Source organism: Mesoplodon mirus (assembly GCF_964341445.2).
Source record: "Mesoplodon mirus genome assembly, chromosome: 17".
NCBI classification, from domain to species: domain Eukaryota; kingdom Metazoa; phylum Chordata; class Mammalia; order Artiodactyla; family Ziphiidae; genus Mesoplodon; species Mesoplodon mirus.
Window position 1 is genome coordinate 31,838,054 of NC_138993.1, and position 1,088,295 is coordinate 32,926,348.

The following is a 1,088,295-nucleotide window of genomic DNA, read 5'->3' on the forward strand; positions in this document are numbered from 1 at the left end:
TGTCTTCAAGTATATGTTTAATGCAAAACTCCTGCCCCTCCAGACGAGATTGCGAGCATGGGCGATAAGTAAACGAACAAGATAGGGGCTCCTGAGACCTCGGCACTGGGGTGATCCTCCCCCGACTGGTCGGCAAGACGTGGATCCAAATCCTGTTCATACCAAAACATTTGCAGCCGCGCTGCGCTGCTTACGGTCTCTAAGCTAAATATTATTCTTTTTTTTTTTTTGCGGTATGCGGGCCTCTCACTGTTGTGGCCTCTCCCGTTGTGGAGCACAGGCTCTGGACGCGCAGGCTCATCGGCCATGGCTCACGGGCCCAGCTGCTCCGCGGCATGTGGGATCTTCCCGGACCGGGGCACGAACCCATGTCCCCTGCATCGGCAGGTGGACTCTCAACCACTGGGCCACCAGGGAAGCCCTAAATATTATTCTTGAGTTTGGTTGCTTTTCTCAGTCTGTAGTTATTGATTTATCTTCTTTCCCACCCCCCTTTATTTTTTGTTTCCTATCCTTTGTCCTCTGTCCACTGATTTTGGTTTTATTCTTCTTACCACTTTATAGTAAAGCTCCTAAAGCCTTTTTGGAAATAGATGCAGGATAAAACAACAAAGTAAAAATAGCAGACATTAAGATTGGGTTCCAGCCACCATCAGAGAGATCACAATCTCATGGGAGAGAAAAGAGACCAAGTAATGTGACACAGTCTATTGCTAGTGTTCAACCACACAGAGATTGCTGTTGGAATTCCAAGGAAAGGGATACCAGAAAAGTTGTGTTTTAGGTCAAGTTCCCCAGAAGCAGACCTTGAGATAGGATTTGCATTACAAAAGTGCCCTCAAAATAAACTGTGAAGGAAATGAGGAAAACAGGAAAGGGAAAGGGAAAAAACAAAGCCAGGAAAATTTTGAAAGTCTCATGGAAGATGGTTTCAACCTGACCCTATATGATAAGTCAGGAATATGAGAATGGCTTAGAGAGAGAGTCCTGAGCTTCTGTACTTCTGTACCCATTGGCCAAGGGCCTCTGAAAGACAGGGAATCTCCCAGGCACACCAGCTCCTGGTGGGGCCCCTTGAACTGCAAAGAAGTGGCTGCAGTAGCCTGAGGGAAGTCCTCAAAAGACAGCTGCAGTTGTCAGCGGTCAGAAGAGGGAACACGCTGAAACCAAGTGAGAACACAGAAATGGTGAAGAGATCTGAGGGCATCTGCATAGAACACCAAGGTCTGCTCTATTAAGGAAAGTTCCATTCAAGGAGAAGGCTCATCACCTGTAAGGAACCTTATGGGATAGCTAGAATTGGGATAGACATGAAGGAGAAAGTATTTTACAGAATCTGAGATGACTAACCAATTATAAAACAGGTAGAACCTCTTGGGAACTCTAGAATGATTCAATATTATAACTTAGACTCTTAATTCTATTTCTAATCCCAAGGCGGGATCTTAAGCCCACCTCTTTTGGGGGTTATTAAAACACAATCATTTGTCTTTAGAAAAGAGCTGGTGAAAAGTTAGAAAAATCTCATGCTTCTTCTAAACCTTAGACATGCTATTTTTCACCCATTCTGTTTCTAAAGTACAAACACAGCATAAAACTCTGAGCTAAATCTTAAATAAGAAGAAAGCCTGGTGGAAGAGGATGAGAATCCCTAAAGTGTTTTAAGACTCTCTATTATTATCATTGTTCTTGGGCTGCTAAAATTTGGAGACCACTTCAAATACAAGCTATTTAATAATATGTCTCTTTCTCTTTCTCTCTCTCTCTCTTTTTCTTTTTTTTCCAGAATTTATCACTAATAAGTAAAGTGTTGTAATAGCTTTTCCTCCTATATACACTTTATGATATAGTCTAAATTTATCTGGAGTTGAGCATGAAGGCATAAATCATTAAGCCCCTGCTTGCCTGATCAAGAGCCTATCTTCTAGAAAAATCAGGCCTCCAGGGGCTGCTGTTCACAGAAACTCTATTTTCTGGCTCTCCGTCAGGGTTGCAGACACCTCTCCCCAAGGATTCATCAACTGCCAAACACAGAGGAAGGCAGGTCAATGATACCAAAATCTGCAGCTTCAGAAGCTTCTGAAGTTCCTGACCAGAAAAATATAATAATAAAGAGAGAGAGAGAGAGAGAAAGGAAAAACATTTTCAAAGGAACAAAAACACATGGTCTTAGAATTCATAGGTTATGTTCTGGAAAGGAGACTCTTGGAACCCCATAACAAGCAAGTTTCTGGGACTCTAATGATGGGCTACCAACCAGCCTAGGTAGGTACTGATCATTATTGTTTTATTAAATAGAGTCCAGTTTTGTGTGTTATTCTATCATTTTGACAAAAGGATTTCTTCATGACATGTTTTGTCATGTTATCCTGACTTAAATGTGGGTGAACCATACTGAATGATTCACATTTATAGAATGTAGGCTCTGCCTTCTAACTGAATATTTCTCTTTCAATTTGACCCCAGATACCCTTGTACTTTGGCAACACTAATTTATAGCACAAAATGTTATAATTCCAACCCAAAACAGGAACCATTGCATTGAGGGTTGTCACTTATATTACAGGTGAGAAAGCTGAGATTCAGAGAGGTCATATAAACCTGCTTAAGGCCAAGCAAAGTCTGTAGTAGAAGATCAGTTACTTGTCTCTCTAGCCAAAGATCTTCCAGATATACCACAGTTCAACTAAGAAGGTTAGAGACCAATTTAAACTCCAAAGTGGTGCTGTATAAGGACTTAAAGAATCTTTTGAGGGCGAGACATAGTGCAATGAAAGCTGGATAGATGAGACAAAAAGCAAACTCTATCACTTCAGCATCGAATGAGAGAAGGCTATCAGGCAAGGTCACTTAGGGGCTGGATAGAGGAAGAATGACAACAAGCTGGGGACAGAGGCAGGGTAAGTATGGCAAGTGGGGTGGGCTGAGCTAGGTTTTTCAAGCTTCCTGTGGATCAGCTAATTTGAATAATTCCGTGGGTTCCCGGATATAGGGGCTGCCCTTGTTGTCTGACATCTGGCTCTGGGGCAATTAGGGTGGGTGCATATTAGCCCTGGAGTGTGGAAGCTCCATAAGGGAAATGGTTGGGATATGGACTTGACCAGTACTGAGAAGGGGGACTGACCAGCCTTTAGCCATGGCCTTAGAATCGGGTGAACACAGCATCTCCAAAACAATTACAAGTGTTTATGAAAAAATAGAATTAGCCCGGGGCCAAACCACAGATACTCACAGAAGCAGCTGTGAAAAAATAAAGAAAAATAAACAGCACCATTAAGAATCAAAAGACCTGGGGTTGAGTCCCTCTGTCACTCATTTGCTATGTGGCTTTAGGCAAGTTGTTTAACTTCCTCTGTACCTCAGGCTCTTCATCTGTGCATCGAGAATTCGTATAATTCACCTTACAGGATTGTGGTGGAGATTAAATATAATAATGTACATCTAACAAATACACATATTTCATATGTTTATATAAAATATAAGGTTGTAAACAAAGGAATTTTCACCCTAATCATAGATACCATTCAAATGTGATGATATCAAAATATTTTTTTAACATCTTTATTGGAGTATAATTGCTTTACAATGTTATGTTAGTTTCTGCTGTATAACAAAGTGAATCAGCTATATGTATACATATATCCCCATTTCTCCTCCCTCTTGCGTCTCCCCCCCGCCCTCCCTATCCCACCCCTCTAGGTGGTCACAAAGCACCGAGCTGATCTCCCTGTGCTATGTGGCTGCTTCCCACTAGCTATCTATTTTATGTTTGGTAGTGTATATAAGTCCATGCCACTCTCTCACTTTGTCTCAGCTTACCCTTTCCCCTCCCCATGTCCTCAAGTCCATTCTCTACGTCTGCGTCTTTATTCCTGTCCTGCCCCTAGGTTTGTCAGAACCATTTTTTTTCTTTTTTTTTTAGATTCCATATATATGTTAGCATACACTATTTGTTTATCTCTTTCTGATTTACTTCACTCTGTATGACAGACTCTAGGTCCATCCACCTCACTACAAATAACTCAATTTCATTTCTTTTTATGGCTGAGTAATATTCCATTGTATATATGTGCCACATCTTCTTTATCCATTCATCTGTCAATGGACACTTAGGTTGCTTCCATGTCCTGGCTATTGTAAATAGTGCTGCAGTGAACATTGTGGTACAAGACTCTTTTTGATTTATGGTTTTCTCTGGGTATATGCCCAGTAGTGGGATTGCTGGGTCATATGGTAGTTCTATTTTTTGTTTTTTAAGGAACCTCCACACTGTTCTCCATAGTGGCTGTAAAAATCAATTTTACATACATAATAAAAATCAATTTACATTCCCACCAACAGTGCAAGAGGGTTCCCTTTTCTCCACACCCTCTCCAACATTTATTGTTTGTAGATTTTTTGATGATGGCCATTCTGAATGGTGTGAGGTGATACCTCACTGTAGTTTTGATTTGCATTTCTCTAATGATTAGTGATATTGAGCATCCTCATAATGATATCAAAATATTTTAAAGGACCATATTCTTATCACTACATATACCTACAATCCTTCTAATTCTCAGTGAGTGTCTTTTTACTACCAAATAGACAGAACTATAAATTGTAGATTCTTGATATAATAGATCAAGATAGCTCCTTCCAATGTGTTTTGTTCTATTGCCTCAAAATAATAAACTGACAAGACAATATCATGCATCATATTAGTGGCAGCTTATTCAGTGAAACTCATAAGGAGAGGAGCCTGCAGCTCACAGACAGACACTAGGTTTCATCCTTTGTTAGCTCATCCTTCTTTGTAAACTCCTGAATTTCACAGAGTAAGAAAAATCTTAACTTATAATGATCAGAAAAAGGCATGATTCATGAAAACACTCCAAGTTCTTGGAAACACAAAAACTTTAAAATTATCAGGGGTAAAATCAAGATAAAAATAAATCATTTTGAACTTAGAAGGACTAGTTTGGGGTAAAGATTTATAAGAGGTATCTAGGAATGGGAGTCTGACTATAAAACATTCAGAGTTCTTTTCCAGACTTCAGAAGTTCTCAATGATTCTCAGTTCATTTTTCTCAGAAAGCACAGTTCTTTTGATATCAATAAAAGAGACTCAAATTGACCTCACCACTGAGTCTTTCTCATTAAAATTTCTTCCCTCATCAGAAATGGGTGGTAGAGCAGACTCCCGAGGAAGGAAACGGTCTGTCAGTTAAAACCCTTGTTCACATTCTCTCAAGAGCTAAAAAGTGTTTTCCAGGAAGACCTCAAACATTTCCAAGAGATAGAGCTTTTCTTTTGTGTCCTTTCTCCACAGAAACGAGACACGGTGAATTACTCAACTACATATATTTTCAAAGCATCATAGTGTGAGTACTTTTTAAATGCCTATAAAGCAATAGTCTGCATAGTGTAGTTCAAAGAGTATCACTTCTAATGAAGTCCAGCCCAAACAGGAATTTCCAATCACTACTCACAAATCCCAAATATTAAGTGTATCCATTTACAAGTGCATAAAACCTCTCATAATGTGTATACTTGTCTATTCTCTAACCTTGAAACTCCTGGGAGCCTCCTACTACCCTAGTCCAAGTTCATGTAGTCTCTTAGCACTCACCTGTTTACCAAGAATTCTCCTCCTATATCAGTGGCCAGAATGAGGTCATGTAATAGGAAGGAACATATCTGACTCCATATTAGATCTATTTCTTTTGCTTTAATGTTAGTATTCTATTGCTTTTGCTTTGAGTTAAGAATGTTGCCTATACCCTGAAATGTACAGGATAGATTATTCTCAAGGCTCTGACCTTTAAGGGTGTAACACTTTTCCATTCATATAGAGATAACAAGTTGCAGAATAGCAAATAACATTTGTCTTGTTGGAGGTTTACAGGAACATCTGACCTGACCTACCTGGACAGTTGTAAGAGCAAAGGATTCCAACACCAAGAAGTTTGCAACAACCAACCACACCCCCTCCCCTTTCAGCATAAAAGAAGCCTGAATTCTGACTTGGGTACGATGGCTCTCTAGGATGTTAGTGTGCCATCTTCTCAGACTTTCCCAATAGAGTCATTATTCCTTGCTCCAACACCTCATCTCCTGTTTTATTGGCCTGTCATGTGGCAAGCAGAACAAGCTTGGACTCACACATCCACTTCTGGTAACATATCCAGCCACTGGTGAGGGGAATTAGACTACCACACTTGGCTAGGACAAGTCAGGATTTATTGCTGAATCATGTGGGAAGGGGTGGGCACTGAACACATTAAGTTCTAAAATGTCCATTGGTTAGGAGCCCAGCAGGGTCTGTTAGCATTGTCATTTCCTGAGTACTGCATTTAGCATTTTAATACAATATTTTATTTTATCTTCAAACACTCATGAGCTATTTATTACTATTCTCATTTTACATATGAGAAAACAGTTGTGGAAAGAATCAATAATATGCCTAATAGATCAGTGATATGCCCAGTGTCACATCATTTTTCATAGTGGAGCCAGAAAGTACAGCTAAGTTTGATTCTAAAACCTTTACAATTACCTAGTATGCCGAACTTTGCAGTAAAAACTTCAGCAGCTATGGTTTCTGTTGAATCATCATAATAAGTTGCTGTTGAATCATCAATTTGTTTTCCTTGGAAGTTCTTGGCAAATAACAGATGAAAGATACTGGGCTTGGACCCTTCTTAGTTATCCCCAAACCAACTCAGTCAGATTCACCTATGCTGAGATTGTTCAACAAAACAGCCATATGAAAAAACAGAGAGAACCAGAGGCTTGCCATGAAGCTCTGAGAACAATAGATTTATTAGGAAGAAATAACAAAATATCATTGATTCACTGGAGAAAATGTTCCTGCTCTGATCCTCACATGCTGATAGTACAGATGGACCCAGCTTAGCTGAGGCACGCTTTGTGCTTCAGCTGTTTACTTAAGCAGCACCAGGGTTCTCAGAAATAGTTGCCATGCCAACCAGCTCCAGGACTATATATACATTCATGACCAGGGCTTATTCTTAGGGCTTTGTTACTTCTCTTTCAAAAGTTTGAATCTCTTATTGCTAAACTGCTTGCATTCATGCGTTACAGTCTCTGATAGTCAGGTGGCTTCCCTTTCTCCAGCAGGTGAAAAACCCAAGTGGAGGTTTGCAGCTTGTGCAGAGCAATCTTTGGACGCCACAATTTTATAGTCAGGGACCAGACTGCTCTTTTTGCCGAAGCCTCTGAAGATTTGGTGTTTAGATGATAAAGGGCAGTGCCTTTTGTCATCTATTATTAACTGTCACATGTGTGCATTACCACGGAAGTTCTCAAAGGGGAAGTAAAGTGTGATTTTGAGGTACTATGATCATCATGCTTTTTAAATTTCTTTGCCACATTTTTAATAGGGCACATTTCAGAATAGCATCAGCCAACAAATTTGGCCAATCAATCCAGCTCATGTCTCCTGCTACTGCTGCATTTAAATAAACCTGCAATGTTGAAAGCTGAAGAGAGAAAGCTCTTTAATTACCTTTTCTCCTGTTTATGTTACTTTGATGGTTTTGTTCAAATGCAGCTGAATTTTCAGTCTGTTTATTTTCTAATTATTGGATGACTACATGCAGCACTGCCATTTCAATTAGATTTTGATGGCTGATAAAACCACTGTTGACAGGGAGTGCACAAATGAATTTGGGTAAACCAGATTAGTGATGTTTGTGTTGTTGCATTTAAATAAAACCAAATATCCTGGTAGCAATGTGATCAAATGTGAAAAAAAAATTATAAAGAAAGAAAAAGCAGTACTGTGAGAAATCAGGTTTTCAACAGAGAAGCTGTTTCCTGTTGAGACATCATTTTAGATCCTCAAGTGTGCTGCCACTTCTTCAAACAGATTAAAACCCAAAAAAATAATCATATAATCTCTTCTAACAAGAGGTTTGTAGCTAGACAGATTGCTTTAAAGGAGAAAGAAGTAGAAAGAAAGTCAAAATCTAAATACTGATAATACATGCTAAATCGATCTGAATTGATAAGGTAGAGAAAGCATGGTGATAAAGCTTAAGGGGTTAAGACTTTATGTTCACCAGAAAGATCAATACCTAGGGAGGAAGAACACTTGGAAACATTTCCATCTCCAACTAACAACTGAAATATACATAGCAGAGGAGACAAAGAAGAAACAGACAGGCTATTTCCCCGGGAACAGACCCTGCCCCAGTGGGGCTCAGGTTTGCTTTGTTATCGATGTAATAACTGTGCAAATGATGATCTTGAAGTGCTAAAATATTTGCAAAAAGGAGTGGATATCTCCTGTTTCTCTCAAGTCATTAAAGCAAAGCCAGAGAGTTTAAACATAACAGAACCATGTGTAGTTGGCCAAACTGAACAGAAATTAACATCCGTGCAGGGTGCATCACCCGCCATGCCCTCTGCTCCGTGCTGTGCCATGAAGCAGCCTCCCGGCTTGGAACGTGTAGCCCACCTGGCTGCTCAAGGGAAGAGCTGGGATAAGAACCCTGGAGTGACTCCAATGCCTTTGCTCTTGACCATTTGGCAATGGCAGGTTATCTAGTTTGATTTCATCTTATAAAATATTCACTTATTATCTACTACTTGCTCCTCCTTTCCCTCCTCACTGAGTGGGATCTGAGGTCTTCACCAGGAAAGCTCAGCCAGGATTGGTAGTGAGCGAGAAGTACTGCCTACCATCTACGTGTTCACAAACAAAGCCTGATGTTAAATGTCTGGGAGAACAAAGCCCAGAACGGTTGGCTACACTTCTCACCTTTCAATCAGATGTTTTGATATAATAGGCTAATAATAGCTAACAACTATATAGAGCTTTCTATATGCCAGGCACTTTCTTAAGCCCTTTATAGATAGGTCATTTAATCATCATCACAAAAGTTAGGTATTCTTATTTCCATCACCCCTCTTACAGATAGGGAACAAGGGGACAGAGAGAACTCTCAGCTACTGAGTAGAAGAGCCAGACTCTGACCTAGGCAGTCTTGCTCCAGAGTCCATGCTCCTGCCTGACAATATTTCCTGAGCCTGAGAGGATGATTGAGTGGGCATGTGATCTTACATCATGCATATGTAAGTGGTGCTTGCATCTAATTGTATATCTCTGGTCCACTGAACAGTGAAACAAAGTTGCCTTTCTATTACCTGTTGTTTTTCATGATTACTGCTACTGATAGTTGGCCTGATAAAAATGTGTTTCTAATTGTTATAATGTATAGAATTTCTAACATTTCCATATGCCAAACTTATGAATAATATATTTATACCCTGCTTCACAAATCAATTGCCTATATTCTCTACTTTCACACTAAAGGAAACAGCTCTATGAAACTAACTTCTACTTGTAATGCATTCTATACCTACTGTACAAATGTGTACAGCATTTCATTTGGTCCTCACAGCAAGTCCATGAAGTAATATAGGTGTTATTCTCTCAGAGTGAAAAGACAAAGAACTAGGCATGGGTAAATGAAAGACAATAATCGATGGGATCCATTCTGAAAAATAAAAGAATAAGATGGAAAAATGATAGATGCTGTGACTGAAGAAGTTGGCTTGCCCATAATGACTGTTGAATAAGTCAGACAAACTGCTTAAGATCCTAGAGAGGCTAGGCAGAGTCCTATTAGCCCAGAAATTACAATTATTGTTTTCTGAATACCATAGCATGGACTCTGGGGAGTTAGATAAGGAGAACCGAAGTCTCTAACTTTAAAGGACTTATAATTTGAAGAAGAGGTATGCACGTAAGTCCATATAAATAAGAAAAAGATATAACACAACTTCATCATTTTGTTTTTTGGTTTTTTTGCTGTGCAGCTTGTGGGATCTTAGTTCCCTGACCAGGGATCAAACCCAAGCCCCCTGCACTGGACCACCAGGGAATTCCCAGCACTGCTCCACCTTAGCTCCCAATAAAATATTGATACTTGGGCTTCTCTGGTGGCGCAGTGGTCGAGAGTCCGCCTGCCGATGCAGGGGACATGGGTTCGTGCCCTGGTCTGGGAAGATCCCACATGCCGGGCTGGCCTGTGAGCCATGGCCACTGAGCCTGCGTGTCCAGAGCCTGTGCTGCACAAAGGGAGAGGCCACAGCGGTGAGAGGCCTGCGTACAGAAAAAAAAAAAAATTGATACTTGAAAAAAGTAACTGTCTTCTAATCTAATATCCACTAGATTACTTACAGGATTATTGCTAAAGAAAGAATTAAAGTTATTATTGAGAAAAGAATAAAGAGCACAATGAAATCATTGAGTAAGATTCTTGAACAGATGGAGAGTATTTAATGTTGATGGGTAGGATAATGCTGTAGGTGGAGGAGCTGTTGTAACCCAGTTGCTGCTGGAAGTTAGAAGTCACTTTAATAAAAATTTCCATTGTATGAACTCAGGACCAAGATCTGAAATGAGAGTAATGATGGAGTTTGAGTGTAGCACATTCTTACCCAGCCAGTCTAAGAAGTTAGGAAGAGTAAGCACTGTACTCTCTTGGTTTCTTGTTCAGTAGTAAGGCGGTGTTGGAGAAAAGGAAAGTTTTATAATGATAAAAATTCTAAGGACTTCCCTGGTGGTGCTGTGGTTAGGAATCCGCCTGCCAGGGCAGGGGACATGAGTTCGAGCCCTGGTCCGGGAAGATCCCACATGTCGTGGAGCAACTAAGCCCTTGCGCCACAACTGCTGAAGCCCGCGCACCTAGAGGCTGTGCTCCACAACAAGAGAAGCCACCGTAATAAGCCAGCACACTGCAGCGAAGAGTAGCCCCCACTCTCTGCAACTAGAGAAAGCCGGAGGGCAGCAAAGAAGACCCAACACAGCCAAAAATAAATAAGTAAATAAAATAAATTTTAAAAAATATTCTATACTGTATTTCTAACATGAAGATTACTGCATTTACCTGTTATGATCTTAGTTGCATGTTTTTATACTGGTGATAGACACGGCTTATTCATCTACTCTCTAATTTGACCCCTCCCTCTTACCTTCCCTCTCAATAAACATCACACATCTACAATAAAAAAAAAAAAAAAAAAAAAAAAAAAAACGAATCCCAATGGACTGGGTTAGGTTGTACATGCGAGAGCTGTCTAGGGAAAAGAAAGAAAGTTGGCTCTTATCAACGTGTTATGACAGAACCAGGAAGACATCCCACCATAAGTACCCAGGAACTAGACCCAGGGGTTATTTCAGGGGTCACACTAAAATAGCTGCTTTTCTGCTTTTAATTGCAATTACATATGACAGTTTACCTCAACATAACCTACAGATAAATTGTGATTCAGAACCTAAGAAGGTATAAAATGTTACACATCTTATCAGAATTTTGTTTACTACAGACTTTATAGTCTTACTGTTAAGTAGTGTATGGCCTTAAGACACTATGTCAATTTCTCTGAATATCTTTTTCTTCATCTGTAAAAACTGGGATTGAATTGGGAAGAGATATAAACTCCAAAATCAGCTAAAACTGGAGTTCTAGGCACTGTGACATAATGATCTTGCAGCACATTGTATTACACTGTTGTGCTTCACCCCAGCTCTTCTGTCATCGTGTGACAAAAGGATTCTGTCCAGTAAACAATACTACTGTGTAATACTTGAACTCACACTTATTTTTGCTGTATTATTACCAGCATTTTTTTATATTTCTAAAAAATGCTTTTTTCATTGTCATCAAATATAGTAGTTTCTTCACATTGAATTTTCAGAAGAAAGAAAGATGGGGAGTTTTCAGAAAGGAGAAAGATATATTCTGTTTCAAGTCAGTTTCATCTTTGCAGTCTTGCATTGCATTGCATTTTAAGTCTCACATGACACATTGATAATCAAACTTCAAAGTATCTAGGAAAAATTCAAATCATCCCCTTTCTCTCCTCTTCTACTCTTCTATTAGAGGAAATGTAACAAAGGGAGGTGAGAAGAAAAGAGAAAAGGAAAGGAGAGGAAACTTTTCAAGATTTCGGACTGTCACTATCAAAATAAAAGTTCTTACAAACACCTTCCCTGTAAACAGAAGGAGTTGAGAGTCTAGCCCTTCTTGAGAACATGTTTCTTGCCCCTCCTCCTCTGTGCTGCTTACTCTGTCCACATTTTTACCCCTGTTCTCCTCTCTGTAATCTCTCCACTCGGCTCTGTTTTCTTCATGCTCTCCCTGCCCCCATCATCTCTTCTGCTCTGGCCCCTTTGGCTGTCTCCAAGCTGCCTCTGCTCCTCTGATATCCTATTCTATTTCAGTAGCCCTTTCCATGTCCTCCTCTGCTGCCCCTGCCCTCCACAAACCCTTGTGATCTTTCTGGCCTCCGAAGCTTTTCCTATGATCAGTCTCCTTGGGTTTTCTCTGATTTCTCTGCCCTCTCTGGCTTTCTCAACTTTCTTTAGAACTCAGAAAACCTTAAAAGGTTCAGAGATTAATTTCAGTTTGGATAAGCACCCAAACTTGTGAGTGCTTACACTGATTCTTTACTAAAACTCTATATCTAAAATCTCACTGTGAAGGTCGGCCTTATAAAAGTTCAAGTTCTTAGAATTTTATCAGGAGAATAATTTCCCCTCAAACACTAGCCTTTCTGCTTCTAATTCTGGGTATGAGGAAAAGAGGGCCATTGTTTACTATGCACAATTTATCTTCTTTCATGGGAGGTGAGCTCTATACATGATTAGAAATCTCAGTAGGGCACTGAGGAGAGACCCAAGCAAGCATTTTTTTATTCATTCAGTAAAGGTTTATTAAATGCCTGCTACATGATAGAAGTGCAGGAAGCTGTGCTTTACTTCAATCTCAATGAAATAATCATAGACTTACTTTTCATAAATACATTTTATAGACAGTATACTTTGTGACCTTAAATTAGATTATAAATGTCAAAAATGTTACTGTGTAAGTCTCCCTACTACTCTTGCTTCACTGTCTAGAATTTAAAGATTAGATATTGTTATTCACTTTCTTTACCTTAAAATGCATATTTCCATTATCCCTATCACAGAGCAGCTTAGGTACTTTTAATCAAAAGTTTTCACCGATTCTGTTACCAAACAAAGTTTGTGTGCCCAATGTACAGTGAGGCCAAACAAAGCGAAACTTCAGAGTTTGGAGCAGAGAAATGTTTATTGCAGGGCCAAGCAAGGAGAGGGGGTGGCTCATGCTCAAAAACTGAAAGCTCTCTGATGGTTTAGGGGGCAGAAGTTTTTATAGGCAAAATGTGGGGTGAGGGCTGCAGGGTGTGTGACTTTCTTCTGATTGGTTGGTGGTGAGGTAATAGGGTGGTGCTATAGGAATCTTGTGCTCAGCCTCAAGTTGCCATCCTCCACCTGAGTGGGGACCTTAGTTCTGCAAAAGAACTCAAAGGTATTATTATATATATCCCTTGAGGGGGAACCAGAACGCTGCCCCAAACATGCACTACTGTTTCTTGACTTCTCCTCCCTTGTCTCTGCCTCTCCTTACTTCCCTGATTAGCAATTGTTTGAACCTGCCCTTTGGAACTCAGGGAAGATCAAAGGGGCTGAATGAAGCCTATTTCCTACAAACAAGAAGCAAGGGACACAGAAAGGTTTTGACCTGGGAGCCTCACAGGGCCCTGCTCTGTTTCAATTCTCCCTTTCCTGGTCAATTCCTTACCATAAAGAATGAAAAATTAATAGGATGAAATCATAATTCTTTTTGCTTGATGTCTCCATCCACTATTTAATATATTTCTTTGTTTAGCTTTTATTTTTACATTTTTTATGAAAACTGGAAAACTGAATTTTTATAGTCAACATCAAGCTAGATTGCATAATCTGAAAATATCTGAAATGTTGAGCCAAAAGGTAAATTCTATCTTCTGTCCTACTTATATATGGACATTTGCTCCTGTATCCCTTTGTTATAGGAGTCCCAAACTGGAGGTTCATGGGCCATGTCTGCCAAAAGATGTGTAGTATTTGCCTGTAAAATATTTTTTAAATCTGAACATGAATTCTGTAGCAGACGGATAATCTCCACTTTGCCATAATCTCCAGTAATATCCAGTCATCTACTTGTAAAATCATGGACCTCAGATTGAGACTTGAACCCATGGGCCAAGACTTGAACCTAGGCAAAACCCAGATTGGGACTTGAACCCACTGTCTTTTAACTGAGATCACACACTTGGTCTCAGGTCTTAATGAAGTTCAGGTTCTTGATGTCTCATCGCAGAAAGAATTCAGTGAAAGACAAAGTGATACATAAGAAGTGGATTTATTTAGAGAGAAACACACTCCCCAGATACAGTGTAGGCCATCTCAGAAAGTGAGAGCAGCACCAGGGTATGGGGTTGTCAGTTTTTATAGGAGTGGGTAACTTCATAGGCTAAAGAGTGGGAGGAGTATTCCAGCTATTTTGGGGAAGGGGTGGGGATTCCCAGAAATTGGCTCACTGCCCACTTTTTGACCTTTATGGTCAGCTTTGGAACTGTCATGGCACCTGTGGGTGTGTCATTTAGCTCACTGATGTGTTATAATGGGTGTATACTGAGGCTCAAGGGCTAGTGGAAGTCAATTCATTTACCATCTTGGACCTATTTGGTCCTAGTCAGTTTATGTCAGGTTATGTCATTATTTTAAAGGTTGTGCCCTGCCCCCTTCCCTCCTGTTTTGCTTGTTCTAGTTCACACATTTATATTACTCACCTAGTTCCATATGCATTTGTATTTATGATTCGTAACTGAGTGTAAAAAGGGAGGTGAGATATGGAGGGACATGAACTTTTGATAATAGCTCAATACATCCTAACAGTAGGTTAGCTTGAAATATAGTGAGAAAATGCAAACTTCAGGTCTCGTTCTCCCACACCTTCTCTGTATGGATGAAAAAATAAGGTGAACTAAGGAAAGGAAGCATTCTATTTTCTTGATAACTCCCAAGAGGCCCTTCTACAGTGTTTGTGATGAGTGAGCCTGCATTCTTAGAAGAATTCTCTTTTAATAGAAGCTAGCAGGAATATTCACTTTCTCCCAAACAGGGGGATGTTGCTTTCCAGTGTTAAATTTTATTCAAGGATCAGGAAGATAATATTTATAAGTAAGCCCTTAAATAAAATTGAATAGATTATCAGGGTATCTTTTATGGTATGGTAAGGTGATGCCTGAGTACAAAAGGGCAGCGAGATTACAAGAATTTGTCCATTTCCTTAATTCTGGCAGAATTGTACCTACATAGAAAGTGTCACTGACAATTGCAAGTTCCTTCAGAAAATCAAGGGGCCAGAAATAAGTTGAACCTACACTGGATATGCTGCTTCTCAACTTGCTCTATATAGCCACCTCACTCGAATTCTGTATCAGGATCAAAATTATGTTTCTATATGGGAGGAGGACAGAGTAGTATACAGTATAGGATTAATTTAGCCCAGATTGAGGTTTGACCTTTGCCCTCAGCTCCTGGGAAGTAATCTCTACAAATGTCCACTGATAAGAGTGTCTTTGTTGGGGGTGGGGTGGGCGTGGTTGAGCCACACTAGATAGTCTATACTAATGAAGTGACTTATGGTGGGGAGCTTTGTCCACATGACATCAGCTCAATCTCTGGATGGGCTGGAGACTAAGGTCAGCCACATGGACAGTCAACTATGTGTATATGACTGAGCCCCAGTAAAACTCTGGACATTAAAGATCAGGTAAGCTTCCCTGCTGGCAGTACTCCAGGTATTGAGAGAAATAGGCACTGTCCACACAACTCCACTGGGAGAGGACAACTGGGTGTTCCATTCCTTATCTTCTGGATCCTCCCTTTGCAACTCTTCCCTCTGCTGATTTCATCTGCATCTTTTCACTATAACAAAACCAAACCATGAGTATAACAGCTTTTCTGAGTTCTCCAAGTCTTTCTAGTGAATTATTGAACATGTGGATGGTCTTGGGGACCCCTGAAAATGCAGATGGAGAAGGTCGGAGGGATGGGGGAGAATCTGTAATGCTTTAGAAATTCAGCAGTAACTTTCTAAGGGTTCTAGCCCTATAAAGCCAACTATTGTCAGAAGACAGAGCTCCTCAGACTTTCAGCCCTTATCCAGCTCACAGAAAGGGGTCTAGGCATCCAAGAAGGGTAGCCTGAGCTTCTCAGCAACAACATATGGATTCTTCTTCCTCTTTCCAACGTAAGCCCCACGAAGAGAGAGAAAGAAAATCCAGCCAACTCATCTTTCCTTCATTCTCAGCATCTTATTCAATAAGTTTTCCTAAACCTGCTTCTCAATATCATCTGATTAAGGAAAAAGATAATTATGATATTAATGTCTTGCTTCCCAACACTGAGTGAAGTCACAAGCACTTAACTTCACACTTCAAAGAAATGGGTACCAGTGTACCAGACACCTATTATTCAAATGCAAATCTCAGAGTGAGACTGAAAACTCAGTTTCTTTTCATTTCTGACTACAAAGAACAGATGGCATTTTCACTGAACTGATCTCAAATTGCCTGTGGGACTGGAGGAAAAACACAGGTATGTGTATAGATCCACCTTAGAAAGTAACAAATTATCTTTGGGAAAATATACATCTAGACTAATTCACTCCTGATACTAATAACATGCTGCCAAACACTGGAAAAGTTTTCCCCTACCTATCCCTTTCCTTCTTAGTATAAACTTCTAAGCCCAAGAGCAGAAATATAGGAAGCTTAATGGTGCACATCCAGGGTTTCCTCTCTCCTAGTATATCTTCCATACTATAATCACAGGGCAGGGCACAACCAATGTGGAACATGGTACAGACACCAGGGCTGCTATGACGCTGACTCCTACTACTTATGGAACGGTTTTCAAGTACCTGTCACTGTGCTGAGCACAGGCATTATCTTCTTCCATCCTCCCAACAGCCCTGGAGGGAGGAGGTGTTATTCTTCCCATTTTATAGAGACGAGGAATCCAAAGTTTAGAGAGGTTCAAGGACGTGCCCAAGATCACAAAGCTAGCAACTGCAAAATCAGCCTTCCACCCCAGTCTGTCCACCTAAAAACAGGTTTTTAATCGATGCACATTCAGCTCTCTAGTTAATTAGAGACTGATTCTAGCCATTTATCTTATGGATCATTAATGGATTGCTAATATTCAAATAAGTAAAGTACAGTAAAATACCCTTAAGATTAAAAGTACTCAAATTATACAGAATATAATGAAATGTTTCTTGGATGTTTCAGATGATACTTTAATCCCTGCTAACGTCTCAGGTACATCATCCTGCAGAAGAGTGATTGTGCTAAAGAAGTGTAGGTCAGAAGAATAACAGATAAATCAACTTCCACTTACATATAATCACTACCTTAATTCTCATAAATACTTTTGCAGAGTTCATAATGTAGTGATCTACTAACTTTTTTTCAATTCAACTTAACAGATCTTTATCTAGCGCCTTCTTTGTGCCAAGCCCCATGGTAAGCTCTGGGCAGCTGTAATAAGTGTGATATAATGCCTGTCCTTAAAGAGGACACATTCTGACTTTGGAACAGTATATTATCCCCCTTGCAATAGAATTACCTTATCAATATTTAACTTGCTGTAATGGAATATTAGCAGCAACAGATCTACATTTTAAAAAATAACAATTGGTATGTCCACTGATGTTGTAAAGTGACTACTATTTTTCTCTTCTCCTCTCCTTTATGTTATCTATTTCAATGAGCTAAAACGTTACCTCCTATGTCACCCAAGCTTATTTTGAAACTCTCTCCCATACACACACACACACACACACACACACACACACACACCCCTTACTAAATAAATCATTTGATGGTGGTATTTATGGCATTACCTAGCATCTATCACTGCTGCATATTCACAGGGATTTTGCAAAAATCTCTCTTATGACTCTTGGGAGGGAAAAGGAGCAGGGAACAAAGGTAGAAGAATGAGAGGAAAGAAGCATAACCTTCCCTTTGGCAGATGTCTGAGAAAAGGAGACCCTTTATGAGATCACTGCATCAAAGGGAAGTAAGAAGTTTCCAGGCTGCCAGTCACAAAGCCACCAAAACTCACTTTTAATGAAAAAAGAAACTGTTAACTTCTGCACTGTTGTAAAATACTTACCAAAGACACCTTCCCTGCTAAGTGCCATTCATTTCAGGAGTGAAATGCCGTAACAGAGAAAAATGCCCAGGGCAACTGGGAACGGGGAACTGTGTGGTTCAACTGTCCCTGTAGGGGAGGGAAAACGTCTCTTTCCTTGACAGCTACCCCACTTAACTACTGTGCAGTCAGCTCTACTTGGCACCAGTGAAAATTCAGCCTTCCAGCAGATTCCCTGCCATCTGCCTTGTGACTATCAGCCTACAGTCAACACACCTTGAATGCTTAAAATCCTCAATGACTCCAAGGGCTGCCTTTTGGGGGCAATTAGAAGATCCATGGGAAGAAAATCTTTACTTTGCCACTTGGCTTCAGTTTATGAATTTAGTTGAAATTCTGGAAGACAACATTCAACTAAACATTATTTCCTGATTTTTTTTTCTTCACCCTGGTGCTTTTTTGGTATCCACAGCCAGCAGCCATGGAAGCTGAGGGAGTGACAAATGGCCATCAGGAAGGCTTGAGTCTCCAGAAAATCAGCAGAGATTTTATTCAACTAACAAGGAGGAAAAAGGAGAAATGAAAACAGAAACAAAATAAGTTCAGTTTTTGGCCCCAGGGCTCTACCAGGTATGTGCCAATTTATTCACCCTGAAATCTGAAGAGATTCCAGATGGAAACATTTTCATTTGTTTTTATTATTTCTTTACTTTACTGGGATTTTAGTGGTTACTACTTGAAAGTTTCCTTTACAGGGCTAAGAAAGAAGCAAAAACAATTACCCAAAATCTATGGAGGGAAGAGAAGTGTTTACTCACTTAGATCACTGTGGTATGGAGTATATGTCTCAGTAAAGCCAAGATCTGCTCTTCCAAAATGTATTTTTCCACAAGAAAGAAAAAGTTTAATTTTTTTTGTACAAAATACATGACTGGGCTTGAGTAAAATCAAAACATGTCTTCCTGATCCATTTGAGTCCTAGCTAAATGACAAAAGCTAAATGACTATTCATCAGTTCAGTCCAGGACCTGAAAACTTAGATAGTTTCTTGTATCTTCATAGTCTATAAAGTCTTGTGAACAGTGGTATAGATGGTAGAAACAGTTTTTTAATCCAGCTAGTATTGTTCTCCCCATGGTTACATTTTTATCCCTGGTAATTTCTGTCTACTTCCTCTTGTTGAATGATTCCTCTAGATTTGGATTAATAGACACCTTAAATTTCTTCAATTCAGATCCACATTAATTAGATTCATAGCTCTACTCATTTTCCTAGGCACACACTTAAAGAGGTCATAAGCTCAAATATAAATAATGCCTCTGAACAAATGCATTTTTCAATACTGTATTTAAAAATACACTAAAGCTGAAACAAAAGCTTCCCAGTTAAAATACAAAGTGACGTAGTTTCAACCAAAAACATATTAAGCATTTAACCATACTGCACCTGTGCTCCAAGGACAGTTTTTTAGCTTCTTAAAGACATTTAAAAATGCAATTTAGGGCTTCCCTGGTGGCGCAGTGGTTGAGAGTCCGCCTGCTGATGCAGGGGACACGGGTTCGTGCCCCGGTCTGGGAGGATCCCACATGCCGTGGAGCAGCTGGGTCCGTGGGCCATGGCCGCTGAGCCTGCGCGTCCGGAGCTGGTGCTCCACAACGGGTGAGGCCACAGCAGTGGGAGGCCCACACACAGCAAAAAAAAAAAAAAAAAAAAAAAAATGCAATTTAAGTTATTTCATAGCATCTTAACGTGGTTTTCAATCACTTCCATTTGGAATTAAACTTAGATTGACTTTACAACCAATACTCATCTTCCTTTATTCCTAGATTTTTTGGAGACAAGAAGTAATTCTCTATGTTGCAAAGAAGAGTTTTAGTTGCATTAAGAATTTCTACTCTGAAGAGAAAGACAAATATCCTATGATATATCTTATACGTGGAATCTAAAATATGACAGAAATGAACTTATCTATGAAACAGAAACAGACTCACATACACAGAGAACATACTCGTGGTTGCCAAGGGGGATGGGGTTGGGGGAAGGATGGAGTGGGAGGTTGACGTTGGGGTTGGTAGATGTAAGCTATTACATATGGAATGGATAAACAACAAGGTTTTACTGTATAACACAGGGAATTATAGTCAATATCCTGTGATAAACCATAATGGATATATATAACTGAATCACTTTGCTGTACAGCAGAAATTAACACAGCACTGTAAAACAACTATACTTCAATTTAAAAAAATTAAAATAAAATAAAAAGAATTTCTACTCTGTCAGAATCTGAATCAAAAAGAACAAGCATGGTAACTTTTTTTTAAACTGAAAAGTGAGTGAAAGATCCCAAGTGTATGGCTCACACATATCAACCCTCAGGTCAGGGTCCTGGAATAGCAAATGGTGTTTTTCCAGCCTCTAGATCCCTGTTGCATTTGCTGGGATTCTCTCATTAGCAGTTTCTGGAAGCTGGAAGTGAGTTCCATAGCCATGACTGATGTTTTGAACTCAATAGGTTTCTTTGGGGTAAAATTTTACACCAGGGTTTCAATTAGAATCTAAGGCTGATTACTTACATTTATAGACCTCCGGTCTAAATCCAAGCTTTCCTCATCACTGAATCGATGCTTCTTCACTAGACGATTGATTGTGGGAGCATTTAGTGGTTCCTCCCCAGAAGTCTTTCTATTACTTTTGGGGAAGCTCCAATGACTTTGCTTTAGCAAACAGAGAAACTGGCTACGAGGTAGCTCTGGAGCCTCCCTGCCTCCATTTATAACCCAACAGCACCACTTACCAGCATTGCCACCTTGAGAAATTTGCTAATCCTCTCAAGGTCTTAGTTTCCTTATACATTAGATGTAAATACTTAACAATACTAGTCTTAAAGAGTTCCTTTGAAGATTAACTGTATAAAATATTACAGCACTATAGTAAGTACTCAAAATATGGGATATTGTAAGCTATTATTATATATGTTATATATGTATGTTATATATTATTAGGTTTTTTTCTGGTTCACTGGAGTCTCACTGGGGTGTAACACAAATTATAGCATAACCTAACATGCCCTTGAAAATCTCCCTAAGGTAGTATGTACTCTTTTGGGTACAGAGCCTTGAAAAGACACAGCATCTATAGCAAACACAGTCGGTGCCCTGTTGATATCCTTACTGCATGCAAACACCTGCAACTCTCTGCTCAAGGACTTTTCATATGTCTGTGGACCCACCCTCAGCCCATGTTTAGGGTCAGCCAGAAGTCTGGAGAGTTAACGCCTCTCAGAATCTTCAACAAATGACAAACAAGCAATTGATAGGTAAATGTCACTTATTCCTTGGCCATCAGTTGGGACAAATGAAATATGTTCACACTGTCCTTCAGAGTTCCCTTGAAGGGCTGAGCTCCATATATCCTCAGAGATAACTGTTTAGAGGATGCCTTTAATTGTCTTCATCTCCTTCATTCACTTCTGTATTCTCCCAGTATTTCCTGGCATGTCCTCCCATACACATCACTTACACTTGAATCTTTGTCTCTAAGTCATCTCCTGGAAACCCAAGAAGAGTTCTCAATAAAACTGTTATATTTTCTTTCAATAAAATGTGGAAATAAATTGGGTTTTTTTTTGGTTGAGGACCTAGTAAAGTAACTGACTTGGCTTGAAGACTATACATTACTTATATGTATTTATATTACTTATATGTATGTGTGTATTCTTAAGTTGAAATCGTAGTGGAACTCAGCAGCGTGGTTCTGCCTTTCCACTCCAACTTCCAGAAGGTTCTCCATTCTTCTGAGAGGTTCCTTTAGAATATGAGCCTTAGCTCCCTTTTTTCTCTTCTCTTCTTAAAAAATTGACCTCAAATCAGTAGCTGGGGCCAAACCCGATACATAGCTTTGCATTTCTGGGGAAGGAGGAAAGGCAAAGCAGCATCAACAGAGGGGATATTAGAACTAAGTAGGAAGAGAAGAGTTGAGGGGTTGGGGAGGGGGCTTGGAGTGGCATGTTGGAACCTGAGTAGAGCATACATAGCATAAAGATCAGGATTTCTAAACACTATTTGTAGCTAAAAGGAATGAGGGCTTATTCCAGGGTTGACTCCTGGCTTCTAGATGATTTTGTGCCAAGGACAAAAAGAAGTGCTCCAGGAATAATGGGGCTGTGTCAACAAGATACAGAGGTCATCTTGAAGGGGCTCCTACTTGTCAAATCTGGGACAATTTAAGCATCAATAGAAAACTATGTAGCAACAAATTATAACCATTCAACAAAATAGAAATCTCTGAGTTCATATTGATCCTAACTAATGAATTAAATTTGATGAAAACAGAATATTTACAAAATCTTGAAGCACCTCTCACACAAAACACATCTTAATTACAAAGGGAAAAGGAGTGACATTACTGTGGAGAGTCCTGGCAGACACCAACTAACTCAAATGTTCAAACTTAATATAACTAATAATGGAACAAATCAAAATTGTTCACCACCACGTGATAGAATGAAGTAAGAAGTTTACTGCTGTGATATTCCTGCTGAAGACACATAACATGAAAATAATCAGGAGGAACTATTAGTAAAAGGCAAAATAGAAGGACATTCCCCAAAATATCTGACATTCAAAAATGTTAAGGTCATAAATGTTGAGGTAGAACTGAGGAACTTTTCTAGACTGAAGGAGACTAAGAGATATGACAGCAAAAGGCAACATATGAGATTGGCCTGGACCCTTCCCATAATGGACATTATGGGAAAATTTAAATGAGATCTGAACGTTAAACAGCAACAATCTTAATTTCCTGATTTTGGTGTACAATTTGATTATATAGGGAACAGTCCTTGTATACAGGAAATACACACAAAAGTACCACATAGGCCACTTACTCCCAAATGATACAGAAAAAGAAAAAGGTGGGGGGAGGGTATATTCACTAGTCTTAAATTTTTTCTCTAAATTTAAAATTTTTTCTAATTTGGTAGCCAGAGAAAATACCTATAGATACCAATATTTAAAGATCCTTCCCCTGCCCCCCAAAAGTCAGTTAACCAGCAGAAGACCCCAGTCAACAAGCTCAATCAACAAAATGCAGGTTTCATCGCATTTTCAGTACCTCACACCAAAGTGTGAATAATCAACCAAATATCATTAAACTCTTTAGGAAAGCTTACACCATGGCCAAACAAACCACCAAGGGACAAAATGATCCAGACAAAAACACACATAATAAAAAGAGAGCATTGGTTCATTTTTTTTAAAACAGTGGAGCATTCACAAAGTCACAGTCACCACATAAAATAGTGGAGGTTTTTTGAATAAGCTCTCCCATTTTCAACACAAAATTCAACTTTGCCCACATTTTTTGACATACTTTCCCAGAATAGTTGAAATTTACTAAAGCAATCACTGATGGCTGTTTTTAAGAGAGTTGATGGAGCTGAAAATCACTGAAATTCAAGTAGTAGTTTACTACCTAGGCTTCAGAATCAGACAGACTCTGGTTTGAATCATAAATCCACCAATCATATTGGATGTTCTTCCTGATTCTTCTTTTTTCATCTGCAAAATGAGGACAATAATACCTACCCTCACTGTATGGTTGTGAAGAGTAAATGAGATTATATTCACAACATTGCACATTAAAAAGTACTCATCAAGTGATGCTATTGATAGTATTTTTATTACTCACCATTAGCTGTTCATAGTCTCAAGGTAAATAGGTCTTCCTTCTGGAAGAGGACCTGAGTTCATCATTTGTCTCAATCATGTTCTGTCAAAGAAATGTCCATGGCCAGTTTCTACTGATCACTCCACTCTCCTCATGACACCCATTCCACCAATCAGTATCTATGTCCCAGTTTCCTAATTATTAAATGTTGTCTCTCAGCATCAGACCCTATTTTCTATACTCTGTTTGGCAACACAAGAGCTGAGACTCTAAAAACCTTCCTCTTCCTTTGCCAGCATCTCCATTAGGCTCTGCCACAAGGGGATGCTAGAGGGAAGTTGTTCCTTCCTGTTTGCATCCTGCTTCCATTTTGGTTTTCTGTTGTTGCTTTACTTTCCTCTTCTGTGTCACTCTGACAGCCCTTCTTCACCCTGACGGTTGGTTCCAATGTAGTCATTGATCTCAGTCTACAACACTCAGAGAACCAGCCTCAACACACGACTCAGGGACAGCGGCTCTGCAGAACCTCTCCCACAGCCACTCAGTGTTAATAATCCCAATCTCTTCCCTCTTCCTGCAGTCCTGGGATTGTGCTTAGTGTTCCCTTTTGACCTTTTCATTTCTGCAATACCTGTTAACAATAGGTATGGAATAGTTCTTTATCTTAAATTCTTTCTATTAAAATAATGAGTGTGTATTTTACCTCCTGAGTGGACTCTGAGTGATACACATGGGTTGTACATCCTTCTTAAAGTCCTCTTTAGACTCTATCGCAGGATCCCTTCTGGGAATAATCTTGAGCCATAAGCTTAGTCAGTTCTGCACCAATGTACTCAATGTAGGCATTTCTCAAATAACTTTGATCTCCATGACTGTTCAGGCTAACCACAGCTCTCTGTCACAGTAACACTTTTCTCTACATCTGATCTTTCCATTCACGTCCACTGGCCCCTTAGAGACAGACCTGAGTCTGTCTCTGTTTTACCTGAGTGCCACTAACCATTTCCCTTCACTTCCTACCTCCCACCAAGATCACCTGTAAAAGGTTTTTGACTCAGGCTAGTAACGTAGCTGAGAGAATTGTTGAAACCTAAGGTAGTAGAGAAGGATAGACAGACCCATATGTATCATGTTTTTATCACATATTCTGCCTCTCTTCCATTTATCCTACCTCCAGGTCACTCTAAAAAAGCCATCAGTACTTTCCTCAAACATCATTTTCATCTTAGCACTCCCTTCCTCAAGCAGGTACAATGACTCCCTATTGCCTACCAGATCAAGAAAAAACTCCTAAATTAGACCCTGGGTATCATTAAGATGGCTTCAACCAATTAGACTGCAACAGTTTGTAGGTATTCCCACTGGGGAAATGGGATGCATGGGAAGTGGGCCTAGGGTTCAGCCACTCTCAAACCAAACACTCTGGAATGTGGTGTACTGGGGAAAGGGCAGACAAGAAGCCATAATCTCCATAGAATGTGGTAAAGCCCAAGAGGGAATCCCTCCAGAAATGGAACAAGTCTTTTGGAGGAGCTTGAAATGCTCCTCACCTCAGTTACGTGCTGTCAGGGGCCACAGACATCTTCAACACTATTTGAGGGCCAGGAAATCTTCATTCTTTGACACCAGAGGTTGCTATGCCCCTTTGTAGAAGGCCATTCATGTACAGTAAATTGAGTCCTTCACCTGCATTGAAAGACTTTGAATACTTTACCTGTCTCAATGGGTGTTTCCATCAACCACACATATCCACCAGATAAATTTCTACAAAAAGACTGTTTAAAAAATGCTTATTAGGACTTCTCTGGTGGCGCAGTGGTTGAGTGTCCGCCTGCCAATGCAGGGGACACAGGTTCATGCCCCAGTCCAGGAGGATCCCACGTGCCGCGGAGTGACTGGGCCCGTGGGTCATGGCCGCTGAGCCTGCACGTCCGGGGCCTGTGCTCCGCAGTGGGAGAGGCCACAGCGGTGAGAGGCCCGTGTACCGCAAAAAAAAAAAAAAAAAAAAAAAAAAAAAAGCTTATTAAATAAATCTATGATGGCTATCTTAAATAAACAAACAACTACAATCTTTAGTTTTTTGGATGGTAACTCTTTTGGTTTTATTACATTATATAAGTTTGGCCAAAAAGTTCGTTCTGGTTTTTCCATAAGATAATATGTTACCTACAAGGAAAATTATCTATGCCTAATTTATAAGTTTTAAAGAGATTGTTCAGGTTATTTCTATATGATTCTAAATAGCCAGCTAAAAATAGAAAATTCAGTCAAAAGTCTGCATTTCTTATCTACATGATATCAAACACCTAGATATTTAAAGATACCTGGATCATTGGCATATCTTATAGATCAGCCTAAGGAAGAAAGAAAATTAGGACATGTAAAACACATTTCCATATATTTTTAGTGCTCCTACTGAATTTTTACTTAGCTAATTATGATTTGGCTTTAATGTTAAATATTATGTTTGGGGTTTTTCTCTTATAAGTTGACTTGGTACTAAATTATCCTCATTTTTGATGTGTCTGTCACTACTTTAAATATATTTACTGTCATTCATTTCACTTCAATGTGCCTTCTCAGTTATGCTCTTGCCATTTACTCTGTTTTAGCTGCTTTGTGATTAGGATATGGCATATTTAAAGTTTTTTCACTCTATTTCTCAAGGATTTATGTTTTTAACTTAGCTTGATTTCTTACTTAATGTTACAAATCTCTCTGATTCCAGGAATCTATAAAATACTGAGGGTAAAATGAGGGATATAATCAAAAGAAAGTTTCTGTTACCTGATTTCATCAAAAAATGAAGATTTGATGAACAGAGTGGGGGTGGGTGGTACTGCCTATTTAAATCCATCCATGGCCCACATTCTGAGCTTCACATGTGGCACATTACAAGATATTTTAAAATTTTTGCTTATTTCCATGAAATAAAATATGTTTACTATACATATACTACTGAAACAAGTAGTTTATTTACACTTGAATATAAAGAACATGCTTCTCTTGATGAGTCATATGGAGGTGGTAAGTGTAAGTAGCAATGTATTTATTTTTGTAAATGTCCTTTAACCCACACTGCTGGCCAAACTTCAGGTTCAGCCTCATTTTATAGGCTGCTTTAAGAAAAATAACTCTCACTTAAAAATAAATAAACATATGACCATCAATAACAATTTCTTCTATTTATATTTCCTTGGAATGCATCATATCTCATATAACTGAATTTAAATACATTCTCAGATTACTAAAATGTCACTCATTCTAAAAATCCTTTGGAACATGCCTATCCCAAGAATACCAAGATGCACTTAGAATAAAATCCAAACTCTTTTACCCTGACCGACAAGGCCCTGCCTGATCTGTCAATTACTCATCAATCATTACTTCCTTATTTAATATATCCCAGCCATACCAGTCTTCATGTTACATGACTTGCAAGGCTCATTTTCCCCTCAGAACCCTTGCATTTGCTGTTCCCTTTACCACGAAAGTTGTTCCTCCAAGTCTTTGGATGACCAGTTCCTTCTTATTCAAGTCTTGCCTCAAATGTCACATCCTCGAGAGGTCTGCTCTAAAATTCTAACTGCTCTCTACTCCATTTCCTTGGATCATAGCGTTTATCTGTAACTGACATCAGGTATTTTCTTGTTGTCTGCAATAGGCTGAGTCACTGAATAACCTCATTCTTCCCTGGGACTTCTCCTCCATTCTGACCATCTAAGTGTGGTCCTTACATTCTCTCCAGGTTTCTGATTTGTTTTCCCACTCTCTGCTGGGCCTGGGGCCTGCTTCAAATCTTGACATGTTTATGTTTGGCCCTGATGCCTGTCTTCCTCCTACCAGCACCTTCTGTCTCAGAACTAGATGTGGCTCCCTGTACCCTCATGCCTTGTTTTCACAAAGGGATCTTCCTAAAAGTTCTTATCTTTAAGCTACACTCACTAGATCAGACTCTTTGGCTTGGACCTAGGAACTTTGATTGAGTATTTACTTCCTTAAGAAACAGGCTGAACGTGAAGACTGTTTTCTTACTCCTCCAACATTCCTTGAGATGGTAAATTTTCTTGACTCTCTAGTATTTCTTGATATTTTCAGGAACTTCATTTCCGGAAATAAATGATTTCTCATTAATTTTATCAGTATGGTAAAATATGATTCATGCAGCTTAATGCAAGCAACACATGGTACAGTGAGGTGGTTAGTTGCATGAGTCTGGGTTCAAATCCCAGCTATACCACTTACTAGTGATGTGAACCTGGAGATATTTGTCAAGATCTCTGAGCCTTATCCTCCTAGGTATAAAATGGGGGTAATAAAACAGTCTTCCTGAAAAGGTTGTTGTGAGGATTCAGTGAGATAAGGTGAAGTGTTTATATCTGTGCCACACATGCTCAAACATAGTGGAGGTGCAGAATGATACAACCCTATGGAGAGGAATTTGCAATATGTAACAAAACCACATGTGTATTTTAGCTTTTGGTCCAGCATTGCACCTACAAGTACACCTCCACAAGTAGAGTACAGCATAGGCACAAGGTTACTTGTCAAGGCTTTGTTTGTGATAGCAAAGTATTGAAAAAAATCTAAATGTGCCACTGCAGAAGGCTGATTGATACAATAGAGCACTATGCAGTTGTGAAAAGAGTGAACTGATATCAAGGGATTTCTATGATGTACTAAGTGAAAAAAGCAAATGCAAAAGAATATTATGATATATATGTAAAACCTTCATCATAAGACAGAGAGTCAGAAATATGTATGTATCTATACATGCATATATAGAAACACATACATATACATATGCATGTATACCTATGCAAATACTGATACACATATTCATATGTAACTTATTTGCTCATTTTTGCAAAATGAAATATAGGAAGAATAAACCAGAAACTAATGAAAACAGCTACCCATAAGTTGTAGATGGAAATTGGGAGAAAGATAGAAATAAGGTTTCTCTGAGTAGATTATTTTATGCAATTTTGAACCATATGTTTTACATATTCAAAAATTAAATGTAAATAAAAAAGGATTTATGAAAAGCAAGCTCTAAAATCGAATACAAACAGAAAAAAAATGAACTTAACCTTATATCAACTTGATGATATAACCACACAGAGAAGCAGAATGTTTTGAACACTGTAGTCTTGACAATACACTTGGTAGGACCTTATCAGACACATCCAGATTGTGGGACTTTCTATAGGGTGTCCGTCTTGGAATCTTCAAAAATATTAATGTTAAAACTGAAAAAATGGGCAAGGGGGACTGTACTAGATGAATGGGGACCAAAGAGACAAGTTAATGAAATATAATGTGTGAGCCTTTCTTGTATCTTGAATTCAACCACAAAAAATAGCTATAAAGGACATTATTGGGACAACTGGGGGGAATTTGCATATGGACTGTAGGCTACAATATATCATCATATCAATGTTAATTTCCTTGGATATGATCATAATAAGATGTTTTTTGTTCTTAGAAAATATATGTCGAAGTATTTATAGATGAACTCTCATGATTCTACATGAACCTTACTTTCAAACTTTAGGCAAAAAGAAAGACAGAGAGAGGGAAAGCAAATGTGCAAAATGTTTGTATTACTCTTTCAACTACTCTGTAGGTTTGAAATTTTTCAAAATAAAAATTTGGGAGGTAACCTCCAAAACAAACAAACTAAAAATGATCTGTGCCTGCTAGCTATTACTATCTCTGATTCTCCCAATCTGGGAGGCTGTGAAAAGGAAACCTGGAATAAATACATATGGTTGATAATAAAAAAGAAATCGTGTACTGGGATCTATTTTCAGCTTACTGAAGCATGTCAGTTGATACTTATTCATTTCCCATAACATTTGCCCAAACAAATAAAATGGCCTCCAACTTTTAAAAAAGGAAATGAGACTGTCTCCAAGCCTCCCTGGAAAGAAGCAGTTAAATCTTATCCTTATTTTACCTCCCTCTTACTTAGTGATATGCTTTGGCAGAAACTCAAGGGGAGTATAGTTCCAGCCAGCCTCTGGAATAAACACAGACAACACTGTCTCTCGCCCCAGTGAATTACGCTGGGGGACATGCTGCTGCTTCCAGCCTGCCCATCTCAATTATGGTGACAAAGCATCAGGCCAAGAGGCAGACCCCTGGGTAGTTGGGTCTGTATTATTTCAGATTTTAAATACTGAAAGCAAGACAGAAAACCTTTCTCCTAGATAGGGAGTGAGAAGTATAATTTACAATAGATTAAGCTCCCCTTATCTGGGGGGCATTTAAAGATCTATAGGACCTTCCTTTTACATTTCTGGTACACAATTGACCTAACAAAACACCTTTACACACTCCTAAATTACATACTTTTAAAAAGGCTTTTTCCCAGATATATAATATTTGCCCCACAAGAGGATGAAATGACAATTTGCCACTGGCCTTCTATTTTCCTTTCTTTCAAGACTTAAAAGCCTGTTTCATTTCTATTGCATGATTGTGTCCAGGTATAGAGAGGCACCCTTTGTAACTGGTTAAAAGCTACAGAAAGGCTCTATTGAAACAAAATGCTGCTCATATCCCAATCCATGCCAGTAGGAATAAATGGCACAAAAGCACCTAAAGAAAACCGTTTTATAGTTACTACTGTGGTACATTAGCTGACAAGGGAGAGATGCTTACATTTATAGATTTTTTTTTCCTTTTGTAGAGGCAGAATCTATAAGCAGCTGAAGAATTGTGTATTATCACCGCTGGAATTTGTATTCAGCTAAAGAGAACTAAGAGCAAAAGGAAGATGCCTTGCGAGGCTTCTTGGTCTTGGCCCTGTACATGGGCCATAAAATTAGGCTGCCTTGTTTCCCTTTGGGACTACAGCACTGCTCTGCAAATGTATTTCAAGATTCCATTTTCACATCCATAAAAATATTAAAATATGCACCTCCTTAAAGCGTGCATCCTAGGCTAATTATGAAGTTGAAGCTATCAATACCAAGGTAATCTTATGATATCTTATATTTACGTAGTATTATGTACCTCTGTGCTTGAGAGCATAGTCACAGACATAATCTCACTTAATCCTGGGAACTCTGTGAGGTAGATTGAGTGGTTCATCTTTCCATTATGCAGTTAAAGCAATGGAACAAGACATCACTCTCAATGCTGAAACTTTATGTCTACCATTAATCAGAACTGAAAAACTCTGACTTGAGAGAGAGAGGAAGAGAGAAGTATTCAGCTCTTTCACTTACTAGTTGTGTGGCCCTAGACAAATGACCCAACTTCTCTGAGCTTCGGTTTCCTCAGTTGCAAAATAAGGGAAATAATACCTACCTCTTAAGAATGGTTTGATGGTTAAATAATTTTTTAAAACTTACACTCAAAAATGAGAGCTATTTACTAATTGACTCATTCAATAACTATTTTAGTGTTTTTAGCATTTGACAGACAAGAAAGATACAGATCTAGAGGAAGCAAGTAATATAACCATACTCTTAAGATACAGTGCTAGCCTTCATGAAACTCACAGACTTGAAGGTTGGTAGACATTTAAATAAACCATTAGAATGTAGTGGGATATTATGGAAAGCCTTCAAAGGCCACCATGGACAGTGTGAAGGTTTTACACCGCACAATCCAGGGGGCAACATTCATGTCACAGTGTCTGTGAGTGATGAAACTCCTAGCATTGTGTAATGTACCACCTGAGAAGCCATCCACAGCAATCCTGCTGGTAACAGACAAAGGCTAATAATAGCTTCATAGAGGTGACATTTAATCTAGGTCATTCCAGAAAAGAGAAAAAATGCATGAGAATATATGAAATGAATATGGAATTGCAAGACCACCATTGCCATAGTAGGTGGAGTACACATATGACCAAAAAATGAAGTTGAAAAGGTAAAAAGAGACCATGTGGTGAAAGACCTTGTAAACCATGCCAGATGCAGTTAACTCTCCCATAATGTGGGGATTAGGGGTGCCAACCTCCCACACAATCAAAAATATGCATATAACTATAGTCAGCTCTCCATATTGTGTTCCACATCCTCAAATTCCACGAACCGCATAGTACGGTAATACTTACAACTGAAAAAAAAAAAAAAGCTGCATATAAGTGGACCCACACAGTTCAAACCATGCTGTTCAAGGGTCAACTGTAATTTGTACTTTACTCTCAACAACAAAGAGATTTAGTGCAGATATATGACTGCTGCCTTACCATACCTTCTCCATTTCCCATCAGCCTCCAATGTCCATTTGGAGATACTTCCAGGGATTGTTCAAACAGAATGAAACCCAAAAATGTTACTGATAATGCTGAGACACTGTACAGGATGCACTGTGGCTAAGAGGGAAGACAGCCTTAGAATAAAGCGGACACTCTGGCAGGTATACTGGAGTGAGAAGAAGAAACCAGGCTCCTGATGACTATATTGAATCCCTGGGCCCAGTCTTGTCTGAAGTCCATCTACTTTGGGATCTTTGGTGATGTGAACCAATAAAATTCTATTTATGACTTAAACCAGTTTGAGTTTTGCTTTCTGTTTCTTTCCACCAAAAGATTTTAACTAATACAAGTGCCAACGAAAGACTCTAAGCAAAGAAGTAGCATAATTGTATATACATTTTATTAAAATATTACTGGTAGGAACTGAGAAAGGAAGGTACTAGAAGAGGTCAGAAGTCAATAGAATAGTCTTTCACAAAAGTCCAAGCAAGAAGGGAAGACAAAAGAATGAGTTGTATATTCTGTCATAAAAAAAAAAATCTTCAAGGAATATTTTTAACAGTAAAACCAAGTTGCAAAAAACTTTGTATAATATAATCTTGTTTAATTTTTAAAACCTTCTTTATTTATGTGCTTATGTGTCATTTCACATTTTACTATTATATTCTGCCTGAATTTTTTTAAATGAGAACTCTTAGTTGTATAATTTAAAGAAAGAAAATTTAAGAAATAATGACCAAGTGACTCAACTTTGTGGCCTTGAATGGAAAGGATGAATTTGAAAGACATTTAGAAGTCAATCTATCTAAAGCCATCCTTTTAGGAAAAGTTCTAGCCCCACCTCATACATGACTCTTTTCTGGACTACCCCTTCCCAGGATGATCTTTCTCCTTTTAACTCCTAATATTCTCACTTTCTAGATGATCATTCAGTCTTTCCCACATTCTGCCTTGTACTAAAGATTAACTTTTTATGAATGTATTGATATATCTTCCAAATGGTTATAATCACCAAGAATCTTGGTTTATTCTTTTTTTTATAGCTCCACTATGCCTAGCCCTGTGCTTTGTATGTTGTAACTATTCAAATATCTCCTGGTTTGCTGGGTGTTCTTTCACACCCAGTGTAGAGAGGGCACTTCACTGCCCTTTCTATTCCACATTCCCCTACCAAACTCCAAGCAACCCTTGACCAAACAGGCCTGGAAATCTCCTGAGAATGTTTCTGTCCTGAAGTGTTAGAACTCTTCCAGGTTCTAGTTTTAGCACTGCCTCTGTATTACCAAAAGGCCTTGGGAAAGTATCAACCTCTGTGGGTCTCCTTCTGTCTGTAAAAACCTTCACAGAAATATCTGGAGAGACCAAGATTAAAAGTCAAGATACAGGGCTTCCCTGGTGGCACAGTGGTTGAGAATCTGCCTGCTAATACAGGGGACACGGGTTTGAGCCCTGGTCTGGGAGGGTCCCACATGCCATGGAGCAACTAGGCCTGTGAGCCACAACTACTGAGCCTGTGCTTCTGGAGCCTGTGCTCCGCAACATGAGAGGCCACGATAGTGAGAGGCTTGCACACCACGATGAAGAGTGGCCCCTGCTTGCCACAACTAGAGAAAGCCCTCGCACAGAAACTAAGACCCAATACAGCAAAAAAAATAATAAATTAATTAATAAACTCCTACCCAACATCAAAAAAATATTTCCATCAGGCAGGACAATCACATACTTTGCTAAATAGCTTTGGCTGGGTCTGTAACTAACCAACATCCCTTTAAAAAAAAAAAGAAAGTCAAGATACATGGGACATCCTTGGTGGCACAGTGGATAAGAATCTGCCTGCCAATGCAGGGGACAGGGGTTCGATGCCTGGTCAGGGAAAATCCCACATGCCGTGGAGCAACTAAGCCTCTGCGCCACCACTACTGAGCCTGTGTTCTAGAGCTGGTGTTCTGCAACTACTGAAGCCCACGTGCCTAGAGCCCATGCTCCACAACAAGCGAAGCCACAGTAATGAGAAGCCTGTGCACCGCAACCAAGAGTAGCCCCCACTCGCTGCAACTAGAGAAAGCCCGCAGCAACAAAAACCCAATGCAGCCAAAAGTAAAAATTAAATTAAATCTTAAAAATAAATAAATAAATAAATAAAATTTAAAGAACAGTGTACATACACCTTAATTTAAAAATACTTTATAAAAAAAAGTCAAGATACTCTGTGAAGCACAGAAGGAAAAAGCTGGCTGGTGCAGGAAGACAACACTGGAGAAGAAACAACATGTCTGAAGGAAGATGATTAAAGTACATTCTAGAGAAAGTACAACTGATAAAGACATCCATTTGAGAAAAGCAATAGGACAAGAGGACATAGCTAAAGGCTTTGCACCAGAACCCATGATCCAAGTAAATAAGCTGTCCTCAAATGACTACAGCAAAATCACAAACAGATTTGATCTGGTTGTGTTTTGTTGTCAAGGTCATTTACTCAATGAGTTCATTTAGTTTCTATATTTATGAAGCACTGTGGTCAGTACTGAGAAGACAGTAATAAACAAGATAAGCATGATCCTGCCCTCATGAAGCTTTAGTTCTAGTGAAGGATAAAGACAAGTAAACAATCAATTGCAATACTGTATGATGAGTGCGGTATTGGGAGGGCACCACTCACATTGTAGTCTGTGTACCTGGACATTTACATCTTTCCCTGAAGGACATTTTCACAAACTGCAATGTGGGTAGTGCTCTGGATAAGAAATATAATGGGTGTTATGGACTGAATGTTTGTGTCTCCCTGAAATTCATATATAAAACCCCAACCCCTAAGGTGATTATATTTAGAAACAGAGACTTTATGAAGGTAAAATGAGGTCACATGTTTGGAGCTTTCATCTGATGGGATTAGTGTCCTTGTAGGAAGAGACATGAGTGGAGAGAGCTCACAATCTTGTTCTCTCCTCACCATGTGAGAACACAGCACGTAGGTGGTTGTCTACAAGCCAGGGAGAGATCTCCCACCAGAAACCAATCCTGCTGGACCTTGGTCTGGGACTTCCAGCCTCCAGAAAATTTCTGTTCTTTAACCACCTAGTTTGTAGTATTTTGTGATGTCAGTTCTAGCAGACTGATTCAATGGGAAAATCACAGAGCATTATAGGAGCACCTAACCCAATCTTAAGGGTTTATAGAAGTCCTCCCAAGAGAAAATGAAAGTTAATATCACATGCAAGGAATGAGTAATAGTTAGCAAGTCAAAGGGAGAGTTGGTAGAGGAGCTGGGGGAAGGTGTCATGTGGAAATGTTTCACAGGCAAAGAGAGGAGCAGATACAGAGAGCAAGACACAGTCACGGTCCACACTGAGCGAGAGGGGTGCAGTTGTATAAGGATTAGCAGGACACAGTCACACAGGTCTTTTATAAACCTTCATAAGAAGTTTGGATTTTACCCACAGATCCATAAAAATGCTATAATATTCCTAATATCATGAAAATTAACAGTAACTGGAATCATTTGTTCTATGTAAAATAATTTGCAATCTGGAAGGAAATTTTCACTTTTGTAGTTTTTCAAACATTTGCTCAGCACCACATGGTTAGCCATCAGTACCATTTGTTTAATAAATGATGGGTTTAGGCCTTTTCTGAGGATATTATGATCCTCATCTTACCATCGCAATGTACCCATGGTGACATGGTAAAAAAGCCTTTCTCTAAAGAAACCCAGGTAATAACTGCTTAAAATTCAGGCTTGCAGTCAGGTTGCCTCCTAAAATTCAGCCCTGGCATCACCAGATCAGCCAACACAGTGCTGGATTTCGGAAGGTCAGGTTTAAACCATCTACTCCGGCCTCCGGAACAATTCTGTATTCTTGCTCCTCCTGCAAGCTGCCGATGTTTGGATGAGTATTACCACTACCATTTTACATTTCTTATCCTTCCGGAAAACAATAGCTAAACATCGGAGCATGAAATAATATTTTGTTCTGGGGTCTGCTGAGCATGTCAGGTCAAATTCTCCTTTTTTGGGGGCTTCAAATTGTTTTGTGAACTCCCCGAATAGCATTGCACCACATTTCGTCTTCAGGAAAACAGACTTTTTGAAAACAAGAGTCGATGGACCCTGATGGCCAGCTCCTTAGCATGGGAGATAGTTACACTCTGACCTTGGGGTCCTTGCCCTTCTCCAACATCCTCCCACAGCACTGTGAACTCACGACTGCTGGGAGTCCACTGCCTGCTGGACATACCTTAGTCTCAGCATTTGGAGAAGATGTCTAGCTCTCAGAAATCTTGAAAATACTTTTTCATACTGCCTATTTTTTAGTGTGTATCTGATGCACATGAAAAATCTCAATGTGATAAAACTAAGAATTGGAGCCATGGGATGAGGAAGCCATATAAACTATAAGCCATATAAACTCAGGTTGATAACGTGAGCAAACCCCCACTCCAATACGGTACCACTGCTGATTGAGCTGGCAGCAAGAAGTCATTTGGAGGAAAGGTGTTTCTGTGATCAATAATCTTTGAGCGTCCTATTCAGAAATATCAGGCTTTAGAACTCAACAAAAGAGTCTCCCTGAGAAAGCAATGAGACATCCAAATTGCTTCAGAAACAGAGATGTCACTCAACCTCCTGAAACTCTAGAGGAAGATCAGCGAGTGCAGCTCACCTGAATTCTTCACCACTCTGTGTAAAGATGACTTTGGCCAAGTCATTGGATCTATTTCACATAGAAATAATATTAACCGCCTACTCTGCCTGAATAACTGTTCTCACCTCAGTGCGGTGTTCACTCTGCTAGAATCCTTACAGGTGCTTCTCTTTCCTCTGGGGCAGCTACCAGCCCCTTTACCACCAGTAATGGACAGCGTATCTACTGGTCACTTCTCTATCTTCACTTGTCTTTGTCTGCTTGTCTGTCTTAGGTCAGGTTTGCTGGAAACATACCCTGAGACAGAGACTTACACACAGTTTTATTGGGGGATGCAGTTAGGACCGACGTGCACACTGAAGTGAAGAACAGAAGTAAAGGAAAGGGGTTCGCAGTAAGAGGAAGGAGATGAATTGGGATGTAGTCACACTGGGGGCCAGCCCTACAGAGAGCGCTGAAGCTAGCATGGTCCTTCAGAGTCGTCCCAGTTACGGCAAGGGGGCTGGGGCTTTATATTCCTCAGTTGACAGGTTCTTAGGTGAGGGCTGCTCTAGGAAGTGATCCTGGCCTTGGGTAAGGCAGCTCCATCAGAGAGAGAGCGATTCCTGGGGAGGTGCTCGGCTGTGAGTCTGCAGCAGCAACACCCCCAGAATCTGGGGGACTGGTGTCTTTCACTGGAAGGGTGCATGGATGGTGCCCCACAGCATTGACCACACCCCATCACCCGACAATTTGAGGAGCAGCGAGGGATGGAGAGAGTCTGACTTAGGGTGATTAAGTCACATTTTCCCCCCTCTTATTTAGGTCAGCATCCCCTTTTCATTTCTCCTCCCTTCTAAACTCTGGTGGTACGTTAAGGAAATGCTCCAAGGGGGCTCTTGTTTCCATTCCTCCAAAAGGATCAGACTAAGGCAGGCAGCTTAGGCCAAGGTCTTGTAGTTTTAAATTCTGCAGTGCTTAGATAGGTTTAAATACGTTATGTGATATTTTTTACAAAAGGGAATTTCTAATACGCACTGCTAATTTCTCTTGCTAGCTTTGAAATGCAAAACGCGCAGTATTTCCGCTACATTCTGGTCCAGTGAATTTTTGTCCACCATCCAAGAAGGCTTACAGCCATTGTTTCTATGGTAAAATGTGTATTGAGTTCAAACTACTCAGATCAAAAGAAGTCTTGGAACATTGCCAGGTGGGGACTGTCACACAGGTAGTGGATGAAATGAGCATGTCACAATCGTCAAACCCTTCAAACACACAGAGGAAGAGCAACCAGCCGATTAAAAGCTGAAGTTGCTCAAACTCATGCTGGAGGGCCAAAATATTGTTCTCATCAATTTATTCCCAACAAATAGATCCAGTAACACACACTCCAAAACAAGGTAGGCCGTCTCTAGAGGTCACACGTTTTAATGGAATCGCACTTCATTTCTGGAACAAGCACATCTTGCCCAAGCAGCTCAGCTGTCATTACCAACAGGGTCTGCCCACTGCTCCCTCCATCCCCAGCATTATCCCCATCATACGAAGGAGAAGCTGGCGTGAGGAAGGCTCAGGTCTGTAGCCTGCAGCTGGGAAAGAGGGCCTGCCCCTGCCGCAGCCTCCCCCTGGGACTCCCTCCGGGCTGCGGGGCCTGAAATGTCCCTTTAACTCTCCTTGGCTCTTTTACCTGTGAAACAGGCCACAAACAGCCTTTTCCAGGAAGACTCAATGTTCATTCAACGTAATCAAAGAAAAACCCGCCCTCAAGGGAGACACAGAGCTCAGAACAGTTTCTGAGGAATGACTTACTTTCCTCCTCAAAGGGGGTTAGAACTTCTGAGGTTCGAGGCCCTCTGATTCGTTTGACAGCGATGCTCATAATCGCCGGCTCTCCGCTGGCAGGGCGGCACCACCGAGGAAAGCCCGGTGTGAGATGTGCCCAGTGCAACGATGCCGGTTAAATAAGTGCCCTTCATCACCTCCCAACAGTCAAGGAGTTTCAAATCCTGTTCATTCATCCCACGTGAGGGAGATTATGTGATTTCCATGTTCAAGTGCCCCTGTGGTTTGATTTGCATAAGCAAAGACTTTGGGGGCATGGAAACAAAGGATCAGTGTGAAGGACCTGAGGGCTGTTAGCATAGAGCATTCTGATTTCCAGACAGCAGGGGCCCAGCAAACCACCAGCACCTTACCTCCCACCCCAACCCCCCCACCCCCGCCCAATCAAATCTAGGATTTGACTATTTCTCATCTACTATAAGGAGAGAGGTTAGGGTGCTGGAGTGTGAGGTTTATCAGGAAGGCTGTCTTCTTAAGCACAATAATTTTTCTTTCCTTAAAGGGCTCCCTTCCTCCCACCACCTCCTTCTCTTCTGATGTTCATTCTAAGGAACAAATATTCCACCTGATAATACTGGGAGAGGCAGCCACAACCATTTCCAACACTGGGGAACACAGAGGGGGGCTCTGCCTTCATCAACACACACACACACAAATGTATTTATTTTTATCCTGTTTTTTCATCTACTCATAGAATATTGATCCAGCAACACCTAATAAAAAGGACACTGGTTAGGAAATTTGAAGACTTGGGTTTGTCCTGACTTTGCCACATTAGTTATCTGGGCAAGTCACCTATGTCCTCTGCAACCCAGTTTTTTCCTCTCTAAAATAGAAGAGATGGACCTGAAAACCTTTGGATTCCTTCCATCCCTAACATAAGAAAAATTCATAAGACAACCCAGTGCATGGTCATAGCAGACAGACTGAACAACTGGAACGTAGGGGCTGAAGGCCAAGGGGAGTGTCCCAGAAACCCCACCTTAAGTATGTTGTCACCTGTCACTTCAAGAGTTTGTCACCTACCATCCTTGAGCTAGTCTCTACTTCTTTGAAAGAAGAATATCAACAAATGTGTCTTAGGAGTGTTGGGAAGGTTAAATATAGTACTTCTATGTGAAAAGCGCTTTGCAAATTATAAATGCAATATACTGCTACTAATGTGTTAACTCAGGTGAAATTGAAATTCCAAGTACTAACGGCAGGATGTTGTCAAACAGTCCTTTAACCCATTGGTTTTCAGGGGAGTGGAGTTGGGAGTGATTTTACCCCCCAGGAGATATTTGGCAATGCCTGGAGACCTTTTTTGTTGTCACAACCGGGAGCGGAGGGGAGGGGCTATTGGCATCAGCAGGACAGTGGCCGGGGATGTTGCTAAACACTCTGCAAGGCACAGGACAGTCCTTAGCAACAAAAAATTATCCTGCTTAATAGTAAGCCTAATACTCTAAAATCATCCTAAACAGTGGCTGTCTGTTTTCCCAGGAAGGAAGACAGGTCCAGTCAGAATGAACCACCAATACTTAGACCCTATGAATATACCTAGACTCCCACAGAGTCATGTAGTCCCATGACAGAGCTCCATCTAAAAGCAATTTCCCTCAAAGATTTCATCACCAAGCTCTTAGCTACAAGAATTTGGATGGAGGTTGTCCTGTGACCAAAACGTACCATACATGGAAGGGCAGGAAAATCATGAGCATGTGAATAAGTATGGAAAACAAAAGCTCTCTTTTTCATTGGGGTCAGGGGAAGAAAGTCAAATCTCTGTAACACATTTATTATGTGTAATTAGGCAATGGGAGTTGGGGGAAGAATGTATGCAGATTGCACAAGGCATCTGGTATACTGTGGGCTGAACTGACTGAGTCTGTGTGTATTCCATCCCATGCAAAGGAGTAGCTCATTCTCTCTGGAAATCTACCAATCTAAAGGTCTGCTGTAAGCAGACAATGTAAGGGTTTAAAATATCTGCTATAATTGATATTTCTTTCAGTTACTTTTTTAAAAAGAGGTTTGATCACTAGCCAGGTGTTACAGAATTTGAAGCGTGAGTAGTTCTACTGAATGTTTGTTGAGCATTTGCACTAGAAACACTGCTTGCAACCCAGGCTGAACAGTGAACATGATTCTGTTGGATCTTTAGTGGGTTGGTGGTTTTAGTCTCCAACTGGTTCAACACCTCAGATGGAGAAAAATAAATAATGAAACCAGAAACTTTTATTTCACATTTAAATAGCAATATTTTTGTCCCAAAGAAAAAAAAATAATTTTAAATGCATTTGAATGATTTCTCACCATAATGCCTTAAGGAGGATGTTACCATAAATGGGGAAATAAAATTGTAAGGAATAAGAAAGCTTTGAAGGTAGGATTAGAACTCAAAACTTTTAAATCATTGAAACTCATGGCAACGGTTCTGAAAATGCAACAGTTACCTTCTCTATACCTTCTCCTTAAACTTGACGTTTTTCCATTCCATGTTACACCAATATGTTCTCTAAAGGGCGTCGTTTTTGTTTTTTTTTTTTTAATCACAGTGACTTGGTAGGTGAGGGTATTGCAGTGCTGTCCATTCCCTCTTGACTTGTCACGTTCAGACCAGATTTCCGTCCTTGAGCCCAGTGTTAAGGTCTCTGACACCTCTGACCACGCTGAGAGTTCTTCCTTTACCCTCTTGAAATGTTGGTGCAGGGACTGGCACTGACTCTCTCCACAGAGATGAAGAGCCTGGAAGTGAAATAGCATAGTGGAGGTGAAGACCTTGTAAAACACAGAGCAAAGGCATGATGGTTTTAAGGTGAACCAAGGTCACTGCTCCTGGGAGTTTGGTGAGGTGACATTGACAACTCCTTCAAAAGCCCTGGTTTTGTAGTACACTGGTCATTGAGGTCTCTTTGAGAGGAAGTAGCTGATTAAGTTATATGCAGATAACATTCCAGATTTTTCCTGGGTCTGAATATAAACTTGGCTGGCCCTTTTGAAATGGCATAAAATCTGTCAAGTCACCAGGCTGTCATTTTTGAAACTCCTGCTACAATGAACTAAGTGGCACCTCCCAGGATTTACCCTGTGTTCAAAAATTGTTCTTATAATTAAAGGATAAAACCACCTGATAAAACTCTAAGAATATAATTTAGGTCCCAGGAAACTCCAACTATTGGGAGCCTACTTTTGTCTCTATACTTCCCTTAGGACCTAAGTGAACTCTTAAACTTTTTAATTAACAGTTTATTATAAGAAATTCGTTAAAGGTATTATTCTCCTATCATCATGTAACACGCACACAAACATACACATTTTCTTTGTAGAGTTCACTTTTGAGGTTTCTGGTTAAAGACAATCCCACCTTCAAAAAGGCCTTCTTTGCTTTGAGGCAGAGAGAGACGAACAGCTCAGGAGGTGCCTCTCAGAACCTGCAGATCATTTTTATTAAGGATGGGGAGACATGGGAATGGATGAAGGCAAAGGGAAGGAGATTATTTTCCATAGATATGTATACGTTCAAACTGGAGGAGAAGTTCTCAGTGGTGCATAGGTTAAGGAATCTTAAATAAGTGTCCAAGGAGCTTTGCCTGAGAAAGCAGTACTACCTCTGGTAGGGTCACCTACATGGGCTGGTTTTGTCAGCACAATTGGAACAGAAGAACCTCAAAGCCAAGCCTGTGGGAGAACAATAGCCTAGAATGACAAAGAGATACAGGGAGAAAACTCATCTTAGTGAAGATGATGTTTATTCAAAAATACTTCCAGAAGCTATCACACTTCAAGGAATATAGACATTTTTTTCTTTCTATAAGGAGGAAATTGAACCAGTCACACTGTTAGAGCAGTGGTGACAAAGGAAGCTCAGCCAGACCCAAGATGTGGGCAGGTATTTATAAGGCCCTCAGGTGGAGGACCTTCAGGATGGTGGACGAGTAAGACATGGAGATCATCTTCCTCCCCACAAATACATCAAAAATACATCTATAAGTGGAACAACTCCTACAGAACACCTACCGAAAGCTGTCAGAAGACCTCAGATACCCCAAAAGGCAAGAAACTCCCCACATACCTAGCTGGGTGGCTGACAGGGTCTTGGTGCTCCAGTCGGGAGTCAGGCCTCTGAGGTGGGAGAGCCAAGTTCAGGATATTGGATCACCAGAGACCTCCCGGCCCCATGTAATACCAATCAGCAAGAGCTCTCCCAGAAATCTCCCTCTCAATGATGAGACCCAGCTACACTCAACGATGAACAAGCTCCAGTGATGGACACCCCATGACAAACAACTAGTAAGACAAGAACACAACCTCAGCCATCAGCAGAGAAGCTGCCTAAAATCATAATAAGGTCACAGACACCCCAAATCATACCACAAGATGCTGTCCTGCCCACCAGTAAGACAAGATTCAGCCTCATCCAACAGAACACAGGCACCAGTTCCCTCCACCAGGAAGCATACACAAACCACTGAACCAAATTTACCTACTGGGGGCAGACACCAAAAACAATAGGAATTATGAACCTGCAGCCTGCAAAAAGGAGACCACAAACACAGTAAGTTAAGCAAAATGAGAAGACAGAGAAATACACATCAGATGAAGGAGCAGAGTAAAAACCCACCAGACCAAACAAATGAAGAGGAAATAGGCAGTCTACCTGAAAAAGAATTCAGTGTAATGATACTAAAGATGCTTCAAAATCTTGGAAATAGAATGGAGAAAATACAAGAAACGTTAAACACAGACCTGAAAGAACTAAAGAGCAAACAAACAATGATGAACAACACAATAAATGAAATTTTAAATTGTCCAGAAGGAATCAATAACAGAATACCTGAGGCAGAAGAACAGATAAGTGACCTGGAAGATAAAATAGTGGAAATAACTAACACAGAGCAGAATGAAGAAAAAAAAATGAAAAGAATTGAGGACAGTCTCAGAGACCTCTGGGACAACATTAAATGCACCAACATTTGAATTATAGGGGTCCCAGAAAAAGAAGAGAAAAAGAAAGGGACTGAGAAAATATTTGAAAATATTATAGTTGAAAACTTCCCTAATATGGGAAGGAAATAGTTAATCAAGTCCAGGGAGTGCAGAGAGTCCCATAAAGGATTAATTAAAGGAGAAACATGCCAAGACACATATTAATCAAGCTATCAAAAATTAAATACAAAGAAAAAACATTAAAAGCAACAAGGGAAAAGCAACAAATAACATACAAGGGAATCGCCATAAGGTTAACAGCTGATCTTTCAACAGAAACTCTGCAAGCCAGAAGGGTGTGGCAGGACATATTTAAAGTGATGAAAGGGAAGAAACTACAACCAAGATTACTCTACCCAGCAAGGATCTCATTCAGATATAACGGAGAAATTAAAACATTTACAGGCAAGCAAAAGCTAAGAGAATTCAGCACCACCAACCCAGCTTTACAACAAGTGGTAAAGGAACTTCTCTAGGAAGGAAACACAAGAAGAGTAAAAGACCTGAAATAACAAACACAAAAGAATTAAGAAAATGGTAATAGGAACATACCTGTCGATAATTACCTTAAATGTAAATGGATTAAATGTTCCAACCAAAAGACATAGACTGACTGAATGGATATGAAAAAAAGACCCATATACATGCTGTCTACAAGAGACCCCTAGGGACACATACAGACTGAAAGTGAGGCGATAGAAAAAGATATTCCATGCAAATGGAAATCAAAAGAAAGCTGGAGTAACAATTCCCATATCAGACTTTAGATCATATAGACTTTAAAATAAGACTATTACAAGAGACAAAGAAGGACACTACATGATGATCAAGGGATCAATCCAAGAAGAAGATATAACAATTGTAAATATTTATGCACCCAACAAAGGAGCACTTCAATACATAAAACTAAAGCTAACAGCCATAAAAGGGGAAATGGACAGTAACACAATCATAGTAGGGGATTTTAGCACCACAATTTCACCAATGGACAGATCATCCAAAATGAAAATAAATAAGGAAGCACAAGCTTTAAATGACACATTAAACAAGATGAACTCAACTGATAATTATAGGACATTCCATCCAAAAACAGAATACACTTTCTTCTCAAGTGCTCATGAAACATGCTCCAGGACAGATCATATCTTGGGTCACAAATCAAGCCTTGGTAAATTTAAGAAAATTGAAATCATATCAAGTACCTTTTCCAACGACAATGCTATGAGACTACATATCAAATACAGGAAAGAAAAACTAAAAACACATGGAGGCTAAACAATATGTTACTAAATAACCAAGAGATTACTGAATAAGTCAAAGAGCAAATCAAAAAATACTTAGAGACAAATTACAATGAACACACGACAATCCAAAATCTATAGGATGCAGCAAAAGCAGTTCTAAGAGGGAAGTTTATAGCAATACATTCCTACCTCAAGAAACATGAAAAATCTCAAATAAACAACCTTACCTTACACTTAAAGCAATTAGAGAAAGAAGACCAAAAAAACCCAAAGTTAGCAGAAGGAAAGAAGTCATAAAGATCAGATCAGAAATAAATGAGAAAGAAATGAAGGAAATGATAGCAAAGATCAATAAAACTAAAAGCTGGTTCTTTCAAAAGATAAACAAAGTTGATAACCATTAACTAGACTTATCAAGAAAAAAAGGGAAAAGACTCAAATCAACAGAATTTGAGATGAAAAAGGAGAAGTAACAACTGATACTGTAGAAATACAAAGGTTCATGACAGATAACTGCAAGCCACTATACGCCATTAAAATGGGCAACCTGGATGAAATGCACACATTCTTAGAAAAGCACAACCTTCCATGACTGAACCAGGAAGAAATAGAAAATGTAAACAGACCAATCAAAAGCACTGAAAGTGAAACTGTGATTAAAAATATTCCAACAAACAAAAGTCCAGGACCAGATGGCAGCACAGGAGAATTCTATCAAACTTTTAGAGATGAGCTAACACCTATCCTTCTCAAACTTTTCCAAAATACAGCAGAGGGAAGAACACTCCCAAACTCATTCTATGAGGCCACCATCACCCTGATACCAAAACCAGACAAGGATGTCATAAAGAAAGAAAACTACAGGCCAATATCACTGATGAACATAGATGAAAAATCCTCAACAAAATACTAGCAAACAGAATCCAACAGCATATTAAAAGGATCATACACCATGATCAAGTGGGGTTTATCCCAGGAATACAAAGATTCTTCAATATACACAAGTCAATCATTGTGACACACCATACTAACAAATTAAAGGATAAAAACCATATGATCAACTCAATAGATGCAGAAAAAGATTTTGAACAGAATTCAACATGCATTTATGACAAAAACCCTCCAGATAGTAGGCATAGAGGGAAATTACCTCAAAATAATAAAGGCCATATATGAGAAACTCACAGCCAACATCATTCTCAATGGTGAAAAAGTGAAACCATCTCCACTAAGATCAGGAAAAAGACAAGGTTGCCCACTCTCACCACTATTATTCAACAAAGTTTTGAAAGTTTTAGCCACAGCAATCAGAGATGAAAAAGAAATAAATGGAATCCAGATTGGAAAAGAAGTAAAACTGTCACTGTTTGCAGATGACATGATACTATACATAGAGAATCCTAAAGATTCTCTCAGAAAACTATTAGAACTAATCAATGAATTTGGTAAAGTAGCAGGATATAAAATTAATGCACAGAAATCTCTTGCATTCCTATACACTAATGATGAAAAATCTGTAAGAGAAATTAAGGAAACACTCCCAGTTAAACTGCAACAAAAAGAATAAAATATCTAGGAATAAACTTACCTAAGGAGACAAAAGACCTGTATGCAGAAAATTATAAGACACTGATGAATGAGATCAAGCACAATACAAACAGATGAAGAGATATACCATGTTCTTGAATTGGAAGAATTAACATTGTGAAAATGACTATACTACCCAAAGCAATCTACAGATTCAATGCAATCCCTATCAAACTACTAATGACATTTTTCACAGAACTAGAACAAAAAATTACACAGTTTGTATGGAAACACAAAAAAAACCCTAATAGCCAAAGCAATCTTGAGAAAGAAAAACGGAGCTGGAGTAATCAGGCTCCCAGACTTCAGACTATACTACAAAGCTACAGTAATCAAGACAGTATGGTACTGACACAAAAACAGAAATATAGATCAGTGGAACAGGATAGAAAGCCCAGAGATAAACCCACACACCTATGGTCACCTTATCTTTGATAAAGGAGGCAAGAATATACAATGGAGAAAAGACAGCCTCTTCAATAAGTGGTGCTGGGAAAACTGGACAGCTACATGTAAAAGAAGGAAATTAGAACACTTCCTAACACCATACACAAAAATAAACTCAAAATTCATTAAAGACCTAAATATAAAACCAGGACTTCCCTGGTGGCACAGTGGTTGAGAGTCCACCTTCCAATGCAGGGGACACGGGTTTGTGCCCCCATCCAGGAAGATCCCACATGCCGTGGAGTGGCTAGGCCAGTGAGCCATGGCCGCTGAGCCTGCGTGTCCGGAGCCTGTGCTCCACAACGGGAGAGGCCACAACAGTGCGAGGTCCACATACCGCAAAAAAAAAAAAAAAAAAAAAAAACTGGACACTATAAAACTCTTAGAGGATAGCTTAGGAAGAATACTCTATGATGTAAATCACAGCAATACCTTTTTTTGAGCTACCTACTAGAGAAATGGAAATATAAACAGAAATAACTAAATGGGACCTAATGAAGCTTAAAAGCTTTTGCACAGCAAAGGAAACCATAAGCAAGACGAAAAGACAACCCTCAGAATGGGAGTAAGTATTTGCCAATGAAGCAACTGACAAAGGATTAATCTCCAAAATTTACAAGCAGCTCATGCAGCTCAATATCAAAAAACAAACAACACAATACAAAAAATGGGCAGAAGACCTAAATAGACATTTCTCCAAAGAAGATATACAGATTACCAACAAACACATGAAAGGATGCTCAACATCACTAATCATTAGAGAAATGCAAATCAAAACCACAATGAAGTATCACCTCACACTAGTCAGAATGGCCATCATCAAAAAATCTACAAACAATAAATGCTGGAGAGGATGTGGAGAAAAGGGAACCCTCTTGCTGTGTTGGTGGGAATGTAAATTGATACAGCCACTATGGAGGACAGTATGGAGGTTCCCTAAAAAACTAAAAATAGAACTACCATATGACCCAGCAATCCCACTACTGGGCATATACCCTGTGAAAACCATAATTCAAAGAATCTGGTACCACAATGTTCATTGCAGCACTATTTACAATACCCCAGACATGGAAGCAACCTAAGTGTCCATCAACAGATGAATGGATAACGAAGATGTGGCACTATATACAGTGGAATATTACTCAGCCATAAAAAGAAATGAAATTGAATTATTTGTAGTGAGGTGGATAGACCTAGAGTCTGTCATACAGAGTGAAGTAAGTCAGAAAGAGAAAAACAAATACTGTACACTAACACATATATATGGAATCTAAAAAAAAAACATGGTTCTGAAGAACCTAGGGGCAAGACAGAAATAAAGACACAGATGTAGAGAATGGACTTGAGGATGGAGGTGGGGAAGGGTAAGCTGAGACAAAGTGAGAAAGTGGCATGGACATATATACACTACCAAATGTAAAATGGATAGCTAGTGGGAAGCAGCTGCATAGCACAGGGAGATCAGCTCGGTGCTTTGTGACCACCTAGAGGGGTGGGATAGGGAGGGTGGGAGGGAGAAGCAAGAGAGAGGGTATATGGGAATATATGTATATGTATAGCTGATTCACTTTGTTATACAGCAAAAACTAACACAACAATGTAAAGCAATTATACTCTAATAAATATGTTAAAAAAAAAAAAAAAAGCCGAAGACCCTCAGGTGTAGTTTGCGGCCTCTGCTGGAAAGTGAGGGATTCCAGGAAGACAGATGAAGCAAACGTTCCTATAGTGTCTGTCTCAGAACAGCAAGAAATATCCTAAGATCAGAGCATCCCAGAGCATGCCACCTCACCCTTGCTCAGATTTTACATCCAAACTAATTACCAATATTCCATTTGACACAAAAGTGCTTTAAAATAGAATGAAGCAAGCTTGATAAATATGAAAAGGCAAGAAGGTATATGTAATTACTTCTGTTCCCTTTGCTAATAATTTATCCTATGTGGTTCCCTTTGTTCCTCAAATCTAAAATTGTCATATGGATCAAAACAAAGTCTTCTTTTAAAAATGACTTTAAATAAATAAATGAAGAATCTGTTTAAAGAAATATATTCTGAGATACATTTGTTTAGTTTCCTCAGTCACTACCCTGATATTAAGTCAAAGTTACACATACTCTCCTAGTGAAATGCTTAAGATAAAACAAGGTTTAATAAATGTTTCAAGCTTATCTGTGAACAGTCACACTTCTCCCTCTGTCTTTTCATTTACTACATTTTTCCACATAAGGAACGCCATATCTGAGCAACAATTTTGAAAATAAACAAAGCTCTGTGGGTGGCTGATCTCAGATTGTGTCTGAGATTCATCTTTGTATCGGTGCTAATCTGTGTTGTCATCCAGTCTTGATGCTTCCCCAGCCTCCAGTGGAAGGCACTCACCTAGGAAACAGAAGATCCATTTTTCAATTGTCCCAGAAGGTTCTTTCTCAACATGAATGCTTCCATGAGTAGTTTATATCCCATTGACTATAACTCTATTACCTCTACTGGGAACAGATGTTGGTATGTTGTGAAAAACTAATATTCATCACAAAAATTTCATTTAGATCATTGTATATGAACACATAGAGATAAATGCAGGGCTAAAGTAATAGAATTCAAGAACAAGGAAAAATTCAGAAATAGCTTATTCTTGCTATGCACTTTATCTTCTGGAAGTAAAAGCAACAAACTGTGCCAAGAATTGATTGGGAATTAATTATAAAATTCTCTGACCTAAATCAAATTATAAATTATGTGAAAATAGAATTATTTCCAAACATTACAAAATTGTACTTTCCTGAGTATATCTGTTTTATTATGTAGTATTGTACACTTTTTTAATGGCACTCTGTGCTAATCATCGTCATTTATTTTATACACATTTTTAGCTCAACTCTACTTATAAGGACACTTAGGATTCCAAACATGCACAGTTTTATGGAAAAATACCATCTTTGATATATTGCCCATTAGACACTGATAATGTCAAATCTTTTGAGAAGCTTACCAAATAGTGGTAGATTTTTTAGTTATGATTAAAGTGAAACAGAATGCCTAATACATATTGACCAACAAAGAGAGATTGTTGGAAGATTCCAGAACAGTGAGGTGCTATCAGAGGGTGTTCTTAGATGCCCACCAAAGGCCGTTCATTACTTAAGGCCAGGAAAGATTTATGAGGCCACAAAAGGAACAGAGTGTAACAATTATTCAAAAAGGATATTTGAATTTAGGTATCAAAAATTTGAACAGCCTTAGTTATAGGACATTTGACAAGGAAAATGTCACTGTCTTTATTTTGGAGCCCTTAGAAATGAGTTTGAAACTTGGAATAAGTATAAAATCATCAAAGAGGATCTCAGCATCTCTTAGTAGGACTGTCCCAGTTTAGCCATGCTGTTATCTGTATGATGTTGTAAAAATTCAAATAAAGATTGAAAGTGTTTTTCCTCACCTGCTCCTGTCTGGTAAAAGTACTCATGAAGAACTTAAGTATCAGAGCCATGCTCAAGTAGTAGAGAATTATGTCTCAGAAGTTAATTTTTTTAGAATTAAAATGGGAACTAAGATATCTGATGCAACTCTCTTGTTTTACAGATATAAATATTCACATTTAGAGAAGCTGAATGTTTTATCTAAGTACACGTGGTAAATCAGTGGGAGGCTGTTAAGCTTGAGGGTGAGTGCTCTGGAATTGTACTGCCTGATGGGCATCCCCCCTCCATCACTTGGTGACTCTGTGACCATAGCGTGTTTCTTTATTAATCTTTCTAGGTTTCTATTTTGATTTCTTCATCTGTAAAACAGACATAATAATAGTAGAGTGGAAGCTCTCTTATTCAATGTCATAAAGACAACTGTATCAAAATTTCAATGTAAGCAGTGATACTTAAAAAATACACAATAAATTATTTATTTTAACCTAAAATGTATTTATTTTATTTATCCATCTTTCAGGTAGGGCCAAGGCCTTTTCTTTGAGTACAAGCCGTCCAACTTTGTTTCCAGTCATCCATAAAGGTTCCATTCCTTTAAAGTACAGCAAGCATTTTAAAGACATTGTAAGTCCATCTAAGCACAGAACTCTTTTAGATTTTTACAGTTTCCAAATTTATAGCAGTTGTCTTACCTGTACCTAATTCAACACCTTTTTGAAAAATATATCATATTGATTGAATCCTCCCAATACATTCAAGTTAGTTTTTATACACATAACCTTCTTTTCTACTGGGATTCTTACTTCATTGAATTGTGTTATATTTAATAAAAATATGTTTTGTTGTAACAAGTGCAACTGGTATAATCAGATTTGGGTCCGAATATCTTTGACTCAATAACATGTACCTTGATTTAGAGGAGCAATGGTGGTCAGCTTCCTGAAGATGTGCCTTAAGTATGTCAGTGTGTTTTACAGACGATATGGAGAAAGGTAAGTAGTATTCTCAATCTAGGTGGTCAAGGAAACTTGTACTGAAAGTTCACAGAACAGTGCCAGTACGTTAGCTATTCAAGTTTAGAACTCATTTCTCCTAACTTCTTGTCAAGTGTCAGGAAGGGGAAATTTCTCCCCTACTCCTCTTGAGTTCTTTTGGCTGGTCTAATAATTAAATTGATCAAGACAGATTAACAAAAGAAAAAGACTAATTTGATTCATATGCACAGAGCTCTCATAGAAATAGGACCCCCGAAGTGACCAAAGTAGGCTGTTTTTATATCATTTTTAGACAAAGAAAAAAGTATTTATGAAAGGGGCTGTGCTTCAGGTAGCAGACTAATGAAGAAATAACAAAGTCGTTTATACAGCTTTCTTAGCCTTGAATTCCCTAACTTTGTTGATAAGAATGCTTTCTATCCTCCTGGTATAGGAAGGAGGCCTTCACATGGGAGATTTATTTCCTACTTTTAGGGGAAAGTTGGGGAGTAAGAGTGTTTTTTACATATCATTTTTTTTTACCAGCTGTTTTTCATTTAACTTTAATTCAAAATAATAAGTATGCCATTGAGGCATGTGTTGGGGCAGCCTGCCCTTAGCCCTAGCACAGGAGATAGATTGATACATGTAGGTAGATATTCTTCTTTCCTCTCCACATTTTTTTTCACATTGACATTCAAAATTAACTTTGACTCTCTATTTAGTTATATTAATAAAAATTACTACTTGATTACATTATATATCCAATGTTTGTTACAATAGTAAAGACTGGTGATTAATTCTAGAGTCATGTTAAATACAGTCCCCATAAGAAAAATGTTTTTATTTTTTTAAGAGTTAGTTTCTATTTTTCTCACAATTAAGATACATACAGTTTAAGAGTCAGATACTGTATGACACTGATTCAATACAGTTTAAGAGTCAGATACTGTATGACACTGATTCAAGTCTGCACATTTACCCACATTTTAATATCTTGGAGATCTAGATGCCTTCTTACTGTCCATGACATCTCATAATTACTGTGGACCAGGTGGCAGTCATAGCATATGACACTGCCTGAACATTTACACTCCTTAAACGTATCAACATCAAAATGCAGAAGTGACAGCAACTTGGAAGAGAATCACAGAATCAATAGATCAGTCATTTGAGGAATCCCGTGTCACTAGTGATCTCAATGGCCCAGAGAGCCATACAGTGGTATGGAAAAATACAAACACTGACATCTTTGAGCTGAAGTAATTCAAATGAATTTGAAGTTTTAGGAATAATATCCAATTCATTTCACTTACATTTTTGTTTTACATGTATTCACAGGAGGGATGTATGATCAAAAAATACTATGTCAAATAAATATAAACGAGCTCTTTCATTAATATTATATAAAGATTAAAATGATCCTGACAATAGTGCAGTAACTAGTACCAAAGTAGCACTCCCATCATAAATGAGTGTAATAATGGGGCAAATATGAGGCAACTTGGTTCCGGCACTGGACTACAAACAGTGTAAGGTTGTGCTTCCTGAAAAAGGAACTCACGATGTGAGTCTCATTCGTAATAGCCCAGCTGTCTGACTAGGGACAAATTCTTGATTACAATACAGTAAGCTGGAGTCCAAGCAGATCAAGGCAATCTATCTGAGCTGAGGAGCCAGAGATCAGATTTGGGGCAACTGAAGCAGCTAGAATCTATAGGACCAGGACCCCAGAGGCAGAAGCTGCATGGGACTTTAAAAGTTTGAGTGGGGTTTCCTCATGAACCACATGACAAGAGGCTATGCTGTGCATGGTCAAAATGATACCACATGAGCCTTGCCAGAGAGCAGCCGCTACAGGGGTCAACCTGGAAAAGAGATATTAGTGGTCAAGCAGTGCTTGTTAAAATGTCCCTAGCACTATGGATACCCTCCAGGGCAAAAAAAAAAAAAAAAAAAAAAAAAAACCTGCCCTTTAGAAGTAAAGCCTCTGCCTTACTCCATACCCACCCAAACAAAACCTAAAACCAAGCTCTGACAAGATCAGTTGGAAGACAGAGTGCAGAAATTGAGTCCCATTAAGAGGAGGTTGGAAAACACCTCCAAACACCTTTCCGAACATCTATCCTGACAAAGCATATAACTAAGGCTAAGGTTACAAAATGCAAGGTGATCAGCCAATAATTGAACTGCCTGCTAAAATAAAATCAACGTTTTCCAGAGTCTCAGCAATGTACTATCAAAGATGATGGCTATAAAACCAAATCCAGGGACTTCCCTGGTGGACCAGTGGTTAAGACTTCACCTTCCAATGCAGGGGGTGCGGGTTCGATCCCTGGTAGGGGAGTTAAGTTCCCGCATGCCTCAGGGCCAGAAAAACAAAACATAAAACATAAGCGATATTTTAACAAATTCAATAAAGACTTTAAAAAAACAAACAAACAAATCCATAAAGAAACAAGAAAACGTGAGTCATAGTCAGTAAAAAAGCTGTCAAAAAAAACCCATTCCCAAGATGACTCATATGTCTGATTTACCAAACAAAGACTTTAAAGCATCAACTATAAATATGTTCAAAGAGCTAAAGAAAAATTGTTTTAAAAGTAAAGGAAAATATGGTTTGTCATAATAAGTAAATAGGTAGAAAAATCTCAGAAGACAATTTAAAAATTTTTCAATATAAATTGTACAACTTAAAGTAGAACAACTAAAATGAGAAAATGGGGTTAACTGCATATTAGAGTTGCAGAAGAGTTAGTGATCTTCACGATATATGAAGAGAGATAATCCAATCTGAAAAGCAGAAAGAAGAAAACACTGAAGAAAAATGAACAGAGCCCCAAGAGGTCTCAAGTATTACAATTGGAAAATGATAGATGATAGATGTAGACAGAATAAAGAAAGGAAGGGTGAGAGGGAAGGAGGTAGAGAGGGAGGGAGGGAGGTAGGAAGCACATAAAGATTTGAAAAGAGAAATGGAGAAGCAGAATTATCTCTGTTTACAGACTATATGATTTTCTCTACATAAAATTCTTAAGGTATCTACAAAATTTTTTGAAATTAATAAGTGAATTTAGCTAGCAAAATTTAATACACAAAAATCAATTGTATTTTTATACACTAGCAACAAACTGGAAAGTTGAAATTAATTGAATAAATTTAATTTAAAAAGTACATGATCTCTATACTAAAAACTATACTGCATTATTGACAGACATTACAGTGGACTAACTGGAGAGAAATATACAATATTACAAGTTCAAGTTCATAAACTGGAAGGCTTGATATTATGATGTTCATTCTCCCCAAATTTGAACTACAGATTCAAGCAGTCTCACTTAAGAGTCTCAGCAGTAGAAATTAATAAGTTCATTTGAAAGTTGATATACAAATAAAAGGACCTAGAATAGTCAAAACAATTTTAAAATCAAAGAACAAGCTAGAATAATTACAGCATCTCATTGTAAGACTTACTAAAATTTACACTAGTCAAGACAATGCAATAATGGTGTAATGATAGACAAAAGTATCATGAAAATAAAATAGAGTGCAAAAACTGATATACATATATGTGGACAATTGATTTTTTACAAAAGCCAAAATGTCATCAAATAAACATATTCACTTCATCAAGTGGTGATGAAACTACTAGATAACTGTATGAAAAAAAATGAATCTTGACCGTATCTGACACCATATACAAAATTAATTTGATAAAATTCATACCTAAATTTAATAGTGAAGAGAATAAAATTCCTAGAGGAAAGCATAGGAGAAAATCTTTGTAAACTTGATATAGGTAAAGATTTCATAAACAGAACACAAAAAATAATTGATAAGTTGGACTTCATCAAAATTAAAAATCTCTGACAGAGCCGGGATCAGGGTGAGGCAAGAGCAGCCAAATCATGCACGTTCAGAGTCAGTTTCTGTCTTTATTTAAAAGTTTGATATTTTGTTCATCATGAATTTTTTATACAAATTTTAATTTTTTAAATATTAGATTAAAATATTATTTATCTTGATTACTTAGTTTTTTTGCATCCCTTTAAACTTGTGCTTGAGACAAGTGGCTTACTCTCCTCACACTAGTCCTGACCCTGATCCTGTCCTTCCTAAATTTTGAATTCTGTATCCTCAAGTCAGTGGGACCCACAGGCTTGCTTTTGGTTCTCCCTCCCTGCTGTGTAGCTGGAACACCCTTTCCAGTCAGTAAACTGGGTCAGTTACAGAAAATACCTCATTTGTTTTCCTTCTCCAGGAATCACTGCCCAAGTACCTATCTTCCAATGGGTGAACATCATTTTTTCATATGTTTTGTCCAGTTTTCTAGTAGTTTAAGAAGGGAGGGTAGTTCTGGTCCCTGTGTTCCATTATACCTGGAAGAAGAAGTACTTGCAAGAGTTTTGAAATGTATTTTTATCTCTAGTGTTTGTATGTTTAAAGTTCAGTGAATACGGCAAGCTCCTCAATATACCTCAATTTATACCGATTTAGAAGAGAGGGTTATCAAAAAAAAATTTTTAAGTATTATAATTTTTAATCTATATTAACATTTTGCAGGTGGCCTGGTGACCATTGATTTTTATAATGCTGACTTTATTTTTAAGTCTAAAAATATTTGGTAATTACTTGTAAGAATGCTGTGGGAAGTACACTGAACCAAAGTTATGGACAATGTGCAGGTGTGTGACACATGACTCTCTGTAACAGGATCCACAATGAAAGAACCGGAAGTTGCTGGGTTTCATGAATGACATTGAAATTATTTCTATCTCATATGTGGAGATGTTTTCCATCTGCATGAGACAGGCTAGAGATACAGAGAACTTTTATACTTGTCTCTATTGCTATGAAACTTTGAAAGATGTTTTATCTTTCCTTCCCAAAACAGGGATAAGGTATTAGTTCCAAGAATGTGGACTAGGTTCAGAGGAGGGAGGTCAGTTGCTCTCAAACTGCAGGTCTCTGGGCTAGAACCAGGAGAGGCAGGTGGGAAGGACCAAGAGGAAGAACGAAGTATTCAGGTTCCTAAGCTATGAAATGAAGACCAGAGAAACCAGCCACAATAAGAAGGTCTGAATTCGAAAGCAGGAGGTTAGAGGCAGCAGCTTTTATATCCTCAGACCTGAGAGTGGATGGAACAGCTTGTAACCTAGCAATTTCTGCCCCTCCGTTAGTGGGCATTAAATACTTCATCCAGAGAGACAGATCATTTCATTCTGTTGTGATCAGCAGCACACATTTACTAGGAGAGAGCAGTAATCATAAAACAACAACAGAAAAGAAATATGTGTGCATAAATTATCTCCCTAAGGCACAAGACATTATTTAGATTAGTTTAGATTAAGAAAATTATCTTTTTACTTCCTCTTACTGACCAAACATAGAACAAGCTTCAGCATTTTCTAGCACTGCTGCAACATGTGTTTACTGCAACAGAAATGTGAAAGAAACTGCCACTCTGCAAGGTGTAAGAGGCCCACTCATTCTTTTTCTTTTTTTGATTTTTGAATTTTTATTTTGAGATTCAGAAAAGAAATTTACAATTGTCAGATTAATTTAGAGATTGTTGAAGTACTTAAAATCATGGTTAACATTACTTCTGTGATATTCCTTGTGCCATGCCAATTACTCAAGATGGTTTCTTAAAAGATTGAAATAATACAGCATATCAATGAACTTTGTTTTCTAATTCTTGAAACTTCAATGTAGACCTGTGGAGGAATGTACAGTCAGGCCCATGGATGCAGAGGGCCAATGACACTAGTTATTTTATATAAGGTACTTGAGCATCTCCAGATTTTGGTATCCACGGGGATGGGTGTTTGGGGGTGTCCTGGAACTGATCACGCGAGGATACTAAGGGACAATATAAAATTCACTCTCCTAGCATTTAGTTAACTGGCTTTTGGAATGCATCTAGCATAGTCTCTCCTGGTTGTGAAGTGTGGAAAAGGAGCTAGACAGACTCGTGGGTGTTTGAAGGACGACCACGAACAAGCTCTTGGATCTCCGTGAGCCTCTGTTACTTCTGTAAAATGGAGATTACCTTCCTTACTTCCTAGGGCTGCTCAAGAAACACGTCATTGTCCGAGACTTTCTGGGGTGGCCAGCCTTCGGTTACAACAAAGTCTGCTGACCTAGTGGAGACCTGTAAAGACAGGGGGTCTGAGTATTTCTTCACAGACTATAGTAATTTGAATTTACCACCAAAGCTAAGTTGGTATTTATCTTGGACTAATGGAAAAATTAGGCTTCAGTTTTTTAGACCAATAAGTCAGAAAATGTGCCTGGTTGCCTTTTTGTTCCTGTCTCTGCTCTTCGCTGAACTTTTGTGAAATTTCCTTTCCTCACCATGACCAGACCATTGTTGACTTTTCTCTCTTATGTATGGGAGGTCCCACAGACTGCTTCTCGCAGTCTGCTGCTTATCCTCATTACTCTGTATTTAGAGAGATCTTTCTTGTTGTTAGAATAATTGAGTGCAGAGAACTAGGAAGCCATTTTCAATACACAGTCCTTTGAATGTGGTCCAAATAAATTGAGGCTCCTTGGTTGGCAGCTCCTTTTAATGTAAAAGAGCTTGAGACTGCAGTACTACATGATCCATCTCTTGTGTATGATAATGACTCCTTTCATCTGTATCTCCAGCCCAGATTCCTCTTTTGAGCCTCGTATGTCCAACCTTGCAGGACACCTCCAGTAGGATAGCTTAAAGAACGACTGCATCCAATCCTTCCTGAAGGTCAAAGCAACTCATCATTTCTGACCCAGTACCCAGGGGAAAGCAGTAGCAGGTCAGCTATGAGGCACTGGAATCTGCAGGAGCAAAGCCTTCCTTCCGAGGCCCATTCATTCTTAAAATGATTCCGTGTTCTCTTCTCCCTGCTGAGGCTGCCAGCCACCTGCCAATTGTGATGTATTTTATGATGTAGATGGAGGGAGTTAGACAAGGATCACCAATTAATTTCCTTCCCAACAAACGACAAAACGTATCATGAAACTGGTGACCACTGGGTCTTGGCTTCTATACCAAAGGCAACAGTTTCTCCTCTTTGACAACCACTTTAAACTCGGAATGAACCCAGCCCTTCTTGCCCCTATGGCCACAACTATCTAAGCCAAGTCTATAAATAGAATGTTTGGAAAAAATGATAGAGATCCTCTGATCCAAACCTCCCAGCTTAGACAAGCTAACTGAGGCCCAGGAAGTTATATGACTTATGCAAAATCAACATAAGTCAAAGATATGCAACTCACACATTTATCCAGTTATTATAGTCAGGGATACCTTTCTTACTTGCCTTACCCTGTCTACACAGTATAAAGATAAGTCTATTTTTATTCAAATTATGAAACTAGTTTGCAAATATGTGGTCAGGCTTCTTTATAACCAGAGTAAACTAAAACTTTTAACTTAATAAACAATTAAATAAAATTCAATAAGTTGAATATTTTAAAAGATCAAGGAAAAAAGCAGGCACTAATTACATTAACAAACACTTGAGTGTTTATAATATACAAGGTGCTGGGCTAAGTTCTAAGGAGGCTAATGGGGCAAATGCAAAGAAATTTAAGGTAACCTCTAGCATCAGCTATGTATTGCTGCCAAAAAAAAAAACACAAAACAAAACAAAAAATGAAGCTGAGCAGGTTAAGACAACAATTTATTATATTTCAGGATTTTTTTTGAATTTTTGAATTTTATTTTATTTATTTTTTATACAGCAGGTTCTTATTAGTTATCCACTTTATACATATTAGTGTATATATATATATCAGTCCCAATCTCCCAATTCATCCCACCATCACCACCACCCTGGCCACTTTCCCCCCTTGGTGGGCTGACCAGGCAGCTCTGCTGATCTCAAGTGGACTCTGGGGCTGCAGTAGGCTGGTGGCTTGGCTGGCACTGGGTGCTCTGATGGCTTGGGGTCTAAGTGGAAATGTCTAAAGTAACGGAGATGGCTGAGCCTCTCTCCACTTGATTTTTCATCCTGGGCTTCTTCAAGTGATGGCAGAGCATTTCAAAGAAGCAAGAGCAAAACCAAAATCTGAGTCTCCTTGAGACTTCCACAGCATCAAGTCTATTATGCTCTTCGGGACAAAAGGAGAAAAAGACCCACTCAGATGGAAGTGATGAGGAAAAAGAGGCTTCATCTCTTTGTGGGAAGAGCTGTGAAGGGTTGGTGATCATTTTTAATCCATCACTTCTCCCTATCTCAGGAACTTAGAATCTAGTTGCAGAAATCGTAAGTATAAATTGCCACCAGACATAGTATTATTTTACTGGTATGTGTGAGTCAAGTTTCTAATGCCTTTATATGTATCATCTATCTTAGTGTTCATTATAATCCTATGAATTATTTTGAGTGATAATAGGTTTTATTAGTAGACATGATGAAACCTTAGTACCTAAAAGGTTAAGTAACTTGACCAAGATCATGCAGTTTGAAGGCATTGAAGCAGAATGCAGGCCCAAGCAGCCAAATCTTAATCCCATTCTCTTGAACACCACAGTTTGTGAAATGTTGTTAGGGTACTGCAGTAATTTTCTATTGCTTACATAACACATTGCCACAAAGATATTGGCTTAAAACAATACAAATGTATTATTTCACAGTAGTGTAGGTCAGAAGCTTGGGTTGCCTTGGCTGGTTTCTCTGCTCCAGGTTTCACAAAACCAAAATCAAAGCTGGACTCTATTTTTTTTTTTTTTTTTTTTGCAGTATGTGGGCCTCTCACTGTTGTGGCCTCTACCGTTGCAGAGCACAGGCTCTGGATGCGCAGTCTCAGCGGCCATGGCTCACGGGCCCAGCCACTCTGCAGCACGTGGGACCTTCCCAGACAGGGGCCTGAACCCATGTCCCCTGCATTGGCAGGCGGACTCTCAACCACTGTGCCACCAGGGAAGCCCTCTATTTTTTTTAAGTTCGTTTTTTTTTTTTTTTAATTGAAGTATAGTTGATTTACAATGATGTGTTAGTTTCTGGTGTGTACAACAAAGTGATTCAATTATATATTCTTTTCCAGATTCTTTTCATTTTAGGTTATTACAAAATATTAAGTATAGTTTCCTGTGCTATATAATAGGTCCTTGTTTGGTTATCTATTTTATATACAGTAGTGTGTATATGTTAATCCCAAACTCCTAATTTATCCCTCATCCCTTCCCCTTTGGTAACCATAAGTTTGTTTTCTATGTCTGTGGATTTATTTCTGCTTTGTATATATGTTCATTTGTATTTTTTTTTAGATTCCACATATGAGTGATATCATATGATATTTGCCTTTGTCTGGCTTACTTCACTTAGTATGATTGTCTCTAGGTCCATCCATGTTGCTGCAAATGACATTATTTCATTCTGCTTTATGGGTGAGTAATATTCCACTGTATATATATATATATATATATATATATATATATATATATACATATATATCACATCTTCTTTATCTATTCATCTGTTGATGGACATTTAGGTTGCTTCCATGTTTTGGCTATTGTAAACAGTGATTCAATAAACATTGGGGTGCACGTATATTCCCGAATTATGGTTTTCTTTGGATATATGCCCAGGAGTGGGATTGCAGGATCATATGATAGCTCTATTTTTAGTTTTTTAAGGAACTTCCATACTTTTCTCCATAGGGGCTGTACCAATTCACATTCCTACCAACAGTGTAAGAGGGTTCCTATTTCTCCACACCCTCTCCATCATTTGTTATTTGTAGACTTTTTGTTGATGGCCATTCTGACTGGTGTGAGGTGATACCTCACTGTAGTTTTGATTTGCATTTCTCTAATAATTAGCAATGTTGAACATCTTGTCATGTGCCTGTTGGCCATCTGTTTGTCTTCTTTGGAGAAATATCTATTTAGGTCTTCTGCCCAGTTTTTGATTGGGTTATTCATTTTTTAAATATTGAACTATATGAGCTATTTGTATAATCTGGAGATTAATCCCTTGTCCGTCACATCATTTGCAAATATTTTTTCTCATTCTATATGTTGTCTATGGCCATACCACCCTGAATGTGCCAAATCTCATTTGATCTCAAAAGCTAATCAGGGTCAGGCCTGGTTAGTACTTGGAAGACTGGGCTCTTACTGAGAAGTTCTGGAAAGAATCTGTTTCCTAGTTCATCTGGGTTGTTGGAGGAATTCAGTTTCTTGCAGTTGAAGGACTGAAGTTTCATTCTCTTGCTGGCTGTCAGCCTGGAGTCACTTAGCTCCTAGAAGCCTCTCTCCAGTCCTTCCATATGGGCCCCTATATCTCAAAGCCAGCAACAGTGCATGAAATCCTCCTCACACTTATATCTAACTTTTCCTTCTGCTGCATCTCACCTGGCTCCTCTTCTGCCCCATCTCTCTTACTGCAGCCAGAGAAAGTTCCCTTCTTATAAGGGCTCATGTGATAAGATTGAGCCCTTATCAATCTTATTACAGGTGGTAAGATTGGGTGATCCAGGATACCCTCCCTATTTTAAGGTCTGTAACTTTAGTTACACCTGCCAAATTCCTATTGCCCCATAAGGTCACACATCATGGATTTCAGGGATTAGTGTATGGACATCTTTGTAGGTTATTCTGCTTACCACAAGTATTAAGTACTACTGGAGTTCAGGGGAAAATGAGATCATGAGGACTGGGAGGTTGGAAAGTGTTCAGGGATATAAAACAGGAGTTGGCTTTTAAGAGGATGCATGAGACCTGCTCTTTGTGTTGGGGAGGAAGAAATAAATGCCCATGGGGAAGGCTATTCCATTTAGTAACAAGAATTGCACAAGTAAGGACACTCGGGAAAGTATAAGGCATTTGTAGTAAATGATAATGATTAGAACAATGGATCTGTGGAAGCAATTAGTGGGAAGATATGTTAGAATACAGATTAAGGTCAGCTGGTGGGGAACCATTAATGCCACATAGAGGAATTTGAGTTTTATTCTACAGGCAAAAGGAAGTCATTACATTTTTTAGAAACGAGTGAATAATAAAATGATCTTCTGAATGAATCCAACCAGTGTATAGGAAAGATAGGACTGGGGAGGGCAAGAAGATGGCAGAGTAAATTAACTATTATAGTCATCCAGTTGTGCAATAATAAGTGTGGATAGAAAGGAAGGGAAATTGGCAAGAAGTCTCAGGAAGAAAGAAACAGCTGCACTCTGGGATTGATTGAAAGTTGCATGTAAAAGGGGAAACTGTGATCCTAGAGAAATGGTAGAGAAGTGGGATGGGATGAAATCTACCACAAAGAGGAAGGCTGAGTCAGGTTAAGCATTAAGTGTGATTCCAGTCTGGGGAGAACAGCTCTGCCCTAACAGGGAGGGGTTGGGGTCAGCATCCTGTTCAGCCTTCATGTCCCTGCTTAGGGTAAGAAATGGACTCCCCACAAAGTGGGTGCCCAGCTGAGTCCCCCTGACTTCAAGAGCCACAGCTCCAGGCACAGAAATGCAGAGACAATTTTCCCCCTGAAAAGTTCCTTTAAATATTTGGAGTTATTTTCCAAACAGTGGTTTAATTAGTGTTTATAATTTCTGCACTTAATGAAAAATTTACAGCTCCACGTTTGCTTCTGAGGATTCTATGTATTTGTGAAAGACCTTTTTTCTTTCTTCCTATTTTTTTAATGCAAGGTTTTTATAGACTCAAAATCTTCTGAACTTTAATCTTTGGGAGCATCTCTGCATCTCAGAATTGATGTATATAATAATAAAAAATATCTCCACTGTACTAGAGGATGGATTAAGAGATCACTCCTGAAGGCACTTCTTAATAAACATTCTTTAGCAGGCCTGAGATTTACAGGGGCCATTATCAAAGCAGCCATGTAAACGGGTACATATTGACAACTTTCCCCCTTAAAGGCAGAGCAAAAAGGATTTATACGCTTCAGCCACAGCTCTCTTGGGAACTCAACAAGGGACTTATTTTGTTTCTCTTTTAATAGCTCCTCTTGGGTACTTTATGGACCAGTTCTCTCATCTCAAGCGTCCGATCCCAAGACATAAATTAATTTTAGATGCACCTTTTTTTTATCCACCTTGTCTGCAAAGGCAATATTCACTGTTTGTTTTGGTTGCCATGGAAATAATTGACTTCCTGCTGTGGCAAGAGTCTTATTTGGGGGTATTAAAGGGGTTTGGGTCCAAGGATTCTTTAATTTACACACAGTGAGAAAAGCCATTTCATCAGTGGAGCATTTGTATACATCACCCACTTATAATTGGAATGATTTTTTTTATCACCTTGTGAAATTTCCCTTTTTATTTTCCATCACTTCCTTTTTTTAAGGTTTAACCTCTACTCTCCAAGGTGCTGACTAAAACCACAGCAAAGGGCAAACAGTCCATTTATTATTGTTGTGTAAGATGGTTGGACACAGCCTCCCAGCAGAATACTATTTGAAAAAACAGCTGAAGAATCTGAGAAAATGGTGGATTATAGAACCCTATTCAGGTGGATGAAGAGGCTACATTTTATTAAGGCAAGAAACACTTTGAATACCAATTCATAAAATCAATCTCCTAGTGATCAATTTGGGCTGCTAAAGATTGGGTCCCTCTGGAGTTTATGTACCAGTTCTGAAATTTACAAAGGTGATTGTTGGATTCTGCCGTAAACTGTTAGAACAGGCAGCGTGAAAGCCCTTTTCAAGTACAATGAGCAAAATTAAGAAATGGCAGTTTTGAAACACTCAAAGAGAGGTATATAAATAATAAAATGATAAAATATAACATTTTACACACATTCCCTCTTACCGTCCACATTTTGACTACAACTACAGATCATGAACATTTGCATAACAGATTATAAAAAGACCTTTAAAGGCATTTAAAAATATAACTACCAGAAACATACCATATTTATTGCACTCCACAAATTTGATGTTTGAAAATCATATGATTTACAGTATTTCTACACATATATTTACAACACCCAAAAAAGTCCCTTAACAATTATCCACAGGGCTAATATTTTTGCTAAAATAATTTTTTGTTGTAGTTCAAAAAGCTATTACTGAAAAAAATTAAATCAATGATCAGCATGAGAATCCTTAGGAGCAATAATAGTGAACAAAACTCTAAGAACCCACTTCAGTTTTTAAGTGCACAGCACAAAATCAATTTGCTATGACCCTGAGGATCAGCCTTCTTCACCACATGACAACAAAAGAAATGGGGATGAAAACAAATTAAAGTATGTTCTTAAAAGTCTTTTTTGCCTTCCAAAGAGTTCAGGGTCTCTTTGAGCTGTGAAACTTTTAAAGGCAGCTCTTTGAATGTTTATCAATATCGTTATATATTCTTACAGTAATGGCTTTTAGACTGACCCTAGAAACTCATGATTCACTTTCTGATTCCTCTTTCATTCTCATTATTGGCTTATTCCGCAAATATTTTTTGAGGGTGTATAACGAACATAGCACTGTACTAGTCAAAGGAGGGAAAGAAAAATAATTGATGCAATCTAGACATACACTAAGGTAAGGATAACACAAGGCAGATATTGGGTGTATGCATCCAGAAGAAAAAAATGCCAAAGGAATCCAAAGTGGAGGGGACTACTCCACTACAGTGTTCCCATACATAAGCTCCTTTAACACTGCTGATTCCCAAAGGTATTTAACATGTGTAGGAGAGGAAAAGGCATTCCAAAGGGAAAAATGTACACATGGAGGCTATATGCATGGAGACAAATAATCACTGAGTCTTACATGCACTCACTCGCTGCCTCAACACAGTCCTAAGTGCATTCTATATATTAACTGGTTTCATCTTCACAGTGACATCCTCATTCTTCAAGGAGAAAAGGTACTATTATCATTCCCTCTGTCTAAGGAGAGCTGGAAAAGCAGCTTGTGGCCAGGCTGAGAAAGGCCCTCCTTCGATTGCCCTCTCTAGGCTTTGGGGAGCCATATTTTTCTTTGTTTTTCTTTCCTTTTTTTTTTTTTTTTTTTTCTTGAGCAGGGATAAGCTCAACTCAGTTTTGTGCTTTAGAAAGGTAACCCTGAAGCAAAGAGGAGCATGGATTGAAAGGGATAAAATTTGGAGGGACTTTCCTTTCAACAAAAACATATTTATAGATAACCCTGTGCACACATACATACCATGCACAAAACTCACATAATACACTGCACATCCACACACAGCACATAAATGCACATATACCACATACTCCAAACACACACATGTACACATGCATACACATACACACCAAACACACACATGTACACACAAATACATATCACAGGCACATATATATGTACCACACATAGACATTCACACATATCCCACATATACATATATGTACATATACACTCAAACATGGCACAGAACACACCCACTAGCACCACATGCACACATACAACATGTAAACCACACATATATACACCACACACACTCACAACACCAACACACTGACACATACTCACATACATATGCACATTCATTCCCTGGCTTCTATCATGAGGTAAATGAGCTCAAAAGGCACTGCTCAGGGCTTCCCTGGTGGTGCAGTGGTTGAGAGTACACCTCCCCATGCAGGGGACATGGGTTCGTGCCCCGGTCCGGGAAGATCCCACATGCCACAGAGCGGCTTGGCCCGTGAGCCATGGCCGCTGAGCCTGCGCATCCGGAGCCTGTGCTCTGCAATGGGAGAGGCCACAACAGTGAGAAGCCCGCGTACCGAAAAAAGAAAAAAGGGCAATGCTCACTAAAATTACTTTACATCACTTATTTTCTGTTCTCTGACAGACTGGACATTGTGAGCAATCCTGAGCCTGCAGCAAAGAAATGCTGCAAATCTCCTTCATCTTCTATTTCTAATGACCTGACATTAGAAAGGCTGTGTGTTTCTGAGCTCAGTGTCCATGCCAGGAGGGCTATCTGGAAAGGCCCCAAAAGGGATTTGGGCAGCATTGTCCTCAGCGACTGCAGGTGATGTCCTGGCCGCTTATGTCATAAATTAAGAAAAAAAAATACATTTTTGTTTCCCGAGTTTCATCTGGTTTCTTTTTAGAAATTGTCTGTGTTAAGCCTGGAGAAAGTCAGTATATAGACCAAGACAGTGACTCCAGCCTGCCAGGGGATCCCCCTGAGTATATGTAGACCAACTTAAGCAGTTTTCTTTATGTCTCATTTTCTACATTTCTTTTTACAATTAACATAATATATAATTTCATCATTTATAAGAATAATATATCTGTATCTATACAAAATAAAAACTTTTTTTACTCAAAATAACTGCCACCTAGGTGGTAAATTATATTCGTATTGTGATTTATACTTGTAAATTTCTTTAAGCCTTCAGGAAATTCTGGAAAGCAAAACATTTTTGAGTGCACGCCATTTAAGTTTCACTTAGGGACCATAAAAAACACATCTTTTAGAACACACGTAGAACATTTACAGGAAATGTGGTCCATGAGATATGAAGCCTCTGTTTGGTCTGAATGGGAGATCACATTTTCATAGTTTTAGGTCAAATTACATCAGTTTCTTTCCAGTTAAAAAAAAAGTGTCATACTAGAATGTTAATATCTTTAAAACCTCTGAGATACAATATCCTGATCTCTCAGGATAATTTACTGAAGTGAGACCAATAAGCTGCAGCAGCTGTAAATACCCAGAGTTGTGCTTAGGAGAAAAGGATTTCCAGAATAAACCATTTTAAGGGAAAATAAAATCTAGTAACCTTTATTTTGAGAACGTACATTTAGAGCAGAAGAAAAAAACCTCCAATATATATCTGTAGAGTTTTCACACTTTATCATAAGTATGAATAATTCGAGTTGCTGCAGTAATTTAGGACTTATGACCAATGTATGACTCTAGGAATAATTTCACTGAAAGAAACAACCAAAGTGATTTCTTTTAGTTTCTTCCCTTTCCTCCCTTTTTCCTATCTGTCAACTGTCCAGTATTATTATTTCTACAGAAGTGCATGCAAAATATATTCAAGAAGCATTTACTGAGCCCCCCACTCTGCTAGGTTCAGAATGAGACATAAAACTGCAGGAAGCTTCATATTTGCCCTCAGTGAGCCTGAAGTCCAGCAGGAGGGATAAGACACTTATGGGAACACCTAAAATCAAAAGCTCAGTTACGAGGATGAGCAGGGTGGGGCAAACTGCTTTAGGAGCACAGAGCTGAAGTTGAGAATCACCAGACTGCAGGCTGAAGAAGACATATGCATAATCCCAACAATGGGACATGAAATTCCCATTTCAAGGACATAAAGTTTAAGTCTGTTGAGGGACATTTTGACGGCAGCAGCAGATGTTTGAGACCCTGTGCTAGAAACAGGGAGAGTTAATGACTACAGGTGGTTATCATACCAATATGACAAACAACACTAACAAAAAATCCATAACAACCAAAGTGGCTTCTGCTAGATGTGCTGGCATATTTTCAAACACTGAAAAAGGTTGTTCATCAATTATCTTTCAAGTTGATTTCCTTTTTCTCTGCGTGCTGGTGAAGTGCTTTAATGAACATTCACACCATTTCAGTGGAATTGGGAGTTAGTGCTTTTTGGAAAAACAGGTAATGTTGCTGCTCAAGGATGTCTAGGTGTTTCTGCCCAAGGGGTACAGCAGTGGACTCACAAAGCCCCTGCTGGGCCCAGGACAATCAAAGCAAGAGGTTTTTGGTCCCTGGGGAGTTTTCGAAGCGGGATTTTATGGAAGACTCTGTCAGAGAGCCCTCGAGGCTCTTTGTGAGAGTCCACACACATCCCTCCTCCTCTTCCTCCCTTTGGTACCTGCAACCTGAATTTCCTGCACAGAATCACATCCAGATCTACAACGCAGAAGAGCCAATTCGATCAGAGGCATCCCTCCCTGCCCCAGCAGTGGGGAAGAGCTCCACTGTTAATACTTCTGCTGGAGTCTGAGCAGCCCAGAGCCCATAGGTTAAGTAAATACATTATCAGAATTGCCAGCCTCCAGGGGAAATAGCAATCTGCCATTTGCAGAATGCCTATTGTGTTCCAGAGCCTTACATATTCTTTTTTCTCTAAACAATAATCCTGTAAGGTTAGTTACTATTATTCCTTTTTCATAGGCTTCAAAAGGCAAAATAATTTGCCCAAGACCCCATGACAGAGAGGGGTAAGACTTTCTGATCCCAGACCATTGCTCCTCTCTGTTCTGGGACTGGAAATATAACCCACAAGTGAATTATATATTGCAGTCTAAGCAGTGTAAAACCATGGTGATCAACTAGGTATAACTATATCAGGCTAACCCTGAGAGAAATTGAACAAAACCCCTGGAAAGCCCAGACCACATTATTCTAGGTTAGAAGAAGTTGAGGAAGGAGCTCAGACTGGGACATTGTAACCTTTAACCAGATAAATGAATTCCCTGCCCACAGGAGCCAGTGTGATGGAGCCTTGCTCTCTCTTTTATAAGACAGTATTTTCACAGACACGAAACCCTCTCAGAACCTTAAACTAGGGCTTGATGATTTGCTTGTTCACACATAGTGCCTACTGAAGTGTACTGGATGGAAATCTGAACCCAAGCAGGTTATAACTTCATGACTTTTCCCTATGAGCAGTTAATCTAAAAAACAGAGATTTCAACATGGACGTTCCAAGTTGCTGTGTCATCCCTTAGGAAATAAATGGTACTTATTCAAAAATTACTGAAATCTCATAAACTTGAAATGGGCTGACCCCAAGGCATAGGGATGAACAGATGTGAAAGATGAAAGGATCTGTCCTAAAGAACAATCATCTTACTCTCCTACTACCTGTGACTTGGAATGAAATAGATCCTAGATTAGGCAAGTTTTCCAGCATCTCATAGACAGCATCCTTTCATTCCTCCTCTTCCTTTTCTTAACTGGCAGTGGTCTCTGTGGAGCGGTTGTGTTCAGAGTAGGATGGGTGTTGAGGTTTATGTGGAATGGAGAGAGATGAGAAAGAGGAGGAAGCAATTAATTCTTTTAATCATTCATTACACAGTATCCGAGTACCACCTTTGTACAAGCTGGGTACAAAATAGGAAAATAGTCAACACTCCCTGCCCTTGTGAAAACCACATTCTAGTGAGGGGAAAGATGAAAAAAGAACAAATAAATAAAATGTATTGCATGTTAAACAATAAGTATTAAGGAGAAAACTAAAATAGAAGGGCATAAGAAGTGTCTGGGAATGCAATTTTACGAGGGGATAATTTAACATGGGAGCACATGTTACTACTCAAAGACTTCTAATTGGTGGAATTGTCCTAACCCTGATACAGTAGACTTGGTGCATTAGTTTCCTAAGGCTGCTTAAACAAAGAACCACAAACTGGGTGAATTAAGCAACAGAAATGTATTGCTTCACAGGTCTAGAGGCTAAAAGGCTGGGATTGAGGCATCAGCAGGGCTGGATCCTTCTGAGGGCTGTGAGAGAGAATTGGTTCCAGGCCTCTCTCCTGGCTTCTGGTAGCCACAGGTATTCCTTGGCTTGTAGATGGCGTTCTCCCTGTGGCTTCACATTTTCCTCCTTCTGTAAGCATCTGCATGTGCATGTCTGTCTCTGTGTCCAAATTTCTCCTTTTTATGAGGACACCAGTTACATTGGATTAAGGCCCACCCTGATGACCTCATCTTAACTTGATGATCCTAAAGACCCTGTTTCCAAATAGGGTTGAATTCACAGGTCCTGGGGTTTAAGAGTTCAATATCTTTTGGGGGAGACACAATTCCAACCATAAACATTGGTAAGAAATGCTTAAAAAAAAAAGTAAAGTCCTGACAATAGTACTTGGAGAGAGGAATCATTAAAGGGGTTGATTGCTCTCATCAGAGAATGGTGATGATGCCTGCTTCTATATTTAATAAAGGCCAATTTCAGCCCCACAAACATTTGTAATGAATTATTTAATGTAAGCTGGCAAAAATATACCCATTGAACAAAGATGTTGTCTTCTGTTGTTATTGGATTTGTCTATAGAATAAGAAAGGAATTAGTGATCTCTAAGGGGCTAGAGCAGCAGAATAGGACAGGCAAAGGTCTCCTTAGCCAAATCGTAGCAACTCAGCACACATTGGGTTAGTACCTGTGCTAGCAGCAGCTCAGCATTGCCTCCTGGGTTCCCTAATAAGCATATTCTCTGTTCACAAAGGGTAGAAAATATTATCAAGCTAAATTTTTCCCTCTGCCGACAGTTAGGGATAATGTGCACCATGTGAATCAAACTGATCACATAAATTAAGCCTTTAAAGCACAATATCTGAGCATTTCCCAACGGAACATTACTCTTCTGTATAAATTAAAAATGTCTAAAAGGGGGTTTATTAGAAGGAGACTATCAAAGCTTTTTATGAACATGCTTTCTCTTTTGATCTATATAATTTTCAAAAAGTGTTAGACATATCATGATTTCTAGCACAACTGGAATTTTCAATCTAAGAATCAGAAGGAAAAAATGCAAATAGAAAAGACATGATTTTGAAGCCATGTCTATTCTGCTGCAATTAGTCATTAAGCAGAGGAAATGAATTTCAGTAAAAAGCTTGCATTATCTAACACTTTATCAACCAGAAAGCTCCAGAAAAATAGCGTTTCTAATATCCCCCAACACAAATCTTCAATCTATTAACCACAGGATTACAAGAAGGTCATTATTTGCTTTCTTACTGGTTTAGGGAGGAGAGAGAAAATTACATCTTTGCATCAGTGAGCTTTTTCAAACAATGGAGATGTACATGTCAATCTCCTGATTATTAAATATTATCTATGTGATTTTCAACCACATCCAATAGAAAAATAATTTTAGTCGCAGATGATATTTTAGAAATACTAACTATGTACTTTGAATTTACATACAGCCTTGAAGAAGATCAAAGTCCTTTCAAGGAATGCTTGTGGATCACTGAGCCAGAACAGATCTGAAGTGGTCATTTATTTCCTAGCCCTCTCTTCAAGTATGTCAATATTAAAATATCAAATATTAGCAGACTTTTCAGGTTCCATTCTTAAAGAATTCAATCCATGTAAGGCATGTTAATAGTGCCTCCTTGTACTTGGGAGATTACTAAAGAGTAAATATAGTGTTCATAATGAGTCCAGGTTGGTGGCCATGGGAGGTGATGGAAAAATAATCCTTGTCTGAGTGGCAACTAAGGAAAAGTAAAGTCCCTCTCTTTTGAAAGGTTAGTCCGTCAAGTTACTGGACCACAGAATACTCAAAGGATACAAAGTCAAGTATACTACTTTGCTAGGACTTCCATAAAAAAACAGAGACTGGGTAGCTGAAACAACAGAAATTCATTTTCTAATAGTTCTGGAGGCTGGAAGTCCAAGATCAAGGTTCTGGCAGAGTTGGTTTCCTCTGAGGGCCATAAAAGAAAGGTCTGTTCCAAGCCTTTCCCCTTGGCTTGCAGATAGCCACCTTCTTGCTGTGTCCTCACATGGTCTCTCCTCCTTGCATGAACACCCCTGGTGTCTCTCTCTGTGTCCTAGTCTCTTCTTATAAGGACATGAGTTAGATTGAATAAGGCTCACCTTAACACCCTCATTTTAACTGAACTACCTCTTTAAAGGTCCTATCTCCAAATAAAGCCATCTTCTGAGATATAGGGGGGTAGCATCTCAATAAATGAATTATGGGGGGAAACAATTCTGCCCATAACAGCAAAAGATGGGGATCATCTATTGGGCTCAGTGATCATGACTCTGCTGTTCATAAAGTTTTGCACATTCTTCTTGCTTGAAGGATGAATGCAGGTATCATCTTTTTTTTTTCTTTCTTTCTTATTAATCATCAATTTTATACACATTAGTGTATACATGTCAATCCCAATTGCCCAATTCAGCACACCACCACCCCCACTCCCCCACGGCTTTCCCCCCTTGGTGTCCATATGTTTGTTCTCTACATCTGTGTCTCAACTTCTGCCCTGCAAACCAGTTCATCTGTACCATTTTTCTAGGTTCCACATACGTGCATTAATATATGATATTTGTTTTTCTCTTTCTGACTTACTTCACTCTATATGACAGTCTCTAGATCCATCCATGTCTCAACAAATGACTGAATTTCATTCCTTTTTATGGCTGAGTAATATTCCATTCTATATATGTACCACATCTTCTTTATCCATTCATCTGTCGATGGGCATTTAGGTTGCTTCCATGACCTGGCTATTATAAATAGTGCTGCAAAGAACACTGGGGTGCATGTGTCTTTTTTTTTTTTTTTTTTTTTTTTTTTTTGCGGTACGCGGGCCTCTCAGTGTTGTGGCCTCTCCGTTGCAGAGCACAGGCTCCGGACGCACAGGCTCAGCGGCCATGGCTCACGGGCCCAGCTGCTCCGCGGCACATGGGATCTTCCCAGACCAGGGCATGAACCCGCGTCCCCTGCATCAGGGGGCGGACTCTCAACCACTGCGCCACCAGGGAAGCCCCGCATGTGTCTTTCTGAAATATGTTTTTCTCTGGATATATGCCCAGTAGTGAGATTGCTGGATCATATGGTACTTCTATTTTTAGTTTTTTAAGGAACCTCCATACTGTTCTCCATAGTGGCTGTATCAATTTACATTCCCACCAACAGTGCAAGAGGGTTCCCTTTTCTCCACACCCTCTCCAGCATTTGTTCTTTAGATTTTCTAATGATGCCCATTCTGACTGGTGTGAGGTGATACCTCATTGTAGTTTTGATTTGCATTTCTCTAATAATTACTGATGTTGAGCAGCTTTTCCTGTGCTTCTTGGCCATCTGTTTGACTTCTTTGGAGAAATGTCTATTTAGGTCTTCTGCCCATTTTTGGCTTGGGATGTTAGTTTCTTTAATATTGAGCTGCATGAGCTATTTATATCTTTTGGAGATTAATCCTTTGTCCATTGATTCGTTTGCAAATATTTTCTCCCATTCTGAGGGTTGTCTTTTCGTCTTGCTTATGGTTTCCTTTGCTGTGCAAAAGTTTTGAAGTTTCATTCGGTCCCATTTGTTTATTTTTGTTTTCATTCCCATTACTCTACTAGGTGGATCAAAAAAGATCTTGATGTGATTGATGTCCAAGAGTGTGCTTCCTATGTTTTCCTCTAAGAGTTTTATAGTGTCCGGTCTTACATTTAGGTCTCGAATCCATTTTGAGTATATTTTTGTGTATGGTGTTAGGAAGTGTTCTAATTTCATTATTTCACAGGTAGCTGTCCAGTATTCCCAGCACCACTTATTGAAGAGACTGTCTTTTCTCCATTGTATATCCTTGCATCCTTTGTCATAGATTAGTTGATCATAGGTACATGGGTTTATCTCCAGGCTTTCTACCTTGTTCCATGATCTCTGTTTCTGTTTTTGTGCCATATTGTCTTGATTACTGTAGCTTTGTAGTATAGTCTGAAGTCAGGGAGTCTGATTCCTCCAGCTCCATTTTTTTCCCTCAAGACTGCTTTGGCTATTCAGGGTCTTTTTTGTCTACATACAAATTTTAAGATTTTTTGTTCTAGTTCTGTAAAACAAGTGCCATTGGTAATTTGATAGGGATTGCATTGAATCTGTAGATTGCTTTGGGTAGTATAGTCATTTTCACAGTATTGATTCTTCCAATACAAGAACATGGTATATCTCTCTATCTGTTGGTATCATCTTCAATTTCTTTCATCAGTGTCTTATAGTTTTCTGCATACAGGTCTTTTGTCTCCCTAGGTAGGTTTATTCCTAGATATTTTATTATTTTTGTTGCAATGGTAAATGGGAGTGTTTCCTTAATTTCACTTTCAGATTTTTCATCATTAGTGTACAGAAATACAAGAGACTTCTGTGCAGGAATTTTGTATCCTGCAACTTTACCAAATTCATTGATTAGCTCTAGTAGTTTTCTGGCGGCATTTTTAGGATTCTCTATGCATAGTATCATGTCATCTGCAAACAGTGACAGTTTTACTTCTTCTTTTCCAATTTGTGTTCCTTTTATTTCTGTTTCTTCTCTGATTGCCGTGGCTAGAACTTCCAAAACTATGTTGAATAATAGTGGTGAGAGTGGACATCCTTGTCTTGTTCCTGATCTTAGAAGAAATAGTTTCAGTTTTTCACCATTGAGAATGATGTTTGCTGTGGGTTTGTCGTATATGGCCTTTACTATGTTGAGGTAGGTTCCCTCTATGCCCACTTTCTGGAGAGTTTTTATAATAAATGGGTGTTGAATTTTGTCAAAAACTTTTTCTGCATCTATTGAGATAATCATATGGTCTTTATTCTTCAATTTGTTAATATGGTGTATCACACTGATTGATTTGCATATATTGAAGAATGCTTGCATCCCTGGTTTAAATCCCACTTGATCATGGTGTATGAGCTTTCTAATGTGTTGTTGGATTCTGCTGGCTATTGTTTTGTTGAGGATTTTTGCATCTATATTCATCAGTGATATTGGTCTGTAATTTTCTTTTTTTGTAGTAGCTTTGTCTGGTTTTGGTATCAGGATGATGGTGACTTCATAGAATGAGTTTCAGAGGGTTTCTTCCTTTGCAATTTTTTGGAAGAGTTTGAGAAGTATGGGTGTTAGCTCTTCTCTAAATGTTTGATAGAATTCACCTGTGCAGCCATCTGGTCCTGGACTTTTGTTTGTTGGAAGGTTTTTTGTTTTTTGATTTTTTTTTTTTTTTTTTTTTTTTTTTTTTTTTTTTTTTTTTTTTTTGCGGTACACGGGCCTCTCACTGCTGTGGCTCCTCTTGCTGCAGATCACAGGCTCCGGATGCACAGGCCCAGCAGCCATGGCCCACAGGCCCAGCTGCTCCATGGCACGTGGGATCCTCCTGGACTGGGGCATGAACCCATGTCCCCTGAATTGGCAGGCAGACTCTCAACCACTGTACCACCAGGGAAGCCCTGTTGGAAGATTTTTAATCACAGCTTCAAATTCATTACTTGTGATTGGTCTGGTCATATTTTCTATTTCTTCTTGGTTCAGTCTTGGAAGTTTATACCTTTCTAAGAATTTGTCCATTTCTTCCAGGTTGTCCATTTTATTGGCATAGAGTTGCTTGTAGTAGTCTCTTAGGATGCTTTGTATTTCTGCAATGTCTGTTGTAACTTCTCCTTTTTCATTTCTAATTTTATTAACTTGAGTCCTCTCCCTCTTTTTCTTGATGAGTCTGGCTAATGGTTTATCAAGTTTGTTTATCTTCTCAAAGAACCAGCTTTTTAGTTTTATTGATCTTTGCTATTGTTTTCTTTGTTTCTATTTCATTTATTTCTGCTCTGATCTTTATGATTTCTTTCCCTCCCCTAACTTTGGGTTTTGTTTGTTCTTCTTTCTCTTAGGTGTAAGATTAGATTGTTTATTTGAGATTTTTCTTTTTTCTTGAGGTAAGCTTGTATAGCTATAAACTTCCCTCTTAGAACTGCTTTTGCTGCATGCCATAGGTTTTGGTTTGTCATGTTTTCATTTTTATTTGTCTCTAGGTATTTTTTGATTTCCACTTTGATTTCTTCAGTGTTCTCTTGGTTATTTAGTAACATATTGTTTAGCCTCCATATGTTTGTGTTTTTTACGGTTTTTTTTCCCCAGTAATTCATTTCTAATCTCATAGTGTTGTGGTCAGAAAAGATGCTTGATATGATTTCAATTTTCTTAAATTTACTGAGGCTTGATTTGTGACCTAAGTTGTGATCTATCCTGGAGAATGTCCTGTGCACACTTGAGAAGAAAGTGTAATATGCTGTTTTGGGATGGAATGTCCTATAACGATCATTTAAATCTCTCTGGTCTATTGTGTCATTTAAAGCCTCTGTTTCCTTATTAATTTTCTGTCTGGATGATCTGTCCATTGATGTAAGTGAGGTGTTAAAGTCCCCCACTATTATTGCGTTACTGTCGATTTCTTCTTTTATAGCTGTTAGCAGTTGCCTTATGTATTGAGGTGCTCCTATGTTGGATGCATTTATATTTATAATTGTTCTATCTTCTTGGATTGATCTCTTGATCATTATGTAGTGTCCTTCCTTGTCTCTTGTAACATTCTTTATTTTAAAGTCTATTTTATCTGATATGAGTATTGCTACTCCAGCTTTCTTTTGATTTCCATTTGCATGGAATATCTTTTTCCAACCCCTCACTTTCAGTCTGTATGTGTCCCTAGGTCTGAAGTGGGTCTCTTGTAGACAGCATATAGATGGGTCTTGTTTTTGTATCCATTCAGCAAGCCTGTGTCTTTTGGTTGGAGCATTTAATCCTTTCACTTTTAAGGTAATTATCAATATGTGTGTTCCTATGACCATTTCCTTAATTGTCTTGCATTTGTTTCTGTAGGTCTTTTTCTGCTCTTGTGTTTCCCACTTAGAGAAGTTCCTTTAGCATTTCTTGTAGAGCTGGTTTTGTGGTGCTGAATTCTCTTAGCTTTTGCTTGTCTGTAAAGCTTTTGATTTCTCCAGTGAATCTGAATGTGATCCTTGCCGGGTAGAGTAATCTTGGTTGTAGGTTCTTCCCTTTCATCACTTTAAGTATATCATGCCACTCCCTTCTGGATTGTAGAGTTTCTGCTGAGAAATCAGCTGTTAACCTTATGGGAGTTCCCTGTATGTTATTTGTCCTTTTTCCCTTGCTGCTTTCAATAATTTTTCTTTGTCTTTAATTTTTGCCAATTTGATTACTATGTGCCTCAGCATGTTTCTCCTTGGGTTTATCTTGTATGGGATTCCCAGCACTTCCTGGACTTGGGTGGTTATTTCCTTTCCCATGTTAGGGAAGTTTTCGACTATAATCTCTTCAAATATTTTCTCGGGTTGTTTCTCTCTCTCTTCTCCTTCTAGGACCCTTATAATGTAAACGTTGTTGTGTTTAATGTTGTCCCAGAGGTCTCTTAGGATGTCTTCATTTCTTTTCATTCTTTTTTCTTTATTCTGTTCCATAGCATTGAATTCCACAATTCTGTCTTCCAAGTCACTTATCCATTCTTCTGCCTCAGTTATTCTGCTATTGATTCCTTTTAGTGTAATTTTCATTTCAGTTATTGTACTGTTCATCTCTTTGTTTGTTCTTTAATTCTTCTAGGTCTTTGTTAAACATTTCTTGCATCTTCTCGATCTTTCCCTCCATTCTTTTTCCGAGGTCCTGGATCATCTTCACTATCATTATTCTGAATTCTTTTTCTGGATGGTTGCTTATCTCCACTTCATTTAGTTGTTTTTCTGGGGTTTTATCTTGTTCCTTAATCTGGTACATAACCCTCTGCCTTTTCATCTTGTCTATCTTTCTGTGAATGTGGTTTTTGTTCCACAGGCTGCAGGATTGTAGTTCTTCTTACTCCTGCTGTCTTCCCTCTGGTGGCTGAGGCTATCTAAGACACTTGTGTAAGTTTCCTGATGGGAGGGACTGGTGGTGGGTAGAGCTCCAGGCATCATCTTATGCAACTGCACAAGCTACAACTTTGATCTGCCTGAACAAAGAAGACTTAACACAATATGGACAGTTAATGCAGCACTCCCCACTGCAGCACATGAAGCTGTCATCCTCTCCCTTCTGCTCTTGAAATAAAGAGGAAATGCAGTGTGGATTATGAGAGTCAAGGCTTTAGAAATCTGAAAGTAGAATACTGGTCCACTGGGAGATTTTAAAGCCTTGTCTACCACAGTGTCTGATACAATCAGGAGCTACCTGAATAATGTATCTCTAAGTAAGCTGGCCTCCATCATACTCCTTCTTGTTTGTATCTTTCAGCAGACAGAAACCCCTATCAGAGCAGAGATGTACCACATTCACTAGATTCCCCCAGTTCTAGCCATGGTAGTAGATACATAGTACTGTTGACCCTCGAACGGCATGAGGGTTAGGGACATTCAACCCTCCACACTGTGGAAAACATACAACTTACTGTTGGCCCTCTATATACACCTTTCCCCATATCCACAGTTTCACATCTGTGGACTCAACCAACCATGGATCATGTAATTCTTCAGTATTTATTACTGAAAAAATCCACAAATAAGTTGACTTGCAAAGTCCAAACCCATGTTGTTCAAATGTCAACTTTAATTGAAGCCTGTTGATGAGTGAATATACCTTTTCCTTTAGAGGCAGCTCTAAGGCTACCACAGTCATAGGTGAGGAAAGTTTTAAGCTTCCTGAATCACTGTCTTTGGCTTTCCCAAGTAATCTGATTCAGATTGTCTGCCCATTCTTGCTGAGAGAAAGGTAGTCTGAGCTTATCAGTCGTGAATTTTCACTTTTTTCCCCATTGTTCTATGTAGTCTCATTATCTAGCTGAAGGAGACAACTCTAAACAGGATTGACTTTCCATTGATTGGCTTTGCTTCTGGTTTGACTCATCTGAATCTCTTATCAAGGAAGGGGCTTCACAGGAGTACAGCTGGCAGTAAGCGTTTATGTGCTTTTATACTTTACATAGTACAGGGTAAATTTTGTTTCTTCTAACTAAACATCTGACATTATCCATTTCACTAAATTTCTCACAAAGTGTCCTCCTAATGAACATGCACTCACTTACAATAAGTCACACAACTGTGAGTGAAAGGCAACCATGTCCATGTGCATTTTTATTGTGGTCTATGCAAATTTAAAGTCTGCATGCTTGCCGGGTCCTGTTTCCTAGTGTGAGGACTCCTAGACTCCCCTTGTTTGCCAACATTCCTGGGGAAGAAACGTGGACCGAGCATTAGAGACCTCTCCCAACTACAAGAGGAATCTCAGTACCAGCACTGCTTCCCCTGGTCCTCCCCTCTCCAGCTTCCTGGAAATGGAGGTCATTCCTCTTTGCTAGAAGACCAAGGGTCCTTGCCCTGCTCTGAGTGTCACAAGATAGAGAAGACAGAATCAGCAGCAAAATAAAAGACTGGATGCTGTTTCCAGGAATTCACTCCCATTCTCAGATTACAGATTATCTAAAGGGAAAATTTCATTCAACCAAAAAATCCATTCGGCTCTGTGAAGCTGCAGATGTTATAAATGGACTCTTTCCTAAAGATCACCAAACCTTGAATTTTTCCTGCCAGAGAGGAGCTGATCTTCATGGATACCTATGTTATTACCAGACATTAAGAAGGAAGGTGAACTCTGTTTTCTCCTCACAAAAGACATTTTTGCCTTTCCCTCTCCTCTTCCACTGAACCCACTATGTTTACAAGTACAAGCTACGACTCTGGAGATGGAAAATCTGATACAGTCAGCACCAGTGGAACAAAATGAAAAGGGAAAAAAACCTACATCCATCTGGATTTCCATATGTTCTGTAGCCAGGAGGCTAATATAATTCCTTGAATGTTGGTTATAAAGCAATGTGATATGGATAACTGCTATGAACTGAGCTTATTTAGACAAGTGTTCTTTCTACTCAATAAATCTTTGAAAGGATTAAAGTACAATCACTCCCAATTATCTACCCATAATTTCTTCCCTTCTATCAGAGCTTGGGCCATACCCTACAACTGGTCCCTGTTTTTATCCCAGTCTGAGTCCCTGTCCACTAGACCAGGGGATAGAGTGTAACAAGATGCATGAATTCAGGGAAGGTTGAGAAGTTGAACATGACGAGGGTGCTGGGTGCACAGCCAGGCAGAGGGCTGCTGACAGGTCTGCCTAATGAGTTAAGAGCCAGGCTGTACATAGCCTTATATGTTATGGAATGGATTTCATATCTGAGTAACAGGAACCATTTGCAGTAATGTGATGTTTTTTGTTTGAAAGAAATAATCCTGGTGACAGTGTGGACAATATTCACAAGAAGAGAAAAAAGATGAGGGGACAATTTGATGGGATTGCCATTGTCCAACAAAGAAATATGAAGGCTAAACTAAAGCAACTCCTGTAGGTATGGAGAGGAAAACCCAAGTTGAATGTTGTACTCAGAATTATACACTGTGAAAAGTTACTCTCCTCTTGTCAAAAAACAAAGCAAAAGTAGAACCCCCAAGGAATCCTTCTGGGGATTTTCACAGCCCCTATTATATAAAGAAGAATATTAGGGAGTCTTCACGCTTGTTGAAAAGTACTGGGGAAAAAAGTGGGGAGGACCTTAAAATTATACACCTTATTTCTTTACCTTATGGGAGCAACAGTCATTAATATTTTAATTTCTCATCTTAATGTGTAAGTTGCCTCATGATTTCTAAAACTCATAGTTTTCTGTATCCTAATTTTATTGTTACACTGAATATAAAAACACCCTTGGTGTTTCTTTCTTTTCATTTTTTTCTGATGACACCTCAGATTTCCACCTCCAAAAGCTCAGTAACAGCCTTGACCATGGGCCCTTTAGTACACTTCATAATATAATTCAAACTAAATAGATTTCAACTTAATGTTTCTACATCCTCTTTTATATATATCCTTTAAAGTTGGAGACCACACAATGGTCTTTGTGTCAACTATTTTTTTAAAAAAGAAGGGGGTTTTGCAAGATACTTTTCCCCCTAAAAGTTTAAGTCTTCTGCTAAAATCTGGTCAAAATTATTGCTACATGAAAGAACTGAAAAGAGCCACGATTCAGTGTGGGTAGATGAATACTATTATAATATAATTTACAAAGATTGCACCGTGCTAACCAAACTCTCTGTTGTTCTACACTTGGAATAATTGTGTATTCCAAAGATTTTCACCTGTTAGAAAGGATGGGCCAGCTTAGCTGAACACTGTTTTGTAGGTCAGCAGGTTCAAGGTCACCCCTTAGAAGCAGCTTCTGAAGAGCTCCAGAGCATGATGAGAATTAGATAACCATACCAACCTCAGCAGAGCTTGGCACTCAGATGCTCAGGGACCCACAGCTTGGATACAGAGGAGTCTGAGTCTTAAACATTAGAAGTGGGTGGGATGACAGGATTGTGAGACATGTTTTAAAAGAATTAAAGATTCTGAAAGAGTGGGAGGAAATCGCCTCATGTCCTCACTGAAGCTTCTTGGGAAGCCTGGACACTAACCCACTGCATCAGAGAAGCAGATGTTTCTGATTCCTAGCTTTCTCTTTGTTATGAAAATAAGCACAGGTTAAAAGAGAACTGCGTTTGTTGGGCCACGATTTGAAGCACAAATCCCACAGGTATGGGAGAGATGAGAGAAATGGCAGCAGAAGCCCTCACTTGTTTTCTGATGGGTTGTGCAGAAAGACAAGCTCTTGAGAAGTAAACAAGCTTGTCAGTTCACTAAGAAAGCAGCGAACCAGCTGTCACTCTATTGCACAACACTTAGTCTTTAATTTTATCCCGAAGACACGAAAACAGACATCCAATACCACCTCTCCGTTCTCCTAAGTAATACAATGGAACTGAGATTCTCCAAGTCCACAGAGAAAAAATGTAATTGGAGTAACTAGAATAGGGAGAAAATAAACATATATATATATATATATATATATATATATATATATATATATATATATATATATATATATAAGGGAGAAGTAGTCATCAGCTGCTAACTCAGGATTGGTTTTTCAGTGGGTCTTCCTAATCCTGTCTGGAGTCTTTATAATAAAGGCAGCTTCCATTTTCACCAGTATAAGTCCACATTTCAAAAACAAATTGGATACCTGCATGAACAAGCAGGCAGTTAGGCAGCTAATTACTGTTTGCAATTCAATTACCTAATTACTGTGGGCAAGTGTAGGGTGTTCATGCAAGCAAACAGTCCCACCCACAAATATTACAGATTTGATTAAGAAGGCTTAGGTGCAAAGATCCGTGTTCACTGCTAGTGCCTAATAGGCTCAATTATTTTCCCCCTGGGCCCAGGAAAGTCCAGGTTAAACACTCTTCTAGGAATGAAGTGGGGAAAAGCCCACCTAAGCAGACCTCACAAGCTTCTCCCCATGTCAGGCTGATGTTAAGATGGAGCTCTGCCTCGCTACTCAAAGTATGGTCCACAGAGCAGCAGTATCGGCATCTTTGGGGAGCCTGTTTGAGAAGCAGAATCTCGGGCCCCATCCCAGAACTACTGAATTAGTATTTGCATTATTGTAAGATGCCCAGGTGATTCATATGCACCTGTGTGTTTGAAAAGCACCACCATAGATAGCTGCTCCAGAAACAAGGCTGGCCTTGGCTCTAAGTCTGCAGAGTTAGGTTGGGGGGCGGGGGGGAAGTAGGGGGGAGTGTTATCCTTGGAGGCCTTCCTTTAAAATGAGAGCCAGGATGGTAGAAGGAGATGACCAGTGTTTATTCAGCCACAATGAGCAAGCTTGAAGCTTCAAGAGAAATCCTAAAGAGGAAACCTTTCAGGAATAAATCCTGAAAACGCTAATACTGAGAGTACTCAGCATGTGCCCTGGGAGACAGCAAAGATGATGGAGCTTGTTACCTCCCTAAAGGCTTTCATGTGTCATTCCATGAGCATTCTCCTCTCATCTAGGATCCGTTTGCCTGGTAATATTTATCTACATCTGGGACTACATGTTCAGCCACAAAATCATTCTGTGAATGTCCTCAACCAGGACTTTGGGTCCAATTAATCAGTACAATCTGCCTCCACAGAAGAGCAATATAAGAGGACTCTATTTTGTGGTCTCTGCCAATCTCCACAGAGACCAACCACATTGATGCCTTTACCCGAACGTTGCTGAGACGATGGCCATGCAGCGTCAGGGAGAGGATTTTTCTACTCCCAGAGAGACTGCTTCAACCACCTCATCAATCTTGCTCACTTTGCATGGTGCTGGAACCTGAGAGCATGACATTTTAGGCAAAATGGTGTAGTTTGTCTTCATGATCTAGAGGAAAAGCACTGCACCGGAATCAGGGACCTGACCCCACCACTTAACAGCTGGGCAACCTCGGGCTCAGTCTCCTCATCCAGAAAATGAGGGGATTGAATTGGATGGTTTCATTAACTCCCTTTCCAGTTCCCACAATAATGTGTCTTCATCTCTCCACACTTGGGCTCACAGCTTCTAAGCCTACCTCCAGATGCCTCATAGAGCACATGAGACCTTCCATTTCCCAGCATGGGCCTTTTCAGCTATCTCCCACCTATACTTTCCTACCATGAATCTCATCCAGTTCAGAGCTTCCTTCAGCTATCTGTTTCATTGGACACCTTCCACAAAGCTGTACTGTAAAGTATTAGCAGCTAATTTAAGTGTGTGAACTTTCCCATGGTATATTTAGGCTTGAATGGAAAACTCTTGCCTTAGCACAGAGGACTCAATTTCTAATGATGAAATTTTAAACTTGCTTCCTTGGTGAAGAAACTATGGTGTTTCTACACACAGCCAAAGCACTGATCATGAGGCCACAAAACACAATCCGGCTCTTTTTGTTCTAGCAACTGAGGCCCGGAGACATGAACTCACTTATCCAGGGAGTTGTCAGGATTAGAATGAACATTTCCTGAATCTCAACACTGTAAGGAGGTTCATCTTTTTTATTGTTATTATTATTAAAGCAATTGCAATTTGAGGTAAGTGCTGATCAATCATCATGATCATTAACTTTGTCTCTCAAAAGGTCAATGGGAGACCAGATCTCAGACAGGAAATGGTTTTCATCTCAGGACTTCTTCTGTAAAGGAAACGAGAAAGTATCTTTCACAATAATGCTTTACAGTAGTTATCCAAATGAAAGTTAGTGGACTCTTAAAATCAGTCATCCAATAACCCAAAGGGAAAAGGCAACATTGCTGAAAGCACAGAGATTATTACAAGAGACCAAGACAGGGAAAAGGATGCAAGGAAACCTCTGACTGTCAGTCACTGGGGTCAATGACTTTGCATCTTTTTCTGGGGTTGGATTGGATGATCTCTACATTTTTCTCATACTCTGAAAGTATTTTGAAAAAAGTGTAAGAGGTAGGAATAATGAATCAAAAGCCCAAAATGAAGGTTAGTAGGAATAAATAAAAGGTCTGATATGTGGATCTGTATAAATAACTGTACAAGGACAAGGTGAAGTGAAGCCATTGTTTAGCAGCTCTATGATTTTTTAAAAGTCACTGATTCCAGTCAATCTCATATGACTTTGAAAGGGTTAATTTAAGTTCAAGCAACATTAATATATATTCATTTGAATATAAATTAAAGAAAATTATAGTCCTCCTCTCCTTGGCTAGACCACATCTAGTGTTGCATTTCATTTTGATACCGCATTTAAGAAGTACGTGGATAGCCAGAAGAAAGTGGCCAGAATGGTGAAGAGACTCTGAACTTTGTCCTGTGAGGAATGATAGAAAGATGCAGAATGTTTAGTCTGAGGGGAATAAAGGCTTCATATGACCTGATGAATACTTGAAGGGCTGTCATTTTCAGGAGGGGCTGGTGTTATTCTGTGTGGTCCCAGTAAGTAGAGTCAGGGTCAGTGCAAAGGAGATGCAGAGAGGGAGGACTCTGAGAAGCCAGGGGCATCCAAATTCAGAACGGGTCACTTCAGGAGGTCACTCATCAGAGCAGTCCAAGCCCTTCTGTTTGTTCTTCTTTGGAAAATATCCAAGCATCACATGAGTGGATGAGCAAGGGGACCCTTCCCAACCAAGAGTCTATGAAATGGAGAGAGAAGTTGGACAGAAAGACAAAGCAGAGATGAGCACGTGCCAGGTGTTTATTACTGCTTTAAATGAAACCATTCCTGTCTAGGGAATAGCACTAAATCACTCATTTTCACAGGGGGATATTTTTAGTCTATTTTGCTAATAGACATAGAAGGCACTTCTACAGCATTACGACAATTAAGGCACTCTTGATGTCACTGATATAACAAGGCTATCACCTATTAGTAAGTTTTATTTTTTGCTAATGAGACACAAATATCTTGTGTTTATTACTAGAAAACTCATTTTTTTCTGGACCTAATATGTGAATTCACTACGTGTGCCTTATTTAAGGTTGTCATATCTCATTAGCAAACTTTTTTTTTACCTGACCAGTTGAAAAGTCATCATGTTAATGGCAACTCATTACTTCATGAAGAAGTGTGTTGCCTTTGCTTTGTATTCATTCTAGGTTTCTTTGTTGCTGCCAGTGTAACTATAATTTATAAAGATGTGACTGTCTTCAGTAGTGTCACCATCTGTGTTATTAATACAAAAGCAAAACAAAATCTGCTCCTTTTTTCTTATATCTACAACTGCCCCCACCCCCAAATGCCATGATTGTCTTATTTTGACTTGGCCTAGAGGCATGAATTGTTTCCTGATTTTAAGAGTCTCCACTTGGAAAGTGTTTGAAGTTCACCTCTTCTCTATAGACACAAGAGAAATCACCAGAACTCTGACAATACACATCACAATCAAATGTGCAGATGTCTACAACTATTAATTAACACAGATATTGAAATCTTCAGAGAAAAACGTTCCTCTGTGGTTTGTATCACTATAGTCTGTTTTGAAATTGTATTGTATTACTCCCAATAAAAGCCTGGAGACAGAGAAGAAAGATATATCAATTCATAAAAAAGTGAGCATTTTTTATAATTAAAACAATAAGCTACTAATTCTTTTTGGGAAAAGGAAAAAAAGGGAGCAGTGATTTTTGGACAGCTAAGGGGTAAAATAAGGCCCCTGAATCCTAGAAAGTAAAGGAAAAGAGCCTGTAAGAATACTGGAGAAAGTACATAAGGGGATGTGAAGACACCAGAGGCCACTTTTTCCTGCTTTTTAGGTTTTCCTGGGTTATAGTGAAGCCAACTGCCAAAGAAAATAGTTATGTTGGGGACTTCGCTGGTGGCGCAGTGGTTGAGAGTCCGCCTGCCGATGCAGGGGACACAGGTTTTTGCCCCGGTCCGGGAAGATTCTACATGCTGTGGAGCGACTGGGCCCGTGAGCCACGGCCGCTGAGCCTGTGCATCCGGAACCTGTGCTCCGGAGCGGCAGAGGCCACAACAGTGAGAGGCCCCGCGTACAGCAAAAAAAAAAAAAAAGAAAAGAAAGAAAGAAAGAAAGAAAGAAAGAAAGAAAGAAAGAAAGAAAGAAAAGAAAATAGTTATGTCAGCTTTTATCTGGGCAGGAGGTAGAAACAGCCTCAAAAAAGAAAATAGTTATGTCAGCTTTTATCTGGGCAGGAGGTAGAAACAGCCTCAAATAAGAGGAGCCCTGGGCCAGTAAGAGTCTCTCCTTTGTAAAGGCCTCTGAAGAGCTATACTGTCCCTCGGTAACCCTCCAGAGCCTCCCAAGAAATGTTCTTTGAATGATCATTCTTGGGGAGTTCAGTCCATTAAATGACCTGGGATTTCAAGCTCTTCTCTTGATCACCACTATTTTTACCAAGGTTCTGGCATATGTTAGAAGCCTGGGGAAGGAGCAGGAAAGCCCACAACAAACAGGCCACACAACAAAGTTCATGCTCCTAAGTCTTGGAAGCCACTACTCTTCACTGGACCTCAGCCCCACCAATCATGGTTGTCAGAGAAACCAACCCTCTGTCCAGGTCAGCCTGTTCTAACAGCCCACTATCAGGGCGTTAGTGACCTTTGAAGAAAGGAGGAAAGAATTATTTGAAATAACCAGCATTTCTCAATGCTCTCTGAAGATAGAGGTGGGGGGGTATTTTTATATTTTTTATTTCATTTGATTTTTAATACACAGCTATGAGTTAGCAAAAGTAAATATCACATTCTCCAATGGACAAATGAAGAAATCAAGGCAAGAAGAAATTGAGACTTTCCATGGTTGTCAGTGTCACTCAACTATGGCCAGTCATACAAAGGTCTTATGGAGATAAACAGAATTAAGATTAGAACCCAGGTGCCCAAATCCCTAATTTAAAGCTCTTTGGTGAAGTCAATTGCCCTCTTCCCAACACTATCTAAATCTCTTCAAAAAGAAAAGCTTTTAATTTGCATTAGTTCCAGAAACGGTTCTAGATTCTGATGAATCAGTTAAGTCCACAGAAACTCAAAACTTTTAAGTTAGACAGGTAAGTCAATAATTACATGATTAGTTCTGTGGATAGTAATACAAGTTCAAAGAGGATGCTACAGGAACACAGTAGAAAAAAACTCAATTTCATCTGAGGACGTCAAAGGTAGTAATGTTTGAGCTAGTTCTTAAAATGTAAGAGTTTCCGAAGTAGAAAAGAGGCAAGAAATGTCCTGGAAGAAAGCATAGGGTAAATAAAGGCAGAAAAATATACAGACCACAGGTATTCTAAAGGAATCATCAATGGTTTAGAGCCACTACATTGGGACTGGGTTGGGAAGGGGCCTATATGCTAGGTTAGTGAACTGGCACTCAGCCCTGTGGGCCAAGGGAGCTACGGAAGGATCCTCTAAAAACAGTGAGTAACAACTGTTAGCAACACCCTATTAGGAGAGGAGTTCTAGGTTGCAGACACCACTCTACTGGCGTGCTGGCATGAATTGAGAACAGCAAGGTTCCTTTTGCTTATACTGACCTTCCTCCCCCAAGCTGATATCACCATTTCACCTCCCCCTCTACACCATCCAGGAGGCATCTCATGTAATTGAACCTCCATAGAAAGTTCTATGTTTGCAGTGAATGGAGTCATTCATCCAACTACAGGATCTTCATTATAATTGGACAACGGGCTGGTAGAGCCAGCTGCTAATGTCATGTCCAGCTTTTATGCACAAAGTGAATGGGAGTTTAAAAAAGAGTCAACGTCCATTATCACTGTGATTCATCTTCTTCCCATCAGCACCAGGATGTCTCAGATTAGGTTATCTGGCATTTGGGGAAAAGATCTAGGGCCAGGCTAAAGGGAAGGGGTGTCACTGAAGAGGCAGGGGTTCCTCTGAGGCCCCAGCTGCAGACACCACGCACCAAGCTGAGAGTCGAGCCAAAGTCAGCCTGAACAAGGGCTGAAAAGGCCTTTATAAAACAGAACATGAACCCTGGAACCTCCTGCTCCCAGTAAGAGGAGAATCAGGGAATGGTAGGCACTGACTGTAATTTTCTTTTTCTGTGGTAGCAGAGCAAGGAGAAGTGTCACTAACAGAAGGGAGAGGAAATGGGAGATCTTTATGCTGAGCCGCTAAATTCACTGGAATCTGAAAACCTCAATAGGTTAAGTTCACTTCCAACACCATTTGGCATTTCACCTTGTGTGTTCAAGAGTCTCGGGTGCGAGGATTTTAAAAATACAACCGTCTCATCTGCAGACAGGGACAGATTGCCTGAAACCTTGGGACTAAACTATGAGGCTCTGAGTGCCTGTATCTGTGAGGGTCCAATCAGAAAAGCAATTCATTGTGCGGATTTGACTTACAAAATTGAGGGAGCTGGTAAATAGTCTCTGCAAAGCTGTCATCTTTGCATCTGATGCTGGAGCCTGATGGATGTGCAGAGGGCAGGCAGCCCAGAAGGGAAGGTGGATGGAAAGTGGGCAGTGACGGGGGATGAGCTGGAATCTGGGGAGAGTCCCTCACAGGGACAAACTCACACTTGGCCAGGAGTCGGAGAAGCTGCAGAAGGATTCAGGAGAAGACAGAGCAGTTGTAGACCCAGCTGCTGTCCCTCACCCAGGCAGTGGATGAGCAGATGCGCACCTCTGTGTAGGAGTGACAAAAGGACCTGGTGACCCTGCCCGGGCTTCCAAGCGTAAAAACAATAAGGTAGTTGCTGTTACAGTTGTGCCCCCTAAAGCTTGCACAAAAATATCTCTTGTATCTGCCTTGATTAGAAACATACAAGGAGGGGAATTCTGGGAAATGCAGCCCAGCCTGATCAAGTCGACATGCTGCAGAGCAAGACCATGCTTTTAGAACTGACTTTGTGATTCTAACTGAATGTGGATGGTGTATAGGTGTTGTGTCCATTTCTTAGGGCTCCTGTAACAAAGTGTCACAATCCGAGCAGCTTAAAACAACAGAGATTTATTCTCTCACAGTACTAGAGGCTAGAATTCCAAAATCAAAGTGTCAGCAGGACCACGTTTCCTCAAAGGCTTTTCTGGAGCCCAGGGAAGAATCCTTTCTTGCTTCTAGTTTCTGGTAGTTGCCAGCAATCCTCAGTGTTTCTTGGCTTGTGGCAGCATAACTCCAGTCTCTGCCTCTGCCTTAAATGACCTCTTCCCAGGTTCTCTGTGTGTCTTCTTCTCTTCTTCTAGGGACACAAGTCATGCTGGCTTTAGGCCCCACCTTAATTCAGTATGACCTGATCGGAATGTAACTAATTACATCTGCAGAGACATGGTTTCTAAATAAGGTCACATTCTAAGGTTCTGCATGGACATGAATTCTGTGGGGGACACTATTTAACACAGTACAAATGTCATAATGGAAAATCTAGACCAGGAAATAAATGGAAATCTTAGAATAGAGAATTCAACCCAAGAGGAGCAACCTCATTCCAACGAATCATGTGTTCAGGAATGCAGTTAGGATCCCAGTTAGACACTGAATCTGTTGACTTTGGAATTCAAGCACATCTAGAAGACTGAAAGGCAAGCATTTACTGTTTTCTCATTTATCTCATTTATTTCCTCATAGGACATACCATATTCTTATTCAAATTAGAAAATCTAGGCTCAGAGAGATTAAATAATATGACCAATATACAACCAAGAAGCAGTAGGGTGGGATTTGAACTCAAGGCTATCAGCTTCCATAGGACATCTTCTTTCATTATCCACATTGTGTACCAGTAAATAATATTTACTGAGTAAATATTAAGAAACTTTTCTGGATCATCTCTAGCTGATCCTTCAATGCTTATATTAAATATTGCATCCTCTCTGCAGACTCCCCTAACTGCCCTGGACAGAGTGATTTCCTGCACTGATCTCCCACATTTTGATCACAGTTCCAAGACTGCACTCATTCCATTGTGCTGTAATTCTCTATTTGCATATCTGTTTCCTGTCTCCTATGCCAGTTCTTATCATTGCAGTATTCCTGTGCCCAGCCCAGTGCCTGGCACATAATAGGAACTCAAATCTTAATTGATTAAAGTTCTTCAGAGAAGAAACATTACTTTCTAAAAATTTCTGGGAATGTTGTGTCTATATCCTCCCCCAATACACTATTTTCAGACTTTAGAGACTCTGAACTTTTCTCTTATGCCAAATGAAATACTTCTACTGCAATGCAAATTTTTATTTCTCTTCCCTTTTCTGAAAAGGTATAAAACAGCTAGTCTTCTGAAAAACTTCAGAAAAAGTAGCAAGTGATTTTATGTGTCCATTTTTTCTTTTTCTGGTTAATAATCTTACTCCACAACCTAATTTTATGATATTTTTTGAAAACCTGTTACCTGTACTTATGAACACACATAAGTGTTTTTCATTTCATTTTTTGTTTTTAGGTCATTTCAGAAACTTAAAAAATACACATTAATCCCAGCCATGCTTTGTGTTCTATTTCTTCCCATGCATCTTCTCTGTCTCTTGCTACTTTGCTCATTTCTCTAGGAAAAAGCATCTGCCTTCATCAGACTCACTCACTTCCCAGGGAAACAGACCACCATGAAAACTATACCAAAGGGGGAAAAAAAGAGGCAAGGCAAGTTTTACTCAGGGCCACCACCTAAATTTAGGCTCACTGATTCCCCTGGGCCTTGCAGCAACTAAATATTATTTTTACTTATCTAGTAGCCTTCGGTTTACTCAGGCCTGTATTATCCACAATAGAGGCTACAAGTCAGAAAGGGTCAATTTATTTTAGCCCATGGCCAGCTCTCATTTCCTTAAGTATTTCAGTCCATGCCTAGTGATGTCCTAGATCCTGGCTATCAACATGTTCTCCACAGACAGGCAGCAGCAGTATTTCCCAGGAGCCTATTAGAAATGCAGCATCTCTGGCCCCTCCTCAGACCTACTGTGTCAGAATCTACATTTTGACAAGTTTACCAGTTGATTCTTATGTACATTAATTTTTGAGATGCATATCCCTAGATAATTGGAGGCAACTGTGAGTTAGAAGTAATACATATAAATGGCATAAAAAAAAAAAAAAAAAAAAAAACCCTAGGCTGGAATCCTGGCTGCTCTATATTTCTTACCTATGTGACCTTTGGAAAATCACATGGCATTTCTGACCCCCAGTTTCCTCAACTGTATATAAACACTGTAAAGTAATCTAAGAGTCACTTGCATCAGAGTCTCAAGTCCTACTCTATAACCACTAAATCAGAATTTCTCAGAGATTTACATTTTAAAAAGCTTCCCAGGTTCTTATGCACATTTTAATTTAACGGTCACTCTTGTCAATACATGTAGGGAATAATCTTTTCTATCTTGACATCAATGCTAGTGACATGAGGGAAGAGGAGAGTGATTTGAATAATTCTCTCACTAAGTTGGTGTCTGTACTGTGTTTCATCTTCCCTCTTTAGTCTCCATCATAGATGTAGAAGGGGTAGTCTTCCCTCAAACTGAATCATAGCAGGAAGATTGCTTTATGGAAGAACTCGAAGACTGACAATCATTCGAAAACATTCCACCAAGACGATGCCTAGTGAGTTATTGTTACTATCAGTGGCTATTCATTGCTCTTCTGATTTGTCTAATACTAAAAAGGTTTCCAGGGAGATGTGGCTTCCCACATTCTCCTTCACAAGATGTTTCTACACCTAGCAGTTAAATAAAATGCAGAAAACCGAGCCCTCCCTTCTCACTGCTATGCAAGCTTTCTAGATCAAAGAAATCCCTTCAGCAGTTCTATACAATTAAGTTAGAGAGCAGTGATGGAAATCAATATTCAGTAAACCTCTCCTATATGCCAGGCCCTGTGCTAGTTATCCTATAGCCTCAGATTCAGAGAAAAAAAAAAAAAGCCTGCAATCTTAAGAGCCAGGGGTTTATTTATTGCATTCCACAGATAATGATGAGAATGAGCATTTGGACACATTACATTCTGTTTTCATGCATAGGTTTGATTCTGAGCTTTAGTTAGCTCATTAGAGTCTCAAAAAAAACCAAAAACACAAAAACCTAAGAACTAATACTCCAGTGGTGCTTAACTTACAATTCATTCACCAGCTAATCCTATTCAAAGTTTTCACTGTCACAGTATCTCACAACTTAATTCATGAAATATTGTTTAGTGCTGGCTCTGCTCTCCGGGCCCCCGATAGGCAAGGTGAGGGCCGGTTAAGTGTGAAATGATGACACCTATGAAGACTGCCTTGCATCCTACTCTAGAATGGGATTGGTACAAACAAATGAGCTGATACCACATGAGTAAGAAACATTTCATCAGGGACAGACTCTGGGAACTTCCACTGGTATCTGGCTGAGGGGGACAGACCAGGCACAGAAAGGATCTTAACATGCTGAGATGGAGGGTTGAGCATCTCAGGAGAAAGATCAGATAAGCAAAGGTTGGGCATCAGGGCAGTGCAAGGTCTATTCAAGCAAACGGGAGTGGCCCCATTTGGTGGAAGCACAGCAGATATGCAGGAGAGACCTGGGAAGGCAGGGTGATATCATGGAAAGCCTTGAATGTCAAGCCAAAGAGCATGTCATATATTCAGAAGGCTTTGGAGCAGAAGAGCATTTGATTAGAGCTGCATTAAAAATCACTCTGCCAGGGCTTCCCTGGTGGCGCAGTGGTTGAGAGTCCGCCTGCCGATGCAGGGGACACGGGTTCGTGCCCCGGTCTGGGAAGATCCCACATGCCGCGGAGTGGCTGGGCCCGTGAGCCATGGCCATGGCTGCTGAGTCTGCGCATCCGGAGCCTGTGCTCCGCAACGGGAGAGGCCACAACAGTGAGAGGCCCGCATATAGCAAAAAAAAAAAAAAAAATCACTCTGCCAGCTCTGTGTAGAGTGCTTGGAGGAGAAAAAGAGATAGAGGTAGGGAAGGAGGCTGTAGCCAAACCAAAGCCCCTGGATGAGTGAGAGTGGAAAGGGACAGCTGATATGAGAAACCTCCATGGAGCAGAATGTATGCACCTGGGGACTGAGCCTCAGTAGCATCAGAAGGCAGGCAGGGCTGAGCATCAGAAGCATCAGAAGGCAGGCAGGGCTGAGAGGAGGCCACCTGTGGTCCTTGATGTCAGCTAGATCAACATCTGTATCCCAATTCTGTTCAGCTACCAAAACTCTCTGAGTCTGAAACCTTATTTGTAACAGGGAAAAATTAACCTTACAGTGCTGCGGTGAGGGGTGACTGAGTGTACTTGTAAAATGTCTGGTCCAGAGTGCTCCTGATACCTTGGCTTCCTCCTTTCCCTGTGTTCTTGTTATTTAAAGCACAGGGTGTGTTGGGGGAGGGGTGGAGTGGGAGGTTGGGGTTAGCAGATGTAAGCTATTATGTATAGGATGGATAAACAACAAGGTCTTACTGCATAGCACAAGGATCTATATTCAATATCCTATGATAAACCATAGTGGAAAAGATATAAAAAAGAATGTATATATATGTATAATTGAGTCACTTTGCTGTACAGCAGAAATTAACACAACATTGTAAATAAGCTGTACTTAAATTAAAAAAAAAAAAAAAAACAGGGCATGGACCAGCAGCAGCATCACCTAGAAACATGTTAGAAATGTAGACCCTCACTCCCCACCCTAGAGCTACTGAATCAGAATCTCCCCTTTGACGTGGTCCCCAAAGATTTTCACGCACATTAAAGTTTGAGAAGCATTACCCTATGCTTTCCATCCAGGTCCCCCAGCTTCTGTCTGACTCCTTAGCTTTGACTCCCCCATTCTTTCCTCCACCTCCCATCCTCCAAGAAAAACTGGGGAAATGAAGGGAAAAAATACCATAAAGCCTAGAAGAATGTCCTCTGACTCTAACGTAACAACATTAATTTTTCTCTTTTGTTAAAACTGTCACTAGAAGGCATTTTTTAAAAATTTCTAAGAAGTGAGTTTAAACAATATTTGAATAAAAATGACTTCCAAAGACAGATTTAGTTGGCAGTTTTTCTGCTGTGTTTGTGGGGAGTGGGGGCTGTCTCAATATTTCCCTGGTGGTACAGTGGTTGGGAATCCGCCTGCCAATGAGGGGGACACGGGTTCCAGCTCTGGTCCGGGAGGATCCCACATGCCACGGAGCAGTTGGGCCTGTGCACCACAGCTACTGAGCCTGCGCCCTAGAGCCCGTGAGCCATAGCTACTGAGCCCACGTGCCGCAACTACTGAAGCCCATGCACCTAGAGCCTGTGCTCTGCAACGAGAGAAGCCACCGCAATGAGAAGCCCGCACACCACAATGAGGGGTGGTCCCCGCTCGCCGCAACTGGAGAAAAGCCCACATGCAGCAACGAAGAGCCAATGCAGCCATACATACATACATACATACATACATACATACATACATAAAAGAAAAAAGCACACCTGCAGTAAAGTTTTTAGATGGGCTGATAAAGGAAAAGACAGTGCTCCAGTGACAGTACTAATCCAATTTTATAAGGTAACAAGCAGGACCTGTGGCTGAGAGACCTTTGATTTTGTGGATTAAGGATCAAGCTCAGTCATGAATGCCTGTACATTTGGCTACCATTCAAACCAAAGATTTTAGGCTCTCGACACTGTGAAGCAACAGCATAGTAAAGGATCAAAAGATGGAGATTTCGTCACAAGGGAGGGTTAGTTCAGGTTCTGCCAATGTAGGTATTCTCTGCATAACATCCACAAGCACGGGGAAGTGGCTAAGCTGGCAAGCCAGTGACTCAAGGCAGCAAATACAGACATTCACACTCCAAACAGAGAGGACAGCACCGTGAGCTCTAAGCCCCAGGCTTGCAAAGCTGTGTTCATGATGAGAACACAAAAGCCACAAAGCAAGCAACCCTGGATCAACACCTCAGAAATTCACCAGCGTGGATCCAGGACTCCTTACCAGAACAGTCCTCCAAATACTTTTCTGTAGTAATGGGGAAAACTTCTAGAATCTCCTAACCCTGATGAGAATCTGCAACTGACAAAACATTCCCTGATTTTATTTCAGTCTAAATAAGTGAGGATGGCATGGATTAAAAAGTATATGCAGGAGCTTCCCTGGTGGCACAGTGGTTGAGAGTCCGCCTGCCGATGCAGGGGACACGGGTTCGTTCCCCGGTCCGGGAAGATCCCACATGCCGCGGAGCAGCTAGGCCCGTGAGCCATGGCCGCTGAGCCCGTGCGTCCGAAGCCTGTGCTCCGCAATGGGAGAGGCCACAACAGTGAGAGGCCTGCGTACCCCCAAAAATAAAAAAATAAAATAAAAGTATATGCAGTTGACTGGATAGTCTACCACATTTAAAATAATTTCTTATTATTAGTGACGGCACCATTATGATAGAGAACAAAGATCTAGGAAGGTGAGATTCTCCGCCACTTAGCTGAGCTCTTAAGCAAGTCGAAAGCCACCTTTCAAGTATCCATGTTGTTGTCAATAATGATTATAGTTAATTTCCATTTATAAAGCAACAGACTGTTCTTACAAAATGTTACTGTAAGGGTAGTAGGTAATTCCCAAATGTTAAAACTGAAACAGAGAGAGGTTAATATATTGTCCAAGGATATACAACTGATAAAACATGAACCTGCCCATTACATTTATATCTTTCTGACTCTCAAATCCTATCCGCTAACTCACATTGCCTGCACTGTCAGTACACCTTTCTGTGCCTCACTTTCCTTACCTGTAAAATGAAGACTGTATGGTCTCAATGTCATTTTCTACCCTGATATCTTTTTTTTTTAACAATTTTATTGAAGTATAATTCCTTTACAATGGTGTGTTAGTTTCTGCTGTATAACAAAGTGAATCAGCTATATATACATATATCCCCATATCCCTTCCTTCTTGTGCATCCCTCCCACCCTCCCAATCCCACCCCTCTAGGTGGTCACAAGCACCGAGCTGCTCTCCCTGTGCTATGCGGCTGCTTCCCACTAGCTATCTATTTTACGTTTGGTAGTGTATATATGTCCATGCCACTCTCTCACTTTGTTTCAGCTTACCCTTCCCCCTCCCCATGTCCTCAAGTCCATTCTCTATGTCTGTGTCTTTATTCCTGTCCTGTCCCTAGGTTCTTCAGAACCACTTTTTTTTTTTAGATTCCATATATATGTGTTAACAAATGGTATTTGTTTTGCTCTTTTTGACTTGCTTCCGTCTGTATGACAGACTTTAGGACCATCCACTTCACTACAAATAACTCAATTTCATTTCCTTTTATGGCTGAGTAATATTCCATTGTATATATATGCCACATCTTCTTTATCCATTCATCTGTCGATGGACATTTAAATTGTTTCCATGTCATGGCTATTGTAAATAGAGCTTCAATGAACATTGTGGTACAAGACTCTTTTTGAATTATGGTTTTCTCAGGGTTTATAAGAAATTATATTAAATAATTTTATTAAATAATAAGAATATATTAAATAATATAAATTTAATTAATAAATAATATAAATATAATTATATTATTAATTAAATATAAATTATATAAATAATTTATAAATGAACATAAGAATTTATATTTAAATATATATTTAAATTTATTCAATATTTTAATATTAATAAATATTTAAATATAAATAACTAAATAATATAAATTTAATTACATTATTAATTAAATATAAATTTAATTAATAATATAATTAAATATATTAAATAATAAGAAATTATATTAAATGTGGTAGACTATCCAGTCAACTGCATATACTTTATAATCCATGCCATCCTCACTTATTTAGACTAAAATAAAATCAGGAATGTTTTGTCAGTTGCCCAGTAGTGGGATTGCTGGGTCATATGGTAATTCTATTTTTAGTTTTTTAAGGAACCTCCATACTGTTCTCCATAGTGGCTGTATCAATTTACATTCCCACCAACACTGCAAGAGGGTTCCCTTTTCTCCACACACTCTCCAGCATTTATTGTTTGTAGATTTTTTGTTGATGCCCATTCTGACTGGTGTGAGGTGATACCTCATTGTAGTTTTGATTTGCATTTCTCTAATGATTACTGATGTTGAGCATTCTTTCACATGTTTGTGAGCAATCTGTCTGTCTTCTTTAGAGAAATGTCTATTTAGATCTTCTGCCCATTTTTGTACTGGGTTGTTTGTTTTCTTGATATTGAGCTGCATGAGCTGCTTGTAAATTTTGGAGATTAATCCTTTGTCAGTTGCTTCATTTACAAATATTTTCTCCCATTCTGAGGGTTCTCTTTTCATCTTGTTTATGGTTTCCTTTGCTGTGCAAAAGTTTTTAAGTTTCATTAGGTCCCATTCGTTTATTTTTGTTTTTATTTCCATTTCTCTAGGAGGTGGGTCAAAAAGGATGTTTCTGTGATTTATGTCATAGAGTGTTCTGCCTATGTTTTCCTCTAAGAGTTTTACAGTGTTTGGCCTTACATTGAGGTCTATAATCCATTCTGAGTTTATTTTTGTGTATGATGTTAGGGAGTGTTCTAATTTCCTTCTTTTACATGTAGCTGTCCAGTTTTCCCAGCACCATTTATTGAAGAGGCTGTCTTTTCTCCATTGTATATTCTTGCCTCTTTTATCAAAGATAAGGTGAGCATATGTGCATGGGTTTAACTCTGGGCTTTCTATGCTGTTCCGTTGATCTATATTTCTGTTTTTGTGCCAGTACCATACTGTCTCGATTACTGTAGCTTTGTAGTATAGTCTAAAGTCTGGGAGCCTGATTCCTCCACCTCCATTTTTCTTTCTTAAGATTGCTTTGGCTATTGGGATCTTTTATGTTTCCATACAAATTGTGAAATATTTTGTTCTAGTTCTGTGAAAAATGTCATTGGTAGTTTGATAGGGATTGCACTGAATCTGTAGATTGCTTTGGGTAGTATAGTCATTTTCACAATGTTGATTCTTCCAATCCAAGAACATGGTATATCTCTCCATCTGTTTGTATTGTGTTTGATTTCATTTATCAGTGTCTTATAGTTTTCTGCATAAAGGTCTTTGGTCTCCTTATGTAGGGTTATTCCTAGGTATATTATTCTTTTTGTTGCAGTGTAACTGGGAGTGTTTACTTAATTTCTCTTTCAGATTTTTCATCATTAGTGTATAGGAATGCAAGAGACTTCTGTGCATTAATTTTGTATCCTGCAACTTTACCAAATTCATTGATTAGCTCTAGTAGTTTTCTGGTAGCATCTTTAGGATTCTCTATGTATAGTATCATGTGATCTGTAAACAGTGACAGTTTTACTTCTTCTTTTCTGATTTGGATTCCTTTATTTCTTTTTCTTCTCTGATTGCTGTGGCTGAAACTTCCAAAACTATGTTGAATAATAGTGGTGAGAGTGGACAACTTTCTCTTGGTCCTGATCTTAGAGGAAATGTTTTCAGTTTTTCACCATTGAGAACTAGGTTGGCTGTGGGTTTGTCATATACGGCCTTTATTATGTTGAGGTAAGTTCCTTCTATGCCTACTTTCTGGAGGGTTGTTACCATAAGTGGGTGTTGAATTCTGTAAAAAGCTTTTCTGCATCTATTGAGGTGATCATATGGTTTTTATCCTTCAATTTGTTAATATGGTTTATCACATTGATTGATTTTTGTATACTGAAGAATCCTTGCATTCCTGGATAAACCCCACTTGATCATGGTGTATGATCCTTTTAATGTGTTGTTGCATTCTGTTTGCTAGTATTTTGTTGAGGATTTTTGCATCTATGTTCATCAGTGATATTTGCCTGTAGTTTTCTTTCTTAGTGACATCTTTGTCTGGTTTTGGTATCACAATGATGGTGGCCTCATAGAATGAGTTTGGAAGTGTTCCTCCCTCTGCTATATTTTGGAAGACTTTGAGAAGGATAGGTGTAAACTCTTCTCTAAATGTTTGAAAGAATTCACCTGTGAAGCCATCTGGTCCTGGGCTTTTGTTTGTTAGAAGATTTTGTGTGTGTGTGTGTGTGTGTGTGTGTGTGTGGTACACAGGCCTCTCACTGTTGTGGCCTCTCCTCTGGTGTAGCACAGGATCCAGACACATAGGCTCAGCGGCCATGGCTCACGGGCCTATCCACTCCACGGCATGTGGGATCTTCCCGGACCAGGGCATGAACCCATGTCCCCTGCATCGGCAGGCAGACTCTCAACCACTGCGCCACCAGGGAAGACCTGTTAGAAGATCTTTAATCACAGTCTCAATTTCAGTGCTTGTGATTGGTCTGTTTATATTTTCTATTTCTTCTTGGTTCAGTCTCTGAAGGCTGTGCTTTTCTAAGAATTTGTCCATCTCTTCTAGGTTGTCCATTTTATTGGCATATAGTTGTTTGAGGTAATCTCTCATGATCCTTTGTATTTCTGCAGTGTCACTTGTAACTTCTCCTTTTTCATTTCTAACTCTGTTGTTTTGAGTCTTCTCCCTTTTTTTCTTGATGAGTCTAGCTAACGGTTTATCCATTTTATTTATCTTCTCAAAGAACCAGCTTTTAGTTTTATTGATCTTTGCTATCATTTCCTTCATTTCTTTTTCATTTATTTCTGATCTGATCTTTATGATTTCTTTCCTTGTGCTAACTTTGGGGTTTTTGTTCTTCTTTCTCTAATTGCTTTAGGTGTAAGGTTAGGTTGTTTATTTGACATGTTTCTTGTTTCTTGAGGTAGGATTATATTGCTATAAACTTCCCACTTAGAACTGCTTTTGCTGCATCCCATAGGTTTTAGGTCGTCGTGTTTTCACTGTCATTTGTTTCTAGGTATTTTTTGATTTGCTCTTTGACTTCTTCAGTAATCTCCTGGTTATTTAGTAACATATTATTTAGCCTCCATGTGTTTGTATTTTTTACAGTTTTTTTTCCCCTATGTTTGATATGTAGTCTCATAGCATTGTGGTCGGAAAAGATACTTGATACAATTTCAATTTTCTTAAACTTAGCAAGGCTTGATTTGTGAGCCAAGATATGATCTATCTTTGAGAATGTTCCATGAGCACCTGAGAAGAAAGTGTATTCTGTTGTTTTTGGATGGAATGTCCTATAAATACCAATTAAGTCCATCTTGTGTAATGTATCATTTAAAGCTTGTGTTTCCTTATTTATTTTCATTTTGGATGATCTGTCCATTGGTGAAAGTGGGGTGTTAAAGTCCCCTATTATGATTGTTTTACTGTCTACTTCCCCTTTTATGGCTGTTAGCATTTGCCTTATCTATTGAGGTGCTCCTATGTTGGGTGCATAAATATTTATGACTGTTATATCTACTTCTTGGGTTAATCCCTTGATCATTATGTAGTGTCCTTCTTTGTCTCTTGTAATAGTCTTTAATTTAAAGTCTATTTTGTCTGATATGAGAATTGCTACTCCAGCTTCCTTTTGATTTCCATTTACACGGAATATCTTTTTCCATCCTCTCACTTTCAGTCTGTATGTGTCCCTAGGTCTGAAGTGGATCTCTTGTAGACAGCATATACACAGGATTTGTTTTTGTATCCATTCAGCCAGTCTCTGTCTTTTGTTGGTAGCATTTAATCTATTTACATTTAAGGTAATTATCGATATGTATGTTTCTATTAACATTTTCTAAATCCTTTTGGGTTTGTTGTTGTAGGTTTTTTTCCTTTTCTTGTGTTTCCTGCCTAGAGAAGTTCCTTTAGCATTTGTTTTAGAGCTGATTTGGTGGTCTTGAATTCTCTTAGCTTTGCTTGTCTGTAAAGATTTTAATTTCTCCATCAATCTGAATGAGACCTTTGCTGTGTAGTGTAATCTTGATGGTAAATTTTTCCCTTTCATCACTTTAAATGTGTCCTGCCTCTCCCTTCTGGCTTGCAGAGTTTCTGCTGAAATATCAGCTGTTAATCTTATGGGGATTCCTTTGTATATTATTTGTTGCTTTTCCCTTGCTTTTTTTAATATTTTTTCTTTGTATTTTATTTTTGATAGTTTTTTTATATGTGTCTCAGTGTGTTTCTCTTTGGGTTTATCCTGTATGAGACTCTCTGTGCTTCCTGGACTTGATTGATTATTTCCTTTACCATATTAGGGAATTTTTCAACTATAATCTCTTCAAATATTTTCTCAGTCCCTTTCTTTTTCTCTTTTTCTTCTGGGACCCCTATAATTCGAATGTTGGTACATTTAATCTTGTCCCAGATGTCTCAGACTGTCCTCAATTCTTTTCATTCTTTTTTCTTTATTCTGCTCTGCAGTCGTTATTTCCACTATTTTATCTTCCAGGTCACTTATCCATTCTTCTGCCTCAGTTATTCTGCTCTTGGTTCCTTCTAGTGAACTTTTAATTTAATGTATTGTGTTGTTCATCATTGTTTTTTTGCTCTTTAGCTCTTCTAGGTCCTTGTTAAACATTTCTTGCATTTTCTCCATTCTCTTTTGAAGATTTTGGATAATCTTTACTATCATTACTCTGAATTCTTTTTCAGGTAGACTGCCTATTTCCTCTTCATTTGTTTGGTCTGGTGGATTTTTACCTTGCTACTTCTTCTGCTGTGTTTTCTTCTGTCTTCTCATTTTACTTAACTTACTGTGTTTGAGGTCTCCTTTTTGCAGGCTGCAGGTTTGTAGTTCCCATTGTTTTTGATCTGCTCCCAGTGGCTCTCCCCAGTGGTTAAGGTTGGTTCAGTGGGTTGTGTAGGCTTCTTGGTGGAGGGGACCAGTGCCTGTGTTCTCTTGGATTATCCTGGATCTTGTCTTTCTGGTGGGCAGGACCATGTCTGGTGGTGTGTTTTGGGGTGCCTGTGACCTTATTTTCATTTTAGGCAACGTTTCTGCTAATGAGTGGAGTTGTGTTCCTGTCTTGCTAGTTGTTTGGTATGTGATGTCCAGCACTATAGCTTGCTGGTCGTTGTGTGGAGCTGGGTTTTAGCATTGAGATGGAGATCTCTGGGAGAGGTTTCGCCATTTGATATTATGTGGAGCCAGGAGGTTTCTGGTGGACCAATGTCCTGAACTCGGCTCTCCCACCTCAGAGGCATAGTCCTGACACCTGGCTGGAACACCAAGACCCTGTGCCTTCTTTGTCTCTGCCACCTTCTTGTGGCACCATTGCCAGGGAGAGCCCTGTCACTAAGCTAGGTCTCAGTGTCCTTACCCTGACATCTCTGATTCTCTGTGAGGTTAAGTTAGTCAATTCATATACTGTAAGGCATTGTGATGGTTAATTTTATGTGTCAACATGGCTGGGCTATAGTGTCCACCTGTTTGGTCAAAACTAATCCAGATGATGTAGTGAAGATATTTTTTATAGATGTGATTAACACTTACAACCAGTTGGCTTTAAGTAAAGGAGGTTATCCTCAATAAGATAAGTGGGCCTTATTCAGTCATTTGAAGGCCTTAAGGGAAAAACTATGTTTTCTCAGAGAAAAAGTAATTTTGCCTCAAGACTATAACAGAGAAACCCTGCCTGAGTGTTCAGTCTTCTAGACTACCCTACCAGCTTTGCACTCAAGATTCCAATTCTTACCTGAGTTTTCAGTATACCAACCTGCCCTATAGATTTAAAACTTGCTCCTACAATCTTATAAGACAGTTCCTTAAAAAAAAAAAAGAAAAAAATATATATATTTCCTGAAGGTTCTAGTTCTCTGAAGAACCCTGACTAATATAAGTGATAGGAAATCATTTGTAAATTTTAAATACAGTGCTTCTCAATAATTTGGCCTAGATGAAAGCACTAAACACAATCAAAATCAGGTATGTAGAAGAATAACGTCAGCAACGTGAAAAAATTGACCTGCCGCCAGATTGATCTTGGACTTCTGAGCCTTCAGAATTATGAGAAATAAATTCCTGTTGTTTATAAGCCACCCAGTCTGTGGCATTTTTTATATAGCAGCCTGAAAAGTCTAAGGTAAAAGACAAAGAACTACAAGACAGACAGAAAACAATTAACAAAATAACAATAGTAAATCCTTTCCTATCAATAATTACTTTAAATGTAAATGGATTAAACTCCCCAATCAAAATACATAGAATGGCTGAATTAATTAAAAAGCAACAAACAAAATCTTATGTGCTGTCTACAATGATTCATTCTACATTTAAGGATACACACTGGCTGAAAATGAAAGGATGGAAATCATATTACATGTAAATGGTAACCAAAAGAAATCAAGAGTGAGCATAATTATATCAGACAAGATAGACTTTAAGTCAAAAACTGTCAAAAGAGGGCTTCCCTGGTGGCACAGTGGTTGAGAGTCCGCCTGCTGATGCAGCGGACATGGGTTCATGCCCTGATCTGGGAGGATCCCACGTGCCATGGAGTGGCTAGGCACGTGGGCCATGGCTGCTGGGCCTGCATGTCTGGAGTCTGTGCTCCACAACGGGAGAGGCCCGTGTACCAAAAAAAAAAAAAAAAAAAAAGGCAAAAGAGAGACAAAGATAATACATTATATAATGATAAAAGGGTCAATTCACAAGAAGATATGACAATTATAACTCAACATCAGAGGTATATATACCTAAATACATAAAGCAAACACTGACAGCACTGGAGAGAGAAATAGACAGCAACACAATAATTGTAGGAGTTGTCCATACCCTACTTTCAATAATAGATAAAATATCCAAACAGTAGATGAATTAGGAAACAGAAGACTTGACTAACACTAAAGGTCAAATGGTCCTGGGACTTCCCTGGTGGTGCAGTGGTTAAGAATCTGCCTGCCAATACAGGGGACGCAGGTTCAATCCCTGCTCTGGGAAGATCTCGCCTGCTATGGAGCAACTAAGCCTGTGTGCCACAACTACTGAGCCTGCACTCTAGAGCCCACAAGCCACAACTACAGAGCCCATGTGCCACAACTACTGAAGCCCACATGCCTAGAGCCTGTGCTCTGCAACAAGAGAAGCCACCGCAGTGAGAAGCCCGTGCACCACAACAAAGAGTAGCCCACACCTGCTGCAACTAGAGAAAGCCCGCATGCAGCAACAAAACCCAATGCAGCCAAAAATAAATAAATAAAATCAATAAATTTATTTTAAAAAGAAAAAATATATCAAATGCCCCTAACAGGTATATATAGAATGCTCCACCCAGCAGCAGCAAAATACATGTTCTTCTCAAGCACAAGTGGAGCACTTCTAGGACAGATCCCATGTTAGGTCACAAAATAAGTCTTAACAAATTTAAGAAAATTGAAATCGTACCAAGTATCTTTCCAGACACAATGGAATTCAATAACAGAAAGAAAACTGGAAAATTTGCCATATGTGGAAATTAAACTATATACGCTTGCACAGTGGAACAAAGAAGAAATCTAAAGGGAAATTAGAAAATATCTCAAGACAAACAAAACACACAATATACCAAAACTTATGAGATGTAGCAAAAGCAGTGCTAAGAGGGAAGTTTATAGGGATAAAAGTCTATATTAAAAAAGAAAAAAAAATCTCAAATAAACAACACAATTTTACAACTCAGAGAATTAGAAAAAGAAGAACAAACTAAGCCCAAACTTGGCAGAAGAAAAGTAATACTAAAGATTAGAGCAGAAATGGAAAATGGAAAAACAACAGAAAAAGTCAACAAAAATGATTCCATTTTTTGAAATGATCGACAAAATTGACAAACCTTTAGCTAAACTGACCAAGAAAAAGAGAAAAGACTCAAATAAATAAAATCAGAAATGAAAGAAGTTAATAATTGATGCCACAGAAATAAAAAGGATGATGAGACAACTATAAACAATTATACTCCAACAAATTGGATGACCTTGAAGAAATGGTTAAATTCCTAGAAACAGACAATCTACCAAGACTGACTCATGAAGAAATAGAACATCTAAATAGGCCCATAATTAGTAAGAAGATTGAATCAGTAATCAAGACCCTCCCATCAAAGAAAAGCCCAAGACCAGATGACTTCACTGGTAAATTCTACCAATCGTTTAAAGAAGAATTAACACCAATTTTTCTCAAATTCTTCAAAAAAATTGAAGAGAAGGAAACACTTCTAAACTCATTTTATCAGGCCAGCTAATGCTGATACTAAAGCCAGAAAAAAACACTATAAAGGCAATATTCCTGATGAATATAGGTTTAAAAAAATCCTCCACAAAATACTAGCATACCAAATTCAAAACACCTTACAAGAATCATACATTATGACCAAGTAGGATTTATCCCTGGTTGTTCATGTTCAACATATGAAAATAAATCAATATGGGTGATACATCACATTAACACAATAAAGAATAAAAATTACATGATCATCTTTACAGACACAGAAAAAGTATTTGATAAAATTCAACACTCTTTCTTCATGAAAAGACTCAACAAACTAGGAATAGAAAGATTGTACCTCAACATTATAAAGGCCATACATGAAAAACACACAGCTAACATCATACTCAACAATGAAAAGCTCAAAGCTTTTCTTCTGAGATCAAGGACAAAACAGGGATTCCCACTCTCTCTGTTTCTATTCAACATAGTACTGGAAGTCCTAGCTAAAACAATTAGTCAAGAAAAACAAATAAAAGGTAGCCAAGTCAGAAAGGAAGAAGTAAATTTATCTCTGTTCACAGATGACATGATGTTATATGTAGAAAACCCTAAAGATTCCACACATACACACAAAAAGTTAGGACTAATAAATGAATACAAAAAACTTGTAAGCTACAAAATCAACAATAAAAACCAGTTGTGTTTCTATACACTAGCAATGCATAATCCAAAAGGAAATTAAGAAAACAATTCTATTAACAATAGCATCAAAATGAATAAAATACTTGGGAATAAACTTAACCAAGGAGGTGGAGAACCTGTACACTGAAACCTACAAAACATTGCTGAAATAAATTAAAGAAAACACAAATAAATTGAAAGGCCTCCCACATTCATTGATTGGCAGACTTAACATTATTAAAATGTCCATACTACCCAAAGTGATCTACAGATTCAATTCAATCTCTATCAAAACCCAATGGTATTTTTTACCAGAAATAGGAAGAAAAATCCTAAAATGCATATGAAACCACAAAAGACTCTAAATAGCCAAAATAATCTTAAGAAAGAGTAAAGCTGAAGGCCTCACACTTTTTGATTTCAAAACATATCACAAAGCTACAGTGATTAATACAGTATGGTACTAGCAGATAGACAGATATATAGATGAATGGAACAGAATAGAGAGTCCAGAAATAAACCCATGCATATATGATCAACTGATTTTCAACAAGGATGCCAAGAATACTCAATGAGATTGCATTATTTCTTCAAATGGTGTTGAAAAAACTGGATAACCACACACAAAAGAATGAAATAGGACCTTTATCTTATACCATACACAAAAATCAATTCAAAATGGATTAAAGGCTTAAATGTAAGATCTAAACGCATAAAACTCCTAGAAGAAAACATAGGGGCAAACTTCTTGATGTTGGTCTTGGCAATGGATATGACACCAAAAAACACAGAAAACAAAAGCAAAAATAAATAAGTGAGACTATATCAAACAAAAAGCTCTGCAAAGTAAACAAAACAATCAAAAGGGTAAAAAGGCAATCTATGGAATGGGAGAAAATATTTTCAAACTGTTTATCTCCAAAGGGATTAACACCCAAAATATTTGAAGAACTTTTATAAGTCAATAGGAAAAAATAATAATAACCTGATTTAAAAATGAGCAAAAGATTTAAATTTAAAAAGACATACATATAGCTAACAGATATATGAAAGATGTTCAACATCACTAATCATCAGAGAAATACAAATCAAAACCACAATGAGATATCACTTCATACCTATTAGGATGGCCATTATAAAAATAAATAAATAAATAAAACAGAAAATAACAAGTATGAGTCAGGATGTGGAGAAATTGGAACCCCTACACATTGTAGTAGGAATGTAAAATGGTGTAGTCACTATGGAGAATAGTATGGATGTTCTTTAAAAAATTAAAAATAGAACTACTATATGATCCAGCAACAACTTCTGGGCATTTATCCCCCACAAAGAAGCTGAAATCAGAATCTCCAAGAGATGTATGCACTCCCATGTTTACTACAGCATTGTTTATAAGCCTTCTAGCCAAGAGGTAGAAACAACCTAAATGTCCTTTAACTGATGAATGAATGAAGATAATGTGTATATACACACAATGGAATATTATTCAGCCTTAAAAAGAAAGGAAATCCTGTCCTATGCTACAACATGGATGAAATTTGAGGACCTTATGCTAATTGAAATAAGCTCCAGAAGGATATATACTGCATGATTCCACTTATATGAAGTATCTGAAGCAGTCAAACAAAGCAAAAAGTAGAATGGTGGTTTCAGGGCTGGGGGAAGAGGGAAACTGGAAATTGTTGTTCAATAAGTGTTTCAGTCATGCAAAGTGAAAAAATTCTAGTGATCTGCTGTATGACATTATGCTTATAGTTACCAATACTGTAATGTACACTTAAAAATTTAAGATTACGTCTTGTGTATTTTTTACAATTTTTTTAAAGGTAGGTATATGTTAAAATTGAAAGTAAAAGCGACCTAGTGAAAGGAATTATAAGAGTAATTTTTGCCTCTAGATCTATGACCAGCCCCAGTCAAAACCATGTATAGTTTTGTTTTTTGAAATATATTCCATAATTTTCCAAGGCAACTCCCTCCTTTGTCCTTAGGAAATCTTTCTTTAAAATTCTTAACTCTGTCATGAGATATGGCATTTGTTTCTTGCCCTAAGCCTAAATGTTTTATTCCATACTTGTCCATGCCCTTAAGATTCTCTGTGTGCCTTTTCTTCCCTGTACTATAAAATTTTTTAAATGGCTCTGAGACTTTACCATGCTATAAACCACTAAAATTCCTTGGTATTGACCAACAGATTGACGATCCTTAAACGTCATTATGAAATAACCAATTCAGTCAGCAAGGTAGTTATCTCATCAGATTTTATTCTCTTGGCTATGCTTTTCACTTTTTTACCTAGCCCTTGCCTTTCAAAATGCTTAAAATTAAGTTTAGTTTACCTGTGCTAGCCACATGTGGCTAGTTATATTTAAATTTAAGTTATTTAAAATTACATAAAATTGAAAATTCCATTTTCTAGTCACACTAGCCACATTTCAAGTGCTCAGTAGCCACATGTGGCTAGTTGCTACTGTGTTGAGCAGTGCAGATATAGAACATTATCATTACAGAAAGTTTTATTGGACAGTGCTGTTCTAGATCCTTTCTTCACCCTCCAAAAACCCCACCCTTAGTTGGCATATTAGCAGAACACTTAGCCTCTAAATAAAGTTCACTTGTCTCATCTGAAAAGTGAGAATAGCACTTTCCTGATTCAAGAAAGAGGACTGACCCAGATTATTCTGATGTTTCTTACTAGTACGATAGTCTCATTTCTGCAAATCCACTAAGACTTGACCCTTGGTCAAGAAAATAACTACATTATAATAATGTTTCTCCAGAAAAAAATCAAATTTGAATTACATCATCTCAGCTCACAGCCTCTTTGCCAAGAATATAACCTACTTAAGTGTAGGAACTTCATTCCAACTTCACGAATTCCTTATTCGGTCCAATATGGCAGGTGGTACTTAAATCGTATTTTTTCACACCCCAAGGGGCCTTTAAAACACTGTGATAAGAGAACCAGCCTCTCTATGAAGGGTCACAGCATCCCTATAAGAAGACATCTGGGAAGCAGAAAATTCATTTAAAAATTCAAACTACATAGTCCTGTAAGTAATTAATTGGGGAACATAAGTTGTATTTGAACTAAAATTGAACCTTTGATTACATTTAATGTCTGGTGGATGATTAATGTTTAAAGTGTTTGTTGTTTACTAAACAAGGGATTTGTCTTTTCTTACCATCTGAAAAATCTTGTTTAAAACACTTAGTTTCAGAGATGTGATCATTTCTTTGGCACTTACTGGACTGTTAAATTGAATTCATGCTGTCCTTCCACGTTTCCCAGCCTACGCAAGAAGTATGAAAATGGGAACGGATGAGCAAGGCCTGGACATGTTTCCACATCCACTGTGTTAACGTTTATTGATGCAAGTCAGCCCTGCACACAGATCTACCACCTGGACCAAGATAAATGGTGAACAGTGTACTTGTTGCTTGGGCAAATTCCCTTCCACATCCAAAACAGAAGTTTCCTAACTTGGAATGTTATTCACTATCACCGCAAATTTTATTGAGATCATCATTTTATCTCAGAAACAATTTTATATCAAAAACCTAGATATGGTTATAAAACAATAGTTCCCAGTGCAGGATATAATAGGAAAGTTTATCAAACCACCCTTCCTTCTTTGCCTCAAATAGCCATCTTTGCTCTAGGGTTTCCTGAGCAGGGAAAATGAACTGGGGGAGGATTGGGTAATTCTCTCCATCCTTCCATTAACCTTCCTAGTCTTCTACGGTGCCAACTCAACTTGTTGTGTTATTCTTGGCTTCCTGCCTCCTGAAGAACCTGAAAAAAAAAAAAAAAAAAAAAAAGCCCCTCTCTCATCCCCAAGTTTTAATAGTTGAGATGTGATCAATAAACGTGGATGATGGACTTCAAGTACTGAAAGATTGACCGGTGATGTCCGAAAGCTGATTGTAATAACACCCACCACTATTTGTTATGGGGCCAAGCAGTTTATACACATTCTTCTATTTAATATCAATAATCCTTCAGGTGGGTATGATTTACTATATTATGAGATGAGGAAAATGAGGCTCAAATTGGCTAAATATTGTGTTTAAGGTTACAAAGCTAACACATTGCAGTGCCAAAATTAGAGCCCAGGTCACTATGATTCAAAAAGCTTGTTCATTAATATTGCCCAGCTAGGAATGTCTTCCCAGACTCTAGGCGTGGACCACCAATTCTCCCATCATGCTGCCTGAAACAGAAAAAGTGGCATATCTCATCATTCTTTGGGCAGGGCAAGATAAGGCTAATTTTAGAAGTCTAATGAGAAAGAATTAAGGTACTTCCTGTTAGACAGTCAACACAAGTGGCTCTCATTAGCACAAGGAAAAACCAGTTTGTATGGTCAGCAAAGGAAGCAGCCTCAGCTTTCTTTTGTGATTCTCAGCTGGTTGCCCCTTTAAGTAGCTTATCCCACATAGTCACATTCATAGATCCTCTAAATCAAAACTTTTTTAAAAAACACCCATTATTTGGTAGTAATGATTCCTAACTACCAAAGAGTAAGACATACCCTCTCAGGGGAGAACACTGAAGAGGTTTCTGTGAATGCTGGTGAGTTTCAGCTTTTCAAGAGAAAGCCATCTAGAGGAGTGATTTTACACAATTGGTGAATTTTATTCAATTCCAGCAAACATTTATTGGCACCTGCTCTACGTAGGAATTGTGCAAAATGCTGTAGAAGAGGCAGAGAGGTGTAGAATGAGATTGTTGTCCACCGGGGTTTCACAGTTCATTGAGAAAGACAGATACACACCCAATATGTATAATCTGGCAGACAGTAGTTAAGTTGCAAAATCGATCTCCAACTAAAATGCAAGAGGAGAGTAGGAGAGGAAAAGAGTGATTCTAACGATAGGCAGGGTAGAGACAAGTCTGAGAAGGGATTGTAGAGATGTGGGCTCTTTGGGTAAATAAAGGCAAGTAAGACATGGATAGGAACTAACATTCCAGAAGCATAGAAGAAAGCTTGTATGCATCTGAGAAATAGTAATAGCCTGGGAAGGCCAAACAGTAGAGTGACTGTGGGGAATCAAGAATATTAAAGGCAATCAGCCTGGGAAGATGTTGGAAGCCAAGTGTATTGCCATAATTGTCGGGCTCCTCCTCTAGACCCTTGCTACTCAGAGTTTGGTCGAGGGAATTCCCTGGAAGTACCGTGGTTAGGATTTGGCGCTTTCACTGCTGTGGCCCAGGTTCAACCCCTGGTCGAGGAACTAAGATCGAGTAAGCCACCCAGAATGGCTGAAGGAAAAAAAAAAGAGTGCACTAGAAAGAACAGGAGCCTCAGGAACATCTGGGAACTTGCTAGATGTGCAGGAGCCCAGGTCCCACCCAAGACCAATCACACCAGAATCTACAATTTTACAAGATCCCCAGGTGAATTTTTGCACATTATGGTTTCAAAAACACTGCTGAGGACAATCGGGAGCCATTGACGGCTCCTAGGGAAGAGGAGTAGTCTGGTCTTAGCTGTGCTTGGGAAATGCAACTTTGTGAAGTGGTATGGAGGGCACACAAAATGGCCATTGGATGAGCAGTTATTCAATGATCACATTCTTTATAAAAATAAGACCAGTTGTCTTCTGGAATAATAATTATTAAATGATACCCCAGTAGTCATAGCTCCATCACATTTAACTTTGAGGTAACTCGGATATTAATTTTTTTAATGAAATTTATTCATTGAATGGGAAGATGAAGGGAAATCTTCCTACTGCCAAAAGTAGACATATTTTTCACTTTAATTCATAGGTCTGGAATCTATGTAACCATGCTGTTTGATTTTAGATGGTTCAAATCTTTTAAAGCTATCTGAAATCTAATAGCCAAGGACCCTGTAATTGAGATAAAATTAATCAGGCAGGCTCAGCACCCTAAATCCAGAATAGTCTGTAGCAACTCTTGGACCCTCCCACTTTCTCCAAACATCCATTTTGAAATAGCCAGTATAATTTTCATTACCTGCCCAGACAGCTGTGGAGTGTTGTAATTCATTGTTAGATAACTGCAACATTCCTCCCTAGAAAAGGATACCTCTTGTCAAGGATGCAGTTATTCTCAAAGGTTTAGTATATTTCTTAAACAGCAATGTACCACCAGATGCAGAAACAGCCTAGCCCTAGAAACCTCAAAGCCAGGCCACAGCTAACATGTGCATCCCTGCTTGGAGGTCAGTACTACAAATAGCCTCCCTAGGTTGCTTGTAATCTCCGTTGCTTTAGCAAACAGTCTAAACCACTCCTGTTGGAAAATCCTCTGGACTCCTGAAAATAACTCCTTACTAGCTGAGCAAACCTTAACCCTCCCCTACAAGCAGATAAGAAAATGCCACGCATCTAGAAGGCAAGAGGTAGCCAATTTTAATCTTCAACTATCTCCTCCCTCTACATCCCTGCTATCTTATGATCTTTACTATGAAACTGCGGAGAGAAGTAAAAGAGCTAAAAGAAGATAAAATCTCTCCTCTACGTGTGTGTGCACGTGCTCATGTATGCACACAGTCATGTGGGAGGGACGCAGAGACGACCACATAAAGTTGAAAATCACCTCAGATGACAGCGAGGAGACAGGACTTGAAAGACTCTGGGGGCAGAGATGATTAGAGTGAGTAGGTGTGTTGGACGATGTCTAAGAGGTTAGACTATGTACTTAGATTACTTGGGAAATGTTGGACTTTAGGTCAAGGGATTTTCATTACTACGCCACTTCCTGTAATCTAGATATCGCAAGTGACAAACAGGACAAATATGAGGGAAGCTTTTATACTCTAAAATAACTTTTTCTATGTTCATAATAACCTCTTATTTGGCACTGTTTTCATTTTTTAAGGCACCTTAGCATTAGCAAAATGTGTCCAGAGGCATTTAAATCCCTCTAGTTTCTTCTGTGAAATTGATGTTTAATAACTATTTGGGGAGTTTCTCCAAATAAAAATTCCATTTTTCCCCATTTCTTTTTTAAGATCTCTGACAATCAGTAAATTTAGTTTGACAAGTAATGCCACAAGTAAAGCTACTTCCTAACTTCATAAAATTGGTCACAAACTATATCCCCTGTGGTAGAGAAGAGACAGTCTTTGTTCACTGGCACAGCCTGGAAGTACCTGGAAACCAGGCAGCAAAGCTCTGCTGGTCTGATGCAGTCAGAAACCTCCCTGAATCCCTATGAGTACCTACTGCAGATCAGGTGCTTTGTTAGGGAGAGGTTGAGAGCAGACAAATAAGGCATAAACCCTGTCTCACAAACCTTATATAATATGAGGGAGGCAATCAAGGAAAGGGTCATTGTAATCCAGGTTTATCACTATAAATCAATATGGGACAGCTACCCACAAAGGGTCGGGAAAAGCTTCTTGACCAATTAAGGGGAAAATCTGTCCAAAATTTAGTTCTTAGAAGTTCATTCTGATGGAGGATTTCAGTCGACCTGGAGATGTTCAGGCAGGGTTAACCAGTTCTGAGAGCAAAAAGCAAATATCATATGATATCAGTTGTATGTGGAATCTAAAAAAATGATACAAATGAAATTATATACAAAACAGAAACAGGCTCACAGACATAGAAGACAAACTTATGGTTACCAAAGGGGATAGCAGGGGTGGAGAAGGGTTGGGAGAGATAAATTAGGAATTTGGCCTTAACATATACACACTACTATATATAAAATAGGTAAACAACAAGGACCTACTGTATTTTTTGTTTTGTTTTTTTTCTTTGATATCTCCAATTCCTACCTTTACTACTACTTTCAAATTTGTCTAACACTTATTAGGAATAGTAATACAGTGAAGATTTATTTGACTTAAGGAATAGGCAGGTAGCCAATTGGGGGAGGAAAAAACAATGAAGGGAGACTCAGCTATGCCCCTCAAAAACATATAAATAGCCTGGATAAGTGAGAATTATTTAGTCCATTGTTCCCTTCTCACTTTGTATTGTCTAAGTTATTTTGGTTTTGAGTGTCTCTGATTGTTATCTCCCAGAGAAGAAATCGCTAGTTAGTGAGTTAGTTAGTTACTTAGCTAGTTTTTTGTTCATGCTGGAGGGCTAAGTTTTATTTCCTCAACCTTGAATATGACCATGGATGGATTGCTGACAGTAAAATCCAGTTTTTTGAATTTTATTTTTTTAATACAGCAGGTTCTTATAAGTTATCTGTTTTATACATATTAGTATATATATGTCAATCCCAATCTCCCAATTCATCCCACCACCACCACCCCACTGCACTTTCCCCCCTTGGTGTCCGTACACTTGTCCTAAACATATGTGTCTCTATTTCCACCTTGCAAACTGGTTCATCTGTACCATTTTTCTAGATTCCACATATATACATTAATATACAATATTTGTTTTTCTCTTTCTGCTTACTTCACTCTGTATGAGTCTCTAGGTCCATCCACGTCTCTACAAATGATCCAATTTCATTCCTTTTAATGGCTGAGTAATATTCCATTGTATATATGTACCACATCTTCTTTATCCATTCATCTGTCGAGGGAAATTTAGCTTGCATCCATGACCTGGCTACTGTAAATAGTGCTGCAATGAACATTGGGATGCATGTGTCTTTTTGAATTATGGTTTTCTCTCAGTATATGCCCAGTAGTTGGATTGCTGGGTTGTATGGTAATTATATTTTCAGTTTTTAAAGGAACCTCCATACTGTTCTCCACAGTGGCTGTATCAATTTACATTCCCACCAACAGTGCAAGAGGGTTCCCTTTTCTCCGCACCCTCTCCAGCATTTGTTGTTTGTAGATTTTATGATGACAGCCATTCTGACCAGTATGAGGTGATATCTCATTGTAGTTTTGCTTTGCATTTCTCTAATAATTAGTGATGTTGAGCAGCTTTTCATGTGCCTCTTGGCCATCTGTATGTCTGCTTTAGAGAAATGTCTATTTAGGTCTTCTGCCCATTTTTGGATTGGGTTGTTTGTTTCTTTAATATTGTGCTGCATGAGCTGTTTATATATTTTGGAGATTAATCCTTTGTCCATTTATTCATTTGCAAATATTTTCTCCCATTCTGAGGGTTGTCTTTTTATCTTGTTTATGGTTTTCTTTGCTGTGGAAAAGCTTTTAAGTTTCATTTAGTCCCATTTGTTTATTTTTGTTTTTATTTCCATTTCTCTAAGAGGTGGGTCAAAAAAGGTATTGCTGTGATTTATGTCACAGAGTGTTCTTCCTATGCTATCCTTTAAGAGTTTTATAGTGTCCAGTTTTACATTTAGGTCTTTAATCCATTTTGAGTTTATTTTTGTGTACAGTGTTAGGGAGTGTTCTAATTTAATTCTTTTAAATGTAGCTGTCCAGTTTTCCCAGCACCACTGATTGAAGAGACTGTCTTTCCTCCATTGTATATTCTTGCCTCCTTTATCAAAGATAAGGTGACCATATGTGCATGGGTTTGTCTCTGGGCTTTCTATCCTGTTCCATTGATCTATATTTCTGTTTTTGTGCCAGTACCATGCTGTCTTTATTACTGTACCTTTGTAGTATAGTCTGAAGTCTAGGAGCCTGATTCCTCCAGCTCCATTTTTCTTTCTCAAGACTACTTTGGCTATTCAGGGTCTTTTATGTTTTCATACAAATTGTGAAATTTTTTATTCTAGTTCTGTGAAAAATGCCATGGGTAATGTGATAGAGATTGCATTGAATCTGTAGATTGCTTTGGGTAGTATAGTCATTTTCACAATGTTGGTTCTTCCAATCCAAGAACATGATATATCTCTCCATCTCTTTGTATAGTCTTTGATTTCTTTGATCAGTGTCTTATAGTTTTCTGAGTACAGGCCTTTTGCCTCCTAAGGTAGATTTATTCCTAGGTATTATATTCTTTTTGTTGCAGTGGTAAATGTGATTGTTTCCTTAATTTCCCTTTCTGATCTTTCATTGCTATTGTATAGGAATGCAAGGGATTTCTGTGCATTAATTTTGTATACTGCAACTTTACCAAACCCATTGGTTAGCTCTAGAAGTTTTCTGGTAGCATCTTTAGGACTCTCTATGTATAGTATCATGTCACCTGCAAACAGTGACAGTTTTGTTTCTTCTTTTCCAATTTGGATTCCTTTTATTTCTTTTTCTTCTTTGAATGCCATGGCCACGACATCCAAAACTATGTTGAATAATAGTGGTGAGAGTGGACATCCTTCTCTTGTTCCTGATCTTAGAGGAAATGTTTTCAGTTTTTCACCATTGAGAATGATGTTTGCTATGGGTTTGTCATATATGGCCTTTATTATGTTGAGGTGGGTTCCCTGTATGCCTACTTTCTGGAGGGTTTTTATCATAAATGGGGGTTGAATTTTTTCAAAAGCTTTTTCTGCATCTATTGAGATGATCATATGGTTTTTATTCTTCAATTTGTTAATATGGTGTATCACATAGATTGATTTGCTTATATAGAAGAATGCTTGCATCCCTGGGATAAATCCCACTTGATCATACTGTATGAGCCTTCTAATGTGCTGTTGGATTCTGTTTGCTAGTATTTTGTTGAGGGTATTTGCATCTATATTCATCAGTGATATTGGTCTGTAATTTTCTTTTCTTTTTGTAGTCTCTTTGTCTGTTTTTGATATCAGGGGGATGGTGGCCTCATAGAATGAATTTGAGAGTGTTCCTTCCTCTGCAATTTTATGGAAGAGTTTGAGAAGGATGCATCTTAGCTCTTCTCTAAATGTTTGATAGAATTCACCTTTGAAGCCATCTGGTCCTGGACTTCTGTTTGTTGGAAGATTTTTAATCATGGTTTCAATTTCATTACTTGTGATTAATCTGTTCATATTTTCTATTTCTTCCTGGTTCAGTCTTGGAAGGTTATATCTTTCTCAGAATGTGTCCATTTCTTCCAGGTTGTCCATTTTATTGGCATAGAGTTGCTTGTAGTAGTCTCTTATGAGGCTTTGTATTTCTGTGGTGTCTGTTGTAACTTCTCAGTTTTCATTTCTAATTTTATTGATTTGAGTCCTCTCCCTCTTTTTCTTGATGAGTCTGGCTAAAGGTTTATCAATTTTTTTATCTTCTCAAAGAACCAGCTTTTAGTTTTATTGACTTTTGTTATTGTTTTCTTTGTTTCTATTTCATTTATTTCTTCTCTGTTCTTTATGATTTCTTTGTTCCTACTAACTTTGGGTCTTGTGTGTTCTTCTTTCTCTAGCTCCTTTAGGTGTAAAGTTAGATTGTTTATTTGAGTTTTTTCTTCTTTCTTGAGGGAGGCTTGTATTGCTATAAACTTCCCTCTTAGAATTGCTTTTGCTGCATCCCATAGGTTTTGGATGGTCATGTTTTCATTGTCACTTGTCTCTAGGTATTTTTTGATTTCCTCTTTGATTTCTTCAGTGATCTCTTGGTTATTTAGTAACATATTGTTTAGACTCCATGTGTTTGTATTTTATATTTTTTTTCCCTGTAATTTATTTCTAATCTCATAGTGTTGTGTTTGGAAAAGATGCTTGATATGATTTCAGTTTTCTTAAATTTACCGAGACTTGATTTGTGCCCCAAGATGTGATCTATCCTGGAGAATGTTCCATGTGCACTTGAGAAGAAAGTGTAATCTGCTGTCTTTGGATGGAATGTCCTATAAATATCAATTAAATCTATCTGGTCTATTGTGTCATTTAAATCTTTTGTTTCCTTATTAATTTTCTGTCTGGATGATCTGTCCATTGGTGTGGTGAGGTGTTAAAGTCTCCCACTCTTTTTGTGTTACTGTTGATTTCCTCTTCTATAGCTGTTAGCATTTGCCCTACGTATTGAGGTGGTCCTATGTTGGGTGCATATATATTTATAATTGTTATGTCTTCTTGGATTGACCCATTGATCATTATGTACTATCCTTCCTTGTCTCTTGTAACATTCTTTATTTTAAAGTCTATTTTATCTGATATGAGTATTGCCACTCCAGCTGTCCTTTGATTTCCATTTGCATGGAATATCTTTTTCCATCCCCTCACTTTCAGTCTGTATGTGCCCTAGGTCTGAAGTGGGTCTCTTGTGGACAGCACATATATGTGTTTTGTTTTTGTATCCATTCAACGAGCCTGTGTCTTTTGGTTGGAGCAATTAATCCATTCACATTTAAGGTAATTATCAATATATATGTTCCTATTACCATTTTCTTAATTGTTTTGGGTTTGTTTTTGTAGGTCCTTTTCTTCTCTTTTGTTTCCCACGTAGAGAAATTCCTTCAGTATTTGTTGTAGAGCTGGTTTGGTGGTGCTGAATTCTCTTAGATTTTGCTTGTCTGTAAAGCTTGATTTCTCCAGTGAATCTGAATGAGATCCTTGCCCTGTAGAGTAATCTTGGTTGTAGGTTCTTCCCTTTCATCACTTTAAGTATATCATGCCACTCCCTTCTGGCTTGTAGACTTTCTGCTGTGAACTCAGCTGTTAACCTTCTTGGAGTTCCCATGTATGTTATTTGTCATTTTTCCTTGTTGCTTTTAATAATTTTTCTTCAGCTTTAATTTTTGTCAATTTAATTCCTATGTCAGTGTGTTTGTCCTTGGGTTTATCCTGCCTGGAACTCTCTGTGCTTCCTGGACTTGGGTGGCCATTTCCTTTCCCATGTTAGGGAAGTTTTCCACTATAATCTCCGCAAATATTTTCTTGGGTCCTTTCTCTCTCTCTCCTCCTTCTGGGACCCCTATTATGCGAATTCTTGTGTGTTTAATGTTGTCTCTGAGGTCTCTTATGCTGTCTTCATTTCTTTTCATTCTTTTTTCTTTATTCTGTTCTACAGCCGTGAATTCCACCATTCTGTCTTCTGGCTCACTTATCTGTTCTTCTGCCTCAGTTATTCTGCTACTGATTTCTTCTAGTGTATTTTTCATTTCAGTTATTGTATTGTTCATCTCTGTTTCTTTGTTCTTTAATTCTTCTAGGTGTTCTTTAATTCTTCTAGGTCTTTTTTAAACATTTCTTGCATCTTCTCGATCTGTGCCTCCATTCTTTTTCCAAGGTTCTGGATCATCTTCACTATCATTATTCTGAATTCTTTTTCTGGAAGGTTGCCTATCTCCACTTCATTTAGTTATTTCTCTGGGGTTTTATCTTGTTACTTCATCTGATACATAGTCCTCTGCCTTTTCATTTTGTCTATCTCTCTGTGAATGTGGTTTTTGTTCCACAGGCTGCAGAATTATAGTTCTTCTTGCATCTGCTGTCTTCCCTCTGGTGGATGAGGCTATCTAAGGGGCTTGTGGAAGTTTCCTGATGGGAGGGACTGGTGGTGGGTAGAGCTGGGTGTTGCTCTGGTGGACAAACTCAGTAAAAATTTAATCTGCTTGTCTGCTGATAGGTTGGGCTGAGTTCCTTCCTTCTTGGTTTTTTGGCCTGAGGTGACCCAGCACTCGAGGCTACAGGCTCTTTGGTGGGGCTAATGGCAGACCCCAGAAGGGCTCATGCCCAGGAGTCCTTCCCAGAACTTCTGCTCCCAGTTTCCTTGTCCCCGTGGTGAGCCACATCCACCCTCCACCTCTGCCAGAGGCCCTCCAACACTAGCAGGTAGGTCTGGTTCATTCTCCTATGGGATCACTGCTCCTTCCCCTTGGGTCCTAATGTGCACACTACTTTGTGTGTGTCCTCCAAGAGTGGAGTCTCTGTTTCCCCCAGTCCTGTCAAAGTCCTGCAATCAAATCCTGCTAGCCTTCAAAGTTTGATTCTCTCAGAATTCCTGCTGCCATTGCTGGACCCCCAGGTTGGGAAGCCTGATGTGAGGATCAGAAGCTTCACTCCAGTGGATGGACTTCTGTGGTATAATTGTTCTCCAGTTTGTGAGTCACCCTCCCAACGGTTATAGGATTTGATTTTATTGTGACTGTACCCCACCTACTGTCTCACTGAGGCATCTCCTTTGTCTTTGGATATGGGATATCTTTTTTGGTGAGTTCCAGTGTCTTCCTGTGGATGATTGCTCAGCAGTTAGTTGTGACTCTGGTTCTCTCACCAGAGAGAGTGAGTGCACATTCTTCTACTCCACCATCTTGAACCAATCTAGGGCCTACTGTATAGCAAAGGGAACCATACTCAATATCTTGTAATAATGTATAATGGTAAAGAATCTGAAAAAGAATATGTGTATATATACATAAACTTGAATATATATATGAAATTGAATCACTTTGCTGTACACATAAAACTAACACAACATTGTAAATTAACTATACTTCAATTTTATTTTATTTTTTAATTTTTGACTGCGTTGGGTCTTCATTGATGTGTGCAGGCTTTTCTCTGCTTGCAGCAAACAGGGTTAGTCTTTGTTGCAGTGTGCGTGCTTCTCATTGTGGTGGCTTCTCTTGTTGTGGACCAGGGTCTCTAGGTGTGCAGGCTTCCATAGTTGTGGCTCACTGGCTCTAGAGCACAGGCCCAGTAGTTGTGTTGCACAGGCTTAGTGCTCCACTGCATGTGGGATCTTCCCAAACCAGGGCTCAAACCCATGTCGCCTGCATCAGCAGGCAGATTCTTAACCACTGCACCACGAGGGAAACCCTATACTTCAATTTTAAAAAAGCATTTAAAGTTAAACTGTTGTGTTCTTGCACAAGATGAGCTACCCCAGCACCACATGCAGAATTCAAAATGGGTTGAATCCCATTGTCAGGATGACCCCTGAACATCTGTAGAAAGTTCTTGTGTGCTAAATCTGTGGTTGGTTCAGTGGGAAAGACTAGTTAGTCGGGGTTCACCACTATCAAACACTTCAGAATGAGCAAGGACCACAGAGCTGAATAGACTGCCTGGGTTTGAACCTGGCTCCGCATTTACCACATATTGGACCTTAGGCTCAACCTCTCTGTGCCACAGTTTCCTCATCTGGGAAATGGGGATAATAATAGCACCTACTTCATAGGGTTGTTATGAGGAGTAAATGAGTTAATATTTGTATAGTTTTCAGAATAGTGTTTGGCCCTTAGTAAGTGCTTTGAAAGGTTATGTTAAGTAAAAGTCAGTATCATGAGCCCCTTCCCCATTCAATACCTATCAAGACAGGGTGGTGAACCATAATTCATTCCAGATAATACCTGCTTTTCTATAGATGAAATGACCTTTCTCTGGGGAAAAGAGAGCATCTGTCTGAAGCAGCATTTCTCTCTACCAAAAAAGATTCACTAGGATTATATTCAAATCATGTCTCCTCCCCTCCAGTGAATGAATGGCATACATTTTCCCAAGAGACTGGCCATGGTGGGGCCCATCATCTCCTTCTTGTATGAAATAGATATTCAACCAAAAGAAAGAGGCGGTCTCATGGGAATAGAGATCTCAAGATCTGATAACAAGTTAGCATTGAACTATAGTCATATACTTTTTTATCTCTCTTCTCTTAAATTCAACATTGAAATTAATTCCATTAATTGGCTTTTTTGTCTTAGATTATAAAATTAATTATCATAAATCTTCTGTTTTTCCTATTGTTCTCCACAAAAGCTAGCAAATAACCTTCCTTCTCTAGACTCCTCAAAAAAATTCTTTTTTAACAATTACACTTAGGCATACACATTATCCACAGACTGACAGACTTCTACAAAACTAATTTCCCCATCGTCTTATCAGAGGTCTGCACTGAAGCAGCAGCCACATGGAAACTGTTTATAAGCTGCACAGGGCAAGTAAATGCCAGGAAGCAAAATTGGCTGCCTTTAAGATTTTACACAGACATTCCAAGTCCCAGAGCTATTTCTTTTCCAAAATTTTAATAATTAGTCTTTTTCCTAAGCTTCGACCCAAAAAGAGAAGAAGAAAGAACAAAAGCTTCCTTCAGAGGATATTAGGATTGTATTAGCCTACTTTGTCAGGCAGCTTAATAAGCTTCCCACTGAGAGGGTCAGGAGCCACAGACACAGCCCCTCCCAGGCTCACTGCAGATAAAAACTCCACTAATACACACTTGAGTCCCTGACCCTCAAGTTAACACTCCCTGTTTGTCCAGACGGCCATTCTCCCGAGTGCAGGCTGACAATCATGTCAAAGGAGGCTAGGACCTGACCACCAGCCTCATTTTCGATTGTGAGTAAAATCAGGGTTTGAAGCCAGGTCTCTGAAGATCTGGTGCAATGACATGAACTTGGTCCCCTAATAAATCACAGCTGAAATCAGTGTGCAGGAGACCAAATGCTATATGATGCTGCTGGCAAGATGAATTCTATTATAGTCTCACTTGTCCCCTTTTGCCTTGGCTTAAAACTTTCAAAGAAGTTTAATCAGAGTTTCCAAAACTCCATGTTTATCCTTTGTTTAAAAGCAATTTTTTTGTTCTTTTGGGGAATCATCTTACAGATGGCCTCAGGGGGAAAATTACATGTTTGATATTTATTCTGAGGGCTGTGGGTTCTCAAAGGAGCAGAGTTTAGAGCAAAAACCATATGTGGATTTAGAAATTCTGAGTGAAGAAAGAACAAAAATTACACATCAAGCCATTTTTGAAAGAGCAAAAATTACATATCAAGTCATTTTGAATTATTTTTAACATTATACATTTTCTATCTAGAAATGCTGAAAATAAATAATAATACCTGAAAATTACTATTTACCTTCTGAATTCAGCTTCATTGGAGCAGGTGATACTTAAGAAAACATTGCCAGTAAATATCGAAACATCAGAGAAATATTGATGTCTTACCTCTGTTTTCTTCTCAGCAATTTTTAAATGGTCCAAATGGTATAAATTCAGCTTTACACATGTAAAGTACAAATATTTTTCTTGATTCTTAACGCAGAGATGTGTACACACAAAGAAAAATCAATTTGTCAACCTTATGTGTACACGAGTTTTCATTTCCCCACTTGCTGAGAAGAAACACAGACAATGTGCACTGCTGAATGAAGAGACATTTAGAGAATTGTGATTTTTTTCATTACCACATTAGTCACACTTAAAATTTTTATTTCAATTACATGAATAAACCTTTCCTACATATTTGAAATCCAACCAGTAAAATTCTTTGCAAGGAAGCAAAATTTTCACCTACTCAAATCAGCCTGTTATGCTTATTGTCAAAATGATACATGTAATGGCATCAAAAGGCTGAACAAGTAGAAAACTCAGGGTCTTTGGGCAATATTTTACAAATTTATCCATGTCTTCGCTTGCTCTAAACTGACTTCTTTTAACCTTAGACTCATGCCTTCTGGATCTAGCCCATCCTTAGTTTCATGACCACATGATTCTAACTGCTGAACTAGAAGCAGCTAATTTACAGTCTCACATCATAAAAGAATCAGTTTACCTCTTTAAAGAGATAGTTGATCATTGATGGTTATGCCTTCTATATTTAGAATATTCTCTTAGTCATATCCTACAATTTGAAAAGTGAGTTTTGGGGGAAGTAGACTGTCTGCCCTACTATTTTTCCAGCTGAGCACTTTTTCCTAAAGTACCTTTATTTTACTGAGTAAACCCATTTCTCAGCTTCCTTGATGTGGAGCAACAACAAATACCCCAGCCATCTGGCTTCAAATGTTTCAAACTCTGGGAAACAAAGGTCTTTTTCAACATCAGGCCCATTTAACATCTAGGCCAGACCCCTATCATTATTTCATTTGTTTCTTCAAAATAGCATTGCAGGATTGGTCATCTTATCATATTTTCTAGTTGAAAAAAACAGAGTCAGTGAGGTTCAGAGGGGTTAGGCTCACTTAGCTATCAAGAATTTGAGTCTAAGTTGTATAGCCACGTGTAAATCAATGAAGTTAGACACACCCTCTCACCATACACAAAAATAAACTCAAAATTGCTTAAAGACTTAAACATAAGACATGATACCATAAAACTCCTAGAAGAGAACATAGACAAAACATTCTCTGACCTAAATCATACCAATGTTTTCTTAGGTCAGTTGCCCAAGGCAATAGAAATAAAAACAAAAATAAATAAGAGGGACCTAATCAAACTTACAAGTTTTTGCACAGCAAAGGAAACCATAAAATGAAAAAACAACCTACAGAATAAGAGAAAACATTTGCAAACAATGCGACCAACAAGGGCTTAATTTCCAAAATATACAAATAGTTCATACAACTCGACAACAAAAAAACAAACAACCCAATCCAAAAATGGACAGAAGACCTGAATAGACATTTCTCCAAAGAAGAAATTCAGATAGCCAATAGGTATATGAAAAGATGCTCAACATCCCTAATTATTAGAGAAATGCAAATCAAAACTACAAGAGGTACCACCTCACACCAGGCAGAATGGCCATCATTAAAATGTCTACAAATAACAAATGCTGGAGAGGGTGTGGAGAAAAGGGAACCTTCCTACACTGTTGGTGGGAATGTAAGTTGGTGAAGTCACTGTGGAAAACAGTATGGAAGTTCCTCAGAAAATTAAAAATAAAATTAACATATGATCCAGCAATCCCATGCATGAGCATATATCTGGACAAAACTATAATTCAAAATGATAACTTGCACCCCATGTTCATAGCAGCACTATTAACAATAGCCAAGACATAGAAACAACCTAAATGTCCATCAACAGATGAATGGATAAAGAAAATGTGGTACATATATACAATGGAATAATACTCAGCCATAAAAAAAGAATGAAATAATGCCATTTGCAGCAACATGGATGCAACTAGAGATTATCATACTAAGTGAAGTAAGTCAGAAAGAGAAAGACAAATACCATATGATATCACTTATATGTGGAATCTAAAATATGAGCCAAATGAACCTATCTATGAAACAGAAACAGAATCACAGACATAGAGAACAGACTGGTGGTTGCCGAGGGGGAGGGGGATGGGGAGGGTTGGAGTGGGAGGATGGGGTTAGCAGATGTAAGCTTTTATATATAGAATGGATAAATGAAAAGGTCGTACTGTATAGCACAGAGAACTATATTCAATATCCTATGATAAACTATAATGGAAAAGAATATTTTTAAAATTATGTATATATAAGTATAACTGAATCACTTTACTATACAGCAGTAATTAACACAACATTGTAAATCAACTATACTTCAATTTAAAACAAAAAAGAATTTGAGTCAGATGGTCTGCACCCAGAACTTGGATTCCAGTAAGGAATCATCTTGCTTCTGTTTCTGGCCACAAGCAAAATACAACGGTGAGGATTTGAAGCTTGTATTCAAATCCACCTCTGCCCCTTCCCAGCTTGGAAAAGTGAAATAAGGCTAGAGATGGACAAGGCCCATAAGACGTTAGTTTGTGAAGTTTAGAGAGTATGTAAAAAGCACTTAGCACAGTGCTTCCCATGTAGCAAAGGGTTCAGTAAGAAAGGGGCTATCAAAGCATGGCAAGTCCCAAACTGATTTAAGATACTCCAAGTCATATTGAGTGTCTTCAAGGCATCTGTAGAGTTAAGATACAATAGGCTTGGCCAATTTTTTAGTCATCCAGGGCTTTAATAATAATAATTAATAAAAATATCTTTTATTAAAAGCTTACTACAGCCAGGCACTGTGATTAGCACTTTCTATACGACATCTTCACTGATTCTCACAACCATGCAATGAGCTAGAAATTAAACCTGTTTTATAGATGACAAGCCAAGGACTTGGAGTGGTTCTATACACACCCAGCTAGTTATGTGAAGGAGTGGAGCTATAAACCCAAGCTTTTACTATAGTTCTGTGAACTACTCTTTGATTATCTCTGTGGCAGGATATGTAGTCATTTGTCTAAATACTACTGTTTTATTGGCTTTTTTTTTTCTCTGCTACATTAAAAAGATGGAATGAAAACATTTCTACTCACCTCCTAGAAAATGTGAAGACTGAGCTCTCCCTGCCCTCCAAGAAAAGGAAGCTATCTTACCGGTTGCTAACAATTTGGGTTCCAAAAATGCTGAACCCAATAATGGGACATCCACTCTGCAAGCACATAGGAAAACAGGGTTTCAAGAGAGCTGAAGTCCCTCTAAGAAAGAAGGAGAGATTCCTCCAAAATGAAAGTAAGTCAGAAGGCAGTAACTTGGAAGGGGGAGGTAATAAAAACAGTCATAGGAACAGGAGCCTCATCCCCAAAAGTAAGCCTTACCAAGGACAGCCCTGAGGGCCTGGGTAAAAGGCAAGAGCAGAAGTGGTGAAGAACATCATTTGGAAGCCAGCCTGCCTCTGAGCAAACCCCACTTCCACTTACTTACTTGTGACTTTTGACAGGGGACTTATCCTCTATGCTACTCAATAGCTACCTCAGTTTTCCCTTCTGTAAAATGGAGATAATATTACTATCTACGTTATCGGGTTCTGAGGATGAAACGTTAAGCCATTAGAACAGTGCCTGTCCCAGAGTGTGTGCTTAGTAAGTGTAAGTCATTATTTATACAATATTTGCAAGCTCTGGAGTTGGGTGGAGCTATGTCACCATATGACCAAAATAGAGCCTTTGCATGGACGGCACCCACACCCTATGCTCTCGCCAGCAGATTCTTCTGTTGGGGCTAGCTCATTCCTAAAGAAGGGGGGCATTTTCCCCTCTACTCTTCTCAGTTCTTGGTTGAGAACCCCCGTTATAAAAGATAGATGAACAGGAGAAAAAAACCCCACAAGTTTAACAGCATGTATACCTCCTGTATACATGGGAGAGACCCAGGAAAACTGAGCAATTCTCCAAAATGGCCCAAGACACCACCTTAAATACCATCTCTAGCTAAAGACAAAAGATGTTGGGGAGGGCTTCACTGGTGGCACAGTGGTTGAGAGTCCGCCTGCCGATACAGGGGACACGGGTTCGTGCCCCGGTCCGGGAGGATCCCACATGCCGTGGAGCGGCTGGGTCCGTGAACCATGCCCGCCGAGCCTGCGAGTCCGGAGCCTGTGCTCCACAATGGGAGAGGCCACAGCAGTGAGAGGCCCGCCTACCGCAAAAAAAAAAAGATGTTGGGGAGTACGGGGAAGGCCAGTTACAGGCCGTTACCAGGAAAAGTGCAGTAAAGAAGGGCATGGTAGTTATGCCTTCTCCATTGATAAGAGTTTCTAGAGATTTGGTTATCCCCTTCTTCCTCGTACAGAAAGGAAAACACACTTAGAAATGGAGAGTTCCCTTATGCATGTAAATGTCTCTTAGAAAAGGGTAAGTGCTACTCAGTCTTCAGAGCTTCTCTGTTGTCTGCTATTTCTTAAAAATAATCAGCCTAAAATAACCTTTATGCCAAAGAGGAGTATTTGGGGGTAACAAATCCTGCTCCCCCTCAGATCCAAAGGTACCCCTGTGGTCTCCCAGCAGGAACAACTCTGCTCTGTCCCTTTCAAATGCCACATGGGGCCACTGTAATTCTGAGGTCAGAAAGCGTAGTAAAGTCAGAGCCCAAAAGACTAAGAACTGGAACCCCAGTTCCTGGTCCTTCTGCACCGCCCCCACCACTTAGTTCTATTTTACTCAGTTCCCTCATCTGTAAAACAAAAACACCACCCACCTCACAAGACTGTTATGAGTATTCACTGAGATAACAAATAAGAAGCAGCTAGGGCTTCCCTGGTGGCGCAGTGGTTGAGAGTCCACCTGCCGATGCAGGGGACACGGGTTCGTGCCCCGGTCCGGGAAGATCCTGCATGCCGTGGAGCGGCTGGGCCCGTGAGCCATGGCCACTGAGCCTGCGCATCCGGAGCCTGTGCTCCGCAACGGGAGAGGCCACAACAGTGAGACGCCCACGTACTGCAAAAAAAAAAAAAAAAAAAAAAAAAAAGCAGCTAGCATAACACCTGACACATAGTAGGTTGTTTAAAAGATTTATTTCCTTTCTTCTTCCCTTAAGCTAAAGACAGCATTTACTAAACACTGTTAAGGGACTAATAAGTTAAGGTTAAAAGGCTAATGGGAAGCAGGGAATCAGTTCTAGCATTAAGACACTGCTGCCTATACAGTATCTACTGATTTATTCCTTCCCCAAATATTTGTTTCTCATGATGTTTATAGGTCAGAAAGAATGACTTCTATGTAGGAATAAAATGAGGATGACACTAGTAATGATTATTAAAAATATCTAACTTCAGATCATAGGCAAAGTGCCTTCTGTTTCTTTAATAGAAACATCTATGTTTTTCTCTTTAGGTCCCTAGAAAACGTAATCATAATTTACTCCTGTGTGTTAGGAGGAAATCAGCCCTGCTGCAGTCATTAAATTCATTTAAGTCCACACAACAGAAGGAGACATTCTGGAGGTCCTCTTTCATCGTTAAATGAGCACCTATGTGGTGTGGACGGAAGTGAAGGAGATAAAGCCACTTTGAGTAATAAAACAGAAAAAGCACTAGCATAAAAATTAATCAGATTTTACATATTAGTGGATACAGACCCGCCATCTGTTTACTATACCCCTTGTGTGACAATGTGAGGAAGGTAATGAGGAAAACTACTGGAAAGCCCCCACGGTTTAAAAGACCAATACACTAGAAACAGAGGCTCACTTGAAGGACCGATTATGATGCTACACCTAACTCCTCAGCAGGACAGCTAATTTCTCACACCAATCAGTCCGTTGCTAGAAGTGCTGAAGAGGAAAAAAAGAAGTCCCTGCTGCACACTGTCCTGTCTTTCCCCAGATTCTACATCTTCACACACAAATAATTTGCAAGCACAGACATCTCTGAGATTTGGTGAATTGTCCCTCCCACCTCCCTTTGTTCCCTCAATCCTAGAGGAATGCTCCCAGCAGACAGGAAATGTGACCCAGAAGTGTGGCAGCATGTTTGAGTCTTGTTTCAGGAAGATGAGTGGTTCTCAGTCTCCTCCCGTTGAATTCACACGTTCCATCTTTGATGAAAAATTTAAAGAGTCCTGGCTCGTTTGGAGCTCTTTGTTCTCAGGACCAGTTTAGGAAACAGCCCTCAGGACACAGCCAGTAAACGGCTTGGTGGTGCCCACTGTGCTCTGAGTATGTAACCTCAGGAATCAAGACAAGCTATGGATATTTTCAGATTGTGGCTTTTTAGGCAGGATTCCTTGTTACCAACCAGTAATATCAATCCTGATCTAGGTTAGATTTCAAGAATCTATTTCAGTGGTCACATGCTGGTTAATAGAGTGCATATAATATATGCACATAGCCTTCTAATTAGTTCCAATGTTTCTCTCTGAGTATAAAATGTCATTGGAAGTATTCTTAAAGAAATAACTGGGAGATATGTGGATAACCCACACAAATATCTATATGTAGCTGGGCTTTACCCAAGTGAACCCAGACAGAAAATGTATCAACATTAACTAATAACAACAATCGTTCATTTACTCTCTTATTGACATAGGATTGAAGGCCAGGGAAGTCAGGGTTGATTAAAGCAGAGGGTCTTGGGTTAAAACTGATACCAAGAGCACAAACATGCTCAGAGCTGCCACTAGCCAATACAGGAAATGTAGACGGATCCCTGCCCCAAACCTGAGCAGAGGCAGCCCTGTTGTTGAGCAGAAAGGGGGTCTGAATTTTAGATCCCACTTGTAACTTCAGTGGGTGTTGTATGTTTCACAAGCAGCACAGTCACAGAGAGCTACAGCCTCTGTGTGCACAGGGCACATCCCACAGCAGAGTGAAAGAAGGCATCTGGATGGGTTGGTGCTGGTAATAGGGACCGTCCCACAGGTGAGTCTTCAAAAAGGTAGCCTCTGCCTCATCCTGTGGTTATTCAAGTGAAAGTGAAAAGTTCTCCCATCCATGGCATAAAGTCAAACAAAAAATAACCACCATATCTCTTGCCTGCCTTGTCTCCCTGACCAGGGGGATTTTGAAGACAGAGGGAATGATCACTTGGCTCTTTGCATCTGTAGCAAACCAGCCTCTCCTTCACTGTTGGATTAATGGTTTGGGACACCTAGTGCTGCCACAAAAGGTGCTAGCACACCAAACACCTTGACACAAGCAGCTCGTGTAGGAATGGCTTTAGTTTACAATCAGATGTAAGACATGTACGATTATATTCTTTAAATACATGGGATAGGGCTTCCCTGGTGGCGCAGTGGTTGAGAGTCCGCCTGCCGATGCAGGGGACACGGGTTCGTGCCCCGGTCTGGGAAGATCCCACATGCCGCGGAGCGGGGCCCGTGAGCCATGGCCGCTGAGCCTGCGCAGCCGGAGCCTGTGCTCCGCAATGGGAGAGGCCACAACAGTGAGAGGCCCACGTACAGCAAAAAAAAAAAAAAAAAATACATGGGATATATTTTACCTTTTCAAATGAAAATTCCAACACATTACCCTTCATAAATGAAGTGAATAAAAAAAGTCATAATCAGGAAAGAAGTTAAAAGCCGCCCAAATAATTTCTTCCGAATAGTCTCTCTATCTGCTCCATTTCTCTTTTCCCCACCCTCCCAGAATCTGTTGTTGCCAGCGAGGAAACGTGAATGCTGAAGCGAGAATAAAAGGAAAACGGAAGCATATATTTAGGTAAACTTGTATTGATTCAACTAGGAAGAAACCCCACAGCTTTCAAGGTCTGAGTCACAAATCATTATGACCAGAAATGCTGATGTACTAGGAATATGCAAGGACTTTTTCTTGTTATCATGAGTCAGGCCTGTTGCAGTGCTATAGTTAAGCTGAAAAACATTAAATATAGTTTTAAGCCTCCATCTATCAGGCAATATTTTGGGAAAGGGAGGACACAGTGGCTGTGAGTCCAGGCTTGTATATTCAGCTCCACATGTAGTCACAGACAGATCCACATTCAGGAAAATCAGAGGGAGGTCGCATCACCTTTCCAAACATGAGAAAACTCTGTTCTTCCCAAGATGACCTGAAATGTTCTAATTATTGGTTATTCCCTCTGGTTGGTGATGCAGCCAACAAGCACGTAGAGTTCAGTGAACCCACAAGCACACAGCTGTTATCTTTGACTTGTGGCCAAAGCAAAAATTGGAACAGAATTTACCCAGACAAGTATAAAGGCTTCTGTTTAAAGCAGCTATTTTCTAAGTCAGATAAACAGCTTTGAAATGGAGAAGAAATGAATTCTTTTCTAGAATGTCTGAATCAAAGTGAGGTCAACGTCTTGAAGACAAGATGTTAACACAGATTACCCACACAGGCTGCACAAGTCTCCCAAAGAATGAGGCAGCCTCCATGCCTCCAGGCTGCCTGTAGTTCTCCCTGTTTCATCAACTTGTTTTTGTGTTTGGAAACAACCTTCTGCATTCAGGAAAGGTAGCTATGTTGATTTAGTTAGTTCATGATATAAAACAGCAAAGGACAGCAAACCACCGTGTTGAAAGCTTCCACGAGCTGGCAGTGGCATAGGCCAGTGACCTCCTTTTCCAGTAGCCTGAGAGGCTCTTATCTGGCAGTAGGAGGGCAGAAAGAAACAGAGTAGTTTCACTTTGGGCTTGAGTCAGTGATTCTGCCCTTTGAACTTCCACTAAGAAATGACATTAACAAATACCTCACTTTTTATAGGAAGCAAAGAGACTGGTAAGAAATAGCTGGTGGGAGAAGCAGGGGAAAATCACCCTCCCTGTTCCTTACACAAACACCACATGCTTATGCTAATCTGGCAATCCATCTTGCAATCACCAAGCAGTACGCAGCAAGGAAGCAATTTGCACAGCAACAGTGGTCCTCAGAGCTTTTCATAGCTTGATGCCTATTGCGGCTGCTTATACTGGAGCAGCAGGTGGGTATAAAATAGCAGATTCTGAGCCTACAGAAGCAGCATCCCAGGGTAGAAGAAGAGATGATTTTTTTTTCCAGTAGAGCGAATATGCGTATCAATGTACCTGAATGGAGAGCTGGGTCCTGGTGAGCTGTCATCAGCAGCAAATCCATCTGTACTTCCATCTCAAGTGGTCTATTTTGGTGATAACAAGGCTTATGCAGCAAGGGTTTGAAAAGCCTGCTTCTCTTGATTCCAAAGGGGTTATGGACCATGTCTGCAGAGCAGACAGCCCTCAGCCTACTCTCAGCTTTCATTCATTCCCAAAATCTCTCTGGGGCTTCCCTGGTGGCGCAGTGGTTGAGAGTCCGCCTGCCGATGCAAGGACACGGGTTCATGCCCCAGTCCGGGAAGATCCCACATGCCGTGGAGCGGCTGGGCCCGTGAACCATGGCCACTGAGCCTGCGTGTCTGGAGCCTGTGCTCCGCAATGGGAGAGGCCACAACAGTGAGAGGCCCATGCACCGAAAAAAGAAAAAAATCTCCCTGCACTCTTCACTTGCAGCAATAGTAAAATGGCACCATTTTCCAAACCCTTTCAGCACAATGCATCCACACATGATAAGGAATGACCAAGCATCGTGGCCTGTTCTAAAACACTCTATTGTGAAGGTGGTCACATGCAAAATTGGTGTCGACTTCATACTAATTTGGTCAGGGATAGTTATCAGAAGTCCATTGAACAAATGGATGGGATGTTTCAAACACATGAGTGTCAAGCTTCTCCAAAAAATAAGAAGTGACAGCTGAAACCATGCTTAACAGAATTGGTTTTAAAATGTGAAGTGGGTTTTAAAAGCAGCCCTGCCTTCATATTGGGTGTGAATGAGGCTTAGCATGAAATATCAAAAGAGGAGAAATCCCTGTCAAGGCGGAGACTCTTACTTTGTTCTCTGTGGATGACAGCTAGATATCTCTAGATAATACTTGAAAGGACTAAGATGTGTGGGCAGCAGATGGGTGGGCGGCCAAGGCTGTGTGAAACAGCATTCCAAGAAAGCGGTTCAGCCAACTTCACAAGAAGCACATTAGGAACAATCCCTGTAACAATTCCTGACCTGTTGTTTCTCTGGTAATTTGTTCACCAGAAGTCAGCAAGGGAAATTCTGCCTCCACCTTCCTTGGACTGCATGTGTCCTGCTGCTGGTTGTCTGGTTCTTTTACCCTACCTCTACTCGATTCATGGCTTTTTTGTAATTCTCTAACACTGGAGTTGGCAAACTTGTTCTGTAAAAGGGCAGATAGTGGAGATTGGTTCAAGATGGCAGAGTAGAAGGACATGCTCTCACTCCCTCCTTCGAGAACAACGGAATCACAACTAACTGCTGAACAATCATCAACAGGAAGACACTGGAACTCACCAAAAAAGATACTGCACTTGCGGGCCTCCCTGGTGGCGCAGTGGTTGAGAGTCCGCCTGCCGATGCAGGGGATACGGGTTCGTGCCCCGGTCTGGGAGGATCCCATATGCCGCGGAGTGGCTGGGCCCGTGAGCCATGGCCGCTGGGCCTGCGCATCCGGAGCCTGTGCTCCGCAACGGGAAAGGCCACAACAGTGAGAGGCCCGCATACCGCAAAAAGAAAAAAAAAAAAAAAAAAAAAAAAAAGATACTGCACTTGCAAAGACAAAGGAGAAGCCACAATGAGACGGTAGGAGGGGTGCTATCACAATAAAATCAAATCCCATAACTGCTGGGTGGGTGACTCACAAACTGGAGAACACTTATACCACAGAAGTCCACCCAGTGGAATGAAGGTTCTGAGCCACACATCAGGCTTCCCAACCTGGGGGTCTGGCAACAGGAGGAGGAATTCCTAGAGAATCAGACTTTGAAGGCTAGCAGTATTTGATTGCAGGACTTTGGCAGGACTGGGAGAAACACAGACTCCACTACTGGAGGGCACACACAAAGTAGTGTGCACATCGGGACCCAGGGGAAGGAGCAGTTACCCCATAGAAGACTGAACCAGACCTACCTGCTAGTGTTACAGGGTCTCCTGCAGAGGTGGGGGATGGCTGTGGCTCACCAAGGGATAAGGACACTGGAAGCAGAAGTTCTGGGAAGTACTCCTTGGCATGAGCCCTCCCAGAGTATGCCATTAGCCCCACCAAACAGGCCGGGTAGGCTCCAGTGTTGGGTCGTCTCAGTCAAAACAACCAACAGGGAGGGAACCCAGCCCTACAGATCACAGACAAGGGGATTAGAGTTTTACTGAGCTCTGCCCACTAGAGCAACAGCCAGCTCTACCTACCACAAGTCCCTCCCAACAGGAAGCTGCCACAAGCCTCTTAGATAGCCTCATCCACCAGAGTAGAGGCAGCAGAAGCAAGAAGAACTACAATCCTGCAACCTATGGGGAAAAATACACATTCACAGAAAGATAGACAAGAAGAAAAGGCAGAGGGCTATGTACCAGTTGGAGGAACAAGATAAAACCCCAGAAAAACAACTAAATGAAGTGTAGATATGCAATCTTCCAGAAAAAGAATTCAGAATAATGATAGTGAAGATGATCCAGAACCTCGGCAAAAGAATGGAGGCAAAGATTGAGAAGATACAAGAAATGTTTAACAAAGACCTAGAAGAATTAAAGAACAAACAGAGATAAACAATACAATAACTGAAACAAAATATATGCTAGAAGGAATCAGTAGCAGACTAACTGAGGCAGAACAGATAAGTGACCTGGAAGACAGAATGGTGGAATTCACTGCTGTGGAACAGAATAAAGAAAAAAAGAAGGAAAAGAAATGAAGACAGCCTAAGAGAGCTCTGGGACAACATTCACTTTATAGGGTTGCTAGAAGGAGAAGAGAGACAAAGGACCCGAGAAAATGTTTGAAGAGATTATAGTCAAAATCATCCCTAACATAGGAAAGGAAACAGCCATGCAAGTCCAGGAAACGCAGAGAGTCTCATACAGGATAAACCCAAGGGGAAACACACTGAGGCACATAGTAATCAAATTGGCAAAAATTAAAGACAAAGAAAAATTATTAAAAGCAGCAAGGGAAAAATGACAAATAACATACAAGGGAACTCCCATAAGGTTAACAGCTGATTTCTCAGCAGAAACTCAAGCCAGAAGGGAGTGGCATGATATACTTAAAGTGATGAAAGGGAAGAAACTACAACCAAGATTACTCTACCCAGCAAGGATCTCATTCAGATTTGATGGAGAAATCAAAAGCTTTACAGACAAGCAAAAGCTAAGAGAATTCAGCACCACCAAACCAGCTCTACAACAAATGCTAAAGGAACTTATCTAAGTGGGAAACACAAGAGAAGAAAAGGACCTACAAAAACAAACCCAAAACAATTAAGAAAATGGTCATAGGAACATACATACCGATAATTACCTTAAACGAATGGATTAAATGCTTCAACCAAAAGACACAGGTTTGCTGAATGGATACAAAAACAAGACCCATCTATATGCTGTCTACAAGAGACCCACTTCAGACCTAGGGACACATACAGACTGAAAGTGAGGTGTTTGAAAAAGATATTTCATGCAAACGGAAACCAAAAGAAAGCTGGAGTAGCAATTCTCATATCAGACAAAACAGACTTTAAAATAAAGACTACTGCAAGAGACAAAGAAGGACACTACATAATTATCAAGGGATCAATCCAAAAAGAAGATATAACAATTGTAAATATTTATGCACCCAACATAGGAGCACCTCAATACATAAGGCAATGGCTAAGAACTCTAAAATTGGAAACTGACAATAACACAATAATACTGGGAGACATTAACACCTTACTTACACCAATGGACAGAGCATCCAAACAGAAAATTAATAAGGAAACACAAGCTATAAATGACACAATAGACTAGACAGATTTAATTGATATTTATGGGACATTCCATCCAAAAACAGCAGATTACACTTTCTTCTCAAGTGCACATGGAACATTCTGCAGGATAGATCACATTTTGGAGCACAAATCAAGCCTCAGTAATTTTAAAAAATTTAAATCATATCAAGCATCTTTTCTGACTATGAGATTAGAAATCAATAACAGGGAAAATAACGTAAAAAAACACAAACACACGGAGAATAAACATACGTTGCTAAATAACCAAGAGATCACTGAAGAAATCAAAGAGGAAATCAGAACATACTTAGAGACAAATGACAAGGAAAACACGACAATCCAAAACCTATGGGATGCAGCAAAAGCAGTTCTAAGAGGGAACTTTATAGCTATACAAGCCTACCTCAAGAAACAAGAAAAATCTCAAATAAACAATCTAACATTACACGTAAAGGAACTAGAGAAAGAGGAACAAACAAAACACAAAGTTAAAAGAAGGAAAGAAATCATAAAGGTCAAAGCAGAAATAAATGAAATAAAAACAAAGAAAACAATAGCAAAGAGCAATAAAACTAAAAGCTGGTTCTTTGAGAAGATAAACAAAATTGATAAACCATTAGCCAGACTCATCAAGAAAAAGAGGGAGAGGACTCAAATCAATAAAACCAGAAATGAAAAAGGAGAAGTTACAACACACACGGCAGAAATACAAAGCATCCTAAGAGACTACTATAAGCAACTCTATGCCAATAAAATGGACAACCTGGAAGAAATGGACAAATTCTTAGAAAGTTATAACCTTCCAAGACTGAACCAGGAAGGAATATAAAATATGAACAGACCAATCAAAAGTAAAGAAATTGAAACTGTGATTAAAAATTGTCCAACAAGTGAAAGTCCAGGACCACATGGCTTCAAAGGTGAATTCTATCAAACATTTAGAGAAGAGCTAACACCAATCCTTCTCAAACTCTTCCAAAAAATTGCAGAGGAAAGCAAACTCCCAAACTCATTCTATGAGGTCACCATCACCCTGATATCAAAACCAGACAAAGATACTACAAAAAAAGAAAATTACAGACCAATACCACTGATGAATATGGATGCAAAAATCCTCAACAAAACACTAGCAAACAGAATCCAACAACACATTAAAAGGATCATACACCATGATCAAGTGGGAATTATCCCAAGGATGCAAGGATTCTTCAATACATGCAAATCAATCAATGTGATACACCATATTAACAAACTGAAGAATAAAAACCATACGATCTGACTTCCGGGGAAGATGGCGGAAGAGTAAGACGCGGAGATCACCTTCCTCCCCACAGATACACCAGAAATATAGCTACACGTGGAACAACTCCTACAGAACACCTACTGAACACTGGCAGAAGACCTCAGACCTCCCAAAAGGCAAGAAACTCCCCCACGTACCTGGGAAGGGCAAAGCGGAGAGATTCCCGCACAGAGGATCGGTGCTGACCGGCACTCAACAGCCCGAGAGGCTTGTCTGCTCACCCGCTGGGGCAGGCAGCACTGGAAGCTGAGGCTCGGGCTTCGGTCAGAGCGCAGGGATAGGACTGGGGCTGGCGGCGAGAACTCAGCCTGAAGGGGGCTAATGCGCCACAGCTAGCCAGGAGGGAGTCTGGGAAAATTCTGGAGCTGCCGAAGAGGCAAGAGACTATTTCTTCCCTCTTGGTTTCCTGGTGTGTGAGGGGAGGGGATTGAGAGCGCTGTTTAGGGGAGCACCACAGACGGGCACGAGCCGTGGCTGAGGGTGCGGAGCCCGGAGATGGGCATGGGACGCTGGGGCTGCTGCTGCCGCCCCCGGGGGGCCTGTGTGCGAGCGCAGGTCACTGTCCATGCTGCCCTTCCGGGAGCCTGTGCAGCCAGTCACTGCCGGGGTCCTGGGATCCAGAGACGGCTTCCCTGGGAGAACGCACGGCACGCCTCGGGCTAGTGCAACGTCACGCCGGCCTCTGCTGCTTCAGGCTCGCCCCGCACTCCGTGCCCCTCCCACCCGCCCGGCCTGAGTGAGCCAGAGTCCCTGAAGAGGCTGCTCCTTTAACCCTGTCCTGTCTGAGCGAAGAACAGATGCCCTCCGGCGACCTACACGCAGAGGCGGGGCCAAATCCAAAGCTGAGACCCGGGAGCTGTGGGAACAAAGAAGAGAAAGGGAAATCTCTCCCAGCAGCCTCAGAAGCAGCGGATTAAAGCTCCACAATCAACTTGATGTACCCTGCATCTGTGGAATACATGAATAGACAACAAATCATCCCAAATTGAGGAGCCAGGAGTCAGTGCTGTGCCTCTGAGGTGGGAGAGTCAACTTCAGGACACTGGTCCACAAGAGACCTCCCAGCTCCACATAATATCAAACGGCGAAAATCTTCCAGAGATCTCCATCTCAACACCAGCACCCAGCTTCACTCAACGACCAGCAAGCTACAGTGCTGGCCACCCTATGCCAAACAACTAGCAAGACAGGAACACAACACCACCCATTAGCAGAGAGGCTGCGTAAAATCATAAAAAGTCCGCAGACACCCCAAAACACACCACCAGACGTGGACTGGCCCACCAGAAAGACAAGATGCAGCCTCATCCACCACAACACAGGCACTAGTCCCCTCCACCAGGAAGCCTACACAACCCACTGAACCAACCTTAGCCACTGGGGACAGACACCAAAAACAAGGGGAACGACAAACCAGCAGCTCGCAAAAAGGAGACCCCAAATACAGTAAGATAAGCAAAATGAGAAGACAGAAAAACACACAGCAGGAGGAGCAAGATAAAATCCCAACAGACCTAACAAATGAAGAGGAAATAAGCAGTCTACCTGAAAAAGAATTCAGAATAATGATAGTAAAGATGATACAAGATTCTATTTCCAAGATCCAAAATCTTGGAAATAGAATAGACAAAATGCAAGAAACAGTTAACAAGGACCTAGAAGAACTAAAGATGAATCAAGCATCGATTAAAAACACAATAAATGAAATGAAAAATACTCTAGATGGAATCAATAGCAGAATAACTGAGGCAGAAGAACGGATAAGTGAGGTGGAAGATAAAATAGTGGAAATAACTGCTGCAGAGCAAAATAAAGAAAAAAGAATGAAAAGAACAGAGGACAGTCTCAGAGACCTCTGGGACAACATTAAACACACCAACATTCGAATTATAGGGGTTCCAGAAGAAGAAGAGAAAAAGAAAGGGACTGAGAAAATATTTGAAGAGATTATAGTTGAAAACTTCCCTAATATGGGAAAGGAAATAGTTAATCAAGTCCAGGAGGCACAGAGAGTCCCACACAGAATAAATCCAAGGAGAAATACACCAAGACACATATTAACCAAACTGTCAAAAATTAAACACAAAGAAATCATATTAAAAGCAGCAAGGGAAAAACAACAAATAACACACAAGGGAATCCCCATCAGGATAAAAGCTAATCTCTCAGCAGAAACTCTACAAGCCAGAAGGGAGTGGCAGGACATAATTAAAGTGATGAAGGAGAAAAACCTGCAACCAAGATTACTCTACCCAGCAAGGATCTCATTCAGATTTGATGGAGAAATTAAAACGTTTACAGACAAGCAAAAGCTGAGAGAGTTCAGCACCACCAAACCAGCTTTACAACAAATGCTAAAGGAACTTCTCTAGGCAAAAAACACAACAGAAGGAAAAGACCTACAATAATGAACCCAAAGCAATTAAGGAAATGGGAATAGGAACATACATATCGATAATTACCTTAAATATATATGGACTAAATGCTCCCACCAAAAGACACAGATTGGCTGAATGGATACAAAAACAAGACTCATATATATGCTGTCTACAAGAGACCCACTTCAGACCTAGAGACACATACAGACTGAAAGTAAGGGGATTGAAAAAGATATTCCATGCAAATGGAAACCAAAAGAAAGCTGGAGTAGCAATTCTCATATCAGACAAAATAGACTAAAATAAAGACTATTAGAAGAGACAAAGAAGGACACTACATAATGATCAAGGGATCGATCCAAGAAGAAGATATAAAAATTGTAAATATTTATGCACCCAACATAGGAGCACCTCAATACATAAGGCAAATACTAACAGCCATAAAAGGGGAAATCGACAATAACACACTCACAGTAGGGGACTTTAACTCCCCACTTTCACCAATGGACAGATCATCCAAAATGAAAATAAATAAGGAAATACAAGCTTTAAATGATACATTAAACAAGATGGACTTAATTGATATTTATAGGACATTCCATCCAAAAACAACAGAATACACATTTTTCTCAAGTGCTCATGGAACATTCTCCAGGATAGATCATATCTTGGGTCACAAATCAAGCCTTGGTAAATTTAAGAAAATTGAAATTGTATCAACTGTCTTTTCCAACCACAATGCTATGAGACTACATATCAAACACAGGAAAAGAGCTGTAAAAAATGCAAACACATGGAGGCTAAACAATACACTACTTAACAATGAAGTGATCCCTGAAGAAATCAAAAAGGAAATTAAAAAATACCTAGAAACAAATGACAATGGAGACACGACGACCCAAAACCTATGGGATGCAGCAAAAGCAGTTCTAAGAGGGAAGTTTATAGCAATACAATCCTACCTTAAGAAACAGGAAACATCTCGAATAAACAACCTAACCTTGCACCTAAAGCAATTAGAGAAAGAAGAACAAAAACATCCCAAAGTTAGCAGAAGGAAAGAAATCATAAAGATCAGATCAGAAATAAATGAAAAAGAAATGAAGGAAACGATAGCAAAGATCAATAAAACTAAAAGCTGGTTCTTTGAGAAGTTAAACAAAATTGATAAACCATTAGCCAGACTCATCAAGAAAAAAGGGAGAAGACTCAAATCAATAGAAGTAGAAATGAAAACGGAGAAGTAACAACTGACACTGCAGAAATACAAAAGATCATGAGAGATTATTACAAGCAACTCTATGCCAATAAAATGGACAACCTGGAAGAAATGAACAAATTCTTAGAAATGCACAACCTGCCAAGACTGAATCAGGAAGAAACAGAAAATATGAACAGACCAATCACAAGCACTGAAATTGAAGCTTTGATAAAAAATCTTCCAACAAACAAAAGCCCAGAACCAGATGGCTTCACAGGCGAATTCTATCAAGTATTTAGAAAAGAGCTAACACCTATCCTTCGCAAACTCTTCAAAAATATAGCAGAGGGAGGAACACTCCCAAACTCATTCTACGAGGCCACCATCACCTTGATACCAAAACCAGACAAGGATGTCACAAAGAAAGAAAACTACAGGCCAATATCACTGATGAACATAGATGCAAAAATCCTCAACAAAATACTAGCAAACAGAATCCATCAGCACATTAAAAGGATCATACACCATGACCAAGTGGGGTTTATCCCAGGAATGCAAGGATTCTTCAATATACGCAAATCAATCAACGTGATACACCATATTAAAAAATTGAAGGAGAAAAACCATATGATCATCTCAATAGATGCAGAGAAAGCTTTTGACAAAATTCAACACCCATTTATGATAAAAACCCTGCAGAAAGTAGGCATAGAGGGAACTTTCCTCAACATAATAAAGGTCATATATGACAAACCCACAGCCAGCATCGTCCTCAATGGTGAAAAACTGAAACCATTTCCACTAAGATCAGGAACAAGACAAGGTTGCCCACTCTCACCACTCTTATTCAACCTAGTTTTGGAAGTTTTAGCCACAGCAATCAGAGACGAAAAGGAAATAAAAGGAATCCAAATTGGAAAAGAAGAAGTAAAGCTGTCACTGTTTGCAGATGACATGATACTATACATAGAGAATCCTAAAGATGCTACCAGAAAACTACTAGAGCTAATCAATGAATTTGGTAAAGTTGCAGGATACAAAATTAATGCACAGAAATCTCTGGCATTCCTATATACTAATGATGAAAAATCTGAAAGTGAAATCAAGGAAACACTCCCATTTACCATTGCAACAAAAAGAATAAAATATCTAGGAATAAACCTACCTAAGGAGACAAAAGACCTGTACGCAGAAAATTATAAGACACTGATGAAAGAAATTCAAGATGATACAAATAGATGGAGAGATGTACCATGTTCTTGGATTGGAAGAATCAACATTGTGAAAATGTCTCTACTACCCAAAGCAATCTACAGATTCAATGCAATCCCTATCAAACTACCACTGGCATTTTTCACAGGACTAGAACAAAAAATTTCACAATTTGTACAGAAACACAAAAGACCCCGAATAGCCAAAGCAATCTTGAGAACGAAAAATGGAGCTGGAGGAATCAGGCTCCCTGACTTCAGACTATACTACAAAGCTACAGTAATCAAGACAGTGTGGTACTGGCACAAAAACAGAAAGATAGATCAATGGAACAGGACAGAAAGCCCAGAGATAAACCCACACACATATGGTCACCTTATCTTTGATAAAGGAGGCAGGAATGTACAGTGGAGAAAGGACAGTCTCTTCAATAAGTGGTGCTGGGAAAACTGGATGGGGACATGTAAAAGTATGAGATTAGATCACTCCCTAACACCATACACAAAAATAAACTCAAAGTGGATTAAAGACCTAAATGTAAGGCCAAACACTATCAAACTCTTAGAGGAAAACATAGGCAGAACACTCTATGACATAAATCACAGCAAGATCCTTTTGGACCCACCTCCTAGAGTAATGGACATAAAGACAAAAATAAACACATGGGACCTAATGAAACTTCAAAGCTTTTGCACAGAAAGGAAACCATAAACAAGACCAAAAGACAACCCTCAGAATGGGAGAAAATATTTGCAAATGAAGCAACTGACAAAGGATTAATCTCCAAAATTTATAAGCAGCTCATGCAGCTCAATAACAAAAAAACAAACAACCCAATCCAAAAATGGGCAGAAGACCTAAATAGACATTTCTCCACAGAAGATATACAGACTGCCAACAAACACATGAAAGGATGCTCAACATCTTTACTCATTAGAGAAATGCAAATCAAAACTACAATGAGATATCATCTCACACCAGTCAGAATGGCCATCATCAAGAAATCTAGAAACAATAAATGCTGGAGAGGGTGTGGAGAAAAGGGAACACTCTTGCACTGCTGGTGGGAATGTGAATTGGTACAGCCACTATGGAGAACAGTATGGAGTTTCCTTAAAAAACTACAAATAGAACTACCATATGACCCAGCAATCCCACTACTAGGCATATACCCTGAGAAAACCATAATTCAAAAAGAGACATGTACCAAAATGTTCATTGCAGCTCTATTCACAATAGCCCGGAGCTGGAAACAACCTAAGTGTCCATCATCGGATGAATGGATAAAGAAGATGTGGCACATATATACAATGGAATATTACTCAGCCATAAAGAAACGAAACTGAGCTATTTGTAATAAGGTGGATAGACCTAGAGTCTGTCATACAGAGTGAAGTAAGTCAGAAAGAGAAAGACAAATACCGTATGCTAACACATATATACGGAATTTAAAAAAAAAAAAAAAAGGTCATGAAGAACCTAGGGGTAAAACGGGAATAAAGACACAGACCTACTTGAGAATGGACTTGAGGATATGGGGAGGGGGAAGGGTAAGCTGTGACAAAGCAAAAGAGAGGCATGGACATATATACACTACTAAACGTAAGGTAGATAGCTAGTGGGAAGCAGCCACAGAGCACAGGGAGATCAGCTCGGTGCTTTGTGACCGCCTGGAGGGGTGGGATGGGGAGGGTGGGAGGGAGGGAGATGCATGAGGGAAGGGATGTGGGAACAGATGTATATGTATGACTGATTCACTTTGTTATAAAGCAGAAACTAATAAAAAAAATAAAAAATAAAATTAAAAAAAAAGATGTGGCACATATATACAATGGAATATTACTCAGCCATAAAAAGAAATGAAACTGAGCTATTTATAATGAGGTGGATAGACCTAGAGTCTGTCATACAGAGTGAAGTAAGTCAGAAAGAGAAAGACAAATACCGTATTCTGACACATATATATGGAATTTTAAAAAAAATGTCATGAAGAATCTAGGGGTAAAACGGGAATAAAGACACAGACCTACTTGAGAATGGACTTGAGGATATGGGGAGGGGGAAGGGTAAGCTGTGACAAAGCGAAAGAGAGGCATGGACATATATACACTACCAAACGTAAGGTAGATAGATAGTGGGAAGCAGCCGCAGAGCACAGGGAAGATCAGCTCGGTGCTTTGTGACTGCCTGGAGGGGTGGGATGGGGAGGGTGGGAGGGAGGGAGATGCATGAGGGAAAGGATGTGGGAACAGATGTATATGTATGACTGATTCACTTTGTTATAAAGCAGAACCTATTAAAAAAAATGAGAAAAAAAAAAAAAGAGTCATGTACCAAAATGTTCATAGCAGCCCTATTTACAATAGCCCAGAGATGGAAACAACCTAAGTGTCCATCATCGGATGAAAGGATAAAGAAGATGTGGCACATATATACAATGGAATATTACTCAGCCATAAAAAGAAATGAAATTGAGCTATTTGTAATGAGGTGGATGGACCTAGAGTCTGTCATAAAGAGTGAAGTAAGTCAGAAAGAGAAAGACAAATACTGTATGCTGACACATATATATGGAATTTAAGAAAAAAAATGTCATGAAGAACATAGGGGTAAGACAGGAATAAAGACACAGATCTACTTGAGAATGGACTTGAGGATATGGGGAGGAGGAAGGGTAAGCTGTGACAAAGCAAAAGAGAGGCATGGACATATATACACTACTAAACGTAAGGTAGATAGCTAGTGGGAAGCAGCCGCAGAGCACAGGGAGATCAGCTCGGTGCTTTGTGACCGCCTGGAGGGGTGGGATGGGGAGGGTGGGAGGGAGGGAGATGCATGAGGGAAGGGATGTGGGAACAGATGTATATGTATGACTGATTCACTTTGTTATAAAGCAGAAACTAATAAAAAAAATAAAAAATAAAATTAAAAAAAAAAGATGTGGCACATATATAAAATGGAATATTACTCAGCCATAAAAAGAAATGAAACTGAGCTATTTATAATGAGGTGGATAGACCTAGAGTCTGTCATACAGAGTGAAGTAAGTCAGAAAGAGAAAGACAAATACCGTATTCTGACACATATATATGGAATTTTAAAAAAAATGTCATGAAGAATCTAGGGGTAAAACGGGAATAAAGACACAGACCTACTTGAGAATGGACTTGAGGATATGGGGAGGGGGAAGGGTAAGTTGTGACAAAGCAAAAGAGAGGCATGGACATATATACACTACCAAACGTAAGGTAGATAGATAGTGGGAAGCAGCCGCAGAGCACAGGGAAGATCAGCTCGGTGCTTTGTGACTGCCTGGAGGGGTGGGATGGGGAGGGTTGGAGGGAGGGAGATGCATGAGGGAAAGGATGTGGGAACAGATGTATATGTATGACTGATTCACTTTGTTATAAAGCAGAACCTATTAAAAAAAAATGAGAAAAAAAAAAAAAAGAGTCATGTACCAAAATGTTCATAGCAGCCCTATTTACAATAGCCCAGAGATGGAAACAACCTAAGTGTCCATCATCGGATGAATGGATAAAGAAGATGTGGCACATATATACAATGGAATATTACTCAGCCATAAAAAGAAATGAAATTGAGCTATTTGTAATGAGGTGGATGGACCTAGAGTCTGTCATAAAGAGTGAAGTAAGTCAGAAAGAGAAAGACAAATACTGTATGCTGACACATATATATGGAATTTAAGAAAAAAAATGTCATGAAGAACATAGGGGTAAGACAGGAATAAAGACACAGATCTACTTGAGAATGGACTTGAGGATATGGGGAGGAGGAAGGGTAAGCTGTGACAAAGTGAAAGAGAGGCATGGACATATATACACTACTAAACGTAAGGTAGATAGATAGTGGGAAGCAGCCGCATAGCACAGGGAGATCAGCTTGGTGCTTTGTGACCGCCTGGAGGGGTGGGATAGGGAGGGTGGGAGGGAGACGCAAAAGGGAGGGGATATGGGAACATATGTATATGTATAACTGATTAAATTTGTTAAATAAAAAAAATTTTAAAAAAAACAAAAACCATATGATCAACTCAATAGATGCAGAAAAAGCTTTTGAAAAAATTCAACACCCATTTATGATAAAAGCTCTCCAGAGACTGGGCATAGAGGGAACCTATTTCAACATAATAAAGGCCTTATATGGCAAACCCACAGCAAACATCATTCTCAATGGTGAAAAAATGAAAACATTTCCTCTAAGATCAGGAACAAGAGAAGGATATCCACTCTCACCACTATTATTCAACATAGTTTTTCAAGTCATAGCCACAGCAATCAGAGAAGAAAGAGAAATAAAAGGAATACAAATTGGAAAAGAAGAAGTAAAACTGTCACTGTTTGCAGATGACATGATACTATGCATAGAGAATCCTAAAGATGCCATCAGAAAACTACTAGAGCTAATCAATGAATTTGGTAAAGTTTCAGGATACAAAATTAATGCACAGAAATCTCTTGCATTCCTATACACTAATGATGAAAAATCTGAAAGGGAAATTAAGGAAACACTCTCATTTACTATTGCAACAAAAAGAATAAAATACCTAGGAATAAACCTACCTAGGGAGACAAAAGACATGTATGCAGAAAACTATAAGACACTGTTGAAAGAAATTACGTATGGTAACAACAGATGGAGAGATATACAATGTTCTTAGATTGGAACAATCAGTATTGTGAAAATGACTATACTACCCAAAGCAATCTACATATTCAATGCAATCCCTATCAGATTACCAATGGCATTTTTTACAGAACTAGAACAAAAAATCTTAAAATTTTTATGGAGACACAAATGACCCTGAATAGCCAAAGCAGTCTTGAGGGAAAAAAACGTAGCTGGAGGAATGAGACTCCCAGTCTGCAGACTATACTACAAAGCTACAGTAATCAAGACAGTATGGTACTGGCAGAAAAACAGAAATATATATCAATGGAACAGGATAGAAAGTCCAGAGTTAAACCCACACACGTATGGTCAACTAATCTATGACAAAGGAGACAAGGATATACAGTGGAGAAAAGACAGTCTCTTCAATCAGTGGTGCTGGGAAAACTGGACAGCTACATGTAAAAGAATGAAATTTAGAATAATCCTTAACACCATACACAAAAATAACTCAAAATGGATTAGAGACCTAAATGTAAGACCAGACATATAAAACTCTTAGAGGAAAACATAGGAAGAACACTCTTTGACATAAATCACAGCAAGATCTTTTTTGACCCACCTCCTAGAGTAATGGAAATAATAACAAAAATAAACAAATGGGACCTAATGAAACTTAAAAGCTTTGCACAACAAAGGAAATCATAAGCTAGACGAAAAGACAACCCTCAGAATGAAAGAAAATATTTGCAAATGAATCAACGGACAAAGGATTAATCTCCAAAATATATAAACAGTTCATGCAGCTCAATATTAAAAAAGCAAACAACCCAATCCAAAAATGGGCAGAAGACCTAAATAGACATTTCTCCAAAGAAGACATACAGATGGCCAAGAAACACATGAAAAGCTGCTCAACATCACTAATTATTAGAGAAATGCAAATCAAAACTACAATGAGGTATCACCTCACACCAGTTAGAATGGGCATCATCAGAAAATCTACAAAGAACAAATGCTGGAGAGGGTGTGGAGAAAAGGGAACCCTCTTGCACTGTTGGTGGGAATGTAAATTGATACAGCCACTATGGAGAACAGCATGGAAGTTCCTTAAAGAACTAAAAATAGAATTACCATATGATCCAGCAATCTCACTACTGGGCATATACCCAGAGAAACCCATAATTCAAAAGGACACCTGCACCCCAATGTTCATTGCAGCACTATTTACAGTAGCCAGGTCATGGATGCAAGCTAAAATTCCCTCGGCAGATGAATGGATAAAGAAGAAGTGGTCCATATATACAATGGAATATTACTTGGCCATAAAAAGGAATGAAATTGGGTCATTTGTAGTGATGTGGATGCATCTAGAGACTGTCATACAGAGTAAAGTAAGTCAGAAATAGAAAAACAAATATTACATATTTGTTATCATATGTATGGAACCTAGAAAATGGTACAGATGAACCAGTTTGCAGAGGACAAATTGAGACACAGAGTAGAGAAAAAAACGTATGGACACCAAGGGGGGAAAGATGCAGGGGTTGGGGTTTGTGGTGTGATGAATCGGGCGGTTGGGATTGACATGTATACACTGATGTGTAAAAAACGGATGACTAATAAGAAAAATAAATAAATGAAAAATAAACATTAAAAAAGAAAAAGAGCAGATGGTGAAAAGGTTAAAAGTCAGTAGGCCATTCAGTCTCTGTCACAGCTACTTAACTCTGCCATTGTAGCAGGAAGCCAGCCAGCCACAGACCAGACACAAATGAATGAGTGTGGCTGGGTTCCAATAAAACTTTATTTACAAAAATAATTTGGGGGCCAGATTTAGCCCATGGCCATAGTTTGCAGACCCTCTTCTCTAAAATACTGTATCTTAAACAAAGTCAACCCTGGGAAGTACTGTGAATTTTCAGTTCCTAGCCCACATTTCGATAACCTTCTATGGTAGATTGTTAGAGTAATGATTCCCTCCCCACCCCCAATCTCTTTGTGCCTTCCACTAGCCGTGCCTCTAGTCAGTCTCCCCGCATAGTGACTGTTATGAGCTGAATTGTGTTTCTCCAAAACTCATATGTTAAAGTCCTAACGCCCGGTACCTAGAATGTAACCATATTTGGAGATCAGGCTTCTAGAGAGGTGATTATGTTAAAACGATTACGTTAGGGTGGAGCCCTTATCCAAATCGGCTGGGAAGAAGGGACACCAAGGAAGCACATGCAGAGAAAAGGTCACGTGAAGAGGCAGCAGGAGGGAGGCCATCTGCAAGCCAAGGAGAGAGGCCTCAGAAGAAACCAAGCCTGCCAGCTCCTCGATCTTGAGGGTGCCGGCTCCCAAACTGTGAGAAAATACATGTCTGTGTTGAAAGCACCCAGTCTGTGGTGTTTTGTGAAGGCAGCCTGAGCAAACTAATATGCTGACTCTGGGCCACACATGTGACTCACTTGGGCCAATGGGGCAAGACAAATACGACACAAGCAGAGACTGGAAAAGTGTCTCTTGCTGCACTCAAGATTCCTGCCAGCAACCCTGTGAACAAGTCTGGGTTACTCTGCTAGATGGTAAGAAACACACGGCCAGTCCTCTTGTCACCCCAGCCTGCAAGTCAACCCAGAGGCAGCCGCCCACGAATGCAGTAGGGCCCAGCTGAGCCCAGAGGGCAGACCAAAGAACTGACCTGTGCTAACTGCTGACCCATGGCCAACTGTTGGTGTTTTCAGCCACTAAGTTTGGGGATAGTTGTTACACAGAATATATACCCACTGTGTCTCCATCACTTTCCATGTCTTTTCCACCCCACCACTCAGACCAACCCCCTTGCCTCTGGCTTACTTGGGCCGCTTCAATGCTGCACTTCCCTCCCCCTCCACACTGCCCAGTAGTTCGGTCCACGCTCATCCGTGCAGGACACAGCTCTCTAGTAGGTGAGGGTATTAATTTTCTGTTGCTGTGATAACAAATTACCACAAACTTAGCAGCTCACAACCACACACCTTTATGATCTCACACTTCTGTAGGTCAGAAGTTTGACACAGGTCTCCAGTTTAACATCGAGGTGTCAGCAGGGCTGTGCTCATTTATTGGAGCCTCCAGGGGAGACTATGTGTTCCTGCTCATTCAGATTGTTGGCAGAATTCAGTTCCTCACTTCTAGAGGACTGACAACCTTGTTCCCTTGCTGACTGTCAGCTAAGGGCCATTCCCAGCTTCTAGAGGCCACCTGCATGTCTTAGCTCCTTCCCCCATCTTCAAAGCCAGCAAGGTGATGTCTCTCTCATACTTAGAATCCCTCCTGCATCTTGGTCCATCACATTTCTCTAACTCCAGGTGGAAAAATTTTCTGTTTTTTAGTGCTCATGGGATTAGATTGGACCTACCCTGATAATCCAGGATAATCTCCCCATCTCCATAACTTTTATCACTTCTGCAATCACATCTGCAGAAATTTCTTTTGCCACATAGCATAGCATATTCACAGGTTCTGGGGATTAGGATGTAGACATCTTGGAGGAAGGTGGGGTCTGTTATTCTGCCTACCACAGTTAGCAACTTGTGGCAATGAAATCAGAGGCTGTAGTTCTTTACCAGCTGTCAGTTACAATGGGAATTTTTGAAAGGCTAACTCCAAATTCTCAATGTGGCCACCTCCCCACCATAACCACCATCACAGCCACTCCAGTGCTTCTACATCATTTATTTATTCTAGAGTAGTCTTCACCCACACCTATGTACTCCTCCGTCTATGTAGCTCTTATACACACTTAGTTGGAAATTAAGGTATATGGACCATGACTTCCTGAACACAAGGTTTTTAAGAATGGTGTCTGGATTCCCTTATGTCATTGTCTTGGGCAAATGAGCTCTAACAGGTAGTCGTTTTTCTAGCCAATTGCTTCAAACTCTATTAAGCTTACCTCTAAGGTTGTGTGCAGGAAAAATGCCAGTGTTATGAGCAATGTCACAATTCCTACCCCTCTCTACTTAGAATTTTGCAAACTGGTTTATTGCAGTCAATTAGAGCTACCAGAACCTGTTCAATATCAGTTAGGATGACTTCAGCTGCAAGAAAAAGAAACCCTGATTTAAACAGGCATACACAATATGAAAAAATACTATTTCACATTACAAGAAGCACAGACACAGATCAGCCTTCGGGGTTAGTTAATTCTGTGGCTCAAAAAAATAATCGAGGTCAAATTTTGTTCTCACTCTCTCCATCCTGCCAGTCTTGGTGTCATCAAGCTGGTAGCAAGGTGTCTGTTGCTCTTCCTGGCATCACATACAATTGTAATATCCAGAGGAAGAAGAGAGATCGCCTCTTCCTGCATCTCTATCTTTGTTGTGAGGAAACATTTTCCTACAGGTTCCCCAGTAGACTGCCCCCTGGTTTCATTAGCTGAACTGACCTCATTTTAAAGCAGGACATGGGAAGGAGAACATGTCACTTCATCAAGCCCTTCCCTGATCATCCTTTTAAAATAGCAACTGCTCCCCAGCACCATCTTCCTACATCTCCTTCTGGCCCTGCCAAGGCCCTATTTTCCTCCTTAGTCTTTATCACCATGTGTTTTGCACTGTTATTTGTACATTTGCTTTTCACACATACTATAGCATCAACTTCATTGTGTCAGGGATCTGGAACTTCCTTACTTACCTAAAACAAGGCATGGCACATAATAAGTTTCCCTCAATATTTGTTAAACAAATGTGATACCCCTTGAACCAGTCAGGTCCTTGGAGCTGGATGTAAGATCCACTTCCCCATTTGGCTGCAGTGGGGTGGGCAGGGTACTGAACAAAAGTGAGTTTGTGTTAAGAGTAGATAGGTAGTGAATGTTAGATAGGCAACTGACAGCTTCACTCTTAACCCCATTTCCTCACTAGCACCATCACCTATTGGCCTGGGGAACTTTGAAAAGACAGAGATTTTGGTCATAGTGAATCTTAAAGCCGTTTACTGGTTTCAGGTAATCTTCCAAGGAGTCTTGGTATAAGGACCAGACTCACAGAAGCTTCTCTTCACAGATCCATTTGTCCTAGCATCCTAGCATCGTTTGGGGTACAAGGGAAAATTACTGATGTTATCAAGTCCATTGACCTTTATTTAATCTTTTGCTACTTTAATATTTGGGACACTTTATATATTTTACCCATATAATTCTGAGGAAGCAATCTACCTAAAGTTTACATAGTAATAAGAAGGGGTTTTATCCTGGAAATAATCAGGATAATCTAAAGCAGTTAGCTGAGACAATAAAAGGAACTAAGGAAAGCCATTAGGCTGGTGTCTGGCTATTCAGACTATTCCACTGAGGGAAGCCTGAGCAGAGTTTGGAGAAAGGCAGCAGGTGAGTCTATTCCTCACATGTGGCATAATTCATAATATTCCTCATCACATTCTGCTCTCGGAGGTCTTGAGAGCCACAAGGGAGGGGAACACCAGGTCTCTCAGGCCTGCTTCCAGAGGCCCCTCCCTCAGAGAGGAGCCAATATACTCACTGCAGAGAGATACATGACAAGCACCTTGTGTATGCCAGTCCTGGAAACCCCTTCCCACTCTCGTTCCCAAAATTGTTCTTTGTCCTTGCAAAGAAAACAAAGGGACTACATGGTCTGTTTATCCAGAATCATTAGAGGGGGACAACCCTGCAACACTGTGACCCAACCTAACCCAGGCTCAGAGTCTCCTTCCCACTTGGACCTATTCTGCCTAAATCATGCCTCTTACCCCCCTTAGCTGTTGCTATCACTGCCTCTCCCAAGTCTCTGCTCCTTCAGGGGGCTACTTCCCTCCCAAACCAAAGACAACTCTGCCCAATCTCCTCCCCTGGATCCTCAAGCTGCTTCTTGAAATTCCTTATGGTCGCTAGAACCAGGTCTTCTCAAAGACACCCTCTGAGGAAACTCTAATTATAATCAGGGTTTCCATTATTTATTTTCTTGCTCAAATTGGTCCAGCTTTGGGCATTAAGAGTCCCTTCAGGTTAACTCCTCCTATGTCCTTACAGCAAACGTGTTGCTTTTTTCCAGCACTTCCCTGTGCCGCAAGATGATCCTGGTTCATCTTGTGTTTTCCCTGCCCCACCCCTGGAATCAATCACTTCTTTATGAAGCTCTGGTTCCTTTATTGAAGAACGGTGTTCAGAAATCAAGATCTGGACACCAGGCATACTCTGCTTTTGCAGTGCCATTGCTTCTTAGGCCCTCTCAGCAGACAGAGCTAGGAAATACCTGTGTGTATACTAACCCATGCATACACACATATCTGTATTTGTATATCTATCTGTGTGTGTGTGTGTGTGTATGTGTGTGTATATATATATATATATATATATATATATATATATATATATATATATATATATATATATATATCTCCAAGTCCATGAGTTTATACTGATACCTCTGATTCCAGGCCAACCTTATAGGTTTTAACCTTCCCCCTTCCTCCAATAATGAGAAACCTGGTTTAATGTCTACTTTATTATCTATAAGTGAATATATGACCTCCTTTGTTCATCTCTAGTGTGTACATGAAGTGTTTCAGGATTTCTAGCCCATGCCCCTGTTAGAAGCACATTTACTAACTAGATTACAGCACTTGTATACAGTTACTTTTGTCTTTAGCCTTCCAGCATTCAGTCAGAATACTCTTTTACAAAGTTACTTAGGTTCACTCTTTTCTAGCAGTAAGGTTCTTGACTGAAGGCTTCTTCAAGCAACCTGTGTCCCTTCTCATAGGCATGGGACCCTTTATTCACGTACACATGACCTTAGAGCATTGGGTTTTAACATAACGATCCCTTTTCTTCTAGAGAACAGGCACATTTAAACACACATCTTAGGTCCTACTTTTAGATCCTTAAGTGTCAAATATATATTACGCTAGATCTTTAAATGTCTTCTTTACAAGATTAAACCTCTTAATTAAAGATGGAAAAGGGGCTTGGGTCTTGTGTATATTGCATTTATGCTTTATTATTTTTCTATACAATACTTTGGATGCCTGAGATGATCATTATAAATTTCTTTTTATTATTCTAAATTTGTATTATCCCCTTAAGTGGTATATCGGATTGCTATAGTTCACAACCTCCAGCCATAAAATACAAAGCAATAAAATCTTCTAATTAATGCACACATATGCAAAGTTTATAATTAAATGCAAAGCTATAATTGGACCCAGTTCCCCATCTTACACAAAATAGCAATAGCTATGAACTAGAGGGGAAAAAGAGCTGGAATATTCAGCATTGAAGTTGAATGATTATTTACAATAACTTAAAGAAAAAACATTATTCCAGATTTTAGAGAGAAGAAATAGCCATAAAATCAAGAAGGAAAAATTTGTCTCAATTTATCATTATACAGGAGGTCTACTATACTCATGACACACTAAGGTGGGGGAAGACTGTAGCAAATTTATAGATGTTGTAGCTAAGGAAATAGCTCATCTACTGACTATAATCTGCTGACATATACTCCTACATACAGCCAACACACACACACACACACACACACACACACTCCTCTATGGGGAGCCTTAAATTCCCACTTCCTTTTGAGTTTTTGTCCTACATATTTCTATACATATATTATGTCTCTTGCTGTAAATGCAGTTCTATCTTTGACTACATGTTATCTCCAATCATGATTTCAAATGACCCACAAATACACTTTTCACAAATAATTTGTTTCCAAATTCTAAAAAACTGAAAATAATAATTTAGGAGTTCTGAACTTTACATGAAATGGAAAAAATCCCACATCATTATATTAATTTTAGGACCTAACTGGCCAAAGTTGCTTCACCCTTAGTCTTCTGATTGAACACAAACTGTTACAACCATCCCTACAGTTGCCAAAGCCAGATCCTGGAAATCATCTCTCATTCCTCACTCTCTCTGCCCTGAGGCACATTAATCCATCAATAAGTCCTATTAGTTCTATCTCTAAAATGCAGCATGAATTCCTCTACACCATTCAGTCCCTACTGTCGCAATCCTAATCCAGCCTACTAACAGTGATTAGTTGAGCCACTGAGGTTGTCCCTTAACTGTTATTCCAATATCCATTTTTCCCACCTTGACTCCATCCTCTGTACTGCAGTAAGTTAGTGACCTTTCACAAATATTAACTAATAATATTACTCCTTTGTTTAAAGTTAAAAGTTTCCCATTTCCTTCTGGGGACTCATCTTGCCCCACACTTCACTCAGTCTCCGAACTCATGCCCATAACCATTCTTCAGTTCCATTCTGCCTTTACCCATCCCTCCCACTCTACACCTAGTTAGTTCCTACCCATCATTCATATTTCAACTCAAATGTCACTTCCTCTAAAAAATCCTCCCTAACCTCACAGAGTAAGGCAGGGTACCTCTCATCTATTCTCAAAACAAAATATGCTTTTTCTTCATAACACTGATTATAACTGAAATTCTACATTTGTTTCAAAAATTATTTAATTACTCTCTTTCTACCCCCACTGGACTATAAAGAATTATGTCTACTTGGGTTCTCTCTAGCATCCTGAGCAACAAGGAGAGTGTCTGGCACTTAGTAGGTGGTAAATAAATATTTATTCAATGAATTCTGGAAAGAAAAGGAGTAGCCTGAATATATAGAATTTTCACTTTTGTCTTCTTTATCAACTGTCAACAGCAGGTGAAATAAAAATCCTGTCAGTGCATGTGAATCTCCTACTGTGATCCCTGAAGTTCTGCTGAGCTCAGACAGATGGAAACCCTGCAGCAGTCTCATAGAAGGGCTCTCAGGTATGACCTGCATACAAAGCAGAGAGCAGGAGAACACTCCAGGGCAGAAAGCCAGCAGCCTGTTGACATCCATAAAATACAAGGCCAGCTCTGGCTTTGACCCTCTCAGGTCCAGTAAAACATGGTACAGATGGAGAAAGGGAATGGGCTGATTTCTTGGAGTTATTCCAGAAAAGCTGAAAATATCACCAATATTTGAATATATAACCATTTATCAGCCACTCTTATATGACCTAATAATGTGCGATCATCTTTTTAGTCTCAAAAAGCAGGAGACTAAATGTTTCAATGGTGATTTTTCTACTTTCTGCCATTTCCAGGTGACATTTTAGTAAGATATTTAGTAAAAATAAGGGTAATGCTTTCTGATCCTCCTTTCCTTGCTTCCACAAAAATATCACATCCTGGCCTTGGAACATGGAGGCAGGAGAGTAACCCACCTGGAGAGGGGACACACCACCTCCAGGAAGGAACTAAGAGCTCAGGAACACTGGCCCAGGGTGTGCAATGAAGGCTTGCCTACTCTGGAATGGAGCAACATGCAGGGGTCTGGTCCCAGGGGCCTGGCTGACACCACGAGGGATCTCCAGGTGGCAGAATTTCTGGGCATCAGGTGGCGCCTGAGGCATGGACAGTGAAAGATGCTAGAGGCAGGATTCAATACAAAGAAAAGGGATAGTGGGAATCAGGCAGGTAGAATCAAGGTCCATGGCCAAGCAAATGGTTCATGAATAGGGGGAGGGAGAGAATTGAGAAACAAAGAGGATAAAGCTGACCAGGCTGACCCCCTACCTTACCACGCTCACTTGCCGTTGAATCTTACTGAGATTCTATCTGCAGGCCCTTAATCAGTCATCTTCTGATCTTTGTCCCTTGGATGAACCTGCCAGGAAAACCTCCTAAATCAATACACCCATCTACCTCTCCTTTCACATACTTGGTCTGACGACTGTATAACTCAGGAGAAAATCCTCCTAACTATGTAGAATGGTACAATTCCTAATTAAGGAGCACCCCCCACCAGCGCCCCCAATCTGAGCTCCCGGTGTGCCTAGTCACCTTTCTCCAGATGCCGTCCAAAAATGTTAACATCTGAGCAGGGTCTTTTGAACTGTCTCCACTCCCATCAAATCCCATTCCCACCTTGACTCTCAGCCAACTACACCTTCTATTCTATGGAGAAAATAAAAGCCATAGGAAAAGAAACACCTCAACCTCCTCTCCCTACTTTTTAACCTGAAAAGGTGTCTGGATCATTGCTCTCTTCTTTTCCACCTCAGAAGGAGAGGTGGTTCTTCTGCTGTGGATGGCGAAGCCCCTCCACCATGCACTCAGGATCACATTTCATCCAAGTCCTCACAGAGCCTGCTCCATCAGTTGTGGCCTCCCTTCCCTTCCTCTGTCTTCAGCTTCTCCTGTGCTACTCACTCTTGGCAGGTAAGTTTCTCCCTGCTTAAAAGAATTGTTATCCCTTTAACTCATTCCTTTCCCACTTTCACAGGTGACTTAAAAGGCCTCTTTTATACTTAACGATTTGTACTTTTTCCCCTCTGATTCACCTGGCATAACCGAAACAGCTCTCACCAAATCAACAACAACCCAATGGACACTTTTCTGTCTCTGTTTCACCCACTGCATCTGACACCATTGGCCACCTTCTCTTCTTGCAGCTCCTGTGACCCCAACCCTCAATCTCTCCATCCCTTTGTAGTCTCTCCTGCTGACTTCTGCTCCCTTTCTCTTCTCAGCATCACTTATATTACTTACAAGACCTCACCCACACCAGCCATTGCTGAACACTTATACACAGAGGACTTTCAAATAGCAATCCTGTTCTCCTTAGTTCCAGACCCCTCTGTCCACGAGTTTACTAAAAGCTTCTCTTTAGACAGCCCAGAACTATGTCTAACTCATCACATCCCAAATTGAATAAAGCTTCCTCACAAAAAAAACATCTTGTCCCTGGTGGCTTCTCAGTTCACCCCTAGTCATCCAAACCCAGAGCCTGAGAGGCCATCGAGTTTCTTCCTATCCTTTGCCTTCACACCCAATCCTATCGATTGTCCCTCTTAAATACTTCTGCACAGCTCTACTCACATCCATCTCCACTTTCAATGCTATGGTTAGGCTCTGGTCATTACTTTCCTGAAATGTAGCACTGGACTCCTGATGTATTTCTTTGTGTCTCCTCTGCTTCCCCTTAAATATATCCTAAAGAGTTCTCCTCTGCTTTTATCCCTTAAAATACATACTACAGGGAAAATAACAAAACTTCCTAGTATGTCATACAGATGATTCTCAATCGGAAGAACACAATTACCACCCCTATTAATAAATACGTTATTTGGGAATTAATAATACCTACTGCATAAGATTTTTGTGAGGCATAAATGAGTTAGTACATATAAAATGGTCAGAAAACTATCTCATACAAAGAGAGTACTCAGACAAATTAGAGAATATTCCAGTAAGAATTCAATAAATGTTCAATAGATAAATAAATAACTGAGACACTCAGCAGAGGATTTGGTGGTTTGCATCCCAGTGTTCTGTAGGCACAGAAAACTAAATATGAGCACAGCAGACCTCAGATTCCAGGCTAAGGGGGAGGCAACTGCTAACATGATACCAGTTAGGAGCCTCGGTGGTCCAAAGACCGCATTCCTGGGTTTTGCAGATCAATTTGAGATTAAAAAATCACATTAATTGTGAGATCTCTTTTTTGGTTTCTTATTTTTATTTCCATTGAGGATGATTCATTTGCACGTTCTTCTTTGCTTGTTCACTTCTTTGAAACCTTTGAGTATAGATACATACAGGGCAAGAACTATATTGCACACAGTGGAACCTCAACTTCTAACTGATGTTCCTTAGGTAACTGATGATGAGAAGATGATCAGATGATGACAGTGAAGATACTAATAAACATTTTCTTCTCCTCCCAGCCTATATTACCTAAGCTCGCCAAAAGAAGCCTCTAACCCCTGTAACCTTAAGTAAGATTTTACATAAAAACACAATTGTTTTGCAGGGTCCCAGGTGGCAGATCCTGTCTCTGTCAGAGTCACTGAAATTTATGCTGCAAAAGGATGTCTCTGCGCTCTTCCACGTCAACCTCCAAGACACACCTGAACTTCCATTAATGCTCTGTCATTGTTATTTATCGAAACTAGGCCTGCAAGCTGTTTATGTGATTAGTATCCTCCACCATTTTGGGGCAGTGAACTTCTCAAGTTCCAAATTTACCTCTTTCCAGTTGAAAGAAGGTCATTCTGTGTACCTGGATTTGGGGGAAAAAAACAAAGGGCTGGATGGAGGAAACTTCCTTTGTACAACTATGAGATATAATTAAAAAAATATTTAATGTTCCCAAAACCTTTCACTGGGACAGGATGCAGCCACAACTTTCTACATGAAGACCACAAAACACTGCCAATAATGGAGAAACATATTTCACTTCAGTAATTACAGCCAGGAAAGTATGTTATTTTTAAGAGAAACTAGCTATTACATTTTAGATATTTTTATTCTTTTTACACTTTACGGTTCTAGGATTCAGAAAGGATCGTGTTATACAATTAAATTCTCTCTATAAATACACAAAGCAAATATAAGATGTTTAGTATGGTGCCTGGCACAGAATATATAATACATGGTCATCATCGCTGTTTTTATTCTCATCATTTTGATCATTATCTCCCATAGTCTACTAGGGATATGACCAGAAAAGAGAGCCAATCATAACTTTATCTTCTACTTAGGTGATATAAATATAGACAGATGCAGATGAAGGTCTTTTGCAGTCATCACATCACGTTCACACAGTAGCCCTGTGAGGTAGGAAAGGTAACATAATTATCCTAATTTTACATATAAGGAAGGTGATCCCAAAAGCAGATCAACACTCCCCGGCAGTCAGTGGAAGGTTTGAGCATGCAATTCTGTTTTTCAGACTCCTAGCTCCTTACTTTTTCTCTTTGAGATTGAGAGGAGGGTGCAAAGGAGACCAGGGGGACAGGGATGTGAAAGAGGTCAGGGGATGAGAGATAGTTATAAGGATGTTCTTTTCCAGGTTGCCTCTGTCCCTCAACCAATACAAGCTATAGAGTTGTCAATTGATTTCATTAGTGAGCGTAGCTTATGAAATTCCTCTCTTTACTTTGTTATCATCCCCATAAACTGATTGTAAATAGACATTAACCTACTTTCATGGTTTGTTGCTTCTTGCACCAGCATGAAAAGTCAGAACACGGCACTATATCCTACAAAGGCTCAAACTTCCCTTTGAATTTATAATACTTGTTCTAAAGGAGAAGTGAGATTCTGACAATCATGGGTTGATTCCCCATCATGCTCCCTGGCTTCTTGGCTTGCTAAGCTAGACCTTCAACAGTGCCAAGCATATGCTGACTGCCCTGGCTCACCCAAGGTATGCTGGAGGCCTTAGGAGACCATATGTTAGGCATCTGACATATGTTTAAAAAGGAGCTGGTCATATTTCTGAAGAGATTTTCCATAATGTAGCTTCAGTATTGCTAGAACTAGCCCTGTAGCTCGCCATGTTTAATTCATGCTTAATTACATTTGGATCCGTGAACTTTCCCACGAAGTCTTCACAGTTGCACTCCCGCCATAGTCATCTTAGTTGCTGAATTTTTCTGTGGTTTAAGCACAAATGTCAGTGCCTTGTGAAGTTTCACAACTATGCTATTCACTGTCATTTCTCAACCAGCCATGAATCAACATAATTTGATGATGGCTGCACGATTATGAAAATACTGTCAAGTAGACATCACCCATGTGAACCTAGTGCTAAGCATTATTGTAATGAACTCAGGGAAAAGTCATGAAATTCCTAGCCATGAAATTCCTAGCCAGCCTGAACTTAACAGAACATGAAGTCATTTAACTTAATTGAAAGTGTTAGAAATGAGTGTTTCTACTTCAGCAACAGAAATTCCACACAAATTAGAGCTGCTTAGAGAAGGACTGCCTTCTGAGTTGCCTTTCACACAGGGATGACAAAACGACCAGATTTACCCTGGCATTTCATACTCATTCAACCTCCCTCTCCAGGTACCATTTAATAATCTCCTACTACCACGTTTAAATCAAGTCTTACAAAGTTCCGTATCAGAAAATCATGGAATCACAGCTGAAAGAAACTTCCAAGGTGACCTAATCCTTCACATTCATTTCACAGATGAGAAACTCAAACCCAGACTCTCCTAATATTACAGCTGTATAGCAGTAGCCTGGACCGGGAACTCAGGTTTTCTGACACCCTACCCAAGAAATAGTTTTAGGCTTGTACTAGAGCACATCTCAGTAATGGTAGCTGAGCGTTACGAGTGAAGCCTGAAGCTTTGTTCCAACCTGAGCAATGGAACACCAAGGGCTCAAGCTTTGTCTTCTTCTCCCCTCAGATCGACCAACCCTACTACTCTGGCTTTATGCCTGAAAACCTCACCATCAGAAGTTCTTCTTTGGATTTAAACCATTGGGTTCCAAGGAAAATCTTGTTTAAATGGAAATAATGCATTAGACAGCAGAGGCTGTCCCCTGAAATGGCCCAAGAAAGTGTGGATTTCCAGTCAGCAATCAGGGCCTGAACAGGTGGGAGAGAAGACAGATAATATTTGACAGAGGTAACTGATGCAATGGGATGAGGGAGGAAACCCTGGGTGTGGTACAGAGCCATGCTGTGTACCTGGAATCTAAAGGTCTGGATAGTAAACATGCCTCCGAGGGGCAGAGTGGGTATTTATAATAGGTGGGGAAATGGAGGGAAAGAGACTGATAAAGAGCATTGGAGTAGGTGGGTGACTGATACCCACACACTAAGGACCCATGAATAATGACCAATGACCAGTACTTCCTTCTCTGGAGAAGAACTATATCTCCTAGCAGCATTTTACTTTTTCATCCCTTTCTTTCTCAGAAAAGGGAAGAAAATTTCTGCATCTCTCTTAGGCACTTTTGCCTAAGGTTTTCTCTAAGTATGTATTACATATAGGTGTTCAATCCCTTAGCTAGAAAGGCCATGGTTTGAGAAAATCTTCTGAGTTCAGGCAGCTGGGAGAAACCTCCCAAACAAACCATCCTCCTCCCATCCTTTTGCTACAAAGCTTCCTCGAGGCGGCCTTGGTCAGTTTTGAAGTCCACAGAATACAGGAAAAGAGCTGCAGCTATTGCCTAGCAGCACCTCTGCCTCCCTCCCCTTTTCTCCACCTGCATACCTTATACATGTAGGCTGGACACAGTAGTTATGGTAACACTTAGGGGCTCTGGGACCATTCCTGCCCTGCTTTAAACTGGGTGACGATATAATAAGGTAGGTAATTCCCATAGTAGGTAATCTCCACTAGGGTTGAGATGCAGGTCATTTTCTGGTGTGTATAAGTGAATCCACCAGCGAGACCCTATGCTAGTCAATGAAAGTAGAGAGCAAAACCCAGAAACACAGGTCCTATTCTCACGAGCTTCCAATCCAGTGCAGGAGAGAGAGCATCTATGTAGAGAGATACCCAACCAAAATAACAAGATCAGGCGAAGGGAGGAAAGGGGAGAGGAAGGGAATGCAGAAGAGGCATGAGAGGGAAGGAAAGAAGTAAATGGATGAAAGAGAAGGGCTGGGACATGCATCTTTGGGTAGATGATGATAACCGTTAAGTGAGCACTGTGTTCCCAGCATAGTGCTATGATATATACATTACCTTACTTGATGGTATTTGTGATTTTACATCTCCAGGAAGAAACTGGAATCATTAGTAGATTAGTACCTGTCTCCTCAGACTTACCTCTAGGAAAAGGAACGGAGCAAAAGTGTATCAATTACGGATGACAAAGCAAAGCTGGGGCCTGTGGTTTGATAGCAGTGAGTCAATGGCCGGAACTCTGCCTTAAAGCTCCTTCCTCTGGGAACATTACCTGCCATTTTATCAACTTGGCTTTGAGTGTCTCCTCATATCTGGCACAGCACGCTGCACAGCACAGGTGCCCAATGTTCATGTGTGGGGTTGCCTTGGATTGTAACTTCTTGCATCCCGAGTGACCCCGCATTGTTGTCATTAGTGAGGGACTAAATCCTTACCCTTCAGTTTGTCAGCAATTCAAGTTTCCAAAGTGCTTGACAGATCCAGACCCACTGTAGACCTTTGGCCGATCTATCCCAATATGCACAGCCATTAAAACTCTCCCTCCCGGGGCTTCCCTGGTGGTGCAGTGGTTGAGAGTCCACCTGCCGATGCAGGGGACACGGGTTCATGCCCTGGTCTGAGAAGATCCCACATGCCGCAGAGCGGCTAGGCCCATGAGCCATGGCTGCTGAGCCTGCGCGTCCGGAGCCTGTGCTCCGCAATGGGAGAGGCCACAACAGTGAGAGGCCTGCGTACCGCAAAGAAAAAAGAAAAAAAAAAAAACCTCTCCCTCTTCCTGCACATGCCGGCCAGTTCCTCCAAGTGCCAAGTCACTCTCAAGTGCCAAGAGTGCAAGTGGAATTGAGAGATTAGTGATGCAGAGGTGGTCAAAAATTGGCGGGGGACAAAGGAACAGCAGCACTTCATGCTAAAGACTTTTTCACCCAGAGCAGGCCAAGCCTTTGTCTGCCAGCTTGGAAAAGGCTGTCCACAGCCCATCCTGGGCTTGCCAGGGTCAGAGATTCTATTGTGAAACGCTCTCTAGGCCCAGGGAAATAATTATTAACTGTGGCTTCCACAGGCTGGGATTATGCCAGGTGGAAAAAAACCTGGACTTTAATCTGCTCGATCTGAAATGTCAAATTGGGCCTAAATACTTCCTAGGGCTGTAAATTCTGCTTAAGGCATCAAGCCAAGCTCTTGATGCCTTAAGCCCTTCTGTTCTCAACTCAGTCTTTTCTTTTGCATTTCCATGTTAATTAGAATTCTCTGCAAGGGAGAGAACAATTGTTCTGGCTATTATGTACTATCAACAGGCCATTTCCAAGCTTTTACCCAAAATTCAGTGATTAGACCTCAGTCATCATGCCTTCTGGTTACTCTCACTTAGCCCTTCACACTTGCTGAGTAGACAACAGTCAGTCATGTGGTTCTGAGACTCAGAACATATTAGGCCTCCTTCCACTTTTTTTTTTTTTTTTACATCTTTATTGAAGTATAACTGCTTTACAATGGTGTGCTAGTTTCTGCTTTATAACAAAGTGAATCAGTTATACATATACATATGTTCCCAAATCTCTTCCCTCTTCCGTCTCCCGCCCTCCCACCCTCCCTATTCCATCCCTCTAGGTGGTCACAAAGCACCGAGCTGAGCTCCCTGTGCTATGCGGCTGCTTCCCACTAGCTATCTACCTTACGTTTGGTAGTGTATATATGTCCATGCCACTCTCTCGCTTTGTCACAGCTTACCCTTCCCCCTCCCCATATCCTCAAGTCCATTCTCTAGTAGGTCTGTGTCTTTATTCCTGTCTTACCCCTATGTTCTTCAAGACATTTTTTTTCTTAAATTCCATATATATGTGTCAGCATACAGTATTTGTCTTTCTCTTTCTGACTTACTTCACTCTGTATGACAGACTCTAGGTCTATCCACCTCATTACAAATAGCTCAATTTCGTTTCTTTTTATGGCTGAGTAATATTCCATTGTATATATGTGCCACATCTTCTCATTGCCTACAGAGCTCTGAGGGGGGAGGGCCAAAGATGAGTCCTCCTCCTGGGACCAAAGCAGAGGGTAACTCACTTCCATAAAAGAGACAGAGAAAGCCCTTCAGAGGCTAGCGGAAAACAGGCCTGAAGCAACATCAGACTGCACGAGGAAGCTGGTCACAACCAGGCCGGCAACGCGGACTATCAAGAACAAGGTGGGTGGGTTCGCGCACAGCAGTAAAACAAGACCAGAGCAGAGGAGTGCGCTTCGGCCTCTCCAGATGGAGACCCGCGGGAGCGCCGCGTGCGCTGGCGGGCCAGCCTGACTCGTCACCCGCCATTCTTCGGCCATCAGGAGCGTGGTCGGCAGCCTGGGAGCTTACTAAAGCAACAACAAACACAAAGTCATTGCCTTAGTCTGTCTCTCAGTTCCATCTACTCTTTGGAAGCCAGAGAATTATTTTCCCAGAGTAAAGAGGACCTGTGCAAACTAAGCTCTCGAGGAACAGCCAGTATTTTGAAAGGACGAGTCAGACTCCACATTTGATGTCTGGCTGCTGACAGCTCTCTAGGCGCCCCCAGCCCCTTCCCCTGCCCCACATCCCAGCTAGCTGATGAGGAAGCCGTTGGCGCTCGCAGCCAAATTCAAACCACACAAGCCACAGTCTGGAGGTGGGGAACGTCACCCCACCCCTCCCTGGCCACAGCTCCCTAAGCACCCTAGAATCTCCCTTTTCTTCTCAAGCCTTTTTCAGACCAGCTCGGGAGCCTGCTTTGTTCTCCCCAAAGAGCTTCATTATGTGAGTAATAAACATTTTTACACCTTCTTGATGCCTGTGTAATGTCGTCACGACCACAGTTGAGGTGGAGGTCCACCTGCCTCCCTGGATGGACAACAACGCCTTGTTCCAAATGCAGAAGAGCAAATATTATTTAAAAACTTGACTTGGGGAAATTGCCAAGATGTATTCTTAAGCATAGAAAGCAATTTGTAAAACAAGGGTTTTATTATTCCATTTATATAACAATAACTATTTGTATATCTATTTTATCTATAAACTAAAACCTGTTAAGCCTGGTCACTCCTAGGTAGGGGAGTGGAGACTAGAAAGGGATTGAAAGGTTACCTTCTTTGTTTAATCTTTTCTTATGTAAGGCTTGAATCATTTACCATAGATGTATTACACTGTTTGTCTACGGCACTACCAAAAACTAAAATAAATCAAAATATTGAGACTAAAATAATTTTTAAACAAATTTTAAAAGTTTTACTCATCAGACCAGCAAAAACTTTTTAATGGGGATATCTCACGTTGATGAGGATGTGAGGAAACAGGCAATCTATGAATTGCCAGTAAGCCAGGGAGAAAACTGATAGATAGATAGATGATAGATAGATACATAGATACATAGATAGATGATAGATAGGTAGATAGTAGATTGAGAGTTATAGATCTATAGATATATATGTGGCCTTAAAATGATCAAGTCCTTTGATCCAGTAATTGTATTTCTAGTGATCAATCCTAAGGAAAAAATTAGAGCTATGCATAGTAATTTATATAAAAGAACCCCTATCACATTATTTTGAAAGTTAATTTTTATTTCTATCGATGGAATGTATGCACATAGTTTAAACAGGAAGTGAGTTATAAGATTTATGGTGAACAGAGCCACCCCTGCCCCCCTATTTCCCATCTCAGAGCCCATTCCATAGATTCCATCTCTTTCAACTCTTCGATAGGTTTCTTCTGATGTGTAACTCGTATTTTAAAATAACATGCCTAGGGCTTCCCTGGTGGCGCAGTGGCTGAGAGTCCGCCTTCCGATGCAGGGGGCGCGGGCTCATGCCCCGGTCCGGAAGGATCCCACGGGCCGCGGAGCGGCTGGGGCCGTGGGCCGTGGCCGCTGAGCCTGCGCGTCCAGAGCCTGTGCTCCGCGGCGGGAGAGGCCACGGCAGTGAGAGGCCCGCGTACTGCAAAAAAAAAATAATAAAATAAAATAAAATAACATGCCTATCCTGCTACCTCTTGATTCGTTAATTGTAAACATATTATACTGATCTTATTACGGTGGCTGAGACTTCAGCTCTCCTGCATCATCCCCATCCCCACTCATCCGTACTTCCTGTCCCTTCCTCCTCCCAATATTATCTCACAATCTTTATTTTATATTATCATAGCTACATAAATACTGTACTGAGTCAAGAAGTGTGCTACAATTACATTTCCTTTCTGGTACAACATTTTTCCTAAAGTTAATAGTTTTCTCCTTTTCTCTACAACGACCCCTAATATTTTTCCAGTGTTTAACTAGATGTTGATCTAGATCAAGTAGTCAGCTCCTCCCCCCAAGCATGTCTAGGGCTTCCCTTTCTTCCTTCTCATTTTAGATGGATACCAATTTTTCTTGGTCTTCCTCTTTGTTTACTCCCTATTTTTCTTGAGCTCATCTTCCAGCTGCCTCCCAAGAAGGGAAGCAGGGAACATCTTTTTTTTTTTTAAGTATTTTCATGTCTGGAAAATCTTTTATTATTTCTCTTATAATTTCCTCATCTTTGTCTTTATGTCTCTCTTACTAGTTTGATGTTAGACTTTCTGGATTGATTTTCTAATTTCCTTTTCTTTCTTCCATTTTCTGTCCCCTTTGGTTCTATTTTCTGAGAGTTCCTCAACTTCATCCTCTAGTCCTTTTATTGAATTGTGTATCCTACTACCATATTTCTAATTTTAAGGGCTCTTTCTAATCTGTTGATTTTTTTATAGCCTCTTGTGTTTGTTTTATAGATGTAGTATCTTTTATTGCTCTGAAGATATTAAATATAGATTTTTGTTTGTTTTCTTCTGCATTGTCTCTGTGTTTTATGGGACCTTTTTTACTTGTTTGCTTGTTTTTCTCTTTAATGTTGGATGCATTCCTCAAATATATAGTGATCCTTGGTTGAACATTCACATTTAAAGCTGGCAATTTCAAAGTTGCTGATTAGAAGTTCAGTGTTCCCGAGTATGACTTGTCCACCAGTGGAGTGTGGTGCACATGGGTATGACTTGTCCACTCATGAGCTAAACTGGTGATGTTTAGCTCTGAAGAAAACAAGGCTTTTGGTAAAAGAGAAATATCAGTATGTGGAGATCCCTTCTCTGGAAGAGTTGTGTTTCTTTAAAAATTCTCTAATCCCTCACTGGGGGCAGGGGAATTTTGTGAAGAGGTATCATAAAACTGACTATTAGTGTTACCCAACCAAGTGTGGTTTCACTCGCAAGCACACCGTAAAGTCAATCTATTGACAGCAGGTTGTGGTGAAAGAAAATGCAGTGTTTATTATAAGGCGTCACACAAGGAGCCCAGGACAACTAGTGCTCAAAAAGCCCAAACTTCCCTATGGCTTTCAGCAAAGCATTTTTAAAGGCAAGATGAGGGAGGGGCATCCCAGGGTATGTGATCAGCTCATGCACAGTTCTCTGATTGGTTGATGATGGTGTCATAGGGGTTACTATTATCAATCCTTAGTCACCAGGAGGTCTGGGGGCTATGTGCTCGTGGTCATCAAGTAGTTAATTTCTTCTATTTGGTGGGGATTTTAGCATTTGTAAAACAACTCAGGAATTATGCATCAGATTCTAATATCTAGGTACTTCAGAGAAGAGCTAAAGCAGAGGATGTGGGAGAGGGGTCTGCCCTGGGAAGTCCCCATAGGGTCCTGTGTAGTTACATTTGCATTCTAGAAAAGCAGGGATTAGGGAGGACAGTGAACTGTGGAGGATTCCAGAGATTAATGCATTTTACTGGCCCTGCTTCCAGCTCTGTGCCCCACCCACTGCAAGTACTATGATGCCTCGTGTTACTAGGAGAGGGGAGACAGACAAATTGACAAAAGAGGCAGGTAAAGTATAGCATCTGAAGGAACTGATATGTTACCTGGATGGTATGCCACACTCCTCAGAATTCATGGGGCTGGAGACTTCTGCAAGACCAATGCAGTTTATTGACACTTAAGGTTTCCTAAAGATGAATCCTACTCTTAGGACTAACTCTGGCCAACATAAGGAGATAAAGTGTTGTAAGCTGGATAAAAAGTACCAAGCAGCAGCCTCCATAGAGCTATATTGCTAAAATAAATCTTCCTGCTAACTTGTCTGAAGCTCGCTGTTTCTGTGTATTGAATTTCAGCCTATTTTTATAGTCATGCATTCCTATAAAGACGCTTATTACAGAATGCAAAGACCTGATTAGGAAGAGTAGCTACAGAAAATGAATTATGCAAAGAAGAGAGCTTGCATTCTTAATCAATATACTTGCTAACAACTATGCAGCAAAGAAACAACAGGCTAAGAGCCACTACCTTAGAAATAAATGCTTGTTATTCTAAGAAGAGTATCATTTAGAAATAAACCACATCATTTGGCAAACTTATGTGAATGACATCCTACAACTCAAGCAGATGAAAAGCAATTGCTCTTGTGCCATCACTGGGAGGGAATGAAAAGTCTCTCTGTTCTCTTCCTAAACTCTTGGTTCAAGTTGCGCTCATGTCAGGATCAAGAAAAAACTCACTTCTACAGCTTCCTTGGTACCTCGCTCAAAGGGATAAGAAGAAGCTTCCAAAAGAAATGCTCAGAGATGACTTTGAAATGATCAGGAGAATTTGGGGTCCCTAATACTAGGGGACTCACTGAATCAATGCAGGAATCCTTAAAGGATTGTCAGAGTTCTCCAGACATAGTCCTCGGTTACTATCATTTGTCTCATTTTTTGGCTTAGACCACCAAGGTACCTGCTAAATCACTTGTCTCCTTGCAAAGGGGAGGACAAGGAAGAGTAGCCACTTCATCTCTGACCCTCACCTTCTAACACCGATCACTCTCTGTTAGACTAGTTATGTTGTCACCTTGGGTGCTTCAAAGAGTGAGAGAAACACACTCCTTTATCAAGGTCTTGGGTAAGGGCAGTATGGGAGTCTATCACAAAGGAATACGTTGGGGCTACATCAGAGGTAAGACCCCCAAAGATGGATGGTCAGAGAAGGACCCTGTTTTGAGGGAGGGCCAGGAGAGGGTAAATGCCACAGTAGAATCTCAGTGTTCTCTCAGATCTGTGAGCAGCCCTGTGGTGGAAAGTTCCAAAGTAAACTGTAGACCTTCTATCCCCATCCCCAGGGCCATGAGCATAAGTTCTCTAAATAATAAATTTTTATATTTAATTTTATTAGTTACTACCTATATTTGTGTGTATGCAAATATTTAATATCTTCTTACAGATGTAGCATCCAAGAAACAGAGAGGTTAAGTACCTTGTTCAGGTGCATTCAGCATATTCGGTGGTATAGCAATAAGGACTTTTGTGCCTAGGAACGTTATTTATTATAAGTTGTTTATATTATTATACTGTCTCCCCAGTGATATTGCCAGGTCTTTAATGCCAGGGTCTAGATCGTATGCATCTGTCCCATACTGCCTCTTGGCTTTCATGTCACATCCACAACTCCTATCCTTAAATACAGCTTTGGGGCTTAACAACTAAAGTTGACTACTTAAGTGGGTCATAAGTTCCATCTTTAAATCACCCAGCTGTTCTCTTTTCTCAAGAATAAAACCAACCCACCTGGTAGGCGGGAGTTTCCCACTGTGACCCAGGAAGTCGAGGTCTGGAGACAGGTGTGGAGGGGAAAAGTGGAAGGGAAGAGGGAGCAGCGAGGGGGAGGCAGGGGCCTAAACCTTCTCCTGGTCTACCAGAGCACTGTGGTGGAGCTGCTCACGGACAGGGGTGGAGGTGTCCCAAGTCATTATTTGGAAGGAAGCTTATTTCTTGCTGTGCTCTGCAGTCGGGTAGGAATGGAGGGACAGGGCATAATAGGATCATTGAATGTTAGAGCTGGAAGAGGTCCCATGAACTGAGTCTAATCATTATGCAGATGATGAAGCTGAGGTCCACAGGGGGACATGCTTGGCCCATGGACATGACTGAAGCCTAATTATTCCAACTCCACTGAGATCTCTTTATCTAATAACTCATTGTGGTTTTGATTCACATTTCTCTAATGATTATTGATGTTGAGCATCTTTTCATGTGTTTGTTGGCAGTCTGTATGTCTTCTTTGGAGAAATGTCTATTTACATCTTCTGTCCTTTTTTGGACTGGATTGTTTGTTTTTCTGATATTGAGCTGCATGAGCTGCTTGTATACTTTGGAGATTAATCCTTTGTCAGTTGCTTCATTTGCAAATATATTCTCCCTTCTGAGGGTTGTCTTTTCATCTTGTTTATAGTCTCCTTTGCTGTGCAAAAGCTTTTAAGTTTCATTAGGTCTCATTTGTTTATTTTTGTTTTAATTTCCATTTCTCTAGGAAGTGGGTCAAAAAGGATCTTGCTGTGATTTATGTCATAGTGTGTTCTGCCTATGTTTTCTGCTAAGAGTTTTATAGTGTCCAGTCTTACATTTAGTTTTTTAATCCATTTTGACTTTATTTTTGTGTATGGTGTTAGGAAGTATTCTAATTTCATTCTTTTACATGTAGCTGTCCAGTTTTCCTAACACCACTTATTGAAGAGATGGTCTTTTCTCCATTGTATAGTCTTGCCTCCTTTGTCAAAGGTAAGGTGACCATATGTGTATGGGTTTATCTCTGGGCTTTCTATCCTGTCCCATTGATCTACATTCCTGTTTTTGTATCAGTACCATACTGTCTTGATTACTGTTGGCTTGTATTACTGTACAATAGCCTGAAGTCAGGAAGCCTGATTCCTCCAGCTCCATTTTTCTTTCTCAAGATTGTTTTGACTATACGGGGTCTTTTGTGTTTCCATACAAATTGTAAAATTTTTTGTTCTAGTTCTGTGAAAAATGCCATTGGTAATTTGATAGAGATTGCACTGAATCTGTAGATTGCTTTGAGTTGTATAGTCATTTTCACAGTGTTGATTCTTCCAACTCAAGAACATGGTATATCTCTCCATCTGTTTGTATAGTCTTTGACTTCTTTCATCAGTGTTTTATAGTTTTCTGCATACAGGCCTTTTGCCTCCTTAGGTAGGTTTATTCCTAGGTATTTTATTCTTTTTGTTGCAATGGTAACTGGGAGTGTTTCCTTAATTTCTCTTTCTGTTCTTTCGTTTTTAGTGTATAGGAATGCAAGAGATTTCTGTGCATTAATTTTGTATCCTGCAACTTTACCAAATTCATTGATTAGCTCTAGTAGTTTTACAGGGGACTTCTTTAGGATTTTCTATGTATAGTATCATGTCATCTGCAAAGAGTGACAGCTTTACTTCTTCTTTTCCAGTTTGGATTCCTTTTCTTTCTTTTCCTTCTCTGATTACTGTGGCTAAACCATCCAAAACTATGTTGAATAATAGTGGTGAGAGTGGGCACCCTTGTCTTGTTTCTGATAGAGGAAATGTTTTCAGTTTTTCACCATAGAGAATGATGTTGGCTATGGGTTTGTCATATATGGCTTTAGAAGGAATTCTGCCTCAAGATTGCAACATAGAGACATCGCCTGAGTTTCCATTTCCAGCCTGGCAGCCTGGTCTACAAATTTCAGACTTGCCAGTCCCCACTATCATGAGTCAATTCCTTAAAATAAATAAATGTATATCTACCTCCCATTGGATTTGCCTCTCTGGAGAAACTTGACTAACACAATGCATAAACACCAGTGATAAAAACATATAAAATAATATCCAGTGGTACTGTGTTACCGTATTTATAAAGCTCAGAAAGAGAGAAAACCAACCAATATAATGTTTTGGGATATATACATATGTGGAAAAAATATTTTTACAAAGGAAAAGATAAGCCCCACATGCATGATTCCACATAACCTCTGTGCAGGGAAGCAGGGGAGGGAGCTCAGGCTTCCTTTTTACAGGAAGTTGGCAATGTGCTAGTTCCTACATAGGGTGGTAGTGTTGTGAGTATTCATTTGATTATTATGTCTTACATTTTATATGTATATTAAATGTAGAGTTTTTATGAAGCAAATATTTTATGATTAAAACTTTTTAAATAACAAATCTTATAGACACCTATATAAAAGAACATGGTGCTGAGTTCCTTTTGTTGGCTTAGCCACTGTTTTTAACATAAAATATTTCTTCCTGGAAGCCTCTCTCTGTTCTTTTTTCTTTAGTAACACTCTTTCCTCTTTTATCTTTGTTCCACTTATACTTTTCACAGCTTCTAATCCATTAACCACTCTGACATATGGATTTAAATGCCCTTCTTATTACACTCTGTTGGATTCAAGTTCTCCAAGTCTGATTTTCCCAACTCTGTTTCATAATAGGTAGCTTTCCATTAATCTTGATTTTCACCCCCCCTCCCATCTGGTTGTACTGCCAGCTCCCTCATGCTCACTGTGCCCAGGCTCTGAGCCCTGTCCAGGGAGAGTACCATATTCCCTGTTGACTCCTTGGGCTTTGATTATCTCTCCTCTTAACCTTGTTCTTTTGGTTAAATAATTTCTCTTTGCTAAAAGTTCACACGTGTTCCTGTAAATTTCTTTCCTTCAATTCTTTGACCTTCTCTAATCCAGCTTTTACCCACTTCACTCCATTGAGACACAAAGCTACCAATTACCTCCTCCAGGGGGCTCAGCCTCCTGACCTCTGCACCAGCCAGGCCCCCTTGACCTCACAGCTCCCTTTGATCTTGTGAAACACTCTCCTTGGGTCCATTGATAACTCCTACAAGGAACAGGCGGAATGTGTTCTTTTGCCCAGAATGCAGAACAGCATGCAGCTGACCTGCCATATTTTGCTTGCTACAAAGTAGCTCCCAGCTCAGAGAGAGAAACCTTGACAGGAGAATCCTTTCCCTTTGAAAGGGTTGATTGTGCAGGCTGAAGTAACTTGAGGAAACAAAAGAGCTGCCTATGATTAGAAATTGCAAATCTTCTTTCAAATAATTTTTCATCAACTTAACAAATAGTTGAATAAAATGAAAATTCTGAGGGAATTTGAATTGGGTCCAAAATTCACTGTAATAACTTGTCTCCACTTTTTTTTTTTTTTTTTAATTTTCTGAGCAGCATATTTGGGGGTTAGTTTTATAACTAAACATGTGAGCAGCATATTCCAATTTTTTTGTTTGATTAGTGTTTATTTTGATTTAGAAAGAGCTAGAAATAATCTTTTCTTCTCTGAAATGATACTTTTAAAATATTTGCCTTTATGGCCTTTATTGTAACATCATATATGAAGATAGGATGTATTACTTACAATATAGTTGTTTGGATTTGAGTTGATAATCTGTACTTGAACATTCAAGATAGATTCTTACAATATGTCTCCAAATTACCATTATTGATTTATCTCTATAATCGTATATACCTAGCTCAACAGGACTCTTTTCTCCCTATGCCTTTATTTTTCTCCTCCATATCTCTGCTCCTGTAAAGTTTTTTGGCTTTTGTTTTTGTTTATTTGTTTCCTGGCTTAAAGACCTCCTTGCCCTCTCATTTCCTCTGGTGAAAATTCCTCCCATTATTTGACCAGAAGCAGTACTCAGATTATACCCTCTCTGACCTTATTTTGTTTTATGTATTTGCTATATTATATCTTTAACTTTTTATTTGGAAATAATTTCAAGCTCACAGAAAAGTTGCCAGAATAATACAAAGCATAATACCTTTTACACAGATAAACAAATTTTAACCTTGCAATATTTGTTATACCTTTTCCTTTCTCTGTAGGCAAGTGTTACGTCCAATATTTCCCTCATGAACTTCTTTCAGATGGGTGGTATTTATCATGCCCCTTTATCCCTTAGCATTTCAGTATGTATTTCCTAAGAATGAAGCTATTATTTTGTGTGTCCTTGGTACAGTTATCAACTTCAGGAAATTTAACATGGATATGATACTTTTTATTTAAGCAGTCCATATTCCAATATTGTCAATTATTCTAATAAAGTCCTTTTTAATTTTTTTATAACCTCTAGCACAGGATCCAGTTTAAGATCACATAGTTCATTTAGATTGCATTTAATTAAAGTCATGTCATTTCTTTGAATTTATCGTCACAACTAATAAGCAATCTGGAGGTAGTCATATTAAGAATGTATAAAAATGCTGCTCTTCATCACACTCTTCCCCCAAGATTTAGCATCCATTAATGATTATTGCCCAAATCAATCTTTATTATGATAACTGGAAAATGGTGAATTTCCAAGTCCACTATTCCATCCACATTTATCTGTCTGAATTATTCTTAAAGGAAGAACCCTCCCTTTTCCAATTTTTTTTACTATATTAATATTATCAATATAGACTCATAGATTCCTATTTTATTCAGTGGGTTACTATCCTTATTTATTGTGATGCTTAAAATGGTCCCAGATTTGGCCAGCAATACTTCTTCAAGCTGGCTTACCTATGCTTTTGTTATGTCCATGCATTTTTTTGATCACTTCCTTACTTTTGGCATAACAAGATGGTCCAGGCTCATCTTGTACCTTCCTGTCCCAGCCCTACAGTCAGCCATTTATTCATTCATATCACAAACATTATTTTAGTACCTACATGTGCCAGGCATACTTCTAGTCTTCACAGATGAAGTTAACAAGAAGAGACCAACATTAGTCTTTTTCCCCATATCTCACACCCATTCATCCTATTCTTTGTGGTGAAGTACATGAATTTCTCACAAGTTGGATTGCATATTTACTGAATGAATAAAGTTACTTTCTTAAGTTATTTTCTGCTTATCTCAAACTTCCTCTCTTGTCTGAATCGTGGGTAGGGTGGTCCTCTGAGTCAGTAAGAAGTAACTACAAGTCGAGGGCTATCTTCAGCCAGCAGGGAAGGTTGTTCTAGGGCTCCATCCTGGGGTCAGAGAGCACCCCAGTGTCCCTGCTGGCCTGCTGTAGTGCCAGCCTGCTGGGGACAAAGCTGGGCAGGAGGGCCATGATGTCAGCTGTTGAGAACACAGGGCACTGGATCAACACTTTAGGGAGGAGGCACTATAGGCAACTCAGAGATCTGGGTTAATCAAGAACAATATGGTATAGTCCCCCTTTATCCAAAATTTTGCTTTCTGTGGTTTCAGCCAGCCATGGTCTACAGTTTTCTGAAAATATTAAATGGAAAATTCCAGAAAGAAACACTTCATAAGTTTTAAGTTGCCTGCTTTCTGAGTAGCTTGATGAGATCTCTGGCCTCAATCCCACAGGACCTGAATCATCCCTTTGCCTGGTGTGTCCACGCTGAACACACCACCTGCCCATTAGTATAAGAAAAAACAGTATATATAGGGCTCCGTATTATCCTCGGCTTCAGGCATCCACCAGGGGTTTTGGGACACATCCCTGCACATAAAGGAGGGCGGCTACTGTATTGTTGAAGAGTCATATGATTCTCCATCTTGCTCCCTGTGCTTCAGCCACAGCGGCTTTCTCGCCATTCCTTGAAAAAGCCAAACTGTCTCATCACAAGCTCTGGGTTCTCCACACTATCCCATCTCTTACCCTCCAAGACCCTCACTAACCCTGTTCATTTCTTTAATGTTATCTTTACAGACTGCACAGTAGATCCTTAAAGAACATGACGAGGAGCTTGGATTTTTATTCAAGGGCAAGAGACTTAAAAAAAAAAAAAACTATCATGACATTTTAGGTAATTGACTATAGATGTGCATACCCTCTCACCTGAGCTAAGAAATGTAACAACCTAGATGAAAATGTTAGTACTCTCACCTCTATAATCTAGAAGACTTGCTTGCAATCTGAAAATTTAGAAACTAACAAATCATGGCACACAGATTCAGAAGAAATGAAATGTCCCATAGTGAGGCTTTAAGCAGAACCTCCTGCTTTATTTAGGGATGCAACTTCCTGCTTTGGTCATGCTGTTTGAAATTATTAGTGGACTGTTAGTTAGGTACACCTAAGGGACTTTTGAGAATGTAATTTAGAACATTTAATATAGATGAAATGGGAAGGCTTTTCATACCCAGTTGTGCAAAGCTGAATGCAAAAGGGCAGTTGACTGAAAAAAGTGTATTTGTGTTAGTAATGCTGAATTTTGAAGACCTTTCTCTCTATAACCCCACTACCTTTCATCTGGAAAGTGGTTCGAAGCAGGAAAATGTCCCAGAAGAAATGCTATTTTTAAGCATGTACACTTTGGGAATTTGAGGCTTTGAAAAATTATGTAATCAATCAATCTGGTAATTGGATGGCAAAATAATCAGATTATGATTGTTTTATTCATCAACAGATAAAATTATCCATAGTCAAGATTGGAGAGATTTGCTAAACAATTAGATATGAAGAAAATATTGGTATAGTTTTTTAAAATTATTTTTCTGATTATAAAAGTAACATTAAAAAAGTTGAATGTCTTGAAATAAATGAAATAAATTTGTTGCAATCCCCTCATCCAAATATACTAAGAACTATTATTTTGATATGTGAGTGAAAAAGTTGAGGTAGGTCACACTGTAAAGAGAATTCTATATTCTGACTTCTGCAGTCATTTTCTATTCTATTTCTTCTTGTCCTTAAATAATCTTCAGTATATGATTTTGAGTGCCTACATGTTATTTTGGCATGCACATATAACTAATTTATCCAACTTCCTTCTTTGGAGGAATATAGGTTGTTTCTGATTTTTCGTTATAATAAACAATATTTTGGATTTCTGGTTTGAAAAATGGCAGATTAACTACAAACACTTTGGCCCTCTCTTTTCCCAAACCCAGCTAAAATATACATATATGTATATATATAGTATATATGTTGGAAATCTTTAAACACATACAATTTTTTGAGTCATGGGAGAAACTATACGTCTATTTATGTGACTTTTAAAGTACCCCGGCTTGCATCAGGAAGCTTAACAAAAGCTTCTGATGATAAAGTAAGTGGTTCTTATTATGTTCAAATCTGAGTGCTTGGTTTTTGACATTTTCCCTTGGTGTAGGTAACACCACACTTGAAGGCTTTCTACCTCCATGTGATCATAGCTCTTCTATTACTGCATTTATCACTTCACATTGTAACTATTTGTTCACAGACCTGTCTCACACACTAGCCTAAGAGGTCACAGAGGCCAGGAACCACATTTTCATTCCTTCAACACATATTTTTTGAGCACCTGTTACATATCACAGTGTGACAGGCACAGGAAAAACAATGATGAACAAGTAAACATGGTTTATTTCAGCAAATGCAATGTGGTCTGATCCCCAGACTGGTACGTTAGTTAGTATTTCCACTGTGATGCTGCATAACAAACCACCCCAAAACTTGGAGGCTTACAACAGTCAGCATGTGTTCTCCTGCCCACAGGTCTGCAGGTTCTCTGTAGTTTGCTTGATCCAGGCCGGGTTCCTGCAGACATTCTGCTTCAAGCCGAAGTTTGGCTGGGCCTCACTCCTCGCTGTGAGTTGGGTTCTGGTCTAAGACACTTGTGTTCATTCTGGGGCACAGACTTCTCAAAGCATGCTCTCCTCATGGTGGATTGCTGAAGCACAAAATGTCAAATGCATTAAAATCGTCTGCTCCATGACGTCCATTAACTTTCTATTGGCCAAGGCAATGGCCAATGTCAATGCAACCTCAGCATCAACGCAACAGGACGTGACCACTGTGGGAGGGCACTGCCAAGTTCCATAGTCTGCTTATAACAGGGTGAATGTCAAGAATGGCAAACTATGATTCAATTTACTCTACTAGGTTACTTTTTTGTTACAGCTAACCATCGTACCCTGTACTGCTCCTTTTTAGTTATTCATTGCACTTATAAATAATTTATTCAGTATTTGTCTCCCTACTCATCTGTAAGCTCCATAAAGGTAGAGATCTTGCCTGTTTCACTCACTAACTAGTCACCAAATTATCCTAAACACATAGAAAAGACTCAATAAATTAGTATTGAATTAAATTGAATTGGTGGTGAGTGTCATGATAGGGAAGGTCAGAGAACTAAGAGATCATATGGAACAGTTTCCTAGCATTGCCTGCTTATTAGTATCACCTGGAGAACTTTTAAAAACTCTCTCTGCCTGTGCCTCACCCAGACCAATCAAAGCAGAATGTTCTTGTTTTAATCTGAGAAAATGGAGATGGGGCCTTGGCATGTTTCAAACCCATACCAGGTGTTTCTAACATGTAGCCAGGGATAAACCCCACTGATCTGGGGACATCTATCTTGGATTTGGGCAGCAAGGACTAGTCTGTGAAGGAAGTGTATTTAAGCAGAGACTACCCCAGGACTGATGAGTAGGTTTTGGCCCAGCAGGGAGAGGAGGTGGCCATGGAGGCGTTTAGCAGAGGAGTTGTATGTGCCAAGGCACTGAGGTAAGACAGAGCTCCTTCACCTGGTGTCTGGATCAGGGGCCAGTGAGGGACGTGGAGCCCAACAAATGTCCCTCTGGGAAAAATTCTCAAAAAATGACTGGAAAACTTAGGATTTGGAGGAAATGTTTCCAACCAGGAAGCAGAGGTTTCTCAGGAAGGGTTCTGCCTGGTCTGAGTAACTTCCCTCAGTGGCTTGCCAGGGTGAGGCTTTTGTTTAGTGCAGCTTTTGCCTGAGTGTATTTTTGTTGCTGCTGTTATAATGCTAAACTCTTTCCAGCTCTCCTTTGTTTATGTAACTCTAAGCAGCCATCTAATTTCGAGGATTTGACAATCTTTCCATGCAGCATTTTTGTCCATGGTGACTGCTGAGTTACGTCTTCATAATAGGCAAGCAAGTTTATTTTTGTTCACGTATCAGTATAAGAAATAATCATACCAAGAACATTTCTGCTTAAAAAAAAAAAATCCTCTTTAAGATAGACTTCATGTAGCTCAGTAGTCTCCTCCTGCAGATCCATATGATGAATCTATTTCAGATTTTTTTACCAGTGAAAGCTTGTTGCTCTTGTCAAAATGATTTACTTTCTTGTACTCAATAATGAAAAATATTTATCCATTATGTTTTATTTCTTATCATAGGAAGCTTAGAGATAAAATTGCAGAATTCAATATTAGCCCAGGTTTGGGATATAATTCTCTTCCTGCCTATCATATTTTAATTCTTTCCTTTTATCTTTAGCAATTCTACTCTACATGTGTCTTCAGTGGTAATCTACATTCAATACTTTTTTGAAGCAAGAAGATTACAAATTACAGAACTCTTAGTAGATGCTGTGGCAAAAAAAAAAAAAAAGGCATGTAAGACTCATTCACTGTCCAGGAATCTTCAACCTACTAAATATTCAGAGAGGAATTTCTCTTCCAATAAGTATATTAATGAAAGGCTTGTAATTTTCTAGGCCTCAAATTATCTCGACAATAGGCTAAAACTAAAAATGTATTTCCTTGCATTCTATCTGAAAATTGAAGTTATAACCATTTTTAATTAAAACTCTTCCAACGGTATACAGGATATTCTTTGCTGCAAAGACATATATGTACAGATATACACACATATGAAAAGGCAGTAGTAGTTGATAAGACCAATGTATCATTGTGAAGCTTGGCAAATATGAAAATCTTATTTGTAGCAAGTATATGGGCACTAACAATGAAATAGTAAACGCATAAATAATTGCTGCCTGCTGCCTTTTTTTCAGCTTTCCAGAGAAAAAATTATCCATTGAAATCAAGTAGTTTTAGTCATCTTGCAACAGAGAAGATAATCTAAGAAAACTGAGTACCCTGTTCCAAGAAGTTAATGAAAACAGGATTCAATAATCCAACAAGTTGAGACCTTCCAAAGAAAATTAGGCCATTCCAGATCCCAACTCCAGGGCTGTCTTCTAATCTACCTCCTTTGAATAAAAAGAATAATTTTTTTAAACCCTCTAAAAATTATTCCTTGCCACAGTTCTGCCTTCCAAATCCAATTAGCAGTTTTTATTATCTCATTTTAGTAACATCTGTTAATCTTGAAAAATATATTACTGACTTTCTATTGATCTCTTTCTGGTCTGTATTTATAAAGAAGAAAACTTCTTATTTCTATTTACCAACATGAAAGAAAAAGAGATTTAAGGCAAGACATTTAGCATAGAAACCTCATAAACTTCCACCTAAATAAGCAGTTACAGAAGAGCAGATGCGTCTTGATTGCTTTGGTAAACGGTGCTGTCATAGACCAATCAATACAGTTAATGCTAACTGTAATGTACTGTTGTCAAAATTGTACTTATTCCTAAACTTAATTTCTGATTTATGTCATTTTACTTAAAGTAATTCTGAAAAGCTAAAGCTTATTGCATTCATTCCTGCTGATGGGAGACTGACATGACAAATATCTTCTATCATGAGTATTTGAATATCAAGTTCAATATACCTTGTGGGTTCAGGATTGACTGGTGTTTGCTCAGTCATCCTCCACCTGCCCCGGACTTCTGGTAACACAGCTTGAAATACCAATGAATCAAAATTGACAGGTCTTGGGGCTTCCCTGGTGGTGCAGTGGTTAAGAATCTGCCTGCCAGTGCAGGGGACACAGGTTTGATCCCTGGTCCAGGAAGATCCCACATGCCACAGAGCAACTAAGCCCGCAAGCCAAAACTACTGAAGCCCAGGCGCCCTAGAGCCCACGCCCTGCAACTACTGAGCTCATGCACTGCAACTACTGAAACCCGTGCACCTAGAGCCCATGCTCCGCAACAAGAGAAGCCCACGCACTGCAACAAAGAGTAGCCCCTGCTCGCCACATCTAGAGAAATCCTGCACGCGGCAACAAAGACCCAACACAACCAAAAATTAAAAAAAAAAAAAAGATTAACAAGTCTTGACCTGAGCTGTATTTATAGAAAACACCATGTTTGTCTCCAGAGGCAATATCCTTCACGAAGGCCTATAGAAATACTTACAATGCACTGTGGAGTGCCTTGGTCATTTTGTTCAATAAGTGGTGCATTTCTAAAATGGGAGAAGAATGAAAATTCAAGTTTTTAATTTGATTACAAACGAGTCTCCAGTGAACTGTGGTTGTTCCTAACACACCAGTTCCTATTCCTTGGGGCAAACACAGGAACTGTAGGAGCTAGAGCCATCACATGTTGTTCTAAAGAAGCTGGAAAGTGTCAGAGCTCCTTGCTTCTATGGATGTAGAAGAATCCTGCCCGATCCTTCTCCTAGGCAGTATCATGTCACCACCTAACACCACACAAACTGTGTTGTAACACAAACTGTGTTAAGCACTGCTTTCTCTTTCTCCAATCATCCCAATCTTTCTCTCTCTCTCTCTCTCTCTCTCCCCCCCCCCTCCCTGGCTCCCTTTCTTATTCTGTTTATACTACCTGGTTCACATTTACCTTTATAAAAATTTCTGACTAGATAATTCACACCCTTTGTTGGGGGGCGGGGGGACAGGAACAGAGCAGAATGTCAGGTTCTATACTAACACAGTTACAGAAGAGACTCTAATAATTTCCTACAGTTATTCTGCTCAGCATAGTATGGAAATGCACTCATTAGTTTAATTTTCTTTTCCTTCTGATTGCCAGAATTATTTATTGCTGAAAATTGAAAATTTGTATTATAGTTATTATTCATTTTGATTGGTTTAAAAATTCAGTTTGATAGGAATCTTAAAGAAAAAAAAATCCCACAAAGTTTAAATGTGGTTTCGAATGTCAGCAGAGGAATTTGAAGAGAACAGATCTGCTGAAAAAGAAAAATGTTTTAGCATTTTCAACTGACCAGAGTGGAATCAGTGAAAAGCAGGAAGTCTCAGAAGGAAACTGCAGCAAAGTAAAAAAGGGTTTATAAAAGAATAAATAGGCATTTTGAGAGTTGTGTTGGAAGGGATAAGGTGATTTTTTTTTTTTAACCTGAGGCTATAATGAAAAGACCAGAATTACAGATTTGATGTCTCTATGGGAATCAAACTTTTCTATGACAAGAAACAGACTTTCATCCCTGGCTAAAAATCTTGAAAAGACCTAGAAATATGGACCTGATTATTTAGAGTTGATTCCATCACAATCTGTGGAGAAACAATACATAATAAAGGGTCAGGGTGATCATGTCAATTGAGGACAGTCCCATGAACTAATCTGAATGATTATTTGAGCTGGAGGTTTCTTAGGCTACAACTACCTATAGACAAGAAATGAGTGGATTAGGGTACAATCTTCATTGTTACTATCTGTGGAGATTGTTCTGCAATCACTTCTGCAGCTGTGATTATTGTCAACAGCCAAAGTGAACATGAGCGGGCTTCCCTGGTGGCGCAGTGGTTGAGAGTCTGCCTGCCGATGCAGGGGATGCGCGTTCGTGCCCCACGTTCTTGCCTCTGAATTTGAACTTCTTTCCAAAGTCTTCCTAGTACTAAAAAATGAGTCTCTACAATAGGACTTTTCCACTTACAGCAAAACAAAAGACAAGTCCCTTTGCAAAAACCATCTCATCTACTATTTTTTAAGTAGGAATGTGTTAAGACTAAGTTTAAAAAACAATAAAATTAATATGCATGTCATAAATTGTAATGAAATTTGAGCTTTGAGCAGATGCAAGAATGATCTCTGGTACCATAGATCAACAAATCTATCAATGGTTTCAATCTTTTCAAAAATTCTTTTCCTTCTTTCATATAATTTGATACTCATAACAACCCAGTGGGGGTAGTAGATAAGTGAATATTATTATATTATTCACATCTGAAAGTTGAAGAAACTAAGAGATAGGAGCGTATAGGGCTTCCCCATATGGGACATTAAGTGGTTGGTTAGTGGAAGAGAAAAAAAGAGGCTCAAGCCTCACCTTGATTCCTTGGGTGTGTCCCCCCATTGCACCACGCTGTTTGTTCATGTTCACTTTGTTAATTTTTTTTTTTTTTTTTTTTGCGGTACACGGGCCTCTCACTGTTGTGGCCTCTCCCGTTGCGGAGCACAGGCTCCAGACCACAGGCTGAGCGGCCATGGCTCACGGGCCCAGCCACTCCGCGGCATGTGGGATCTTCCTGGACCGGGGCATGAACCCGTGTCCCCTGTATCAGCAGGCAGACTCTCAACCACTGCGCCACCAGGGAAGCCCCAGAGGCAAGTTTTAAATCCCCTTCCCAAGTATTTCTATGGTAATGGAAACAACAATATTACCACTAACTGCAGTGACAAAGGCCTTGATTTCCCCTTATGGTTATGTCAAATGCATACTGTAGTTTGAAAAAGATAAAGCAATACTTCCTAGGAAAAGCCAACTAGCCTCCGACAAGTTCGCACAGAGAAAGAGAGCCTTCGTGTGGTTACCAGGGGTCTGCATCATGGATATTCAGATTGGAAATTCAGTGGTCAGCACATCCAGAGGTAACTGGGCCCAGAGACATACTCACACCAACCCAGCTCCCAAGTCTGATGTTAAGAATCCACAGCGCCAATTTATTCACTTACAGCAAAACTGTCCCTCTGCGTGAGTAGATCCAGACAGGGCAATGCTCACCAGAAGATTTCTTGATGGATATAGAGTCACAAGCTTACTGCCTGACCTGAACATCTGCTGTGAGATACCTGCACTGCAGAGGCCAGGACCTTGGGCTCATGGTTCAGGCCACCCAGTCTTCCATACAGGGCTGGAGATGGAGAGCCCATCTTCGTCCCCTTTGACTGGCCCTATTATTGACCAATCAGCTTTCAGATGAAGACATTTTTTCCCTTTGCCACATGAATACCTTCCCTTCACTTTTAGCCTGGGAGGCGTTCTGCCTCTGTAAGGTAATCATATATCTTTGCTCTAATATATTAAGTGTTTGTTTCATAGAAACACTTGGAGGGTAATCTTTCCAGGTTCCTGGGCTGCACCTCACAGTGGCCCCAGGTCAGGCATCACCAACAATTCTTCCTCACATTTCCCCAGCCTGCTCTGGGCCTTTGAGCGCGGTTCAGTCTGGAACGTTCACCATATCCTGTGAAACTTCAGTACAACTTTAAAAGTCCATTCCTCTGTGCCCACTGGGTAGGCTAGTGTTCACTAAGAGAGCTGCATCACCAAACTCAGAATGTGAGGCATAAGCCATTTTGCTGGCATAGCCCTTCCCTCCAATGGAGAAAAATAGAGAAAGAGCATCCTCCGCATTTTGCAAGAATGACAATGTTGAAATCAGTCTTCAAAGAATCGTTCTAGTTCCATGGGCCCATAGTAGCTATGGGATCTCCTCTTGACGAGGAAGATTTTATTTCATCAAATTAAAAAGTTGTATTTTGTCAAAAAAAAAAAAGTTGTCACTAATCACTTTAATACTTCCAGATTCAAGCAATTACTCCATAACTGAATCACTTTACTGTACACCTGAAACTAACACAACATTGTAAATCAACTATACTGCAATTAAAAAAAAAGATTCAAGCAACTACTCCAGACCTAGCTCCAACGGGCTACATGTGTAATCACAACTAACATTTATTGAATGCTTACTCTGTGCTAGGCAGAGTATTAGCATTTTGCATGGATTGCTTCATTTAATCCTCACAATGACCTTATGATGTAGGTAGTTTAATTATCCCCATTTTATGTATGGGGAGACTGACAGTAAGAACAGACAGATGGTAGAATGTGGAGCCAGGACATAAACCTCCCAGTGAAATCTGAAACAGTGTGGTGACAAGAGTGTTCCATTACTGAAAGCCTTTGTTTTTCCTATGGTACTTGTCCCTATGGTATGCCTGATCCCTACAGCAAAGATGGATCTAGATATTTTGCAGTTGCTAACCATCTTGGCAAGAGCTCGGCAAATAAAAAGTCAAAAAGTGTAGAAACTTGTATTTTGTTGCTACAGAAATTGTGCCAGGCACTCTTCGGATCAGTTATGATTCCCAGTAGACAACTTTCTCAGCTGCCACAGAGCCATAAACACAGCTCTGGGATCTCTGATCAATGTTCTGAGCTGTCCAGGAGAATGTCACACACTGAGACGTATTCAGATTTGAACTGTGAAAAGGGGTTTGTGCCCTACAAACCATAACTGAAAAAAAAATTGTCGAACATTTTTGAAGGACTCACAGTTTTTACATAATTTCCACAACATTAGACATTTGCTGGTTGTGTATATGCATATTTTTTACTTTCAGGCCTACGTTTTCACCTGAGAGCCCCAAGGAGAGAAACTTCTGCCTCACCCAATACTCATAGGGTTAGAGACAGCATTTTTTTTTCCTTCTAGAAAACCAATAAGGACTTCCTTCATAAATGGACCACAATCCCTGGATGTATCGCTATCTCTTCAACCACACTATTTGCTCCTCCAGAGGAAGCTATTGTATAGGCCACTGCAGCCCCCAGTGGGACTCTGCCAGAGGTGATATCTAAACACAACTGTGGCTCACAGTGGCCTTCCAGCCACTCAGATCCATGAATTTGGCACCTACCATGTGCAGACCACTTTGCTATCAACCTTCAGTGTTTTAAGTTTTATAAATGTACCCAAACGCTGAAAGTTATTTGGCCAGTATGAAAATTTTAGATCCATGCTTAATATGTATGTGAAATGTCACTTAGCCCATGGGTTCACAACCCCCAGGAACCGGCCACACAGCAGAAAGTGAGCTGCGGGCAAGTGAGTGAAGCTTCATCTGCTGTTCCCCGTGGCTCCCATTACTGCCTGAACCATCACCCCCCCACCCATCCCCCACCCCCGTTCTTGGAAAAATTGTCTTCCACAAAACTGGTCCCTGGTGCCCAAAAGGTCGGGGACCGCTGACTTAGTCAAATAAATTGCCCTGTTGTGTCATTTGGACCGGGACGCACGCCTTTTAGAATCAGAGGACACTCAACCTTCAAAGCTGGTCGACCCCACTTCCCTTCCTCACCCATCTTTCCCCCACACCCATCTCCAAGTCACCTCCTCTCATCCCCTACATACAAACACACACTTCTTCAAAACAAACCCGTGGAGCAGCTATTCGCATGGCTACTCCATCATTAAGATCTATCACTTCCCAGCACCTTATGGCTGTAATAGAATTTCCCCCCTTTGATGAATGCTTGCTCAACAACTCTCACACTTGCCTACCCAAGAAACTCTTTCCTGGAGGAAACAAAATTACACCCTCCTTTACAATGATCCAGCAGAGAAAATTAGATCACCCAACACGTTACAGCTTCTATTCAGCGGAGCCACATGCTCCCTCTTGAGAATGGAAGGAAAATGAGCTGCCAGCTAAAAATCCTAAAGAGTGTCACAATTACAACTTTTCATTGGTGCTCCTAGTGATGGTACCTCTGACCTAGAACAACTTAGACACACAGATGTACTCCTGAGTCTGCTCATTAGCCTAATGAGGATCAAGTCAGGCAAAGAGTTAATTTGACTAATTTAATCAGCAAGCCCTTCGACGCGTCTACTGGGAGAACGCCAAAGTGACGGAGACAAACAGAAACACACAGAGGAGAGGAATTTATTGGGCTGTGCTTGTGATTAGGCAGAGCCATAGCTTGAAAACATAATATGATCAAACCTGGAAAAAGCCTTAATGATTGCTTACCCCGACCACTTCATTTGTTAAGACCTAATGAGGTTAAGAAATCATCATAAAAATAAAACTTATTATAAAATGAGTAATACATGGGAAAGCATTTTCAAAACTGTAAACTGCTGTGTGTGTGCATGTACAAAATATTATTAAATTGTTTTCCCAAACAACATAGAAGAAAAACTTAAGCAGTGTATTCATTGTTACATATTTTCATAAAACAAATACTATAAATAAATGTCTTCCCCTTCCCAAACCCCACCCCAAAACCCTGATTCTTTAGCTGTGTGGACACACTTCATACTCAGTCATCTGATAAGGATATAGTTTGAAATTATTATAAAAAATTTTCTCCAAACTTTTCTTACTCTTGAAGACTCTAGAAAAATAAAGCTTTGATGAGTGTTATTTGATGACGAATGTAAATTTTAGTTTTACCAGACTTAGGGATTTTCAGTTAATACTTGGTGTAGGTGATTTATGGTTTTGATTAATGGTTTTCAATTTCTTTAAAGTTCTACCTTAAAATGAGCACTATAAAATGTCTATTTAATGTTGGCAGTACTCCTGACAATGTGCCTTGATCTTACAATTAGAGATTAAGCCGCAATTGCTCATCAGATTCTGTAATTCTAAGAGAGTTGATTGAGGGTTTTTTTCTGGACAACGGAATGTCATTTGCATTGATTATTTCATTATATTAATTTTCTCATCACTTTTTTCTTTTCTTTTTTCTTTTTTTTAATGTTTTCATTTGAACACTATTAAGGAAGTTTTTTTCCAACAGGCTCAAGCCTAAGGGGATGAAAAAAAGGAAACGAATGAGTTTCTTCAGTTAAAAAACAAAGGAAAGGAAGAAAGAAAGGGTTTATGGGGATACTAAGCCATATAGCCTATAAATTTGTCCTTTTTCCTTTTATCCTTGATGATAGTTTGCAGAATTAAAAGAGGATGGGGAAATTTATATTTTGAGGGTGAGTCTTTTAAGAAATTAATCTTTTATAATGTCCTTTCTATTTAATGATACTGCAACAGACAGGCCAGGCAATACATAATGTTCCTTTTCTGTAATTTTTCTTAAAAATAATTTTTCCCTATTCAATTATTGATGGAGATTCTATTATGTATACTAGGTATAAAGTGTATATTCTTATAAAAGAGATAGACATTAAATAACTTAACAAATAAATATGACCATAAAACGTAAGTGCAATAAAGGAAAAGAATTGTGTTCCATGAGAGAAAAAAGGGGATAACATTATTTATATGTGAGTGTGTCAGGGATGGACTCTCTGAGAAATGTAAAGAACAGGTGCAAGTTTAGACGCATCAAGTAGGGGGAAGAGGGACCAGGCAAAGTAACAGAAAATGCAAAAGATCTGGAAACAGGAGAGACCTTGGTGGGTTCAAGGAATATCATCAAGGTCAGTGTAAATGGAGTAAAGGAGAAAGTGGTACAAGATAAGGCTGGAGATGAGGCCACTGTCCATACTGAAGTGATTGAAGGATGAATAGGGGAGTTGACATAGACTAGTAGTGAATTGAATGCCAGATTAAATTCCTTTGCTTCCTCCCCAAATTCATTACAAAATGACAAACAGAAAATAAATCTTTTATAAAAGGCATAAACCCCCAAGAACAAAGAAAGATGCAGAAGAGACGAACGGCATCAAAATTTTATAGAGTCTGAAAAGCATGTGAGCAAGTGGTAATTGACTTATCAACTCTGAGAAAGTCAGCAGTGGGGAAAGTGAAGAAGTTGCCCAGTTTACCAAGTTACCTCTAGACATGGGGTAAAGGTGAATCTAAAAACAGAAGGATTGGTTGAAAGTCCATTCAAGAATCAGAGAAACTCTGTACCAGTCAAGAAATGATTCAATACAGAGAATTAGCTGCTTACAAAACTGTTGAGAAAACTAGAGAAGTGCAGGTCAGAGAAAGCCATGGTTACTTCTCAGTTTCGCTGTCAGTTTTCAGAAAATCAAGAAGTTGCAAAAACTTCAAAAAACTGCCAAAGATGATCACAGCTGTCTGAAGCATCATAGCAGGTGATTTGCAAGAAAATACTCTGAGGCTGCTGTAAAATCTCATATATGCTGAAGTCCACAAAATTCCCTACAACTGCCAGAGGGCGATAAATAACATGGTTTCCACGTTTGGAAATGGAACGCCTTCCATTCTTGTAAGTGTGTCTCTCATTGGCAGACTTGAATCCAGAACTTGGCCAGCAAATAATTCTGGGAGTGTAGTTCCTGGGCTTCTAGCTCCTCCAATACAAGCAAGAGTCCAAAAGACTCATGATAGAAGGGGGAACAGAAAGAGTACTGAAGCTGAGTTGCTACATCTGTTCAACACGGAGTCCCTCCCAGACCCCATTGCCCATTCGTACAACTGAGCAATCACCCTTTCCTCTTGTGGGCAGAAGATGAGGGGTAGGACAGATGGTCTCTTGACTGGAGAACTAGAGTCAGCTGATGGCTGGGAGACCGTTCTTAAAACTGGGGGGTTAGAGAAACTGAACATGAACATATTAAATGTTGAGATCACCCCCAGACCTCTTCTCCCATTTAACTCTAGGTTTAAGCCCCCAGGCCAGATATTGTAAGAGCCTTCCCTAGAAAACCTGACCAGCCCCAAAGAAAAGGTTGCAGAGATACTTCTATCAAGGATTTCTCCCAGAAAACGTCCTTGTCAGATCACTTTATAGAGAAGCCCACAGTGGCAAAAGCCAAGGATCACCAGCATTTGAGGAAGAAAACAAATATGAAGATCAGAGCCCAAAATAAACAAATAAACAAAACAAACAAAAAACATGGAAGACAGAGGCTATAAAGGAAAGAGAAAAATGTCAAAAAACAAAAACGATCATCAACTATCCTCAGAGACTAAGGAGGGCATATTGAAACGAGAACCGAAAACTATTTTTTAATTAAAGTATGATAGCAGAACCAAAAAAGTTCTGCTTTTTAAAGTTTCTTAGTAGAAACTTTAGCAAATAGTTACAAACATATCCCAGAAATTAGAGTAAAAAGACAAAGAGGTTTAAAAAAGATAAAAGGAAAGAAAATATAGAGGATGATCCACATAATAGAAGCTCCAAAAATGAGAAATGAGGAAATTATAAAAGAAGGAGAAGCAATTATAGTGGGGATAATTCAAGTTAATATACCAGAAATGAAGGACACTGTACTTAACACAATGAATGAACATGGACCAAGAGACATTAGAACACTGGGAACAAAATCTTACAAGCCTTTAAAGAAGAAACCAACATAGGACTTATATCAAGGATTGGCAAGCTTTTTCTGTAAAGAGCCAGATCATAAATGTTTTAGACTTTGCAAGCCATAATATCTCTGTCAAAACTATGCAGTTCTGCAGTTATAGTGTGAAAGCAGATATAGACAATATGCAAATGAATGTGCATGGCTGTGCTCCAATAAAACTTTATTAAAAACAGGCAGTGTGTCATACTTTGCTAACCCCTAACTTACATAAAGAATCAAGAATCAAAATGGCATCAGACTTTGCAATCAACAGACTGAAGACTGCATGACAATTTTTCAGTGTTGGTAAAATTCTGAAGGAAAAGTATTTGTCATGTAGAATTCTATTCCCAGCCAAATTATGAAAGAAAAGTGAAGAGTGAATAATGTATCAAAAAGTTTATTTCCCACTGACCTCTTCTCAGGAAACTAACCAACGTGAGCTTCACCAAAATGAGAAAGAAAGTCAAGAAAAAAAAGACATAGGATCCCGAAACCAGGAATTACTTTCCATTTCTTAGAACTCAGATTATGGTAAAGCAAAATACCAAGCCTGCAAGTCATGCAGCACACAGGGCACCCACTCCAGACTGGAGCAGAGCACAGGGTTTTGGTAGAAACGGCTTCAGGAAGATGAGATTGAGAGAATATCAGCTACGTTTACATGGATTCAGAAAACACACAACCACACAGAAAACTATCCAAATAAACAAAATGACTGTTATTAACTCCAAAAGGAACAAAAAGTTGTGCAGGAAAAAGAAAATAGTAATCATTGATTACTGTATGACTCAACTCTGATAATGGTCTCAAAGTCATAATAAACATTATACATTGATCTAATCAAATATGATAGAGTAAATAAAAGTGAAAATAAAAATGGGACCTAATTAAAAGTTTTTCACAGCAAAGGAAACCATCAACAATACAAAAAGACTACATACTGAATGGGAGAAAATAGTTGCAAGTGATATGACTGATAAGGGATTAATATCAACGTATATAAACAGTTGATGTAACTCAACATCAAAAAAACAAACAACCCAATTTTAAAATGTGCAGAAGAATTGAATAGACATTTTTCCAAAGAGGAAATGCAGATCACCAGCAGGCACATGAAAAGATGTTCAGTGTCACTAATCCTCAGGGAAATGCAAATCAAAAACACAATGAGATATCACCTCACACCTGTGAGAATGGTCATCATCCAAGAACACAAATAACAAATGTTGGTGAGGATCTGGAGAAAAAGGAGCACTTGTACACTGTTGCTGGGAAGGAAATTGGTGTAGCCACTATGGAAAATGGCATGGAGGTTTCTCAAGAAACTAAAAATAGAACTACCATATGATCCAGCAATTCCACTCCTGTATGTATATCTGAAAAAAAAAAAAGACACTAATTCAAAAAGACACATGCACCCCAATGTTCATAGCAGCATTATTCCCAAGTGTCAAGATGTGGAAGCAACCTAAGTGTCCATCAACAGATGAATGGATAAAGAAGATGTGGTATATATGTACAATTGAATACTACTCAGCCATAAAATAGAATGAAATTTTGCTATTTGCAGCAACATGGATGACCTTGGAGTGCATTATGCTAAATGAAATAAGTCAGATAGAGAAAGACAAATATTGTATGATATCACTTATATGGAGAATCTAAAAAATACAACATAGTAGTGTACATATGTCAATCCCAATTTCCCAATTCATCCCACCCTCCCTTTCACCCCTTTGTATCCATATGTTTGTTCTCTATGTCTGGTGCCTCTATTTCTACTTTACAAATAAGTTCATCTACAGTACTATGTATAAAATAGATAACTAATGAAAACCTACTCTATAGCCCAGGGAACTCTACTCAGTGCTCTGTGGTGACCTAAATGGGAAGGAAATCAAAAAAAGAGGGGATGTACATATATGTATAGCTGATTCCCTTTACTGTAAAGCAGAAGCTAACAACATTGTAAAGCAACTGTACTCCAATAAAAATTAATTTAAAAAAATAAAATAAACATTAGAGGATTTAGAAGCTAAAAAAAAATACAATAAACTAGTGAATACAACAATAAAGAAGCAGACTCACAGATACAGGAATAAAACTAGTGGTGGGGGGAGAGGCAATAGAGGAGTGGGGGGAGTGAGAGGTACAAGTATTGGGTATAAGATAGTCTCAAGGATGTATTGTACAGCACAGGAAATATAGCCAATATTTTGTAATTACTATAAATGGAAAGTAACCTTTAAATATTGCATAATTTTTTTAAATTTTAATAAACATTTAAAAATTTTAAAAATTATGAGAGAACTACATATACTGAAAAGATGGAGGGTAAGAACCGCAGTGTGTGGGAGAGGTGGGTATTCATGGAAAAGAGAGCTAAAACTGTCTCCAATAGTGGAAAATCAAACAATAATATGTAAAGCTTAAAGTCTAAAAATAAGTAGTGCTATAAACATTTAGAGTTTTAGAGGCAAATACCAAATGAATCAGCTGCAAAAGTTGAACATGATAGTGTCAGGCTGTTCCACATTAAGAGTGGTAAGAATCATTTAAGAAGGCTTATGGAACAATGAGACCCTTTTAAACTCCGAGTGTGTATAAAACTTTGATTTTTTTAAGTTAAATTTTAAGAATAATGAATATTTTTCCATCAGTAAGAAAATAACCAAATGGTAAATTTAATCAGTAGATTTTGTATAGCTCTTAAAGTAATCAGATGGGACTCATGTTTTAAGGTGGATAAAGCTCAATAATAATGTGGAACAAAGAAAACAAAACAAAGCAAACTTCAGAAAGAGACGTGGAGTGTGGTAGACATAAAAAGTTTAAAAGCATGGAAGACAATACTGTGGTTTATTTATACATGCATACATATGTACTAAAGAACAAAGACTTGTGTGGCAAAAATAAAAAACAAATTCAGAATGTAGTGGTCTCTTGGAGGGAGGACAATGACGTCAGAGAGCATTGCCAGGAATGCCTTCACTCTAGAAAGTTTTATTTCTCTAAAAATGTCTCCTAAGCAAACGAGGTGAAGTAATCCAGTTAGACAAATCAGTGAGACGTTAGAGATGCAAGAAAAAGGATAAACATGAAGAGCAATCATAACTTTAAAATCAGAGCTGTGTGCCTTTTTCTGACAACACTTCACCCCTCCATGTAGGGTCTTCTTTCACTTCTCTATTTTAGTTTTTTTTTTTTTTTTGCGGTACGCGGGCCTCTCACCGCCGCCGCCTCTCCCGTTACGGAGCACAGGCTCCGGACACACAGGCTCAGCAGCCGTGGCTCACGGGCCCAGCACTTCAGCGGCATGTGAGATCTTCCCAGACCAGGGCACGAACCCGTGCCCCCTGCATCGGCAGGCGGACTCCCAACCACTGTGCCACCAGGGAAGCCCTCACTTCTCTTTTTTCCGTTTTGTTTTGCTGTTCTTGTTTTGAGTGTTGTTTGTGTGGTGTTTCCATCAGCATTCCAATGTGCCCTCGCAATGACTACACCTCCCTCCACTTAGAGTCCTGCTCCATCAAGCTTCCTGAGAGGGTTTGTTACACACTGTCTCCATTTCCTTACCTCCCATCCATTCTTAAGGGTTTTCTTGTTTTTGAAGTAACTATGCCTCAGTAGGATTATATTCTGACTAAAATATAGTGTAATCAATTAAAATTGTTTCTTATCTCCGCCCATCCTGCCATCATATCTTTGGAGAGGGGAAGCTATAACTTAAAGCACTGTGAGATTTACAGCACAATTTCATCATTAAACATAATGAGAAATCAGGAAGTAGCAATTTCCAGGATTGGTTCAGTCATGCAACACTGTCATCAGGAGTCAGGCTCCTTCTACACTGGCATCCTCAGAGCACTGGCTGGGTCAGTCTGAGGAGATTTGCCCCTCGCAGTGCCATGCGGATGCCACAGTCCCAGTATCAGCTTGAAGAAAAGAGTTGTTTCCTTGAATCCACCTCTTTTATTACAGAGGAAACCTATCTTAACAACTAAAGCAGACGTTCTTTGGGTTGCATTCACCAGGGTGGGGTTACATGCTCATGGCATAAGAACAAAGGGGGATGGAAATGAGAATCTAGAATCTTCAGTCTCTAGAGTGGGAGGCAGGTTCTGCCAGCAAGCAAGTGGGGGGTTGGATAGGCAATCAACGGTGCCTACTACTTACCTTGGGTGGCTCAGAATATCCACCACCATACCCCACAGAGGGCACAGCAGTGCCAGTGGACAGAGCCATACTAGCGGAAGTAGCAGCAATGCCTACCAAAGGTAGCAGTACCCAGATGGAAAGGCGGTACCAAATGGAAACCTCAGTGGTGCCAGCAGACACAATGATGTCTGACAGAGGGAGCTGAGTCCAGCACAGGGCCAGACTAGAGTTGCATTGTTTGATATGGTCACCAATATCCACAGGTGGCTCTTAAACAAAAATTAAATAAAATTTAAAATTTGGTTCCTCGGTCACACTAGTCACATTTTAAGAGTGCAGTAGCCACGAGTTGCTACAGCTATTGCTACTGTATTGGACATCACAGATCAAGAACATTTTCATCTTTACAGAAACTTTATTGTTTTAGCACTGGGCTAGAGCAAAGGAAGAACTTCTTAAGCAACAAATCCACATTACATAGGAATAAGATTAAATTACAGCTCATCTGCAGGCATCTCCAGAGATGCCTGGAGTTATGGTACAGACCCTTGGCCAAGACAGCAATGAAATGTTCTAGCTAATGATTTATGATGTGCTGTTTAAAGCCCCAAATTCCCCTGGAGATGCCCAGTGCCAGCTTGTCTGCATTGTTTAGTGACAATGTATAGATTGATGTTCCCCACCTGATTTACCTGCTCACTCAGCCTGATTTGGCTGTGTGATCAGTGAGGTATGAAAGATCTCCAAGCAAACTGGTGTCTTGTCTTCCCTGAAACAGATATCTCCTGCTCATATTGGTAGACCATGATCCTGAGACAGAGCATATTCTGCACAACAGAGAAAGGACCCTGGAAGCTGTGCCCAGGTGTTCCAGCCTCTGTAATGTTGCTTTGTGCTTTCTGGCTTCTGGTGCCGTGTATCCTTTGCTTGTAATCAATCTTTCATGAGCATACCTTGTTAGAGTCCTTCGAGTCCTTTCAATTATCTGACCCCGAGTAATCGGTGCATCCCATAGTGGCCCATCAGATTTGGTCATTAACGCATACAAAACACCCTCTGGACACTGCCAGAAGTAACTAGGCTGAACTTTACAAGGCTCTGGAGGTCCCACTCTGGCAGGTGTAAGCAAGAAACACCATGATATATACAAGGTTTTGTTGTTTTCTTCACTCTTACATGTCAAAAGGGAGTCATCAATGAAGTGATATAGTTTGAAGTGAATAATCAAAGAGATTATTTATATTCAAATCCTTGGAAAGATCATTTTATTCCATAAACCTCAATTTTCTCTTCTGTAAAATGGAAACTATTACAGAATTCACATCATAGGACTGTTTGAGGTTGATTTGTATACCACATATAGTAAGTAAAATGCTGATCATGAAGTAAGAACTCCAGAAATGTGAGCTCTTGCTATTATTCTCCCCAAATAAAGATATCTGTTAATAATGAACATTCATAATAACTGAGTAATGCATTACCTTAAAGATCTCATTGTCTGTTTTGGGTTTCTGTTTTTTATTTTATCTAGTAGCATTGTCTCAATTACCTTCCAATTTTACATCTGTTTTGTTTTCCTTTAAATATTTTACACAAACACACACTGTATCTGAATAGAGTACTACATCTTCCAACCCCAAATAGCATAATATTTTCATATGTTCTGCTGATGAGCTTAGTTTTTATTAAAAAATGCTATATTTTTATCCCATGCATGGCACTTGCTCAGTGGGAAAATTATGAATGTAATTGTTAGACCACTAACTCAGATTTCTTTCCCTGGTGGTTAATGATGGTTTCTAATCCCAGTGGTATAAATGCTTTCTAGCCATCTGCTGGTATATTCTTTTCACTTCATAGTGAGATCTCACAGCTAGTAAATGGTAGAATTGGGACTCAAATCCAATCAGACCCATACAAATGTTGAAGTTGTAAGAATATTTGGATGATATGATACATTGGAGAGGATATCATTTATGATAGAAATAAGAGATTGTGAAGAGACAAAAAATTTTTTAAAGAAATTGCTTGAACCAATTTATAGGACAAAGCTGCAGGAGAGATAACAAAGTATAGGGTATTGTTCTTACTGTTAAAGAACCTAGACCCCTGATTGGACCTGTCCTACTCAAGTTTCTTTAAATCATATGAAACAGAAACCCATCCAAGAGAACTCAAATAAAATTGTGATTTATTGTAAGGCTATCTTAAACAAGAAAAGGAAATATGGCTGAGCCTCATGTAAACTAGATTGGAAATCAGAACGGTTCTAGGAATTGAGGCAGGCACTTACTCTCCCTCTTTTGATGATAAGATCTCTAAACTCTACATTTCATGAATCCTTTACTCTGAATTACTTTCTGTCTTGCCTGGTTTCCTCTGCTCACATATCTGAACATGGCCCAACACACCCTGACTCTGAACTCTAGGGTCCATTGCCTCATGTGACGAGCATTGTGTATGTCATTTCTGTCGGGCAGCATCATCCTTACCATTATAGTCATTCTGCATGGCTTGCCCTTGACTCAGAAGCTCATCTGTTTATCAGTTTGGCGGGAGGTTTGTGAGCACCTAGAGCTTTATAGGACTGTGGAAAGTAAGCACCTCCAAATATATCCTTTTTACATATATATACATGCCATTCAAAGGCATTTAGGGCTACCCCAGTGGTGCCATGTAAGGTATACACCAAATATATAGTAAAAAGGGAAGTGCTCCGACATTTCCATGGTAGTAGATATCCATGTGGGTGGAAGCTCTGAGAAGCCTGAATAGAGGAGGTGAATAGTAAGTGGTATCTTGAAGAATGGGTATACGATGACATGGAGAGAAAATTAAAGGGTGTTCCATTCAAGTAAAAGGGCATGAAGGTAGGAAATATTAAGGTGCATTCAAGGAGTAGAGCTTTTGAACTGAAGCAGAGTATTCATAGATGAGTGTAATTTAAAAATAAGTTTGTAGAAGGTAAATTGGTAATCGAGGAGGGTCCTGAAGTCTGTATTACAGAGAATAGATTTCATTCTAGAGGAAAATTTGGACAAGACATTGTTTAAAATATTTTCTTTTGGGGGTACATAAGGAGAAGTTTTGGTATTGGGGCTATTGGAAGATGGGTCTTGGGTCGTCCAGGACTGGTTAAGAACCCTTGGCCTTGAGGGATTTTTTTATACATATACGTATTTATAAAGTGGAAATTACATCCTTTCAAAAGGAAGTATATCCTTTTCATTTTATAAGACAGAAAGAAGAATATAGAAAGGAAGCAAATTAACTTTGTCATGGCAAGCAGAAGGAAAAATAAGCAGTAGATTCTCAGTTTGGTATTCTACCCTCCAGATGACTCTGTTGCATTATGTGTTTTGTCATCCAAACAGAAATGTGATATAGCATACTCTACTTCTAAGACTCCATCCTTAGGAAATTATAAAAGATAAAGACCAAGATTTTTGTACCAAAATATTCATGGCAGCATTACAAATAACAGAAAAACCTGGAAATGATTTAACTACCTAACAACATGAGGTTCATTAATAAATTACGTATATCCAGATGCTATGTCATTAAAAAGAATGCTTCTGGAGAATATTTGGTGATGTGGGGGGAGGGGAGGTGGAGCTGCTCATTATATATTAAATATAAAATTCAAAGACAAAGCTAGTGATTATGCATACGGTACTGCCTAAAACTTAAACATCAAGTCTTCAGAATTGTTATAATTCACTCTCTACTTCTTAAACAGAAGATGCTAACATTATTGTTTACATGTTTGACAAAAGATATAGCAAGAGAATATTGGTATCTTCTGTATGTGTTAAGGTAAATGCTAAGTTCCTGTAACAAAAAGCCAGCAAAACTACAAAGCCTTCAATAAGACAGAGGTTTATTTCTCTCTCATGTACTCATCTGGGTGGTGTAGGCTTGTTGAGTAGCTTCTCTTTGAAAAGTCATTCAGAAAACCAGGTTTCTTCTACCTTGGTTCTTCACCTTCCACCAGCTTATCTTTTTTCTTGCATGATCAAAGCTGAGTTGGTGCCACGTGCCTGTTCTAGCCTAATGGAAGGGGGAAAGAGAACAAGTTCTACTTTATTTTTAAGGATGTGTGGCAAAGTGGCTTCTGCTCATATCCCAGCAGCCAAAATTTGGTCACATGGTTGCCCCTAGCTGTAAGGGAGGCTGGGAAATACAGTGGGAGGGGATGTGCTCTGTGACTTGAAGGAAGGAGAGAAGGGATACTTGGGGACAATAAACTCTTCCACATCTGCTGGGTCCCCAGGGATCCTTTATTAACTGTTCCCTCCAAATCTAAGGGTTTTATTTTCCTTATGTCAGTAGTGGAAACACTCTGTGACTGTCAGTAAACCAGTTACCCACTTTAGTTTACTGTTCATTGAGCAAGTAGATAGTCAAATGGAGCAAAGGAGAAATCTAAGACCACAAACTAGGGTGGGAAAAAGTAACTGTATTCCTTTATTTTCTTTAAATTTAACTCCAAGCCCCATGCCATCTGGCTGGCAAGAAACTCACTCTTTGGCATCACTGGTCTCTTCTCCCAGGGTTGTGTCAAAGTTTCCCCTGAGTCCCTGTGGTTAGCACCTGTCATTGCACATCAGGTGCAGGTTTTCTCCAGGTGCTAGACTCCGTGCTTTCTGGGCGGCGCAAAAAGCCCAGGAGTATTTCTGAGGCCACGTGTGCACAGCACAGGCCCTACATCTGGGATATTTCCACCATCAATTCCCAGCCCCACCCCAGCCCTGCCGGGGATCGGGTCCAAAGACTGCTACAGGCAAGGCCTCCAGCTCTGCTTTGACCATCCCAGTTTTGTATAAACCTTTCTTCTCTCCCACAATAATGTTCAGGGAAATATTGTGAAAGCCTGAAGTCCAGACTAACATTACAAATGACAGAAAAGGCTCCAGCCTTCAGCAGGCTTTTCTTTCCAGCCTGCAAAATTTCTACCTGATTAGAATGGAGGAGGAGGGGAAAACACAGCAAATATACACACAAAGAATCACTTATTTTGCCACCAACTTACTGGGATTGTGTGTAAAATCAGAATGAATGTACTTTGGTACATGGACTATCTGTTTTAAATTGGCAGGTTCTTTTCTGCTTGGTCCCTAGTTACTGGTCAGATTTTGGAGAGTTGGAAAGGTCAGCTAACCTGCATCTAAGTGATGTGTCCATGTCTGAGTTTCTGGAGGAGAAGAAAAGGAGAGTGGCAAGAGGACACAATGAAGAAGGAGAGGTTCCTCATTTAACTGTCGAACCCACAAAGTTTGCCCCAGTTTAAGATAAAGAACCTGGGGCTTCCCTGGTGGCACAGTGGTTGAGAGTCCGCCTGCCGATGCAGGGGACACGGGTTCGTGCCCCGGTCCGGGAAGATCCCACATGCCACGGAGTGGCTGGACCCGTGGGCCGTGGCCACTGAGCCTGTGCGTCCGAAGCCTGTGCTCCGCAACGAGAGAGGCCACGACAGTGAGAGGCCCACGTACCACACACACAAAAAAATAATAAATAAATAAATAAATAAATAAAATAATAAAATAAGATAAAGAACCTGGAGGCTGTTGTAAAGCTTGGAAGGTTTATATTTATTACACAAACCCAGGCCAGCAGATGGACGTGGAATAGTGTTGGGAGCCCTGAGCAGAACAGAGAAGAGGTAAAGAGGGAAAAACATAAACTTCACTCAAATCACACCCAGGGCAGGTAAACGGGCTCCTTTCTTTCTTTAGGCTGCTTTCTATCCACATCCACCTCCTGAGAGAATAGAACTCTCTAGCTCAAAATCAGGTTTTTGAGAATCAAATCTCTTATTTCTCAGTTCTTTGCCTATCTGACTTCCCAAACGTTTCAAATTTTTAGAAATATTTGACATTTTTCCTGTTGATTTAATACAAACCAGTGATTTTTTTTTTAAGAAAACTCATTTTAACACAATGAAAACATGACAAGAAACAGCATGCAGCCAGGTCCCTGCTAATGGTGTGGCCGCCTCTCAGCAGACACTTGGGAGGGCCTCAGAAGTCAATCAAACAAGGAAACGAGCTCAATATTTTATGTCAGGGAAAACTTCCTCTACAACTTCCCTTTTTCCTAAAGATGAAGAAGTGTTGTAAGCGACTTTCTAAGATGCTATGGTTGACATCTTTATTAATGATCTTGCAGAGACAGCAAATGGTACTTAAATGAAATTTGCAGATGACACTAAATTAAGAGCTGTTGCTAATACCAGTGAAGAAAACACAGTAATAAATAAAACTGTGATGGTTAAAAGTACAGAGAAGCAAAAAGAAGGAAGAAATACAGAATATGCAATACAAATATGACAGCAATACAGAATATGCATGTCTTGTAATGTCATGTGAGAGCTACCATGCCCCCTGAAAAGGAGACCTATTTTAGGGTAAATATGAAGGCACTGGCTCATGGAGAGAGGAAATTCCATGTCCCTTCCTTACAACTCTAATGGACCTGAACTTGGAACAGCATGTCTAATTTGGAGCCCTGTATTCAATCTGAAAAAGCCTGAGAATAGAGAACAAAGCTGAATGGAGAATCACCAAGTGTGATGCAAATAAAAGGGTTAATGGGGATAAATATTTGTAATTTCAAGACTAAAGAAAAGTCTGCAATTATTTGGAAGGTGCAAACACCACGAATAGCAATTATTTCACCTGGGGAAAGACTTGTAACTAGAAATAATGAAGTTAAGTATGGCATTATTTCAGAAATATCAGGAAACTTTTTTCCCATCCACAAAAGCTATTAGATCTAAGCAATAAGTGCAAAGAACATTCTTCCAGAACTTCCCATTCTGAGGGGAAGAGGAGAAGTAGTGGGAAGGATTGTAAGGTAGTTTAAGAGAAAACATTAGCCCACTAGTGAGCAAAGAGCAGGGAAATCAGGACCCTAGGGCTCAGTAGCACCAACAAAGGCCTCTGAGGGCTTTGAGATAGGGAGCTCTGGGCCTGGGTTATGCAGCTAAGAGAATGCATTACAAACAAATAAGGAAGACTTGTGATTTCCAGAACTCCTCCTTCCAGTCCTGGAAAGGATGAGCAGAAAAGATTCCATTCACATATCAAAGGAAATGCTTAGAAGAGATCTCTGACCTATAGTCCTGGTGTCCTCTAAGAATTAACTCTTCTGTAGTGGCAGGTAGTTTATTCATCACAGCAGCAAGTGTACTAAGAATAGACAAAATTTTCAAGTGAATATTGATACATTCTGACAACAGTGAACTCACAATTCAGTTATGACAAACTCTCAGGTCCGACAATTTCTCCTCTCATCTCTTCCGGATAGCTGTTGATAAAAGAATTACAGGATAGAGCAACACATCATTGGCAGGCCTCAGCTCTGCCACATAGTAGTATGATATCTTGATTAAGTTACTTGACTCTTATAAGCCTCAGTTTTCCCATCTATAAAAATGGATATCATAATAATGTCTAGAAACTGTCATTTGCCTACAATTTCCTAGTCACTTAAATGAATGTTTCATAAATTATTAATTTTGTAAATACTAGGCTTGTAAGGTAGAAAGTGAGCAACGGATGATATCAGGCAGAGCTCTTGATTACATACAACAAAGCCAGCTCTGGTGATGAAATAAGAAGTTTTTAAAAGGGATATTTAACAGGGACAAAAATGTTGTGGAAAAATTGGCTATTCACAGGCAAAAGAATAAGACTAGACCCTTCTATTACACCACTCACAAAAATTCACTCAAAATGATTACAGACTTAAATGTAAGGCCTGACACCATAAAACTCTTAGAAGAAACCACAGGGAAAAACTCTTTAACATGGGTCTTGGCAATGATTTTTCAAATAAATGTAATCAGAGAAATGAAAAAATGAAGAAGCAAAGAAAAGCAGTCAAACAGGACAAAATAATAATAGTTTAGTTATTAAACAAAGTCAAGAACCTTTAGTTCCTCCTCAAGGGCTACAGATAATATTCTGAGCTGTATCCTTTGAGCTGTTTTGCAGATACTGAAACACCCACCAGGTAGAAGAAGTTAACTGCATGATGACCAGAGTGCAGCCATGACATAAGTTGCTCCATCTTACATAATTCCAAGAACTGGCCTCAAAGAAATGGGATCAAACTGATCCTGGATCTGAAGATTAACTGTACTAACAACAATCAAGATGGTACTGATCAGACCACCACATGACTAATTTCAAGATGATTGCCAGAGCTGACTGTGCAATTCTGCATGTAGCCTCCTCCCTCTGCTTATACACCCCTAAAATCCCCCTTTAAAAGGCCTTGCTCCCTGATTGGCAGCAGGGAGTTGGCTTATGTACATTAGTCCACCTTCTCCCCTGGTTGCTGACCTCCTGAATAAAGCAACTTTTGCATTCCTACCAACACTTGTCTCTCAGGTATTGGCTTTTGAGCTGTGAGCAGCCAAAACTGAGTTCAGTAACCCAAGGAGAGGAAGTAAACGCTGTTAGAGTTATTTGGTGATAATAGTGAAATATGCCACTATTACGCACTTCCTTGGTTTCAGGACCCCTGTGTTCTGGCTATGGAGGAAACGGTGCCAGATATTGGTCACTGGCTCAGGTTAAAACCACATCTTATAAAATAACACACAGCCTGCACACAGAGCTGTTACCCAACCAGAGTGGTAACTGAGTCTTCATGGACCATCCCACTGAGCTACCAGGCCAGCTGTTTCCGAATGTCAGGGTACACAGTAGGACCAGTGAATCCTATGGCATGGGCACATTGGCTCATGTCTTTTGCTCTGAAATAAATGATCTGTTCTGTAAATTCTGGCCCCAGCTAAGACCTTGGGAAAAGGCCATCATCATACACTTCTCAAATGGGTAACCACTTGGATCTTGCCTCCACAAAGTTCTCCCCTGACCCTTTTCCAGGCAGTTTAGGGGGTCAGGGAACATGATTCTCAAGATTCCTCAGGATCACATAGCAATCACAAGTAAGGTATTCCAGCCCAGCAGATTCTGAGAGGCCAAGTTTATAGCAGTCTTGTATCTCCAGTCTCTCTACCTTCCCCTCCTTCCTCCTCTCCTCCTCTCGCTTATCCTTCTCCTCCTCTCCCCTCCCTCCACCTCCCCCCTTCCTTTCCTTTAGCCTTTTTGCCATTATTCTTTTTTCACTCTCCCTCTCTCTTTTTTCTTCCTCCCTTTTTTCTCTAATTCTTTCTTCTCCTCCTTCACCTTGGACATCTTTTATCATTTCTGTAGTTTCAGCCACCTAGTGTCTTTTCCAAATGGGGAGAAGCCGAATTCCTACCTAAATTTCCCAAAGCAATCTTTATCCCACTTGACCCCCAGGCATACTGTAACTTAGAACATTCAGAAAAAACAAACAAACAAACCTTAAGATTACTACACTAAATTATTCTTCCTAGCATAGAAACATTTCTCATTTGTCTTTACTTTAAAAGTTCAAGCTTTGATTCTTTCACTTAAAAAAAGTATTCATTTAGAAATCAGAGGAAGTGTTTGCAAATTCCTTAATACAATCTTTACAAATTTTCTCAGTTTCAATTTCTATCTAAGATAATTTTTCTTTCAAAATAAAAACCCTCTTTCACATTCATGGTCTCATTAGATAATTGTGTTTTAAATTGATCATTTGATAGGCTTTTAATCTGTCTACATATTTCTATGTTTGTTTTGCTGTGTTAGATTTAAGTACTTATTTCCAAGAACAGTACTTTTAACCCCTTTGGATATTTTCTTATCTGTGTTGCTATTGTTATTTTACTCTTTTCTAACTTGTTTTGACAAATTTTATTTTGTGACTTTGATCTTTAGTAATAGATCCATGACAAAATAATCATTATTTCTGTTATCTGACATCTTTCAAAAACTTTGAAACCCAAGTTTAAACATTCTCTATTGACTGTCAGACATCTGTTTTAACTAATAATACAGTTTTATGGAAAAGATAAAGAATTGCCTAAAACTTCAGTAAGGATTTTTCAATTGAGGTATAAATGGGAATGTATAAAAGAAAAAGCAATTTATTGCAAAAAGCATATGAGTAGAAATGGTCTAAAATAGAAGGAAATTTTCTAAGAATAAGAAAATGTAGTTGGAACATGCACACACAAACACACACACACACTCCTCTTAATCCTTTTGAGTCTTGGATTCCTTTGAGAATCTAAATAAAGCTATGGATTTCTCCCCAGACAGAAATACATTGACACACAAGGTCCATGGAGACCAACTTAAGAACCCATCAACCTATCTCTAAGGAATAATATTAGATAATTAAGTCAAAATACCTTCTTGCTCCCCTTTTGCTCCAAAGCCCCATTGGTTGAAATTTAGTACAATTGTCCCTTGGTATCTATGGAGTTTGATTCCAAGACTCTCATGGATACCAAAGTCTGTGGATGCTAAAATCCCTTGTATAAAATGCCATAGTATTTGTGTATAACCTGGGCACACCCTCCCATATACTTTATTTATTTATTTTATTTGTTTGTGTTTGGATTTTTTTCCTTCCAGTTTTATTAAGGTATAATTGACATACAGCACTGTATAAGTTTAAGGTGTACACTATAATGATTTGAGTTACATACATCATGAAATTATTACCACAGTAAATTTAGTGACCATCTATCACCTCATATAGATACAAAATAAAAGAAATAGAAAAAAATTTTTCTTCCTTGTGATGAGAACTCTTAGGATTTACTCTCTTAACTTTCATACGTAACATACAGCAATGTTAATTATATTTATCATGTTGTATTTTACATCTCTAATATTTATTTATCTTATAACTGGAAGTTTGTACCTTTGGACCACCTTCATCCAATCCCCCTTCCCCTAACCCCCACCTCCAGTAACCACAAATATGACCTGTTTTTCTATGAGTTTGTTTGTTTGATTTTGAAGTATAATTGACCTACAACACTATTTTAGTTCCTAGTGCACAATATGGTGATTCAAAATTTCTATACATTTCAAAATGATCACCATGATAAGTCTAGTTACCATCTGTCACTATACAAAGATATGACATAATTATTGACTATATTCCCCACACTGTACATTTCATATCCATGACTCATTTATTCTGTAACTGGAAAATTGTACTTCTTAATCACCCTCACTTAATTTCTCTCATGCCCCACCCTCACCCCCGACAACCACCTGTTTGTTCTCTGTATCTATAACTCTGTTTTTGTTTAGTTACATTTGTTTATTATTTTGTTTTTTAGATTCCACATAGAAATGAAATCATACAGTATTTGTTTTTCTCTGACTTATTTCACTTAGTATAATACCCTCTAGGTCCATCTTGTTGCAAATGACAAGATTTCATTTTTTTATGGCTGAGTAATATTCCATTGTATATATATATATATACTGCATATTCTTTATCCATTCATCTATTGATACCTGGGTTGCTTCCACATCTCAGCTATTGTAAATAATGCTGCAATGAGCATAAGTGTGCATATATCTTTCCTCTGTATACTTTAAATCATTTCTAGATTACTTATAATGCCTAATACAATGTAAAATATATATAAATGTTAATACAATGTAAATGCTATGTAAATAGTTGCTGGTATGCAGAAAATTCAATTTTTGCTTTTTAGAAATTTCTTGAATATTTTCAATCCACTGTTGGTTGAATCTATGGATGCAGAACCTGTAGATACAGAGGGCCTACTGTATTCATCCTGACATAGAAGTAAGGTCAGTACTACCTGTGATTTAACCTTATGTCCATTACAACAGAGCAGAAAAAGAAAGAAAGAAAGAATGAGTGAATGAAGCAAGCACAACTCATTACGGGCATGACTATGTGAAAATACTGTGGGTCTAGGTTTGGAGAAAGTCATTCTAGGCAGAAGAGACTTTTCTGGGCAGAGCAAAGGGAGATGGTGTGAAGCACCATGCTTTGTGTGGCAAATCACCAGTGTGAAGGGACAGTGCAAGAGATGGGATCACTCCATGGGGGTAAGGAGGGGGCTGGTGTATGTAATGACTGGCACCTAGACTGTACCCTGTGGAGAAAAGGTTTTGCACGGTAGATTAACTGGTCAGTTTTGAATGTCAGAAGGGTCACCCCGGCCAGAGTGTAGAGAGGGCATTTGAGGAGGACGAGACCAGAGTGCTGGAGGCAGAACCTCCACTGGGAGGTGGTGGTAGAAGTCCAGGACAAAGAGGACGAGAGACTGAACTAAGGCAGTGATGATAGATATAACAAGAAGAGAAAAAAAAAAATTGAAAAACATGTAGGAAATAAAAAACACAGGACTTGGTAATGGAGTGGAGATTGGAAGTGATGGAAAAGTCAGTGTGCCATCCTTCTTAGGGGTACTGGTGTTTTACGGAGGATTTAAATTGTAGAATAAACAGCTTTAGCATCCCAAAACCACTCCACTGAAGGCTTTGGGTGGTCCTCATGCTGAGAACACAGCCTCATCACATGACATTTTCCTTCTACTAAGTCACAGCCAAGACTGAAGTTAGGAAGCAGAAAAATTGAGGGGGATGAAGTAAAGAAAGGAGACTCACAAAGAAGTTTATACACCTATAAATGTCCTTGTAGTCTCCCACATCACACACACACACACACACACACTGAGCCCCCAAAATGGAGAGTGCTCCCCTATCAGTGCCACACACTTACAGTCTGTTTGACCAGGATTCTTGTGCTACATAGACTGCAGTGCCATTGAGTGCCTAAAGTATGTTTTCTTTGATTTTCAGAATACATTCTTTCATATTGAAAAATTGCTCCCATAAGTGCTTACCTAGTAAAATCATGGCTTATGATTCATATGTCTGATTCTGCTTCACTGAATTTTGACTCTATTTATAGCTGATATATTTGGGGGATATTTTCTAATTTCTGGTAAATTCCCTCTTTCTCTCTTTTTCAGGTCACTGACCAATTGAAAACTAGAAGAACCACAAAGACAAAGGAAAGGAAAAGAGTGTGTGTATGAGAGTAATCTGAACTACTGTTAACTCTTGATGGTTATATCAGGGCCCTTCACCCAACTGCCTTCTCTCCATCAAGCCCAGCATAGCAAGTGTCTACTGAGAGGGTTTTGGCCCCCTAGCACCTACTGATAATCTCCATGGGTGCTTCCCTTAAGCAATCCATATAAAAATACAATAAAAACATATATATAAGTAAAACAATGTGGTTGCTTTTTTTCTTTAGCAAGCCCAATTACAAGCCTCCCAAGTTCCCACCTCCAACCAACTTGCTGTTCCTAAGCCATTTCTATTAGTTTGAACCATATTAAATAACCCTTTTTCATATCAAGAATGGTTGCATGTCCACAGTTTCACATGGTTGAACTTAATATTGTAGAAATTCTAGAGCCACTGATATCTACAATGTGTTCTTTCCTGAGATCATAGGGAAGAAAAACAATCTGAGCAATTCTTTCTGTGAATGTACCTGTTGCAACACCTCTGTGAATCCCCCATTCCTCCTACCCCACTTGAAGATTCTCCCTTCCACAGAATTTGTGTTGGGTTGAAGGAGTAATGACAGGTCGTCTGAAAAACTTAGGGGTTTGCTTGGAAAAGACCAAAGGAAAGACATCTGCAGCCTAGCTTGTGTCAGAAACAGTGCAGTAGTGCAGAATTCTCCTCCAGCTTCCCAGGACCACCCCACCAAGGACCATGATGGTCTTGTGCTGAGGACACAGAGCCAGCACATGGCAATATGAGAACCCATTTCCCTCTCACTAGACCCTAAGCACTGTCCTGGCCTCCTAAGATCCCTCCCTCCTGCATACAAAAGGAAAAAATATATATAGATTTTATAAAATATGGCCAACAAGAAAAAACTAAAGAGTCCAAATTCTGAAGACCCTGCTGGAAAAATTCATACCTGACTTTAATAATCAATAGCATATGCTGACATGTGGTTTTCATAACACACGCTTGCTATACGCCTGCAGACTGTGATACAATCAAGCTTTCATGTATATTTATGTGACCAGGAGGACTTTGTATTTGACAATTTTAAAAGATGCATGGATTAGGCTCTGTTTAATTCTGATATATTGTTCTATTATCCATAGGAGGCCATTGGCTAAATTGTACTATTCACATGAGGGTCCATGATGGAAATTTATCAGAATGATAGGGAAATATTCCGATTTCAGTTTTCTTTAACAGTGAAATTTGAGAATATAAGCATATTGCGCTTCCAAATGGCCATCAGAACTAGATTTAAGAGGACCTCACTGCACAACAAATGCATTATTAAAATAGTTTGTTATGCTGCATTAAAAGAGAAGCAGCTTGACAACTGATGGAGCAGGAAAGACCAGATCCACAAAATTGTAGCAAATGAAACTACAATCTCAGGGAGTCAAATTCAGCAAGGCTGGAGGAGACCCCTAACAATGAAGGAAACTGGCATTTCAAAAAATAAGCAGTTATTTAAGTTTTTATTTTGCTTCAATAATGCAATATTTACTTAACTTCCTCAATGCTAATTCCATCTAGACAAGTCATTTCAGTTCTCTAGGCCCTTTCATTCATTCAGCATCTGCGGGTTGGATGTCTCAATGAGATAGTTATTGTAATAGACAGAAGTTTTCAAAGGGACTACTCATGGTCACTGCCCTTAGGAATCTGACAGTCTAGAGAGAAAATAGACAGAGATACTGGTTGACAGAACACTCTAGTTTGGTGTTCCTCTTGAAGGAGGTAAGAAGTAACAGTAGAGGCTTCCCTGGTGGCGCAGTGGTTGACAGTCCGCCTGCCGATGCAGGGGACACGGGTTCGTGCCCCGGTCTGGGAAGATCACCTATGCCGTGAAGCGGCTGGGCCCGTGAGCCATGGCCACTGAGCCTGAGTGTCCGGAGCCTGTGCTCCGCAAGGGGAGAGGCCACAACAGTGAGAGGCCCGCGTACAGCAAAAAAAAAAAAAAAAAAAAAAAAAAAAGTAGCAGTAAATTCCTGGTTGCCAATGGAATTTCAAGAGCATCAAAGAAAGGTGTTATAGGGGCAGTGAGCCCCAGAGAGCATGTTCCCCGCTCAACATTATCCTTGTTTAATGGGGCCTTTAAGGTGCAGGGTATGTGTCTGCCACTGTTTCAAGCAATGGTGATGGGTTTGCAGTAAATCATTCTTGTGTGTGATCAATGACATGCATATTCAGGATGCTAGTCTTGGTGAGCCAAGATAATCAACTTATTGCAAACAACATGTGGGATTAAAAATGTATTAACCTTGGGGTCAGAAGGCCTGGCACTGAGTCCCAGCTCTGCCACTACCTGTCTATGTGACCCTGAAAAAATCACTTCAGTTGCAAGGAAATCTCAGCTGTGAAATGTTGATGGAATATTGAAAATCACTAGAGGCCTAAGTTTCTATGGCTTAGTGGAACTGAGCCTTTGCTCACCAAGCCTAGCTAGACATCTTTAAATGAAGGCCACAATGGAGCATTTTGACTTTGTCTCAGAGCCACAGGTAGAATCCTGCTTTCACAAGCCCATATGATCATGCTGATGAAGTAGATTTTGTTGTCTTTAGACATTATATATTAAGAACTAAAGACTAAAGATCGATGCATTCAGTGAATATATATTGAGCCTATACCATGACCTCTGGGAAACAATGGGGATAAAACAGAGTCCCTTCCTCTCCCTGCATCAATAAGCAAGAAAAGCATTCTGGAATTTATCAAGGTCAAATATCTTCTAGTAGCATGCATAGCTGCTGTCAGAACCCTACATCTGACATGATCTTAGAGACCATACAGGAAAACATCCTCATTTTTCATTAGGGGAAATGAAGACCTGGACACATATCTTTCCCAAGTCACTCAGAGAGCTAATGACATTCTTCATTTATCAACAAATATTTGAGCTCTGGACATTTTGTTGGATGCTGTGAAAACAACAGTAAGCAAAGCACTCACAAATCTTTTTTTTTTTTTAAGGGGCAATCTTTCTTGAGTTTATTTAATTGAGGTTAAATAAACTCAAGAGTTAAGTACAATTGCTAACATATTCTCCTGTTTCTAATGACTGTGTGACATTCTGATACCTGCTAGCTGTGTTTGCTGATCAGATTAGCCTCACAAATCTTATAGTCTAATGGGAGAGAGATAAGTAAACATGATTTGATAAGCATTATGATCTGGAAACCCATTTTAGCGGAGCGCCAGAGAGGGTTTTCTTGAGGAAATCAAGTCTAGGCAAAGCTCTAAAGGATGGGTAGTAGGCAAAGAGCTAGGCCTGTGAATCCAAATTTAGAGTTCAACCCTCTTCTACCAGCCAGGACTACAGGAACCACCTGAGATTCACTGCTCAGTGGGGAGTGGGCCATGGTCCTGGAGGAGATTTACCTGCCTTCAGTCCTCTCTGACACACAATGTCAGCTGGCTCCTGAGAACTTTAGTCTGGGTTCGCTCTTCCCCTGCTTCAGTGGATGGTGGATAGGATAAATGTAGTAGAAAATGTATGTCCAGCTGAATTGAGCAGACCTAGGTCAATCCCAACTCTGACAGTGACAACAGCTGTGACCTGTGGGTCAACCCTCTCTGATTCCCACTTCCCAGCTGCACAATGAGGAAAATACTTCTTTAATAAAGTTGTTTAGTCTTCAAATAATAAATATAAAATAGCCAGAGCCTCCAGAAGCCAGGCCAGATCAAAAGCCCACAAAGAGTAGCTTTGAAGGGTTAGGCAACTGCAAACACCTGAACTTGCAGGCTTCTTGTCAGGGGTTACTAATAGAATTTGCAAAGGAAACAATAAATTCAAGGTCTCTATATGCTAAGAAACTATCTTCTGTTCTGCTCTTCCGCTTCCTCATTGTCAATTAAAATTATTTTAAACTTTCTTGGTGCTTTACATCAAGGCCATTAAAAGATATCTCCATAAACCCTCCATCCCAAGCTCATAACTACTATGGGCTTACTGAGAAAAGCACCAAAATTAAGTTCAAATGTACAGATTTACTGATTAGAATCAATTCAGTCAGACATAACATGTAAAAAGAAGCACAATTTCTGTTGTCTTGTTCTTCTGGCATAAATTAATTATAGCTTATCCAAAGGGATTTTTCATGAAGGACCTAACAAAATTGTAAATGGAGAACTGGGAATACTTTATATAAAAGAAGCAAGTACTCCATTCCACTCCTGATTCAGAGGGGTTCTTCCAAGGTGGATAGAAATTTAGCTCCCCAAGTGATCCTCTTTGACTGGATACAGAACCAGGTGGGTGAATGGGTGACGTCCAGACAAGTAGACTGTGCATTCCGATGCATAATTTCTCTTCAGGAAACTGGGAGTTCTAACTTCAGGGAGGACCACCCTAGCTGTTGGCCTCCCGGACTTTACTACATATAATTTCCATCTTACATCACCTTCAAATCTAGCTTCTCATCAGACTTTGCAAATGATGGAAATGACAAGTTGCAAACTAACCACACTGAGCCTGAATGAAAGGGGATGTGGAGGACCTGGAGGCTGATAATATGCCTGTAGGTCCTGACATAAAATTTCTACTCTGTCTTTTTAGATGCAAGGATAATATCAATTCACTCTTTTCTACTCAAGGATGTTAAGCAACATTAGCTCCCAGTCTCTGACTTACAATTTTAATGATCCCTAACCAATAGATCTTCTTCATTCTAGATACAAAAATCCTAAGGATTGCTCTAACTGCTGTACAAGCAACTTGCAAGTCTTTTGTCTCCTTTATACACAAATGCCAATGTTATCAACAAAAGTCAAATTTGTCACATGAGAAAGGGTGCATAGTGCGGTATTACTAGCCCTGAGTGAGCATCATTGTTTGAATTAATTAATCTAATTAGTGACCCTTGTACACTTCCAGCTAATTTTAAACCTCTATCAATGGGTGATTACCCCATATAATTTTAATGAAAAGGGTCAAAATTTCATAAATAAGCAGGAGTGCACATAAAGGGAATGTATGGTTATTCTAACCAATGAAAAAAAAAACCAATTCTAAGTTCTCAAACTCAGCGTGTGTCCTGATATCTCTCACAACTTCTGTGTCACTGTTATCACCAAACACACTGATAATCTAACAGTTATTGAAAGAGGCACTCTTCCTAGGGCTTTGATATCATGTCAGTTCTCTTGTTCCCTCTCATGTCCCAAGGTCCACACGCTAAGCCAGTGATCTGAGCAGGGATGGTCAAATGGGATACTGGTAGCCCTGGGAGTATAAAGGGGTATGGGAATTCCTACAGTTGTCTGGTCATTCTCTTTTTTTAAAATAAGGTATGATTGACATAACATTACATTAGTTTCAGGTGTACAATGTAATGATTCCATATTTGTATCAAGATTCAAGATGATCATCACAATAAGTTCACTGGACATCCATCACCACATATAGTTACAAAAAAATCTTTTGTGATAAGAACTTTCATGATCCATTTTCCTAGCTACTTTCAAATATGCAGTACAGTATTATTAACTGTAGTTGCCATACCATGGTGGGGTTTATGACTAGATTGTGTCCCCGCCTCTCCTATGTGCTTTGAGCTATGTGGGCCTCCTCTCATTCGCCTGATGTGTAGGAGCCTGATGTGTAGCCAGTTTTTAGGTTTTATCCAGAGGAAGTTATTCTATATGTATCTGTAGATTTTGTGTGTTTGTGGGAGGAGATAAGTTCAGGATCCTCTTATGTCACCACCTTGAACCAGAATCCCCCTATAGATTTAAGAAAATCAATTTCCAGGTTCTCAGACTCCACTCATACCCTTTCCTAAGAAGGATTTGCCTGAGAATGCACCTGGGTTCACCAAGAACCCCTTTCTTGCTTTACCAAAAGTGAGCCACAGCCTCACTCCCCACCCCCACTGTAAGAATCATCAGGGGAGAGGACCTTCTTTCATGACTACACAAGACACTCTAAGTTCTTACAGCTTCCAGTCGTTTCCTCTTTTTTATGTACTTCTGATAAGAATGAAGGTGGGCATTAAAAATGAAAAATGTTGGTCCCTGTTTGTATGTTCTAAAAGCACATATACAATAAAGTGAGGCTAATGATGATAAAAATAAAATAAAATAATGTGGGAGTAACGATCATTTTTGCTTAATGACTTTACTTCTTTTATACTCAGATTATTATCAAAAGATTCATTATTCATGAGAGAGAATCTGTTGAGAGTAAGGCAAAAGGAGTATCTGTGGGAAATATTGAAGTCTAAAAATGGTCCTTCTTTTTATGTATTTAAATATAAGCACTTCTTTTCAGCTATTCTCAGTGCTCATCCTTAAGACATGTTATTAGCTGGGAAAAAAGCAGCTTGTATCAGAAAAAAGAAAAGCACCTTCTATCAGCCAAAACAGTATGGGTTAGTGACATAGATCTTTTAAATGTAAGTGGAATGTTTCCTAGGATTCCAAATTTTGCAAGATAGATTAGGTAAAACCCACATATAACTCTCTATAAGATTTCTTTCAGAAATTGGTGTGTATTATTAAATAAGGTAGTTAAAACTATTTTATCTAGCCATATCTTGAAATATTTATTCTAATCATCTTATGAAAAGTTTAGTATTTCTACCTGCTATTAATAAAATAGAAAATTATGCTAGCTGCCAGACTGATTCACTTTCAGCAGTTTATATACCTTTCTCTTTTGTTTCATATGTAGGAACTTTGATCATAGTGTCATACTAAAATAATGGAGTTATTAGTTATGTGTATAGCTGTATATTATTTAATTATATTTAAAAACCAGACACTAAAATATGATGTATACACATACACACACCACGTATGCACATGCACATATATATACCTAAGAAATGTCATGACTTTTACTATAATCTCTAATTTTTTGGTGACATAATTTTACCTATACATTACACTACATTGTTACAAATTAAGTAATGAGAAACTATATTGAATTATTTTGTTTTTATGTCTTAGTATAAAATGGATAAATTAGATGTATTAAATCAAAACATTTAAATATTGATTTAACAGCTTTAGTAATCACTTTTATAAGATGTATTCTATAATTTCTTCAGAGTTTCCATTATATACTTCAAAACCCACTTATTGATACATTTATTTAATTTAAAAATGAAGTCAGAGAGATCTCCAATTCTAGGAAAAGATGGAGTAGACACACTTCTCTATATTCTACCAACTAAGTACAACTTAAAATTCAGTTCATTATATAAAAAAACAAACAACAAGGCTCTGAAAGGAAGAAGGTGGACCATTGAGGGACCTTGGGACCTATGGAACAGCACAGAGATAAGTTCCCTAGTTTTTCTGTTTGCCTTCTATATATTCTAGACTGGGCACCAGAGAAGCCAGAAACACCAACAGGTACAGGGGGAAAAAAATCCCCCCCAAAGCCTGCTTTGTTTAGCCAAAGGACCAAGAAAGGGTTACCCAGCAAGAAAGAAAACTTATAGATAATACTGCCCTACTCCAGCCACATACCATGAAAAAAGTCAAGGCCATACTCCCACTCCCAAGGTGTGCCTTCCTACTGCCAGGGTGGTGTCAGACAAGGCTAAGCAGGGAGCCAGGACATTCACCACCATCCAGTGGTAAGAAGAGATCCCAGTGGAGGCTACATGAGGAGCTTAAACATCCACCCCTGTCCAACAGTAACAAAGGCACCCTCTCCCAGAGTGTTCATGGAATCTGGACATCTACCTGCACCTGACAGCAACTGAGTGGTGTCCACCTTTGCCCACCAGCATGCTGTCAGAGGAAGTCTGCTAAAACAAAATATTTAAATAAAATCCAGAGTCTAATATACAATACTCAAAATATACAGGATATAATAAAAAATCACTCATCATACCAAGAACCAGAAGAATCTTAACTCAAATGAGTGAAGATAATCAAACATACTCCAACATGGAGATGACACAGATGGTAGAATTATCTGATAGAGATTCTAAAGCAGCCATGATAAAAATGTTTCAGCAGCAATTACTAACATGATTTAAACAAATTTTAAGAAATAGGAAGGTTCAGAAAAGAAATAGAAAATCTCAGCAAAGAAATAGAAGATATAAAAAAAGAGAACCAAATGGAAATTTTAGAACCAAAAAAAGCAATAGCTGAAATTTTAAAAGCTCAATGTATGGGGTCAACACCAGAATAAGAGGACAGAGGAAAGAAAAGAATCAGTTAACTAAAAGACAGAGCAATAGAAATTATGCAGTCTGAGCAACAGAAAGAAAAATGAACTGAAAACAATTAACAGAAGCGTAAAGATTTGTGACTATAACAAAAGATCTAACATTCCTGGTTTTGATATGTAAGATGTAACCAGTGGGGGAAACTGGGTGAAGGGTACATGAGATCTCTCTCTACTGGTTTTGGAATTTTCTGTGAATCTATAATGATCTAAAAATGTTTAAAATTTTTTTCCAAAAAAATGAACTTAGACATCTTCTGAGATGAAGTTAAGTCTAAGTTAATCATTTTGACAATGTGCCTTTGCTTTTTAAGTAATCTCTATGTTGATCATTAATGAGCTAAATTTTCTACTCTAAGTTTTAGATGAAAAACTATTTAAGTAAAAGTATTTTATAAAAATATAATACTGGCAAAAGTGGAATAAAATTAACAGTATATTTAGTTTCCCTATCCTTTCTGAGTGTATACTGGGTTTGAGTAAACAGGGTGCCTATAAATTTTAAAATAATAGGTACAATTAAGTGTCATTTGCTGTCTGATAGAATCTTTTTGGCATACTTTGCTTTCCTGAAATCAGAAACTCAAGTTCAAGGAGACAGGGAAAATTATAAAAGTTTCTAAACTTAAGAGCATAATTATATATATTTAAACTGGATGATAATGGATATTAAATCATTATGGTATTTAGATTCCACTGGATACATCTAAAAGGGTGATGTAACAGTTTCACACTTAAATGTCAATATTTAGAAAATACCAGAAACTGCATCCTTTTGCAATTATCTAAACTTACGGTAAAAAATCTTTGAGGTTATTTTAAAAATACATAGGAGGGCAAAAAATGTTTGAAGACCATATCCATAAGCCCAGCATCTCTCAGACCTGACCTTCTTCCCAATGGTCCCAGACCACTCTGGGTGCTGACCATCTATCACCACCACATGGCTACATAGCCACTCACACTGGATTTGTAGGATCCAACTCCTCTTCTACTTGCACTTCTATCATAGTCACTACTGGATTCTTCCTAGGGCTAGTCTTAGAGTCATGTGTTCTGGGTGTGGAGATAATAGACTTTCAATGCCAATCTAAACAAAAAGTGAATGAGACGATTAGTCAAGGAGGTTTGTGCCTCGAGCACATTTGACCTAGGACTGCTTCTGACCCATTTGATCTTTTTAATGCTGGCTTTGTCAGTTCTTGGTCTCCTTTACAAGTTGTGTTTAGTTTATTTTAAGAAATATTTATAATAATCTCCTATATACATGACACTGTGCTTTGTGCATAGATAGATAGCTTATATATCATTGCATATATATTTTGAACATACATATTTATATTGTATGTACATTAAAAGGAAAATGTAAATGAAATAAATTGATTAATATGCTCTTGAAATTTCTTCCAATTCAGAGTTTATCTTTTCAATATTACTTTTTGAGTCAGAGTTTTTCATGTTTATGTCTTTCAACACAGTGTAGGATTTTCTTTCAAGTTGCTGATACTCTTTCTGCAAGTATCTGTACGTTTTCTTTCTTGACTTTATGGAGAAGTTGTCAACAAAAGATTTCAAACAAGATTCATGATACTTCTTTGAAAGCCTTCCTTAAATAGCGTGTTTACAATGAGGGTTTGCAGTTGTTCAGTCATGTTTCCATAAATAATAACCAACTTTAAGTATGTGCATAAAACAACAACCATGTTATAACTGCTGTCTGGCTGGCCACCAGTGATCAGAAGATACCAGCAAATATAAAGGCTCCCTGATTTCAGAAATGATAAGATGTAGGGGAAAAACTGTGTTTTAGATTTGATTTAATATGGTAGTATGAAGAAAAGAATCATTAACTTTCTCTAGGATGGTCTGGGTTGATTCTCAGAGGTCATACCTGAATATGCTTTTGTTCATTTGTTGTCTTATTGCTGGATAGGCCTCCATCAGGCAGATATGGGAGGGGGAGGAGAAAACATGGAGACATGAAGCAACAGGGCACAGTGGGGGTACAAATGAGTTGGTGAGAGCTTAAGGTGAGTCTGGAAGCCACAAGGAGCCTAGATCTCAAAATAAAAAGCTTAGACTCTGTTGGGAAGATAACTATGAGCCACTGAAATTCTAAAGCAGTGTTAAGATATTAAAACCCACTCCAGTTGCACAGTAAAGGAGAAGATTAAGGGATATATTTCCAGAGAGCAAGGGAAACAGGAAAGTCTATTAGGCAAGAGAAAAATGCTACTGAATCGAACCCCCCCACAATTCAACTCAAACATGCATTAAACCTTTAAAACCAAGAAAAGAGCTTTATAGGTACTCTCCATTAGGAGGCCAGCAATAGGAACCAGATAAAGTTCTTGTTCTCCAGAAAATGTATTAAGAACTCAATAAACATTTGCTGACAGGAGGAGAGAGAGAGAGAAAAAAAGAAGGAGGAGGAGGAGAGGTAATAGTATTAGAGGAAAGAGAAGGAAAAGGAGGAGGAGGAATGCAGGGAAGGAAGGAAAAAAGAAAGGAAGGGAGAAAAAGAAAGAGAGAGAACTTTTAAAGGAATCAACATTTCAAGTAAGAGATGCTATCTGCATTTTGAAAGTTCAGAAAGACTGTAATAGATGATAGAGGAAGACATCTAAAAGAATTTTTTCCCACTGGGCGAAGTTCTGGTAAATTTCTTCATGCCTGCTTCTACATCTTTACCCTATCTCTATTCACTCACATCAGGGTGAGAATTAGGATTTATTTCATTCTCGTCTCGGTTTCTGAGACTTCAGTTTTACATATGTTAGAATTTTTATATCATTCCATAGTACCTTGAGGCTCCATTCAATTTTTTCAATCTTTTTTCCTATGAATTCAGATTTGATAATTTTTATTAATCTATCTCGTTAACTGATTTTCCTCTGTCATCTACAGTCTGCTGCTAAGCTACAGTCTACTTCAGTAACTTTTTTAAATTTTAAGATATGGTATTTTTATTTCTATAGAGTCCAGATGGTTTTTCATTATCTTTGTGGAGATTTTCTATATCTAATTCATTGCAAACATATTTTTCTTTACATCCTTAAGCATAGTTAAGTAGTTGCTTTAAAATCTTTGCCTGCTAATTCTAACATCTTGTCCACCTCAGAATTTGTCTTTTCTCTTGAGAATGGATCATATTTTCCTGGCTCTTTAAATGTCTAGTTATTCAGGATTGTATCCTCAACATTGTAAGTATTGTGTTTTAGAAATTGAATTCTTTTATATTCCTCTGAAGAGTGTAAATTTTCTGTTTTAGTAAACAATTATTTGGTTGGAGTCAAACTGAAAACACTGTCTCTTGGAAAATACCTTAAAACTTAGTTCAGTTCTTTAATATTTGGCTGGAATCTGTCCCATGCATGGTTGACATTTAGCCAGAGACTTGGGCAGATTTTATAACAGAACTTGGAGCTCTCCCTCTCAAAGTCTCTGGAATTTCCTCTTCATTTGTCAATACCTGTGATTGCCCAAACTTGTGCTCTGGTTCTTTAGGCCAGAAAAATTGAAAATTTTCTTTTAGAGTTTTAGTGTCATCTTGATGTCAACTTTGGCCTGCCCTCAGACTAAATACTATTGGAAAATGGGTAATTCATCCATGCAGTTCGCTTTTTTAAAGTGTCAGCTTCTCTCCAGAATCTGCCTGCTTTTGTTCATTCTCTCATGCCTTTAGGTCACTAGTTTTTCAGTTTTGTCCAGAACTTATAGTTGTTACCAGCAAGAGAGTAAGGCTCAGTAGAGGTTACCCAAGCCACACTGGAAGGGGAGGACAGATTATGACTAATCCTAATTATGATTTATAATTACTTACTGAGCCTTTGCTCAGTAAAGTAATTTGCTCGGTGATTAATAAATAGATAGATAGATGGTAGATGATGGTGATAGGTAGGTAGGTAGGTAGATAAATAGATAATCTCATTTAATCCTACAAGAATCCCAGGGGGAGGAAACTGTTATTGTTTACATTTTACAGACAAGGAAATGGAAGTTGAGAAAGGCTAGATGTCACACTCCAGTAACAGATGCAAACCCAACTGTTTTAGAGTCCGACGTCCAAATTCTTATTGCTTTAAGGAAGAAAATTAGCTCTCTCTACCAAAAGGTGCCCTGAGGCACCAAAGATGACCCCAGGCTGGTTTCTTAATCAGAAACCAACTTTAAAACTAGATGATTGCAGGTGCTTAGAAATTCATTTCTTTACTCACTTAAAGCAGTGTTCCCCAACTTGGCTTAACAGAAGGATCACCTGAGGGGAATCTCTGACTACAGATCAGAGACTTTTAATCAGTCTCCAGGGGCAGGGGATGAAAATCCAAATATTTAACAGGCTCTCCATATGATTCAGTGTTCTTCCCAGTTTGAAAACACTTACTTAGAGAAATGAGCACCTGGTACCCAAACACTTTATTCACAACTGTGTTTCCTGGTATAAATAATGACGATAATAAGAAATGCTAATTATCACCTAGAGCTTACCTCAGGCGCAGCAGGCTCTTTTCTAAATATTTTACATGTATTATCTCCTTTAATCCTCCCAGCAAACCTGTAAGTCACTACTGCTTTTATGAGGAAACTTGCCCACAATCATACCAGTAAGAAGAGGAGCAGAGTTTAACTAGGCTGTTTGATTCTATGACCACTCTTTTTATTACCATACTATTTCATTTCCACTTGTCCAGTCTGCCACAACTGAAACAGGAGGTAAGAGGGCAGGGCACAACATTTGAAAGAATGACATAGTCCAAGGACATGACATAAACTGATTAGAACCAAATGAGTCCAAGATGGCAGACAAGTCAACTTCCACTAGACCTTGATCCTCAGTATACACTCACTGTAACACATCAGCAAGCTAAATGACACACCCACCAACACCATGACAGTTCCAAGGCCACCATAAGGATCAAAAAGTGGGCAGTGGCCCAATTCCTTTAAATCCCCACCCCTTCCCAAAATAGCTGGAATACTCCTCCCACTCATTAGCCTATGAAATTACCCACCCTTATAAAAACTGACAACTCCATACCCTGGTGCCTTTCTCGCCTTCTGAGGTGGCCCACACTCTGTCTGTGGAGCTTGTTTCTCTCTAAATAAATCCACTTCAGGACTTCCCTGGTGGCGCAGTGGTTAAGAATATGCCTGCCAATGCAGGGAACATGGGTTTGATCCCTAGTCTGAGAATATCCCACATGCTGTGGAGCAACTAAGCCTGTGCACCACAACTATTGAACCTGCACTCTAAAGCCCATGTGCCACAACTACTGAAGCCCGCGTACCCTAGAGCCCACACGCCGCAACTACTGGGACCAGGCACAGCAACTACTGAAGCCTGCATGTTCTGGGGCCCATGTGCCACAATTACTGAACCCACATGCCACAACTACTGAAGCTCACGTGCCTAGAGCCCATGCTCCACAACAAGAGAAGCCACCACAATAAGAAGCCTGTGCACGTGACTGAAGCCCGTGACTATAGTCGTTGTGCAGGCAATGAAGAGTAGTCCCTGCTTGCCACAACTAGAGAAAGCCTGCACACAGCAACGGAGACCCAACGCAGCCCAAAAAGAAATTAAGTAATTAATTAAATCCACTTCTTACCCATCACTTTGTCTCTCACTGAATTCTTTCTGCAATGAGACATTAAGAACCTGAGCTTCATTAAGTCCTGAAACCTGGTGTGTGATCTCAGTTGGAAGACTGTGGGTTTTGGCCGGGTTTGAGTCCCAATCTGAGTTTTGTCTGGGTTTGAGTCCTGGCACACAGGTTCAAGTCCCAATCTGAGGTGCATGGTTTCACAACCACTTCTAAAAAGAAGTTTGTGTAAACATGTGGCCACAATACATATTGCCCAAGGGCCAAGAATAAAATTCATAACTCAGCCTGGAAAGAGTCCCTTTTCCTTGTCTGAACTCATTGAAGCTTTGGGTCGTGCTCTAGGCAGTGTCAAAAGGTCCTGCTTCTTTGATTACTTTCAGCAGGAAGATTGGAGAAGAGTAGGAAGGAGCACCAGAGAGCACAGCCAACTGATTCACAACCTAGTTATTTCTACACACTTACGGTAGCAGCCCCTGCACTAGGTGTCAGTGTATAAACCAGATGAGGAGTTTACAGACTAAGGAAAGAGGAAGACAACAAACACGATGCCAACTACTGCAAACTGACCTATTGACCACATGCACAATTCTTAGGGTCTTTTATAGAAAATGGTGGCCACCAAAGAAGTTTCAAGTAGAGAGAGTCAGCCATTTCCTGACAATAAGTTATGTTTAAAACAAGTCAGACCAATAGATGTTTATTAAATAAAATTTCATTAGCAAAGCAAGTATTAAAAAAAATTTCTTATGACTTCTGTAGACTGGAGAAGGCCTCCATTCTCTTCCCTTTCAGATGTTTTAACCACTAACTTGCATGAAATGCTCATTTTAGGACAATGCTAAGTTTCCAGAGGCAGGATTCTGTCACCCTGATAGCCTGACAGAGTCTAGAGTTCATGGCTACAAACCAGACCTTTCAAGTGCAGTCCCTGAGGGTACAGTCACAAACCTTGCTGGATTCTTATACCTTATTTATGCTATTTATTAAACATTCATTGCACAACTGACAGCTCATTTTCTAATATTCCCCACATTAAACAACAGGCTGCATTTTATGAGAATAGAAACCTATTTCTGACATCAAATATGCTAATTAGAAACAATCTGTTGTTAATGGAGATGTGGATAACTGGAGGGCCTACAATAGCTACCTCTGGAGTGTGGTCCTTTCTGATAGAGTACTTTCTGACCCTTCAGCTATTCTTAATTAGCATCCTAGCTGACCAGTCTTGACCGTGCTTTCTAAATTAATCCCTGGATATGGGCTTAACCTAAATTTTACATCTTATAATATCAGATTGTAATGTTAAAGAACTTTAAAGATAATTCCACTAACAACGACAAGAAACTAGAAACTATGGTAAGCGCTATAAGGAAGACAATTACAGGTCATTTGACTGAGAATAAGAAGGGAAACCCATTTCTTCTCACCAGGGACCCAAGACTGGAAGAGGCAGGGAGACTCAGGAGTCAGGGGTCTCCTTTCCTGCTTTTTTCTCCCAGTCTTACTGCCTCAGTTGTCCAGAAGTACAAGCAGGGCAGAGCAGAGAATGTTGGAGGGAGTGTAGATAATAGGAATCATTAACAGTCAGAAGGGACAGGTAACTTGCATGCCAGGGATCAACAGGGAAGCTTCCTGAAAATACCCCAACTCTTACCTTCCCCTGCCACCAACAGAGCTGGTGTAGTCATCTCAGTGGACCTTAGGCACATGGTTTCCTTCTTCTCAGAATGCAAGCAATTCTAGGCTCTCAGAGCCCTTTTCTGCACAGACCACCTCTAACTGTTGTGTCTGATGCCTCCTCCACCATTTCTCCTTAACTCCTTCCCCTCTGTTCAGCCTCATCCAACACTTCTCTAGGAAAGCTGTCTCTGGTCATTCATACTTTCCAGCACAGCTTTTTCCTCTGCTTCCTAGTTCCTAAATGATGACAGAGAGTGGATTCTGTTCAGTTTTATACTTCCACTGGTGGGGTTTTTTTTTTTAATAACAAAAAATGTTATGTTCTGTATACTCATTATACAAAGAAATCAAGCAGTATACAAAAGAATAAGGACTAAAGCAATAATCACGTTAAATTCTACAACCCAAAGAGAACTACAGTCAGTAAACAAACTTTCAAATATCTTACTACAAATAAATACACATACATTTGTATAATTTTACATAAACAGGGCCTTATTATGCATGTTAATTTTATCATAGCCATGTTTTTTTAAACACATATTTTATTTTGGCTTGCTTCCACATTCATACATTCTAATATAATCAAACATGTACACATATATGGATGAGTTGTTTTTAATGAAAACATATTATGAATTCTTCCTTTCATCTTGCTTTTATCACTTAACAATGCATTATGGAAAATCCTCTAAGACAGTGGTTTAAATTTCATTCTTTTTAATGTCAACATAATATTCCATGAAATTACTAGGGTTTATTTAACCATTCTCTTAAGGAAGGACATTCACTTGTTTCTAGATTTTGTTTGTTCGGGCTGTTTGAGGTTTTTGTGGGGTTTCTTGGCACTACAAACAATATATGAATACTTCTTTTACATATATATCCTTTATATATTGTCACTTTTACTTCTTTGACTATACGTGATAAATCTGCAGGCCATTAGGGATTGCTTTAAAATTTCTTACAACCACAAATAAGACTGCAACAAACATTCTAGTCTACACTTCTGATTGTTTCCTTAGGTTAAGTTCCGAAAAATTAAATTAGTAAATTAACGAGGTAGAACATCCTCTTAATGCATACTGCCAAATTTTTCTCCAGAAAGATTATGGTTGTAGCTTTTTCAATCTTTCTAGCAGTGTAAGAGTGCTTATTTTATAACACCCTCCCTAGTACAAACTATTCTTCATTTCTTCATTAACGCTGTCTCATAAGAGCATCCCTAATCATAATCGTCACTCTGTATGTCCACATCTCTCGCCAGATCCTGAAATTTTGACATTCAAATGCCAGTGGTTTACTTTTTCTTTTCTTTTTTTTTCCTAAGGTGGCACTCTCTGTGAAGTAACTTTAGTAACTTCTGGAGCAAAAGGAATTCTCTTTTACTCTGGGGCAGTTTTCACTATTGTTGATTACAATCTAGTTTATATCCCAAAACAACCAATAATTTTATCTTCCAAGAGACAATCTTTATTCCTTGAGGTTTCTAGCATTGATGAATATAAACTACCAGAATGAGGGTGTCTTCTTGATAAAATACAGATAATATTGAGCTGGAAGAGGCTTAAAGTCTTCATTTCTTCAAGACTTTGGCTTCTCAAGGATATCTGGAAACTAAGCATCCATGAGAATTTATTTATCCCAATGATTCTCAATCCTAAAGTCCATCAGAATCACCTGAAAGGCTTGTTAAATGACCTGTTGCTGAGTCCCAACCCCAGAGTTTCTGATTCAGTAGGTCTGGGACCCGGTTCCAGAATTTTCATTTCTAGCACATTTTCAGATGATGCTGTTAATGCTGGTTCATTAGCAACACTTGAGAACCACTGATGTCTCCTACCTCCCCACTCCCTGTTTCAGTAATAGAGCCAAGTATTTAACAGGCCTCACCATGAAGTTCTGCTACTTCTCTATAAAGTATCCCTCTTTTTCTTAGTTCCGTCCTCTGTGACAGTAAAGAGCAGCTGATCAGCACATTCCTCATTATAACCTTTCATATCCTTGAAGGAAAATATTAAGTTTTCCTCATTCTCTTTTCACGCATCTAAAGTCCTGATTCCCTCAGCCTTTTCTCATAGTCATATTTCCACCTGCTCATCATTTTTATGGCTCTTCCCTGAAGACCATTTTCAATTTCCACCCCACTCCTGTCCCCATCTCTGTTGCTAAGAGGACATGAGGGGAAGGGGTTGGGCCAACAGAAACCTTGAATGCATAACTTTGGGGGCTACTCCTCCAGGTCTTTACAGTAACTTCACAGAAATCGGTAATTTTTTTCTCAGTTCTTTATGTTAAAAATTATAGTGTTACATGAAAGGGTAGAAAATATTTGTCACTTTCTTCATACTTATCCAAACATAATCAGCTGCATCTTTTGGTATCAAAAATATCCATTCGTTTATTTAGTCCACAAATATTTATTGAACACCTAGAATGTGCCAGGCACTGTGAACACCGTATCTGGTGGATGTGATATTAACTTTTGGTCAGGTCAACTTGTTTAGGCAGGTCCTAACCACCTGAGAATGTGGAAAATGTTTCCACAACTCCACCCACAGTATGACCAAAAAGATAAAGTTTAGCCACCCACAAGTTATTTTAGCCTCTTCCAAATCTACTATGTTCATATAGAAATGAACATAGATTATAATCAACCTTCCATTATCTACAAGGAGGTAATAATATTTTCTATTATTCAAGTTGGTATGTTATTAAAAATAATCATTTCTGTTTGTCTTTGTGGTGTGTTCTGAAACATGCATATTTGATTTAATGCTTTATATTTATTTAATGCTTCTTAGTCCTCAAATGGTGGAAGGAGAGTGACAGCTCTGTGGGTCTCTTTTATAAAAGCACTAATCCCATTCATGAGGGCTCCACCTCATGACTTAAGCACCTCGAAAAGGCCCCACCTCCTAATACCATCCACTGGGCATTAGGATTTCAACATATGAATTGGGGGAGAGGGGGACACAAGTGTTCTGTCCATAGCAGAAACATTTTGTAAAGGTTATTAGATGATTTTCCCCTGCCCTGAACACTATTCTGTACTTTGAGGCAGCAAAAACTTGCATGGTAAACTGCATTGTGCATTCTCTGTGTTATGCATTCTTGCACCATGCTTGTGGTGTTAGGACACAGGATGGTTATCAGTGAGCCAGGGAGCACTCTTCTCAGGTTACCCTGTGTGGTGTGCTCCACATATGAATTGTTTAATCCTCTTTCTACCAGTTATTCTGGCTTCTGATGAAAGGGTTTTGACTCCTAATGCCCAACAAAGTGCATGCAAATAACGGTGCTGAACTTATCATGCAAATAACGGTGCTGAACTTATCTCAACAACAACAATAAAACCATCCCATGAAATGGGGAAATGCAACTTTTATGATAGCTTTTATGATAGCTTGAGTCTCCTTCAAGGAAATGACCATGGAAAAGGAAAGAAAAATCTGTAGACAATGAGGGATTGGTGCAAACAATTTAACCTAACAATAGGCGCCAGACATTACCTTAGCTGACGCCAGTCTGTGGCTTCCGAGAATTTGAAGAAAACGAGGAGGATTGATTTCCAATGTGCAATACAAAGTCCCCATTTCCTTAGGGGCTGTGCTAATCCTATCCTTTCTGATATTAATTCCATTCCTTCCAGGAACATATGGACCACACCCTGAGGGGAAGTGAGGCAGGAAGTGAGCTCAGAGTCAAGCCTTTGAACTTCACACCCTCCAAACTAATTTTGAAAGCTTACATGAAAATTCCAAATATAGTACTAATGAATTAAATTCAACAGTACATTAAAATAATAATTCACTATCACCAAGCATAATTTGTTACAGTAAATTTGTTAATACAACATTTTAAACATCAAAATAAGTAGAAAATATAATAGTACATTCAGAAGAGGTGTTTGATAAAAATTTATTCCTATTCTTAACTTTAAGGTCTCTAAAAATTAGGAATAGAAAACTATTTTCCTATAATGAATACCTATTTCAAACCAATTGGTAATATCATAGTCAATGGTAAAATACTGTACACATTTCTTTTAAAATCGGAATGAAGCAATAATGCCTACTACAATAATTATTACACAAAAATCCCTCTTCTTTATTCAAAAATATATATTAAGCACATACATTTTTCTAGGCCCTGGGGGTATAAAAATGAACAAAATAAAGTCGGTTGTCTTGAAAGTTCTCACCAAACAAAAAGATATAAAGATATAGCTATTGGAAAGGAGAAAGAAAATTATTGTTACTTACAAATCATGTAAGTTTATGTAGGCAGTAGTTTGTGTAGAAAATATCAGATAATAAACTGAAAATGAACTAGAATTAATAAGTGAAATTCAAAACATAAATGCCTCCAAATTAATATTGGGAGGAAATGTTATGCATAAAGTAATAAAAAGATAAAATAACTAAGTACCTTACCAAGGAATATGCAGACATCAGAATGAATGTGAAGAGTACTAGAATACACCGCTCCAAAATATGCCTCTTTGGCATATGGATTATTTGGGGCCAGACTACTGAGATCCAGCAAAGGCAGGGCAATCTATTTACCTCTCCCTAACTGCCTAAAAATAGACCACAGTTGACTCTTGAACAACTCAGGGGTCAGGGGTGCCAACCCTTTGTGCTGTGGAAAATCTGCGTATAAATTATAGTCTGCCTTCTGTATCCACAGTTCTGCGTCCATGGATTCAACCAACAGTGGATCATGTAGGACTGTAGTATTTACTATTGAAAATAATCCACATATAAATCGATGCATACAGTTCAAACCATGTTGTTCAAGGGTCAACTGTAGAAACATCTCCTTTTATAAAGGAAATTTTCATTTGTAAAGGTGTCTCCACACCCAGAAGAGAGCTACCCCTGAGATAATCCTTATCACCTGAGACTCTTACCTGCATAAGACAACACTTATTTACCATCTATTTTCTCCCCTCACCTTCCTATATAACTTGCCTCTTTGCCCTGAAGCCCCAAACCTCTTTTCCTTCGTTAAGTGTCAGATGGTATAGAGCCTCAATCATCTGGCCACCACTTTGAGTCTCATTTCTTTATAAAACTCTGAACATCAGTCATCATAAGTAATGAAAATTGTTTTTTCTCTCTTTAATGTCTTTACCAGTGTGAATCTCAGGCCCTAGCCATTGAACCTATGAAGGCAGAGGAAGAGGGTTTTTTCCTCCCCTACAAGTGAAACTATAAAGTCTACAGAAAGATCCCAAAGAAAATATGACTAAGTGGAAAGGCACACTAATTAATCTCAATTTCTTCCAAAATAATATATATAGCTTGAATACAATATCAATTAAAAGAGCAATGACTTTTTAAAAAATTTGACAGACATGATTCTAAATTTAATCTGAAAAATTAAAAAGCAAGACTACCTGAGAAAATCTTGAAAAAGATAAATGATAAAGGAGGGGTTTCTTTACCAGATATTTTAAATCTTCAGAGCTACAGTAATAATTTTTCAAGTGTCTAATTCTGGGAAAATATTCAGATGAAACAATAGAACTGCAAATTTATAGGATAAGGAATAAATTATTCAATAAATAATTTTGGTTACATCAACAATTTAGAAACAATCCATTTAGAACCTCACATTACAGATGAATTTAAAAAATTAAACATAAAAGCGACCTACTCAAAAAGTTAAAATATAATTATGCCAAGACCCAGAAACTATACTCTTAGGTATACACCAAAATAATTAAAAGCAGATATTCAAACAAATACTTGTACACAAATGTTCACAACAGCACTATTCACAATAGACAGAAGTGGAAATAACTCAAATGTATATCAATGGATGAATGGTTAAAAATATATGGTATATCATATAATGAAATTCTATTCATAGAAAGGATTGAAGTGGTTATGTTACCAGAGTTGCCAACATACCCTTGCACAACCCCTCCCTTGAAAAGGAGCTAACACATATTTTTAAGTCACAGGTATGCACACAAAGAAAGGAAGCTATAGGAGGAACCAGAGAGAACCAGCTAAAACCAAGATGGGATTAATCTGACCTCCAGCTGACCCTGAGTCTCATTCTACACTGATTTTACTACATTAGCAAACTAAATAACACACCTACAAGCACCACAATGGGAAGTCAGTGACCAAAAAATGGGTGGCACCCCATTTCCAGGAAAGTCCTGCCTCTCTCCCAGAAAACTAATGCCTATGCCTCCCCATCATTAGTCTCACTCCTCCCCATAATGTCCTTAGTCCTTAAAATAAATTCCTCTCACCATTAAGGAGAGAAGTTGATTTGTGAAATAAATTCCCACTTCTCCAGTCTCTGGTCATTGAATAAAACTTGCACTGCTTCACTCAGTTTTGGTTTCATTTTTGGCTGCATGAACCCAACAGAAAAAGAAGGCAGAAGCCTAGGGCTCAAGCAGGGATCCATATGACTTAATTTGGTAACAGTTATACATGCTCCAAGATGGATGAACCTAAAAAATATTTGTTGGGGAGGAAGAATTTTTCCTCTACCCTTCTAGGGTCTTCTGGCTGGTCTAAGAATTAACTGACATGAGACGGATTTTCTCCTGTTGGAGAAAATCAAACAAAAGTTTAATAACATGAATACATGGGAGAGGCCAAACTGAATAACTCCCCAAAACTAACTAACTCCCCAAAATGGCTGACACCCTCACCTTAAATACCATCTTTAGTTAAAGACAAAAGAGGTTGTTGGGCCTAGGAATTTGCGGCTTCCAAGGGAAGGAAAGCAAGTCATGTGGAGATGGAAAAGCAAATGTTTGGTAAACAAATGTCTGCTGGGCTATTCAGAGACAATGGGACAAAGAGAGTAATTTTAACAAATAGACTTTGCTGGGTTCCTCTCTGTCGACCACATCTATCTAGTTCATATTATCTATGGTGATGGCTCCCTTGGTGGAACAAGTCCTACATTCTTCTGGGCAGTTATGGAGAAGGTCAAAGGTTCTTCCTGAGTCTTTGGGGTCTTAAAAATAATCTGCCTAGATTAATCCTCATGCCAAAGAAACACATTTTGGGGTGGCAAGTTTTGGTCCATACACATTATACTAAGTCATATACTTTATAAATTAAATGGCTATTCATATATGTAAAATATATACATAATACATTAAAATATATAATAAATATGTATAATAAAATGATTAGTTATGTGAATTTCACCTCAATAAAAATGTAAGTATATAAAATTACAGAAAAAAACATGGGTGCATATGCTCTAAAATCTGGATTTGGAGGAGATTTCTATATATAAAATCATGAAATAAATCAAAGGAAAGGATGAATACATTTGATGGGTGAGAATATTTATAATTTGGTGAGTCAAACTAAATAAGAAAATGTACTATATAGATAGGATTCTGAAAAAATATGAGTCATTATGTTTCCAAACTTGCCTGCCCTTCCCCATTTATAACTCTTCTCTGGTTTTCTCTAACCTCTTGTTAACCTGATCTAAAGAACCAGTTGAAAGACTATCAGACATATACATAAAATTTGTTTCACATCTTGCCAACAGCATGAAATAAGCCTTAGTGTAGGGTTTATGAAGACACTATTTATGCCCACAAAGTGTTGAATTTAAAAAGGAGCAGATCATAGCAAGATTTGTCACACGTCTTACTTTGGTTCACCTATAAACAGATTTTATTAGATTTTTATTTAGATGCTCTGGGCAGATTGTTTAATTTTGAAATTAAGTTTCCAGGTTGGCAGTGGAGTTTTAAATACTTGAATTCTAGAAAGGCAGCAGCTTTTAACCTTTGTATTTCTCTTTTAAAAGCTAATTAGGAAATCAAATCCAAAAGGACTGAATCCATAAAATGTTGGCTTTGTAATACTGATGGAACAATTTAAGTCACCTGCTATTTTGGTGTCATCTGATTAGTCACTGGCATGAGATATTCAAAGAAATCTTAAAAGATTTTAAAAAATAATTTAGGAGCTCCACCACCTTGGAAACTATTGCTTGGAAAATTAAATCTGAATAGAGAAGTATTTTAGACTTTCTTATCACTCCTGACTAAATGTTTCCTTAATTTATTATGCACTTGATCAGTCGGTAAACTTTGGTGATAACTCCTAGCTGTGGTGTCAGCTGGAACTCCAGAGCCTGCCCATTATCTCTGCGGGTGCCCTGGTGCCCCGTGGACACTCACCACAAACAGCTGGAGTCCACTGAGGGGAAAAAAGAGCACTAAAGCTCTTTCTACCTCCAAAGGCATTTCCAGCCTGGGAGCACTTGAAATGCTCAGCGACATTCAAAACTCCCCTTTCCTTCAGCAGAAGGTTCCATTTACAGCTATGATCTTCGACCTCTTCAAATGAGTCTAAAATACCTCCTGACACTGAGATAATTTTTTCCCCTTTTATCTTAAATATGGCCAGGATCCTATGAAATCCCAACGTACAGGGAGATCCAGGGATGTGTGCCTCAGGGATGAGCTTCCTAGGACTCCCCTGTCAGCATCTCCATTTGAATTTTCTTCTCTTAAATACCAATCATGTGAAGCATATTTCTCATTAGTTTAATCCTCAAGAACAAACAGAATTTTTTTCCATTCGACAAGTGGAACTACTGAAAGTGAACAAAACCCTGTGGGGCCCTCCCAGTACAAATCTTTCTCGGTGTCTCCGTTTTTTTATCTGTAGGAAATAGCCTTCATTCAACCTCCTCGACCTTCCCTGAGTTCCAAAGGGCAGGTTCAAACAGTTGCTAATCAGGGAAGGGAGGGGCTGCAGAGACAAAGGAGGAGCATCCAAGAAACAATAGTGCAGCAATTGGGACATGGTCTTAGTACCTCCTCAAAGAATATACATAACAATCTGTTATGATACAGAGCTCTGAATCACACAGGAACTAGGGCCCCCACCCACGTGGCGGATGGTAACTTCAGGCTGAGCACAAGCAGTGGATCCCAGACTAGTTGGAACCAGAAGGCTGATGATTGATATTCCTGGAGCACCGCCCTGTTACCTCACCACCAACCAATCAGAAAAAAGTCACACACCCTGCAGCCCTCTCCCCAGATTTTGCCCATAAAAGCTCTTCCCTGAAGACTAATAGAAAGCTCAGGCTCCTAGAAGTGCTTAGGAGAGGTGCATGTGCCAAGGAGCAATTAAACAATATGTGTGGATGGCAAATGAGAAGCCCACAGGGGAAGAGTAGGCTTACAAAGGAGGGTGGGCTTCATTGTGCTTTGAGGTCCATGAGTCAGAGATGAAGTGGATCTTCAAAGGTAAAGGATTTTGCTTATAGAAGTGAAGAGGAAGAGAAGAAAGCATTCCTGACTGTGGCCACTAGTCTCCAAAGACCGTCACCATCAATTCCCTCCCACCTCATACCTGAATGATGTTTGTTCCATCAAGAGTTGAATCTAATTTCCCAACTGTTGAATATGAGCTGATCTTAGTGACCCCTTCTAACTAGTAGAAAGGGGCAGAGGTACACTGTGCAACTTCCAAAACCAGATTAAAAAAGGCCATGCCACCTCTACCTAGTGTGTGTGAGGTGCTTGCTTTTGGAACCCAGACACTATATATTATGAGGGAGCCCAGGCCTCATGGTGGAGCCCATGTGGACAGGAGCCAAGAACCCCAGCTGTCAGCCCTGGCTGAGCCCACAGCCACTATGAATTGCCGCACATATAAATGAGGAAACCTTTGAGGTGACTCCAGCCCCAGCAACTGTCTGACTGCAGCCTCATGAGAGAACACAGGTGAGAATCACCTAGCTGCCCAGTCATCCTCTACCACCCTGAGTGAAAATAATTGTGTGTAAATGACTGTTGTTTTTAAGCCAGAGCATTTTGGGGTGGTTTGAAACAGGAGAGAAGGGGGCAGGGCACAACCTTTAAAAGAATGACAAAGCCATAGGACATGAAAAAAACTGGTTAGAATGAACTAGGTCCAAGATGGCAGAAGATTCGACTTCTAGTAGACCTTGAGCTTCATTATACACTCATTGTAATGCATATCCATGCTAAATGACACACCCACAGGGACCATGACAGTTCCGAGGCCAACTATAAAAGGCCAAAAAGTGGGTAATAGCCCTATTTCTGGAAATCTCCACCCCTTCTCCAAAATAGTTGGGATAATCCTCCCACTCACTAGCCTATGAAATTACCCAGCCCATAAAAACTAACTACCCCATATTTTGGAGCCTCTCACCTTCTGAGATGGCTCACACTCTGTCTGTGGAGTATTTTTCTCCCAGGGCCATTCTTACCTTTTGAGACGGACCACGTTCTGTCTATGGAACGTGTATCTCTCTAAAAAAATCCACTTCTCACCTATCACTTTGTCTCTCACTGAATTCTTTCTGTGACAAGACATCAAGAACCTGTGCTTCATTAAGTCCTCAGACCAGGTGCATGATCTCAATTAAGAGACAGTGGGTTCAAGTTCCAATCTGGGTTTTGTCTGAGTTTGAGTCTCAGCCCTTGGGTTCAAATTCCAATCTCAGTCTTGGCAGGGTTTGAGTCCCAGCTTGTGGGTTCCAGTCCCAATCTGAATTGTGCAGTTTCAGCTTCTTACATAGCAGTAGAAACTAGAGCACAAAGGAGGAAGCCGAAGTAACAGCACAGGGTCACTGAACAACAGCCTGACTTCAGGCATCACAGGCTCACTGAAGTTGAGGAAAGGGGATAGAAGGAAAGCATGGCATAAGGCTGCAGGGTCAGGCACAGGATGTGGACAGTTGTTGATGCCATACCAAGGGGGGCAGTCTATTCTATGGGCAATGGGGAAGCCACTGAAGTAGTCTTAGAGGGGACGTGGGAGGTTAATATGATCAGATCTGAGACAGCCCTTCTGGCATCAGTGTGCAGAAGCCCTGGGAATACTCCATTCTTCCCAGTAGGGAGGGTGAGGTGCCCTGAATGAAGGCCAGAAAGAGGAGGGATGGAGCATGGAGGGAAGATTTAAATGTGCTAGGGAAGATAATCTGCAGGATTTGGAGGTTGCCTGCATTTGAGGTTGAGGGGAGGAGAAATTAAAGAAAACTTGTTCATTCATTAAATTCTGATTGACAGACTCCTAAGTACTAAGCATGTTTCTGAGCCCTGAGGATAAAGCAATGAATAAGGCATTTGGTCCCTCATGAACTTATATTCTAGTGAGGAAGAAAAACAAATGGGTTTAAATGAGTTTAAGACAATTTCTAGTTAATGCCTTTTCTATTAATCCATCTTCTCATATATCAGGCAGTATACAGGAGAAATGGACAATTTTCCAGAAAATAAGATGAACTCCTTAATTTAACATTCTGATGGTGATCCTTGGGCAAATTATCTGGGTGCTGGAGAGAGCTCAGGACTTGTTCTTTGATGCTGTTAGACCCTGTGTGGAAATCCAGAAACATGGAGGTTAAAGGAGTACCTTGGGTTGTCTCTTGTGGTTTTTGGTCCCAGAGACCAAGGCCATGTGGCCAAAAGGAAGCATGAAGGACACACTTGAGCCAGGGAGGAAGTGATTCTCATTCATTTTTCTATAGTCAGGTAGGCATTTGTTAATTCAACAAATATCCATCATTCTGACTGCTGGGCATACTGTAGTGAAAAAGAGAAAGAAAACCCCTCAATTCATAGGGCTTACATTATATTAGGGAAGACCAATAATAACAGGTAAAGAAACAACATAATATCTGTATAGTAGCTTCCTATTGCTGCTATAACAAAATATCAGAAACTTAGTGGCCTAAAATGCCACAGATTCATTATCTTACAGTTCTGAAGTTTAGAAGTCTGAAAATGGATCTTATGGGTTAAAATTAAAGTGTCAACAAGACTGCATTCTGAGAATCCATTTCCTTTCCTTTTGTAGCTTCTCGAGGCCACCTGCATTACTTGGCTCGTGGCCCCCTTCCTACAACAGCCTCATTCTGACCTCTGTTTCCCCTGTTAATCTCCCTCCCTGACTCTGATGCTCCTGCCTCCCTCACATAAGTACTCTTGTCCCACGCAGACAATCCAGGATGATCTTGATATCCTTTACTTAATTACATCTGCAAAGTCCCTTTTTCTATCCCTTTTGCTATGTAAACTGACAAAATTAATGACAGATTCTGGGGATTAGGATGTGACATCTTTGGGGACCATTATTCATCCAACCACAGTCAAGTTCTGACTACTATGAAGAAAAATAAAGCAGGATAAGCAGGTGGAAGGTATGACTGGGGAGAAAAGGAATAAAAGGAGAGGTCAAATTGGGGTCTGATTATGCAAGATTTTTAAACTGTGGTAAGGACTTGGGAGTTTATTTTCAGTGTCTAGGGAAAACTCTGGAGGATTGGCCAAGTGTGGCATGACATGGTTTACAGTTTTGAAGGTTTACTTTTGATGCCATGTAGAGACATTTTTAAGAAATTTTATTCCAAAGAAGAACAGAAAAAAAGGACTGAAGGACAATGCATGGTCAAAGGAGGTGTTCTTGTTGCTTTTGTTTTTATTCATTTTTTCACATTAGAGATATACCAGCAAGTCTATGTGCCTGTGGGAATAGTCTAGTAAAGGAGAAATGGGTGATACCGGAAGAGAAGGGATTAAAAGCAGAGGCAAGGTCCTTGGCTGGGCAAGAAGGCAATAGGATCCAGTGCACAAGACGAGGGGTTAATGTACAATAGGAACAGAGACCATTCTTCCTTCATTAACAAGTGGGAAAGGTAGAACCAGAGGGAAGGGACAGATGTGGGGAGACCAGTACACCACACCTATTTCCCTGGTGGAATAAGAAGCCAGGGATTGCTAAATCCGTGTGTGTGTGTGGGGGGGGGATGTTACAGGAGAAAACTAAGAGTGAAATATTTGAGAGTGACAGAATGCTTTGACTATGGAAATGTTGTAGGTTTCCTGGGCAGTATTGGGAGCCCCTTGAGGATTGTAGTCATTAATTTAAAGCCAGCAACATTGCCTGCATGCTTTGGTTTCAGCCATGATGAGCTGTTTGGGAACAGTAATGAACAATATGAAAAGTTGGATTTGATCAAGATTAGAGTTTTGAATGTGAACACAATGGAGAGACGAGGGGAGAAGGGATTTGAGGGTGTGTAAGGGAATAATTATAAATATGGACTCTGGCATTTAAGTTATATAAAGGAGCAAAGTGAGGACATGTGACATTGAAGGACAGCAGAAAGAGGTAGGGTCAATGGATAGAAGGTCTCAGGGGGATAAAAAATTATTGGTATGAGGGTATTAGAGTGAGATGGAAAAATAGGGGGTAATGATCAGAGAGGGATGCCTCAAATTGAGATTTTGAAAGAGATATATGTAAGGGTAACAAAGCATACCATGGATTTGGATAACTAAGGTGCAATGGAAGACAAGAACATTAGAAGTAAAGACAAAGTGTTGGACAAATTATCCATATAGATATAAAAACACAAAGGATAATAATAGAATAGTGATAGGGAAACGTCCAGTAATCCAGGGCCTAAATTCTTCAACTAATTAAGGCAAAAGATTAGAAGGATGGTAAGCGATTATTAAAAAGAGGGGTACCAAATAGCATAGTCAAAGACATTGGGTAGGGTCAGGGAGGCAGGGGAATGATGGTCTGGAAGTGGGAATGAAGAGTATTACCACTCTAGGTCCAGTGGTCCATGGGGTGGTGGGAAGGAAAACAGCCATCATTTAAGAAAGCTACAGGGAAAACACTGCCTCAGGGACAGCCAGATTTCCTTAGGAACGAGAAGATGGAAGGCACTTTGAAGCTTAGGATTTCAGGGATTTTGCTGATGACACTCAGTGAGTTCTAGAAAATACAGCTGCCAAGTTTAAGGCTCCGAGGTGTAGGAACTGGGGTCAGGAGAGAGCTGCACAGAGCCATCATGGGGATAATGCCCTGGGCACTCATGGGATTAGTCTGATGTTCTCTCAGGGCAGGAGCCAGAGAACATTTTCTGTAAAGAGCCAGACAGGTTTTGTGGAACATAAGTTCCCTGTCACGACGACCACCCAGATCTGGTAGTGCAGCCTTAGACGTGTGTAAACGAATGAGGGTGGCTGAGTCCCAGTAAAACTTCATTAGAAGAAACTGGCAGTTAGCCGACCCCTGCCTGAGGTGGAGTTGATTGATGAGTTTTGGGGACTGTTATTTGTGTGGTTTCAGGGATAAAGCAGGTTGAGGTCAGAGGAGGGTGGTGGGAATAGTATTCTCACGGAGAGTTCATGTTATTCTAGGGCCCTGCATCCTGCCAGCAGGGTGAGGGCTGGGTATTCCCTGTGGCATCTGGACCTCTGTGGGCCCACTCAGACCCTGCTGTGGCCTCCTGGGTTTTAGCTAGACTAATGGGTAAATGGTGTGGTCACCCTCCAAAACACAAGTGAGGAAGGAGAGACATTTTTGAGGGAAAAATGTTGAGTTTCATTTATGATGTTGACTTTGAAGCAACTGTGAGACATCTAAATAGAGACGACCAGTTGGATTAGGATCTGGAGCTCACAAGATGTCTGGGTGGGACATATAAAGGCGCCGTCCTTGGGTAAAGGATAAATTGAAGTCTCACTCAGGCTTTAATTGAAGGCAATCCCCTTGGGAACACTTAAGGGCAGGCAGAAATGGTTTCCAGTTTTATATATTGATAAAATCAATCCCATGTTTTCTAAATCCCATCCTCATTTCGTGCTGGATGGGCACCAAGATTTTGAAAAGTATGAGATGGAAAGTTTCCACCGTGCACAGATCAGATAAGTACACTACTTGTTTGAGGTTGTATAACCCAGGAATGAGTGCATTAAAAAAGTCTTGAATCTCCTGCAATTTTTCAGTAGAGCACGATGATTAATGAGTTGAGGATTGAAATTCCCTCTCTCCTTTTGATGGCTCATTTTTCTGCCCATCATCACCTCTAGAAGAGGACAAAGAAATGAAAGCATTTAACATTACTACCAATTAACAGCTTCTGTGGAGAAACTAATGGAAACTCTTGCATAAGTGGACGTTTGCAGGTTGTCTCCTTCTGTGCCCTGAGAACCCAGAAAATCAGTATGAGGTAGTGGAAATGCGGTCTGTGCTGAGAATCTGAAGACCTGAATTTGAGGTAGTTTAGGTACAAACAGGACATGTGACCTTGGGTTCCTCACTTAACCTCTCCGCCCCGCAGTGTTCTCACTTGTAAAATGCCAACTACATGCCAAGTATATGACAGACACCTTGCATACCCCTTACTTCATTTAATAATTCCTACCTGGGCTTCCCTGGTGACTCAGTGGTTGCGAGTCCGCCTGCCGATGCAGGGGACACGGGTTCGTGCCCCGGTCCGGGAAGATCCCACATGCCGCGGAGCAGCTGGGCCCGTGAGTCATGGCCGCTGATCCTGCACGTCCGGAGCCTGTGCTCCGCAACGGGAGAGGCCACATCAGTGAGAGGCCCGCGTACCACACACACACAAAAATAATAATAATAATTCCTACCTAAGACAAGGTTGCTGTACGAGCCACGGGAAATGGATATAAAAGCACCTTGTAAACTATAAAGCAATACACCACATAAGGCATTCTATAACACTAATCACGGGTTTTCAGTGGCCCTAATTGCCATAGAAATAGCAATCAGTTTGCCCTTGTCTGAAAGCCTCATTTTGGGGTTCGGTTTTCTTTTGTGTTGCTGTTTTTCTTCCTTTTTAAATTTTTTTTTTTATTTTTTGGATGTGCCCAACGGCATGTGGGATCCTTTTTCCCCCGACCAGGGATCAAACCCATGCCCCCTGCATTGGAAGGACAGAGTCTTAACCACTGGACCACCAGGGAAGTCCCTGTGTTACTGTTTCTCATTATTGTTCTTCGGTTAAGGAACCAAACCTCCCATTTATTGTTTATGTTTTATACTAAAATTGCCAAACTCAGAAAAAGGGAAGGTAAAGTTCTAAAATTCTTCAGTGACCTGAGGCCCAATCCTCTTACTAAATGTGCTGTGACTTTTATAAACCCCAATCTGCTGCCCTTTCTAAAGCTCCCCTTAGCAAAGTAAAGGGTTTGGAAAAGGAATCCACAGGGGTGCTCTTTTCTGGCCTGAGGAGGCAGTGCCATTAGAATATTATGGCATTCTTGCATTATAATTTACACCTGCATTTCATGCATTTTATTCACTGCCAATAATTATTGAATAATTACTGTGTTCTCCCACTGTGGCCTCTCTTTGTACTCCCACTTTCAGCTAGATTGTTGCCTCTTGAAAGTTTCTTTCCTTCTGAAAAGGAGGCAGGTGGCTTGTAATTGTTATTTTTGAGCCAAGCATTTAAATAGGCAAGCTTTCTACCCAGTAGCCTATCCTATCTCCCCGGTTTCCGTGTGTACTGTTTACTGGAAGGATAACAGGAAGCAGCTTGTCCTAGGAAGTCGTTACTACTTAAAGACCTTAAAATTCATGTGTTTGTGACTCCCGTGTTACCTATTTTCATGTAGCATCTTCCAAATCTGCTAAGCCGATTTGAATTGAGATAAATTAGACCATTTGCAGCCCAACTTGCCTGCCAAATTCAAACTGGCACTTGAAGCACTTTATGTATGTTTGGGGGTTTGTTGGAAGACAAAATCATCAAGACTTAGCTATAGTGAAGGAGTTTGTTTGTTTTCCTGTATGGAAAACAAGTTAACTCCTGCTTCTTTTTGTTTTTTACTCCTTTGCTGCAAAAAAAAATAATAATTCCCCAGTCACCTGGTTAGTCTGCCTTCATATACATCCTCTAACTCAGAGATTTCTATCTTCTTGCCAGGAAACAAAAACTTCAGAAATTATAGATAAATCTAAAGTACTAGGTATAATCTGATTGCTTTACCTACATGATCTTTTAGTAATTTCAGTGTCACTGCTCCCGGGGAAAGTTTTGTTAAGACTGGAATCTTTACTCAACATTCCTTTCTGTTAAAAACCTATAATTGCTCTTGGAATGAACTTAAACTTTTGTTACTTCCCAAAGAGGGCTTACGCTGAATCCTAAAGTGTTTATTGGGTTTTTGCCACCTACTTTACAACCACAATGAAACTCAATATATGATGGTGTAATAAACAAGTGTTTCTTGAGTCTGATTATTGAAATAGAGACAAAAGCTGTTCTGGACTCCAAAGCTTTCACATTATTTATTATTCCACACATTTATTATTGTGTATTTCACAATAAATACACAAAGGCTGCTTTGTGTATTTATTCAGACTTAGAACTTGTAACCAAAATGACCCAAGCCCTGGTATTACAGGATAATTGAATACTTATTATCAGAAGGCAAATTTTACTGGATAAATATGGACATTGCTCAAATTGGTGGTACAGTGTAACACCCAGTACTTACTAAGGCAAAGTTGTTTACGCTCATCTCTCAGTTAATCCTCATATCAAGGTCTCCCTAAAGTAGGTGGATAGAAAGTAGGAAATAATATGAGCCTCTGCGCTATAGCACAAGAGTTGAGCTACTTGAAATTGGTTTGGAAATCTAAGCTCGGGACACTCAGAATATCATCTTGTTCCCAGAAGCCTCCTCAGTTTCCAAGTGATTTTCCCATAAGAAAAGAGAAGATAATAAATAGAGTCATAGGAATGTTTGAAACTTCATTTTATGTTGCTGTAAATAATACATTCCTTTAAATAATATCCGTTTGTAAGCTCATTTGTCACCTCACCCAGCTGTCTCTATTATAAAAAACTCAACTTTGGGAGATGACAGATTGGCAATTCCAATGCCCCAATTGTTATAAAATGTTTGATAAAGCTGAAGTCTGCCTTCATGTATGTTTTAGACATTGGTCAGTTTATTCATTTAATAAATTATTACTGAACATCTGTACATGTTAGATACCACACTAAGGGCTGGTGATAAAACAAATAAAGCATAGCCCCTGCTCTCCCTAGGACCCTCAATGCTGCTAAATGTAAAATCAGAATCAAAATCTAGGAGATGAGATTATTTAGATAGAGAAAGGACTGACCTCAAGAAATAATCTGTGCATGGCCAAGATGTTACAACACATAACCAGTACACAATCACTTGTGTTGAGTCAGAGATATTACCTAATCCAAATACAGTAAATAGAAGATGAAATAATTCACTTACTCATATATCATGTATTTACCATTCGCATACCTTTCCATGCCCTCACAGAACTTACAGACCTTATTTACCAGTGTCTCCCTCAGTTTTCCCAGCTGTGAATATATCCCCACATCCATTCAGTTGCCTAGACCAAATAGCAGGAATCATCCTTGATTCACCTCTTTCCTTCAAGCTCAAACCTCCCCTGACCTCTCACCCCCAATTCAGAAGCAAACTGGGCCAACTCCAAAACACACTGAATGTACACCGTCTCACAGTCTGCAGTCGCTGCTCTTGTCCAGCCCCACCACCTCTTGTCTGGCCCTCGGTGGAGCCCTAACTGAGCTCCCTGCCTCTCTTCTGACCTTCCAAGCCCAGCACACACACCATCCATTTCCAACTCAGCAGCCAGAGTAAACTTCTTAAAATGGAAACCAGCTGTATGTCAATTACATCTCAATTTGTAAAAAAAAAAAAAAAAAAAAAGGAAGGAAACCAGATTGCGCCACTTATCAGTTCAAAGTGGCTCCCCTTGTACGGAATAAAATTCAAACTCCTTTTTTTGGGGGCTATGAAAGCACATATGATCTAGTCCCTGTCTTTCTCTCTAAGCTCAACTCCTACTATGATGGCCCACTCCCAGCCATACTGGACTTTCTGTGCCTCATATTCACCAACTTCCTTCCCACTTTGAGCCTTTGTACAGGTTGGTCCTCCTAATCTTTATGTGGCTGGTTCCCTCATCACTCACATCACAGCATAGAGTTGTAGCCTCAGACATCTTCCTTGAGCTCTCCCTTTACCGTCCTATCACCACCAGTTTAATTCTCCACATAGCACTTATCACACTCTGGGGGTATCCCTTTTGATTGGTTTATTTGATTGTTGTTTGTCTACCACCATTAAAATGGAAGCTCCATGTCTATCTCATTGTGCCTAAAACAGTGCCTGATAATGTACCCAATGCTCAATAAAAATTTGTGGAATAAAATGATGAATGATGTCAGCTAGAAAAGGGGTGGGGGGTAGAATGAGGAACTGGAGGGAGAGGAGGTGAGGAGAGGAGGAGAGACTGAGAGATGGAAAGATCTGGAGAGATGTTGACAGAGCAGGAAGAAGAGTGAGAGCCAGAGAGACAGTGAGAGAAATTAACTGAAACTGAGATTTCAAGGACGGAAAGCAGTTAAATATGGCAGGAGAGTAAAGTGGGGTGGGGAAGACGGTGGAGAGGTGAGGAAGGAGAGGTGAGTGGCAGGCAGATCCGCAAGATGCCTGAAATCCAAGCAAAGGCATTTGTGCTTTACCCTGTGGAACCCAATTAAGGATTTTAAGCAGGGGCGTAGCAGGATCAGATATGTGTTTCAGAAACATCACTGTGGCTGCAGCATAAAGAATGAATTAGAAGAGAGAAAAATTACACTAACAGAAAGGAATGGACAGTGTGGCAGCTTAAACAAAGGGGAGACCGAAAGCAAGGATTTGTCAGTGTTTTTTCCAGCACTGTCAGGGAAGAAGCAGTAAATCTGAGGATCAGAGCATTCTAGTGAGTGCAGAGGAAGTATATAATGGTGGTTAAGAGTCTGGGCTTGGAGTCAGACAGACCTGGGTTTAACCTCAAATCTGTCACTCTGCAGTTTATGTGATCTAGCACAAGTTATCAACGCTAAGCCATAATTTCCTCTTCTGTAAAGTAGGAATAATAACTGTGGGCATAGAAACTGCTCAGCTTTCTTCCTGTTATGTGTGGATGCTAAATAAATATTAGTTTTAATGTGATATTATTAGGTGTGCTCTGTTATGGGCTTGAACACTTTTTTTTTTAATGTTGAGCCTTCTTTTAATTTTATTTATTTTTATTTTTGGCTGTGTTGGGTCTTCATTTCCGTGCAAGGGTTTTCTCTAGTTGTGGCAAGTGGGGGCCACTCTTCATCATGGTGCACGGGCCTCTCACTGTTGTGGCCTCTCTTACTGCAGAGCACAGGCTCTAGACGCACAGGCTCAGTAGTTGTGGCTCACGGGCCTAGTTGCTCCGTGGCATGCGGGATCCTCCCAGACCAGGGCTCGAACCCACGTCCCCTGAATCGGCAGGCGGACTCCCAACCACTGCGCCACCAGGGAAGCCCGAACGCTTCTAGTATGTCACCCCATGAGTGGGATGAACTACACCTCTATAGCCTCCACCTCTTTCGATACAATTCTCTGCAAGTCAAGCAACTCTCTGATTATTAACTTGACCTCTTACATACCTGATTCATTAGTATCCTTGGTTGCCAATAAAAGCATATTTCCTGATGAATATTAATAAGCTAACAGCATGTTTACATTTAGTCTCTTTCGAGTTTTGTTAGCTTGAATCAATCCCCTGACCTTATTCCTCTCTGGGAAAAACTGAACACAGAGGTGTGGGACCTCCAAGGCTGCTGTCCAGGCCCTGCCCAATGGCTGCACCAAAGGCCCAGGCCCAGGAGATCAACCTCAGGCTGTTCTGGACAGCCGTTCCCAGTTGTGCACATGGACTCCTGTACTTCGAATCTAATCACTCTTCCACATGATAACTCTTCCAATACTGAAAATTTTCTATTTTTCTTTTACCTCCCTCCCCCAAATCTTCCCTTGAAGATGGATATCCACATAGAATGAGAAATCACTGGGGCCGTTTTACAGTTCTGAGCTTCAAATGGGTCAGGAGTGACACCGGCTGAGATATTTCATGTGTTTTTCTTTTAATCTGTCTTTGGGGGAAAGAGCTATATCTATCTGTTATAGACTTAATATTTTTAGAAATTTAATGGGCTCATTTAAAAGTAAATATTTTAAATGGGCCACCCCCTCGTTGCCTTAACTGCACCTTACTGTGGCATTATCACAGAGGCTTCAAACCTCAGGGACCCAGAAACCTTTTAACACTCTGTTTAGTAAACGATAAACTCTTGGTTGATGATCTGAGTTCACTCTCCCTTAGTGCAGATCAGGCTGCAGAGGCAGGTGATATTTCAGTCACTTGAATGTCAGTCTAAAAGCATGAACATCTCTGCCACACATCGTCAGAGCCCCGGGTCATTTACACTTGTGGCTGTCTGACTTCACAGCCCAGAGCCTTCCCCAAGCTGCTGTCATTCTGACCCTGAGGCCGCCCTTCACAGCCTCCTGACTCCACTCCCCACATCCCCTTTCAAGCCGACACCGAGCAGAAGTTGACCTTGTCCCATCAACCACTTACCCACACAGACCCAATTAATCTTTGGTTGCCAGTCAATCTAACTCACTTTCCTCCTTGAATACTATAGAAGCTCACAGAAGGGAAGTTTCGGCTTCATTTTCTTCCATGTGGAATGAACTGTGGCTGAAACATAGATGGCTGAGCTATGGAAGGATGTGAGGACCCCTGGGGACCAAAGACATCTTCTTGTCAGAGTGTCAGGGTGTGGGAACCTACCCCTACTCCTTTCTTTTGCTCCTTAGGGCTTCTTTCCAAGGATAAGAAATTCCTAGGTAAATAACCAGTTGCTTCCAACCCGGGAGTCTGCTCTAAGACAGATTCCACACAAGAATAAGGGGAAACGGGTGGAAAGGGCACCGAAGAAGGCATTCTGAGTGTCCCAAGGTGTATGAGGGTGCTGGGTGCCTGTGCATAATGGGTGCCCAGGTGAGTTTAACCATGACCAGACCTGGCTTCAGTCAAGAACACAAAAACATAAATCAGTTGTTATTTCAATAAATGTAGGGCAGAAGTCTATAATGTGGACTTGGTTCATCAGTGTTTAGAATATTCAAAATGCATTCAGACCACTTGTAAGATGAAAACTATTGTCTACATGAGATGCCTATATCGTCATTGACCTGGATTTGATGAGCTGTTCACACATGAGTAGAGTGAAGATTTGATTTGGGGTGCAAGGACTGAAAAGAAAGACAGCATTGCCCATGGAATGAGAAACTCAAGCAGTGGGGAAGATCAGTGGTCCATCCCACATTCCAACACCAGGAAAAACATCCCATGGTGCCATCCCTGGAGTTTGTGAGGCCCACCCATTGTAACAACAGTTGGGGAATATACTTGGGTCCTGTGATAGGCAGAATAACAGCTCCCACCCCCAAAGTTGTCCATGTCCTAATCCCCGGAAACTTTGCATATGTTAAGTTACATAGTAAAGGAGAATTAAGGTTACAGCTAGAATTAAGGTCTCAGTCAGCTCACCTGGAGATAGGTGAGATTATCCTCAATTATCTGGGTAGGCCAAATGTAATCACAAAAATCTTTAAAAAGTAAAAGAGGGAAGCCGCAGAGGAGGTCAGAGTGATGATTTAAAACGGACTTGACCCCTACTGCTGCTTTTGAAGTGGGAGAAGGGGGCCACGAGACAAGAAATACAGACAGCAGGAAAAGTCAAGGACAGATTCCCTCCTAGAGCCTGGAGAAGGAACACAGCCCTGTGGGTACCTTGACTGTAGCCCCGTGAGACCCACATTGGACTTATAATCTATAGAACATGTAAGATAATACATGTGTGTTGTTTTAAGCCATTCAGTTTGTGATCATCTGTTATGACAGCCACAGAAAACTAATACAGGTCCCTTCCGAGGTGGAGATCCAGATGCCCTCCCACCAGGGATAATTTATCCAAAGTAGTGAATCATTTTTCAGTCTCTGAGTAGAGCACCTGTTCATCTTTTATCAAAAGCTAAAAGCTTCCCAATTCCACTCTGTCTTGTGGCGTATGCTATTCAGACCAGCTCCTCTGTGGCCATAGGCATTCATAAGCCCTGGGTGGGCAGCAGAATGCTAAGGGAAGAACATCCATTATTGGAAGTCAATGTGAAACTTACCTTAGAACTTTTCAGCCTACTACTTCAAAAGAAGAGCTAAACTTGAAGGGCGTTGTTAGGGATCTGACTGCGCAGCTTTAGCAAAACAAATCCAGAGACAAAATGTGTCCTATATCTCTAGTTTACCTTTATTGTTCCAAAGAATAGCAGGGATCTTAGAAGACTGTCATCTTACAGCACAGTGTGTGGAGTGATAGATGGAGGGGCAGTACTAATGGAGCTGCCTTGCTTTAGTAGGTTTAAGGAAAATCCTTGACATTATTTTCCTGCCGTTTTCTAAATTAAATTTATAAGAAATATGATGTATCCTGCTGTGCAGTGTGAAAGCTGTATTCTTGTAAAGGGCTTATAATCATACTTTAAAAGCTGGAGGGTGAAGTTTGTTCATGCCATCAAAGTCACAAAGTAAAAAATAGAGCCTTACCTTGTGCATTTTTATAATTGTAATACCTTTTGATGTATATAACACCACAAAGTGCTTCTCTGATATTGTTTCATTAATCCTCAGAACATCCCCACTGGAGAGGTATGTTTTTATCTCCACTTTGCATATGGGAAAACTGAGGCACAGTAAGTGTCAGCAATTTGCCTTGGCCTGCCAGTGGATTGGCCTCACAGCTGGCACCGAAACGCCAGGATCTTAGCCTGAAGACGATTCACGCCATTCATCAGACAACAGTCATCTTGCTAACCTACCTTTCTGCAGGTACAGAAATAACTCTAGGAGGACTTCTGCATCGCTCAGATTTTATCTTCAAGTTCCTCAAGAAAAAACCCTATAAATAGATTTTCTGTTAATTCCACTACATCTGCTTAAAATAATTATGAACAGTCAGTAGTTTGGAGTGGGAGGGTTCACAGTGGGGGCATTTTGAAAATTTAGTGGGAAATGTGGATGCTCTGGGAAAATCCAACAGGGACTGAGTTTGGGGAGCCGGAACAGGACTGTCGGGGAAGCTGGAAGCTCCCACAGCCACCTGCCCACCAGAAGCACTCATGACCAGGGAACTCCAAACCTTTCGGGAAGTCATGTTCCTGGGCAGAGAGGTTACTCCTCTTTTTCTACAGGCTTTGATTTTACCCTAGCTCTCAAGCCACTGCTTGACATGCTTTCAACCAATGATTATGCCCCAGGTTTGAACATCTTGATAGAAAACTACAGTAACCTAAAATCTTTACCACAGCCCTGTGCCTTTGCAGGAGTGGGAGGTCCAAAATCTCCTTCTCTCTGCTTGTTCCCTCAGTTGTGTTTCCCTGAGCAACATAGAACCAGAGTCTTGAGAATCTTACAAACAACAGAGGTGAATAAATGATGTTTTAAGCCCCACTATGTATGGACATTAATCGCGGTATGTCACTCCAGCAGCCTCACTAGAATTAGGCTGCCCCTGTGGTTTAAGGGCGTTTTATCCTCAACATCCTTTAATAAAAATATTGGGACATTGTTCCTAGTTCTTCTTCCTGAGATTTTTTTTTTTTTTTTCGGTACGCGGGCCTCTCACTGTTAGGGCCTCTCCCGCTGCAGAGCACAGGCTCTGGACGCACAGGCTCAGTGGCCAAGGCTCACGGGCCCAGCCGTTCCGCAGCATGCGGGATCTTCCCGGACCAGGACGCGAACCCGCGTCCCCTGCATTGGCAGGCGGACTCTCAACCACTGCACCACCAGGGAAGCCCCCTGAGAACTTATTTAAAACAAAGGTAGTCAGTTTGGATAATTCACGTTTTCTATTCCTTTCTTCCTTTGCCCATATGCTGTATGTGTCAGTAAGTGTGTTGCAAATGCTCAGTTGTTCTGTGAGTTATTTATACAAATAGTTGATTGACTATAGCTGCACAGAAGCACATTTTAGAGCAAAGTTTCCATTCCAGGGTTAAGATTAACAAGCGCGAGACAAGGGGCTTGCTCTGCCTGTTCCCTCCTGGACAGGGTAGGTGGTCTTACACAGTGTTGTTTCTCACACAGGGTGTGAGGTGCCAACTGGAGGGTTTCCCAGAACTGCCAGCCAAGTCCCAGCCGTATCCTCTCACTTCAGATCGTTCCAGTCTGTGCCAGTGGTTTTATGCTGCCAGCATCCCAGGCTCTAACGGTTCCCGCTGGCCACAGCATGCTCAGCCTGAGAGGAGGAGCTGTCAGAGGCACTGGGGAGTGACCACCGCTGGTGCAGCACTAACCAGATGTGAATTAGGATGAGTGGATCAGTGTTCCACCCTCCTGGCCTCTCGGGTAGAATACTTCTGAGGCATATTCTATACCATCTCCCAGAGGCCCCTTAGAGGATGCAACCCAGTCGCCCACAGAAGTAACCTGTCCTCTGAGCACCCTGTCTTGGCTTCCTTCAATTCCCAATCTCACTGCCCCACTCCCTGTTGTCCCCTCCTGGAATAACTTCCCAAATAAACTCAAGGTTGGCTTCTGGGGGTACCCAACCTAAATCACCCATGTTTCCTGGACTTCTGTCTTCCTATTGAATCATAGAGTTGCATGGGACCTTCCAAATCATCTAGCTCCTGACAGACCTTTGGGGGTGGAGGAAGGGCAAGAAAGCAGGACTCGGGCTTCCCTGGTGGCGCAGAGGTTAAGAGTCCGCCTGCCGATGCAGGGGACATGGGTTCGTGCCCCGGTCCGGGAAGATCCCACATGCTGCGTAACAGCTGGGCCCGTGAGCCATGGCCGCTGGGCCTGCGCGTCTGGAGCTTGTGCTCTGCAACGGGAGAGGCCACAGCAGAGAGAGGCCCGCGTACCACAAAAAAAAAAAGAAAAAGAAAAGAAAAGAAAGAAAGCAGGACTCTGGCCATTTTCTTCAGCTAGAGCAGGGGAATTTCTATGTGTTTTACCTCTCATCTTCCAGGTAATATTCCACTTGAACTAAAGGATCTAAACCTTGAAACAGTTGCTTGAAAACCATAGATCTAGGGAAACGTATTTCCCTATCCAGGAACCCCCTCTGTGTTAGTTTCCTATTGCTGCTGTAATAAATTACCACAAACTTTAGAACTACAGAAATTCATTTTTTCACAGTTCTGGAGGACAGAAGTCTAAAGTCAAGGTGTCAGCAAGGCCAGTTTGCTCCAGAGGCTCTGTGGGAGAGTCTTTCCTGCCTCTTCCAGTTTCTGGTGGCTTCAGGAAGTCCTTGGTTTGTGACAACATCACTCCAATCTCTGCCTCCATCTTCACACGGCCTTTGCCACTGGCTTTGCATCCTCTCACCTTTTGTCTTTCACAAGGACTGTTCTCATTGGATTTAGTGCTCACCCAGATAATCCAGGATGATCTTCACTTATTTATGTCTGCAGAGATCCTTTTTCCAAATAAGGTCATATTCACAGGTTCTCGGGGTTAGAACATGGACAGATCTTTTGGGAGCCACCATTCCACCCACAACATCATCCATGGTGTCTCTGGCCATCACAGCACAAACCTGTAATGATTAGCCACTCCTTCCCTCACAAGGCAGGTGATTCCATCTTTGCTGAGTTCAAATTTCGTAAACAGAGTCTTCTTACTGTGCCCAATATTGTGCCCAAATTGACTCTCTATAACTTTTCCCCATCAGTCCTGCTTCTGCCTATGGAGATATCCAGGGGGAAATTCAGGTCCTTTCCAGTGAGATTAATGAATTGAGCTGAGCCTAAAAATTTGGGGTCAGAAAAATTTGGAAGTTTGTGACTTCAGGGCAATCTGGACAACTAATTCAACCTAATTCATCAAATATTATGTGTTTACTTTGTGCAATGTACTGTGGTGGATGGTGCAGAAGATTCTAAGATGGGTAAGAGAATCCAGGATGCAGTTTGTGAGCATCTAGCAGGGCCACAGGACATGTTCACACATAACTATTACACAACTAACAATAAGACAAGGTAGAAGGTGACGGAGGTCATAAAAGAGGCTTAACAAAGTGCACGGGGAGTTAGATGACAGAGAATGTACCTTGCCATCCTCTCCAATCTATTCTCCACACAGAAGCCAAAATAAGTTTAAAAAAATCTGAGCATGTTCTTTCAGGCTCAAAACTATACAGTGGTTTTTCATGAAAAAAAAAAAAATTGAACTCCTAGTATGGCCTTCAAATCTCCTTCTGACTGGGCCCCTGCCTGCCTCTCAACCTTGTCATGTACATATTCTTCCTTGCTTCCTGGAAAGGCATCAACCACATGAATCCATGTTTAGTTCCTCAGTTATGCCAAGCTCTGTCCTGCCCCAAGGCCACCTCCCCAGTTACTCCCCGAGCCTGGAACCCTCTCACCCCAAATTTTTTCACCAGTTAGGTCTCAGACTCAAAGAAGACTCTCTTGATTCTTTCATAGCACCACAGCATTTCTTTATACCATTTATTACAGTTTGCCATCACACACCTAGGTGTGTAGTTGTTTGAAGTGGTTCTTTGCTATTAAACAGCAAGTTCATCAGGGCTATTATTTCCCACAATGCCCGCATGGCCTATCACAGTGCCTGGATGATAGATGTTTAATAAAGACATTTGCCAAACAAGTGATTCAATGATGAAAGAACAAGAGGAACCAGATGAAAATTTCTGCAGGAGGTGACATTTGTGGAGAATTTTGAAGAAATGGTAGTGTTAGGGCAGGGAAAACCTTCCAGAAGAGTGAAGAATGTATAAAAGGGAAGTTCAGGGCTTACTGTTTGGAACGTGGCAAATAACAGAGTTTAGTTTAATATAAGGATATGTCTAGGGCAGGGATCCATCAACTTTTCCGTAAGGGGCTGAATAGCAAAGATTTTAGGCATTCTGAGCCATGGAGTCTCTGTGGCAACTACTCAGCTCTGCCACTGCAGTGTGAAAGGTGACATAGACGGCATATGAACAGGTGGGCGTGCTTTTGTTCTAACAAAACTTTATTTACAAAAATAGGTGATGGGGACTTCCCTGGTGGCACAGTAGTTAAGAATCCAAGGCCCCGGAGGAAGATGGCGGAAGAGTAAGACGCGGAGATCACCTTCCTCCCCACAGATACATCAGAAATTCATCTACACGTGGAACAACTCCTACAGAACACCTACTGAACGCTGACAGAAGACCTCAGACCCCCCAAAAGGCAAGAAACTCCCCACATACCTGGGTAGGACAAAACAAAAAAAGAATAAACAGAGACAAAAGGATAGGGACGGGACCTGCAGCAGTGGGAGGGAGACGTGAAGGAGGAAAGGTTTCCACACACTAGCAGCCCCTTCGTGGGCAGAGACTGCGGGTGGCGGAGGGGGAAAGCTTCGGAGTAACGGAGGAGAGCACAGCAACAGGGGTGCGGAGGGCAAAGCGGAGAGATTCCGGCACAGAGGATCGGTGCCCTCAGGCACACACAAGCCCGAGAGGCTTGTCTACTCAGCCGCCGGGGCGGGCGGGGCTGGGAGCTGAGGCTCGGGTATCGGCTTTCAGGCGGAGCGCAGGGAGAGGACTGGGGCTGGCGGCAGGAAGAGAGCCTGAAGGGGTTAGTGCACCACGGCTAGCCCAGAGGGAGTCCGGGGAAAGGGTCTGGAGCTGCCGAAGAGGCAAGAGACTTTTTTCCCTTTTGTTCCTGGTGCGCGAGGAGAGGGCATTAAGAGGGCTGCTTGGGGAAGCGCCGGAGACAGGCGCGAGCCGCGGCTAAAGGCAGGGACCCTGGAGACGGGCGTGGGACGCTGGGGCTGCTGCTGCCGCCGCCGCCGCGGGGCCTGTGTGCGAGCGCGGGTCACTGTCCGCCCCGCCTTCCGGGGGGCCTGTGCACCCCGCCACTGCCGGGGTCCCGGGACCCGGGGAAGGCTTTCCCTGGAAAGCGCACGGAGCGCCACGGGCTGCTGCAACGACACGCTGGCCTCTGCCGCCGCAGGCCCGCCCCACACTGCGCGCCCCTCCCTCCCCTCTGCCTGAGTGAGCCAGAGCCCCGGCATCAGCGGCTCCTTTAAACCCGTCCTGTCTGAGCGAAGAACGGACGCCCTCCGGCGACCTACGCGCAGAGGCGGGGCCAGGTCCAAGGCTGAGACCCGGGAGCTGTGAGAGCAGAGAAGAGACAGGGAAATCTCTCTGTGCAGCCTCGGAGGCAGCGGATTAAAGCTCCACGGTCCATTTGATGTGCCCTGAGTCTGTGGAGTGCATAAATGGACAGCGAATCATCCCAAATTGAGGAAGTGGACTTTGAGGACAAGATTTAAGACTTTCCCCCCTTTTCCTCTTTTTACAACGAATTATCCCAAATTAAGGAGGTGGGCTTAGAGAGCAAGATTTCAGACTTCGCGCCCTTTTCCTCTTTTTACAACGAATTATCCCAAATTGAGGAGGTGGACTTGGAGAGCAAGATTTTTGATTTTTCCCCCTGCTCTCTTTTTGTGAATGTGTATGTGTAATCTTCTGTGTAAGATTCTCTCTGTATAGCTTTGCTTCCACCATATGTCCCAGGGTTCTATCTGTCCGTTTTTTTTTTCAATAATTACTTTTTAATTTTAATAACGCTACTATATTTCATACTTTATTCTATTTTACTTTACCTGCTCTTTCTTTTTTTCCTAGCTTCCCTTCCTCCCTCCCTCCCTCTGCTCCTCCTTTCCTTCTTTCTTTTTCTTTCCTCCCTCCCTCCCTCCCACCCTTCTTCTTTCCACTTTCTTTTTCTTTCCTTCCTCCCTCCCTCCCTCCTGTCTTTCTTTCTTTCTTTCCTTCCTCCCTCCCTCCCTCCCTTCTTCCATTCACTCTTCCTTTTGCTTTCATTCCTCCCTCCCTCCCTCCTTTCTTTCTTTCTTTCTTTCCAACCTTCCTCCCTCCCTCCTTTCTTTCTTTCTTCCTTCCTTCCTTCCTTTCTTCCCTTCTTCCTTTCTTTCCCTCTCTCTTTCTTTCTTCTACTAATTCTTTCTTTCTACTTTTTCTCCCTGTTATTCTGAGCCGGGTGGATGAAAGGCTCTTGGTGCTGCAGCCAGGAGTCAGTGCTGTGCCTCTGAAGTGGGAGAGCCAACTCCAGAACACGGGTCCACAAGAGACCTCCCAGCTCCACATAATATCAAGCAGTGAAAATCTCCCAGAGATCTCCATCTCAACACCAGCACCCAGCTTCAGTCAATGACCAGCAAGCTACAGTGCTGGTCACCCTATGCCAAGCAACTAACAAGGCAGGAACACAAACCCACCCATTAGCAGAGAGGCTACCTAAAAACATAATAAGGCCACAGGCACCCCAAAACACACCACCAGACGTGGACCTGTCCACCAGAAAGACAAGATCGAGACTCAACCACCAGAACATAGGCAATAGTCCCCCCCACCAGGAAGCCTACACACCCTACTGAAACAACCTTAGCCACTGGGGACAGACACCAAAAACAACGGGAGCTACGAACCTGCAGCCTGCAAAAAAGACCCCAAACACAGTAACATAAGCAAAATGAGAAGACAGAAAAACACACAGCAGGTGAAGGAGCAAGATAAAAACCTACCAGACCTAACAAATGAAGAGGTAATAGGCAGTCTACCTGAAAAAGAATTCAGAATAATGATAGTAAAGCTGATCCAAGATTCTATTTCCAAGATCCAAAATCTTGGAAATAGAATAGACAAAATGCAAGAAACAGTTAACAAGGACCTAGAAGAACTAAAGATGAATCAAGCATCGATTAAAAACACAATAAATGAAATGAAAAATACTCTAGATGGGATCAATAGCAGAATAACTGAGGCAGAAGAACGGATAAGTGAGGTGGAAGATAAAATAGTGGAAATAACTGCTGCAGAGCAAAATAAAGAAAAAAGAATGAAAAGAACAGAGGACAGTCTCAGAGACCTCTGGGACAACATTAAACGCACCAACATTCGAATTATAGGGGTTCCAGAAGAAGAAGAGAAAAAGAAAGGGACTGAGAAAATATTTGAAGAGATTATAGTTGAAAACTTCCCTAATATGGGGAAGGAAATAGTTAATCAAGTCCAGGAGGCACAGAGGGTCCCATACAGAATAAATCCAAGGAGAAATACGCCAAGACATATATTAATCAAACTGTCAAAAATTAAACACAAAGAAATCATATTAAAAGCAGCAAGGGAAAAGCAACAAATAACACACAAGGGAATCCCCATCAGGATAAAAGCTGATCTCTCAGCAGAAACTCTACAAGCCAGAAGGGAGTGGCAGGACATAATTAAAGTGATGAAAGAGAAAAACCTGCAACCAAGATTACTCTACCCAGCAAGGATCTCATTCAGATTTGATGGAGAAATTAAAACGTTTACAGACAAGCAAAAGCTGAGAGAGTTCAGCACCACCAAACCAGCTTTACAACAAATGCTAAAGGAACTTCTCTAGGCAAGAAACACAACAGAAGGAATATACCTACAATAGCAATTAAGGAAATGGGAATGGGAACATACATATCAATATCATATCAATAATTACTTTAAACGTAAATGGACTAAATGCTCCCACCAAAAGACACAGATTGGCTGAATGGATACAAAAACAAGACCCATATATATGCTGTCTACAAGAGACCCACTTCAGACCTAGAGACACATACAGATTGAAAGTAAGGGGATGGAAAAAGATATTCCATGCAAATGTAAATCAAAAGAAAGCTGGAGTAACAATTCTTATATTGGACAAAATAGACTTTAAAATAAAGACTATTAGAAGAGACAAAGAAGGACACTACATAATGATAAAGGGATTGATCCAAGAAGAAGATATAACAATTGTAAATATTTATGCACCAAACATAGGAGCACCTCAATACATAAGGCAAATACTAACAGCCATAAAAGGGGAAATCGACAGTAACACAATCATAGTAGGGGACTTTAACACCCCCCTTTCACCAATGGACAGATCATCCAAAATGAAAATAAATAAGGAAACACAAGCTTTAAATGATACATTAAACAAGATGGACTTAATTGATATTTATAGGACATTCCATGCAAAAACAACAGAATACACATTTTTCTCAAGTGCTCATGGAACATTCTCCAGGATAGATCATATCTTGGGTCACAAATCAAGCCTTGGTAAATTTAAGAAAATTGAAATTGTATCAAGTATCTTTTCCGACCACAATGCTATGAGACTAGACATCAATTACAGGAAAAGATCTGTAAAAAATACAAACACATGGAGGCTAAACAATACACTACTCAATAACGAAGTGACCACTGAAGAAATCAAAGAGGAAATTAAAAAATACCTAGAAACAAATGACAGTGGAGACACGACGACCCAAAACCTATGGGATGCAGCAAAAGCAGTTCTAAGGGGGAAGTTTATAGCAATACAATCCCACCTTAAGAAACAGGAAACATCTCGAGTAAACAACCTGACCCTGCACATAAAGCAATTAGAGAAAGAAGAACAAAAAACCCCCAAAGTTAGCAGAAGGAAAGAAATCATAAAGATCAGATCAGAAATAAATGAAAAAGAAATGAAGGAAACGATAGCAAAGATCAACCAAACTAAAAGCTGGTTCTTTGAGAAGATAAACAAAATTGATAAACCATTAGCCAGATTCATCAAGAAAAGAAGGGAGAAGACTCAAATCAATAGAATTAGAAATGAAAAAGGAGAAGTAACAACTGACACTGCAGAAATACAAAAGATCATGAGAGATTACTACAAGCAACTCTATGCCAATAAAATGGACAACCTGGAAGAAATGGACAAATTCTTAGAAATGCACAACCTGCCAAGACTGAATCAGGAAGAAATAGAAAATATGAATAGACCAATCAAAAGCACTGAAATTGAAACTGTGATTAAAAATCTTCCAACAAACAAAAGCCCAGGACCAGATGGCTTCACAGGCGAATTCTATCAAACATTTAGAGAAGAGCTAACACCCATCCTTCTCAAACTCTTCCAAACAATATCAGAGGAAGGAACACTCCCAAACTCATTCTACGAGGCCACCATCACCTTGATACCAAAACCAGGCAAGGATGTCACAAAGAAAGAAACCTACAGGCCAATATCACTGATGAACATAGATGCAAAAATCCTCAACAAAATACTAGCAAACAGAATCCAACAGCACATTAAAAGGATCATACACCATGATCAAGTGGGGTTTATTCCAGGAATGCAAGGATTCTTCAATATACACAAATCAACCAATGTGATACACCATATTAACAAGTTGAAGGAGAAAAACCATATGATCATCTCAATAGATGCAGAGAAAGCTTTTGACAAAATTCAACACCCATTTATGATAAAAACCCTGCAGAAAGTAGGCATAGAGGGAACTTTCCTCAACATAATAAAGGCCATATATGACAAACCCACAGCCAACATGGTCCTCAATGGTGAAAAACTGAAACCATTTCCACTAAGATCAGGAACAAGACAAGGCTGCCCACTCTCACCACTCTTATTCAACCTAGTTTTGGAAGTTTTAGCCACAGCAATCAGAGAAGAAAAGGAAATAAAAGGAATCCAAATTGGAAAAGAAGAAGTAAAGCTGTCACTGTTTGCAGATGACATGATACTATACATAGAGAATCCTAAAGATGCTACCAGAAAACTCCTAGAGCTAATCAATGAATTTGGTAAAGTAGCAGGATACAAAATTAATGCACAGAAATCTCTGGCATTCCTGTACACTAATGATGAAAAATCTGAAAATGAAATCAAGAAAACACTCCCATTTACCATTGCAACAAAAAGAATAAAATATCTAGGAATAAACCTACCTAAGGAGACAAAAGACCTGTATGCAGAAAATTATAAGACACTGATGAAAGAAATTAAAGATGATACAAATAGATGGAGAGATATACCATGCTCCTGGATTGGAAGAATCAATATTGTGAAAATGACTCTACTACCCAAAGCAATCAACAGATTCAATGCAATCCCTATCAAACTACCACTGGCATTTTTCACAGAACTAGAACAAAAAATTTCAAAATTTGTTTGGAAAAACAAAAGACCCCAAATAGCCAAAGCAATCTGGAGGAATCAGGCTCCCTGACTTCAGACTATACTACAAAGCTACAGTAATCAAGACAGTGTGGTACTGGCATAAAAACAGAAAGATAGATCAATGGAACAGGATAGAAAGCCCAGAGATAAACCCATGCACATATGGTCAACTTATCTTTGATAAAGGAGGCAGGAATGTACAGTGGAGAAAGGACAGTCTCTTCAATAAGTGGTGCTGGGAAAACTGGACAGGGACATGTAAAAGTATGAGGTTAGATCATTCCCTAACACCATACACAAAAATAAGCTCAAAATGGATTAAAGACCTAAATGTAAGGCCAGACACTATCAAACTCTTAGAGGAAAACATAGGCAGAACACTCTATGACATAAATCACAGCAAGATCCTTTTGGACCCACCTCCTAGAGAAATGGAAATAAAAACAAAGATAAACAAATGGGACCTAATGAAACTTCAAAGCTTTTGCACAGCAAAGTATACCATAAACATGACCAAAAGACAGCCCTCAGAATGGGAGAAAATATTTGCAAATGAAGCAACTGACAAAGGATTAATCTCCAAAATTTATAAACAGCTCATGCAGCTCAATAGCAAAAAAACAAACAACCCAATCCAAAAATGGGCAGAAGAGTTAAATAGGCATTTCTCCAAAGAAGATATACAGATTGCCAACAAACACATGAAAGAATGCTCAACATCATTAATCATTAGAGAAATGCAAATCAAAACTACAATGAGATATCATCTCACACCAGTCAGAATGGCCATCATCAAGAAATCTAGAAACAATAAATGCTGGAGAGGGTGTGGAGAAAAGGGAACACTCTTGCACGGCTGGTGGGAATGTGAATTGGTACAGTCACTATGGAGAACAGTACGGAGGTTCCTTAAAAAACTAAAAATAGAACTGCCATATGACCTAGCAATCCCACTACTGGGCATATACCCTGAGAAAACCATAATTCAAAAAGAGACATGTACCAAAATGTTCATTGCAGCTCTATTCACAATAGCCCGGAGCTGGAAACAACCTAAGTGTCCATCATCAGATGAATGGATAAAGAAGATGTGGCCCATATATACAATGGAATATTACTCAGCCATAAAAAGAAACGAAATTGAGCTATTTGTAATGATGTGGATAGACCTAGAGTCTGTCATACAGAGTGAAGTAAGTCAGAAAGAGAAAGACAAATACTGTATGCTAACACATATATATGGAATTTAAAAAAGAATGTCATGAAGAACCTAGGGGTAAAACGGGAATAAAGACACAGACCTACTTGAGATTGGACTTGAGGATATGGGGAGGGGGAAGGGTAAGCTGTGACAAAGCGAAAGAGAGGCATGGACATATATACACTACCAAAGGTAAGGTAGATAGATAGTGGGAAGCAGCCGCAGAGCACAGGGAGATAAGCTCGGTGCTTTGTGACCGCCTGGAGGGGTGGGATGGGGAGGGTGGGACGGAGGGAGATGCATGAGGGAAGGGATGTGGGAACAGATGTATATGTATGACTGATTCACTTTGTTATAAAGCAGAAACTAATAAAAAAAATAAAAAATAAAAAATAAAAAATCACAAGGAAGAGATAAAGATGGAATTTGACCAGTAAACTGAAAATCTACATAATAAAAATGCAACAATACATCAAGAAAAAAAAAAAAGACGTGTGACAACAAAGAGAGAGGCAATGGGAGGCAGGGAGGGAGGGGGTTGGGTTTCCTTTAATGATTTTCAATCTACCCCATTAAAGCAAAATCTTCAGCAAAAAAAAAAAAAAAAAAAAGAATCCACCTGCCAGTGCAGGGGACACAGGTTCAAGCCCTGGTCTGGGAAGATCCCACAAGCCACGGAGCCACTAAGCCCACAAGCCACAACTAGTGAAGCCCGCACACCTAGAGCCCGTGCTCTGCAACAAAGAGAAGCCAACACAATGAGAAGCCTGTGCACCACAACAAAGAGTAGCCCCCGCTCACTGCAACTAGAGGAAGGCCATGTGCAGCAATGAAGACCCAGTGCAGCGATGAAGACCCAATGCAACCAAAAAATTATTAATTAATTTAAAAAAAAATTGATGGACCAAATTTGGCCAGTGTTTTGCAGTTTGCTGGCCCTTGCTCCAGGGAATAATGAGAGGGTGACCATTCATTTGAGGCTGGTACAGCACCTTGAATCCTAAACTGTGGATTCAATAAGTTACCAGACAGGTAATAGGCCCACATATGGCCCAAAAAGCCATAGCAAGTTTTAGATAAAGAAAGTATGTGATTAAAGTGGTTTTTTAGTATGGTTAATCTGGCAGCATCCTCTGATCACTGAATTGGAAGAGATTAGAGACACAGAGAGGAGCAGTTGGGTGTCTATTGTAATAATAATAATCTAGGTAAGAGATGATAAGAGCCTTACTTGAAAAGAATGAACATGAAGCAATAAGGAAAACTGAAATATTAAGTCTGAGGTCATCATCCCGGGTATTAGAAAATGGTGCAAGGCTAGTAAGGAAGGAACAGGCAAGTGAGAAGGAAGAAGACCTTTGGTGTTGAGGGAAGATGACCAGCTGAGTTCCCACATGTGCAGTTTAGGTAAGAGGAGAACATACAGTGGGATATATAACAGATGAGTGAAAATTTAGGGCTCAAGCTAGGGATTCGTGCTGTGGATGCAGACTTGGGGGAAAGCCTGAGCGAGTGGAGAGAGGGAGGACGTGGTGCCTGAGGACAGATGTTGGCAATGATTTTCACTGAGACACCGAGTGTAGGAAGAAAGTGTTAGTAAGTGACCCAGGATAGCAGAGGCCACGGGAAGCAAACAGGGAAGGTTCCACAAGGAAAGGTGAAATCAGGCCCAAACAAATTCCTGTCCAGAAAGCCAACAAAAACAAATTTGTTTCTGGAATTATTTTTTAAACTATATTCACAACATGGTACATTAACCAGAAATGATGCACAAAAATTAGCCAGAGTGAGACTGACCTTAAGGTTGGCACCACTCTGTTCTCTTCAAGAATGAACATGAGGGGCGGAGTCAAGATGACGTTCTAGGAGGATGTGGAATTCGCATCTCCTCACAACTAGGGTAACTACCAGGCACTGGTGGTGGACCATGGACACCTAAGGGGATGAGAGGAATGCCCAGTTACTGGCTTGCAGGATCTTGGTTCCCAGGCCAGAGGTTGTACCCGAGCTCCTGTGGTGGGAGCTCAAGTCCAAACTGCTGGACTAACAGAGAACCTCAGACCCCAAGGAATATCAATTGGAATGAGGCCACCCAGAGGTCCTAATCTCAGCACCAAGGCCCAGCTCTATCTAAATGCCTGCAAACTCCAGTGCTGGACATCTCAGGCCAAACAACCAGTAAGACTGGAATACAGCACCACCCATCAAAAAAAAAAAATGACATAAAAACATGTTACAGATGAAGGAGCAAGGTAAACACCTACAAGACCAAATAAATGAAGACAAAATAGGCAACCTGCCTGAAAAAGAATTCAGAGTAATGATAGTAAAGATGATCCAAAATCTTGGAAACAGAATGGAGAAAATACAAGAAACATTTAATAAGGATCTAGAAGAACTAAAGAGCAAGCAAACAGTGATGAACAACACAATTACTGAAATTAAAAACACTCTAGAAGGAATCAATAACAGAATAACTGAGGTAGAAGAACAGATAAGTGAGCTGGAAGATACAATGGTGGAAATAACTGCCAGGGAGCAGAATAAAGAAAAAATAATGAAAAGAATTGAGGACAGTCTCAGAAACCTCTGGAACAATGTTAAAAGCACCAACATTCAAATTATAAGGGTCCCAGAAGAAGAAAAAAGAAAAGGTCTGAGAAAATATTTGAAGAGATTATAGTCAAAAACTTCCCTAACATGGGAAAGGAAATAGTCAGTCAAGTCCAGGAAACACAGAGTGTACCATACAGGATAAACCCAAAGAGAAACACACTGAGATACATATTAATCAAACTATTAAAAAATAATGCAAAGAAAAAATATTAAAAGCATTGAGGGAAAAGTAACAAATAACATACAAAGGAATACCTGTAAGGTTAACAGCTGAACTTTCAGCAGAAACTCTGCAAGCCAGAAGAGAGTGGCAGGACATATTTAAACTGATGAAAGGGAAAAACCTACAACAGATTATTCTACCCAGCAAAGATCTTATTCAGATTAAATGGAGAAATTAAAATTTTACAGATAAGCAAAAGTTAAGAGAATTCAGTGCCACCAAACCAGCTTTACAACAATGCTAAAGGAACTTCTCTAGGCAGGAAACACAGGAGAAGGAAAAGGCCTACAGAAACAAACCCAAAACAATTAAGAAAATGGTACTAGGGACATATCAATAATTACCTTAAATGTAAATGGATTAAAGTCTCCAACCAAAAAATAGACCGGCTGAATGGATACAAAAACAAGACCTGTACATATGCTGTCTACAAGAGACCCACTTCAGACCTAGGCACTAATACAGACTGAAAGTGAGGGGATGGAAAAAGATATTCCATGCAAATGGAAATCAAAAGAAAGCTGGAGCAGCAATTCTCATATCAGACAAAATAGACTTTAAAATAAAGACTATTACAAGAAACAAAGAAGGACACTACATAATGATCAAAGGATCAATCCAAGAAGAAGATATAACAATTGTAAATATTTATGTGCCCAACATAGGAGCACCTCAGTACATAAGGCAAATGCTACCAGCCATAAAGTGGGAAATCGACAGTAACACAGTCAGAGTAGGGGATTTTAACACCCCACTTTCACCAATGGAAACATCATCCAAAATGAAAATAAATAACGAAACACAAGCTTTAATTAACACATTAAACAAGATGGACTTAATTGATATTTATAGAACATTCCATCCAAAACCAGCAGACTACACTTTCTTCTCAAGTGCTCATGGAACATTCTCCAGGATAGATCATATCTTGGGTCACAAATCAAGCCTTGGTAAATTTAAGAAAATTGAAATTGTATCAAGTATCTTTTCTGACCACAATGCTATGAGACTAGGTATCAATTAACGGAAAAAAACTGTAAAAAATACAAACACATGGAGGCTAAACAATACGCTACTAAATAACCAAGATATCACTGGAGAAATCAAAGAAGAAATCAAAAAATACTTAGAAACAAATGAAAACATGATGACCCAAAACCTGTGGGATTCAGCAAAAGTAGTTCTAAGAGGGAAGTTTACAGCAATACAATCCTACCTCAAGAAACAAGAAACACTTCAAATAAACAACCTAACCTTACACCTAAAGCAATTAGAGAAAGAAGAACAAAAAAACCCTAAGGTTAGCAGAAAGAAAGAAATCATAAAGATCATATCAGAAATAAATTTAAAAAATGAAGGAAACAATAGCAAAGATCAATAAAACTAAAAGCTGGTTCTTTGAGAAGATAAACAAAATTGATAAACCATTAACCAAACTCATGAAGAGAAAAGGGAGAAGACTCAAATCAACAGAATTAGAAATGAAAAAGAAGTAACAATTGACACTGCAAAAATACAAAGGATCATGAGAGATTATTACAAGCAACTATATGTCAATAAAATGGACAACCTGGGGCTTCCCTGGTGGCACAATGGTTGAGAGTCCGCCTGCCGATGCAGGGGACATGGGTTCGTGCCCCGGTCTGGGAAGATCACACATGCCGCGGAGCAGCTGGGCCCGTGAGCCATGGCTGTTGAGCCTGCTCGTCTGGAGCCTGTGCTCTGCAACGGGAGAGGCCACAACAGTGAGAGGCCCGCATACCGCAAAAAAAAAAAAAAAAAAAAAAAGGACATCCTGGAAGAAGTGGACAAATTCTTAGAAGAGCACAACCTTCCGAGACTGAACCAGGAAGCAATAGAAAATATAAACAGACCAATCACAAGTAATGAAATTGAAACTGTGATTAAAAATCTAACAACAAACAAAAGCCCAGGACCAGATGGCTTCACAGCTCTATCAAACATTTAGAGAAGAGCTAACACCTATCCTTCTCAAACTCTTCCAAATTATAGCAGAAGGAGGAACACTCCCAAACACATTCTATGAGACAACCATCACCCTGATACCAAAACCAGACAAAGATGTCACAAAAAATGAAAACTACAGGCCAATATCTCTGATGAACATAGATGCAAAAATCCTCAACAAAACACTAGCCAACGGAATACAACAGCACATTAAAAGGATCATACACCATGATCAAGTGGGTTTTATCTCAGGAATGCAAGGATTCTTCCACATATGAAAATCAATCAGTGTGATATACCATATTAACAAATTGAAGGAGAAAAACTATATGATAATCTCAATAAATGCAGAAAAAGTTTTGACAAAATTCAACACCCATTTATGATAAAAACCCTCCAGAATGTATGTATAGAGGGAACCTACCTCAACATAATAAAGGCCATATATAACAAACCCACAGCCAACATCATTCTCAATGGTGAAAAACTGAAACCATTTTCTCTAAGATCAGGAACAATACAAGGTTGCCCACTCTCACCACGATTATGCAACATAGCTTTGGAAGTATTAGCCATAGCACTCAGAGAAGAAAAAGAAATAAAAGGAATCCAAATTGGAAAAGAAGAAGTAAAACTGTCACTCTTTGCAGATGACATGATACTATACAGAGCGAATCCTAAAGATGCTACCAGAAAACTACTAGAGCTAATCAATGAATTTGGTAGAGTAACAGGATACCAAATTAATGCACAGAAATCTCTTGCATTCCTATACATTAATGATGAAAATTCTGAAAGAAAAATTAAGGAAACACTCCCATTTACCACTGCAACAAAAAGAATAAAATACCTAGGAATAAACCTACCTAAGGAGACAAACCTGTATGCAGAAAACTATAAGACACTGATGAAAGAAGTGAAAAGTGATACAAACAGATGGAGAGATATACCATGTTCTTGTGTTGGAAGAATCAACATTGTGAAAATAACTATACTAACCAAAGCAATCTACAGATTCAATGCAATCCCTATCAAACTACCAATGACATTTTTTACAGAAATAGAACAGAAAATTGCACAATTTGTATGGAAACACAAAAGACCCTGAATAGCCAAAACAATCATGAGAAAGAAAAATGGAGCTGGAGGAATCAGGCTCCTGGACTTCAGACTATACTACAAAGCTACAGTAATCAAAACAGTATGGTACTGGCACAAAAACAGAGATATAGATCAATGGAACAGGATAGAAAGCCCAGAGATAAACCCATGCACATATGGTCACCTTATCTTTGATAAAGGAGGCAAGAGTATACAATGGAGAAAAGACAGCCTCTTCAATAAGTGGTGCTAGGAAAACTGGACAGCTACATGTAAAAGAATGAAATTAGTACACTTCCTAACACCATACACAAAAATAAACTCAAAATTGATTAAAGACCTAAATGTAAGGCAAGACACTATAAAACTCTTAAACACACTATGACATAAATTATAGCAAGTTCCTTTTTGACCAACCTCCTAGAGAAGTGGAAATAAAAACAAAAATAAACAAATGAGATCTAATGAAACTTAAGAGCTTTTGCACAGCAAAAGAAACCATAAACAAGATGAAAAGACAACCCTCAGATGGGAGAAAATATTTACAAATGAAGCAACAGACAAAAGATTAATCTCCAAAATATAAAAGCAGCTCATGCAACTAAATATCAAAAAACAAACAACGCAATCCAAAAATGGGCAGAAGACCTAAATAGACATTTCTCCAAAGAAGATATACAGATTGCCAACAAACACATGAAAAGACGCTCAACATAGCTAATCATTAGAAAAATGCAAATCAAAACTACAATGAGGAATCACTTCACACTAGTCAGAATGGCCATCATTAAAAAATCTACAAACAGGGCTTCCCTGGTGGTGCAGTGGTTGAGAGTCTGCCTGCCGATGCAGGGGACATGGGTTTGTGCCCCAGTCCGTGAGGATCCCACATGCCACGGAGCGCCTGGGCCCGTGAGCCATGGCTGCTGAGCCTGCGTGTCTGGAGCCTGTGCTCCACAACAGGAGAGGCCACAACAGTGAGAGGCCCACGTATTGCAAAAAAAAAAAAAAAAAAATGTCTACAAACAATAAATGCTGGAGAGGGTGTGGAGAAAAGGGCACCCTCTTGCACTGTAGGTGGGAATGTAAATTGATACAGGCACTCTGGAGAACAGTATGGGGGTTCGTTAAAAAACTAAAAATAGAATTACCATATGACTCAGCAATCCCACTACTGGGCATATACTGTGAGAAAACCATAATTTAAAAAGAGTCATGTACCACAGTGTTCATTGCAGCTCTATTTACAATAACCAGGACACGGAAGCAACCTAAGTATCCACTGAAAGATGAATGGGTAAAAAAGATGTGGCACATATATACAATGGAATATTACTCAGCCATAAAAGGAAACAAATTTGAGTTATTTGTAGTGAGGTGGATGGAACTAGAGTCTGTCATATAGAGTGAAGTAAGTCAGAAAGAGAAAAAGATATACTGTATGCTAACACATATATATGGAATCTGAAAAAAAAAAAGGTTCTGATGAACCTAGAGGCAGGACAGGAATAAAGACACAGACGTAGAAAATGGACTTGAGCACATGGGGTGGGGGAAGGGTAAGCTGGGACGAAGTGAGAGAGTATCATTGACATATACACACTATCAAATGTAAAGTAGATAGCTAGTGGGAAGCAGCTGCATGGCATAGGGTAATCATCTTTGTGCTTTGCGACCACACAGAGGGGTGGGATAAGGAGGGTGGGAGGGAGACACAAGAGGGAGGGGATATGGGGATATACATATGCATATAGCCGATTCACTTTGTTAAACAGCAGAAAATACACAACACTGTAATGCAGTTATACCCCAATAAAGATATTAAATTAATTAATTAATTAATTTAAAAAATGCAGAGGTTAAAAAAATGAAAAAGAAAAAACGTGACATAGAAAAGTGACAGACCTATTTGCTTTCTTTATCCTAGGCAGCCTTGCATATGTCAAATGACCTGAAAAAATTCAATGATCTGTTCATTTGCTATAGTCTCTCTCTGAGACTCCATCGATGGGTGATTTATCAGAGCAGCCGGGGATTGCACAGGGGCATTCTCTGCATTTGCTTTGATGCTCTGATGCCAAAGCACATTATCATGACCGAAGGCGGTTATTTCCACAGAAAACAATGGCTTGTGGTTAATACCACCCCGTTGGCATATAACAGGGGAGATGACTGGCTATAATGCGAGAGCGGAGAGTTCACTGCAGCTCACGTCTGTCCTTCAGCTGAAGCCTATTGGCACTGTGCTCTCACGCTGCCCTGCATTCCCAGGAAGAGTGGGCTGTGTTTGTTCTTAGAACAAAGGCTCAGCATCCTCCTTGGTCCTAGCTAAAATCAGGAGGGATGATGTCCCTCGGCAGAGGGCTGACAAAAGCTGATCTCACTGGATTTTTTACCTCTCACTGTCTCAGTCAAAGGCTTTTGACTGCAGATTCATGTGGTTAGGCCAGCCGAGAAATTAGCAAAAGGAGGAAAGCAATGATCCCAAATAACCTTTCCTGGAAAGGGCCCAATTTATCCTCACCTGCTGATCTCTGCACACTTTCCAGGTACTCTTGAATTTAAATTACTGTTTATTGGTTTCTTTGGATTCTCTTGGGGAAAGATTTACCATTCTGCATTTTTTGGAAGAAAAAATTAAAGTCTTCTGCAGAGTCGCTGGGGATTTTACAATCAGAAAGTAGAAAACTGTATTTCAAATTTGAAGCTAATGAAAGCATGTCCTGTAATAGATGGAATGTAAGGCTCTGTGTCTGCAGAGGGAAGGGATGGAGAAAACAGGTTATCTGCCTTCTGCTGTTCTCTGTCACCAGAAAAATCTCAACTTTACCATCTAACTAGAAAGGTTTGCAGCCTGGAACAAGTCATGCCTCAAGTGAAAAACAACTGTTACCAATTCAGGTAACAACGTATGTGATTTTCACAAAGTCATCTGGCTATAGAATAATGAGTTAGTTATTTCTCTAGAATGACTTTTCATGGAGTTTGTGAATACATTTCAAATTTTAACACTACAGTGTTGCAGGTATAAAAGCTACCAGGTCATAAATTAAGCTGTGCTGTCATTTGCCTTTGCCCCTACAGATCCATTTCCCCACCTTCTCTGTGCTGCAGGAGGCTGACATTCAAAAACCCTTTCACCAAATCTCCTCGTTCTCTGGCTTCTGATTGGGCTTGTCCAATAGGGGGCGCCAGCAGGAGATCAGAGGACAGGATGAGGGAGGCCATGGTATCTGTCCTTTCCCTGCCAAGGTTTGAGCAGTGGCTGTGTTTTGCCATGTTGCCCCTCCTGTGGGCTCGGGTCTCAGTGTCTCTTCCTTTGCCCCTGCAGACTCAGGGGCGCTAAATGGCTTCCCACCCTTTGCCCCTGGTGCTTCCCCATGCTCTGCCATCTCTTTCATACCTGGCCACACCTCTGGCAGTAGTCCTTTCATTAACTTCTCTTCACTGAAACCCTTTGAAGGTACCTTTGCTTTCTGACTGCTCCTTGAAGGAAACCACAGCAATATTTTAATGATACCCATTTAAAAATATGTAAAGGGAAGTACGGAAATAACTGTGTATATCCTAGTCACAATTTTAACAGGACTATTGGGAAGTTTGATAGAATAACTTGATAGAAACTGTTGTGGTCTGAGCGTGGGTTGGAAATCTGGACATAAGGCAGAATGTAAGGAAGATAGAGTTTATTAAAGAGAAGGATGGCTGCAAGAACAGCGGGCTGACTTCGTGGTAGCCAGGGAAAGTCGACAATGAGCATGGGTTGCTTGTCTGTTTTTATAGCCAGGGAAGCTGCAAGTCATCTGCTGACTGGGCAGAGTACGTATACTTTCAGTGTGCTGAGCGGGAGAAAAATGCGGCAAATGTCTTTCCTTACATAGGATGGGAAAGGGACAGGGCATGCTGCTTGGGAGGGCTCTGGGACATTGCAATGGTCACATTATACAGGGATAGGAGTCCTGTATCTTTTTGTTCTGGCAATATTGGCCCTTTGAGCTTATCTTGTTCTTTGTCCTTGGAGAACACCAAAGAAACTTGATAGAAAAAATCTGAATTTCATCTGGAAGAAAAAGTATTCAAGAACATAGTTCAAAAATTTCTGAAAAAAAATATTTAAAAAACAAAAGCAATGAAAGAGCTCTCAATTTAGCAGATATGTCAATTGATTTTAATATTTCACTAATTGAAACAAATTAACACTTGTGCAAGAGCAGAAGACAGATGAGTTAAAGAGAATAGAGTCTAGAAATCCACACAAGAAAATGTGGGGAATGTGTCCAGGAATGTATGAAAATGGTAGTATTTCCAATCATTAGGGAAAATAATGATTATTTAGTAAAAAGAGCTGGGAAAATTGGCCAGCCATTTGTAAAAAATAAAAGCTAGATTCCCAACCTCATTACTTATATCACAACAAATTGCAGAGAAATCAAAGATTTTAATGGGAAAAAAACAAACAATACAAATACTAGAAGAACATATATTTATAATCTTGGAGCAATTGTTTATGGTTGTTTCTAATCATGTCAAGAAAATATGAAATAATATAGTTTTCATTATTAATTCTTCTGTAAAATACAAAATTCTGTATACTTAAAAAAAACCCACAGGATATATATGAGGAAAAAAAATTTTTTTTTAATTTTTAAATTTTACTTAATTTATTTATTTATACAGCAGGTTCTTATTAGTCATCAATTTTATACACATCAGTGTATACATGTCAAACCCAATTGCCCAATTCATCACCCCCCCACCCCCACCCCCCCACCGCTTTCCCCGCTTGGTGTCCATACGCTTGTTCTCTACATCTGTGAATCAACTTCTGCCCTGCAAACCAGTTTTTCTAGGTTCCACATACATGCGTTAATATTCAATATTTGTTTTTCTCTTTCTGACTTACTTCACTCTGTATGAAAGTCTCTAGATCCATCCACGTCTCAACAAATGACCCAATTTCATTCCTTTTTATTGCTGAATAATATTTCATTGTATATATGTACCACAACTTCTTTATCCATTTGTCTATTGGGCATTTAGGCTGCTTCTATGACCTGGCTATTGTAAATAGTGCTGCAATGAACATTGGGGGCATGTGTCTTTTTGAATTATGGTTTTCTCTGGGTAGATGCCCAGTAGTGGGATTGCTGGATCATATAGTAATTCTATTTTTAGTTTTTTAAGGAACCTCCATACTGTTCTCCAAAGTGGCTGTATCAATTTACATTCCCACCAACAGTGCAAGAGGGTTCCCTTTTCTCCACACCCTCTCCAGCATTTGTTTGTAGATTTTCTGATGATGCCCATTCTAACTGGTGTGAGGTGATACCTCTTTGTAGTTTTGATTTGCATTTCTCTAATAATTAGTGATGTTGAGCAGCTTTTCATGTGCCTCTTAGCCATCTGTATGTCTTCTTTGGAGAAATGTCTATTTAGGTCTTCTGCCCATTTTTGGATTGGATTGTTTGCTTTTTTAATATTGAGCTGCATGAGCTGTTTATATATTTTGGAGATTAATCCTTTGTCCGTTGATTCGTTTGCAAATATTTTCTCCCAGTCTGAGGGTTGTCTTTTTGTCTTGTTTATCATTTCCTTTGCTGTGCAAAAGCTTTGAAGTTTCATTAAGTCCCATTTGTTTATTTTTATTTTTATTTCCATTACTCTAGGAGGTGAATCAAAAAAAGATCTTGCTGTGATTTATGTCAGAGAGTGTTCTTCCTATGATTTTCTCTAAGAGTTTTATAGTGCCTGGTCTTACATTTAGGTCTCTAATCCATTTTGAGTTTATTTTTGTGTATGGTGTTAGGGAGTGTTCTAATTTCATTCTTTTACATGTAGCTGTCCAGTTTTCCCAACACCACTTGCTGAAGAGACTGTCTTTTCTCAATTGTATATCCTTGCCTCCTTTGTCAGAGATAAGTTGACCATAGGTGCGTGGGTTTATCTCTGGGCTTTCTATCTTGTTCCATTGATCTATATTTCTGTTTTTGTGCCAGTACCATATTGGCTCGATTACTGTAACTTTATAGTATAGTCTGAAGTCAGGGAGTCTGATTCCTCCAGCTCCGTTTTTTTCCCTCAAGACTGCTTTGGTTATTCGGGGTATTTTGTGTCTCCATACAAATTTTAAGATTTTTTGTTCTAGCTCTGTAAAAAATGCCATTGGTAATTTGATAGGGATTGCATTGAATCTGTAGATTGCTTTGGGTAATATAGTCATTTTCACAATATTGATTCTTCCAATCCAAGAACATGGTATATCTCTCCATCTGTTGTTATCATCTTTAATTTCTTTCAACAGTGTCTTATAGTTTTCTGCATACATGTCTTTTGTCTCCCTAGGTAGGTTTATTCCTAGGTATTTTATTCTTTTTGTTGCGATGGTAAATGGGAGAGTTTCCTTAATTTGTCTATCAGATTTTTCATCATTAGTGTATAGGAATACAAGAGATTTCTGTGCATTAATTTTGTATCCTGCAACTTTACCAAATCCATCGATTAGCTCTAGTAGTTGTTTGGTGGATCTTTAGGATTCTCTATGTATAGAGAACTTACTGGCAGTATTGTGGAATACGTAGCTTGAAATTTTTTTCTGCTGAAAACAACTAAAAATGCTGTATTAAAATTGTTAAAGCTGTTTAAATATATTACTGAGCTGGGATAAAAATAAGGAGTTTTCAGAGGTCAAAAGTGGAATTGTAGTAGAACCCTGTGAGATAAGTGAGGACTGAAACAGTTTCCATTCTGGGCGTGTCTGCCAACACTTATGACTCAGATCTTCTCTTTTTGTTGCTTGTACAAGGAGAAGGGGACAAGATACAGCAAAAGCCTGACTGGGACCACTAAGGCTATACCTTTCCTGTAAGAGTGAACGAGAACTAAGGCCTGTTGTGTAGAAGGAGAGAGCAGGGAAACTTGCCTGCCACTGCCTTGGCACTGCATGGACAGGTCCATTTCCACTGAATGGAAAAATCCTACCCTGAGGATTTACTAGCCTTCCTGGGGTTCTGCACCCAGAATTCTCATTATCTGGTACAGTTAGTACAAAAAGGTTCCAGCTGGCAGTGGCCCCAGGCAACTGGCAGAAACAAGTACAGTTTCTCTCTGAAGCATGAAAATTCCACCCAATCCTCAAAGAACTCTTAGAGATAAGATTCCAAAGAAAATAAGCTCACATTCAAAAATAAAGGAAACAAGGCACCAGAAGCAAGAGCCAGCAGATACAAACTTGCAAAATGTTTAGATATCAGAATTATCAGATACAAACTCTAAAATAATGTATTTAATATGTGTTGGTAAATAAAAGAGAATAACAATATGAAAGGAGGGGCTTCCCTGGTGGCGCAGTGGTTGAGAGTCTGCCTGCCGATGCAGGGGACATAGGTTCGTGCCCTGGTCCGGGAAGATCCCACATGCCACGGAACGGCTAGGCCCATAAGTCATGGCCGCTGAGCCTGCGTGTCTGGAGCCTGTGCTCTGCAATGGGAGAGACCACAACAGTGAGAGGCCTGTGTACTGCAAAAAATAAAAAATAAATGAAAGGAACAACAGGCTACTAGATACAACCAAGCAGACCAGAAAAAGAAGCAAACAGATTTCTAAAATGAACCATATAATAGTTAATGTTCGAAACAGTGGGTGGATTAAACCAAAGATTAACACTAGCTGGAGAGAAATTACTGTCCTGCAAGATAGATTGGAAGAAATTATCCAAAAGCACAGTTAAGAGACATGGACGATAGACAACATCTTGGACATATCTAATTTTCCAAAAGATGATAGAACAAAAGAGAAACCATACTCAGTGAGAAAACGGCCAGAAGTTTTCAGAATTGTGGAGAGACACCAAAGCTCAAATTCAGGAAATTAAATGAATCTTGGGGAGAATAAATAAAAACAAAGCCATACCTATATAGGTCATAGTGAAGCTACAGAACCTCAAAGATAAATATAAAAATATTCAGCGAGAAAAGCAAGATTACCTCTAAAGAACAGTAGTTAGACTGACAACAAATGTCTCAATAGCAAAAATGCAATTTGGGGAATGATGCCATCATTGTGCTCAAAGAAAATATGTGAACATAAAACACATCTTTCAAGAATGAGAGTGAAATAAAGAGAACTTCTCAAAAACTGTTTACTACTGATAGATTCTTACTTAAGGAAATTCTGAAGGTAGATGCAAAATGATTCCAGAAGAGTTTGAAATAAAGAAGAAATGATACTGATAGATATAGCATAAATGAAAAAAAATGTGTAAAACAGTGATAACACTAATTTATGGAGTTAAAAAGAAAGATTGTATGTAGTTTTGAAGGGTCTAGTTGATGTTAAAGTATTTAAGAAGTTGTATTATTTGGAAGAAGAGTTAAACAATGAAAAAAAAGAAAAAATATATATATGTATGTCTCTGCTTGTGCTTCCTGGCACAGACCCTTGTAATTTTCTGGGTGATAAGAGCTCAAGGAGCATCCCTTGTTCTAACATTTCGTCTTTCTTTGACCCTGTCCCTGACACAGGGCTCCTAAGCTCTTGTAAATTCCTAAGTGATAAGAGCACTAGGAGAATCTTTAGTTCTAATGAGGTGACTCCATGTGGGTTTCTGGATGGAAGCTGGTCACCAGAAAGACCACACCATGATGGGAAGCTTGGAATTTGCAGCCTCACCCCCCTTTCTCCAGAGAGGGGAGAAGGGCTGGAGATGGAGTCAATAATTGATCATACCTTCATGAGGAAGCCTCCATGAAAATCCCAATAATTGGGGGTTTGAGGAGTCTTCTAGGTTTATGAACTCATCCATGCTGGGAAGGTGACATACCCCAACTCCACAGGGACGGAATGTCCTGTGCTCAGGACTCTCCCAGACCTTGCCCTATGTATCTCTTCGTTCGGCTGTTTGTCTGTATCCTTTATGATCATCTTTAATAAAGTGCTAATGGTAAGCATTTCCCTGAGTTCTGTGAGTCGCTCTAGCAAATGAAGCAAACCCATGGAGGGGGTCATTGGAGCCTCTGATCTCTAGCTGGTTGGTCAGAAGAGCAGGTGATAACCTGGGCTTTGGACTGAGTTCTAAAGTGTGTATGTGTGGGTGTGTGTGTTTGGGGGGGTGGTAATTTGTGGGACTGAGCCCTCAACCTGTGAGATATGATGCTATCTCCAGGTAGATAGTATCAGAATCAAATTAAATTGGAGGACACCCAGCTGGTGTCTGAGACTTGCTTGTTGTTGTGGGAAAAACCCCACACATTTGGTGACCAGAAGTGTCAGAAGTGTCCTGTGTGAGTAGTAAATGAGAGTCACAGGAGAAAAACGCAACAGTGAAAAATCGGGTTTTTCCCTACATAGGAAGACAATAACTGAGTTTTTCAATTACAAAGAATAATTAATTAACTTTTAAAGATAAAGCTATCAAAATAGGGAAACTACTAAAAGAATAGAGTGTAACTTTCAAACATATAGAGGAAAGAAATGAAGTGAGAAAAGTTTGGAGTGGGGTGGAACAGGACTAAAATGCAATTTTCAGGAATATATACACATATGGACAACCCACAGAGAAATATGAGAGGACAGTGAACACAAAATTCAGAAAGCTTGTGGAGACTGGACACAAAGTGTGGCCGCTAGTCTGGGCTCAGTGGAGTTGCCAGCAGGGTGGACTTGGACTACCCAGGGCAGAGCTGGGGAGGAGCGGGCATGAGGACCAGTTTTCAGCAGCACCTTCATCCCAAAATGTTAGTGGTGATGACTTTTGGTGAAATTTCAGGTATTTGTCAGTTTCTTCATGTTTGTATGTATAATATTTACATAAAAACTAAGATATGTATGAAACTAAATTTATCTGACTGCAGGACATAACAAAGGGAATTTTTCATGTTTTGAAAGGGCCAATGTTTGTAATTCCCTAGAAGTCACCCTGAAAATATTTTTTTTGGAGTTTCTAATGTCCTAACTGAATTTCCTAAGGTGGGCTGTGCTTTATAAACTCTCAAGCCCCGTCTATGCTACTGTTAACACTACCTTTCCTACATGGGTTAGGATTTAGCAGTCATTCTTCTCTCAAGAGATCATTTTAATAAAACCACATTCATGCTGCGACACGAATGTGTCATCTAACCGCATCTTAAAACTATGTCATCTTACGACAGAGGACGCCCATATTGTGGGCCTTCTGTAATTATTAATACATGTAAATAATGTTTTTTCGATCATTTTACCTGTTCTAACTACTATCCTGTTGTTTATTTCCTCCTCATCGCCAAAACGCCTCTACCCTTCATCTTTTTCAGCCCTCCCTCCCAACACTCCCACATGCCCCCCCACACACACACGTGCACACTTCCCAGTTCTTTCATTTTCCTCGATGGCACCATCATCGTTTCAATTTCTTGGGCCAGGAGTCATGATTCTTTCCCTTCCTTTATACATATAACTAGCTGTTCAATATTAAATACAAATAAATTTCTCCAGTCAATAATATCCCTAAAGGCAGAAGGGGAGATCAGGGAAGGGGCTGTGGTGGAGATCATCTGTCTTCCCACTCTTCTCCCTTCCTCTGGGCGCACAGCCGCGGTACAGTTCTAAGCTTTCCCTGTAGTGAGGTGATTCGCTTCTCGTCACTGGGACGTGAACACAAATGGTGTCTGCTACTCCCGGGCCTGGCCAGGAAAACCTCTGGTGTCCCCTCCTTCATGGTCTTTTTCTCCTTAAGCTACCTGCCCCCCACTCTCCCCACCTCCTTACCCGCAACAACCCCAGAGCCAGTTGCTGAAGTGGCAAAGCCACTGCCAGCCTGGGCTCTGAAAGACCTGTGGGGCATCCTGCCCCACCTGCCGGCCAACCCTTAACCTCTCTGGGTTGTGAGGGGAGCAGGAAGTGAACTGCCAGCGTCTTGAGCCCTGAGTCTTCGGGTCTCTTTGTTTGCACTGTCTTGCCTACCCTAACTCAACTAGTGGCACATTCTCAAGAGCTGCTCCTAATAGCCTGAGAATGAAACTTTGTTCTCTAATGATTTTCTCTAAAGTTCTTTTCAGACGAATTCTTAAACACTGTGTGGTGTTTCACCCATGAATGTCAGATTTACCTCATTAGTTAATTTGATCTCCTGGGTGCGGAACTGTTTGTCTTTTCACTCAGTGTGATACAGAGGCACACTGTGGGGTACATCTCAGATGCCAAAAGTTAAGCAGAGCGGTATTTTCCACTAGAACCATTTGGTTTGTTACAATTACGGTTGGAAATGTGATCTGGAAGCTGAAGCTGCAGTTCTGAGAGTGCAAAAATAGCAGCAACAAGTCATATATTTACAGGAAACAAAACAATTTCAAACTACAATTATAACAGAAACTAAATGACATGGGCTGTTCTGGAATAGGCTGCAGGAATTTCAGAAGAGTCGTCTCCTGTTTTGGTGGCTCTTCTTGAGCCTGTCTCAGATGTAATCCAAGTATAGCTGAGCTGTTTATACACATCCCACAAATTTGACACCGGATACCTTGAGAAATCATATGGATATTTCTTAAAGGTCTTCAGGAAGGAGCGCTGCAGGGCTTCAAACATGGTACACACAGAAAAATGCCTTCTGATGCCTCTTCACCCTCCATCTCCACCAAATACCTACAGTGGCTGCAAAAGCACCTCTCACTGTGGAAATCTCTACATTTTCCTCCTCTATCCTCTCCTGCCTTTTGCTCAACCCTCTCTGTTCTTTTCAGTGTAAATCCTGCTACCCTATTCTACAGATTCCCCAAATATCCACCCCTCACTCAGCTCCCTGATCTCCATGGAAATATCCAAGCAAAGGGATGCGGGTTGGTAGGAAAAAGGGTGTGAATTCTTCCACATTCATTTTTTTGTCCCTATCATACTGATATGTGAGCTTTGTGGGATTGTATTGATCAGATGATTCTTTTCTATGCTCCTTCCACTTTTTAGGAAGAAGCTCTTAGCTCTCCAACAGACCCACAGCCCTTAACTAAATGAACTGGGAAGGTTTTAGGCAAGTGTAAGGCCCAGAAATTGGGGGTGAGGCTTTGATCTCTACCAATGTCAGCTGTAATTCTTAGTTACCAGTTTGGGAGGCTAATGCTCCAGGCCACTGACAGAAGGGGTTGGGAATTGTTCAGTTTATTTCCATTTTCCTCAGGACTCTCATTCTATGGAGGTCCTAAAAGCAAGGTTGTGTAAGGCTCATTTGTCCATCTTTATACGATCTTTAAGGACAGGTACCTCTTCAGGTTGTTTGCCTGAAGACTTCGAGAAATAAAGGAACAGGGTATTTCCTTGTCTGCAGACAAAAAGCAAACCGGTGGGAGCACCTGTCTTAGCCCTCTGATGGCTGTAGTTCCATCCAAATTCTTGCTCTGCAATAGGGAATGATGCGGATTAACTAGCACTACCATTTCTAGCTCTAAGTGACCCTCAGGTCTGTGTCAAGCTGATTTCCATGAGCCAGTGAGAGCAGAAGATTAGGAGATATCCGGCTTTTCTGTTTGGTCCCAGTCTAATGCTAGCAGTGTTCTCAGCTAGGAACGCCCACAGGACTTGTAGTGAGCCCCAGGGAACGCTCCCCTCTGCCACCAGGGCCGATGTGGTGGCTGGACCAGCCCCTGTGGTTCTTATGACTGCAGGATGCCCTCTGGTAACACAGCGTCAGGGAACTTGAGGAATAAGATTTATTACTCACAAGTCCTGGTGGGTACATGGCACAGAGTGAGAGGGAAGGAATGTGGGCCTGGGGCCTGCCTTCATTAGGGTCCAAAGGTGGGGTGTCTAGGGTGTCAGGGGTTCACTCTATTGGCAAATTTAAAACATAAGAGCACAGGAAGAGAGAAACAGGGTCCCCTAAGTGGTCAGTTATCTAGTTACGCAGGGCTTTCTCAAAGGAGAACTTCATGGGTGGGGCGGCCTGATTCCTTACATACCTGTGTAGCTGGCAATATGTTAATTTGAGGTGGATGGCTGTGAAATGGATGCTCAGCCATCAAAAGCTTACTGTCAGGCACTTACAATACACTGACCACATTGAAGACCTAGGACTTGAGAATCCTAGTGTCAGACAATTCGCTTCATTTCACTTATTGGGGAAGAGGGCCACGAACTAGAATTGGGGGTTCTAGGGGGCTCATGTTTCTGTTGCCCTTTTCATTTGTCTTTGAGCCTTCACTGGCTGGCAGCCCGCCTGGCAGCTCACTCCTGGAGCCTCTGCCTCGCATTCTGAGTGCGGGGTCCCGGCCTCGCTGACAACTTCATGTTTCCTACAATCATTTCCTTTGTGACCTTTACAGCTGTCAAATGAGCTTATGGTCTTTTTTTCCCTCTAGTGCTTTACCCTGAAGTGAAATAAAGCTACACATTAATCAGCTTGGGTTCCCAGACACTTTGCTCTGAGCATCCTCTGCAGTTCTCTGTCGTCTAGTAGAACATGCGGGTAAGAGCAAGGTTGGCCTGCCCTTTCAGAACACACTGTGCTCTCCAAGGCCGCGTGACAGAGCTTGTTTAGATAAAAGCGCCAGGCCTGTTTTGGTAGCTTCTGTTTGGTTTATTTGACTTTGTTGAGCTCATATTAAAGTTTCATGCTTTCTGGGTGTGTAAAATTGATGAAGCATAAATTAGTTGGCTGATCTGTGCATTGTTGCTCTATTGTTCGAAAATGACTGTCTTTGGGAAGCTCCCTAGTGGATACAACCTTGTCTGCATGGATCTTAGATAAAACACCACTGTTAGTAATTGTCAGAAAAGTATGCATCTATGGAGAAAAAATAAATTTTTTTTTTTAGTTCTCTGAAAAATCAGACAAGATGCTTATTTCTACATATTCTTATATTTCTCCCCATCATTTCTAAAGAATGTATGTCCCACAGTGATGTGGGTGATCTAATGGCATGTACCAGTAGTGTTAAAAATTAGAGTGGCAGGGCTTCCCTGGTGGTGCAGTGGTTAAGAATCTGCCTGCCGATGCAGGAGACACAGGTTCAATCTCTGGTCCAGGAAGATCCCACATGTCGTGGAGCAACTAAGCCCAGGAGCCACAACTACCGAGCCCGCGCTCTAGAGCCCATGCGCCACAACTACTGAAGCCTGTGTGCCTAGAGCCTGTGTTCTGCAACAAGAGAAGCCACTGCAATAAGCCCATGCACTGCAACGAAGAGTAGCCCCCACTTGCCACAACTAGAGAAAGCCCGCATGCAGCAACAAAGACCCAACACAGCCAAAAATAATAAATAAATAAAATAAATTAATTAAAAAAAATTAGAGTGACAGACAATCTCAAACGCTATGGTTATTTTCTTTTTTTTCTTTTTTTTTTTTTTTTTTTAAAGTTGGTAGGGCTGACTTTATTCAGGACCAGCTCACTAAGTATAGGGCTGACGACAATGGGATTTTACAGTAGGGATGAGAGATTGAGCAAGTGGGAATGTAGAGCCAAGGAGCAGAGTGCGGTCCGGGGTGGGGGTGGGGGAAAATTCCTCAGAGGAAACATCAGGGGTAAGGGGAATTCTGGGTAAACTGACCTAACAGGATTCTTCACTGAAGACAGGCCAGGGCAATCAGATATCACCTGGGGGATGGTGACAGATAAGTGATCAGATACTGAGGGTGATTAGATATCAAGGGTAGGGGGTTCTGGTTAAACTGACTTGGGGTTCTTGCTAAACTCAGATTTTACAAGGACGTGCACAGGTGAGCCTGACTCAATTTTGAATCTTTAGTGGTGCTGCGCTCTGCCTGGTATGGTTCTCCCTCAGATCAAATGTAGCCTGTTCAGAGAGGCCGCCTCTGTGCACCCCAGCTTCTGTTCTATGTCTGTTCACAGTTCTCACCTCCACAGGGCCTCACTCACTTGTTTCTTTTGTTAACTTGTTTTTTTTGTTGTTGTTGTTGTTGTTGCTTTATAACAAATTTAATCAGTTATACATATACATATGTTTCCATATCCCCTCCCTTTTGCGTCTCCCTCCCACCCTCCCTATCCCACCCCTCCAGGCGGTCACAAAGTACCGAGCTGATCTCCCTGTGCTATGCGGCTGCTTCCCACTAGCTATCTACCTCACGTTTGGTAGTGTATATATGTCCATGCCGCTCTTTCACTTTGTCACAGCTTACCCTTCCCCCTCCCCATATCCTCAAGTCCATTCTCTAGTAGGTCTGTGTCTTTATTCCTGTCTTACCCCTATGTTCTTCATGACATTTTTTTTTTCTTAAATTCCATATATATGTGTTAGCATACAGTATTTGTCTTTCTCTTTCTGACCTACTTCACTCTGTATGACAGACTCTAGGTCTATCCACCTCATTACAAATAGCTCAATTTCATTTCTTTTTATGGCTGAGTAATATTCCATTGTATATATGTGCCACATCTTCTTTATCCATTCACCCGATGATGGACACTTAGGTTGTTTCCATCTCCGGGCTATTGTAAATAGGGCTGCTATGAACATTTTGGTACATGTCTCTTTTTGAATTATGGTTTTCTCAGGGTATATGCCCAGTAGTGGGATTGCTGGGTCATATGGTAGTTCTATTTGTAGTTTTTTAAGGAACCTCCATACCGTTCTCCATAGCGGCTGTACCAATTCACATTCCCACCAGCAGTGCAAGAGTGTTCCCTTTTTTCCACACCCTCTCCAGCATTTATTGTTTCTAGATTTTTTGATGATGGCCATTCTGACTGGTGTGAGATGATATCTCATTGTAGTTTTGATTTGCATTTCTCTAATGAGTAAAGATGTTGAGCATCCTTTCATGTGTTTGTTGGCAGTCTGTATATCTTCTGTGGAGAAATGTCTATTTAGGTCTTCTGCCCATTTTTGGATTGGGTTGTTTGTTTTTTTGTTATTGAGCTGCATGAGCTGCTTATAAATTTTGGAGATTAATCCTTTGTCAGTTGCTTCATTTGCAAATATTTTCTCCCATTCAGAGGGTTGTCTTTTGGTCTTGTTTATGGTTTCCTTTGCTGTGCAAAAGCTTTTAAGTTTCATTAGGTCCCATGTGTTTATTTTTGTCTTTATTTCCATTTCTCTAGGAGGTGGGTCAAAAAGGATCTTGCTGTGATTTATGTCATAGAGTGTTCTGCCTATGTGTTCCTCTAAGAGTTTGATAGTGTCTGGCCTTATATTTAGGTCTTTAATCCATTTTGAGCTTATTTTTGTGTATGGTGTTAGGGAATGATCTAATCTCATACTTTTACATGTCCCTATCCAGTTTTCCCAGCACCACTTATTGAAGAGACTGTCCTTTCTCCACTGTACATTCCTGCCTCCTTTATCAAAGATAAGGTGACCATATGTGCGTGGGTTTAACTCTGGGCTTTCTATCCTGTTCCATTGATCTATCTTTCTGTTTTTGTGCCAGTACCATACTGTCTTGATTACTGTAGCTTTGTAGTATAGTCTGAAGTCAGGGAGCCTGATTCCTCCAGCTCCATTTTTCGTTCTCAAGATTGCTTTGGCTATTCGGGGTCTTTTGTGTTTCCATACAAATTGTGAAATGTTTTGTTCTAGTTCTGTGAAAAATGCCAGTGGTAGTTTCATAGGGATTGCATTGAATCTGTAGATTGCTTTGGGTAGTAGAGTCATTTTCACAATGTTGATTCTTCCAATCCAAGAACATGGTACATCTCTCCATCTATTTGTATCATCTTTAATTTCTTTCATCAGTGTCTTATAATTTTCTGCATATAGGTCTTTTGTCTCCTTAGGTAGGTTTATTCCTAGATATTTTATTCTTTTTGTTGCAATGGTAAATGGGAGTGTTTCCTTGATTTCACTTTCAGATTTTTCATCATCAGTATATAGGAATGCCAGAGATTTCTGTGCATTAATTTTGTATCCTGCAACTTTACCAAATTCATTGATTAACTCTAGTAGTTTTCTGGTAGCATCTTTAGGATTCTCTATGTATAGTATCATGTCATCTGCAAACAGTGACAGCTTTACTTCTTCTTTTCCAATTTGGATTCCTTTTATTTCCTTTTCTTCTCTGATTGCTGTGGCTAAAACTTCCAAAACTAGGTTGAATAAGAGTGGTGAAAGTGGGCAACCTTGTCTAGTTCCTGATCTTAGTGGAAATGGTTTCAGTTTTTCACCATTGAGGACGATGCTGGCTGTGGGTTTGTCATATATGGCCTTTATTATGTTGAGGAAAGTTCCCTCTATGCCTACTTTCTGCAGGGTTTTTATCATAAATGGGTGTTGAATTTTGTCGAAAGCTTTCTCTGCATCTATTGAGATGATCATATGGTTTTTCTCCTTCAATTTGTTAATATGGTGTATCACGTTGATTGATTTGCGTATATTGAAGAATCCTTGCATTCCTGGAATAAACCCCACTTGATCATGGTGTATGATCCTTTTAATGTGCTGTTGGATTCTGTTTGCTACTATTTTGTTGAGGATTTTTGCATCTATGTTCATCAGTGATATTGGCCTGTAGTTTTCTTTCTTTGTGACATCCTTGCCTGGTTTTGGTATCAAGGTGATGGTGGCCTCGTAGAATGAGTTTGGGAGTGTTCCTCCCTCTGCTATATTTTGGAAGAGTTTCAGAAGGATAGGTGTTAGCTCTTCTCTAAATGCTTGATAGAATTCGCCTGTGAAGCCATCTGGTCCTGGGCTTTTGTTTGTTGGAAGATTTTTTATCACAGTTTCAATTTCAGTGCTTGTGATTGGTCTGTTCATATTTTCTATTTCTTCCTGATTCAGTCTTGGCAGGTTGTGCATTTCTAAGAATTTGTCCATTTCTTCCAGGTTGTCCATTTTATTGGCATAGAGTTGCTTATAGTAATCTCTCATGATCTTTTGTATTTCTGTAGTGTCAGTTGTTACTTCTCCTTTTTCATTTCTAATTCTATTGATTTGAGTCTTCTCCCTTTTTTTCTTGATGAGTCTGGCTAATGGTTTATCAATTTTTTTATCTTCTCAAAGAACCAGGTTTTAGTTTTATTGATCTTTGCTATCGTTTCCTTCATTTCTTTTTCATTTATTTCTGATCTGATTTTTATGATTTCTTTCCTTCTGCTAACTTTGGGATGTTTTTGTTCTTCTTTCTCTAATTGCTTTAGGTGCAAGGTTAGGTTGTTTATTCGAGATGTTTCCTGTTTCTTAAGGTGGGATTGTATTGCTATAAACTTCCCTCTTAGAACTGCTTTTGCTGCATCCCATAGGTTTTGGGTCGTTGTGTCTCCATTGTTATTTGTTTCTAGGTATTTTTTAATTTCCTCTTTGATTTCTTCAGTGATCACTTCGTTATTAAGTAGTGTATTGTTTAGCCTCCATGTGTTTGTATTTTTTACAGCTCTTTTCCTGTAATTGATATCTAGTCTCATAGCATTGTGGTCGGAAAAGATACTTGATACAATTTCAATTTTCTTAAATTTACCAAGGCTTGATTTGTGACCCAAGATATGATCTATCCTGGAGAATGTTCCATGAGCACTTGAGAAAAATGTGTATTCTGTTGTTTTTGGATGGAATGTCCTATAAATATCAATTAAGTCCATCTTGTTTAATGTATCATTTAAAGCTTGTGTTTCCTTATTTATTTTCATTTTGGATGATCTGTCCATTGGTGAAAGTGGGGTGTTAAAGTCCCCTACTATGAGTGTGTTACTGTCGATTTCTCCTTTTATGGCTGTTAGTATTTGCCTTATGTATTGAGGTGCTCCTATGTTGGGTGCATAAATATTTACAATTGTTATATCTTCTTCTTGGATCGATCCCTTGATCATTATGTAGTGTCCTTCTTTGTCTCTTCTAGTAGTCCTTATTTTAAAGTCTATTTTGTCAGATATGAGAATTGCTACTCCAGCTTTCTTTTGGTTTCCATTTGCATGGAATATCTTTTTCCATCCCCTTACTTTCAGTCTGTATGTGTCTCTAGGTCTGAAGTGGGTCTCTTGTAGACAGCATATAGATGGGTCTTGTTTTTGTATCCATTCAGCCACTCTGTGTCTTTTGGTGGGAGCATTTAGTCCATTTACATTTAAGGTAATTATCGATATGTATGTTCCTATTCCCATTTTCTTAATTGTTTTGGGTTCATTATTGTAGGTCTTTTACTTCTGTTGTGTTTCTTGCCTAGAGAAGTTCCTTTAGCATTTGTTGTAAAGCTGGTTTGGTGGTGCTGAACTCTCTCAGCTTTTGCTTGTCTGTAAACGTTTTAATTTCTCCATCAAATCTGAATGAGATCCTTGCTGGGTAGAGTAATCTTGGTTGCAGGTTTTTCTCCTTCATCACTTTAAGTATGTCCTGCCACTCCCTTCTGGCTTGTAGAGTTTCTGCTGAGAGATCAGCTGTTATCCTGATGGGGATTCCCTTGTGTGTTATTTGTTGTTTTTGCCTTGCTGCTTTTAATATGATTTCTTTGTGTTTAATTTTTGACAGTTTGATTAATATGTGTCTTGGCGTATTTCTCCTTGGATTTATTCTGTATGGGACTCTCTGTGCCTCCTGGACTTGATTAACTATTTCCTTTCCCATATTAGGGAAGTTTTCAACTATAATCTCTTCAAATATTTTCTCAGTCCCTTTCTTTTTCTCTTCTTCTTCTGGAACCCCTATAATTCGAATGTTGGTGCGTTTAATGTTGTCCCAGAGGTCTCTGAGACTGTCCTCTGTTCTTTTCATTCTTTTTTCTTTATTTTGCTCTGCAGCAGTTATTTCCACTATTTTATCTTCCACCTCACTTATCCGTTCTTCTGCCTCAGTTATTCTGCTATTGATCCCATCTAGAGTATTTTTTATTTCATGTATTGTGTTTTTAATCGATGCTTGATTCATCTTTAGTTCTTCTAGGTCCTTGTTAACTGTTTCTTGCATTTTGTCTATTCTATTTCCAAGATTTTGGATCTGGGAAATAGAATCTTGGATCATCTTTACCATCATTATTCTGAATTCTTTTTCAGGTAGAGTGCCTATTACCTCTTCATTTGTTAGGTCTGGTGGGTTTTTATCTTGCTCCTTCTCCTGCTGTGTGTTTTTCTGTCTTCTCATTTTGCTTATGTTACTGTGTTTGGGGTCTCCTTTTTGCAGGCTGCAGGTTCGTAGTTCCTGTTGTTTTTGGTGTCTGTCCCCAGTGGCTAAGGTTGGTTTAGTGGGTTGTGTAGGCTTCCTGGTGGAGGGGACTAGTGCCTGTGTTCTGGTGGATGAGGCTGGATCTTGTCTTTCTGGTGGGCAGGTCCACGTCTGGTGGTGTGTTTTGGGGTGTCTGCAGACTTTTTATGATTTTAGGCCACCTCTCTGCTAATGGGTGGTGTTGTGTTCCTGTCTTGCTAGTTGTTTGGCTTAGGGTGTCCAGCACTGTAGCCTGCTGGTCGTTGAGTGAAGCTGGGTGCTGGTGTTGAGATGGAGATCTCTGGAAGATTTTCGCCGTTTGATATTATGTGGAGCTGGGAGGTCTCTTGTGGACCAGTGTCCTGAAGTTGGCTCTCCCACCTCAGAGGCACAGCACTGACTCCGGGCTCCTCAATTTGGGATGATGTGTTGTCTATTCATGTATTCCACAGATGCAGGGTACATCAAGTTGATTGTGGAGCTTTAATCCGCTGCTTCTGAGGCTGCTGGGAGAGGTTTCCCTTTCTCTTCTTTGTTCTCACAGCTCCTAGGTCTCAGCTTTGGATTTGGCCCCGCCTCTGCGTGTAGGTCGCCGGAGGGCGTCTGTTCTTCGCTCAGATAGGACAGGGTTAAAGGAGCAGCCTCTTCGGGGACTCTGGCTCACTCAGGCCGGGAGGGAGGGAGGGGCACGGAGTGCGGGGCGAGCCTGCAGCGGCAGAGGTCGGCGTGACGTTGCACCAGCCCGAGGCGCGCCGTGCGTTCTCCCAGGGAAGCCGCCCCTGGATCCCGGGACCCCGGCAGTGGCGGGCTGCACAGGCTCCCGGAAGGGCGGTGTGGGCAGTGACCTGCGCTCGCACACAGGCTTCTTGGCGGCGGCAGCAGCAGCCCCAGCGTCCCACGCCTGTCACTGGGCTCCGCGCTTTCAGTCGCGACTCGCGCCCGTCTGTGGAGCCCCTTTAAGCAGCGCTCTTAATCCCCTCTCCTCGCGCACCAGGAAACCAAGAGGGAAGAAAAAGTCTCTTGCCTCTTCGGCAGCTCCAGAGTTTTCCCGGACTCCCTCCCGGCTAGCTGTGGCACATTAGCCCCCTTCAGGCTGAGTTCTCGCCACCAGCCCCAGTCCTCTCCCTGCGCTCTGACGGAAGCCCGAGCCTCAGCTTCCAGCACTGCGTGCCCCGGCGGGCGAGCAGACAAGCCTCTCGGGCTGGTGAGTGCCGCTCGGCACCGATCCTCTGTGTGCGGATCTCTCCGCTTTGCCCTACCCAGGTATGTGGGGAGTTTCTTGCCTTTTGGGAGGTCTGGGGTCTTCTGCCAGCGTTCAGTAGGTGTTCTGTAGGAGTTGTTCCACGTGTAGCTGTATTTCTGGTGTATCCGTGGGGAGGAAGGTGATCTCCGCGTCTTACTCTTCCGCCATCTTACCCGGAAGTCTGCTATGGTTATTTTCTAAAATAAACACATGAAAGCATATACTGAAAATGTATCAGGTAGGAAGGTGATATGCTTGCCTTAAATACCAAGATAATTTAGTACAGACTAATTTTTGCTATAATTAATATAGTAACAGATGTTCACCTTGGAATACCTCAATATAAATCTTGATGCGTGTAAAATTAATAAAAATTTGAAGCCTCCTAATTTAGTTAGATTTTGCTTTTATGAAGATGAAATAAAACTTAGGATGTTTGATACCATGAGTAATTGTTAGTTATTTTCCTTTTGTAGGTGGCTTAACAAAATTTATACAACCTTCTATCAAATTAAATAAAAAATTCTAATGGTTCAAGAAAAACATATGTCTGTGTGTTGTTATAGACAAAGTAGGATGCTAGCTTGGTTACCTGCCACTCAACCTCAGACTTATTTTGTGCCCCCAAATGAAAATTTCATTCTGTTTCCATCTTCAGGGCCTCTGTCTATATTGTTCCCTCTACCTGGAGCTCTCTCTGCCTGCCTAATTTACCATTCTCTCTACGTGAATTAAGTCACTACCCAGGAGAGCTTCCCTGACCCCCCATCAACACAGTTAGCCTCCCATTGTCCTAAAGCCTGTTTCCTAGACCAAGCACACTTACTCTGTTTTTCTTCCTTGGTGACTTATACACCCCTCAACGGCAGAAGCTCTGTTTCTTGAGCCTTATATCCCCAGTTTTAGCAGAGTCCCTGGCATTATTGAATGAGTGGGTTTATGGTAAGGACTGATATCTGAACAGCTTATGATTGGCTCTTGCATCTAATTGGCATTTTATATGCATAGCTGGACTTTAGCAAAATGGTCAGAGTTGTCCAAGAATAAATCAAGATCATTCTCTAACAGATCCTTCAGTCTTCGTTCATTAAATGAATTGTTCATTAATTATTTGCAACACAGTTGGAGTAAATTTTATTAAGCTTTATGGTACCATGCAGGACACTGAAGATACGGTAATTAACAAAACATAGAGCTTGTTTTCTGTAAGCAAGTCAGATACTGGAGACGTATGCCACTAGATTTGTGTGTAAGGATAATGTCAGCAACTTTTAACTTTAAAGAATTAAATTTGGGAACAAAAAGGATGGACAGATAGAAACTTTATACTGGAATGTTTTAGTAATAACAGGCAAGTTTGCTTTTCATTTAAGTTATCTTTTAAAAATTCAATTATTTATTTGTTAGTATTGCTGACTATAGAATGGAAGAAGCATACTTATGGGAGGCCAATACCCAGTTCAGTTCATGTACAATAAATCTCTTATCTTCAGTATGATTGGAACATAAATTGCTGCTCATCCAAATAATGGAATTCAGAAATCTCTCAAAAAATGTTAATCCAAAATGCACAGCTTACTATACTAATCAAAGGTATGAGAAATACCCTGATGAGTGAACTGAAAACTAAAAACTTTACACATTTTGAATTTATTTTTTTAAAAAACCCCAAGCTCAAATGTACTCAATTTTCTAGATATTATTAAAAGGCCTATTTTAAACAAAGTGATTGTTTTGGCAACAAATAAGTCTTAACAAAGTTACAACTTATGTATTGTACTTCCATTTCCCCCTAAATTCAGAAAGAAAAAAGGAAGCCAAGGGAAAAACAAAAATGATGTACATTGTTATTTTGCTGAGAGGCTAACAGTTTGGGAAGAACTCATCTTTTGTACATACCATACTAACAGAAATCTCACGAGTCTTCAAAACACGGAGGGCTTGACAAGCTGTTCATCTGTGCAGGAAAAGCATTCCTAGTGGGAGCAGTGTCTGCAAAGTCAACCAACCTCAGAGGACCCAACATTTCTGTCTTTGACCAACAACAATGGCAACAAATGTTCATGTTTAAACTTAGTCACCTTATGTGTGATTATTTGACAATACTGTACTCAAAGAGAAACATTGATGACAGGAATTCAAATGAGAAAATATTTTATAAAATTATCTATTTTCATCTTTGATATGTAGGTATAGGAGATTCTGGGAAATCATAGCATTTTGAAACAAAATAATGAAGCTGAGTCATCTCTAAGGGCAACTATAAAACTGTCTGCAAAACATGGAGCAGGCAGGGTGTTTGAGTCTTACATCTCCACTGTTTTTCTAGAAGGCATTTTAGAATCGCAAAAGGAGACAGTATAGCTTAAGATCACAGGGTCTGGAGTTTTCGAATGCTTAGATTTTAATTATGAGTTCAATCCTTACTGGCTGATGACCATGGATACATTATTTAACTTCTCTACTCATTCACTGGTAAAATGCGCTCCAAAAGCAACTCTCCTTCATGAGGCTGTTACACACATAAAGTGAGACAAGACACATAACATGCTTGGAGCAGTGCTTAGCCCACATTAATGTTTTCCACATGCTGGGAATGAGCTGCTCTATTGCTCAGACCTAGGCAGCACACCAGCCCAGATCCTTAGCAGCTATGCTTTCCCACTAGGTTTTTTGCCTTTCCAGACCCCTTCTTTCTAGAATGGGGCTGATTTATTTCAGTTGCAAGACCTGGTGAAGGTACATGAATAAACCAGGACAGTTATTATGACCCTCAGATAAGCAAGTGGAGTGTGTGATGGCTCAAAGGTGATAAGCCCAAGGCTAGGGTGCCCACTTATGATTTCATAAAGTCACAGAACACAGACTCCGAGAGTGACAAAATCCTCCAGGACTCATATATGCTAACCTTCTACCTGAGTAATAGATTCCTTCATTACCTCCCAATAAACAGAGACTGGCCTTTGCTTGCTGAAGTAACTAGGTGAAGGAGGCTGTGTGATAAGGGCGGAGAGTACAAAGAGCAAGGAGACAGGGGCTCCGATGGGGGAGTGAGTCCATTCATCCCTCAGATGAAGAATAAGGGGTTTGAATTAGATGACCTCCAATGTCCCTCATAAGGACTTGTTTGAATTCTTTTTTTTTTTTTGCTTTATAACAAATTTAATCAGTTATATATATACATATGTTCCCATATCCCCTCCCTTTTGCATCTCCCTCCCGCCCTCCCTATCCCACCCCTCCAGGCGGTCACAAAGCACCGAGCTGATCTCCCTGTGCTATGCGGCTGCTTCCCACTAGCTATCTACCTTACGTTTGGTAGTGTATATATGTCCATGCTGCTCTTTCACTTTGTCACAGCTTACCCTTCCCCCTCCCCATATCCTCAAGTCCATTCTCTAGTAGGTCTGTGTCTTTATTCCTGTCTTACCCCTATGTTCTTCATGACATTTTTTTCCTTAAATTCCATATATATGTGTCAGCATATAGTATTTGTCTTTCTCTTTCTGACTTACTTCACTCTGTATGACAGACTCTAGGTCCATCCACCTCATTACAAATAGCTCAATTTCATTTCTTTTATGGCTGAGTAATATTCCATTGTATATATGTGCCACATCTTCTTTACCCATTCATCTGATGATGGGCACTTAGGTTGTTTCCATCTCCGGGCTATTGTAAATAGGGCTGCTATGAACATTTTGGTACATGTCTCTTTTTGAATTATGGTTTTCTCAGGGTATATGCCCAGTAGTGGGATTGCTGGGTCATATGGTAGTTCTATTTGTAGTTTTTTAAGGAACCTCCATACCGTTCTCCATAGTGGCTGTACCAATTCACATTCCCACCAGCAGTGCAAGAGTGTTCCCTTTTTTCCACACCCTCTCCAACATTTATTGTTTCTAGATTTTTTGATGATGGCCATTCTGACTGGTGTGAGATGATATATCATTGTAGTTTTGATTTGCATTTCTCTAATGAGTAAAGATGTTGAGCATCCTTTCATGTGTTTGTTGGCAGTCTGTATATCTTCTGTGGAGAAATGTCTATTTAGGTCTTCTGCCCATTTTTGGATTGGGTTGTTTGTTTTTTTGTTATTGAGCTGCATGAGCTGCTTATAAATTTTGGAGATTAATCCTTTGTCAGTTGCTTCATTTGCAAATATTTTCTCCCATTCTGAGGGTTGTCTTTTGGTCTTGTTTATGGTTTCCTTTGCTGTGCAAAAGCTTTTAAGTTTCATTAGGTCCCATGTGTTTATTTTTGACTTTATTTCCATTTCTCTAGGAGGTGGGTCCAAAAGGATCTTGCTGTGATTTATGTCATAGAGTGTTCTGCCTATGTTTTCCTCTAAGAGTTTGATAGTGTCTGGCCTTACATTTAGGTCTTTAATCCATTTTGAGCTTATTTTTGTGTATGGTGTTAGGGAGTGATCTAATCTCATATTTCTACATGTCCCTATCCAGTTTTCCCAGCACCACTTATTGAAGAGACTGTCCTTTCTCCACTGTACATTCCTGCCTCCTTTATCAAAGATAAGGTGACCATATGTCCGTGGGTTTAACTCTGGGCTTTCTATCCTGTTCCATTGATCTATCTTTCTGTTTTTGTGCCAGTACCATACTGTCTTGATTACTGTAGCTTTGTAGTATAGTCTGAAGTCAGGGAGCCTGATTCCTCCAGCTCCATTTTTCGTTCTCAAGATTGCTTTGGCTATTCGGGGTCTTTTGTGTTTCCATACAAATTGTGAAATTTTTTGTTCTAGTTCTGTGAAAAATGCCAGTGGTAGTTTCATAGGGATTGCATTGAATCTGTAGATTGCTTTGGGTAGTAGAGTCATTTTCACAATGTTGATTCTTCCAATCCAAGAACATGGTACATCTCTCCATCTATTTGTATCATCTTTAATTTCTTTCATCAGTGTCTTATAATTTTCTGCATACAGGTCTTTTGTCTCCTTAGGTAGGTTTATTCCTAGATATTTTATTCTTTTTGTTGCAATGGTAAATGGGAGTGTTTCCTTGATTTCACTTTCAGATTTTTCATCATTAGTATATAGGAATGCCAGAGATTTCTGTGCATTAATTTTGTATCCTGCTACTTTACCAAATTCATTGATTAGCTCTAGTAGTTTTTCGGTAGCATCTTTAGGATTCTCTATGTATAGTATCATGTCATCTGCAAACAGTGACAGCTTTACTTCTTCTTTTCCGATTTGGATTCCTTTTATTTCCTTTTCTTCTCTGATTGCTGTGGCTAAAACTTCCAAAACTGTGTTGAATAAGAGTGGTGAGAGTGGGCAACCTTGTCTTGTTCCTGATCTTAGTGATAATGGTCTCAGTTTTTCACCATTGAGGACGATGCTGGCTGTGGGTTTGTCATATATGGCCTTTATTATGTTGAGGAAAGTTCCCTCTATGCCTACTTTCTGCAGGGTTTTTATCATAAATGGGTGTTGAATTTTGTCGAAAGCTTTCTCTGCATCTATTGAGATGATCATATGGTTTTTCTCCTTCAATTTGTTAATATGGTGTATCACATTGATTGATTTGCATATATTGAAGAATCCTTGCATTCCTGGAATAAACCCCACTTGCTCATGGTGTATGATCCTTTTAATGTGCTGTTGGATTCTGTTTGCTAGTATTTTGTTGAGGATTTTTGCATCTATGTTCATCAGTGATATTGGCCTGTAGTTTTCTTTCTTTGTGACATCCTTGTCTGGTTTTGGTAACAAGGTGATGGTGGCCTCGTAGAATGAGTTTGGGAGTGTTCCTCCCTCTGCTATATTTTGGAAGAGTTTGAGAAGGATAGGTGTTAGCTCTTCTCTAAATGCTTGATAGAATTCGCCTGTGAAGCCCTCTGGTCCTGGGCTTTTGTTTGTTGCAAGATTTTTTATCAAAGCTTCAATTTCAGTGCTTGTGATTGGTCTGTTCATATTTTCTGTTTCTTCCTGATTCAGTCTTGGCAGGTTGTGCATTTCTAAGAATTTGTCCATTTCTTCCAGGTTGTCCATTTTCTTGGCATAGAGTTGCTTATAGTAATCTCTTATGATCTTTTGTACTTCTGCAGTGTCAGTTGTTACTTCTCCTTTTTCATTTCTAATTCTATTGATTTGAGTCTTCTCCCTTTTTTTCTTGATGAGTCTGGCTAATGGTTTATCAATTTTTTTATCTTCTCAAAGAACCAGCTTTTAGTTTGGTTGATCTTTGCTATCGTTTCCTTCATTTCTTTTTCATTTATTTCTGATCTGATTTTTATGATTTCTTTGCTTCTGCTAGCTTTGGGGGTTTTTTGTTCTTCTTTCTCTAATTGCTTTAGGTGCAGGGTCAGGTTGTTTACTCGAAATGTTTCCTGTTTCTTAAGGTGAGATTGTATTGCTATAAACTTCCCCCTTAGAACTGCTTTTGCTGCGTCCCATAGGTTTTGGGTGGTCGTGTCTCCATTGTCATTTGTTTCTAGGTATTTTTTAATTTCCTCTTTGATTTCTTCAGTGATCACTTCGTTATTGAGTAGTGTATTGTTTAGCCTCCATGTGTTTATATTTTTTACAGATCTTTTCCTGTAATTGATGTCTAGTCTCATAGCATTGTGGTCGGAAAAGATACTGGATACAATTTCAATTTTCTTAAATTTACCAAGGCTTGATTTGTGACCCAAGATATGATCTATCCTGGAGAATGTTCCATGAGCACTTGAGAAAAATGTGTATTCTGTTGTTTTTGGATGGAATGTCCTATAAATATCAACTAAGTCCATCTTGTTTAATGTATCATTTAAAGCTTGTGTTTCCTTATTTATTTTCATTTTGGATGATCTGTCCATTGGTGAAAGTGGGGTGTTAAAGTCCCCTACTATGATTGTGTTACTGTCGACTTCCCATTTTATGGCTGTTAGTATTTACCTTATGTATTGAGGTGCTCCTATGTTTGGTGCATAAATATTTACAATAGTTATATCTTCTTCTTGGATCAATCCCTTGATCATTATGTAGTGTCCTTGTTTGTCTCTTCTAGTAGTCTTTATTTTAAAGTCTATTTTGTCTGATATGAGAATTGCTACGCCAGCTTTCTTTTGGTTTCCATTTGCATGGAATAACTTTTTTCATCCCCTTACTTTCAGTCTGTATGTGTCTCTAGGTCTGAAGTGGGTCTCTTGTAGACAGCATATATATGGGTCTTGTTTTTGTATCCATTCAGCCAATCTGTGTCTTTTGGTGGGAGCATTTAGTCCATTTACATTTAAGGTAATTATCGATATGTATGTTCCTCTTCCCATTTTCTTAATTGTTTTGGGTTCGTTATTGTAGGTCTTTTCCTTCTGTTGTGTTTCTTGCCTAGAGAAGTTCCTTTAGCATTTGTTGTAAAGCTGGTTTGGTGGTGCTGAACTCTCTCAGCTTTTGCTTGTCTGTAAACGTTTTAATTTCTCCATCAAATCTGAATGAGATCCTTGCTGGGTAGAGTAATCTTGGTTGCAGGTTTTTCTCCTTCATCACTTTAAGTATGTCCTGCCACTCCCTTCTGGCTTGTAGAGTTTCTGCTGAGAGATCAGCTGTTATCCTGATGGGGATTCCCTTGTGTGTTATTTGTTGTTTTTGCCTTGCTGCTTTTAATATGATTTCTTTGTGTTTAATTTTTCACACTTTGATTAATATGTGTCTTGGTGTATTTCTCCTTGGATTTATTCTGTATGGGACTCTCTGTGCCTCCTGGACTTGATTAACTATTTCCTTTCCCATATTAGGGAAGTTTTCAACTATAATCTCTTCAAATATTTTCTCAGTCCCTTTCTTTTTCTCTTTTTCTTCTGGAACCCCTATAATTCGAATGTTGGTGCATTTAATGTTGTCCCAGAGGTCTCTGAGACTGTCCTCTGTTCTTTTCATTCTTTTTTCTTTATTTTACTCTGCAGCAGTTATTTCCACTATTTTATCTTCCACCTCACTTATCCGTTCTTCTGCCTCAGTTATTCTGCTATTGATCCCGTCTAGAGTATTTTTTATTTCATGTATTGTGTTTTTTTTTTTTTTTTTTTTTTTCCGTACGCGGGCCTCTCACTGTTGTGGCCTTTCCCGTTGCGGAGCACAGGCTCCGGACGCGCAGGCCCAGCGGCCATGGCCCACGGGCCCAGCCGCTCCGCGGCATATGGGATCCTCCCAGACCGGGGCACGAACCCGTATCCCCTGCATCGGCAGGCGGACTCTCAACCACTGCGCCACCAGGGAGGCCCCATGTATTGTGTTTTTAATCGATGCTTGATTCATCTTTAGTTCTTCTAGGTCCTTGTTAACTGTTTCTTGCATTTTGTCTATTCTATTTCCAAGATTTTGGATCTGGGAAATAGAATCTTGGATCATCTTTACCATCATTATTCTGAATTCTTTTTCAGGTAGACTGCCTATTACCTCTTCATTTGTTAGATCTGGTGGGTTTTTATCTTGCTCCTTCTCCTGCTGTGTGTTTTTCTGTCTTCTCATTTTGCTTATGTTACTGTGTTTGGGGTCTCCTTTTTGCAGGCTGCAGGTTCGTAGTTCCCGTTGTTTTTGGTGTCTGTCCCCAGTGGCTAAGGTTGGTTTAGTGGGTTGTGTAGGCTTCCTGGTGGAGGGGACTAGTGCCTGTGTTCTGGTGGATGAGGCTGGATCTTGTCTTTCTGGTGGGCAGGTCCACGTCTGGTGGTGTGTTTTGGGGTGTCTGCAGACTTTTTATGATTTTAGGCCACCTCTCTGCTAATGGGTGGCATTGTGTTCCTGTCTTGCTAGTTGTTTGGCATAGGGTGTCCAGCACTGTAGCTTGCTGGTCGTTGAGTGAAGCTGGGCGCTGGTGTTGAGATGGAGATCTCTGGAAGATTTTTGCCGTTTGATATTATGTGGAGCTGGGAGGTCTCTTGTGGACCAGTGTCCTGAAGTTGGCTCTCCCACCTCAGAGGCACAGCACTGACTCCTGGCTCCTCAATTTGGGATGATTTGTTGTCTATTCATGTATTCCACGGATGCAGGGTACATCAAGTTGATTGTGGAGGTTTAATCCGCTGCTTCTGAGGCTGCTGGGAGAGGTTTCCCTTTCTCTTCTTTGTTCTCACAGCTCCTGGGTCTCAGCTTTGGATTTGGCCCCGCCTCTGTGCGTAGGTCGCCGGAGGGCATCTGTTCTTTGCTCAGACAGGACAGGGTTAAAGGAGCAGCCTCTTCGGGGACTCTGGCTCACTCAGGCCGGGCGGGAGGGAGGGGCACGGAGTGCGAGGCGAGCCTGCAGTGGCAGAGTTCGGCGTGACGTTGCACCATCCCGAGGCGCGCCGTGCGTTCTCCCAGGGAAGCCGCCCCTGGATCCCGGGACCCCGGCAGTGGCGGGCTGCACAGGCTCCCGGAAGGGCGGTGTGGACAGTGACCTGCGCTCGCACACAGGCTTCTTGGTGGTGGCAGCAGCAGCCCCAGCGTCCCACGCCCTTCTCTGGGCTCCGCGCTTTCAGCTGTGACTCGCGCCCATCTGTGGAGCCCCTTTAAGCAGCACTCTTAATCCCCTCTCCTCGCGCACCAGGAAACCAAGAGAGAAGAAAAAGTCTCTTGCCTCTTCGGCAGCTCCAGAGTTTTCCCAGACTCCCTGCCGGCTAGCTGTGGCTCATTAGCCCCCTTCAGGCTGAGTTCTCGCCACCAGCCCCAGTCCTCTCCCTGCGCTCTGACCGAAGCCTGAGCCTCAGCTTCCAGCGCCGCCCGCCCCGGCGGGCGAGCAGACAAGCCTCTCGGGCTGGTGAGTGCCGCTCGGCACCGATCCTCTGTGCGGGAATCCCTCCGCTTTGCCCTACCCAAATATTTGGGGAGTTTCTTGCCTTTTGGGAGGTCTGGGGTCTTCTGCCAGCGTTCAGTAGGTGTTCTGTAGGAGTTGTTCCACGTGTAGCTGTATTTCTGGTGTATCCGTGGGGAGGAAGGTGATCTCCGCGTCTTTACTTGTTTGAATTCTAAGTCTCAATGACTTCATAACCTTGAAGGACAGCCTCTCACTGGGCGGCTCTATGGTTAAAATACTTTCCCATTATAGGCTGTTGGCCCCTGCTCTATCCTCTGGATACACAAAGGATACATTCATTATCTTTTCCATACTAATCTTTGAACGATTTGAAGGCAGCTGTCCTGTCCTCTGAGTCCTCTCGTGCTCTGAACACAGACACACTGTGCGTCAGTATTCCTTCCAGCCCTCACCATAGAGACCTCCCTTCTAGCACCGCTCAGCAAATCTCCTCTGATCTCGGTGGCCTATTCTGCCCTCCTCCCAACTCCCCACGTGTGTGCATGTCCTCTGTTCCCACCTACACCCTCCAGTCAGTGCACCATCCCAAACCCAAATCAACAAAGATGTCGACCCATGGTCTGTATAGTGTTGGCTGACAACACTTTATAGTTCAGGCAAAGCATGGTGTCTTGTTTCTGAGCTTTAGGGAAGGCCAAAATGCCCAGACAATCCCAATGGGTATGTGGGCCATAATTCTGGGAATTAATCTGGTTGCCATTCTGTAGGATATCCAAAGCTGTAAGAGGGCTGGGTTGTTCCTAAGAAATGGGCCACTAGACCCCTCCCTCACGTGCTGTCCTACCAGAGGACTGTGCCCACCAGCTTCTCCTAAAAATGGTACAGGGTGGGGGTATGTGTTTGCTGTGGAGGATAACTATTGCTTATTCACTTGGATGCCTTTCTATTTCTTCCTGCCTCTATCTATCCCTCTGCTTTTCTACTCAGAGCTCTGTGAAGTGTTTTCAAAATCCTATCTTGTCTCAACTCTGCAGGAGGATGGAGGAAAGGGACTCTTGTCCATGCTTTGACCTCAGCATTAAAGGGGAATTGGCTCCCCTTGAAGACAAGATGGTGGCGACAATGTTATTCAGACAGAAACAAGGGGAAGTTGAGACGCAGCGTTCCATTCAACGTGTGGGTGTAGATTCCCTCACTTTATTGCTTCTCAGTTCTCCATCAGTAGACCTTCAACCCTTACAGGTCAGATGTAAAATGCATATGCCCTCAACGAAGGGTAACACTGCTGTTACCATACACTTAAAGAACTCAAAGGAGGTTCAAGTATAGAGGAGGAGAACCCATAAGGATGGCAGAAGCCCAGCTTCTCAGGAACACTGGGGCTTATCAAAATCAAACTTGCCTTCCTCATGCTCTACCTGGGGCATGCCCAGAGAACGGTCATCCTGACCGAGGTCACCCTCCTGAACAGGGCATCTGGTCTCCACAGGCATGGTTGCCATTCCCATGAGCCACTAATACCTTTATGCTTAACAGTGTCCTTGAAGTGTGCCTGTTCTTACATAAGTGTGTTCTCCTCCGGCTCATCAGACAGGAGCTGTTAAGCTTCTCTGTAGAGTATGAGGAAAGTTATTACAACATATCAAAAAACTCCCGAAGTGGAAGCATGAGAAAGTGCCCGAGGAGAGGCAACACTTCCAAGTGACTGTCAGGATAAAGGAACTAATAGTTGAAAAAGTGGGTGGTACGTTGGTGAACTTGGTGAATACATAATGTCTCCTATAACATCCTGAGACCCCAGAAGTTACTAAGGCATGAAGCTGGACACTTCTCAGTGAGGTCCTTTAATCTCTAAGAGACCTTCAGTATTCATTTCATAATGTGAGACATACATTTAATCTAATGGAGGTAGTAAATGTTCTGCAGAAGACATGTGGAGTGAGTTCTAGGACATTTTAACTGACTTTCTTATAAAGTTAAAAAAAATCAGGTTTGTTTTCTTTGGGTCAGCACTCCTTTATTTGGGGGAGAGGCTGTGGAAGGAGGGGAGGGTAACGGATACAAGCTATAATTCAGGAGGGTGATACAAGGAAGGTCAGGCAGGACAGAATGATGTGTGAGATCACGTTAGAAATATCACCAGGTTCCTTGGGGAGTTATAAAAGTGCCTTAATTCTTGTCCTTGCCAAACATCCTATAATAGTACGACAAGATTTTATTTATTATCCCAGTCAAATTGGACTCTGACGCTCTGGGTAGGCCACAGGTGTGGGATGTCAGTCACGGCTCTCACAATCAGCAGAATGGCCCTTGTTAGGTCATTAAGGAAAGGAAAGGAGTCAAGATGAGACCCTCCAGAGAAATGCCATTTTTTTCAGGCTGGAGAGGCACTTGTTTGTTTTTATTAGGCAACTGCTTGGTTTTGCATTGAAAGGGCCAACTATCTGTGCCTGATAGAAGGGAAGGGAAGAAATACCTCATTTTAAAATCAACCTTCCCTCAGAGGTTGGATACTTTAATAATGATGTCTAAATTTTGTTGCTAGATTGTGATATATTTTAACAGAGAATGCTTTACACATATTGAACTTTAAAATTAGGACAAAGCATGTAAATAAAAAATCCATATTATTAATATATCTGTACCAACTATAATTTGCCTTTATACATGTTATTAAGTATATTAAGTTAAATATACATGTTATTAAATATTTATGGTTAATATACCATAAATATTTGTTTTTTTAGGCAAAGATAGACCTGTTGCACCAGGATCAGCCATGCCTGTGAAAACAGATACTTTGGGGAAAAATTAACTGGAATATACCCATCTGAGGACTTGGTCTCCCTCTCAAGGAATAATTCATCAGAATGCTTGATTCAATCTGTTTAATTATTTTATTCTGGCATCTTAATGTTTGACCATCAATCACACCGTCAGATTATATATAAAATATTAACATTAGATTGTCATTGGAGATTCATGTTTAAAATAAAATTTTAATAACACATAGTTAGAAAACAAGGAAAAAGGAGAAATTTTTATAAATAGGTTTTTAATCCAGACATAACATGGAATAAAAATGCCAAGAAAAAATGTAAAGTCTCAAACTTCAGATACAATTAAAAAAAAAACTAAGGTAAATAATAGACTTACTAAAATATGTTAAAAGGCTGTTATAAAAGAAAATGAATAGGCAGTCCTGAAGTGATAATCCAAAAATTCGGCTTCTAATTTCATCAACAGAATCCCTTTAAAAAATTTATATTTCAAATAGCTTAAAAAATGTATAACAACATAAGATCTGCCAGAACCTGGAGCATGTTAGTGATATTCATTGGAAGGAGGCAATTTCTGGAATTTTCAAAACATTTTTTATCCAATGGCTGGAGTTTCAAAATGTATAGTAGAGGGGGAAAAATCTATCATTTTAAGGTTTCCTGAAATAAATTAAGATTCCTTTCAAGTTCTTGTCTCTTGGAGATGCTGAAGGGAGAGTATGGTTGCAGACAAATGTGACACTCAACTAACTAGGTGAGTAGGAGTCGAAGAGACTACCACAGCCAAACCCTAATTCAGGGCACAGCTAACTTTCATTCTAACTCAAACCCCATCCCCACCCTAGCTGTAAGCTCTTCCTTCATACCTATTTTAAAATGCAATGGTCTATTTAGGAATAATGAATTTTTATGGTTTAAGGTTCCATTATTTTCATTATATAGGGAGATTTGGATTCAATTCTGAAATGCCATCCAGTCTCTGTGGTTCTTTGGCAGCTCCACGTGTTTTGCTAAACAGTAGCTCTTGAGCAAAATGCTTGAACAGTTTGGCCCTAGGACGTATTTTAAGAACAGTCATGCCTGGCAAGGGCATGTAACAGCTACCATTCAACAATTCACCAGACAAAACTGAGGACTGGGTCACTGCCAGCTACAATTCCTGGATCTCAAAATTTTTAATAATTAATATGAAGAAAAAGACAATGAATGCCACTTTTTAAAATTTTCATTCATATTAGCAGTTTATATTAGGACCTACAACTTTCCAAAAGTTACATCTGTACAAAAGGTTGTCACAAAACTAATCACCAAATATGCTCCCAGTCCACCCGTTTATCTATAAATGAAAGTTTAATTAATAAGATGAAATGTAGCACAGATATGTACATTATAGATTTAGTTTCTAGCTAGTAAACTCAGATCTACATTGGATTATGATACTTTAAAATGAGAACGGATCACCCAGGAAATAATCATTTGTGGTTAAACTAACATTTTGAAGTCATTAATAACTCCTGTTTTTGAATAATGGTTTTAGGTGTATGGTAACAACTAAAAGAGTTTTGGAGTTACTTGGTATAAATAATTGCATTTTCTAGATTTAGCAGAATTTTTTTCATATAAATTACTGAAATGTTTACTTCCTCATATAAACACTAGGTGTTTGGCACATTTTGTTTAAATATTCATCTATGTTAACAAAAGGACATACATGCATATGTGATTAGATTGTCCCCTTATTTTTAAATCACTTTAAATATTTGATTGGGAAACTTGTTAGCAACAAGTCTTTGCTTTTGGACCACTCAGTGATCACTTAGTTGTCTGTGTTCTTGCCCAATTCTCTCCCCTGACGTGAGAGAAAGGGGAAGGGAATCTATTAGGGGCTTGTCACTAGCCTGGATGGAACATCCTCATCAAGGCACTGACCAGTGTGCCTTTTATCCACTAATTCAAATGAACAAAATCTGTTTGCTCAGAAACACACACTTGTACCGCAATGTCTGCCTTCAAATTAAAGGTCATCTCTACAGTTTCCATCTGTAGTTGACTAAAGGAATATTATGAATTTTAAACCCCTAATTATAACCCCCGTCTATTGTTGAAAGAAATATCTGCAACAGAAACCAATGTTTCTTGGTTGGCTCTTACCTCTGTCAACTCTTCGTTGTGTGTTTTCCTCCTCATAGCTATAGCCCTCCTATTTAGGCCTGTTCGGAACAGGCTCCCTCAGCGAGGGTGATGCAGTACAGGTGTGTACAGTTCCTGGTTCCTGGCCCTCGCCTGAAGGTTGTCCTTCAGCCTCTGCAGACAGATGCTCTGGGGGCTGATTGCTCAGTTTTGGGACTTCCCTGCCTTCCTCTGCCCCTGGGAGGTTGTGTCATCTTCACTTCCCTTTACTGGGCAGGCTGCTTCTCTCCTGTGTCTGCTCCCCGGCCCTAAGTTGACAGAGTATTTACCTGCCATCTGGTGTGTCCAAACTACTGGGTTGAATTTCAGTTTTATTTCTGAAAATCCCATGTCTTTGTAACATTATGTTAAGAACTGTCAGAATTCCTTCATTTAACTTCTTTTCTTGTGGTTAGGTCTTCCATCTGCTTAAATGTATAAATGTCTTTCACCTTTCCTGATTTTTAATATTTGCTCTCAGGAAAACAGGAATTGCAACTGGAGGGCAAAATGCACATTTCAGCAATACAGATGAGAACAATTTATTCCCACCTTGGCTGTGGATAACACTCTGTTCCCCAATGTCTATAACCAGGGCCTGGCTCATAGTTTTAATTAATTAACTTTATTAACTTGGAGCTGAAAGGAGGTGACAACTTAAACAAGGAAATAAAAGGCAGTGGACCTCGCAGACTAGTTCCATGTAACTGCTTTTTAACTGGAGGTAAAAGAACAGTCACTTGCTTATTGTATGTCATAAAGCAGAAGAGATGCTTAGATAGACTGTAGAGCACAGTCTGCTTCCAGCTAATCCATGGAATATGGTAATTACAAAAAAAAAGAAGCAATTTTTTTCATTTAGTGCAAGTAACAAGTTTATTTTCTTTGATATAGAATTAACAGAGTTAATTTCATGCCCCCAATGAGGTAAAATTGCAACATTTGTATAGGAAAGCTTTCCTTGAAACACTTCAGATCTTTGTTAAAGTTATTGATTGTCAGATCAGAGAATCTGCAATTTCAAGTTTGTTCACAGAAATTTAAAAATTCCTTATTTGGAAAGTTTCAAAATGGCAATTCGATCCTAGAGTCCTAATTACTGGGCGGGGGCGGGGTGGTGCGGGGGGAATGCTCTCCCGGCTAAGAGTTTCGGCAGCACTGTAATACTGTGTACATCCGCTTTATACAAAGGCATGTACATTTTGCAAAGAGAGAGCATATATTCCTATTTATCATTTTTGGAACTGCGTTCAATTGCTGTATAGTCTCCTACAGGGTCTAATTAACATGAATTCAACAATGATGATAATGAGCTCACCAATCATTTCCTCATAGCTGTTATATTCAGTTTTATGTCTTCCGTGTACGCTGATAGCATACAGATCCCAATTAAAGAGAAACCTGGGCCTATATAAATAACATAAATGAAATATACATGGGTATGTAGCAAGACTTGAGGTTGATGATTTGATGTTCATGAATGTTGGAAAATACTAAAGTAAGAATTACAGTGACTTGGGAAGATGGTATTTTCTTAAGGACACATTGCTGAACACATGGCCACCTACCTGCTCTCTAAAGCATTATATAAAAATTCAACCACCAAATACAGAACACATGAACACCAGGAGACAAAAAGAGCATTAAAGTCCATTACAATCTTGAATAAGCCAAGACCTCAAGTACGTAGGAAAAGCACTGCAATCATGCATTGAGTTTTATTTTTCTAATATATATCATAATTTAAAACCATATAAAGTCACTTATATAAGAAGCAATTTTTCAAGTGGTATAGCTTAGAGCACGGCTTTATATTTGGCTTAATCATTTTTACCACTTTAATTTATAAAGCTCGTAATCTTGCCAGCAGGGCTTCAACTTCGGGAATGGATTCGTTTTTAGAAACAGAGCCAAGAAGTTCCATTTCCTTTTTTCTGTTGCTTTCTACATTACAGGCTTCCTTCTCAGCTGCCTTGATCCTCTCGGTAGATGTGTGAGCATCTAGATTATAATTAAGCTCCTTGGTGACTGCAGTCCTTGTGGAGCTGCAATTGATATTGTAGTGTGAATGTGACCCTTCTGTCAACTGCAACTTCTGATTTTCTACAGTAAGGAAGAAAGAAACATAAAACTTATCACTGTGATAAGCAAGCACTGTGCACATTATGAAACATTAAAGTAATTATTATCAACAAACAAGTCCTCTTAGACTAAACTAAAAAATATTCAAAAGAGTAACGTAGATTTAAAATAAACACGCAGAGGTTAAGAATAAGCTAAAAAATATAAATAGACAACTATTTCATTAGCAGACACAGATATGGAGAACAAACTAGTGGTTACCAGTGAGGAGAGGGAAGTGGGGAGGGACAATATAGGGGTAGAGGATTAAGAGGTACAAATTATTAGGTATAAAATAAGCTAAAAGGATATATTGTATAACAGAAAATGTAGCCAATATTTTATAATAACTATAAATGGAATATAACCTTTAAAAATTGTGAATCAGTATATTGTACACCTGTAACATATAATTTTGTATATCAACTATACTTCAATTAAAATTAATTAACTAATTTTAAAAGTAAATAATTTTTTTAAAATTTTAAAATAAATGTTTGCTGAATTAGAAAAAAATAAAATAAACATGCAGAGGTTAAGAATAAGCTAAAAAATATAAATAGACAACTATTTCATTAGCATTAATACTTATTTCCTACTTCTTCTGTGCCTGAAATGCCCATCACTCAGTTATTAGCAAGGCTTGGTTCTGCATTTCATTTAGGTCTCTGCTCAAATGCTATCGAGAGAGGCCGTCTCTGACCATCCATCTAAAATAGCACTCACCTTTTCATCGCTCTATCTTCTTACACTCATCTTTCCCTTCACAGAACTTATAACCACCGGACACATCATATACTTGTTTACTTGTCTGTTGTCTATCTCTTTACTAGAATGTAAGCTCCAAGATAGCAAGGACATTGTTCTAAATACTGCTGTAATGTCGGTGCCTAGGATGGCCGTGGAGCACAGTGGATGCTCAGTAAATATGCATTGGGCAAAGAATTTATTTCTACACTCTATGACCCAAGACAGGCATTAGTTTGAATAATAAAAAGATTAATTTCCTTTTTAAACAAATCCAAGGAGGAAAGTTTCTAATAGGAATTTTAAAATTCAATGCTTTCTTTCAAAAAAAATACTGAATTTGGCAGGCAAATTGTTAAAACTTCCTAGCAAATCAAAATAATGTCATAATTTGCCAAATACGTACCCATATATTCATACAGACCTATAACCTATACACACATATATATTCTTTCCTTGGTAAGTGACAGTGATCCAGACTTATCCAGGCTGTGAGGAGAGAGGTGTAATAGCTAACGGCTAAATGGTGATAGCTGATTGACTTTCCCAAAGAGCAACAGATTTTCTTTTAATTAACTTGACTCTCACACTGTACAACCTTATGAGTGATCTCTCTTGTAGATCTCAAATTAAAAAAAAAATACAGACACCCTCAATATTCATGTAACCTTGAACAGAGCTTGAAAATGGCTTCAACAAACTTGACATGACATTTAAAGTTTTTTGGTTATTTGCAGAGAGATGTTCCATTATCCCAATAGTGATTACTTTGGAGCAGAAGCAGTCACTCATGACAGTGTGTTTTATGTGAGTGTTGAAAATTCCAACCGAAAACAGCTTGTACATTAAAAGGTGGCTGCTGAAGATATTTACTGCACTGTCATTTCCTGACCAGGGGCTTCCGGTGATGGATGAGTATTTTACACACTTTCCTGGACAATCTCAACAAATTTTAGAAGTCTGATCACTTTTTAGCTCTTGGAAGAAAATAAATACACTTTTCCTATCATCACCTTCCCTATCAGGTGGGCAATTTTTACTCAAAAGTTACTAACAGTTCAGTGACTTTCTCTTAGAGCTGTTTATGCTCTATAGTTTATAATGTACATATCATGTTTGCAGTAAAAAAGCACAGCTGACACTCTATGCCTACAATTTCCATGAGCGCACAAATTTATTTCTTTTCTAGCACCCACTCTCCTGCCCCAAGGTGTTTGAAAACTGCATCGTAGCTAAGTGCAAATTTTTAGTCAGTTTACTGCTCCGTCCCCCAAAACGTTCCTACCTTTTCTTGTCATTTGATTTCTTGTAAACGACTCCATCATGATGATATCTCCAACAAACTAGTTTATTCTGCCGCTGGGCAACTCTCATTACATTCTTGACGACAGAGAAGAGGTTAAATTGGCTAAAATGTGGGTCTGTAATATACATAAATAAAGTATTCTGCACCTTCCCTGGCTATAATGTATCAAGCCCAATTCCACATGTGGCAAAGTGAAAAGAGCATGGGATTTTAAGGTAAATCTGGGTTGAAATCCAACCCCTTGGCCCTAACAAGTTATCTCACCTCTTTGAGTCTCAGGTTCTAATAATCAATCTCCAAGAGAACTAAAGGAAAAGATGTGGGTGACACCTCCTTTGTGGTACCTCCCTCCAAGCTTTCCAAGGGAGGCTTCTACCACCCAAGGCTTGTTCAGATGCTCTGACCTTTCTGACTTTCTGGTGACCATACCCATGAGAGCTGAAATGCCATTCTATTAATAGCTTGTATTTATGTAGCACCTTTATTTCTAAAGCATCTGTTGCACTTGAAACATTGCCACTGTCATTTTATAGATTGAGAGGTAAAAAGCAAAAGGAGGTTAAGTCATTTGCTTAGACTTAGTTACTGAGTAAATCAGTGGCAGAAGCCAAATGCTGTCTCTGGAGATAGTAAGGCTGTCTTAAAGAAATTTAAAAAGCTTTTTGCCAAGAAAAAGTGCTAAGTAATTCAAAGCTAAGTTTCATAATAACGATATCCTGTACTTAAACCTCAAAATGCTTTCTGACACATTTAATACGCCCAATAACTTTGTAAAGCAGATAGTATACCTATGTAAACTACCTCAGCACTGTAGCTCCAAGGTCACACATAGACTCCTTTTCTCTCCTGGTATTACTTAAGTTCCTGACTGCGAACTTCAAGTTGGACCTTTATTCACTACAGTTCCCTAGCACTCATTGTCCATTCTCCTAGACAACCCTTTCAGCCCTTCTTCTCTCCCATCAAACGTCCAAACCATTCTCCTTCACTCTCATTTCACTCACTCATAGAAGCAATCAGAAGAGAACCCCCATAAGCTTCCTGTGCCCCCCACACCTATATGCTGATTGCAGGCACGCCCACTTCTTCCCTCCTGGGGATCTCCTGTGCTCCCCTCTGAGGACAACCAACCCCTCAAGGTGGGTGCCAGCTTGTCCATCCCTCTGGCAGCTGTGCCCTCTTTCTACTGCACTGTAAAGGTTTCCTTCTTCATGCAATCATTCCCCTCAGCATGTAAGTACTATGTAGTAACAGTCCCAATCTTTAGGGAAAAAAAAAATCTCGATTTGATTCCACACCCTGCTCCATTTACTGCTTCCATTGTTGACTGCCTTTGTAGCAAAACATCTCAGAAGAATTGCCCACACTACTGTCTCATTTCCTCTCTTCCCATTTTTCCCTTGAACTCACTCCAGTCATGCTTTTGACACTTTACTCTTCTGAAACAGTTCTCGTCAAGGTCACTAATAAACTAGTGTTACCAAAAACAAGACCTGTATACCCACTTGGATATTTTTGTCCTCCTTTACTTGACCTATACCAGATCCAAGGATGAAATGCCTAGCAGAGCCTGGGTTTTTCTTTACTGTTTGCTCTTTGAACTTCTTTGGACCCTTAGGTGGATAACAGTGGGTGGCCAATGCAGGCAAAAGTGTTTCCACCCTACTGAGAAAACTCCAGATAGTTGTGGGCTAGCTTTAGGGACAAAATGATAAGAAGAAAAACCAAGCTGGCATGTAATGCTTCTGTGGTTTTAGGTGGAGAATCTTTCATGAGAAGCAATAGACAAGATAGTTTAAAATGGAAAGAGGTCATTCCTGAGACCACTGAAGAAATAAAAAAGAAAGTAAGGGGCTTATTTTAGAATGAGCTTATAGCTGTTAGAAATTCCTAGATAACACTTCTTCACTCCAGCCCTCACATTTATCTCTCAGCATCCCAACAGCCCCCATCTGGGTCCCCAGCCTTGGGAGGCCCAAACTGTGGAACTGAGGGAGTCACACCATAAACTGCAAAATGACAAATGAAGTTGGGTTGGAGAATGAATCTCCTGTCCCACTGCAAACTAGAGAAAATGTTTACAAGTAGAGAAAGCTCTCAAGTTGCAAGTTCACTTTTATACAGAAATTTTATTACAATGTTGATTCAAGGCCAGGTGTCTTTTGCCATTACTATTATTTTGAGAGTCCACTATTGGTGGTTTTATGTGGGTTGAACTGGAGACCCAAATTCTACACAAAAACATGCACTTAGTTTATAAATAGTTCACTTCAAACATGAGGGGGATACCACAACCCTGCGAGTTGGCGAAAACTCCATATAGGTGTTCAGAGGTGTGAAATAAATTGTAATTGGAGGCCAGTGGGCTCATAACCTTTTTTATATGAAAGTAGTTCCAAATACAAGACGACACTCTCGGACACATGGACTCTTCCAGTGGAAGATAAGGCTGAGTGTCAATAAAAAGAGAAGCATTTTTTATTTCCCCTCAAGTCAAATTCTTACCAATACACATTTTTAAATGGAAACAAAAAACATTAAGGCAAAGTAGAATGATTGCTTAACTCTCCAAACATAGGAAGCTTGTGCTATTATTTTATGAACTAAATCCAAGTTTGTTTTTTTTTTTTTTTTGCCTTTAAGACACTATAATCGATGTCTGTGAAGAGAAGTATGATCTATCTAGGACTATTGCCAATATCCAGGCCCTTGGTGATTGGAGTACAGATGGGCAAGGACCAGCTGCCTTTCTTAGTGCTAGGTCAGTAAGGGAATCCAATCCACACATCTTGTATTTATGTTTCTGTGGAAATATTAAACAAGGTGAGAATACATGCTGTTTTCCTTTAAGATAGGAAAACTCACTTATTTCAATTTAATTCCTCATATGATTCTTACTATTAAGAATTGATTCTGGAGTCCCACAACAGCTTTTTCCTGAAATTAAATGAAAAGTTGAAAATTGTTCAAAAGTTGAATGGCTCTCAAATACAGAGAACCCACTAGACTTAAAAAAGAGAGAGAGAGAGAGAGAGAGAGAGAATAAAAGCCTTAAACCACATGCGGGGCTGGATCCCACATGACCTTGGCAGACTACAGATTTGGATGACAAAGAAAGCTAAAAACAAACAAACAAAAAACCACCCCAAACCCACCATCCTGAGCTAACTTTTGCATTGTTTCTTTTTTTAAAAAAAATTTATTTATTTATTTATTTATTTTTGGCTGCTTGGGTCTTTGTTGCTGTGCACGGGCTTTCTCTAGTTGCAGCGAGCGGGGGCTCCTCCTCTTTGTGGTGCACAGGCTTCTCATTGTGGTGGCTTCTCTTGTTGTGGAGCATGGGCTCTAGGCATGCAGACTTCAGTAGTGGTGGCACGTGGTCTCAGTAGTTGTGGCTCGCAGGCTCTAGAGTGCAGGCTTCAGTAGTTGTGGCACACGGGCTTAGTTGCTCTGCGGCATGTGGGATCTTCTTGGACCAGGGCTCGAACCCGTGTCCCCTGCATTGGCAGGCGGATTCTTAACCACTGTGCCACCAGGGAAGTCCCTGCATTGCTCCTTAAGTAACACAAAAGACATAGGAACCAGGAAAGTTGCTGACAAAAATGAAAATATAAACATATGCAACTTGGCATCTAAATGAGAAAATATTTCAGCCAACAGCTGTTATGCTTCCTGAGCTAAGAAGGCAAGGCTAAGGCCCTGGCTGACAGCCCTTGCGGAAAACCCTCTCTGCTCCAGGAAATCTCAGTTATGGTTCAGAAAGAGGCATTACTCCCTTTAAGTCGGTATTGATCCTCCATCACATTGTGGTTCTAATGGGCACTGGCTTCTCAGAAGTGCCAAGTCTCAGATGAAATATAAAATTGAGCTCCTGCCTTTTGTGGTCAATGGTGAGGCTGTGGCAGCTTTGACAGGAGGAATAATGTAGAACTCTGGTGTTCTAAATTGACTGCACCTATTCAGTCTTCCTGAAAGTTGATCTCTCCTTAAAATTCTTTACCTTTTGCTTTTAACTATTACTTTGACCTACTAAGTAGCTGTTTGTTTCACCCCAGCAATGCCATTACTTTGACAGGAGAAGAAAATGACCCATAAATATAATTTTTAAAGCACTACTGGGTCTACATGATAGTAAAATGTGTGACAAATATATGTTTTTAATCTATGCAATAACTGAAGTTAGTGCTGGCCGCCAGCAGCCCATATCCCTGTGGTTTTTCTTACCGCTGATTTACTGATGCTATAAATAATTGTCTTCCCTTTGCTTCATTTTGCTGTTTATTTTATCTTTTGTATTGAAAATATATAAAAATGATAAAAAGAGCAAAAAGGGCATTTTGTATACAGTTAAAATCTTTTAGGAGTGCCAAGAAACTCTTATTGAAACCAATTATGTAGAAACAAAAACAACAAAACAAAGCAGTTACTCCCCTAATTCTAACAAAACAGACAAGACAGAGATGATAGATAAAAGTTATTTCTGAATAAAGGAGATAATTGACAATTAAATTAGAAGGTTTTTTGCATAAACTCATCATATATACACTTCTATTCAGTCTTGGTCTATTTCACTGCCCTTTAAATAAAAATTTAAAGACAGCACTGCCATTTTACAATTTCCTACACTGGCCTTCCTAATTTGACACAGTGTGAGAAGGAACTCGAGATGCTGCAGGCTCCTGGGCACAGGACAACCAGGATAAATCCAGCTCTTTTCTCTAAAGGGAATAGTAATGCAAACCCTTCCAGTCAATTGCTTATCTTTCTGATTTGTAATATATTACTTGAATTGAATGTCCCACTCTATATTTGCTTCCCTCTTTCTCACCTTTCTACCCAGTTATTAACAAATTCTAATTTGGCTTTCAGCCATACTTCTCTGTTAAAACTGCTCCTTACAAGATTATCAGAAGCCTCAAAATCCCTCAACTCAATGGAATTTTCCCATGCTTCATTTTCTCTTACAGTTGCAACACTTCAGAGAGTGTGTGCTAAAGAATTTGGTTAGTCTTTTTCCCATTCCTGGGCCCCTCAGACCATGCTTAATAATTTATGCTAATGAGGTGACTCATGATGGGACCCTATTTAGTTTGTGGTAATGAGTGATTCAGAATGGGGGATGGCCAAATCAGAAAGACCAATCATGTGACTGGAGGGTTGGGAGGTGGAGACTGAGTTCAATCATGTGGCCTACCAATCATGCCCAAGTAATGAAGCCTCAGTACAAACTATGGGCACTGAGGATCAGGTGAATTTTCTTGGTTGGCAATAAGTATTATCACACACTGACAATATGATGTATACTGTCACACACTGATGTGCTGGGGGGTGGAGGGTAATATATCCCTGAGGACAGCAGAAGTTTTATGTTTGGAACCTGTTTGGCTGGTTCTGGCTTGTGTCCTTTTGCTATAACGAAGCTGCAATAACGAGTAGAGCATTTTCTTGAATTCTAGGAGTCATTCTAGTGACTTACTAAACCTGAGGGGATAGTGAAAACCCCTAAATTTGTACCCAAATGGTCAGAAGTGTGGGAGGACTTTGGAGCCCTCAAACTTGCAGCTAGTGTATGAAGTAAGGGCAGTCATTTAGAGGACTGTGACTTGTAAAGTTTGGCCTAACTCTGGACAGCTGGTGTCATAAGTCATTACAGAATGTTATCTATAACTTAATATCAGTATCATCGCCTTACCTTTATGCATAGATATTCTATAGTTTGCAAGCAATTCCCCACACATCTACTCATTTTACTCTTATAACACTCCTGTAAGATAAGTGACATGGATGTATTTACCTTGTTTTACATAGAGTTGAGGCAGCAGACATAACTTTCAGGCAGAGCCAGAGACAAAACTCAAGTCTTCAGACCCCTGGTTAGCACCTTCCATCACGACAAGGCCCTTTACCATGCTTACTCTTCCACTTATTGATGATTCATTCTTAGTCTTCTAATTTACTTTACCTTCTCAGACCTCCCAAACACAAGGATACCTCTCTTCGTGTGGCCATTTCTCATGGTTAGATCCGTGGCTCATTTCTGTCCTTTCTACATTCTCTTTACCAAGATCTCACAGCTTCAACCATCTCCTCTAGGAAGGAGACGCCCACATCTGCATTTCCAGCCCTAATGGGAGAGCTTTGGTACTGTGCCTACCTCAGCATTTCCACCTAAACGCCCTACCATAATCACACAACACATTTTTGAGTCAAACTTTCACATTCAAAGCAACTTCCTCTTTACACTAACATACCAAAACCAATCATAGCATCTGTTTACCAGTCCTGCTATCTGTCACTGACAGCTGTCTCGGCTACCAGGCACTTGTGGTCACCAGTGTGTGGCTTAGTAGCTACTAAATAATTTATTTATTTATAAATTATAAATAGTCAGTTGGTCTGGTGGTTTATAAGGACAAGAAGGTAGGAAAATTACACAGGGATATGGTTTGATATTACAGTTATTAAACACATACTATATATTAAACCCTTTACATGTTATTTAAAAATTTTTCCAACAACACTAAAATATAGGTATTACCAACTGTTTCATAACTGAGGAAATTGAGGCTTAGAGAAGTTCATGAACTGTCAAGGCCACACAGACTTTGATATTTGCATCTGGGAAACCCAGTCCAAATCTTATTCCCCCATGCATGGCTCTGGGGGCACATGACGAGACCATGGCAAAAAGATACTGTGAAAGGTAAAGAGCACTTTATATTTTGGGATTTGAGGACAGGCCTATTCCCAGTGCTAATGACCAGGAAGGAAGCTGTTTTTCTGAAGCCATTTCTAAGTAGTATCTTACAGTGTGCTTTCAAGTATTTTTCTTTATTTTTTATATTTCCTAATTCAATACTTATTAGATATTTAGAATGTACAGATTTTTTTCTGAATGAGTAATGTATGCTATTTCAACTCCATTTCACTTTCATAGAATCATATAATATAGAACCATGTAATCTCAGGATTGGAAAGCCCTTAGTTAGTTGGTAGAAACACCTATCCAATGCTTGAATTCCATTTACTCAGCATTCTGTCAAGTGACTGTCTAGCCTAAGTTTGAAGACCTCCAGTCATAGCCTCACAATCTCACAAGGCAATATATTCCTCTACTAATTAAATGTTTTACTTTATATTTATCTAGTGTTTGTTCCCCTGAAATCTTAGTCACTAGCCCTACTGATTTTCCCACTAGGGCTATATTAAGAGAGTCTAATTTCTCTTCCACTCACCAGCCCTTCAAATACTTAAAGACAGCTATCACCCTCTCCAAATCTTTGAAAAGTCAAACAGCCACAATTTCTTCAACTGTCCCTCCAGAGGTCATGAGCTGAAGTTATGGTTAAGTCAACTCATTAGTTAACCTGCTGTGTACTTATCCACCATGCTGAGTCCTTGAAACATTTCGGGTCCTGTCATTTCTATGAACATACAAAACCATATTCATTTAGTAGTTCAAAATTATGTAAAAAAAAACAAACCCAACTAGTGTATCCAGTACTATAACACAAAAGAATAATTTGCTCAGAGAATCCTTTTGAATATAACCTTTAAAAAATTTCCATGTAGACTTAATACTTGAAGTTGGAGAGGAACCAAGATAGCAGAGTAGAAGGATGTGCTCTCACTCCCTCTTGCGAGAAAACTAGAATCACAACTAGCTGCTGGACAATCATTGACAGGAAGACACTGGAACTCACCAAAAAAGATACCCCACATCCAAAGACAAAGGAGAAGCCACAATGAGACGGCAGAAGGGGCGCAATCACAGTAAAATCAAATCCCATAACTGCTGGGTGGGCGACTCACAGACTGGAGAACACTTATACGACAGAAGTCCACCCACTGGAATGAAGGTTCTGAGCCCCACATCTGGCTTCCCAACCTGAGGGTCTGGCAACGGGAGGAGGTATTCCTAGAGCATCAGACTTTGAAGCCTAGTGGGAATTGACTGCAGGACTTCGACAGGACTGGGGGAAACAGAGACTCCACTCTTGGAGGGCACACACAAAGTAGTGTGCACATTGGGACCCAGGGGAGGGATCGATGACCCCAGGGGAGACTGAACCAGACCTACCTGCTAATGTTGGAGGGTCTCCTGCAGAGGAGGGGGGTGGCTGTGGCTCACTGTGGGGACAAGGTCACTGGCAGCAGAAGTTCTGGGAAGTACTCCTTGGTGTCAGCCCTCCAAGAGTCTGTCATTAGTCCCACCAGAGAGCCCAGGTAGGCTCCAGTGTTGGGTTGCCTCAGGCCAAACAACCAACAGGGAGGGAACCCAGCCCAACCCAACAACAGTCAAGCAGATTAAAGTTTTACTGAGCTCTGCCCACCAGAGCAAGAGCCAGCTCTACCCACTAAAAGTCCCTCCCATCAGGAAACTTACACAAGCCTTTTAGATAGCCTCATTTACCAGAGGGCAGACAGCAGAAACAAGAAGAACTACAATTCTGCAGCTTGTGGAACAAAAACCACAAAGACAGACAAGATTAAAGGCAGGGGGGTATGTAGCAGATGAAGGGACAAGATAAAACGCCAGAAAAACAATGAAGTGAAGTGGAGATAGGCAACCTTCCAGAAAAAGAATTCAGAATAATGATAGTGAAGATGATCCAGGACCACAGAAAAAGAATGGAGGCAAAGATGGAGAAGATGCAAGAAATGTTTAACAAAGACCTAGAAGAATTAAAGAACAAACAAACAGAGATGAACAATAAAATAACTGAAATGAAAACTACACTAGAGGGAATCAATAGCAGAATAATTGAGGCAGAAGAAGAGATAAGTGACCTGGAAGACAGAATGGTGGAATTCACTGCTGTGGAACAGAATAAAGAAAAAAGAATGAAAAGAAAGGAAGACAGCATAAGAGACCTCTGGGACAACATTAAACGCAACAACATTTGCATTATTGGGGTCCCAGAAGGACAAGAGAGAGAGACAGTACCAGAGAAAATATTTGAAGAGACTATAGTTGAAAACTTCCCTAACATGGGAAAGGAAACAGCCACCAAAGTCCAGGAAGCGCAGCGAGTCCCATACAGGATAAACCCAAGGAGAAACACGCCGAGACACATAGTAATCAAATTGGCAAAAATTATAGACAAAGAAAAATTATTGAAAGCAGCAAGGGAAAAATGACAAATAACATACAAGGGAACTTCCATAAGTTTAACAGCTGATTTCTCAGCAGAAACTCTACATGCCAGAAGGGAGTGGAATAATATACTTAAAGTAATGAAAGAGAAGAACCTACAACTAAGATTACTCTACCCAGAAAGAATCTCATAGAGATTCGAAGGAGAAATCAAAAGCTTTACAGACAAGCAAAAGCTCAGAGAATTCAGCACCACCACACCAGCTCTACAACAAATGCTAAAGGAACTTCTCTAAGTGGGAAACACAAGAGAAGAAAAGGACCTACAAAAACAAACCCAAAACAATTAAGAAAATGGTCATAGGAACATACATATCGATAATTACCTTAAACGTGAATGGATTAAATGCTCCGACCAAAAGACACAGGCTTGCTGAATGGATAAAAAAACAAGACCCATCTATATGCTGTCTACAAGAGACCCACTTCAGACCTAGGGACACATAGAGACTGAAAGTGAGAGGTTGGAAAAAGATATTCCGTGCAAATGGAAATCAAAAGAAAGCTGGAGTAGCAATACTCATCAGATAACATAGACTTTAAAATAAAGAATGTTACAAGAGACAAGGAAGGACACTACATAATGATCAAGGGATAAATCCAAGAAGATATAACAATTACAAATATATATTCACCCAACATAGGAGCACCTCAACATATAAGGCAACTGCTAACAGCTATAAAAGAGGAAATCGACAGTAACACAATAATAGTGGGGGTCTTTAACACCTCACTTACACCAATGGACAGATCATCCAAAATGAAAATAAATAAGGAAACAGAAGGATTAAATGACACAATAGACCAGAGAGATTTAATTGATATTTATAGGACATTCCATCCCAAAACAGCAGATTACACTTTCTTCTCAAGTGCACACGGAACATTCTCCAGGATAGTTCACATCTTGGGTCACAAATCAAGCTCAGTAAATTTAAGAAAACTGAAATCATATCAAGCATCTTTTCTGACCACAACACTATGAGATTAGAAATGAATTACAGGGAAAAAACCCATAAAAATCACAAACACATGGAGGTTAAACAATATGTTACTAAATAACCAAGAGATCACTGAAGATATCAAAGAGGAAATCAAAAAATACCTAGAGACAAATGACAATGAAAACACGACGATCCAAAACCTATGAGAAGCAGCAAAAGCAGTTCTAAGAGGGAAGTTAATAGCTATACAAGCCTACCTGAAGAAACAAGAAAAATCTCAAATAAACAATCTAAACCTTACACCTAAAGGAATTAGAGAAAGAAGAGCAAACAAAACCCAAAGTTAGCAGAAGGAGAGAATCATAAAGATAAGAGCAGAAATAAATGAAATAGAAACAAAGAAAACCATAGCAAAGACCAATAAAACTAAAAGCTGGTTCTTTGAGAAGATAAACAAAATTGATAAACCATTAGTCAGACTCATCAAGAAAAAGAGGGAGAGGACTCAAATCAATAAAATTAGAAATGAGAAAGGAGAAGTTACAACAGACACTGCACAAATACAAAGCATCTTAAGAGACTACTACAAGCAGTTGCCAATAAAATGGTTAACCTGGAAGAAGTGGACAAATCCTTAGAAAGGTATAACCTTCCAAGACTGAACCAGGAAGAAGTAGAAAATATGAACAGACCAATCACAAGCAATGAAATTGAAACTGTGATTAAAAATCTTCCAACGAAGAAAAGTCCAGGACCATATGGCTTCACAGGCGAATTCTATCAAACATTTAGAGAAGAGCTAGGACTCATCCTTCTCAGACTCTTCCAAAAAATTGCAGAGGAAGGAATACTCCCAAACTCATTGTATGAGGCCACTATCACCCTGATACCATAGCCAGACAAAGATGCTACAAAAAAAGAAAATTACAGACCAATATCATGATGAATATAGATGCAAAAATCCTCAACAAAATACTAGCAAACAGAATCCAACAACACATTAAAAGGCTCATACACCATGATAAAGTGGGATTTATCCCAGGGATGAAAGGATTCTTCAATATATGCAAATCAATCAATGTGATACATCATATTAACAAATTGAAGAATTAAAACCACATGATCATCTCAATAGATGCAGAGAAAGCGTTTGACAAAATTCAACACCCATTTATGATAAAAACTCTACAGAAAGTGGGCATAGGGGGAACCTACTTCAACATAATAAAGGCCATATACAACAATCTCACAGCAAACATCATTCTCAATGGTGAAAAACTGAAAGCACTTCCTCTAAGATCAGGAAGAAGACAAGGATGTCCACTTTTGCCACTATTATTCAACATAGTTTTGGAAGTCCTAGCCATGGCAATCAGAGAAGAAAGAGAAATAAAAGGAATACAAATTGGAAAAGAAGAAGTAAAACTGTCACTGTTTGCAGATGACATGATACTATACATAGAGAATCCTAAAGATGCCACTAGAAAACTACTAGAGCTAATCAATGAATTTGGTCAAGTTGCAGGATACAAAATTATTGCACAGCAATCTTTTGCATTCAATACACTAATGATGAAAAATGTGAAAGAGAATTAAGGAAACACTCCCATTTACCATTGCAACAAAAAGAATAAAATACCTAGGAATAAACCTACCTAGGGAGACAAAAGACCTATATGCAGAAAATTATAAGACACTGTTGAAAGAATTTAAAGATGATACCAACAGATGGAGAGATATACCATGTTCTTGGATTGGGAGAATCAATATTGTGAAAATGCCTATACTACCCAAAACAATCTACAGATTCAATGCAATCCCTATCAAATTACCAATGGCATTTTTTACAGAACTAGAAAAAAAAAATCTTAAAATTTGTATGGAGACACAAAAGGCCCCGAATAGCCAAAGCAGTCTTGAGGGAAAAAAATGGAGCTGGAGGAATCAGACTTCCTGACTGCAGACTATAGTACAAAGCTAAAGCTACAGTAATCAACACAATATGGTACTGGCACAAAAACAAAAACATAGATCAATGGAACAAGATAGAAAGCCCAGAGACAAACCCAAGCACCTATGGTCAACTAATCTATGACAAAGGAGGCAAGGATATACAATTGAGAAAAGACAGTCTCTTCAATAAATGGTGCTGGGAATACTGGACAGCTATATGCAAAAGAGTGAATTTAGAACACTCCCTAACACCATACACAAAAATAAACTCAAAATGGATTCAAAACCTAAATGTAAGACCAGACACTATAAAACTCTTAGAGGAAAACATAGGAAGAACACTCTTTGACATAAATCACAGCAAGATCTTTTTTGATCCACTTCCTAGAGTAATGGAAATAAAAACAAAAATTAACAAATGGGACCTAATGAAACTTAAAAGCTTTTGCACAACAAAGGAAACCATAAACCAGACAAAAAGACAACCCTCAGAATGGGAGAAAATTTGTTCAAATGAATCAACGGAGAAAGGATTAATCTCCAAAATATATAAACACCTCATGCAGCACAATATTAAAGAAGCAAACAACCCAATCCAAAAATGGGCGAAGACCTAAATAGACATTTCTCTAAAGAAGACATACAGATGGCCAATAAGCACATGAAAAGCTGCTCAACATCACTAATTATCAGAGAAATGCAAATCAAAACTACAAAGAGGTATCACCTCACAGCAGTTAGAATGGGCATCATCAGAAAATCTACAAAGAACAAATGCTGGAGAGGGTGGGGAGAAAAGGGAACCCTCTTGTACTGTTGGTGGGAATGCAAATTGATACAGCCACTCTGGAGAACAGTATGGAGGTTCCTTAAAAACCTAAAAATATAATTACCATACGATCCAGGAATCCCATTACTGGGCATATACCCAGAGAAAACCATCTTTCAAAAAGACACATGCACCCCAATGTTCATTGCAGCACTATTTACAATAGCCAGGTCTTGGAAGCAACCTAAATGCCCATCAAGAGATGAATGATTAAAGAAGTTGTGGTACATATATACAATGGAATATTACTCAGCCATAAAAAGGAAAGAAATTGGGTCATTTTTTGAGATGTGGATGGATCTAGAGTCTGTCATACAGAGTGAAGTAAGTCAGAAAGAGAAAAACAAATGTCGTATATTAACGGATGTATGTGGAACCTAGAAAAATGGTACAGATGAACTGGTTTGCAGGGCAGAAGTTGAGATGCAGATGTAGAGAACAAACGTATGGACACCAAGGGGGGAAAACCGTGGTAAGGTGGGGATGGTGGTGTTCTGAATGGGCGATTGGGTTGACATGTATACACTGATGTGTATAAAATTCATGACTAATAAGAACCTGCTGTAAAAAAATAAATAAAATAAAATTGAAAAATTAAAAAATTAAAAAAAAGAGAAAAATCGTGAAGTTGATTTTCAGCCTAATAAAAGTTGCTTAAAACCATCTGTTTTTATTCATTAGAGAATTCAATCCTGGGATACATTTGTAATGAAGATGATTTTAAATGAAATAATTTTATGTATGACTTTATATATAGAAATGTTCCTTTACCTCTCCCCAGCCTGTCACTAAATATAAATGTCACTAGCTATATCCAGGAGATAGTAATATGTTCAAGGAGCAAGAAAAACAAACTTATATCCATCTAATTCTGATCTAACCTGCTAGAATGTAAGCTCCACAAAGGCAAAAATCTTTGTTTTATTCACTTAGAATAAAACAGTACTTAGAATAGTGCCTGCTTTATAACGAGTGTTTAAAACATCACTTCTTGAGTGACTGAACCTAAGCATGGCATAGTTTTTCCACTTTGTTTCATATTAATCCTTCCCAAAGAAAACACTTCAGAATAACATTACCTGAATAACAAACTGATTGCATGTCATTTTTATTTAATGTATGTTTTTGTGCTTTCTGGCCTCTTGAGGACCTAGCCTTGAGTCTAGAATAGTGCTGTCCAATAGAAATATGAGTGTCATGAAAGCGGGCTGCATAAGCTACTTAAAGTTTTCTAGTAGTCACATTAAATATTGGGAAAGAAAATCAGGTGTAACTAATTTTAACAATATATTTTACTTAACCAAATGTCAACTATTATTTCAATATGTAAGCAAAATAAAAAAATGTATTAATAAAATCTTTAACTTTTTTTTGTACTAAGCCTTCAAAATCAAATATGTATTGTACACTTAGAGATCATCTTAATTCAGACTAGCCACATTTCGAGAGCTCAAAAGCCACATATGGCTATTGGCTACTATATTGGTAGCATAGGAACCTGGAGTTCCTACAGTGCTAATACCTGTAAATTTTTGAGTCAGATATCTTCATAGAAAATTCCAGTGATGGGTAACAATCTCAGTTGGATTTTGTACTGTTAGAAGGCTAATAATTATTATTAAAAATAATTTAGGAATTGTAATTTTTAAAACTTTAGTTAGACATTCAAATTGGAATAATTCATATCCTAGTGGAAATTAATATTGTTCATTTCCCCATATTTACTAAAAATACTTCTATAGACTTCCGGGTAAGATGGCGGAAGAGTAAGACGCGGAGATCACCTTCCTCCCCACGGATACACCAGAAATACAGCTACACGTGGAACAACTCCTACAGAACACCTACTGAACGCTGGCGGAAGACCCCAGACATCCCAAAAGGCAAGAAACCGCCCACATACCTGGGTAGGGCAAAGCGGAGAGATCCCCACACAGAGGATCAGTGCCGAGCGGCACTCACCAGCCCAGGAGGCTTGTCTGCTCGCCCGCCGGGGCGCGCAGCGCTGGAAGCTGAGGCTCGGGCTTCGGTCAGAGTGCAGGGAGAGGACTGGGGCTGGCGGCGAGAACTCAGCCTGAAGGGGGCTAATGTGCCACAGCTAGCCGGGAGGGAGTCCGGGAAAACTCTGGAGCTGCCGAAGAGGCAAGAGACTTTTTCTTCCCTCTTGGTTTCCTGGTGCGCGAGGAGAGGGGATTAAGAGCGCTGCTTAAAGGGGCTCCACAGACGGGCGCGAGTCGCGACTGAAAGCGCGGAGCCCAGAGAAGGGCGTGGGACGCTGGGGCTGCTGCTGCCGCTGCCAAGAAGCCTGTGTGCGAGCGCAGGTCACTGCCCACACCGCCCTTCCGGGAGCCTGTGCAGCCCGCCACTGCCAGGGTCCCGGGATCCAGGGGCGGCTTCCCTGGGAGAACGCACGGCGCGCCTCGGGCTGGTGAAACGTCACGCCGACCTTTGCCGCTGCAGGCTCGCCTCGCACTCCGTGCCCCTCCCTCCCGCCCGGCCTGAGTGAGCCAGAGTCCCCGAAGAGGCTGCTCCTTTAACCCTGTCCTGCCTGAGCGAAGAACAGACGCCCTCCGGCGACCTACATGCAGAGGCGGGGCCAAATCCAAAGCTGAGACCCAGGAGCTGTGAGAACAAAGAAGAGAAAGGGAAACCTCTCCCAGCAGCCTCAGAAGCAGCGGATTAAAGCTCCACAATCAACTTGATGTACCCTGCATCTGTGGAATACATGAATAGACAACACATCATCCCAAATTGAGGAGCCCGGAGTCAATGCTGTGCCTCTGAGGTGGGAGAGCCAACTTCAGGACACTGGTCCACAAGAGACCTCCCAGCTCCACATAATATCAAACGGCAAAAATCTTCCAGAGATCTCCATCTCAACACCAGCACCCAGCTTCAGTCAACGACCAGCAAGCTACAGTGCTGGACACCCTAAGCCAAACAACTAGCAAGACAGGAACACAATGCCACCCATTAGCAGAGAGGTGGCCTAAACTCATAAAAAGTCTGCAGACACCCCAAAACACACCACCAGACGTGGACCTGCCCACCAGAAAGACAAGATCCAGCCTCATCCACCAGAACACAGGCACTAGTCCCCTCCACCAGGAAGCCTACACAACCCACTAAACCAACCTTAGCCACTGGGGACAGACACCAAAAACAACGGGAACTACGAACCTGCAGCCTGCAAAAAGGAGACCCCAAACACAGTAACATAAGCAAAATGAGAAGACAGAAAAACACACAGCAGGAGAAGGAGCAAGATAAAAACCCACCAGATCTAACAAATGAAGAGGTAATAGGCACTCTACCTGAAAAAGAATTCAGAATAATGATGGTAAAGATGATCCAAGATTCTATTTCCCAGATCCAAAATCTTGGAAATAGAATAGACAAAATGCAAGAAACAGTTAACAAGGACCTAGAAGAACTAAAGATGAATCAAGCATCGATTAAAAACACAATAAATGAAATGAAAAATACTCTAGATGGGATCAATAGCAGAATAACTGAGGCAGAAGAACGGATAAGTGAGGTGGAAGATAAAATAGTGGAAATAACTGCTGCAGAGCAAAATAAAGAAAAAAGAATGAAAAGAACAGAGGACAGTCTCAGAGACCTCTGGGACAACATTAAACGCACCAACATTCGAATTATAGGGGTTCCAGAAGAAGAAGAGAAAAAGAAAGGGACTGAGAAAATATTTGAAGAGATTATAGTTGAAAACTTCCCTAATATGGGAAAGGAAATAGTTAATCAAGTCCAGGAGGCACAGAGAGTCCCATACAGAATAAATCCAAGGAGAAATACTCCAAGACACATATTAATCAAACTGTCAAAAATTAAACACAAAGAAATCATATTAAAAGCAGCAAGGCAAAAACAACAAATAACACACAAGGGAATCCCCATCAGGATAACAGCTGATCTCTCAGCAGAAACTCTACAAGCCAGAAGGGAGTGGCAGGACATACTTAAAGTGATGAAGGAGAAAAACCTGCAACCAAGATTACTCTACCCAGCAAGGATCTCATTCAGATTTGATGGAGAAATTAAAACGTTTACAGACAAGCAAAAGCTGAGAGAGTTCAGCACCACCAAACCAGCTTTACAACAAATGCTAAAGGAACTTCTCTAGGCAAGAAACACAACAGAAGGAAAAGACCTACAATAACGAACCCAAAACAATTAAGAAAATGGGAAGAGGAACATACATATCGATAATTACCTTAAATGTAAATGGACTAAATGCTCCCACCAAAAGACACAGATTGGCTGAATGGATACAAAAACAAGACCCATATATATGCTGTCTACAAGAGACCCACTTCAGACCTAGAGACACATACAGACTGAAAGTAAGGGGATGGAAAAAGATATTCCATGCAAATGGAAACCAAAAGAAAGCTGGCGTAGCAATTCTCATATCAGACAAAATAGACTTTAAAGTAAAGACTACTAGAAGAGACAAAGAAGGACAGTACATAATGATCAAGGGATCGATCCAAGAAGAAGATATAACAATTGTAAATATTTATGCACCAAACATAGGAGCACCTCAATACATAAGGCAAATACTAACAGCCATAAAAGGAGAAATCGACAGTAACACACTCATAGTAGGGGACTTTAACACCCCACTTTCACCAATGGACAGATCATCCAAAATGAAAATAAATAAGGAAACACAAGCTTTAAATGATACATTAAACAAGATGGACTTAATTGATATTTATAGGACATTCCATCCAAAAACAACAGAATACACATTTTTCTCAAGTGCTCATGGAACATTCTCCAAGATAGATCATATCTTGGGTCACAAATCAAGCCTTGGTAAATTTAAGAAAATTGAAATTGTATCAAGTATCTTTTCTGACCACAATGCTATGAGACTAGATATCAATTACAGGAAAAGATCTGTAAAAAATACAAACACATGGAGGCTAAACAATACGCTACTTAATAACGAAGTGATCACTGAAGAAATCAAAGAGGAAATTAAAAAATACCTAGAAACAAATGACAATGGAGACACGACGACCCAAAACCTATGGGATGCAGCAAAAGCAGTTCTAAGAGGGAAGTTTATAGCAATACAATCCCACCTTAAGAAACAGGAAACATCTCGAATAAACAACCTAACCTTGCACCTAAAGCAATTAGAGAAAGAAGAACGAAAACATCCCAAAGTCAGCAGAAGGAAAGAAATCATAAAAATCAGATCAGAAATAAATGAAAAAGAAATGAAGGCAACGATAGCAAAGATCAATAAAACTAAAAGCTGGTTCTTTGAGAAGATAAAAAAAATTGATAAACCATTAGCCAGACTCATCAAGGAAAAAAGGGAGAAGACTCAAATCAATAGAATTAGAAATGAAAAAGGAGAAGTAACAACTGACACTGCAGAAATACAAAAGATCATGAGAGATTACTATAAGCAACTCTATGCCAATAAAATGGACAACCTGGAAGAAATGGACAAATTCTTAGAAATGCACAACCTGCCAAGACTGAATCAGGAAGAAATAGAAAATATGAACAGACCAATCACAAGCACTGAAATTGAAACTGTGATAAAAAATCTTCCAACAAACAAAAGCCCAGGACCAGATGGCTTCACAGGCGAATTCTATCAAGCATTTAGAGAAGAGCTAACACCTATCCTTCGCAAACTCTTCCAAAATATAGCAGAGGGAGGAACACTCCCAAACTCATTCTACGAGGCCACCATCACCTTGATACCAAAACCAGACAAGGATGTCACAAAGAAAGAAAACTACAGGCCAATATCACTGATGAACATAGATGCAAAAATCCTCAACAAAATACTAGCAAACAGAATCCAACAGCACATTAAAAGGATCATACACCATGATCAAGTGGGGTTTATTCCAGGAATGCAAGGATTCTTCAATATACGCAAATCAATCAACGTGATACACCATATTAACAAATTGAAGGAGAAAAACCATATGATCATCTCAATAGATGCAGAGAAAGCTTTTGACAAAATTCAACACCCATTTATGATAAAAACCCTGCAGAAAGTAGGCATAGAGGGAACTTTCCTCAACATAATAAAGGCCATATATAACAAACCCACAGCCAGCATCGTCCTCAATGGTGAAAAACTGAAACCATTTCCACTAAGATCAGGAACAAGACAAGGTTGCCCACTCTCACCACTCTTATTCAACCTAGTTTTGGAAGTTTTAGCCACAGCAATCAGAGAAGAAAAGGAAATAAAAGGAATCCAAATCGGAAAAGAAGAAGTAAAGCTGTCACTGTTTGCAGATGACATGATACTATACATAGAGAATCCTAAAGATGCTACCGAAAAACTACTAGAGCTAATCAATGAATTTGGTAAAGTAGCAGGATACAAAATTAATGCACAGAAATCTCTGGCATTCCTATATACTAATGATGAAAAATCTGAAAGTGAAATCAAGGAAACACTCCCATTTACCATTGCAACAAAAAGAATAAAATATCTAGGAATAAACCTACCTAAGGAGACAAAAGACCTGTATGCAGAAAATTATAAGACACTGATGAAAGAAATTAAAGATGATACAAATAGATGGAGAGATGTACCATGTTCTTGGATTGGAAGAATCAACATTGTGAAAATGACTCTACTACCCAAAGCAATCTACAGATTCAATGCAATCCCTATGAAACTACCACTGGCATTTTTCACAGAACTAGAACAACAAATTTCAAAATTTGTATGGAAACACAAAAGACCCCGAATAGCCAAAGCAATCTTGAGAACGAAAAATGGAGCTGGAGGAATCAGGCTCCCTGACTTCAGACTATACTACAAAGCTACAGTAATCAAGACAGTATGGTACTGGCACAAAAACAGAAAGATAGATCAATGGAACAGGATAGAAAGCCCAGAGTTAAACCCACGGACATATGGTCACCTTATCTTTGATAAAGGAGGCAGGAATGTACAGTGGAGAAAGGACAGTCTCTTCAATAAGTGGTGCTGGGAAAACTGGACAGGGACATGTAAAAGTATGAGATTAGATCACTCCCTAACACCATACACAAAAATAAGCTCAAAATGGATTAAAGACCTAAATGTAAGGCCAGACACTATCAAACTCTTAGAGGAACACATAGGCAGAACACTCTATGACATAAATCACAGCAAGATCCTTTTTGACCCACCTCCTAGAGAAATGGAAATAAAGACAAAAATAAACACATGGGACCTAATGCAACTTAAAAGCTTTTGCACAGCAAAGGAAACCATAAACAAGATGAAAAGACAACCCTCAGAATGGGAGAAAATATTTGCAAATGAAGCAACTGACAAAGGATTAATCTCCAAAATTTATAAGCAGCTCATGCAGCTCAATAACAAAAAAACAAACAACCCAATCCAAAAATGGGCAGAAGACCTAAATAGACATTTCTCCACAGAAGATATACAGACTGCCAACAAACACATGAAAGGATGCTCAACATCTTTACTCATTAGAGAAATGCAAATCAAAACTACAATGAGATATCATCTCACACCAGTCAGAATGGCCATCATCAAAAAATCTAGACACAATAAATGCTGGAGAGGGTGTGGAAAAAAGGGAACACTCTTGCACTGCTGGTGGGAATGTGAACTGGTACAGCCACTATGGAGAACGGTATGGAGGTTCCTTAAAAAACTACAAATAGAACTACCATATGACCCAGCAATCCCACTACTGGGCATATACCCTGAGAAAACCATAATTCAAAAAGAGACATGTACCAAAATGTTCATAGCAGCCCTATTTATAATAGCCCGGAGATGGAAACAACCTAAGTGTCCATCATCGGATGAATGGATAAAGAAGATGTGGCACATATATACAATGGAATATTACTCAGCCATAAAAAGAAATGAAATTGAGCTATTTGTAATGAGGTGGATAGACCTAGAGTCTGTCATACAGAGTGAAGTAGGTCAGAAAGAGAAAGACAAATACTGTATGCTAACACATATATATGGAATTTAAGAAAAAAAAATGTCATGAAGAACATAGGGGTAAGACAGGAATAAAGACACAGACCTACTAGAGAATGGACTTGAGGATATGGGGAGGGGGAAGGGTAAGCTGTGACAAAGTGAAAGAGCAGCATGGACATATATACAGTACCAAACGTAAGGTAGATAGATAGTGGGAAGCAGCCGCATAGCACAGGGAGATCAGCTCGGTGCTTTGTGACCGCCTGGAGGGGTGGGATAGGGAGGGTGGGAGGGAGACGCAAAAGGGAGGGGATATGGAAACATATGTATATGTATAACTGATTAAATTTGTTATAAGGCAAAAAATTAAAAATAAATAAATAAATAAAAAATACTTCTATAATTTGTTATAAGGCACCATATAGGGATGTGTGGTTCACAGGGCTAAAGCAAAAATAAGTAATATTAAGATCACAGGCCCCAACCTTATATGGATATGCACTTTGGAACTTTTCTCCTCAGTATCAGGGATGCATTTATATCAGCAATTTATTTCCCTGTGTAATTCAGACTAGTAATCTTAGCTTCGTTCTATGGTCACAGGTTGTACAATAATCATAATTAGTTACCAAATAAATATGTGCTGTTTGAATTACACAGGGAAATAAATTGCAGATATAAATACAACCCTAATACTGAGGAAAAAAAATCCCAAAATACATACCTTATTGAGATTAGGTCAACAAGTGAAAGATAACGTATGAATGGAATCAGTTATTACAGAAGGAAAATGCTTTTCAAACATTATTTTTTTTAGCTACATGAAAAACAATCAAGTGAAAGAATGCAATGTTCCAAAATTTAGCATTTCACTGTGATTTTGTTTTATACAGAAAGGAAGACACAGTTGTACATTCCTAGGTAATTTGGATTTATGTAGCTTCTGTGAATGGTAAAACAGACAATGGCTAAAGATTCAAAATGCAATCATGAAACTGATTGCTATAATGACATACCTACTGTTTCTACTATCTCTGTTTTGACATATGTTTATCTAGCCCCCAAGGAATAGGGAGACCAGGTTACCATTCAGACTCTTCTATTTTTACTTCATAGTTCTGTAGACATTTTAGTAAATCAGTGAAAATTAGAAGGATCTAACATATTAAATGTGACTCTCCTTCTTTCCAAAACGAGATTGACCTTTATTTCTTGCCACTCTCCTGTTCAAATTGGAACAGGACCTACATTTGGGCCAGGTGCACAGAGGTGCCACTATTGAAGGCTGAAAGACCTGCCTTTTTTGATTGTTCTATTCATAGCCCAGCAGCATTATCATGTACTGTATTAATGGTACCAAGTTCCATTATGAAATCTTAAACTACTTCTAAGATTTTGGTTTCTTGTATTTCTAGAAGATGAGTAAAAAGAAATTTTGGCAAAAGTCATTGCCATTACCTTAGAGAGGAGCTCAGGCTAGTAAACTACTGCCTCCTACTGTCAGTTTGAGGAAAGAAGTAGCTCAGAGGACCTTACTCAACCATATTCCTTTTTTACAGACTTACAGATTACTGGCCTTCTTCGTCCAAAGTACAATTCTGCATACTATGCCCTTGGACCGGTAACCTAGGAAGATATGTTGATGTTTTCTGAATTTCTCTGAATTCTTTCCCTGCTTAGACTACTACATATGTGACAAAAATCCAACAAATACTCTGAGTATGGATCTTATCCACTAAAAAAAAAAAAAAAAAAAAAGGCTGCTTTAACAATAATTCCCACATACATATCAGAAGGAAAAGGCAAGAAAAAAAAACTATATTATTTTGAAATATTATAGATTTCTCCTAAATAAAAATATTAACAAGTATGGGCTAAAATAATACAGCAGGACATAGACTAGAAATGTTTAAAAGCTTGAAGTTATGTTTCTAAAATATGGAAGGGGTACATGAAAATTTAGGGTAAAAACTACTCATTTTTAGAACTAGCATATTTGGATCAATGACTTGGGTGCTGGATGTAGAGTCCCTTGTGCTCAGCCTGCAATCTGACTTCTGATGGTTTCAGCCGAGTCAAAGAATATCGATCTGCATTTTAAAGGTGAAATTTTTGATTGGCAAAATAAGTCAGGCAAAGAGGACCTTTCTTAGAAGCTGCTCCCTTTTAATGAGGAAACAGTAAAAGGAATAAGTCAATGTCACTTCAGTTATCTTCTTGCAGATAAAACCCTAAGCTTGGTTCCTATGAAACCTCACGCTGCACTGAGATCTCTGAAAAATTGGTTTCTGTAAACAACTCATTTTGAGTGCAGCATAGGCTGGGCCTGCACTTCCTAAGACCCTGTGGATGCACAGTCGGATCTGACCACGTAATTCCCTCTTTCCATTTACTGCTATAGATTCCTGCCTTAGGCTTTGCTAGCCAGCAGGGACTGTTTCCTCAAAGACCCGCTTCTACCCATCTTTCCAGTGCTTTGGAGCACCTCCTGTCTCTATGGTAACACGAAACACCAAGCAGTAGAAATGTACTTACTGTACAGCAGGCAGAAAAGAAAGAAATTAGAGTGCAGTACTCTTGGCAAGCTAAAGAAGGTGCTGACTGCAGGAAAATGGACAGAGGACAAGATGGAGCAATTGTTAGTTGTTCCATTTCTTGTATATTCTCCTAAAAGAGCTACAAGTGTTAGCACAGAAGCCTTAAAGTATATGGAACTTTATAATCCACATGGTATTTGAAATTTAAAAAAAATTACTGCAGATCCACACTAGCCATATATGTCCAGCAATTTATAGTTCATTAAGCTATTGAGATGAAAATATTCAGTTAATTGAGATACCAAGTATGAAAAGAAAAACATTAAATCAAATATTCCAAAATGGTATATGTTAAAGACAGGAAAATATGTTACTATCATACGGCAGAATGTTCTCATTTTTTATTATTCAGCCTTAAGATAATGTGAATTTTCTTAGTCTTTTTCAGTTTGGGGCACCATACTAAATGGAATATCTAAGTCTATTTAGTTCAGTGCTTTAGTATAATCAGTTCATCTCCCCAAATTTTTGGTCAATTCCAATCTGCTTCCTGTTTACAAACAGCATCCTTAACTTGTGATGAAGTATATAAGGAACGGTAATGCTGTTCAATTTGAATCAGAAAATATTCACATAAACCTATAACATCTGCACATTATGAAAGACATATTATTCATATAGACATTTGATAGCTATTATAAAAGAATTTCGTGCAAACCTATAAAATAATGCTGAACATCGAGGCTGGAAGCTTGCTATGAACTTCAGAATGTCTATTAAAAATGCTGTAGAGAAACCTGACTACTGGGTCTCAGGGCAACATCTGCTAACACATTTCAAGCACCTGAACTCAGAGATTCACAAAGCTGGTTCTGGACTCTGTCCTTTGAGGCAGCACCCCAAAAATCAGAGCAGCAGAAATTCAGAGCAACTATAATTTCTAGTTATAAAATTTTCTATGCACTCACTTGTATAACTCTATTATTAGGAGCTGAGATTTCTTTCCATAGTCTTAGCTTGTTGTTTTTTCAACCCATCAACTGAGATGCAGCAATGAGCTATAGCCACTAGAGGTCAGACAGTTACACCTGTCACTAATCATTAAGTTGGTATTATAGCACCTTGAATAACTTTTAGTGACTTAAAAATATGGAACATAATACATTCTTTTACAACTGTTACAATATAGTAATAATATGTCTGCTAATTGACTATTCTATTTCTAATGGTCTAGATTTTGCAATGGTACTAGCTTTCCATATGGGCTCTCACTTGATTGGAAGAGGAAAGAAACCATTGCAAATAATGGAATCCCACAACATAAAAAGGGTTGTTCTGGAGTATAACAGAGAAGTGCTGTGTTCTGCAGTTTTACCAAGTCCATTTGGTGACCTTAACATTCACGGCCCTTCCAACATGAATGACTTTATTTCTCTAATGTAATAGCTTGTGTCTGTTTTCTCCTGGGGTATACAAGCCTTATCATCTTATATCTTATCAGAGGAAAGGAGTAATTATAATGAAGGGGTGGGTCACTCCTCATCTGTCCAATGAGGTTTACTATGTGACAAACCAAAAATATTGGTTAAAAAAACAAAAACAAAAACAAAATTTTCAACTATAACACGATCTGCGAAGATGGAACTCAGGTTTAGTTCTAACAAAAATATAGTCATTATCACCATCTTATTATAATGAATAAAATTACAATTAATAAAATAATTGTATGTAAGGTTTTCCCCCCCACTTCAGGTTTTGTTTTATAAAAGACTAATAATAAAAACAATACTAATGTGTTTGAGCACTTAAGTGCCCGTCTGCACGAGGTGTTTTACATGAGTCATCATACAATCTAATGGAGTGTGACATTTATTCTCTCCGTTTCACAGTTGAGGAAGGGATGCGTTGAGGGATTAAGAAACTTGCCCAAGGTCAGTAGGAAAGTGAGGGTGGAGGGAGGATTCAAGCACAATTGGAGCCAGATTCAGCTCCAGGCTTCAAACTATAGCACTGTTATCTAACTGAAAAAAAGAAAAAAAGCGACAAATGCTGAAGGAGAAGCAGACAGTATTCCTATATTAGCACAAGGAACCAAAAAGGAACTATGAGACACTTCACTTTTACCGATATTGTTTCTGACAAATACCTTAAAAATTTATTGAGCTCTCTAGTTGAAATGAACCAGGAATATACTTTTCCAGAGTTTTTGCTTGTATGGTATAAAGTACTGCCTGTACTTAAAACTGCAATATAACTAGTTATTCATAGAAGCAAAATCTATGGCCCAGATTCACTAGTACATTAGAAAATAGGTAAAGCTAGTTATTTTGACATTATTACATGTAATAACTTCATATTTTAATTGATACTACCGAATTTGTACCAAGGAGAGTCCAGAGTTATAAAATTTTCTAGTTTTTTTAAAAATAAAATGAACTAACCACAAATGCCTCAATTCTATCTTAAACTAGAAAATTTTTGCATATAGTTTTTCTCTTACTAGCAATCCATAATTGAGGAAATTACTATTCCTTAAACTAAGACATGCATTTTTTTAGCTGTACTTATGCAGTGAGCTCTATAAGCAATTCTTCTACCCGTCTCCATTCCTCTGTCCTAAGCATTGCCTACAATAATCTATAATCCCTCGAGTCTCATCAAATGCTACCTCCTGATTTCTCAAAGGTTTGTGATGTCCCTTGCCTTCTGTTGTACTTCTTTCATGTGTTACACATCCTATTTGCTTAGTGTTATAGTTTTTTGTGTCCCTGCTACAGGCCAGAGTCGAGTGACAAGACCATAAAATACTGGGAGTAAGATCTGTGTTTTTCTAAGCCCTCGTGGTGTTAGATGCAGTGCTTTATATGCAGATGTGTGTTGTATTTCATCATAAGAGTCAAGGGGGCAGAGTCTATGTTCCATCATTTTGGGGCATGATGTAGGATACAAGATGGACAACTGCTTTCACTCCTTTAGTCAAAAAACGCTGAGTATGTACAGTGGGCCACGTTAAGCTAAGTGTCAGGAATACAGCAGAGAATAAGCAGACATGGTTCCTGCCTTCAGGAAGCCTGCAATCTAACTGCCTTGACATATCTATATTTATAGAGATATTTCCTTATTATCTTCCATATATAGCAAAGAGAAATAGCAAGAACTGCTCAAAGTGTTCTGAGCCGTCAATTATGTCTCTCTTTTTTAATGCATTATTGGATTTGGTATCTGTTACGGCCTTTAGCAAAACTAGGATCCATGCCTCTTAAATAATAAACACAAATGTTTAAGTCCTGTGGGTGTGTTAGATTTCAAAAGAGAATGCGTAGGGTGCAGGGGGATATGTCACTTGTAGGAGATGATGAAGAAGGGAACAGAAGCAGTGTTGAGGGTAACAGGGCCTAATCAGAGAAAATCTAAGGAGAGCGAATGAACTAGGCTACTTGCAGGATGGATTGACAGGCAAGAGACAGGGAGGGAAAAAAAGAGGCTATGTAGAAATGCAGGTAAGGAGCTGCTCAAATCAGGAATAGTTTATAAAGGGTGAATTGGGCAGGATTTGGGGAATACTATATGAAGAAGGAGATGGATTTGTAATCAGAAGTTCTGAGTTCGAGACATTTTTGCTCCAGATGTAGTTGAGAATGGTGGCTGCCTCCACTGTTCTTTCCTTGCAATTAAAGTCCTATTATTCTCCTTGTTGTCAACACTATATTAAAACGGAGAAGTATGACCCGAATTCATCATTCCACCTCGCCCACACTTAAGACACTGGTGTTCTAGTTTTCCATTCTCTCCAGTCAGCCTGAAACCAGGTCAAAGTGCTTTGGCACAGTAAGTCACTCCCCCGGAAGCCTCCTTAACCCCTGCCCCTCTACCCCTGTTGTTCATTCTCACAGTTCTTTTCCTTCTGCACTTACCATAAGCATGATGTGTTTGTGTAATTGCATATTTAATATCTGTTTTCTCCACTACATTCTACCAAAAACATCTCTCACCGGGTCTCAGCCAAATAGTAATGATGATATTGCTACCATTTAGTATGCCTCTGTGTGCTAGACATGATTGGAGGGGTCTTTAATAACATTCCCCAGGTCATTCCCACACACTCTGCGAAGCTGTTGTTGATATCCCATTATACAGGAAGAAAATCAAGGCCAAGAGGTCAGCCACTAATCTGTCAGACCATGACAATGCTCTTGGCTTTGCTGCTGTGACTCTTCCCTGTCTTCTGGAGAGGCTGTGATGATCTCCTCAGGCAGGTTAAAGGCCTTTTTGTGGGAGGCAAGTTTAGCTTTACTCCTTCCACTGCTGTCTCTACAGATTTGGTTTTAACTGAGCTTACCACCATGGAACAGCCTTTTCGTTTATCAAGCTGTATGCTCATTGATTTGTTTCTTTGGATTTACGTGAAAGAGAACCAGCACCAATTTTCCCTGGCTCATCTGGCTAGCTGCAAACTCCACATTTGTGACAACTTGGGTCAGAAGGTGCTCTATTATGGGGTTAGTTTATATCTAAAAGGAAAAATTGTAAGGGTTTCTTCTTAGCACTATCATTCACTCTTTATATCCTAGAATGATTCTTTTAATCTCTGTTAACTTCAGCATCTTTCTTTGTTTACTGGCCCTGATTAAATAAGCCAAATCTACATGGGATATTATGACAAAAACAATATGTATGAAAGCCCTTAGATGGACAGATCACCACACAAATGTAAGGGTTGTGACCCTTACGGCATTGTAAGGGTCCACTCATCACAAATCTTGAAAGTGGCTGTGTTTCAGCCTCTTCTCTGATGTTTACAGCAGAAAGATTAGTAACACATACTCCTGAAGTCATATAACTCTGAGTAAAAACAGAGGCATAGATGTTTTTGGAATAATTGATCAAGATATGTCTTTTAATATAAAAAACAAAAAGAAAAATTCATTTCTAATATTTTCAGCATAATCTATTTCATCAGCAAACTGGCTATACTTACATGTAGTATCATTAAATTCGTGGTTAAAGTCATAAATCCACTCATGTGTATTTATGTGTTAATTTTCTGGGAATAGGTGGGTGGATATCCAAATTCTGACTATATCTCATGAGAATGGCAGCTGCACTACTTATGAATTATAGCTCTTTGTCATTTAAAATAAGCTGGCAGCTTCCTCTTAAAGCATGATAACAGCAATACATTTAAGAATCAAATTTGAGGATTTCAGGGCTTCTACCTATTAAGAAAGAGATTATGAAAAGCTTTTTTTGGGGGGGGTGTGGCACTTGGGGTAGAAAGGAGATTTTTCATTCTTAGAGCCAGATAAATGGTTCACATTTCTCTAAAATGTTGGTGCTTTTCTAAGTCACTTCCTTCTACTCTCACGTTCAACTAACCTGAAAGAGACATATCTGTGACTTTTTGTCTTTCTGAGTAGTAACTAACATTATGTTCACGAATTAACTGGGAATGAGGAAACAGACTAAGAGGAACCATTGAAATCTCTAATTAAATATAAGCACTCTTGTTCTTGCATTCTCACCTTTTCCAAGTGTCTTCCTCATTCTCCTTGGCTATCAAATACAGGTCTCAAAGAAGCAGGTGTGTGGACACATTAGCACACATGGCATCCATTTAATCCTCCTGTGAGGTGGTTATTGTTTATCTCCATTTACCGACAAGGAAATTGAGCCCAGACATTAAGTGGATTATTCCAGTGGCCCAGTGAGGAAAAAGCAAAGGCAGAATGGACACTTAAAAGTCTCTCTGTCTTATGTGGCACCCTGCCACCGTCTTCTGGGTCACAGATTAGCTGTTTTGCTGAAGAGAGTGCTCTTTATTGTAGAAGTGGGTGGCTAATATGAACAGATATGGAAAAGTGGTATTGCTGGAGGTTGTGTAGGAAAAAAAAGAATATAGTGGAGTTGCAGGAGATCTAAGCAGCTATGAGCTTAAAGACTTTGTGGCAACAGAGCTTGAGTAAGAAAAAATGAGTTTTGTTGATCATAACTCTTGCTTTTATGTGGAACCTGTTTGGGGATCGATAGGTTTATTCTGAAATTCCCATTTCTCTTATTTGCTTTTAATCTGAGATACACAAAAATCTATATTCAAAGTTAACATTTCAATAGTTAAGAGTTGGAAATCCCCAAATGAAATGTGCCACTACCTGTGGTTTTATGACATTTAGGCTCAGCTTGGTCAGTGCCAAAAGGAATGCTTTTCTAAGATCCTTTTCCATTTTAAAGTTCTTTGATTCTATGAAGAAAATGATACTAAAAATAATGTGATAAATATTTGTTAGTAGAATCTCCTATATGAGAAAGAAGTAGATAAACCACAGAAAATGTGAAGCTCAGCCTTTTATCCTTTCTTCTGAAACAAAAGAGCATGCAGAATCCTAATTTCAGATGATAAGATGACAGACTATTTCTAAGCTGTAAATTTGCCAGTTACTATTGGCTGGATTTAGTACCTTAGAGATATCATGTATACTTTTTATCTTACACTGTAAGAATAACATCACAAAGACTATCTATTTACATCAATGTTCTACTAGGAAAAGAAAAAACAATCACAGGTGGTTACCAGCAGGAGTACTCACAGGTTCTAAAAGAATAAATAGGAAAATGATGAAGCACTTTGGGCTATTCAGGGAAAAGTTACTGCTATTTAAGAAATTCAAGGACCTTTTTCCCATTGAGATAATATAAAGAATGCTTTCACTAACAAACCAGGGCATTCATTTTTAACATACTTATATTTTGTAGACATTTACTTTGTTGTGCCACATAGTTTTCTGATCTGCTTTGGGTTAGAGGTGCAGAAAGTTTTGCAGACTAGGAAGCCTTTTGCCTTGTTGGTGCCAGAAGTTTATCACAGTTTATACACCCAGGGTGTGCACATTCTAAAGCAGATTCCATCATCACGCATCCTCATGTAAAACCATGTGCACCAAAGCATTTCAGAAACAGCCTTCAGAAGTAGAACAGAGCAGTGGCACAACAATGAAAAACATTGCAGAGACCAGAACCTTTCATGATCTTTGACAAGTGATGGTATAGAAAACAGTAACAACTTCAGAGCCATGGAGGTGCTGGGGTTCATGTAAAAGCAACATCCCTTTCTCCTTGTCTGCTCTTAGTGGAGCCTCCCCAGAAAGAGTGAGTCTAGACCAAAAGGCAATATTAAAAACAAAAGGTTAGAGATCATCATGGGATATTAATTATGCAAAAGAAGGCAAACTGAATTTAATCAGAAGCAGCAGACTCGGGACAGGAAGAATTTTCTCTTTTTGACAGAAGCAGTTAGGAAAACATTTATGGTAATACCACAGCAGCTGCTGATTACAGTCAAAGCTGCAGGACACCAACGTTAAATCACTGAGCCATCCTGACAGCTCCTGGGTACTCAAGTCACATCAAACAGCAATTTACAGTGAAATTCATCCAAGTCTAAAAATCAGCCAACATGTTTAAACCAGAGAGAAGTAACTTAGTTTGGACTTTTAAAAAACAATTATAAAAGGGAATTACAGCCGACAAAACTTTTGATCTAATATATGTCCTCGAAAAGTACCTATTTTTAAAGAACACACAAATTTTCAGATCTATTAGTGTACTTTGTGATCAATAAGGTTTTGAAATTTGTAGCAAGAAAGGACTTTATAAGGTCAAAAATGTAGGAAGTAGAGTGTTAACTCTTTTGACAAGTCAGGACAAAATCTGACATCTCAGTGCTTTGAAATGATATATCTAAAGGATTCAGAGCATAATTAATTAGAATGATAATTTTTGAACAATTAACTTGGCTGCTAAGCAAATATGAGTAAAACAAAAAGCTCAGAGAAATAATGAACTACAACATAGTATAACATTGGGATGATTATTCTATAAACTGCCTACAGAAGGACAGGTATTACCCATCTGGAAGTTGCTAAGATGGTAACTAAAAGAGTACTGAACTTCTATAGATACTAATAACTAAAACTGTCATACTTATGTGTTTCAGTGGGGTTTCTTATGGTCAGAAACACAAAGATTTAAATTTAAATCTCTGAATGACCCAAGAGACCAGAGAACAAAAGATTGTGTTCAAGTCTCCTGAGATTAAAATTCACAAACGTAAATGTCTCATATTTTATCCAAAATCAACAGCAAAGATTTTCTTTCCCCAGTTGCTTTGGGAGTTCAACTAAATATTATTCATGACATGAGAGATTAAAAGAAAAGGAAACACAAACTTTAAAATGACTATTTTTGAAGGAAGCCATTGAAACTCTAGTCACAAGGGATGGCTCTATTGTTGTCTTTTTCTCAGCTAGATAAACTGCTTCAAAATATGTTTGCTACAGTTAATCACTAACACAATATTCGTCTGCAATTTTAAAATCTGTACTTCTTCCCAAACACATTAAAAACGTCTCTAGACCTCTATTTATAGACATAACCTATTGGTGGCAAAAATGCAACTGAGTAATCAAAAACACTGACAAAAAAACTAATAACTGAAAAGGTCAAAAAATGAATCCACTGAAAACTTCAACTTAACAAATAAGTCAATATGTAATTGAATAATGAATCAATGAATGTTTATAGTGCACCTACACGTATGAGCTACAGAGTTACATACTACCAAGAAGTTGAAGGTACTCTTGCTGGTCTGAAAGGGACCATGGACAAAAGAAGTGCTTATTGGGCTCATTTTTTAGTGTTAGGGAAGTACCAGATGAGTTGTGCACACAGCAAATGCACTAGGATTTCAGAGGAGTGAGGTGTACCTGGGGATAGTTTAAGTGAAGGCAGGCTTCACAATGGCAGGGACTCAGCTGAGCTTTGCAGTAAAAACAGGACTTAAGACACTTCAGAAACAATTTGCAGGGCACCCCACTTAAGGGGAAATTTACTAAAAAATGTTACAAAGGTCCAACCTAGTAGATCTTAAGGTTCAGGACAAGTGACACTCATGCAGATGTACATATGAAGGCAATCAAGAAAACATAACATGGGTCATCGAATACTAACATTTTTCATATCAAGTTGTGTCAGGAAGATCACACAGAAAACGTTTTTCTAATGGTGTTTGACCCAATAACGACTGTTTCCACAGAAGGGGTTACACGTTTATTAGGTACTATTGGACCCTCAGGCACAGAAGGAAAGCAATGACTGAGGGAGAGACAAATGTGAATCTCCTGTTACAGAAAGTTAAAAATTTCAAGAATTTACCAACTTCTTTCTTTTGTTCCAGGAAAGTCTCTTCAAAGGCCACAAATATTCTGGGGAAGCTTAAATATAGGGCAGAAAATAAAGAGGGTTTGGACTGAGGCTGGAAGCATTCCAGCCAGTCAGAGAGAAGGGGTTGAGCCTCCAGCATTTTGTTTGGAGGACAGCAGACCCCGGCTGATCTATCACACTCTCTCCCCTCCGGCACCCACACAAAATGAAGGAATGAATGAGCTGGGAAAGTGGGAAGCACAGGTGGCATGGTAAAAACAGATGAAGGAGCTAAAATGGCTTGCACTAAAATAAAAAACAGAGTAGTCATTGGCAAACAGATGGCTCCTAATAGAGAAGAAAGTTGGATTAGACAGTTAGTTGGAGCATGTATCTACTGCTCCAGAATCAATGGAGAAACTTTCTTCTTCCTGGGAGAAACCAGAATTCTGGGTAAGGAACAAGAAGAGAGCTATTCTTTAAGTTTGGGTGGAGACGCTATGTGACGGAAGTTAGTTTCTATGTAGATTCCCATGGCAGATGTTGGGGAACACATTGCTTTTAAGGTAGGCATATTCAGCACACTAAGGAAACAATTGCATAAAGCAGTAAAGATACGAAGCATGCAAGTGGAGCTTGAAGCAAACCCATGACAGAAGATAAAATTGAAGAAACTCAGAGCATATTTATTAGCCCTCCAGGACATTTTAAAATCCTACCAAAGTTACCACTCTTTCCAAATAATATTAAGGATAGACAACATTCAGAACTGGAAGGTCATCAACTCCAGTGCACTTTGCCCAAGAGGAAACTAAGGCCCAGGAGGATTAACTCAAAGGTCCTAGAGCTGGACATTATGGAAGGAGGGTAACATGATGGTTGTCCAACTCCCAGCTTCGGAGGCAGGCCAAATGAGGTTTAAACCTCAGGTTTACTCCATTAAATGTTCAGTTTAATTTCATTTGTCTGTAGGTACTTTATACCATGACACACATTGCATTTATACAGTGTTCCCCCTATATGTTTCAATATATACTTATACCTTGCTCTTTCTTCAGGGGGAGCAGGCAAGAAATACCAAGTTGGGGGAGACAGATGTAGAAACTCAGGGATAGTCAAGTTAAGTGACTTATGAGGCAAGTTAGTGAAAGAAGCTTGGCCTATATGCAGCTTTTGTTGCTAGGTCACGTTACGCTTGCTCATCGGTATAATTTGCCCTGGAATGCAGTTTCTACACAGAAGAGGAATTTATTTACTTAATGTAATGAAAATACTGCACATTTGTACCACTGTTGCTTTCTGCTATTTTTCATTACAATTGCATAGTGTTTCAGCTACATTATGGGTTAAACAGACTCTTGAGGTCTAGCCTGGGAACCTACCCACCATTTGTAACATTTATAACATTGTTTCTGTGGGAAATTGCTTTGTGAGTTCCAAAATAACTGATTTAAAAATTAACTTTGGGAATATAAGTGGTTTCAAAGCAGAAGACTGTCCCTCAGACATTTCATATAATTGGTTACTTAATTCATGGATTGAAGAAACAGTAACAGATTGCCTACTACACACCTACCAGTCATGGTGCTGGGGCTGGGAATGCAAAGGTGAAGGAGGTCCTAGATCTAGCAGGGAGAAGCACATTATTAAAACAAATAAATTATAACTAAGTGCTAAAACAGAGTTATGTGGGAAAATGCTGCTGGAGCAAAGAGGACAGAGGAACTAAGCCTCCAAAGGACTGATGGTGGAAGTAACATTTGTGTCGAGTCTTGACAAATGAGTTCAAGTCTATCACATAAAGAAAGGGAGGAGGGCATCTCAAGTAAGAGGAGCAGAAACAAAATACCAGATGTGAAAGGGTCTGGAGGGTTTGGGGAAATGATGGCAGGAATACTGGCAGAAGGAGTTGGGCTGTGAACTGTCAAGATGCTTTTTATTCATAAAACTTTAACTGCTGGAGAAAGGACTAATAAAGAAAATCATTCATCTGTCGATGAACATTTAGGTTGCTTCCATGTCTTGGCTATTGTAAATAGCACTACAAAGAAGACTGGGGTGCATATATCCTTTCAAACCATGATTTCCTCTGGATATATGCCCAGTAGTGGGATTGCTGGATCATACTGTTTTCTGTTTTTAGTTTTTTAAGCAACCTCCATACTGTTCTCCATAGTGGCTGTATCAATTTATATTCCCACCAACAGTGCAAGAGGGTTCCCTTTTCTCCACACCCTCTCCAGCATTTATTGTTTGTAGATTTTTTGATGATGGCCATTCTAACTGGGGTGAGGTGATATCTCACTGTAGATTTGATTGGCATTTCTCTAATAATTAGTGATGTTGAGCAGCTTTTCATGTGCCTCTTGGCCATCTGTATGTTTCCTTTGGAGAAATGTCTATTTAGGTCTTCTGCCTATTTTTTTGATTGTGCTATTGGTTTTTTTGATATTGAGCTGCATGAGCTGTATGAGCTGTTTATAAATTTTGGAGACTAATCTCTTGTCAGTCGCACTGTTTGCAAATATCTTCTGTGGGTTGTCTTTTTGTTTATGGTTTCCTTTACTGTACAAAAGCTTGTAAGTTTGATTAGGTCCCGTTTGTTTACTTTTGTTTTTATTTCCATTACTCTAGGAGATGGCTCAAAAATATATTGCTGTAATTTATGTCAAAGAATGTTCTGCCTATGTTTTCCTCTAAGAGTTTTATAGTATTCGGTCTTACGTTTAGCTCTGTAATCCATTTTGAGTTTACTTTTGTGTATGGTGTTAAAGAATGTTCTAAATTGTTTCTTTTTTTTTTTTTAACATATAGCTATCCAGTTTTCCCAGCACCATTTATTGAAGAGACTATCTTTCCTCCATTGTATAGTCTTGCCTCCTTTGTCATAGATTAATTGACCATAGGTGTGTGGGTTTATTTCTGGGCTTTCTGTCCTGTTCCATTGAACTATATTTCTGTTTTTGTGCCAGTACCACACTGTTTTGGTGACTGTAGTTTTGCAGTATAGTCTGAAGTCAGGGAGCCTGACTTCTCCAGCTCCATTTTTCTTTCTCAAGATTGCTTTGGCTCTTTGTGGTCTTTTGTGTTTCCATACAAATTTTAAGACTTTTTGTTCCAGTTCTGTTAAAAAATGCCATTGGTAATTCAACAGGGATTGCACTGACTCTGTAGATTGCCCTGGGGAGTTTAGTCATTTTGACAATATTGATTCTTCCAATCCAAAAATATGGTATATCTTTCCATCTCTTTGTGTCATCTTCAATTTCTTTCATCAGCATCTTACAGTTTTTGGAGTACAGGTCTTTTGTCTCCTTAGGTAGGTTTATTCCTAGGTATTTTATTCTTTTTGATGTGATGGTAAGTGGGATTGTTTCCTTAATTTCTCTTTCTGATCTTTCATTGTTAGGGTATAGAAATGCAACAGATTACTGGGTATTAATTTTGTATCCTGCAACTTTAGTAAATTCATTGTTGAGCTCTACTAGTTTTCTGGTAGCATCTTTAGGATTTTCTATGTATAGTATCATATCACCTGCAAAAAGTGACAGTTTTACTTCTTCTTTTCCAGTTTGGATTCCTCTTATTTCTTTTTCTTCTCTGATTGTTGTAGCTAGGACTTTCAAAACTATGCTGAATAAAAGTGGTGAGAGTGGACATCCTTGTCCATTGATCTGAGAGGAAATGCTTTCAACTTTTCACCATTGAGTATGATGTTAGCTGTTGGTTTGTCACATATGGCCTTTATTATGTTGAGGTAGGTTCCCTCTAAGCCCAATTTCTGGAGAGTTTTTATCATAACAGGTGTAGAATTTTGTCAGAAGCTTTTTCTGCATCTATTGGGATGATCATACGGTTTTTATTCTTAAACTTGTTGATGTGGTGTATCACACTGATTGATTTGTGGATATTGAAAAATCTTTGCAACAAATGCTAAAGAGACTTCTCTAAGCAGAAAAGAAAAGGTTACAACTAGAGACAAGAAAATTATGAATGGAAAAGCTCACCAGTAAAAGCAAACATATAGTAAATGTAGGAAATTATCTACACATAAACATGATATCAAAACAGCAATTGTGAGAAGAGAAGAGCACAAATGCAGGATATTGGAAATACATTTGAAATTAAAAGACCAGCAACGTAAAACAATCTTCTTTATATATAGGCTGCTATATCAGAACCTCATGGTAACCATAAACCAAAAATCTACAACAGATATGCACACAAAAAAGAAAAAGGAATCGAACAAAACACAACACTAAAGTCAGTCATCAAATCAGAAGAGAACAAAAGAGGAAGGGAAGAAAAAAAAGACAAAACAAATCCAAAACAATTAACAAAATGGGAATAAGAACAAACATATCAATAATTACCTTAAACGAAAATGGATTAAAGGCTCCAACCAAAAGACACAGACTGGCTGAATGAATACAAAAATAAGACCTATATATATGCTGTCTATAAGAGACCTAGTTTAGATGTAGGGACACATACAGACTGAAAGTGAGGGGATGGAAAAAGATATTCCATGCAAATGCAAATCAAAAGAAAGCTGGAGTAACAATACTCATAGAAGACAAAATAGAGTTTAAAATAAAGACTCCTCGCTTTGCTGTGCACCTGAAGCTATCACAACGTTGTTGATGAGCTATACTCCAATATAAAATAAAAGGTTTAAAAAAAATGAAGAAAAAACCACCCCCCAAAAAAACCCCCACAGATTCCAATAATGTCTGGTGCTTGCAGCAGCTATTATAGTGGACCTGTCTGTTAAAACTTTGTGTTGTGATGTTTATTCTTATGCTCACCCCAGAATATAATTGGATACTTGAAAAAAAAAAAAAGACTTGAGGGAAATGAGTAAGTCATGCGGTTATCAAAAAATGAGTGCTCTGTATTTGTCAACAATGGAATCAAAATAGAAGGTTAGTGCTAGGTTAGTTTAAGGTATAAAATATGGGGGGAAGATTCTAGCAACTAAATAAGAATAATGTTAAAAGAAAAAAAAAGGAAATAAAGACTCTTGCAAGAGACAAAGAAAGACACTACATAATGATCAAGGGATCAATCCAAGAAGAAGATATAACAATTGTAAATATATATGCACGCAACATAGGAGCACCTCCATATATAAGGCAAATACTAACAGCCATAAAAGGAGAAATTGACAGTAACACAATAATAGTGGGGGACTTTAACACCCCACTTACACCAGTGGAGAGATCATCCAGATAGAAAATCAGAAAGGAAACACAGGCTTTAAATGACACATTAGACCAGATGGACTTAATTGATATTTATAGAGCATTCCATCCAAAAGCAGCAGAATACACATTCTTTTCATGTGCACATGGAACATTCTCCAGGATTGATCACATGCTGGGCCACAAAGCGAGCCTTGGTAAATTTAAGAAAACTGAAATCATAGCAAATATCTTTTCTGACCACAATGCTATGAGACTAGAAATCAACAAGAAAAAACCTGTCAAAAACACAAACATGTGGAGGCTAGACAATATGCTACTAAACAACCAGTGGATCACTGAAGAAATCCAAGAGGAAATAAAAAAATACCTAGAGACAAATGAAAATGAAAGCACAAGGATCCAAAACCTATGGGATGCAGCAAAGGGGGTTCAAAGGGGAAGTTTGTAGCAATACAATCTACCCTCAGGAAACAAGGAAAACCACAAACAAAAACCTACCCTTACACCTAAGGCAACTAGAGAAAGAAGAACAAACAAAACCCAAAGTTAGTAGAAGGAAAGAAATCATAAAGATCAGAGCAGAAATAAATGAAATAGAAATGAAGAAATCAATAGAAAAGATCAATGAAACTGAAAGCTGGTTCTTTGAAAAGATAAACAAAATTGACAAACCTTTAGCCAGACTCATTAAGAAAAAAAGGGAGAGGGTAGGTTTGTGGGGTTTTTTTTGATATAGTTTTGTATGAGCTGTTTGTATATTCTGGAGATTAATCTCTTGTTGGTCACATTGTTTGCAAATATTTTCTTCCATTCTGTAGGTTGATATGGTATACTGACAGAATGGCATATTACTCAGCCATAAAAAAGAATGAAATAATGCCATTTGCAGCAACATGGATGGACCTAGAGATTATCATACTAAGTGAAGTAAGTCAGGCATAGAAAGACAAATATATGATATCGCTTATATATGGAATCTAAAAAAAAAGTGATACAGATGAACTTATATACAAAAGAGAACAGACACAGACCCACAGACATAGAAAACAAACTTACGGTTACAAAAAGGGAAAGGCAGAGGGGTGAAAGGGATAAATTAGGAGTTTGGGATTAAAATATACACACTACTATATATAAAATAGATGATCAACAAGGACCTTTTTCTTGATACCAAGAAGAAAAAAACATATGGTAATCTGTGAAATGCAGACTATAAAATGTGCTTAAGGTGTGCAGGGAATAAGAAAGAAGCACAGGGAACTATACTCGATAATTTGTAATAACCTATAAGGCAAAAGAATCTGAAAAAAATATATATACATATATACACACACACACACACACACATGCATAATCGAATCACTTTGCTGTACACTTGAAACTAACACAACATTGTAAATCAACCATACTTCTTAAAATACAGAGAAAAAAATTCACTCTCTAGCAAAAGTGAACCCCACCCCCACCCCCCAAAAAAAGAAAGGATCAAAATTAGTGTATAAGCAAAATTGGTCCATACTGGGGCCTCTTGGACTATCTTATCTTCTTGGATTTTCCAAAGGAAAGAGGATGGCTAGATCAAGAAAGTTAAATAGATCCCTGGCTTGCACAGAAGATGGAGGTTTCTGCCTACTCATTTCATTAGTATTGTTTTTAACTCCATGTGTTGTATTATTAACTGTCACCAATCTTCTGCTGAACTATATCAAATCAAAGATGATAAATCTTGCCTAATGATATTTTGTGTTTTAGGAAATATGATAAAGGATCAGTATTTAAAATAAAAATTGGCATATTTTAACCATTTCCTTATGCTTGCTTCTGTTAAACTAATGTGCTTTATATGAGCAAAATTATGATCTTTTTCACTATATGAAACTGTCTCACTGTGAACACATGTTTCAGGAAAAATCAGAATAAAAGTTCATCCAACATTTCAGTCTGCCTCAGATCAATTTTAGTTAATGCATATACGTAAACAAAAGAAAGGTAGCAAAGTTAGAGAAAAGGAAAGAAGGAAACAAAAAGGAAAGAATGTTTCAGCTCAAGTACCTTTTAAGTTTACAAGGAACTTTTTAATATTCAAGTACATGATCCATTTGCAGACGGCTGAAGGAGAGTGTTTAGGACTAAGTAAACTATATTTCTTTCAAGTGTAATATAAACAAAAGGATACAGTCCAGTGATCCATTGTAAACATTAGTTAAAAATAATCCTGACCCTTCAGTGTAACGCTTACACAAGGTACATGTTAGGACTTCACTGAGCCTAAGGCAAGTTAAAAAGCATTTTAAAAAGCCACTCACAGCATTTAGAATGTAGGATACCCCAGCTGTAGTGGTTAGTAATCTCTTCTATGTTTTTGGTAACTAAAAACAGAATGAAATTTTATGTTTTTCCTATCTTACTTGGTACAGATTCCTCATAGTTTTGAGAAATTACTGGCTTTCATGGCTATTTTTCCAAATCCTGAGAATTTATCAGTGAAATTTTGGTGACAAAAAGGAGGGTTGAGGTTTAGGACTAGTGTGTTAGAAGGGGTGTGAATGATAAATAACTCACTGTAAATTTGGAGCCAAAGAGGTTATTAGTTTCTAGTTGTGTCCCTCCTCCAGCCCTTCTACATACCACCCTTCCTGCAAGAAGCTCTAGATTCGTGGCTGTCTGGAATCCCTAGCGTGGTTCCCAACTATAACCCACCTTCTAGAAACCAAAGAGTACTAGAGCCCAAGCCTCACTCTATTCTGTTTGAGGCTGACAATATTATAGTCATGGAACTTTAGGTTTTCTTTTACTGACAAGGAAACTGAAGCCCAGAGCGGTCAAGAGACATGCCCCAAATGAACAGTCATGGTACACGCTTTCCATATAAAACACACCTACCACCAGCACCCCTTCCTCTATGAGGCCTCTGAAAATCAGTCTGTGCACCTCAATGACACTACAGAGCCTCTCCTTGATTTTATGGTTTGCAGGCTGTGTGTTGCTCCCTAGGAAATATTTTGGTCTAATTTACCTGTCAAACGTATGAAATACTGAATATAATAAAGTCTTTCCTCTGACTCCAACTCTTTCTTTAATCACAGAGCTTATATTCTACTGGGAGAGGCAGGCATTAAACAAATAATCCAACAAATATGTAATTATAATTTGTAAATGCAATGAAGGAAAAGTAAAGGATGCGATTATGAAGTGTAACGGGGGACCTGACTTAAGTTTCAGAGACAAGGCAGCTATAGGAATGCTTCAATGATTTTGAAAATAATACTTGAGACCAGAAAGATAATTAAAGAGTTAGCGAGACAGGTTTAATGGGAGAACTGCATTCCAGGCAGAAGGATCTACATAAAGCTCTTAGGTGCAAGACTCTTATAGTTAGATTGTAGTGACCAAGAGTAAGAGTGACTCATTCAACTGAGCTTGCAGAGGTCTGGAATTTTATTCCAAGAACCATGGGATGCCATTAACAGATGTTAAGCAGGAGTGTGACCTATCCAGATGTTCACTTCTCTGATGGTCCTTGCCATAAAACTCAGGGTTTTTTTTTTTAACTTTTTATTTTATATTGGAGTATAGATGATTAACAATGTTGTGTTAGTTTCAGGTGTACAGCAAAGTGATTCAGTAATACATATACATATATCTATTCTTTTTCCAATTCTTTTCCCATTTAGGTTGATATATAATATTGAGCAGAGTTCCCTGTGCTATACAGTAGGTCCTTGTTGGTACACACCTCTATATTTAAAATGGATAACCGACTAGAACTCAGCTTTTAAAGTATATGTCCTGAGTCCAAAGAATGGAGTTAACAGTGCAAAGTCTTCTATTTGTAAAAACAATTCAAGGCAAGTGCTCTTTTGATAGTCTTTATGTAACATCATATAAAGTATCCTAGTGTTGCAATCTAACATGAAAACAAACTGCAGAACAAAAATAGCATACATCCCAATCTTAGAGAAAAGTAACAAAGCTCATGCAAAATTCACAAAGTATGTGATATCTTCAAAATAGTGAAAATTATATAGTGTTTTTTTATAAAAAGACAAAGGAAATTGTTACAAAATTATATGACAAATTTTAGTATCTTATGAGTTGCAAAGTAAACCTGGAGCCATAATTTATATTGGAAATTGTATTTTCTTTTTCTTTTTTTAAATTTAATTTTTATTTTATATTGGAGTATAGTTGATTTACAATGTTGTGTTAGTTTCAAGTACACCGCAAAGTGATTCATTTTCATATATCTGTTCTTTTTCAAATTCTTTTCCCATATAGGTTATTACAGAATATTGAGTAGAGTTCCCTGTGCTATACAGTAGGTCCTTGTTGATTATCTATTTTATATATAGTAGTGTGTATATGTTAATCCCAAACTCCTAATTTATCCCCCACCACCTTTCCTCTTTGGTAAGCATAAGTTTGTTTTCAAAATCTGTGAGCCAGGAATCCCACTCGAAAAGATACATGCACCACAATGTTCATTGCAGCACTATTTACAATAGCCAAGACAGGGAAGCAACCTAAATGTCCATCGACAGAGGAATGGATAAAGCAGATGTGGTACATATATACAATGGAATATTACTCAGCCATAAAAAAGAATGAACTGATGCCATTTGCAGCAATATGGATGGATCTAGAGATTATTATACTAAGTAAAGTAAGTCAGACAGAAACAAATGTATGATATCACTTATATGTGGAACCTAAAAAAATGATACAAATGAAATTATTTACAAAACAGAAACAGACTCACAGACTTCGGAAATTGTATTTTCTAGTCTGAATTTTAAAGGATCTTTATAATTCTTATTTTAAAAGGCCTAAAGTGAATTTCCAGTGAAATACTTTCTGAAATAAACTATGAAATGACAATCTGTTTAGTATACAATATTCTAAATTCACCATAAAGAAAAATCCTTAGCAATATGCTGAAATGTGATTGTTCAAATAAGTGGCTTTATTTTGGTGATCCTGAATTATTCCTGTGCTGCTATATATAAACCATAGGTGCCAAATACTCCACCTTCAATTTGCCTACCTTTGTAGAGAAAGACAGATATGAGACGCTATTAAATTTTTTGGCCTTGAAATTAATAACCATCAATAATCAACCTCAATAATACTAAGAAAAATAAGTCGGGACTTCCCTGGTGGTCTAGTGGTTAAGAATCGCCTTCCAATGCAGGGGACATGGGTTTGATCCCTGGTCGGGGAACTAAGATCCCACATGCAACTAAGCCCGCGCCACAACTACTGAGCCTGAAAGCGGCAACTAGAGAGAAGCCTGCGTGCTGCAACAAAGATCTCACGTGCCGCAACTAAGACCAGATGCAGCCAAATAAATAAATAAATTAATTAACTAATTAAATTTAAAAAAAGAAAAAAGAAAAGTCTTTGAATGGATCTAATCAAGGTAAAACAAAATCAGAGACTGGCAAAAACTCAGAGAACCTCCATAGGACACTCAAGATTTATTTGCTATAGGAATCAAGAATCTCTTCTCAGGTTAGGGTTTTTATTCTAGGAATGTTTATGAGGTTGATACATTTTGATTTTTGTCTAGCTTATGAGAAAGGAGGACATGTCATTTTTTATTTGTAGTACAATTCCTAACAGAAAAATGTAAAGCTCTACATCAAAAAGTTACATAATACATTGGAGGAAAGCATATTTTCATAGTTTCTAAAGTTAAATTTGTTTCTTAGTTGGGTACTTTAACAACCTAAGAACTGAAAACATCATAAACCAGCTGATATTTATAGCTTCTAAAATACCTGATTGTTAAATAAATAATGCTCTTGGGATACCTACGTTTCTACTTAATAAAGGAAACTAGCTTTAACATAGCTTCTTGGTGAATATAAGACTTTAGTAAATACTTGCTTAGTTTCCAATGTTTAGGAAAATTTTACTAAAAACAACAAAAAAAAGAGAGTAAAAAAAAGTTACAGTTCTAGAATGAAACAAAGTTGTTTAGTCACCTGAAACATCTGGTACTGAATGTGGATTTCTTAATTATTGAGAGGGCCCTGAAATATAAATATTCACAGGTTCAAAAGAGTGCTGCCAAATAGGTTATCAAGCAAAAAATACGCAAGCACCTGGAGAACAAAATCCATCTGTCTCACTGAATTTAGTTGAAAATAATTTTTTAGACTTGTTAGTAAAACGTTCATGCAAAATTTATTTGATTGAATAATTTACCAAGAATATTTCCATAAGCATCATAAAGTACTACAGTGGATAAAAATGAATATACTAATCATCTTTCTAACTTTGAACCACTGCCACAGCGTCTATTGAATATATTTTGTAGGTTTCTAGTTAGGTTTCATCGTGCATGTGGTCTCAACTTGAAGAACAGGACTCTCGTAGATATCATGTGGCCAGTCCCATCTACAGGGAAAGGCAGGTAGGAGTTAATATTCCTGGGTGTAGCTGATGTTTACTTGAAGGTAAGCATGGGTGTCTCTCCCTCAGAGATGAGCACTGTTGGGCTTTCCTCATCTTCCCTGGTTCTGGAACTCAGGTGATGGCTAGAGTTAGGATGAGAAAAGCCAGGGGGAGTAATACTAAATTATATATTCTCTCTCCTGGGGCTTGCTTTTGCAAATACTGTGTATTTGGAAATAAACCACTGTTTAATATGTTCAGATAATTCCCCCCTTCAAATATTTACAAGTTAAAAGGAGATGTATTAAATGAGATAATAGAATGTATGTAAAGCATTAAGCATGGTACTTCTCATGTAAAAGTCACGAAACAAATATTTCCATCAGGTGCCCACTTGCCCCCTCCGCTAAGCATCAGAAAACTTAACAGCAAAGTTCCTAACAAAGAAGAGAGGTCAGCAACCAGTTAAATCATCTCCTATTAAGTGAACTGTCACAACCCAATTGGATTCACGGTTCTGATACTAAAACGATCATTTATTCTTTCTGAAGACTAAAAGATGTACTTAAGTTAGTACTAACCTTTTATAAGAGTAAGAGTATTCTAACAAAAGGACATTAAGTAGTAGGATAAAATGACCCTTATCTAAAAAAGAATGACAATTCAAGCAATTAAAAAGATATGCACTGGTACACTTTCTTCTAATCTAACAGTATGGAAAAAATGGCTTTTAAAAACATTCCTTGTTCCACCACTAAATCCTCTCAGTGTGGTTATCTTTAAAAACAAAACAAAAATCAGAGACTATGATATACTCTCATCTTCCAAGCACAAGAAAACAGCAGCTTACTAAATCCTTACTGAAGCTTGAAAGGTAAGGATGCAGCAACTCTTGTCTTTCACTCAAAAGAATTTCCATTTTAGCTGTACCCAATCACATTCACTAGTTTCTATTCAGATGAGATGGTTACTTGATCTTATGCTTTTAGCCAGAGATCAATCAAGATAATCTACTAAAATCAAAATGGCATATTATTTAAATTAATAATCACTTCTGAGAAATAGCTCAAGGGATTTCATATCATCTAGATTGATTGTTAAACATTAAACAACATATGATTATTAATGGTGCAATATTAGAATACAAAATTTGGGGCAATCTGAAAACCTGTCAGTCGATATGATTACCATTTGAGAACATGTGGAGTTATTTCTTAGAGACAATGCCATGTTCCCTTATGTCACAAACCTGTTACCATGATAGGGAGGACAAACGCCTGCCATATAGTGTTATGCATCTTGTTACAATGGGTTCATTCATATTTATAATACAATCTGTGATGTTGATGCAATCACTTTATATCTCACTGTTATTTCAAACAAATCCATAACTGAGCAAAAAGGCAGGATGTTGACAAGAGTTAATGTGTGTTTTACACTGTTTACAATTGCTTTCTAATCTACTAAATGGCTGTGAAAATTGATGCACTGTTAGGGGTGCTTTTATATACTAGTACAGATAAAGAGCTGTTGCGTTGCAGTAATCTCTGTAATGCTAAATTGAATTTTCTACAGTGCTTTATGTTTTCTCTATTTGTATGTGATATTTGTATGTGATATCTATTTGTATCCTGATTTTATGCAAACCCTTAATAAAGAAACCAAAAAATCTTCTCATTTTATTAGTTAAGATGTACAGGCTTGTAATTCTATCCTATTGTAAAATAAAACTTTTAATTGTATTTCAAATAGATTAAGAAATCAAATCCCAGGAGATCTGGATTATCTCATTCTAAATCTCTGAATCATTTAACTTGACTAGCATGTGGTATATTAAGGCTATATAACCCAATGATAGTTGTAAAAATTCAGACACATCAATGTGAAATATTATTAGTAATACCTCCTCATAGTACTCTACATTTTGACAGTAACAGGCAAGAGGGCAGAAAGGCTTTTCAAAGAAGGAATTGAGGTTCATGTACCAACATTGATAATTATGTGTGTGTGTGTGTGTATATATATATATATGTATGTATGTATATATATATATGTGTGTATATATATATATATATATATATATATATATATATATATATATATATACACACACACAGTATATTTAAATATCACCACAAACAGGCAATGTTTGAGTGCCCATTATTCATCATAGCTACTAGGAGACTATATTGCCTCTTTGGCTGCAACAGACATGTACTGTAAACGTGTGACAGATCTAAGAATCATTCCTCCCTTTCATGACTGTAACTCCTGTTTCAGGCTTACCAATGGAACAATCTGGAATGTGAGGTTTCACTTCCATACAAGCTATGAATAAAAACTACCTTTTGATAAAAGCAAAGAACGACAAGCGTTCATGATGTTTAAAAACAACTTTAAATCACCCAACTAATTATCAACTACTTGTTTATTATACTAACCTTTTTATATTTACAAGAAAGGGGTTAGAAATAGGGAATGATTAGGTTTTCATTGTCAGATGTTAATTGTGCTTGTATTATAAAATGGTTACTTCTATATAAAATTTTGTTTAGAAATAAATAATGCCCCTGGCTTTTTTTTCTACTAATATTTTAAGGGCTGGTAGTCAAAGAAAGGAAAACTCTGTTATGTGTTGGTAAGAATTAAACACCTAGGAAAGTTCAATAAAGTACATTTGCCCAAATATGCATAAACCAAAGAAAGCTTATTTTATGACTACTGAAACAGGGGCAGCATCTTTCAAAGATCTGTCTTCTTCCTTTTTATACTTATCAATATATTTCATACTCTTACTATTTTCCTCTCTACAAGTTATTGCATTGACATTTATAAAGTGCATCATTAAGAAAATTAAATAATTGGTTGTCTGATTACAATTTCACTCTGAGCTTAATATGGGGTTTTAAAGTCTTTTCCTGTCTGCTGTCTCTGATTCCCTGTGGTAAAGTGGTCTTTTCAAGGACTTAAAATAACTTAAAGTGATGTCTTTCTAATGAAGGAACACAGGACTATTTTACTGCCTCAAAACAACTAATAAAAGAAAAGGAGAAAAAACAAAAGTACTAACAACAAACTTTCTATGACAACCTGATACACCTGGAAATCGGAACTTTAGAACACAGCAGTTATTGAAGCAACTTGACTATGAAAATAATATTTAATGATACTAAAGATAACAAAGCACTGGCAAATATTCCTTTCATCTGTCTTTCCAAAATTTGTCTTGAAAACATTATGGAATGAATATGCAAAAAACAAGTGTTGCTAAATTAGTGCATGAAAAAGTATTGTAATTGTATATTTTGACAAAAAGAATAGCACAATAAGCCATATTCCTGCTTTCCTTAAAAATAAGAAGTAAGCAATATTCTTATTTCCTTAAATCAGCTTGAAGCAATTTATTTCCTATGAACAACACAAATCCTACACGGCAAGGATTAATAGGTCTAAGAGAATTAGGATGGCATGGTAAAGAGGTCACCAACAGTGCTCTTAAGAATTCACTGAGGCAAAATGACAAAAATAATGATTCCTGAAGCTAAATTTATACAAATTTAAAATTATCATATGTCCTTTTCTTGGGGGTGTTAAAATATTCTTATTAAAAGTGAAATATATGTGTAACAGAGAAAGACAAATATTATATTACTTATATGTGGAATCTAAAAAATAATACAAATGAACCTATATACAAAACAGAAACAGACACAGACATAGAAAACAAACTTATGGTTACCAAAGGGGAAGGTGGGAGGGAGGGGAGGGTAAATTAGGAATTTGGGGTTAACAGATACAAACTACTATACATAAAAGAGATAAGATAAGCATCAAGGATTTACTGAATGACATAGGGAACCATATTCAATATCTTGTAATAACCTATAATGGAAAATCTGAAAAATAAAATATATAACTAAATCACTTTGCTGTATAGCTGAAACTAACACATTATAAATCAACTATATTTCAATAAAAAAAGAAAAAAATGAAATATAGGTGACTACAAAGGATCATTTTTCTATCCATTCATTCATTCAACAGTTAGTAACTAAACTCCTATTATTGGTCAGGCTCTGTTCTAGAAAGAACAGACAGCAAAACTGAAAAGGTTCCTGCCCTCATGGACCTTGAATTCTGGGGGAAGGCAGTGGGTAGGCTCAAAAGACACAAACAAAACAATTAAATATATCATATGTCAGAGGGTGGTTGGCATAATGGAGAAAAAGGGCAAAGTAAATGCACTGAGGGCTGGGGTGGCTATTTTACAAAGAACGGTCAGAATAACTTTCTCAGATCAAGAGAAAACGGACCGGTGATCTGCAGGAAAACTGGATGAGCATGCATAATTTTGGAAGGAAAGACGTTCTGGGCAGAAGGAACAGCAGGTACAGACTAACGTGTTCTAGGGGTAGCAAGGTGGCTGGGTCAGCTGACAAGTAAGCCAGGGCAGGAGCAGCAGAAATGAGGTCAGAGACATGAGGAGGGTGGATGGTTTGGCCTTGTACGTCTCTTATCCCACTAGAAGGTTTTCAGATGAAGAGCATCCAATCTGATCTACACTTGAACAAGCTCACCCTGGCTGCTGTGTTCAGAACAGACCAGAGGAGTACGAGGGTGGAGTCCAGGAAGCCAGTTAAGAGGTGATTGCAATAATCCACGTGACAGATGATGTGACTAGATTTGCTCTCCTTCCTAAGAGATCCAGAGAAAACACGAGATGTCGATTCAACAGCAATCATTTTAATAGACTTTTAAATTTATTTCCCAGCATCCCACTCTTTTGAGGAATTCTTTTAGGCAGAGACTGGTCTTAATTCCAGGTTTTTGTTAGAAAGTGATTTCAGTCATCCACTCCATCACAATCTGTAGCTGGACTTTCTCCAGGGAAGCAGAGCCCGCTGGGCAGTTACTGACCTTGCACTGAGTGCTGGAGTGGAATTAGCATGATGGCCTCACTTGGATTTTCTTTTCTTTTTTTTTTTTTTTTTAAGATTTTCTTTTTTGATGTGGACCATTTTTTAAAGTCTTTATTGAATTTGTTACATTATTGCTTCTGTTTTATGTTTTAGTTTTTTGGCTGTGAAGCACGTGGGATCTTAGCTCCCCGACCAGGGATCGAACCTGTGCCCCCTGCATTGGAAGGCAAAGTCTTAACCCCTGGACCACTGGGAGTTCCCTCACCTGGATTTTCTAATCTCTAAATTGGATGGAAAGATATATTCTTTTTCTTCCATTTCCTTCCAAACTTCTTGTTATATCCTTGCTGCCCCTAAAGTCATATGGCTTCTTCACTTCTTTTACCCTGTGATCCTCTGAGCTCCAACCTCACATTCTCTCTGTCAACCTTAAATGTTGGCACTTTCTTCTAGATAGCTCACCTATGCCCATGGTTTCAACTGTAGGTTTTTGGCTCCAAACTTTACACCTCTATGCTAAACACTTTTCTGAGTTGCAGATCTCAGTTTCTATCTGTGTATAGAATGTCACCTTCTCCTTTTTCAAATTCCTCATGTCTAAAAGCAGACTTAGGGGATTCTCTGGTGGTGCAGTGGTTGAGAGTCCACCTGCCAATGCAGGGGACACAGGTTCGTGCCCCGGCCCAGGAAGATCCCACATGCCGCAGAGCAGCTGGGCCTGTGAGCCATGGCCGCTGACCCTGTGCATCAGGAGCCTGTGCTCCACAACGGGAGAGGCCACAGCAGTGAGAGGTCCGTGTACCACAAAGAATAAATAAATAAATAAATAAATAAATAAATAAAAGCAGACTTATTTTCTCCCTGGGAGAAACACCTGCTCTTCTTCCTTACCTTCACATTTTTGTTTAGTGGTACTGCCATTTTCCTGCTTAGCCCCTTACAGTAGTTCTATCCTGGGGAAGGACAAAGGGGAGGGAACAGGAATTCTAACAGCATATTTCTCTACAACAAATTATCCACTTCCCTTTTATCCAGCAATCACTCAGGTAGAACTCTTTGTAATAGTACCAGATATTTTTCTGGCGGGAGCTTCTTATTTTGGAGAACCCTAGAAAAGAGGGAGCCATGTGTGTGTGTAGAGGTGCACACACAGGTACACACAAATTCCTTTGTTAGGCCACAGTGATATTTTGGCCGACAACTGTCCATAAAGAATGTAGTATTGGAAGGTGTGGCAGATACAGTGCTCACCAAATATTCCATGTGCATTCCTACATTCCCCGGAATGCTCTGCAATTATGTTGGGGTCATGTGACTAGTTCTGGTCTCTGAGTATGAGTTGAAGTGATGTGTGTCACATTGGGGATGAGGCAGTTAAGAGCCAAAGTGTCTCCTCCTTTCCTCCTTCCCTTTGGCAGAGACTGTGGTCTTCCAGAGAGTGTAGCTACATGATGGAAGGAGGTCTCATAACCTACGCTGGACCTCATGTGGGAGAGAAATAAACTTGTACTGTGTTAAGTCAGTGAGATTCCAGGGTTTGTTTGCTATGACAGTTACGTCATCATTACCCTGACTAATAAAGACAGGGTACCCTTGGTAAATCAACGTTAAAGGTGAAATAGATTATTTTAGTACTCGTGTCATTCTAAAATTTGTCTAAAATCTTAATTTCCATTAATATTTCCTTCTGGTATCATCTTTAGGATAATGAGTCCAGAAATTTCTTTACTTAGTAAACGAAGTTACCCAGATCAAGTTTCAAGGCTATATATCTTTTATTCTAGTATTGAGGGATTTGGTAAGTAAGTCTTTGCTAACATTACATTGACTCTCTCATTTTCTCAAGTGTGTGTGTGTGTGTGTGTGTGTGTGTGTGTATACACACACATATATACTTAGCCTCTGCCTTCTAGTCCAAAAATATCACACTTAAAAATTGCTCTTGTCCTTCTGTTCATATTAGTTGTTTTATTCCATTGAACCTATCTTGAGGTGTATCAGACCTACAGATACTAAATGTTTGTAATATAGCTATAATAAATTTCTGTTTCTGGACTTTTTTGGGTGAAATTTTGACTGAAGGTAACCCCTGGATGTCAATTAGATGTCCCCTCACAGCCATCTCTGAAATCTCCGTTTCTCCTCTAATGTCTGAATTAGGTGCCTCTCCAGGGTCTCTCACAGCCCTTTAGCATGGGTATGGGAACAGTTATCACATTACAGCACAAATGCTTGATTATCTATCTCTGTCCCAAAATTGTAACCTATGTGAGGTCAGATACCAAGTTTGTCTTTCCAGTACTTAATATAGGGCCAAGATTATAACTGAAGCTCAATAAATATTTGCTCCCGCACTGAATAGATTAAGGAAAGTTATTTTTGAATTTTTAAGCTAGTTCAAGACCACCACCTTGGAACGTGACTTCTTACTGTGGGGATTATTAGCTTTTCCCTAAGGAGAAGATTCATAACTTTAATCAGATTTTCAGAGGAATCTGGGTACTCTTCAAAAAGGGAAAAAGCCACTGCCTTAAAGTCACACACATATGCGCATGTGCACACACACACACACACAGGCACACATACACAGGACTCTCGATGACCAGCCCTATGTTGTTGCATTTACCCATTTCAGCACTCACTGCCCACCTCCACAGAGCTGCCTGGGCCTCCCTGAGGACACTCACCAATTTATTGACTCTTTCCTACTGGAAAGTTTTGCGTTCTCTAAAACCTCTGATATTTGACCAAGAACTGTCTTTCTCCAGATTATTTATAAAAGTGTTAAGTAAGCCTAGAGCTAATATCAATGCCTGAAGAGACCTAGTCCTTAAACTTCTCAACCTTTTCTTCTTACCTTTTGTTTTCCTTGTCTGAGAAAGTTCCTTTACCATAATTAATCCTCTCATTCAACCTCAGCAAATGAAGATTCATATTTATTTTCCCATCTTGGCTATAAGAATTACATATTTACACATCTTTGAGCAGGAAGACAATATATACACTCAGGCATCCTTCATTTTAATATCTTCATTTGTCAGGAGAAGAAATGCCTTATCCTTCTAACCAGATATCTTCCTGTCCCCTAACATACAATATACTGAAGAATAAGCTATTTATAATTTTAAAAATCCATGCTTAACTAATTGAATATGGTTATTTTCAATCTTTAAAATAGAAAACAAAATGTAAGAATTTAAAAAACGAATAACTAAATTGATTTTCTTGCTAGTTATTACATTCACTGTGGAAAAGTTGTTATCTAAAAAAACTTATGCTAACAAGGCTTGATCATATCCTAGGGACTAGAGGAAAAGGATTTCTGAAAGCCAACCAGAAAACAAACACACACTTTCCCTGACTCTTCACACTGCATATTTAGTGGCACACTTATGATGGCATCACACGACTACCAGTCAGTCACTCTTAGGAAGTATTTTTTAAATTAACAACAGAAGAAAAACCAAAGTTAATTTTTAAGGCTTAAGATTTCCCCCACCCCTTAATATTGTAAAACTTAATAAACAGACACCTCACTTAAAATTGAGTTGGAAGACCAAAGGGGAAGCTCTCACACCCTATGACGATAGCAGAGCTCAATAGGAAGAAGAAAGACTACCTTTGTTGCCTGGTAAGGACTCAGACAATGAGAGACTATCACAACTCAGCCAAGGAAAAGCCACTATACCTCAGATTCTCAAATCCTTAAATCCTCACATAGACTCTTTGTTTACTATAGCCCTCCCAGTTTCCTTTCCCTTTTTAAAAGAGTCCTCTCCTTGCTGTGTGGTAACTTGCACATGGCTTGCCATGGTTGCAAATCCTGAATTACCATTCTTTATTGATCCCGAACAAACCCAGTTTTGGTGGAGAAATAACTGGCAGTCTATTTATTTTAGATCAACAATATGAAGTGAGTAAACAAAACATAAAAAATGTAAACATAAGGTATATGTCAGAAATATTATGGGTTTGGTCCCAGACTACTGCAGTAAAGCAATAAAGGAAGTCACACAATTCTTTTGGTTTCTCAGTGCATATAAAAATTATGTTTACACTATACTGCAGTCTATTTAAATGTGTGATAGCATTATGTCTTAAAAATGCACATACCTTAATTTAAAAATACAACATTGCTAAAAAATCATCATCTGAGCCTTCAAGTGAGTGGCAGTAACATCAAAGATCACTGATCACAGATCACCATAACAAATATAATCATAATGCAAAGTTTGAAATACTGAGAGAATTACAAATTTGTGACACAGAGACATGAAGTGAGCAAATGGTGCCAGTAGGTTTGTTCTATGCAGGGTTGCCACAAACTTTCAATTGGTAAAAAAAAAAAAAAAAAAAAAAAACCCAAACCAAAAAAACAAAACACACACAAAAACACAGTGTTCATGAAGCACAATAAAATGAGGTATGCCCATATATTCTTTATCTCTAGATAAACTTTAAAAAGTCTATCAAGCCTTCAAAGCTTTACATGCTCGGCCCCCCTTTGCTTCTCTGACCTAAATCTCTCTCCCAGATAATCCCTCCATCACATACCAGGCCCCTTGATGTTTTTTTAAAATATGCCAGCATACTCCAGCCTCAGGACCCTGCCTTCAATCTTCTTGTTTTCTCCATCTGCAAAAGCCACCTACTCCTTCATCTCCTTCATGTCTATCCTCGAATATTGCTCTTAGGGAGGTCTTCCCTCATTTCTTTCTTTAAAACCATATACCTCCTCATGTCCCCACTACCAATATTTAGCATTCTCTATCCCTTTTCCTACCTAATCTTCAAAAAAATATTGTTTCTGACTCATTTCCTCTCCTCCTTCTGGGGTTCTAACTACACACATGTAAACCTGAGCTGCCAATATGGCAGCCACAGCCGCATGTGACAGACACATGGAGAGTCTAGAATGAGATGTGGCCAAGTGTAAAACACACATTGATTTCAAAGACTTTGCATGAATAAAAGAAAGTGAAGTGTCTAATTAACAATATCTTCATATTAATTACATGTTGAAATAATATTTTATTAAATAATGGGTCAAATAAAATATATATTTAAATTAATTTCAAGTCTTTAAGTTAATATGTATTCTGCCATCTTATGTCTATTGGACAGTGCTGTTAAACATTTTTGGGTGTCTCATGTTCATTACATTTTTTCTCCTTTTTTTTCCTCTCGGTGTTCCTGACTGTATATTTTCTAATGACCTGTCTTCTAGTTCACCGATTCTGTTTTGTCTATATTGACATTTCAACCATCAACTTGTTTTCATATTCTGTATTTTTCAACTCTAGAATTTCCATTTAATTCTTTTTATAGATTCTAATTCTTCAGCAAAACACTCCATCTTCTTATCTATTTTTCTTTTCCTTTATTTTCTTGAATATTTTAATCTCATTTAAAGTCCTTGTCTAATAACTCTAATGTCTGGATCATCTGTGTATCTATTTCTAGTGTGAGTGTGTTCATACGTCCTTATCTCTTGTCATAACTAGAAATATTTTATTGCAATCTATATGTTAAGTATATACTTATGCCCTGATGATAATGCTTCTCCCTGAGGGTTCACACTCTCCTCTCCTAAGAAGAATGAGTGAGTGACTACCTTAGGATTCACTCAATCAGGGAATGAACTGACCCCAGCCTAAGCTGTAGTTTTAGTAAGACTCAGTCTACTCTGATTTCCCCAGTTCCTAGGGCATTGCCCTCTAGAGTTTTTGAATGATAGCCTGGCAGGTTGTGATGTCCTCAACAAGGTATTTTCTGCTTAGACTTTTAGTCTCCTGCAACTCCTGACCTCCCACAGCTTCGGAATACAGTAAACGTCACAAAGGGGAAACTGGCTCTGTGCTGAGCACCTTCCAGGCTCCTTTTCTGCCAGTCCAGCACCACACAACTGCCAGAACTTGGCTGGTTTTGCTGCTCTGAAGTAGCCGCCCTCTTTCTGGGGCCAAGGCAAGATTCCCAGCCTCCAGTCTCCAGCCTTAGGGATGATGACCTGCCACCAGCTCCACTCTCATCCAGAAGCAGAGGTTTGCTTTATTATTTTTTCCAGAGCACACTTCACCATCTACCACACTATGTATTTTATTTTCTTAGTTTATCACCTTCTCTCTCCAGTAGAATGTGTCCTCCAGCAGAACTGGAGTTTTGTCTGTTGTTTTACATCTGCATCTTCAGTTCTCAAAATACATGGAAAGAATAAAAGAATGAATTTGTGACCACTGCATTGGTAAGATAAGGGAAGCCTGAATAAAAGTGATTCTTAAGTAAAGACAACCGATTTACCCCTCCGAGAAATATTCATTCTACCAAAAAAACAAAATGTACTTTCTTGGCATGACAATAGAGCAACCATGAATCTTTAAACCTCTGAAGACCCTGATTAACAACAACTTCTTCAAAAGTTTCTGTGGAAAGTTATACTCCCACTCCCTTGACACCCCTCTGATTCTGCTCAGAACAATCTGTCAATTTTTTTTATAATGGCCTTCAGGGCCAGCACCATCTTAATTTTCAATGGTGGCAAAACATTTTCCCCTTGAAAGTAGGCTTGGCTTTAGAAAAAAAAAAAAAAGAATCCCTTTGGAGTGAGGTTTGATGAAAAAGGAAACTCATAAAATCATTTCTGATCAGTGAAGGGAAGACTGTGTGGTAAACAGGAAGTCTTTTTTTTTTTTTTTTTTTTGGAGTTAAGTTTTATTTGGGGCAAAATGAGGACTGCAGCCCGGGAGACAGTGTTTCAGAGAGCTCTGAAAAACTGCTCCTGGGAATTCTTGTATGGTTTGTAAACTGGCTCTGAAGGCAATTTCAAGAAACTGGAAAATTCATAAGAATGAAAATACTGTTGAAATAAGTATTTTAGTGTTTTGTTTCATTAGTTTAGTCCTATGGTTAAACATATAATTTTCAAAGTATACAATGCCCATTGGAAGGTAAGAATTAAGAATACATGGAAGAACTAAAATATTAAGAATACAGAGAAGTCTAGGAATTGTTATGGTAGATGAAATTATTTAGACTTTACAAAGCCCTTACTAGATATGGTGATCATTTCACAATGTATGCAAATGTCAAATCATTGTGCAGTACACCTGAAACTAACATAATATTGTATATTGACTATATTTCAACTAAAAAAAAAGGATTGAGCAAAACAAACAAACAAACCAAACACCCCACAAAAAAACAAACAAACAAAGTCTGTATGTCCCAGCTTAGAATGTAACACTTTTCTGTGCTAGTGTCACTAAGCAGGTCTCTAACAATTCTATTCTGTGTTTCATGAGACTGAACTGTGTCCATAATGTTCATAGGTTTCCTTACTGTTGATATCTTTGTTATCCACTTAGATACAAGTGTGCATGTATTTTTTACATCTTACAATTCTGAATCACCCTCAAAGTTAAACTTAATAATACATATTTAAAAAAAAGTAAAGAAATAAAGCCACCTCTTCCCAACTTCAGTTGAGGAGTTAGTAGATCAAACAGAGAAGAAAGAAATGAGAATCATTAAGAACATGAGTAAAATACAAACTATGAAGCCGAAAGTTGGCTGCAAATAATGGTGCTTAAGTTACTTCAATATATTTTCTTAATATATTTTGAAGAATGTTCTGATATTTTAATTTATAAACTATGAGAAGACCCAAAATGAAGAGATACTCAAAAGTGTCCAAAGCCACACACTACCACTTTAAGAGGCTATTTCTTTTGTTACCTAGAATCTTGAACAAAATAAGCTTTAGCTGTGAGAGATCTGTTACTAATACCAGGAAATAAAGTAGTCCCCTGAGAGGTCACCTCTCTTCCTTCTCCTCCTTCTCTCTCCTGTTAGTCATTCGCAGATTACTATCGATAATTTAGATTTTGTGGACAGTAAGAGAGTTAAAATTGATTTCTTCAAATTGAAACTACCAATAAAATATTAATATTTTATATTAATAACATATTTTCTATGGGAATATTTTGATTGAGAAGAATTGACACATACATATAAATGGAAGGAAGTAATTATGATTCTATTATTAGCAGTTATTGTGGAAATAATTTCAGAAAATGGTTATATCCATCTGTCTGAGAAAACAGACTTTAACACAAAATGAAGTCATATTCATTACATGAAAAAAATGATCTGAACCTAGTAGTAAAGCCAGCTAAATATGTTTCTACCAAGCTCAGAGTTTAAGTTTTCATGCACTTTTAAATGTTTCTGGTCTCAAAACATTGAACAGCTGACAATTTCCCCCAAGAGAACAATACCTTGAGGAGAAAGGCAATTAGAATATGGATTGACCAGCAATCAGTAATCATTACTTGGTACATTAAATGTAGTATGCTGGCACCTGGTTAAGTAATTTAGAAACTGGTTAAATATCTGGAAAACAGGGCTTTCTCAAGTTAACTGTGAAAGCTCAGAGAAATAAAATGGACTTTCTCACAGTTACAACATATCAGGAAGAAAACTGCTGAATAAGGCTTTAGAAAGTTAAAATTGGGTGAACACATTAAAGGCAATTGGACTCAAAGGGACTGAAGTAAAAATCTGTTATTTCTGGAAAGTTTAAATCCTCCACAGATTACGACTTAAAAGAATGGATGATACATTTCATATCAAGGTTCAATATTTCCATGAAGGTAGTTTAAATGAACTGTACAGTTCAGAAAAAGCTTTTCATAAAATTCTTAAACTAGAAGAGAAGAAATGAAAATTACTTATAAACCAGTGAGACAAGAACTTCCACAAATTCCCTTCACTCGTGACATCTTTCCACCTACCTCACTGTCCCACACACTCTACTACCTTCCCTCCCATTTCCACCCATGAACTGTCTGAACTCTAACAGGGCCAACCCGTCCCCTGCAACCCAGACCGCACAGCTTCTTATTCAAGGACAAGACTCCAGCGACCCGCTCACCATTTTCTAACACCATCAATTTCTCCCCACGTCATTGGATTCTTCTCTTTAGCAAACAAACGTGCCACTGTTTCTCTCATCTTAAAACAGACAAATGCCCTTTCCTGGACCCCAATTCCTCCTCAAACTACCAACCCATTTTTCTCCTTCCTTTTATAGCAAACTTCCTAGAAAGAGTTATCTATAATCTCAGTTTCTAGTTCCTCTTATTCCCTTTTGAACCCATTTCAATCAGGTATCCGTCCTACCCACTGCACAGTCACCTCCATGATAATAAATCCAACAGTCACTTCTCAGTTCTCACCTTACTTGACCCCTCGGCAGTAGTGGACACAGGCATCACTGCCTCCTTCCTGAGATCACCTTCCTTTGGCTTCCAGGACATCAGAATGCTTCGTCTTCCTGCTCAGTGTTCTGATGTCTCTCCTCATCCTGAGACCTTAATGTTAGTCGGTCCCAGCGCTCAGGCCCTGAACATTATCTTTCTGCCCACACTTACTTCCAAAGTCAGCTACTCAGTCTCATTGTTTAAATACCATTTCCCTATTGAGAATTTCCAAATTTATACCTCCACAGGCCTGACCTATATTTGGAATGCATGTTCTGAATATTTTAAAGATGTATTATTTTTATAATCTCCCCCCACATCCCATGCTGCCTTTCTTCTGGAGTAAAAAAAAAAAAAAAAAAAGGACTCTATTGTGGACAATCAAAAACTAATTTAGGGCTTCCCTGGTGATGCAGTGGTTAAGAATCCACCTGCCAATGCAGGGGACACAGGTTCGATCCCTGGTCAGGGAAGATCCCACATGCCATGGAGCAACTAAGCCCATGCACCACAACTACTGAGCCTGTGCTCTAGAGCCCATGAGCCACAACTACTGAGCCTGCACACCACAACTACTGAAGCCTGTGCACCTACAGCCCATGCTCCACAACAAGAGAAGCCACTGCAATGAGAAGCCCCTGTAATGAGAAGCCCGCACACTGCAAAGAAGAGTAGCCCCGGCTCGCTGCAACTAGAGAAAGCCCAGGCACGGCAATGAAGGCCCAACGCAGCCAAAAGTAAGTAAATAAAATAAATAAATTTATTTAAAAAAAACTAATTTAAAGGTGCATTCATTCAAAAAACCTTTATCGACATGTATGATTTTCTTAACTGCTAGGTATGAGGGCTATAAAAATGAATAAATCACCTGTTCTCCCATAACCTAGGTCTAACTATATTCAGACACATACAAATTCATTAAAGTCTATGAAGAAATAAAGAGGATCTATGCCCATTTGAAACAAAATAGTAACTGATAAAATGTTTTTAAATGGGCACATAATTTTGTGCTCTTTCATATTTTTATTGAATAACTTTTATTTGAGTGATCCTGTAATTTTATAGAAGCATTAGTTTAACATGATTCACTTTTACTAAGTTGGTCTTTTTGAAAAATAACAGATGGATGACAGAAAATTTGTGCTTAAAAAAATTACAGTATATCTGCAAACATCTTATTACAGACTTCAAGGAAAAAAAATCCTTCATTATTGTTATTTCAAATGTACTCTCTACATTTAAAGTTAGTTTAAAAAATGACACAACACATGATAATCAAAACTGCAATTTGAAAAAGGCATGCAATTTAAAACATGGAAGGAGATTGGGGATATAATAATAAAATGGTGATTCAACTCTCAAAAAAGTATACAATCCAGGGGCTTCCCTGGTGGCGCAGTGGTTGAGAGTCTGTCTGCCGATGCAGGGGACACAGGGTCGTGCCCCGGTCTGGGAAGATCCCACATGCTGTGGAGTGGCTAGGCCCGTGAGCCATGGCCACTGAGCCTGCGCGTCCGGAGCCTGTGCTCCGCAACGGGAGAGGCCACAACAGTGAGAGGCCCACGTACTGCAAAAAAAAAAAAAAGTATACAATCCAACTTCTACTGAATTTGAACTCAGTCCTTATCCAATTATTGCTAAACAAACAGCGTGAAGGAATAATAAAGAACTTGTTCAACTAACAACATGGTTAAAAACATGGGGTGTGAATGCTGGCTGTCTCTTCCAAGTTGTGTGAGCATGGGGCAGTCTAAGTTTTAGTTTCTTTATCTGTAAAACGAAGATAAGGCTGGCTCTCATCTCATGACAGTGATTACTAAGTAAGATAATACACGTAAATACCTTAGCACAGTGCCTGATCTATAAACTAAGGACTTAACAAATATTAGCTATTATTACCATTATATTTAATCTCTTAAATTTGTTTACTACATCTTGTTTTTGTTTCCTAAGAAATTTTTTTTCACCAGAACTATTCAAATGAACAAGTAACAAAAATAATTAAAACAAAGAGAATATTTTCACACTGAGCTCTGAATTCTGCCTGAAAGTTTTTAAGCAATACAGTTCATTACAGAGAACAAAGCTATACTTTGAAATCAGTTTGTTCTGTCAAAAAGACAAAATGCTCAGAGGATGTAACTGAACAACCATAATGCAACCTGGCCAAGAAGCAGGGCTTTAAATTGCTCTTTAAAGTACATGCAGGTGAGCACTGTTCTTTCCATTTTAATATAGACTTTCCCCCCCATCAGAAGTAGATAATTGTTTTATGCTTTTTAAGTCACTTTGTCAGTGCTCTTGAACTGTGAAAGTAATTCAGTGTTGAACTCATAAAATATACTCTCCAAGGTCCAAGTTTAAGTGAGCACAGTGATTTGTTTCTTAACAATAGAGCCCAACTAAATTAAAAAACTCCTTTGTACTGGACGGTCCTTGAAGCTTTGAACACCTTTCTTATCCACAGCTGTTCTGAACAAAGCAGACAAGGGCAGTTTTTGTGCCTGTAACCATCACCAACCCCTCACCTCTCATGATCAAAGTCTCTATCCTTGCCTCCATTCCCACCACACATTCCCACTGCGTCAACGATTCCCTTTCCTGCTATCATGGCCACCGCCATTACCCTTATACCACTCCTCATGATCAATATGAATAAATTAAGCCCTTTACTTACATTATTCCATTTAATCCTTGGAACAACTTGAGATGTGTTGTTTCATAGATGAGGAAATCAAGGCACAGAGAACTTAAGAATAGTTTTTGGCCTATGTTCATGTATTTGGTGAATGAGAAAGCCAGAATTTAGATCAAAGTTTTAATAACTACAAAAAGCACATGTTCTTACCATGGCCTAGTGTATCACTGGCACAGAGCTAATGCTAAAAAATTAGTTGTTGCATGAATGGATAAATAAAAGTTGCCACACTTTGGGTCATGCAGCATTGGTAATGGTTCACTGAACAACTGGCAGGAGATGATGACTGACAGGATATTCTAGACTTGCTATTATCTAGCTCACCCTGTAAATTCCTTTTGTGGGACAATGAAACACATAGAGAGGGGCACAAGTAGTATAGGAACACTAAAAGGACAAGAGAGAAGGCAGTGGGTTAGTCATAAAGTCAAGGAAATCAGTGTAAACATAAGCCAAAAAGGTAAAGAGCATTATATCTGCTGGTAGTAACAACAGCGGCAGAGACAGAGGACACATCATTCGGATGGCACAGCACCACTGAGGCAATGGCGATAACCTGAACATCATTCTGTACTCCAAGTGGCTGACTGATGCGGAGGCTGCCAACATGCTCTTTCAAACTCTTCCTGGTTCCTCTTTTGCCATCCAAGCACCAATCCTTTTCTCAGAATACAACAGTTTCATCCATCTGCTCAAGTCACATGTTTATTCCCCAAATACAATCCCATATCGTGTTCTGTATTTTCTCTCTATCCTCACACTTCAGTTCTGGTCGAGCCCACCACCATCTCCTGTCTGGATCATAGCAAGTTCCAGCCAATCTCCATCCATTCTCACACGGCTGGCCTTCCAGCCTCACCTTCTGCACTTGGCTAGGACTTACTGATCTCTCATTTAAAACACTTTCTTTGGGGAAGCTCACCTTCAGAGTGGGGTTGGTCCTCCTGTTAGTCTTTTGACACTCGCTATTTTTCTAACACTTGTCACACTGACTTAGAATTACTTCAGTTGAACAAGTCTCTGTTTCTAGATCACAGGCTCCTTGAAGACAATACTGTGTTTGTTTTGTTCAATCGTGTACTCCAAGTACAGTGCCTGACCCAGAAGAAGTATACAATAAATATTTGCTTAATAAATACTGATGACTATTTCTTCACATAATACATCATCTGCAGTATCCTGAAGGTCTCTGTTTCTAGAAACCTAAAAAAAAAACAACACTCAAGGTATGACCTGAAAGTGTTTACAAACAGAACTAGAAACTAGCCCACCTCCATGGAGGACTGACATCATGCAAGTAAGTGTGCAGAGTGATCTGGGATGGGGAAGGGGTGGGAGGTAGACTTCCTTCAGTATCTAAAGGGAAACCACTGACAATCTTTAAGTGGTTGAATGACCTGCTCAGATCTGTGTTTTAGGTAGAAACATTTGGTGGCAGTGGATGGACTAAGGAGTGCTAAGACTTGAAGAAGGAAGAGCAGTTGGGGTGCAATTAGAATGCTACAGGTGAGAGGCTTTTTTAATGGCAGAGACAGCCTCCCACATGGCCCTGAGCTTTAGTTCTGACAGAGAAGTCAGTTAAAGGATTGTTGGGAAAGATTTTTCCTTCCTGAAAGCAGAGACTCAAAAGAAGAGATCCCTTTCCCAGACCCTGATGTCTCTGGACATGGCTGTGTGTGGCTGTGATGTCAGTTACCTTGCAAGCATAAATTGATGAGCCCAAGAAAAAACAGCCATGGAGAGCAAAGAGGAAGGTTAAAAAGAGTCTAAATCCTTGACGACATTGTTGAAGGCTTTATAAAAATTAAACTAAAAATAAGTTTTACTTAAAAAAAAAAAGTCGAGATCTTAAACCTCTGAGGGACAAAGAGCTTGTCCCTCTTCCTCCAATAAGAGGTCATATCCCCAACTTTACCTTCAGAGGGCTTTTCCTCTCATCCCATCCAAATAAATTAGCATGCTCCAACTTCAAGAGACACATTACTTATTAAAGTGACTTAAATAAGAGGTGTATTTATTATCTCAGTTATCAAGAAATCTCAGCTTTCTTAGCTTCATGAGACAGCTGACTGGGGCTCTCAGGGAGCGGCTAGAGTATGGAGAGCATGAAATCCCATTTTCTAACATGTAACATACAGCTCAATTTTATACGAAAAGTGAACATAAATAAGTATTCTACCCATCAAAAAAACTCTCCAATTAAATTCCCCCTCCCCCAAATACAATAAGAAAACAGGGAGACAAATGAGGAGGGGCAGTACTGAAATAATTTTCTTTCTTTTAATGAAAACTTCTTATAAACTGAGATGCTTATGTACCAGCAATTAGGATAGACCCTATTTCCCCCTTTATCTATCTATATGAGGCATATGGTTGTTTTCCTTCCTTTCATCCATCCAATATTTGCTACTGTTCATCATATAACCATCTATTACTTAGATGTTAATAAGAGCACATCATTTTCTCTGCCCTCAAAGAATTATTCAGAATTCACCTTAAGAAGACATCACAAATTATCTGCTTAGCAAAGTTCCCAGCACATGGTAGGCAATCAAATATTTGTTTAATGCATCTGTTCTCTAGCATAATATTTGTGAGGGTTCTGAAACTTTGTGAAGGTAAAATCTTCAGGATACAGCATCTGATTAGAGGAGGGGGTGAGGAAATAAATCACTAGATGGTACAATTTTGAGCTTTGGAAGGTCTTTATAAGATACAAAACCCAGTCCTTCATATAAACCTCAATTATGAAGATAACATTCCTGCCAAACAACAATTCTGCCTGTGCTTGAATCTTACAACTGGTAAAGAGGTCGTTCCATGTTAAGGGAGGTCAGCCTGTCATTATACAGTCCTGACTGTTAAAATGGTCTTCTTTAGAGTGAGACAAAATCTGTTCCCCAGTTAACAGAGAGGAAATTCCCATAGTCTCTCCCAATTATGGCACTTTAAAGAAAAGTAGTGGAGGTTTGATGGAATTAAGAGTGACCTAGTGACATAAGAGGAGGTAAAACTTTGAACGAGTCCTATAAACAATCTGAGATTGATGTTCTCTTTATCTAAGATGAGAATGACAATCTTCACCTGCCACATTCATTGTAAAAAATAAATGAGATAACATAAGTGAGCACACAGAGTGCTTGCTGGCATGTAAGCATTTTTTAAGGTGTGCACGAAGATGACACCACTGAGCACTTCTAAAGATTACCCTTTGCAAAAGGATGAGAGTAAGTGTTCAAAAACTACACTGTAAAGTGGACCAGTCATATTAATATCAATTAGATTTAAAATCTTAATGCACAGATATGTAATTTAACAAATAACCTGTTATATATGGGTTATAATGTCTAGAGCCGTATTAGTCTTTTGATGAAAATTTTTATATTGAAATGCATAAATATTCGTGATTCCACTTTTCTTACGTTCACAGGAATAATGCTGGACTTGGACATCCAAGAAATGTTAATTCAAAAGTGATGATAATGAAGATGACGTCGACAACAAAAATACAGGTACCTCTCATGGAGAAGTGCTCTGTGCCAGGCTACATACCAAACTCTTCACATCTAAATAGCTTTAAGTGCTCACAGAAACCTTCTGAAGTAGATATTATTATTAACATTTCCATTTTATAAATATGATACTGAACCTAAGATAGCTTAATTTACTCAAATAAGGTCACACAATAAGTGGCTGAGGCTGAATTGGAAACCTGGTCTTTGATGTTATATTCCCTCTATTGGTTCCTTAACACATAAAATAAGTGGGTTTGAGAGAATTATTATAAAATATATTCACTCACTGAATTCTGTTTTAAATGAGATCACCTACCAACAGGGGAATACGTGACTATTTCACATTATTACATCATCTCTCCTTTATGATGATGACTGTGACTAGTGATGGGTGTGTCTATTAAAAAAATAAAAGGTAATACTAATAAAAACATTCTAATTTAATTTTTTAAAAAAATTTTGTACACTGGAGTAACTCTCACAAAATGCACCCAGAAACACAGAACAGTATATAACAAGCACGAATGTCATATTTTCAAAACCACTGACAAGATATATTCAAAAGCTCTGCAACATAACAGTCCAGGAGCGTTGACGTTTTAAATAGTAATCAAAACATAGGATCAACAAGGGCTGGTATAATTTTAGAAAAACACTGCTTAGAACTACTCTGAGTTTTCTGTGAAACAATTTAACTCTTAACCATCATTTAAATGTTAAGAATTTAAAATATATGGGGTATAATTTTTAAATTTTCAATTTTTAATCTATATGCATTTATTTAAGCTGCAAGCACTTTCTTAGGGGCCTACTTTACAGTTTGCACAGAGGGTAGCCATCTATCAGCCAGCCACCTTCAGTGCCATCCAGTGATCCATGGTGGAAGGAACTTGTGGTCTCTGTTGCTTCATCTAATTCCAAGTCCTGCATTAATTTGTCACCCAACAGCTCACTCCTCCTGATCCAACCAAGACCAAGTCTGACTACTCACTCAGACCCACTGGGACAAATCTTACTTTTTGGTCATGTACTTAATAATGAATATTATATAACAAAAATACTATCTTTATAGAACTAAACCCCCCACAAAACCCATAATGGTTACATTATGTTTCCAGTTACCTATGCAAGAGAAACATTGGTAACTTTTCCCTGTAACCATAAACCCACCTCAATATTACCACCATTGAGTTGATAGTAATGAAGAGAATTATAGGGATAAGAGGATAAATCTTCCAAAGTGCTGGCCTCCAAGTTCCAAGGGTAAAAACAAAACAAAACAAAACAAAAAAATAATTATTAAAATAGACAGTCCTATATGTCACTAATCATATTGAACTTTTAATCTCTAATACATCTCTACAGAGGACACTAAACCACAACAGGGAAATTTAACAGCAGAAAGAAAGAAAAATCAATAATTACTGAACTGGCATATACCAGGCACTAGCCAGGTCCCTTATATATTCATTTTCAGACTCATAACAACCTTTTATGGTTGGAATTGTTATTTCAGTGTTATGGTGAGGAAACAAGCTTAAAGGTCAAGGTTATGTTGTTGGCTACCTTCCTGACACCATGTTGCTTGTGGTGAGGAAAAACTCACACTCAACTTTCCTCCCTTTAAAAAGAATATTATTGAACATAAAGCACTCTAACAAGGTCCTAAAACTTTAGAGAAGGTACTGTGATAAATCCTTGTAATTACAAAGCTAAATTCCTCTTGTTCTAAATTCTATCTTTGAATAGCTCAAAAAGAAAATCAAAGCTGTCTAGCACTTGACAATCCATCCAAACTTTCAGAAACATAGATAGTGTTTTATTCAGGGAAAAGCATTATAAATTATAAACACCAAAGTGTTCCTGGCCTAAATAAAACAGACTAACTAATCCTATTCACAGTTACTGAATGTGAAGTGCTAAAAGAATTAGCTTAATGCCATGAGCCTGTTAAGATGATACCAGGAAGAAATGAGATCACCATAACCAAGTTACCAAAAGTCAGATGGTACTGTCTTCTAATAATATCTCTTAAAGACAAACTCTGCATGTACTATACAGTATGTGTAATTGAGACATCTTTGATAGTGAAACGTTGAGAAAGGCAGAAAAAAGTAATATCGGTTTTAAAAAAAGTAATTATTATTTGTTAAATCCTTTTGGTAGACTGTAATCCAATATAGTAACCCTTGGAGCTGTTTTTTTTTTGGGGGGAGGGGTGGAGGGGGAAGGGTAGGCTGGGACGAGGTGAGAGAGAGGCATGGACATATGTACACTACGAAATGTAAAATAGATAGCTAGCGGGAAGCAGTCACATAGAACAGGGAGACCAGCTTGGTGCACTGTGAACACCTAGAGAGGTGGGATAGGGAGGGTGGGAGGGAGACGCAAGAGGGAGGAGATATGGGGATATATGTATATGTATAGCTGATTCACTTTGTAACACAGCAGAAACTAACACAACATTGTAAAGCAATTATATTCCAATAAAGTTGTGAAAAAAAAGATAATTTTGTTTAGTTCTAACAGAAGTGAGAGTAAGTGTGGCCAGCTTTTCTTGAGATGCTTTTAGCATACAAAGCATTTTGATTTCTCCCAGATTAAAGTCTACATATTTGGTCTTGTAGTGTCTAATATGACTTTTCTTTTAATTTTTAAATTTATTTTTTTATACAGCAGGTTCTTATTAGTCATCAATTTTATACACATCAGTGTATACATGTCAATCCCAATCGCTCAATTAATCACACCACCACCCCCAACCGCCCACGGCTTTCACCCCTTGGTGTCCATACGTTTGTTCTGTACATCTGTGTCTCAGTTTCTGCCCTGCAAACCGGTTCATCTGTACCAGTTTTCTAGGTTCCACATATATGCGTTAATATATGCTATTTGTTTTTGTCTTTCTGACTTACTTCACTCTGTATGACAGTCCCTAGATCCATCCACGTCTCAAAAAATGACCCAATTTCGTTCATTTTTATGGCTGAGTAATATTCCATTGTATATATGTACCACATCTTTATCCGTTTGTCTGTCGATGGGCATATAAGTTGCTTCCATGACCTGGTTATTGTAAATAGTGCTGCAATGAACATTGGGGTGCATGTGTCTTTTTGAATTATGGTTTTCTCTGGGTACATGCCCAGTACTGGGACTGCTGGATCATATGGTAATTCTATTTTTACTTTTGTAAGGAACCTCCATACTGTTCTCCATAGTGGCTGTATCAATTTACATTCCCACCAACAGTGCAAGAGGGTTCCCTTTTCTCCACATCCTCTCCAGCATTTGTTGTTTGTAGATTTTCTGATTATGCCCATTCTAACTGGTGTGAGGTGAAACCTCATTGTAGTTTTGGTTTTGCATTTCTCTAATAATTAGTGATGTTGAGCAGCTTTTCATGTGCTTCTTGCCCATCTGTACATCTTCTTTGGAGAAATGTCTATTTAGGTCTTCTGCCCATTTTTGGGTTGGGTTGCTTGTTTTTTTAATATTGAGCTGCATGAGCTGTTTATATATTTTGGAGATTAATCATTTGTCCGTTGATTCGTTTGCAAATATTTTCTCCCATTCTGAGGGTTTCGTCTTGTTAATGGTTTCCTTTGCTGTGCAAAAGCTTTTAAGTTTCATTAGGTCCCATTTGTTAATTTTTGTTTTTATTTCCATTACTCTAGAAGGTGGATCAAAAAAGATCTTACTGTGATTTATGTCAAAGAGTGTTTTTCCTATGTTTTCCTCTAAGAGCTTTATAGTGTCCGGTCTTACATTTAGGTCTCGAATGCATTTTGAGTTTATTTTTGTGTAGGGTGTTAAGGAGTGTTCTAATTTCATTCTTTTACATGTAGCTGTCCAGTTTTCCCAGCACCACTTGCTGAAGAGACTGTCTTTTCTCCATTGTATATCCTTGCCTCCTTTGTCATAGGTTAGTTGACCACTGGTGCATGGGTTTTTCTCGGGGCTTTCTAACTTGTTCCATTGATGTATGTTTCTGTTTTTGTGCCAATACCATATTGTCTTGATTACTGTAGCTTTGTAGTTTAGTCTGAAGTCAGGGAGTCTGATTCCTCCAGCTCTGTTTTTTTCCCTCAAGACTGCTTTGGCTATTCGGGGTCTTTTGTGTCTCCATACAAATTTTAAGATTTTTTATTCTAGTTCCGTAAAAAAGGCCATTGGTAATTTGATAGGAATTGCATTGAATCTGGAGATTGCTTTGGGTAGTAGAGTCATTTTCACAATATTGATTCTTCCAATCCAAGAACATGGTATATCTCTCCATCTGTTTGTATCATCTTTGATTTCTTTCATCAGTGTCTTATAGTTTTCTGCATACAGGTCTTTTGTCTCCTTAGGTAGGTTTATTCCTAGGTATTTTATTCTTTTTGTTGCAGTGGTAAAAGGGAGTGTTTCCTTAATTTCTCTTTCAGATTTTTTATCATTAGTGTATAGGAATGCAAGAGATTTCTGTGCATTAATTTTCTATCCTGCAACTTTAACAAATTCATTGACTGTCTCTAGTACTTTTCTGGTGACATCCTTAGGATTCTCTATGTATAGTATCATGTCATCTGCGAACAGTGACAGTTTTACTTCTTCTTTACCAATTTGTATTCCTTTTCTTTTTCTTCTCTGATTGCCATGGCTAGCACTTCCAAAACTATGTTGAATAATAGTGGTGAGAGTGGACATCCTCGTCTTGTTCCTGATTTAGAGGAAATGCTTTCAGTTTTTCACCATTGAGAATGATGTTTGCTGTGGGTTTATGGTATATGGCCTTTATTATGTTGAGGTAGGTTCCCTCTGTGCACACTTTCTGTAGAGTTTTTATCATAAATGGGTGTTGAATTTTGTCAAAAGCTTTTTCTGCATCTATTGAGATGATCATATGGTTTTTATTCTTCAATTTATTAATATGGTGTATCACATTGATTGATTTGCATATATTGAAGAATCCTTGCATCCCTGGGATAAATCCCACTTGATCATGGTGTATGATCCTTTTAATGTGCTGTTGGATTCTGTTTGCTAGTATTTTGTTGAGGATTTTTGCATCTATATCCAACAGAGATATTGGTCTATAATTTCTGTTTGCTAGTATTTTGGATTCTGTTTGCTAGTATTTTGTTGAGGATTTTTGCATCTATATCCAACAGAGATATTGGTCTATAATTTCCTTTTTTTGTAGTATGTTTGTCTGGTTTTGGTATCAGGGTGATGGTGGCCTCATGAGTTTGCAATTTTTTGGAAGAGTTTGAGAAGGATGGGTGTTATCTCTTCTCTAAATGTTTGATAGAATTCACTTGTGAAGCCATCTGGTCCTGGACTTTTGTTTGTCGGAAACTTTATAATCACAGTTTCAGTTTCATTACTTGTGATTGGTCTGTTCATATTTTCTATTTTATTTTATTTTTTTCTGCTGTACGCAGGCCTCTCACTGTTGTGGCCTCTCCCGTTGCGGAGCACAGGCTCCCAACACGCAGGTTCAGTGGCCATGGCTCACAGGCCTAGCTGCTCTGCGGCATGTGGGATCTTCCCGGACCGGGCCACTAACCCGTGTCCCCTGCATTGGCAGGCGGACTCTCAACCACTGCACCACCGGGGAAGCCCCTGTTCATACATTCTATCTTTACTGTTTCAGTCTTGGAAGGTTATACCTTTCTAAGAAGTTGTCCATTTCTTCCAGGTTGTCCATTTTATGGGCATAGAGTTGCTTGTCATAGTCTCTTAGGATGCTTTGTATTTCTGCAGTGTCGTTTTAACTTCTCCTTTTTCATTTCTAATTTTATTGATTTGAGTCCTCTCCCTTGATGATGTCTAGCTAATGGTTTATCAAGCTTGTTTATCTTATCAAAGAACCAGCTTTTAGTTTTATTGATCTTTGCTATGGTTTTCTTTGTTTCTATTTCATTTATTTCTGCTCTGATCTTTATGGTTTCTTTCCATCTGCTAACTTTTGGTTTTGTTTGTTATTCTTCCTCTAGTCCCTTCAGGTGTAAAGTTAGATTGCTTATTTGAAATTTTTCTTGTTTCTTGAGGTAGGTTTGTATAGGTATAAACTTCCTTCTAAGAACTGCTTTTGCTGCATCCCATAGGTTTTGGATTGTCGTGTTTTCATTGTCATTTGTCTCTAGGTATTTTTTGATTTCCTCAGTGATCTGTTTGTTATTTAGTAACGTATTGTTTAGACTCCATGTGTTCTTTTCCCTGTATTTCATTTCTAATCTCATAGCGTTGTGGTCAGAAAAGATGCTTGATATTATTTCAATTTTATTAAGTTTACTGAGGCTTGACTTGTGACCCAAGATGTGACCTATCCTGGAGAATGTTCCGTGCCCAACTGAGAAGAAAGTGTAATCTGCTGGTTTTGGATGGAATGTCCTGTAAATATCAGTTAAATCTATCTGGTCTATTGTGTCATTTAAAGCTTCTGTTTCCTTATTTATTTTCATTTTGGATGATCTGTCCTTTTGTGTAAGTGAGGTGTTAAAGTCCCCCACTGTATTGTGTTACTGTCCATTTCCTCTTTTAGAGCTGTTAGCAGTTGACTTATCTATTGAGGTGCTCCTATGTTGGGTGCATATATATGCATAATTGTTATATCTTTTTCTTGGATTGATCCCTTGATCATTATGTAGTGTTCTTCCTTGTCTCTTGTAACATTCTTTATTTTAAAGTCTATTTTATCAGATACGAGTATTGCTACTCCAGCTTTCTTTTGATTTCCATTTGCATGGAATATCTTTTTCAAACCCCTCACTTTCAGTCTCTATGTGTCCCTAGGTCTGAAGTAGGTCTCTTGTAGACAGCATATAGATGGGTCTTGTTTTTGTTTCCATTCAGCAAGTCTGTGTGCTTTGGTTGGAGCATTTAATCCATTCACATTAAAGGTAATTATCGATATGTATGTTCCTGTGACCATTTTCTTAATTGTTTTGGGTTTGTTTTTGTAGATTCTTTTCTTCTCTTGTGTTTCCCACTTAGAGAAGTTCCTTTAGCATTTGTTGTAGAGCTGGTTTGGTGGTGCTGAATTCTCTGAGCTTTTGCTTGTCTGTAAAACTTTTGGTTTCTCCATTGAATCTTTATGAGATTCTTGCCGGGTAGGGTAATCTTGGTTGTAGTTTCTTCCCTTTCATCACTTTAAGTATATAATGCCACTCCCTTCTGGCTTGTAGAGTTTCTACTGAGAAAGTAGCTGTTAACCTTATGGGAGCTCCCTTGTATATTATTTGTTGTTCTTCTGTTGCTGCTTACAATAATTTTTCTTTTCTTTAATTTTTGCCAATTTGATTACTTTGTGTCTCGGCCTGTTTCTCCTTAGGTTTATCCTGCCTGGGACTCGCTGCACTTCCTGGACTTGGGTGGCTATTTCCTTTGCCATGTTAGGGAAGTGTTTTACTATAATCTCTTCAAATATTTTCTCGGGTCCTTTCTCTCTCTCTTGTCCTTCTGGGACCCCTATAATGCAAATCTTGTTGCGTTTAATGTTGTCCCAGAGTTCTCTTAGGCTGTCTTCATTTCTTTTCATTCTTTTTTCTTTATTCTGTTCCACAGCAGCAAATTCCACCATTCTGTCTTCCAGGTCACTTATCTGTTCTTCTGCCTCAGTTATTCTGCTATTGATTCCTTCTAGTGTAGTTTTCATTTCAGTTATTGTATTGTTCATCTCTGTTTGTTTGTTCTATAATTCTTCTATTTCTTTGTTAAACATTTCTTGCATCGTCTCGATCTTTGCCTCCATTCTTTTTCCAAGTTCCTGGATCATCTTCCCTATCATTATTCTGAATTCTTTTTCTGGAAGGTTGCCTATCTCCACTTCATTTAGTTGCTTTTCTGGGGTTTTATCTTGTTTCTGCGTCTGGTACATAGCCCTCTGCCTTTTCATCTTGTCTATGTTTCTGTGAATGTGGTTTTTGTTCCACAGGTTGCAGGATTGTAGTTCTTCTTGCTTCTGCTGTCTGCCCTGTGGTGGATGTGGCTATCTAAGAGGCTTGGGCAAGTTTCCTGATGGGAGGGACTGGTGGTGGGTAGAGCTGGCTGTGAGCTGGTTTTTAATTATCAAAAAGATTAGAAAGGAAATGAAACCCTTATCTCAAGGAGATATCTGTACTCTCATGTTCATTACAGCATTATTCACGATAGCCAAGGTATGGAAACAACCTAAGTGCCCATCAATGAATGAATGGATCAAGAAAATGTGGTGTGTATATATATGTATACAATATGTAATGGAATATTATTCAGCCTGAAAAATAAGGAAATCCTGCCATTTCATCCTGGCAACATGGATGAATCTGGAGTGCATTATGCTAAGTGAAAGAAGCTAGGCAGAAAGTACCACATGGAATTACTTCTCTGTGAAATCTAAAAAAGAAAAAAAAAAAAAAGAAACTCATGGAAAAAGAGAGTAAAAAAGTGGTTCCAGGAGTGGAAGGCGGGGGTGGGGGAAACAGGGAAAGATTGGTAAAAGGGCACAAACTTTCAGTAATAAAATGAATAAGGTCAAGTTATCTAATGTATAACATGGTGAGTACAGTTGATAACACTGCATTATATAATCGTAATTTGCTAAGAAAGCAAACTTTAAATATTTTTGCCAAAAAAGAAAGATGAATATGTGAAATATATGAGGTGATGGATGCATGAATTAACTCAATGGGGGCGCTGTCGCAATGTATACACATGTCAAATCATCACGTTGTACACTTTAGACATCTTACAGTTTTATATGTCAACTGTAACTCATAAAAGCTGAAAAAAGACTGGAGAATAGGTTTCTGTATATTTTATTATGGCTTCTGTGAGAAGTAATAGATACCTCACATTCATATACTTTAATGAGAGTGCCACCTCATAAAAAACTTTTTCCCCCCAACTCTACTGATAATTTATAGAAAGTATATTCAGAATCCAAACCTGAAACAAGTATACTGTGACAACCACTGGTAGTGCATCTCTTTACCTGAGATTTAGCTCATGGTCTGCCTCTGATAAGAAACACATCTTTCTAAAAAGCCCTTAGTTTTCTTAAGTACAAAAAACAGTAGGCTGCTCTTTTTCTGTAACACCCCATATAATGTCTTCCTTCTAGAATATATTTCCCCTTGAAATTAAGCCATGAAATAAAATGTCCTGCTCGAAAAACAGTGTATAAGTGAAATGGGACCTGGGTACTTATGTAATTTGGGCTGAACCATAGAATGAATAAAGAGCCATATTCTTACTTAGGGAAAATATCTATCAAATACAACATTTAATATCAGTTCCATGTCACATTTCTAGGTAAAATTTCAGTATACAAATAAGATACTATGGTTTGATGAAGAATGTATTAACAAACTATGATACATGTAAGTTATTTAAAAAGGTTGGTCCTAAACAAAATAGTAAAATACGTGAAGTCTGTCTTTGGCCACTGCTGTCCCTGGTGATGTTCCATTCCAGGGAATACTTTCTCTCAAGCTGCTCATGTCCTATCTGCTACAGGCATTTCTTTCACATGGGTACCCTGTGAGCTAAACTTCTCTCTACATCTCCTCTTCTTCATGTTGGGGAAAGCTGTTTATAGAGCTATGGCTTTTGGCTCTTGTTGACTTCTTTCTCCTCCCTGGAATACAGAAATGACATGGCATTCCGCTAGCTAAACTGGACCAGGGGGCAGCCTTCAGACTAAAAGCTAAAGGATAAAGATTGTAAGCATAAAGACCGAAAGAGATAATCCCTCACCCTCATCCTTTCCAACCTGGGCCTGGAAGAACGGCTCCTCAAAGAAGGGTGGCAAGAAGAGGGACTGCCATCAATGAAGCGGTGACCAGAGAATATACCATCAACATTCACAAGCACATCCATGGACTGGGGCTCAAGACGCCTGCCCCTCAGACACTCAAAAAAATTGGAAGTTCTCCATGAAGGAGATGGGAACTCCAGATGTGCACATTGACACCAGGCTCAACAAAGCTGTCTGGGCCAAAGGAATCAGAATGTCCCATACTGGATCCATGTGTGGTTGTTCAGAAAATGTAATGAGGATGAAGACTCACTGAACAAGTTCTATATGTTCGTTATTAATGTTCCTGTCATCACCTTCAAAAATCTACAGTCAGTGTGGATAAGAGCTAACCACTGTCAAATAAAGTTATAAAACTACAAACAAAAAAGACAGGAGTCCACATCCCTGATGACATTGTGGAACTTCCATATAAGCATCAGACCGACACCTTTGAATTTCTCTAACTGAAGTATTTAAGTCAATGATATTTGAGTTTTCTCTTATATGAACTTGAACCTAATCTTAACCAATATGCATTTTTGCTGGGGAGGGGGAAACTGGCTGGTTGGAGGACAAAGGGGAGGGGGATTGTTCACTGCATCTTCTTTTGAAATTCTCAATTTGAACCATGTGAATGTTTTACTTAGCAACAATTAAATTAAATTAAAATTAATTAAAACAGATTCTAAAAAAATTAATAAAATACTATGAAATATTACAAACTATTAACATTTAATGAAAACATTTAGGTTTATTCTATGAAAAAAGTTCATAAAAATCTGGAAATAACTTATTTTAATAAATATGGGCAATGTATAATAATATAAACCTCAATACTTTCTTCTGTAAAATGTGGAAGTACATCAGGCCAGGACACTGTGTCACCTTTGTAACAAAGGCAGGTTCCACATGTGGTTGGTGCTCAAAAATGCTGGTTGAATGAATAAAATGCCATAAAATATATCACCGTCACAAGGGTTCTCCTCTGTATGTGCCTATCAGTTATCAATAAAGCTGAATGTATGAGAAAGACTTTTAGGCAAACAGAGAGGAAAATGACTAGAAGTTTCGAAGCTTAGCAGAATACAGTTATTGGTAGTTATTTAAGCTAGTAAGTAAATATTTTAAGCCCATTTATTTATCTGCCCCAATAACTCATTTTCATTGACTGACTAGCATATGTAACAATCCCAAATGAAAGTTTAAGAAGTATTTATGTGGGGTGAGGCATACAGTTGATATTAAAGAAGTATTGTAGGAACTTAGCCCTAATTCCCATGATTTTTATTTTTCTAAGATTTTTACCCTATTAAAGCAATCCAAAATAATGCAACTTACTAAATGTATACTTGGCCGAATTTTCATATTGAAAAATTCCACAAATAACTCTCTAAACATTACATAAGTTAAGATTTTTGAATTATATTTTACATTTATACTATAGCACATCTTTTTTTGTTCTATTTAAGAAAAAAAAATCATCCATTTTCCCAAAAGGGATTGTTAACAATTATAACCAACTTATATGAAAATTTGATTAGAAAAGCTCAAGTGGAATTTGCAAGTATGGTCTTTTTACTGAAAGAATCCATGAAACTTGCAAAAGATTGATAGTAATGTGTAACTTACTTTGTCAGTTTCATTTATTTATTCATGTCTTGGTAATAAATGTTATTTTGATAAATAAAGATGATTTTTATTGCATTTATTGCACTGTGATTTTTATACAACAATGGCTCCTCAAGTAATATAAAAGGAAGAATCATACTTCAGTACTCAAGCTGTTAACTCATGTTTCTTTTAAAGTTATTTGTCAACATTTCCACAACTGTATAAGAACCAGGTGAGTCAATGATGTGGGTTTCTCTATTTCCTACCAAATGAGAATCCAGTCCTGTAAATAGTCCTATAAGTATTTCTGGACTATCACTAATTCTACCCTATTTGCCTCTCACCATTGCCTTAGGAACCTTTTTGTTTTGGGTCCATTTGAAAAATAATGGTTAATGACAGAGAAAAGAGGATGTACCATAAACCAAAGAAAACTTGGGTGGATTTGCGTATGCCCCACTTGGCATCAATCCAGCCATAACAGTAGGTGAAAAGGGAAGGAATTCCAGTCCCATCAGGTTACTTGCTTGCGTCTGGAGGAACCAAACAGAAAAAAGGTAGATTAGCTCTGAAAACAGTTTCTGAGCACCATCAAAGTAACGGCCAGAATGGTGCTGGAAGCTCATGCCTTTTCAGGAGCATCAGAAGCAAGGCAAATACTTCTGAATAAAGATACAACCATATAAAGAAGCTTTTACGTTTGACATAAAACTGTTGTCAGAATATTGTCCATAAGAAATGTCCTTACCCCTGTCAAAGATTGTGTTCAAAGCCCTTAGGAATTCAAGGCCAGAAAAAAAAACTTGCCACTGTTCAAGAATTGGTATATGACCTTACAGACGGAAATACTAATGATCTAACTTACAGAAGTTCCTCAGAAACATTTTCCAAAAAGCGTCTAACAGCCTTATGACATGGCCTTTATTGATTTTTCCCTTCTGTAGGGGGCAGATTAATTAATAAGATGTGACGATTACTTGTAAACAAGGTTATGGAGAACTGACAGTCAACGTCCATTTTAACCACCTACTACAGTGCCTTCCTGTATTATACTGGCTGGAAAGCTAAGAACCATCTCAAAGATCCCCTCGCAGTTTGGATATGATTTGGTTTGGCCAGTCTCCAAACTGCTCAAGGTTTAGAAAGTTGGAGGTAAAATAGAGGCCGTGTTTTTGCTGGTTTTGCTCACAAATGTGACTTTGGAAGCAACAGCAAGTTCCCAGTATCTGGTCACTAGCTTTGTGGGTGCTGAAAGGGAAGATGGGTATCTGCTATGTTGTGGTAGACAGCAAGGGCCCTGTGCGGTTCTGTAGCTGGCAGTAACGACGGTAGCTTCCAGATCATAGGGACTTCGTGTCAGGAGTGGCAGTGAGGTTCTAGAGCAGCAGCTTCCCAATTGAGCAGGCAGTTCTGTCTCACAGAGGAGGGAGCAATTGCCTTGATGGCCTGTGTCCTGGCTTTGGATATTATTCATAAAACTCAATCTAGAGTGCTTCTTCACTTCTCCCAATGATACTGCAATCCATTTAATATGCCATTATCAATACTTTTCTGCTTAAACTGAATTCTGGTCTCAAGCTGAACCTTGATTTAAACACGTGCCAGCACATACATACTCCTTCCAAGAAATACATTTCCAGTTTGTAGTGGAGAGGAAGAGCAATACAGGGTTCAAAGTCTATAGGGAAGGGAGCACTTCAAAATAATGTTCAGGGACTAAAGGATGCTACTCGGCTCTCCCGCACTCAGAATCTTTTGTGCTCTTGGTGACGCTGACATGTGTTCAAGGATGAGAGGCCAATGTTTAAAACAGTTCCTTGATGCAAAGTGTCCAGATTGTTAGTAGAAGTACTTCCAGAATAATATGCAAGATTTAAAACCCCAAGGATAAAAGAACAGTAAGTACAATAAGAACTAAGCTTCTCAGAGTCAGTGAGACCCTACTTCCCAGGACTGTGTTCTGGAAGCTGCAGGCCCCTATCAGTTTCCGGAGGCAATGGGGTATTGAGATACGCTATATACACTCCCACCATGCAGACATCCAACTTCCCATAAGATGCTATCTCTCTGGCAATTTTAACTGGAAACTTAATTTAACTGTACTCTGTGTGTGTGTGTGTTCTTTCCCCACCAATCCATAGCTCACTTGAAATAGCCCCTTGATAAAGCTTCCTTTTTGGGTTGATTATCATGTACGGCTTAAAGCTCCTTTGTTAAGTCTCGTTGCTAGAAAATAATGTTTTTTCTATCACCATCAACATCTCAACAAAGGTTAAAAGAAGGAAAAAAAAGACTAAGTTTTTGTGATAAAGGGACAGTTCCCTATTACAGTTTGTGAGGCTTACTTAGGCTGCAGGCTGTGGGTAGGGTTGCCAGATTTAGGACAAAAATTTGAATTTCAGGTTAACAATTGTTTCAGATAAATAACAAATAATATCTTTAGTATCAGTATGTCCCACGTAATATTTGGGTTATATTTATATAATATTTTTAAAGTATTTATGAGAAATACTGATATTAAAAAAGTATTCATTGTTTATTGGAATTCAGATTTAACTGACCATCTGTGTTTTATCTGGCAATCCTACTTGTGCAAAACCCCTTGCATGCACTACCACTACAGAGTGATCTTACTCTATACCAGCTTAGGGGCCCGAGATTGTCTAAAGGATTTAAGACACCTCCAGATAAAATGAAAGAGTTCAGTGTGGATAATTCATGACATTTTAAATAATGGGGAATAAAGACTAAATTAAACTCTCCATTGGCCTTAGACCCTTGGTATTTCCTGGGTTTTGTTTCCTTGAACCTAGATTCAAGTATTCTTTTGCCCAGAGGATGCAGCCCAAGTTTTGGTAGTCTAGAACTGGCTCTGCTTCCTTTCCTCCCACTGGCTGTCAGGAAGCTCAGAAATAAATCACAGTACTGACTTTTCAGTTACTTCTCCATGCTTTAAATAGAAAAGGTACCTTAAAATCTTTTTAAAAAGAGAGGGACCATAAAATGCTCACTGAATCAAATGAGCTGGCTTTCCATTATGGTAGTCATGGGTAATCAGTGATAGAAACAGCTCTAAAAATTACAGACAACAGTAGTCACCTTCCTAATTTTTCCACCTGTGGGGAATAAAACATAATTATTTCCTTTACTTTAATAGCTATATGTTAGAAATTTGGCTATACACGTTTTAAAAGAGTGTAGTATCCTATACTATTGCTGCTGTGATGAATGTACAACTCAGAGCAGAAAAGCTATTCCAGAGTTTCAACTTTTATTTACTAAGGCATGTACTGGATAACACAGAGAAGAGAGCAGTATATCAAGAAATCTTGTGTTTTTATTTGTTAAAAGTATTCTGTTGCTAAAGTATGAGAAGTGAAAATGTGGTTAAACTTTGAAATGTAATATATATCTGGAATATAAAATAATTTGCAGCATAGTTAAGTTTTGCTCAAGTCTGGAGAGAGAACATGAAAAATTCTCAGACTGGCAGTTTGCTGACTAGAAAATCACTGTATTTTCAATCAGCCTAATATGGCAGTTGTTTTTCATAGGCAAAGAAAAGCTAAAGGGAGACTTACAGCCTGTAGATATTCGGCCTAGCTTGGCAAAATTTAGCTGCTAGTTTCTTCTTATACTTGTTGTATGTTTTCCATATGGGACTTATTATTATCAACGAGAAATAACAGAAGCAAGAGAAAAGGTCCAGACTGGCATGCATTAACTGCTTGTCAACTATGGTTTTCCTAATGAATTGCCCTGTTGCTCTGTATCTCACTGATTACAGTACAACAGCTTTCATTAGTCACTGCAAATAAGACTTGGTGCCACCTTATTTACATCCTATTGCAAATAATTAGCATTTCATATTAGAATCATCCAAGGCACTTCTGAACTTACAGCGAGACTATTTGACATCATCCAATACTTTTTTCCGCCCTGAACAAGCTTAAAAACAGATTCTGTGCTTTTTAGTTACAATGGTGTCACCAATGAATTCTACCATGGCTTAAATTCCTGCCAATATTGTAGCTGGGGATATCAAAACACTGCAGTAATTAGACCTTGCAAGCCTGACTTCCCTAGTGGTAGAACTGTCACAGAAGGGGGGGAATTGATATTCAAAGTTTATAATAACTCAAACCTCTACAATTATTGCTAGAACACGAACACTACCATTTTCAACGGCAGAAAGTGACTTAAGAAAAATGGCTTAATACAAAGGTAAAAGACAGGAAAAAAATAGCATCATATGCTTTGCTGACCGGTGTCTTTTCTCTGCTAAAATTTTAAAATTACTTATTAAAACTCAAACCTTGATTATTATTAACTTGGGGAGAAAGTATTTCTTTTGAAAACATAGCTGCCATATTTAACAGATTACAAGGTCCATTCTATCACATAAACTAGAACTGCACTTTACAACTGTTGTATTCTAGAATTAAATATAAGATTTACATATATTATTTCATATAACCAAATTGATAGAAAGAACTCTGTACAAAGCCAGTTATCTCCACCCCTATATAAATAATAACTGTGTGTGCATGTATATGTATGGACCTACATATGTATACACATATGTAATTCTTTATATGTAACTGATGTTTTCTCCAGCATGCACATACAATAAGACAGGAATCAATGAATCAAATGATTCTGAATTTATGTGAATATGTTGTTCACAGATAGAACTAGCTAATCTAAACATAACACCTCAGGATAGGGTAACCATCAGCCCCAGGCAGTGGTGGGGTCCATTTGCCTGCTCTCATTTCTCTGACCTCGCCATCGCTGGGCTCTGTACTATGTGTATAGATCCTTATATCTACTTCAGGGCCTCATGAGATAATTAAGCCTCCTGGTCCAGTTAACCAACTAAGGAATCCCCAACCCTTTATCTATTTCTTCCAATTCACTGAGGCACAGATCTAGTGTGAGAGTCTTCAGATGGCTGATCTCGTGACCCCTCACTCATAAAAGAGTGTTGACCTTTTGGACTCTTCCTGTCTCAGGATTTCAGTCTCCAACTGAGAGTTAACTATCCTCACTAGACATTTGAGAAAAACAGGCAAGTGGGTGTTAAAATGCAACTTAATAATAATGATGGTAATAATAATAAAATTAGCCTTAGGTAATACAGAGAAGTAAACACAAACACATTAAAAATAATAATGTATGACTTCTGGCTAAGAGCTCCCAATGAATGTATAAGAGATTAGAGGCTAGAAATCAATGATGATAATAAAATGTACTCAGTTGATAAAGGCATTTCATACAAATTATCTTTTCTACCAAAAGACTGAAGACCTTCAAAGAAAGAGGGTCTCTTTTTCACATTAAATATTTTATTCCTTACCGTGTCTCTCAATGGAGGCAGTGAATTAATTCTATCTAAAGAAGCCTCTTCAAAAACAAAGCCAACCTCTGTGGATTTCTTACAAGGTCAGTGTGACCTGCAGGAACAATGGGGTGTTTATTTCCCCCTGGCAACAACCAGGTGGTCAAATCCTTAGGGGTATAGGTTGCTGTTTAAGAAACTGGGATAATAATTAGGTCTTATATCCTTGAGGTCACATAAAGCATAGTAAAAAATTATTTAATATTCAGGGAAGAGGACTATTAGAACTTGTCTGGGCTGACACACCGTCAGCCTCTTTCCCAAATGTTTGGCTGAAATGAACCGGGGAATTTGGAACTCTTTCCCATAGGAGTCCTTATACTCATTCATTCAGTTTTCTCAAGTAAAGGATATGGACAAATGCATGGGTTTGAATCCCACCTCGGACATTTACTAGTTATTTAAACTTGAGCAAGTTATTTAACAACTTTCTGTGAAGTCCCTCTTTTATACACACACACACACACACACACACACACACATAAATATAAGTATCTATGCCTTATGGGATTTTTGTGATGATGGAATGAGTTACTACATGTAAGGGCAAAACACTACCTAGCTATATTAAGAGCTACATAAATGTTGGCTGTTATTTCTATTGTTAGGAAGATGTGATGTAGAGAAAATAAACCATCGTGAACTTATGAACTTAAAAAAGGAATTTCTTGTCTAGTCTATTATTAAAGTGGCCTGGTTATGGTCTTATGCAGCCAGCCTACAACCATATACAGTTGTCACTTGGTATCCATTGGGGATTGGCTCCAGGAACCCTGTGGATACCAAAATCCATGGATGCTCAAGTCCCTTATATATAATGGCGTAGTATTTACATATAACTTACGTAATCCTGGAACATCCTCTAACATCCTTTGTATACTTTAACTCATCTGAAGATTACTTAAAATACCTGAACCAACGTAAATGCTATGCAAATAGTTGTAAATACAATGTAAACGCTATATAAATAGTTGCCAGCCTGCTGCAAATTCAAGTTTTGTTTTCTGGAACTTTCTGGAATTTTAAAAATATTTTTTCTGGAACTGGGTTGAATCTGTGGATATGGAGGGCCAATTGTACATAATTTGACGTGCAGCACTAATGTTCACATTTTGGTCTCTAACAGTCTTCTCCATTAAAGAAAGTGAGTGCTGTGGAGAGTAACTGAATCCAAGTTCTACAGCAGGGAAAAAAATAGTCAAAATGAGCCTGGAGCATCTTGTTGCCAAAATGTAAGGACACATTAAAAAAAAGCCTGGGTCAGTGTTAAAAGGATACAGAAACTTGAAGAGAGTTCTTACTGGACAAGTCTGACAATTTGGGCATCAAAAAGAAAACAGAAAGTTGTCTTTTGTGAGTTGAAATATATTCTCTGAGTTTCTTGTTGTTGCTTTGTGTCATAATATCTGGTAAGGCTAGACCTCCACTGGCCTCTCTCTCTGTCCCCACCCCCCCTTTTTTTTAATACTTTTTCTAGTTTTTGCTTCTTTGTTTTTCCATTTGAATTTTAGAATTAGCTTATCTATTTCTAAAAAAAAATTCTATGGATAATTTTATTGTAAATGACTTAATGTTGACTGATATCTTTATGAACTAATACATAAAGAATTCCTAGAAAAAAGTAGGAAAAAGACCAAATAACACAACAAAAATGGGAAAAGGATATAAAGAGATGTAAGATATATAAAAATTAAAAGAGAGAAAAGATACTGGTAACATTAGTTGACTCTGAAAAGAAACTGTGTATAAAGGACAGGGGTGGGAGTGAAATTTTTATAAATTTTTAATTTTGAACCATAAGAGTGTACTATCTATTAAAAATGAAATTAATTATAAAATAAATACAATCATGGCTTAGTAGAATAAGTTAAGTATGTATAAACAGTAGACAATTGTGACAATTAAAATGGAAAATTAATATATAGGACATGAAGTAATACAAAAACAGGTGACTATAATAAGATATATAAGTTTTTACTAATTTAATACACAGGGAAGTTTTTTGTTGTTGACTTGCAATGTGTCTTTAATGTAATCACAACTATATATCCAAGGATGGAGGTGTGATCTCAATTAGTATGGATGCACACCGCTTTCTCATTTGAGAACATCATTAGTGTGTTGTACACACCTTGTTGAAATGGGAATCTGCCCTGTGGAAATTTAATGCTCTTAATGTAACCAGAAAACATTAATTGTGACAGAAGGGACTGGGTTGAGTCAGATCACGCATACAACCGAATGGCCTGATTTTCAGCGGTCAATACCAAAGATTCTAAATTCTGTCCCTGACTGAGAACAATACAATGCACTCTCTCCTGAATGTTGATGTTAAAGGGAGGCCCAGCCACCAACTGCACTGACAACACAAGACCACGTGTCTGGGATGGGGTGTTCGGGAGTCATCTTACATCTCCTGTATATATGATTTATAAACTGGATTTGATCCTTGTTCCATAGGGAAGTATTTATACTTAATGAAAAAAAGCCAATACACTTATATAGGTGAATTTTTCTCCATCTGTATAAAATAGAGAAGCATCTATTTAGGGCACTATAAGTAAGGAACATAGTTCCACAAAGACAGGATATATGGCAAGAAGTAGGAAGAGTTCCAAAGAAGGGCTGTAAGAGGTCAGATAAACCAGTGTTTTGGGAGGAGAGAAGACTCTGCTCACTGAACTGCTCTTAGCTCCAGGGAGCTGAAATCTCTGGAGGACGTCACTAATCATGAGATACTCAGAAGGCACAATAATGCACTTGGTGGAGTAAGTTGGAACAGCTTGTGACCAAAACATTCACATGGTGAAGAAAAAAAGCACCAGGTTTCCTGGCAAGGTGTGGACTTTAGAATTTCCACCAATGCAGAATGCTGCTGCAAGAGAAGGTGAACTTTGTAAGGTCCATAATGGCAAAAATAGCTAGAGCCCCAGCATCTACGACAGATGCTACCCAGAGCTGCACAATGAACATCTATCTATTGAGTGAATTCTCAGCATTCAACTACAAAACGTTGATGAAGAAACTGTAGAATTTTGTCCAACAGCAAATCATATTTCAAGCTTAAATGTTTAACCCTAATTAATGTCTCATAAAGTTCAAAAGAAAATCCAATCATGTAATTATATTAAAAAAGAACATTTGGAACACTGAGACAAGCAAAGCACAACAACAAAAAAGAGTGCCATTTTGAAAAATATTAAGCAATCTAATTAGGCAACCACCATACCTACTTCTGTATAACATTTTTGACCTACAAATTGTACCTTCACACAATAGAGGCAGCTCTGTAATTACAACGATCACCACAGTTAAAAAGCTTAGAAAGAGAATGAGCTAGTAAATCAACGTAAAAGACATAATTGCCATATTCAAAGACCATACAAGCCTGCTTGTTATCTATAGTTCAATATAATTATTACAAAAAAAAAAGGAAAACAGCAAGAAGAACCAAAAAGTCAGGTTGCTTGCCTTTTCTTAGCTGAAGTGAAAAGTTTGTACTTAAATTTAGAAAGATTTCTAGCTTATTTTCTGCTTGTTTTACTTGAATTTGAAGACTTTTAACATCTAGATAGTCTTTACTGATCATCTGTCAGAATCCTGCTGTCTACGTCACTGAAACTATTTTAAAAGCCTATTATTATGAGAACATTGATCTGATCAATGTTCTGATCATTGTGCTAAAATACGCTGAAACTCTGTAGGATATTAGAGTAATTTAGAACCACAACAGTGAGTTAACAATCTCCAACTTTGACCCTCATTGTTCTGTAAAATTTGATTTGTCATGTTTTCTTTATCTGTACAGAATGCTATTAAAACATCTTTCCTAAGCAGTCCTTTTCTAGAAAAAAATTACCTTTCTCTACTCCTTCAAAATTTAGTTCAAATAACATTTTGTTTATAAAGTTTTTTAGTCTATCCATATGCTTTCTCGTCAGTATAATCTAAGTATTTATAATTTTATTTGTTATAATCTGATATTAAGAAGGTTGGTTGTTAATGATATAATATATACAATTGTGTTTGTCCTGTTTACATTTCAGTCTATACATTCCTTGAAGGCCTGGAGCTCAATTTCTCTTACATCTTAACAGGAGACTGTGGGGTTTGCATTAACTTTTAATTAATTAATTTATTTATTTATTTTTGGCTGCATTGGGTCTTTGTTGCCGCGCGCAGGGGCTACTCTTCGTTGCGGTGCACGGGCTTCTCATTGTGGTGTCTTCTCTTGTTGAGGAGCACAGGCTCTAGGTGTGTGAGCTTCAGTAGCTGTGGCACGTGGGCTCAGTAGTTGTGGCGTACGGGCTTAGTTTTTCCACGGCACATGGGTTCTCCCTGGACCAGGGCACGAACCTGTGTCCTCTGCATTGGTAGGCGGATTCTTAACCACTGTGCCACCAGGGAAGTTCTAACTTATTAATATAATTATTACTTTTTTTTACAAAGAGTACCTCTCAGTTCTGGCTTTAGTGTCTTAATCAGTAAAATAAGAGAATAAAATTAGAAAAGTATTTTCTAAAATATCAGGTTTCTATCCATCAAGACTGGTGGGACATATTTTATTTTTAATGAAATACAGTAGATTAGAAGAGATTGGATTAGAAAAGAAAATAGACTACATCACAAGGAAGTAAAGGTAAAAACTGAACTTTTTGTTTTCTGGTTTTAAATAGGTGTGTGTGCATGTATATGTAGTGGGTCTTGTATTATGTTTTTCTAAGTGTGGGTTTAAGTCAAAAAAGTTCAAAAGTGACTGGGGATAGAAGATCTTTAGGTTCCTTCAATATCTACATTCTGTAATTTCTAAGACATTCACTTAGGTGTTTATCTTTTTTCTTATATCACTGCTCACTAAGAACTATTCCTGAATTAGATGTAATTTTATCCAAAGGAGAGCATTTAAAAAATTCGAATAGATAAGCACATTAATGAATAAAAAAATGTTCATTACTGAGTAAAACTTGAAAGAAATAGATTCCTTGTAATTCCTTTTTCTCAAAACAAACAAAGCCAGAACTTAATTTCCATAAAAATTTTCAATTTAAAACACCATAATCTGGGCTTCCCTGGTGGCGCAGTGGTTGAGAGTCCGCCTGCTGATGCAGGGGACATGGGTTCGTGCCCCAGTCCGGGAAGATCCCACGTGCCGCGGAGCCGCTGGGCCCGTGAGCCATGGCTGCTGAGCCTGCGCGTCTGGAGCCTGTGCTCTGCAACGGGAGAGGCCAAAAACAGTGAGAGGCCCGCGTAGTGAAAAAAAAAAAAACCCACCATAATCTAGTATAACTACTGAGAAGAAAATAATAAAAGCTACTATTGAAAAAGTAGTGTATAACTAGCGTGTTTCATCATCTTATTCTTACGTTTAAAATAAAAATATCCTGAAAGGTTTCTGGAAGACATCCTTATAAAAGAAAAATATATGGTCCGGGAAGATCCCACCTGCTACGGAGCAACTAAGCCTGTGCACCACAACTACTGAGCCTGAGCTCTAGAGTCCACGAGTCACAACTACTGAGCCGGCGTGCAACAACTACTGAATCCTGCATGCCTAGAGCCCATGCTCTGCGACAAAGAGAAGCCACTGCTATGAGAAGCCCATGCACCGCAAGGAAGAGTAGCCCCCGCTCGCCGCAACTAGAGAAAGCCAACGTGCAGCAATGAAAACCCAACACAGCCAAAGATAAATAAATAAATTAATTAATATTAAAAAAGAGTTAAATATAAATTTTAAAAAAGAAAAATATATCACCTCTGATGAATTCATTGCAGATAAAATTTGAAGAATGATATCCAAGATATGGTGGTTTAATTATATTGAATTTAAGTCTTCTGTGCCTGAAGTATCAGTGGTCTCTTAGATTTCTGACATATGTTTACTTAGGAAAAGAAAACCCCAAACAAATATTCAACCCAATCTCTTTCCACTATCAAACTCAACAGGTCGAAGGTGTATCCAGAGAGGGCAAATGTTTCCCTTCCCTATTCAGCATCCACCACAGACATCACTAAATAAGCACAATGTTCTTTCCAACTGAGCCTTTCCCAACCCAGTGCTCCAGGAAGTGACTGCCAATCAATAGGTTGTTGAGAGGAAACATTTTCCACATCTGGCCCAGATCATAATGCACGCATGTCTGAAAACTTTGGCATGGAAACCAGGTTGTCAACACACATGCACACACATACACACACACACCTGTATGTTTGCCCAACTGACTGATACATACATGCCTTCAGAAATCTGTTTTCATTTAGACAACGAGGCAGATATAGTCAGTAATTCAAACCCTCTACTGTGTTTAGTTCCTGAAGTTGCTTTATTCAAGGAAACTCAACTTATTTATATTCTCCAAATTCAGGAATCAAGGTCATATATGAAGGTAGATATCTGGTCCATATTATCTCCCTTTCTTTGCTCCCCATTAAAGCACACATTCCCATCAAATGGCTTAGTAATGGAAGTGATATATAATACATGATGTTCTGCATTAAAACAAATGTAGTATTACTTACAGGTAACAGAGTCTTGGGGCAAAAAGAAAAACATGAAAGGCTAGTCTAACCCAACAAGAAGCACCATAAAGTCTAACCGTCAAAAACAAAAACCTAATTTTCTCTTTTTGCTCATCAACATCATCTCATATCAAAAGTTAAAGTTTGTGAATTATTGAATTGGTGAATAAATTTGCCCCTCTAAATCATCTGACTTTGCCTCTGAGGGCTCGTGTCACCTCCTCTTCATGTCAATGTCTTGCATGGCTGAGTTGCCACAATCTGCTTTGGTCACTAAAGCTCAAGTCACTCGGAGCCATCAAATCAATTATAACAGCCATTGCTGTCTGACACGGCCAACCAGTGATTGATAACAAAACCTGTCTGCTTTCAGTTCTCATCTGACAGCAACAAACCAGTCCCAGCCTGCTTTTACTGGAATTTGCCATAAATCAATAGCAATTCCACCAGGCAGAAAGGTGCTGGCGACTCTCTTTAGTCACCTGGCCTCATTTTCTTTGCAAATTTAAAAAATATAACTATTAAGGTAGATTAAGGCCCAAAGTTTATTTCTTGAAGTGTCTAATATTACATGAAAGTAATCTCATAATTTAACACCACATAATGTTCTTATTCTTTAATTTGATTTTTAAGGTGAATGACTAAAACACCACTAAAACTTTGCAAGGGGAAATTTTAGATTCAAATGCTACAATTTTATATATAATAGAGACAAATGGCATTTCCTTTTAGATTATTTCAGATCCGACATCATGTTTTTAAATGACTATTTAAGAAATATTTCAACAAAATCTCCCCAAACCAGATTTTTTTTTTACTATTTAGCTATGTCATTATAAAATGGACTAAACATTTAAAAACAATATTATAAGCAAATATCAGTCAATAGCATTGAATTATAATTGCATGTGGAAGACTGTATTTTGCAGATATGCATACATAATTTTTTTCTGCAAAAGTTATTACTTATGGACTAAGACTAGTACACTTTAAATATTTTGTGGAGTTGAATAACACTGAGTTATTTGAAGGAAAAGAAAACAACCCTGATTGAATTTGTAGAACTTGGAGAACACTTTGAGAATTTGTGATACCTTACTATGTAATTTTCAACATCAAAAAATATCTAATAAAAAACCTGGATACATGTGGCATCGCATTAGGTAGCAAGCTCATTTAAGCGGGAATGAATGATTCTTGCAGGAATCTTGCACAATAAAAATAAAACAGAGATCATTCATAATAACACAAGCATTTATATAAGGGGAGAGGAGAAGGAAAGGGAAGAAACATTAAGGACGTATTTTACATAAGGCACTGATAGGGCCTCTATATACATGATTTCATTGGCTCCTCAAACACCTAAGGTAGACATTTTTATTCCAATTTTCAAAAAAGGACACAGGGGCATGTCAAACTGAATTTGAAGTCAGTTCAACCTGATTTCAATGCCTATATTCTTTGTATGTTCATTTATCATTTACTTACTACTAATTGAGAACCTATTATGTGCTCTATGCTAAACTAAGCATCAGACATAGAAAAATGAATAAAACACAGGCATGGGGACTACAGGTGAACAAAACAGACACCAAACCAGAGAGGTCATAGCAGCCATGGATATAAAAAGAGAGCATCACAGTGAGTAAGGCAATAACAGTTCTACCAGCTCCAAACCCCAACATGTACGTACTAACAAAGCTTGATTTAAATATCAGTTCAGCTAACTAGCTACATGATCTGGGATAAGCTACTCTCCTAGCTTGCCTTTTTCTCATCTATAAAAATGGATTTACCTCAGAAAGGTTGATTTGAGTTTGAAATGAATTAACCTATTCAAGAAAACACTGGGCATTTGATAGTTGCTCATTAAATATTACTTTCACTTCCCCTTTATACACAAATCCTCATCTTCAAACACCTTCCAAGTTTAGTTGCCAATCCTCAGAAACATATAAGACCTACCTTCTTCACTTAAAATGTAAAATTACTTGATTTATAGAATTCCCTGACCAAAACTGGTACCCGTGGTAACAACGGTTTGAGGTCATTTTAATAAAGATCTTCATCAAGAAGGTGGCCTGCGAAAGTACCACAGCAGTAAGAGGGTGAAGAATGGGGTCTCAGCACCTGGAGTGGCTCAGCAGAGCTGCCTCCAGAGGGACTGTCCTCTACATGTTGGCCAGACCCAGAAGATGTGGACTTGCCAAAGCAGTACCTAAGCTGCTTAAGACTTGTCGTGTTCCCTTCAGTGCACTTCCTCTCTCCTTCTGCTGGAAAGGGAAGGGGCTGTTACGTTAGGCAGCCCCCAACTGGGAAAGATTTGCCAGACTGTCAAATACTATGACTACCAAGAAGAAAATATGCACAAGAGACTATATTCCTCAACATTATATAATTAAAACCTATAATTCTACTAACCCATGAAGATAGTTTTAAGTGCCATAAGGGAATTCTGTAGATCAAGTCAGTTCTGCAACTGTTACAATAACAGTTACAGATTGACCTGAATTTCTCTTACTAAATTTTAGATAGTCAGTTGACAATTGAGCATTATTACCTATGTCTCTTTTATACTGAAATATTTTTACCAATACATCATCTGTCCACAAAAACTTGACTGTGTTCACAACCAATGGCTTTCCCACTTCTGGAAGTTTTTTTCTTTCCTTTTTTTTTTTTTTGGTCAAACAGCAGTGAAGCAATTCAATTTCATATATTAAGAACATTTCAGGGGCGAAGTTTAAATTATCTCCTTACTGGACTTCCACTTCTCCTGACCATGCTGTAAGGATCTATCCCTCATGCTTAGGTCCAAAGTATCAAAACTGACCACTGTTAACAGAGGGATTATTAAAGGGATTTGAAGTTTTGAATCTGCATTTTGTTAAGAAGGTGATCCTCTAGAATAACGTGCTGTATGAAAATAAACTAATGACGTTTCATCTACTGAATTGTAATATGAATCTTGCATGTATTTGACATGCTAATACAGAACTACTGGAAGCTGCAAGGTATAGCAGAAAACCCACATTAGATGAAAGAATTAGAAATTCTTTATTCTCTATGTAGCCATGTGAGATAGTTAACTACTCCGAGTACCCATTTTCTCATTTATTAACTGGGAATACTAATATCAACATGTGTGGCTCCTGGTGCTGTTCAGAGGACCAATGACAATACCACCAGTGCCAGTAGCATCAGAAGTATAATACCATCTATGCTTTTTCATGTCTGTAAGTATCATCTGGACCAAGCATTCTGTGAAAAGCTTTGAAACACAGAATTTAATTAATACCTACAGCAATCTACAAATACATGCATTTTATGGATTTTAAAGACGAGGATACTTGAGGCATAGAGAGAGTAAACATTAAGTAAATATCAAAGCTGGGATTTGAACCCCGGTCTGCTTATCCCAAAGCATATCCTCTTACCACAGTGCTACAGTGACTCCTGTTAAGCACTACAAAAATGCAACCAAGGGCACTGGAAAATACACAAGAGTGTACGCACTTACATGCCAATCATGGAAGTTTAGCAGACATGCACCATGCACCTTTTTGATACCGTGTATGCACCCTTCTCACCTACTTATTCAAGGGTAGGTTGCAGAATCATCTCAGAATATTCTTTCTTTGTTTCTTTGAAAACATACTCTTGTCTAAGAACAATTAAGGGATATTTTAAGCACAGAACTCAAGAGATACCTATTTTGGAATCAGAAAGATCCAAGTTCCAATCCATCCTACCATACTCTACCTATGAGACCATATATTAATGATTTCACCACTCTTTATCTTGGAAATAGGAATAGTCTGACTTGCTTCACAGCATCATTGTAAGAGTTATGATAAGTAAGTACACAGTGCCTGTCACATAGAGAACGCTCAGTAAATGGTACCTTCTAATATTAATTACAATGATAGTACTAATGACATTTAATTAGCCTGTGCACCAGGATTTCCCACATGCTATGTCTAACACCCTGGACCAAGGCCTTCTAGAAACTGTAAAATTAGCAAACGATGAGCATCTAAGAAGTAATAAAAATGCCATGGAAGAAAGTGAAAGCAAGTTAAATTCTAGCTTTGGTATCTTGAGAAAAATGTCATCAAGTTGTATGTAAAGGTTCAAGAAGCTTTTAACGAGCTTGAATTAGATAACTTATCTATCTTTTATAAGTTAGAATCATTTGATCTATATTAGAGAAACAATATATTTACTCCTCCTCTCATATTTTTCACACTATAAGGGATGAGGAGCAGGGGATAGTGGAACAAGAAGATGAACAGAGAAGGTGTAGCCCAAAAGCACGGAGGGCATTTTCTCTGAGCTGGTGAATAGTGGAGTAGCTCTAGGTATCCACAACTGAGGCTGGAAGGGAAAAGGAACAATGGGGATGGTGAGCAAATTGGGGTGAGGTTAAGAGGTGACCTGGAATTGTAGGGGAGCAAGGGGGCTAGTTATTTCCTGTGCCCCACTCTAGCCATTAACGGGTCATTTTTACAGTTTAACCACCTGTCATCCCTGACAGGACAAACATGATCACCTTAAAGAAAAATTTAAAATCAAGCAGGTGCTATTTAAAAGAAAGATAATAGGTAAAAGGGATAGGGTAATTAGGAAAGAAGAAATACACAGAGAAGTTGTTTTTTTCTCCTTGAATTTCCTCCCATTACAGGGATATTTTAGGAGTATGTGCATGGAAGACAAAAACACAAAGAGAAAATGTGAGTAAATATAAAGGGAAAAGAAAAAAATTGAATAGTCCTTATGTTATTATACTACTTATTTGAATTTCTCATATCTGCATAATACTACAAATTTAATATTACAGACTTAAGAATATTTTAGAAAGAAGAATACCAATGAAAGGAATTGCTAGTAATCAGGGAACTGTAAGTATTGCTAGCAATTAGAGACAGGGTTGCAAAATGTTACTTATTTAGATATATATTCCACTCTATAATGCTACATTATTTACATAATCTTAAATAAATTAAAAATGATTAGGTAGACGGATAAAGATTTCATACAAGAATAAAATCTTTAGCCCAATTCAAATATAGCTAATATGCCTAGAGTAAAAGTTTATAAAATAAAGTCTCTTAAATTCCAAAATTGGACTTATTTGAATATTATTCAATATAACATGATTTATAAATAGAAGAAAAGAAGTCTGTGGAAATTACTGGGGAAATTATTCATGGTTTCTTATTTGATTTTTTTGTCTTGAGCACTACCTTAACTTGACATAAGAATATTTTTCAGCCTCCTCTATGTAGTTTGAACAAAATAATGCTAAATCAAATTCATGTAGTGTAAAGTAAAAAATATATGAACAAAAAATTTTCAAATATTTATACTTTGCTCTTTTTTGACAGTTTGCTCTTTAAAGTTATGAATTAGGAATTGTAAAAATTTGGAATTAAGAGCTTAAAATATGTTTTTGTATGCAGATCTGGTATTAATGTTACAAGAAAAGTGGAAAGAATTAAAAGTATTATTGTTTAAAATATATGCATAGGACGTGGAGCTAATGCTTACCGAGTAGAGAGAGAGTTTAGTTGGGGAAGACTGAAAAGTTCTGAAGATAGAGAGTGGTGATGTTTGCACAACAATATGAATGCATTTAATGCCACAGAGCTGTACACTTAAAAATGGTTAAAATGATTAATTTTATGTTACATATATTTTACTATAGTAAACAATATATATATATGAGAAAAAGGATGAAAAATACAAGATAAAGATGTAAATAAAAGGAATAAAAAATAGAAGATTAAAGACTTCATATTCTGAATAGTAGCATTAAATATAGAAGATTAAAAAAAACTTTTTAAAAAAGCTTTTAGAAGAAAATAACATTTATGACCTTGAGGTAGGCAAGATTTCTTAAACAGGACACAAAAAGTGTTAACCATAAAGAAAGGTTCAATTAACTGGACTACATTAAAATTAAGGTCTTTTTGTTTTAAAAAAATGAACACCACTGAAAAAGTGAAAAAGGCAAGCTACAGGGTGGAAGAAGATATTTGTATTACATATATCCACCAAAGGACTTGGGTCCAGAATATATCCAGAACTTCTCAAATTAATGGGAAAAAGACGACTTAATAGAAAAAGGGACAAAGACTTAATCAGGCATTTCATGAAAGAGGTTACAAAATTAAAGGAAATACAAGTTAAAGCCCCAATGTAACACCAATACACACCAGTAGAATGGTTAAAATAAAAAAGAACTTTAAAAGACTGGCAACACCAAGTGTTGCTGAGAATATGAGGCAACTGTAATTTCATTCACTGCTGATTGAAGTATAAATTAGTAAGATTTATTTGGAAAATCTTCTGGTAGTATTCATGAAAGCTAAACATTAGCGTACACTATTATCCAGCAATTCGACTCCTAGGTGTTTACTTGATAGGAATGCATATATCTGTGCACCAAAAGGCATGTTTGAGGATGTTCATAGTATTACTATTCAGAATAGCTCCAAACTGGAGACCAACCAAAGGTACTTCAACAGCAGAATGGACAAGTTATAGACCATTCAAATAATGGAACATTAGCAGTAAGAATTAGCAAACAGTTGTTCCGTGTAACATCACGATTGACTGTAATAGACATGTTGAGTGAAAGAAGGCAAATTCCAAAGAGAACAGACTAATACTCCATTTATACGATGTTGAGAAAGAAGCAACAGTACCCGATAGTCTTAGAAGGCACAGAATGCCTTCTCAGTTATCCTTGAGAGGTGGTGGTGGGGGGGAGGAAGCAGAGGAGTTAGGGACTGGAAGGGTCTAGTAATGGGGCTTCTGGGGGTATTGGTGATGCTCTGTTCCTTGGTATGAGTGGGGTTACATGGTGTGTTTATTTTGAGAAAATATACTGAGCTATATACTTCTATAATTTGTACCTTTTTCTGCACGTATGTAATATTTCAGTAAAAAGTTCAAAAATGAAACAACACATTAAAACTTAAAGCAGAAAACAGTTAAATGACAATGTAAAAAAATCCTCAATTTTCAATGAAATAATGGAAAGAATCATAATGCACTAAAAAGCTTATCTGTAAAACACTGAAATGGAGGATGCTAATTGCTGACACATACCCCTGCAGATTTTCAGCAAACACAAATTCTCTGAATTTAAGTTTCAGAGTCCTGAACAGTATTTGATTCAAAAGCCAAATGAAGAAATGGCTGGGGCAAAGAAGAGACAAGTCAGACGCCACAATACAGTACAGAATGTAGGCTTGAAGGAGAAATAATGGTGACATACCACCTTCCTAGCCAAGGGAGACAGTTACAGGCAAAGCAGTGACGACACTAGGTTCCGATACAAAAAGCCTGTGACATAAGAAGCATTACCACAAGCCACAGCTACCTGGACACTGAAAAGCAAGAGAAGACCCAGGGGAATAAGAAAATATTTGAAGAGATTTGAATCTCAGCCTGAGACTACACGAACTCCCTGTCACCACCCACCCATCTCAATTCCTCCTCATACTATTTCCAGCAATCCACAAATGAGTAGTAATCTAAAAAGACCAGCATGTGATCTGAATACAGATCCTGCTAAAAGGAGGGAAAAAAAGAGAAAAAGAACAGATCAAGACATGTCTACTCAACACAGTAGGTCATGTTTTTACTTTATTTTATCGTATTTTATGTTTATATTGAAGCAGCTTTGACAATTCACCCTTCACGAATTATGACAAGATTCTTCAGAATTGAAGAAATGATAGACTTTGAAGGTGGCAGTGCTCAGAGTGGGAGTTCACATTTTTAATCTTAATGAAATGTTGAATGTGAAATACAGAGGCACCATTCCGAGAACAGGAAGAAACTGCACAAGTTGAAAAGTTTGGGTCACACTGGGAACTACAAATGGCTCAAGTATAACCAAGTGGTGGAGTCTGGTGATGGAGTGCAGAAAGGTGAGGCTGGGGAGGTACAGGCAGGATCACGTGAGGGGTTACATTCTGAACTACTGGCATTTACACAGAGCATGAAAATGTCTGTATTTTTGGATGATCTCTTTAGTAGTAGTAGTGCAGAGGAGTGAAGTGGATGGGAGAAAACCTGGAGGGAAGGAGAGTAATGGGGATACTATAATAAAACCAACCATCTAGAAATGAGGATGGATGGGAAGAAGGCAGTGGTGCTCAGAGAGTGAAGGCCAGGTGTGAGCAACCTCATGGAAGTGGGATAAACTGTACTTGGTGACGAATGCTGTGTGCATGTGGTAGTGGAGGTGACAAAGCAAGGGAGGAGGTTTCCATCATAGGGATGGTAATAAAGGTTGGGTTGGCAGGAGTTAGGATGTAGGATAAGAGGTTCCAGATGCACCATGTGGTGGAGGTGCCTGAGGAATGACTCCCCACGGAGAGAACTCCCTCATCCTAGCCTCAACACTTATAGGTCTGCATGACAGCCCAGACTAAGGACTGTCCTGAAAAAGTATGGAATTGCCTTTTCTGAACATTTTAAAGAGAAAGTGGCCAATTATCTTTCTGTAATGGCTACTCATAGATGTACTGAAGGGTCTCTTGTAGCCTTTTGATTCTGTGACAACTGCTCTTTCCAGAGTCATATAGGGATGCTTGGGGAATTAATGGGATATTTGTAAAACATTTTCATTTCCTTTAAAGTTTTTATTTACAATCCATTTACATACATTTAAATGCAGCTAGAAAAACACATTTAAATTCAATTTCCTTTGAAATTGCCAAGGGAATGCAAAAGGGAGAATTTAAAAAGCACTTTAATAGAGGAAAAAACTCTACACACTACAGGTATCACTGTCACTTCCGTGTCTCAAAACATACACACACACACGCACACTCACACACAATCAAGTAAACCGGTGGCAAACCATTTCTTACACTGTTTGTATTAGAATCAATTCTTTAAGTTTCTATACTGCTGAAAAACCATATGGGTGCTGGTTACATGGTGAGTTCATTTTGAGAAAATACATTGAACTCATGATTTGTGCATCTTCTGCATGTATGGAAAATTAAATAAGAAAATTGTAGCAACTAAAAATAAAACCTCAAGTTTTAAAATGATTAAAAGTGTGATACCCCATGAAGATGTAATACCCAATATTTGGATTCTGATACCAGTCAATTATCTGAAAAAATATGATCTAGAGACAAATGACATTATGGGTAGAAATAATAATAACCATTAAGGTCACTTAATACATATATCTTCCGGGCACTCTTCTAGGTATTAGGGAATGGGAAATGAAGACGATGGTCCCTGTCCTCCAGTAGTTCATACTCCAGTAAGAATGACAACTGCATTGACAACTAACCAGGTGGCACAGGGACAGAATGCACTATGGCAGCACAGAGCAGCTGGGATTATTTTTCTTTGACCAGGAGTGGGATGGGAGGTGGGCCTGGAAGGTGACATCTGAAAGGGAGCTTTGAAATGATGAATGTGCTTGACAAGGGAGAAAAAGAATCTCAGGGAGTAAGATGTGGAGTGACTAAAGTATTTTAGTTAGGGACAAGTAGAGTCGAGTTGATGGACAACTTGTAAAACTCAGGACCTTTTTGTTCCAGAAAGGTTTCTTGCTGCACTTGCTTTCATAAGAACTGACAACTTTAGCCTGCCTGGAAGTAAGTATTTTAAAACTTAGTTCCTTTTTTGTCTTTCCTTTTCCTCTGGCTTTAACACACAGCCTGAGGTTTGTCAGCATATTTAACAAGAACAAAGCAAGAGAAAAAAAAAAAGATGGCAAAATAGAAGGGAGAAAGGACCAAAACCCAACATGGCAGGGGCCAGTACTATTTCAAGTGTGAATATTGTTTAACCTAGGGGTTAACTATCTTTTAAAAACAGAATGCAAAAGGTTTTAGCAATTCTTCTGCTATATCTGGAGGGTGATCCTTCCAATACTAGAGAAGCACTTGGAATAAGTATTTCAGATAAACGGTTCAAGGGTACTGAGTTGTCTTATAATTTTAGTGGGTAAAGGGAAGAAACGGATTCACTAGTGGCTGGTGTGGAAGGAAACTCACAATGGAGACAGTATTGCTAAGTGAACTCTCTAAGACGGAGGCCAGAAGCCATTGAGGAAGCGTAGCTTACACATGTCTCAGTCTGCATGGAATCTCATCTTTTTACCACTGACTGTCCTAATTAAGAACATTAGCCAGGAACTCAAAATACTTATCAGACTCTTGTCCTGAAACAACTTGGGACAGCCATTCCTCAAGGACAAATATTTCCTTTCTTGTGTCAGAGTACAGCTTCATGGCTATTACTTTATAAACCCAACTATTTCTCTTCCCTGAATGTGTCTCCCAAATTATAATTCTTAAGACACCATATAAACTCTTTTCTTACTTGCAGCCTTCTGTGCTTTCTTTTTCAGTTGACACTGGTGTGTGCAATAGAGATATTCCTTGCTCAACTGAGAATTACCTGCGAGACAATGGTTACCAGTTCCCAAGTGTAGGTAATATGTGAGGCAAAACGAGGTTGCGAATTGATTAGTATTTATCCAGTGCTGGTAGTCCAAAAGACAAGCATTGTCTGGATTATGGAAAGCCTTGGTTCCCTTACCTCTAAGAACCATAATCAGCTTAGAAGGATCTGAAACCATGATTCCTCGGATTTTCCAATGAGGCTCAAGACTTGGTGTTGTAGATTGGTTCAAGATGGCGGAGTAGAAGGACGTGTGCTCACTCCCTCTTGTGAGAGCACTGGAATCACAACTAACTGCTGAACAGTCATCGACAGGAAGACACTGGAACTCAGCAAAACAGATACCCGCATCCAAAGACAAAGGAGAAGCCACAGTGAGGTGGTAGGAGGGGCGCAATCACAATAAAATGAAATCCCATAACTGCTGGGTGGGTAACGCACAAACTGGAGAACACTTATAACACAGAAGCCCACCTACTGGAGTGAAGGTTCTGAGCCCCACATCAGGCTTCCCAACCTGGGGGTCCAGCAATGGGAGGAGGAATTCCTAGAGAATCAGACTTTGAAGGTTAGTGGGATTTGATTGCAAGACTTCCACAGGACTGGGGGAAACAGAGACTCCACTCCTGTAGGGCACATACAAAGGAGTGTGAGCATCGGGACCCAGGGGAAGGAGCAGTGACCCCATAGAGACTGAACCAGACCTACCTGCTAGTGTTGGAGGGTCTCCTGCAGAGGCAGGGAGGTGGCTGTGGCTCACCGTGAGGACAAGGACACTGGCAGCACAAGTTCTGGGAAGTACCCCTTGGCGTGAGCCCTCCCAGAGTCTGTCATTAGCCCCACCAAAGAGCATGGTAGGCTCCAGGGTTGGGTTGACTTAGGCCAAACAACCAACAGGGAGGGAAACCAGCCCCACCCATCAGCAGACAAGCAGATTAAAGTTTTACTGAGCTCTGCTCAGCAGAGCAACACCCAGCTCTACGAACCACCATCCCTCCCAACAGGAAACTTACACAAGCCTCTTAGAGAGCCTCATCCACCAGAGTAGACACAGCAGAAGCAGGAAGAACTACAATCCTGCAGCCCGTGGAAGCCACATTCACAGAAAGAGAGACAAGAAGAAAAGGCAGAGGGCTTTGTACCAGATGAAGGAACAAGATAAAACCCCAGAAAAACAACTGAATGAAGTGGAGGTAGGCAACCTTCCAGAAAAAGGATTCAGAATAATGATAGTGAAGATGATCCAGGACCTCGGAAAAAGAATGGAGGCAAAGATTGAGAAGATGAAAGAAATGTTTAACAAGACCTAGAAGAGTTAAAGAACAAATACCTAGAAGAATTAAAGAACAAACAAACAGAGATGAACAATACAATAACTGAAATGAAAATTACACCAGAAGGAATCAGTAGCAGAATAACTGAGGCAGAAGAACAGACAAGTGACCTGGAAGACAGAATTGTGGAATTCACTGCTGTGGAACAGAATAAAGAAAAAAGAATGAAAAGAAAGGAAGACAGCCTAAGAGACCTCTGGGACAACATTAAATGCAACAACATTCACATTATAGGGGTCCCAGAAGGAGAAGAAAGAGAGAAAGGACCTGAGAAATATTTGAAGAGATTATAGTTGAAAAATTCCCTAACATGGGAAAGGAAATTGCCACCCAAGTCCAGGAAGCACAGAGAGTCCCAGGCAGGATAAACCCAAGGAGAAACATGCTGAGAAACATAGTAATAAAATTGACAAACATTAAAGTCAAAGAAAAATTATTGAAAGCAACAAGGGAAAAATGACAAATAACATACAAGGGAACACCCATAAGATTAAAAGCTGATTTCTCAGTAGAAACTCTACAAGCCAGAAGGGAGTGGCATGATATATTTAAAGTGATGAAAGGGAAGAACCTACAACCATGATTACTCTAACCCACAAGGATCTCATTCAGATTCCACAGAGAAATCAAAAGCTTTACAGACAAGCAAAAGCTAAGAGAATTCAGCACCACCAAACCAGCTCTACAACAAATGCTAAAGGAACTTCTCTAAGTGGGAAACACAAGAGAAGAAAAGGACCTACAGAAACAAACCCATAACAATTAAGAAAATGGTAATAGGAACATGCATATCAATAATTACCTTAAACGTGAATGGATTAAATGCTCCAACCAAAAGACATAGGCTTGCTGAATGGAAACAAAAACAAGACCCATATAAATGCTGTCTACAAGGGGCCCACTTGAGACCTAGGGACACGTACAGACTGAAAGTGAGGGGATGGAAAACGATATTCCATGCAAATAGAAATCAAAAGAAAGATGGAGTAGCAATACTCGTATCAGATAAAGTAGACTTTAAAATACAGAATGTTACAAGAGGCAAGGAGGGACACTACACAATGATCAAGGGATCAATCCAAGAAGAAGATATGAAAATTATAAATATATATGCACCAAACATAGGAGCACCACAATATATAAGGCAACTGCTAACAGCTATAAAACTGGAAATAGACAGTAACACAATAATAGTGGGGGACTTTAACACCTCACTTACACCAATGGACACATCATCCAAACAGAAAATTAATAAGGAAACACAAGCTTTAAATGTAACAAAAGACCACATAGATTTAATTGATCTTTATAGGACATTCCATTCCAAAACAGCAGATTACACTTTCTTCTCAAGTGCACACAGAACGTTCTCCAGGATAGATCACATCTTGGGTCACAAATCAAGCCTCAGTAAATTTAAGAAAATTGAAATCATATCAGGCATCTTTTCTGACCACAACACTATGAGATTAGAAATCAATTACAGGGAAAAAAACCATAAAAAACCCAAACAAATGGAGGCAAAACATTACGTTACAAAATAACTAAGACATCACTGAAGAAATCAAAGGGGAAATAAAAAAATACCTAGAGACAAATGACAACGAAAATACGACGATCCAAAACCTATGGGATGCAGCAAAAGCAGTTTTAAGAGGGAAGTTTATAGTAATACAAGGCTACCTCAAGAAACAAGAAAAATCTCCAATAAACAATCTAGCCTTACACCTAAAGGAACTAGGGAAAGAACAACAAACAAAACCCAAAGTTAGGAAAAGAAAAGAAATCATAAAGATAGGAGCAGAAATAAATGAAATAGAAACAAAGAAAACAATAGCAAAAATCAATAAAACTAAAAGGTGGTCCTTTGAGAAGATAAACAAAATTGATAAATCATTAGCCAGACTCATTAAGTAAAAGAGGGAGAGGACTCAAATTAATACAATTAGAAATGAAAAAGAAGAAGTTACAAAAGACACCACAGAAATACAAAGCATCCTAAGAGACTACTACAAGCAACTCTATGCCAATAAAATGGACAACCTGGAAGAAATGGACAAATTCTTAGAAAGGTATAACCTTCCAAGACTGAAGCAGGAAGAAATAGAAAATATGAACAGAACAATCACAAGTAATGAAATTGAAACTGCGATTTAAAATCTACCAACAAGTAAAAGTCCAGGACTAGATGCCTTCACAGGTGAATTCTATCAAACATGTAGAGAAGAGCTACCACCCATCCTTCTCAAACTCTTCCAAAAAATTGCAGAGAAAGGAAAACTTCCAAACTCATTCTATGAGGCCACTGTCACCCTGATACCAAAAGCAAACAAAGATACTACAAAAAAAGAAAATTACAGAACAATATCACTGATGAATATACATGCAAAAATCCTCAACAAAATACTAGCAAATACAATTCAACAGCACATGAAAAGTATACACCATGATCAAGTGGGATTTATGCCAGGGATGCAAGGATTCTTCAATATATGCAAATCAGTCAATGTGATACACCATATTAACAAGTTAAAGAAAAAAACCCATATGATCATCTCAACATATGCAGAAAAAGCTTTTGACAAAATGCAATACCCATTTATGATAAAAACTCTCCAGAAAGTGGGCATAGAGGGACCCTACCTCAACATAATAAGGCCATATATGACAAACCCACAGCAAACAACATTCTCAATGGTGAAAAACTGAAAACATTTCCTCTAAGATCAGGAACAAGACAAGGATGTCCACTCTCGCCACTATTATGCAACATAGTTTTGGAAGTCTTCTCTGATTCCGGGAATCAGAGAAGAAAAAGAAATAAAAGGAATACAAATTGGAAAAGAAGAAGTAAAACTGTCACTGTTTGCAGATGACATGATACTATACACAGATAATCCTAAAGATGCCACCAGAAAAGTAGAAGAGCTAATCAATGAATTTGGTAAAGTTGCAGGATACAAAATTAATGCACAGAAATCTCTTGCATTCCTATACACTAATGATGAAAAATATGAAAGAGAAATTAAGGAAACACTCCCATTTACCACTGCAACAAAAGGATTAAAATACCTAGGAATAAACCTACCTAGGGAGACAAAAGACCTGTATGCAGAAAACAGTGAGACACTGATGAAAGAAATTAAAGATGATGCAAACAGATGGAGAGATATACCATGTTCTTGTATTGGAAGAATCAATATTGTGAAAATGACTATACTACCCAAAGCAATCTAAAGATTCAATGCAATCCCTATCAAATTACCAATGGCATTTTTTACAGAACTAGAACAAAAAATCTTAAAATTTGTATGGAGACACAAAAGACCCCAAATAGTCAAAGCAGTACTGAGGGAAAAAAACGGAGCTGGAGGAATCAGACTCCCTGACTTCAGACTATACTACAAAGCTACAGTAATCAAGACAATATGGTACTGACACAAAAACAGAAATATAGATCAATGGAACAGGGTAGAAAACCCAGAGATAAACTCATGAACCTATGGTCGACTAATGTATGACAAAGGAGGCAAGGATATACAATGGAGAAAAGAAAGGCTCTTCAGTAAGTGGTGCTGGGAAAACTGGACAGCTACATGTAAAAGAATGAAATTAGAACACTCTCTAACACCATATACAAAAATAAACTCAAAATGGATTTGAGACGTAAATGTAAGACCGGCCACTATAAAACTCTTAGAGGAGAACATAGGTAGAATACTCTTTGATGTAAATCACAGCAAGATCTCATTTGATCCACCTCCTAGAGTAATGGACATTAAAACAAAAATAAGCAAATGGGACCTAATGAAAATTAAATGCTTTTGCAAAGCAAAGGAAACTACAAAGAAGATGAAAAGACAGCCCTCAGACTGGGAGAAAATATTTGCAAACGAATCAATGGATAAAGGATTAATCTCCAAAATATATAAACAGCTCATGTAGCTTAATATTAAAAAAACAAACAACCCAATTGAAAAATGTTCAGAAGACCTAAATAGACATTTCTCCAAAGCAGACATACAGATGGCCAAGAAGCACGTGAAAAGCTGCTCAACATCACTAATTATTAGAGAAATGCAAATCAAAACTACAATGAGGTATTATCACCTCACACCAGTTAGAATGGGTATCATCATAAAATCTACAAACAACAAATGCTGGAGAGGGTTTGGAGAAAAGGGAACCCCCTTGCAGTGTTGCTGGGAATATAATTTGATACAGCCACTAGGGAAAACAGTATGGAGGTGCCTTAAAAAACTAAAAATAGAATTACCATATGATCCAGCAATCCCACTACTGGGCATATACCCAGAGAAAACCATAATTCAAAAAGACATATGCACCCTAATGTTCATTGCAGCACTATTTACAATAGCCAGGTCATGGAAGCAATCTAAATGCCCAACGACAGATGAATGGATAAAGAAGATGTAGTACATATATACAATGGAATATTACTCAGCCATAAAAAGGAATGAAATTGGGTCATTTGTTGAGACGTGGATGGATCTAGAGACTGTCATACAGAGCGAAGTAAGTCAGAAAGAGAAAAACAAATATCGTATATTAACGCATATATGTGGAACATAGAAAAATGGTATAGATGAACCAGTTTGCAGGGCAGAAATAGAGATACAGATGTAGATAACAAACGTATGGACGCCAAGGGGGAAAAGTGGTGGGGTAAGGGTGGTGGTGTGATGAACTGGGAGATTGAGATTGACATATATACACTAATATGTATAAAATGGATAATTAATAAGAACCTGCTGTCAAAAAGTAAATAAAATTCAAAAATTAAAACAAAAACAAAAACGAGGTTGCACCTACATATAAATATAGATTAAGTTGTCACTCAGTATAGCCCCATTCCCAATAACCCAGACTTTGTTGAAACAATGAGCTGCTATTAGCTCGGAAACTGCAGGCTGGACCTAGAGTTGTCCTTCTCAGCTCTAGGTGAACTGTCACTAGCAAACTGACTAAAAATGAATGCATATAATCAATGCACACTTTAGGGCTTTCTAAAAATTATTTTTTAAACAAAGAAATTTTCTAATGAAATTTCAGCCAATTATATCTGCTGTGTTTGTTTGGCAGTTTTCACTAATGTTGAAAGTATGTTTCAAGATAGTCTAAGTAAATAGTCTGGAAGGATATGGATTGAAAATGAATCTTTTCAATCTACTGGTTCATGCAGTCACAACTTTTTTTTTTTTTTTTTTTTGGTACTCTGGGGTGTGCTTTTTAAAGAACTTTTTATACCTTAAAAACAGCAATTCTGTCCATGTTCTGTATTGCTAAAAATTTATTTCCAGTCAGTCAATAAGACTTACATTACCTATTTAACATCATTTTTTATTTTATATATCTGTTATAATCAGATATTGGAAATATTTTCATTTTAGAGAAAAACAAACATCAAAAAAGAACCAAAATGAAAAATATGAGCCAGTTAGTTGTGAATATTTCTGGAAATGACATCAACATTTTAAGACTTTTTTTCGCATTGAAACCTCATATTAAAAGGTGAGAGAGATTTCCCCCAGATCATTGTTTCCAAAATGTTCTTCTCCAACTCTTATGAACACAATAATCATCTTAGAAATGTGTTTAAAAACAGAGAACCTACCCCCAGAGGCTCTGCTTCAGTAGGTCTGGAATGAAGCTCCCCAATGATTATGACACACAGCAAGGTTTGGAACCACTGATAGTTTTTCTCATTATGTATAATTTATAATTTATAGAGTGCTAGTTTCTGGCTTTTGACTAATCATTTTCATGTAATGACTGACAAGGAGAAAAATGAGTCTAACTTTTAAAAATTTAGCCTTGAACTATCATCCAAAAGTTATAAAATCATGCTAAGTTTCAAAAAAAAAAAAGGAAAAAAGAATATATAATTAGTAGGTGGAATCATTAATCTTTCACCAGTTTTCTTAGGAGCAAATGCTGGGCACAATGAAAAAGAATGTTAAACTGTGAATAAGACATGTTTGGCTAAAAATAGTTGAGAAATAACTGTAAAAATGAGCCAAACTGTAAATCACAAAACTACTAAAAAATATCTAACAGGTTGCCAAGGTGATCCATGTTACCAATTACCAATACATGAAAAAAAAAAAAAAACCGCCACCATTATTCAGGACTGTCAGTGAGGTGTATGTACTTAAGGAAGGGACTTCCCGATAACGTCCTGGGAAGGCTTGACTGTGGCATAGATCAAGAATCTTTTAATAAATATCCATATGAGGTACAGATTTTGCAGCTACATTTTTAAATCAGGCTGCCTCCCTCTATGTATTGCTAGAATGGTTCATCAGCCTTCCAGGAGGATCACAGTGGGACATACCTTCTTTGAGCTTCCTTGATTTAAAAGGAGGGACAAGGAGTGAGTGGTTTGAGCTGGGGTTAAAAACAAATTTTAAAATTTAGTTCACTCATTCCCTCATTTTCCCAGTGGGGTGTTCTTTTAAGCCATCAGGCTCTGTCTTCCCCGCTGATGCCCACCTCAGAAGAAATCTCAAGCTGAAATGGAGGGCCACCTAACTTCATGAGTGCTCAGACACATCTCCTCTTCGGCTTCCTGACACACACCTTAGGAGGCGCTCTCTCTTCAAGAGGCCAACTATGTCACATGCGATCTATCATTTCAGGAAGTGATTATCCTGTCACCCACACCAGACTGAGGCCAGGAGAAGCAGCTTGGGCCCTGGATTCTGTCTCCTCATACTCAACTCCTCCTTCCCAGGTGACAGTCCTTGTTGTAAGACTCACTCCAATCAAGTAACCTGATTCTAAAAGCCTGTGTACTGTCACTTCCACTAGAAGTTGTTTGGGAATGCTTTGGTTTGTTTGGCCCAAATGAGCAAGATGTTGGCATGCTGTATCACTAAAAGCAAAGGCCTACAGAGAACCCAATAAGGCAAGCTGGGCTGCAGGTTTCTACACTGGGAGGCTCTGGAACACAATCAGCAGTGGTCTGGTTCTGCCCGTGGAAGAAAGTTGGTGGGGGCTCTAGGTACCACAAAGAGCTGGCTTTCTGGATGAGGTTTAATATTCATATGATGTGCTTTCAGAAGACTGCTTGATATCAGAGCACTCCTCATCCCATATTCAGGTTTTAGGACTTTCATCTCTCTGGCCATTAAGAGAAAGAACTTTGGTTGAGTGAGGATGCATGATCTACTCTGATTTCTCCAGAGGGCTACTATAGACCAATCATGATGGAAATCTATCGTGCTGTTTATCATCCAGTCCACTGCTAAGCTATATGTTAACACAAATTCTCTCTACCAAAAAAATAAAAGAAAAAAAATGGATGTGCAGCCTCATGGTAAGGTTAGACTTCATTTATTCTCTGAACACTATGGGAGAAGCCATGATTGATAGTAAATTTGACAGTAAGGAACTTTGTTGACTGAGGAATTAAGAGGAATTAAGAGCATTAATAATAAATAAGCTCTTTTCTCATTTATTATACTGAGAATGCAGTGTTTTAGAAGTACAACCAAATATTTTAAAGTTGAGGATTTAGTAAAAATAACCTTTAAAAGAATATTCCAAAAAAGCTTATTAAGGAATAACTGAGATACCTTGCATATAAAATTCACTAAAAAGATATATACATTTAAAAATAGTATTTATTATATAGTTTATAGGTATTTCCTTGTCTTAATTAAAAATTATTAAAAGAAGAAAACAGTACATCTTAGAAAATTTCAACAAATAAATTTCAAGTCTCTCCTCCTTGGAATTTATGGACTGAATATCTAACCAATGGGATGGGACTAATTTGTTTAGTGTTTGAAGCACACAAATGACTTATTATGATCACTATCATAGGACACTAATTTCTTTCAGAGCACTGAATGATATTCAGGTAGTTGCCTCCCTGGAAAGAGCAGGACAAGCAATAAAAATATTAAATATACATAGAGTTCTTTCAAGGAAAAAAACAACAACATTGAATTGAAAGGCCTTCTTTCCCTACTTGCCAGTAAAAAGAGGAATCTGTAGTTACGATAGGGCTTTCTTTATACCAATTTTGACCATCTCAGTACAAACAAATGTAAAGCTATGGTGAGGAATAGCTTGCTAAAACAAGCCTATGATATTAGTTCCTCTACATTTTAAGGACATTTCAGCCAGGACGTACCCTTAGTCTATTCAATTAAGAGGCACATATGTTAAATTTATACCTAAAAAAAATACTATGAAATTTATTACTATGTTTACACAGTAGCTGCTTTTAAAAATCTCATGAACTTGACCATTTTTAAGAATCAATACACTTTTAAAGGGAAGATAAAATAGTATAATTGTGCCTCACATGTTTTCTCTTACCATTATAATATTTTTTTCTTCCCAAAGTACCTATAGCAATTAGGCTTTACAATGAATTATGAGCCAGGTTAATAACATTTTCTCAAATTAAAGTAACATGATAGACCACACAATTGGTAGATATCACTTGGTCATTTATTTTTCAAAAGGGGTCTGTTCTCATTTATGTTGAGTTGATTTTCAGTTTCAACTCATTTCTGGCAACTAAATCATAAGTCTCTAAAAATAAGCTTTATAAAGAGAGGGGGGAGTTACCAGTATTAACTGAATCTAATACCTATATGAATTATAATTGGTTGGTTCCAGCCAAATGAATCATTTTACCTTAGGCCACAGTACTGCAGTTTCAGATGGAAATAAAAGGAAGAACCATTGATCTGTCGCCTACAGCCTCTGGGCATTCCAGTACTGCATTTAGCCTGGATAAACAGTTGTTATGATATGCCTACCACCTACCTCTAAGGGACTGGTGTCAAATTAATCTCCATGTCATCAGTACCTTCTCAACAGGTTTTAAACAGTCTTCTCTTTTTCTCTAAGTCCCAGATCAACAGTTGTCAGGGTCTGAGTCAAGCTGTGCCTCTGCCCACATAGTGGCACTGTCAGCACTGTCAGCTACTCAAATAATTTTTTAAGCAGAGCAGCCGGTTGCCTTCAGCAGCAATGCTTTTGGGGGCACTTCGTGCTGTTCACCCAGAGTCTCTGGCTGCTCTACAACTGTGCTAGTTAAGGGATCGACAGAAGGAACAACAAATGGCTACAATTAGCATTCGCCCTGCTCCCGCGAAAGAATTTCATTGCTATGGCAACAGGAGTTGCCCAGACAACATAGGGCTTTGGCTGAGAATAGTGTACTGCATTATACCAAGTACAGAACAAAATAGCCAGAGATCAGGCTCTCGCTTCACGGCACAAAGATCTCTGCCACCATACTTAAGTTTAATTAACGAGAGCTGATTTCTTAATTTTGTAAGACAAGGTTCTGGCTGCTAATAGCCTGAAACAAAATATCATTATTGATCCATTCTTTTAAAACTCCAGTAAAATAATTAGAGTGATCACATTAGGTGATCACATTAGATTCGTGTTAACTTGATTTTTCTATTTCCTACCTTAAGAGGCAGCCTTTACTTATATTGCTGTAACAGTGTTATTTACAAACCTCATTTTTCCCTCAATCAGTTGCTATGATAGAAATGTATCCAATGTTTGAAAAATTAACATGAGCTGGATATTCAACCAAGCCTTAGATGTGTGTAATTTTAGGAAGGAACAACAATATCTAAGCAATTTATATCAAGAGCTACAATCGTACAGTTATAGAAAATCATTTAAAATCAAACAGGAGCCTGTTTATCACTGTTTTTAAAGTAAACTTTTAAAGCAGAAAGCTGAAAATATCTTGAAATCGGTTTGGTAGTAGTACAAGTTAAATGGAAAAAATTAATCTACATGACACAGAAATAAGCTACCTTGGCTACCATTAAATGGCTCTGCATTCAAGCTACATAATTGGATCAGCCCCACTCATAGTCATGTAAACCATTCTGTGGATATGATCCAGGAGCACTTTTTAATGAGCCATGAAGGGGAGGATGTGCAGGCAGCACGGGACAATGAGGCTAGTTGCTATTATTTGGCAGATGACGATCCTCTTTTCTAAAATTTTCAAAACTCAAATATTTCCCCCTCCCAAACCAACATTCCTGTGAGCACGGGACCAAATATTATCATCAATAATAACAGTTAACATTTATTGAATGCACAGTGTTTTGTATGGCTTGTTAAATTCAGTTTTCACAATTAACCTATAAGGTGGGCATAATTTCCACCCACTGACATATGATGAAATCAAGGTGCAAAGAGATTCAGTAACTGCCAGCATATAAGCAGAAAAGCTGAAATTCAAAACTAGGTCTATCCTATAGTATTCTCTTTATTTCAGCTATATTGTGTTACACCACAACTACTAATGTAATTTTAAAGCTTCAGTCTTTTTTGAGAACAACAGTAAGTACAAATTCTAAAATGGGAAAAGTCTAAATGAAAACAAAATTAGCAGTACATATAATAAGCATAATGATGCTCAATTTAGTCAGATTTCTTAATTATCTGGGGATATGGATTAGTCGGTGTGAAGAGAGAGAGAAATGAACTCTCACCGAGCATATTAGCTACTGGTTTTGGTACAAAATGTCTGAAAACATACATATAAACAATCTGACCAGAAATTGTATCCCTTAACTTATGTAGACATTTATTTGCACTTTATAAAAGATTATTTTTAAATTTATTATTTATTTATTTATTTTTGGCTGCGTTGGGTCTTCGTTGCTGTGTGCGGGCTTTCTCTAGTTGTGGCGAGTGGGGGCTACTCTTTGTTGTGGTGCGCAGGCTTCTCATTGCGGTGGCTTCTCTTGTTGCAGAGCACGGGCTCTAGAGCGCAGGCTCAGTAGTTGTGGTGCACGAGCTTAGTTGCTCCGCGGCATGTGGGATCTTCCCGGACCAGGGCTCGAACCCGTGTCCCCTGCAATGGCAGGCGGATTCTTAACCACTGTGCCACCAGGGAAGCCCATAAAAGATTATTTTAAAAAGTAAACACTTTGGGCTTCCCTGGTGGCACAGTGGTTGGGAGTCCGCCTGCCGATGCGGGGGGCGCGGGTTCGTGCCCTGGTCCAGGAGGATCCCATGTGCCGCGGAGCGGCTGGGCCCGTGGGCCGTGGCCACTGGGCCTGCGTGTCTGGAGCCTGTGCTCTGCAACGGGAGAGGCCACGGCGGTGAGAGGCCCGCCTACTGCACAAAAAAAAAAAAAAAAAAAAAAAGTAAACACTTTATTAGTAGTAAATAGCTGTTAATGAAAAGTAAGATTATTTTATTGTCTGGTAGAAATAATCCAGCTTTATAGCTTTTAAATGATATCTCCAGAGTTCAGGTCATACAGTATTACTTGGCACTTCAGTTAATGCCAGGTCAAAGAACAAAAACAAATAATTTTAGAGTTAAAAAATTGTTTATATATGTAGATAAATAAACTTGACTAAGTCTAATTTTAGTCCAATCTAATTGTAAAGGGCAAATATTAGAAGACTTTCCAGGAAATTCAGCTTCTACTTTCATGAATCACTAGATATTTATTTATGTAATTCTAATTTAAGAAAACAAGAGTTTTTGTAAATCATTAAACTTCAGACAAAATGCAGTACAAAGTGCTCTTTTTTTATAGTCATAAGAAATGCTATAGTAATGGAAGCCTGAAAAATATAGTTTTTTATCAAGCTGATATTTTGGGACTCAAAACTGTATTACATAGGGAAAATTACTTCATTTTGAACATGTTTGAGCAGTGGCAGTATTGAGATTTTTGAGATAGAAAAACAATGTGTAAAATGACAGGGGAGAAAAGCAAGATCCTCCATGATACTGCCTGATGGCCAGTATTTTCCAAATAATACCTACGTTTAATTTGACCATAATTAAACATCATTTATAATGAAATAAACACATTAAAAAGGCACGTGCAAAGAAACTCCAGTGCAGTTGTAGCTTCTATTCAATTTGGTATAAATATGTTTCTTGTACTTATGGATATTTTAGGATAATAGAAGCAAAATTGTAAAAGTGCCCACCAATACAAGATAAAAAAATTAAAGGAATATATGTGAAAGCCCTCTGAAAACTGTGAATGTGACATAAAAATGTGCGTTTCATCAAAAATGTGTTAGCTTTCAAAAGCTCAAAGAAATCACTCTTGATGTTTACTTATTTTAAGTAAATCAGTGGAGAAAAGATGAAGTATATAAATTGCCTCCGCTTCTAACCCACCCCTTCCAATCTATCTCTATTTCTAAAACCCTCATCTAGGCCATCTCCAGCCTTCTTCTCCCGGGACACCTTCACTTTTCAGCTATTTTTAACCAGTTTAAATACATGCTAAACTCAAGACAAAATTCCTCAGTTGATTGTTCCAATTTACTCTGTCACAAAACAGGAAGTAAACACAACTTCTGTCTCCACCTTATCTTTCTGTACCCTAAATCATATTTTTGAGTGCATCTTCTATTCTAGAAAAAAGTAATCTGATTCTATTCAAGGATGGGCAGTTTATTGAAGTGATTCAGAGAATGGAATTTGCTGTCACATATCTGGGTTCAATTCCTAGCTCTGCCATTTATCAGCTTTATGATTTGGGGCAAGGATTACTTAACCTTTTTAAGCCTCTGAATGAGACAATGTAAATAATGTACTCAACAATGTCTAACACATAGTAAGTGGTCAAATACTGGCTTCTTTATTCTTTATGGAATCTTATTTTTTGAAATAGATTCTCACTCCCCTCACCCTTTATGTCTGGGGCAATCTATTCTCTCTGTTTCTACCATTTAGCAGTTAGCATCTTATAGACAGAAGTCCTGAGTTTGAATCCTGGCTCTGCCACTCAGTATTTATAATTATCTGCAAAAGAACCCTTTCCAATAATAAATATAGCACACTGAGAATGAAAATCTAAACTATTTGCTTACATAAAAACATGCTTAAACTTGTAAAAACCAAAAGTTCCAGATTAGGGACAGATCCCAGACCAATCATCTCTGTGTCACTTAAATTGTTAATGATCAGTCTTGTCAAACCAAACCTTAAATACCTTCCACTATCAATTCCTCAATTAATTGATTCTTAATCATTACTATTTCTTTGAACTGTTGCTATGTGTTAGGCTCTGCTGAGAATCTTCCATGCATTATCTGAACCAAATTTTTACAACAAACCAAGGCAGGAATGATTAGAATCATATTTTATGGATGACAAAACTGAGACACAAGGAGAAAGTAACTTGCTCAAGGTTACACAACTAATAAGAGGCAGATGGTACTCTTGACCTCTATTCTCTACAACCACAGTTAGTGTCACAACATCCACCTGACCAATGAACTGTAGATTCAATGTTCAATTTTTGTGTTTAAATGCTTATATGTCCTGTGTTGTTCATGCAGCTCATGTTATATACACATTCTCCTTAGAGTTAAAACTACATAGAGTCAGATTCAGCACTTATTTTCAACTATTTAGAAGTCATGGAACTTGATTCAATAACACACAACCTCTAAGCACTAAATAAATGTTCACTGATAATGAAGAAAATGTGCACGGCCAGGGCAAAGTCAAGGTAGCATCACACGCATGCTAGAAATAATTTGCAATAAAATTATAAAATATTAAAACTTAATGAGGACAACCTCAATTAGGAAATTGAAAATCTGCTCATTAAACTTGCAGATGATACTTAGTTGGGCAGGGGTTAAACACTTTCGAAGAAAGAAATACAATTTAAAATGACCTTGATAGACTAGAGAAATAGTTCATCAAAAACAGATAAAGTTCAATTAAGAGAAGAACAAAACGGCATATTTAAGAACCAAAAGCATACCACACAGATAAAAATGGGAATGAGTAGCTAGGCAAATTGATGGGGGGGAAAAAGAAACCCAAGCCACAAATGAAACAACCTGATTATCTGTTGACAATATGGGCTATTCTTCTCTCTACCTATCAGTGTCTTACAACTCTGGCTGCATTTTGGAATCACAAGGAAAGTTTTAAAAAATATTGTTCATCATGGACCAATTAAATCAGAATCCGTGGAAATAAGGTTCTATACTGGTGTTATTTAAAAACTTCCTAGGTGTATTTAATGTGGCCAAGGTTCAAAATGACTGGAAATTATAACCAATCATATCCTTTTTATCCATATGAAGAGCCTTATGAAAATAATAACATAGCTGTTATGTGTGATTAGATAGTGAGATATATGTTCACAAAAATAAACTATTTAATAAAAAAATCTAATATTAATCAATCATGATTCCAAATACTCAAGAAACATGATGATAGAAGATCTGTGGTTCTCCAAGTGTGGTTCCTGGATGAGCAGCCTCTGGGATTTTATGAGAAATGCAAATTCTCATGCCCAACACAAACCTCCTGAATCCGTAACTCTGGGGTAGGCCTAGCAACCTGTGTTTGGTTAAGCCTCTCAAGGGATTCTGATAGATGCTAAAGTTGAGAACCAAAGCTGTAAGCTAAGGAGTCAACTTTCTTCTGTTTTCTTACAGCATCTGTTTTCTCTTATAATTACAATTAGGATTTTTATATGTTTTCTTTTGTAAGCCATCCCAAATTCTTCCTAGAAGTAAGGTATATAAATTATAAATTTTTTAAAAATCACATTTTAGCAAAGTGCTCATAATGTATAGTACCTTCATTACTGAAATATCTTTTATTAAAAGGATTCATGTGATAAATTCAGTGAAAAAAAAATCTGTTAAAATTGCTGTCAAAATTGTCCCGAAGAAGTTTGTTGGTTGGCTCAGTTTCTTTACCTTTCACCTGGCTCTGCTGGCATCAAGTGGACTAAGTTTAGTCACAAGCATCTACACAGATCTATTAGCTGCTGCCTAATGACCCAAAACCCCCAGGGAAGGAGGTGTGAGTCCACCTGAGATTCTAGCTTTCCCTTTACCACTTATGTGCCCCTGGGATTTAGGTCTGTCTCTGATTTCCATCCCTCTATCTCTACCTTATTTCTCCAATAAATCAAGAGTTGATTATATGTATTGTTATTAACAACCAAAATGTAAAAACAAAACCTACTCCTGGACTAGCAGCACTGAAAAATCATCACAAATAAACAGTAATAATAACTCCTCCTAGCTGAGAAATAAGACAGAAGAGATAACAACATTAAAATGTATGGTTTTTCCTTAATGGATGACATATTTTGAAAAGAAATACTGAGAAAGTTTCTTTCCTCCTCCTCTGTTTCTGATCTCCCTGCCCCTCACATTTTGTCAGTTATAATAAAAGACAGAAAAAGATATAATTTAATTGCTAATTAAAAATGCAAAACAATGAGATACTATTTTGTCTAATTGCTGAAAATTGTGAAACACATCTAGTGCTGTTGAAGGTTTGAGGAATGGACACAGTCACTGGATGCTGGTAGGAGAATAAATTAGCATAATCTCTTCACCATTCCCACGTCAGTGTGGCAATATGAATAACAAAGACTTAAAATTGTTCATATCTGTTAACTTGTCCTGAATAAATAGTGCTGTTTAGTAAACAGTAAAAATTTTTAAACCATGTAAAGGTAAAACCCTGAGGAAGCTGGTTAAAAATGTAGGGCCCATCCTTACTATGGGATAGTCTAATACCACATTTTATAGAGAAGGAAGCATGGTAAGTAATGAACTTAAGAACACATACTTAGTAAACTACATATCTTTTTCCCCCTTCCATAAATTAGAATCAACACATAAAAACTAAGAGTATGGTTCAACTGCTATGGAAAACAGTATGGTGGTTTCTCAAAAAATTAAAAATAGAACTGCCATATGATCCAGCAATCCCGTTTCTGGGTATATATCCAAAAGAATTGAAAGCAGGATCTTGAAGAGATATTTGCACTCTTGTGTTCATCGAAGCACTATTCACAATAGCCAAGAAGTGGAAGCAACCCAAATGTTCATCAACAGATAAATGGATAAACAAAATGTTGTACATATATACTATGGAATATTATTCAGCCTTAAAAAGGAAGGAAATCCTGACACACACTACAACATGGATGAACCTTAAGGACATTATTCTAAGTGAAATAAGCCAGTCACAAAAAGACAGATGCTGTATGATTCCACTTATATGAGTACCTAAAGTAATTAAGTTCATAAAAACAGAAAGTAGAATGGTGGTTGCCAGGGGCTGAGGGAAGGGGGAAATGGAGAGTTGTTGTTTACTGAGTTATAGAGCTTGAGTTTTGCAAGATGAAAATGTTCTGGAGATCTGTTTGTGCAACAATGTGAATATACTTAACACTACTGACCTATACACTTAGAAATTATTAAGATAGTAAGTTTTATGTGCTTTTTACCACAATTTAAAAAAATTTTAATAAAAAAATAAAAATAAAAACTAAGAGTAGCTTCTACTTCATATTAATTCTGTATCAATTTAAAACTACCTTAATTAATATGTTGATATTTGACCTTGGAAGATATGATACATTTTTTGTGACATATAGATGACAGTAATCTTCTAGGAGAAATGTATACATTTATTCACTTAATCTGGATCTAACTCATCAATAGTAGAATCATGTGCATTGAACTGAATTTTTTCTTTGGTAATAGACTATGTTTTCAAAAATAGTTTATAAAAAAAGCTACTCAAATTTTATCATAAAATTAAATCTAAATGCATTACAAGTTTGTTACTTTGAGAGTTCACCTCTGATACACGTTTGTGAGTTACAAGTTGAGGACAAGGTTTTATGGCAATAGTTCACCAAACTCAATATTTCCTGATTAAGAGTAAATATTAGGGCATAATGGAATTTATATCAGGATTAGCGTTGGAAGGCCCAACTTCAAGACCCAGTTATGACATCATGTGTTTATTCTTTCTTCCATGTATTCACATATTCACTCATGTATTCACTCATTCACTCATTTATTCATTCATTCATTTTACAAATGGCTTTCTGAAGTTTTACCATGACATAGCTTTTCTAGAATAATGTTCTTGTAGTGTCCCCAGTTCAGTCAGAAAAGCTAGAGGGGCCCTGAATTGCTCTCACATGACATCAAGGAGGAAAAGACAATGGACAGGTACACCAAAGGGAATTTAACAGAAGAGGGTAAATAGGCAGCAGAGTCTACAATACGCTTGCTCTTTTAACATATATTGACCAGACCTGTCATTCTAAGGTCTCTCACTAGAACATCTGAGTGATGTGGAATATTATATTACTAGAAAGTAACACAGTCTTTCCTTTAATGGGCAGTTTGAAATAAGTGTTATGATGGAGTTCTAAGTTGTATCAAAATCTATTTATTCTCAATATGAAAAACACCTACAAGCCAATAGAAAAATATGCAAAAGACTTGCATAGGCACTTCACGTAATAAGATATTCAAAAAGCCAAAAGAACATGGAATGGTATTCAAGTTACTCATGAGGGAAAGGCAAATCAAAACCACAACGAGCTGTCCTACCAGAATTGTTGAAATGAAAACTCTCATACACTGCTGATGGAAGTATAAACTGGTACAATCATTTTAGAAAACTGTTGGTCAGTATCTACTAAAGCTGAAGACACGCTTATCCACTGAAACAGCAATTACACATCTAGGTATATTTCCTTTTTTTTTTTTTTTTTGGAGTATAATTGCTTTACAATGTGGTGTTAGTTTCTGCTGTACAATGAAGTGAATCAGCTATATGTATACATATATCCCCTCCCTCGTGGACATCGCCCCCCCCACCATCCCACCCATGTAGGTCATCACAGAGCACCAAGCTTAGCTGCCGGTGCTATACCACAGGTTCCCACTAGCTATCTATTTTACACATGGTAGTGTATTTATGTCAAACCTATTCTCCCAATTCATCCCACCCTCCCCTTCCCCGCTGTGTCCACACGTCCATTCTCTAGTTCTGTGTTTCTATTCCTGCCCTGCAAATATGTTCATCTGTACCATTTTTCTAGATTCCACATGTATGCGTTAATATACGATATTTGTTTTCCTCTTTCTGACTTACTTCACTCTGTATGACAGACTCTAGGCCCATCCACATCTCTACAAATGACTCAATTCCATTTCTTTTTATGGCTGAATAAATTCCATTATATATATGTATCACATCTTCTTTATCCATTCCTCTGTCGATGGACACTTAAGTTGCTTCCATGACCCGGCTATTGTACATAGTGTTGCAATGAACATTGGGGTGCGTGTGTCTTTTTGAATTATGGTTTTCTCTGGGTATATGCCCAGTAGTGGGATTGCTGGGTCATATGGTAGTTCTATTTTTAGTTTTTTTTTTTTTTTTTTTTTTTTTTTTTTGCGGTACGCGGGCCTCTCACTGCTGTGGCCTCTCCCATTGCGGAGTACAGGCTCTGGACGCGCAGGCTCAGTGGCCATGGCTCACGGGCCCAGCCGCTCTGCGGCATGTGGGATCTTCCCAGACTGGGGCACGAACCCATGTCCCCTGCATCAGCAGGCAGACTCTCAACCACTGCACCACCAGGGAAGCCCTATTTTTAGATTTTTAAGGAGCCTCTGTACTATTCTCCATAGTGGCTGTATCAATTTACATTCCCACCAACAGTGCAAGAGGATTCCCTTTTCTCCGCACCCTCTCCAGCATTTATTGTTTGTAGGGAACAAAAACAGAAATATAGATCAATGGTACAGGATAGAAAGCCCAGAGACAAACCCATGCACCTATGGTCAACTAATCTATGACAAAGGAGGCAAGAATATAAAACAGAGAAAAGACAGCCTCTTCAATAAATGGTGCTGGGAAAACTGGACAACTACATGTAAAAGAATGAAAATAGAACACTCCTTAACACCATACAAAAAAATAAACTCAAAATGGATTAAATACCTAAACGTAAGACCAGACACTATAAAACTCTTAGAGGAAAACATAAGAAAAACACTCTTTGACATAAATCACAGCAAGATCATTTATGACCCACCTCCTAGAGTAATGAAAATAAAAACAAAAATAGGCAAATGGGACCTAATGAAACTTAAAAGCTTTTGCACAGCAAAGGAAACCATAAATAAGACAAAAAGACAACCCACAGAATGGGAGAAAATATTTGCAAATGAAGCAACAGACAAAGGATTAATTTCCAAAATATACAAACAGCTCATGCAGCTCAATAGGTATATTTCTGACAGAGCCAGAAGACATGTATAAGAATGTTCTTAGCAGCACTATTTGTAATAGCCCAAATCTAGAAACAATATAAATATCCATGAACAAAAGAAAAAAAATTCAGAGTGGAATGCTAAATAACCATTAGAACAAACAAATTACCACCTCACACAACAACACGGATACAAAGTGTAAGACTGTATTTATAAAAAGGACAAAGTAAGTCCAGTTACTGCTGTCACAGTCAGGATATGTGTGGGATGTGAGGTTATGAAAGGGAGAATCTGGAAGGGGCTCTGTGTTTCTAATAACGTTGTTTCTTGACCTGGGTATTGGTTACATAGGTAAGCTTACTTTATGAGCATTCATCAAGCCAGATACTCAGGAAGTGTGTACTTTTCTGTATGTTATTCTTCTATATACGGTATACATTTAAAATGCAGTAAGAAGTATAAGAGTATAAGAAATGTTTAAACAAAACAAAATAATACTTCCCAGTGCAATGAAATGCATAGTGCCAAGTACTTTACTGAAACAAAGAGAGGGCTTTGATGAGGCAATAATTTGTACATTTATAAGTCTTTTATTCCTGATTTTGAAATACTAATAAGAACAGATACTACATTTGATCTTAGCCAAAAGGCTGAGAAGCGATAACGGACTCACTTTACTGTACACCTGAAACTAACACAACATTGTAAATTAACTATACTCCAATATAAAATAAAAATTAAATTAATTTTTTTTCAAATAATAAAAAATAATTTTACTTAAAAAAAAGAAAGTAGAAGTAGTATTTGGTATTTCTTGAAAGAGGACAGTGAAGGGTTAAAGAAGATCTTAGTGTAAAACTATAAAGAGATTCTAGGTAGGACTACAGTTCTGTTTAGAAGAGGAACACGTGACTAACCCTATAGGTCTACAACATGGAAACAAATAAATCAGACTTTTCAAAAAATATAGGCATGGACCCAGAGGCAAAGAAACTACCACAAAGAGAGCATACCAGCAAGACATGAAAACTCATCACAAACTAATAATTAAAAACATTACTCTCTAAACCTTCCCTTTTCCTGGCTTTAAAACAAACAAATATGTAGAAGACACAGAGTTAATTTCTAGGAAACATTAGAAGTTACTATGACATAGTACCTAGAGTTACTGACTCTGCCTACTTTGTTCCATTACTGAATATATTTATCTCTCACCCTGAGCAGATCACGTCTTTTTATATTTAGGTGAGGAAAGGGAATGGGGATCAGTGAATGAAGAGAAAGGAGGTTAATAGAATGGAGAGTAATAGGCCTTGTCCAGTTTCCAGCAAATGAGTAGCAAACAGACAGAGCACTGTTTAGGAAGTGATGAAAACCTTTAGACTTATTAGAGAGAATGCTGCTGCCAACGGCTGCAAGTGTAGCAGGGATCCCAGGGGCTCTCTTGGGCAGTGCTTCTCTCTGCCTGGGAGACTGTACTAGTTACCTCTTCACGCCCTATGCCCTTCATTTATTTCTATCTACACGTTAAAAAATAGAGCCTCATCATCTTTATTTGAGAAGTTGCCTCATGACAGGTCACAGTGAATTTTAAAAGATCCTTTACTCTTTTTTTCTCCTCCTTTGGGACATGGGGAAGATTAAGAAAAAGGGATGAAATTATACTTTTCACCCGATGATAAAATATACTTTGGATTAAATAAAACCCTGCTCATGGTTTAACAAACATCAGCTTAAGAATCCCTTAGCCTAACAATATTAACAAGAATAAGAAATAAAAGGGCTAATAATAAGTTTCTTGGTTGTGTCTTATATTTGTAACCTTAAAATTCTATGGATTTTGAGTTATTAGCTTGTCAGAATCAAAGTACAAGGTGTTATTAACATTTTTAATGTTTAATCTAAACTGTTTTTTGGTTCATCTTTCAATTTGGGTATATTGGTAAATGAGAATTTTGTTTTTATTTGCATATTAGCACTTTTCTGCTGCATACATGTTTTAATGGGAAAAGTATGAACATATAATTTAACGGCCTAATCATATTTCAAAATAAAAAGAATTGCCAGAATCTTTTAACCTTGAGGCTACTATAATGCACTGGGTGAGGGTAAATGAAGTCGATTTATGAGGTAAACGGTGATGCACTAACACTATCTTTAGTATACTTCAATGCTCCTTTATTTCATTATTCCTCTAGAAATCGGGATTAGGCAGCTCCTCTAATTAACCCAAAGATGTTTGACTAATAGAAGGAGATTGCAAGCATAATTAGTTAAATGATAATGTACATAGCATTTAATGATCATTGTCATTTATTCTAATATCAGAGCTAATAAATGGTGAAACTGTTTAAGCCAAATGTTGTCATATCACAATAATGTACATCATGGCTAACACTAATAATTTCTAATTTACTTGGGAATCAATGGGACATGCAGCTTTCTTAATGCATGTCAATGCTTTCTTAAATAGACCCTCATAAAGTAGAAAAATATTTATCTCCTTACGTAGACTACATAACAAGTAGTCATACCACCATTCCCCTCCAAAGCACAAATAGTTCTTCTAGCTACACTAGCTACATCCTTGGCTTTCATGAGGCCAGTGTAATGTATTAAGACACTTATTTACAAACACTCACTCAATAACTGTAACTAATATGAATTCCAAATGCAAATCTCATCCCATTCTCTTGCTTTCTAAGGATTCAGTGAATACAGATTAGCCATCAAGTTCTTATGCAGCACTGGAAGGCTACTTTTGCTCTAAAAGTCCAAAACAACAACAACAACAAAAAACAGAGTGGTGCTTGATTTTCTCTATTATGCGTTTCCATCATTTTCTCTCACATTAAGAATTACAAAGGACAAATATATATATTCAGATATGTGCTGCAAAATCACTGGCCAATGCTATCTACAGGACACAAAAGAAGTGGGAAGACTGTCTGATTTATATGGAGAAGCACAGTCATTATCCTGAGCTAGAGGTACCACCGTAACTGACTCTCATCACCCATATCACTCTTTAAGAATGCACACTGAAGAGCACTTTAGTCTCTGGATCACATAAAAATGAAAAGCTGAAAGCTAGAACAGAGAGAAGTCTCCTTTATACACAGTTATTAGAAGAGAGAAAGTGAAAAAGAAAAATGAAAAATAAAAGTAAAATCTGTGTATTTTAGTAAAGAAGGAGATAGACAACTAACGAGAGATTTTAGCTTCTGGTTATTCTCAATAGGGATAAACTGAGTCATTAGGTGTTTTGCCATCCTGACTGCCCACCTGCTGCCCATTTAGATGTTTCATACTTCTAACTTTAACTTTCTTTAAAGTTACTGGTTACTTTATAAAGAAATCCAAAAGGTTTCCAATGAAATACAGCAGTCCATTGTCCCTGACTCTCTTTCTTATTGACGCTTCTCCTGCTATCTCTTGATTCATCAATTATAGACATTACCTATGGATTTTCTATTGTGATAGACTGAAGCTTAATATCCTCACAGCTTGGGTCTCTCCATAGGGCTGCTCACAACACAGCTTCCCCCAGAACCAAGAAACGGGGAGACACAGCACCCAAGATGAAAGTCACAGTATCTTTTGTAACCTAATCTCAGACGTTACATACTTTCATTTCTACCCTATTCCTCTGGTTATACAGACTAATGCTGGAAAATGTTTGGGGGGTGGGTTACATGAGAAAGAACAACAGGAGGCAGTGATCACTGAGGGCCATCTTGGAATCTGCCTACCACAGTGCTTTTACTATTATGACTGTAAAATAGCACACAAGGCCATGCCAAATTCCAGTAGTGTACCATGATTATACAGTTGACCCCTGTACAACATGGGGATAGGGGCCCTGACCCTCCATGCATTTGAAAATCTGCATATGATTTATAGTCAGCCCTCCATACACGAGGTTCCTCCCAACTGTGGTTCCACATTCATGGATTCAATCAATAGCAGATCGTGTAGTATTATAATGTTTACTACTGAAAAAAATGCGCATATAAGTGAACCCATGTAGTTCAAAGGTCAACTTTATATCACTTTTTTCTAGAATTAACAATTGCCTCTTATTTTCCTAGTGCCTATCACTCTTCCCATACTTGTCCCCAAAGCTTTATAATACAATTATATGATTGTACACAGTTGTATACAATTATACAAATATAATAAAAATTGTAGTCAGATATATCAGATTATCTGTAAATTCTACATTTTCCCCCTTATCTTCCCTAGAACTCTGTATGTTTATGCTTTTCCAAATACTGTACTATTTTTTCTGCTACTATATTTTTCATATCCAAAAGATTTTTGTTTCTAATCCTTTTATATGTATAAATATGTATATATCTTATATATATGACATATATCATCCTATTCTTTTCATCATTGAAATATTTGACATCTTTGCAATTATTATGGTGTTATTCTCTGTTTACTAAGAGCTCCTCTGGTTTGTTTCTCTTCTTTTTTCATGTTGAATGTTTTCCTCAAATGTCAGCTGATGAGTCCTTGGGCCAAATTAATATTTCAGAGAAAAAAATTTGTGTGAGTAGGCTTGTTAACTAGTGGGCTTCTCTGTGGAATGCTCTTGCAGTAAGTTAGCATTTTTTGAGGGAAGGGGGCCCATAATGCCAGTATCTGAAGGCCTTTTCTCTAGACAGTTCATTATCTCCAGAAAAATCTTCTGTCATCTGCTTGGAGTATAAGCTTGGCTTACACTGAGTGGTGGTTGGGGCCAGAAGAGGATTGTGCCATTCACGTCTCCTGTTTTCTCCTGGAGATCCACCTCTGTGTTCAGGTAACTCCTGTTTCCAGTGCAGCACCTCACCTCTGGCTTGCACACCATTTACAGAGTTTCCAGCACAATTTTTCCAAACAACATCTGTACCTCCCACCTCCTGGAGGGGAGGAGGAAAGGGAGGGAGGGAAGTGCAGCCGGAGGCTCACAAGTCTGGACTTGGGAGCCATGCTGCGGGGATGGAGGTTGACCCGCTCCTTTGCCATCACCCCCACTTTCAGCTGGATGTCTCATTCCTCTTGTCAGTGGTTCCCGGCACCTGTGACTCCTAAGCCCTTATGTGGTGCTGTGAGGAGCACATCAGTCTGTTTCTCACTGGGATCGCCCCCTGTTGTGGGTTGAACAGTGTCACCCAAAACTTATGTTGAAGCCCTAACACCTGGTACCTGTGAATGTGACCTTATTTGGAAATAGGGCTTTTGCAGATGTAATCAAGCTAAGGTGGGGTCACACTAGATTAGGGTGAGCCCTAACCAAATGATTCGTAGCCGTATAAGAAGGGCATGTGAAGACACAGAGACACACAGGGAGGTCATGAGAAGACGGAGTCTGAGATGAGAGTGACGCAGCCACAAGCCCAGGAACATTGAGGACTGCCGGCCACCTCCAGAAGTGAGAGAGGGCGAACAGGTTCTCCCTCGGAGCCTCCAGGAAGAACCAACACTGCCAACACCTTGATTTCGGACTTCTAGCCTCTGGAATTGTGAGAGAACAATTTTCTGTTGTTTTAAGGCCCCCAGTTTGCAGTAATTTGTTTGGCAGCCTTGGAAATGAATACACCTGGATTCCAATTTCTCTCTTCCGCATCATCTGCTTCCCTGTCTTTATATGCGGTTGTTCCAGGTTAAACATGTCTTGACTTCATAGAAGTTGACACTGTTTTTTGTTACTCCTTTTCCTTGAGGCTTTGTGGTGACTCCCATGGGGAAAAGGAGGTAAAAATACCTTTATTATTTTATTTTAAAACCAAAAGTCTCTAAAGACTTAATTTTTCGTCTTTTTCTTTTCTAAACTAATTCATACCAATTAATGCACTTTAAGTGCAGTATAGGAACTATTCACAGTAAGAGAATTAATTTCAGTCTCTCCAATTAGCACATCCATTCTGCATACCACTGTCACTTTGCTCAAGAATTTTGTAATAACTTTCTATTGACACATCCATCATGGGAGGTAGGCAGAGAAGGGGAAGAATGAGGAGGAACTAACATCTATTGAATTTATTTATTTATTTATTTTGCGGTACGCGGGCCTCTCACTGTTGTGGCCTCTCCCGTTGCAGAGCACAGGCTACAGACGCGCAGGCTCAGCGGCCATGGCTCACGGGCCTAGCCGCTCCGCGGCACGTGGGATCTTCCCGGACCGGGGCACGAACCCGTGTTCCCTGCATCGGCAGGCGGACTCTCAACCACTGCGCCACCAGGGGAGCCCTACTGAATTTATTAAATATCTACTCAACTGTAGGTACTTTAGTATAGTCCCTATTTAATCTTCCAAATAGTCTATGAAGCACATAGTGTAATTTCTCTTTTTACAGCTGAGGAAAAGGAAATCCAAAGGTTAAATAAGCTGCTAGGGTCACCCTTTTATTAAGTCAAGAAGTCAAACCAAGGCCCGTCTGCCTCTAAAGCCCGAGCCTGACTCCATGCTGTTTTCAAGTCATACTGTTTGACCAGATCACCCAAGGCTTCTATAAACAGGATTCAAGAATCTGGCTAGTTTTATGCTTTCACAAATAGTCAGTGAGTAAGAACAGCTATTGTTTTTTTTTAAGTAACTACAATACCTGACAGGCACTTGGCAAAACATTTATTTCTGATCCTGATGACAATCTTGAAAAGTGGTTTCTGTATCTGTGGCTACTCCAGACTGACATTTAATGAGGGCAAATAAAATAAAATATAAAAGTAAATCTAGTAGTACCTTAGAAATATTGAGTTTAGCACCAAGTGTTGTTTTTGTAGGAAAGGATCTCAGACACATGATGTAGTTGGCACATGCCTGGAGGAAAACCAGCTGCATTAGGGTCCCCACCATCCCTGCTAGAATGCCTTCCTCATATGTAGCATGACACCCAAACAATGCTGAAACACATTGTTTCAGCATTGTGTTTAGATGGTATAGATGTTCCAACAGAGTGCCCATTATTTTCCTAATTAACTACTACACTATTTTAAAACATGAAATACCTTATCCTCTAAAAAAGGGATGACTCTGTTTGGCTGGTGCTCTAAAGCAGCAGTCCCCAAACTTTTTGGCACCAGGGACCAGTTTCATGGAAGAAAATTTTTCCACGGACGGTGGGTGGGGGTGTGGTTCAGGCAGTAATGGGAGCGATGAGGAGCGATGTGGAGCGGCAGATGAAGCTTCGCTCGCTTGCCCGCTGCTCTCCTCCTGCTGTGCAGCCCGGTTCCTAACAGTCCACGGACCGGTAGTGGTCTGTGGCCTGGGGGTTGGGGACTGCTGCTCTAAAGCACACTCAGTTGGCCTACTGCCAAACTAACCCCTATGATTACATTTGGAGATTAACCTTTAGAACTTTTAGGCAGTTGGAGAACAAAATGCCCTTTGTCACAGGGCCTGTGAAGCACCTGGGCTACTTTTCTTTCCCTCAGACTTTATGGACAGCTATTATTACACAAGTAATAGCCCCTTTTTTTCAGCTGGGCCATTGATGCAAAAATTATCTTGCATCTCCCAGAGCAGTAACCTCTCACAATCCATCTAGGAGACATGCCATCCTCCACTGCCCTTGCCTTCCTTTCTCACCCAGAGACTGTCACTTTCAGGAGGAGACCTTATATCCTAGTTCTCAGAGAAAAAAGACATCATCAGGTGAGACCTCTAAACTCCCTTACTCAATATTTGTATCCACTTCTCTCCATATATCTTTTCTTTCCACCGTCCAGGTGCTCCACACCTGTGCTCTCCTATCCCACCCCCCAGCAACCTCACCCTCAATACTGCCCCACCAAACACTCATCACTCCCTTCTGGAGCTCCTTCCCTTCAGAATACAGACAGTAAAGCCAGAGCCACACGAAAGGCAAAGAAACACAACCCTTTCATTGAACTACAACCTGTTCTAGTTCCAGCTATTTCCCTTCTGTTTCATCTTTCATACCCAGGCTTTTAAAAAGGACAGCCTCCACTACTCTAACCAACACTGTCTGGCTTCAGTTTCTACTATTCTACCACAACTGCTCTTCCAGAGGTGAACAATGACACCTGTGCCCTTCAATCCAATCTGTGCCTGGGTGCTCCTCCATCCTTTCCTTACCTGGCCTTTCTGAAGCCTGTGGCTTTGCTGACTGCTCTTTCTCTTGGCCTCTGGGAGACTGCTCCTTCCCAGCTGCATAACCCAGTGAGTCCTGCACACACACACCTTCCTCCCTGGGAGATCCAGCAAGACTGTCCTGGGTACAGGTGATGTCTTCCCCTCCCTGCATCCTGAGTGAACCTCCACAGTAGCACAAGTTCACTGGACCTTAACTGTTTATCCTAAACAATTTATTTGTCACTAAAATTGTAGATCCACCAACCATTTGATATGTTTTCCACATTTGTGATTATGTCAATGAAAGTTTAGTTTTCAAATGACAAAAAAATAACAGTAAAAGTCATTTGAGAACTAGACTCATATTGACAGTCACAAATGGGGAAAACATGTCATGTATATATGTATAAAAATGTAACATATAAAAATAGAGAAAATTTGTAACAAACCAGTAATCAAACAATAAAATAATTATTTTTTACTCTTTGGAGAATTTGATAAAATCAACAGATCCTTTGAGCAGGAAAAAAAATATGCCCAAGCACAAAATCTAAAATGAAAGTACAGAGTTAAAGGTGCTTCTAGAGTCTATCCATTGACTCCTTATAAATCCAGACTCTGAACCTATGCTATAAGAAAAGGAGAGATATAGAATGGGCCCCAAAATTTAAAGATAACAATTATAGTCCACTGTGTAACACAAACAGAACAAGAGACATATTAGTCATCGCAACTACTTCAGAGAAGTCAAGGACATAACTTTGCTTATACAATAGTTCTTTATCTCCTTTTCACTCAATTTAGTCTCAGCCTTCAACTTATATCTGTGAGTACTCATTAAATGAGAGGCATTTGCTATTTCTTGCATAAATGTCCTTTTAAAACCTTGAGGTCCTCACTACTTGAGAATTTTCTAACCTGTTCATGCTTAAGAGTCTGTTTGATAATGACTAGCCAAAAGGTTGTCCTGCCCTGACTATAAATTAGAAAGGCCTTTCTGTCTACTCACAGGGCATCCTTACCCAGGCAGGAGCCCTGCTGAGTTTGTTCTTCCTTTTGCTTGACTACATAGTAAATAGCAGAGACTGATGTTTGAATAAAATGTGAAATCACCCAAATTGTTTTATATTCTTGGGCTAGAAAAGTCTCCTTAAAAAATGTTTAAGTCTTTTGACACTTACAGGTAGTACTTAATTCTGCTTGAAAGCCCAAGTGTAAGGGTGTCAAAAACAATTAGTATTTTAATAGTTCCCTTCCTTAGGCAGGCACAAATTCATCAGAAAGAGAACAAAAAAGATTCTCAAGAAAATAAGCCAATGACATTTAGCAAAATCATATAATTTGACTATATTATTCTTTATGCTCTTTCTACTCTAAAATAGGATACAGTTTAAAAAAAATGGAAATGGTAGTTGCCACCATTTACTACTTTGATAGATAAGGTTTTCTAGACAAAGACTGGTTTGGTGTCGTCCTCACTGTTTTCAGAAAAGCCTTATGGTAGTTAGTGCTCAATAGACACCACTGAAAACCTTACAAATTTCATAATTCTGCCTCAAGACAAATTCTTGCTGTTTCGGAAAAAGGTAGGTCAAGAAATAAGGGGACCCAAGGCTGAGTGAAGCAGGGAGGGGGGATGGTTGTGTGTGAATTTTTAATATATCAGCAACAAAGCCTGTCTTGTGCGCCCCCCTTAGTGTTATTTTGTGGGAAATAATGCCAATTCAAAAATATTTACCTAGCTTCACATTTAATTCTGACTTCCAGTCTTGGAGTGGCAGAGCAGCTGTAGCTGGAGGCAATACAATCTTATTTCTATAAAAATCTCTCAAAGCTCCATATATAAGTGGAAGAGTCAAAATAGATAATCAAATCCAAATTCAGGCTATTAAGAATTGATTTGGTGTAAAGATAATATAGCAAGATTTTGTTTAGGTTATGGATGCTCACTGAAAATGTGTAATCCTTGTTTGCCTAAAATTTTGATTATGTTTTATCTTATTTTGTCACAGTTAAATGGTTTTATCATTAGGGATTTTAATTGCATACAGTTTATAGAATTCTTTCTGATTACTCTATATCCAATTAATTAAAAAAAATCCCACTGTACCACTTAATGAAAAGAGAACCATCTAATGAGATGCAATCAGACTGTAGGCAGATGCACCATAAGGTGTGGCCAAACAATTCATATTTGTGAAAGCTTTGTCACAAACATTTTACAGAGTCTACAAGGGAAAAAAAGTCCCTGAAGAGAGTAGAAATCACTGTATCCTGAAAAACACTAGTCACTCAGTGGTAATACCACTCAGTTTTATAAAGAAAAAAAGAAAGAAACAACCAAAGAAAAAGAAATAGGAGAAACCAAGTCCTTGAAAGTCTTCTTTCAACCTTCATAATGTAGGCTCCACTATTATGCAATCCTTCCCATCTTCATCCTTTTTCTGCCTCTCACTCACTCTGTTACTCACCTGTGTCCATTCCTAAGGCTCAGTCCTTGACTTGCATTCTCTAGGTTTGAAGATTTCCTGCAGGTAACTCATCTGCTTATGCAGTGTTAGCAAGTCTTTGTGAGGGTATCAACACAGAGCTCTAGACTTGGCTTCGCCCCTCTCACCTTGATCAGCTCTCTAACTCTCCCCATTCCTTGCAGCCAAACCATGTCGGCTCAAAGCGGCTACAAAGTCCTTTTGATTCTTTCTTCTCTCTAACATTTGTCACTTCGATTCCATACAAACTGCTCAGACCTGTCATTTTCCTGCTCAAAAACCTCAGTAGTCCAAGTTCTTGGTCTGGCATCAGACTCTCAATATACTTATTCCTTATCTGGTCTTTTATTTATTTTTTTATTTATTTTGCGGTACACGGGCCTCTCACTGTTGTGGCCTCTCCCGTTGTGGAGCACAGGCTCCAGACGCGCAGGCTCAGCGGCCATGGTTCACGGGCCCAGCCGCTTCGCGGCATGTGGGATCTTCCCGGACCGGGGCATGAACCCGTGTCCCCTGCATCGGCAGGTGGACTCTCAACCACTGCGCCACCAGGGAAGCCCCTGGTCCTTTATTTTTAACCAGACCAGGTGATTCACTAACACCCAAATATGGTATGATTTTATTAAAAATGCATTAATATTTTGATTATCTTGACTTACTATTTTCTACAAACTATAGAAAATCTTTAGATTTCAAATGTACTGTATTAAGTAAAGAAATGAGATAATGCCCTGTACTCATTAGCAGATGCTTTCATTTATTTACTGTTGTTAAACTTTGCTTGATTAAGCAAGGGAAAGAAATCTAATTAATAAGTAACTTTCCACTGCTAAGGAGTAAATAATCCAATCAAGATTGAGCCTCACCCTTCACATCTGATGCAACAACCTTCAAACCTGTGACGATCAAATATCTCCTTTTGATGACAGATAACATATTAGGGAGAATATGAGAAGGATAACTCCTTCTAGCTATAGCTAGAGCTTTAGCAATTGGCATACTAAGTCCTACTTATTTGGGTGACAACCACAGACCTGATTTTGCTCAATGTACACTGATTGTTCTATGCAAGCCTAAACATAAGCATGTCTGTTCATTCAATACATTCTTACTAAATATCCATGTGTCGGGCACCAACGCATCGAAGAACTGGGGTTACAGCAGTAAACAAGGCAGAAACCCTCCTTTATTGTCTCGTCTGCACCCTGATGGGACTCAGTAGTGCGGCAGACACTGAATAAGAACTTTAAGGCAAATGTGTGTTGCATAATAGGAAAAACCAGGGTGCTAGTAAGAGCATACAGGTGCTTATAAGAGCATACAGTTTTACAGGGTTCAGACTAAGGTTCAGAAAAGACCTCCTGAGAAAGTGTGTACATGCTGCTTCTGCTTCTTGGTTCACGCTTGCCCTCAGGGTTTTGCCTCATTTCTACTTATCCTTCCGAACTCAGCTTTGATTTCAGGTCCTTCTAGAAGCCAAGTTTGAATTGTCCTCATAAAGTCTGGATTGGTCTTTCAGACTTCTTGGTGTTTCAAAAGCTCTGTGCATTACCGCTATCTTGGCATTAACCAGATATATGAGAATTGTTGCTCATCTGTCTCCCAACTGGATGGTGGATTCTTAGAGGGAATCACTACATATTAAGTGCCCAGCAAGTGCTTAATACATTTTGCTAAATAAATGAATGAGTGAAAGTTTAGCAAGGAAAGATACCAAACACTTAATTTCTTCCTAGGTCTTAACAGACAAAGCAAAAGATAAAACAGGGAAAGGTTTTAACCAAAGTATTTTGGGTAGAGATTTGGAGCACAACACAAGGGCTGGATTATTCAGTGTGTACAATTTCTGGAGTTAGAATACTTGAGGTCACCTTTTGCCAAAATATATTCCGTGATATTTTAGCCCCAAGGTCTCACAGGATACTTTATCAGGATTTTCTCATTCTGAAATAAAAGATGATCTCTCTCTCTCTCTCCACACACACACACACACACACACACGCACACACACACACACACACACACATATATATAGTCTAAGTCTTATATTTATAATCTATATATAATCTAAAATTTCCATGATCTTTCTAACAGAGTATAAACTTATTAGATTAATTTAGATCTTTTAATACAGAGTTTATTAAAAGAAATAAATAGTGGTCCTCATTCAAGAAGGTGGTTTATCCTTGTAATCCAAGCCTCAGATAAAGAATGCTATCTAGTGGTTCAATCTGGGAACAAGAAAGAATATAGACCAGAGGCTAGAAAACCTCTGAGAGGGTGTGAGGGTGTATCTCAATAGCTCAAACTTATGTCACAAGAGAAAAAAATGTACACACGTGGTTCACCCAGATGATGGGAAGAGGAAAAGATAGGGATTCAAGCAGTTGTATTCAGAGCACGACATGGCAGAGAGATTAAGAGCTTGGACTCAAAAGTCAGGCAGACCTGGGTTTGAAATTTGGCCATAGGACTGGACACAAACTATCAGACCTGTTCAATCCTTGGTTATTTTTGACTATAAAATAGAGATAAAAACATTGACTATCTGATAGGATTATTGAGAAGATTAAATGGGATATGTATAAAGCATTTCAACATATTGCTTGGCTTTTAACTTAAATAACTCAATAAGCAAAGTAACAGTAAATATTAACTTATTATTATTACTATTACTATTATTATTTTATTTAGGATGCAAACAAACTTAAAATAATTGTAGAAAATCTCATATATCTTTTAAAAATAATGAGATAATATCAACTACTATATATCTTTAGACAATATAAACATCAGGTGTTAGTTTTGTTTAAGTATATGAAAGCAAATTAAAAAATAAAAGGGGTTTCCATGTTACATTTCAGTTGCATACTTCAGTTGTAGGGTTAGTACTTTCAGTGAAAACACAGTAATTTTTAGAAAAAGATTTCAAAACAAACTCTGAAATGTCATATTTTTATAAAAATATGCATGATGCTTGTTTCAATGTCCTTAACCAAATTCTGCATTTTTCAAAGTCTAGTCTGATAAATCTATCTTTATACATACAATCCTTAAAGATTAATCTGGTGGTTTGAATTTTTTTCACTTGGTTAGAAGTATAAAGGGAAAACAAAAGAAATATCAATGAAAATAAGTTTTTAAAATACTTTAATCCACTACATTTTTATTAGAACAGAGAATTTGATCTTTATGGTATATCTCCTTTGGTTTGCTGTATAATCTACTTACTTAATTATCACAAAAGCCTTAGAACTTAAGATAGTACATTGGCCTTGGTAGAGATAGAAATGTAATGCTCACCTGCTTTTTTCATCTGGACCAAAAGTATCACAATTTACAATTATAGATGAACCTTTGTATGATGACACTTTACTAACTTTACTTTACTTTACTAACATTACAGTCACAGAAGGACTGTGTTTCTCAAGGCCAGTACACAAACTTATCTTAAATAATTTCCCCCTACATAATGGCCAAAATATTTATTTTAAATTAAACACAGCATGGGTATCTGTATGCCATTATAATCATGTCATATCATGGCTGTGGGTCTTTTCTTTAATGACTTACAATGGGGGCTGAGTTGTTTATTTCATATATTGTATTGATAATAATAATTAAAAAAACCTAAGTACCTATATTCAATCAAACAAGAAACATGATGGAAATCAAAACTATATTATGGTTGTGTCACTAACTAGCTCTGTACTCTAAGAAAGTTTTCAGCCTCTCTGAGTTTCTCTGTCCTCTACAGTTTTTGCCATTATTTAGTATATCATAATGACTCTAAATAATAACCCAAAGCTAGGGATTAATTATCCACAATGAATTTTTCTGACATTACAATTTTTTCTTCCTATTGTTAGACTAGGGAAAGGCAAAACAATAAAAACATACTATTGAAAGAAGTCAAAAGATCTATTTAACATTTTGGTGTAGATTTTTACCTTTTCTCTCATTTATTAAGCATGTATTATGTATACTTTACCTTGAGCAGTAAGGATCTACACAGCTATTAAAAGATCATTACATTCATGTCTTTTTCTTATTTACCTCATACTCTTTTTTTATGTTATCCTAGAAATTCGACTTAAGTTTCTCTACTCAGTCAGACATTAATACTTCTAGAACATAATTCATCTGTACCCAAAACAACTCTTGAATAAAATCTGTCAAGTGTCTTTTCATTTCTAAATCTGGTAAACTTTGGTAACAATCTCACTGAATAAGCGGCAATCACGATGGATGAATTTGACTTTGACTATGAAAGGTAAGCAGAACCCTGTAATACATAACAGTGAGGGAAAGGGAACCAAAGTAAATAAAACCCAATCAACACAAAATGGCATCTTGAAGACAGGAAGAGGGCTCCATGAGGTTGGGTGTTCAGGAGCCAGTTAGAGATGTCTGAAAGGGGTCAGTCTCAGATAAATATCGGAGACTAAGTTAACTCACCTACTTTTTAGTGATTCTAGCACATCCTGCCACAATAATATCACATGAAGCTCATCTGTATTAAAGCTTTTGCCAAAATGCTGGTCACAGTGTTTCACACTGTACTGGCAAATACGGTACAGTAAAACAGGTAACAATTCAATATTTTAAATTGTATCTTAATGTAAAGCAAATCCACTACTTAAAATAGTACTAAGAAAGCACAATGCTTTTGAAAGGATACACTGGACAACACTGATCAGAAATGTGTGAGATAACTTCAAATAATAATAATAAAAGTAAAACATGCACTTGAGACCTGAAAGAAGAATCCTCAACACTACCTCAAGGCAATAATGGAAGGAGGGAAAATATGAGTGCACAATCACATCGCAAATATGTACATCCACACATTTTTACTATTTTAGTCTTACTGAAACTCGAGAACTTCACAGCAACCTACTAAAAAAAATCACAGATCAACAGGATAAAAGTAGATAAGGAGAATGTGCAATTTATGAAGACTGTTTATTACCATGGTTACAAACTTTCAGAACAGGCCGAGACGCTGGACTGAGACTTCTCTGAATATCTGTTAAAAAAAAAATATAAAAGAATCTTAATATAGAGGTCTGTTCATCTCAGGAAGTATAACAGTATTAGACATATTTCTAAGGTTAAGTATTTCTGGAAGCGAAGCTTCAATACCCTGAAATACTTGAAGCAATAATGTTATGACTTTTACTTCTCATTTAATTATGCTACTGTGAACTCCACTGGGATAAGGTACATATGGTTCTTTAGATGAGACCTGTCACACTAATGAGGCTTTTCCAGGTTCAGTGCATTGATTTGTTAATGCGCTACTGACACTGGCCAACTGGAACACTTCTCTCTCTGACACTTGCAAGGGAAGGATTAAACAAACTTATAAAACTTCTGAAGAGTTGTTGCCCACAGCTCTGCATTCTTGACACATGACTTTAAAAGAATTACAAAAAGTGGGGGCGGGGGAGGATGTTGGCGCGCGAGGGGTACGGGGGAGGGGGAGGGTTGTTCTTTGTGATAGTCCCCTAGAAAGGAACACGAAACAAGTGTAATGTTCACCTTTCGGCTTCGGTGTCCTTCTCCTTCGGTCGCGGAAGGCAGCCCCCGACTGCAAGGCCTCCAGCAGACTATCCATTACTCCTGTCTCATCACCCTCTGTGAAAAGAGATGCAGGGAATTCCATCAGCCCTCGGGGTTACCATAGCAATGTCAAAGCATGCGCAGAAACTGGGGATGGTATGGTAGGGGGAAAAAAGATCAGATGCCAGGACTAAGCCAGCAATTTCAAAATATGATAGGACTTAACTCATAAATCAAATATCTTTTAATGAAATCTGTCTCATTAGTGCACGTGTTTACTGTCCACTAAGGAGAACCGAGTTCGACTGATTCACTTCAGAGCACTGCTTTTATAGTCTGGTGGCAAAGTAACTTTAAATGGAAGGTGGTTCTAGTCATATCTGTGTCTCAGGTTATCATAAATCACATTTCCCTTGTAGAAATGGGTTATTTTCAAGGCATCGGCTCCTTTTCTAAAATCGACCAGGTGTGGGAGAGTGTTTCTGTTGTCGTTATTGAGATTCTGCTGTCTAAACTTATCATACAAAATTATATTTCCAGGCTAATTTCTGTGAACGTGCTCCCAATAATTGATTCTTCATATCAGGATAATTGTCCCCAGACTTTAGGTGACACAGAACAATCACTGCAAACTTTTACAGAATGTATGAAAAGTTTGTCTTCTATAATGAAAAATAAACCAAAAGAGGCTCTCAAAAATCTAAAGGATTAATCACATTATAATTAGTTTAAATTGATATTCTGTATATAATTGATGAAGATGTGGTTATAGAGCCATTTCTATCTGGTTATCTGGTAATAATCTATAGCTATTTACAGTTGTCAATGATAAATGTTATTTAAAGGAAGTGGTAAAAAAAAAAAAAGCTTCAAAGAAACTATTGGATCAACCTAAATTCATGAAAATGCCAAAGATTTTTTTTGTCCCTTAGAGAGAAGTTATTTTCAGGCATTCTCTATGAAATTGTATGGCTGGTATACAGTCATGTGTAAAGTACTAGAAAACTATTTTCCTCTGGATTTTTTATTTCTTTTTTTGAAACGCAATCCCTTTATAGGGAACAGATGACAAATGAATGCAGTAGAGTACAAATAACACATTCATTTACAGTTTATAAACAGATATGTGAATATAAACATGTGTCAGCCCTTTTCAATCTGGTTCTGTTTCATTTTTAGAGAAGTACTAAACCTCGTAGGTGTAATCCAAAAACAGGTGGGTGAGAAACAGAGTATTTGGAGGCTGCTAAATTACATGTAAATTTAATTCTAAAGTGGCTTGATGGCTATTTTAATTAAAATATGTCAAATATTTCAGACACTTTAATTAGTAACTATCTTTGAAAATTTTCACTCAAACTCAACTATATTTTTTCTAGAAAGAACTCCAGGTAAAGCTAAATATTTAAGGTTGTGAATATATTTCATTAGTAAAAGGAAACACTGAACTTTCTTTAGTAAGTTTGCTGTTGGTAGTGGTACTGATGATGTGATTGTGAAAGTATTACATGTGTATTATAAGCCTGAGCAGATGGGTAAACATGCTGATGCTGTTGGCAACAGGGATGCTTGCTGTGGGAGGTGAGATACAAATATGGAGTGGGAGAAGGAGAGGAAGAACCATGAGGTGCTGGATTGGATCTAAAGGTATCATATAAGATCAAGCTTTACAAAAAATGCTCTTTCTAGCTTCGTGGCCCAAAAGAGCCTAGAAGTAATGACACTACAGTAGCAATGAGCACAGCTGGCCCTCAGATCTTGGTTTCTAAATATTATTACTCACTAATAGGAACTGGAATACTTAGAAAAATGGCTGATTCTAGGGCTGAGATCAAGAAAGTATGCTTCCCTGGTGGCACAGTGGTTGAGAGTCCGCCTGCTGATGCATAGGACGCGGGTTCGTGCCCCGGTCCGGGAAGATCCCACATGCCGCGGAGCGGCTGGTCCCATGAGCCATGGCCGCTGAGCCTGCGCGTCCGGAGCCTGTGCTCCGCAACGGGAGAGGCCACAACAGTGAGAGGCCCGCGTACGGCAAAAAAAAAAAAAAAAAAAAGAAAGTATGAAATGAGTTGAGAAAATATTATTGTGCCAGAAAATAAGAAAGTGCTCAAAGACAGATAGGGATATATCAAAAGGGCAGAGGAGCCAGACTGAAGCATAGCCTTGGCCAAATTTAGGACAATTTGAACACCGAATGGATAATGATGGGAATGGATTATTACACATTGGAAAAAAGAATCATGCATCCATACTGATACTGAAAATTTAAAAATTTATTAAATACCGGGGAAGGAAAAGCTCTGCTTTAAATAAGAATGTCAACCAACAGATGTCAAAGATATAAAGAGGACCGAGTTCCATTAATATAAGAGATAAATAAGGGAAACAGAAAATTCACCATATCACAACTCACACAGCAAGAATTAATTAGGCAGAAATCATCAATGGTTACAAAACCCATTGTATGTAAGGTTATGGAAGAACATGGTATGGAGAAATCTCAAAGATATCACTTTACCCAACTAATCAAATTTGACATCACCAGTAATGGGGCACACTGACAATAATTGTCACCTGAAGTGATGCACTGAGATGGACACAATATAAACTGTGTAAAAATATTTAACCTGGGAATTCCCTGGAGGTCCAATGGTTAGGACTACGCACTTCCATTGTCGGGGGCACAGGTTTGATCCCTGGCTGGGGAACTAAGATCCCACAAGCTGTGTGGCATGGCCAAAATAAATAAATAAATAAATAAATAAGCTTAAAACCATCTTTAACAAAAACAAACCAAAAAAGGGACAAAAACAAACAAACAAAATATTTAACCTGCATCTAAATGTAAGGAAACAATCTTACAAATCCAAAGTGAGTGACATTCTGTGAAACAACTGGTCTGGGTTCTTAAAAATCATCAATATCATGAAAGACCAAGAAAGAGAAAGAGAGGAGAAAAGCTTAGGGAAGCAGCATTCTAGCTTAGAGGAGATTAAATAGACATGGCAACTAAATGCAACACACAATCTTCCATTAGCTCTCGGATTGTAAAAAAGTCACAGATGACATTATTGGGATAATTAGACAAATTTTAAATTTGCTGGGTATTAAATAATTATATTGTACCAATGTTAGTTACCTGAGTTTGAGAATTATATTATGATCAGGGAGGATACTGTCACTGTTCTTAGGAGATAGATGCTGACATGTTCAGGCTCACTAAACAACTTACATCACAGTTCCACCTTCTCAATTTCACGCCTTTGATCATGCTGTTTTGTCTACACAGAACACCCTTCCCACTTTCTTCGCCAATCTAACTCCTTCTCCTTCAAGATAGATAACTGAGAATCCTTTCCTGATCTGTGTGTGCTGAACTGGGTGTCCCTCTGTGTCCTAATGACTTGTGGTACATATAGCAATAAATCCTTTACAATATTGTTTACTTGATGGTTTCTACCACAGAGAGTTTGTCGAGGGCAGGGATTGTGGTTTCCATTTATCTTTAACACCTAGCAAAGAAAGTGTTCATTAACGTATGTTGACTATATTAACAAATGAAGCACTAGCGTGGTCAGCTGGAAGGAGTCACCACATAAAAGAATAAAGATCACGATGGGGAGGGAACGAGCGGGATGGGGAGGGAACGAGCGGGAGCACATTCCCACCACCACTGTCTTTGTTCCCTCCTTTCTCTGGGCTCACACAACCATTCAGTTGCCAAACCTTGTTCATGTACATGCCAGTATCCCAAGAAATGATCCATTGTTTCCTTTTCTGACTAAATTTAATGTTGGTGGTCCAAAACTGAATTATTTTTCACCTGAAATATCACATGAGTTGCCTAGAATGATGTTGCTTCTAGTTTCTCCCTAATTCTAATTCATTCCATAGAGCACTAAAGCAGAATTATGATCCCCTGGTCACAAATTTTCAATATCACTCACTTCCCACAATATAAAGTCCCAACCCTTTCACTTGGCCCTGACATGGACTCCAACTGCTTTCTAAATCTTATCTCTGGTTTCCAACATCACAATCTGTTCTTCAGCTAAAGGCAACTGCCTGTGATTCTCCACAAACATTTTCTCTCCCATCCATCAGTCTCTACCTGGAACTGCTATCCTTGGTCTTGTCCCCCAGAGCTAATGGCTTTGCGTGGCCTTCATTCCCCACTCCCGCAATAGAAAGAATACTGTATCAGAGAAAGAAGATCTGCATTCTAGTCTGAGCTGTCAACTGGCTACATGCTCCTACGTGTTCCTGACATGTGTAATAGAGATAATACCTGTCTAGGGTTGATGAGAGGATCGAATGAGATCATACAAATGAAAGCAGTGGTAAATTGAGGGTTGATGAGAGGATCAAATGAGATCATACAAATGAAAGCAGTGGTAAATTGCTAAGAGATAAAAAATGTAGGGAAATAAATTCATAAATGAACTCCATAGTGCACTATAGGAAGTTTATGTAATATCTGATTAGGTTTTCAGCATTGTTTTAGATCCATTATAAATTAAATAACTCTTTAATAGCATATGTGATTAATAACATCATTTCTAAGGGAAGCTCTGATCAGAAATACAGGTAGACTCTTAAAATAATCCAATGTGTAAGATGGAGACATAAAATGAAGATGTTTTTCCAAACGCTGAAAATGCATTTAGAATATTCATTTGACACATGTTTATTGAGGGCTATGATGTGCCAGAACATTACTAGGCATGAAGGATATCTAGGTCCCAAGAATTAACGAGAAATGTTTTCAGCTCTCCAGAAGCAGAACAGTGTGCTAGGTATGGGAGGGTTCTATCAGAGATGTAAGTTTTCCTAGTGAATTATGACCTGGTGAACAAGCAGGAGTTGACCATGGCAGGGACTGGGGAGGGAACAGCATACCTGGCAGAAGAGATAGCAGGTTCAAAGGCAAAAGTTATAAACAAAAACAAAAGTGAGGTATAATAAAGTATTTAAAGGACTCATATTTACATTATTCTAATACAAACCAGAGAAATAAAAATTAGCCAGTTTTATTGTAGACTAGAATTCTTTAACTACAGTCAATTGATATTTAAAATATTTATTATAGTCTCTCTCCTGCTGTTAAAACTCTTTTAACTAAATAGACTAACTGCAATAGTCAAAGCTGTGCTTTGTGTGAATAACATATCACCTTGTTTAATTTGTAAATCATATTTTAAGAAGTCGCACAGCATCAAGGGAAATGGAGAAGGGAGAGTTAGGGATGAGATATTTCTAAAGGAGAATCAAGAGGATGTGAGGACAGGCAGAGGGGGATCTGCTAAGGCGATCACATGGGAGACAACTGGGTCATAGGACAGAACAGTGGCTGAGAAACTAAAGGCAAATCTGCTGGGTTGACCATTTGGAAAAAGGATTGTTCCTTATTTCACAGGCCTGTCAGAGAGTTTGGATAAAACAGTGACAGGTATATATACACAAATACCAAGCAAATTTTTTTTAAAAAAATATTAGTATAAACCTAGAAATAATATTGTTTTCCAATAGGAAGTAATCATGGCATACTAACTGGAGGGGTGAGGAATATTTACACTATTGCACTATTATAAACACTGGCTATTCATTTGCCCATCAGCTATGATAAAATTATAATGTGAAGACAGCAGAGGTAAAGGAGAAGGGGTATATGAGGAAAGTATAAGCAGGGAGAGGGTATAAGGGAACTAAACCTTCTACCACTTAGGAACTCAATGACTAAAATGAAAAACTGACAAATAATAATCTAAGTACATTATCTAGAAATAAGGAAGAGGTAAATATCAGAAAAAAAAAACCCACTAAGAATTAAAAGTGGTTGCCTCTGGGAAAGGGGAGGGAGTTGAGACGGTGAAGGAGAGTGTATTTTATTTTGCTATAAGCCTACTGTATTTCATTTAGGAATGTGCAGAAATCACATTGATAAACACAGAGAAACTAAAAAAATTCCTGACAGGAAGAGGCAACCAAGGAGAAAGAGGTTGATTCTTGACCTTAACGTGCTTTCCTATGACAAGGGGAAGAAGACAGGTAACAAATGGTCCAATATACAATGATGAGCATTGTGATGGAGATGTCCACCCAGGAAGGACACCTGGCATAGGGCAGAGGGAGAAGGGAAAGCCGTTACAGAAGGCCTCCTGAAGACCTAAGACTTAAAGAAGTCTTTACATCTGCCAGAGCTTCCTGAAGAGGGAAGGACCTGCAGAGTTCACAGAACAGCTGTACAGGGGGCATGAAACACTTGGGAGAACTCCCATGTCCATGGGAATGGAGGGCAGGTTACAGTAGGGGTTACTGAGAGGTGATGCTGAGGAGACAGGTAGGGGCCAAATCACCAAGTGCTGAAGAACATGCCAGACTGTGGAGTTTGGAAGGGAGCCATTAACTTATTTTAAATGAAGAATTAACATGGTCAAATTTCTACTTTACAAAGATCACTCTGAGAAGAGACAAGACAAAGGGCAAGGAAAATAAGGAGAAGGCAGGTTTCCTGGTTTAAGTCCAGGCAAAATGCGATTGTGGGAATCAGGTAAAGAACAGAAGTGGTGAGAAAGGAAAAGAGAAAGGAGGAAAAACAGAAAAATCTTGGTCTGCGTGGATGTGAGTACTAACAAATGAAGTCAAGGCTAATTTCCAAGTATCCAGTTTGGCCAGTTGGATATATGTTGGTATTATTCACCAAGTACTGAATTATTTTTGTTTCATGGTAGAATGGGGCTGAGGCAAGAGAAGAATTCAGTTTGGATATGTTGAGATCTTCATGAGATATCCAACTGCAGGTGATTAAAGGTGTCTAGAAGGATGATGGTTTCACAGGTTTAAAACTTGGGGGAGAGGAATTAGTTATACTAACAAGTTGAACTTAGAAGCATACTGGTCATACTGGAAGCTATAGAAAAGAACATAAACATAGTGAAATGGTAATGAACACAAGTTTTGAATTTAGACAACTTGTATTTAAATTCTGGCTTTCCAATTAGAAATCAGTGTGGCTTTGGGCAAATTACTTAACCTTACTAACCTCCATTCTTTTTTCCTCAACTTTGATGTGTGATTAATAATAGCGCCTACTTCACAATATTATTGGGAGGATTAAAGGAGATAAATCATGTGTAACACTCAGCAGAGTGCCTGGCACATCATAAGAACTTAATAACAGTTAATCTTTGCTGTGGTCATTATTGATGTTATGGCAGAGCATGAGTTCTGTTAGGAAGGGTGTGTGTAGACATAAGAAAAGAGCTGAGGGGAAGCCACATGGCAAGCTAATATGCAAAGGGGATTTTAGGAGGAACCAACTGTTCTCAACCCGGGACCATTTTCCATTGTGTTCACTTTGCATGTGCTTCCAGAGCTCCCCTTTTCACTCCCACAGTCTCTGGTACACTTTCTTTAAGTCTCATCACATTTGATATGACTTTAGTAGTAGTAAGACATATAATAAGCACCTGGAATTTGGCACAAGGATAGAGAAGGAAAGCTCAGTTTCTCCAAAGAATTGTTGAAAGTGTGCAGCTGATACTCAAAATTCAGAGACTCAGAACTTAACCCACCTCTTTCTAAAAGAAACACAAGGCAGTTGCCCCAACAAAATTACATGAATTTAATCTTCATGCTGCTAGGTATAGACCTTCTGGGGACAAAGCTGTATTTGATTTACTTGCTAACCTAGTTCAGTCTTTAACCTTCTAGAACAAAGCTCAAAATACTACTTAACTCAGACAGCAAAAAGACAGGAATAACGTAAAACAACATCTTTGAACATGTCTTAATCTAGATGTGAAACTGAAAATTTGAGTCAAGGGAATTAGAAAGCCAACTTTCATTGGGATTTAACTGATAAAACAATAATTCGAACAGTTCTCTCGTATATTATAATGACTGGCTCAACCATGAGAAGTGGAATTTTATATTTAAAAACCCAATACTTTAATATTTCTGGTTTTATTCACTATTCTTCATTATTTGCATATCTTGAATTAAATATATTTCCTGTTACAAGTTAGAAGGGAAAATGTAGAATCTTTTACAATGAAGTAAGGTTGTTTTTCTTTTTTCCAAAAAAAATTAAGAGCAAAGTCAAGGAGCCAAAGTGTTGGGCTTAAATCTTGGCTCTTTCCAGCTGTGTGCCCCTTAAAGACCATCTTGTGCCTCCCTATTTCCTCCTCTATAAGATGGGGATAATAATAGTGCATTCTTCAAAAGGCTGTTGTGAGGATTAAGTGAGCTAATACATGTAAAGAGCTTAGGATAATGCCTCACACACAGTAAGGCTTCAATAAATATCACTATTATTTTTAATATTATGATGACTCTTCTTTTTCACTAATATGGCACACACTGCTGAATGGCCAGTGCAACACATCCATTCCCTACCCTCTCTTTGTCTGCTTCCACTACAGAGGCTGGAAAAGTTAAAATCTCATTTTCCAAAGCTCCCTTGTAGTGAAGCTGAGGGTGGCCCTATGATGCATTTCTGACTGACAAAGTGTAAGTGATCACCTGTATGGTGCTGCTAGAAACAGAAGATGCAGATGCTGATAGCCACTCTCCCCCATCCTCCTATCTTGAATATCTACTGGAGCTGTGACAGCTGTGGCTGCCATCGCACGTTGCTACCTCTTCTCGCTACCTTGAATATGCCTGGACCTGTGACAGTCAGCATAACTCTGAGCACAGACCACGGGGCCATTCTTTTAGTTGCTCTGGATAAAATATAAGGCTATATTTTTCAAAGCTTGAGTGAAAAATATTTTGCAGATACATTTGAATGTGTAAACCATAATTATTATACTATTTATTACATTGTATTCAGATTGGAATCTAAATTATTTCATGTCTTATAGTAAGTAGAGTTATAGAGATATTTGTAAAATAAAGAATTTTTCTTATATGAATTCTCTAGTCTCAAAAATTAAAAAAAAATCCATTACTGGATGTCATGTATAAAGCATGGTTCTATTCTAATTATACAAACAACCAAGAAAAAGCAGTAAAATAAATATACTGTTGTATATAAATCAAAGTGTATTGTTATTAACTTTTAATTTCCAAATTTCTTATGATCTAGATACTGTGGTAAGAAAATGATTTTGGCATCATAGTCATTCAGCTTAACTCAGGGAGATATCGAATTTACCTTCTTCTGGAATTTTTTATGAAAGTTCTTTCATTTTAAAAACTAATATAAACAATTGACCAAATTCCAGAAAAATAAGTTACTTGTCTGCTCAGTTAATTCTTCTCTCAAATAAAAAGGGCACAACCACTTTTGGAATGTAAGCACACTTAAGGCACAAGATTTAAAGAAACCATATATTCAATGAATGAGTTTGTCATTACGAAGTATTATAGCAAAAACTTAGTTGTGCCATATTAAATAGACATTCAATATTAAAAAAAAATACATCAAAACACAACTTCAATCAGACAGACAGAATTTCCCAAAATGTGTACCACAGAACACTAGACCCATGAGAAGCTCTGTGTGTGTGCCCGTGTGTGTGTACTGTGGGGGAAGTAGGGCGGTTCTGTTGTCAGATATGCTTGGAAAATAATGTATAGTATATATCGCTCTTGGCAATTCATATTGAGTATTGAAACGAAATTCATGGCTGAATTTCACATTGACTACGAAAACTCAGTTCATGATTCATGATAAATGTAGCGTTTCAAATCAGTAGAGGATAAGAAAAGATTCAATAACTACTATGATGGTAGTTTATTTGGATCCCACCCTGCTACTGACACCAAAATAAATCCCAAGTGGATCAACTATTTCAACATTAAAAAAATTAAATTGCAAAGTAGAGCAGACAGTATAGAAAAGTATATTTTTCATTAGTTCTAAAAGGAGACGATCTTCCTAGGAAAAGTCTACACATAAACAATGAAAGGAGGAACCAGGAAAAAAAAAATTGAAAACAGGTATTCCCTAAAACTGATTTTCTTGAAATAAAGAACATTATGACTCAGGAAAAAAAAAATCAACAATCAATAAAAAAATAACAAAAAAACAGGCAAATAATATGTTCAGGAAATCCATCATAAAGACAAACAAATAGGGCTTTTATATAGAGGATATAATCCACAACGTCATTCATAATTAAAGATTTTCCAAGTACATCAATGAGAGATCATTTTTACCTATCAGCATGGCAATAATAACAACTGAGGATAATTGGTAAAGGTTGGAAAACAGATCATTCCACACATTATTGGTGGAAATATAAAACTAATGCAACCTCTTGGGAATGCAATTTGGCAATCTGTATCAGAAATAAAATTGCACATACCATTTGATGAAGTGATTTTTTTCTAAGAAAATTATCTTACTTATAACTCATGAGTGCAAGGGCGTATGTACAAGGATGTTCATTACAATGTTTATAATAACAAGTGATTGAAAATGACCTAAATGCCCATCTGCAAGAGACAGACTTAATAAACTATGACATTCATATACTAAAATATGCTGAGATGAGGAAAAACTAATGAAGCATATTTAAATTGTTGATATGGACCATGTCCAAAACATAGTAAGTGAAAAAAGCCAATCACTTATCAATGAGGACATTGAGTACAGACCTTTCTATGATCACTCACAGCTATTAGCTACAAAGCAGAGGATAAATTTCCTAACTTCCTGCTTAGCAATTATTCCACCACATGATGCTGGAGAAAGGCACTACCTAATCATTCTTTCTGTGTTAAATGTTTGTTAAAATATCTCCCATGTAAGTATCCAAGTGACCAACTCTGATTAGCTTGTTCACAGTGACCTATTCTAACAATTACTAAAGAAAACAAAATTTAAAACCAGTATTGACTCCCTGGCAAAAAGAACATTGCCAAAGTTGTGTGTTGTACAGGGCTGAGGGTGCTGAACAGAGGTCTTCAGGTGCAAAAGTACAGAGTGTCTGGGGAAAAATAATGTATCTATTTAAATACATATGTAGATGTGAAATGATAATGACATTTAACAAGATGTGACTATCACTCACAGTGAACACCCATGACCCTATAATCATAGAGTAACCCAGAGATGAAAAGGTTAATTACACGGTAGAACACCACCATTCTAAGCAGAAGCTTAACTTGTCACCCACAAGAGTTTCATTTTATTCTGAGAAATTAGTCTGACAGTGCTTAAGTTTGGCAATTGCTTACTTCCTGTTGAAAATATATTAGATGTATTTTAAACTTGTTTTAATATTTTCATATATTAGAAAATTTTGAAAAGACTTTTCAATGGCTTTGTTCCTCATGAAGTTTTTGAACAAAGAATGAAATGATTTCAGACAGAGAAAATAAAAATGCTTATTCAATACCAAGAATCAAGGGGAGGCTAAGCTAGGGAATAGAGGTGATTTTGCAGGAATTTTCTTTCAGGAGAAGCTGGGACAAACGGACTTGAGGCCATGAGAGGCCACTCTCAACCAGCGGTACCTGGAAGAGTGAATGGGGCCCAGAGGGAACCACCAGTCATGCTGTGACAGCGGCATATGGTGCATACTGGAAGAAGGGGAAAATAAGGTCAGGAAGGGAGGCTGCGGGAGCTTGGATTCAAGGCTGAAGAACTGTCATAGAATGTTTCTGAAAGGTGTGAAATAATCAAAATTGGACTTCACTATGATTAAAGCTGGCACAGTGTGAAGGTGTCAAGCCTGGGTGACTGGGAAAACAGTGGTATCATCAACCCAAAATGAGAACATAAAAATCAGGTTTTATGTGGAACATGACAAGTTAGGTTTTAGATGAACTGATTTTGAGGTGCTGGCAGAATAGTCAAACTCTTTTGTCCAGGAAGTAGTTGGAAATATAAAACTATAAAGTCTGTAGTTCAATTCAATCCTACAAATGTGCACTAAGGAATATGTGGCAGGCACTGAAACCAGCCCATGCCCTGTTCTCGTGGGACTTGCAGTCTTAGGGCAATTTCAACACATAATTCGTCACTACCTGTATGACGAATGTTCCAAAAAGAAAGCCAAGTGGTATGAAATTGCTTCATACAGAGGCAGTAGGTTAGAGGTATAGCTACGGCTGCCCAGTGATGATTTCAGGGGTTATTCTTTGGTACCTGTACTTGTATTTGCACTTAAATTTCTGAAGATAGGTTTTATTTGTACTTTAAAACACACGACCCTATAGATAGCACAGTAAACAGTGGAAATTTGTGTATTAGTATTTTGGGTGCCAAGAGTGTTCTTAGTCAAGTGCCACCTCACTACTGCCAATCCTGCCCAAAGTAATTTTACTAGATTCAAGTTCTAGGTTCATTTTGAATATGAATTTGTGGTTCAAAGTATTAAGTATTCATTATTTTTTCAGTTCATTTCAAAGGAGAAATACAGATTTCTTCTGCACAAATGTAGTATTTCTTCCCCAATCAGATGCAGGAATTATGACATTAATATTACAAACTGAAGATATTTTAAAATCCTAATCAGGTTAACAGCGACATATTTTTGAAAGAAAGGAAGTCAGAAAAGATAATAAGGCAAGTCTGAATGAGTGGAAAGTGAGGAGGAAAAGGAATTGACATGTGCTTTGAGAAAGCAAATAACACAGAAAAGAAAAGAAAATGGGAGACAACTGAACTTTTGATTAACTCATTAACAATTGCAAAGAAACTGGAGGCAAAAACGTGCTAAACTCTCTCAAAAGAACAATGGAAGGTTTTCCCTCAGCTACAAAAAGCTGACAAAATGAACACAGAAGCCCCTAAATAAAAACTGATATTAGATAAGTTTGAGAACAATTTTATTTAGAAAAGAAAAAATGCATAACAAAAAGAACATAAACTAAATGTGAGTTAGATATATGAGGAAACATCATTGAATGCCCATGTACTAGGATCTGTGTGGAGCATTTTACCTAGATTTTCTGATATAAGTCTCCAGCCCTGCAAGGTAGCTATTATCAGATCCATTTTAAAGCCAGGGAACCTGAAGCCCGCAGAGGTAAAGTAATGCACCAAAAGCCCTACAACATGTAGGTAGCAAAGGGGAGGTTTGAACCAAAATCTTATGATTCTGAAACTGACATTCTTTCCATTACACTCACTTTTCTTGATCCTCTGTATTGTGACACACTGATATTACGATCCTCTTGATACTCTGTATCTGCGTTGTGTGATAACTGAGAAGCACTCAGATCCTCAGCTTTGTTGAGCTGTACTTAGAGTTGCTTTAGGAAATGTCTCAGGGCACAAAGAGACAATGGCTTTCATAGCTGGGAACTCAACCAACAAGCACAGATTAGGCCTCTCCAAATTCACTGGGAGCCAGGCACCTTTCTCCAGAACCAGGTGATAAATGAGATGCAGGTCACTGATGATTCCTTCCTTATAGGGAAAGGCCAGTGACCTCTTCCTTCTCCCAGGACCAGGAGTACCTGAACATACTAAAATCAGTCTAGTCTGCAGTGGCCTCCTGGTCCCTCCCTACAAGTCACCTACTGGACAACTGCTACAGTTGGATTAAAACCTTGAGGCCAGTCAAACCACTATCACTATCATTCTCAGTTACTCCATCCAAGAGATAAGTTCTTTCTGATCCCTATTTCTTCCAGTATTTATTTACATAAGCAACTTCTCTACTATCTTGTTGTCTTCAATGAACACTCCTTTCACTGCAACTGGAAAACTGGAGGGATGACCTCCCTGCCCCCTTCTAGCTGACACTGCTCATCCTCTGATACTTCTTTGTCATCTGACTTTGTCACCTGATTCAGTCTTCCTCTGCCAGTCAAGTCTTGCCATCATCCTGCATGAATTCAACTCCATGTGAACTACTAATCCAACAGCAAATGAGTTCCTTGACCTCCCTCATCTCCAGGGACGAATCCTTTCTCCCTACTTTCCATCACCCACCCTCACATCCATAACCTGAACTTTACTACCATCCAGAACTATTTTATTTCTATTAATTTGGATTCATACAAGCCATCTGTCCTTATTTTCTCTCTCTTTGTCCCTCTCCCTCCCCCTAACCCTCGTCCTGTCATCTATCCATGGAAATCTCCTACACCCTGGCCCCACTGTCTTCACTTCCTTGCCTATCTGTGGTTCATCACTTTGACCACAGTTCACTGGCCAATATCTTATTTTCCTCCTCCATTACGGTCCTTTCTCAGACTACTGGTAAAACTTAAATGAACTGAAAGTTCTATCTTCTTGGCACTATACACTAGCTGCTGAATAACTGTGGTGAAAAATAACACTGCAGGATCAGGGCTGGTACATAATCACAGTTACCAACCTCAACTGGATTCTTAGTACTATCCAACACACCATCTATGTTTTACCTGGAGGCTCTCACTCCCACTCCCTGAGAGGGGCTGTTTCAACGCTTCTTTCAAGCCTTTCAACCGATTACCCTTCCTCAGCAGAGTACTTGCTCTATTTCATATACAAAATAGAAACTACTTGATGAAAAAAACCCTTAACTTCCTACCATCAAATCTACAAATGTATCTGCACCAGGGCCCAGCTTTTTCTCCTTCCCACTCATCACATTAGCAGAGCATGTCACTTTCCAAGACTACTTCCTCCACCTGTGCTGATATCTCATCCTCCACACTCTTTCCGGCGGCCCTCAGGACCTTGCTCTATTGAGTATCATTCTTTCCCAACCTCCTTTCCTTCCTCATTTTCCCCAATCTACAATTAAACAAATTCAAACACCTGCTTTGCCCTCTCGACACCAAACCCCTCTAGCTACTACCTTTCTTACATCTCAGTCTCCCTTCCCATACTCATTTATCAACCCTCTCCCCTCTCCTTAGAGCTGATGTCAATGGGACAATTGTCAGTCTGTTAATTCTATGATCTCTTAGCAGCATTTGACAATACTGACTACCCTTTCTCCTTTGAAATGGTCTCTTCCCTGGGCTTCATGATACCAGAATTTCTTAGTTCCCCTCCCACCTCCATGGCGACTCATTCTCACACTCTTCCCGGCTCCTCTTCCTCTGCCTACACTTACACCATTCCTCACAGTCTCCACTGGCATTTTAACTCCCACAGCTTTGCACATTGAGAACTCCAAGTTTCCATCACCAGAGCACAAGCTCTGCTCCTGAGCTCTGGCTACAGTGACCAACAATCCCCATTTGCCAAAGACTAAGGGGTTTCCTGGAATACAGGGCTTTCAGTGCTAAAACTGGGAAAGGCTCAGGCAAACTGGGATGAGTTGGGCACCCTAGACCATACCCAATCATTCACTAGACATGGTAACTCAGGTGTCCTACAGATACCTCATCACCATTTCCCCCAAACTTCATCTTGTCCTGGTGTTCCTTATCTCAGTGAATGGCACCACCTGTTAAAGTCAGATGGCAACTGTTGAAGACAGGTATACATAGAAGGATCTCTCTATCTCAAAGCACTGAGTTCCCAGTCTCTTTTCTTACTGGGGAAATATCCAATAAGTTTCCTATAGAACCTGTTAACACTTACAAATTCTCCCCAATGAAAAAACAACAAAAACAAATGTATCTTTTATCTGAAAAATTACAGATCTACTGGAGAGCTCCAATGGGGCAACATTTCTTTCCTCGGTGCCGGTGCCACGTTCTTTTGCCATTCATGTTCTTGACACTAATTTTGATCACCATCTAATCCATTATAAAATTTCTTCTTTAAGCTCCTTTGGATATTTCTAATATGCTATTATGGAATGGTTCATTTTCCTCTTCAATAAGCTAAAATAGGGCTTCCCTGGTGGTGCAGTGGTTGAGAGTCCACCTGCCGATGCAGGGGACACGGGTTCATGCCCCGGTACGGGAAGATCCCACATGCCGTGGAGCAGCTAGGCCCGTGAGCCATGGCCGCTGGGCCTGCGCGTCCGGAGCCTGTGCTCCGCAACGGGAGAGGTCACAACAGTGAGGGGCCCACGTACCGCAAAAAAAAAAAAAAAAAAAAAAAAAAAAGCTAAAATAAAGCAATGTTTCTCGAGTAAGGAAACTCTGGGAAACAGCTTGTATTAACTTATGAATACCTCAGCCTGAAGACATGGTACATATCCTGCAGGTCACTGGGAAGCAAAATGGTTGCCCTTCACAGCTTATTCTGCAAATCTGGGGTCCCCAATCCCTGGGCCACAGACCGATACCAGTCCATGGCCTGTTAGGAATCGGGCCGCACAGCAGGAGGTGAGCTGAGGGCGAGTGAGCGAAGCTTCATCTGTATTTACAGCCACTCCCCATTGCTCAATTACCGCCTGAGCTCTGCCTCCTGTCAGGTCAGCGGCAGCATTAGATTCTCATAGGAGCATAAACCCTATTGTGAACTGCGCATGCAAGGGATCTAGGTTGCGTGCTCCTTATGAGAATCTAATGCCTGATGATCTGAGGTGGAGCTGAGGTGGTGATGCTAGCGCTGGGGAGCAGCTGCAAATACAGATTATCATTAGCAGAGAGGTTTGACTGCACAGAGACCATAATAAATCAATTGCCTGCAGACTCATATCAAAACCCTATCAATGAGTGGCAAGTGACAATTAAGCTGCATCTTACAGAGTAGCCTGGACATAAGCAACGGACTTCGGGTGTCACTGTCTCCCATCACCTCCAGATGGGACCATCTAGTTTCAGGAAAACAAGCTCAGGGCTCCCACTGATGCTGCATTATGGTGAGTTGTATAACTATTTCATTATATATTACAATGTAATAATAATAGAAATAAAGTGCACGATAAATGTAATGCGCCTGAATCATCCTGAAATCATCCCCCCACCCCCCTTCCGTGGAAAAACTGTCTTCCATGAAACTGGTCCCTGGTGCCAGAAAGTTTGGGGAGCACTGCTGTAAATGGTCTGTGGACCTCAGTTATCTCCACATGACTCCTGACTCTGGGTGTGCTCAATCAAACAATGCCCTTAAACTGCTTGGACAAGTAAAATACAGCCCAGTGCACAAAGGAGAATGAAGAAAAGTTTCAGATTAAGAACTTACAAGAGAAGAGCAAGATCTAAGACTCTTTAGGCTGAAGAAAATAAGGGAAATAAATAACTTCATGATACTCAAGTTATCATATTTACATCTCCTCATCTTAATTCAGCACCAGACAGTAAACAGGCTTAAGTTACAATGAAAACTTGAGACCAAATTACAGAGTTATTGGAAAAGAAACAATTAACACAGGATCAGACTGCCTGATGGGAAAGGGAAGTGGTGTCCTTTCCTTTTTCTCAAATTTAAGAAGATATTCTCTTCTATTTCTGGGAGTTTAGGTATAACATTGCTGAAGTGGGAGCCTTGCTGTGTTTTCACAACTTGAAATCTCTTACTGGACACACAGCTACAAATGTATATGATGATTTTCCATGCTCCATATATTCATCTAAGCGTGAACTTCCCATTTTCATCCTCTTGCCAGCCATCTTGTGATCACATTTGTACATATTAGTGCTTTCACCAGGGGGTATATGCATCAGTAAGAGGAGAAGCTGAAATAAGATTAGTTAATTTGCTACTTCATTAACAGCTGTGGTAAAATGTCCAAAGAGAAAGGAGCTTGAAACTAGCTAAAATGAGGGGTTTGTATTGTAAGCGAATCTAAATTATCTATGTCCCCTACTCCTGCGGATAACTGAGAGTCAGCTGTGCACACATCTGTGGGTGTTTATAAACATTCACCATCTGTGAGAAGCTTATGGGTTGTAAATGGTGAGCTAATTAGTGAAATGTTAGTCATTCCTAATGACAGTTTTTATGGATAAAGGTTTTACCCAGGTTAAATTGATCTCGGAACCTCATTGATCACTGGAGGCTACTCTACGTTTTATTACAAGACTGAGGACCTACACTACACTGTATAAGTCACACATTAAAGATGCATTATAACTAGATCAGTCTGCTAGTTTATGCATGTTAATGAGTTCTGCTCTTAATAGACTGAAGTCCTGATTGAGTATTTGTCAGGGAAGATGAGAAGTTGTCAATCTGTAAAAAGGTCAACCGATTCTATAATAAATGGCATTTTCATTTCTGTTCTACATACATACTAAATACGTTCCATTCAGAAGATTAAGATAGCATAGAAGCAAACTAGTAATTGACATGAGACAATTCAATACTGAAAAGATTTGTCCATATACATACATACATACATATCTGCATATATACATATTTCCCTAAGTTCCCAATATCAGTAACTTTTTCTAAACTCAGGTCTCTCTTTTACTGATCAAAAATGTGGAGAAAACATTCAAAACAGGTTAACTTTCAAATACATTTGCCCCATAACCAAATGGGAAGGAAAACAAAAACAAAAACAATACACTGCACATGGAGAGAGACTCCTATTTACTGCCAAATGGAAAGGGTCTTACCATAATAGAGTTTGTATTTTAATAGAGGACAGTGTTATAGAATGAGTGAGTGGAGAACTAAACAAAGTTTGATTGCCTGGACTCTAACAAGGCTCATTTTTTTACTTAAAAATTAACTTGCAGAATATAAACGAGATTTCAGAGTCAAAAGGAACCTTATTTTATGGATGAGGAGACTTTTGTTCTGGGAAGCTACCTGGTCTGCTCACTGTCACTTAGCTGCTGGTAGAGCCAGGGCTGGAAACCTGGTCACGCTGACCACTAGGCTGGGCCACTCAGCACTATACCAGGCTGCTCATAGTCCAAGGGGATAACAACACTGTCCACAACATGGTGAACTGGGGCAAATTAAAAAAACTACTCTATCCAAAATGTTACTCCTTCCCATGCTTCCAGTCCCCACGACCCTGCTCTATTTTATTCTCCTCAGAACTTACTGACTTCTAACACTATAGTATATTTATCTTAAACACTGTTTTCTCCACCAGGATACAAGCCCACAAATGGCAGGGATGTTTGCTCATTTTATAGTGCTGTGACATAATATGTGTTCAATAAATATTTGTTAAATGGAGGCAACATTTTGAAAGGAAGGATATCTTTCACCATTACAGTAATAATTCTATTAATGAAGGAAGGCACTCCACTGCCAATTTTTATAAATTTTTTGTCAGAAACTTAAAACCACAAGAGAAAATCACACAGGAACCTTAGGAATGTCTTTTGTTATGCTAGATAAGGTGTGATTAATGCTTAAAAAAAATCACAAAACACTGAAACATTGCATATGCCAGGTAAATAAACAAGAAAACAAATTTTAATACTGAGAATCCCAGAGCCTTGGAACTGAATATCTGAGCTGATACGAGCTAAAGTGTAAGGAGGAGGAGTGACCCATTTTCCTTCAAAGGGGAGAATGGGACACATTCTCTGTCTTACTTTACCTGCATCCCAAGCCTCTGTCAGACTCCAGGGGAAGGGTACCCCCAGCTTATCCTTATGAGCTAACATGATTTGTTTTTAAATGTTCTTGGTTAGTGTAGTTACTAAAACACCTAAACTGTATTTGTTAACAAAGAAGTTTGTTTCTTTCATCTAAGAAAGAAGCTAACATTTATGTGCAGTTGTTGTGTTTCATAATCTATGCCAGGCCCTTTCAGATAAAATTACCCCCCAAATAAAAAGGCTTTAAATTGGAGATGCAAACTCAACGTGTCCTAAAGCTAGTATAGGCATCATCCACCGTGTCGTGGAAGTTTCTCCCGGCCTCCCCATGCCCAATCAGCGACAGAGGCTTATTGGTACTACCTCTCACTGCCTTTCCAATCTATCCTGTCTTCCCGTTTTCAGTACATTCTAGTTCGGGCCTTTGGCATTTAACTCCTGCAAAATTGCAACAGATTCCTAATTGGTCTCAGTCTTTCTACTCCCTCCACATATACTCTAATCCATCTACCGTTTTGCCATGAGATCCATCTCTCTAAAAGAAGATGCTATCACCGCTCTGCACAATGCCCTTGGAGGATGAAGCAAAAATCCAAAACACAACACACTCCCCTGTCTTCCAATTTAGCTTCATCTTTTCCCACAGCTCTACTCAACGATCATTTCAGGCCTGCTACACTGTTTATTACTGTCCAAATATGAATTTCATGCCTCTGTGTCTTAATTTAGCCCAGTGGATTCCGAGGCTTATTGGAAGGCTCAGTGGAAGCCCTGACTTATTTCAGTTTGTGTTCACTTGGTATCCACCTAATTCAAGATTCTGGATTTCTTAGTACTAGTAGAGGTCTGACCACTACTGCTCAGATATCAGCCCACCTCCCTTCTTCCACCATAATGTGGAAGCCTTTAAAAGGACCTTTAAAATATAGGGCCTATCCACATAAGAGAGGACGCAAACCACATACTTGGGTTTTTTTGTTTGTTTGTTTGTTTTGTTTTGTTTTGGTCACGTGGCACGCGGGATCTTAGTTCCCTGACCAGGGATCAAACCCACACCCCTTGCATTGGAAGTGTGGAGTCTTAACCACTGGACTAACAGGGAAGTCCCCATACTTGGGTTATAAATGAAAAAGATGCCCCCATCTGCTGGGAGAGAGACTAGAAAATGAGGAGAGTCCATGCAGCGTAGGATCCCAGCACACTGCTCCTCATTCCAGAAGGATATGGGACTAAAGGGCAGAATTTCCCATGGAGTCACAGAGAGTGGAATCCAAGAGTGGAAGCATCTTGTGTCCAATGAGCAGATCTGGGAGAGCGGCGGATCCAGGGAAGCATCGTGCGGATGCACCATGCATTCCCGAGAGGTGGCCCGGGAACAAGTCTAGGCACAAGAGGGCTGCAGAAGCCCCCCTAGGACTTGAGAGCTGTGGGAGGAACACAGGAACTCCCTATGGGCACTGGTTGAGGAGAAAGGAAGTTAGAGAGAAATTCCAACCAAAGAACGCAGATATACTCCTGAGAATCACCAATGTCAGGGAGCAAAGGAGGTAGGTATTTATGAGCAATCTGACAGATCTCCCGTGTCACCATTCAAGAGCAAAACAGCTGTGACAAAGCGAAAGAGAGACATGGACATATATACAGTACCAAACGTAAGGTAGATAGATAGTGGGAAGCAGCCGCATAGCACAGGGAGATCAGCTCGGGGCTTTGTGACCGCCTGGAGGGGTGGGATAGGGAGGGTGGGAGGGAGGGAGATGCAAGAGGGAAAGGATGTGGGAACAGATGTATATGTATGACTGATTCACTTTGTTATAAAGCAGAAACTAAAAAAAAAAAAAAGAGCAAAACAGACATCACCTTTACCAAAAGCTGGCAGGAGAAATGTGGAAGTAGGGAGGGTGTTCTGGGCCCAGACAGAACAGAACCAAGAAGAATGCACATTCTTAGATGTGTACCCCAAGCCGACTTTCAAGTTTGGGGTCCCCTTTAGGGAGAGAGCTTGGCAGGGAATTTCAAACATGAATAACTGAATTCTACACTGGAATTACTGAGCTAAAACACACAGAGAAAGAGAATTGACTAAGTTGTTTACCATTAGGCAGGCTGGTGGTTCAGAGTCAGAAATTAAACTGTATTTAGATAAATATTACATCTTTGCAGGTAATATTTTTATTACATCTATAGAAACATTACACATGAATTTGTTCTCTTGACTGAAATACCTATTTGCTACCAATACTATAAAAGCAAAAAACCAAACATGACAGATGTCATATCTTGTCCTAGGATTGGGTCAATTTACCTTTAAGTGAGTCTGCTCAAATAGAATATGTACAATTGAGGAATTTTTGTCCTGCAGACATGAATTCCATAAATATTTTAAAAGTGCTTATTGAATACCTGCTAGGGAAAGATACTGTATTAGAAACAGAAACTCACTTTGAAAGGTTTATTGTTTTTTTAAACATGACTAATTTTGTATGAAAGCATTCTATTTTTGTGAGATTTCTTGAGAAATAATAGTATGTTTGATTTTCATGTATAAAGAAGCAGATTTTTTACAGCTAAATCAGAACATTAATTAAAGTATCATTCCAAATAACTATAGCAAATGTTTCATGTCATTTTCTTCTTTTTTCACATTTTATAGAAGATAAATATCATCTAATTAATGAAATGAGATAAACCTTTTACTCCAAAGAGGCCTCTGATAACTTTTTAGGAGGAATACAACAAATTCTCAAATTTTTTGATTTTTATTTTCATAATTAACTGACCTCAAATTGGAGAAGGCTAAAAGCATGCACACACACACAGGCCTCCCTTAGCTAAGCTGTAATACTCAGATGGAAAATTTTCTACCTTGAAGAGTTCCTCAGATTCTAACAATGTAAACACTGTTGCAGATATTTCTCCCTTCTCTTCTTATCTTTCCCCTTTTAGAGTCGATAGATGGCAACTGAGTTGGTATTCCATTTCTATTCCACCAAAGTGCACTGCTTTAGGAATAGGATGGTGCCAAACATAAAATGGGAATTTCCTCCCTGGGAGGAGGAAAGATTGGAAAAACAACACTCCTTCCCCAAGCTCTTCCCTACCCTATGACATGAGTGCAGTAGTTCCGAACAAAGCTTGATGTCATTTGGGCTCTTCTAATTTTCCAGGCAGAGAAGAAACAGTTCATAAACTCCCTACTATGCCTCCAAATATAATATGAAGCCGTTTTCTGTTCAATCCTAGCAGATGATTTAGGAAACATCACTTCCTCAGACTGTAATGCTGGGCACAGCAAAGTGAAATGGGAAAATCAGTTAGAACACAGTATAACCCCAACCCCATGTTACCTTGGACCAAGTTCCTTGAGCATCCCATGGAAAAGCTTTCCATGGGCTGCAGTCTACAGGGAAGGTGAGCAACATTAGGGTTTTTCTGCAAGGATGAAAGGTGCTTCCAATGATCATAAATGATATTTTCATCTACCAAAGTTGAAATCAGAGGATAATGATAGAGGCACAGCAAGATGGTAGAATCATCTATTAAAACATTTAATAGACCTATTTATTACTTACTGATTTAATATCTATCTAATAAAAATACTCCATGCAAACAAGAAATAGTGAGCGACTACTATCAAAAGTTGCCATGTTTTTTTGAGAGCTTAACATTGTTCCATTTAAAATAAATAATGGAGGGCAAAGAAAATGAAAAGAAAGTACTTTTATTCACTCATGAAACCAACAGAAAATATAATCTAATTAGCATTGAGAATATCCACTGGAAACGAGATAATAACTGCAATTCAGCACTAACACAATCAATAGTTATAAAATATATCTGAAGTGCAATAGAAAAAACCCCCTTTTTCTTAAATCTTAGCTTTTGAATAAAGAGAGTCCCTTTTGTTCACCAATCTTCTTGACTTTATGACATTTGAAGGTTATTCTGCAGTTAACTTAAAAAAGAGGAACTTTTGCACATTTAGAAGCTTAGAACTAACGGCAAGTCAAAGAATCAGAGTGGGAATGGCTTTGGAGGGAAACTATCCAGCCTCCTAATGCAGTGATCCTTTATACAACCCTCTTGAAAGTTAGTGATGGAGCCTCTGACTCAACACTAATTTGACAAAAAATGTTTCCACTTTGCAAGAGTTGCTGCATGAATACCACTAATAGTTTAAAAATGAACATTCAAAGGATTATATTACTAAAATTACTGTGACTTTTACCCATTAATGATAATTATTGGTGAAAAGTTCTATGGTGACACAATTTATTCTAGCCAGTAATGTCTCCCAAGAGTTGCTTGTTCCAAAAACAGTCAGTCATCTGTTTTCTGTATTACACTAGTCTGTCAAATTCTTCCTGCCTTGGGGCATCCTCTCCTGTGTTAAGGCTGCCCTCGATGTTGACTTCATTAATATTATGCTGCTTCTAATTTTCTTGAAGAACATTGGGTACCTGAGTAAGGAAGCTATTCAGGAAACAATTTTTTTTTTTTTTTTTTTGTGGTACGCGGGCGTCTCACTGTTGTGGCCTCTCCCATTGCAGAGCACAGGCTCTGGACGCGCAGGCCCAGGGGCCATGGATCACGGGCCCAGCTGCTCTGCGGTATGTGGGATCCTCCTGGACCGGGGAACAAACCCGCGTCCCCTGCATCAGCAGGCAGACTCTCAACCACTGCGCCACCAGGGAAGCCCCAGGAAACAATATTTTAAAATCCTATCACAAAATAATGTCTAATTTCATCTAAACACTAATGCCTATTTATACCATTTTCAAGTAACACATAAATATTCAATTTCTCTGCTTAATTTTCCCAGTCTGTCCTAGGGTATACTTATTTATCATCAAAAGCCAAATACTATTGAGCTCCTCTTTTACTCAGCAAGATAATCACTTCAGACTTTGAGCAACCTTCATGACCAAGTTCAACACCACTGAATGGATTTCCTTCAACTTTAAGGATTTAATGTCAAAATGACCAAAAACAGGAAGAGAAAAGAGACAGCCTATTAATAAAGAAATAAAAAGCTGGCTCCCCCTATGACCTTTTGGCACATTGATATTTTCATCTCAAAAGATATACAAACAATAGTACAGAAATACTGGGGACAAAAGCTGGGATAAAAGGATAAGAGCACAATGGTTGTGGTAGGTTGGTTACTGGAACAATTGACAGCCCAGGCTCTTGCTCGCATTTCAAAAGTTCAAGTGCACAACTTTCCATTTCAAATTAACAGAATCTAAAAGTCAGGTAATTTTCTGCTGTTGGAAATGTGTTGAAAGATTAAGTTTTCCCTAACAATTACCATGATTTTTGTCAATATTTTTACTCATTTAACTACTACATCCTCGTTTTGCAACACAGATCAGCCATTTTGCAAATGCATGCTTTGGCTATAGGAAGATAAAAAAAAAGTTAACAGAATAATTTTTTTACTCTGTGTCATAAAAGTCAAAAGAATAGTCTCTATAGGTTACTTATATTAGGAGTTGGAAAACTTCCGTAAAGGACCAGATAGCAAATATGGGACAAATGGTCTGTGTCCCAATTACTCAACTCTGCACTTGTAGCAAAAAGGCAGCCAGACAATATGTAAAGAAATGAGTGTGTCTATTTTCCAACAAAACTTTATTTACAAAAAGAGGTGCAGGCTGATTTGGCTCAAGGGCTGTAGTTTGATCTACATTTTTACTTTACATATAAATGACAATATGCTCTACTGAATACAAAATGGAAGAGATGTCTTTCAGCCAGTTAAATATGTATCATTTGTTTGGCAAATCTTCTGAGTGTCTTCCATGGTATTTACTATGTGCACACAGTGTGCTAGGTCCTACGAGAAGAACGCATAAGGCCATATTCTTGAAAAATGCACAATCTATTAGAAGCACAAGACTAAAGCAAATAAAATGAGGATAACCAAATATTCTATACATAATTTATATGACAAGACTATAATGGTTTATAAAAAATAGACTATAATCAAGAGCAAATATTAGGAGAAGACTTTTGGGAGAATGCAAGAATCATTAAATCACATTTTGTTAGATTCAGTCAGTTAAGAATTGGAGAAAAGGTATTTATGGCAGAGAGAACATCAGAAATAAATTCAGAGAGGTAGGAATAACTATGCCAGAGGTACACTGGATAGTATAACCAGTTCAACAGAGACAGAGGACAGTCACTGAGAATTTCAAGTTCATGGTCTCTTATCTGTAACCTCTTCAGTCAAGATATTTCAGAATTGAAGTTTTTCAGACTGTAGAAAGGTCAAAAAGGTGTATACGCTGTAAAATCATAACACACCCAGAGCAACTTAGAGCATCATCCTCTAATTAAAAATTTTATTATTTCTGCAGCATGAATATTCACATTTGATGGAACCTCTTATCAGTTCAGGTCAGATTTGGCATCAAATCAGTTTGGACACTAAAGTTACTTTAAAATTTTTGGTTTTCAGAGCATGATTCATTTTTGAATTATAAAAGGGGATGTAGACATATTTAACTGCTTGAAGGACCTAAGCAATTCTGTTTGGGTTGCAATTTTGCCTGATTGGTTGCTATAGTTTTTTTGACTAGCATACACACACACACACATATATACACACACACACATACATACACACATATACATATATATAACAATTGGAAGAAAGGTGAAATTTATACCATCCCTGGTATGTGTGTGTGTGTATATATATATTATACACACACATATGTATATACATACACACATATACATACATATACATGTATACATGTGTATGTACATACATATGTGCATATATATATGTGTGTGTGTGTGTATATATATAGTGTAAAGTGTTGGGTTGGACTCTATTAAGTTAACAACCAAGTTCAAAAGTCTATCCTCTATGGATCTAAAACAATTGGAGGTTTATGGAGGCCTCTGTTTCTCAGGGTAAATGCTAAAAACAGAGTTTTACAAAATGTTTAAAGGGAATACATTAGATTACAGAAACAAGATAAGTCTGTTAAAAGACAAAAAGATTTGTGATTATGCCTGAAGTAAGACAACATTCAATGTCTATCTCTGAAATTGAAGAGGACAACTTCCCATCAAATACAAATAATAATTCCACTCAGAACTGGCAATCTGACTTGGAAGGGCTCATGGTGACAACAATCCACCGGCTTGGAAAGTGTGCACTGTGTAAATAACTACTGATTAGGGAGTCCGTTATCTAAGGAGTTCTCAGTGTTATACACAAAGAAGATGCTACTGTGGTTGAGTCCTCAATTACAGTACAATAAGTGTAACTGATGTTATCAAAGTTATAGCATCTCCATATTGTAATAAGATCAAAATTACTGATTGAGGGCTTCCCTGGTGGCGCAGTGGTTGAGAATCTGCCTGCTAATGCAGGGAACACGGGTTCGAGTCCTGGTCTGGGAAGATCCCACATGCCACGGAGCAACTAGGCCCGTGAGCCACAACTACTGAGCCTGCGCGTCTGGAGCCTGTGCTCCGCAACAAGAGAGACCGCGATAGTGAGAGGCCCACGCACCGTGATGAAGAGTGGCCCCCACTTGCCACAACTAGAGAAAGCCTTCGCACAGAAATGAAGACCCAACACAGCCATAAATAAATAAATAAATAAATAAATAAATAAATAAATAAATAATCCATCCAAGCATTTGAAGCCCTTTAAAAAAAAAAAATTACTGATTGATATGATTTCTGCCTAGAATACAAACAGGGTGAATCTGGGCTTAGTAATACAAAATTTTATGAATAAGTGATGTTAATATAAAGATTTCTTTGGTAAAATTCGTAAAAGAAATCTGTGCTATACAATAAAGATTTAAATGATTTTCCCCCGATGATTGGCATTTAATCTCTCACTCCAAAACAAACCTAAAGAACAAAAATTGGAGTCTATTTTCTACTTGGCATGTAGTTAATATTATATAATATTCATAAGAAGGGCAATGAAAATGGTTTTTAAATATTGGATGAGCAGTAAACCAATCAGTGTGAGGATGTACCATATGATGTTTAACAAAGAACTACACACATAGCTCAAAGTAAAATAATAATAATAATAATAATCAAAGTTTCAAGATATGTTGTGCTAGAGAAGTCTGAGAGCCTCCTCTCCTAATTTCTCTTCTCTGGGGCATTTTGGAAGGAGACAAAATGGTATGTGAGCCTTGCACACATAGAAGCCATCTATGAGTGCACACAAAAGCTATTCCCTAAATGAGTTTCCACAAATTGAAGCTGTGTTTTCCAGTGAGAGACTCCTGCATACAAATGACAACCTGTATAACTATTAGTGATACTCTCTAGGAAAAGTCTCCCACCAGACATCCCTTGATACTATTCATAGGGTCTCAGTCTCTTAATACCATCGGAAAAAAAAAAAAAGTCACATGGTAGAGATGGGGGTGAAGATGGGGTGTCTCAGGGCATTTGTGCTCCAGTAAAGCACACTAAGGTGTTTGTGCCCTTTCAAAAATACTATACTGCAAGTTCCCTGGGTCCTTAACTTCTAAAGTGGGTCAAACAGTGAAAATACTGAAGACATTTTCACCCCTTTCACAGCTGTTGAGCTCTGGGCCCAGAACTATTTAGACTATTGAAAAATCCCTCCTTCAAGAGGGGCAGGGTGGGGCAGAAGACCTAAATAGACATTTCTCCAAAGAAGACATACAGATGGCTAAGAGGTGTATGAAAAGATGCTCAACATCACTAATTATTAAAGAAATGCAAATCAAAACTACAATGAGGTATCACCTCACACTGGTCAGAATGGGCATTATCAGAAAATCTACAAACAACAAATGCTGGAGAGGGTTTGGAGAAAAGGGAACCCTCTTGCACTGTTGGTGAGAATGTAAATTGATACAGCCACTATGGAGAACAGTATGGAGGTTCTTTAAAAAGCTAAAAATAGAATTACCATATGACCCAGCAATCCCACTCCTGGGCATATGCCCAGAGAAAACCATAATTCAAAAAGAGACATGTGCCCCAATGTTCACTGCAGCACTGTTTACAATAGCCAGGTCATGGAAGCAACCTAAATGCCCATTGACAGATGGATAAAGAAGATGTGGTATATATATACAATGGAATATTACTCAGCCATAAAAAGGAACGAAATTGGGTCATTTGCAGAGACATGGGTGGACCTAGAGACTGTCATACAGAGTGAAGGAACTCAGAAAGAGAAAAACAACTATCTTATATTAATGCATATATGTGGAATCTAGAAAAATGGTACAGATGAACCAGGTTGCAAGGCAGAAATAGAGCCAAAGATGTAGAGAACAAATGTATGGATGCAAAGGGGGGAAAGTGGGGTGAGGGCGGGGGGATAAGTTGGGAGATTGGGATTGACATATATACACTAGTATGTATAAAATAGATAACTAATAAGAACCTACTATGTAAAAAAATAAATAAAATTCAAAAAAAATGATACAAATGAACTTATTTACAAAATCGAAACAGACTCACAGACTTCAAAAACAAACTATGGTTACAAAGGGAAAATGTGAGGTGGGGGGAGGGATAAATTAGGAGTTTGGGATTAATATATACACACTACCATATATAAAATAGATAATCAACAAGGACCTACTGTATGGCACAGGGAGCTCTAGTCAATATTCTGTAATAACTTATTTGGGAAAAGAATCTGAAAAATAATGGATATATGTATATGTATAACTGAATCATAGTTCAATTAAAAAAATTTAAAGAACTAAAAATAAAAACATGACCTCTGGTCAGAAAACATGAGTCTTGGCTTCACTTCTTGCTAAAACTGTGACCATGTACAAAAGGAATTAATTGACTCTGATAAAAACAGTCTTCTAAGATCACTGCAACTATTACATGCAATAATGAACACATACAGAGCCTGGCAAATAATATGTGATACATAAAATGGTGGTGGTAGTGGTAATGATAGTAGTAGTAGTGGGTGTTGTTGCTTTTATTATTATTATAATAATTATTATTATTCCTTAAAAGATGAAGGTAAGAAAAGAGAAATAATCAATGCCAATGCAATCTAATTTATTTATTCTTCTAAGTAGAGAAATAATTAAAACTACTGTTTTATATGCTTAAATGGCCAAAAGATGCTAAAAAACTGAAAGCACTACTCTATAAAACTAGAATATATGCAATTATGGAAAATAATCTAAGTTTTACAATATATGTAGAGGACAGGGTAATTGTCAAGCCTTTGAAAGCAAGTACACACATTAATTGCATAACTTTGAGACTGGCAGAGACATTCCCAAGTAGTATTTCTCTAATATGTATTTCCTCTAAAATGGAGGCCTAATTGCTTAGTTATTCTAAATTGCAGAATGGAAAACAAAGGAGCAGTTTTGGCCATGTAGGTAAACAACAGATTTCTAAAAGCTAATTATCTATTTAATAGACTGAAGTTGTACCAAATGAGACATTTAAGTCTAATAAATAATAAACAAATTGTAACCTAAAGACTAAAATATAGAAGCTGCTCATATAGTTTTTATTGCTCCATTAAATAAGCTCTTATTTACTTCCTTCAGAAAACATAATTATACAACACTGGGTCCATTTCAAGACCATTCTGATGTGCTATTTAAAAATTAAGTGAATCAACTTACATACTCAGGAAGTCTTAAAGCATAATATTTGAATTCTATTATCAAACGCCCTATTTGTTTCCATGATTAAGAAACAGAAGTGCAGCTTTGAAAAAGTTGTACATAATCACATAAAATCACTATTTGTCTTACTAGAAGTGATCACACATAAGGATAGCTACGCACTTTAAATAAATTTCACTGACTATACTTACTAATTTCTACATCAGATATTTGATACTTTCAGTATCTTCTAAATAAAAATAATTCAAATTTAAACATCAACCTCAGAGAATGTATTCAAAATTCAACCAATTAAACAAGGACATCATGAAAATGTAGTTAATTTGCTTGTTTGTTTAATATAAAACCAAATCATTCAACAGAAATAACCACAACTGCATATGTGAATATTTAAGAGACCTCCAGGCTCATCATTTTTAAAGAAAACAAAAATGAGACAAATGACCTTTTAATGCCATTACATAATACAAGATGCTGTGCTTCTTAGTTTTGCTGCTCAAAAGGATTTTTAATGCTTCATTTTTCTTCTTAGGGAAACAGCCCACTATCCCATGTTTATTTTCATTCTACTAACAAAAATAACATTCTGAAATGATAGTGATAATAAATAGTAGACTTGAAAATAGTTGCTTGCTGTCTTGCCAAGGGCAAGTAGTGATTTATGATGGATAAGAAAGAGCAGGGATTGAATTTACTCTACTGCCTTGGGTGATGGTACAAGGATTTGTACATCTGTGAAAAAACACAGTTCTTATTTGCATGGTGAAAATACTAAAGTCATGAAAATATATGGAAGGAAGCTTCCTGTGGGTTTAGGGTAGGGTTATGTGAAGACTTTTCTCCTTCTCTATCATTCAGGGGTATGTGTTCTACATACAGAAATAAGAAAAAACAAGAAGTTCCTGGTTCAGCGAGGTGGCAAAACACTACTATAAATTCAACAATTTGCCCTTCTACATTCTTTTGAAAAAAGGAAAGACAGGGCAACAACTTCTACAAAGATTAGAGAAATACTATATTCTATATGAAAATATAATACCCAGAAAGAAAAATAATATAAAGTTTTAGCTGATCCTCACAATAAGATGTTTAAAAAATTCATACTATTAGCATATATAATATGCTAATAATATATGCTAATATATATACTAGCATATATACTATGCTAATAATACTATTAGCATAGTAAATATACATGAGCCTGGTTATCCTATCAGTGTATATGGAGTTTTATAACCAATATTTTAAATGAATAAGTTTGATATACATTAATATTCTCTTTAGTTCTGAAGACCAAATTTCATCTCCAGCACACACCAACACAGCCAGTCTCTATTTTCATCTCATTATCCTGTCTTACTTTACTTCTCATAACTTTTTATAATCTGAAATTATCTTACATATGCGGTTGTCTGATTCACTCCTTATAATTTTAAACTTCATCACAGCAGAAATCTTATTTATCCTTATTTATCACTGCAATCACAGCATATAGAAAAAAAAAACTGTTGATGAATAAAACAAAAGTGGCCTAGCTATTAATTTTTTCCATACCAATAAAATAATAATGGAAGACCACAGCAATTATATTTTTCATAATAATACAATGTATTGACAAAAAACATGCTCTACATCTAACACGGAAAGAAAAAGGTGACTTCATATTTGTACTATTTTTAAAACAGTACTATTTTTAAATATGAAAAAAAGTATCAACAAATAAGTAATAATATATTTGATTCTTATATGACTTACTTGGCTATAACAACTACATTAATACTGAGACTGAATATTTTGTTTCTCTATGCTAATAATCATGTTATGGTTAAAGGAAAATTAAAGACCATTCAGAATAATCATCATTTACTGGGATTTTAGAAGAGGTCTTTTTTTTTTTTTTTCTTCTTTTAAGCTGTAAATAGGAAAATTTTATTCTGGGTTATGGCTAGTTCCCACTTCCCTCCGCCCTTCTCATCTTTTGGAATTTTGAAAGGAGATCAATTATGATATAGTTTTTTTCCTTTGCTCTCTTCCCTTTCTTCAGTTCATCTGAGTTCCAGGGGTGCATGTAGAAGCTGGTGTGTTGGAGTAAAGTATGAGAAGGAAAGATAACTCATTTGTTGTTAATCAGGGACATTCCATGCTTTGGGGAGATTTTTATACTGAAGTGTTTCCTGTTGACTTTTGCTGTCAGCAGTAGACTAGCATACTTTACTTTCTTTTCAGTTTATTATTTTTTACTCTCTCTTTGCTTTCTAGGGCCACTTATAAATAAGTTTCTAAATACTATAGCCTATGTGTTATTTATTAATATAATGTATTTCTTGTTTATTCTTTTTTTTAATTGAAGTATAGTTGATTAACAAGTTGTATAATTTTTTTCTGCTTTATAACAAATTTAATCAGTTATACATATACATATGTTCCCATAACCCCTCCCTTTTGCGTCTCCCTTCCACCCTCCCTATCCCACCCCTCCAGGCGGTCACAAAGCACTGAGCTGATCTCCCTGTGCTATGTGGCTGCTTCCCACTAGCTATCTACCTTACGTTTGGTAGTGTATATATGTCCATGCACTCTTTCGCTTTGTCACAGCTTACCCTTCCCCCTCCCCATATCCTCAAGTCCATTCTCTAGTAGGCCTGTGTCTTTATTCCTGTCTTACCCCTATGTTCTTCAAGACATTTTCTTCTTAAATTCCATATATATGTGTTAGCATATGGTGTTTGTCTTTCTCTTTCTGACTTACTTCACTCTGTATGACAGACTCTAGGCCCATCCACCTCATTACAAATAGCTCAATTTCGTTTCTTTTTATGGCTGAGTAATATTCCATTGTATATATGTGCCACATCTTCTTTATCCATTCATCCGATGATGGACACTTAGGTTGTTTCCATCTCTGGGCTAGTGTAAATAGGGCTGCTATGAACATTTTGGTACCTGACTCTTTTTGAATTATGGTTTTCTCAGGGTATATGCCCAGTAGTGGGATTGCTGGGTCATATGGTAGTTCTATTTGTAGTTTTTTAAGGAATCTCCATACTGTTCTCCATAGTGGAAACAACCTAAGTGTCCATCACTGGATGAGTGGATAAAGAAGATGTGGCACATATATACAATGGAATATTACTCAGCCATAAAAAGAAACGAAATTGAGCTACTTGTAATGAGGTGGATGGGCCTAGAGTCTGTCATACAGAGTGAAGTAAGTCAGAAAGAGAAAGACAAATGCCGTATGCTAACACATATATATGGAATTTAAGAAAAAAAATGTCATGAAGAACCTAGGGATAAGACAGGAATAAAGACACAGACCTACTAGAGAATGGACTTGAGGATATGGGGAGGGGGAAGGGTAAGCTGTGACAAAGCGAGAGAGTGGCATGGATGTATATACACTACCAAACGTAAAATAGATAGCTAGTGGGAAGCAGCCACATAGCACAGGGAGATCAGCTCAGTGCTTTGTGACCACCTAGAGGGGTGGGATGGGGAGGGTGGGAGGGAGGGAGATGCAAGAGGGAAGAGATGTGGGAACATATGTATATATATAACTGATTCACTTTGTTATAAAGCAGAAACTAGCACACCACTGTAAAGCAATTATACTCCAATAAAGATGTAAAAAAAAAAAAGGTACAAGCTTTTAAAACTGAAGGAAAAATGTGTCAAAATATTAACAGTGATTCTTTGGATTATGGATAATGGTCTTTGATCCACTACTTTTTAGGTGATTTTCTGTAACATGAAAATATTATTTTCAAATTGGAAAATAAAATAAACTTAGTTATTTTTTAAAATGGAAACTTCCTTCAGGAGAAATAGAAATTTAAATGAAAACATTATTAAGATTACATTGGATGTAAGGTTTCATTAAAATTTTTGCTTCCTGTCAGGTTTCAACTCTCCAGACTGAGTGCTAAAAAGGTTCTGTATGACAGACCCTTAGGTAAAACCCACAAACAGTACACAGTCAATCTACCATCAAGTAACTCATCTAGATGACTTGTTAACCAACACTAAATGAGCTAATGTTCAAATATCAGAATGTCTGGTAAATTAGGCAGTAATACATTATTTTAAAAAAGTGTCCAGAAGTTTCTTCTAAAAATCAGTGCTAAGTTTTCCTGATCTCCATTTTGTTAACACTTTAAGATATTTCTGAGAACACTTCCTGAATTACAAATGTACTCCTGTGAACAAGAAATTGTGCTTGGATAATTTTTTCCCCTAGAAGAAACATGTACAATACATTAAGCTACTCAGTTTGCTTTATTAAAGATAAAATATGTCTGTAAAAGTGAAAGTAAAGAAGGCAAAAAAGGCATCTTGGTTTACCCCAGGGAATCCTTAGGTGAATTTTCAGCCCTAAGTTGTAAACTGGTAATTGAGCAGTGAAGTTGATGGATTTTAATTAAAGTCTTCTGCAATCCTTAGTGGCTTAGAGGTGGAAGAGACAGAATTTTGAGGGGGTAAAAATATAACTACAATTTACTTAATTCTTTTGCTTCTAACTTAGTGGTAACTTAGCCTTAGAAAATATACATATACGTCTCTGTAAAACAGAAGTTTTTCTACTTTTTCTTTTAAATTTTTTCCAAGAACGTTTTAATAAAGAAAATTTCAGACACTGCCCTCATGGCGCAGTGGATAAGAATCCACCTGCCAATGCAGGGGACACAGGTTCGATCCCAGGTCCAGGGAGATCCCATATGCCGCACAGCAACTAAGTCAGTGTACCACAACTACTCAGCCTGCACTCTAGAGCCCGTGAGCCACAACTACTGAGCTCATGTACCACAACTACTGAAGCCCGCGTGCCTAGAGCCCGTGCTCCGCAACAAGAGAAACTACCGCACCGCAATGAAGAGTAGCCCCAGCTTGCGGCAACTAGAGAAAGCCTGTGCGCATCAACAAAGACCCAACGCAGCCAAAAATAAATTTAAAAAAAAAATAAATAAATAACCAGAAAATTTCAAAATTCAAAAGTAGAGAAAATGGTATAGTGAACACATCCTACCCTCCAAGTACCCATCACCCAACTTTACCACGTATTATTTATAGCCAATCTTGTGTCATCTATACACCTGCCTACTTTCCAGTCATGCTAGGCTATTTTGACTGAAATCGAAGATATAATATCTTTTTATCTATAAAACTTCAGTACGAGTCTCTAAAAGAGACTTTAACACATGTTCACAACAATGTGGTCATGTCTACAAGAAAAAATAAAGTATTGAAATTTTTCAGACTACTTTTTTCTACATTTGTTTGGATCGGAGTATATATAAATTTCGTTTATTACAATTAGTCGATATGTCTCTTTAAGTCTCTTTTAATCAGTAAGTTTCCCCTCCATCATATTTTGCCCTTCCTTAAGAGTATTTTGTTAAAGAAAACAGGTTACTTGTCCCAGAGAATTTCCCAAAGTTTCCTATAATTTATTCACTGATATAAATCCTTGCAGATTGGTTATTTAAGTAGTAGCCAAAGAACTGTTAATATAATGGAACTACAACAGTACACCAGAGGACCAAAATCACCTAAGACCAATGTCAGAATGAAAACACTACACCACTTGTTAGTAAACTAAAGTGGGGAAAGCCCATAAAAGAAAGAACTGCTCTACTGTTTAGCTATACAAATAAGCAATCGTGTCTTCCTTTTTCACAGAAGTATATTAAACTGCTGATAAAGTAACCCATATTAATCTTGGTGTACACAGTATAAATAGCACATTTGATAGTACTCACCAGTCTTCGTTTCTAATAGGCGCTTTTTCTTTTGTTGGCGTTCAAGTCTTTCCTTCTCTGCTAATTCTCTGGCTATCCTGGCACGGTTTTCTTTTTCCTCTGCTTCTCTTTTTTTGAAATTCTCCTTCATTGCTTGCTATTGCAAACAAATTTTGGAAAATGATCAATATTCACCACAGTGATTCCACAAAGAAAATGGAAAATTATTAATCTGTAGAATTGTGATTAAATGTCCTTTAAGTAATGGCTACTTCTTATATTAGTAACACAATCTTTTAAAATATTAGCACATGAACCTTTGTTAAATGTGTTATGTATGTAAAAATACAACTGTTATGTTTAAAGCACCTGCATGTTAGTGAAATCAACTAAGAGAAGGAAGACAGAAACTAAAGATAAAAGAGTATTTAATTTACAAATCAAAACCGTTTTCCTATACATACTTCCAAAAGAGTGTCTAGAAAATGTATTAGTCTCCCATACCTCCTCTGCTAAGTAAACTATTGAGTACAAGAAAAATAATCACAGAAGAAATGATAGAAAAGAGCTGAAATTTTGTAATGCCTACCTTATATTACAAACCATTGTTTAACAATTTCTTTCATACAGAGAGAAGTGTCATAAGGATGACTAAAGAAATATTTGGCATTTCAAAGTCTGGCGCTCTGACTGTTCATCAAAACCAATAAGGACATGTGAACCATAAGAAGATCTCAATAGATATGCGATTAGTTACTTTTTTATTTTTTAAAGTTTTATGCAAATCAAGAAATGCCACTCATGTGGCATTTGTGGGAATTAGCAGGTAATCATAGATTTTTCAAAGTGCCAACAAACAGCGTGGCATCATATTACACTCTCCTGTGGAGACGACATTCTCAGTACCAATGAATCCAAACAGGTTATCTAATTGCTAGTTTATCACTAACAGAATTAAGTAGAAAAGTATATAATTAAACTTTAACAAGTAGGTGGCATGTTATTTTGGGGGCAGGCTTTAATTTCTTCTTTACTATAATATTCTTTTTTTTTCTTTACCCTAGGGATAATGCAAGTTCTTCTTTAGAAATAAAATAAAGTTTAGTATTATTGATCAAAACAATAAAAGGAAAATTGCAAAGAAAAAAGGAGGAATAAAAAGCACAGAATAGAGGGAATATTAAACTTATCCATCCATCCATCCATCCATGCATAAACATTTACTGAGAGACTGAATAGTAAATGGTACTAACCTAAAGACTTGGGGAACAGAGATATAGTTCTAAAATAAGTTTACATTCTGTGTGATAGGGTGGGACAGGAGGCAAAGACAGACGATAAACAATTAAAATCTTTAATAAATATAGTACTACAAAAAAAAAAAAAACAGAATGATGTGATAGAATGCCTGGACAGTTAACTTACATTAGGTGGTCAGATAAGGCCTCCCTCTCTGATTTGATTCAAGCTCAAAGTCAAGGAGTTACCCAGATAATGATCTGGGAAAAAACAAATGCAAAGCCTGTTGGTGGGTTGGAGAGAGAAGAAAGAGGCCAGTATGGTGGTGTTAGATAAGGTCAGAAGATATGCTGAGGCCTGATCATTTAGGATCTTCTAGAACAAGATAGGGGGGTTAGAGTTTCTTTCAAGGAAGTAGGAAACAACTAAAGACTTTCAAGTAAGAGAGTGCAAAACTAAGTACTCTAAGATACAAGTACTAATGAAGCACCTTTGTTCCAAATGATCTTTTCAAAGATATTTATATAATGAACACTCTTGGAAGGTAGAGGTAGTGTCTACCTCTTAAGCAAATGGATTTGTTTACTGTTCAGTATGATAAACTGGGGCAAAGGTCAAATAGTCCTACTAATTCTGAAAAACGATTGGGTTCCCTAAATTCAGGATTTCCTTCCAGTAATACAAAGCACTATGTGTGTAGGTATTAAACCCAGTCCTCTTCACATTGCCCTGTGGGAACCTGAGATCAAGAATCTATAAATTATTTACTCTAGCTATGACTAGTGCTGTAATAAACCATTCTTCGTTTGGGACCCCATGGTCTTTTGTCTTTACCAACATCCATGAAACTATGGAAATCATGAAACTTTGATAAATTCTCAGACTCTTCACAGTTCGTGACATATAGTAACACTAAATATTATTGCTAAGCTATGAAGGACCAGCTGCAATAATACATATTTTAATATGCAATCCCGCCTTTCCTCAAAATGGAATCTGCATCCTCCATTCTGGCTCAGAATGATTGTGTGCTTGTTCACTACAATGAAAGTAAGAGGCAGAAGCAAGACTTGAAAGTTATCTAAGTTTATATTTTTTCCACCATGTGGCTTAATATTGATGCAGCGTATGTTAAGTGCCAGCTATAAGATGACAGCTGCTAAAAAGTCAACATAAGTTAGGAAAAGAGAAGGCAACCTATAAAATGGACAACCACAAATAAATGGACAAATTCTTAGAAAGGTATAATTTTTCAAGACTGAAGCAGGAAGAATTAGAAAATATAAGCAGAGCTATCACAAATAATGAAATTGAAACCATAATTAAAAATCTTCCAACAAACAAAAGTCCAGGACCAGATGGTTTCACAGGCAAATTCTATCAAACTTTTAGAGAAGACCTAACACTGATCCTTCTCAAACTCTTCTGAAAACCTGCAGAGGGAGAAACACTCCCAAATTCATTCTAAAAAGCCACCATCACTCTGATACCAAAACCAGAAAAAGTAATCACAAAAAAAGAAAATTATAGACCAATATAACTGATGAACATAGATGCAAAAATCCTGAACAAAATACTAGCAAACAGAATCCAGTAGCACATTAAAAGGATCATACACCATGATCAAGGGGGATTTATCCCAGGGATGCAAGGATTCTTCAATATATGCAAACCAATCAATGTGATATACCACATTAATAAATTAAGGAATAAAGACCATATGATCATCTCAATAGATGCATAAAAAGCTTTTGATAAAATTCAACACCCATTTATGATAAAAACTCTCCAGAAAGTGGGCATAGAGGGAACCTACCTTAGCATAATAAAGGCCATATATGACAAACACACAACAAGCATCATACTCAATGGTGAAAAACTGAAAGCATTTCCACTAAGATCAGGAAGAAGACAAGGATGTCCACTCTCGCCACTATTATTCAACATAGTTTTGGAAGTCCTAGCCACAGCAATCAGAGAAGAAAAAGAAACAAAAGGAATACAAATTGGAAAAGAAGAAGTAAGATTATCACTGTTTGCCGATGACATGATATTATACACAGAAAGTCCTAAAGATGCCACCAGAAAACTACTAGAACTAATCAATGAATTTGGTAAGGTTGCAGGATACTAAATTAATGCACAAACTCTCTGGTGTTCCTATACACCAACAATGAAAAATCAGAAAGTGAAACTAAGGAAACACTCCCATTTACCATTGCAACAAAAAGAATACAATATCTAGGAATAAACCTGCCTAAGGAGGTGAAAGACTTGTACTCAGAAAACTATAAAACACTGATGAAAGAAATCAAAGATGACATAAACAGATGGAGAAATATATCATGTTCTTGGATTGGAAGAATCAATATTGTGAAAATGACTATACTACCCAAAGCACTCTACAGATTCAATGCAATTCCTATCAAACTACTAATGGCATTCTTCACAGAATTAGAACAAAAATTTTTACAGTTCATAAGGAAACACAAAAGACCCCGAATAGCCAAAGCAATCTTGAGAAAGAAAAATGGAACTGGAGGAATCAGGCACCCCAACTTCAAACTATACCACAAAGCTACAGTAATACAGTATGGTACTGGTACAAAAACAGACATATAAATCAATGGTACAGCATAGAATGCCCAGAGATAAACCCACGCACATATGGGCACCTAATCTATGACAAAGGAGGCAAGAAATTACAATGGAGAAAAGACAGCCTCTTCAATAAGTGGCGCTGGGAAAACTGGACAGCTACATGTAAAAGAATGAAATTAGAACACTATGTAACACCATACACAAAAATAAACTCCAAATGGATTAAAGACTTAAATGTAAGACCAGACACTATAAAACTCTTAGAGGAAAAACACTCTTTGACATAAACCACAGCAAGATCTTTTTTGACCCACCTCCTAGAGTAAAAGAAATACAAAGAAAAATAAACATATGGTACTTAATTAAACTTAAAAGCTTTTGCACAGCAAAGGAAACCATAAACAAGACAAAAAGACAACTCTCAGAATGGGAGAAAAGATTTGCAAATGAAATAAGAGACAAATGATTAAACTCCAAAATATACAAATAGCTCATGGAGCTCAATATCAAAAAAACAAACAATCCAGTTAAAAAATGGGCAGAAGACCTAAATAGACATTTCACCAAGGAAGACATACAGATGGCCAAGAGGCACATGAAAAGATGTTCAACATGACTAATTATTAGAGAAATGCAAATCAAAACTACAATGAGGTATCAACCCACGCCAGTCAGAATGGCCATTATCAAAAAAACTAGAAACAATAAATGCTGGAAAGGGTGTGGTGAAAAGGGAACCCTCTTGCACTGTTGGTGGGAATGTAAATTGATACAACCACTATGGAAAACATTATGGAGGTTCCTTAGAAAACTAAAAATAGAACTACCATATGACCCAGGAATCCCAGTACTGGGCATATACCCTGAGAAAACCATAATTCAAAAAGAGTCATGTACCACAATGTTCATTGCAGCACTATTTACGATAGCTAGGACATGGAAGCAACTTAAGTGTCCATAGAAAGATGAATGGATAAAGAAGATGTGGCACATATATACAATGGAATATTACTCAGCCATAAAAAGAAACAAAATTGAGTTATTTGTAGTGAGGTAGATGGAACTAGAGTCTGTCATACAGAGTGAAGTAAGTCAGAAAGAGAAAAACAAATACTGTATGCTAACACATATATGTGGAATCTAAAAAAATTTTTAAAAATGGTTATGAAGAACCTAGGGGCAGGACAGGAATAAAGACACAGACGTAGAGAACGGACTTGAGGACACAGGGAGGGGGAAGGGTAAGCTGGGACGAAGTGAGAGAGTGGCATGGACTTACATATACTACCAAATGTAAAATAGATAGCTAGTGGGAAGCAGCCACATAGCACAGGGAGATCAGCTTGGTGTTTTGTGACCACCTAGGGGGGTGGGATAGGGAGGGTGGGAGGGAGATGCAAAAGGGAGGAGATATGGGGGTATATGTATATGTATAGATGATTCACTTTGTTATAAAGCAGCAACTAACACAACAATGTAAAGCAATTATACTCCAATAAAGATGTTTAAAAAAAAAAAGGAATCCTTATTAACATATTGTGAAAAGCAAAGTCCTCAAAAGTTTGTTCTTATAGAAGGCTGGCCAACACATATATCTTTATTTCTTAAATACTTTCGTAGGGACTTCCCTGGTGGTGCAGTGGTTAAGAATCCGCCTGCCAATGAGGGCGACATGGGTTCGATCCCTGGTCCGGGAAGATCCCACCCGCCGCGGAGCGATTAAGCACATGTACCTCAATTACTGAGCCTGCATGTCAAAACTACTGAGGCCCACGTGCCTGGAGCCCCGGCTCCGCAACGAGAGAGGCCACTGCAATGAGAAGACTGAACACTGCAATGAAGAATAGCCCCGGCTCACAGCACCTAGAGGAAGCCTGCGTGCAGCAACGTAACACCCAACGCAACCAAAAATAAACGAATTTAAAAATAAATAAATAAAATTAAAAAAAATCTTTAAATACTTTTGTATAATGTGGCAGTTCTTATACACTGTATATTTCTCCCTGGGTACATTATACATGTATGTTTTAGAATCTAAAGGTAAACAATTTAACGTTGCACAGCCATATAAAGTCAGTCCTAGGTAGACACTCAAAACAGTTTTGCTGAATGAAAAGAATGTCTTAAAAAATACAGTAAATATGACAGTTCACCACTTTCAGAAATTATTTTTAAAAATCTATCTGAGCTTATTACTGTATATTAGAAAGAGCATACTGGTTAGAAGGAGGAAATCTGAAGTCATACTGTCTTTGTTTGAATCTCCACCTGACACTAAATAGCTGTGTGACTTGTATCTCAGTTTCCTCTTCAGTAAAATGGGTAAAATAATACTTACTTTATGAAGATATTTTAAGAATTAAATAAATTAATGCATGAAAATGGCTTACAGAAGTGCCTGGCACATAGTAGGACCTATATAAATGTTAGCAATTATTAATATTATTAGTAGTAATATTATACTATTACAAACCTATAAAATTATTTTCATTATTACTATGTCATTAACCAAATACCTCAAACACACAATTATTTATCCAGTAACAAATCAAGGAAGAGCCATTTCTAGCTTACATCATTTATATGTTTCTATCAAGAAAAAGGGGGGATGCCAATTTTCACAGATCTTATGAGAATATGAAGTCCTTCCATCCAGAGACATTGGAATATGATTGTACATGGAGTTGATAGGAAGTACCATCAAAGCATGCATCCAATTCAGCTAGATTACTTGGCAGGGAAGATAAAGAGATGAACTAAATATGGAAGCTAGGTGTACTCTTGACCTCAAGTCTAGCTATTTACTGCTAAAAATTTAATACATATATATATATGAATTATATATAAATGTACACATACACAGCTTATAGGGATATTTTAAGAATTAAATGAACTAATACATGTAAATGGCTCACAGAAGTGCCTGGCATACACACACACACAGACATTGTTTTTTTTTTTTTTTTTTTTTTGCTGTACGCAGGCCTCTCACTGCTGTGGCCTCTCCCGTTGCGGAGCACAGGCTCCGGACACACAGGCTCCGCGGCCATGGCTCGCGGGCCCAGCCGCTCCGCGGCATGTGGGATCTTCCGGGATCGGGGCACGAACCCGTGTCCCCTGCATCGGCAGGCGGACTCTCAACCACTGCGCCACCAGGGAAGCCCCAGACATTGTTTTTAATACTCTAATAAGCTTTAAGAGATTTTTTTTCTGGAAAAGAGTTTAGTTTCCTGTGTTCTTCCCCCAATAAATTCCTCACTTGAAATTTGACTTTTCTGATAAACTAACTTAAAACATTGCACAATGATACAATTAATAGTTGTTTTATTTTGCCCAAAAGTAAAATTTTAAAAAAATCAATGTTCATATTACCCCCTCCCAAAAAAGCCTAAGAAATAGTCTATATTCCAACTATGCCTTTACTAATATATTAGCCTTGTTATAAGATAAAATTGTAGTAAAATAAAATTTTGAGTATAAGACACAAGCAGACTTCCACAGATCCTGACTTTTTTTTTTTTTTTAAAGAAGATGTTGGGGGTCGGAATTTATTAGTTTGTTTATTTATTTTTGCTGTGTTGGGTCTTCGTTTCTGTGTGAGGGCTTTCTCTAGTTGTGGCAAGCTGGGGCCACTCTTCATCGCAGTGCGCGGGCCTCTCGCTATTGCGGCCTCTCTTGTTGTGGAGCACAGGCTCCAGACGTGCAGGCTCAGTAGTTGTGGCTCACAGGCCTAGTTGCTCCGCGGCATGTGGGATCCTCCCAGACCAGGGCCCGAACCTGTGTCCCCTGCATTAGCAGGCAGATTCTCAACCACTGCGCCACCAGGGAAGCCCCATCCTGACTTTTTGATTGCAGTTCTCCATTTGATTCTTAGCCTATTTAAATAGTTTAATCTGTCCAACTCAACATTTTTCAACATATGATAATGTCTTCTATATTTTTGTAACAGAAAATTTTGGCAATTTTATTAAATGAAAAAAATATTAAGTTTATAAGTGTCTTCTTGTTCAGAGTTATATTTCTTTCACCACTAATGGATATTTAAGCTATGTCAGCCAGGGATCTCTTAGTACAGCTTTTAATAAACTCAGAAATCTTTACTTCTTGCCTAAGTATTCAATTTTGTCTCAAGTCCCTAAAATGAGATTAGACAAACTGAATTTAAATCTGCATGCTTTCCAAAGAGATGGATGTTAGGACTATGAAGACATAGGCTAATTCTCTCAAAGTAAATAACCACATAAAAGTCCAGCACATTCGCACTAAATGCTTGTTAGGACTTTACCTAACGTTAAGAAGAGGCAACACTCAGCCATATGGAATGACTGCTTCCTAGAAATTCCTGATGACTACTTTAAAAATGCATTCCTGTACTCCTGTATATGTGCAACATGAAAGAAAAAACATTTAGATAATTAATACCAGTCATAGAAGTCTCTAAGAATGTAAAAGGTATGTGATCTACTTATCAGCTTTCCATCAAAATTACTTTTTTAACTACATAGATTATAACTACCTCATGGAAAATGAGTTTATTCTTAGAAACCTTTATTTGCAATAATTACAAGGTAGATGCTTTAGAAAGGAATCTAGAATGACAGTAAAAATTAATCAAATTATTTTCTCTGGTATTACCAAATCCAATTAAAAACTGCTATCAGTGAGAACAGGAAAGCATGATATGCTATACACCGGCACCAATGCTTCATCATCTTAACATTCAAGACAAAGTATTTTTAGTTGAACTTTCTATGACCCGTGAAACTTATGAAACTGGAAAGCTATCCTTTGAGAATGTCCCAAAGGATGTGCAGGTGCTGATGATTAAACAGTTTTAGCTTCAAGTTGCTCTTTATTGTAAAGTCAGCCTCAGATGAAACACCAAATTACTTATTAGCCCATCAGGGAATTAACATTACTGGCCCTTCATAATTATGCCATGAGTTTGTTTGCAATTCGTCCAAGTACTTTGCAAAATTTTCAAGCAAATGAGATTTTTGAAACTATTAAACAATATCTTTAATAAATAAATAAAGTATGAAATGTTCATAATTAAGGTTTTCCCAAAGTAGAACTTGATTTTTCCATTAAATATGTTCTCTTCTCTTGTGTTCTGAAGTGATATACTATAAAAATATTCTTTTTCTTTTTATCTCCCAATGATGAGGCTAAATAAAGGCACGATTAGGCACAAGACAGCAGCCATGAAGAATGGTGCTTAAAGATAGGCCTGTTGATAGGACAGCATTTTTTTTTTTGAGCTATTGCTAATCAGCTCTTCAAGGAAAACATCCAACCAAAGCCCAACAATATTCCATATAAACATGGTAATGTTTAAACATAACATAAAAAGTAGCCTAAAGCCAATAGTGTTTTTTCTGTCCTTCTCTCTTGTTCAGGACATGGAAGACAAGTATATCTGATGTACAAAGAATATGTCATTTTATTCATTTTCATTTGTGGTATCCTAGTTTAGTGCTATCTTTCCAATTACATGGGTTAATATACTTATTATGCTATATCAGTTATGTAGTTGATTTCTTTTTTCTCCATTATCAATTGTTGTTCTTATTACTGTATTAAAATAATCCAGTCTTTACTTTTGGCTATATTATTTCCATAAACAAAATACTTAAAATGTAAAAGGGATATACAAATCACCAGTCATTTAGTCACACAGAAATCTGTCAGTCAAATGCATTTATTATCCCACTAAGCAATGCATACTAAGAATAAATCTTATCAGTAAAGAGAAAAATTAAGCCAAGTAATCTAGGTGTGTTTTTATTGTGAAAAGCCTAAAGAACAAAGACTAGAAGAACCTAACAGAATTAATTTTCAAGGCTGCAAACCCAAATATTCAGCACCTGGAATTGATCTAGTTCTTTAAATAAACAGATGCTAACGGGTAAGAAGAAAAGAAGATCCTATAGTTAGAATATTTATTTTGTTCTAGGTTTGGAGCTTTATACCTCTAAGTACGATCTCAGAATAACAATGGTGCCAGTGAAGATAATTTTCAAGTCGTAACCTCACCCAAATCAGCAAGGATAGAAGATACTTCCTATTATAATTACATAAGCTGGCTCAACATCCAATCACAAGACTTTTACATGATTTTCTTTTCTCTGATAGTGTATAATGAGTTCGTCTACAAGATTTAAGGAGTGTACAGAAAATGCTTAATGCCTTGGAGTTCCTGCTGGTCAGCTAGTTGGGCTATATAGTAATCATCAGAAATGACATTTAGAGTGAGAAGCATCAAATTGGGGTAATTTAAATGATTTGGCAAAATGAGTTTTGTTCTAGCTGTACTCTATATGAAAAAAATTTACACTAAAAATACCCTCTCATTGGATGATTTCATTTTTGTTTGGCAAATCACTACTTTAATCTAAGTATTCACTAGAAGGATAAATTGTATTTGATCAACACATGCAGCAAGACAAAATGAGTTATAACTGATTTTATATTTGTTTACTACACGGCATCTTTCAATTGTGTGAACCAAAAATCAACTTAAAGTCTGCAAACAGCATGAATGATAAATCTTTAACTAGATGAAACATAACTTTAACAAAACTGTAGACATAATCTAAAGACAAGGCTATTGATGGAAAATAGGTAGCCATTTATTTATTTCAGAGTATTCTATATGGAAGCATAAAATTAAAAAAGAGATAAAATCCTTAAACTATCGACCTTGTTGAAATGAAACGGGAAAGGAAAAAATTACTTCTATTCTCTGTATAGAGGTCACTTATTTTGAGGGTATATGAACATTATGTTACTTGATCTTCAAACTGTAACATCCTTAAGAAACACATGCTGTTATTAACGGGGAGCTGAGGCTCAGGAGGTTAAGAAATCTGCCAAAGTCATAACACCCAAGGCACTCGGATGCCAAAGCCTGGACTCCCAGCCACTGCTGTCTCCCCAGTAGTGACGTGGACAGGAAAAAAATCACTATTAAAAACAAACAAAGGGTGAGACTTATCATAGGCAGAATTCAGCAATCACTTAAAATGTGAAGAAATCAGAGGAAATTATTTTTCTTTGACTGTCATCACACATAATTCAGATGGGAGGTATATATGTGGAAAACAAAATTTAGGGAGAAACAAACTGGACTTTATGGACTTTAATAACTGCAAAGTTCAGCACATATATCTAAACCCAGTGCAAAAATAAATAAATAAATACAAGGCTCCTCCACCTTTTGTGTATGCAACAGTAATCCCTTTTAAGGCAGGGATTGCTTTCTGCTGTCCTCAAAATTCTAACGCTAAAGTGGGGTGTCCAGATATGCAGGGTCTTTGAACCTATTAATAAAGAAGGATGTCTAGTGACTTTTCCAGTACTTCAACATCCCAACAGAGAATGTTCATGTGCTCAGGATAAAAGCTACATGAACCAAAAAGTCTGACTTCTTTAAGTGTAATCACATCAATTCCATACATGAATATATAATATTGTAAACTCAAAGGGTCTACATAGTTACATATGTCTAATTAAAACAGAAAAATGACACATTCTTAATAAGTAAAACTTATTAGAAAATTTGTTTTCAAACATGTTACTTATAAGAAGACAAATAAAAAAGGAATCCTAAGCATTTGGAAGTATTTCTCTAAGATGAGATGTTAAGTAAAATCAATGAGGTGTCAGGTGACATTTGCTCAAGGAGTTAAGAGTGCTGTTGTACTGCGCTAATAATTCTGATTAAAGAAAGAAAATAGCAAAAGACCTTCCAATGATAAAAAAGAGAAGCATCATCAGGATAAGACGTGAGTGTGTTGAAGAAGAAACCATGTAATTCGGGCCCAAGGGAGTAAAAGCAGTTTGAGCAAGACTGTGTAATATAAAGATGAGTGGGAGGTGGGACCAGGACATACATATGCTTCAAAGCCACAGTGACCAACAAGAGACACAAAAATTAGTTTTAAACTCAAATGACAAACATGAGCCTGCTACCGCTGTTGGATAAGATAAAGGGAAGTAAGTCAGAAAGAGAAAAACAAATACTGTATGCTAACACATATATATGGAATCTAAAAAAAAAAAAAAAGGTTCTGAAGAACCTAGGGGCAGGACAGGAATAAAGACGCAGACGTAGCGAATGGACTTGAGGACACGGGGAGTGGAAAGGGTAAGCTGAGACGAAGTGAGAGAGTGGCATGGACACATATACACTACCAAACGTAAAATAGATAGCTAGTGGGAAGCAGCCACATAGCACAGGGAGATAAGCTCGGCGCTCTGTGACCACCTAGAGGGGTGGGATAGGGAGGGTGGGAGGGAGACGCAAGAGGGAGGAGATATGGGGATATAGTGTCATAAAGGAGAAACTAACACCATTGAAAGTAATTATACTCCAATAAAGATGTTAAAAAAAATATATATATATATAAAGGGGAACAAGAGGGTCCTTGTAAGATCCAACCAAAATTCCATAATGAGCTCAATTCATCCTGGAGAAGCATGTTATCTCCTTTAATAACAGGTGCATTGGTAATGGCATATAACAATGAGTCTAAAACCAGACCACAGTGGAAAACGATGATTGCTATGTAACACTACATGACTGAAGGCACGAATTTCATTTGGTGAAGTTTGATGCCTGGTGGGTCACCAATTTGCTCAGCCTATAGTGTGAGGCCAAACATTTCCACCTAGTACCTCCAATTTGAACTTTATGCCTCACAGGAGTCCTATGGGAAATAAAAATCTATTACAGAGAGGTGCTGACTCTCTACCGCTCACCTTAACCCTCATCCCAGCCACAAGGCTTTGCATTAATAGGCCTCTAATTTTGAAAGTGAACATTTTATGCTTTGAAATAGAACCAGACCTGCAAACATTTTTCTATCGTGAGCTCATCAATGTAAATAGAAAGTTATTCTATCAAGGGGTGAGGAAATAAGGTGTGCCTTGTGCTGATTCCCTCTAGTAAGTTATAAAAAACACCCTTAAAAATTACATTTTGATTTTTCTTACAAACTCTCTGAGCAGCAATGTACTTGGAAATGGTAAAAAAAAAAAAAAAAAAAAAAAAAAAAACAGGCTTTGGAGTCAGGCAGGCCAGGCCTCCATTTAATCCTGTCCCTGCCAATTCTGAAGTGTGTCTGCCAAGGCATGGATTTTCTTTCTCTGGCCTGCAGTTCCCTCCAGGTAACATTCTGTACCTCATGAAAATGTGGTGAAGACTAAGTGGGATGACACATGAAGAGCACCTAGCACAGGGTCTTAGCAATTCCATCAGTGGCAGCTGTATTTGGTTGAAGATGATAGAAGAGGGGTAAGTTAAACTGTCACAATGAACAGCTGTTCCTCAGAGGAAGCCACAAGGTCATGAAAGCTTCCCCCCTTGGTCTACTGGGCTTGAGACAGCAGACTGAAACAGAGGTTCCTTTGTTAGCTATTGTAAACAGTCTCTCAGGGAGGAAAAAGGAAGGAGGGAAGGAAGGAAGGAGGGAAGGAAGGAAGGAGGGAAGGAAGGAGGGAAGGAAGGAAGGAGGGAAGGAAGGAAGGAGGGAAGGAAGGATGGAAGGAAGGAAGGGAAGAAGCTGGACAGCTATGTCTATGTAAATTAGTTGAGAGATCCTAGTTAACACTGGTGAGACTCCCTGGCTTAGCATCTCCGTTCAGCCACCTGCTAGCTGTCACTATCTATCTAAGCCTCAGTTTCCTTATTTGTAAAATGGGAATAATTACAGTACACATACCACATCTGTTTGTTGTTGCAACGACAAAATGAATGAGAACACCTGGCACTTGGTTGGCAGTATATGTGTTAGCTGTTAGGGAATGCCACCCACTGTAGATGGGGGCATCTGATACTAGATGAAGCAAATTCTGAGCACAGATTAGAAGTGCGAGTACAATAATTTAGCTGGGCAAAATATGGAGGGAGTGTGCCAGGCATAGGGAACAACGAGCAGAGTGGCCAGAACTTGAGAGAAAACATTCCATGGAAAGCTGCTGTAGTGGAGGGCAGGTGTAGAATGAGGACAGTGCTCCAACTTCTTATGTGTGATACAAAATGGACCTCCACTTTACCAGAAAATTTGCTGCTCATTCATGACCACGGATCATGAATGTCAGTGGATGAATAGTGTAAACATAGTTTAATGTATCAACTATACTTGACAATGTCAACATATCTTAAGAGTATCTTAAAGAGAAAATATATGTTTTTGCCTATTGTATTAATGTGGCTTTCCAGAACAAACCTTCAACATACTAAAGGTCCACATCTATCCCTAATATTTTCATACTAACTCATTGAAATTAGCCTGGTTTCCACAATTGAATTGTATGGAGTTAAATAGCAACCTAAGAGATCAGAAGACACTGACAAATAGACATGTATTTGTCAGTAATTTCTATCATTCTTGATGCTGTGGTCTTTTTAAAGATACAGTGTCTAAAATTCAAGGAGTATAACCATAAAGAAAGGAAGAAAAAATGTGTGTGAAATTACACTTCCCTTACAGTCTTCTTTATGCTTATTTTTATTCTAAAGAAAATTCCCTCTCCAGATAATTTATTTAGATAAAGTGTTTTATACTTAGCTCTAATGATTTTAATTTAGTACAATGTGTATATGAGTGTGTGTGTGTGTCTGTGTCTATATGTATGTGTGTGTGATAGCAGCTACTTCTAGGACCCATGTAAACTCTGAAATAGGCAAAGTATAGCTGTCACTCTATGACCCTCCACCTTGAACCCTTCTCCATTCAAACACTTTCTCTCTCTGCCCACCACCTAGTAACAGAAATGTCAGGTCACCCAGAGAACTCCTACCAGATCTCAGGAAGATGTGGAATTAGATCTGGTTTCAAAACCAGAAAATACGGCCTTGGTCTCTTTCTTCATTTGCAAAAGGGGGATAGAAACAGCAAAAAGATACAGAATTATCATGAAGATTGACTGAGGTAATATATGTAAGGCATTTGGAAAAATGTCTGGTTGATAGAAAATACTCAATATCTGATGGGTATTATTATTTTATATATGCATTTTATATTTTATGCATAATTGTGTCATGGGTCCCCAAGACCACCCTCAGGCTTGATAATTTGTTGGAAGGACTCACAGAACTCAGAAAAGTTGTTACACTCACTGTTAACAGTTTCTTACAGTGAAAGGATATAGATTAAAATCACAGTTGTCTTCTCCCAGTGGAGTTTCATTATTCCAGCAACAACGTGTGACAACACATGTGATGTACTGCCAACCAGGGAAGCTTACCCAAGCCTTGATGTCAAGAGTTACTGAGGGGACTTCCCTGGTGGTCCAGTTGGAAAGAATACACCTTCCAATGCAGGAGACATGGGTTCGATCCCTGGTTGGGGAACTAAGATCCCATATGCCTCAGGACAACTAAGCCAACTACTGAGCTCGGGTGTCTCTACTAGAGAGCCCGCATGCCAACTACAGAGCCCACTCACCCTGGAGCCTGCGCACCACAACTAGAGAAGAGAAAACCTGCATGCCACAACTAGAGAGAAGCCCATGAACCACAACAAAAGATCCCACGTGCCGCAACTAAGACACAACGCAGCCAAAAAAATAAATAAAATTTAAATAAATAAATAAATCAATAATAAGAGTTATTGAGGTCAGTCATGCAGGCATGAATATAGACTCCCTGCATGAATGACCTTGGCTACTCAGTCTCCAGCACCCCACAGACGACGAACTGACACAGTGTGGCCCAAGGCCCCTGGTGAACAAAAGTAGGTGTTCACCGTAAATCACATTTTTTGCATAAACTACCTAGCTTGGCCCAAGGCCCCAGGTATACAAAGATGGCCATATCTGGCAGGATATTCCAAGGCTTACAGCTGCTCTCTCTAGAGCCAGTCAAGGACCATTACTTTCTCTAAAATGTACAGGGTTTGAGTACCTCAAGCCTACTGAGTTAACCCTTTACTGCATAATAATTTATTAAGCAACTACCATGTACCAGGAGCTATGATACTTAATATATATTATCTCATTTAATATTTAAATACTCTCATGAGAAAGGAATTAACATCCCCTTTTACAAATATGGAAACTGAGGCTTGAGAAGGTTAAAAGTATTCATAGTCATATATTAACTAGTGTGGAATCCAAACCTTGCTCTCTCAAACTGCAAAGCCTTTGTTACTTCCACTAAGCCATGTTGCCTCATAAAATATTATAAAAATTAAAGTAGTATATTATACATCATGAATATAGGTACATAATAAATATATTTAATAGTCAGATTCATTTCTGGTAGTGAAAAAATAATTTTAAAAATCACTTTGAATTTGTGGAGGAAATAAACTAGAGCTGTGAGCAAATGTGCACTTATTGTAGACAGTTTTCATTTAAAATATTGAGTTTTTATTGAAAGGGTATCTAGTCACAACCAGGTGATTATAATCAAGTCCAATAAATTCAGCAATAAAGTTTTCCTGAGATTAAAAAGAAATTCAATCTTCTTTAAATTCACCTTCTTTTTCTTTACACCTCAAAACTTTTTAATTCCCAAAAACATTTGCTGAGACACAAAAGTGACTCACCCATCTATTAGGAATAACGTAATTTTTCGTTGTAGAAATGTATTACCAGTTTTCCTAGAGGAAACAATGCTTTCTCACTTTAATACGTGTGTGGTTTTCTCCCCCATCTAATCAGCTAATACTTTTCAAAAGATCTTTTTAATGCTTAAATGAAAGGATTCCACATCAGAGACCTGACCTCCCTATTAAAGTATGTAAAGGAAACCCTAGGAATGTAAAATCCATTCAAAGGGAAATCACAGGTAGCTTATTATACAATGCATTAAGAAAAGGAGAAAAAAGCTTCATAAGAACTGCACAGAATTTGGTAAAATTATACCACAAAAATACAAATTGATCTTAAGTATAAAGAAACAAATTCATAGCCAAAAACTTATTACAAAAGTGCTTTGTGGTCAGCCAGGAGGGGAGTCTTTATGAAAAGCTTCAGAATTTGTCACTTTTTCAATCAAAATTTCTGATTACAGCTTTATGTTAGGAAGGCCAAAAAAAGAACAAAACACACATTTTTCAATAGATTTAAAAACCTGAAATTTTTAAAGCTAACTTTCAATATCAGAAAAGGTAGATTTTACAACAGACAACAGGAGTAGAATGAAGTAATAAGAGTAATAATAGATACTAATATAGTAATATATTATATATGTAATATAATATATAATTATATATAATATATAATTAATATATAATTATATATAACTATAATATGTAATATAGTAATATATTATAGTAATATAATAATAGTAATATAGATACAAATACTTTAAAAAAACAAATTAAGATTTTTAACATACCATGAACATGGTTCTGAAGTTCTTCAAATCAGTCAAAAAGTCTTCCACAGACACCTTCTTCACATCGATGGCATAGTACCCCATTATATTCTGGTATAACTTGTCCATGTTTTCATGTAATTTTGAAAGTTTCTCATAGTGTTCTTTTGCACTGATAACAAAGCTGTATGTTACAGTTAAGGTATTCTAAAATTTACAAAGTAATGTTTTAGGGGAAAAAATCCTATAAGTCCAATGTTTTAATTTAATTGTTAGCCATTATTACATATCTTCAAAATGCCAAAATTAGCTCTAATAGTTAACCATTCTTACAATTCAATCTACACTGTACAGTGATGAAATCTTAAGTGTGCTTCCTAATTAACACTGGCGAAGTTATCAGAAAAGTTATTTATATATTTAATATTTCTCTTTTACAATTAAGTTCAAGGAAATTTTTCTTCCAATTTGTCTATCTTATCAGATCATGCAATATGATTTAAAATTATAGTTCAGTAGTTTCAATGATATTGAAATCAATAACACAGGCATTTTGCATAGCAGTTAAAGTGGACAACCTGGGGTCAATTTCTAGCTCCTGCACTTGGTAGTATTGTGCCTGTGGACAAATGCCTTCATTTCTCTGTGCCACAATTTCGTCACCTGTAAAATGGGATTAATAATAATAACATCACTTATAGGGCTGTTGTGAGGACTAATGAGTTAATACATACAAAGTACTTAGAAAAATAAATGGCATTTCATCATACATATAAATACTTGGTCTTACTATTGCCCACTTATTCAATTTAAGCTCTACTTAAGGTTCTAAAAGCAATAAATTTTTTGAGTTACATTAAAAACTTCTTATACTGTGTAAGTAAATTCATGTTTTAACTTCTTTGGAAAATTGGTATACAATTTCTTCTATGAATTACATGATTTAAAATTATGATTACGTACACACACAGAAATGTTCCTTTCTCACTTATTTATGACAATTAGTTGAAAGCACACTGAGACGGAGAAGACTAACTTTCTGTGAATGTGGTTGTGGCATTAGAACACATTTTCTCAACAAACAATAGAATTTCCTTTGTGGTGTGACAGATTGTTGCGGTAGCCAGATAAAAAATCTCCATACTACATTCTGAAAAGATGACTCTGCTACAGCATCAGTCATAATTATCTATGGCTCTTTTAAATTGGGACATTAAACTTACTGAAGTCATTATATTGTCTCTAACACAAAAGGATAAACAGATATTAACACATTTTTTCAGAAGTCAGAAAATAAGAATAACTAGACTCAGACTGAGAGAACGAAATAAAAAAATGGAATGCTTATGTCTAAAAAGAAAAATTTTCCACAATTTCAAAAAGACATGGTTCCTCTGGTCAGACCATTCTCCAGCAGAGGATGAAATAAGGAAAATGATCCAGGCCCTTTGTTTTGAAAACAAGAATGAAAGAAAGAGGTAGCACTGCTGCCAGATACGTGGTGAACCTGGGGCAATGAATGCTGCTCCCACAAGGAAACAAGGCATCCCCATCAATCACCTGTACCCATGTCTATGGTCAATCCACAGATTACATACTGCCGTTCCATGCCTGTTTTTTTTTTTTTAATACTATGCTCTGCTTAGTTAAATATATAGTATTTTAGAAGAATAGACTAGAATGTAAGGAGTCTAGATTCTAATGCAAGAGGTGACTTTGATTTTTTTTTCTAATAAGCTTAGAAAATCTATGGATCTTTCTTTGGCTAGTTTAAACAGCAAAATGCCTCCTCATACTTTCTAAGAATATAGATCATAACAGTACCAGTGGTCGATGCATTTATATGTAGCATCATTTTTTAATCCATCATTTTTAATCCCTGTTCATTTTTTAATGAACAACAGATTTTGTATTAGTAAAATCACAAAATCATAAGAAATTATAATACAGTCACACGTTTCCATATACTTTGTCTCGTGAAACATCCATATTTGTGAAATGCTGTACGTAAATTTATGTAAATAAAAATCACATTTGAAATGCATTCAGAAACTATCATTAAATGGAACATATGGTGATTGATTTGTAACGCGCAGTAAGTATCCCTTCATTTACCTAGCAAATTCAGAAGTCAACATTGGTTTATATATTCAATCTATAAACTCTCACCTAAAATTTATGTCCCAGATAGAGACTATATCCACATGGATTATTTATATATCCTTATCTCCTGCCTAAAAGAGGAATCATTTTCTGCCTTTGCTTGTCCAAACCTATCATTCCAAGTTTGGTTCAATTCTTCCTCTTCCATGAAGCCACCTTCTCTAATCTCTACAACTATGAGTGATCATTTCTTCCACTGAATATATAGCACTTTTAGTCCAGGTATCTCTGTAATGAAGTTCTCTGTTTTCCCTTCTAGTCCAATCCCCTAGTAGTGTTTTGTTTTTGCCATGTGATCACCTGTGATTATCAGCCCTTTCTCTACATGTTGTATTAAGTCTAATCATCTGCAACTACATTGGTACCAATGACTTATTTCACCCTACTGTCATCACTCAAACTTCGGTGGGAAGAGTAACAGGTCTCCTCAAAAGTCTGATGTAAGTCAAGGAACTTCTCTTCATAAAATTGCACATATACACATTCACACACACACACGAACACATACAATTTGGATGTAATGTTAAGAGCTAACAGAGTTCCTAAAAATTAGTTACCCTGGACAACAGGTTGCACTACTATGGTGGGTGTTTCCAATTGTATGGTTATACAGCTACTCCTTTTTTGCCCTTATCACCGTTTATAGGCTTTGAGTTTTAATAAATATGAGTAATTTTATTCTAATACCTGGGAATATGCCCATTCACAGGAATCAGTCTGGCAAATAGGTTAAAATAAGGCTCTATTATTCAATAACACTTTTTAAGATTGTAGATTAAGAATCAAAAGTTAATGACATATCAGAAATATGCTTGAGCATACTTAAATAAAATAGTAAAATTCTATTAAATGATGTGATGGGAAAGAAGACTTAGAGCCAAAACGATGGAAATCGCATGGTCTTGTTTTAACAGCTAGAGAGTTTTATAAGTTAATTGTCTTATCATTGTTATCTACAAAACAATTTGTTCCCAAAGGAAAGTAAGTAGAGCTTTAAATAAGTGGAATTACCCACAAAAATGGTAAAATTGTGAGTGAAATGAAACAATTCTGGAAATAGCCAAATAAATTCTCAGAAGTTTAAAATGACTATTTGATAGAATGGAATAAATGGTTACCTTAATGAGGCACTCTACATCATTATTGCTGGGTACTTTCTCATTAACAGATGGGGGAACATTCAGACAAAAAAATCATCATTATCCAAAAGAAACAAACAAACACAGGTATTCTTGTGCCAACTGTTAAACTCCAGCTAGAAGTTAATGCCCATATCCATAGTAGTCATAAGGCTTTATTTTTTTCCCCAGAAAATTCTATATTTGTAAAGAGCTTTAGAAACATAGGTGAGCTATACAACAAAATTAAACTTTGATAAAATTCATTACAGAAATATTGATATATATTCAACTACTTGATATTTTTGTAAAATCTATTTTCTTTTCCCTTACCAGGACTAAGGCCAAATTCTGATTAATTTCTACTTGAACAAGTATAATTTTCCCATTTGAAGGTACATGACAACCAGATCTGTGTTCACACACATTGAACCACAAATGTTTAGTGTTGGCCAAATAAGTAGTCAGAATGAGATGTGGGATTTAATTCCTGGTTAGCAAGTACTGTTCATTCCCAAGCCACCCAGCCACCCAGCATAAATTTATTCTAAATGTAGAATAAATCTACATTTATTCTCATGTTTTGCCCCCATTATTGCACCTTCCCCACCAAGGATGTCTATTACTTCCATTAATCATCTTATAAGGACCAGCTTCAATCAGTCCTACAACGTTTATAGTAAAAACATTTTTCTTTTTTTTGCAGTACGCAGGCCTCTCACTGTTGTGGCCTCTCCCGTTATGGAGCACAGGCTCCGGACGCGCAGGCTCAGCAGCCATGGCTCACAGGTCCAGCCGCTCCGCGGCATGTGGGATCTTCCTGGACCGGGGCACGAACCTGTGTCCCCTGCATCGGCAGGCGGACTCTCAAATACTGCACCACCAGGGAAACCCTGTAGTCTAAAACCTTTTATAGATCTTCTTCAGTACCCAGGATCCGGCCAGCCAGCCAGCCAGGTGGGCAGCCAATCTATAAGTAGTCACTAAACACCACTAAGTACCACTCTTCTAGACATGAGGAAAACCAGTAGTTAGCTAGGTAAACAAAGTCCCTGCTTTCATGAAACATGAATTCTAGAGTGTGGTGACAGGTAATAAAGAAGTAAATTAATGAGATATTCAGACAATAATAAGCATGATGAAGAAAACAAAAGTTTGTGTGTGATACTGTATACAGTGACAGAGGCTAATTTATGCTGTGTTGTCAGGGAAGTCCTGGCAGAGAAGGTGACAGCGACTGAAGCATGACTGTCAAGAAGCCATGAACACGACGTTATAAATGTAGTAAGACTTCTAAGAAGGAAGAGATCATCATAGACTTGAGGATTCATAGATGATGAGGAGAACGATATATATTTTTTTAACATCCTTGCTGGAGTATAATTGCTTTACAATGGTGTTAGTTTCTGCTTTACAACAAACTGAATCGGCTATGGATATACATATATCCTCATATCTCCTCCCTCTTGTGTTTCCCTCCTACCCTCCCTATCCCACCCCTCTAGGTGGTCACAAAGCACCGAGCTGATCTCCCTGTGCTATATGGCTGCTTCCTACTAACTATCTATTTTACATTAGGTAGTGTATATATGTGCATGCCACTCTCTCACTTTGTCCCAGCTTACCCTTCCCCCTCAAGTCCATTCTCTATGTCTGCATCTTTAATCCTGTCCTGCCCCTATATTCCTCAAAGCAATATATATATTTTTTATATTCCATATATATGTTAGTATACGGTATTTGTTTTTCTCTTCCTGACTTACTTCACTCTGTATGACAGACTCTAGATCCATCCACCTCACTACAAATAACTCAATTTCATTTCCTTTTATGGCTGAGTAATATTCCATTGTATATATGTGCCACATATTGATTAACCATTCATCTGTCGATGGACACTTAGGCTTCTTCCATGTCCTGACTATTGTAAATAGTGTTGCAGTGAACATTGTGGTATATGACTCTTTTTGAATTATGGTTTTCTCAGGGTATATGCCCAGTAGTGGGGTTGCTGGGTCACATGGTAATTCTATTTTTAGTTTTTTAAGGAACCTCCATACTGTTCTCCATAGTGGCTGTATCAATCTACATTCCAACCAACAGTGCAAGAGGGTTCCCTTTTCTCCACACCCTCTCCAGCATTTATTTGTTGTAGATTTTTTGATGATGGTCATTCTGACTGGTGTGAGGTGATACCTCATTGTAATTTTGACTTGCATTTCTCTAATGATTAGTGATGTTGAGCATCCTTTCATGTGCTTGTTGGCAATCTGTATATCTTTGGAGAAATGTCTGTTTAGGTCTTCTGCCCATTTTTGGATTGGGTTGTTTGTTTTATTGATATTGAGCTGCATGAGCTGCTTGTATATTTTGGAGATTAATCCTTTGTCAGTTGTTTCATTTGCAAATATTGTCTCCCATTCAGAGGGTTGTCCTTTCATCTTGTTTATGGTTTCCTTTGCTGTGTAAAAGCTTTTAAGTTTCATTAGGTCCCATTAGTTTGTTTTTATTTCCATTTCTCTAGGAGGTGGTTCAAAAAGGAACTTCCTGTAATTTATGTCAGAGTGTTCTATTTTTCCTCTAAGAGTATTATCGTGCCTGGCCTTACATTTAGGTCTTTAATCCATTTTGAGTTTACTTTTGTGTGTGGTGTTAGGGAGTGTTCTAATTTCATTCTTTTACATGTAGCTGTTGTTCATCATTGTTTGTTTCCTCTTAGTTCTTCTAGGTCCTTGTTAAACGTTTCTTGTATATTCTCCATTCTATTTCCAAGACTTTGGATCATCTCTACTATCATTACCCTGAATTCTTTTTCAGGTAGACTGCATATTTCCTCTTCATTTGTTTGGTCTGGTGGGTTTTTACCTTGCTCCTTCATCTCCTGTTTCTTTGTCTTCTCATTTCGCTTAACCTACTGCGTTTGGGGGTCTCCTTTTAGCAGGCTGCAGGTTCATAGTTCCCGTTGGTTTTGGTGTCTGCCACCAATGGCTAAGGTTGGTTCAGTGGGTTGTGTAGGCTTCCTGGTTGAGGGGACTGGTGCTTGTGTTCTGGTGGATGAGGCTGGATCTTGTCTTTCTGGTGGGCAGGACCACATCCAGTGCTGTGTTTTGGGGTGTCTGTGAAGTATTATGCTTTTAGGCAGCCTCTCTGCTAATGGGTGGGGTTGTGTTCTGGTCTTGCTAGTTGTTTGGCATAGGGTGGCCAGCACTGTAGCTTGCTGGTCGTTGAGTGGAGCTGGGTCTTAGAGTTGAGATGGAGATCTCTGGGAGAGCTTTCACTGTTTGATATTACATGGAGCTGGGAGGTCTCTGGTGGACCAATGTCCTGAACTTGGATCTCACACCTCAGAGGCACAGGCCTGACACCTGGCCAGAGCACCAAGACCCTGTCAGCCACACAGCTCAGAAGAAAAGGAATTAAAAAAGATGAAAGATAAGAAAGAAAGAAAAGAAAAGGAAAGAAAGAAAGCAAGAAAGAAAGAAAGGAAGGAAAGAAAGAAAGAAAAGAAAATAGTTATTAAGATAAAGATTAAAAAAATTAAAATGTAATAAAAAAAGGGAAAAAAAAGAGACAGAAGGAAGAGAGCAACCAAACCAAAAAACAAAGCCATCAATGATAACCAGCACTAAAAAGTATACTAAAAAAACCCCAAAAAACAAAACAAAACAAAAAAACGGACAGACAGAACCCTAGGACAAATGGTAAAAGCTAAGCTATACAGACAAAATCACACAAAGAAGCATAAACATACATACTCACAAAAAGAGAAAAAGTAAAAAAAAAAAAAATATATATATATATATATTAAAAAAGAGAGCAACCAAATCAATAAACAAATCTACCAATGATAATAAAGTGTAAATACTAAACTAAGATAAACATAAAACCAAAAATTAGATGCAGAAAGCAAACCCTAAGTCTACAGTTGCTCCCAAAGTCCACTGCCTCAATTTTGGGATGATTCGTTGTCTATTCAGGTATTCCAGAGATGCTGGGTACATCAAGTTGATTGTGGGGATTTAATCTGCTGCTCCTGAGGCTGCTGGGATATATTTCCCTTTCTCTTCTTTGTTCGCACAGCTCCTGGGGTTCAGCTTTGGATTTGGCCCTGCCTCTGGCTGTAGGTTGACTGAAGGCGTCTGTTCTTCGCTCAGACAGGACAGGGTTAAAGGAGCAGCTGATTTGGGGGCTCTGGCTCACTCAGGCCGTGGGGAGGGAGGGGTACGGAGTGCGGGGCGAGCCTGTGGCGGCAGAGGCCGGCGTGACGTTGCAACAGCCTGAGGTGCACCCTGTGTTCTCCTGAGGAAGTTGTCCCTGGATCACGGGACCCTGGCAGTGGCGGGCTGCACAGGCTCCCAGGAGGGGAGGTGTGGATAGTGACCTGTGCTCGCACACAGGCTTCTTGGTGGCTGCGGCAGCAGCAGCCTTAGCGTATCATGCCCGTCTCTGGTGTTCGTGCTGATAGTCGCGGCTCACGCCCATCTCTGGAGTTCGTTTAGGCAGTGCTCTTAATTCCCTTTCCTCGCACACCCTGAAATGATGACTCTTGCCTCATAGGCAGTTCCAGACTTTTCCCCGACTCCCTCCCGGCTAGCTGTGGCACACTAGCCCCCTTCAGACTGTGTTCACACAGCCATCCCCAGATTTCTCCCTCGGATCTGACCTCCGAAGCCCGAGCCTCAGCTCCCAGCCCCCGCCCACCCCGGCGGGTGAGCAGACAAGCCTCTCGGGCTGGTGAGTGCTGGTCGGCACCGATCCTCTGTGCAGGAGTCTCTCCACTTTGCCCTCTGCACCCCTGTTGCTGCGCTCTCCTCCGCGGCTCTGAAGCTTCCCCTCTGCCCACCCCCTGTCTCCACCAGCGAAGGGGCTTCTTAGTGTGTGGAAATTTTTCCTCCTTCACAGCTCCCTCCCAGAGGTGCAGGTCCCATCCCTATTCTTTTGTCCCTGTTTTTTCTTTTTACTTTTGCCCTACACAGGTACGTGGTGAGTTTCTTGCCTTTTGGGAAGTCTGAGGTCTTCTGCCAGCGTTCAGTAGGTGTTTTGTAGGAGATGTTCCACATGTACATGTATTTCTGATGCATTTGTGAGGAGGAAGGTGATCTCCACGTCTTACTCCTCTGCCATCTTGAAGGTCTCTTGAGCAGTATATTTTAATCTGAGTCTTAAAAGTTTATTAAGAATGGGTTAGGGCTTCCCTGGTGGCGCAGTGGTTGAGAGTCCGCCTGCCGATGCAGGGGACACGGGTTCGTGCCCTGGTCCGGGAAGATCCCACATGCCGCGGAGCGGCTGGGCCTGTGAGCCATGGCCGCTGGTCCTGCGCGTCCGGAGCCTGTGCTCTGCAACGGGAGAGGCCACAACAGTGAGAGGCCCGTGTACCGCAAAAAAAAAAAAAAAAAAGAATGGGTTAAATGGAAAACAGGTGAGAGAGAAAGCAGAAAACAGGCGAGGGAGGAAAGAAGAGTAATTCAAAAGAAAAAAATCTGCTCTTACAAATCACTCAATTACACAACTTCCCACTCTTGCAAATGGACCATGTATTATACTAGTTTACATCTCACCCATTCTACTCTTCTATTTTACTCCTAACCACAGTTCAATTAAATAAAAATGTACTAAATTCGTTTACCTGAAAAATGCTGTGCTTTATGCAGTGTGGAATATAGATATAAGTAAGATGCAAGTCTTTCTCTCAGTTTTAGCATCTGTGTAGTAATTTCAGGGGCATCCAAAATATTGTTATACAGTGTAACCACAAAAAAGAAAGTGTGAAAATAAAGTGCGATAACAATGAAGAAATTTAAAGACTATAAAATGGAGAAGAGTCAAATAACGTGTCACATAAGTTGTGTGACAAATACAAAAATATAGAAATGTCTAGCAAAATGATTTTTTCTAAGAGACTTGGGAGAGGGGGTAGGATGAGGTAAAAAGAGAAAGGTAAAGGCTTGTGCAAGGAGAATTTCAAGGGTGATGCTCTAGGATCTATTTGTTATTTTCCTCAAAATAACATATATTCCAGAATGTAAAGGTCAGAAGAAATGAAAAAGCATCACATGACACCAATCCTGGCATTTTCCTAATTTTCTCACTGATAAAGAATTTAATAAGTGTGTATACCTCACATATAATACTTTATATATAACAATATTGGTGACCCTACCACAAAACACATTACACATTACACATTTTCAAGCAAATATTTACAGTGAAACTACTCTACTCTAATTATACTTTTGACCAGGCTTTGCAATCGAAAAGTAACATAATTATTACTAAAAAGTCAATGTGATATATATGAAATAATTATGCATGCCTTTTAAAGAATGTACTAAATTTGTATTTTTTAATATTAAGAAGTGTATGTAAAGAAAGCAGTACTTGCAGAACAAACACATAGTATACTATAGTTGAGTGCTATCCATGAAATTTCATTTCATAAAATTATAACAAAATTGTGCACTATCGTTTAAAACAATTCAGTTAACAGATTAAAAGTTCACTAAATCATGATTGTTTAATGTAAATATCTATTTGCAAAAATGCATCCTTAACAACTTAGATAACACACATATTCTTTCAGAATTTGTTGATGATCCAAACATTTGATATGTGCTTCAGCTAATAAGCACTAATACTTAAAACACAAAATTCCAGTGTTAACAACTCAAACTTTAGTTAAACACATTTTTATTCATTGTGCATTTAGTTTCCAAATTCTTCCACTTTCTAAGATGTAAGAAGCTCACAATTTGTCATTTTAATAAGATCTATATAAATGCATTTAATATTCAAAATCTAACTTGTTGTCAGTCCTAATTAAAGTAAACAAAGCTTTGCAATGAATGAATTAAATTACTTTGAAACTAGTATGTCTAACTAAGATGAAAAGCAAACGAGTACAATCTAATCTCAGCAAAGAATATTTATGATTATAAGCTTTGTCAATAGCAAAGTGCACCAACTGTTCATATATCTGACTTCCAAGAGATACATGAATGCTAATCAGTTCATTAGAGGCTTCTAGGTTGTGATATTTAGCGACAGGATGTAGGAGCTTTCTTGTCCATGGAGTGTAATTTTACTCAGAATGAAAAATTGTTTCCAACAAAGCTTCATCCTTCCTATTTCTGATTTCCTGCTCATTGCTTTTTATGAGCTACATACCTTTCAAGAAGCTGACATCATTCAGCTTCTGTGTCATATGAACACAAGAATGCATAGGTCCTGAGATCATCTGCTGAGCAGGATTCTACCACCTTTTTTCTAAGCTCAGAAATTTATCTCAGGTCCTATGTTCCAGGTAACTGAGCTTCATAATTAGTACATGTACAGTATATTACCAGAAACTGTATGCAAGCAAAACCTTTTATAAAATGCTTTCTATCTGTAGGGAACAATAAAAAGTGCCTTGGTGAACAGTTCTTAATGATTACAATAAATTGTCACATATGAATATTTTAATATGATAAAATTGGGGGGGAAGCTAAGAATGATGAATCTGATACAATTCTGCAATAAGAAATTTTGTTTAAAAAGCATACTTTGCCAAATTAGAAGGTGTGGCAAATATATATTTGATGGATAAACACAGACTTTAGTTTTAAAAAAACAACCTTCTCAAATGTATTGATAAAGGCATCCTGCCTAATAAAAGAAGAAACTGGGTGGGTAGGAAACATATGAAAGGAAACAAACACATTAGCCTGAATTGATTGTTGTTGGAGTGCATTTTTATGATATTTCCCAAAAGAGACAGTGAAGAAAGCTAAAATTGAACTAATTAACAATTAAGCTGAAAGTATATAATACAATAAAATCTATGACAAGCCAGGTAATAATTTTGTGATTTGCCATATCTCAGTGGAGAAGAGATAGAAAGAGGAAAAGTAGTTACTTTATTTCAAGTATCTCAGTTTAAAATAAAATATTAGGAGTATCTATTTATAAAAGCTCAGTTAGAAGTGGGTTATCCTTTCATATAGAATTCTGAAGTCCATATGGAATTTTGATAATGCATAGTAGTAATACTTTATTAGAAGGCAAAAGATATCTAATTTCACAGAATGGTTTGGAAAGCAACTCAACATTAGTTTCTGGAAATAAAAAAAAAGTTTACTACTTCAATCACTCATTAGAGATTAACTGACAAACTTAGTGAAACCAAAGATAATTGAATTTAAAGGAACCTTAAATTAAGCAGGACACAATCCTAATGCTGTTAGTTATGTATATATGTATATCCACACACACACTTCCACATAAACACACACACACACACACATATTTTGTCAATGTTATTTTGGGTCTAGAGAATACCTACACCAATAGTGATTGGGATAGGTTCGGTTCTGATTTTGGAACCATGTTGTATTTCTAAAGGAGATTTTAAAGTTTCTTGAATATGAGTTAATTTTTAATATATAACAACTCTTGTAATTAAGCTGACTAGTCACAACAGTTTATAAAGTCTTCATCTGTTTCCTAAAACATTTCAAAACTATCTAAATCACAACATGACATTAGATTCAAACTTCCTCAAATTGAGTTTTCCTATCCTTTCAGTTTACCATGAACATCAGAAGGAAATAGGGCATATGGAAGGAAAAAGATGAGACAACATATTATTCATATTGATAAAAAGGAAAAAAAGATTGAAATCAATAAACTTCTATATTATTCTTGATAGGTAAAAGCCTTGATAAATTTCCTTGCAAGAAGGCAAAGGTTAAACCTTCTATAATTTGGCTCTGTAGGGTGATCTATGGTTATGCAAGTATACTTAAAATGTTAAGTAAATCATACTCCTAATTGACTAGTGACTTAAGCTATTTAGATATCAAAGGATATGGACATCTTTGTCACAAACTTATCATGCAAGTCCTCAGGAGGGGGAAAGATTTTCAAATCTTTCTCAAGCTGTTGAAGCTGCTTTCCCATCTGCTTCAAATTCTTTTCCAGGGTTTCTACAGAAACTAAGAGAGAGAATATTATATGCATTAGAAGGACAAAATTATAATATAAAAAAGTAAAACACTCTAGAAACAAAACATTTGTGAAAAACCTTAAAATAATAATAGAAATCCACTAAAATAAATGAAAGATAAATTTCACTTAATTTTTTTATTTTTAAATCCAGAAATGAAGAAAATTTAATAAAAGATTATTTAAAACAGAGATGAAATTGAGGAAAAGCTCACATGTACAAACCACATTTAAGAAATACTTTTTGTTGAAAATCAGAGTCCTTGACCTCTACAAACACAACAAAATAAACAGTCTATTCAGAAAAAGAAGGCAACGAAAGACAATGTTTTTAAAATTAAAACTATTTCAATATAATTTTAGCATTTTTCAAAATCATGACCTTTTGAGAGAGAAAAATAAAATATACATGGAAAACATGGGGAAAGTATGCTCTTTTGTTCAAGGTCTCCCATGACAGGAATGAAAAGGTATCAGGGGTTATTTGAATAACATGTGAAACAAATGTCAAACTTTCTTTAGTGGTACTATGAGGACAATCTGTGTTTATTAACTAATAAAGATTTTTTTGTGTGTACATTCTTTCCCAGTGCAAATCACAAGTGATTCACATACAGCTAAACCCAGGATGGATGGATAGATGGCTGGACGGAAGATAGGTATATTATAATTTTTAATTAACATTAAAATTGAATGTGTTAGCACACCATTGAACAAAATCACATACTTAAAACATTATGATTAAGTTTTCTGATCAAATTTTATTATACACACACATCAAATTTGGGAAACACCTAGAGAAAAGACAAATAAAATCTGAGGAACTCCCATGTAACAAAAAGCACAAGGCAAGCACTGGGAAGGAACATAGGTGGAATATTTTTTTCTGACACCTAATACTTCATTCCAATAGCTATCAATTCTCCAATTCTCCAACACCAACTGGGTGTCTCCCAATTCACTTCAATTCTGACACGCATTGCCTGGAGTTAGCCCAGAACCAACAGGTTTAAGGACTCAGTCCCACAAGACTGCCCTCACTTCACAGGACAGTCACAAGTCCCAGGGATCACCCATACTTCTAACTAATGATAAACTCAAGGGTTCCCATGCCCTCCCCACCAACCCATTTATTTTTTATAATGTGAAAAATTATAATCTGAGTTCCCTCACAGAACTCAGGGAAGTACTTACTATATTGCTACTACAGTTTTTATTATAAAGGATATAACTCAGGAATAGCCAAATGGAAGACATGCATAGGGCAAGGAATGGGGACGGAGGGGATAGCACAGTCTCCATGCTCTCTCCAGGTACGCTGCCCTCCCAGCATATCCCTGTGCTCACTACAGCAGAAGCTCCCTTAGCCTCGTCATTTCAGTCTCATCGAAGCTTCACAGCACAGGCACGATTGAGTACATCACTGGCGATTGGTGACTGAACTGGAGCTCAGAGGGTGGGCTGAAAGTTCTAACCCTCTAATCACATGGTTGGTACCTCTGTCAACCAGTGCCCCCATCCTGAAGCTCCCTAAGCTGGCCCTCCTCCCATCTGCCTTGAGTCATCTCAGTAGCATACAAAATACACTCTCATCATTTAAGAAAGATTTTGGGAATCAGGAAAAAGACCCAATATATAGTTTTTACTCTGCCACATGGACACTGAAGTGCATGTCTGGTCAGAAGGCAGAACTCCAGTACCTGTGAGGAGATATGAGTACATTTTTGATTTATGAGTTGTCACCTTCAGAGCTGCCTAACAGCCTGGGCAGCCCACAGAGGAGACCAGGTGCTTGTAATTGAACATAGAGCTAGCCCAGTGAGTGCTTCTCAGTGGGATGAGAGAAGGGCTTCAGGTTCAGATGAAAGGCTTATTAGGGGATCCTCTGAGCCTCTTCCAACTCATTGGTAGCAGTGGGTCAGGGACTACGTTCTATCACTGTGATATGAAGCAACTTCTCACTGGCTCAATTTCCACATGAGTGAAATAGGAAAAATCTCGCCTCATACCTTTACCTCACTGATATTTCATAAAGATCAAATGCTACGATATAGGATGAAGAATTTTTTTTAAATAAAATGGATTATGAGATGTTACTCATTCTTAGAACTCAGTAAGACATGAAAACCTTAAAGATTAAAGTAAGTAATATTAGAATCTAAGGAAACTTAAAAAACAAATCGTCATCATCACCATCATCATCATCATCATCATCATCATGCCAGGAACAGTGTTGTAGAACTCAGGCTAAAAAGAAAAGTTGCTAATTTCAAGAGCAAAATGTTTGGGATGTTAGGAAGCTTTGGGGCATATTCAAACATTTAAGGTTGACATCATGAGTAAGAAGGTTGTCTTAAAAAATGGTTCTGTGGGGCCTCCCTGGTGGCGCAGTGGTTGAGAGTCCGCCTGCCGATGCAGGGGATACGGGTTCGTGCCCCGGTCTGGGAGGATCCCATATGCCGCGGAGCGGCTGGGCCCGTGAGCCATGGCCGCTAAGCCTGTGCGTCCGGAGCCTGTGCTCCGCAACGGGAGAGGCCACAACAGTGAGAGGCCCGCGTACAGAAAAAAAAAAAAAAAAAATGGTTCTGTGGCTACTCTACAGATGGAAATCCCATTAAGCTATTATTTAAGCTTCATCAGCACTATCTGATTACATTTATATATTATAGTTAAGAGAATTTAAGTGTGATTGATCAACTTTTCACTGCTGGTTTTTAAATGAAGACCAAAGCACAACTGAAAGAAAGAAATGTGTGTGCAAGTTCTAGGAGAATAAAATATAATCCAGTGTTTGGGGCTATCTGATGGGTAAAACTAAAGAGTATTTAAGAATTTCTTTGGTGTTTTTCCTTTTCAGCAATTATGTTTACAAAGATAGCACCTTTATACATCCGTGAACATAATTTAGCCATACTTTTCTCATGTGTCAAGTTTTTTGAGGTCAGTGACTATAATTTTTTGTATTAGAAATCCCAATTGGAGCAGAGAATTCTAAATTGTACACCCTCAAAGAAGTGTTAATTTACTGGTGCCTCTGTATCTGACCTGTGTATGAGTTTTATCTTTCAACTTTGTTACATTTCTTGACCAAGAAATTAATCTTATTTTTTATTTTTAATTCCTTTTCATTATTTAGAAGTAACAAAACATAGCCATCATCAAACAGAATTGACTAGATTTTTTTTAAGGCAATTTCAATTTTTGCATTTTACTCAATATTCAATCAGATGGGATGTCCCTCAGTCACCTCAGATACCATGTATCTCTGTCCCCAACTAACTGCCCATCTGTAATCTCCACACGTTAGTGGGCAGCAGAACCATAAATTCTGTTTCCTGTGCTAGAAACCTGGTAGTCTTGACCCTTCCCTCTCCTGAACCCTCAGATCCAAAGGATCATGACATTCCTCGCATTTTACTTGACAAATAGTACCTACTTCCTTGCTAGGTTGAACACTATTCAAGGCATCTGGAACACTTTTCTCTGCCCTCTTCTCTCCTACTGTTTCTCTCAGAGCCATATCCACACTGTACATGGAAGTCTCCAGACAAACATTAATTTAAAGATGTCCCTTCCCTGCTTAAAAACCAGACAATAAATAAACTGCTTACATGACAACATCAGAGTTCCACCCACAACTTGGCTCTACCTCCTAATCGGCCACACTTTACTTCCAAATCAACAGTCCTGCTCGTAGTTCCCTTCCTCCCAAACCCTTTCATCTATTCCGTACCTGATGCTGGAAATACCGTGTCTATTTGCCTTGCCCATTCCACCCAAGTCATTCTTATTCATACTCTACAGTAAGAGTCCAAAACCCCAGTCAGGCCCCTGGTGACGTGCCTTCCCTACCTGTCATACCTGGTAATTATCTCTATCTTTGCAATTACTACACTCTATTACTTTTATCGTTTTATGTGTCTTCCTCTCCCAACTAACTGGGAATTCCTAAGGGAAGAGAGCCATATTTTATTCATCTTTGTACCTTGGGTTACATAACATAGTGCAGATACTCAAATGTTTGTTGAAGGAATGGATTTTGTATTTAACTTTAACCTCTTGAGATAAAAGCATTAAAAATGGGAAAATATAACAGATTAAATATCTAAAACCTTAAAATCCAAGACATAGACTTTTCTTCAAGTGCCTACTTATTATGATAATTATACATTAGAGGTGTGAGAAAAGTTCTGAATAAAAGTCAAAATCACAACCATAAATAGTTAGATTTACAGAAATCATGAAGAGAGGCTCTCTGTAATGTGATGGCCTCTATGATTTACCACGTTAAGATTTCAAATAAAAAAGGAGAAATTGTATACATTTAAGTAATCTCTGTAATTAAATAATAATTGTCTATGAATATCTCCTGGAGGTATTGGTCATTATTTTATAACAAGCTTACTAAGAAATGTCACAGTCATTCTTACATACCATGATACATTACAGGGAAGTTGATTCCTTTAAAGAATGCTTAAACAGCAACTTATTAACAAAAAACTGTAAACATTCAAACTAAATTACCCTCCCTATGTTCCTAGACACAATTGTTTTGTGAGAGAAACTAGGGCCTATAGCATTTCAAGCTTTCAACATAGTGATTTTTCCTAGACGACTGTAATAATAAAGGTATTAATAAAGCTGTAAGAATATTTCACAAATGCAGGTTAAAAATAATAAAATGAATGGACAAGATGGACAAAAACCTCAGGACCATTAAAAGAAATCCCTAACATTAAGTAGGCCTAGAACAAAATCTAAGATCTACAGTATCATTATAACGTTCATTATGTTGACGGAAAAGCATAAAACTGAAGTAAGATGGTAAAAAAAGAAGAAACTCAAAATAAATTGCAGTTTGATTCATAACAGGCAAAGGTGTAAACTGAAAGAAGCAATGCTAAGTGACAGGCTAGTCATCCTCAGCTTGTCTTCTGCTCAGCTTTTCCTTCTTCCCATTGTTCTGATTCTTGATGGAACTCCACATAATAATACATTACAATTTGCATCTCCTAATTAATTTATTATATTGGGCTGGCCAAAAAGCTCATTTGCGTTTTTCCATAAGATGTTACAGAAAAATCCGAATGAACTTTTTGGCCAACCTAGTACTACAGAGGACCCCTGACTTACGTTCCACTTAACGATTTTTCAACTGTACGATGGTGGGGAGAGCTATGCATTCAATAGAAACCATACTTTATACGCTGAATGCTGATCTTTTCCCGGGATAGCAATATGTGGTACACACTTTTGTGATGATGGACAGCAAGCCGCAGTTCCCAGTCAGCCATGCAAGAGTAAACAATCGATACGCTTACAAACCATTCTGTACCCAGAGAACCATTCTGGTTTTCACTTTCAGCACAGTATTCAATAAATTGCATGAGCTATTCAACACCTTATTATAAATTAGGCTTAGTGTTAGATGATTTTGCCTAAGTATAGGTTAATGTAAGTGTTCTGAACACGTGTAAGTTAGGCCAGGCTAAGCTATGAACTTTGGTAGGTTAGGTGTATTCAATGAATCTTCAACTTATGGTATTTTCAACTTGCAATGGGTTTATCCGGATGTAACATCATCATAAGCCAAGGAAGATCTATACATGCAATGACGGTTTTGCTGTTACCTTTTTTATATGCATCACACTGCAAGGGAATTGCTTATATTTGTTATGGAGTCTGGAGAGAGGACAGGTAGGCAGAAGGCAAGCAGAGGAAATGACAAGCACAACCAGTGAAAGGGCTCCAGTCGGTTCTGCTGACCCATTTCCCTCACTCTTGGCAGAAAAGAAGTAGCCTTGTCCCCTCTGACTATGAAGAGGGTGCTAAAGGCATAACAAACTTTTTACAAGAGAAAACAATAATAGTGGGAGAAGCCTATCTAATGGAAAATCATGTTTACCTATAAGAATTTGAAAACTCCTTTCTGCAAATAAGATGTTCAAGAAAATGGTAAATATTAAAGAAAAGAGGCCCATAATAGAGATGTTTGTAACAATATTCAAAATATTCCCTCAAGATAATGGTTTTGGGCGCACGTTTGTGGGAGGGAGGTGTGGCTGCTTTTAATGTGTCCCATGATAAATATTAAGGATAGACTAACTCACATGCAAATTATGAGATGAGTTTTCATGTATGGCTATTGGAGACCATGCAGCCTAACAAGTCCTGGACTGCATGCATATCTCTAAACTTGAAAAATTCCAAATTTTTTCTCCTGCTTAGATCTTTCCCCTGAACTCCAACTGCCCGTTGAATATCTTTACTTAATATTTAATAGGCATCTTAAACTCACATTTTCAAATTGGAACTTATCTTCCTTCTGGAATCTGCTCCTGCACCTCAGTAAATGACTGGTGTTATGACTCCTCTCTTTCCCTCATACCCCACACACCCAATCACAGAGTAAATGCCGTTGATTTCTACCTTCAATGTAGGTGCATTGCCTAAATCCTTCTCACCTCCCTTGCTACAACCTCTTGGTCCCAGCCAACATGCTCTCTCCCCTGGATTATTCTTACAGCATCAACCTCGTTTCATTGCATCTGCCCATTGTTCCTCTACATTTTCCCCCAAAGAAGCAGCCAAAGCAATCCTTTGAAAATGCAAGTCAGATGTCACTCTTTTGCTCAAAGCCCTTCCAATGGCTCCCCATCTCAGAGCAAAGTCAAAATCCTTATAATGGCCAATAATGTCCTATTGGATCTGCTACCTTTCTGACTGTATCTCCTATTATGCCCTCCCTCCCCCTCCCTACCTCTGATCCAGTCTCACATCCATATCTAGGGCTTAGGCACCTGCTCTTCCCTCTGCCTAGAGTGCTTCTCTCACATACCTTGTCATGCCTCCTCACTCCTTTGTCAGGCTTTCACACAAAGGCCTTCACTATGGGGCTTTCTCTGACCTCCCAACCTACATTCCAAAAAACAAGCAAACAAACAAAAAAACACCTGGCTTAGGAGTCCACAGCTAACCACCTGACATAATATACATTGACTTCTTTCTTTGTTCTGTATCCACTACCTGAAACGTCAACTTCAAGAGAGTGGAGACTTTTTCCTTTGTGTTCATATACTACTCTATCCAGTACCCCAAATGGAACCTGAGACAGAAGAGGCATTCAGAAAACAACTCATGAAATACTGAATGAATGAATCTTATGTAAGCCACTGTTACTTTTTTTTTCTGTCACTCAAAGTCAGTCTAATCCTTATTCTTTTTTGTTTGGTTGTTTTTTGTTTTTTGTGTTAGTCTAATCCTTATTAATACAAGTGCCTAGGACAGTGTCTGCCATGCAGCAAGAGTTTGATAAACTTTTTGGAAAGAATTCTTTCCTTATAGGGTCAAAACATCAAAAACTATTAATGAGCACTAGTTCTTTTTTTCTGTAAAATATGTAGTTTGACAGACAGCTACTGAGAAGCTGCCATCAAGGTGATAGACATATTTACATGACACAGGGTCTCCCAACTGATCAGTTTTAAATCTTTGCTTCTGAGGACAGAGGAGAAGATTATCTAAAAAGACATTTTCTTTAGGTTTTCCTATAAAGGAGAGTAAACATCTGTTTAGATGTTTCTATTACTTCTATCATCTATCTTCAGTATTAGTTCATATTTCTATATGGCATTCCTCAATAATTCTGGGCTGATAAATTTGATTTTCCATAACAGGCAAACACCTCCAGGAAAAAAATAACTATAAGTTGTTGAAGAGTTGCTGGAGACTAGTTGCTTTCAAAGGTTGTTTAGTAGTAGGAACCCTTTTTCAAAAGAAATTTTACATCAAAGTTCAAAATATGAATTAAAAATAGTGTCAGGCTGAAGCACAGAAGGGTAAATAGAATCCATTTTCCATATTCCATTCCTTATGCTATTATGTCCAATTGGAGAAAATGCATTGAGCTGTACATTTATGATTTGTGCAATTTCCTATATGTATATTATTATCTAATTTTTAGAAAGTACAACAGTTTTTCAATAACACAAATCTACAGAATTCTTGGCCTTGTACTCTAAAGCTTGCATGATTTTTAGGCAAGACAGTTGGAATCCGTTCAAACAATTTTCGAGAATATATATTAAAATTCCATAATAATATATTATATCCATGTTTACTTGCATCATTAATGACAGCATAGGCAGATGTGTGTAAACAAGGGGCAAGACGGGAATAAAGACACAGACCTACTAGAGAATGGACTTGAGGATACGGGGAGGGGGAAGGGTAAGCTGTGACAAAGTGAGAGAGTGGCATGGACACATATACACTACCAAACGTAAAATAGATAGCTAGTGGGAAGCAGCCGCATAGCACAGGGAAATCAGCTTGGTGCTTTGTGACCACCTAGAGGGGTGGGATAGGGAGGGTGGGAGAGTGGGAGTGAGGGAGACGCAAGAGGGAAGAGATATGGGGACATATGTATATGTATAGCTGATTCACTTTGTTATAAAGCAGAAACTAACACACCACTGTAAAGCAATTATACTCCAATAAAGATGTTTAAAAAAAAAGAAATAATCACTGAAAAACAACAGCAACAACAACTACAACAAATGTAGAGAATATTTACATAGTGCTTACTAGGTGCTACATACAAGCTTTATAAATATGTACACATACAAACCTATTTAATCCTCACACCAAACCTTTAAATTAATACTACTATTATCCCCATTTTATACATAAGAAAACTGAGTCCTAGAGAGGATAAGAAACTCATCCAAGGTTATTCCTCTGGCAATGGGCAGAGTTGGGGTTTGAACCCCAGGTGTCTAGCTCCAGAGTCCATGATTGTAATAATAGCCTCTCCTGTAATATAATGACTCTATCACGTTTTTATTTCACCCAATGAAATCATTTATTGGAATTACTGTGATTGTCACTGCCTGTCAATAAAAACTCCTTAAATTCAGCGGCATATTATGAATTTCAGCTTTAACTGCTTCAGTATTTACATATGATGATATAAGAAAAAGGTATTTCACAGCTCATCATCAACAATAACCCTTAAACACCAAAACATTTCACAACATAATATAAACGCTTTCTATATATAAAGCTAACAGTGCAGTTACCCTTAACTATTTCATAATACTCAGATGATGGTGCTGCCTCCATGCACTTATAGGAGTGATGACAAGGATGAATGGAGTGGGTTGAATAGTGTCCTCCAAACTCCATGTCCACCCAGAACATCAGAAAGTGACTTATTTTGAAACAGGGTCTTGCAAAGAGAATTAGTTAAAGATCTCAAGAGGAAATCATCCTGGATCTAGGGTGGGCCCTAAATCAAGTGATTGCTGTCCTTAAAAAGAGATGTGAGGATACAAAGACATGGAGAAGGAAGCAATATAAAAATAGAGGCACAGGGATGCCAAGGATTGCTGGCAGCCACTAGAAGCTTAGAGAGAGGCATTGGATGGTTTCTCCAGAGAGACTACAGAAGAAACCAATCCTACCGACACCTTGATTTCAGATTTCTGTATTCCTGAACAGTTAGAGAACAAATTTATGTTGTTTAAAGTGACCTGGTATGTGGTGATAGTTTATGGCAGCCCTAGGAAACTAAAACTACTAATTCAAGATTTTGCAAGCTATATAAACACAGTCTGGTTTGGGGAAGCAGTTGGCAATTCTACCTTCAGCATCTTATCAGCTCCATGCCTCTTCACCCAGTTGGTTACATGTCAGTTTTGTGAGCAATGAGATTCAACAGACAGCCATAACTGTGTTTGCTCCATCCACTGCTTAGGTTTCTTTATAGTATACAGATTTGTTATGTTAAGCTATCCTTCAAAATGCTGGGAAAATTTCTTTCATCTACCTGGTTTGTAATTTCTCACTTCATGTTGCAAAACTGAAGTGCAGTAAATACTGCTTCCCTGCCAGCAGTCTAAGAAAGCTCCAAGACCTTGGTCGTCACTGTTGATTCTGTCCTGTTACTTGATGTTAGCTATGGCTCATAGGTGACACTGATAGAACTATTCAAATAGCTATTTCAAATATGTGGCTGGCCAAAAATCTGCAAACACTGTAAACTGTTAGTTTCTTGAAAAGATTAATGCTGTATTGATGCCACTTTCAGTCTGCTAACCTCCAAAAAAGATACAGAGGTCTTCCTGGTGTGGTTTTCTTCTTCATCATCATCTATCAGCCCAAGCAGCAGCCAATTTAGGAAATGTTCCTAGCTCAGTAGCTCAAAAAGCAATCTTTAGCTGCAAGTAGTTCCTCCATGCCAGTGTTCTTCAACGTCACTCTAAAGAATCCTTATTCCTTCTAGAGATTTTGGCCATGTTCTATCTATATTCCTTTCTGCTGCCTTCCAAAATAGTTTAAATTTGAACCATAAAATAGTGTAATACAACCTTATCACACTCAGGTCTCCAATTTAAACTTTTGATGCCAACTCTACATAGATAATCCTTGGAAATAAACTGGCAGGACTTAAATAAAATGTTGCTCATCAAACAACTTGGACCTAGTGGCTCTTTACCAGTACACTGCACTCCCAGTACACTATAAATATTTTTCATAAATCCTGCAATTACCCTGTGAATGGTTCAGTTATATTTTATCATACCTTTTTATGTTAAAAGTGTTAATTTGCTGAATGTAAAATTTTATATATATAACCCTTTTAGTAAGTATATGGAAACCTACATATGAATTGTCTTTTAAAAAAATTATTTTTAAATTATATTTAGCTTGTAGTAATATTAAAATTGTTTTACAGTCCCTGAGTATATGTATTAGATGGCTACAGAGAGTCAAAATAGTTGAGATATAACTACATAGGAGTCATAAACTAGCTTTCCAGACATAGCCTCTTACTCTTCATCTATATGTGGAATCAATGGGACAGAAGTAGGAGACATCAAATACTTTCACTATTTCCACAGGACAATGAAAAAAAAGGTAAAACCATCTATTCATACCTCACGTTTAGAAAACTGTCAACAGATAGTTCAGAGTGTTACTAGTGTTTGTTAGCTACTTGCTTATAAGAAAATTACAACTACTGCAGTAGCAAAACAGGGAGAAGTGGTAAAGAAACATATGTAGGGATATAATGAGTAAAAGACATGATAAAATAAAACAAAAACTTAGTACACTTAGTTCAGTGTAAATGAATGCATTCTAAAATAAGATCCAGGAGATGCCACAGATCTCACCCTGAAAATTAAATGTAAATGCTCATGAGTATATTTATTTAGAATGCCTCAATATTTCCTCATACATGTACTAATTTATATGTCATCTATTTAAAAAAAGGAATTGAGTCATATTTGGAATTATTTAAAATCATGTGATAATTCATGGTTTGTGTAAGAACCTTTGCTATTCCTAAACTGATTACTAGTGAACATCCAACACAGCAGGTCTAGGACTGTTTCTTCTAATTATCTGATAAAGTCAAAAATCATGCAGTATAGGCCACTCTATTCTAAAGCCAAAAAACTAAGCAAGAAAAATGTCTTAAATTATTGGATTAGTTTGCTAGGGCTGCCATCACAAAATGCCACAGACTGGGTGGCTTAAACAATAGAAATTTATTTTCTCACAGTTCAAAATGTTGGTAAGTTTGATTTCTTCTGAAACATCTCTCCTTGGCTTGCAGGTAGCCACCTTCTCTCTGTGTCCTCACATGGCTGATCTGGTATGCACACCCCTGATGTCTCTCTGGGTCTAAATTTCCTCTTCTTATAAGCACATAGGTCAGATTGTACTAGGGCTCACCCTATGGGTCCCATTTTAACTTAAGCACCACTTTAAAGACCCTCTCTCCAGATACAGTCACATTCTGAGGTACCAGGGGTCAGGGCTTCAACATACAAAGGGCTTCAATATATGGGGACAGAATTCAGCCCATAACAGAATATATTTTGTGCTCTTTATTGACAATTATAGCAATATCCTACATGGTTGTCTTCTGTAACTAAATTATCTTACTATAAATGCCCCCACCATCAACAATGTGACCTGTCAAATTATTTCATTGTATTGGCAGAAATATACACTAAGAACGTGTATTTTCATAAAACTCTTAATAGTTTACAATTGCTTAAAAATACCAAAAGAATTTATTTATCTTGCAAAATTATGAGGCCCCAACTTTAACCTCCATGACTTAATGGTTCCAACTAACACCATGTTGGTTGTGTTGTTAATTTTGTTGCATAATAAACATTTTTATATATTTACAATATACACTTAAAATATAAACTGTAGTTGAATTAATAACTAATATTGAATATCTAAAATATACATCCAACTTGCTAATACATTTTAATTGGCATTTTTGGAAGTCTATAGCATAAGGAGGTTGATGGAAGCCTCTGAAAATGCTTTTTGCTTGTTACAGCAGATGAATTTGAAATTTTCAAACACTATGCATTTCCAGGTGGCAGCTACCTGGAAATTAAGTGTTCTAAGTGCTCACAGTAGGTGAATAAAAGAAAAGCATTCAGTATTTAGTAAGGCATTTATCATGAAATGTTGGAAAGTCAAGAGGAATTGAAAACCAGGAGATGTATTTGACTAGACAAATATTTGGGCCAGACCAAGGTATTACTAGCTAAAAGCAAACAAACAGTCTTAAAAGCAGAGAGGTCTATAAAACAGAGCAAACAAAAACTCGAATATAAAACATCAAAGAATGCTCCTGAAAGGTGAAAACGTGGAAATGGAAAAAGTGAAAAAAATTAAAAATGGGCAATCATTAAATCCACTCTGATAATACACTGAATATTGTCCTTTCTCAAGAAGCTAATTTCATTCCCAGCAGTTCCAGGAATAGTCTCTAATCTAGAGTAGTAGCTCTTGAATAGTGGTCTAAGATTTTCTGGAAAACCTATGAATTTATCATTAAAGAAAGATTGGAAGACACAGAAACTTAGGTGAGGTTCCCAGCAAGAACCAGGAAAAAGTACCAAAGGGAAAGGGACATTTACTTTAAGGTACCTGACAAAGGAGAGATCTAGACAACATTCTAGGCCACAGCTGCCACTTCCCACAGAATCTACCACACAGCTCTCAGCTGACTGCTGAAGGCTAGGAGGCGGGGGAAATGAGAAAAAGGAAATCAGAAGAAAGTGAGCCAAAAAGGTTTTTTTCTCAAGGAAATAAAATCTGGGGAGGACAGAGTAAGGGAGTAGGAATCAAGAGCCACATTTTACAGCATATCATGATCTACACACTGAAGTATAGCTGGAGATGACAAGTAAGCTGTTGGATATGCAAGTGTGGAGCTCAGAAGGAATATTAATCTGGGATATAAATCTGTAAGTCATTAATGTAACAATGCTATTTAAGCCCTTGGAGACTAAAGAGATCACCTAAGGAGAAGCTACAGAGAGAAAAAAGAGAAGGACTCAGTATTAGGCTAATAATAAAAGCAATACTTAGAGGGTGCATAGAAAAAGGGGAGGAAGTTGCATATATAAAGAGAGGAGACAGTTGGGACAGAAGTCAGATGTGAGTGAGGTAACCGGGGCTGCACCAAGACACAGAAACCACACCTTGGACCAGCAGCAAGACAGAGCACAGTTTCTGACAGAGTAATCACACAACACATGCTTGTTAAATGAATGAGTGAATAAGTGAGTTACAGACTAGACTAGCATAGTATCTCTAGAATTCAGAGTTAACTATCTAGGGAAAAATGGAAATATATGGAAGAGCTATAATACCTTAAGAAAGACATGGGCTAAACAAGGTGACACTGTAAATTTACCTTGGTATTATTTTAATACACTCCAAAACCCCCAAAGTTTGGTCATATTTTCTATTCATTAATAAAATACCATTCCAAATTAATAATGAAACAGGTTATTGTGAAATAATCAATAAAACCATCATAGATTAGAGTTCATTAATTTCAACTGTTTAGACAAGGGGAAAACGTATTCAACCCTTAGAAGTCCATAAAGGAAAGAGATATTACAATGGTATACAGAAATACAATAATGATCCAAAATATTTTCACTGAAATACAACAGAAAAGCTGTAAGCCATTATCTGTTAGCAAAGAAGCAGCCCTAATGAAGTAGATTCTTGAAAACTGTCATACGGGTAAGCTCATTAGTTACAATGAAAGCTCCCCCTGCTGACCCAGGAGTACCTAATGGCCAGGATTTGTTATGTCTCAAAAACAAAGGTACTTTTAAATTCATGTGATAGCTCACTGAGGAGATTTCAAATCTGGAAACTTTCAAATAATGATGTATAATATAAGAGCAGTGAAATTTTCCAAAGAAAACATAGACTTATTTCATCCAAAACATTACATTAATTCCTCTAAAATCTTATCCATTAATAGGGTAATAAACTCATGAAAAGAAATCTACCTCAACTATCACCTACACTGTAAAAAAAATCTCTCAGTGATGGCTTTTCTATTTGAAATATGAAGTTGGCTGCTCCCTGTGAAACACATTCTCAGTATCTGCTGGCCCATACACATATCCATGCCTCCGCTATAAGAGATGAAAACTAAAACCCCCAAAGGCCCCAGAATGCCCCACAGAAACACCAAAAAAGAAAACAAACAGAAGAATATCATTACGAAGTTATAACTCTGCAAGCAAACCCTTATGAAAGTTAAATATTTTTCAAAAGCAAAATATTGTAATATTTATACAGAATTTTAAGTACAATCAAATGAGCCAAAATAGATAAATGACATTTATCTTAATTCATAGCAAAACCTGCTAGAAAATATATTATGCAATAAAAAATACATCTGAAAGAGAAGTATGTTCCAGCTTACTATTTTGTTTTAGAACTAGTAGGAAAAATAGTAAAGTGACCAGAAATGCAAACTGTTATTCTGAGAAAATGCCCACATTGATTTTATTTTCCCTAAAAACCTAATGCTGATGTAAGCTATTAACTACTCAACCGTCTTTTCCCCAGAAAAAGAAATTCCTCTATATTTCAAGGCACTTGAAGGTAGCACGTCTTCATCTAGTACTCTGTTGCTTATCAAGCTTAATATTCATCAAGAACAGGCATTTTCAATTCTTTTTCATCCCATTTCCTTAAATTTTATTCCAGATTCCACAAATCTCATTTTAAGAAAGGTGCCTTCCTTGAGTTAATGAACTAATCACTTAAAAGCTATTGTGAGTATCTGTGAGTTTTTTTTTTTTTTTTTTTTTTTTGGCGGTACGCGGGCCTATCACTGTTGTGGCCTCTCCTATTGCAGAGCACAGGCTCCAGACACGCAGGCTCAGCAGCCATGGCTCACAGGCCTTGATGCTCCATGGCATATGGGATCTTCCTGGACTGGGGCACAAACCCATGTCCCCTGTATCAGCAGGTGGACTCTCAATCACTGTGCCACCAAGGAAGACCTCTGTAAGTTATTTTTAATGTTCTTTTCCTCTGTGCCTTTTTGCCCAGTCTCACATTGTTTAATATGAGAAGATGATTTGGATTATTTTTCCTCCGTAAATTCACTTAAAACACTTACACCTATATATAGGGACATTATCTTCTTATGCCATAAACATTTGAAGGTAGCACAAGGGCAGAGTAAGGAATAATCAGTTAGAACATTAGGATGCAAGAGGGAAAAGTTAAAAGACTTATTTTTTGCCTTAAAAATCCAGATTAATTGTTTCCAAAATTTTTTTTCAACAGACTATATGAGATATACACTTCAAAGAAACATGTATCTCAGGAAAAAGTGTGAAAGAACATCTCATCCAATAACATGTCTCTCTGCAAAAAGAAGTGCTACAACCCTCACTTTATAGAGGAAATAATTTAAACAGGGTTTGAGGACAGAAGAAGCAAGAAGAACTACAATCCTGCAGCCTGTGGAACAAAAGCCACATTCACAGAAACAAAGACAAGATGAAAAGGCAGAGGGCTTTGTACCAGATGAAGGAACAAAATAAAACCCCGGAAAAACAACTAAATGAAGTGGAGATAGGCAACCTTCCAGAAAAAGAATTCAGAATAATGATAGTCAAGATGACCCAGGACCTCAGAAAAAGAATGGAGGCAAAGATCGAGAAGATGCAAGAAATGTTTAACAAAGACCTAGAAGAATTAAAAAACAAACAAACAGAGATGAACAATACAATAACTGAAATGAAAACTACACTAGAAGGAATCAATTGCAGAATAACTGAGTCAGAAGAACAGATAAGTGACATGGAGAAAAGAATGGTGGAATTCGCTACCACAGAAAAGAATAAAGAAAAAAAATGAAAATAGCCTAAGAGACCTCTAGGACAACATTAAATGCAATGATATTCACATTACAGGGGTCCCAAAAGGAGAAGAGAGAGAGAAAGAACCAGAGAAAATATGCAAAGAGATTATAGTCGAAAACTTCCTTAATATGGGAAAATAAATAGCCACCCAAGTCCAGGAAGTGCACAGAGTCCCACACAGGATAGACCCACGGAGAAACATGCTGAGACACATAGTAATCAAATTGGCAAAAATTGAAGACAAAGAAAAATTATGGAAAGCAGCAAGGGAAAAGCAACAAATTACATACAAGGGAACTCCCATAAGGTTAACAGCTGATTTCTCAGCAGAAACTCTACAAGCCAGAAGGGAGTGGCATGATATATTTAAAGTGATGAAAGGGAAGAACCTACAACCACGATTACTCTAACCCACAAGGATCTCATTCAGATTCCACAGAGAAATCAAAAGCTTTACAGACAAGCAAAAGCTAAGAGAATTCAGCACCACCAAACCAGATTTACAACAAATGCTAAAGGAACTTCTCTAAGTGGAAAACACAAGAGAAGAAAAGGACCTACAAAAACAAACCCAAAACATTTAAGAAAATGGTAATAGGAACATACATATTGATAATTACCTTAAACGTGAATGGATTAAATGCTCCAACCAAAAGACACAGGCTTCCTGAATGGATACGAAAACAAAACCCATATACATGCTGCTTACAAGAGAGCCACTTAAGACCTAAGGACACATACAGACTGAAAGTGAGGGGATGGAAAAAGATATTCCACTCAAATGGAAATCAAAAGAAAGTTGGAGTAGCAATACTCATATCAGATAAAACAGACTTTAAAATAAAGAATGTTACAAGAGACAAGGAAGGACACTACATAATGATCAAGGGATCAATCCAAGAAGAAGATATAACAATTATAAATATATATGCACCCAACATAGGAGCACCTCAATACATAAGGCAACTGCTAACAGCTCTAAAAGAGGAAATCAACAGTAACACAATAACAGTGGGGTACTTTAACACCTCACTTACACCAATGGACAGATCATCTAAACAGAAAATTAATAAGGAAACAAGCTTTAAATGACACAATAGATCAGGTAGATTTAACTGATGTTTACAGGACACTCCACTCCAAAACATCAGATTTCACTTTCTTCTCAAGTGATTTCTTCACTGAAGAAATCAAAGAGGAAACCAGAAAATACCTAGAGACAAACGACAATGAAAACACAATGACTGAAAACCTATGGGATGCAGCAAAAGCAGTTCTAAAAGGGAAGTTTATAGTTATACAAGCCTACCTCAAGAAACAAGAAAAATCTCAAATAAACAATCTAACCTTACACATAAAGGGACTAGAGAAAGAAGAACAAACACAACACAAAGTTAGGAGAAGGAAAGAAATCATAAAGATCAGAGCAGAAGTAAATGAAATAAAAACAGAAAACAATAGCAAAGATCAATAAAAATAAAAGCTGGTTCTTTGAGAAGATAAACAAAATTGATAAACCACTAGCCAGACTCATCACGAAAAAGAGGGAGAGGACTCAAATCAATAAAATTAGAAGTGAAAAAGGAGAAGATACAACAGCCACTGTAGAAATACAAAGCATCCTAGAGACTACTACAAGCAACTCTATGACCATAAAATGGACAACCTGGAAGAAATGGACAAATTCTTAGAAAGGTATAACCATCCAAGACTGAACCAGGAGGAAAAACAAAATATGGACAGACCAATTACAAGTAATTAAGTTGAAACAGTGATTAAAAATCTTCCAACAAACAAAAGTCCAGGACCAGATGACTTCACAGGTGAATTCCATCAAACATTTAGAGAAGAGCTAACACCCATCCTTCTCAAACTTTTCCAAAAAATTGCAGAGGAAGGAACACTCCCAGACACATTCTATGAGGCCACCATCACCCTGATACCAAAACCAAACAAAGATACTACAAAAAAAAAAAAATTACAGACCAATATCAATGATGAATATGCATGCAAACATCCTCAACAAAATATTAGCAAACAGAATCCAGCAACACATTAAAAGGATCATACACCATGATCAAGTGGGATTTATTCCAGGGATGCAAGGATTCTTCAATATATGCAAATCAATCAATGTGACACACCATATTAACAAACTGAAGAATAAAAACCATATGATCATCTCAATAGATGCAGAAAAAGCTTTTGACAAAATTCAACACCCATTTATGGTAAAAACTCTACAGAAAGTGGGCAGAGGGGGAAACCTACCTCAACATAATAAAGGCCATATACGACATACACACAGCAAACATCATTCTCAATGGTGAAAAACTGAAAGCATTTCCTGTAAGATCACGAACAAGACAAGGATGTCCACACTCACCACTATTATTCAACATAGTTTTGGAAGTCCTAGCCACGGCAATCAGAGAAGAAAAAGAAATAAAAGGAATACAAATTGGAAAAGAAGGAGTAAAACTGTCACTGTTTGCACATGACATGATACTATAAATAGAGAATCCTAAAGATGCCACCAGAAAACTACTAGAGCTAATCAATGAATTTGGTAATGTTGCAGGATACAAAATTAATGCACAGAAATCTCATGCATTGCTATACACTAATAATGAAAAATCTGAAAGAGAAATTAAGGAAACACTCCCATTTACCATTGCAACAAAAAGAATAAAATACCTAGAAATAAACCTACCTAGGGAGACAAAAGACCTGTATGCAGAAAACTGTAAGATACTGATGAAAGAAATTAAAGATGATACCAACAGATGGAGAGATATACCATGTTCTTGGATTGGAAGAATCAATACTGTGAAAATGACTATACTACCCAAAGCAATCTACAGATTCAGTGCAATCCCTATCAAATTACCAATGGCATTTTTTTACAGAACTAGAACAAAAAATCTTAAAATATTTATGGAGACACAAAAGACCCCGAATAGCCAAAGCAGTCTTGAGGGAAAATAATGGAGCTGGAGGAATCAGACTCCCTGACTTCAGACTATACTACAAAGCTACAATAATCAAGACAATATGGAACTGGCACAAAAACAGAAACATAGATCAATGGAACAAGATAGAAAGCCCAGTGATAAACCCACGCACCTATGGTCAAGTAATGCATGACAAAGGAGGCAAGGATATACAATGGAGAAAAGACAGTCTCTTCAATAAGTGGTGCTGGGAAAACTGGACAGCTACATGTAAAAGAATGAAATTAGAACACTCCCTAACACCATACACAAAAATAACTCAAAATGGATTAGAGGCCTAATTTAAGACCGGACACTATTAAACTTTTAGAGGAAAACATAGAAAGAACACTCTTTGACATAAATCACAGCAAGATGTTTTTTGACCCACGTCCTAGAGTAATGGAAATAAAAGCAAAAATAAACAAATGGGACCTAATGAAACTTCAAAGCTTTTACACAGCAAAGTAAACCACAAACAAGACAAAAAGACAACCCTCAGACTGGGAGAAAATATTTGCAAATGAATCAATGGACAAAGGATAAATCTCCAAAAAATATAAACAGCTCATGCATCTCAATATTATAAAAGAAACAACCCAATCCAAAAATGGGCAGAAGACCTAAATAGATACTACTCTAAAGAAGACATACAGATGGCAAAGAAGCACATGAAAAGCTGCTCAACATCACTAATTATAAGAGAAATTCAAATCAAAACTACAGTGAGGTATCACCTCACACCAGTTGGAATGGGTATCATCAGAAAATCTACAAACAATAAATGCTGGAGAGGGTGTGGAGAAAAGGGAACCATCTTGCACTGTTAGTGGGAATGTAAATTGATACAACCACTATGGAGAACAGTATGGAGGTTCCTTAAAAAACTAAAAATAGAATTACCATATGATCCAGCAATCCCACTACTGGATAGCCAGGTCATGGAAGCAACCTAAATGCCCATCGACAGATGAATGGATAAAGAAGATGTGGTACATATATATAGTGGAATATTACTCAGCCATAAAAAGCAACGAAACTGGGTCTTTTGTTGAGACGTGGATGGATCTAGAGACTGTCATACAGAGTGAAGTAAGTCAGAAAGAGAAAAACAAATATCGTACATTAACGTATATATGTGGAATCTAGATAAATGGTACAGGTGAAGTGGTTTGCAGGGCAGAAGTTGAGACACAGACGTAGAGAACAAATGTATGGACATCAAGGAGGGAAAGCGGTGGGTGTTGGGGTTGGTGGTGTGATGAATTGTGTGATTGGAATTGACATGTATACACTGATGTGTATAAAATTGATGACTAATAACACCCTGCTGTATAAAAAATAAGTAAAATAAATTCAAAAAAATAAACAGGGTATGAAATGATAAAAGTGATTTTTTTTTAATTTAAGAAGAAAAATTCACTATAATACCGGAAAAAATTATCCTTCTTTAAGTTGACAAATGACCATTGGTCTATACAAAAAGAATACAGATACTCTCCCAGACCAAATGAGATGTCTTCCAAAATGTATATCTATACATTTGTATATATTCACACAAATGTGTATTCGTAAATTCATATTTTTGTGAGGCAAGTAAAGTTTTTTTCCCGCAGAACTGATGTGGTATATAACGTGGATTTTTCAGATGTTCAAAAACCTGCATAAGTTATATTCAAACCAAATATAAATAATAGGCCTATCTTTTCTCTGACCCTTTCTGAAACCAGATTTAAGCCCACAGCAGGGGCTAAGAAGGAGCTTAGAAACTGATGTATTAGGAAGGAGTGACTGGAATCTATGGCAGTTTGGTGCCTACTGGGGCAAAGGAAGCAGGCTCTACTTGCAAGGTAGGCAGATGGAGATTCAGAATCAGGCCAAGGGATACACTGACTACAGGTGCTTGGCTCAGATGCATAATCATCCCAGTTGCTTATGAATGACTCATCCAAAGAGAACTGCACTAGACACAGTGGAAGTGGCTTAGCAGCAGAGGGTGGGGCTAGCAGGTATTCAGAAGGTTTAAACTGCAAAACTTCCAATGCAAGAACATGGTATATCTCTTCATCTGTTTGTATCATCTTTAATTTCTTTCATCAGTGTCTCATAGTTTTCTGCATGCAGGTCTTTTGTCTCCTTAGGTAGGTTTATTCCTAAGTATTTTATTCTTTTTGTTGCAATGGTAAATGGGAGTGTTTCCTTAATTTCTCTTTCAGATTTTTCATGATTAGTGTATAGGAATGAACGAGATTTCTATGCATTAATTTTGAATCCTGCAACTTTACCAAATTCATTGATTAGCTCGAGTAGTTTTCTGGTAGCATCTTTAGTTTTCTCTATGTATAGTATCATGTCATCTGCAAACAGTGACAGTTCTACTTCTTCTTTTCTGATTTGGATTCCTTTTTCTCCTCTGATTGCTGTGGCTAAAACTTCCAAAAAGATGCTGAATAAGAATGGTGAGAGTGGGCAACCTTGTCTTGTTCCTGATCTTAGTGGAAATGGTTTCAGTTTTTTACCATTGGGAAAGATGTTGGCTGTGGGTTTGTCATATATGGCCTTTATGATATTGAGGTAAGTTCCCTCTATGCTTACTTTCTGGAGAGTTTTTATCATAAATGGGTGTTCAATTTTGCCAAAAGCTTGTTCTGCATCTATTGAGATGATCATATTGTTTTTCTCCTTCAATTTGTTAATATGGAGAGATATACCATGCTCTTGGAATGGAAGAATCAACATTGTGAAAATGACTACACTACCCAAAGCAATCTACAGATTCAATGCAATTCCTATTAAACTACCAATGGCATTTCTCACAGAACTAGAACAAAAAATTGCACAATTTGTATGGAAACACAAAAGGCCCCGAATAGCCAAAGCAATCTTGGGAAAGAAAAACGGAGCTGGAGAAATAAGGCTCCTGGACTTCAGACTATACTATAAGCTACAGTAATCAAGACAGTATGATACAGGCAGAAAAACAGAAATATAGATCAATGGAACAGGATAGAAAGCCCAGACATAAACCCACACACATATGGTCACCTTATCTTTGATAAAGGAGGCAAGAATATACAATGGAGAAAAGACAGCCTCTTCAATAAGTGGTGCTGGGAAAACTGGACAGCTACATGTAAACAAATAAAATTAGAACACTCCCTAACACCATACACAAAAATAAACTCAAAATGGATTAAAGACCTAAATGTAAGACCAGACACTATCAAACTCTTAGAGGAAAACATAGGCAGAACACTCTATGACATAAATCACAGCAAGATCCTTTTGGACCCACCTTCTAGAGAAATGGAAATAAAAACAAACAAATGGACCTAATGAAACTTAAAAACTTTTGCACAGCAAAGGACACCATAAACAAGATGAAAAGACAACCCTCAGAATGGGAGAAAATATTTGCAAACGAAGCAACTGACAAAGGATTAATCTCCAAAATTTACAAGCAGCTCATGCAGCTCAATATCAAAAAAAACAAACAACCCAATCCAAAAATGGGCAGAAGACCTAAATAGACATTTCTCCAAAGAAGATATACAGATTGCCAACAAACACATGAAAGGATGCTCAACATCACCAATCATTAGAGAAATGCAAATCAAAACTACAGTGAGGTATCACTTCACACTGGTTAGAATGGCTATCATCAGAAAATCTACAAACAATAAATGCTGGAGAGGGTGTGGAGAAAAGGGAACCCTCTTGCACTGTTGGTGGGAATGTAAATTGATACAGCCTCTATGGCGAACAGTATTGAGGTTCCTTAAAAAACTAAAAATAGAACCACCATATGTCCCAGCAACCCCACTACTGGGCATATACCCAGAGAAAACCATAACTCAAAAAGCAACATACACCACCATGTTCATTGCTGCACTATTTACAATAGCCAGGCCATGGAAGCAACCTAAGTGTCCATCGACAGGTGAATGGATAAAGAAGATGTGGCACATATACACAATGGACTATTAATCAGCCATAAAAATAAACAAAATTGAGTTATTTGTAGTGAGGTGGATGGACCTAGAGTCTGTCATACAGAGTGAAGTAAGTCAGAAAGAGAAAAACAAATACCGTATGCTAACACATATATATGGAATCTAAAAAAAAAAAAAATAGTTATGAAGAACCTAGGGGCAGGACAGGAATAAAAACCCAGAGGTAAAGAATGGACTTGAGGACATGGGGAGGGGGAAGGGTAAGCTGGGGCAAAGTGAGAGAGTCGCATGGACACATATACACTAACAAATATAAAATAGATAGCTAGTGGGAAGCAGTCACATAGCACAGGGAGATCAGCTCAGTGCTTTATGTCCACCTAGAGGGGTGAGATATGGAGGGTGGGAGGGAGACGCAAGAGGGAGGAGATATGGGGACATATGTATATGTATAGCTGATTCACTTTGTTATAAAGCAGCAACTAACACGACATTGTAAAGCAATTATACTCCAGTAAAGATGTTAAAAATAAAACAAAACTGCAAAACTACGTGTTTTTGTATATAGGGCCTCACTATCCAGTCAAAAAATTAAACTCATAGCTCCAATAATGACAATTGATAAAGTAAATGTCCTACAACTTTCTCTCTATTTTTAAAATGACATATTCAGTATGAAGACACAGTGACAAAGTGGCAAGTATGTTCAAATAAAAGCCATTATTTTCTGCACCAACTGAAGACCCAGAGCACGAAAATCTTTTCTGTAAAAGCACAAACCTTTACTAGCTTTGTCCAAATGTTCCAAATCATCCACAAAATTGAGGATATCAGGGTAGTTTTCCTCACATATTTGCACAAGAAAATGAAGTAGTGTTGTTTTCTGATCTGCTGATTTTGTGTCCTTTAGCTAAATAGAATGAGAGGGAGAAAAAATACAGAGTCAAAAATATTTTATAGTCTTTCTACTTAAATAATGTTAATACTGTTTTTTATAGATAAGAAATAAATGAGCTGTAAAATTAGTTAATGCTATTTTTGAAAAGCCACAATTTAAACACTTGAAAAGCTACTTTTCATATACTGTTGCTTGGTCTAAGTCATTAATATTTACTGTAAAGAAGGAATAAGCTTAATTCAATCTAGTACACAATGTTTCATGGGGGAAAAAATATGGTGAAATGCCCAGGAAAACAGGACAACCTAGGAACGTATATAATATCAGCACTTAAAACAATCCCACATGCTTGCTCATTGTTTTATTTGGCACGGATTTACAGAATGCCTACTAGGTATGGCAGGAGTCAGAGACGCAACAATAAGTCATTCCTCAAGAAGCCATTTAGTGTGGGGAGGGGAAAAAAAAAGAAAATATGAATTTCCCCTGTGTGACAAAGAGTATAGTAAAAATAATCATAGAGTATGCCTAGGAGGACAGGGCACCTGAACTGAACACCAGCAGGCAGGAAGTTGTATGGGTTGGGGAAGGGAAGGAAAAAACTCAAAGGCACAGTATCAGAGGCAGATGGAGCAGCATTTGAAAAAGACCATAGATGAGGAAGAAAGTAGCACTTTAGAGGAGTCCAAGTGACTCCAAAATAAAAGTACATGTTGCGGGGAGGGGGAAGTAGGGAGAGTAGAAAGAAATATGAGGAGAAGGCCAGAAAATTAAAAGAAAGGCAGACCATGCTATGGATATAGGATTCTGATCCCTAAGAACTGGGAGGTTTTAAACTAGATGAGAGCTAATCAGACCTACATTTTAGAAAGCTCCTTCTAGTACAGTGTGGATAAAAGATCAGAGCAAGGGTAAGAACAGAGCAGGAAGAATAATTTTAAAAGCTGTAGCAATAATCCAGGCAGGGAAAGAAAACAGCCTGAGATGAGGTAATGCCTTAGGCATGAGATAATGGGACAGGGTGGGCATGGAAACCCACATGATGACATCTATTGAAACTGGACAGAAAAAGAATTAGAAAAAGATTTGGGTGGGGTGGAGAAAAAAGAATTGTTTCAGTTTGGGACAAGTGAACTTGAAGTTTCTGAGTAACATCTAAGTGGAGACGTTGGGAAAGGATACAGATATATATAGGTGTAGAACAGTGTTCTCAACCTTTTTTTTCATTATTGCTGGCTAAGTTTTTTTAGGCATATTTTTCCGAATCATTTGCACCTATGAAATTTTAAAATGATACATATACTGTATATCTGTTTATGTACTGCACGTACATCTGTGCTTTACACATAAAAACAGTAAGATAGGAAAGATATTTTTGCTCCCCGAGAACCAATTTTCCATCCCTTGAGGGCAATAAACTGTAGAGAATACATAGTGAGAACTTAGAGGAGTGAACTATTCTAGGAGTACCGGTTTGTCAGCTCTTAGCCTCCAAAGCTAAAAAGTTGACTAAATAAACACAAATAAGTACACAGAATAAAAGCAAGGAGAACAGAGGCTTGAAGAGAAGACCAGGATGGACCAATCCTAATCTGAAAAGGCCGAGGAATGAATCAGAAGGGAGAAAGGGCTAGGCTACAACCTAGGTACAAATAGAGGTCAGCTTAGGTTTTGTGAGTGATGGGGGTAGGGGGTGTTGGGTGTGAACACAGGGCAAACACATAATCTGATCGTGTTCCCTACAAATGAGTAATCATCCAGATCAGATACACATATAAGGGGAGAAAAAATCACTCTTTTCACACCAGGATTTAATTTAGAGTTGGGAATTCTTGGTATACTTAACTGCGCACAACCCTACTGCTTCCTTTCCAACAATTTCCTACCTTAAAATAAGTGTATACACACACATACACATATATATCCATATGTATTTTTTTTCAAATTCTATGTCACTAAATATTATAGCACTATCAGAAAAATATCAAATGAAAGTTACTATCTGATTGTGGCAGAAGGAGATATTCTGTGCCATCACAAATATTAACACACATGACTTATTAATGCACAAACTATCTTGTGCCTGGAAACACAGAGCTACCCTACTATAGACAGCCAGGCTTTCACATGATTATTCTTACAACAGGTTCAAATGTTGCATTGGCCTATTCAGCATGCAAACCATTCAGCAGCAATGGTTCCTGGCACTTTAAAAACTGACTCATATGAACAGAGTCCATTATTTGATGCCTCTTAAAAGGAACATAAATCACAACATTCATCTGAGTGTTCGGAAAAATTATTCCTCAAAAACTGACTCTGATCACTTGCTAGACTGATTGCCACTAACGTGTGAACAACCTGCTAATAACACTAAAACTGGCCTTTAACTAGCTACGTCGCCTTGGGCAAGTTACTGGACCTCGGATTCACATAAATGAAGTGAGAATATGAAACTGGACAGAAAAAGGAAACTCTAAATTCACTTTCCACTCCAAAAATATTAAATATACTTTACAGTGGACTTGTGTTAGTAGACATTGCAAAATCTATTTTTAAAAAATACTAGAATAAAAATGAAGAAACCTAGTTATAATCTCAGTTCAGAAGTTATTTTTTCATGCTTGCGTCAGTTAAAATCTTTCGGTTTCAGCTTTCACATATACTGAGAACGTTAATCCGATTTATAAAAGTTACCTTTTAACTCTACAATTTCATCCATACTATCATCTTTAATGGATAAGGCTAGGGTAAAAGTAGCAAACTTTCACAAATATAATAGTTTTCCCTGGTACAACCAAGAGTCAGTATAAAAACTATCTTTTGATTTTAATTTTGCTGCTTTTTTTAAAGCACTCTAATGGTTAACTCTTCTGTTCCCCCACCTCCCTCTTTATAGCAATGACTGGAGAATACTGTTCCTTCGGTGGACTCCCAGTTTCTGACTGCCACCAGTTTACACTTTTCTTATCATGCTCCATCATGTGAAACTAGACACATGTCCTGTGTGGAATGTTGATTAAGACAAGCACCTGGAAAGAGCTTTCTAGGGCTATTTGTGATATAGCTAAATGGCCAGCAATTGCTAGGATTAATATATCAAGAAATCTCTATGACCCAACAATAAGTAACTGGATCAATCTTGATCTTTATTCATGAGCAATAAGAATTCAGAATTAGAATTCTGGAACATACTATAGGTTATAGCATCTACCAATTTAATAAATGTTAAGGATGCAGGTGAAACACAGATTCAAATATTTAGAGGCAATCATAAAGCTAAACACTAACTTATGGAGGAGGTTGCTATCCTGGCTGTATTATTGAAAACATCAACTGGTTAGCAACTCACATACTGGTCACAGTCTAATATTTAAGATATACTCACTGAATAATAAATAGAAGTAGAAGTCTCCCATCCCTCCAGAATCTATATTTAACAACCAGGAGACTTAAAAAAAAAACACTCAAATTTCCAAATAAATAAATCTGAAAATATACCTAATAAAAGATAAGAAGTGAAGAAACAGAGAGTGACCATTTGTTGACAATGCATGGTTACTTACAAACTACTAGTTGCTCTAAATTCCAGGACAGAGATTCTTCATTCAGTTCCTAACGTTCTCAGGAAAAACTGCACAGTGCCAGGAAGGTATTCTTCCTGCCTCAATTACTCTATTCCCTTCCTTAGTTCCTTCCCCAAAATCACTTAAAAAAAAAAAAAAAAAACCCAAAACAAAAACCAATCAACAAACAAAAAAACCCTCCCAGAAAGTACATGAAAATGTATGAAAGCATAGCAAAATATATTTATCACAGTCTTCATCTACTTGCTCAATATTTTTTCACCTTTTGATAAACATTAACAATAAAAAGGGCACACTCTATTTCTACTAATTATTCATATCATACATAATCAGCGATTGAGCTACAACAAGGAAAGCTTGAGAGATGGTGCTAATTTTGTTGAAGAGAAAAAACAACTTGAGCATACTCTGTAGTGCTAACTCTTGGAAAGAAAATGAAGCTAAAATATCTGGTTTAAAAATTTATTCTTAAGTTTAAAAAATATGCTTTTTTAAAAATTTTCACCGACATTGCTTGACAGGATTCCTTTGGTATCACTGTCAAGAGATTTATCTTACTGATGAGTAATCGTCACTGTTAAGGAGAATTTCTTGTTTATATATTGTTTCTTTAAGGAACATTTTAATGTGGCATAGATGTCAAATAAACAAAAAGATGGATGGAGTTTCTTCAACCGCTCTGTTCATTCCAGACAAAATAATGTTAAAAGCAGATCCTGTAATAAATCATGGCCTAGTTGTCAGTCTGGATAGCACTCCTTTGTAGCTACAATGCAAGGTTTGGGAATATTTTTAAGCTATTCAGCACGAATTTGGATGACATTTAAAGAAAATTCCATTGTTTTAGTCACAAGAAAGAAAATTCCTAAAATAAAGACTAAGTATCGTCTTGGTGATTTTCAGAATCCAAAGAACTACAACCCCTTACACTCTGAATAATAAAACTTTATCTTAAGAATACTGTCAAATTTGTAGCTGTTCCCCATTATCATGTTCCTATACTTCAATTACGTTATCCAGACAGCACTGACTCTTTGGATGTTGTAGACATTGCTGAACACCAGAAAAATGACAAAATTATGAGGGTCTGTAATGGCTACATGAACATTCTAGAAGACCCTACCTTGTAAACAGTATGAATGCTGAGGACAACAGCAGCCACTCTTATTTGTGTGGCACTTACTAGGAGACAGGGATTGGCCAAATAATACAATACCTGTTAAGTGCTTGAAACACACACCATCCCTATGAAGAAGGAACTGGTATTATACTCACTATTAAGAGGTCAAAAGAGATGTGAAACATCATGTAGCATACCCCAGATCACATAGCTACTATCCAGTAGAACCAAGATTTATTTGAACCCACTTCTGTGTGAATCCAAAATTCTTAACCACTATAAAATGCAGTTCTCTACAAAATCTTTATTTAATATAGATTATTATGCATAAAAAGAAACAAAATTCTCAAAAACACAGTGGATAAAAATAGTAGTAAGACAGTAAAATAGTGTTCATTAATGCAATTTAAAATACTGAAGCCCTATAACCTGCTAATTCTAGCCTGGAAAGCCTCTACACCCTTACCCTGAGGTCACTTCTAGTTCTAAAAGCATGGCATTCTTTCTATTGTTTTATCTATACAATTAATAAAATGCTACCTGAATCTTACCTCAAATGCAAAGTCTCTCCATATTGCTAATAGATCAATGCTCACAAAATATGATAAAAATATGGTTGAATGAAACTGTGAAGTTTCATCTTTAACAGACCCAACCAAGTATATTTACTAACATCATATTCCATCTTAAATCATTTGCAGAATAAAGTGCTTTGTATACGTTTGAAACATCTCTAAATGTAAGTTACATGTATCCACATGGAAATGGATGTGTGAATATGAACTGCCAAAGAATATATCATAATTGCTCAGATATGAAGCTCAAAAAGTCAATGTGTAGGTTCAAATTCACTAGTGAAACCAACTACAATTATAGAACGAACTGTTTCCTGATATGTGTAAATACATTTGTAAAAAACAATCACTGTGCTGATTAAATTTTTTCAAAAATACTGTGTATCCCTCCAAAATGAATGGAAATTTAAAATCTTAACATAAATTAAACAATATGCTTTGCATCATCTATGTCACTGCCATAACTATTAATACCTATAATAAAACTTTCATAGTGATTTTAAAGATAGGTAGCAATAAACTAATATTAGGTAAAATAGATATTAGATAAATTTATAGCATTCACATATTAAAAAACATTTATTGCTTAGTTTTCATTTTAAAATGATGAGAGTTGAAACATTAAATAAGGAAGAAAATGCTTTAAATAATTCAGCTTCTATAACTAAACTGATTTCTACTATATCTCCATAGACACACTATCTCTGAATTATATTTTAAATATATTTCTCTTGGATTTTAGTGAGCACTTCAGCATGAAAAGCGTTTTTGCATTTTAGTAAAATTTTATCTTATTGCATCATTAAATTGTTCAATGTTCTATTTATTTACACTATTCCCTTATTCCACAAGAGACTTAAAATAGCTCAGTGTTCTTTAGTTAATATAAATGGATCAAATACATTAATTTTAAATTAAATCGTTTTTATACTTCTTAATTTTTTTAACAGACTTTATATTTTAGAGCAGTTTCAGCTTTAAGACAAATTGAGCAGAAAAGACAGATTCCCATATACTCTCCCCTCCACATACACAAGTTCCCCTATCAGTAACGTTTTGCATTAATGTGTTACATTTGTTAAAATTTATGTACCGCTACTGATGATATTGATACATTATTAACTATTAATTATTAATCTCATTTACTTTTGGGTTCACTCTGTGTTCTAAAGTTGTATGGGTTTTGCCAAATGCATAATGTCACGTACCTACCATTACTGAGTCATAGGGAATAGTTTCACCATCCTGAAAAATCCCCTGTCCTCCACCTATTCATCTCTTCCTTCTTCCCCCTCCCCCAAAACCTCCAGAAACCACTGATTTTTTTACTATCTCTATAATTTTGTCCTTTCCAGAATGTCATATAGTTGGAATCAGAGTATGGAGGCTTTTCAGATTGGCTTCTTTCACTTAGTATTATGCATTTCTCCATGTCTTTTCTTGGCTTAAGAAATTCTTTCTTTTTATGACTGATTTAATAGTCTATTGCAGGGGTACCCAACGCTCAGGCCACAGACCAGTAAGAGTCCGCGGCCTGTTAGGAACCTGGCCGCACAGCAGGAGGTGAGCAGCGGGGAGGCGAGCAAGCGAAGCTTCATCTGCCACCCCGTCGTTCCCCATCGCTGGTCTATTGTATGACTATACGTATGACTATATCAGTGAGTTCTATCCATTCAGCTATTGAAGGACTTCTCGAGTTGCTTCCAAATTTTGGCAACCACGAATAAAACTGCTATAAACATTTGTATGCAGGTTTTTTACTCCTTGGGGTAAACAGGAATGTGATTACTGAATCCTATGTTAAATCTATGTTTAGCTTTGTAACTGCCAGTCTTCTAAAGGTGCTGTACTATCTTGCATTCCTTTCATCAGTGAATGAGTGCTCCTGTTGTAGCACATCCTCAGCAGCATTTGGTGCTGTCAGTGATTTGGATTTTAGCCATTCTAATAGATGTGTAATGGTGTCTCATTTTTTTACATTTGCAATTCCCTCACAACATATGATGTTGAGTATATTTTCATACAGTTATTTGCCATTTGTAAATCTTCGGTAAGATGTCTGTCCAGGTCTTTTTTTAAAAATTGGGTTGTTTTCTTATTGTTGAGTTTTAGAGTTCTTTGTATATTTTGTATACAAGTCTTTTGTCAGGTGTTTTGCAAAGATTTTATCCCACTCTATGGACTGTCTTTTCACTTCACAGAGCAGAAGTTTTTAAATTCAAATAGTGGCTAACTTATAAATGTCCAGTTTTTCCAGCATCATTTCTTTAAAAAAACTATTCTTTTCCATTGAATTACCTTTGCTGCTTTGTCCAGGATCAGTTGACTATACCTGTGTGGGTCTATTTCTGGGCTCTCTATTCTGTTCCACTGACTATCTATCTTCCCCCCCCAATACCACAGTTTTGATTACTGTAATTTTATAGTAAGTCTTGAAGTCAGTCCTTCCCCTTCCTCCTTCTCCTTTTCTTCCTCCTTCTTCAGTGTCGTACTGACTATTCTGAGTCGTTCACATATCCATAAAACATTTAGAATCAATCTGTCAATACCCACAAAATTACTTGCTGAGATTTTGATTGGAATTTCATTGACTATATGGATCAAGCTGGGAAGAACTGACACCTTAACAATATTGAATATTCCTTTCCATGAACGTGGGATATCTATTTCTTTATCAGATTTTTTTTTAATTTCTTTCATCAACGTTTTGTCATCTTCCTCATACAAATATTGTAGAAAAATTTCGGTGCTAAAGTAAATAATATTCCATTTTTAATTTCAAATTATAATTTTTCATTGCTGATATTAAAAAAGTAGTCAATATTTTAATGCCAATCTCATATCCAGAAACCTTGTTCTAATTGCTTATTAGTTCCAGAAAGTGTTTTTCTTTCTTTCCTTTTTCTTTTTTTTTTTTGGTCAATTTTGGGGGATTTTCTACATAGGCAATCATTTTACCTATGAGCAAAGCCAATTTTATTTATTCCTTCCCAATCTGTATACTTTTATGTCCTTTTTTTGTCTTGTTGCATTAAGCCGGGACCTCCAGTACAATGCTGAATAGAAATGGTGAGAAGGGACATGTTTCCTTGTTCCTGATCTTAGGGGGAAAATATTTAGTTTCTTATCATTAAGTATGATGCTCTCTATAGTTTTTATAGATGTTCTTTATCAACTTAAGGAAATTCCCCTGTATTTCTAGTTTGTTGAAAGTTTTTGTCATGAATGGGTATTGTACTTGATTAGTTGTCTTTTCTGCATATATTGATATGATCAAATGGTTTTTCTCCTTGAGATCCTATTGATTTGATAAATTACATTAATTGATTTTCAAATGTTAAACCAGTCTTCCATACCTGGAATATATCCCTCTTGGTCATGGTATCTAATTCTTTTTGTATATTGTTGGCTTTGATTTATAATATTTTGTTGAAGATTTTTGCATCTATATTCATAAGAGATATTGGTCTATATGTTCCCTTTCTTGTAATGTCTTTGTCTGGTTTTGGTGTGCACTCATTTCATCATCAGACTCTTCCCTGCTACCTAAGCACATATGTTCACAAATACTGTTGGCTAAGTATTACTATACAGATAATAGTGTTGCATATTTTGTCTCTGATCCAGACCTTTGATAAAAGAAAGCTTCCTAGAGTATCAGGAATGGGGTATCTTGTTTAATTTTTTATTTTCATTTATAAAATGTGTAAAAACAGGAGACTAGATTGAACCAAAGATGGCTGGTAAGATTCATTACTACCTCTGATGGGTAGTAGCTATCTCTAAGCAAGGTGTTAAGGAGGATTCTGAGGCTGTCTGCTTCAGGGAAAGGACGTTTGACAGATTAGCAATGCTGGTTTTGAGAGTGGTGAGACAACAGCACAAAAGCAGTGCATTTGCTGTTCATGAGCAAAGCCACTTATCTTTTATAATTTGATTAAAGGAATAATTCTAATTTACAATGTTTAATAGTAACTGAAAAAACAAAGGTAATGTGAATAAATTTACCAAAAACACTACTTAGTAAAGCTAATTAAATAATTCCTGGAAAATGCTATAGACTAAATGTGTTAACAAATGAGTCAAAGAGGGTTAAGGACTCTAAATAGTTTCACATTGCTTTGGAAGTCAGTATTTTTCAGTGATTTAATTGGCTGGATGTAAAATAAGAATGGCATTTGTTATCTGTAAGTCTTTGGCCAAAAACTGCTTTATTTTAGAAGGGTGCCAAAACTTACTAGGGTGGTTTTCCAATCTGATAAAGAATAAAAAGCCCTCTAAAATCCTTATAAAACACTAAATGCAGATGGAACAATGGATTTGTTTGGGAGAAGTCTTTCTTAAAAATAACTTCATGGAGTAAAGGAAAAGGTGATATACAAGAATCAAAATTTCACAAAGATTCACAGTGGCAACCCACGTGACTGTGACAGGCTTATGAAATAGAAACTGTCTGTGACAGGCAGAGGGATCTGCCTCCTGCTTTTCATAATCACTGAAACTCTACTTTCCAAGGTCAAGTCCTGCAAGATAACTCAGAACACTGACCATCAACTTATTTCAGTTCCACCATGTGCCTCAGATTCATACTCCTTTCACTCCCTTTCTTCCCTTTCAGAATAATGTCCAGCGTGGCATGAAAGAAAAGCAGCAGCTTTGGAAATATTTTCACCTCTCATACTTAAGTGAGGAAGTAGAGTTGTTTCATTTCTGATTTTGTTCTTGTGTTGGTTAGGTTTTGCTTTTGTGTGTTTGTTGGTTGGTTGGTTCCAGGCCACCAATTGGGGGTTTTTTATTCTGGGATAAGTAAGCAGGGCAGAAGACAGACAAAGTGATTTTCAGTTCAGTCTGTGCATTAAAATCACACGGGGGAGCTTTTTTAAAATGCCACTAATCAGGATCCACATGCATACATGCTGAAGTAATTGACCTGATGTGAGGCTAATGCATCAGTATTTTTTAAAGGGCACTGTGGGTTGAGAATCGATGTCCCACAAGGAGAGCTGTTCGCAACTTTAAGAAATCACTCAGTAGAGTTGGTGACAGCGTTAAAGAATGAGGAAACTAAACATTTTTTCTAAAAACTCTTCCCCATCACAGCTTTGGTGAAGTTATTCTACTTTTGGTTAGCCTGTGCTTGTGAAAGAAATATACAGACCAGATAAGAATTTCATGCACTAGAAGATAACTTAGACAAAAATCAATTTGACCTGCCACCACTGCCTTTTATCACCTAACTCCCAACACCAACAGCCCCATTACTATGTATCCTTTGATAATTTCACCTTTGAGAGGAACTAACTGCATATTCTATTGATAACAGAAAATGTCCTACAAAGTAATGATATGGATAAATTTATAGAGGAAATCAATAGTGAATTTTTCTGCAATTTCCCCCACAAATAACAGCATAAACTGATAGAAGTAAGTTATTAAAATTGGTAAACTCTTTCAAAATTTATATTTACTATCCCAATACAGGTAGTCACTTTATTTAGTTACATAGAACAAAGAGCTACAATTTACAGCTCCATCATCCAGTTGTATTGATTGAGATGATTTGTTACTCAGGAATCAAACATTTCAGTAGACATTAGTAAACATTATCAAACACATGTTATAGTCATTGTGCATGGATTAATAACGTCTGCTTTTTAAATAACAAGTTAAAATCATCTCATATATTTAATATGGTGTTGAACTTTGATGGTTGAGTCAACTCATTTTTTGCTAGAATGCTGATCTACTTGGCTCTATGCACAGATTCACTACAATTACTAATTTCACCACTAATGACATACAAATTTTTCTAGGTGGGCATTTTGGTCAGGCAAGCACCTACTATTTGCTGCTGGTATTTCTAAGGATACGAATTAACCAATAGCAGGTCCTGAAAAAAGAATATAATCTCAAACTGCTTATTATCCAAATTTATCTAAAGTTTAGTAATATCTTTGGAGGATTTTATGAATGACAAGCAGTCTGTCCATTCTTCTATATAGTCTGAGGTTTATCCTTTTAAAAAGCCAAGTCGCCAGAAAGCAAGGTATTGAATACTTACACTATTTTGATTAAACTAGGGATAGCATTACTGTAACTGAAAAGTACATATGTATCTTACTATGAGGGTTCTCTTGGAGTGTTACCCCATAAGAGGCTCTGAGTACATATGTGTTGGGGGAGGGGAGGGGAAGAGCAGAGAAGGGGAGATGGTTCTAAAAGAAAGAACTTCATGAAATGGATTTTTTCATTTGCTGTTTAAAAGAACACTGATCAACACTGTATTTTCCCTTTATAATGACACAAATGCAAAATTTCTCGTGAAGTTCAGCTTTGGCTAATAAGAGAAACCACAATTTTTAGCTCATGAAAAGTTTCATGACCATGTTTTGCACTTCACTTTTTCCACCAGAAAGCCTCAAACCTAACGTCTACTTTAATTTATGTTTACATCTTAATACATTCTAGTCTATGGTTACTTTATATCTCATATTTTACTTTTATATTTATTTATCACAGACCCTATCGAATCTTTAAGTAAAAGAAAGTAAAATCTTTTCTCTCTGAACTCATTTATTGTAGTTAGTCATCTCAATTACAAATGTATACAAAGATATAATATAAACCCTAAAACCAAACTACAATGCATACAGGATTCATGACTCATGTATTTATTTCTAAACAACACAAAGTTAACAATTTAATATGAATTTTCACACACTGTTCATACTTAAGCTAAATTTATAAAGGTCATTTAAAAGTAAAGATTTTGGATATAGAATAGTAAATGTCATATAATTACCCAGCATGTTCGAACAGATTAAAATATTACCCTGTCTTTCTACTGTCAAATAAATACGGAATTCCCTGTGTGGGGGCTTATCATCAAACCAAATGCTTTACACTTGGTGTGAAAATCACAATTGTCAGTGATCAAGCTGCTACTTCTGATGACAAACATGATGAGATATCATCTTGTTCAATATATGCTTTCGACTTGACATGTAGGCTAATAAAAAATATGAAGTTGTAGTATTTATTTTGTTTCTTGTACAACATAAGGCTCCTTATAGGGATGATCAAAATAGCCAGTACCGTTGACTGAAAATACAGTCAACTCTATTACCTGGAGACAGATTAACTGGTTTGTAGCATGACTATAGTAAAATAGTAGCAGCATGCATTGTATTTGTAAGAGGTTTTAAATCACTATGCATCAGTGACTGTATATAAACATGAGAGGATTTCTATTTTCAGCTACATAATAACATTGTCTCTACACAACACTGTATGTACTGCATTGTGTCTACTGCACTGTTATCCATTCAACAGCTATTTGTTCAGTATTTACTATGTACCAAGTACTGTATTAGGGAATTCCACCTCATTAATCAGACCTAATCTCTTGTCTACACTTCTCTTTCAAGGCAGAAATAAGGGAGGGCATGTGGTCAACTTCTTGTGAGTTGGCTGTAGTTCTGAGATGCAAAATCTAAAGAGGAACAGACACTTGGCACTATGAAACAAACTCCAGTAGGTCTGTACGTGTGGAATTAACTTCTCCCCCACCTCGCTCTTCATCCTGTTTTTTTTCCTTTGCTTCCCTTCTCAGAGAAAGCCTGAACCTGGCAGTCTTACTTGCCTCCTTATCCTTCAGCCTCAAAGTTCATAATCACCATGCCCTGACAATAACTAGATGTTCCTTAAATGTGTACACTTCCCTCCATCCCCTTTCCCCTTCTACGCCTTTACCACTACCTTAGCTCAGACCTCCAACATCTCAAAGCACAGTGACAGTTTCATAGTGGACACTCAAATATTTGGTAAAACATTTGAATAAGGCAGCTTCAGTCAGATGCCTTCTAAGACACTGAGGTAAGGTAGGAGAAGGACACACCAAAATCAGCCTGAACTCATTTCTCTTTTGAGCAACTACTTCAAACATGTCAGTAGCAAGGAGTTATCTTTGACCCCTCCCTTTTTCCTTCACCATTCCCATCTATCTTCTCAGCTCCATTTCCTCTGGCATCCTCCCAGGTCACATGACACAGGTCAGCCAATCACCGAGTCTCTCCCCACGATACCCCCCACCCCCAACCCAGCGCTGTGCAACAGAACTTCCAGCAATGATGGAAATGTGCCATATTTGCTGCCAGCATGTATGGACACTGACTCACTTGAAACATGGTAAGTGTGAGGAATTAAATTTTTAATTTTATTTAAATAGTAATTGATTTAAATTTAAATTTAAATATGTATGGCTAATGGTGACAGTACTGGGAAGTGCAGCTTACCTTTCTTCCATACTGCTGTTAGAATTATCTTCCTGGAACACAGATGATAATATCACTTGACTTACAGAAGTAACATGTCTCCATAAAACCTTCAGTATAAGGTGTGACATTTGAAGCTCTTCACCATCTGGACCCATTTACTATCACATTTCCATTTTCTCCACTCCTCTCCCATCCAGGCTCCAACTGTGCCATGATATAACCCTTAATGTGAACTGTTGACACTTGCTTAGAATGCCCTTTCCTCTCAGGGAACATCCATTCATCCTTCCAGATCCAGCTCACATTCCTGATCCTCTCTGAGTGTGAAACTGCCCTTCCTTAGCCAAGTTAGCCACTCTCTCTTAACTCTGCTGCCATAACTTTAGTACAGAGGGCCATTAAAATATCTAAGCATAACTAATGGCTTACATGTGAAAAATATGAGTCCCATTATCCCAGGTAAACATTAATCACAAACATTAAATGAGATGATCAGGCCAAGCATTTGGCACAGGGGTAAGTAAGCACTCTGTAAATGTGCAGTCTTTAATACATGTATTATGAATCACATCATAATACTTGCTAGGAATCTTAACTGAACACAGCAGGCTAAGAAAACAAGGAGAGGAAAATAAAAAGATGGAGATGGGAGAGGGGAAAAGCTCACAAGTCACCGATACCAACAGAAGGCATAAGCCAGGGAAATTGTGTAAGAAAAGCCATGAAAGCACAAAGAGATCAACTATTCAGTAAACCCATGGCTAAAGCTGAACTTGTTTCTCACCTTCGAATCTAACTGGTAATCGCAATAATCAAATTCCTTAATCAGGGAGCGTAGATGTTACGAGGTCAAGAAAAAGAGAAAGCTTTTCTTGTGATGTGTAACTGAGAAGAATTTGTTGTAAGCTGATCAATAAAGCACTATTACTATGGTCCACTTCTTAAGACAGAGTTCTGTTATGTACAACACTGAATACATTTGCTGTAAGAAAATTTAAACTATGGAAGAACCTGGAAGAAAAAAAAATCTCTAAACTTACTCAATTTTCATCTCCTCTAAAATTATATTTAGATAGAAGCATTTCAAAATAATTAATGACATCCGAGTTATGTCTATTCCTAATATAATGATTTTCCCTTTATATAATGCAGTCTCACTTTTCTCTCCCTTTAGTCAGCTTTCAAAAAAGAAAAATGCAAAGAAATATTTAAATAGTTAAAGATAAAGTTTTTAGTGGCAATTCCAAGCAATGCTCAATATATATACTATCATATGCAGGTATTTATATTGAATGAATATAGGTTTAAATAATATTTTGATGTCCCATTTCATCAGTTTGAGAAAGCACAGGTTTACAACATAATTTTGCTGTTAAACAAAATCCATCAGTTGAATCTGCAGATCAGAGAAAAATAACATTTGGATTTAGTTCAGAGGCTGAGTTGAGCTCAGTTCACTCTGGGTTTGAGTTGATGGTTCAGTTTAAGTTCTTGACAATGAGCACATCAAAATAAAAGATAAGTAATGTAGTCAGGGCTGACATTTAAGAATTAGTGTTCAGGCAAATTATATGTTCTGAAAAAACAAACTCACTTTACAGAGAGAGTTAAGGTTAAATCCGAAGGTTTGAGCATTCCGGGAGCCAGCATTCATGTAGTTTCCCACTAGCAACACAAGTTCCAGCAACTTGCTAAAGCTCCTGCTCTTCTTTATCTCTTCGCAGGCAGTACTGACAGCCATGATGTCAGGTTTGATGTTGTTCACCTGCTCTTCAAACTGAAGCTTAAAGAGAATAGCACTGAGCCGTGGCCGTAGTCTCTTCACATTGCTCATCTGATTGAAAAGAAAATAGCAGATTTCCTTTAAAATGCATGGTATACTTTAGTACTGTGTGGCTGCAAGTAATCTGGGATGATTTATTGGTATGACAGTATGGAAAAAGCAATATGTCCCCTAAAACTGATAGCAGGAAGAGAGAAAAGCCCTGCGTGTTTTTGTGAGGAATCCTGAGTCATCGCTCAAAGAAAACATTAAAAATTTAGAGGCTCGATGAAAGAGAGCTTTACTTAAATGACAAAGTTTAAGAAATAAAGTACATATATCTTTTTTTAAAAAATACTGAATTTTTAAAGGGTAACAGGATACAGAGGCAACAAATTACAAAGCATTCATAGCACTGCTTTAATTTTTGTTCAATACTGAAATATGCTGGGTCATGTTTAAAACACATTCAGAAAGGTCTAAAGAGGGTTTGTTTCTTCAAATAGCAATTGCTGTCCACAGGAGCCCGGCTGACTAACAGTATGTGTTAGATTGAAGGAGAGTAAATAGGTCCCAATTTGTGCTAAATTGACTTTCTTCAGAAACACAGGACAGCAGAATGACTCCTGTCACATGCTAAATTAGCAGAGTCAGAGTTAGAAAACATGGGCAGAGCAGGAGACAGAAGCGGTGCAAAGCCACAGGTCTGCCACGTGCCAGGTTAGCCCCGTTTGGGACTCTGCGTTTCCTTACTGGGTATATAGGGGGTTGAAAATGTTGAAAGAACAAAAGGGCTAGGGGGTCAGCAAGTTCTTGCCTTAAATTTACCCCCGAACCATGTGCTAGAAACACACGTGAGGGGGAAGAGCCTGAAGGCTGGAGACATACCACATTTAAGTTACATGTGAATTCCTTGACCAAACATGTTAGGAATTTGAGACTTAAAACAGATTGATGGGGCAGCAGTGGTACAACAGGTGAACTTCAGCAAGATTATAAACATCAAAAGCACTTTGAGGCAAGGTCAGAAAAAAAAACCAGTGACAGAACATGATAGGATCAAAATAGGGAATAGTTCTGTTTATCACTGACCCTCAAGGAAAAGCTAAAAAAACAATGCCACATGAAGCTTATAGGATTTCTGTTAAAAACTATCTGCTCGGGCTTCCCTGGTGTCGCAGTGGTTGAGAGTCCGCCTGCCGATGCAGGGGACACGGGTTCGTGACCCGGTCCGGGAATATCCCACATGCCGCAGAGCAGCTGGGCCTGTGAGCCATGGCTGCTGAGCCTGTGCGTCCGGAGCCTGTGCTCCGCAACGTGAGAGGCCACAACAGTGAGAGGCCCGCATACCACACACACACAAAAAAAAAACAGAAAAAAACCTACCTGCTCATAATATAACGATTGTTATTTAAAATAAAATGTACCATACAAAAGCCTGAACTTATTAGATTCCAATAGGATACTACAGGCACTGCCTTAATGACTTAACAACATAACCCAGTTTACTCATCTAACAAAATCGTAGCAATAAAGAGCTCTCAGTAGATACCTCTAAGAGAATATCTACAGAGGAACCAAGTTCTTACAGTCACTAAATAGTTTCTCAGCAAATAATATATCTAATTTACATATAGCATTCTCCCCAGCAACTTGACACGTTAAATGCTTATGTATATGCAACCAAGACTCTAAAAGCTCAACTAATATAATTAGTAAGAAGTCTCCTCTACAAAGTATTCTAAGGAATGTCTTAAAATTCCTTGAATTCAAGAAACATCTTCAAAATCCAATCTAGAGAAAATAAAGTTTTTTCTCCTAGAAGAGAGTAAAGAAACTGTAAGCTCAAAAATGACATTTTTTTAAAGTACAAAGAAACATTACTAATAATGGTTTTATAAAATAAATTTTAGTAATATAAAAATTAATGAAAGACAAAGTGAGACCTTATTAGAATACCAATTCTTAGTAGGCATGAATCATTGTTTGGACATTGTATGTCTAGCACACAAAGTAGAGGCAGTGATTACTTCTGATAAAGTCATTTCATTTGTTTTAAAAAGCTCCCAAATGGACTCACTTACCTGGAATTTGTACCCTTACTTAAATATTACAAATGTAATATTTGTACATATTCATATTATACTGGACCAATGTTGTACCATGCTCTGTTACATTTAATTTATCCTTTAGATTACTAAGACATATAAGGGAGCACTCACATGAGCACATACAGTTATGGCCATTCAGAAGGTGTATGATGGGCCCACAGCATCTCTGCTTTCAGCCTATGCCCTCATTCATGATTATGAAATCAGGTATTTGGTACTTTGCAATAACAAGAGAAGAATTCTCCAGTACCCCATGTAAAACATTAGTATTGCAAAATATATTAATTTTAACATATATTAATGTACTACTTCATGTGCAAAGAGAAAAAAGACTACTTAAATGCCTACATTAAACTACCCCGGGGCTTCCCTGGTGGCGCAGTGGTTGAGAGTCCGCCTGCCGATTCAGGGGACACGGGTTCGTGCCCCGGTCTGGGAAGATCCCACATGCTGCGGAGCGGCTGGGCCTGTGAGCCATGGCCGCTGAGCCTGCGCGTCCGGAGCCTGTGCTCCGGAACGGGAGAGGCCACAACAGTGAGAGGCCCGTGTACCGCAAAAAAAAAAAAAAAAAAAAACTACCCCGAAGTATGTTAAAGCTTTCCTGCTGACAAGCTAACCATATGTAGCCAGTACAAAGTAATTAATTTTCCTAGAAAAATATAACCTAGATTTGTATGAGTAATGAGTCTACCTGGCACTAGGGACAGGTACCTTGAAAAAATAGAGTAAGTCTATGATGTAATGCAGAACAAACTGCTATGAGTTTATCAAATACCCTGAGAAAGCCAAGTCAGGAAGGGTAACCTAAACAGATCTTTGAACACCTTTTTAAGTTAGATGTCCTTTTCATATTGTTCTTTCTTCCAAATTTTGAAAAGTGAGTATTCTGGCTGATAAGAAACAAATGTATTTTAGTGAACAAAATTACTACACTGGAAAGGAATTTGAGAGATCACCAGAACTAGATCCTGTCCAGGGTCTACCATTTAGCCTACGCTAATCCCCTAGGCCAAATGGCTGCCCCTTTTATTTTAAAAATAACAACAACAAAAAAAAGTCAATGAAAGCTAATGTTCTAAGATCTAAATCTTGTAATCTGTAGATAATAGCAGAATTATTTTTCTCACTGGGCAAATCAAACTCTATTTCTTCAGATGGGATCAAAGAAAAAAGGGAAAAAAAGGGGAAATATATATATATTTTAAATCCTGAAGAATGTTTCTTCACCCTCTCATATATTCTATCAACACTAGACATTTGCTGGGACTTCCCTGGTGGTCCAGTGGTTAAGAGTCGGCCTTCCAATGCAGAGGACGTGGGTTCGATCCCTGGTCAGGGAACTGGGATCCCAAGTGCCACAGGGCAACTAAGCCTGTGCACTGTGGAGCCCGCGTGCCACAACTGGGGAGCCCACACCTCTGGAGCCGATGTGCCACAACTAAGACCCGATGTAGCCAAATGAATAAATATTTTAAAAAACAAAAACAAAAAAAAACACTGGACACTTGCATTCTGTTTGCTTGCCCAAGAATCTAGAACTATGACTTGTCTGCCAAAGACTAGACTGAATGCATAAATGGAGAGCTATGATGCTAAAATAATATTCTCAATGGTAACAGAAAGTCATTAAAAAAAGATGAAGGAAGGGTTACTGCAAAAGTTTAACTGTAAGATAGTTAATAATTAGAATGTTAGAAGAAATTAGAATTCATTTTTACAGAGGTATCCTTTACATTTATTATTACAGAGTCCTAGCAATGTAAACACATAGCACCAAAATCTGACAATAATGAGTTATAGTCTGAAGACCAACCTAAAGGCATAAAAAAGAAAGTAAAAATATTTTGGTTTTATTACTATTTTTTGAAAGCAGGCAGCAGTACTCCGACAACCACCCCATCACACCACCACAGATGTCATGTGCCTGAAGGAAAACACCTTAAGAACAGTGACTGGATAAAATCAACAAACAATATCCAGAACACTAAGGGTAATTTTTGTTCAAAATTTTGTTTGTTGGCAATATACATGTTGTTGGAGCAGGTACAAAGTAAGATGAAAAGACCTTGAGAAAATCTGTGAACCAACAAGCATTGACTGGGTGCCCACTCAGTGCTGTGAAAGGCACAGAAGTTGTGGTTGCTGCCCTTGTATCACTGAATTCTTTCCATCTGTCTTAAAGGGCAAAAAGGAGAAAAAGTCTTCAGGGAGATGTAATCTCCCATAATCTTACTATGGTTATCTTTTTCTCATATAATTTTAATTTTATCCATTATTTCACAGGGGGAAAAAACAGAATCCATCTGACATTTTTATACCAACTACATTTAACACTATATCCTCTTTATTCAGTTTCTTTTATAAATATGAGATTTTCAGGGGCCAACTTATACAAAACTTGTTGGGTTTTCCCCCACTTCTTGCCTGCAGCCTCGTGTAGGCGCACCTCAAAAGAAATTTGAGAACATCCTCTATATCTTCATTATTCTTCCCTAAAGTTGTGGTAAGACTAATTAATCATTCAACTTTCCTTCTAATACAAGTAACCTGCTGATTGAAAAGCTACTAGCTTGAGTCTTAATTGATTTACTACTCTAAACCTTCATGTTATACATGTTGCAAATACATAATTATAAGGAATAATGGGACGGCGTTTCTGTAAGGTTAAATGACTCCTTCAAGGGCACAGGGACAGTAGGGCATGAGCCTAGAGCTAACTTGCTGCCGACTAACTGTGCATGCCACTCAGAGAATCACAATGTGGAAATTAATAACTGCAACTTAAAAGCCACCTGATACTGAAACTATCAGTACTTCTACTATGTTTTCCTATGAGTAGGAACAGACTTTAATTTCCCCACGGTAGTTATCAGACAAATCACTATGGAGACAGGTTGACCCTGCTGTGAGCTCTGCCTGCTACTACTTCATATTTCTTTCCTTTTTTCTTGGTATACCTAACTACCCCTGTATGTTTCCAGATCCACTTTTGTTGTCCCGTTACACTGCACTCTCCACTCTTATTTCCATATTTGCTAATTCTTCCACTCCCCGTAAGAGAGGTGTGAGAAGCAAGGAGACTGTGAAAAAATGAGTGCATCTTTGTGAAAGACAAGACAAAGGGTTGAGGGAGAAAAGTGACATCTGAGAAAGGAAGGTAATCTAACAACAGACTTAAGACACTTAGGAAAAAGTTTTGAACTTGATTTTTCTAATTAAACTATATGAAAAATGTCTTCCCTTTACTGTTAGATGGGCAATATTTTCATAATCTCCAAAATTCTCAGAAAAAAAAGTTCATTTCACTTTAGGAAAGGCATCAAAAACAGCTATTCAAGTGCCTTATGCCTGGGTAGTGCTCAGAATATCAAGAGTATTTTTAAAATAAATGTGCCCTTATGATAATAATACTCATAAGCTAAAATTATTTTTTTAAACTACACAACAGCAAAGTACATTTTTTGTACTTTGCTGTGGCAAAGTTGCATTGTTTTACATTTTTCCAAAGGAGCAAGGTAAAGCCAAGAATTATACAACAACAAAAAAATTAAAAGGATAAAATGTATATTCCTCCAGGTAGTCAAGAAATAGACAATTAGCTATAGACATCAGATATGCTTTCTCTTTGTCTACAAATGCTTATCAATTCTGGACCACGAAGGATTTCACAGGAGGTCCAAATGAGTTCCGCAGATACTCAGGATCTGAAAGTGGTAAAGTTAGAGAGCGAGAGACTTCTTATTTAATTTGGCAGTCTTAGCAAACACTCAACACATAAGTTTCATATCTGATGAATTAAAAAGCTGGCATAAAACCCAGAACCTTTCTGGTGTCTTAAATTCATTCATGTCTGCTTCCAGACAATCCCCACCCTAACTTAGGAAACCAATGTTTTGATTGCTATCACTATAACTAAGTTTTGCCTGTTCTTGAAATTTATATAAATGAAACTTTCAGGAAACACTTTTGGTGTCTGGCTTCTTTCACTCAATAAAATGACTTTGAGATTCACACATGTTAGTATGATTGAGTACTGTGTTCCTTTTTATTAACGAGCAATATTTCATTGCAAGAATACATCAAAATTTGTTTAGCCTCTTTCGTAAACCAAAAAGTTGATGGACTTTTTGGTTTCTTCCCAGTTTGGGGCTGTGTAGTGGGTTGGAATGAATAGGCACTGGAAGGATAAGTCCTAAACCATGTACCTGTGAAGGTGACCTTATGTAGAAATAGGGTCTTTACAGATGTAATTAAGTTAAAGATCTCCAGGTGAGATCATGCAGGATTCAGGGAGATCCCTAAATCTAATGCCATGTCATTTTACAAGAAAGGAGAGAGAAAGTCACACACAGGAGGAGGCAACGTGAAGACTGTGAAGATGGAGGCAGAGACTAGAGTGATGCTAAAAGTCAAGAAATACCAAAGGCTACAAGCAGCTACCAGATGCTAAGGGAGAGGCATGGAACAGATTCTTCCTCAGAGTCTCCAGAAGGCACCAACCCTGCCAACAGCTTGATGTAGGACTTTTGGTCTCCAGAAATATGACAGAATAAATTACTGTTGTTTTAAATCACTAACGTTGTGGACATTTGTTATGGCAGCCCAGGGAAACTAATACAGGATATTATGAATATTCTTGTATGAGTCTTTTCATTTCCATTAAATAGTATAGTGTAAATGCATACTTAACCTTATAAGAAATTGTCAAACTTTTTACAAAGTGGCTTATGACACTTTACGCCCCCTTTGCCAATGTTATGCTTTATTCTTGAAGCCTTTATTTTATCTTTGCACATTTAGGTCTATATTCCATCCCTCATTAACTGTTCTGCGTGGTGTGATGAAGGAGCTGAGATTCATTTTAGTCAATAGAATATCCAAGTTTCGCAGCATCATTTGGTACAAAGAAGTTCCTTTCTCTACCCACTAGCCTTTAAGTCTTTGTTGAAAAATCAATTGATGGTATCTTTGTGAATCTATGTATATACTTTTAAGAGAAACATTTATATATCCTTAAGCCAAAACCTTACTGTCTTGATATCAAATCAGTAGTCTAGGTCCTCCAAGTTTGTTTTTCAAAATTGATTTTGTCCATTCCAGGTCTTTTGCATACCATATGAATTTTTGTGATATCTTGTCAGTTACTATTATAAGACCCGCTGGGACTGATTGAGAATGTGTATCGTATGTGTATTAGGAATCTATAGATCATTTGAGTGAAAAATGAGATCTTAACAAATTGAGTCTTCCACTCCAGGAACATGGTATGTATCACCATTTATTTACAACTTCTTCAAGTTCCCTCAGCAATAATTTGTACTTTGCAGTGTAGAAAATTTGCATATGTTCAGGGAAATGCATCCTTAAGTATTTTACATTTTTTATGCTATTGAAAACAGTACTATTTTTATTTTGCTTTCCGATATATCATTGCTTATAGAGAAAAATACAACTGATTTTGGTACAGTGACTATTTTGTGACCTTCTAACAAAGTTTACTACAGATTCCTTATGTATTTACATAGATAATAAGTTCACTTACATCATTTCCAATGTACAGGTCTTTTATCTCATTTTCTTTTATTACACAAGTTAGAACATATATTATAATGCAGAAAAGTGATAAAAATAGATATCCTTGCCTGGTTTCCAATCATAAATGACAAAGAATTTAATCTTTCCCAACTAAGTATGAGGATAGCTCCATGTCTTCCATAGATGTCCTTTATCAGGTTGAGAAAGTTTCCTTCTATTTCTACTTGCTAAGAGTTTTTATATATCATAAACAAGATACAATTCTGTCAAATGTTTTTTATTTTGTATCTAGATAATTATATGATTTTTCTCCCTATTTTCTGATAATATGGTCAACTACATTAATTTTCAAATGTTAAACCAACCTTGCACAGCTTGGTAATGACACACTCTCCTTTTTAAGCATTGCACTATTTGATACAAAAATGTTTTGAAATTTTTGTATATATGTTTATGTATGATATGGGTCTCTAATTTTCTGTAGTAGATTCCCTTCTTTGATTCCTGAGGGAAATATGAGAATTTAGTTTTCTTTTTCAGTGCTTTCATTTTCATTAGGTTTAAAATTATTTCTTCTTTGACCCAAAAATAATTTAAAACTATGTTATCCAATTTTCAAACAGTGAGAGGTGTTCTATTATTATTGTTGTCCAATTTAATTCCAATTTACATAGAAAACATACTCTACAAGATTTCAGTCTTTTGAAAATTACTGAGACTTATTTTATGTTCCCATATAGTCTACCTTGTTGAATGTTCCATGTGTATTTGAAACGAATGTATATTCTGAAGTTATATGGGCAATGTTCTATAAATACCAATTAGAACAAGCTGGCTGATAGAACTGTCTTGATTTTCTAATTATTTACTGATTTGTTTCTTGATCTACTTTTTCTAGAATTTACTGAAAGGGGGCATTAAAGTCTCATTATGATTGTGAAGTTATCTATTTCTCCATTTAATTCTACAGGTTTTGCTTCATGAATTTTAATGTTCTTTATTAGGTGCATGCATATTTAAGATGATTGTTTCTTGTAAATTACTCCTTGTATCCTTGTGTAATGCCTCTATTTCTTATAATATGATTTGTCTTGAAATATACATTCTCTGAAATATACAAAGCTATGCTACTTTTCTTATTGTCTAGTATCTGTTTTCCATTTGTCCTTTCTGCTTTTTACCTCTATTTTGTCCCTTCCTGCTTTTGTGTTTATCGAGCAATTTTTAGTATTCCATTTTCTTCTACTGGCTTCTTAACTATATCTCTTTACTATATTTTTCCTGGTTGTTCTAGGACTACCAATATGCATCTTTATGTAGTCTATTTAGAGTGACTATTAAGTCAGTATTGTGCCTGTTCATAGGTTTCATTTCCTGCCTCCCCCTCCAGCATTTCACTCACACTTCCCACCTTCTGGTTCATTTCATGTGTGTTATAATGTTACAACAGCATAATTCCATTTGTCCTACCCAATCATTTGTGCTACTATCATATCTTTTACTTCTATATGCATGTAAACCTCATCCTGCAATGTTATTTTTTTAATTATTAGTTTTAAGTAAATTATGAGAAGAAAGAAAACATAGTTCATTGATTATTTCACATGGCTTCCATTCCTTTTTGTGGATATCACTTTTCATCTAGTATCATTTCCATTTGGCCTGCAGGACAACTTTCGCACTTCTTGGAGGGCAGGTCTGATGGTCACAAACTCTCTGTTTTCACAGAACTAAAAATGTATTTATTTTACCCTATTTTGGGAAGGGTATCTACTAAAGAGAGAATTTTGAATTTACAGAGTTTCTTTATTTCAACATTTAAAATACACCCTTCTGTTGACTTCTGCTTTCCATTATTTCTGCAAGGGCAGCTAAATCTCTCTCCTTGTTTTCTTATATGTTTTCCCCTCCTCAAATCACTTTCATGACTTTCTCTTTGTCTTTGTCTTTCAGCAGTTTGACTAGAATGTGCCAAAATGTCTTTCTCTTTATATTTATCCTGACTGGGTTTTGCTGAGGTTCTTGAACCGTAAGTTTATACTTCCCACTCGATTTGGCATTTCTTGGCCCTTATTTCTTCAAATATTTTGCCAGCCACAATCTCACTTTCTTCTCCTTTTGGGATTACAATTACAGGTGTTTTAGACTGTTTATCTCCAATATACTATTAACCCATATACTGAATATTTTAATTCAGTTATTGAACTTTTCAGTTTGAGAATTCCCATATGGCAAACTTTTATAGTTTTCATTTCCCTGCAAAGATTCCTTAATTAAGATCATGTTTTCCTTCAATTCTTAAAAGATAATTTCCTTTAGTTCTTTGAACATATTTATAATATCCACATTAAAGACTTTGCATTTGAAATCTAAAACCTGGGCCGTCTTGTTGATTTGAGTGTTTTTTTTTTCTTTTACAATACATCCCATTTTATTAATCTTTACTTCTTAATTAAATGATGCAATGTTATAACAACCCTTGAGTTTTAATATTCCTTTGAAGAATGTTCCTTCTTGTTTTAGCAGGCAAATCAATCATTGGGTGATCACCTTAAATTTCTCTGTAGGCTTATTTATAGGCTTAATAGGCTTGAGCTTACACTTTGTTAGTGTGGCTCTGTGGAAAGTGGGAGTTGTTTGTCTAGCCCCTCTAACTTGGTAGGACTCATTCTTCCCAGAGAAGCCTGTAGACTTGATTATAGGTTTTCTTAGGGTGAGTCTAGAGAAGGTACTCCTTTAGGATGTTGGTCTTCTTTCCTAAGGTATAACCTTTCCAGTTGTTTGAATGAATGCCAAGTAAGTTAATGAGGTATCAAGAAGCTATCTCTATTCTGGCAGGGTCAGAATTCCAATGCCTCCTAGGAATGTGGACCCATAGTATCTCTCTTCTACTCTCACTGTGCAGCAGGTGCTTTCTGGCAAATCTTGCTCAGTATATGAACAGCTCAGCCTCTGGGCACAGACTCCAGGGAGACTCCCACATGGAAAACTGGAGTCCCTTTCTGCACAGTTCATTCCCCTATAATGGCCTGCCCTGTTTCAGCTGCTATAAATTCTGATCCCTGCTTCCACATTCCAGAGAAAACCACACTTTCTGCTCAAACCCCAGCTCTCTGTGCTATTATTGGAAAACTTTCACCAGACCAAAAGCTGGGCATTCACAAGTTCATGCAGTTTCTATTCTCCCAAAGCTTGCAGTTTTCTTCTACTGGTTGTCTATGGCCTTAAAACGGAGGACCTGAATATTTTATCCACTTTATCATTGTTAATGGTTTACCCAGCTTTTTAAAAATTTATTCCTAAGTATTTTATAGTTTTGTTACTGTAAATGGAATTTTAAAACCTTTTTATTACAATTTCAGTTTTAAGAATACAAAAAACTCTTTATCCAGATTAACCAAGTGTTTCCATTTTGTATCATTTGCTCCATCATATTCTCTCTCTTCCTCTTCATATATATATATATATATTATAAAGGAAATACATATGTGTATATATACTATAATATAATACATAAATATTTAGCTAAGGTTATGTCCACCAGTTTTTCCAATCAATGTAAAGTTACAACATCTTCCCTATATAATAAGTTACTTATAGGAAGATGCTTTGAGACTATATAAATATAGTATGTATACCCTTATTTTCATCAAATTTTCACCTTTGTGTTAATGGGGAGAGCCATTAAGTAGAATACCGGTTATAGTATTTACTGAACTTTATTAAAAATGCACTTTACAGACCTTTCCAGATGGCATCAATAATGAGATATAAAATAAACCAGTCTATATCTACAACAATTACACCTTAAGCCACCACTGCGATAAAACTGCCTAACTCGATAGTAACTTAGTTTCATTAGTCCAGTCTCCCTTTTCCATTATGTTTCCAAAGTAGTCTTAGAAGAGAATATCGAGACCTGTATGATGAGATTTGCAGAATACAGGAAATGCTTCTCGGGCACTAGATGATACTCAGATCTAAAAAGCAACCTTAAAACAATGTTGTTTGCAAAGTGATGAATCATAAGAGACCTTTTTGCTTACAACTACAAAATGCTTTAGGCTTTATTTCAAATGAATGATGCATGGCTAGTAATTAGTATGAGACTATAATGATGTTTTGTTTCATTTTTGCAAATGAAACACATTAAGCAGATTGTGCCATAAAATTTCAATACTACATAGATGGTCTAACTAGAAACCATCATGTTTCTATACCAAAAAAACAACCATAATTCCTATTATGGACTCAAATGCCCCACTTTTTAGTTGCCTATTTAGAAGATTTAAAATCCCATAGAAGAAAAAGGAGTAACTGACAAAATTTCCAAAAACTTAATTTCAAGTTCAACAACTCAATAATTTAAGCTCCTACATAAACATACTAAGTAATTTGTACTTATTATTAACTCAAGTTAATCTTTAAATATCAAAAATCAATTTTCTCCAGTGATGAAGCATACAGAAACCAGTGCTAAAAGCAACTTCGAGTACAGTGGGCACCTACGGCAAACAAACACACAAGAGTGACTGCCACCATAAAAAATGAAGGACGTCCTTTAATGTCATAAAACTATGGTTCACACATGAGCTGTACTAGTTACTAGTTGAGTGAACAAGTTGCCTCAGCTCTGAAATGGTAATGCCTATTTCTGGAGTTATATGAGAGTCAGATATAACTACTCATTTATTTATGTATCAGAGTATTTACTGAATACTTATTATGTACTAAACTCTGTTTAAGGCCTTGGGGAATCACACTGAAAATAAGATGACAGGGACCTGGTCCAAATGGCTGTACTAAAGTAAACAGACTGAGAAAGGGGGAGAAAAAGACAGAAAAACAATAAAACAAATAGACAGGATCACTGTAGTTAAGGATAAGTGCTCATGAATAAGTAGGATGATGCCACCATCCACCATCCACCAGGATGATGAGCCCTACCACAGGAAAGTGGCACCTGGACTGAAGCAGAGGTTGCAGCAGGAGTAACTGCAAATCTGAGGTGGGAGCAAAAAACGAATGTGGCTGAGACACGGCGGACAATGAAGGCAGTGGTAAAATATGAGACTGAAGAAACAGACACAAGATTATCTTACAAATTATAATGAAACTAGAAACAATTAGAATGACCAGAAGGAAATTCCCCTTCTGGCCAAAGATGGAAAAACAGGGACTGGACTTATCTCCCTTCCCCCTGTCCCGAGGCAACAGTTTTCAGGCACTGACTCCAGGCAGTGTGGGATGGTGGTGTCTGAGAAAGGGGAAACAGGTGTGCCCCGTGACCATCCCAGCTTACTGTTTAGAAAGAGTTTCCAAACTGCAGCACAGGGAGAAGGAACCCAGGTGGAGCAGGAGATGTCCATGATTGAGCGGGAGGTGGGAGTCTGGGAATGCCAAGGCAGCTAGAGTTCTCAGGACAGAGTATCAGAAAGGAAAGAGTAGCACAGACAGAAAGCTCCAGAGATCTCAAGAGTTTCCTGCTCATGTCTTTAACTGTAGTACCCACCACATGCATGTGAGAAAACTACTGAAGGCTGGGGAAAGAATCAGTCAAAAGCACTGGAGGTAATAGTGCCTGATTCTCAGACAAAGCTGGGAACACTTACTTGTTCTCAACAGGCAGAGTGGAAAAACCTCATAATTCATGCGACATTGAGCAGGGTACTCAGAAGGGTATTGCCTTAATTGTGGGGAAAAATAAGGTCTAGACTCAAGGCTACTCTGATACCATGTAACAAAGTTTAAAAACAAGTCACAAAAGTCTGAAACTGTTTCCAAGTAATTTAACTGCCTCCTAAAACAAAGTTCAAGAATATTTATAAGAATACAAAGGTATCTACAGTACAGCATGATAAAATTTTTGTCTGGAGCCCAAAGGATCAGGAAAATACAAACAATGAGGAAAAAATTTGATAAAAACAGACCTACAAATGCACAGATGATAGAAATACTAGACAGGAAAGTTTAAAGTTATTATATTTCATATGGTTGAGAAGGTTGAGGAAAGATTAAGGATTTTAAGCTGAGACATGAGAGATATTTTTTTCAAAAATACCTGAACTGAATTTCTAGAATAGAAAGCTATGATATCTGAGCTGACTAAATAGGAAAAACAGCAAATTAAACACCATAAAAGAAAAGATTAGTGAACTGGAATGCATGTCCAAAATGAAAAAAGAGGTAAAAGAAAATAAAAAGGGCATCAATGAGCTGTGGAACAACTTTAAGAAGCCTAACATATGTGTAATAATAAAATAATATATGTGTAACTTAAGTCTCTGATATAGAGGAGAGAAGGGAGGTATAGAAAAGATATCTGACAAACATAATGGCTAAAAAAATTCCAAATTTAAAGAGAATTATAAACCAACAAATCCAAGAAACTCAATGAAACCCAAGAACAAAAATATAATGAAAACTACACCCGAGGTACATCATAATCAAATTATTCAAAACAAGCAATAAAGAAAATCTTCAAAAACAACCAGAGAACAAAAGAAACATGTACAGAGGAACAAAGTTAAGGGTGATGGCAGATTTCCTGCCCAAATAATTCAAACAAGAAGACAGTGTGGTAACATGTTTAAAGTGTTGAAAGAAAGAACTATCAACTTGGAATTTCATACCCATGAAAACACTTCAAAATGAAGGTTAAAAAATACTTCCTCAGACACATAAAAACTGAAAGAATTCATTACCACTGGAAGAAATGTTACAGGCAATTTTTCAGGTGGAAGAAAGATGATTCCAGATGGAAGATGTACACAACAGAGTGAAGAATGCTGGAGTATGTAGATAAAAAAGACAACTGATTTGCTGAAAGTAAAAATAACAACATATTATGAGTTTAAACATACGCCAAGGTAAGATATGTGATAACAAGTGCACACAGCCCAAAATGGGAAAACACTGTTGTGAGGTTTCACACCACATTTAAGGTGGTATCATATCCTTTGAAGGTAGTTAAAAATATATTATGTAAACCCTAAAGCAACCACAAATAAAACAAAAATAACTAATTAACCAACAGAAAAATAAAGTTATTAAAATATTCAATCCAAGAGAAAAAGAATACCAAAGAATAGATGAGATAAATAGAAAATAAATAACAAGATGGGAGATTCAAATCCCACCATATTAATAACCACATTAACAGAAAATGGCCCCTCTAGTTAAAAAAGAGAAATCATCACACTGGATTTAAAAAAAAAAAAAAGAAAGAAAGAAAAAAACAATACTCAACTAATATGCTGCCTGTAACAACAGTAGGTTAAAAGGAAAAGGACAAAAATTAGTTATCACTAATCAAAATAAAGCTGGACTGGCTATATTTATATAACACAAAGTAAACTTCAGACCATTAGAGTATTTTAAGCTTGGAAGTGACATAATCACATTTACTTTTAAGACTCTTTTTTTTTTTTTGCGGTACACAGGCCCCTCACTGCTGTGGCCTCTCCAGCCGCGGAGCACAGGCTCCGGACACGCAGGCCCAGCAGCCACGGCCCATGGGCCCAGCCGCTCCGCGACATGCGGGATCCTCCCGGAACGGGGCACGAACCTGCGTCCCCTGCATCGGCAGATGGACTCTCAACCACTGCGCCACCAGGAAAGCCCACATTTACTTTTATACTAAAAGATCTCTAGCTGCTATGTGGAAAAGGACAGAGCATTCAAAACATGAGGCATAGGGCCTGAAACACAATAGGTTATCAACAAATGGCAAACACAAAAATATATAGTTATGATGGGCTGACCCAGCATCACCACCCCTGGTGATCCTTCCTCAACAATATTATTCTAAAATGAATACCCATGTTTTATTCTACTTTAAATTTGTCTTCCCGTTGCCATTCATTAACATGTATGAAACAAAAGCACCTTAGGCGTGGCAACCCCTGCCTGACTTTCAGAATTTCATGTAACAAAAGAGGGATTATGAGAAATCATTAAAATACCATAAACAAGATACTTACATTCAAGAGGCACTTTGGCTAAATCCCCTAAACTCACAAGTGGTTATAATTAATTACATGTTCAAGATTAATCAGTGGACCAGGTAAAGGTCAGTCACAGAGTAAAAGGGAAAGTTGGAGCTGGACCTCAAAAAGTCGAACTCAGATCCTTGGATGCGATGCCAGCCAGCTGACCCTTTTATCTCTATCTCCAGAAGCTGACCTCACCAGCGGGCACTAAAGTTTGGGGTGGTACTTCAGGGTGGCAGGGTCAGGGTAGTGGAAGTAAGAGAAAGTGACACAGGAAAAACTATGGCATAGATTAGCTTATTCAAAAGTAATATAGGGGCTTCCCTGGTGGCGCAGTGGTTGAGAGTCTGCCTGCCAATGCAGGGGACACGGGTTTGTGCCCCGGTCCAGGAAGATCCCACATGCCACGGAGCGGCTGGGCCCGTGAGCCATGGCCGCTGAGTCTGCGCGTCCGGAGCCTGTGCTCCGCAACGGGAGATGCCACAACAGCGAGAGGCCCAAGTACAGCAATCAATCAATCAATCAATAAAAGAAATATAGAATAAGAGGGCCTTTTCCGGTAACATGTGTTATCTGAGTCATATTTTAAAATAATAACTCTCCTCAAAATACTCTTAAATGACCGACTCTTTGCCTCGACTTTATTTTTTCCTATGCCATTTTACAAATTCTTGCTCCTTCTCTAATACCAGAATATTAATGGCAAAGGTGTTTCTGTATTTATTCCAAACTGAAACCCATTAGGAATGACACCTTGCTGCATTTCTTAGTATTGATTGCTTGCAGTTTTTATTCTGTTTCTACATTAGGACAAATAAAGTTCATTCAGGGGCTTCTAAAAATAAATCAATGGCCTTTCAGAAATTCATTCAGTGTTTGGGTTCATGCTTCAGTTCAAGCCATTGATTTGGTGGGTGCGTTTTGGGAGCGTTCAAATCAAATCACCCTGATACAGTTTTCAGGCAACTCTTCTGCCCTACAGTAAAAAAGTACGTCTATTGCTTTGTCTGAAGATGCCAGAGGGCCCAGGTCTGTGATCTGCACTTCAGGCAAAATGGGAGAATTATGTGGATACTGACTAAGGTGTGGTAAGACAAAGGAAAGTGTGAAGGCAGGGTTTAGACAAGGCACATAACTAACAAAGGATTAGGCTACAGCTAAGACCCGTGGTTAGAAAAAAATAGATGGAAACCCGAATTTTGGGGTGGTTAAAGTTGAGGGGAAAAAGTAGTCTTCAACTGACAAAAGAGGTAATTACTAAAGCCAACAGTCAGAATGAAAGAGTTCCAAAGGAGATTACAAAAATCCACTAAGAAATAAGAGGCTAAGAACAAGCAAAGCAAAAAAAAAAAAAAGGCAAAAAGGACTGTCATGAAGCTAACTGAACTAGTTTCTTCTTAATTGCATTCAAAATATAGAATGCCTCAAAAAATTCTGGGTCAGAAATTAGAAAAAGCATAAATAACAATAGTGTCAAGGAAACCCATAATACAAAGCTACTGGAACCTTAAATCCTTTCAGAATATACCAGCATTCAATTGATCAGAATGACTGAGGTGCTTTACTGTGGTGAGTAGTTCCAAGTGGAGCTACTTACAAAGTAAACACTGATAAACTAGGACTGAAAGACTCTACTTGCCCATTGCACAAAACTTCAGTAAAGCAGGGACGGGACTAGTCCTGAGCAAAAATGCAATGTAGGCTAAAGTCTACCTTTAAAAACCTTCCCTTTGCATTCATTAGCCTTTCCCACCTCTCCTATATATACAATTCTTTACCAATAGATCAGGAATCTTGTATTTAGAAGCAACACCGTATGGAGGAAACAAAATAAAATATGGAAATGTGGACTCAAAAATCCTGAATTTCTTTCTACAGGAACAAACCCATAATGTGACGCCAATGAACAAAACATTGACAGAATACTAGTCCAATCAGTTTCAGCATAAAGCCACAAACTATGAGAACTCAAACATATTAAAATTTATACTAAATTGACTATTTAATATATTAATGTAAGTCAGTGGTGGTCAATAATGTAAGTCAATAAGTGGTACAGCACACATATACACACTCAGAATTAGATATTTCTAGCAGATGGGAATTCGGGCAAAAATAAAAGTCAAATGATTTGGTAGCAGTGATATTGGTGGTACGGAAGTTAACCTTAGCTTTTCACTAAAGGGGAAAAGAATTACTTTGTTCCCCATCTTATTCCGTAAATAAATATGTCAACTTGGATACAAAATTGGCATTCTTGGTAAAGAAAGAAAAATAGCATCAATAATGGATAATAGCTAAGTTTCAGGACAGGAATCTTGACCCAATGTCAGAGAAAAGAAAACAAATACATTTATCCTTTCAAAAGAGCCAAGTCTGGTATGGAAGATAAGGATGTTTAATGAAACATACAATTTAATACAAAATAAAAATATAAGCAAAGAGGGAAAAGAACCAAAAAGCAACAACAAAAAAAGTTTTTAAAGCCCAGACAAGTGTATAAAGAACCAAATAAACACAGGACTGAAACACTGCCATCCTCTGTGCCAGGAGCCACAAGCAAATTAAGATGAATAAAACTTACACAATTGAGGTTCTGGGTATCCCAAAGATATTTTCAAGGGCTCTTAACACCAATTCCCTGTCAACTAGGGGACAGAAAATGAGGAGAAGGCTTCTCAAGTGAAGTGAGTGATCACAGAGTAATGGAGCCAGATAAGTCAGTTTATATTCCAGGCTCTTCAAGGAAGGACAGAAGATTTCCCTCCCATTTGGGCCCTGAGTTTCTAAAGATAAAAAATGGTTAGCATATAGTTTCTACAAAGAAAAGCAGGGACGGGACTAGTCCTGAGCACAAGTGCAATGTAGGCTAAAGTCTACCTTTAAAAACCTTCCCTTTGCATTCATTAGCTTTCCCCGCCTCTCGTATATATACAATTCTTTACCAATAGATCAGGAATCTTGTATTTAGAAGCAACACCGTATGGAGGAAACAAAATAAAATATGGAAATGTGGACTCAAAAATCCTGAGTCTGAAACCTTCTCTTCTGTTTATGAGGTGGGGGGGATTCTGGGTTGTCACCTCTTCTATATGAGTTTCAGTTCTTATAAGCCTAAGAGGCTGTCGTATCAGAGGGATAGATGTACCAGGTAAATGTATATAAATATACCTTGTGAACTGTGCATCACTAAAGCCAAATAATATAATTGTCATGTAATTACTTGACTGTGGTATAGTTGCTAATTTGATACAATACCTATGTCACTGACCTGAAACTCCAAAATTAATCTCTCTCCTTGCTCCTATTATCCAAACTCTCGTCTTCTAAGTGTAATAAGTCTCCGATACCATATTAAAAAATAATCAGACTAAACTAATGTAGAGTAAGTTTTTAATCTCCTCTAGCTCTCCTATTGCATGACATGATTTACAAGCAGAAGGTTAACCTACTATATTATAATATCTCAGATAATTAAAATGAATTTGGGAGTATTTTTTGGTCCTTGAGCACACTTTCTATAATAACCATCAAGCTATTATTGTATGCAACTGGGTAATTTTAATTTCAGGAGATTCCTAAGGCGGAGGATTCCTATCCTCAGTTGGATATACCTAGTCAGAGAGCTAGAGGTTATTTCTGGCTCCAACACTAAGTGCCACTAATACGAGACGTTCATCCTAATCAGGTTTTCAGTAATTTGAATTGTCCCCTTGAAAACTGGTCCCATGAACAGAAAATAAATACTCCAGCACCATATCTCATCATGAGACCTGGAAGTCATGATAGCTGATCATAACTGAGATGGTTCATGAGTCAGAACTGGCCTTTAGGCCACACTCCTAACCCATGACCTTTGCTGCTTTGGACGATGAATTGTGTATATTTAAAAGTCAAAGTACAAAAAAGTCTGGGAGATCTAAAAAAATGGTCAAAGAGAGTTATTAGAAAACAATTGTGGAGTGAATAAAATCATTGAGAAAGAGGAGGGTATGAAACAGCTAACAGAATTGAGCACTTATTATTCACTATTGACTCCACACATGCACGCTCTCCCTGAAATCTCACTACAACTTAATGAGATAGGCTCTAAATTCACATACATTTTATAAATAAAGAAAATTAAATTGAGGGGTGTTAAGAAACTTCCCCAAAATTTTATAGCCATTATATGGTACCTTAAGAATTCAAACCCAAGTCTGTCTAATTAGACTAGAAATGCAATGAAGGATATTTGAAGGAACCTGGAATACCAAGACAAAGTCATTTTAACCCAGACTTGTGTTTCAGTACTAGGAACATGTGGCATGGCAAGTCTCAGTAAGCCAAGAGCTAAATGGTTTTAGTTTTTCAGTATTTAAAATAAACCATAAAGCACCTTAGGGAAAGTTATTTATCCATCTATCAGATATTTATTAGTGATTATTACATGCCAGGTATTATTGTTCAAGACATTAGAAATTCACCAGTAGGTGTCTAAGAGAATGATTCCTGCCATGATCACGGTCATTCTTATGATAAACTAATAGATAGGTTAATGGACAGAACATAATATAGTAAATGAGAAGGTAATGAGTGCTTGAGGGAAAGATAAAGCAGGGAAGAGGAAAAGAAGTGCTATGGGCAGTTTCAAATAGGGTACTCAGAGAAGACCTCCAAAAGTTGACATAGGAAGAAAGATCAAAAGGACATGAGGAAGCAAGCCATTTGGATATATGTAGGAAATAAGTCCAAGGAGAATAAACAGCCAGTGTAAACCTCCCAAGAATGTGATTGGCATGTTTGAAGAACAGTACAGAGGCCACGTGGTTAAAGCTGAGTTAGGGGAGAGTGGTAGAAAATGAGGCACGAAACAGCGAGGCAGGGGCACATATGCAGAACCTTGTCAACTATAGCAAGGATTTAGGCTCTTCCTCTGAGGTGGGAAGCCAGTATAAGGTTACAGGTGGAGATAGAACATTATCTGACTTATGCCACTAGCTGCTGTGTTAAGAACAGACTGTGATATAGATAAGTTGACATAGATATCACTTCTTAATATTATCAAATTATTTCACAACATTTTATATTTTACTTTCATGTTAGATAGAACACAAACAAAATTGCGTACCTTTTGCCACCACATGAACAAAGGGGTAAGATCAATATAAATCACAGTTGAAAATTCAGCTTTTGAGAAACTCACTAGAGTTGGCAACTCAATGAAATAGCGTATCATTCTGATCATGCTGTGTTTTTATTCGTTCTAATAAGTTAAAGAATTGCAAAGTTATTTAATATAGCTGACATTCTACTAATTTCAGGAGAACAAAGGTAACAAAAGCTCATAAGAGAATTCATTCAGAGTTCAATTCCACTTATCCTCCCACTCTACAGAGAACACAATTGGTTGTATGTAAGTGATTTTTCCCATTAATGGCAGGATTTGATATTACTATTTTGATGTAGATTTGAACTAAATGAACTCAATCCCTTGATTAAACGAGACTTTATCACAGAATATGCCTGCACACTTTTGGCGTTTTAACTTTATCTTAGTTCATAATATAGGCACTATACATTTATTATGATGATATATTAGAGATCATTCCATTTTCTTTCATATGAGAGCAAAATCTAGAGGCAAAAGTAGTTTTTTCTTCCTTTCCACAGATACACACTCTCATGACCACTAGCTTCTTTCCAAAGGTCCCTGATGAATTATATCCCACAAATGCCAAACAGCCCTCTCACCCTTCCTCATGCTTAGTCTTTGAAACAAACTGCAATAGTGTCACATTATAAAATCACCTTGTACAATTCCCTAGACCATGGATTGCAATTTTCCTCAGAGAGGTGGTAACCAGCAGCAAAAACAAACAAAACCTTGCTGATGATGAGTCTCTCTCAAGGGAGAAGATTGAGAAAAACAGTAAGCTTTGCATATTTTGCCTTACCCTTCCCTGCCTCCTGTGTTACATTTCTAATTCACTCCCTGGCTGATCTCATCCAGTCCCACAGCTTTAAATTCCACGTGTATGTGACTGGCTCCCAAATTTATGCCTCCAGCCCTGAACTCCCAGCTTACATCCTAACTACATATTTCATAGGTCCACTTAGATGTCTATAGGTGTTTTAAGTGATCTTCCCTCCCAAAGTCTGTCTCTCTTATAAGTCTTTTCCACTTCTCTGTAAACAGGACCTCCTATCTTTCAAATTGTACAGGCCAAGCACCTTGGGGGTCATCCCTGACTCCCTCCCATACCCTAAATCCAATCTGTCGGAAATCCCGGCTTCCCTAGTTACAAAATACATATGGAATCTGCCCTTCTCACCAGAGACACTGCCATCAAGCCTGTCAAGCCACCACTATGTCTCACCTTAATCATTGTCATAGCATGTTAACTGGCCACTGCCTTCAATTTATGCCCCCACCCCGCAATCTGTTCCTCACACAGCTGCCAAAATAATCAATCTGATCTAAATCTAAAGCACAGATAGGCTAATTTCACTTCTTTGTTTAAAACTCTCCAATGGCTTTCTTAGGATAACGTCCACGGGCCTCAAAACATGGCTGCAAGGGCCTGGTGGCATCTCTCTGATGTCCCCTCCTATTCCCACACCCCCTCATTCACTTTGCCACAGCCCCGGCCTCAGCTGTGTCACACTCACTTATCCCTCAAAGCCTGGCACTTGTGGTCTCCTCTGTCTATAACATGCTTCCCCAAGACAGCCACACAGGCTTCTGCTCAGATGGGAGAGGCCTTCCCCAGCCATGTTAATCTCACACGTATGCACCACCCTCATGCCACCACTTCCTGAGGAGAACTTAGTATTACTTGATATTATGTCACGTTTTTGTTTCTGTGTATATTGTTACTATACTCAACCAAAATGTAAGACCAAGAAGGAGTAAGAGACATGTTCACTGCAACAAACTCAGAGTCCAGAGCAATGTCCAGCACACAGTAGGTGTTCAATAAATATTTGCCAAATAAATGAACAAACGGATGAATCATTGCTGAACCAAGGAGACAGGTATTGAAATAAAACACATGAGACAGCAGTAGAGTTACCAATATAATCTCAAGGTCTAAATTCATCCATAAAACATCTGGTAATCCAAACCCCTGTAACACCAAAAGGCTGAGGCAATACTAATGGACCCGAAGCCATTTCCTCAGAGGCATCTAATGAGAACTCAGATCAATACTACAGATGTTCTTAAATATACTCAGTGTATCAGCAGTGAAGCTACGTTAAGTTCAACCATAAAAAAAGCCTTTAATTTTCTGTGAATTTCAGTATATTTGCCTAAATCGATAAATCTGTTACACATTATTTTATACTACCTGTTAAACATGTAAAGAAAAAGGTGTAAATGGCCTTTTAAGAGTTCTGTCAACATGTACCCCCATTGTGTTATATGTAGGCAGAATTAAGAAGAAATCTGTGAGAAAAAAAGATCTTCAGAGAAAATACTACGATGGGCAAGACAGGTATTAGCTGACAACTGATGTTTAACTACTTAAACCAACAGACATTAGTTGACAACTGATGTTTAACTACTTAAACCAACAGAATTTCTATAAGTTTCACTAAAAATTCAAATGGCACTGTGACCATTTTTACTTAAGACTGCTAAAGGAGATGAAAAGCAGAAATCAGCTCATAAGGAAAATGATAGAAGTATTACATGTCTGAAGAATTTCAGGCTACAGATCAATGACAATTGAAAGCAAGCTAAATTAATAAGCCCTAAACTAGGTGGAAGAAAAGCCATCTGAGCTAGTGAGCCTATATTAAGTCCTGGATCCTGGTAGAAGCATGTCAAGAAGGTTGCAAAGCAAAGTGACAAGAATAACTGAACAACAGCTGAACGTTTGTGATCTTAAGAGAAGCAGATCTCTAAGATTTAAATAGCTATGGATAGAGTTATAACAGTTTATTATTCTAAACAAATGTCCTCCTGGGTAGATTTGCAGATGAGACTACCACAGTGCTATCTAGAACATCATGAAATGTGAAGGACCTGGGACAACTGGACAGGTACCAAAAAACAGCAACCGAAGACAAATAGAACTTCATATTTTCCAGGAGGAGAGACTGGCAAGATTTATGTCATTGACAGACAAGATTGAAGATGAATTATTAAAGAGAAAAGGAAATAGTAATTACAAGAAGCCAAAATGGGTCCTTGAAGACACTGTATTGCACTAATTCCATGTCTTTTGTTAAGTTTTAAAGTGATAATTCTGTGAAACATGAATGACTTTTTATCTGGACATTTGCAAAGCACTCAAAATAATCAACACTTGAGGAATGAGAGAGATGGATATTTTAAATCTGGGAAAGCAATGGCTCAGTGGACATATTCTTTCAGGTCCCTCACCAATCTTGATCAGTCCTTTCTTAAATTGTTTCAATAAGCTGTGATTCTTATACCAAATCACAATTTCCTCAACACTTTTTAGAATATACAACCACTGAGTACCTGAGTATTGACAGACTTAAACACCATGGCCTTCTGAGTTAAAGAAGGATCAGGAAAAGGTCCAATGTAGGTGTGGTACCAGGAGAAAAGTGGAATACTGTGACAAGTCTACAAGTTAGGTGGCAGAATCATATAGGGTGATTATATTGTGCTTTGAAAAAAAGTGTGAATTTATACTTTTATGCCCAAAAGTCTTGGTTACTTGGTCTACTTTTGAATTAACCCATTCTTACCCAGAGAAATAATTGTCTGGAGACCCATTTTAACAAAAATTAAAATAACTATCTCAGGGCTTCCCTGGTGGTGCAGTGGTTGAGAGTCCGCCTGCCGATGCAGGGGATGCCGGTTCATGCCCCAGTCCGGGAAGATCCCACATGCCGTGGAGCGGCTAGGCCCGTGAACCATAGCCGCTGAGCCTGCGCGTCCGGAGCCTGTGCTCCGCAATGGGAGAGGCCACAACAGTGAGAGGCCCGCGTACCACAAAAAAAAACAAAAAAAAAACAAAAAAAAACTATCTCAAAAGTATCTAACATTTTCATTTCAAAATGTGATTTAAAAAAAATACTCTGTATTATAGCATAATGATGGATACATGTCATTATATATTTGTCCAAATCCAAAGAATGTACAACACCAAGAGTGAACCCTACAGGGAGGGTGGGAGGGAGACACAAGAGGGAGGAGATATGGGGATATATGTATATGTATAGCTGATTCAATTTGTTATAAAGCAGAAACTAACACACCATTGTAAACCAATTATACTCCAATAAAGATGTTTAAAAAAAATGAGTGAACCCTAAGGTAATCTATGGACTTGGGACAATTTTGATGTGTCTGTGTAGGTTCATGAATGGTGAGAGATGTTGATAAAGGGGGAGGTTTGTGCAGGTGGTGGAGGGTGGGGAGATATAGGAAATCTCCGTAACTTGCCCCCAATTTTTCTCTGAACCTTAAGCTGCTCTAAAAAGTATAATCTTAAAAACAATTTTTAACTTTGTTTTTATTTTACTGTTCTTGCTATATGTATTTTCCCCCCTTTCTGTTCATCTCTTCCTTATTTCATATAATAACTTAGCCAGTATCATGTGGCCACCATGTACTGGAAGATGGGCCATGCGTCAGGAATATAAAGATGAGCATGGTAATACTTCAGCCTGTCAAAAAGTTCCAAGCATACATGAATACTATGACTATATTCCAGGGTAGTAAGAACCATTTAGATATATACACTGGGCATTATGGTAGCAAAGAGGCAGGATCCTGAATTCTACAGGGAATAACAGAAATGCTAGGGAAAGCATTCCAGAAAGGGCTTCCTCAAAGCAAAAAGAAAGGGAAAGCAGCCTATTGACAGCCCTGAGTGTGGTGCCTTGAGAGCACAGCAAGTTGTGGAGGAAAGATGAAGCACAGGGAGAAAGTAAGACAGAGGGCAGGGCAGGAATTCTCTCCTTAAAGACCTAATGCTGGGTGACTGGGTGGCTAGGAAGGAGGGGATTATGGAGAAGTCTGAGGAAACACTTGGGGGTGACCGGTATGTTCATTATCTTAACTATGGTGATGGTTTCATGAGTGGACTTATGTCAAAATTAATCAAATTCTACAAATGTTAAATATGTGCAGTTTACTGTATGTCAATTATACCGCAATGAAGTTTTGTTTGTTTGTTTTTAACACTTTAATGCTATTCTAAGAATTTTAGACATCCATGTAAAAGTTATGGGAAGCAACTGAAGTAGCTTAGGGAGCCAGTGAGGGATGGTCAGTGGCATTTCATGGCTTATTTTACAACTTTACAAGATGTTCCACACAATCAAACGAAAGACTTAATCAACTGCTATTTATCATGTTCCTATTACGTGCAAACAACCAAGCTTCTCCCAAAACATAGAACGTTCCTTTAAGTAAGTAATGGTGGATCTTCAATTCACTCATGTGAATTACAGATGTATTCTATTTAAATAAACACTCAAATTTGATACAATCGATAAAGTCACTAAGGTTGTTTGCATTATATACTCAACCTTAATTCCACACAAGAATTATGTAAAATAGTAAACAAACAAAATGCAGCTTACCTGGACATCTGTGTTTGTTTACATTATTTTTATTTGGTAGAAAGGCAGTGTTCAAAAGTCACACATCCAAAATGCTAATAACCAATGTCAATTAAAGACCAAATAGAATATATAAAATATAACATGTAAATTAGAAATATGTTTTACTTTTGTCATGTATTACTTACATACAACTATCCAGGGTTCTATGTCCTATAGAGTATGGTACACAAATATAGTATTCAGAAATATGTGAATATCCATTAAATTGTACGTCCTTGAAGCTTTCTTTCAACTATCCTTCATTAAGGGAATAGTTACAGAAAACCTCATAGTAGGGACCATGAAATACCACATAGGAATTTCAAAACAACACATCATAAAACTAAAAGCCTCCAAAACATATTTCACGGTGAAAACTTTCAGAACAATGTGCATATGAACATGCATACATTTGTAAATACAAAGAAATAGGATCGGAAAGTCAACAAAATGTTAAAAATGATCATTTATATGGAATGCAGTGGGTAGTGAGATACAAGGAACTTCTACATTGTATTCAATATTTTTATATGCTATTTAAATGTTTTATAACACGAATATTTAGGTGTTTTTAAAAATGAGGCATTTTTAATGCAGGGAAATTTGCATGAACTTCCTACATTTTTTGATTAAAAAAAAAAAAAAAAACAGGAGGTCTCTACTGCACAAAGTTTAAAAGCCCTGCCCTACAGTGACACCAAATGGTGGCAGATCAAAATACAGTACACAAACAGAACATTGTTCAATTCAATTTCCTATAAACATTATGATTCCTTTGAAGAATTGGCAGCTTAACAGAACTAAATAATGTGAAAACCAATACTCAAAAACCTAGAATTTTTAATCAAAGAAAGTCTAGTATACCAAGTTTCAAATGCAAATTTTAGTCCTCTTTCTAAGCTTCAGCTAAATCTTGTGATCCCATTGAATATTTACATATCTTATTTCTCACACAGTTAACCATGCCACTGTGAGCACAGTGATTTTACCTAATGGCTTATTGATCAGACGATCACTGCAAATATAAAAAAGTACAGTCACGTAACTAAAATCAGGTTCTACACAATGGGAACCAACTTTTGGTAAGTAGGCAATATTTTGGGGAAATAAATGAGAAGGTTCTGGGGCTAAAGAGGGAAGGGAAGAATCCAAGAAAAGAGACAGGTAACTGATCCAATGAGTGAGAGTTTCTAGGAAGAATATTTTCATTTCTAAATCTTATTGATAGAAAATTAAGTTGAATAAAGCATGAGGCAAGGACATGCCAAATATGAACCAATTTCTCAGCAAAAAGTTGTGTCCTGGACTATCCAGGGAAAAGAATATTTCAAGTTCAGCACATCGGTTAGTACTCAGTTTCTTCTGCCCAAAACCTAAACCAACAAATAAAATTAGCATGTAAACGGTCTCATTCATTTCAAGTCACACAGAAAGATATAGAGATGAACCACCTCCCAGAACGCTCCTCTAAAATAACAAAATACCTTTTGACTAGAACACTTAGTCTCTCAACATTAAATGACAGCTTGTTCAGACTTTTTGATGGGTTATTGTTTTTCTTATGTCAAAATCCCCTGGAAAACAAAGGACATATAAATACACTATCAGCCACAAAACAAGTCAATAATAGCATTAAACTACTAGGTCCTGAATTCACAGCACTGGATATCAGTTCTAAAAGGTACTAGCCACCACCATGTCAACACCACTACTAGACTACAAGGCACAGACAGGGCCAGCTCTGGAACACCTGAGAACTGTCCTGCTCAAACTGGCCAATGCCTGAGTCAGAAGGGCTGCAGGGGGAATTAGTTCAGGGAGATACCTTAAGATTCTGAATTACCAGTAATAACAGGTGAGTGACTAAACCCCTAGAACCATAAAAGTATCCAAGTCTAGTACTCCCGCATTAAGACTGTTCCTTAAAGAATAGAGATAATATCAGGATTAAAGAATTTTGCTTCCAATTTCAAGGGAGAAATAAATAAAAGTGGATATGAAACTCTGTATTACAGAAAACCTGGAGAGAATATAGACATAGCAAATGGTTTAGTGGTTGAAAGAAAGCTTCAAGGATGTACAACTTAATGGATATTCACATATTTCTGAATACTATATTTGTGTACCATACTCTATAGGACATAGAACCCTGGATAGTTGTATGTAATACATGACAAAAGTAGAACATATTTCTAATTTACATGTTATATTTTATACATTCTACTTGGTCTTTAATTGACATTGGTTATTAGCATCTTGGATGTGTTACTTTTGAACACTGCCTTTCTACCAAAGAGAAATAATGTAAACAAACACAGATGTCCAGGTAAGCTGCATTTTGTTTGTTTACTACTTTACATAATTCTTGCTTGGAATTAAAGTTGATTATATAATGCAAACAACCTTAGTGACTTTATCGATTGTATCAAATTTGACTGTTTATTTAAAAAGAATACATCTGTAATTCACATGAGTCAAATTAATGAATTTACATAACTGGATAAAAGAAAAATGTAAACTGACTGGCAAGTAACATAACTGCAGGGTTTTAACCGATTTTTGTTAAAATGAAAACAATGCTAGAAATCACAATATCAGTGTATAGAACCTGAAGATGAAACAGAGCTACCAGCAAGTCTATCTATGGTGAAAACAAATAAAAAGGCAAGCTTCGGCCCAATTTGGGGTGCAAAGACTATCCCAACCCTTGACTCTTCCTTGTTTATGACTCTGTGATGATTTTTCATCTAGAAATGATTAGCACTTTAGGTTTGTTTAGTCAATAAGTAAAGGCTTTTCTACAAGAGAAAAGTCTTGTAGGAATCTGAAGTTCAGCTTACCTCAAGATAACAGCCCGTCTTTGACATATACACAATTACATTAAGCATATCACTTTAAAAATAAAACAGCATTATGGGAATCTTTAAAAATGTACCTGGTAATTATAATCAGTTTCCTAAAACCACCAAATTTATATCATTTATACAATGTTGATAAACTGAAAACACATCACTCTTTAATGAATTAGTGAACTTATTGAGCTTTTTTAATCCAGAAAGAAGAACAGAAAACTTCAAGGCATTCCATGCTGTTCATCATTTTTTGGGTAACTCTCAAGTATTGTTTAGAACTTTAAGCAAGTTTTCCTGTCTTTTGGGGGATGGGCGGGAGTTTGAGAAGTAGGGAGAGCCAGATTGGAAATGGTGAATAACTGATATGGAAAAAAAGGTGAAGTTGAAGAACATTACCATTTGTCACCCCCTCCCCCAAAAAAAGAGTATATAGAAAGTTCTCATTTTTTCTTCAACTGTCCTTCTCCTTTCTTCACCAAAACAATTATATTTTAAAATGTTAGTATAACACAAACCAGAACTTGAAACAATATTTTTAGGAATATTCATAATCAACAGGTAATGAAGCTCTGTTCATATTTCCATAGCAGATGGTTTTTAACAGCATCACTCCTTTCTCATTATATTCCATTTGTAGTCAGGTATGATTCAGCATGGAATGTGTAGAGTCAAGGTCAACTTTGTGTTGACATAGTCCAGCTTTCCACTGAATGTGGACTTTTTTTTTTTTTTACAACATTCCTGTAAGTCCCAACTCTCATTTGGAATACTTCTCTGTATTTGTTTGTCAACCAAAATATTGGAAATTTAGAAAAGCATATCCACATCTTTATTTTTTTCAACTGTCAATTGTATTTTATTCAAATAAATCTCATTTTAGTTCTGTCTCACAAAAAAAAAAAAAAAAAAAACTATAACCTCTAGCCCTGGTATCTGGGAATATAATTGTTTTAACTTTCTGACCCCTCTGAGCACACTGCTTGTAAATCATACCTGTTTGATGTGAACTCTCATTTTCAAAGGCGGGCATAACCTGGCAATTTAAATAAACCTGAAATATCTGCAAGTTTGAGTTCATTCTTCTGTGACAGTCACTAGACAGAACATGGGAATAGTTTTAAATCTCTGTGATGATATGCAACATAAAAGGTTACTCGTTAGACATTTTCACATAAGTTTGTATGTGTTTCAGGCTTAATGTGGATGGGAATATTGCAAAATTATAATTTTACATATTATGCTTTTCATTCAAGAGTCAAAAAAGATGGGTAAAAATCAAAACTCTAAGTAGTCTGTGGTTAAAATTGTAATGCAAATTCTCCCATGTCTCATATGGAAGATATTGTGCCAAATAGGGATCAAGAGAAAGACAGAGTGATCAGGTGAAAGAAAATAAATAAGGAAAAAAAAAAAAAGAAAAGAGAAAAACAAGATGAGGAGGAAAGAATACTCTGGAGAACTGGGTAAAAACAAAAAGCATTTTTCTAAAGATAATAAATTTAAAAGTTTCATAATAAAAATTATAAGGCTGTGAACAGGAAAAAGGTGCTTTTTTTTCTCCTGAGTTTGTGAACTTTGGGTGCAGGATGGAGGGTGAGGGAGGAGGGGAGGTGCCATAGGGAGGGCTGAGTAGAATGGGTTCATGAAGACACAGGAAGGAGTTTAAGAGCAAACGTTGACAACATGCCAAATATAGTATGTAGACATAGTCCTTTAGTTATCCAACCCAAATTTTCAAAATTATATCAAATACAATTCCATCATGTCCCTGGAAGTTGGTAATAATATATCTGAAGACTGCAGGAAAAAATAATCTTAAATATTAAAAAAAAATTAAATACTACTTTAAAATATCATCATGATGGCTGGGTGTAACCAATCTCAAAAGAAGGAAAGAGCAGGAGAAAAGAAAGCTTGATAAAAAATCTTAAAGTTACAATACCACTAATATATAACACTGGAAAGTCTTTTTTCACCTCTTTAGACCCCAACTTCTATAAAGTAGGAGGCCGGAACAAGGTGATTATCAAAATGTCTCGAAGATTTTCTAAAATGCATTCATTTTTCACCCTCATTGCCAAGAAAGAGACTATATTTCTAATTTCAGAGTCTAAAATATGAGATGAACTGAAGTGAATGATTAGAATGAAAAACTGAAGCTACTCTTGCAATATGTTGGAATACACAGCTCTAGAATAAATCACAAATATACTCTCTAGTCTTAGGAGTGCAGGTTTCATTTTACATTTTGACATTAAAGAGAGAACTTAAAAAAAATCATGTTTATGCTTTTGAAAAAAATCCTTGGACTTCATTTTCGGCTAGAATTTCAATATATAGTTTAAAATCAAGATAATTTCCCATAAATATCCTCAGGTTTAAAAAAAATGCAAGATGGACATTAAATGTTTTTGAGCAATGACGATGTGAAAAGCCTTACATTTCCTTTTCTCTGTTTTCGCACAGTATAAAAATCACCTCCAAAGAGAGCTGACACTGAGAGACAGTACTTACCACAACAGCAAACTGCTCAGGTTCACATAAGTTGTTATAGTCACTCTTGAACTGAGACAGTGAATTTAACTGTTTTTGATCAGGAAGATGCTTCATTAAGTTCTAAAAATTAAAACCAAAAGAAAATATCTTCACTAAATGTGCCTCTTAAATTCTAGGAAAAATTTCTAATAAACTATGGGAAGGAAATCATTGAAGAAGTTAATCTTTAGTTTTATTTCTAGGTTACCTCCCTAATATTACACCTTAAGCTACATTCTCTGCATCTTGAAAGCAACCAATTTTCCTCTTCTCTATCCAGGGTTATTATATATTCAAATCAAGTACTACTGAATGTTTATTTGATTAGCTATATATTGGAGAAAGAAGAATTCAACCTATACCAAAGGAACAGCTTTCTCACCTGGATAAATGTGATCAATTACATTTCAGCTTTAGGGAATTAATGTCAGAAATTTCAGGCAAAGCCAAACATATTTTAGCACTTCACTCACAGGGATAAAAGAAATCATCATATTGCTACTAATAGGCAAGGGAAAGAATGGAAAAGAAATCAAGGGAATTGTAATGGCAACATTTGCAAGATTTAACCAATATGATTACAGTTTTAATAATAAAAATGAAGATATCTCTAAAACAAAGTAACTTTTCTGATGTGAAAGAAAATTTGAAAAGTCATTGAAGACACAGAATGATACACCTTGCAGATGAAAGCATATAGAGAGAACTTAAGTGACGTGACTGTAACAGCCCTTTGCCTATATCATCTGCAGCCCAGAAACCACAGGTTCATTTGGTTGTTCTGGCTCCTTTGTCCACGCACAGCCTTTCCCAAGCCACACACTTAGACAACAGAAACACTCCCAATGGAGAAAGACCAAGGGAATACATATAATTACGCTTCTCTGTTAAACCATCCCTTAGACAAAATCTATATAGATCCTCTGTATCAAAATATAATCGACTATAATAGTATTACAGCGAGTTAGTATACTGATATTAAAATTAAGAAAGAAAAGAGTGGTTGGTGCTCACAATTCCAAATTACACCATCAGTAAACTCTGTACAAGCCCAAAGCCAAGTACAAATTATAATTAACCCTACATCATGCTGAATATATTTAAGGAGGGAAAAAAAAAAACCCAAAGGTGTTATTAGTTAAAAAATAATGTTAGAGAATGTTACATATCAAAGAGTTAGATCAAAGAACAAGTTTTTGACTCACTGTGTACCTTTGGACATAAACTTGATTGACTGGCCAAAAACAAACAAAAAAGTGGCAATTTAAGATCATCCCTAAAAAAGTATTCACGATTAATACTATCAAACTGAATAAAAACAATAAAGGTATATGATTTTCCCATATAAACAGAAGTTTCCCTTAGTAGAACTGCCTGAGACCAAAACACCTGGTTATTAATATTTTCTTTTAATCATTCTAGTTGACATCTGATCTATTTATTACATTGGGCTTCTGAATTTTTTCAGCATCCTTTCAGATAATCATCATATCCCCTTAAGTATTTTTAGTTAATATATACTTAAGTTTTAATCTTTCATCACAAATTCATTAATTTTTCACTTCATTATTTTTGCTTTCTAAAATAATGAAACTATTGTGATTTGTAAGAAGAGTACAGGCCCGACCTTCCTTTGTCTCTCCCTTTATCATATTTCCCATCCTAACTCCTATCGAACTCAATTCTTCAGTTGCCCCCACACACCCAGCTTTTCCCTCACACGACCCCTCTGCTCTTTTCTACATACATGCCATATGCAACCTTTAAGGACACTTACACACAGATATGCACACTTAGCACATTATCTAGTTCTAAAACAATCTCAACACAGCCATGTTTATCCTGTATTATAGTTATATATGAAGCCATCTCCCCCGCCACTCCAGAAAAGTAAAGTCTATGTCCGATTGAGCCTAACACCATGCCCTGCACATGGTGAGCACTATGAAATACGGGCTAAATTAATTAATTAATTAATTAATTAAAGACTGATGGGCCAAAGGTAAATGGGTAACAATGAGGTGGAAAAATAACATGCAAAGATGACATCAATACTGACATCTTGTTATATATCAATAAATAACTAGATATGCCATAATAAGATCATGACAATGAACAAAGCTTACCAAGATAATGATTATTAGAAAGTAATGCTTTTTCCATGCCCTGTTCAAAACAGGCAAGTTCTTCACTTTACAATTAGAAAGTATTTTTAAAATTAAAAACAAGGGCCTCCCTGGTGGCGCAGTGGTTGAGAGTCCGCCTGCCGATGCAGGGGATGCGGGTTCGTGCCCCGGTCTGGGAGGATCCCATATGCCGCGGAGTGGCTGGGCCCGTGAGCCATGGCCGCTGAGCCTGTGCGTCCGGAGCCTGTGCTCCGCAGCGGGAGAGGCCACAACAGTGAGAGGCCCGCTCCGCAACGGGAGAGGCCACAACAGTGAGAGGCCCGCGTACAGCAAAAAAAAAAAAAGAAAAAAAAAAAAATTAAAAACAAGACTTCAAATAGCATAAAATTCTTATTGTTAATGAATATTTGAAGACTTTGCATATGTCCAAACTAAATTTTTGGATTTTAAATTCATAAGATTGGTTTTATATTTAGCAATTGTGGTAACCAGAATAACACCCCAATCCCACTAAGAGGTTCACACCTAATCCCCAGAACCTGTGAAATATTAGGTTACATGACAAAGGGAATTAGGGTTTGGGATGGAATTAAAGTTGCTATCAGCTGACCCTAAACTAGAGAGATTATCCTGGATTATCCAATGTGCCCAATGTAATCATAAAGGTCATTAAAAGTGGAAGAGGGAGAGAATAACAGAGTAAGAGGAAGATGTGACTATATAAGACAGGAACAGAGAGCTGCAACATTGCTGGCTTGGAAATTAAAGGGAGGCATCCACCAGCCAAGGAATGCGGGCAACCACGAGGAGCTGGAAAAGACAAAGAAATGAACTCTTCTCTGAAGCCTATGGAAAGGAATGCAAGTCTGCTGACACCTGGACTTTGGCACAGTAAGGCCCACACCAGACTTCTGTTCTACAAAAATGTAATACATTTGTTTTATAGTAAGCCACTAGATTTGTGGTAAATTGTTAAAGCAGTAATAGAAAACTAATATATTAATAAATTATATGGAACTGAATGTTCTTAGGACATGAATTTTAAAATGCAAACTTTTTTCCATCTCAAACAACAAAAGTCACATGATCATCCAAAATATTCATATAATCAACTTAAAAGCTACTCTGTAAATATTTAACAAATACATTGTAAAAAATACATATGCATTAAGTAGAAATATTTTATTGAAGGGACTTGGAAATCTACTCTCAAGAACAAAGCACATTCACGATCAACAGGAATAAAGATAAAATGTAGTAAAGAGAAAAAAAAATGCTTGAAAAAGGTTTGTTGAATTAGGTAGTTTGAGTCTGAGACTCAGCACAAATCACTGATGGGATTATATATTACGACCACACTTAGAATATAGGACAGACAAAACCAAGAACTTCCAGCGATACCACTTACTGATGGATTAAAACATCTAGAATATTTTTAATGAGTTGTTAACAATGGATTAAAACAACTAGAATATTTTTAAACAGTTGTTAACACTAACTAATAAGAATAAAAGATAGCAAACTGAAGATATTGTTCTCTCACTGTATGATTTGTGGTCTGCTTCTCCAACTTTAAATTCTGTCAAGACATGCATTGCTGTACCTTATGTATAGAATTCAGCAAGTAATTCTGAAACCATACTAGCATTCGTTAAATAATCCTGTGAGTAGAAAATATTTTAAAAATCTTCCAGCCTTCTGAATGATTCAGAATACCATGCAAACAAATTTCTAGAATTCATGGGAACACAAAAGATTCAAGTAAGGGTTATTAATCAAGGTAACTCTAAATAAAGAGAAAATTCCCTCAGTCTTCTATACCAAACAATAATATACCTTTATAAAACATATAAGCCCAAGAAAAACACATCCTATAAGGATGATACAAATAAATTTAAATTAGCATATTACTAGTCTTAACTGTAAAAAAAACATAAACATACATGTAAAAGTAAACAATTTGCCTTTCAAAAACAGTCATTTGAAATAATTGAAATGTAATCACTTGATAGCATTATATTTAGTTTGCAGTTAAGAGAAGATGCAGAGCTTTATCTCCTGGCAATGCAGAAGTTATGCTCAAACTAATTATGCAGCAATGATTTTCCAGTTGAATGATTTAGTTTAAGAATTTTGCTTCACTTACAGATTTCTATTTAATGAGAAGCTTGCAATGAAATATTGGAATTTAAGCTCTCTGCCTGTTTGTTTACCTGAATCATAGACTCTGACAACCGTGTTTCATCCACTTCCAATATCATCATTTTGATTTCCTCATATGGCACCCGAAAAGAACTCAGGAAGATTGCTAAGAGGAAGAGGAAAAAAAAGGTTCATAATGAAGAAGGTAAGAAAATAATTTGAGATATAGTTCTATATATAGAATCAAAAATAATTCATAAAGTGAGAGATTTTAATTATTTAATATAATTACTGTGGGGGAAACTTTCATTAGCACATTTTATACCCTTCTCCAGTTTTAGAACTAGTGTTTAAACAACAGTCCTATATTATTATGCTGGTTGTGAGGTTGATTTTTAATGCTTAGTTATTAGCTTAACATAGGAATGGTGCCAATTTTGATGTGATTTTAGAAAACTGAAATATGTTTAGAACACTATAGAGATATCACATTGTAATGAAAAGAACCATAAAACCTCAATATGTACATGTAATATTTATCTACTCATGTGTTATTAGCCTGCATAATATCTTCTGGCCTTACTAAATAGTTCAGAAAAAAAATTTTTTTAACAAAACTGCTAAGCAGTGCATTAACACTTTTCCAAGTTATAATAGCACTTCACTGTTCAGAAATATTGTAGACAATATGCCAGAGAAATACCTTTTTTTTATGTAACTAAAGCTTAAATATGCAATATTACAACACAAATTTCAATGGAAAACTGTCCAAATGGACTAGATGGGTTAATATGTTATTACTGAGAATTTCAACATTATTTACATTTTTATACCTCATACATCTTATGTTAAAACACAGTGATCTCAAAAGTATATAAGAATATTTTCATAGCATTAGATTTAATGCTTTTACTGTTTCCCCCCTTATTCTACTAGTATTATTGTTTCTTCTGTCCAGTAACAGATGTCACTTCTTGAACACACTCAGACCTTGCTACCACTACCTACTACTTTGTTTTATATACCAAACATATCATTTTATTTGTAGCTATTTTCATATAAAAACACTATTTTACATAAATAGAGAAAACATGGTCTTTCTTGGAGTAAGGCTGTATTCCTGAGGATACCATGGATCAACTACAGGCGAACAACGAGAGCACCATCTGTGTTCTTTTTTTTTTTTTTTTTTTTTGCGTTATGCGGGCCTCTCACTGTTGTGGCCTCTCCCGTTGCGGAGCACAGGCTCCGGACGCGCAGGCTCAGCGGCCATGGCTCACGGGCCCAGCTGCTCTGCGGCATGTGGGATCTTCCCAGACCGGGGCACGAACCCGTATCCCCTGCATCGGCAGGCGGACTCTCAACCACTGCGCCACCAGGGAAGCCCCATCTGTGTTCTTATCATCAGCTTCATTCACACATTTTGAACTCACACAGTCATAAATGTGGGATAATAGTGCTAGAAGTTATAAATGTGTATAATCCTCAATATCCCAAGAATAAGATGGAGGAAAGGAGCTAAATGATATTGTAAAAGATAGAGATTAGTGGAATTATAAAAGGATAACCCCATTATAGACATTAGAAAGCACAAAAATATAATATAATATATATGATTATATATAATAATAATATGATCTCAAAGAGATAATCAATGAATAATTGATAGAGAGGGAATAAAATCTAAATCTGTACATCATGTATAAAACAAGCTGCATATGATTGTAGGATTAAATATAAATATTAACAAATAGGAATACTAAAAGAAATTTAGCATGGCAAATTAGCTCATTTATGGTTAGAGAAGAACTTCTTAATCATAAAAATCAGTGAAAAACATATGAAAAGATTGATATCTGACAAAATAAAAAGAAAACACTAAAACAATTAAAAGTGCTTTAAACAATTAAAAAGCAAGGAAATTGGGGGGATGAACCTGCCTCAAAATTCAGAGGGCTTTCTCCCACTTCATTTAGAATACAATGAGGTCCAAATAGGAAAATGAGAAAAATGTATGAAAACTCAAAGGAATAAGAAAAAAGTTACAAAACAATAATATATAATATGCTAAACATCAGAAGTAAGCAAATTGAGAAGGCAAATTGTTAAGATAGTACCTGTATTGCAAACTTAGAAAGATAGTAAGATTAATCAGAATCCTTAAAATTCCCTTTGAGAGACAGTAAATTCTACTCAAGAAACCTAACCATGGACACAATAACAAAACATAAAAAAAGGTTATAATGTTAAATAGAAAGATTAAAAGGAAAGAATTATACCAAGGCATAATATAGTAACTGAGAGAAAGAAATTATAGTTTTGTATTTCAGGCAGCATGGCAAAGTGGACAGAGAACCTTGAAGTATTTTTTAAAAGTTATTTTGTATCTTAACCTTAAATCTATTTCTGAGCTGTAGTGAAAGAAAGGAAAATAGAAATCCTGGAGAAAATGAAATAATTACTTAAAGAAATGAAAGAAAAGTTTGAAACACTGGACAGGAAAGAGAAGAACATTATTAAAGAGAAACAAAGATTTGAGGGAGAAAAAAAAACTTTAAAAATAAAAATATATATATTTAGCTACTGAAATGGAAAAGTCACATGGATTAGACATCAGATAAAGAGAAAATTGGTGACATAGGCAGAGAAGCTACCCAAAACACAAAGACAAAGAGATGGAAAAGTACTAGGTTAAGAGACACAGAAGATGAGTAAGGACACCTAAAAATGTCTTCTTGGAGTTCCAAAAGGAACACATGCACATACACACACGCATGCGCGCACACACACACACACACACACCAGGGAAGAAGCATATTTAAAGAGAAAATGTCATTTTCCAGAATTTTAGAGAGAGACAAATCATCAGAACAAGGAGGCTCCACAAGCCCTAAACAGAATTTTTTCTTTAAAGCTACATTAGCTTCTTGTAAAACACCAAGCATGGGAGAGTTTGTACAGTGGGATCACTCAAGCTTTGATACTGGAAGAGAAAATTGGTACGAATGCAGAATAGGTATATACTTAGGGTAGAGGTATACTTAGAGAAAAGCCAAACTTTTTCTGTAAACGGCTACATGGTAAATATTTTAGGTTTTGTGAGCTATACAGTCTGTCACAACTACTCAACTCTGCTATTGCAGCCCAAAAGCAGCCATAGATAATATGTAAAAGACGGCCCTGGCTAAGTTCCAATAAAACCTGTTTAAAAAAACAGGCAATGGATGACATTTAGCCTGAGAACTATAGTATGCCACACCCTTAGTATCACCAAAAGTAGGAAACAACCCAGAGGTCGAATGAAATAAAGTATAATATTCAAAGAATGTTATACACACTAAACTGCAATGAAAATGAATACACTGCAGCTAGATGCATTAACATGGTATGATTTTATACATGTAATATTCAATATTAGTCAAAACCAACAACTTATTGTTTAGGAACATGTATGTGGTTGGTAAAACTGTAGAGAAAAAAGGAAGGGAATATTTAACTCAAGATTCAGGATAAGGTTACTTCTCACAGGAAGGGGGATAAGATTAGAGAGGGTCATATATAAGTCCCTAAGTATTAGTAATGTTCCATTTCTTTAGGTATGAATGTTTGATTTATATATCATGCATTTTATATATTCTCTCGTATGTATAATATGTCATAACAATACATTTAAAACAAATTTAAATGAATGATATGAAAACAAAATGAATCTGGTGGAAAAAGGTGACATACTGTGTGGTAAAGGGTTAAGTTTTGGAAAAAGGTGACATACTGTGTGGTAAAGGATCAAGTTTACCCAAGTAAGGTCTGGCTCATATGAGGTACTCTGTAAGCCCTTGGAATGCCCTGTGTGATCAGAGTGTCTTTGTTTACTGGGGGCATTCACTGGACCACACCAGACAGTCTATGCTAATAATGTGATTTATGGTGGGGGCTTTGGGTCATACAATATTAGCTTGAACTGTGGAGGGGCTGGGAACTAAGGCCATCATATGGGGGTTCAGCTAGAATCAAGACCCAGTAAAAACTCTGAACACCAAGGCTAGGGTGAGCATCTCTATTGGCAATAATCTGTGAGAACTGTCACACATCGTTGCTGGGAGAAGCTACTACTGTCCATGGCTCCACTGGGAGAGGACAACTACAAACTTTATGCTTACAACTCTCCTGGACTCTGCCCCACATGCCTCTTCCCTTTGACAGTTTTAATCTGTACCATTTTGCTATAATAAACTATAACCATGAGTAAAACAGCTTTCAGTCAATTTTGTGAGTCCTTCTAACAAATTATCAAACTTCAGAGTGGTCTTGGGGACCCCCAAAATTTGCAACTGGTGTCAGAAGTGAAGGTAGTCTTGGGGACCCCCTAACTTTGCAAATAAAACAACTATATGATCTCACTTATACAATTATGTAATTATATAAACATAAATAACATAATGTATAATTAATAATACATGTTTAACAACATACAATAATACATGAAAGAAAAAATTAAATGTGAATAAAAAAATCTACTTTGCAGACAGATGTAACTTATTCCTTAACTTTCTTCTATATTTGTAATTCATCCACTACTTTCAGGTATTATTCCATAATTAACATATATATTAAACAGATATATTTATAAAGATTGAACTATGTTTTTTTATAGTTTATGAATAAGTTTTAGGGAAAACATTTGCTATAACTAAGGGCAAATAAACTACAGAAGAGTTGAAAATGGCCTAATGCATAACACAAATAAGAAAACAAGCATAGACCTTTAAAAAAATTTTTTTAAGTTATTGAGAATAATGAGATACTCATTTAAAGCTTAAAAAATATCCATTAAACTGAATCTCTGTACTAACATGCATTTTATCCTTCAAAATGTGATTATATTGATCCCAGTGGGAAGCTTTGAATGCAGTGAAGGAGTGTAAAGTGTGCGGATTTTGGAACCAGTCACACATGTTTTCTGCAAGGGAACTTATAAATATTTAAACCTTTACATTAATTCCTAGGTTTCAGGGTTCCTCCCTTTATAGCTCTGCTACGCACTCCAAAAAATCTGGTAAAGCATATGAACCTTGTAAAACTCCTGAGCCATCTCTTGATCCTAGAATGGCTAGAATTCTCTCTTTTACACTGAGCCCAGAGTCTGCCAAAACCTTTACAAACTCAAAATATAGGGATCCCAACCCACCTTTAAATAAATAGGTAAATAAATCTGTGGATTTTAGATCCTTTCCTCAAAACTCTGTGAAATATTTCAGTTAAGGGAAATCTAAGAGAAAGTATCTTAGATTTCTAAGTGATATGATAGAGTCTTGTCACCATCACAAGACTCTTCTCAGAATTCAGTATCTCAGAAGACTCTGAATTTCCTAGACAAAAACCAGCTGTGAATCAGACTATAATTACAGTAAAGATTATAGGCTGCTAAACTTCTTAAAGCTTAAATCATAACACTTGCTACAATCAGAGAGGGTAAGAATAATCTGAGATGCATTACCTCATAATATAATGACCTGGTATGAATTCTGACCTTTTGATCTTATACTTTAAAACATGTATAACAATTAAATGAATGGATACAAATGCTCTAGCTACAGCAACCCAGACAATATCCTTCTTTATGATAATATAATTTTGTTATCTCTAAACAGGAATAAATATGCCCTATACCTACTGGCCATTTTCAAAATCAGCAATCATTTTCAAGTCACTGAACTGCTACACCCACCAGATACCCTACTTACAATGTCAGTACTACTACCTACATGATGAGACTGTAGTAAAGGTTAAAGAGCCAAATACAGAACTAGCACATCAGCTATTACAATTAAATTTGAAATCCCATTTAGCACATGTGTGTAATATGTAAGTAGACCCCTATTCAACAAGTCAATTATTCAACTTTGAGATGGCTATTTAGGCTACCTTATCATGGCTAACCCATCTAAAAAGAATTATACTCAAAATGATATTTCTTTAGGACACCTACCTAACATGACAATTTGTAAAGCAGGTCATAAACATTTTTAAAGACAAAAATTATCTTTCAAATCACAGAGTATAGAACTTTCTGACATTATCTAAGTTACTAATGCTTTTAACAGAGACAATGTTCCTTTAAGAGGGAAATTCCCTGAAATATCTGTATCACATAACAAACCCCAAAATTTCACTGGTGTAACCTCCCCTGCAAAACATATTTCTAATTCAGACTACATGTCCATCACACACCAGGAAGACAGGCTCTTTTACTTATCATCCTCATATCAGGATGATGAACACCACTCTGGGTGCGGGGCAGAGAGCACTGGTGCTGCTCCCATCAGCAATTAATGCTTCCACACAAAAGTTACCTCATCCCCACTGATATTTTCATTGGCCCAAGCAAGTCACATGGTACCACCTAACTTGAAAGGGGCAGGTATGTGCCCAGAAATAGAAAACTGTGTATTGGCCAATAGCATTAATGTCTGCACACTACCCATGGGGATTCTGTCAGGCTTACACTGCAGAAAAGAGATGGCCCTCTGCCGTAATGAGTTGCAAAGCAAGAGGGTTCCAAACCTTTCACAAAAGGAATTTCAACTCTGCCTTCTCTGTACACTAACTTAACTCCTTCTTTAATCAATAGCATGGATCTTTATCCTCTCATCAAGAATTGTTTTGTCCCAATACTTTCAAAAAGCTCACGTGAGGAATGTAATCACTGAAAAGCAGACTGAAAGCCATGTTAGCTCCTCATGCCTCTAGACTCTCCACATTTTATCCTCTTATAGCATCAGAAAAGTAATATATACAGATCATACTATCTCAGTTCCAAATAGAACTATCTTTGATGCATTTAAGATGCAGTTAGAAATCAGTCAGAGGCAAAACTATTTGCCCTCTTCTCCCACAATAATTCAGTCAGGAAAACAATTCAATACTAAGAATTTAGCTCCTCTAACAATAATTAAATCTAAAATATTCCCAGTCAGTACTTTTGAGGAAAGGCTTTGAACTGCTCAGATGGGACAACAGAATTCATTTTAATCATCATCCTTATTTCTGTTAACATTTCAACCTCCTTTGTGTGTGATCAAGTATCACAAATAATAGAGAGTCAGCGGTATAGAAGAAATAATTCACTGCCAATATTTTTCAAAATATTATGTCATCACCTAAATTCCATAATTCTTTACTGTTATACTTAAAAGAAAGACTTTAAACAGTAGGTCTCTTTTCAGTTACGGGAAATATATTTCCCTTTCTTAGTTTTATCTTCTAATATGCATTAATCTTTTGAAGAATTTAACTCATAATTTACCTAAAGGAAAGGAAAATTATCTTTGAATTTATTATAAATGATAATAATAAAATTAACATAAAATGAAAAGCAAGTCAAAAAGAAAATGAAATAATTTAAAGGAACCAGTGTGTTCAGTGGTGTGTTTCACTAATTTAATTGTATTGAAATCTGATACTTACAAAGGTTCTGGGCAACTTTAGAATCTAGAAATTTAAGTTCTTTAATTCTTTTCTTAATAGCCTTCTTCACTTCCAAATCTTCCTCTTCTCTTCTCTCTGTAAAACCAAGGAGAGATCCATGTTAACGGTGGTAGGCACTCAAATGCCAAAAGACAGGATATGAACTCTGTCATAAAAGAATCTAAAAAAAGACATAAACTGTTTAAATCAGTTATAAAAATAATAGAATAATAGATATCCCAAGACGTAAACTATTTCAGATAGGGGGTGGCGGCTCTTTCCCTAGAAAAACTACTAAGAGTAAATATTTAGAGGTCTAAACAGCAAAAACAAAAACAAAGCTGATGTGCACTATGGAAACCAATGCTATCAGGTGCAGAATAAGTACAGTTAGCTCATTTGAACAATGTACAGTACACAATTATAAAAGTAAATGTATTACACTTAGGATAGGTTAAGGAGTTAGCTTTAAGAGTGCCAAACAAAGACAAACACCCAGCTGTTTTACGTTTGATACACCTTGTTCATTTAAAAAGACAGCTCATATAAAACTCGAAGAGTAGAATGTTTACAATTTGTTTTCCAAGTCTTTGAAAAATATTCAAATTTTCATAATCAACCTACTTTATCTGAGCTTTTAAAACTCAGCAAATGCATTTAACCTCTCTGTCTTTGCTAAAAAATAAGTAAGAGAATAAATACATCATGCTAAACAACAATATATGAACTGTGATTATAGCACAGCACATGACAGTCAAGGTTAACAGTTGTAACCAATAAAGTGATCCTGTCATCTTTCCTCTCCTCTCATTTGCATACGTTGACAGCACTTCTGATGAAAGTAAGTCATCTTTACAAAATTAGGATCTTGATAACAAAGAACAACGGATCAAATTGTTTAGTTAGATACGTACAAATAAATCACTAATGTTGAGGAAGAATAACCTTGAAAACAGTCTTCATATACAAGATAGCACATTATAATTAAATTCTTTGTATATCAGAAAAGCATTATAATTACATGTTTAGGTACATAGTGTGAAATAGGGATCAAATTTTATACTTTTCAAAATATTTATTAACTAATTATCTATAATTTTATGAATAATCAACCATCTTTCTCAACTGATTTTATATTACACTTTTATTCTATGTGTTTTCCTGGACTTCTAATTCTGATACTTTGTTCCATGTACTACTCTTGTGCTATTATCATTTTGTCTTAAGCACTATAGGATTTATGATATATCTTACTATATAATTGGCTGTTCAAATTACTTTTCTTCCTTTTCTAAACTTGCTTCACTTTTCTCATTTATTTTTCCACAGGAACCTTAGAGTAATTCCAAAGTTCCAAAAATAAAATCCACTTGAATTGTATTTGAATTGCAAGGCATTTGTAAACAGATTCAGGCAAATTTGATATGTTGACAATTTCTAAACTTCCTAATCATGAACATGACATGTGTCTATAACTTTTCAACTTAACACAGCACTCTGCATAGGCATCCTGTATATTTATTGTTAGTGTTAGGTATCCTAAGTATGTCTATTACACTCCTATTATACTCCTAGGGGGTACTGATTAATTCTAAATTTCCCCACTATACTATGCAACTAGTTACTGCTGGAATACAGAAACTGCTGAATTTTGCATATATGTTTTATAATCATTCACTTTACTTATTTATTCTTTCATTCAAGTAAGAAGTATATATTAAGCACCAACTAAAAAAGACCATGTTAGACAAAATGGAGATGTCTTGGCCTCAAAGAATTTAAGGACCAATCGAGAGGACTGCAAAGTAAATGGCAGTTACAGTACATAGATATATCTTCACTGTTTGGGTAAGAACCACAGGATATTAAAGAAAATTAACCCATACTTGCCAGAGACAGTCTTCATGGAATGAATGATATCTAAGCATAAGCTAGAAAGCGAAAAGAAGTTAGCCAGGTGGGAAAGGTTTAGGGTGCGGGAAGGAAGGACACAGGTAACGGAGGATAGTGTTTCAGGTTCTGCAAGAACTTGAAAGGCACAGAAAGAATTAAGAATAATAAGATCTGGGGTCTTCCCTGGTGGCGCAGTGGTTGAGAGTCCACCTGCCGATGCAGGGGACGCGGGTTCATGCCCCGGTCCGGGAGGATCCCACATGCCGCAAAGCGGCTAGGCCCATGAGCCATGGCCACTGGGCCTGCACGTCCGGAGCCTGTGCTCTGCAACGGGAGAGGCCACAACAGTGAGAGGCCCGCATACCACAGGAAAAAAAAATAATAATAAGAGCTGGACTTCCTTGGCAGTGCAGTGGTTAAGAATCTGCCTACCAATGAAGGGGACTCGGGTTCGATCCCTGGTCCAGGAAGATCCCACATGCCACAGAGCAACTAAGTGCATGCGCCACAGCTACTGAGCCTGTGCTCTAGAGCCCGCAAGCCATAACTACTGAGCCTGTGTGCCACAACTACTGAAGCCCCGTGCCTATAGCCCGTACTCCGCAATAAGAGAAGCCACCACAATGAGAAGCCCGCACGCCACAACGAAGAGTAGCACCAGTTCACCGCAACTAGAGAAAGCCCGCACGCAGCATCGAAGACCAAACACAGCCAAAAATTAATTAATTAATTAATTAATTAATTTTTAAAAAAGAAGAATAAGAGCAAAGAATATTAGGTGTAAATAAATGACACCAGAAATTAATCAGACACCAGATCATGCAAGACCTTTTAAGCCATGATAAGAATTCTGGCTTTTACCCTCAGAGCAATGTGGAGCCAGTGAAGGCTTAAATATGAGAGAGACATCAAAAGAACTGCATTTTAGAAAAAACTCAGCCTACTGAAGGTGTATTGGAAGAGTGGCAAAAATAATGGTAGATGGGCAAGACAGAAGGGAGTTGTAGTAATCTAAATGAGAAAAAAATGGGACCTCACCCAGACCACCAGGATGGAGAGAATGGATGAGCCCTCAAAGCAAAATCCAGTCCAGACCCATCTCCAGAGTTCCAACTTGACTATCCAACTGCCTACTCTCATACCTCTACTTGGATGTCTAATGGGCACCTTCAACTTCACGTGTCCAAAACCCACATTCACACACCTCCATGCTGCTCTTCCTGGAATTTCCCTCATCTTAGAAATGGGAATGCTGTTATTGCAATTGCTCAAGTCACAAAGCTTGAAGTCATCCTCTTTCCATTAACCCAAAACTACATTTAGTGCATCAGTGAACCCCATCAATTCTAACTCTAAAATATTCACTAAAATTTAATATTAAATTTAAAATTTAATATTCACTAAAATAAGCAGGGGCTACTATACTCCCCTGCTTGTGGCTACCATCCTTTCTCACCTGGATCGCAATTGCTTTCTAACTAGTCTCCCTATTTCCAAGCTTGACCAACTGCAGTCTCTTCACCACAATGCAGCAAAAGACTCCTGTTAAACCTTAACAGAAAAGGTTTACTTCTCTCACTTCCTTATGAAGAATAGCACCCCGACCCCTGCCCAGTATTCTCTATCACCATCACTCTGCCTTTTTTCTCCTCCAAAGCACTTACTCCTCACATATCATAAATCTGATACTGTCTCTCTCCCCCCATTAGAAAGCAAGTTGTTAGAGGCAGGAACTTTGTTCACTGTTGTATACTGAGTACCAAGCCTGGAACATAGCAGAAGCTCAGTATATGTCTGTAGGTATGTATGTACCTGCAGACTAAAGGAGAAAGAAGGGTTTAAGTAACCAGGCAGATGATGATGGTGTTCTTTATTTAATTCAGCAACAAATGGGGAACAGTTTTGACGTAGTCCAGTTTTAAACATGTGTAGTTTGAGGAGCTCTTTTATCTCCACATGGTCATGTACAAGAGGTAGCTGAATGTACAGAAGAGAAACCTGAAACAGTGATACAGGTATCAGTCCTAATAATTATTCTACTGACTGTCACAGGTTCTCCAGGTATCAGCAAATAATGACACATTTGTCTCCTTATTCCTAGTGTTGAAATCTTTTCCTTGTCTTGTTACACTGGTTAACATTTTCAGATGAAGGCGAGTAAACATTTTATTAGTGAACTTCCTTTCCTCAACCTGACCAAATGGCAATCCTTTACTCTTTAGAAAATGTATACATTTTATTTTCCTATCTTTATCCTCAAGAAAAAGGCTGATTCTAAGTTTTTAAAAATCAGTTTATCTCTCAACAGCAGTAACCTGCCACATTCTGAAACATTTTCTGGTCTACGTAAAGAAAAAAGTCAAAGAAATGAATAACCTTAAATTTTAAATAATATTGACTGAACACCTACTAGGCATTACACTGAACACTTTCTGTTGCACTTGCTTATATAATTCTCATAAGAGTAATACTATTTCTGCGACTACTATCATCATCATCATAATCATGATGAGAAAGATAATGCTTAAGGTAAGTAGCTTTAAAAGCAACAGATCTGATAAAAGAATAAGGGTCACTATACTTTGCCTCCAATATTCTTTCCACTAGTTGTAAAATATGTTAGGTGTCACATTAAGAAAAGAAAAAAGTTTATCTAGCAATCTTGACCACTTTAACCTGCAAATCAGAAACTGAAGCAATTTTAACCAATTCTGCGTTTTTATAAAAATGACAAATTAGACTCTTATTGAGTTTAATGTATCAGCATACCCATAATGCAATGAAATCATGGCTTTCTCCTCTCTTCTCTGCTCCATATAGTCAAAGGATGGCTGGGGAAGGATGGAATGGAAATAGGGTAAAGGGAGGAAGAAGCAGAGTTTTCTAAGATAGAAAACAAGATTCAAAAAAAAAAAAAAAAACAAGGTAGAAATACACTTATGTAGATATGATGAAACCAGATAATCAGTTTATTATCCAAACAGACTGATTTGGTTAAAATCTTTCATACTGAGAAATAATGAAAAGTACTTCTGGGGAAAAAATACAGCCAGATAATGGACTGCCTCAAATCAGAGTTAAAACCAGTGAAAATGTTTATGCAAAGGTCACTGATAAATCAGGATATACATGTTGACAACAACAGGGATGCATTAAAGAGGAATAAGAATAAAGGAGGCTGTTTAGCGGGAATGAAATTTTTTCACAAAATCCTATTTCAGTTTCCCATGCTGACAGTATCTCTATGGAATATTAGCCAGGAGAGTGCAGGCTCCTGCAGGGAACTCGGGTTTGGAATCTCAATGCCACGTTCTGCCATCCTGGCCCCACAGAGTACCAGATACAGTCCACTGTAGCTTACATCCCTCACCTGGAGACACTGACCCTCTAAGGACTTGTGAGAATGAAGTGAAATGATCATTACATTCCTGAAACCATCCCCTGCCTCTGCAGTGACAGAGAAATAAGGGATAAGAAACAGAGTGCCTGACCACAGCTCAAGAGCTCAGAGGCGAGCACATTTTAGACTCATCCCATCCACTGGTGGAGTTACTATTCTAAACCCAGTACCAATACATTTTCACTAAAAGACTAGCTCTCCTCAAGTATGAGTCATAAAATCAGATTATTAGTGCCATCTGTACTTGTGATCTAGCTTTTCTGCCATTAGAAGTCCGTGTTTAACCTTACTTCCTAGAGATGTTGAGTAAGGCTACATTTTTCCGAGAGAAGATTAATCCTGTTCAAGAATGGTTCTGATCACTAACACAGCATATGCCGCATTTCATGAGGGTTTTATGTCAGAAAGAAGTCAAAGATGACAAAACTCTTTGTTGCCGAGAGCCATAAACTGAAAAAGTCTTTTTTTAATTACATTTTCTCTTTATTCTTTTCCTATTTTCAAAGTTTCAAAAATAGCAGCAAAATTATATAAAGAATCTCCTTTCAAAATCTTTTCTTTCATACTAAATTTTCCACTAAATATCACAGTTCCATGGTACATGGTTATACATCTTACTCTAGTTCATTTTCCATTATTTTCTAATCAGATTGATTAAAAATGTGACCTTTTTCTAGGAACAGGATTCCACATAAATTTTACAGTTCATTAACCACTGCAAACAATTCTAGAATATGCACAATTCTCACAATTCTAAATGTGTGAGTAGCTAGTAGAAGCAAAAAATGTAGTAAATACTATAGTTTCTCTTTCCACAGTTGAGTATTTTAAATCAGTAAATGTGACTAATGATTTTTTATTCTATTTTTGTCAGAGCTTCCTGGGTAACTATCTTATGACAATGTTTTTAAAATACTAAGCATTTTAATTTTTTTCTGGTTTTCATTTAGTACAAGTGCTATTAAATTTTACATGTTATATGTTTAAAATAAATTACCTTTTTTTGTTCATTAGATTATTATAGCACTAGCCTTCAGAGGATAAAAGGAAGTGACTGAATGATTAAATAACCATTCTCTATGACACTGAAAGAAGCCAATAAAAATCATCTCAACTACAGAAATAAAGCGAACATAAATCATATGATTAGGAAATGAAAACTGAGGCCTACCACAATCTTCAAATGGGGTGAAAGGTGGGGGCAGGGAGAGAGCTATAAACTAGAGATTATTTGCACAATTGTGGTTGTTTTTCTTCCTGACTTTTCTAACTACTGAGGTTCTAAGAGGCCAATAAAGAGTATCAAAAATTTATTGGGCCGAAATTTAGAAGCAAACAGCCCTTGAATATGAAGTTTAACTACCTCATCTATCAGCGAGGAAACCTAAGTAGAGAAAATATGAGTTACTTGCCCGAGGTCACACAAAGGCCTCGGCTGTCACCAGATCCCAGACAAGAACACTGACCGCTGCATCACAGGCCCAGAGCAGCTCTGGGGCAGGGAATCTGCAGCAGGAAAACAGTCTGCAACCAAGCTCATAAGAGGAAGTTAACTCCCCAAGTGTTGCTTTTTCAGGTAATGGAATTTTCCCTTGCTGCACATGTTCACTGGGAGAGTAGGTGAGGCAGTGAGTGGACCTGGGGAAGGAAGAGAAATGCTTGGTCTCCTGAACACAATGAGCAGAATTTAAAGTTATGGAAAAAAACTATACTTCCAAAGGTAAAGTTCAGAATTCACCCATCACTACTCTCACATGGTGGCTCCCTTTGGATGAGGCTCAGTTATTCAGCTACATGGGGTGAACGGAACAGACCTGGGAGTCTTAGGGGTGGTATTGAGAACAGGTGTATGGCTGAGAAAAGAAAGCAGATTTCTGAGAGTTAGTACTGCTGGAGTTGTGATAGGACGATATGGTTTCAAGGAACATTTAGGCAGCTCAAAGACAGAAGATACAAAATACATAGAAAAAAGTGAAAACTTGGAATAAATTAGCATTTTTTAAGTTGGCACTATCCCCTTGGCAAAATATCAAAGTAAACACGTTGGTACTGAAAACTATAATTGTATAAATAGCTTTAGTCATATCTGATCTGTCAAACCCAGTTTTAATATTTCTAGGCACAAAAATAAATGGCTATGTGCCTAACTGCAAAGAAAATAAATAGGGCAGAAACAGATTATTTTTTTACTCAAATATTAATATATGACTGCCATAACTAATCAGAGCATTTTACTAGCAAAAAGATGTCTGTTTGGCAACCCAAGGCTAAGAATTATATAGTATATAAGAAGACTAGTTGAAGCACTAAATAAAATCTTATGGAATAGATGATTTCAACACCAGTAACGATCAAAAGTATAGCAAATAAATGCACATTTCTCTATATGATTAGAAGACAAGGGTATAAAACATCTTTTCTTGAAGGACTTTTTCTCTATAACTCAAGTCCTATATGGATAAGGGAAAAGGATTTCACTATTTAACAAGCCTTGAACTAGAGGTGTAGCTAGATTTTTTTTTAACGATGTACAAAAGGATTATTAAGGCATTGAGAATGCACTTTATAAAAAACTTAAAACATATACTTCGAAATGATCACATGATTTCTATATACTTAACTAAAAGCAATTTCTTTTCTAGATCTCTTTTTCCTATATGAAAAAACAAGCTGATCAAAACAAACTGTTATAGAAACTACTTGATCTCTAAGGACCTTTGCAACCACAGAAATTAGCAATATTGCTCATCTCAAAAGTATTACCACTACAAACTAAAAGAACCACTTTCTTCAGGTTCCCTTGTGTGTAAACACCCCTTCATGACCAAAGACATAGATAGCAGAAAAACAGGAGTTCAAACCAAATAAAATTATCAACACCCTTCAAAATCACATATTCAACAACTTTTTTTAACTTAACAAGCTTTGCTGGGGTGAAAAATAACCCTAGGACAGTTAAGCCTATTTATCATGTATATCTTAGTGTTAATTGTTTTAATTAAATTAGTTACAAATTGAGATGAGTTTTGATTGAATAAACCATAGGTATGAGGGAAGAAAGTAAAAGGAATCACTCAGCTACCAGAGAATGAAGCCCATTCTCACATGATCTTTCTTGGCTCATCACAACTTCTTATAAAAACATCCCTAAATTGTATCCTCAAAATCTCCCCACTATAAGGAATGTTTCTAGAACCCACCCCTATGAATTATTTCTGAATGTGGCTGTTTCCCAGTCATGGAATAATATGTGTATTCATAAAAAATAATTTTTCTAACTATTGTTTTTGCCAGTACAAGCTACTCCCATATATCCTCTGATGATATTAGAAAGTAGAAATATACCTCTGCTAAAGAAATTACAAAGCACAGAATAAGAGTTAATGTATGACATGCTAATCCATACACAAAAGAATCAACTGAAGGGGAAAAGAACCCTATTATGAAAAGAAAGAGAACACAGTGTACATTCCTAATTTAAAAGAAGGATTAAGTCCAAATGAGGACACAGGTAATTCAGGATATCTAGCATGCTGTAGAATGGAAAGACTTAATAAGTCAACTTATTAGTATTTGTACACACAGTGCTAAGTAACCTGGGCATAGAAAAAGTAACAATAAATTATATTAACTGACAGATATAAAGCAATGCCATATTAAATAGGGAAAAGGTCGATGCTCTCACTCCCTCTTCAAGAACACCAGAATCACAACTAACTGCTGAACAATCATCGACAGGAAGACACTGGAACTCACCAAAAAAGACACCCCACATGGAAAGACAAAGGAGAAGCTGCAATGAGATTGTAGGAATAAACAGAATAAAATATCACAATCAAATCACAATAAAATCAAATTGCATCACAATAAAATCAAATTGCATAACTGCTGGGTGGGTGACTCACAAACCGGAGAAAACTTATACCACAGAAGACCACCCACTGGAGTGAAGGTTCTGAGCCACACGTCATGCTTCCCAACCTGGGGGTCTGGCAACGTGAGGAGGAATTCCTAGAGAATAAGACTTTGAAGGCTAGCGGGATCTGACTGCAGGACTTCGGCACGACTAGGTGAAACAGAGACTCCACTCAGGGCACACAAAATGTAGTGTGCGCATCAGGACCCAGAGGAATGAGCAGTGACCCCACAGGAGACTGCACCAGACCTACCTGCTAGTGTTTGAAGGTCTTCTGCAGAGGCGGGGGGGGTGGCTGTGGCTCACCAAGGGACAAGAACACTGGCAGCAGAAGTTCTGGAAAATACTTCTTGGTGTGAGCCTGCCCAGAGTCCACCATTAGCCTCAACAAAGAGCGCGGGTAGGCTCCAGGGCTGGGTAGCCTCAGGCGGAACAACCAACAGGGAAGGGAACCTGCCCCACACATCAGCAGACGAGGCGATTACATTTTTACTGAGTTCTGCCCACCGGAGCAACAGACACCTCTACCCACCACCAGTCCCTCCCATCAGGAAATTTCCAAAAGCCTCTTAGAGAGCCTCATCCACCAGAGGGCAGACAGCAGAAGCAAGAAGAACTACAATCGTGCAGCTCATGGAAAGAAAACCACATTCACAGAAAACTAGACAAGATGAAAAGGCAGAGGACTATGTACTCGATGAAGGAACAAGATAAAACCCCAGAAAAACAACTAAATTAAATGGAGATAGGCAATCTTCCAGAAAAAGAATTCAGAATAATGATAGTGAAGATGATCCAGGCACTCGGGAAAAGAATGGAGGCAAAGATCGAAAAGATGAAAGAATTGTTTAACAAAGACCTAGAAGAATTAAAGAACAAACAAACAGAGATGAACAATACAATAACGGAAATGAAAAGTACCCTAGAAGGAATCGATAACAGAATAACTGAGGCAGAAGAATGGATAAGTGACCTGGAAGACAGAATGGTGGAATTCACCGCTGCGGAACAGAATGAAAAAGAAAACAATGAAAAGAAATGAAGACAGCCTAAGAGACCTCTGGGACAACATTAAACGCAACAACATTTGAATTATGGGGGTCCCAGAAGGACAAGAGAGATATAAAGGACCAGAGAAAATATTTGAAGAGATTATAGTAAAAAACTTCCCTAACATGCGAAAGGAAATAGCCCAAGCCCAGGAAGGGCAGACAGTCCCATACAGGATAAACCCAAGGAGAAACCTGCCAAGACACATAGTAATCAAATCGGCAAAAATTAAAGAAAAAGAAAAATTATGGAAAGCAGCAAGGGAAAAATGACAAATAACACACAAGGGAACTCCCATAAGGTTAACAGCTGATTTCTCAGCAGAAACTCTACAAGCCAGAAGGGAGTGGCATGATATACTTAAAGTGATGAAAGGGGAGAACCTATAACCAAAATTACTCTACCCAGAATGTTCTCATTCAGTTTCAATGGAGAAATCAAAAGCTTTACAGACAAGCAAAGCTAAGAGAATTCAGCACCACCAAACCAGGTCTACAACAAATGCTAAAGGAACTTTTCTAGGTGGGAAACAAAAGAGAAGAAAAAGACCTACAAAAACAAACCCAAAGCAATTAAAAAAATGGTCATAGGAACACACATATCGATAATTACCTTAAACGTGAATGGATTAAATGCTCCAACCAAAAGACACAGGCTTGCTGAATGGATACAAAAACAAGACCCCTATATATGCAGTCTACAATGGACACATTTCAGACCTAGGTACACATACAGACTGAAAGTGAGAGGATAGAAAAAGATATTCCATGCAAATGGAAATCATAAGAAAGCTAGAGTAGCAATACTCATATCAGATAAAATAGACTTTAAAATAAAGAATCTTACAAGGAAGGACAAGGAAGGACACTATGTAATGATCAAGAGATCAAAGCAAGAAGAAGATATAACAATTATAAATATATATGCACCAAACATAGGATCACCTCAATACATAAGGCAAGTGCTAACAGCTTTAAAAGAGGAAATCGACAGTAACACAATAATAGTGCAGGACTTTAACACCTCACTTACACCAATGGACAGATCAGCAAAACCGAAAATTAACAAGGAAACACAAGCTTTAAATCACACAATAGACTGGACAGACTTAATTGATATTATTAGGACATTCCATCCAAAAAGAGCAGATTACACTTTCTTCTCAAGTGGCACGGAACATTCTCCAGGATAGATCACAGCTTGGGTCACAAATCAAGTCTCAGTAAATGTAAGAAAACTGAAATCATATCAAGCATCTTTTCTGACCACAACGCTATGAGATTAGATATCAATTATAGGGAAAAAAATGTAAAATACACAAACACATGGAGGCTAAAAAATACGTTATTAAATAACCAAGAGATTATTGAAGAAATGAAAGAGGAAATCAGAAAATACCTAGAGACAAATGACAATGAAAACACGATGATCCAAAACCCATGGGATGCAGCAAAAGCAGTTCCAAGAGGGAAGCTTATAGCTATACAAGCCTACCTCAAGAAACAAGAAAAATCTCAAATAAACAATCTAACCTTACACCTAAAGGAACTAGAGAAAGAAGAACAAACAAAACACAAAGTTAGCAGAAGGAGAGAATCATAAAGATCAGAGCAGAAATAAATGAAATAGAAACAAAGAAAACAATAGCAAAGATCAATAAAACTAAAAGCCGGTTCTTTGAGAACATAAACAAAATTGATAAACCATTAGCCAGACACATCAAGAAAAAGAGGGAGAGGATTCAAATCAATAAAATTAGAAATGAAAAAGGAGAAGTTAAAACAGACAACACAGAAATACAAAGCATCCTAACTAAGAGACTACTACAAGCAACTCTATGCCAATAAAATGGACAACCTGAAATAAATGGACAAATTCTTAGAACATTATAACATTCCAAGACTGAACCAGAAACAGAAAATGTGAACAGACCAATCATAAGTAATGAAATTGAAACTGTGATTAAAAATCTTCCAACGAACAAAAGTCCAGGACCAGATGGCTTTACAGGTGAATTCTATCAAACATTTAAAGAAGAGCTAACACCCATCCTTCTCAAACTCTTCCAAAAAACTGTAGAGGAAGGAACCCTCCAAAACTCATTCTATGAGGTCACCATCACCCTGACACCAAAACCAGACAAAGATACTACAAAAGAAGAAAATTACAGACCAATACCACTGATGAATATGGATGCAAATATCCTCAACAAAACACTAGCAAACAGAATCCAACAACACGTTAAAAGGATCATACACCATGATCAAGTGAGATTTATTCCAGAGATGCAAGGATTATTCAATATATGCAAATCACTCAATCTGATACACCATATTAACAAACTGAAGAATAAAAACCATACGATCATCTCAATAGACGCAGAAAAAGCTTTTGACAAAATTCATCACCCATTTAACATAAAAACTCTCCAGAAAGTGGGCATGGAGTGAACCTACTCCAACATAATCAGGTCATATATGACAAACCCACAGCAAACATCATTCTCAATGGCGAAAAACTGAAAGCATTTCCTGTAAGATCAGAAGCAAGACAAGGATGCGCACTCTCACCACTATTATTAAACATAGTTTTGGACGTCCTAGCCATGGCAATCAGAGAAGAAAAAGAAATAAAAGGAATACAAATTGGAAAAGAAGAAATAAAACTGTCACTGTTCGCAGATGACATGATACTATACATAAAGAATCCTAAAGATGCCACCAGAAAACTACTAGAGCTAATCAATGTATTTGGTAACGTTGTAGAATACAATATTAATGCCCAGAAATCTCTTGCATTCCTATACACTAACGATGAAAAATCTGATAGAGAAATTATGGAAACACTCCAATTTACCATTGCAACAAAAAGAATAAAACACCTAGGAATAAACCTACCTAGGGAGACAAAAGACCTGTATTCAGAAAACTATAAGACACTGAAGAAAGAAATTAAAGATGATACCAACAGATGGAGAGATATACCATGTTCTTGGACTGGAAGAATCAATATTGTGAAAATGACTATACTACCCAAAGCAATCTACAGATTCAATGCAATCCCTATCAAATTACCAATGGCATTTTTTACAGAACTAGAACGAAAAGTCTTAAAATTTGTATGGAGACACAAAAGATCCCGAATAGCCAAGGCAGTCTTGAGGGGAAAAAATGGAGTTAGAGGAATCAGACTCCCTGACTTCAGACTATACTACAAGGCTACAGTAATCAAGACAATATGGTAATGGCACAGAAACAGAAATATAGATCAATGGAACAGGATAGAAAGCCCAGAGATAAACCCACGCACCTATGGTCAACTAATCTATGACAAAGGAGGCAAGGATATACAATGGAGAAAAGACAGTCTCTTCAATAAGTGGTGTTGGGAAAATTGGACAGCTACATGTAAAAGAATAAAATTACAACACCCCCTAACAGCATACACAAAAATAAACTCAAAATGGATTAGAGACCTAAATGTAAGTCCGAGCACTATAAATCTCTTAGAGGAAAATATAGGAAAAACACTCTTTGACATAAATCACAGCAAGATATTTTTTGATCCACCTCCTAGAGTAATGTAAATAAAAATGAAAAGAAACAAATGGGACCTAACGCAACTTAAAAGCTTTTGCACAGCAAAGGAAAACATAAACAAGACAAAAAGACAACCATCAGAATGGGAGGAAATATTTGCAAATGAATCATCAAAGGATTACTCTTCAAAATATATAAACAACTCATGCAGCTCAATATTAAAAAAAACAAGCACCCAATCCAGAAATGGGCAGAAGACCTAAATAGACATTTCTCCAAAGAAGATATACAGATGGCCAAGAAGCACATGAAAAGCTGCTCAACATCACTAATTATTAGAGAAATGCAAATCAAAACTACAATGAGGTATCACCTCACACCAGTTAGAATGGGCATTTTCAGAAAATCTACAAACAACAAATGCTGGAGAGGGTATGGAGAAAAGGGAACCTTCTTGCACTGTTGGTGGGATTGTAAATTGATACAGCCGCTATGGAGAACAGTATGGAGGTTCCTTAAAAAACTAAAAATAAAATTACCATATGACCCAGCATCCCACTACTGGGCACATACCCAGAGAAAACCATAATTCAAAAAGACACATGCATGCCAATGTTCACTGCAGCACTATTTACAATAGCAAGGTCATGGAAGTAACCTAAATGTCCATCGACAGAGGAATGGATAAAGAAGATGTGGTGCATATATACAATGGAATATTACTCAGCCATAAAAAGGAAAGAAATTGGGTCATTTGTAGAGATGTGGATGGACTTAGAGACTGTCATACAGAGTGAAGTAAGTCAGAAAGAGAAAAACAAATATCGTATATTAACGCATATATGTGGAACCTAGAAAATGGAACAGATGAACCGGTTTGCCGAGCAGAAATTGAGACACAGTTGTACAGAACAAACATATGGACATCAAGGGGGGAAAGCAGCAGGGGCTGGGGGTGGGGGTGTGATGAATTCAGAGATTGGGATTGACATGTATACACTGATGTGTATAAAATGCATGACTAATAAGAAAAAAATTAGAAGTAAACATAAAAAAAAAGAAAAACAGTAATATAAATAAATAAATAAATAAATAGGGAGCAGGTCATCCCTGAAGTATCAGTGTGCAGGGAAAACAATACAGAGTTTCATCAAAGTGGCCTGCAAGACTATCCAAAATTGGTAGGAGAAGTGTGATCAGACATAAAAATGACCATTATTCCAAAATACTGAGAAAGAACTTAAGGTTTAAGAAGCAGAATTTTACAATGAACATAATTCTATTCAATGATAGCATGCTTACATTCTTCAGGATGTTGTTTTTTGCAAAAAACTAATCAGAGTGTGGAAGATACACACAAATTTCACATTAACATTTTAGTGTTAGGAAAAGAAAAATGTAGCTCTGGTACTCTATCATAAAAACCTTGGACTTTTCTACAACTATGGGCTTGGCATTGCCCTGGGAAAGGGGTATATATGTCTGTTGTCTCTGATCAAAAAGATGCCGTAGTGTGTGTGTGTGTGTGTGTGTGTGTGTGCGCGCGCGCGCACGCGCGCGCATGGGAGCCAGTATAGGGAAGAAGAGATGGAGACAATGCCTGGATGTTTATTCAATTCATTCCAATTCAACCTTAATTATATAGCCTTTCTGATAAGTAGTTATCCTGTCCCTCTGATTTTATATTCCTGTCTCTGATAGCTCAGCTGAAAATTCAAGTTATTTCCCTGATTTCTCAGTTATTGAATCTTTATTCCTCTGTGTTCCAGGATACTGCCCATGTTCTAGATCACTCTGGTCTCCAGGTGCTCTACCTAAAATGGAGCTCCATTATTTGTCTGGGCTATTTTCTAGAATCAACTATTATGTGCTAATTTCCTTCCCATAACCACCTGAACTTTGGCTCATGTACACACCTGTTTTCCGTGCATCACCTTCCTTTGATGCAACCCAAATGTTCCATATATACCTTTCCACTATAGGGAAGTTGTTAAGGGAGCACTAAGAGGGTACATGTTATACTGTGACTAGGAAGCTGTTCTAAAAATGATCTTTATTTGGCAGATAAGAAATTGGGGAGTTACTGCTTGATGGGTACAGAGTATCAGCTGGAGAAGATGAAAAAGTTCTAGTGATGGATGGTGGTAACGGCTGTGCAACAGTGTGAATGTATTTAATGCCATAGAACTGTGCTTCAAAATAATTTAAATTGTAAAATCCTGTTATGTAAATTAACCACAATTTTCAAAAATAGGAAAACTATTAAGGCTGAATTTCAAACCATTTTTTTAGTAATATTAATTTGACCTCTCCTTGATTTGCAAATATATGTAGGAATGAGTACAAACCTTTTTTTCTAAAAGAAGAAACAGAAATCTAAGTGATTCCAAAATTCTTGAACCAGACCAAGCTGGGATCACTTAAAATGCGTATGGTTTTTCCCACTTTCCCAAGAAGTGGTGAGGCCAAGATGGTACTTACTCTGCACAATACCCCCACACATACATATACAGTGGTTTGACTACTTCTCTGATGACACAGAAAATACTGCTACAAAAGAATCCTTCCTCTCTTACCCCTCAACCTGGATTATCTCTTCAAATTGTACAAGGAATTTAATTCTTGGGTGATTCAGTGTTTTAAGTACCTAATCATATTGCCATTTTCTTGAATGTCACAACCCAGCTCTCAGATTTCTAAGAATATGGTAGTCTACGTCAACTACTCTGCAATTAGAGATGACAAGTGAGAAAACAAGGGTGGATTTTTATACAAAAGGAGAAATAATTCCTCTTCTCACTTCTTCTTATCCCTCCACTTTAAGAGGTTAGGCACAGAGTGTAGTCCTCCCGCCTTTTAATTCCTTCTTTGCTTAAGAGTTGGCACAGGTAAGAGAGCCTGACATTTTCCAGCACTGGAATTGACCCTCTCATCTCCTTGGTTGCTGCTCCATCTAGGCAGCTGTTACATGGGTTCGTAGCCTCAAACCACTTACCTGAGGCCAGAGAGTCCTATTTAGCATATTCAGACAAAAGCCACTGTAATAAAACGGTTTTATCTTCCTGTGCTGTGGATCCCTATGGATATATCTTACCATATAAAAAGGAAAAAGGAGAGCTGATCCAAGACTGGATTCAGAAACCCCAGATGCTTTATAATCTCCAAGCCCAACAAAAATTCCTAAGAATTTAAGAGGAACATAATTTCCACCTCCTTCCAAATGTCTATATTTAGAGTTACTGGTTTTTAAATCATAATTTCCCAATGTCTTCCAGCCTGCCTCCTGAAAACCATCTTACCTTTAGTAGACTAACCAAATGTGCTATTAAAAGGAAAAAAGAAAGTACTTAACAGACCATTCTGTGAAAGGGGAAGGGAAGAAACCTTTCATTAATGGGAATGCAGTGGCTTAAATCTTATTAGAGAATCTTACTTTAAACTCAATTACTTCACAATTATGTTGGACCACCTGACACTTGAGCAGAGAAGCATTAACATCTTAGTGGAGAAGAATCTCTACAGGAACTGAAACATCACTTACTGTAAACTATCTAACCTTACTAATTAAAAACTCTCTAGTTTAAATCCTGTATGAAAATCTCAGACATTAAAAGTTAATGAACAAAAGACATATACCAATAAGCCAATGCAGAACAGGAAATGAAATATTAAACAAAACAACAATTTTGACATCTAGGAACACCTATTAATTGGAACTCTCTGGTGTACGTCAAAATTCCTAATCTTTAAAATGTTTTAATATATTGTATTTCTATCCTTAAGACTATTCTACTTCATGCTAGAAACATCAACTCCATATATAAAATGATTACTTGAATTTCTGAAAGCTTCAAATCCTTTTTTCCCCAATTAAAATGGAGAGTAAAAAAATCATCTAATAAAAATCTCAATTTACAACAAGAAAACTAAAGCAGAGTGAGGCTAAGAGTCTGACAAATGCACATCAGGATTCCAGACTCCTTTTCTTGTACTTACTCCACTGGAAATTTTACCATCCTGGCCACTTGAAACCTATCTAGTCTACCTATCAGTAGAAACTGCAAATGTGATGATGTGAGAAGTGAACAGAATTAAAGGCGGAGAGTTATTCTACCCTGCAGAGAAAGTAGAGCCAGATAATAATTGGAGATGATAACTGAAGATTAATTTTTTTTCTTTGCTGAGATTTTTCCCACAGCCTTGCCATTTCAGGATCAATGGCATTTATTTCCTCTGGGGTAAAGATAACAGAATAAGAGGTCATCCCTCAACACTGAGTATAAAATTAGATTACTGTTAATATCTACAGTGAGACAAAAGTCTTGAAAGCTATGTGGTTCAATTGCAAGAACTGAGTACTTAGAGGGAAAAAAATGTTAATGCATTTGCAGAATTTTCCTTTAACTACATAAAACTGAGGACAGGATCCCACGAGCAGTGGAAGGGAAAGATGCAGAATGTAAGGGAAGCACAAAGTCTTAGACACAGGAAAGACAAAAAAACCCTTCTTGGGCCAATGGAGAATTTGTAGGGGATCAGATTTTAGACCCAACTGTAGAGGGTGTGCTCCCCTCCTCCTCCCACAGATGGAACTGGGCTGTGGGAGAGGCCTGGGGAGTAAAGAGACACCAAAGAGGGTTTGGAAACCTCAGAGCAGACTGTCTCTCAGTGGCCTTTTACCAACACAGGGCAAGCTCTGGAGAAGAATGGCACCCACACATTTAGACAGTGAGGGCGCCTGTAAGAGTATCTTGCTCTGTAAACAGGGGCGTGCAAGTGCTAAAGCATCAGTAGACATATCTTCAGAAATATGTGCTATACTACATTAGACTTCTCAAATAATGATTGAGAAATTCACACTGGATGTAAATTCCCCTGCAATTCTAATAGGAAAACAATCTATATACTAGCAGCAAATATTATATTCTGAACTTTAAAGACTAAGTCGGTGAGAGGAACTGCAAAAAAGTATTTCTTCCCAATATGTACATACAAATGTCCCAAGGGAAAGTAACATATAAAACATACTTTTCTATTGACATATAAAACTTGACCTCAAATTATCAAATTTAAAATCTTATCCCAATACTTAGTCCTCCTAGATTACTTGAATACTCACAATGCTTTCTCAGCTTTTCACAAGCTGCTCCTTCTAAGCCTGAGGAAGATATATGCAACTTTTCACTTCATCAATTACTTCTGTCCTCACAGTTGAGCAAACATTCTTCAGGAATAACCATTACACAGATTCCTTGTATTACAAATGGGTGTCTCTTTTGATCACTGGCACCATTTGGAATAATTAACTATCAAATATATTGCCTTCTGAATGCAGTTTACTGAATTAATGGAACCTTGTGTATGTAATATACTTGACAAAAATTTCTTCCACTTCAGAAAGCTAAGGTCATTCCTAAGCTGTGACTGTTTAAAAATAAAACAAATGACTTACATATCTTGTTACAAGTTTGAGGATTCATTTACATTGACTAAGGCAAAGTCACTCTTTTACCTTCTGGTTAAACAATACACATATAAAATATATAAGAATTTTTTTTTAAAAAAAGACTGAACATACTATTCCAGCTAATTGCCAAATTATTCTGGAATTGTTCTCTAGGAAAAAGAAATTAATTTTAAAATTCATTATAAAACAATTTAAACAGTATAAAAGCACATAAAGTGAAGGTTCCTTTACACATTACTATAAGTATTCCCCAAAGAAAATTAGTACTGGTAATGATAGTTACTGGTAACAAAAACTGCTACTGGTAGTCTTCTAAAAGGCTACACATAAAATGGGTATGAGTATAAACACAAACAGATGTATATTACGTGCCTACCAAACTACATTTTAGGTTTTTTTTTCTTTTTAACCAAATTAGCTTTTACCATATATAATATTTTATATTTTACTTGTTTCACAAAGCAATATACCCTTAATATTTTTCCATATTCATATTTATGGATTGACCACATTCTATCTAACAGCTTCATAGTATATCTATCTCCTAGGTACCATAATTCAACAATATCATAATTTAACTATTTTCCTTATTGGTGAGTATTTAAGTTGTTTCTAAACTTTTGCTATCAAAAATGTCATTACAGTGAACATCCTTATACATATATTTTTTCCTATGTGTATAAGCTTTGTTGTGTCTACTTTTAACTGTGCCTAAGTGATAATCTCATTCCCTTATAAGAAAAAAAGAAGTATGATCAAATTTATCACTATTAGCACAGTTCTTCTACTACCTGGATAAAACATATATTTTTAAAAATTTATTTTGGTAGCTTATAAATGTTAAACTAAAATTAACTCTGATTTTACTGATATGTAACTGAGACCAGGAGAACTAACCTTTCTAAGGCCATACAACTACCTAGTAGTAGATTCAAGACTAGAATCCAGCTTGATTCTAGGCCATTCTCTCTGTACCATACTCCACTTCCTGGAAGAGGACATCCAGGGCAGAGAGCCCTGTTAGAGCAGTGATAACAACTGGACCTGTTATGATTGTCAGTATGGAGCTCCCCAAGGATGCCTTTGCCACTATAAAGAAAATCTTAAGTTTCACTCACTCACTCAGAAGGCACTGAGGCTATCCACAGAAGAACTGGGAAAGTAAAACAGTCCCTGTCCTTAAAGAATTTTAGTTAAAGTTGGAGCAATAAGATGGGCAGAGATAAAATTATAGAATAATACAATTACTTACATAAAGTGGAAAGTTTTAGAGAAGTCAGCATCATTTGATACATATCCAATCAAAAGCCCAGTAAAAGAGTTTATTGAAAAATCAGTAAAATTTTGAATGACTAAAAGAAATGAGGCCAATCAAGAAAAAGATGCATGGAGGTTCAGAGAAGCAAAAAGAATAACATGTGGCCAGATTGATCAGGGAAATCTTCATGGAGTAAGGGGTATCAGATGTGGGCCTTAAAAGATGAATAGACAGGACTAGAATGCATTCATTTTCTCTCAACCCCATAAAGAGTCTCTTTCTGTACATAAATATATGAATTTGTACATACACACAATATAGTAAAATATAGTCCTGAATAAGTTTTCTATAGAATGTAGAAGGAAAGTTGAGTAAGAAACAAATCCAAAGGGCAAGAGCTTCGGTTGTTTCCAGTCTTATTCCACTTAAGGCAGCTGCAGAACAGGAGGGTTTAATTTAAGAATTATCACACATGAACTCCTCGTGAATCTCTGAGACAAAAGAGAAACCAATCCTTACAGGGAAGCAGAACTAAAGCAATGGACACCATGATTTGTATGCAATGGGATTTTTGATTGTTTATTTATTTAAATATATTTATTTATTAATGCAGAGTTGAGTCACAAACTAACTAGTTTCAACCAAACTTTTCTGTGTGTTAGAAATAAAGGGGCTATAGACCTTTTCACCTCTTTTAAGAGAGGCAAAGCCTCTAAAAAGAACTCGCCATTAGCATCAATCTTTCTAGGCTCGTAGCAGGCCACTTCCTAGCTTTGTAACACCACCACCACCCGACCTGGCCAGCAATGCCATCATCATCACCATCTACCTTCCTATGCCTAAGTTAGCAGGCATTTCAACAGTGTGTCAATTCTTCCTCTGCCCCCACCATTCCTTCTGCAGGAACAGCGTTCTCCTTCCTCCCTGCTTTCAAAAATCATAGTCATCCTTCAGAACAACTCAGATTTTCCAAACAGTCCAGGCTTCAGATTTCATCTCCTGCCATTTTCCGCTTCACATAATGTGCCCAGGCCATACTGAACTTGATGGATCCTAGGTTACAGATTCTTTCCAACCTGAGGAACTTTGAACATGCAATTTCCTACATCTGGAGATCTTGTCCCTTGATCCCTTGCCTGGCAAATTCCTACTGCTTTTTGAGTCTCCATTTAAATGTCATGACCTCAGAGGCTCTCCATGACCATCCTCTCCAATCCAGCACCTATCACAACTTGCTCATTACTTTCAGAGCACATTCAAAAACTATGGTTATTTTTCTTTATCTACCTTATTCATTTTCTATCTTCTCCACTTGAAAATACACTACACAAAGGCAGGATCTGTATCTGTCTTGCTCAGCACTGCATCTCAGGAGATAGCACACTACCTTTTATAGGGGAGACATCCAATATTATTTGTTGTTTGGCTGACTGGTTGTTTGGTCAGCTGGCTGGTCGACTGAGCTGCATGATTTGCCATGATTTATTCAATAACCAAAACCAGAGCCATTGCTTGCTGATGGCAGATAACTGCAATCCTAGTCATAGAATTAAGAAGTAGCTAGCCCTGAGGGAGTATGATTTGTATATCCAATTTCACTTACTGACAGAAAAAAAGCCACAGGAGCACGAAAACTTAAGCACTTAATACAACAGGGATTACAGAGCTGTGAGGAGAAATAGTCCTTAAGCACAAAGCTGCTGGGCTAGAGATAAGAAGGCCCCTCTTCTGCAGAGGAGTATTGATCCACAGAATAGATGTGGGAACAAGTGCCAAGAGGTACGAGTGGGTATTCCTCTCCTGTTTCTTTCAGAACTCAGGGTGTGTGCATGAGTATTTTCTATAATAATTATGAATTAATTTTTATTTAAACCTATAAATTAAATTTTTAAAAGCAAGCTTTACACATTAAAAATATGCTTATATAAAAAAATTAAGAATAACCTTCTGTGTTATTATTAAAATCTCTTACATTAAATAGGCAATGAATTATAGGGAATATAAAAAAGAAAGAAAATATTTCTCAATGATCAACAAATAACCCAAATGCATCCAATGACGGTTCTATTGGCAAAGGCTTTAAGTCTACTATATTTAGCCATCAAATTTTTCACCTATTAAATGATAAAATGATCACTATAGATCCTGTTAACTTTACCAGTTAATGTTTATTTAACAAACATTCCTACTTTTTCTGTTACAAGATGCAAAGCACTATGATCGTTATGGGTGGTCCTTTCGGCTAAAAAGGTGAAAAACAAATATCTGTATAACGTTTTACACTTTACAAAGCATAGTTTCCAGTTGGAACACCAAGTTCTAGTTTATCAGTAATGAAGAAAATGATGAGGAAACAAAAGCCCTATCAACACTACTTCATACTGTTCTTATACTGTCATTTCTTTAAAAAACAAACAAACAAAAATGTACAGTTCTTGTTCAATATATAGCACATGAAATGCAATGTTTGCAAAAATCAACCCAAAAGATTCCAAAAGAATATATACACAGCTAATTTTAATTAGTACACAAATAACAAAATACAGGCAAACAGACACAAAGGAAAGGACATGTTGCTGATGAATATTGGCCCAGGCTTATCAACATGAACAGCTACTGGATACAATAATTTGATCATACTTAAAATTGCAGTTATTAGTCTAAAAAAACATAAGTACATAATAGACATGTTGAAAAATTTGTTAACACCACCACTGCCAGGCACATCTTTAAAATAATGTGTAATATAAAATAAGAGAATGTGAAAATCTAGTAAAACAGAAAAAAATGGAAATTGTAAAATAAAACTGATGGCTGAAGTGTGGTGCTGCACTGGGGGTCAACAACACTGTGTCTATTGTTCAGCTGAAACACACAATCTGCCTTTAGATACCATTATAATGTTCAATCAAAAACTGTCAATCAGCACCATTTGTTTGTAATCCCTCATCAGAACCCATTGCCTCAGTCTGAACATTCACAGGAAAGAATGAAGAGAGCATATCTGCAACCACTTAACCTTCATCAACCAACATTCATGCACACTCATTAACATTTTTTTCATACCACTTTCAAGCATGACACAGCTCATACCAGAATAATAATTCGCTGATAATTGTTCAAGACAACAGCTGGACAGGCAGAGTGCAGAGGTGAACACTCTCATAGATAATGGGGTACAGTAATGCATTACAATTAGTATAAAAACTCATATGCTCATGTTCAATAGTTTTCAAAAAAAGTTAAGAAAATGTCATTAGCAAAAACAGCGATCCTAACTTTAACTCTGCATGGCCCACTGTCTGGTTCTTTTAACACTTTACTGTTTTGAAATAAACCAGTGGCAACCATCGACCCCAGTTACTGCACCATTGCATTAATAGAAGCAATAATTTTGATGCAGTACCATCCGACATAATCTAAACCTATGATCTAATTTAAAGACTACCAAGAGGGAAGGGAGAGTTTCACATCTTTCTAATAACATTGTTTTGTAATAAATCTCATAAGATTGTTGTTTATTAAAAACAGTGGGAATAAATACTATGCTTTAAAAATGTGAATTCAGGGTTTCAATGGTGGCGCAGTGGTTGAGAGTCCACCTGCCGATGCAGGGGACACGGGTTCGAGTCCCGGTCCGAGAAGATCCCACATGCCGCGGAGCGGCTGGGCCCGTGAGACATGGCCGCTGAGCCTGCGCGTCCGGAGCCTGTGCTCTGCAACGGGAGAGGCCACAGCAGTGAGAGGCCCGTGTACCGCAAAAAAAAAAAAAAAAAGTGAATTCAGAGAAATTAATACCACTGAAGAAACCTGGAATGATATCAATAAAAAATAAATCCTAGATATAGAAGGGAACTTAAAGAATATCCAGTCCAATGTCCCACTAATAAAAGCTTCAACAGCTACTCTACTTCTTTGCCATGATGCAATACAAATAAAATGAAATTAATATGATAATGATAAATTAGTTGCCATTTATGAAGTAATGTGAATCAGGTATCATGCTAGGTATTCAATAGACATAGTCTCTTAATAATACTTTAAGAAGCTATTAACCTTCTTTTTCAAATGAGAAAATTGAAGTTAATCTGAAAAAGAGTGAAAATTTATCCAAAGTCAAAGAAAACCCAAACAAACAGAAAAAAAACAGAGAGATAGGATTCCAATCAGGCAGTCTGATTCCAAAGCTGAAGGTTTTCACTGTTAATTTCTGCATTAGAATCTAGTTTCTATTTCCATTATTTCATTCTAACATTCTGGCTGCACAATTGTTAGAATTAGACCTATCTCTGTAAGGTTTTTATAGTAAGTCCCCTACATATGAACGAGCTCCGTTCCAAGAGCTCATTCATAAGTCCAATTTGTTCGTAAGTCCAACAAAGCTGGCCTAGGTACCCAACTAACAGAAGTGGCTACACAGTACTGTACTGTAATAGGTTTATAATACTTTTCACACAAATAATATATAAAAAACAAACACAAAAAATGGAACATTTTTAATCTTACAGTACAGTACCTTGAAAAGTACAGTGGTACAGTACAACAGTTGGCATACAGGAGCTGGCAGTGAGCGAAGAGGCAAGAAGAGTTACTGACCAGAGGAGGGGGAGGAGGTGGGAGGTGGTATAGCTGAAGGATCGTCAGCAATAGGAGACGGAGGGCAAGCTGCAATTTCACTCACGCCTGACATTGATGGCACAGGTTCTGGTTCCTTGCTGGAACAAGATGCACGTTCACATCTTTGAAAGTTCACAACGTTAAGGTTTGTATGTAGGGGACTTAACTGCATTCCAAGACACAGCACTTAATATTCCGCAGTTTTCTACTCTTCTCATGTCCAAGAAACCTGCTCTTAGCATTCATAAAATCTCTAACCCTGTAATTCTACCTAGTTTCCCTCTGACACTCCACCAGCCTTTATTTCTTTCACCACTCACCTTAGATTTCCAGATCATACTTCTTAAGGTAGCTCCTACTATGTCTTTTCTGTCTTGCTTATTTGACATTTAACCACAAATGTCTGGGAGGTGGATCACCAAACCTATGTAAATACAATGTCCGTTTCTGCAGTCCTATTCCCAACTAGTGATCATTGTTGAAGGAAATCACATAACCTACATTGGGATCCACTATGCTTTAATAATATTCAATATAATCTAAAATAAGACCTCAGTAACATAACCCAGGGGTCAGCAAACTATAGGCCCATGGGCTAAGGCCCATCTGCCACTTGTTTTGTAAACAAAGTATTAACTGGAACACAGCCATGACCAATAGTTAAAATAGAGTCTGTGGCTACTTTTGTACTACAACAGCACAGGGGCATAAGTATGACAGAAGCTATAAGCCCACAAAGACTAAAATAGTTACTATTTCGCCTTTTATAGAAAAGCTTTGCCACCCTATGCTGGAGATCCATAACAGCATCTCAAGTCAACTGGATAAAAACCCATTTGTCTTCAGCCTAGAATCTATAGACACCAGCCTAATTCATGCTATAAACCTAAATTACCCCATGGTTCTACAATTCTTTCCAAAGTCCATCAGCTAATGATTATCTAAATTTGGTTGATTATACATCCACAAATCTCTCTCATATGTATGCATTCCCATGGAAGTATCCTAGATTCAGGACTTCATCACCAATCCCCTGGTAATAAAATTAGTCTCTTAACTCTATTCCAGCCCCTGGACTTTCTACTATGTCACAGAGCAGCTCAATACTGAATTTTCATGTCGAAGCATAGATTACATCATGTTATACGTTTATTCAAAACAGTCCAACCTTTGTGATAGAATTTTATATATTTAATATTTTAAATTATTAATATATATAAATGAGTGACATGAACCTCTTTCCAGGTTCATCTTCCAGGTTCATCATTGCCCCATCCATCTCCCCATCCCCACAGAGACTGAAGTACACTCCATCAGTACTCTTAACTTCCAAGCCTACATATTTGCCAAACGTGCCTGCCCAGCAAACATGTTCACAGTTTCAGCTCCCTCTCCTTGTGTGTTCATTCACTCATCCATCCGACTGGCTTATAAAGCACAATTAACATCAGACACTGGCCTGAGCAAAGGGAATGCAGTAGGGAGAAGACATGTATCTGTGCATGGAAAGATTACAATCTAATACGAAAAGGAACATTAAATAAACAAACAGATATGAATTTTACTTGAATCACAAACCAGTGTAATGAATGAAAAACAAAGGGCAATGGGGGACTGAATTACAAAGGGATCTACCCTAATCTGGGAAGTTAGAGAAGGCAGGTATCTAAGAAAATGACACATAAGCCAAGAAATGAATTATGTATGGGGTCAGTAAGGTGAAGCTACCTCCTTCATAAGGTCTTTTCTAATTAACCCAGTGTAAATCAACAGATTTTTAAATATGTCTAATAGTTGTGATATAATGACTTGATGTAATATGGTCAGTCAAGATATGATAAAAGCTACTTAGCACAGAAAGTATGTATGAAAGCAACAAAAAATTATACTGTATATACAAATCTTGAAAGGATAAAAGGAAATACAGTCAGATCCTATAATTAATTCAAGTAAGGTAGTAGAGTTTAGGGTAGTATTTTTTCTTTCAGCCACTTCTAAATTTTCTCTAACATAAAAGTTTTATAGCAGTTTAAATAGGAAAGTGAATTTACATACATAATTTTAATAAAAACGTAAGTAAATTTTGTTGCTTGATTACTAACACACATATAATACTTTATACTTATAATACAGAATAACCCATAAAACATCTATCTTTCATGTAAAATTGCAAGCTTCCCAGTTATAATACCTTTGAATCCTATACCACATTTCACTCAATAAATTTGTTATATTTAAATATTATTTGTATCTTGAGGTTTCTCTACTTGGTTAAAGCTTTTATATTAGCGTCTACAAGAAAAGGAGTTAACATACTTGATTTTTTTATTGTGCCCAAATCTTTATAAAAGGATGGTTTTCAGTAAACTTTGAATTTTTTTTAAAGCTCAAAATCAATACTTATCAAAAAAAGAAAAAAGAAAAATAAATATTAGCAAGGATGTGGAGAAACTGGAACCCTTGTATGTTGCTGGTGGGAATATAAAGTAATTCAGCTGCTTTGGAAAACACCTGGCAGTTCCTCAAAAAACCAAACATAGAATTACCATAGGATACAGCAATTCCACTCAAAAAAATCAACCCAAAAGGGTTGAAATCAGGTACTCAAACAAATACACGTACAAAAATGTTCAGAGCAGCACTATTGACAATATCCAAAAGGAGGAAACAGCACAAATTCATCAAAGAAAGAATGGATAAACAAATCATGGTATAATACCTACAAGGGAATATTATTCAGCCATTAAAAGGAACGTAGTAGTGATATATGTTACAATGTGGACAATTCTCAAAACTGATAGGCTGAAAGAAGCCAGATACAAAAGGCCACGTATGGCATGATCCCATCTAAATCAAACACCCAGCTTAGATCAATTCAGAGACAGAAAACAGACTGGTGGTTGCCAGGGCTGGAGGGAAGAGACAATGGGGAGAAACTGGTTAATGGTACAGGGTTTTTCTTTGGACTGATGCAAATGATCTGTAACTAGGTAGAGGGGGTGGTGGCACATGTACTAAATGCCACTGAATTGTATACTGGTTAATTTTATGTGGTGTGAATTGTACCTCAGTTAACAACAACTATAAAAAAATCAATACCCAACAAAGGAGCAATTTTAAGCAAAAAAAAAAAAAACTAAGAACAATAAAATGTGTTATCTGTTTGCTAACAGTTATTCCTGGGGTTTGTAGACATCAAATCAAGGTCCATCCAACAATAACAGAATTTACTTAAACTTTTTCCTCCTTCTTATACAGATTCTTGCTGCTAAAACAGGAAAAAAAGGTGAAGCATTTTAGCATCTAGATTCTGAACTTACCCCACTCTCAACCACCTTCATTATTCTCTGAATTTTTTACCTAATTTAGCCTGTTATTCACTCAGAGCTAAAGTCATCAGTGGTAGAGTTAATTGGAATCTAGATCATTTAAATAATTCTACTCTCCTTCCAAAATTCCTATTTGCTTAAAATGAAAAAAGACAGTTTGCTTGAGGAGGTTGAAATTATTATATTTCTGCTTTAAAGGAATAAAAAAAACATTAATTTCAGCCAACATTAATTTGGTGCTCACTAGGTACCAGGCAGTCCCCTAGGTACTTAGGATACATCAGTAAACGCAACAAAGATCCCTCTCCTAAAGGAGTTTAAATTCCAACTGGCGCAGAGAGAGAAAAAGACAAATGTATACCTACTAAATAAGTAATAAACAATATGTTAGAAGGTGAAAAATGATATTTTAAAAAAAGAAAAACAAGGTAGGGAGAACTGGGTTGGAGAGGTTGTGGGAGAGCACAGGCAGTGTGGCAGTACTAAACTGGGGGTAAGTACAGGGGCCTCATTGAGAAGGTGACATTTAAATCAAGACTTGGAGGTGGTAAGGGGCTGACTCGAACAGATACCTGGAATAACAGTGTTCCAGGCAGGAAAGAGCCCAAGGCAGGAGTCTACCTGGTATGTCTGAGGTGAATCACAGAGGCTCTCCAGTGTGAGTGCAGTGAAAGAACTGAGACGAAGGTTGTAGCAGAGGAAGTGAGAAAGCAGAGGAGCAGGAGCAAGAGTGGTTTCCAAAGCTTCAGCCCCCTCCCAGCAGAAAGGGCTGGCCCATGTAACGGCAGACGGGACAGCTGCACAGAGGTGGAGGCCAAGCAGGCTCTCCAGTGCTAACCTGGTGAAGGACACATCGGCAACAAGGCAGCAGCAGCTCCCATGGGGAATTTTCCTAGGAGATAAAGAATGGGTAGGGACTGCAAATTAAAACATTCAGAGTAAGTGATGACACAGAGAGAGGCAATGCAATGCATGGCCAAATTTAATGGAAAAGTAGACCAAATTTACTGGAGAATGGTGTGTAGAATAGAAAAATAGCAAGAAGTATACAGCTAAAAATACAATTTGGACCTGAATGCAGAAGGCTACAAATGCCAGGCGGGGAAGGCCTTTTTTCTTTTAATCCCTTAGAATGAATGCACATATGGGAGATCGGTAGGGACGACAAATCTGAAGACAGTTTACATTACTGTCTTAAAAACAGAAAGACTATGAGAAAAGAATACGAAAAAAAAAAGTACATAATGAGTGAAATGGCTATCATGCCTTCTAAAGTTTAAAGGACCAAAACAGAAGATACGTCATTATGCTGCACTGTTAGGGTAGCTGGTCTCAAGGTCATTTCCACACCAATGCGTATCAACTTCCACCCAGGTTCCCCCAACATGCTCCCACGCCTTTCCCTCCCTCCTTTTCTTTAGTGTCCCAACAGGAGAGAGAGGAACGAACACGAGGCATGAAGTTAAGAAGTAAACCCTTGGGCCTCCCTGGTGGCGCAGTGGTTGAGAGTCCGCCTGCCGATGCAGGGGATACGGGTTCGTGCCCCGGTCTGGGAGGATCCCATATGCCGCGGAGCGGCTGGGCCCGTGAGCCATGGCCGCTGAGCCTGTGCGTCCGGAGCCTGTGCTCCGCAACGGGAGAGGCCACAGCAGTGAGAGGCCCGCGTACAGCAAAAAAAAAAAAAGAAGTAAACCCTTGACTTTCAACTTCTTTCTAATGATGCGACCTTGAGGATTAGATTTTTAACTTCTCCAGGCAACAGCTTCTCACACTAACTCTTATAATGTGAAGACCGGGCCAAGTTAGGAGCTGAGCAAGCACCCACTTCCCCTTTACTTTGTAAGTCAGTTCCTTTCTCTCATTCTTTTTTGCTTCCACCAACTGTTCTGGCCTTCTTATAACTCTAGAATAATCAAGAATAATGAGAAATTTTGATTTACTGAGATTGTAGGTTATGCTTATTCATCAAGAACACACTGACGAAAACGGCTCTTTTGACAAAACACACCTCAGAGATACAAAAGTGGGCATGGGACCATCATGTCAGTTTCATTCTCTGCACTCAACAATCCTGCTGAGGAAAAATGATAGCTAAAAAAAAAAAAAAGCAGTAATCCACTGATTAGTCATTTTTGGATTGCCTAGTCTACAGAACAGTATTCTTTCAGATATATACATATATGTGTATACATACATATATGTACGTATACACACATATAGAGTAAATTCTATTACAAAAGTACTGTTACCACACTGAAGTTGACACAAACTGCTGTTTTCCTTGCTATTGGTATTGAAAGCAGATAAATCTGCTTAAGTTTAATGGAAATACAAATGACTGGTTAATTTTAAAAACTCATATCCACTTTTACAGATAGATAAGATTTTAAATGAAGTTAAATAAAACTTGGGAAAATTAAAAAATATTATTCAGAAAAAGGATAATTTTTAAATAAAAACTTAAAAGCTCTAAAAACTAATGTCCATCATTTAAAAACAAACACAATTATCCCACTGGCTATTTCAACGCTTCTGGGTTGAATCTTACACTAACGGGACCAAGAATGCCAAACTATCCCACTGTGACCTGTGAAACCCTCAAAAATAATTGGTTCTCTAAATGAAAAAGAAAAGAAGATTAAAGAGGGGAGAAGAGCCCTGCTTCAGGAGGAAAAAATCTCAGGCAATATGATGACAGAAGAGTAGACTGGCAAGTAACTGAGCCAACAATTAAATTAAAATAAATTGCTTACTTTGTGTGAAATGTGGTTGTATTAGATCTTTTAATAAATGTGATATCCCTCAGTGGTGAAATTTTTTCCAATTAAAATAAACTTTTTATATATTGTATTTAAATTAGCCAGTGAAATATGCAATTATAATAACATTTCCCAGCCTGTAATGAAACTGTATGTTCATATTAGGTCTGAGTAATATTTGGACTAGGAAAAGGTCCCTCTTCCAGAAGTCCCTATTATATAAATATTATATAAATATTTATAAATATATAAATATTACATAAATATAATAATATGATTCAGATAAAAATATGTTGTGAAACATCGTAAAACAAGAGTAACAATCTGTAATTTAAAATATAATTAAACTTTAAGGTGAGGGAATTAAGTTTTTCAACAAGGCAATATAGAAAGTCATCTCCCAAAAGTTTATAATGTATAAAATATAACACATTTCTTTTTCTAAATTAGAACCAGTCTGTCTTTCTTCCTTACATAGTAACAAGTGAAAGTCAAGAACCAATTTGTTTTTAAATACCAGTGGTTCTTTACCCTAGCTTTTTGAAGGGTATTTCTGGCTTGGAAAAAAAAAATAAGTAAAAACATATATACAGAATTTACTAACATCTTAGAAAAAATGAAATTAATAGTATACATTACAAACTGGAAAATATACAGTAGGCTGTGATACCTGTTCACATTAATTAAATATAGTATATTTAAATAAAGAAGAGGAAAAATCATTCCTGGCACTTAGACATGATATGAGGATTTTTCCTAAAACTCCGGAAAGGCACTTGGCTGTGGTAACAAAAACATATGTTGGTGTGATTAGTAAAGATCCAAAGCTCAATAAACATTTAGTGAACAGAACAAATGATTTAAACAGTTAAGCCAAAATGTCCCAGGACCCAAAAATGACATTCCTATAAAGGGAATGCACGGCTAAAGGAGACTGACATAATTTTAATGAGAGGAATCAACAGGGCCAAGTACCTTGTGAAATCCTGCAATTTTATGGCATCCAGTTATCCCAACCCCCGTCCTCTGTCAGAGGTGTCCACGTCCTAATCCTTGGAGTGTGTGAATATCTTACCTTACATGGAAAAGGGAATTTTGCTAGTGTGGTTAAGGTTAAAGACCCTCAGATTAGGAGAGTCTCCTGGACGATCCAGATGGGCCCAATTTAATCACATGAGTCTTTAAAGAACCTCTCCTGACGTAGGTCAGAGTCTGAGAAACATGTACTCAAGGAAATCAGGTGAGGAAGACTCAGCTCACTGCTGCTGGTTTTAAAGAATCTAGAAGGAGGCCACAGACTGAGGAATGTGGGCAGCATCTGGAAGCTGGAAAAGGCAAGGAACAGATTCTCCCTGAGAGCCTCCAGAACATAGCCCTTGATTTTAGTCCAGTGAGACTACCCTACAGAACTGTAAGATGGTAAATGTGCGTTATTTAAGCTGCTAAATTTGGAGTAATTTGTTAGAGCAGCTATAAAAAACTAAGACAAAGCCCCACCTGTGAGCATAATAATTCCTCCCACCTTTGCCAGCTAAACTATGCTGAAACTGGAGGGAAAGAGAGGAAAACGGATGAGAAGCTAATCTAGAGTCCTGACATCCCTGGGATACTGAATTTACTAACTCTGGGACTACCAACAACCAGACTTCCCTTTTAAATCACTTTTAACTGGGTACTGTTTCCCGCAGGCAAACTTTCTCACAGAGTCACCAGAAAAGATCGATTTACATACACTAATGCAGCATGTAAGTTTCTAAGTTCATCATCCAATCTTAGATTTGGGGGCTGTGAGTCATTCTGAGATACACACTTTTCGCTTCAAGAGTTTTGCCTCCCCTATCTATTACTAGACAGGCTGTCAGAGAAGAAGAAATACCAACACCTATTTTCAATTAAGTTCCAGACATCTGTTCATGTATTTCCTTAATTTGTCACCAGTTCAGGAAACAAAAGTTAGGCTAAACCATATGTATAAAATACAACTGTATACAGTTGACCTAAATAATTTCTTTAGCTTACATCACAGAGCTGGAGGAGTAACCTATTCTTGAGAAATTATCACTCCTGTGAACATCATGCTAGCACTCTATGAAATGAAGAAAATGAACAGTTATCATCTTTCCTGCAAACCCTGTGGGGAATTTAGGCCATCAGCTCTACTTGGTACTCTTATTTGCCTATCAACTAAAGGTTCCCCACGCCTTAATGCGCCCCAGTTCCACAATGACATTAAGCCGTCCGTACCATCCTCGTTAGGTTGAAACTGTAAATAAGTGTCAAAATTAATGAATTATTGGGCTTCCCTGGTGGTGCAGTGGTTGAGAGTCTGCCTGCCGATGCAGGGGACACGGGTTTGTGCCCCGGTCCGGGAAGATCCCATATCCCGCGGAGCGGCTGGGCCTGTGAGCCATGGCCGCTGAGCCTGCGCGTCCGGAGCCTGTGCTCTGCAACGGGAGAGGCCACAACAGTGAGAGGCCCGCGTACCACACACACAAAAAAAGAATTATTAACACGGTCCAGTAAAGTTTTATAAAGAACTGAATGAGCTTTCCAAGATCACTCTCGAATCATCAGCTCAATGCTCTAAAACAGAATCACACCAAGAAAAACAAAGTTAAATTTTTCAATTTTTAAAGTTCATGAAATTACACACCAGCTCCATTAATGGGCACCAGCTCCATTAACGACATAAACTGAAAGAAAAAAAAAATCACAGAAAACTTTTTTAAAAAGAGGGAAATAAAATCCCAAAGAGGTCTTTACATTTGTTCCTGATTCAACAGGTCCTTCTCTACAGAAACATAATAAAGCATTTGACAGTTAAGATGTACACAAAAATGAAAGAAACCAGAGGTATAGACCAGTATTCTAAAAGTCTTCCTAAGTGGCTATTAACATAGGTCCGTTAACAGAGCAGTTTCATGGTTTAGAAAGCTTCATTTGGAAATAAGGCCAGGGACTTCCCTGGTGGCACAGTGGTTAAGAATCTGCCTGCCAATGAAGGGGACAAGGGTTTGAGGCCTGGTCCGGGAAGATCCCACATGCCACGGAGCAACTAAGCCCGTGTGCCACAACTACTGAGCCTGCACTCTAGAGCCCGCGAGCCACAACTGCTGCTACAATGAACTGCTACAATGAACTGGGCATTGCAAAATATGTTTTAAAATATTCATCATATAATCCTCACAATAGACTTATGAGCTGGACCTTATCTCCCCCATTTTAGAGAGGAAAGACCCACAGCTGTAAGGGCTGGGGTTGCACACTTGTAGGTGGATTCCACAGTGCCTCACTTCTCCTGCAGACTCCACAGCGTGATGTTAGTATTTACAGTTCAAATACTTACAGAAGTGAAGAGAGGTACCAAATGATGAAAGATGGTCTTAATAAAAAAACGGCAGGTTTTTAAAGCCTTTAATATAAATTGTGGGATGAGGATGAACTGCTGTGGGGCAGTGGTAAGGTGGCAGGAGATGAGAGGAAAATTATTTTAAATCAAAGAAGAGCACTTTAAATAAAACATAATAGGATTTCTTTTAATCAGAGAAGCAGCATGGCATAGCAGAAGGAGCAATGGCTTTACACTCAGATCTGTATTCCATTCACCGTGGCGGCTCCTTTTAGCCAAACTTCACTTGAAGAGCACAACTTTTTCTTACCAATAAAATGTATACAACATTTGCCTGGGGCCCTTTGCAGAATTGTTTTGGGGAGCAAATAAAATGATATAAATGAAGTAAACATAACTGCTAAAAAGAAAGACACATTATTAATACTGTTGTTTTATTATTGTCTAATTAGGGAATAAGTTTTCTATTTTTTTTTCCTTTTTTGATATATGCTTTTATTAACAAATGCATTATGGTCTGTTAACATGGATTTAAAAAATGGATGGCCAGATGTTGGAACCACCATAAAAAATTATTCTAAGTCGGATAAAATATCTCATTACAAATAACACACTAGCCCTTTCAATTACAAAACAAACAAACCCAAAAACCACATTCCTGTGAATAGGCAGCAGTTGAGGCGAGGCCCCTGACCTCCACCTCACTCCCACATCTACACGCTGCAGCAGAGTCCTTAACTTTTTTTGCCATGGAGCCCCATCGGCAATCAGAGAAGTGGACCCCTTCTCAGAATAATTTTTAAATGTATAATTTAAATACATAAGATTTGAAAGGAAGCAAATTGTTCTCGAAGGCAGTTATTAAAATGCACTGTTTATGGACTGGTAACAAACATGTCTGGCAACCATGGAGATGGACTGCTCAGATCTCCCTTTAGGAAAGAACTTTCCACTCGGTTACAAAGGAGCACACTTAGCTGACAGGCTCCAAGCCATGAGCACCCTCAGGACCCTCCTCAGTTTTGGAGCCCCAGCCAAGGACTGAGCACGGCAGAAGTAACCAGGCCTGGCCATCAGGGCCCAACCTGGGACTCCTCTGACAGGCATTCTGGGCTCCAGCACTCCCTCCCAGCTGCGCTGGTTGAGAATTTCTCAGATTTGCATCATAGTCCCAGGTTCTTCCAGCCTAGTCCTGCTCACAACCACCTTTTACCTTTCACATGCATTACCCATCCCTTGCCCCTTAAAAAATCCCTCCTGCACTTCAACATCTCAGCATCTGCTTCCTGGAGGACCCAACAGACAAAATATGCTTCTTTATTAATGTCTTAGGTAACAAGGTCTAGCTGCAGGTCTAATAACTACTCTAATTTTGAAGTAGTGATGAGTTTCAATGATATTTCAATGTACCTGAAGCAATTCTCATGTGATATGAAAGTATGTATGAACCTTACAGGTAGAAACGACATAGGTACTGCTGTGTTTGTTGCCTATATTTATCATTGAAGGAAAAACTAAATTTCAGTTAGAGGTTAATGAAAGTGATGATGCTAAATTTTTTTTTCTTATCCAAGTTCATAGGCCTCAAGTTAAGAACTCCTGGTGTAGTGTGTGTCTGACTTTGAAATACCCATTCTTTTAAGGCACAGACACCTACTTAGACAAGTCAAAGCTGTGATAAGCAAAGGTCTCTAAACTGGCATTCTCCTCAGATGCCATGACAGCCATGAAAGCTTGTGGTAAACACAGAACATGTTCAAGGTATCAGAGCATATGCCCAAATGACCTAACCTTGAGGAACCAAAACAACAACAACAACACCCAGCTTATCTAAACACATGAATATATAATCACCTCCAAACCTAACTTATGAAATTCAAAGTTATAAAATTACAATAAAGTTATTTACACAGAAAGTTTTTTTTCTGTTACAAAAGAATTTACTACACTGTTTATTTTATATCGAATTCCTATAGCATGGAATCCAGCAAGAAGCGCTTATCTCCTTATGACTCTCCTACCAGCACGATCCCACTCCCTCCTTGTGCTCCAGGGATGGATCCAGGTACAGTGCTAACTCCATGTGATTCTCTCTCTTCCAAGCCTGGCAAGTGGTGTGTGTGGAGGAGGGCATGGGGGTCAGACAGAGTAGAGAAGAGAGGAAATGAGTGGCCAGACTTACAAAATATTATTTTAAGATTAAAGTAGCACATTCAGAAGGAGGAGCCTCATTTACATTTTCAGGAGAACAATGGTGTGCACTAACTATGAGTGGGAGTCCTAGTGATAGAACATACTGCAGACAAGGCAATCGAAAAATGCACTTTGAGCAATCAGAGGGCAACAAGAGATGCCAGGGTAAATGGGGAAGAAGACAGAAGAAGGAAATGCAGGAAATGGAAGAGAAATCCTAAGAGACAAAATCCTAAGCGATGACAGTGGAATGTAATGACTTTACAATTTTGTTAAGGTTTGACAGCTACAGGCGCACAACTGAAAACTGCTACCAGAATTAAAATACCATGATGAGCTACTTGTAATACGGAAGGGAGACAGCATCCCCCAATCTACCACTAGTCAAGTGACACTAGTTGAATCCAGTGCCCTAATACCATTCTCTTCTCCAGTGGAAGAAGAAAAAAAGAGAATAGAAAAAAGGAAAGAAAAAAAAAAGCCATGTTTATGGGTATACCCCCCCCCAATACAATACACACAAGTCCAAGCCTCCTCCTTTTCTGTTTATAGCATCAGTACAATATATAAGAAACATGCCTATTTACAGGGACCTTTAAACCTTCTATCACACCATGCCAAAGATATGCTGGGTAACTAAGTGTGTAACTGAAGCATTTTGTGGACTTGAAAGTTGCCTGTGGCTCCAACCTAAATAACCCCTTTCTTTATGCTCTCTTTAGGTTTTATTTCTCTAAAGCTTTCAGAATAAATTTCTGTTTCTTTTGCAACCCAACAGAGAATATAATTGGTAACAATGAGATACTCTCTAATGGTGAAACAAGCAAGACATTCCTGACCTATCTCATAATGTCCTTAAGTTCTTTCCAGATTCAGCCACTGACAAGAACCAAAATAAATCCCTAGAGAAATATTTAATTTGCCACTGACTTCCTCCCCAATCTTCCCAAACTAGTGTTTGTCAAACCTCTTTTCAGAAACCTTTAAGATGTTGAAGATATGTTATTCATTTTGGCATTATCTCTATATTAACATGCTCCCAAGAACCATATTTCTGTTATAAATTATATTGTTCACCTTAATGTAGGCTTCTGAGGTAGTTCAGGATTTTTTATACACTTTGGTTCATACAGAGGAATAAATTGTGCTTCAGATACAAAGCAACAAACTGAACACAGCCAAGTCACTGGGATACTCCATGGTTTATCACTCCCTACCCCAATACTTTGTCCACTGAACTATGATGTCAGAAATCTAAGCTTGATTTGTTTTTAAGTACATAATCCATTAACTGTGTCCATATGCCATAACTGTTCAGTTGAGAAATTATTTATAAACCAGTTTATTGGCCCTATCTGGCAAATATGATGCACCTGTTATAAAATTTGATTACTTCAGAAAGCTAACAATTGTGGAATCACATTTTCATAGTAAATCAGTCTATGAGAAATAGACTAGTCATATACTTTCAGAAAGTCCTTTAATCCCTATTAAGTTAACAGTTTGTGAATAATGAAAGTAATTAATATTAATTTTAGTCGATAAATCCAACACCAATAACTCGTTAGTATATGTTAATCCATTTTCCAACAGCCTGTAAAAATTAACCAACAGATGCTTCCACTCTGGTAAAAAATATGCAGGTCATTAGCATTATTTGATGATACCAAATGTTCAATATAGTATATGAACATTGTGATTAAATTTCTGAGAGACATACAAACAATGTTCTTTTATAACCTTGTTAAGTCTTAACAGAAGCCAGAGACAGTAAAACATGGCAGTCTTTTCTACAATCAAGATCAGTACTGGTTGTCCCACTCCTTGTTCTTAGACTTCACCTGCGAACTTGACTGTGCTTCACCAAGGCCACAGAGTAACATGAGTACAGGGCCCCTCACCACAGCGTCCCCAGTGCTAAACACAAGGCCTCACATTCAACGTGTCCCCTGTAAATACTTGTCGACTTGAACAATGGTAGCGAAATAGGATAAAGAGAAAAAGCAGAAGAAATTAAAGAGGCAGATGAGAAAAATACAAGAAAAAGATGATCAGGAAAAATGCCTATATGTTATTTTCAAAAGAATCTAAACTATGGAAAGCTAAGATGTATCTCAAAAGTTTAGGATGGAGAGAAGCAAGGAAAACAAAGTGAGATACTTAACAGGGAAATAAAGTATAAAAAAGAAAATGATACTACTGAATCAGAAAAAAACATGTTGATTTCATAGGAAATGGCTTAGAGGGGGGTTTCTGTACTCCTTAAGATATGACACAAGGCACGCTCCATTGAAGCAATGCTATAAAAGTCACAGGGAGGGGATTAGTTTAGAAAGCAAAGTAAGTAAAATCTAACTGGAAAAAAAAGAAGAAATATAATAGAGGGTAACATGAGTTAAGAGGAAATGTCCAACTCGCTTACCAAGAACATCTTGCTCTATCTATGAGTCAGTGGGGCAGGGTGCTATTGTGGAGAGTTAGAACTGTTTTGCAATTGTAGACCAAGAGAAAAACCTCAGCAGAGATGTGGTAAAGATTAAACAAAGTCACATGAAGAAGACCCAGCTCAGGGCTGGTATACCACAGATACTCAATAGGGATTATTAGTTTCTCTTCCTTTTCCAACTCCCAGGGTATGAGACCTCTGAAACCCAACAATCTTAACCTAAATGTCTCATAAACCTAAAGCAGTGTAAAATAAATAGCCATACTTAGTGACAAAAAATAAAGAACATGAGAGAAAATCCCAAGGTTCTTTTAGATTATTGGATTCAGTTCCTTTCTTTCTTTTTCCTTTCTGCCAATTTCAAATGCTTAGGAAGCACAAATATTGGCATCTACCATTTAAAATACCTGGAATGGAACATTCAACTATGTCAGAGAAAGAGCCCTGGTTCTTAGTCCAAACAGGTACTTCAATAAAAAAAAAAATTTAAAAAAAATATTTTCTCTAAAAATCCACAACTCTTCAGTAATCTGAATTCTTTGCGCTTCCCAGCCAAGTTGTGATGCAAGCCAATGATGACAATCAACTAGCAGCCCGTGCCTCTATCTCCCCCTGCCTGCTAGACAGTGGAGAGCACCTATAATTCTACCTGGAACTCAACAATGAATAATAGGTTTAATTATGAATTCTGCAGAAATGACAAAATTGATTCAAAGTAACATTTGGTGTCACGTGAAACAGGCAAACATTAGCAGCCAGGCCATGAATAAAGAGACAAAGAGCAATCTATCCACCAGCCCTCTGTCTTGTCCAAGTTTTCTAAGCACCTTGCTCTTGCCTTCCTTTCTGACCTTTCCTATAAAATATCTACTGAAGTCCTGTCTTTCTGAAAGCAGCAATGAATAGCCTTTTCTAATGAAATACTAATAATGCCAAAAAGAACACTTAAGGCTCCTCAAATAATGCTTTCTAGGAATTATTCTTTAAAATCCAAACCAAAAAATCGTCACCTTCTCAGCTCACCATCTGTTGGCATTGTGAAATGTTGGCACCGCCCCGCGTTACAACCCTGGGCTTCCCCATCTTTCTGTTGATCATGGAAATATCATCTACTGTCCCAGAAAAGAGGAAGCAGCATTTGAGCTGAGAGAAAAGAAGTCATAGCCTCTGCCAGCCTCTAAGTCAAACCAAAGAGAGATTCAGGGCAGTGTGGATGCATGCACCAAGCCAGAGAGGCACTGATATATGGAATATTCAGAAAAGGATCATTATTTCCTCACCTTAACCTTTACAACTAGTATTAGATTGAGCAAATATGTTGATTTTTTTCAACCTTAAATCGTAAGACGAAAGTTAGATGACAAGAATTTTTTAAAGGTCCAATTATTTCATTTAGGGCTAACACTACAGCTAAATTAAAGACATGCTAACAAGTTTCCCTTTTGAGCCTCATTAATTAAGAAAGTAATCAGAGTAAAGAGGGAAAAAAAATAGAGAAGCTGGATCGCAGAATTACTTAAATAGCTTTTAGGTACCACCCTTTCTACCTACTAGAAAAGCAGAGGGAAAACTAATCAATTCCAGATTATGAAATCTGAAATTCTGAAGTGTTTTACATGTAAATACACATTTTAACTGCCATATATTTTCCCTGATTGCCTGAAGAGTGCACTAATCTTATTCAAAGAAAATTTTGATTCTCCATAATCAAAAGATAAAATTAAGATCTGCTTACTTCACAAGTTTTCCTATGGTAAGCTTGCTAAGAAAATGCCCCTGGTTTTGAAAGATCAAAATATATCATTTTTACTATTTTCGTCAAGACCAATGGTGTTCCAAAATATCTGATAAAGGCTTTGGATTTAACACAAATTCTAGAAATCTAATTTACAATTACCTTTTAGAGTTTCTAACTTACAATTATTTTTTTAAAAAGAGTTTTTAATTTATATTTTAGAAAGCATTTCAAAGGAAAGCAAATGATTTTTTTGCCATCTGCCAACATCCCATGGTTGCTGTGATGACCAAGTTAAATCACGTATATAAAGCATCTAGCATGGTGCCTAGTACACAGTGGGCACTTTAAGAAATCAATTCTTCTGTCTACACCAAGCCTTCCCATCTCCATCCAGATGGAGAAAAGCCCACGCACAGCAACGAAGACCCAACGCAGCCAAAAATTAAAAAACTATTAATAATAATTTTAAAAAATAATTAAAACAAACAAAAAAAGATAATGACTGACCTAAGTGCCTTGTACTACAAACCTAAAATGTGTTACTTAAAAATGAACTGAACAGTATATGTGCATATCAGCCCTGAAATATAAGTGGTAGGCCCATGACACTGGATGAGACAAAATCAAATTTCAGACAAGAGTAATTCCTAAATATAATTGTTAAAAAGAGAAAAATCACACTGCACAGGTAAAAGCTATCTGTGATGGCTTTTGAAAATGAGTTCCATTGCATTTAATGAAAAGATGTTATAATCTACTCATAGACTCTATTTCAAACTAATTTTCAAGATGTTCTATAAATTTGATATTTCTATCCCATGTGAGTCATACTAATTAATTATGTGATAGTCACTGTAACATTAAAGGGTGGGAAAATTCTAACTAGAGGAAGACTTACATTTTGTTTTCATTTTTCTATTTCTCATTGACTACAGGGAATTTTCACAACAAAATTTTCTCTGAAAATACCCTCCTTTACGAAAGTCTAATTTAGAATATCTTCAAAGAAGGTATTATAAAGAAAATTTTTTAAGTTTTGTATTAAATCATTTGTATTTTAAAAATTGTTCAGTTGATACTCTATATAAAAAATTAACTTCAGATTATTCACTGGATTATTCATTTATCCATTAGTAACATAAATAATACCATTTATATGACACAAATAATACTTTCTAAAGGTAAGCATATAAAAAGTTACAATATTAAAATACTAAGAGTAACAAATAACCAAGATATTAAACTTACCTTTTGGTTGGCAACAAAACGTATTCTCAAGTTTACAAAGCAAATCCACATTTTCATACTTATTTTCATTTGCTTTTACCCAGAAACAGTCTTCAGTCATTTCCTGAGGTCTGATCTGCAGCCAGAGAGAAGACAGATTCACAAACAGTTGAGTGTTTCATCTGTCCCCCACACCCAATCACCATGTATACACCCAGTGCCCCAGAGCTGCCAGCAGATGTTTATGAAGTAATCTCCGTAAGATTTTTTTCCCAAAGTATGTTCAATGAAATACAAGATCTGCAGGAAGTTAATGTGTTATTAGGGGGAAAAAAAAAAAAAAGGTTCCGCTCTCAAATAGTTGGGGATTTGAAGTTGAATGAAATGAAGTTTGTTTCTTCTCAATTATACTTCTCCTAGTCTTTAGCAATGCTCAATTTATGTGACCATGAAACCATCATTCTGCAGGATTCAGAATTGTTATGTCTCGACGAACTATCCACTTCTGACAAGTAGTAATACTTTTCCCAATAGCTATCAACATAAAAATTCCTAAGAATAATGATTTTTTTGTACTTTTAAAAAACACTTCAAAATAGAGTATAACCACAATAATGTTGAATTGCCAATTTAATTACAATCAAATCCCATTGTAACAACTAACATCAATTCCTACCCAATTTATAAACCAGAGAGCTTTAGTCAATAGCAAAGGGCTTTGACTCAACATTTTTATTTAAAATAATGCCTGTTTATTTAATGTCATTTTGAACAGGGCACCCATTGGAAATTATATATAATTATATTTAAGTTTTAATATAGGTAACAGTATTATTTCTCTATTTATTTCTGTTTTACCTTTAACCAATTCAATCTTCTCATGCTGGTCTCCGGTTTAAATTCTTTCTTTGGTTTTAACCCAAAAGGCAGGGTTGGTGGTAGGGGAGAGTTTCGTCCACTGAGAAATCCCAGGGGAGGTGGTGGAGGCACAGGACCACCACCAAATGGCATGGGCATTCCTGGAAGGGGAGGGGGTGCAGGTGGGGGTGGAGGGGGCAAGCCTCCACAAGAGGACAGTGGAGGCAGTGGAGGAAGTGCTGCATGGCCAGTTCCATTTTCTTTTGAAGAAGGCAAATAGGTACCAGGTGGCAAGGCACCAAACTATAGGGGAAAGAAAAAGAAGAAATATGACAAAGAACTCTCTACAAAACATGTTAAAGTACACTTTTCTCAAAAATAAGGTATTCTTTTTTGGGCTTCCCTGGTGGCGCAGTGGTTGAGAGTCTGTCTGCCAGTACAGGGGACATGGGTTCGTGCCCTGGTCTGGGAAGATCCCACATGCCGCGGAGCAGCTGGGCTCATGAGCCATGGCCGTTGAGCCTGCGCGTCCGGAGCCTGTGCTCCGCAACGGGAGAGGCCACAACAGTGAGAGGCCCACGTACCGCAAAAAACAAAAATAAAATAAAATAAAAATAAGGTATTATTTTAAACCAAAAACAACTGAATTTCAGCATCATCATGTGGTTTAACCTAAAAACAAAATTTCAAAGATTTTTTTTCCCAATTTAAGAATATTATAGCTTTTGTTTTCATAAAAATGTAATTGTCAGAAATATTACTCCCCGTTTTGCAGTAGTTATGGCCAACCAGGTGGAGATGTCCAGGAGGCAAATGGCAACATGGGCCTAAATGATCTGAAAGTCAGCAGTCTCTACAGGACAGCTGAAGAAGCCATGGGTGTAGATATGTTCACCCAGAGTCTGTAGCATGAGGAAAGGTTTATATACAGAATTCTACAGGACACCAGCATTTAAGTGGTAAGTAAAAAAAAATAAGATCCAGAAAAAGAGAGGTAAATAATATTGCCACATCATGCCTTTGCCCTTGAGAAAAAAAATCTAAGATTCTTAGTAGGACCTTCAAGAGCATGTCACGATCTGGTCCCTGTGACCACTAGGCACCTCTGTCCTTATGTTTCCATGGCATAATAACAATAGATGCATTTTTACTATCATAAAGGTGATCTGGGTTGATAAATAATTTTTTGTGATATGGTTATTTCCTGAAATTACTAACTTCAACTCTGAGTCATATAGCTATAGGAGTATTAATAAATCATTTAAAAGTTTTATGGCAGGCTTCCCTGGTGGCGCAGTGGTTGGGAGTCCGCCTGCTGATGCAGGGGACACGGGTTTGTGCCCTGGTCCGGGAAGATTCCACATGCCGCGGAGCGGCTGGGCCCGTGAGCCAAGGCCGCTGAGCCTGCGTGCCCAGAGCCTGTGCTCCGCAACGGGAGAGGCCCACATACCGCAAAAAAAAAAAAAGTTTTAAGGCATAATTATTGAAAACAGATCATGTATAAAGGCTTGAAATCAATATCCAAGGTCAGCACAAAGAAAAAGTATTTAAGAGAAGTTGAGACCACAGTCAAAAAACATGCCTTATCAAAAACATTAAGAATAAAGAAGAATCACTTTAGTGTTATGCTGGGTTGCTGTGATCATGAATAGCACAGCCCTCTCAATGTTAAGGATGTATGTACATTATACTCACACTCAGTATACATTTATGGTTAACAATTAATGTCTTAAAACAAAGGTATGGTTGAATTTCTGCTCTAGATTTTGATGGGTGTGACAGACTTATCACTGATGGGGCCAGACACTGCTACCACCTTGCCCCCCATTCTATTCCCAGCACCTAACAGTACTTGGCTGTTAAGTGACGGAAGGAATGAAGTCACAGATAATACAACATATTTTATTCATAACCTTTATAATCAGCATAGCTTTGATCAAAGAGAAGTATATTAAGACAAATGCATAGATTTCACGAGAAATACAAACTTATCCAAAGGATTTGTCAGTTGTTATTCAAAAATGAATACTGTGGTCAGTGTCAAGTCTCTAATTACAGGCTTTCTTCTAATAGACATAAACAAAGGTCATCACTGTACACAATTTAAAACAACACAGGAGATTCCTTGATTTAATCTGCTTCAAAATGTAAATATATTCCCATTTTATATAAAAGCACATGCAGCAATAACATATCCAAAGATGGTGAATATGTTTTCTATAAACTGAAATTTTCTAGAGTAGATTTACGAGTAATGCTTCAACTGGGAAAAATTAAAGAGAAAGGAAAGTCTAAATTTATACTAGCCCAGACCAGGAAAAACTTTTCATGAATATTTCAGCCATTGTCTATAACTCAATCTGAAATTAAAAAACACAAATGTTTCTTTAATATGAGAGACAAGGAGCCACATAAGAAAGATGAAAACTTTCAATAAATTGTGGTACCTTCTCTTGCAGCACTAAAGAAAGATGATCATTGAGAATTTTCTTGTAGATAGATTCTAATTTTTTTTTTTTTCCAAAACTGAACACTAACAGATAGCTCTTAGGGTATCTTCAGACAGACTCTGCAACAAAACTATACACTGAAGTATAAAAGAAAACAAACTCTCAAAATAACATAAGAAATAGTATACCTAAGACTATTTCAACATAACCATAAATTAGGATGAAAGGAAAACAGCAAAACTATACTTATTGCTCATCATCTTATGTGTAAATCTACATGAAAAAAATTTAGTTGTGAAAATTCTACTTCCTTACTTTCATCCATTTAAAACATGCACATGATGTATTTCTTGCTACCTAAATGCTTTATGTGTAGAGAGCGTATGTATTATCTGCTCCATAATCCAGATTTGCTCTCTTTTTTGTCATGTTTTAAATCTGTTTACTTTTGGAAATTGAAAAATTATCAGAAAATGTTCTCATTCAGCTAAAGGTTATCTTTCACTGCAAGGTACCCATAGGCTGAAGGTTTTCAAAAAATAAATAGCTTGAGCAATAATTTTCTGTAGTGGGATAAAGATCAGTGATGAATGACAAATCTAAGAATAAAAGACTTTCTTACCCTTAATGCTTAATTACCTAGCAAACACGTGACATCAGGTACAAAACCCAAACGAAACATAAGGAAGCAGATTAGTAAAAGTTTAGACGTTCTTAAAAATGCAAGAAGAAAAAAAGGGGCAAAATCATTTAAAAAATAAATACAGTGGAATAGAAACACATATAAACAATAATACGAAAACATACAAGGGAAATTAAAGTTTCAACATTTTGATGCTAAAAACATATGATATGACCTTTTTTCCCCTGGTGAGTTTTCAATACCCAAATTCACTCCAGGTAGATAGTATTTTACCTGTGATTTAAAAGCTTGTAACTCTGCTTGAAGCTCCTTAATCTTTGCCTCTTTTTCCTGCAATTGAGCCTTAGTTTCTTGGTGGTCAGTAAACTCTTTTTCAAACTGAAACGGAAAAAAGAAAAAGAAACAAAATCACACAAGAAAGAGAGAAAGATGAAAATAAAAAGCACTATTCTTCATCTAGAAATTTGATTCTAATGATCTGTTGGTAGAACATAAACTTTTATGAAAGGAGTGGTAGGTTTTTGCTAAGTCACCCACAGCTTTTCTCTAGGTCCCTCTAGGTCCCACCAAAATCATTCATTTGCAAAGGAGCAGACAAAGCCAGAAATGAAATCTGTGACCATCTCCTCTCAGCAGAACAAACTGGGCCCACAGTTATCCGGAACCCTGGCATTTTTCTTATACGTCCCTAAATATCATTGCAACTTTGTGTAAAATAATAGAGAGCTAGGCATTGTACTGAATTCCCTGACCCCTACCTGCAAAAACTTATACCTGAAACTTGTCTGAAGTTTATCAACATGATTTAAAAGAATTCCACTTTAATATTTTGTTTATTAATAAATAACTCCACTTTGTAAATGCATCAATTACTTTCTTTTTTCTTACTACAACATCATGAGGTTTAAGGACCTGATGCAGGCTCTAACCTTCAACAACAGTTTAAGAGGATAAAGTCCATTTTATTTATCATTAATCTTTGGGAAATTAATGATAAATTAGTCTTTCAAAGTCCTTAGTGCAACACTTCGTGGGAGGAAGGCAAATAATAAAATTTGGTGAATCAAATGAGTTTTCTAATTGATACAGCCACTCATCAAAAGTCACCATCCTGTTTTCAAACTTCAACTTGCCATCATCATGACTAAAAACCTCTACTAGCAGAGGTGAATTTAAATAGAGTAGTACTGTTTCATAATCAAGAACAAGTATTTGACTGCCTTTTAAAAATAAAAAAATAATAATAATCATTTAAGAAAATACAAATATTTCACAAATGTAGCCTTGAGAGAGTTAGGGTTGGGCTCAGGGTTAGGATTAGGGTTAGGGGCTCCATACACTGATGGCTTCCAAGTCCCTATCACCAGCTCAGCTTCACATCTGCATTCCAGACTGTAAACCAGTCTATAAATATATTTCCAACTTAATGAACATTTTTCAAGGCTAAGAAAGCATTCCAGTATTTTCAAAGCCAATATTATCTTCTTCTCTACAACCTTTGATTTTTGAATACTGCTGTTCCATCTAAAAGATAGCGCATATATCATGACTCCTTTGCTCTTCAACCTTTAGTGGCTTCATTATAAAAGCCACACTCATTAACCTAATATCTAAGTACCCCCTGATATCTGGTTCCATACCATCATTTTCCTTTATTCAATAAATATCTAATAGCATGACTATTATGTGTTTCTCAGAGTAGCAGGGACTAGGGGTACAGAGTTTAAGACAGTATGATCATGGTGTTTAGTAAGCATAGTGTCTGGTGGCAAAGTCAAAGCAAACTAACCACCCAAAATCTATGAAAATTACCAGCAATAAAGAGAGAAAGACTGGAGGCATGTGCATCATTCCTGGAGGAATGATGCTTGATCTCAGGTTTAAAGAACCTGAGTCATTAGCTGAGAAGTGTAGCTTGCATTTCAAATAGAGTGACTAGCACAGAGTGTACATGAATGACAAGCCATCCCCTGTAAGGGGCACAAAAGGAGGTATGAGAACAAACTGCACAGGATGAAGCTGGAGGTAGACAGGAGTGAAACTGTGGAAAGGAATTTCACAATAAACCAAGAAGCTTTTTTCCTTTTTGTAAAAACTAAAAACTGTAGAGAGCTAATAGAGTATTTATCATAAGAAAACAACATAATCAAATTTGCACTTTGGAAAACCCAATCAGCAGCAGTGTGGACAATGGACTGACAGATAATACTAGAGGCATAGAAATGAGTGTAGAGCTACTGAAGTTATCCAAGCAAGAACTGAAGCCCTTCCTAAATGAAGGTAGAAAATAGGGTAACGGAAAGAAAAAAAAAAAAAAAATATATATATATATATATATATATATATATATATATATATATATATATATATATATATTAACACAATCCAAAATATTAGTGTCTGACTGAACAAAGGAAATGAGTGAGGGGAATATATCTAACATCACGACATTGTTCTGTTGCTTTGCAAGCCGGCAACAAAGTATTATAATTTGAGGGAATGACATATTTATGGGCAAGAATGATGAATTTGGTTTTGAAGGTATTAAGCTTGAGATACTTATGGGAAATTCAAAATAAATTTATATATGCCTCCAGGACTTCCTTGGTGACGCAGTGGTTAAGAATCCGCCTGCGAATGCAGGGGCATGGGTTCAAGCCCTGGTCCAGGAAGATACCACATGCCACAGAGCAACTAAGCCCGTGTGCCACAACTACTGAGCCTGCACAATAGAGCTTGCATGCCACAACTACTGAGCTCACGTGCCACAACTACTGAAGCCCACGGGCCTAGAGCCTGTGCTCCGCGACACGAGAAGCCACTGCAATGAGAAGGCTGTGCACTGCAATGAAGAGCAGCCCCCGCTCTCCACAACCAGAGGAAGCCCATGCACAGCAACAAAGACCCAATACAGCCAAAAATAAAAATAAAAAATAAATTTATTAAAAAGAAAAAATTTATATATGCCTCCTCCTCGGCCATCTCACCTTGTTGCCTCACACTAATCCATCAGGGCTCACATTAGCTCTTACTTCCTTGGGTAAGTCTTCCCTGGCCACACAAGATCTATAGGCTTACAAACCACATAGGGTTTTCCTACCACAACAATTATCACACTGTAATACAAAATTATCAAAATGTAGTATCAGACACCTCAATAACACCCATCAACCTGGAAGCTCACTAATAGCAAGAACCTTTTCTATTTTATTCATCACCTTTCCAAAGCTTTATACTTATAATTAAACTCAATAAATATCTGTTGAGTGAAGTCATGAGCCTGTTTCTGTCACACCTTCCTTTATATGTTGTATAACCACATCAATATCATATACTAAAGGTCCTCAATCTCCCAGCCTCAAAAATCTTTGAGAGGTCATTTTCTCTACTCTCCTTTATACGACTGCTCAGCCAATGTCTACTGATACTTAGCAAGAAATAAAAAACTAAATTCTTAGGAGATTAAGAATGAAGAAGTCTTTTTCACAATATCAATATGTACACTATCCTATCTTATAGGCCTTACAATAAGATGTAAAAGGAAAAAGAATTATTTATAGGAATAAAAATAAAACTATAAAAACAACCAGTCATAATTAGTACACTCAAAGAAAACTTATTAAATTAACGACCATACTGAGAGTATCTGTATTACTTACCAAAGAGATAAATTTCTACATCTTTCCCTATAAAATGATCAGACAAAATATAAAGTGTGCTTTAGTATTTTTATATCTATAGTCAAATCACAGTAGCCTTGGGGATAAAATGAATCTCCATTAAAGATGTACTTTATAAAAACTGATATGATAGCCTTCTTCTCCAAAAGAGTTAGCAGAGCAGTATTATGCTTAAAAAGTTACACGCAAAAATGTCAAGAAACACAGTTAAGGTTGAAGCTCTGCTTAATTTCATTCCCTAGGGTAAATGTATTAGTGCAGATGTACAAGAAGGTGGATAACTCAATATTCTCTATGTACTTTCTGACATTTCTAGTCTTCATTTTTCAAATTTATGCACTAAAATAAAGAATGTGTCTAGCAACCATGATAGCTTCCTGCCTAAAGCAAAGTATTTACATGTGTCCTTATAAAGCTAACAGAAAAAAATTCTTGCTGACACATACAAAATGGTATGGCAACAGAAATCTTCTATGGAGCAAAAAATATTTTCTGAGTATACCTAAGACATATAACTGCTGACTAAAAGGAGACAACTAACCTTGAACAAGTTCTTTCTTCTATTTACACGAAAAGCATACAATTTTAAAACAATGTCTTAAGAAAGTTTAACACCAGTCATACATGAATACTGTATACCTAAAAATGATTATAAAAGCAAATGTAGGACTTCCCTGGTGGCGCAGTGGTTGAGAGTCTGCCTGCCGATGCAGGGGACACGGGTTCGTGCCCTGGTCTGGGAAGATCCCACATGCCGCGGAGCGACTGGGCCCGTGAGCCAAAATTACTGAGCCTGCGCGTCTGGAGCCTGTTCTCCGCAACAAGAGAGGCCGCAATAGTGAAGCCCGCGCATCGCGATGAAGAGTGGCCCCCGCTCGCCACAACTAGAGAAAGCCCTCGCGCAGAAACGAAGACCCAACACAGCCAATAAATAAATAAATAAATAAAGCAAACTGTAAAAAATTAAAAAAAAAAAAGGAAGAACAATCAGGATTAAATTAACATGTAATTTAAAAAAAAAAAAAAAAAAGCAAATGTAGGGGAGACCTTCAAGATGGCAGAGGAATAAGGCATGGAGATCACCTTCCTCCCTACAAATACATCAGAAATACATCTACATGTAGAACAACTCCTACAGAACACCTACTGAACGCTGTCAGAAGACCTCAGACCTCCCAAAGGCAAGAAACTCCCCACGTACCTGGGTAGGACAAAAGAAAAAACAGAGACAAAAGAATAGGGACAGGACCTGCACCTCTGGGAGGGAGCTGTGAAGGAGGAAAAGTTTCCACACACTGGGAAGCCCCTTCACTGGTGGAGATGGGGAGTGGCGGAGGGGGGAGCTTCGGAGACACGGAGGAGAGCGCAGCAACACGGATGCAGAGGGCAAAGTGGAGAGACTCCCGCACAGAAGATCAGTGCAGACCAGCACTCACCAGCCCGAAAGGCTTGTCTGCTCATCCGCCGGGGCAGGTAGGGGCTGGGAGCTGAGGCTCCGGCTTCGGAGGTCAGATCCAAGGGAGAGGATGGGTTGGCTGCGTGAATGCAGCCTGAAGGGGGCTAGGGGGCCACAGTGAGCCAGGAGGGAGGCCAGGAAAAAGTGTGCACCTGCATAGAGGTAAGACATTGTTTCTGGGTGCATGAGGAGAGGGGATTCAGAGCACCACCTAAACGAGCTCCAGAGACAGGCACAAGCCACGGCTATCAGCGCGGACACCAGAGACAAGCATGAAACGCTAAGGCTGATGCTGCAGCCAACAAGAAGCCTGTGTTCACGCACAGGTCACTATCCACACCTCCCCTCCCAGGAGCCTGTGCAGCTCACCACTGCCAGGGTCCCGTGATCCAGGGACAACTTCGCCAGGAGAAAACACGGCTCGCCTCAGGCTGTTGCAACATCCCCAGCCCTCTGCCACTACAGGCTCCCCCCGCATTCCGTACCCTCCCTCCTCCCAGCCTGAGTGAGCCAGAGCCCACGAATCAGCTGCTACTTTAACCTTTCCTGTCTGAGCGAAGAACTGACGCCAGAGGGTGATCTACACGCAGAGGAGGAGCTAATCCAAAGCTGAAACCCAGGAGATGTGCAAACAAAGAAAAGAAAGGGAAATTTCTCCCAGCAGCCTCAGGAGCAGCAGATTATATCTTCACAATCAACTTGATGTAGGTTGCATCTGTGGAATACCTGAATGGACAACGAATCATCCCAAAATTGAGGTGGTGAACTTTGGGAGCAAATGTAGACTTGAGGTTTGCTTTCTGCATCTAATTCGTTCCTGGTTTTATGTTTATCTTAGCTTAGTATTTAGAGTTTATTATCATTGGTAGATTTGTTTATTGATTTGGTTGCTCTCTTCCTCCCTTTTTTTCCTTTTTTATATATAGATATATTTTTTTTTTCTCCTTTTTCTCTTTTTTCTTAGTGTGTATGTGTATGCTCTTTGTGTGATTTTGTCTGTATAGCTTTGCTTTTACCATTTCTCCTAGAGTTATGTCTGTCCATTTTTTTTTTAAGTATAGTTTTTAGCGCTTGTTATCATTGGTGGATTTGTTTTTCGGTTTGGTTACTCTCTTCTTTCTTTCTTCTTTCTATTACTTTTTAACTTTTTATTTTTAATAATTTTTTTAAATTCTTTTATTTTATTTTATTTTATTTTATTTTTCTCTTTCTATTTTTCTCCCTTTGCTTCTGAGCAGTGTGGATGACAGGGTCTTAGTGCTCCGGCCGGATGTCAGGCCTGCGTCCCAAAGGTGGGAAAGCCAAGTTCAGGACATTGGTCCAGCAGAGAACTCCCGTCTCCATGTAATATCAAACAGCAAAAGCTCTCCAGGAGATCTCGATCTTAATGCTAAAACCCAGCTCCAGTCAACAACCAGCAAGCTACAGTGCTGGACACACTATTCCAAACAACTAGCAAGACAGGAACACAACCCCATTCATTAGCAGAGAGGCTGCCTAAAATCATAATAAGGTCACAGACACCCCAAAACACACGACCAGACACAGTCCTGCAAAACAGAAAGACAAGATCCAGCCACATCCACCAGAAAACAGGCAGTAGTCCCCTCCACCAGGAAGTCTACACAACCCACTGAAACAACCTTAGCCACTGGGGTCAGAAACCAAAAACAACGGGAACTACGAACCTGCAGCCTGCGAAAAGGAGACCCCAAAACTAAGATAAGCAAAATGAGAAGACAGAGAAACACACAGCAGATGAAGGAGCAAGGTAAAAATCCATCAGACCATACAAATGAAGAGGAAATAGGCAGTTTACCTGAAAGAGAATTCAGAGTAATGATAGTAAAGATAATCCAAAATCTTGGAAATAGAATGGAGAAAATACAAGAAATGTTTAAAAAGGACCAAGAAGAACTAAAGAGCAAACAAACAATGATGAACAACACAATAAATGAAATTAAAAATTCTCTAGAAGGAATCAATAGCAGAATAACTGAGGTAGAAGAACGGAGAAGTGACCTGGAATATGAAATAGTGGAAATAACTACTGAAGAGAAGAATAAAGAAAAAAGAATGAAAAGAATTGAGGACAATCTCAGAGATCTCTGGGACAACATTAAATGGACCAAAATTCGAATTATACGGGTCCAAGAAGAAGAAAAGAAAAAGAAAGGATCTGAGAAAATATTTGAAGAGATTATAGTTGAAAATTTCACTAAAAAGGGAAAGGAAATAGTCAATCAAGGCCAGGAAGCACAGATAATCCCATACAGGATAAATCCAAGGAGAAACACGCCAAGACATATACTAAACCATCAATTATTAAATACAAGGAACAAATATTAAAAGCAGCAAAGGAAAAACAACAAATAACACACAAGGGAATGCCCATAAGGTTAACAGCTGATCTTTCAGCAGAAACTCTGCAAGCCAGAAGGGAGTGGCAGGAAATATTTAAAGTGATTAAAGGGGAAAACCTACAACCAAGATTACTGTACCCAGCAAAGATCTCAATCAGATTCAGTGCAGAAATTAAAACCTTTATAGACAAGCAAAGGCTAAGAGAATTCAGCACCACCAAACCAGCTTTACAACAAATGCTAAAGGAACTTCTCTAGGCAGGAAACACAAGAGAAGGAAAAGACCTACAATAACAAACCCAACTCAATTAATAAAATGGTAATAGGAACATACATATCAATAATTACCTTAAATGTAAATGGATTACTTGCTCCAACCAAAACACAGACTGGCTGAATGGATACGAAACAAGACCCGTATATATGCTGTAAAAGAGACCGACTTCAGACCTAGGGACACATACAGACTGAAAGTGAGGGGATGGAAAAGATATTCCATGCAAATGGAAATCAAAAGAAAGCTGGACTACCAATTTTCATATCACACAAAATGGACTTTAAAATAAAGACTATTACAAGAGACAAAGAAGGACATGACATAATGATCAAGGGATCAATCCAAGAAGAAGGTATAACAATTGTAAATATTTATGCACCCAGCATGAGAGAACCTCAATACATAAGGCAAATGCTAACAGACATAAAAGGAGAAATCAACAGTAACAAAATCATAGTAGGGAAGTTAACAACCCACTTTCACCAATGGACCTATCATCCAAAATGAAAATAAATAACAAAACACAAGCTTTATAAGATACATTAAATAAGATGGATTTAATTGATATTTATAGGACATTCCATCCAAAAACAACACAATGCACATTCTTCTCAAGTGCTCATGGAACATTTTCCAGGATAGATCATACCCTGGGTCACAAATCAAGCCTTGGTAAATTTAAGAAAAGTGAAATTCCATCAAGTATCTTTTCCGATCACAACGCTATGAGACTACATATCACTTACAGGAAAAAATCTGTAATAAATACAAACACATGGAGGCTAAACAATACACTCCTTAATAATAACCAAGAGATCACTGAAGAAATCAAAAAGGAAATCAAAAATACCTAGAAACAAAGGAAAATGAAAACACGCCAACCCAATACCTAAGGAATGCAGCAAAAGCAGTTCTCAGGGAAGTTTATAGCAATACAATTCTACCTCAAGAAACAAGAAATATCTCAAATAAACAACCTAACCTTACACCTAAAGCAATTAGAGAAAGAAGAACAAAAAACCCTCAAAGTTAGCAGAAGGAAAGAAATCATAAGGATCAGATCAGAAATAAACAAAAAAGAAATGAAAGAAACAATAGAAAAGATCAATAAAACTAAAAGCTCGTTCCTTGAGAAGATAAACAAAATTGATAAACCATTAGCCAGACTCATCAAGAAAAAAAGGGATAAGACTCAAATCAATAGAATTAGAAAGAAAAAAGAAGTAACAACTCACAATGAAGAAATATAAAGGATCATGAGAGATTACTACAAGCAGCTATATGCCAATAAAATGGACAACCTGAAAGAAATGGAGAAATTCTTAGAAAAGTACAACCTTCCGAGACTGAACCAGGAAGAAATAGAAAACAGGAACACACCAGTCACAAGCACTGAAATTGAGACTGTGATTAAAAATCTTCCAACAAACAAAAGTCCACAACCAGAGGGCTTCACAGGTGAATTCTACCAAGCATTTAGAGAGCTAACTCTTATCCTTCTAAAACTCCTCCAAAATATAGCAGAGGGAGGAACACTCCCAAACTCATTCTACTAGGCCACCATCACCCTGAAACCAACGCAAGACAAAGATGTCACAAAGAAAGAAAACTATAGGCCAATATCACTGATGAACATAGATGCAAAAGTCCTCAACAAAATGCTAGCAAATGAATCCAACAGCATGTTAAACGGATCATACACCATGATCAAGTGGCGTTTATCCCAGGAATGCAAGAATTCTTCAATATATGCAAATCAATCAATGTGATAAACCATATTAACAAATTGAAGGAGGAAAACCATATGATAATTGTAACAGATGCAGATAAAGCTTTTGACAAAATTCAATACCAATTTACGATAAAAACTCTCTGGAAAGTAGGCACAGAGGGAACCTACCTCAACATAATAAACACCATATATGACAAACCCACCACAAGTAGCATACCCAATTGTGAAAAACTGAAAGCATTTCCACTAAGATCAGGAACTAGACAAGGATGTTCACTCTCGCCACTCTTAACATAGCTTTGGAAGTCCTAGCCACAGCAAGCAGAGAAGAAAAAGAAATAAAAGGAATACAAATTGGAAAAGAAGTAAAACTGTCACTGTTTGCAGATGACATGATACTATACATAGAGAATCCTAAAGATGCCACCCGAAAACTACTAGAACTAACCAATGAATTTGGTAAGGTTGCAGCATACAAAATTAATGCACAAAATCTCTGGCATTCCTATACACCTACAACAAAAAATTAGTAAGTGAAATTAAGGAAACAATCCCATTTACCATTGCAACAAAAAGAATAAAATACCTAGGAATAAACCTACTTGAGGAGATAAAAGACCTCTATGCAGAAAATTATAAGACACTGATGAAAGAAATTGAAGATGATACAAACAGATGGAGAGATATACCATGTTCTTGGATTGGAGGAAGCAACATTGTCAAAATGATGATACTACCCAAAGCAATATACAGATTTAATGCAATCTCTATCAAAGTAGCAACGGCATTTTTCACAGAACTACAACAAAAAATGTCACAATTTATATGGAAAGACAAAAGCCCCGAATAGCCAAAGCAATCTTGAGAAAGAAAAACGGAGCTAGAGGAATCAGGCTCCCTGACTTCAGACTCTACTGCAAAGCTACAGTAATCAAGACAGTATGGTACTGGCACAAAAAAAGAAATATAGATCAATGGAACGGGATAGAAAGCCCAGACATAAACTCCCGTCCACATGGTCACCTTATTTTTGATAAAGGAGGCAAGAATATACAATGGAGAAAAGACAGCCTCTTCAATAAGTGGTGCTGGGAAAACTGGACAGCTACATGTAAAAGAATGAAACTGGAACACTCCCTAACACCATACACAAAAATAAACTCAAGATTGATTAAAGACCTAAATGTAAGGCCAAACACTATAAAACTCTTAGAGGAAAACATAGGCAGAACACTCTATGACGTAAATCACAGCAAGATCCTTTTTGATGCACCTCCTACAGAAATGGAAATACAAACAAAAATAAACAAATGGGACCTAATGCAACTTAAAAGCTTTTGCACAGCAAAGGAAACAATAAACAAGACAAAAAGACAACCCTCAGAATGGGAGAAAATATTTGCAAATGAAGCAACTGGCAAAGGATTAATCTCCAAAATATACAAGCAGCTCATGGAGCTCAATATCAAAAAAACGAGCAACCCAATCCAAAAATGGGCAGAAGACCTAAATAGACATTTCTCCAAAAAGATATATAGATTGCCAACAAACACATGAAAGGATGCTCAACATCACTAATCACTAGAGAAATGCAAATCAAAACTACAATGAGGTATCACCTCACACTGGTCAGAATGGCCATCATCAGAAAATCTACAAACAATAAATGCTGGAGGGAGTGTGGAGAAAAGGGAACCCTCTTGCACTGTTGGTGGGAATGTAAATTGATACAGCCACTATGGAGAACAGTATGGAGATTCCTAAAACACTAAAAATAGAACTACCATACGACCCAGCAATCCCACTACTGGGCATATACCCTGAGAAAACCATAATTCAAAAAGAGTCATGTACCAGAGTGTTCACTGCAGTTCTATTTACAATAGCCAGGACACGGAAGCAACCTAAGTGTCCATCGACAGATGAATGGATAAAGAAGATGTGGCACATATATACAATGGAATATTATTCAGCCATAAAAAGAAACGAAATTGAGTTATTTGTAGTGAGGTGGATGGACCTAGATTCTGTCATACAGAGTGAAGTCAGAAAAACAAATACCATATGCTAACACATATATATGGAATCTAAAAAATAATAATAATGGTCATGAAGAACCTAGGGGCAAGATAGGAATAAAGACACAGACTTACTAGAGAATGGACTTGAGGACACGGGGAGGGGGAAGGGTAAGCTGGGACAAAGTGAGAGATTGGCATGGACTTACATGTACTACCAAATGTAAAATAGCTAGTGGGAAGCAGCCGCATAGCACAGGGAGATCAGCTCGGTGCTTTTTGACCACCTAGAGGGGTGGGATAGGGAGGGTGGGAGAGAGACACAATAGGCAGGAGATATGGGGATATATGTATATGTATAGCTGATTCACTTTGTTATAAAGCAGAAACTAACACACCATTGTAAAGCAATTATACTCCATAAAGATGTTAAAAAAAAAAAAAGGAAATGTAAAGTATCTGGGATGTATTCAAATCAAACACTTGAAAGTTTGCTACTACTTTCCCACTATGAATTCAAGTATTTCCGGAGCTTGGAATACAGAGTTAGTGGGGTGAAAAGTCACCATACAACACAAACATCTATCAACTGGAACACTCATGACACTTAATTTAAAGGATCTATTAATTTGTTTCCCCCTGTAAACTAAGTTGCTTCACAGCAATGGCGATATCATATCCACAGCTGTAATCCAAGCCTGCAGCCAAAGGCCTGGGAGATAATATCCTCTCACTAAGTATTTGGTGAAACTTAGGACTTCTTGGACAGGATACTTAAAAAGTTTTTCATAAGTTACAAATAACTTATGAAAGTATCTACCATTTGCAAGTTATGTTTTATCTTAAAAGTCTATTAAAAAAAATGTACAATTCTCTCAAGATTCATTTAGGGCCTGACACATCAAAACTGTAGACTCTCTGGCATAGTGCCTAACTCAGTGCAAATGTTCCTTTTGTATGTTTTCATTGAGGTGGTGGTAGTAGTAATTAACATGATTCCTTGAATGTGAGGAACCAGCCCTAAGAATTCAAATCAGAGTAACTACTTAAAATGTAAAGAATCCAACAACAACAAAAAATAATAAAATTTAAAAGTAAAATTTTAAAAATAGAGAAAAAGTCTAACAGATACCCATTAAGTAGAGATAAAAGGCACAAAAGAGTACCTTAAAGAAAAGTGGGGAATGGCCAGATAGTCAGCAATACTATTGGCCAGAAACAAATGAAACTGCTGACATTCAGTATTTTTTTATCTATGAAAATGACAATTTTATGTGGTTCCTCTTAGTCTAATGAAGTAACTTTAATCAAAACAGAAAGCAAGTTAAACTTTTTCTCTTAAAATTTTTAGACATAATTTCATTCTAAAGGGCCTGAATTATATGATGTCTTGAGAAATACTCCAGTCTTAAAATGCTGACTCTATACATTGTCAATCCTTTATTCATTCAAAGAATATGTTTTAGTTCTCAGTCCAGGAATTGTTCTAGGTGCCAGGATAGTGAATAAAGCAAACACAAATCCCTCATAAAGTTTATTCCAGAGGGAGAAATAGACAAGACATTCGCATATACACACACAGATACCTAAATGATGCAATATGTCAGATGGTGATAAATACAACAGTAGAAAAACAAGAAAAGAAGCACAGGGAGGGTCAGAGTAGGGAGTGGGGAGTTTAAATGTTTAAATATAATGGTCCAGGAAGTCCTCCTCAGAGAATGGCATTTGTGCAGATACCTGAAGGAGGTAAAGAAGGAAGTGAGAAGAAGGCACAGAGTCCATGAGGCAGAAGCAGAGCTGCAGGAGCCCCCATATAGTCTTGCAAAGTTAGTCAAATTACTTACTTTCTTGTTAAGTTCTGATACTTTCTCTTCATACTCTTCTAGTTTCACCCGATCTATGCAAATATCTAAAATGGCAATGACAAAATTTTTCTTAAATTCATTGTTACTTTAAAAGTTTAGAAAGAAAAAAATCATAGAGAAAAATTAGAAATAGTGTCAGTAATAAAATAAACAAAATGGTGAAACATATAAGTTTGGAATGGAGAAGGATTTTCTAAGCATAATACCAAGGTCACAAAATATAAGGAGAAAGATAAACCCAATTACAATTCTAACCTTGTATTAGGCAAAAGGAGGAGGGAGTTCAACTGTAACATACAATACTGAAAGGTTGCTATCCTCAATTCATAAATATTTTGAAAAAAGTGAGGATAGTCAATACCAACTAGGAAAATGTGCAGTAGTAATGAGCAGAAAATTAGGAATAAGAAAATTAAAAATTGCTAAATCGTAAGAACAGATACTTGATTTTCCCTAGCAATATGAAAATATAAAAAGTTTTAATGAGAAATAAGCAAAGATTAAATGATCCCTAGTGTTGAGTATTGGAGATAGCACAGGGAACCCTACTCTCCTAAAAACAGTGGAAGTATAATTAAGGAACTTTGCTGACGAGAAACTATGCAATATGTACTAAAACTTGAAATTAATATTTTCTTTCAACCAGTAATGTATTTCTAGGACTTCGCCTTTAAGCAAGAATATTCATTAAAATGTTAGCAAAAAACTGCAAATAACTTAAATGTCACCAATAATAGATTGACTAATAAGCTCTGATATGTATCCACATGATGGGATACTTTGCAGGAGAAGTAATTCATATTATGAATGAATTCATTATGGATGTCTCATGAATGTCCTGTATCACTTCTTTCTTTTTTTAATGAAAGTAATAATGAACATGGTTTAAGAAAATATATCACAGAACAAGTTAGGAGAAGCAAAAGTCAACCAAATCATTGCACCCAAAACTCAGTCCCACTTCCTAAATGCTTCCTCTTACAGCTCTGGTGATTAGCTTCCTAACTCTAAATAAAGTGTGTGCACCATTATTTGCTGATTTAACTATTTAGGACATTATAGATAACTTCCTACTATGAAATAAGAAAACACTGTTTCCCATATAATCCCCATTTTTGATAATTTTACTTTCATTTGGCTGGCTCTGTAGCACTAAATTAATACTTAATCCTCTGATCCCTGTTGCACAGACAGCATCTCTTGAATCCCTCTTTTAATATACGGAGTTATCTGTGCGCTATACTTTCCAATATCTGCCTCCCCTACTGTCTTCTCTCACCTAAGCGTGTAAATACAGGGGCACTCTCTTCTGTACTTAAGTCTTCTGCATTGTATCTATAAGTTTATTCTAAACATTTACAATAAATAAACACCATGAACTTATTATAACTATGTAGCATGTTTCACTTATATAGCCAAGAAGTATTCAAAGATTATATAGTATTTCCTTCTCAAGAATTCAATGTCAAAACCTCTCACCTACTCAAGAAAAAATATTCCTAATGTCCAGGTAGAAAAAGTTTTCTCTTCAGACACTATTCAGAATCATTCCACATTTTAGTTTGCTACATATTTAGAGCATATTTTTCTTCATTTCTACGTCCCTCCCACCCCCAGGAACTCCTAATTTCTTCTCTCCTGCAGAGAGAAACACGTATTCACTTTATCAGTCTCACTAGTATTATCTACTCTTTTTTCATTCTACACATTCCACACTTCTTCCTGAACTCAAATATTATATGAAGAAAAAGCAACTTCATGCAAATAATAGATATTCCTTTTTAATGCTAAACCAAGATTTGACATATGGTAACTTCTTAAACATTAGTTACAATGTGGAATCGGGTATGATGTCAATGACCATTTTGTACTCTGTTACTTTTAAATCATTTAGACACATCAAGCCCCAGTCATTTGGGAAAGAGTGGTTTGCAGAGTCATGCAGATCCTCCAAATGGTGACACATCTCATCATACAATATCAAAATAATCAGATAGGGTAATACCACCACTGATCTCATCAGAAAAAAATTTAGAACTGCAAAGCTGCCAAGATGATGGTAGCAAGTACAAGTTTTCCAAAACTCAAATATTTACTTGAATATTCCAATTTTATCATTGGTAACATATTCTATCATTTTCATTGAAGTTACAGACACATTTTACTTCATTTTTAGGAAAGTGTGTGCCAAACACTCACATCTGAGTAGCCACAATTTGTATGATGATCCTTTTTTCAAAGTTCAAAAAAAAAAGCAGGGATTTCAGCTGGCAACTCAGACGATTACACAAGTATTTCCTATTGGACTCTGGTTTGCAGCACAAGTGATTCACACACACAATATATTGAATATTGAATATATTCACACAGAATATTGAAATGATGTGTGTGCAAAGGTAAATATTTAATAAAATTAACATTTTTTAGCTCTTTATCAAGGACATTCTTAAATAAAAAATGGTACTTTTTTTGTTTCATTTCTTTTGTTTTACTGAGAATAAAGAATCCCATGGCTACAAATACAGTTTGGTGCCACTGCCTTGCTTCACAACAAAGTACCAGCAGTTTTCCCAATATTGCTCTGAAAATATCAACAGAGTAGAAATGGCAAATAACTGTCTCAGTATTGTTATGAAAATAGTTTTGACTATTAGGACCTCCTGAAAAGGTATCCAGGACGCTCTGGAGTCTACAGGTCACACTGTGAGAAACAACACTCTAGCACTAACCCATGGGTAAGGGACATAAGGTATTTTCATTTAAATAACAGAGAAACACTCACCAACAAACTGACTTAAATCTAAGTCTAGTCTTTTCCGATATGTGAAGTCTGGGTCCATCCCATCTCTATGCAGTACAATCTGGGATACACACTCATCAATTAGTTTGAAGTACTGTTGCCTAGAACCAAGGAAAAGAATAAATGTACACTCTATTAGTGTAACTTTACATCAAAACAAAGTATTTCAGTAGCTTGATTTCTACCTTCAATAATCTACAATTGTATAGTTTCAAAAGTTGACATATAGATTTAACATGGGAGTGAGAGTAAATACAACTGCCACTTTCCTTCTAATGATTTTAACACATTATATTTTTATGATCTTTCAGCTATACAGTGTGCTTTAAAGATCATTTTCTTGCAAAAGTCAGAATCTTGACTTAATTAGTAGGCAGTAAGAAAGAGAATATTAAAATGAAGTGATATGTACTTAAAAGCAGTCCTCAGCAGAGATCATCAACCTATCACTGTACCATACTGAAAGAGCTACCATTAATTCATTTTATTAATACAAACCAAAAGATATATTTTCTAAAAAATTATCTGGAAGGTTCTTAAAACCATACAGTTCACTGTTTTTAGAATGTTTGTGAGACTGTGAATTATAAACAATATCAAATGAATGTTCCTTACTCAAAAGAAAGCTAGAAAACTTCAGTATAACAATTTTTGTCCAAAATTTAAATTTAATTAAAATCCCCAATTAGGCTTCATGTGTTAGTACAATTAAGTTCAATCCACCTGTGTTAGAAATAAGCTAAAAAAATCCCTTAAAACTCAAGCCAACAAACATGAAAGAAATATCCAGAAGATTTTACAAACAAAACCAAAACTACAGTGATAGAAAGAGTGATAGAGAGGGTAGGTAATATTCTAATGAATACAGTCCTCCATCTGAACCACCACTTAGGACTATTTCTTCTCAATGACTTTTTGCACAATTTTCCTCTCCAACCCCTTCTCACCACGTATGTGATGATGCCTACAGCTACTTGAGATTTCCTTCCCTGTATACTATGACCTACTGCCCTGGACCTATTTACCTGGTACCTAATAAACCATCCATTATGCTGAATAAAATTCACTACAGCTTAACATTAGCAAATAAGACAATGTTCATTAATTGTCATAGAGTAAAAATATTCAAGACATAGTGTTCTTGGATACAAATTAAAGCAAGAAGGTATTATCAATGCTTTCCTCAATTTTCTCAACTTCTTTCAATGAAATAATCTCCCATTCCCTAATATTTTAGCTATAATAACCACATTTACACTTGAGGTACATAAATTGCACACACGTTTCTATCTATCACATTTAAAAACTGAGATGATGCACTCTGTCCCTTTTTTACTCTTATTTAATGTTATCTTGATGTTGTTTTAATAAAAACATGTCTTAAATTAACACAAGCTATTGTGTATAATTTTTTAAAAAAACATAATGTCATTAAGTGTTTTCTCACTTCCACCACCCTAAATTATGAGCTCATTTATAATGTAGCTGAAAATTCATGCAAAAACTTTCAGTAAGGCAATACTAGTAAAGAACAATGTACTTCTGGATTCCAGAAATGTAAATCTAGAAAATAATCTCTATGAGTGATATTGATAAGGTAGTGAATATGTCAAAGGAATATGTAACCAACCTAATTAAGGGATAAACATAAGTGTCATTACTTCATTAGTAAAAGTCATTTTTGTTGGAGAATATTTTGAAATCACCTTCACTTTCTCTGCAGTTTTTTTTTTTTACCAAATATCAGAAATTATCTCCCATGAACATTCAACTAACATGCTATTTTGCACACAATAAGCCATTAATAATGTGTTACAGAATTGAATTTGATCTTCCATCCACCTTCCAATTATCTTACTGCACTTTATTTTTCTTGGGGACCTTTGATGTACATTCTCTGATTGAGTTCCATTTCAGTAAAATTTCCTTTGGTTCCAGATGTGAAAGTAAGCAAAGATTTTAATTTTCCTATTCACTAATTCTTTTAAATGACAATACTTTGCATTCTACAATGAAAATTAACTTATAAAAAACTTCAAAAGTTGTATTTATTAATGTCAATATTAATTTTTTTGTATTTCACAAATTTAATCAGTTATACATATACATATGTTCCCATATCCCCTCCCTTTTGCGTCTCCCTCCCTCCCTCCCTATCCCACCCCTCCAGGAGGTCACAAACCACCTAGCTGATCTCCCTGTGCTATGCGGCTGCTTCCCACTAGCTATCTACCTTACGTTTGGTAGTGTATATATGTCCATGCCGTTCTTTCGCTTTGTCACAGCTTACCCTTCCCGCTCCCCATATCCTCAAGTCCATTCTCTAGTAGGTCTGTGTCTTTATTCCTGTCTTACCCCTATGTTCTTCATGACATTTTTTTTTCTTAAATTCCATATATATGTGTCAGCATACAGTACTTGTCTTTCTCTTTCTGACTTACTTCACTCTGTATGACAGACTCTAGGTCCAACCACCTCATTACAAATAGCTCAATTTCGTTTCTTTTTATGGCTGAGTAATATTCCATTGTATATATGTGCCACATCTTCTTTATCCATTCATCCGATGATGGACACTTAGGTTGTTTCCAGCTCCGGGCTATTGTAAATAGGGCTGCTATGAACATTTTGGTACATGACTCTTTTTGAATTATGGTTTTCTCAGGGTATATGCCCAGTAGTGGGATTGCTGGGTCATATGGTAGTTCTATTTGCAGTTTTTTAAGGAACCTCCATACCGTTCTCCATAGTGGCTGTACCAATTCACATTCCCACCAGCAGTGCAAGAGTGTTCCCTTTTTTCCACACCCTCTCCAGCATTTATTGTTTCTAGATTTTTTGATGATGGCCATTCTGACTGGTGAGAGATGATATCTCATTGTAGTTTTGATTTGCATTTCTTTTGAGTTCGAGAAGGATAGGTGTTAGCTCTTCTCTAAATGCTCGATAGAATTCGCCTGTGAAGCCATCTGGTCCTGGGCTTTTGTTTGTTGGAAGATTTTTTATCACAGTTTCAATTTCAGTGCTTGTGATTGGTCTGTTCATATTTTCTATTTCTTCCTGATTCAGTCTTGGCAGGTTGTGCAATTCTAAGGATTTGTCCATTTCTTCCAGGTTGTCCATTTTATTGGCATAGAGTTGCTTGTAATAATCTCTCATGATCTTTTGTATTTCTGCAGTGTCAGTTGTTACTTCTCCGTTTTCATTTCTAATTCTATTGATTTGAGTCTTCTCCCCTTTTTTCTTGATGAGTCTGGCTAATGGTGTATTAATTTTGTTTATCTTCTCAAAGAACCAGCTTTTAATTTTATTGATCTTTGCTATCGTTTCCTTCATTTCTTTTTCATTTATTTCTGATCTGATTTTTATGATTTCTTTCCTTCTGCTAACTTTGGGATGTTTTTGTTCTTCTTTCTCTAATTGCTTTAGGTGCAAGGTTAGGTTGTTTATTCGAGATGTTTCCTGTTTCTTAAGGTAGGATTGTATTGCTATAAACTTCCCTCTTAGAACTGCTTTTGCTTCATCCCATAGGTTTTGGGTCGTCGTGTCTCCATTGTCATTTGTTTCTAGGTATTTTTTAATTTCCTTTTTGATTTCTTCAGTGATCACTTCGTTATTAAGTAGTGTATTGTTTAGCCTCCATGTGTTTGTATTTTTTACAGCTCTTTTCCTGTAATTGATATCTAGTCTCATAGCATTGTGGTCGGAAAAGATACTTGATACAATTTCAATTTTCTTAAATTTACCAAGGCTTGATTTGTGACCCATGATATGATCTATCCTGGAGAATGTTCCATGAGCACTTGAGAAAAATGTGTATTCTGTTGTTTTTGGATGGAATGTCCTATAAATATCAATTAAGTTCATCTTGTTTAATGTATCATTTAAAGCTTGTGTTTCCTTATTTATTTTCATTTTGGATGATCTGTCCATTGGTGAAAGTGGGGTGTTAAAGTCCCCCACTATGATTGTGTTACCGTCGATTTCTCCTTTTATGGCTGTTAGTATTTGCCTTATGTATTGAGGTGCTCCTATGTTGGGTGCATAAATATTTACAATTGTTATATCTTCTTCTTGGATCGATCCCTTGATCATTATGTAGTGTCCTTCTTTGTCTCTTCTAGTAGTCTTTATTTTAAAGTCTATTTTGTCTGATATGAGAATTGCTACTCCAGCTTTCTTTTGGTTTCCATTTGCATGGAATATCTTTTTCCATCCCCTTACGTTCAATCTGTATGTGTCTCTAGGTCTGAAGTGGGTCTCTTGTAGACAGCATATATATGGGTCTTGTTTTTGTATCCATTCAGCCAATCTCTGTCTTTTGGTGGGAGCATTTAGTCCATTTACATTTAAGGTAATTATTGATATGTATGTTCCTATTCCCATTTCCTTAATTGCTTTGGGTTCGTTATTGTAGGTCTTTTCCTTCTGTTGTGTTTCTTGCCTAGAGAAGTTCCTTTAGCATTTGTTGTAAAGCTGGTTTGGTGGTGCTGAACTCTTTCAGCTTTTGCTTGTCTGTAAGTTTTAAATTCTCCATCAAATCTGAATGAGATCCTTGCTGCGTAGAGTAATCTTGGTTGCAGGTTTTTCTCCTTCATCACTTTAATTATGTCCTGCCACTCCCTTCTGGCTTGTAGAGTTTCTGCTGAGAGATCAGCTGTTATCCTGATGGGGATTCCCTTGTGTGTTATTTGTTGTTTTTCCCTTGCTGCTTTTAATATGATTTCTTTGTGTTTAATTTTTCACAGTTTGATTAATATGTGTCTTGGCGTATTTCTCCTTGGATTTATTCTGTATGGGTCTCTCTGTGCCTCCTGGACTTGATTAACTATTTCCTTTCCCATATTAGGGAAGTTTTCAACTATAATCTCTTCAAATATTTTCTCAGTCCCTTTCTTTTTCTCTTCTTCTTCTGGAACCCCTATAATTCGAATGTTGGTGCATTTAATGTTGTCCCAGAGGTCTCGGAGACTGTCTTCTGTTCTTTTCATTCTTTTTTCTTTATTTTGCTCTGCATCAGTTATTTCCACTATTTTATCTTCCACCTCACTTATCCGTTCTTCTGCCTCAGTTATTCTGCTATTGATCCCATCTAGAGTATTTTTTATTTCATGTATTGTGTTTTTAATCGATGCTTGATTCATCTTTAGTTCTTCTAGGTCCTTGTTAACTGTTTCTTGCATTTTGTCTATTCTATTTCCAAGATTTTGGATCTTGGAAATACAATCTTGGATCATCTTTACTATCATTATTCTGAACTCTTTTTCAGGTAGACTGCCTATTACCTCTTCATTTGTTAGGTCTGTTGGGTTTTTATCTTGCTCCTTCTCCTGCTGTGTGTTTTTCTGTCTTCTCATTTTCCTTATGTTACTGTGTTTGGTGTCTCCTTTTTGCAGGCTGCAGGTTCGTAGTTCCCGTTGTTTTTGGTGTCTGTCCCTAGTGGCTAAGGTTGGTTTAGTGGGTTGTGTAGGCTTCCTGGTGGAGGGGACTAGTGCCTGTGTTCTGGTGGATGAGGCTGGATCTTGTCTTTCTGGTGGGCAGGTCCACGTCTGGTGCTGTGTTTTGGGGTGTCTGCAGACATTTTATGATTTTAGGCAGCCTCTCTGCTAATGGGTGGCGTTGTGTTCCTGTCTTGCTAGTTGTTTGGCATAGGGTGTCCAGCACTGTAGCTTGCTGGTCGTTGAGTGAAGCTGGGTGCTGGTGTTGAGATGGAGATATCTGGAAGATTTTTGCCGTTTGATATTATGTGGAGCTGGGAGGTCTCTTGTGGACCAGTGTCCTGAAGTTGGCTCTCCCACCTCAGAGGCACAGTACTGACTCCTGGCTCCTCAATTTGGGATGATGTGTTGTCTATTCATGTATTCCACAGATGCAGGGTACATCAAGTTGATTGTGGAGCTTTAATCCGCTGCTTCTGAGGCTGCTGGGAGAGATTTCCCTTTCTCTTCTTTGTTCTCACAGCTCCCGGGTCTCAGCTTTGGATTTGGCCCCGCCTCTGCGTGTAGGTCGCCGGAAGGCATCTGTTCTTTGCTCAGACAGGACAGGGTTAAAGGAGCAGCCGCTTCGGGGACTCTGGCTCACTCAGGCCGGGGAGGAGGGAGGGGCACGGAGTGCGGGGCGAGCCTGCAGCGGCAGAGGCCGGCGTGACGTTGCACCAGCCCGAGGCACGCCGTGTGTTCTCCCAGGGAAGCCGTCTCTGGATCCCGGGACCCCGGCAGTGACGGGCTGTACAGGCTCCCGGAAGGGCGGCGTGGACAGTGACCTGCGCTCGCACACAGGCCTCTTGGCGGCGGCAGCAGCAACCCCAGCGTCCCACGCCCGTCTCTGGGCTCCGCGCTTTCAGCCGCGTCTCGCGCCCGTCTCCGGGGCTCCTTTAAGCAGCGCTCTTAATCCCCTCTCCTCGCACACCAGGAAACCAAGAGGGAAGAAATAGTCTCTTGCCTCTTCGGCAGCTCCAGAGTTTTCCCGGACTCCCTTCCGGCTAGCTGTGGCGCATTAGCCCCCTTCAGGCTGAGTTCTCGCCGCCAGCCCCAGTCCTCTCCCTGCGCTCTGACCGAAGCCCGAGCCTCAGCTTCCAGCGCCGCCTGCCCCGGCGGGCGAGCAGACAAGCCTCTCGGGCTGGTGAGTGCCGGTCGGCACCGATCCTCTGTGCGGGAATCTCTCCGCTTTGCCCTTCCCAGGTACGTGGGGAGTTTCTTGCCTTTTGGGAGGTCTGAGGTCTTCTGCCAGCGTTCAGTAGGTGTTCTGTAGGAGTTGTTCCACGTGTAGCTATATTTCTGGTGTATCTTCAATATTAATTTTAAATGTTCATCAGTTAAAAGTGTTCAGATAACTGAATATTTCTGAAAGGTGAAATCTAGGTCCATTCGAGATAGTAAAACCGAAAAATGAAGGTAAAACCAAAAGAACAAGATTTATGAGTCTTGGACTACACAGCAAAAAGAGTAAATTTACTGTATGTTAATTAAAAGGATGAATATATAATAAAAATATTATGTAAGTGACCACAATTCTGACTCTATCTTGTAATAACTGTATACTCACTATAAGAATCAACAACAACAATAACAGTAATAAATAACTGAGAATTTTGGAACATAGGAAAGAATCAATGGAATCATCTTCACTACAGCAGTCATGGGAAGAATTCTGCCTTCATAGCAACCATGTCTGGAACAAAGACCAAGGGCCTCAGGCTTAAAGAGCCAAGAAAGAAGGCAACATAGAGGAGTATCAAACTTAAAAGATGCTACTCAAAAAATGACCAAACTAGATGAACTTCTATGCCTCACTAATGTCACTTTGGTAATGTTACAATGTAATATTTCTTTAGACTCTTGATTCCACTAAAGTGAAAGGCTCACCTGAGTGTGCCCCACTACAGTTGTGCTTTTTAATGTTTTGAAGTTAGACACAACCACATGCTCCCTGGAACACAGATGAAGGGATTAAATAACCCCCTTTGTAACACTGTAGACACATTCAATGCTTCGAAAGCAAACAGCAGTCTTAAATTCTTGGAAATTCAAGTGGCAAAAAATCAGAGGTTGACAGGACCAACCCACAGGTATCAAGAATAGGATGGGGCTACTTTAGAATAAATGGAAGTTCCAAGTTTATTTTTAGGTAAATCTTCAGAAGAGTACATTATTACAATTAGTGGGGTACCTATGATACTTAAAAATATTATTAATCAAGTATTAGTATTTTTTATCTAGCATTTATTAAAGTGGTTAAATATTTAAAGTGTCTTATTTTAATAAAATGTGAGAAAGAAGCAAATGAAGTCTCAAAACAGGTTCCTGAACTCTATTTTATAATACCACTGGGATTTCCCAATTCTACAAAGTAAAGAGGTAGGATGGATGATCTGTACTCATCTCGAAGAACCTAAAGTTTTACCATGTTTAGACTTTTATTCTATTCACTTGTTAGGTACATCAAAAACCTAAATTGTACCCTCTGACATCACCTAGAGGACACAGCCTGAATGAGACTGTCTAGCAACTCCTCCTACTTGAAATTAGAGTAAGAAAAGACATACAACCCATAGTATTTGAGAATAAAATTTCAGCAAAATTAAATTAAAGGTGACCAAAATAGTTTTATATTCAAAGATCTCAGCTTCCTTCTTAAAACAGTAATGAAAGAGTTAAAAGGGTAGAGAGGACATTTATTGAGCATACACCATATGCCAGATATTTGGCTAGGGGTCTCACTCATGTTACCATTTTAATCTTCATAACAATCCAGCCGCTTAAGTGTTACTATCCATATATAACTACAGATAAACATGGATAAACAATTATTTTCTTTAAACAATTTGTTACGCTCAAGATGTCTAGGATATAATCAAACTTGAAAAGTCATTTGTCTAGCTTTCTGATACATTAGCAACATTAAACACAACTGTATTATTAAGGAACTTGCTAGCTACTTAAACACTAATAAAAGTGATGTTTAGTATCTGCCATTCCTATTGCCTAGGGACTAACCAGAAAACATTATTCATCACGCAGTAAACTAGTAATTTGTTGCTAGTCTGCATTTTTATTCAGCTGAAAAGTTGTAACCAAGAATCTGCTGGAGCTTAGAAAGTAATAGTAATATCATTTTATACCATCTTCTACCTAAATATATGCCCAGAGGAAACAGTGCATTCTATGAATCAATATTATGAAAGAAATACAAAACTTAAAAATATTTGCTTGCCTGAATCAAACATCAGGTGAATTTCACAATTAATAGAATTTTATTAGTGAAAGAAAATATTAGAATATACCTTCCTCTTACCTTATAAAATAATCATTTCGAATCAGCAAAAGATGCTGCAGAATTGAAATGAAATATCCCTCTGCTCTGGTTTCCTTAACTGTGTTCCACACCATGTTGTGAAGATCATTCGCTTCAGTAAACTGATTAAGGAATATGTGGATTTATTTATCCTCTATACCGAACAACTGCAATAATGTGACACGAAATCTGCTCTGTAAGGCTTCGAAAGATTATTGTGTATCTTAACCTAAAATAGGCATCATATACACTCAGCATATAATAAAACACATGTAGTTAGGAATGAGAATAGAGGGAAAACTATGTGCAAATGACAACTTGACCTGACACTTCCTGGCTTCTCCTCCACAATCAACTCCAACCAATATTCCTCTCTTGAGCCAAGATACTGCTGGCAGAAAGAGTAGTGGGGAGCTGGCTGTGAATGAAGTCTTTGGGTTCTGGGGGAGCCCTGACCAAGAGGGCTGGTGCCAGGCATTACCTACCATGGAGCAGCCCCAGTGGAAGACAGAAAGGTGGCAGATCTCTGAACAAGCACAGACATCTGCAGATGCACAGAATTAACAAAGGCCCATATGAGGATACACCCAAGGTACAGGGTAGGAACTAACCAGCAGGCTAAGGGCACCTATTCCTAATGATGAAGGCACTAGGGGGAGGGGAGGTGCCAAACAAAAAGAACAGATTGTACATGTATACATAAAAGGCTTGTCTAAAAAGCATCCATTTGTAGATTGTAACATCCATTTGCATATGCATGTATTCACAAAAACACACATAAACTAAAAAAATAAAAAAGGTTTATACAAACATCCTTCTGATTCAATAAAGGTTTGATTTTATATCATTTATCTAGAAATGGCTTCAGAAGTTTAATATTTTATGGGGTGGGGGCTGTTTAAGGGTTAGCAGTAATTTTACATATTTGATTAGACTTCAGAACAAAAGGATATTCAAGTTCAGCTCTAATATCTTCGAGGCGATGGAAGAACTCAATCAAATCTTCTTCCTTATGCTCGTCAAAGACTTTAAGTTGGATATCCAGGCCATCATTCTTAGTACGTTTTAAATTCTAGAGGTATTAAATAGGAATTATAAGGAACAGTTTTGTTTTTAACAATGCAAAAAATTAATGATAAACATAAACAATAAACCAACCATTCAACTTGATTTACAGCATTCAAACACTTAAAGTGTTAAATAATACTCAAACCTTATCATCTATTTCAAAAATAGATTTTACACTCAAGCCTTTTTTCCCACAGATAAATTATTCTTGAAGGTAATTTATCTAAATTTCCCCCTACTCAAGTACTTCTCTAATTTAAATATTAATAAGGAGACTGCAGGGCACTTACTGGCAATATCTCTTTCAATCCACAACGCATAAATTCATTTCTGATGTGAAGCCTGAAGTCCAAATCATCAGGAGATGTAACAAGGGCATTGATAAGCTGCATACATGCTACCTACAATAAATTACACAGCAAGACTTAGACTTGGATTCTGACATTAAAGGAGTAATAGAACTGAAACATCAAGGCTGTGTTCCAAGTATTATCAAATATCTTCCTTCACAGGTGAGTCTATTAAAACGATAATTTGTATGTAAAATATTTTAGTCAATTATAAATTAGACAAGAAATATAGTTTCAGTGGAATTTTTAATTCACTCCAAGTAAAAGTTAAGTTCTTGTCCAAAAATATCATTCCATACACATAAGACATAAACTGAACACACACTAGTTGAAAAACTATAAATATCCTTAGATAGATCCTATCCTAAAATAGGATAATAAAATAATTTCCCATTCATCAAGAGGAACCCAAAGACTTTAAGTCAACGAGAGTTAAAAAAGGCCTGAAACTAGTTAATGGGCTTGTTATAACCAAAAATTATATCATGAACATTGCACAGCTAATTACTAGAAGTTAACTTATCAGGCAATGGTTCCTACACTTTGACAAAAATTCAGTTTACTGTGTGTTACGCTTATTAAGAAGATATAAAGAAATAACATAGCTAACTAAATGCTTTAGTATATAACTTAAATGATGAAAATTAAAAATCGCTGTATTTTCCCATTCATATTTAACACTCCAACTTTCAACCTGGATCTCCTTTTTTTTAAATCCCTGGCTGAATTATATCTTTCATCATCCAAAATCTATATAATGGAAGCAAAAGAGGTTGCTTCTAGAGAAGCAAGGAATTCTTTGCTGTTGTTGATGATGTTATTTTTCTAAGTCCACATTCTACCAAAATCTAACAAGAAAGACCAGCTTACAGATCAATGTGTTTAACCTCATGCTGTTCCCTAAATTGTCCTTTCTCCATCCCTTAAGGCAAGGTTTATATGAATTTAAAATGCCATTTTGGGATTAAGACACCAACAGGGGTCTCGGTTCCTGCTGGTTGAAATATATTGTAATTGTTCTATTTGATATCTAAACACTAAAATCTGGCCAGCATGCCTCTACTGTCAGAACTTGAAAGAGAGGGAAAAGGAAAACATATTTGAAAGAAAAAAAGAAAAAACTTAAAACGGTGTCTACCTTTCCAGTACACGCTCACTCAGCTGTAACCAGTTCATGTCAGAAAGTCAAGTTTAAAATGCTTTCTTTCCACTTCCTTGCCAGTCATTACCCAATACCCACAAATGTTTTTTTTCAGCATTTTAAAAGATCTCAAACAGCATACAAATATTTAAATTAGCATACTAATTTAATTTCTCTACGTTCAGAGAAATTAAATTAGTATTAGTCACCAGGTTTCCAGGAAAAGATGCAAATTATAGACAACTCAAAGAAAGAAGCAAAAATAAACAACATAAAAATTAGCAGCAAATATCACCTAAATGGAAAGTTGATATGTGTAGAATAATATTAGCATGAAATTGAGGAGAAAGAAGGGAAAAGAATCATCCAAATTATTCCCAGGAAACGTTTTAAAAGGCAATTTTTCATAAAAGGAAAACTAGGAACTGACTTAAGCTGAAATAATGAATTTAATTCTTTAGGATCCCTTCCCAATTGTAACACTAATTTGCCACTATCATGACCTACAACCACTCTTTGATTAATTTATATCATGTAAACATATGTCTACATACAATAAAATGTATTGATTTATGTCCTTACAGATAAAAAATTCTATAATCAAGGTAAAGACCAAAGAGTTCCTTCTAGGTTTCTAATACATATATTGAGACATTTAGACCTTTTTTATCACATGATTTCACACTGGTATAGCATACCAGCATAAGTGGGAGCCAATCTGGCATCTATCCCATATAACTCAATTCCTAGAGACAGTAGAAAAGGCTCAGGAACTAAAAAGGTAAAATAGGACATGTTGCCTACCCTAGTGAAGATAAGTAGGCTCAGTAACACAAGTATACTATGTACTGTAAGAGATGTGTTCAGTATATGATGAGAATGTGGAGACAGTAAATAAAAACAAGGAAAGCTGAGGAACAGTACTGACTCTTAAGGATTAATAGGGAGACAGCCAGATGAAAAGGAGGACGAAGATGTTTAAAGCAGAGCAATTTACATGTTCAAAGATCTGGGCTCTTTTGCTGAATTACAATGAATTCAGATTTCCTGCGCAGTTTGTAAGGCGGGAAGTGGGAGAACAGGGGAAGGACTCAATAAAGATGAAGCCAGACAGATGAGGCACAGCTCCATGTGCCGAATCAGAACTTTCTGACTCAGCTGGAAATAGGGGAAATCATAAAGGATTTTTTGCAGGAGCGGCGATAATAGAGGTAATAGATTCAAGTTAAGAAGCTATCATACAAGTAGCTTCGTTGAGCGATGAGGAGGTCTTGAACAACGTTTGAAAAACATTTGATGGCTGGGTGAACATGCGGTTGAGGCAAAAGAAAAGAATTTACAAGTCCTCCCACCTTTGTTGTTCAACTAGATAGGAGGTGGGACCATTAACAGAGACATAAAATGCAAGGAAAGAAACAAATTTCACAGGAGAATAGCATAAATCCTGCTTTTAAAATTCTGAGATTGAAATGTACATTAGGAATCATACATTCATTTAAAATTAGTTAGTGAATGCTGGAAAGTTAACAGAAGCTCAAGGAAATAATGAAATTGTGATATTCATCGTAAAGAATCAATCACCATGTTCTGTCTGATGTTCCAAAAATGTAGCATATATGATCTCCATTAATTTGCATTAATTATGCCATACTAACAGTTTCAACAGCAGGCAAAAGCTACCTTCCTCTGGAACTGACAAGGGTAAGAAAACAAGAGTTTCTGCCCTCCTGGGAGCATCCTAACTTATCTGAAGGTTCGATCTTTGGGCACCAGACCTTCTCTGTTTACTAGCTCATGCATTTCATTCCTTCCAAGCCTGTTAATGATGTCTGCCAAGCACTTCTTGGTGCTAGGGATGCAGCTATGAAATGAAAAAAACAGAAATCACTACTATAGAAAGAGAGGAGGCAAGATTGAATCCACAGTTTGAATTGCCTGGGCAATTCAAAGGCTGACATTTATTAAGCTAGAAAAAAAAATCAGCATAAACAGAGGAAACAGGCTTGGGAAGAAAGATCAGGACTTAAGTTTTGGAGATGTTAGTTGGAAATATTGTCTATTATTGATCCTCATCGAAAAAACTAGAAAAGGAAATTGGATATAGGAGACTCCAGTTGGAGAAAGAGAGTACCACAGCATTTGTATGTAAAAACCAAGATCTTAGATGGAATCACCGAGAGAGTGGTAAAGAGAGAGGGAAGAGGAGGTACAAGAACTGGTTGGGACATTTCAATTGTAGGTTTTGATTTGAAGGTTGAGGAACTGAGTTAAAGAAAAGTAAAAAGCTATCAACGTGGTAGAAGATAAATGAAGAGATTGTGGTGTCCTGGAAGAATGGGAGAAAAGTGTGTCAACAGGGAGAGTGATCAACTGTGTCAAATGCTCTAATAGGTCAACTAAGGTAATTACCACTGCATCTGGCAAATTGGTGACTTGACGAGAAGTTTCTACAAAGGGACAGAACTGCTGTTGCACATGGAAAACATTTTCCTTCTCACATGTACCATATGCAACGAGTAAATGAAAGCATACAATTAAAATTGGCTCTAAAATATTCTCCTTGCTCCAAATGTACCTTTATGCTTTAGAAATACTGCTTATTAACCTTTGGTTTAAACAAGGCTTATAAGTAAGACACATCTTTAGGTATTAGATATGTACTCAGTTCTAATGATTTGGAAAGTAAATGCTGTAAACTCATTTGTTACTCTTGCCCCAATTATCAAAAAGGAGCATTACATGAGAAAAGGTATTTTTAACATAACTTCTAGCTATAAAGATGTGTCTGCACACACAGGCACGCACATATCCAGCTAGAATTCAGGACAGTTGAGGATTTCCTCAAGAGCAGCAACAGACTGAAAATGTCCTACAAAAGCTGAGACCAGCAAACCCCACATAGCCAAGGATTAGCAAAATAAGCAGCCAAAACAGTAATTACAAATAGTGGGACAAATGTCAGCAATGTTGTAAACTAGAGGGGTAAAGACATGTAACAGGGGACAAAGTAGATAAACTGTAAGCAAAAATCTCAAAGATATTCAATATGAGGGATAGAACTTGTCAAAGGCAATCTTAAGAACAAGGCAAATGATCAAAGGAAAATCATTAGAAGTAGAAAGAGGTTTAAACAGCAAGGCAAAGACACATGCCGGAATTTACATCACTTAATCAGCAAAGCAGCTTTCTGCCCTTGAAAATGAAGTGAGAATGTTTCTTCGTATGTGAATATGCATCACCTAAAGTTCCTCTAGTACACAATTTACTTTAATGCTATCACTATGTGCAACACAAACAGGAGAAAAAATAAACACTTTATGCACCTTTAACCTTTGGTTTCCAACCCTTTTCAGACAAACAAGTTTAAGCACAAAATTCCAGGTATACTAATAGCAGTGATGCTTGAGCCTCGAACACAGGCCTGTCCAGGTTTCTCAAAGGCCACCAGCACAGATGCTTTCTCCATGATTATGTGGAAGGAATTGAAAAGGTATCCAACAAACAGCAAAAGCAAGCATTCTTTAGAAAGTTCACGCTTGGTCAACATATTCATCCTGAATATAACATGTTTTCACATGTAAAATGATGGCTATACTACACTGAAAACATATCAGCTTCCTAAGCTAAATTCAGACTGGAAACAAGCACCAGTAAAGTACTTAAATAAAAATTCTGTCAGAATCTGTGAATACTTACTATCTGGGCCTGGAAGACACAGGTCAGACCGCTATTCATCTTCTCTACCCCATAGCAGAAATCATCTGTCTCTCTTTGCACAATCAAATTCTACATTATCAAGTTAAAATGAATAAATGATGCTTATAGAGAAATATCTTGCCTAAACTGCAACTAAAGAAACTCCAAAGAATTTTAAAATCTCATGCGTTAATTCAGAATATAAACTGAAATAGACTACTAAATTATGTAGACAAACACAGAAAGAGTGAAGTATATCAGCATATGTAAAGTCCTATAATTTTACTTATATTTCCAATTAAATATTTGGTAAATGAACACAGTAAGAGGACAAGTCAGAGCTTGAGGTAACTGCATATATCTCATACAGATGCAGAGAAATAAACTGAAGGATTCAAGAGGCCCTAATGTATATGAACAGGAACAGTTGGATTCAAGACAGAACTTGGATTTTTAAATGTTTATTCAGACACTCCCCCGAGACATCATGAATTTCTTCTGTGTTCTCCCATTTTGTTGAAACTCCTAGTATCGCAATTTTCATATGAAACATTAGCCAGCTATAAGTTCCTGAGTATAAGCTTCTTAAGGACTTAAGCAGTGTATTTCATTCATTTTTATAGTTCTAATATCTAGCAGAACCCTGAACGGCAATCTCTGAATAATTAACTAATTGACTGGTTAATTATGAAACTTTGCAGTTACCTTGAGTCATGAATTAAGTGTATTTTTTTGGTGGTCTATTGTAGCATAAGTGAAAAAATGTATTAGACTCAGAAAATTGGCAGTATACTCTAGGACAAAAATGTTTTTTTTTAGTTTAGTAGGTATGTGCTCCACATGACAATATGAGTTCACGTTAGTATATTATTTTACTGTTTCTTTAATTTTTTATTAGCTTAATGGCATATTATTTACTAGTCCATTTTAATATGTTTACCATTTTGATTCATACAGATACAGCAACCAAACTGCTGCAAACCTCAATAAAAGTAGTGGTAAAAAAAGAGAGGAATTAAAATAAATTGATCTCTGCATCCTTCTGGAATGCCCCAACTGTGATCCTAAAGATAAACGTTCTACTACACTCTGTATCCTTCATTAAATGTGCAAATGACTTACTTGATATTAAAAATAACTCTAGTTAACACTGACTTTTTTGAGGGGGTAGGAGATACTTGAAACAAAAAGAAACAGTAAATCAAGATATGACTATTCATTATAGGAAGACCTTTGGTCTCGTGCAAAATTAAACTTGGGTACATTTTGAGCATTTAAGGGGTAAGGGAAACAAAACAAACAGAAGCTAATAAACTTGGCTAAATTCAAAAAGGCATTGTAACTTATCCGTTTCAATGTCATATTTGTCGATTATTGCCAAGTAACATATTTCAAAGTACAGAGTACTTTGTAGTACTACTCTGTAGTATCATATGAACCGAAATTAGTGAAGGTTTTGTTCTGTTCACTCAACATCAAGGTACAACAAATGCACACCTTTGTGTACAACACCAGGAGCATCAGGCTGAAGGAAAAGAAGCCAAAAAGGTGACAGAAGGAGGTGCAACAGTCTGCTCTCTGCTGCTAGGCAATTCTCTCTGTGTCTGTGCATGTATTGCAAGTAGAGGTACAGATGGCTTTTCTTCTGCAAGACCTTGACAAGGATGTCTGTATAGCAAACCATCTTGGGAGACAGAGACAGCATATCCCCTCCAGAGCAAAAGGGCAGGCAGACCCACAGCCCATTCTGAAAGATCTGTGTTCTCCAAGCTCCTGTAACACAACCTGCCATTGCAGCCATGTCTTCAGACAGTCCCTCCAAAATAAAGACTGGACTCAATTATTTCCTGAACTGAGAACCCAAAAGTTTATCAGCTGGCTGGGAGGCCTTGTTGAAAGCACTGCCACCTGGTAGCCCCCCAACTGACAGAGATCCCAATTGGGGGTCCCCAACAACTATAAACAACATGTTCCTTCCAGGAACACCATGTGCACCTTCAAAACTATGTATCTTGTGGGGAAGCCAGGCATTAACTTGCCTCTCTCTCCAAAAACACCATGACTTACACCTCAGAGGTGCTCATAAGAGATGCTCAGGTGTGTGAGGAAACAGTACCAGCACACGTACAGCCACAGACAACTGTGGCCATCTCTCCACACCCAGGTCAACTTTAGTTATTCTGGGGAGTTTCCTGGAGAGAACACTGATCACTACATACGTGAACCTGCAGACAGTTATCCCTACGATGAGTCACCAAATTAGAACAGATGATACGAAATGTGTCCCTGGTTTTAGCTGAAGTAATCAGTGACACTGCGTCAGCCCTGCAAGGCACTCAGGTCAGCTTTAACTCACTGGCAGGGTTGTTACAGATGAAAGAGTTGCCCCAGATGGCCTCCTTGCTGAACAAAGGGAAGTCTGTGCAATCATTAATACCTCAGGCCGAGTGAAAGAGCAACAGAAGAAGATAAGAAAGCCTCCTGGTGTCCTAAGATAGACCCTGACGGTTTAGGGGATTTGTTCAGCTGATGGGATCTGGGACCTGGAAGGCATGCCTGAGGTCAGTACTGCAGGGCAGCCTCAACCTGCTGCTTGAAGCACTGCTGACCAGCAGGCTTAATTAAATACTCTAGGAGACAAATGGAATGGATCTCATCACAGCCTGTATCAGTCAGAGTAACTGCTGCCCATGATAGCAGACTTGGATTCTCTAAGCTCAGGGTGTCGTCCCTATAACACAACCCACTGAAACTGGAAACTGGGGTTGACAAAGCTGATACTTAAGCTAACTGCTATGGCTGTGGGTAACTGAAGTCCTTTGTTTTTGACCTAGGAGTTTGTGTCTTTTGACAGCAGCACCCATACAAGTGTGGCAGACTAACACGGTAGTTTACAAGTGGCATAAAACCACAGATCCTTTGTGTTCTTGACACTCCAGAAGTCCAGGAAGACACCATAGGAAGGGAAGGTACAGCGTGCCATCACTGAGGACACAGATGCAGAGGAAAAGTCAAATAGCCAACCCCCAAAACTCCAGGATTCCCACACTTTGATTCCTTTCCTGACAAAAATCTACCCCAATTCCATCAGCCCTATGCCCAACAACATGGGTTTGAACAAACTCTTTAGGATCTAGATAATGCTTCTGACACTCTAGCAAAGTATGGCTCTAACAAGAGAAAAAAGAAGACACACATAGAAAGAAAAAATAATAATAAGAGGATAGAAATGAAAATAACGATGAAAATCAAAGTGTGACGGATACTAGAGATTGGTGCACTCACATTATTCCAACCCTCTTCTAAGGAAGACCCAGACAACACAAGAAACTAATCACACACATGAAGACTGGACCCTATCAGAATCAGAGGTAGTCACGTTATCTTCATCATTATTATTAGCAGACTTAAGTAAATGTAACAATCCTCCCTTAAAAAGTACTTTGGGGCTTCCCTGGTGGCGCACTGGTTGAGAGTCCGCCTGACGATGCAGGGGACGCGGGTTCGTGCCCCGGTCCGGGAGGATCCCACATGCCGCAGAGCGGCTAGGCCCGTGAGCCATGGCCACTGAGCCTGCACGTCCGGAGCCTGTGCTCCGCAACGGGAGAGGCCACAACAGTAAGAGGCCCGCGTACCGGGAAAAAAAAAAAAAAAAAAAAAAAAAAAAGAATGTTATGTAAATGAAACCACACAGTGTGTAACCTTTTAGGACTGGCATTTTTCAATCTGCATAATTCTCTGAAGATTCACGCAAGTTGCATTAAGTCAGTAGTTCATTCCTCTTTGATGTGGAATAGTATTATATGCACGGTGTACCACAGTGTAACCATTCACCTGTTGAGGGACACGAGGTTGTTCCCAGTGTGGGGCTATGACAAATAAACCTGCTATAAAAATTTGTGCATGCATTTTTGTGTGAACATAAGTTTTCATTAGCAAGTTTTCATTAAATGCTGGGTTGTATAGAAAGTATCAATTTTAATATCAACACTGGTAATGTTTCTTTAAAAAATGAAGATCACATTTAATCTCCACTGACTTTATTTTTTTAATTTACCAAAATTACTTTTAAAGCTAGCATTTACTGAACGCTTCTGCTAATGAACCAAGCAGCATACTAAGCATTTAAACCTATATCCTATGTAATCCTTGCATCAACAATGAGCTAGGTACTGAGATTATTGCCATCTTGCAACTGAGAAAACTGAAATATAGAAAAGATTTGGGAACTGATCCAGAGTCACTAAAGCTACGATGTGAAGAGCTGGGACTCAAATTCAAGCCTGCCTGACTCAGAACTCTGTTGTTTTCATCATTCCTGTAACATGTGTGTCATTAAATACAAAAAGTATGCATTAGGACCAAAAGGTCCTTACTTAGGGAATAAACTTTACATGGGACTATTACATTTCATAGGGAGATTTTTAAACTAGACATAATTTCTAATAAGCTGCACAAATTACCAAAATTAATCTAATAACCTAGTGGTATTTGCACAAACACTGGGCATGTAAAAGTTACATGAGTACTAGAGGAAAACCCAGATAAAGTAATTGTTCAGCTTTTCTCTACACAGTTTCTTTTAGGCTCACTCTTCATTAGTCCTGTGGTGAACAGGGAATCTGGGGCCAATGAGAAATGAGAAGGAAAGGGAAATGAGGGTAATGGTATATGGATTAACAGACCCCAGCCCACCGAGCAACTGAAGGAGCAGGGTTGAGGTCAGCGATGGACACAAAGCCCAGGCCCCCACTCCCAGATGTGGAAGGAGGAGCTCTTTTCCAGAAGCACCAGGAACTGGACCCATGCAATAGTGACCATACACGTACTCAGATCTTCAAGTCTGCATACTGTCCCGAGAAACCAGTCACACAGGGTTCCTCACCACCATTCACAAACATTGTCACTAGAAGCAGATTCACAAACTACCGTCTTCAGAAATGTCATAATAAATTATTAATTTGACAGTCCCTAACATTTTCTGATTTTTCATCAAATACCATGCTTATTTTTTATTAATTTAACACTAAGATCTGGCTTTTCTATTCCTACCACAATGAGAAACAATTAAATGGCTAAGGTACACAGAGCTTTCAAGTAAAGATTAAAACTATAATATTTTACTATTAAGTGTGAAACAGATTTACTTCATAGCTAGTAGCACCTTGGTTTCCAAATTTTATTGCACATTAGAATCACCTGAGGATCTTTCAAAAATCCCAATACCCAGGTCCCAACCACACCAATTAAATTTCTTTTAATTTGAAGGTAGGAATCAGTCATCAATAATTCCTTAAAAATACTTAGGTTTGATTAGCAATGATTGTAACAAAAGTTATAGCAATAAATTCTTGTGTCTTTAAAAAAAGGGAGAAATTAAATGAATATTTGACATGCAGCTTGGGTACTATAATGTTTCAAGTCTAAATGTGACTTTTTGGGAGCGCTTAAAAATCTTTGAAAGAAAAAAAAATCTTTGAAAGGATTTTTCTAAGTGTATCTTGGTCTTTTTACTCATGGACACTCTCAACTTTTCAGATATAAAACTAATACAACGAGAAGCCACAATTCACTCAATTGCCTAAATTTCTTAAAAAATTATAAAAATCAACAATTGAGATAACAATTCATGGACTATGATTATATATTTCACAGAGAAATCTAGTAAGTCAACTTCTAGGAACCTAAGGAAATAATTATAGGTGTACATAAATTTGTATCTATAAGATAAATTATGATATGTTAGAATTCTGTATTTATTAAAAATGCTATAAAATTTTAAATGGCATGTGGGGTTTCATACTACAGTATTAAATATAAGTCAGTCAGGAAACAGTTACAAAAAACAGTATGAATAATAAACATGAAACCTACTTGCAATTGAACTGAATTGTGCCGAAGACCTTCCACAATAGAAGAAAATCTGTCAATTTTTCTTTCTTCTCCAGCTGATGTTAAAGCTTCTAAAACTTCTTCAAGGCTATTGAAAAATTTGAAATTATAAAGTAAATTGCAAACAGCAAATAACCCAAATAACCCAATAAAATAGCTTAGTCTACTAAACTCCAGAGTGACTACTCCTAGGCAACCAATAACATTTTAAAAGTAGCTTACTGATCACATAGCACATATCAAGCATGAACTATGTTACATGTTTTAATTCATTTATTCCTCATAATAACACTATGATCATGTTTATTTATCAAGCATTTATATAGTACTTACTACACATCAGGCACTATTTAAAACAGTTTACAAATATTAACCATTTTTAATGTATATAATTCTATGAACTCTATAATATGGGGTAATTATTTTTATCCCAGATTATAGGTTAGGAAACTGAGGAAGAAAAAGGTTAAACCATTTGTCTAGGGTCTCAGGTCTACTAAATGGTAGACCTGTGTAGTGAGCACTATATAAATGCTCTTAACCACTACAACCCTACTCTGTCTTGAGTATAAATAAATGAAGCTCTGGTGCCCAAAAACATATAGTACTAAGGAATTACAGTCAAATATAAAGAATAATAGTTATGCAAGAAGTATATTTGCTACTTCTTTAAAGAATGCTTATGCTAACAGTACCCAGCATACTGTAAAAGCTCACACAGTTTGTGGATGTAGACACTTTAGTCCTAAGAGTTATTTACTCATTTTGATGACCTATCCTGAAGTCAAGAAATAATAAAAATTATATGGAAGTGGAGGAAGAGGAGTAGAAGAGGGAGGAGGAAAAAGAGCAAGAGTATTAAGAAAGAGAAGGTAAAGGAGAAGGACAAGAAGAGAGGAAAGGAGGGAGGAAGGGATAGGGAAGGAAAAGGGAAGAAGAGAAAAGAGATAGAAGAAACAAGAAGTAAGGGAGGGAGGGGGGAAGAGGAAGGAGGGAAGCCAAGGGAGGAGGATGGAGGAGGAGCAGAAAGGAGTTGGGGGAGAACAGGAAGTACCTTTGTGTCGACATTAAATTCACACTTAGGTTTCTGCACCAAAATTAACATGGCCTTTTTAAAATGGGAAAGTGCAGAAGCTGTACGCCTGGCTTTGCAGCTGGGACTGCAGCAGGCACGGCCTCATCCAGGGATACACACTATAGCTACATATGGGGGCAGAGGGCCAGGGCTGAGTGGTGCATGTTGACTCTCCAACTAAGTCCAAACTGAGCGGCACAACAGTCATCGGCCCCACAGGACCTCTACATGGACCATTTTTAAATGAGTGCAGGAAGTTTCACTTACAGGGCTCTGCCTTCCCTTATAGGAGGGAGGGCCATTTCTGTGTTCTTTTGGTTGTTCAGTTTGTATATCTTTATCATTTATAAAAGGTATTTTAAATAATTTTTAAATGCTTTCTTGTAATAAGAACACTAATCTTCCTTAAAAAGAAAAACAGGTTTATTTTTATTTATCTTTTAATATGTATGTAATGGTCTTTTAGTTACAGCTCTAGCAATTGTGGATAATGTCTTTAAAGTTAAAACTTTAGTATGTACTTTACTGTCAAGGACCTTGCACCCTCAACCATTACATTATCAATTACTCACTTATTATTGAATTAATTCTATCCAAAAAAAAAAAAACATAAGAAACAGAACCAATTTGTATATTTTTCAAAGTCTTCATTTAGAATGTTTATTTAGGTTTTGAGTTCAGAACAGTTTAAGTATAATGAAGAAATCCATTTTTCATAGAAACATGTTAGCCCATAACTACTATATTGATTAAGGGAAAAAAATTACTACTCAAATATTTCTGTTCAGCCAATATAAATCTAAATCACCTGCTTAAGTACAGTTCATTTTTTTAAAGTAAATTCTAGACTAAAATAGAATAATGAAAATATTATATGACTCAAACTGTATTAAATTATTATGTAATGAGAGAAATAAGTTGAGAAGACTTACATGTTTTCCTCCCCTACAATGCACACTGCAGAAAGGAGTTTAACTACATCCGTCATCATAATGGGCTTCTCAGGATCAATGGCTCTGGCTAACAAAGAAAGACTCCTCTCTTCACTCATAATTCTTTCCAAGCCATACTACAACATTTTGGAAATAAGAGGTTAAATTTTAGTGGTTAGTTGAAAAAGTAGTGCCCTGAAGGAAATGTAGTTATTTTTAAAATGTTTATAAGATAATATATGTGTACATGTAGTAAAGCCAGAAAATATAAAGAATGCATAACATCCTAAAAAATTCATAGAAGTATTCCCTTTACATTAAGAACTATGAGAATCAATCAAATATAGATAACCCCTCAAAGGTAATTTTACAGCAATATGACTGATAATTACTATGATAGATAAGTGGCCAAATAGAGAAAGAGAGAAGTGGTGAGGAATACTGAGATTTCCCAACAGGAACACACAAAATGAACAGACTGATACTGAACCAGACACTGAGGCCGTGAGGAGCTCTACTGGGAAGGAAGGTTGGTAACAGGTACCACAAATAAATGCACAGATCACTGTCCCAGAGAAATATAATGTGAATCAGATGTGCAATGTAAAATTTCCAACAAAAAGTAAAACTGATTTTAATAGAATTATTCCGATATACCCAAAATATTATCATTTTAACATATAATCAATATAAAACATTTATTGATGAGATATTTTTACTTTTTTTTCCTTCCTAAGTATTCAAAATCTAGTGTGTATTGTACACTTACAGCACATCTCAGTTCAGACTAGTCACATTTCAGGGGCTCAGTAACCACATGTGGCAACCACATTACACAGTGCGGGCCTAGATAGTAACACTTAGTTCATAAACAGGCAAAAGCTGAAGGGTGATTCGGGCTGATACCATGTAGAAACTGCCATAAGAACATGTGTATTCTGATCGGAACGATATTTTGTTATCAGAAAGACAATGCAGTTGTAAACACATTATATAAATGGAATGATTTTGAATAAGGCCAAAGTTTGCTACTGCCAGAACGTCACATTCAATTGGAAGATAAGGAGTTATGTTAATGACTTAGTGTTTTGATTTAAGGATGTATACATCTCTTAGGGTCTACTTACAATCTATGGAAGATAAGTATCGAATAACAGAGGATGAATAGAAGCAATAAAACAGTACTATTTATCTACCATACATCCCAGAGGATCCTTTTAAAGAGTGAGAATTTAGTTGATTAGAATTACTACTAAGCACTAAAAAGTAACTTAATCCCAATTACAGACCTATGAACTCAAAATCAGCACTAGGTATTGGTATCAAAGTAAAATCTATAACAAGCTTAGATCCAAATGCTTTGAACGTTATGAATGTTATGAAAACTTATTTATAAGTTTCCTGTCTTGTATACCGCATTTACGTAAAGAAGCTTCACACTGTGGTGAAATATTGCACTTGCTTTAAACCACTATCTAAAGAACACAGGTACAAAGAAGGAAGTCCAAACAGAAGGGTCAAGGGCCCCAGGGTATGATTTTTGAAGGGACTTCTCTGTCCGGTTGGTGACAGGGAAACGTTTACAAGGAAACAGCTAAACCAACCAGGAAACGCTCACTTTTGTGATACTCTGGGCTGTTTCATAACTGGAAACAAAGAAAAGCAGGCATGGGGCCAGAGACTACAATATGCCTCGACAATCATTCCAGGGAATTGTCAGAGTTTTGTAATGTACCACTTAAACCCAATTCAAAAAGTCAATCAGCCAATGATTACCAAGTACCAAAGGGCTAGCTCTGTCCTAATAAACATGAGACTGAGTAAAGCTTGCCTTCAGAACTTCCTCCTTCACTTCCCCCACTCTGGGCTGGCCTGAGCCAGCACCTGCCCTTCTGGGATCAGAATCCTGTGGCTCCTCCAGCCATTCAAAGCAACTCATACTGATTTCCTCTAAGGGATACCACCTACCTTCTCTGTCAGGCCCTCTGACCCTAAACCATGTGTCAAGGGTAGAATAGGAGCATTCTCTGATCTCCTAGTTTCGACCAGTGTCCTGGGAACTCAAAGCCGCATCACTGGCAATATTCTGACATCACTAATGGAAAATTGTACGGTGCTCATTTTGAGACTGGAATGAGGCCATATTACCACTACTGGATCTAGAATTAAAGACTGAACTGCTGCCTACCTGTATAAAATTACTCTCATTCAATTATTTAAAAAAACAAAGCAGGGCTTCCCTGGTGGCGCGGTGGTTGAGAGTCCGCCTGCCAATGCAGGGAGTGCGGGTTCGTGCCCCGGTCCGGGAGGATCCCACGTGCCGTGGAGCGGCTGGGCCCGTGAGCCATGGCCGCTGGGCCTGCGCGTCCGGAGCCTGTGCTCCGCAACGGGAGAGGCCACAACAGTGAGAGGCCCACGTAACGCCAAAAAAAAAAAAAAAAACAAAGCAAACCTAAACCCGTTGACTCTGTGAGAGAAATAGTCAACTTACCTGTGCTGGCACTTAAAGTGCATTAAATGAAGGCTATTACAAGGTTAGAGAGATAGTGACCAAATTTAGAAGGTCTAAGAATATCTCTCCACTGAATGTCAGGATCCACTGACATGTTCTAAACTGAGGACCAATGCCAGGTTCCCTCTGCAGTCTACTTGAGGCCTATTATTACCTAATCAGTAGAACTACTGGTCACTGAAAGTGTGCTAGGCGGGGGAAGGTGAATACACTAAATCCCTGTGTCAGATGCCCTACATGAACACTGGTGCTGAATGACTACCCACGTTGAGTTAATACCAGCAGCAGAGATAACGTAGGGAGGGGGCTGGCTTCAGGAACAAGGCACCCTCGCTGGGGGTACACACCTTACCACAAAAAGTTAACTGACCAAAAAGAAACCCCTGTTCTGACTACCTCTTAATTTAAAGATATTTAACTTTTCATCTTGACTATTATTTTCTCCCTAATAAATATTCAAAATCTTCTTCTATTTAAACACTACTATAAAGTTCTATTTAGTATTATAAAAAAATTCAATTTCATACAATGATATCAGATTCACTCATAATATCAATTATATAATTAATTACTAGTACCAAATAAGGTACTAGTACATACATTTTTTCTCTTAAAGCCTACATTTTTCATCATTTAATGAACTTTTATAAAGACTGCACAGTAAGGTAGAGGAAAAACCATCAACCAATCTTGGAAAAAAAATATTTACCAAAAAATTTCACATATAATTATGTTTACAATTCAGACATTATAATTCCAAGTATCAGTAACTTTTTATTCATATCAGCATGACAATAAATGCAAATGGAATATATTCCAGCTCCACATAAACTATAAACAAAATAAGCCATTATTTAACAATAAATCACATTATATTAATTAGAATATAAATACACAAAGTTTACTCCCTTTCCAATTCAGTCTTAAACCAAGTAGGAATATTATCTTCTATATACCACTTCACTTTAACCATGACATTCTTAAATTCAAATTATGATCCAAATGCCCCATGCCCCTTTGTTTTGGAAAAATGTTCCTGGGTTTTCGCTACTCTCAGCCTTCCCATCACCAGTGAAATTTCCAGTTTCTATATTCTTATTTTAGAAGCCCCCCCACCCCGCCTGAAAGCAAGTGTTATATACTCAGTGTGAAAAGATGTCTCCCTATGAGCAATTTGATTCCTTTATTCACTCACACTTAAAACATACTCTACAAAAGTTACATAATATATCTAAAATCGAATTCTCACAGCACAGTGAGTTCAGTACAGAAAGTACTTGTGATTTCTACATCAGATATTTTCCCTGAAAATCGTATCTGATTGGAGGAAGCAGGGAGGTGAAAAATATTTCATTGGTTAAAAATAAAAAACCTAACTCCAGAAAATGATGAAAAATCCATAAGTAATTCAATTAAAAAATAATTAGAAAATATAAATATTTGCTGAATTTAATAAAAAGAAATGTAAATGTTAATAATTTAAGTACCAGTACTTAAGTACAAAGTTCTCTAAAAGTTTATTTTAAAAATGAGGATAGAGCTTCCCTGGTGGCGCAATGGTTGAGAATCTGCCTGCTAATGCAGGGGACACGGGTTCGAGCCCTGGTCTGAGAGGATCCCACATGCCATGGAGCAACTAGGCCCGTGAGCCACAACTGCTGAGCTTGCGCATCTGGAGCCTGTGCTCCGCAACAAGAGAGGCCGCGATAGTGAGAGGCCCACGCGCTGCGATGTAGAGTGGCCCCCGCTTGCCACAAGTGGAGAAAGCCCTCGCACAGAAACGAAGATCCAACACAGCAAAAATAAATAAATTAATTAATAAACTCCTACCCCCAACATCTTCAAAAAAAAAAATAAGGCAAAAATATTAAAAATTAAAATTAATCAGAAATACACAGTTTTGCTATAAAACACAAATCATTACCCAACATAGGTAAAATTTCCTCTCCTGCTGTCTAATGAATGAAAACACCTATCATTACTGCACACATCATGAGGTAGATATGATTAGATGTTAGAGCTAGAGACATGACATGGAATGGAGCTAATTTCCGCAATTAACAGTATGAAAAAAAGGAAACACAGTTCGATAAACCCAGCTTCAGTACAGAGCATAAACCATTTCTCTCTTCTAATGTATCCTCTTTAAATATTCAAACTGCAGACCTGCCATATTATATTTGGTTTCAATATTACAGTTGACTCTTGAACATCACAGGGGTTAGGGGCACCAACTCCTCATGCAGTCAAAAATCCGAGTATAATTTCTGACTCCCCCAAGACTTAACTACTAATAGCCTACTCTTGAACAGAAGTCTTACCAATAACACAGAGTTGATTAACACATAGTTTGTATGTTATATGTATTATATACTATATTCTTACAATAAAGGTAGAGAAAAGGTTATTTTAAAAAAGCAGAAGGAAGAAAAAATATACTTATAGTACAAATATGTTTTGGTTTTTGTTTTGTTTTGTTTTGTTTTGTGGTACGCGGGCCTCTCACTGTTGTGGCCTCTCCCATTGCGGAGCACAGGCTCCGGACGCACAGGCCCAGCGGCCATGGCCCACGGGCCCAGCCGCTCCGCGGCATGTGGGATCCTCCCAGACTGGGGCACAAACCCGTGTCCCCTGCATCGGCAGGCGGACTCTCAACCACTGTGCCACCAGGTAAGCCCCAAATATGTATTTATTTTTAAAAATCCACGTATAAGTGAACCAGTACAGTTCAAACACATATTGTTCAAGGGTCAACTGTATTTGCATTAAGCATCATTGCTCCTCCACTTCTGGGACCTGTTCATATCTGTTCACATTAATTTCATTAAAAATTTAAATCTCTAGAATATAAAAACTAAGTCTTTCCAACTTAATTCTTTCATAATAAGTATTACTGCAGACCACATTTAATAATCGTGTATGATTTCAAAGCTGATTCATGCTACACTTCTGAAAATTAAAAGAGAAGAGGGAAGGGAACAAAAAAGAGGACAGACAGGGAGGTAGAGAGGTAGGGAAGAAGGACAGGAGGAAAAGAAAATTAATCTGCGCATGAAGGGTTAAGCACCAGAAGAGGATCGATTTATCCCCAAGTTTCTCCTGTTGAGAGACAGCTGATTTGACAGAAGACTAGAAATCAATACTTCAATATTTTTTCCATTTATATACTGAAGAGCTTATCAAAGCAATGAATCACTTTAGTGCAAATTCTATATTACATAACTCTTCTTTCATAAGAATTTCTGTAAGAACTGATATAGAACAACTACAATACAATTACCTATGTACATACCTGGGTGTTCATCAAGGCCTTTAGACACTGTATGACTTTGTGCTGATTCTTCTTTATAATTTTTTCTTGTCTGCATAAAAGATATCAATGTTGGAATCATCATTGGACATGCAAATTTAGCTTAATTAGAAATAATGATTAGCAATACTTACATTTTGCCACTAATCAGCTTTTCCAAAATGTCCAGTAACAATCCAAGCCCCTCATGTCCAAAGCTCTCCACCCAACTGAAAAACAGAAGAAAGGGTAGTCATATATTAAGTCAGTATTCTAGTTTGGAGTATCACAATAATGCTATATACTCACAAATATTTTGCACTTGTTATATTCTAGTCATAAATACAATAAAAGAATAACACTATGTATAAAATCATTCATGATTCATAATCTTTGTGAAAAAAGGAGCGATGATGTGATAAGCCAGTGATGTGCTGAACCCAGCTTGCACTTGGCTTGTGAGAGCTGAGTGTGCCCAGCTCTTCCATGCCCCATGTCCACTGACATCATGTTAGTAGCTTAAAACCTGCCATGTTGGAAGTAATTGACACTACAGAAATCAGCAAATGCTGCTAATCAGAGCATCCCCTCACCCAGAGCTGGTTGTTAAACATTTAACAGCACACCACTGGATAAGCCTCACTCTGAACTATTCCAAAGAGCAGAAATTGGGCAAGGGAGCAATATTTAAAGAGAAAAGATTCCAGTCTACATAAAGAAAAAGATTACTGAAAAAATTAGTCAAAATATTGTAAAAGCATGTTCTAGGAGAATTTTCCAAACCACTAAAATACATCTTTATAAATGTTAACAATTTCTTAAATTTCAAAGTGCAGTTGTATTTTTAAAAAGAGCTTTATCATTATTTTTAAATGAATATTTTCACCTTGACCCAACCACCTCTATTCCATTAAACCCATTAATATAATCAAAGTATGTATGTAATTAGGATAGCAGTGCCAATAGATAACAGCTCACCTTGATTATAGAAAAACTACCTTAGGAGAAATCAGTGTTGATTTGGAAAACCTAGCACAATAAATAAAATAATGTTAACAATAAGTCTTCCAAAAAGTGGGGGAAAGAAAAAGATATAATATGATATATATGTGTATTTCTTTGTATATATGTGCCTGTATACATATTTGTTTGTATGTATGATTTTATGTGTGTATGTGTGTCTGTGTGTAGCCTTTGAAAAATGGAATATTAATAACAAACTTTCATCCAATAATCAAAAGCAGGATGTTATAAAGAATAAAAAATTTAAGTCACATACCAGGATATAATACCATTTTCTTACTTAAGACACAATATTACATTCCTTAGAAAATAAGAGTAAACACCAAGTGTAATATATTTGCATGAAAAATAAAAATATTATTTTAAAAATTCCAGGGACTTCCCTGGTGTTCCAGTGGTTAAGACTCGGCACTTCCACTGCAGGAGGCACAGGTTTGATCCCTGGTTGTGGAACTAAGATCCCACATTTCTGGCATGGTGCAGCCAAATATTAAAAAAAAAAAATTCCCTCTTCATTTGTACACTTCTGTGAACACAGCTTAATCACCTACAAATAGTCAGAGTTTCTGATTTTAACCACCCACCCCGCAAAGAAAAGAATTTGCCATTTAGATTGGCAGACTCATCTCAGACTATTTCACTCATCTCTTCTCTATGAAAACCACAGAATAACTAATTCAAGGATGCACTAAAACAGGAAAGATACTCCCGTGTAAAAGAAAAGACTGAAGATCACTATTATAGCTAAGGTGAAGAAAAAAAGTTCAATATAAGTTGGCGTTTTCAAACCAGGATGCTACTTCAAAAGTTAAGAGTTTCCTCTCCACTATCAGCATTGCACAGATTACTTATAGGCATTTCAAACCTTGCTTTCAAATTTCATGAAAACGCCTATAGCATCCCACTTAACTGTTTGCCTTGTTGACATCCAATTCTGTATTTATTCTTATTTCACTTGCAGCAGGAAAGCTTGAAATCAAACTTGCAAGGAGTAATTTGAGCGTTTTGCTTGGGCTGGCACTGAGATGTGTGGACAGACTCTGTTCATCAGACCCTCCTGTCATAGTAACTCACAGTAAGACTTCAGTATTTTGTTTGAAGTGTTTCAACAATCTCTATATTCAAAAGTATATCTATAAAGATATTGTAAATCTAATATAAATGGTTTAGGATTCTTCATACTGCTATCACCTTCAATCATCATAGAGAATAAAGTTACTATTCCTAAAACTGCCTTATAGCAAAATATATAAAGTATTTTAAAATTATGTTAATGATTTTTAAAAGATTTTCTTGCACATGATATGCTCATGTTGGAGCCCACTATAAAATTCAGGAAGCATATCAATCCAGGTAAATCAAGTCTGAGTAATAAATAATAGAACACAGCTATTTTGAAGATTTATCACCCCTATTATAACAACTATTTAACTATAGAATACTAAGACCCACAGAATTTCTCAAATCAACTATTTCTGGACCCACTCAATAACTCTCTTCTACAATGCAGAACATGAGCCATTAAAATAAAACTTATGTCCACTCATGCATATTACATATGAACTAATTCTCTATAAAAGAAACTTACTAAGGTTGAATGTAAAGAAGCATTATACCCAATTACTTTACACTACAACCTTTAAACTCATGGTGGGAATTAATTTCTTGACAATGATAAAATCAGAGAGATTGGCAACAGCCTTCTGAAAGCCAGACTATACAAAACGTATCAATAACAAGGAAAGTCAGACAGGGTGCAGGGAAAGGAAGATAAGATGCTTGATAACAAAAGAAACACTAATATGTAAACATAAAAAGAAAGCTGATGAAAATACTTATTGAGGGCTTTCCTGGTGGCACAGTGGTTGAGAGTCCACCTGTCGATGCAGGGGACACGGATTTCTGCCCCGGTCCGGGAAGATCCCACATGCCGCGGAGCGGCTGGGCCCATGAGCCATGGCCGCTGAGCCTGCGTGTCTGGAGCCTGTGCTCCACAACGGGAGAGGCCACAACAGTGAGAGGCCCATGTACCGCAAAAAAAAAAAGAAAGAAAATACTTATTGAAAAGGTAATATTATAATACAAACTAAATGTGCATAAAAAGTTTCCATGTTTTTCTTAAAAATTTGCAAGGCCAACATATTGTTGTATTAACAAGTTATCATTCACAAACCCATTCTCTCAAAAACCTTGCCCTCACCCCTGCTATTTTCAGCAATGTTATTTTTAAGAATAGGAGCAAATATCACTTCCTATCTCTTCTGGAAAAGATGTTCAAGATAAAAAAGTGATATTGAGTAGGCAGGTCTGCAGTGCTGACAGAGGTTTATTAAAATTGATAGCTTTCTACAGAAGTGAAAATTTTCTCATCATCAATGTAAGAAGCAACCTGGAAAAAAATTATCAACTGATCTATAAATGATCAATATTCAGGAAACAAAATCTGTGTTATTTATTCTGTGCCTGTCAGCATAGTGCCATAGGGCATTATGTGGTTTAACTAAAACCTGCATTCATGGATGAATAAGCACTGGGCAAATGTTTTTTATTTGTGAATAGAAATGACAGAGATTAGTATGACATGTGTAATGGAAAAAAAAAAAAAAAACGCTTTCAAACAGCAGAAAGTAATGTGCTAACTACTAATTTAACAAAAAATCTACCTCTTAAAATTCCATAACGGGAGAAGGTGAGATTTCCACTATTGAGAAACAACAGAAAAGAGCTGCAGCTGCTCACTGGAGAACTGAAAGATTGAGATAGAGAGCTCAATGGTATGGGTGCAGTACATCAGAGACAACTTCTTTCACAGTAAGATGACTGGCAGAAACTGTTGACTTTGGAAGAATGTTGTAGCAAATTAGAAGGAAACTTTATGTCTTGATTCCATCAAGGACGAATCTGGGAAATGAAAACTGACAACAACTCTCTCGGACACCTTAACCGGACAGCAGCTACTATTAGAAGCCCTCCTTTTGAAGAGAGAGGGATGCCTACTGTCCCCATTCCTCAGAGAGGGTGATCACAGAGAGGACATTCAGATGTTAATCCTGTGGTTTGTGAGCAACTTGTATTTTCTAGAGATTTCACAATGCAACTATCCTTTAAGAAACTACTGCTAGGGTGGAACTTCAAGATGGTGGAGGAGTAAAACGAGGAGATCACCTTCCTCCCCAAATGTACATGAAAAATACATCTATATGTGGAACAACTCCTACAGAACACCTACTGAACGCTGGCAGAGGGCCTCAAACGTCCCAAAGGGCAAGAAAATCCCCACGTACCTGGCCGTGTGACTCACAGGGTCTTGGTGCTCCAGCGTGGTGTGAGGCATGAGCCTCTGAGGTAGGAGAGCGGAGTTCAGGACACTGGACCACCAGAGACGTCCTAGCCCCATGTAATATCAATCGGTGAGAGCTCTCCCAGAGACCTAAGACCCAGCTCCATGCAATGGCCAGCAAGCTCCAGTGCTGGACTCCCCATGCCAAACAACTAGCAAGACAGGAAAACAACCCTATAGGCAGAGAGGCTGCCTAAAATCATAATAAGTTAACAGACACCACAAAACACACCATTTGACACAGCCCTACCCACCAGAAAGACAAGATGCAGCCACACCCACCAGAACCCAGGCACCAGTCTCCTCCACCAGGAAGCCTACACAAGCCACTGAACCAACCTTACCCACTGGGGGCAGACACCAAAAGCAACGGGAAATATGAACCTGCAGCCTGCAAAAAGGAGACCCCAAACACAGTAAGTTAAGCAAAATGGGAAGACAGAGAAATATGCAGCAGATGAAGGAGCAAGTTAAAAACCCACCAGACCAAACAAATGAAGAGGAAATAGGCAGTCTACCGGAAAACGAATTCAGAGTAATGATAGTAAAGCTGATCCAAAATCTTGGAAATAGAATGGAGAAAATACAAGAAACATTTAACAAGGACGTAGAAGAACTAAAGAGCAAACGAACAATGATGAACAACATAATAAATGAAATTAAAAATTCTCTAGAAGGAAACAATAGAAGAATAACTGAGGCAGAAAAAAATGGATAAGCAAAGTGGAAGATAAAATAGTGGAAATAACTACCAGAGAGTAGAATAAAGAATTAAGAATGAAAAGAATTGCAGGCAGTCTCAGAGACTTCTGGGAAAACATTAAATGCACCAACATTAGAATTATAGGGGTCCAAGAAGAAGAAGAGAAAAAGAAAGGGTCTGAGAAAATATTTGAAGAGATTATAGTTGAAAACTTCCCTAACGTGGGAAAGGAAATAGTCAAGTCCAGGAAGCACAGAGATTCCCATACAGGATAAATCCAAGGAGAAACACACCAAGACACATATTAATCAAACTGTCAAAAATTAAATACAAAGAAAAAATATTAAAAGCAGCAAGGGAAAAACAACAAATAACATACAAGGGAATCCCCATAAGGTTTAAGATTAACAACTGATCTTTCAGCAGAAACTCTGCAAGCAAGAAGGGAGTGGCAGGACATATTTAAAGTGATGAAAGGGAAAAACCTACAACCAAGATTACTCTACCCAGCAAGGATCTCATTCAGATTCGACAGAGAAATTAAAACATTTACAGACAAGCAAAAGCTAAGAGAATTCAGCACCACCAAACCAGCTTTACAACAAATGCTAAAAGAACTTCTCTAGGCAGGAAGCACAAAAGAAGGAAAAGACCTACAAAAACAATTAAGAAAGTGGTAATAGGAACATACATCTTGATAATTACCCTAAATGTAAATGGAGTAAATGCCCCAACCAAAAGATATAGACTGGCTGAATGAATGTAAAAACAAGACCCATATATATGTTGTCTACAAGAGACCCAGTTCAGACCTAGGGACACATACAGACTGAAAGTAAGAGGATGAAAAAAGTTATTCCATGAAATGGAAATCAAAAGAAAGCTGGAGTAGCAATTCTCATATCAGACAAAATAGACTTTAAAATAAACATTATTACAAGAGACAAAGAAGGACACTACATAATGATCAAGGGATCAATCCAAGTAGATATAACAATTGTAAATATTTATGCACCCAACATAGGAGCACCTCAATACATAAGGCAAATGCTGACAGCAATAAAAGGGGAAATTGACAGTAACACAATAATAGTAGGGGACTTTAACACCCCACTTTCACCAATGGACACATCATCCAAAATGAAAATAGATAAGGAAACACAACCTTTAAAATACACATTAAACAAGATGGACTTAACTGATATTTATAGGACATTCCATCCAAAAACAACAGAATACACTTTCTTCTCAAGTGCTCATGGAATATTCTCCAGGATAGATCATATCTTCGGTCACAGATAAAGCCTTGGTAAATTTAAGAAAACTGAAATCATATCAAGTATTTTTTTCCCACCACAACTCTATGAGACTAGATATCAATTACAGGGGAAACAACTTTAAAAAATATAAACACATGGAGGGTAAAAAATACAGTACTAAATAACCAAGAGATCACTGAAGAAATCAAAGAGAACATCAAAAAATACCTAGAAACAAAGAAACAACCAAACCTTACACACAACGCAATTAGAGAAAGAAGCACAAAAGAAAACCCAAAGTTAGCAGAAGGAAAGAAATCATAAAGATTAGATCAGAAATAAATGAAAAAGAAATGAAGAACACAATAGCAACGATCAATAAAACTAAAAGCTGGTTCTTTGAGAAGAAAAACAAAATTGATAAGCCACTAGACAGACTCATCAAGAAAAAAAGGTAGAAGATTCAAGTCAACAGAATTAGAAATGAAAAGAGAGAAGTAACAACTGACACTGCAGAAATACAAAGGATCATGAGAGATTACTACAAGCAACTATATGCCAATAGAATGGACAACCTGGAAGAAATGGACAAATTCTTAGCAAAGCACAATCTTCCAAAACTGAACCAGGAAGAAATGGAAAATATGGACGGACCAATCACAAGTAATGAAATTGAAACTGTGATTAAAAATCTTCCAACAGGGCTTCGCTGGTGGCACACTGGGTGAGAAGCCACCTGCCAATGCAGGGGACACAGGTTCGATCCCTGGTCTGGGAAGATCCCACATGCCACGGAACAACTAAGCTCGTGTGCCACAACTACTAAGCCTACGCTCTAGAGCCCGTCAGCCACAGCTACTGACCCCGGGCACCTAGAACCCGTACCCTGCAGCAAGAGAAGCCACCGCAACAAGAAGCCTGCAGGCAGCACCAAAGACCCAAAACAGCCAAAAGTAAAGAAATAAAATAAGTTTATTAAAAAAAAAAATCTTCCAACAAACAATAGCCCAGGACCAGAGGCCTTCACAGGCGAATTCTATCAAACTTTTAGAGAAGAGCTAACAGCTATTCTTCTCAAACCTTCCCAAAATATAGCAGAGGGAGGAACACTACCAAACTCATTCTACGAGGCGACCATCATGCTGATACCAAAACCAGACAAAGATGTCACAAAAAAGGAAAACTACGAACCAATATCACTGCTGAACACAGATGCAAAAATCCTCAACAAAATACTAGCTAACAGAATCCAACAGCACATTAAAAGGATCATACACCATGACCAAGTGGGGTTTATCACAGGGATGAGAGGATTCTATAATATACGCAAATCTACCAATGTGATACACCATATTAACAAACTGAAGGATAAAAACCATACAATAATCTCAATAGATGCAGGAAAAGCTCTTGACGAAATTCAACACCCATTTATGATAAAAACTCAACAGAAAGTAGGCATAGAGGGAACTTACTTCAACATAATAAAGACCATATATGGCAAACCCATGGCCAACATCGTTCTCAATGGTGAAAAACTGAAACCATTTCCTCTAACGTCAGGAACAAGACAAGGATGCCCACTCTCACCACTATTATTCAACATAGTTTCGGAAGTTTTAGCCACAGCAATCAGAGAAGAAAAAGAAAAAAAAGGAATCCAAATCAGAAAAGAAGAACTAAAAATGTCACTGTTTGCAGATGACATGATACTATACATAAAGAATCCTAAAGATGCTACCAGGAAACTACTAGAGTTAATCAATGAATTTGGTAAAGTAGCAGGATACAAAATTAGTGCACAGAAATCTCTTGCATTCCTATATACTAATGAGAAAAAATCTGAAAAGAAATTAAGGAAACACTGCCATTTACCATTGCAACAAAAAGAAAAAATACCAAGGAATAAACCTACCTAAGGAGAAAAAAGACCTGTAGGCAGAAAACTATAAAACACTGATGAAAAACCAAACACGATACAAACATATTCTTGGATTGGAAGAATCAACACTGTGAAATTGACTCTACTACCCAAAGCAATCTACAGATTCAATGCAATCCTTATCAAACTACCAATGGCATTTTTCACAAAACTAGAACAAAAACTTTCACAATTTGTATGGAAACACAAAAGACCCCGAATAGCCAAAGCAATCTTGAGAAAGAAAAACGGAGCTGGAGGAATCAGGCTTCCTGAATTCCGACTATACTACAAAGCTACAGTAATCAAGACAGTATGGTACTGGCACAAAAACAGAAATATAGATCAATGGAACAGGATAGAAAGCCCAGACATAAGCCCATGCATATATGGTCACCTTATCTTTGACAAAGGAGGCAGCAAAATACAATGCAGAAAAGACAGCCCCTTTAATCAGTGGTACTGGGAAAACTGGACAGCTACATATAAAAGAATAAAATTAGAACACTTCCTAACACCATACACAAAAATAAACTCAAAATGGATTAAAGACACTATCAAACTCTCTAGAGAAAAAGTTAGGAGGAATACTCTTTGACATAAATCACAGCAAGATCCTTTTTGACCCACCTCCTAGAGAAATGGAAATAAAAACAAAAGTAAACAAACGGGACCTAATGAAACTTAAAAGCTTTTGCACAGCCCAGGAAACCATAAACAAGACCAAAAGACAACCCTCAGAATTGGAGAAAATATTTGCAGAAGAAGCAACTGACAAAGGATTAATCTCCAAAATATGCAAGCAGCTCATGCAGCTCAATATCAAAAAAGCAAACAACCCAATCCAAAAATGGGCAGAAGATCTAAATAGACATTTCTCCAAAAAAGATATACAGATTGCCAACAAACACGTGAAAGAATCACTAATCATTAGAGAAATGCAAATCAAAACTACAATGAAATATCACCTCACACCAGTCAGAATGGCCATCATCAAAAAATCTACAAACAATAAATGCTGGAGAGGGTGTGGAGAAAAGGGAACCTTCTTGCACCATTGGTGGTAATGTAAATTGATATAGCCACTATGGAGAACAGTATGGAGGTTCCTTAAAAAACTAAAAATAGAACTACCATATGACCCAGCAACCCCACTACTGGGCATATACTCTGAGAAAAGCATAATTCAAAAAGAGTCATGTACCAGAGTGTTCACTGCAGCTCTATTTACAATAGCCAGGACACGGAAGCAACCTAAGTGTCCATCGACAGATGAATGGATAAAGAAGATGTGGCACATATATACAGTGGAATATTATTCAGCCATAAAAAGAAATGAAATTGAGTTACTTGTAGTGAGGTGGAGGGACCTAGAGTCTGTCATACAGAGTGAAGTAAGTCAGAAAGAGAAAATCAAATACCATATGCTAACACATATATATATGGAATCTAAAAAAAAAAAAGGTTCTGATGAACCTAGGGGCAGGACAGGAATAAAGATGCAGACATAGATGATGGCCATGAGGACACGGGGAAGAGGAAGGGTAAGCTGGGACGAAGTGAGAGAGCAGCACTGACATATATACACTACCAAATGTAAAATAGCTAGTGGGAAGCAGCTGCATCGCACAGGGAGATCAGCTCAGGGCTTTGTGACCCCCTAGAAAGGTGGGATAGGGAGGGTGGGAGGGAGATGCAAGAGGGAACGGATATGGGGATATATGTGCACATATAGCTGATTCACCTTATTATACAGCAGAAACTAACACATAAGTGTAAAGCAATTATACTCCAATAAAGATGTTAAAAAAAAAAGTTCCGTAACTAGAAATACCAAACTCTTGTCTTTTAATTGCTTCAAGAAAAACTTCTAAGTGTATTACCATTTAGCACTTCCTAGTAGGGGTCTCAATGTAGGAGAAAAGAAGAGGTGAAAAGGTGACAGAAGAAATAAAAAGAGCAGGGAGGGGGCAACTGGTCTCTAGGATTAAATGTTCAAACCACCTTCAAGTGCTCAAAGCAGCTTAGGCTTGGAAATTGTTATTGCTTCCAGAGACAGAGGATGAAATCAAAAGTGCAGAGTGGTTTACAGTGTAATTTTGGGTTTATGAAGCAAATACAGTCACCTCATAAAGCAGAAATGGTAATCAGGTCTCAAATTTACTTCCTGGCCAAAGGAACAAATCACTATCTGTATGTTTCCCATAGACTAAAGTTAAAGTTATTACCTCTCTTCCCAAGTGTGCTCTAAGCAAGAGAAAGACAAATGCATCATGGATTGTCAGAGTTGGAATAAACCTACCATATCATAAGGGCAACCTCACCTGTTACATACACCTGCAGGACAGGGACTATTTCTTATTTGTCTTTAAATCCCAGCACCTAGCACAGATTAAGCACTAAAATAGTTTTGGAATGAAAGTGAAACTGCTTCCATTTTTATATACAGTTGACCCTTGAACAACACAGGGCTTAAGGTCACTGACCCTCCATTTAGTCAAAAATCGGTGTATAACATAGTAAGCCCTCCACATCTGTATCTGCAGTACCTCCATATCTGCGGTTCAGCATCTGCAGATTCAACCAACCTCAGATTGTGTAGTATAGTAGTATTTACAATTGAAAGAAATCTGCTTATAAGCGGACCCATGTAGTTAAAACCTATGTTGTTCAAGAGTCAACTGTATAAGGAAAGGGACTCAGAGAGAAGTTAAGGTCACTTAGAAATAGCACTAAGTCTGCCGATGCATGTCCTGGCTCATGACCTTAACTTTATATATTTAGAAAAAGGCACCAAGTGGTGATGCATTCCAAGCAGCATCACTGACACTGTTTCAATCTTCATGCCAGAGACATCAATTCTGATTCTAGAACTGGTACTTATACCTACTTAACCAAGGAAGATAAATCTGAGTCCCTGTCCTACATCACACTTTAGGACTTGACTGACTGCTGCTCAAAGGATGATGTTTCACCACTACTAAAACAAATGCTCATTAACTAAGTCAGTCAGCATTTAGTAGGGGCTCACTGTGTGCTCGATACTGTACTAGGGATGAGAAATACAAAGCTGAATAAAACATGTTCTCTGCCCTTGAAAAAATTCACAGGCTACTGGTTGAAACAAAGGTCGAGCAAAATTATTTCCATAATGTAAGACATGATATAATCATGGTGCTAAGGGAACAGAAAGAAGGTGCAGCATCTACCTCTCCTGGGAACAAAGCAGCTGATGTCTGCCCTGAGTCTTTATGGATAAGTCACAGAAAGAAAGAGAAGTCGCTAAGCCAGAGGGAATACATGCAAAAACATTAAATATGAAAGGCATGGCCTGTGCTAAGCACAAGTGGCTGTATCTGAGATAAAACCAAACAGGTAGTAAGGAGCTTGTGAAAAACCTATATACAGTCAGCACTCCATATCCACAGGATCAACAAATTGCAGATAGAAAACATTTGAAAAAAAGAAAATTCCTAAAAGTTCAAAAGGCAAGAGTTGAACTTGCCACACACCAGCAACTATTTACATAGCATTTCTGTTGTATTTACAACTATTTGCCTAGCCTTTACATTATTAGGTATTATAAGTAATCTAGAGATGATTTAAAGTATACAGGAGAATGTACATAGGTTATATGCAAATACTATACTATTTTATGTAAGGAACTTGCGCATCCTCAGATTTTGGTATTGATCCCCCGCAGATACCAAGGGATGAATGAACAATGCCATGGGCAATAAGAAGCCACTACAGAGTTAGGCATACGTGGTAGACAGAGTAATCCCACCCATACCCCTCAAAGATGGCCATGTCCCAACATCAGAACCTATGAATACCCTACATAGCAAAGGGGGAATTAGAAACAGAATTAAGGTTGCTTCCAGATGATTTTAAAATAGGGAGAGTTACTCTAGATTATCCAGATGGACCAAATCTAATTACGTAATTCATTACAGCTGAGACCCTTTCCCAGTTGGGTTAGAGAGATGAAATGGAAGAAAGAAGAGATTCAAAGCATGCGATGGACTCAACGTACCTTTACAGGCTTTAAAGATGGAGGAAGGGGAATATGAACCAAGGAATGTGGGTGGAATCTAAAAAGCTGAGACAACCCTAAACTGACAGCTAGCAAGTAAACAGGGATGCCAGTCTCACGAATGCAGGGAATTGAATTCTGCTAATAACCCAAATGATCAAGCAAACAGGGTTGTCTCCTCATTCTTGAACACACAATATGTCTCCATTTATTAAGAACTTCTTTGATTTCCTTCACCATGATTTTGTAGTTTTCAGCATAAAAGTCCTGTACACAATTTGTTTAGACATACACCAGAGTATTTTGTTTGTTTGTTTGTTTGTTTTGGAGCAGTGGTAAATAGTGTTGTTTTCCAAAAGTCATTGCTAGAATATAGAAATAATTGATCGTTTTGTTCAGGTAAAAAACAGACAATATAAATTTACCCTCTGAATATTTAAGTGTTCAGTACAGTACTGTCAACTACATTCCCACTGTTGTACAACAGAGCTCTAAAACTTTTCCTCTTGTGAAACACAATTGATTTTTGTTGTTCCTGAATCCTGCAATCTTGCTGAACTCAGTGATTAGTTCTAGTTCAAAAAGTTCTTTGAACTTTTCTGTGTAAACAACTATGTCACCTGTAAATAGGGACAGTTTTATTTCTTCCTTTCTGACTCATATGCGTTTTATTTCACTGTGGCCTCATTGCTCTGGCAAGAACTTCTAGCATTGTGTTAAGAGTGTTAAGAGGGAAAGTCCCTGCTTTGTTCCCAGTCAGAGGGGAAAAGCATTCAGTATTTCACCACTACATACTATAGTAGCTACAGGATTTTTGTAGATTCACGTTATCAAGTTAAAGTACCCCTCTGTATTAGTTTCCTAGGGTTGCTATAACAAAATATCACACAGTGGATGACTTAAAACAACAAACTTATTCTCATAGTTCTGGAGGCTGAAAGCTCAAAATTAAATTGTCAGCAGAATCAGGCTCCCACTGAGGCTATGGACAGAATCCTTCTTTGCCTCCTCTTAGCTTCTGGTGGTAGCTGTTAATCTAGGATTCCCATACCTCTGTCATCACGTTGTGTGCTCCCGATGTCTCTTTTCTTCTTATAAGGACACCTGTTATATCAGATTAAGAGTCCATTCTACTCCCTATGATCCCATCTTAATTAATCTGCAATAAAGTCACATTTCTAAGGTGCAAGTTAGGACTTAAACATATCTTTCTGGGGAACACAATCCAATCCATAACATCTATTCTTATTTTTCTGACAGTTTTTATCATGAAATAGGGGTTAAGTTTTATCAAATGCTTTGTCTGCCTCAATTGATATGATCAGGCGACTGTTCTTCTCTAGCCTTGCCCATATAGTATATTACAATAAGGATTTTTGTGTCTATATTCATGATGGACATTGCTCTGTAAAGGTGGAGGTTTCAGGTTTGTTTTTGTTTTGTCTTGTTATTGTTTTTGTCTGGTTTTGCTATCTGTACAAGCTTCATAAACTGCAAACTGTTCCCTGCTCTTGTATTTTCTGGAAGAGACTGTGTAGAATTGATATTATTTTTCTTCATATATTTGGTAAAATTCTCTAGTGAAATCATCTGTACTTGATCTTTCAAGGAACTTCAAATTAGTAATTCAATTTCCTTAATAGAGGACTATTCAAATTTTCTATCTCATATTGGGAATGTTGTAGTACTTTATTCTTTTCAAAGAATTGGTCTTTTTCATCTAAGTTGTCAACTTTGTGTGTTTACAGTTGTTTGTAGTATTCCCTTATTACCCTCTTGATGTAGGGTCTATAGTGATATTCTGTTTCATTCCTAATATTGGTAATTTGTGTCTTTTTTCCTCATCAATATTAACAAAGGCTTGTCAATTTTATTAATCTCTCCAAAGAGCCAGCTCCTTGTTTCACTGATTTACTCTATTGTTTTTCTGGTTTCAATTTAATTGACTTCTGCTGTTTATTATTTCCCTCCTTCTGCTTGCTTTGGGCTTACTTGCTTTTCTCTTTTCTTTAAGATTCTTTTTTTTTTTTTTTTTTTTTTGGCGGTACCACACAGCTTGCGGGATCTTAGTTCCCTCACCAGGGATTGAACCCAAGGCCTTGGCAGTGAGAGCACGAAGTCCTAACCACTGGACGGCCAGGGAATTCCCTATTTTTTTTAGATTCTTAAGGTGATAACTGAAATTACTAATGTGAGCCTTTTCCTCTTTTCTAATGTATGTGTTTAGTGCTACAGTACTGCTTTAGATGTGTCCCACAAATTCTGAAATGTGGTATTCTCATTTTCATTATGTTTGGTATATTTTTTATTTCCTTCGAGACTTCTTCTTTGACCCAAGGACTATATAGAAGTGTGTTGTTTACTTTCCAAATGTTCAGAAGTCTTCCTGTTATTTTTCTGATAGTGATTTCTAGTTTGAGTCCATTTTGGTGAGAGAACACATTTAGTATGATTTCAATTCTTTTAAATTTGATGAGGTTTGCTCTGTAGCCCAGGATATGGTCTGTCTCAGTATATGTTCTGTGGTAATAAGAAAAGAATGTGTATTCTTTTATCATTGGATGGAGTCTTCTATAAATATATACTTTTGCTTGATGGTGGTGTTGAATATTTTATACCCTTAGTGATTTTCTGTCCACATGTTGTATCAATTGTTGACTTAGTTGTCAAGTCTCCATATCTAATTGTGGATTTATCTATTTTTCCTTTCAGTTCTATTATTTCTTGTTTCATGTGTTTTGCACATCTGGGATTTGACACATACACGTTTAGGATTGAGCTTTTGGTGGTTTGACTCTTATATAGAATCAATCTCTTTTACTTCCTTACTCTGAAGTCTAAATTATATTAAAAATAGCCACAACTGCTTTCTTTTGATTAACATATGTATATATGTCTATTAGGCTTTTACTTTCCATTTGCCTGTATCAATATATTTGAAGTAAATTTCTAATAGAAAATATATAACTAGTGATATTTTTAATCCACTCTGCACATCTCCTTTAATTAGCATATAACCATTTACACCTAATGTAATTATTGATGGACGTTAAGGCTTCAGTCAACCATTTATTTTTTGGTTTTTGTTTGCTCATTTTATCTTCTTTTTCCTGACTTCCCATGGTTTACTTCAACATGTTTTAGAATTCCAGTTTGATTTACCTAATGTGGTTTTTATGTATATCTCTTTGTATGGCCTATTCAGTGTTTGTTCTAGATATTATGTCATAATATATCACAGTTTATTGGTGTCACCATTTCACAAGTTTGAGTGAATTATAGAAATTTTCCCTCCTGTTATGGACTGAAAAGTGTCTCTCAAAATTCATATGTCAAAACCCAAACCCACAATGTGACTATATTTGTAGATACGGCCTTTAAAGTGGTAATTAAGGTTAACTGAGGTCATAAGAGTAAGGCCCTGATCCAGTATGACTAGTGCCCTTGCAAGAGCAGGAGACACCAGGGATGCAGAGGAAAGGCCAAGTGTGGACACAGTAAGACAGTGGCCGTCTACACATCTAGGAAAGAGGCCTCAGAAGAAACCAACCCTGCTGGCACCTTGATCTTAAGGTTTCAAGCCTCCAGAACTGTGAGAAAATAAATTTCTGTTGTTTAAGTCATCCAGTCTGTAGTATATTGTTATGACACCTCTCCCTTTACTCTTCCCATTTACAGAATCATTGTTTTTTAAGTATTTCTTCTACATGGATTCAGAACTACATCAGACAGCATTATAAATTTTGCTTCCACCATCAAACATAATTTACAGAAATCATGAGAAGGAAAGTATATTGTATATGCCCTTATCTTTACTTACAGTGTTCTTTTTTTTCTTTCTAATATTCCAAGGTTCCTTCTTTTATCTTTTCCTCTGTTTAGAAAATGTTCTTCAGTCATTCTTTTAGGCTAAGTTTACTGGCTACAAATTCTCTTGGTTTTCTTTCATCTAAGTATGTCTTGATTTTCCCTTCATTCCTGAAGGATATTTTTACAGTATGTAAGAGTCTGAGCTGACTGTTCTTTTCTTTCTTCATTTGAAAACTTTTACCACTTGCTTTTGGCCTCCATAGTTTGATGAGAAATCCAATGTCATTCAAATTGCTTTTTCACATAACTAAAGTGTCATTTCTTGCTGCTTTCAAGATTTTTCTCTCTAAAAAATCTTAGTTTTCAGAAGTTTTACTATGATTTGTCTTAGCGTGAATTTCTTTGGGTTTATCCTGTTTGTGGTTCATTCAGTTTCTTGAATCTGTAGGTTGATGTCTTTTGCCAAATTTGGGGAGTGTGCAGCCATTGTTTCTTCAAGTAATTTATTATCCTGCTCTCTTTCTCAGATCCTTCCAGGACTCTGAAGACAGCAATGTTAGATCTTTAGTTATAGTACTATAGGCCCCTAAGGCTCTGTTCTTTTTTTTTTTTTTAATGTTCTCTCTATTGTTCAGATTAGGTAATTTTTAATTTTTATTATTCTATACTGCAGCTCACCAATCCTTTCCTCTCATTCCTACATTTTGCTATTGAGCCCCCTCCAGTAAGTTTTTTTTTTTTAATTTCAGTTATCATATTTTTTACTTCTACAATTTCCATTTGGATCTTTAAAGAAGAATAAAGTTTCTCCTATTTCCTTGATGAAGCTTTCTATTTTTTCTTTTGTTTCAGCATATGCATAATTGCTCATTAGAATAGTTTTATGATGGCTGCTTTAAAAATCCTTGTCAGATAATTCTAATATCTACGTCATCTCAGTACTGGCATCTATTAATTATCTTTTTTATCTTATCAGTTTGAGATCTTCCTGCTTCTTGGGATGACAGGTTTTTATATTGAATCCTGGAAATTTTGGGTACCAAGCTAGGAGACTTTGGACCTATTTAAATCTCTTATTTTTAAACTGGTTTCTTGTGATACTGCTCCAGTAGAGGAGGGAGGGGCAGCACATCAAGACTGCAAGGTGGGAACAGAAGTCCAGGTTCTGCACCTGGCCTCCACTCACATCTCTGAGGGGAGGTGCCCTGTTACTGTGGACATGGTGGGTGTGTGGGCTCCCCACCCGGCCTCCATGGTACCTCCCTGGCAGGGAAAGATAGGACTGCCTCATTATGCTCACCATGGAACTTCCACTGGCACCAACAAGGGAGGAGGGTTATCTTGTTACCAATGGATTGTGGTGTAAGTTTTGACTCTCTACTTGGTGCCCTATGATACCATCGCAGTGGGGAGAAGGAAGAGCTCCTCTCTACTGCTGTCTGGGGGTCTAAGTCCAGGCTCCCTACTAGGCTTTGATGGTGGGGGGGGGGCGGAATGGGGCACTATTTTTCTTCTGTGGTATTTGGTAGGAATACACTGGTTACTGTCATAGTTTTCTGTCTTGCTGGTTGCCCTTTTCATGGTCCCCTGGCTTAAGAGTAGTAGTAGCCTTTTATTGGGATTTTGTCTACGCTCATTAGTATTTCTAGGTTGCTGACTTCTTTAGGTCCAAATCTGGGATCTAAGAGGCAAAAAGAAAATTCAGGGCCTCCCTGGTGGCGCAGTGGTTGAGAGTCCGCCTGCCGATGCAGGGGATACGGGTTCGTGCCCCGGTCTGGGAGGATCCCATATGCCGCGGAGCGGCTGGGCCCGTGAGCCATGGCCGCTGGGCCTGCGCATCCGGAGCCTGTGCTCCGCAACGGGGGAGGCCACAACAGTGAGAGGCCCGCATACCGCAAAAACAAAACAAAACAAAAAGAAAATTCACAGAACTCACCACCATGTTGTTCCTTGGGTCCCAAGTTCCCTAGCCTATGTGCCATTTTTTATTTATTTCATATACAATGTCTTATTGTTTTAGTTGTGTTTAGTGCGGAATAGGTAAAAGTACATCTACTCCATCTCCTTAGAAACACAAGTTTGAAACATCTACAGTTAACATGTGAGAATCGGCAGAAACTCCCAACCAAGGCACCTGAGAAAAGGCAGTGAAGATGACATAACAAATCTTAAGGAATGCACCAGAAACTAACACAACATTGTAAATCAATACTTCATAAATAAATATTAAAAAAAAAACAAATCATAAGAAGAGAGAAAATAGATAAGAGTCAAGGGTCAACTGCTGAAGTGAGGTCAAATAAAAACTGAAAAGAACCATTAAAAGCAGAATTCAAGACCAGTTTATAAATAACTCTGTAATAGAAAAATTCTGATTGCAGAAGAATTAAAAAAAGAAAAAGGGTGGTTAGAATAGACATAATAAATGTAATAGGGGATAAAGATTTGATGGGAAAAATCTGAAGGAGAAACAAGAAGAGGTAAACAAACAAATAATTAAAATAAGGTATAACAAGCATTAGGACAAACGTGAGCAAAGAATGCTAAAGAAGCAGGTAAGGTAACTACCTAATGTGGCAGGGGCTAGAAAAAAATCCTCAATCAAAGAAAATTTTATGCCTACAATCTTCACATGGAAAGATGCTAACATATCTTCAGTTTAAAAAGCAGATATGGTAATACAGTAATTTCTTCTTTTTTTTCAAAACTATGTGTTTTTGTTCATATATAGGAAATGTGTCACGTATGCGGAGCTATACAGACACATTCTTAATTATCTCCTACCTAATCAGCTCATTCATTTACCTGCCGGTTTCCATTCCATGTATGAAACACTGGCTAACACCCATGGCAAAACGAGCATTCCAGGCAAGTGTTCTACTCTCTCATACATCCACATGCTTCTGCTCCCACCAAGAATCAGCTGGATTGGTTTCCAAATCCATTTTTGCCAGTTGTACTTATTACTATAATTATGTAATTTAAATTACATAAACAGACAACATATCATTGGGAAAAGAGTTGTTGTTCCTATGAAAATTAAGTCTAATGTTTTGGAAACATTTTTTAAAAGATGACATTTAAACAGTGCTATAGAAGTAGATGTAGACGCAAGTGTAAATATATTGAGAGATCATCAAAAAGACTTTTTTTTAAAGAGTAAGAATTCTATCCTCAGGTTACTTTGTAGAGCCCCCACTTTCCTGTTCCCCAGTAAAACACCATCATGAGGGCGACAACGCATCATGACTATGGTTTATGCAGTCAGCCTTTGTCTCCTCCAAGAAAAGCTCTGGGTTCCACATCGAATATCTACAGAAAAAAAATGGATGTTTATGTTCTGAACTTTTTAAAAAAAGGGTATATGTGAATCGTTTAGTTTATGGCTCCCTGCTTTAACCAACTTTTTTCAAATAAACAGCAATAGAACTAAACAAGAGAACCTCCTCACACACACCCACTCCCACCCAAGAAGTTAGTGTCCAAGTAGGTGATGCTATTCATTTCTCCTTCATTTTGCTTTGTGCATTGTTTATTTTACTGTCATGAATTTATATTTTTAATAGTAAGACAGCATTTTTTAATTACCAAAAGCAATAATTTTACATGAACGCCTAGGGAACCACAAAGTTATTTTGCTAAAAATCAACATAAGGAGCTTCTTGAAAGAGGAAAAAATACATCACTGGTCACATGTGACAAAGTAACAAATTTCAGACCTTAAACTTAGAAGGGCAGCTTTAATACGTATAATATCCACATCCAATTTACATTCCTATGTCAGAGCAATATATCACCAATGCTGAATATAATTATAGCTTATTTTAAGCTTTCATTTTTACCTACTCTTAGCAAGGTGACTAATTACTTAATATGAAGAGTTCTGGAGAGAGTACAAAGCAATTAACATGCTCTGTAGGACAAAACAAACATACACCTACATCCCATTCAACAGTCCATCCACAAAAACGACACTAAATTATACAGGCGGACAAGGAATTCAGGAACTAAATAATGTTCTGATTGTAAAATCTACCAAACTTCAAAATACAACCATTAACATGTATATTTTCTAGGAATTGACTTTTAAAGAAATTATGTATTTAAAACTAGCTATTTATTCCCCCCTCTAATATTAGATGAAATAATGAAGTAACAAACTGAATAATCCATTCTCATAGTTACTTTTTAGCTACAACATATTCAAGGGGATAAAATGTCTAGAGAAAGTATTCCAAATAAAATGTAAAGAAAACCAGATGAACTGCAATGATGAAAAACATAGCACCTTATACAAGAAACATGAGTTCTTTATCTTTAGATGAAAAGATAGTAGAACTACAGATTTAAAATAACATAATCACTATGCGCTCTAATGAAAACTTAAGCCTACTATTAAAAGTAACATATTGCAGAAATTGAAATAGTTTAAAATTATTAAATAGTTTAAGCATTAGTAAGCAAATTTCTTAGTATCAAATGCATCATTACTTTAGGAAAGCATTAACTGAATTATTCATTTTAAATACAGACTAATTTGACAGCCAACAAATGGGGAAAGAAAAATTGTCATCATACTTCAGGCCTTCCACCATCGGTTCCCACCCTAAACATCTGCTACTACTGCCCAATACTAGTCCAATAGATCAGATCAGTCCATAAATTTAATTATTAAGTCCATAATCTGCCCTTGATTCTGTCAAGTTCATTCCTAGCTTCACTCATAATGCTCCCCTCCACAGAATTACCTCTTCTCTAACCAATGAAACGATTTCATCTTTCAAGGGCCAGTTCAAGTTTCCTCCTTGTTTGAACTCTCACTAATTTAAGTTTCTCCATTTGCTCAAAGGGTTTCATGCCCGTGACCCCAGATATTCCTCCAGTTACTGCCCATTTATTTCTCTCCTTTCTTTTATAGCAGAAGGTCTCAAATGATTTCATCACAAGTGTAATCAGTACACCTTCATCCATTCACTCCATCTCACTTCAATCTGGCTTCTGTCACGCAGACTCCACAAAATTACTTTTCTCAAAGGTCACTAACAGCCCTCCCCTTGCTAATTCCCACTGTATTACCTTGCCCCACCTCAGCAGCATTCTATGTGGTTTGCCACCCCCTTCTTTTGAAACACTCTTCCTCTCTTAGGTTCAGGAAACCAGCCTCCTGGTTTTTCCTCCTCCCCACCAGCCAGAGCTCAATCTGTTTTCCTGGCTTCTCCTCCCTTTCTGGGCCACAAATAATTGCTGAATTCCTCAGAGCTTCTTCCAGGAACTCTTCTGTACCTTGCTCTCTTTCCGGATGCATGTGCACACATACACACACCCCAACCCTGGATCTCTGCCATTCTCAGAGCTTTATGTACAATCCACATATAAACAACAGTACATATCTCCACTCCACATTTCTCCACTGAGCTGCAGACTCACGTATCTGGCTCCTTGCCCGATATCTCAAATTGTGAAACTCTTGGACATATCAAACTTAACATGTTTAAAAGAGATATTTGATTTTCTTCTCCAAAATGCATGGAATCAGTAACAATCATTTTCCTCTCTCCCAGCATGGATGACGAATGCCCCCTGCGATGCACGAAGGATGTTGTAGACATCAGCCTCTGTAGCCACCCCCAAGGGTGCACCTTGAGGGGATTCAGGATGGAGAAAAACACGATACTGGCCCTGGATAGTTAAGATGCATATCAAAGGAACAATTTCAACAAGCCCAGACTCTTGCATCTTCCCATACACAGAAAACTGCTAAATTCATTAACTTGAGATGTCTGGTTTTCTTTAATTAGCAGTAATTTTTTGATATTCTGACTACCTGGGTTTTTTTTTTTTTTTTTTTTACAAAAACTCCTACATAGGGCTTCCCTGGTGGCGCAGTGGTTGAGAGTCCGCCTGCCAATGCAGGGGACACGGGTTCATGCCCCGGTCCGGGAGGATCCCGCATGCCGAGGAGCGGCTGGGCCCATGGGCCATGGCCGCTGGGCCTGTGCGTCCGGAGCCTGTGCTCTGCAGCGGGAGAGGCCGCAGCGGTGAGAGGCCTGCATACCGCAAAAACAAACAAACAAAAAAACACTCCTACATATCCTGGCCCCTCCTTTACCTCTTCCGAACAGTCCCTCAGAGCTATCTGAGAGGCTGTCTCCTGGGCTTAAGTCCTCAGTAAGTCTGCTAAATAAAACATAATTCTCAACTTTTAAGTTGTGCAATTTTTTTTCAGTCAACACCAGTTAACAGCACTACTATCGACCTCTTTGCTCAAGTCAAAAACCCAGGTACCATTTTTGGGTTCTCCTTTTCATTCACAGCCCACATCCAATCCATCAACATGTCCTACTGTTTCTATTTCACTTTATCTGCAAAATCCACCCAGCCCCTCGACCACTACTACAATCCTTACCCAAGCCCCCCTCATCCCTCCTGTGGCTACTTCCACAGACTCCCTTCTGCTCTCCCTGTCCACTCTCTCCCATCCTGAATCTATTCTCTCCACAGAGCAGGAGTGATCTTTTTAAACAGGTAAGTTAGAATACATCATTTCCTGCTTTAAACTCCTTAATAGCCTCCCACTTACTTAGAATAAAAATCCAATTTCCCTACCATGACTTTAAGACCCTCATGACCTGGCCACTGCCCACCTCTCTGACGGTCCCATCCGCCTGCCACTGTTTCTCCACCTCAGGTCTCTGCTGCCCAAGAGATGCTCCAGGCCCAGCACCAATGCCTAAGCTTCTCTTATCTAGTTCCTTGCCCTTCTGATCTCTTAAACTTCACCATCTCAGAAAGACTTTCTCTGACCAGCTTGCATCTAAAAGTTCTCTATGCTTTACTGTTGGTCCCATACTTTTTCTTGACTGAACTGATGATATCTTTTATTTACTTCTATTTTCTATGACTTTCCCCAGTATGCCTCTTGTTACTGTGGTACCTCACACAGGTAGAATATTACACCCTCGGCTGTACTCTAGTGGCATGTTATCCATGCCACATACTTAAGGACTTAATTAGATAAGAGCTGGTGGTACATTTATTCTTTAATGTTTGTTAGGCATTTCTCTCCAAATGGAATCTTAGCAATGTGAGGACCAGGAGAAGTGCTTGCACCTCTTCTAGTTTTGTAACAGGGAGGTCCATATAGACCCTCAAATACCTGGCTTCTATCCTGAAGAATGAGCAAGACAGGCTCATGCATATCACTTCATTTCATGCTTTAATTTCCCTATTCTCTCCTTACTATTTAAGTTCATTTAACCTGCATCTGATATTCTCTTCTGAGCCCCACATTAAGGTTCTACAACAATAGAACATTTTGCCCCCTCCTCAGAAATTCACAGCATGACAGAGGAAGCAGCCATACCTAGACTCAAGAGTGCAAAGGCTCAAAACAAATGCACAAGGAAAATTACATGAATTTCTGATCTCTACAACTGTGTTGTCCAATAGGTAGCTACTAGTGACATGTGTATACTTAAATTTAAATTAATTAAAATTGATTGCTCAGTCACAGTAGCCACATTTCAAGTGCTTGATAGCCACCTGTGATGAGTTTGAAACACCACAGACACAGAGCATTTCCATCGCTGTACAAAGTTACTGGACTTCTGTTTAAATGAGCCTAATTTCTCTTTGGCCCTGCAGAGACACTCCAGGTGACCTTACTGGCTTTAACCTTAATGTGAGTGTTTCTCTTCTGTTACCTTTTATAAATTTTAATATACAAAAGATGTTTAACATATAAAAAGTATACCTATTTCTTTCTGATGTACATTACACCTGTAACAAAATAAACAGAAATCTGTGGCCAGTATAAAATTGAGTTTTATTCTATATGATTTTCTGAATCAAAGAAATTAAAACTTCCTTCTATTGACAATATATTGTGCCTCCTTTAATATTAAGGCCTTTCCTTATTTATAGCTATATATTTCTCTATGTAGAGTTATGTCAGAGAATATCAAGACAAGGATCATCTTATTTAAATTCTTTACTTAACCCACTCAGCAATATACTCAACACGTAATGTCAAGACCAAAAAATTAGTCTCAGAACTAAACTATATAAATTTTCGTTTGTAGGATACCAAATAACTAGAAGCTTTAGTGCCTGCAGTACAAATAATTTTTCCACTGAAAATATTTATCTTTACCAAAGAAAGCAAAGTTATTCAGTAAATAACATCATACTGATAGCTATTATAGATTTGAACACAGAAAGTTTACATTTCTGAAAACGCAATTATCACCGAAAAGAAGAAAGTTTCTTATATTTTGCCTTTACATCCATAAGAAATTGTTTAAGATTAACAGCAGTTTTTTTTCCCAAATTGCAGTAATCAAATCTTTTCAAATAGTTTTCATTCATATATTCTCCCTTTTATGCCTAATATCATACTACTCTATTTTAAAAGCAAAAATTTGAGGCCCTATGTTACATTGTAACTGACTTTATATTTGAATAGGATTTTTTTTAATTAATCTTGGCTATTCAAACAGCAATTTATATTTCACTTTGAATAGACTGGGAGACATATTTTAAAATAGATTGGCAGCATTTTACAATTCTAGGACTTTTCATGTCAAGTATAAACTGAGCTATATAGCTCTTATTCACCATTTGCAGAAAATATGTATTTCTCTGTTAAAAGTAATTACTCTATTTTCAATGTACTCTACTTTTATTGTTAACCTTGCATTCAAAGTCAAAGCTTTAAGATACAGGTAAAGTTAACTTTGAAACCAAATAATTATAATACATTTTAATATATCTATAAGCCAAAACCAAGCTACAGTATGAATGACAATACACAAAGGAGAAAGCCTCCCAACCAGTGGGGAACATTCAACCTTCTAGAGTCTCTCAGAAAAATGACACCAGCTTTGGAGCTGCTGCGAAAAATGCATTGGAAAGTAATGGCTTGCCCTTCAAAAATATCAAGTTAGTATTCACTTGAAAACATTAATAACTATTTTCTTCCAGGGCATGTTTCATTAATATTTCATTCATTTAAAGCACTTTGGAAAGAACAGCAAGCAAAATGGCCTAAAATTAGAGGTAATTCTCAACAAAATATTTCTTTAATATGCAATATTGTCATAAAAGTTACAAATCCTGAATGATAATTTACACATAAATAATGCAAGGCAGATCCCAAGATATATGGCAATGTCTAAAGAGGTAAAGAAGAATATTAAGAATATTAACCTTACGCTTTGACTTCTTACTGGAAAACAACCTGGAAAAAATGCTTGTAAGAGGTAAAAGTAAGCACATCTCTAAGGAAATTTCTGTTTAAAAAAAACACGAACCTCACTAATATTTTTAATCTACCAAAGGGGATGTTTCTATGACTTCTATGATGTGCCATATTGCCAATTTCCTCATCCTGACCACAGGTAGCCAAAGTGAAGGTCACCATGGACCATAGCTATAGCACTGCCTGTCAGACCAGACTCTCCTTTCCTTTCCTACTTTTTATAGTTGGTAGGAAGCCCACTCCCTTAGCCTTATCCCACCAAGACTATAGTCCCTGCTGTAGGCAGCCTCCCTTAGATCACTCTTTGATTCTCTTGATATGAATGTCTACTCATCCTTGGAGGTTTTAAAAAATAAGCTTTAATCTTTAAGACTTTAACTTCATACGTATTCTCATAGTCTTGAACATAATTTTGAGAAAATAAAAATCATGCAATAAATATATCAAAGAAATATGCAGCTACTCAGAAGAACCAAGGCATTTAAGCAGTACTGTATAATAAAATATAACAGAAATGGTATGTATGTGTTGTCCAACATGGTAGCCACAGCCACATGTGTCTACTGAGCACGTGAAAATGTTGCCCTTTTTTTCATTAAACTTTAATTAATTAAATTTAAATAGCCACAAGTGACTAGTAGCTACTGTACTGAACAGCACAGGAAAGAAAACACAGAGTCATCTACATTACTTACCTTTCTGACATCATTACTGAAGAGAGAGAAAGAGAAAGAAAGGAAAGGAAAGGGAAAGACAGGAAAACTACAAGAATGTACATTACCAAGGAACACCTTTACTCCTCTTGCCCATTCAGAAATTATCACTGTAAATCTGTATAAACTGCTAGTTTTTCTAAGGCTGATTTAAAAAAAAAAAACTTTTTATCTCATGTCTTAATTTAAATTCCAAAACACCATGAGAATAAAAATAAACTGGAGCATATTATTAAAGAACATTATCCTCCTTCCCTCATTTCTACAAAGGGAGAGGTCTTCTACTATATTGCCCATAAAGCAACATTGGGGGTTACTTCTGGTCACTCCCTCTACCTCCTTATTGGAATATCCCCCAAGAAAAATTACTTTATCAAATTGGTGAAAGTGGAGAAAAAAACAGAATGCTCCTACCTGCATAGGAACCTGGCCTGCAGTTACCTATTCTCTCTACCTATGACTACATGGTAAGTGATTCAGTGGGAAGAAGTAAGAAGTATATTTCACCTTCAAGCCCCAGTTTTGCTTTTCACTCTAGCTTTTCCAGCAGTACAGCTGATTTTGTTTCTTACCCTGCCTCTGTATCTACTTTTTAAATGTATTTCAGAATGCAAAAGCAAAAAGACAGTGTAATTAGCATCACCATAAAACCCAGTATTTTGCATGTATACGTGTCAAACAAGACAGCAGTTGAATTACAGGAAACTGAATAAATGGTAACAGGTCTCTTTTTTGTGGGATTTAGGGGTGAGTCATAGAGAAAGAAGACTTTGGGAGGCCAAGCAAAAGAAAGATACTGAAAAAGTGCTGAAGCAAATGCAGGACCTGAGAGATGACTGTTTATTTCACTTGACCAAGTTGACTGTGTTTAAATGGAGGTCATTTCAAGAAATTCAAAGCAGGGTAACCCTTTGTATCTTAGAAAGTTTTTGACCTGATTCAAGTCCTGAGGCACATTATAAAAGCACTTTTGTTTACATCTTCTAATACTAAAATAAAGAACCTAAATGTCCAATGAAACTAAAAACTGGAAAAAAAAATTTAACACTTATTGACCTATTATGTATCCCAATAAATAATGCACTGGTACTCAGCCCATTTCTTCTCACTCCCCTTCTCCACTTCTATTCTGTTCTGTTCTTGTCTCAAAGGGGTTGAATCTGCAGGCTGCAGTTCCCAGGCTTTGTAATCAACTGCTCTCTGCTAGGTTTGACCAGAGGGAAGGTGAAGAAAGAATAACAAGGATGTTTCTCTACCTCTCTCTCTCCCTTGGCAGTTTCTCTGCAACAGTTGCATCTTCCCCATGGATCCAGTTTCTTCCACTCAACACCAGGCTGTGAGCTTCCAGAGCATTGCCTTTCCCTCCAGCACAGGGGTGGAGCAACTTCCGGCCGTTGCTAACCTCCACTACCTCACTGCTCCCTATTTGGTTTCTCAGTCTTTCCGTCACCCATTTAACCAATTTCTGGCATTAACTTCTTTTTTTAAAAAGCGTATAGCATGTGCTCTGGTTCCTGTTTTCCTCTCAGGACCCTGACAACATGTATAATACACACATATACATATATGTGCGTTACAGTTTGATTCTGATTTCATCTCCAACTTCTTCCTAGGAAAGCATCTTTGGTAAGACCAAGGAAAGGAACAGAAACTCTTTAAGAATCATAATATGGTATAATAAAGCTTTAAGAAGAGAAACGTTTGACTTGTAGATGTTTTAGTTTGAGTTCTCTAAAGAGCCTGCATCACCCTTACCCCACCACAATGTCATTGATAGAATCCACTGACCAAGAGGAGGGACTCTGCAGGCACGGTTGAAGGATGAAGGCCTGGGGGGATTGGCAGTGATAATAAAGGAGGGACAAGAAGCCTTCCTTACTCGAGTAACACCCAATCTCTACATCATATTCATTGTCCCTTCCCTCAACTATGGGAGGGAGAGAGGATGTAGGAAACATAGACTTTTACCGGGTTCAGTCTCCCCATGAATTTCTTGGATGTTTCTGAGGAATATTAACACACCCACAAATGTCTAATGTCAAAGTATGATTTTCAGAAAGATAAAAACATTGCTCACCCAAATAAAGCCAGCAGTGTCAAATACTTACCACATTAATGAGAGAACCAGCAAGATGGTGAGGCTGGTTCAAAAAGAATTGGAAAAACATCAAAAGATATATAATGACTTAAAGAAAGGATAGTAGAAGAAGAACAATAATTTAAATATAAAACTAATTAATATCCTGCAGGGCAATAAACCTGTAATTTCTGGGGTTTATCTTTAAAAAATTAAAATTAAAAAAGCAAGCAACAGTAAGGTAAAATAACATAATACTAACATATGCATTAAAAATTTAGGGCAAAGGCACACAAGACCCTATTAACAGTTCACCACTGAGCAGCAGGCTTTGACAATCAAATGACAAAAGAGATGAAGACTTTTTCTTTTCTGGTTATACCTGTCTAAGAAATTCAGATTTTTGACATAAGAATACAATGCCTTTATAATTTAAAATTTCTTATCCAACTTTTTTTTTCCTGGTATTAAACTAGATATCCACGACCACCCTCCCAACAACAGTCACTGAGACATGATTTTAAAACTGTGTCTGAGGTGACAAGAAAGTACAGTCTCCTCAAAAGCAAAATTTAAAGAGAGAGAAAGAGAGAGGAATTTAGACAGGTAAGCCTGCCTCAAGCCTCATCTGCTCTGGGGGACAAACATGAAGCCCTGGAAACGCAACATCTCCTTTGTGGTAGCTGAGAAGAGCAAATAGAACAAGTGTTACAGCCTCAAGCCCACCATCAAGCCTGAGAAACGCCAGCAAAAAGCAAGGCTCTCAAAGGGCCACACCTTAAGTAAGAAGGTGTCCTAGCAATAAACCTGCCCAGTAAAGGGGGACATCAAGGCAAATTTCTTCTGATAATTCATAACCCAGTCACACACATATGTGGAGGAAAAAAAAACCAAAAAACAAAAACCTCAAACTGCTCATTTTAGTTTAAGGTGGCCCTGGATCATTATGTTCCCAGTAGTAGAAAAACATTAACTCATTCTAGCAAAATATCTTCAAAATAAATCTCAAAGAAAAAGTTCCAAGGAATAGGAGGTCACACTCTAAAATCACAAAACACACAAAGACACAAGAAATGAGTAAAGGTGAAAAAATAGATAAACAAATAACCAACACCAGCAGTAGGCCTAGGAAATCTTTATTTTCTAAAATTACAGAGAATATAAAATATTTAATATGTTTAGAGAAATAATAAACAGGATAAAAATAAGCAAGGAGCATTATGAAAAATTATGAAAAAAGATAAGGAGTTTTGAAACAGCCAAAAATATTATGAGGATGAAATTATAATAATGGAAATTTAAAATACAACTTATAAATTAAATAGAAGATTAGACAATGGTGAAGAAATAATTAGGAAACCAGAAGATATTACAAAGTATTCCCAGAATACAGTACAGAGAGACAAACAAATGGAAACTTCAAACAGATTAGGAAATAATGGTGTATGGAGTAAGAAACTCTAACACATACAAAACTGAGGGAGGGGGGAATCAATATTCCAAGAGTTAATGGCTGAAATTTTCACAGAACTTATGAAAGACACTAACCATATTCAGGAAGCTCAAAAAGATCCCTAGTAAAAACAAATAAGAAAGAAATTCCACCTAGACACATAGAACAAACTATATAACACCAAAAACAAAACATAATAAAACCAGAGAGAAAAGGCAGATTACCTAGAAGAGCATGAGTTTTAGATAAAAGAGCCTACCTCTCAAAAACAGCAATGTAAGGCAGAAGAAAAAATAGTATCTTCAATGGACTAAGAAAAGATATCAAAAAACCTCAATTTCATGCCCTTAGGAAAACTATTCTTCAAAAGTAAAGGCAGGGCTTCCCTGGTGGCGCAGTGGTTGAGAGTCCGCCTGCCGATGCAGGGGACACGGGCTTGTGCCCCGGTCCGGGAAGATCCCATGTGCCGCGGAGCGGCTGGGCCCATGAGCCATGGCCACTGAGCCTGCGCGTCCGGAGCCTGTGCTCCGCAATGGGAGAGGCCACAACAGTGAGAGGCCCACGTACCGAAAAAAAAAAAAAAAAAAAAAGTAAAGGCAAATAAAGTCACTTTCAAACAAATAAAACAAAGTTTTACCATCAGAGGACTCTCACTACAGGAATGTAATTATATACTTGAGCAAAAGTAAAATCAGAAAAAAATGTGCAAGAACCAAAAAAGAATGATGAGTATGTATGTGTATAAACATATATACATAAATACATATTTGTAGTATATCTCAGTAGTAACAAGAGCTAATTTACAATACACAAAAAGAAAAAAGAGAAAATTAAAATATCACACAGAACTAGCATACAAATCAAGAGAGGATGATTGGTGTTAACGTATTTTAGGTTCAGAGGAAGAGAGACTGCTTTTTTGTGTCCCTTTTTAAGTACACGCATGTACAGTTTCCTTTTTAAGCGTGTGCATGTTAAATTTCTCTTCCATTTTAAGATCGAAGAGAATGTCTTCCAAATTAGTAAATGAGGAAAAATGAAATGAGAAATTTAAAATCTATCAAAAGAATTTGAGGGGCTTCCCTGGTAGAGCAGAGGTTGAGAATCTGCCTGCCACTGCAGGGGACATGGGTTCGAGCCCTGGTCTGGGAAGATACCACATGCCGCGGAGCAACTAGGCCTGTGAGCCACAACTACTGAGCCTGCGCGTCTGGAGCTTGTGCTCTAGAACAAGAGAGGCTGTGACAGTGAGAGGCCCACGCACCGTGATGAAGAGTGGCCCCTGCTCGCCACAACTAGAGAAAGCCCTCACACAGAAACGAAGACCCAACACAGCCATGAATGAATGAATGAAGAAAGAAAGAAAGAAAGAAAGAAAGAAAGAAAGAAAGAATTTGAGGAAGAAGAAGAATACAGAAAAGAATGGGGGAGGGGTGAGCCAGAGGAGGAGGAAGAGGAACATGGAAAAGCAGCATAAACTGAAAATTCAAAATGAAATGTCATGTAAATCCCAATATATTTTTACAATTGATATGAACAAAGATTATCAGACAAGAATTTTTTTAAAAAGCATACGTGTACTATTTACAACGGATGTTCCTAAAATATAAAAACAAGGTATGAAAAATGATTAATTGTGATAAAATGTGAGTAGCTGCACACAGCATACATAAGTATATGAAATACTGAGAGGAAAATGCAAGTCTTCAAAGAGTACATAGAAGATGATGCCATTTAAATAATGTTCAAAAAGATATAAAACCAAGCAATATATTAGGAATACATATATGGTAATCTATAATGCAAAGAAATCCAAAATTCAGGACAGTGGTCACCACGGAATAGTGCAAGAAAGGGACACTGAATTAAGGAGGTAGGCATAGAAGCTTCAAAGTTATAGGCAGTAATCTATATGCTAGCCTCATTAGTAGGTGAGTGGGCACTTATTTCACTATAATGACACAACCTTTTTTTATATGTTTAACATTTTATAAAAGTAATATTTATAGTAAGTCAAACTATTAGTAACTTCAATTTTTTGTCTTGACTTTTTTTCTTCAGATCAGGTTGACACCAAGGAATACAGTGATCTCGTTGCTTGCCACAAGCCTCCTGTCTCTATCCTCATGTGCAGTACGTGGCACAAAACATTCAGCAACTCCAAAGATAAGCTCTCCTACCAGGTTTACGTTTTCAAGCCCAGAAATGCAGGAAAACTACACTCCAAACATAGCACTGATTAAATGGAATAATGACACATACAGGCTGCTTACTTGCTCTGCAGTAAACATATATTTTACTGCAAAATTTTCTAAAGTGATCTTCTCGAAGTTACAGTTAACTTAATCAAATCTAGTTCCAAAACCTCCTTAGAAATCTTCTAACAAAATGATAAATTGTAAAATATTTCTTGTAAACTTCAAAATGCACACATTAAGCATGAGTAAAGGAAGATAATGCCTAAAACCACAAAACACAAAGATCTAAGAAGACTGGTATTTCTGAGACAGAAACCTTATCCTTGACGGCCACATCAACTTGAGCAAATGAAGATGCATTCTATAACTAATTTGCTATATGCAAAGATGAGTATGGACTAAAACGCTTAATATCAATCATAATGATGTTAGTGTCTACCTTTTTATGTTTCTACCTCCACGTATTTGAAAGCTCAAACATAATTGTTGACTGTGTTGAGATCCACTAAAAGTTATGTTTGATAATTTGAAGAAATTGGTCTTTTCACTTGTGTTCCAAAAGTAAAGCTACTATGTCTTTAAGCTCAAAACTGTCCTTGATGTTGAATAATCAATAAAACTTCAAACAGAAGAACTATGTAATCTTCAAATCAACTCTTTATAAAACAAGACCAAGAATTTGGTATTTAAAGCACTGGTTTTCACATAATTCACTATGCAGATAGTCAAAGGATGACATGTCTCATAATTGCTACGCAGAGTTTCAGAGGTTGGTGAATGGCTCTAAAATACTGCATATCAGGGATGGGTGGTGCAGGGGTACTCTACCTTTTCCTTGATTTTTGATTTAAATAAATCCTGATCCCAAACCAGCATTGGAGAACTGTCATTAATTAGTTCACTTGCTTCTTTTTCAATTGTATTCACAGGCATTAAAGAATTTCACTCTGATTTTCTCAGTAATACTACAGATCTAATAATAATCTCAAAAGCTTACAAAAAATTGGAATTCCTTCTCTCTTGAAATTTAGTCACATACTGTACATAAAAAAGAAAATATGAAAAACTGACTTTATGAGCAGACACATCATAACTAACTGCAAAGTCCAAAGATTTGATCAGAAATAGCTTCAAGTTTTACATGTTCAGCTAAGTCATTCCTCTAATTGGAGCACTGGGCACAGAAATACTCATGAGCGTCTCAATTTTCTATCTACGTAAAGTGCCATGATTTCAGAAAAATTTCTCCAATGATATGGTTTTCTATTCTTTCCAATTAAAAAGACTACTTCGTAGGAAACAGCAGCACTTGTGAATTGCTGATAATATATTCTATTGTACGTATATTGGCTCAATAGAACTGGCCACTCTCAGGGAAATAATTCCACAAATTTTTATTTTTGAAATATTTATTCTTTCAAATGAAAGAAACATACAGCATTATTTCCCAGTGTCTTTATATGGAATCACAATAAATAAGTGTATCCATTGTAATATGCCTGAATTCATACATAAAATCCTCTCACAGTTTTTCTTTCACTATCATGTTCATCTACTCAAAATATGAAAAATTAGAAGAGGTAATGGCAGGGTCTATTTCTTATTATACTGAAATTCCATGGTTATTTCCAGTGCCCAGTAGCTGCCAGATAAACTAAAAAATGACTGTAGCTCCCCAGTTGACCCCAAAATACCCTCTTTCTACATTTAAACTCCACAGGAACAGGGCCTGGACCTGCTTTGCTATTTACTCAAGACCCACATCTAAGATGGTACTTGGAAACAAAACATTGGTACTTGGAAAACAGCAGGTGCTCAATAACCATTTTTTAAATGAAAACGTTTAATAGGTAAAGATTAAGCTGGAGACCAGAGCTCTTAATGTATGGCCATACCTGTCAAATAAATAAACCCCTAATTCAACTTAGTTTCTAGCAATAGCCAATATAAGACTGAAGAAGGTTAAAATTGTTTCAATCAAATCTTCACTGAGCACTTTCTATGTGCTAAAAGCACTGTGCCTGGTAAGGAGAGGTATATAAGACGTATGAAATTCCTGGTCTCATGCCCACCATTAATTTACAGCCGAGAGAACACACTGAAAGTGGTAAAATATGGAAAAATTGTAAAGATAAAATTGAAATAACAGAGATTCTTTGTTCACTCTTCATACTCCTTACTTAAACCTCATTTTCATGTCTCTCAGCAGGTAGGGTCTTTTTATTTTAAATACTTATACTGTCAAGGATCTTTATCATACTGTAGCCAAACTTCAGAAACATCCGGAATATCAGAATATCAAAAAAAGTATTTTATATATCATTAACCTCCAATCATAGTTTTTCATTCTGGCCCTCTAGCCCTTTGTCTATATTTTATACACACACACACACACACATATATGCATACATATATATGTGTGTGTGTATATATATATATACATGTATATGTATATATAGAGAGGGCTAGAAGATATATATATTTATGCATAAATAAGCATTCATTATACAATAAGAAATCAAAACTAATCTACCTTAGACTCTTGCAGCTCAGAAATTCTGATTCTATGACTGTTCAGACATTTTATAACAATTCCTACTTAAAATTTTTCAAGAATATGCTGGACTAAAAGTTCTAAAAACTGATTTATCAAGACACCTATTGTAGTGTGGCTAGATACAGGGCACCCAGTTAAATCTGGAATTCTGGGAAAACAACAAATAATTTTTTAGCGTAACTACGTCTAAAACCCAGATTTTACTGGACGTCCTATTTTTTTATTTGCTAAATCTGACAATGCTAACCTCCTATAGGCTCCTATAAAGATACCAATTCCAATAAAGGAAATAATAAATTAATGGTATTTCTTGTATATCAAACAGGAATGAACCAATATATATGTACAATACAAAAATTCAGAGTGAAACTCAGCCCCATTAAATTGACAGTTTCTGATGACTGTTCTCTTTGAAAAACGCCTTAAGTTTTTAAAAATTCTAAGAAAAAAAAAAGAATGACTTTTTTAAAAGTCCACAGGCTATATATCACTCAGTAATAAACACAAAAGGTACTATTGAGACTGTATTTCCACACGCATATAAAAATTATGTATTCAATTTTTACCTTGAGAAGTTATTGAGGTAGACCACCTATTTACTCAGAGGCACCATGAAGTACTGCATAAAAGTGGCAGATCATGGCATCTGTTTAATTCAGTAATATGCCCTCATGTTCAGACAGACGAATTACCTCACGGGATTACTCGTCAAAGACACGCGGAGGGACTCCAGGCATGTGAAGAGCCTCTCATCTGCAGACTCCATCTTCAGTTCATGGATGAATTCCTGAGGTGAGATCTGTCGACTACTCTTAACACTTCCCTGTAAAATAAGTTAAAAAATTTTAATTCATGTTGTGTGAAGACTATCCATTAAACTAGTAACTACATTAATCCCACCTTTCAGATTAACAGCAGCACACAGCTACTCTGAGTAGCATTATTTTGAGAGGATAATTTCCTTACCTCTGCCCATAAATCTATAAATTCATAATCCATGGTATCCACAAAAGAGAGCAACATAATATCAAAAGGTTTTCAAATTAAAATAATTGCTTTGTCAAATGCAGACTATCATGGAAAACATAGAAAAGATCTGAAAATATACCAATGTGTTTTAGGCACATGCAAAATAAAAACCAAAACTTAGTACAAGAATGATCCTATTAAAATTAATATTCCAAGCAACACAGAAAAAGCTGTAAATCATTAAGCACCTAGTTCTAGGCAATACAGACACAGAGACTGTCAAAACCTAAGTCTGGAAGGAGAAACGCAAGCAAGGAAACAGTATTATTCAGAGCAGTCTAATTCCTCTAACATGCCACCAAGGGACCAAAGGAGGAACCACCCAACTTGGCAGAACGGACAAGGGAAGCCAAGGGGAAGGTAAGTAAGAGCTAGGGAGGCAAAGACTTAGACAAGAATACCTTTCAGACTAAAACATCACACAAAAGCACACACCCAAAAAGAAAAATAGCACATACAACTGTAGATGCCAGGTCCTGGAATGGTAGAGCACCGCCACACAAACAGCTTTTCCAGGGGGTTTGGAAGGATCACACTGGGAGCAGTATGAAATACGTATGAGAAGAGCTGGAGTTCATTCATTATTCAACAAACATTAATTCCCTACTAAGTGCCTGTCGCTGTGCTAAGTGCTGAAAAAAGACCAGTGAACAAGAGACAAAGATACCTACCTGCACGGAGCTTTATTCTCCACGGGGAAGAATAAAGAATGACAGACAATAAATGTAAAATAATTAACATACATCTCACTGTAGTGTTAAGTGCTATAGAGAAAAACAAAAACAGGAGGAGGAATAAGCAGCATTAGGAGATGGGATGAAATTTCAAATAGGGTGGTCGAAGAAAAAAGAAAGGCTCACAGAAAAGACTCTGAAGGCCTCAAACCTGAATGTTAGAATAAAGGTTTGAAGGAGGTGAGAGCTCTAAACATGCAGATATCTGGAAAAAATTTGTGATGGAGGGGACTGCAGGCCTTACAGGCCACCAAAGAACTTGACTTTTACTCTGAGATCAGAAGCGTCAGAAGCAGAAAGACCTGTTGAGAAGGTACGTGTATAGTCCAGATGGGAAATGATGAGGATGCCCAACTAATAATAAACTCCAGAATTATATCTATTTAAATTACAGATTACAAATCTAATGGGAAGAAAAGGAACTGTACATGCCCAAAAGCAGCTAAGTTGGGATGGTAGGAAATTAGATGCATTTTTTCATTTCTTTTTATTTTTATTAATTTGCTACAATGTTGCACAAGGAAACATTGCCAGTAATGCAAAACAAATTAGCCCTGGGAAACAGGTGATTTTCATCAATAGCAAGTCATAATTTACTAGAGAAAAATATGCCATTCCATGAAATGGGAGCTAACTGAATCCACATTCTATGGGGTCCTTACAGCAAAGTTCCTAAAGAGATGAGTTCAGGCATCCAAAAACCCTAACAATGCTTTAATTTGCTTTAATGACCCAGAATAGGGCACTTAATAAACGGAATGTCCCCATTAATAAAGTCTTCCAGCTATTATAACTTCCATGTTGGTCAAATCAACATGTTGGTCCCCCTAAAATTGGGAACAAGAGAAGAAATGTCAGCTCTCACCATTCCTATTCAGTATTGTAGTGAAGGTCCTAGATAGTGCAGTAAGGCAGTAGCAACGACAGACACACAGATTAGAAAGGAAGAAGTAGATATGTCTATTAGCAAATGAGATGATTATCTACATGAATTTAGCAAACTCACAGAATAAAATTCAATATAGAAAAACAAATTTTTTTCTAACTACTACCAGCAATTAGAAAATAAAACTTTTAAATATATTATTTTCTAACAGCATCAAAAAAATACAAAATCATTGGGAAAATTTTTAACAAAAGAAGGGAAATATCTATACACTGAAAACTATAAAACATTGTGGAGAGAAAAATGACCTAAATAAATGAAGATGCTATACCATGTTCCTGGATCAGATGACTCAATATCAAGAAATCCATTAATAAATACATTTAAAAAATAATAATTTATAGATTCAATATAATCACCATCAATGTTCCAGCAAGCTTTTTTGAAGAAATTGAGAAGCAGGTTCTAAAATTAATATGGAAATGCAGAGAACCTACAATAGAACAATTTTGAAAAAGAATAAAGTTGGGGGCTTACTTTATCTGATTTCAAGACTTACTGAAAAGCTACAGTAATCGAAGTAGAATTAATGGAACATTAACAGAACAGAAGAGAGTACAGAAATATATTGAATCTATGTAGTCAATGATTCTCAACAAAGATCTCAATGTAATTCAATGGGGTAAGAAGAATCTTTTCAACAACTGGTGTTAGAATAATTGAATATCCACATGAAAGAATGTGAACCTAAATTCTAGACCTAAATGTAAAAGCTAAAATTATAAAATGTCTAGAAGAACACATAGTGAAAATCTTCACAACCCTGAGGAAGGCAAAGGTTTCTTAGGATACAAAAGCACTAACTATAAAGTTGGATTTCATCAAAATGTAAACCTTCCACTTTTCAAAAGGCTCTTTTTTTAATTAGGATAGCTTCATTAAGAAAATGAAAGGTAAGCCACAGACTGAGAAAACATTGCAATACATGTCAAGAACTGTGCAGAGGCTGAGATTTTACCCTACATACAAGCTAAGTTAGCCTGTTACTATTCCATGAATTCTGACAGAAAACACAAGACTCCTCAGTTAGAGACAAAAGGAGTCTATTATACATGTTGGTTCCCTAACCCACCACCCCACAGGGATGATGCAGAGATCCCTGATGAATGATGGATACCTACACATGCAGTGGACTGTATAACAAGGAGAGAACACTGAGCTTGGGGGAATCACCACTTTTAAGTGAACAGTAACAAACCCACTCATTATCCACAGAGATATAACTTCATCTCTATAGTTGATTCACTGTAAACGCAGTCCTGAGAAATGACCTGGATAAAGAATGGTCAGGCCTTGCATGTTGGCATAACCAGAAAGAATATACAGGGATATTCAGGGCCCATGGTAGACTGTCTCTCCCAACGATAAATACATCTCATAAGCAGCAGTCCCCAACGTTTTTGGCGCCAGGGACCAGTTTCGTGGAAGACAATTTTTCCACAGACAGAGGGGCTTGGTGGGATGGTTCAGGCAGTAATGCAAGTGATGGGGAGCGGCAGATGAAGTTTCACTCGCTTGCCTACCTCCTGTTGTGTGGCCCGGTTCCTAACAGCTCTGGGGTTGGGGACCCCTTTCATAAAGGATTTCTATTCAAACCATTTAATGAACTCCTACAATTCAATAGTAATAAGACAAACAGTCCATTTAAAAACGTGAATAACAGACTTTGCAAAAGAAGATGTATGAATGGCCAATAAGCACATGAAATGACGTTCAAGATCATTTGTCATCAGAGAAATGCAAAATAAAAACAAAAACAAAATAATGCTACATACCTCCTGGAATGGTGAGGGTGTGAAGCACCTGGAACTCTCCTACACAACTAGTGGAGATGTAAAATGGTACCACCACTTATAAAACAGTTTAGAGATTTTTTTTTTTTTTTTTTTTTTTGCGGTACAGGGGCCTCTCACTGTTGTGGCCTCTCCCGTTGCGGAGCACAGGCTCCGGACGCGCAAGCTCAGCGGCCATGGCTCATGGGCCCAGCCGCTCCGCGGCATGTGGGATCTTCCCAGACCGGGGCAGGAACCCGTGTCCCCTGCATCGGCAGGCAGACTCTCAACCACTGCGCCACCAGGGAAGCCCCTAGAGATTCCTTTTAAAGTTAAATATACACTGACTCAGCAAGTGCACAACTAGGTGTTAAGCAGGAGGGGAAAAAATCCATACAACATTCAGAACAGCTTTATTCATAAAAGCCAAAGACTGGGAACAATGCAAGCATTCATCAACAAGTTGTTGTATATCCATACAATGGAATACTATGCAACAATAAAAAATTTCACTACTGATAATGCAACAAGATAGATGAATCCAAATGCTATGCTGAGTTAAAGAAGTCAAACCAAAAAATAGAACATGATGTATGGTTCCCTTTATAGGAAAGACCGAGACCAATCTGTCAATCTTTTCTCTGGGGCCACTCTGGTTCAAGACATAGAAGCTGATCTGTTAATTATCTGTGTGTTTGATTAGAAAATGAAGGTAAACGCAGACAACATCTTAAATGGGGCAGCAAGTAGACTTTCCCAATAAACACTGGGAAAAACAGAATAAACTTACTGGCAAAAAAATAATTCTTTATTTCAACCATATTAGGTTTTTCCAGTTTGAAACATTTACTGTGTAAAGGCCTCTGCATTTTCACCTGAGATTCCTGCCTTAACACCCTCCCCTCTTACCCAAACCCTCAGCATCACTACTATGCAGGTTCCTCGTGCTGGCTACTCCCAGACATCAGTTAGATCTGGGCCAAAACTAACTTCCTGGAAGGACTTTTTTATAAGCCACACAAACTGAGTCCCCCCACCCCACCTATGGATTCCTTTTTCAAAACACTCACCACTCTGTATTATAATAACTTTAATTGCTATTTATTGCTTAAAGGATATATTGAGTACCTACTGTGTGCCGACACTGTTTATATGATGTGGCTACACTGGTGAAATAAAAGTCAAAGATGACTCCCAGGTTTGGGGCCTAAGCGAAAATGTAGTGCTAACTACTTAAATGGGAAAGGTGGAAGAAAAAGAATGAATAATAGAGGAAGCAGCTATTTAAAAGTCATAAGTTTGATCAAATGACATTTTTTTCTGTCTAGGAAAATAAAATCTGAGCAGAGACCAAAATAAAGAAAAGCAGGGAACATGGGCATTCTGGAAGAAGGGTATTTCAAGCAAACAGAAGAGCAAATACAAAGCCCTAAGGTAGGAATGAACTTGGCATATTTGAAGGAGAGCAAGAAAATTCATCTAAATCCCAGTGAGTGTGACAAAGAGTTACAGATGACAAGGACAGATAAGACAGGCAGACATCTAATCCTGGAAGCAGGGGCTGACAAACCACAGCCAAATGTTTTTGTATGACTTGAGCTAAGAATGGTTTTCACGTTTTGAAATCTTATAAAAAAGAAGAGGAAGAGGAGGAGAAGGTGGAGGAGAAAGAAGAGAAAGAAACAGCAGCAGAAACAACTGAAAGCATACATAACACCCTAGCCTAAAATGCTTAGGATCTGGCCATTTAAGAAAAAGTTTACTGGCCCCTGATAAGGTCTTAAAAACCATGGTAGAGACTTTAGGTTTTATTCTAAGTGGATGGAAAAACATGCATAGAAATTATCAGATAGAACAAACATTTTTAGAAGATTATTCTAACTACTGTGTGGCACCAGACTCTAAGTGGCAAAACATGAAACAAGGAAACAAATTAGAAGCCTTCTACATTGTCTGGTCAAGAGTTGACAGCAGCCTAGTATAGGACGCCAGTGATGGGAGGCATAGATTTGCTCAATATGAAGGAAGATCTGATCAGATGTACTGATAGTTTGGATGTGAGGGGTGAGGTGTGAAAGAATTAAAATTCAAAGATAATGACAAAGCTTTTGGTCTCAACAACTAAGGGAATGGTGTCACCATCTACTGATTACTGTGACCCTGACAAGGGCAGCTTGAATGGTGGATTGGAAATAAGCCTGATCAGAAATTCAAGGGAGAAAGCAAGAAGAATGGACAACTCTTTTGAGACGATTCTGTAAATGGGAGCAAAGAACAAGAGCAGTAGCTAGAAAGGAACCTGCGGTGTGATTTGGGGTGTTGGGGGGAAAACCACAACATGCTTGCATGCTGATGGGAATAACCAAGCAAAGAGGAAGAAACTGATGATGCAAAGCATAGGTATAGATGCAGGAAAACAAACAAGTGAACAACAACAAAAAACCCTTGAGTAGGTGACAGAGGATGTGACCTACTATACAAGAGGAAGGATTGACCTTACACAATTGCAGGGAAAGTGGATCATTCTAAGAAGAGCAAAAGCAGAATCTAAGGGAACAGATTCAGGTAGCTTGTTAGATCTGGTGACCAGGAAGTAAGGTATGGCAGTTCTATTCTGATTACATCAACAGTCTCAGTGATAGAAGCGGCAATATAATCAGCTAAAAGTGAGGATGCAAAGCTAAAGGTATGAGAGGAGATATGAAATCATTTTCAGAAAGTACAAAAGCACGCTGACAAAGGCCACGTGGTAGAATATCTGTTAACGTATCTGTTAAAGGCTCGCTTTGTCAACTGTGGTCACTCAGAAAACACTAGTCAGTGTGGCTGTGTGCTTCCTCCCAGATGTATGCTGTGCTGACGTGCAAATGCAGAGGAGGTGGGAAGTTCCATTTAACCAAGGGCAGAGTTTATATGAACAGAGAGGCAAATGAACTGAAGATTTATGTAAGATAACAAAGGACTGTGTGTCTAAGGTCAATAAGACAAGAAGTAAGAGCATGGTGAGGGTGGGGAGGAGATGGACATGAAAAAATGGTAGAGTCAACAGATTAGCAGTTCTAAAAGGGTTACAGAATTCTTAAAGTCAGAATGTTAAGTAAGTAAGTAGGTCAGGACAGGAAGTTGGTAAACGATATTTAGAGGTGGTATTTTATCAATATTATCCAAGGTAATGGGTGGGTGAGATTGGGTGGAAAAACAAAGATTGTTGGGAGTGATTAAGTCAAGGAAATAAGAGGGTGGAATATTAGATTGATCATCTACGTGAATGATCAAGTCAGGAAAGATGATGATAGTGGAGGGAGCAGGAAGAAAAGCAATAAGCTAGGTCAGCAAACCTCCTGGGAATAGTCAGCACCTCTGTGTGGTATCATCTTCTCCATTAGAACACATCTACTAGGGCAGCGTCTGATTCCGGGAGCCTAATTCAGCACTGCGTCACCAGTCCCTGGTAAAGTGCCTAGCATTCAATGAATGAATGAGGTTATAAAATGGAAGGCACATGTAGACTAAGGATTACAACAAGAAAGGAGAGGCAGATAAGTCACACCAAAAAAAAATTCTGAAGAATGAATGCTTAGCTAGAAAGGACTATTTCGATTTAAAGACATAGGAAATAGACCAGATAATTGGGAGATTAGTTTTCAGCACCATTTCCCCTCTTTTATTATATTACTATCAAAATACAGGTACAAAAGAAAGGAAATTGAGGGGAGAAAATATTATGTTACATGAGTAATCAGAAATACTCCTTTTAAACACAGCCCTTCCAGTGTTTCTTTCATTTTACATAACTTCAAAGGAAGCAGGCAGCCAGGAAGAGGAGGATACTCATGTCTGCGTATTTCTAAGTCCATTAGCCATGAAGATGAAAATAGTTAGAAAGCTTTATCCCCTGTGGTATCAAAACACATTAGCGAGAGAAGGATGTCCGCCTGACATCACAAAAATTAGAATGATATTTATCCAACATAGTTTTTAAACCTTTTTTAATCCCTTAGTAAATTTTACTCTAAAATACCATATGCAGAATAAAAAGAAAAGTACATACACTACTCTTGTCATATTTTTTATTAAAAAATATTCTAAGGTACAAAAAGTAATATACCCTTTCACAACTTATTTCCCTTACCTGTTCTATTTCTCTAAAATCAAACATTCATTCTTTTGCTATGTAAGTATTAAAGGTAATAGTAACCATTTCCTTTGACCTATCTTAGAGCAGATTCATTTGTACCAGCCTCGATGCCTGCATTTCATCTCGGTTTAGATGTAAGACTTATTCAGCATATCTCTTCATTATTCTGTCTCATTTATTTGTTTGCAGAGTAATTTGGAATACCATTTCTATGACAAATTAAAAATACTGTATTGTATTTTGTTTTGTTGTATTTCCAAGTTACTAGTGAAAATTACTAAAGAGCTGACTTTCTTTCCTTTTTCAAATAACTGAATTATTTCTATACAACGATGGAGAATCCACCACTTAATGATGACCTGATTTTTAAAATAATAAAAGTAAAAAGCTAAATCTAGGAAGTCTGCATGCTCTGCAGGAAGCCAACACAGCATAGTGCCCATGTGGGTGAGGACAATGGCCTTTTAGTCCCTAGTAGAGTGTTTAACACATGGTAGGTTGCTTTAAGCAAAACTTTGCCTACATTATCTGAGACATCACAGAATTCAGGAACTGTAGACTTAAAATACTATTCCAATCACTGTAAACTATCACTCAACTTGTTAAATCATATCTTATTCCTCTCAGAAAGTAGGTAGCCTATACCAGAATTCACCATGCTGCATCTCCAACTGCAGGGAATTGTTTAGTTTTTTTATTACACCTAAACCTATCAAGAAAAATCAGCATTTCTTAACATGAAGACCCAAAATATAGCCTCTAGAGATTAAAAACTTAAAATATTGGGGGACTGTAAGAACAGATTGAAGATTTAAGTGCTTTTTGTATGAAGATATGAAGAGTTACTAGACTCAAGATCCTTCTCCATGACATTCACTTTGTAATTTTCAGCAGGTTAACTTCAGAATAAAAAAATATTCCATAAACATAAAGCCAAAATAGTCAAAACACCTAAGTTCTCATATTAATGAGTATGTGTACTCTTGCATGGGTGTGTATATGTCTATCTCTATGTCTGTTTATTTATGTCAGTAACAAATTAACTGCCTCAGATTCTCTTTAGCATTGCAATTCCCAAATTCTTGGTGCCTATTCAGATGATGAGACTTCTGAAGATAAATAAGATGATATGAAATATGGAGACTATTTAAAGAAAAAGTTTGCATTGATAATGACAACATTTTAAGAAAACAGCAGAGTCAGCACTGTACAAAAAAGGGGTGGCACAGTTGCTATCAAGGGGGTAATTAAAATCTAAATTACTATCATGTATATTGTTATTAAAATGCATTGTGACAATTTCCTTGCATTTTTCAAATGATTTCTAGCATCTCTAATGTTACTGATCAAAAGAAACACCAACCTGTCATTGCAGTATGAATTACTTGTTTTCAGAACATTTGTGATCCCAATACATCTCCACTGCCAATAAAACCTGTCATTCAGAGAAGATATTATGCTATTATGCTATATTATGACATTATGATATTAAGATATTGTTTCATAGTAGAAACAATGAGCGATGAAAAGTACTGCAGAAAGGAGCATTCACTAACAAAATTAAGTTTAGCAAAGAACTCCCTTAAAGAGTTATTTTTTTCCATAAGCATTTAATGAACACCATTATGAACCAAAAATTCTGCCTATAATTTTGAAAGCTGCTTTTAGTGTATAGTAAAAATACCATACGTTAAAAGTTTAGAATTACCAAGTACATTTTACAAAGAAACATGATAAAATACAGAAGATCTACTGCTCTTCCCCCTTTCAGTTTCTAAAATATCTTTATAGAGAAAAAAAAAACTGATTGATCCCATACTAATTTTAGTCATTAAGAAATTAGCTTGAATAAATAATAAAAGAAATTCAACACACTATATTTCTCTTATTATCCATCAATACCTAACTAGCATCGATTTCCCTTCCATTCACAAGGAAAGCTTTCCTTTGCTGGCCCATTGCCTTCAAAAGACACATGACTGTTTAGACAATTTTATGTATTTAAAAAGTGTTGCTCCAACTGCTGAATGCATTATAACATTTCCACCTGCTTACCATGATCAGAACTAAGGTGTTCTTTAGCTTTTAAGCCTCAAAAGGGATATACCATAAGAGTTAACAGTCATCTGCTTCTACCAGAGAATAGTTACTGAATAAACCACGGTGAGCCACACCCCACAAACACACTGCAAAAACTATAGCACCACACACCGTGAACACATAGCATGAAATACAACATGCAGTTATAAAGAATGAAGATAGCACTATGAACTGACATGGCATGCTTATCAGGACATATTTTGAAGCGGAAAAATTATAAAAGAATATCTATAGTATAATACTTTGTATATTATAAAAGAGAAATAAGAAAACATACATATATCTGTTTATTTGTACAGGAAGACACAGGAAGGAATAACCAGGAACTAATGAGACTATCCCTTCTGGGATGAAAGGGAACATGGTAGATAAGATGGGGGAGTAGGACACCTGAGAGAAAGGACGGTAAGTGACAAGTCTCAGAATATACCTTTTTGTATAGTTCAGATTTTTGGAACTATGGTGATGTTTCATATACTCATAAATAAAAAAAATCAAGAGCAATGGGAAGAAAATCCTAAAATGAAATGAATCCAAATACAAATGGATTTCAAATGGATAGTAATGGCAGAGAAATAAGCAAGAATATGAAATTTGAAGGTGTAGTTTTGGGAGGGGGTGTATTTAGATAGAGAGAGAGAGATAGAGAGATACATAGATAGATAAAGATAGGGAATGAAATATATGTAAGATCCATGTCTGCATACACATATCATGTGTTTTCCACATATGGATATACATATATTATATATGCATACATTATACATACATATATGCAATATCCAAATATGCACACAACTATATATGTGTCATACATACAAGCATATACATATATGTATGTACGTCTACATGCACATACATACACGTGTTTATGTCCTAGCTTTGTCTGAAGGGCCTAGAAGTAAAGCCATCCTATTAGTAGAAGACCTAGCACCCAGATAATGATTTTTAAATTGCATTCTCCACAAAAAAGGATAAGGGCTAGGACAGAACAAGATGATCTTGGAAGATTTTACGCAAGATAGTCAGGAAGTGCTCAAAGAATGAAGGGGATATGCTGAAGGACAGAAGAAGCAGCTTGAAAGGGCTCCTATTGGTCAAATATAAAGGGGGGTAGGGGATGTAGAGTGACTGCTTAAAAGACATGTGGTCTCCTTTGGGGTTGATGAAAATGTTCTGGAACTAGATGGTAGCAATGGTTGCACAACACTGTGAAGATAATAAATGCCAATGAATTGTACACTATAAAATGGTTAAAATGATGAATTTTATGTTACCACAATAAACTTTTTAAAAATGTATAAAACAGAAAAAAATAAATTTGTTGTGTTAGAAGTCAGAACAGGAAATATCTTGGGGAGGAGGAAGGGGAATGACTGGGACACTGGAGCTTTCTAGCGCAGTCCTAGTTCTCCAGCTGAGTCCGGATTACATGGGTGCATTTACTCTGTAATAGTTTATCTAGCACTACACTAAAGATATGTGGACTCTATGAATGTAGAGTACTAAAAAGCCTTTTTCAAATTTGCTAATTTTGATGCCTTATGCTATTTCTAAGGTTAGATAGGTACATGCAAATGGAATTCCTTTTAAATCTTTAATTTACATTTAAAAAACATGCCATTTAGGAGAAGCTTCAAGAAGGCAGAAGAGTAAGACATGGAGATCACCTTCCTCCCCACAAATACATCAAACATACATCTGCATGTGGAACAACTGCTACAGAACACCTACTGAACGCTGGCAGAAGACCTCAGACTTCCCCAAAGGCAAGAAAATCCCCATGTACCTGGGTAGGGCAAACAAAAAAGAAAAAACAGAGACAAAAGAATAGGGACGGCTGGGCCTCCCTGGTGGCGCAGTGGTTGAGAGTCCGCCTGCCGATGCAGGGGATACGGGTTCGTGCCCCGGTCTGGGAGGATCCCATATGCCGCGGAGCGGCTGGGCCCGTGAGCCATGGCCGCTGGGCCTGCGCATCCGGAGCCTGTGCTCCGCAACGGGGGAGGCCACAACAGTGAGAGGCCCGCATACCGCAAAAAAAAAAAAAAAAAAAAAAAAAAGAATAGGGACGGGGGCTTCCCTGGTGGTGCAGTGACTGGAAGTCCGCCTGCCGATGCAAGGGACACGGGTTCGTGCCCCAGTCTGGGAGGATCCCACATGCCGTGGAGCGGCTGGGGCCGTGGGCCATGGCCACTGGGCCTGGGCGTGCAGAGCCTGTGTTCCGCAATGGGAGAGGCCTGCGTACCACAAAAAAAAAAAAAAAAAGAAGAATAGGGACAGGACCTGCACCAGTGGGAGGGAGCTGTGAAGGAGGAAAGGTTTCTACACAATAGGAAACCACTTTGCAGGCGGAGACTGCGGTGGTGGAGGGGGGAACCTTCGGAGCCACGGAGGAGAGCACAACAGGGGTGCAGAGGGCAAAGCGGAGAGATTCCCGCACAGAGGATCGGTGCCGACCAGCACTCACCAGCCCGAGAGGCTCGTCTGCTCACCCGACGGGACGGGTGGGGGCTGGGAGATGAGGCTCAGGCTTCGCAGGTCAGATTCCAGGGAGAGGACTAGGGTTGGCTGCGTGAACACAGCCTGAAGGGGCCTACTGCACCACAGCTAGCCAGGAGAGAGTACGAGAAAAAGTCTGGAGCTGCCGAAGAGGCAAGACACTTTTTCCTCCCTCGTTGTTTCCTGGTGCGCGAAGAGAGGGGATTAAGAGCGCAGACCCCAGAGATGGGCATGGGACGCTAAGGCTGCTGCTGCCACCACCAAAAAGCCTGTGTGCAAGCAAGCACAGGTCACTCCCCACACCTCCCCTCCCAGGAGCCTGTGTAGCCCACCACTGCCAGGGTCCCGTGATCCAGGGACAACTTCCCCAGGAGAACTCACAGCACGCCTCACACTGGTGCAACATCATGCTGGCCTCTGCCGCCACAGGCTCACCCCACATCCGTACCCCTCCCTCCCCACGGCCTGAGTGAGAGAGAGCCCCCGAAACAGCTGCTCCTTTAACCCCATCCTGTCTGAGTGAATAACAGACACCCTCAGGTGACCTACACACAGACACAGGCCCAAATCCAAAGCTGAACCTCAGGTGCTGTGCGAACAAAGAAGAGAAAGTGAAATCTTTCCCAGCAGCATCAGAGGCAGCGGATTAAATCTCCAGAATCAACTTGATGTATCCCGCATCTGTGGAACACCTGAATAGACAATGAATCATCCCAAATTGAGGAGGTGGACTTTGGGAGCAATGATATGTATACTTTTTCCCTCTTCCTCTTTTTGTGAGTATGTATCTGTATGCTTCTGTGTGTGAGTTTGTCTGTAAAGCTTTGCTATTACCATTTCTCCTAGGGTTCTGTCTCTCCGTTTCTTTCTTCAATTACTTTTTAAAAATATTTTTTAATAATTTTTTTACTTTAATAACTTTATTTTATTTTATCTTCTTCTTTCTTTCTTTCTGTTTTTTTCTTCCTTTTATTCTGAGCCATGGGGATGACAGGCTCTTGGTGCTCCAGCCAGGCATCAGGGCTGTGCCACTGAGGTGACAGAACCAAGTTCAGCACACTGGTCCACAAGAGACCTCCCAACTCCACGGAATATCAAACGGTGAAAATCTCCCAGAGATCTCCACCTCAACACCAAGACGCACCTCCACTCAACAACTAGCAAGCTACAGTGCTGGACACCCTATGCCAAACAATTAGCAAGACAGGAACACAACCCCATCCATTAGTAGAAAGGCTGCCTAAAATCATAAAAAGGCCACAGAAACCCCAAAACACACCACCAGACGAGGACTTGCCCACAAGAAAGACAAGATGCACCCTCATCCACCAGAAACCATGCACTAGTCCCCTCCACCAGGAAGCCTACAACACGAACTGAACCACATTAAACTACTGGGGACAGACATCAGAAACAACGGGAACTACAAACTTACAGCCTGCAAAAAGGAGACCCCAAACACAGTAAGATAAGCAAAATGAGGAGACAGAGAAATACACAGCAGATAAAGGAGCAAGGCAAAAACACGCCAGACCTAACAAATGAAGAGGAAATAGGCAGTCTACCTGAAGAAGAATTCAGAAAAATGATAGTAAAGATGATCCAAAATCTTGGAAATAAACGGAGAAAATACAAGAAACGTTAAACGAGGACCTAGAAGAACTAAAGAGCAAACAAACAGTGATGAACAGCACAATAAATGAAATTTAAAATTCTCTAGAAGGGAACAATGGCAGAATAACTGAGGCAGAATAACAGATAAGTGACCGGGAAGATAAAATTGTGGAAATAACTACTGCAGAGCAGAATAAAGAAAAAAGAATGAAAAGAATTGAGGACAGTCTCAGAGACCACAGGGACAACATTAAACGCACCAACATTTGAATTATAGGGGTCCCAGAAGAAGAGAAAAAGAAAGGGACTGAGAAAATATTTGAAGAGATTATAGTTGAAAACTTCCCTAATATGGGAAAGGAAACAGTTAATCAAGTACAGGAAGCACAGAGATTCCCATATAGGATAAATCCAAGGAGAAACATGCCAACACACATATTAATCAAACTATCAAATATGAAATACAAAGAAAAAATATTAAAAGCAGCAAGGGAAAAACAACAAACAACACATACGGGAATCCCCATAAGCTTAACAGCTGATCTTCCAGCAGAAACTATGCAAGCCAGAAGGGAGTGGCAGGACATATTTAAAGTGATGAAGGAGAAAAACCTACAACTAAGATTACTTTACCCAGCAAGGATCTCATTCAGATTTGACGGAAAAATTAAAACTTACACAGACAAGCAAAACCTAAAAGAATTCAGCACCACCAAATCAGCTCTACAACAAATGCTAAAGGAACTTCTCTAGGCAGGAAACACAAGAGAAGGAAAAGACCTACAATAACAAACCCAAAACAATTAAGAAAATGGGAATAGGAACATACATATCAATAATTACCTTAAATGTAAATAGATCAAATGCTCCAACCAAAAGACACAGACTGGCTAAATGGACACAAAAACAAGACCGGTATACATGTTGTCTATAAGGGACCCACTTCAGACCCAGGGGCATATACAGACTGAAAATGAGGGGATGGAAAAAGATATTCCATGCAAATGGAAATCAGAAGAAAGCTGGAGTAGCAATTGTCATATCACACACAGTAGACTTTAAAACAAAGACTATTACCAGAGACAAAGAAAGAAACTACATAATGATCAAGGGATCAATTCAAGAAAAAGATATAACAATTGTAAATATTTACAAAGCCAACAATAGGAGCACCTCAATACATAACGTAAATACTAACAGCCATAAATGGTGAAATCAACAGTAACACAATCATAGTAGGGGACTTTAACAACCCACTTTCACCAATGAACAGATCATCCAAAATGAAAATAAATAAGGAAACACAAGCTTTAAATGATACATTAAACAAGATGGACTTAATTGATATATACAGGACATTCCATCCAAAAACAACACAATACACATTCTTGTCAAGTGCTCATGGAACATTCTCCAGGATAGATCATATCTTGGGTCACAAATCAAGCCTTGGTAAATTTAAGAAAATTGAAATCGTATCAAGCATCTTTTCCGAACACAACGCTATGAGACTAGATAACAATTACAGGGAAAAATCGGTAAAAAAAAATACAAACACATGGAGGTTAAACAATACATTACTTAGTAACCAAGAGATCACTGAAGAAATCAAAAAAGAAATCAAAAAATACCTAGAAACAAATGACAATGAAAACAGGACAACCCAAAACCTATGGGATGCAGCAAAAGCAGTTCTAAGAGGGAAGTTTATAGCAATACAATCCTACCTTAAGAAACGGGAAACATCTCAAATAAACAAACTAAACTTACACCTAAAGCAATTAGAGAAAGAAGAAACAAAAAACCCCAAAGTTGGCAGAAGGAAAGAAATCATAAAGATCAGATAGGAAATAACTGAAAAAGAAATGAAGGAAACGATAGCAAAGATCAATAAAACTAAAAGCTGGTTCTTTAAGAAGGTAAACAAAGTTGATAAACCATTAGCCAGATTCATCAAGAAAAAAAGAGGAAGAAGACTCAAATCAACAGAATCAGAAATGAAAAAGGAGAAGTAACAACTGACATTGCAGAAATACAAAGGATAATGAGAGATTACTACAAGCAACTATATGCCAAAAATAAGGGCAACCTTGAAGAAATGTACAAATTCGTAGAAATGAACAACGTTCTGAGACTGAAACAAAAAGAAACAGAAAATATGAACAGGGCTTCCCTGGTGGTGCAGTGGTTGAGAGTCCGCCTGCCGATGCAGGGGACACGGGTTCATGCCCCGGTCTGGGAGGATCCCACATGCCGCGGAGCGGCTGGGCCCATAAGCCATGGCTGCTGAGCCTGCTCATCCGGAGCCTGTGCTCCGCAACGGGAGAGGCCACAACGGTGAGAGGCCGGCGTACTGCAAAAAAAAGAAAAAAAAAAAGAAAGAAAATATGAACAGACCAATCACAAGCAATGAAATTGAAACTGTGATTAAAAATCTTGCAACAAACAAAAGCCCAGGACCAGATGGCTTCACAGGAGAATTCTATGAAACATTTAGAGAAGAGCTAACACCTATCCTTCTCAAACTCTTCCAAAATATAGAAGAGGGAGGAACACTCCCAAACTCATTCTACAAGGCCACCATCACCCTGATACCAAAACCAGACAAAGATGTCACAAAAAAAAAAAACTACAGGCCAATATCACTGATGAGCATAGATGCAAAAATCCTCGGCAAAATACTAGCAAACAGAATCCAACAGCACATTAAAAGGTCATACACCATGATCAAGTGCGGTTTATCTCAGGAATGCAAGGATCCTTCAATATACGCAAATCAATCAATGTGATACACCATATTAACAAATTGAAGGAGAAAAACCATATGATCATCTCAATAGATGCAGAGAAAGCTTTCAACAAAACTCAACATCCATTTATGATAAAAACCCTGCAGAAAGTAGGCATAGAGGGAACTTTCCTCAACATAATAAAGGCCATATATGACAAACCCACAGCCAACATCATCCTCAATGATGAAAAACTGAAACCATTTCCGCTAAGATCAGGAACAAGACAAGGTTGCCCACTCTCACCACTATTATTCAACATAGTTTTGGAAGCTCAGCCACAGATCAGAGAAGAAAAAGAAATAAAAGGAAACCAAATCAGAAAAGAAGAAGTAAAGCTGTCACTCTTTGCAGATGACAAACTATATATGGAGAATCCTAAAGATGCTACCACAAAACTACTAGAGCTAATCAATGAATTTGGTAAAGTAGCAGGATACAAAATTAATGCACAGAAATCACTTGCATTCCTATACACTAATGATGAAAAATCTGAAAGTGAAATCAAGAAAACACTCCCATTTACCATTGCAACAAAAAGAGTAAAATACCTAGGAATACACCTACCTAAGGAGACAAACGACCTGTATGCAGAAAATTATAAGAAACTGATGAAAGAAATTAAAGATGATACAAATAGATGGAGAGATATACCATGCTCTTGGATTGAAAGAATCAACATTGTGAAAATGACTCTACTATCCAAAGCAATCTACAGATTCAATGCAATCCCTATCAAACTACCACTGGCAGTTTTCACAGAACTACAACAAGAAATTTCACAATTTGTATGGAAACACAAAAGACCCTGAATAGCCAAAGCAATCTTGAGAAAGAAAAACGGAGCTGGAGGAATCAGGCTCCCTGACTTCAGACTATACTACAAAGCTACAGTAACCAAGACAGTATGGTACTGGCACAAAAACAGAAATATAGATCAATGGAACAGGATGGAAAGCCAGAGAAAAACCCACGCACATATGGGCACCTTATCTTTGATAAATGAGGCAAGAATATACAGTGGACTTAAGACAGCCTCTTCAATAAGTGGTCTGGGAAAACTGGACAGCTACATGTGAAAGAATGAAATTAGAACACTCCCTAACACCATACACAAAAATAAACTCAAAATGGATTAAAGACCTAAATGTAAGGCCAAACACTATCAAACTCTTAGAGGAAAACATGGGCAGAACACTCTATGACATAAATCACAGCAAGGTCCTTTTTGACCCACCTCCTAGAGAAATGGAAATAAAAACAAGATAAACAAATGGGACCTAATGAAACTTAAAAGCTTTTGAACAGCAAAGGAAACCATAAACAAGACGAAAAGACAACCCTCAGAATGGAAGAAAATATTTCCAAATGAAGCAACTGACAAAGGATTAATCTCATTTACAAGCAGCTCGTGCAGCTCAATAGCAAAAAAAAAAAACAACCCAATCCAAAAATGGGCAGAAGACCTAAATAGACATTTCTCCAAAAAGATATACAGATTGCCAACAAACACATGAAAGGATGCTCAACATCACTAATTATTAGAGAAATGCAAATCAAAACTACAACGAGGTATCACCTCACACCGGTCAGAATGGCCATCATCAAAAAATCTACAAACAGTAAATGTTGGAGAGGGTGTGGAGAAAAGGGAACCCTCTTGCACTGTTGGTGGGAATGTAAATTGATATAGTCGCTCTGGAGAACAGTATGGAGGTTCCTTAAAAAACTAAAAATAGAACTACCATATGACCCAGCAATCCCACTACTGGGCATATACCCTGAGAAAACCATAATTCAAAAAGAGTCATGTACCAAAATGTTCATTGCAGCTCTATTTAGCCAGGGCATGGAAGCAACCTAGTGTCTATCAACAGATGAATGGATAAAGAAGATGTGGCACGTATATACAATGGAATATTACTCAGCCATAAAAAGAAACAAAATTCAGTTATTTGTAGTGAGGTGGATGGACCTAGATTCTGTCATACAGAGTGAAGTCAGAAAGAGAAAAATAAATACTGTATGCTAACACATATATATGGAATCTAAAAAAAATAATAATAATGCTCATGAAGAACCTAGGGGCAAGACAGGAATAAAGACACAGACTTACTAGAGAATGGACTTGAGGACACGGGGAGGGGGAAGGGTAAGCTGGGACAAAGTCAGAGAGTGGCATGGACACATACACTACCAAACGTAAAATGGATAGCTAGTGGGAAGCAGCCACATAGCATAGGGAGATCAGCTCGGTGCTCTGTGACCACCTAGAGGGGTGGGATAGGGAGGGCTGGAGGGAGAGAGATGCAAGAGGGAAGAGATATGGGGACATATGTATATGTATAGCTGATTAATTTTGTTATAAAGCAGAAACTAACACACCATTGTAAAGCAATTATACTCCAATAAAGATGTTTTAAAAATGCCATTTAAAATATTTTATACAGAATATTGTATATTTCCTGCTAAAATATCAAATTAAATGAAAAAAGTTACACTAAGTCAAATAAGGCCAACTTGTTTTTATTTAGCATCTTTAGTATATTTTTTGGAACTGGGGGGAAAAAAGCCCAAATGTGGGGGTGGAGGGAGCTGATTAAATAAACATGGATGTTCTAATTTGCCAGTCTCTACTTGGTGGTTCAATGAAGGATAAAGATTTATTTGGCATATCTGAACAGATAGAAAAAAATGTGCTGATGCTCTTAGTCATTGGTTCCTTATCGTCTTTACTGTGTTGATTATGTTTATGTAGAAAGAAAAAACACAACAAAACTTCATTGGGCATTTACCAGAAAAGGTTGTGGTGGGGTGAGGGGTTAGAAAACACCAGCTGTTCCAGTCTTCAAAACTAGGCAATTTGTTTTTCCACCCCTCCAGGTAATTACACAATTATTTGCCTCCACAGTTCTCAACACTACTTTCAAGTGTTACTGTTACATTTCTAGTGTAAGCCTGTCTTCCTTTGTTTCTTCTTTCTTTTTCTTGATTTATAGAAGAAAACCACCCTGCCTCTTCATATATACATGCTAGCCTACAAATCTAATCTGTTTATATTAGTAAAAAGCTCAAAAACATATAACAGCACAAAATCTAATACACTTCTGAGATTATTCTTCTTATAAATAACATTAACAGCTAAATACAGGACAAAAATAAATAGCAGAGAGGAAGAAACAAGATCTTTGCATCAGAATCACATTCCACTCTGACCTATGATTTCCTCCGTGTAAAATATTTACAGTGCTTATAGAGTGGAGGAAGCTGTGCAACTGAAACACACTTGAAATATACCTGTATTATCTGATTTTGTCATAATAAACAAATATTCCCTTCTGTTAAATTAGGTTTTAAAGCTATGCAGTATACAGATCAAAGTAAAGGAAAGGAAGGAAAGAAGTACTCAGAGTCTGTAGGGTGGGTGAGAGAAGGAGCCACCTGAACTAATGAATTCATCAAAATGAGGAGAAGCAACTCAAGTCCAAAAGGGGTTAGATGTTCACCCTCCTTGAAACTAAGTATATAGACATGAAAAGGCTGAAACTGTCTCAAATTTCTTAGTATTTCCCAGAATCCCTGGCCTTATTATGTTCTAATCAGATACTATATAAACGCTTCTTAAATAAATGAGAAAGTAAAGAGGGTAATGGATCTGAATTGACTGAGCAACTTCTGTGCTCCTGCTAACAACATCCAAAAAAGGTTAAAAACTTTGATAGTAGCATGGTAACAATTTTATAAGTTTATAATATCTAGGATGTTCTATAAAACCTATCTATCCAGGGGCTTCCCTGGTGGCGCTGTGGTTGAGAATCTGCCTGCTAATGCAGGGGACACGGGTTCGAGCCCTGGTCTGGGAAGATCTCACATGCCGCAGAGCAACTAGGCCTGTGAGCCACAACTACTGAGCCTGCACGTCTGGAGCCTGTGCTCCGCAACAAGAGAGGCCGTGATAGTGAGAGGCCCGTGCACCGCGATGAAGAGTGGCCCCTGCTTGCCACAACTAGAGAAAGCCCTTGCACAGAAATGAAGACCCAACACAGCAAAAATAAATAAATAAAATTAATAAACTCCTACCCCCAACATCTAAAAAATAATAATAAACTATCTATCCACCTAAGAACTGATTCAATAATAACCATCTGTATCTTTTATGTACCAACCATTATTATGAACAGTGAGACTCAAAATCAAGTTAGGAGAAAATCCTGTCCATGAGGTGCTCATCATCAGGCGAGAAAGAGCATCTAAACAGTTGTAAGATGGGGGAGGCTGGATATGAATCCATTCTCAGTGAGCAGAAGGGAGGATGTCCCAACTGTCATCTGGATAGTCGGGGAAGGCTGCCCATTAGAGATAATTCAAGAACCAAATCTTAAAGGATGGGGAATGCAAAGTAGAATAACACAGACAACAGTTAGGTGAAAGAGCCAGTGCCTTTCAGGAACTACATGTCTACATACATCACTGTTGGTGTAGGGAGGAGAGAGAACGCAGTCAGAAAATACACAGGAACCAGAACACACAAGGTGCCTACTTCACACCAAGGAAAGTAGACTTTCACCCACATATAATAGGAAGTCACTGCAGAACTGGAAATAAAATACAATAAGCTGTATGTTAGACAGATACTCTGGCAATAGTGAGGAAGGCAGAAACGTGAGCCTCTAGAACGCTTATAAGGTTAGAGAGACAAGACCAGTTCAGAACTTGTAAGAAAGAACTCATCTTCTCAGCTCTACTCTAACCTTAAAAAGAAGAGGCAGACAGACAGACAGAAAAGCAGAGAGAAGGAGAGAGAGGGAAGGAGGGAGGGATGAACAAATGAGTTACTAGAGTTGGTCACGAGAGTGGGTTCACCTCACATTAAGGAAACCTAACACGTTCTGTCTCCAAGGCACTTAAGAGACAAAATACAGGAAGAATCGTTTCTCCTGTAATTAGACACAAATTAGACTTTCTCTCTAAACATCCCACTCTTCTCAAAAACATTCAATGCTCTACCAAAAAGAAAAAAAAAATCTTTTTTCCAAGCCTACCTTTTCAACCCCATATCCCACTGTTCTCTTTCATAGGAACTTCACTGCAGACAAAAGAACAAATTCCCATCCACATGTGCACATCACAGTTTTCCCCACATACATGCATCTTTGCGGGTGTGCTTCCTACAGCCTGCTATACCTCCCCATCCCTGCACCTCCAAATGTTTAAATCCTACCTGTCCTTCATTCTTACTCATGCCACCTTCCCATGAAAACCTCCAAATTCCCACTTTCTTATTCACTTATTTCTCCTATTGTACTTTAAGTATTCTGCCTGGTTTCATTAACATATTTATACATTTTATGACTTCTACCAGATTAAAAACTCCTTGGGAATAAGATAAATGTTGGCTTTATATGATTATATGCATCCCAGAAAACAGGAACTCAAACCACTTAAGAAATTTTAAAATCTTACCTTCATCAAAACTATTAATACATTAGGGCAGCTGGTTAAAACAATAGTTACACTCATTCATTCATTCAAAAATATTTGCAGAGCATCTATTACATGCAGGCAGTGTTCTATGTGTTAAAAATAGTGAAATGAACAAAACCATCAAAAATTCCTATTAAGTTTTGGAAATATACTCTTGAGATTTTTACCTATTTGGTAGGTAATTCTTTCCTTCCCAGAGTAGTTCCAGTATCACTACTACTTAGACAGTGACTCAGTATATTTCCTTTCAATTACCTCCTAAACCTTTCCTTCAGGTATCTACCAAGCACTTACCCTCATGAACCTTATGGATAAATAAGAATATCTGTCCCGGTAGAAAGGATGAACATGTCAGATTCTCAAACTCTGTGGTACTCTGGAAGAATATGAACAAAAGTACTACTAGTAAAAAGTAATTAATACAAGTTCCTCGAGTTCTCAGACCTGACCTTATATTACATATTTATTGATTATCTGTCTCCTCTATTAAAGTACAGGCTACATGAGAGCAGGGATATGGTCAGCTTTGTTCATCACAATAACCCTACTGCCTAGAACAGTGCCAGGCACAGAGCAATATTTCTTTAAAGAAAAAGAAAAAAAAAGAATGAATGAATGGAAGAATGAATGAGAGTTAAACATCTCTATTATTCTAAGAGATACACTGCTACTATAATGACTCAAAATAAAGATCATGACTTGGAGACCAGCCCTGTGTCAATCCATCAACATTTTTCATCTCCGGACTGGATCTTAAAAAACAATTTTCAGGGCTTCCCTGGTGGCACAGTGGTTAAGAATCAGCCTGCCAATGCAGGGGACACGGGTTCGATCCCTGGTCCAGGAAGATCCCATATGCCGTGGTGCAACTAAGCCAGCATGCCACAACTACTGAGTCTGTGCTCTAGAGCCCACGAGCCACAACTACTGAGCCCGCATGCCACAACTACTGAGGCCCACGCATCTAGAGCCCATGCTCCACAACAGGAGAAGCCACCACAATGAGAAGCCCATGGGCACCGCAACAAAGAGTAGCCCCTGCTCGCTGAAACTAGAGAAAGCCCGCAGAGCAACAAAGACCCAATGCAGCCAAAAATAAATAAATTAAATAAATAAATTTAAAAAAAAAAATTTTTTTCAAAAATCCCCTGGGTAGTTTATAAATTGGCTACCTTCCCAGCCCCTGTCATTAACTTGTACTGTCATCACTGCTAACACAAGAGGAGGGTAAATCCACTCATCATAGTTTTGAGCAACAAAACACAGTGCTCCATAAAGAACTGTACACATTCGGGTATAGGAAGGAGATAAGGTAATTAAGTATCTAATTTGTCAACAGAAAACCAATGAGAAAATACAGTGGTCTTGAAAAGGCATTATTTAGTCACTGCTTTGATTGATATATTTCAGAATGATGAATAATGCTCACAATCTGCAGAAACTTACACATTCCCTACAAATTATTACTAAATAGCAAAATAAAATATGACTTTTAATAAAACATACTTCTTGATAAATAGGCTAAGAAAATTCAAGTAGATAATATTAATTTACAGGAACATAATTTTAACGCCATTTCCATTCACTGATATGTATCATAAGCATAGGCCACTTACTAAGCATAAACTGGGTTTATCATTGAAGTACTACCACACCCAAATGTAATAATGGAAAAACAATAAATTCACACTTGAATTTTTAAGTAAGAATGCACAAAACAAAATTATAAAGTTTTAAGTATAAGAAAAGCAAATATCCTATATGTTATAAATATGTTACACTTGAATTCCTGATAAAAAAAACTAAATTCTGGAATATATAATTGGTTTTCCCTTTTTTACAGCTACCACCTCACAGGTCATGATTTATAATTAAATACAGTGGCGTTGATGGTAAATGTTTTACAACCATCTCTCAGGGAAAGAAAAACAACTTATTGGTAGTATTTGCCAACGTATGGGATGTAAATACTCCCAAATGGCCGATTACAAGCAACAAATGCAATGCCACTAAATGTGACAGAGAAACTGGCTCTAGACCACCAGTGAAAAATACACTGTGCTAGACTAATTTGTGTTTGGCACATACTGCACTTATAAATCATGGATTTATTCATCAGTAACTTACTGTACATACGCTACATTGAGGGTTGGATGGAGGCATGATAAAAATTACACAATTCCTGCCTTCAGTGAAATTAGAGTTCTTGTGAAAATCGGAATGGCACAATGGCACGTGAATTTTAAATTACTTAAAAATCTAAAACAAACATATTTCTTTCATCTTCACATTGGCAACAGCTAATATTCATTTTAGGTTGCTCAACCACCAATCTCACTTCATCCTGTCTCAATATTAAGTAACAAGTTAACCTAAACATAGCAAAGTGACAATGAATTAAAGATTTCTTCCTAAGAGTTTTATGCTTATTACATGTATGTAGTCAGTACTCTAAATTATATTTTTTTTAATTATTTTCTTGCTAAAAGTCTGATTCTCTTTTAATTTACATCTTCCAATACATTTACTCAACCAATATTATTAAGCATTTTATATATGGGGTGGGGGAGGGGGAGTACGAGCATGCCTGGTGTGTGTGTGTGAGAGAGAGAGAGAGAGAGAGATTGATTCATTAGGCATATACATTTCTTTATTCAACATTTATTAAATGCCAGATATACATATATACACTGATAGCAGACCCCTTGCTAGGATAAGAAGATACAAAAGTGATTAAGATATGTCATTGCCTCAAGTTTATTTCCTTCACAGTAAATCTATTAGTCATCTTCAATTTATGCCCAAAGATCAGGGTTTTCAATGTTTCTCAACTTCTTTAATTTGAGCAGTGGGATTTAAAACATAGCATTCCCAGAAGGAACTGGGGGGTGGGGGTGGGTAGGTGAAGGAGATTAAGAGTACAAACCCCCAGTGTTATTATTATATAATAAATAAGTCATGGGGATGTGATACACAGCATAAAGAATATGGACAATAATTTGTAATAACTTTGCATGGGTACAGATGGTTATTAGACTTATCATGGTGATCAATTCATAATGTATGCAAATGTCAAGTCACTATATAGTATACCTGAAATACAATATTGTACGTCAACTATATTTCAATGTAAAACATGTTATTGATAAATGTGACATTCTGTAATCCTTTAGCATAATTTCTGAGTATAACCAACCCTGTATTGCCGTCTTGATAAGGTTTTCATAATTTTTAAAACTCTTAATTTCTTTATTCATGTGTGTGTATACATATATATATATATAAAGCTTCTCATAAATCCATAAAAGTGAAATTTTTTACCTAGCTGCTCTTTCCCCACCTTCCCATTGTAAGGTAACCCATGTAAAAAGCCTGGTATATATAACCTTCCATACTTTAACCCATGCTCACATAATTTCATACATATATACATACACACACACACACACACACACACAACTATACAGGTAGAAAGTTTATTTTTTAATGTTATCATCTTACATAATTTTCTTTTCAGTTATTGTCTTGTTCATCTCTGTTTGTTCTTTAGTTCTTCTAGGTCCTTGTTAAACTTTTCTTGTTATCTTCTCAATCCATGCCTCCATTCTTTTTCCAAGATCTTGAATCATCTTTACTATCATTACTCAGAATTCTTTTTCAGATAGTTTATCTCCTCTTCATTTAGTTGTTCTTGTAGGTTTTTATCTTACTCCTTTGTCTGCAACATATTTCTTTATCATCTCATTTTGTCAACCTTTACTGTGTTTGTGGTCTCCTTTCCACAGGCTGCAGGATTGCAGTTCCTCTTGCTTCTGGTGTCTGTCCCCTGGTGGGTGAGGTTGGTCCAGAGGCTTGTGCTGTTATCCCCTTGATAGGGGGGTTTTGTTGTGGTGACCAGAGCCTGCCCTAGAGATTGAGTGGGGCCTCCCCTTTGTTCTGTGGTTGTCACTGTCAGGGGCGGGGGCTGCTCCCTAGTTGTTGCAGTTGAGGTCCCCGGATCTGCTTCTCAGCTGTGATTCTGATCTACGGTGCAAGGTAAGTGGGACTGGAGCACTCCCACTAGGAGAGAAGCCACTGAGTTTTCTCCCTTTGGAGGTGTTCACCTGTGAATGCGCTCCGTTGTGTCCCCTTTCACCTGTTGTGCGGACTCACAAAGTACACTGTTGTTGGCACTGCTCTCAGTCCTGCCTTAACTGGGGTTAGGCCGGCAATTGGCCCAGGTGACCCTCAGAAGTTGTTTTCACTCGGCCACCAGCACAGGTCCACTGAGGTCAGGTCCCATTGCCGCACTAGTCATGCACCTGGACCCGCTGTGGGAGCTATGGAGGCCGCTTGAACTCTGGCCTGGCCCAACCCCCACGTGTACATGCCCACAGAGCCCACAGCTGCTAAAGCCAGACCCGTCCCAGCTGCAGGGGCACTTGTTGTCCTTTCGGATGTTTCACAGGCACTGAATTTAGGAAGCCATCAGCAGGGGTGTAACTCTGCAGTTCATGCAGCTGTAAGGAGAGATTTCAGCTCTTTTTCCTTAGTCACATAGCCCCTGGGGCTCAGCTGTGGTTTCAGCCCTTCCTCTGGGCAAATTTCCTAGTGAGGGCACCTATCTGCACCCTCCCGGGCGAGCAGGGCAGGTCCCAGCACCCACTGACAGATTTCCTAGTAGGGAGAGCTATCGCACCTCATCTTACATAATTTTCTGCATCTTGCTTTTCTGTGATTTAAACCTCATGGAAGTTTCTCAAATTATCTAGTATAACTTTAATTCATTCTTTTTAATATTGGCATAATACTCCCCAGTATGGCTACCCATAATTTATTTAGCCATTGCCTTTTGTTTCCAGGTTTTTAACTTAGTAAATAATAATGAAAGAAGCATCCTTGTGCATATGCCCTCATCTATTAGTGCTTTTGCTCCTTCCTCACAGATTCCCAGGAGTGGAATCCCTGGGTCAAAGAGCATGTATATTTTCCTTTTTCATAAACATTTAAGATAGCTTTCCAAAAATGCTATATTCATTTTACAGCTCCACCAGCAACATATGAAGGTACTTTTTCCCCACATTCCCACTTAAGCAGTAAAAATATCTGATGGATATAGTTACTTTAATTTGAATATCCATAACCACAAATCTTTACATATGTATTTATCTTCTTGGATTTGTTCTTCTTAAATTGTCCTTAGCCCATTTTTCTATTGGATTTTTTTTCTAGTCAACTCATGAAAGCTCACTGTAGGGTAACAGATATTAGCCCTTTGTCAAAATCATTAGTAATATTTTTTACTACATCTATTGTCTTTTACCCATGCTTTGTTTGCTATACAAATTCTGTTTTGAACACTTGATTATGCCTATGTTTTCTTTTACAGTTTCAAGGTTTCCACTTCTGGGAGAAAGCTGTTCTGTAGTCAGAAGACAACACCAATGTTCAGAGGCCAAAGGGAAAGGGGAGAGAAGGTCCTGGCATTAGATTTTCATTTTAGCCATCCCTTCTCTTCCAGGTAGGAGCCAATAAATCAATAAATTGCCTTCTTTGCTTAAGTTAGTTCAAGGTAGGCTTCTATCACTGACAACTAAAAGAGATTTAATTAATACTGCAATGTTCTTACCCAAATGAATTGCTAAGTTTGATACAATGTGGGTTTTATGACAGTACCAGAAAATCAGTACTGTATCAATTATTTCCTATTCTCATTACCCATGTCAATGTTCCTAAGTCTCCACATGTTTATAAAGAGAAAATATCACTACATGGTTTAAGAAAAATGAATCTAATTATTTCTTAATGCACAACAGCTAAAGCTTTTGAAACTTATGTATAATTGACAGTATTATTTAAATTACCCTTAAGAACTACAGTAATAGTACACTCAGAGTTTCCATTTGACAAATGTGTCTTTTTCTTAGCACACAATTTCACACAATTTTTATCCTTTGAATTTTCTATCTTCTTATACCATAAGTGAGGTAAGCTTCATTTCCAGATACTGGGCTAGAAAGTTATGAATATGATGGCTAATCCTTAATTTTATAAAGTACAATTTTACATGGTTGTTCTCATTTTTAAACTTAAGATTCCTGAAGGCCTTGTTCCTATATATATAATTCTACCATTCTTCCTCTTAACAATTAGAGGAAGATGAGAAAAGAAAGTTGGGCTACATAATAACCATTTAATAACAAACAAATAAAGCAAAATTTATGTCAACATTTTGCTGCCCCAAATACCCAGTGCTGAGATCCTCTCATGCTGGGAGGAAAGGAGTGAGAATCCAGACACGCAGGCTCAGCACACAGGAGCTCTGAATCTGGGCAAAAACAGAGTCATGAACCCCTATCACGATCTCTAGGAAGTTTTAATAAAGCCCACACTGCATTTACACAACTTGATAGGTTATTGCAACGCCTTCCCTGAGCTTTACAAGCCACATTTCAAGGCAGCAGCAGACTCACGGAAGCACTGAGTGCTGTTTGTAGCACCCACGTAATGGGATCTTGAGGAAGCCTCCAGACACCTCCTCCCAACAACGGCCAAACATAAATCCAGAAGCAACATTTGTCTTTAGTCCCCAGACCTCATTCCCAACACAAACACCACACTCAGACTTATCCATACCCAGTGGTATCACGAAGATGGGATGACGGCCAGTCACTCAGTATTGACCTCATCTGTTATACTGTTTCTGCACAACTTCTCTTTGACTCCCAGACTCCTGGAAGCACTTGCTTAACATGAACCCCTCAGAACCACATGTTGCTTCCTTCTTTGGATGATTTCCTAGGCATGTATTCCAGCTTCTTACTTGACCTTCTGTACAGCCTGGCCTTAACCTCGGAGTCACTTGAATTGGTGCTATTTGCCAGATCAGAATTGTTCTGGTCTATTTGTAGTCAAAGGGAAGATGATATCAAGGTTCTAATTTATCATCTTCCTTTACTGTGCCTTCTACTTGTCCCCTATCAGGACAGGCTGTATTAGTCTATACTGTATCCCCTGGAACTCTAGGCTTCTGTAGACATGGTCAGAGTTGACCACAGGAGGGTTAACCATGGCCTCTAAGGACCACTACTCTTTTTCAACAGAATAGATCCACTTTTATCTTTGAGATATGATGGGGGAGTAGTGAGGGAGCTATATAAGACTATATAGTTACAAAAAGGTTCTTACACTAAAGAGAATTTTCATTAGTATTTGTTTATATTTTCCAACCTCACATGGGCCCTCAAGAAGGTTTCAGATATTTTTATTCATATTCCATTCCTTCAATGCCTGTTTAAATCCCATCGGCTCTTTTCAAAGCTCTACCCCTATCTCTGCCCTATTCTTAGCGTTTTGACTTTGCCCCTTAATTCACTAAGAACAGTGAAACTAGGCAGTTGACTCAACTTTCCTCTTCCATCAAGGAAACCAGTTTTCTTCTATCTTTACCAGACTCCCTGCCCAGAAAAACATGTGTGCTTCTTTATTCTTATGACTTTTAACATTAAACCATCAGTCTAATCCCAGTCTTTATTTCCCTCTTTCTCTGTAGTGATTCCTTTTCTACAAACCTTTCAACCAGACCCACCCTCTCACCCAAACCTCCCTCAATTCTGCTTCCCCTCAGGCTACTAATTCATTTCTTTTTTTCTATCACCACTAAAACACTAACAAGTATGGTGTGTATTCACTATCCCCCTTTCCTCAGTATGCATTCACTTCTTAAGCCTTCATAGATTTGGTTACCTCTGCCCTCATGACCATCAGGGAACTCCTAATCTATGTCTCTTCTCGGTCCCCCTCTGCTAGTCTCCCCGAAGCAAAACGTTTTTTGTATTTTTCCACCTGAGCCCTCCTCTCCCTAGACCATCCCTTCTAATTCTTCTCTAGCTGTCTATATCATATCTCTAGATGAAGATACAGCTGTAGCACCTTTCCAGAATCTCCTCCTTTATCCACTTAACAGAAGCTTTCACAATGGTTCCATCATTTCTCTCTTCTTGCTAAGTTAACTTCATTGAGAAGTTTTCAAACATGTCTTTATACCAAGGAACATGAAAACTAATCTCCAGCATGACCAATTTCTGACATGCCATGACCAATTTCATGAATTTCAGGAAAAAATATATACTTCTTGAACTTCTATATACACAAACACTAAAATTTTCTTGAAATGGGACATCGGATAATGCCAAAAAACACTTAGAGGACAAATGTATTTTTTACAAAGAGTATCTTATACTACTTACTATAAATTACAGTTACTAAGGGTCTCTAACCAGTCTCAGAACAAAAGGAGTTGGAACATAATTAGGACAACATTAAAATAAAAAAAAAGAAAAACATCAGAAATAATGCTGACACTTTAAAAAACAAAGAATATACCTTTCATTAGTACTACTAGATGCTTTACCTAACATATATGCCAGACAGCATGTGTGTGGTAATAACACTCTGTATTTCATTCTTTCCACAACTACATTCTTGAGGTTGGTATTCTCAACCACCTTTTCCATTCTGAATAAAAGTAACCAAAAATGTTTAACAACAGTTATCTCTGGTGAAGAAATTGTGGATGGTTTTCATTTTTTTCTTTTTGGTTTATATGTATTTTTGCAATGATAATATATTACTTCTGAAAACGTATTAAGATGAAGACATCAAGTTTTTGAAAGCAGGAAATCTAACTGAGAAACATTTCCTGGTAAAGGAAGGAATCAAAGAATTTTCAGAAATGAAAAGTAACTTAGATGTTATCAGATCTAGCCCCCTAATTTTTCATATTGAAAAATGTCAATTTTAATAATACTTAATAAATTCTAAGGCAGACAGAAAAATCACATGAAATACTTCAAGGATAAATAATTCTTTTCATATATTTTAATGTAGTAATACACCTCTTATGAGTCAAGTCTCCAAGGTTTCCTATATTTTCATTTATTATGATATTTGCATCATCCAGCATTGTCACGCATAGGTAAGTGCTTAATAAACACTATTTGGCAATGATCACAAACTGAACATTTAAATTATTCATAGATTTATCCAGATGTTTCCAAAACTTAAGTTCTGTAAATAAAAGTGATTATTAAATGAGTGCCAATTTACTACAAGAATGTAAAATGAATCTGTGTGCTATTCCAAGTTACATTTAAAAGCTCTGCAAACAGCATACTATTAGCTCTGCTGATTTGTTTTTATTTTCCTAATTGAAATGTGGTCCGTGTTATCAGGCCATCTGCGCCATGGCAAAATGACTTGGTAAACAAGACAAAAATGGTATTTTCTGTTAGCAGCAATATCAGATTTTGTTTCTGCTAAGAAAATATTATTCTAAAAAGACAGTTTCTGGTACCAGTACCGAAAACTTGGATAAAGGAAGCCACAGTAGGAGCAGCCCGTAGGAGACTGCGAAGAGTCCAGGGTCTCCCCACTAACCCCCACAAGACAGAGTATGAGGCCTTCTCAACATGGCTGCAGGCAACAATCCAGCACTTTAACATGCACTTAGGGCCCATGTATTCCACTGTACTCGTTTCACCTGCCGATACATTTTGTCTCTACTGAACTGTGAGCTCCTTGATGCATTTGAGACCTTGTCTTGACATTAGCTTCCTCAAGTTTCTCGCATGTAGTAGAAGAAAGACCAGATTACTACAGCTTAAAATCAAGGAGCAACCACCTGGCAACATGCGAAAGTCTGACATAATCTAGTAGATGGTTGTCCTGCTCTTCCCCCCACATCATCCTCTTTGCTTTTTGTCCAACAAAAACCCTGTTCATCTTGAGAAATACACAAAAACATCAAAAAGCAGGTCACCCATAATCCCACTACTCCTTTTTGTTTGAGTATGAGAGAAAATGGGAATTCTTGCCTCAGTTTCTCCAATTCTAGGCCAAAATGACAGACAACTGTGAGTGCTTTTAACAAGTTTGGTTAGAATACATAAAGAGTTTTCCTTTAAATGAATAAATACACACAGGCACCAACTCATTCACATATACATGTACATCCTCACACAACAACTTTCTTTAAACAAAAAGTGGTTCATACTATATATGTGCTTCTATATCATTTGCTATATCAGCTAACTTTCCAAATCATAAACTCATTCATTTTAATAGCTGTATTATCGATCACTACATGAATGTGCTATAAATTACTTAATCATTTCTCCATTGATGGTTATTTTGGTTATTTTAAATTTCTTTGACATTTTACCCAGTGCTACAAGGGACAACCTCATACATAGATCTTTATATATTAAAGCTATTGATAAAAACAGATTCAAAATCTGGGACTGTTAGATCAGTAGGGTATCCAAGTTTTTTATTTTGAAAGATACTGCCAAATTATACTCCCAAAAGGTTGAATTGCTTTATATTTCTACACCCTCACCAAACACTTACTGTCAGCACTCTTTTTTAGCTTTTCTATTTTGACAGATGAAAAATGCTCTCTGTACCTATTTTAATTTACATATTGAGACTGAACATCTTTTCAAGTGGCTGCTTGCCATTTGTATTTCTCTTGGGCAAATTGCTTACTCATACTAAGTAAAAAATTTCCTATTGGGTTATTCATCTTTTTCCTAATGATTTGTAGGTGTTCTTTACACGTTAGTGATATGTTAGCAACTATTTTCTTCCAGTTTTTTATGTCTTCTAACTTTGTTTACTCCCTCCCTCTCCCTGTCACTGCCCATATAGAAGTTTTGAGTTACTATATTAACAAATGTACCCATCTTTTCCTTTACAATTTCTGGATTTAAACTTGCTTAAAAACACTGTCTCACTCCAAGATTATTTTTAGTAATATCACCCCAGAATGATATTCTACATTTCATATAACTTACCCAGCCTAGCAAAGATGAATTTTTCTTACTGAAGAGATAGGCCTAATCTTAAAACTTCAATCTTAACTAACTTAAAGTTCCCCTTTCCTCAGTGTGACCCTCACTCGGACTAGGAAATCTACAATGTTGAACAGGGCTGTGGATCTTCACTATCTTCCCACCTTGTCCTTCAATTCCATCATCCCTACTCACCAGGTTTCCTCCAATACCTTCAGGGCTGAAAAGAGAGAGAGTAGGGAGGAAAGAAAGTTAAGATGTAGAAAACTGCTGTAATCAGGTATCACTGTCACACGCCGGTGCCACTGTCCTCTGGATATGGCTGATAGGCAAATGCTGCCTCCTTCTGTGGGATGTGCATGTGGGTTACTCAGGTAACCCTGAGAGGAGACTCAAGTCTCCCTTGCTGAGACTTGGCAGTCCACCCCACATAGACTCTCTCTGTTGGGGGTCATTGCACGTGCAGGTGGGTCCCTTGGGCAAAACTCCTTCCAAGACAACTCGAAGTCAACTCCCTTCGGAGAGGTCCACATCCAGTCAATGTTCTGGTACAAGTCCAACTTGTTCCAACAATAGGTCTAAGCCTTTCTCCTTGCTCTGCCACCAAAGCAGTTCACATAGCCCTTACCTTTAGAGCCATCATTCACAAATAGAGTCAGTTTCTAATTCCTATGTCCTTAAATTGGAAAGGATACAGCCAGCTTCTCAATGGTTCTCTCAAATGTCCACTCATTTGGTTCTACTCCCTTAAAAGGTGTCGGAGATAATGCCATAGCTGACATCTGTATCTCCAAAGAAAGCCTCTATCAATCATCTACTTTTTACATATTTGTTAACCTATTCTTATAGAGCCTGGAACTGAATGAGCTAATGGTAGCACAATCCATTTCACAATCACTTTTCATGGCCACATTGATCTGGTATCTGCTATCACTAGCCCACTTGCTATCCTTGGCCTTTGTACTTCTGCCAAAATGCTAACACAGTAGAAGTCACATTTAATATTTCTGCTATAGAAACCTTAGTTTTACTGTTATAATAATTCCTTTTTAGACTTCTTCAGAATCAAAACAGCCTTAACACTGTAGCTGAATGCCTTATTTTGGGTTGATAGATTTTTTTTCTTTCCTTCTTTATAATGTCTTATACTTCCTAATTTTCTGTAACAATGCATTATTTTGAAATAAGAAAAAAAAAAGATTGTTAAAATTGTTACAGTTTAAGTACCTTTATTCAGTCCATTCCCCATTAGTCACATTCTTAACTTAGATTTTGTTATTAACTTTAAATAAGCTTTATACAAAAGTAAATAATTGCGTACAGCCATTCTATTCATTCATTTATTTATTTCTATTTTGTATTAAGATGATATTTGAATTCTGATCATATCTCCCAAGAAAACCAGGCCTCTACAGAACTTTTAATATGAAAAGTATTTAGAAATCATATACTTTTCTCAGTAAGGAAGAACAGACAAAACAACAGGATAGTAAGAAATTATACCATATGGGTTGAAGACCACCTCATTAAGTGATACTCTAGCTTTTTAAGATGTATCTTTGATTTTAATAATTTAAAATTTGAGCATCTGAATAAATGAATGACACTTAGAATGTTACTTGATTACTAAATAAGCTGATCTTAGAATTTCTAATCATTTCAATTATTTAAACAGCCTTTGTCTCCTAAGAAAATTTTTTAAAATGACAGGGAGAAATATATAAAGATCACAAGCTATAAAAATAAAAATTCTTGGGTTTCCCTGGTGGCGCAGTGGTTGAGCGTCCACCTGCCGATGCAGGGGACACAGGTTCGTGCCCCGGTCTGGGAAGATTCCACGTGCCGCGGAGCGGCTAGGCCCGTGAGCCATGGCCACTGAGCCTGCGCGTCCGGAGCCTGTGCTCCACAACGGGAGAGGCCACAACAGTGAGAGGCCCGCATACCGCGCAAAAAACAAAAATAAATAAATAAATAAAAATTCTTAGTGAAAGAGTAAAATGAGGACACCAGTTCCTGTCATATTCTCCTCTAAAAGTAGTTAAGAAGTGAACCTCAAGGGAGGTACATTTTACCAACTGTTAAGATACCCCCATATCTTAAATTACAACTGACTTCAGATAATGAATTAGGAAAAATCAAAATATAACAGATAATTAGCCTCCTATTAAAATGACCCAAGAGATTACACATGTGCACCAAGATCAAGTATGACCTCAAGATAAAATGAATTTATTTTAATTACAATAAAAAGTATGGCCTCCAGAATTGCAGGGTACTCTAACAGTGGTGAGTATGTGCTATAAGAGGAAGCAGTCTGCAGGCCTACCTGCAGACATGTCCAGAGACCCAGAGTTCTTCAGAGAGCCCCACTAAAACTCCCCAGGAAAAGGGGTGCCAGAAATATTAACACAATCATCTAATTTGTGCTGCATCAGGTATTCCCTGCCTTCATGGGGTTTCTAGTCCATCACATTAACTCAACTAATTTAAGTTATACATGAAGTATGAGGACAGTTCAGATAGGAAAAGCAAATGATGCTATGGGCACACACCCCATTATCTTCATAGTGGATCATCCGACAAACCAAGTAAGCAACTCTCTGTCATTTGGCATCCAATATAGACTAGTCTAAAAAGAGAGAAGAAAATATAAGAACTTTCTCCTTAATAATAGTATTTCTGATTACGGATTGTTAAAGTGATATTTGGATTTTAATACATCAGTCCCTATTAGCTTAGATTGTATACCTGCCCACAAAATACATACTGCGTCTTAGAATGTTGACCAGTCAAGTTTGTGAGGCTTCAAAATCCATCACCTGTAGACAGTCATGAATTTACAAAGGTAATACTGTCACAAAGGAATCTACCCTGTCCAGATAACACATGAGCTCGATGCATGTCTTTCTTCTGTCTTTTTCCTCCAAGTACAATACATAAAGGCAGAGCTAGGGCACGTTGTACCTTCTCTGGGCCCTCAAGCACTAACCAAATTGGCAAAAAGAGCAGTACTGAGGTCAAAACAGCACAAACTGAGTCTTTAATTAAATGTGGCTAAGTGGAGGATGGGAGCTAGATAGCGGTACAAGAATAGAGGAACTAGTACAGGCAAGAACAAGAAAGGGTTGATGTGGACAAGATGGAAGTCAACAGGAACTTCAGGGAACAAAGGTTTCCCCATGAACAAAGGTTACTGCAGGTTTGGACATGCTCCCAGAACATTCCTGAATGGGTATGATAGATTCCGTTATAAGAGGATGAATATAATGGGTAACTAAAGTTAAAAGGAGATTTAAAACTGGGGGTTAGAGTGTAATCTTTAGAAGAAAACTGATAAAAAAAATTTTTAAGTTAAAAGTTTACTTTTAAAAAGGCACCAACGCAAAAAGTTGTATAGTTCTTGAAAATAACAAGTCATCAAGTAATATGTAGGTTGTGCAAAAATATGTGAGTAGGGAAAAAAGGCATATTTATCTGTTTGTCATGAATCTAGCATAGTTAAAGTGTGATAAAAACTAAACAAAAAAAGAAAAACCAAATGGGTTTGTGAATGAGGTAAAATTTTCTAATGAATTATTAAAACTTTGATTTATATCTTAATGATATCTTCAATTCATATTATATATTAGGGATAAAATATTAATACATTAATTTATATTACAATAAGTCCCCTACATACGAACCTTCAAGTTGTGAACTTTCAAAGATGCAAATGTGAATCCGCATGTCGTCACGTAAGGTGTGAGTGAAATTGCAGCTTGCCCTCCGTCTCCTATTGCTGATGATCCTTCAGCTCTACCATCTCCCACCTCCTTCCCCTCCTCTAGTCAGTAAATCTTGCCTGTTCACTTGATGCCAGCCCCTGTATGCCAGCTGTTGTACTGTACCACTGTACTTTTCAAGATACTGTACTGTAAGATTAAAAATGTTTTCTTTATTTGCTGTGTTGGTTTTTTAATGTATTATTTGTGTGGAAAGTATTATAAGCCTACTATAGTAGAGTACTATATAGACGATTGTGTTAGCTGGGTACCTAGGCTAACTTTGTTGGACTTACAAACAAACTGGACTCTTACGAATGCACTCTCCGAACAGAACTCGATCATATGTAGGGGACTTACTGTAATATATATGAAGTATTAATACAATGGACATGTTTATAATAAATGTTTATTGACTTAGTGGCATATATGATCAGCTTTTTTTAAATTGATAGGGTAAGTGATCAAAAATTTTTGGAGACTACTGACCTAAAATACAGGAAACAAGCCAGAAGCTTCTGTTAACCATCTAGATATACCATGGAAAGAACCTGCATGAATAAAGCCAAGACATAGCGAAACAGTGCTAAGAGATACAGAAGACGGAGTCCTTACATAACCTGAGAACTTAGATCCAGGCCTGCCTGAAGCCAGCATATCCCAGGGCTTCCCAGATGCAGGAACCAACATGTTCCTGTTTTTCTGAGTCACTTGGAGCTGAGTTGGTCACTTCTAACAGAGGGTAGAACACTCACATAGGGTAACAAATAAAACAAGTTACAGAAAATTGTATTTTTATGACCCCACTGGAGAGAGAAAGGAAAGAAAAAAATAAAGTTCACCAGAGTGTGACTTGTTTAAGGAGCTAGAGACAGACATCCAGTATCAGGCTTTCCACTCGTCTGTAACAGAGTGATTGATGCCCGAAGTATGCTGTAGGCGACACAGTTACTCCTATGAATCAAATTCTGTAAATACCAAGAGGTGATTTTTTTAAATAAACCCCAAACTGTTTATGAAGTATAATAATATCGTTCTTGTTAATGTAATAATATACGAGAATGAAAAGAGTTGTTTCTGTGACAATTAATGCTTAGAAACATCAAGATTAGGCTGAGTTGCTTTTTAAAAACTTGTTTTCAAATTAGGTATGATCAAGAGAATTGAAAAGATCTCACTGTAAAAATCATACAAATTCTCACAGATCTGAACTTAGACTGTTTTTACAAGTATAAATTCTTGGCTGAATTAAAATACACAAGTGGTGATCACAGATGATGCTTCATGCTTTATGTAGGAAAAATCAAAGTAGGAACAACTCCCACTCAAAGAAAAGGGCTTGGCTCTGTATTCAAATACTGAGATGTGAATATATAATTTTATGTTCTAAGTAGAAAAAAGACTGTATGTATTTTTTTATGATGACCAGTTTTAGTAATTTGTATTTAACTTTTTCTTCCAATATAATCAGATTTAAGAATGCTTCATCTGTAGCATTCACACAGTCCCCTTTTACATTTTAAACTTTGATGACTTATCAAGAGATTTAAGATAAAGATAACATAAGAGACTTTATTTAATCATTGCCCTACTTCTCATCCCATAATTCTAATACAAACACTCCTAAATTTTATTATTTAGTAAACTAAGTTTTCAAAAGGCATAATGAATTTTCTGAAATCACAAAACTAGAAGTAGCAAAGCTGGATTCTCAACTCCTAAAAACAAAGTATAGTCTGCTGAGATGAATAAAATAACCTTTTATAAAATATTGTAGAACACAGCTTTAATTCACACCATCCAGAAAAAAATATAATGTATTCTTTGTTCCTATTTCAAATCATTAATATTACTATACTATTTCAGTAATTTTCTTAGTATTTAAAAAGAATATCTAAATATCTCACCATTTTTGTAATTTATTTTACTACTATATATATAATAAAGTCCTAATGTCCATAACATTTTACAATGTGTTACAGAAATTGATGAGTTTAATTACTTAATGTGCACAGATCAATTTGAAATAAATTGAAAATGAGCATGCCGTACACTCTACTTAATCTTGTTACAAACTTGCTTCAAAATTCACTTCCTAATTTGCAACCCAGTAGGTTATATTTTAAAATAATAAATAGAAAACTTTCTTTTACATCTCAGCAGTTTAAAGCCAAAGCAACTAAAGGTAAGAAGAGTCCTACTAGTCAAAAGATCTGACCTCAAGGGGAAAAAGAGTCCTATGCTTTTATTATCTAAACCAACACATCTGGCTTCTTTGTTATACTCTTTTTCTTCTTAAAAATGGGAATGAAGTAACATTATACTTCCTTCTCTGTCTATAGAATAATTTTCAAATGAATTGCAGGCATAAAAGGTAGAAAAATTGGTAGACAAATGAAATAACGAAGGGAAATAATCATTCCAAGTCAATTCTAGTTGGTTAAGGATGGCACGGAACTACATACGTAAGATGAATAATACATTTTCATTCTAAGTAATACAGGTATCTGCATAAGGGGTCACACATCACTTCTCACATTGCTAAACCATTTTAAAGCACAAGGTGATAGAAACTCTCAGATGCCTATGAACTCCATTTACATGGAGTACATCACTATAATTTTTTAAATGCATTCATATTCAAATCTGAGAAACATGATTCTGAGGCTCATCAGGCCTGCTTAATTGCACCAACATCTGCAATCAATTTAAATTCTTTATGATAGTCTTTCAGCACTTGAAGTGATTTCATGCTGTGATAGATTTAACACACTCACTAATTTATAGACACACACAAGCAGATGAGACCTATTTTTCCAGGGGTGGGGTTAAAGTACTGAAGGGCAGTCTGAATTTCCCAACTATCAGTGGGATATAAAAAAGAATGCATTTTGCATAACTTATTTAAATTATATAAGATGATAGCACTGCATAAACATAATGTAGAAATTAAGACTAAAACTAGTGTTTTATTTAATTCTATTTGTAGGTCATGGACCATTAAGAGGTTTGATGACAGTTTACCGGTGAAATAAACAGCAAAATAGAGAGCTATCATTTGACATTATATAGGAAAAAGTCATGCATTAATATATCATCATTTTCTCCCCTGAAAGTCAAGAGGGGCTGGGGGCGAGCAAGAGGAAGAATACTAACAATCCATAAATGGTTTTTTTAACCAAACACATAAACTGACCTAAAATAAGGAAAAGAATACAAAATTCAAAAATCAGAAGACTAGAGGACCTGGGCAGATGGCAGCAGGAGCATAGTTTTTGAAAGTGCCTGGATCTCCACAGAAAAAGAAACAAAACAACTAAATAGCAAAACCAAAAACCTAACAATATTGAGCAATAAGGTATCTCCATGATCCTCAAAATACTAGCAGCTGGAGAGAAACCACTAACAGTCACACGATCTGCACAGCATCAAGGTCTGTGTGGAAAGAAGCAGAGAAATAAACAAGATGTCTGATGATGTGAAAACAGGAGAATTCTAAAGTAGCCCAGAGGTATTCTTTAGCAATTTGAGAACAGCAGCTGAAAATGAGTGGGGCTTGGCCCACACCAGCTATGGGTGAGCGTAGGAAGCAGAAAAGAGCTGAAGAGACTGGAACTGTCAATGTCCTCTGAGTCCCAACACTGAGGTTAGGGCTCCCTTCCAGGACAGGACCCCACAATGTGGAGAAAGTGTTGAGAGTGAAATCAACACGGAGCTAAACATTCCTACTAACCACAAAAACATAACCATAAAACATGGCAACCTGTAACTTATGATTTCAAAATGAACTAAGAGACATTTAAAAAATATATAAAACATGAAAAAAAAACACCTAAAGCAGAATTAGAAAAACTCAGACAAGTGAGGTGAGCAAACTCAGGAAAAAGAATGGAAATAAATCACTTCAGAAATGAAGCCTGAACTAGAAGAAATATAAGAACAAAAAATAATAAATCATATTATAAGAGATTCAGAAATGAAATACAGAATTTTTTTCAAAAAAAAATCAAAAACAAATGAATAAGGTAAAAGGATTTGGGAAAAAGTGGCATATTGAAGATATATAAAAATCCAACATACCGATAATAGGATCCACGAAGAAGAAAACCAAAGCAAGTACATAATGAAAGGGTATCTGCATATTTTATAATCCCAAGTCAGACATATAAATAAAGAGAGCTAAGAATCTATAGGGAATGAAAATTAGTTATCTGCAGACCTTTTAAGAGCAATGCTGTCATGCTTTATGCTAGAAAAATTTTTAAATTGTGGGACTTCCCTGGCGGTCCAGTGGTTAAGAATCTGCGCTTCCACTGCAGGGGGCGTGTGTTCAATCCCTGGTCAGGGAACTAAGGTCCCACATGCCACGAGGCGAAAAATAAAAATAAAATTTAAGAAAGAAGAAAAAGGAAAAAAACTGTAAAATTAAGATCCTACAGGAAAAAAACATGTGAGCCAAATATTTTATATCCAGTAAAACTGACTAAACAATAATGGGCAGGGCTTCCCTGGTGGCGCAGTGGTTGAGAGTCCGCCTGCCGATGCAGGGGACGCGGGTTCGTGCCCCGGTCCCGGAGGATCCCACATGCCGCGGAGCGGCTGGGCCCGCGAGCCATGGCCGCGGAGCCTGTGTGTCCGGAGCCTGTGCTCCGCAACGGGAGAGGCCACAGCAGTGAGAGGCCCGCGTACAGCAAAAAAAAAAAAAAATAATAATAATAATAATGGGCAAATACTGTTATCAACATGAAAAACTCAGAGAATACTGTTTCCATGACCTCTTCAGACAAATCTACTAAAGAACAAATTTCAGACAAACAAAATGACTAAGAGAAATATTAACAAAAGGACTGGTTGTGAGCATTAAAATACAGTTACTCAGAATTATAGACTAAATAGGGGTTAAACACAGTTAGTAAATGCTAAAGGAGTATAAAATGTAATGGCTATATGCTCCATGTAGATATAGTACAACAAGAAAAACAACAGCTGGAGATGTGGGCAGCACGTGCGAAAGAAAAAAATTTTAAATACGTACGTATAAATACATACGCATATTTTTTTTCCTTTGCTCTCTCTCCACTGAAAAGGCCTACAAACAGTGATTAACCCACTAGCAATAAGTATCCTTGACCCTCAGATTGTTCTTGAAATATCATTTCCCACTAAAAGAAATGACAGATGCCAGGTCTAGTGTGGGAAAAGAGGGGAGTCTGCGTAATCTTACCTTACCAGATAGAAATGAAACAATGTAAAATAACAGGGCCATGCCAACCAAAATGACTAGAAGCCAACTGGACAAGGTCCCACTGGTTGAAGATGGGACAATTTAAGCTTCACTAAGAATAATAATATTAAAAATAATATATCACCTTTAGAGGATGATAGGGAACCAATTCAATATCTTGAAAACTGGCAAATAAAAGAATCAAGCATTTATCCTAAATTTCCTATATCATAAGATAATCAGTATTTGTGAGAAAATGTCTCTTTATAAATATATTCCAACTAATAAATGAAAATAAAATTACAGAATTTTAATGATAAACTGGACATGAAGTACTCCCTAATACAGAACATACCTCCTACGGTCTTACCAAAGGGATCAAACCTGAGTCTGATCAAGCCTCTGGATCTAGCTGCCGCTTTGCAGGAAATGCAAAGGAAAGAGAAACATGTTAACTTTACCACGAGTATGCAATCGGCAAAATACAGACTGCCTTAGATAAAATAAAGGGAACCTGAAGATTAAAAAAAGTTAAAGATATTCCAATTTTAAAATATAAGCAACAATAAACTATGGTGTCTGGCGGTATAATTTTGGGAGATAAAATTAAAGAAAGTCAAGGAAGTAGTTCCTATAAAAGTCAAGGTAGTGATTTAAGAAAAAAAGCAAGATTTGAGACAGGGTAGTTGGAGGGCTTTCTAAGTTGGCTATCAAGGTTCTTTTTACTGATCTGGGTGGTGTTCTTATGATAACTTATTAAGCTACATATTTATTTGTTGGTGTTTTCTATAACTGTGTTTTATTTTATAAATCAAAAGTTAAAAAAATCAGAAACCCTGGTTTCTAGTCCTAGCTACTAACTGGGGGCTGTCGCACACTTCATTTGCAAAATGTAGAGATGCTCTAAGATAATTCCAGACCTAATGTAAATAAAAAACCACCTCAGTAACTACAAAAATCTCTACTAAATGAAAGAGTATAACAAAGCCATCCTTAACAACAAAAGAAAAGCCAGAAGATGATTTTTAACTCACCAAAACAATGCAATACAGCTTTCCCAGAGGCTACCAAAGAAAAAAAAAGAAAAAGAAAAAGGAAAGAAAAAAATCTAGCGTAACAGTAATAATATACAGGAGTAGACAAAACCTAAGACTGTCTGAATTTTCTTTCGGACAATTTTATTTTCATACCTCAAAGAATCCCAAGGGCAGGGTTCCCAGTTTATGTAAACTACCCTGGAAAACTTCTGACAGTAAAAGAATTTGAAATAATTTTTACATTGAGGGTAAGAAGCTATACCAACCACACTTATTTTCTTGAGGGTGGGGAGAAACCATTATACTGTACCAGTTAGGAAATGGTAGTAAATCAGGGAAGCATGAAATTAGGAATGAATGCCTTTTGTACATCAAGATGATTAACCCATTATGGATTTTTAAAGTATGTATGGAATTTATTCTCTTTAGGAATAAGTAATAACTGAAAGGATGTCTCTCAAGTACAAACCAAAATAAAGAGGGGTTTAAGTTTACTGCCACCACTGAAGCTTTAAAACCAGACACACACTCTTCTCCTCCTTGTTCATACCTGTTCTACTGGGCATTCTTTTCCAAAAAAGACCAAGTTCTTCCATCTGTTACAGTAGATAACCTTCCCCCCTTTGATGATTTTTACAAGAGGCCAAGTGTCAGAGAATGTCTTCGTAGCTACAGTATGCCCTTTGAACATTCATTTTGACGTTATGCATGTACAAACTAGCGTGGAACCCACAATGGCTTGATAACGGTTTTATGAGTAATGTTCACCATGTTCAGTCTTTCAATCCTATTAACTTCTAGTCTTTGGCTGAATTAACGTTACACTAAAAGACTCTCATCTTGTCCAGCCCAGGAGTTCTCATCCTTGACTGTACCCTAGAAACACCGAGAGAACACTACTAAATACTGATGCCTGGGGCCCACCTGACTTAATTGTAAATGACAGGACCCAGATATCAAGATTTTTAAAGCTCCCCAGATGATTCTAATGGATATCAAGGTTGAGCGCCACTGTTCCTGGCAACTTTTTTTTCCTATTTCTTCAATTACCTAATAGAAGAAATTTTCACATACTGAGGTACGGGGACATTATTCTGGTTTATACATGAGTTAATCTGTATTTTATGCTGACTAAAACAGCCTGTTTGTGGCCTATCAAACATACATTGTACATCTGCTTTAATCATTAAAGAAAAGTGTGCACTGACCAGGAATAAAGAATGTCCATGTTAAAAATAAAGATTAAATGCCTCCCTTCCTGGAAGGCCAATGCTGATACTGCTTAAATGATAAGACTCCCTTCCCAGATGCCAAGGCCATACTGTGTACATGCTGATCTGTGTTTTGGGTATTTTTTTGAAACCCTGAAGGAATGTATCCCTGACTTGTTTGATGTTCTTTGTTCTGACAAGACATAAAACTGTGCTGAAAACCATGCTTCTCCAGAGCAGTTCCTCAGAGTTATCTGAGAGGCTGTCTCCCAAGCTATAGTCTTCAGCTTGGCTCAAATAAAATTATTTTCTCTTCCCATTATAGATCATTTATTGATTATTTCCACTGACATACCTTTTCCCTTCATTCACTGAAAAACAACTGTACATAATACATAGCATTTTTCTCAATTTTTCACTTATCCCTTCAGAACTGCTCCTTCTTTCAAAAGGTTCATTCCATATGGATATTTGCTCTTCACTTTCATCTCCATTATAATCACATGCCTCTCCTTTCTGGCACTTTCAAAGTTTTCACTACATTTGCAGTTATCAGAAATAAGCTTAATTATATTCATTAAAGTCTAAAAAGTAAGCATGAACATAGAAAAATATCTTAGATCAAGAAACAACTCAATAACCAAGATGAAAACAACCTCAGATGACCTCTAATGCCACAACTGGTATAAGCACCATTGGCCCTGTCAGGCTCTAAAATTCTAGTAAATTTTACTAGTAAATAACAATGTTTCTATATCTGGAGAATCTTTTAAAAAGTGCTGTAATGAAAGAAAAGATGTCTTAACGAGCCATAAGATTTTTAAAAGACCAAAAATATACAATTCTAGTTTGAACCTAATATAATTTCATCCTATAAAAAAAAAGAAAAGATGACTGCTTTCTTCATATTCATCTCCTGCCTAAACAAAAACACAAAATGCAGTAACAGCAGAGAACACTATACACCACTGGTGCTGCTCAGAACGACTTGTAAGAAAGCTGGATGAACCTGAGCTGTTAGAAGATAATTTTAATTGTACATAAATAAAACCTGTCCTATATAGGCACAAATGGAAATTAAAATGCCAGACAGATTAGGAAATACTCTTAAGAAGAAGTTGCTTCATTGCCCTGAGGCTCTGAAATTTTCTCCTAGTCAGCAAGCAAGACCTGGAGACAAACAGGCAAAGTATTGTAAGGGTACTGATGATAAACAGGTAAGTGTCTAATACTGAGTTCCAGCCACTTTTACCAAGTTTTTATGTGGCAGGGATGCTTTGATCAAATCCCTAACCTGAAATGTAAGCCAAAAAATAACCCGTGTTTATTTTACCAAGAATGTGTAACTATTTATGGTTCATCTAAGTTTCTAGTGGTTAAAATATATAAGCTTTTTAAATAACAACGATGACAAAAATAGAGGAAATAAAACAAGGACAATAACTTGATTTACCTGTATCTGACAATGTTTCCAAAATTTACATATGAAACTGAAATCTAAAAAATAAAATACACACTGAAAGTTATGAAAACACCCTCAATCAAGTCTAGATTTTCTACTTGGAGAAAACGTTCATACATACAAATGAACACACAACTAATATTTTCTCAAAACACAGTTCTCTTCTGATCAAAATATGCCTAGAAGGCTGATACTGCAGAAAACTCTGTCCACCATGTTTGAGAACAGCATGACCTACTGAGCTAGAACAAGTGATAATACCTTTCAAAATACTTTTGAACACTACATATGCACACCTATATACATACACATACGTGGAAGTCTATAATCCTGCGATTACAAACTAATTTACACTCGGTCATTTCATCATGAGAAACTTTTGTTACAATCTTTCTATGTGCCTTTTAAAATTATGTTCTATAATACTTGTTATCTAACTTTATTTTTTATTAAAGAAGACTAAGCAAGAACTACAGAAATATTTAAGAAAGGATTCAAGGAGTAAAGCTAAACGCCATCCAAACTTTTCTAACAAATGCCTCGGAGGAGCCCTTGAAGTCACTTGACCGCAGTCCAGATTGACTAGGAAAGAAAAAAATTAGAAACAAAGTGAAAGGAAGCTAGTAAACTTCCAGGAGCACTTATAAAAGAGGATTTCTACTTCATTCCCTGGAAAAAGAAATCAAAAAGGAAAAAACTAAATGCAAATAGGGAATAAAGGATGAATGTGATAATTATGCACCTCAGAAATGTGAGATTAGGCCTTTTTTATTTCATGTCAGCCCACCTAAAATAAGCTTGTTACTTGCAGCTGGGATAGTTTCCAATGACATATTGGGGGGTGGCAGGGGATGTCAAGGAGCCTGTAAGAACGTTGGATTCCAACCTAGTGCAATCCTCAGGAACTAGAAGTATGCATTTTGAAGAGAGATTTTTAAAGCATTATATCCACACCTAATGGTACAGCCAAAAAAGACCATGTGCTGATAGGTCGTAGTTGTAGTGGTTGTAGTCTATATAGAAGTAAACTTCCTGGACAGTGTTGTCATCTCAATAGATAAAAATAAATTAGGAAAAAAAGAAAAAGAAGATGAATGGTTCTTAGAGACATAATCGTTCTTAAAGACATCACAAAGGTGTTATACTACACAGCATAAAACAAAATGTCCCTCAAAACTCTTTTAACGTCTCTCTCTCTCCCCCTGAAACTCCACCTCCCCACAGAGGACCAGACATCTTTCTGGTTCTCCTGTCCTATCGCTCAAACACGACTGGCTGATTCTCCTCTTCCTCCTTTCACTTTCTGGGATATAGGTTTTGACCTCTCTAAGTGTCTCTCGTTTTGAATTGCCACGCATCACCCTGAAAAAGCCTAAAAGTGGAACAGCAAATTCTTTCTTCTCAACAAATAGAAAAGAGATTTTATTTTTACTAATCCTTTGCATCGGGTTGGGGTGGGAGTAGGGGGGTGTAGGCAACTCATTGATCTAAATCCTACTCTCTACAGCTATCCTCTTTAACACATTCTTTAGTTGCATATAAATTAATCCATGGTTTTCTGTTAACCCTGTCATGGGAGACTTCCATATTAGCCAGACAAAATACACCCAGAAAATAAACACAACATATACACTGATGTCACAGATAAAGGGTATGATACACCTAAACAAAGAAGAAATAAGAAAAGGAAAGCTTGGTGAAGGCAGCAACTCTATTAGGATATATCTCCCAAGCCTGGTTGGTTCCACTCAAAGCACAAGAATCTTGACTACAAAAATCATCACTTAATATCTGAAGGGGGCTTTAAAAAATGTTTAAGGAAAAAAAGGATTAAAAATAATTGAACCACACGTAATAAAACAGAATTATACTTACAGTTGGGTTAAGCATAATTAAATACATTTATACGGTAGATTTGTATTTTAAATTCTAGCTCACTTCCATTTAGAAAATAGGAAAATTCTTTGGCAATTGTGGTTTAAGAGATCCCCTCTTGTTCTAGAATTTTCTTCATCCTACCTTGTTCAGGAACTGTGGGTTCTCTTCCATTTGGACTATCATGTCACATCCTACTTATAAGGTCCTTACCACTAATTGCAGAATAGTCTTACCCTCCAGCAAGTAATCGTACATAGGTAAAATCTGTATCATTCTTTTTTGACAGAAGTTTTCTCCAATAAACTTGCTGCTAAGCACAAGTCATTTACCAAGGGATGGGCACCTGGCCTTGTAGTGCCTCCCCATCTATGCTCTGAGTATACTGGGTGAGGGGAGGATCTTTTAAGATACTCCTTTGGATGGAAAGAGAAATTTCCAGAGTGAATTAAAGAGATAGCCCACATAGGCCAAAGTGTATCTGGATGGTCTATCAGGATGTTTACAGCAGCAAAGCAAAAACCCAGCTTAAAGCAGCTTCAGTAAGAACTGGCATCACCTCACATAATGGAAGAGTTTGGAGGCAGGACCACACTGGGCCAGAGCAGCAGCTCCATGACGTCAGGCGTCAAGCACCCCACACCCCCTCACAGCCAAGACAAGTAGCAGGGAAAGGGAGCTTTCCTGCTCTGGACCCTTTTATGAGGGAGACAAACCTTTCTCAGAAGCCCCCACCAGACCTGGCCATCAGACTGTACTGGCCAAACCTGGATCACATACCCACACCCTAGGAACTTAGAAACACGTGAATCTGGCATTTTTAGCCCCAAATATGATATTTGCTTAGTAAATTTTAATAATCTTTCCTAACTGAAGAAATTCAGTCTTACTATTTGGCCACCTAAACTGAAACCTACTAAGATCTTGGAAACAACCTAGTTTGATCGATGGTTTTTATCGTTTGTTTTTTTTTTTTTTCCTATTTTAAAACCAAGCTGATCTACTTTAGGACTAGTCCGAGTGTTAACATTTCAAAAGCGTTTTCAAAAAATCAACTGGAGGCATCAATACTATTTTCCAAAAAATAATATTAATGCTTACCCACAAAAGAGAATCTCAAAGCAAATTCTAAGGCTAAAATGTTAACATCTGACAAAGTCCCCACATCCTCTCTAGAACAACCTATCTATGAACTTTGTTTTTCTCAGAGAAACTTTTTCAGTACTCATTGACCTAAATATACTAGCATAACAAAGTTCATATCCTAGAGTTAATAAAATGTGTTTTTACTTCCAGAGCAAAAATAGATGACTGGTCAGCTTGAACTTTCCACAATGTTAACCATTTGCTGAATTATTCAGAACCCTCCTAGGAAAAGCCATGACTCTCCACACACCAATTAAATGCTTTAATCATACTTTGGATAACTAATCTATTTCAATCCTGATAATCTAATTACTTAATTCTGGTAAATAAATTCCAGCCCAAGTCCAAAATAGAGTATTAAACTTTAAAATCAGTGAATGTAAGCTGAAACAGATCCACTGTGAAGAAGTTCAAAATGGTTTATTCTATTAAAAAGTCAGTTTATTCTATTAAAAATTCTGTTTGTCTGAAATTCCAGAATTAAACTGCACTATTATGCTAGGGTTTTCTATACCAGTTCTAACTAATGTATTATCTCTTGTAATTATATTAAGTGGATTCATGCTTGTTGGATTTAAAATTCCCTAACAGGAGATTCTGCCCTGATGACTCTACATAAAACAGGTACACCATCTCCACTCCCCCTGCATTTTTTTCCCCACATCACATTTCACCTCCCATTACACGTGTTTGTGTGTTTCTGTCATCTGTGTCTCATTGCTCCATAGGATACAATGACACACTATCTTGGTGCTCAATCGCTAGGGCCTTAAATACAGACACTTTTATTAAGTGCCTGACATACAGACACTTAATAAATGTGTTGAGTGAACAAATGAATGTCTTAGAAATGTAGACTCACTAATAAGAAATTTGTATTTTTACTGAGGTACATTTACTTATCTTTTTAATTGCGGTGTAATGATTTCAACAGTAAGAATTTCAACAGTAAATCACAAAGAAAAATAAAAAACAAACAATTGTTACTACAACCAGTGCTACCACAAGAGGCAGCCACCAGTTAAAAATCTGTTACGTTCTAATCACAGAATAAACAATTTAATTCTAACAACAAGCCTATGCTGTAGGTATCAGCCCCATCTTATGGACGAGGGGATTGAGGATCAGAAAGATAAAATAAGATGTCCAAGATCAAAACACGGAGCTCTGACTCCTAAATCCCCACTGTTTATTTGTGATGGGCAAGTATCATCAAGGGACAAAAGCAATTCACATCTCAATGGCAAGATACAGAGCCCATAGAAAGAACTGGGAAAAGCACAGTACTCAGTGAATTCTACATCTGAACATCAGGCAGCCAAAAAATGAGACATGTTTAAAAATTAAACATCACTTGAGTCTTTCTTCCAAAAGAAATACCTCAGAATCACTGACTGGTCTAGTAGATAAATGGAGTTAAAGTATAAATAACTTATATTCTTATAAGCTGGCCTTGGGTTAAAGTATCCAGTGAAAACTACAGTGTGTTTAGTTATTTTTCTCCAATCCAATTCTATTTTATGTTCAGCCAAAAGCATTTCCTACTGTCTTTCTACCTAGCCTTGCTTCTTCATTAGCTTCCATTTTATATTTTTCATCCAATCCACTTAGTCGCAATTTTTTTTATGACAACAAAGCTCATTTGTTGTTCCATGAAATAAATATAATTGATTCTGTGTGCCGGTCATGTTTCTCAGCCATTTAGTTATTACTTCCACCCACATATTTCATGTTTCCCTAGAAAAGTGGCAGCCACGTGGATTCTTAATGCTCCTTTCAGTGTCTACATTTATAATTTGTTACAAGCTAATTTTATCCACAGGGACACTCACATTAAAGATATGCCTCTAAGCCACTATTATGTATCCTGATTTAGGTAGGTAGAGTAAAATCAGTCTCACTTTTCTACAATACAAGTATTATCCCAGTTTATAAGTGACATTAGAAATCAATACCCATCTTAATTCACTAACAAGGAGGGGTGTCCTAGAGTGAGTGGACCAAGCAACCACAGTGCTTCTTAACAGTGTGAGTGGCCAAACAGCAAGAGCAGTTTAAAAGTTATAAGGTGAGAAATACTTTCAAATTAAACAAACTTATTATAATACTTGTACCTTTAATTATACATACAAAAGCTCTATGATTACAGTTACCCGCAAACTTAGGCACTTCATTAGGCAAATGTATTGTTTTCCATACCACAACATGCTTCAGCAGTACTTCTCAACTTGACAGTTTTACTTACTGTCTTGGAAGCAGTATTAATGTACTGCAGCACCATTTCTTTTTTGATGCTGAAGTCCTTTTCCCGCAATGGTGCCTTTTTATCTTCATTTAAATTCATATCTTCCTGGAAAACACAATTAAAAAGCCTCGTTTTAGAATCTAAGTAGAGCAACAGTTCTACATACACAATGAACAGAAAATCAATAATTTGTGACTAAAGCAGCATTAACTGTTTTGGAATGATTTACATGTAGCTCTGCCAGGAGAAAAAAGAGAAGGGACCTGGAGATACAGAGAACAGAGTATTCTAGATCATTTTAGCAGGTAAAACACTTACCAGAAAAACTTTTTAAATTCACAGCAGGCTAGTAAAATTACATTCACATCACTATAGATAATTAGACAGTTGAAGATTTCTGCCTTCCATAAGCTTATTAGGATTCACAATTTATATATAATTGTGAAATATATATATTACATATAAAAATATATTTATCTATATAAATTATAAATATTATATATTATATGCAATGTATAATATTTATAATTTATATAGATAAATATATTTTAAAATATTAACATATTTTTTAAAAAGCTGTACCTGAAGCCATCTTGCACCATTCTGAAAGCGCTGCTCCATATATCATAAGAATTAAAAGGTAAATAAGCCAATCCCTGTCCAGATTCTGATAAGCTACAAGCACATACCAAATACCTAATACTGATCCTAGCAAGAGGTGAAGCATCCTACAGTTTTAACTGTCTCTTCTCCACCCCTATCAAAAATATTCATTAATTATTTTATTGCATGTTCTAAATCACATAAAAGTGGCACTCATAAAAAGAAGTACCACCTAAAAACCTAACATTTCTCAACAGCACCAATCAAAATAAAGGTTTAGGTAAGCTAGATCTTGCTACAGGCCTAATTCTGACTAAAACATGCAAGTCAATGATATCCACATAAAGATATGAATCGCGACCAGAATCTATCAGTTCAGTTGACAAAGGAAGGGAGGCTGAGGTAAGACAAAAATGGCCGAAGGAGAGGGCAGCTCAAATGGATTTCCTCCTGATCTTAGCCTTGGGTCATCTGTGTGCAGTGTAGGACATCTTAATGTATATAACCTACATATCCACTCAGAAACGTGCCCGTAAAAATCGGGACTTTGGATCACCTAGGGAGCCCAGAAAGTTAAATTTCTTCTAAGTTTTATAAGGGTCCTACAATTCAGACACTGTAGTTTATGCCTTTAGCTGACTCGGTTTTTGGCTACCAAAACTTTGAAGCAATTAAAAGTCAAAATTCCCTTCATTTCACCTTGATACAAAATTTAAGATCTTAGAAGTTGTCCCATTTGACACTCCAATAAAAGGTAGCAATTAGTAATGTCACTCTTGGCTATTCTGGTTAGAAATATCCTATTATGGGAATAATGGTTTATTTTGTTTCTTTTTTTTTTCTCTAAGCCAGTGATTTTCAATACACCTTAACACCACGTAGGAAGCATTCTGGAAATGTCTCGGGGCATTTTGGTTGTCATGGTGACTGAGGTGATGCTACCAGCATTTACAGGGGAAAGGTGTGCTAGACATTCTGCAACACGTGAGCTAATCCTACACAATAAGAAACTGTCCTGCGTCTCACAGAGAGATACACAGAACGACAGAGGGAAAATCATAATTATCTACGCCTAGACTCTAATTCAACGAAATTAGATGTACAACAGAATTAATATGTAAATTGTTACATATTTAATACTTTATATATTATGTAACTTAATATACATTGAATTTTCCAAGAATCCAACTACTCTGTACATTATAGTTACACTGTTTTTGTTTTACGCTTTACCATCATTTGTATTCCATTTCTGAAATTTAGGTATCCCAGGACAATGCTGCTTGTGGTATCTGAATCAACAGAACAACACACCTATATCAACCTACATCGTAGCTGTTGTACTCACAGTGGCATGAGGCAAAGACTCCAGAATGTGACTTTATTGTGCCTTCTTGAGTAGTCGATGGCCAACTGTTTACAATGAAATACATACTGTTTTATTATATAGTACAGTAAGGCATTATATGTTGATTTTTTTAAAACTATGAGTGGAGACAGCTTATATAATCTATAAAGAATTTAACTAAGAAAAAGTAATGAGGAAGTTAAGGAGCAATTGTTATAAAAGGTGTGTGTGAGGGGCACCTAAGAGCACAGAGAACATCTGTTTTAAATTATTCACTGTATTTTTTATTTTCTGTCTAATGGCCAAATGTGACCCAGCCTCTTTAACCAGCAAATTAAAATACTTAATAGATATAGAAAACTAAAAAACAGAAAACCCATTAGCTGTGGCTAAAATCAAAATAAAATTTTAAGGTGGAGAGTTTTAAGAAAGAAAAGCCTACTGCTTTCTTTCTGGAAAGGCATCTTCGAGATGACATGAGCTTATACACAAAAGTTGTATGTTTGGAATTAAGGAAGAAACCCAGAGTTCTCCCAACTTCTTTCCTCTGGCTTACCCCAACTCTCTTGTCTAAATATGATACTCAACTCCACAACGAAAGTTTGATGACAGTGGCTGCTTAAAAACAAGAGGAAACAAAGAAGAAATGATACTACAGAGAAGTTTGGAATCACCTACATAATCGCACAAACCTTCCAGGATCACTCACTAGGTATGTAACTTCATCTAACAGATGGTCCTTCTCTTTACATCCAGGAAGAAATGGCACTCGAAAGAGTAAGCAAAGTTCTGCCCTTTACAAAAGGAAAAAGAGAAATAAGGGAGTGATGGAAAGAAAAAAAAAGTATGTATCTATGGAACAGGGTACAGGATTTTTAGAATGGATTTTGAATCTTTATCAGTGGAGAACAGGGCTAAAAAAGAAGAAAACTCTACAAGATACTGGCACTGAACCTCTGAGGGTCACAGAGTCCTAGTGAAATGTATTGGAAGCTTTTCCCAGAAAATGCACATCCATATTTTATGTTACAGTTCCAATTCAAGTTAAGCTGAACATCTTCCAAAGTTATCCAAGAACCTGGAGGTGGGAAGCAATGCGGGAGCCAAGCATCTCTATTTAATAAGCCCCTGCCTTGAGGCAAAACCTTCAGCATGAGATTTTGAATATCACATAGTCTAGACTCCATGTATGTATTACACAACAGAAAATACAGGCTCATAGAAATTAAATGACTTTTCAGAGCTATCTGGTTGTTAGAAGCTTGAGAACTGGAGCCCAGACACCCAGTCCAGTGCAGTTTCCAGATAACTGTAAAGGGTCTCTTGTGAGCAAGTCATCAGTTTTCACATTAGTGAGTTCACAGCTGCTTCGTATGATCATATCGCATTTCCGTTGTCTTAGGTAACGTTCCCTAGAGGCAGACCTGGGACAGGGATGCAGGTGCAGGTGATTAATGAGGGGGATGCTCTCAGGAAAAGGGGACTGAGACAGGGACATTCGAAAATGTGGCCTCAGCTGGATTCTCGCTTCAGCCTGAAGTGCACAGCAGTAGATAGTACCTGGAGGGAGAGGCCAGCCTTGACACCACCCAAGTCAGTCAGCCTTTAGCTGCAGGATCCCAGTTCCCTGAGGCCAAATCTCTGGATTAAGAGGGCAGCTGTGAACCACCAGGAGCCAACACTCACACCTGGGTACGCCTGCAACCAGCCTGGGGAAGGGCGTCTTGGAGGGGCACCAACAGTGTCCACTACACCATTTGAAAATAACTTACTTTATATTATAATAAGGCTTCTTTCTAAGCAGAACTGAATAATACAGAAACCCACATTTATGGCCTACACAAGCAATATAAACTTCTGTGTGTTAACCAGTTCTTCCATTCAAATGTAGGTCAGGACATGTAGTACACTGTATAGATACAGAATGATACTGTAGCTACAGATTTTATAACAGCCCTGAAAAACAGCTTACTTCAATATATATCTATATATTGATATATATGTAACTCAAGAAATATCTGTAACAAATAAAATAATAAATAGGAAATACATAGAACACATAATTGTACAAGGCCTGAGGAATGATTTGAAGGAGGCTAATATTTCAGTGGGTATGAGATAAATATCTATTTCTTTAAATGGAAAAACCTGATCAGTTGGCTACTTAACTGAATATAGCTCATTTAAAAATATTTTTTGAGTAGTCATCAATCAAAACTTTAGTGTCTGCCAATCTGAAGAGTAATTATTGGTTTTGTTGTGAAAGTTCTATTAATACCTTAGCAACATACATTATGAATTAACTCACTTAACTACCTTCATATACATGCTTAAACACAGTTTTTTGCCTGGGGAAATTGGGAGTTGCAGCATCAAAAAGTAATTTTCCTCTAGTTAATTACTTTCTAATTAAAAACTATACTTAAATTGAATCACTGTGCTACTTCACTTTGTGAGTCTGACTGGCACTAGGGGCAGATTTCAGAAATACAGGGAAGAAATACTGAAGAAAAAAACATTAAGGGGCATGCTAAAAAATAAGCAGGATTCTTGGAAAGTGTCAAGGTCATGAGAGATGAGGAAGTACCACTGATCAGGAGATGAAAGAAACATGGCAAACCAAACATAAGATGTGATGCTGGGCTGTAACCTAGAACAGGAAAAGCACATGAGTGAGAAAACTGCTAAAATCTGAATAAAGTCTGTGGTTTGGTAACTACTGTACCAACATTAATTTCTTAGTATTAATAATTGCACTAGGGCCTCCCTGGTGGCGCAGTGGTTGAGAGTCCGCCTGCCGATGCAGGGGATACAGGTTCGTGCCCCAGTCTGGGAGGATCCCATATGCCGCGGAGCGGCTGGGCCCGTGAGCCATGGCCGCTGGGCCTGCGCGTCCGGAGCCTGTGCTCCGCAACGGGGGAGGCCACAACAGTGAGAGGCCCGCATACCGCAAAAAATAATAATAATAATAATAATAATAATAATTGCACTAAAGTTATATAAGATGCTGGCATTAGAGGAAGTTGGGTGAAGGGTATAAAATAATTCTCTGTACTATTTTTGCAACTCTTCTGTAAGTCTAAGATTATTTCAAAATAAAGTTTTTTAAAAACTAAATTAAAATATTCATTAAAATTCTGCTTTAAAAAATAATTTGAAAAGAACAAGAAAATGGAACATCTTACATTCTTTAAAAATACAGTAGTTTTTTAAACGTCCACTAAATAAAAGTTTGTAGTGTATTGGCCACAATAAATACACACAAACTTGATGGAGGGGAGGGAAGTAAAGAAACCACTATCAAGACAAATCTGAGGCTACCGAGAGGAAGAGTTAAGACACAGGTAACAGAAGTCCATTCCAAACCTAAAGGTCGGGCATCCTTCGGAATTTTCCAAAACACAAAGTTCAAGTTGCTCACATGTCTTCACATTTTCATTCCAAATCTGCTCTCTGAACCATCCTTCTCACTCATTCTCCGAGCAACACTTGCTACACCTTTTCACAAGGACCTGGTATTTCTATAATCTTAAATGACAGTTAAGTCTGAGCCAGGCACTCTGCTAAAACACTTATAAGCATAATTTATTTAATACTCAGTAATAACCCTTTGAGGTATGTACTATCCTCTTTATGGATAAGATAATTGAAACTTAGGGAAATCCTGTAAGTTGGCCACAGTCCTGTAGCTTAGATTTGTCTCTCCATTCTTATTTCCATATTATTTATCTCCATTATCTAAAATCCCACTTCCTCTGGGGCTAATGCCATCTGACATGCTCGGCAGCCAACACCTTGTGTTGACTCCTCTGCCAGCCCACGCCTTCACACCCACAACCAGCAATCTTCATTTCCACTTTCCTCAGCCACGGTCTTCATGACCACCCCTGAGCCTTTTCATTAGCTAAAAACTGTTCCACCTCTAGTATAATCATAATCTCCAAGATCCTTTTCTCTGACCTCAATCTTCTATCTTTTCACTTCTCCCACTCCCAAGCCACCTATTTTTTGACCTCAATAAAACCTCCAGTGTCGTGACCCCCTCCATTTTCTCCCAATTAGGCTCTTATGGTCCATCACTTCCTACAACATTGATGGGAAATCCTTGTGGTCTCTCCTCACATTCCCTAGAGTACTCATTTCAAACTTGCCATGCTCCAGGAGCTATGAAACCATTGCTTCTACCTACCATTTTCAGTAAGCAAATTTTAATTTCCTCCATGAAAAGGAACCTATAATTCAATTTCCTGTTTCCTCTATTACCAATGTATTTGCACACTAATTTTTCTGTGCCAACTCTTGCCTCTATCCAAAGATAATCCCATTCATTTATGCTCTGGATCCTCTTTCCTCTCACCTCCTAAAAGGGCACTGCACATCAATTACCCTGTTTTAATCCCGTTTCACTAAATTCTTCTCAGTTGGTTGGGTCTCAGTATATAAACATGTTAATCCTTAATGGATTAAAAATTAAAAGAAAAAAGCCTCCCCTCAACCCTAGCTCTCCTTTGTATATGTCTTTCTTTTTCCTCCTTCACAGATAATTTTTAAAAGAACTTTTTTCTACACTTGCTGTCTCTTTTATATTGCATATACTTTTTAGATATTTGTCAAATGAGATATAATAAAACTTCCCAAATAGAATTTGCTAATCCTATTTTGGGACAAACATGAAATGCAGGTAATTTTCTGGGAAATGGAGCTTGAGCCAGAGATAATACTCACAGCCCCAGCCTTGAAGAGTAATGGAAACAAAGTCCAGTTCCAGAGGCAGGGTCTCCAGGCAGTGGTACTGGCACAGGTAAAACTGGCCAAGCTAAAATCCATCATGTCTTCAGGAAGCACTAGCAGAACCACACACAACCTCTGTGACCTGGAACCGTCAATGTGTGGGTGAGCTGTGCAAAGCAGCACCTGCTTGAGAGGTGAATAGCGCTGAGATCCTACCAAGATTTCACTCACCAGGCTGTGTGACTTTGTGTGGTGCTGTGTCCTCTCAGAGGAAAGAAGGTGTACACATTTTTCTAACTTGCACAAAGACACCAGATGGGTAGTTGTGGCCCTGACCTGGAAACCAGGTCAATGACATGTAGTCAAGCCAGCAGCTTTTAAGATGCTCCAAAGGATTTTTCCTATGTGTCACATGGGGCCAGAAGTTCCCACAAACCAGGAAAATCCAAGTTTGCTACTATCTTTAGACACCTTGACTCCATCCTAGGCTGATAAAATACCAACACAAAATAAATACCTTCTACTTCTTCTCTGGCAAAACTAAGAGAGAAAAAAAGATGTAATCTTAATACTCATGCACATACATGCAACTAGTGAGCACCAAGGTGTAATCAAGCAGAGAATGGCAAACAGAGAGTGGACATTTTTTCAACTGAATTACAAACATTAGACTCACTATTTTCATTCATGGATGTGGATTTTACAAGACAGCATGTTCACTAAATTTACATGCATCAAGTTGAGTGGGATAGTTAATGCCATGGAGAGTCAGACTAAATTTAAAATGATTGACTTATTTGGAGAATTAAGTGAATACACGAGCAGCAAATTGAAGATGGTCAGGTGTGAGGAAATTTACCCAGAGAGGAAAAACACGACAGACAGGCAGAAGCATGACTAGAGTTATAAAATGTATCCTGGAAAAACAGTACAGTAATGGATCAAAACATTCATGAGGATCAATAAGCATAATATTAAACGGTAAAAATTGGAAGCACAGCAATATCAAAACCAAACATTCTGATTAAGTCAACAGTTATCATCTCATTTCAGTAGTGTTCAGTGCTTTGTTTCATGGGTTAAAGCCAAAATAATTGTTCTTGGTAGCAGTTTTGCTAATTTTTTTTCACTACAGCCACAAATTGGTTATACAAGGTCCACAATGATCCCCTAATTACTTCTCCTGAGACCTCAGAGCTAACATCCTACAAGAGCAATTTTACCCATACTTCTTCTAAAAGTATAATTCTGTCCTTCACCACATTGGAATTCATCTTCCATATCACACAATGTCAAAAGGTCTTGCTGATGTTTATCCCTACTGAGGAATGTTCTTACTACCATGAGTGGTTTAGTGCCAAATAAAAACATCAAAGATTTCATGATCTCATTCCAGGTAATTATGTACTCCCAAATAGTGCACATTAACTACATGAATCTCATGTAGTTCTGCAATTTAATATACTGTATTCTTAGATTAGGCTTAAGTAAAATTAGAAAACCTGTAAAAGATAAATACAACCAAAACCCTGGAACTTGGAATTAAATTTATTACTACTTTTCTTTAATAAATTTATTTATTTTTGTTTGTTTGTTTTATTTATTTTTGGCTGCGTTGGGTCTTCATTGCTGCGCGTGGGCTTCCTCTAGTTGCAGGGAGCGGGGCTACTCTTTGTTGTGGTGCGTGGGCTTCTCATGGCGGTGGTTTCTCTTGTTGCAGAGCACGGGCTCTAGGTGCGTGGGCTTCAGTAGTTGTGGCACACGGGCTCAGTAGTTGTGGCTCGCGGGCTCTAGAGCGCAGGCTCAGTAGTTGTGACGCACAGGCTTAGTTGCTCCGTGGCATGTGGGATCTTCCCAGACCAGGGCTCGAACCCATGTCCCCTGCATTGGCAGGCGTATTCTTAACCACTGCGCCACCAAGGAAGTCCTATTACTACTTTATATTGAAGATGCCCATAAATATGCTAGAGCTAAAAAACAGCTTATCTTTCTTTGTCCATCATTTTTACTATGTTCTTATATTAACCTTTATATAAGGTTTTATAACCTTTATATAATCCTTTCATTTTTTTTAATATAACTGTGATTCTAAAGAGGTCAGATTTTTTGGTTTCATCAATAGTGGGGTTGGATTCACTGTTCTATCCACAATGTCCTTACTCAATCCCAATGAAAATTAACAGGAAATCAGATAGCTAACTCATTAACAGGACAGCGCCATAAAATAGCATTTACCCAGAGATTTACAACAAACTCATAAACGTTGTTATTCAACCGAATATTCTAACTGGAGCTTATAGAAAGAGTGCAAACTATTTCAATTTGAAACCAAATTACAATTTAACCTAATGCCAGTATCAGGGAATAAACAAACATAGAAGAAACTTAAATATCACTTTTTTTCTCACATGCTATAAATTTTAGCAGAATAGACAAGAAATGAGATGAATATGCAGCATGCCGCACAACTCTACTTTGGAATATAATCTGGCTGAAACTGTTCAAGCTTATGCATAAGCACCTACAATCACAGGCAACTGTTACATAATCCAGCAGAAAAGAACACTGCTACTTATAAAAAGGGTTTCATTCACTTATTTGCTTTTCAACTTTTCTAAGCAAAGCCATTTCTTTGTAAATTACATAAAGGATAAAATGGTTATTTCACAAAGCACAAAGGCTGACTTTTCTAGAGAAGAATATAAGACTAAAAAAAAGCCTTCATCTTTTGGAAAGGCTGTACCTGCACACTTCCTAATTAGTGAAAGAGCAAGCTTAAATATTATCATAACCTTTATCCTTTTAAAACTCTCCTTTCTAACCATTTGACTGGTTCCATGAACTCCCACCAGGCAAAATCTAAGGCTCCTAAATCATTTATTTTCTCATTTATCTGGATCTAGAAGAAACAACGAGGCACTGACATTATCCCCCTGACAAACACAACCCATGAATCAAGTTGACAATAGCCTTACACTTCTACCCTCTCTTCCTCCTCCTCCCCCACTTGGATTATTATTTGGATTGCTTTTAAACAACCTTTCCCTGAATTTTTCAATTTCTACCTGAAGGAGAGGGAGATGGGTGACAACTAATAGATCAGAACGAAGCATTACATAGAACCTCTCTCGTTTTATCTGGTCAACCCAAAATATACTTCTATAGTTTATAAGAAATAAAAACACCCATGATACAGAAAAGTAGATTTGTAAAAAATGCTAATACTTGAAATAAGCGAACTGTTAGTAAGAATCTATAGCAGTCAATTGGCCCTTAAAGAACTAACACAAACGAGTTTTCCTTGGTGTTTCATTAAGACTCCTGGTGACCCTTAAGACATCACTTACACATCCAATACAATAGGTGTTCATTTGTCTGACTGAAGAAATAGCTATGCATAAATCTTTAACACCAACAATGAAAGCGGAAAAAAAGATTAAAAATGAAAAAAGAAAATTATCTTTAGTGTGTACCCAAAGAGTGGCAATGTGGAATAAAGATAGCAATAAGAACCATCCTCCCACGAACTGTACCAAAAAGAATCAAATTCAATTTTATCAGTTCACTTGAGCTCTTCTTTCTTCCTCTGGACCTTAGTTTCAAAGATATCTGAGTTGACTACAAAGCTAAGAACACAAAGACATCTCAGTATTTAACTCTATGTGTACTAATTTATATTTTTTCTTGCTTAGACATGGTATTCACCAAAGCAGAAGAAACAGACTAACTCATTCAACGATACATGAAGTATGCACTGTGAAGACATGAAGGGAACAAAGATGAATAAAGTTAAATGTTCACAGTCCAATAAAATAGAGTTCTTATGAAAAGATTAGAAAACTGATCTAATGACATAATAAATAAAAGAAAACAGAAATGTATCATACATAGTCACTCATTTAATCAGTAATGGAGGATATACTCAGTTTAAAGGATAAAAATTAGCAGAACTACACGTCAGCCTCATTGGAAGGCGAGTCTAGAGAAGGGCTAGCCAACTTAATTCAAATAACTGAAATGTAAAATGAATAAAAGGCCTTTACCAAATACTTCAGGAACAGGAAAAAAAAAATAACTCTTTTATGGGGTTTTCTACTCAGTGCAGTGAAAGGAAAAAGAAAGGAATAAGAATAGGAAAAGATACAAAAGTTAGTCACAGATATTCTGATTACATACATAGAAAAATATGAGGAACTCTACAAAGAATAAAAACTGAGAATTCAATAAGATTACTGAATACCAAAAGCAACACACAAATTAATAATCTTAGTAAAAATGTTAAGTTTTTTAAAATACTAGTTACATTTTAGAAATAAACCAAGGAATAAAGCTCATAAAAGATGTACATGACCTCTAGGGAGAAAATTATAAACTTTATAGTTCAGGAACAGAGAAAATTGAAATAAATAAATAGACAGATATAAGATATCCAGTGTTCACAGAAAAATTTAATATCACAAAGGCATTTATCCTGTCTAAATCAATAAATTTATTGCTATTCCAATCAAGATCCCAACAGGGTTTATAATAAAACTTAACTAATTGATTGTAAAATTAATATAAAATCACAAAGGGGCCAAGAAGAGCCAGGACAATTTTGAAGAAGGGACGGGGGTCCTAGATATGAAGGCTTATTATACAGTTATATAAATTAAGACAATGGATATAAATGCAGAGCTAGACAAACAGACCAATAGACAAATCAAACCTCAGAAACAAACCTACATATGAGCAATACCTTGACGTATAACAGTGGAGATATTACAAATGATGGACAAGAATGGCTATTCAATAAATTCTGCTAGAAAAACTAGTTATCCATGTAGGAAAAGTATTGGATCCAATCTCTCACGTCAGACATAAAGATATCATAATTCTAACAATTTTAGGAATGTAGAAGAACAGATCTATGATGTCAGGATAGAGAAGGATTTCTTAAATAATATACTTATGACATATTTAAGACCGTTTAAAAATCTAAATGGAGCAACTATGGCTCAGGCATCCAAAATGGGGCCAGACCATTGTTGATGTGGTTTCAGACACATTCCTGCATCTCTAAGAACTTGAATTTTCTCTAAACTGTATCAAACTCAAGAACAGGACCAGCCATTTCAAAACAACATCTCCTAGTATCTGCTAGCTGCACCCTTGTAGTTTTCGAACAGAGAAGAACAAACCTGACTCCATATTGTATCTATTCCTTTAGCTCTAACCTTTGTGCTCTGTTGCCTTGCTTAGTCATGCTGACTCTGCACCTTTGTAAAAGAAGTTGCCTATAGCCTGAAATATACATGATAGCCCATTCTTAAGGGTCTGCCTCCCAGGCTTGACCTTTAAGGTATAAAACTTTCATTCCTATAGAGATAAAAATTTCCGGAACAGAAATAGCATTTGAAGATATACAGGAACATTGTGATCAGACCTAAGTGGACAGCTGCAAGAACAAGGGATTCCTGAACCAAGAAGTTTGCAACAACCAGCCACACCTACACCTTTTTTAGTATAGAAGCCTGAATTCCAACTCGGGTAAGATGGTTCTTTGGGACCCTAGTCCACAATCTTCTAGGTCTGCTGGCTTTCTGAATAAAGTCACTATTCTTTGCCCCAGCGCCTCAGTCTCTCCATTTATTGGCCTGTCATGCAAGGAGCAAGTTAGCAGCTTGGACTCCGTAGCAGTTTCAAAGTCTGTCCCCCTTCACAGCTACGTAATCAGTTCAGACCCCAGACAATCCCTGACTAACAAGCACCCTTACTTCTTTCTAACTCCAGTCCTAATTCTTGACAGACAACTTATGTAAATAACCTTGCAGTTTTTTTGCCTTTATAACCCTCCCCCATCTTGTGGTCCAAAGGAACACAATTCAAATGGTCCTTGAATCTTTATCTCCTGGGCTGCAATCCTAACAAACCCTAAATAAACACCTGTTTATTCAATCAGGTCTCTGTTTCTGAAATTTTGGTTAACAATACAAAAAGCAGAAACCATAAAAAGATTTATAAATCTGGCCACATTGATTTTTACATCTCTGTACTTTCATCCATCCTACCACCCCCAAAAGGAAGTAAAAAGACAAGACTCAGACTGGGACAAGATACTTACAACTCATATAAACTGACAGGAGCATTAAGGATATGTGATGAATTCTACAAATCAATAGGAAAAAGAAAAAACCTCAGTGGAAAAAACTGGCAAAAGATATGAACAAGAAATTCACAGAAGAGTAAACCAAAGGGCCAATAAGTGTGTGAAGAAATGTTCAACCTCACTTATGATCAAAGACAAAAAAATGTTTAAAGTATTAGGTAACCTGTTTATATCCAACAGACTTTCAAAACTTAAAAAGCCTTATTATACCAATGCAAACTCAGTGACATTCTACAAATTAATCAGGCGGAATCTTCAAGTTTCAAATTCATAAGATACAAGATTAAGGACCTCTTCTAGACTGAGGAGATTTTAAAACATGACAACTGAATACAACACACAGTTCTGAACAGGATTCTTTTGCTATAAAGAGCACTGCTGGTACTACTGGTAAAACTTAAGAGTGTGAGGATTAGTTGACAGAAATTGATCAGTGTTAGCCTCCTGATGGTGGTGGTTATATTGTGGTTAAGTGGGAGGATGTCCTTTTTTGTAGACTAATACTAAAATATTAAGGGATTATGAGGCATTGAGTCAGCAACTTACCAGCAAGTAGTTCAGAAAAAAAGTTTTTTTCCTGTACATTTATCATTAAGACACAGAAAACTTTTTTTTTTTTTTTTAACATATAGGAACAAAACCAACAGATTCAGGGTATTGTTCACCTTCAGGAATTAAAGAAGAATGTGATTGAAAGGAGTACACAAAGTATTTCAATTAATTATATATGTTCTATCCTTTTTTGTATACCTCACATATCCTATTTAAAAATACCACTGAACAAAAATAGATTCAACTTGATAGTACATACTGAAAATTGTTTCAAAATTAACTTTTGAATGCCTTTGGGATTATCTATACTATGTTTCCCCACACTAAAAGCTAAAATATTTATTAAATAGTAGGTCATCTAAGCTTTTAATGGCAATAAACACTTCAAACACATGCTTAAGAGATAATGCTGATGGCATTTTATAAATGTGCTCCCTCCTACATTACAATAGAGCCTAGTAAACATCTTCCCAAGCAAAGATTAGATCATTACTATTCATACTTAAGTATTCGTGCAACTTTATTAGACCATTTCTTCCATGCTTACAAATGATGACAGGAAGTCCAGAATTTAAATAATTTTTGTTAGAGTAATTCTGTCATCATTGGCATTCATTTAATGCCTGTTGATGACCTTTCTTGCAGCCTTCGTTCTCTCAACAGATAGTGAAAGTGAGAAAACAAAAAAAAAAGATATGAATGCATGAAATCTCTCTTCCTACTCATTATTTTAACATTTTTGTGTTATTTAGCAAACTGGCAATTAAAGATAATTTCCACCTAAACATAGTATTGAAGGTGAAAAGAAATGTAGAGCCTTAGAAATCTTAAAAGTTAGAAAGATGCACCTAATTCAACAGGCAGTTATTTGGGATGATAAACCAGTTGGATGATGCTGCATGGATTTAATCTAACAGAGAGACATATCAAAATGATAAATAAAGGATAAATTACACAAGGGACTTATACACAAGCAGCTCTGAGGGGTGAAAGATCTGTACACTGAACACTGTAAGTCACTGATGAAAAAAGCTGCAGAAGACACAAATAAATGGAAAAATGTTCTGTGTTCTTGGGTTGGAAGAATTAGTATTGTTAAAATGTTCATCCTACTCAAAGCCATCTATATATTCACTGCAATCCCTATCAAGATTCCAATGGCATTTTTATAGAAACAGTCCTACAATTTGTATGGAACCACCAAAAACCATGAATAACGAAAGCAATCTTGAAAAAGAACAAAGCTGGAGATATCACACTTCTCAATTTCAAACTATGTTACAAAGCTATAGTAATCAAAACATTATGGTACTGGTATGAAAACAAACACAAAGAACAACAGAACAGAATCAGGAGTCCAGAAATAAACCCATGCATATATGGTCAACTAATATTTGAAATGGGAGCCAGCAATACTCAATGGGGAGAGATAGTCTCCTCAATAAAGGAGGAAAAACTGGATAATCACTTGCAAAAAAAAAAGAAAGAAAGAAAAAAAAGAAAGAAACTGGACTCCACCTTATACCACTCACAAAAATTAACTCAAAATGGATTAAAGACTTAAATTTAAGACCTGAAATTCTAAAACTCCTAGAAGAAAACATAGAGGAAAAGCTCCTTCATGTTGGTTTTGGCAATGAGTTTTTTGAACATGACACCAAAAGCACAAGCAACAAAAACAAAAATAAACATGAAGGATTTCATCAAATTAAACAGCTTCTGCAGAGCAAAAAAAACGCCATCAACAAAATAAAAAGGCAACTTATGAAATGGGAGAAAATATTTGCAAACCACATATCTGGTAAGAAGTTAATATCCTAAATACATAAGGAACACACATAACTCAAAAGCAAAGAAACAAAATCTGATTAAAAATGGGAAGAACTAAATAAACATTTTTCCAAAAAGGTTAAACACATGGCCAACAGGTACATGAAAAGGGAAATTAATCCCTTATGAAAAGGGATTGAAATGAAAACGTCATTAATCATCAGGGAAATGCAAGTCAGAACCACAATGATTATATCACCTCACAGTCAGAATGGCTGTTTTCAAAAAAAAAAAAAAGATCAAGTGCTGGGGAGGATGTGAAAAAAAAAAAGAACCCTTATGCATTGCTGGTGGAGTGTAAATTGTTATAACCACTATGGAAAATAGTACGGAGGTTCCTCAAAAAATTAAAAATAGAACTATCATATGATCCAACAATTCCACTTCTGGGTATTTATTTGAAGAAAGCAAAAGCACTTACTTGAAAAGATACCTTCATGCCCATGTTCAATGCAGTATTACTTACAATAGCCAAGATAGAGAAACAACCTAAGTGTCTGTTGAGAAATGAATGGATAAAGAAACTGTGGTGTGTGTGTGTGTATTCCTATATACTCATATATATATGAATACTATCCAGCCATAAAAAAGGAAGTCCTGCCATTTGTGACAACATGGATAGACCCTGAGGGCACTATGCTAAGTGAAATAAATCAGGCAGGGAAAGAAAAATGCTGTGTGTTATCACTTGTATGTGGAATCTAAAAATACCAAACTCATAGAAACAGGGTTCATTGGTGGTTGCCAGGGACTGAGGGGTGGGGAAAGTGGGTGAAGGTAGTCAAAGGATACAAATTTACAGCTATAAAATGAATAAATTCTCAGGATGTAATGTACAGAATGGTGACTCTAGTTTAAAAAAATATTATGTAGTTGAAACTTGCTAAGAGAGTAAACCTTAAAGTTCTCACCACAGGGAAAAAAAATGATAATTATGTGAGGTGATGGACGTGTTAACTGACCTTATTGTGGCAATCCTCTTAAAAAATATACCTCTATCAAATCATCACACTGTATACTTTAAGTTTACACAACGTTAAATGTCAATTTCATCTCAATAAAACTGGAAAAAAATAAGAAAATAAGTTCAGTTTCTGGTTTGTTGAGGTTTAACATCTCTTAGAGAGCTTGATTATAGCTGCTCTTTGTAGAAGACACAGCAAAGGGTCAGAATATAGGGAATATTCTACAGTATAAAAGGGCTCCAATCCCCTAGAAGGAGTGTGTAGGGAACAATTGATAAAGAAGACAAGAGGTACAGAGGCAACACTCAGAGAAAATAAAAAGAGGAGGCATGGAAAGTAAACTGGTATGAATCGGCTAGAGAGGAGACAAATCAGGAAAAGGAAAGATGTGTCACGGTACCCAAAGGAAAAAGAGAAACACAAACAAGAGGTCAGCTGTGCTGTGTTACATGTTGCAAACAGGATCTGATGATTGGAAAGCCACTTACAGTTAGAGGGGTAAACATCTACAGCAAAACAACAGCAAGAATGAAAAGCTATTGGTAGAAAGAGCCAGAGTAAACTATTCTTTGTGGAGGACAGGCTCTGAATGGAACAAGATAAAGGACAGGAGCTGCGGCAAAGGACACATGAGCTTCCCATGGACAGGATATGGATCCCAAGGAGAAGCAGGCCCGGGCCATCTAAGTGATACTGCATCCCAAAGGTGACCCCACCAGAGGAATGGTCTCATGGAAGCCTGGGGCAGAAGGCCAAAGGAGACGTCACCAGTGACAAGGGAATTATAGGTGAGACTGGGCACAGGGGAGCCATGAAAATACCACAGGAGAAAGGAATGCACATTTGTAATCCCCTAACCTCTGACAGGCAAAATGGTCCCCCAAAGATATCCATGCCCTAAGCCCTGGCTTCTGTAAATATGTCAAATGACATGGCAAAAGGGACTCTGCAGATGTAATTAAGGTTACAAACTTTAAAACAGGAAAATTCTTTTGGATTTTCTGGGTGAGCCCGAGCTAATACATGAACCCTAAAAAGCAGAGGACTTTCTCCACATGGAGGCAAGAGATGCCACAGAAGGGGAATTCAGAGAAATTCTAAGTGTGAGATGGATTTGATGTATCTGAGATGTAAGGGCCCATGTGAAGGACGGGAAAGAGGCCTCTCAAAGCTAAGGCAGCCCCCAGAGGACAATCAGGGAGAAAACTGGGACCTCAGTCCTACAACATCGGGAAACTGGACTCTGCCAACAAAATGAAATCAGAAGAGGATTCTCCCCAAAGCCTCTGATAAGAGCCTCTGACACCGATTTCAGCCTTGTCAGCCTACAGAAACCAGCTGAGTCGACCTGGACTTCAGCCTACAGAACTACGAGACAATACAGTGGTGTGGTTTTAAGCCACCAAATCTGTGGCAATTTGTCACGGCCAGCAATAAAACTAACACAACATCCCATGGCACCAGTGCTAGATTATAAATACCCTCAGCCAGCAAAATATTTTTATTCCTCCTCCCCTCATCTCCAATGTCATCCTGGAGGAGATAGGTTCAGTCTGGAGAGCAGGAAAGACGGGAAACACAGTGCGGGGAAACAGAGCAGAGCCCACCAGAGCCCCAAGCACGGCCCCAAGAACGGCCACGACCATGGCCCCAAGCACAGCCACGACCACGGCCCCAAGCACAGCCCTGATTACGGCCCCAAGCACGGCCCCGACTACAGCCCCAAGCACGGCCACAACCATGGCCCCAACCACAGCCACAACCATGGCCCCAACCACAGCCACAACCACGGCCCCAACCACAGCCACAACCACGGCCCCAACCACAGCCACAACCACGGCCCCAAGCACGGCCCGAAGCACGGCCCCAAGCACGGGCCTGACCACGGCCCCAAGCACGGCCACGACCACAGCCTGCACTGGAGGCTTTAAGTGGAGCAGCCTTCAAAGAGGGAAAGTGAGAGGCTTTCTCTGGATAAAAGTTAACTTATTTAAATTAAACTAGGGTTTTCATTAACTGAAAGCAAACAGAAAACTCTGGGACCTGTGGTGAATTTTATCCAGGGGCAGGAAAGAATAAGCTGAAAGAGCTGGTTTAAAGGGGCAATGGCTGGAACAAACAAGTCACTTTCAATCTGTACCTACCATGTTCACCTCGGTCAAAAAGCCAGCTACACAGATCTACTGTGAGTTCAAGAGCAACCACTGAAATTTGATGTCCATAAATCAAAGCTGTATACACAGCAATGCTCACACAACTATTTCACATATCTAAGATCTAAAGAGAACAAGATGAGCTTTCAGATAAAAATTCTGCTTTCACTGGATGACAAAGAGGAAAAAAAGCCCTTAAGAAGGAGCATAACTAAAAATTCATCACTACTTTTAAAAAGTGCACTGAAAATGTTACCCAACGACCAACTAAATTAATTTCCTAAATAAAAGTGAAATGAGCACAAATGTTGAAGGATTACACTGTACTTCGCATTCATTAAGTAATCAAGTCAACACACTGTCTTTCAAAGGACCGTCTTGAGGAGGGAAAAGAGGTGTTCTTCAAAACAAAGATTTTACTTCATGGAAAAAATCATCTAAGTACCTTTGATAACGTTAAGATTTTTTTAAACTGTACAATGCCAAAACAAAGAATCTAGATACAACAACTAAATGAAACCTCATTTTGGCAAATGCCAAAAAATGAAAATGGCAGATTATTCAACATTGCTTCCTCAAAAGAATTTTTATTAATAAAAATGGTATGGATAGGTGCAAGCCAAAAATAAAACCCAACCTAAATCTAGCATCCTCCCCAGACATAAAAACAGCTTTAAATTTGTCAAAGATATGGTATCCCACCTGACAAGCCTGAGAAATATCACTAGTCCACATTTAAAGGAGAAAGACCCTTCTCAGTTTTAGAATCTCCAGCAGGTTTTCCCTGCATTGACCTCTGTGATATGGTCAAGGTATCAGAAAGGGAGAAAAAAAAAAAAAAAAAACTATTCTTTATTTTTTTTAAAGCCTTTAGTTGTGACAAACTCACTCATTAGCAAATTGGGCAGCCCTGAGAAAGCAATCATTCATTTTACTTCAGCTGAGTAAAGTGAGTTTGACGGCAAAAAATCTTCTGCCACCAAGTAGACCTGTTTAAGATTTAACAAGTGGGGCTTCTCGGGTAGCGCAGTGGTTAGGAATCCGCCTGACAATGCAGGGGATACGGCTTCAAGCCCTGGTCCAGGAAGATCCCACATGCCACGGAGCAACTAAGCCCGTGCACCACAACTACTGAGCCTGCGCTCTAGAGCCCACAAGCCACAACTACTGAAGCCCGTGAGCCTAGAGCCCGTGCTCCACAACAAGAGAAGCCACCGCAACGAGCAGCCTGCACACTGCAACGAAGAGTGGCCCCCGCTCGCCGCAACTAGAGAAAGCCTGCGGGCAGCAACGAAGACCCAACACAGCCAAAAATAAATAAATAAAATTAATTAATTAATGTAAAAAATTTTTTTAAAAGATTTAACAAGTGATCTGGCCCAGTTATTAAAATGTGTAAACACTTCAAAAATGTCAAAATCCATCTGCCCTGTTCATACAATTAAAATTGATACTCTTAGCTAGGAGAAGGGTAAGAAAGACTAACAGAAAAATAATTCTAAAGTCATCATGTTCAGAACAGAATACCATCAAGTATGTTCTGTACTTCCTAGGTAGTTGTACTTTAACAGCTACTAGCTGCGGTAAGCCTCCATAAATGTCTAACATCACTGGCCTACTTGCTTTACTTACTCAGATGACACCAGCAATTATGAACCAAAAGAAAAATTTTTCTTAACAAGGTAGTCACAAGTGAACCAAAAAAGTACGATTCCAGAATCTCATGGATAATTTAGGTAGTGGCTCCACATATGATACATGAATGAGGGGGCACTTTATTATCTTGAGTCCTCAAAGGTAGTCTTGAAGAAATCTACCTTATACAAGTCTCATTGACAGATGCAAAGGCTAGCAAAAATGGTTACGTTCTTTTGTTCTAGACTGAAATTATATCAACTTGTGGTGATAAAAGAATTACAAAGGCACACCCCAAACTCAGTGAGTTCAAGTGCAGATTTAACTGTTGCAGGACTATGCAAACCTGGTTATCGTGAGAACTGAGAAAGGACTCAAACAAGGTCCAAAAATCTGCACACTTAACAATGCACACAGCAGAGAGCTGTGACCGTCATTCTCAAATGCAACCGACCCAGACAGACCACTTAGATAATCCATTTAAGGCAAAAAGTATATCATTTGATACTTTAGAGGTTTATGTTTTTATGTATTTCTGCGTAAAACAACTGGTATGACATTTTTCTTCGGATTCTTATTTTTGTAATCCTAAAACTCTATGCCTTAAGTACTATCTTAGTGACATCAGAAATCACCTATGGAACCTGAGTTTCAGACATGTGTGGTTCCATTAACATGAGTCGAAGCAAAGTCTTTCTTTTACATCAAACGTTTTATAAGGAATCAAAATTCTTACCATCATCTTTTCAAAAAGCTCTAAGAGTTCCTTCTCTGACAGTGGCTTTAGAATGTTTTCATTCATCTCTGAAGAGCAATCATTGCTTGAAAATGCAGTCTTCAGGTTGGAAAGTGGAGTCCTTTCTTTCTTGCTCCCTGGAATTCTTATGCTGGCAAATCTGTCCAGCTATGAAGAAAGATAAAGTAAATAGCACACACGTAAGTATTCTCTTCTCCAACAATATTTACCTAATTCCTAAAATGAAAAAACAAACAGGGTCAATTACATTATCACTGTGATTTCATCAGGAGGCATTCAATTAATTCAGCACTTAATCTTTAAAATTAAAAGAAATAATAAATATAAAAATAAGAGTCTTCATAACCATCCTGTCGAAAGGCAGAAGAGATACACAACCTCAAAGGATTCCTTCTAATCTTAAGATTATAGAATTAAGAGTCTAATAAGTGACTTTTGCTTTACACATTAACAAATTAAGCATTTTTACAAAGGTAACTTAGCTAATTTAGTGGTTGGCAATCTAACTAGTACTCAGTGTCCTGCCCCCCAGCCCCTCATCCAGTGTCCTTTTCATAGTACAGACTATGGGGTGGGGAGGTGGGGGAGCAGGGCATGATTTAGGCATTTTAAAAATTGACTTTTACTTACACCTCCATAACTTGTTGGCCTGATAGACATCACATTTCTCTTTATTCAGGTTGGTCTGTATTTGAACTTCATGAACAACTATAGAGTAGCTAAAGCCTCAGGAACTAAAACTGGATTTTTGCTGCAATGAGATTTCTTCTACAATTATATCATCAAATAGTCCACGGATATTTGAAAATGCATAGATTAGTTTACAAAGTTAATTGTTCATTCATTGAAAATTGCTTGAATTTCACAAGTTCTATTCCTAACAGAGAACCCAGACACATACAGTGTTTCAAGTGGTAACCAGCAAAAAAGGTAAAGAAGTGTGTACTTAAAAAGCACAATGATTCTGGAATTGTTCAGCATAACTGTGCACACATTAAGCTACTATTTTCACCATATATATGTGTAGTACATAGTCCTGTACTATTCATTGTAGTAGCTACTAGCTATGTGTGGTTATTTAAATGTAAATTAAATTTTTTAATTCAGTTCCTTAGTTGCCCTAGTCACATACCAAGTGCTCAAGAACCACAAGAGTCTAGTGGCTCCCACAGTACACGCACAAAGTACATTTCTATCATGACAGAAGGTTCTACTGGATAGGGCTACTACAGCCCATTAAAGAAATATAACACTTAAAATTATCTGTTTAAAAGGACAGTAAGTCACAGTGTTGATTATTCACTTCACTAAAGAAATAGGACTTTTTTCAAATAATGATATGCAAAGATAATAATGATTATCTTTCAAAATAGGACTTTTTTCAAATAATGATATGCAAAGATAATAATGATTATCTTTCAAAATAGGTCTTTAAGTTCACTTTGGAGATAATCCCTAGGAAAAACACCATGTACTATACACTTACACATGGTCCATCTAACATGAACTAAACATTCAAGTACTAACAATATGACAGCTTCTGGCAGGATTACAAAGTAGTCACAAAACACCACTGTTCTCATCCTAACAACAAAAGAAACCAGATACCCTACAAAATTGTACTTGCTACTGTTTTCAACCCATCAGGAAGCTGAGGAAACAAGAAAACCTGCAAGAACTAAATACTGGGACGTGACAAACTGCTTTTATCCCTGACGAACAGCTGAAGAAAAATAAAGGTAAAGAAAAACCAGCCAAGTTTTTTTTATGAACTTTGACAGCTGCGTGGGTACTGGCATGAGAGATTAGAATTCCAAGGGCCTCGGTCATGAAGCCCCAACCATGGAGCAAGTCTGCACCCTCTTACCAACTCTTTCCCTCAAGTCTTCACCAGCTACATGGGGTAGGAGGCCAATGGCTGGGAGCAGAGCAGGAAAGCTGAGCGGGATGCTTGCTCCCTGAGGCATGAGGGGTCTCTCCCAATGCAAAGCAGCTGCTCTCCGAAGGCTCTGGACCAGACAGAAGACTGAGAGAAATCCAGGCCTTCTGAGAGCACACAACAGCTGAGCACAGCTGACAGAGAGCACACAAAGGCTGGGAGCAGGATACCAGGTCTCTCTGAAGAAACAGAGAGCCAGCAATAGAACTGAAAACAAAAAAAGAGACTGCTACAGTAACCCTAAAAATGGACATCAGGACTTTAAAGCAGAAAGAAATATTCCACGGTTTTCAAAGCTAAAGTTCAGTTGTAATGTCAAAAAGCAGATTTCCAGAATCTCATTAGCACTCAGATCCTAAGCCCTCAAAACATCTGAGGCCACAGATGAGCTGAATAAAAAACTGAAGCAGCAGGAAACCAAATCCAGCTCAACTAGAGATCACAGTGACTCAGACCCCATTCCAACAGCCTGAAAGAAGGGCATGCCCTTTCTTGGAAGCAAATATTATTTAATTTCTACTGTAATTAAATAAAATGTCCACCATACAATCAAATATTGCTAGACACACAAAGGAGCGAGAAATGTGCCCATAGTCAAAAGAAATCACCTAGAGATGGCCCAGAGGGTAGAATTACTAAACAGCCTACTTAAAATAAGATTTATAAAAATATGCTAAAGGATATAATGAAGAGTGGCCATCATGCACGAAGGATGGAGAATTTCAGCAGCAAACCATGGATACTATTTTTTTAATCTATTAGAATGAAAAATGTATCAGAAATGAAGAATTCATTAGATGGCCTAACAGAACCTGAACATTGCTGAGGAAAGAATTGGTGAACCTAAACACATATCAATAGAAAGTATCTAAACTGAAACAAAAAGGAAAAAAAAATGGGAAAAGGGAAAAAAAAGAATAGAGTAACCACCATCCGTGATACAATATGAAATGTTGTAACACAAGTGTAACTGGGGTCCAGAAGCAGAAGAGAGAGGATAGATAGATAGGTAGATAGACAGATAGACATATACATGTATCAATTCACAGATTCAAGAAGCTCAGCAAACCCCAGAAAGAATACCAAAATAACAAACAAAAAGCAAACAAACAAAAAAACACCTAGGAGCCTCATAGTCAAACTGCTGAAAATTAGAAATAAATGGCAAACCACAAAAGTACAGCCAGAGAAAAGAAGACATTATATATAGAACAAAAATGATACAAATGAAAATTTCTCACCAGAAACAATGCCAGCAAAAGACAATGGAATGGCATCTTTGAGGTACTGAAAGAAAAATACCCTTACCCTAGAATTCTATGTTTAGTAAAAATACTTTTCATAAATAGAAGCAAAAGAAAGACATTTCCAGACAGACAAAAGCTAGAGAATCTGTCTGCAGCAGATCTCCTCTACAAAAAGTGTCAAAAGAAGCTTTTCGGGCAGAATTAATAGAAATGGAATCCCATATTTACAAAAAGAAATGAAGAGCAATGGAGAGGTTGCTCTATTAGAAGTTGGTGATACAAAGATAAATGAGCTATTTAGAACGTAAATAACAAATAACAGTCCAGTGGAGGAGACAAGCACATACATAGGTAATTATAAAGCTATGTAGACAATGTAGCAAGAAGTGTATACAGTGTATCACAGTAGCAAAGAAGAGGGCCCTCTAACTCACCAACATAAACTTTCCCTGCTTTGAAATAACCCAGAAACATAAAATTATCTCCACATGAATATATGTCCAGAAGTTATGTCTCTATGTACATCAGTACTCCAATCCTTGATACTTGTTTTAAAAAACTAGGGACACCCAACAGCTGTTTTAAGAAATGGGGCTGGTTCCTCTGTCTTCTGAATCACTACTTCATTGCCATCATTTCTATACATGTAATATCAATTCTTGAGTGTAGAAACTATGCTAACTCCTCTTCACACACCACACACACACACACACAAACACACACACACACAAAGTTAATTAATATGCTAAACTTATAATGAAGTGAAATTAAGCAAAATATCATTAATGCAACATCAATATTATAAATGTAAACATGTCAATGAATGGGAATAGTAAGTTTAAGCAATTCACAAGCTAATTTGTGAATACTTAACTTCCAACAGTGTAGAAGAAATCAAAATTTTAGTTTTCACCAAAAGTCAAAAAATTTTAAATAAAAATCTCTGAAAGTCATAAAAATAACAATGACTAATATTTATTGAGCCCCTTCTATATCTACACACTGTGCTAAGAGCTTGAAATGAAGCATCAGGTTGAATGTATTTGTTTAATCCTTCAATGAGGAAACTATATGTTTAAATATCAAAGAACAAGCTCCAAAACACTTTTAAACATAAAAATGCCATAGTATTTAGCCTAAAAAAATAGCATAAAGAAAAAAAAATCAACCCATTATGTTTTTAGATGTAGGACTGCATTTGTATCACTAAACAATACTAGAATTTGCACAATAATACAAATCAGCACACCTCCCCCACGTGCTTAGCACCTAAACTCTGCGGGAGGGTTGCCTTCTATCCAAGTGTTTAAACAAATGTGCACTGGCCCACTAGCCTAGCTAGCTAAAAGCAAGATAGGAAAAATTAGCATATCCCTTTTCCAACTTCTAACTAAGATCAGTGCTTCATAATTTCAATGCTTTTATTTATTTTCCCTGATTAGAAAGGAATGAAAGACAAAATAAGGAAGGAGCCATGGGAGAAAAATAAATACAATCCTTCCTCCTATACTAGAACAGTAAACTGAATTTGTTGAATACCTCGGGCTTAAAGTAAAAGCATTCCCAGGTATGTGATGCTCTACTGAGCACTACAAGTAGTTTCCAAATAATCTGGGCACTATTACAAGCTACGTACAGAGTGAACTTTACTATCTTTACTATCAAATCAGTGTACATGTTCTAAAGAAGTTTCATTTTTTTTAAGGGATGATACTATGACTCCACTCATAAATGGGAAAAAAAAACCACTCCTAATTGATCTTTCATGGAATTACACATACAATTTGCTTAAACCAAGACACAAGAGAACATAAAGGCAAACTTTTAAAATACTTTTGTACATAAAAACACGATAGAAATCCCCATCATACTAACTGTAAGTCAATCGTTATTTAACTTGGCAATTTCGCTGCAAGTGTATGTGTTTTACAATGTGCACTTGGACTGCCACTCCTAATTTCACCTGAAATTCTCTTAAAGTCCAGCTAGAAACACAACCCAAGTAGGTGAAGTACACAATCTGCATTTGTTGAAGAACTGGTTAAATACACAGAAGACTGAGGGAATCCTATTATAATGCTGTTTGGAGGTGGTACTACACACAATTAATATGGCTTCAGCTGTGTCTGGGGTGTACTGGGTTTTGTAAATTCATATCACTTATCTTCAGGGGAAGGTAAATGAGCACTCTACTGAGTATTATACTGATAATCAGTAATGACAGTTTTAAAAAATTTAAACCCCTATCTGGATGTTTAGCTATTGTATAACACTGTAAGAGTGAAAACACAGTTTTTACTGTTACAATGTCTTAAATGCTAACAGGGCAGTGATTATTTTTAATTTAAAAACGAAAGGAAGGGGAGAAGCTTCAAGATGGCGGAAATTAAGACGTGGAAATCACCTTCCTCCCCACAAATACATCAGAAATACGTCTACATGTGGAACAACTGCTACAAAACACCTACTGAACGCTGGCAAAAGACCTCAGACCTCCCAAAAGGCAAGAAACTCCCCACGTACCTGGGTAGGGCAAAAGAAAAAAGAATAAACAGAGACAAAAGGACAGGGATGGGACCTGCACCACTGGGAGGGAGCCGTGAAGGAGGAAAGGTTTCCACACACTAGGAAGCCCCTTCGCCGGCGGAGACTGCGAGTGGCGGAGGGGGTAAGCTTCGGAACCGTGGAGGAGAGCGCAGCCACAGGGGTGCGGAGGGCAAAGCAGAGAGATTCCCGCACAGAGGATCGGTGCCGACCAGCACTCACCAGACCGAGAGGCTTGTCTGCTCACCCGCCAGGACGGGTGGGGGCTGGGAGCTGAGGCTTGGGCTTCGATCCGATCGCAGGGAGAGGACTGGGTTTGGCTGCGTGAACACAGCCTGAAGGGGACTTATGCGCCCCAGGTAGCCAGGAGGGAGTCCGCGAAAAGTCTGGAGCTGCTGAAGAGGCAAGAGACTTTTTCTTGCCTGTTTCCTGGTGCGCAAGGAGACGGGATTAAGAGCGCCGTTTTAAGGAGCTCCAGAGACAGGCATGAGACGCTCAGGCTGCTGCTGCCGCCACCAAGATGCCTGTGTGCAAGCACAGGTCAGTATCCACACTGCCCCTCCCGGAAGCCTGTGCAGCCCTCCTCTGCCAGAGTCCCGTGATCCAGGGACAAGTTCCCCGGGAGAACGCACGGCACGCCTCAGGCTGGTGCAACGTCCCGCCGGCCTCTGCCGCTCCAGGCTCGCCCCGCATCCGTACCCCTACCTCCCCACGGCCTGACTGAGAGCCCCCGAAGCAGATGCTCATTTAACCCCATCCTGTCTGAGTGAAGAACAGATGCCCTCAGGCGACCTACACGCAGAGGCGGAGCCAAATCCAAACCTGAACTCCAGGAGCTGTGCGAACAAAGAAGAGAAAGGGAAATTTCTCCCAGCAGCCTCAGAAGCAGCGGATTAAATCTCCACAATCAACTTGATGTACCCTGCATCTGTGGAATACCTGAATAGACAAGGAACCATCTGAAATTGAGGAGGTGGAGTTTGGGAGCAACGATGTATATATTTTTTTCACTTTTTCTCTTTTTGTGAGTGTCTATATGTATGCTTCTGTGTGTGATTTTGTCTGTATAGCTTTGCTTTTACCATTTGACCAGGGTGCTGTCTGTCTGGTTTTTTATTTTTTTGTTATTTTTTTTAATTAAAAAATTTTTTTTCTTAATAATTATTTTTTATTTTTTAATTATTTTATTTTATTTTACTTTTTTTTTTAAATCTTCTTCTTTCTTCCTTTCTTTTTCTCCCTTTTATTCTGAGCCATGTGGATGAAAGGCTCTTGGTGCTCCACCCAGGCATCAGCGCTGGGCCACTGAGGTGGGAGAGCCAAGTTCAGGACACTGGTCCACAAGAGACCTCCCAGCTCCACATAATATCAAATGGCGAAAATCTCCCTGAGATCTCCATCTCAACACCAAGAGCCAGCTTCACTCAAAGACGAGCAAGCTACAGTGCTGGACACCCTATGCAAAACAACTAGCAAGACAGGAACACAACCTCATCCATTAGCAGAGAGGCTACCTAAAATCATAATAAGGCCACAGACACCCCAAAACACACCACCAGACATGGACCTGCCACCAGACAGACAAGATCCAGCCTCATCCACCAGAACACAGGCACCATTCCCCTCCACCAGGAAGCCTACACAACCCACTGAACCAACCTTAGTCAATGAGGACAGACACCAAAAACAACGGGAAGTACGAACCTGCAGCCTGCGAAAAGGAGACCCAAACACAGTAAGATAAGCAAAATAAGAAGACAGAAAAACACACAGCAGATGAAGGAGCAAGGTAAAAACCCACCAGACCTAACAAATGAAGAGGAAATAGGCAGTCTACCTGAAAAACAATTCAGAATAATGATAGTAAAGATGATCCAAAATCTTGGAAATAGAATAGAGGAAATAAAAGAATCGTTTAACAAGGACCTAGAAGAACTAAAGAGCAAACAAACAGTGATGAACAACACAATAAATGAAATTTAAAATTCTACAGAAAGGATCAATAGCAGAATAACTGAGGTGGAAGAACAGATAAGTGACCTAGAAGATAAAACAGTGGAAATAACTACTGCAGAGCAGAATAAAGAAAAAAGAATGAAAAGAATTGAGGACAGTCTCAGAGACCTCTGGGACAACATTAAACCCACCAACATTCGAACTACAGGGGTCCCAGAAGAAGAGAAAAAGAAAGGGACTGAGAAAATATTTGAAGAGATTATAGTTGAAGACTTCCTGAATATGGGAAAGGAAATAGTTAATAAAGTCCAGGAAGCAAAGAGAGTCCCATACAGGATAAATCCAAGGAGAAACATGCCAAGACACATATTAATCAAAGTATCAAAAATTAAATACAAAGAAAAAATATTAAAAGCAGCAAGGGAAAAACAAGACATAAGGGAATCCGCATAAGGTTTACAGCTGATCTTTCAGCAGGAATTCTGCAAGCCAGAAGGAAGTGGCAGGATACATTTAAAGTGATGAAGGAGAAAAAACTACAACCAAGATTACTCTACCCAGCAAGGATGTCATTCAGATTTGATGGAGAAATTAAAACCTTTACAGACAAGCAAAAGCTAAGAGAATTCAGCACCACCGAACCAGCTTTGCAACAAATGCTATAGGAACTTCTCTAGGCAGGAAACACAAGAGAAGGAAAAGACCTCCAATAATAAACCCAAAACAATTAAGAACATGGTAATAGGAACATACATATCGATAAATACCTTAAATGTAAATGGATTAAATGCTCCAACCAAAAGACATAGACTAGCTGAGTGGATACAAAAACAAGATCCTTATCTATGCTGTCTACAAGAGACCCACTTCAGACCTAGAGACACATACAGACTGAAAGTAAGGGGATGGAAAAAGATATTCCATGCAAATGGAAATCAAAAGAAAGCTGGAGTAGCAATTCTCATATCAGACAAAATAGACTTTAAAACAAAGACTATTACAAGAAACAAAGAAGGACACTACATAATGATCAAGGGATCAATCCAAGAAGAAGATATAACAATTGTAAATATTTATGCACTCAACATGGGAGCACCTCAGTACATAAGGCAAATACTAAAAGCCATAAAAGGGGAAATCCACAGTAACACAATCATAGTACAGGACTTTAACACCCCACTTTCACTGATCGACAGATCATCCAAAATGAAAATAAATGAGGAAATACAAGCTTTAAATGATACATTAAACAAGATAGACTTAACTGATATTTATAGGACATTCCATCCAAAAACAACAGAATACACATTCTTGTCAAGTGCTCATGGAACATTCTCCAGGATAAATCATATCTTCGGTCACAAATAAGCCTTAGTAAATTTAAGAAAATTGAAATTGTATCAAGTATCTTTTCCGACCACAATGCTATGAGACTAGATATTAATCACAGGAAAAAAAAATCTGTAAGAAATACAAACACATGGAGGCTAAACAACACACTACATAATAACCAAGAGATCACTGAAGAAATCAAACAGGACATCAAAAAATACCTAGAAAAAAATGACAATGGAAACACATGACCCAAAAACTATGGCATGCAGCAAAAGCAGTTCTAAGAGGGAACTTTATAGCTATACAAGCCTACCTTAAGAAACAAGAAACATCTCAAATAAACAACCTAACCTTCTACCTAAAGCAATTACAGAAAGAAGAACAAAAAAACCCCAAAGTTAGCAGAAGGAAAGATATCATAAAGATCAGATCAGAAATAAATGAAAAAGAAATGAAGGAAATGATAGCAAAGATCAATAAAACTAAAAGCTGGTTCTTTGAGAAGATAAACAAAATTGATAAACCTTTAGCCAGACTCATCAAGAAAAAAAGGGAGAAGACTCAAATCAATAGAAGTAGAAATGAAAAAGGAGAAGTAACAACAGACACTGCAGAAATACAAAGGATCATGAGAGATTACTACAAGCAACTATATACCAATAAAATGGACAACCTGGAAGAAATGGAAAAATTCTTAGAAATGCACAACCTTCCGACACTGAACCAGGAAGAAACAGAAAATATGAACAGACCAAAATCACAAGCACTGAAATTGAAACTGTGATTAAAAATCGTCCAACACACAAAAGCCCAGGACCAGATATCTTCACAGGCAAATTCTATCAAACATTTAGAGAAGAGCTAACACCTATCCTTCTCAAACTCTTCCAAAATATAGCAGAGGGAGGAACACTCCCAAACTCATTCTACGAGGCCACCATCACTCTGATACCAAAACCAGAAAAAGATATCACAAAGAAAGAAAACTACAGGCCAATATCACTGATGAACATAGATGCAAAAAACGTCAACAAAATACTAGCAAACAGGGCTCCCATGGTGGCGCAGTGGTTGAGAGTCCACCTGCCGATGCAGGGGACACGGGTTCATGCCCCGGTCTGGGAAGACCCCACATGCTGCGGATCGGCTGGGCCCGTGAGCCATGGCCGCTAAGCCTGCGCGTCCGGAGCCTGTGCCCCGCAACAGGAGAGGCCACAGCAGTGAGAGGCCCGCATACAGAAAAAAAAAAAAAAAAATTACTAGCAAACAGAATCCAACAGCATATTAAAAGGATCGTACACTATGATCAAGTGGGGTTTATCCCAGGAATGCAAGGATTCTTCAATATAAGGAAATCAATCAACATGATACACCATATTAACAAATTGAAGAAAAAAAAATATGATCATCTCAATAGATGCAGAAAAAGCTTTCAACAAAATTCAACACCTGTTTATGATAAAAAAAAAAAAAACCTTCCAGAAAGTAGGCATAGAGGGAAATTTCCTCAACATAATAAAGGCCATATATGACAAACCCACAGCCAACATCGTCCTCAATGGTGAAAAACTGAAACCATTTCCACGAATATCAGGAACGAGACAAGGGTGCCCACTCTCACCACTATTATCCAACATAGTTTTGGAAATTTTAGTCACAGCAATCAGAGAAGAAAAAGAAATAAAAGGAATCCAAATCAGAAAAGAAGAAGTAAAGCTGTCACTGTTTACAGGTGACATAATACTATACATAGAGAATCCTAAAGATGCTGCCACAAAACTACTAGAGCTAATCAATGAATTTGGTAAAGTAGCAGGATACAAAATTAATGCACAGAAATCACTTACATTCCTATACACTAATGATGAAAAATCTGAAAGTGAAATTAAGAAAACACTCCCGGGCTTCCCCGGTGGCGCAGTGGTTCAGAGACCACCTGCCGATGCAAGGGACACGGGTTCATGCCCCGGTCTGGGAAGATCCCACATGCCAGCGGAGCGGCTGGGCCCGTGAGCCATAGCCGCTGAGCCTGCGCGTCCTGAGCCTGTGCTCCGCAACGGGAGAGGCCACAACATTGAGAGGCCCACATACCGAAAAAAAAAAAAAAAGAAAACACTCCCATTACCATTGCAACAAAAAGAATAAAATACCTAGGAATAAACCTACCTAGGGAGACAAAAGACCTGTATGCAGAAAATTATAAGACACTGATGAAAGAAATTAAAGATGATACAAATAGATGGAGAGATACACCATGTTCTTGCATTGGAAGAATCAACCTTGTGAAAATGACTCTACTACCCAAAGCAATCTACAGATTCAATGCAATCCCTATCAAACCACCACTGGCATTTTTCACAGAACTAGAACAAAAAATTTCACAATTTGTATGGAAACACAAAAGACCCCGAATAGCCAAAGCAATCTTGAGAAAGAAAAACGGAGCTGGAGGAATCAGGCTCCCTGACTGCAGACTATACTACAAAGCTACAGAAATAGAGAGAGTATGGTACCGGCACAAAAACAGAAATATAGATCAATGGAACAGGATAGAAAGCCCAGAGGTAACCCCACACATAGATGGTCACCTTATCTTTGATAAAGGAGGCAAGAATATACAGTGGAGAAAAGACAGCCTCTTCAATAACTGGTGCTGGGAAAACTGGACAGCTACATGTAAAAGAATGAAATTAGAACACTCCCTAACACCATATACAAAAATAAGCTCAAAATGGATTAAAGACCTAAATGTAAGGCCAGACACCATCAAACTCTTAGAGGAAAACATAGGCAGAACACTCTATGACATATATCACAGCAAGATCCATTTTCACCCAACTCCTAGAGAAATGGAAATAAAAAGAAAAATAAACAAGTGGGACCTAATGCAACTTAAAAGCTTTTGCACAGCAAAGGAAACCATAAACAAGATGAAAAGACAACCCTCAGAATGGGAGAAAATATTTGCAAATGAAGCAACTGACAAAGCATTAATCTCCAAAACATACAAGCAACTCATGCAACTCAATATCAAAAAAAAACAAATAACCCAATCCAAAAATGGGCAGAAGACCTAAATAGACACTTCTCCAATGAAAATATACAGATTGCCAACAAACCCATGAAAGAATGCTCAACATCATTAATCATTAGAGAAATGCAAATCAAAACTACAGTGAGATATCTTCTCCCACCAGTCAGAATGGCCATCATCAAAAAATCTAGAAACAATAAATGCTGGAGAGGGTGTGGAGAAAAGGGAACCCTCTTGCACTGTTGGTGGGAATGTAAATAGATACAGCCACTCTGGAGAACAGTATGGAGGTTCCTTAAAACACTGAAAATAGAACTACCATACGACCCAGCAATCCCACTACTGGGCATATACCCTGAGAAAACCATAATTCAAAAAGAGTCATGTACCAGAGTGTTCACTGCAGTTCTATTTACAATAGCCAGGACACGGAAGCAACCTAAGTGTCCATCGACAGATGAATGGATAAAGAAGATGTGGCACATATATACAATGGAATATTATTCAGCCATAAAAAGAAACGAAATTGAGTTATTTGTAGTGAGGTGGATGGACCTAGATTCTGTCATACAGAGTGAAGTCAGAAAAACAAATACCATATGCTAACACATATATATGGAATCTAAAAAATAATAATAATGGTCATGAAGAACCTAGGGGCAAGATAGGAATAACGACACAGACTTACTAGAGAATGGACTTGAGGACACGGAGAGGGGGAAGGGTAAGCTGGGACAAAGTGAGAGATTGGCATGGACTTACATGTACTACCAAATGTAAAATAGCTAGTGGGAAGCAGCTGCATAGCACAGGGAGATCAGCTCGGTGCTTTGTGACCGCCTGGAGGGGTGGGATGGGGAGGGTGGGAGGGAGGGAGATGCATGAGGGAAGGGATGTGGGAACAGATGTGTGTGTATGACTGATTCACTTTGTTATAAAGCAGAAACTAATAAAAAAAAAAAAGAGTCATGTACCCAAATGTTCACTGCAGCTCTATTGACAATAGCCAGGATATGGAAGCAACCTAAGTGTCCATCAACAGATAAATGGATAAAGAAGACGTGGCACATATACACAATGGAATACTACTCAGCCATAAAAAGGAATGAAACTGAGTTATTTTTAGTGAGGTGGATGGACCTAGAGACTGTCATACAGAGTGAAGTCAGTCAGAAAGAGGGAAACAAATACCGTATGCTAACACATATATATGGAATCTAAAAAAAGAAAAAAAAGTGGTCAGAAGAACCTAGGGGCAAGATGGGAATAAAGATGTAGACTTACTAGAGAATGGACTTGAGTATACAGGGAGGGGGAAGGGTAAACTGGGACAAAGTGAGAGAGTGGCATGGACACATATACACTACCAAACGTAAAACAGGTAGCTAGTGGGAAGCAGCCACATAGCACAGGGAGATCAGCTCGGTGCTTTGTGACCACCTAGAGGGGTGGGATAGGGAGGGTGGGAGGGAGGGAGATGCAAGAGGGAAGAGATATGGGGACATATGTATATAATTGATTCACTTTGTTATAAAGCAGAAACTAACACACCATTGTAAAGCAATTATACTCTAATAAAGATGTTTTTAAAAAAAGGAAGATATGTAATTATTAGTCATCTTAGAATTTGAAAAGTCAGAAAAACTATTTGTGATCAATACCTGAAATCCAGAAAAATATATCACTTAAAATTATCAATTTTCATGCAATCTTGTACTAAATTTAAGAGAAGGAAAAAACTTAACAGCTAAAGTAACTTGGCTTTTTAATTATCTTTATTACTAACCAAGCAACTTGCTGATTAAAAACATGGCTCCAGAGTCTGACTTCTGAATCCTGCCCAGCCCCTTGCTTGCTGGGTTACCCTAACCAAACTACTTAAAATTTCCAGGATATTATCTTTGGTGAAGAACTGGTTAGATACACAGAAGACTGAGGGAATTCTATTATAGTGCTATTTGGAGGTGGTACACCACACTTAATTAATATGGCAGTGAGTTGTTAATATGAAATAAAACTACTTCTCCCCTTTCAGCTTCAGGTTAAAAGGCTGACCACTCTATCTAAAGTAGAACATGAGCTCACCCACTCCCCTTTCTCTGTCACAGCACACAATTTATTTCGTTCATATGTCCTGACATATGACTTACAAAAACCTATAATTTTCATATATTTTGTAAGTGTTGACTCTGCCTCTTTCCCACCAAAATGTAAGTTCCATGCTAGACAAACCATCAACTGTCTTAGTTGTGGTGGCCAGTCTCTAGGACAGCCCCCAATGATCCCCTGACTTGTGTAACCAACAGCACACTGTGAAAACTATGGAGTGTCATTTCCAAGACTAGGTCATAAGAGACATTACAGCTTTTGTCTTGCTCCCTCTTGGATCACTCACTCTAGGATATGCCAGCTGCCAGATCACGAGGACACTCAAGAAGACCTAGGGGGAGGCCCAAAGGGCAAAGAACTGAGCTAAAGAAGCTAGAGAAGCAGGGAGGCGTCTTGCCAACAGCCATGTGCTTAAGCCATCCCGGAAGCCCCAGTCAAACCTTCAGATATGAGAGCTCTAGACAACATCTTCACTGCAACCTCCTGAGACACCACGTCAGAACCACCCAGCTAAGCAAATTCCAAACTCCTGACCCACAGAAACAATACGAGATAATAAATGTTTGCTGTTTCGGCTTAGTTTGTTACACAGCAGCAGGTAACTGTTACAGCCATTGTTGTGTGTTCAGCCTATGGAACAGTTGCTGGCAGAAAGCTAGCAGTCAATAAGTACTTGAAGGTATGGATAAATAAGCAATTACTAGAGATAAAACACATAAAACATCCCATAAATGTTTACCACTTAAGGGAAAAATATAATAACAAATTACAAATAAAGTATTGTAAAGGTCCTCAAGAAAATCATAAGTAAATTAGCAACAGATAGAGACCAGCGATTAATTCCGGGGTTGAGAAGGAACCTCAAGAGAGGCTTTGGAAAGGGGATACACAGGGAACCTGGTGAGGCTGATATGAGAATTACAGGAGATGGTGCATGTTACAAGCGAAGCAGTGTACCTGCGTTGTTCCATGGTCTTTACTAAAATGCTGGTGACATCACTATTACAAAGAGACATCGTTGTGGGGAGGAAAACTGGCCGTTCATTGTTTCAGGTGTGATAAGCTAACCACCCCAGTCATAGGTACAATCACCCAATAACAATTCCCACAAACCCACCAACTACCTCATTCTACCTTCAACGTTCCTAAATATTACAAATGGGCATTTCCCACTTTTAACTTGTATTATTGAAATTTATGAAAAGTTCTTTAGCCAGACACTTCTTTGAAAAGATGAAAAAGTACCACCCCCCCAAAAAAAATTAACTACTTACAATGATTTGCTCACATTTAGATTTCATATAGTATTTTAATATCATTAAATGAGAAACATTATATTATTGAAATTCCTTTAAATTGCTTGAAAATAAGTTACCACATGAAGTATGTATTCCACAGCCAAGTGCCATGTGCAGAGCTGCCAATGGAAATGCCCACGTAGGGAAGAACGAAGGCCTCAGTCTTTCTTTATCTGTGATAAAGTAACAAGTCCAATCCTACTGTGCATGTGTTCGGTTGCTTATTTGTTTTTTTTGTTTTGCCTATGTTTATAATTTTTTTAAATATTGTTTCACTTAAAGGTTAATTAAAAAGATTTAATCCTTTCCCATTAAGTTCAATAACACCATGAATTCTACCACAGACCCCTTGGTGGTCCATGGACCACAGGTTAAGAGTCCCTGGTAGGTAGATATGGAATAATAACAGAAATAGTGGTGGAAAAGAAAGTAACTCAAGTTCTAATGCTTGCAGTGAATCAATGGGAGGGACTAGATGACCTACAGTTGAGACCAACATGGAGAAATGAAATAAAAATGCTCAAGAAGAGCTGGAAGCTTTTGAATGAAGAGCTACCAGGAAAATAAAGTCCTCAAATAACCCCTAAGGTTCAAGTAAAGCAAGAGGAAAGCAAACATTCAAAGGTAACAGGCTTTGAGTTCCAAAGAGCAAAGTAGGAGGGTTTTCGAAGGCTGGAGAAGTTGGGAGATACTGTCAGATTAAAAAAATAAACAGACCTGGATGGGGGAGAAGCACACAGGTGCTTAGTGAAGATGTGGATTGATTATGACTTCTGATGTTGACTCTGGTCAGTAGAAAAGTGATTTTAATTGTAATAACTTTAATGAAAATTAACTAGGAAACATAAATCAAACCACGTGGACTGTATCTTCTCAATTTATCTTCTCTCTGCCCTCTGCCCCTACTGCCACTACCCTAGTTCAGGCCACCTGAACAATTGCTGCAGCCTCCAAACTTGTCCCTGTGTCTTCACTGCCCCCTACCTCTACCCCACCCCGAGCTACTCTCTGCACTGATGTCAATTTGATCTTACCGAAACACAAATCAAATCATGTCCCTCACTCCTGTGCTTAAAACCTTCAGCCTTTGTAACCCCATTACTCAGAGGATGACCCTCAAATATCTTACCATGGCTCAAAGGTCCACTTTAATCTAAATCTTACTTCCTCTCCAGACAATCTTTTCACTACTCCACCACCCTCATATGATCTAGATATAATGAATAACCTAGAGTCTTCTACACATGCACAAGCTATCCCTCATGCCTAGAACCTATCCACACCCACAACTCCTATCCCATCCCCTTTATCTGGCTAATTTCAACTCAATCCTTAGCTTTCAGTTTGAACTACATCTCATATAGGAGCCTTTCTGACACCTCAAAACTGGATTAGATGCCCACAGACCTAGTGCTTTCCATTATATTATATGTATACTACTCTGAAACTGCCTTTCATCATACATATGTTTACTCAACAAACCTTTAAGTCCTTGAGAACAAGAATTGTTGTTTTATTCACTAAATGTTCCTGGAACTTGGCATGGTCCTAAGCATGTAGTGGGTGTTCTATTAATATTTGTTAACTGGGTTAATTAATGAATAGCTTCCTACCTTCCATGCCCAGGACACAAGCTACTGCATCTTGCACTTCTAAATCCTTCTCAACGATATTTTAAATAAGGAATAATTAACACAGCATATCACGGAGAATTCCAGACATTATGCTTTTTATATATTAAATTTTAAAACCCAGACTCTTCCCAACACTGTTATTTCAAAGAGCAGTCCCCTACACTAAAAACAAGTATGAATTTCTGTAATTTAATACCATGGTATAAGATAGTAAGGAAAATACCCACTCAAAGGAAAAGAGCACAAATACATTTTAAAAGAATTTAATATTCAAAATACCTCAAAGTTATATATACCCACATCTACTCAAATACAGTTTCTAATTGCATATATTCAAATATTTTAATACTATATGTTTGAAAAGAAATATAAATTAGCTCTGTAAATAAGTATCAGACTATTTTTAAGACATAGACCAATACTACCCATACACAAAAATTATCTGAAGACATCAACAATGGCTTTCTACTTGCCAACCTGACACTTCCACTAGGAATCCATTCCACTGATATCCAGGAAGTAAAATTATTAGAGTAAAAAAATTACTACCACTCCTGCCAGCCTGTATTCCAACCTGTCCTTTAAAACTCAGCTGAAAAGTCACCTTCTCTATGAAGTCTTCTCAAAGACCAAAGTTGACCTTACCACTGTGCCATTCCAGCCCATATCACTGCACTACAACTGTATACTGGCTGTGTACACATCTGTTTCCCCACTGTTCCCAAAGGGCAGAGACAGATTATTCATTTCTCTATTCCTATAATAGTACTAAGCCCTCAATAAAGGCTTCATGAATGAATGGATAAAAGGATGAATAAACAAGTCTGCATACCCTACTACATCTTAGCATATTCAACTCTGACAGCTCTTGATCTTATTCCCAAGTTTCGACTGATTTGAAGAGGAGCTCTCTAAACCAGCCCATAAATATTTAAAAAGTCCAAGATAGCACTTAAGTGTTACTACTGAAAATCTAAGTACAGGAAGCTCTAATTAACTCATATTAATGGACTCAGAAAGGCCCACCCAACTTAGTAAATAGTTTAAGTTTTATAGAACTTATTTTCACGTATATTCAGTTGTCCCAGTCCATGCTGGTATACCTACTTTACACAGAATATTTTGAATATATAGTTTTATAGAAAAGCTACGGAATATATTATCATACTTTTTGCTTTATCATTCATTTTTAACTTAAAAAGGAAAAATAAGAATAAAAATGCAAAATAAACAAATTATAGTACAGAAAGCTTTATATCTTATTAGGCCAATATTATAAAATTATTTTAAATTATTCTTTTCCATTGAGCTTTTTTTTTAAAGTTAATGATTTAGGTCCCGTGATCATACTTGCAAGTTAGACACAAATTCAGATAATCAAAATCATTTTATTTTCTTTCGTAAGTATGGCATCTAACTTAACATATATCTCACAAGACACAGCACATCTAGGTAGGCACAGGAATACTCTGCAGGTAGACAAAATCCAAGCCTGTCAGGCACATCCATCTGGAAACTCATCTTCGAGTGAACCAGTCTCACAGAAAACACCCAGGAATATGCTGGAGTGGTCTGGCAGCAGTTAGTTATACTGAGTGAGTCTGAAGGCCCATGGAGAACAGGGAAAGCTTCTCAAAGCACTCATCAGAATGCACACCCAGACCATGAAACCCTCAGCATCTCTAAGACCCCATTCCCGAGGGGAACCAAGAAAGCCTGCACGTATACCTGGCAGCAGGCTGCCGTTGTTGCTAGATCTGTGATTTCCATACAGAAGTTTTTCTACATCCTTTGCAATTAAGAAAACTTATATCCTTTACCTGTTGCCTTCTCTCAGTCACACATATCATTATTCCTTTTGGACAGACCTTTTTCAGTTTTGTTTACTAGAAATATTCAAAACAGTTCATTTCTTATCACAGAAAAATTCTTAGATACAATATATCTTTATAATTATAATTTTCTCAGGATTAAGATCGATGGCTATGATACAACTTTTCCTTGTCAGTTTCAAGATCAGTAGTCTCATATGGGTGGCTGCAAGAGAAAAGCAGAAAATAAGGAGATATATTGAATACGTCTAGATTTTACACTGGCACTCTGAGTGGAGAAAGGGATAGGACTTAAATGGCAGTATAACTCTCTTGGTAAAGATCATGTTCTCTGGGGCCAGTCTGCCAGTTTTCCCAGCTGCCTCCTGTGACTTTGAACAAGTTATTTATACTATCTCTTGCCTCAGTCTCTCTGTATTTGAAAAAGGGAATAATAATAATGCCCACTCAGAGGCTTGTTGTGAAAACCGAATGTGTTTATAAAGCTAACATTTGGAACGCTATTTGGCACATAGCTAGTAATTAATTGTCCTTACTATCACATAACACTCCTTTTTCCAATCAGCAGCTGTGTTTCTACTTTCTCTAAGTAAATTCTCCAGCAACTTATCTTACAACTTTCTATTCCCTGGAAGATTCCTGCATGTTGACTGAGAGACGTATACCAAGTTAGAGAAGCAGGGTCCTACCATGGAGGCCTTATGTGCCACGTCAAAAAGCTTTAGGCTTGACCTATAGATAATAGGTGCAATTAAGCAGTTTCAAATAGGATAAAATATGGTCAGACATGCAATTTAGATAGGTCACTCTGGTTTCTGTGCAGGAAGTTGGCTTTTTAGGAAGCAATAGAAAGTTGTGAGAGTCCTGATGAGATAACAAAGAGACTAGTGCTCTCACAGAAGACTTGAGAGAAGAGAATATATTCAAGAAATAATCAGAAACACTGGAAGGGTGAAGTTACCATCTATGAAAATATAGGAATAGAAATGTGTTTAAGAGGGAAGTAAAGCGTTTAATTTGGGGCACATAGAGTTTCAAGTAAAAATGAGACATCCATGTGAAGGTATTCTAGGTCAATGCATGAATGTCTCAACTTGAGGGAAAGATCATAGACAGAGATATACACAAAGATATACACAAAGATATACCAAGTCAAGTACTATATACACAGGAGAGGAGCAATGGCTTCAGGAAAGCAACCTGAGAAATGACAATAGTTTTAGGATAGGCAAAGGAAAAACACACACAACAGAGATAGAAAAGGAAAAATCAGAGGGATATGAAAACCTATAAAGTTTGGTGCCACAGAAGCCAAGAAATCTTTGTTTTTCAAAGAGGAAGGAAATAACTGTATCAGGCAGAGCAGAGAAATCCATTAAATTTCCAAAGACTAAAAAGTAATGAATATCACTGGGGATAAAAAGGATTATTTTATAATGATAAATTGGAACAACAATCCAAAATGTATATGCACTCAGTTGCAGAGCTTCATAAAACATGAAGCAAAAGCTGAAAGAACTAAAAAGAAAAATAAAAAATCCAAAATTATACTTGGAGATTTCAACACTCCTCAATAATTTTTTTAAAAAGCAGACGGAAAATCAGAATATAGAAGATGTGAACAACACTATCAACCAATTTGGCCTATTAACTATTTATGGATCAATTCTAACAAAAGCAGAATACACATGGAACATCCACCAGGACAGACCACATTCTGGGACAGAAAGCAAGACTCAAATTGAAAAAGACTGAAATCACACAAAGTATGGTCACTGCCACAAGGGAATTAAATTACAAATCAGTAACAGAAAGATATCAGGAAAATCTTCAAACATTTGAAAATTAAACAACATATACCTAAATAATCAATGGGTAGAAGAAGAAATCAACAGGAAATTTAAAACTATTTTGAATATTCAGAAGATTAGCAGCTAAAGCAGTTCTCAGGGGAAATTTATAGCATAAAATTCTTATTAGAAAACAAAGTTCTCAAATCAATTATTTAAGCTTCTACCTTAAAAAGCCAGAAAAAGAATAAAGCAAAAGTATAGAAATGATAAAGATTAACAAATAAATGAAAAGAAAATTAGTGAAACCAAAACCTGGTTCTTTGAAAAGATCAATAAAATTGACAAACCTCTAGACAAACTAATCAGGGGAAAAACAGAAGACAAATTATCAATATCAGAATTGGAAAAGGGAGAAATAAATACAGATCCTATATTTAAAAGATAAGGAAATACCACAAATAATTCATAATTCAACAACATAGATAATATGAAAAAGAATTCCTTAAAAGACAAACTACCAGGTCTCACTCAAGAAGAAATAGAAAATTTGAATAGTCCTATATTTAGTAATAGACATTTCATTTCAAACAAGATAGGAATGGCAGATAAACACATGAAAAGATGCCCAACATCATTAGTCACTGGAGGAAACAATTTATTAGTGTCTTATAAAGTTAAAACCATATGACTCGCCCTCCGAAATGAAAACATATGTCCAAAAACAACTGCACTCAAATGTTCATAGCAGTTTTTCCTAACAGCCAAAAACTGCAAACAACCCAAACTGTTGAATATATAAACCAACTTTAGTATTACCAAACAAGGGAATACTATTCAGTAACAAAAAGAACAAATTTCTGATACACCCAATCACTAGATGAGTCTCAAAAGCATTATGCTAAGTAAAAGAAGCCAGACACAATGGCAAAATACAATGAATTGCCATTTATATGAAATTCTAGAAAATGAACTACTGTATAGTTCAGAAAACTGATCAGTATTTTCCAAGAGCTGGGAAGGGGGAAGAGAACTGACTGCAAAGGACACAGAGGAAACTTTTTGAGGTGATGGAAATGTTTTACATAACTGTAGTGTATGCATGATTGTATACATTTGTCAAAATTCAGACTGCACTTTTAAAATTAATACATTATATGTAAATCATACCTCAATTTTTTTAAAGTGCATATTACTAATCACTAATATTGTGAATGCATGGTTTACCAAGCATTTTAGTATATATTACTTAATTTAGCTCTTATAAAAACCCCTATAAACAAGGATGCCAGGGCTCAAAAGCTAAATGACATTCAAAGCTAGTACATGGCAGAGCTGGCACCCGAACCCCACTCCCCTACATTCACCTACATGTAATGAAGAGCAGACACTAATGGAGATCTCAGAACTTCCTCTAGTTGCTGTACAGGACGATGTCTGTTTTGCTAGCTGTAATTGTGGACTATCTGGTGTCTTGAAGTCAATTTAGTGGAATGGATCACCTTTCTTTTTTTTCATGGAATGGAGAGGAGTAAAAAGGAGTAGAAAGGAAGGAAAAGAAAATGATTAGAGTTCATTGTGCTTAGAAACATTAAATATTGGTTCTTAAAAAACTTTTGTTTTGACAGAGAGAATTTCTGTATGTGTGCTGGGCTACAAAATAAAGTGTGTTTCTTACTGTGGGTCCTAGTCAAAAAAGCTTGAAAACCATCGCTGCAGGCCACACAAGGGATTACGACAGTAACGTTGGCTGCAGAGAGATGAAAGGAGAGATGAAGATCAGCAGGAGAGCTGTACTTTAGGCAAATAGTTGTGAGGGACAAGGGAGAAAAAAGCAGGTCAAAAATAATGCCTGCCCCACAGAAACACCCAGTGGACACTTTGATGGAAAACTCAGCACTGTGACATCCACATTCAATTTCGTCCAGCTTACCTTTTCACACGTGCCCCCCTTCACTGTCCTCCTCCCAACATTTTTGCCACTACAAGGAAAGCTTTCCTTTCAACCCAGGTATAAACAATGAAGCGTTGTAAGCTAAATGATTTTTTTCACCTTTATATTACCCTAGCACCTTGGACAGCACTTCATACCTAGTGGGTGCCCAAATATTCATAGAGCAAACGCTGTTTAAAGTATATTAAATCTGCCTAGGGGCCTCAAGGCTACAGTAATACTTCATTCCTTTAACCCAACAGTGTCCTATGAAATTAAATTCTGACAGTAATTTAAGAAATAACCTTCAATTTAATGTATTTAAAATACTATTATTCAAACATATGACTACAGCAGATGCCATTCTTATATTTCTTCTCTCAAGTCCTGCCCAAAAAAGACTATTCACTTTAGGAAGTTCTAAATTAAAAGCACACATGCAACACATGTTGCAGGGGTGGCAAACTTTAATTACAAAACATATCGCTAGCACACATCAAAGCATCATGGCAAATGTTTCCCTGCGCTCTGACTCACCAGAAATAGTTTAAAGAGCCCTCAAAATATCCAGCTATCCTCTCCCTCCTCAAAGCTCTGCATTGCTCTGTAACACACATACCCTGTAAGGGTCAACTGCAAATAAGTCAGTCACACCACCCCTCTGTCCACACATTGGGAAGTATTTTTTAAAGGGGGTAAAAATGGACAGAACTGAATGCAGTAGTCAAGATACTTGAGCTTAAATGAGACTCACCAAAACCCTGTGAGGAAGGCAGAGAAGGTATAAAATTAGTCCTGCTTCAATGATAAGTGAACAGTCTAATAATTGATCTGCCAAGGTCACAGAGCTAAGAAGTGGTGAAGTTCTGTCTTCCAACAAGAGTCTTCTGATTCCAAGTCCAATTCTCTTTCCACACGGCATCAATCAACAATGACCAAGAAAGAACTGAGTTGTCGGTGTCTCCTGTTCAAGACAGCCGTGCTTATTCTCTGACCTCCACAACAATGGGCCAGCTGCCTAAACTAGACTGCCTGCTCAATTTTTCCCTGGAAGGAGAGGGTAGCAAGGAATCCAGGACAGTCAATCATGTGAACATCTAAGATGAAGGTAGGTCAAGGCAACAGTCAGAAATCCAGCCAGGTGGTCAGAAAGGCTGACATCATGTCCTGGTCAAAGCTTCTCTACTCTGTGCAAAGGCAAGACTCCATCTCCAGGAAGCTTGACCAGGACCAAGCCAGGCCCAGATCCCAGGAAACTATAATACCAGGCAGGTTATCAAAAGAGAGGCTCGTTCTTTCATTTGTTGAACTAATTTATGAAAATGCTTAACATGTGCCAGACAACATGCCTGGAAGTATTAATAACAACACATTGTCTCTGTGTTCAAAAGGTTTAAACCAGTGAGAAAGACAGACCATAGGACATCATCAAAAAAATCTACAAACAAATAGACGCTGGAAAGGGTATGGAGAAAAGGGAACCCTCCTACACTGTAAATTAGGAATGTAAATTGGTATTAACTATTATGGAGACCAGTATGGAGGTTCCTTAAAAAACTAAATATAGAGCTACCATATGATCTAGCAATCCCACTCTTGGGCATATATCTGGAGAAAACCATAATTCGAAAAGATACATGCACCCCAATGTTCACTGCAGCACTATTCACAATAGCCAAGACATGGAAGCAACCTAAATGTCCATCGACAGAGGAAAGGATAAAGAAGACGTGGTACATATATACAATGGAATTTTACTCAGCCATAAAAAAGAACTAAATAATGCCATTTGCAGCAACATGGTTGGACCTAGAGATTATCATACTAAGTGAAGTAAGTCAGACAGAGAAAGACAAATATCATATGATATCATTATATGTGGAATCTAATAAAAAATGATACAAAGGAACTTATTTACAAAACAGAAACTGACTCACAGATGTGGAAGTCAAACTTATGGTTACCAAAGGGGAAATATGGAAGGAAGTGATAAATTAGGAGATCGGGCTTAACATATACACACTACTATACATAAAACAGATAACTAATAAGGACCTACCATATAGCACAGGGAACTCTACTCAATATTCTGTAATAACCTATATGGGAAAAGAATCTGAAAAAGAATGGATATATGTATATGTATAACTGATTCACTACGCTGTATATCTGAAATTAACACAACATTGTAAGTCACCTATACTCCAATAAAAATTTAAAAAAAAAAGACAGACAGACCATAAATCAGGTACTGCTTTGATAAAAATATGCACAGGGCACTATGGTAAAACCCAAAAGTTCTGACCCTACCAAGCCCAGGGGCAAGGATGAGGGGAGAGGCAAGGAATGGAGACAGGATGGAGAGAGAAACTCTTCACTGAGGAGGAACCCATTTACTAATGTAAGATCAGAGCACGATGGCTTCCAGAGTGGCCCACTGAAGCCACTCCACAACATGACTCTGTTTCTAGAACTTGGGATAGAGATTATGGGTTGGCAAAGTGCAAAGACAGAGTCATGAAACAAAGGTAAGGATGGGGTCTGAATGAAAAGAGTAAAATAAAATGTAGAGTGCCCACAAAATATGAACACCACAACATGGATGAACCTTGAAAACATTATGCCAAGTAGAAGAATTCAGTCACAAAAGAGCACGTAAGACTCCATTTATATAAAATGTCCAGAAGAGGCAAATCTATAGACAGAAAGTAGACTGGACATTGCCTAGGGCTGAGCGAGTTGGGAATAATTCGGGAGAGACTATTCACAGGTATAGTATATTCTATATAAAAATTCTATATAGTATATTCTATATAAAAAGAATATATATATATATATATTCTTTTTGGGTAATGAAAATGTTCTTAAATTGATTGTGGTGATTGTTTTACAACTCTGCAATTATACTAAAAACCATTGAATCATACACTTTAAATGGGTGAACTACATGCTATGTGAATTATACCTCAATAAGGCTTTGCAAATATACCACTGTAGATTCTCATAAAAGTTAATACTTAATAAATGCACATGGTTTTATTATTGGCCTTAGGAGCCATCTGAAGGCTAAGTCAGCACAGCAAGTGTGTGGATTTGGAGCTACATGGAACAAGACTCAAGCCACAGCTACACCACCTGAGAGCTGTGCATACTTGGGCAAGCTACCTACTTAGGCTGCCTGAGCCCTGATGCACTCAGCACTAAAATAAGTACATCACCCACCTTGCAGGGTGAGAAGTTATATACATAATCTGCATAAGTGCTCAATATTACTACCGTTTCTGAATATTATCCTATGAGAAATAAATGTTATCCAGAAAAGTTTACATAAATATCCTTTTCTTAGATACTATCCAGAGGAACAAAACATAGCGTTCTGGGCTTCCCTGGTGGCGCAAGTGGTTGAGAGTCCGCCTGCCGATGCAGGGGACACGGGTTCGTGCCCCAGTCTGGGAGGATCCCACATGCCGCGGAGCGGCTGCGCCCGTGAGCCATGGCCGCTGAGCCTGCGCGTCCGGAGCCTGTGCGCCGCAACGGGAGAGGCCACAACAGTGCGAAGCCCGCGTACCGCAAAAAAAAAAAAAAAAAAAAAAAAAACATAGCGTTCTGATTCAATTTTTTAAATCGTGCATGTCCAGATCTACATCTCATTCATCTTTTTATGACCACCTAAACCATGTGCCAAAGATGGTACTTTGGATATCGGGGGTGCTAAACACTTTTTGAGTGCTCAGTGTGTTCTAGGCACTGTTTCATATTTGACATAAAGTGAAGCTGAATTCAAATCCTAGTTATCGAAGTGCTGTGCTTGGTCCTCTATATCATGCTTCTGTATTTTTGGTTCTACTGTTTATTTGGGTCTTGTTGTTATTCTCATTGTTATTTTTTACCGTTAACCAAGAGTTACATTCAAAAATATACTTCTCAGAAAAATTCATTTGAATATATAAGAATATCTAACAGTGATATAAAATGTTAAGTACTTATAAGAAAGCTGATTATTTTAAGCATGCAGAATATAGGATAAGGCGTGCTTAGTTCTCTCGTTTTTAAACAAAACTTTTTAAAAATATATGTGTGATATTTTAGTCTGGTTTACTTTAATTAGCAACTACATATTTTTGAAAAGCTGACATGTCTTTAGCTATCCTTTGTACCTCTTTCTGAAGTGTGCTATTCACCCTCAAAGAAAGAGAGGTGATTTGAATGATTCCAAGCTGACTAACAACTTGTGATTAAACAAAATTTTTAAATGAACATATTGACTAGTCCCTTTTACTATTTGAAAGCAACAATCTAATGTATTTCACCAGTTCTACATCTTACTTTAGCACTATAAAAAGAGTCCATTTCCAAAACATGCAGTTTGTAGCAATTTCAAAGGTGTTAGTGCAGCACACCATCAACATTACATGGTTAGTTAAGATTCACAACAAAGGAAACATCAAGGATAGTCTTACCATATCATCCGTCAGTGTCCTAATATTTAAATGCTGCAAATGAAAGAAACCAATCATATCAGTAATTTATAACAGCTTTTTTAATTTTAGTTAATAGAGTACATTTAAAATTCTACAACACTAAGTTGAATGTAATTCAATTTCTGACAGTCTAATAAAAATGTATTATATATTGTTTTAATCACTTTCTCAAAAAGATGGACAAAAGTTACCTTGAATGTGATAGTCTCCTAAAATTTCTTGTCTTTGTAAACCTCACACACTAGAAACCTCACTGTAGTACAATAAATATATTCTCCCAAATAATAGTATTAGCTACCATACAGACTTAGAACACAATGGATATAGGGGTTTAAATAGATTTTCAGAAAATTTTTCAAATTATAAAAGTGAAACTTTAAATCTACCATTAGCATGCAGCATAACAGATAATGAAGTACTTTGCTGGCTAATTAACTTAAACAATTCTAATAAAAGAGAAGAGAGTACTGGAATGACTATTTGCATCTTTAACATCGGTTTGATTATCACCAGTTATTGACAGTAGACACTTTTCAATTTCATTGCTACCTCTTTGAGAACCCTTTTGCCAATTTCCTTGCTAGACATACACAAGGCCACTTTAGAAAGTGAATAAATTAGTTTCCTGCAAAGTGGAGTTTGAAAGCAAAATTAAGCATTTAGGGGGAAAAAACAATCCAAGTTTTTATAAATTCTGGAGTTGGGGAAGATTTTGTATTTAAGTAGCTGGAATCAATTTCCAATTCTCCTTCTTTTTATTCATTGTAGCATTAGACCTTTAAAAGGGCAGAGAAAGTGTCAAGCACATTTCCTAAACAGGAAATCAGGTCAGATCTACGAAAAGTATAAAAGGATATGTGTTAGCAATCATCATCTAACGGAATAAATGGCAAACAGGTATCAATAAATTCAATATTTATTGACAGAATGAAATTTATCATTCATGCTTGTAACTAGAATGCACTTTTTTTAACATCTTTATTGGAGTATAATTGCTTTACACTGGTGTGTTAGTTTCTGCTTTATAACAAAGTGAATTAGTTATAGACATACATATATCCCCGTATCTCTTCCCTCTTGTGTCTCCCTCTCTCCCTATTCCACCCCTCTATGTGGTTACAAAGCACCGAGGTGATCTCCCTGTGCTATGTGGCTGCTTCCCACTAGCTATCTATTTTACATTTGGTAGTGTATATATGTCCATGCCACTCTCTCACTTTGTCCCAGCTTACCCTTCCCCCACCCCGTATCCTCAAGTCCATTCTCTAGTAGGTCTGCGTCTTTATTCCCGTCTTGCCCCTGGGTTCTTCATGACTTTTTTTTCTTTTTTCTCAGATTCCATATATATGTGTTAGCATATGGTATTTGTTTCTCTCTTTCTGACTTACTTCACTCTGTAGGACAGACTCTAGGTCCATCCAGCTCACTACAAATTACTCAATTTCGTTTCTTTTTATGGCTAAGTAATATTCCATTGTATATATGTGCCACATCTTCTTTATCCATTCATCTGTTGATGGACACTTAGGTTGCTTCCATGTCCTGGCTATTGTCAATAGAGCTGCAATGAACACTGTGGTACATGACTCTTTTTGAATTATAGTTTTCTCAGGGTATATGCCCAGTAGTGGGATTGCTGGGTCGTATGGTAGTTCTATTTTTAGTTTTTTGAGGAACCGCCATACTGTTCTCCATAGTGGCTGTATCAATTTACATTCCCACCAACAGTGCATGAGGGTTCCCTTTTCTCCACACCCTCTCCAGCATTTATTGTTTGTAGATTTCTTGATGATGGCACTTTTATGCTCATGAATCTACCTCGATGATGATCCAGGTTAAAAATCTGTACAGTGTAAATCACTATCCCAGATTCTCCACCCTTTCAGAGAAGATGTTCCTTCTTCTAAGGCAGGAAAAACAGTAACTGGAGGGACACAGCATGCATGAGCTTTGCTTATACTAAAGAGAAAGCAGCTGGATAAGTGACCATGCCAGTTCCAGACTGAATTACGTGATCAGTAGACCACATATGCTGACCTAGGAGCAAAGAAGTAATAATACTGGATTAACAAAAGTTTAATATTGAATCCTGGGTTGTAAAATTTACTTTTAATCACTATTAACTTCAGCAGTTGAAATTAACAAGTATGCACAGAGGCCCGTGAGAGTGGGTGTGATCCTGAGGCACTTAGGGTCACAATCTCATCCCAGAGACCATGACTAGAATTGAACCCAAATCCACATGGCTACTGTATGTGTGCTTTCCCACCAGTAAAGATTTCCAGCCCACTGCATTTGGTTAACCACATCGCTCTCTCACTCTCCAACCAGAGGTATCACCCCAGTCACAACTCACATCACACCTGAAAGGGATCATTTCAAGTTCCTCTGACAAGAAAAAAGGAATAGAGCCAACTTCTGACACAACAGCATTCTAAGTGGCCTAATGCTTGAAAAGTAAAGCTAATGAAAAAGTATCATGCAGAAATCCTACTTGGAATAGTATGCCACAATAAAGCGAAAACATGTACTAACACAAATGAAATATTCCAAAATGCCAGTTTGAGTTGCCTTGAGGAAAATGCCATAAAGTGATGTTAAAGAAGAGAGAAGAAACAATGAAAGCAGACAAATAATTTTAAGAGAAATGAGACTAGGGCCTATGTAAGATTTATGAACTAAAAACTGCACAGAAAATACAGAAAGTATTATACAGAAAACATAGGGAATGTAGATTACATGATGTAAAATTCAGAAGATGTAAGTAACCAAGAGGAACATTTTTATTTACCTTCAACGGCCTAAAATAGGACAGGCTTTTAAATTAGAGTTTGACCCATAACTTTCAGAAAAAGAGTAGTCACTCTTGAGTAGAAACAAGACACATAGGATTCATTTTTTTGGTCATAGCTTTTTTTTTTTAATATCCTTAAACTATTTCATTGAGGATCTAGCAACTCAATTAATTTGTTAAATGCTTGGCCTGTTTTTTAAAAACTATACAGGCATGCATGTAAGTCCAATTACAAGCTATATTATTATACACAATCTTTCACAAAAAAGAACACTCAATGAATTACAACAGAATTATAATGCTTACATAGAAAAATAAGAAAACTCAAAGGGATGTAAGAATGGGAAGTTTAACAGTCTGAGAGACAAGCAAGAAGTTAAGGTCAGGTTCACTATTCCTTCTCTTCTGGGAAACACTTATCTATCAATTCTCACCACCAGCAAGAGAAGCCAGTAGGGCAGGATGACAGCAAATTCAAGGGCCCATGACAGGACTAGAGATGTTGACTAAGAGAGTAAACAGCTGGAAAACTCATCTAAAAATGCTGGTTTCTATATCCAAACAGTAGAGACAGAATAATTTTCAATTCAAGATTCAGCTTTCAGAAAACAGAGATTACATAGGTATTCGTTTACCCACATGCAATCTGAAAGAAATCACTAAACACAAGCTAGCATTAAAAAATTTGAGTAGATCTAAGTGTGATTAATTTCCCCTAAAAACTTAAATCACTCTAATCACAGTCCACCTTCAAATATGATTGGGGGAAAAAAAGAAAGAAACACTAAATATTTAGTGAAAAAATGTAAAGGTTAGATCAAGTGGCATCCTTTTGTAGGATCTTTGAGTGCTAATATTAATTCAAGTTTATTGTAAAGTTTACATTATCTCAAAGTCCTACCTGTTTAGATTACAGACTTCTAAAAAGTGGAGGGAGAGGGAGAAGAGAACGACTGACATAAAATCCTCAGATAACTCTGTGGGGTTTTGGCCTTGCTTTTGGAGATACAAAACTACAAGGGTGACATCCTTAATGTATAAAAGAAAAAAAAAACTTTATTATAAAAAATTATTGCTTTTATACTAATACTTGAAGTACTGTTCAAATGTCTGGTTAACTAGGACACTTAAAAAAATGAAGAAGTATTTCTGTTTTATAGCTACCAGCATGCTCTTTACTATATGGTCTGGTTAGGGAAAACAGGAACTGCCCATATCAATCCAGTTCATGAGTAGAATTTGCTAACATTCATACCAAGTAGGAAACAGAAACATAAAACTACTATTAAATGGAATCAAATAGGAACACTCTTAAAAATAACAACCTGATAGCAACATTAGGGTTATATTTGCCGGGGGGGGTGGGGAACGTTAAAAACGTACAATTTTAGACATATTAAAACACTTAACACCTACATGTGACTTTGTGACCTTTAGTTACATTATCTGGCCTATGACTCTACAGTGTTAATGCTTTATGACAATGAGATAGAATAAAAGTGGTGACAATATCAAAATATAAACAACTCTGAACACAGGACCACTGGTAATTGGTTAAGGTGTGGTACTAAAGCACACTGGGGCTCTTTTCCTAAGCCAAACCTCACCCTTCTTCCTGTGGTCCTATGTTTCTCAAACTGCTAATTCTATTTCTCCCCAAAAAGAAAGCAGCTCTACATGTAGACAGGTTTTCTGCTAATGACAGTTCCTAGGATGAATGGTCAAGAGGATCACTCTGGAATTGAAAGAGAGAACAAGTCTTTATAGATTTTTCTTCAAAAGAACATAGAATCAAAAGCGGGGGGGGGCAGTTTTGACAGAAACACAGAACATAGGTCTCTATATTCCCATTTAAGCAAGGCATCAAAACCTTTATTGAAGACAGTACATGATGTCAAAAAATAGATCCAGAGCACTGTGCAAAATGCTGTCAATAACGAGGTATGGAGAACACCACCACCAACAACTTAGTTGACAAATAAGTAACAAAGACCAAATAAATTATGTAATACAAAGCAGCATACAAACCCCTGAGGTTCACACGCAATGAAAAAAAAGATTCCAAGCTGTAACCTAAGGGCTTTAGCAAATTTTACATTTTCTTTCATTGGTTGGCACATGTGGATTAGCAGACACCGAAGGCTCTGTCCACTGATGTCCTTAGACACGTGAAGGCCCACCAGGCATCAAGCTAGCAGGCTCGGATCACTGTCAGCAGAGGCAATACACAGTAATATTTTAGAATAATCTTTAGCTGTTGCAATTTAATTCTATTAAGTTTACACCACTTAACTGGATCATTAAGAGAAATTAGCAACAAGGGGAAAAATTAAAAAGATTAAAGCCTCTGAACACGAGTGACTTGGACCCAGTTCTCATAAACTAGACCCTCCAGACCAAGTGGTTTTCAGCTTGTTAGTGTGCACAAGAAAAACACCAAGACTTCCTTCGTAAAAGTAGATGGCAGGACCTCAGCTTCCCAAGATCCTGGTGCAGTAGGTCTAAGGTGGGGCTTAGGAACCTGTACACTTAAGGGGCTCGAGGGCACTGCTGCTGCAGTGAGCCTGGGACCACACTCCACCACTATCAGCATTAAACATCCCCCGGGCTGCACACAGACCAATGTCTGTCACGTGCCTCATTTAAAATCCACGTCCCAGAAACAAATGATAAAAAGAGTGCAGACAGGAAGCACAGAGGATTTTAAAGACGTGAGAGACAGGGAGCTGGTACGGTTGGGACAGGCTTTAGTGCCCTGAAGTGACTGGCACCAATTAGCACTGATTTAAAAAAATTCAACAATCTCTGAGTGCAGGATGAATCACCAATTGCATCATTTATTCAAATACTTAGTCTCTCTCTAAGGTACAATAATTCAATCTCATAAGCATATATTTAGTACTTAAGCATCAAAAATTGTTCATTATATCAAACCACGACATGACACTATTTGCTTGAAAAAATGGGCGACAGGTTCTGATCAACAGAACACAGTTACACCTTAAGGGGAAAGGGCCAGGCTCAGCCCTCTCTTAATCGTAATCTGTTTAATCATAATTATAATCTGCTCAAAGTTTTGTTTTAAAGTCCAGCTTATTCCCTTCCAATAATACACTTATAAATATGTATTTTAATCTAGTAACATTTCTTGTCCACACACCTGTCTTTATTTTAATATCAATGCCAATTATAAAGATTGTAGCAATGTGAAATAATAATACTATCAACTGTGACACTAAACACACCTGTGGATGGGTCTAAGCGGTATCTCCCCAGCAACCACATAACACACCTAGATGTGAAAATATTGTTCTTCAAGGGCTCCAGATTTAACAGCTCAGGAGGGTCCAAAAATAATACTGAAGCTTTCCCAGCACTGAGGACAAGAGTAGAGCTGGCTCTTTGATACTATAAAGTAAAGCTTTTAAGCTGCCTCACTCTTCATGTGGTCATTTTTTTAGTTTGAGGTGGAGAAAAGTGAGAGAGGAGATGTTACGAACAGGTGAGAATCAGAAAAAGCTCACCAGCATCTTTTAATCTGTTCATTTACTCAAAACTGTAATCCTGCCCATCTTAGGATGATAAACACCTGTCCACTGCCCATTTTCCAAGGCTTATGCACTCTTAGCATCCAAGAATCCAGACCTGCCTTCTCCATAACTCCTTCTTTGTGAAAGACCAGGTTTCAGAAGGAGGCATCATTCAACCATTTACAGACATGAAAAGAAAAGATTCATTTCTAAGAGGGCACAAGGTTTTCAAAAGGATCAAAAGTCTGCCACATAACTGCTCGAAAACAACCACCTCTCCAGAAAAACCAATTCTCAAATTGCTACTTGTAACTCTCACCTGAATTACACATCACAGGGGCTGAACACCTAACAAGTCATTTTTTATTCTAGCAGAACTCTAGTGTTCCTTTTCTTTCAAAGAGAAACCATAATGACTAATCCTAGTAACACAGTCTTCATACCTATTTTAAGATATTATCTTCAGCTGTTCCAGTTTCTTTCACCTAAATTACCAGATCAAAAACTCTTCTCCAGTGGGTCCAGGAAAAGACAATTCAAATCCCTGAACCCCTTTACAAGTTAGGTCTGGTTCGAGGTCATCAGAACCCAAGACCTTTTTCATTATCTGGAGAAGGCTGAAAAGTAAGATATTAGCCGTAGAAGGATTTTAAATGGTCCCAGAGCTTCCAGAATCACCCTGAAGCTTATCTAATTACTATGTTATTTCTGAGAGTGCCTCAGCCTCTTAGATGTCATGTCTAAGACACAAATTTAGACTGGATATGCCTGAGACTTATATAGCACCACGCATCACACTGCTCTATATTTGAGAAGGATCTTATTTGTTTACATTTTAGCATCACCATAAGGAAATAAATTCGGTTAAACCTTCTGAGAGAACAATTTGGTGAAACAAATCCTATGTTCAACCTAGTAATTCTACTAGTAATTACTCTTTAACCTAGTAATTCTATTTGTAGAATCTATACTTAGGAAATAAGAAACACAATCAAGTATTCTTATACATAGATATATATCACTACAGCATTATTTTAAATAGCTAGGATTGTAATCAACCTAAAACTTCCCAGAATGTGTGAAAGATTAAATTACAGTCCTACCATAGCAAAAATGCTTACAATATAATGTTACATGAAACAAAGCTGTACTTAAAATTGCATTTGCAATATAATTCTAACTTCATGAATATACATATTTATGGAAAAAATCAGACAGGAACCACTGTTAATTTTATATATCTGGATTGTGGGATTTGAAACAATTTTTTTTTACATTTTTCTGTATTTTCTCAGCTGTCTGGAATGAGCATATTTATTTTTATAATGAGAAAAGTTTTTTTTAATTACTATGGATAATACTTTTCACGCTAAGCAGAAAATATAGATTTGTTCCTTTTCAAATAAAAATGTATGTATGAGACAGTAAAAGAAATAAAAATAAAAATCTAAAAAATCTAATAAATACTGTGAACAGAGACGTTTTAATAGGCTGGATTTTTAAGGCATATTTTCAAATACGTCAGAATACATTAAGCACATTATTCATTTGTTTTCTAATCCACATATATAAATTAACCAATCTCAAAAGTCTCCTTGGTTTTGTGAATTATTGATGTTGTCACCTGCTAGAGACTTAATTCCAAGAAAACTATATGAATCACTACATCACAAGCACAAATCCTTTTGACACAAATTCAATTTCTGTGGCAACAACAATATATTGACTTAGCTTTATTTTTCTACTTTGACACTTATTAATGTCAGAAATAAAAGAAATCTATCATTTTCCCTTATTGTAAATGTAAACTATCTCATGCCATCTTAAGAAAGCTAAGGTAAATACCACTCACTTGATAACTCAATGCAAATGAAGACATGATAACAAAGTATAAGAAATAAGACATGATTTTTCAAGTAAGACCTAGTCTCATAATCCTTTTTTTCTTTTATTTATTTGTTTGTTTGTTTGTTTGTTTGGCTGCATTGGGTCTTAGTTGTGGTACATGGGCTCTTTCGTTGTGGCACGCGGGCTTCTCTATAGTTGTGGTGCGGGGGCTCAGTAGTTGCAGCACACAGGCTTAGTTGCCCTGCGGCATGTGGAATCTTAGTTCCCCGACCAGGGATCGAACCCACGTCCCGTGCATTGGAAGGCAGATTCTTAACCACTGGACCACCAGAGAAGTCCCTCATAACCCTATTTTTCTACTACGCAATACAATTAGGCTGCCAACATGTGCAAGACACTATATTAAATACAAAGAAGACCCACCCAGTGGTTAAGAATCCACCTTCCAATGCAGGGGACGCAGGTTCGATCTCTGGTCAGGGAATTAAGATCCCACATGCCGCAGGGCAACTAAGCCCACGTGCTGCAACTACTGAGCCTGTGTGCCACAACTAGAGAGTCCACATGCTGCATCTACAGAGCCCAATTGCTCTAGAGCCTACACGCCACACTACTGAGCCTATGAGCTCTGGAGCCCACGTGCCACAGCTAGAGAGCTCACGCGCTGCAACTACTGAGCCCGTGTGCTCTGGAGCCCGAGCACCACAACTAGAGAGAAGCCTGTGCACCACAACTAGAGAGAAGCCACATGCCACAACTAGAGAGAAGCCCACACGCTGCAACAAAGAGCCTGAACACCACAACTAGAGAGAAGCCACACACTACAACTAGAGAACTCACGTGCCACAACTACTGAGGCCATGCACGCTGGAGCCTGAGCACCATAACTAGAGAGAAGCCCACGCACCACAACTAGAGAGAAGCCCATGCACCACAACTAGAGAAAAGCCACGCACCACAACTAGAGACAAGCCCCCATGCTGCAACAAAGAGCCTGCGCACCACAACTAGAAAGATGCCATGTGCCACAACTAGAAAGCTCATGTGCCGTAACTACTGAGCCCATGCGCTCTGGAGTTTGAGCGCCACAACTAGAGAGACGCCCGCACACCACAACAAAGAGTTCACACACCGCAATGAAAGATCCCACGTGCCAGAACTAAGACCCGCTGCAGCCAAAAAATAAATAAATTTAAAAAATATTTTTTTTAAAAAAGAAGAAGAAGAAGAGTGCTAGGAGGTGGAGTCAGAGACATAAAGGGTGAGGGGGTGTCTAGGGCCAAAAAAATAAAAAGTATATATATATATATATATAGATAGATAGATAGATAGATAGATATAGATATATAGATATATATAGATATATATATATATATAAAGAGGACCCAGTCCCTGCCCTTATGAGCTTACAACCAAAGGAGCAGCAAAACGAGTAGCCGAATAACCAAAATGCAAGACAGTGGGATAAGCACCATAACAGAGGTATTTAATGCTGACAGGAAGAAAAGGCAGCATTGTTAATCATATGTGCGTAAATACTTGCTAATGAACATGGAAACATTATAGCAATGATCTAAAACTAAAGTCAAATTAAGTTTTAGCCATGATTTAGGTAAAACTGGTAGTACAGAATTTGTCCTTCTTACACAATGAGAGATTCCTAAAACATTCATTCATTCAACAAATATTTATTAAACGTTTCTATGTTATTGACAAGGGAACCATCAGTAAATAAAACAAAGATTCCTGTCCTAAAGAAGCTTACCTTCTATTGGGGAACAGACAACAAACACATTAATAAGTTATAGAGGATGTTAGAAGGTGATGAGAGCTCTGCTAAAAATGAAAATTAGCACAAAGTAAGGCAGGCCCAGAAAGCAGCGTTGCAATTTTAAACGTGGGAATTGGGGTAGGCATAAGTCTGAATGGGAAGGTGGCATCTGAGCAGACTGGAGTGGACTAAGGAATCAGGGAAAGTGTTTCAGATAAAAGAGCAGCGAGAACAAAGGCCATTAGGAAAGGGTTCAGGGAAGGAGGGAGCCCGCATGGCAACAGCAACACGAAACAAATCAAAGAGGAAGGAGGGGCAGATCCATCCCAGGCCATCTTAAGGACATGGGCTTTTATTCTTCTAACAGAACAGTCACAAATGTTTAGGTATAAAAACATGTTATAAGTAATCAACTTAACTAGTAAATAACAGTTGAATCCACTTTGCCAGCAGCTCTGCTTTGCTGGGTGTCAGTTGTATTGGACCACCCTCCTTTCAGCTGCTGGGGCCTCTCACATGCTGTGATTTTTCTCTGGGGCTGAGAACTCCAAGCAGTGGCAGTTTCCCAGCACCATCCCTACAGCCAGCATGTTGCCTGGGCCTCAGGAAACTGACAGCTAAAGGGGAGAATACAATGTGAGGGAAGAAAACAGACTGAGTAGGTATTGCACATATAAATTTACAGTAAGGGTGGGTGAACCTCCAGTATCATCAAGAAATGAAGATCCCACCTCCGTCGCCCATAGCCCTTTTGTTTATAGTTCCTTGGCCCTGGCCCGGGAAGATCCCACACGATCTTCCCGCGGAGTAACTGAGCCCGTGCGCCACAACTACTGAGCCTGCACTCTGGAGCCCGTGCTCCACAACAAGAGAAGCCACCGCAATGAGAAGCCCGCGCTGGCCACAACTAGAGAAAGCCCACGTGCAGCAACGAAGATCCAACGCAGCCAAAAATAACATAAATAAATAAATAAAATAGTTGACTTACAAAAAAAAAGGAGTTTGACCCACTGAGTCCCTCTTATTCCTTTCAGGTGGTGATGGGGAAGCTGGTCATGTAGGTAAGAGACCCCCAGCATGAACAGACTTGGGGCATCCTGGTACCAAAATGCTTTGCATGTATGCTGGTGGTGGTTCAAGACCTGCAGACAGCACGTGTCCTGTGTGTCAGCCTATGCCTGAGATCCCCAGACCCCTTTCGCTGCATACCCTTCTGCTATTGCTGTGCTATATCCTTATCCTGTAATAAAAATGTTCTGTGTATATAAAAAAAAAATTCCTTTGGGTCATTGATCACTCACTGTCTTGCAGTTTGTGGGTTTGTCTTTTTTTTCTTCTTTCCTTTTTTTTAAGTGTCAGGGACCTTGTTTCCCTTATCTTTGAACTCCTAGACATACCACAGCGCAGGGAACATTTAGGCCAGTGGTTTTTCAATCTGAATATGAGAATCACCTGAAGAGTTTTTGTTTTATTTTCCTAATACAAATACCTGAGTAATATCCCAAACCAACTGAATCAGAATACCCAAAGATAGGGCCTGCCATAAGTACTTAAGCTACCCCAAGGTGACTCTAATATACAGCCAGGGTTAGAAACAACTAAATTGGGCAAGCTCGGTCTTCTAGTGCCTAGCATCACCAAAGTCCCACATGTGCAGATATGGCAGACACCTGTTGGGTTTATCTGTCTCGTGCACACAATCCCTTCTCTATGTCATAGGGGTGGGACCAGCAATCTTCATCGTTCTTTGTGAGCCAGCCCTGCCACAGCTGAGGTGAGCAGAGCTCAACACTTAAATCCAAGCAAAGCCAATTAAATCCTCAGTATCCCAGAAATGTGGACCTGGGATTCAGAAATGAGAATCAGGACCAAGAACATATATGTATACCTGGAACTGTGAGGCTCTGGGCTTGGCTGTGTGAAAATCAAGGTAGCAGAAGTGATACAATGCAGAGGTACAATAGTGGAGCAATGCCTGGTAAGAAGCACCACAAAAATGTATGATCCCAGAAAAGGGAATGAGACAAGCTGCCCGTTTTCAGTTCTCAGCTCCAATCCAAGTGAGGCAGCTAAACTCACTGTGCTTGATCCCAGGAGATAGCCCTGTGCATCTTTACAACCGCCCTTTCTAAGCTTAAACTAGGTATTGTTAAGTTCCTTTAAGCCAAAAGAGGCCATGACTGAGACAGAACCCAAGACTGCAAAATGGATCCCTAGGTACCCATATGTTATAGCCCACCTCATCACCATTTCCACCATCACCTACTGAGCATTACCATAGTTACTAATACACCCAACAATCCTATAAATCAGCCATTATCCCATCTTACCGATCACTAAGTTGAGTGTCACAAAAGTGATCTGCCAGAGCGGATGAGTGGCCAGGCTGGGAATGGAACCTTGGTCACTGTGACCCCAAACCCAGGCTCAATTTCCTTCCCTTCCCTTTCCTTCCCTTCCCTTCCCTCGCCGCTCCGTGGGACAGCAGCTGCTTCAAACCCAGGGAGGAAGACTTACAGTAGAAATGAAGCAGTTGCTGAGTTGTTTATGAGGCAAAGGAATTGGAAATGAAATCTTAACAAGAAAGATAAGCATAGGGTTTCCCTGGTGGCGCAGTGGTTAAGAAGCCACCTGCCAATGCAGGGGACACAGGTTCAAGCCCTGATCCGGGAAGATGCCACATGCCACAGAGCAACTAAGCCCGGAGCCACAACTACTGAGCCTGTGCTCTATAGCCCACGAGCCACAACTCCTGAGCCCACATCCCACAACTACTGAAGCCTACGCACCTAGAGCCCATGCTCCGCAACGAGAAGCCACCACAATGAGAAGCCCACTCACTGCAACGAAGAGTAGCCCCCACTCACCACGTGCAGCAGTGAAGACCCAACATAGCCCAAAAAAATAAATTAAATAAAATAAATAAATAAAGAGAAAGATAAGTATAATTCCAATTGGACGGTTATTAAGTGTTATAACACTGAGTACAAAGTCTCATTTTAAAAGTTGAGGGTGATAAGAAGCTGAGGGGATTGTAATTTCTGAAAACTGACTAACACAAAAATATGTTTTGCTAGGGAGTTTCCCCCTTTATTTTTTTTAAAGTTGCTTAAGTGTAAAATAGAAATGTAATCAATAGTTTTTATATTTTTATTTGTATAATTTAAGCGTTAGTACATGCCACAAGCCTTATACACCATGTCCTTCCAAATCAGACTAAACATAAGCCACAAAAATATCCACATTACAAAATCTCATTCAAAAAAACACACACATACTTGTCAGAAATTAGTTACAGGGCAAAAGCTAGATAAATAAAATTTAATTTTTAAATTATTGATAAGTTTAAACTCTTTTTTAAATAATTAAATCACCACTAAGTTTTCCTGCATAATTTGATTACTACTTTTTATTACTACCCTCTAAATTGGTTTGTCACTTAAAATGAGTAAAAAAGATGATTGCATATTTACAAATTTAATATCTGAAAAAGGAGGAAAAAGAGCACAATTCCAGCTCTTACATGCAGTCCCAGTACTATACATAAAATGTGGTTGTTTTACATCTCATTTAGAAATACTAACCAAGCCAGATATCATTATTGAGCATCTAAGCTAACAAAACATCATGCCCGGCCTGGTATATAAAGAACTATAAAACACAGCACCTGCCCTGAAGGAGTTTACAATTCAATAGGTTCTAGAGGAAAAAATAAATAACCTGGGTCACTTATTTTCCCTTTTCAGTGATTCAAAAAATAATATAACATAAGTAACCATCGTGCCAGTGCTACACACACAGAAATACATGCGTTCCTCACCTTAATACTTTTCATTGCACTTCTCATCCAAAGAAATTTGGGGAATTTGGAGAGAGAAATCCTTGAATGGGGTTACATACAGAGCAGTCCAATACTGTATCAAACTTACACTATGTCACATGATGACATAGTGAAATTCCAACACATAAAATTCTATGTCACAACTTAGGTTTTGAACACACCAATTTCTGTAGTCAAGCTGCAGGCTCAAGCAACTACAGCCTAAACTGCCCTTGGCAATCTTGCAACAACACCAAGGAGACTTCAGCGATGACTCTCTAGTAATAACCCAAGTATATTTGTAAAGGACTTCTGAAAGCACATAGTCTCATATTGATTCATATTCATAATTTCACATTTCATATTGATCATCGCACAATTCAAGCACACTAATAAAACGAGTCAACAAGGGTTATGGGGAAGTCAGCAGCTGACAGCCACAGGCACAGGAAGGCCCCCAGTGATCCTAATAACCTATTGCAAATGACCAAGGACTGCAGGTATAACTTACATATAACATTGTGTAAGTTAAAGGCATACAATGTGTTGATCTGATACATTTATATTTTGCAATATGATTGCCACAGTAGCTTTAGCTAACCACCTCTATCACTTCACATAATTACCACTTCTTTTCTGTGTGGGGAACACAAGATCTAGTCTCTTAGCAACTCTGAAGTTTATGATACAGTATGGTTGACTATAATCACTATGCTGTATATTAGATCCCCAGAACTTATCTTCTAATTTTAAGTTTATACCCTTTAACTCATCTCCCCAAAATTTATCTCCCTTAACACATTCCCCCACCCTTCTTTTTCAGATTCCACATATAGGCAATATCATATAGTATTTGTCTTTCCCCCTCTGGCTTATCTCACTTAGCATAACGCCCTCAAGGTCCAACCATGTTGTCACAAATGGCAGAATGTCCTTCTTTCTCACAGGTGAATAAACATTCTATTGTGTGTGTGTGTATATATATATACCACATCTTCTTTATCCATTCAACTGTTGATGGACCCTTAGGTTGCTTCCATATCTTGGCTATTGTGAATAATACTGCAATAAACATGGGAGTCCAGGTACCTTTTTGAGGTCCAGTTTTTGTTTCCTTTGGATATATACCCAGAACTAGGATTGATGAGTCATATGATAGTTCTATTTTTAATTTCTGGAAAACCTCCATACTGTTTTCCATAGTGGCTGAACCAGTTTATATTCCCACCAACAGCGCACAAGGGTTGCCTTTTCTCCACATTCTCACCAACACTTGTTCTCTCTTCTTGATGACAGCCATTCTAACAGGTGTGATCCCATTCCTGTTTCTGTCATTGTTGATGTCATTTTGCTCATAAACCCATCATTGAGGGTAGCTTCAGAGGCTAAGAAAGTGTATCATCTTTGCCTGGACAAGATGTACAAGTTATCCAGCAGGAATAAACTGTCACATCATTGGAAGGCAGTCTGACCTGTAGATGGCCTGTGCCTGAGGCCACAGGCAGTCCATTTAAACATGAATGTGGGCCAAAGTCTAGCATTAGCCACTAGCCACAGATGGCTATTTCAAAAGTTAATTCAGATTTAAAAGTCAGCCCTTTGGTAGTATTAGCCACATATGACTAGTGAATATCAAATCGGACAGAGTAGAACAGAACATTTCCATCATCACAGAAAGTTGTATTTAACAGCACTGATCTAGGTGGTAGTAAAAGCTAATGAAATGAATGAGCTCATGCTGGAAGGAGGTATCAAGTAAAAAAAGTAAAAAGATCAAAGAGATAGTACTTGGGAACACTAAGGGGGTAGGAAGAGGGATGAGTAAAGATTAGAAGAGAAGAATAAGTTACAGCAAAGGTTTGAAGAAGTGAGGGATCAGTGCTAATACCTTGAAGTCTAGTAAGACGAAGCTTGAAAATTGGCCACTGGGTTGGCAGTTGTTGATCTGCCAAAGCAATTTCAGTGGAATGACAGAAGCAAAGACAGGTTGAGGAGCCTACGGGAGGTGTCTGAATCCCTCCCTTATGAGCGCACTCTACCCTTGGCCGATGCCATCATGACAACAGCAACAAGCTAAGAGCTATTTAGTACTTACATGTTAACCCCCATTATAACACATTGAAACATCATGTCTAACCTATAATACAGGTACTACTGTTCCCACATCATAAATGAAGAAACAAACAACAACAAAAGTAATTTCCCAAGGTCACACAGCTACCAATTTCAGAGTCAGGACTTAAACCCAGGTTAACTTCAGGGCCCGAGTTCTTTAAAATTACACAATATGGCCTCCCTGGTAATACCACACACTTGGTCTGTACCACTATTCTCCATGCCAGACTGAATGGGAGCCTCTTGAATTCAAGAACCAAACTGTACCCACCTGTGCTATGCTTGGTATTAAAGGCCATTCAAATATTTACAGAATAAATGAAAACAGCTAATTTACAGAATTTGGCTATAAGGGAAGGAAACAGCATGGTATTGAGCGGGTCACAGGGTCATGGGAAAGTTGGAGAGGGAGGTTGTTTGCTTTTGCTTCTGCTTTTTCTTTCAGAATGGAAGATATCTGAGCATTCTTACAGGATGGAGCCTGTGAAGAGTGAAACAGCTTCATGGAATGGGACTGGGTCAAGATCAGTGGCAAAGGGATTAACCATGAATAGAAAAACAGACACTTTTTCTGTGGATATTGGAAGAGAAAGGATGAAGAGTTGCAGATATAGAAGATTACAGCAGCAATAGCAGGAAATTGAGCCAGTTTAAGCAGTACGGCCTCTATTTTCTCTCTGAAGAAGGTGTCAAGGTGAGTGTGAGGAGTCAGGAGAAACCATCTCTAAGATCATTTCAGCAAATGCTGTGGCATGTTACTGTGCAGTACCAAGTGGGAGCTTCACACACAGAGAGAATATCATTAAAAGATCCAAAAGAAAATAATAAAAGTCATCATTGCCTCTGCATGGGGAAAATCTGAACTGGTGGTCTGGGATATAAGGGAGTCTTAGTGAATTTCACTCTGAACTCTTACACTGTTGGGCTTTTTAAGAGTTTCATACATTACTTTTTCAATTTAAAAAACTATTTACAACAAAAAGGAATCAGGCCCATAGAGAAGGTAAAAAGAGTGAATACATACAGTCTCAGCACAGATGCTGAGAGAAATAAAAAAGGACGTACCCAAAAAGCCAGTTCAAAGCCAGGGCTCTGGCCCAGCCTGGCTGCGTTCACATCCATCATTCCCTGTTCCCAGCTGCAGCACCTCAGGACCATCCCCAAACCTCTCTCCCTGCCTCAGTTCCATCAAGTGTAACACAAGGATGGTGAGAGTACCTACTTCAAAGCATTGTGTTAGGATTAAGTGACTAAAAGAGTGCCCAGCCCACCAAGAGAGCTGAATAAGCATAGCTATCATGATGATGACTGTGATCAACAACTCTGAAGACCCCGCTAATCAGTGAGTCTGTAGATTCCTGATGTCTAAGGGCGTCAGTTCACAGAGCTGGAGGGGTTTCCACCAGGATGCAGCAGCACGGGTCAGCCACAGAGAAGCCTATCAGGTTGTTCCAGGCTTGGAGAGAGGAGGCAAGTGGACAAGAAGGCCAGAGCTGCTTTATTTATTTATATTCTACCTTATGGCAGGTTTGAGGAGGCGAGGAACGTGAAGGCATCCTAGTTCAAAAGGAAACCCTGGGTTACTTTCATAGGGTGTGGGTTTAGTGTAGAGCAAATGTTGTCAGCAGGAGGCTGACAGAGAAAGAAAGAGAGGCAAGGTCAAGGGGATGGAGGTCTAGATGAAACAGAAAGGAGGGGATATATGTCCAGGGACCAAGCCTCTTGGCATGTTCCCCACTGGAATTAAGGTCAGGTCCCTGGACACAATGCAGGTGTCCAGCAGGAACAGAGGAAGGGGGGTGGGGGGAAGCAGAAGAAAGGTCAAAATGCTGTCAATAACTGAGATCATGTCACATGCCCTTCAAGATGACCAGCCTGAGAGAATTCAACACTACAGAGGTGGAATCTCCCCTATTTTGGGGTTCAGGAACCAAAAGAATAAAACTACAGTCTCCCACTTACAAAGTTGCAACTTTACGATGATGTGAAAACTATACTCATTCAACAGAAACTGTACTTCAAATTTTAATTTTTGATCCTCTCCTAGGCTAGTGATAGATAGGCGGTAGGATACTCCCTCATGATGCTGGGCGGACAGCAGCCGCAGCTCCCATCAGCCATGTGAAACAATCACTCTGGACCCACACAACCAGTCTGTTTTTCACTTTCAGTACAGTATTCAATACATGAGATAGTCAACACTTTATTATAAAATAGGCTTTGTGTTAGATGAGTTTGCTTGACCATAGGCCAATGTTAAGTTTTCCAAGCACGTTTAAAGTAGCCTAGGCTAAGCTATAATGTTCAGTAAGTTAGGCATATTCCACGCATTTTTGACTTATTATATTTGCAACTTACAACAGGTTTATCGGGCCCCAAGCACATGGTAAATCCAGAAAGATCTGGAATAACAGCTGTCACGTATTAACTGTTAGGCTCTGTGCCCAAGCTATTGTAACATGCATTACCTCAACTAATCATCACAATACTACGATTATCTATTCCATTTTATAGATAGGATAACTGAGGCACAGAAGTTAATTTGCCCAAGGACATACAGCCATATTTGAATCCAGCCCAAGCCCTCTTTATCACAGTGGTTGGAGGGTTGGAGGGGGTGTTCTAAAGCCACACTGCCAGGCCCCTGGAGGAGCTTGAGTCGGCAGGCTCAGTTCTCCAATGACCCAGATGTTTCTGGTAGTCTTTACATGCCCTCACCCACCACCACTGCAATCTTTTATAAAAAGAAAATAGACATTTAGGGTATATCAATATTATTTAAATTAAAAGTAATCATGAATAGATTAATGAACCACGTGGTGTAAGGTTACAAGAGTAGTTTTGCATAGATTTTCAATTAGCCAAGTGTTCACATCATAAGCTCAAGCCTAGATCAGGCACCACCATGAGAGAAAGTGACTTCCAAAAGCTTACAAACATATGCATACAGCAACTGAAAGCAGGCTCGAGATAACATATCAATAAGAGCAAAATGATACCCTGAGAAGATAGGATGAGTGCAGTTAGAACATGGCTTTAATGAAGACCATCACCTTTTATAAAGAAATGAAACTGTCATACTGAGTTTCTGAATGTAGATTATGTGCATTCTATTCTTCATGTTCATTTCTCGGGCTGTCAATTTTTCATTAGAAATGAATTGTAATTGTCTTTATGAATTGCATTCTAACCAATGTTTTGATAAACAAAAACAGTTTAATACTACAGTACAGTCCATAATCAATGTCACCAATTTGTAAATCCTGGTTAAGAAATGAATGTTACAAAGTTTCATTTTTATGACACCCAAATAAACAGCCTGCCTTGGGAAAATGCAGCAATTACAGGATAAACTCCCCCGCATCTTGGGAAGACACCTGACAATAAAATTAGCTAAAGAAATGTAACATTACAGATCTGACAATTAGATTAATCCATGTATCTTACTGAGAGTTTCAAGAAATTCTACACCTTAACCCCAAAAAAGGCATATACTTTTTTTTTTCTTTTAACATCTAGAATGACCAAGAATTAGCAATAATTTCCTTGGAGAGCTTTGAGCAGGTTATTTAGACATCTTTAATCCATGAAGGTTTGACGTGGACCACAGCTACCTGGGTATACCCCAAGGCCCTCAGCGCACAGGATGCTCTTAGTACATGCTTGATACATTAAATCCCAGTGCCCCCTTTTTTTCTGGTATTTAAGATGGGCTATGATGCTCAAAGATGGAGGGATTAGAAAGTTATTAGGTATTAATTCCATTCATGGATCTATTTTCAGGGAAAAGAGAGAGAGATAAATTGGAACCCCCACAACAACAACAAAAATACTAATCAAAATTTTTTAAAAATTTAAATCCTGTAAGCCCTTACTTCAAAGAAATGAAGAGTAAATATTATAAGGAGATATAAATAGAAAGGGAAGAAATGAACATTTCAATAGAATTTATGATGTTTCATTTCTGAAGCTTACTGGTGAGCAGTTACGTGGTGTTCTATACCTCTTTTGTATGATAAAGTATATTGTTTAAAGATTGCAAGGGAAATGTTGACCCTTAGAAAAGCACTTAGAGGTAAACTGTTTTAAAGCACATTGTATGCATCCTTCACTACTGATAAACACTTACTAATCACTTTTCGCTAAACAAAGGTGCAAAACCTTTGCCTGTTCAAGGACTCTCCTAACGTCTTGTCTTAAGTCATCTCCAGGTTCCTCAAACTGAGGTCTGCAGGGCCCTTCCACAGACTCTCCAATTCTATCAGACTTTTGAAACTTTGTATTTTTCCAAGATTATATTAAACATTAGAAATAAAAGAAATAAAGCAAGCACGTTCTGTACAATCTGAATGACCCCTCTAGAACCACGTTCCATCAGGCACTTTTGGTGACCATGCCTGCATCTGTGTGCTCTACCAATATGGTATCAGCAGGACCAACAACATGGACATCATGCCACGTACGGTTCACAAGCTCCTGCACTTAAGAAGAATTCAGTTTCGAAAAGCTCTAATAATTCCAAAATGACACTATTCAAGGAACGATATACTCAAAGCTATGGAAAGGTAAATTTCAAGAGAAAAATGAATATAGAGGCTGGTGGTCTTGGCTCCAATTCTTTCTGCTCTTTTTCAACAGTTTCATATAATTTACTAAAAAAAAAAAAAAAAAAAAATTTACATATGGCTCTTTTCTTTTTATCATAAAAGTTCATTACTTCACCCAGAACCTCAAGTCCAGACCTTTTGAAAAAAACAGGGATGTTAGATAACAGGCCTCCACCAACAGTGTGGAGCCAGATCTCTGGATCCATCAGTCTGTGCTTAGCCTCCTCATCTCTGGAATTCCATTTCTATCCAAGAGTCAAGTTGACAAAAAGGAAAACAGCAAACCACACACATATCTTTCCACTATTAAATCCAACAGTGATGACTTAATTTCAACAAAAATAATTATCAGTCATATTAATGTTGTTAATTTAAATTTTATGGGTTTTATAGTTTTATTTTGGATTTTATATGTAAATCTGTTTTGTAAAAGAGCCATAAGCATAAAGAGTTATACTTGGTTTTATATCTATACATATATAAGTAACATTATTTTTACTATCATTCAATCCACAATGGAGTACCACAAGAATTTTTTTTCCTAAGTTTCAGGTCATTTCCTTTGCAAGTTTCTTTTTGTAAGTTTCGTTGGTACCTAAGTTTCATAGTCGCATAAAACTTGTTTTACAAATAAGAACATACCCCTCAGAAAGCTTCAGAAACTTGCTCTGACCTTTCAGCCATAAGAATCAGAAGTCTGGGGCTTCCCTGGTGGTGCAATGGTTGAGAGTCCGCCTGCCGATGCAGGGGCTACGGGTTCGTGCTCCGGTCCGGTTAGATCCCACATGCCGCGGAGCGGCTGGGCCCGTGAGCCATGGCCGCTGAGCCTGAGCGTTCGGAGCCTGTGCGCCGCAACGGGAGAGGCCACGAGGCCCGCGTATACCAAAAATTAAAAAAAAAAAAAAAAAAAAGAATCAGAAGTCTGCATCAATGCACATGTCACCTGAGCTGCCAGGATAAGACCTGGGAACAGAATGCCTCCGCCTCAATATGAGGAAAAAGTCTGCTCCAATTAAGATTTCCCAGTGTAAGAAAGTTACTCAAATATCCAGTGTAACATCCCCAATGCCCTAAAATCCAGACCGAAACTGTACTACTACTACTACTACTACTGATGATGACAACAACAAACCTATATATGGTAAACATTTAGAGGTTACAGTGCTGTTACAGGTCCTGTTCTCGGCCCATCACATTAACGTTTAATCTTCCCAACAACCCCATTTTACACATGAGGAAACAGGCACAGAGAGAGGCTAAAGAACTCACCCGAGTTCACACAGCTAATATGTGACATACCTAAAAATGGTACAAGTCACTGCTCATAAACATTATTCATAATGCCTCTTCTACAAAAAACTGTGAGAAAGGTTGGCAGTGGGTCTTCTGAAGAATAAAATCTATGGCAAAGCATTTCCGAGTACTTTTCATTAATTAGATAGAAACTTGAATACTCCAGCACCAAAACTTAACTTACTGAAACTCTTAAATTCTCCCTTAAGTTAATAATGATTATGTGATTTGCTATTTGAGAAAATTACTCCCAATGGTAAGGTATTTCAATGCCACCCTGCTGCTATTGAGAGAAAGTTACCTTTGTAGATCCTGTTCAAAGAAAGCTCATGCTTTGATCCTTAATATCTCATGAAGTAAAAGGTTATGCTTAATCTATATTTTATAGATCTAAAAGTCAAATTAGTTTCTGGGATAAACAAGCAGAGTGTGATAGTAAGCATATTCTGTAGCATTCATTTCATTCCTAGTTTGGAGGATACTATGTGCTGAGTTAAAGACAATTACGTTAGTGTAATACATAGCAGTTTTTTCTTGTATTATTCTGCAAGCATAAACAAGTTATACACAGGTTAATTTACATTCTATGTAAAAAGCCAATTTTAAATCCAATCTATAAGGCAATAAATATATAAAGATTCTAGGACACAGCAATAAAGTTATGCCATAAAGTAGAGTTAATTTAAGACAACAATAATAAAAGCATGACAAATTTTAGCATTCTACCAACTGCGCAAAGGTATTTCAGGTAACATCTGTTCAGAAGCAATTGTTACAAGACAGACTAGATGAGATGCAAGGTTTCACAGTGCAATAAATGTATGTCAGTTTGCTTCTTCATAATTAAAGACCCAAGTCTTTGAAAAAAGCAATTAAGCCTTGCTCTAAATCTAAGACAATTATCCCTGCTCCCACCCCTTTTTACTCACAAAGAAAAGATCCAGAGTGATCCAGAAGTAATAAATACCATATATTATCTATTATCAGCAGCTAAATATACTCCCCAAAAGCCACTTGATATATTTTGTTCTCTTGATAAATCATCTGTTAACAAACAAAAGTAAACTTATTTTTCCTATTAGAAGGATAGAAGAAAAGAAAGTCTGGGATGATTCAGGGCAATTTACATTCAACGCTCTGTATCCACAGGTTCTGAATCTGACTAGTCAACCAAACACAGATCAAAAATATTGGGGGAAAAAAAGTTCCAGACAGTTCCAAAAAGCAAAACTTGAATTTGCCACACACTAGCAACTATTTACATAGCATTTACATTGTATTTACAACTATACACATAGCATTTACATTGTATTAGGTATTATAAGTAATCTAGAAATGATTTACTGGAGAATGTGCATAGGTTATATGCAAACACTATGGCATTTTATGTAGGGGACTTGAGCATCCATGGATTTTAGTATCCAAGGAGGGTCCTGGAGTCAACCTCCCGTGGATACCGAAGGACGACTATACTCAGAAGACTGGACTGAATAAAGTGATTTTTACCTTATGAAGGTTTCAGTGCCTGCTAGGTTAGGTGGAATTTTGACATGAATAAAACTCAGGTGCCTAAAGCCTTCAACTAAGAACACCATCTCCAATTCTTGACAGTGTAACTCTAGGACAACTGAGAGCATCACTTTAGCTGAGGACTCAATGAAGAAATAAATTCAAAAAGAGCACACAGAAATCACCTGTATCATTATCATAGTTGCTTTATAATGATACAGCACAGCAAGATGAATGAAGGTTCTAGTCATTATTCCAGGAAACCAAACTGTGGTTATCTAATATTCGCTCAAATCACAAATCTTCCAAAATAAACGATACCACAGGAAGAGATTTAAATGAATCTGATGGTTCTCCTAAAACATACATTTACAAACTGTGAAACCAAAACTTTCAATGTGGTCATCCTCATAACTGCTGTTAGTTTCCTGTGGCTGTCGTAACAAATTACCACAAACCTGATGGCTTAAAACAGCAGAAATGTGTTCAACTGGGCTCAAATCAAGGTGTCAGCAGGGCCGATCTCCCGATATGGGAGAAGGGTTCCTTGCCTCTTCCAGTTTCTGACGGCTGCCAGCATTCTTCAGCATGTGGCTGCATCCCCACTCTCTGCCTTGTAGTCACCTCACCTTCTCCCTTTCTGTAGTCAAATCTTCCTCTGCCCCCTTCTCATAAGGAAGTGTGTTTGCATTTAGGGTCCACCCTGATAATCCAGGAAAATATCCCCATTTTTAAAAACTTAACTTAATCATGCCTGCAATGTCCTTTTTTTTTTTTTTTTTTTGTCATAAGGTAACATTCACAGGTTCCAGGAATTAACGGGAATGTTAAGACGTGAATAACTTTGGGGGATCATTATTCAGCCTACCACACCTGCCTCCAAATAAGCCCAAGGAAATAAGGCGAGCGGGCACTATTCTCACCAAGCCCACTCCGATGTCAACTCTCAAGTTCCCAGTACAATAAGCAAAAGTTCTCCAACCTAATACCTCTTTCCACCTCACAATCTGCCTATAATCAGGAAATCACCAATTCTATATTCATTAAAGGCACTACTAACTATTGTTAATGGTTCCTGAATGAAAAAAGAAGCAGTAACGCAGTAAAAGTAAAACTCCCACTAGCATGGGAGAGTAATACAGGATAGTGACTAAGGATGTGTACTCTGAAGCCAGCTTGCCTAGGTTCAAATCCCAGTCTCACCCACTGGCAGCTGTGCAACCAAAGGCAATTTAACCTCTGTACCTCAGTTTCCCCTTCTAGCAAACAAGGCTAGTTAATACTATCTACCTCATAGGGTTGTTATAAGGATTAAAGCACTTGAAAGTCATGAAGCACCTAGAACAGTGCTCGGCTCACTAAGGTTAACTGTGATTGCTAACAATGACCAAACACAGTAGACATACAGGTATTAATGGACATGGTGAAAAACCTCTCACAACCAAAACTGATGGTACTGTAATGACATAACTGGACAATAACAATCTATACAATGGAAACCATGATTAGATAGATGCCAGATTTACACTAAAGTCTGTGAGAACTTAAAGGATATTCCTAATTGACAAAGAAGAGCTACTTTTCCAGCCTGGATCATGGAATTTACTGGCCCCCTTTCAAAGGGCTGGCACACATCCTAGAGACGGAAACTTCTCCAGAAGCCACACGTCCTGCTCTCACTCTGGATCTGGTGGCCAGCACTGTGCGTACTGTGTGTTTCTAATAGTGGGAGGTAAGAATGCAATGCCCAGAATCACTGACAGGCTTTCCACGACGAGTAAGAAACTGTTTTGTTTTGTTCTAGAAGGGAAATAGGACTCGGGTCCAGGTACTGATGCTGTGACCTAGGGCAGGTACAAGTTTAATGATCCTACTGAATTCTATTCACCTTCACAGTCTTCACCCAGGTTCTTGCATTGTCCTTCCAGCCTCCACTGGTTGCAAGCCATCTCCCAGTAACTATCCCAGTACATTAATACACGCACACTGCTTGCCATATTCTCTGCTGAAACCAAGTTGGTTAGTTCGCAAGCAGCCCAAAAGTTGATTCATTACGCAGCCAAACTATTCTACATTTATAATAGACAGACTTCTACTATTTACACACATCTATGGGGAGAAGTTCTATGCTAGAGATGTTTATACACAATTCAGAAGTAACTTGAGGCCCACAACCAAACATGCAGTGGAAAACAAGGATTTGTTTGTCTGCTTTATCCAGGTTCAAAGTAAAACAGGATTTCAGTGGGGACCAGAGCTCCTACCTTCTTACACTAAGACAGGAGCCAGCGGCCAGGTTAGCCCTGAGTTCCACTACCAGTTTGTAGTTTTGTGGTTGTAAACACCAAGCACCTACATTATCCCTACTCCTGTCCCATCACCAACCCTCATTACTTGTTCCAGTCAAAAGCAGCTGCCCCAGGCAACTACATGACCTGATGACTAGGTGACCTGAAGAGATTCAGGCTAGCTAGCATCACTTCATCCCAAATCAAGAGAAAGCCAAGAAGCAACTTGATGTCTGGCAGTACAGCAGACTGAACAACTGAACAATCATTTTTTGAGGCATTGCAGAGATCTCGTGAGGAAGAGGTGGTCTCCAAAGATCACCCTACAACCCATTAACAAGTGTTACTGGAGTGGGACTGAGAACAGTGAGAAGTGGGCAGACTGGGAAGGGCTGCTCAGAAGGTAACCTTGAGATTGGGATACTGAGCCTAGGCCAGGACAGAGTTAGAGCTGAGCCTGGAACCCCGGGCCCTCTAAGAGTCCAGTTCAATAGGGAGGTGGCACCCCCAGGCTCCTGGTGGAAACAGACTCAGATCATCTCCAGAGAAAAGCCTCCCCGGTTAGGCCTCCTAGAAGACAGGTTAAGACAAAGCAATGAAATTACTGAATTTGCAATTATTGAAATACAAAGTTTAACAAGCGCAAAGGGAGAGACCAAGCTACCATGGGTGCAAGTCAATGTCAGACGGTTCAAAGATGCACATACCAGAACTGCCAAATAAAGAATAAGAAGAGTAAAGTAGGAATTGTCTAAAGAAATAAAAGAATAAGAAACAAGGAATGTCAGGAATACAGTAACCAGGCAGATTTGAAAAAGAAGCAAATGGAACTTACAGAAATAAAAAATAATTGATAACGCACATATTCACAAGTTAAATAGATTAGACATAGCCGATAACAAAATTAGTGAAATGTAAAATACCAAGAAATTACCATGTAAGCAAGAATCTAAATTAGTTTGCGATTACAAAGAATCCAAATTACTTCTAAATTAATTTAAAGTTTTGATTCAAATCAGACCCCTATCTAAAAACACACACAGTACTTTAGATGTGTTTATTAAATTTAAGGCTTAAAAGTGTTGTCTTCAGACATTTTTTCATCTTTACAACATACCTAAGAAATGAAAAACAGCACAGACCCTAGAACTCACACCACCTGATACTTTTCTCAAGGAAACTAAACTTAAATATTATCTTAGGTTCTGTTTTCATGACCTCCGTGCTGGAATAAGTCACAGAAAATTACACTTAATGTATTCTGGAGCACAGAAGTCGGAGACAAAATGGAATGACAACATTAACCCAGAGAATAAACTGTAAAAGGAAGAAAAGTCATTGCCCAGTGGATTCTTCTCATATGGGATAGAATCTTTCATTGCCAGTCTAACCCTATCTTATTTATTCCTCAGCTCTGTCAAGATAACAATCAACAACATAATTGATCCTCCCGTGAAATTTCACCATTCCTATGGCTATGTTGATACTTAATTTTGTGTAATTAATCCATGCTGTCCCTCATTTTCAGTATTCTGATACATCTCTTAGCTCTGCTCTCAGTTTTATTCATCTATCATTTTTAATTGCTATATGTAGCTACTCACTCCTCTTATAAAGACTATAAATAAAGAAGACTTTATTCCCTTAATTTGTGTATCCTGACTTACATTCCTAACAACTTTCATTTGTTCACAGAAGGCACACTCCGTGCTGTAAAATTTCACCTATGACTAAAATGTTTTTCCATATTCCTAAGTAAAATGGAGGGGTTAGTATTAAATTTTCAATTCCATTAGTCTCACCCCAAATGTACCCACTCTCTGTGATTAATTTCTGATTTATTTACACACACACAACAAAACAATCTTCACTGTCTATTCTTTCACTAGTTGATGCCAACAGAAAGATTTACAAGGCGCTAATCATGACACTTCCTTTGACTGTTGAAGTGAGTAAGAGAAGCAACCAGAACAGCAGGTTTCAAATACTTAGACTTCTTTCCAAACTAAACAAAACATTCTTTAGCAGTGACCACATCACCCGCCAATTTTTAAACGAGCTGTTTCAACTTGGAAAATCATAATCTACTTTTAAAAATTATTCTTGGGATTTAAATATTAAGCAGAAAAAGAAATACTATCACCTAAAAGTTCACTTTGATATATCTCATACTCTCAGATGCTGGGGGGGAAAGGAAAAGTTTAACTTAAAAAAATGCAGCAAAGTCCATAGTGACGTCAATACTCAGACATTTGAACTGCTTCTCACGTCAGCCTTAAAAAATTGGGGGCAACACACTGATCAGGGTATTTGTCAAAGGATCCAAATAGAATTGGACCCTGCCGTCATAAATCTGTGAAGAGATTGGCAGCTCTGACAATCTAGAACAAAATGTAGCCCCCAGTTAGGCCCTGTGGGCCCACCCACGCTGTCAGTCAGGTCAGAGCTGAATGACATTGAAGGACCCGGGACCGAGCCGCAGCCTACCGGCCCTGTGGGAGCTGCCCCACCCCAGCTTCAGGCCTAACTTACAAACTTAGGGCGTTTCTCTCCAGGCTCCTCGGGGCCTGCGGGCGGCGGAGGGTGCTGGGGGCCCTTCCTGCGCGGCATCTTGCTGTCCCGGCAGCTGCGGGACGAGGCGGAGGAGGGATAAGGGACCCCGGCGGCCGAGCCCTGCGCCGCGGGGTGCAGCCGTGGCCGGTACCGATCCATGCTTCCCCGCAGCTCCGGGGGAGTAGGAGAGGAAAGAAGGCGGCAACTCTACAAGCCACAGGCGGGAGCCCAAGGGTCTGCGGCGCACTCGCCTTCCCGGTTCCGCCGCCCACGCCGCCAGTTGGGTTCAGCCCAACCGCTGCCTCCCGGCCGCAGCGAACACATCCGAAAATTCCCGCCGCCGCTGACCGCCCGGGACCCGCCAATCTCGCGCTGCGCGGTCAGTGACGCTCCCGGGATCCGCCCCTTCCGGGCAAAAAGAAACGTGATTGGCTGTTCAGCCCGTTCTTTTCGCTGCTCTATCTTCTGTTGGTCCAGGCAGCCCACCTTAAGGGAACTGGGTGGGATTGGGTTTGGGGAAGCATGGAGAATTTACGGGGAAGTTTCTTGTTTGGGTGTCTTTGGAATTTGGAGAATGGGTTCCTGCTAACCTGGGAGTCTGGCGAGACCCGCCCTACACCACCATTTGAGCAGCGTTGGGATGTGAAATCATTTGCTAACCTTCTCTGCAAGTCTCGGGAGGTCTCGGTGCGATGGCCACTGGGAAAAGTAGTTCTGGGACCCGTACTTGAAGGGGTGCCACGGGGGAGAGAACCACAGCGCCCACGGCGCTCCATAAGGATGCTTTCTCGACAGATTGTCAAAACGCCTGCTGAGTGCCGGAATGCTGCGAGCCCGCTCAGGGTGGCAGAGACGGCCACCAAAAATCAGCGCTGGGCCACGCCCTTAAGGAGCTCACAGTCTAATGTGCTTCACAAATCCTTACACAAATAACAAAATAATGTAAATGTTATAGCAGTTATTTTTAAAGTTCATTGAGAACAAAAGGGAGAGGAATTGACGTTAAATCTGAAGGAGGGGATTTGGAAGGATGCCTAGATTTTCTCTGAACAGAAAAGAGTGGCAGGACTTTCAGATAAAAGACGTTCCAGGCAGGAGCAAGGCCAAGAGGAGTGAAGATCAAAGAGTTGAAAAAACTTCAAGGGCATGTAATGAAGGGCCTCCAGCTGAAACCATTCCGAAGAGTTTATTGCATATAGCCAAGGTTGAGCTACAAGGCCAAAGCGGTTTTCCCACACATAAGCGTGCTTTCTTTCCCCTTTAAAAGCAGTCTCTCCCTTTGAACTATTTCCTTAAGCTACCCATCTTCTGACTCCATGGAGGTGGTGTGGGTAAACATGCAGTAGTGATTTAGGTACAAGAAACAACTCTAAGAACTCAGGAGATTAGCACAGAGGTTGAGAAAATGGGCCTTAGTTTCAAGTAAGTCTTCATACTACAGGTTTTTTTTTGGGGGGGGGGTTGTTTGTTTTATGTTTATTTGTTTTTATATTTGTTTACTGTACCAAACTTTCTGTGCCAGTCTCTGTCCTCAAAAAGCACCTTATTTTTAGGGGAAAGTCCAGGAGAACAGAAAGTTCAGGAGAACTGCAAGTAGTTCCTATGTATTAGTGACCGTAAGACCCAGATGCAAATTTTATTCCTGTTATTTACTAGCTATGTGATGTTGGAGGTGATGTTAAAATTTCTTTCTGTTGGCTTTCCATATGCAAAAGGGGATGATAATAATACCTAACAAGCAGTGTTGTCAGGCTTAAATGAGGCAGCATATGTAAAGTTCTTAGAAATGTCTGTGAAAGCCTCTCCCACCAAAGACCACCAGGAGGAACATGTGTAGTTGAACCAGTGGAGTTTGTTACTCATAAGAGAATGAGGACAGGCACTATGGGATGGGGTTTCTCAGTAAGAGTCCAGAAGAAGAATGAGAAGGGTTACTCTGAATTTCAGCGCTGTCAGGGATTGGGGACAGTTCGATGAGTGTGTATCATAGTAAATCTTATCTAGAAGGATGGCAGGCTAAAGAATGAGGCTAAAGCTGTAACTGACAAAGGAGGAGCAGTCTTTGATAGTCTCGGGAGGTTTGGTATTTAGTGATTTGCCCACGGACCTTATTCTGTAAGATTGGTTATTTCCTTGAGAAGAACAACAGGGCCTATCTGTGAGTGTCAGGCCAGCTTCTAAAAACACTGAGGCCCAGCTGGAAGTGGCAACTAGTTCCCTCATGTCAAGGGCTGCTTTTTTCTTTCTCAGGTCCTTGGCATGTAGATGGTACTAAATATAAATAAGCAGGAGCTATTATAATTGATTTTCAGACTTTACATAGAGCACTCTGACATTTTTCCCATAGAAATTCTTTGCAACCACAATGCACCTGTGAAAAAATACATTTGTCTAAATTTCACATTTTTAAAGTACATTTTATATGTGTTTATTATTTAAACATCACAACAGCATGCGCTGCCCCTCATTCTGATGCCCCGACAAGAAGGATATGATATACCCTACTGAGTCAACAATTTTGGAAGTGCTACCTTGTGCCAGCCTTGGTACCCAGGGCTGGGACAAAGTTGGATGGAACCAAAGGCTGACCTGGAGAAGCTTGGAATCCAGGAATATGTTTCTTTCCTTTATCATGTCTGTTCATTCTAAACATCTAGACAATTAGTAATGCAATCCTTGTGAGGGTTCACTCTTAATGACTATATAAGAGAGAAAGTTGTGAAAAGTTGAGGGAAGGGATGGATCATTCCCATTCAAAATTTTCTTTTAGTGACAAACAATTTTATGAGATACCATTTTACCTTCATCAGACTGACAAATATTACAAAGTTCCACATCACCAAGTTTTGACCAAGATGTAGGGATTTCTTCGTAGATGATAAGAGTGCAAAACTGGTACAGCCAGTTGGGGCAGCAACTTGGAAACACCTAGTAAGGGTGAAGGTACATGTACCTATGACCCAGCAATTCCATGTCTAAAGTCTCCCTGGAGAAGGCCAAAGATGCCGTACAAAGGTATTTCCTGAACATCTGTAAGAGCAAAAAAGGGTAAAGCATTTAGCCATCCTGCAGTCAGGGAATATCTGGATAAATCTCAAAAATAAAGAGGAAAATCAAGTGGCAACATATATATATGTGTATATATATATATATATATATATATATATATAAATGTAATGTGTATGTGCGTGATAACACTGCAAAAACATGAGGGAAATAAACACAACAAAGTCATCTAGTTCCAAAGAGGAAAGGAAGAAAGAAGAAGGAAGTAATTAAAACTGAAATATTATAGCTGAAGTATCGGTAAATGTTTTTATCTATTAAAAGTGAAACATCTGAAGTAAATCTAGCAGAATGTTAACACATTTAATCTCAATGATGGGTATATTTGTGTCTGTTTTATTTTTTATTATTTTCTGTAATTTTCTGGTTATTGGAAATGTTTCATATTAAGGGTTTTTGGGGGGTTTGAAAATAAGTTTTTTATATATAAGGTTTTTAACAAAATACATAAGCTAACAGAAATAAAGTAACTTTAGAAATAGCTCCCTTAACTCTTCCCATTCCTTCAGAAAATTTTAGTTTGTTGGCATTGAGACCACAATGAGCTATTAAGTTCATGTAAGGAAAAATTAAATTTTCTTTTAGGATGACTTTAATTTTTTTTAAATTTTGAGTAATCAGTCATATTTCCTTCTCCACCTGCCTTTCCACTTTTTTTTCTGTCCTCTCTTCTCACATGCATTTCCCTTCTCTCCCTTAAATTAACACAGAGGTGGAAAGCTAGGGAACAAGGAAAACCACTACATTTCCCTCTTTCAGTTAAACTACAAGTTCAGTTCTTTGCCATGAATACTTTCCAAGTGGTCAGTGCATTAAAACAAGAACCACTTAATAACAAGCCTAATTCAAACCTAAGTAATTTAACTTTATCATTTTCATCATTGCTTTACCACCTGACTACAGTGGAGGAATGCCTCACTGTACATAAATTCTGTAGCATTTTGTGCTTAATGACAGTGTATTCAAATAATTGTCTGGCCATTAGCACGGACTTTGCGCTTTCATTCCGAACCCTCAATGACAAGATAAAACAGTGTTGCCTCCCAGACGGGATATGAGGCATGGCTTCTTCCACACTTTCCACGTGCTTGTCCGTCTTGGTTAAAATTGCTGCTGTTTTACAATAGAATGTTAGGTGAGAAAAAAGCAAATCACATCCACAGAATGACCACTGATACAGTTATATAATGTATGTGTCTACACCAGTGTTTCTCAGCCTCGGCACTATTAACTTCTGGAGCTGGATAACTCCTTGTTATGGGAGGGACTGTCCTGTATACTGTAGGATGTGTAGCAGCATTCCTGACTTTTACCCACTAGTTGTCACCAAAAATTTCCCCAAGCATGGCCAAGTATCCCTGAAGGGCTGAGTAATATTTCACTGTATGGATATAGCACATTTTGTTTATCCATTCATCAGTTGATGGTCATTTGGATTTTTTTCTACCTTTTGACTATTATGAATAATGCTGCTATAAATATTCATGTACAAGTTTTTGTGTGGACATAAGTATTTCTTCTCTTGGATACATGCACAGGAGAGAAATCGCTGGGTCATATGCTAACAGTTTAAGGAACTGTCAGACTTTTCCAGAGTAGCTGCACCATCCTACATTCCCATTAACAGGGGTGGTTCCAATTTCCCCACATCCTTGCCAACAATTTTTTTTTTTACCTGACTTTTTGAACTTAGCCATGCTAGTGTGTGTGGAGTGGTATCTCATTGTAATTTTGATATGCTGCTTATTTTTTGTAAAGAAAATGTTATTGAAATACAGCTATGCCTGTTCTTTTATATATTGTCTGTAGCTGCTTTTGCTCTACAACTGTAGCATAATTGGGACAGAGACCATATGGCCTGCCAAGCCTAAAATGTTTACTATCTGGCCCTTTACAGCAAAATATTTTCTGACCCCTACTAAATTATTTTTCCCCCTTGGTGTATCACAATTTGTTTTGTTCGGTTATTTCTTCTTCTTCAATGAGAGTAGTATTCCAGTAAGAAGCAAATATTAATTTTGGACAAATGTTCATTATAGAGCCACGTTCTTCCCTTTGCCGTATTACACACTTACACAGGCTTTAACAGTTTTTTTTAAGTCTGTTTAGCAAGGCCAAGAAGATCTTGCTACCATAATGAGTCACTGTGGAGAACAGTTCATTCAAAGTAGGTGTGAAAAGGAAAATTATTATATAGATAAGTGATTCTTCTTAAAACACATTTAAGTAATTTGTGCTCTGCTAAGTTTTCTCCAGGGCCTTATGCTGTAAGTTCAGATAGAAATTTTTCATAGGGAATATAGTTAATATATTAACACCATTTAATGTCATGCTTAATAGTTTCTCGGGATGTTTTGATTAGAAAATTAATTTGCCCATGTTTGTAGATGATAGAGCCGTTTAAAAGGGAACAGAAATAGTCCTTAATATTAACTAACTTACATTAACTAATATTAACATTTAACTAAGGTTCAGTTGGAAGTGTTAGATGTCACTACCAGGTCACACTCCCAGTATTTGAAATAAGTAGCAAAAAGGAATTAAGAAATCATTAAGACTGTTGTAAGATTACAGTTTAATTCTTTCATATTAAAACACAATTACTAACACCCAGATATAATTTGTTGAGTCACTTGGATAATAATTTGTCTAACAATAGCAAATAGTAACTACATAACTCAAAGCTAAAAATACATGTAAAATAAGCTAGAATTCTATGGTACCCTATAGAGATTTTCAAATATTCTTTTTCTTTCATTAATGTCTCTTTCTCATCCCCATATATGTTTTTCTTTTTTTAACCTCAGATGAATTTCTGTGTTTTGGACATTCTGTAGAATCAAATGTACATAAAACCTGTCTTTATTGAGCTTTCTCCTGAAGGCATTCTTTTGTGTGCATTATTTGCTTTGGTTCTAATTCTTGAGCTGAGCCCATCCTAATACAATAGAATAAATACAGTTTTGTCAGTTTGCCGTGATTAATCTATTGATGTCTCTATCCGGTCATGAGAGGGTATTGTATAATTAGTTGCAATGGTTAGCAAAGTTAGCATCCTTAGGTTTTTTGCCTATAACGTCTGAAATATTTACAATTTCCTGTGAAATCAAGCTCTGCCTGCACACTGTTCTGAAACTACAGTCACAAGTGACCAGAAAATTTTATACTGTCAGGTCTCAATCCTTGATCACCTCTCCATTTGCTGCCATTGATAACAGCATTCTCTTTATTTTTCTTTTTTGACATATAACCTTGTATTAGTTTCAAGTATACAATATAATGATTAGATTTTGTACATTATATATATATATATATATATATTTTTTTTTTTTTTTTGGCTGCACCACGTGGCTTGTGGGATCTTAGTTCCCTGACCAAGGATTGAACCCGGACCCTTGGCAGTGGGAGCACAGAGTCCTAACCACTGACCACCAGGGAATCCTCTGTATATATTTTGAAATGATTCCACAATAAGTCTACTTAACATCTGTCACTTTATACAGTTACAAAAATTTTTTTTTCTTGTGATGAGTATCCCTCTTCAACATCTCTACTCGCTTATTTCTCTCATCATCTCTCTAAACATTCTTTCCCTGACCTTTGCTCGGGATAGCATCTCACCCTATAGTATGCCTCAAGGTAGAAAACCTGATTCAGTTCCACTTTTTGCAGGGCCTCCAAATAACAAATGACTGGCAGAGTTCATGCTTCTGCAGTACATGCATGCCTCAGTTTACTCATCTGCAAAATGAAGAGGTTAAATTGTTCTTCAGATATTCCAACTAAGATGCTCAGAGCTCTAATCTTTCATATCAGTACCTCCAGGGCCACCACAGAAGGGGAGGGAAAAGGAAATGGAATGATTCTGGGCCCTCTCCCAAGAGACCTTTAAACCAACACTGCTTTTACTTGTTGTACATAGAATTCTTCAACATGAGGTTTCATGTGGAACAAAAAAGGATTTTGAAAAAAGTAAAAAAAAAAATTAAATGAAATGGAGTCTAAATCAGTTTTCCTCTATCTTTTTTTTTTATTATCTTTTCCTTAAGGAGCCTTTGTAAACATTTTTCCTAATTGCCTCCCTGTAAAATTTTAATACTTTAGATATGCCATGTATTTATCAGTGCTTTAGACATAAAGAGAGACCTTTTTCTGCTCCCTAAGAACCAGTTTTCATACCTTTGGCATGAGGTACCAAGGGTGATAATGGCTCCCTTCCCATCCTCTAAATGCTCTAAATAATCCACTACATAACTAAATGGGTGACTTTGAGCTACTTACTATCCTCTGAGAATCTCTATTTCCATTTACAAAACAGGATAAATCATTTACAAGCATATTATCAAGATTAATTGAAGTAACATATACAAAAGTGTTTTAGCAAAGTGCTAGGTACATATCATATGCTCAATGTTATTTTTCCTTCTCCTTGAAAGTCCCATCCATGTTGACATTCTATGATATCGCAATTCTAGTATATTCCCAATTTAGGCATATAACAAAACTGAACCTCTCACAATCTCCATCCCAGTTGTTAATGTTTGCCAGCACCACCGCTGTTCTTCAATATTCCAGACAGCAATCCTGAAAGTTCTCTTTGACATTTCTTCTCTTTGACAAATTACACCCAAGTCACGGTGGTACAGGGTGAACAGTGAGCACCACCCCAAAATCTGAAAAGGAGGAATGTTTGCCCTTCTGATAATCAAACTAATTAAATTAACATATAATCAGAAATTGTTGGGGTTTTTCCTACATTAAAGGACTGATAACTTTGACTTCACGAGTATATTAATCCATGTAAAGAAAAGTATTCATCAGAAGGCAGGCAGTCAGAACTGGAGAGGGGAAAAAAATGAGACTATCCCATAGACGCCTAAAATCCAACACATACAAAAGTGAAATCAACATCTTTGTCTCTTTACCTGCCTCTCACCCAGTCAAGTCACCTCAGCAGATAGCAACACGGCCTACCCACTTACCTTAGCAGAAACCTGCTCCCTTTTGCATCCAGTCTCTAAATCCTGTCAATTCCTAGCCCTTAACACGCCTCAAATCCATTCTCTCCACACCACTGCCCTGCCTCAGACACTGTTCTCCTGCACGGCTGAACCAGCCTCTGACTGCCTTCTCAGACTCCGCTCTGGTCCCACCAGTGCATCCTAGAGGCTGCTGCCACAGAGCTGTCTCTGAAAATGTTATCTGATTGCTCAGTTTCTCCTGGGGTTTAAAATCCAGCTCCTCCAGCTATCACAACTCTCTGATACCTCAGAAGAATAAGACTGGAAACCTCTCAAGCAGAAACTGCCATAAACCAATGTGGCATACACATTGCCTTGACTGGAGAATGGGCAGCGGAAAAACATTTTAACTAGTTTCCTGATATGAAACATCTACCTTCTCTTGACCTTAAAAGAAAACTTGGGCCTAACCTAGGGAATGGAGTGATCTCTGAGTTTAGCAAGCTCTTAATACGTTTAACCAGTCACCCACACTCCGCAGAGACTTTTCTCTGCACTGAAAAGATGTTTGCTTTTCTTCCTGGCCATGAAGAAGAGATCTGTATTTTAATAAGCAGATAATTCACAAAGTTTATTTTCAGTGTCAAAATGGTTTTGGTTAGTTTTATAAGAAATTTCTTTGGGGGCTTTCCTGGTGGCGCAGTGGTTGAGAGTCCGCCTGCCGATGCAGGGGACACAGGTTCGTGCCCCAGTCCGGGAAGATCCCACATGCCGCGGAGCGGCTGGTCCCGTGAGCCATGGCCTCTGAGCCTGCGCATCCGGAGCCTGTGCTCCGCAACGGGAGAGGCCACAACAGTGAGAGGCCCACGTACCGCAAAAAAAAAAAAAAAAAAAAAATTTTCTTTGGGAACTCTGTTCAATTTCTCAGTACTATTCTACTCTTCCTATCATTAGGAAGCCTGATTCATAGCTCTGTGTTGTTTAAATTACTATTTTCCTTTACTTATTTTCCTAGGTTTTTTTTTTTTTTTTTTTTTTTTTGAGGTAAGTGGGCCTCTCACTGTTGTGACCTCTCCCGTTGCAGAGCACAGGCTCCGGACGCGCAGGCTCAGCAGCCATGGCTCACGGGCCCAGCTGCTCCGAGGCATGTGGGATCTTCCCGGACCGGGGCATGAACCCATGTCCCCTCCATCGGCAGGCGGACTCTCAACCACTGCGCCACCAGGGAAGCCCCCTAGTTTTAATTTTACTGTAAAATCTCTTCAAGATTCTGCAATTTAGTCTCATAATGTCATCTCTCTTTCTTCTATTTTCCAATAAATCTTTACCTTTACCTCAGGTTACGTCTTCATAAATAAGTTTCCAAGATTTTTCTTTTCTTAAAGGCAAATGCTGGAGCCTAATTACCATCTCGCCGTATGGTTTCTCTTCTCTTCTTTATTCCTCAAAACTATCACGCAGTTCTCCTGCGATTGCTATCAAAATTCATCTGACCTCTTCCCATTATATTTGAACACTTCTAAACTTACCATCTGTTGTTGTCCTTCAGAGGGTTACTAAATCCTGAATTCATTTTAAGGTCCTGCCATTTCTCCAACTCTATTTTCACCTCTCTCAGTTATGTGATTCCCTAGACCTAATTTTCACTTCTTACTTCCAGGAGGGAGTAAACTGTTGTAAGCAAAATAAAACATCCTCTCTTCATTTACACTATGACAAGGAAGAGCTGCACCTCACCCATTTCCTGAAAAGTGGTCTTGAGCAAGGACAAACTAGGCTGGCAAAGGAAGAAATGAGGAGAGCTCAGAAGGAGGCCGAACAGACAGCTGGGTACATCAGTCCCTGTTAAAGTCTTCAGGTGGGATGGACACACAGGGGACTCTAGCCCAGAATTTTTTTTTCCTAATTTTTATATTTTTGACAGATAAAACCACAAGGCTATGGAAACATGTGTTAGCCCTCCATCAAACCTGTGTTAAACCTTAGCGTTCAGTCTTAGTCTGTTTACTTTTAGTAATCACATGTTTCTCTGTCCTTAATAAATTTTCTCAAATGCTTTTTGAAGTTAAGTAGTACTTCTAGTTCAACTTAACTTTCTAAACTGAGGTTTTAGAAGACGGGACCTCATTTTAATATTTCAGAATGTAAAGCACATATTCTTTTTGATCTATTTCATATATATGATTTTGTGTATTTTGACCATGTCCTCTCTTAGTTTTCTCTCTTCCACTTGAAAGAATTCCTGTCTTTGAGTTCTTGTCTCAGTACAGCTGCACCCAACCCCTTCAGCTGTTTTGGTTGATCATAGATGGATTTTTCCCTACTTGTCCAAATCTTTACTAACTTATAATTACCAGTACCACAAACTGAATTTCAGATGTAGGTAAACCATCCTTCTCTAAGGCAGTGGATACAATTTTCATTTGTTTTTAAAATACTAAAATGCAAAATAGTTTACCTATCAATAAGCCCAGTAGCTCTATTCAAAATAGAGAACTTCTTATAGTAATATGTTGTATGTATAAACATTTTATAAACTTAAAATCACTCTAAAGTACATATATTATAATTTTCCCTGGCATGTATTTGCCACATGCTATATAGGTATCAGATATGCTTTTATTTTTTAAATATATTTTAAGTATTTATATTTTATATAAATTAAACATATATATTTTTAGGAGTTGTTAACATTAGTTTTCATTCCATGGACTATCAAATTGATGTTGTGAAGCTAGCTGAAAGCATGACAGATGGCCGGAAAACAGCACTTACTGTTAAAACTGTGTCATAAATCATTCATAAGTGAATACCTTATCCTTCACATATGATCAAGGGTTGATGGTATCACAACCTGAAGACTGATAGAAAGTGCAGGTTTGAAGGTATGTTTGTCATAACTGTTTCCGTTGCAAGTCACAAATTCTCAGCTCAGACTAGCTGAAGCACAGAAGGGCATGTCTTTTCGTATAACAAAAAATACTAAGGAAGTTCACATAATAAAAAGAACTAGATCTCAGAAGCTGGGCCTGGAGATCAGGATTGGCTACATAATTTGCATAATGAAAAAGCAAGATGCCTTGTTTAAAAATTATTAAGAATTTCAAGACGACTACAGCAGAGCAGTCAACATTATGTGTGAGGCCCTTCCAAGTTCAGAATCCTGTGTGACATGCAGGTTGTATGCCCATGAAGATGGTATGCTAGAGATTCAAGTCAACCAGGACCTTCCTTCTCTCTTTCTCCCTGACATCTCTCACATTCACTTTTCTCTGTTTCTTTTTTCATGTTTTCCTCATTCTTTCCTACTGCAATGGCTGAGCCAGTCTTCTTTGCTAATTCAAGCAAATAAAGTTTAGAGAGGGCTCCGATTGGTCATATCTGAGTGAAATGCCTAGGTTTGTTGAGGGGACCCAGCAGGGGAGAGGTGGAGTTACCCAAGTGAGAGAATGAGGTGGGCAGATGCATTCAAATCACAGGGAATTGTTGTGGAGTTCCTTAAAGAAAATTGGGATGCTTGCACTAATAAAGATGAGATGGAACAGTATCCTGAGTAGGCAAAACTGAAATATCCACATAAAACCCATTGGGTTTGGTTTGTCATCCTTATTGTTTGTAGTTTTTTAATCTTTCTGATCCACAGTGTAAAGATTATGTGAGATGATTAATACTATAGTATGGACATTCAGTAAATATTAGTTTATTTTACATTCTCTAATGTTAGTGTGCATCACAGGGTATAAAAATGTCATCATTAATTTGGGATAGTGGTACAGTTTTTGGATTTATATATAAAAGATAAACTGCAAAACTCACATAAGAAACGGTTGAGAGAAAGCTGGAGGACAAATGGAAGGACAGTGACAAGAAACTTGTGTTTACAATGTGAAGACCATGACTCTTCTCCAGAGCAGGTTTCATAAGTAGAGCCAGTGCACATTATTTGTAAAGATTTGATCTGTCCCTTAATTCCCCTCAGTACAGATGGACAGTCTGCCATGATAAACAAATCTCTTCTGAAGATTTGGAAATAACAAGAGGGAATTTTTAAAATTCACCAAGTATAACTTTCCTAAGAATCCTAAGAATCCCTTTTAATAGACGTTCCCTACCTGCCATTACCTATTCAGGTATCCAGACTGTTTTATTTCTTTGCCTTTTTCATTCAGCTTTTGAACTATATAGCGTTTTCTTTCTTTTACACATGAGTATACTGGCTACACCTTAGCCCATGCATTATTGAAAGTTTATGAAGAATAGAAAGAGGCTCTTCAAACTCTCAGAGAGAAAGGAATTAAGTTTAATTTCTAGGAAGAGCTGAATAGGGAATTTATTATAGACAAGAGAATTAGTAAAAGAAAAACATAAATGTAGAATCAACATTTTGTTTTTGTTACATAGTCAGGATAGCAAGGAGAACTGCACAATCACTAATGTAAATAGCCAGTCATCTAAAAAGCTAAAACTTTTTAAAATTATCTATTTAACTAACTTGATTCTTTTCCCTGCTTTACTTTTGTTAATATGGACTATATCTTGAGAACTAAACTAAAAAGGAAAAAAATTCCAATCATGGTAGGTGATTAGTAGATTTGTGTGTGTGTGGTTGCAAAAGAAATCATATAATTGAAAATATAGAGTTTTATATGCACTGGTTCATGGAACCTCCTCTGTATATATTTAATCCTTTATTTTTTCATGAAGAAATCATGCTAAATGTTACATATATAACCAATCTCTCTCTCTCTCTTTCTCTCTCTCTCAAACTCTGAGGAGTCAATGCTTTTGTAATAGTTCTGGAAAAGCAACAGTCATAGCTGCAAGATGAATTTTCACATGCATTCAGAGATAGCTGGGACCAAGCAAATAGTCTATTTGCCTTAATTGTCATGTATAAGATTAGACAACAGATGTTTTCTTTCATGTGGTTTGGTAATTTATTTCATTCTTTCTGTCCATTTACACGATCCATTCTGAAAATGAGTATTGACAAAGTGTAATTGAATCTTCCTGCTCCTCTTTTTTTTTTTTTTTTTTTTTTGCGGTACGCGGGCCTCTCACTGTTGTGGCCTCTCCCGTTGCGGAGCACAGGCTCCGGAAGCGCAGGCTCAGCGGCCATGGCTCACAGGCCTAGCCGCTCCGCGGCATGTGGGATCTTCCCGGACCAGGGCACGAACCCATGTCCCCTGCATCAGCAGGCGGACTCTCAACCACTGCGCCACCAGGGAAGCCCTCTTCTGCTCCTCTTGAAAAACAAAATCTAATTTCTCACATTAATATGTCATCTTTCAATGCCAAACCTTAGGGAGAAGAACGTTTGTTACCAACCACAACTTTATATCATGCACAAATAAAAAATCTTTAGTCTTTAGCTCCATACAAAAATACCAACACACACTCTTCAAAGAACAGCAGCAGGAAAGCAAACAAACACAGCTGCTATCACACTATCATGCTCTCCAAGGTATTTAACATCTGTAAAAGTTTATCTTATTTTTACTCATAAATTCTGGCAAATTCAGTCACTTTCCCAACCCCTGCCATATTCATGCATATTCACACATTCTCTGGAAGTCTGGAAATTTGCCCACAAATATGTTTAAAGCCATGATTTAAATGTGACTAGTTTTGAAGGAAATGAATGACTTCTACAAAAATTACTCAACATCAAGCATGTTTTAGAAAACCTTTTAGATCAGAATCCATTTTTCTGTTATGTCTGCCTGATAGTAGTAATGCTAAAGTTCCTTGATCCACTTAATGAGGAAACTGACAGGGTTTTCCATTATATAGTAGAGCTGACCATAGAATATTTAAATTGGTTTCAAATCTTAGGTTAATGTTCTTACTGCTGTCCTGCTACTTACCTTAATTTATCTTAGTATTTTATGGTGTTGGACATTACTGTCAGCATAATGATCACAGAAGTTTTAGATGTAGTGCCTCCTCTCTCCTCATTAATGTTGCTACTAGACTTCACTTCTTAAGGAAAAATGAATATATTATATACATATTTCAAAACAGATAATTATGCAGTTGAATGATTACTGCCGTGTGTGGTACTTTAATTCTTATGTGGTGTGTAACTTGATGGTAATCACCCAGAGAATATGTACTAAGTTTACCTTTTTTTTTTTTTTTTTTTTTTTTTTTTTGCGGTATGCGGGCCTCTCACTGTTGTGGCCTCTCCCGTTGCGGAGCACAGGCTCCGGACGCGCAGTCCCAGCGGCCATGGCTCATGGGCCCAGCCGCTCCGCGGCATATGGGATCCTCCCGGACCGGGGCACGAACCCGTATCCCCTGCATCGGCAGGCGGACTTTCAACCACTGCGCCACCAGGGAGGCCCTACCATTTTTTTTTAAGTTATAAAAATAAAATAAATATGGTAATAAAAAAATCCAGTTTACAGAAGATTATAAAGCACAAAGCAAAAATCTCCCATTCTTTACTCCTAGTTCTGTTTAGCAGAGATAACCACATTTAACTGTTTTTATTTCAAGTTCCTTTGGTCATTACTTCTGTAATACTGAATATTACACTTACGTCTTGTTTTTGCAATTTATTAGTACTAAACAGTATCAACTGACTCTATTATGAAAGATGAGAAAATTAGCTTACCCCTACTCCTTCTGCTATCTCCTCACTCCAAGGTTTGCTAATTTAACTTTTATTTCTGTTTAATTAGTTACCTTTATTTTTATTTACATATATACACAAATATTTTTACATTTATAATAAATACATAAATGTGATAATATGGTATATGTTTTATCTTAGTGCAGTTTTTTTCTTTCTTTTTTTTTTTGCCTAATTTTCCCTCCCTTAATTCAGAAACACAGGCCCTTTCCATTAACAAATGTTTACAGCCTATAAAGAATCTTTTGATATTTCTTCATGATTTTATAATCATGTAAAACATACACATTGCTCAATGGATATAGAGTTTCAGTTTTGCAACAAGAAAAATTTCTGGAGATCTATTGTATAATAATGTGGATATGATTAACACTACTGAACTACACACTTAAAATGGTTGGAATGAGCAAATTTTATGTTATGTGTTTTTACCAAAATTTAGAAATTTAAAAAATACATGATTATATAATCATACACATATGTTCATATATAGGAAGTCTTCACTTTGCACAGTTCCTACATAAACAAATTTCACTTACCACAGTTCAGTGGTAAATAATAACACTGTTGAATAACACCAGTCTCTCAAGAACATGGTTTGAATTTCAGTTGCCACAGTATATTAACTGTGAATGATTGCATAAAGTACAAACTTCAGGACTTCCCTGGTGGTGCAGTGGTTAAGAATCCGCCTGCCAATGCAGGGGACACAAGTTCGAGCCTTGGTATGGGAAGACCCCACATGCCAGGGACCAACTAAGCCCATGTGCCTCAACTACTGAGCCTGCATGCCACGATTACTGAAGCCCGCATGCCTAAAGCCCATGCTCTGCAACAAGAGAAGCCACCACAATGAGAAACCTGCACACTGCAACAAAGAGTAGCCCCCTCTTGCCGCAACTAGAGAAAGCCCGCGAGCAGCAAGGAAGACCTAACGCAGCCAAAAATTAATAATTTTATATAAAAAAGTACAAAGTTCACTGCTAACTTGTCAGTCTACAAACCATCTTGTAAATAACAAATGTACACCATGATCATAACCAATCATGGCACTGTTTTCAAAGTCTGTTGATTGATTGGTCACTGCACATTTTTTATTCAGGTCATGCACAGACAGCAAAGCATGCAGTGTGTTGTTTCCTTGTCTCCCCATGATAAAACTACATGACATTTTACAAAATGAATAATCAAAAATGGAAATGGGCAACAAAGATCAAAGTGCAGCAAAAAAAGGAAAAGTCATAATGCTGGTAGTGAAATTCCAACTGAACATAAATCGAGTTATGAAAGAAATAACTGGCCATGGGAATGCTGACACTGCTGCCATTCGAGAGACTCTAGCTGTGCAGACAGAAGGACTTAGTGAAAGTGAACTTATCAACATAAATAAGGAAAGTGATTGTAATAAAAAGAATGATATCCCTGAGGAAGTGATGCCAATAAAAAAAACTTCACGTTAAAAGCATTTCTGGAGATATTTCACAACACTGAAAGGATAAAATGTCAGAAGCTGAATCAATCTTAAAAAGAAGAATGACGTGAGTTCCCTGGTGGCCTACTGTCATGGCCCAGGTTCAATCCCTGTTTAGGGAACTGAGATAGGGCAAGCAGCATGGCACGGCCAAAAGAAAAAATTCAAAAAAAAGAAGAATGATAATTTGCTAAGGCATAGAAAAGATACTTACTCCATATAGTAAGTTATCCAATGGAGAAGGCAGTAGTCTTCCAATCATCCTTGATAAGTTTGTTTTAATAAGTTTTTTACAATGAAATAAAACGATTTAATTCTTAATGCTCCTAATGTTTTAACTTACAGTGTACTAAATATATCATTTTACATTTTCTAATTTCTCTATACATTTATACCTAATTGACAATAAGAGCAATTTTAATGTTTTGACTAAACTTGTTAAGGGTTTCAGAACAATCTTAGTTTTCTCTACTGATTATTAAACCAATGGGTATGGTTTCAGCTTGCACAGTCATTTTTTATGGTCTTACTCTACATGCAAAGAGATGATACTGTAGAAGTTCTTTTGGCCATGTTTATTTTACAAAATTGAGATAATGTTACCTACACTTTTCTGCATTTTCGTCTTCTCATTCATTTTTTTGTGGAAATATCTTTAAATTGACTAGTATAATTGTAAGAGATTCTTTTTAAATAGTTGAAAATTTCATAATATATATGTACTATGATTTCTTGAACCATGCCTTTACTAATGGTCATGAAAACGTTTTTAGCTTTCTGCCATAATGATCATTGCTGAATAAACATTCTGTAGAAATAGTCTTAAGTACTATTTGATTTATTTCTATGATATAGATTCCCAAGAGTGGAACTGCTAGGTAAAATGTATACTCTTAGATATTGAGACAGCTTCACCAAAAGCCGTAACAATGCATATTTCAGTCCCTTGTCACTAAGGTAAGTATCCTTTTACTTTGCATTCTCACTGGAAATAGAAATTAGAACTCTTAAATTGTTGTCAGTCAGATAAGGTAAGGTTATATCTTATTGTTAATTTAATTGACTATTATTGAATATTGGAGAGTTTTATGTTTGTTGGTCATTTGAATTTGCTATTTTGTAAATAACATTTTTTTGTGTTCTTTGGTCATTTAAAAAATTGAGGTGTCTTTTTCTTGTCCATCTTGAGCTCTTTGTACATTATAGTTTGACTAGCCAATAAACGTAGAAAGAAAAGCAATTTGGATGGAGTCAGAACTTGCTTTACTAATTAGCTAGAATGTGCATTCAGCAAATCAGTAAGATATTGGTTGGTATAGGAAGAAACAAATAGATCTGTATAACAGAATAGCCTTCAAAAACAAATCCAAGTACATATGATAATTGATTAAATTTATTTTATTTGTTTACATAAGTGTCAAAATGATGGATTATTTAATAAATTTTTCTGGTAAAACTGACTAGGCATACAGGGAAAGTCAAATTGGAAACTCTTCTAGACAAAAAATAAATTTCATATGAATTAAACTTATAGCTGTAAAACTAAAAAAACATTCTTACACAAAAATCTTCGATACTCTATGTATAATCTATGGATAGGAAAATAAAATTTCTGGCAAAAAGGATGAGATATATTTGACTATACAAAAATTAAAATTTTTCCTGTGGTTGCAGTCAAATTACCAACCAGGACATCAGTGTTGTCTGAAGGTTCATTGATGGGGAAAGGCTCACTTGCAGGTCTTTCCACCACACTGTCTCACAACCTGGCAGCTGAGCAATCCAAGGAAGCACTCAGGGTTAAAGTCACTGTCTTTTTTTAATAACCTATCTCAAATTCACATCCTGTCATTTCTGATGTATTCTATTAGAAGTTAATCAATAACCCTAGCCCACACTCAAGGTGAGGAGATAACACAAAGATGTGAATACCAGGAAATAGGGATTACTGGGGCTACTTAGAGGCTGCCTACCACAATATGTTACATTCATAATTTTAAATAATATGCATACTTAAATCTTGTTTCCCATTTCAACATCTTTAGATGACATCTCTCAACTACCATAAAACGAGGAAATTAGTTCCTTCCGCCTCTCTCAGCAATGCCCCCTGCCATTTCTATCCTTTAGACTACTCTCTTTACATTGTCAACATTTATAACATTTACCTGACAAATATAATTACATCTATTGACTCTCTTCACTTTAAGGGAAGGAATAGACAGGGAGTCCTCTTCTCTCCCATCTTTCAGTCTGAGGGAAGCTTGTTCTGGTGGATAATCCCCACACTAGATCCTTAGCCCTCCTCTGGCAGGTTACCCCATTTATTTTTAACCTAGAGATGCAAATGAGGAAAATTGCACAGCTGTTCTATAGACTTTGCTTGACATAATCACCTTGATTTCCATCTCACTCTATTTATAAACTGTCCAATACAGAATCTGAAGTCTCCCATTACTTGGCAGGAAATTACCATACTCATTCCCCCTATAAGATTTCTTGTGCAGGATTTGGTCTGTAGATTCTTCCAGTCCAGATTACTCATAAATATGCTCCAAACTACTCTCTATCTTCTAAACTCTCTTATCTGTTAATGTTTCCACTCTTCTTTTTGATTCTTTAATGAATGTATTCTCCTATTTGCTTCTTTACTAATATTTCAATAGAATTCTGGGAAGAATAGGAGTTAAATCCCTTCACCAGTTGGTCACAGTGGAACAGAACCAACCCTATCTATCTACAAGACAGTTAATGGATGCTCGTAACTAAATTAATTAATACATTAATGGTTGGAGGTGAATGTGATTGTATTAGTTTCCTATTGTTGTCACACAAATTACCACAAACTAAGCTTAAAACAACAGAAATTTATTATCTTACAGTTCTTGAAGTCAGTTCAAAATAGGTCTCACTAGGCTGAAATTATGGTGTCAACAGAGCTCATTCTTTTCTGGAGACTCTAGGGGAGAAGGCATGTCTAGACTCATGCAAGTTGTTGGCAAAATCCATGTCTTTCTCTTGCAGACTGAGATTCCCATTTCTTGCTGGCTGTCAACTGAAGGCTGGTCCCAGCTTCTAGAGACCACTCACATGCCTCAGCTTATGGCCCTCTCCCTCCATCTTAAACCCAGTAACTGCAGATCAAGTCCCACACATGCTTCAAATCTCACCTGCCTCTTCATGTGTCATCACATCTCTCACTGACTCTTTAGTCTTGTCCTCTGTTTTTAAGGATTCACCCCCAATTATTAAGTATAATCTCATTATTTTAAGGTCAGCTGATTAGCAACTTTAATTTCATCCACACCCTGAATTTTCTTTTGCCCTGTAAATTTACATATTCACAGATTCCAGAGATAAGGACATAGACATCTTTGTGGGGCCATTATTATGCCTTCCACAGTGGTCAATACCCATTGCCATTTAGCAGGAAAGGCAATTGTACAATTCTACAGTTTTGGGAAAAGTTTATGGAAGGGTGATAGTGATTTCGTATGCACACAAGCAACAGGGAGCAGTAGCTGGAAATAAGATCTTAGTTCCCGGACCAGGAATCCTAACCATTAGACCACAGAGGCCAGCGGCTAGGACCTGGATCCCCAGTTCTTGCCTGCCTTGTCAAGAAAAATTTCAGGCAAGGAGGCAGAAGGTAAAGAGAAAAGTAAAAAGTTTATTGGAAAAGCAAAGTACATGCGGAAAGACACACAGTTGAACTCAGAGAGTCGCACCTTTGGGAAGTTTAAATCCTTTATAAGGGGGCAGTTTTCTGGGTCTTTGTCTTCCTTCTGGCTAATCACCTTGCTTTGTCCCCCCTGGCTAGTCTGTCTCAGAACCCTTCCCTTAGGTGCACATGCACTTCTCAGCCAAGATGGATCTCGATGCAAAGGAGACTGGGGGAAGCAAGACTCGTTATGGCCCGGTGTTGTCCCCTGACTTTTGACCCCCGAGGAGCCTTTCTGGGCATATGTAGTGCTTCCCTTGCCCCAAAGAGGGGAGAAGCAGAGAGCCCTTGATTCTTTACTCAAACAAGGTTTTGCCCCCTCTTTATTCTTACCATGACTGTTATATTAAGGCATCCATAAGAGACAAAGCCTGGCTATTTACCCTGTCTCTGTTGCTTCCATTTCAGAGAGTAAACTGGAGGCTGAATTTAAATGTTTAACCTGGAGACCATCTATCTCCTGTCTCAGGAAATGCAAACAGGAGACTAGTTGTAAGTGTCTGGCCTGAAGCCCACTTTTTCCTGCCCCATGAAATGTAAGCAGAAGGGCAGTTGCAAATGTCTAAACTGGGGCCCATCTATCTCCTGCCTCAATAGGATTTCAGTAAGGTGGTGAAGAAGGTGAGGAATATATTTGACCAAGCAGAGCAAGGTATTATGTAGGTGGCAATGAAAATGAAAGCATAGAACATTAATTCTTAATCAATCATAGAGGTAGAATAAATAACTGGGGACGGGATGTCCTATGTCTCGGATATTTTACTTATAAGTAACTAAAATATTCTTATAGCAGAATTTATAAATTTGTCTCATTTACAAATTAAGACAGATAGTTACCTCAAAGAAATATATACTACTAGGACTAAAAGTAGGCATGGAAAAAATTAATTTGGTAAGCTTTGCAAAGATATTTCTGGTTAAACTGAATATATGAACCCTGACTTTTCAAATATGTTTCCTTAGAGAGTCAATATATGTATGAAGATAGTGAAAATAACAGTTTACTGGAGTATATTGAAAATGATAATTTTGTTATACAAAATTTAACCATCCCCTAAAATCATAAAATCCTTATTTCTGCATTTGCAGTATGATAAAGCCAAGTGTCATATTCTGTGAAGTGGTGAATATCATTTTCTCCATCGTAAGGGACAAAGACATTTTTCCACAGAAAAATACCTCCATTAACAAATTTTGAGAATTTCATTGCTAATACATACAGCACAGAATGGAAGGAAACTTGGCAAATGAAATTTCATAATGGTCTGTAGATGAATTTTTCTATTTTACATGGCATAGGGAAAAATATACTTTTAAAATGTCCATTTATTATTGTTATACTATCATTTGTGTTAGTAACTAAGTTTGCAGTTATATTACATATTTCCAACTCTGTATAAACTGTTTCACTAATCAATTCTTGCTTCTAATGCCAGATAAAGTAAAGCTAAAGGATAAGTTCAGACTTTCAGTTAAAGGTTGACCATCTGCAAATGCTACTGTACCATGCAGACAAAAACAAATAAATAAGCATGTTCTGTATTTTACTGACGAGCATATAGGTGAATAAAATTCACCTGTAGTGCCAAGTTCACTATATATAGTGCCTACTGAGGTGTCATGTTGCTAAGAAATGTACCTTTAACATGTTTATATACACTCATAAACATTGAAAGCTGATCTGAATATAAATTTGCTAGTATTTCCTACAAATTGCAGATCTCAAGATGTAATCAAAATAAAAAGTGATTGTACCTCACCAGGTTGAAATATATACTTAATGCTCATATTTACAGTTCACAATCATAAAAGTTACTCAAAGTAGATTTCAAACATCTTTAGGAATGCTAATTTTATTTAATTAAATTCCTCTGTGTAATTTCTTTGTTCAGATGGAATTTCTAGGTAATATTATTTTTTAATGACTATAATATCATCCTGACATCAAAAGATGGTTGTGGGTTTATGAGCATTTTTATAATGTCAGAATTTTAATATTTTAATTGTGAATCCTTAATAACATGAATTCATTCTTCTGTGCTAACTCTGACATCTTTTCTTTTACAAGGGAATATGTAATTTTATTTTAAGCAGAACAGAGTCAGTATTTATTCTCTTAAAATTACCATTTGTTTCACTTTTGTGCCTCTTATAAAGAGTGTTAGATAAATTGAGAAAACTCTGTTTGTTCTAGGACTTCATCAGGAAGAGAATAATGACTAAGACTCTCTCCTTTTTTCTTTCTACCTACACTTTTTGAATTTCTCTTATGTGCCATCTAAAAAAAATAACAAAATTAAAATCCTGTGAGAAATCTCATTTTTTTTATAACCTTAGATTTTCAACTATAGTGGACCCTCACTATATCTTTGCAAATTGCTCTATTTCTAAAAACCACCTTTATGCATAATTCGCACCAGAAAATGAATATATAAATCACTGCACACAATTTTTTTGTGTTTATGAGTCACTTTGTGGGTGGCTCTGAAAGTTGCTAAACACAAGGCTGATTTAAACGTGTATGTGGGTTGGTAAGCTAACCTTACGTACTTGCTCAGGGACAGCTACATTGTAAGAAAAAGAACTAAAAATAACACCCACAGCAAAATGACAAATTATTATATGACATGCAAATTTGGGGTCATTCATAATTAATGATAAGTGAAAAAGTCAAATGTGTGAATGCTTGAGAATAATTTATTAGGCATAATTTCCCAACATAAAAGTTTATAACTGTCAATACTATTTGTAAAATCTAAAGAGAAGTCAAGTGAAATGGGAAAGAATGAAGTAGAAGGGAGGGAGCTGGGAAATTTGGGTCAGTCAGAGAAATGTAGTGGCATAATGTGATATACCAGGAAGGTCCTGGGGTCTATTAGAGATTAGACAAAAGTTCTAATTCTTCCACATCACATCTTCTCTTAAGCCTCATTAATCCTTGCATTAAATGAAATGTTGTACTCAACCCTTTTGTACCACATCCCTGACAGAACCTTAATGAACTAAGAGCCCATCAAGACAAGAGCAGGAGAGTGTCAATCCTAGAATGAGACTTAAGGACTTATGCATTTAAAGTTTGGGAAGAAGAACTAGGTCTTGAAATATCCTAGCCATTGCTGTTAGCTTGTTTTTTGTGTTAAGCTCTCTTTTTATTATTCTGACTGCCTTTCTGCTCTGTCTCCTTCAGAACACACCTCCTCTGACTTTTGACTTTGCTGTTCGCAAAGCTACCACACATAGAAGATATATTTCATGGCTACTGGTGTGTTGTCTGTGTTAATATATTCTATTCACCCATCCAGGTCTACTCATCACCCTTCTCTACCCAGCCCTATGCCCTAGGAGGGTGACCTGCATAAACTATATCTGTGAACTCCTCTGTCCCCTGGCTTTCAGTTATTTTCAGCTAAGGGGAGATTTACTGTAAGAATGGACAGAAGGGAGAGGATGAGCTTGAAATACCAATCCTCCCATGTGTCCCCCATAGCACAAATTCTCCACAGAGGCAATAATAACCTTGTAGAGGGTGAAAATTGGTACATAAGGGCAAAAAAATATTTAGCTAGTTACAATGGTTTGTGGCTGTCTAAAGGGCCACTGTACAGAAACAGATATACACTAAATCTGTACTACTAAACTTTCATGTGGGAGAAGTGATTAGGTATAAAATGTATGTTAAGGATATTTGGGGCAGGGAAAGAGACACCCTGTCCTATACAGTCAGTATACCCTGGCTGCATTCTCCAGCTCAAGGTAACAGCTGTTCTGAGACATGGGCTAGGTAGAAAAGAGAGATAGTGGGAGAGAATAGAGAAGCTCTCTTAATTAACTTTAACTACTGAGAAGAGAAAAAAAGAGAGCTAAGTGTTCAAAAGAAGAATGGGAAGGCCTCTTTTTTCCTTGTTTCTCTAACCTCAATAACTAACACCTAATCTTATTTTAATGGGTACACTTTCCCCCAGATCAAACCTTTACCTATAAATCAATTAACATCAGATTTCCTGATCCCTTACATAAACAATGAGGGAGTGTTAATAAAACTTAATTTATTTAGAATGTGTTGTAACTTACATAGCTCTTTCAATAACATGTGCTTATTTTATTCTCAAAATTACTTCATATTAACATTTATAGATGAGGACTAGACACAGATCACTTATGTAACCCAACCAAGATAATAGTTAGTAAATTGCAGTACTAAGACTCAAACATTTTTTTTAAATAGATTTTGTGATTTTTCCATTTCAACAGGTTAAATCCGAATAATCCTCAGATGAATCATTATGTTCTTAAATTAGTTCTTTATCTTAAATGTTAGATTCCTAAGGTGTTGCAGAAGAGATGGAGCACAATGCCTGTCTTTTTAGGAATTTTTTAAAAATTTACTGTTGTTGAAATATAAGTATTTTATACAACATTATGGACATAAAAGTAGATATGAGTAGAGAAAATTAATGACTCCAGTATAACAGTAGAGACTTGAATATATAATAACTCATGAAAAAAAATACCCAACTAATCCAAGTGCAGAGAAAAATATGTTAAAATCAAGAGGTGTGAAGGAAATGTTCTATCTAAGAGATTTTAATGAAAACCCAGCATAGCTTTTAACTCCTTAAGGAATGAGAACTCTATAGAACAAGTGGCTTGAGCACATACCACTAAAAGATTTTGACGAATGAAATCTATTTGGGAAATGAGATGACAAGGAAGCAAAGTAAACACATAAGGAGACAACTTTAGTTGAAAAGATATATGTTTGCAAGTAAGCAAAATATTCTAATAATATAAAGGATTAACACTAATCAGCAGGGGAAATATATCAGGGGAAGGAATTACAAAGAAAGGAAGCAAGCTTACTAATAAATGAGGACAAGCATGAAATCAATTATGTCCTATGACACTGAAATTGTTTTTTTTTTCTTTAACAAGGAAAATGAAGAGGAATTTTTGCAATTTAGAAATAATGAAGATCTTGCCAAAGTAACAAGTGATAACAAGCGTGATAAGGAATTTAGGTATTCTGGACACATATAAATCAGCAGCCAAAAATGACCAGCTGGTCAGAGGTGAAAAGCAATTAGACAGAGTTTTTTGGGTTCCTTGCAAACCTCATTGTTAAAAGCTAGTGGATATCTTTGGAAAGAATTTGTTGAAAAGAATTTTGCACTGCTGAAGAGAAAGGTCAGGAAACCAAAGCAGAGGAAATGACCATCTGGGAGATATATTGTTAACTATTAGCAAAATAATGGTTTCACCACTACAGGAGGAAAACTATGTATTAGAAAAAAATGGTTCCAAGAAAAATGAATAACAGCACATTATCAAGATTAAAAAAAATCCTATTTGGAATTATCTTTTCTGTACAATTATCTAGAAAATGTCTGGTATTTCAACATTCATAATATTTCCATGCAGCCTTCCTGAACGTTTTATTGGACAAAATGAACTTGATTTAGATGGAATGTGGTCAAGAGAAATCAAAGCTTTCTGAATGTCTATAGTAAAGATTATAAGATGAAAATACATCAGATATTTTTCATACAAGCTATTTGAATTTATCAGAGGAAAAAACATAGTACTCAATTTTTAACCAAGCTGTTTTAGCAAAATTAAATTAAAGATTTCTAGTATTGAAGATAGAAATTAGATTAGAAATTCAATTAGATTGAATTAGAAATATTTAATATAATAGTTTCTGAGTCAAACTTATTTTTTAAAAAATAAGTGCATTTGTTTCCATTCACAGCTTGACAATTCTTGAATATGTTTATCAGTTGGCTGAAGTAAGTTTCAATTGTTAGACGTACATGAGGGAAAAAGTTCAACAAGTATGAATTTTAAATTTATGTTCATTCTTTTTAATAGCTATGTAATATTCCACAGTATCGTTTACTTAGTTATTTTAAGTAGGGAATGTAAGTTATCTGGAACATAATTATAGTAGTGTTTATTTAGATAATTGTTTATTCATATCAGTTCATCAAGACTGTCTTTGAAGGAGTTACTGATATTTGAAAAAAGAATCCCATGTCAAAACACTTTTATCTATAAAACAATTACATGCATGGATTTCTCTCTTTACTACTTACTTCTCCCCAGCATACACAGAGACACACACAAACTCACTCACACACACACATCTCAGAGAACCAAGGGCAACAGTGTGTTAAAATATCAAGAAATAGAAAGAGAAAGAGAAAGGGGCAGAGAACTTATTTGAAGAAACAATAGCTGAAAACTTTCCTAAACTGGGAAAGGAAACAACATCCAGGTCCAAGAAGCACAGAGAATCCCAAACAAGATAAACAAAAGAAGTCCACGACAAGACATCCTAAGTAAAATGGCAAAAGTTAAAGATCAAGAAAGAATCTTAAAAGCAGCAAGAGAAAGCAACTATTTTGGTAAAGTGGAACTCCCATAAGGCTATCAGCTGACTTTTCAGGAGAAATTTTGCAGGCCAGAAGGCAGTGGAATAATATAATAAAAGTAATGAAAGAAAAAAAATCTATAAGAAGAATGTTCTGTTCAGCAAGGCCATCATACAGCTCTGAAGAAAAGAAAGAATTTTACAGACAAACAAAAGTTAAAACAGCTCAGCTCCATTAAACTGGATTGACTAGAGATGTTAAAGGAACTTCACTAAGCATAAACTACTGCAACTAGAAATGTGAAAATTATGAAAAGAAAAAAAATCTCATTGGCAAACATATAGTAAAGGTAGTAGAAAAACCACTTAGGAAGCTAGTGGGAAAGTTAAAAGACAAAGTATTAACAGCAAAATCATCTAAATCCATAATAAGTAGTTAAGGGATACACAAAACATTAAAATATGAAGTAAAAAACATTAAACATAGGGAGGTGGAGAGTAAAAATGCAGGGTTGTTAGAGTTTGTTCAACCTTAAGAAATAATTACCTGAAAATAATCAAGTATATATAATTATATATATAATTTACATATATAATTATATATAATGAGTAAATTGTATATAATTTATATACATAATTTATATATATAATTTATATATATAATCTCTATATATAATTATAAAATTTTATGTATAAATTATATATAATAAAGTGAATTACATATTATACTATAATTTAACTTATAATGATATATTATAAATAATATAAAATATTACATATAACTATATATAATATATATTTTAATGTAATAATATATATTATGTATATTATACATATTGCATAATGTCAATTATGTTATATATTATGTATATTATAATGTAATAATTATATATTATATATTAATATATATTATAAATATTAATAATAATAAAAAATTAAATATACACTAATATTAGATATTATATCTTTTTATTTATTTATTTTTTTGTGGTACGCGGGCCTCTCACTGTTGTTGCCTCTCCCGTTGTGGAGCACAGGCTCTGGACGTGCAGGCTCAGCGGCCATGACTCATGGGTCCAGCGGCATGTGGGATCTTCCTGGACCGGGGCACGAGCCCGTGTCCCCTGCATCAGCAGGCAGACTCTCAACCATTGTGCCACCAGGGAAGCCCTAGATATTATATCTTAATAGATATTATATATACTATAACATATATCATATATAATTATATACTGTAATATATATAATATATATCATAATATATAACATAATAATATTATATAATATTGTATATTATGAAATATAATATGTAAACATTTTATTTATAATATATTATATAATAATATATTAATAAATAATATACATAATATATAATACATAATATTTATATGATACTATATATTTTTAAAACTATATTACCTACAATATATTATATATAATACATAATAATGTATAATATAGTATATAATATATTATATATTATATAAAGCATATTGTATATATAATATTTATATATAAATATACATTATATATAAAATATTATTTTATGTATGTGTAATATATATTAAATATTATGCTATATATATTATATATCATTAAAATTATATATTATATTTAATATATAATATAATATGATATATATAATTATACATAAAATAATGTAATTATATTTTATAATATATAATAATATATAATCAATTATATGAAATATCTAATGTTTTATATAATAAATATGGTATATATAATATATATAATTATGTAATTAAAATATTATTTTCGTATATATAGTTTACTATTATTTTAGTATATATAGTATAGTATATAATTATAAATAATATATTATAATAGTATATTATAAATAATATGTAGTATATTATTCATATATTATGTCATATATAATATAATTACATATAATAAAAATATATTTAAATATTATAAATTAATATATATAATATATTAATATCAAATATGTGTATTATATATGTATATATAACACATACATATATAATATACATAATATATGTACATAATAATATTGACATTATATATGCATAATTTATATTATATATTATATATAAATATAATCATATATAATTGTATAAACAATTATGTATATATATGCATAATTATTTTAAGTTGATATACATACACACACACACACATATATGCTTGTATATATGAATGTCATGGTAACCACAAACCTATAACGGATACACAAAAGAATAAAGAAAAAAGAATACAAACATAGCACTAAAGAAAGTCATCAAATCACAAGGGGAGAGAACAAGAGAAGCTAGAAACAGAGAAGAACTCCAAAAACAACCAGAAAGCAAGTAACAAAATGAAAATAAGTCCATACTTAATGAATAATTAAATGTAAATGGATTAAATACTCCAATTCAAAGATATAGGGTAGCTGAAAGGTTACAAAAACTAGACCCATATATGTACTACCAGAGACTCTCTTCAATCTAAAGACAAACAGGAGTCTTCCCTGGCCATCCAGTGGTTAAGACTCCACAGTTCCAATGCAGGAAGCACAGGTTCGATCCCTGGTCGGGGAACTAAGATCCTACCTGCCATGTGGCATGACCAAAGGAAAAAAAAAGACACAGACTGAAAGTGAAGGATGGAAAATGGTATTCCATGCAAAAGGAAAGGAAAGAAAGCTAGGGTAGGAATATTGATATTAGGCAAAATAGACTTTAAAAAGGAAAGATTATGATAAGACACAAAAGACATTACAAAATGTTAACTGTTTTACATATATATAATAAAAATGTTATATATATATATATATATATATACTTTTTCATGCTAAATGATACATGACTAAACAACCAATCAGTCACTGAAGAAATCAAAAAGGAAATAAAAAATACCTAGAGATGAATAAAAACAAAAACATAATGATCTAAAATCTGTGGGATGCAGCAAAAGCACATCTAAGAGAGAAGATTATCGTGATACAAGCCTACCACAAGAAACAAGAAAAATCTCAAATAAACTACCTAAGCTTACACCTAAAGGAACTAGAAAATTAAGAACAAACCAAATATAAGTTAGTAGAAGGAAAGAAGTCATAAAGATCAGAGCAGAATTAAATGAAATATCAACTAAAAAAAAAAATAGAGGGACTTCCCTGACAGTTCAGTTGTTGAGACTTTGCTTTCCAATACAGGGGGTGTGGGTTCAATCCCTGATTGGGGAGCTAAGGTCCCACATGCCTTGTGGCCAAAAACCCAAAACATAAAACAAGCAATATTGTAAGAAATTCAATAAAGACTTAAAAAAATAGAAAAGATCAAGGAAACTAATAGCTGTTTCTTTGAAAAGATAAACAAAACTGATAAACTTTTTTTTTTTTTTTTTTTTTTTTCCGTACGCGGGCCTCTCACCGTTGTGGCCTCTCCCGTTGCGGAGCACAGGCTCCGGACGCGCAGGCCCAGCGGCCATGGCTCACGGGCCCAGCCGCTCCGCGGCATATGGGATCCTCCCAGACCGGGGCACGAACCCGCATCCCCTGCATCGGCAGGCGGACTCTCAACCACTGCGCCACCAGGGAGGCCCAAAACTGATAAACTTTTAACCAGACTCATCAAGAAAAAAAAGATTGAGAACCCAGATACAATTAGAAATGAAAGAGGAGAAGTTACAACCAACACCACAGAAATACAAAGTATCATAAGAGATTACGACAAACAGTTATATGCCAGTAAAGTGGATAACCAAGAAGAAATAAATTATTACAAATGTCCAATCTCCTAAGACTGAATCAGTAATAAATACACAGTATGAACAGAACTAAATTAAGTTAGAAAACAAAACAAAACAAAACAAAAAAATCTGTCAACAAATGAAAGCCCAGGACCAGAAAGCATCACAGGTGAATTCTATCAAACATTTAAAGAAAAGTTAACGCTTATCCTTCTCAAACTATTCCAAGAAATTTGCAGAGGAAGGAAAACTTCTGAACTCATCCTACCAGGCCAGAATTTACACCTTATCTGATAACAAAACCAGAAAAAACACCACACCCACACACCCACACACACAAATTACAGGCCAACATCACTGGTAAATACAGATACAGAAATCCTCAACAAAATATTAGCAAACTGAATTCAACAATATATTACAAGAATCATACACCATAATCAGGTGGGGATTTATCCCAGGGATGCAGGTATAGTTCACACCTACATATTGATTGATGTGATACACCAAATTAACAAACTGAAGGATAATAATCATATGATCATTTCAATAGATGCAGAGAAAGCTTTTGACAAAATTCAAAATTTCTCAAAAATTCTCAACAAAGTGGGTATAGAGGGAACACATCTCAAAATAATAAAGGCCACAGCTAACATCATACTCAATAGTGAAAAGCTGAAAGGATTTTCTCTAAGATCAGAAACAAGGCAAAGATGTCCACTCTCACAGTTTTTATTCAACATAGCTTTGGAAGTCCTAGCCATAGCAATCAGATAAGAAAAGGAAATAAAAGGAATCCAAATTGGAAAGGAAGAAGTAAAACTGTCACTGTTTGCAGATGACATGATACTATGTATAGAAATTCCTATAGACACCACCAAAAACTATTAGAACTAATAAATGAATTCACCAAATTTACAGGATATAAAATTAATATACAGAAATCTGTATACAGAAATCTGTATACAGAAATATTGCATTCTATACACTAACAATATTGCATTCTATACACTAACAATGAATTATCAGAAAGAGAAATTAGGAAAGCAATCCCATTACAATTGCATGAAGTAGAATAAAATACCTAAGAATAAATCTAACCAAGTTGGTAACAGACATATACCTGGAAAACTTTAAGATGTTGAAAAAAGAAATTGAAAAAAACTACAAACAAATGGAAAGACATAATGTGTTCATGGGTTGGAAGAATTAATATTGTTAAATTGACCATACTCCCTAAAGCAAAATACAGATTCAATGCAATATCTCTCAAAATACCAAACTCAGTTTTTCACAGAACTAGAACAAATAATTCTAAAATTTTATGGAAACATGAACAGATAAAACAATCTTGAGAAAGAAAAATGAAGCTAGAGGAATCATGCTTCCTGTTTTTAAACTATTGTACAAAGATACAGTAGTCAAAACAGTGTGGTGCTGGCATAAAAATAGGCACATAGAACAATGGAACAGGATAGAGAGCCCAGAAATAAACCAATGCTTATATGGTCAGTTAGTCTACGACAAAAGAGGCAGGAATATACAATGTGGAAAAGACAACTTCTTCAATAATGATGTTGGTAAAACTGGATAGCTACAAGCAAAAGAATCAAACTGGATTACTTTCTCACACCATATCCAAAAATAAACTCAAAATGAATGAAAGAATTAAATGTAAGGCTTGAAACTATAAATCTCTTGGAAGAAAACATAGGCTGTATGCTCTTTGACATTGGTCTTAGCAATTTTTTTTCAGTCTATCTCCTCAGGCAAAGGAAACAAAAGCAAACACACACAGACACACACACACACACAGACACAAAACCCCAAAAGACAGAAAACAAATGAAAAACCCAAATGGAACTGTATCAAACTAAAAAGCTTTTGTACAATGAAGGAAACGCTCAACAAAACAAACAGGCCACCTACTGAATGGAAGAAGACATTTGCAAACAATATATCTGATAACGGGTTAATATCCAAAATATACAAAGAACTCTTATAACTCAACATAAAAAAAAAAAAAACAAGCAACCTGATTAAACACTGGGGAGAAGATCCAAATAGATATTTTTCCAAAGAAAACACAGGTGGCCAACAGACACATGAAAAGATGCTCAACATCACTCAATATCAGAGAAATGCAAATCAAAACCACAATGAGATATCACCTCACACCTTTCAGAATAGCTATTATCAAAAAGACAGCGAGGGCTTCCCTGGTGGTGCAGTGGTTGAGAGTCTGCCTGCCAATGCAGGGGACACAGGTTCATGCCCCAGTGTGGGAAGATCCCACATGCCATGGAGTGGCTAGGCCCATGAGCCATGGCCGCTGAGCCTGCATGTCTGGAGCCTGTGCTCTGCAACGGGAGAGGCCACAACAGTGAGAGGCCTGCATACCACAAAAAAAAAAAAAAAAAAAAAAGACAACAAATAACAAGTGTTGGAGAGGATGTGGAGAAAAGGGAACCCTCATGAACTTTTAGTGGGAATGTAAATTGGTACAGTCCCTATGGAAAAAAAAATGTGGTGTATATATATATATATATAATAAATAAATAATATTCCATATATATGTAATATTTCACTCAGCATAAAAAAGAATGAAATCTTGTCACTTGCAACAACATGGGTGGATGTAGATAATATTATGCTAAGTGAAGTAAGTCAGGCAGAGAAAGACAAATAGTATATGATTTCATTTCTATGTGGAATCTAAAAAGCAAAACAAATGAACAAGTGAGTCAAAACAGAACCAGACTCATAGATACAGAGGACAAACTGTCAGAGGGAAGAAGGGTAGGGGGTTGAGTGAAATAGGTGAGAGATAATAAGAGGTACAAACTTCCAGCTATAAAATAAATAACTCATAGGGATATAGTATACAGCATAGGGGATATAGTCAATGGTATTGTAATAATTTTGTATGGCAACATGGTAACTGGACATTAGCATGGTGATCATTTTAGAAATATATAAAAATATCAAATCACTCTGTTGTACACCTGACACTAATATAATATTGTATGTCAATTATAATTCCATTTTTAAAAGTAAGTAATAGTAAGATTGGAGACCTAAATGCAACTGTGTCAAACAAACAAACAAATAAATAAATAAATAAATATTCTCTGGGGGGGAAAAAGGAAAAGTTTTTTATTTCTAAATGTTCCTGGTTAATCCATTCAGATATCACATTCTGCAAATCACAAACAGTACTAAAATGAAAAGCTGAAGTACTAGCTAAATCAGAACATTTAAAAGAATGATTGACATACTTGACAATCTCATGGGGGCAGAGAAACCATAAAAGTAAAATGAAAAGTAAAAATAAATACAAGGAAAAAGATACGTGACAAGCATTTGGAAAAATGTTGTGATGGCATGTAAAGGCTTATATGAAGAAGGCAATGTAAGAAAATGAACCGAGGATATGATTGATGAATCTAGAGAAGGAATAAAAATGACCAGTAAATATTTAATCTAATAATCAAAGACATACAAAGTAAAATAACAATTTGATATTATTGTTGATCCATTGTGCATAAAGAAAAATTATTAACTCCTATGATTGGACAGAGTGTGGATAAACTAGGACTCTCATACACTTGGGTACACACAAAAGAAAAACTGGTACAATGAAAGGGACAATTCATTTTTACTTCCACCATAAAAGAAAATCAATTTGGTAACAAGTTTCCAAGTGTAAAATGTGCTTACACTTTGACCTAGAAAATCTGTTCCTAAGGCTTTTTTTTAAAGAAATGATTTCATAACTGATCAGAATTCATTTCTGCATTTAAAAAAAATTTTTATTTATTTATTTGGCTGTGCCAGGTCTTAGTCGTGGAACGTGGGAACTTCAATCTTAGTTGCAGCATGCCGGATCTTTAGTTGCAGAATGCTAACCCTTAGTTGTGGCATGTGGGATCTATTTCCCTGACCAGGGACCAAACCTGGGTCCCCTGCATTGGGAACATGGAGTTTTAGCCACTGGACCACCAGGGAAGTCCCTGCATTTTTATATTAGTAAACACTTGGCAACAATCAAAATGTCCATCAAAAGGGAATTAGGTAAATAAATTCCAGAGTCACCATATAATAGAATATTCTACTATCATTAAAAATATTGATGAGGCTTCCCTGGTGATGCAGTGGTTGAGAGTCCGCCTGCCAATGCAGGGGATACGGGTTTATGCCCCAGTCCAGGAAGATCCCACATGCCATGGAGTGGCTAGGCCCATGAGCCATGAACGCTGAGCCTGCGTGTCCGGAGCCTGTTGCTCCGCAATGGGAGAGGCCACAACAGTGAGAGGCCCGCGTACCACAAAAAAAAAAAAAAAAAAAAAGTTGATGGATGACAGATGAATGGATAAAGAAGTTGTGGTACATATATACAATGGAATACTACTCAGCCATAAAAAAGAATGAAATAATGCCATTTGCAGCAACAAAGATGCACCTAGAGATTATCATACTAAGTGAAGTAAGTCAGAAAGAGAAAGACAAATACCTTATTCTATCACTTATATGTGGAATCTAAAATATGACACAAACGAGCTTATCTATGAAACAGGAACAGAATCACAGACATAGAGAACAGACTGGTGGTTGTGAAGGGGGAGGGGATTAGGGGAGGGATGGAGTGGGAGGCTGGGGTTAGCAGATGTAAGCTTTTATATATAGAATGGATAAACATCAAGTTCCTACTGTATAACACAGATAACTATATTCAATATCCTATGATAAACCGTAATGGAAAAGAATATTTTAAAAAGGAATATATATACTATATATATTATATATATATATATAAATAAACTGAATCACTTTGCTGTATGGCAGTAATTAACACAACATTGTAAATCAAGTATACTTCAATGAAAAAAATATCGGTGGAGGTTTATATGAACAGAGTTAAATTGTGGTGATATTAACCCAGGTTCTCTCTCTACCTATAATTGAATCAATGTATTTAGTGGCTCAGGAGGAGGGCAAATATAACATAATACATATGTATGTGAATGAAATTTTAAACTTAAATCAAGAAGTTTAGGTTTTAGAAGATGTGGTACACATATACAATGGAATATTACTCAGCCATAAAAAGAAACGAAATTGAGTTATTTGTAGTGAGGAGGATGAACCTAGAGACTGTCATACAGAGTGAAGTAAGTCAGAAAGATAAAAACAAATACCATATGCTAACACATATATGTGGAATCTAAAAAAAAAAGTTGTTCTGAAGAACCTAGGGGCAGGACAGGAATGAAGATGCAGACGTAGAAAATGGATTTGAGGACATGGGGAAGGGGAAGGGGAAGCTGGGACGAAGTGAGAGAGTGGCATGGACATATATACACTACCAAATGTAAAATAGATAGCTAGTGGGAAGCAGCCACATAGCACAGGGAGATCAGCTCTGTGCTTTGTATCCACCCTGACAGGTGGGAGAGGGAGGGTGGAAGGGAGACGCAAGAGGGAGGATATATGTTTATGGATAGCTGATTCACTTTGTTATACAGCAGAAACTAACACACCATTGTAAAGCAATTATACTCCAATAAAGATGTTAAAAAATAAAAAATAAAATAAAATAAAATAAAAGGCAAAAAATAAAAACTTTAGGTTTTTAAGAGCTGGAGTTTGTGAGAGAAAGATGTTTAGTTTGAAAAGTTTGGCTTTGCATATTAGAAGCCAAAGCTCTGAAGTGTTAAAACAAATGATAGATTTGGATGATTGTCTGGTGAGTTTCTTCTCCTTTCTGGGCAAAGAAACAAGTTTATTTTTCACAGACATAGAGTAGAGTAATAAACTTGGCTGCTATCAGTGGTCTCTGAGAAGGAATATAGTTCTCTGCATTCCCGTTGGCTAAGCTTTGAAAGTGGGATGAGTGGCGAGAATAGAAATCCAATTTCAATTAAGTTGCATCAATGAAGAGGGTACCTATGTTTTACTTCTCTAAGTACAGCCCAGGGACACTACAGGTCTTTTAAAGAAAATCTATGTTTAGGGTGTGTATTAGTTTCAAATTGCTGCTATAACAAATTACCACAAACTTGGTGACTTAAAACAATACAATTTATTATGTCATAATTCTAGAGGTCAGAAGAACAAAATTAGTCTCAGTGTGCTAAAATCAAGGTTGTTGGGAAGGCTACATTCCTTCTGAAGTCTTTAAGGGAGAATCTATCTCTTGCCTCTTCTAGCTTCTAGAGGCTAACTACATTCATTCACTCAAGACCACTTTCACATCTCTAAAGGCAGCAGTGTAGCATCTTCCAGCCTCTCCCTCTCTCTGCTTCTATTATTATATCTCCTTTTCAGCTTCTGATCTTCCTGCTTCCCTTTTATAAGGGTCTTATGATTATGTTGGGCCAACCAAGATAATCCAATCTCATCTCTGTTTATAAAGATCTTTAACTTAATCACATCTGTGAAGTCCTTTTTACCATGTAAAGTAACATAATAACAAGTTCAGATGATGAGAATGTGAATATCTTTGGGGGCCATTATAACATGGTACACTAGCAGTAGAATAGAAATGACTGCATTAGATGTATCAGCAGGTGGTCCCAAGGGTAACCTCAGTTTGGCATTGGAAAAACAGCTGAGAGGGCACAGGTGATGTTAAGCAGTGGATGTTTGTGTCCCTTCGAAATTCGTCTGTGAAATCATAACCCCGAAAGGTGATAGTATTAGGAGGTGGGGCCTTTGAGAGGTAATTAGGTTATGAGGGTGGAGCCCTCATAAATGGTATTAGTGCCCTTATAAAGAAGGCTCCAGAAAGCTGCCTTGCCCTTTCTACCATGTGAGGACACAGTGAGAAGACAGCTGTCTATGAACAAGAAGTGGGCTATCGACAGACACTGAATCTACTGACACCTTGATCTTGGACTTCCCAGCCTCCAGAACTGTGAAAAATAAATGTTTAAGCCACTCAGTCTATAGTACATTCAATTATAGCAGGCTAAGGCAGATGGGTTGTTGGGCAGACTTGAAGAGACCTTGTGTTTGGTATAAATTGGATGGTGAATGTAAAATCTGACAGCCAGATGTCAAGGAATGATTCCAACCCTCTGACCAGATGTGACAAGAATGAAAACTGCTGCCTAAAGGGAAGATAAAAGGCAGCATAAGACAGAGGAGCATCATTAAGGATCTAACCTTGGTCTTTCTTCTGCCAAGATGATTCATAGCCCTTGACTATTAACCAAAAAATCACCCTGGGTGAAGCAAAGGAGAAAAAAAAAAAATCCTGAAGTTCTGTGACTGTGTCAAACCATGAGTAACCAAGAAAACAGTGGACTGAGTCCACCATGAATTGCCGAGTCTGACTTTTCTACTAGCTGTGGGTCTTCAGAATAAATTAAGCAGTATTTTACTGTAAGTTTCATACACTTTAGTAAATATTTTGAAATTAATAACTAAAACTTACCTTTATTAATATGTAAATATAGCTATGATTTATTATATGAAAAAACACACTATAAAAATATGTTATCTTATTTTAATTGCTATATTGTATTTACATGTGTTTATGCATAGAAAAACGTTTAAAGTTTATGCCCCTAATTAAACATGGGTCTTTCTGGCTGATTGGAGGATGTGATTTTTCTGTATTCTTTTTCTTTACACTTATCCAACTTTAGATCTGTGTAATTGTTTATGCAATGTGCATGTATTATTTGAATAATCAGCAAAAATAACAAAGCAGTTTCCATTTTGTAAAAAGCTATGGTAAAAATACTATCATTTATTTTAGATAGTGAGATGGTGTGGATAGAACACTGAACTTGCTGCTGGCAAAACAAGATCAAGTGTCAGTTTTCCAGTATGCTAGTCATGTGACATTGAATAAGCCACCTACAGTTTCTGGGCCCCATCTGAAAACTGGGGACAATGATGCTAGCTATACTACCTCACAATGGTACCATGTGGAATGCATTGGGCTTGATATTTAATGTGTTATCTAACCCTCAAAACAACTCTTGATGTGTCTATTATTTTTTATTTATTTATTTATTTATTTATTTATTTATTTATTTATTTATTTGCAGTACACGGGCCTCTCACTGTTGTGGCCTCTCCCATTGCAGAGCACAGGTTCCGGATGCGCAGGCTCAGCGGCCATGGCTCACGGGCCCAGCCGCTCCGTGGCATGTGGGATCCTGCCAGACTGGGGCACGAACCCATGTCCCCTGCATCAGCAGGTGGACTACCAATGACTGCGCCACCAGGGAAGCCCCTGTGTCTATTATTATCCTCATTATACAAAATCAAATATAGAAAATACATATTACAATTCTTTGAAAAACATAATATAAACCTAAGCTATTCCTGCAATATAATCAAGAAGAAATGCTTGCAGTGCTAAGTGTAGATGTGGCTGTCACATAGAAGCTCTTTAAACAATATACAGATAGATTGATTTCCAGTATGATGATCAAATTCCTTTAAAGTATTCAGCAATTTGAAGAGAGATCTCGGAGTTCTCCGACTGAAGATAGTCTCTTTAAAACCAGACATTTCAGTGGTACCCTATCACTGCCAGGGTTCTTGATTTAAGCTTTGCTTCTGAGAAATAGATTGTTGATTGAAAGTATCAATTATAAACCTGTGTTTACTAAATTTGAAGTGTTTTCCATAGCAGTTCTGTGTGTGTCTTTGTATACACATAAACATATATCTGTTTTATATATGTATGTACACATATTATCATGTTAAGTGCTTAGCTGTCATTAATTACCTAGTACTCCAGTTAAGATGAGATAAGGGGCTTCCCTGGTGGCGCAGTGGTTGAGAGTCTGCCTGCAGATGCAGGGGACACAGGTTCGTTCCCCAGTCTGGGAAGATCCCACATGCCGTGGAGCGGCTGGGCCCGTGAGCCATGGCCGCTGAGCCTGCACGTCCGGAGCCTGTGCTCCACAACAGGAGAGGCCACAACAGTGAGAGGCTCGCGTACTGCAAAAAAAAAAAAAAAAAAAAGACGAGATATAAGTTATGGATACAGATGAGGAAACTAGAATCAGGAATATGGACCAAGTATATTGCCGTATGAAATAAAAGTGTCTAGAATAATTCGATATAACCTAATTAGAAAAATGAGTACAAATTCATACTTACTTATCTAAAGGCTTTGAAGTTACAAGTAGTTTAGAATTCAGAGATTTTTGAGTTTCAGAAGGTAATTAAATGCATATAACTTATGTAATGTGCTAATATGTAATATAACATCCCCAACAAGTGTGTGCCCTATAATCAACCATATTGTTATTTCTGCAGAAAACTGAATGAATACTCATACTATAAGTAGGATAAATAGTCTTTAAACAGTCTTATATCAGTTCAGGCTTTGCTGCCAAGTGAGTTTGCAGCAAGCTTAGGAAGAACTTTTCAGTTCAATTAAATGAGGTGCTTCCATTTCCAACTTGTTTTCAGGTTTTCATTTGCTCTTCATTTTCCTGCTCTTGCTGATGTGCTGAGAAAGGCTCACAGTTGTGGAAAGAGATAATGTGAAGACACTGTGTTAACTCTTAACAGAAGCTTCATCACTAATGGTGAGAAGAAAGTTGTCTATAGGGTAGGAAGTGCTTGCTTCACAGCATCAATGTGTACTCCATAGATGCATAAAACATATCCATGTCACTGGATGGAAAGAGCTGATAAACAGTTTCCTATGTTAAAGATTTTAGAAGCCTTTAGTTTGTATGAAAATCTAACTAACTCTTGACCTCTGCTTTATGGGCTCTTGCTGTTGATAATTCTTATTATCTATTTCAAGTTCTGACAACCTACTTGCAGTTATTGACAATGCTGATATGCTTAGGACTATAGATACTTTCATAATTTGATGATTATGTGAGTAAGGTGAGCAAAGGGTATTTTTTCCTGGACTTTGCATAGAATATTTCCATTAGCAATAGGTCAAAAAAAAATGGTGACTTAAGATTGAGGAAAGTTCCCTCTATGCCTACTTTCTGCAGGGTTTTTAACATAAATGGGTGTTGAATTTGTCGAAAGCTTTCTCTGCATCAGTTGAGATGATTATATGGTTTTTCTCGGTCAATTTGTTAATATGGTGTATCACATTGATTGATTTGCATATATTGAAGAATCCTTGCATTCCTGGGATAAACCCCACTTGGTCATGGTGTATGATCCTTTTACTGTGCTGTTGGATTCTGTTTGCTAGTATTTTGTTGAGGATTTTTACATGTATGTTCATCAGTGATATTGGCCTGTAGTTTTCTTTCTTTGTGACATCTTTCTCTGCTTTTGGTATCAGGGTGATGTTGGCCTCGTAGAATGAGTTTGGGAGTGTTCCTCCCTCTGCTATATTTTGGAAGAGTTTGAGAAGGATAGGTGTTAGCTCTTCTCTAAATGTTTGATAGAATTCGTCTGTGGAGCCATCTGGTTCTGGGCTTTTGTTTGTTGGAAGATTTTTTATCACAGTTTCAATTTCAGTGCTTGTGATTGGTCTGTTCATATTTTCTGTTTCTTCCTGATTCAGTCTTGGCAGGTTGTGCATTTCTAAGAATTTGTCCATTTCTTCCAGGTTGTCCATTTTATTGGCATAGAGTTTCTTGTAGTAATCTCTCATGATCTTTTGCATTTCTGCAGTGTCAGTTGTTACGTCTCCTTTTTCATTTCTAATTCTATTGATTTGAGTCTTCTCCCTTTTTTTCTTGATGAGTCTGGCTAATGGTTTATCAATTTTGTTTATCTTCTCAAAGAACCAGCTTTTAGTTTGGTTGATCTTTGCTATCGTTTCCTTCATTTCTTTTTCATTTATTTCTGATCTGATTTTTATGATTTCTTTCCTTCTGCTAACTTTGGGATGTTTTTGTTCTTCTTTCTCTAATTGCTTTAGGTGCAAGGTTAGGTTGTTTATTCGAGATGTTTCCTGTTTCTTAAGGTGGGATTGTATTGCTATATACTTCCCTCTTAGAACTGCTTTTGCTGCATCCCATAGGATTTGGGTCGTCGTGTCTCCATTGTCATTTGTTTCTAGGTATTTTTTAATTTCCTCTTTGATTTCTTCAGTGATCACTTCATTATTAAGTAGTGTATTGTTTAGCCTCCATGTGTTTGTATTTTTTACAGCTCTTTTCCTGTAATTGATATCTAGTCTCATAGCATTGTGGTCAGAAAAGATACTTGATATGATTTCAATTTTCTTAAATTTACCAAGGCTTGATTTGTGACCCATGATATGATCTATCCTGGAGAATGTTCCATGAGCACTTCACAAGAATGTGTATTCAGTTGTTTTTGGATGGAATGTCCTATAAATATCAATTAAGTCTATCTTGTTTAATGTATCATTTAAAGCTTGTGTTTCCTTATTTATTTTCATTTTGGATGATCTGCCCATTGGTGAAAGTGAGGTGTTAAAGTCCCCTACTGTGAGTGTGTTACTGTCGATTTCCCCTTTTATGGCTGTTAGTATTTGCCTTATGTATTGAGGTGCTCCTATGTTGGGTGCATAAATATTTACAATTGTTATATCTTCTTCTTGGATCGATCCCTTGATCATTATGTCATGTCCTTCTTTGTCTCTTCTAATAGTCTTTATTTTAAAGTCTATTTTGTCTGATATGAGAATTGCTACTCCAGCTTTCTTTTGATTTCCATTTGCATGGAATATCTTTTTCCATCCCCTTACTTTCAGTCTGTATGTGTCTCTAGGTCTGAAGTGGGTCTCTTGTAGACAGCATATATATGGGTCTTGTTTTTGTATCCATTCAGCCAATCTGTGTCTTTTGGTGGGAGCATTTAGTCCATTTACATTTAAGGTAATTATTGATATGTATGTTCCTATTCCCATTTCCTTAATTGTTTTGGGTTCCTTATTGTAGGTATTTTCCTTCTGTTGTGTTTCTTGCCTAGAGAAGTTCCTTTAGCATTTGTTGTAAAGCTGTTTTGGTGGTGATGAATTCTCTTAGCTTTTGCTTGTCTGTAGAGGTTTTAATTTCTGCATCAAATCTGAATGAGATTCTTGCTGGGTAGAGTGATCTTGGTTGTAGGTTTTTCCCTTTCATCACTTTAAATATGTCCTGCCACTCCCTTCTGACTTGCAGAGTTTCTGCTGAAAGATCAGCTGTTAACCTTATGGGGATTCCCTTGTGTGTTATTTGTTGCTTTTACCTTGCTGCTTTTAATATTTTTTCTTTGTATTTAATTTTTGATACTTTGATTAATATATGTCTTGGCATGTTTCTCCTTGGATTTATCCTCTATGGGACTCTCTGTGCTTCCTGGACTTGATTAACTATTTCCTTTCCCATATTAGGGAAATTTTCAACTATAATCTCTTCAAATATTTTCTCAGTCCCTTTCTTTTTCTCTTCTTCTTCTGGGACCCTTATAATTCGAATGTTGGTGTGTTTAATGTTGTCCCAGAGGTCTCTGAGACTGTCTCAGTTCTTTTTATTCTTTTTTCTTTATTCTGCTCTGCAGTAGTTATTTCCACTATTTTATCTTCCACCTCACTTATCCGTTCTTCTGCCTCAGTTATTCTGCTATTGATCCCTTCTGGAGACTTTTTAATTTCATTATTGTGTTGTGCATCATTGTTTGTTTGCTCTTTAGTTCTTCTAGGTCCTTTTAAAACGATTCTTGTATTTTCTCTATTCTGTTTCCAAGATTTTGGATCATCTTCACTGTCATTATTCTGAATTCTTTTCCAGGTAGACTGCCTATTTCCTCTTCATTTGTTAGGTCTGGTGGGTTTTTACCTTGCTCCTTCATCTGCTGTGTGTTTTTCTGTCTTCTCATTTTGCTTAACTTACTGTGCTTGTGGTCTCCTTTTCACAGGCTGCAGGTTCATAGTTCCCGTTGTTTATGGTGTCTGTCCCCAATGGCTAAGGCTGGTTCCGTGGGGTTTGTAGGCTTCCTGGTGGGGGGGACTAGTGCCTGTGTTCTGGTGGATGAGGCTGGATCTTGTCTTTCTGGTGGGCAGGTCCACGTCTGGTGGTGTGTTTGGGTTTTCTGTGGCCTTATTATGATTTTAGGCAGCCTCTCTGCTAATGGTTGGGGTTGTGTTCCTGTCTTGCTAGTTGTTTGGCATAGGGTGTCAAAGCACTGTAGCTTGCTGGTCGTTGAGTGAAGCTGGCTCTTGGTGTTGAGATGGGGATCTCTGGGAGATTTTTACCATCTGATATTTTGTGGAGTTGGGAGGTTTCTTGTGGACCAGTGTCCTGAAATTGGCTCTCCCACCTCAGAGGCACAGCCCTGATGCCTGGGTGGAGCACCAAGAGCCTTTCATCCACACCATTCAGAATAAAAGGGAGAAAAAATAGAAAGAAAGAAAGAAGATAAAATAAAATAAAATAAAATAAAATAAAATAGTTATTAAAATAAAAAATAATTATTAAGAAAAGTAAAAAATTAAAAAAAAATGGACTGAGAGAACCCTAGGACAAATGGTAAAAGCAAAGCTATACAGACAAAATCACACACAGAAGCATACACATACACACTCACAAAAAGAGAAAAAGGGAAAAAAAAAAATCTTTGCTCCCAAAGTCCACCTCCTCAATTCGGGATGATTCGTTGTCTATTCAGGTATTCCACAGATGCAGGCACATCAAGTTGATTGTGGAGATTTAATCCGCTGCTCCTGAGGCTGCTGGCAGAAATTTCCCTTTCTCTTCTTTGTTCACACAGCTCCCGCGGTTCAGGTAGGTCGCCTGAGGGTGTCTGTTCTTCGCTGAGACAGGACGGGGTTAAAGGAGCAGCTGATTCGGGGGCTCTGGCTCACTCAGGCCGGGGGGAGGGAGGGGTACGGGTGCGGGTTGAGCCTGAGGCGGCAGAGGCCGGCATGACGTTGCACCAGCCTGAGGCGCGCCATGCGTTCTCCCGGGGAAGTTGTCCCTGGATCACGGGACCCTGGCAGTGGCGGGCTGCACAGGCTCCCGGGAGGGGAGGTGTGGGTAGTGACCTGTGCTTGCACACAGGCTTCTTGGTGGCGGCAGCAGCAGCCTTAGCGTTTCATGCCCGTCTCTGGGGTCCGCGCTGATAGCCGCGGCTCGCGCCCGTCTCTGGAGCTCATTTAAACGGCACTGTTAGTCTCCTCTCCTCACGCAGCAGGAAACAAAGAAGCAAGAAAAAGTCTCTTGCCTCTTTGGCAGCTCCAGACTTTTTCCCGGACTCCCTCCCGGATAGCTGTGGCCCTTCACGCCGTGTTCACGCAGCCAACCCCAGTCCTCTCCCTGCGATCCTACCGAAGCCTGAGCTCCCAGCCTCCGCCCGCCCCGGCGAGTGAGCAGAGAAGCCTCTCGGGCCGGTGAGTGTTGGTCGGCACCGATCCTCCATGCGGGAATCTCTCCGCTTTGCCCTCCACACCCCTGTTGCTGCGCTCTCCTCCATGGCTCTGAAGCTTTCCCCCTCCGCCACCCGCAGTCTCTGCCCGCGAAGGGGCTCCTAGTGTGTGGAAGCCTTTCCTCCTTCTCAGCTCCCTCCCACTGGTGCAGGTCCAGTCCCTATTCTTTTGCCTCTTTTTTTTCTTTTACCTTTTGCCCTACCCAGGTACGCGGGGGAATTTCTTGCCTTTGGGAGGTCTGAGGTCTTCTGCCAGCATTCAGTAGGTGTTCTATAGGAGCTGTTCCACATGGAGATGTATTTCTTTTTTGTTGTTGTTGTTACGCGGGCCTCTCACTGTTGTGGTCTCTCCCGTTGCGGAGCACAGGCTCCGGATGCGCAGGCTCAGTGGCCATGGCTCACGGGCCTAGTTGCTCCACAGCATGTGGGATCCTCCCGGACCCGGGCACGAACCCGTGTCCCCTGCATCGGCAGGCGGACTCTCAACCACTGCGCCACCAGGGAAGCCCTGGAGATGTATTTCTGATGTATTTGTGGAGAGGAATGTTATCTCCGTGTCTTACTCTTCCGCCGTCTTGAAGCTCCTTGTGACTTAAGGTTGGAGAAAAGTTTTCCAGCAGTGACTCACACACTTGTCTGCCTCAAAAAGAAGCGGGTGTCTATGTATTGATGTCAACACTTCAGATCTAGTAATGGATAGGATATCCATGAAAGATATAATAATAAGGAGAAAGGCTACAGAAACAGTCTTTAAACCCTCCTCTCCAAAGCTTCCAACCATTATGTCAAACTAGATCCAGCTGTGATTGAAGAGAATAGACTGCTGGTATTTATTGGTCTCCAAGGAAGGAGCCTTACAACTGCAGGTTAATGTAGAAAAGTCAATCAGGGCAATTCATGGTGGACTCAGTCAGTCCAGTGTTTTCTTGCTTACTCATGGTTTGCCATAGACACAGCACTTCAGGATTTTTTTCTCTCTTTTCTCCTTCCTTTCAACCTGGGTGATTTTTCAGTTAATGGGCAAGGGCTATGAATCATCTGACAGCAGAGAGGACAGGGTTTTGTCCTTGATGATGCTCCTTGGCCCTACGCTGCTGCCCTTTGGACAGTGGCCTCTCTTCTTGCAACATCTGCTAAGATGGCTGGAGCAAAAGTTTGGTAGAACCTCTCAACAATCTTGAAAGAGTTATCATCCTACTAGGAATGGGGAAACTGAGACCCAGAGAGGTTAGGTACTTTGTACAAGGATCACATAGACATAAATGATAGAGCTTGCAGCCTTGTATAGTTCAAAAAATGGAATGAGAATGATAACTTAGGGAGAAAAATTAGAATTTTATTTAAATCATTGTCTAGCAAGCTTCTAGAGATAGCTATACTTTATTAAATTACACATAAAAATATGTGGGGATACTTCTTAAAGGAATAAAATGTATAGGAATAGCATCAATTTATGATCACAAGAAATGGACCAAAGAGGAGTGAAAAACACAAGAATGATTAAAACACCTTCCATATATTCAGCATGTGTATTATTTCTATAGGTTTGGAATGAAAAGACATTGTATAATTGTCTGTGTGCTCATCTAAAATGACAAGAGAGTAGGAGATAAAAATCTCCTAAAACACAAACAGCAGTTTTGTTTCCAATGACAGTGCAAAGAGCCAAACAAAATCTACACTAGGTAGTTTAAATTACTTTCTTGAGGCTGACTTTAAGAGTGATTTGATTCCTACTTTGTGCTAGCAAAAATACACCTTTGTGCCTCTGTGTGTTTTATTCCCTCTTCCTTCATTTAAACTCACACACCCACAATCCACTCACCCTCAGACACACACACATAACCCACACAAAATATATATAGATTAAGTCTTTTCCAAATCTAATCACAAATAATACAGTTCTAATGGGGGATGTCCAGGCATTGTGATAGGCTTGTAAGGAATGATATTTTAGCTAAAAATCCTTTAAGCAGACCTTATGCCAACTGGCCTTCTTAATCAAATGCTTGGCACTATAGGACACTCATCAAATCCTCTTCATTAGTTTTTCATTAGAATAGTGAACAGAATTAATTTTTCAAGGTACTTATTGGTTGAATTGGGGGATGTCCAGGCATTGTGATAGGCTTGTAAGGAATGATATTTTAGCTAAAAATCCTTTAAGCAGACCTTATGCCAACTGGCCTTCTTAATCAAATGCTTGACACTATAGGACACTCATCAAATCCTCTTCATTAGTTTTTCATTAGAATAGTGAACAGAATTAATTTTTCAAGGTACTTATTGGTTGAATTGGTTCCCATTTTGATGTTTTCCTGGGGTAAAAATAGTTGGGGAAGTTGAATTAGATGCTGAACTGAGCATGTAGGCATGATACTCAGTAAGTCAGACTCACTAAATGGAACCATCAGCAAGAATTCAGAGGGAGGATAAAACCTTATGGGTTGGGTATGTCTGATATATGTGCCTGGCTTGGCATAATAAAAACAAATAAATATTCAAGAAAATAAATTAAAAAAAAATTGGTCTGGGCATCAAGGAATCTAAGTTTATTTTTAATTAAATTTGTGACCTCCTGTTTCCCCCATTAAATATGGAATACTTTTGCATGCCAACAGGATAAAGTTGTGAGAAAATTACTGTAAGCAGAAGTGCTTCTAAAACCTGATTTATCCTCCCTATGCCTAAAATACATTAACATTTCTGGATGATGAAAATTTACTAGATTAAAATATAATGTTCTGAGGGTTACTACTCTAAAAAACTCATTAAAATTGATAAGAAAAACACTGAGACCCCAATATAAAAATGAGCAAAGGATATGAACAAACAGGACATACCAACAGAGATAATTAGCAAACAAACATATGGGAAAATGTTTAACCTTGTTAGTTACCAAAGAAATTCAAGTTAAAATAACATTGTGTTAATACCATACCATTTAAATGTGTCAAGGAAATTATATACTGGTGGATTCTACCAAACATTTAAAGGAGAATTAACATCAATACTTTACAAACCTTTTCAAAAAATAGAAGAGGAGGGAACCCTTTCTGACTCATTCTATGAGGCCAGTATGACCCTGATACCAAAACCAGACAAAAACATCACAAGAAAACTACAGACCAATATCTTTTATAAATACAGATACAAAAATCTTCAACAAAATACTAGCAAACTAAATCCTGCAACATATAAAAATATAATACACCATGACCAAGTAGGATTTATCTAAAAAAATCATGGGTAAATATAACATACCACATTAATGCAATGAAGGGAAAAAACAACCTATCATCTCAATAGACACAGAAAAAGCATTTGATGAAATCCAATACCATTTCATGAAAAAAAACACCCAATAAACTGAAAGTAGAAGGGAACTCCCTCAACCTAATACAGGCCATCTCTAAAAATCCACAGCTAACATCATACTTAATGATGGAAAACTAGATCCCCCAAGATCAGGAATAATACAAGAATATCTGCTTTTACCACATCTACTCAATATTGTACTAGAAGTACTAGTTAGAGCAAGTAGGCAAGAAAATGAAATAAAAGTAATCCAAATTGAAAAGGCTCTCTATTCTGTTCTATTGATCTATGTGCCTATTTTTAATGCCAATATGATATGATTATATCTTTTAAATTATTTTTATATATATACAAGGATGGACAAAGAACATGGACACAGGAAACCAAGTGATTCACTAACATGCTATAATCATTGGTATCCCACTCCTCCTCATAATTGCATTAATTATGAAGATTATGAATCAACCACAATGTTCTTTAGTATTGTGATGCCGTTATATTTATAATATTTTGAAAATACTTGAAGGAGGATTTCTGAGTGTTCTTTTGGATATGTCTAGCATATAAAGAAAGATGTGTGGATACTCAGTCTAGAAAATGATTGTGACCAAGGATCATGGCAACAATGAAAGATGTAGCCAAGTGCAGTGAAGTGGGGTACCTACATCCTCTGTAGAGCAGCCTGGCCAAGATTGTCTCCTGGAGGTGCAGCCAGGTCAAGGGGGTGAGATGTGGGCCTTCCCACTGACCAAGGCTAGGACAACAGACTGTGTACTATGAAAAGGAAATTTATAATTACAGGAATGGTGACCCTGAGGAATGCTCCTTATATGAATCAGAGACTGGAGCACATCACTGGATCTTTAGACAAAAGTTTTTAAGATATAATATGTTTTTACAATTTTTAATATTATAGCATGTTGCATACATATTTACATATAGTAAAGTACACAATTCAAGCCTACAACTAGGTAGATATTTACGTAAGTATAAGTTAATTTTGCCACTGCCCAGATTAAGACAGAACTTTTCTGGCAGTACTAGCAGGCTCTTGGTGCCCACTCACAGTTGATAACCCAGCCAAAAGTAACCACTATCAGACCTGTATCACCATAGACTTAGGTTTGTTGCGTTTGAACTCGACACATATGGGATTATTCAACATGTACTCTTTTGTGCCCTCTTCTCTTGCTCAGTATTACATCTGGGAGATTCCTCCATGATATGCATGTATCTAGAATCCATTCTGTTTCAGTGCTGTGTAGTATTCTCAATTTACAATGTGGATTTACAATTCCTGTAATCTGCCTCCTGCAGAATGTAGAAAGGCTAACGAATTTCCTTTTATTTAAATTTCACTCTGATGTTAAACACATGCATGATTAAATAAACTATCTTAAGAGGAGGAAGTTTAAAATAATAAAAAAAGAATTTCCCTAAGAGTATTTGGTCTTGATAAGACGTCAGATGTAGTCAGCTGGAGAGCTGTTGATTCTGAATAAATAAAATGGGCAGATGTTTGGGAAAATCTGTAGCATTGTATGATAATCCTGTGGAGAGGGTAGGCAGAGCCATGAAGTAGAGGGATTGACCAGTTGGCCAAAGTGGTAAACAAGGGAAATTTGCGAGTCCAGGAGGGTTTGCAGGGAGCACATAGTGATCACATGGCCCTTTAGAGTTGTGGGTTTGAGGCACATGCAGTGTGACTCCAGTGGTCTGTTCTGTCCTATTGTACAGCCATCTTGCCTGTTTCAGGCAGAAGATTAGATTAAGTTCAAGTAGAAATGATGAGGAAAAGGTTTCATTTCAGTCTTAGCTGTCAGTAAGCTGCTGTTGTCAAACACCAGGTTTCCAGACAACAGCTAATAGACTTAGGTTGGAAAAGGAGAATCAATTCCTAAGAGCTATAAACCACATTTCAGAGCTTGCTCTGGGAGGACATCAGAGGTTAAATTATGTTAAATAGTAATAGTAGTAATAATATTAGTGTGTGAGTCTGTTCTTATTTAATGGGGAGATTGGGGCATGTGTTTTCTGTACCTACAGCTGGTGACCTTCTCAGTGGTTCCTCTCGTCTCTGCATTGTCTTCTTCTCAGAACTTGGTGTACGGAATCCTTATTTCCTAGAAAGATAAAGTAATTATTGACTTGTGAATCTATAGAAGCTGGCAGGTAAGCTTTTTGGCTGCTCACCAATCCAGCTTTCTATTGACAGAGAAAATTTCTTTGTTTGTCATAACTAAACATATTAAGATGTATAGAACATATTTTGAATGTTCTAGCATAAGTTGCCACTCACTAAGGTCTGTGTGACCTTGGGGAAATTAGATCTTGGAGTCTGAGTTTCCTCAACTGTAAAACTATGATTTTAAATTGAGAACGCTAAAGTGCATGTTTAAATGCTGATATAATTTATTTCTAATTCAAGCCATGTAGAGAATCTCAAAAAAGAAAAAAATTCCCCTTAGATGTTAGGCTTAGCCTTACAACAGCATTGACTCCAGGAACCAAACATTTGATTTTGAATAACTTTGAATTATATTCTGCTTGAATCTGGGTGCTACATTTGGAGCTCACAATGTATCCCACTAAAGCGGCAGAGAAGCACCAGGAGGCAAAAGAACAATTACTTCTTGAAAAAGAGTGATGAGACCCTGACAATAGAGTGGTCTTTTTGGGATAGATAGAGAAAGTGCCAAATGTCAGGTAACATTAGATTAATTTGAGATCCAGAGAACATTTAGGTCAGACTAACAAATTTATCTTTATTTGTGCTCTTAGCAATCTGTGTACCAGGTGTTTATTACTCTTGGACAAGAGCCTTCTGCTTATCTGGGAAGAGTTCATTGAGACATGAGTGTCCATTACGTAGGTGTGACATTAAGTGATAGGAAGTTGGCATGCCAAGCCCATGTTGTAAGGGACCATGTTTTATGAGGAGGAAATGTTCATGATTAAGAATTTCTTAGACAAAATTAGGCTCATGTTTAAATTTTCCTGAGTTATAAGATGAGCACCAGAGAAAATGTGCAGTCATCCTCCATGGAATTGTGCTTATTTCAGGTAAAATTATTCCTAATGCCCACCCCTCCTTTTAGTGTCCAATATACAGCTGTCAAGTGCTGATGCAAGGCATGAAAATTCCATTTTTCTTTTCTTCTACAGAAAACACGAAAATCCTCCCATGCAAACTTCTAGGCTATTGTCATACAGTATGATTTATGTATTTCTTATATGTTTCTTTCTTTTCAAATCTGGAAGTATATTCTTTTGTTTTATTGGGCTATTTATTCTCTTGACATCCTTGGATGTGAGTTAATGGAACCATGATAAAAGGATAGAGAAGTAGAACAAACAAGCCTGACTGTATAGATTAGGACTGCCTGACAGATTAGGGATGGCAAGGATAGGAACCAAAGATAAAAATCACCTGATTCATGTGCACTGGGATGGTCCAAATAAATCAGTGCTTGAAGGTTTTGCTATACTGTGACTCTGAAAAATAAATGCAGGATAGATTGGGTTATGACTGTGGAGATTAAGGAAAGATGTTTGCTTTCCTTTAAAAAAATTAATTTTGATACATAAAATGTAAATGCTTAGTCTAAGAGCCTAGCACAATGCTTTACACTAAATGAACATTTAATAGATATTTGTTAAAGTCAGGGAAAGGAGTTGATGCATGTGAGGCTAAGGAGATGGAGTAGGCAGACATCTATTAGTTTGTCTTCCCAGAAGAGTTCCCACCCCCTTTCTGGCCAGGCCCCATTCATGTGACTAAGATTGGAACATGCCACCATCTGACAGGTCCTGCTTGTTCTGACTGGTGTAGGGATGGAAACCCAAAGTAAAATAATCCTGGTGCCTTCTCTCCACAGTGATTGGCCCAGAGAAGTACCCTTAACAGAATCTGAGCCAATTGGAAGGCCTCCCCAGGATTTTTCAAATTGGAAACATGGAAAATCATGGTAAAGCTGGAAGAACATACGAGTGAAAACTGCTGGTTGTTACTCTTCCATACTCAGGAGGAAATAAGTCTGATGTGGAGGAGTCAACCCACAGATAGAAACAAGAGAGGGAGAAAAGTCCTGACCACATTTGTCCCTGGTTCTAGTTGTTCCCATGGCCCAGTTTTATCCTTGGCCCTTGTGAGATTTGGTCACTTGAGCCAATCCTGCCCCCTTCACCAAAGCTCAAAGAGTCCTAACTAATACAAGGGACACTTAAAGTAGAAGTAGAACTGGACTGATTTGGAAGTAACTAGACTCTGAGCAATGTGAGGTCAAGGGTCATGTCTTTCATCTTTATAATCGTAGTGCATGAAGTAGTGCTTGGTACTGTTGGTAATCAATAACTGTAGAGTCATTCCAAATACATTTATTAAGTATCCAGGAAACATGCTAAGTGCTGGGAATAAAACAGTGAGCAAGACAATTTCAGTCCTTGCCCTTAAGAAGCTTTCAATCAAGAGAGAGCACAGACATAACCGGCAATGGTAATAAAAAGTGATGCTTGATAGAGGAGTATTTAATTAGGGTTATTGGGTGACAAATAGATAGCGTAGCTAATCTAAGCAAAGAAGGGACTTATTAACTAACGGGCTATTTCACAGAACCCAAGGGGAAGAATACAGCCTAACCTTAGAGAGGACAGGGACAAGAACTGGAGAGACATTGGACAGGGGAGAGGGACACAACTGTCCAGAAAGAAGTGTTCTTTCTGACTCTCCTCTCTGCTTCTCTTTATCTTTTCCTGAAGATTGCTCCCCAGTCTGAGTGCTGCTCTAAAGCACTGGTCACAGTTATAAAGCTGGTCACAGCTTCCAAGAACAAACCTGTCTGAGGAAGATAATCAAACTGACCAGAATTCCTCTGAGAAGGAATGTCTAGTTTGAAGTAATCCTTGGATAAGTTGGTACGCTGAGTGGGTGAGCTCGAGTTGCACAAGCTGATTGCTGTCAACTCTATGCATAAAACAAGAAGAATGGGTGTGACCCAGGACAGACAGTTAGGAAGGAGAGGGTTTAGAGAAGAGACTGAATGACCTCTCTACCCTTCACCTCATTAACAACAAAGACTACAAAAGTTAAAAGATACTCAATGACCAGATATTTGTAATGGAATTGGTGATAGAGAGCTGAGCTCTGTCTGGTTTGGAGTAAAACGAGACATCCATGAATAGGCAAGAGGGAGACAGCCAAGTTACACGAGTTAGTGGCCCAGCCACCTGGATAGACTCATTCTCTTTGCTCCTATTTCATGTTGCCAGAAAAGAAACTCTGATTGGCTGATCTTGGGACTGGTCTGTCTGATAGGCATGTACAAAATGACTGTTGGGTCCACAAGAGGGTAGATGGGACAGTTAAAGGGATTCTTGTGAACTGGTCAGATGTTCTAAAAAGTATTTAATACAGGGAAGAAATGGGTGTCAAGGGAACATATAAGAGAGGTGTCTAATTCATGCTAAATATTCTTTGAATAAAAGAATGAGTAAACTAGACTTTCTTGTATGGTTTGTCAAAAGCTGTGATATATACAGAAGGAAGAAAAAGCCATGAGGCAGTCAAAGTCAAGTGTAAGAAAAAACCATGAGGTAGGAAGAGAGTAAGTAGAATCCGTGGTTGCAAGAGAAGTAGAAGCTGAGACAGAGACTCCAGAGGCTTTGCTGATGTGGGGGAGGGCAGATAATGAGATGCGACCCAGTGAGCAGACCGTTCTCCTCAAGGTCTGACTCTGAGAATGGAGGGCTATTATTCCCAAGACCTGGTAGTTTAAATGCTGGACTTTTCCCATTTTTTCTTATTTCCTTATTTTCTCCAGTATTCTTACAAGTAACTACCATAGTTGAGATGCCCTGAGCACGTTTATGTTCCTGAGAATCTGAAAGAGCTTAATAACAAAACAAGGAAGGAAGGAAGGGAGGAAGGGAGGGAGAGTGGGAGGGAGGGAAGGAGAAAGAAAGAGAGAAAGAAGTGAGCAGGATCAAGGCTAGCACGTGTATTTTTATAATTCAATTAGAGTTTCGTTCTCCCCTTCAACCGGGTTCCTTTCTCATAGTTTCTGTTTTCCTCTCCATCCCTACTTCTTTATTCCCTATAATCCTTTCTCTCTCAGCCTCTGAATAAAAAACCTATTCTACCCATCTTTCTCCTTTCCCTTTCTATTTAGTTACACATAATGATGTACAGATGTTCACTGGGTCGCTCAACACTCAACTTATGCAAATTTGACTTTATACAAATTATTACATAAGGCACATAATAAAATTTTAGAGACACAGAAAATTTTGCATTATGTGTGGAAATGAAAAGTATTCAAGTGCATAGATGAATGCTAAGAACAAGGCCTAAAATAACCCTTACGAGGAAAAGGGCAGTTGCTCTTCCCTTTCTGCCATCTCTTAATCCCTGCATTGATGGAGTCACACTCCTCCTCCATCTCCTTTGACTCCACTGTGGTAGGATCTGCAGTGAAGTGCTCAGAACTGGGATCCCACTGCTAGGGGTGTCACATCCTTTTTTTTAGCTGAGTGACCTTGGGTAAATCATATAATCTCTCTAAATCTCAATTTCCTACTCTACAAAGTAGAGATAATAAGGTTTCCTTCCTTGGAGTTGTTATAAGAAACAAATCAGATAACCTTAGCATAATGCCCAGCCTGTAGTGAATATCCTTGCCTGATATTACTCACCCCAGTAACAGGCTTCTTTCTTTCCTGGCCTACAGGTTAAGTCCTTTTCAACTTCTGAGTCATGAAAAAACATAAGAGATCAATGGCACAAACTGGGGAGCATCAATAGTAGAAAATGTGGTCCTGTGGGGCTTCAGATCAAAAACTAATCTTTTTTTTTTTCCGAAGTGAGTTAGATGGATCTGAATTCATACAGTGATGAAGTGAGCTGGATGTTCCTCTGAAATCCTTTTCCAGGTGTTTGAAAGGGCTCTCAATTCCTTCTTTCCTGATCCCTTTCTTTCATTCCAGGTTCTCCTGCATAAATAAATATGGGGGGAAAAGCACTTAAATCAGGTTTGGAGGGGGAGAAGGTGGGGAGAGTAATAGTCAAGGCTTGTAACCTAAATATTCTCCCTATGAAAACAACTTCCTGCAGAAACTCAGGTCACATGCCTTTAAACTGCAGTACAGTGGAATAAAATGGTTCTCAGCTCTCATTGAATGGGGAATTTATCAGGCTGCCGCTTAAAAAAAATCTCCTTTTGTGGAACCAGTGAGAGTCTCGGGAACCATGTTCATATCCATAATAATGAAGCCAGATAAGAGTGAACGACTCAGATTCTGCCCATCAAAAAACAAACCATCCAAGCACCATGTGAAAAGTTTTGATAAGGACCCAGGAAGACAGTTTATGCAGTCCATTTGTCATTGAATATGGTCTCATCCTTAGCACAACATTTTTAAACAGCTTGATTTTTAAAAAAATCAATAGTCCTAGAGTAAGAATGATATCAGGACAACAATCTTCAATTTAATATTGAGGGCTTTTTTCACATCTCTTTTAGCTTTAAACCAACTGGCTTGTATCATAGTCTAAGTTCCAACAATGACGTTCCAATGCTTCCAGATTAATTCTTTCTTACTTTTGTCATGTAACACATGTACAGACTCTTTTCTTGCTTACCAGTGGTTTCTGACTTGACTTTTGAGCTGAGGAAACTCTTTTATCAAATAAAACCCTACTCAGACTTCAACAGCAGAAAGGAACTGCTCAGGAAGCATCTGCTATCAGGAAGATCATTGGAAAACCACTGCCCTATGCTAAGAATGTTTTGTTTGACTGGTAGATTTCATAGCCAGAATAGAGAAGCAATCAAAATGTAATTTGCTCAAAGTATGGAAATTTGTTAAGTAGCACATAAATAGAAAATAATAAAAATATAATAGCTACATTTACGAAAAAGTTGCATTACAGTATTATGCCTTGCCACTAGGAGTAGAAATGGCTGCAGGTTCAAGACTGCATTTTCAAGTCTGCATTCTCTACTTTCCCTCAGGTGTGATGGGATGGAGCTCTGGAACAACCCATGATAAGCAGCAGGCTCTCTTGCCTCTCTCCTGAGTGAGCATCCCCCCAGTAATTAGAATTTGTACATGTCCTAGGTCCAGGCCTTTCAATCCTGGTGACTGATCACTGGAAATGTGGTTCCAGAATATGGCCCATCTGGAAGGAACCTCTAGCAGAGATCGTACAAAGACATTCTCCTAAACTGCTGTAACTCTGACATAAAACTGGAGAGAATGGAACTTTTCCTCAACCCAAGGATGCTAAATCTTATTTCGTTAAAAGGAGATTTGATTCTAGAGGCATTACTTTATAATAAAAACCCCCCTGTATTATTTTTGAGAAAATAAACCATCTTTATGATTAGCTCCCATTTTCCAACTCCAGAGTGGGATCCTTTGTTTTTATAAACCTAGAGGGGAAAATTTTTCAAGTTTCTAAACAAAGTTACCCAGCAGACTAGTGGAGTAAGGCAGATACAGTAGCATGGTCCTACTTGTGCAGCACAAAACTCGATATGTCAAAGCATCAAGAATTTTTCAGAGGGTAAGACAGTCATGATAATGTATCTTACTCTTGAACCCTTGCATCGAAAAGCTCCTTTTCCTCAGTCTTGCACTTCCTCTGCCATTGTTCCTTCAATGCAGGCAGCCACCATCCTCCAAGCTGCTGCTAGTCCTATCAATAAGGAAGTTTTGCTTCAGGTCTGTCTCCTCATAACCTACTCCTTTTCACTAAGGGTAGTAAGGAGTAGTGTTGTCCTGGAGCTCTGTCACAAAGGCTCATTAGGGCTGACAGTTAAATTTTCAAAAATTTTGCAAGCCACTCTTAAAAATTAAATTGTGTAAACTTAGAACTAAGCAAATTTTTTTAAACTAATAAACACTCAAAATTCATCACTTCCTAGTTATTTTACAACTACCTGTACTTTTATGCATTCATTGTATGCATATGGTGGAAATTTCTTAGACACTTTTGCTATTTTGTGACTCTTTCCCATTCTACATTCAGTGATGTCAGGTTGGCAACTTGAAATCAATCATGGTAAGAACATTTATACCATGGAAATTGTTGAACACAACAAAATTAGGGCTTTTTTTATTTTCTGGAGAGCTAGTTGTTAAATGTTTATCATCACATTCTTGGCAAAGACAGTATAAATAGATGTCTATTCCTTTGCAGATGCCCAACAAAACACTGAGTTAAGTTTACATGACTGGCTAGTGGGACATTTCACCATCAACTAACTATTTTTATAATGCTGTGAACTCCGATAGTCACAAGTGGAGTCTCGTGTTCTCTCTTTTTTCACCAATGAACACTGTAAATCAGTAACAGTAAAGAATTAAGTTAGGTTTCAACAAGAAATAAAAACTATGCCAATCAACTGTGGGGGTAACACCTTATACTGTTAGAAAAGCAGTAAAGATATGAAACTCATAAATCTATTGCATGCATATATCAGACAGAGATGGAGAAGAAGCTCTCACAAGAGGAAGGACATAAATTGTGTTGTGTGAAAGGAAAGGAATGTATTAAAAGAAAGAAATGTACTGCATGGGTTCATAATTTGGTAATAATGTGAACTCATTAGCTAGAGTCTGGGATATTTTTCCTGGGCAGTAAACAGTTTGTCTTCGGTAGAAAGAAGACTTTACTGAAGTTAGAGGGGTTAGATCATAAAAGAATGACTTAGTGGACAGCTAATGGCTATTATATGTGCTCACATTCAAAGCCAGGCCCATTTGTGTGTGTGCGGATGGGTTCTTTGTGGGTACCTTTCTCTATAGTGTTCTTCTAGGGATGGAATTGAGCATTTCTGCTTTCTTGGAATCCAAGCTCTTCACACCTCTGAATCCCAGACAGTGTCCATTTCTGCCTAAGTCCATAATGTATCCCTATTCCTCAGTGCTTTTCTAGAATTAACTTCTTTCCTGGATGATTAATCTTAACAACATTTTCCTTGGTAGATAAGGTGTGTGTCTGTTTCAAATAGGGCTGGGACTAGGCTGAGGCAAGTGGACTTGCTTCCGGTACAAAATTTAAGGGGCAAGAAAAAACTTCAAAATACTTCATAATCAAGATAAATAATATTTTAATGCAATGTTTCAAGATATCAAAATTAATGCAAAAATCCATAATTTATGAAATATCCAAATTTTAAATAATGACAGCATTATAGTTTAGTAAGAAGAGTGGGTGTTCTCACTTGTAAACCAGTCTTCCAAGTGGACAGCTCTTGTTCCCATTTTCACATCTCTCGTGAGAATTTGCCCAGTTAGCTATTTCTTCTCTCTCCTAGATCTTCAGCTTCCTCTTAAGGAAGATTTGTTCCCCAAAGCCAACAAACTGCTTAAGTGTCAACTACCTTTAAAATAAAAACAAAGCTAAGACTGCCTCACCTGAATTGCCTTGACTCTGCTACAGCTGACACATCCCTCATCTTCCCTTTACACCAAAGTTTCTTTTTCTTTTTTAATATTGATTTTGAAACTCTTTTTTCTTTTTTTAATATTTATTTATTTATTCGGTTGTGCTGGGTCTTAGTTGTGGCAGGTGGGCTCCTTAGCTGTGGCATGTGAACTCTGAGTTGTGGCATGCATGTGGGATCTAGTTCCCCGACCAGGGATCAAACCCAATGCAGGGTCCCCTGTATTGGGAGCGCAGAGTTTTATTCACTGCACCACCAGGGAAGCTCCTATACTAAAGTAAGTTCCTTGAAAAAGAGTCTATGCTCAGTGTCTTTGTGTTCTCACCTCCCATTGGCATTTGCTCACTGCACAATGTTGATTATTCCTGTCTTCTTGAGGAATCTCTTCTCCTTTGACTTCTATGATGCCACAATTCCCCTCCTGCTTTCCAACTTTCCTTCTCAGACTTGTTTGAAGGCTCATTTATTCCTGCCCTGTCTTAAAGTGTTGATAATCCTCGAGCTCTGACACCAGAATTCTCCTCTCCTCCCTCCCTCGGTGACCACATAACTCCCCTGAGATCACTATCACTAATAAGCACATGACTCTCTTTTTCAGCTCTGAAGTCTTTCCTGAGCTACAGACTCCTACATAAACCACCCACTCACTCTCTTGGCTGTCCCCTAGAAACCTCAAACTCAACATATCCAAATTGAAATCATTTGCCATCTTCCCAGTCTGCTTTTCCTATATTATATATCTGGTTGAATGGCACTAAAATCCAACAAGAAGGTGAAGTCACCCTTGAGTCTTCCCTTTCAATGGTCTAGGGCTCTGGAGCCCCATGTTCTTTAGGAGACGCCACGTCCACCATCAATGGAGCTGCCAGCGGAGGCCCCCAGGGCTCCCCTTCAATATCTGCACACAGACCCATAGAACACCTGGAAGGACATCTCACCATGATCTGCCCAGGTCATCCCACTCTTCCTCTCTGTCCTCATCTGCTGCCTCTCTCCACCTCATTCCCTCTGTGCCAGAAATACTAGCCTTCTTATTTCCACCAGACCTTTCTTCCCCCAGATACTCACATGGCTCCCCACCTTCCTTCCCTCAGTTCTCTGCTGATACAAAAATCATCAGAAAGGCCATCCCTGTCCACCTGACATAAACTCAGCAACTCACTCCCTTGCTATCCTCTAGTGCCCTATCCTGCTTCATTTTTCGTCACACCACTTATACACACCTGACTTATACTTATTTGCCTGTTTGTTTACTGTACCTTCCCCATCAGAATGTACATTTCCTGAGAGCAGAGTCTGTTTTATAAACTCTATATCCTTATCACCTAGAAGTGTCTGACATTTAGTAGATGAATAGTAAATATTTGTTAAATAAATGAATGATTAATTCCTGTCACATCTACTTTAACATGTATTGTCTCTATTAGTTTCCTCTTTCACACATTCTATAAATGTTGACTCAAGCCCTTGTCTGAGTCCTGCACAGTGCTGGTGCTCACCCATCTGCTGCTCCAGACTCACTCTCTCTGGCCTGGACTCTTGCAATTTTCCCCTCACTGGTCTCCTTGCTTGTAGTCAAGCCTCCCTTTTACCTGTTCATCATGCTGTTGCTAGATTATCTTTCCAACAGAGCTCAAATTGATAGTTTCTCTGTGAAAACTTTTTCAATAATTTCAGGGGAATTGCTGGACCTTCCCTGTGTCCCAGTGTATCTTGTACAGGTGGTTATCATGACACATATACCACAGCACTTTGCTACAAGTATTTACACAACCATCACACTCTACTTGACTGCAAGCCCATTGAGGGCAGATGCTATCATTTATTTGTCCCTAAGTCTTATTCATCCTCACTACTTAACACAGTGCCAGGGGTATCATGAAAGCTTGGTAAATATTTGTTGAATAAGTGAAGTAATAGTGTATTCAATGAGTTATTTGTCTTTATGCCAGAGTCCAAAGCACTTATTCACAAATCACAGTGTGTTTGTCTAACTTTAGAAATGATGCTACCACACACCTCTATATAATAGGTAAAAAGCAGGTAGCATTATCTCCCTCTAACAGAAGGAAGATTGGATTTATATCTGTTTCCTAGGATTAGTTTGCACCCAAAACTGGATTGATAGCATCAAGTCCAGTGTGCAGATTATTAAATTAGATTTTAAGGGATTATCAAAGAAAAGTAGAAACATTCTCTGCCTTCAAGGATTATATTACTTCAAGGAGAGGATGACATGCATAGAAAATACATGTTCATCAAACTCCTTTTAACAACCTAAAAGTGGACCACCCAAATATTAGGACAGAGAAAGGCCTCTTCCAGCCAAGCTGAAACTCCTTCCTCCGGAGATCAGCGTCTTTGTTCGGATGACAGCTGCCTACCTAGTGAGCAGAACTCCAAAGAGGGAACAAGTTGCCTCTTCCAAGCCTGCAGTGCTCCCTAATGGCCAGCTGTTCAGGGCATGCTGCAGAATCACAGCATTCTGACCGTTCAAGTCTCAGCATCACTTCCACAATTCACCTGGAGGGAAGAAGCAGCTGGAGCAGAATGCACAGGGAAATGATGATGAATTCCTCAAGACTATTCTACAATAGGTTAACTATCACTGACAAGTCAATAGGTAGATGCTTCCATTTTGAAGAAGCTGCTAAAAGAAAAAAATAGACTAAGACCATGTTTCTAAAACCAAATCAAAACTACAGTTATTCAACTTCAAAATTGTGATATTCTGGTTTTCTGTGTAAAAAGAAAACGAGGCAGAAAAATAAAGTAATTTATAGGCACCTTTCATATATTTTGAACTGTTCTTTCAAACCCTGTCCCTCAATTAATCCTAACAACAATACTGCAAGACAAATATTTCTAGCCCTAATTTTATAGAAGAAGATATTGTGGGGAAAAAAAGGTCCACATAAAAATATTAATGATTTCTTTCTCTCAGTATGGATCACTGTATTTTATTTTCTTCTATAGGTTATATTCTATTAGTCTCATTATTTATTTTGTGGCTTTCCCGAGATTTGGCCAGTGGAGCTCCCTCAAGTGAACTCTTGTGTCTTTTTCACATGCCCCCATCAGTTTTGGAGCACTTCCTCACTCTCTGGCACCACAATATATACTTCAGACTCCTCTTGCATTTTTCTTGCCTTAGTCCTGGAATCAGCCAAGAATATGCACGCTGCTTTTATTAGACAATGGTTTAAAAACAAAACCAAGATCTGAGTGCCAAGTGGGCTCACTGCTGAGATGTCACTGTTTCTAGGCTCTTGTAGGGAAAAAAGATAAGAAATACATGTGTGCCTAACACATACATTCCACACACATTCCTCTACCTCTCTCTCTCTCTCTAAATATATTAAAAACTGTGAATTCACACTGATATCTCTGATTCCAAATCCCTAGCCTGCCTCATTTCTTTCTTTAGCAATGAGAAACCAGACTCTCATTATCCACAATATATTTATTTATTTATTTTATTATTTACTTTTTTTGTGGTACATGTGCCACTCACTGTTGTGGCCTCTCCCATTGTGGAGCACAGACTCCAGATGTGCAGGCTCAGTGGCCATGGCTCACGGGCCCAGCTGCTCCACGGCATGTGGGATCTTTCCGGACTGGGACACGAGCCCATGTCCCCTGCATCAGCAGGCAGACTCTCAACCACTGCACCACCAGGGAAGCCCCACAATATATTTATTTATTTAATCAATTCTGGAAGGCACATAAAGAAGTTATTGAATTGTTAACCAACACCTCAGTGAAAAACAAATTTAGTAACAATATTTACTGTTGTTAAGTTCTTTGTAGTTAACCTTACAATACATAGTCCAAACACTGTTTTCCAAATTTTTACTCTGTGTACTTTGAGTTTCATCTACTTCCTGATCCATTTTAACTATTTATTCACTATAACTTACATTTAGAATTACCATGATTCCAAAAGTCAAAGCTATTTAAAAAAAAATGTTACACCCAGATCAGTGTCATTCTTCCCTCAGCCTTTCCCCTGTCCCCATTTTCCTGTTCTTTCCATCTAGGCCCACCCACCTCATTTAGATGACCAAATTCATTAGTTCTGGTTTATGCTTCCTGTGTTTCTGTTTGCACGAATGAGATGATATGGGAATAATTCTCACACTATATTACACACACTATGACACTCTTTTGCACCTGGGCTTGTCACTTAAAAGTATATGCTGGAGACGACAGACAGCAGAAGCAAGAAGAACTACAATCCTGTAGCCTGTGGAATGAAAACGACATTCACAGAAAGACAGACAGATGAAAAGGCAGAGAGCTATGTACCAGATGAAGAAACAAGATAAAACCCCAGAAAAACAACTAAATGAAGTGGAGATAGGCAACCTTCCAGAAACAAGAATTCAGAATAATGATAGTGAAGATGATCCAGGACCTCGGAAAAAGAATGGAGGCAAAGATCGAGAAGATGCAAGAAATGTTTAACAAAGACCTAGAAGAATTATAGAACAAACAAACAGAGATGAACAATACAATAAATGAAATGAAAACTACACTAGAAGGAATCAATAGCAGAATAACTGAGGCAGAAGAAAGGATAAGTGACCTGGAAGACAGAATGGTGGAATTCACTGCTGTGGAACAGAATAAGGAAAACAGAATGAAAAGAAATGAAGACAGCCTAGGAGACCTACGGGACAACATTAAATGCAACAATATACACATTAGAGGGGTCCCAGAAGGAGAAGAGACAGAGAAAGGACCCAAGAAAATATTTGAAGAGATTATAGTCAAAAGCTTCCCTAACATGGGAAAGGAAATAGCCATCCAAGTCCAGGAAGCACAGAGAGTCCCATACAGGATAAACCCAAGGAGAAACATGCCGAGACACATAGTAATCAAATTGCCAAAAATTAAAGACAAAGAAAAATTATGGAAAACAGCAAGGGAAAAATGACAAATAGCATACAAGGGAACTCCCATAAGGTTTACAGCTGATTTCTCAGCAGAAACTCTACAAGCCAGAAGGGAGTAGCATGATATACTTAAAGTGATTAAAGGGAAGAACCTACAACCAAGATTACTCTACCCGGCAAGGATCTCATTCAGATTTGGTGGAGAAATCCAAACCTTTATAGTCAAGCAAAAGCTAGGAGAATTCAGCACCACCAAACCAGCTCTACAATAAATGCTAAAGGAACATTTCTAAGTGGGAAACACAAGAGAAGAAAAGGACCTACAAAAACAAACATATAACAATTAAGAAAATGGTCATAGGAACATACATATCAATAATTACCTTAAACGTGAATGGATTAAATGCTCCAACCAAAAGACACAGGCTTGCGGAATGGATACAAAAACAAGACCCATATATATGCTGTCTACAAGAGCCCCACTTCAGACCTTGGTACACATACGGACTGAAAGTGAGGGGATGGAAAAAGATATTTCATGCAAATGAAGATCTAAAGAAAGCTGGAGTAGCAATAGTCACATTAGATAAAATAGACTTTAAAATACAGAATGTTACAAGAGACAAGGAAGGACACTACATAATGATCAAGGGATCAATCCAAGAAGAAGATATAACAATTGTAAATACATATGCACCCAACATAGGAGCACCTCAATACATAAGGCAACTGCTAACAGTTATAAAAGAGGAAATCGACAGTGACACAATAATAGTGAGGGACTTTAACACCTCACTTACACCAATGGACAGATCATCCAAACAGAAAATAAGGAAGCACAAGCTTTAAATGACACAATAGACAAGATAGATTTAATTGATATTTACAGGACAATCCATCCAAAAACAGCAGATTACACTTTCTTGTCAAGTGCTCATGGAACATTCTCCAGGATAGATCACATCTTGGGTCACCCATCAAGCCTCAGTAAATTTAAGAGAACTGAAATCATATCAAGCATCTTTTCTGACCACAACGCTATGAGATTAGATATCAATTACAGTGAAAAAAAATGTAAGAAACACAAACACATGGAGGCTAAACAATACGTTACTAAGTAATCAAGACATCACTGAAGAAATCAAAGAGGAAATCAGAAAATACCTAGAGACAAATGACAATGAAAACACAATGATCCAAAACCTATGGGATGCAGCAAAAGCAGTTCTAAGAGGAAAGTTTACAGCTATATAAGCCTACCTCAAGAAGCAAGAAAAATCTCAAAAAAGCAATCTAACCTTACACCTAAGGAACTAGAGAAAGAAGAACAGACAAAACCAAAGTTAGGAGAAGGAAAGAAATCATAAAGCTCAGAGCAGAAATAAATGAAATAGAAACAAAGAAAACAATAGCAAAGATCAATAATACTAAAACCTGGTTCTTTGAGAAGATAAACAAAACTGATAAACCATTAGCCAGACTCATCAAGAAAAAGAGGGAGAGGACTTAAATCAATAAAATTAGAAGTGAAAAAGGAGAAGTTACAACAGACACCGCAGAAATAGAAAGCATCCTATGAGACTACTACAAGCAACTCTATGCCAATAAAATGGACAACCTGGAAGAAATAACAAATTCTTAGAACGTTATAACCTTGCAAGACTGAACCAGGAAGAAATAGAAAATATGAACAGACCAATCACAAGTAATGAAATTGAGAGTGGTGGGATAGGGAGGGTGGGAGGGAGGGAGAGGCAACAGGGAAGAGATATGGGAACATATGCATGTGTATAACTGATTCACTTTGTTGAAAAGCAGAAACTAACACACCATTGTAAAGCAATTATACTCCAATAAAGATGTTAAAAAAAATCTTCCAACAAATAAAATTCCAGGACCAGATGGCTTCACAGGTGAATTATATCAAACATTTAGAGAAGAGCTAACACCCATCCTTCTCACACTCTTACAAAAAATTGCAGAGGAAAGAACACTCCCAAACTCATTCTATGAGGCCATCATCACCTTGATACCAAAACCAGACAACGATACTACAAAAAAAAGGAAATTATAGACCAATATCACTGATCAATATATATGCAAAAATCCTCAACAAAATACTAGCAAACAGAATCCAACAACACATTAAAAGGATCATACACCATGATCAAGTGGGATTTATCCCAGGGATGCAAGGATTCTTCAATATATGCAAATCAATTAATGTGATATACCTATTAACAAATTGAAGAATAAATACCATATGATCATCTCAATAGATGCAGAAAAATCTTTTGAAAATATTCAACACCCATTTGTGATAAAATGTCTCCAGATACTGGGCATAGAGGGAACCTACCTCAACATAATAAAGGCCATATATGATAAACCCACAGCAAACATCATTCTCAATGACAAAAAACTGAAAGCATTTCCTCTAAGATCAGGAACAAGACAAGGATGTCCACTCTCGCCAGTATTATTCAACTTAGTTTTGGAAGTTTTAGCCACAGCAATCAGAGAAGAAAAAGAAATAAAAGGAATACAAATTGGAAAAGAAGAAGTAAAACTGTCACTGTTTACAGATGACATGATACTATACATGGAGAATCTTAAAGATGCTACCAGAAAACTATGAGAGCTAACCGATGAATTTGGTAAAGTAGCAGGATACAAAATTAATGCACAGAAATCTTTTGTATTCCTCTACACTAATAATGAAAAATCTCACAGAGAAATTAAGGATACACTCCCATTTACCATTGCAACACAAAGAATAAAGTACCTAGGAATAAACCTACCTAGAGAGACAAAAGACCTGTATGCAGAAAACTATAAGACACTGTTGAAAGAAATTACAGATGGTAACAACAGATGGAGAGATATACCATGTTCTTGGATTGGAACAATCAATATTGTGAAAATGACTATACTACCCAAAGCAATCTACAGATTCAACATAATCCCTATCAAGTTACCAATGGCATTTTTTACAGAACTAGAACAAAAATCCTTAAAATTTGTATGGAGACAAAAAAGACCCCGAATAGCGAAAGCAGTCTTGAGGGAAAAAATGGAGCTGGAGGAATCAGACTCCCTGACTTCAGACTATACTACAAAGCTATAGTAATTAACACAATATGGTACTGGAAGAAAAACAGAAATATAAATCAATGGAACAGGATAGAAAGCCCAGTGTTACACCCACGCACCTATGGTCAACCAATCTATGACAAAGGAGGCAAAGATATACAATGGAGAAAAGACAGTCTCTTCAATAAGTGGTGTTGGGAAACCTGGACAGCTACATGTAAAAGAATGAAATTAGAACACTCCCTAACACTATAAACAAAAATAAACTCGAAATGGATTAGAGACCTAAATATAATACTGGACACCATAAAACTGTTAGAGAAAAACATAGGAAGAACACTCTTTGACATAAATCACAGCCAGATCCTTTTTGATCCACCTCCTAGAGTAATGGAAATAAAAACAAAAATAAACAAATGGGTCTTAATGAAACTTGAAAACTTTTGCAAAACAAAGGAAGCTACACACAAGACAAAAATACAACCCTTAGAATGGGAAAAAGTATTTGCAAACAAATCAACGGACAAAATCTCCAAAGTACGTAAACAGCTCATGAACTCAATATTAAAAAAACAAACAACCCAATCCAAAAATGGGCAGAAAACCTTCATAGACATTTCTCCAAAGAGGATATACAAATGGCCAAGAAGTACATGAAAAGCTGCTCAACATCACTAATTATTAGAGAAATGCAAATCAAAAGTACAATGAGGTATCACCTCACACCAGTTAGAAGGGACATCATCAGAAAATCTACAAACAACAAATGCTGGAGAGGGTGTTGAGAAAAGGGAACCCTCTTGCAGTGTTGGTGGGAATATAAATTGATACAGCCACTATGGAGAACAGTATGGAGGTTCCTGAAAAAACTAAAAATAGAATTACCATATGACCCAGCAATCCCACTACTGGGCATATACCCAGGGAAAACCATAATTCAAAATGACACATGAACTCCAATGTTCATTGCAGCAGTGTTTACAATAGCCAGGTCATGGAAGCAAGCTAAATGCCCATTGACAGATGAATGAATAAAGAAGATGTGGAATATTACTCTGCCATAAAAAGGAACGAAATTGGGTCATTTGTAGAGACGTGGATGAATCTAGAGATTGTCATACAGAGTGAAGTAAGTCACAAAGAGAAAAACAAATATTGTGTATTAACGCATATATGTGGAACCTAGAAAAATGGTACAGATGAACCAGTTTGCAGGGCAAAAATTGAGACACAGATGTAGAGAACAAACATATGGACACCAAGGGGGAAAAGCAGCGGTGGGTGGTGGTGGTGGTGTGATGAACTGGGAGATTGGGATTGACGTGTATACACTGATGTGTATAAAATGGATGACTTAATAAGAACCTGCTGTATTAAAAAATAAATAAAATTAAATGAAAAAAAGTATATCCTGGAAATTAATCCATATCAGTCAATAAAGATCCTCCTCATTTTTTTTTTTTTTTTTTTTTTTTTTTTTTTTTTTGCGGTACACAGGCCTCTCACTGTTGTGGCCTCTCCCATTGTGGAGCACAGGCTCCAGACGCACAGGCTCAGCAGCCATGGCTCACGGGCCTAGCCGCTCCACGGCATGTGGGATCTTCCCAGACCAGGGCACGAACCCATGTCCCCTGCATCAGCAGGCGGACTCTCAACCACTGCTCCACCAGGGAAGCCCTCATTTTTTTTTTTTTTTTACAGCTGTACAGTACTTCACTGTGTGGCTATACCATACTTATTCAACTACCCTTTTATCTGTGGGCACATAAGTTGTTTGAAATATTTTGCAGTTATAAATAATGTTGAAGTTAATTGCTGTGTGAGTGTACTTTTTCATGTTATTGGAGATATATCATCAGGGTAAATTCCTAGACATGGGATTATCAGGTCAAAAAGTAAGCATATATATGATTTTGTTAGAAATTGCCAAATTCTCCCCAAAATGGTTGTACTAGTTTACACTCTCCCAACAATGTATGAGAGTTCCTATTTCTCCATAGCTTGGCTAACAGAATATGTTGTCATAATTGTTTTTTAATTTAATTTTTTTGGTCATATTTCTAATTTAATTTTACTTTTTGGTCATACTTTTTAATATCACCAATTACATACGTGAGAACTTGTATCTCAAGTGTTGTTTTAATTTGAATTTCTCTAATTATGAGTAAAACACTTAATTAATTAATATTTATAATATCATTATATTTTTACTGAACTTATTTTCATATACTATGAACCATTTTTATATCTTTTTGGTGAATTGTGTTTGTGTCTTTTCTCCATTTTTCTACAAAGTTCTTAGTCCTTTATTCCTCAATTTTCAAAGGGGAAATTTAGGCTTCTTTCTATAGGTGTGTCATTTGAAATTCTGTACATATTCTGATGCTTATGTGATAAACTTTCATTTATCTTATATAGTTTTAGTTAACTTATATAATCCATATTTTCCCTTAGAAGGAATTTAGAGAAGCACTTTGCATATTTTTTTGTAGTTATGCTGTTTGCATTTTACAAACACATTTTGATCACAATGTGGCTAAATGCCGACAGCAGAATCAAAGAAACAAATTCATGCACGACTCCCTCATGCAACGCCTTCATGAGATATTTACTTAGTGAGAACAAATGAAAAAATATTTTTAAGGAAGAAGGTATATCAACTTGTCCATTCTATAATTCTGACACTCATTCTTATAAAAAAGCAGGAGAAAGCCTCAGAAGTCATCACACTCAAGGTAATAAATAAAATAAGTGGAAAAAATGAAGCAATGGAGAAAAGTACCAAAATGGAGAAGTACCTAGAGATTAAACAGCTTTACTAAGATCTCATACAGAGTCAAAGACTGAGCTGTGCAAATTCTGGTTACTATTTAAAAGGTTTCATTTAATATTCTTATTAGTTTTATGAGAGAATAAATAAAGAATTTATTAAACTTTGCAGATTGTACTAAATGAGGTGTTTTCAACAGAGAAAAGAATAGAAACATGGTACATATGGAACTAACAAGGTTAGAAACGTGTGGGTAAACAATCATGATGTGATTAATCTTGGGAAAACACCAACTAATGTTCATTGGGGGAAAACATTAGTATTTCAAGTCAAAAGAAATCCAAGAGGATAAAATTCTGCAGGGCTTGGGAGTGACAAATAGACCTATTAATAACTAATACCGTAAAATCACAGATATTTAGGTTGAAGAAGCTTGAGAAATAAATGAATAATAATAATCAACTGCATTAAGGACCGTTCATCACCTACACAAACAGCTCACAAGTTGTGCCTGGTCAATTCAGTCAACATGTTTTATTGTGTCCATTACATTTTTTAGAAAACTGCATTTGAATTCACTTAGGTCCTGCCACTCATTCCTTCTTGTTTACATTTGGCAAATTTTACCCTTTTACTTGTCTCCTTGTCCCCTTGTAAGCACTTGTGTTCATTAAGTCTTTTGTATACTACAATATCCCTCCCCTCTTTTTAATGCAGTTGATTTTTTGAAGAAAGTTGGGTAGAATGTGCCACATTCTGGATTTGGCTGATTGCATCATTGTTGTACCATTTTAACTTCATCTTATATCCACTGTATTTCCTGAAAATTGTAAGATAGCTCTGGAGCAGGGGTTGGCAAACTTCTTCTGGAAAGGGCCAGATAGTAAACATTTTAGGCTTTATGGGCTACCAAGCTCTGTCACAACTACTCAACTATGCCACTGTAGCGAAAAAGCAGCAGTAGACAATGTTTAAATGAATGAGCATGGCTGTGTTTCAATACAACTTAAATTTACAAAAAACAGTGATACAGTGTCAGTTGGGGTAGAAGGAGTGACAAGACCTGGAGATGAGTGACAATGTGTCTTTCTTCCTTCCAAATTGCAATCTGCCTCGAATCTTTTTGGCGAGTTCCCATTGGATTGGAAATTCTTTCTCCTCACTCACTCCTCCCATCATCAGTAGCAAGCCTGGCCGAGTGTTCCTGGTCATTCAGGTAACAGGCTTCTGCTTTTCTCCCCAATTTCACTGCTGTCAAAAGCTCAGTTCTCCCAAAGAGTTGATCGCCTCAGGATCCCAACTTCTATGGAGGTAGTGTTTGTCTCTCTTCTACTTTTGTTCTTCTGAAGAGACCTCAGCCTACATGTCTCTCTTGGGATTTAGACAGCACTGTCCCTAGGATATGGCAAAGCCAGGAACATCTCTGATTCCAGTCACTCATGGGGTCAGTGCTGCTTCAGAGGCCACATCACTAAGGTAATGTGTGGAGAAATGAAAAAGAATCCACCAGATAGGGCTTCCCTGGTGGCGCAGTGGGACAAAGCAAGGGACACACCTGCCAATGCAAGGGACACGGGTTCGAGTCCTGGTCCGGGAGGACCCCACTGCCGCGGAGCAACTAGGCCCATGTGCCATAACTACTGAGCCTGTGCTCTAGAGCCTGCGAGCCACAACTACTGGACCCACGTGCCGCAGCTACTGAAGCGCCTAGAGCCTGTGCTCCTCAACAAGAGAAGCCACCACAATGAGAAGTCAGGGTACCATAACCAAGAGTAGCTCCCACTCTCCGCAACTGGAGAAAGCCTGCACAGCAACGAAGACCCAATGCAGCCAAAAACAAACAAACAAACAAACAAACAAACAAACAAATTTAAGAATCCACCAGATAAAGGTCTGGACATGGAAACAGTATGTAAACAGAAGGGCACTCGCCTGGGGCCAGCTTCACCTCCTCTTACACTCCTCCCTCCCTCCCTCCCACACCGCCTGTTGCCTCTTTGCACCATCTCTACCTCTTCTTTCCCCTTTCAAAGCAACTTTAATGTCAATTTTGTCTGCTTTCCTCTGGATACCAGTGTTAGAGACGGAATTAGTTCTTTTCTCCAAGGTTTCCCCTTACCCCCCCACCCGAGAAGGTCACTTGATAAGAAACTTTCCAAACGAATTGTTTCCCACACACCTTTTCAAACACTCAACTAGCCTTGGCTTTTGTAGGTTGCTGTTTCTGGAATGGCTTTCTATGCCTTCTCTTCCTGGAGAGCTCAGCTCAGGTGATAAAGACATCCCTTCCTCTGTCAGAGTGTCCTGGGCTCCTTTCTCCCTGAGACTCAGCAGAATGAGTTCATGCTTCTCTCTGCTCCTCCATCTCCCCACATAGGCCCTATGATAGCATTTCCCACTTTCTGTTATTACGTTGTAATTAGGTGTTTGCTGTTCTGTCTCCCTGACTAGACCTTGACTGCTTGAGGCCTGGCATGTTATGTCATATTCCCCTTTGTGCTTCCAGGGCTTTGCAGTATCTGCTGCATGGTGGGTGCTGAATAATGTTTAAATGATTTTGTGAATTATACTTCTTTGTCTCACATGCACATTTAGCACAAATATCGAAAAGGTACAGACACTAAGAGATTTCACACATTCTGCTAATGCAAAATGGGAAAATAAAGCTCAATAGCTAAGTGAGAAGTTTCTGTTTTTCAGCTGTGGAGTGTGAAGTATTGCCTCCCTGAAATGGAGAGGGGCACTGAATGAAATGGACAGTTGAGGAAGTTCCACTCTGTATCAATCTACCCCTTGCCTGGTCGCTAAGGTTTCAGAACTCAAGGAGGGGTTGGCTTATGGGATGTCTCTTCCTCTTCTAGGGGACAAACTAGTAATTTAGGTCTCACTGGATTGCATCTCAACCATGCAACTGGCTATGAACATGATCTTTCAGTTACCAAAACCCTGCTGACCTAGGATTCCTCAGATCAAGAAAATAGCATGTCCCAGGAGAGAGAATTTAAAAAATAATAAAATAAAACAAAGGAAATCCGATACCCAGCTATGTTGGTATCTTTCTAAAGCTTTACTAGCACCATAGTAAGGCTTTCTGCTTCTGTTTCATTATGTGACAGACAGGGACTGTAAACACTGTCGGTAGCAGAGAAAACAGTGTCTAGAAACAAATAAGAAAAACTAAAGCTGAAACTGGGAATATGTGCAGAGCTTATGCTTTGGTATTCTGTGGTCATGACAGTTTTTGCTCTTATGAAAGTACTGTGTGTGGTATTCTTTTTCTCAGTAATGATTTCTGAAACTGTGTGACTTGTGGAATTCGCTTTTAAAAAAATGCGTGAGTGTTTAATCGTTCCGGGTGTGAGCAACCACATTCTGTTCGAGTGTGCTTCCAGCCCTCACTTTGCTCCTTATCAGCGACAGTACTCCAAACACTTGTCTCAATTTTAAGATCAAAGCTGATGAAAAACAGACCTCTAAAGGGTTGAATTGCCTTCTGCATTTTTGTGCACCAGAAGAAAATACCTATACCACTTGAAGGGGCTGAATTTTTTTTAGTGCCTCAGCTTCAGATTGTGAATTCTGCTTTGTTCATTTCTTACTCGGTCAATGTCATCTGCTTCGTGAAATGTATCTTTTAATTAATTATTCTTGTCTCAAATTGTCTTCTGTGGCTCACTGTCAGGGCAAGAATTCATATTAGTAAAATAGGATCTGTCGATAAAGGGAAATATCTTGGCTTATTTCAGCGTGGAATTAACCCCATTTAACCAGTAAATCACCTTAACTGATTTTTCAGAAAAATCTTTTTGTTGTTTATATATTTTTTGAAGTTGCATACAGCATGGCTTTTCTACAAAGCAGCAATTCAGAAACATGAAAACACTAAACTATAGAAGAACCGAGAAGTCTGACTGAGAAAGCATTTGGAGAGAATCCTAAAGCTAGAAGCCAAATCAATAACAACACAACAACAACATCAACAACTCCATTCACATTCTGCTCTATGGGGAATCTCCAAAAAGCATCTCCCCAAAATGCATTATTAAATATGAGCAGTTTTGTATAGGTCCTACATGTCTGCTTGGGTTTTTATTACAACGATGGAAACAATTATAAATAATACAGAGAATGTATAAGGTGATAAATGTATAAGGTGATAAAATAAGCAGATAGGACCTTTCTAAAGGCAACCTTAAAAGCACTGATAAATTTTCAAAAGTAAAATATTTACCAAAGTTAATAGAACCAAGCTTTCCTATGATTTGGAGAATCATAATTTAGTCTATGGGGAAGAAATTGAGGTCTGAGGATTTACATAGATTCTCATACTCTTTTCAATATACTCCTTCAGGAGTGAATATGCAGTCCTTTCTTAAGAATGGGGATGAATGTCACCATTCGTTTTGTTTTTTTTTTTTTTTTTTTCGGTACTCGGGCCTCTCACTTTTGTGGCCTCTCCCGTTGCGGAGCACAGACTCCGGACGTGCAGGCTCAGCGGCCATGGCTCACGGGCCCAGCCGCTCCGCAGCATGTGGGATCTTCCTGGACCGGGGCATGAACCCGTGTCCCCTGCATTGGCAGGCGGACTCCCAACGACTGCGCCACCAGGGAGGCCCGTGTCACCATTCTTTTAGTCCAGATACCAGGAACACTATGATAATGTGCGGTTTGGTCATTAAGATCGACTACATGGTGTAGAAATATCGTTGGACTAGAAATGAAGACCTCTAGGTTCTTGTTCCAGATGCACCATTAACTGGTTTTGTGACCTTGAGAAAATCAATGAATTTGACAAATATTCCTTAAGCACCCAGATACTATACACAATGTTGGAGATATTTTGGCCACACAAAAGATCCCTTGATTTCCAAGTTCTTTCACCTTAGTAAGGAGAGACTGTAAAAATAATCACACTGTAGAATTACAGATGCAACAATATGAAATAGATGGGATGGGGATTGGGGCAAGAGGAGACATTTCGGGAACTTTAAGCCCTTTGGTCTGGCTGGCTTTGTGAGAGTTTGACAAGGTGGGATAAAGATAAATCTGGAGTCGTAAGCAGGAAATAAATTGTGGAGTGGTTTTAACATTATAGTAAAGAGTTGGGACTTTATCATGTATTCAGTGAGTCTCAAATTTTGATATGCAACAGAATTATATGGGGAGCTTGTTAAAACACACATGTATCCCTTTAGTAATGGCATCAGAATCTTCAGTGGCAGGACCAGGACACTAATGTTTTTGACAACATACACAAAGTTTGCATCCAACATACACAAAATTTGAGAATAACTGGTATTGTCAGTGGGCATCCACTGAAGGTCCTGAAATAAGGGAATAACACCAGATTTGTATTTTAGAAAGATCACTGTACCATGTGTGTAGAGAATGGACTAGAGTGGCGTGAGTCTGGGGACAGGAAAACTGATTGAAAGACTATCTTTCCAGTGATCCATGACCCAGTATCCCTTCCTGGGTATATGTCTGAGAAAACATCCATATATGTACCTCAGGAGACAAGCACAAGAATGTTCATAGCTGTGATGTGTGTGGTAGCAAAAAACAGGAACAACCCAGATATCCACTAACAAGAGAATGGATGAATTGTGATATCTTTCAAAAAAACTGAATATTCTACAACAGTAAAAATGAGTGAGTATTGTCTACATTCAGCAGAATAGGTGAAACTTACAAATAGAGTTCTGAGAATAAAAAAGCAAGTAACTGAAGGCTACACATTATATGATACCATTCAAATAGTTTTAAAATGAGCATTATTAAACGGTTTGTACACACACACTGTTTTTTTGTTTTGTTTTGTTTTTAACAAGCCAGAGAATAAAAACACACAATTTAGAATAGTATTTACCACTTGTAGAGCACAAGGATGCATCAGGTGGAAACAAACAATAGCTTCAATGGTGTTAGTAATGTTTTGCTTCATTATTTGAAGGGTGGCTTGATGGCTGTTGGTGTTTTGATTATGCATTATGACTTATATTTGGTAACTAGTCTACAAAGATGAAACTCCAATGCACCATGCTTCCCAATATTCATGCTCTTGTATAATCCCCTCCCACACTGAACCTGGGGTTGTAGTCAAGAGGATGCAGCAGAAGTGACAGTATGTGACTTATAAGCCTAAGTCATAAGAAACTTTGTAACTGCCTTCTTGGCCTCTTAGAGCACACACACTGGGAAAGCAAGCCACCATGTAGGAAGTCCAACTACCCCCAAGACCACCATATTGTGAGGAAGCCCCAGTTAGCCACAGGAGAGGCTGCATAGAGACAGGGTGATGTCTGACCAGCTGTCCCAGCTGAGGCACCAGATATATGAGTGAAGAAATCATCATGGGTGCCCAGCACAGGTAAGCTTGCAGATGACACCAGCCCCAGGCACCACCTGACTGCAACTACATGCAGAATCCCAAGTGGGAACTGCCCTGCTGAGCTGAATCAATGCTCAGAATTGTGAGCCATAGTAATAAATTGTTGCTTTAAGCCACATGGTTTGCAATAAATAACCAGAATATTATAAATATGTCACATATATTCTTCTATACATATCATATAGTACAATTACTTTTCAAAATGAGATTACTAAAATAACTTGTCAGAATCAGACAGTTTTGGCTTCAAATCCTGGCCTTGCCACTCAGGTTGTGTAGCCCTGGATAAATCACTTCACCTATCTAAGAATCAATTTTCTCATCTGAGAAAGAGGGGAAAATAGTAGCTCCTAATTCATAAGGAAGTTGAGAGGCTTAGGAGATATAGAATCTATACATCCTTATCCAGGCATAAGTTAAGGACTTAATAAATTATAGGGACAGGCCACACTATGCAAACTTGCTTCTTCTGGATCTAAGGAGGAAAGAAAAAAGCTTTTGCTAATGAAGAGTATGGATTATAGCTCAAGAACTGTAAATATCCATGGTGAACAGGATTCAGCCAGAACAAGTGACTATAAAGTCTTTTCCCACTCTGTGGTTTTATGAAGGTTCATTGATTTCCTGTGGTTTATTTCAGGTATAAAACATTTGAATTCAGATTTCCCAGGGACAGATTTCCCCAGTTATTTCTCTATTTTTAGCATTATCTCTGTCTTTGGCTTCCCTCTCCTGTGGCGCTCTCCACAATGGGCCCTCACTTCCTATCAGGTGACAGCAAAAAATGTAGGGGTAATTCAGTCAGTCCACTTGATGGGTGACTGGATAATACGTCTTACAGAAGGATAGGTAAGGACGGAGGAGCATGAGATTGAATGCATGTCCTCTTTGCAGGGTATGTGAAGTCTGGGAAGAGAAGTTGGACAGGTAACTTTAAGAAGCAATCTTGTTTGAAAGATGATTACACTCTGGGAAGGGGTGAAATATGACCATTTTGTGTCCCATAGATATTCTCAGAGTCTAATGAAAGGCAGTTTCTGCTCTTTTGCATTTAGCTTGGTCCACAAGCCACACAGTTCAAGAAGATTAACAACCTCAGCTGGGAGGTAAGCATTGCTGTTCTGAAGAGGTTGCTGCCCGTGGAGCTTGTGAACTACGAAACATCAATAACGACGTTGGCTGGAGGAGATCCGCAGGGAATCAGGCATGGTTGCAGCCTGCACAGGTCTGCACAGGGGGCAGGCTCTCTGTCTGCAGACCCCAGAGCTCACAGGATCAGAGGATGACTTCTATCTGTTCTCTTACCAGGACAGAGCAAAGGGATGGGGGTTATAATCCAGCAGGAGGTATTTGGGTCAGATGAGCTCCAGAGGTCTCTTTAAGGTCTAATTCAATGAACAGTCTGTTTTCTTATCTCTGATAAGAGGTAGCATTCTAAAACAATTTAGTGTACTTCTGAAAAAAAATTGTACTCGTGAAATATTTGTTGAAACTTCATAAGTGTCTGTACTTAAAAAGACATTTTTTAAAAACCGCAGTTACATAAATGTTCAGACCATGGAACTGTGGGGCTTTATTTATTTATATATATTTCTCTTTATAGATTCCTTCCTTATTCCACTGAATTTTGAGAAGGACATAAAAGTCATTTCCTTTACAAGAAATCCCTCTACTCCCAGCAGTTCTAAATGTTAGAAGGCAAGGTAAGATCACTGGTGGAACCTCAAGGTAGGATTTTTGATACCAGAAAATTCTCTATAATTTAGCCATAACTAGTATCTAGAGAGTTGTTATTATTCCTGCTTTTCTTGGGGGAAAATATGTAGATTCACATCTCTACCTCGTTGAGCTTTCCTAATAAATTCCAGTGCATTGGATTTTTTGGGAAACAATTTCAAACTTACAGAAAAATTGCAAATACAGTACAAAGATTTTTTTCTGAACCATTGAGCTTAAGTTGCTGACCTGATGTCCTAAAATCCCCAAAATACTTTAGAGGTTATATTCCTATATAACAACAAGTACAGAAGTCAGGAGATCAAAATTGATATTTTACTACCATCTAGTCCTCGGATCCTGTTCAAGTTTTGCCAACTGTCCCAATGATGTCCTTTATAGAAAAAGGATCTGGTATGAAATGAAGTGTGGCATTTAGTTGTTATGTATCCATGGCTTCTTTTAGTTAGAACAGTTTCTCTGTCTTTTCTTGACTTTCATGATCCTGACACTTATGAAGATTACAATCCAGTAGATTTTTGTGGGGTTTTTGTTGTTGTTGTTGCTGTTTTTTAATTTTTTTTAACAGAGTCCCCTTCATTTTGTTTCCCCATGATAAGATTGATGTTACACATCTTTGGCAGGAATACCACAGAACAGAGCTGTGTTCTCCTTGCATTCTATCAGGTGGAATGTGATTTTGATTTATCTCATTACTGAAGATGTTAACTTAGATCATTTGATTACAGTGGTGTCTGTAAAGTTACAGGTTCCCTTTTTAATTAATAAGTATTTTATGGGGAGATAATTTACGATTACAAAAATATCCTGTTCCTCATCTAAGTTTCTATTTATTTATTTATTTATTTATTTATTTATTTTTTCATTCATTCATTCATTCATTTCAGCATGGCCATGTGGACTCTTATTTTATTAAGTGGATTATAATAACTTACTGTATTTATTTTGATACTCAAATTGTCCCAGATTTAGCCAGTGGGATCTTCTTGAAGCTGGTTCCTCTGTCCTTTTGACATCTCATCAAAGTTCTTTTAACATTTCCTTACCTTCTGGCACAAAAATGTTCCAGACTTACTTCACCCTTTTGCTGCTCTAGTGTTGGAATCAGCCATTTCTCTAAGGAGCCTAGTTCCTTTTAATGGAGGATGGTATTTAGAAACCTAGATTTGGTTTCCAGGTGTGCTCATTGCTGTTGGGGTGTTGTTGCTCACAGCCCTCTCAGCTCTTTCAAGCTCTTTATATTTTGAGAAATTATCCATTTGTCAACATGTGGCAAATACCTTTTCTTAGTTTGAGGTTTTTCTTTTGACTTTATTTATGGTTATTTTGCCTATGCAAAAATAATTGCTTGTATTGTAGCTTTATCAATTTTTTATCTTGGCTTCTGGGATTTATGTCTAACTCAGGTATTTCACATTTCAGCATTACAAACATTTCTCCCCATGTTTTTTTCTAGCACTATAGAAAAAGTTTTTTTTTAATCCTGAAGTGCACCTACCCAAATGTTGGTAAAAAATCTGTGTTTCATTGGGAGAGCAAGCTCAGTGCAACAGACTGACACACCATTTGAGGAAAACCAAGGCCAAATCCAACTTTTTAGATATGTAGTTATTTTGTGATCTCTTTATACAAACTATTGGTTTTCTTCTCTGGTTCACCATTATCATTACCTTTGAAGCTTTTATAAAACAGACTGCTACCTAGTAATCTACCATAAAAAACCATTGAATCAGACCTCTGGGGATTACTGGATAAAAAATTAAAAAAAAAATCTCTACAGGTGATCTAATGTGCAGCCAAGACTGAGAACCACTGATCTATTCCTACATCTTCACAGCTGCCTAAAATTCTACTACTAGCAACTGCTTCCTTTGGATAAGCAATTCCTCTTAGAATATCTTCTTTTAAAACATAAGTGTTTTTCAAAACTTAATACTCAAGTTTCTAATAATTTAGCACTGAGTTTAGCAGACTCATATCAAGACATAAGAATTAAAGTTATATATATAAGGAAACTACATGTGCAGCAGACCCACTCTCGTGGGCTGGTTGTGCAAAGAAGGCAGCAGTTACCTGGATAAAGGGGATACGGTGTGAAAACAGGAAGAAGACTTGCCATCACAATGATCTCAAGAGGAAACTTAAAGATAGTTCTGGACTTCTGGAAAACAAGAGCAACTTGAGAGGAATGTAATATTAAAAACATGGTTCATTATCCATGTGATTATGGGTAAGCGACTTAACTTCTCAGAACCTTAGTTTCCTTATTGGCAAAAATGAGACTAATATTATTTGTGGGATTATTGTGAGAATTGTATCAGATTATAAAGCTAAAGTTCTTTCCATGTACCTGACACATAGTAAATACTCAGTAAATTGTTGCCACAAATTAGAAAGAGCTACTCTTACTCCTTCTAACTAGCACTACTTCTAACAGATGACTATTTCTGCATGAGCCAAGTTGTAAACTGTAACTTGGCTTAGACTGACTTCTTGAGGGGCCTTTATATAATATTCAGTGATAGCATTATTTAACACCAATCTTATCATAAGAGTTTTGAGCTGAGACAAGTTTTTTAGAAATGAGCATGCACTTCTTGGGCTTCCCTCGTGGTGCAGGGGTTAAGAATCCGCCTGTCAATGCAGACAACACAGGCTTGAGCCCTGGTCTGGGAAGATCCCACATGCCACGGAGAAACTAAGCCTGTGCGCCAGAACTACTGAGCTGGCATGCCACAACTACTGAAGCCCATACATCTAGAACCTGTGCTCTGCAACAAGAGAAGCCACTGCAACGAGAAGCCTGTGCACTGCAACGAAGAGTAGCCCCCGCTCACCACAACTAGAGAAAGCCCATACACAGCAATGAAGACCCAATGAAGCCAAAAATAAATAAATAAAATAAATAAATTTATTAAAAAAAAAAGAAATGAGCATGCATTTCTTGATTTCTAAGAAAAAGCCAGTAAAAGAAAAACTACACTGAAAGAAATTAGTTTTTAAATAGTTAAATTACTCAGTCTCACTGTTGGAATTGTATTGAGGTAATGAATGAATCCAAAGTGGTAAATATGCTATAATTGTTTATTGCACTAAAACTCCAACGTTGTAACTTTTGCAGTATCTTGTGTAAATATCATATATTCTGAAAAATAAGTGATGTTACAACATGAGTTGGTCATGGATAATACTGAATATAGGAATTTATTATGGAATTTAAATTAGTATGTATATACATATTTCTTATTTTACCTGACATATGGTAAGAGTCAACTGGCCTTGTGACAGTTTGAAATAATAGATAAAGCATTTCAGAAGTAAGCTCAGAATTATGTAGCCTGAGACATGCACAATTTCCTGCAGTGTCAAGTAAAGTGAATATGAAGTGCATCCTTAATAAGCAGAAACAGAAACTGATAGCCCTAATAAAGGAGGAATTCCCTTAAGCTTTTATATACATATATATGAAAAATCTATTAACACAGTTCTCTTATTTAAAGGAAATTGATGGTTTAAGTAAACTGTAGTTATATAGCCATCAATTCTCTTTATAAAGAGCTTCACCAGGGAAAGTTTTGCACCTGTTAATCAGTTCCAAGACACGGTCAGTTGAGAGAATTGTATTGATGCCTAAATCAGGCCACAGGTTGGATGGATGGAAAGACTATAAGATCTGTTTGCTTTTAGCTCGTGAATTTTTATTAAGCATTCAATATGAGCTAGCTCTGTGTTAGGGACTGGGGTAACTCAGGGTCTGTATAATCAAATATGGGATACATGAAATATTACAGAGAAAAATTTTTTTTTTTTTTACTAAACTAAAGGGAGATATGTGTATAGATTGAAGTAGTCAGAGAAGGCTTAGTGAGATAGCACTTACCTTGGGTCTTAGAAGTGTTTGGACAGATGAAGGTGGAGGAGAGGGAAGGAGGCATTCTAGGAAGAACAATGTAAGGATAGAATCAAAGAGGTGGAAATAACCATGGATGTGTGGGGGCTACATTCATCCGTTGTTGCTTATGTAACAAATCACCTCCCAACTTTAGGCCATTTGCTGTTGCCTATTGTTCTACTGATCTGCACCGGGCCTAGTCAATCTCACTTAGGCTTGTAGTCAGCTAAGAGGTCAGCTAGGGCCTGGCTAGTCTGGAAAAACTCACTTATATGTTAGGCTTGCTGGCTGTTGGCTGAAGGGCTATGGCTGGTCTCCACATGGTGGTCTCTCATACTCCAGCTGGCTAGTCTGTGCTCCTCCTAACCTGGTAGGGGTACATGGGAGAAGAGAAGAGCAGAAGTATGCCAAGGCCCAGACTCACACCTGGCACACTATCATTTTTGCCATGTTCTGTTGGTCAATGCTAATCACAAAGCCAGACTAAAGTGGTGGGGAATTACACTCCTCTTAATAGGAAGAGCTGCAAAATCACTGGGCAAAGGGTGTGGACCACAAGGAGTGGCCATTTTTGTAAACAGTTTTCCACATGGGTCAACCTCATTGAGGTGCAGATGTTGTGAAAAGATAAGGAAACAGGGAAAATATATTTTTAGGAAGACTAGCTTGGCAAGAGCTCACACTCAAATTTGAGAAGTCATGGAAGAGACTGAAGGAGATAAGGAGCTGCATCAATAATCCTAGTAAGAGGTATAAGGGGTTTGTCTTTGTTTGGGCTGCTATAACAAAGAACCACAGACTGGGCAGCTAATAAACAACAAAAATTTATATCTCACAGTTCTAGAGGCACCTGCTTGGTCACGTTCTGGTGAAGGCCCTCTTCCTGGTCATGGCCAGTGCTTTCTCGTTGTGCCCTGATGTGGTGGAAGGGGGCTAGAGATTCTGTGGTGTTTCTTTTATAAGAGCTTTAATCCCATTTATGAGGGCTCCAGCTAATGACTTAAGCACTTCCTAAAGGGACTACCTCCTAGTATCATCACCTTTGGAGGTTAGGATTTCAAAATATGAGCTTGGGGGGATAAAAACAAATCAGACGGGACTTCCCTGGTGGCGCAGGGGGCATGAATCTGCCTGCCCATGCAGGGGACACGGGTTCGAGCTCTGGTCCGGGGTGATCCCACATGCCGCAGAGCAACTAAGCCCGTGCGCCACAACTACTGAGCCTGCACTCTAGAGCCCATGAGCCACAACTACTGAGCCTGCATGCTGCAACTACTGAAGCCTGTGTGCCTAGAGCCTGTGCTCCGCAACAAGAGAAGCCACCACAATGAGAAGCCCATGCACCACAACAAAAAGTAGTTCCCACTCGCTGCAACTAGAGAAAGCCCACATGCAGCAACGAAGACCCAACGCAGCCAAAAATAAATAAATGAATAAATTAAAAAACAAAACAAAACAAATTAGACCAATACAGGTCAGGCCAAATATAGAGGCAGTATTTTCAGGATTTTTATTTGTTTCTTAAAAGTAACCATGAAATAAATGGTTCTATCCCTTTGAAAATATTTTGGGGCATTTTAGAATTGGTCTTGACTCATAGTTGTGTGTTTCTGAACTGTGTTTTTTGCTGTCCATATCTTTGGGCTATGGCCCATCCTTAGACTCTGGCGGGTTGTAAGTACATAGTATTGTGCTGACTCCCCCAAACAGGACCATATCCAGCAAATCTGCTGGTGTGAGCCCTTCAGGTATACATTCATCAGCACTCAGCTGTTCAACAACTGAAAGATTTTTGTGTGTGTGTGTGTGTGTGTGTGTGTGTGTGTGTTTGCACTCTCTTTAGCTGAAAGAGTTTCCCAGGAGACTTGAAACAAATTCCAATCTTGGTTTCTGAGCTCCTGTCTGCAACTTCAAGTATGCTTACTTTAAAACTGGGCCTTTGAAGTACCTTGCTTCATTCCTTTGTTTTTGGGACCATCTCACCACAATGTCATCAACTATGACCTGCCAAACATCATCATGTATTAACCTTAACTCTACTTAGAGCAATAAATGATGGTGCTCTTGCTTCTAGCAACTCTAAATGTTGCATCAGGTTAAAAAGGAGAAGTGTTTTTATAAATATCCTAAGACTTATATGATAGCTAACTTCTATAAAAATTACACAAAATAGGGACTTCCCTGGAGGTCCAGTAGTTGAGACTCCACACTTCCACTGCAAGGGACGTGAGTTCAAGCCCTGGTTGGGGAACTAAGATCCCCACATGCCACAAGGCACGGCCAAAAAAAAAAAAAAAGAATTATACAAAATAAAACAAATACCATAATGAGTATGTTGAGGTAACACTGGTTTATAACATTATATGTTTCATGTGTACCACACTATACTTTGACTTCTGTATACACTACAGCATGCTCACCACCAAAAGTTTAGCTTTCATCCATCACCATACAGTTGACCTCCTTTACTCATTTTGCCCTCCCTCCACACCCTTCCCCCTCTGATAACAACTACTCTGTTCCATACTGATTTTCAAAAGTACATTATTTCTTTAGAAAGTCTGAGGAAAAAAATAATAATTGAGTTAGGTCTTGGAGAAACCTTAAGAGGTCAGTCTCAGAATGATTGTCTTAGGAGAGAAAAGTCATTTTGCTCTTGCTCTCGCTCTCTCATAGATATAGACATACGGACACACAGAGAGCGCTAACAGTGTGTCCCTGCCTATCTCTACATTCGTATAGGTGTTGGTACAGATAGACATGTACATGTCTTCTTTACCCCCTCCGTGGGCACTCACTGGAGTCGCGGGGTCACATGGTAGTTTTCTGTGCAATGTTTTGAGGGACTTCCATAGTGTTTTCCATACTGCTATCTTTTGTCGGAGAGCCATTCTGTCACCCACCAGGTGACATGTCTGAGGCCTCCAGCATGCCACGGTGGTGGTGGTGGTCTCTCTCAGCTTGAAATATACGTGTTCAATCAGGAGCCACTTTTTCTGCTGTTACGATCTTGCTGTCGCAACTCCAGATCCTGGGCCTGTCCGAATATCTTTGTCAAGAGAAATGCGTGCGCTTTTTGTGTTCCCCCATTTATTTTTTTAACTAAAAAAAAGTTTTGTGTTTTAGTTTTGTTTCTTTTGTTGTTGTGCTTCTTTCTTTTCTTTTTTTTTTTTTTTTTCTAATGCAAATGTTCTGTTCGGGCCTCCAGCCCACTTTGCTCACTGGGTTGCTTGTTTTCTGGCGGCTGAGGTGTGTGAGGCCTTGGTCTGTTTTGGATAGGCTCCCCTTACTACGGGATGTGCCTGGGCTTGTCCTAGGCCTTTATGTGTCCAGGTATACGTAGGCCACAAGCATGTGTAATATACGTAGGTATACTATATGTACACGCTTTTTCCTTTGTTTAAAAGGCCAGAGTAGTTCTACAGCTTGACTTCTTTGCTGGTATGGTTTGGTGTGGTCTCGGTGGGACGACAGTTCGTTGCTGTCAATACTTACCGCACTCCACACACGCGCACACACACACACACACACACACACGAACACCCCCCCCACGCACGCACACGCACACACTCGCACTCAGGGTGTTGCATCGTGCAGATGTGTCGGAACTCAGTTTCTTTTCTTTTTCTTTTATTATTACTTTCTGCTTTATAACAAAGTGAATCAGTCGTCCATATACATCTGTTCGCACATCCCTTCCCTCTTGCGTCTCCCTCCCTCCCACCCTCCCCATCCCACCCCTCCAGGCGGTCACAGAGCACCAGCACCGGAGCTGATCTCCCTGTGCTATGCGGCTGCTTCCCGCTCTCTATCTACCTTAGGTTTGGTACTGTATATATGTCCATGCCTCTCTCTCACTTTGTCACAGGTTACCCTTCCCCCTCCCCACCCACAAAAAAAAAAAAAAAAGAAAAGTCATTTAATGCCAAGTAAAGATTTCAGACACTCATACTTCCCAAATTGATTAAAAAATTTATTGCTTTAATAACTGAAAGTTCACTTGTTATTACCTACCCTGATATGCTTTTCAAATGGCCACATTGTTTTGTTCTAATGATTTTGCTTTTCTAAAGACTTGTAAATCTTCTATGAAAAGATTTAATTGCTTTCTATGAAGGAAGGAGGAGAGGATGAAAATGCATGGTGTGAGGCTCTAGAAAAACAAAGCATTTATCTCTATTTCTGTCTGTTGGGATGCTTTAAGGTTAATAATTGGAAATTGCTCATTTTAAAGCCACATTGCATTAAAAAAAAAGACACATGCTTCCTGCTGATAGGATTTTCAGACTGCCTAGAATTTATTGTAATTTTATGAGAGAAAAATCTTAATAGCTCAGCAATCAAATACACTATAAAATAATTTTAGAAAACCTAAGTATTTATAATTTTTATAATTGTTCCTTGTAAATTTCACTTTTTTCCCTCTTGTACAATTATGTTATCAGGATTTGGAATTTTAATTTGCAGCTTTCATTCATTTTACAACAGTATGATGAATGTTTTATCTTCCCTGGGACTGTTATATCCAGAGATAATAAGAACAGTCATCTGTTATATGGTCTTCATTTCTTGAGTTGTTTTCTGTGATTTTGTTGTCAGCCTAGCAAAATTAATTAGATTAATTCCCTAAATTCTAGAGAATATTATTAGATACCAATTAAGCATTCAGAAATATATATTTTATATACTAGTTTATAGACTAATTTTAAAAGAAAGTAAACCCATCTAGACTCATACATTTTGATGTTTAGTCTTCATAATACACCCTAATATCTATTAATGTGTCATTAGTTTTGTAGGAATCTGGTAAAAAGTCATTTATATGTATTTTGAATAAGATGCTAGCTGACCTTAAGCATTTTTTCCCTGTTTGTTTCTTTATGTACATTTTTCAAATAGGGCTAGACATTGCTATATCCTCAAAAACAAAACAAAACTCTGAAAAAGAAAATCACATACACAAATCAGATTGGCTGCTAGTCCTAAATGTCTGACTGGATGCCCATTTATTTTATACTTTTATTATTGTTTTTAATTTATTTTTTTAAATAATTTTCAAAAAAGCCAATATGCACACAAGTTTAACCATCAAGTATAATGATATACAATAGTTCTTTGGCTCACTTCTTCTCAGCTTTACTTACTCATCAGAGATACTGGCTTCAAACACAGCTCTTTTAAAAATTTTGGTAGACAGTACTTCCCAGTCTCTCTTGCAGTTAGTTGCAGTCAAGGTTTGAGTTCAGGTCAATGGAAACTGAGCAAAAGTGATGGAAGCCAATTTTTAGGCCCATCAAAAATATCCTGTGTACTATCCTCAACTTTTAGCTGAATGGAGATGACCCTGGCACCTAGAAGATGGGGACTCCTTGAGTCACTGTTGGTATTCTATGTGTTGGTCACATACTGTTTTTCATGTACATTTTTGGTGGTGAAATACACCAGAAAGACTAAGTCACTACCCAGTGCATGACTTTTTGTCTCCACTATTATGTAGGAAAATGTAAAAGTGGTTTCTAAAAATGTAACATCAAATTTAATAAAATTTTGTACCAGATTGAGAGTTGCATGTCTTTAAATGTAGCTGAAAAATAGTACAGATTTGCTCCATGGAAATGCTTTGTTTTGAAAAGTCCTGCTAATCATGATGGCTTCACTAATATCCTAAGGAACAAGATACAGTCATAGTGGGGTTAATTGTTAATACTTGTACACATCATAAACATATAGTGCAAATAGTCTTATTCATAATTTAGATTTATTTTTAACAAACTTGGAGTCAGATCTTGGAATCATTATTTTGATGTTACTGTGTAGCTACCAAGACCTCGTTCTAGGAATAGTAGAAACATTATCACTGCCGCTTCACCTGTATTTATATTCCTAGTGTAATTCTTGATCAGTAGTTTGTGTGTAGGAATCCTTTTAAGCCACTTGTCCATTTTATGAAGCTCAGTTAACATTAGGTAATAAAATCCAGAAATCCACTGAGTAATACAATTGCAGTATGTGACTATAAGTTGAAATTTGACATAGGAGAAAAGGTGCCATTGTCAACTCCTTCAAGTTACAGAATGCCCACCCCCCCACAGGATTTCTTACATATTACACATGCCATTGTCCAGCAGACAGAGTGAGTGAAGGTACCAGATTTGATCTGTATATTACTGTACAACATTTAATTTCCTACTTTTGTTCTTATTGTTTTTTGTTTTTAAAAATAATTGTTTACTGACTGAACCTCGGGCAGGTTAGATACACAACCAATTTTAAATTTACATCTTTTAACTCAGTTTTGAAGTGTTTTCACACACACACACACACACAAATTGGCATGCAACAGTTGTCCTAAGGTAAAACACAGTCACCTTAAACTGTTGCAAGTATTTTCACCCAAGGTTGAAAAATTGCTTATCCTGAAAATAAAAACTTTTAATAAATTTAAATTAGTTATGTAAAACTTGTTACTTATAGTTTTCCCCTTGCAAAGATCCAAAAAAAAATGTACAAGTAACTAATATACATCAGTTACAACATAATCCTGGATCCACACCAAACCAAATCCACACCAAAACCAGATGATCCCTTAATTTTAAACCCATCATCAGAGACCAAGAGAAAGTCATTTTACTTTATACAAAACAAAATTCACATGTGCCATAAAAGAATGACCCAAGAAAAACAAAAACAAAAACCTTAATACTGACAGTAATGTTCAGTACTCTAATTAAACAGTGGCCAAATGCCACTGATCAAAAATAAAACAGTGGCTGTATATCACTGCAAAGAAATCCAAGAGGCTTTTAACCCTTTGGCATCAGAAATCCAGATTTTCCCAATTACTTGAATGCATACCTCCTATGTGCCAAGAGTAGAGAAAGTGGATGTGCCAGCATAGAAAGAAAAAGAACTGTCGTTCACTGAAACACCCAGAGAATTGGCTTTAATAGATACTTCTTACAAGGTTAGGCAGAAACCAAAAAAATGGTTATTAGCTGCTTGTGTCAACAATTTTAAGTGGAGGTGATTGAGTTCTAGGGTTCAAAGTAAAACTATAAGGGGGAAAAGTTGTTGGTTTAAGTCTTATCTTTAAAGCAAAAACAAGATAGACAAGGTATAAAAGTACCAACCTGGCAGCATATTCTAGTCACAGAGCTCTGCCATTAGGCTGGATAGAAAATGTCAAGATTCAGATTGTTGTTTCTCATAAGGACTCAACAAAATGAATCTTTAATGACTTGAACTGCAGGATAAGGGATCCCAAGAATGCAGTCATTTTAGTAAAGTACTATCCTGAACAAACTGCATTTTATGATGAAAACAAAAGGAAAGAAGATATAATAAGGACTATACACCTATATTCCACTTACAGTGCTTGAGTTCTGGAAGGACCTGTATAATGAAGGCAGAATTCAAATATGAAATCATGCCAATCACTTGTCAAATTTCACTATAACTTTCCTAAAAAAGGTGTTTTCCCCCAATATCTCTTAATCACAAAGAAACAGAAGCTATGAATGTACAGTTCAGAAAATAAAAACATAGAAACTAATGACATTATTATGACCAAGATGTTTGGTAAACAGTGAATTATGAGTTTGGGATCATCAGGAAAAGGCTTTTTAAACAACCCTCTGGACTGCAAAAGAATCTCTTCAGGTAGTAGATCTGTCCCCATGTCATGGCAACTAGAACAAGAGCTTCAAAGAAGGACCAAAGGACCGCTCTGCTGTTTGTGTTGTCATTGATTGCTCTGTGTATTCTCTCCCGAACTCCCCTGTTCATGTTTTACAGCTGTCATGGCCACAGCGAGCTCATTAATCATTTCTTCTAGCTTGTTCTGGTGAGCTTCTGTTTCCATGTCTTGTCCTTAGGGGGCCTCCCCTTTATCAGTGGTGTACATCACTATCTTTGGAGTCACGGTGGACACACTATTGCTAAAACAAAACTTATATGTTCCACCCATGTGAGCAGCAAATGTGTATTTCCCACTGGACTCCCTGTCTCCTTTATAAATTCCTTTATTTTCAGGCCCTGTAGCCTCCACATTGATGTCCAGGAAGCCGCCCTCGGCTACCTCGAAAATGAGGCCCATCTTGGTGCCCGAGGTGACACGTTTGAAGAAGCACTCCTCTGCGTGCGCATCGATGCTGATGAAGTAGCCCGAGACCGTGGCCAGGAGGGCGGCCAGGAGCACGAGAAGCTGAGCGAGCGTCACCATGGTGCTGCTGGGGCCGAAGCCAGCACCGCAACTGTGGCCTCCAGAGCCGTGCCATCGCAACCTTCTCCTAATTTCCTACTTTTTTGATAAAGACTCTAGATATGTCTTAACATTTCCTTCCCTCAGTCCAGTGGAACATTTCCATGTCCACTCCGGAGACTAGTGCACTCTAAACCTTTGCTGCTCATACTGTGGTTTATGGACTAGCAGAATCAGCATCATCCCAGGAGGCTGCTAGAAATGCAGCATCTCAGGCCCATCCTCAAATCTACTGCATCAGAGTCTGCGTTTCAGCAAGATCCCCTAGAGAATCATATGTCATTAACGTTTGAATGAACCTCTCCCTCTGGTGAAGGAGCCTAGATGCTGGCATTCTGTGTGAAGAGTAGGGCTGGAAGATCCAACTTTCTTTGTGCAGTTTAATGCCCTTGCTTTCGGTTCTGTGCCTCACTCTCATCAGGGTCTCTGTCTAGTGTCCCCCAAGTCCCCAACGTGGTCGATTTCTTCAGAAATGAAATTTCTCGTGGCACCATAGTTTTTCAAGCCTCAGTGTCTCACACAGATTCCTTCTCCTTTCCTCTGCCTGAAATTTCTTTCCCAATCCTTCTCTCCTTCACATTTGTCCTTTCAAGACCCAGTTCAGGTAGTATGATCTCAGGAACAGTTTCTCTGGCCTGCTCCCCTCTCCATCCCTCTACCATCACAAACCCACAGATCAACAGAAATGCCTCTTTGGGGGCACCCACCTCACGCAGTGCTTACTCCATCTTTTCACAGGTCCTGGTCATTGCTACCTTATCCCTCTCTTCGACCGAACTGTAAGCACTTAAAGGCCTTTGCTCCCTCAATTCTTAGCACAAAGCCTGGCACAGGCACACAGGGAGGTTCCTAGTAAATAGCTGTCGAATAAATGTGTCTGAACTGACCTGAACCTTTAGCAGTTCTCTCACTTGTAGTGAAAGCTCAGGTACCCTGTAAGCGTGTCTTCGGTTTTGCCCCGATGGTGTGGAGAGTCTCTCCAGGCTTCTTCTGCTCTGGATGGAATTTCTGCTCCCCCTGGTTTCTTACCTGCTGCCTCACATCTGGACTTGGCCTCTCATTTTGGGCCCTGGGACTGAAACCAGTTAGACTGCCTGCCTGACTTTCTATCTATTAATCTTGACCCTGAGTGCCGATTCTTGACCTCAGTTCAGCACTAGACAGAGAGCACCGTGAGCTCCTCGGTCCTCAGTCTCTCTAGTCAAACTGGGCTAATGAAAGAGAAGAGTGCAGTCAGGAGTGGATGGATTATGTTTAGGGAAAGCTATGCTGTGGAAATAGGTCGCTGTTTTTTGTTTTAGTTTTATATTGTTTTGATGGATAGAGTTTGTTTTCTCTTTGCTTTTGCCAGATTAACACAGTATTTATATAACCTTGTGTTGCTTTAGAATGACATGTTGTGGAGAATGGGAAATTGTCATTTCATTCTTTCTTAGTCTAACCCTAGGCCACATGCCTGTGACAGAATTTTTTTCTGCAGGCTTTTTGCAGGATTCTATGAAATGAACATGAGATTTTTGCGTTATTCCAAATAGTATTTTACAAGCTGACCCTATATTTGCTATTCTCAACCTGAGATAAATAAGCAAGAATTTACCATTCTGAAGATAGTCTATTAATTTTCAACTTAGTGACCTATGACCTATTCTACTTCAATCATAAATGACAAAAATGTATTAGCTTAAATTAGCTTTGTGTCTTATGTTTACACTTCTGTGTATTTACAATCGTTCAAGTAAAATGATAATTGAGAGACAGTCCCTCAGAATTGAGAAGTTATATGAGAAACTACCCAGCTGATACCTTCTTTTGTTAAACTTTTTATTTTGAAATAATTGTAAATTCACATGCAGAATAAATGTAAATTCACATTGTAAGAAAAAATGCAGAGAAATCCTGTGTACTCTTTATCCAGTTTCTCCCCGTTGTAACATCTTATAAAATTATAATGCAATGTCACGATCAAAATACTAAGATGCTGAACCCTTCTACTGCCACAAGTATTCTACATGTTGCTTTTGTATAGGTTCACCACTCCTCCCCTCCAGTATCACCCCCTCCTTAACAGCTGACAACCACTAATCTGTTCTCCACTAGAGAACATATGGTAGTTGCATGTTTATTTTACTTTATTAAGAAACTGCTAAGCTGTTTTCCACAGTGACTGTACCATTTTACATTCCCACCAGTAATATTATGAGTGACTCCCTATCTTCACCAGCATTTGGTGTTATCACTATTCTTTATTTTAGGGATTCTGATAGGTATATTGTGATATCTAATTGTGATTTAATTTGAATTTCCCTAATGGCAGATGAGGTTGAACATCTCTTCATGTGTTTATTTGCCACATTATATCCTTTTTGGTGAAATGTCTCTCCATGTCTTTTGTCAATTTTCTAATAGGAATTTTGCTCTTTGGTTTTGAGAGTGCTTTATATATTTTAGATACTAACCCTCTGTTGAATATGTGATTTGAAAATATTTTCTGCCAGGCTGTAATTTGTCTTTTCATCTTCTTAACAGGGTCTTTCACAAAGCAAACATTTAAAAACCTTGATGAAGCCTAATTTATCAATTTTTCCTTTTATGGATCATGATTTTGGCATCAACTCAAAGAAGTCTATGCTTAGTCTTAGTTATCCAAGATTTTTCAGTTTTTTCCTTAAAAGTTTTATAGCTTCAAATTTGTCTCTTATACCTTTTGAGTTAATTTTTTTGAACAAGGTGTGATACTTAAGTCAAGGGTCTTTTTTTTTTTTTTTCTACAGATGATGTCCACTTTCCTTAACACTATTTGTTGAATGGACTTTCTGTCTCCCATTGTGTTACTTTTGCACCTTTGTCAAAAATCTATAGGACATATTTTTGTGGATCTATTTCTGGGCTCTCTATTCTGTTTGTCTATCCCTCCATCAATACCACAAAGTCTTGTTTGATGTAGCTATGTAATACATCTTGAAACTGAGTAGACTGATTCCTCCAACTTTATTTTTCTTTTTCAAAAATGTTTTAGCTATTCTAGTTCCTCTGCCTTTCCACATAAAATTTAGGAGATATATATATGTGTGTGTGTTTATACATATATACACACACACATATATATATATTTCCTCACAAAAAATCTTGTTAGAATTTTTATAGGAGTTGTGTCAAACCTGTATATCACTTTAGGGAAAATTGATATCTTTACTATGTTGACTCTTCTAATCCATGAACACTGTATTTCTTGTTCTTTTTTTTTTTTAAGAATTTTTTTTGATGTGGACCATTTTTAAAGTCTTTACTGAATTTGTTACAATATTGCTTCTCTTTTATGTTTTGGTTTTTTGGCCATGAGGCATGTTGGATCTTAGCTCCCCACCAGGTATTGAACCCGCACCCTCTGCATTGGAAGACGAAGTCTTAGCCAGTGGACCACGAGGGAAGTCCCTCTTTTTTTTATGCAATTATTTTATAGGAATCAAACTACTGTTCATGGATGTTAATAAGATAGTTTCTATTATGTACCTGGTGTTTTCTTTTTCTTTCTTTTTTTTTTTGATTTTGAACACTGTATTTCTATCGACTTATTTAAATCCTTAATGTCTTATATCAGCATTTTGTAGTTTTAGCATACAAATCCTATGCATGTCTTGTTAGATTTACACATAAGGATTTTTTAAAGCTATTGTACAAGTATTGTGTTTTTCAGTATTCATATGTTCATTGCTAGTATATAAAAAAAATCAAGTTTCGTATGTAGATCTTGTATCTTGCCACATTTCTGCATTCACCTATCAGTTCTATGAGATTCTTTGGTAGAATTTGAAATTTTCTACAAAGGCAATCTTGTCTTCTGTCATAGGGACAGTTTTATTTCTTCTTTTCTGATCTGTATGTCTTTTATTTCCTTTTCTTGCCTTATTTAACTGGCTAGAAATTACAGCACTATGTTGAATAACATTGGTGAAAGCAGATATCCTTGCCGTGTATCATTAAGCATAATGTTAGCTGTAGGGTTTTTTTTGTAGATGTTTATCAAGTTGTGTAAATTCCCCTTATTCTTATTTTTCATGAAGTTTTTGAATGGTTGCTCTGCATTGATCGATTTGATCATGTTATTTTTTCTTCTTTTTTTAAATTAGTAGATTATGTCAAATTGATTACATTGAATAGTTTTCAAATATTGGAACTGTATTGCATCCATGGAATAAATCTCACTTGCTCATGGTATATAATTCTTTTTTTAAATATATTGCTGAATTCTATTTGCCAATATTTTGTTAAAGATTTTACATCTATATTCATGAGGCATATTGTTGTACTGTTGTACAGTTTTCTTGTTTTTTACTGTCTTTGTCTGGCTTTGGTATCAGAGTAATACTAGTTCATAAAATGAATTGGGAGCTATCCTTTGGTATTCTATTTTCTGGAGGAGCTTGTGTGTAGAACTGGTGATAATTTTTTTTTTAAGCATTTGGTAGAATTCTCCAGTAGAATCATAGAAGATCAGAGTTCTTTTTTGGTAATTAAAAAAATTATGAATTCAATATCCTTAATAGCTTTAGGGCAATTCACATTATCTATTTCATATTGGATGACTTGTAGTAATCTGTGTTTTTTGAGGAATCTGTCCCTTTCTCTAAGTTGTCAAATATATTTGTGTAGAGTTGTTTTTAGTACTGTTGACCTGTGAACAGCATAGGGGTTAGGAGCACCAACTCTCCATGCAGTCAAAAGTCCATGTATAACCTATAGTTGGCCCTCCATATCCATGATTCCACATCAGCATATTCAACCTATTGTGTATTGTGTAATACTGTAGTATTTACAATTGAAAAAATTCCATGCATAAGTGGACCTGCACACTTCAAACCCATGTTGTTCAAGGGTGAACTATTTTTCAGGGTGGGGATGGTAAATGTTTATTTATTTATTTATTTATTTTTATTTTCTCTTTTTTTTATTGAGGTGTAGTTGATTTACAATATTATATGTTTCAGGTGTACCACATAGTAATTCACAATTTTTAAAGGTTATACTCCATTTATAGTTATTATAAAACATTAGCTATATTCCCTGTTCTATACAATATATCCTTGTAACTTGTTTATTTTATACATAGTAGTTTGTACCTCTTAATCCCCTACACCTATCTTTCCCCTCCTCCTACCTTTTCCTCACTGGTAACCACCAATTTGTTTTCTATATCTGTGAGTCTGTTTCTTTTTTATTATATTCACTAGTTTGTGATTCTACATATAAGTGATATCACACAGTATTTGTCTTTCTCTGTCTGACTTATTTCTCTAAGCATAATACCTTCCAAGTCCATCCATGTTGTTGCAAATGGCAAAATTCCATTTTTTTTATGGCTGAATAGTATTCCATTGTATGTATATGCCACATCTTCTTTATCCATTCATTTGTTGATGGACATTCCCTTACTATCTTTTGATGTCTGTGGGGTTTTTAGTGATAGCTTCTGTTTCATTCTTGATATGGATAATTTTTTTTCTCTCTCTTTTTCTTTGTCAGTTATAATAAAGGTTCATCAATGTTATTGATCTTTCTAAAGAACCAGCTCTTTGTTCCATTGATTTTCTCTATTGTTTTTCTGTTTTGAATTTCACCAACTTACGTTCTTTATTATTTCTTTCCTTCTGCTTGCTTCTGATTTACTTTGCTCTCTTTATTCCAGGTTCTTGAGGTGGGATGTTAAATTACTGATTTGAGAATGTTCTTCTTTATTAAGAGAGATTTTAGTGTTATAAATTTCCCTTTCAGCATTGCTTTAGGAGTGTCACACAAAACTTTTATGTTGTGTTTTCCTTTTCATTCTGTTCATTGTATTTTTTGATTTCCACTTTCCTCTGACCCTCATGATTTCTGATGAGCAATCCACTGTCATTGAATTATTTTCCCTCATTGATAATGTGTTATTTTATCTGGCTGCTTTCAGGATTTTGTCTTTGTCTTTAGCTTTTAGAAGTTTAATGATGATGTGTCTTGTCATGGATTTCATAGAGTTTTTCCTGTTTGGGCTTCACCCAGCTTCTTCAATCTGTAGTTTTATGTCTCTTGCCAAATTTAGGCAGTTTCCAATCATTATTTCTTTGAGTACTTTTTTAATCTCATCGTTTTCTTCTCTCCTCCAGGACTTGGAGGACTCAAATGTTAGATCTTTTGTTATAGTCCCCCAGGTATCTGAGGCTCTGTTCACTGTATTTTTTTAGCTTATTTCTTCTCTGTTTGTTCAAATTGAGTAATTTTTATTGTTCTATCTTCCAGTTCATTGATGCTTTACTCTGTCACCTCTTTTCTGCTGTTTTGCCCACTTTATTTCAGTGATTGTATTTTGCAGTTCTAAAATTTCCATTTGGTTCTTTTTTATATCTTCTAGTTCTTTGCTGAGACTTTCTATTTTTCAAAAGTTTCAAGAGTGTTTGTAATCATTCACTGAAGCATTTTTTGATGGCTACTTTAAAATCTTTGTCAGATAATTCTAACATCTCTGCCATTTCAACGTTGACGTTTATCGATAGTCTTTTAAAATTCGTTTTAAGATCTTCCTTGTTCTTGGTATGATGAGAAATTTTCAGTGGAAACCTGAATACTTTTGTGTTTTGTTATAAGACTCTGGATCTTATTTACTCCTCTTATTCTAACTCTCTTTCTCTGACACTTGTTCTTTTGGGGAACGAGGAGGGCACCCCCTTGTTAATGCCAGATAGAGGTAGCTTCTGTGACCATCCAGGCTCGTTTGACACCTGGTCGGAGGGATCCTCATTTTGCTGGATGAGTGGGACTTTCAGTTCAGCTTCGATCTCCACTGATACCACAGTGGACATGGCCTTGTTACTGCTGGTTGATGGTGAAAGTCCTCACACTTCCTTAGACTTCTTCTGACACTGCTCTAACAGGGAGGAGGAGGAGTGCCTAATTATTGCTGGATCGGGGTGGAACTACAGACTCTCACATGGTCTCCAGTGATATTGTGTAAGAGTGGGGGCTCATTACTGGTCAGCAGGGGTAAATGTTCCATCTTCCTGCTTGGCCTTCTCAGATATCCCCTTAGTAGTGGTGTTGAGGCACTTTGCTATAGTGTGTGTGAGTGGAAGTCCCAGCTCCTCACTCCGCTCAGTCTTTTCCAGTATGGGTGGAGTAGGGCCACAGCCTTTTCTATGGTGCTTGGCTTTTATTGTTTTCTGTCTTGATGGGTTGCCCTTTTTTTATTGCTTGGCTAGAGAAAGCAGGTTTTGTTGTGGCTTTTTCCCTTGCCTCCATTGACATTCCCATATTGTTGGCTTCTTCAGCTCCAAGTCTGGATATATGAAGTTACGAGAAAACTTAGAGAACCCACCACCATGTTTTGTCTCATGTCCCAAAGTCTCTTGTTTGTCTGCCTTCTTCTCTCCACCTTTCAGTGTCTTCCTAGGTGTTTTATATAAAATGTTCAGGGTTTTAAAGTTTTATTTTATATGACAAACAGGGAAATGATGTTTACTCTATGTTCCCAGGAGCAGAAATACAAAACATCCAATTTTAAAATGAGGAAATTGAAGTCTTGGGTAAGGATCCACAACTACTAGTGGCATAACTGAATTAGATTCCTGCTTGCTCAACTCTTTGTTCAGTGTTCTCACCATTGTAACAATAAAATGCAGGCATCTGCCTTGAACTGTGATGATGCAGAGACAGTGTTATGAGAATCCTGTACAGACTCCCACTGCCTCCTGGCCACGTATTTTACTTTACATGTATTTCTTCAGAACCTTTACATAGTCTTAGCTAACTCACTATATTGCTGTCTTCACTGATGGGTCCAGAATTCCCACATATGAGCAGCTTAGAGGCAGCAGTGTGAATTTAAGGGAGGGCTGAGGAATTAAACACTAACAAATGCTCTCTTTTTACTTAATTATATATTATTGGAGATGGATGGGGATAATGGATGGAAATAGGAGGTGCAAAATAGCCTCAAACATTGCCTGCCTTGTATTAAACTCCAATGATAACAATATGCTGATATGGCAGCCTCTGTTGATTTTAATTAATTAATTTATGACAATGGTAGAATATTTATTTAATATGAATCTGAGGTTATCTTTGGCAATGGAAGATTAAAGAGGACCTTAATAAACAAATTTGTTTATTTTTCCCCTACTGTTGGCATTAGGAAAACATCTATAGCCACATGAAAACAGAATCTGTCATTTCTGAGTTCCACTTATCCTTGCATAAGTCTCAAGTATCAAAATTGATTTTTAAGAATGTTCATTTGAAAAACAGCAGAGATAAGATTCAAGGATGCTTGCTCTTAGAGAAGGATTATTTGTTAAGGGAAAGACTTGTCCTTTGAAAATTATTATCATAATTATCACTAAGAACCCAATTCTATATTTCTTATTAAGGCAAAATCCCTATTGAGGTAAACACAAGAAGGATGTTGATTGCAGTGGGATATCTATCTGAATAGGACTAAGTAATCAGCTTTGAAATGTCACTCAGTGGAATCAGCAGGGCAGAGGCTATTCCCTGGCAGGTTGCAAAACATTTTTTTGCAATTGCCAAGGATTTTACATAGGTAATTATTAGATAACCACAGAAGCAATATTTAAAACTCAAGGAAAAACTGTACTGGAACAGAGAAAATAGCATAGAAGTCCAAGGAGCTCAACTCGTTGACTATGTTGAGAGTCATTGAATCGCATACTCTCAGAGTTCAAGCCACTTGGTCTGAACCCACACTGGTGAGTAATTCTACTGCAGAGTCACCTGGCCGTGGTGTTTCTATGTGTCCTATCAGGGAAATCTGAGACTGGCACAGATGGCCCACTTCAGTCTCTGTGTGCTGTCCCTGTCTTCATTTGTTGGGCTTGACTCTATTCCTTCAGGCTATACAAGTGTTTGGGGGATAAGTAATGAGAATGCAAATTAGCTTAAATCATTTGAAAACATTAAAACCTCAATACAATAGGCACTTGACATTTTGAAAGGCTACTTTCCAAAACTTTTAATATTCTCCAGACATGGAAAGATCGCTGTCGAAAGTATATATCAAGTTTTCAGGTAGCAGACTACAGCCATCCACCACTGAGTTTTCAGATACTGAGCAGCTGACTAGTTTTGCTCACTCACCAAAAATTTTTATAGAAAACATTATCTCTGTAATTGCCCTCGGCTCACTGATTTACTCTTCACTCATTCTACAAATATTTATTGAAGGCCTAGGTTGTGACAGGTACTGTACTAAGCTCTTTAGATAATAAAACATGTACAATCCCTGTCCTTAGGGTATTAGCAGTCTAGTAGAAGAGGCTGTCAATACACAAGTAAATAAAAAATATATAAAATACAAATTATGATCAGTGCTTTGAAAGAAACAAAGAGGGTGGTAGAGTGATACACTGTACATTGTAGAGAAGGGCTTACTCAGGACTGGTAGACAGGGAAGACCTTTGAGGGAGTGCCATTTAAGCTGAGAATTGAAAGTGTCAGTTACATAAAAAGTAGGGGACAGGGTATTCTCGGTAAAGGAGCAGCATGTGTAAAGTCTCTGAGACTGGAAAAAACACAGAACATCTGTGGGGTTGAAAGTGTGAGTGGAGGAAAGTGAGAAAGGTGGATGGGCAGGAGATGAATTTTGTCAGATAGGCAAGGGCTAGATCACGTGGGATCTTTGTAGACCATTTGTCTTAGTCCATTTGGGCTGCTATAACAGAATACCATATACTGGGTGGCTTAAACAACAAACATTTATTTCTCATGGTTCTGGAGGCTGGGAAGACCAAGATCAAGGTGCCAGAAGGTTTAGTGTCTGGTGAGGGTCATCTTCTTGAATGACAAATGGCCATCTTCTCGCTGTGTTTTCACATGGCAGAAGGGGGTGAGGAAGCTTTTGGGGTCTCTTTTAGAAGGGCTCTAATCCCATTCATGAGGGTTCCAACCTCATGACCTAATTACCTCCCAAAGTCCCCACCTCCTAACACCATCATGTTAGGGATTAGGATTTCAATATATGAATTTTGGGGGGATACAAACATTCGGTATATAACACCATTGTCAGGAGTTTATGTTTTATTCTTCTGTAATAGGAAGTCACTGACAGGGTTTTAGTAGAAAAGTGACATGTTCATAGACCAGGTCAGACTTGTGGCAACCCAGAGTAGCTATTTTACAGTAGCTATAGAATCTGCTTGTTAATTCTAAGGAAAGGCAGCTGGTAATAATTAATGACATATAATGATTACTTTTTGTTGTTGTTGTGGGAAAAACTGGTTGGAGAAAAAAGTGGTTGGAGGAGACATGAGTGTCAGTGGCCAGCTGAGAAGCCAACAAAATAGTCTATGTGAGATGGTAACTTAGACTATGGTAACAGTGGTGCAAATGAAGACCGGTGAAAGGATTTGACATGCTTTTTCAATGAAATGACAGAGAAAGTGTGTTGATATCAAGCAGCTAGACTGGGTGGATGTGGTGCTAGTTGCTGAAGTGGAGAAGATTTGGGAGACATGGGTGGTGGGCCACATCGAGAGTATAGTTTTAAACTGATTTGCTGCATTTAAGATGCTGGCAGACATCTGAATGAGGAGGCTGACAAGCATCTGTAAACCAGGACTCAGAGGACAGGTTTTAGGATGTAAATTTGGTATTTGAGTCATAGATATAGAATTTAAAGCCATGGAAACTGAAAAGATCACCGAGAGAGAGGGGGATAAGAGAAAAGGAAAGAGGGTTTAGGACTGAATGAGAGCTCAACAGTTAGAGGTCAAAGAGAGAGAGAGGCGTCTACAAAAGAGTCTGAAGAGGAATTGGCAAAGAGACAGAAGGAAAACCAAGAAAACAAAGAGTTGAGGGGAGGAGGAGAAGGAGAAAGATGAAGGGTCTGCTGTATTGAATGCCACCGAGACTTGTTCCTGACTTCAAAAAGCATAAACATCAAATCAGAATTAGATATATTTAGCATCTGTTATTTCATGTGCTTTACCTGCTAGCATGTTTTTCCTGCTCACCTGCAGAAATAACAACTCCTGAGTCATAACACAGTCAAATCACATTCTTTAAAGAAAAGTCTCCCATCTTTTCTTTCTTCATGAATTTTGATTATCCCTGAATTCTCTGGATACCTTCTACAATTCTCTCCATTTTGTTGTTATACACAGAATCTTCAAAAGTCTCCACTTTCCAAATGTAGAACTATTTTAGATGCAGTTTATTGTCTTTTGAAAATTATCCATGTTCATTTTAAAACATATTAGCTCTTCACCTTCAATGTATTTGAATTGTTGTGTTGTCGGAGCCTTGAAATATTAAGCTTATCGAAAAGTTAGGACAAGTTTTCCCTAGAGGGTGGCGAGTAGTTTTAAATTCAAAGTGGTACAAAACAGTCCATATCTTAAAATAGAAGCAAACTTTTTCTCTGTTTCACATTCTTTCAAGATATCCACAATCCTTTTAAACTCTCTATTTATTATTAAATACAAGCAATTTAGCTCCTTTGTGAGATTATGCAAATAACTCATCCAGAATTAGCATTTAACATGCAGTTCTTATATCCACACAAATGTTTTGTATAAAGTTGTTTTAAAATGATTCAAATCTTTATAATTAGGAAGAGAAAATATATTAATAGGAATAAAGGGATACTCTGCTAATCTCCCATATGTAAATTAGCTTATAATTTTCCATCATTTACTTTAGAAGCAACAGAACAATGGAACTTTTCTTCTTCAATATTGCTGTCTCTCTCTTTCTCCTGTCAAAAGTATGTGCCTGTACATGTATATCTAAAGGAAAATGACAAGGAATGTTAAATACATTAGTTTTGTAGGAAAGAGAGGGTTGGTAACTTGTGAGTGGGATTGAAGTTGATACTCTGTGCTTTGGCCTCAAAGGGATGAACTGCAACACAGACCCCCTGGGGTTCTTATTTCAACTGGCTGTTTGTCCTTGTCCTCTTTGCTAGGGGCTAGATCCACTCTTGCCCATCTGACCCTTCCTCTACAGTCTCCCCACCTCTCCCCAATCTTTACATGAAGGACAGTATTGTGGAATACATGTGGAAAGTGTTCACTTCCCTGGGGAGCACTTCCCTGGGGAAGTTCACTTCCTTTTCACTTTAGTCTCTAGCTTGGCCCTTGGAGAAATGATCATGCAGGCAACACATGGACAGTGATCAACAGGGCAATACTGGGTGGAGTCTTCAGTCTCACTTATCTTCTGGAGCATGACTTTTCTCTTTTAAGTTTCCAGAAGTGCAATGCCCAGTCCTAGGAGTTTAGCTTAATTAAGTGAACTAGGATGGTGAAGGATTCACAACCAAGTCAGACACTGAACCATTGAAAGCATTAGGTTGTTGAACCTGGAAGAGGAAAGGGGAACTCTGAAGAGACTTTAAATACAAAATGGGTTATTAAAAAAAATTTTTTTTTAATTAGAGTATAGTTGATTTACAATGTTGTGCGAATCTCTACTGTACAGCAGAGTGACTCAGTTATACAAATACAGACATTCTATTTTAATATTCTTTTTCATTATGGTTTTTTATTTTCCTTTTTTTTTAACATAAAGTTGGAATAACTTACTTGAAAAATCCAATCACAAAGAGCACTGATGAAATAGACAAACATGTGAAGCATAAGTGCTATCTAACAGGGCTTTCTGGGATAATGTTTTTTTTTTCTTAAATTTTGAATTTTATTTATCTTTTTATACAGCAGGTTCTTATTAGTCATCAATTTTATACACATCAGTGTATACATGTCAATCCCAATCTCTCAGTTCATCACACACAACCCCCCACACCCTCCACTGGTCTCCCCCCTTAGTGTCCGTACGCTTGTTCTCTACATCTGTGTCTCAATTTCTGCCCTGCAAACTGGTTCATCTGTACCATTTTTCTAGGTTCCATATATAAGCATTAATATACAATATTTATTTTTCTCTTTCTGACTTACTTCACTCTGTATGATAGTCTCTAGGTCCATCCACATCTCAAATAATGACCCAATTTCATTCCTTTTTATGGCTGAGTAATATTCTAATGTATATATGTACCACATCTTCTTTATCCATTCCTCTGTCGATGGGCATTTAGGTTGCTTCCATGACCTGACTATTGTAAATAGTGCTGCAATGAACATTGGGGTGCATGTGTCTTTCTGAATTGTGGTTTTCTCTGGGTATATGCCCAGTAGTGGGATTGGTGGATCATATGGTAATTTTATTTTTAGTTTTTAAAGGAACCTTCATACTGTTCTCCATAGTGGCTGTATCAACTTACTTACATTCCCACCAACAGTGGAAGAGGGTTCCCTTTTCTCCATACCCTCTCCAGCATTTGTTGTTTGTAAATTTTCTGAAGAAGCCCATTCTAACTGGCGTGAGGTGGTAAGTCATTGTAGTTTTGATTTGCATTTCTCTAATAATTAGTGATGTTGAGCAGCTTTTCATGTGCTTCTTGGCCATTTGTATGTCTTCTTTGAAGAAATGTCTATTTTGGACTTCTGCCCATTTTTGGATTGGGTTGTTTGTTTTTTTAATATTGAGCTGCATGAGCTGTTTATATATTTTGGAGATTAATTCTTTGTCCGATGATATATTTGCAAATATTTTCTCCCATTCTGAGGGTTGTCTTTTCATTTTGTTTATGGTTTCCTTTGCTGTGCAAAAGCTTTGAAGTTTCATTAGGTCCCATTTGTTTATTTTTGTTTTTATTTCCATTACTTTAGGAGGTGGATCAAAAAAGGTCTTGCTGTGATTTATGTCAAAAACTGTTCTGCCTATGTTTTCCTCTAAGAGTTTAATAGTGTCCAGTCTTACATTGAGGTCTCTAAACCATTTTGAGTTTACTTTTCTTTATGGTGTTAGGAGTGTTCTGATTTCATACTTTTACATGTAGCTGTCCAGTTTTCCCAACACCACTTGTTGCATAGACTGTCTTCTCTCCATTGTATATCCTAGCCTCCTTTGTCATAGATTAGTTGACCATAGGTGCGTGGGTTTACTTCTGGGCTTTCTATCTTTTTCCATTGATCTATGTTTCTGTTTTTGTGCCAGTACCATATTGTCTTGATTACTGTAGCTTTGTAATATAGTCTGAAGTCAGGGAGTCTGATTCCTCCAGCTCTGTTTTTTTCCCTCAAGACTGCTTTGGCTACGCGGGGTCTTTTATGTCTCCATCCAAATTTAAGACTTTTTGTTCTAGTTCCATAAAAAATGCCATTGGTAATTTGGTAGGGATTGCATTGATTCTGGGTAGTATTGAATTTGGGTAGTATAGTCATTTTCAAAATATTGATTCTTCCAATCCAAGAACATGGTATATCTCTCCATCTGTTGGTATCATCTTTAATCTCTTTCATCAGTGTCTTATAGTTTTCTACATACAGATCTTTTGTCTCCCTATGTAGGTTTATTCCTAGGTATTTTGTTCTTTTTGTTGCAATAGTAAATGGGAGTGTTTCCATAATTTCTCTTTCAGATTTTTCATCATTAGTGTATAGGAATGCAAGAGATTGCCATGAACTAATTTTCTATCTTGCAACTCTACCAAATTCACTGATTAGCTCTCATAGTTTTCTGGTGGCATCTTTAGGATTCTCTATGTATAGTATCATGCAATCTGCAAACAGTGACAGTTTTACTTCTTCTTTTCCAATTTGTATTTCTTTTATTTCTTTTTCTTCTCTGATTGCTGTGGCTAGGACTTCCAAACCTATGTTGAATAATAGTGGTGAGAGTGGACATCCTTGTCTTGTTTGTGATCTTAGAGGAAATGCTTTCAGTTTTTTGCCATTGAGAATGAGATTTGCTGTGAGTTTGTCATATATGGCCATTATTATGTTGAGGTAGGTTCCCTCTATGCCCAGTCTCTGGAGAGTTTTTATCATAAATGGGTGTTGAATATTATCAAAAGATTTTTATGCAGCTATTGAGATGATCATATGGTTTTTATTCTTCAATATGTTAATATGGTATATCACAGTGATTGATTTGCGTATGTTGAAGAAACTTTACCTCCCTGGGATAAATCTCACTTGGTCATGGTGTATGATCCTTTTAATGTGTTGTTGGATTCTGTTTGCTAGTGTTTTGCTGAGGATTTTTGCATATATATTCATCAGTGTTATTGGTCTGTAATTTTCTTTTTTTGTAGTATCTTTGTCTGGTTTTGGTATCAGGGTGATGGTGGCCTCATAGAATGAGTTTGGGAGTGTTTCTTCCTCTGCAATTTTTTGCAAAGTTTGAGAAGGATGGGTGTTAGCTCTTCTCTAAATGTTTGATAGAATTCACCTGTGAAGCCATCTGGTCCTGGACTTTTGTTTGTTGGGAGATTTTTAATCACAGTTTCAATTTCATTACTTGTGATTGGTCTGTTCATATTTTCTATTGCTTCCTGGTTCAGTCTTGGAAGGTTATACCTGTCTACAAATTTGTCCATTTCTTCTAGGTTGTCCATTTTATTGGCATAACATTGCTTGTAGTAGTCTCTTAGGATGCTTTGTATTTCTGCAGTGTCTTTTGTAACTTCTCCATTTTCATTTCTGATTTTATTGATTTGAGTCCTCTCCCTCGTTCTCTTGATGAGTCTGGCTAATGGTTTATCAACTTTGTTTATCTTCTGAAAGAACTAGCTTTTAGTTTTATTGATCTTTGCTATTGTTTTCTTTGTTTCTATATCATTTATTTCTGTTCTGTTCTTTATGATTTCTTTCCTTCTGCTAACCTTGGGTTTTGTTTGTTTTTCTTTCTCTAGTTCCTTTAGGTGTAATGTTAGATTGTTTATTTGAGATTTTTCTTGTTTCTTGAGGTAGGCTTGTATAACTATGAACTTCCCTCTTAGAAATGCTTTTGCTGCATCCTTTTTGGATCATCATGCTTTCATTGCCATTTGTCTCTAAGTGTTTTTTGATTTCCTCTTTGATTTCTTCAGTGATCTCTTGGTTATTTAGTAATGTATTGTTTAGGCTCCATGTGTTTGTGTTTTTTACTTTTTTTTCCCTGCAATTCATTTCTAATCTCATAGTGTTGTGGTCAGAAAAGATGCTTGATATGGTTTCAATTTTATTAAGTTTACTGAGACTTTATCTGTGACCCAAGATGTGATCTATCCTGGAGAATGTTCTGTGTGCACTTGAGAAGAAAGTGTAATCTGCTGTTTTTGGATAGAAGGTCCTGTAAATATCAGTTAAATCTGTCTGGTTTATTGTGTCATTTAAAGTTTCTGTTTCCTTATTTATTTTCATTTTGGATGATCCGTCTGTTGGGGTAAGTGAGGTGTTAAAGTCCCCCACTATTATTGTGTTACTGTCGATTTCCTCTTTTAGAGCTGTTAGCAGTTGCTTTATGTATTGAGATGCCCCTATGTTGGGTGCATATATATTTATAATTGTTATACCTTATTCTTGGATTGATCCCTTGATCATTATGTAGTGTCCTTCCTTGTCTCTTGTAACATTCTTTATTTTAAAGTGTATTTTGTCTGATATGAGTATTGCTACTCCAGCTTTCTTTTGATTTCCATTTGCATGGAATATCTTTTTCCATCCCTTCACTTTCAGTCTGTATGTGTCTGTAGGTGTGTAGTGGGTCTCTTGTAGACAGCATATATATGGGTCTTGTTTTTGTATCCATTCAGCAAGCCTGTGTCTTTTGGTTGGAGCATTTAATCCAGTCACGTTTAAGGTAATTATCAATATGTATGTTCCTGTGACCATTTTCTTAATTGTTATATGTTTGTTTTTGTAGGACCTTTTCTTCTCTTGTGTTTCCCACTTAGAAAAGTTCTTTTAGCGTTTGTTGTACAGCTGGTTTGTTGGTGGTGAATTCTCTTAGCTTTTGCTTGTCTGTAACACTTTTGATTTCTCCATCGAATCTGAATGAGATCCTTGCTGGGTAGAGTAATCTTGACTGTAGATTCTTCGCTTTCATCACTTTAAGTATATCATGCCACTCCCTTCCGGCTTGTAGAGTTTTTGCTGAGAAATTAGCTGTTAACCTTATGGTAGTTCCCTTGTATGTTATTTGTCATTTTTCCCTTGCTGATTTCAATAATTTTTCTTTGTCTTTAATTTTTGCCAATTTGATTACTATGTTTCTCGGCATGTTTCTCCTTGGCTATATTCTGTATGGGACTCTCTGTGCTTCCTGGACTTGGATGGCTATTTCCTTTCCCATGTTAGGGAAGTTTTTGACTATAATCTCTTCAAATATTTTCTCAGGTCCTTTCTTTGTCTTCTCCTTCTGGGACCCCTCTAATGCGAATGTTGTTGCGTTTAATGTTGTTCCAGAGGTCTCTTAGGCTGTCTTCATTTCTTTTCATTCTTTTTTCTTTATTCTGTTCTGCAGCAATGAATTCCACCATTCTGTCTTCCAGGTCACTTATCCTTTCTTCTGCCTCAGTTATTCTGCTATTGATTCTTTCTAGTGTAGTTTTCATTTCATTTTTTGTATTGTTCATCTCTGTTTGTTTGTTCTTAAATTCTTCTATGTCTTTGTTAAACATTTCTTGCATCTTCTCAATCTTTGCCTCCATTCTTTGTCCGAGGTCCTGGATCATCTTCACTATCATTATTCTGAATTCTTTTTCTCAAGGTTGCCTATCTCTACTTCATTTAGTTGTTTTTCTGGGGTTTTATCTTGTTCCTTCATCTGGTACATAGACCTATGCCTTTTCTTCTTGCCTTTCTGTGAATGTGGTTTTTGTTCCACAGGCTGAAGGATTGTAATTCTTCTTGCTTGTGCTCTCTGCCCTCTGGTGGATGTGGCTATCTAAGAGGTTTGTGCAAGTTTCCTGATGGGAGGGACTGGTGGTGGGTAGAGCTGACTTTTACTCTAGTGGGCATAGCTCAGTAAAACTTTAGTCTGTTTGATTGCTGATGTTTGGTGCTGGGTTCCCTCCCTGTTGTTTTTTGGCCTGAGGCAACCCAACACTGCAGCCTACCTGAGCTCTTTTTTGGGGCTAATGCCGACTCGGAGAGGGCTCACACTAAGGAGTACTTCCCGGAATTTCTGCTGCCAGTGTCCTTGTCCCCACAGTGAGTCACAGCCAACCCCCAACTCTGCAGATGACCCTCCAACACCAGCAGGTAGGTCTGGTTCAGTCTCCCCTGGGGTCACTGCTCCTTCCCCTGGGTCCCGATGTGCACACTGCTTTGTGTGTGCCTTCCAAGAGTGAAGTCTCTGTTTCCCCCAGTCCTGTCAAAGTCCTGCAGTCAAATCCCACTAGGCTTCAAAGTCTGATTCTCTATGAATTCCTCCTCCCGTTTCCGGACCCCCAGGTTGTGTAGCCTGATGTGGGGCTCAGAACCTTCACTTTAGTGGGTGGACTTCTGTGGTATAACTGTTCTCCAGTCTGTGAGTCACCCAACCAGCAGTTATGGGATTTGATTTTACTGTGATTGGGCCCCTCTTATCATCTCATTGTGGCTTCTCCTTTGTCTTTGGATGTGGGGTATCTTTTTTAGTGAGTTCCAGTGTCCTCCTGTTGATGATTTTCCAGCAGCTAGTTGTGATTCTGGTGTTCTCACAAGAGGGAGTGAAAGCATGCCCTTCTACTCCGCCATCTTGGTTCAGAGCTCTGGGATAATATTTTTTATCTGCGCCTCCAATGTGTGGGTAGTGGCACTTGAAAGGGGCGAGTGTGATCCATTTTTTCTTTAATTGGAGTAAAATTGCTTTACAATGTTGTGTTAGTTTCTGCTGTACAATGAAGTGAATCAGTTATATGTACACCTGTATCCCCTCCCTCTTGGACCTCCCGCCCCTCTCTTCCCTCCCCACCTAGGTCATCACACAGCACAGAGCTGAGCTCCCTGTGCTATACAGCAGGTTCCCACTAACCATCTATTTTACACATGGTAGTGTATTTCTGTCAAACCTAATCTCCCAACTCCTTCCACCCTCCCCTTCCCCCACTGTGTCTACATGTCCGTTCTCTATGTCTGTATCTCTATTCCTACCCTGCAAATAAGTATGGTTTAATCCCAGGAGATTGAATATAATTCCCTGTGCTACACAACAGAACCTTTTTTTTATCCTTTCTAAATATAACAGTTTGCATCTACTAACCCCAAACTCCCAATCCATTCCTCTCTTCCCCCACCCCCCAATGGCAACCACAAGTCTGACTTCCATGTCTGTGATTTTGTTTCCATTTCATAGATAGGTTCATTTGTGCTGTATTTAGATTCCACATATAAGTGATAACATATGGTATTTATCTTTCTCTTTCTGGCTTACTTCACTTAGTATGATAATCTCTAGTTGCATCCATGTTGCTGCAAATGGCATTATTTCATCCTTTTTTATGGCTGAGTAATATTTCGTTGTCTATATATACCACATTTTCTTTATCCATTCATCTGCCAATGGACATTTAGGTTGTTTCCATGTTTTGCCTACTATGAATAGTGCTGCTATGAACATAGGGTGTGCATGTATCTTTCAAAATGGGTTTAAATATATTCCTTACAGTTGCCTAGTGGTAGAACTAGAAAAATGGGTGGAATGTACAAGGGATACACATTTCTCCTCCAACAAACATCTAGGAAACTACTCTGTACCAGGCAGAGAGCAGGAAGACTGGACACAAGATGAAAATAAGCATTTATTCACCTCAAGGAAATTACTGTCTGGTAAAGAAATAGACATGCAAGCAAACAATTATAATTGGTCATGTTAAATGTAACCACAGAGAGATGAATAGTTTTCAAAGAGAGAATAGAGGAAGCCTGCCTGTATCTGCTTGGGGGTGCCAAGGAAAGCTTGACTAACAGTCTACTCTTCTCCATTCCCACTGCCACCACCTCATCCAAAACCCCAGGGTCTCTCATCTAAACTTCTCCAGATGACTCAGGGCTGGTCTTCCTGTCTCCCATTTGCTGCTTCCTCTTGTTTATCCACATTGCAGCCAGAGGAATTTTCCAAAAAGGAAAATTGGTCATGTCATTTCCCCCCTAAAAAGCCTTCAGTCACTCCCCATTACCACATACTAAAATCCAAACCCTCAGTTTGGCTTATTAGGTGTAACTGGCCATTGCTTCCATATCTAATCTCGTCTCTCACTGCTTCCCACCTTAAGCTCCAGTTACAATGATCTACTTGCCATTTTCCTAACTCACCATCTCTTTCTGTGCCCTGGGCCTCTGTACATCTGCATTCTCTCTCTGAAACTAACTAACTTGCCCTCAGATTTCACACATACAGATATATTAGGCAAGCAGGAGATTGGGGGTGCACCCTGGCTCAGCGGGCCAGGTTTACAGAAGTGGTTAAACTGTGGGCAGCTGGAGCCAAATCCCACTAGGAAAACTCTGGAACCCAGGGCAGGACATGTGCCTTAAAGTTATCCTACCTGAGGGGCAGTTATATACCAGCTCTGGTCAGACTTTGCTTGAGGATTCAAGAGGGGAATCAATTCCCCGGCTCTTCTAGCCTGTGTGATGGTCAACCGTTTATGTTGCCTGCTAAAGAAAACTCTACCTTTTCTCATATTCATGCATCTTTCAAATTTGATTAGGCCAAAATACTGTAGAGTCTGAGCTGACTATGGATCAATATTTACATACCTGTCTACAACCTCGGAAGTTACCGAGGTAATGAAAGCCGGCAATTACAAAGCTTTTAGCAGAAAAATATTCCTTTCTAGCCCTGAGCTTGTGCCAGGGAGAGTGAACAGAACTCTAAAACCTGTGGAGGTGTCAGCGTCAAATCAGAGACCTCAGAACTGGGATCTTAATGTTTATCTAATCCCACCACCCAGTGTACCCGTGATGAAGCGAGGCCCAAGAAGTGCAGTGAGGCGCTCTCAGTTCCAAGCGGGTCCCCAGTTCTCGCCCGAGGGCTCTTTCCAGCACACCCCACAACTTCAGAAACAAGGCTGGATGAGGTCACTGGAATTTCACTCCTACCCTCTTGATTCTGATCATAGACCAGATTTTCCCTGAGAGAACGAGTTCCTAGTGGGCAGCCCACGCAGGTTGCAGCAAATTTGTAGTGTCAAGGCCTCCAAGAGACTGTTTCACTTTGGAGTCTTTCTTCCACTCTCAGATAACCAAGAGAGGCTGCCAGATGTGCTCTTATCTAGAAAGCCAGTCCTCATAGTGTCAACTAGGGTGTGTCTAGGATGGCATCCTTTCCCCAGGGCCCCAGGGTATCAGTTACTCTGCCATCTCCAGATTCCCGTAGCTGCTGTGGGCAGTCACATCCATGCCAACCCACAGCTGCCCGCAGCCCCACCAAGAAAAGAGGTGCTATTTAGACAGAACTTTCCTCAGGAATGCACTGACTATTGTTAAGTCTGCGTGATTCAACCTCTTGTCAGTCATGTGATTACAAGAGTCCTCCATCAGAAGATAAAGACTCCTTAGTTAATTTCCAAGCTTTACCTGAAAGCTACCTGCATGCCCCCTTTTGTTGGTCCTGAGCAAAAAATTCAGGTCATCTCAATTAACAAGAAAGACAGGGAATGAGGACAACGAGTATTTCAGGGAATTAAGAAAAGGTTTACAACTAGGCCTCATGGATACGGTTTGTATTCTGGTATTTTGTAGGAATTTCTCTCCAATGACCATTTTCTGCTTTATGACTCTGGCATTATTAGCACTTCTGCTTTTTTACAACCTTTACTGCCCTCATGGCCTCTCCTAACAGCCTTCTCTGTGTATCCTTTCACCTCCAACCCCTCTGCTAATTGCTCAGTTCTGGGTTTTGCTTTTTTCACTTTCAAATTTCTGAGAGAAAAATCTCATTGCCCTGCCTTAGCCCTTTTTGGAGAAAGTTGTTGTGTTAAACCACCTAATAAACCTCTGGGGAACCTGTATATTTGCTGGCCTTCCATCTTGCTCTAGGAGATGGTGTGCTACATAAAATGTCATATAAAATGCTTAAGGGACCATAGAGACTTGCCTTCCTTGACCAGCAGCTGGGTGGCTGGGGCGGGGTATGGGCAGGGGTCGGGGGGTGTGATTCCTAGGAGAGCAGTGAACGTGGCCTGTCTGGTCCGAATCCCAAAAAGCCGTGTGGATGAGGCGATGTTGCTTCCCCTCCCTCTCAGCAGCCTTCATTCATGCATAGAACGGAGTGACCTCATGGCTTTCAGGCAAATAATAAACCGTTCTGCTCCCCCTGACCACCCCCGAGAAAGATTCCGGATCCCTGTTGAAAGAAACTTTGGTAGGCTAAAAAGGGGGAATATGTATAGATTCCTGTGTGCCCAACTTTATTTCATTTAGTAACTTAGGCAACAAAGAAAAATGGACCCTGGCCCTCTTTGAACCAAACCTTAAATGCATTTTGGTATGTGATTAATTTCAGAAAAAGAGACTACTGGCTAAAAACCCTACCTCAGGATAATTTAGATGTTGAAAATGATGCATTTGTGTCTTGGCTACTTTATGGAAGAAGGGGCTCCCAAGTTTTGGATGATTCATTCTTCACTATACAGAGCATTTGCCATTACTAAATGAAGATGAAATTGGAGAGACTCTATACCTTACACATGGGAAAATATTTGCATTTTAACATCTCCAGAATGCTAATAAACATCTAAGAAAGGTCCATGAGAGAAAGTGTGTCCTAGAGCTTGAAATAGAAAGTAATTAGAAAAAGTAGAAATAGAGTTCCTGTTTTTCAGAAAGGAGCCACATCATTCCATAAATCTTTGAAAAGAAGTTCTCTTTGGCCCTGCTCTAAGCATTCAAATGCTTCCCAGGAGCACCTTGACCTTAAATTAACATTTATAGAGTTTAGCAGACATCAAGTTTTGCAGTTTAATGGAAGATGTAAAGTTGAAGAAGGTAAGTAGTCTAAATTGGTATTGTATATTAAGTTCCTAATAAGGATGCATTTCTACAACTACCACCATTTTCATTTATTTCCCCCTCTAGAACAATAGTAACAATTGGCAAATATATGTAATGCATTTTATCTCATGAATAATACATTTTTATATGTTAACCTCATGAATTGGAAACAGTTCAACAATAACAGCAGCATTTAATGCTGTCTTCTTAAGAAAGGGTGTGTGTGAAAATATCTGCACTGTCTGACCTTGATAATGGTGTTTTCTGTAGAATCTATGATATAAATATAGGTTGTAAGAAAAAGTAACCAAGTGTTAAAATAACAAAGAGGCATCTTTTAAAGAAGAAAATATACAGTGTTACCTATAGATTCTGTTACAGATCAAATGAAAATGAGATACATTCCATTCTGTTCAAACCAGGAATGTCTTCTAAGTGTAATGTGAATCCTGGAGAGTAATATATAAAGCATGAAGATGGTGTTTTCAATACTGCTAATGAGTTTTCCTTGGTTGTATTGCAGATAAAAATGGGCTCCCGATATATATACCTATGACTGTACTGCATGAAGCCCAATTTATAAACACTTGGCATTAGCACACAAAGGAAAAGTCCATTTCTCCAAGTGTTTAGGCTGCCAGGATAACAGTGATTTGGTCCCAAGAAAAGATACTTTTGATAAAGCAGGTGACTAGGAGAAATAGTTCTGCCCTTAGATCTGGACAAAAAGCTCTGGGCTTTGGGCCAGGGGACGTCGGCTGCTACCTCTTCCTTCCCCCTTGTGCTTGGAGCACCTCCTCAAACGATCTAAGTCCTCCTCCAGTGGCTGTGACCAGCCCAAGTGGCAGTGCCATCCCAGCAGGGTGCCCTGCCCCAGACCACTCTGTGTGGGCCCCAGGCTCCATTGCTCCTCTTTGGGGTGCTCTCCAATCCTCACCTCCCAGCCCCCAAATGTGGGGTCAGCCAGATGCTCTGGGGAACTGCTGGACTCCCGTTGGTGGGGCTTGTCCTGTGGCCCTGAGGCTGGTTGCCCATTCCTGGAGGGCAGCCATGTGAGCAAATTGTTCTTGCAAAAAGTTCAGTCTTTCTGTCAAAGGAGTGTATGGGCGACCAGAATGATGCTCCCAGGCTGATTTTGGATAACTCAAGTTGTTTATATAGACAGCTTCTCTTTGAAAAAATATTTGCCTCCCTCCATCTCAAGGTAGGAATGGCCCTGTGGTAAGCAACAAGAATTAAAATTCTAGCCAGATTAAAAGAAGACAAGAATGGTTCCCTTTCTTCAAAGTTGATGAGATATCACTTACACAGGAGCTAAGAAGTAAATTAATTCTTAGTAGTGAAATGTCTGGGAAAATAACATGTTTTACAAAAAAAAAGAAAATATCAATCAGGACCTACTGATAGGCACTTGTGATGAAAACACTTACTGTAGCATAGAGGGTGAAACCTCTTTTGTAGAAGACTTCCTTGGCCCTATCAGACTCCCCCTTGAGCCCTGCCCCGTGTCCTCTGTCTTGCTTCCCGCTGAAGCCATGGCTACTGTGGACAGGTCTGCACAAGCTCTGACTCATGCTGAAAGAATTGCTTCTCTCAGCTGCTCTGGGCTCCCTGCCTGTGGTGTGGGACATCTATGGCCTCCGGTGTGGGAAGGAGTTAATTCCCAGTAGGCAACTCTCAACCAAAGGAGTGCCAAGGGAGATCCTAGAGCCAGTGGATAAAGGCTGTGATCCTTCAGGTGGACCATTCTACTCAGCTACTCAGGAGGTGCCCGCAGGGTAGAACCCCAGAGTTGTGACCAACTCAGCCATGAACACTTGATCTGCCCTCTCCTCCTTCGTGCTTTCACTCTCCCTGTCCTTCACTCTTGGTCCCTGGGATCACTTACCAGAATAAACTACCTGCACAAAAGCCTAGGGCTCAGGCTTTGTTTTCCTAGGAGGAACTTGGGTTAAGACTACAGGCAAACATCCCAGGTCACTGTAATTATTCCCCTAAGTCCCACATGGCCTCTCTTCCATGAATTATCTATCACTTAAGCGTGTCTCAGTGCAGCACAAAGAGCCCTCTGCATGTGCATATATTTACAAAGTTTACCACATTGATATAAAGACACACGATTATCCCATCACTGCCTGCTGGAGACTATTGATTAAGAAAGAGGGGCCCATTTCTTATGTCCCTTTGGTACTCCTACTAGCATCCAAGATGTTGTCTTACATTCACTGGATAGGTTATGGTGTTGGACCACTGGTAACCTGCAGAAAGTGGCCATATAAATAGAACTGTAGACTTCACTCAATTCAGTCAATGTGGCTGGAGGCAAAAATCCATTTTCCTCTAACAGGAATATTACAAACAATGGGTATTATATTTTTTAAGATGTCTAACTGGCTTTATAAAAATGCAGTTTTTTATTTCTCTTCTACCTACTTACCAAGTGTCATTGGAGTGGTATAAAAATCACTAACTGCTGTGTTTGTATAGAATAAAATGATTGTCAGAATATTCATAAAATTTCAACTTTCCTAGGATTCTGTATTTTAGGAAAAACTTTCACAGTTGTGCATAGTATAATTTAAATGACTGAAGCCAGGCTGCCAAAATATTCAAATTTCCTTAAGACTTAAGGACATCTAGGATATATAGAAAAGTGGACAAGTATTTGTTAAAAGTAAACAGGCAAGTCAGAAATAGAGTAATGGAAGTTATACACAGTCACTTACATATACCCACTCATAACCAATGAGGCCTGTGGCATCTGCAAGCAACAATTTTCCACAGTCCCAAAGGGAGAGTGGGATGATTAAAGTGTTTCCTCTTGGACAGGCATCATTGCTCTTTAAAAAGGAGAAAACTCTAGTTCACATCTGGTTGAAGTACATTATTGAAATACATTCCAGACATTGCTTTTTTTGGTCAAACAGCTGGAATCCTTTTTTTTTTTTTTTTTTCTTAATAATTTTGATCTGCCTAATCTTCAGCTTCCTCTGGTGGAGAAAAAAGACAGTACAATTGGCAAAGAAATATACCCCTTTTATGAGCACCTCTGTTCCAAGCATGCAATGTAATGTTTTACATATGTTATTTCTAGTAGGTTCACTGAGAAATGCACAATTGATAAGCTGTATCTGAAAAGGTGTAGTCACACTTGCATGCATTTTTTTGTTGTATCTTATATAGTCCCTATTTTTATTGTTAAAATAGCCATATCAGCTAGTTTTTAGTCAGGAAAATAGACGCCAGAATAAGTATTTCAAGCAGAGGAATTTCATACAGGGAATTATTTACATGAGTTCGAAGTCTAAAAGAGCAGAGAGAAAATGCTGAAGTAGCCCTAGTGTTAGTAACTTCTGGAAGGAGCTACCATCCCTAGGCCTGGGGGAACAAAAGAGAGGGGAAGGAGATCCTCAGGACCTAGGACCTCAGGGGGGCCTCCACTTCACCCCACAGCTGGTGTTGGTCTCCTGAGGTGCTGGGAGTGCCCCAAAAGCCTGAGGCTGGACTGGTGGCTGTTGGAGCTGGAGAACAAGATAGATACCTTCTCCCTTCCTCCTGCCTCCATTAGGGAACCTAACAGAAGGTGGACCCAGGGTAGCCTGGGAAGTGCCATTCATGGCGTCTCAGCCCCAGCATCACAGAGCAGGTCACAGAAATGTGGCTTTGGAGCTGAGAGACAGTATGCAAGTCACCAGTCCAGAGCTCTGCAATAAGCACTAATTAATATAGTACCTTTGTGTTTAGATTTTTGTACAGAGCAGACAAAATTTACTTTAAGACTCTTTAAAATCAGTTGTAGTTGTTTTATGCCTTGGAGCTTTGGGATCACAAGGGTACAGAGTAAGGTTAAATCCATCATTTGAAATACTCCTAAAAGATTATTATGAGATGAAAATACTCTGTTAACATTATAAATAAGGTTATGTATTAGATATAAATTAATATATATAACTATATATTATGCAATAATACATATAATATTTATATATCATATATATTAAATTATGTTTCTGAACTTTTTTTTGTACCTGATCTTATGAATCAGCTGACAGATACAACAACATTTTAGAAAGTTATATGAGTTTCTATTGGCTTCAAATATAACATGCTACAAAATTTCAGGAAGGGTTAAGCTTTCCAAATTCCACACCAGAGAACTTGGTTCAAGATTTACTTTCATTAAGCATCATTGAAGCCAACTTTCTACAGGACCACAATGAGCTTGCATCCTTAATTGGCTCTAAATTAGTAACATGTAGCAACTCTTCCTAACCTCTTCTATTTTTATCCAATGGGCTATTCCCCTAAAACTTCCAGAGTATTACTTTTCTTACATTGTCCTCTTTATACATAAAGAGGTGTTATTTACTGACTCAATGCCCAGTGTCAGAAGTAGAAATGCTTTCTTTCTGGAGAGTGGAGATGATGAGCAGAAAAACATTTAAAAGTCAGAAAATTGAGTTCAAACTCAGTTATGCCCTCTGTTATCCGGGGTATAATCTACATGTGGTATACTGTTTTTATAGCAGGGTTTCTCAGCCGTGGCAGGGCTGATATTTGAGGCCAGGTTATTCTTTGCTGTGGGGGGCTGTCCTGTGCATTGCATGTTGCTCAGTAGCATCCCTAGCATCTCCCTACCAGATGCCAGTAGACCCTTCAGATCTGTGACAACGCAAAATGTTCCCAGGCATTGCTAAATCTGTCCCAGTTGAGAACCACTGCTCTAGAGTGTATTTCCTCAGCTAATTGTAGTTACCACTTCACATCGTTGTTGTAAAGGTGAGACAGATATTGTATAGGTATCAGTGGTCCTAGCATGGGCTCAAATTAAGCAGATTGGTACACAGTTGGTAAAATGGGGGGTGTGTGTTACCTCTTGGAGGAAATCAACATGTTTTTGACTATGGGGCCTTGCTGCTAAAAATGTGGTCAGATCAATATTGCCTCGCATATACCCAGAGAAAACCATAATTCAAAAAGACACATGCACCCAAATGTTCATTGCAGCACTATTTACAATAACCAGGTCATGGAAGCAAACTAAGTGTCCATCGACAGAGGAATGGATAAAGAAGATGTGGCACATATATACAATGGAATATTACTCAGCCATTAAAAGGAACGAGATTGGGTCATTTGTAGAGACGTGGATGGATCTAGAGACTGTCATACAGAGTGAAGTAAGTCAGAAAGAGAAAAACAAATATCGTATATTAATGCATATATGTGGAACCTAGAAAATCGTACAGATGAACAAGTTTGCAGAGCAGAAATTGAGACACAGATGTAGAGAACAAATGTATGGACACCAAAGCGGGGAAGCGGGGAGTGGGATGAATTGGGAGATTGGGATTGACATGTATACACTGATGTGTATAAAATGGATGACTAATAAGAAAAAAAAAAAAAAAAGACGAATCCCAGAGCCCAGAAGAGTGTTGCAAACATGGCAGGGGTGTCATTAAAGTGGAAAAAAAAAAAATTGGATATTTTGTTCATCATGGATTTGGGGGTAAAATTTGTATTTTTCAGAATATTGCATTAAATGTTATCAGTATTGCATTAATTAAATATTTATATACATGTTTATTATATTAATTATTAATAACTATTAATATAATTTAGTAAATAGAAAGATTTAATTTTAATAAATATATTTCAAAGTACTGCATTAAATACTATTACTATTGCATTAAAATATTATATTTGCATTAAAATATTATCTATCTTGATTACTAAGTTTTTTTGTCACTCCCTTAAATTTTGTGCCTAGTCCCAGCCCTGATAGATGCAGGCCCAGGCCAGTCTTACTAATCAGAATTTGCTTTTTAACGAGATCCCCAGGTGATGGAGATGCATAAACGCTTCCGAGGCCCTGCTGTAGTTGCCCCAGAAGCGGCAGCAGGGGGAGGGGGTGGGCATAGGGAGGAGAGCTCCGTAGAGTTTCAGATCTGGGTTCCTCAGATATTCATCATGCGCTCGTGGGATACTGGCTGCAGGTAAAGCTGTGGGAGCCGTGTTCACGCGAGGTTAGGTGAGACATCTCCTCTTTGGATGCCTAGCGGGTAAAGTGTGACGCAAAGAATGCGACATTCCTCTGAGATGACCAGTCTGCGGCTTCGGAAGCCGGGCGAGAGCTCCTTCTGATGGAGCGCGTTGGCGCCCTCCAGTGGACCCGGGGGGCCACTGAGCGAGACAAGGGCCGGACTCCGCGTGGGAGCCGCGCACAGGGCGCAGGCGCAGAAAGACAGCCGGTGGGTGGGTCTTTCAAGTGGCCCAAGGTCTGCTATACGCTGGTGAGGGCAGGAACCCGTTATTCCGGTAATTTGGTTAGTAGCTAGAAACTGGAGAGAGAGAAGGAAACTTAGGTTACATATACTCTTTAATTTATTTTGATTGAAATTTTGAGTGCCTCTTCGGCCCTGAGCAATGGTGGATGACATGCATGTGGTTAGTCTAAAACAAATATTATTAATTACATAAAAGAGTGAATCCTGAGCTTCAACTCTTGACCACATGGGCACTTTTCTCTATGTGAGCACATTATAGACCAGAAATAGTTTTGCATATTATAGCCCTGGACCAGTGGTTCTCAAACCCGTGGAACTCAGTTATTTTGAAGGACATGCCAATTTTTATGCATGCCAAAATTGCATTGACAATTAAAAGTCTCGTGTGTGTGTGTGGGGGGTGCATGCGTGTGTGTAAAATGATTTTTCTTTAGGTCATTTTTCACACTTAAAATCATTTTCTTTTCTCCTAGTTTTTTCTTTTGTCTGCTGAGTAAGGGTGGCAGAGAGGACTGAGCTCCAGAACAAGAGAGTTTGGGGCACAAAATTCTGATATGTGCTATTAACACTGTATTTTTTAATCATCTGGACAAAACTTAAATTTCTTAGATGGTCCTCATCTGCTAAATATGATTATAAAAGTATAGTCCACACTTTAGAGTTTTCAATATTTTAAGCATAAGATCTCCTTTAAAAATAAAAGTGTACAGGGCTTCCCTGGTGGCGCAGTGGTTGAGAATCTGCCTGCCGATGTAGGGGACACGGGTTCGTGCCCCGGTCCGGGAAGATCTCACATGCCGTGGAGCACTGCGCCCGTGAGCCATGGCCGCTGGGCCTGTGGGTCCGGAGCCTGTGCTCCGCAATGGGAGAGGCCACAACAGTCAGAGGCCTGCGTACCGCAAATAATAATAATAAAAGCATACAATATACATACATTTAATGTAATTTTGATATATGTGTGTAAGAAATTAGGGTTTTGCGGAGATGATTTAAAAATATACAGTGTTGGGCTTCCCTGGTGGCGCAGTGGTTGAGAGTCCGCCTGCCAATGCAGGGGACACTGGTTTGTGCCCCGGTCTGGGAAGATCCCACATGCCACAGAGTGGCTGGGTCCGTGAGCCATGGCTGCTGAGCCTGCGCGTCCGGAGCCTGTGCTCCGCAACGGGAGAGGCTACAACAGTGAGAGGCCCGCGTACCACAAAAAAAAAAAAAAAAAAAAAAAAAAAAAAATATATATATATATATATATACACACACACACATACATACAGTGTTAAAAGCATGTTAGCAGAATTTTGTGCTCCAGACTCTTGTCCTCCAGCTCAGTCCTCTCTGCCACCTTCACTTGGCAGACAAAAAGTAAACTATGAGAAAGCAAACTATTTTAACTATGACAGGTGACCTAAAGAAAAATCATTTCAAGACCAAGCTGGTTGCAGCAAAATTCATTAGCCTTCTCCAGTATGAAAGCTAGTGTCTGGGTGACATTCCAAGGTTACTAATGCTTGTCAGTCCAACAGCTTTCAGACTCTACGTGATGGGGAATCTTTGGGGTTTGGCATCAAAGGAGAAAGGATGTAAAAATGGCCCTGATGGCTGTTCTGAGGTTGTTTGATCTAAATCCAGAGAAAATAGCAGCTATCACAGCTGATGGAGTACCTGTTATAACTGGGAAGATGAATAGTACGGAGGAAAAAAAATTAAAGTCAGAAAAGCTGGTGCCAGACATTTTATCATATCTTTATTTTATTTTTTACAAACCAAGCTTGAAAACTTGGAAATCCCTTTGTGCAGTTTATAAAATAATGAATTCTAAATGAAGGCCTGTATTCACCAACAGACCGAGCAATTATGTAAACAATTTCTGTTCCCCAATATGGCTCCCTGTCATTTCATTTTCAAGTCAAGTCACTTCCATGAGGTGGAACAGTAATACATGTGATGCATATCTTTGAAGCGTTAGCTATCAGACATGGGTGGATGCCAGTTACTTGACATCCCAATGACAAGAAAGGTATCTTGTGTTATATTTCTACTTCTGATTTACACTCAGGGAAGAGTCAACTGAAAGACAAAAGTACTACAGGATAATTTGTATTCTTGTATTATTTCTCCTGTGTTCGATGGTGTTTATTCTCTGATTTCATTACTATGTCTGTGTCTTATTTTCAAGCTCCTTTTAAACACACACACACACACACACACTCACACTCATTCACTCACACACAGCTCTTTAAAGTTGCAATTAGTCGTATGCTTTAAGCGTGCTTCCTCGTGTTAATGCTTGTCCTTGCATCTGGTTCCAAGCTCCTGGAGAACAAGCACGGTGTATATTATGCCCTTTGTGTTCTCCCCACACAGTGAGTGTTCAATAAAGACTATTGACTGACTGACACATCTCCCCCTTTTTCTCTTTGTCTCTGACACCTCTGCTTTCTTTCAGAAATGGTATTTTTTAAGTGGCAGTATTTTCCCACTCTGGATTTAGAAAAAGCTCATCTCAGCGTCTAACTTTTTCTTTATGTAAGATTTTCAACAATAGACAAAATACAGGTGGAAGGAAACCAATATTCTACTACTCCTTGACAATAAATATGTTTTTAATTGAAGAGTGACAAGTGTCTTAGAGAATAGGAGCTTTTTCCCCAAGAAGAATGCTTATGTGTTCCTCTCTGGCAAAGTAGCCATTGAAAAGTAATAATACCTCCTGCCTATTCTATCCACTCCAACTACTCCTGAATTCAAGGCAGGTATTAATGGATGGCCCAGCTTTATTTTTCTTCTGCTGTACAGCGGGTCAGAGACACTGTCTGTATTTGGGTTCTCTGTTGTTCTCACACAGAACTTAAATAGCAGTTTGTTCGCCTTTTGAAATAGAAGCCTAAACCACGATTATTTTTTTTAAACTTACCTTAGGAAAAGCCTTGGTAGTTCAGCGATATCCAGAAATATGGACTTTTCAGGAGACATCAAAGTGTACCCTCCATCAATCTGAGCATTGTTTGATCTCACAGAGGCAAGGTAATGTGCCTTTATTACTGTCGCTTTCTCTATTACAGCTATTATGGATTGTACAGTCATGGTAGATTATTATTACAGGGACACTGCTCTTGTGTCACATCCTCCCATTTGCGTCAGCTTCCTGGAAAAGGTGCAGGTGAGAGAATCTCAACCCGACATGGCATCTGTTCTTCATAGCCTCTCTGCTCACAACAATTATAGCGTAAAGCAGCGTTCTCTTGGTACTGTTTCCGTATCCCGTTTATTTTCTTTTCATACTCCTAGTTGAAAGCCTCTTAGAACAAAAGAATATTCAAGAAAAGAGTAGGCCACAAATAAAAGTCATGAGGATTAGGATAGCATGCCAGTGTTTATGGTCATTTCCTACTTTGTTCACCTGCTCACAGGTGCCTGCTTTGTGGTTGCTGCTGACAGTATCTGTAACACCCAAATCAGTGTAACCACTGGAGTTCCCTAACCTATTTCACACTCTAGTGACAGCACCAGAAGACACCACTGAGGGTCTTAGTTTGGGTTTCCCCAGACGAAGACCCTGAGACAAGGATTCTAATGCAAATTTCCCCAGGAAGCCAGGGGAGATGGTGCCATTCTGAATCCAATGACTTGAGCTTCCCATAGTGGTAGGGGACATGGGGGAAACAGGTGTCAGTGGTGGGATGGCCCCACTTTCCACATGGTGCTGGATCTGTCTCCCCCTGCTTGGGAATAGAGGAGTCGTGGAAAGACAGAGTGCAGAGAAGGGCAGCGGGAGAAGAGGTGACTGTGGTCCTGGCCAGCCATCCAGGTCTCTGCCCAGGTGGAGAGGGTATTGTGGAGGAACATCCCTGCCTGGGTCCAGGTTCAGCAGCTAGGGTGAGGATTCTCCAGTAGACACAGCAAAGGGGATCATGAGAGAGCCTCAGAATTCCCCTTCTTGGGACTTCCCTGGCGGTCAGTGGTTAAGACTCTGTGCTTCCACTGCAGGAGGCACGGGTTTGATCCCTGGTCAGGGAAGTAAGATCCCCGCATGCGGCAGTGTGGCCAAAAATAAGTAAGTAAGTATGTAAATCAATAAAGGGAATTTGGAATCCAACAATAAGAGTTTAAAAAAACCCAACTCATCCATTGGACATTAAAAAAAAAATTTCCCCTTCTCATTTTTGAAGCAGAGAGAGGATGAACTGAGGCCAGAACAAACTTTGATCCTTTATTTGCTCTCTCAACATGTCCCTACACTGTTCTAGGTTCAGGAAGACAATAATAAGAGGTAGTAGCTATAGGACATAGAGCAGGCCCTGGTCTGTGAGGTAGCCACATTTTACAGAGGAAAGCTGAAGCACAGAGAGATTAAGGAACCTGTCCAAGGCCACACAGCTGGGAGGGACCAGGGCCAGGATTTGAACTCCAGCAGCCTTTCCCGCAGAGTCTGTTCTTGTGACCCCAGCACACACTGTCGTGAGAAAATAATGTCTATTTACATTTGTGCTCACTGTCACTTCTTGACGTTTTCCCAACATGAAGGACAAAATGGGGGAGCAGTGTCTTGGGAGATTCACAGCTTCCTTTGGGGAGATTTTTGGATTTAGGCCTCATGCCCGGGACCATCAGTGCCTACTCCCTTACTTGCTTTGTATGATTGGTTTCTATAAGTAAAACATGATTTACCAAAGGAAGCAGGCCCATATGGCAAAGGACATCGTGCTTGGGATTATAAACTTTTCACTGATCATGTCTTACCTCTCTTATGACTTTATATTTCTATTTCCATGTTAACATACCTATTTTCCCCATCCAGTTTATCCGTGGAATGAAGAGAAGTGGAAACCATTTCTCTCTCCAAGGCAATGACTACAGAACTTAAGGTAAATCCAGACATCATAAACCTTCAGGATTTCTGTCGGGAAAATGTGCTGGGCACGATAATTATTCCAGCAATTTTTTCCTCCCAGGAGGACAGGCAGTTATTTTGACAGCTTATTTCACAGTTACAGATAAAGTTTACATTGTCAATTAATGGGAATCCACCAGGTAATAGTCATGAGCTCTCAGGGGACAATCTCAAAGCTGTTTCCAAATGTCCTTTATGGCAGCATATGGTCGTATCCTCCACTTCATCACCAGGTCAATCGGCAGTTGCTCTTTAATATGGTATGTTCTTCATGCACCAGTGCAATTTCCAAATTCCATCACATTTGTTTTTTCCCCCTTGGTGCCTGAAAGTTGCTTAAGCCGCTGATTATTGCCTTGCCATGAGCTCTGATCACTATTCTCGATAGTAGGCGTTCAGATGTCATCTTTAATTTGTGATATTAATATTGAACACCATCACCGTTCAGTGGTTTTAGTGAAGTATTTACATATAGACTAGCAAAGCGTTTGAAAAGTGCGTTGAAAACTGTCTGTTCCTAATTGGAACTGTAAAGTTTACTACAGCATCTTCATGACATGGATATGATTTCTGGTTATAAAGTGGCCTTGGAAGTTTTCTTTCAAAAACAAATGAGATGTGTTTTTGCAGCTCTGTATTTCCTCACCTATTCAGACCATTAATGATTGGTGGTGACAGTGCTTGGGGAACTGTTTTTTTAACAATCTCACACACTTTAAGAAAGATTAACTATCTCAAAGAGTTTTTACTGGGAATCACATTTAAAATTAGTGACCTAATTAGTTAAGAAATGTATTACTTTATTATGGAGAGAGAAACCTTGCACCATAATGATGGTGTGAAATGCATGAAAAGTCCTTTTATTTTATGACATTAGAGGACAGTGGATTGTTCAGGAACATTTGGACTGCTATTATTAATTATATGATTTGAAGATCACCTTACCCTGCAAGAAACATGGATATCAATCAGTATCTGAGAGAAGTGGAAGGATGAAAAAGAGAAAAACAGAAAAGAAAAGGGAACATCTTCCTTCTTGTGCTGTTAGGTGACCTCATGCCCTGGTATGTTTAAATTGCTTACTTCCTATGACTCTATAAACTTCTGTGTTTTCATTTGCTGGATTAGATTGAAGTGTCAACTATATTTGATGAATGGCATTGTAATATATGTTCATGTTCGTCTTTGCTCTTTCTGCTTTTATTTATATAGAGTCAGTATAATTTATTTCTCCTGAAAAAGCTTTCAGCAAAAAAGACTTTTTAAAGTACAAATACTTTTTAACAGGGTTCTGGGGTTTGTGATGATCAAATCACTCATCTTTCCTTCTTCTTTCTAGCTTTTTTTTCCCTCCTTACTTTTAAGTCTAGTGACTAAAAAAGAACATAGGAAAGCTCAATGATTGTACCTAAGCAGAATAAAAAGTTAGCATTGCAGACAAGCCTTTAGCTTGGTCGATGCTTATATCAGCTTAAGCTGCTAATAACGTAATGATATGAAGAACGGTGCAATTATCTGGATAATTTAGTTTAAAAATACCAGTCTGCAGCCTTCCCTGTTCAAACACGTTTTATTCTCATATAGCAGCCCAAGCATAAGATTGCAGATTTATTGCTGTTCTTGCTGACTATGAGGAACCTGTTTCTTCTTTAGGAGGTTGGGAAGGAACCCCTGGTAATCTTGAGGTTAAAATGGTGTATGCTGTTAATTGTATAATCAGCTATTCACTCTGGAATTCTGCTTAGATCAAAGTGTTATGTTTAGGTCAATAGGCAAACTTATCTGTTTCAAAGCTTTCAGAGGGTTAATAGGAAAAAAAGGGAATGATTAAATTGACAGAAATCACAAAGTCAGCCTAGTCAGAGTCTGAAAACTACCTAGCACAGTAGTGGCTAGGAAATGAGAGGCAGCAAAAAAATGGGAAAATGTAATAAACACAAAGCTGGTTTTGAGGGAGTCCTTGGTTTCCTTCCTTCCTTCCTTCCTTCCTTCCTTCCTTCCTACCTTCCTTCTTTCCTCCCTCCCTCCCTCCCTCCCACCCTCTCTCCCTCCCTCCCTCCCTCTGTCTCCCCTTCCTTCCTTCCTTTCTCCCTCCCTCCCTCCCACCCTCTCTCCCTCCCTCCCTCTCTCCTTCCCTCCCTCCCTCTGTCTCCCCTTCCTTCCTTCCTTCCTTTCTCCCTCCCTCCCTCTCTCCCTCCCTCCCACCTTCTCTCCCTCCCTCCCCTCTGTCCCCCCTTCCTTCATTCTTTTCTTTTAAAAATATTCTATCCTTATATGGAACTGCATCCTTCCCTCATTTCTCTCTTCATTCTTTTTGCCATCTAAGAATTTCTCCTGCTAATTGAAATCCAAGGTTCATCTGTTATTTACCTAAAGGCTGTTGAAACAAATGAAAAATGTGATAAAATGCTCAAGTTAAATCAGTTGAATCACAGAAATAATGACATGAATATAATTGTATTTCTGCTTTACAGATCCATTTGTCTCTGATCCATGGGCATGAGGGTTACCATGACCCACTGGCTTGGGGTCAGCACAATCTGTTTTCTTAGTAGCTTCAGATCTAGACTTCTCTGGGACTCTGTGAAATGAAAGGGATGATGTACATGCTTTGGAACTCTGGACACATTTGTTCTGACACCAGAGAGCCAAATAAGCTGACTTTAAAATGAAGAGAATATAAGAGTAGCAAATTACAGTCCTGCATGACTGAACACCAGATATAAGCTCATGAATTTAAAAAAAAGTTAGAAATGAGCCAGATTTTATTTCTCAAGTACATGTGGATAAACTGGGATCGATAGTTTTCAATTTTCATAGTCTTGACAACACAGATGACTTTGGAAGTGAAATCAACATTAGTCAGAATGGAAGAATGTGTGTTTTTTTCTTAATGCAAAGACTTCCAAATTATGTGATTAGTATGCAAAGTAAGTTGGATCAAATTCTACCTTTTCTTATTCTTGTAAACACTCTTTGCAGTCAGTTGTTATAATTCCTATTCATTTGGGAAAAGAATATGTTAACTTATGGGCTAACATAAAAATAAAGTTAATTTTAAACCACAATATATTTATATAACCATATAAGCAATCATTAGAGGGGGCTTAAAAATTATAAATATATGAAAATGTTTGTGGACCTGGCTCTGGAATGAATACTATCATTTTGTAATAGTAGTTTATTCTGTCTAGGTTAGTTCGTCCCCTGAGAAAGAACTTGGAATGGTTTTCCTAACATAAGAGAAGCCATTTTTGGCCTAAGTCATTTTGTGATCTAAGCCTGGCCACAATGCTCACCCTTGAACAGGTCTCAGTAATTAATGATCTTAAGAGAATGCAGGAACAAAGGAAAAGCAGTCATGAAACAATGGTTCAGTGATATAAAACAGAGTCCTAGTTCCTCCCCAAGGGATAAGAATCACAATCTGATACATATCTTTGAGTTCTGCAGGAACTAAGGCCCCACCCAGGTGGAGGATGGTAACTATTTGCTGAGACCCCAGACTGGTCGAACCTTAGGAATGATGATGTTGACCCTTTCTGACCCTTGTGACTTCAATCAACTAAAGCTTGGACTATGTCAACATTTGCCCCAATTCTATCCTGAATTCTCCTCTGCTCAAGCCCCTTCATGAATACGCATGTGCCTTTAGCTTAAAACTTCCCCAACTTTGCTGTTCAGGGAGACACAGTTTTGGGAAACATCCCCAGTGTTCCCCTTACTTGCTGCAAGTAATACATCCTTCCTTCTCCCCATCTTTGGCTTGGTTGTGTCTTTTGGCTTGACACCCACCAAGAAGCACACCCAGATTTGGGGTAGCAATATTATGACCATTATGAAACCCAGAAGGACCCTGTTTGGGGGAGGGAGACCTTTAGATGTTCCCAGTTTGTTGTTTGTACAAAATAGGCTTCATTCAGCCTCCTTGATCTTCCCCTAGTTCCAAAGGGCTCATTCAAATAGTTGTTGATCAGGGAAGGGAGAGAATGCAGAAACAAGGAGGAGCAGTCAACAAACTGCAGCCTTGGGACGGGGTTCTAGTTCCTCCTCAAGAAATATACATAACAATACTTTTGAGTTCTTCTGGAGGAACTAAGGCCTCCACCCAGGTGGAAGATGGTAATTTCAGACTGAGCACAAAATTCCTGGAACATCATCTTGTTACCTCACCACCAACCAATCAGAAGAAAGTCACACAACTTGCAGCCCTCACCCCGAATTTTGCCTATAAAACTTTCCCCCCAAAATTATCAGGGAGTTTGAGGTTTTTGAGCATGAGCCACCCTTTCTCCTTGCTTGGGTGTGCAATAAACATATCTGCTCCAAACGCTGATGTTTCAGTTTGTTTGGCCTCACTGGCCATTAGTGTTTGGTACCACTTAGATATCTAATGCCTCAAATTCAACACAATCTAAACTGAACTCTTCATAGTTTATTTCCCCTCACCCTGCCTCGAAATGCTTCTGAAACAGGAGAGAAGGGGGCAGGGTACAACGTTTAAAAGAATGACATAGCCATTGAGGATACAACATAAACTGGTTAGAACCAACTAGGTCCAAGATGGCCGAAAATTTGACTTCCAGTAGACCTTGAGCCTCATTATATGCTCACTGTAATACATTAGCATAGGCTAAATGACATGCCCACAAGTACCATGACAGTTTCAAGGCCAACCATAAATGGCCAAAAACTGAGCAGTGACCCAACTCCTGGAAATCCCTGCCTCTTCCCCAAAATAGTTGGAATAATCCTCCCATTCATTAGCCTATGAAATTACCCAGCCCATAAAAACCAATCGCCCCATATTTGCGGGTCTCTCACCTTCTGAGATGGCCACACTCTGTCTATGGGGTGAGTATCTCTCTCAGTAAATCTACTTCTTACCAATCACTTTGGCTCTTGCTGAATTCATTCTGTGAGGAGCCATAAAGAACCTGAGCTTCATTAAGTCCTGAGACCAGGTGTGTGATTTCAGTTAAAAGATCATGGGTCCCAGTCTGCATTTTGGCTGAGTAAAATTCTCAGCCCATGGGTTCAAGTCCCAATCTGAGTTTTGGCTGGGTTTGAGTCCTAGACGTGGGTTCGAGTCCTAGACGTGGGTTCAATTCCCATCTGAGGTGTGCAGTTTCACTTCTATGGCAGTTTTCCCCATGTTACTCTTTCAGTTTTTCATGCTTTTGAAACTGAGAAGGATCCTGTGGAGCTCTTGGACATGAAAGCCTTTCTGTGTTCCCCGTTTCTTGTTCAGGGACTAGGCTTTCAGCCTCCATGTCCTTCCCTGAGTTCCAAAGGGCTGGTTCAAATAGTTGCTAATCAGGGAAGGGAGGGGATGCAGAGACAAGGGAAGAGCAGTTAAGAAACAATAGTGCAGGGCTTCCCTGGTGGCACAGTGGTTGAGAGTCCGCCTGCCGATGCAGGGGACATGGGTTCGTGCCCTGGTCCGGGAAGATCCCACATGCCGTGGAGCGGCTAGGCCCATGCGCCATGGCCGCTGAGCCTGCGCGTCCGGAGCCTGTGCTCCACAACAGGAGAGGCCACAATAGTGAGAGGCCTGCGTACCACACACACACAAAAAAGAAACAATAGTGCAGCCTTGGGACAGGATCTTGGTCCTGTCTCAAGGGATACACATAACAATATCTTCGAGCTCTTCTTCAGAACTAAAACCCCCAACAAATGGAAGATATTAACTACTTGATGAAGCATTCTTCATTCCAGAGAGAATGTCCTGCTGAGTTTTATAACCTTGAGAACCACAGAAACTCAGCAGGAGACCACGTGAGGCCAGATTAAAGGAATGCAGGCTCTGCACACACACTGATGTTTATCAGCAACCCCACCCTTGCACCATTGCTATAAAACTCCTCATCAGGGACTTCCCTGGTGGTGCAGTGGTTAAGAATCTGCCTGCCAATGCAGGGGACATGGGTTTGATCCCTGGTCCAGGAGGATCCCACATGCCGTGAAGCAACTAAACCAGGGCACCACAATTACTGAGCCTGCTCTCTAGAGCTCGTGTGCCACAACTACTGGAGCCCACATGCCTAGAGCCCATGCTCCACAACAAGAGAAGCCACTGCAATGAGAAGCCCATGCACCAAAATGAAGAGTAGCCCCCACTCGCTGCAACTAGAGAAAGCCCATGTGCAGCAACAAAGACCCAATGCAGCCAAAAAAAGAGAAAAAAAACTTCTCATCAAATACTCCTAGGTTGGGACACACAGTTTTGAGGGGGATGAGCCCACTGTGTCCCCCTTTGCCTGGCAAAGCAATAAAGCTATTCTTTTCTACTTCACCCAAAACTCTCTCCAAGATTTGATTCAGCACCAGGGCACAGAGGCCGACTTTCGGCATCACTTTCAGTTGTTCCGACAAAAATCTTGTCTTCTTTGACTCTTTTTCCTCCCACATCCCATGTCCAATCTTACAGCAAACACTATTCATTCAACCCTCAAAATATGCCTCGAGCCTGAGCACTCCTTACCATCTCCATCACCACCACTCACTCCCTCCCCTCAATCACCATAATAGTTTCTAACTCCTCTTTCTGCTCCCACCCTTGCTCCTAAAAAGTCTCTTCAACAGAATAGCCAGAATTCTTTAAAAATGTAAGTCAGAGCATAGTTCTCTTCTGCTCAAAACCCTCCAATGACTCCCTTGTCCCTCGGAGCAACAGACAAAATCTTTACAGTGCCCCACAGGATAGGCTCCCTTTACTTCTTTGAACTCACTTCCTATTACTCTCCGCTTTGCTCATTGCATTGGAGTCATGTAGTATTTTTGCTGTTCCCTCTTCCTGGAAGTTCTTCTTCCAAACATCCTCATTGTTTACTCTATTATCTCCTTTAAATCTTTGCTCAAAGGTCAACTTATCAATAAAGCCTTTCTTAATCACCTTATTTACAATTGCATACAGTTGTATAACCTCCTGTCACTCTGTATCTTCCTTTCCTATTTATTTTTCTTTATAGTACATTTTACTATCTGTGCATATATATATTTTTATATATACAAAAATATATGTACATATACCTATGTATGCTATATAAAATGTTAGATTTATGTTAGATAATAATGCTATAAGGGCTTCCCTGGTGGCGCAGTAGTTGAGAGTCCTCCTGCCAATGCAAGGGACACGAGTTTGTGCCCCGTTCTGGGAAGATCCTACATGCCGCGGAGCGGCTGGGCCCGTGAGCCATGGCCACTGAGCCTGCGTGTCCGGAGCCTGTGCTCCGCAATGGGAGAGGCCACAACAGTGAGAGGCCCGCGTACCGCAAAAAAAAAAAAAAAAAATTATAATAATAATGCTATGATAGATAGTAATTATATTGTTGGGCTGCAACCCACAGGCCTACAAGGCCTCTGCTTGCCCAGCTTCAAGACCCAGAGTCAGCAACAGAGACATCAATGGTTTAATGGATAAAGGGATCTTACACATCTGAAGCAAGGTCCTGGAGCGACACCCACCATGTGCAGCAGATGGTGGGCAGCACACGGCAGTCTTCACTTCTGAGGGAAGGGGAGATTGCCAGTTATAGGGGGAATTGACATCAGGTTGGCTCATCGGTTACCAGGGAAACCAGCAGAAGGACACTGCCCTCATTGCCCCTTTGATAAAAACAATCACTAGCTGGGGCCTGGGACAAGTATGTAGGAAGGTCAGTCAGGTGAGTAGGGTGTAGGTGAGGCAGGCATTGGTCAAGCAGGGGATGTACAGAGAGCAAGAGAGCAGCCATCTTGAGTGGCCTAACCATACATATGTGTACATATATATTACCAACATACCATATTGTATATTTAATGCTTTTTAGTGTGTATGTATATGTATATGTATAATTTATTTATTGCATGTCTTTCTTTACCAGAATGTCATCTCTGTGAGGGCAGAGATATTTGGATGTCCTTCTTGCTGCTGAATCCCAGCGCCTGGAATGTTACATGGAACATAGTAGAAGCTCAATAAATCATTGTTAAATGAATGACAAAATAAATGAGCTAATCAATGACATGACATGGCTTATTTATTTCTTGAAGTAAATCATAACTGAGACCATACCAAGCCTCTTTTTATTAGGCTGAATATTGAAATTGCTGATATTCTGTTTTTGACCTACACAAATGGCTATTTTATATGGTTCAACTTTATGTCTACATCTCCCTTCTGTTTCTTATCTGTTGCCTCCTTCTGTCTTCTCACATCTTGTATCATTTCTGGTTTATATTCCTCATACTCACCCAACACTTTTCAATACCATCATCACAGTGAAGAGCTGACTTGGTCAGTGTGCTTCCTGATACCCTCTTTCAATGCTTTAGTCATGGCCTTTCTGAGATCTTTCCCACACCAGCCACACATGGTAACTAAGCAGTAAAAATATTGTGGGAGTCAGTTGCATATGGAGATGAAGACCCCTACTTCTACCATTAATCTCTCTTGCATATTACTGGAGACTCAGGACCAGTGTCTACATTGGTCAAACCACATAGCCAGCTAACCAGCACAGTGTTAATGCTTTCTTCTACATACTTTGATGAACTGATCATGTGTACCAGGTGATCCAAGTAGCTGGGGTACAGTCCTTTCAAATGCAGTAATCACAGACAAGACAGGCCAAATTAAAAAAAAAAAAAAAAGTGCAGCTAGACCCTGACTAATAACAGGGCCTTGCTTTGGCCTGGTGGGAAATTGGAGAAGGGCTTGGCCATGGGGTGGGGCTGGAGTACTGAGCAGTAGGGATTCCACAGGAGCCTAATGGGTCTGCATTACCCAATCAGAGAAGGACACTTTCTTGCCAGCCTCTGGGCAATGAGGTGAGCCACTGAGTCCTGGGCTGGTTTTGTCTATCTGGGGAGGTTGGGGGGGGGGGTGTGGGGAGGACAGGGACATAAATGAAAAAGGTAGAAGGGCTGACAGGTTGGCCTTCCCTCTCTCCTTGACCCTGGAGAGGGATGCCAGTCCCTGGTATGGGACATATATTTTGTGCTCAGTCCGGGCCCAGCTGTGCCACCTCCTCATAAACCATGGGCTTTGTGAACTTTGTTTCCCCACAGATGACAAATACATAAAAGCCCTAATACAGTTCTGCCCCAAAGCTGCACCCACATAGACCAGTCCTTTTCCTCACACCTCTTTTATGTCATCTTGAGAAAATGAATAAGGTGGAAATCTCCTAGAAGGAGGATAGAAAGAGAACCACTTCCTCTGCTGATAATCTTTTTCTGACTAATAGGTCACTGGGGACAGATTGAGACAAATTTGTATGCAGAAAGATCTTTTTCTTTTGTTTGTTTGGTTTTTAAAACCTCTTTATTCAAGACTCATAAGAAGTTGGAAAAGAGTTTCTGTGTATCCTCCACCCAGTTTTCCCTGTCAATAGCCTCTTTCATAAACATAATACATTATTATAATCAAGAAGTTGACACTGATAGACTACTATTAACAGACAGAAGGATCTTATTTTATAAGGAAAAAGGAAGAACTTCCATCATAGATTACACTTGTTTTTGCCTAGGGTAAAACAAAGGGACTCCGAGCTGCAGGCTTTTTTCTGCATTTTCCTCTCTTACTAAACTAAAAAAAAAAAAAAAAAAAAAAAAAAAAGGATGGTTGGAAGGTGAGTTAGCAAATGTGCTTAAACCCAATTATGGCATCCCATTTTGCTTCTCCTTGGGTGTTCCCGTTTAGTTGGGTTTTTCTTGATCTCCGAGATGCGTGACTTTCAAGTCAATGCTCACTATCAAACCACAGAGTCCCAGGCTCAGACATGTGTCAGACCAGCCACAGCAAGTCTTTCGTGGGCTGATTGTTAGTAAAGAACAAGCTGTGCTCTAACTAATGGAGCTTCCATTGCTTTGAATCAGCCCCAGCTATTTCTAGGACATCATGCAGCTTCATCATTTCCTTTCTCTTAACCATCCATCTAGGCTTTATGATTGCAGTCTATACAACCCACAAATTTGATTTCCATGTGAATTGGCTATAGACGGAGGTGGGTGATAAAATTGTGCTTTCAGTATGGGTTAGACTCAAGCGGTATATATTCTCCTGTCTTCCTCACATATGTATAATATTTAAGTTTAACAGTTTCACATACATTACAGCCCCTGAAGTCCAAAAGCTTTCTTGCACCAGCTGTTTTGAACAGCTCTTCCAGGACTTCATGAAGATTAAGCAAAGACTCAAGGGGGCTCCCTTGTAGAAGTGGCACATTTTCTCCTGGAGGGTTCAACATCTTGTTTGCCTTGAATGTAGCCATAAACTGATAGAAATATCTTGGATCCACCTAAAGGACTTGTCCAAAAGTAAGACAATTATTTCACCTGGTGTCACAGTAGCATGGGTCACACTTCACTGTGGTTTGTCCAGTTTATGTATGTGGACTGAGGCTTGGATCACCTTTCTAAATCCACATTAAACTGCTGATATTATTAAAGAAAAAAATTGATGACACTAAAGAATGGTAAGGCAGACTTGATTCAGGGAGACTATAGTGATAGATGCAGGGACCACTGCAATGGGGTCTTGCAGTGGGGGAGAGAGATTGGCTCAACTCCAAATACAACAACAAAAAGTGGGAATTTAGAGTCAAGGAGTAGGGTGGGGGTCAGTAGGTGGAAAATTGCTATGAGGAAACATCAGGAGTAAAGGGGAATTCTGGCTAAACTGACCTAACAGGATTCTTGCTGAAGGTGCATCAGGATGATCAGACATCACCTGAGGGGGGAGGATGAGATTAGATATTGAGGCTGATCAGATATGGAGAATGAGGGATTCTGGCTAAACTTGGACTTAGCAGGATTCTTGTTAAAACTGGACATTGCAGAGATGAACAGAGAAGTCTAAAAGTCGAGACCTAGTTGAAATAGAGCTCAGAGGAGACTGATTAGAGTTTAGTCAAGAAGAGAATCTTTGTCAATGTTTGAGGTGTGAAAAGATGCTTATTATTGCTAAATAAACAGGTAAGTTTTGTTGGCAGAATACTTAAAACATCTCTTTATCTGACAATTTTTTTTGGTAAAAATGGAAGAGACCAGATCCTTAAGTTGTTTCCTGGCAAACTGAAAGAGGAGGGCAATTGACTTCACCTTCAAACAGAGCTTCCTTTGGAGCACTGCAGTAATTAGAGTAGATATTGCAGGCATTTCTCCCAGAATATTATCTTCAGAGACTAAGACATTCAGGAGGAACCAAGGTTTCATGATGATGTGATTGCTGAGAGACAGCCTCATGCATATATGGGGCCCTGGGAATGACCTCTCTTATCAATCTGAGGTGAACAATTTTTGCAAGAGTTAATAACACAGCAGAACTGGAGATGAATGCATTGGCTTTTCCACCAAAGCAGGATAAAAACTATGTGTATCTCTAGCAGCTTAGTGAAGAATATATATGAGAGAAAGCATGTGAAATCTACATAGACAGTTAAAGGACTAAAAAAATTAGTCAAGAGTGTGATCTTTTACATCTTTGGGCAAAGATGTAAAAGGGGAAAAAAGTTTACCATTTCTTAGGGTTAATCCTAGTCCTGGATCTGTGACAATGACTAATGCTTCATTTGGTTTTAGCCTCCCCCACTTGCCCCTGCCTGCTCCACTCTCAAAAGACAATCTTACCTCCCAATTAATCAAGAAAATTGAGGCCACTGAGCATGACCTTTCTTAAATCCTGACCTGCTATGTATAAACTATTTGCATTCACACCTGCACTCAGCTCCTTTCAGCCTGTCTCAGAGGCTTCTGTCTTTCCTTCTCCTTTTATAAGGCCAAAACCACCACCTGCCTCTTGAGCCAGTCACTTTCTATCTCTTTCAGGACCTTGTTCCATCTTTACATGTCCTTCCTAAGATTCAAAGCTATGAAGAAATTTCTATGCTAAATTCAAGATTCTAGGGGAAATTTTTTCCTGTCTATTTTGGTTAGCATTTTTCCATCTATTATTCTATACTAGATTGATATTTGAATTCTCTTTCTTAGGGCCAAAGATACATCCAGAGTGGCTGAAATGCATACAAATGTTCACAGTCGCATTGATAACTTCTTTTTGAAACACTTTTATAAAATGCACAAATTCGGCACCTATGGAGAAAGAAATCAGAAACAATCTTTTCTATATTTGAAAAGCACAACTCAACTCCAGTCCCCTATTGTTTCAGGAGGCAATTTTATCTTATTTAAACACCTGGTTTTTATAATAGGGCACATATACTCTTATATGCTGGTATTTCAACAATTCAGAGTAATTACACTGGACTAATTTCTCTTTGAAGCATTTTTTAATGTGCAGCTTTCCTCTTTTATGCCAAAATATGGTTATTAATAAAAATATAACATTCAATTAAAAATTCTGTAGAAAAAAAAGTGAGCTTGTTATTTTCTTTAGTATCATGTTAAGTCTACAATAAATAGACACATTGTTTGGGGCCATAACCTCCTTTTTCCCTTTCCATGTTATTTGACTGAGGAATACTGGCAATATGACCATTAGTGATGAGTGACAAAAAAATTAATAGTGAGGTTGTGTCTTCTCAAGTTGCAGAGTGCATCTTGACATTATCTCATGCCATTTTTTCGATGACAAGTGACATTCATTTATGCAGGTGTTGTTAGCTCCTCTCCACAGATAGGAAAACTGAGACTTTGGAATATTAGGGACACAGCTGGAAAGAGACAAGGTTGTATGTAAGACCATATCATTTGACATTTAAAACAGTAAAACATAAATAAATATTTTTGAAGGGGTTGTAAGGTGGTAGGACTGTTTCTGGTATAATTCAAATAGTTAAATATGCTCCTTGATTTTCACATTTGTTTATAAATGTGATATGTGATAATAAATGATTTCTAATGGAACTTTTATTAGTTATTAGCTTCCCAATATTCACTTGGTGCTATTTGTTCATCTTTTCCCAAATACAGAGTCAGTGTTTGGGAAAGGCTCTAAGTTTTTCTGTTTTAGTTTCTGTTAACTGCATCTCTGTGAAACTTCTAAAACAGAAATTCTGGCCCCAGTATGTCCCTGATTGCCTGTGACTAATTTTCTATTTTTCACTTAAAATGAGACTTTGGTTTTCCAAAATTGTTTCTTCTGAGACTTATATTCTGAACCACAGCACCTATTCACCTTTCCTGTCTATGCAGTTGAACACGAAACCTAAAAATTCATTTATGCTTTTGATAATGCTACTGCTTTTTGCCCCTCATTCTGGCTTATCTCACATGCCCTTACTGCCTCCTTCAGTGAGCTTGTATTCCATCGTCTTAAGTTTTCATAATATTTGTGAGCAGACCCCTCATTCCATTCTCAGCTTTTGCTTTCTTTCTCATTGTGCGATGTCTTTAAGTTCAGGCTGTAAACTTTGCCATCCTCTCTCTCAATTCTGTATCTGTGCCTCTGATACTCGTATTCTTATCTCTGATTACTTCCTTCAGGTCCTATTCACTCACAGTGGCCCCTTTCCACTCCCGGGCACCTACTGCTAGATCATTCACAGAACCCTGGGATAGCGAGTAATTGCTTCCTGAACACTTCCATTTCCCTTTCCCATTTGCTCTCTTATCCTTCTGTATTGTACTCAACATGGTCTCCAATTTTTCAAATTGTTTTTCTCCTTTTTTCAGATTAACTTACCCTAATCATTAAAATTATTTGAAATAACTATATCATACCATCTCTATAACTCAGACCCAACATGTGGGCTTTTATAGTCCTCTTTTTGTATTTAAGAATTGCTCTACATCTTTTATTCTGATACAGTTCTTTGCTTTGCATGCTATAAATATTTAAACATAACTTACTCAGGTTTTTTTTTTTTTTTTGACAACAGACCAAAGACAGACTGAAAATTTCCTTTGCGTTAGTCTCTGAAAATAAGCCATATGAAGCAAAACTCTACTGTAAATAAGATGAAGGGAGGGAAAAAGGGGGAGGAATAAATTAGCACTGTGGGATTAATAGATACACACTACTGTATATAAAATAAACAACAAGGATCTACTGTATAACACAAGGAACTATATTTAATATTTTGTAATAACTTATAATGGAAAAGAATCTGAAAAAGAATATATGTATTATATATTCTTAAAATATCATACATATATATCTGAATCACTTTTCTGTACACATGAAACACAACATTGTAAATCAAATATACTTCAAAAAAAATAGATTGAGGGAGCATATTCCAACTCACTGAATTACACTACACATTTGATAATAATTATGTAATTTAATAAACTATAAATGAGTTATCTACTATCTACCACAAAAATAAAATTTGGACTTTTACTATGTAATTGATTCAATAATATAAAATTTAAAAACATATCTACTATTTATATTTCACTCATTTAAAAAGAGCTTTTCCTAAGTTTGCTTTAGAGAGGGTTTGCTTTGGTTTGATTATGTCTTTCTATTGAAGTTTTTTGTTCATAACATACTTGCTATTGGGCTCACTTTTCTTCTCCGTCTCCTGATATTATCACATGTTCATTTACATCAAATTCTGACTGTCCAGTGCCTTCTGTCCATATTTTTCTGAGCTCTAATTTAAGTTTCAGTGACTTTGAGTTTTCATTCCTTATTTTTCTGGAAGGTTTTCTTTTTTTTGGACATGAAATTAATACAACATAACATTTAACATTTTTAAAGTGAACATTTCAGTGACATTTAGAACACACACAATATTGTGAAACCACCACCTCTATCTAGTTCCAAAACATTTTTATCACGTTGCACCTATTATGCAGCTGCTCCCCATTCCCAGCCCCTGACAACCACCGGTTTGCACCTCTCTTTATGGATTTACCTCTTCTGGCTACTTCACATAAATGGAATCATACAATATGTGACCTCTGTGTCTAGCTTCCTTCTCTTTGCACAATGCTTTCAAGGTTTGTCCTTGCCATAGCATGTATCAGTACTTCATTTCTCTTTATGGCTGGATAATATTCCATTGTATTTATATAACACAATTTGTTTATCCTTTCATCTATTGATGGACATTTGAGTTGTTTCCACCTTTGGCTATTAGGAATAGTGCTGATATGGACATGCATGTACATGTATTTGTTGGAGTACTTGTTTTCAGTTCCTTTGTGTATACTCTGAAGAGTGGGATTCCTATGTGGTATGGTAATTCTATGTTTAACTTTTTAAGAAGCTGCTAAGCTGTTTTCCTCTTTAATTTTTTAAGGTTCTATTCAACATAAAAACTAAAGTTGTAGACACTATATCCCTGAAAATCAATATACCTTGAATTGCGTCCAGATTTTGGGAATCAAACTCATTATTTCATTAATTATATCTGTTCCTTTGAGTGACACATGATACAAGCTTCCAGAAAGGCATCCTTACATTAAATATGATTATATAATAGAATTTCCCCTGGTATGTTGGGCACTGGTGAAGAGGAAGTAACTGATGATTCTGGTCATTAAAAAAGAATACCTAAATGCAAATTAAAACCACAATGGCATACCTCCTCACACCTGTCAGAATAGCTATCATCAAAAAAATGCAAATAACAAATGTTGGCAAGGATGTAGAGAAAAGGGAACCCTGGTACACCATTGGTGGGAATGTAAATTAGTGCAGCCACTGTGGAAAACAGTATGAATGTTTCTCATAAAACTAAAAATAGGACTATCATATGACCCAGCAATTTCACTCCTGGATATATGTCTGAAAAAAAGGAAAACACTAATTCAAAAAGATACATGCACTCCAATGTTCATAGCAGCATTATTAATACAACAAACTAGTGAAAATAAGAAAACAGAAACAGACTCACAGATATAGAGGACAAATTAGTGTTACCAGTGGGGAGAGGGGAGGGGCAACATAGGGGTAGGGGATTCACTACAAACTACTATGTATAAAATAAGCTACAAGGATATATTGTACAGAACACAGAATATAGTCAATATTTTATAATAACTATAAATTTAAAAGTTGTGAATCACTGTGTCATACACCTGATACGTAGCATTGTACATCAACTATACCTCAATTAAGAAAAAAAAGAATGCCTAACATCTACCTGGATCACCATAAAACTCACTCAGCTGCATTGTCTGTTACACAGAAAGATTCTACAATCTTCATAGAAGACTGTAGTAAAGTCATTAGTTTCTGGTAACTTTTATTTCTATTTTATTTATCACCTTCTTTATGTGGTTTTTTTTTTTTTTTTTTTTTTGCGGTATGTGGGTCTCTCACTGTTGTGGCCTCTCCCGTTGCGGAGCACAGGCTCCGGATGCACAGGCTCAGCGGCCATGGCTCACGGGCCCAGCTGCTCCGCGGCATGTGGGATCTTCCCAGACCGGGGCACGAACCCGTTTCCCCTGCATCGGCAGGCGGACTCTCAACCACTGCGCCACCAGGGAAGCCCTGTGTTTTTTAATATAACTAATTTAAGCCCTACTTTAAAAATAGCAGGAGAAGAATGCAAGAAGGAAAACAGTGAAGAGGATAAAGGAGAGAGAGAAAAAAACTGAGATAAAAACGCAATGTCACATTAAGAAAACGTTTTTTAAAAACAGCTTTGGCAGTCATTTGTCTTATGGCTGCAATTAACCCCATGGATTATTCACATGAGAACCATTTTTAGTAGAATACTCCTATACCAGTTCAGTTCTCTTTATTTTTCACAATTAATATTTGTCTTTCCTGTGGGACTTACCTTCTTTATAGAGAATTTAAATATTCAAATAAAAGACCTTTAAATAATTTTAAAAGAAAAAAAATTAGCCATCCCTTCTCTTAACTATTTATATGTCAATTGGGGTATTTAAAATTATTGTATAGATAAACTATAGGTGGGCCTTCATATATGTCTATTCTACTATTGTTTCTCATTGGTGGGGAAAATGCTGAGAAATAATTATCATTCTAGGTGAGAATATTTATTTTCATCTAACTCCTTGTATTTCCTGTAATGTTTTAAGGAAAATTAAATAACCCTTGAGAACTGAATGCAAGGATGAAATTACTTATTATTGTGGCCATGCTATGTTGCATTTTCTTTTATTAAAAATGAATACATCAGTTTAGATTTATTTGACAATTGTTTATGCCTTCAGAGTCCAAGCTTTAAAGGTTCGCTCTGTACAGTAATACTTCAGCAAGATACATCTCCCTTGTCTGCAGGATCTCATTTATAATCTAGGCTCACCTTCTGCTTCCTGCAGTAATAAACGTTCTTTCCTGCAAGATTTTAGATGAGATATTGAGTCCCAGCGCTTATCCCCTTTACAACCTATTGCCCTGTGAGAAGGGTGTTTCTTTTTGTGGCCTTTACAGGGAAAAAACTCACTTGATTATTTTTCCAAAGCAGTTTTTTTAATGTGTTTGGAATTGCTTTCTGAATAGTGTCTCTCATATTACTATTGAGGTGTTATATGTGAGATAGAAAATAGAAAAAACCACTTAGATGACTGCTTTCTCAATGAAAAAAATATAGCTTCAATTCAATAAAAAATGTTTTTCTTGGGTCTCTATGTCTTTGAAGCTTTTGATGTTTAAACACCTTTCGTTAACAGCTGGAGAAAAATGTATTTAAATATGTATAGAAAGCAATGTAAAAAATCTACCATCCAGCCACTTTACTTTTTTAAATTTAATTTTATCTATTTATTTTTTTTATACAGCAGGTTCTTATTAGTTATCCACTTTATACATATTAGTGTATACATGTCAATCCCAATCTCCCAATTCATCCCACCATCCCCCCCACCCCCACTTTCCCCGCTTGGTGCCCATAGGTTTGTTCTCTACTTCTGTGTCTCTATTTCTGCCTTGCAAACCAGTTCATCTCTACCATTTTTCTAGATTCCACATATATGCATTAATATATGATATTTGTTTTTCTCTTTCTGACCTACTTCTTTCTGTATGACAGTATCTAGGTCCACTCACGTCTCTACAAATGACCCAATTCCATTCCTTTTTATGGCTGAGTAATATTTCATTGTATATATGTACCACATCTTCTTTAACCATTCATGTGTCAGTGGACATTTACGTTGCTTCCATGATCTGGCTATTGTAAATAGTGCTGCAATGAACATTGGGGTGCATGTGTCTTTTTGAATTATGGTTTTCTCAGGGTATATGCCCAGTAATGGGATTGCTGGGTCATATGGTAATTCTATTTTTAGTTTTATAAGGAACCTCCATACTGTTCTCCATAGTGACTATATCAATTGACATTCCTGCCAACAGTATAGGAGGGTTCCTTTTTCTCCACACCCTCTAGAGCATTTATTATTTGTAGATTTTTTTATGATGGTCCTTCTGACTGTTGTGAGGTGATAACTCATTGTAGTTTTGATTTACATTTCTCTAATAATTAGTGATGTTGAGAATCTTGTCATGTGTCTCTTGGACATCTGTATGTGTTCTTTGGAGAAATGTCTATTTAGGTCTTCTGCCCATTTTTGGATTGTGTTGTTTAGTTTTTTGATATTTCACTCCATGAGCTGCTTGTATATTTTGGAGATTAATCCCTTGTTCATTGCTTCTTTTGCAAATATTTTGTCCTATTCTGAGGGTTGTATTTTCATCTTGTTTATGGTGTCCTTTTCTGTGCAAAAGTTTTTAAGTTTCATTAGATCCCATTTGTTTTTGTTTTTATTTTCATTACTCTAGGAGGTGGGTCAAGAAAGATCTTGCTGTGATTTATGTCAAAGAGTATTCTTCCTATGTTTTCCTCTAAGATTTTATAGTGTCTGGTCTTACATTTAGGTCTTTAATCCATTTTGAGTTTATTTTTGTGTATGGTATTAGGAAGTGTTCTAATTTCATTCTTTTACATGTAGCTGCCCAGTTTTCCCAGCACCACTTATTGAAGAGACTATCTTTTCTCCTTTGTATTCTCCAAAAATTGTATTTAAATGTGCACAGAAAGCAACAGAAAAAATCTACCACCCAACCACTTTAAAACACACATTCTTGGGAGTGATTTTTAAAATAGAAGATGATATATGCTCTCAGAGCATTCTTACCTACGTGTGCAGGGCAGAAAGTCCTTCCTTGTCCTTCCAGAGACTCTCCTTCCCAGCAGATTAACAGACTCATTTCCCAGCTGTTATTGGTTTAAAAGGCAAAGGAAGCCCTAGGAATACTCTGAATATGGCTGGTCCATTTTCCTGTCATGTTTCCTCCAGACAATCACTTCTCCAGCTCTTTGTGAAGCTCTGCTCCCTAAGGAAGATGCTTTCTGAGACCATACAAGTTTCAGAAGGTTGTAGAACATTTGTACCATATACAGAGGATTGCCAAACAAATGTGCATCACCCCAGTGATATTGCCAGGAGGAGGTATACAGTAGTGTTTAAGAACATGAACGTTGGACCAAGGAAGAGCTGTCACCTGAAAACTGTGCCCTGGAACAGGGCAGTGAACATCTTGAGTCTCGGTTTCCTCATCTATGTAATGGGGACAACAATATCTGCATTGGAGCTAGTTATAAGGTTAAAAGAGTTATTGGATGATTAATAAATGGCAGTTAGTATTATTACTTTATTTTAAATATATCTTTAAAGTATAGAAACTACCATTTAAAACCAAGTTCAATTTCACAGAATACATAGAATTGAAAAGTCTTTTTGGAGTTAAAATTCTCAAATTCCTCATCTTCCAACATTATCAAACTAAACAATAGACATAACAAAAGCCTCCTAGGGGAGAACTTTTAGAAATCTCAGTTTGAAGTGTGGAACATGAATCTCAGGGAAACTTGTTTTTTTTTTTTTTTTTTTTTTTTGCGGTATGCGGGCCTCTCACTGTTGTGGCCTCTCCCATTGCGGAGCACAGGCTCCGGTTGCGCAGGCTCAGCGGCCATGGCTCACAGGCTCAGCCGCTCCGCGGCAAGTGGGATCTTCCTGGATTGGGGCACGAACCCGTATCCCCTGCATCGGCAGGCAGACTCTCAACCACTGCGCCACCAGGGAAGCCCAGGGAAACATATTTTTGTTTCCCCTGGATTAATCTGTCTATGCCTTGTCCCTATTTATCCAGCTCTATGCAGCTATTTTGTATCTAGAGGGCTTTAAAAGATTTTTATTTTTTCCTGAGATGATAAATACTGTGGCATAACTGATTCTTGAATGTTAGAAGATTGGAAATGGTGGGATAAAATCAGGCCTTCCAAGCTGTAACTAGAGGCAATATTCTTAGCTCTATTTCCCTTAGTTATGTTTGTTTTAACTGTACAATTTAATTACATTGCAATAAATAGCACACTATGCAAGTAACCATGCCAGGGGCCACAAAGAGAGCACACTAACATTTTCATATATTTTGATGTGTAAGGGAATGATTCCATTATGATTTTCTACAACAGAAGACAAATAATATGTATCAATGGATACTAAAAGCCAGAGTCTCTTACTAAGTGCTGGGCATTGTATTAGATGTAGTGCTGTAGATGTTCCATAGGCAAACTAGTCCCTGTCTTCTCAAAGTTGAAAATTATGGGAGAGAAATAAGACATTTTCACAAATATCAAAACTATAAATCATGTGAGAAGAACAAAAAAGGTAAAAAAAGAAAAGAGTCTTTATGGGAACAAAAAATAATGGACGTGCATACTTCCTACTGAGACCTTTAGGAAGGCTTTGCACAGTGGTGGCATTTAAACTGGAAGGGATTTCAACAGAAGAGACAGATGAGGTTAGGGTGACCCAGAAGAAAAACTGTGAACAAAGGCATTGAACAGCAAACTGTCTAGTGTGGCTGAATACACAGGAGCAGTGAGAGAAAGCATACATGTCACAGCATGGGTCACGTAGAGGGCACATATTTTAGGGATATTGACAGGACAGGAAAGACAGAGGATTAAGGAGAAAGAGTAAGGAGGGGGAAAGATCTCAGAGCGCATGATGACCTATCCCAGGAGGGGTCATTCTAGTGAAAATAGAAAGAGAAAGTGTTTACTGCTGGGGTTGAGGGAGGGCAGTGGAATCAAAGGGATAAAGAACAATTGATGATGGACGCCATTACTCTTCTCTGGTCTCGTGGATGTTAATGTGGAGAGAAGAGGAGGTGTAAGAAGAACCAACCAGGAGAGCAACACCCTTTAGCCGGCAGCTTAAGCATGACTTACTCAAGGAAGCCGCCTTTTTTTTTTAATTAATTAATTAATTTATTAATTTATTTATTTTTTTGCAGTACGTGGGGCTCTTACTGTTGTGGCCTCTCCCGTGGCGGAGCACAGGCTCTGGACACACAGGCTCAGCAGCCACGGCTCACGGGCCCAGCCGCTCTGCGGCATGTGGGGTCTTCCCGGACTGGGGCACGAACCCTCGTCCCCTGCATCGGCAGGCAGACTCTCAACCACTGCGCCACCAGGGAAGCCCCAAGGAAGCCTTCTTTGTCCTCACCCTTTCTATCTAAATTTTGAAAAATAAATAAATAAATAAATTTGGTCAGATTCCCCAGCTATCTGCTCTGAGTTCTCGGGAGCCTAACAGGAAATAAGTGGCACACTCAATGTGGAAAACTGATGAGCTCAAGAAGAAGATGATTCACCACGTGCACGCAGGGTTACAGTACAGTGAGGACAGCCAGACTCTCACGTGGGATCTGTGCTCATGGCTAGGCCTGGGTGACAAGGGAAGGAAGTGGTTCCCAGGACCTAAAGAGAGCAGTATAACTACTGCCATGCCAGGGTTGGACTGAGAGGGGGCCTGGGAGGTAGTTACCCTGACCTTGATCCCCTTCTGATCTCCTATATCCTCATGAACACAAAGGGAAGCCAGAGAGCAAGGAAACATGGGTGTAGCCCAAAGAGGTCAGCCTCCCAGGCCAGAGCAGAGCAGAGAAGGAATGTTACTGAATTGGTCAACTGGACCCATGCTGGGGTCCTAGCCCAGGCCGAGACCCTTGTCTCTGCCAGGGAGGTTCTTTTTCCGATCAGATTCACACAGCCAGTTATGAAACCAATGCTGAGACTGGAAGAGCACAAGCTTATTCACTGGCCAAAGAATGGAGAAGCTGAAACCTAGTTCACAAATCAACTCCTCAAACCAATTTGGGCAGAGACACCAAATATATAGGAGGGTCAAAGTAAAAGGGAGGGATTTGGAAAGAGTGGGAGGAATATTCATGAGTTTTCTGAGAACAGGGGTGTGGTTTGGACCTAGAACTGAGGCGACTCTCCTTTCCAGTCCTTGTCTGGGCTTTTCCTGTTGTTGTCATGGCAATCATCAACTTTCATGGCACTGTTGGGTGTGTCATTTACCTAATGGATTACAATGAGGGTATAATGAGGCTCATGGTCTACTGGAAGTCGAAGCTTCTGCCATCTTGGGCCCAGTTGGTTCTAACCAGTTCTTGTTTTTTTTCTCTTTGCAGCTTCCTCCTGAAACTTAGGAGTAATTGGTTTCTATTGGAGGGAGAGGCAGGGGTATGATTCTGGAACAACATCTGTGGTAACAGGGAGAGGACTCATATGAAAGGCAAAGAGAGATTGTCCACCCCCATGTGCACTCATAGTTTCTTGGTTTCTTATTTATAGCACTTGTCACAATTAAAGCTAAAAAATGAATTATATAATTAGTTGTTTAACATCTATCTTTCTATTCGAATGTAAACTCCTTGAGGGCAGATACACTTTAGGTCTTTTTCTCTGCTTATTACTGGTACCTGGCCCAATGCCTGACATGTAGAAGCTCTCATTAAATATTTACTGATTGTATAAATGAATGAATGGATTAAAATAATAAACTATTTCTTCTTCAATATATATTGTAGGTGTCTTTAAAATATTAAAGTTCAAAAGATCTCAAATGAGTTCAAAAGAACTCAAATGTACTTTTTAAAAAAATTTCTTTCTTTCTTTCTTTATTTTTGGCTGTGTTGGGTCTTCGTTTCTGTGCTAGGGCTTTCTCTAGTTGCGGCGAGTGGGGGCCACTCTTCATCGCAGTGCGTGGGCCTCTCACCGTCGCGGCCTTCTCCTACTGCAGAGCACAGGCTCCAGACGCGCAGGCTCAGTAGCTGTGGCGCATGGGCCTAGTCGCTCCACGGCATGTGGGATCCTCCCAGACCAGGGCTCGAACCCGTGTCCCCTGCATCAGCAGGCAGACTCCCAACCACTGCGCCACCAGGGAAGCCCCTCAACTGTACTTTTCATTGAGCTTTGGATTAATTTTAAGCTATACCTATGTTAAAAAACAAAATTAAATAGAGTAGATTTAAAGACCTAATTGGCTTGTTCAAAGATTCATGAATCCAGAAACATCCCAAAGAGCAACTGGAAGGATGATCCAAGGGGTTGTGAAAACACGCATGTCAGATTGGGACTTGAACCCAAGTGTCCAGGACTTGAACCTGGCCATAACCCACGGTCTTCCAACTGAGATCACACACCTGGTTTCAGGACTTAAAGAAGCTCAAGTTCTTGATGTCTCATCGCAGAAAGAATTCAGTGAGACAAAGTGTAGGTAAGAAGTGGATTTATTTAGAGAGAAACACACTCCACAGACAGAGTGTGGGCCATATCAGAAGGCGAGAGCCCATACCAGGGTATGGGGTTGATAATTTTTATAGGGGTGGAAAATTTCATAGGCTAATGAGTGGGAGGAGTATTCCAGCTATTTCAGGAAGGGGATTTCCAGGAATTGGGCCACTGCCCACTTTTTGATCCTTATGGTCAGACTTGGAAATATCATGACACCTGTGGGTGTGTCATTTAGCTTGATGATGTGTTACAATGAGCGCGTACTAAGGCTCAAGGTCTAGTGGAAGTCAACTATCTGCCATCTTGGACCTATTTGGTTCTAATCAGTTTATGTTTTGTCCTTAGGCTATGTCATTCTTTCAAAGGTTGTTTCCTGCCTTCTTCCCTCCTGTTTCAGTTGTACAAAATGGAAGGTTTTATAGGAAGAAGGGTGAACCCAAGGGAGATTTTAGTGAAAGAAAAGAAAGGATTATTTTTAGGCCAGGACATCTTCTTTTTTGGGGGAAGGGAATGACAAGGGTTTTATCATGCAGATTACCTCTTCTTTCTCTGGGGGATGGAAAGGGTCCACATGACCAATTACCTTACTGGTGCTTGACTAGAAAATTCCAGACTGGTCAATTAATATTACACTTCTGGCAGAGGTTGAAACTGCAGTTAGACCAGGTATTAAATCTAGGTTTGGTATCTTGGGCTTTCAGCATGAGTGACGCCATTTTGGGTTTGTGGTTTTCTTTTCAACACCTAGAAGAAAAACTGTCAAGCTGAAAGTTTTTTCTTGCAGTTGTGACTATAATTTTAGTTTTTTCACTGATTCTCTCTCCTGGATGTAGGCCCATAGATCTCTGTGTGATTAGCAACATAAAGCTAAAGGTCCTAAATATTTGTCACCATTTCACATTTAATTATGGCAGCTGGCACTACAGGAGAAAATTCCGTCACAGAACCCTTCATGTCTCCAAATCTTAAACAGACTGAAAAAATTTCTTGCTTCTGTTTTTTGCCTTATGTTCAACAAATAAAGGTCAATAAATCTATACTGATTAAACATTCTCTTAAATCAATAATGAGATCTTTATCAATTACATGTGAGTGAAACCAAGCAGGACACTACAAGGCCCTCCCAGTTACAAAAGCCTTTCTGTGTCCTCAATTTCTTGTTTGTAGTAAAAGACTTTAGTCTTCTAGACCTTCCCTTCGTTCCAAAGAGTGGATTCAAGTAGTTACTCATTAGGGAAGTGAGGGAATGCAGAAACAAAGGAAAAACAGTTAAGAAGCACTAGTTCAGTGATAAAAGAGTCCTAGTTCTCCCTCAAGGGAGGTATGTATATATGTAACAATCTGACACACATCTTTGAGTTATTCTGCAGGAACTAAGACTCCCACCCAGGTGGAGGATGGTAACTACATGCTGAGACTCTAGATTGCTTGCAACCAGAAGGTGGATGATTGACATTCCTGCAACTCTACCCTGTTACCTCACCACCAACCAATCAGAAGAAAGTCATGTACCCTGTAGCCCTTCCCCAAATGTTGCCTTTAAAAACTCTTCCACAAAAACCATTGAGGAGCTTGGGTTTTTTGAGCAGGAGCCAACCGTTCTCTTTGGTTGGCCCTGCAATAAACATTTCTCTGCTCCAAACTCCAATGTTTTGGTTTATTTGACCTCACAAGTCTGGCACATGGACTTGGTGTCAACAAAAACATTAATCAGTAGATCTAAGAGAGAAATGGAAAATTTTATTTGAGCCTGGGTTATAACCCAGGAACAGCCTCTCAGAAAGCTCCAAGAACTGTTTGCCCATTAGTGGTCAAAGCACAGTTATATGAGATTTTGAAACAAGAGGGCTGTACACTAAATGACATTGACAGTTTACACAACTCAGGTCTACATGTACAAAGCAAGTAGTGGAGCATGTGTCTTCATGGGCCCTTACAAGATTCAGAAGGAAGGTTATCTCCTAAGATGGATGTTGTGCAGATGCATAACACACACTAAAAGGGAGGGCGGAGGCCTAAATTGGCAGAGAAAAATTTTATGGTTAAAATTTTATGGTTAAAATTTTATGTTTAAAATTTTCTTGTCTTGCCATAAAATATGAATTTTATTTCATCATTGGGTTGGACAACGTGAGGAGAAGCACCTACCACAGTGACTTTTATAGGTGAACTTCAGTGGTTACAGGGGAGAGACATACATAGTAGGGAGGGACATTTATCTATTTTCTTTTTGGCTGCACTGAGTCTTCATAGCCGTTGGTGGGCTTTCTCTAGTTGCAGTGAGCAGGGGTTACTCTTCGTTGTGGTGTGTGGGCTTCTCATTGTGGTGGCTTCTCTTGTTGCGGAGCACAGGCTCTAGGTGTGTGAGCTTCAGTAGTTGCAGCACGCAAGCTCAGTAGTTGCAGCATGTGGGCTCAGTAGTTGTGGCACATGGGCTCAGTAGTTGCGGCGTGCAGGCTCAGTATTTGTAGCTCGTGGGCTCTAGAACACAGGCTCAGTAGTTGTGGAACACAGGCTTAGTTTTTCTGCAGCATGTGGGATCTTCCCGGACCAGGGATCAAACCCATGTCCCCTGCATTGGCAGGCAGATTCTTAACCACTGTGCAACCAGGAAAGTCTGGGACATTTATCTATTCATATTCTGATTATTTACCTAGGACATCCTGTCTGCTAGACACTCTGCTAAAAGATTTCAATATAATCATGAGCAAATAAGCATATTCCCAGCTCTAAAAGAATTTGTAGCATAATGAGAGAGGCAGAAAAGAAGAAAAAATAGTGGGATAAAGTGGTTGGGGAAGAGCTATGGGGGGGGAGGGAAGGCTGCTATGTGACTCTGGGGGGGCAACTGATTCAGACTTGGGGTGGAGTGAAAGAAGACAGGTCTGGAGAAAGTGACATCTGGGCTATGCCCTAAGGGAAGAGTAAGAGGTAAGGTGATTTGGAGTGTATTGTATGTGTATAATGGGTGCCATTAAAGGATGTGCTAAAAGATCCAATTTGCATTTAAACAGATCACTTTTCCTGGCTGCTTTGTGCAAAATGGATTGAAGAAGAGGAGGAGTGGAAGCATAAGACCACTTAAGAAAGCATTATCGGGACTTCCCTTGTGGCACAGTGGTTAAGAATCCACCTGGTCTGGGAAGATCCCACATGCTGTGGAGCAACTAAGCCCATGAGCCACAACTACTGAGCCTGCGCTCTAGAGCTTGCGAGCCATAACTACTGAGCCCACGTGCCACAACTACTGAAGCCTGCGCCCTCTAGGGCCTGTGTGCCACAACTACTGAGCCCACCATACTGCAACTACTGAAGCCTGTGCACCTAGAGCCCATGCTCTGCAACAAGAGAAGCCACTGCAATGAGAAGCCCACACACCACAACAAAGAGTAGCCCCTGTTCACCACAACTAGAGAAAGCCCATGCACAGCAATGAAGACCCAACACAGCCAAAAATGAAAAAAGAAAAGAAAAGAAAAGAAAGAAAGCATTATCCTGGAAGACAGTGGCAATTGTAAATAGGAAGAAGAATGGGCAGATTCTAGATATATTTGGAGGAAGAAATGACAGGATTTGCTAATGGATTGGATTGAGGAGGAGAAAACAGGATGAAACAAAATGTCCCTTAGATTTCTGGCTTGAGCATCTGGGCAGATGGTGGTTCCATTGTCCAAACTGTGGAAGACCAGAAAGTAGATGATTTCAAGGGATGGGGAAGGCTTTGAACAAGTAAGTTTTTAGATGCACAGTAGACATTGAAGTAGAAAGAACGGTGGAGGCAGACACCAGAGTGAAATTACTTGAAGAGAAAATGGGAATGAAGAAGTGAAAAAGAAGTAAGAAGTGAGAAAACATAAGTGTAGAACATGTTTGGGGGTATTTTGCAGTGAAAAGCAAAAGAGAAATAAGGAGAAAGCTGGAGAGAAATGTTGGGTAAAGGAAAGTTGATGTTTTAAAAAGGACACACCAGAGCGTGTCTGTTGTGCTGATGGGAACTAGCCAGTAGAAAGGGAGAGACGGATGATGCTGCAGTGAGAGGAAATAGTCAAAGGAACAAAGTCTGAGAAAAAGAGAGATGGTGGCCAAGACACAAGAGGAAGGTAGTAAGAGGAAGAGGAAATGAGGAAGGCAAAGAACATGAAAGAAGAGAGAGTTCTTAATTCTATTTTATCCATGAAGAATGAGGAAAGGTCATCCTGGAGTGAGGGAGTAAGAAAGTGTGGAAAGAGAGGGGAAGGTGTGAACTAAAGAGCGGTTTCAGATATTGGGGCAGCAAACTGGCCAGGGAAATGTAGTGGGATTGTTGGGTGCAGTTGGATGCCCATTAGGGTGTTAAAAAATGGTTTAAAAAGACAATTTAGATGATGCAAACAAACTATGTAGCACTTCATGATGTGGATAGTCCCCTTTCGGACAACTGCAAAATCAGGTGGAAGGCAGGAAGCTTGTATAGAATAAGGAATAAAGACTAAGGAAGAGACAAATGAAATATCTGATTGTCCGAGCCCATATTGTCAACTCTGGGGTGAGAAGGCCCAGAGTCAGCCTGGGGTCTAGGGATTGGCTGACTGAATAGACTGTGTTTCTGGTCAGGGGGAGGATTTACAAGAAAATGAAAGTTATCTAAGAAGTTTCAATTTGCTGATGTGCACCCCAGGCAGAAGCGGCTCCATCTTGGGCCTAGAAAATTATTTCAACAGGGGTTTGTAATCATGATTTGGATGCCACCAGTCACCGCGTAAGTCCTCTGCATCATTTTCCTAGCAGCCATTAGCAACTTCGGTGCTGATATGTTTTTAAGTAGGTTGGGGTTTTGACAGGTGAATGTGATAGAAGAAGAGAGGGGCAAGCGTGTGTAAGGTGGTTGCTGGGAGTGACGGACCGTGAAATCTAAACTGGGAAGCAGGGACATGAAAACAGAAGAGGAATGATGAACAGTAGAAAGTGATCACTTAAAAATGTTAAGAGTGTCAAAGTATTACTACAGTGTATGTAGTGGAAAAGTGAGCTGGAAAGGTAGGAGGTGGTATTTAAGAAGAAGCATATTCAAGTTTGATTTTAGGTGCCATTACTGTGAGGTCAAGGACTAGACTCTGACCTTGGGTGTGGGTAAAGGAAATGCTTACTGGAGCTGGGAGGCCAAGGCCAAGAAAGCCAGGATGTGTCATCCTTGTGGATGTCAAGTATCAGTGAGAGTGGTGACAATTGTAGGCATCAGAAGACACTGAGCAAAAATCTTCAAAGAGAGAATCCTAGGAAGGGGGTCAGTAGATGACAGCCAAAGGAGTGAAGAAAATGTAGCAAAAAGGAAGGCAGGAGAATCAAAGGATCTGGCTTTGAAGGAAGAGAAAAGGCTTGCGTATGGAAATGAGGAGCACTCTATGCTTTACTTCTAGCCCTGAGATAAAAAGAGTGTGAGGTTTGCCAGGAGTGGTGTCCTCAGGGAACTGCCAGGTTTCATTAGACCAGAAGTGCAAGGTATGTTCAAGTAGTTAGAGGCAGAGAGGAGTTTGCTGAGCATGGATCTAGAATTCCTCAAGGCATGTGAAGGGCTGAGAGAGAACAGGAAAGGTGAGGGATTGGGCAAGATCAGCGCTGTACAAGGGAGAGAGTTTGGAAAAGGGACTGAGAACAAGACCAGGGGGCGAGGGATAAAAATGGAGGGGTAATAGTCTTGTGACTATAAATGGAAATGGGGTCCCTGGAAATTATGACAACTGAGCCAAGGGGAAAGAACGGCTTCTTCTGAGGTCTCCAAAATAAATTCTCCCTCCCCACCCACCCCACTGTTGCTCTGAAATTGATACCGGCTCTCTTTTAAGGGATGAAGGGGTTGCCAGAAGAGGTAAAAGGGGAGAGATACTGAAGAGAAGAGAAAAAATACTTCTTCAGGTCATTTGCAAAACAGTTTTTTTCTGATCAAAATATTATCAACTGTCTTCCTTGACAATTTGCAAGGGATGGAAATTTTAAGAAGTAGAAATCCCTTATTAATATCCCCACTAGAGAATATCACTGCTGGCATTTTTGAAAATTTCTCACCTGTCTTCCCCAACACACAAACATTTCAATCTTCACTGAGATGATATAGACATTGAAAATCACAGTGGAGGGGAGGAAAGCTGAGAAAGCTCACTTTCTAGAGACCGGATTTCTCCAGAAAAGTGGTGATATTAGCAGCAGAGAGTGGAAGGAGTATGGGGACTTGGGAGTGTTAAGGAGAGTTGGCAACATCCAAAGTGGCTGCAATGGTGATGTCAAAAGGAATTTAACATGGGATGGATATTAGCTGACCAACACTGAGCCTGTAGACCACTGAATTATTCCACTTCCCCCAAGATTCTAAAAGTGGGCATTTTACTAACTCCCACTACTCCCCTACACCCAAATTAGGAAAAATGTCATTGAAAGCATCATTTATTCTAGAAAATTCCTAGCAATGTTTGAAAGATCACACCAGCCAAACTGAGTTTCAAATTCTCCCCTGTAACTGCTAACAATTGTCACTGTTCAATACTATGGGATGATTCTCCTTCTCTCCCTAACTATTGACTTAAGAAATCAAAGAAAGAAAAGAAGAAACTAAAAGAAATAAAAAGTCTTTAATTCAGATCTTGACACATATCAAAAAGGAGGAAATGACTTTTAAAAGAATACAGTAGTCAACTTCTTTTGTCAGATACCACATGGTGAGGTGAGAGGAGGCCTGACTCCCTGAAAAGCAAAGCTGCCCTGCATTCACCTCAAATTAGGTAATGTAGTTGAGACTTATTGTAAAAGTTTATATTTTTCTAAGAGAGTGTATTCTTTCAAGTGTACTCTGAAAGAATTCTAAAAGAATTATTTTCCTAAACAAAATTTCCACATTTTAAGAAACTGATATGCTATTTTATTTATTTATTTATTTATTTATTTATTTATTTATTTATTTATTTTGCGGTACGAGGGTCTCTCACTGTTGTGGCCTCTCCCGTTGCGGAGCACAGGCTCCGGAAGCGCAGGCTCAGTGGCCATGGCTCACGGGCCCAGCCGCTCCGCAGCATGTGGGATCTTCCCGGACCGGGGCACGAGCCCGTGTCCCCTGCATCGGCAGGCGGACTCTCAACCACTGCGCCACCAGGGAAGCCCTGATATGCTATTTTAAAAGTTTTTCTTTTGTACTTGTTGACTGTAATACAACTCCCAATAATTCAGCTATTGGTAAGGGTCTTAATCTCCAAGGCTATGATTCTTACTCTCACTTTCTCTTGACAGTAGCATGGCTCAAGGTAGCAGCAGGTGCACAGAACTGCTGACCTGGAGAGCAGAGAGGTGGACAGCACGGGGTGGGAGGGCTTCAGGGCCAGAGCAGGCAGGCCAGGGACAGACAGGCAGCAGAAGATTAGGGCTCAGACACCTTGGGATCTGTGTACCCTGACCAGAGGTGGAAGTTGGGGAGAATTAGTACACAGAGACAGGACTGGGCAGCTACAGATGGAGAAGAGAGGAACTCACCACATCAGAGCAGCTTTATCCTTGGAAAAAAACTTCCTGCCTGCCTTGCTTCTGAGTCTCTCTCAAGCCAGGGTGGCTTTGAGATAAATAAGCAACACAGACACATGACTGAGGTGAGGGGCTTTTTCCTTAGATGCAGCCTGAAAAAGAAATGCATATCAAATCCTCATGAATCTTTTCCCCTAAGGATTTGAATTTGAGATAAAAATTCTCCTGGGTTTGTTCTTGCAGAATGGATAAGGGTCCCAGTGAATAGATGTATTTTTTTAACCAGGCAATTGTGTTCCTATCCATTATAAAGAGGACCTTCAAAGGACATCTTCTGCCCATGAAGTTGTAAGTCCTTCAAAAACCAAAGATGTCCTCTTATCTTTCCTTCATTGTATAAAGAGACAGGGACAAAGGAGGAAAACATAGTCAGACTAGCACTCATGACTTTTTATTTTCCCCCATTCTGATTCTTCAATGCCTTTCCTTTTTCAGTCCAACTCTAGAGTCTCTGCAAATTTCTCCTCTTATTCAGTGTTCCTGTGTATTTATAGCTGATAGCTAAGTCTGAGAATAATAATAGCTACCTTTAGAACAGTGCCCCACAAAAAGTACTCAATAAATAATCAACTGAATTAATTTGTAGATGATTGTCATTATTAGCTGAATAAGCACTTACTACCTGCTAGACTCTGCATTTAACATTCATTTTTTATTTATCTTCAAAATAATTTAAGATTGATATTTTTCTCCCCACTTCACAGAAAAGGAAACTGAGCCACAGAAAGGGTATGCTGCCTCTTTCAGCATGTACCAATATGACATGTAGTAAGTGGTGGAGCCAGGTTTGGAACTGTAGCAGTTTTGACCAGACTGTAATCTCAGTCACTAGAGTTTTAAATTCATATGGTCAGCATTATGACCTAAGGTGGGGCTAGGAAAAGAAAAGCAGGCGTATAGAATCTAGGAGCTTTTAATGATATTTTGTAAGAATTCTTTTTAATTTTTTATTATTAATATCTCAAATAAAAAAAATAAAGAGAATAGTATAACTGTTACCAAGTCCAAGCTCGGTCTGTTCGCCGCACGACAGGCCAATAAATCAGGAGACGAGGTGTTGAGGGAAGGAATAGCGACTTTCTTAGGAAAGCCAGGTGTCCGAGAAGATGGCGAGATAGGGTCCCACAACAAACCATCTTATCGGGGTCTGGATGCCAGTTTCTTTTATAGAATAGGGGAGGAGGTGAGGAAGTAAAGTAAGAAGGCCATTAGTTTTTCCTGGCTTGGCCAGCATCAGGGAGGGGAAGTGCTAATTTCTTCTTTTCTGCAGCCATTCCCATGTGGGCAGGGTCAGATTGTTTCCCTGTGAGCTGAACAAAGGCACTTTAGTTTAACATTCAGGCAGAGGGGCAGGGTTCCCTGGACAAGCCATTATATATGATTACAATAACAAAAGCAACGAAAAGCAAAAGTTAAAGTCAAAGAAGCAGATCCAACATGGAGTCAAAACTGGCCTTTCCCTGTTACATAATGAGCATTCTCGTGTCATCACTCAACTTCAAAAATTAACAGTCTTGTTTCATGTGAACTTGTTGCCCCCACCAATGCTCTAAATCACTTGAAGTAATTCCCAGACATTGTGTCATTTCAACTATAAGTATTGTATATATCTTTGAAAGATCTAACTCTATGAAAATCCCTCAATATTATTATTTCAGATAATAGATAAAATATAAAATAAAATTTAAAATTTAGGCTATTCTGATTCTTTATGTACTTTTAGAAAGTATCAAATACTATTCTGATAAAGTGGAATGAAATAGGAGAAAGCTGTTCTCTAATGCCCATAGACATTTCTGAGACATGGAGAGCCTAGGTGCCTATTTTAATGGGGGATATAATGTCGAAGGTAGGGTGAGATGTTACAACTAAGAGAGAAGTTTTGTATTAGGATATACACTGCAATTCAAGTATTGAGATTTTGTCCTTGAATATCATTCTGGAGAAAATGGACCTTAATATACATCTTATCTTTGGAAGATTTGTGATCTTCCATCCTTCAGTGCTACTGGTTTCTAAGGATGCCACATTCTCCACAAATTGCAACCTACTGAAGTGATGTTTATTTTTGCTGTATAGGTCTAGAGAGCCTTTGGCTCTACATCTCTGGTATTTTTTAACTGTATATTTTCTGGGACATAAGCAATCTGAAAATGGTAGGCTTTTCTGAACTACACACATTTTAAATTTGTATATTTGTACCAAATGGAGAGGTTCATTTTTAGAAGGTTGTTTATAGAAATTGGGGAGTGACTTTTGAGTATCTTCAGTTTCTTGAAATGACACTGGATTCTCCATTAGACAAGCCCCCATTATTGTTTAACATTCCACACTTCCTTGTGTACTTAAGTGTCTCTCAAAATATATAGAACTAACATTAAAAAAAAACAACACTGGGCTTCCCTGGTGGCGCAGTGGTTGAGAGTCCTCCTGCCGATGCAGGGGACACGGGTTCGTGCCCCAGTCTGGGAAGATCCCACATGCCGCAGAGCGGCTGGGCCCATGAGCCATGGCCGCTGAGTGTGAGCGTCCAGAGCCTGTGCTCCGCAATGGGAGAGGTCTCAACAGTGAGAGGCCCTCATACCGCAAAAAACAAACAAACAAACAAACAAAAAACACTATGAGTAGGGATTGTGTTCGACGCGAACATAAAATGGGGACTAAAACAGACATAGGCTCAGTCCTCTCAGAAGAGATAAACATTAAACATATAATCCTACTAAATAAAGTTAGAAACCAGGAAGGAGAGGAGTAAGATGCTGTAAGAAATAATAATGGAAAAGCCCCAATTGAATTGACAGAAGCCCATAGTGAGGGAATGATGTATGCTGTGACCTGAAGGATGGCTGGAGTCAGCAAGACGAAGCACTTGAGGAAAAGAAAAGAGCACGTGTAAAGCTCCTGAGGCACACAGGAACTCAACAAGATCAAGGACTCAAGCTGAGTCAAAAGGACAATGTGAAGTGGGAGAAGATGAGGTTGGAAAGATAGACAGAGCCTTGTAGGTCATAGGTAAATACTTGAATCTCATATAAAGTGAGAAGTCACAGAAAGGTGTTAAAGCTGGAGAGTGATTTGGTCTTTTGAAATATTTTAAAGATTACCTTGATTGCTGTATGGAAGCTTCACAGTAGGGTCTTAAACAGAGGAATAGGGGAGACCAATTAGGAGCATATCACTGTCATCCAGGTAGGAGAATGTGTCCAAGGAGAGAGGAAGAAGCCTATAGATGAAGGTATATTTTTGGACATAGAATTCATGGGACCTAATGATGGATTGTTGATCCAACTGCCAACATAGGCCATATTGAGGTCAACATCATCCAGGCTCTTGGGCTTTTCACACACAAACCCTTTCTAAATATTGATGGCCTTGCCACTTGTATGGTCTCATATTATAACAATAATAATTTATAATATTAATTTTTGGCACCTAATAGGTGCCAAGTACTGTGCTAAGTGCTCTACTTTGATGTTTCATTTAATCCTCCCTCTGGTCCTATGGAGTATTATGATTTTTAGAGATTAGAAAATGAAAATTTACAGAGGTCAAGTGAAGTGTCCAGTCACATGGCTAATAAATAACAGATCTGGGCCTCAATTTCTTCTCTCCAACTTCAGAGGTTGTGCTCTTATGGGCAATAGGACATTGCCTCAGCATACTTACAGCAATAATGGTATGGTAGACTGACAGCTTCTAAAGTGGTTCCAACGTTCCTGGCCTCCTGTTGTTCACTCCTGTATGTAATCCCTTCCCCTTGTGTATAGGATGGACCTAGTGACTTGCTCCTAACAAACAAGATATGCCGCTCTGACATTAGATTATGCAAGATTGTGACTTCAGTCTTAATAGCACTCTTGCTTGCTGGCGCTCTTTCCTACCCCTTTGCTCACGTGCTCTGATGGAGCAAGCTGCCATGTTGTGCGCTATGCTATGGAGAGGCCCACAGGGCAGGGAACAAAGGGTGGCCTCCGACCAGCAGCTCATGTGGAGCTGATTCCCACCAATAACCACATGAGTGAGCATGGAAGTGGCTCCTTCCCCACATCAGCCTTGAGATTTCTGCAAACAAGTTGACATCTTGATTGCAGCCTGTGAGAGACTGAGCAGAACTAGTTAAGCCATGCCCAGGTTCCTGACATACAGAGACGATGAGATCATAAGTATTGTTGTTTTAAGTACCAAGTTTGGGGAATAATTTGTCACACAGCAATTGATAACTAATACAAATGATAATGTCAATGTTAATAACATTAATAACTGTCATAACTTACTGTATTTGTGTAATGTTTCAAACTTTCCCAAAGAAAAATCAAGTTTCAAAATAGTAAAATAAGAAAAGTGCATTACTATTATCTTCCCCTAGGACATAACAGATGCACTGGAAAGTACCACCTGCATTTTTAAGGAGAAAAATTGGTTTATTCACCTGGTTTTCATTACCTTAATTCCCATCTCTAAAACCATTTGAAACATGCTATCTAGCTAGGGAGTTGTTTTCTTCTTTGTACTGAGTGATTAATAAATAGACAGGTTTAAACCATCTGGCCCAGGTGTTCTGTTGGACTTCAAATTCATAGCAGCCAGTGGATTTCTAACCCTGTGCTGGGGTTTCAAAATCCCTATATCAATTCTCGCTCCAAGAGAAGGACACAGATTTTAAGCTGTCAATCAGTATTTGTGCCAGTTGAGATGAAATATAAGGGGCAAAAAAAAAAAAAAAAAAAAAAATTAACATAAGACCAGTGCTCAAATTGGGCAAGATCAACAGAATTTTTCTAAAAAGTTTTCCCATGAGCTGAGGTGTTGGCACGGCAGTTCTGCGCCAGGAACTTTGGTCTGAAGGGCTGGTGTGAGGCCTCTGCCCACAGCTGCCTGTGAGCAAGTGAAACTAGATGAAGCACAAAAGAAAAGAAAAAAGATTAAATAATCTCATATTGCTATATAAAGTATCATTAAAAAGGAGTTATATCTATTGAGCACCTAGTGTATATCTAGTACTGTACTAGATGCTTTTCATATTTTCACATTTATCTCCCCGATAATCCTATGAAGTATAACGTACCTCATTTTTAAATGAGTGAACCTAGAGTCAGAGAGGTTAAGTAACTTTCTCAAGATTCTGTAGCTTTGGAGGAACTTCAAGATAGCAGAGGAGTAAGACATGGAGATCACCTTCCTCCCCACAAATACATCAAAAATACATCTGTATGTGGAACAACTCCTACAGAACACCTACTGAACGCTGGCAGAAGACCTCAGACATCCCCAAAGGCAAGAAACTCCCCACATACCTGGGTAGGGCAAAAGAAAAAAGAAAAAAAAAGCAACAAAAGAATAGGGACAGGACCTGCACAAGTGGGAGGGAGCTGTGAAAGAGGAAAGGTTTCCACACACTGGGAAGTCCCTTCACTGGCAGAGACTGGGGGTGGTGAGGGAGAATCTTCAAAGCCGTGAAGGAGAGTGCAACAACAGTGGTGCAGGGGGCAAAGCAGAGAGATTCCCGCAAAGAGGATCAGTGCTGACCAGCACTCACCAGCCCGAGAGGCTTGTCTGCTCACCCACCGGGGCTGGTGGGGATTCGGAGGTGAGGCTTGGGCTTCGGAGGTCAGATCCCAGGGAGAGGACTGGGGTTGGCTGCGTGAACACAGCCTGAAGGGGGCTAGTGTGCCACAGCTAGCCGGGAGGGAGTCCAGGAAAAAGTCTGGAACTGCCTAAGAGGCAAGAGACCATTGTTTCAGGGTGCGTGAGGAGAGGAGATTCAGAGCACCGCCTAAACAATCTCCAGAGATGGGAGCCAGCCGCAGCTATCAGTGCAGACACCAGAGATGGGCATGAAACGCTAAGGCTGCTGCTGCAGCCACCAAGAAGCCTGTGTGCGAGCACAGTTCACTATCCACACCTCCCCTCCTGGGAGCCTGTGCAGCCCGCCACTGCCAGGGTCCCATGATCCAGGGACAACTTTCCCGGGAGAACACACGGCATGCCTTAGGCAGTTGCAACGTCATGCTGGCCTCTGCCACTGCAGGCTCGCCCCACATTCCAAACCCCTCCCTCCCCCCTGCCTGAGTGAGCCACAGCCCCCTGACCAGCTACTCCTTTAACCCTCTCCTGTCTGGGTGAAGAACAGATGCCGGAGGGCAACCTACAAGCAGAGGCAGGGCCAAATCCAAAGCTGAACCCCAATAGCTGTGTGAACAAAAAACACAAAGGGAAATTTCTCAGTGCAGCCTCAGGAGCAGGGTGTTAAATCTCCACAATCAACTTGATGTACCCTGCATCTGTGGAATACCTGAATAGACAACAAATCATCCCAAAATCGAGTCAGTGGACATTGGGAGCAAGTGTAGACTTGGGGTTTGCTGTATGTGACTGACTAGTTTCTGATTTTTATGTTTATCTTAGTATAGTTTTTAGGACGTGTTTTCACTGGTGGATTTTTTATTGGTTTGGTTGCTCTCTCCTTTTTTTATTACTTTTTAATTTTTAATTTTAATAATATTTTTAATATTAATAACTATTTATTTTATTTATTAATTATTTTTCTTTCTTTCTTCCTTTTTTTCCCCTTTACTTCTGAGCTGTGTGGCTGACAGGGTCTTTGTGCTCTGGACAGGGGTCAGGCCTGAGCTTCTGAGGTGGAAGAGCCGAGTTCAGGACGTTGGACAAACAGAGATCTCCTGGCCCCACGTAATATTAATCAACAAGAGTTCTCCCAGAGATCTCCATTTCAATGCTAAGACCCAGCTCCAGTCAACGACCAACAAGTTTCAGTGCTGGACATCCCATGCCAAACAATTAGCAAGACAGGAACACAACCCCACCCATTAGCAGAGAGGTTGCTTAAAATCATAATAAGTTCACAGACACACCAAAACACACCACCAGCCGTGGTCCTGCCCACCATAAAGACAAGATCCACCAGAACACAGGCACCAGTACCCTCCACCAGGAAGACTACACAACCCACTGAACCAAACTTACCCACTAGGGGCTGACATCAAAAACAATGGGAGGACTTCCCTGGTGGCACAGTGGTTGAGAGTCCACTTGCCGATGCAGGGGACATGGGTTTGTGCCCCAGTCCGGGAAGATCCCACATGCTGTGGAGCGGCTAGGCCTGTGGGCCATGGCCACTGAGCCTGCGTGTCTGGAGTCTGTGCTCCGCAATAGGAGAGGCCACAACAGTGAGAGGCCCGCGTGCCACAAAAACAAAACAAAACAAAAACAAAAAAAACAATGGGAACTATAAAACGTGCAGCCTGCAAAAAGGAGACCCCAAACACAGTAAGTTAAGCAAAATGAGAAGACAGAGAAATATGCAGCACATGAAGGAGCAAAGTAAAAACCTACCAGACCAAACAAATGAAGAGGAAATAGGCAGTCTACCTGAAAAAGAACTCAGAGTAATGATAGTAAAGATGATCCAAAATCTTGGAGATAGAATGGAGAAAATAAAAGAACCATTTAACAAGGACCTAAAGAACTAAAGAGCAAAAAAACAATGATGAACAACACAATAAATGAAATTGAAAATTCTTAAGAAGGAATCAATAGCAGAATAACTGAGGCAGAAGAATAGATAAGTAACCTGGAAGAAAAAATAATGGAAATAACTACCATAGAGCAGAATAAAGGAAAAAGAATGAAGAGAATTGAGGACAGTTGCAGACACCTCTGGGACAACATTAAATGCACCAACATTCGAATTATATGGGTGCCAACAGAGGAAGGGAAAAAGAAAGGCACTGAGAAAATATTTGAAGAGAGTATACTTGAAAACTTCCCTAATATGAGAAAGGAAAAAGTCAGTCAAGTCCAAGAAGTGCAGAGATTCCCATACAGAATAAATCCAAGGAGAAACACATCAAGACACATATAAATCAAACTATTAAAAATTAAATACAAAGAAAAAATATTAAAATGAGCAAGGGAAAAACAACAAATAACGTACAAGGGAATCCCCATAAGGTTAATAGCTGATCTTTCAGCAGAAACTCTGCAAGCCAGGAGTATAAGGACATATTTAAAGTGATGAAAGAGAAAAACCTACAACCAAGACTACTCTACCCAGCAAAGATCTCATTCAGATTCAACAGAGAAATAAAAACCTTTACAGACAAGCAAAAGCTAAGAGAATTCAGCATCACCAAACAAGTTTTACAACAAATGCTAAAGGAACTTCTCTAGGCAGGAAACACAGGAGAAGGAAAAGATGTACAAAAACAAATGCAAAACAATTAAGAAAATGGTAATAGGAACATACATATAGATAATTATCTTAAATGTAAATGGATTAAATGCTCTAACCAAAACATAGACTGGTTGAATGGAAACAAAAATCAGACCCATATGTATGCTGTCTACAAGAGACCCACTTCAGACCTGGGGACACATACAGACTGAAAGTGAGGGGATGGAAAAAGATATTCCATGCAAATGGAAATCAAAAGAAAGCTGGAGTAGCAATTCTCATAACAGATAAAATAGACTTTAAAATAAAGAATATTACAAGAGGCAAAGAAGGACACTACATAATGATCAAGGGATCAATCCAAGAAGAAGATATAACAATTGAAAATATTTATGCACCCAACATAGGAGCACATCAATACAAAAGGCAAATGCTAACAGCCATAAAAGGGGAAACTGACCGTAATACAATCACAGTAAGGGACTTTAACACCCCACTTTCACCGATGGACAGATCATCCAAAATGAAAATAAATAAGGAAACACAAGCTTTAAATGATACATTAAACAAGATGGACTTAATTGATATTTACAGGACATTCCATCCAAAATCAACGGAATACACTTTCTTCTCAAGTTCTCATGGAACATACTCCAGGATAGATCATATCTTAGGTCAAGCCTTGTTAAATTTAAGAAAATCAAAATCGTATCAAGTATCTTTTCCAACCACAATGTTATGAGACTAGATAGCAATTACAGGAAAAAAACTGTAAAACTACAAACACGTGGATGCTAAACAATACACAAGTAAATAACCAAGAGAACACTGAAGAAATCAAAGAGGAAATCAAAACATACCTAGAAACAAATGACAATGAAAACAAGATGACCCAAAACCTATGGGATGTAGCAAAAGCAGTTCTAAGAGGGAAGCTTATAACAATACAATCCTATCTTAAGAAACAAAAAACATCTCAAATAAACAACCTAACCCTCCACCTAAAGCAATTAGAGAAAGAAGAACAAAAAAACCCCAAAGTTAGCAAAAGGAAAGAAAACATGAAAGTCACATCAGAAATAAATGAAAAAAAAAGGAGGAAACAATAGCAAAGATCAATAAAAATAAAAACTGGTTCTTTGAGAAGATAAACAAGATTGATAAACCATGAGCCAGACTCATCAAGCAAAAAATGGAGAAGACTCAAATCAACAGAATTAGAAATGAAAAAGGAGAAGTAACAACTGACACTGCAGAAATACAAAGGATCATGAGAAATGACTACAAGCAACTCTATGCCAATAAAATGGACAACCTGGAAGAAATGGACAAATTCTTAGAAGTGCACAACCTTCCAAGACTGAACCAGAAAGAAATAGAAAATATGAACAGACCTATCACAAGCACTGAAATTGAAACTGTGATTAAAAATCTTCCAACACACCAAAGCCCAGGACCAGATGGCTCCACAGACGAATTCTATCAAACACTTAGAGAAGAGCTAAGACCTATCCTTCTCAAACTCTTGCAAAATACAGCAGAGGGAGGAACACTCCCAAACTCATTCTAAAAGGCCATCATCACCCTGAAACCAAAACCAGAGAAAGATGTCACGAAGAAAGAAAACTACAGGCCAATATCACTGATGAACATAGATGCAAAAATCCTCAGTGAAATACTAGCAAACAAAATCCAACAGCACATTAAAAGGATCAGACACCGGGCTTCCCTGGTGGCGCAGTGGTTGAGAGTCCGCCTGCCGACGCAGGGGACACGGGTTCGTGCCCCGGTCCGGGAGGATCCCACATGCCGCAGAGCGGCTGGGCCCGTGAGCCATGGCCGCTGAGCCTGCGCATCCGGAGCCTGTGCTCCGCAGCAGGAGGGGCTGCAACAGTGAGAGGCCCGCGTACCGCAGAAAAACAAAATTAAAAACAAAAGGATCAGACACCATGATCAAGTGGGGTTTACCCCAGAAATGCAAGGATTCTTCAAAATATGAAAATCAATCAATGTGGTACACCTTATTAACAAACTGAAGGATAAAACCATATGATCATCTCAATAGATGCAGAAAAGCTTTCAACAAAATTAAACACCCATTTATGATAAAAACCCTCCAGAAAGTAGGCATAGAGGGAATGTACCTCAACATAATAAAGGCCATATATGACAAACCCACAGCCAACATCATTCTCCATGGTGAAAAACTGGAACCATTTCCACTAAGATCAGGAAAAAGACAAGTTTGCCTGCTCTCACCGCTATTATTTAACATAATTTTGGAAGCTTTAGCCACATCAATCAGAGAAGAAAAAGAAATAAAAGGAATCCAAATCAGAAAAGAAGAAGTAAAGCTATCACTCTTTGCAGATGACATGATACTATACATAGATAATCCTAAAGATGCTACCAGAAAACTACTAGAGCTAACCAACGAATTTGGTAAAGTAGCAGGATACAAAATTAATGCACAGAAATCTCTGGCATTCCTATACACTAATGATGAAAATTCTGAAAGAGAAATTAAGGAAACACTCCCATTTACCATTGAAACAAAAAGAATAAAATACTTAGGAATAAACCTACCTGAGGAGACAAACGACCTGTATGCAGAAAAATATGACACTGATGAAAGAAATTAAAGATGATACAAACAGATGGAGAGATATACCATGCTCTTGGATTGGAAGAATCAACAGTGTGAAAATGACTATACTACCCAAAGCAATCTACAGATTCAATGCATTCCCTATCAAACTACCAATGTCATTTTTCACAGAACTAGAACAAAAAATTTCACAATTTGTATGGAAACACAAAAGGCCCTGAATAGCCAAAGCAATCTTGGGAAAGAAAAATGTAGCTGGAGGAATAAGGCTCCCGGACTTCAGACTGTACTATAAGCTACTGTAATCAAGACATTAGTGTAGTGGCACAAAATCAGAAACCTAAATCAATGGAACAGGATAGAAAGCCGAGAGATAAACCCATGCACATATGGTCACCTTATTTTTGATAAAGGAGGCAAGAGTATACAGCGGAGAAAAGACTGCCTCTTCAATAAGTGGTGCTGGGAAAACTGGACAGCTACATGTAAAAGAATGAAATTAGAACACTTCCTAACATCATGCACAAAAATAAACTAAAAATGGGTTAAATGTAAGGCCAGACACCATCAAACTCTTAGAGGAATACATAGGCAGAACACTCTCTGACATAAATCACAGCAAGATCCTTTTTGATCCACCTCCTACAGAAATGGAAATAAAAACAAAAATAAACAAATGGGACCTAATGAAACTTAAAAGCTTTTGCACAGCAAAGGAAACCTTAAACAAGACGAAAAGACAACCCTCAGAATGGGAGAAAGTGTTTGCAAATGAAGCAACTGACAAAGGATTAATCTCCAAAATATACACGCAGGTCATGCAGCTCAATATCGGAAACACAAACAACCCAATCCAAAATGGGCAGAAGACCTAAATAAACATTTCTCCAAAGAAGATATACAGATTGCCAACAAACACGTGAAAGGATGCTCAACATCACTTAGCATTAGAGAAATGCAAATCAAAACTACAATGAGGTATCACCTCACAGCTGTCAGAAAGGCCATCATCAAAAAAATCTACAAACAATAAATGCTAGAGAGGGTGTGGAGAAAAGGGAACCCTCTTGCACTGTTGGTGGGAATGTAAATTGATACAGCCACTATGGAGAACCGTATGGAGATTCCTTAAAAACTGAAAATAGAACTAAAATATGACCCAGCAATCCCACTACTGGGCATATACCCTGAGAAAAGCATAATTCAAAAAGAGTCATGTATCACGATGTTCATTGCAGCACTATTTACAATAGCCAGGACATGGAAGCAATCTAAGTGTCCAGTGACAGACAGATGAATTGATAAAGAAGGTGTCACACATATATACAATGGAATATTACTCAGCTATAAAAAGAAACAAAATTGGGTTATTTGTAGTGAGGTGAATGGACCTAGAGTCTGTCATACAGAGTGAAGTAAGTCAGAAAGAGAAAAACAAATACCGTATGCTAACACATGTATATGGAATCTAGGGGCAGGACAGGAATAAAGATGCAGACGTACAGAATGGACTTGAGGACACAGGGAGGAGGATGGGTAAGCTGGGACTAAGTGAGAGAGTAGCATTGACATATATACACTACAACATGTAAAGTAGATAGCTAGTGGGAAGCAGCTGCTTAGTGCAGGGAGATTAGCTCCGTGCTTTGTGACCACCTAGAGGGGTGGGATAGGGAGTGTGGGAAGGAGATGCAAGAGGGAGGGGATATGGGGATATATGTATATGTATAGCTGATTCACTTTGTTATACAGCTTAAACTAACACAACAATGTAAAGCAATTATACTCCTATAAAGATGTTAAAAAATAAAGTTTTCGCAGAAGGAGCTAACTACTGTGGGAGAGAGTAATCTTCATGTTTGGTTTGAATAGCCTTGGAAGCAACAAAAGGCATATATTTCTTAAATGATGATAAAATTAAAGGAAAGAAAACTTTTGGTTGCACTCTTAGGGGGGCTTACTTTGTTTTTTTTAAGCAGTGAGTATATGTGTAAATGTGTATATCCACATACACATATTAAAAGAAATAGGAATATAGGAAATATAGTAAAGATTCCTTCATTTCATATATCGTTATTGAGCATCTAATATGTGCTGGGCAAATTCTGAATGTAAGAGATCTGCTTCACTATAAGACAAACACAGTCTCTGCGCTGATAAAGACAAAATTCTCATGGGAGAGACAGATAACTCAATGCTAAAGCAATAAATCAATAAATAATTACAGGCTCTGATAGTGATTGAAAGTAAAAAGGAGGAATTTTTTACATTGGATGTTCAGAAAAGGCTTGTGTGAGAACCAAAGGAAGGGTGAGGTCAGCTACATCAAGAATTGGGGGAGAACTTTCCAGAAAAAAAGTGTGGAATGTTCTAGAAACCGTGAAAGATCCGTGAGCCTGGTGGAAACTGGGGGAGATGAGGATGAGCATAGTCATGAGTCAGATCATTTAAGGCTTTGTAGGCAGGAGAGGAATTTTACTCCAAGTTCAAAGGGAACCCTTCTAAGGCTTTTAGTGTCCAATGACATGATCAGATATATGTTTTCAAAAGATCACTCTCATGGCTGTGTGAAGGGTACCAAACCTGGATGACAGAAGCTGAGTAGAGCCTATCTCAGTATTTCTGGTTAGAGGTGGTACTGGCTTGGTGCGGAGACATGGTAAGAGACGTGAAGAATCATGGACAGATTTTGGAGGTAAGATGAAAAGGACCTCAGGGTGACTTGGGTGTAGGGACTGAAGGAAACGATGAATCAAGGAAACCTCTTGAGTCTGGTGTTTTAATTAAGTGAACATGGTGCCATGTAACCTTCTGAGAAATCCCTATGGAGATCTGTGTGTTGAGAGACTCAGGAAATTGATTTTGAACATGTAAAGTTGGAGATTCCTATGAGATATTCAAGCAAAGATGTAGTTAGGAACAAGGATGTATAAGTTTGAGTTATATATAATAAAAAGCCAATCATATTCTAAGATTAGTCTAAATATACAAATATATACAGCATGGAGGATTAAACCTGGTAATGTAATTCTTTGACTTTAGAGAACTGAAATAAATCTGACTCCTTTCAGTTGTTTTCCACTTTTAATTGTAGTCCAAACACAAACCATTAAAACATTTTTTTCTGTTTCATGCTTTCTAATTTTTAATAGTCTCATTTTCTACTATAAAAATGTTTCTTATTTAGTTACAGAAAGGGGGAGAGGTCTATAATTTATAGAGCACTTACTATGAAACAGGCAGGGAAAACATAAAATAATTTCACTCATATTTGTAACAATCTTCTAATATTATCTTCTTTTTGCAGGTGAGGAAACTGAAGTTCACATTTAAGTAATTTTCCCAATGATACAGTCAGGATTTGAAGCCAAGTTCAAGTTTTTCTTTGGCACTAAAAGCCATGTCCCATCTTTACAGAGGCTGTAAAGCACAGAGCTTCTCCTTTGGTTTCCATCTTTCTTCACACTGTTCTTACACCTCTTTTGTTGTTCAACTCAATTGAATGAAAAAAACACTTAGAGCATCCTTGATATTTGTATTGCTGTTGACTGCATTTCCCCTGAGGTTTGGACATGATCTGTTCCTCACCTCCACCATTTGATGGTATCCTGTCATTGTCTCAGCTACTTAATAAAAAGAAATTCTCAATATCCTTTCTTCTCAGAATGTCATAAATAGCTGCTATTGCCTTGGCAATTTTCTGGACCTCTGCATCCAGTGAGGATTGGTTGTTACCTAAACTCTTCATTTTCTCCTGGCTGTAATCCACAGGAAACTAGATTCATTAACTCTGAGGCTTGCTTAATGAAACAAACAACTTGACCTTCTTCCTCTTTTCTCTTTGTTCCTCCATAATATAATTTCTTACTATTTTTCCCTTTCTGCTGTTTCACTTTTATTTCATTATTTTCTTTTTTCATTGTGCAATTTTATATTTTATTGTTTTCTAATAATACATTGTATAGTGTACAAACATTTATTTATACTATTGTGGTTTTCTTAATTGAAGCATAGTTGATTTACAATGTTGTGTTAATTACTGCTGTATAGCAAAGTGATTCAGTTATACATACATACATTCTTTTTTTTAAATATTCTTTTTATGTTGTTTTAAAAATAACCCAATGCCCTTTTCCAGCCTCGGCTTTTTCCCTGCATTTCTTTTTTTTTTTTTTTTTTTTAGAATAGTACTATTTAAACCATTCACTACTTATTTATTCACCTATTTAAACAAACTAATAGCCCCAGCACAGGACTTGACCATTCTATTTCAGAAAACAAAACAAAACAATATTTGTTGTTGAGAGTTATACTTAATTAGATACATTAGTGAAAGGAGTTCACTAGTGTGAAACACACTGGTGAAACACAAAGAAACACATTGTTTCTTTAAAACAAACTTCTCTGTAACAATTTCTATGTGTCAGTCACTATTATAAGCTGTGAGCTATCACTTAATCCTCCTAGCCACTCTGTGAGATAGATGCTATTATCTGCATGTTACAGGTGAAGGAACCATCAGAAAAGTAAACAGGTACTCAAAATAGAAAATCTGTATCTACTTTCACACGTAGAAATAGAATCTAACCCTAATCATCTGACTGAAGTGTATATTTGGAGTATTGTGTGATAGGAAGAGGGAAAGAATCAGGAAATGGGGTCTCTTATTATGCAAAGATATGGTGTGTTCCTAGAAGAAGAGAGTGGAATTTCAGATGGAAAAAGTGGAAGAAGGGGGCATGACCTGTCCTGTAAGCAGGAGAGATGGGCTATGAAGGAAGACCAACTTCCTTGTGAAGGTAGAAGTCTCTGGTGCCATTCCTTTTGACATCAAAATTTAAAAATTTTATGTTGACTAGAAACTTATTCTTTCCCTGTTAGAGCTCCAGTAGAGAAATTTGCAAATACTTGCACAGTGTGATGTACTTGTCTGAAGTGACCAAAAAAACATGGTGGCCTCAAGCAAGATGGTATCAGCCTATTGAGTAGACTGTTGGGTCTGAGTTCCAAGTAATGATTAGTGGTGCTGTTGGGCAGTCCCAGTGGGAGCAGTCTTAGAGAAGAATTCTAGAGAAATGTAAGCCCAAATATTTGTATTTCATAACTCACATGAATTGCTTATACTTTAGGAGAAGAATATAAGCATGATTTCATATTTAAGCTTATGTAATTATATGTAGTTTTATGACACTGATAATATTTGTAAATTTAAAAAAATCACAAACCTAGTAGTAGCTCATCACCAATAAAGTATCCTTATATGAACAATTTTTTGGTGAGAGGTACTGCTTTATCAGTAGCAATATGGTTGAGTTCTATTTGAACCACAATGCACACCTGAACAAAAGCTTAGTATTTGGAAAATTATAGATCAAATGAAAATAAGCCTACACTGTAAGCTTAACCAAAGAATGTAAAACAAACTAACTTGATAATGATTAAGCCAATAGTCCTGATAGGCATAACTTGTTTTATTGCACTTGTTTATCATAGATATTGTGTTTTTAACAAATTGAAGGTTTGTGGCAACCCTGTGTAGTGAAAGTCTATTGGTGCCATTTTTCCAACAACATTTGCTCCCTTCAAATCTCTGTGTCACAATTTGGTAATTCTCTCAATATTTTGAACTTTTTCATTATTATTATATTTGTTATGGTGATCTGTGATCAGTGATTTTGATGTTACTATTGTAATTGTTTTGGAGTACCATGAACTATGTCCTTATAAGACAGAGAGCTTAATTGATAAATGTGTGTGTTCTGATGGCTCCAGCCAGCAGCTCCCTCCCCACCACCCTCCATCTCTCTCTTTCCTCTTGGGCCTCCCTATTCCCTGAGACACAACAATATTGAAATTAGGCCAATTAATAACCTTACAATGGCCTCTGAGTGTTCAAGTGAAAGGAAGACTCACATGTCTCTCACTTTAAACCAAAGCTAGAAATGATTAAGCTTAGTGAGGAAGGCATGTAGAATGCCAAGATAGGCTGAAAGCTAGGCCTCTTGCACCAACAGTTAGCCAAGCTGTCAACACAAAGGAAAAGTTCTTGAAGAAAATTAAAAGTGCTACTCCACTGAACACATGAATGATAAGAAAGTGAAACAGCCTTATTGCTGATATGGAGAAAGTTTTAGTGGTTTGAATAGAAGATCAAACCAGCCACAATATTCCCTTAAGCCAAAGCCTGGTCTAGAACAAGGCCCTAACTAACTCTCTTCAATTCTATGAAAGCTGAGAGATGCGAGGTAACTGCAGAAGAAAAGTGTGAATCCAGCAGAGGTTGGATTCATGAAGTCAAAGGAAAAAGCCGTCTCCATAACATAAAAGTGTAAGGAGAAGCAACAAATGTTGATGTAGAAGCTTCAGCAAGTTAACCAGAAGATATAGCCAAGATAATGAATGAAGGTGGCTATATTAAACAATAGATTTTCAATGTAGCTTTATATTGGAAAAAGATGCCGTATAGGACTTTCATAGCTAGACAGGAGAAGTTAATGTCTGGCTTCAAAGCTTCAGAGGACAGGTTGACTCTCTTTTTAGGGGCTAATCTAGCTGGTGACTTGAAGTTGAAGCCAATGCTCATTTACTATTCTGAAGATCCTAGAGCCCTTAAGAATTATGATAAACCTATTCTGCCTTTGCTTTATAAATGGAACAAAGCCTGAATGATGGCACATCTGTTTATAACATGGTTTACTGAATATTTTGAATCCACTGTTGAGTAATACTGCTCAGGAAAAAAAAAAAAAGATACTTTGCAAAATACTAGTGCTCATTGACAATGTACCTGGTCACTCAAGAGCTCCGATGGAGATGTACCATGAGATTAATGTTGTTTTTCATGCCTGCAGCACATAGATCAAGGAGTAATTTTGACTTTAGTCTTATTATTTAAGAAGTACATTTCATAAGGCTATAGCTGCCATAGATAATGATTCCTTTGATGGACCTGGGCAAAGTCAATGGAAAACCTTCTGGAAATGATTCAGCATTTTAGATGCCATTAAGAATATTTCTGATTCATGGGAAATGGTCAAAATATCAACATTAACATGAGTTTGGAAGAACGTGATTCCCACTCTCACGGATGACTTTGAGAGGTTCAGGAATTCAGTGGAGGAAGTAATTGCAGGTGTTGTGAAAATAGCATGAAAACTAGAATTAGAAGTGGAGCCTGAAGATGTGACTGAAATGCTGTAATCTCATGATGAACCTTTAATGGATGAGGAGTTGTTTCCTACAGATAAGCAAGAGATTGGTTTTTTAAGATGGAATCTACTACAGATGAAGATGCTGTGAAGATTGTTGAAATGACAACTAAGAATTTAGAATATTACATAAACTCGGTTGATAAAGCAGAGACAAGGTATGAGAGGATTGACTCCAATTTTGAAAGAAGTTTGACTGTGGTAAAAATGTTATCAAACAGCACCACATGCTACAGAGAAATCATTCATGAAAGGAAGAGTCATGTGGCAAACTTCATTGTTGTTTTGTTTTGAGCAACCACCAACCTGATCAGTCATCAACCATCAAAATCTAGGCAAGACCCTCAACCAGAAAAAAGATTATGACTTGCTGAAGGATTAGATGATGGTTAGCATTTTTTAGAAACAAAGTATGTTTTAATTAAATACAAGTACATTGATTTTATAGACATAATGCTATTGCACGCTTAATAGACTAGAGTACAGTGCAAATATAACTTTTACATGTACTGGGAAACCAAAAAATTTGTGTGACTTGCTTTATTGTGATATTCACTTTTTTTTTAACATCTTTATTGGGGTATAATTGCTTTACAATGGTGTGTTAGTTTCTGTTTTATAACATAGTGAATCAGCTATACATATACATATATCCCCATATCTCCTTCCTCTTGTATCTCCCTCCCACTCTCCCCATCCCACCCCTCTAGGTGGTCACAGGGAAAAGCTGACCTCCCTGTGCTATGCGGCTGCTTCCCACTAGCTATCTATTTTACATTTGGAAGAGTATATATGTCCGTGCCACTCTCTCACTTCATCCAAGCTTACATTTCCTCCTACCCGTATCCCCAAGTCCATTCTCTATGTCTATATCTTTATTCCTGTCCTGCCTCTAGGCTTTTTAGAACCTTTTTTTTTTTTTTAGATTCCTTTTATATGTGTTAGCATACGGTATTTGTTTTTCTCTTTCTGATTTACTTCACACTGTATGACAGTCTCTATGTCCATCCACCTCACTACAAATAACTCAATTTCATTTCTTTTCATTGTTGAGTAATATTCCATTGTATATATGTATGACACCTTCTTTATCAATTCATCTATCTGTCAATGGACACTTAGATTGCTTCCATGTCCTGGCTATTGTAAATAGTGCTGCAATGAACATTGTGGTACATGACTCTTTTTGAATTATGATTTTCTCAGGGTATATGCCCAGTAGTGGGATTGCTGGGTCATATGGTAATTTTATTTTTAGTTTTTAAGGAATCTCCATACTGTTCTCCATAGTGGCTGTATCAATTTACATTCCCACCAACAGTGCAGGAGGGTTCCCTTTTCTCCACACCCTCTCCAGCATTTATTGTTTGTAGATTTTTTGATGATGGCCATTCAGACAGGTGCAAGGTGATACCTCATTGCAGTTTTGATTTGCATTTCTCTAATGATAAGTGATGTTGAGCATCCTTTCACGTGTTTGTTGGCAATCTGTATATCTTCTTTGGAGAAATGTTTATTTAGGTCTTCTGCCCATTTTTGGATTGGGTTGTTTGTGTTTTTTATATTGAGCTGCATGTGCTGCTTGTATATGTTGGAGATTAATCCTTTGTCAGTTGCTTCATTTGCAAATATTTTCTCCCATTCTGAGGGTTGTCTTTTCATCTTGTTTAAGGTTTCCTTTGCTGTGCAAAAGCTTTTAAGTTTCATTAGGTCCCATTTGTTTATTTTTGTTTTTATTTCCATTTCTGTAGGAGGTGGATCAAAAAGGATCTTGCTGTGATTTATGTCATAGGGTGTTCTGCCTAGGTTTTCCTCTAAGAGTTTGATGGTGTCTGGCCTTACATTTAGGTCTTTAATCCATTTTTAGTTTATTTTTGTGCATGATGTTAGGAAGTGTTCTAATTTCATTCTTTTACATGTAGCTGTCCAGTTTTACCATCACCACTTACTGAAGATGTTGTCTTTTCTCCATTGTATATTCTTACCTCTTTTATCAAAAATAAGGTGACCATATGTGCATGGGTTTATCTCTCAGCTTTCTATCCTGTTCCATTGATCTATATTTCTGTTTTTGTGCCAGTACCATACTTTCTTGATTACTGTACCTTTGTAGTGTAGTCTGAAATCTAGGAGCCTGATTCCCCCAGCTCTGTTTCTCTTTCTTGAGATTGCTTTGGCTATTAGGGGTCTTTTGTGTTTCCACGCAAATTGTGAATTTTTTTGTTCTAGTTCCGTTAAAAATGACATTGGCAGTTTGATAGGGATTGCATTGAGTCTGTAGATTGCTTTGGGTAGTGTAGTCATTTTCACAATGTTGAGTCTTCCAATCCAAGTACATGGTGTATCTCTTCATCTGTCTGTATCATATTTAATTTTTTTCATCAGTGTCTTATAGCTTTCTGCATACAGGTCTTTTGTCTCCTTACATAGGTTTATTCTTAGATATTTTACTCTTTTTGTTGCAGTAGTAAATGGGAGTGTTTCCTTAATTTCTCTTTCAGAATTTTCATCATTAGTGTATAGGAATGCAAGAGATTTCTGTGCATTAATTTTGTATCCTACTACTCTACCAAATTCATTGATTAGGTCTGGTAGTTTTCAGGTAGCATCTTTGGGATTCTCTGTGCACAGTATCGTGTCATTTTCAAAGAGTGACAGCTTTATTTCTTCTTTTCCAATTTGGATTCCTTTTATTTCTTTTTCTTCTCTGATTGCTGTGGCTAAAACTTCCAAAACTTTGTTCAACAATAGTGGTGAGAGTGGACAACCTTGTCTTGTTCCTGATCTTAGAGAAAATGGTTTCAGTTTTTCACCATTGAGAATGATGTTGGCTGTGGGTTTGTCATATATGGCCTTTATTATGTTGAGGTAACTTCCCTCTATGCCTACCTTCTGGGAAGTTTTCATCATAAATTGGTGTTGAATTTTGTCGAAAGCTTTTTCTGCATCTATTGAGATGATCATATGGTTTTTCTTCTTCAGTTTGTTAATATGGTTTATCACATTGATTGATTTACATATATTAAGGAATCCTTGAATTCCTGAGATAAACCCCACTTGATCATGGTGCATGATCCTTTTAATGTGCTGTTGGATTCTGTTTGCTAGTATTTTGTTGAGGATTTTTGCATCTATGTTCATCAGTGATATTGGCCTGTAGTTTTCTTTCTTTGTGACACCTTTGTCTGGTTTTGGTATCAGGGTGATGTTGGCCTCGTAGAATGAGTTTGGGAGTGTTCCTCCCTCTGCTATGTTTTGGAACAGTTAGAGAAGGATAGGTATTATCTCTGCTCTAAATGTTTGATAGAATTTTGCCAGTGAAGCCATCTGGTCCTGGGGTTTTGTTTGTTGGAAGATTTTTAATCACAGTCTCATTTTCAGTGCTTGTGATTGATCTGTTTATATTTTCTATTTCTTCCTGGTTCAGTCTCCGAAGGTTTTGCTTTTCTAAGAATTTGTTCATTTCTTCCAGGTTGTCCATTTTTTTGGCATAGAGTAGCTTGTAGTAATCTCTCATGATCCTTTGTGTTTCTGTAGTGTCATTTTTTACTTCTCCTTTTTCATTTCTAATTCTGTTGATTTGAGTCTTCTTCCTTTTTTCCTTGATGAGTTTGGCTAATGGTTTATCAATTTTGTTTATCTTCTCAAAGAACCAGCTTTTAGTTTTATTGATCTTTGCTATCATATCTTTCATTTCTTTTTCATTTATTTCTCATCTGATCTTTATGATTTGTTTCCTTCTGCTAACTTTGGTATTTTTTTGTTCTCTCTCTAATTGCTTTAGGTGCAAGGTTAGGTTGTTTATTTGAGATGTTTCTTGTTTCTTGAGGTAGTATTGTATTGCTCTAAACTCTCCTCTTAGAACTGCTTTTGTTGCTTCCCATGGGTTTTGGTTCATTGTGTTTTCATTGTCATTTATTTCTAGGTATTGTTTGTTTTCCTCTTTGATTTCTTCCATGATCTCTTGGTTATTTACTAGTGTATTGTTTAGCATCCACCTGTTTGTATTTTTACAGTTTTTTTCTGTAATTGATATCTAGTCTCATAACGTTGTTGTTGCAAAAGATACTTGATATGATTTCGATTTTCTTAAATTCGCCAAGGCTTGATTTGTGACACGAGATATAATCTATCCTGGAGAATGTTCCATGGGCACTTGAGAAGAAAGTGTATTCTGTTTTTTTTGGATGGAATGTCCTATAAATATCAGTTAAGTCCACCTTGTTTCATTTTAAGCTTGTGTTTACTTATTTACTTTCATTTTGGATGATCTGTCCATTGGTTAAAGTGGGGTGTTAAAAGTCCCCTACGATGATTGTGTTACTGTCAATTTCCCCTTTTCTGGCTGTTAGCATTTGCCTTATGTATTGAAGTGCTCCTATGTTGGGTGCATAAATATTTACACTTGTTATATCTTCTTTTGGATTGATCCATTGATCATTATTTGGTGTCTTTTTTTGTCTCTTGTAATAGTCTTTATTTTAAAGTCTACTGTGCTTAATATGATAATTGCTACTCCAGCTTTCTTTTGATTTCCATTTGTATGGAATATCTTTTTCCATCTCCTCAATTTCAGTCTGTATGTGTCCCTAGGTGTGAAGTGGGTCTCTTGTAGACAGCAAGTATACAGGTCTTGTTTTTGTATTCATTCTGCCAGTCTATGTCTTTTGGTTGGAGCATTTAATCCGTTTATGTTTAAGGTAATTATCAATAAGTATGTTCCTATTCCCATTTTTAAAATTGTTTTGGGTTTGTTATTGTAAGTCTTTTCCTTCTCTTGTGTTTCCTGCCTAGAGAAGTTCCTTTAGTATTTGTTGTAAAGCTGGTTTGGTGGTGCTGAATTCTCTTAGCTTTTGCTTGTCTGTAAAGGTTTTAATTTGTCTGTCGAATCTGAATGAGATCCTTGCTGGGTAGAGTAGTCTTGGTTGTAGGTTTTCCCCTTTCATCACTTTAAATATGTCCTGCCACTGCCTTCTGACTTGCAGAGTTTTTGCTGAAAGATCAGTTGTTAACCTTATGGGGATTCCCTTTTATGTAATTTGTTGTTTTTCTCTTGCTGCTTTTAATAGTTTTTCTTTGTATTTAATTTTTGATAGTTTGATTTATATGTATCTTGGTGCGTTTCTCCTTGGATTTATCCTGTATGGGAATCTCTGTGCTTCCTGGACTTGATTGACTATTTCCTTTCCCATATTAAGGAAAATTTTCAACTATAATCTCTTCAAATATTTTCTCAGTCCCTTTCTTTTTCTCTTCTTCTTCTGGGACCCCTATAATTCTAATGTTGCTGTGTTTAATGTTGTCCCAGAAGTCTCTGAGACTGTCCTCAATTCTTTTCATCCTTTTTTCTTTATTCTGCTCTGCAGTAGTTATTTCCACTATTTTATCTTCCAGGTCACTTATCCATTCTTCTGCCTCAGGTATTCTGCTATTGATTTCTTCTACAGAATTTTTAATTTTAGTTATTTTGTTCTTCATCATTGTTTGTTTGCTCTTTAGCTCTTCTAGGTCCTTGTTAAATGTTTCTTGTATTTTCTCCATTCTATTTCCAGATTTTGGATCATCCTTACTATCATTATTCTGAATTCCTTTCAGCTAGACTCCCTATTTCCTCTTCATTTCTTTGGTCTGCTGGATTTTTACCTTGCTCCTTCATCTGCTGTGTGTTTCCCTGTCTTCTCATTTTGCTTAACTTACTGTGTTTGCCATCTCCTTTTCACAGGTTGCAGTTTCATATTTCCCACTGTTTTTGGTGTCTGCCACCAGTGGGTGAGGTTGGTTCAATGGGTTGTGTAGGCTTCCTGGTTGAGGGGACTAGTGCCTGTGTTCTGGTGGATGAGGCTGGATCTTGTCCTGCTGGTGGGAAGGACCACATCTGGTGTTGTGTTTTGGGGTGTCTGTGAACTTATTATGATTTTAGGCAGGCTCTCTGGTAATGGGTGGGGTTGTGCTCCTGTCTTGCTAGTTTTTTGGCATAGCATGTCCTGCACTGTAGCTTGTTCGTTGTTGAGTGGAGCTGGGTCTTAGCTTTGAGATGGGGATCTCTGGGAGAGCTTTCATCATTTGATATATGTGGAGCTGGGAGGTCTCTGGTGGACCAATGTCCTGAACTTGGCTCTCCCACCTCAGAGGCACAGGCCTGACACCTTGTCAGAGCAACAAGACCCTGTCAGCCACATGACTCAGAAGAAAAGGAGAAAAAAAGAAAGAAAGGAAAAGATAAAATAAAAAGAAATTAAGTTATTAAAAAAATTAAAAATTTTCTTTAAAATTAAAAGTAAATTAAAAAAAGAAAAAAGAAAGAAGAGATAACCCTACCAAAAAACAAATTCACCTATCTAAAAAGAAAAACAGAGAGACAGCACCCTGGGATAAATGGCAAAAGCAAAACTATACAGACAAAATCACACAAAGAAGCATACACATACACTCACAAAAAGAGAAAAAGGGAAAAAAATATATGTATATATTATAAAAAAAAGGAAGCGAGCAACCAAATCTATAAACAAATCTACCAATGATAATAAACTCTAAATACTAAGCTAAGATAAAAATCAAACCAGAAACCAGTCAGTCACTAACAGCAAACCCCAAGTCTACAGTTGTTCTCAAAATCTACTGCTTCAATTTTGGGATGATTCATTGTCTATTCAGGTATTCCACAGATTCAGGGTACATCAAGATGATTGTGGAGATTTAATCTGCTGCTCCTGAGGCTGCTGGGAGAAATTTCCCTTTCTCTTCTTTGTTCGCACAGCTCCTGAGGTTTAGCTTTAGATTAACTCCACCTCTGCGTTTAGGTCGCCTGAGGGCTTCTGTTCCTGCCCAGTCAGGATGGTGTTAAAGGAGCAGCTGATTAGGGGCCTCTGGCTCACTCAGGCCGGGGGGGAAGGAGGGGTACAGAACGCAGGGCGAGCCTGCAGCGGCAGAATGTGAGGTTGCAATAGCGTGAGGTGCGCCACGTGTTCTCCTGGGGAAGTTGTCCCTGGATCACGGGACCCTGGCAGTGGCGGGCTGCACAGGCTCCCGGTAGCGAGGTGTGGATAGTGACCTATGCTCGCACACAGGCTTCTTGGTGGAGGCAGCAGCAGCCTTAGCATCTCATACTTGTCTCAGGGGTCCGCGCTGATAGCCGCGACTCGTGCCCGTCTCTGGAGCTCGTTTAGGCAGTGTTCTGAATCCCCTCTCTCTTTTTTTTTTTTTTTTTTTTTTTTGTGGTACGCAGGCCTCTCACTGTTGTGGTCTCTCCCGTTGCGGAGCACAGGTTCCGGACGCGCAGGCTCAGCGGCCATGGCTCACGGGCCTAGCCGCTCCGTGGCATGTGGGATCTTCCCGGACTGGGGCACGAACCCGTGTCCCCTGCATCGGCAGGCGGACTCTCAACCACTGCGCCACCAGGGAAGCCCCCTGAATCCCCTCTCTTTACGCACCCTGAAACAATGGTCTCTTGCCTCTTTGGCAGCTCCAGACTTTTTCCCGGACTCCCTTCCAGCTAGCTGTGGCACACTAGCCCCCTTCAGGCTGTGTTCACGCCACCAACCCCAGTCCTCTCCCTGGGATCCGACCTCTGAAGCCCGAGCCTCAGCTCCCAGCCCCCACCCGCCCCAGCGGGTCAGCAGACAAGCCTCTAGGGCTGGTGAGTGCTGGTCTGCACCCATCCTCTCTGCGGGAATCTCTCCGCTTTGCCCTCTTCACCCCTGTTGTTGTGCTCTCCTCTGTGCCTCTGAAGCTTCCCCCCACCACTTATCCCCAGTCTCCACCTGTGAAGGGGCATCCTAGTGTGTGGAAACCTTTCCTCCTTCACGGCTCCCTCCCAGAGGAGCAGGTCTGTCCCTCTTCTGTCTCTGTTTATTCTTTTTTCTTTTGCCCTATCCAGGTACGTGGGGAGTTTCTTGCCTTTTGGGGGGTCTGAGGTCTTCTGTCAGCGTTCAGTAGGTGTTCTGTAGGAGTTGTTCCACGTGTAGATGTATTTCTGATGTATTTGTGGGGAGAAAGGTGATATCCACGTCTTACTCCTCCGGCATCTTGAAGGTCCTCTTCCATAGAAATGGTTTTACAGATGGTCCATTTAGACCTAGATCACTGGCTCATTACGAAAGATAAAGCTCAGGAACTGCCGGGTGGGAGAGATGCAGAGGGCAAGGTATAGGGAGAGGGCTTGTAGCTCCCACGCCCTTTCCAGGCTGCTGTTCTCCCCAAATCTCCGTGTGTTTGTTGTGATATTCGCTTTATTACAGTGGTCTGGAACCAAACCTGCAATATCCTCAAGGTATGCCTATAATTAAAGAGTAAGAGTCGTAGTGAATGAGAACTGGGACCAACCCAACATCACACAGTTGACACACTGACAATAAAGGATACTTTCAGAAAGTAGGAGGAATTTTAGGTATCTGCAACACACTTTGCGAAGATAAGAGCCACTAGAATACTGATTTAGAGTGCTCAGTCAATTCTAGAATAAGTTTAATTTAGTTTATGAATTACCACATTTTAGTAATTCTCTGTAAGGGGAATGTTTTGGGCTGCACATTACAGAAAACTCCAGCTTAAGTTGGAGTTAAGCTTAAATGGCTTAAGCCATAAGAATATTGTTTATGTAATAAAAACCTGGATGCACATGGTTTGGGGATTAGATCAGCAGCTTCAAATTTTAGGGTACTTTGTTGACGTTTCTTCCCCGCAGCACAAGCATCATGTCCCCAGGCCTCAGAACTAAGAAGCAACAGAGCGGCCAGGGTGGTGAGAGACCTCCTCGCACATGCCTGTCTGCTTCTGCCAGGGAAGGAAATCTTTCCTAGAAGCCTACCCATGAGAGCTCCACTAATGTCACATTGACCAGAACTGGGTCCTACGGCTGTGTAAGCTGCAAGAGAGACCAGGAAAATATACAGTTTTTTTCAGCCTCTAGAGAGAGAGAATTGGGCAAGGAAGGGGGAAGTTGGGAATGGCTGTTGGTTAGCTCTTTAATAAGTGTTGGCCATATTACTCCTTGTTTGAAGTCCTTTACTTTCTCTGGATTTCTTACAACATAAAATCAAGATTCATCATGGCACAAGTCTTTCATGAAAGGCCTCCTCTGCCTACCTCTATAGCCTCATTCCCTACCTTGTCTCACAGGCAATTTGGCTTCTGATCATCATGGATCAACTGCAGCTCCTAGATCTCAGCATCCTGTCCTACGTTTTTCTATTCACCCTTTAAAGACATGGTCTCTGAAGTATTTTCCAGCCTTCTCTGTGACTCCAGGAAAGAGTCATTCTCTCCTCTAAGTTCCCATGGCATCCTGTATTCTGCTAAAGCACTTCATCACATTGTTTTGTACCTGCTTGTTTGTCAGTCTTCCTCACTAAAACCTGAAGGACAGGGATTTTATTATGCTCATCTTTGTGCAGCACCTTGCACAGTGCCAGGCATGTAATAACAGTGCCATAAAAACTTGTTGAATGGGGCTTCCCTGGTTTCGCAGTGGTTGGGAGTCCGCCTGCCGATGGAGGGGATGCGGGTTCATGCCCTGGTCTGGGATGATCCCACGTGCCGCGGAGCAGCTGGGCCTGTGGGCCATGGCCACTGGGCCTGCGCGTCTGGAGCCTGTGCTCCGCAACGGGAGAGGCCACAACAGTGAGAGGCCCGCGTACTGCAAAAAACAAAAACCAAACCAAAACAAAAAACTTGTTGAATGAATAAATGAATGGTTGGGTGAAAGAATGAATCATTGGATATTACCTAATCCTTTATGTCCTAGGTACACATGTCCTGGATGTAGGCACAATTTTGTTTCCTCTTTCTTTTTCCTTCAGCAGCTTAGTCCTCCTGCATGTTTGGTCCTGGATACTCACCTTACTTGTGTAGCACAGAATGGAGGGGCTGCTACTTTGTCCTCCGTCATCCCCTTGCAGGCTTCTTCCTAAGCTTCGGCTCAGTCTGACACCTGGCTGCATTTCCTCTCCCTTTATTTACGTAGGTCTTTCTGTGTTATCTGTCTCCGATACCAAGGCTGCACAGTCTCAACAGGCCTCAAAAAGATGCTGTCTGCTGAAGTAAGCCAACCTCATCACTTTGTTACTGATTTCACCAATATCATTTTTCTCACTCTATTCTTTAACCAGAGAGAATGTTTATCTGCATGAGGAAAGATTGTTATAAAAAGACAGATTGGTTTTCTACCTGAGGATCTTTATCACATCCTTACTTGCTTGGCTCGGTTATGCCTGGAATGGAGTGGGGGTGGGGGTCAGCAGGAAACGTTTCCTCCTTTCTTTCTGTTATTTATTTATGATTTTGAAAATGCTCTCTGACCCTAGGAGCGAGGTAATGCTACTCTTCCCAAATGTTCTCACCGACTTTCAAATGGCTTACATACTGATTTCTCCAGACCCTTGCCCTAATGTATTCTACACAATATGAATCTGAGGCTGAATTTCTAGGTGCAAACAGGGTGTAAGAGGTTGAAAGGCTTTGTACTCAGGGCTCAGAATTAAGGCAAACTGAAGGACTTGTTGTCAATGGACAGTGGAACAGAAACAGTGCAGAGGTGACAAGGGTGCAAACCTCTCAGCTACAACCTGAGTTTTCATAAATTGAATTGACTTCAGTATGATTGATTAATTAGGGAACATTATTTACATTTATAGATTGCATTGGCTATAATTGGGCCGAGACTGGGACTTAGCATCAATCAGAACCAAACTGCTGCTCTGGTTGCAGCCAGCATTGTTTAAATGTTTAAGTGATAAGACAATGGATGATGAAGATGATAAAACCTTCTAAAGAAGGTCTTTAGATAAGCACTGTGCTGATGGTAGCTCTGGTAAAGAAAAGCAATTAGTCCTGTGGTGCAGTGGAACTGGGTCTCCAAAAATATGGGGGAAATTTTAGTTGTCAAAATAACTGGCGTGGTGCAGCCACTATGAAGAACAGTATGGAGGTTCCTCAAAAAACTAAAAATAGAACTACCATCCATGCAATGCACAGAACAGATCTACACAAGGAAGAATTGGCTTGCTTCAAATTTAAAACACCAAAAGTTACATGTCCCCAGTCTACTCCTGCCCAAAGGATAGATATGGCACCTGGAGAAAAAGCAATGCATTGGGTTTGTAGCTATGCACAAAATTCTTCAAGGAAAACCTTTATTGCTGACATTTTGAAGTCTGAAAGTCTATGGCTCTCTAACCCTCTTTCTCACTGAAACAAATTTTTTTTTTTTAGTTTACTTTTCACTCATGTAACAGGAGGTTTCTTAAGAAGGCAACTAACAACCTCTTCTAGCAGGACAGACAATACACATTCCCTTAACCACAAGTGGCTTTACTGTATGTACTTGTTAGTTATCTCCACTTTGGGCAAGTTTTCCATTGAAAAGAAAACTATGGTTGTGCAAGAAGAAAATGTTGTTCAACTTACACTTCTTTTAGATGTTATAAATAAATCTGGAAGTGTCTTTAATTTGCCCTCACTTTAGGATAAAATTTAGCTCAGTACAGTTATTGTTTCTTGGCACTTTTAAAAAAGTATTTATTTTATTAAAGTATAGTTGATTTATGATGTGTTAATTTCTGCTGTACACCAAAGTGATCAGTTATACATATATATACATATATATATTCTTCTTTTCCACTATGGTTTATTACAGGATACTGAATATAGTTCCCTGTGCTATGCAGTAGGACCTAGTTGTTTATCCATTCTGTGTATGAGAGTTTGCATCTGATAATCCCAAACTCCTAATCCATCCCTCCCCTATTCTTCCTCCCCATTGGCAACCACAGGTCTGTTCTCTACATCTGTGAGTCTGTTTCTGTTTTGCAGATAAGTTCACTTGTGTCATATTTTAGATTCTGCATATAAGTGATATTATATGGTATTTGTCTTTCTCTGTTTGTCTTACTTCGCTTAGTATGACAATCTCTCGGTCAATCTATGTTGCTGCAAATGGCATTATTACATTCTATTTTTATGGCAGACTAGTATTCCACTGTGTATATATATTGATACCACATCTTATTTATCCATTCATCTGTCGATGGACATTTAGGTTGTTTTTAAGTCTTGGCTATGTAAATAGTGCTGCTATAAATATAGGGGTGCATGTATCTTTTCAAGTTATAGTTTTGTCTAGATATATGCTCAGTAGTGGGATTGCTGGGTCATATGGTAGTTCTATTTTTAGTTTTTTGAGGAACCTCCATACTGTTCTTCATAGTGGCTGCACCAATTTATATCCCCACCAACAGCATAAGAGGGTTCCCTTTTCTCCACACCCTCTCCAGCATTTATTATTTGTAGACTTTTAAATGATGGCCATTCTGACCCAGGTGAGGTGGTACCTCACTGTAGTTTTGATTTGCATTTCCCTGATAATTAGCAGTGATGAGCATCTTTCATGTTGGCACTTTTTTTTTTTCAATGCATCTTCTCATGCTGCTGAAAAGTCAGTGCTTACGTTAATGCCCATTTTGGAAGTTAATCTGTCTTTTCTCTGTTTACTTCTAAGATTTTCACAGGGTTCTTATGTTTGGTTACTTTATCCTTCAATTTTACTATGTGTTTAAGAGTAATTTATTTTTATTTATCTTGTTCAGAATAATGTGTGCCCCTTTACTCACTTCTGGAAATCTCTTAGCCATCTGTCTTCATGCCCAGATCTTTTTATTCTATCTTTTACTTCTCCTAACTCTTCTTTAATATCCATCTATCTTTTTATTTCTCTGTGCTGTGTTCTGAGTTATCTCCATAGATTTGTCTTTCAATTCACTAATTTTTTCTTCTATCTAAGGAGATCTAAATTATTATTTAGCATCTATTGATTTTTTAAGTGACTCTGTTCTTTCCTTTTTATCATTTTTTTAGTAGTCCAACTTGTTTCAGTGTTAATGAACTGCTCATTGAAAAATATATATATATACATATACACACACACTATATTTTTGAGCATTTTTAAATTGTTTATATTAAAGTCCCCTTTAGATTTCTTTATTGTCATATTAGTGAAATCTCCAGTTTTTGGTGGGGCTTTGGTTTCTCCACTTTGGGTTCTTTTTTTGGCCACTAAATTTCTCATATAATTACTGCTTATAAGACTCATTTTTCCATAAGACTCATTTTTCCTGGCAGTTTCACATGGGCCTGGAAGGCATCCTTCAGGGGTGGTTTCACATTGCTTGGACTGAGGTTCTGAATTAATTATCATGTTTTTTAGTTTTTTTGCATATTGTGGGTAGAGTGAATTTAGATCCTTTCACTTGAGCATGGATTTGATTCCTCCGTGTGGACTATTTCCTCCTCATCCCCAGGCAGATGGCTGTCTCAGGGCTGTCAGCCCTGTGGCAGGACAATTCTTTCTCACCTTCTACCTTTAGGCAGGGAATGGAGTTCTTTCTCTGCAAGGATCTGCACTTTGAGTCTCATGTCCACAAAGCATCAAGACCCTGATTATGGTATCCTGCTACCTCATGGACAGTGCAACTTTATTTCTTTTTTCTCTAAGTCTTTAAATTCCTTCTTCACTTATGTAGCCTGGAGATTTTTCTTCTAGTGTTGAGGTTGGCTACATACTATTAAAGTGATGTAAAATGTTTTATTAAGATGTCTATATTTTCATTTTTGTTGGAGAAATAGAGGGGTTTTCCTCTTCTGTGTAGCCTACCATTTTAACTGGAAGTCATTCCAGGCCTTTTTTTCTCTACCCCAAAATGTTTTATACTCTGAGAGAGATATGGTGTGCAAGAAATGGTTGTCAAATTATTCTATAATTAATGTATACACTGTATTCTGGACAATTTGAACCTTGTATAAAGGAGTTTCAAATCAACATTATGAAAAACACATAGAGCAAGAAACCAGTGCTGATTTGGTGGGGTGTCAATTTGCTTACTCATTTTATAGTGGAATTTCTTTTTCTCTTTTTCACCACTTAATTGCCTGTTAGGCTTATCTGAGAAATTGATTCTTTATAGTTCTGTAATTAAGTGAAGTAGTCTTGGGCTTTGGTCTCAGTAGATTCTGGGTTTAACTCTAACTGTGCCATGTTCAAATGTTCAGGTCACATAATAGGCACTCAATAATCACTTGCTGAAAGACGAAATGAATGAATGCATGATCCTACTGAATATCAGTTTGCCCCAATTAAAATATGAATAATAATAGTAACCACCTTATAGGGCTTTGAGAATCAAGTGAGCTCATCCATGTAAAGAATCCAACATAATGTTTAGCATAGAATAAGAGCTCAATAAATGTTCTCTATTATATTGCATGGAGTTACATGTAATGCACACCTCAGGGCACGGACATAGAAGAATTTAAGTAACTATGCATTCTTTACTTTCTCTTTTATTTCCCCTATCACTTCCATTATCTCTATCTTCTTTAGAAAAATGTCTACTCTTTATAGGGTTGTGCTTATAGATGGTAATAAGATCCCAAATTGAATTCATAGCTCTGATTTCTCCCCAGCCTAAATTTCTGGAAAAAAAAAATCTGACACTTTGTATATAAATAACAATGGAACTCCAGGTAAGAATTTATTACAGTATTGGAAAAATTGAACGAAGAAAGCAGAAACTAAATAGAGGTCTAGCATCTCTGTTCAGTGGAAATACCATATCATATTATTCTAAAAGAAAAAAAGGCTTTCCTGATTTAATAGATATTAAAAACAAGGGAGAAATTTTTAAAAAAAAGAGTTCTGATTTTCACTGGTTACTTTTTTAAAGGGAGTTAAAATATCTTAAAGAAAATTAGATCATAATATAGTTTCATGCCATTATATTCTCTTTAGTATTCAACTACAATTTATGTAATTTAAACTATATTTTAGAATTCTATTGTATTTCCTTGTTCAATAATAAATACAGAAAGTTACAGTGCCATCTTGTGAAAAAGATTCAGAACTGCATTGTATTACCTTATTTGACTAAATTGAAATAGGTGGAGAAAGGGCTATAGAGCTAGAATTGTGTATAATAAAGATAAATCAGCATATTTCTGTTAACTTAGCTAGACTTAATGTTAAAAGAAATAGAATGCAGATGGGTTTTCCACCCTCCCACATTTTCCTGCAGCATGGATAATAGCCAAAGAGGAAAGGTTAATGTACTGAATTGAAACCAGGCAAGAGGACTTAGCAAATTTCAGACCAATTTGATTCCAAAGGGAGAAAGAAGAAGAGAGATAAATTATGCCTGATGCTCTGAATTACAAAGCTGTGTACATGATTGAACCAAAGTAGTTGCTAAAGACAATTGAGAAAAGAGAATTGCTCTGGATAAACGCCCACACTGTGTACACATCAGAGCCTGTATGAGGCAGGGCCACCCTCTGCTTGTCATAGAAAAGAAATCTGGGGAGCTGACAGAGGTTATTGTAACTTACAGAAAAGAGTTATCCTATACGAATAAAAGTGACTCCAGAATATTTACTTTGTTACAGGAAGAGCCAGGAAATATTTGCTTTTAGGCTCAATATGAAACACACTAAGTTCCAGGACCTTTGAATGATTTGATGCAATAGATACAAACTGCTACTTGCCCACTGATTCTGGAGTGCTCTTCTTGCCTGCTTATATTAGAGCCCCCCACATGCATGCATGTTGAAACAGCTGGCCATTGTCATCGGTGTGGTGCGGAGATCTGGTGAAGGATTCGAATTTGAGCTTCAACAGGGGGCTAAAGGAAAAGAACAAAGAAAGATTGTGCTGCCGAATCAGATCTGTCTGCTCGCTGTTCAAAGATCAATACTCGAGAGAGGCCAATGTTGGTGGATATGAAAGTTGCTTTTAATTGAATACCGGCAATCTGGGGAGATGGTGGACTCAGTGTCCCCCCAAAACACCTCCGAAGACTATGCTTGGCCATGAAAGATTTAAAGGGAAAAGGGGAAGTAATCTCAGTTAATCATTGAGATGGGGGTCAGAGTCGTTGCCGTCCCCCACTGTGTGCAGGCTTGTGTGCAGGATTATTGACTTCTTGTTATTTTTCTTTAGATGCTCTCTTGTTCACTCAGTTTGTTGACACAGTTGGCAAGATTACTGAAGGGAAAGCTAGGGAAGAGATCTGGTCATCTGTTAGTTACTTTTTCTTTACTTCTACTTCTTTTATTTGTGGGAAGAACCAACAGGTTAGGCAAGGTATTGTGTGACCAAAAGATTTGAAAGGTGTACTCAGTGGAAGATGAGTAGAGTGTAGGGGTGCCTGGTTTAAGGTTAGGGACAAAGCAGAAGGGGCCTCCTGTAGAGGAAGGGCTCTTTCCTGCCAAAAGCTGCTTACAATTGTTCTTGTTAGGATGGGCCAACAGAGAGAAAGAAAATGAAGACGAGAAGACAGAATCTGGGAAGAAGTGAGGGTCAGAGGTGGGAGGTGATTAGGTCAGGTGAACGGGTGGTAATAGCACTCAAAATGGAATCTCACTTTTGTGGTATCATTTTTATGGCCAAAAGATAGCTTCTGGGAAGTATGCTGAAGAAAACACCAAGGATAAAGAAAAGACGAGAGAATAGTAATAATGAAAGGCTACGTTTGAAAAAAAAATTGGATTATTTTTGGATTATCTGATCCCTCTCCTATTACCAATATTTTGAGTTCCTTCACTGATTTGAAGGTCCATGGGAGTTGTCAGATAAATAATTTCACTGCCTCCACTCCCTCCTATATGTTTAAGGAAGTGGTCCTGCACATGCAGTGAGGCATGAAACTGAAGGATTTTTATTCCTAAAAACTTGCTTTGAATTTGCTTGCCCTCATGGATTTAACTTAGATCCTTTAATGCTATAATAATTTGGTTTCATATTGAATGTCCTCTGAGCTTTCACTGTCATTTATTTTTTTAAGAAGTTTTCCATGAGTTCAAAATAATCTTTCTGGTGAAAAGGCAATTCAATTATAGAGACAGCATAAAAGAAACCCAACATGATACAATTCTCTAGTGAGATCAGATCTTCTGCTAAACCCAGATGATTTTATAAAACCAAGATTTGTATTTGCATTTTGAGACACTCGACTGAAAGGCTTGATCAGAGCATAAAGCATCAAATAAAAGTGAATCTTTCATCTATATAAGGCAGAGCTGAATTTAAGAGTTTAATTGACTCATCTAGAGCCATAAGTTGCCATGACACAGCCATTTAACCAGATTTGAAAGCACATTTGATAGACACCAGATCTCCTTCTACTCATAGGCAGAGGAGAAAATGTCCAGTTCCTTCCACATCATGGAGGAGATTTCCCACACCACAGGAATGGCTAACACACCTTCCCAAACTTACCACAGTAGTGCGTAGATTTAGTTGTAACTAGTTTCATTTTAAATGACACCATCCTCTGAAGACCTAACTGCTGATACAATATTTAAACTATGTTTCCACCAGTTAATGGTAAAGTGATTTCAATCTCTCTGTTTCAGTTCTATTCAAATGGGATAATATGAGTACCCATTTCATAGGCTTTTATGAGATATCACAGTGCTTGGCATATTTTAAGCTTTTCATGCATGTTAACTATTATTATGATTATATACAAGGAGTCAACATAAAAGTGTAAATGTATAACATGTATATGTTTATATACTACTAGTGTTCATAAGGATGAGATCATAGAATCTGGCATTGTATGCCTGGAAAATTGAATTTCCTGAGGGTGACTGATAACCATGGATGAGAAATTAGAAGCCAGGATGAAGGAATTCTGCAAAGCTTTAAGTGAAACAAAGGAGAAGTATGAGGGAAATAGTGGTGCAGAAAGATGCTTTTGTAGACATAGAAGAATATTAGTTGGAGTAGGTGTGTAGCAAATGTTTAGAGTAGGAGTTGATGGCAGAGGTTTAAAGCAGGACCAGAAATACTGAAATGAATCATGAGCAGTCTAGGGGAGGTTACTCAGGAAGCAGTGCAGACCAGAGAAATTTGGGAAACCTCTTTCCATTCTCAGTTTCTCACATATTTATCATAGCATCTGTAACTCTTTATTATTTGTTTATATTTCAATCTTCCTCTATGGCTACTCAAAGTGGACTCACCTAGGAGACTTTTAGAAATGCAGAATCTCAACCCCATCTCTGACCTATTGCACCTGCAGTTTTAACAAATACCCAGGTGTTTCCTATGCAGTCACAGTTTGAGAAGCACCGCTTTCCTAAACTTTAAGCTTCTAGCATGGTGCCTGGCACTTAGTCAATGCTTAATGGAGGTTTATTGAATGAATTAAGTTGAATTCCTGGAGGCCACCAAACAGAGTTTCAGGTGGAGATGGAAAAAGGCATTTTAACGCCAAACCAAAGCCTTCACCTAGAGCTAAACTTCTACAGTGACTACAGAAACTAAAAAAATTCATCTGCCTTGTCCAAGGGGTAGAAATAAGGTTCTGTAAGAGGAAAAATAGAGGGTTGGAGCTGGGGTGCAGGTGGTCCTGTGAGGGAAGCCCAGGAAATAGCCCACAGAGACCCTGTGAATATAGCTCCTATCATGAGACTCCTTCCACAGCACTACATGTATTATGTTCTTAAAACAAATGATTCCTTGTGTCCTACACTGAGGGAGACCTTGTGTGGTAGTGGCAGAGGCCTGAGTGGGGGGCAGGCAATCCCGCACCACTTCTAGAGGAGGTAGGTTATCAGGGAGCTTTGTTTAGAGAATTGCCTCAGGGATCTGAAATTGCAAAAGGATTAAGTGGAAGAGGCCCCTAACCCGTTCCTCCTGGACCACATTTTTAGATGCACATAGAAATTGCTGCTTAAACAAGATAGTTCATCTTAATATCTGCTTTTGGAGTTGAACCTAACTCACTGGGGAGTGATGACAGGATTTTGAAGTGTTCTTTCAAAATAAAAATTTAAAATGTTCATTTTCCAGACTTCCTTTTTAAAAACAGTATCCCTAATTAGGAATTTGGGAGTAATAACATAGACCTGCTATTATATATAAACAACAAGGCCCTACTGTAAAGCATAGGGAACTATACTCAATATTTTGTAATAACCTATATGGGAAAACAATCTGAAAATATATATATCTATCTGAATCACTTTGCTGTACACCTGAAACTAACAACATTGTAAACACTATAAATCAACTATACTTCAATAAAAAAAATTTTTTTTAAGTGTCCCTGTGTTTTAGCTTAGCTTTGAAAAACCAGAATCACCTTTCATCCTTTCCCCTAACATAAAATCTACCCTTAATTCTTGCCTAATCTCTGTCTTGCATAAGTTTCTCCTTTTACTTTTGTTGAGGTGCTCCTCTGATTTAGAAGTCTGGAACAGTCTCATCGCTGGCAATTTGGCACCAAGGTTGTGTCTCTGGTGTCGGGTGGAACTGGCCTTGACTTCCTGCTCCATCCCTTGTTATATGCATGACCCTAAATTACTTACCCTCTCTGCTTCCGTTTCCTCATCTGAAAAATGGCAATAATGGTGGCATTTTCCCTCATAGAATTGTCACATAGGGGTAGGACAGTGCTTGTGTGTAAATTAAATGTATACTAGTGGTTAGGAGCACAGATTCTGGAGCTGTACTGCTTGGGTAAATGCTCCACTACTGCTAGCTCTGTGCCCTTAGGCAAACTGTATCACCAGTCCATGACTCAGTCTTCTTATTTGAAAAATGGTGATAATGATAGTATTTACCTTGTAAAGGTTTAATGAGAATTAAATGAGCAAAGTGCCTCATAGTGTTTGGTGCATTGTAAGTGCTATACATGTGTTTCTTAATTTCAAAAATGCACACAAGATGTGCTCAATAGTTGTTTTTCTACTGACTGTCCTTATTTTCATCATTGCATCAATTCATCCCATTGATCCCTTATGAATCTTCCTAAAACACCTCTCTCAACATTAGTTAGTTAGAATGGTGTGGCCACAAATAACAGGAAACCTAACCAGTAGCAGCTTAAACTATAATGTATCTACTGTTTACTTAACTGGTCATCTGGGAGTAGGCAGTCCAGGAATTGATTCAACAGTTCAATAATGTCATCAAAGACCCAGGCTTCTCGAATCCTAAGTGTGTGAGAGATCTTTCTTCAAGATTGCTGCTGAAGCTCTAAGCACGGTATCTGTACACAACAGAATTCACAGGATGAGTTCAGCAAGGGGAACCAGATGGAGGAGAGAGCAAAATGATTTTCCCTTTGTATATCTTTCTCTTTTAAAAAATTTTATTTTCCAGAAGCACTCAGTAGATTTTCCTTACAACTCATTGCTCAGACTGGGTTACATTGTCAGAGCTGGTGGTCTTCATCCCTTGAGGCTGGGCAAACCAAAGGAAGGATGGCTGTGGGGAGGTATTAATAGTGTCTGCCACACTTTCATCAAGTCACTTTCTTGCTCTGCTTTAAAACCTTTTCATGGCACCTCATTGCCTGCCAAAAAAGCTCTAGTCTTCTTAGTTAGGTATTGAGACTCCTCCATGAGATGTGGCCCTTCCATTTTCTCCATGGGTTCACCTCCATGGGCCTCTTCTTTGAGTCTATTCTGGTGCCAAGCCATCCTATCAGCCATGACCTACACTGCCTTGTATTTTCCTGCCCTCCTCTCCCCATGTCTTATTGCCTGTAATATGTTTGTCAGTTCTCCCTTTCCAACCACAGTGACATACATGCTTCCCTGTTCATCTCTGCATGTGAAAATGCAACCTTTTCTTAAAGGTCCAGATCGAATGCCTTCTCTTCTACTGAAAACTTGTCTTATCTTCCAAAGCAGAAATACCTTTCCTTCCTTCACATTCCTCATGCTGTTTTATGTTACTTAAATATTCTGTGCTATTTTTATTATGGAAAGAGGCGATGTATTTTTCATCTTTATGTCCCATTTCTCTCAGCTATGCTTAATAATTATAATAACAATTATAAAACTTTATTATTTACTATTTGATGGGCATGTAGGACATTCTGAGCACTTTACATGTATCATCTCATCACACTAACCTTTTAAAAGTGTGAATATTTCCTTTATGATGAGGAGTGAACTGAAGTTAAATGAGATTTAGTGACAACTTAAGGTCACCAGACTTTAAGCGGTTGTGTTTAAGTATTTAGTGGCCTGTATTTTCAAACAGTATACTGTGTGCCTCCTTAATGTAATACTTTTCAAAGCAGTAAGTCCTCATTACATTGTTATTTAAATGAATGAAAGAATATTTGTATAAGTTGGCTAATAAATATCACCAGTCTGCATAATATGTGCCCTGCACCTGCTTCTCTCCCCACTAAGATTAACCCCGAGAAACAAAATTGTGTTTTTAATGTAGGTTATATTATCTGGATACCTCCCACAACCTTTCTCATTTTGCCTTAGCTCTGTAGTCTTTTATTTATTCAACAAAAACAAATACCTGTATTAACTGAGCACATATTGCTTGCATGTGTCAAGCAGTGTGCTAAATCATAATACTTTGGGCTCCATCTAACCACTGTAATAGAAAGCAGCTTAAACTACAGTGGTCTTTATTATCTCCTTTAACAATTGGTTGGTGTTTGCTAGGTATGTGCAGCAGCTTAATGATGTTGGGTCTCAAGATTGGCATCTCTGCAATTCTCTAGAACTTTCCCTCATGATTACAATCAGCTGCTTCAACTCCAGATATCACATCCTCATATAACTTACAGAAGATTTTCCAAACTTCTTGTTTTATCTCAGTGGTTAGAATTGGATTACTTACCTGCTCCTAGACCACTAGTCCCATCTTCCCTGAGATCAAGAATCTCTTGAAACCTGAGCTAAATTGAGAGTCTGCTATGTAAGAAAGAGGGGAGAGGAAATGGTTTTCAGTCACCAACAAAAATTGTTTTTCCAAATGAGTAATACAGAGATGAATAAAAGGGGCATAAATCCTGTGCTGATGAAGCTGACTCCTGGCAAGACAGAAAAATTTTAAAAGAGTAAAATTATACATTGCTATGAATGATGAGAAAGAAATAAACAAGGATCTGTGAAGTAGACTGATGTCTACTTAAAGCAAGGTGTTTCTGGAAAGACCACTCTATTGAGGTGACATATAAATTAAGACCAAAGATGAGAATGAATCAGCTACATGCAGAGAACAGAGGAATGTGTGTTTGTGTGTGTGTGTGTGAATCATGTTTTATAATTTTTGCACCTTAGGATGTTTTCACATTCTGGGTTCTTACAGACCCAGGGAAAGGCTGCCCCTCCCAAAGCTGGCCAAGTCTTAGAGACAGCAAAGGGCTGGGCTGGGAGCATGACTTTCATATGCAAACCAAGCAACCAACCTCAAGCTATACACCCAAACACCCCCTTTTATCTAGTTCTCACACACCAAGTCAATATTCCCCTGCTCTAAATCATCCCAGGGCCAGGTACTAGGCAACTAGAGACCATTCCTCTAGCCCAAAGCCTGCCAAACTAGCTGATCCTCAACTCTTTATTCTGCCCTGCCTTGTCTTTCCCGTGGAAACATCAATAGAGGCTTTGGTCTAGGCTTTCCTATGGCTCCTGTCTTCTGCCTCCTGGCCAAAGCCTAGCACTTTCCCTTTGCCTTGAGTGCTGTGGTGCATGTGCCCCTCTCTCTTGGGAAATGTAAGTAATAACAATCTTCTTTCAATGGCATTAACTTCTCCATGCTGTCACTTAGCTACCTTCATAAATTAATACCTGGGCACTAAGCAGTGTGGAACCAAGTGTAAATACACTTGATGAACACTGGAGAAAATAAAAGAAAGCAAGTGTGGCTGTTGACTAGTTGGTATTACAAGACTGGAGAGGGTGAAGACTTATGGCTGTCTACCAGAACCCATTCTCCTCTTCTTTTACAGCACTACAATGTAGCTGGGTAAACAAATGCCCAACTGCTTTGTGTTTCCCAGGTTCCTTTCACTTATGTGGGGCCAATAGAATCTCAGTAGGCATGATGGATAAACCTTTAGAGACAATGCCTCAGACAATGGATGTGCTTCCTTTATCCTCTCTTTTTATCCCTTCCCACTGGCTGCACCCTGTTTGTGGCAGTGACTCAGCTTTGGACAGTTGTATGAGGACAACACTCTAGGACACTTGCTCTCAAAGTGTTGTCCCAGATGGGCAGCATCAGCATCACTCAAAAGCTTGTCAGAAATGCATACTCTCTAGTCCCAACACAGACCTACTAAATCAGAAATTCTGAGGATGGGGGCAAGAAATCTGTGTTTTAGTCCAAGTGATTCTGGTACATGCTCAAGTTTGAGAACAACTATTTTAGGCAAAAGAGGAGACATAAAAGGAAGAAACCCAAGTACCTGAATGTCCACATGGCATAAAGCTGTACATATGAATCTGGAGCTCAGGAGAAAGTTGTGGGTGGGAGATTATCAATTTAGGTTGCTATTCAAAGCCACAGGAACACGTGAGATAACCAAGGGAGAGAGTCAGAGAAAGAAGGAGAAGAAGACTGAGGATTGGGGCATGGGTAGCTCCAACATTTAGAGAAAGGGAAGGGGAAGAGGAGCCTGAAAAGGAATTTGAGAAGTGGGGATGAGAGAGGCAGAAAGCAAGCTAAGAGTGAGGTCATGGAAATTAAGAGGGTAGAGTGTTTCAGAGGGGAAGTTGGGGCCCCTCTACTCAATGCAGAACCTCTCCCCTCCTCACTGAGTAGCAGCAATGCCTTGTTGAATGACTGACCCTCACTCAAGGGTGGGTCTGACTAAGTTAAAGTAACCCTCCCCACGTCCTCCACCCTCTGCCACCAATGTTTGCTATGAGAATGAATGTGAGGCCAGTTCTGGCCAATAAGATCCTAGAAGTGTACTAGTGACTTATGTGAATATCCTTCCTTTCTTTTGATAGAGAACAATAGGAAGCTAGTGTCTGTCTCTCCCACTGGATGGAAATAATATAGCCCTTGTTGTTACTGGAGGTCATATCATGACCACAAAGGACCATGACATCATAAGTTTAAGGCCATAAATTTCCTTATTTGTAAAATGGGGATAATGCTAGTACCTACCTCACAGAGGATGAAGCTGGGACTTTGGACACTCATGCAAAGAGATTAAAGGAACTAAAGCCCTTGATGACATGGCTGAGCTGTAAAGTCAACCAAAGCAAACTTTCTGTTTGTGAGCTAATACATTTCCTTGTTTCATCAGTTTAATTTAGGATTTCTGTTACTTGTAGCTGGAAGCAGCTTATCTGATACAGTGATATATGAAGGCAATTTCTATTTTTAATTGTCAGACAGTCACCGATTTATTACAAATTCTCAAGAAAGATTATTTGTGTGAAGTATTCTTCAACCAGTGTTGTAAAGCACTTTTCTAATAAAAGGAAATGTACAACCTAATCTTATAAGACAACAACAAAAAAATCAGCTTAGGAATAACTGATTAAGCATTTTACTTACCTTAGAATGGATATATATTTCCTATTAATGTATTCTACAATTCAAGTCATATTTTAATATTAAAACCTCAGTGGAACTAATTTTTTGAACTCTCATTTGGCAGAAAAAATGCAAATATTTAAAGTCTATGTCTTATCCCTCCCTCAACCTTAAGTAATTGTAGGGACTGAAAATTAGGTCTAGGAAAAGAACATCTTGAATTTTATTTTATTTTATTTTTTTTTGCATTATGCGGGCCTCTCACTGTTGTGGCCTCTCCCGTTGCGGAGCACAGGCTCTGGACGCGCAGGCCCAGCGGCCATGGCTCACGGGCCCAGCCGCTCCGCGGCATGTGGGATCCTCCCGGACAGGGGCACGAACCCGCGTCCCCTGCATCGGCAGGCGGACTCTCAACCACTGCGCCACCAGGGAAGCCCCCATCTTGAATTTTAAATATGAAAAATACTATAAACATGAAATATATGCACACAAAGTCAGTGGTTTGATTGATTGAAATATTGATATCTTAATTTCATTGAGAAAATCGATCTATTAAAATACAATGAAACTTAATACTTCAAATTAATTTTATTTACTACTGGAACACGAGTGGAGGTTGTAGAAAGAATGTTAATCTACAAATCAGGAGCTTTTTGAATTAGTTCCATCCTTCTCACCAGGTCTGTAGTCTCAGATACATAATTAACCTCTTGTTACCTTATCTAAGGAGAGTGAGGAGAGGTTGATCTTGGTAACCTGTAAAGTACTTCCAGTTCTGTAATTCTATAATTTAAACTGTTATCTTAAATCTCTAAAGTGAAAATAACTAAAGGCGCATTTTTATAAACGTGTTATATGTAATCTACTCTATTTCTAATTCCAAATTGGTAATTGTTTTCAATTCGTAACTCAGTCTCTTTCAAACATTTCTTTTTGTAATTATTTACTAGGAGCAGGTAGAAAGCTTTCATATGGATGAGTTTTAATTAAATACCTGTGTACCATGCACTGGAAAGACATATTTTAAAGAGAGGTGCAAATAGACTATCACAATGAAAAAAGAAACTTTCCTCTTTCTGGTGCCTAGAAACAGGATTAAAATTAAGCATGACTCTAAAACCAGCAATGTATTTCATAAATCATGAGATTATCATTAACAATATTCTTATTAAAAATGCCACTGTCGACATTCTCACAGCATGATAAGGGCTGCATCAGCAGGATTAGTTTTGTGGTGTGAAGTGCTTAGTATTTGGTTTGTACTGCAGTGTCTTTTATGACAAACATGCTTCATTCATCCAATGACAGAAGTTAGCCATATGCAAATGTGGGCAACAAAGATGATTTCCTATGTATGTTCCCCAATATTAATAGACAAATGTTAGACTTATTTCCTTTGATCTACTGTTAGTTCCTCTTAGCTCTCGCTTCACTCCCTCCCGCACAAAAGACATGTATATTGCACATAATTATTGGGCATTTTCTTACTAAATTCTCTGTCTTCTCTAGTGTTAAAAGGCAGTAGTAGTACTTAACCTTTGGCTTGATAAATGTGATTCAATCGAGTTAAACTGCTGTTCTTCTAGAGCTTAAAAAGTAAAATACCAATATAAATATGTGGTAATTATCACCGGAACTGTTCATTTTTAACTATTAAATTTAAACAAAGAACAATTGCTGTTTGTTCATGCAAAACAAACAGTGCCTGCTTAAGATCTTTTTGATTAATCTGCCTCCCTGCATGCAGATCTAGGAGAAAACACTGCCTCGGGCTCAGCACGCACATCAATGAAATGGAAAAAGCTTTGCTGTCCCAGTCAATTGTTAGGGTTTTCCCAAAGCAGGGGTTTAGTGGTAAACAATTCAGGATCAGCTGGGGAAGGGGATGCCAAATGCCTGGGAACAGGCCAACACACCCAAGGCATGGCAAATGCAGCCTAATTCTAGAACAAACATCAGAAAAAAGGGAGGAAGGTGGTTGAATAGGTGAGAAAAGGAACTGTTATCAGACACAGTGCCAAATCATACTGGAAAGTGCATCCAAAACAAGTATAATGAGAAGGAAGAAACTTTTTAAACCAGAACTCCTGGCAGAGGCACTGCTGTGAGTACGAGGGCCAGACACATGTCCCTGGGGGGTGTGCTCAGCATGTTGGGTCACCTGGGAGGACACCAGGGGGTGAAAAAGGCAGATAGATTCAGACAGTAAAGGCTGCATTGGAGACCCTCATGCTCCCAGAGCCGCCCACCTTGAATAAAAATCCACAGACAATCACAACCTATTTCATTTGGTTGGATCTCTTGTAGAAACTGGTGTAAATGTAGAGATGGATGTTTAGCCTTCTGAGAGGAGTTGAAGGAAGGAGGCTGTGGGGAACCACAGGGAAGGTCCAGATGGGCACTGACCTGTGGACAGGACTTTCCACTGTCTGAGGGGAAGCTGCCCCAGTTGGTTGACCACTTTGTTACACGAGAGAAGTGAAATGATAACTGTCTACTATATTTTAGACACTGGCTAAGTCTTTTATGTTACTAGTAACACCAAATCAAGAGAGGGCAGGCTGGGCCCAATCCTCTTGGGGTAGGGCTGGCAGGAGCAGGGTAATGGGCAGATCCCAGCTGCTGGCAGGACACATTGGCTGAGCTTCCCTGGGGATCCAGGGCTCTGACCACTGTGGTTCAAGTTGAATGTGTGAGCGGGTATCTGTGTGTGGGAGGGCTTGGCCAAGACAGAGGAGTCCTAGAAACCCAAGCAGAAGGAGCCAGTTAAACAGCCTCAACCCCAATTACTTACAGGGTTCTCCTAGATAGATTCATGGGCTCACTCACCAACCCTGTCTCAGGCTTGAATATTTCACACTCTATTGATTCCTTGGATGAAAAAATTGATATACAGATTCAATATCATCTCATTTAATTTTGAAGCAGTGCAGAGCAGACTGTAGACATGAGGAGTCATCAAGACCACCTAGAAAGGGGATAAGACAGGAAAAGGAATTGACATCAAATGGAAATGGACAGAATGTGATTTCTGAATGGAGGGAAGAGACTTGTAAATGCTAACTAATAACAGAACAAGTCAAGATACTGTAATGATCAATAGGTATCGTGTGACAAAGATGGGATAAGAACTAAAGCATCTGGGGTGGGGAGAATGAATTGGGAGATTGGGATTGTGTATATATATACACTAATATGTATAAAATAGATAACTAATAAGAACATGCTGTATAGCACAGGGAACTCCACTTCACTGTACAGTAAAACTAACACAACATTGTAAAACAACTATACCCCAATAAAAAAATTTAAAAAAGTAAATAAGTAAATAAATAAAGTAATTAATTAAATAAAATTTAAAAAAGAACTAAGGAATCATATAGCATTGATTCCTGTATTAAATATATTCACACATATATATTCATATATGTATAATTCATATACTAAATATTTTAAATGTTGAGAAAATACCATGGGACAAGAACCATACAAGATACTGAGGACACAAAGTTGAACGACATGATCATTTCTCTCAAGAAGCTCCTCATCTGGTGGAGAAACACATGAGTTAAAGAATAATCAAAGTGTAATGTGTTATATCAGATGTAAGTACGAAGTCTTACAGGAGCCAGCGAACAAACCCAGCTCAGCCTGGGAGCCACAGAGAGCCTCCCAGAGGAAGAAAGTCCCATCAAATGGAATGTCATATACATTTATATAGAAAGACATAGATAGCTGGGACCTGGATTACCCAATCCTTTTTTAATCAGTAGTCCCTCATTTCAATGTTCCACAGAGAAATGTATGCACAGAAACTAATGATCAGATTTGGCCCTAAATCAGTTGAAATAACGAGTTAGGACAGACCATGGGAATTGCATAAGCCAAGTTGCTTAGAATGAAAGTGGCCTCAAAGTCCTCCTTTGCCTCCTTCTATCCTTCACCCTGGCTCCCACCTAGCTCAGGCCATTGCAAGCTAAGGCTGAAGGAGCAGGCTCTGAGCTCTCTGCACCTCTTCACAGTACATCAGGAGACCACAGTACTGCCTTATGTGGATTCATCTTTTGACCCCTTTGCTCAGCCCAAGGAAAAGCTCCTTTCCTTTCATGGTGATCAGTAAAATGCCTTTGAATGACCAATCTTAACAATACTGCTCTACCCTGGGGGAGAGTTTGTGGAAGAAGGACAGGGTAGAGAGGAGCCTTGACATCCCTGGAGAGTGTGAGAGTGCTGTATGAGCTAAGTTTTGAAGTACAAGGTAATCTAGAAATGAGTATTCTTGACAGAGGGAACCATGTGCCAGACACCCGACATGAGAGATCCTAGCAAGTCTAGGGATTGCCAAGGAAAGCAGCATGGTTGGACCCAGGATGTGAGGAGGGATGTTGGGGGCAGCATGAGAGGGAGAATGCTGAGTAGCTGGGGCATTACTGTAGAGATGGATGGGCCACCAGAGGATTCAAAGTAGCCATGACATCACATGCTTATTGTAGAACCAACACCTGCTCATATAAGAAGCCTACTTAAGCCTATTCTGTACTTTACTACTATCCTGATTCCATCCAGTCCCAAAACTTATTATCATGAGATTCCTATAATGGGTAATTAGCTACATGCTCACTGCAAATTGAAGCATTTTGGAGAGTGTCCAGGAGCAATGAGGCTCTAGTAGTATGAAAGCAGCCTTGCGGCATCTGGGAAAAGATACTATGGGGCACATTGGGCTGAAACTCTGGGTTAAGACCACCAAGCAAGGAAGGAGGCATGAGGCCCATTTTAATCTCCCCAGGCAGCATACTGAGGTGAGGAAGCAGTTCAGTCAAAGGAAGAGAAGCTTGGTTCAGGGCCTTGAATAAGGAGTCAATGAGAATGGATACTATTTTGGGGGGGCCTTGCTGCATGGCTTGCAGGATCTTAGTTCCCCAACCAGGGATTGAACCCAGGCCCAGGCAGTGAAAGTGCCAAGTCCTAACTGCTGGACCACCAGGGAATCCCAGAATGGATAATTTTTGAGAGTAGTTTAGAACAAAGTTAGACATGAGGACTCCCAATCTTGTGGCAAGATTTTGAGGGAGGGGCACTATATTGGTTATCTATCACTGCATAACAAATTACACCAAAACTTAGTGACTTAAAACAATATTTATGATCTCACAGTTTGTATGTGTCAGAAACTTGGACATGGCTTAGTTGGGGCCTCTGTTTCAAGGTCTCTCACAGGCTGTAATCGAGGTATCAGCTGGGCTGCAGAAATTTCAAGGGTCAACTGGGGAATGTCCACTCCCATATTCACCCAAGTGATGGTGACAGGATTCAGTTTCTTAGGATTTTTGGCTGGAGGCAGCCCTCAGTTCCTTGCCACATGGGCCTCTCCACAGGGCAACTGACAACATGGTGTCTCCATCTAACGGAGTGAGCAAGAGAGAGAGCAAGAGAGGGCAAGCAAATCAGAAATTGGAGTCATTTATAACTTGATCTTGGAAGTGGCATCCCATCACTTTTGCGGCATTCTGTTTGCTAGCGGCAGGTCACCAGGTCCAGCCTACTCTCAAGGGTCCAGCCCACCCTCACACATACATATGTGAAGAGTTGGGGATCATTGGGAGCCATTTTAGAAGCTGTTCAGCAAAGGCAGTAAAACACAGGAGGAATGAGCCCCATTAAAAATCTTTCAATCTGGGGCAACATCAAAGATGGATTCTGGGGCTTCCCTGGTGGCACAGTGGTTGAGAGTCCGCCTGCCAATGCAGGGGACACGGGTTCGTGCCCCGGTCTGGGAAGATCCCACATGCCGCAGAGCGGCTGGGCCTGTGAGCCATGGCCGTTGAGCCTGTGCGTCCGGAGCCTGTGCTCCGCAACGGGAGAGGCCACAACAGTGAGAGGCCCGCGTACCGCAAAAAAAAAAAAAAAAAAAAAGATGGATTCTGAGGTTGTAAGCAAGGGGGAGCCTGAGAGCCTGGGTAGAAGGAGAATCCTTCCCTTAAGGCATTGGAAACAGTGAGGGGAAGAGAGCAGATCCAGGAAGGTGGCAAAGAAGAAACACTGTCAGAATTTCTTAGGAAACATGTGAGACCTCCGTTAAGCAAAGAATTATGATTAGAAACCCGTTTTTTTGTCAATGACTCATTAATTAGAATTCTTCTGTGTCTTGAAAATCCAGGGGGTGAAAAGTCATAGCTGGATGAACATTCTCTCCACAAGGCTGATATATTTTATATGGCTTCTGATAGTCCCCAACTACCATCCTCCTGTTTAGTAATACCCCAGTTTTTCTGTCTGTAACATACATCCATGCCATAAAAGGACTTGTTGTCCTTGCTTATGCTACATGCCTACTGCAGGACCAATCACTGTGTCCAGGAGGTTGTAGTGTCATGATTGGCCTACCCTGAGACTCATGCTTACCTGTATAACTAAAGGCTGAGGGCATTGCTTATAGTCATTAATACAGTTCACCAGATATTTCCACTTTCCTTCCATCACAAGGTAGGATTGCACTTCCCTGTTTCACTGGGGGTAACTTATGGCCATGTGACTTTGACCAATGAAAGGGAGCAGAAGTAATGGATATCACTTAAAAAAATAACAGCCTTATTGAGGAATAATTCACCAACCATAAAATCCACCACCTTCAATTGTATGATTCAGTGGTTTTCAGTATATTCACAGAGTTGTACATCTGTCACCTTTATCGAATGCCAGAAAGTTTTCATCAGTCCAAAATGAAACCCCATATTCATTAGCAGTCACTCCCCATTTTCCTCTCCCACCAGCCCCTGCACATTGCTAACCTATGTTCTGTCTCTACAGATTTGCCTATTCCGGATGTTTCATACAATGTGTGGCCTTTCATAACTGGCTTCTTTCACTTAACATAATGTTTTCAAGGTTCATCCAAGTTGTAGCAGAATCAGTATTTCATTCCTTTTTATGGTTGGGTAATATTTCAATGTATAGATTTACTATTACATTTTGTTTATCTGTTCACACATTGATGGACATTTTGGTTGTCTCCACATTTTGGCTATTATGAATAATGCTGCTACGAATATTTGTTTACAGGTTTTTGTTTATTTTTATTTCTTGTGCATATATACTTAAGAGTGAGACTGCTGGGTCATGTGGTAACTCTATGTTTATCTTTTTGAGGGACTGCTAAGCTGTTTTCTAAAGAAGCTGAACTATTTTACATTCCTACCAGCAATGTATAAGTGTTTCAATTTCTCCACCAACACTTCTTATTTTCTATCGTTTATTTTTTTTTATCATTTAAATTTAACTATTCTTGAGGGTACTTTGTTGTGATTTTGGTTTGCATTTCTTTAATGACTAACAATGTTGAATATCTATCTTTTCATGTGCTTATTTGTCACTTGTACATCTTCTTTGGAGAAATGTCTATTTAAATCTTTTGCCCATTTTTAACTGGGTTGTCTTTTTATTGTCGAGTTGTAAGACTTCTTTATATATTCTGGATACAGGTCCCTTGTCAGATATATGGTTTGCAATTATGTTCCCCCATTCCTTTGGTTGTCTTTTCACTTTCTTGATAGAGTCTTTTAAAGCTCAAAGTTTTTCATTTTAATAAAGTCTAATTTATTTTTTTTCTTTTGTTTGTGCCATATATAAGGAAACATTTTTTTTGTATCATATATAGGAAACCTGAGGTCTTGAAGATTTAGTCCTGTTTTTAAGAGTTTTAGAATTTCAGCTTTTACATTTAACTAACTTCACATTTTACATTTACCTTTTATTTCATATTTCACATTTAGCTTTTACATTTAGCTCTATGATTCATTTTGAATTAATTTTCCTATATGGTGTGAGGTAGTGGTTCAACTTTATTCTTTTTTATGCGGATATCTAATTGTCCCAACACCATCTGATAGAAGGACTATTTTTCTCTCATTGAATTTTCTCTGTATCCTTGTCAACAATCAATTGATGATAAATGTGAAGATTTAATTCTGGGTTCTCAAATCTATTTCATTGATGTTTAGCCTTCTACCAGTTCATGTGTGTCACTTCCTTAGCAAGTTTCAAGAGCCAGTGCACAATTTGCCACACTTTATTTCTTTGCTTCTTCATTGTTCCAGATAGGGACTGAAATCTTAGCCTGGGTTCCACAGTAAGGATAATGTGGAGAAAAGCTCAGAACCAAAGTACTCTGGACGCAGTGTGAGTGAGAATTCAATTTTTGCTTGTATTTAGTCATAACCAAGTTCATGTACTAGCCTGTTCTTAAAAATTCAACACTAAAATTGTCAACTCCACATAGAGTGAGGGTGAAGTCCCCAAAAAAGCCTGAAGAAAGGAAGTGAGAAAGCATGCTAGACAAGCAAAACTTCAGCTATAATTTTAAACCCCAAGGGCTATGAGCTACCAATAAGTATGTTTTATATTTTTGATGTAGCCTGCCAACATCAATACATATTATTGATTACTATGTCCTAGGTGCTGGTGTGTAAAGTGGCATCTCTACCCTCAGGATCTTACATTCTAATTGGGAGGTAGAATGTATACATGGAATATAAAGAACCATACAAGCTATCATGTAATAAGTGATGCTAGAGAGGTTTAAAGAAGAAACAAATAAAATCTAGTGTGGTTAAGAAGGATTTCATTGTGTTGTGATTTAAGTTGTGCCTGCAGGGAAAAGAATGATTTAGACAATCAAAGAGGAGGAGGAAGGTATATAAAATGTGAAAAGAGGGGCAGGCAAAGTAGTACCAACTTGCTTGGGAGACAATTAATAAATAGACCAGTTTATCTGGGACAAGAAGATCTTTTGAGAAGTAGTTGTAAAAAGAGTTTGGAGGCAAAATTGAAGTCTGTGAATGATGAATCTAAGTTTTATTCTGTAGGTAGTGGGAAAACATTAAAAACTTTTTTGGAGGAAAAATGATGTTTTTGTGAAATTAATCTTATGGCACTGACTTAGAAGCAGAAAAGGTAGGTTTACTTCATCACCTCTGAAATGACTGCAGAAGGCAGTACTTTAATATATCTAATTTACTATAGTCCACCAGTACAGCCCTGTAGAGACTTGGATGTGTCAATTGCTTCACTGTTCTCTAAGCTAGAATCGGTTCAGGCTACTCTAACAGAATACTGTAGATTGGGTGGCTAATAAACAACAGTTATTAGCCAAAGTTCTAGAGGCTGGGAAGCTCAAGATCAAGGTGCCAGAAGATTCAGTGTCTGGTGAGAGCTCAGATCCTGGTTCATAGATGATGCCTTCTCACTGTGTCCTCACATGGCAGAAGGAGAGAGAAGACTCTCTAGAGTCTCTTTTATATGGGCACTAATCTCATTCATGAGGGCTCCATCCTCATGACCTAATCACTTCCCAAGGGCTCCAACTTCTGATACCATCACACTGGGAATTAAGTTTTCAACATATGAATTTTGGGGAGACACAAATTTTCTATCTATAGCAATTACTATCTAATATTGGAATTTTCTGTATTGGATAATATAGTGCCAGTGCCTGAATGTTAATGTTTATCAAAATGGTAGGAAAAAAACCCAAAAAACACACCGAGTGTGGGCTTTAAATTTTTGGATCCATCCGGGCCTTGAAATTGATTACAGAGCCAAATAGTAGACTTCAACAGTGAAAGAAATCAAAGACTCAGCCATCTGAATGTGGCGTTTGTGAGCTGTTTTGAGTGAGAGTTGGCAAATATTTTCCCAACTGTCAATTCTAAGAAACATGCAAAGAGATTCTGTGAAACTGAATACAGCAGTGAACCTGTGTCTCTGTTAAACCACAGATAAATGAAATAAGCTGATTTTAAATTTCTAAAGGGAACTTAAACCACCTGCTAAGTTGTAGAATTTAATTTGCAAGATGAATACTTGGCAATGTGACACTTCTTTCATAGCTTCATTTGTTGTTTTAATAAAAATGTTCACAATGCTTTGGTTCCATCTGTTAGAGAAAGTGAAAACAGCTAACTGCTGTTCAAACAACAAAAAATACAGCTTTCTAGAAAACAATATCTAGTGCCACCAAAACGTAAAGAGGTATTTATAAATTTTAAACTTCTAAAAAATGTTGTCATAATTGCACTGCATCTTGGACTCAACATATAAATAATTTATGCAAAAAATTTAAATTAAAATTATTCCCCGACACTCCAAAAGCAAATGAATGTGTTCAAAGTTATTGTGACCATGAATCTTATTGCAGCAGGCTACAGATTTTCATTATAACAATTTGTAAACAAATATTTGGTTATTTTTATAAGGCACAAATCTGGCTGAAGGAGAAAATGATATGTAATAAATAAAAACCACGAAGTATGTTTGTTGTTACCTTTGCAGATTGGAGATAACAATAAGCTATAGTACAACAGCCTCCCTACTTTATTGATTAAATTTCCATAGCTTTTTCTTCAGAATATGTGGATCAACGTTTTATAATTTTCTTTTTTTTGAATTTTATTTTATTTTTTTATACAGCAGGTTCTTATTAGTTATCTATTTTATACATATTAGTGTATATATGTCAATCCCAATCTCCCAGTTCATCCCACCGCCACCGCCCCCACCCCAGTTTCCATCCTTGTCGTCCATACGTTTGTTCTCTACATCTGTGTCGCTATTTCTGCCTTGCAAACTGGTTCACTGTACCACTTTCTAGATTCCACATATATACGTTAATATACGATATTTGTTTTTCTCTTTCTGACTTACTTCACTCTGTATGACAGTCTCTAGGTCCATCCATATCTCTACAAATGACCCAGTTTCTTTCCTTTTTATGGCTGAGTAATGTTCCATTGTATATATGTACCAAATCTTCTTTACCCATTGATCTGTTGATGGGCATTTAGGTTGCTTCCATGACCTGACTATTGTAAATAGTGCTGCAATGAACATTGGGGTGCATGTGTCTTCTTGAATTATGGTTTTCTCTGGGTATATGCCCAGGAGTGGGATTGCTGGGTCATATGGTAATTCTACTTTTACTATTTTCAGGAACCTCCATACTGTTCTCCATAGTGGCTGTATCAACTTACATTCCCACCAACAATGCAAGAGTGTTCTCTTTTCTTCACACCCTCTCCAGCATTTGTTGTTTGTAGATTTTCTGATGATGCCCAACCATTCTAACTGGTGTGAGGTGATACCTCATTGTAGTTTTTTTTTTTTTCTCATTGTAGTTTTGATTTACATTTCTCTAATAATTAATGACGTTGAGTAGCTTTTCATGTGCCTCTTGGCCATCTGTATGACTTCTTTGGAGAAATGTCTGTTTAGGTCTTCTGCCCATTTATTGATTGGGTTGTTTGTTTTATTTTTTTAAATATGGAGCTGCATGAGCTATTTCTATATTTTGGAGATTAATCCTTTGTCTGTTGATTTGTTTGCAAATATTTTCTCCCATTCTGAGGGTTGTCTTTCATCTTGTTTATGGTTTCCTTTGTTGTGCAAAAGCTTTGAAGTTTCATTAGGTCCCATTTGTTTATTTTTCTTTTTATTTCCACTTCTCTAGGAGGTGGGTCAAAAAAGATCTTGCTGTGATTTATGTCAAAGTGTGTTCTTCCTATGTTTTCCTCTAAGGGTTTTATAGTGTCTGGTCTTACATTTAGGTCTTTAATCCATTTTGAGTTTATTGTTGTGTATGGTGTTAAGTAGTGTTCTAATTTCATTCTTTTACATGTAGCTGTCCAATTTTCCCAACACCACTTATTGAAGAGATTGTCTTCTCCATTGTATATCCTTGCCTCCTTTCTCATAAATTAGTTGACCATAGATGTGTAGGTTTATCTCTGGGCTATCTATCCTATTCCATTGATCTATATTTCTGTTTTTCTGCCAGTACCATATTGTCTTGATTACTGTAGCTTTGTAGTATATTCTGCAGCCAGGGAGTGTGATTACTCCAGCTCTGTTTTTTTTTTCCCCTCAAGCTTGCTCTGGCTATTCAGGGTCTTTTTTGTCACCATACAAATTCTAAGATTTTTTGTTCTAGTTCTGTAAAAAAAAATGCCATTGGTAATTTGATAGGGATTGCATTGAATCAGTAGATTGCTTTGGGTAGTATAGTTATTTTCACAATATTGATTCTTCTAATCCAAGAACACGGTATATCTCTCCATCTGTTTTTGGTATCTTTGATTTCTTTCATCTGTGTCTTATAGTTTTCTGAAAACAGGTCTTTTACCTCCTTAGGTAGGTTTACTCCTAGGTATTTTATTCTTTTTGTTGCAGTGGTGAATGGAATTGTTTCCTTAATTTCTCTTTCTGATCTTTCGTTGTTAGTGTATAGGAATGCAGGAGATTTCTGTGCATTAATTTTGTATCCTGAAATCTTATCAAATTCATTGATCAGTTCTAGTAGATTTCTGGTGGCATCTTTAGGATTATCTATGTATAGTATCATGTCATCTGCAAACAGTGATGGTTTTACTTCTTCTTTTCCAATTTGGATTCCTTTATTTATTTTTCTTCTCTGATTGCCGTGGCTAGGACTTCCAAAACTATGTTGAATAAGAGTAGTGAGAGTGGACATCCTTCTCTTGTTCCTGATCTTAGTGAAAATGATTTCAGTTTTTCACCATTGAGAATGATGTTTGCTGTCAGTTTGTCATATATGGCCTTTATTATGTTGAGGTAGGTTCCCTCTATGCCCACTTTCTGGAGAGTTTTTTTTATCATAAATGGGTGTTGAATTTTGTCACCTTTTTCTACATCTATTGAGATGATCATATGGTTTTTATTCTTCAATATTTTAATATGGTGTGTTACATTGATTTATTTGCATGTAGTGAAGAATCTTTGCATCCCTGGGATAAATTCCACTTGATCATAGGGTATGATCCTTTTAATGTGTTGTTGGATTCTGTTTGCTAGTATTTTGTTGAGGATTTTTGCATCTATATTCATCAGTGATATTGGTCTGTAATTTTCTTTTTTTTAAGTATCTTTGTCTGGTTTTGGTATCAGGGTGAGGGTGGCCTTGTAAAGTGAATTCGGGAGTGTTCCTTCCTCTGAAATTTTTTGGAAGAGTTTGGGAAGTTTGGGTGTTAGCTCTCTTCTAAATGTCTGATAGAATTCACCTGTGAAGCCATTTGGCCCTGGACTTTTCTTTGTTGGAAGATTTTAATCACAGTTTCAATTTCATTACTTGTGATTGGTCTGTTCATATTTTCTATTTCTTCCTGGTTCAGTCTTGGAAGGTTATACCTTTCTACAAATTTGTCCATTTCTTCTAGGTTGTCCATTTTATTGTCATAGAGTTGCTTGTAGTAGTCTCTTATGGTGCTTTGTATTTCTGCTGTGTCCATTGTAACACCTCCTTTTTCATTTCTAATTTTATTGATTTGTTCTCTCCCTCTTTTTCTTGATGAGTCTGGCTTATGGTTTCTCAAGTTTGTTTATCTTCTCAAAGAACCAGCTTTTAGTTTTATTGATCTTTGCAATTGTTTTCATTGTTTCTATTTCATTTATTTCTGGTCTGATCTTTATGATTTCTTTCCTTCTACTAACTTTGTATTTTGTTTACTCTTGTTTCTCTAGTTCCTTTAGGTGTAAGATTAAATTGTTTATTTTTCTGTTTCTTGAGGTAGGATTGTATTGCTATAAACTTCTGTCTTAGAACTGCTTTTGCTGCATCTCATAGGTTTTGGATCATCGTGTTTTCATTTTCATTTGACTCTAGGTATTTTTTGATTTCCTCTTTGATCTCTTTAGTGATCTCTTGGTAATATAGTAATGTATTGTTTAGCCTCCATGTGTTTGTGGTTTTTTTACATTTTTAACCCTGTAATTTATTTCTAATCTCATAGTGTTGTAGTCGGAAAAGGTGCTTGATACACTTTCAATTTTTCTGAATTTACTGAGGCTTGTTTTGTGACCCAAGATATGATTTATCCTGGAGGATATTTCATGTGCACTTGAGAAGAAAGTGTAATCTGCTGTTTTCAGATGGAACGTCCTATAAATATCAATTAAATCTACCTGGTCTATTGTGTCATTTAAAGCTTTTGTTTCCTTAATTTTCTGTCTGGATGATTTGTCCACTGGTGTAAGTGAGGTGTTAAAGTCCCCCACTATTATTATGTTACTGTTAATTTTCTCTTTTACAGCTGTTAGCATTTGCCTCATGTATTGAGGTGCTCCTATGTTGGGTGCATATATATTTCTTAATTTTAATCATGTTCTTGAATTGATCCGTTGTTCATTATGTAGTGTCCTTCCTTGTCTCTCATAACATTCTTTATTTTAAAGTCTATTTTATTTGATATGAGTATTGCTACTCCAGCTGTCTTCTTTTTTTTTTTTTTTTTTTTTTGCGGTACGTGGGCCTCTCACTGTTGTGGCCTCTCCTGTTGTGGAGCACAGGCTCTGGACGTGCAGGCTCAGCGGCCATGGCTACGGGCCCAGCCGCTCCGCGGCATGTGGGATCTTCCCAGAACGGGGCACGAACCTGTGTCCCCTGCATCGGCAGGCAGACTCTCAACCACTGCACCACCAGGGAAGCCCTCCAGCTTTCTTTTGATTTCCATTTGCATGGAACATCTTTTCCATCCCCTCACTTTCAGCCTGTATGTTTCCCTACATCTGAAGTGGGTCTCTAGTAGACAGCATATATATGGGTCTTGTTTTTGCATCCATTCAGCAAGCCTGTGTCTTTTGGTTGGGAGATTTAATCCATTCACATTTAAGGTAATTATCTATATATATGTTTCTATTACCATTTTCTTAATTGTTTTGGGTTTGTTTTTGTAGGTCCTTTTTTTCTCGTGTTTCCCACTTAGAGAAATTCCTTTAGCATTTTTTGTATAACTCATTTGGTGGTGCTGAATTCTCTTAGTTTTTGCCTGTCTGTAAAGCTTTTAATTTCTCCATCGAATCTGAATGACATCCTTGCTGGGTAGAGTAATCTTGATTGTAAGTTCTTCTCTTTCATCACTTCAAATATATCGTGCCACTCCCTTCTGGCTTGTAGAGTTTCTGCTGAGAAATCAGCTGTTAACCTTATGGGAGTTCCCTTGCAGTTTATTTGTTGTTTTTCCCTTGTTGCTTTTAATAATTTTTCCTTGTCTTTAATTTTTGTTAATTTGATTACTATGCATCTTGGTGTGTTTCCACTTCAGTTTCTCCTGCCTGGGACTCTCTGTGCTTCCTGGACTTGAGTGGCTATTTCCTTTCCCATGTTAGGGAAATTTTGGACTATAATCTCTTCAAATATTTTCTCGTGTCCATTCTCTCTCTCTTCTCCTTCTGGGACCCCTATAATGTAAATGTTGGCATGTTTAATGTTGTCCCAGAAGTCTGTTCAGTTGTCTCCATTTCTTTTCATTCTTTTTTCTTTATTCTGTTCTGCAGCAGTGATTTCCACCTTTCTGTCTTCCAGGTCACTTATCCATTCTTCTGCCTCAGTTATTCTGCTATTGATTCTTTCCAGTGTATTTTTCATTTCAGTTATTGTATTCAAACAGTTACCTCTGTTCTTTAATTCTTCTAGGTCTTTGCAAAACATTTCTTGCATCTTCTCAATCTTTGCCTCCATTCTTTTTCCGAGGTCCTGGATCATCTTCACTATCATTACTCTGAATTCTTTTTCTGGAAGGTTGCCTATCTCCACTTCATTTAGTTGTTTTCCTGTGGTTTTATCTTGTTCCTTCATCTGGTATGTAGTCCTCTGCCTTTCCATTTTGGCTATATTTCTGTGAATGTGGTTTTCGTTCCACAAGCTGTAGGACTGTAGTTCTTCTTGTTTCTGTTGTCTGATTTCTGGTAGATGAGGCTATCTAAGAGGCTTCAAAGTCTTCTTATAATTTTCAATAAGAGTTGTTTCTCAATCATGAACTCCTGTACTTAACACCGTGTTGGCATGTGGTAGGCATAAACTGCTTGTTTGTTGAGTCAAAGAAGTGCAACAGTAGTCAACCTTACATCAAAGAAAGGCAATGAGGGGAGAGACAGAGAGGTAAGAACAAATGGAGGAAAAAAAGGAAGAAGAGGATTTCCCATTCTCTTCCCCATGGAATTACCTCAGACATTGGTTTCAGTTTGTCTTACCTTGAGATGCTCCGTTTTGTGCAGGGAGGAGAACTAAGGCTGAGAATGACACAGTGTGTGTGTGGGGGGGTGTTCCATAGAATGTTCTGTTATACTTGCAGAAAGGTAGGGTTATGAGAGTCTCATCTTGTGTTTCAATCTTGTGTTTGATTCAAGATGTCATGGTTTTGTCTCAGTTCAGTACGTAATGAGAATTAGTCTCATTGAATATTAGTTTTAGATATTTGGGTATAAGTCTAGGCCTTATAAAGGTAAAGAAACTTTGATCTATGAAGTTGAATAACCAGCTAATTATCCACTGAATAGGAAATAGATCCTATTAATGTCAATTAAGCAAATATTTCCTTTAGATAATCCCAAATTCTATATAATTTAAAGTTCATATAAGAAGGAAATGAACAATAGATAAATTTACTCTTTTATTGAGTCATTTCATGACAATAACAAAAGTTATGTCTCACTGCCAATTTTAAGATGGGCTAAAAGCACCTAGAAGAAGAATACTTATGCTAAGTACAAAGAGAGGTATTAACTTCCATATACTTGGTAGTGAAGTCTAGACTTGGAGACTAGGTTTTAATCACTTACTACTTGGAAACATTTTACAGTCTGTTTGATCTCAAATATCCACCTGTGAAAAATATATAATAATTATCCTATCTGGTTCACCAGGTTGTGGTAGGATGAAAATAAAAATAAGAGCATGTGTCAAAGTGCTTTTTTAATTGCACGGTGTTAAATTAAGGTATCCTTGGCAGTGTAGTTTTAATAGCAATGCTCTGAACACTTCCATAGGAAACAACTGCAAATAACCAGTACAGGGAAATCTCACTCATTAAAACTGACAGAAAAGAAACTGACACAGAATTGATAAAATGATACTATAGAAAAAAGATAAAAGTGATTAGCAATATCAAGAACAGAATGCTCTCCAAAAATAATGCCATGGAATAGTTGATATTTGGTACTAAGCACTTCATAATAAATATTGTTTAAATGGTAAAAGAAATAATTATTTCTGTGAAATAAACCACAAAGAATTGAACGTAGCTAATTTGGTGAGTATGAAATGGAGACCCTGAGCCCCCTCTCCCCACAGGCACACCAAAATTACAACTATTTACAGAACAACTATTGATGAGAAAGACCAAAATCTAGCAGAAAAGATCTTCTACAACTAAAGGTATAAAGAAGGAACCAAAATGAGATGGGTAGGAAGGGTGGAGCCACAGTATAGTACATACTTATACTCCCAAGTGGGAAACATACAATGAGAGGATAATTACAATTGCAGATGTTCTCCCAAAGGAGCAAAGGGTCCAAAGCCTCACATGAGATTCCCCAGCCCAGGGGTCCTGAACCAGGAAGATGAGCCCCCAGAACTTTTGGCTTTGATGGCCAGGAGGGCTTACTTTCAGGAGAGCCAGAGGGTTGTTGGAAATAGAAACTTCACTCTTAAAGGGCACACACAAATTCTCAAATGTTCTGGGAGCCAAGGTAGAAGCAGTAATTTGAGAGGGTCAGACCCACCTGCTGATCTTGGAGAGTCTCCCATAGAGGCAGGAGGCAACTGGAGCTCACCTAGGGGACATAGATGCTAGAGGCAGCCATTCTGGGAGCTTGTTCTACCACAAGGGCACTGGTGCTGGCAAGGGCCATTTTGGAATCCTCCCTCTAGCTTATTAGCACTGGGACCCGGCCCCTTCCATCAGCTTGTTGGCAACAGTATTGAGAATGCCTCAGGCCAAGCAAATAGTGAGGTGGAGACACAGAGCTACCTACCAGCAGGCAGGCTGCCTTAAGACACCCTAAGCCTACAGCCACCCCAGGACACTGCCCTGTCCACCAGAGGGCCCAGAACCTGGTTCCACATGCAACAACATGGGTGGATCTGGAGGATATTATGCTTAGTGAGATAATTCAGACAGAAAGACAAATACTCTATGTTATCACTTATATGTGGTATTTAAAAAATAAAACAAAGGGATTAATATCACAAAACAGAAACAGAGTCACAGACATAAGGAAAAAACTAGTGGTTACCATTGGGGAGAGGGAAGTGGGAGGAGCAAGATAGGAGAAGGGGATTAAGAGGTATAAACTATTATGTATAAATTGGGTGTCTCTCCACAACTAGGGTGTTTACCAGACACTGGTGGGGGACCTTGACACCCAAGGGATTGGGAGGAAACCCCGAGGAACTGGGTAGGATGTGGAGGGAATGAGGGGGGAGGAAAAGTGGAGGCCAGATCCTGAGGGGTGGCTGGGGGAGTGGAGGAGTTCCCACACCTGGAGGGATCTTTGGGGATTTGGAGGATGGGGGGAATGCACCTAGCATTTCTCCTGTGCACTCAGGCCCTGGGCAGCCTGCTGGACTCCCAGGCATGGTCCTCCACCCTCCGAGGCCCCCTCTGGCTGTGTGAGTCTTAGGGGTGTAGGAGAGAGGGAGGAGGGGGGAAGAGCAAGGGACATGGATGGGAGGGACCTCCAGGACTGGAGGATCAGGGGGAGTGTAGCTGGTGTTTCCCCTGTCCACTTGGGCCCTGGGAAGCCTGTTGGCTCCAAAGGCAGGTCCACTGCCCTTCAAGGCCCCCTTCAGCCACATGGGTCCTAGGGGTGTGGGAGGGAGGGAGGGGGGTAAGAAGAAAAGAGGCAGATGGGGAGGGACCCTCCAGGATGGGAGGATCAAGGGAGATGTGCCTAGTTTCCCCCACCCACTCAGGCCCCCAGAAGCCTGCTAGGGTCCTGGGCCTGTTCCTCTGCCCAATGAGGCCAGAGGCACTCTGGGGGCCCCTCCGGCCATGCTGAGCCTAAGCTCTGCCCCTCAGCACCTCCAGGGCCTTTTCTAGTGGCATGGGTTCTAAGCCTTGACCCTGCCCACTGCCTAAACCACGCCCCCCACAGCCAAGGCTTTTTCCTTTTTTTTTTTTTCCCCTCCTTTTTGCTATTTTGGTTTTGTTTTACCTTCTGGTTGTTGTTTCCTCTATATTTTTATTTTTTTAACCTATCTGTTAATTTTCTAACCTTATTTTATTTTTTACTCTTTCTATTGTTCTCCTCCTTTTTTTCTTTTTTCCTTTTCTTTTTGCTTCCCTGCACAGCTTGCAGGATCTTGATTCATGAGCCAGGGATCAGGCCTGAGCTACTGTGGTGGGAGCTCCAAGTCTGAACCACTGAACTAACACAGAACCTCAGACCCCAGGGACTATTCATCAGAGTGAGGTCTCCCAGAGGTCCACATCTCAGCACCAAGACCCGCCTCTATCCAACAGCTTACAAACTCTAGTGCTGGACGCCTCAGGCCAAACAACCAGTAAGACAGGAACACAAGCTCACCCATCAAAAAAAAAAAAAAAAAAAAAAAGAGAGATGACAAAAAAATATGTTATAGATGAAGGAGCAAGGTAAAAACCTACAAGACCAAATAAATGAAGAGGAAACAGGCAACCTACCTGAAAAAGAATTCAGAGTAATGATAGTAAAGGTGATCTAGAATCTCGGAAATAGAATGGAGGCATGGATCGAGAAATTCAAGAAGTGCTTAACAAAGACCTAGAAGAATTAAAGAACAAACAGAGATGAACAACACAATAACTGAAATGAAAAATACGCTGGAAGGAATCAGTAACAGAATTACTGGGACAGAAGAACGCATCAGTGAGCTGGAAGACAGAATGGTGGAAATAACTGCTGAGGAACAGAATAAAGAAAAAAGAAGGAAAAGAATTGAAGACAATCTCAGAGACCTCTGGAACAACACTAACTGAACCAACATTTGATTTATAGGGGTCCCAGAAAAAGAAGAGAAAAAGAAAGGATCTGAGAAAATATTTGAAGAGATTATAGTTGAAAACTTACCTAACATGGGAAAGGAAATAGCCACCCAAGTCCAGGAAGCACAGAGTCTCAAACAGGATAAACCCTAGGAGAAACATACCAAGACACATATTAATCAAACTAACAAAAATTAAATTTAAAGAAAAATATTAAAAGCAACAAGGGAAAAGCAAACAATAACATACAAGGTAATCCCCATAAGGTTATCAGCTGATTTTTCAGCAGAAACTCTGCAGGCCAGAAGGGACTGGCAGGATATACTTAAAGTGATGAAAGAGAAAAACCTACAACCAAGATTACTCTACGCAGCAAGGATCTCATTCAGATTCAGTGGAGAAATCAAAAGCTTTACAGACAAGCAAAAGCTAAGAGAATTCAGCACCAGCAAACCAGCTTTACAACAAATGGTACAGGAACTTCCCTAGGCGGGAAACACAAGAGAAGAAAAAGACCCCCCCAAAAAACCCTAAAATAATAGAGAAAATGGTAGTAGGAACATACATATGGAAAATTACCTTAAGTATAAATGGATGAAATGACTCAACCAAAAGCCACAGACTGCCTGAATTGATGCAAAAACAAGACCCATATACATGCTGTCTACAAGAGACCCACTTCAGACCTAGGGACACATACAGACTGAAAGTGAGGGGATGGAAAAAGATGTTCCATGCAAATGGAAATCAAAAGAAAGCTGGATTAGCAATACTCATATCAGTTAAAAGAGACTTCAAAATAAAGACTGTTAGAAGACATAAGGAAGGACACTACATAATGATCAAGGGATCCATCCAATATATATATGTAAATATATATAATTTTATATATATATATATATATATATATATATATATATATATATATATATATTCACACACCCAACATAGTAGCACTTCAATACATAAGGCAAATGGTAACAACCATAAAAGGGGAAATATACAATAACACAATAATAGTAGGGGACTTTAACACCCCACTTACAACAATGGACAGATCATCCAAACAAAAAATAAATAAGGAAACACAGCTTTAAATGACACAAAAGACTAGATACATTTAATTGATATTTATAGGTCATCCAACCCAAAAGTGGCAGAATACACATTCTTCTCAAGTGCACGTGGAACATTCTCCAGGATAGATCATATACTGGGTCACAAATCAAGACTTGGTAAATTTAAAAAAACTGAAATCGTATCAAGCATCTTTTCTGATCAAAACACTATGAGACCAGAAATCAATTACAGGAAAAAAACATAACAAACACAAATACAAGGAGGCTAAACAGTGTGCTACTACATAACTAAGAGATCACTGAAGAAATGAAAGAGGAAATAAAAAAATACATAGAAATTAATGATGACCCAAAACCTATGGGATGCAGCAAAAGCAGTTATAAGAGGGAAGTTTATAGTAATTCAGTCTCACCTCAAGAAACAAGAAAAATCTCAAATAAATAATACAGCCTTACACCTAAAGTAACTACTGAAAGAAGAACAAAGAAAACCCAAAGTCAGGAGAAGGAAAGAAATCATAAAGATCAGAGCAGAAATAAATAAAATAGAAATGAAGAAAACTGTAGCAAAGGACAATAAAACTAAAACCTGGTTCTTTAAGAAGGTAAACAAAATTGATAAACCTTTAGCCAGACTCATCAAAAAAAATGGGTAAGGACGCAAATCAATAAAATTAGAAATGGGGCTTCCCTGGTGGCACAGTGGTTAAGAATCCATCTGTCAATGCAGGGGACATGGCTTTGAGCCCTGCTCCTGGAAGATCCCACATGCTGCAGAGCATCTAAGCCTGTGCACCAGAACTACGGAGCCTGTACTCTAGAGCTCGTGAGCCACAACTACTGAAGCCCGTGTGCCTAGAGACCGTGCTCTGCAACAAGAGACACACGCAGTGCAATAAAGACTTACCCTCACTCGCCGCAACTAGAGAGAACCCACGCACAGCAACGAAGACCAAATGGAGCCAAAAATAAATTAAAAATAAAATAAATAAATTAAAAAATATTAGACCAGATGGTTTCACAGGTGAATTCTTTCAAACATTTAGAGAAGAGCTAACACCTATCCTTCTCAAACTCTTTCAAAAAATTGCAGAGGGAGGAACACTCTCAAACTCTTTCTACAAGGCCACCATCACTCTGATACCAAAACCGGACAAAGATGTCAAAAAAAAAGGAAAATTACAGACCAATAGCACTGATGAACATAGATGCAAAAATCCTCAACAAAATACTAGCAAACAGAATCCAACAGCACATTAAAAGGATATACATGATCAAGTGATTTTTATCCCAGGAATGCAAAGATTCTTCAGTATATGCAAATCAATCAATGTGATACACCATATTAACAAATTAAGGAATAAAAACCATATGATTATCTCAATAGATGCAGAAAAAGCTTTTGACAAAATTCAACACTGATTTATGATTAAAACTCTCCAGAAAATGGGTGTAGAGGAAACCTACCTCAACATAATAAAGGCCACATATGACAAACCCACAGCAAACATCATTCTCAATGGTGAAAAACTGAAACCATTTTCACTAAGATCAGGAAAAAGACAAGGATGTCCACTCTTGCCACTCTTATTCAACATAGTTCTGGAAGTCTTAGCCACGGCAATCACAGAAGAAAATGAAATAAAAGGAATCCAAATTGGAAAAGAAGAAGTAAAACTCTCAAGTTTGCAAATGACATGATACTATACATAGAACATCCTAAAGATGCCACCAGACAACTACTAGAACTAATCAATGAATTTGATAAGGTTGCAGGATACAAAATTAATGCACAGAAATCTCTTGCATTCCTATACACTAACAATGAAAGAGCAGAAAGAGAAATTAAGGAAACACTCCCATTTACCATTGCAACAAAAAGAATAAAATACCTGGGAATAAACCTACCTAAGGAGGCAAAAGACCTGTATTCAGAAAACTATAAAACGCTGATGAAAGAAATCAAAGATGACATAAACAGATGGAGAAATATACCATGTTCTTGGATTAGAAGAATCAATATTGTGAAAATGACTATATTACCCAAAGAAACCTACAGATTCAGTGCAATCCCTATCAAATTACCAATGACATTCTTCACAGAATTAGATAAATAAATAAATAAATAAATAAATAAATAAATAATTAAAAAAAAGAATGTTAAGCACTTAATACTTTCTGTGTTGTCATTTATGGAGTATTTGTACACTATGAGTAAGGCTGAGATTGCCCCTTGACCTTGGCTGTAGTTACAGGTTACTCAAACCTTTGCTCCTCCTGACTTGTTTTAGAAACAGAGAAAGGTTTGTGTGTTGGGCTGCTAGGAGGTATCTTGCTAGGTCCCCCTTCTGCCCTATGAATTGATTTCCCTGGCACAGTGGTGGATCCGGGCATGAGGGTGCTATTTGTGCCACCTTATTCCAGGAGATGGACAAATGACTCAAGGTGAACTCATTGAAACTTCCCCATGATCTGAGATTTCCTTTCTCCTGATAATATAAATAACTTTAAACAACCTGAGTCATAGGTCAAAGAAGAGCTATAAACTGAAGTTGCAGAATTTCTAAAATGCAATGATAATGAAAACTATATATCAGTGCTCAAAAATGTCATAGCCCTAAATATTTACATTACTTTAAAAAGAAAGAATAGGGCTTCCCTGGTGGCGCAGTCATTGAGAGTCCACCTGCCGATGCAGGGGACATGGGTTCACGCCTTGGTCCGGGAGGATCCCACATGCCGCGGAGTGGCTAGGCCCGTGAGCCATGGCTGCTGAGCCAGTGTGTCTGGAGCCTGTGCTCCACAATGGGAGAGGCCACAACAGTGAGAGGCCTGGGTACTGCAAAAAAAAAAAAAAAAAAAAAGGAAGGAATAAAAATAAATGAATTAAGCTATTAACTTAAAAAGGTTTGAAAAGGAAAAACAAAATAAACTTAAGAAAACAGAAGGATGTATTAGTAAAGATAAAAGTAGAATTAATGAATTAAAAAAATAGAAAATTGAAGTGATAAATAATTTAAAACCTCAGCCTTTGTGGAAAATAACAGAGTACATAAATGAGTTAAGGAAAAATATAAGGAAAGTATAACTATATAGATTGATAAATGACAGTAGGAAAGTAACCACAGAAAGGACTTTCAAGAATTCTGAGATTACTCTGCTTAACTCTATGCAAACAAATTGAAAAACCTGGATGGAATGAATAAATTACCATAAAAGATAATGAATATATAAACAGACCAATTTTCAAAAAGAAATAGCAGCTGCCAAAGCATGATCATCTAAAAACATTACCAGACCCAGGCAATTTTACAAGAATTTCATAAAATCTTAAAAAATGGTAACTCCAATGCTATTGGAACTATTCCAAGAATGGAAAAAAGTAAAATCCCAAACCTATTTTTTTCATAAGTTTTCAAGTCCTCTATGAATAAAACATTTAAATACAAAGGAAAGACACATATAGAGCACTTGAATTAATGGAAAGACATATCGTATGCTTGATTAGGGTTCAAATCAGTTTCCGCTAACTTAATTTGCTAATTTAATGTGGTCCTAGTAAAAATACAACAAATTAATTTTTTTCTATACAAGTTGTTCCTAAATTTTACCTAGGAAATTAAAAAGCAAGAATAAAACATTAAAATTCTTTAAAAAAAAATAGTGTTGTAGAACTAGCCCTACCAGATATTAAAATATTACAAGGTCTTCATTCAAACCAATAAATCAGAATAAGAATTCCAGAAATACAGCCAAATAGATACTGAGAAACATATTTTAAATTAATATATGATAAATGTGGCATCTGAAACCTGTTAAAAAAAGAATTATTCAGTGAGTGGTGTTGGAAAAAATGGGGTGCTTTTTGGATAAAATTAAGTGAGGTACTTCACTTAACTTCAAATGGAATTAGGAAGAATTCTAAGATGACCCCCAAGATTCCTGCCTTTCAGTGTACACTTCCTATATAATCCCTTACACTTGATTGTGGACAGGACCTGTGAATATGATGGGTGTCACTGCTGTGATTAGATTAGATTACATGGGAAAAGTGAATAGATTTGTAGATGTAATTAAGGTCTCTAATCAGTTGACTTTAAATTAATCAAGAGGAAGATTTGTCCTGAATGGGTCTGACCTAATCAGCTGAGCCCTTTAATAAGGGGTTTAGATGTCAGAGGGTCTTCTGCTGACCTTAAGGAAGCAAAACTCTGTTGTTAGAGGTCCTCTAAGGGGGCAACATAGCAAGGAACTGCAGGGGCCTCTCAAGCTTGAGAATGACTTATGGCTGACAGCCATTTACAAAATGAAAATTAACTTATTCTAAGTTAATAGCTTAATTCATTTATTTTTATTCCTTCTTTTTAAAGTAATGTAAATATTTAGGGCTATGACATTTTTGAGCACTGATATATAGTTTTCATTATCATTGCATTTTAGAAATTCTGCAACTTCAGTTTATAGCTCTTCTTTGACCTATGACTCAGGTTGTTTAAAATTATTTATATTATCAGGAGAAAGGAAATCTCAGATCATGGGGAAGTTTCAATGAGTTCACCTTGAGTCATTTGTCCATCTCCTGGAATAAGGTGGCACAAGTAGCACCCTCATGCCCGGATCCACCACTGTGCCAGGGAAATCAATTCATAGGGCAGAAGGGGGACCTAGCAAGATACCTCCTAGCAGCCCAACACACAAACCTTTCTCTGTTTCTAAAACAAGTCAGGAGGAACAAAGGTTTGAGTAACCTGTAACTACAGCCAAGGTCAAGGGGCAATCTCAGCCTTACCCATAGGGTACAAATACTCCATAAATGACAACACAGAAAGTATTAAGTACTTAACATTCTTTTTTTATAAAATATTTATTTATTTACTTATTTGGTTGCACTGGGTCTTAGTTACGGCAGGTGGGTTCCTTAGTTGTTGCAGGCAGGCTCCTTTGTTGTGGCACATGGGCTCCTTAGTTGTGGCTCATGGGCTCCTTAGTTGTGGCATGAGAACTCTTAGTTGTGGCATGCATGTGAGATCTAGTTCCCGGGCCAGGGATTGAGCCCAGGCCCCCTGCATTGGGATTGTGGTGTCTTAACCACTGTGTCACCAGGGAAGTCCCAGTACTTAACATTCTTGATTTATTATCTCTCTGTAAGAATAGTTTTTCTCCTATTATCTTTAATCTAGAGTCAACTTAATTTGATTTACTGATCGTATCATAAGCTTATCTAATTCTTATTTTCAGGCATCATTCTTTAACATATTGTGAGCCATGTTGTTAACTAAGTGTAGAGAATTGTAAAATGAAGATAATAGGGTGATTATTTTGAGCACAATAAGTACAAGTTAAGTCTTAACAGCCCTATGGTGTATATAAGTATTTCTCTGAATTATCCATTAAAGACTTACTCCATTTAATCATGGCACAGTTAACATGCTTTTTTAAAAATAATAAATTTATTTATTTTATTTATTTATTTTTGGCTGTGTTGGGTCTTCATTGCTGTGCACAAGCTTTCTCTAGTTGTGGCGAGTGGGGGCTACTCTTTGCTGCGGTGTGCGGGTTTCTCAGTGCAGTGGCTCCTCTTGTTGTGGAGCACGGGCTCTAGGCGTACGGGCTTCAGTAGTTGTGGTGGGCAGGCTCAGCAGTTGTGGCTCGTGGGCTCTAAAGTGCAGGCTCAGTAGTGTGGCACACGGGCTTAGTTGCTCCGTGGCACGTGGGATTTTCCCAGACCTGTGTCCCCTGCACTGGCAGGCGGATTCTTAACCACTGCACCACCAGGAAGCCCTAACCTGCTTTTAAATGAGTTAAGGCTGCTAACTTTTCCAATTTTGTTTTAAAAGTTAGGTAAATTTGTTTGAAAAGTCAAAACAGTGAAATAGAAATGATTAGTCTATATGAAATTTAACTCTGTGTTTGCACCTTACAATGTTAATTGTTTTACCAATGAATTGTAATTCTACCTAGCAACACTCTCTTCTTTCCATTTTTAATTTCTAAGAGAAGGTATGTCTGAGTAATTACCAGTAAATTGCTCTAAACTGAATACAATGTTTGGAACATTTATGGCTTATATTTACAAAAAGTCTTGGTAAAGAAAGTTAAAACTAAGATGTGTCAAATAGGTTCATATAAATGTTTCACAGTCTGTCTATTGGGCTCAAGAACAAATGACAGGGGAAGGAGGGAACAAAGGGACACAAAAAGTTAAAGAAACTGTCAGGATTATTTTCTTCTTTTATAAAACCATGTTCTGATTCCCCATGTACTTACTGTTGTATAGACAGTATGGTCATTGTGGAGGTCACTTATTCTTATACTGTAGGTCTTAATGGGAAAAGTCTACTTGCCTTCTGTAGATTACTGAGTTACAGCTAAAGGATAAAACCATGAATTGAACAGGGCAAATCACTGTGGCCATTCTAGGTGTTTGGGAAAATCCTAAAGACTCTGTCCTTACCCACATGTGTGGGTGCAGGCTCTCTCCTTACACACAGGTTCGCTCCACTGTGCACTCTGTTGCATCCTGGCCACCCTCTGTGCTCTGCCTCCAGAAACACCCCCTCATCCTTCATGGCCTCATGACTGACCCATTCATGTACGTTCTGCTCTTGCTCTCCACTCAGCCATGCAGACGTGGATCAGCTCACCTGGGCCTCAGGCCTTTATTGGCACCTAGCTTAAGTCAGTAAATATCTGTTTAATCAAATTTAATTGTAATAATGAGTTTTCACTTCTAAGATAAACATTTAGTGTTTACAAATTTGTTGTTGATAATTTGTTGTTTCTTCCTGTTATAATAACCTTGAATTTTGTGGATAAACCTCTTGCTTATAGCAAAATCTTTATTTATTGTGTTGTATTATCTTTAGATTTTACAATTATCCATATATCTCTTCACTGATTTACAGTTTTAAAAGAACTGGAAACAAAGCATTTGTACTAGTTTCCTATTGCTACTGTGACAAGTCACCACAAACTTAGGAGCTTAAAATAACACAGATTTATTATCCTACAGTTCTGGTGGTCAGAAGTCCAAAATGAGTCTCACAGAGCTAAAATCAAGGTGTCAGCAAGATTGCATTCCTTCTGGACGCTCTAGGGGAAAATCTGTTCCTTGCCTTTTGCAGCTTCTAGAGATTGCCTGTATTCCGTGGTTTGTGGCTGCATCACTCTTACCTATGTTTTTGTCTCACATCTCCTTCTCTGACTATATCTTGTCTTCTTTATATAAGTACCTGTGTGATTATACTGGGTCCACCCAGATAATCCAGGACAATCTTTCACCTTAATATCCTTAACTTAATCACATCTGCAAAGTCCCTTTTGCTGAACAAGGTAACACACAAAAATTCTTGGTAAACAAGTTAAAACTTTCTGAGGATTAGGACATAGACATTTTTGGGACACCCTTCAGTCTACCACAAAATTCATTACTGTTATACTAGACAAGCAAAGAAATATATAAAATTGGGACCAGATTCTAAAAGGTTAATTAGACTTTAATATTAACTAAAAGACTGAAGTTGCATAGAAATAAAAATATTAAGATATTTAGTAATGAGATTATGTAAAGTCTAAAGTTAATATAATAATTAATAAAATTCAAGCTTAAAAACCATAAATGCCATATTTGTTTGAAGCCAAGGTCTATCTAATCCAGTAACTACACAGAGATAATTTGTTTGAGACTCTAGCATTCTATAGTATCAAACTGGATACCCAAACATACTCTTCAAGCCCTGTTCATTTTTTTTTTTTAAGAAATGTAATACATACATGGTAAAAAAAAATTAGAGAAGTCTAAATGGTGTATAATGAAGAGTAAGTCTCTGACCCTCTCTGCCTCCCAGTCACTCAGGTAATTTCAGAGGCAACCAAGTCACTAGTTTTCTGTTTATTTTTCCAGAAATTACTTGATCATTTTAGTTGCTTTTCTCTAGAATCATTGAACCATTAGGAAGTTAATCCATACATACATTTTATTTATAAGACTGTTTCTGTACTAGTTAGACAGCCATTAGAAATAATTTCTATTAATACCTGAGACCCTCTTTCCACAGTTTTTATTGTTTACTATCTAAAAAAGTATGTACTGCCTGATAATCTACAGTATGTCCTTTGGTATTTAGATCCTTGATCACACTTTAATTTTCTCTATCCTCCAAAGGAGGAGACTCTCAAGGCAGACCCTCAGCTTAAAGTTTGGCTTTTCCAGTTTCAGGTTGATTGACTTTGTTAGTTGACTAACTAGTTGAACTCTTTGGTTTTGCTTTCTTCATGTGTAAACTGGGCATAATAATAGTACCTACTTCTTAGGGTTATTGTTAGAGTTAAGTTAAACACTTCATAAGGCATCTGGCATTTACTAGGTATTTAGTAAACAATTGTCTTCATGAAGGACTCCAGCAGATGCGCAAGGATTATCTTCTTGCATTTGCTCTATTTATCTTAGTTGCTAGTGATTACTGTTATTCCACTGTTAACTAATCTACTGAGTATGGGAGGATTATTGGCCTGTAATGCTCAAAGCTAGCACTGGGCTCTTCCTTATGGAGAGTAGCAGCTAATGTTCACTGAGCATTTATTGTGTCCTAGGCTCTGTGCTGTGCACTCTTGCTGCATTAAACTTTTCTGAGTTTTCCAAAACCTGTGAAGTTGGTGGTGTTATTTCATCATCCTCAGCTCAAGGGTGAGTATCCAAGGATTAAAGACTTTGCATAACCCCCCAGCTAGTTAGGGACAGAGCCAGGATTTGAACCCTTTTAGTCCAAGTCCAGTTCCCATTCTCTTAATTATGAGTTATATTGCCTCTTGAGAAATGTTTGCTCTGGCATTTCACTAATCTTCAGGCCTTTACTCCCTCATCCTTCCTTCCTGCCTTCCTTCCTCCCTTCCTCCCTCCCTCCCCCTTCCTTTCTTTCTTTCCCTTTCTTTCTTTCTTCCTCTTTCTTTCTTTTTTGCTTCCTCTCTCTCTCCCCTTCTCTCTCTCTCTCCCCTTCCTTCTTCCTTCCTTCCTTCCTTTCTTTCTTTCTTTCTTTCTTTCTTTCTTTCTTTCTTTCTTTCTTTCTTCCTTCTTTCTTTCTATAGAAAAATAAGCATTTATTGAATGCTTATTATGTGCCAGGTACTCTCAAAGGCAATAGGTATACAAAAATAATAGAGCAGTGTGCTTGTCCTCGGGCTCATGGTGGCTAATAGCTGACAGCGACACCTTACAGAGTCTTGAACTACCAGAACTCACTACTAACTTGAGGCTAGTACATGTGATTGCCAATATTTGATATAGTACCTGCTACCTTTCTTTTTCAAAGACACTATGGAAATGAGAAGTTCCCTCAAGTCTTTTCTCTGACTGGAGCAAACAACTAACTTATTCTCTCTCTATTCTCCTCTGTACATGTATCACACTGTGGTTATTAAGTGCCTCTCTAGCAAGATTCCTATCTTTCAATATTTTCACAACTTGTCATTGATATTTTACATTTTTATTAGTGTTTTGAAATTAAAAATTTTACTTTTAGATAGTTGTAGATTCACAAACGGTTGTAAGAAATAATATGCAGAGATCCCATGTACACTTTACCCAGTTTCCCTGATGGTAACATCTTGCAAAACAATAGTACAATATTACAACCAGGATATTAACATGTTAACATGAAGCAATCCATCAATTTTTATTCAGATTTCCCATTTTACTGGTACTCTTGTGGGGTGTGTGTGTGTGTTCTTCTATACATCATTGAGATATTAATTCACGGTTAGCCTTGGATATTTTTTCCTCTCATAATTTTATTTTCACCTGATCTTCCCATGAGAAATCTTTATATTTTTAAAGAAATGCTCTATCCCTTTCTGTGACAGCATCTTTGATATTGAATTATTTTAGACATTGCAATCAACCATGAAGAATTTTTTTCTTCCAGAAATCTGGTCTTTTTAATTCACGTCACACATTTTCTTAAGCTTCCAGTGAGTTATTTTTAAATTATCTGCAAAGAGCCTGTGGCTTATTTCCATTAAATTAATCCATGTTTTCTCCATAATAAATGCACTTGTTTTATTATGTTTGTAAAGTGTAGTAAAGGTACTATAGTTTTTTTGGGTTTTCCCGAGTTGAATTGTGTTATGATAGCTCATATAATAGTGGTACAATTTCAGATTTTCTATAGATAGAACTTCGTATTCTTACTTCAAAATCTAAAGTAATTTATTTTTTTTCTGGGTACTAACATTACCTATTCTAAAAATCAGAGTATTGAGTAATTTATCTTACATAAAAACTTATCCTCAAAATCTCATCCACATTAGGCAATTACAACCTAAGTATTTTATAGTTCTCTATTGGTTTTTGTCTCTCTACCCAGCTTTTGAGATGAAAATGAGAGCAAAATTATCACCTTCAGTTCCAATTCCAATCCCAGTTCAATGCAATATAATAATTATATTACTTGGAATTTGAATCTCTCCATTTTGTTTTTAGAATATATTGTTATTAAGTAGGTAGTATTAGTCCCACCATCTCATATAAAGAGATAGGAACGTCAGATCTTCTGATTCCTGAAACAACAACTTACTGCCACACAGAGTCATGGGGACATGAAGATCCCATATATGGTAAACACCTGGCAGAGACTACAAATTGGTGGCCCGTAAACAACATCCAGTTTACAGCTATTTTTTGCTTGACTTGCATGGTATCAGCCAGCAGGTTTTTTTAAAAGTTTCAGTTAATTGACAAAACTTAAAAAATCAGGAGATTTCACATGAAAATCCAGATTTCCAATTTCCCTTGAAAAATCAGGATGGCTGGCAGCAATCCCCTGGAGTAGAGAGGCAGCTCCCCCACTTTGTCCTGTCCCCCTGACCTTGAACATGGGTGGCACTGATGCTGTATCAGGGCACTCATGCTTTACTTTCCTTAGGCCTGGGCTGCCTGGATCAGTCATGTTATCTGCCAGATGCCCACAGCCACTGTAATATGCAAGTCTGATGCCTGGGTTTTAGTCAAATTCCTATCTGACTACGTGCTTGGTGAAGTAGTTGGACATGAGATCCATGAGAATTCCTTCAGATTATACCAGAGGTAGTTTGGGGGCTTGCTCCTAGGTCTTCTTTGATTGACCCTAAGCACCTGAAATTTTCCCTGTGAAGCTTGGCAGAGAAAACAAGAGCCCTGTCTTTAAGGACTGGAGAGGAGCTTGCCTGTCTCCTCTTCCTGGTCCCACCCTGCCGTCCACTAGACCTTCCAAAATTAGGGCATCCTCAATAAGGATTCTGCTGGTAAACCGCCCTCTGTTTGCTCTTGTATATCCCAGCACCCACAAAGGACTACACTGTTTAAATTGGGGTGGGGTAAGGATTCCCATACAGGAAATACCCTCAGGCTTTACCTTGATGTTTTCATCACAGTGGGGGGAAGAGAATGTAGAAAGCCAGCTCAGTGGCATAGGCAGGTAGGATGATGGTCTCATTTGAATTCTGTTGACTGTATCTTTGCAATTTCCACTAGATGGTCCTCTCCTGATATCAAAACGTAAATTGTTTGTACTTGGGACTCCATTTTGCCCTTGACTCTTTTCAAGGGGTTTGGGAAGAACTCTGATTTGCCATAGAAGTTAGTAACACTTGGGGCTATTAAAATTTCTGAGTGTCAGTTGCTATTCTCTACTTCACATTGCTTGTGTATGCATGGCTTTAAACCTTAGGCTTCTGGCCCATTAAATACTGCAAACGTTGATTTTTGAACTGTCCTCAGGGTTTTGAGAACTGTTTGTTAGTCTCGCTATTTTGATACTCACCAGGGAAAATATCCAACCTGCTATGGAACAAGATCGTTAACTGAAGCATCCGCTCTGAGAAGGAAAGTGCATAATGTTATAAATGAAGTCACTGCCATGAAATAATACAGATGTATTCTTTTCAGTGAATTCTGTGCAAACACCTAGTCAAGCTGAGACTTCCCTGATTATGTAAAGGGAATGCATTTCAGAAAATCACCAGCTGGGTTTTTCAGTGGTTTAAAAGCTGCTGTTCTATAGCATTCCAGAATAAAATAAGTAAATACCACCTACCAACCAGTCAAGGTTTTTGATGGAACATCCCTTTACTTCAAAGCTTATAATGAAATTGATTTTCATTGCTTTTTCATTTCAACTTGCAAGCCCCATGAATAACTACTCTAAAATAATTTCAAGTTAGGAATGTTCAGGAACTGGTGAGAAGTTGATAGCGACTGTTTTATTCTTAGCTGAAAGATATTGAATAAAAATGTAAAGGAAGCACTTACTGTGTTTATATGAGAAGAACTATATGATAAGGAAGCAAAGAGCCAGAACATTATTTTCCATGATAACCAGAGTTATTTAAAACTTTCTTTAATTTTGAGTGGGATTGAACCCTCAAAACAAATGAGATTTCATAGCCTGGAGAATTGGCAGAGGCTGTAAATCAGATTCTAATTCTGAAATGTCATTCATTGATTATGACTATCTGAGGAGATGGTCATCCTGATGAGAAATTTTTAAAAATACAGCAAATCAGCCAGATATTTGGAAACTCCTGGCTAATAAAATTTCTTACTTTGCACTCAAATAGATAGAATTGTATTGATATTTATTTTGAAGGTATATGTGGATCCAGGTTTTGTGTATCCTGAAGCTTATGTAATTTGGGGAGGGGGATTTCTTTAAGAAAAAGAATACAAAGTTGTGAATATAAAATTTGGTAATAAAGTAGAAAGATAATAGAAATTGCAGCAAGTTACAAATTTCAAAAGCCTGAAATACCACAAAAAACACAAAATCCAGCAAATTAACAAAATTCTTTTAATTGATGGACTTCCTGATACATCTCTGTAATACTTTTTTCCCTACACTTTTTAGCAGCATACTCATTAATTGTCTCTTCATATGACAATAGTTTCAGAATATAGTTTTTTATCCAGAGAATAGAAAAATAATTCAGACTTTCCTCTAGCATAGTTAACTTAACTTGTTTATTCTTATTAAAACTTTAGAAAAGTTTCAGCTTCACAACTCCTGTAGATCAAGTCCATATATAATTTTAATATTGTTGCTAAATTTGGAAAATCTTCTATCAAGTTTCTTTTATACATGAATTATTGGATTTCAAGGCATTTCAAGATCTCTTAAGCAGTGACTGATCTGATAGTACTCATTAACCAATTTGTAATTGATGTTCTTGTATTATGATGCTGGGTGGGTCTGCACAGTGGGATGAAGGAAGATTCCTGGAAGTCATTCCACACTGGGACAGCCAGCAATAACAGCTATCCAGGGAAGTGCCTACAAACTACATAAATACATGTCTCCAAACCCAAACTAAATATACCCCTAACTCAGTTCCCCTTAGGCAAATCCCCAATATGTAGAATTCTAATGCAGAATAGAAAGAGACTGGTTTTAACTGATTGAGATTAAAATATCCTTCTTTAGCAAATTTTACAAACTGGGCACAGTAAATCAACTTCTATCTCATGGGGAAGGAACTTGAAGCTAGAGGATTAGATGTAGCATTTTACTTAATTTTATCTATTCTCTGAAAAGTACCCTCCGAGCTCTGAGTATTGGTCTAGCCCTAGCACAGCAGACTAAGAACAAATGTTCCCTGGATTTCTGCATTTCATTCAGTGCCTACATTAAGTTTCCTTAATATACAAAGTTGGTGCCTAATTTCTTCTGTTCAAACAGACATCTTTCTGAAATCACCAACTGAGTTCTGATAGTTCAAGAGAAAACCTGAGAATTAATCTGACCCTCATGTATTAGAGGGAACAAAAAATTCCTTATGCATATGAGAATGGGAAGATGAAATGTTAAAGAAACTCATTGTTTAAGAAAAAGAAAAATGTAACATCTTTGTTCATTGAAAGATCAAATATATTTTATGTTATAGATCATTAAATATAAGAAACAGATATATTAATTTATGTATGGATTATAATTTACCTGTAACAGATGATACTTAATTACCTTCTGTAAAGCTTTGTCATAATCAAAATTTCATGCTCTTTCAAGACACACTTTGTTTAACTTATGCCTTTAAAAGAAGTCACTACAATTGTTGCAACAATTTGGCGAAGTGGGAGTTTCACTACAATTTTGGTTTGAGGGACACCAAAAGGTCAAGTTGTTCCAAAATATTTCTATATGCCATGGCAAAAAGGGATCTTTTACTAGAGCATGTTCTTCTCCTATTATAATAATATAAATTATTTAATTATATAAGCTATTGATATTTATTATCTTGATTTTTGTAGCGACAAGAAATCTGACAGGTCTGAGGGTCAATAAAATTGAATGGAACATGGCAGAGACAAGATCTTGATGGCAACAGATTTTTGACCATAGATGACAGGGCTGCGGTGATATTACAGAAACTAGCCACTATAGAAATCTCAATTCTTCAACTTAATTCAATAAAGATAAATATGCAAATTTTGCTTTATGCATTATTTTTTTGGAGTTTTTGAAACGGTAGCAGATAGGGAATCAAGTAATCAGTATTCTAACTTTCCTAAATGTGATTTGATTTTTTTTTGAAATGTTAGTATTCCATTTAATTAAAGAAGTAGATTGTGGCTAGGGGAATCTGAGAAAACTTAAGTATTAAAAAATATATATATAATTTAGTGTAAAATTTTTCTCTTTAATTTGAAATTAGCTAAGAGAAATATGTACTTGAAACAGTTTTAAAAGGTAAAAAAATCCTATTTAAACTGGTTAAATAACTTATTGGCCCATGTAACAATTTCTTCAGGTTTGGCTTGATCTAGTGGCTAAAATAAATCAATTTATCTCTTTCAACCATGCCACTCATTGTGGGGTATCATTTCAAGGCACTGGATAGTGCCTTCTGGATCTCTAGGCTAATATCTTCCAAGATTCAAGTCCAGAAAATAAGGGAAAATACCTCTTGCTAGTGACTCAGCAAAAGTGATAGACTTCATTCTTACTGGACCAACTGGGGTCACATTCTCATGGTAGATCAAATTATTCTCTAGAGGAAAACAGAAGTTTATTTGGAAGGGCCTGAGTCACATACCTTTCCCTGGAACAAAAGGTAAAATTATGCCACACTGCATGGATGAGAATGAAGAGAAATGGGTACCCCAAAGAAATCCAAATATAACACTGTTAACAAAAGAGGGAGAATGACTGTTAGATGGAGAAAATCAAGTGGAGTCTACCTTTTGGTAACTCAGCTCCAATACTCCTCTTTCTCCACAAATATAAATTTCCAAACATGTCTTAGCTTGGCACATAATGACACTCCTGCCCTTCCTAAAGGGAGATAACTGAGAGTTTGGTCCAGTTACTGCATCTAACTCTAAATTTAAGATATCTGGATAATGCATGTTTTCAAATAGATCTGGATATAATTCTCATGATCTGAGAACCAGTGGATAAATGCAAAACCTAAGTAGTTCCAATTAACTCAAAATGCAATTGTAGATTAAAATAGCCTAATTTCAATTTAGAATTCATCTAGAGAAGAGGATAGCATAGGAAACAACCAAGGCTGGTCACTGATTCAGTAGTATATATCACATCCTTGAGGTAAGGAACAATATGGACTTTTGCTTGGGGAGTAAAAGAAAATCCTTGGTCATATACAATCTGCTAGTTCTCTCTCTGGAAGGCTCTCCCTAGTCTAGTATCCTCCATAGATAATGAGCATTAAGGACAAGTCCCCTTCTGGTGAAGTTATGTCTGTAGCAGCCGACTTTCTGTTGGTGCAAAGAAGGTAGGGGTGTGAGAGCCAATTGTGTATATCTCTTGCCAACTCTGAATCCAGTGACATATATTGGCAACTTGAAATGGCCATGCTGGGAGTATTTATACTACAGAAATCAGCAGATGCTATGAATCAAGGTCCCCCTCCCTGCAGCCAGTTTTACCATTTATCAGGAAATCACTGAGAGGAGGTCTAAGGATTACTTAGGATTTAGGAATTAAGCAATCACCACCTTTTAGGACTTAGGAATTAAGCAATCACCACCTTTCTTTACTAAATTTGAGATTTCTCTAGCAATGCAATCTAAAAATTTAGTTGATTCTGAGTCTGCAATTCTATGGGTTAATCACCAAATCTGTTTAATCTTGTTAAATTAGTCATTCAACTTAGAATCTGAGCAGGGATTTGTACTTCTTAGCAACCACCTTCAGTTTCTTCTTTATTTGCCCAGATCTCAGGGTCAAGACCTTTATCTAGTCCTTTGTCTCACAGCACAGTGAACATATGGTCTGCAAGTGAATAGGCAATAACTAAGCAGCTTTTAGCCCCCAAGCTGCAAGCCCACTGAATATTTCCAATTAGAATGATTATTCCCTTTTGCAAGAAGAGAATTCATAACAAGAGATGTTAGGGAAGAACCTGAGCGTCAGACCTTTTAAAAATGCCAATTCCTTCTCATGCTAGGTTTCCCATCTCCTGCTTTGTTTGCATTTCTCTAGTTTGGTGCAGATAACTTTGTTTTTATAATATTGCAAACCTTCAGATCAGTAGACCCTCAGGCATTTCAGCTTATAGGACATTGGCAAAGGCTGCCTCTCCGAGCATAGATACATTTTTTTATCTTTCAAATGGTTCAATTGCTATGAAGTTCTTTGTTTTTCTAGTAGGAGAAAAATCAAGAGTGTAGTATCCCGCAAGCCGAGTGAAGAATGTGTACCAGGGAAGAAGACGTGCTCAACTGTGTTCAGGGTCAAGGCTGATAAATCAATGTGCTAAATGTCAACGCTGATAGGTCAAAAAGGGTGAGAAAGAAAGACTGAGTGCTGGATTTGGCAATATGGAGGTCTGTGATAACCTTGACAAGAGCAATTTTAATGGAGTAATGGGGGCAAAATGGAATGGGTTTAAGTGAGAATGGGATGAGAGGAACGGGAGAAAGTAAGTCTTTGTCAGGGTGTTGCTGGGAAAGAAGAGCTTTGAAGATTATTTATAGCTCTGTGAAGTTTTGACTGTATGTCCCTGAATATATTTTCTTTGATGAGAAAGGTGTGTTTCTACATTCCTGTAACAAGTCTAGTGAGTTTTAACTTATTACCACTTGATGACACCTACAGATGGTACAAAGATGAATTAAAAAAAAAAAACCCTACTTTTTTTCAATTAGTATAACAAGGCTCTTAGCTAGGGTTAGGGTTAAGAATTTGTGACAGCTAATATATTTATTGACTTGAATTGCTCAGGATCCCTGAATTCTCTATTTAATGCATTCACCATCAAAATTACCAAAAGACAGCTACCTAACTTCATATATATATGTATGTAAATTATATATATATATAAATATATACACATATATGTATAAAATTTTTTCATTACTAAAATGAAGATTAAAAGATTACCTATACAATGCTGCAACAAGAACAAAAAATATACTTAATAGTTTGAGGTGTAATTGACAAAAATGATATAAATTCAAAGCAATACTAATCTATTTACATTTTTATTCATTACATTTAATTCTGCCTATTAATACTTACTGGGAAATCTCATTTTATTTTGTTAAAGTCAGAACATCAGTTTTTAAGCTATCATTTGCTGGGAGGTCTAAATTTGAGAATGAATTAATTTACTTAGGTTTTTATGAGTCTTGAATTTTAAAGGCCTTAACAGTTTATATATAATAAGGATCAAACCCCCTCACTATTTGTAGATAGAGTGTGCATTTCAAAGTAATACCATACTGGCTATTTGCTTGACATTTCTGAAAAGAGTTTAAGTACAAGAAGAAATGAAGAGCAGTGATAATGGAAGGAAATGTTGAACAGTATTATTATTCAGCTCTGTTCTTACCTCCTGCCTCTTCCACGCTGTTTTTAAGTAGTAGGCTCTGTCCTTGGTGTTACTTCGCCTTTTCATGTGGAGGGGAAAACAGTGTCTTCAGTCCCTATGCAAGAAAATGTTGGCATGGATGGGAGAGAAAGGTTCATTTTTGCTCTATTTCCTTACACTCTCCAGTTCCCTTGAGAAGGACTTCTGACTTCTCTGCCCTACATAGACATTTCCACCTTATTCAGCCACTCTCCTGTTCAGGACTATAGCTTGAGCAGTTGACAGCCCACTATTATTACTGTCCAGGGCCATGAATAAAATTAGATCCAGTCAGTTATCCAGATTAAATTCACTCTAAGGTGAGTTTGATATTGAAAAATGCAAAATGTTTCAAGCTCCTGGCCCTGTAGCAGGAGCACGATTAGATTCAAGGCAGAGTTCACTTGCTCTCCTGCACCGAACAGGTCACAAACTTGATTGTGGCTTTTACTGTGTGGTCATGTTTCCTGTGAGCCTGTAGACGCATATTCTGGAATAATGACTTCCACATTTTTTAGTATAAGGCTAAGCATGGTGCCAGTGCTATTATATAAGAAAACACACAAAAAACTATTCCTTCATGGTTCCTACTCTTTACCACTAGTCACTATTTCTAAAGATATTAAATAGTTGATATATTTTGAATATTTCATATATAATAAAATAATATTTTCTATAATAGAAAAATATATTTATTTTTATATTTAAATTTTACCAAATTAATTTAAATGTACCTCCTTATTAATAAGGAAAGACTGTGGGGAGTGAATTTTGTATAAGTTGATAACTATGATGATGATGATAATCATTTTGTGGTTTTGAGGGTGTTCTGGAGGAGGTTAAGGTATTGAGTCAAATAATATCTCCATGGATTCTTTTTATTATTGCCCATGATGTGTTGGAAATTTGTTGGGTAACATTCATAAGTGCATACAGTTCTTTTAATCCAGAGAAGACAAATGGTATCTGTACACTAATTTCAGTCCATTAGTCTGATCTAACCTAGAGTAAACATTTCAAGTTAATCAGATGACAGCAAACATTTATTACATTCAGTAACCCAATGTTTATTGAGTACTCTGTGTATGTGTGTTTTAATTCATTTAATCTTTCAAGGATTCCTGTTAATGTGGTCCATTAGGAGATAATGAGGGTCAGAAGCTAAGTAGCTCTTCCAGGAACACACTGCTAATGAAAGGTAGAGCCAGAATTCAAACCTGGATGTATAACTTCCAAGTCCATACTGTTGACCAGCAAACTCTGTGACTAGCTGGGTAGGAAAAGGATGAAATAAGGTGCCTGCCTTTAAGCACCTCACAATATGAAGGGAGAAATGGGTGGATGTATACACAAATGATATCAATGTGTTACAGTAAGAACTGGAGAAAATGGATATACAAAATGGCATGTGAGCACAGAGAGAGGAGGCAGCAGTTGTATCTGGGTAAATCAAGTGAGGGCTCACAGATGTGAAATCTGAGACACAAAGGAAAAGAAGGGTATTCAAGGCTAAGAGCATTGTAAGTAAAGAGCCGCTAAAGAGGAAAAGACATTGCACATTATGGAAATCATGCAAAGTTTGGCATTGGGGTAGAGATGCTTGTGGCAGGAGCATTGGAATTAAATACGACAATACTCTGAATTTACTCTATTGAGTAACTGAATATTAAAATAGACTGTAAGGATCAGGGAGCATAAGCTAAAGGTTAAGTGACTAAGACAGTATTTATGACTTGCTAAGTTTTAAGCTGGGTCTATTTCTCTAGTTATTTTAATTACTTTGTCAGCATCCTTCAGAACACATCCTTTCTGTAGATTTTTTGTTTCAGGTCAACAACTTCGTGTGCATTTCAGCTAATGCCTCATTATTATGCTAACTGTATTTTCTTTGTTGAAACTCTATATTTCAGTGTGTTACTATATATGGCAGGCTATGATTTGGCCTTACTGAACTTTGGGCCATTACCAGCAGCTTCAGATTGAACAGGGTTATTTTGAGGTCATACACTGACACTAAAAAGGATTGAATTATTTATGACTTTAATATTCACCAGTGTTACTAGCGCAAGATCCAATATACCACTTACTATTATCTGTCAACAAAACACTGCATCTGTTCCATTTGTTGATGACTGATAAAACAAAGCAGTTTGAATTGCTGCTTTGAACTCCACATAGGTTGAATTTCTGCCCCTAGTATTTCAATAATAATAATGATGATATTTGTAATAAATATTTAAGATATTTATTAAAAATAGTAATATTGTGTCTGATACTAATTAGCACCAATCATAATGAATGCATAAAATTAAACATATATATCAATATCTATGTGTGTATACATATAATTTTACTGTATTATTATATTTCTATTTTTATTTTTGCATAATAGAGATTGAGTGGGGGAAATAGTTATCTTCTTCAAACACTAGCTATAAGCCCAGCTGCATTTCTGTAAAAAATCAGGATTTGGTATAAAACACATTTTAAAAAGATTATAAATGAGAATATTTCCATCTCATTTGACTACTTTTCCCCTTATACTTCTTAGATTCAGCAAAGCTTAAGAAAAATGGATATTAGTTATTGTGAAAGAAGAGGCAAAAGAAGAAATATTTTATAAAACTAAAATTCCTCTTTTTAAGTGGCACCCCCAAAATAAATATATTGATAATTTTACAGAATTAAACCTTAGAGATGGAAGGCAGTTTAGAGTTCAATTTTAATCATTTAAAAATATTTTTTTCAAAACATCAAAACATTCTCTCTGAGCATTAACCCTGAAATGAGTTTTCATTACCTCACAGTAGTTTTTCCTTTGTAAGAATCAGGTGGCACAGGGCATTTCTGGGAACACCACTAGGAAATGGAACATCTTAAAGTCTTATTTTTCCCAAGGGACAATGTTATATCTGGGGGTTGCTTTACTGACAAAAACTTAGCATAAAATAAATCACAGATATGTCCAATAATATAGCATAAAAGCAAATATTGAGTCATGGTGCAGACTAGAGGAAATGATGCAAATAAGTTCCTGTCACACAGTAGGCAATCCATACATGTTAGTGTCTCATATCCCAGGTTCTGGTTACTTGGGCTGTCTCACAGACTACTCCAAAACTTAATGGTTTAAAATAATAATAATCACCTATTCTCTCTTAAAGTTTTGAAACCACACAACTCCGATGGGATTTGAACCCAGTGAAAACTCAGATGGAACTTGAACCCATGGGCCGGGACTTGAACCCACTGTCCTTTAGTCCAAATTGCTCACCTGATGTCTGGACTTAACTGAAGCTCAGGTTCTTTATGTCTCATCACAGAAAGAATTCAGTGAGAGACAAAGTGCTAGGTAAGAAGTGGATTTATTTAGAGAGATACACATTTCATAGACAGAATGTGGACAGTCTCAAAAGGCAAGTGTAGCCCAAGGGCATATGGTCATCTTGGAAAGTGAGAGTGGCCATGGGAGAAACACACTCCACAGACAGCATGTGAGCCATCTCAGAAAGCGAGAGGCCCCAAAACTTGGCGTGGTTAGTTTTTTATGGGCTGGGTAATTCCATAGGCAATAAGTGGGAGGATTATTCCAACTATTTTGGAGAAGGGGAGGAGATTTCCAGGATTTGGGCCCTGCTCACTTTTTGGCCTTCTTATGATTAGCCTTGGAACTGTCATGGCCCCTGTGGGTGTGTCATTTAGCATGGTAGTGCATTACTGTGAGCATCTAATGAGGCTCAAAGTCTACTGGATGTCAAATCTTCCACCATCTTGGGCCTAGTTGGTTCTAACCAGTTTATGTTTATCCTTAATGGCTATGTCATTCTTTTAAAGGTTGTGCTCTGCCCCCTTCCCTCCTATTTCATTTCCTGTGGGTTAGGAAGCAGAAATCAGACATGGCACCATAGACTCAACTGTTCTCTTCTCCATGATGTCTGAAGCCTCAGCTGGAAGAGCCAAAGCCTGAAGCCTGAATCATGTGAAGGCTTATTCACTCATATGTCTGGAAGTTGCTGGGGATTACTGATGGAGGGTCTAACTAGGGCTGTCGGCCAGAACACCTACACGTGCCCTCTCTGTGTGGCCTGAGTTTCTTCACAGTATGGTGGTTGGGGAGGGCACATAAGATAGACAGGGAGATATTGAGTGAGGGGGAGATACTACACTGAACTTGTCTTGCCTTTTATGATCTAGTCTCAGAAATCAAGCAGCCTTACTTCTGCTACATTTGAATGGTCAAGGAAGTTACAGGGACTCAAAAGGAGGAAGTATCAATTCCACCTGGCAGTGGAGGCATGTGAGTGCCACACTCTAAGAAGAGCATATGGCATGGGTATATATTGGTGCAGCCATCTTTGAAAAAACAATTTGTCAACCTATCAACAATTTGAAATAATAAAATTACACTTGAAATCATAGGAATTAGGAGGGTCTGGAGGACTTTAAAATCCAATTATTTGGAAATCAAACCCTCTAAAGAAAAAAGAGTCCCAGAGAAATAAATTATCGGAGTGGGGCCATTCAACTGGTTATTCTAGTGTTAGGAGTTTAACCCAGGATTGTTGAATCTCAATTCTATAGTAATTTATCATATAAATATCCCATAAAATTTGTCTGTCCACTGATTAGAAAAATGGGCTTAATGTATTTAAAACTATCCATCTGTGTAAAAAAAATACAATTCTTATATATGAGAAAACTAGATTATTGAAACTAAGATTGGAGGAGAATGTGTCCCAGCTGGGGTTAAAAAAGTGTAGATGTGTCTGATAAACAAGCTGACTCATGACCTCCCTGACATCTGCTTGCATGAGCGAGAGGTACGGGGTTTCAGCAAGACAGGAGAGTGGAGGGGACAGTGCACCGTCTGTTCCTCAACCCTGTTCTGTGCAGTTTCTTGTTTGAGCTTTAGGGAATCTGAGGGCTGAAGCAACTGCTGTTTCAGAAGGAAAGTGTAAGACCCACTGAGTAAGCAGAGCTTCTCTGGGTCCCAGGTGCCCCAAGTGCAACCAGGATTTGGAGAGGGGCAGTCTCCACTTTATGCAGAGGACGTGGTGGTGGGAACACATTGCAGTTTGGCATGTTGAGGTTTTGCTGGTTTGGGGTCAGTAATAAACAATCTCCTAGGCAGAGAAACAGAGAAAAAGAGAGGTCATGGGATGATTATAATATCCAAGTATTTTCCCCTGGTGGGTTTTGAGCCAGTGGACAAAACACGAGGCTAGAACAGAAAACAGTGGAGGAATGTTGCTGCCCAAGTGTTACGCAGCTCCTGAGGAGTCTTTGCAAAACTAGAGTTTGTTATTTGCTGCGGTGGCAATAAGTAATGCGTTAAGTCCCCTGTAGTTATGTTGTGAAGAGTGATAGTAAAATTGGTGTAGAAATGCTAATGTAGATGCATTTGAACCTGCTGGCAGATAAGGTCCTTGAAAATTTGGATCACACTAATAAACTATAATTAACATTTAATTAGCAATAATTTTATTTGACTTCTTAGAATTTTGAAGGATATTTGGAGGAATGATTTTGATAACTTATGTCTAAAAAAATGAACTGTTACTTCTCTTCCATTCACTCTGAGTCAAGCAGAAGTTTTATAAAATTACCCCATTTACTATCCTTTTCAAAAACATTTACTGAAGTATCTATTTGAAAGTATCATTGTATGCTTTTTTGTTGCTGAAATTTAGAGATCCAAAACCTCTTCAATCTGGTTGTCCCATTTATTGTTTTATACTTTGCAAGGGTTAAAAAAAAAAAGTAAAAGAAAAAAAAAGAAAAAATATACCATATGAACAGGATAATCACATGGAAGGCATTGCTTGGATCAGTGCTACAGAAAGAGTGACAGGAATGTAGGGAGGAAAACAAGTAACTGATCGCTGGCACCAAGGTTATGATTAAGGATTTCACAGAGCGGGGGAAGATGTTTAACACAATGTAGTTTTTCCTAATTTTAGTCGTTTACATGCCACCCTCAAAATTCTGCCATATCCACATGCTTCCAGTATTTTTGTTTGCTTAATATAAGTTTTTGAACAGAGCCACTGTTAAAAATCTTACGTGTATTTAGACAGGAAAATTTACCCACTACTATAAATAGAAAACAAAAAAATTTGCCATAAACAGAAACTATAAAAAATAAACACAAGGAAAACAAAGCAATGTTATTATAGTTAGAAGTTGTCATCTACAGAAGATTTTGACCTTAAGGCCTGCTATCTTTTTTGTTAAAAATGGAGGTTGGTAAGTGTTAAAGGGATGTTAGAAACACTTGCTCCAAACTGATACCTCCTCTTTGAGGCCATGAGACAAACTGAAAGAGAATTGGAAAGGGGTATAACTTTCCTCTATGTGATTGGTTTAATAAATATTTACTGTTAATGTTATTTAATATCATGTTCACAAACATGATAGAGATGTTTATGATAGAAACAGAAATTTCATGATAGAAATATAGAAATGTTCTCCATCTCCACTTGTCCTATATTTTGGGAATGGTGTATTGGTTAAGAGGGTGGTCTGAGTGTTGGATAGACATGGATGTAAATCCCAGCTTTGTCATTTAATGGCACAGCTATCATGGAAAGGTAATTTTACTACTATAATCCTGTTTTCTCATTTGTATTTAAGCAAACATTTAGCATAGTCAATAAATTTTGTTGTAATGATAATGAAGCTGCTCATAAGGTAAAAATGTACAGGATGTGCTAAGGAAGGGACTATAGATATATTTCTATTGTTTTATTAAGGAACTGTCTACAGGTTGGTTGTCAAGCAAATCCATTCTGACTTCAGTTCATTTGTTTTAAAAATCCATCCATATTGTTTGTCCTCCTAGCATCATAGACCATCTAGCAATCTGACTTACTAATAGCTCCTCTATTTCTCTGCTACTTCCTCTTTCTCCTACCTTTTACTGTGATTTTTCCTTAGGCTCAATCTTTGAGCCTCTTCTCAGTTTATACATTATTCCTCAGAAGCCTGGTCACGTATAAGGCGTTAACAATCTGTTGTAAGAAGATGACTCCAAAAATCAGTATCTTCAAATCTGCCCTTCAGCTGTTTACAGCCCAATTACTACTTGATATTTGGCACATCTTGTCACTTTAGATTAGACATGACTGAAGTCAGCACATCCCTTTCATCCTCCTCTCCTTGTCAAGGATCCCACCATTTTCCAGTTTATGAGTGTGAGGCCTAACTGCATGTGCTTTGGAGTCAGAATACTACGGAATCTTGGCTCTACCATTTACTAATTTAACTGAAAACTACTCATCAACAAGATTCATATATATATTTGGTCAAAACTTCCCAATACTTCAAGAAAAGTGAATGCTGGAAGAAATAGTCTGTAAAGAAATGTAGATAAAATACTTTTTACATTGAATTTTATTACTTAACTGACCATTCTAAAGGGAGGATTTATCATCAGATGCTGAATGTCTACAAAGACATTTTGGGGAGCATTTTCACTTCTCTTTAAAAACATATCATCCTTTGAACTGTATCAGATCACGCTGTGAACATAAAATACATATGGTGTCTTTCCTAAGTAGTTTAAAAGGTAAGTTCAATGGCTCTAAGGAATATGGCAACATTTAGTAGTTGAAGTGCATTAAATGAAATAACTAAAACATGTGCAATCTAATTTTGTGATATGAAAGCAAAACAGGCTAATTCCTCTTTAACATACTTATGAAACTTGCTCATATTGAAAAGTTGTTGGAAAGTGACTGCCAATGATTTTTATTTAAATGAGTGATTATTGGAAAACTGAAAGTTATCCAGAAGATACATTAAAACTGTGGTGATTTATTTTATAAGTGGGTGCAACTAGCATTCTTTTAAATGGAAGTTTCTTTGGGTAATTTAAAATATAATACATGACAAAACATTGATTTCTATACAGTTAGAAGGAATACAGCTGTGGTAGATATCTTTTGGAGTGTCTGCTTGTGTAAATATCCCCTTAGTTACCTGCTTCTTGCATGTGGTAATCCTCTAGCAGTTCTGTGTGAAATGTGACCCCATCATCTGACCATCTTGGTTGAACTTGTGGTGGGCTTCTTACCCATGCCATGCCATGCCATGGCATGCCAGAGTGCTTTTACTGAAATTTCCCTTTGGGGTCAAGAGTAAGAGTTAATCTCTCTGGGGCCTGGCACTGTAATATGTAAACTCAAGAGTTAAGGACATATGCTGTCATGCAAATTAGGAAGTAAGGAAAAAGAAAGAAATAAGTTATGCATGGAACAGCAGAGATGTAGAGACAACATTTTGCCTGGGAATCCAGTGGCTTTCAGCTATTGTTTTCTCTCCTTCCTTAAGGTCTGCTACTTCTCTGCTTATGGGTTGAAGAGAATCCCCTCTGTCTTTATACATACATTCTACTTTCCCTTAGGTGTTATTGAAACCAAAGAGCCCTAAGACAACTCCTACTGCAAGTTCTGCACTTTCAGTGGTATATCAAAACTACATTAATACAGCTATGCAAATGTTTAGTGAAATATAAGATATTTGAAGTACTCAGTGACTTATAGGAAATGATTACATACAAAGGTTATGTAGAATACCTAGGTCAAGTAAAGTATTAAACTAGAAAAATAGTATATCAAATATATAAATATAATTCATGATACCCATAACAAAGAGAAATAGCATAATCAGAAATATAAAATATGTCATAAGAAGTGTTGCAATGTATTAGATGATAAAATCCTTAACAAGGTTAGACAGAAGAATCTTCAAATTGATACAGCTACCAACAGTATTGCATGTATATGTAAAACTCTAAGATTCCATAGAATAGAAGATGCCATATAAATTCACTCTGCCATATACTTACTGGTTCTTATAAAAGTAACACTGTATTGGAAAATATGTATATATTTAAAAAGGACATAAAATCCTCCTCCTATAACCACCCAGAGAGCTATACTAGTAACATTCATGCATATGCCCTTTCAATCTTTTTCTCCACTTACAACTCATGTTGCTGTATTTGTGCCTAATAATGCTCATATAATGCTCATATAATGCAAAATAATTGTATTATTTTGTAATAACTGACAAAAACCACAGTGATCACCTAAAATATTCAACTTACTAAGTAAAACAAATAGTTTCTCCCCTAAACAGTTAGAAAGAAAACTCTACGAGGGCAGAGAATCCATTTTCTTAATCACTGTATCTCCCCACACTTAGCCCCGAAGTAAATTTTTGTTAAAGGATATTTGCATAAATAGACAATCAACAGTTACATTCAAAGACACACATAAAATACATAGCTCAAATTCCTTAAAAATTAGTCATTTAAATAATGAAAACATGGATTCATAATATTATACATAAGATCTCAGATTTGGTTTGATATCTTCATAGCACTTGCTGCAATTGTAACTAAGTAACTGCATATAATTAATTTAATGTTTTTATCCTCAGATAGACTATAAACCTCAAAGGCAGGGCTCATGACTGCTAATCTCACCTGCAGTGCCTGGCACAGTGGTTGGCTCAAAGTGTGGGTTCAAAAAATCCCTGTTGAATGAATGAATGGCTTACTCATCTAGTCTCATGGTTCCTAAACCTTCTTTTTAATTGTTGAATCCTTTATTCAAATTATTCAAATTAAAGCAGATAAAAGAAGTGCTGTTCTGCTTTGAGGGGGCTTAGGGGTTTAGACTCCAGCTTGCTGCCCCTTTTCCTTGCCACCTACTGTGGTTCTTCAGGCACCAAGTGGAGCCACTAGGGCTCCTTAGAAAATCCTTTGTGAACCACTGAACCAGTCTAACTGCTTGGATTCTTTTCTGTAATATTCGTACCAATTAATCATCTAACGGAAGCTTGAATTGTCTGGGGAACTCACTCTGTTCTAAGACTGTTTCCTTGTTGGACTGCCTCTAGATTAAGATTCTTTATTAAATTAAGCTGAAATCTTTTCTTTAGTCCTTAGGGCTATCATCTGGGATTGACAAGGAGAAGTCTATTTTCTTCCACATTTCAAATTTCTAAGGTCACTATTATAGTCTTTTTATTTGCCTTCCTTTCCCCTTTATTTTTTTCTTCCTTGTTATTTTTATACTGATTATATGTTCATTATATTAACAACATAAAACAATATACTGTAGGAAATGAAAGTGTATTACATATATTATTTTAAAGTATCATGTAATACAACAGTGTTACAACTGGCTTTTTTGAGATATTTAAAATGCAACCAAAAGTATAAATAATAATTTAAAAACATCCATATTCTTACTACTCAAGGAACAGTAACTAATATACTGTCATAATTGCTTCTGTTCCTTTTAAAGGAATAAACCTTACCATCAAAGCAAAATTCCTCTCTGGCAACTTCCCTCAGATGTATTCCCTTTCTTCCCCACTTCAACCAGTATTCTGAGTTTGTTGGGTATCCTTCAAATGTATTTTCATCCTTCTACAATACATTGGTGTGCACCTATACATCCAAACATAAATATATCTCTGCTGTCCAGTACGTAGCTACTAGCCAGTGTGGTTATTTAAATTTAAATTAATTGAAAAAATGTTTTAAAAATCAGTTCTTCTATTGCACTAACCATATTCCAAGTGCTCAGTAGCCACATGTGACTAGCAGCTAGTATATTAGACAGTGTAGATATAGAACACGTCCATCATTGCACAGAGCTCTGTTGTAATATATATATTTTAGTATGTGTGTTTAAAATTTCACATAAGGTAGTACCCTGAGTATGTTTATCAAGCTGCTCTTTTTTTTAAACTTGGCATTATGTTGTCAAGATCCACCCAAACTGACATGTAGGGAGGTCTAGTGTATTTATTTAAATTGGCATAGATCATTCTTCTTTTTGGTAGAAAAAAATATATATAACATTTTTTAAAACCCATTTCTCCCCAATTGGACGTTGGAGTTGTTTTCATTCTTCTAGTTTAAACAATGCGTCAATGAACATTTTTCTCTGGAATACGTATCTAAAAATGAAAATGCTCAATCATAAGGTATGCACCTTTTCAGTTTTGCCAGATATTGCCAAAATACTCTCCCAAGTTGTTGTATCGACTTTACTCCTATGAGCAGTGCACTAAAAATTTCCCCATATCCTTGCCAACGTTTGATTATTGTCTACTAGTTTTTACCATTGGGTTGGTGAAAATGGAATTTTAGCGATATCCCATTGTTTTAATTGTCATTTTGTGCTTATTGATGTGGTTAAACATTTTCACATATTTACTGAATACTTAGATTTTATTTTTGTATATTGCCTATACATATACTTTGCCCATTTCTCTATTGGAATTTTGCCTTTTTCTTAATGATTTGTAGTAATTCATCACATTAAAACTTGCTTTTATTTTTTTACTCTGCATATGTATCTCACTAATATATCTTAGTCAGTTCATAGTGATCTGTTAAATTGTTTTCTTTCTTTTTTTTTTTTTTGGTAATGTCTACAATCGTACCCATTATAACTTATTTAAATATTTCCCTATTGATAGATATTTTGTTTATCTTCCGGATTTTGTTTTTGTTTTTTTTGTGGTGTTACTGCACCACATTGACTACCACAGCCATTAATCTTGCTCACTGAATAGTTCTGGCTCTCCACCTACTGGATCCTGGTGTTTGATTTCCTGTGTTGTCATATATCCAGTCCTGGCAGAGCATTTAATTTCCAGTGTGAGATCCTCCAGAGTCTTCTTTTCTCCTACTGCTTCAATCAGCAATGTTCCAGATGGTTAGTGCTTTGTCAGGGTCCTGGAGTGAGAATGATGAAGGGCTTTCTCCCCACTCTCCAGACATCCACATTAGACATGTAACATGAAAGAAAAATAAACATGTTTTGATCACAAATCACTAATATTTTGTGGTTGTTTACTGTCATGGCATAACCCAGACTCTCCTGATAGCCACCTATTTCTTGTACTCAGTAGTTAAGGAACTTTTTTTTTTTTAAAGGAAGTGAGGTTAATTTTTCATAGAATTCTATGAGTCAAACAATCTTTAGAGGTCAGCTATTTCAATCCTCTGCCTACTAAATCATTTCCTAAATCATGAGTTCTAGAACCATGACAAATGGGTTAACAGCAAATTCCTTGGTCTTTAGTTTGTGGAACCCCACTCCTTTTATTGATCTTTTCACGAGTTGATGGACATTTTGATTATTTTTTCCACTTATTGGCTAATATGAATAATGCTATGAACATCCATGTACAAGTTTTTGCGTGGACATGTTTCCATTTCTCTTGGGTATACAAACCTAGAAGTATATATGAATTGCTGAGTCATATGAAAACTCATTAAGTTAACTTTGTGAGACCTGCCAAACTGCTTTCCAAAGTGGTTACACGATTTTACATTCCCACTGGTAATGTATGAAGGTTCAAATTTCTCCGTGTCCTCACCAACACTTGTCATTGTCCATCATCTTTTTAACCATAGCCATTCTAGTGGGTGTGAAGTATCTCATGTGCTTTTGATTTGTATTTCCCTAGTGACTAATGATGTTGAGTACCTTTTCATTTACTTATTGGCCATTTGTATGTCTCCTTTGGAGAAATATCTGTTAAAATGCATTGCCTATTTTTAACTGAGTTGTCTTTTTATTATTGAATTATAAGAGTCTTTATATATTTTTGATACAAACCCCTATTTTCTCCCTTTCTATAAATTGCCTTTTCACTGTCTTGATGATCTTCGAGTCACAAAAGTTTTAAATTCTGATGAAGTCTGACTTATCTAATTTTTCTTTTTTTCAATTGTGTTTTGGATGTCATATCTATTGCCTAACCCATGGTCATGAAGATTTGCTTTTACATTTTCTTTTAGGAGTATTATATTTTTAGCTCTGCATTTAAATCTATAATCAGTTTTGGGCCTCCCTGGTGGCGCAGTGGTTGAGAGTCCGCCTGCCGATGCAGGGGATGCGGGTTCGTGCCCCGGTCTGGGAGGATCCCATATGCCGCGGAGCGGCTGGGCCCGTGAGCCATGGCCGCTGAGCCTGCGCGTCCGGAGCCTGTGCTCCGCAACGGGAGAGGCCACAACAGTGAGAGGCCCGCGTACGGAAAAAAAAAAAAAAAAAAATCTATAATCAGTTTTGAATTAATTTTTATATATGACATTAAAAGGGGTCCCACTTTATTATTGTGCATGTGAATACCCAGTTGTCCCAGCACCATTTGTTGAAAAGACTCTCTTCCCTTTCTTAAAACTGAAAATAGTTTTTTCCTGTTTACAGGCTTCTAGCACATTTCCTGAAAAGCTCAGCAGTTCTTCAAAGCTCCCTGGCATTGGCTCATCTAAGTTATTCACAGGTTATTTTAGTATTCTCTGGGTTGTAAATGGCTTAAGGTCAAAAGATTTAATGTGCCTCCGAGGGGCTAGGTACTCTTATAATACCACTTTTTTAATTGTGGTTTTTACCTCCTCATCCATAGTCTTCTATCATTTTCAATCTGAGATACTTTTCCTGAAGTTTCTGAAACGAAACTGAATGAAACGAAAGGGGCAAAACATAGTTGAATGGATTTTCAGTCTCTCTTCTGTTAATTTATACCATTGACTCTAATACATTTCACTCCTCCTTTTTGTCCTCTTGTACCTAACAAAGCTCTTTTGTCATCCTTAGGCTCTCTCCCAGCTTTCAGTTCATTGTAGACTTTATATTTTCTGTAAATCAATGATTCATCTATTAAAAATGGAAATATATTTTTTTGTCTAGTCAGCTCCTACCATATCCCATGGCACTAACTTATCAATACAGAACATAATTCCAATTTAAAATTTTTGATGTGAAAGAAATTAGTATAATCCATGCTTTTTTCCTTAAATTTTTATTTTGAAAAGTTTCAAACTTAGATAAAAACTTTTAAAAATATATAATGAGCACCCGACCCTCCAATCAGATTCACCCATTTTAAACATTCTGCCACGTTTACCTTCTCCCTCAATTTTGTGTGTGTGTGTATATATATATATATATATATATATATATATATATATACACATACATACATACATATATATAATAATAAGTTGTAGACACAACTCTTCAGCCATAAATGTTTGACATAAAATTTCTAACATTAAGGACAATATTATCACATCTAAGAAAATTATAATTCCATTGTACTATCTGATATCTAGTCCATTTAAATTTGTGCATTTGGCCACAAAAATCTCTCCTCCTTTTCCTTCCCCTTATTCTTTTTAAATCCAGGGTTGCATGTTGTTGTCATGTCTCTTTACTCTCTTTAATCTGGAAGAATTTTTTTTTTTTTTTTTTTTTTTTTTTTAGTTGCATTGGCTCATTTGAACAGCCCAGGCCAGGTTTCTTGTAGAAGATGCCACATTCTAGATTTATTTGCCTGTTTCCTTATGTTTTAGTTGTTCCAACATCTCCTACATATCTCAGCCTTGGCACTACTGACATATTGGATCAGGTGGCTATCTTGTTCATTGCAGGATGTTTAACAGAATTCCCCTCCCACCAGGTTGTGACAACCAAAATGTCTCCACACATGCCAAATGTGCCCAGGGGATGGGGGTGGGGTAGGGATCCACCTCCTGGTTGTGAACTACTGTCTAGAAGCTTGCTTAAATTCAGGTTAAACAATTTTGGAAAGAATATTTCTCAGATAACGTGTATTTCAAATTGCATTATATCACTAAGCACATAATATCAGATTGTGCCATTAGTGATTCTAGCCTTGATCGCTTATTTAAGGCAATGATTATTTTTCTTTAAAGTCAAGGTATGTTTTTCCCTTTTGTATGAAGTAAGTTATGGCTTGATACTTTGAGACCATGTGAAGATTCTATACTCCTACAATCTTTCACCCAGTGCCTTTTAGCATCCTCTGATGGACTCTGGCTGAATCAATTGAGATTGACTTGGAA

The 1,088,295-nt window shown here is 38.1% G+C and overlaps 1 protein-coding gene and 2 pseudogenes across 3 annotated transcripts in view; all 3 read right to left on the minus strand.

Annotated features, from left to right (window-relative positions):
- LOC309792514 (KAT8 regulatory NSL complex subunit 2-like) overlaps positions 1 to 160 on the minus strand; it is a 1,459-nt pseudogene extending 1,299 nt beyond the window's left edge. Inside the window, exon 1 of the transcript in view lies at positions 1 to 160. This exon is cut by the window's left edge and continues 726 nt beyond it. The product of the transcript in view is annotated as a KAT8 regulatory NSL complex subunit 2-like (transcript).
- Positions 161 to 296,080: 295,920 nt separating this feature from the next.
- On the minus strand, positions 296,081 to 838,656 carry DIAPH3 (diaphanous related formin 3). The gene is made up of 28 exons (XM_082601893.1): positions 838,281 to 838,656; positions 810,153 to 810,185; positions 783,021 to 783,188; positions 762,320 to 762,424; positions 711,114 to 711,244; positions 676,228 to 676,302; positions 676,076 to 676,145; positions 670,272 to 670,408; positions 668,243 to 668,352; positions 657,476 to 657,582; positions 657,071 to 657,189; positions 656,118 to 656,234; positions 647,307 to 647,425; positions 644,504 to 644,568; positions 631,404 to 631,508; positions 628,038 to 628,340; positions 627,201 to 627,315; positions 584,999 to 585,094; positions 577,603 to 577,697; positions 573,243 to 573,344; positions 541,500 to 541,739; positions 526,230 to 526,359; positions 502,139 to 502,264; positions 490,033 to 490,196; positions 472,863 to 472,998; positions 437,135 to 437,230; positions 436,563 to 436,619; positions 296,081 to 300,218 (listed from the first exon to the last, which is right to left on the minus strand). Exons 1-28 carry the CDS (start codon positions 838,458 to 838,460, stop codon positions 299,959 to 299,961), a joined length of 3,561 nt encoding a protein of 1,186 aa, XP_082458019.1. The 5' UTR covers positions 838,461 to 838,656; the 3' UTR covers positions 296,081 to 299,958.
- An 87,943-nt stretch (positions 838,657 to 926,599) lies between these two features.
- On the minus strand, positions 926,600 to 927,453 carry LOC309792610 (transmembrane emp24 domain-containing protein 2-like; annotated as a pseudogene). The gene has a single exon. The product of its transcript is annotated as a transmembrane emp24 domain-containing protein 2-like (transcript).
- Between the last annotated feature and the right edge of the window lie 160,842 nt (positions 927,454 to 1,088,295).

Coding starts and splice junctions, on each gene's coding strand:
- DIAPH3 (XM_082601893.1), bottom strand. CDS start 838,460: ATGGATCGGTACCGGCCACGGCTGCACCCCGCGGCGCAGGGCTCGGCC. Junction 631,509..644,503: donor TATCAGAACTTAACAAGAAA/GTAAGTAATTTG, acceptor TTTCCGTTTCAG/TTTGAAAAAGAGTTTACTGA. Junction 502,265..526,229: donor TTTGGACAAAGCTAGTAAAG/GTTTGTGCTTTT, acceptor TCTCTCTCTTAG/TTTCTGTAGAAACCCTGGAA.